Here is a 1,101,409-nt window from a genome sequence, read left to right as displayed (position 1 = left end):
TTTACTGCTATATTTCTTGCATCCATGACAATTTTTTTTTTACTTACAGTGAAGTCCATCTATAGCTTTGATGAACATGCCACCCATATTTTCATGAAAATCACTGAACAAATAAGAACTAGAGAGACCTGAGTAGTCAGTCTCTTAGAGCCTACCAACCATTGCCTCCTGTGACAGATGGTAAGCAGGACCCATGAGGCATGGTCAGCTGTGTTCAGTCTAGCCCATATTGCTGCTTTTACACTGGATGTTCATAAAAACATCCAGACAGACCTAGGCTTCTACCTAAGAAAGTTCATTTATGCCACAACTGTCATACTTCCCAGACCTAATCTAGTAATCCTGTCTGAAAAGATAAGTTAAATTTCTTCTTAGTAAATCCATGTAGCATCCTAGTAGTCACTGTTTGTTCTTTTTACGTTTATTTAAAATGCTTGAGTCTTGTAGTATGGCATCATGGAAGTTCTCAGTCCCTATTTTTATCCTTTTTTCAAAGAATAAAAAAGCCATCAGAGTATAATCTGATGTATAAGGAAATCTGTTAGCACTTAAATCTGTGAAGATTAAAAATACAAGACTAGGATTTCCTGTCATGGAAACCGTACTCTAGGAGATAAAGGAGAGTAAGGGTAGTTATGTCATGTCTCTATGAATAGCCAAAAGCAACTGTTGCATCCACTGGAGAATCCTTCCCCGGATCTACAATAACCATGCTGATCTGTATTAATAGCGTTGCCTGTTGAGTACCGACCATAAGGCATTGTGCTGACATCTTGCATTTATTATCTCATATAATCCAACAGCCCTGCGAGGTAGATGTTATCATTACTTTTCTAAAGATGTAAAGTCATGAAAGTCAAACACCTAGCCCAGGGTCACAGAGGTGGAAAGTGTCACTGCAGGCTTTCAAACCAGGTGTCTCCAACCCAGATCCCTTCTCCTGCCGACACCGCGTCCTCAGTCCGCGGGATCCGTGCCTGGCGTGTCTCCCGTCCCCTGACAGTGTCTGAGCAGTTGCCTCTACAGCCTCTCGCAGACCCCTGGTCAAGGAAGCGACCTCACGGTAAACAGCTTGCTTCTCTCATACACGTACTTCATCCCAGGCTTCAAGTAATTCCGACTAGTGTCCATTCTTTCCTTTTAGTTCATGGATTCCTGCTGTTGATAGGAAATAACAGATGCAAAACAGATTTTGAAAACTTTCACATTTTCATTCATCAACCTTATTATAACGAGTCAGAGCTGTGACCGGGTCTTTCCTTGCCTTTTCTGATTCTGACTCTAACCCAAAGAGCCCTTTTGGTTATCAAACTTTATGCATTACATAGAAAACTTCCTGAGAAAAGTATTCTCATGTCTAGTGGAATTTATTCAAATCTTGAAAAGAAATTGGCCATAACCTAAAACGTCAAGTAACTGTAGTGAAAAATACAGATCTAAGCAAAGGAAGTTATATAAATTACTGGGTTATTTCTTTGAAATGTTTCCAGATTTTCCTTTTTGGAATGCCTTTTAAGCTTTTCTTTAATTGCAGTATAGTTGTGCAATACATTACAAGCGTACCATGTATAGATTCTCAGTGTTTAAAGGATATACTCCGTTTAGTTATTATGAAATATTAGCTATGTTCCCACAGTGCACGGTATATTCTTACAGCCTATTTTATATGTAATAGTTTGTACCTCTTCCTCTCCCTCTCCCCACTGGTAGTTTGTTTAGTCACATATCATGTCTGACTCTTTTTGCGACCCCACAGACTGTAGCCCACCAGGCTCCTCTATCCATGGGATTTTCGAGGCAAGAATACTGGAGCAGGTGGCCATTTCCTCCTCCAGAGGATCTTCCCGACCCAGGGATCAAACCTGTGTTTCCTGCATTGGCAGGCAGATTCTTTATCACTGAGCCACCAGGGAAGCCCAGTTTATTCACTGTGTTGGTAAGTCTTCTTTGTTATGTTCACCAGTGTGTTGTACTTTTTGATTCCACAGTGATATCATACAGTATTTGTCTCTGACTTACTTCACTTGGCATAATACCCTCCAAGTCTATCCATGTTGTGGCAGATGTAAAAACTTCATTATTTTCGTGGCTGAGTGGTATTCTATTATATGCTTATTTGTGTGTATATACACACACACACACCCCACGTCTTTATTCATTCATGTTGATGGACACTTAGCTTGCTTCTGTGTCTTGCCTAATGTAAATAATGCTACTGTGAACATTGGGGTGTGTCTTTTAGAATTAGAGTTTTTATCTTTTCCAGATGTATATATGCCCAGGAGTGGAATTGCTGGATCATATGGTAACTACTTTTAGTTATTCAAAGGAAACTCCACACTGTTTTTCACAGTATGAAATTTATATTCCAATCAACCAACCAACCACATCATTGCAAACATTTGTGACTTGTGTTCTTTTTGATGGTAGCCATTCTGACAAGTGTGAGGTGCAATCTCCTTGTGGTTTTGGTTTGCATTTTCCTGATGGCTAGCAAACATCTTTTCCCGTGCCTGTTGGCCTTCTGCATTTCTTTTTTTTTGAAAACTATCAAGTCTTCTGCCCATTTTTTAATCCAGTTGTTTTTCATGTTGTTATATGAGCTGTTTATACAGATTGGATATTAACCCCTTGTTGGCCATTTTATTGTTGTTCAGTCACTCAGTCGTGTCCGACTCTTTGCGACCCCATGGACTGCAGCACACCAGGCTTCCCTGTCCGCCAGTAACTCCTGAAACTTGCTCAAACTCATGTCCATTGAGTCAGTGATGCCATCCAACCATCTCGTCCTCTGTCGTCCTCTTCTCCTGCCTTCAGTCTTTCCCAGCATCAGGGTCTTTTTCAGCTCTTCACATCAAGTGGCCAAAGTATTGGAGCTTCAGCTTCAACATCAGTCCTTCCAGTGAATATTCAGGGTTGATTTCCTTTAGGATTGACTGGCTTATCTCTTTGCTGTCCAAGGGACAGAGTCTTCTCCAACACCACAGTCAAAAGCGTCAACTGTGAGAGTTGGACCATAAGGAAGGCTGAATGCCAAAGAATTGATGCTGTTGAATTGTTGTGTTATTGGCCATACTATTTGCAAATATTTCCTCCCATTCAGTAGGTTGTTTTCGTTTATGGTTTCCTTTGCTATGCAAAAGCTTTTAAGTTTAATTAGGTCCCATTTGTTTATTTTTGGTTTATTTCCTTTGCTTTAGGAGACAGATTCAAAACCATACTGATAGATTTCTTTTCATAGGTGGTAACAGTTTCACCAAAAAAAAAAATTATTTACCAAATATCTACCAAAAAATAATAAATATATGTTAAATTGTGTTTAGCATTTATAAAGTGGTTGATACAATATTGTATGATTTCCTGAGTCAAAATAAGCATGGCATTTTAAAGCATGGTGTTTGAGAGGTATTTACTTACTTTGAGTATTTGGGACTATTTAAGGCAAAGATATGCCCACCAGCATTTCATATGAAAAAGAGAAACAATTCAAACCGTAAAGCTGAAGTAGAGCCAAAATGAGCAAGAAACGGAGGAAAGACTACACCGAGGAGGAAAAACACCAAAGAAAAGATCTTCTTTGTGAAGAAATTGTCTCACATGGTTCTAATCCAGAAATCAGAATCATCAGCCAGATTAACAAGTAAAATAACCATACTTAGCCCATAATTAATAAATGTCATATTTAAGATTCAGACTATATAAGCCAAGTAGTAGTGAGAATATTGGGATAAATCAGTGATACATTAGGAAGGATGGTATACTTTCTTCTTTTACCTTTGCTATTTAATTTGGCATTACTTATTTATGAAAGCTAACCAGATTATTTACTTTATATCACAATAATACTGATTTGAAGGTTTTGCATAGTGTCAATCTAAAGTTTTAAAACATTAGTTTTAATTGCCGTCATTGTCAAGAAACAGTGATTTTAGGTGATTCTCTTTAACTTTCCAAGTAATGTGTCAGGATATAGAGAAAATTATTCTTTGCATTCCTGATAGAGTGCTATTTTTTTTATCATATATGCATATATTTTATATCTGTAAATGTGTGTGCATGTGTGTCCTACAAATGTATAGGACACTAAAGTATCTAATCCCATTCTCCCTAGAAGGCAGGAACTAACTGACCACAAGCCAAATATATCGTTTTATGTTCATAGTCATTCAACCAGTACATTAACATAGTATTTTAAACCAAGATAATTAGCTTTTCTTTATAGAAATTCATGAAAGTTCACATATAAAATTCTTCGTATACTCAAAAACACACAAACTCGTCTATGTGAATGCTCTCTTTATTCTGAGAGGCAGCAGGGTCCTGGGGCTGGAGACTGGAGACACTTGGTTCTACCACCTACCGACCCTGAGCATGCTGCTTAATCCCTGCTTGTCATGCTGTGAGCTTTAAATAAAGTAATGCACATAAAATACCCAGCAGTGCTTCTGTCGTTTGATAAGCCCTGGGTAACCATCTGCAGGAGTCTGGAGGTCCTCTGATGACTTTGTGGCATGATAGAGTCAGTTATTACTGTGGAAGTTATCACTATGGAGATGGTGTTGGCAAGGCTGCAGCGAACTGGAAGGAGCAAGACTTGAATCAAGGAAACCAGATAGAGGCTGCTGCAGTAATCCAGGCAAGAAATGCCATTGAACTATACGGCAGCGGGCAGTGGGAAACAAGAAGCAAGAAACACTAGAGATACTCTGTGTAATATGTACACTGAGATCACCACTGGGCTGCGGGAGTTGGAGAGATACACATAGGTTCCAGGCCTGGATGGCATTCTGTTAAGGCAGGGTATAGAAAAAGGGTGAGTTCCCAAATCTCAAGCACCTGCACACATCAAAAGAGGAAGTGCCTGACAAGCGGTCCCCTAGAACTCAGGAAAGGCTGGACCGCGGCCACACCACTCAGCAGCCCAGGGAACAGTCAGTGTCGAGGAAGCAGATAACACACTTGCTTTTACCCTCTTTTTCAGTCAGAGGTCTGGTCTGCCCCAGACCAGGGTACATCATCAGATGCAGCCCTGAACATTGAAGGGAAATCACACTGAAGTTTTCGACCTTGAAGTTCATTGCAGTTTGCTGCAGATGGCGAATGTCTCAGAGCTAGCTGTTTTCTGAGTGATCTGAGTAAAACCACGAACATGAGTCCCTGGCGCCACATTTTGCATCACATGTGCACAGCTGCCGGCAAGAGGCCCTTCCTTTGGCTCTTGGGGACTTAATTTCCCTTGGGAACCATTGTGGTTATTCAACTTTAAGACCTTTGTAGGAAGAATCAGTTATTTCTCTCTGGGGTCTTACTCAGAGCAAGCAACACGGAAGTAAATAGTCACTAAGGAGGAACAAGGAGAAATAAGCGTTTAGCCAAATTGATGAACAATTCATGTTATTATTAAAAAAAAAAAAAAACCACTGGCCAGTTTCACAAAAGTTTTAACTAGGAATTGTACCACTACCCTGCTGTCTCCTGTTCATCATAATATATATGAGAATTCATCTCTGTGTCACCCTCACCTCTTTTGCTGTTCCCAGCACAGAGGTGCACTGCATTACATGCTAATACCTCCATGTAGAGGTTGAGTAAAGACCGTTTCCAGCAGACAGAACACCAGACTAGAAAACCAGAACTGGGGTTGCCCCGGTACTGCCAGTGCCTGATGCTGTGATCTTCTTTGTAAAGAATGGAGGTATCTGTTTTTTGCCATAATATTGTGGAATTCTGTGATCAAAATAATGCATTTAATGAAACCGTTCTTTGAAAAATAATTTTTAACAGTCTCCCTGTCGTTCAGGAGCAACATGTATTTTTTTTTTGCCTTAGAAGGCTTACCAGTCAACATTATGTTGGAGAAATAAGTTTCTTATTCCTAATCATAAATGTGACAGCCAAACATTTACTAACTGCCTGCTGCATGCTTTCTATGAGATGCTCCATGAGCTTGCTTTAAATACCAGAGCAACCCCGAGGAGATGGTAGGATGTCACTCTTCTTTTTACAGACGGGAAAACTGAGGCTTATAACCATTAGGTGACTTAGCAAAGGTCACGTGGCTGGTAAACTACAGCTTAGCCTTTAAACCCACATGTCTCCAACCTGACTAAGTTGCTTCAACTGGTTGTTTTCAGATCCAACATCGTATTCTGTTAAGAACTCCGGCGATGGGACACCAAGATCAGACCTTGATTTGTCAGGGTGTCACCATCAAAGCTGAACCAGAAAGCAGCTCCGTGAACCTGTGCTCATCCGGTCTTGTCTTGCACCCAGCAGTCTTCATGCCAGTGAGACAACCGACACGCACCATCACAGGAGACACTGTGTACATGTACACCTAAATATTTAGCAAAACTAGATTTCAAACGACACTTTAAAATGTATTGCAAAATGTACAGCATTTATTCACATACAGACAAAAAGGCACAAATTCTACTAAATAGTTCAACAAAAAAATACAGCTGTCCTCAACTAGTTTTATAAATACTTTCAAAAAGGGGGTAGAAATAAATACAGGATTGGGCCATGTAATATAAAATAGTCATCTCTACATATACTTTTTGTTTAATTCTGATTTTTAACTCTTCATGCACCTTTTTTTTTTTTTACCCAATTTTAGCTGAATGGACACCAAGCTAGGCACATAGTGAAAAATCCTCTGTACAAGGTTACAAATGTAATGACAAGTTTGTCCATTTCAAAATAATTAAGATTTGTACACAACACATATAACCCTTCATTTAGATTTTGTGTTTATAACCTAACAAATGACATTCCAGGCAACTTTACAAAAGTTTAACTAGCCTACATTTTTGACATAATACATTGATCATAATCAAAGATATTTCTTGGTCAGGATGCACACGGAAAGATAAAGCTTTAAAAAAAGAAGAAAAGAAGAGCAAATGGTTCCATACTCAGAGTGCAAGTGGGCAGGTTGGGTTGGTTGCCGCTCATACACCTCAGAGTTCCCAGCAGGACGTGAAACTGACTTACAGAGCTGTCATTACACTGTCAGAGAAACTGTACCATTTGCATTTCGAAGCAGGAATTAAAGGTGTGGGCTTTTTGTGTTTGTGTGTTTTGTTTTTGTGTGGGGTTTATTTTTGTTTTGTTTTCTTTTTGGTTCAGCATAACTTGGAACGTTTGAAAGCTTTTCAACCTAAATGTGGGGAAAAAACAGGTAAGGCATTATTTTTGCACAAAACTAGCATTCCTAATAGTGCAAATGAATCTGGTACCTCTTATAAATGGTGAGAGGTCATAGACTTACTAGAATTTAGATTTTCTTTCTATGGCTTGACAGATTATCCCTCTATATATCCTACTCTCACCCAGAGCTGTTGCTGTAGTCAAAAAAGAACTGTAAAGAGTCCACCTTCTTCTGTATCCAGCAAAAGGTTTCTTGCTCATATGCAAAGAAAAAAAAAATCTGATTTTTAAATTATGCTGAGTTAATGTACAACTTGGATTCATAAGAAACTTCTAATATCTGTAGCAACAGTTTATCTGGACAACATTCTTTGAAAAATGAGCCCCATAGCTCAAAAATAGTCAATCTAAAAACCTGGGTCATTCTTTCCCCTCCCCTGAATCAGTTACTAAAATGTATTTGAAAAGTTAAGACTTAGTTTGAAAATGTCATACATACAATGGGGATGTATCAGATCTACTATTTGATCATCTGATAAAACTTGCATAGCAAGATGGAATTCAATAAGCCTTTTTTCCTTGTTGACAGTCATCTGGAAGACTTGAAAGGTAACTACTACAGAACTCAAAGCATCACTCGTTAAGTATCAGAATGTCCCTGCCACATGGAAATAAATGTATAAATGAATCAGGAATCTGAGTACTGGTATTAACAAACTAAGGGATAATTTAGGGGAAGTTGGGCTTGTTCCAAGTGCCCATAATTCTAAATCTCATTGCTACTTTTAATTTTCCTTCTTTTAAGTTTGATTCACAACTACATTGAATTCCAAAGAAAATTAACAGGACCTTAACACTATCCACTGTCTTAATACAAAACGCACTGCAGTGAGTGCAAAAACAGAACATTGTACTCAAATTTAATGCTAAATTTATTATTGCTGATAACTTACTAGTTATTGCCATTTGCAACCAGAAAGTCCAAGTTACGAATTAGAGCTTAGAACTCTGACTCCAGAAAACCTGTTACACTTCAGTCTCTTTCCTGTATAAACTTGGTCAAGGGTTAAGAGGTTATCGCAACTTATTGCCTTTCTATTATTTTTAAAATATAACCTATTTGGGGTTTTTTTCCTTTTTTTTTTTTTTTTTTTTTCATTTTCTTTTTTTTCTCCCAAGGAATCCATTCATGTTGGAAGGCCGGATTCCCCAGCATATGCACTAGTGGTTGGCTCTGGAAATATGAGTCACCAGAGTCTGGAAGTTCATTGCTTAAACTTGAACAGCCATTGTGTTGTTGGAAGCCAGGTGGCCAGGTATTGCCAATGGCCAGCGGAATCCCAAGCTGGCCCAGAAGGCAGTGGTTAGGGAAGAGAAAGGTCAAGAGTACTGGTGAAGATGGGACCTCAACTGCCCTTTCTCATGGATGGAATCATGTGATGGCTTCACTCTCCACCTGCCCTCTATCCAGAACACAGTCAAGAGCTGCCAGCAGCAGGACCTTGCTTCTTCCATTTACCCTAAATCTCCAAGCTCCGGCAGCTCTACCCTGTACCTTCAGATCTTCCGGTAATGACCTTTTTAAAACTTTTCTCTTCCCTCATCTGCTATATTTACACATGAATCCCCTAGAATTACTGAAGCTTCAGAGCTACTGCCTGTATACTACAATGCAACAAAACAGTCCGTGGGCCAAAGTATAAATATGATTTCAAGATCCACCACAGTCCTAGAAAATAAGTTTTATGGGCTATTAAATGGTTCTTGAGGGTTTCTCAAGAACCATCTCTGATTCCGTATATTCAGGTAACTAAGAGTTTGTGCTTTGGGAAGGATACAGAGGGCAGTAAGCACTCGTGAGGCTTAGTTCAGCCTAGCCCTCTTTAGAAACTTACTTCATCCATTCTTAGTGTTTAATTCAGCCTCTAGTCTTAGCAGTGTCTTACAATCTACTCTTGTGTTTCCTCAACAAGTTGCAAATAACACACTTCTCACAACAATGATTTATAAATGACTCTGAAAAGAAATTCAATCAGAACTGCAAGTAAATGTATTTGTGTCGCTCAGGAGTGATGGGTTTCCACTCGCCCCCCGTGTCAGAGCTCTGGTCTCCTGCACCATCATGCCCGTTTCATCAAGAGGCCAGAATGCTTCTCCTGATGATGTCTGTCCTCCTGCTGATCGAGCTGCTGGCGTGGACACACTTCTTCTCCGAGGCCTCGCTCTCTGAGTCACTCAGCTCCGCGTCAGGGACGTACCCGTCGTTCTCGCTGTCGGGCCTCAGCTTGCTCTTGGCCCGCTCCTTGGCTGGGACTCGGCCGAGGCCCAGGTAGGGGTAGTCTGAGTGCTGGTGGCAGGCCCCCTCCGGGGCGTCTCCCGGCGGCTGGCGTTCCCCCTTCTTTGGAATCCGGAATCCGCCCCAGTTCTTCACTGGGCTGGCAGGTGTTGTAGGCACTTTGACTGCAGACTGGGTATAGTTCACTTTGATGAGGGAGCCGTTGCACTTGGGCACCGCCTCCTTCCTCGTGCCCGGCGCTGACTGCCCCGCCCCAGGGGAGGCGGCAGCTCTGGCGTGTTCCGCGTGCCTCTGGGACACGTCTGTGGACCTCAGAGGCTTGTGACTCTGTTTCAAAGGTCTGTCCTTTAAGTCTCCCTTGCTGAGGTCACAATGAAAACGATGGTCTCTTCTGTTCCCGTGGTCTGGCATCACCACGCCATTTTTCTGTTGTGCTGATACGAGCCGTGCTTCTGCAAAGGTCTTTTCAAAACTCAGAAAGCTCTCTGGGCCCACTGTCCCCTCCCTTCTTCCCCCCAGGTCTGGCTGCTTTAGCGGGGTTTTGCCTTCGCTCCCTGCGCTGTTCTGCAATGGATCTCGCTTGTGGGGCTTCTTCAGCGAGTGAACCAAGGAAGTACCCATTTGCTTCCTGAAGAACGCAGAATGCCACTTCAAGTCCTCTATCTTGGGAGCGTCAGGGCCCACAGAAGGACTGTTAAACAGAAGCATGTTTTCCAGTGAGGAGGAGGAGCAAGAGGAAGAAGGCACACCTGTGAACATAAAAACCAGAGAAAAAGAAATTACAGCAGAAGCAAATCCAGAAAAATAAAATCTTAGACCCCTTAGCATGGCCCACTAATACAGACTTCCCACCCCAACAGTACAACATACAACCAACCAGTTTGTAAAAATTTGGTTTTTATAGTAAAGATACTACCTGCCTTGAGAATCTGAATGCTCTAGATGCTCTTTTCTAAAACAGCTTAAATTCACGTAATTTTTTTCATGAAACTGTCTTTTCAAGGAATACATTTGCCTTCAAACAAAATAACTGATCTGATTTTCATATGTGATTTACTGCAGAATCTTTCCATGGTCAAGTAAGCATTGCCTCCACCACCACCCGGTCTCAGCACCCGCCTTGCCTGCCGCCTGGGAGCAGCAGAACCACAGGGGCAGGGAGTGGGGCTGTTAAGCTGCTTTCTCCAAGTTATCTATCCCTCACAGGGCTCTAATGAGGATAAATACACATAAATTGTGAAATGAATAAAGGAAGGTGTTTAAAAATCATTCTTGACACAGAGTACATATGTTTACTCATTATATGTACAACACTTGTGGAATTAAACTGAATTATCATCTAAACAAGGATAAGTTAAATTGGTGTTTTTCAAGCACTTTTTATGCAAGTCACATTAAGAACTAAGTTGCACAATCATAACCCAGTAAAAGTGCACTTTTCATGCAACCATGTTAGCCTTCATCACCTGACGTACACTCTGACATTTTCTGTTCTGTTTCACTTGTTTTAATGCTGGTGCTGACCTGCTAAAATGCATCTCACAACCCAGTAACAAACTGTAACCCCCAGTTTGAAAAATACTGGGTAAATCCCTAACATGCTAGAGTTCATCAGAAGGACCATGTTCCTGAAGAAGCCTCCAGAGCCTCAAAACAGTTGTCATATTCTCTGAGCCATGAGCCACCAGGAAACGAGGTTTCATCCAGAGTAGCACAGGAGTCCATGTGAACCTACTGCTGAGCAGGAACGGACAACCGCATGTAGACAGAATGAGCTAGCAACTCTAATGGGAGCATCACCATGACCACAGGGGAGGGGCTTTTCCCATCTGCTGTTTCAGAAATGCCTGCTTTCTCAGTAACCAAACTTACGGTCAACCTTCCCACCACATTTGTATGTCTTTAACTCAGTCACCTGCTGTGGGAAAATAAAAAGGTAAGAGGTACTGTCCTCTGATTTCCATCGTGACTCGGGATGCAGGCCTCTGAGGAGCCTCTGCTTCATGACTCCCACCAGCACTGTCCCCGCCGAGGACACTCACCCAAGCAGAACGGCCCTGCCCATCCCAGAATCACAGCAGTGTCAACATGGACCCTGGGGACACATTGGAGTCACGGCCATCTGCTCTGCCTCATTTGGAATCCTCTCTCTCAAAAGGTAGATCAGGTGAGGCACAAGTAAGAACACAACTGAAAGTCTAAAACTGGAAAAAGGAAAGGGGAGAAAAGGCATCCTAAGGGGCTTCCACTTCACTCCCTGGGACATGGCTTCCAGCCAGTCAGCTGGGGGCAGGAGGACCCCGCCCCCCATTCCTGCTGTGGAACGGCAGAGGGACTTTGGAACGGAGGCCTGCATCACAGCTGTTACACAGACCACTGCCTAACCTTCAGAGGCTCAACCACTTCCCCAAAGAAACGCTGCCATGAAATACAAACAAAAAAACAAAAATGCCCTACAATATCTGTAAGAAATCACTCTCAAGTAGAATCAGATGAAAGTATTCTTTACAGCTTCCTTTTACAGCTTATTTTCCAAGGCAAACTCACTCATTGGAAATCACTCATGACATAAGGGCCAGCAAGTCAGAGAAAGCTCTCCAGGAGCAAAACTCCGTGGGCACGGCTGTGCTGGCGATCCTGGGCCTCTGCTGGAGGACAGCACGCCACACCAGCCAAGTGGACACAGGCAGGGAGGGCCCCCTCTTTTATTTGCATTCAAGTAGGAATAATGAGACATAAGTTCACTTTGGTGAATCAAACTGCTGGTACTGGGTTGGCCAAAATGTTCTTTTGGGTTTTTCTGCACCATCTTATGAAAAAAAAAAAAACAAACTTTTTGGTCAACCCAATATTTACGATACTCTACCTGAAAATTTTTATTTCAAAAATTTTACAACTGAGCTCACAAATGTAGCTATTGATATAACCTTGACAGATCTGGGGAATATTTACTCTTGCAAAGGAAATTATCTAGCATAAAATTATTAAATAAGTTAGTGGTATCAAAACAAGGATATCTCTTAAAACTTGCCAAGCTTTTTTTCCTCTTTGTTCAGCTGACCAGTTACTTCTGGTCACATATATCCAGATAGTTTCAGGTAAACCCAGAATGTCAACATAATAGGTTACGATTATTTCTTTGTTGAGTCCATGTTTCATATTATTTGTACAAAGCCACAAAAGCAGAAGGTTAGAGTAAGCCGGTTGACTGTGCACAAGGAAAGCCGTGCAAAGAGAAGATACGAGCTCCCAAGACCTGGGTAGGTCTACACACTCAGCACTCTTCCTCCTCCTCTGAAATCCTTATAACACCTGCTTTCTGGGGCTTGTGAGCACAGAATGTTAGCACTTACAGGCCTTCAGAGGCCAGAATTCTGGACCAAACCTCTTACAGATGGACAGACTTCAGAGAGGTTCAACAGCTTGCCCCACTATGCACTTGATCTCAAAGTTACTGAAATGCTCTCCAAAGAGAAGGAAGTCCATATCTTAGTTTTTTTCTTTGCCAGGGAAATGCAAAAATAGGTGGCACTAAATAAATACTTTGTGTGGAATCTCAAAAATATTCAAAATTCCAATTACACCAAAATAATCCACTGTAAATGTTATCTAAACGTGGATATGTGTGTTAAGTACCCAATCCTAGGTATATTTACCATATGTTACAGGTAGACCCAAAGGCTAGATAATCAATACATCTTTTTAGGTATCGCCAAGACACTGTACATTTATCAAGTGCTTTACAACACATAAGTTGCTCTTTGAGTCTCACACTAGTCTTCCCAGGAGGGAGCTGGAGATCTTATCCCAACATTACGTGTGAAGAAATGGAAGAGACTCAAACTTTAGACTCACTTGTGTTGGGCATGTAAGTAGGGAATATAGGATTTAACCCATATGAGGCTGAACCCATAGCCCCGTCCCCTAGACCACAGTGCCTCAAATGCCTGAGACTTCCCTCAACAACAAAAGCCTTCCTTTTGACTCTTCTAGAGTAGAAAAGAAAATTAAAAAGACAGTAGCATATTTTTCCCCCTTAACAGAGTGTTATGGCTTACAAACCCCTGCCCTGTTGTTTGACCTACCAGGGCTTAATGCATACCTGAAACTCTTTCTTGCTCCAAAAGCTTAGTGTAAAGATTGAATATCTGTTCCTGGACTTTGCACACAGATCGTTTAATCTTTTCCCTGCGGGTCACCATGTAAGTGAGGTTCCGAACCTGGAACGTAGAGAATAAAGATTCTAAGTGAGCAATATACATTATTACAGTACTTTTTTTTTAAACCTGGGGGGGCGAAAATGTGTCCCTCTAGGTCCTTGACTAACTCTTGAAATCAAAATATAAATGTTTTATGTAATCTCTGACCTCCCTTTGGGATGCTAAGAAGTACCACAGAAAGGGCCTGTAGGAGGGAGCCATGCCCCCAACACCAAACCGGGCCAACAGCCTGGCCATCGGCTCATCCCAGCAAAGAGATGCCCAGCGGTGTCCAAGGCCAAGCATACCAGCTCTTGCCAAAGGACTCTGCTCATCACCCCCGATATCCTCCCATGAATTCTGTCAGAAGCTTTAGAGCAGTTCAGAAGCCACCCCAGTTGCACTTTATCAAGCATCTTCTGAAGATGCAACTAGGTCAAGGACCATTACAGGGAAGAGCCCCCCACAAAAACATTCTTGTGTGGGGCCCACTAGCATGCCAAGTCGTCACCAAGAATCCAAGTGAAGTTCCATCAACTGGACACTGAGCTCTCTGAAATACCTTGGAGTTTACAGGTAGCTAATTTGTTCCTACAGAGCAAACACCTAGGGAGGGTCCTTGCTTTGCCACAGATTTGCTACAGCAGCATCTCAAGGCCGGCTCTCTGCATCACCGCTGGAAACACTGACACTGCCTGCTTCCTGATCCATCCGTCAGTAACAGAAAGAGCCCAGTGCCACGCGCTCCACTTGGCATCTGATGTGCAGCCACTGGGGGACTGCATGCATATCCTCATTAACCTATCCTAACCAATCAACAAATGTGTTCCCCTTTTTCAAAGCCACCTGTGATCAGTCAATACAGAGTCAAATTTAATGACTTAGTCAATAAACTCCCTTCAGTCTCTCAGTCCTAAAACTTATTGGTAAACCCAATCAGTTTACACGGGCCTGGAAACACAAATGTCAAATGCAACACACCAGATACACAATTAAATCTGTCTTCAAGATGTGGACAATACCATCCCACAAAGCTCAGTGGCAAGACCGAGAAAAAAGGCACAACTGTACTCTCCCACCACTTGGGCAGTCCCATCCCATCACCTTCTCGAAGGTCACTCATCTTTTGGCAGCGAGTGGCAACAAGACACACACAACCCTGAATTTTGGCTTATGTTCAGACACCGCCCCTAAAGAACCCTCACAATTCCATCTGTTCTTCCCCAGCTGTGTTAAAGGCAGCCTCCTTTGCAAAAGGACACAAGGTCAGCTGGCTTTCACGTTTGCATTTTACACATCATAAATGGTGTAATTTCCTGGCCAACAGCAGAAACACCAAGTCAGGCTTCTCTTGATCCGAAATGACTCACTATTTGTTTAGGAATTTTCTAACACTTGTTAATAAAAGTAATTGCAAAGAAAATCAGCCTTCCTATCTCAGAGTAAATATTGTTTCAGTGTCATTCACCCTGGTTAAAACACATTCTGACAGCCTCACACCCCAGGCCAGTAAGTAGGTGTCCTTTTTAAGAATTCTGAACCAGTTTGGGGATGGAGGTAGGTAGTGGGTGAGATTCTCTTTACAAATATTCCACCCAGAGGAGATTAAGAGTAAAAGCTCAAAAAGAGGAAGGAGTCAAACCAAGATCCTTATTACAGGCTCATTAATTACTGAAAAACAAACGAAGACATTAAGACAGGGAACCCAACTTGCAGAGATAGGGAAGGTAAATTCTCTGACAGCCCAGTAGTAGATAAGGTTACTCTTCTATTTAAGTCAGATGTACAATAGAGATACATCTCTTTTTCTTCAAAATTGTCAATGGAAATAGAGAACTTGCACTCTATTACTGAAATTTAACTTCGGTGTCTGCAACTTCTCCCAGCAAAGATGTCCACCCTGGCTGCCAAGTGGGAAAACCACACTTCCATTCCCCATGATCTGAGGAGAGAGACATCTAACTATGACCCCAGGGTTTTCTATTGGAAAAATCAGCCTCTGAATAACCCAGGCCTGGGTGGCCACAGTAGAACAGTAAGTGCCCTAAACCTCACCTCTCTTTTCGCAGCCCCTGTATATCGAACTGAACTGAGGCTCCGTCAAGACACACACCTTGCCTGGCCTTTCTGTGCCCCACTAGAGAGGACTTCCTTCCCCTCCATCTTCTCCCAGTCGCCAGCGAGGTGGTACCCAAAACCAGATCTCATACCATGTTAAACCCAGGACACAAAGCAGAGCTTCCCATCATGTAAGGGCCCTAAAACACAGAATGCTGGCCTCCACATCCGGAATCTCTGCAGTCAGAGGCGGGGTCCCAAAGTCAGCAGGTCACACTGCCGCAGGCTGAGGGCCACATGCTGAGAACCACTGCCCTCAGGACCCCAACAATGATCTCAAGTTTTCTTGAATCCCAAACACTGCTTGCAACACTAGAGCTTAACTTGCCTTTCATGGACAACTGTAGCCTCTATCAGAACGTCAAAAGTGACCATCCCACCGCATGTTGGGCAGAACAGTCCCCCAGGACCTGCTGTTTTCACTACCCCAGTGCAGAGGTGGCACATTCTTATCTGACCAAAGTACTGCTTTTGCTGCTGAATTCATATTTTAGTGCTTCCTTCAGAAGACAATGTTTTGGGGGAGAGCAATCCCACCAGAGTGAAGTGGCAGCCTTGGCAACCCGGCATGGCACCCACCACACCGGTAATCGTGTCTTCAGGTTCCCACACCGTTGGGAGTCCATTCCTGTCACCTGTCTGGTCCAGAACTGGAACCCAGTTGTGCAAGGCACCCCCAAGTTGTGTATTTGCAGGAACAACCACCATTATCACTCAACGTTGTCTGCATTTCTAATGAGGCCTACTCACTTGTCAGTTCTGAAGGGACCACATGCCTTGATCCTGCTCCTTCATATTAACTACTATGAAATGTTGATTACCTAGTGTGTGAATTACACTACCTAGCTAGTGTGTGAATTACCCAACACTCTAACTTACTTGAAAACAAATTTATGATTTGTTATTTTCACCCCTGCTCTGATGAGTCTTTTGCCCAATACTGTTTGTAATTACAAATAACTGTACTCTCTGTAGCACAGCCAAGATTTCCATTTTTTTAAAGCCTCCACCCTAACAGGCCTTGTGGCACATTTTGTAAAACATGGTTTTCATTTTAATAAGCTTATTTTCAACTGACACTATATGCCCTAAAATCTTAAAGACTCTTTAAAATAAATGCAAGTAATGCCACACAGACAAAAATCCTGATTTATTCCCTATTCTCATACATCATTGGCATTCTACTTAAAAAGCAACAGTGATGACTCAAAAAAAAAAAAAACTTTAGAATTACAAGTGCGTGTTAATCTGAGTATCTTAGGTACAGAAGAGTTAGTACACCACAAGCGTTTTCTACACTTTTATTCTGTGGTGATTGAGACACACACAGTCCAAACATCAGACTTCTCGTCCTCCCTCCTGAGGACGGACTCCAAAGCTCATGCAACCCCACGTACAGCAGTTGTCGGGCTGGGACAAGGCTTCTCACCAGGATTCCACTTTATCCTTCTGAATCCTTTTCTCATCTCTAACAAAAAGGTCCCCCAGACCTGTGATTGAGGCGAGGTCTTCTTCACACTCACCACCAGGGGGGGCACGGGAGCAAGAGCGCCTCAATGCCGCGCCCCTGACCTCCCCCTGCCTGAATCCTGGTGGGCTGTCACTGTCAGGCTCTAGAATCGTCTCTTCTAAGGAAGGCCCACCAGTACTCTCACTGACATGCCTCCTCTGCCAGGTCAGTGCTGGTCTCCGTGAGAGCCGGGGCTTTTTGGTTCAGTACTTCTCCCACGCATCCCTATTCGTTGCCTACGCTCTCACTTCCAATCAGCTCTGAGTCAGATTCTCTCCCAGGCAGGTGAATCACTAATAAGTGAGGTGCATGGGGGAGATGCATTAACCGTTTCAGGCCACTTGGGTGCCTTTCAGCACAGGCTGCTCCTCCGTTCATCTCCCATGCTCTAATGAATTTAATCGGAGCCGGCTGTCGGCAGTGGGGCAATCGGGAGCTGCCGCAGAAGGTGCTCAGAGACGCATCGCCAATTAGTGAGCTTCAGTCAAAAGCAACCTACAGGGAGGAGGAGGCCGGGGGGAAAAGACAGCCCGCTCCTGATTATTCCTGTAGCAGGAAAGGAGGTCCGGATGGGGACTCCAGAGATGCTGGAGAGCCGGGGAGATACAACATAGCGACAGCAGAAGGGAAGTGCCGCCAGCGGAGGCTGCGGGCAGAAGTGTGATCCAGAAGCGTGAAACAGGGCGTGCTAGCGTGCCCAGGGGCTCCTGGGTCAGATCACAGGCCTCTGTGCACCAGCAGTCCCACCCCGCACCCACACCAGACACAGCACACAGACACGTGGACACAGTCACACGTACAGACAACACATACAGCCTCAGTGACGACTTAGCACCTCGCTGCGGGAGAGCCCTGGGGAAGAGACACGCATGGGTGTGGCGGTGAGGCGCACTCTAGCACCCACACCTGCTCTGCTCAGTGACTGCAAGGGGGAAGGCCCCGTGAGGAGGCCGAGGAGCAGGGCTGGGCCAGGGAGCCAGTGACCAGCAGCCTGAACTTGCCCAGGCTGATCAAAAGACCTCCCTACCTCTGCCCGCCTGCCCCCACCCCCCGCACCATTACATCCACTCTGGCTTCTCAGCCTGTCAACAATTCTAAGCCCATCCCTTGGCCATGTCCCTGGGGCTCTGTTCCCTCTGGCCCTAGAATGAAGGAAGGGAAAAAGACACCCCATGTGATCTCCCAGAAGAACAGTTAAGAACTACAAGAAAGTGTTTAAAATTAGACCAGAGAAGCTCCCCATTCTGTGGTCATCTTGCGTGTGCATACATCGAGTTTCCCAGCCCATAATATATGGAACCAACACCACCTCATGCTGCAGTATGTACAGGGTCTGAGAGTAAATGAACCGGCTACCGTCCCTTGCTCTGGGCAAGTGGCCGTCTCTTTGCCGTCGTCTTCTCTAGGTCACTACAAGGCGTCAGTGTCGATTATTACCCTCTCCAGGTCCTGCCGCAGGTGCGTGAACAGCTGCAGCCTCCTAAACAAGACGTCCTGCTCCCGCTTGGCCAGATTGTCCTCCTCGTCCTTCTTTGGGGTGATGAGGGGCTTGTTGAAGTTGACCTTCCGCTTCAGCTTCCAGTACTGGTACAGGAAGTCCACCACCTCCTCGGGCAGCCGCAGGGCCCTGGCTACGTCCAGCAGGTTGACGAACGTGTAGAACTCGTCCTCCAGCTGCTGCAGCTTCTGCTTGCGGACGCTGACCCGGTGGGCCTCCTCCCGATTCTGCTCGAGGCCAGTGAAGGGCTCCAGCGGATCCCGCGGGGAGCACTCGGGAGCCCCATTCTCCTGAGCGGTCCCCTCACCAAGGCCCTCCTCGGCTTTGCGATGCGAGCTGTGCTTCGGACAGTAGGACTTGAACTTGACTTCGTCGTTCTCTGCCAAGATGGTCTTCATCTCTAGGCCCCGATCAAACGCACAGGTCACGTGGAAGGCCGTGCGACAGTTCTTCACGGAGCACTGGTGAGAAAAGAGAGAGCGAGAAGTGGGGTTAGGGAGCGACAGGACCTGAAGCCCTGCAGGCAGGCACCCTAGCCTCCCACACACACACACATGCACACACACGGGAAGAGCTGCTCTTGGAACACTCGGGAACAGGAAGGCTTCACGTGGATGACCCCGGGCAGATCTAATCGTGTTTTAAATAAGCTATGGCTTAGGATTCAGGAGGCTTTTTTTCATTAACCAAACGGTAACTCTCTTACAAAAGCAACTGCATCCAGAATCACCTCGTAAGGCGGACGTAATTATACAGGTGGCACGTGCAGATGTTCTCAGTACACAGAGTGTATTCTGAGGCATTCACTTGTTTTATCAATCTGAGTTATTTTAATGTGTGTATTAAAAGCCTGAGTAGTGAGAATCTCCTCAAGGAGAAGGACACTAGTCAGAGATGTTACGGGATCATTGGGGCCCTTCCTGTGCCCACCAGGACGAGGCCCAACACAGGTGGCACACTCCTTCCAGCAGCGGGGGTTACTCAAGACCCAGGAGGTGAATTAAAAACTCCCAAAGAGACGCAAGGAACCAGAGACAGCAGGAGACTAGCCTCTGCACCCTAGGGAAGCTCTGCCAGATGCAGAGGCCTCCAGGCCCATGAGGCCGAGCTCTGAGACCTGGTCGCGCTGCGCCTGGCAGTGCAACCTGGAGGGACCTACTGCCAGCAGGTGGAAGGAAGGTCAGCCCAGAGGTCAGGCATTACCCAGCCCCATCTCCCACTCACTGCCCCACCAGGAGGACCATGTAGTGCCTTTGATCCACACAGCAAGCTGGAGGTCTAGCAGGAGAAAAGTGACTAACTTGTCCCCATCTGATCAGTGCTGGGAGAATGCCGGGGAGGAGGTTCCTGGTGGTGACTGAAGCCAGTCCCTTAAAAAGCAATACGGTATTGTGTGAGGCCAAGTGATCCTGGGCGCGGCAGGGCTGTAGAAAAGAGAAGAACCTGCAACCCAGTGGCTTGGGGCCAGCCGAAAAGCTGAATTAAAGTCATTCAATGGAGCCCTGCCCAGCATCATCACAGACGGCAGAGGCTGGGGCTGGGGCTTCTTCCCCCAATTCTTCAGCATTTAAGAGGGGACTCGGCACCAGTCGTGACTCCTTCCATTATGACAAAGTCTCCTCTACCCTCAAGTACAGAAAATCTAGCTCGCTTCACAGAAAATCAGTTCCCCCAAGGGTACACACTTCAAGCACATGAACGAACATAAATCTGTAATTTTGTCTTTAATAATAACCTCAATTCCAAGCAACGTGTGAAATCCGCTTTAGTGGCAGAACACACACACACACACCTGGCCACTATCAGTAAAAGGCCAAGCGCTCCTCCTCCTCAGCAGGCAGCCAAGAGGGGAGGAAAGTGGAACAGACGACGGAGACGCTATCAGTGTTTGGCGCCAACAACACTTTAAATCAGCGCCCCGACCTGCAGGAGGAACACTCCACAGCAGAACATTTATGCTTGGCTTTGTAAAGACGCCAAATGGCCTTCCTCTGGGTTTTCCCATTCAGGTTGACTCAGCAAACAGATGTTACAGAAACGTAAGCCTGAGTCTTTCCAGCTGCAGACATTTCAGGCAGGAATTCTTTAATAAAATCAGTCTATTCTGTGAAGATATGAAAAATCAAACTTCCTTGGCCTCTCCTCCTTCAAATTAATGTCTGGGAAAAAGAGGTCAATGGCAACAACAACAAAAAACCATCATTTTATCATCTCTGTTTAAAAGAGAAGCATAGATCACAGTCGCCTGCCTCCTGGTAAGCATCAGTGAAGGACCTGCTCAGTAAAGGGTGCAATTTCTATCCTCAGAACATCAGGTACCTCGGAAGAAAACGATTTCTATTTTCCTTGGTTTGCACAGCGTGTTTCCTGAAAGTGTTCACATGGGCAGTCGATACACACATACATATACCCGCTCCAAGGTCTTTTTTTTTCTTTTTACTTTGTGGCTTTTAAAAAATTTCTCCTCCGTGTCCTCTGAATACAATTCTCAGGCCAAAGGCTTTTGTCATGTTTTAGTTTTAAGCAGATTCCATTCACATGCAAAAAAATCTGCACTATTTTCAAGGTCCACAGCCAAATCCCACCAGCTGTCTCCTGCCTCACCCTCTGAATATTTTTGTTACATTTTGGATTCTTGAACACCAGTGGAAGTGATAATGAAGAAAAGCACAACTGCTTGGCGTGTAAAATGAAAACTTTTTAAAAACCACCATTCACTGGATACCTTACCGAGAGGAATATCTATCAGCCAAAATACAAACTGATTTTGTCAAATGAGGTCATTTCTTTCAAACCCGCAACTGGTGGTCTGACGAAGCTTGTGCAGTGTGCTGAGCTGCCGTGTTTCCTGCATCAAGAGAGAAGCCACCACCCTGAACCAACACCTCTGCCCTCAAGATGCAGCTCGGGGACTGAGGAGGAGCAGGGAGGACGGAAGAGGAGGGGGTAAGGCCATGGCCCTGAGGGGGCACCTCCCACAGGAGGAAGCCAGCAGGGCCACAGGCAGGACTTGGAGACTTTGGTGGAACAGCACCTCAGACCTCTTAAGACTGTCTAGATGCCAAAAATGTAAGGCCCAGAAATTAACTTCTCTAGTAGTGTTTTATACAACACGGAAAACCACCCGGCCGTCTATATTTTCTCCTTAATACTTCCTACATTATGACCTTCCGTGCTTGCCTGCGCATGGACACAGAAAATGCAGGCACAATTTTTACAAACAGGCTCCCCACCCCAACCCCACCTCCCACACACTGAAAAGGAAAAAAATCAGAAATCCAGGCTGTGCAGAACCCTAGGAGCAGCACCTCAGGGGTGCCCCCGACCCAAATGGTGCTCCAAGGAGTCCCTGTTTTACCAAACACAAAAGCATCAGCATGCCAAGCTGATTCCAAACAGTGCACCAGGACTAGGAACCCACGTGCACGCCTCAGACACCGGCGGGGTCCCTCAGCAGGTGAGGGGGCGACTGTCCCTCAAGTGCCAAGCCTCCAGCTCATCCCCAGGGTTGTCCCCACGACCCCACGCTTGTGGCAGCAAGGAGAGATAGGCACAGACGTTACTGCTGGGCAGCCCAGGCAGATTTCTGAGCTGCCCTGTGATGCTTACAGCTGGTGTTCGGTTACAATCCACCAACAGACGTGTATACCGAGTGTGGCTGCACCCCCCGCCCCCAGCAACCTCAGAGGGCTGTGGGAACCTCACCCTGCTTCCTAGAGTCCAGTCCCATCTCTGAACCCTCTGAGAGTTAGTTCAGACCCCTGCCCTGCAATGCAGGGAAGGGTGGGCACACTGTCCCGACTGAGCTGATTACCTGTATGGATGCCCCAAACTTCTCATTGCAGAGGCTGCACACAAGCGCCCACCGACTGCTGGGGATGTGGGACACCTTCGTGATGGGCTCCATCTTCTCGGGGCTGCCGATGCTCACCTGGAGGCCGACACAGCAAGACAGAGCGGCAGAGGTCATCAGACAGGCAAGGGCAGAGCACAGACAGGAGAAACCTCAGGATGTGTGCCTTCCCCACGACTCTCCTACCAGGGGGTCCCAAGGGGCCAGCGCCCTCCTAGCACAGGTAAAATCCCACTTGAAAGGGGCGAGTTCCACACCTGGGGAGAGGGGCTGGGTTTCTTCTGATGCAAACATCCTGTTTGTAAAGACATTCAGATATACCAACGTTCACTGCTCACCCGAGTGATAGCTCAGATGTGTACGTATCAGGACAAGGTAAGCGAGTACACCTCTGGTCCACAGAGACGTGGTCAAGGCTGGAAATCCATCTTAAATATACTAAACACATTGTGAGCAACTGAGCAAGTAAATACTGACTGCTTTTAAATCAGTCTCTCTCTCTCACTCAAGAAAAGCCATTCTCCTCAGTCAGAAATGTTTACTACATACTAAACAGAAAACTACCAAGATAAATAAGGTGCCCTCTCAGTGTTCAGCCTGGATCACTGAACTGTATCCTGTTAATACCAAACTGTGAGACCCCAAAAGTCCTGAAGCCTCACTTCAAATCACTCAGGTAACTTTTTTCCTCAGCAGGAAAATGCACCAAAATTACACACCAAAAAATGCTAAAATTTGAATCACAAATTATATTCTCAGAGTAAGCCATGCAAATTAAATTAGTCAAGGTCTGGGACTTGAAATAAATTACACCAGACCTGAAATTAAAAAGGTCAAGGCTAAGTAAGAATTTTAATAAAAATCACACAGATGTGACCTAGAGCAGTGGTTCTTTAACCACAACTGTGTGGCCTGCATGGTTCGCCAGCTCCAGGGGATTACAGCCCACCTCAGGGGAAGGCCACAGCGTGAATGCCATGGGTCGACTCCTGGGAGCCCATGAGCAGCGGAGGGCCAGCTGCAACGGCATCTGAAGACAAATCTGAACACCTCCACCCAGGAATCCAACTAGCTGTGGCTCCCAGTTAACATGTCTACAAATGTACACACCGTAAGCAGGTGACCGCATGCTTCAGATTCAATTTAAGGTGGAAAAAGGAGCAGCAATTCACAGGCGTCTTTTTACTGATCAGCTACGATAAGGCCTGCTAATTAATGAATGGCTCCCCGTGACAACGAGCAGCCACCGGCTCTGGAGCTGAGCCGCCCAGAAGGGCACCCACCTCCGGGATCCACAGCGCACAGCTGACGTGCACCCACTTGGTCCCACTGCGCGTGGGCTTCATCGCTCCTCCTTTCTTGGGACACAGCAAACACTTGGGCTGAACGCCCAGGGCGCACGTCCGGCACAGCCAGCTGCCCTCTGGGACCTTGAGGATTCCATAGCAGGCCTGTGAAGACACCGCACATCCCAAGGAAAAGAGAGAAGAGAGTTGTTTTTCCCGTTATGTCTATTAATTTCAAACACCTAGAAAGAGTTTAACAGAACTGCCACCAAAGAGAATTGCCACTCCCTTCAGGAAAGGTGGGTGCCGCACACTCCGGGGAGTTGGGAGGAGCGCCTGAGAAGCACTCATGGACAGAAACGTCTAACAGAAATCTGCTGTGTAGCTAGATATCCTCTGTACCAAGTTTCTAAATATTAGTCAGTAAATCCTCAAAACACTCTTCGGGGCTAGATGGGGTAGGCATCTCTCTGATTTACTGATGCAGGTGAGACAGAGTGAGGAGAACACACAAAGCAGCCGAGTCTCCCAAGGCGATTACATGAGACGCCTCCGGACAGGAGGAAGAACCAAGGGGCAGCCTGGGTCCCCAGGCTGAGCACACTCTACCAGCCTGCTCCCCACACCCCCTCACACCAAGCGAACACCACAGGCGCAGAAAAATGAGACCTTCTAGGCAAGAAAAGAACTTGGTCTCTTTGGCTGATGTTCAAAACAAAGCCTGCTTTACATAAGACGGCAAATCACACAGGACGGCAGTAACTGCAGAACTTGAGGTGACTAAAAGCCACTAAGATGGGTCAAAGAAGAAAAGGCAAACGTCAAAGAAGTGGAGGAAGAAAACCGTGACGGTACCGGGGCACAGTCAGAGCCGTTTAAAAACACCAAACTGTTCAGAACTTTATCCTTAAATGAACTAACTACGAGTCAGGAAGTGGAGAGACAGAGTAACACAGCTCCAATTCTCCAGACAGGAAAAACAGCCACTGTGCAATCTGAATATCCAGGACGCAAAAAGGAAACCACAGGGTGAGTGCAGCAGAGTTAAGTGACACTAAGCCTGGAGCTTAGGAGCATGTGTCCGTGCCGTGAATGAGCCACTGTCAACACAGACTTACTGGAAAAACAAAACAAGACAAAACTTTTTATAGAACTGACACTAAGGTTTCAAATACCAAAAAAAGTCTATATCAGGCACTCCTGAAAAAAGTCTCATTTGAACAGGTAATTTTTTCTTTTTTACTGGAAAAACAAGTCTAAGTAAATTAGAAGATTAAACAAAGGATGCCTTAAAGACAAGTCATGAAGAACATCTCAAAAGAAAAAGGAACTCGAGGAAATACTAAGAGACAATGTGGTGTGGCCAAAAGAACAGAAGACCAGGCCGGGGGGGTGGGGTGTCTAGAGCCCTCCCCCCAGCCCCCGCCCTGGAGTTCCAGTTTCAATTCTGCCAGTAACCCACTGTCGACTCTGAAAAGCCCACCCTGACACCAGCTGACTCATTCATAAAACAGGAGGTATGAGTAGTTTCCAAGAAAAACTCTTTTTTTTCAAACAAAACTTTTCTCAGGATGAGGGGGAAAAAAGTAAAACTGGCAAGGAAAAAAAAAACGAAATGTCATCCAAGTAAAATAGCACGAACAACAAAGGAGCAAAATGGTAGCCACAATGCTCATGATGTTGAGACAAAAAAACCTCTATGAGATTCTCCATTGTCCCAAGGAAAGCTCTCTGGTCATCTGAAAATCCAGAGCTACAAGATGGCTATAATAGCAAAAGACTATGGTTCATGTGTCATCAGGATGAGATGGGGTAAGGCCACACAGCCTGTGAAGTCCTCGGGCAGAAGGGACCCCCCAGGAGGCGGCCAGAAGGACAACCAAGAATCACAAACTTGATTCTTCTTCCCCAGGTCACCAAGCCACCATCCCACACAAGTCATCTCAGCATCAACATGTGAACTCAAATAAGTACCTCAGAATAGTCTTTTAAAGAGATTATATGAACACACGTCCCCACAGAAATACATATTACTTTATTATTGTATTAAAAAATAAATGAAAGAAGAGTCAAGACTGAGAGTCTCCCAAGCTTTTTAAATTACCCTATGCCCATCCTTACTGAAGCAACCACCAAATCCTATTGACATCAGGGAGGACAGGAAATAACATTCAAGAAAAGGGGCTCAGTTTATTGTGATGTCAGCAAAAGTGATGTTTTGAATTGTGTCCGAAAAGTTTATGTTAAAGTCAGTCCTAACCCAGAAGAAAACGGATGCAGTCCATTAAGATGAGCTCACACTGGAGCAGGGAGGGCCCTTCATCCACTGTGACTGGTCTTCCTACAAGAAGACGGCTAAGTGTAAAGACAGAGACTTGGCAAGGACGCCAAGCGATGACAAAGCCGGAGACCAGAGTGGTGCACAGGTGCAAGCCAAGGAATGCTAACGACTGTCAGCAAACCGCCAGGAGCCAGAAGAGCTGAGGAGGGACTCTTCTATGGGTTTCAGAGGGAGTGTGGCCCTGCCGACACCTTGAATTCAGGTTTCCAGTGTCCAGACAGCAAGACAATAATTTCTGTCATTTTAAGTCATCCAGCTGGTGGTACACTCTATTAGAGCAGCCCGAGAAAATTAATACAGGATCCCATTCTCCTGGCTGTAAAAGCAGCAAGAAATACTTCAAACACCCGGTATTAAGAAAAAGATGGGCACACGTCCTCCGTCCCCGACCCTGTCTGTGGCTTCCTCCCGGGCCCCGCTGCCCACCTACCTGGTGCACGCAGATGTTGCACTTGTCACAGAACACCATCTCGTTGCCATCCTCACCATCGGGTGACTGGCAGACGTCACAGACGACATCTTCGTCATACTCGATCCCCAGGCCTTCCTCGGTCTCTATCGCGTGGTTCATGTTGTCATAGCACCGCTGTTCAAATTCCTCCAGGACCCTCTCCATGGTATATTCATCTAACTCGGGCATTCCTAGAGGAAAAATGCCACAAACCTATTTTGATAAATCCCCATATGAATAAATATTATAATATTAGTTATACTAATGAATTCACAGAGAATAAATAATATCATAAACAAATGTATCCTGAGTGTCCCAAATATTATCTGTTGAATGTCTCTTTGACCCTTTCAAGGAAGGATCTGTAAACTAAAAGGCAGAAAGACATATCCACACAACAGTTTGTTCTTTATGATCAGGTACTGAAGACACAGCACTGGAAGGTAGAAAAGTGAAAGATAAATCCCAAAAGGGTTCAAGGATATTAAGTATTGAATACATTAGATTGTCATTTCATTACAACATTATATATAACAACTAACATGTAACAGACTTCAAAACCATGACCGTATAGTATGGCTTGGTTATTTTTTTCAAAAAAACATTCCATTTTTTCAGCTTAAAATGGTGCTGAGAACAGATTTCACTGTGAATACTCAAAATGTTTTTACCTGGTTTATCCCTCCTCACCCTCTTAATTTACTAGTTGAGATGCATAAGCTAATCAGACCCATGAAAGACAGAAATACAAGCAATGTCTGAAGCAAAGACAGCTCCTTGTGAATCAAATAAAATGCATTCTTATGCAAGAAATGACCAAAAATAAACTTTAAGCGGTTATCATGGTTATAACTAGTGGTGGGGTAAGACTTTTATTTTCTTCCATTTGTGGATGTATTCCAAACTTCCTACAATGAAAACACTCATGCAAGAAAGAAAAAACAGGCTGTAAAAAATAGTAAAACACATCTAAGGAACAACAGAAACGTCATCAGAGCCAACAACAACTCTTACGCATTACCGTAAATTTAACTGACACTTCCAGTTTTTAAAAACCTGGAGAACACAATAGTGCTGGCACTGTGATAGGCCCTAATAAACACATATTCAAAAAAGCCACCTCTCATCTCAAACTCTATTTAATAACAAGATCGTTTCTGCGTGGCCAGACGCTTTCATCTCAATTCTTCCTACCAGTTTTGAAAACATCACTGGCTTTGAAAATACAACCCTATACCCTATAATTAATTTTCACCATTAAAAAGACCAATGAAAGCCAAGGTAAACGTCTTCAAGTATGTGTTCAGTACGTGTTAGAAAACTGCATCACTTATCCTGCCAAAGCGCTCAGCAGTGCCTCACTGTCTGACAGAGACCCAGCACTACCCCTTGAACCAACCACAGAAGCCCCCAGCCCCTGGCCATCAGTCCCTCTGCCTTAACTCAGGACACCGAGCCAGTCTGGTGGAATACAGGGGTTTCCACAAAGTCTATGAAGCTGAAACATAGTATTCTGTTCTAAGAGAAAACTTATAAACAGATTCTATAAAGCAACCTCGTCGTCTGCTAACAGTCTAGCCACTAATATCTAAAAGCAAGGTCATGAGGAACGAATCAGCTTTGTCAAAATTCCTAGCTCAGTCCACAGGGTCTTTATTCAGGGGCTGGGGAGCAGCAGGCATGGCGTCACCCGTCACACGCCAGGCGCCACGTGAGGCTCAGGGACCCACACACACACAGTCTCAGTCCTGCAGGGCTTTGAAATCCGTTCACCATTTCATAAATACTTACATAAGCTAGGCTGCAAAGAGCCTGTGCCACCACTTCCCGACCTTGACCTACAGCACAAAGCTAATTAATCCTCACAGCCTCTCATGGGGAACCCAGACTGGGCCTCACTGACTTGCCACCCCACACACTTCAGGCAGCCCTCAGCAGTCAGCAGTGGCGCGCAAGCCGAGACCCATGTGTCATCCTGGTGGTGACACTAGGAGATGCAAGCCAAAGAGGTACGGGAGCCCTGAGCTGCACGCACACAGGAACTGACTGATGCGCAGAGAGATCGCCGTGGGCGGGGGCACCACGAAAGCGGGGCTTCACCCAGGGGGAGCCAGGACAGACACACGGAGCACTCAGGTTTAGGAAAGGACCTCAGGGGAATCGCCGAGGTGAAAGCACAAGTGCCATGTTTGGAAAACGGTGCGCTTGGCTGCAGTGGAGTTTACTGTGAGAAACAGCAGGTCAGTGCTAAAGAAGGGATCTGAAGAGCTCAGCCTCCTTACTTTCCTGGAGGTAAGGAAGAGGCAAGTTCAGGGCTGGAGGTCAGGGTGGGAGCCAGGAGCCCTGCTCCTCCCCCGTGGAAAACAGCCCTTCTCAGTCCCACCACTCGCCCAGGGAGCACACGCAGGCACCGGGTCTGCCACAGCCGGACGCGCAGGTCTGAGGCTGAGATGGAGCCGGCGCCCCAGGTGGTGAGGAGCTTCTCCCCTCACCTGCAAGCCTCTACTCATCACAAGGCAACAGAGCCGTCTCTCACCCATCTCCTTAAACTCCTCGTTGGTCAGTTCCAGCCACGCAGCGTCCATGTCGTTGAGATCGTAACGACACACACTGTCGGCCAGCGTGCGGATGTCAACGTAGCCCAGCTCCGGAGGCTCGGAGCCTGACGAGACAATGTACTTCTTGGGCCTGATGAACATGAGGGATTTCTCTTCAGATACAACCCTGGTTAAGAAGAAAAGGCAGCCGGGTTACCCTTCCTGCCACAAGGAAGCAAGTCTGTCTGTCAGAAGGCCCCAGGTGAGCGTCCACCTCCAACCCCCAAACCCCAGGTCACCGCCTGGTTAAGAGTTAACACCCTAACATCACTAATAAAATAAGGTTGGAGTCATTAAAGCCCCTAAAATAAAACTAGATGACAAGTTACAAAACTACGGAAGTTGTCACCACCAGCTTCTTCCGTGTGGCTTCCCAGGACCCCGAGTGCCTGCCGCCATCTGACAGCGGGGCACACACACAAGAATGCACTCTGCCCTAAGTGTCAAGGGTTAACATCTGAAGCTCCCTCCACGAACCAGGCCTGCCCACCCCTGCTGGAGACCACGAAGCACAGGGTTCTCTGGGACACGGGGGAGACAAGAGCAGCCACACAGACAGCGGCTACAGCAGAGCGCTGGAGAGCCGAGGGGAGAACCATCACCTCCAGGGCTAAAACTCAGGCCTCGACCATTACCAGGCAGCCTAAGAATCAGAGTCCCGGCCACGTTAGGGATGCTCCCAACACACACCGGGGATCCCAGGACAGAAGGCAAGGTCCCTCTGCTCCTCCTCCTTCCACCTGTGAACACCTGGAGAATGCTGTCCTTGCACCCGCTCAGGAGGAGGACAGCACTTGAGACGGTCCAACCACTGCTGACTGGAGCCCATGGCGGCCCAGGAGCCCCTCACATCCACACTGTCCGTCCACCTCCAGGTCTCAGGGTGCCGGCAGTTTGCATTAATACCCAGCTGTCCAAGGAGTCTGTCAGAGTATTTCCAACACCCTTATAATACCAGAGTGACTTTATCTATTAATATATGACACTGAGATAGGCAAATTTAAGGGGGTTTTTCCTCCTACTCAACTAAGGGCAGGGTTTCAGGTGAAAACTTCCAGAAGCTCTGTGGGTGTTTACTTGTCCTTTGCTGGGCTCGGAACGCCTGGGATGGGGACGCCAGCGCCAAGCAGTTCCATGGTGCCGTGCCCCAGGGGTGGGTGACTCCTGAAGAGCCCAGTGAACACTCCACTCACTCCCCAGATGGCAGTCCGGCCTGGGAGGGTCATTCAATCCTGCACAGTTATGGGGACATTTGCCCCAGGGACCCCTAACCCAATAATCAGACTCGATCATCTCAAGTGCCTGAGGACATGATGGGGGTGAGGGTAAGCTCAGTCCACACTCAGTGATGGTGAAAGAGGACGTTTCGCAAAGCAGGCAGCTGACTGACAACAAGAAGGCAGTGAAGCCAGGTGCTCCCTCCCTGGGAGGAGCCTCAGACAGGTGAGCAAACAGGCCCAGCTTCATGCTGAGGCGGGTCATCAAAGACCGACCCTCAAAACCTTTCAGGGGAAAAGAGGTTTGGAAGTAAAATCAATAGAAAGTCTCTAAGAACATGTGGGCAAAGTTTATCCAAGGAGGACTCTAAGGTTCCATCCACACAGCCCTAACCTGACAGGACTGCTCACCCCCGTCCTCCCCGAGGTGGAGGCAGACACCCCTCCCCAGGAAAGCAGCCTCCAGAGAAGAAGGAGCCACTCTGCCTACATCCAGGTGTCCCACCCTGCCCCCCACTTCCCAGGAAGTCCTGGAATTTACCTTCCTCTCGAGGAGAGCAGCACCTTCCCAAGGTGGAGGCCCACAGCACCACCTCTGGACCATTTCTCATTCCCCCAGAAACCCTACTGCTAACTCCAACACTGCTCCCCGCAGCCGGCTGGCTCTAGGGGCAGTCAGACCACTGCTGCGGGAGGGGTAGCCCCTCTCCCAGGTACGTCTACCTGGCCACAGGCTGGGGGATGGTCCCAGGGCTCACTGGCACCTGGACCCCTTTCTCCCACTCCTGTCTCCAGGGATCCGCCAGCACGTAGTACTCGTCCGGGTTCAGCTGGTAGGAGTCATGGAGCTTCATGGCAGTGATCAGGTCTGTCCTAAACACCTGGACAGGGAGAGAAAAGGGTCATTGACACTGGGTATTTGCATTCTTCTTCAGAGCACTGGCAGCTGCAGGGTAACCATGGTGCTGCCATGTAACCAGGTCACTGTTTCAACAGAGAACCAGTCTGACCTACTGAGGAAAGCCCTGGGCCTGCCACACCCTGGGCCATGCTCAGGACGGGAGCGGCAGCAGCTCAGTACCCTCACCCCCTCCCTGGCTCTGCAAGACGGCCATGTCTGCGCCAGCCACCAAGACTCAGGAACCTCAGTGCCCTCCTGCAAAACTGCTAAGAGACTCCCAATTCAGCAAGCAGGCTGCTGAAGACAATGCGCCTAAAAACCCCTGGAAGGAGACATTTCACTCAAGGGCACCTTCCTGGTAAATATTTAAGAACTAGAACTCCACTAACCATGTAACAACACCAAGCCAAAACCCAGGGCCACCAAGGCTTCTGTTCCTACCCTCAGGCTGCCTCCACCCGGCCCCTGCCCGCTGGGCACCAGGGCTTCTGGTAAGGTGTCTGGAAAGGCGGGTTTTGGGTGGCCAACGCGAGGCAGAGCAAAGGCTACAAAAATCTAGGAGAGAAGCAACAACAGAGCAGGGGAATCCAGGCAGAAAGGAGCTTGTAAAGAATGTGTCTGCACTCCCTCACCTAGTGTAACTTCTGCCAAGAAAGCAGCATCTGTGGGGGAAGAGGAGGAGGAGGAGAGGAAAAGAAGAAAGCAAGCTACCCGCCTCTCCTCACCCTGCCAAAAACAGACCACAAGATTCCAAGGTACCCTCTGCCAAGAGAGCACCTCAATGCCTCATCACAGGTCAAGGGGGGACCAACCACAAAGGGGACCCCCGCACACCTGCTGTTCCTGATGGAGACTCCCCACCAGGGCCTCGCCTCAGTCCGCGCAGGTCTCAGCACTACAGGAGGAAGCACTGACCCTGGCATTAGCAACATCCCGAGTTGTATTTGGCACGAAGTGAGCCTGCATCTGTAAGCTACATTCTCTGTTTACACAAGTCACAATGCTGAACTCTCTCTTCTTGGGACAGGGAGTTCTTTCTTGTGCTGCTAAGTACAGCTCACATTATATGCCTGCTAATAGGTCCATATTTGTTTTTCCTGGTGACTTTTCAGGCTGGTGATCACTTTAATAAACTTCACCATAATAAAGTCTGAGGCAGTGTCTGAACAAAAGGGCCGTGTCTCCAGCCTGCCATTTTGGATCTGGACTTTTCCCCTGTGTGTCACTGAAGTCCCAGGAACCGGCAGGAGGCGGGCTGTGCACCTTCCACTCAAGCGCCAGTGAGGCCAGGGGCCCATGCCCCAGGGGGCGCGAACTGTCAGTGACACCCTCCCCACCCCCGGAGAGACAAGTCCTTTCAAGTCCCAGCTCTACATCTTCAGGAAGCAAATTAGTTAAAAACATATTCCAATTAAGTCTGATGAGTATCAGTAGTTAATAAGGGAATCTGCCAAAGAAGGGGGAAAAAAAAATTCAAACTGAAGCAACAAGAAGAGAAAAAGCAGTCAGTCCACTCTTCCTGCACTAGAGACTTGGGAGGGGGTGCTCAAGACTGAGGCAGACGCCCTCAAAGGGACGTGAGCTCAGAGGTCCCCAGCAGGGCTCAACCTCGGCACTGCAAGTATGGAGTCATTTCAACTCAGAAACTTAAAAACAGCAACAGCCTGGAACAAAACACAGGTCAGGGCCACGGCCACGCCCCCCACACTGCCCAGTGCTGACACCGGGAGGGGTTCCAGCTGTGGGACTGCTGCTCCCACACAGGTACCAGCTTCCTTCAGCGTGTGCACGCTCAGTCGTGCCCGGTTCTCTATAGCCCGCCAGGCTCCTGTCCATGGGATTTTTCAGTCAAAAAAACTGAAGAATATAATTAATAACAGCTAACATTTACTGAGCACAATTTACCTCTGTGTATTAATGCTCTTAATCCTCATACGGATCCTGTAAGGTGAACACCTGTATTATCCCTATCTTACAGATTTGGAAACTGAGGAAGAGGGGTTACATAAGTTACCCAAGAACGCACTGACATCAATACCAACAACCTGGTGTGTGTGTCAACCATACGCGCTCACGAACACATGCAGGACAGGCACAGTCATGCCAGCACTCGGGAAATACCTCTGAAGGCTTTCGATCTTCAGGTCTGGAGCATGAACTTCTCCCGTGCTGGGATCGGGAATTCTGGGACCAGGTAGTCGACAGGCCTGAAGACACAAATGTCCCAAGAAAAGCAGTCAATCAGAGGTACACAAACCACGGAGTGTTCGCAGCAAGGCGCCCGCAGTGGCACCCCAGGAGACGGCCGGTGCCCCGCCGCGCTCTCCCCTCTCCCCCAGAGCTTCTCCACCCCCACCACACTCACGTCCCACAGCAAGCCAGCAAGACCACTCCGCACCCAGGGCCGAGGGCCGCTGAGCCACAGCACACGCACAGAGGGAAGAGGCCGCTCACGAACACCATGGAGGTGGTGCCTTCATCCGTAAGCCTGCATCTCTTAAGAGGTTCAGAGTCTCACAGTGGTAAATATAAATCCAGAAACTTAAAAAAAAAACTTTCAGGGACTTTTCAAACGCTAACATCATTGTGCTATATCCTAAATCCATACCCCAAAACATTAGGGAAAAAGTTTTGACTCCACAAAAGAACTTAGCAATTCCTAGAACAGGGAAACTCCAGCCTGCCACAGACTAGGGGCTGCGGCCAAACCCCCTTTACAAGTGCCTGCTCCCCTCTCCCAGAAAATGCCTGCCGGCATCGGCTCTTCTCTGAGCTCAAAGGACAGGAAGTGGCCCCTTCCCCACTAAATCAAGGGAACTGGGAGCCCCACCAGGCCGCCTGTGTCTCCTTAATGCCACAGCGTCTGAGTCCTCTTGCTCCAGGCCTCCTTCCCCGGGGAGGGCGTGTCCACACCCAGAGTCTCACCCGGGAGACTGTCAGACCTGCATTCCCACACGAGCGCCAGGTCCACGTTCACCTTCAGATCAGACATGAATCAGGCCCAGAGTGCTCCTAAGGTGGGTCACCTCAGCACTACTGTAACTGGCCTCAATGTTTTATTCAAACCTGGTTTTCTTCTTCTTCAAGAGTCATTCTAAACTCTCCTCGCTCAGCACACATCCGATTAATGGCCGAGTGGAACTCGGCTGCCCAGTACCTCAGCACCTCAGCCCCTCTTCTCCACCCCTGTCACTGCCTCCAGTCTCTGGATGCTGCATCACTGCCTGAGATCCGAAACCACCCTCCTAACTACTTGCAGTGTGTCTAACTTCCTAATAACTCTCCTCCATGTTCAACAGACTGTAGCATTTCCCATAAATTAACACCACTCTCCCTTCCCCCAAAATAAAAGCTAAAACCTGAGGGGGACTGCCATTCTATCAACAAAATCACTTTTCACTCAAACAGGAAACTCTTATCTCTACAGATTCCAGAGACAAGGGACACAATCAAAGCACCCTTAAGACCTTGGGGATATAAAGAAATAGATTCTGCGTATAAGCCTATCATCAGATTTGCCATGACGGAGACTAAGGGGATTGCCAAGCGTCCCTCAACAGGCGCGAGCACTACCGTTGATGACCAGTCCTGAGGCTTGTTTACTGGGTCAACTGACTCTGCTCTTAGGCCAGCAGAACAGATTTCCTACCAGTAACCCTACTGAGTGGTTCAGTATTAGACTCTTGAATGAATAAGAAAGTTTCACTCCCACACTAAAGGAATATTCTGGGCATACTGGGGTAAGTCTGACTTGCAGGAAGTTCTAAATCTGGTCATTATTGGAAAAAGGAAGACAGAAACCAAATTAGGAACCCAGAGAGGAAGGCCGCTGGGCAGCTCATGTCTCTAGACAGGCCTGTCTTGCCCCCTCCAGTCCTTGAGCCCGGACAGGGGAAGAGCACAGGCATACTCTGGACGGACCGTCCAGGAGCCCGGGGAGGGGGCCGAGATGAGGGCGGAACGGGGCGGCCCCTCTACTGTGAATCGCTAGCTGAAGTGTTAGGGACAACCTCCAGGCTGGTTCCCAAGGTTCCATGCAGCTGGCACAGAACTCAATCCAAGGAATGGTGATCATTTTGAAACTTTTCCTAGGACTGCTTTCACATTCTTGAAAAATGTTGCCTGTTTTTAAAAACAGATATTCAAAACTGCTACAAATTTGGCATCTAATTGTATTACCCAAGAGAAACGCTGGTCCACCCAGAAATAGTCTGTTTCTCTTCCTTTTAATTTGCCTAATGCAAAAAGAGGAAGAGAAATAATATTAAACTCTCCTTTGCAGAAAGGGCAAGACTGGGGGGAAAGCTAAGCTTAAATTATCACTGACATAAAGAATGTTCTTAGTTTACATATGAAGTCAAAAACCAGAAACCACCCAAATAGTGGCATATCCATACCATGGAATACTATCCAGCATTAAAAAAGAATGAGCTGTTGATACATACACAACATGGATGAATGTGGGAATAGTTATGTGGAGTGAAAAATGCCAGATAAAAAGAGTACATACTATTCCATTTATATAAAACGCTAGAAAATATAAACTAATCTATAGTGACAGAAAATAGATCAGAGGTGACTGGGGAAAGAGGGAAGGGAAGGATTCTCTTCGGTTTTATGATTTCATGGGTGTAAACATGTCAACATGTATCAAAGTGTACACTTTTAAATGTGAGCAGAAAATAATTGATGATTTTCTGCCATCCATTTAGAATAAAGGAGAAGAAACGCTCCGTTTTACTCTACGCAGGTGGCCTGTACAGAACCTAAACTTTGCGGAATAGTGAGAAGCAGCTGGTCCCTCCCTCCCTTGTCCAGCAGCAGATCCTTGTTGCTGGCCATTTCCTCCCTCAAGTTCACTTTAAAACTATGTAATAACTATTTACAACATCCAGTACACCTAAGTCAGTGCTGTGCACACAGCAGATGCTTAATGTTTTAAAAGATGTCTCTAACTGGACAAAAAATACAGTGTCACTGTTGAGGACTGTGACCCAAGAACTGAAGGTGGTAGGTACTCAGAACGCACCGCTGTTTTACCTATTAGAAGACAGGCTTCTGAGCTCAAGGAAAATGAGGTCACAGAAAATAAAGCACTAATGCCTTTAAAGACAGCATGGTGGGGCCACTGCTTCCTGCCCAGAACACACCTCCATCTACGAAGTCCACAGGAGACTCCAAGCAATGCCTGATGTCCCTACACCAGTTCTCTCTCAGCCACGTTCTCTCCGGTTCCTCCAAGACCATGATCCAAGCAAAACAATTCACACTTATTTTTAATTTTAAAAAGTTATGTTATAGAACTTTTTAAGTATGTTGGGTTAAAAAGAAAAATCAGAGTATTTCTAACACGAAAGGACTAGAAGACAACAATTTACACTGCAGTAAGATACTGGCCACTCATTAGTTCTGAAAAGCCATGTGCTAAGATTATGCTGGATTAAAAGCTATATTTTGTTTTTGTTTTCAGAGTGCTGACATTTACTGACAAGCTAAGAATATGGCAAGTAAATTTTTGTTTTATTTTCTTGTTGCTTTCAGGAGAAGAGTTAGGAACTCTAAAAATTCGGCATAACATTTAAAATTACCTTACTTCCCATACACAAGGTATTATTACCTAAAGTTAAGTCCACTCTACTGACAAGTGACTTTTAAATTCTTGACATGTACTTTGGGTATCAGCAATTAATCTCTATTAAAACACAGAGAAGAATTAGGGAAAAATAAAGCCTTGCCTTGTTTTATGATCCCCATCTTCCCTTAAAACAGAAATGCAGGGGTGATGAAAGTGACAAAAGGCTCGTAGGTCACAGCACCATGAGCATGATCCTGTGCGTGCTCTGCACTACTAACCCTGCTTTCTGGTTCTAGGCGGCATTGACCTTCAACACTGTCCTTTGAAATACAGTCATGCTGTCTTGCCTTAAATCTAAAAGAAGGGAAAAACCTCAAGAGTAAATCTAATACATATTGCACACACCTCCAACATTTGGTGGTTCGTGTGTGTTAAGCCTTCCAGGTGGTGCAACGCATGAAAGGTTCAGCAACAAGAGTGAATGGCAGCGCGGGTGGGTGCTCACACCACCACAAAGGCAAGCTATGAAAGAACCTCACCCCCGACCAGATGGCGCATCTCCTGTCTCAGACCCCGCTTCTAGACCCTAAATACCATGCTGGTGTTTTTAGGAGTGTTAAGCCAGCTTAACAAAATAAGATGCTTGGGACCAGCAAGTATGGAGCCCAGAGAGCCAGTCGATGTCACAACAGTGCAGCCTTGAGTTGCAGTAAGGCGCGGCCTTACTCTTACTGAACCAGTAAGGTGGTGCTACGCAATGTTTCGTCTGAGAAGGGAACAGATTTAACAGTTCCTATTTGCTTGCACTGTGTGGTAGAAGGCCCGCCTCACACACCCCTGCTCTTTCTACCAGGGCCTGACCCCACATCTCCCACAGCCCAACCCCTTTCCCTCCCAACATGGCTTGATAGCTCTGCGGTTTATCTTCCAAAGCACAAAGCTTGATGGGTGCGCGTTCAGAGCACTGGCCCAGGAATGTTTCAACATACCTGGGCCTTCAACCAACTGACACAAATGTTTCATAGTCACCCAGCCCTTCTGTTAAGTCCAAGTCCATGGAGCAAATCAGGTGCTACTTGTTCCTTGAGCCCAAGATGATGCTCTGCCCGTCAATGTCGACAAGCCACAAGCTGGGTGTGAAAAGGGATAAAACCATCTCCACGTGCCTAGAGGAGACAGGCATACAACACACACTCTGCAGTACTTGAGCCAAAATTCCCACATTTCAAGAATTCCTACACAACTCCTCGGTGTCACAGGATTCAACTGATGGTGGGAAAGGAGCAAATTAAAGGTCCAGTCACACAGGAATAGAAGCGGAAGCAGAGTCATTAACCTTTATGCAAAAGAGAAACCACTGAGGACCTCTGAAGACTTGTCATGAAAGAAACCAAGCAGAGTCAAATAAACAAACAAAGTGAAAGCAAGTCATTAAAAAATGTAACTAACACAAAAGGTCCAAATCAGAAAGTGTGTTTCATCCACTAAAAACTTTGGTCTTTCTTCACTGTTTATCTGTAAGCTGGAGAGAGCCCAGGAAAACTAAAGTCCTCACATGACGTCATGTTTGTCACTCATCAACCTGCATTGCTAAGTGCAAAATCAGTCGGTTTGACTTTTACTCAGCTGTTTTCTGTGTCTCTGTCATCACAAGTGAGGGAGCAGAACTTGGTTGGGTAACTGGGAAAGACAGAAGTCTTTCAGGGTCAACAAAGGTGTGGAAACCAGACCAGGTAAGGCGTCCCCAAGGTGCCCGGCCCCATGACCCCTGGCCACACCCCAGGCCTTCCCACAGAGAGGTCAACACAGCCCTGTAATTTGGGGCATGAGGCAAAATTGGTTCCTAGACCCCTTTCCAATATGCGCTTGTGGAAGCTCCTGCATACTAACAAGGAACTGTCAAGTGCCAGCGGGATGTCCAAAAATTCAACTCAATTCTGACATGGAGACAGAACTAGATTCCAGACTCAGTCCCACAAGACCACCACCCACTTCAGAGGCCAGCCGCCAAGCCCAGGTTGTTAGCTATGCTTCTGACTGGCAGGGGTTCCCAAGACCCTCTCCTCGAGTCATTTGTTAGAGCATCTCACAGAACTCAAAGAAACGTGTTCCATATTAGATAACCAACTTATTATAAAAAAGATATTGAAGGGGATGAATCAATAGCCAATAAAGAGACACACAGGACAAGGCCTGGGGGAAGGGCACGGGGCGTCCAAGCCCTCTCAGAGCACACCGGTCTTTCCCAGCCACCGCAGGTTCACCACCTGAAAACTCACCGAACTTGGAGCTTTCAGATTTTTACGGAGGCTCCCTTATCTAGGCATGATTGATTAAAACACTGGCCACTGATGACCAACTCAATCTCCAGCTCCTCTTCTCCCCCCTCAGGCTGGATGGAAACGCTAAAAATAGCTGGTGGCCCCACTGTCGCATTTGCCAAAACCCCTGAAGACGGAGGCCCAAGGACTCGGGAGGAAATTAAGCACTTGTTTCCCGAGGCTGCACCCTGGCACAAGGCGTTAAACTTCCAAGACTAGCTGAGCCACCCCATCCCAGGAGCCCAGCCTGTGAACACCCCAACACGGTTTCATCCAACTGCGAGGCTGGTAGTCCAGGGCACCTGGAGAAAGGCTTCCACAGCTATGCCTGCAGCTGGAGGCGGGCTTGCACTGACGCAGAAAGTGCCTGTGCATCCCCAACTGTAAATACCATGCCGCTATTCCCCTGGACCAAGCCAGCAATCAAAGCAAAGGGCTCCAGCCCAGGAGGCCAGCCGGGTCCAGCCATGGCTTTGTGGGCGCCCCAAGCTGACGTCTGCAGCCATCTCTTCTCCACTTGGACATGCGAGGCACTGGGCTGGGAGCTGCTGCCAAACTTCTGTCAGAAACACACGCTGGAAAGGCTGGGGAGGGGCCACTGCACTGACCCAGCCCTTGTTATGAGCAAGGCTTCCAAACACCCAGACTCAACTAAGGGCAGGCTCAGTTCTGGATACCTGAGTGCAGAGGCAGAAGGCACCCTACTCACACCCACCGAGTGCTACATGAGAGGATGGTCTCCAACGCACACAGGCAGGCTGATGGCAGAGGCCCACACAGGACAGCAGTTGCTGTCAGAGAAGGTGGAAAGTGTGTTTATGGTGTAGATGTGTGCATGTGTCTATATGACCCGGCGTTCTAAGGCTTTAAATGAGAGCTGTTTGCCACAACCATCACCCACCCTAACGACCAAATCAGCAGGCCGAGACAGGCAGCCCAGCCACAAAGTACCATCACACACTTTCCACTGGATCAACCATGACGAGGCCAGCCTGCCTCCCTTCTATCAGCAGCTATCGTCTTCATCCTCTACCACCACCACTCAATTTCCACATGGAGCCTAGGGCAGAAGAAAAACCAGCTTTGTGGTCTGCCTACATCAACCCTCCAGCACATTATAAATATCTACCTTAGTCCTCCATCCCTGCTTTCTTCAGGGAGACCAGCATAGACACAAACATATTAGCCGGAGGACAAAAACAGCCCATTACAAAGAAGGTGACTTAATGGATACACTTTTGGTGGGGACTTTGGATACCTTTCCTCCTCCTAGAGCTCTGGGTGAAAAAACAGGTTTAGATGAAGCATCTGGTCTTCTATGGGCTGAACTGTGTCCCCTACCAAATTTCTTATGTTGAAACATAACCCCCCAGTACCTCAGAATGTGACTGTATTATATTATTTGGCCATAAAGCCTTTAAAATGGTGATTAAAAAAATGAGGGATCCCAACCCAGTGTCACTGGACCACAAGAAGACATTTAACCACACAGAGACATCAAGGATGCACATGCTCAGAGGAAAGACCTGTGAAGACTCACTAAGAGGGTGGCAGTCGGTCTGCATGCCAAGCAGAGAGGCCTCAGGAGAAAGCAAACCTGCCAACATCTTGACCGTGGACTTGCAGCCTCTAGACTCGTGAGAAGTAAATGTCTGTTGTTTAAGCCACAAAGGCTGTGGGATTCGTTATGTCCGCCGGCAATGATGAATGGAAGGGCCTCTGGATAGCTGAGAAGGCCTGGACTGGGTCAGGGTCCAGAACTACACTGTCCACTATGGTAATCACTAGACATGTAGCTTTTTAAATTTTAATTAAGATTAAATAAAAATTTAAAACTCGGTTCCTTACTTACACTAGAACATTTCCCTTCTATTGGGCAGCTCTACTCCAGAAAGCAGAAGGGTCTAAGTCTGAGAGAACATCCCAGGAGAATCTTTTGTGACCCAGCCCTCCCAAGGTGGACAAGAGGCCCGAGTCAGAGCAAGCACAGACCTGCTCCTCAACCAAAAACGCAGGGGAAGAGGCCTCTCTGAGCCTTTCATCAAGCACTGGAAGTAATTCATGAACCCTTCTTCTGATTAATTCTGAACCTAAAAAGCAATGGTTTCTTTTTGCAATTGCTGCAAGATAACACCGTGTACTCAGCAAGCAGCAAGCACTTACGGAGTGCATACAGCTCCAGAGGACACTTTGACAGGTACCAGAGGTGCAGAAAAGGAATGCCTAAGCTCATTTTTGCCTCAAGGAGTAAAAAGCCTAAGTAAATATTAAAGAAAACAAGTAGCGAGGGTCATGAACCAACAAGCACCAAGAATTTCAGAAGGCATTCCCAACGGCTCGCACAGGTGGGGTACAGCCCCTTCACACAGTTCCCTGAAACAGAAGGCAAGCCCCTCTCCCAGAGTGCTCACTCCTGTGTCTCTGCTTTCCTCACCCAGTTCACTCCTCCCTCATGCCAAAGGTCAGCTCCCACTGCCTGTCTGAGAGGGTCCCAGCCCTTCCCCATTTGTCACAGCTTTCCCATCACCACCATTTCTCCTCCTAGCTGCTCCATGCCTGCACCCGAAGCTCCAACCAAACTGTATTTGAGTTCTTCTGTTTCTAATAGTCCTGCTGGCTGTCAGTGTGGGTGCCCACAGCAAAGCCTTGCTCTCTAATTTGCTGTTTTTAATTCTGCTTTTAATCTGCAGAAAGTGAAGAAGAACTAAAGTGCCTCTTCATGAACCTGAAAGAGGAGAGTGAAAAAAGTTGGCTTAAAGCTCAACATTCAGAAAACTAGGATCATGGCATCCGGTCCTATCAACTTCATGGCAAATAGATGGGGAAACAGTGGCAGACTTTATATTTCTGGGCTCCAAAATCACTGCAGATGGTGATTGCAGCCATGAAATTAAAAGATGCTTAATCCTTGGAAGTAAAGTTATGACCAACTTAGACAGCATATTAAAAAGCAGAAACATTACTTTGCCAACAAAGGTCTGTCTAGTCAAGGCTATGGTTTTTCCAGTGGTCATGTATGGATGTGAGAGTTGGACCATAAAGAAAGCTGAGCACTGAAGAATTGATGCTTTTTAACTGTAGTGTTAGAGAAGACTCTTGAGAGTCCCGTAGACTGCAACGAGATCCAACCAGTCCATCCTAAAGGAGATCAGTCCTGGGTGTTCATTGGAAGGACTAAGAGCTGACTCATTGGAAAAAACCCTGATGCTGGAAAAGATTGAAGGCGGGAGGAGAAGGGGACGACAGAGGATGAGATGGTTGGATGGCATCACCGACTCAATGGACGTAAGTTTGGGTAAACTCCGGGAGTTGGTGATGGACAGGGAGGGAGGCCTGGTATGCTGCAGTCCATGGGGTCACAAAGTCGGACACGACTGAGCGACTGATCTGAACGTAACTGAATCTGCCCAACACTTGGAGCATAGAAAAACAACCGTTTGCATAAAACAACTTCATCCTTCAGGACCTGCTCAACTTCCGCCTCCTCTATAGGTTTCCCTGGCCCCTCCCTCCTCTGAATGTGTGTCTACATATACTCATTTCCACAGTGCATAAGAAAGGCATCTCCAATTGTCCTGATAATATCCAGCTCTGATGGAAAGTCATGTGTCAAAGACAGAGTTCCTTGAAAACAGGCCTAATACCTTTCCCATCACTCAGCAGAGTAAGCATTCTTTCAAGATTTCCCAAATCTGATCTGTAATACAAAACATAAGATAATGGGCCAGAGCTCAGGCACACTGCTAGGTTCAAAATTTCCTTGTTATCTGAAAGACACTCTTCCCTGGGTTGTCTGTGAGCTTCCCAATACACAGACGCTGTGTGACATTTATTTTGACTGCCTGGAAGCCAACTAACTTCTGGTTCTCAGCTGCACTGTGAAAATATGAGGATGCCAGAGAGCTGAGTCGCAGACAGTAGTAGTATTAAATACAGTCATGTTCAAATCCACTGAAGAGCGCTGACTTGTGACCTACTAAAAACCTGTGCTTGATATTTTCACATCACACCAGGCAGCCCAATGTCCCTTTGTATCAGGCTGGACTAGTTAATAATTAACTGGCTTCGATTAAGTTCCCTTTTCATAAAGAGCAACTGTGAAGTGCTGTAAATGATGTTTAGGAAAAACAGACACACTGGTGACTCTGGAAACTGGATTATTCACCTTTGGACAACAAACAGGAAGCCTGAGGAATGCTGCCTGCATTGAACCTCACCCAGGAAGATGAAGGCCTGCAGCATCCCACTCAGATGTGATACTCAGGCCTTGGCTCTTCTCTGACCTCACTGATACATGAAGCGCCTCAGCTCTTTAAAGCATTACATTAAAAAATCCTGTTTTTACATGGACCCAAACCCTGGTAGGCTCCAAGAACAACAAAGCAGGACTTACTGCCATTGTCGTCAGAATCCTCACTGCTGCTGGGAAGGCGACCTCGTTTCATGATCTCCCCGGGAAGCAGCAGGCAGCCTGCAAAGCAATGAGACAGCACTTAACCCAAGATGATAATACACGGCCATCGAGCTGTGCTTCAGATGGCAGCCAGGATTCACAGCACACAAAAAGCAAACAGTCGGCTTTAAGTAGCATGTGAATTATAAACAGTAAAAAGACCAGAGAGACATGATTAGGTGCAATTATTAACAGAACAGGTTCAAAAGGGAGGGGGAGAGGTGGAGAAATTACACATCAGCAGGTCTCCCAAAGGTGCCAGGCTTCTCTCTCGCTTCTCTGACATTATCACTACAACTACTCCGGGAGCCTCTTTAGCTGACTGGCAGCAAGCTCTGCGGAAAAAGCCCATGGCAATGAGCACAGTGCTTCCTCACTACATACAGATTCATATTTTACACGTGTATTGGGGGTGGGGGGTTAGGGATGGGGCTATGCCGGGATGTGTGAGTATTTACACTGCGTGGGGCAGCACTGCTTCTCGGGCAAATACTGCTGAAAGAATCCTAAAAACTGAATACCTAGAATTCTAGGAACAAAACAAATGGGACACTGGGAATGCAAATGCCTATCCTTGTCATCTCCAACCCCCCAGCAATTCATTCTTAGCCAGACTCCTCCCCTTTTACTCAGGAGGAAACTCAAGTCCAAAAGGTTTAAGCGCTGACCTGCCCAAGGTCACATTGTGAGCAGGCAAAAATCCAATTTCACTACCTTTTCCCCAACTCCTCCTTACAGGCTTTGCCCAACCCAACAGTCTGAGCAGACACCCCACCTACCCGGCCAGCTCCTGCCAGACAGCTGGTGGTACCAGGCCTCCAGCACCACAGAACGGAGAAAGAGGGCAGTGGACTGAGACGGAATGGCCACCACCGAACGCCTACAGATGACCGTGAGGTTATATTCAGACAGGGTAGCTTTCTAAACAAAACCAAAAAGCTTTTCCAAACTAAAAATTACTCATCACCTTGACATCTTTAGAGCCCATATATTACTGCCAGATCAGTAATTCCCAAAGAGAGAGGAGGGCTTTCCCAGTCAAAGTATGGTTAGTCAGCCATCCCCTCCCAGCTCAGCCCCTCAGTAAAGTATATCCCAACCTCTCCCTCCCTGGGAATCCCAGCATCACAATGTGATGAATTTCTAAGAGTGGGGCACACAGGAAGCGTGTGGGGAAAGAACGTGGAGCATCACTATGCTAGAACAGGCCAAGACAAAAACCACTCTACGAGGCAGAAATAAAAACCCAAAGGTCTGCTCTGAGCGAAACTGGAAAACTGAAGTCAAGAAAAGCTGAAAGTATACCATACAATGCATCTGCTCCCACCTTCAAAACAGACATATATGATTCTTTCAAATAATCAGGTCCCTAGTCTATACTGTAAATTTCCTCTCTGAGACACTCACCAGTTAAGGTTTCTATGTTTTTACCACATGATTCTTCAAAAGATGATTAAAAGAACTTTCAAGAGGAAGCCAGGACATGAGTCCTGATCCAGGTTACAGGTAGCGTCAACAGTCATAGAATCTACAACCACTGCGGCCCCACCCGCACCCCTGGGTTTTCTGCAGAGCCCTCTTCACCCGTAACACTAACACCCAGCAACCGAGGACAGGCCCACCCCAGAGAAAGTTCCTGGCAAACTCCTGGGGCCCACTGCCCGCGTGATTATCCTCCCTGCCCCGTCACCCTCTGCCAGAACGCCAGCTGCTGACAGCTGAGCTGTCCTCCCGCTTTCTAGAAGGCACCCCTGCCCCCCCCCAAACTGTCAGGAAGCACCAGGAGAAAAGAGAAAGGCAAAGACCCACTCGTTACCAGGAACAGCTTCAGCTCCCTAAATCCTACTTTGCAAGAGAGCTTGAGAACAAGAAAAAAAGAAAAAGTGTTTCCTAAAGAGGAATTCCTTAAGAATCACAGTGTGAAGCATCAGGGCAAGAAGAATGCAGTTCCCCCATCATGAGCAGGTGTTAAGAATGGTGAGGAGGAGAAAGAGGCTGAAGAAGGCCATAAACCCTCCCTGGCCAGAAATGAGGCAACAAATGTTGGCTGCATCTTCACTGATTCAGACAACTAGCATTTACCTAAACAGAAGAGTTTGGAATCTTTTTAAACCAAAATGCTCTCCCCTCCTAGTGTTCATACACAGTTCTCAGAGAAAGCACACGCTTTCAACAGTCACTATATGCAAAATGCAAGCACTGGCCAAAATGGATGATGCTCCTAACACACGGAAATACTTGCAAGCAACATTACGCAAGTAAAAGAAAAGTAAAAATAGTATTCTCCTTCTAATGAACTCCACTCTCACCAGCCCTGAAAGAGCCTGAGTAGAGGAGTGAAGAATGCTGTGCGTGCCGTGCCGCACCTCTCCAGGGAACCTGCACGGTGACGGGGTGAGCGAACGCCAGCATCGCCACCTCTGGGGCTCTGAAGTACTTAAACCTTGACATCAGGCTGATTTACCTCACCTGGGGTTACTTACTCCTTCAAGAAATCAAACTATGCACATGTTACTGTCTTTAAGACACACAATACAGTGGTTGTAAGCTGCAAACATCTGTCCAATGAAAGCAAGCAGAGGGCCCTCAGCATCATTCAAGGCACTCGCTGATTGTTATCTAGATGGTAGTAAGATAAGTAATAATCAATTAAAAGGGCTACTTGCAACGCTCCAGAGAAAGCAGCAAGAAAACGTAATAGCATATAATGCATCCCACAGACATCTGAATGTCTAATATACGAGGAGGTGCTGGAGCACAATGACTGCATCTGATCTCAGGGAGCTCCTGGTCCAACTGAGGAGACAGACTAGGTAGCAGGAATTCAACATGGTGAGTGCTTGACAGTGGTCAATACAAGACTAGAGAAACACATGCTGATGGCGTTGGTAAGATTCTGAGCTGAGTCCTGAAGAACAAAGAGGAGCACAAAAAGCAGCAGCACATTTTGGGCAAAACAGTAATACTTAACATACATATATATATGTATATGTAATCTAGCATATTACTCTCTGCAGTGCCTTCATATTCAGAATCTTACTATTTGCTCACTTATTTACTAATATGTGTCTCTTCTTGGTGTTCCCAGGTGGCTCAGCGCTGAAGAATCCACCTGCCAACGCACGAGGCGTGGGTTCGATCCCTGGGTTGGGAAGATCCACTGGAGAAGGAAATGGGAACCCACTCCAGTATTCTGGCTTCGGAAATCCCATGGACAGAGGAGCGTGGTGGGCTAAAGTCCATGGGGTCACAATGAATCATGACTAAGCAACCAAGCAATATCAACAACAATCCCTTCTTACCTTTCTGCTCAATTGCAAAGGCCCATCATTTCATAATATGTGACCCTTCCAAGTCCCCCTACTGCCCCACCAGATCTTTAGCCATCTACACCTAGATTGCTTTAGGTGTTGGGAAGATCCCCTAGAGAAGGAAAAGGCTACCCACTCAAGTATTCTGGCCTAGAGAATTCCATGAACTGTATAGTCAGCCCATGGGGTTGCAAAGAGTCGGACACAACTGAGTGACTTTCACTTCACTTCCTTTCTCCATGCCCACAGTTTTCTTTGTTCTTGTTTTGTCACTAAGTTGTGTCCAACTCTTTGCAATCCCATAGACAACAGCACGCCAGGCTTCCCTGTCCTTCACTATCTCTCAAAAGTTTGCTCAAACTTGTGTCCATTGAGCCGATGATACTATCCAACCATCTCATCCTGTCACCCTCTTCTCCTGACCTCAATCTTTCCCAGCATCAGGGTCTTTTCCAATGAGTCGGCTCTTTGCATCAGGTGGCTGAAGTATTGGAGCTTCAGCGTCAGTCCTTCCCATTGATATTCAGGGTTGATTTCTTTTAGGATTGACTGGTTTGACCTCCTTGGGATTCTCAAGTCTTCATCAGCACCACAGTTAGAAAGCATCAATTCTTCAATGCTCAGCCTTCTTTATGGAATTATTACAGCAAATTAATCCAGCCTATGAGGAGACCTCTCCAGGCTATTTCCTCTGCCAATCTCTCCCTGTGTCACACTGCAAAAGGCTCCAGCTAGAAACCCAGGTTTTCCACCACCTGGCCCCTCCCCTGGCTCTATCCAAACATCTCTCCTACCAAGACCCCCTAACCAGTCCACCTGGCCTCTAACATAAAACACCTCTTCTTTCCAGCCTCAGCCTCAGCTCCCAGAGCTCCTTGGCCCTCTCCTCCTCACCCATCCATCCCAATCCCACCTCTTCTCCAGGGCTCAGCTCAAAACCACCAAGTACCATCCACCACTCCAATTAAAACCATTTACATTCAGTACCACTCATTTCACCTTTTTCATCTTTTAGAACTTTTTCACTCAGCCTTTTAACGTACTATTTTCTTTAACATGCAATCAAACTCCTGCCTTGCATCATCACTCAAATGTTTTATACATGTGTGTCTCTAAAAAGTTATAGTTAAGTTCTAGAGAACAGAGATTCTCGTGGATTAAATGTGAAATAAACACTTCACAGAAATGGGTCTTGAGCAAAACTTCAAAAAAAATAAGACTTCAAAGGGCAGCTACAACAGGCACCCCCAGAACTCTGGGTCCAGTCCTCAACAGGGCTCTTCTAACATCCTATCTGATTTCATCAAAACTGGCTTCAAAGCGATACAATTTACAGGAGCCTGGAGTGTCCATTTGCCATGAGAAGCATAACAGCTAGGTAGACAAAATACTAATTATTAGGCATTTGGGACTTTGCTCAAAAAGCAAAAAGACTACCTAGGAAGCCTGATTATAAACACTGCCTGGAAAGGCCCAATAAGAGGAAGTCACTGGCCAAAGACCCTGGCTGGATCAGTCAAGTGACAATCCTTTGGAAACAGGCAGGATGAGCAGACAACCAGGCACATGTGATAGTGGCCCAGGGCATCATCTCCTTGGAAAGTAACATCCTGCATGCGGATCACTCTCTTTCGGCCTCTCCTGTCACATGGGTTAAAAAGCAGTGAATTAAAAAAAAAAAGCAGTGGATTAGTTAACACGTTCACTCAATTAAAACTGTATCAAGTTAGATGCCAAAGATATGATGAACAAGGTAGGGAGTGGCCCAGAGGGAGATACAGTAAGCAGACATCTAGATAAGTAGCTTCAGTGTGATAACTGTTACGAAGACCTGGGTTCAATCCCTGGGTCAGGAAGATTTCCCAGAGAAGGAAATGGCAACCAACTCTATCATTCTTGCCTGGGAAATCCCAGGTATAGAGGACCCTGGCAGGCTACAGTCCACAGGGCTGCCAAGGGTCAGACATGACTGAGCAACTAACACTTTCACTTTCACGGGATATGTGAAATCTGAGCATATATGAGCAAGCCGCCTCAAAACCCTCAAATTTATGTTTTCCTTGGACTGAAATTAGGGTGGGGAATCGGCAGGCACTAAAGAGCAGCCCTTAGCTGAAGGAACCCACCAAGTGGTTCAGGAATTTGCAAGGGAACAAATTTAGTGACCTGGGTGTGGTACCAGGGAAGCATGACTGGTATGTGACTCTAGCCAAGAAAGAATGAGAAATGACCCTGGAGAACAGAAAGAAGAACTTTTACAAAAGAATAAGATGATTAAGAACTTCAGGATGTTTATTCAGTGCTACGCCTGGGAAAAAGACAGATCTGAGGAACTGTCCAGTTATCAGAATTATTCTGTGGTGGAACAGGGACCATTTATCAGGGTCCCTGATAAATGTAGAGTTATTAATTAGAGTTATTAATATAACTCTACAGCTATATTAAGGATTGCACCCTAGTGCACCCTAGTGATTTTAATTGCTTATGGTTTATATGCAGAAAGGCTATTTTTTTCATTCAAAGTATCAATTTTGTCCACTATGTTTTCAATCTTATTTATTTCACTCTCAAGAAGTTCTAGAAAGTACTCAAAGACCTCTACATATTCCTTCTCTCTGTATCACTTAATACATAACTAATGCAGTGGATGAACGGGGCTTTCCAGGCGGCACTAGTGGTAAAGAATCCACCCATCAATGCAGGAGTCAAAAGAGACTTGAGCTCGATCCCTCGGTCAGGAAGATCCCCTGGAGTAGGAAATGGCAACCCACTCCAGTATTCTTGTTGGACAATCCCAGACAGAGGAGCCTGGTGGGCTACTGTCCATGGGGCCACAAAGAGTTGGACGCGACTGAGTGAGGGAACACACCCACACGGTGTAGGATGAATGACTGAGTTCCTGTAAGTAAACTCCATTCTATGTTCAACTCAGCTTTATAGAATTTGAGACGCTTCACTTTAATATCCAATTGAGCTTTAACTGGAGTAACTTCTATTTATTTTCAAATTTATAAGGTGTCCTTCCATTCTCTGTCGAAGTTAATAATCTAATATTTAAATGTACTATATTTTAAAATGTACTTAGAATATGTATAATATAAAAACGTACACTAAAGAATGGACTTTCAGACACCAAGAAGTCTTACATAAAGACAAAAGTATTTTGTAATGAGGTGGCTCTATCTGCTAAGTTCAGACAATTCGACTATTATTTTTAAACACTATGCAACATGATTTGGTCCCTTAGTCACTGGTCATAGACTATTAATACCTCCCCCATAAACTCAGACTCACATTTTCCTAATAGATCTTCTTTTTTCTTATCTTCAATGAGTATGAAAGTGAAAGTGAAAATGAAGTCGCTCAGTAGTGTCCAACTCTTTGCGACCCTGCGGACTATAGCCCACCAGGCTCCTCCATCCATGGGATTCTCCAAGCAAGAATACTGGAGTGGGCTGCCATTTCCTTCTCCATTCAATGAGTATACATTAGCCCAAATAAAATACCCAAATATAATAATGACCTATACTTCCAAGTAATCTCTTATCCATAAATGAATGTGAACAAAATCAGCTGGTTTCTTATCTCAGTTTTTATAGCAAACATTAATCTCCTAGACATAAAGTTATCAAATTAACAACACTATCTAAATTCAAATGCTCAGAGTTTAAAAATACTAGTGTGACTGTAACTCAAACCCAGATTTCTCACTTTAACCAGAAAATTATATCTGGTCAAAAAGACAGTCATAGATTTGATATAACTGACAAACTGCTTAGATCTTAAGTGTTAAAAGCTTTAATCTTGTCTAAATATTTCAACTCAGAAAAAAAGAACTTATAAAAATGTGTCTGTTACAATGTCATATATCAGAATTTGTTTAAAGGACATGGTGCCCAAGCTTCTACAGTCTCTGCAGAGACATCTACTTGAAAATATTCAGCTGAAAAGAGTTTATATTAGCAACAAATAACCAACCACCTCTCTCAAAAAAAAGATTTTAATAACTGCCCAGATAATCATAAATATTTATCCCTGCCAATGTTACTAATAAAAACCAAGTGCTGTAACACACTAGTTCACCATTAAGTTCTTTATAAATTATTTTTAAAACCAGACTTTGAAAGTAAATAAAAGATTTTAAGAAATTTATAAATGTGAGTGGTTCTGAATGAATCACAGCAGCTCCCATTTGCCTTTATAAGTATTCCAATCTCTGTTCATGAGCCCTAAAATAATCCATTAAATCCCTCCTAGGTCTCTGTAATTGATGACAATTAGAGTCAGCACCTGAAGAGCAGTTATGACAAAACATTCCAACCATCTGTATTTGGGATGTATTTTTGTTAACTTCCCTTTCCATGAATTCACCCCAAACAATATAGGCAACCAGACATCATGGACTCCAACCCTGAACTTCTACCCGTTTCTATCTACTCAGAATTCCTTTCTAGTAGATCTGTATGTTCAGATGTGGAAGATACCAAAAGACATTCCAAGAAAGAAACCACCACAAACTGCAGGGGAGAAAAATGGAATTATCAGCCCATTTACATATAAAAGAGGGAAGAGATATATATATACAACTGCTTGCATATTCATAGAAAATTTCAGGAGTGGCTGCAGTGTTCTAGGCTGAATAGGTTGGGAAATTTTACTTCCATTTATGACCTTTCACAGCATATGACCTAGACAGCATATTAAAAAACAGAGACATCATTTTGCCAACAAAGGCCCATCTAATCAAAGCTATGGTTTTTTCCAGACACATCATGTATGGATGTGAGCTGGCCTACAAAGAAAGCTGAGCACCAAAAAATTAATGCTTTTGAACTTGGGTGTTGGAGAAGACTCTTGAGAGTCCCGTAGACTGCAAGGAGATCCAATCAGTCTATCCTAAAGGAAATCAGTCCTGAATATTCATTGGAAGAACTGATGCTGAAGCTGAAACTCCAATACTTTGGCCACCTGATGCGAAGAACTGACTCACTGGAAAAGACCCTGATGCTGGAAAAGTTTGAAGGCAGGAGGAGAAGGGGACGACAGAGGATGAGATGGTTGGATGGCATCACCAACTCAATGGACATGAATTTGGGTAAACTCCGGGAGTTGGCGATGGACAGGGAGGCGTAGCGTGGTGCAGTTCATGAGACTGCAAAGAGTCAGACATGACTGAGCGACTGAACTGAACTGAAAGACCTTTTAGATTATTTTAATTTTTTACCATCATCCTGCACTATGCTATTTGTAATAGTAAAGATTTAAAATCCAGCACTGTTGTTTCTTGCTCCTCACATTAGAGAAGACCCTAGGAGCACAGCTTCTTGAAGGCCCCACACAGGCACCAGCCTAAAATGAGCAGCTACCAATAAACTATATATATATTCCACCTCCTTCCTGAGATGGGGTATCAAAGGCTTATCTTGTTTTAAAATACCTGATGAAATAGCATAGGAGGAAAAGAACAGAAAAGGTAATAGGATAATGCCGTAAAAGGCTACTATCACTCATTCATTATTTAATTCAAAAGTGAAAGTTTTCAAAACATAAGAATAGCCAGTGTGCCAGTAGCAGGTCACTAAAAATATATGCAGTAAGAATACAAAAACTAACTCAGACAAGAAAACTAGGGTTTAAATTACCTTTAAAGAATTCAAAGTCAAATAAATACTCAACCTCTTATCCATTTCAAGAGCAGTACTATTTTTTGGGGGCGGGGGGGGGGGCCTACATTCCAGAGATGGTTACCAAACACACCATTTCCTCTACCCATGGCAGGCATGGTTAATAAATTAGGTCATTCTTTTTTTTCCACAAGCCCAGGCGTGACCTCAGAATCCTCCTTAACACTTAACACAGTGCTGTCACTGTCAAAACTCAGATGAACGATGCTGTCTACTTGCCCTCTAGGTCCTCTTTTCACACTTTTTTCTTTTCTTTTTCATCAAATTACTGGAGAAAACGAACATAAGACCAATCTCTTCAGAATACATGAAAAGAAAGTTTATAAAACACTTCACTGAAGTCAGAAGGTTTGTGTTTCATTCAGCCTTAGGATCTCTGAACCAAATTCTAATTTTTAACACATACACACACTCATTCTTCAGATCAAACTCTAAAACTTCACTGAAGAACAACACTTTAAAAAAAACTAAGTGTTAGTTAGCAGGAGATAGTTCTGAATGAACCAATGTCAAAATAAGGATGGGAAAGGAGTCTACACTCCCTTATCTGACTCTTGGAAGAATAAGCCAATAAATGCAAAGTGACTACAGGGTAATTTTAAAAGATTTTTAAATGCTCAAACCAGATGTTCTTATACAGGATATACAAAGCAGCTTCTGCAGAAACCAGACTCAACCAGCTAATGACAATTACACTGTGCACAGACTGAAATGCAGCTGTTTTGAGAAACTTTGTTCCCTGATTATAGCCGGTTGTCAGAAACTATCAGTTACCACTAACAATGTTAAGTCACCAAAAAATTTTAAAGTACAGTTTAAAAAAAAAATCCAGACTTCCAATGTTGTACACTTGAAGATCTAGATGACTCACTTAACAACAAAAACTGCATTTACACATCATCTGAATTATATATTAAAACAAACATTTCATCACAATTGTACAAGTCTTGTTACTACAGTCATGGAAATGTAAGACAGTCTCAATACCTAGCAGCAAGGTCTGCAAAGTATTCTCTGGGGCTAAAGCTGAAAACAGTCTCAGCCATGGATTGTGTCTACAGGACATCTTCCCCCAAAGAAACATATAAAATCCTAACTTAATCTCTAGAAAATGTTTTGGAGGTAATTTACCTTTCCTAATTTTAAAAAGTACGGAAAAACAAATAAATAAATAAAAAGAAGTACGTACAGTAAGTTCTGGAGAGGTTAGGCAGCAAGAGCAAAGACACACAGATGGGTCGAGGGCAAAGCCAGAGGCTGAATCAAAGACCCATCCCCAAGGTGGGTGGCCTCCTGTGCCATCCATCCTCCTCCCAGGGGATGGGACCATGGACTTCCTGCTCCTGGGCACCTCCTGAGATTTAGAAAGAGGTTATCGCGAAGATTAAGGCCATGGACTACACGGTATCAGGGGTCAGACAACTAAAATGTACTCAACAAACAACAGTCTGTTAACTTAGAACTTGAAACATACTTCCTGGCAAGCTGATGTTTAGATGGCTGCAAATACCATTTTGCCTGCTGGAGCAGACACAAGGGAGAGCTGGACAGAGTGCACACGAGTGGGTCCCTGAACACTACCACACGGCTACGTGTCCTCTGAGCAGCAGGTACTCACTTCCGGTTGGTGTGACATACACCCTATGTGGAGAGGCATCACACTCCTCTGGATACGTCTCCCTCTGGATACAGTCCCAGGTCAAAATGTATATTCCCTCACACAGGGCTTCTTGGCCTGGCCTCCCAGCAGGGTGTGACTACCCAGCCGTCTTTTGCAAGGTACATGGGGTCCTGTATTATACATCCTACCCTCAAAGGCTAGTCTAGGAACCAGAGAGTTAGGAGCCATTGCCCTGAGATGAGTTAAGTGCCTTCATACTCATCAAACAAACTTCTGATTTCAACTTGTTGTTTCAGTTTCCTATCAGAAACGGAATTCAGTCCCAGCAGAAACAATCTGGTGACTACCTAAAACTGTATCACTATACTATACTACAGGCTTCCCAGGTGGCACTAGTGGCAAAGAACCCGCCTGCCAATGCAGGAGCCGTAAGATACATTGGTTCAATCCCTGGGTCAGAAAAATCCCCTGCAGGAGGGCACAGCAACCCAATCTAGTATTCTTGCTTGGAGAATCCCGTGGACAGAGGAGCCAGGCAGGCTAAGCTCCATAGGGTCACAAAGAATCAGAAATGACTGAAGAGACTTAGCACGCACGCATGCACATACTACACTACAGGTATATGCTGTCCCACAGGAATATATACTATTGTACAAGTTTTCAATATATATATAGGTATGGCTGTGTCATTATAAATCAGGGGTCTACAACCTGCTGTTGTTCAATACATAAGAATGGTTTTTATGTATTTAAATGGTTTGGGAAAGGGAATCAAAAGAACATTTCAGAACACCTGAAAATTAACCCAAATTCAAATTTCACTATCTGTAAATAAAGTTTTATTGGGACACAGTCACATCCATTCATTTACTTTTTGTCCACTGTTTGCTTTCGCACTTACGATGGCAGAGTTGAACAGCTGTAATAGGGACTATCAGGCCCACAGAGGTTAAACTATTTGCTATCTGGCCCCTTTACTAAAAAAGTTTACTGATCTCTGCTTTAAATCAACAGACTAGCAGTAAGGGGGTAAGAGGGTGAGGTAGGAGGGTTGTGATCTAAGCAACTTAAATTAAATCCATGTCTAGAAACTTGTGAATTTTTCTCAAAGGAAAACCCCTGAGGCTCCTTCTTGGGGCCAGTGTACACTAAGTTATAAAAACTAATAAACTTATCTGATTTTCAAGCCAGTAACCAATAAGCAGAAAAATGACTATTCTAGACAGGCATTTTAACTATACTGTGTGGTTTAACAGTGATGTAAGAGGGTAAGAGAGAAATCATAAAAAGAAGTCACCAGAATTTAAATGCCAAATTGAAATCCAAGGATGCACTTAAAAGTATTCATCCAGACCCTGAAATGACATGTAAATTTTTGAGTAACTCACTTTTTCTGCTGGAGAGGTTCCACAGGTTTTGGACCTCAAGTGTCCTTGACCTTAAAAAAGTCACAAGTCACAAATACTCAGCCTACACATCTAAAGTGCATCTTTTTATTTCAGCACTGAAATAACTGATGGTCATAAAAATGACCATGACTAATCAAGAAAAATCTTAAATCATGTTAAGTGTACTTTGTGCTAAACAAACGCAAATCAGGCAGCTCAAACTCCAGCAACTTGTTAACCTTGCCAATTCTTGCTGCTTACTCTGGAGTAAGGAGTAAAAGAAAAAATGTTCATTTTATTCTTCAGTTTGGACTCTCATCAATGAAATCTTCACTTAAAATAACTGCTTAGAAACTGTCTTAGAAGCTGTCATGAATTTTCAAATTAATAAAATCTCCTGTGCAGACATTATTAAATGTCTGATCCTATGCAGATCAGTATTAAAAACTATATATTACTGCCAGTTGGAAGTGCTTTCAAAACAAGAGAAAACTGATTTAATTCCTCCAACAAAATCAGCCTGAAAGAACCTAAAGTTTAAAAAATGAACTTACTTTAACTGCCTTCAATCACCTTAACAGTCTTTAACTCTACCTGAAGAACCAAAAGCAAAAAAAGTAAACATGTAACTTGTTTTAGAGTATTCATTAAAAGCTTGGTCCTTGAACATTTGTTAAGTGCACATAATACACCACTAGTCTAGAGTTAACAAAAGACTCAAAAATGGAAATACCCACTCTTCCTATGTTTGTTGCTTTCAGGTAAGGAAGACATCCTGAATAAACTTTCAAAGTCTAGGCTAGATAAAAGCCAAGCCACAATAACATGGCCAGAGTCACAATCAACATTCTCTTATACTAAATTTTCTCTCTGTTCCATGGCAATCAACCCTGCCCAAACTTAAACAAGATGCCACTTCAACTGAAAGGTAAAAAAGGGCTCCAGGACCAGAGTTTACTTATTCCATCAGAGCCAACCATCTGTGAAAATACCAAAATATAAATCCCTCACAATCACATATCAATATTCTTTGTATAAATACACCAAGCAAATGGGATTCCCAAATTGGCAGCTAGTCAAGAATCCACCTGCGATGCAGGAGACCCGGGTTCAATTCCTGGGTCAGAAGACCCGCCAGAGAAGGGATAGGCCACCGACCTCGGTATTCCTGGGCTTCCCTGGTGGCTCAGCTGGTAAAGAATCTGCCTGCAATGCGGGAGACCTGGGTTTGGTCCTGGGGTTAGGAAGATCCCCTGGAGAAGGGAAAGGCTACCCACTCCAGTATTCCGGACTGGAGAATTCCATGGACTGTATAGTCCACAGGGTGGCAGAGTCAGACATGACTGAGTGACTTTCCCATTCACTTTCACCAAGCAAATAGCAAGATTCTCAATTGTCTCAACTTTTTGAAATTTTATATTATATAATAAACCTATCAACTGTCCAAATTTTAAACACATTACCAAATAAAGCGCTGCCAGGTCTTCATATGGGCTTCCCTGGTGGCTCAGACAGTAAAGAATCTGCCTGAAATGCAGAGACCTGGGTTCAATCCCTGGGGCAAGAAGATCCCCTGGAGAAGAGAATGGCTACCCATTCCAGTATTCTTGCCTGGAGAATTCCATGGAGAGAGGAGCCTGGCGGCTATAGTCCATGGAGCTGCAGTCAGACAAAACGCTTTTACAATGCTTTCGAACTGTGATGCTGAGGAAGACATCTGACGGTCCCCTGGACTGCAAGAAGATCAATCAAGTCAATCCTAAAAGAAATCAACCCTGAATATTCCCTGGAAGGACTGATGCTGAAGCTCCAATACTTTGGCGACCTGATGAGAAGAGCCGACTCACTGGAAAAGACACGCTGGGAAAGACTGAGGGCAGGAAGAGAAGGGGGTGACAGAGGATGAGATGGTTGGATGGCAACACTGACTCAATGAACATGAGTTTGAGCAAACTCTGGGAGACAATGAAGGACAGGGAAGCCAGGCATGCTGCTGTCCATGAGATCGCAAAGAGTAGGACACGGCTTAATGACTGAACAAGGTCTTAATATAGAGAAAATCAGCTGAACACTAAAACTTTAAAGGAAACAACTTAACTGTCTCAGGAACTAAAACTTTCCCAATTAAGGTTCCTATCTGGCTTCTGATACAATCTAAGAAACTAACAACTCCAAGCAAAGTCCGCCTTTATTTGAAATTTTTTTTAAATTTACTGTTAAACAAGGCAACAGTGTTCTGTCACAGGCTTGAAGCGAGACGAAAGTAGTTTAACACTGGTATAACTCCCACTGTTTGACCAATTAAGTCAAGCTTTTCAATGCCAATCCAAATAAGCGGCAAGATATTGACAAAAGTGTTATATTTTCCTCTAGAGAATGTCTTATTAACCATGCAGGAAAACTGGGCATATAATGCAAATTCTGACAGACCATGAACTGTAATAGTGTAACAGGTGCCCCACATGACTGAGGAAAGAGCTTCACCAACAGAAAGGAAGCAAGCAAGCAGAACTGTGAGAGTCATCCGTCTCCTCCTCACTCCTGACAAAGCCTAAAAATACAAGATTTGGTCAGTGTTTGATGTCTAGATGTTTGTTGTTCTAACCACCTCAGTACTGAAACAGTTAATTTTTTTCTCACCAAGTGTGCAGATAAATACACCACGCAAATTTCTTTAAAACCGTTTTCAAACAAATAATCTCCAAACTGAAGACTCTAAATTACACACAAAAAATGCTACTTTAATTCTAACTTTTTCAAATCCAGTCATGATTAACTCCAAAGACATGCCTCCTCAATGTCAGAGGTTCTGTCAAAAAGTTACTACAGATTAGAGTCTACTTATAGGAAATAACGAGATGCAATGATCTTTGATTGGACAGTGTTTTAGACAAAGCCACTGTTATATTTGGAGGCGAAGTAAGAAAATCTGAATATATCCCAAATAGACAAGCTAGCTAACAGGAGGAAAAAACACTCCTTACACAACTGTACAGACAGTGTGATTCATTATACGTATGTATACACAATTATCTGGAAAATGGTAAAATGATGACTTCTAGGTGATAGGAATGTGTTTTTATATTTGCTTCTATAGTTGAAAACATGTACATGTAACACCATTTCTGTAATAATACTTTAAGCTACTAAGGGCTCTTTGAAGTAAAAAATCAATTATCTATGAAGGTGAAACACATGGAGATGTGTTTGTATTCTCACCAAGTCCTCCAAGTTTTGTTTGCTTTTTTAGTTAATCCTTCTACCCAAAGTCTCTGGGCTAAGCAACTGTTGATTCTAAAATACAACATGTCCTTAAAATCCAAAAAGTTTTTTCTCCTGTTCCCACTTTTCACACAACTCATCATTTTTCACTATTTTCCCTTTATAGCTACTCCTTCAACCTCTGCAACAGGAAACGAAAATATTCACTTATACGCTGAAAACCAGTCTGGTGATGGAGGAGGAACTTGTTGGCGGGGGAATCTTGTTCTTTCTAAATGAACATACATCCACTTTTGTCGAAGTTAAAAATCTCTGTTACAACCCACTCAAATTTTCTTCTTAGAAAGCAGCCTATGACCTTAAGATGGAATCAAGTTCAAATTCTACTGAAACCTTTATCTCTGGCTGCTCTGAGGAGGTATGTATGCCAGCTTATCAAATACACATATAGAAACACATAAACTTAAGGGAGAAAACAAAATAACAAAGTCAATCTGATTTAAAAGTGACATTAGATGAGATTGAAATCTTTGGGACAAAAGGGCATTAAGAATTTTCGGGTGCAGGTATTTGCTACACCAAGTGTCACACACAGAACATGCAGTGTATCTGTCCAGTATGTGTTGCCCACTCTACTACGGTAAATTATTTTATCAAAAGTGTTGTCAGTCTAAGTATAGTTACACTGAACGCTCCCTTTCTCCAGCTAAAAGTGATTAAATCTTGATTAGCGGCGATCTGGTCAAACACAGCTTCCTAATCTCTAACCACTGGTGGATCACTACCTAAACCAGCTTCCAGAGAAGTAATTTCTCTGTATCTTAAAACTAGTTCATTAACTTTGAAAGGTATTAGCCTTGAGGTACAAGTAACTAGAGAGCTAGCCGTTCACAGCGGGTTTTCTAAAAAGGAAAAATAGTTCACCTAATAAAAACCTTTGGGAAAGCAGCCCCTAAGCATTCCCATTAATGGAAACTTCAGATTCTCTCTCAATTTCCTAAAAATGTAGCCGTCTTAAGTCATTCAACTGCAGCTATCACTTTACAAAGAGAAAATTTAAATTCCCCCTCGGCTGTGGTAAATAGAAGGCGACAGACCCTCGCCCCCGCCGAAGCGAGGTGGGGCGCCTGCCTCCTAGTTACTAGAAAACCAACCAAAGCTGCTTTTAAACGGTCTCGTGGTGACGACGCATTCCTAACGGGTTTCGAAGGCACGTTTAAATCGCCCGCTTTTTTGTTCGCTCGCTGCATTCACCCGGTGCCGGGACTACGGCCGCCCCCGCGCGCCGGGGAGGGGAGCCCAGGGTGGGAAAGCCGAGGCGGAGTGAGCGGGTACGACCGGGGAGGGGGGCCCGGGGCGAGGAGAGCCGGGGGCGGAGGACTCTGGGATGCAGAGCCCACGCCGGGGGGAAGGGAGGGGCTGGAGAGAGAAAGCTGAAGACCCCAGGAAGGCGGGGATCCCGGGGCGGGGAGAACTGGGCCGCCGCCCCGCACCGGAGAAAGCACCGCGCGGCGCCCGCCGGGGTGTGCGCAGAGCCGCGGCTTCGCGCAGCGACGCCGCCCCCTCCCTCTCTCCCTCGTCGCCGCCTCCTCCTCCTCCTCCCAAGGCGACAGAAACAACAGCGCGGGAGGAGGGGAAAGTAACTCCCGGCACCTCCGCCGGAATTAGCCCCGGTGCAGTGATGACACCTTCTCGTGGCGCAATCAAGCCCCGCTCCCTCCGCAGCGGCGTCCCCGCCGCCGCCGCCCTCTCCGTTTGAAAGTGGCCACCCCCCGCCGCCGCCGCCGCTCCTCCCGCCCCGCCGCCGCCAGCTGCACCAATCCGCTCGGCCCCAGTTGCAAATCAAACGCTCCCTCGCGTCTAGAAGCCACTTGCGCCGCTGGAAACGGCCGCGCCGTCCCCCCCCTCCCCGAGTCCCTCCCGGGCGGCACCTTCAGACTGGGGCGGGCGCGCCGGCGAGAAACGGCTGTGAGATGGGAGCGGGAGCAGCGGTGACGGCGAGCAGCTCCGAGAGGACTCGGCTCCCGCTCCCGCCCCCAGACAGTTCTGGAAACTGTGTATCACCTCTGTCACAGGAAGCCATCCGGCGAGGAAGGCGGCGCGGAACCAACAAACAAACGCCTGCGGCCGCCCGCCGGAATCTACGCGGGGACGGCGACGGGCTTCGGGCCGTTCCCCGGGCGTGAGCGCGGTGGCCGCCCCCGCGCCGCGGGCTTTGTGCGGGGCTCCCGCGGCGCGGGCGCGGTGGGCCAGGCGTCCCCGCCCCCGAAACCCCCCACCCCGGGCCCCGGCAGCGCTGCTGGGACCGTTAGGTGACGCTCCAGCGCGGCTGAGAAAGCAGCGCCTCGGCCGCCGCCCGCCCGTCCCCATTTCCACATGGAGCCGCCTCTCCTCCAGCGCCAGAGGCGGGCCACAAAAGTTGGCCCCGGGGCCACCCAGCACCTGCCCACGTGCCGCGGAGGCTAGCTCCCGGGTCTCCCCCGTCCTTCCCCCCCCCGCCGCCCTCAGCCGCCAGGTCACCTATTACCGCTGGGAGGGGAGAGAGGCTGCTATTTAAACGCCCGCGGAAGTTGAGGCACCCCCACTGGCGGGTGCCGTGCACCTGCCTCCCGCCGCCGCGCTCCGCCACTTTGAGCAGCAGCCGCGTCCTCGGCCCCGCCTCCTGCCCGCAGGCGGGCGGGGGGAGCGGGAAGGAGGTGGAAGGGATCGAATTTCTCCAGCAAATGGGACCGTTCCGACAGGATTCGGTTCCCCGGTCAACATTCCACATTCCATCCCTCTCCCGCATTTGCAAGCCAGCGCCAACAACCCGGAAAGCCTGCTGGCTACAGAACAACAGCCCCCAACTCACAAATACACACTCACAGGCGCAGGACACGTGCACTGAAGGGCTTCGCAACTTGCAGTCCTGGGGTGCACACTGCACGTTTTCAGGCGGACCAAGCGACACGACGCCACCCTCACAATTTGCAGACGGTGCCAAAGGTTGCAATTTGCTATCCGTTTTAAGTTCATGGTTAATCGGTAGTTTGGTCTACCAATGCAACTCCTTCCTAATTTCACCGATAAAGGGTTTTACACTTCACAGGCAGTCTGGCTGTAAGTAAAAGGTCCGTTCACTGGAAACCCAATTGGGAAGAATCTAACTGCTAAACTGTCCCTGCACCCCCCCACCCCTCCCTCACTGCCCTTGAATTGATGCAATGAATAATTTGGACATGTGGTGACGCGGTGATAAGAGATAGGGCTGCACCTACCCTACACAGATGTACCTATATCCACACCTATGTTTGGACTATACAGTCAACGTCCCTTCCCCCCGCACCACCACCACGGTCACACACACTCTGGATTCATATATGTACCCGGACCTTGTTCTGCCATTGCCATCTGTCTACCAAGTTGCTATTATGCTTTCCACTTCCATGCAACCTAATGCACTTTGGCTGTTTAAAAAATTCTATAACTAAAGCCAACTAAACTGGGTTTCTGCTCCTGAACGCGTTTTAATTGATGATTCGCCTGAAAACCGCATGTTCTTCGCAAATCCAAAAGAAAAAGCTCTTAAGTCTTCAGCCCCCAAAACTGAAAAATAATCATAATAAAACTTACTGATCCAACACAGATCAATTCTCAGGATCCAAAAATCATCCTCTCCTCCTCCTCCTCTGGCCCCCGCCCCGGCAATGCCCAAGTTACTGGTGGGATAGTAACGCTGCGCTCGGCGGCTGCCGGCCCTCCCTGCTTCGCTACATATCGAGAACCCAATCTTTTGGCGCCATATTAATGACGTACTATATTATTTCCACTAGGCAGCGACCTTCGGCATTAAATTACTCCCGAGAACTCCCGAGCAAAGCAACAAAACCATCAAATATGGCTGAGCCTCTCGGCTCGTCCTGCAGCCGCCGCCGCTGCCGCCGCCGCGGGATCGGAACGCGCACACGGACCCACACGCGGACACGCGCGGACTCTCGGTCGGCGCGCCCTCCCCGCGCGCCCCCCGCGGCCCGCGCGCGTACCTGCTGCGGAGGGGTTTGGCCGCGGCGCTGGGCTCCTCGCCGCTCGCTCCGCGCCGCATGAGTTCGGGCCGCGGCGGGCTGGCGGACGGAGTGGCGGGCGGGGAGCCGGGCGGGCCCCTGCTCTCGCCGGCGCATACACACCCGGCGCTCGCGCAGGGAGGCACTCTCGGACGAGCGTTTGGCTTGTTATGGAGGAAGGACTGTGTGAATCAAACTCATTTCTGGGTCACTGCTGCCACAGGGGGGAGCACTTTAATCCCTTGCCAAAACGAGAGGGTGGGGACGGGAGGGCGGAGGGAGCGCGCCGGGAACCGCGGTGCGGGGGGCTCTGTCCCTCGTTAACTCTTCGCGGCCCTCGCCGTAGCAGGCTCGGCCTGTGTCAGCAGGGGCTTGCAAAGAGCCGCATGCTTCAGCTTTTAAAAGCTCTTCCTTCACCTCTCTTGTGAGCCTAGACTTTCTTGAGCTGTCTCCAAGAAGGGTGGTGGGCTTTTAAATTATCCCTTTCAAACTCTCCCAGTCTGAACTCTTGTTTGACATCACTGCACTAGAAAAGGATTCTTTCAAATTATTTAAAATTATGTAGATTAAACTGTGGCTATTAAGGAATGTAGTTTGGGTGAGAGGTTTTATTTTTAGATTGAATGGAAAAATAAATAGTTCTTTCGTAGTAACAGTTTTGGGGAGCTGCGGGTTATAATGACATTTTTAAATATAGAAAATCCAGTTTTGGAGCTGGAACACTTCTTTACCTAAGTTTGTATCGAAATGATAATTGCAAATAAGCATTAATTCATTAGGAGACAGTAATTATTTGTAAGTTGACACCACCGTTATGTTACACTGTGTTACAGAACTGGACATTGTCTTCCAAATAGGGAGAATTGAGCCTAATGCTAAAACTGGAGCTACAGACTAACGTAAAATTAGTCAGATTAATTCAGGGGTATTTATGTGTAAAAAAGGTGTGATTACTGGTTTTCTGCAGAACGCAAACTTTTTCATGTGGAGATTAACACACTTCTCTCATGAAAGTACAAAAGTGTTAGCCTCTCAGTCATGTCCAACTCTTTGCGACCCCATGGACTGTAGTCCACCAGGCTCCATGGGATTATCCAGGCAAGAATACTGGAGTGGGTTGCCATTCCCTTTTCCAGGGGTTTTCCCAACCCAGGGGTCAAGCCCTGGGGTCCTGCATTGCAGGCCAATTCTTTATCCTCTGAGCCACCAAAGAAGCGCTTTTCTCTCATGGACCCCCTTAAAGAAATGAGTCTATATGATATTCTGCTTCAAAAGGGAAAAGAAAAAAAAAAAAAAAAAACTGGGGTACAGGTTGAAAATACTATTCAATAATCCAGAACATAGATCACTGATTACAAAATTGAGTACCAAACCCAAAGGCATACTTATCCACTGGAAGAATTCTTCTGAATATATCAGGTTTGGTTTCACAATATCACACACCAACCCATCCACCCACATCAGGATCATAGTAATCTGATAAATGTGGGAAAACAAAACTAATTGAGTCTTTCAATTATTTTTCAGAAAGCAAAGTAAACCAAAGGAAATCTTAGGTATATGTCCTTTTTCTCTCTTGCCTGCTTCACTAATGAAGTACAAAGACACCTTATCAGTCCTGTTTATGTGCTCACTTAATCCCACATATGTAAAGCACTATGCTATCATTATTACTGTTATTAATGTTGCCCTGAAGTTACTGCTGTTTTCCTTGGTTCACTTTACACATACTCTACTGCAGAAGTAAAAGGACACATGCTTCATAGCCAGACAGACCCTGAACTGAATCTGACTCTACATGTTGTCAGCCATGCAACTGTGGGGTAAATTACAAAACTTCTCTGAGCCTCAGTTTCTTCCTCAGTAATAAAATGGGGTTAACAGGCCCTACCTGAAGGGTTGTTAATTGGAATAACTCCATAAACACGCCCAGCAGAGACCCTGGCAGTAGAGAGCCATTCTTCCTATCTCTCATTCTTGGTCTTCTCGAGCCTTTGAAGACTGCAGCTTTTCCACATTCCAGGGAAACTTACTTCACTCATTCCCCTGCAAAAAATAAAAATAAAAAATAAACTACACTTGCCATTCAGCCTTTTTTTTTTTTTCTGACTATCCCCACTCCCAAAACATCAGGCGACAAAAATGAAAGTGTGCTGAGTAAATAGATGAGAATAAAAGGGGGTAAAAGAATACATGAACCCTCAACACTGATTTGATGATTAAGGCGGATGGTCCCAGGAACAGGATAAGGTAGTGCCATGTGCCATAAACAGCCTTGGACTAAAAGTCTGCAGCCTCCTATCAACTCACACTATGACTCTGGACAAATGTCTTTGGATCTTAGTTTCCCCACTGAGATGATAGACAAGATGAAATTCAACACCCCTTGTTTTATTAACATTCAGTAATTTCTGATTGTTCTTACCAAACTTACAAGTTGATGATTATTTGTAGAAGTGGAGGACAACTTGTATCAATAAAGAATGTGTGAAAACAATTCGTTATTAATTATCAGTGATTGACATTTTTTAAATAATAAATGTCTTCTGCCAGATCACAAAGGAAACTTTTATACACCCTATTTCTAAAATGGGACAGCAGTGTCTTGTGGCAGCATATTTAAAGAATAAGTAGTACTAAGCTGGCAATTAGGAAATGAGTTTCTGCTAACACTGTCACTTATTATCTTAACTTACCAAATCATTCATGATCACAATTTCCTGGTTTCTAGAATGGTCCTGTCAATTCACACTTTATTATCAGAGATAAAAAGGACATTCAAGAAAATAGGTACAAAGTAGTCAGTGTAGTTATCAAGATTCAAGTCTTTTCTGATCTGATCAGTGTTCATGGTGATAATTACCATTCTGTATATCGCTTTCATTTTGCTATTGGCATACACAGTTTAATTATTCCCTTCCATAATAATAGGTTTATAGAAATACTGAATACATATATTCATATTCCTAATTTTGAAATCATACATGATTAAACTTATAAATATTTACCTAGTTATTTCATTTGTGTCTACTCTTCAGGTAAAGAATTATAAAACCTTGATACGAAATTCAGAATTGTTCATCTTTGAAATGAAGTAGATATGTATGCTAAAACCCTATAAATCTCATTCCTTCAAAGAAATTGAGCAAGAAATTCTTCCTGGCAAATACCATTGCCAATTGGTAAATGTTATGACATGTGTATATACAATTTTTATTGCACAAGTGCTCTCATGGATAAAATGAGTTGTGTTCTAAAAGTTTATATGTACTTTAATTGTGTGGAACTTTTCATTTATTCCCCAATACCTTGTTACAAAGCGAGCTTAAGTTGTCAAGTAGTTTTAAAAATAACTCTAAAAACTAAATGACAGAAAAGAATAACTTTTTTGAATGATATTATTTGGGGAACAGAGCTCCCTATCTAACCAATCAGTGAAGTCACCAGTCATGAACAGCCTGGTAATCCCTCTGAGTAGGTGGTTACAGCACAGAAAATGATTGGAAGACCAGTGACCAAGATGCTTTCTTGCAGGTGTCAGGACTGACTAAATTATTGCCTTTCTTGAGGTTCTTCATTTTGGGGTTTTTTTTTTTTTTTTGCTTGTCTTTGATTTGGTTATTTTAATTTTGTTGATTTTCATACTTTTAGCACAATGCAAGATATCAAAGAGAAACAAGTCTGACAGAGAGACGGAAGAGGAAATAACTTAATTCAGCCAGATGGAAATGTCCAAGACTGCAGAGGTTCAAAATAGGAGAAGCTTTTCTCAATCATGAATGGAAAACATGATGGAGAGAATTTTCAAATTTTAGAAAGGCAAAGGAAGATGATAAATCGCACCTATAAGGGTAACGATTATAAACATTGCCATGTATTTTTCCGGTTTTTTTTCTAGGCATTTTTAATAATGTCACATATTTGAATGATGTCACGTATTTCATTTTACAATGCTTCTTTCACTTCTTTCATTTTTATCTTTTCAGTATTTTACTTTTTAAAGTACTTTTTTTTTCAGGTCTTGGCCAGCCTGCATACCATAACTTCATCTACAAGCCACCTCAACCATATGTTCTCATAGTTACTCCCTCAAACTTGTCAACCATTGGAAAGTTTTGCCAAACTTAATATCAAATTCAAATGTCTGTTTTAGCCACTGCCTCTATGACTTCCAAATTTTGTTTCCCACGGACCTTTCTTCTTACTTAAAAAGTCACTCCAATCTACCCCTCCAGTCCTCTCTAATTAGATGCAGAGCAGTGGTAACTCAAAACGTGATCTCCAACCAGCAGCAACAACTGCTCCTGAGAACTTGTCAGAGATTCATTACTTCCATCCCCACCCCAGACCTACTGAGTCAGAAAGGGAGATCCAGCCATCTGTGTTTTAACAAGCCTTTCAGATAATTCTGATTTGGGTTTAGCAACCACCTGAGTAGATTTTACTTTCATCCACCATGTTTGAGGTACATGACGAGGCACGGGAGACAAGGATGCAAGTAAATAGGTAAGCAAGTCTATTCTCTGCCCCCAGTGATGGCGATGTAATAGCTTAGTCCTGTTGGACTCTTGTGATCCCATGGACTATAGCCCACCAGGCTTGTCCGTAGGATTCTCCAGGCAAGAAAACTGAAGTGGACTGCCATTTCCTTCTCTAATTTTTGCCCTTAGGGCAGTTAAAAATACAAAGGGGTGATGACAATTAACTACAGGGTGTGGAGAAAGCAAAGCCTAAAAAGATTACAGGTGTTAACCAGATTGGGGGTGCAGTGGGGATGGGGGGGGCGCTCTAGTGGTTTTCTTGATTTGGAGGTTTATTTTTTGTTTCTTAAATAAAGCTCCTGGCTTCTGTGTGGCAAAAGGATGGGGGTAGAGGTGAGACATGAGGTAGGGAGGCTAGTTAGGAGGCTTCTGAAGTTGCCAGGTGAGAGATGGAGGCTTGGATGACAGCCGTGGATCATGCAAGGGAGACGACGAGTAGGCACAGCAGCCTGTGAGAGGGGCTTGGGGAACGCAGTCCAGCTCTCCAGGGGTCTTTGCTCTGGGCAAGGGAGTGAGAGCTCCTCCCCCCAGCCAGTTCGGTGTCCAAGGGATGTCTCTGGGGCTTATGGGGTCTCTGTGACTTCTCAGAAGGGCGCCCACTTGGTAGAGGCAGTTGTCCCTAGAGGAAGTAACATCTAGGCAACCAAACAAAAGTCCTGTTGGGCAGTGAACAGCTTGAGCTGTCCAAGCCCTGTCCCTGCACACAGTATGGAGTCTGAAACTGTAAGCCCCCAGGCAGACAAGGAGGGGGCCCCAGTCAGGAGGACTCGGGCCCCTTGCAGGGTCCTCCTAGGCCCCTCTTCTCAGAAAAGCCTGGATCAGATTCCAGACCCCTCCTCTCTGGGGTCCCAGGGTCCCCACTCCAGTCTCTTTATCCCTCCACCGGAAAGCTCCATTTTCCTCTTTTCTTCTACAAAACACCTTAATGGTCCATTATAACCTGAGCCCAAATCATTAGCAAATGAAAAACTGGCTCCCATTTTCTCTAAGGCCACAGGATGTTGGGGAGGGGGGGTAGGGGGAGGAAGCTGGGAGGGAGGCACCCCCACACACACTGGTTTAGTTCCAATGTTAATGAAGCAAAGAAAAGGAGGTAAAGCCAACACTTCAGTTTCTGTGTTATAACTGTTTGATAATTCACTGTTTTTTTCCTGCCATGAGGCACATCTGTGTGTGATGGATTGGACGTCAGAGGTGAAGAAGCTGGAGTAAAAGATGGCTCCCAAGTCTCTGGCTTAGAGAACTGAGTGGACTCCTTCATTTGAAATTCCAACAGATGTTCATTAAACACTGAGCAGGGCTCGTGGTGAAAATGACAAACCCCTGCCTCTGGGGCAAAGGAAAAGAAGGAAATTCCTAAGGAAAGAAAATGCAATATAGTTCAGCTTGAGGAGGCAGACAGTTGAAGATGCCCACAAGGCCAACGGGATCAAGAGTCAGCTGTTCTAGAGGAAGGATGGGTCGTGAGTATTGGTTTAGTTTGTATTTAGTTGTATTTAGCTGTGAGTATTGTATTTAGTTATCAGCATAGAGAGGTTTACTGAGGTCATGGGAGTGGATGAGCTCAACTGGAAGTGTCTATAAAGTAAGAAGAAAACGGAGCCTAGGCTCCAAACGAGGGAGTCACCAGTAGCAGTCCAGGTTAATTGTCCTCATGGCTGAATCAGGATTTCAAAGTACCACAGGAGAAAATCACAGACCTGGGCTGGTTGTTTCCACAAGGTGTTCCACCACTTCCACCGTGTCCTGAAATCACTATTTCCCCAGACAGCTCACTCTCCTGTTCTCACTGGGATCTTTCTCAGAGCTTTCTCCCTGCCCTTGCTCTGCCATCCTGCTACTTCCCTAGGCGTTTTCAGCAGAGCTCCTAACCTACATCACACCAGTAACAGAAGCCACTGAAGAGGAAATCCTCTGATCTTCTAACACCAAACTTACAGAAGGTCTTTCCTACAGGCTCGCCCTCCCCTTTTTCTATCACAGTGGGATGCACATGTCCTTCCCACCAACTGGGCTCAGAATCCTGAGACTAGCTCACCTTTCCTGATCTCTTAATTCAAGATTATCCCTGATCTTTCAGGTATTTTCTACTTCTCTGGCTACTAATTCCTTCCCTAACACATTTAAATAAACTTCTGTCTCCCACTAAAAACAAACAAACTCAAATCTCCCTTATTCTCTTTTATTTCTGTCTTCCCTTTTACAGTCACATGAAAGAAGATCACCATTGACATTCTTACTAGCTAAAATCAGAAGCAACTTCTCATCCATATTTTACTTGACCTTTCACTTCCATTTGACACTTGTGTTGTGGTCCGTGCATGGGTTGGAAAAGAATTTCCAGACGTGAGACAGAATGAGAGGGAAATAAAGTTTATTAGAATGGATTAGTGTTAGAACAGTGGGCCAGCTCAAGGGAGAACCAACGCTGAACAGGGGTCCTTAGTCCACTTTTATACCCAGGGTACAAGGACTGGGATAGGGGTCTTGCGGGTCATTTGCTGATAGGATGAGGCACAGATTCTGGGTAAGGCAAATACCTTTCTCCCTATGTGGGGTAGGAGGAGAGACAGGTTACACTGCTCAGGAGGACCTGAAATCTGTTAATAGTTACAACATGGGGGAGGGAAGGACGATAAGGGTCTGGTTTTTCTGTTCCTGCATTCGAAGACCCTCCTTGGTTTTATCTGCTCTTTTGTCCTTGGGTCACCACAACTTGTTCCTTTGTGCCTTGTTTCATGAAATACTTTCACCTTGAGGCAGGAGGTAGATGAGCACACCCCACCCCCACCCCACTGCGCACACCCAGGGTAAAACAATTGAAGATTTATTCCCTGTGGATCAAAACTCCAAGACCAGAATACCAGACCACACATGTGCACAAAGGCTCCTTGGAGGCCAAAGGGGAGTTATGTCAAGGGATGTTCTACCCTTTTCGGTAAAATCCATCCTGGCTAAGAGAGGCCTGTGCACACATGGAAGGATCCTGAGATATACCAAATAGGGACTGTGACCAGACAAGTCAAAACGATTGGCCAAAGGAAACCTGGAAGAAATGCCCCATAAAAGTGAGTCATACTGCCATGAGGATGAGATTCAGCGACTCTCTCTCCCTGAGTCTAGCTGTGCGTCTGTCCACAAGTTCTGTATTTTTTCCTCTTAATAAAGAGTTTACTGGTTTCACTACTTTCCATCTTTCTGGGAATTCTTTTCTGGAAAGTCGAAGGGCCAGAGTCCATGTCACTGACCACTGGCCTAGTGGCTAGGATCTGGTACTTTCACAGCCATGACCCGGCCTCAATCTCTGGTTGGGAAACCAAGCCCGGTTCCAAGCTGTTGCAGGTCGAGGCCAGCAGAGATCAACCTGGCTTCCGTAATGTCAACAGTCTTCTGGTTTCTCTCCTATCTCTCTGCCCTCCTAATTCCCTTCCTGAGACTCCTCTTTCTCTTTGGTTAAAGCAATGCCTCAGACAAACTGTTTTTGAGTAAATGAGAAGCTTTCAAAAACTTCAGCTGAAGGAGTCATTTTGGTTCAGATATTTTATAAGAAAAAAGGAATGATTCACCAACCATGTTTAGAATGGATACAAAAAGAAAAAAAAAAAAAAAAGAACATCTGGTTAAAGATTATTAGGCTAGTCAATCAGCTGGATGGGTAACCCTAGCTTCCCAGAAGGAGTTCTCAGTCTTATTAAAGTCTGTCAGAAAACTGTTCACGCACTTTATCAGGAATGCTAATTGCTTCCCAGAAGGGGCTGTAAATTACATCACACAAAAAATTTCTGTCCCACACCAGCTTTGAGTTAATTTGCTTTCTCGCTTTCAGTCTCCTAAATGTTGGTTTTCCTTAGGGTTCTCCCCTAAGTCCTATTCTCTTCTCATTCTACATGTATCTCCTCTCATGACCACCCCCCAAAACATACATCTGTATTTGTGTCTTCAACAACTTTTCTGAACACCCCGGATACTGGACTCCCCACAGGTGATTCAAACTTGGTGTACCCCAAAAATGAACTCATTTTCCCTCCCATTTCGTGACTCCCCATCTGTCCCAGATCTCAATAAGTGGTATCACCGTCCATAGCTGCCCAAAGTGGGAGTCAGAACATCATCCTTGGCTCTTGCTTTTGTCATCAACATAACTACTTACCTTTGCTAGCTTCCTCCCTCCCCCTGCTTCCATGGCTTGTCACATTTCTTCAGTAGTATCCATTCAGAACCTTTGAAAATCTTAGCCCTAAACTTGGAACATTCTTCCCTATCTACACCACTTCTTCTGGCTCTAATTCATTCAAGGTCTACCAAAGAGACTTATCTTACCTCCCTAACCCCCACCTTTTTCTAAGGTTCCATGACACTCAGTATTATCACTATATTATTGCTTCTATCACTGTTTTGTCATTTTTTGTACCCCTCACTAGACTATCTGTGATTCAATGACTTTGTCAATTATTCTCTCCATTATGTTTCTAGTACTGGGCCTAACAGCTGGTAGGCAGTTAATAAATGTTTTTAATGCAATGGATGAATGATCAATATATTTGTGTAATTAAATAGCCTCCAAAGCACCATTTAAAAAAACAGATAATGTTCATTCTTATTTTCTAATGCTGAAAGTATTAAATATTATGTTTCAGAGAAGACAAAATTGAAATCACCAAAAAGCTATTACTCAAAGATAATGACCACTAAAATTTTGATGTATATTTTTACTGCCTTTTGTATATTTGTGTGTGCGTATCTTAGTAGACATGCATAGTTTAGACAAATGGGGTCATACTGTATTTGTATTTTCTGACAATATTTTACTTAGTTTATCCATATAGTTGGAGGTTTATGTTATTTCTGTGTTTTTACTAGTAGAACGAGTATTTTAGTGAATATCCTTATATCCTTATAGTTCTATAATCCATGATTAGGAAAATGAAGTTTTATTGACAGTATAATATTCATCATATACATGAAATCTGAATGATTCCTGATTCTTTAATGTTACACATTTATGTTTTTCTAAATCCATATTTTTACAAATAAGGCTGTAAATATTTCTATGCATAAATTTTTGTTTATCTATTTTACCATTCTTGGGATAGATTTTGAAGAAGTAAGTTACTAGGTCAAAAGTTTTAAGGCTTCAGAGTCATTGTGCCAAATTGCTTTCAATGAAACAGGTTGTAATTTAGATTCACCATTGTCAATGATTGGGGACTTGCTGCTTCTGAGTCGCTTCAGTCGTGTCTGACTCTGTGCGGCCCCACAGATAGCAGCCTACCAGGCTCCCCCGTCCCTGGGATTCTCCAGGCAAGAACACTGGAATGGGTTGCCATTTCCTTCTCCAATGCATGAAAGTGAAAAGTGTCTCTCAATAGTGCCGACTCTTAGTGACTCCATCAACTGTAGCCTACCAGGCTCCTCCGTCCACAGGATTTTCCAGGCAAGAGTACTGGAGTGGGTTGCCATTTCCTTCTCCAGGGGACTTGCTGAGTATTTGCCAATTATTCAGCATAGAGCTAGACTCTGTGGAGGGCGAGAAGTATGCTCTCAAAGAGACATGTATTTGGAAAGCTCCATGGGCTTCCCAGGTGACTCAGCAGTAAAAGAATCCTCCTGAAATGCAGGAGACATGGGTTCAGTCCCTGAGTCAGAAAGATCCTCTGGAAGAGGAAATGGCAACCCACTCCAGTATTCTTGCCAGGAAAATCCCATGGACAGAGGAGCCTGGTTGGCTTCAGTCCATAGGGTTGCAAAGAGTCGGACACGACTGAGCAGACACACGTAATACCTACAGAAGCAATAAAGGTAACCTGACCACATATATAAATACCACAGTAACTTGAAGATAGGTAATTCTATACAATGCTGAAATAGGTTAAGCAGGTTTCATAAACGAAGTAGAATAATTAAGAACAAAAGAAGTAGAAGGAAAGAAATGGAGATTGTGGGGAAGGTGCCCGGAGAATCTGCACAGGGAGGCAGAAAGAGGGAAAGAAACAATTATTGAATGTTTTCTGTGCACGTGCCAGGCACTGCACTAAGCATTTCACACCTAATATCTCATTTTCTTCTCACAACAACCTGAGAAGTAGGAATTATTATTTTCATCCAGATCCAGATCTAAGTGATGTGAAAAACTGACATTCACGGGGATTAACTAATTTGCCAAAGATCATAAAGCTTCTGAGAGGTGGCACCAGGAATTGAACCCAAGCAGTCTCCCTCCAGAGTTCACGCTTTTAAGTATATGACTCAACTAACTCATTACAAATTCAGAATCAAGTACCCAGTCAGAAATTGTACTGTGATTTAGTATCAGGGACGTGAGTCAGTTGGCACTCACTAGATTGAGAAAGAAAATGAGGGCAAAAAGGATCCCACATGCTAAGACTTATTTCAGACAGTGGGGATGTAAAAAGTTACTTTAAAATATGTAGCACAGACTTAAATGTAAAATTATAAAACTTTGATAAAAAAAATATAGGAAAAACTTTGGGATCTAGGTCTAGACAAAGAGTTCTTACACTTGACACCAACAACAGAATCCATATTAAGGAAAAACTGGTAGATATGGGTCTCTCAAAATTAAAATTTTTCTCTCCAAAAGTCCCTGTTAAGAGAATGAAATATCAAGCTATAGCTGAGGAAAATATTTGCAAACCACATATTCAACAAAGAACTAGTATCTAGAATATATGGAGAACACTCAAAACTCAACAATTTGAAAAAAATCAAACAATTCAATTAGGAAATGGGCTAAAACCATGAACACATTTCCCAAAGAGAATATACAGATGGCAAATAAGCATTTGAAAAGATGCTCAATATAATTAGCCATCAGGAAAATAATGCAGATTTAAATCACAATGAGGTATCACTATACTACTATCAAAATGGCTAAAATTAAAAAAAAAAAAAAAAACAGTGGCAACATCAAATGCTGGCAAGGATGTGGAGAAACTAAATTGCTCATACATTGCTTGTAGGAATGTAAAATGGTCCAGCCACTCCTTAAAGCTGTTTGGCAGTTTCTTTTAAGACTAAACATGCAACTACCACAAGGCCCAGCAATTGCACTCTTGGGCATTTAGCCTAGAGAAATGAAAACTTATGTTCACATGAAAGCCTGTACACAAATGTTCATAGCAGCTTTACTCATAGTAGCCAAGAACTGGAAACAACCCAGATGTCTTTCAATGAGTGAATAGTAAACAAACTGCAGTACATCCATACCATGAAATATTACTCAGCAGTTAAAAAAAGAAAAAACTATTGATACATAGACGAATCTTCAAGAATTTATACTGAGTTTAAAAAGCCAATACAAAAAAGTTATTCACTGTATGATTCAATTCACATATCATTCTTGAAATGACAAAATATAAGAATAGAGAACAGATTAGTGACTACCAAGTGATAATGAGGGGGGTCAGGGAAGGAGGGAAGCCTCTGTGACTATAAAAGGGCAACATGAGGGATCCTTGTGGTGAGGGAAACGTTATATAACTTGACTGTATCAATGCCAATCACATTGTACATGAATGTCTCCTACAGTAATAGTACTATAGTATTTATAAAATGTTATTATTGTGGGATACTGGGTAAAGTGTACATAGGATGTCCCAACAGTATTTCTTATAACCGTATGTGAATCTACAATTATCTCAAAATGGAAAGTTTAATTTAAAAAAAAATAGGCAATCGGAAAAGAATTTAAACACTAATATATTCCTAGAAAGTAGCCTAAAAGGTAGAGAAATCTCCCAATGTCATTCAACAGAGCCACAGGAATGAAAAATTCATGTGGCCTAAGGTGATGCAGAAGTATAAGTTCCTGTGATTTCTGCTCTGCTGCAGGAAGGCTCACCTTTTCAGTACCAGTACAAACAAAAGGCTAAGCAGGGTTGCAGGGGTTGCAAGAGAAAAGGAGCATTGAAAATTTTAAAAAAGGAAAAAAGAAATGATTCTTCCTAGAGCCCTTTACAAATATTCTCTGTCACCTGGCTTTCTGTTTTCCATCTAAGTGGCCAAGAAGAATTAATGACTATGCCTTTTCTATGGTAGAGACTCACCAGGACCCTGAGGGCAGGGGAAGAATTTGAGTCTTGCCTCACATCAGCCAGATTTTTACCTAATCTCTCACACATATTTCTCCACTCCAGCTCCAAGGCTTCACCCTCGATGCCCTTCCCACCCTACCAGGGGCCTGTTCCCTAGCAGCCCCACTGCCCAGAATAGAGCATCCGTGTAGACATCTAATATATCACTGACTGACTTCTAATCATGGGTCAAGCCCACTCGGTCACTCTGTAACATTCATCTTAGTTTTAAAAACATGAGAGGGACATTGTTGGCAAAAATCCAGGAGTAATGAATTCTATGTTCTAGAAACAGAGAAACTGAACTATTTCAATTTGAAAGTAAGAGTTGGCAGGAAACCAACAGAAGCAAAGTCCTCTGGGGAGGAAAAGGGGGAAGCAAGCTGGTGAGTTAACTTGCAGGTCTGTAAGGTGGGCAGATTTCTTTAAAAAGCAAACAAAGCAGTTTTAGACTTGAGAGACTTAATTGGCATCCAAGGCCAAGAATATGAATAATGTTACATAAAAACCTTGCTCAAGTGAGAATTCTGCAATCGAAGCATTCTGACTGTAACAGCTAAAGTTTAAGGGAGAGGAATATAGAAAAAGATGTTTATTTTTCCAGTCATATATCATAACATATGGGCTTCCCCGTTGGCTCAGTGATAAAGAATCCGCCTGCAATGCAAGAAATGAGGGTTCGATCCCTCAGTTGGGAAGATCCCCTGGAGAAGGAAATGGCAACCCACTCTAGTATTCTTGCCTGAAAAAATTCCACAGACAGAGGAGTCTGGCAGGCTAAAGTCCCTGGGGCTGCAAAGAGTCAGACACGACTGAGCAACTAAACAACAACAATTATAACACACACCATTCATGGTATAAAGGTTTAAATCTCATTTTTTTTTTTTCATCATGGCAAGAAAAGTTTGATGCTTTTCAGAATTTCAATGTCTAAGAAAATAGTTAAGCTGGTTTTGTAGGTTATAGACAGTGCTAGGATACTAGGATGCATTTGCTCTTCCCTCCATTAAATGAGAAACTTCATATATGGATAAGGTAAAATTAGAGAATCAATAATGCCTCAGGGACCTCCCTGCTGGTCCAGTGGCTACCAGTCCATGCTCCCAGTGCAGGGGACCTGGTTTCGATCCCTGGTCAGGGAACTAGGACCCTTAAGCCACAACTAAGAAGTTCACATGCCTCAACCAAAAAAGATCCCATGTGCAGAGACTGAATATCCCTCATGGCACAGCTAAAACTGGCACAGTCAATAAATAAATATTTATATATATATATATATATATATATATATTTTTTTTTAATGGCTTAACAGCAATTCCAGGTCACTTTAGTAATGACAGACATGAATAGAATTAATAGAAAATTAAAAATCTATTTTTTATGGCTCTTTTCAGTTTATTGCATGAAGGAGTTACACTAGTCCAAGTTAAAAGCAGACCCCAAATGGTTACATTATACAAGCTGTGAAGTTTTTAAACTTGTGACAAAGGACAGAAGGGAAACTCTACTCATTGCAAGGAAATCCTCACTTAAGCTTCAGTGAGCCAAAAGCCCTTAAAACCCATGAACCTTCAGCTGGTCGTCCTCAGTCAGTCCAGACCCTACCAGGAACTGGCACATGTTCTTGCGCTGGTCACCCTGTTGCTGAATTACTTCTCCATATTCTGGATGCTCAATTCCAGTACCATTGCAGGCAAATTTCTTCTTAAATGCCTTCACTAGTTGTTTTGTTTTGTTTTTATTGTAATTATCAGCAATCCCTTGGATAGTAGTAAGGGTCTTCCTGCCGTTTCTCTGTTGAATTCTTATATGGATATAATCCTCAGTGCCAGCAGGATGCAGATCATCACCCTTACTTCATCAACAAGGGGTCGAACAAGTGGAGGTTCTGGATAGCAAACCTATGATAGGATTCCTTTTCCTCAGTGGAAACGGCCAGCAGAAGGCAGTGGTGGGAGAAGGCGGGCAGAGGGGGCCAGAGCGTGGGGAAGCCAGGGGGCTCGACGGGGAAGCTGCTGAATCCTTGGCGGTGGCTGAGTGACTGGGCAAATCTATTTGTTTTAACCCTTTCCCTTTCTTATACCCTCCTCTGTCCACCTAAAATAGTACCAGTGAAATGAAAGAAAGGCACACAGGAAGAAAAACAACAAAGCAAGGGCCTGGGGAAACTTATATCTATGTTATATTCTCTCAAATTATAACAGTTGTTATAAGTATCATTGGATAGACAGAGATTTATGTAAAAATGCCCATTTCTGGGTTATTAATTTTATTATAGCAAAGAAGGGAAACAATGTAATGTCCAAAAATAGGAAAATATTTAAGCATTTTATGGTATGTTGATATGGTGGAATGTTTTGCAGCCATTAAAAGAAGTCATAATTTCAGATAGCAAAAATTAAAGAGTGAAATACCCACCAATCGTGGGAACAAGGAGGAAAGGGGACTCTCATACAATGCCAGTAGAAAAGTGAATTGTTACAGCCTTTTAGGAAAGTAACCTGGCAACATCTATTAAAATTAAAAAATACACTGTCCAGACAAAGACCCTGATGTAGGTAAAGAGTATTTGAAAACACAAAAGCAAAAGCAGGTAAGGACTATGCCACGGAATCCTCTTATACAAACATGGGATGCTTTTCATGGAAGTGCTCCCAACTGAAAAAGCCTACTTCCAACTCCCTGACCACTCATAAAGTCTCTGGGGTCTACCCTGTGGGGTCCTCAAGCCTTGCATTTCCCTTTAATGCCAGACCTCCGGGTAATACTATCTCTCACTTGGCAACCGCTCAGCCATGTTCAGGGACCACCCATATTGTACAGTCACCTAGATGCTTCCCTTCCTTTGCTCACTTCCTCCCACCCACAACATATTAACTGCCAAGTCTGGTTAACTTTAAGTTATTTTCTTGGGCTCCAAAATCACTGCAAACAGTGACTGCAGCCATAAAATTTAAAGATGCTTGCTCCTTGGAAGAAAAACTGTGACAAACCTAGACAGCATATTAAAAAGCAGAGACATTACTTTGCTGACAAATGTCTGTATAGTCAAAGCTATGGTTTTTCCAGTAGTCAAGTATGGATGTGAGAGTTGGACCATAAAGAAGGCTGAGCGCCGAAGAATTGATGATTTTGAGCTGTGGTGCTACAGAAGGGCTCTTGAGAGTCCTTTGGACAGCAAGGAGATCCAACCAGTCAATCCTAAAGGAAATCAACCCTGTATATTCATTGGAAGGACTGATGCTGAAGCTCCAATCTTTTGGCCACCTGATGCAAAGAGCCGACTCACTGGCAAAGACCCTGATGTTGGTAAAGATTGAGGGCAGGAAGAAAAGGGGGCAACAGAGGATAAGATGGTTGGATGACATCATCAATTCAATGGACATGAATTTGAGCAAACTCCAGGAGATTGTGAAGGACAGGGAAGTCTGGTGTGCTGCAGTCCATGTAGTCACAGAATTGGACATGACTGAGTGACTGAACAACAACTGGTTAACTTTGAATTTGCAATATGTCTCCCACTTGTTCCTTCCTCCTCTCCCCATACCATCTATCCTGACTCAAGATGGTATTTCCTATCACTTGAATTATCCAATGGTAAAACTGGTGTTCCTTCCTCCTTGGCCCTCCTGGCCCGTTTATTTAGCACACTGTGACCAAAGCAATCCTCCACGAAACTCTGACCATGATACTCTCCTGCATACAGAACTCAGTGCCTCCCCTGTGGGTAGAGAGCAAACCTCAGCAACCTCAGCAGAGCACTCCACCTCCTCAAGCACCTGGCTCGAAACAGGACCTAAACTTGTAGCCCCAGTGCCTTTGTGTGTTGAACGGTATACTTAGTTGAACAGTATCCCCTCAAATTCATGTCCACCTGGACTTGCAGAGTGTGACCTTTGCGGATGTAATTAGTTTAGATGAGATCTTGCTGGAGAGTGGGGGCTCTAAATCAAATGACTGGTGTCCTAATGTGAAGGACATATGAAGACACAGAGAGACATACAGAAGGAAGATGGCCACGTGAAGATGGAGGCACAAATGAGAGTTTTGCAGCTACGAGCCAGGGAATGCCAAGGCTTGCCAGCAACCACCAGAAGCTAGAGTCAAGGAAGTAATCTTTTCTAAGACTCTTCAGCAGGAGCATGTCACTGCTGACACCTTGGTTGTGGACTTGTACCTTCCAGAACTGTGAGAAAATAAACTGTTGTTTTAAGCCACCAGGGTTTTCATTCATTTCATTCATTCATTTCATTCATTGCAGCAGCAATAGGAAACTAACACAATTCATTAGGAGAATTAAAAAAAAAAAAACCAAAGACAACAACAACAACTAAAAACAACATCCAAAAAACTCAATTTAGCTTAAGGGAAAAGAAATTTTTCAGAAAGGTATTACTATATCTCAAGGATCCCAAGAACAGAAATGCAGTTGAACCTCAGGAATGTCCAAAGTGAGAGACACCAACGGTCACCAGGATTCTCGGTCTGTGATGTTTTTCCTCTCTGTATGTGCTCCATTTCTTTTTCTTACTCTTCCTTTCTCTTTTCCGCTTTTCTTTCTCTTCTCAAGGTCAGAGTCATCAAGAGCTTCAAAATTTAATTTCTGATAACCAAGAGAAAGTGACTACTTTTTTTCTTAGTTTCAGTTCAAAATTCCCAAGGAAGAACTGATTGGCCCATTGAGTAAGAATTCCACCAACATTCACCAACTAATATTATATGGTCAGAAGATGATTCTTACAGAAACCATATGATCACACGGTACCAAGAAGATGATTTTTATAGAAATACAACTAGGAGGGGGAAGGAAAAAGGAACAATTTGTGTCCTTTGATATTCACGCTTCTCTTTTTCTGGAAGTCATTTTTTATTCTTTATCTCTGCTTGCTGAAACTGAACAGACCTTGCAAACTCTGGCTTAAATGTTACCTTTTCCACAAAATATGTTAATCTCTGCCACTAGACCACAAACTCTCAAAAGCAGGATAGGAAGTGGGGAGGTGCACCCTGCACTGCTGAAGGGCAGAGTGGGGCGGCGGGGCGAGGTGGCGGGGGGCCTGGGGAGGGGAAGAGGAGGCCTCCGGGAGAAGTTGGGATTGAGAGGTTGTGGTGACTCCTTAGTCAGCAGTAGTGGATGCTAAAACTGGCGGGAAGGCCAACAGAGCCAGCACTGGACAGGTGCCACTCTGAAGAGCAGGCCATCCTCTGTCAGACAGCAGCCCCTACTCTGGCACTTGGCACTTCCAAGGCTCTTCTTAGGCATCCAGATGCCATCTCAGGCAAAGAGCATGAACTGGGAGTTGAACTTTGATGGAAGACACAAAAAATACATCTAGTGGAAAATTTAAGAGCACTCCTGCCCACAACCCAGCTGGGTAGGAGGTTCAGGCTTATACTGAACCTTATCAGTTACAGTAAATTTAAAACTTCAATATTACAACCAAAAGCTAAATGTGAGTCTGTGCTATAACCCGTACTAATCAATGTTTGGCTATATTTTTGTTTTATAAGTCATATTATGACAATGTGGTGAACTTGCAGCTTTTATGTCTAGGACTTGCTGATGTTCTTTTTTTTTTTTACCTGTACTCATTGCTTAATACAGCCACAATTAGTCCTGCAGGTCAGTTAGAAGTCCCTTGGACAATCAAAGAACAAGTTATTAAAGACCAGTATGCCATGTGCTCAGCTTTTTTGGAGAAAGAAAGAATCATGCTGTGACTTGGAATTGAGGCTAGTGTGGCACTTATTACATGCATGGAGCACGTGAGATCGAGGAGGTGGGAGGGGGAACAGACAACACCTGCAGAGGTCTGGCTCCTTGCCCCCTCCCCCACCTCAGGCCCAGGCAGAGAAGAGTTCTTATCTGTGGACCAGCTCAGTCATCAGGCCAGAGCTTCTCCAGGCAGGGTTGACCCATCAGTCAAAATCTCTCTTACTCTGCTTCCCCACCTGCCATCCAAGCGAATCTATTTACTCAAGGTTAACTTTAGTGCATTCAAGGAAAAGTGTTCAAAAGTTATTTTGGTTTTGAAAAATTAATGCTTGCCTTTACAAAATCAAAATCCAAGGAGATATTTATGTTAGCTTATATACAGATTTACAAACTTTTATAGATATAGTTAAATTTAAACAATTCCTTCTAAGGGGACTTTTGATTAATAGTTGGTCACATTTAATTAATCTATTTTAAAAATTTATAACTGAATAAATATAATATATAAAAATATATATATATAAAGTTCTTCTGTTGAATGACCAAAAAATCCAACTGAAACCAAAAAACACTTTCCAAGTACTTAAGTAATTTACATATATCCAATAAATTAATCTTATAAATATGTTAATTTTAAGTTCTTTTAAATGTCTAATGTTGCATTTACATTTGAAACATTTCCACTTAAAATCACAAATGCAAATCAATTACTTAGTTACACCTTTTAAATAAGCATTACACACATAATGTGTTATTATTCCATTAGGTCTTCTCCTAAACATTATAAAAACTTAAAATACTAAATATATAGAATCCTTTACACAAAAATACTAATACAGTGTGTTTCATTTTTAGTATATTTCTATATTTAATTGTAAGCTTTCCCAATGTTTTAAAAAATGCTTATTGTTTAAAAAAAATGTTTATCTTCTCAAATTCTTTTGACAATATTCTAAAGCTGGTTGAATTGCATATAAGGTCTGGAGCCATAAATATCTAGGGGAATTTTTCTCATATAGCACCACAAAGAAGAGTCCGTTTATACTCTTAATATATCATAAACTACAAAACCTGAAAAGGGACTTGACACCAGCCTCCAAAATGGCCTCCAATGAAGCTATCCTCCTGTTAGTCACTCCCCTGTATAGATACTTCTACTCTGAATGAGCCTGAACCTGTAATCAATAGGATATTGTGGAAATGATGGAGAATGACTTCTGAAGCTAGGTCATAAAAGACACTGCTTCTTCTACCTTGCACACCGCTGGATTGTTTACCGTGGAGGAAGCCAGCTACTCATGCAGCCCAGGGAGAGGTCTATGTGGTGAGGAACTGAGTCCTCCTACCAATAGATAGAATTAAATTGTCATGTTTATGAATCTGGGAAACAGCTACTCTAGCCCCAGTGAAGCCTTCAAATAACTGTAGTCCTGCCCAAAATATTGACCGTGACGTTAGGAGATATCCAGACTCAAAACTCAGCAGTCTCACCCTACTGTGTGGTCCTGGTGTGGAACCTGGTCTCAGTGAGAGGCTTTGAACTGTCATGAAAATGTGTAAGCAAGATTCCAGTGTCCTGCACGCTGAAGAAATGTACTTACTGAGGGAGTAGGTAGAGGATAGTGGGGCTAAAATACCACTTGCTACTCATAAAACTAAGTCAGAAAAACATACCAAGGAAGAAAAGCCAGATACTGAGAAGGCAGAAGAAAACATAAAGACAAACAAACTTCCAAGTGAAGGAAAGTGCTAGTTGCTCTGTGGTATCCAACTACAGCCTGCCAGACTCCTCTGTCCATGGGATTTTCCAGGCAAGAATACTGGAGTGGGTAGCCATTCCCTTCTCCAGGAGATCTTTTCAATCCAAGGATTGAACCTGCATCTCCTGCAGGCAGATTCTTTATGGTCTGAGCCACCAAACAAGTGCATACCAAGTGAGGTAAGTAACACCCTCTTCTAACAACACAAGAGAAGACTCTACACATGAACATCACCAGATGGTCAATGCAGAAATCAGATTGATTATACTCTTCACAGCCAAAGATGGAGAATCTCTATACAGTCGGCAAAAACAAGACCAGCAGCTGACTGTGGCTCAGATCATGAACTCCTTATTGCCAAACTCAGACTTAAATTGAAGAAAATAGGGAAAACTACTAGACCATTCAGGTATGATCTAAATCAAATCCCTGACAATTATACAGTAGAAGGGACAAATAGATTCAAGGGATTAGATGTGATAGACAGAGTGCCTGAAGAACTATGGATAGAGGTTCATAACATTGTACAGGAGGTGGTGATCAAGGCCATCCCCAAGAAAATGAAAGGCAAAAAGCAAAATGGTTGTCTAAGGAGGCCTTACAAATAGCTGAGAAAAGAAGAGAAGCTAAAGACAAAGGAGAAAAGGAAAGATATACCCATTTGAATGCAGAGTTCCAAAGAATAGCAAGGAGAGAGATAAGAAAGCATTCCTCAGTGATCAATGCAAAGAAATAGAGGAAAATAATAGAATGGGAAAGACTAGAGATCTCTTCAAGAAAATTAGAGATGCAAGGGAATATTTCATACAAAAATGGGTACAATAAAGGACAGAAATGCTATGGACCTAACAGAAGCAGAAGAGATTAAGAAGAGGTGGCAAAAATACACAGAAGAACTATACAAAAAAGATCTTCATGACCTAGATAACCACGATGGTGTGATCACTCACCTAGAGCCAGACATCCTGGAATGTGAAGTCAAGTGGGCCTTGGGAAGCATCACTATGAACAAAGTTATGGAGGTGATAGAATTTCAGTTGAGTTATTTCAAATCCTAAAAGATGATGCTGTGAAAGTGTTGCACTCAATATGCCAGCAAATTTGGAAAACTCAGCAGTGGCCACGGGACTGGAAAAGCTCACTTTTCATTCCAATCCCAAATAAGGGCAATGCTAAAGAATGTTCAAACTACCACACAATTGTACTCATCTCACACGCTAGCAACGTAATGCTCAAAATTCTCCAAGCCAGACTTCAACAGTATGTGAACCATGAACTCCCAGATGTTCAAGCTGGATTTAGAAAAGGCAGAGGAATCAGAGATCAAATAGCCAACATCTGCTGGATCATCAAAAAAGCAAGAGAATTCCAGAGAAACATCAACTTCTGCTTCATTGATTACACCAAAGCCTTTGGCTGTGTAGATCACAACAAAGTGGAAAATTCTTCAAGAGATGGGAATGCCAGACTACCTTACCTACCTCATAAGAAATCTGCATACAGGTCAAGAAGCAAAAGTTAGAACCGGATATGGAACAACAGACTGGTTCCAAATTGGGAAAGGAGTTCATCAAGGCTGTATATTGTCACCCTGCTTATTTAACTTATATGCAGAGTATATCATGCGAAATGCCAGACTGGATGAAGCAGAAGCTGGAATCAAGATTGCTGGGAGAAATATCAATAACTTCAAATATGCAGATGACACCACCCTTATGACAGAAAGTGAAGAGGAACTGAAGAGCCTCTTGATGAAAGTGAAAGAGGAGAGTGAAAGTCTGGCTTAAAACTCAACATTCAAAAAACGAAGATCATGGCATCCGGTCCCATCACTTCGTGGCAAATAGATGGTGAAACAATGGAAACAGTGACAGACTTGATTTTGGGCTCCAAAATCACTGCAGATGGTGACTACAGCCATGAAATTAAAAGACACTTGCTCCTTACAAGAAAAGCTATGACCAACCTACATAGCATGTTAAAAAGCAGAGATGTTACTTTGCCAACAAAGGTCCATCTAGTCAAAGCTATGGTTTTTCCAGTAGTCACGTATGGATGTGAGAGTTGGACTATAACGAAAGCTGAGTGCCAAAGAATTGATGCTTTTGAACTGTGGTGTTAGAGAAGATTCTTGAATGTCACTTGGACTGCAAGGAGATCCAACCAGTCCATCCTAAAGGAAATCAGTCCTGAATATTCATTGAAAGGACTGACGCTGAAGCTGAAACTCCAATACTTTGGCCACCTGATGCGAAGAACTGACTCATTGGAAAAGACCCTGATGCTGGGAAAGATTGAAGGCAGGAAGAGAAGGGGATGACAGAGGATGAGATGGTTGGATGGTATCACTGACTCGATGAACATGAGTTTGAGCAAACTCCAGGCGTTGGTGATGGATAGGGAAGCCTGGCATGCTGCAGTCCATGGGGTCGCAAAGAGTTGGACATGACTGAGCGACTGAACTAAAGTGATCTATATAAAAATGTAAAGTGTGATTGAATCAAACACTGATGCCTGCCAAGGAATGGGAGATGAAAATGTTGAGATAACAGGGGATGATGGATCAGGCAAATGATAAAAATGTGGCTGCCATTAAGGCCCTAAATGATGGTGAGCTACAGAAAGCCACTGACTTGTTCACAGATGCCATAAGCTGAATCTTCTCTGTATGCCAAGAGAGCCAGTCGTCATGAAATTACAGAAGTCAAATGCTACCATCTGAAACTTTTTCAGAGATACTGAAATAAATCCTGATTCAGCTCAGCCTTACAAGTGGGCAGGGAAAGCACATGTACCTTTGGGCCACTGGGTAGAAGCAGTCCATGGTCCTGCCCTTGCCTGTAAACTAGGTTACAATGAAGATGTTAGTGTAATGCTTAAAGAATTTCAACCAAGGGCCCAGAAAAGTGCTGAACAACAGAGAAAGTCTGAGTGAAACCATGAAGACCAAAGGCTCAAAGAAAAAACGGAAAGGGTTAAGAAGGCTTGGGGGGAACAGAAAAGACCCCAGAAAGAGGGAGAAATCAGAAGACAAACAGGAGCTCAATATAGCTGTTTTTCAGGTGGCTTTCCCTGGGCAACACCTGGTAATTTTCCTGGAAGAATGCCTGGAATGGGATGGGGTATGCCTGGAATGCCAGGAATGCTTGGGCTCAATGAAATTACTAGTGATCCAGAGGTTCTTACAGACACGCAGGTTTCAGAAGTTATGACGGCCTTCTAGGATGTGATCCAGAACTTCAATATGTTGAAATATCAGAGCAGCCCAAAAGTTGTGAGTCTCATCTGTAAATGGTCAGCCAAATTTGGAGGGCAAGCCTAAGGCCCTTCTGACAAATAAAGCCCATGCTGAAGGAAAAGCAACTGAGATCACTCAATGGATGTCGCAGTAGTACAATCCAGTATACTTCTGACCTGCTGCTGAAGGGCAAGCTATGGTGCTCTGAAGATAGTCTCTCTTCCTCTGTCCCAAATGAAGCTGAAACAATTTCCAGTGGTTTGCCATTAAAACAATCATTCAGATAATATTTTCCTACTGGGAATTAAAAACTTTAAATGTTTTTAAAACCTGAAAAATATTAAAACAAGAACAACTATTAAGCAGCCATTTCTGTTGAAAAACAAAACCCGCTAAGCCGGTCCCAAATTCCAGATCCATAAACACTGTGTAAGATAATAAACATTTATATTCTTTTTAATTTAAATTTGGAGGTAATTTGTTATATAGCATTAGATAACTTACAAGGAATGGCCATTTTAGCCCATATCCCTAAATCCAAATCATATCATTATGTAATTTTCAAGCCTGATTGGTTCTCATAAACCTCCAGTCACGTGATTATACCACCGGCTTGGATTAAAACTATTTATTGTTTCACTTCATCCTGAAGTTTTTTTTCCTGTCTTTTCTACGTGTTGGGTCCACAATGATGGAGAAACATTAAAATATATCTAATTCTCCTTCTCATAAGTCTGTTACGACTCTATCACAACTTCAAGGAACTACATTCTACGGCCACCTACCATCACAGCAATCTCCACTTGACCAGATTGAAAGTTTTTTTCTTTTTGACTGCACTACACAGTTTGCCACAGCAAGTGTCACAGTGGTAAAGATGCAGGTTCGATCCCTGGGTCAGGAAGCTCTCCTGGAGAAGGAAATAGCAACCCCCTCCAGTATTCTTGCCTGGAAAATTCCATGGATAGAGGACCCTGGTGGGCTACAGTCCATTGGGTTGCAAAGAATCGGACATGACTGAGCGCAGCACACGATTTGCAGGATCTCAGTTCTCCAAGCAGGGATTGAATACACGCCCCTACAGTGGCAGCATGGAGTCTTAACCACTGGGCCACCAGGGAAGCCCTGAAAGTTTATATTTTAACAATGAAAGATGGAAGCATGTTTTCTAGCAGTCCACTACTAAAATATCCACAAAGTCTAATAAACATCTCAGACTTAACATGGTTTAGAAAAGCTTTTGATTTTCCTCTCCCCTAGCCTACTCATCCCAGTCTTCAACAGCTCCGTAAGTGACATCATCAACCGTCCAGATGCTTATACCAAAAGCCTAAGAGTCATTCTTGATTCCTCTCTCCTTCTCACAAAATCAACAATGGGGTTTCCACAGATTCTACCTCCAAAACATATCCTGAACTTGCTGACTTTTCTTCACCTCCATAGCCTGTTTCCATTCCATCTCCTATCTTTCGTCTATATCTCCTTAGCCTAGACTATGCCATCATCTTTCACCAGGACACTGCAAAGAGCCTCCTAACTACAACCCTTGTTGCTTTTGTCTATAAACATTCACATACAGGTCTTTTTGTGACACAGTTTATTTCTCCTGGTAAACATCTACATGTGAGATTGGTGAACCGTATGGTAAGTACCTGTTTAATTTTATCAGAAACTACTTAACTAATTTCCATTTTGCACTCCCACCAGTAACATCTGGGAGTCCCAGTTCTTTATCCTCTTCAGCACCTGGCCTTTTTTAAAAGTCATTCTAGTAGGTGCGTAGTAGTCCTTTTTCATTTTTTGAATTGGTATAAAATCCATGTATAATGAAATGCACAGATCCTAAGTGCACAATTCAAAGGAATTTTGATAAACATGTATACTCATGTAATCAAAATACACATTTCCATTACCCTAATAAATTCCCTACTAAACCTCTTCCCATTGTCTCTAGCCCCTAGAGGCAGCCTCTTCTGATTGCTATCACCACAGATTAGTTTTACCTTTTCCTAAACCTCATAAGAGGATTAGTATAGTATATACTGTTTTGTGTCTGCCTGAGTTTGCTCAGTATAATGGTTTTGAGGTCCATCCATGCTATTTCAGTAGTTCTTTGTTTTTATTGCTGAGTGGTATTTTATTGTATGGACACATCACAGTTTATTTATCCATTCACCGTTTGATAGACATTTGGGTTGTTTCCAGCAACTCCATTCCTAGGTATTTACCCAGGAGAAATGAAAGCATATGTCCACAAAAAGACAATAATCGCCTGCTTCCTCTCTTGATCCTCTATAGTCCATTCTCCATGTAGCATCTAGAGGAATCTTTTAAATAAATTACTCAAATCCCATCTCTCTTCTGCTAAATACCCCTTAGTGACTTCTCATTCCACTTTAGAAGAAAACACAAACTCCCTACCCGGCTTGTGAAACCCAGATATCACCAATTCTCAATCCTGCCTGCACAGAGGCCTCTGTAAACTTCTGTCGCTTGGGCTCCACCTCAGATCAAGTGAATCAGAATCTCTGGAGGAGGGATCCCAGCATTTTTAAAGCTCCCCAGGATGCTCTCACAGGCCCCCAGGTTGGACAGGTCTTGCCAGGTGAGCTGGCCCATGGCTTTCCTGCTTTATCTCATCCCACTCTACCCCTCTGATGCCGCACTCCTGCTACACTGGCCTCCTTTCAGCCCTGTGAACACAGGGATTTTATCCCTACCTCTGGGGCTCTGTACTAGTTTGTCTTCTGCCTGGAATGTTCTTTAGATCTTAGTGTAACTGGTTCTTTCTTGTGATTCAGGTCTCAGCTGAAATGTCACCCGCTTAGAGGAACTTTTCCTGCCCACTCAACCCAAAGGAGCCACTCTGCAGCGTGTCACTTGTTCAAATACTCTAGATCACATTTATGTCTAACAGTGCCCTGTTCATGCATTTTTCTTTGTGTTTATTGTCTGTCTACTCCGTCTAGACTATAAATCCCATGAGAATAAGGACCTTGCCTGCCTTATTCTCCACAGTACCCTTAGTATTTATAATCATGCCTGGCACACAATGAAAGTTTCAGAAATATTTGTTGGAAGCACGAAAGAACACACGTACAAAATGTACATATTACCTGGGAGGGAGGGCAAAATCCACAAGGGGTCTCCTTTCTTTCTTTCCCCTAGCTGTTAGCATGGGATCGTTGATTTACAGGAAAACAAAGAGACTCCAGCAGAAGGGAATTAAACCCAGATACTAGATTTCATTAGGTCCTAAAAGGCAGAGAGACTGTTTTTGACTTCAAGTATCTTAACTTCCGTCCTAACCTGAGGCTGTACACATTATAGATACTCAATGAATTTATTTCTATTAGCAGTGAAGTGACCGTGCTCTGTTTTGAGGGTCTAGAGGGGATGTGGGAGAGAGGGATGGGAGGTAGAGCATTTGAGCAGGGATTAGCGAACCATGAGAAAAGGAGACAGAAGTATATTTATGCCTTTATCCTCAATTTATTGAGCTGTCACCAACTCAAAGTGTGAATTCAGTTTAATCTATCCCAGCCAATTGGACTTTAAAACACTATCCTATTCTATATGTAGTTTCTCTTTGTAAGCAAGGCAATATGTTAAAACAAAGTTTTAAAGAAATTTTAAAAGAAAGGAGAGAAAAAGAAGAGTGATCCAGGGAAGAAGAGAGAAGGCAGTAGGGAAGAATTCAGGAACATCTCCTTTGTGCTATACACAGTATTAGGCATGTTCCGGCATTTACTTATTTATCACAACCCTATGTGAAATAAATATGGAAACAGAATGAAGCATAGATAAATGTAACTTACCACTTAACTGTTAAAATACTAGACAAAAATAAAGATATACATATCAAATATGCAGATGACATTAACAATGGAAATGTCACCTAATGTAAGCAAAATAGATCAAAGATTCAAATTAATCTTAAAAGGCTAGTGGTTAGCTACAATGTAGTACATAAATTAAATCTTGCCACTAGCTACACAGATACAGAAAGATGGAGACCTAGTCTGACCAGAGCTTGTGTAAAAATATCTTGTGGATTTAGTTGACTGCTAGTTTAATATAAGCCAATAGTAGATGCTAAAGGATAACCCTTAAGTATTGCATGAGAGTCCTTATCTTAAGCGACTTCTTTCAGTATTTATCACTGGAGATATTTTTTTTAATTCTCTTCTCTCCTGACTGCTCTTACATCTGATTATCTTTCCATCTCTGAAGCAGATCCTCATTAATACAAACGCTAATAAGACAATAGCCTTCATTTAATAAGGGTTCTGTGCCAACTACACAATTACTATATTTAATCCTCCCTCTTAATAGCACTAATGAAATAGGCATAATTATTTCTGCCATCTTTTAGATGAGAAGACAGATTTAGAAAATCTAAGTAATTTTCTCAAGATCAGACAGGTAACAGCATTCTTGGAGCTCAACTATAGCGGCCTGACTTAGAGCCCAATGATTCTAACCACTATTCCTTCTACCCCAGACTTTCTTTCAGAGCATGCCTTTCCTTTGCTCATTTCCTAAGTGTCAGTGCACATTACAGTCCAGTCCTCAGGTCACAGCTCATTTTATTTCATTGTCTCTCTGGTTAATCATCACTAGATCTGGGACTTCGATGGACAACTTCTACACTGATGAGTCCTATGACAGCCACCAATAGTGCTTCCCTAATACCCCTTACCTTTTCCACGGCCTTTTTTGTTGGTAGATGCCTCCATAACCTTCAGAAGAGGCTGAATCCAGCCCCAATCCTGGCTCCAGAGACAGAATCACGATTAGTTTCAAACAGAGGACATGATGTTTCCTCTGCCCCATCTTTTCAGTGACTAGTTTAAGCACTAGAAGAGAATCAGCCAAGAGATTTTTCAGAAAAGTTTTCTAGGCTCTTAAATGGAAATATTCATCAATAAGTAATCTCTTTTCTATCATTTTGTTATGTCTGTATGTACCATGGAGGACTAAGTCAGCTATCTTGGAGACTTCAATAATTTTCAAGAGCATAAAGGGCGCTTGAGACCAAAATATATGAGAATTGCTGCCTAGTCCATGCCAGTATCATCCTTCACCAAGTTATTGAAACAGTTTCCTAAATGATTTTCCTATGATAAGCTGAGCATGACCAACCCCAATAAACCTGCTCTCTGCATTGCTACCAAGGTGATCTTGCATGCATGTGTGCTAAGTCACTTCAGTCATGTCCAACACTTTGGGACCCTATGGACTGTAGCCCCGCCAGGCTCCTCGGTCCATGGGATTCTCCAGGCAAGAATACTGGAGTGGGAAGCCATGCTCTCCTCCAGGGGATCTTCCTGACCCAGGGACAGAACCTGAGTCTCTCATGTCTCCTGCAATGGCAGGCCATTTCTTTATCACTAGTGCCTGGGAAGCCCTAAGATGATCTTACTAAATGCTAATCAGACACCTGCTTAATCCTTCAATGACTCTCTGTGGCTTTCAGTTTAGCACCTAACACTCTACTTCTCTTGTTTTATTTGTTCCTCTCCCCTCATACAACTGTTCACCCCAGCCATTCGCAAGTAATTGCCGTTTCCTATCAGAAATGATACTGTCTGTTGTTTCTATGCCTTCCCACTTTTTTCTTTTGCTTTTTTTTCCTCTTTTGGTCTTTGGAACAGAGGACATTTACTATGGTAAACTGGTTACAGAGCTGATGAAAGAGCTAAGAAGTCATCAGGATGGTGAGGCAAGCAGAAGCAAGCAACGATAGCAAGCCACAACCAATGGCAAATTCTGTGAGTGGAAAAAATAACAGGAGGAAGTAATGTCACCAGATTCCAGAGATCAGGGTTACCCAGGGAATTCCAGAACCACAGTAGACCGATTCTGCATGTGCCAGGACCGTGAAGGAGCCAAGCCATTGCCAACAGTGCCTTCCAAAGCTAAGCTTCCTCATTTGCTCTTAAGGTCACACTGCCATGTCCTATCCCTTCATTCTCTAGCTAGCTAACTTCTACTTATCCTTTAAAACTCGGCAGAAGGGTCATTTTCTACAGGAAGTTGTCTCTAAGCCCACGGTATAATTTACCTGTCCCTTTTCTATGCTTCCAAAGCACCATTTGTCAAAGTGGTCACCAGAAAGTAGTAGAACAATAAGCTCCTTGAAGACTGGGACAGCCTCTCTTTCCTTGGTATTATTTAAGCCTAGGACAGTGTCTGACGATAGTGCTGGGGGCCATTATATGTGCTCAGAAAATGTTTCACAAACATAGTCATGAATTACCTCTGAGGTAATTTGCTTCTGGGATGACTTGCATTTTCTGAAGCTATTTTTTTTTTAAGTGTGTCCAAGGCCTGGACAGTTCAGGGCATTTTCCTTCACATACCAGCTTCTTCATGTAGCCCTTGAAAGAAAAATTATTTCACTTCTTAATACCATCTCTATACTGTGGGATATATAAAGATGCTTTCTGAAGCCCAAGTTTCATGGTCCCCTTCAAACTGTGCTTTCCTAGGCCTCGCCTCAGTGATTTCTCCTAATTCTCACACTTGGAACATTTAATTTTTATTTTACAAACCACTTTCGAAAGAAGCCAGAAAACTGTTCTGTTGGTCTTTTGTGCTTTTTTCATAACCTTTCTTCTGCCACTTCAGATAAAAGTAATAGGTAACAAAAGCTTAATTATATTTTGGGAATCGGCCACTAATATTAGTGCCTGGCCATCTGTTTGAGACAGTCTGTGCATGCACAAGTACCAGGGAAAGCTTTTTGGACACCATGAAGATGGTGAGCATGGCATGAGGATGACCAAACTGCCAGCGGACAGTATTTTTTTCCTTAACAACTTCATTGAGATGTAAATCACATATCATATAATTCACCCATTTGAAGTGTACAATTCAATGGTTTTTAGTATATTCACAGGTATGTACAACCATCACCACAATTTTAGAACATTTATATCACCTCAAAAAGACACCTCATACCCTTTAGATAACCTCCTCCCCCACTGCCCCCCACCCCCCCTTCCCCATCAGCTCTAAAACTACCAGTCTACTCTCAGTATCCATAGACCTCCTGTTCTGAACTTTCATATGAATAGGATAACATATTATGTGGTCTCTGAGGACTGGCCTCTTTCACTTAGCATAATACTTTGAAGGTTCACACATGCAGTAGCATGTGTCAGTACTCCATTTCTTTTGGACAGTCCTTTCCAAACATGGCAACTGGACTGGCCCAGCACAGTCACTAGAGCAATTAGTGTGAACTAATTTGGTGAGAAGATTTTCTGCTGTGGTCCCTTGCTGGTGACTCTCACTGGAGTCTGCTACATGCACCTCTTTACCTAAGCCACCACTATGAGCTGGCATTGGGCCTTATGTGAAAATGAGGAGATTAAAAATTAATCAGAATTACAGACAGAATCCCCAGAATCATTGTCTGACTTTTGAGCATTAGAATTCATAAGAAAATCACCTCAGACTGTTTCTTCACAGAGTTCTAGTGGACTCTAGGCATATCCAGCTGGGAAGTCCAGGCTTATGTGAATGTTGTTAGTTCCCTGGTTCTCAGTACAGTCGCTCAGACCAGTAGCATCGGTATCACCTTAGAAACTTGTTAGAAGTGCACGTTGTCAGCCCACCTACTAAATCAGCGACTCTGGGAGTTCAGTAAATCTGTTTCAACAAGCTCCCAAGTGATTCTGATCTTAAGTTGGAGAATCACTGATTAGTTAATGAGTATAATATTAATACTATCAGTATTGGCATATGAACACAAATTAATTACTGATTCATAACCCTGTTTTGTATCAAGTGTGTATACTCAGTGGATGAAGAAAAATCGCTGGTACCTAAAGTGTAGATTATGGTACATAGGCTGAATTTCTATACATTCATATGGCAGGCAATTAATCTTATTACTCCCCACTTCCCATCTTTATTTCCTTTTAAAACAATGCTTTGATAAAAACTTCGTTAAAAAAAAAATCTTGATAAGGAATTCCCTGGTGGCCCAGTGGCTAAGACTCTGTGCCCCCAATGCAGGGCCCACCCTGGTCAGGCAACTAGAACCCACATGCCACAACTAAGAGTTTGTATTTCAAAACTAAAGCTATCCCATGCCACAACAACAACAACAAAAAATCCTGATAAAATTGTCTTCTTTATGGAGTTTATTTCCACTTCAGACTAAGTAGATGTTTAGATCTTATAGGTAGCATCCCTAGAAGATGGTATTTCTACACATTTTTCATGAAAAATTAATTCCTATACACATTTATATTAGACACAGATCTCTAGAGATGGTTTTTCAGAGTGAATGTTTTGTCCGCACAGAGACAGTATCAGGGAGTGCATTTTTAAAGCAATCGGTAACCTGATGCCTGTATCGATGAAATACCTGAGTTCACTTTGAACACACCAGGGACTTTATCTGTCCTTTGTTGTTAAGGCCAAACATTTTTTAGATAGTCTGAGGATAGTCATTATCTCTTTCAGAAAGAATACAGGAATGGTTTATTCTCGGTTAATCTGGATAGATTTGACTCATGGCTAGTTTTAAAATTCTGCTAAAATGTCCTTTAAATACTCAGATAAATAAAAGTGTAATTCTTAATAAAAGGCAATTTCATTTGTAAGGATGCACTACTGTGTAATTCTTTTGAAACAGTATTATTTCCTCAGCATCCATTTGATAAGGATTTTGCTTTAAATACCATTAAAATTGATTTTTTTTTAAACCTTAGACACATAGAATCCTGTCATGAGGTACTTACCACACACGGCCTTATGCTTTTAATTATTATTTTGTATATTTCTGTCTCATCCCTCAACTATATTTACCCTCCCTAAAGGCAGTAACAATTTCTTGTACATATAATGTCTATCAGATGTCCTAAACATAGCAGGCATCTGTCAAATATGTGTGTATTGATTGATAGTTTTGAGAGTAACTTGAAACAGTCAGTCCCATTGTCAGGAATAGAAGCTCTCTCAAATTACATCAGTTAAGGAGGGATAACAACGGACCACTTCACAGATATCAAGGACATAAGAAAGCAAACCTAGACCATGCAGGCCAGGGGACTTGATGTACAGGACCCAAGGCTAGTCCTTTTCTCACAGGACCTTGGGGCTTCAGGTCTCTACCTCTACCTGTGTAGCTCCTTCTTTCTCAGTGTTTTTAGTAGACTGACTTCCTTTTTATTGTGGTTATCTCTATTCTCTGAAAATATGCTCTTACATTTGCTTTGGATCTACTCAACTATTTTACTTCAAGAGCCCATCACAGCATCTAATTGGTTAAATTTTAGTGGCCCAATTCCAAATTCCACAGAGACATCATGTGATGAGGGTAGAGTTTAGCTCTAGTACAACTGGCCATGAGTAGCAAGTAGGAGGTGTAGAGGAAATCAGGTAGCATATAAAGTTATTCTCTGGTGGTTATTCCCATAAATAGGGCTTCTCTGGTGGCTCAGAAGGTAAAATCTGTCTGCAGTGTGGGAGAGCTGGGTTCTAGCTCTGGGTCAGGAAGATCCCCTGGAGAAGGGAATGGCTACCCACTTCAGAAATCTTGCCTGGAGAACTCCATGGACAGAGAAACCTGGCGAGCTACGGTCCATTGGGTCACAAAGAGTCAGGCACGACTGAGTGATATCTTATCTGATAGGTTCACTAAGAGGTCATGAACAAGGAGATAACAACTGACACAGCTACTCCTGTTTATCTACCACATCCTAAAACTCAGACAAGCATACAAAAGTTAGACATCAGAGGTAACTATAGTCATGGGTAAACTTCTCCCTTAGTCTAGATGAGGGCTTGGCAACCATGACCCCTGGGACACATCCAGCCCGTGGTCTGCTTTTGTAACAGTAAAGAGTGGTCATTACATGAAGAACAGGAAACAGAGACTGTAGGTGACAAACATTAAAATATCTACTCTCTGGCCCTTGACGGGTTAGTTAGAGTTTGCTAACCTCTGCTCAGATGACCTTTCTTTATTCATTATTCATTCATTTCACAAATACCCACTGAATATCTACTATGTTCTAGACACTGTTACAAGTATTGTAGATGCAGTGATGTCACAAAGGCAAGTATGGTTCCTATCTTGGAAAAGCTTAGACTCTGCTGTGGGAGAGAAGAGATCAACAGTCAGCATATACATTAACAAATAAATAGGACAATTTCAGATTATAAGTGCTGTGAATACGATAAGCAGAGGATATTAGTAAAAGGAGAAAAACAAGGGAAGGGAAGGGGACAGGTTGCAGAGATCCTATCTGTGGAGGTGACGTTTATGCTAAGACCTAAAAGATAGGAAAGAACCAGTCACGAGGAGGCCAGCATTCAGCCAGGGGAAACGAGGGCCAAGTCTCTGAGGCAGATAAGAGGTTGGCTTAGCCCAGGGACTTCAAACAGGCCCATGGTATGAGGGCAGAGAATGGTAGCAAATGAAGTTAAGACGGTAGGGAAGGGCCAGATCATCTATAGCCCTTGAAGGAAGCCACTGAAGATGACACAACCTCATAAAAGGTATGATGTTTAAAAAAGAAAATCTCTCTGGCTAGCACAAGACAGAGTATAGAGAAGTAAGAGTGAGTTCTATTTAAGAGATTATTGTAATTGTTCAGGTGAGATAGGGCTGTGATTTAAAGTAAAATGGTGTCATGGGAATGGAGAAAACTGGATGAATTAAAATATTTTGAGGGATGTCCCTGGTGGTGCAGTGGTTGAGAATTTGTCTTGCAATGCAGGGGATGTGGATTTGATCCTTGGTCATGGAACTAAGATCCCACATGCTGCAGAGCAACTAAGCCCATGTGCCACAACTACTGAGCCCACATGCCACAACTAGAGAGTCCATGCACTGCAATGAAAGAAATCATATGATGCAACTAAGACCCACCCAAAAAGCAGACAAATTAAAAAAATATATATGTGTGTGTGTGTACACATAAAGGACAAATAATGAGACTCAGACCGGTATGAGAGGAGAGGAAACAACATGAATCCTAGATTTCTGTTTGAGCAGCGAGGTAGATGGTATAGGTCTTGTCACCTTATCCATATTATCTCTGATAACTGAGTAATTGAGTCTCTGGAACTAAGAATCACACTTATATATTAGAAAAAATTTTTAAGTAAAAAAAAATTATTCTCAGTATTGAATCTTCTTAACTTTTATATATGTTCTCTTCTACAAGGGATAACTGAGCAAAAAAGCACTTCTTTTTTTATTTTATTTTTTTTAAAAAAAGCACTTCTTTACCAAACTCCAGACTACCTACTTGGAAAACTGCAAGCAGTCTCCCCTCTTCAGAATAACAGCCTGTGTGTGCTCTCTGAGAGTGGAATGACCTCTCAAGGTTGCCAGTTTGACCCTTGGTGTTGTGACTCTGTTCCTCCCTTTGCGAGACTGCTGTGAAAAGGCAGAGAACCACAGAGTCACTGTCCAATAGGAGACGCCTGACCCACTCCCTCTCCCCATCAACGGCTGTGTGCAAGATGAGAACCGGCACTAGCCTAGAGACACTGAGGTTTGTTTTGAAGCATTTAAAGAGGAATGCTCAGGGGAAGCTTTAAATTTCTTTCTACTTAAAGAAGTTGAATTGTAAGAGCCATCTCTTTCCCCTTAATCACCAGGTCTAGTGTGAAGCCAGCCAACTTCAGAGAGTTAGTAAAAGAAGTGAGTAATGACTCAACTTTCTCCTTATCTCCCTCTCTCTTCAGGTTTGATCTCACCAGACACTCAGGCTGCACTTTCTGGCTCTCACAAGACCTTTTCCAGTGTACTGCAGAGCCCCGGGAGCTCTGTATTTAGAGGCTGGTCCTGTACCACCATCCAACTGACTGATGGGGAACTTCAGTGCCCAGAAGCCTGGGCCATGAGTATAGTGGAGAGTGGTAGAGTGAGTGTACCAGGTCTCTAGAAATGTCCGAGTCAACAGTGATGGCCTGAGACACGACCTGTAACCCTGGGAGGACTTCATCATTTTAGTTTAACAATTTGATCCCTATTACATAGAGAATCTTTTTTTTTTTTGAGAATCTTTTTTGAAGTTAGTTCTAAAAGTCTGCTTTTGTCTCTGCTCACTGACTCCTATAAGGATTTATTTTAGAAATAAGCTTTCATGGTTATTCCCATTGTTCCAGTTTCAATGGTCAAAACATCCAGGACTGCGTTTTGATTCTCCTTCTTTGTAGTTATTTTATCATAGGCATTTCTGAATCTTAGATTATATGAAGCAGTTATTAGTTACTTTCAATCCACAGATTCACTGCATAATTCACTGCATAATCGCCATATAATTTTATTGGGCTTCCCAGCTGGCTAGGATGGTAAAGAATCTGCCTGCGATGTGGGAGACCTGGGTTTTATCCTAAGGTTGGGAAGATCCCCTAGAGAAGGAACGGCTATCCACTCCAGTATTCTTGCCTGGAGAATTCCATGGACAGAGGAGCCTGGCAGGCTACAGTCCATAGGGTTGCAAAATCGGACACAACTGAGCGACTTTCACATAACCAATTATTACTCTCTCAACAGCCTGCCGTCAGAGTCAGCTGTTCAAATCACATTTATTTCTAATGACGTCCACTCTCCTCCACAAACAGGGGCTCCTTCCACTCCCCTTCACCATAACTGCATACTTCCAAGAGGTCCTTTGCCAACATCTAGTCAGATGTATCTTAAGTAATGAAGTTAACAGGCCAAAATAAAGGATGGAAATAAACCCACTTAATACCAGTGAACTTATTTCACTATTTAAAAGTGTATTTCAAAGTGTAAGTGTGTTGCAATGTGTTTTGTAAAGCAGTGCTTATAAACCGTTGTGTTTTCAAAACAACTTTTTCCTATTAAGCCTGCATCAAGAAGTGGGGTTAATTTGCCAGAGTACTTTTTTGTGATAATTACAGAAATTGTAGATTAGCAAAAATGAACTGAAAAGATTCTGAGCTAATAAAAATACATGCAAAAATTACACTATTCAACTGCGTCGAGATTCCTCATGAGGAAAACATTAACCACCCCTGATAGGCCAGTTTTGAGTTCAAGCCAGTACATTAAAAAACACTCAGGGAAAGACACCTTTCAAGTGACATGTGGTCCAACATTCCCTATAATGAAAGACACAGTTCTGTTATTCAGAGATTTGAAACAAACAGTAGATGAACTAATAAAGGATAAATTTCATGAATTAGAAGATATTTAATAAATGCTTTTTTCAGGTGATAATTATTTTGCCAGCCAGGCAATATAGCTCTTCACTTCTTAGAACCAGATGTAAAATGTTGTAATCTGGCACTGACCTCTAGGAACACATTACCATTTACTTCATGAACATTTGCTAAGTACCTACTGGGTGTCAGGCACCATGCTAGAAGCAAGAGATGAAATCTCCAACAGGTAACCCTGTCTGAACACTTTGCTCAGAGATCCTATGACTAGCATCACTTATGTTACTTCAGATTGGCTGAAACTATCATTCTAACTGCATGTGGCAGAACTTTGAGGATTGCAAAGGAGTGAGTTCCCTGGTCTAACATGTAGAAGCTCCTGGCCACCAGTGTACACTACTGGCCATTTCTCAGCTGTCTTGGGAATCTCTCCAGGTTCCAACTAATTATATAGTTATATTATCTACTGAAGGGTTCTGAAGTATTTGTCTTCAACTTTGGCAAGTTCACTCATAATCCCAAAAGTGGGAGAAGAAAAACACTTCCTGTGTCTCTGAGCAAAGATCTCCTGTGTTTAGCAAAAACAAAAAAGTAATAATAAAGCAAAACAAACAAAAAACCTTTCCCAACCGAAAGAGAGGAAAGAACATTTTTGCCATGAATTCCATTAATCACCAACTTCAGGATCCTTCCTTTTTTTTTTTTTTTTGGTCATGTCAGGAATTGAACCTGCATCAGCTGCATTGGAAGCACACAGTTTCAACCACTGGACCTCCAGGGAAGAGCCTCATGACACTCATTCCAAGAACAGTTTTAGATTTTATAGAAAGAATGGAGATGGAGGGTTTCCATAATACATGCCAACTCCACCTAACCCCTAAGTTTCCCCTATTTTTGACATCTTACATTAGTACAATAATATTATAATTAATGAACCAATATTGATACATTATTAATATCTGAAGCCCATTCTATGTAGATATCCTTAGTTTTTACCTAATGGCCTTTTTGTGGTTCCAGGATACTACATTATATTATTTGTCATGTCTCCTTAGGCTCTTCTGGGATGTTAAGAGTTCCTCAGACTGTCTTTGTTTTCGATGACCTTAACAGTTTTGAGGAGTACTGATCAGGTATATTGTAGCATGCTCTTCTACTGGAATTTGTCTAATGTCTTTCTCATGATTAGCCTGCGATTATGGAGGGTTGAGAAGAAGTTCACTGGGGTATAGTGAGGTTCTCATCACATCATATCCAGAGTACATACTGTCAACCAGATTTACGACTCTTGACATCACCCTTGATTACCTGGCTGAGATAGCATCCGGCAGGTTCCTACACTGGAAAAGGACTCTTTTGTCCTTTCTACCCCTCCCCACACTGCCCTCTTTGGAAGGAAGTCACTATGTGAAGCCCACACTTATGGAATGTACAGTTATGTTCCTCCTTATTGTGTGTGGAACATCCGCATCAATTATTCGGAATTCTTCTGCATAAGAGATACGTCTCTTCTTCTTCATTTGTTAATTTATTCAATAATTTATTTATATTAGTAAGAACTGGTGGATATGTATTTTGGGTTATAGTTCATTACTACAGTACCTTATTATTAAGTTGCTTGAATTGTTCCAATTTTGGCTACTGGTGTCATTCTCCCCATGTTTTGGTTTCTTTTTTGAGTACTTCATGACCCCCCTTGCAGTCTAAGAAAGAATATTTTATGGTCAGTCTCTTATATTGAGATTCATGCAATGGGAGAGATATTTGTTCAGATAACTGTGTCTCGTTTCTCAAGTCCTGTGAGGAAGGTGCCTATTTTCATCCAGATATAAATTGTTCCTACTCTTCACCTCCCATCCCTACCCCTGCATGGGCATAGAAAGAGGGTGAGGTTTATCCCTCAGTTCATGGTATGTTATCATCACTGACACAGGTATGTTTTCTCTCTTGTTCTACTTATTTATTCTTGTCTCCATGCTCCAGTCCCATTTTTCCTTCTCTCTCCCACTAAGGAAACTATTCTAATGTACTTGATGTGTACAAGTTTGATTGTTTAAAAAGCCCTTACGTGACTGTTGTTATCTTGGGAATTCCCTGGCAGTCCAGTGGTCAGGATTCAGTGCTTTCACTGCCAGGAACAGGGTTTAGTTCTTGGTTGGGGAACAAAGATCCCACAGGCTGCATGGTATGACCAAAAAAATTATTATTATTATCTTTTATAGGTACACTGATGGCATGGTAGATACAAATAGAAAATGTGCCCATATTTTTAAAATTACACTGTGGACTATATTGGATGAAATTATATGAAATCTTGAATTTGTTTTAAGATACTTTGACAAAGTAAAAATTTTAATGAAAAAAGGGTAGAAGAAGCAAACATGACAAAATCTTACTAATTTTAAAATTTGGGTGATAGCTATATGAAAGTTCATTGTTCTATTCATCATACTTCTGACATATTTGAAAATTTTCAGCATGAAAAAATAAAACACAAATTCATTCCTTCCCCTAGGTCACAAATAGTTTTCTATATTTTCTTTTATTAATTTTATAACTTCAACTTTCATGTTTAGGCCTTTAATCCATGTGGGATTTTAGGCAGGTATTCAGTTACATTTTTTTTTTCATATGATGAGTAAGTTTTCCCAAAACTATCTACTAAATTATCTTCTCTTTATCATTTTTGTGATACCACAAAATTAATAATAATTATATATACATTAGTGTATCTCTGTCTATTCTGTTCCATTCATTAATTTGTCCTTGTGCCAATACCACCCTGTTTTTATTACTCTTTTTTAGCATAATTTAATATCTTTTTACTCTTTTTTATACTCTTGTTTTTAAAATTTAGCTATTCACATGTTATTTTCATGTAAGTTTTAGGTATGGTTATCAAAAATATTTCAAGTCCTTTTTAAAAATTTAGTAGTTTAAGGTTATAATATAAATCAAATTTGAAATTTATAGATACAATTTAAAAGAACTGAAAGGTTTGTAATTGTTTTATATCTATTTTCCTATAATACTGACTTACTAAAAGAATGATTCTATATATCTTCTATCAAAATCTGGCCAATCCATGTTGTCTATTAACAAGCTAGCACTGTAGTAAAAGTAGGTAGATCTGGTTTTTAAAACACTAAGTGGATGGCAAAAAATCAGAAGTCGAAGTTAGTAGAAGATATTCATTCAACTCGTAATTATTCTTGGTGCTATGCTAGAGTCTACACCAAAAAAGACTACATCCTTTGGGGGATTACATTTAAGCAGACAACAATGAGTGCATAAATGTACAATCTTTAGCACAAAAAGTCACAAGAATCTTTAGCGTACTGCTGCTGCTAAGTCACTTCAGTCGTGTCCAACTCTGTGCGACCCCAGTCAACTAATCAGTGAATGGACTAATGTGTTTCTAGCACACAAAAGTGGAGAGTAAGTGCATATTCAGTTCAGTTCAGTTCAGTCGCTCAGTCATGTCGGACTCTTTGCAACCCCATGAACTGCAGCACACCAGGCCTCCCTGTCCATCACCAACTCCTGGAGTTTACTCAAACTCATGCCCATCAAGTCAGTGATGCCATCCAGCCATCTCATCCTCTGTCGTCCCCTTCTCCTCTGCCCTCAATCCCTCCCAGCATCAGGGTCTTTTCCAATGAGTCAGTTCTTCGCATGAGGTGGCCAAAGTATTGGAGTTTCAGCTTCAACATCAGTCCTTCCAATGAACACCCAGGACTGATCTCCTTTTTAGGATGGACTGGTTGGATCTCCTTGCAGTCCAAGGGACTCTCAAGAGTCTTCTCCAACACCACAGTTCAAAAGCATCAGTTTTTTGGCACTCAGCTTTCTTCACAGTCCAACTCTCACATCCATACATGACCACTGGAAAAACCATAGCCTTGACCAGACGGACCTTTGTTGGCAAAGTAATGCCTCTGCTTTTTAATATGTTATCTAGGTTGTTCATAACTTTCCTTCCGAGGAGTAAGCGTCTTTTAATTTCATGGCTGCAGTCACCATCCGCAGTGATTTTGGAGCCCAAAAAATAAAGTCTGACACTGCTTCCACTGTCTCCCCATCTATTTCCCATGAGGTGATGGGACCAGATGCCATGATCTTAGTTTTCTGAATGTTAAGCTTTAAGCCAAGTTTTTCACTCTCCTCTTTCACTTTCATCAAGAGGCTTTCTAGTTCCTCTTCACTCTCTGCCATAAGGATGGTGTCATCTGCATATCTGAGGTTATAGATATTTCTCCCAGCAATCTTGACTCCAGCTTGTGCTTCTTCCAGCCCAGAATGCATATTAGGAGTGACAAATAGAAGAGTGGACAAAGACAGGAGAGACAGCCAGGGCAGAGAAAGTACTAGAAGACAGCAAGATTTATTGTTGCCTGAAAAAAGTAAGCTAAATAATGTATAAACCAGATAGCCATTTGTGTGAAAAGGGGAAGAAAAAGTGTGTATTTATATAATTTTTCTTGTATATACATAAAATATCTCTGGAAGGATACCAAGAATCTAATAGCTCTGATTGTTTGCAGGAGTGGAAATGGATTGGTTGGAATGAGAACAGAGAGGGGAGAAAGATTTTTTACTGCGTACTCTTTTATATACTTTTTAACTGATTATGCAAATTATTTAAAATTTTTCAAGTTAAAAAGTTGATGGGTCAGAAAAAAAATTTTTTACAATTATTTATAATATGGAATAGGAACAACAGGCACGTGTGCATACACATTTGTACACATACATCAAAAGAATTTTGTTCCACTAATTCAACCACTAGTTCAACCATACATTAGTAAGAAAAAAGGAAGAGACCATGATAGAAGTTCCAAGTGTGTTATCAACATCTATAAACCACACAGAATAGCCACCAATATGAACAGAACAGAACCAGGAACAAGATATTGAAGAGGTGGGTCTAAGTCATCCTTGATGTCCTGATGGTCTTTTGAATTTTATTTTATTTTATTTTTATTTTTTTATTTTTTTGGTCTTTTGAATTTTAGAGTCTGAAAGATATTTACCCACAAGCTACCATCTCAGTTTGCTCTCCTACACCACCTGCCACCAGGGTGTTGGAAAAACAACTTGGTCAGTTTCTTTCTCAGTCAGCTGAAATCTATGTCCTAAGTTTAATGATGGAGTATTGATCTGTATAGTACAAGAACTGAAAATCACTCAGCTATCCCAGCAAGTTCACTGACAACCATTAAAAGGTTACAGATAATGCACTGTAAACAATACGAGAGAGATTTCTACAGCCTCACAGGAGCAAGAGCTAACAGTAAGGCTCAACAGCCTTTTTCCAGCTCATAGTCAAAATACTGTATTTTGCAGGTAATTCTTTCTCTGAGTGACAGATAATTCCTAAATTGATCTATATATTTTTATCCTTTCTACCACTGGAGAAGGGAATGGCAAACCACTTCAGCATTCTTGCCTTGTGAAACCCATGAACAGTATGAAAAGGCAAAAAGATAAACATACGATTGGAAATCGTATGTTTCCAATATGCAATTAGAGAAGAAGTGGAGAAACAGCTCCAGGAGGAATGAGGAAGCTTAGCCAAAGCAGAAACAACACTCAGTTGTGGATGTGTCTGATGGTAAAAGTAAAGTTTGATGCTGTAAAGAACAATACTGCATAGAATCTGGAATATTAGGTCCATGAATCAAAGTAAATTAGAAGTGGTCAAACAGGAGATGGCCAAGAATGAATATCAACATTTTAGGAATCAGTGAACTAAAATGGACAGAAATGGGAGAATTTAATTCAGATGACCATTGTACCCCCAGGTAGCTCTAGTGCTAAAAAGAACCCATATGCCAATGCAGGAGACTTAAGAGACCCCAGTTCAATCCCTGGGTCAGGAAGATGCCCTATAGGAGGTTATGGCAACCCACTCCAGTATTCCTGCCTGGAGAATCCCGTGGACAGAGGAGCTTGGCAGGCTACGGTCCATAGGGTTGCAAAGAGTCAGATACGGTTTAAGTGACTTAGTATGCACACACCCTAGCATGCATGTGGGCAAGAATTCCTTAAAATAAATGGAGTAGCCATCACAGTCAACAAAAGAGGCTGAAATATAGTACTTAGGTGCAATCTCAAAAATGACAGAATGATCTCTGTTCATTTCCAAAGCAAACCGTTCAATATCACAGTAATTCAAGTCTATGCCCCAACTATTAATGCCAAAAAAGCTTAAGTTGAATGGTTCTATGAAGACCTATAAGGCCTTCTAGAACTAACATCAAAAAAAGATGTCTTTTTCATCAGAGGGGACTGAAATGCAAACACAGAAATTCAAGAGATACCTGAAATAACAGGCAAGCTTGGCATTGGAGTACAAAATAAGCAGGGCAAAGGCAAAGAGAGTTTAGCCAAGAGAACACACTGGTCATAGCAAACACCCTATCCAACAATATAAGAGACAACTCTACATATGGACATTACCAGATGGTCAATACCCAAATCAGATTGATTATATTATTTGCAGCTGAAGATGGTGAAGCTCTATACAGTCAGCAAAAACAAGACCAGGAGCTGACTGTGGCTCAGATCATGAACCCCTTATTGCCAAATTCAGACTAAAATTGAAGAAAGTAGGGAAAACCACTAGACCATTCAGGTATGATCTAAATCAAACCCCTTATGATTATACAGTGGAAGTGACAAAGAGATTCAAGGGATTAGATTTGATAGACAGGGTGCCAGAAGAACTATGGACAGAGATTGGCAACACTATACAGGAGGTGGTGATCAAAACCATCTCCAAGAAAAAGAAATGTAAAAAGGCAAAACAGTTGCCTGAGGATGCCTTACAAATAGAAATGAAGAGAAACAAAAGGCAAAGGAGAAAAGGAAAGATATACCCATTTGAATGCAGAGTTCCGAAGAATAGCAAGGAGAGATAAGGAAGCCTTCTTAAGAGAATACAAAGAAATAGATGAAAACAACAGAATGGGAAAGACTAGAGATCTCTTCAAGAAACTTAGAGATACCAAGGGACTATTTCATGCAAAGATAAACAAAGGCACAATAAAGGACAGAAATGATATGGACCCAACAGAAGTAGAAGATATTAAGAAGAGGTGGCAAGAATACGCAGAAGAGCTATACAAAAGGGGTCTTAATGACCCAGATAACCACAATGGTGTGATCACTCTCCTAGAGCCAGATATCCTGAAGCATGAAGTGAAATGAGCCTTAGGAAGAATTACTACAAACAAGCTAGTGGAAGTGATGGAATTCCAGTTGAGCTATTTCAAATCCTAAAAGATGATGCTGTGAAAGTGCAGTACTCAATATGTCAGCAAATTTGGAAAACTCATAGTGGCCACAGGACTGGAAAAAGTCACTTTTCATTCCAATCCAAAAGAAAGGCAATACCAAAGAACATTCAAACTACCACACAACTGCACTCATCTCACACGCTGGCAAAGTAATGCTCAAAATTCTCCAAGCTAGGCTTCAACAGTACATGAACTGAGAACTTCCAGATATACAAGCTGGATTTAGAAAAGACAGAGGAACCAGAGATAAAATTGTCAACATCTATTGGATCATAGGAAAAGCAAGGGAATAGCAGAAAAATATCTACTTCTGCTATACTGACTACACTAAAGCCTTTGACTGTATGGATCACAACAAACTGTGGAAAATTCTTCAAGAGATAGGAATACCAGACTACCTTACCTGCCTCCTGAGAAACCTGTATGCAGGTCAAGAAGCAACAGTTAGACCTGGACATGGAACAACAGACTGGTTCCAAATTGGGAAAGGAGTGCGTCAATACCATATATTGTCACCCTGCTTATTTAACTTATATGCAGAGTACAACATGTGAAATGCTGGGCTAGATGAAGTTCAAGCTGGAATCAAGACTGCCAAAAGAAATATCAATAACCTCAGATATGCGGATGACACCACCCTTATGGCAGAAAGCAAAGAACTAAAGAGCCTCTTGATGAAAGTGAAAGAGGAGAGTGAAAATGCTGGCTTAAAACTCAACATTCAAAAAACGAAGATCATGGCATCTAGTTCCTCTCCTTCATGGCAAACAGATGCAAAAATAATGTAAACAGCAACAGACTTTATTTTCTCGGGCTCCAGAATAGCTCCAGAATAGACAGTGACTGCAGCCATGAAATTAAAAGACACTTGCTCCTTGGAAGAAAAGCTATGAAAAACCTATACAGCATTATTAAAAAGCTGAGACATCACTTTGCCAACAAAGGTCCATAAAATCAAAGCTATGGTTTTCCAGTAGTCATGTAGGTATATGAGATTTGGACCATAAAGAAGGCTGAGGGCCAAAGAATTGATGCTTTTGAACTGTGATGTTGGAGAAGAATCTTGACAGTTCCTTGGACAGCAAGGAGATCAAACCAATTAATCCTAAAGGAAATCAACCCTGGATATTTATTGGAAGGACTGATGCTGAAGCTCCAACACTTTGGCCATCGGATGAAAAGAGCCAACTCAATGGAACAGACCCTGATGCTGGAAAAGATTGAAGGCAGGAGGAGAAGGAGACAACAGAGGATAAAATGGTTGGATGGCATCAGCAATTCAATGAACATGAGCTTGAGCAACTCTGGGAGACTGAAGGACAAGGAAGCCTGGTGTGCTGCAGTCCATGGGGTCTCAAAGAGTCGGACACGACAGAGCCACTGATCATATCTTTTCTACCACCACAATGGTAGTAGATTTACATTACCTTGACAATTTACCTATGATATATTTATAAATACCACATCCATGTCATAGCTGTATATGTCTGTGTTAAAATTCCCCTAAATTAAAATTTGCATATTGATTTTTAAAATCACTTACTTTCATCAAGTATATACATTCTGATCTTTTAGATTTTAATCTTAACAGATTATCTTCTTGCTTTTTTGAAATTCTGAGTTATGTTCTATGTTATGGTTTTGCTTAGAATTTTTCACATAAAATGTTCTTCTCTGATAACTATCATTTAACAGTTGTCTTATGTTCCTTACTGCTACTGTTGAAAGTTTTGTGCTGGATTTTTAAGCACTCTTCATTATAACTTCTTTGGAATCATGAATATGAGCAAAGATCTGGAATATGATCAGGTCCATACAAAATTTTTAGGTTGCCCATAACTTGAGACTCATTTTCTACTGAAATATTAGAGAAATAAACTTCATCTAAATCTTGATAAATGAAGGCAAGTACAAATTCTATTAAAAAATCAAAATGCTACTGCAGTTAATTACATGGACAGTGTAACCAGGCTGCTTGGGATCAAATCCCAGAGCTACCACTTACCAGCTGTGTAACTGTGATAAGAGACTTATCCTCTCTGGGCCTCATTTTTCTCATCTGCAGAGTTGGGCTAGTAGTGGTTTGTGAAGAAGATTATGAGTAAATATACATAAAGTATTAGAACTGTGTTGATGTAGTAAGTTTATTATTTCTGCCAAAATAAGTAATTTGTGGGTCAATTACCTGGGAGTTCTTTTACCTTTTTACAATTTCTGTTTCTTTACTTTCTTTCATACAGTTTTCCCTTTTTAAAATAGCTCTAGATCCCCCATCATCATCAAAGTATACTGTATTATTCAGTGCCTATGCTGGTGTACCTCAATTTCCTATAGAAAGAGTTAGCTATGACTTCATCAATGTTCAAAGTCAATTTTGATAAGGTAACATAGTTTTAATTTTTCTTTTCTTCTCATTCTGTTCTTTCTCTGAATCTTTTCTTCTCATCACGAACCAGATGCCACGTAGGGTGATAATCAAATTGAGAAGTGAAATACAAAGAAAAAGGCAATATGACTTTTACAGCCCTAAGAGAGTTTATGAGCCAAATGAAGAAAGAATCCAGACATTATACCTAGTGAATGCCCAGGAGGATAAAAAGGACAACAACCTCAACCAATAAAGCACAGTAACTACAGAAGCTTTTCCACATCACAACACACCCTGACCTTACTCGGAGAGCTTTTCGTTACTTAATCTTTTCATGGATGTCTTATGCACCAGAGGGGACAAGAGAAAGAACAGAATAAGCCATAGAGTTTCAGAGAGAATAAAGTACAGAGACTCAGAGGAAAAAGAAAAGAATTTTTTATTTTTTAAAAAAGAGGCAAGTTTTGACAAAAAGGAAATGGGAACAGGAATGGAGATGGAAATGCCATATGAAAACTGCATATCCAGGGAGAAATATGGGAATACACACAGTGCTTAGGAGATGACAATAAGTACCATTCTACTCTGAAAGGAGAAACCAAAAGAAAAAAAAAATCAGAGAACATGTGGGAAAATACACAGAAAGCACCTGAAAGGATGAACCTGGAAAGAAGAAAAGAGCTTAAATTCACATTTGAGTGAAGAAAGGCTTTCTTCCTTTTCAAAATCCCCATGCCCGACCAGCAAGCGGTCTTTGTGGTATTCACACCTCCATCCCCATTGCCCTGTCTTTTGACATTTATTTTCATTCAAATAGGCTGCAAATCACCCTTACTAGAAACTTGCCAAATCGTATTTCAAAAGTCTGTAAGAGATGATGCTCTTGTCATAGTGTCTTGGGACTGGCTGTTAGGCCGCAGAGCTTTAGGCTCTGCCTGAAGAGCCACAGCAGCAGGGGGCAGGCTGAAAGTCAGCTCACCAGGCTAATCTGAGCTAAGGGCTCAGATTTCTTCCTCAGGCAACCCAGTTGGCTTTGCCAGCTTTGTGGCACAAACTGAATCTCTAGTCCCAGCCAGCTGTCGCAGAGCTGCCAATGGCCAAAGGATGTCTGGGCTCTTATACAGCCTGAGGATCCCGCACAGTTTAGCCCAGAGAACATCATAGCTACAACAACAGGGAGGATCAGGATTAGATCCCAGTGTCCTGGTTCAAAAAAGCGCTTTCACTTCGGAGGTGAGATTTCTGGAGTCTAAGCCTGGTTAAGTAAGGCTTACAAGAGAACTTTCATTTACTGGGAGAATACTGTTTGGGCAACTGTTTTTTTTGTTTGTTTTTCTTTTCCTTTCCTTCTTTCCTACCTCTATTAGATGGATGAGGTTTTCTGGGCTTTTTTTCTCCTGGTCCTCTTGTCCTCCCATCACCCTATACTGGTTTGGAAGCTATGATGTTTCATTTCTTTTAGTGATTTCCATTAATTAAAAAAAAATACAATGGGATTTTTCAAACACATATAAACAGAGTGAACAGAATAAATTTCCCAATGTACCTATTGCCTAGCTTCATCAGATATAAATAAACTGCCAATTTTGCTCCACCTTTGATTATTTCAAAGAAATCCCAGAGAGTACCTCAATTTATCTACACATATGTTACTATGTATCTCTAAAAGATAAGGACTCTTTTAAAAATATATACATAATCACAATGGTAGTACCACACTTAAAAATATTAAAAATAATCCTTTTATATTCTCAAATACCCAGTCAGTGTTCATACTTCCCGGATGGCCTTCATTTGTCATCCTTTTTATTTTTTTTTTTGGCAGTTCACAGTTGTTTGGGTCAGTATCTAAGTAAGGTCCATACACTGCAATTCTTCAGTAAGTGTTTCAGTCTCTCTCTCCTTTCTCTCTGTTGCCATTCTTTCTGTTTTTATCTTGTAATTTGCTCTGTTTGTTTCTCCCAAGTGTGAGTTTATTTCAAAATTATGAAGATTTATATATTTTTATTACATATAATAAAGCAATCTTTAGCTTAAAGTAAAAACTTTCACATTTAAAGTTTTTGTTTTAAAAAGGTATTTTAAAAATGTATACACTTAAAAACCACCCAAAAAGCTGAATATATCTTGTAGCATAGGCTTATCCTTAAATATTCACATCCCAAATGCTGTTTAGAAAAGATTTAAAAACTGGCTAAAAATCATTTACAATTGGCAATGATTAAAATCCCCTTGTCTCTGGAAGAGCAGATTAATGACACAATGAATTTACTGTCACAGCATTTAACAGTTTAATCAGTATGTAGTTTTTATCAGTATACAAAATGGTCTTAGATGGTCAGTGCAGTTGTTCTGTAGTGAATACTGTATCAGGAAAAGTACACTTCACCAAAAAGAGAACATAAAACAAACAAACAAAAAAACCCAGAACATCAACTTTCAAATGGTCTTTTCAAAGAGTTTCCTTCTTTACAAAGAGTTTTCAGCTCAGGAGAGAAGAACAGCACTTAATTCCTGCACCCCTTGTATATGGGATGTATGGCAGACTATACCGAGTCGTGGACGGGAACTGCAATATGCAGAATAATATAGCCAGTCCCTTCTTATGCCACCAAAAAGCAGTGCACAGTGTGAGCATCAAACCCAAAAACATAATAATCATTGGAAACAATCTCGTTGTTTCAAACATTTTCTTCAGTTGTTTCATGGGTCCCATTAAAAAGCATGAACTGGCTAACGGAGCATTATCTCCAAAGGTATAAAACACTTCAAAAAGCTTTATGCCTCCAGGGAGCCACAGCAATCCAGTTCCAAGGATGGAGAAGATGCCGGTAACAACGCGTATCGCAAACCACTTCAGCCTGGTGTTGAAACTAAGGGATAAGGCATCAAGGACATGCACGGTCAGGCCCGCTCCCTGCTGTCCTGGATTCTCAGGACCCACAGCAGCTTCTCCATGTTCCCGCTCTTGGATCACAGCAGCGGTAGCTGCCCTGCCTGCCCCTCTCGCCTGCTGAGAAATCTTGTAATTTGTTTTTTAAGTGAAGAAACTTTTTTTTTTTTTTTTACCTACGAAGTTTCCCACATTCTATGTTTTGCTGACTGCATCCTTTAATGTTTTGTAAGAAAATATATTCCACTGTCTCTTATGTTTCCTGTGAAATTATAGTTAGATCTAAAGTATGGAGCAGATTCAGGGCTTTGTTTATTTATATGTGTGGTGGTGTTGGCAAGATAGCTTCATGGATGGAGCTGTGCACATGTATCAGGGGACATATAACGTTCAATTATGACATTACGATATTGATGGTCACTACCCTAGAATCAGTTAATTAGAGGATACAGATGATCATATATTTTTCTTTTTGCTTCTTTATTAGCTGGGATTTTTTTTTTTTTTTTCCTTTCTGGTAGAAAAAACATTTCCCCCAGCAAATATTGAGTTACACTGAAATACAGATAATATGGGAAAAAGAGGATAAGTTCTTAATTCTATTAATCACATTTTTAATTAGCTGCTTCTAGCTTCCTCTCAAGGTGATCAATAAAACTGGGAGTCTGTATTTGTGGGTGGGGAGGGGAAGAATCTCACTGTGAACTAATGGATTCAAACATAAACTGTAAGCAAATAAATAAAATGGTGTGGTTTAAACCAATAATTTTGGAGTTGTTTGTAACATGGCAGTACATAACTGCAGCAGTCCCCTTTCATTTAAAGAGAAAGCTTTGTGAATAAAGGTGTTCATTAAAGCAATCTGTCTTTATCCTTTTTGCTGCACCCATGAGCTAGCATTCCATCCTTGATGGGCAGATGGCTTTGCCGTTAGTTTTAGAAATCACTCCCCATTTGTGCCCATCCAGGTTGCCTGATCAGTCCATGTTACCCTCATGTCTTGATTGGCATTACTGCCTCATGGATCATGCACTACAGTTGCCTCTCAAGAGGTAGTCCCTTGCCCATGGCGAGGTTATCTGGTTTCTGCCATTGCTTCTAATTCACTAGTGACTCATTTATTTCAAATCAGATGTCCAGGAGGCTCTTTTCCTGAAGAGAGAACTTAAAGCAAAACTGGTCAGTCTCTTTCAATCACAAAAAAAAGCCATATTTAATTTGCAGGATACTTTTGATATTACTAGAACTGTATTCCTGTCCAAATGACAATGATTTGTGTGCAATTTCATTTGAGTATGAGGCACTGACATACAGCTTTCTTGATAACCAGTCTCTAGAAGCCTATGGATTGATGGTAGGGCTAAACAGAATAATATTCTTACAGTAAATTTTTTTGTTTTTTTTTTTTAGAGTAAAATTTTAATGGCTGTGTCTAGAGACTTCTTGAGTATCCAGATCTCCAACATTTTGCAATGAAGACACAACTAGGTTTGTTTACTAGCTAAGTGAATCTCACCCACCAGCTTTCAAGCTTGGCTGATTCTTTTCTGCAAAGTACTTTAAAGGCATCATCTCATCTAACTCTCACAAAATCCCTAGGAAATGGGATTCCTGATTATAGACAATAATACACCAGCACTTTTCAGGTCACCTGCAAATAGCAAAGTTGTAAAAGTTAAATCAAAATGTGCTAGGGGTTTGCCCCACAGACTCTAGTCTGAGTATAGATCACTCTTGTCATCAAGGTATGTTGGAACCCTAACTAGGCACTAAGAGGGCTACTAAAAAGGTATAAAACAGAACCTGTAACTTTGGGGGTCTTAGCCCTTTAAACTGTTAGCTAAATGAATGACACACACTTGCTGACTGCTCTGTGGACACTCCCAGGGTTTTGATGTGTATAAATTCCCCAGACGTGAAGGGGGGGAAAAAAAGCTAATCCTAGGCAGAGGAGCTGGGGAGAAAGAAGCAGAAGAAAGAAAACAAAGAAGAAAGAAGGCTCCTTGACATAGTAAGACTTATCCATAGACCACAGTATATATAACTCAGGCCAGAAGGAAATACAGTAGATTTACATTGCTTCTTTCTATGTGTTCTACTGTAGTACCATAAGATTGTAGCAAGAAAGGAAGAACAAGAAGAAAAACACAAACACCATAGCAACAATGTTCTGATAGGCAGCTTATCCCCCTCATGGTGATGTTTTCTTTGATCAAGTTGTTCATGTTATGATTGAGAGGGAGGGTGGTTGTGGGGTGGAGGTAGTGAGTATACCCAGGAATAGTTCTTAGAAATCCTTGATCAGGTTCAGTAGCATCTTGCTAAACCTCCAGCCTGGTAATTTATATACAGTTTATGCAAAAACACAGACACACTCTTCTGCCCTGGTTTTTTAGCAAAGAGAAGGCAGCTTATAGCTACAGAGAAAGCTCACATTACAAAGACTTCATTACTTTTACAAAATATGCACCCAAGGACATTTACTAGTGTATTGAGAGCTATTATCATAAATAATTAAAACTAAACTATTCTACTCTAAATAAATGTATAAAGTACATTGGGTGATTCCGAGCACTAAGCTTTCTCAATACACAGCTTTGTAGACTTACAATGCAAGAACCCACCCAGGCCATTAAATTCACATTCCTGGTTTTTCCAGAGAGATTTTATAAAGCAAATTTAGATGGGGCACAAGAACTTAGGACATAGAACTCATATTTTCTAGTTGGTCCTTTTATCCTACAGTAGTTATTTACAAGGAAGTGAAAATGTTTATAGACAGCTTCGCAGAAAGGACTCTCACAATAGTATTTTACACAAATACTCTGATGCATAGTTCAAAAAGCCCATGTGTCAAGCAACATGACATTTCTTAAGCACCACTGCTGTCTTGGAAGCCATTGTAATTTGTGTTGAGGAGTTTCCTTCTGAAGTCTTTCCTTCCTACTCAAACAATATAAAATGAACAGACGTCACAAATTTACAATATGACTGAAAGGATTTCCTATGCTCATGAACCTAACATGCACTCTGATATGTTGCTCAAACAGTAAACTGGATATCTAATAACTGCTTGACTTGCTCCTACATTAGTCTTTGAGGAGACTGAGGTTGCCTTGACAGTGAAAAGCTATTTTAGGGTTGATTTCTATAGGCAGGATTCTCCACATTTGGTTGGTCAACTTCCAGGCTTATCCTGATTTGAGTCTTCTGAAGATGAGTCTTTCTCTGGGGCTCTGAGGCATCCCAGAAACCCTGAGGTCCTCTAGAGTTACTCTAACCCAGTTAAATTCTCAAATCTGAGCTTTAATTCAAAAGCAGCTTGCAAAGAATCTAACCGAGGTTTTTACTCCTGGGGTCTCTTTAAGCCAAGCTAGAGCTCTTCTTCCTCCATCCCTCTTCAATCTTTACACTTGGCAGAAACCTGCTGAAGAACTCAGGCTCTGTATTTTGCAGCTCTGTTACCTAAAGACTGTAATCACTCATGTAAATCAAAAGAATTCATACCAGACTTTAGGAAAACTCATGTCAAATAAACATCATTTTCATAAGTTAAATTAACAACTACAGGATAAGCAAAGACATTAGAGAAGATTGATATGGTACAGAAAGTAAAAAAGTCGCTCATTCTTGTCCGACTCTTTGTGACCCCATGGACTGTAGCCCACCAGGCTCCTCTGTCCATGGAATTCTCCAGGGAAGAATACTGGAGTGGGTTGTCATTTCCTTCTCCAGGGGATCTTCCCAACCCAGGGACTGAACCCAGGTCTCCTGCACTGCAGGCAGATTCTTTACCATTTGAGCCAGCAGGTGCGGACTTCATTTTATATATCTTGAAGCTCAGTATCAGTAATCAGAGATAGCATAGCAAAATGAAGTACAAGCTTCATTTTGCCCAAACTGTTAAACCCATTCTCTCTCAGTTTTTTCATGAAAGTTGCACTTATTGTGGTCTTCTGACTTGCCCTGTTTCCTTCCACTTCAACCATGTCACCCACCACCAGCCTGAGCAGGATCATAGCAGTTTAGGATGTTCAAACACGTGTTGACTCCACTCTCTGGTCTCGATTTTTGCTTATTCTTTCTCCTTCCCTACGACATTTGAGAGAAATACATAACCCTGAAGACATATTTGGGTTAACTGTATCAAAATGGCTCAATAAACACATCACACTTCAGACTTCCCTGGTGGTCCAGTGGTTAAGAATCTGCCTGCCAATGCAGGGGACATGGGTTTGCTAAAGGTCCGGGAAGATTCCACATGCCACAGCAACTAAGCCCAAGCACCACAACTACCGACGCTTGCAAGCCCTAGAGCCTGTGCTCCGCTGTAAAGAGGCCCACACACACTGAAAGTAGAGAGCAGCCCCCGCTCATGACAGCTAGAGAAAGCCCATGTGCAGCAACAAAGATCCAGCAGAGCCAAAAACAAGTAAACACAGTTTTTAAAAAGATCAATTTAAGAAGTGTCACATTGGGCAGATCTGTATTCCATCGTGTGTAAGATGTTCTATCATCCATACCATCATGGATTGTAAGTAAGAGGAGCATCATCAAAAGGTGACCAACCAGAAGAAGGCAAAACCACCAGGGTACATAATGACAAGCCGAGGAGTAGGGGCACGGATTTCAGAGGCACTGAAAAGCCTTCTCAACCCAAACTGTCTTCTATTATTGGTTCCTATCACAGACTGTTTCCACCATGGTGTTTGAAAAAAGTCACCTTACCCTCCCTTTGGGCTAAATAAGGTTAGAAAAATATGTGGCACCCCCCTGCCCCCACTCCCCATTCCACTCTCAGGGCAGACAGAACTAACCCACTATGATTTTCTGTTCTGCTAAATGCAAAAGTGTCACTCAGACAGCCACTACCAACTGTTGGTGTTAGCCTTCTAGAAGAAGCTGCTTGCTATTCTGAGATTAAGGCTTTGAAGTCTTAAAAACTAAATGAAATGTCAGACATAATGTCATTCTCGGGCATAAAACTGTAAATCTCAAATGTTTGTATTAACAGATTATAAGACCTGCAAAATGGGAAAGTATTTGGCAGTGAAGAAAGAAAGGAAATGTCGGGATATGAATTGGGGGCAAGCAGTAGCTCTCTGTAAAATATTCTGAAAATGGGAAGATTAGTCTGCAATATGAATAATCACTCTCTCCACTGTCTGTCTGCTACAGATGAAGTTTTCATAAAGCAGTAATTTTTCAGAATGAAAACATTAAGATTTTCAATCCATTTGTTACTCAGTTTTACTTAATCAGAGACTAAGATATAGTGTGTTTTTATAAATACTTAAAATGTAGACAGAATGGAGAGATCAAGAAATTATCTTATTTTCAATAGTAAGTTTTCCATTCTCACCTCTCCTGTCAAGTTTGTCCTGTTCTACAAGTGCAAAAGTGAAGAAAACTGTTGAAGGACAAGTTCAGAAGGCAGAAAAGTGTGACACAGGGTGAACACATAAAGCCTGATGAAAATAAAAGTCAAAGAATCTTAGCATAATTACAGCAGCAGGAGCTTTTCCTATCAGGGAGAGGCTGAACCTTCCAGTGTTTAAAGTTGGAAATCTGCAATTTGGGGGACTGCTTCTGAATTCTGGGTGGGTCAGGGAACTGGAATTTGTCCTTAAGTCAAGTCCTCATTTCTCTTCAGGAAGTACCACTTTGGTAAGTGTTTTAGGACAAGGTCGGTTACACCCACCTGGATTGATCCATCTGGGCTGCTGTAACAAAACAGCACAGACTTCCTCCTTGACCACATTTTAGACTCCTTGGAATCTCTTCTGGACTCATGGTCAACTGTGGCCTCCAACTTCGCTGTACAGCCTAAATGTATCAAGAATCCTGTTAAGTCAGTGTAGAGAGAATCTCCCACCCGTGATAACAGATCACCATCACCTGCCTTTAACAAGAAACCTGTTAAGTCAATTTAACAACAATCCCCCTACTCTTGATGCCTCCTCATTAATCTTCTACCCAGGGACTCATCCCCTCAACCCCCCGCCCACTCCTTGGCTATAAATCTCTACTCATTCTTACTGCATTTAGAGTTGAGCCCAGTCTCTCTCCCCTACTGCCATAGTCTTGATCACCTATCAAAATAGTCCTGAATAAAGTCTTTCTTACTGTTTTAACAGGTGTAGGAACAACTTTTTCTTTGACACTTACGGTGCTACAACTTAGATGTGATCAGATTCATCATCAGACCCTTGGGCTGGAAGTTCTTGCCTCTTTGTTTCAAATGGTGATTTATTCTCTGACTCCTGGGCTGGAAATTTGTTTCCTAACTCCTCTGAAGCCTCTTTGTTCTCTCTGTTTGATTCCTACTTCTCCCACAGAACCTCTCAGTTGACTGAAACCACTTGCTAACTACATGCTCCACCATTACGGGACTAACTGTACACTTCCTTTCTTGTTGGCATGATATGATGAAGGATAATTTGAAACCAAGGATCTCTCTGAACTGACTCATCTAAGACTTTTCCCTTTCCATCACTTCTCTTTCACCACTTTCCCTTTCCCTTCATTCCTTGAGTCTTTTGATAAATCCACCTTCAAACAATGCCTCCTTCACTCCTCTACCTAAACCTCTTAGAACTTCTCTTTCCTGTCTAGGCCCTCAACTCCCTACAGTCAGTAGAATTTTAAGCCTCTGGCCCCTATGTGGGCTCTCAAGGGACTCAGGGATCCTCAGAAGCAACTACCTGAGGAAGAAAAGAAAAAAAAAAAAAAAAGAAAGAAAGGCTAATTTTAAACAGACTGGATATTGTATCCACTCAGATGAGCCCTGGAAACATTTAGACAACTGACTGAATATTCCCTCAGTCTCTCACCTAAAGTTCATTCCACAACCTCCTTTCTTTTTTTTTTTTTTTCTTTTTCTTTTTTTATTGAAGGATAATTGCTTTACAGAATTTTGTTGTTTTCTGCCAAACCTCAACAAGAATCACCCATAGGTATACATATATCCCCTCCCTTTGAATTTCCCTCCCATCTCCCTCCCCATCCCACCCCTCTAGGTTGATACAGAGCCCCTGTTTGAATTTCCTGAGCCATACAGCAAATTCCTGTTGGCTATCTATTTTACATATGGTGATATAAGTTTCCATGTTACTCTTTCCTTACATCTCTCCCTCTCATCCCCTCTCTCCATGTCCATAAGTCTATTCTCTATGTCTGTTTCCCCATTGCTGCCCTGTAAATAAGTTTTTCAGTACCATTCTTCTGGATTCCATATATGTGCATTAGATTATGATATTTATCTTTCTCTAACTCACTTCACTCTGTATAATAGGTTCTAGGTTCATCCTCCTCATCAGAACTGACTCAAATGTGTTCCTTTTTATGGCTGAGTAATATTCCATTGTGTATATGTACCACAACTTCTTTACCCATTCACCTGTCAATGGACATCTAGGTTGCTTCCATGTTCTAGCTATTGTAAATAGTGCTGCAATGAACAATGGGATACATGTGTCTTTTTCAATTTTGGTTTCCTCAGGGTATACGCCTAGGAGTGGGATTGCTGGGTCATATGGTGCTTCTATTCCTAATTTTTAAGGAATCTCTATACCATCTTCCATAGCGGCTACATCAATTTACATTCCCACCAACAGTGCAAGAGTGTTCCCTTTTCTCCACACCCTCTCCAGCATTTATTATTTGCAGACTTTTTGATGATAGCCATTCTGACTGGTGTGAAGTGATATCTCATTGTGGTTTTGATTTGCATTTCTCTAATAATGAGCAATGTTGAGCATCTTTTCATGTGTTTGCTAGCCATCTGTATGTCTTCTCTGGAGGAATGTCTGTTTTTCCCACTTTTTGATTGGGTTGTTTGTTTTTCTGGCATGGAGTTGTATGAGCTGCCTGTATATTTTGGAAATTAATCCTTTATCAGGATATAATAATTATTCATTATTTTCCCCCATTCTGAGGGTTGTCTTTTCACCTTGCTTATAGTTTCCTTTGCTATGCAAAAGGTTTTAAGTTTATTCAGGTCCCACTTGTTTACTTTTGCTTTTATTTCCATTACTCTAGGATGGGGGTCATAGGAGATCTTGCTTTGATTTATGTCATTGAGTGTTCTGCCTATGTTTTCCTCTAAGAGGTTTATAGTTTCTGGTCTTACATTTAGGTCTTTAATTCATTTTGAGTTTATCTTTGTGTATAGTGTTAGGAATTGCTCTAATTTCATTCTTTTACATGTAGCTGTCCAGTTTTCTCAGCACCATTTATTGAAGAAGCTGTCTTTGCCCCATTGTATATTCTTGCCTCTTTTGTCAAAACTAAGGTACCCATAGGTGCATGGGTTTATTTCTTGGCTTTCTATCTTGCTCCATTGGTCTATATTTCTGTTTTTGTGCCAGTACCATACTGTCTTGATGACTGTAGCTTGGTAGTGTAATCTGAAGTCAGAAGGTTGATTCCTTCAGCTCCATTCTTCTTTCTCAAGACTGCTTTGGCTATTTGGGGTCTTTTGTGTTTCCATATGAATTGTGAAAGTTTTTGTGCTACTTCAGGACTTCCCTTGTGGCTCAGCTGGTAAAGAATCTGCCTGCAATGCAGGACACCTGAGTTTGACCTGGGTTGGGAAGATCCCCTGGAGAAGGGATGGCAACCCACTCCAGTATTCTGGTCTAGAGAATTCCATGAACTGTATAGTCCATGGGGTTGTAAAGAGTCAGACACGATTGAGCAACTTTCACTTTCCCTTTGTGCTAGTTCTGTGAAAAATGCCATTGGTAATTTGATAGGGATCACATTAAATCTGTAGATTGCATTTGGTAGTATAGTCATTTTCACAATATTGATTCTTCCTTCCCAGAAACATGGAATATCTCTACATCTATTTACATTATCTTTGATTTCTTTCATCAGTGTCTTATAATTTACTGTGTACAGTTCTTTTGTCTTCTCAGGTAAGTTTATTCCTAGATATTTTATTCTTTTTGTTGCAATGGTGTATGGGATTGATTCCTTAATTTCTCTTTCTGATTAGTCATTGTTAGTATAGAAATACAAGTGATTTCTGTGTATTGATCTTGTATCCTGAGACTTTGCTAAATTCACTGATCAGCTCTAGTAATGTTCTGATAGTGTCTTTAGGGTTTTCTATGTACAGTATCATGTCATTTGCAAATAGTGAGAGTTTTACTTCTCCTCTTCCAATCTGGACTCCTTTAATTTCTTTTTCTTTTCTGATTTCTGGAGCTAGGACTTCTAGAACTATGTTGAATAATAGTGGTGAAAGTGGACACTCTTGTCTTGTTCCTGATCTTAGGGGGAATGCTTTTAGTTTGTCACCATTGAGAATAATGTTTGTTGTAGGCTTATCATATATGGCCTTTACTATGTTGAGGTAGGCTTCTTCTATGCCCCTTTTTTTGAGCGTTTTAATTATAAATGAGTGCTGAATTTTGTCAAAGACTTTATCTGCATCTATTGAGATGGTCATGTGGTTTTTATCTTTCAATTTGTTAATATGGTGTATCACATTGATTGATTTGCACATATTGAAGAAGCCTTTCATTCCTGGAATAAACCCAACTTGATCATGGTGTATGAGCTTTTTGATATGTTGCTGAATTCTGTTTGTGAAAATTTTGTTGAGGATTTTTTGTTGAGATGATCTATGTTCATCTGTGATATTGGCCTGTAGATTTCTTTTTGTGTGTTGTCTTTGGTTTTGGTATCAGGGTGATGGTGGCCTCATAGAATGAGTTTGGAAGTGTTCCTTCCTCTGCAATTTTTGAAAGAGTTTTAGAAGGATAAGCATTAGTGCTTCTCTAAATGTTTGATAGAATTCTCCTGTGAAGCCATCTGGTCCTGGGCTTTTGTTTTTTGGGAGATTTTTGATCACAGCTTCAATTTCAGTGTTTGCAACTGGGTTGTTCAAAATTTCTTTTTCCTCCTGGTTTGGTCTTGGAAGATTGAGCTTTTCTAAGAACCTGTTCATTTTTTCCAGGTTGTGCATTTTATTGCCATGTAATTGTTCATAATAGTCTCTTATAATCCTTTATATTTCTGCATTGTCTCTTGTAACCCCTCCTTTTTCATTTCTAATTTTGTTGATTTGATTCTTTTCTCTTTTTTTCTTGATGAGTCTGGCTAAAGGTTTGTCAATTTTGTTTATCTTCTCAAAGAACCATCTTTTAGTTTTATTAATCTTTACTATTGTTTCTTTCATTTCTTTTTCATTTATTTCTGCTCAGATCTTTATGATGTCTTTCCTTCTATTAATTTTGGGGTTTTTTTGTTCTTCTTTTTCCAGTTGTTTTAGGTGTAAAGTTAGGTTGTCTCTTCGATGTTTTTCTTATTTCTTGAGGTAGGATTGTATTGCTATAAACTTCCCTCTTAGGACTGCTTTTGCTGCATCTGATAGATTTTGAGTTGTCATGTTTTCATTGTCATTTGTTTCTAGAATTTTTTTTATTTCCCTTTTGATTTCTTCAGTAACCTGTTGGTTGTTTAGAAACGTGTTGTTTAATCTCCATGTGTTTGTGTTTCTTACAGTTTTTTTCTTGTAATTGATATCTAGTTTCATAGCATTGTGGTTGGAGAAGATGCTTGATATGATTTCAATTTTCTTAAATTTACTGAAGTTTGATTTGTGACCCAAGATGTGGTATATCCTGGAGAAGGTTCCACGTGCACCTGATAAGAAGGTGTATTTTTCTGCATTTGGATGGAATGTCCTGAAGATATCAATGAGATTCATCTCATCTAATGTATCATATAAGATTCATTTCCATATTAATCTTCTGTTTTGATGATCTGTCCATTAGTGTCAGTGGGGTGTTAAAGTCTCCTACTATTATTGTGTTACTGTCAATTTCTCCTCTAGTTAGTGTTTGTCTTATGTACTGAGCTGCTCCTATGCTGGCTGCATAGATATTTACAATTGTTATGGCTTCCTGTTGGATTGATCCCTTGATCATTATGTAGTGTCCTTCCCTATCGCTTATAATCATCTTTAGTTTAAGGTCTATTTTGTCTGATATGAGGATTGCTACTCCAGCTTTCTTCTGCTCCCCATTTGCATGGAATATATTTTTCCATCCTCTCACTTTCAGTCTATATGTGTCTTTAGGTCTGAGGTGGGTTTCTTGTAGACAACATATATATGGGTCTTGTTTTTGTATCCATTCAGCCAGTCTGTGTCTTATAGTTGGAAAATTTAATCCATTTACATTTAAAGTAATTATTGATACATATGTTCCTATTGCCATTTTCTTAATTGTTTGGGGTTGATTTTTTAGATCTGTTTTCTTCTCTTGTATCTCTTGACTATGTAAGTCCCTTTAACATTTGTTGTAAAGCTGGTTTGCTGGTACTGAATTCTCTTAACTTTTGCCTGTCTGAAAAGCTTTTTGTTTCTCCATCAACTTTGAATGAGATCCTTGCCAGGTACAGTAATCTTGGTTGTAGATTTTTCACTTTATTTTTTTTTTTTTTAATTTTTTTTTTTTTTATTATTATTATTTTTTTCCAGTGGGTTTTGTCATACATTGATATGAATCAGCCATGGATTTACATGTATTCCCAATCCCGATCCCCCCTCCCACCTCCCTCTCCACCCGATTCCTCTGGGTCTTCCCAGTGCACCAGGCCGGAGCACTTGTCTCGTGCATCCCACCTGGGCTGGTGATCTGTTTCACCATAGATAGTATACATGCTGTTCTTTTGAAATATCCCACCCTCACATTCTCCCACAAAGTTCAAAAGTCTGTTCTGTATTTCTGTGTCTCTTTTTCTGTTCTGCATATAGGGTTATCGTTATCACCTTTCTAAATTCCATATACATGTGTCAGTATGCTGTAATGTTCTTTATCTTTCTGGCTTACTTCACTCTGTATAATGGGCTCCGGCTTCATCCATCTCATTAGGACTGGTTCAAATGAATTCTTTTTAATGGCTGAGTAATATTCCATGGTGTATATGTACCACAGCTTCCTTATCCATTCATCTGCTGATGGGCATCTAGGTTGCTTCCATGTCCTGGCTATTATAAACAGTGCTGCGATGAACATTGGGGTGCACGTGTCTCTTTCAGATCTGGTTTCCTCAGTGTGTATGCCCAGAAGTGGGATTGCTGGGTCATATGGCAGTTCCATGTCCAGTTTTTTAAGAAATCTCCACACTGTTTTCCATAGCGGCTGTACTAGTTTGCATTCCCACCAACAGTGTAAGAGGGTTCCCTTTTCTCCACACCCTCTCCAGCATTTATTGCTTGTAGACTTTTGGATAGCAGCCATCCTGGCTGGTGTGTAATGGTACCTCATTGTGGTTTTGATTTGCATTTCTCTAATAATGAGTGATGTTGAGCATCTTTTCATGTGTTTGTTAGCCATCTGTATGTCTTCTTTGGAGAAGTGTCTGTTTAGTTCTTTGGCCCATTTTTTGATTGGGTCATTTATTTTTCTGGAATTGAGCTGCAGGAGTTGCTTGTATAGTGGTGCTGGGAAAACTGGTCAACCACTTGTAAAAGAATGAAACTAGAACACTTTCTAACACCATACACAAAAATAAACTCAAAATGGATTAAAGATCTAAATGTAAGACCAGAAACTATAAAACTCCTAGAGGAGAACATAGGCAAAACACTCTCCGACATAAATCAAAGCAAGATCCTCTATGACCCACCTCCCAGAATATTGGAAATAAAAGCAAAACTAAACAAATGGGACCTAATGAAACTTAAAAGCTTTTGCACTACAAAGGAAACTATAAGTAAGGTGAAAAGACAGCCCTCAGATTGGGAGAAAATAATAGCAAATGAAGAAACAGACAAAGGATTAATCTCAAAAATATACAAGATTTTTCACTTTAAATATATCCTGCCATTCCCTTCTGGTCTTCAGAGTTTCTGCTGAAAGATCAGCTGTTAAATGTATGGGGTTTCCCTTTTATGTTATTTTTTGCTTCTCCCTTGCCGCTTTTAATATTCTTTCTTTGTGTTTAATCTTTGTTAGCTTGATTAGAATGTGTCTTGGCATGTTTATTCCTGGGTACAGGACTCTTTGCACCTCTTGGACTTGATTGACTATTTCCTTTTCCATGATGGGGAAATTTTCAGCTATAATCTCTTCAAAAATCTTCTCATACCCTTTCTTTTTCTCTTCTTCTGGACCCCTATAATTCAAATGTTGGTGCATTTGATATCATCCCAGAGGTCTCTGAGATTATCCTCAGTTCTTTTCATTCTTTTTACTTTATTCTGCTCTTCAGAAGTTATGTTCACCATTTTATCTTCCAGTTCACTGATTCATTCTTCTGCTTCAGATATTCTGCTATTGATTCCTTCTAGAGTATTTTTAACTTCAGTTAATTGTGTTGTTTGTTTCTGTGTGCTTATTCTTTAATTCTTCTAAGTCTTTGTTAACTGATTCTTTCATTTTCTCAATTTTGTTTTCAAGGTTTTTGATCATCTTTACTATCATTATTCTCAGTTCTTTTTCAGGTAGTTTGCCTATTTCTTCTTCATTTATTTGGACTTCTGTGTTTCTAGTTTGTTCCGTCATTTGTGTAGTATTTCTCTGCCTCTTCATTATCTTTTTTTTAACTTATTATGTTTGAGGTCTCCTTTTCCCAGGCATCAAGTTTGAATTCTTTCTTCCCTTTGGTTTCTTCCCTCCTAAGGTTGGTCCAGTGATTTGTGTAAGCTTTGTATAGGGTGAGATTTGTGCTGAGTTTCTGTTTATTTTTCCTCTGATGGGTAAGGCTGAGTGAAGTGATGACTGGGTTAGTATTTTTGTTTTGTTTGTTGTCTAGATGAGGCAGCCTGCACAGGGTGCTACTGGTGGTTGGGAGATGCCGGGTCTTGTATTCAAGTGGTTTCCTTTGTGTGAGTTCTCACTATTTGATACTCCCTTGGGTTAGTTCTCTGGTAGTCCAGGGTCTTGGAGTCAGTGCTCCCATTCCAAAGGCTCAGGGCTTTATCTCTGGTCAGGAACGAAGATTCTACAAGTGATTTGTCATGGCCTTAAGTGAGATTAAAGCAAATATTCAAAAACAAGAAACCAAAAATGGATCCCAGACAAATGGTAATTACAAAATAAGGCAAATAATAATTAAAATAATGTAATATACACATATACATATATACCCATGAGCAAAGTCAAAACAGTCCAAGAAAAATAAAGTACAATAGATTGACCCCGCAAACAAAGGAAATAAAAAATTATATTTACCAGTTAAGAACAAAACTAACTAAAGCACAAAGTGGAAAACAAAACTAAAGCAGGATGCCAAGTGGGGAATAAAGCAACAAAAACAAAACTAACAAATATGTTGAGAGGAAAGGAAAGAAAGAAAGAATAGATATGGAAAGTTAAATAGAGGTAGATGAAGAAGATATATATATGTTAAAGATTAATTGCAAGGGGAAAAGAACAGGAGGAAAGGCAAACAAAGGAATAAACATAGAAAAAATACAATAGGTTAAAAAATTAAAAATTAAAATTATAAAAAAGAGAAAAAAAATGGAAGAAGAAAGAAAAAACGGAAAACTCTCCAGAAATGCAAAAGCCCAACATAGAGGCAGAGATTTATAACAATAAAAAAACGTGACTGAGGAAAAAAGAAAAAAAAAAGCTCAAAAGCTTAAATAGATATCATAGTGCCAATAAAATCGGCAACTACAACAGAGAGGGGGAGAAAAGGGGGAAAAAGGGAAAAAAATCCAAAAGAATCTACAGGACAAGTCAAAACATAAGAATAAGAGTTTTTCTTGAGTCACTGCTGCCAGAGTCCTTTCCCTTGCTGGGAGTCACAGTCCACCTCACCTCCCTAGGATGCCCTCCTACACTGTGCTGATCTCTGGACCTGCTGTGAGGTCAGCTCAGATTCTCAACTGGTCCTGCTCCTCTGTGTTCTTGCCTCCAATGCCCACAGCTATCAGAACTAGTGTGTTTTCTTTTGTGGGAGCTTACTTTTTACATATTCCATAAACAGACTCTGGTCTGCCTAGTTGATCTTGTGGATTTAATCTGTAGCTTATACAGCTGGTGGGAGGGTTTTGGGCCTTCTTCCTTAGCCACACTGCCCCTGGATTTCAATTGTAGTTTTATTTCCACCTCTGCATGTGGGTTATCCACTGGGCTTTGCTCCTGAGGCTGCCCTGGAGGACTTGGGTTTGCCCCTGTGAGGGCCAGGTGTGGAGGTGATGCAGCTGCTTGGGTCACAGGGGTTCTGGGAGCACCTGGTACTCAGGGGAGTTGGCAGCTAGGGCAGCAGGAAATATAGTGCTCTAGAAGGGTATGGCAACCAGTATTGGCCAATTTGCTCCAGTATTCTTGCCTGGAGAAACCCCCTCCCTGACAGAGAAGCCTGGCAGGCCACAGTCTACAGCGTCGCCGTTCAGGCATTTAGAGGGCTTCCTTGCCTGGGGTCCTTCTCCATTGTTTGGTGTGTCTGGCACATAGAGAGGCCCCCATGGCTGGGATCCTACTCTGTAGATCGTTGTGTCAGGCACTTCAAGGGGCACCCTGGATGGGATCCTGCTCTGTAGTTCCCCCCATCAGTCACTTAAAGGGGCACCCTGGGTGGGGTCCTGCTCTGTAGTTCAGTGCATCAGGCATTTCATAGACCAGCCTCTCTACTGTTCATCTGCCAATGCTGGCGTGTTGGGGGAGAGAGGCTATGGTGATGGCTCCACCCCCCACGTATGACTCAGCAGTATCACCTTACTTACTTGACTGCCCGGCTTTTCTCCACAGGCATTTCCCATCACAACCTCCTCTCTCACATCCCCTCAATCCATCTCTCCACAGTCAACAGCAGCCCTCACCCAGGGATTGCTCCATAATCCCTAAACTCCAGCTCCCAGCCGCTGCACCTTCCAGGGGAATATGTCCCCGTCTGGGGTATGTATGGCTGTGGCAAGGACTGTCTGATTCTCATTCCATTTAGGCTGCCACAGATCAGCTGTTTCACTCTCAGCCTTAAATGTTTCTCCTCTGACTCAGACAATTGCCCAGATGTGGGGATCGGATCCCTGCTTCAGTTCCCTCACCTGCAGAGGGCAGGTCCAGGCCTACTCACGCTCCTATTTCTCCCCCAAGTTCCTTCTTCCTACCGAGTTTTGCATTGGTCTGTATATTCTCTTCTGCTGGTGAGGTACTCCTGTCTGCTCTCAGCTGATGTTCTGCATGTACTTCTGTGTCTGAAGGTGTATTCCTGATGTATCCATGGAGAGAGATGCACTCCACGTCTACCTACTCCTCTGCCATCTTGTTCTCTCTCTACAGCCTCTTTAAAATTACACATCAGAGCAAAAGAAAATCTTAACGTTTCCTCCACAAATACTGGTAAAGTCCTTTAAGCTCTCTATTGAGTAAGTAATCTCAACTTTTCCTGTTTGCCAGAAATACAACTCAGATAAAAATATAAAGTGGAGCAACTATTTCATGTAAATCGGTGAGTTCACCTTATTGTGTTTATCAGACTCATCACTAAAATTTCAGAATGGGAGCTATTTGGTCTCATGTCTTAATATTTGTATATGTTTATGTATGTACATATGCCATGTATATGTGATATTTTTCTACTTCCAGATGGTATTACCAAATTAATTTATACAATCTCATAAAGTAGCTCTCAAATTGGTTTAAAGACCTTATATAAATAAAATATTCTTAAAACTCTCAGAAATATAGAAACAAACCCAAATGTTTTTGAAATTCATGTAACCTGAGTAAATTTTTGACTAGTCTGGTATCATAAAAATGACTATGTCATCATGTTAGCATTAAGCATACTTTTTATTTTACTTGGGTCAAATAAGGTAATAGTATATCTATTAGATGTTTAAGACTATAAAAATTATAAGAACAAATGGACAAGATGCAATATAAATAAATTTTGTGATATCCGTTATCCATTACTTTACACATATCAAGCATAGCAGTAAAACAAAAGAACCCATGTATTTAACTTTAATAGGTTTTGCATTTGTGATACATGCCTAACATGCATATGCTATAAAAATAGTTAAGAAGGAAATAACTTGAGATAATGATTAACTTTGTTTAATAACATATCTGCCTGAAAATAGTTTCCAAAGTCTTTCTGGTAACATGTAAACTTTGAGTTATGCTAAGTTAAGTAACAGATATGTGCTAAATATCTAGATCATTTCTAAGATAAACTACTGAAACATTCATTACCAAGCACAAGGTTACATACTTTTGGCTTTTTATTTTATATGGAACACAGAAGCTAAACATATTTGGATTTGCTAATAAACATGCTTTTTTTTTTGGCCACATCGAAAAGTTGTACCATGAGGAAGCTTATACCTATAAAAACTGTTAAGATGGGGTGATGGTTAATTTTATGTATCAACTTGACTGGGCTAAGGAATATCCAGATGGCTGGTAAAACATTATTTTTTTGTGTGTCTATGAGGGTGTCTCTGGAAGAAACTAGCCATTGCTTCAGTAGACTGAGCAAAGAAGATGACCCTAACTAATGCTGGTGGGCATCATCTAAAGCAACATGGGTCTGAATAGAACAGAAAGGTACAGCTCTTTTTACTTGAGCTGAGACATCCGACTTCTCCTCCTGGACATTAGAGCTCCTACTTCTTGTACTTTTGGCATCAGATTGGGACTTATACCATCCGGCCCTCGATTCTCAGGCCTTTAGACTCAGACTGAATTATGTCACCCTTACCTGGCGCTCCAACTTGGAGATAGCTGACTGTGGGACTTCTTGGTCTCTGTAATTGTGTGAGCCAATTCCTATAACAGTTCTTCTCTTATCTATATATATCCTATTGGTTGTTTCTCTGGAAAGCCCTAACTCATAGATTACATATTCATTAAATTCACTAGTCTACAGAATAGTGGTATGTGACAGACAATCATAACTGCCTACTTCCTAATTTTCCTATGTTGAAAAAAGGTTACAGCCTCTCCAATAAGTGGTGCTGAAAAATCTGGACAGCTACATGTAAAAGAATGAAATTAGAATACTATCTAACACCATACACAAAAATAAACTCAAAGCGGATTAAAGACTTAAATGAAAGATAGGACACTATAAAGTTCTTAGAGGAAAACATAGAAAAAACACTTTCTGACATAAATCACCACAAGATCTTTCTTGACGTACTTCCTAAGATAATAAAAATAATAATAAACAATTGTGACCTAATTAAACCTAAAAGTTTTTGCACAGCAAAGGAAACCATAAACAAGATGAAAAGACGACCATCACCATGTGAGAAAATATTTGCAAACAAAGCAACAGACAAAGGATTAGTCTCCAAAATATACAGACAGCTTATGGAGTTGTATATTGAAAACACAAACAATCAAAACAAAAATGGGTAGAAGACCTAAACAGACATTTCTCCAAAGAAGACATATAGATGGCCAACAAACACATGAAAAGATGCTCAATATGACTAATTATTAGAGAAATGCAAATCAAAACTACAATGAGGTGTCACTTTACACCAGCCAGAATGGCCATCGTCAAAAAATCTACAAACAAAGGCTGGAGAGGATGTGGAGAAAAGGGTACTGTCTTATACTGTTGGTAGAAATGTAAATTGGTACAGCCACTGCAGAGAACAGAATGGAGGTTCACTAAAAAACTAAACATAGAACTAACATATGACCCTGCAATTCCACTACTGGGCATATACCCTGAGAAAACTGTAACTCAAAAAGACACATGTACCCCATTGTTTATTGCAGCACTATTTACAATACAGCCAGGACATGGAAGCAGCTTAGATGTCCACTGACAGATGAATGGATAAAGATGTGGTACGTGTATATACAATGAAATACTACTCAGCCACAAAAAGGAATGAAGCGGAGTCAGTTGAGGTAATGTGGATGAACCCAGAGCCTGTCATACAGAGTGAAGTATGTCAGAAAGAGAAAAACAAATACTGTACACCAGCAAATATATGTGGAATCTAGAAAAATGGTACTGATGAACCTATTTGTAGGGAAGGAACGGAGGCACAGATGTAGAGAATGGACTTGTGGACACAGGTGGGGAAGGAGAGGAAGGGGACGAATTGAGAGAGTAGCACTGACATAAATAGACTACTATGCATTAGAGAGCTAGCTGGTGGGAAGCTGCTCTATAGCAGAGAGAGCTCAGCTTCGTGCTCTGTGAAGGCCTAGAGGGGTGGGATGGGAGTGTGGGAGGGAGACTCAAAGTGGGGGGATATATGTATCATATGGCTGATTCACAGTGTTGGCATATTCTCTTTTTTTTTGGCCTGACAGCATGTGGGATCTTAGTTCTCTGACCCAGGGATGGAACCCATGCTCCCTGCACCGCAAGCACATTCCTAACCACTGGACCGCCAGGGAAGTCTGATTCATGATGCTGTACTATTCATGATGCAGAAACTAACACAACATTGTAAAGCAATTACATTTCAATTTTAAAAAAAAATCAATTTTATGGAATTCCCTGGTGGCACAGTGGTCAGGGGTCTGTGCTTCCATTGCCAGGGCCTGGGTTAGATCCCTGGTCCGGGAGCTAAGATCCCACATGTTACACAGCATGACCAAAAATAAAGAAAGAAAGAAACTTTTAAAAATGTCACTAATGGCTAAGAATCATCGTATGTAAGTAAAACTACTACAGATAATAATGATGAAGAGAAATAACTTTGCCTGAAAAGAAGGAAATTGTAGGAGGTAGTTTTGTTCAGGGAAGAAGAGTAATTTTGTCCTAAATTAAATGACCGGTTGCTCCAGTATGAGAAAAGGGAAAGTGTAAGACAAAAATTGAAAGACTATAAAGTTTTTCTGTGGAAAGTCTGCAGAAAAGGAATCTTGAAAAGGAAGTCTTATCTCATGTGGTCAAAGCAGACTCAGATTGGATGTGCTTATTTATAAGTTTCTTAATGAACTTTGATATGAAAAGAATACTGATGCAAAAATAGAATTGGATTTTCTCTCTGCTAAAAATGGTAAGATTTTTTTAGATTGTTGTTCTGCTCTTAAGAGATTGTAAATCTTTTTCTTTACCTTTTGCATAATATGCTTAAAGAAAACAAGATTTTGTGTCATATCAGAATTTTCCTGTGCTTTATGTAAACATTTATCACACCCTTGACTATTTATGAAGACCAAGTCTTCTCATTTTTTAAAAGAGCTGAAAAGGTTTTTTACAATCATGTTACCTTCTATAGTTATTTTTGAATTATTTTGTCACTTTGTTTAAATAGGTAGCTCAGTATCATTTCACAGTGATTTATGATTTTTTTTTTGATTTATGATCTTATTTAATCAAGTGTTCAATTGAAATTTTTGACAATTTTGCCTTCCTTAAATAAAATTCTAGATAAAATTTTGATATTGAACTGACTTTGAGATTTCTGAGGGCTTCTGGAAATTTTCAAAGGTTTGTTCTTTTACCTTGTAAAAAGAGAGATATTAAAAATTAATTAGATTTATCTGTATGTTGAATGACATGAAAATCATTGTCAAGTAAGAAGAGATGCTTAACCTTCCATAGATTATATTTGCATGGATAAATGTCATTAATATATTTTAAAAATTGTGTGAAGTTTATAGAAATTTGTCAGTACCCTTGCTGTCTATATGTCCAGTATAATGTTATCAGTCATAATTTCAGCTATTATTTTTAAATGTTGCATACCACAGGAATAACCAAATTCCCCCAAATGAACTCCCATCAGATCTTTAACAATGGTCATTTTAAGTCTTTTGTCATTTACAAGTAGTTATTCTACTGTGATACTTTCTTTAAAGTGTTTGCAAGCAACTACAGGCCAGAGTGCTTCATCTTCAGCAAAAAGAGACAGACTCAGAGACTCATGAAAAGAATGCAACAGGTACTCCGGGATACAGGCCAAAAGTCACCAAAATGGCATTACTTAAATAACGTTGAGACCATACCAGTGAAATGAGTAAGAATTTCCAGAACTCTAGTTGAGAAGCTACAGGTTCATAAAACTGCTAACTCAAGATTAAGCAGAAGAAAAATTAATTACATGAGACTGAATGAGCTGATTAAGGATAATTATGGCTTTGTCTTTGGAACTTTGCTAGTTCTTTAATGTTCTATGTTGTGATAGTACCCTTTTTCCCTTTTCTTAACCCACAACAATTTAATAATAATATTTTTATAAACACAAATTGAACACATTTTTTTCTTCCTGGTCTGGCTTCTCCAGAATTAAGAAATTCTCATAGAGTATTAATTATTTGCATAAACTCAGTAAGAATCTGTTCTTTTCATAACACAGCATAACTGGAAAAATTATATAACCAAGCTTTGACTAGATGTCATTTTTAGAATGATGTACCTAGAATCAGATATGACCAGATAAAATCAGATAGTTTTAAAAAACTGAGATTGACTTTATGGAGCCAGTGCTTATGAAGCCTTCTTGGAAAAACCAGCCTGGTACTTGACTTACAGGATTCCTAGTCTTACAGGCAAACAAATAAAGTTACTTCCTGGCAGGCCCAGGAAACCTAGGATATTTTGAGGGGCCTCAAGAAAAGAGGAAATCACCCAAATCTACAGGTATTTCAGGTAAAGTATGGTAGTATGCTTTTGGTTTGGCTTCCTAGCTTCAAGAGGTTTCTAAAAGTCTTTTGAGATTCCCTACTAGAAGTTCCAGCAAAATAGACTTAAAAGAAAAAAAAAAAGCCTATGTGGTCAAATACATTGTTGCCGAACCTATGTAAATTATTGAGTCAAATATAATGAAATCAGATTTATTTTGTAAACAAGAATCAAAAAGGAGGGTGGCTATATAAAGAAATTTAATGTTTCATAAACTATAGGAAGTAGGTACACTTCATAAATTATAGGAAAACTACAGCACACCCTTGTGGGTTATCAGATTCTGGTCTGATTCATTGTCTATGAGGTTTTGTTCTCTATCTGTAAATTAAACTAGGTCCTGCTCTACTGCACTTTTTGTTAGTCCTTACTAAATTTTCAATTTTTCTCATTTCCTCCAATATCTGGCTACAACTCTCCAAAATAATGTTTTCAACTTTTCTTGCACTCTCCTGCCTTAGAGCTACTCAGAATTAGAATCTGACTGTCCAGGTCTTTATCTGAATTCTGGGTCATCTTGTACCTAAAGAAGTCCTGCTCACTAAAGCCGGACATTGAACACCCTCTGTGCCCAGAGCTGCTGCTGTGTGGGCCACTTGGAAAATTCACTGGAAGACTTACATCTTCCATGCTCTGCTTCAGAAAATAACCACAATTGTGAAAGAGGAGCCTGGCGGGCTATAGTCGATAGGGTCACAAAGAGTCGGACACGATCGAAGTGGCTGAGCATGTGACACTGATGTCTGTCAGAGACATTAAAACTACAAGCCAGGAAATCGATCATTATCACGTCTGTCCTCATTCCACCATCTTAGGATGTTTCAAGGCCAACATCTAGAAATCTTCTCAATTGGCTGCCAAGTCTCAACAGATGGTTCAGCTAGTCCCTGAACAAAAAGCGACTGACAAGCAATGGACTTAAATTATCTGAGGGAAGAAAAAAATGTGTCTTCTTTCCTTGAATGAGAAGAGGAACTGACAAAAACTTTATTTGACCAAACTGTAGACATGCTCCTCTGAGCCCTCTTTTTGACTATGCCTTGGCCTTCATCCTTCCTGGGCCTGCAGAGCTCAATTGTAGGAAAAATCCTGCCTGCTTAGTCTGTTTAGAGAGAATCCCCTACTCTTGATGTCTGATCAGAATCCTCAACCCCCACTCTTAACACCTAATCACTCTGTCTTCAGTAAGAATGCTGGTAAGTCAGTTCAACAAGAATCCCCCACCTTTGATGGTAATTTTCCTATCTATCTGCGATTTTCCATCCATTGACCCCTCTCACTCTTGCTAGTTAAGTGTTAGTCGCTCAGTCGTGCCCGACTCTTTGCGACCCCATGGATTGCAGCCCACCAGGCTCCTCTGTCCATGAGATTTTCCAGGCAAGGATATTGGAGTGGGTTGCCATTTCCTTCTCCAGGGGATCTTCCCAACCCAGGGATCGAACCCGGGTCTCCTGCACTGCAGGCAGATTCTTTACCGACTGAGCTGTAAGGGAAGCCCACTCTTGCTACTTGGCTATAAATCTGCGCTTCTCCTTGCTGTATTCAGGGTTGAGCCTGATCTGTTTTCATTATTACCAGTCTTGACAACCTACTGCAACAGTCCTGATTAAAGTCTTTATTGTTTTAGTAGGTATTTGAATAATTTTTCTGGTAACAGTACTTCAGGTTCCCACCCCGAGACTCCGAACATGGACACACAGTCCCTTTGTGCCACCTGTAGGACTACATGCTGTGCCCACCCGGGAACAGGGAATTGAAGACAGGTATCTGTGCCAAGAAGTTCAAGGTACCTGCATCAGGGATGAGGGGAAGGCAAAACTTCCTCATTTTTCTGGATCAGAGGGCAAGTTACAGACCTCAGTGGCAGATACACTTGGAAGACAATTGTGTCCAGTATAATGAACACCTCACAAGGGTCACCAGCAGCACAGGCAAAAGAAAGGGGTTTGAACAGAAAACAAAATTGAGCAATATTCTGGAGTACCTGAGAGAATTCCCTGAGAAATCTCCAGAAAGAGCAGAGGGAAGACTTAAAAGGACTACATTTCAGCAAACGTATAGTGACAATTTAGTTATAAAAAGGAAATGTAACTTCATTCTGAAGTTACACATTGCTGAGACAAAAATGTATGGATTGTGCATTTCAGAAATCATAAACAACTATGATTATCATTCCTATTCCAATGTGCAAAGAAAAAAATTTATGCTATTCACCACTTTAAGAAGCAGAATGGAAATGATTTCTTGAATGTAACATCAAATACACAGGTAACAAAAGGAAAAAGAGACAAATTGGAGTTCATCAAAACTGAAAACCTTTGTGCATCAAAGAGTTTAAAAAAAGAACCCACAGAATGGGGAAAAAAATTGCAAACCACTATTTGATAAGGGATTAATACCCAGAGTATATAAACATTTATAAGGTATATAAAGGTGTGAATAGTAGTTATTGTTTGATGGGTTTATCAGTATGGGGTGATGACAAAGTTCTGGAGATGGATAAAGATGATGTGAATATTCAAATGGGTAAAATTGTAAACTTTATGTATATTTTATTAAAATAAAAAAAGAATAGCCTAACTACCAAGAAACCTGAATTTACTAAACAAATAAATTAGGAGATTGTTATTGGACTATAAAAGGATTTGTCAATTTTCAAATTATTTCCTTTAAGGAAGACTCTTTCCTAGAGCTTTACTGTCTTTTCACAAACCATTAAACATTTGTTAAAGCAGTCGAAAGTAGGGAAAGGAAAAGGTGAAGAAAAAACGACCTTTGAAAAACTGTTTGTCCTTTTACAAGGCTACTGAGTATTCTGTTTATATGGGTTTTCTGAATGTTTTCTTTTGAAAAAAATGAAGAACTTATATAGATCCAATCCAATGAGCTTCTGTATATCTGTCACCTGTGTTCATCAATTTATAACACTGTCTTCCTCTCTCTCAATATATATATAATTGTTATAATTTTATTACTTTTGATGAGCTCAAAAGATTAGAGCATAAACTCTAATCTTGATTTTTTACTCCTAAATAATCTTAGCATGTATTTCATAAGAACAATGACTTCTATTTCATAGATATGGTACAATGATCATATTCAGGAAATTTAACATTGGTGCAGTTCAATACAATGCATATTCAGTTTTTTCTAGCTGTCTCCTTATTGTCATTTATAGAAAAGAATAATTATCTTTTCTATCTAGAATCTAGCCTAGGATATGTGTTTAGTTCAGATGATGTGTTCTTTAGTCTCTTTTAACCTAAAACAGTTCAACCTTTCATGATGCAAATAATTTTGAAGAGCCAATTACAGTATGTCCCTGAATTGGAGTTAGTCTGATTCGTTTTATGATTAGACAATGCATTTTTGGCAGGAATACCACACAGGGATGTCGTGTCCTTCTCAGTGCATCACATTAGGAGACACCTGACATCAGTTTGACTATTCTGTGTTCCCTTAATTAAGGTAGTGTCCTCCAGGTTTCTCTACTAAGAGGTTACCAAAGATTTTCCCTTTGTTATTGTAATTCATAGGGAAGTACTTTGAGATTAAGTAAATATCATGTCCAAGTTGAATTCAATGGTTTTAGCACTCGCTGATGATTCTGGACTGAATCAATTATTTCCATAATGTGTACAAAATGGCAATTTTTAAAGTCTACCATTTCTTTTACTACATGTTGTTTTAAAATGTAATGTTTCAAAAAATAAATAAATAAATAAATAAAATGTAATGTTTCATAGCAAAATAAATGCAATCTTTTATATGGCAGATATACCAGAAATAAATTTGCATTATGGTTATTAAGGTGAAAAAAGTACATCACATTTTTAACTTGCAGAAGACATAAAAAAGGAAACTAAAGAGGTATGGGAAAATGGACAAGTTATTTCAGTATTCTTTCCAAAACGTAAACTTCGTTTGGTTTCTGAAAGCAGTCACCCAAAACTCACTAGTGTTTCAAATAAGGTGGTCTATCTCTAAGATAAAGATTCAGAGAGTGGAGGAAACGTTTTAAAGTCTGATTATAAATAACCAAGCTTAGGATAAACATCAATTGGTTGCAATTAGAGCTTCCCTGGTGGTGCTAGTGGTAAAGAACCTACCTGCCAACGCAGGAGACATAAGAGATGCGCATTTGATCCATGGGTCAGGAAGATCTACTGGAGGAGGGCCTAGCAACCCAACCCAGTATTCTTGCCTGGAGAATCCCACAGACAGAGAAGCTTGGGTGGGCTACAGCCCATAGTGTCACAGAGTCAGACATGACTGAAGCAACTTAGTATGCATGCAAGCAGGCGTTAGTTTGGTTCTGGGTATTTATTTCTTTAAAGATTATTTAAGATATTATCTTAAAATAAGGTATGGTAGTTCTTATTGTATTTAACTCTGTTTCAAAAGTACACTTAATTTTTTCTTTAAAAAGTAAGAGTGTGCTAAATGTTTTTTCTTAGTTTCTTCTACTTCAAGCCTAGCTAGACCATGACCCACAGAACTAACGAATCATTACTCATGTAACAGCAGGATACAGTAATAACACATAATAAACTAGAAAAAAAAATCTTCAGATGCTGAACTTGCAAAATAAATATACTAAGTGAGACAGCCCTTAACTCCGTTGTTCTAAACCCTGATAGCATGCAAGAAACACCTGGGAGCATTTAAAATGCCAGGCCCCACCTCAACCTAGTTATTCCCACCTAGCACTGATATTTGAAAGAACTCCCCAGGTGGTTCTAATGTGCAGCTAGCATTGAGGACCTCTACCTAAATCCATCACCTATTGAGGAAACAATTAGACCTCAAGTTGGTTGAAGCTTCCTACCAACTTCACTGCTTTTTTCATCCCAGGCTAAGATCTTTGGCTCTTCCCAAAGCACTTTGGAATTTGGCTAGAGGACCTCTTTCTGCAGCCATAACCACTTTTCCTTCCTCTTCGAGTCCCTCCTTTGAGGCAGGACAGTAAATATTTCCATTTCTCCTGATTCCTCTCCTGCAGAGTTCCTTTAAGAGTTTTTCAAATGCAACGAATGAAATAATAAAACATATACTGCAGAAATCGTGAATACTGTGAAAAATTTTTTTAATTTTTAAAACAGCTATTGCTTATTGAAATATAAACAAATTTTGCCTTGCTTTTTTACGTTTCCACTCCTCTGATGTTGGAGTGCTTCTTCCCACAGTGGTCTTAAGGATCTGCAGTTTCAGTAAAGAAGCTATAATGTTTCTCTAATACTCATTTACTTGCCTTTAAAGCTTCATAATTGCATGCAAAAGGCCATCCTTGTTTTCATCTGCAAAGCTGCACCTGATGAGTTTTACGACCTCACTACAGCAGAACCAAGTAGGGGTCAGGCAGGTAATCTTCCCTCGGCCCTTCAGCAACACAGTAATACTCCCACGCCCACCCTGATCTAGAACAACACTGACTTCATACTTTATGTCTTTGAACATAAAGTGCAGCTTTTGATAACAGACAGGCTTCCACAGAGGCAAGGCTAAAATCACAATCACTGACTTCCATTGAAATAAACAGCACCAAATGCAGTGGCTTTCAGAAAAATCCCAAGCTTGTTTTTAGTGATCAAGTCAAAAAGCTTCTAAAAGCTCTGAGTCACTGTGACAAACAGCCTGGCTGAATGTTTCAGTCTTTACTGGACACTTGATTTAGGCGTGATGAGAAGAGAAAAAATAATAATTTTCCAGTTTTATTATTTTATTTCAAAAGAGAGATTGTTACAGTGAACCTGAGTACTTATTTTCTGACCTCAGCAATTATCAACATTTTGCCAGCTTTGAGGAAAAGAAGAAATTTAATGCTAGGGAGAGCTCCAATAATTAAGACAGTCACAATGAAAATATGACAATCTGATCTGGAAATTTTTACAGGAGGAAAAAGAAAAGGACGGTAGTCAATTAGTAGAAATTTGCTTTCCTCTGGCCCAGTGTTCAGTTTTAATACTGTAAAAGAAACTGCTGAATGGTAAAGAAAATTTTCAGCTGAAAAAACAACGTAAACATTGCTTTTTCTCTGTGGGTTTTGTGAGACCCTGACGGGGAAGAACGGCACTGCACTTCTCTCAAGACTGCTGCAGGGTTCTAGTTTCACAAGATCATGGCGGATGTGAGAAATGGGCAAAGAGAGCTCTTCTTCTAGAGGTATTCTGTGACAGAAAGAGCCCAGGATGAAACCTGCAAAGATTTAGGTTCTTTCCTCAGTTCTGCAGATAGGTGGCTAGGTGACTATTAATAGAATAAAGCACCATAAAAAATAGGGGTTAAAAACAAACAAACAAAAATAAGTAGAAGGAAATTATGTAGAGTCCAAGATCATACTAAATAAACTATAGCAGACTGGGCAGATTAAGGTTTAAAATGGGTGCCTTGCTAAAGAAAAAAAAAATGATCTTGAATCTAATCAACCTCTAGGCTTAACTATCAATTATAGGGAGTAGAGGTACAAGTTAAATAACCACAAGGAAACAGTCAAAAGCAGAATTGGGGACATCCTACAGGAAAACGAAGAGCCAGTTTCCATAACAAATTGATGCATAAGAAGAAAAGAGTTAGGGAAATAGGAAAGGGGAAGCCCTTACAGAATAAAACAGACTTAAGAACCATAACAAACAAGTGCATTGTATGGATCATCTGGGGATCCTAACTCAAACAACCCAACTGGAAAATACATCTTTAAGAGAGCTGGGGAAGTACTCTGTGACAACCTAGAGGGGTGGGATGGGGAGGGAGACGGAGGGGCTTTCAAGAGGGACGGGACAACTGTATACCTGTGACTGATTCATGTTGATATATGGCAGAAAGCAACCTAATACTGTGAAGCAATTATCCTCCAATAAAAAAGAAATTTTTTTTAAAAAGAGCTGGGGAAATCTAAAGATGGCCTAAGCATTAGATATTAAGAAATTATGCATAATTTTGTTAGGTATGATAATGGAATGGTGGTTTTTTTTAACATTTTGTTGGAGATATTTCCCTGGAGAAGGAAATGGCAACCTACTCCAGTACTCTTGCCTGGAAAATCCCATGGATGGAGGAGCCTGGTAGGCTACAGTCCATGGGGTCACAAAGAGTTGGACACGACTGAGCGACTTCATTCTTCACTTTCTTTCACTTAGAGATATTTACTAAAGTATTTACAAGGGAAATGACATGTTTTCTGAGACTATTTAAAACTTTTCAACAGAAAGGAAGGAAAAAAAGGAAGGAAAGAAATAGAGGAGGGAAAGAAGAGTATGTAGGGAGGGGATAGATGAAATGAGACTGATAAAATGTTAATCTTTATTGAAACTGTGTAATTAATACATGAGGTTACATTATGCTTTTCTGTCCACTTTTGTGTATGTTTGAAAATTTATATGATTAGACATATTTTTAGTGGATGTTATGGGACATTTAGGGAGATGCTGCTGCTGTCAAGTCCGCCTGCTCCTTGGGATTTACAGCTGAGAATTTTTCATTTTGTTTTAAAGCAAGCAATGTAGTAGCACTTAAAGGACATGGGCAGCCACGATTTAGGTCAGGCTTACTTCAACGTTGTCTTTGTGTCATAATTTACCACTGTTGAAGGGCTATTTATTTCCTGCTTATTTGCTGTTTCTGTACCACAACATTTTCTAGCTCTTGAATTCTGTGCTTTATGAAATACCATTTATAAATTAAACACTGTGTGAGTCCCCAAGTTGGGCCATTTAGATGAAACCAAAGGTGTTCTTATACCTCCAGAATGCCCAGGAAAGTACTTTTCATTCTGAGAACACACTCATGGACTTAGATGAAAATACACCGTGGAAATTCTGAGCTTTACTAGTTGAACTGAACAAAACTTGTCAACTCAAGGTCCTAGCCCTGAACAAATATGAATTATGGCTTTCTCCCCAACGCTACATGAGAATTTAATCTTGTTCAATGACAAATTTTGGTTTCACCTAGGGCCTCTGCCGCATATAAGCAGAAGCTACTAGCCAGGAGTTGGCAGCGGTGTGACTTTCTCACCTACAAAATAGGTATCTCTCAGAACAGAAAATCCTGACAAAGGCCTCTATGAAGAAGGCAGGACTTCCCTGATGGTTCAGAGGTTAAGAATCCACCTGCCAATGCAGGGGACATTGATCCCTGATCCGGGACGATCCCACATGCTGCGGAGCAACTAAACTCATGCTCCAGGACTACTGAGCTCACACTGTAGAACCTGGGAGCTGCAATTACTGAAGCCCAGGTGTCCCTAGAGCCATGCTCCACAACAAGAGAAGTCACCACAATGAGAAACCCATGCACCACAACTAGAGAGTAGTCCCCACTCACAGAACCTAGACTAAGCTACAGACAGCAATAAAGACCCAGCACAGGCAAAAAGCATATAAAAAGAAAAAAAAAAAATGAAGGCACACAACAAATAACTATTTGAGATCTGAATTTAAACAAATATTAGCCAAGTTTTTGTATACTAATTTGCTTTTAAGGTAAATTTCCAGCAGAATTCTAAATATTCTAGAGCAGCTATTAAATTATGAAAGTAAAAGTGTTAGTCGCTCAGTCGTGTCAGACTCTTTTTGACCCCATGGGTGTAGCCCACCAGGCTCCTCTGCCCATGGGATTCTCCACGCAAGAATACTGGAGTGGGTTGCCATTTCCTTCTCTAGGGTATCTTCCTAACCCAGGGACCAAATCTGGGTCTCCTGCATTGCAGGTGGATTCTTCACTGTCTGAGTCACCAGGGGAGCCCATGAGTGAACCAAAACGTGGTTAATTTTTTTTCAAAACTGGAAGAAAAGCAGGAATTTTTTAAAGATCTTTAACAATATCTCTAAATGCTCATTCTCTTTTGAACAGAGGCCCAGCATGGGAAAATTGAGGCAAGTTTTAGAGATGCCAAAAACAGACTCTAGAATTAAAACACCACCAACAATTGACATATGCTGAAATATAGCCCTTAAAACATCTGGTATATGTTTTTCACTATCTTTTTAATAAAAATGTGCAAATATGCACGTAAGTGTATAAAGAATTTTCCCACAGTGATCACAACTATGTATCCACCACTGAGATCAGAAAACAAAAATATTACCCAGCAGCACCCCCTTGTTCACCACCAGTTTCAACTGCCACAAACCCACTGTAAGTCCTATTTGGTGTTTGTTCACCACATTTTATTTTTTGTCTGTTTTAAACTTTACATAAATGGAATCATGTAGGATGACTTTTTTTATCTACCTCTTTTGCTCAACGCTGCTTGTCAATTCATCCATATTGTCTCAGGAGCTGTTACTTTCATTACTTCACTTCACTTCATAGTATTTCACTGTGTAAATACCCCATAGTTTACCCGTTCCCTGTTGAAGGGCATCTGGGTTATTTCCAGTTTGCAGAACTACAAATGGAGCTGTTATGAAACTCTTGTGCTATCTTTCAGGGCACCACAAGTGCACCATATCCATAAGAATGCGTATCTTTTGAATATATGTAGATGGCATTTGTTTTAATAAAAACTGAGACTCACAGTGCAGAGACTGTATTTTCTTTATCTTTGTGGTCCCAGGACACACTAGTACTTGGTACTTGGATATTCAATAAATCTTTGCTAAATGAATGAATGAATGAATGCGTGCTATCTGTGGCCCATTCTCTTTCCTTCAAGACCTAATGCCACACCACCCAAATCAGTGTATTTTGGGGTGTCTTTGAAATCTTACTGTTTATCTTAGTTTTCCTTTTGTTAGGTGTTAACACAGAGGTTTTCTATAGTAGGTATCTGTGTGTTGTAACTGAAATGATTGATGCCCTGCAGGCCTTTCAGACAACAACATGCATATTAAGACTGCCCTCTGCCTGGTGCTGTTTACAGCTTGCTTTATGCTTTGTGAACTGCCTGACGCTCCTGCTCACAGAGTCATTTGTCACGAGGCTGCATTCTACGTTTATCTGTCTGCTACTCTTTTTTTTCCAGTATACCATAATATAATAAGACTTTTAACTTGAATTATCTCTGGTTATAATATTAGCTCTCATAAGTTGGTTACATAAACTTAAAAAAAAAGTGAACTTTAAACTAAAATTTTGACTTTTATCTTTTTGCAATGTAGGCGTGGGACAAAAAAGAGCATTTTTTGAGATATATTTATATGAAATGGGAAATGCTATGGCATATGTTGCAGGTGTTGATATGTTGCCAAGAGAAATGGCTAGCAATATTAGAATCATACCTTATTTCTCTTTCTCTAGTGCAGTAAATGCTGCTTTTTCCACTGTGGGTGGCATTCATTAATATAATTAGATGATAGAACAAGACAGAAAAATATCACAAGCCCTTCATGAAGCTACCGACACTGATAAAATGCCCACCCAGGTAGACTTCCAGAGGGTGGCAGGGCTTGGGGTTATGTGACTCTTAACATTAGCATTATTTAGAACAGGAGGCCCAGCATCACTGGTGGCTCAAAAGAATTAGCTCTAAAAACATAAAAAATTAGAAATAGCACATGACTTGCTACACATTTTTGCTAAAGACGAAATATCTTCATGAAGGAACTGGTTTAGAGACATCAACCCACAGGTCTTTCAAAAGAAGTTATCTTAAAAGAACAGTCACTTCTGCTTGTCCAATTAACTTAGAAATATCCTTGACATTTTTCCTCTGGGAAGAAAGACTTTGGGTGACAGTATTTTATATTGCTGTTGTTTGGGGTTGTGGAATCTTCTTCATTGTTGTCAAGCCCTTAAGCAATGGGAAATGGCCTTGAACCTAAGCTCTAGAGTTGTGTATCTCCTTGCATGCATGTAGCTACTTTCTGGGTCACTGTACTTGTGGTTACCTTTTTTTTTTCTCCTAAAGTCACTTTGATATCTCATCATCATTTAAAAACTACCGTTCCCAAAGGCCTCCCCTAGTGGTCTTATAGATGACTGATTACAATCAAAAGAGGAGAAAGAAGTAAAATAAACTTTAAAATAAACCTAAAGAGAAAATGGGAAAAATCCAAACCATTTAAATCAGTGCCATAAAACTATTTTAGAAAACCAGCTTTCTATATTTTAATGCTTTCCATGTCTGAGGCATTTCTCCAGACTTTGGTGCTATAATTGTAACACCATCTTGACACTTCTACTTTTAAGCCACAAAGTTTTTGCCTTTTCCTTTTTCAAAGAAAAAAAGTTGGAGCCAAGTGACCACTATGCATACTCATGACTCATAGGTAACGGAAGAGGCAGCGAAAGGCCCACATAGACAAGCAGACAGAAGCCTATGCTTTTTGATGGTGCACGTTTAGGGAAGGTGGCCAGGGCACTGAGGAAAGGAGGATGGTTGAAGTTTACACCTGCTCTAATGCAGACAGGGGGTGGGGGAATGGCTCGGAGACAATGTCTGCAAGGATGATTCCGTGGTGAGATTCAGAAAATAGGACTCTCTGAATTGCTCCTTCAGAGTAGACCCTTTAGGAAAGAGCCTCCTTTTCCAGCTGATGCAAGAGAGTATCAGGCCAGATGTCAGAGCCTCTCAGAGCCCTGGGCCAAGTGCTGGATACAACCTATGCAATCAAGGCTGTTACCACCCTGCATGGCAGCCTTGCGATCCACCTTCTTCTGGCTGGCCCATCCGGAAGCAGCATTTGTCCATGTCACGTCTAAGTCACCCAGCAATGGCCTTCCAGCCTGCCCCACTGGCGTGTGAATTTTGAGGCATAAGCAGCTACCTGAGCACAGTTTAGGGTTGGTGGAGAAGGGGACAGGGACAGATTGTGATTAACAGACTCAAGACCTTCTTAAAAAAAAAGTAAAAAAAAAATCTGTCACCTTATGGATCCATACTTCTTTTCTCTCTTCTATTTCAAAATTCTCTGGTTCCACCTTTTTTTACCACTCAAGCCAAAGTTATGCCAGTTACACTATTGCTTTTATTGGACACCAGGTCTTAGAACACTCTGGTTCATATTAATGGGTTTCTTTGATTTTAATTTTAGTTAAGAGAGGTCAGCTCCTTCCCTAGGAAAATTCTCTAAACATGATTTCCTTATTCTTTTCAGCAAAAAGCTCTGCTTATCAAGGGTCAAAACCTGCCTGCCTTTGACAGGTCCCCCAAATTTTCATCATATCCTTCCCCCAGAAAATGAATATTTATGCATCCTAACTCACAAAACGAAGGGGTATCAGTCACCCAATGCTCCATAAGGGACGTCTGTCTGTTCCTAGATGACTTGTTCTTCCACCCACTCAGAGAAATGGTGGTCACCTTCTGGTTCCCAGATACACCATCTTCATGAGCAGGAATGTCATGTACATTTGTGTAGGTTGCACACTGCATAAGGACATTTGGTTGAGAAGAGGGCACTGTCTTCTAATAAGGACAAAGGAGCTGTGTGATGGCCAACTACCTGCAGGACTGTGCCTGCCCAGGCACTGTATGAGATAGCTATGTTTGTGACGACAAGACTTTAACTAACTTCTATTGATCTTAGTCTTCTCATCCATAAATGTAGGTAAATATCCAGGATCTATGCTTTCTCTTCAGTAAGATAAGGAAAATACCTTACCTGGAGGATAAGGAAGAATAGATAGGTTTTAAAGTTCTCCACAAAGTCTAAGAAATTCTGCCCTATTTTCTCTTTACAGAGACTCTGTGACCTGTGACCCAATCTAAAATAGTCAGAGTCCAGAGCCATTCTCTATTACATCATATTATATCACCTTGCTTATTGTCTATATTATCTGAAAATATTCTGTTTATTTATTATTTACTTTTTGATTGTCAGTCTCTCCCCCATCCCCCACTGTTTTAGAGTATGAGCTATACAACATCAGGAGCCTTGCCTCTCTTGTACTTGGCTCTATCATCCAAGAGTTCCTAGCACAGAATAGGTTGTTGCTACTGCTGCTAAGTCACTTCAGTCATGTCCAACTCTGAGCGACCCCACAGACAGCAGGCCACCAGGCTCCCCGGTCCCTGGGATTCTCCAGGCAAGAACACTGGAGTGGGTTGCCATTTCCTTCTCCGATGCATGAAAGTGAAAAGTGAAAGTGAAGTCACTCAGTCTTGTCCGACTCTTAGCGACCCCATGGAATGCAGCCTACCAGGCTCCTCCGTCCATGGGATTCTCCAGGCAAGAGTACCGGAGTGGGCTGCCATTACTTTCTCCCAGAATAGGTTGACAAATGGTTAATTTTGATAGTACTGTGAAATTTTTAAAAATTTCCACAAAGTATTATTACTAATAGTAATTCAGGGCTTTGATAATTTATATATTTCTCTCATTGAGAGCTTGGCTTTTCTTTAAGCTGACTTATCACTTTTACTATTGAGACTTTTATGAAGTTTAGAATGTAGGAAGAACAGGAGTGAAAGACAAAAGAAAGGCTGAAGTGGCAGCTTGTAGATGAAGAAACCAGGAGTTATTTCTTTGCTTTCATGCTATGCCTGAGTTGAAGACAGCAGTTACATTGTTTTACCCATTCAGGAACACCATTTTAAACACATGTCATAAAGGTCATCAGTTCAGGCTTTTTGCCACAGTAGAAGAAATCTGCCAAAGAATAATCAAGAGACTGCTGCCTTGCTCTGAACGTAAAATGGAAGCTCACAGGTGATTGGAGAGCCTTTATTTGTTTTGTGTGCAGAATCCCCCAAAGGCATTCCTCATTTCAAGAAAGGTCAGGTTTTCCACACTCCTTATAACCTCTCTCAAGTAGTCAGGCCAATCACAAACTCCTCTTCTCCAACAAAGCTGGGTCCTTTTCACTGGCTTCATGTTCCAGGATTCCTGCCAGCTTTCTACTTGTGGAGCAGTCAGGGTATGTATTAATATTTGTTTTTTTCTTCAAAGTGATAGCCACTCCTTATTTTAAAAAATCAGCATTTTTTCAATTTCATATAGGTGCTCTATTATTTAGGCTTTAAGTAAAATAAATAGAAAGGAAAACGGAAAAATAAGGAGGGGAAGGTCTGCTCTTGATTGATGCTGTGAAATATTAAAATGCCATTGACATTACCCTAGTCATAAACAGAACAGAGATGCGCAGGCAGCATTTTCAGGGTGTGATATGTGTCCTTAACAGTAAGAAGGCGTAAAAATGAAATGGGATAGAAAACAGACCAAGAGTAAAAAAGCGTAAGACAAAATTAAGCGGCAGAAGAGAATCCCTTCTGATCACTAAGAGAACTTGTTAAATAACATTTAAAAAAGAGAAATAGTCCAATGCAACTTCATCTCTTTAGTATCTTGAATCTTTAGTTTTAAAAAAAAGCAGATGTACTGAATTTAATAGTAAAGAGATGTTTCTTCTTTTAAGGAAAGATTTTACAGTTTCCTACTATATGAACTGTTGTTAATCAAGTAGATTTCTGAAAAAATAATGCTTTGCCATTTGATCATTTTACAAAATGTAACAGAATTTCAAGATTAGAAAAGTAACTTTCGATAGATAATAAACACATATAGTATGTCCATAGATGAAATATTTAAAATACATTAAGATAGATATGTATTTATCACAGAGAATAATGTTTTCAAATAGAGAAGACAGACTAGCAAATTCACAAAAAGAGTTTGGTTCAGTTTCATCTTATGATAACAATTTGTTCGCTTAAGTAAAAGTCTGGACCTTGATTAGCATGTCAGTATGTAAACATGTGAGCTTTTGTCCCAGCTTTAAAAAACCCTTTATACATTCTTTGAAAATTGTATCATTCACTAGTACTTATTAATGATAGAACTGGAAGACAAAGGGTTTCTCTGGTGTCTAAGTGGTAAAGAATCCACCTGCCAATGCAGGAAACATGGGTTCCATCCCTGATTCAGGAAGACCCCATATGCTGTGGAGTAACTAAGCCCATCTGCCACAACTATTGAGGCTGTTCTCTAGAGCCGGGGACCCACAACTACTGAGCCCATATGCCCCAGAGCCCACGCTCTGCAACAAGAAAAGCCACTGCAATGAGAAGCCCGAGCAACTAGAGAGGAGCTCCCACTAGACTCAATTAGAGAAAGCCCACGCAGCAATGAAAACCCATTGCAGCCACAAATAAGTGAGTAACATATATATATATATATATACATACATACATACATACATATATATATATATATATATATAGAGAGAGAGAGAGAGAGAGAGAGAGGAGCTTCCAATTCTTTCACATCTAAAAAAAATTGGAAGACAAAGACAACTCAAAAATGGTTGAGACAACGTCTATGATACTGTGGTAAGGTATCACACTGAGATATTAAACAAGATTAGGCTTTGAAATCAGTCTGACTCTACCGCTCACTCCCGAGATCTTTAATAAACTTCTTAAATTCTGAACTTTGGCTTCACCAGCTTTAAAATAGGGAGATTATTACTCAACTCACAGGGGTTTTGTCAAAATCGGTGTAATGTATTTGAAAGCATCTTGGTCTCTACTGAGCACACAAGTACTCAAGAAACGTTTGTTTTCTCAGTTTACCTGCTTACAAAATGAGGGTATGATAAATTTCTACATGCAAGATACTCTAAAGTATTACACCATTTAGATTTTCTGAAATAATTCTAAGTAAAAGATATCCATAAGGGAAAAAAAAATAAGACTGAATTTACCATGGGATATATACTTTATAAGGAGGATTGTTAAGTCTTTTGAGGTCAACAAAAGGCAGTATCGAATTTAAATATTTCCTTTTGAAACCTAAAATGTTTTAAAAATATATAGAGAGGGATTTCCCTGGTGGTCCAGTGGTTAAGACTCTGTGCTTCTACTGCAGGAGACACAGGTTCAATCCCTGGTTGGGGAACTAAGATCCTGCAAGCTGCAATGTGTGGCCAAAAAAACAAAAACAACATACTATCATGATATCAGGCTCCATGACATCATGGATCATGGTAACTATCATGATTGCTATATTGGTTTCAACTTTTTCAGTTTATAAACTCAGAATAGGCTACGTCTGGCAGGGATCAAACTGAACTGTAAGACTGGCTTCTGACTCACCAAGCTCCTCTCTCTAAATGACTGCTATTTCATGAATTTAAACAAGTGCTCGTTTCCATGTGTGATATTTTTGATATGCTTCCAGGTCTCAAACTGGATAAGAGAGCCAGATTACAAGCCATTTCGCTTAGTGTGAACAATGAACTGGCTCTAATATAACCCCTCTAAAGATTTTTCAGTTAAGTTCCTCAAATACTAGTCAGTTACTTTGGCATGAACATAAGGAGCTAATCACTTTCTAACATGTAGTGGAAATACAATGGAGAGAATAGAGAGTGTTTTGTGATAGAAAGATTTTTAGGGGTATCCAAGACTGGCTAGAACCCTCTAGAAGCTGCAAGCAAGAAAATAATTATGTGTACTATCTCATGGGTAATTCAAGATAAAAACTATTCCAAATCATATAATAAGAAGTGCCAACGAAATTCTGAGTTTTAACATGATGATGACTATAGAAGTCTCTTGAAAAGAAATGGCAAGATATAAGATGAAAACATTTTTCACCTCTGTTTCTCTTGCTTTGCTGATTGATACACAAAGTTGTCAACTACAAACTCCCTAAGAAGTCACTAATAATCTGTTGATTAACCATGACTAAGTTTGTTAAGCCTACTGCAAGGAGGGAAATTACCTCCTGGACAGAATCTTAGGAATACCTCAGAAGGAGAGGTCAGAGACAGAATGTACAGGGTTTGTGGTGTGGGTCTTTTAAAGTGTGAATCAGGTTAACACTAGGAAAAGTTTATGATACAGTAGTTGGGAATTGATAGATATAGCTAAAAGAGGGTCTTGAAGCACATCTTGATACATAAATAGTCATTTGGTAAGAGAGCCATTTGCTCAGGTAATTAATCTATTGTCCTGAGAATCATCATTTGCTCTAATGAGCAATTTACTGTGCAAAAAAATTGGTTTGGGGGCATTTCCTAATGCAAACAGTGAAATTATTTGTTGCTCTACAAGTTTATCTTCCTGAGCAAGAATTTCCTAGAACAAATAATGTCATGTTGCCACAAGTGGCCTTAGGTCTTGGTCCTGGTAGTCAAACTATACGGATATACAAGTGGGATCAGTTCTCATTGTCTAATATGGAATCTCACACAGGGCAGAACCTCAGCGTTGAGTTAGGTATTGAATTAGGAATAAGAGATATGAGGTCGGTCAACAAAGGGATGTGCAAAATAATTTCAAGAAGACTTGAATGAAGTTACCTGTTTTCTCTAAAAGAAAAAAGTTTGTTGCTCCTACTGCTGTTTAGTGGCTAAATCATGTCTGACTCTTTGCAACCCCATGGACTGTACGTAGCCCACCAGGCTCCTCTGTCCATGGAATTTTTCAGGCAAGAATCCTGGAGTGGGCTGCCATTTCCTTCTCCAGGGGATCTTCCTGACCCAGGGATCAAATCCATGTCTCCTGCTTGGCAGGAGGATTCACTATCACTGAGCCACTTGGGAAGTCCCAAAGCAAAAGGTATGAAGGACTTCAAAGTTCAAATTTTGGCCCAAATGGTCCAGATAGACCTGAATTTCAAGGAGTAGAGGCCAGAGAGAAAAGATTCTGCTGAAGTTTATATACACACCTGACTAATTTGTTTGACTGATCTGAGATGCCTGTATCTGTTGGTGTGTTCCTTGAGGGTTGGACTGCCCATTCAAGTTTGTATCACTGACGTGGGACACTGAGTCATTAAGTGCTCCATACCTGCCTGTTGTAATGAATGAGGTTCTACTAAAGGTTGTAGATTTGTCTCTGAATAGGGAGCTAGGTAGACCTATAGATGCAGGTTTACCTGGTTGGTAACAAGCCCATCCATGTTTAAGAAGCTAAGCATTAACAACAATGAGAATCTCAGACTAAGAAAAGACTATGAAGATGCTTAAAGGACACAGAAACAGATGAGATAAAAAAAAAAAAAAAAAAGCAGAGAAGAGACACCTGATAATTAAAAATAGCTTGAGTTTACACAGCACCTTTTAAAGTACAAAGTGTTTTCATTTATGTTATTTTATTTGATCTTCACAACATTCTTGCAAGTAAAGTAAAACAGGCATTATTATCACTATTTTATGGATGAGAAAGTTGCAGCTCAGAGATGGTTAGTGTCTTGGCCAAGGTCACAACACTGCAAAGCTGCAGATGGGGCTCTCAGGCCTAAATCTTCTGAAGCATTTTGCAACTGCTCAGAATTGGAAGCAGAACTAAAACTGTGAGAAGAGTGAGAGGAGTGTTTCTCTTTACCCCTCCATCCATAAGGACCATGGTTTGCCGAGTTGTAAGTTCTGTAAATAGACAAGCATGTGCTGTGAACTGTAACTGAAGGGGAACTGTCGATGGGAGTTGTTGGACCCCATATACTTTGCCTGGGTTCCTTTCATGTAGCCTCTGAACACCAGAAGTCTACTCTGCCATCATTTAAACACAGATTACTGTTTTTTTATGCCAAAGTCTCGCCTGGCCACGTGCTTCCACAGGCAGCAAAATTTCAGTATCCCTGTCTGGCTGGGCTTAAGTTTTTGGCAAGAATTTCCCCTTCTCTTGTGAACATCTTGGAAAGCTTTTTAACTGAGCACAAAGATGTTTATTTTGAGAGGCAAAAGGGACTAACTAAATAAATCCAAAAACAATCTTTACCTCTCCCACCAGATGAGTCTTGCTTTTAATGTGTCAGGTATTTTGCTACCCCACATCTAATCTAGGCAGCACCCCCAGGGGACACCACCTGGGATGACTCTGAAGATAGTGGCAATTCTCTCGGTGACTTCAAGCCCTGGAGAGGTATTAGGAATCTGGGGGGTGGGGGGAGCATTGAGGGAAGTAGAAAGGGAAAGAAGTGATGGGTCTTGGAGGGGAAGAGTGGTTGTGACCACAGGGGACTGGTTCCAGGACTACCCCCTCACTCACCCCACCCAGCTACCAAAATCCAAGGATTCATTAGTCTCTTATACAAAATGGTACAAGACAGCTGACCCTCCTTAGGCATGTGAGGAGAGCCAACCGTATTGTGATGCGAGGCAACTGGCCACTATGCAGCTGCCCCTCAACTGCCTGCTTACTTCCCAAGTAACTTTTGGAGCAGTTTTCACCCTGATTTTAGAAGGCGTCACGTCCAGACATAGAACATACTTTGTTAGGCCCTAAGGATAGTGGCAAATATCACACGGTCAATGGTCATTGAGGGATGTTGATACACTATAATGTCACTTTAGAGTTATACTTTATAATAATTGGTCTAGGTTTCTCATTTGAGAGATAAGGAAACTAAGGCACAGAAAATTAAGTGATTTTTGCAAAGTCATACATGATTCAGCAGTAAATCTAGGTAACTTGATTTTTGTGAAACAGTGATTCTGAAAGTTAACTTGGTTTTTTCTTTTTTCTTTTAATAAAGGTTCTCTTCTTTCGACACTGGATTTCTCACTCTTTTACAATACTGTCAAACTTCTCCAGTGTGAAGGACCCTGACAAAGGAAAGGCTTTCTTAAGTGAAGTTAGAGGTAAAAGGACCTTTTCTAAAAGTTGTGCTTAGAGGCCCAGACTTTAAACTTTCTCTTGAAGTATCCAGTAGAAATATGGTAGTAGGTGCAGGGATGCAATGAAAAAGGGAGAACTGAACTTCCTACAAGTGAGAAGGCAGATACTTGAGGGCTTGGGGACAAGTAGCGGACACTGGTCTGAATTAAGATGAAACCTTAATTTACTCATAGTGGAAACTGGTAAAAATTCACAACTAGGTCCTTGAAGCTCTTGTGAGCCATTAATTAGTATAGGAGAGAATCACACCACTAACACCAGTGTAAAGTTATAAATCGGTTTGGTTTGGGGAGGTAGAAGATTAATTTGACAGATCAATACTCTTTATCTTCTAGAACAAACTCAAGTGTAGGGATCAAGTGGGAGAGGATGTCTCCAGGATCCCCTAATACTCACAAGCCTTTAAACTCTTAGTATTCAGTTTCCAGGGCTTCCTAGGTGGAGCTAGGGTTAAAGAACCTGCCTGCCAATGCAGGTAGATGTTAAGAGACACCAGTTCGATCCCTGGGTCAGGGAGATCCCCTGGAGAAGGGCATGGCAACCCACTCCAGTATTCTTGCCTGGAGAATCCCATGGACAGGGGAGCCTGGTGGGCTATATAGTACATGGGCTGCAAAGAGTCGGACACGACTTAAGCAACTTAGCACACACGCACGCATTCAGTTTCCACACTATATGCGTCTCTCCTGCAATTCTACACCAAACACCACAGTGCTTTTGCCAGCATGTCCCATGATTTACAAATAGACGTTCAGTTTTCTGCCAATGCTAGGTGATCTTGATTGCTTTTTAGTTTCTGTAAGTTCATTTCATTCTTCTTTGAATGGTCCCAAAGACTCCAAATCCCCGCTCTTTCCCAAAACCATAATCACAGGGCACGTCTCTTCTTTCTCTTAAGAAAGCAATAGCCACTGAATTTTATGTTTCCCCTCGCCCCTGAGGGAAGGAAGCAATACCAGTTTGAAAAGGTCCTTGTTAATATTGCTGCTCTAGGCAAAGTATTATTTTTCTTTTTAGCTAGACTCACCTTACTTCCTGGGATTTGTTTTCTGAAGTTAATTCATGATTTCAGCTCAGGTGCAAAGAAATTCTAACAAGCCAAGAATCAAACCAAGAGGCAAAAGATAAAGGTTAGGGGACTTCCCTGGTGGTCCAGTGGCTAAGACTGCGCTCCCAGTGCAGGGCCTGGAGTCAATCTCTGGTCAGGGAACTAGATGCCATGTGCCACAACTAAGAGTTCACATGACACAACTAAAGATCCCATGTGCTATGACTAAGACCCAGTGCAGCCAAATGAATAAATAAATAAGTATATATATATATACTTATATATATATACTTATATATATATATATTTATATATATATATACTTATATATATATACTTATATATATATATTTATATATATATATACTTATATATATATTTATATATATATATACAAGTATATATATATATTTATATATATATATACTTATATATATATATTTATATATATATATACTTATATATATATATTTATATATATATATACTTATATATATATATTTATATATATATATACTTATATATATATATTTATATATATATATATATGATAAAGGTTACCTATCTTTCAGGTCTAACAGCTGCAGTTGCAGACTTTCCAAAAGGAGAAGCAGTAGCAAAGGAAGTCAAGGCTCCAAGTTTAACTGCCATATCAATGAAGGTAAAAAGCAACCAAAGTCATTAGGTCCAAGAGGGAGGGATATATGGACACATACAGATGATTCACTCATTGTACAGCAGAAACTAACATGGTATTGTAAAGTAAGTATATTCCAACAAAAATCAATAAAATGTGGACTATATCTAAAAATTTTTAGAAAAAAGAATTTTAACAGAACAAGAGCTGAGCTAATTATAACAGGAATTCTGAATGTTATCACCTTCCCCCCACCAAAAAAAAACCAGTTATTAGAGTGTTGATCTTTGATTCTTTTCCCAGATGGCATTCTCAAAATCTTGAGGGTTCTTTTCTTTTCCAGTTAGTTAAATTGCCATGGACTAAATCTTTATATCCTCCCCCCAAATTCATATGTTGAAATCCTAACTTCCAAGGTGATAGTATTTGGAGGTGAAGCCTGAGGGGTGATTAGGTCATGAGGGTGCCACCTACATGAATGACATTATTGTCCTTATTAAAAAAGACATAAAAAAGAAATACCTCACCCTTTTCAGCTTGTGAGGTCACAGTAAAAGGACAGCTGTCTAGGATGCCTAGCCTCTCAGAACAAACGGAATCTGCCAACCCTTTGATCTTAGATTCCCCAGCCTCCAGGACTATGAGAAATAAATGTTGGTTGTTTATAAGCTACTCGACCTATGCTATTTTGTTATAGCAGTCCAAATGGACGAAGACATAAACGCAGAAATGTTTCTTGTTTGGCTGTAATGATGTTTTGGTTTTCCTGGTGGGAACATTCTTCCTGACTCCTAATAAGTATTGTGGCGGTTTAGTCGCCCTATAATGGACAGTGCTCTATAATACGTAAGTGCTGTCCATGGGGTCGCAAGAGTTGGACACAACTTAGCAACTAAACCACCACAATAAGTACCAAATTATTGGAATTCCATCACTTACATATTATACTCCTAGGAACTAGTTAGAGCTTTTCCATTTTCCTGACATTGAAGCTTGAACTTAAGAAATTGTCTTTTCAATAGAAATTCAAGCAAAATAATTCAGATGATGAAACCACTGTGGTTTGGTCTTTTAGGGTTTTTTTCCCCTCTTTGGATTACAAAGTTCACACTTTACTCATCTACTACACAACTCTTAGACATCTCAGAGCAAACTGGCAAGCTATTGTTGACCAAAGAAGTGACATATCAATTCCCAGCAAGGTCACTTGCTTTTGTGAAGCTATTCAATGAGTTGGGAATTTTATTTGGTGCACAAAATGCCAAAACTTCTTTTAAGTTAAAGTGTGTGTGTTTTTTTTTAAATGTTCACAAAATCTTTATCATACCTACTATCAAAAGGTGGAACCTAATTCCCCTCCCTTTGAATGTGGGCAAGATGTAGTGAAGAGCTTCTGATGAATAGAATGTGGTAGAAGTGATGCTAAGTCCAATGCTAGCTCCTTAAAAGCGATTGCTTCTGCCTGGTTCTCACTCTCTTGGGTCACTTGCTTGAGGGGAAGAAAGCTGCCATGTCCTGAGAACACTGGAGAATCCTCAGGAAAAGTTTATGAGGAGAAGTCCTCCACCTCAAAAGCAAGTCACATGTATGAGCAATCTTAAAAGGGGATCCTCCAGCCCCATCAAGCCTTCAGATAATTGCAGTCTCAGTTAATGTCTCGACTCTAGGATCTTGAGAGACCCCGAGCCAGAATCACCCAGCTAAGCTGCTCCAGAATTCCTGACCCATAGAAACTGCCAGAGATCATAGACGTTTGTTGTTGTTTTAAGTTACTAAGTTTGGGGAAAATTTGTTATGCAATAATAGATAACTAATATAGGAAGCAATTACCAGAAGATACAGTTCTATTTTTGAAACCCTTGAAATGAAAATAATTATTGTACAATCAGAGAATTCTTTTTTTTTTACAGCTATTTACATTAAACTCTCATTCATTTGGATCACAGAAATCCCACCCAAAATGCTCCTACTTTTCTTTCCATCTGTTAACATTTGAAAGGTTGATGGGCATTATTTGCAAGTGAATGCATGGATGTGAATGGAGCAGAAATGCCCAAAAAAAAAAAAAAAAAAAAGGTTTAAAAAACTAAAAGCTAGATACAATTCCCCTATTACTCATTAACTATTTTACTTTTTAAATCTCCTTTAAAATCCTGTTTCATCTTGGAGAAAATGCTCCAGTTTGGATTAGTGTAAGCTCTAAAGTACTAGTTTATTTTAGGGCCTCATTATCTCTTGAATGAATTACTGATAAATCCTTATCTTTACCCCTCTGGTAAGATTCCCTTCTAAGGTACAGACATGACTATATCACCTTTTCACTTAAAAACTTCCAAGATTATTCATTATATTCTGGATTGAGGTCAGTCATCAGCTCCCCGACCCCAAGTGTGGAAATACACAGGGCTCAAAACAAGACAATGTCTGAGAGAAACATGAGGCATATTCAAGTATGACATATCCTCTTCCTCAATGTTATATAATTCCTCATAAGGTCTTCCATGTTCTAAGGGATTAGTGTCCACTGGCAACCTGGGGATACTAATACCTGTTTTCCTTGGTGATTAGGTTTACTGGAGTCTTTCGGATTTGTGGCTACTTTTTATGTAACACAAAACTGCGTATCCTTTCCTATCCCTCTGCCAATCTTTATGGACTTGAGGTCCTACCTACTTTGTTTTTTCAAGAAGAGAATTTCGAAAGCAAAGGCAAATTCGTCTCTAGTCATGGCTGTTCATGTAATCTGCCTGAAATGGGGAATGGAAATTGGTGACCAGCATCTTTCTGTTAAACAACACAGAGGAAGAAAAATATCTTTTCCTTCTACCTTTGTAGATTCTTGGCTGGGACTTGGTAACAATAGACAGATTAGTAAGAAAAAAGCATACAAATGTATTTAATGTAAGTTTTACATGAGGGAGGAGCCTTTATAAGGAAATGGACACCTGAAGAACAGGTTAAACTTGAAGTTTTTTTTGGCCTCACAGCACAGCATGTGGGAACTTAGTTCCCCAACCAGGGGTTGAACCCACACTCCCTGCATTGGAAATTTAGAGTTTTAACCACTGGATCACCAGGGAGGTCCCTTAAACCTGAATATTTTTTTACTAGGTTTACGCGGAAAGTAGTGGAAAAATGAGATAGGACAAAGGCCATAAGTTGGGAGTGGTAAACTGGGGGACACTTAGCCAAGCCTGTTTGCTCAGCTTCCTCCCACTTTCTCTCCATCTTTGGAGATAAGGATGATAAGGAGATTAGGCGATAAGGATGTTCTTTTCCTCTGGGTATGGAGAGGCCACCTCTCACATGAGGGTCTTATGACCTGCTTCAAGGACGTCAGAGACTCCCAACACCTGCTGTTTCTCAAATTCCTTCAAGCTTAAAATATTCAATATGCCAAGGTGCCCTTATTTGGGAGAGCATGTCCCAAAGTTCACCACCATTAAACCATGGAATGTGTAAGCTGGGCGTCATGCTGCAACCATGTAGGGCAATAGCCAGTCATTTCCCAGCATTTCTTTACCTGGGTGTGATCTGTGGTAATCTGCATTTGTGCTACTTACTAGATTTTTACTTTAAATCCCAAACCCAGTCTTTGATATTCTGCTCTGCATTTCTGCTTTGCCAGTGGCTCCATGTGAGACTCTGCTAGTAGCAGGTGCTGAGGGAAGACTGCAAGGCTGGAGAAGGGAGAAGGGATTTGCTTCTTCCTGCTTTCTCTTTGCTCCCGGTTGGTTTCCAGTCTGCTTGGGGTCCTGTCCAGCAACACTTCTCCATCCCCACGGCAGCAGCTGAATCCACTTTGTAGTTTTCCAATAGCTATAAAACCGGTTCTATTCCCACCCAGATACTGGGGACCCTTTCCTTAGATGTCGGAGTTTCATCTTCTCAAGATCCTTTTTTAAGATTTGAAGTTTTAATAATTGCAACCTCTTACCTTTCTTCTAAGCCCAAGAGTGTGTGGTAGCCATGAGAATGCAGCTCATAGACCTTCAGCCGTATGAAGTACAATTAGGACTGAGAGACCTCACAAATGAAACTGACAGGTGGATGCCAATTAAATATGAATGACAAATAACCTTTTAATATAAGTATCTCACATGCAATACTTGGGTATACTTATACTAAAATTTTATTCATTGTTTACCTGAAATTCAAATATAGCTGGATGTCCTATATTTTATCTGACAAACCTAATTTTAATTGACTGTACTAACTGAGCCTGCCAGAACAATGCGGCATCTGATTCCTGGGAGACTGGGACTCCTCTGACCAGCCTCTTTGGCCCAATAACTTTTCTATGGCTTGGCAAAATGTCCTCTGATTTTATGGCCATTTCTTTCTCACTCAGGTTATACCTGCATCTCAGCCTTCCCTGCTCCCTCTGGGTTTCCTTTACACAGGCATTTCCCCTAATAAAATCTTTGCAGGTTCAATCCTGTCTTAGTATCTACCCTGAGGTAGGCTGACACAGGGTAATAACAGCTTCACACAGTTACTACTCTGTAATGCTTTAGAATTCCTCTTTACCCTTTCAATTACCTACTAAACAACTTACTACCTTGCTAACACTGCTTTACATTAAATCTTCTCTCTTCAAATAATTGATGTGGTTTCTGTCTCTTGACTAAACCCTGACTGAGTACCCCTGAACTTAGTGAGAACTCTACATTGCTCCAGGAAGTTTAACAGGCTAAGCCACTCCATTAAAGGGACGTGAGATGTTTATGTTCCTTCACTTTCCCTTGTTATTGAACACAGAGTTGGCAAAGCAGGTTGAGCGAGATGACGGCCTGATGTCAATGTGGCATCAGACATGTGTTATGCTGTGTTTTGGACACAATGAAAACTAAAAAGCTTCCGCAGGAAGGTAATCATGAAAATAAGCAATCCTGAAGCCATTCCTAAGGAGGTGCATACTTGTTTAATCTGAAGACGACAGACAGCAGGAGAATGGGGTAACTGTTCTCAAGAATCTGAAGGTCAGATGCAAGCTGGATTAAACTTACTTGGCATGGCTCCAGATGTTAGAACTGGAACTAATCAGCAGTGCGAGAATGAGACGAGAGCTCATAATCTGGTAGCAATGCAAGCCTGCATTTCTTTAATATTTGTTAAACATGTATCTGGCAAAAGCAGGAGAAACTTTTTTTTCTGCCAATAAAATGTGTAGTTCTTTATGCTCAAAACAAAGGGTTTATTAATGTGGTAACACAACAGTATGCTTTTAACTTTTTAAATTTTTTTTCCAGCTTTTACGTCACTCACAGCTGGATAGCCTAAGTCACTTACGCTCTCTTAAGTAAGAAAAGAGGTGATTTACATGGATGTCAATAAATATCCTGTCCAAATACATTTGAGTTTCTTTATCTGACTTTCATGTTGGTGCACATTTCCTTCTTTTATCCAATATGCACTATATTGTAATCTTAGGCTGTTTTCTCAGTGGGAAAATTATGGCCTAATAGAGTGCTTATAATTTGTAATAATAAAATAAACCAACCATTCCTAGTAAATATCATGGCATTATTGGGTTTTGGAATTTTAGGTGATCAAATTGTCAGATGCCAGTGAGAAAGTTCTGGAGTTGGGGGACCAGCCCTTATCTGCCTTATGCTAAACATGCAATTGCCTCTCAAAAATACTCGAGAGAGATCACTTAGTGTAGATGAGGAATATACATTTTTAAAATTTCCCCTTGAAAGCACTGTCTAATTCTAGCAGAACCAGTTTATAGGACCTCAGTTATATGAGGAGTGATGTGTGTTAACTGTCAACATTTTACAACTGAGCTTAGGGATACTTTAACACTCCTTTTAAAATTAATACTCAGTAGCCGCTTGGTTTTTCTACCCCTTAATTCAAATATTCAGTGAGTAAAAATTATAGGGGAGCATATTTCCGCCGGTACAAGCAAGACCTCTCTAAGAACTAGAGTTTCTAACAAAAATTGAGCTACTTGGCAATACACAGAGCTCCTCAACATTGACCATCACTTATCATGGACATAACAGAAAAGAATCCTGCACTGGGAAGGAAGACAAACTGGAATAATAGAAATAACTTCATATAAATAAATGTAAACTGTCTTGTTACACTTTATCAGGTTGTAGGAGACTGACAAAATAATGACTCATAAAATATGTTAAGACACATTCTATGATACTTGAAGATAAAGCAAAAGAGTAGGCTATATGTTCTTTTAATGTCATACTGGGAGATTGTTTAAGAGGTCAGTTAAGGATGTTTTCATTTTCTAGGAGTGACCTTGTTTGGCTTTGTTATTTACTTATCAATTAGAGCCTAGAAACTATGAAAGTAATATCACCTTATAGGCTTTTACCTGATAGAGATGCAAATGATTTCTCTTTGGTGGAAAAGAGAACTTCAGAAGTTATGATTTATTGACCAATAAGGTATTAAACATATTTTTTCCTAACTTAAAAAAACTTATTGCAATGTGCACTTCTTGAGGGACTATATATTTCTTAGCTTCTCAAATAGTTTTAAAACTAGCTTTATTATTAATATCTTATGTTTCCTTTATTAATGAGTTGAATAAATTTTTTGACCTGTGTTTATTTTATATTTCTATGAAAGCCTTGCTTTAAACTCTTGAAAATGTTATTTGACAAGGAGTTAAAAATTAAAGTGACAGGCCAAATTATTTAGAAAATATTAACTCTAGAATTCAGAATACACTGTTCCTTGAACTAATCAGCTGACGCCTGTGGCATCTGATTAGGTTCTGGATATCTCCTTGGGCCTCAAGGAGATCAAACTGGTTAATCCTAATGGAAATTAACCCTGAATATTCACTGAAGGACTGAGGCTGAAGCTCCAATACTTTGGCCACCTGATGCAAGGAGCTGACTCAGTGGAAAAGATGCTGATGCTGGGAAAGGTTGAGGGCAGGAGGAGAAGGGGGCAACAGAGGATGAGATAGTTGGATGGCATCACCAACTCAATGGGCATGAATTTGAGCAAGCTCCTGGAGATAGTGAAGGACAGGGAAGCCGAGCATGCTAGCATGTCCATGGGTCGCAAAGAGTTGGACATAACTTAGCAACTGAAGAACAACAAAACCTCACTTTCAGAGTGACATTGTTTATATAAGAAGAGGGCAGCTAAGATGATGAGAGGTTTTACAGACACATTAGTTAGTTAAAGTATTAACATAACTACAGTACAAAGACTTAAGAGGGATGTGTTGTGACAGTTTTTAAGGTTCATCTCTGATTGCATCAAATGTGACAAATCAGTACTATATGAATTGAGGAAAGTCATTAATCTTTCTAGGTCTCAGTTTCCTATTTGTAAAGTTGGACTAGCACTAAAATCCTAAGATAACTGTAATCATTATTGAAAGATTACTGAATAAAATATTAGATTTATTCTGTGCATTCCCCAAGAGCATAACTAAGCCCTCTGGTTAGAAATTATAGGAAAATAGAATTTCTGGCTAAGTACAAATAAAAACTTTTCTAACTATGAGAATTGCTCACAAATAAAACAAGTTACCTTGTGACATGGGCTTCCCTGGTGGCTCAGTGGTAAAGAAGCTGCCTGCCAATGCAGGAGATCAGTGTTCAATCCCTGGGTCAGGAAGATCCCCTGGAGAAGGAAATGGCAACCCACGCCAGTATTCTTGCCTGGAGAATTCCATGGACAGAGGAGCCTGGCGGGCTATGGTCCATGGGGTCACAAAGAGTTGGACACAACTGAGCAACTAAAACAACAGATCTTGTGAAATACTGTGTACTAGGGCCACGTGGGGAGATCTGTTGAGATACTCCTGTGGACTTTACTTGCTAGTGTAAGTAAACTGCATAGCCCAAGAAGTGATTAATAAACTCAGGCATATTTTTTCTTGTCTCAGATTGAATGCCAAATAACTGTATTTCTAAAGATTTTCTTTCTTTTTCCTGATTTTGTGCTTTAGTTTCTGTTCTTAGACAAGTTTGCTTGTCTGTCTGTTTTGATTAACTTATGGTCAAGCAGTTTGTCCTGCAGCAGGTTACACTGGTTTGTGGGAACTAAATAAACGAATCCCTTCCCAATTCTGCATTCATGATGCTGCGTTGGTAACACAATCAAAAAGAGCAATTATAGGAAAATTTACACCACAGAAATAAGCACAAATTACGGCTTGTTTTGGGGGAGAGCTGGTATATATGAACCTATGCATGTCTTTCCACAGCTAGGTCCAGGCACTAAGTCCATGTCTTGTCTCTAACCATTAGACGGGTCTCAACTGCATAATCTAGAGCATCTCTATAAAACTTACAAGCTGGGCCAAGTCTTTTTCTAGAATCAAGACTTCTAGGCAGGTCTCAACTCAAAAGTTAAGACTTGACCCCGTGGGTGTATATAATTCTGATGTGCACATGGCTGATTATAATGGGAAATCTGGTTTTACCATCTGACCATTTGATGATCTCTGTCAGACGGATAATGGCATCTATTTTCCATCAGGTGAGAGCTTAAAGCTAATCCAACTTGTTAGTCTTTTTCTTTGGCTATTTATCTACTGTGAGCTCGAATCAATTAAGAAACAATTTTGTGCCCACTAGAAAGGAAAACAGCCCATTGAGAACTAGAGTGGCGAGGTTTCGTTTCCAAGTTTACTGGGAACTGAAGCTGAAATTCAAGTGTAGCTGAAGTTATAGAGCTGAAGTCAGGTCGTTATAGATGAGAAAAGCTTTTATCTCTCATCATGTGTGTGAAACATTTTCTTACCTCTGGAGGATATTAACAGGGTGTTTTAAATCAAAGGAACTCTGCTCTGATTGACTTATAGAGTAAGTCTATTATTTATACTTACAGTATGAATACATAAATCTAGTATCTCCAGAACGTCTAGAAAATAAATACTACAATAGAATACTCTATAAATGTTCTAGCCTTTCAGCAAAAATAATCTTTTAGAAAGTGTTAATAAGTAACCTATATGATAATTTAAATATATATGCATAACATATATTTCATAATAATTTAAAGTCAAATAATTAAGGTGACTCTTTGGATAAATCACACTAGCTTATAATTGTGTTTTAAGAAAAAAAATATGTATCTTTTCCTCTCATATTAGTGTAATCAGGATATATTTGTACATTTTATTTTTTAGAAGATCTAAATTTGTTTTCTGAGCATCCTCAACTTTTTCTACTGGTTATTGATGAAATAAGTTAGTATTACTATTTAATAATGTTAAAGATTATGAAAAATGTAAAATTATGTGTCTAACCAAATTGAATTAAAATTGTGACAGTCTTTTTGGTATCAACAATTATTATGTTCTATGTATATTAACTAAAATATAACTTTTACTATTCTTTAAAATATTGGACTAATATTATATCAACTTAATGAATAATCTTTGGATACCTAGATAATCTCTAAGACTGCTAAAACAATGATTACTAAACATAGTTTAAATATATATATATATATCTCATTGTTTATTACCATGCTATAGAGTAGCATACATTTATATCGTGTTAATGAACAAGTTCACTTGTGCTTGTTTATAAGTACTCAATTATCAATTACCCATCTCCGAGGTTTCTCTGTGAAATGGAGGTGAGTTTGTTTAAAAAGTTATGGTTAATATGAGTAGTGTGTGTGTGCTGTGTGCTCAGTCACTAAGTTGTGTCTGACTCTTTGTGACCTCATGGACTGCAGCCCACCAGGCTCCTATGTCCATGGAATTTTCTAGAAAGGAGTACTGGAGTGGGTTGCCACTCCAATCTCCAAGGGATCTTCTCAACCTAGGGACTGAACACGTGTCCTGCGTCTCCTGCACTGGCAAGTGGATTCTTTACCACTGAGACACCTGGGAAGCCCTACTATAAGTAGTAAGATCATACTAAGAACAATAGTGACAATAGTGTAAACTATAATGAAAACAAGAACAACATTTGTAAAGAAATTTGTTTGGTTTTTCAACGAAAAAGTGAGTAGCTTTGTTCTAAATGAAAATACCTGTTCCAGAACATGAAACACGATAGGGAAAGACAACACTTGAATGGAGACAGAAAATTGTAGGAGGTTTACTGAAAGTAAAGCATATTTGTCAGTTTTTTCCTAAAAAGAAGCAATGGAATATGTTCAAATTTTGGCAGAGATATCTTCGTTTTGATGGGTTTGTTCAAAAGATAATTTTTTGAAAAGGAACTTGGAATTCTTTATTGCCAAATATTGAATTAATGCAAAAATAGACCGGCTTTCTCTCTATTAAAATGTTAAATTTGTATTAGAGCTCTTAACAAGGGGTAACAAACAGTTACTATTTACACCTTTTTTGTAAGCCATTCAGATAGCAGAGATTTATATTACATGAGAATAAGCTTCTTTATGTTGATTATATCATGACTGTGATTACTTTAAGAACAAAGAAAAAAGTCTCTTTCACATATGAAAGAGCCAATACTGCTTAAATTTGTTTGACCTACTTCTCTAACAGTATTAAATACTGTTTTAATGATTAGGTAAATTTTTTTCTCAAGCATCCATGATCCTATTTAATCATGGACCAAGTCTACTCTATTAAATCTGCTGTTTTTGCCTTCCCAAAATTGGACCCCAAGTTCAGAAAAAATAAAATGATCAGGAAACTACCTTGGAGATACTCAACCTCTAGAAAATCCAAAGATTTTTTCTCTTACTTAATTAAAAAAAGAATGTTAGACATAATTAGATTTGTTGGGCAGCATAGTACATTCTTAAAATAAATTCAATACTATTGTTAAGCGTAGAATAGGAAGAGTTGCCCAATCAGAAGAGATGCTCAGCGTTCATCAAGTTAAGTTTATAGAGGTAAAATGTTATTATAAATACTTCAGAAATAGTACAATTTACAGAGAGGTCTTAAGACTGCCACTGCCCTTGGTGTCCATAATATGTTCTTATCCTCAGGGGAAACATTGATCAGACCCTTATACAACATGCACACATTAGACAATTTTGTTCTCCATTCTGATATTGCTGGTTACTGTAATAAATTAACCACAGCCATTCAGTCTTAGAGATCATTTCTGCTTTTCTCTCATACTTGCCTTCAGGCTCTGCTCCAAGTTACAAATCAGAGATCAGGCTGGATCTTTAACAAAAAAAAACTCAGAGCCTCAAGAAAACAACTGTCCTGGGGCCTCGTAATTATCGATACTTCAAAGAATGGACTCAGAATACAGGCTTCTGAGCTGACAGCCCTTAGACAACTTTCAGACTGTACCAAGACTCTGAGTCAGGATTTCCAGGACTTTTTGGTCCTGATAACTTTGTGAACTCAGATTGCTAACCCAAGACCCAGTAGAATAAGAACAGGATCAAAGGAGCTGATGAAAGGGATGTAATAAATGTGGTTATTTGTTTGGAATGTTGGATTTTGAATGTTTTATTTTCTCATGGGTATATTATTAATTTTTTAGATGGCATGTATGTTTTTTAAGGGATTCTTTTCTCTTAGAGATACAAGCTGAGACATTTTCATATGAAATGATATCATCTCAGATTGGCTTCAAATAATCTGGGGAGTAAAGTGAATACAGTAGATGAAATCAATTTGCTTTGCATTAATCATTGTATAACAAACTGTTCAACATGAGGGTTCATCATGTAAGTTTCTCTATTATTTTTGTCTGATATTTTTCCGTAGTAAAAACTTTAAAAAATTCAATTAGCATACATTTTCCTGTGGTGTTTTTTTAAGCTCTTCATAATCATTATTTAAATACCTATGGCTTATTTAAAAACAGAGACAAATGTCTATTATCAATCTTTATTGCTAAATTCAGGTTGCTTTTATCATTGTTACAAAAAATATTAAAATATATTTTAATTTTTTAAAGTTTTGTGCATAAACTTTTCACTATATATTTTGAATTGTCCCCAGAAGAGGACATGATAGACCAAGAGGTATGAAGTTCTAGGGCTCTTGGTCATCAGTTCAGTTCAGTTGCTCAGTCATGTCCGACTCTTTGCGACCCCATGAATCACAGCACGCCAGGCCTCCCTGTCCATCACCAACTCCTGGAGTTTACCCAAACTCACGTCCATCGAGTCGGTGATGCCATCCAGCCACCTCATCCTCTGTTGTCCCCTTCTCCTCCTGCCTTCAATCCCTCCCAGCATCAGGGTCTTTTCCAATGAGTCAACTCTTCGCATGAGGTGGCCGAAGTATTGGAGTTTCAGCTTCAGCATCAGTCCTTCCAATGAACAGCCAGGACTGATCTCCTTTAGGATGGACTGGTTGGATCTCCTTGCAGTCCAAGGGACTCCATTCAATTTCCCAAATGTCTTTACTAAGATACACACCCTCATTGGCACTGGGTATTTTATTACTTAAGTATTTTCCAGTTTTGTGAGGAGGATAGTAGCTTATACTTTCACTTGAGAATTATTTCCAGCAGGCTGCTCCATGCTGCTGCTAGAAGTTTCAATATCTTGCACTCACTTTTGTTTGGATAAATCATCCCTACTGGGCCTTTGGTTTTGGACTGCTGTGGTGATGGTCCCTTTTCTCTAAGCCAAGTGAACTTCCTGCAAGTTCTAATACTTGTGATCTTGAAAATTTCTGGCTCCAGGTATGAAAAGAAGGCCCAGATGAGTGGGAAAGACCAGGTAATAACTGGCACAATCTGAGGTCCAAGCAGCAGGACAGAACAACGCCCCAAGCATGTTTGGAGACTAGAGCCTGGGAACAGCTAACATGTAAAACTTATATCAGGGTTATACTTTACATCCCAGTTATGACCTCTGCCACTAAAACAGGAAGGAGGAGAATGTGAGCTTTCTAGACCAATAAACCGTCCACTGGTCAATACTTTTATCTTAAAGTTGAATATTGAAAATGTTAGTACAATTTGAGGAACATAAAGTATGTTGAGAAACTGCACTTCGTCTGAGACTACATTGAAGTAGTAGGTGGGTAACTAATCAGCTTTCTGTAGGTGGTTCAAAAGTGTTAGGAGTAAACCACCTGCCACCAAGGATGTGACAGTTCCTCATTTTTCTTGAGTCAAACTTTTTGGATACAATGTTAAAGTTTTCTACCTTACCCCACTTCCAAATCTTCCATGATGACACCTTAAAAGAAAGAGACAATTTAATGGAAAAGGGAGGATACAGCAGGACAGTGATAACTGGCTTACAGAGCCTCTCTGTGAACATCATCTGTTTTAATGAATCTTTTTAAGAAATCACCTTGCCTGGTTACTCTATTTGATAAATATGTTTTTATTTATGGGTCTGTTAGGAAAATTTGTGAAAGACAATTTAAAATTTTTTATTTACTTATTATTTTAATTTGCCTGTGCCAGGACTTAGTTGGGGAATGTGAGATCTAGTTCCCCTACTAGGGATTGAACTTGGGCCCCCTGCATTGGGAGTGCAGAGTCTTAGCCCCTGCACCACCAGGGTAGTCCCTGTGAAAGGCCCTGAAATGGGCAAAAGATTACTGGATATCCTTTCAGTGGGAAGCTAGGGCATTGTTTAGATGACCAATGGGGCTTATCTGATTTTATAGGGATCTGTTCCTTTTACTGCCTTTGCCTAGGCTACTTTAAAACTCTCTAAATAGTAGAAGGCTGATAGTAATGCAAATGATTCTTGTCCACAGAGATGCAAATGAATTTTGTTTTGTAGAGATACATTTGATTTTCCCTTGCAGAAAAGAAGATTCCAACAATTACATTTTATTAGCCCATGAAGTTTTCACATCTATTAGCAGCTTAATTTTCTCATTTCCCATTGCCTATATATAAGTGTTTGCTCCTCAGATTTTTTCCGTTAAACTGGTTGTAACATCTTACTGTTTTAATCACTAATGAAAGCACCCAATAAAATCTTTGGCGTTGGTTCACTTCATACTTGCATGAGAACCTTGACTTTAATTTTAAAAAATTATCTTTTAACAACTCCAACATCAATTAAATATGTATTAATTTTTTCCAGCAGCCATTAATAATGTTTTTTCCCTAAGAGGCCCCAGACTTTTTACAGCATCTGTCAAGAGAGACCCACTCCCACTCTGTTAAAAGAACTGAACCAAATATTATCTCTAAAGTGGCTAGGTTTCTCTCTCAACTACTGTCTATAGTGTAAATCAATGTCTGAGGTCAACTTGGACTCTACCTGAATTTGCAGAACTTCTAAGTACTTAAGTGCAGCCACTATCTGTCCACAGAAATCTTCACAAGTACAGAAAACACAAGAGAGAAGTGGAGAGAAAAGACGGAAGATAGGAAGGTGCAGTGTATGCAATGGGTCTTTTGAGGTGAGCTCTGTGAAGTAGTAGTATTCTCTGTAGACCCTTAGAGCTGGGCAGTAACTGGCCTCCAGGGCTGAAGAGTGTAAAGTCATTTCTAAGTGTTTTGAACTCATGTTTAGAATAGACTTAAGAGAATATTATTGAGAATGATGGCATGGATTCTAAAGTTTCCCTTAAGTGTCTGAATGGTGTAGCGTCTGCAGAAGGAAGAGACCAAGTACAATAGTGAACTGAGAGGATAGCAAAGGATGTAACATACATGTCAGCCTCCTTCATTTCCCTTTAAAGATCTCCTCCTTCAGCATTTTGGGGCAATGGTGAGTAGTCTCTTGAGTCTGCTGAGTTATCCATCTAGGAGCTGCATTTTTTTAAACTCTTCTAATATCTAAACTCTGTGTCTTGACGTACCCATCTATGAAATGAGGATCATGACCTTCTTGCCTTCACGGGGACTTTGTGAAGTTTAAATGAGTTAAGACCAAGTAAAGCACTTAAAAAAGTGCCTGACACTAGTAGCTTTGTGTGTGTTAATTGCTCAGCAGTGTCCGCTAATTTGCAACCCTATGGATAGACTGTAGCCTGCCAGACTCCTCTGTCCATAGTATTCTCCAGGCAAGAATACTGGAGTGAGTTGCCATTCCCTTGTCCAGAGAATCTTCCCGCCCAGGGACAGAACCCAGGTCTCTCACTCTATGTCCGAGCCACCTGACACTAGTAAGTGCTACATAATTGTTAGCTGTTAAGAAGCAGCATATGATTACAAACTGGATTCAAAGCCTGACTCCACCTCTTTCAAGATATATGTCCAGTGGCAAGTTACTGAACTTCTCTGTGCCCCAGTTTCTCAACTGCAAAATTGGCAAATAGTAGTTCCCAACCCACTGAGTTGCTGCAAGGACTAAATGCTAAGTACTTCATCTAGCATGGACACAAAGTACATGTTGTGTCAAGTAATTATTATTACTACATCCATAATTATTAGATATCATTATTTGTATGTATACTTCCTCAATGCAAACCTCTACCTTCCTTTAAGAAAACTCCACCTCAGTGAGGAAGAAAAGATGAAAACAGAAAACAAGAAAAATCAACTACTCACATTATAGAAACTGATTCAAACAAATGTAAAACATAAAAAAGACAGTCATGAGACAACTGAAAATGTGAACACTGAGTAGATATTTGATGCTCTGAGGAATTACTAGCTTTTAAAGGTAAGATAAAAGTATTATGGCCATTTAAAAAAAGGGAATCATTAACTTGAGAATGAAATCATTTGTACCTGAGATTTGCTTTAAAGTTGCATGTGTCAGGTAGCAGGATGGGGTAAGATTAGCAAAAGTTGTGAATGAGTGATGGGAACATGGAAGTCCATTAATCCATTCCATCTTTTCTGGTGTACATTAATTAAAAAAACAAGAAGCAGCAGGAGGAGGAGCACTAGGAGGAGAAGAAAGAAGATAATTACACCCCTAGGATTGGTCTTACCATAGGATTCACCTCTCTTCTGGCCTGTAGGAGCTAGCAATCTCCAGCAGTATATTTTCTAAAGTGAGTTACTCTGTCAAGAGCAATATCAAAGCACCTTCAGCAGGACAGTTGAGGGAGGACTGTCACACTCACTCCATTTGAACCACCTCAGATTTTCCCAGTATGGTGTGTGAGGTGAATATACACTTTCACATGCCCTCTGGTAGTCAAGAAGCGGTAGGTGGGGTGGGGTTGGGGGAGGCTTCTGTTGAGGCGTCTGTTGCATAACACACACACACTACATTTTCCAAGGACAAAAACTAATTTTCAGAAACAACAGAGTCAAAATTCCATATGCATCATAATTTCAGAACTGCTGCCTCCCAGGAAGAAGATAGTAGCTTTCATTGCCATTTTTATGCAGAGAAATGTCAGTTCCCTTTGTTTTTCCCCATTCTGTATCATGAGACCCACCACTGCATAAGAAATGGGACCCATCCAAGAGCACTCAACCCCTCCATGGACACCCTTAGGCTCACAAAGACCCGGAAAATGCTTTAGTATTTATGGCTTTTTCCCCTAATTATTTAGCCCATGTCTTACATCTTTCTGGTGTGGAGATTATAGAAATGCAGAAAGATGTGCAAGTTTAACCTCTTCTTCAAGCAGACCCCTGAGGATTAGGGGTAAGGAGGAGAACTGTGGGAGATTAAGGGGTGGGGGTAGAGGTGATAGTTTGTTCTTTCATTCACAAGAAACAAAATAGATATCACAAATTGTTAGCCTTGAAAGGGCTGGAAAGATAATTCTAGACCAGTCCCTTTAACTTACACTGAGAAGGATGTTTATGAAAGTAAAAGCACATGCTGCAACCCTACAAAGGGTGTTTATAATATATATTTAAATGACTCTTCTCACAAAAACCTAGCTAATAACTAAAATCAGAAAAATCAAGAAAACAATATTCTTCTGACTTTTAAAATTATTAAAATACTACCTCAACTCCAAACTTTAAACAAAGTTTTATGTACACTTAAATATTTGTTATAGTTGCTAATTTCAAAATTATGTGCACTTTGCTTGTTGTATCTCCTCCTTGCTGAAAACATTCAGGCATACTCATCAAGGGCAGAGACTGGAGCAAACCTCTCTGGGCAAGCAGTCAGGGCCAGCCTTGTCTAGAAAATGTAAAAACTATGATAAAACCATGGAGAAGGAAATGGCAACCCAGTCCAGCATCCTTGCCTGGATAATCCCACGGACAGAGGAGCCTGATAGACTGTAGTCCACGAGGTCGCAGAGTCGGACACAACTGAGTGACTGAACAATAATAAAACCCAATTAAGAGTTAGTCTGCTTTTTACTAGCATCATTCTCTGTAATTCTAAACAATGTCAGTGATGAAATTGCCCTCCCTGAAAAAAAAAATTTCTTTGGCCTAAATTTAAATTCTAAACAATTGCTGCAGTTACTGTTAATTTTTAATATATAAGTAAACTTCAGATTCCCACATTTCTTACATTTTCTTTAATAAACATTGTAGTCCATATAGAAATGGATTCAGAGATCTTCCAATTACCCAGTTAGCCTTAGACTTGAGGGAGGACAAGACACATGGACTTGAGGGAGGAGGTAGATGCACACCCACCCCCACCCCCAGGAGACAGTGAAGGACAGGGAAGCCTGGCGTGCTGTAGTCCATTGAGTCGCAAAGAGTCAGACATGACTAAGCTACTGATTGACAGGGTAAAGCAACTGGAGAGTCATTCCTATGAACGGAAACTCCAAGAGAAGAGCAGGACAATTAAGGCAAGGAGTCTGGTCCCTGCCCACACCACATATCTCTTGTTCTCGAAGTCAGGAGACCTCCCTGACCACACACACACAGATAGGTTCCTTGGAGGCCAAATGGGAGCAAGGGATGTCCTACCCAGACGCTTTTTCGTTAAAATCCATCTTGGCTAAGAGATGCCTGTGCACACAGTGAAGGGTCTTGAGATATATCAAATAGGGACTGTGAACAAGGCAAGTTCACAATGACTGGCCAAAGGAAACCTGGAAGAAATGCCCCATAAAAGTAATTCAAACTGCCGCAAGGGTGAGAACTCAGCGACTTTCTCCCTCTCCCTGAGTCCGCCCACGTGTCTGTCAACAAGTACTGTACTTTTTCCCCCTCTTAATACTTTACTTGCTTTACTACTTTCCGTCTTTCTGGTAATTGTTTTGAGCAACACAAAGGGCCAGGGCCCTTGGCACTGACCACTGATCTAGTGGCTAGGATATGGAGCTGTCATCGCCGCAACCCAGTCTCAATCTCTGGATGGGAACCCAAGCCCTGTTTTAAACTGTTGCAGGCTGAGGCCTCCTGAGATCAGACTCAGCTCCACATATTCTGTGGTACTTCATATCCCTGTATTTAAAACTGTGATGTGTAATAAATAGCATGCGAAGAGTTGACTCATTGGAAAAGACCCTGATGCTGGGAGGGATTGGGGGCAGGAGGAGAAGGGGATGACAGAGGATGAGATGGCTGGATGGCATCACCGACTTGATGGACATGAATTTGAGCAAATTCCAGGACTTGGTGATGGACAGGGAGGTCTGATGTGCTGCGATTCATGGGGTCGCAAAGAGTCAGATGTGCCTCAGCAACTGAATTGAATAAATGATAGTCCAACACCTTTAAAGATTAAGAAACAGAACTTCCTACTTCAGTTGTCAATCTATGTGACCATTTGTTTTTATTTGTGCAGTAATTTTGTTAAATGCAGGTTTTAGTTCATACATGAAATATTTTTACTTTGAATGCTATTTTAAAAATAGAAATACATTCTTTTTAAATTGCTAATAATTTTTGAACTAGCAGTAAATCAAGAAAATAAAATATTACATTAGTGATATAATTTAGTACTAATAGTTGTAAGTAATGTTGGCAAAGTTATAGTTTTATTAAGAATTACTCATTAGTTATTAAATATTTTTAATATAAAATATTATTAGATTATAACCAACAGATGAAAGTTCAAACTGTTGGAGAGAGATAAGCTATCAAAACAATCAAAGGTGCTGCTCTGATACTGCCAGAAGTTATCGAAAGGGTAATGTTCAAATTTTCCTTGAATTTTCTATCATTTACTCCAAGGATTGGACAGTCACTATCATTTAGCCATTTTCTCTGATATATGCTTTTGACTGTGAGGATCACAACAAACTGTGGAAAATTCTTCAAGAGATGGGAATACCAGACCATCTTACCTGCCTCCTGAGAAATCTGCATGCAGGTCAAGAAGCAACAGATAGAACCAGACATGGAACAACGGACTGGTTCCAAATTGGGAAAGGAGTACATCAAGGCTGTATATTGTCACCCTGCTTATTTAACTTATATGCAGAGCACATCACGCAAAATGCCAGGCTGGATGAAGCGGAAGCTGGAATCAAGATTGCCGGGAGAAATATCAATAACCTCAGATATGCAGATGACACCACCTTATGGCAGAAAGCAAATAGGAACTGAGGAGCCTCTTGATGAAAGTGAAAGAGGAGAGTGAAAAAGCTGGCTTAAACCTCAACATTCAGAAAACTAAGATCATGGCATTCAGTCACATCACCTCATGGCAAATAGATGGGGAAACAATGGAAACAGTGACAGACTTTATTTTCTTGAGCTCCAGAATCACTGCAGATGGGTGACTGCAGCCATGAAATTAAAAGACACTTACTCCTTGCAAGAAAAGCTATGACAAACCTAGACAGCATGTTATAAAGCAGAGACATTACTTTGCCAACAAAGGTCCATCTTGTCAAAGCTATGATTTTTCCAGTAGTTATGTATGGTTGTGAGAGTTGGACCATAAAGAAATCTGAGAGCCAAAGAACTGATGCTGAATTGATGATGAAGAATTGTGGTGTTGGAGAAGACTCTTGAGAGTCCCTTCGACTGCACGGAGATCAAGCCAGTCACTCGTAAAGGAAATCAGTCCTGAACATTCATTGGAAGGACTGATGCTGAAGCTGAAGCTACAATACTTTGGCCACCTGATGTGAAGTTAACTCATTGGAAAAGACCCTGACGCTGGGGAAGATTGAAGGCAGGAGGAAAAGGGGATGACAGAGGATGAGATGGTTGCATGGCATCACCAACTCAATGGACATGTGTTTGAGCAAGCGGGGAGCTGGGGATGGACAGGGAAGCCTGGCGTGCTGTAGTCCATGGGGTTGCAAAGAGTGGGACATGACTGAGTGACAGAACTGAACTGATATTTGCTAAGAAGAAAAATTTCAATTTTTATGAAATATAAATGAAATCTATGATGAATTCTTCAGAAGAGAAGATATTTTAATGCGAAATATGTGACTGTGGGTTTCCCAGGTGGCTCAGTGGTAAAGAATCCACCTGCCAATGCAGGAGACATGGGTTCAATTCCTGGGTCAGGAAGATCCCTAGAGGAGGAAATGGCAACCCACTTCAGTATTCTTGCCCAGTAAATCCCATGGACAGAGGAGTCTGGCGGGCTACAGTCCATGGGGGTCAGAAAGAGTCGGACACAACTGAGTGACTGAGCATATGCACACATGTAGCTGTGGAAACATTTGAAATGATCCCAAAGAAACTAAGACCTGAAAGATATTGCAATTTTTGGAATTTGTTGCAAAATGATTTTTACAAAACTCTGCAAAACTTCATGTTTAACACTTTCCTTATTTATCTGCTGCTTCATGTGAAATTAAAATTAACCAAAAGTTTTCTTTGATTAACTACAAACAAAGAGAGACTAAGAAATCTGTTAAAATGCTTGTTAAACCTAAGTGTGCGAAGAAGATCAATTTTCATAAAATCTTTGACAGATTGGTGACTTTTGCAATAAAAACTACCACACGGTGCCAGAGCTGGAGAGAAGTAAAATGATAGAAGCTAAGAAGGATTTGTTGAAGACAAGGGAAGCCAAATCTGATGGTGATTTACATTTAGCAGTTGAAGACTACCAGGAATGGAGATTTTGTTTTTCCATTTTGGTGTGCTGTAACTTATTCTCATTAATATTTTTTGAAAATGGGGGAGGAAGAGTGAAGAATAAAACTACTGTTGACAGAGGGCCAGTTTCCTAATTGACTCTACATGTCATCCTCAGAGATGAAACGTGGCCTGGTGAAAGAACATGGACTTAGGAGCTAGTTACCAAAACCTGAATCCCAACTCAGTCACTTTCCAACTGAGTATAACTTATGTGACAGTTATCAGAAAAGCAAGGAAAAGAAACGGAAGTGTTGTCTTCTGTAAATGCAGGTAATAGCTGCTTTGTAAGAATATTACAAGGACTAAATAAAATAATGTTTGTAAAATGCTTAGTACAATACCTACTATATTATATAATAGATATTGAATCATAGTAATCCATATTAATAATAATAAAGGCATTTTTAACTGGATTTGGAGGGTCTCTGCCTAAACTTTTGTTTCTAATGTTCTAAAGTTAGTACTGTTTTGTGCTAGTCTTGTTTAAAATATACATATATGTATATATTGGAGAAGGAAGTGGTAATCCACTATTCTTAATTCAGTATTCTTGCCTGGGGAATCCCATGGACAGAGGAGGCTGGTGGGCTACGGTCCATGGGGTCGAATAAGAGTCTGACATGACTTAGTGACTAAAACAACAACATATGTATGTGTGTGTGTGTGTGTGTGTGTGTGTGTGTGTGTGTGTGTGTGTATGTAGAGAGAGAGAAAAAAAAGTACTCAACAAATAGTTGTATGCAAATACCTGAGTAACCAAACTTTTCATATCCTAATGACTGATGGCAAAACCAGTAACTTAGATAATCTCTTGTAGGTAACAGGAAGTCACCTCCACTTCACCTGTAATTCATACATTTTCACCAGCTCCTCTCCTAGTCTCCTCTTCATGACCACCAAGGAGAGCTAGAGGACCTCAGAGGAGGCTCAGAATAGTACTGGCTTGATTTTGGCAACATGCATATTGTTTCTTCAGCTAACTCAGCATGCTTGAGATCATTTTAACAGCATAGTGTTATCATGTGGTTTCAGTAGAAAAAGTCCCTATGTAAAAATAGCACCTTCTTCCTCAGCATGTCTGCTCCTTTAATGAAAATAAGACTTTAGCTTAGATTGAGCCAATGCAGCTATCAAGGAGTGAGCTAAAATCTCATCTGCTTCAAACACTGTTAGCCAAATTCATAACCATGGTACTTACCGCCATTGACAATAAGAAAGACAATGCAGTAAGATACATGAACAATACAGGATAATTCATACCCAATACACAATACTTAAGTAGCATTTTCCTAGAATGAACCCTCAGAGAATGCAGTCAATGAGAAGAGTCGCAATTGCTCTGCAAGAATATTTACAGCAATATAAACAAACCAAAAATGAGGGGAAAAAAAATAAGCAACACTCTCAAATTCTTATAAAATCCAATAAAAAAAAAAGAGGGATACACTAATATAATTCGGGCCATATGGCAACCTAGTAGGTTGCTTCTTCTTGGAGAATGATGTTTCATTCACTCTACCAGCCTGCCGGCATTCTATCACATCGTGTTCTGTTTTGGCATTGGAAAACTATGTGCATTATTGATATGAAAATAAAAGAACAAAGGTAGTTTTATTTTAAACTTTTAAGGAAAGACAACTATATTTAAAATGTAGGTTCAGAACCTCTTATTAGGTTATCAGTGTCATCTCATATCATCTTCAGAATCTATTTCATATCAAGTCATGACTTGATTAATTATATTTAGTATTCCTTCAGTGATTTAGCAGCAGCAGCAGCATACACAGTAGTGTGGTTACAAACATGTACTTCTGCAACAGACCTATCCACAAGAGCACCATCAAGGAATCGAGAACAGGAAATAACCGGAAGTATGTCCATCTTATGACCATCAGAAATTTCACTTTCAGGGCTTCCCTGGTGGCTCAGTGGTAAAGAATCTGCCTGTCAGTGCCAGAGACATGGTTCGATCCCTGATCTGGGAAGATCCCACGTGCCTTGGAGCAATTAAGCTGGTGCGCCACAACTACTGAGCTCATGTACGGCAACTACTGAAGCCCACGCTGCCTAGAGCCTGTGCTCCACAACAAGAGAAGCCACCACATTGAGCAGCCCACAACCACAACTAGAGAGTAGCCCACTTTTGCCCCAACTGGAGAAAAATCTGTGTAGCAACCAAGACACAGCACAGACAAAAATAAACTAATCAATTAATTAAAAAAAGAAATTTTACTTTCATTGAATGAAATTTCCTCAGAACAGAAGAAATGTTACCAAGAGCTTAATTTGGGCCCTACAAGTCTCTAAGCACTTTTATTAGGGGGGAAAAAGGAGAACTGCAATTTTATTTTATAATCCATTTCCCCAGATCTTTCTTAAGAGAAAAATGTTTCTTTTTGGCAAACCCTAAGATACCTTTAGCAGAAACTCTTTGAAAGCAGTTTGTGGTTGTCAGATACCTCTTGTTTATTACAACAAACAGAGATCTCCAGAGTCTCATTTCCTTTGGTGTTACTGCCGCCTTTACCTGGGTATCAGTAGCTGTCTGGGATGCTACCTGTGCAGATTCCATGTCTGCCTCTTTTTCTCCTGTTTGAAAGTAATCCTAGAAGACGTTCACCTGGCCAGTTAAGAGGGACCACAGCACCATGCGCAAAGTAGGCATTCAGCAAATGTTAGTTAGTCACACACTGCCTACCTCCTCCCTCCCAGTCCCTTTTATCTAAAGGAAAATTTAGAATCAAATGACTTACAGGCTGTAAGGGCATTATACAGCTCCCAGAGCTATCTCCTCTTAAATTGCAGCCAAAATAGATTTCAAGGGAAATATAGGTCAAACATTTGGGTGAAACTAGTCAGTGGGCCATTTGGTGGAAGATGGAGTCAAATTTAATAAAAGTTCAGGAACTGATAAAATCAAGTACCTAGAGGTTTGTAATGAAGCTGTGAATGTGAGTGAGTTTACTGAGAGGATGTAAGAAAGAGAAGGTGGATGAGGACAGAACCACACATATGGTCATGGGAGGAGGAACAGAGCTCTGAAAAGAAAATAGAAAAAGCAGTCAATGAGCTAGGAAGAAAATTAATATTTACTTGTAATAGAAACTATAAGAAGGGAATTCCAGAAAAGGAGGTTAACTGTGTTAAAAACTACAAAACAGTCAAGCAAGATAGGGTCTGCGAAGACATCCTTGATGACTGGGCAGTAGCTAGTTAACCTAGTTATAACCTCTGTAGCTACTTAGCTGCTATAGAAATCGGCTTTCAAGAATTAAGAAGTGAACCCAGGAGAAGGAAGTGGAGGAGATAAGAAAAGTTACTCTTGTAGGAGATCTCATGGTAGCAGGAAGAAGAGCACTAGCTTAGTATGTCAGGGGGTAGTAGCGCTGAAGTCTCCAAGAGGCGCACATGCTGCTGAGTCATGGCATGAGTAGCATGAATGTGGTAGACTGCAAAATGAGCATGAAATCCATCCTTGTATGCCCGATGCTTCTCACTGTGACTTTGTAGTCTCTCCCATCAAGATAGAGTGTAGTTTTCCCTGAAATTTGGATTTGACTGTAACTTGCTTCAGCCTCCAGGTCACTAGCAAACATGACACAGTAGAGACTTAAAAAGTGCTTGCATAATGAGGTTCACTCTCTTGTCCACCATGTAAACAAGCCTAGCTTGTCTGCTGGATGACGAGAGATGACGTGGAGTAAGGTCCCAGCTGCTACAGCCCTCACTGAACTGTCCCAGATTAGGAAAATTATCTAGTGAGCCACAGAACGGAGAGAGATAAGAAATGTTTTTTTGTTGCAAGCTAGTACACTTCGGGATGGTTTTTTAAACAGCAGAAGCTATCTGACAGAATGAGATATTCCCCCCACCTCACACACACCATGCAGCTTGTGGGATATTAGTTACCTGGGATTGAACGGGGGCCCTCAGTAGTGAAAGGACAGAGTCCTAACACTGGATCACCAGGAAATTCCTGAAATATTTTCCTTTTGTTCCTATTCTCTGGACTAACTTAATTCTGAACTAACAGTATGAGACCCAAGTGTTGAGTAATGTCATCCTAGAAAACAAAGAAAAATAAAACTTAATAATATTCTATCTGGTGATAAGACTGCAAAAAATCAAAAGCATACAGAATATAGCTATGAATTTAGGTAGCATCAATGTAAAAGATGTCCAGGTATCAAGAAAAATCCCTGCCACCAAGTCTATGTGATTTATTTATGGCAGAAGCCCAGGTCATTTCTAAGCCTTTATATCATAAACTGCTGATAGAGGATTCTATAAAAATATGGTAGTTTTTAAAAGATCACTGATATGATTTCTATAACAGCTATCAAGACACAAAAAGGTTACAGATAATGTATTAGAGCATCACTGGTTAAAGAAACCAGAACATATGTGGGACCTGGGGTTAAGAGTGGAAGCCAGCATAATGGTCATAGGCAAGAAAGACGAGCATCATTTCTGGGCCCAGGAAAGACTGCAGTGGAACCGTGCACATTTCGCCAACCCCTGAGGAGGTCCTGTACTACTGCTCAGTAGTAAAGTTGATGTTCACATGACGACTCAGAGCTGTTAAGAAAACATTAAATGATGTTCAATGTACTTGGTTTGGGCTTCCCAGGTGGCTCAGTGGGTAAAGAACCTGTCTGCAATGCAGGAGACACAGGAGATGTGGGTTTGATTTCTGCATTGGGAAGATCCCCTGGAGGAGGGTACGGCAACCCACTCAAGTATTCTTGCCTGGTAAATCTCATGGACAGAGGAGCCCGGCAGCCCACAGACCACAGGGTCGCAGAGTCGGACACGACTGAAGCAGCGAAGCACACAAGAAGGCACATACTCAGTTTAATGAGGCCGAGAAGAATGGAATCTATTTTAATACAATTTCCATCAAAATAGCTAAATTTTTTAAGGTTGCTGCTTAAAGGGTCTAAGTTTCAGTTCAATGAAGCACTCACTTCTTTGTAGCATTTCATTTTCTGACAATACAGATTGGTGATGTATTTATTTAGACATAGTTGGCATTTATTATAGAATTCTAAGACTGCAACACAATAACTATTTGCAGAGACAGAAAGGAAGCATTGTCCAGCAAGTGGAGAGCAGAGCAGTACCTTGTTAAAATTAGGAAATAAATATTGATTTTTTATCATGGTTTCTTTTTCAAAAATATCTGTCAGCATTCTGTGGCCACCATTGTTTTTAATTCACATTTCTCTGTGTATAAATACTAATTAATATCATTATTCACTTTGCCTCTTCACTCAGCAGGTACTAGAGTGACCCCTGGCTTTTGTTCAGTTTCAGGTTTTTAGATCAACTTCCATAAAAAGCCTCTCTTTAGCAAGCCTACATTTTTGACTCCCAGTCCTTCCCTATCTTTACTGTTGTTTTGTGAGTATGACATAATTATGGTCATCAGAGTTCTCATGACTAAAAATATTCATTGAGGACCAACATACCAGTTTTCATGTAGGAAACAATTAGTGGTTCTACAGTCCTTTGTCCCACCTTGTCTGTTACATTATCCAGCAGGTCTAATTCTGGAGCCAAATTCCCACTCCCCAGGCTACATGCACTCATCACTTTAATAAATGGGTCTTTGACCTAAGTCATGGGCTTTATAATGTTCTATCAGCACTTTTACTATGTTCTCAAACTTCTCAATTAGTTCAGTTCAGTCACTCAGTCATATCCGACTCTTTGCGACCCCATGGACTGCAGCACGCCAGGCCTCCCTGTCCATCACCAACTCCCAGAGTTTACTCAAACTCCTGTCCATCGAGTCGGTGATGCCATCCAACCATCTCATCCTCTGTCATTCCCTTCTTCTCCTGCCTTCAATCTTTTCCAGCATCAGGGTCTTTTCAAATGAGTCAGTTCTTCACATCAGGTGGCCAACGTATTGGGAGTTTCAGCTTCAGCATCAGTCCTTTCAGTAAATATTCAGGACTGATTTCCTTTTAGGAAATCAATTATTTAACATGGTCTAATATGCCACAAAACCAGTTCCACTGGTTTTTGACTTGGATAAAAGTGTTTCTAAATGCAATGTTAAGTATTTTTAAAAAGTACAGACTTGGGTGTAAGATTTGAGTTCTAGTCTTAGTTGTAGAATAAGATTATTTTGAGCTGATTACTTTTGAGAAACTACAGGCAGAGGAAAAGCTCTGAAACAGAGTAGAAGTTATCCTTTTAGAAGGGACATTTATATTCATAAAGGAAGCCTTTATTTAAGCATCTCTTTCTCTGTAACCAGAAAGAGGATGACTCCAAATCAGAAGAAACTCTTGTCAGTGGAGATGACACAGACTTAAATCTGCATAGCAAACCTTACCCTTGTTTACTGAGCCTTTTCTGGTAACCTCTCATACGTGGCTTCCCCATCCTTCCCAGAGCTTCCCTGGTGGCTCAGTTGTAAAGAACCCACTTTTATACAGGAGATGCAAGAGACAATGGTTCAATCCCTGGATCAGGAAGATCCCCTGGAAGAGGGCATGACAACCTACTCCAGTATTCTTGCCTGGAGAATCCCATAGACAGAGGGGCCTGGTGGCTACAGCCCATAGGGTTGCAAAAAGTCGTACACAACTGAAGGGACTTAGCATGCACACGCCACCCTTTCCCGATCTTCCTTTTGTCTTTAAGGGAAGATAGGACAGAAACTGGTAACTTGGGTCATCTCAAGAGGGTTACACAGCTACTTTGGGTGGGTTTTCTCTACAGAGCTGCCTGCCTACAAGACAAGCTGCCTTCTGTTCCAGCATCCACATGGTACTCCATGTGGTCTGGAGGACCACATCGTGAGAAGTCAGCTGGCCACCCTGCCTTCTGCCTGGGTGTGTGCGCTGCAGATCATGTACGGTCCTCTCAGAAGTCTCAAGGTTCAGACTTGAGGCAAAGGAGTGGAAGGCCTGATTTCAGTTGTAGTCCTATTCCCCTAGTCTAGCCTTTTTCAGCAAGAAAGCAGATACTTAGATCTTAACGGACTCTGTGACTATTTATTATTTGGCATATCAGAGATCTCAACAGCACCCTACTAGTTAGGAACAGGATTGAGTGTAACTTTATGTCTTCTATTTCTTCTCATTAGTACATAGTTATTATGGGAATATGTTCAGAGGAGAACCTTATACCACGAACTACCTGCAGTCCAACCTGTTTCATTTTATAGACAAATAAAATTAGGTTCAGAGGGATTGAGTCACCCAAGCTTACATGCGTAGATAGTTGCTTAGAATCCAGCTGTCCTGACTCCTGGCCCAGTACACTGTTACTCTTAGCAAAGCATAATTTAAAGCAGGTCTCAGCTGCTGGGCAAAATTCTCTGGACCCTCACACTAAGTTCTGACTCTTATCTCCTAGGTTTCTATCCTATGACCAGTTTGGATCCAATTTTTGCAAGCTTCTGGTCCTCTTACCCACCTGTTTATGAAGAACTGTGCGCATCCTAAATACGGGTATTTCCCAATATATCTCTAGGTTGCAAGAGAATGAATAGTCACAAGATGCAATTACTGAGTCTTTTGAATCAAAACCACCTAATTTGGAAGTAAGGCATATAGGGTCCATTCTAACATTCCAGGAACTTTATAGTATCAACACTTTTTCCATGGCTAAGCTCTGTGGAATTGTCTTATTCTTCCTTTTTCTTCAACATTCAATGTTGTAAGTTTAGAGCCCACTAGAATGATCAAAGTACTACAGCAATGATATTCCACATCAGTATATGATTGTGTCTAATGACAAAATCAGGCAGAATTCTTACGAGAAATATTTACATATAACACATATACACAGGGTGATAGGTACAACTATAGGTGAATTTCCCCGCTATATATTACAAGTCCAAAATCATGCATTTTCCGACCATCCCAACAAAGGCAGAGGGGATAGAGACCTCAGGCCTCTACAAATTACAGTTGTATCTCCACTTCCAACTTGTGACAATGTGTTCAATGCCAGCTTCCTGGGTGGCATCAAAGCCCTGGGCCCTCGCTGCATAAAGGGAGAGAAGCCCCATGGACGGAGCAGGATCAGTGACTGGTCTCTGTAGGGCCCAGGTGTACATATAACTGCGTGTGTGCGCTTGGTAGTGGGGGAGAATGGGTAACACGGCAGTACAGCGTGAAAGGCTGCTCTGAACTTCCCCTTATTCCCTGGCTTCCTGGAAGCCAGCCACCTTCCAAAGAGAAAGAGCTACTGCAGTCACAGTGCAGAGAAACACCAGGGCAGAACCTCTCATCTACCAACCTGAATGACTGATGCTGTAAATGTCCTAATGAGAGATTAATAGGGATGGTGTTTTTTGGAAATATTCATCCTTTTTTTTTTTTGTAATCTCCTTTTTTTGCCCATTATCATTCCCAGCAGTGTAAGCAAAGGACCAGACAAAATCTACCTTTCGTGAAGGAGTTATGAACTTAGAAAAGCCACTATACCCTATAGTGAAGGGAAGGGAAAAATCGTTCTGTCTTGGAGATGATGAGAATCAAGCAGTTAGCCATCTGTTCTCTGACTAGACCTACCGTTGTAACATTCTGGAGGAAAGAGCACTGAGACAGATTTCAAGAGAAATCCAAAGGTAGAGAGTCGGTGCCCCTCTCCTCAGATCAGAAAATGCCCTAATGGTATAATTCATCAACAGGCACATTTTTTCTCCAACTGCAGCTCCCAGTAGACACCATGAAGTACTCCACTGTGGCCAAGAAGCCTCAGCAAAGTGGTGGTGATGACCCAGTACAGTTTGCTTGAGCTACCTCAGTTAGTTAACATTATCAAGCTTCAGTTCCCACCAGCAGCCTATGGCACCAAAAGTGCCCATGAGTTCTGACCAGCCCTGGGGCTACAGGACTTAGATAATAGAACCAACTGGAGCATTTACCAGGAGTTTACCATGTTTATTTATGGTAAATGACCCTGGGGCAAAGAACAGCAGGGCACCCCACCTTGACTGGTCATAAATTTAGAGCCCTCTAGAAGGATGAAACTGTCCAGCTGATCCCAGTCAATCCATAGACTCATAAGAAATTATTGCTTTAATGATTAAAACATTGTTGGCTTAAGCCACTAACTTTGGAGGTGGTTTGTTACACATCATGAGATAATAATAACGAACACAAATTCACTAGTCACAGATTTAATCAGTGAGGTCCAGCTCAGTCAGAAACAAGCCCAGTCCAGCACTTTATAATAGAAACCAGCAGGGGACTTTCCTGGTGGTCCAGTGGCTAAGACTCCATGCTCCCAACACAGGGGGCCCAGGTTTGATCTCTGGTCAGGGAACTATATCCCCCACATGCCACAACGAAGAGTTTACATGCCGCAACTAAAAAGATTCCGAGTGTTGCAACTAAGACCCAGCACAGCCAAATGAATATTAAAAAGAAAGAAACCAGCGAGGATCCAGAGGAGAGAGAACCCTTGGGTCTGAGGCTCTCTATCCCCTCCCCCCATGCACGTGTGTGCCATCTTAGGAAGGAACAGCAAGACAAGAGAGAAACAAGTTGGACAGGGTGGTATAGTAGACCGGAAAGGGAATTAAGAAGGCAGATGGAATTAAAGTTGCTAATCAACTGACCTTAAAGTAGAGAGGTTATCCTGGATTGGTGGCTTAGTCGCTCAGTCGTGTCCAACTCTTGTGACCCTGTGGACTGCAGGCTGCCAGGCTCCTCTGTACATGGGATTCTCCAAGCAAGAATATTGGAGGGGGTTGCTATTTACTTCAGAGGATCTTCCCAACCCACCCAGGTTTCCTGTATTGCAGGGGGATTCTTTACTGACTGAGCCACCAGGGAAGCCCTCATGTAATATAAGAGTCCTTAAATGTGGAATAGAGAGAAGAGAGTCAGGGCAGAAGGAAGAGATGAAAGAATTTCGCCTACTGTTGCTGGCTTTGAAAATGGAAGAAAAGGGCCATAATCCAAGCAATATGGAAAAGGGAAAGTAAAGGATTCTCCCCTAGAGGACCCAGAAAGGAACCAGCCCTGCCAACACTTTGACTGTAGCCTAATGACACCCATTTCAGACTTCTGAGTTGTAAGATAATAGATCTGTACTGTTTTAAGCCACTAGAGTTATGTTAATTTTTTCAGCAGCAACAGAAAACTAATGAAGGTAGCAAATTGTAGTGACTGAATAATTATTCAAAATAAGACTATCTGAAACTGGAAGAGACTAAAATGGCTTTAAATGGCAATTTTAAGTTTGTTTTGTTTTTTTCCCCCATAGCACCCAGTGTGGGGAAAGCTAGGGAAATAAGATTAGATCTTTTCTGGAAATCAGAAAAGCTACCTTTTGTTTTTCACACTTCTGAGTACAGCAAGTTAAATTTGAGACCTTGTTGCAACTTTTGTTCTGAGCCTTGATTTTCTGTTAAAACCAACTCCCCTTGGAAGAGTCACACATTAAACTTTTCAACATGAAGGAGTTTATCGGATTGCTTCTGAAAACAGGAGCTGGGTAAAGGGAGAACCGAGGAAGTAAAAGTCAAGGCTTGAGCTCTGAGATTCCTGGAGGGGGACGTGCTGAGGCCAGGCGGGTCCTGACTCAGGACCCCTCCCCACCCGTGCCCCCAACACCTTGCTGTCCTTGAGCAAAACAGTCACCACTCCCCCTGGACATTGCTCTCTGTGAACAGTCTCAGAGGGGCCGTCAACTCTGCATCATGTGGAGTTCATTATGCCCAACAGTGAGACCAATTGCTTCATTTTATTTAGGGTTTTCACATCTTCATTGCTTCTTTCCGCTGCATTTTAGATACCCGTGGTTTCAGCTCTGTGCTTGGAATCCCACATTTCATCACTTTTCTCTGACCCTCCAAAGTAAAGACTTTTTGAATCAAAAGTTACGTTATTTTTAATTTTTAAAATAACCTGTCACCCTCACCATTGATTAGTATTCTCTCTTCTCAAAATGAGTCTTAACAGTGTAATACTAGCAACGACATTGAGTAAGAAATGGTAAAATGCCACATTCTAAGCATGCCCCATCACCACTGTAATGACTGCCCTGGATTTGTTGTTTCAAAGACACATAAATGTGTGGGGGTACTTTAAGGGCAACTACACAGATACCATGGATGATCTGAAGTTCCCTTAATTTAGCAGCAGTTTTTATTTAGAATAGGGAGTGGGGAATAACGCAGCATCAGAGGAGGGAGGCAAATGAAAATCTAACGATGCCAAAGTCACTGGGAGGCACTGGGATCTGAGCATCAGTAATAAATGGGTTCAAAGTCACTCCAACACTCTATGCCTCTCAGAGGCCACTTACCCTCTCTGTACGTCTCTGTCTACAAAAGAAAAAAGATTGGGGTGGAAATAATAGTGCCTGTTTCATAAAGTTAATGTGATGATTAAATAATTCATATAAAGCCCTTAGTTCAAGCTAGGCAGTAAATGCTTGATGAATACTAGTGATTTTTATACAGAACCCAAAAGTTGAGAAATCAACACTTTTGCCAGACCACAAATATGTTTCTCATTTATGGTCCATATTTACTATACATCAGGTAAAAGTCTAGTTCACTGTGATCCCCTCCTCACGTGAGGCTGCTGTCCAGTTCCATACATACCTGGAGTGCCTGAAACATCTGAGAAGACTGATGCTATTTCCAGGTTCCCTTATCAGCGCTCCATTCTGTTTCCTAATCCCTGCCCTTCTCCATGTGGTTCCAATATCAAAATATTTAGTCCATCTGTCCCAGAGGGGTTTGGACTTTCTCTTCATTTGTGCTTCTTGAAATAATATGCTCCTGAGGCACAGACTGTTCCTTCATCACTAAAAAAGGTCAAGCATTTATTAGTCTGTGTATAAACATGACAACAAAGGAGCCCTTGTAAAAATGGAATGTTCAGCTTGGATAGAACACAGAGGAGTTCCTCTTGGATCTGGCAAATTCCCTTGGATTTCATCTCTTTTAAATACACCACGTTAATGTCACTGTTTCTTTCTGGCGTCTCAGGCCTTACTTCTAAATCTGCGTGAACCCTTTGAGGTGCAAGTTTCTCATTTATACAGTCTAAGTGCAATTTCTTTTTTGATTTAAACACATTAACAGTTCCTTCAGATAAACCACTCCTACTACTATGAATAAGAGGTGTGCACTCCTGTGTGTCACACAACTGCCTGTCACAAAGAAGGGACATGATTTTGCTTTGCTCACCAGCAAGCATTTCACACAAACATTATTCCCATTCTTCTGGGCAGCAACCTGTGGAAGCCAGATCTCTGATTTATTCATATTTTCCTCTTTAGTTGTCCTCTTCAGATGACCTTGACCCAAAACACAACTCTCCCTCTATCACCTTGGTCTTCACATTCATCATGGCAGCCAACCACCAGCTACAAATACCGGGAGCCTATTCCCTTTCTTGATACCTGATCCTTTCAGACAATACATATTTATCTCTCTTAATAAAACACAGCCTTTGATCCATTGCTATGCATAATCTAGTTTTAAAAATCTAGCTTTAAATCTAGCTTTTCAAATTTCCACGTTGTCACTTTATAAACTGTTGTTGGTGCTGTTCTTTAAAGATTCTTTTGGTTTCCTTCTCTGAGGAATGAACAGATGAATTCCATACTGAGACATTTTTTAGCCAGTCTCAGGTAAATCCTATCTTGGAGAATGGTGACCATGTTTCATGTCCCTTTAAGGCTAACAAGAGTTAAAAAAACATCCATCTCTAAAAAAAGAATGAAAAAAACTCCACCTCTGATTGGAGAAACTAGATTTTATGTTCCTGGTGAGGTGTGCAGGTATCAAAGGCTCATTAAAAGCAGTGTAATCACTCTGCATTCCCTTCCCTGCTAAGACTGCCTCAGTGTGAGAACAGAGTTGTTGGTCTTCTCCTCCTCCTTTTCTCTCCTCTCCTTCTCTTTCCTCTCCAGTTCTCTTTCCCCCCATCCTCTTCCTTTCTCTCTTCATCTTTCTTTCCCCCCTGCCCCCATTTTTGTCCAAAGCTGCCTAGGGAGGCTTGGAAAAGAATCTGAAGTGTATTGGCTCACTAAACACTTATTTTACTGCTATGATTTTCTCTGGTGTACGGCAGGAAGTCACATGACAGTACTTTTTCAACTTAATGTCAACTTGCATTATTTTGTAACTATATAAAGTGAATGTCAGCCCTAAAATTCAGCAGGCTTATCCTTCTCACAGGAAGTACAGAGTACATTTCATTCAAATAAATGAAACAACATCTGCTTTCATGGGCTGGCCCCAACTTACTTTTCTAGTTTCTTCTTCTACCATACTCCTTCACTTCCCACTCCCCGCCACCTGCCTCCTTCATATAGTGCTATTAGTACACTATATTACTCCCTCTTCTCTGAGGTTAGAGCAATTTATGAGCTCCAAATACACCTATTTGGAGTTGAAGAGATGAATGAAATAAGCTGTGCAATTACAACTTGTGCCTTTGCTCATACTTTCCCTGTTTTTGGAAAACTACCCTTCCCACTATCCCATTTTAAGTGGGAAAATTTCTACTCATTTTCCAAGGCCCAGCTTGCTGCTGTCTCTGCTTGCTGTTTTTACTTAGTATCACTGTCTTCCTCCTCCTTACATTCACAGTTTTTTAATTCTTAAATGTCACGCTCACTTTGTCTTTGTTTGCCTTTTTTCACTTGTCTTCCTCTCCCCTTACAAGTTGCTTCATGGTAAGGCATATCTTTTTCATCTCTGTATCCCCTAAACTTAGCATTGCTAAGTGGGACAGTTCCTATCCCATCCTTTGTGACCCTATGCACTGCAGCAGGCCAGGCTCCTCTGTCCTCCACCATCTCTCAGAGCTTGCTCAAATTCATATCCATTGAGTTGATGGTGCTATCTAACCATCTCATCATCTGCTGCCTCCGTTTCCTTTTGCCTTCAATCCTTCCCTGCATCAGGGTCTTTTCCAGTGAGTCAGCTCTTTGCATCAGGTGAACACAGTATCAGAGCTCCAGCATCAGTCCTTCCAATGAATATCCAGGGTTGATTTCGTTTGGGATTCCCTGGACCCCACACCCAACTGTGTCAGAAACACCACCCAGCCTACATACACACACACAATGATGTGAAATGAACTCTGGGATCCCTGGGTCCTGCAGTCAGACTCCAGGAACTGGCTCTGACTGTCACTACACTGACACTTACCTCAGGATCTGGCTTCACCTGCCAGTGGGTGGCAACAGCCCCAGAGTCTTCAGGACCTTGACTTTGCCCACCAGCGAGCCAGCACTTGCCCCGGGGCCCTCAAGGGTTCTGCAGCCAGCTGCCTCGTGACCAGGCCCTGCTAAACAGCAGCCAAAAGCATCTGCACAAGACAGGGCCAGGCAGCCAACCATACTAGGGTCCACCCAAGCCTCCCAGATTGCCCACATAATCAGCCCGCCACAGCAGAAGGACCCACGTGGCCCTCTTAGGGGGAACCCCTAGAGCACAATGCTTGGGTTATGAGAGGGGAGTGCACTATTGGGATGCATAGGATGTCTTACAAAGAAGGCTACTTCTCTAAGGTTAAGAAACATAACTGACCCACCACATACACAAAAATACAAACAGCAACTTAGACAAAAGGAGGCAGCAGAGGAATATCTTCCAGATGAAGGAACAAGATAAAACCCCAGAAGAACTAAGTGGAAGTGGAGACAGGCAATCTACCTGAGAAAGAGTTCAGAATAATTATCGCAAAGATCTCAAAGATGATCAAAGAATTTGGGAGGAGAATGGATGCACAGAGCAAGAAGTTAGAATTTTTTAACAAGGATGAAACAAATAGTCATGACTAAAACCTAATGGGTCTAAGGGTTATGACAATCAACTTGTCATTAAGACAATTATCACTCAGTCGTGTCCAACTCTTTGCGACCCCATGGACTGGAGCCTAACAGGCTCCTCCATCCATGGGATTTTCCAGGCAATAGTACTGGAGTGGGTTGCCATTTCCTTCTCCAGGGGATCTTCCCGACCCAGGGATCGAACCTGCGTCTCCCACATTGTAGACAGACACTTCACCATCTGAGCCACCAGGGAAGACGACTATAGATCTCATCAAATCATATTTCCATCTGAAGTTCCTTGTTCTTCCTTATAAAAGGCATTGCAGGAATAAGACAGAAACTTGTCTATACGTTAGAGTAACAAGAACTCTAAAACACATGCTCCCTACATGATGAAGTCTTATTAATATCTTACTGTGGGGTTGCTGTGGAAAGCTTCTCAAGGAAAATCTATGAGGGCATGAAGAAAATTACCCATCACTGCTGAGTCTACAGGAGCACTTAAAGCAAAAGATGCCTTCAGATGAATTTTCTAATTTATTACTATTGAGAGAGTCCATTCCTAGGTAGGTTGATAAGTCCAGGGTCCTTGAAGAGAAGAAAGGGGTCTGGGGCTCTCAAGGAGAAGAAAAGGACAAACGTTTTTTCTACATTGCTTTGTCTTAGTCAATGTAACAATGTATCTTGCTTGAGGACATGTTTCTCCTTAAGAACCTTCTGACTAATCTTATCATCTTAAGACTGTATATTGTGGGAGTGGGTCTGGTAAGACCTTTCTATTGTTCTAATTTTGTTAATTTAAGATGTATGTTGTGGGAGTGGGTCTGGTAATAGTACATAGGGCCTTGATAAAACTAGTGAGTGGGGGCACTCTCTGTCCCCGCTCTGATGTCTCTGTCAGAAGCTTTCTCTGTCCCTTTTTCACTTTAATAAAACTCTGCTACACAAAAGCTCTTGAGTGATCAAGCCTGGTCCCTGGTCCCGAAGCTAAATCTTCTTCTTCAGAGATCACGAATCCAACATCATTCACTGTAAGCTATCACTATGATAATGATTATCACAGTTTAATTTATATTAATTTGGATTTACCTTGAAAGTGAAAGTGAAGTCGCTCAGTTGTTTCCGACTCTTTGCTATCCCATAGACTGTAGCCCACCAGGCTCCTCCATCCATGGAATTTTCTAGGCAAGAGTACTGGAGTGGGTTGCCATTTCCTTCTCCAGGGGGTCTTCCCAACCTAGGGATCGAACCCAGGTCTCCCGCATTGTAGGCAGACGCTTTACCGTCTGAGCCACCAGGGAATGCCCTTACTTATATTAAAAGAATGCATGGCCTTCCTTAAATTGATTAACTTAATATCAATATGATTACTTTTTTGTCTTATCTTTGAGGAGGACAGGAGACTCAGCTATCTATTCTTCTATCCACCACCCATCCATCCGTCTGTCTATCCAAATTATTGTTTAAGGCCCTCTTATTTAGTGGGTTTTATGCAAGTTCCTGAGCCTAAAAAGATGAATAGGACCAGATTCAAGACCCAACATAGTCACCACCCAGTATGTAGGAATTTGATCTAAAGCAAAAATTAGGCCAGTGTTCAGGATGTGTATCAAATTCTTTTAAAGTAAAACCCAAGTGTATGCTTTAGGCAGCATCTCTGTATTCCTTCAGTATACTAATGTTCCCTGACATTATTGCTATCATTGATAAATGTCAAAGGGGAGAGTGATATTTTTGGAACTGATTTTTTTTTTTTTACTCTATACAAAAATAGATTATAAACACACAGGCATATGTCATAGAAAGAATTTAGGCTAATATTTCTATACAGGGATAAGCATTAGCATATTTTCAAAGTTCACAGTTACATTCCTGTTGTCAGTTATAATCATCTGTTGGTTTGAATTCCTTATTTTATGATAGCTATCAAAATCTATTGGTAATATGTAATCTGATTAAATTTAGCAAGAGTATGAGAATTTTATAGTCACAGAGTTCCTGCAAGAGGCTGTATGATTCGATATTTTCATACAACCATCTTCATAAAGGCACAGCATAACATAAACCAACAAATAACGATCCCTAAATACACTTAACACAAAGTTATAACTCAATTCAAATTCATAAATGTTTAATTTTTCAGTTGTTCCCTGTTTAGGACATTAGTCTAAGTCAGTATTTAGTTATAACATACATTAGGTAAACGCTTTGGGGAAAGCACGTAAATACTAACGCAAAGCACAAATGAGTCAAAGTTATCCACGTTGTTATGCTACTCTGCCTCGGGCCCCATTGCTCCTCTTGGAAGGCTGTTGGTACCTGCAGTGTTGGAGGAGGTACTAAGGCAAATCTGGACTGCAGTTCAGAGAAATGAAAGATACAACGCCTTTCACGCAGGTCTCTGGAGAAAGCCAAGATTTCTCTAACCTTGGAGAAGTGCACCCTCACAAAGAAGCCCCTTCCTTGATCTGTCGGCAGTTGGAATGGCATGCCATACAACTTTATTTAGTTCAAGGAGGCTGTGGGGGCAGAGTCGAAACAGCAGGCACAAGGGCTGAAGGAGCTTCTATTATTTATCACAGGTTGGCAGCTTGACAGGTAAAGACCGGGACTGATGGAACAGTCAAGTTACTAACTTCATTTTCCTACTCCACTCAAATGGCATGAATCAGTCAGCTCTGCTGCTATGCAAACAACCTCCCGATTTTTAGTTAAAACTACAAAGGCTTTTCTGGGGTCTGTAATGAAGAAGATGCATGCATCAGCCTTGTCTTTGTGTTTTCATTCCAGATCCAGGCTGAAAGAGGAGTCCATTTTTTGGCCATGCCATTCTTATGGCAAAGAAAACAGCAAGAGAGCTGATGGAAATATACAATGAATCTGCATGTGTCAGTTAAGGCTGCAGTAACAAAAATACCATAGAGTGAGTGGCTTAAACCACAAACATTTATTTCTCCCAGTTCTGAAGGCTAGGAAGTCTAAGAACAAGGTACCAGCAGATTCAGAGTCTGGTAAGGGTCTGCCTTCTGGCTTATAGATATCTGTCTTCTCATTGTATCTTCACACAGCTGAGAGAAAAAGGTCATTTCTCTTTTGTCTCTTCTTATAACGGCACTAATCCCATTTATGAAGCCTCCACCCTCACAACCTAATCACTTCCTAAAACCATCACATTGGGCGTTAGGGCTTCAATGTATGAATTCTGGGGGAGAGAACAAACATTCAGTTTACAACAGCTTTAGAGCTTTCACTTTAAAGAGGCAGAGTCAAGGTTACCCACAATCTATTGGCCAGAGCACTCACAAGTCCAAGCCTGACATCAAAAGTGCAGAAACTGTGTACTCCCCCTCAGGAGGCACTGCAAACTGTGGAATCCTGTTAGAAGGAATGTGAGTTGCTGGGAATGACAACACAATCCACCACACCGGATTCCCTTTGGCAGCCCCCACCCAATTTGCTGCCGGCCCAAGGAGGGTACTGTGCTTAAGTCCAGTGGAGAAAGACCACACAAGCAGTGAGGCTGCAGCAGCTGTTGTTTCTACTTTTGACTTTTTGTTCTCATCAGTCTCAGAGCACAGACCACAAGGTGGGTTGGGAATGAAACTGCAGATGAGGTAGGAGACAAATGAGAGAACAAGACTTTTCTCATTAACTGAAGGGGTCACTCGGGTAGTGCCTGGGGCAAGAGACAGAGTGACCTTTGTGTGCATCTAGAGGGCTGCGCCTGAGAGAATATAATTAAGACCACTCCTCAAAGCCATCATCTTCTTCAATTAATATTTACTGGGCACCCACTGAGACTCTGGCCTTGGATTCAAAACTACAAACTCTCTCAGGCTGGGAAAGGCTCTGACTAATTTGCACATTAAAAAGCAAGCAGACAGAGGGAAACCCACCTTTCTCTCCTTCCTGGTCACCCTGGGAGAGAGAACCTCTTCTCTTCTTCATTCATGTGTGGAATCCCAATCAAACATAGTAAACAAAGGAAACTTCTTACATTGTAATTTTCCTCCTTCTCCCCTTGCTTTATTTGCTGTCTGGATTTATAGCTCAAGAATTGCCTTCTCTAAGCACCATCCCCTATTAACAAGAGAGATAAAAGCCATAAAGAGAAGGGAACTCCTTCAGTTCTCTTTGCCAGTCGTGAGGCAGAGCAGCGCCTTTACAAGGGAGTTGACATCTGTTGCCTGAGACTGCCCGTCCTACAACCAGGACTGTGCTCATGCTCCGAATGCAAACTGCAGCCATCAGAGTCAGAGCCGGGTTTGATAACTGCTTGAGCCCAGAGCAAATCTGCTTGGGCACTAGAAAAGAAATTGTGTAGTTTTAAAGCAGATGTATGTTCTTAATGTGGTTGGCTTATAAAGCGACACAACATGGGAGATTTTTCCCCCTTAGCCAATCACAACTGATAGAGGAAACAGTGTAACTTAAGACAGGCTGATTCGATCACAATTCCGTGTAATATTTAGTCCATACAACAGAATGAAACTTAGATTTGCATCATATATATAAGGCATTTCATTTTCTCGTGCATGGTATGATATTAGCAAACAACATATGTTTCCATGGTTATAAACAAAGGTGGCATGTTTGCAAAACATATCCTATATGTAGAACTTGTATAAATGGCATAAAATACAGGGTTTTTGCTGGTTGAAATGGTATTAACTATTTCAATTAGCATGATCTTTGTAAGAAACATTTTTTTCCTTCTCTGTGAATGCCACCAATCACTGTCTGTATCACCTTTCTCCTAACCTGAGTTCTTGGCTCATCTTTTCCATTGTGACCTTGAAAAAACCAACTATTCTGAGTCTCTATTTCTTTCCTTGTTAAATAAAGTTGGATCAGGATTTCTCTGTCTATTCTGGGGAACATGTGCTTCTGAGGAAATTAATGGGGGTAATGTTTTTTAAAAAGAGGTTCTGTGACCAAATACATTTAGGAATTGTGACATTAAACAATATTAAATACAGTTCCTTACTCAGAACTTTAGCATGCTAATAATATTCATTGCGATTCTCCAAGACAGTAGTGCCTTGTTTCCCAATTTATTTAGTCAGAAATTTTTTCTTCCAGATTGTTTCTCAGAATCAGTCTGAACATCAGACTTTAAAGATCCTTCAACTGATAACATTCTATGATTCTATTTTCTATTCATTCTGCCTGGCTTTCCAATTTCTCTCACCTATTTCAGAAAAAGAGCTACTAGGCTTTCTAACTTCTTCATAAAGTAAAAGTCAGTCTGTTTGTCATTTCTTTACCCCCCTGCAATTTATTTGAAAAATTTCAAACTCACACAAAAGTTGAAAGAACAGTACAATCAATACATACTCTTCACTTTAGATTCAGCAACTGTTAACATTTTGCACCAATTACTTTCTCTCTCTTCCTCTCTCTCTCACACACACACTATAGTGTGTGTGCACTATATGTATAATTTTACTACTGAATCATTAGAAAATAAATCACAGACATCATGACACTTCACCCCTAAATATTTTATAATGTATCTTGTAAGAAAAGCATTCTTCTATACAACATCAAAACCATTATTACATATAAGAAGTTTAATATTGACTAATACTATGAAATGGATATGCTGTATATGAATTTTCCAAATTGTTATTCATAATTTTTTCCAAAATGTTCTCCCTAATATTTTTTTAAGCTCTAGGATCTATTCAGTTTATACTCATTAGAGTCAGTTATGTCTCTTTGGCTTCTTTAATCTAGAACTAGCTCCTTAATTTATTCATCTTTCATGGGATTAACGTTTTTGGGAAAAGTTCAGGTGGCTTATTTTGTAGGTCTAACATTTTAAATTTGTGTGATAGTTTTCTCATAATTAGCTTTAGTTGAATTATTTTTTGGGGAGCAAAATGGGTGATACTGTTGCATACTTTAAACCACATACCAAGAGAGACATAATGTCACTTTGTCCCATTATTGGTAATATTTTGAGTAACAGCAAGGTTAAACTGTTTGCTCTATTTCTGTTACAAAGGTATCCTTTCCCCTTGGTAATTAATAAGTGATCTATAGTTGATGTTTTGAGACTTGTGAATAACTTATTTCCTAATAACCCTTCACCCAGTGGCTTTAGCATTTGTTGTGATCATTGCCTGGACCAAATATTACATTGGGATTACAAAACAGTGATTTTCTTTTTCTAATCTAATCCCTTTATATATATAAGAATTTTCTCTTCCTCTTTCTCCTTCTTTTTATTTCTACATCTCATTGAGTATAATGATGTACCATAGATTCTATTTTTATTCAATGTTTTATAATCATTGTAATTCATCCTTTTATTTATTTATTTTTTCATTTATTTTTATTAGTTGGAAGCCAATTACTTTACAATATTGTAGTGGTTTTTGCCACACATTGACATGAATCAGCCATGGATCTACATGTGTTCCCCATCCTGAACCCCCCTTCCACCTCCCTCCCCATCCCATCCCTCTAGGTCATCCCAGTGCACCAGCCCCGAGCACTTGTCTCATGCATCCAACCTGGGCTGGCGATCTGTTTCACCCTAGATAATATACATGTTTCGATGCTGTTCTCTCAGATCATCCCACCCTCACCTTCTCCCACAGAGTCCAAAAGTCTGTTCTATACATCTGTGTCTCTTTTTCTGTCTTGCACATAGGGTTATCGTTACCATCTTTCTAAATTCCATATATATGCGTTAGTATACTGTATTGGTCTTTATCTTTCTGGCTTACTTCACTCTGTATAATGGGCTCCAGTTTTATCCATCTCATTAGAACTGATTCAAATGTATTCTTTTTAATGGCTGAGTAATATTCCATTGTGTATATATATACAACAGCTTTCTTATCCATTCATCTGCTGATGGGCATCTAGGTTGCTTCCATGTCCTGGCTATTATAAACAGTGCTGAGATGAACACTGGGGTTCACGTGTCTCTTTCAGATCTGGTTTCCTCAGTGTGTATGCCCAGGAGTGGGATTGCTGGGTCATATGGCAGTTCTATTTCCAGTTTTTTAAGGAATCTCCACACTGTTCTCCATAACGGCTGTACTAGTTTGTATTCTCACCAACAGTGTAAGAGGGTTCCCTTTTCTCCACACCCTCTCCAGCATTTATTGCTTGTAGACTTTTGGATAGCAGCCATCCTGACTGGCGTGTAATGGTACCTCATTGTGGTTTTGATTTGCATTTCTCTGATAATGAGTGATGCTGAGCATCTTTTGATGTGTTTGTTAGCCATCTGTATGTCTTCTTTGGAGAAATATCTGTTTAGATCTTTGACCCATTTTTTGATTGGGTCATTTATTTTTCTGGAATTGAGCTTCAGGAGTTGCCTGTATATTTTTGAGATTAATCCTTTGTTGCTTCATTTGCTATTATTTTCTCCCATTCTGAAGGCTGTCTTTTCACCTTGCTTATAGTTACCTTTGTTGTGCAAAAACTTTTAAGTTTCATTAGGTCCCATTTGTTTATTTTTGCTTTTATTTCCAATATTCTGGGAGGTGGGTCACAGAGGATCTTGCTGTGATTTATGTCGGAGAGTGTTTTGCCTATGTTCTCTAGGAGTTTTATAGTTTCTCATCTTACATTTAGATCTTCACTCCATTTTGAGTTTATTTTTGTGTATGGCATTAGAAAGTGTTCTAGTTTCATTCTTTTTCAAGTGGTTGACCAGTTTTCCCAGCACCACTTGTTAAAGAGGTTGTCTTTTTTCCATTGTATATTCTTGCCTCCTCTGTTGAAGATGAGGTGTCCATAGGTATGTGGGTTTATCTCTGAGCTTTCTACTTTGTTCCATTGATCTATGTTTCTGTCTTTGTGCCAGTACCATACTGTCTTGATGACTGTGGCTTTGTAGTAGAGTCTGAAGTCAGGCAGGTTGATTCCTCCAGTTCCATTCTTCTTTCTCAAGATTGCTTTGGCTATCCGAGGCTTTTTGTATTCCATACAAATTGTGAAATTATTTGTTCTAGTTTTGTGAAGAATACTGTTGGCAGCTTGGTAGGGATTGCATTGAATCTATAGATTGCTTTGGGTAGTATACTCATTTTCACAATATTGATTCTTCCAATCTATGAACACGGTATATTTCTCCATCTATTTGTGTTCTCTTTGATTTCTTTCATCAGTGTCTTATAGTTTTCTATGTATAGGTCTTTTGTTTCTTTAGGTAGATATACACCTAAGTATTTTTTTCATTTTGTTGCAATGGTGAATGGTATTGCTTCCTTAATTTCTCTTTCTGTTTTCTCATTGTTAATGTATAGAAATGCAAGGGATTTCTGTGTGTTAATTTTATATCCTGCAACTTTACTATATTCATTGATTAGCTCTAGTAATTTTCTGGTAGAGTCTTTAGGGTTTTCTATGTAGAGGATCATGTCATCTGCAAACAGTGAGAGTTTTACTTCTTTTCCTATCTGGATTCCTTTTATTTCTTTTTCTGTTCTGATTGCTGTGGCCAAAACTTCCAAAATTATGTTGAATAGTAGTGGTGAGAATGGGCACCCTTGTCTTGTTCCTGATTTTAGGGGAAATGCTTTCAATTTTTCACCATTGAGGATAATGTTTGCTGTGGGTTTGTCATATATAGCTTGTATTATGTTGAGGTATGCTCCTTCTATTCCTGCTTTCTGGAGAGTTTTTATCATAAATGGATGTTGAATTTTGTCAAAGGCTTTTTCTGCATCTATTGAGATAATCATATGGTTTTTATCTTTCAATTTGTTAATATGGTGTATGTAATTCATCCTTTTAACATTTATTCAGAGACTACTCTATACCAAGTACTAAAGTGAGATTAACCTAACATCAATCTTAGTCTCCTTTACCTCCCCCTCTAAGTACTTAAGAAAACTATCAGTGCAACATTAACAACTAATCCAGATTCTTAAACTGGCCACCACTTAAGCCAACAAAGTTTTGGCAAAGATAAAGGGAAACCTTTATAGATAGAGGGAACTGAAAATGAAGATGGGAGTGCAGAGTAATCTCCAAATTGTAATTATTATTCCCCTTTTGAAAACCCTGGCCAGGCAACTGTGGTTACAGCAATCATCAAATCATCACACAGAAAAGAAAAAAAAAAAAAAAAATCAATTATCATCTCTGTGGTGCGATACTGAATCTGCCTCAGAGGGAGAGAATTTCAGCAAGAACTCGGTCTCAGTACATGGGCTCAGGATCCACAGAGGCAGAATCATAATTCCCATTCTGAGCACAAAATAGGCATTTAATGATCACTCATGTCATTAGGAAGATGGGGGAAATATGTCCAAGTCTTTAACAGGTTCTTAAGCCAAAATCAAGGTAACAAAGGCCTTGGTCAAGACAGGAGTCCTAGAGCACTTCCCTGCCACAGGTCCCACATGGGCAGCATTCTCTCCTCCCCAAGAGGATCTGAATGATGAATTCCAATAATTAATCACTGAATGAAACAGAAAACAGCTTTCAGTGGAAGGAAAAAGGACCCTATGTTCCAGGGAAAGAATAGACTGACCCATCCTGGTCCAACTGTTTAGTGGAAGGAGCGTTCACGAGCCTAGTGCTGTAGCTCCCTGCTGACTAGTGGGGACCAGGAGACAACAAATCCTAAGGACAGATTATCCTTTAGACTTGACATTGTTTCTTTTGTGGGAACAGGGGTGGGGTATCCTGCTCCCCATGAAGCCTAAGACTGTCTCCTCCAGGCCTAGAAGAATGCACAGTCTGTGTTCCCACCAGGTAGGGGCAGGCAGAACAGTCAGAAACTGGTGTCCTGCCAGAGAATCAGGAGCCAGGGGCAATTGCGATCCTTGGAATCATTGTTACCTTAAGGTTTACAAAACTTCAGGGTCTTTCTAAGGTCAAGGGAGAAGATGTCCCTAGCCATCAGAGCACCTCCAAGGGAGTAAGAGCTCAGTGGGAAAAGATTAGGTTCAGAAGTCCACAAAACTTGAGTCCAAATGCCAGCCTGGAAATTCATGAAGTATAAAGCCTAGGCAACTTCTGTTACTAATTCCTGTTTCCTCATCAGTAAAACAGAGATAGAAAATACCTCACAGATCTGTTGTGAAAATCATGTTAAATAAGGTACAGCACATGCATCACTTTACTGGTTAGGATTCCTTACATTCCAGGTAATAGAAACCAACCTGAGCTGGTTTAAGAGGAAAAGTGAGAGAGAATGAGACAGAAAAAATTAATTATAAGGTTATAGTGATATCCCATTGTTCTTAAAGTCAAGAATTCAGCTAAGCTTTATAATGAGGTTGTGACCAAGAAATAGAAAGTTGTCAGGATCCACTGTAGCTTCTCTTTGTGTATTTGATTTTTTTTTCTCCTTTTGTGAGAATTCACTTTTTCTCCCGTAGACCAACAGAGCTGACTGACCCATAGCCTCTGAGCTTATGTATCCTTTTCCAAGACACTAACACAGAGGTAGCAGGAATCCATAACTCCAATTCTTAAGTCTCACAAGAAAATCTGATTCTTTACCTTATGGCAAGAGTTCCCTCCACTCTCAGTGGAGAGTGGCTAGGGCTGTGAAGTGTAGACTGAGCATAAACAGGGCTAAAGGGCCTCACCCCGTGGTGAGCAGCGTGTTGAGTGGATCCTTGTGGGCTGTGTAGACATTCCAAAATGTGCTTTCCATAGGTACCTAGCCCAGTATCTGCCACATAGTAGGGTGTTATTTTTCATTTTCCTTCCCCTCATATGAGATATGGCCAGTGTAAGAAAAGAGTTGGGGAAAATTACTCAGGTATTCTGGGGCATGTAAGGCCCTGTGATAACTAAAATGGAAATCATTAGGATTAACACAGGATCTGGCAACAACAACATCACTAGGATAAATAAGGCAGGCTGTGTACTTTTTAGACCTTCCTTATCTTCCTAAATTTGACTTCTTGCTGAGTTCTCTGAAATGTTTCTGCCTACCCTTGAAAAATCCCTCGAGTCTGGTGATATGATGGCAGGGACAATCCTTCTATGGAGAAAAGAATTCTCTACAGAAGTGGGTGAGTTAGGAGGTAACTGTTGTTTAGTCGCTAAGTTGTGTCTGACTTTTTTTTGACCCCATGGATTGTAGCCCGCCAGGCTCCTCTGTCCATGGAATTCTCCAGGCAAGAATAAGGGAACGGGTTGCCATTTCCTTCTCCAGGGGATCTTCCCAATCCAGCAATTGAACATGCGTCTCCTGAATTGGCAGGTGGATTCTTTATTACTGAACCACCAGGGAAACCCCTAGGAGGAGATAATGGTTGGGGCTAATGGTCAAAGGGAACATTAAAAACAGAATTGCTACAGAAACTTAGCTAGCTTTTTCCTACCGTTGCAGACCACATTGCCAAGTGTAGCAATTGTGCAAAAGTGAAAGTTGATCAGTCGTGTCCGACTCTTTGCGACCCCATGAACTACACAGTCCATGGAATGCACCAGGTCAGAGTACTGGAGCGGGTAGCCTTTCCCTTCTCCAGGGGCTTTTCCCAACCTAGGGATCAAACCCAGATCTCCCACATTGCAGGCAGATTCTTTACCAACTAAGCTATCAAGGAAGCCTCTAACTGTGCAAAGAACCAACATTTATTCCTTCTGTCTTTCTTCCCTGTCCTTTGTTTTTGTTTTTTTTTTTTCCCCTTCCCTCTCTCTCTTTCATGCATTAAATGTGTACTGAGCATTTTACTCGACAGAGATACAAAGAGAAGTACTCACATGTTTTACATGCTCACCTCTTTCTCCTGGGAAAGCAGATGCTCAGCCAGGAATTTCTGGAACTATTGCCAGGCACGAGAGTAAAGAATACTGTTCCTGATTATAGGAAGCTGATTAAAGTGCCACTTCAGCCCAGAAACTGAAGGTCAAAGTATCCAGATCAAAGCCCTTCATACATAGACAGTGTGAATCTGGACCAGAGAGTGGACAACAGTGAGCACACACGGCAGAGCCAGCAGGCAAGGCAGGGCCTGGAATGACCCCCAGAGGCTGTAAGCCGCCCATGGCAGGAACTTCTTGTGCAGAAAACGACCGTTGGCCCTAAAGGGAGCTCTAAAGTCACCCAGACCTTTTAGTCCTTGGGAGAACAAAAAAAGAGTTCTGAAGGGGGAAATGTTCTCCACACCAAATATTTTCCTAATAATTTAGATGAGAGTATAAAAACCTTCTTCAGTAATTCTATTTCCTGCCCACTCCCCAACATAACTTGCAAAATTGTAATGAAAGAAACATTTCTCTAAAGTCACTATTGAGACTAAAGTACTGAAAGGAGTTAGGCCAAACATAGGCTCTTTCCTTAAGAAACAATTTGCACGTGGCCAATGAAATACAAACTTCTTGACATTACGCACTGAAAACAAATTATGTCCAGGTGGTAGAATATATGAAAGTGAAAGTCACTCAGATGTGTCTAATTCTTTGCAACCCCGTGGACTATACAGTCCACGAAATTCTCCAGGCCAGAATACTGGAGTGGGTAGTCTTTCCCTTCTCCAGGGGATCTTCCCAATGCAGGGATCGAACCCAAGTCTCCCACATTGCAGGTGGCTTCTTTACCAGCTGAGCCACAAGGAAAGAACATATGAGTTTGGATTAATAGCTTAGATTTGAGGCAGCATTTTATCTTCACACACTGGTGTTTGTCCTTACTATGTTTTCACACAACTGAAAACCCCTCAATCACTGGGAAATACTTAATAGGTAATGAGAATCACTTGAGTGACAAGTTCTATTTGACTCAGTAGCCCAGCCATGTCTTTACTATTGATATAAATGCTTCCTTCTTATATTTACATCATTTATATCCATTGTAAAAATTTTATTTCAACAGTGTAAAAATAATGTAGCAAGAAGGCAACCCTGGGGTGTTATAAATAGCAAATAAGTCATAGCTACAATGATAATATTGGGATTTATCTTTAGAAGATAGAGCCTGAACTTAACAAGATGCCACAAGTAAGCAATAAAGACCTCTTTATTGAGTGCAGATAAATTTCAGACTTTTGATAATCCTGTTAACCACTCTACAGTTTCTTATTCTTAATGCTATCCTTTAGTTTTAAAACTGCTCACTGCTTTTACAGTTGCTGCTTTTTGTTGCTTTTCCATGTCTGATGGTCTCCAGTAAAACACAAGTCTGGTCTCCAACAGTCTCATTCATTCTCTGATTTTACTTCTTCCATCCCAAATTCTTTTCCCATCTCCCTTCTCCCCACTATCTTCTAACTTCTACACCTAATAGTAGGACAAGGACACAAACAAGGAAAATAAAATCCAAACAAGAACAACAGGAAAGAGAGAATTGTAGCACCTACTTGCCCTCTTTTCTCAACCTAAACAAATCTTACTCATCCTCAAAGGCCACTGTGTTAGTCTACATAGGCTCCCATAAATAAAAAAAGGTACCCCAGACTGTGTGGCTCACAGAATAGAAACTTATTTCCTTGCAATTCTGTGATGCTAAAAGTCTAAGATCAAGGGGTCAGCAGAACTGGTTTCTTCTGGGACCTCTCCTCAGGGCTTGCAGATGACTGTCTTCTCCCTGTGTCCTCACATGACCTCTCCTCTATGTGTGTCTGCATCCTAAATCTCCTTTGAGAAGGATACTAGTCACATTGGATTAGAGCCCATCCTAATAGCCTCATATTAATTTAATTATTTCTTTAAAGACCCTATACCAAATACAGTCCCATTCTAGAATTTAACATATGAATTAGGGGGCACGTAATTTAGCCCATAGCCACCCTCATCTACCTTTACTAAATTCCACTTCTTTGCCACACCAGTCTACCTGCTGTTAACCATACACAGCCTTGTAGATCTGTGGCATTACATTAGTAGTTGATTAAATTTAATTGGAGACTTATGGACACTGTTTTGAGTACAATAGTTTTTAGATGAAAGTCATTTCACTCTCAACAAGATCCATTAGCACAGTGACAGTTTTTAATTCCTCTCAATGCCTAGAACACGGTCAGCACATTAGCAGATAGGCTTACAATAAAACAAAAAAGCAAAACAAATCTCAAATGAATTGAAAGTGTCATTCTTTTAGTTGCTGTGTTTGTACATTTTATCCCTTTGAGAAGAGAAGCCCCTTAGAGGCAACATTGTGCCCCTCTGAAGAGAAAACAGAAGAATTTATTCAGTTTGGCCAGTGAAAATGAAAGTTGGACATTTTTCAAAATCCTATGTCTTTTCAATATGATTTTTAAGTATATTGATGTGAAAGCTTTATTTAAAAAAGGTCAATTCCAATACTTTCACATATTTGGCTGAGATTTTGTTTACAGGAACTTAATTAACTTTGGATGATGATCGCTAACCATTTTCTTTGTAGAATAAATTTATAGAACACTGTAGCACAGATACTGAAAGCCAATCTTGAAAATAGTCACTAGCAGAGGTACCATCTACACTTTATTTTACACAGTTTTATTTTTCCATTTATAGAGCCACCTCATATGCCCTTCTTAACTTCACAAACATGGTGGGTAAGTGTTTTAGCTGTGACCATGACTTTGAGGATGTTACCTGGCCTTCAGCCCCCTATAACTGCATTAGGCTCTTTCATAGCTCACTTCGTTCAAGCTTGAGAGTGTGCCCTCTGATAGTCTACTCAGTTATATTCTTTTATCTGTTTGAAAAAAAAAATCAGTCTCAAACAAGAAATGAAATCTATATCATTTTTCTGACTCTCTAGGGATGTAAGCAAATATCCACCTATTAGGGGGTGAAAAACCATAATTCCTTTGCATAAGAAATAAAAGCCAGATTGAGGAAAAGCTGGAATCATGGTTTATGTTATCTCCCAGAGCAGCTCCAAAGAGAAATTAACCCCCATTGTGTTAGTTGCTTAGCTGTGTATCACTCTTTGAGACACAGGGACTGTAGCCCATAAGGCTACATGGGATTCTCCACAAGAACACTGGAGTGGGTAGCCATTTCCTTCTCCAGGGGATCTTCCTGACCCATGGATGAAACCCAGGTCTCTTACACTGCAAGCAGATTCTTTACTGTCTGAACCACCAGGTAAGCCCTAACACCCATTATCAGGTAGATATTGATAAAGACACAAATGCCAGGAACTTCTGATTTAATGCTGTCTGGACTGTTCATTCTTCAACAACCAGGAAAATAATAATGAGGGTTCAGTTCAGTTCAGTTCAGTCGCTCAGTCGTGTCCGACTCTTTGTGACCCCATGAATTGGAGCACGCCAGGCCTCCCTGTCCATCACCCACTCCCAGAGCATACTTAAACTCATGTCCATCGAGTTGGTGATGCCATCCAGCCATCTCATCCTCTGTCGTCCCCTTCTCTTCCTGCCCGCAATCCCTCCCAGCATCAGGATCTTTTCCGATGAGTCAACTCTTTGCATGAGGTGGCCTAAGTATTGGAGTTTCAGCTTCAGCATCAGTCCTTTCAATGAACACCCAGGACTGACCTTTAGGATGGACTGGTTGGATCTCCTTGCAGTCTAAGGGACTCTCAAGAGTCTTTGCCAACACCACAGTTCAAAAGCATCAATTTTTTGGCACTCAGCTTTCTTCACAGTCCAACTCTCACATCCATACTTGACCACTGGAAAAACCATAGCCTTGACTAGACAGACCTTTGTTGGCAAAGTAATGTCTCTGCTTTTTAATATGCTATCTAGGTTGGTCATAACTTTCCTTCCAAGGAGTAAGCGTCTTTTAATTTCATGGCTGCAGTCACCATCTGCAGTGACACTGCACCAACTGCACCAACACTGCTTCCACTGATTCCCCATCTATTTGCCATGAAGTGATGGGACCAGATGCCATGATCTTAGTTTTCTGAATGTTGAGTTTTAAGCCAAGTTTTTCACTCTCCTCTTTCACTTTCATCAAGAGGCTTTTTAGTTCCTCTTCACTTTCTGTCATAAGGGTGGTGCCATCTGCATATCTGAGATTATTGATATTTCTCCCGGCAATCTTGATTGATGATGAGTGTTGTAGTTCTCAAAAGGAATTGGACATTTGAACAGTGTTCAGCCTATTAGATGATACCTATTTTGAGGGAGACTAGGATGTTATTGGAGAAGGCAATGGCACCCCCACTCCAGTACTCTTGCCTGGAAAATCCCACAGATGGAGGAGCCTGGTAGGCTGCAGTCCATGGGGTCACAAAGAGTCAGACAGGACTGAGCGACTTCACTTTCACTTTTCACTTTCATGCATTGGAGAAGGAAATGGCAACCCACTCCAGTGTTCTTGCCTGGAGAATCCCAGGGACGGCAGAGCCTGGTGGGCTGCCATCTATGGGGTCGCATAGAGTTGGACACAACTGAAGCAACTTAGCAGCAGCAGCAGCAGGATATTATTCGGCAGGTGAGAGGCCATGTCCAGGAATGCTGTCTAACTGCATCCCATTTACTACCATGGGCCAAGAACATTGCTTACATTACCTATTTAATCCTCGTAGTGAGGCGGATATTATTCTAACCACTTCATGGATGAGAAAACTGGAGAGTCAAAGAGTTTTTGGACCTTTCCCAAAGTCATACAGAAGTGGGGGAGAGAGGAGTGTCAAAATGTACACTTCCGGACTGTCAGAGCCAATCTACCCAAGACTGTATCAAGTTATAGGCATGAAATTTGGGTAGGAGAAATGTTTGCTAAAGTGACAGGCTGAGTTTTTTTTTTTAATCCTCTTTAATGTATTTCCCTGGTCTGACTCCTTCAAGAGCTGTCCCTATTCTCAGTTTCTGACTTCTAAGAGGAAAGTGACCTGTCAGAACAATCAAGGTGTTTACCTAAGATTTTCCACATTGTTACTGATATTAAAAAAGAGCATCTCCAAATTGCCTGAAACACAACTATTTATAATGTAAGAAATAATTATATTGCATTTTGGTAAGAGAACATTTCTCTTCTCAGAATGTATAGGAACAAGCATCACTTACAGCTGAAAATAGAAGGGGTGTCTTTTGCTTTCAAATGACTGCAAACACATCACAGCATTTCATTTCAGGTAATTATGTTCTTATTTAAAGTTCCATTGGGGCTCTCCTTGAGCCTGCGTCTTCTGTGAAAAGTACCTCTGACCTGCCTTTTGCAGTAGGCGACAGCAAGGACTGTGCTACTCTCTGAGGTCCCACGCAGCCCAACCACAGGCGCCAGGACAAGGAAGAACAAGAGCAGTAGCTCCCTCAGTGAAAAATTACTTATGAGGCACAAGCTTTCACGCACATGGTTTCCAGAGAGATTTTAGCCAAACCCAGCAGTCCCCCTAGTCATCAGAGCCTCTTGTTGATTCCCACCTTCAGCAAAAATCCTTTCGGGCAGAAAGCGCAGCAGGAAACCTGTCATTAACAACCACCATAGTGTCACATCAGCGATTCTCAGGAGTGTCGGCTCCACTATTTAACTCAGCTATTTACCTCATCGCAAGAGCTTTGTTTGATTGTCAGAAAATAGAACACGTACATCTGTCAGTCATAAACACACACGAGTTCTCCAGAGCGCAAATAGACAGAATGATCATGTACATTGGTAAATGTGTTTGCATTATTTAACCAAGCCAGAGGAAGCATGTGAATAACCCTGCATATCAAGTACCATCGAGTAACTTGCTTGTAATCTGTTTTGTACAATACAGTCATTGCCACTCATTCCACTCACCCAATTCAGACCCTGGAAATGTACTATTTTTAGAACGGCTTTGTACACCACTATTTACAAAGCGCACTGTTAAATCCTTTGAACAGCAGCCAAGAAGTTGGGTGAGAACCTAGAAACCTGCCACACAGATCAGCATTCTAATCAACCCTGGGACAGCCAGCGCTAAAGATTTGCCTTTGTTTCCTTTCCATTCCTTCCCTTTGTCTCCACAGGAATACCAGTATAAAAAGGCAAGGAGACAAAGAGGTGGGCCTTATCTGTTACTGTCGTTCAAATGAGTTGCTTTACTCTCGTTCCTAGATAACAGCGCATTTGTCAACATCTTTGGTGATTTAAGCTGCTCTCTGTCAAAACCACTTCTGGAAAAGATTTGACCACTGACTTACTTGAGAGCCAATGTGACGGCAGCAGGTGCGTCATGGAAATTCAGACGTGGGTGCTTTGCAGAGGCTGGGACTTGGTCACGTGACAGCCTGCTGTTCTGGGCCAATCTGCGGCTGGCAAACTGGCCAAGTGGCCACACAGGAAGGAGAGACAGAGAAGAAAACAGTAGGCAAAGTGTTGGCGTGAGGCAGTTGGTGGATGAAGCAATTGTGAAGGATTGCAACACCAGGGAGGAGATGAAGGGCCTCGTATTATTTGGCAGCCAGCAAGAAACCTGAAGGAACCAAGAACTAAGTTTGGCTCTCTTTTGACAGCTTGAGAAAAGCCGAGAAGGGAAGCAATGACTGGGCTAATTCTGGACAAAAATTTTTTTAAATGATATTTGAGAGGAACCCACGTCTTTGCCTTCCTTCTTAGCTTCTGTATAAATTGCAACATTTTCCAAGTTATTTATTTATTTTTTCAGCAGGTGACTCAAATTGATTTGCATTATGTGTAAGTGGATGGGATCCTCTGAGACATCCCTGGTGGCCTAAGATGTGAAGACTTCACTCCTTGTTTCCTTTTGTCCACCTTCCTCCTGGTGCCGTTCTGTCCCTTCACTTAGCCTGGACTGGCTGGTAAAAGTGGTGCAGCCAGGCAGTGATATCCCGTCTCACCCCTGTTCCTGGATGTACTCACAACAGTATTCCTTTCACTTTACAAAACTAATTGGAGGAGAAATTAGAAGGGGAGGATTTTGAGTACTCTGGATCAAAAATGTTCTCTAAATTTAAGGCATTTTATTATCTTACTTATGATTTCAGGTTCAATGGGGTCTTTATGTTCATTATAATATTAGAGGCATTTGATAGAAAACCAGTGTGTCAAGATGTGTAATAACAGTAAAAACAAAAGCAACTTACTTTTGAGCCCATATGTGTCAGCCATCCTTCTAGACACTTTATAGAACAGCTACCCAATGAATAGCTATCCTTACCAACAGCTCTGCAAGCTAAACATCATTTTCCCCCATTGTGGAGGAGTACTGAGGATCAGAAGGTCAACTGGCCAAGGTCACCAGCCAATCAATGGCAGATCTGAAATTCAAATCTAGGTTTGTGGGGCTCTTTCTAATACATTAGGCAACACCATTTGTAAACGTGAACCCATTCTGAGCACCAAAGGGCACTGGCTTTAATTTGATGAGTCTAAATTCCCTATTAGACAGTTATTTTACCAGACTCAACATGTTCATTTATCTAGAACTTTTACAGAAGAATAATAAGATTGTTGCATGCATGCCTGCTAAATTTCTTCAGTCATGTCCAACTCTGTGCGACCCCATAGACAGCAGCCCGCCAGGCTCCTCTGTCCACGGGATTATCTAGGCAAGAATACTGGAGTAGGTTGCCATTTTGTTACTTGTGTTTTATCTCATAGAATTAGACTTGCCTGCTGCTACTTTAAATTCTTTCATATCTTATAAGTATTCCATTTGATCTGATCTTTTTCCTGGATGTGTTATGGAGAATGTGGTCTCTGGTAACAGTGCATAAAAATATCCGGGCTTCTTTTATAGATGCATTAAAAAAATGAAAGAATTTCCCCCTAACCCTAAGCATGTAGATAACACCACTATATAGCAGGCTTGTATGCACACATATACTGGACTTAAACCAATCATTGGACAAAGCTTGGGCAAGGGTTGCTGCTAAATAGGAAAGGGGACAAAGTTCATGAAGAGGGGCAAAGAAAACAGGAAGCAGATATTGGTGAACTTTGCATGTACAGCAGTATTGCCATTATAAAGAATATCTGCTCAATAGATTATTCCCATGTTCCTCTTATACAGCTGTGTATTTAGTTGATCACTATCACATAAAAAGGGTAATGTGAGGAAATAAGGGAACTGTATGTCTTAACATAATTAAAATGAAAATGAAATAAACGAAATGAAAATGAAAACTGCCTTTTATAGCTCTAAATCCAAAGCTTTTGGTCTTAATGTAGATCGAAGATATGTCTACACTCTTTACCTGGACTTTTTCATTTGCTTGTATTTGATTTGCTTGTATCACCATGTTCCATTTCTGTTTTGTCTGAAAATAAAATGAAATAGAATTACCTCCTACACTCATACTGCTATTGACATTAAATTTCATCTTCTTTCATTATGATCAGCAAAGTTACTCAAAACACTGGAATTTGTTTTTTGTTTTTAAAGTTATAGCTACTGTTGTTGTTGGAAAAATTAGTATTGCTTTGGCACTGTGTTTCACCTAAACTCATGGCATTTCTGTACTATTTACCTTTCAGAAAGCTATTTTACAAAAAGAAAAAAGAAAATGGAGTACAGACTTCCAACAACACACATCTTTTCTGCTTTCTCCTTGGCTCTGAAAGAGGACGCATGAAACAGAATTTCAGGCTGTAATTAATGCAGCTCTTCATAAGATAAGAAGTTCTTTTATCTGTTAAAAAAAAATTGCTGTACTAATTTTCAAGAATCAGAATGTTCCAGTTAATGCTCTTCCTACAAGAAGATTCACCTTTTCTACTCTACCTATTTGCAGTCAAATTTTCATATTTTATAAAGGAAACTGGAGGTGGGTAAACATGCAATGATATCAATGTTATTTCATAGGACTGAGTCTAGAAAACTTAAATATTAACAATATGCTTAGATAAATCCTGAATAGGTGTTGCACAGAGAATTTCCAAGTAATATCTACTCTACAGGAATGTACTTGTAGGCACAGACCTTAATTGGATACAATTTACATCCAGCCCTTTCAATGGAGGTGGTAAACAAATTGAGAAATGTACCCTTGTTTGACATAGTAAGGGAATTCTTATGCCTTATAGTACTGTCCAAAGAAGGAAGAAACCTCTGCTGTTTCCATCCTATTTTAAACATCTCCTTGTAGAAAGCACATTGCAATTCAGAAACAATACTTTCTTTATGTATGTTTTGTGTGTGGGCTTGGAATAATTGGTAATGCATTGGCACTGTGCTCCACCTAAACACATGCCATTTGTATACTATTCAACTTTTTAAAAAATCTATTTCCCAAGAAGAAAATAGGAATACAGCAAACGACTAGAAATTACAGACCACAAAATTCTTCCCTAAAGATCTTGTCCTAGAAGATCCCACTGAAAGCCAATATGGCTCATGTCACACTGATGATTCACTGACCCCTTTGGATGATCCTCCATTTCTGCACCCATAGATAACCAGATACCCATTCTTTCTCTTTCATCATGACACTCTGTGAGATGGGTGTGAAAGGGAGTACACTGTCATTGGGCACAAAGGCTAAGATGTCTGGTAAAAGCAGGAAATTAGGAGGTTTGACTTAAAAATCTAAGTAGATTTTCAAGGTAGATTACTACAAGTAAAAATGAGTGGGAAGTTTTAGCAACAAGGTTACTGATATTTATGGTATACTAACAATTTATATTTAAGTGAAAATATATCTGTTACACTTCAAAAGTAGAAAATGATAATAAAGAGAATGGCAGTATAGCTTCTGTGTCTGTCCAGTGTTCACTTTTTCTTTGCACGTCTGTCTGTGCCTCTGTGCACATACATACACACATGTAGGATCCCTGGCCAGAGAAGAGTTCTTTCTTGTGTGTTCACAAAGAGATGAGAATTTTAAGCTCAGAACCTCTTGAAAATGAGAAACTTTTCTTGGCAGACAATCAACTGATTCTGAGTGAACAAAGCTGACAGAGCCCTTCTCCTTGGTTCTTTTTGTTCATATTGTTCACCCTCACACAAGGAGGGCTGCTAGGAAAGGTAAGAGGACCCTCAAATAAGATGAAGGTGAATTTTGCTGGACTAGCTGCCAAGCAGTGCTAAGCTTCAGTTAACCTGTTACCTCTCTTCCTTGCCTCTGGCCCTCAGTTTTCCTTTTGTATCCTGAAAATAGCATTGACTTTAAATTGGGTCAGTAGGAAAAAAAATCAGTGACCAATTCCAGCTTATAATTTTGCTCCCCAAGAAAACATTTGGTAAATAGCCCTTATCTAGAGTATGCACTATATAAGGCTCCTAGGGTGGTAATTGAATAGATGCTGATTATTTTAGACTTGAATTTCCACAATCAGAAAATTCACCTAATGCCATTCTAATGTGCTATGTTTCACAAAAAGAGTTTTAAATGAATTTAAGTAGATATATACCCAATACAAGTCCTTGCAATATACACCAGGGGACAAGCATAAGAATGTTCATAGAAGCACTATTCAAAATTATCTGGAAATAGGCTAAGTGGAAATTTTCCTATTTCTGGATATAGGAAAATAAAGTGAGGTATATGGTCATATATGAAATATTACAGAGCAGTACAAATGAATGGACTACAGTTACATATGCCAATATGGATGAATCTTTATTTTTTGGCTGTGCTGGGTCTTAGTCGGGGCATGTGGTATCAGCTACCTGGGCTCCTTCCATTGGGAGTTTGGAGTCTTAGCCACTGGACCACCAGGGAAGTCCCCATATGGATGAATCTTAAACAACATAATACTGTGTGAAAAAGTAAGTTCCAAAACCTCAGATATTCAGATGATGCCACCTTAATGGCAGAAAGCAAAGAGAAACTAAAGAGCCTCTTGATGAAGGTGAAAGAGGAGAGCAAAAAAGCTGGCTTAAAACTTAGCATTCAAAAAGTTAAGATCATGGCATTTGATGTCATCATTTCATGGCAAATAGAAGGAGAAAAAATGGAAATAGTGACAGACTTTATTTTCTTGGACTCCAAAATCACTGTGGATGGTGAATGCAGCCATGAAATTAAAAGGCGCTTGCTTCTTGGAGGAAAAGCTATGACAAACGTAGGCAGCATATTAAAAAAGCAGAGATATCACTTTGCCAAAAAAGGTCCATATAGTCAAAGCTATGATTTTTCCTGTAGTCAAGTAGGATGTTAAAGTTAAGAAGATTGAGCACCGAAGAACTGATGCTTTTGAACTGTGATGCTGGAGAAGACTCTTGAGAGTCCCTTGAACAATAAGGAGATCAAACCAGTCCATCCTAAAGGAAATCAACCCTGAATATTCATTGTAAGGATTGATGCTGAAGCTGAAGCTCCAATCCTTTGGCCACCTGATGCAAAGAGCCAACACATTGGAAAAGACCATGATGCTGGGAAAGATTGAGAGCAGGAGTAGAAGGGGACAACAGAGGATGAGATGGTTGCATGGCATCATCGACCGAATGGAGTTTTAGCAAACTCTGGGAGATAGTAAAAGACAGGGAAAGAACAGACTTTTGGACTCTGTGGGAGAAGGCGAGGGTGGGATGTTTCGAGAGAACAGCATCGAAACATGTATATTATCTAGGGTGAAACAGATCACCAGCCCAGGTTGGATGCATGAGACAAGTGCTCGGGCCTGGTGCACTGGGAAGAGCCAGAGGGATCGGGTGGAGAGGGAGGTGGGTGGGAGGGGGGATTGGGATGGGGAATACATGTAAATCCATGGCTGATTCATGTCAATGTATGACAAAAACCACTACAATATTGTAAAGTAATTAGCCTCCAACTAATAAAAATAAATGAAAAAAATAAAATAAAATAAAAGACAGGGAAGCCTGGCGTACTGCAATCCATGGGGTTGCAGAGTTGGACATGACTTAGCGACTCAACAACAACAATAGCCCCTTTAAAGTAAAAAAGTAACTATGAAATTCATTTAGCAGGTATGTATATACATATAGTGGTAAAACTATACAAAAGTGCAAAAAATAGTGCTTATATTTGTAGTGAGTCAGAGAGATGGGATGGAAGAGCAGGACATAGGTGGATTTTTGTCAATATTTCAAATATGAAATGTTAGTTCATGTTTGCTTATTATTAAATATTAATAATCAAAGAAATAAAGGGACATACTTAGGAAGAAAATCAACAAGAAATAAAGTATTGACAGAATATGTGATGGTGTTTACATAAAAATACAGTAGGATACTGAGTTTTACACAAAATAAAAGAAGTAACAAAAGACTGAATGTATCATAAGGGCAACACACTACAGGATCTGGATCTGGCCACTTCTGATTGTCCTCATATGTGATCCTTCCTGAACTCCTTTGCGAGCCATCTCCCTTCTAGTTTGAATTCCTAAGAGTGGAGATTCCTTATGACTTTATCATTCATCATTTCTCTTCTCTTGTCTGTTGGTAATCTCTCTTTGAAGAGTATATCCATTTGCATGTCTCTGCCTGTCAGATGACTCCTCAGATCTATCCACCCAATGATGATTTCCCACCAGCAGCACAATCCCAACTGCTCAAAGCATCTCTTCATGGATTCTAGCCATTTTCTCAAAGCTAATCACTGACATGACCATGAACTAATTACATAAACTTTCTGATGTTAGCTTCCTCATCTTTGAAAAGAAGTGTCTGTAAGTATAACTTTTAAAGTCCTTGAAGTAAAGTGAGGTGAAAGTCTCTCAGTCATGTCCAACTCTGAGACCCCTTGGACAATACAGTCCATGGAATTCTCCAGGCCAGAATACTGGAGTGGGTACAGTTCCCTTCTCCGGGGGATCATCCCAACCCAGGGATCTAAGGTCCTTTCAGTTCAGTCACTCAGTCATGTCCAACTCTTTGTGACCCCATGGACTGCAGCATGCCAGGCTTCCCTGTCCATCACCAACTCCCAGAGCCTATTCAAACTAATGTCCATTGGTTGGTGATGCCATCCAACCATCTCACCCTCTGTCATCCCCTTCTCCTCCAGCCTTCAATCTTTCCCAGCATCAGGGTGTTTTCTAATGAGTCAGTTCTTTGCATCAAGTAGCCAAAGTATTGGAGCTTCTGCTTCAGCATCAGTCCTTCCAATGAAAATTCAGGGCTGATTTCCTTTAGGATGGACTGCTTGGATCTCCTTGCAGTCCAAGGGACTCTCAAGAGTCTTCTCCAACACCACAATTCAAAACCATCAATTCTTTGGCGCTCGGCTTTCTTTATAGTCCAACTCTCACATCCATACATGACTACTGGAAAAACCATAGCTTTGACTAGATGGACCTTTGTTGGCAAAGTAATATCTCTGCTTTTTAATATGCTGTCTAGGTTTCTCATAGCTTCTCTTCCAAGGAGCAAGTGTCTTAATTTCATGGCTGCAGTCACCATCTACAGTGATTTTAGAGCCCCCTAAAATAAAGTCTCTCAACTGTTTCCATTGTTTCCCCGTCTATTTGCCGTGAAGTGATGGGATCAGATGCCATGATGTTAGTTTTCTGAATGTTGAGTTTTAAGCCAACTTTTTCACTCTTTTCTTTCATTTTCATCAAGAGGCTCTTTAGTTCTTCTTCACTTTCTGCCATAAGGGTGGTGTCATCTGTGTATAGGGGGTTATTGATCTAAGGTCCTTATGATCGCTAAATTTGAATTTATAAATTATTGACTCTTCTTCACATTCATCATTTGTCCAGCATACTACCATGATTCTGGGCTTAACTTTGACATATTTCTAGTTTGGTTTGTTTATATCTAATCAAACCAAACTTCATTATTTTTTTAATGTCTCTCAAATTTATCCCATTTTTTCCATTCCCCTGGTTTTACCTTAGCCCTGGACCTTATGAGTTTATACCTGAGTTAATTTAAATATATTTTTAACAGATTTTCCTGCTTACCATTCTCTTCTTCTTTCAAGCTCTCTCATACATTACTTCCAGATTATTCATAGAAATAGCTTAAAACATTATGCCAGATCAGCCATGATTCTTTATTACCTTGTAAGCAATCCCAACCAGTCCATCCTAAAGGAGATCAGTCCTGAGTGTTCATTGGAAGGACTGATGCTGAAGCTGAAACTCCAATACTTTGGCCACCTGATGCGAATAACTGACTCATTTAAAAAGACCCTGATGCTGGGAAAGATTGAAGGTGGGAGGAGGAGGGGACAGCAGAAGATGAGATGGTTGGATGGCATCACTGACTCAATGGACATGAGTTTGAGTAAACTCTGGGAGTTGGTGACGGACAGGGAAGCCTGGCATGCTGCAGTCCATGGGGTCACAAAGAGTTGGATATGACTGAGCGACTGAACTGAACTGAAGCAATCCCAATACCCTTAACAACAAGTTTAAGATCCTCTGTAACTTCATAAAACCATCTATCCAGCTTTTTCTCTTACCACTCCTCAGTACTTAAACTACAGTGAAACTACCATCATCACTGTCACACAAATAGACACAATAATTTCTACTTCTGAATAATTTATGTTAATTCCTCAAACTAAAATGTTCTCTTCCCTCTTTTTTTCAACCAAAGATGCCCATTTTTTTCAAGAACCAATTATAATTTCACCTATGTACAGTTTTCTCCAACACCTCAAATCTCTGGTGAACTTTCTCTTTTCACCCAGATACCACAGCAATTTAACTTTCATTATGGACAATTGATAATTGCTCTTTCTCAAGTTACTGGGTTAAAAAAAATCTTTCAACTGAATTACAATATTCCTAAAGGCAGGAACTATGTCTCAAACCTTTTGTATAGTCCCCATAGTATTCATTCGGTAAATATTAATCTCTAGATCTAAAAATGTGCACAGTCTAAAAAAATCATTATCTATTAGAATATAGTCAACTTAATCTTTATTGAGCACTTGTATATGACACTGTGATAGCACAAGGGCCTTACAAAGTTAAATATATAATTATCCTCCTCAAGAAGCTCAGAATCTATTGAACTTGGAGTAATACAGTCTTCTACTTTCAAATGTTTAGACTTAAAATCTAACCTCTCTCTAGAGATACAGACCAGTTATATCTGACTCCCCTCAAGATCTCTAATTGGAGGTTTCACAGGTACTCATTTCAAATTTAACTTCCTCCTACACCTATCTCTCCCAATACAATTCTGTCAAATTTTGTTATATAATTTAAAGCTATGTTATTAGCCCTATTTAAATTAGAAATTGTTATTATATTGTCCTGGGAATTGTTCCTTTCATTATTTAATCCCTTATGATACTTCATTCCTTAAAAAATATTTTGTTTGATATTATTTTTGAGAATACAGCTGTCAAATTTGTTGATTTTATTTTTAACCCTTGTACTTCAAAGATGCTCTTAAATTTTAGGTATGTTACTTATAAAGATGGTAAAGATGATTATTTTTTTCTCAATCCAATTGAGAATCTTAATCTTTAAGCTGGAATATTTAGTCCACTTGTATGTATTATAATTTTGATATATTTAGTTATTTCCCTTGTCTTAATTTACATCTTGTGCTTACCTTTCTTTTTGCTGTTGTTGCTGTTTTTCTTTTAAAAAAAATTCTAGCCTTCTCTTGGATCAATCACAATTTATTCCTATTTCCTTTCACTAATATTTTGGACAGTATATATACCTTATAACTACCCTTTTAATGTTTAAGTTTTAAAAACATTTATATTCAAATTAAAATTAATCAATTGCTCTAATTTTAAACACATGAATCTTAGATCCCTTTAACATCCCTTTGATCATCTCTCCATTTTACATGTAATTGGTGTCCAAATTTTTGTTCTTTTTATTAACATGACATCAGACATTATAATTTTGTGATTTATTCAATTATATATTTATTCAGTTACATGTTTAACAACTTGTTTGTCCATCATTCTTTCTTACACTTAAACTTTCTGCGTAAAAATTTTCTCTTCCTGAAGTACATCCTTTATAAATTCTTTTATTAAGAGTTGGTTGCAGGGAATTCCCTGGTGGTCCAGTGGTTAAGGCTCTGTGCTTCCACTGGAGGAGGCACAGGTTCAGCACCTGATCAGAGAACTAGGATTTTGCAAGCTGTATGGTGTGGCCACAAAAATAAATAAAATATAACTCTATGTATGAGTGCTTATATGTCCAGAAATGTTTCTTACGCCCCTCATGTTCTTTAGTGATTATCAGTGTATGACTCTAGTTCACAGTTATTTTATCTTAGCATTGTGAAAATATTATTCTGTTGTCTTTTGGCTTCTATTGTTGCTATCAATCAGTTGCTAATATTTAAAGACTATGCCTTATCTATACTCAGTATTTTATCATAACTTATAATGGAAAAGAATCTTAAATATATATACATATATACATATGTGTGTGTGTGCATATATATATGGGAGTTGGTGAGGGACAGGGAGGCCTGGCATGCTGCGGTTCATGGGGTCACAAAGAGTCAGATGCAACTGAGCAACTAAACTGAACTGATATATATATATACACATACACACACACATAAATATATATATATACATACACGTTGCTGTATACCCGAAACTAAAACAACATTGTAAATCAACTGTATTTCAATAAAAGTTTAAAAACATAATGTCTTTTTTCTTTTAATTACTTTAAATTTCTTTAAATTACTTTTAATATATTTTCTCTCCTTTGATTATTTTTTCTTGTAGTTCCCCAACAATGTGTCTAAGTGTATATTTATTTTCATTTGGGTCCCCTTGTGCCTTCAGAATCTGTTGATTCATATATTTCATCTATTCTGGAAAATTCTTAGCTCTTATTTCTTTGAATATTGTATCTCTATGATGATCTCTACTCTCTCTTTCTGGTATTCCAGATAATTCTTCTCATTCCTCCATATCTCTTACTCTTTTAAATATCTTTTTTCTATTTCCCAATTTACAAATTTTCCTTCTATTGTAGCCAATTTTCTATTTAACTGAATTTTTAAATTAAATAACTATATTTTGTGTTTCTAGAAGTTTTATCTTGTTCATTTTTTCAAAATTGTATTACCCCTCAAGCATCTTGTTCTTTTCTTATGGTTTGATTAATCCTTTATATCTTTAGCCATTTTTAAATGTTTATTTTATAATCTTAAGTCAGTAGTTCTATTATCTCAAATCTCCGGGAATTTAACTCTGCTGTCTTATTGTCTCTGTGGATTCTTACAGTGGAGTCCCTCTTCTTCCACATATGCTTTATAGTTTTTGATTGGATTCATCTTCAGCAAGGCTTTATCTGTAGGAATCTTTGCTAGATTATATTGAACTTATGTTTCTCCAAAGAAGGTTTTCATCTGTTTCTACTGGGCAAATCTGTGTTATCTCTGGCTTATGTGGATTTCTAGGCTGAAAATTTTTTTACATAATTCAAGCAGTATAAATTAAAATCCAAACCTACATGAGAAATTTTTTTCCCCTCTATCCAAAGCCCAGGCCAAGACAGGAAAGCTTCCTTATCACTTCACAGTGTCCATAGTTGTTTTGTTTTTATTTTTGTTTTCTTCTATGGCAGGCATAGCCCTCAATGACCTTTGCTTTATGTATTGACCCTTATTCCATCCCCTGCTTCACTGGCACTCAAGGCTTAACTTCCTGCATCCACCAGAAATCTCCTTTAAAGTTTGCTAGAATTCAGTTCATGCCTAACTTTTTGATTTTTCTTCAATCTTAATTTTTATTTATTGGGGATTTACTTTTCATACTGTAAGCTCAACTATGCATTTAATGCTATTTTTTTCAGAAGGATTCTCACATTATGTGATCTGCCTTATGCTACAATCTAAAATCCAAGCCCACTGTATTAGATCTTGGTCTTGTTTCTCCACCAACTCCCATGGACCTGGAGTTTCAGACTATTCTTTTCTTTCTGAAGCAGCATAACCCAGGACTCCAACATTTTGAATTGCTTTCTCTCCATTCCTATGCCTGTGCCAACTTTCAGGGATACTGGTCAGGCTCTGACCCTGATCTCTGCCTACCCATAAGGGAATACTGGCCAAAAAATAGTCTGTGTGTGTGTGTGCGCACAGTTGGGTCAGACTCTTTGTGACCCTATGGACTGTAGCCCACCGGGCTCCTCTGTCCACGGGATTTTCCAGGCAAGAATATTGGAGTGGGTTGCCATTTCCTTCTCCAGGTGATCTTTCCGATCCAGGGATCAAAGCTGCATCTCTTGAGTTTTCTGCACTGGAAGGTGGATTCTTTACCACTAGCGCTACCTGTGCTGTGCTTAGTCACTCAGTCGTGTCCGACTCTGCGACCCCAAGGACTGTCGCCCTCCAGGCTCCTCTGTCCATGGGGATTTCTCCAGGCAAGAATAGTAGAGTGGGTAGCCATGCCCTCCTCCAGGCGATCTTCCCAACCCAGGAATCAAACCCAGGTCTCCCGCTGCAGGTGGATTCCTTACCGTTTAGTCACCAGGGAAGTGCTACCTGGGAAGCCCTATTTCACTGCCATATCCATAGCCCTTGCCTTCTGGTCCATCTTTAACACTGCCTCTTGAATGACATTTTCTAAAATTCATATCTGATTATGTAACACCCTAAATAAATTCTCCAGCACCGAAAAAGGATAGTTCTATTAAAAAAAAAAAAAAAGGCTATAATATTCAAAACTATTAATGTTATAAAAGTCAAAGAAAGGCTATAGAGTGTTCTAGATTAAAAGAGTAGAAGGTAGAGAAGGAAATGGCAACCCACTCCAGTACTCTTGCCTGGAAAATCCCATGGACAGAGGAGCCTGGTAGGCTACAGTCCATGGGGTCACGAAGAGTCGGACACAACTGAGTGACTTCACTTCCACTTTTCACTTTCTTAGGTTTAAAGAACTCCTTGACTGGAGCTCTCAGTTCAGTTTTGGCAAAGGAGTAAAAACACCTGAGGGGGTTCATCTGGAACCTCAGGTACAGTTATTTTAAATGATAATTGTTAAATATACTCTTTAGATTAGAAAAGTAGTTCAGACAGAGAATTAGTAAAACATGAGTACTCAGGTCAAAAAAGACAAGATAGGGTGGGCAGTAGGATTTAAGTCTTTATAGTCTTTTGATTTAGGTACATTTTGCCTCTTTAAGTTTTTATAAACTTATTTTTAATTGGAAAAAAAATAAAAGAGTAAAAGGATATAATAACTAAATGTGATTCTTTATCTTAGACTGGATCTTGTCCTGGAAGGGACAAAATGCTATTAAAACATGTTGTTTCAGTAGACAAAACTGGCACATGAATTCCAAGTTAGATTAAAAAGTATTATATCAGTGTTCAATTTACTAAAGCTGGTAACTATTGTGTGGTTATGAAGAGGACATCCCTATTTCTATGAAAAACACACCAAGGTATTTAGGAGAAGAGGATCATGATTTCACTTACTCTTGAGTGGTACAGGAAAGCTTATGCATATATGTATTATAATAAGGAGAGAGAGATCAAATAAAAAAGCAAATGGGATAAAATATTAATAATAAGTGAATCTGAGTAAAGAATATATATATATATATATATATATGTGTTCCTTATATTATTAATACTCACAGCTTTTCTGTAAATCTGAGGTTATTTACAAACAATTAAGAGTTTTAAAACCTTTTGGAGCTTCCCTGGTGGCTCAGTGGTAAAGAATCCACCTGCCAATGCAGAAGACCAGGATTAAATTCCTGATCTGGGAAGATCCCACATGCCACAGAGCAACTAACCTGTGCAGCACAACTATTGACCCTCTGCTCTAGAGCCCAGGAACTGCAGCTACTGAAGCCCAAGCGCCCTGGAGCCTGTGCTCTGCAATAAGAGAAGCCGCCGCAATGAGAAGCCAGCGCATCACAACTAGAAAATAGCTCCCACTCTCCACAACTAGGGAAAGGCCTGCACAGCTATGAAGACCCAGCACAGCCAATAAATTACCAAAAACAAAACAAAACAAAAAAAACCCACCTCTGCTGTTTCTCTGCTTCCCGAGGATGTACATTAGATGCTTAATAGCCTGGCTTCAATGTCTTTCCTAGCTGCATCTGCTCCCATTTCCCTTCTCACACCCCAGTAAGCAGCTCAGTGTTTCCCAATCCCCAAATTCAGATCCCAGCTTCCTGCCTTGCACAAACTAGTCCCTATACCTGGAGTATTTTTGTGCTCCTTCCTGCTCAGAAAATCTTCATTTCCTCAAGCCCCAGCTCAAAATTTTCTTTCCTCCAAGAAAGTTCCCTGAAAAAGCTTATGGAAAGCTTTAAAACAAAAGTAAGATGCTCAGAAAGCTAGGAAGAAATAAACAATATATTTTATTTAAAAGAAGAAACATGTGGAAAACAAAAGATTTTGAGAGAGTTGGCTAATTTCATTTTACACTTTAAAAAATTTTCTGTATGGTTCAGCATGAAAAAGTGAAGTGAAAGTGTTAGTCACTCAGTTGTGTCCGACTCCTTGCGACCCCATGGACTGTAGCCCACCAGGCTCCTCTGTCTATGGAATTCTCCAGGCAAGAATACTGGAGTGGGCAGACATTCACTTCTCCAGGGATCCTCCAGACCCAAAGATCAAACCCAGGTCTCCTGCATTGCAGGAGGATCCTTATATAGCTTCAAAGCCTTCCACTCAACCTGGAACTTATTTGAAATTTTCTCCTATGTCACAATATGCTATGTTATATTACAACAACATTTTGTACATCCTATAAGATAGCATGTATATTACTAGTTCTTTGAGCATTAGTTTCACCAGTCACATTGTGGAGCGGGAACTATCTTATTCGTTTTTACATACCCTCTAACATTTGGCAAGATACCTAGGATGTAGAGGATTCTAAATAAACAGAATAATCATTATATAAAACAACAATCTAAGCACCAAATTTAATTTTAACATGCATATGCACACATCCTCCAAGCTTAACACTGCTATCATCCTAGCAAATAAATAGAAAACACTTAGCAAAAATATTTTCACTGGACCTACTCTTTCCCATGGGCAATTTAGTAAATACAATCCACTTTACACCAGTTTTCACTAGGTAACATGATGTGTAATGGGTAAATGAATAAATGGCTATAGGCCTATACATATTGAGGCCTTTAAACTGCAAATTTACATAAAGCCAAATCTAGTTATGGTCAGAAATCAAAAATCCCACCAGACACAAAGCAATTTGTAACAAAATTCCATTTTAAGTCTATTTGTCTTTGGTTTCTTAGACTGTTAAAAATACTTCTGTCTGTAGGTACATCAGTTTTTGAACTGATCAGCATCTGTGTAGCTAGATTTGCCAGATAAATGTATGTATTCATTTGCCCCTGTATTTAGAAAATCTGTAATTTTGTACTTTGAATTCATGAAGATAATTATATTAGTAGATACTTAAATAAGCACCATTCATGTACTAGGTTTTCTAGAGAATAAAGAGAAGAGAGCCTTCTAGGATTTAAATTTAAATTAAAAATCAAGTAAACTTATATTTTTATAGTCCGCAAACCACTTGGAAATGGTACAACTTTCCCAAATCTAATTTAAATCGTAGCTAAGAATATCCTAGCATATCAGTTGTTTCCTGGAATTTTAACTAATACTGGAAGAGATGTGAAGAGACATTTTCTTTTAAGGATGGAGTTAAATAACTTTTAAGAATTTTATTTTTTATAACAAAGCTATAATATTGAGTAAAATTTTATTGCATTTTAGAGCAATATAAAGTCTACAGATTCTGATATTAATCTAGGTGTCTCAGACCACAGTCTTTATAAGCAAAAGGTCTCACCTCTTTCACTGAATCTCCCACTCATGTTACAATTCATGGCTTTTGATTTCTTTCAGTATGGCTAGTCTTTTCAAAAACTAAAAATTAAAGATGTGCTGCAACTAGAGTTATTGAATTACAAAGCTCAATGATTATATTTGATATAAGATCTTCTAATCTACGATTAGGGACTAATGAGGACATACTGTTGACTCAAAAAGGTTGAGAAGCTTACATTGGTGACCCAGGATAAATTCCAACTCCTTGAGTTCTAATAATAAGCCATAGCACACTATTTTCTTTCTTTCACTTGACCTTTGCCCCACATATGACATATAACTCAGAACTAGAGATGTGTTTCCTGGAAAAAGAAGAAAATTAGAGCAACATAATTGCTGTCAGCAAACACTTTGCAGATCTTGGCTCCAGAGGGCAGAGCCCATGGGTAGAAATTCATAGGGATAACAATACCAACTCAATGTAAAGACTTTCCAATATGAAAAGCTACCACATAATAGAATGGGCTGCTTTCCAACTTCCTGTCGGGGTAAGTATTTAAGTAGCAGCAGGTGACCACCTACAAGGCTGTTGTCAAGGTGATTCCAACACTGGACCAGGCACTGTTATAGTCATCGAAAGTCTAAAACTCTGTAATTCTGTAATATTAGAGACTTAATGCTTACAGTATTATTGTCATTCAATCTAGTTCTTGTTACTATCAAAGTCTTGCTGACATTTTTATCCATATAGGTTAAAGTCACTGAAAATGGTCAGTGCACCTGACCTAAATGTCAGTTTCCTGATCTAGAGAGTGAGAGGGTTGATGAAATTATCTCCAGAATTACATCTACTTCTAGCCACATTCTGAAATCCATAGGAGGAGGGTATTTACCTCACTAACACTTTTGGAGTAACATGTAAGAAATTTAATAAGTGCATGCTGTTTTTCAACAACACATAATCTTTGGGAATCTATTCATTGTAACTGATTTAATTTTAGTCATTTTGATTGCTTTTGTCAGTGGGAAAGACAATGTCACATAATTAAAATAATAATCTCAATAATTTGAGTTTGTTAATCTGTGACAAAACCTCCAGCTTTGCTTTGTCAGAAGTAAATTACAAATAGCACATAACTTGCAGCTCCTACAACTTTTCACAATTTAAAAATTGAGGGTGTGCTGCAACTAGAGTTCTTGAATTTCAGGCTCAATGATTATATTTGATTTAAGATCCTCTCTGATCTACAATTAGAGACTTATGAGGATATGCTGTTGACTTAAAAAGGTTGAGAAGCTTGTATGTAATGACCCAGAGTAAATTCTAATTCCATGAGTTCTAATAATGTCACACCACTATACACACATATATATACAAATACACACACATATATATATACACACACATGTCTCTAGGAGATGCATATCTTTACCTGACCAGCAAGTGATACATGCCACGTATACAGGATTGCCAATACTCCATTCACTGAGACTGCATTAACACCAAGTCTCTGAGCTTCCTAATACCTCATGTGGAATCCTTTACCCTAATCTGTGGAATTCTTGACACCTAACCTTTGAGATAACCACCACTCCAGCAGGTATTAAAGTTAAATCCTCTGGGACCAATGCTAAACATTGAATGTGGATTGTGAGATTGAGAAACTGAATTTTATTTTTAAAATTAATTAATTTATTTTAATTGGAGGCTAGTTACTTTACAATATTACAGTGGTTTTTGCCATACATTGACATGAATCAGCCATGGGTATACATGTGTCCCCCATCCTGAAGCCCCCTCCCACCGCCCTCCCCGTCCCATCCCTCGGGGTTGTCCCAGTGCACCAGCTTTGAGTGCCCTGGAGAAACCAAATTTTAAAAGTGCTTTAATTTGAGCTCCTCTAAATAATCACACAGTTTGTGGCACAAATTTACTGGCACAGCTTTAGGTCTTACTCAAGCCCAACTTCTTTAGGGCAGACTTATCTAAGTCCGCATCTGGGTTCAGAGTCCTCTCCCTCATGACCCTAATCCCTGCCTACAGTACCTATCTTACTTTGTACATTCATTGCATGATTATTTTTCATTGTGGCTGCATTTGCTCACCATTATATCTCGTCATCTAGCATAGCTCCTGGCACACCAAAAGTATTTCTCAATGTATGAATGAATGAATGAACATTGTGACAGAAGAAGAGAGGGTGCAGATTAAAATTGCTGCCAATAATCTTCGATGGATAATCCTTTCCAAAGAGAGATGACTATGCTACTAGAGTTACGGGTGGCATGAACAAGAAAACTGGACAACCCATGTCCCATGTCTACTGGCCAGCACTGGTGCCAATGGATACAAGGACAGATAACACTGACAGTTGAAAGCAAGGTCCTTGCTCTCAAACCACAGGTATCTTCTCATTATCCACCACCATCTACCAGGTTACCAACTGCCAAATTTCAACTGTCAAAACAATATCCTTTTCCAGGAGAGCTAAGAGCCTGATAATTTATTCTGATATACTTATACTCAGGCTGCTACTGACTTTTCATAATTTTAAAAATACTGGGGTAATGTATTCAAAAGTAAAGCACATTATTTCAACACCTGATTTACTCAATTTAACATATGGCTTATATCTAAATGTGTTTGAAAAAGATTATACATTCTCAAATGAATAGAATTATAATTTCCCCTATTTAAGGGTTACATAATTAAATGTAGGCATGTAATTTTTGTGGAAACAGACATAATATCATCTAGAACATCCTAAAATATTCCTGTTGCATCTCCTACTGATATTCTCCTCAGGAAAAAAATAGGAAAAATTAACCTCAAGGAGAATCCTCCACATCTAACACCCTAATCCTTCCTGTAACAAGTTTGAAAATTCCTTTCTAAAGTCAAAAATTCTTGAGGACTCTCCATTTTATTGTAATTATATTTTCAGTGTTCGGTTGGATGCGAAAACATGTAACAAAAAAGGCTTCTGTAAACCCACTAATGTTCTGAAATGAATAATCACTACAGCATTTATACTTCCTTCTTGGCTCAGACAGGTAAAGAATCCACCTGCCAATGTAAGAGTTGTGGGTTTGATCCCTGAGTTGAGAAGATCCCTGAAGAAGGAAATTGCAATCCACTCCAGTATTCTTGCCTGGGAAATCCCATATGGCAGAGGAGCCTGGTGGGCGACAGTCCACGAGGTCACAAATAATCAGATATGACTAACACACAAATATATGCATCGTATTACTTATTTACAATAAAAATAATGTTTGCAGTGAAAACACATGCTTGCTCATCTATTCCATTCTTTTCACCACAGCTCACAGCTCTTAGGTGGGGGGAATGTTAGGAAAGAGTTTTAAGCATATTTTCTGTTATATATTCAGTGGTTCAATATCTTGGAAAATGGAAGGAAGAGGAAAATGGAGTAACTGAGCAGAGACAATCTTAGGCAAAACACGCACGCAAAAAATTTTTTTTCCTCTTATATGTACTTTTCACAAGGGAATTATAGACTTGGAGACATTCCAAGAGTTTATCTGAGCTGTTTCCTACAATGCAATGGAATTGTATCTAAATCATTCATAATAGAAATAAGCAGATGATTTAGGGGCATTCAGCAATGAAACAATGCTACTATTTTACATTGGTTTTAACATATTCAGAAAATAACAGTATTACCTCTCTAGTTATGACTATAGCAATTGAAATTTTTCTACTTCTACTACTTATAAGTGTGTTAAAGAGTACAAAAGTCTAGTCAATCAGGGTCTGTTCACAATAGACCAGCCTACCAGTCAGATCATTTCCTACATAGTAGCCTTTTGCTGATTCAAATTGTACTTCAGCCACAGGGCATTCACTCATGACATTTCTTTCACTCCTTTTATGATAACGGTTTATATCAATCTGGTTTTGCATATAAATGTCTTCATTCTTAGAAGAACTCCATCCCACCCTACCTAGTTATGACAAGCATAAGTACCCATTTTAAGAGTTCTTTGGGTTTTGCAAAATGTTGTACATTGCATTTGTATTTCAATAGAAACATACCCAGATGAGGATGAAAACGCAAACTTTCTTTGTACAGTAACTCATAGGGCTATACTATTAAAGGTTGCTCCATTTGTAGTTAATTTTCTTAGATCTTCAAGCTCTAGTTTCCTATATCTTCAAGCTCAAGTTACAGAGCTTCTGGTTTTGTAAGGCATCTTAAATGAATCACAGAGAAACAGCTGCTCCTCTCAGACCAGGTCTATTTATATAGATTATGCTGATTCCGGACTTCGGAATCGTAAACTCACCTTCTTCTTGATCATGTAATGTGATGATGCTTAAGGTGAGTATCTTGTGGTCCTTCCTGACTCAAGTCCTTTACAAAAAAAAAATCCCATTTTGCCTATATCTTTGAAGACTTAGGTTTTACTGATGGAATTTTGTGCTTATTCAACCTCTAAGGTACACAGCGTCAATTTGAGCAGTAGCAACTGTCCAGATAGCAAAATGCATGCCCAATTTCTATACAGCCAGGTTACACAGCATGCTGCAGAGAGAGCTCTGAACTACTCCTGACTCCTTTATGTTGATTGGTAATTCAGGTTCCTCTGTCAATTCCACAATTACTACTAACTGTTGCACATCACAACTCATAAAAGACTATTTTCTGGGAGTTTCCTCATTGCCTAGTAGTTAGGACTTTCACTGCTGTGGCCTAGGTTCAATCCTTGGTTGGGGAACAGAGATCCCACCAACTGCACAGGTCAGAAAAAAAAAAAAAAAACTATTTCCCAGACTCTTACAGAATTATGGGTACTCTTTTGTTGAATAAATTAATGAATTAATTTATAGTCTTAGATGAGAAAACCAAAGGACTTGATCTCTTTTCTATAACCACAGCATTTACAGGCGTGGGGAAGGCTGCCTTCCACAGTGTCACCTCCTTTCCCAGTGTCACCTCCTTTCCCAGAATTTCAACGTGAAGTCAACATGTCCCAGGAATGGTGTTGTTTTGCACACACTGTACTGTGAAATATAAGTTGTCAAGCTATTTGTGTGAAACACTGTGAGATTTTCTTTAATATATAAACTAAAATCAAAGACAACCTCTGAGTGTCATCCCATGAAGCCACCTGTGGCCACTATGCGCAGTGATGGCTTCCACCACAGCCACCATCATGTCACCCTTCACTCTCTTCTGCCTCCTCTAACCAAAATCTGAGGTGACTCTGCACTTACCTACTCCTTATTATTATTTTTTTTAATCTTGGCTTCAATAAAAACACATGGAATACATCAAGTAATTCCTTTCTCATTCTATGAATACCAATCCAAAGAATGATTTCTAAAGCACATACAAGAATTTACATTATACTCCAGTAGGTAGGAATTGATTGAAAATATTATCAGTGCTTTATAGTGTGGGGGGAAAACCCTGGCTTTTTAACATTAAGACTATAAATAAAATCGTGGGCAGTGATAGCTGCCCTTTTTATATAGCTGGTCAACATTTTTTCATTTCATTTTAATACACAAATTTATGGTTTTAAGTTAAATTCTGCATTCAGTTGGCATAAAATAGCAGCATAGTTGGAAAGCATTTTTGCATTTTACATGATAATATCTTTACCCTCACATAGTTTGTGGCTTTGAAAATAATTTTAATAATTTGGTATCTTATGGTTAATACATCAGACTGAATATATAGGTAACATACACATGTTTATGTACGTTTAATTATAATCTACCTGAAGCTATACTGAGAAAAAAAACCTCTATATAACAAATATATGTACAAATCCCAGCGACCCACTTCTAGGGAAACTTATATAAACCAAATTCTGGTTTGGCCACTGGACTTAGTCCCTTGGAGTTTTCTGCTACCTCAGGTGCAACTGAATGTAAAATTTTCTATCTGGAATTTCTGTGGCAATTAAAACTCTTAATTCTTTTTTCGCTTTGTACCTTTAGAGGCAATTAACGACTTGGCTTTTGACCAATTTAAGAACAAACACTTCTTTCTATTGTGATGACAGAGGTCATTTTCTAGCTCTCAGGTGCCAATGGGAATTGACCCTGATAGTCATAAGCAACAAAGTTTTATATAGATAAAATCCTATTTAGTGGAGGAGAATTTTCCATTCAGAAATTCCTTCTAATAAGAAATGACTAGAAATAACTTATTTTTCATTTTACCAGTGAAACTGCCCTATGACTGCCCTCATTCCGGGCCCCACCACAGTGACATCTCTATTGTACTACCAACTCACCGAAGCGGTGACAGGAGCCATGGGATTGAGCTGTGGTGGTGACTAAGCAAGTCCCACATGTCTGAAATTTTCCAAAGCCACCCCACAGTTGTATGGCAGCTTTACTCAGCCTCATGCGGAGGTCTGTCTGACCTCATCACCGGAGAGCAAGACAGGATTTTGTAGAACATTCTTTTTCAGTCTCTTCAAAGGGCACAAGCAAGGACACACAAAAACTAGAAACTGGTTTCTAGGAAATTTAACCTCTCAAAATATGGGTATTATCTAATGATACAGTCATTCACCAGCTGCTGCTATATAAATACAATAAAAGATGAAGAAAACTAGGAACAAATTAGCACAGTACTTGGGACTAAGGATAAGATTATTAAAGTTACACATCAGCCTACACAAAGCCACAATTTTCTTCAAAAAACAAACAAAAAAAAAGAGTTGATAAGTGTCACCGTCCAGTGAGGCATTTATTTTCAAACTAAACCCAATTAAGAACCTGTGGCTGCTGGCCACAACTCTGACAGAAACCAACATATACTTCTTCTGTGCCTCTGACAACCCACCCCAGTGATGTGTGCATAGGAGTCATTGAATTGCATCTCACACTGTTTGCACTGAGATGGCACCAAGCTTTAGAACTAACCACAGCTCTGTGGAGAGGAGGTCAGACCTACTCTCCCTGGGTGGCTTGGTCTGCCCCTGCTGTCAGGACCTGGCCAGGGTTTCATCAGCATCACCTCTGACTCATACTCAGCGTTCAATAGCAAGATGGAGTTGCCAACAATGGAGACCTGGCAGAGGGCCAACCTATTGGTACTAAAGTAATGCCTGCCACTGTGCAGCAAGCTGGGCCAGACATTTATGGGAAATGGCTGACAGCTGGATAAACAAGCAGCTCCATTTTTGGTGAGCTGCAGCGGAAGCAGAGATGACAGAATAAAGTCTTTAGGTATATGCTTCAGATGATTCTATGTTATGGGTGGAGAGCGAAAAAGCTGGCTTAAAACTCAATATTAAAAAAAATAAGATCATGGCATCTGGTCCCATCACTTTATGGCAAGTAGGTGGGGAAAAAGTGGAAAGAGTGGCAGATTTTATTTTCTTCATCTCCAAAATCACTGTGGATGGTGACTGCAGCCATGAAATTAAAGGAGTTGGAAGAACAGCTGTTTGGAAGAAAAACTTTCCTCTTCTTGAAAGAAAAGCTATGACAAACCTAGACAGCACATTAAAAAGCAGAGACATCACTCTGCGACAAAGGTCCATATAGTCAAAGCTATGTTTTTTTTTCAGCAGCCATGTATGGATGTGAGAGTTGGACCATAAAGAAGGCTGAATGTCAAAGAACTGATGCTTTTGAACTGTGGTGTTGGAGATGACTCTTGAGAGTCTCTTGGACAGCAAGGAGATCAAAACAATCAATCCTAAAGGAAAACAACTCTGAATATTCACCGAAAGGACTGATGCTGAAGCTCCAATGCTTTGACCACTAGATGCTGAGAGCTGACTCATTGGAAAAGACCCTGATGCTGAGAAAGATTGAAGGCAAAAGGAGAAGAGGGTGGCAGAGGATGAGATGGTTGGATGGCATCACCAACTCAATGGACATGAATTTGAACAAACTCCAGGAGATGGTGAAGGACAGGGAAGCCTGGAGTCCATGGGGTTGAAAAGAGTCTGATATGGCTTATCGACTGAACAACAAAAATAAGGGGCTTTTAGAAAACAGCATCAGACAGGGACACCAACAGACGTCCAAGAAGGTACTGGGCACCATAAGGGAGAAAGAGGCTGAATGGCAAATCGTGTCAGCCCATGAACCCAGTCAAGGAAAGGAGTGAGAAGAGGCTGGTTAGAGGCAGTCCATTCAGAAATAGTAGGAGTCGCTGTGTGTGGCCACTCCCACCACCCAAGTCACTTAGTGCTGAATTCTGAACCCCACCAAGCAATGAGACATCCTTGTGTCAGTCAGGAATCCAGAGACTCTAGACAGAGAGAAGCTGTCGGTTTAAGTCTGTGGTAGAGTGAAATAGACAAGACTTGTAAAATTAGGCAATCAAAATATGTGTGTTTTTCTCTTCAGCTCCCCTTCTCCCCACCTTACCCTCTGCCTGCATGCCTAAGAGTGAGTCACTTGTGGAACTTGGTTTAGGTTTTAAGGCAGTTTGGGTTTTTTAGACATGTTTAGCACAGATAAGTTCAATGCAGCATCAGAAAGAATTCCCAATTTTTTCCTTTGTGTGGCTTTTCAGAACAACAGAATAAACCAGGTATCGGCAAATAGCAGTCAGCTGAGATAAGCGGCTGTTCTGGGCACAGATGCCCTTGTGCCAGGAAAATAAGAATAAGCATGAGCCAGAAGCAGGAAAACCAAGCCCACAAACACAACTCTTGACTTACAGCTGGGAGACAATACTTCCTTTTCTCAGACCCCAGGCTCTGCAACCTCCGACTCTCCTGCGTGGGTGTGCAGTGGCCTGGAGAAGGTGGTCAGCGACAGGAGTAAAATTAGAGCTTACTCTGCCGGCCCCTTGGTGCCCCTGGTTCACTTCCAGGCCTGTCCTGATCCTGAAACATGTGGGAAGCCAGCACACGTAGATCCAATAGCAGGAGACTAGACCTGAAGAGGTTACCAGTGAAACACTTTCTGAAAAAAGAGAAATAACTATTTTTTAAGCATGAGTGAAAAAGAAAAAGTTTCTTTGTTGCTAATTGGAAAGCTCTGCTAGTATTGGCTTACTGAGGAAAAGGAGGACAGTCTGGAATACAGCTCTGACGATGTGGTAATGACTGTCGCTTTCCATGAAGGCCTATCACTGTACATTGGAGGCCCCAGAGTAAGCTGTTAAGCAAAAGATCTTATGTATTGGGTTTTGTCCGAGTTGGACCCACATGGGATAGGGAGGGGTGAAAAATGTTGGCACAATCCCAACTGTCAGATTATGGTTCAAAATCATTTTCTTAGAGATAGTGTGTCTACAGGAAAACTTTGAGTAAAGGCAAACCTAGACAGCAAATTAAAAAGCAGAGACATCACTTTCCAAAGTCAAAGCTATGGTTTTTTCCAGTAGTCATGTATGGATGGGAGAGTTGGACCATGAAGAAGGCTGAGCTCTGAAGAATTGATGCCTTCGAACTGTGGTGCTGGAGAAGACTCTTGAGAGTCCCTTGGACAGCAAGGAGATCAAAACAATCAATCCTAAAGGAAAACAACTCTGAATATTCACCAGAAGGACTAATACTGAAGCTCCAATGCTTTGCCACCTGATACCAAAAGCCGACTCACTGGAAACATTGAAGGCAAAAAGAGAAGAGTGGCAGAGGATGAGATGGTTGGACAGCATTACCGACTCAATGGACTTGAGTTTGAACAGCTCCAGGAGATGGTGAAGGACAGGGAAGCCTGGTAAGCTGCAGTTCATGGAGTCCACAGAGTTGGACACAACTTAGCGACTGAACAACAACAAAGGCAAATGAAAGGCTTGAGTCTAAACACAGGCTTCCAAAAGTAGAAACAGGATACAGGAAGTGGAGAGATGGGAAAAAAAAAAAAAAATATTAGCCAGGATGGAAAGAGTAGAGAGAAAAGTAGAAAGACTCCAGGGCAGAGACTCTCTAAGGAAAAGCTATGAGAGAGCAGGACTGTGGCTTCCCAGCTTCATCTCAGTTATTGCCTCACACAACTCACTGTAACCTTAATATCAGAAATACGTAAGATGGAGACAGAGGTGTTCATATCTTTTTGTCTAGTTCTGATCCTTCAGTTTACTTCTAGCCCAGACTTTCCAACTGTATAGCAATCAGGTCCACACCTATGATCATCTCTGGCTCAGTTCCTAGCACAGTGCATTGCATAGGTATGGGTACAAAAAAATAATATTAGCTGAATGATGAATAAAATAGCCCAGTCCACCACAGAAAACCTATCTTATCTTTCCTTCCTGATTCTGGTTCCTGGCCCATCATTACTTCTAAGGAGGAGACAATTTACAAGAGGCTGTGTAATTACTGGGAACTCCAGTGGATGGAACAGACTGACTGTGACAGACAGTTGAATTGAATAATATTTACTGACTGTGCCAGACCCTGAACTAGGCAATGAGGATGTTCAGATGAATAAGACATGGTTCCTGTGGTTGAGGAACTCACCATCAAAGGAGGAGACAGATGAATAAATTGAAAATAACAATTCAATTTATTGAATTGAATATATCATAAAAATATGATGTATTGGGATACAGGTAAGAACCAGGGCTGCAGGCCAAGGAAAAGAGGTACCTCACCCAAGTGAGAAGGTGTTGGCCTCAGTCCTACAGAACAGAACTGCTCACAAGATAACTGTGCAGCCTGGGACTTGGGCTGATTTCAACGGCATCACCGCCTCCAGCTGTCTCAGGTCTTATCTCCCTCTTTTCTCAATGGCTCCTACTTTTGGACTTTCCAACATGATACATGTTGTTTTTCAACTCTGCTATGCCCTCAAGCTGCTGGCTGAGCTTTTTTATCCTTTTACTGCCAAGGCACAGCCGACACTTTCCTGCATTTGCTTCCTACCCTGCCATTCACCCCTACTCCAGTTACTCTTGCCATGGATGGAGGAGCCTGGTAGGCTACAGTTCATGGGGTCGTGAAGAGTCCGACACAACTGAGAGACTTCACTTTCACTTTTCACTTTCATGCACTGGAGAAGGAAATGGCAACCCACTCCAGTGTTCTTGCCTGGAGAACCCCAGGGACAGAGGAGCCTGGTGGGCTGCTGTCTATGGGGTCGCACAGAGTTGGACACGACTGAAGTAACTTAGCAGTGGCAGCAGCTGCCATTCTCTACCTACCCTTGATGTGAAGTTCTCTCCCAAATTCATTTACAGTAACCCCCTTCTTGGAGAAGAATCACTCACGGCCTCCTTATCACCAAATCCAATAACCCTCACTCACTTTACACAAAGTTGACTCTGGCAACTACCACCCTACAAGTTGAAACTTTCATCTCCTTCAGTTCAGTTCAGTCACTCAGTCATGTCAGACTCTTTGCAACCCCATGGACTGCAGCATGCCAAGCCTCCCTGTCCATCACCAACTCCTGGAGTTTACTCAAACTCATGTCCATTGAGTCAGTGATGCCATCCAACCATCTCATCCTCTGTCTTCACCATCTCCTCCCACCTTCAATATTTCCCAGCATCAGGGTCTCTTCAAATAAGTCAGTTCTTCACATCAGGTGGCCAAAGTATTGGAGTTTCAGCTTCAGCATCAGTCCTTCCAATGAATATTCAGGACTGATTTCCTTTAGGATGGACTGCTTGGATCTCCTTGCTATCCAAGGGACTCTCAAGAGTCATCTCCAACACCACAGTTCAAAAGCATCAATTCTTCGGTGCTCAGCTTTCTTATAGTCCAACTCTCCCATCCATACATGACTACTGGAAAAAACCATAGCTGTGACTAGATGGATCTTTGTTGGCAAAGTAATGTCTCTGCTTTTTAATATGCTGTCTAGGTTGGTCATAACTTTTCTTCCAAGGAGCAAGTGTCTTTTAATTTCATGACTGCAGTCACCATCTACAGTGATTTTGGAGCCCAAGAAAATAAAGTCTCTCACTATTTCCCCATCTATTTGCCATGTAGTGATGGAACCAGATGCCATGATCTTAGTTTTCTGAATGTTGAGTTTTAAGCCAGCATTTTCATTCTCCTCTTTCACTTTCATCAAGAGGCTCTTTAGTTCTTCTTCACTTTCTGCCATAAGGGTGGTGTCATCTGCATATCTGAGGTTATTGATATTTCTCCCGGCAATCTTGATTCCAGCTTGTGCTTCATCCAGCCCAGTGTTTCTCATGATGTATTCTGCATATAAGTTAAATAAGCATGGTGACAATATATAGCCTTGACGTACTCCTTTTCCTATTTGGAACCAGTCTGTTGTTCCATGTCCAGTTCTAACTGTTGCTTCCTGACCTGCATACAGATTTCTCAAGAGGCAGGTCAAGTGGTCTGGTATTCCCATCTCTTTCAGAATTTTCATCTCCTTCAGTCTCTTCCCTTTGCTTCAAATGGTACCAATTCCTTTTCCTATCCCCGTACCGGGAGTGTTCCCCAGTGAACAGCCACAGGGACCTCACCTATGTCTAGAGTTCAAACTCCTCTCCATGCTGATGACACACGTATCTTTTTCTCTAGTTCCAACCCTTCACTTTACTTCCAGCCCAGAATTTCGAAGTATATATCAATCAGATCACATGCATGGTCATCTCTGTCTCAGAGTTCCTAGCACAATGCATTGTATAGGTATGGGCACAATAAATAGTATTAGCTGAACAATGAATGAATGATAAAAGAAAGAAAGAGCCCTACCCCACAGAAGGCCCTACTTGACTTCCTTCCTGACTTCCTAGCCATGGTTGTCTTCCAGGAAGTAGGCAATTTGTGGTTACAGAGGAGTCCCATGTACAAAGCCTGGTAATGGATCTTTGTATCCACAGAGATAATGGTATAGTTGTCTTATGCCCCCGCCAATCTCTTTTCAAGAACTCATTTTCTTTTTTGGTGAAACGAAACAAAAATTATCTGCCCTTGTGGTAAGTATTATTACTCACAGTAACACTGTTCTGTCTTGTAGTTGATTGGCACTAGGACTAACACTCAGCCTCAACATGTCCTTTCCCATGATTTTTAACCCAAAAACAACAGCAACCACAACAATAAGAGCACTTGCTATGTGCCAGGCACTGTGCTGTGGTAAGTATTATGTATGCATTGTCTTTCTAAATCTTCTCAAAAATCCTATAAGGCAGAAAACATTTTATAGCAGAGGAAACAGAGGCTTAGGGAGGTTGAAGCAACTTGCTCAAGGTAACTGCCTCAGGGACATGGAAGTGAAAACATCCACTCTTAATCACTTCGGTACACAGCCCCTCAGGTCTACTGGATCCAATTCGAGAGGGCTTGAGTTGGTTCACACCTACAAATCATTGAGTGCCTGTACATGCTAAGCATTGTAGGACTCAAAGGTTTAAAAAGATCAAGTCCATGATCTCAAGGAGTTTATAGTCTAGAGGAAAAGCATCAAGACGAGACTGATGCCGGAAAGTGAAATGAAACTCTCAGAAGAAAGGGTGGCATTCTCACAAAGCATACACAGTTCAGTATTACAGGTCCCTGCCCTTGAAGAAGATCCCAGCTGCTGGAGTTCTGCCTATGCAATGTTTCATATTTAGCTTCCCCTCCTCTTTGATCAGGCTCCTCTGTCTTTCTAAAGCTCATACTATACATATAATTTCCATTCAAATTCAAAATCTTTCCGATTATTGTAGTGAATGCAATGTTATTCAAGGATTTTTTTTCTAAAAGAGCACCTATCTGACATGCATTTTTAATTTTATGTGCAATATGCAAATGTCATCACTGTAGTTGTTAACCGCAGTGCAGGATTGCAATTAACTATGGAGCTGTGCATTTTAGTTATATGCTAATGCTAATGAGATTTTCATAAAGCAAGTCCAATTACCAGCCCTATTTTTTAGCTGCAAGAGCTAGAGCAAAGCAAAGGTGTTGACTTCCTTTGGAATAAATTACCCTTTGTCCTTGGCTCCTTCATCATATTCAATCATCCTAAAAAGTAACTCCTGCTACTTGGAATATTTTATCCTGCCTTGCTCTACAGTGCCGTATTAATGGAGACTGTGGGCAAGATTGTTCAGAAACCAATTTACACTGCACAGGCAATGGGAAAACTTCCTCCCAATGTAAACTACACTAGCAGAGGAGCAGAGCTCTGAATAAAGTAAACAGGACCTGAAGGAGACTGAAGACTCAGACTGTGAGTTAGCAAAAATAAACCACAAGAGAGCACATACATGATGTTATCGTGGAGTGAAGAAGCTGCACACTATGAATGGGTATTTAAACTCAGGTTTATGATCAGATGTGTTACTGGTTGATAACAACCTTAAAAGGATGGATAGTCTTTCTTTCATTCACTCATTCTATTCATTGAAAACACAATTGTTGGGTTTCTGTGTGCCAGACCCTGAACTAGGCACTGAGGATTCAAATATGAATAAGACGGTGGTCGGGAGACTGAGGGAGTGAGAAGTGAAAGGAAACGTTCATGTTCTGTATTGGTTGATTCTTTTACAAAAAGAAAATGTTTATGAATTACTTGGACAATGAAAGAATGATTAAGCCTTTGGTGAGCTTATAGTCAAATAGAAGGACACTAACACGTCAAGTAATTTTGCAGTCAAGTATGGCACATGCTATAAGACCTGTTCACAGAAGGACAAAATGAAGGAAAAGGTCAGTTGGAAGAAGGGAGGTAAAGGGGGACAAGAAGCATCACAAGTGACAAGAAGTTTCTTGAACTGAGCCCTGAAGGTGAATGGGTATTTCTTATTAATAGAAGGACGGGGTGGCAAGTCAGTCCAGAAAAGAACAACAAAAAGAAAGGGCAGACTTGGGAAATAGCACAGGTTACTGCAAGTAATTCAGGGTAACTGGAGGCACAGGCTGTGAGGTGGACAGAGGTGAAAGATGGCATCAGGATCAGCCACGGAGGGGTTTTAAGTAGGAGAGTGAACAATCAGGTTTGCCTCTCAAAATTGCTACTGGGGCAGCAAAGCAGAAGATGGGGGTCAGGTGGGGGAGGTAAACCAGCTACCCCCATTTCCTTTCCAGCCAACTTTTGAAAGAACCTTTTCTCGGTTCAACTCAGATTCTGAGACAAACGATCAGGTTATATTTTCCATCAAGAAGGTGTTTTCTGTGCCCCTGTGGAAAGAAATGACACAATAGCCCTCCTTTTAATATTTTCAAAACATCAGAAAGCAAAAAGAACGAAAGCTTGATGATACTGATGTATAGTTTGAGTGTCATTTCTGCTCTGGGTCAACTTCTAAACAAGGTAAAAGGAGCATAGAAACTAAAGCACAAGAGAAGAGAAAAGAGAGGATGACACAATTTTGCTAAAAACTGACCAGAATTACATATAGGTAATAGAGCAAAGTTTTCTTCTGTTCATACTCAACACTCCCCAGCTCTCCCTCAACATCTACTAATATCATCTCTGCGAGGAAGAGGAAAGCCAGGAATTGGGAAAGGACAATGGGACATGGACTTTTCCAGAGTTAAGCTGATAGAAGCAGACTAATATATATCAAGGTTGGGAGAAAGACAGAAGTTCTTTCAGTACAATGGGTTTCCCTGGTAGCTCAGAGGGTAAACAATCTGCCTGCCATGTGGGAGACCTGGGTTCAATCCCTGGGTCAGGAAAATCCCCTGGAGAAGGGAAAGGCTGCCCTCTCCAGTATTCTTGCCTGGAGAATTCCATGGACAAAGGAGCCTGGCAGGCTACAGTCCATGGGGTTGCAAAGAGTTGGGCAAAGAGTTGGACATGACTGAGCTGAGTGACTAACACTTTTCAGCCTAAAAATAAAGCTATTTTAGCATAACGAAATTTTAAACACATCTTAAGAGTGTGGTTTAAGAATCTGAGAGAAGCATTATACCTGTGTGGATGAGAAATGATTTAAAGAAGGTAAAAATGACTTAAAGAAGTTCTGTCTAGCTACTCTGCCATTGCATGAGCGTCATTCTTAAAATATAACTGCAGGAGCTCCAGTGATTGCATTCATATTTCCAGGAATCTGGATGGAGGAACAGACTAGAGGAACAGGCAAAGGATATGAGCCCACTGTCCTTTAAGAAGCTTCCTAAATGCCTCCATATTACAATACCACTTACATCTCATTGACCAGAACTTAGTTGTATTTCCACAGGATAAGCAGATGGATAGGCCTCTAGCAGAAGAGTTCTATTTCACTGTAACAAGACCAGAAGATTAAACATCTCAGTACACAGACAATAAATGTAGTGATGAGTCATTTCCACCAGATTTCTTCTATTTTAATTAAAAATGAAGCAAAGTTATCTGCTGAGAGTGAAAGGGTAAGAATTAATGACAAGGAAGAAGTTTGAGCAAGCAGATAGAGGGTTCATCCAAGACTGGGGTTTTGCAAGGTAACTTCAATGGAAGGACCAAGAGTCAAGGGAATTTAGAATATGGGTAATATATTCTGGATAGAAGAAAACTCAAGAAAGGAATGGCTGATGGATAGGCAGAAAGGACAAAGGAGAATTGAAATGAGTAAACTGGAAGGATGGGAGAAGGTGGTCAGAGATGCAGTTGTCTGTAGTTGCTATTTCAGAAAAGCAGAAGTTTCAGGTGATGTTCAGGTCCAGGGTGAAGCTATGGTACCGAAAGACAGAGATAGAGCAGGGCATGGTCACTGAAAGATGAGGAGGTCAAATAATTGAATTGCTAATGGTTAGATAGACCACATAGAAGTAAGGAGTCAGCAAAAAACCAAAAGAGAGTAACATCAACATCATATTAATAGATATGAACCATAAAGACACAGGAATCCTAATGTAGATTATTGATAGTCTAACCAATAGCTTTCCCTCATCCTTCATCTTTTTCTCTTTTTTTGCTGACAGAGCCTCTGTCCCCCACAGAGGCTACATACATGGGTTTATGATCCATATCCAGCCAACAGGATTAGCAGGAAACATACTGGTGGTAGGGGTGTTACATACTGAATGTTTGTGTTCTCTCAAAGTTTGTATGTATAAATTCTAACATCCCCTCCACCACCATCACCATGTATTAGGAAGTGAAGCCTCTTGGAGGTAATTAAGTCAAGAAGGTAGACACTTTCAAATGAGGTTAGTGCTCTTATAAGGAAAAAAAAATGTGATTGAGAGAAATTTTCTCTCAGCCACATAAGGAAATAACAAGATTCAACTGTCTGCAAATCAGGAAGTGATTTCACCAGATACTGGGTCTGCCAGTGCTTTGATCCTGGACTTTCCAGCCTCCAGAATTGTGAGAAATAAATGCTTGTTGTTTACGCCACCCAGTCTATAGTATTCTAACAGTCTGAACCGGCTAAGACGGTACGCTTCTGAGAAAAGAATTTCTCCCTGTTAAGAAACTGTAGATGAGGAGAAACTGCCCTTGGTATCTTTGGATATTGTAGCTAAGCCAAATAATAATATTTAGAACTATCAGGTGCTAATCCTTGGAATTTATACATGTGAGTTTTTATGGGCAAATAATCTTTGCAGATATGATGAAGGTTAGGACATGAGATGGGGAGATAATCCTGAATTATCCAGGTGGGCCCTAAATGCAATCACACGTGTCCCAAATGTCACTTTTAAGAAAGAGGCAGAAAGGAACTTGATACTGACAGAAGAGAAAGAAAGACACACACAGAAGAAAAGGCAATGTGAAGATGAAGGCAGAGACTGGAGTAATGCAACCACAAGCCATGGAATAGTGACAGCCACCAGAAGCTGGAAGAGGCAAGGAACAGATTCGCACCTAGAGCACTTGGAGGGAAGATGGCCCTGCCAACACCTTGATTTCAGCTCAGTGATACTGATTTCAGATTTCTGGCCTCCAACAAGTGAGAGAATAAATTATCATAGCTTAAGCCACCAAGTCTGTGACAATTTGTTACAGCCATAGGAAATTCATACTGAAATAGCTGTGAGGGATGTCATATTTGGAGTTATGGCAGCCATCTTGTGACCATGAAGAAACAAGTTAAAGGATAAACATGTGGAAGAAGACAAAGTAGAAACATGGAAAGAGTTGCTGAATTAGCCAGTTATCACTCAAGAATTCGATTTCTTATAATGTGAGATTATGAATTTCCTTTGTAACTCTGTACATCATTAGTATATGAGTCTATCCAAAAGGATGGGGGCAGTCATGGTTGGGAAGCTGCAGCTGAGTAACGAGGAAGGGACTTGCCCCGCTTTTCAACCCTGAGAATACACATAAAATTCCACATAAAAACGGGGAAAATGAACAGCTCCATTTGAATGGGGAGCAGAACTGATAACTCAGGGTAGAGCCAGAAAATGTCTAGGGAAGAGGTAGGCATAGGGGCATTTGTTAATTACACAGCAGACTTTCTAGAGGACAGTTACAGTGTTTAGGAAAAAGGGGAGAAGTGGAAAATGTTCTTAGAAAAGGATTATGTGCATCAGTACAGAGCATTATTGTAATAAGATTATATAGAGAGTATAGATAGAGTGGAGAATAGGGAAAGACTCACACTTTGGACAGTGACCAAAGAAAATAGGTATAAAGCTTATCTAGCCCCAGGGCTGCCAAGAAAATGTTTCCACCAATACTGAGGCCAAAGTGCTCTTTAGACTTAAGTGTTCAGAAGGTTTTTCTGTGGAGTTTGTCAAACATTCCCAGGCCCCAGATCCTTACACAACAGATCTTAGCAGGGCCCAGAAATCTGCATTAATAATGAGCATCCCACATGATCCCACTGCTATTGATCTAGGACCACACTCTGTCCTGAGCAGTGGCTTTCAAATGTCTCTCACTATAATCTACATGTAGAAATAAATGTAGCATAAGGCACATGCACGTACACACACACAAGGTAGGTGAAACAATCTGGCTTAAGAAAACAGAATTTCTTTTTACATAAAGCTGAAAGCTGGTGTCCCTGGTCAAGTGACTCTTGTGGGTGGCATTCCTTCCAATGACGACTCAGGGACCCTGCTTCACATTGTGGCTTTGACATCTTGTAGCTTCAAGGTGGCCCTGGTGTCATCCACCGGATATATGGAAGGAAGAAAGTGGAGGAGCCTATGTGGGCGAGTTCCATGTGCCATAGATCACCCTGGATAAGCTACCACAGCCAGACCTCAGTCACCTGGCTGGTTGTAAGGGAGACTAGGAGAGTGGGTGGAGCTCCCAGTAAGCACCATCAGGCTCTCCACTCTAGACAAGTATTTAACTAAAATCAAAGGCTCACAAAATAATACTTCCTCCTACCACATGCAACGTCCTCTGATATTTTTCTGTTTTGTTCTATTTCATTCCATTTTCTTTATTTTTAAAAATGCCAGCCTCCACAACTAACATGTTCTACTAAACAATCTACCATTTAAGAAGCATTGTACCGGAGCCTGCCTGCATTTGTCTGAAAGGGGGTGGGTGGCCCCACGATTTGAGGAGCTCTGTTTCCTCTGAATGTGCATTCAGGACCCCTCCCCCACCAGTCAGGCACACAGCCTGTGTTCAGTGAGGGGTCACTGTTATTGCTCCTATGACTTAGTGGTGAAAAGGAGGGAATACAGAAAAAATACAACAGCTCCTCTTCCCTGAAGTTGTACAATTTTACAATTAAGCATAAAATGGTCTCTTGGGTATTCTGGGTTAAGACTTTAGAACTGAAACTTGTCACTGGTGTAAGATACAGGAGGAAAAAGGGAGGGAGGGAAAGTGTCTATAAATTAAGGGAGGACAGAGAGAATGTTCAGCTTGCTTACTAGGTGGTTGGCTTTCTCCCCACAGTCACATAAGCCACAATTCACAAGTCCACAATGGTAACTTCACCGGGTTTGAAGTGTCAGAAACCCCAGACTGTAGAGGTTTTCCTAGAGGTTTCTTACTCTTTCCAATCTAGACTGACTAGATGATTAGTTCTTGGCTAAATGACCCTCAACTGTATTTCAGAAGCTCCAAGTTAGGAGATGGGGCAGGAAAGTGAGCCTAACTCCAACTCCTCCCCCAGCACCTGCAATATTCCTGCCCTTCCTGCTGTCTGACTTTGGTTTGACCTGGGAGGAGAAAATGAAGGGAAAAGAGGATTGGGAAAAGGTGGGAAGAATGGGAAATGGAAGGGAGAGAGAGGGTAGAAGAGAGGAGAAGGGGCATTAGGGAAGCCTACTTCAGAGCAATTTTTACTGGCTGAAGAGAAAGCAAAGTAAACTACTCTTCACTTCTTTTCCCACCTTAAGCATGGATTTAGGAAAAAACAACCAGAGGATGCAGGAAATTTCAGAATTAACGGAGTTTTTTGGCAAACGAGAAATACCTGAGGAAAATGCTAAATGTCATTCAAGCATCATAGAATAAAGACAGCTCATTCTAGACACGTTAATATGAGGGCTGAAAATTAGAAAGCAGCAGCTGCTGGGAAAGTCAGTGAGGGGTGCTAAGCCAGACAAGAGACCTGGAGCAGCTCACAGACCATCCTTTCTCTGGGGTAACTTCAGCCCTCAGAGGGTCTGCAGAGGTGAGACTAGAGTCCAGCTTTCTATTTTTAATTCATAGTGTGGAGATAAGAGTTAAATATAAAGCAGATTAAGACTTCCCTTAAATCTCCTCTACAAAAGAAAAACTGGAATTAATCTACAGGGGACTCTGTGGATGGCTCAGTACCATCATTTTCTAAGAATAAAATTAGAAGCAGAAAACTGTGTCCTTATCCTTTGACATCCAAGAATTATTGCCATCAAAGTACTACAGCCCATGAAATTACTTTCCAGGTTATACACATTAGATTGAGCATTTTCATTCTGTAGACCTGTGGTTTTAATGGAAAAGAAAAGAAGAAGGAAAAAAAAAACCCTCACTTCATAAGACAACTGTTCCCATATACTGGCCCATTAATGGGATGCTAATGCATGTGGAAATCATTATAAAATCACAAATGCTGAACTGAGAAGCAGATTTCAAACACTGATAGGCCTGGGCTTGTCGTGGAAGTTTGGACCGTGAGAGCGTTGGATTCAGATAAGTGCATTGTAGCCTGTATTCCCTACACCCTGCAGCTAAAGAGGCACTCAATTACAGGCTGTGATTTTGTTGTTTTTTTTTTTTAACTTTTAATCACATTATATATTACCGTTATGGATTAGACATTACACAGGAAGCTAACCTGGCTGCTAGAGTCTTCCTCAGTGGATGTGTTAAGCAGATAACACAGAGGTAGCAGAACAACGAGATTAAGTGTGAGGGCTCTGGAGCTGGGTTTGAATCTGAGCCCCACCAATGACTCACTGTGTGACCTTGGGCAAGTTGCTTAATCTCTCTGTGCCTGAGTTGCCACTTGTGTAGAGGAAAGATAATAATGGTCCATGCCTCAAGTAAGGATTAATTGAGAAAATGTATGCAAAGAACTAAATCAGTTCCTGGCATTGTGGAGAGCACTCACCAGCAGCTGGGGTTTATCAGTATCATGGTGCTGGAGATGCAAGAGAAATGAATGTGGAATGGCTGTGCACTCTGGTGGTGTAGTCCAGACTGCTAAGGTATATAGAGCCCTCATGACATCTCAAGCCTTGTCCTGTAAAGGAAGAAAAACCAGTCAACTTTCTCTGATGAATCTGTGTATCTGAAGTCACTGTAACGCACTGGGCCTTGCGTGGCATGTGATGCCTCAGTGTGTGCATTTAGATCAGTCCAGCAAGTCATGGGGGCTTCCTAGGTGGTGCTAGTGGTAAAGAACCCACCAGTCAATGCAGGAGATGCAAGAGACTCAGGTTCAATCCCTGGGTCGGAAGATTCCCCTAGAGGAAGAAACGGCAACCCACTCCACCATTCTTGCCTGGAGAATCCCATGGACAGAGAAGCCTGGCGGGCTACAATCCATGGGGTCGCAGACACGACTAAGTGACTCAGCACGCACACAGAGCAACTCATGATGCTTTTCTGAACAAGTCTCTCTATGTGGTGCTTTCAGAGACACAGAAGAATTATAAGGTAAAACTCTGTCCATGGCATAGATGAAGACTGTGCTTAGTCGCTCAGTTGTGTCTGACTCTTTGTGACTCCATGGACTGTAACCCTCCAGGCTCTTCTGTCCATGGGGATTTCCCAGGCAAGAATATTGGAATGGGTGGCCATGCCCTCCTCCAAGTGATCTTCCCAACGCAGGGATTGAACCAGGGTCTCCTGCACCGCAGGCGTCTGAGCCACGAGGGAAGCCCATACATAAAGACTAGTTAGAGAGATTCCGTATAACTAGGAAATACAGCAAACTCTTTATGGGGCCTAATATGAGAAGCAACTGTTTATGTATGAAGAGCAACTTGGATGCAAAGGTGGGTAACCGATCTTTGCTTTCAACTTTGCAATCAGCAGAAGGATAGAGTGAAGACATAAGGCTGAGAGAGTTATGGCTATCAAAGCAGAACAAACTGATTGTTACAGAGTCTCTAAAGAGGAAACGACAAAGACGACACACACTAATGAAATTCTCAAATGTGTTCTATTGCTAATCGGAGAGCAGCACAGCACTAATTCATTTCACAAATACTTATCTATCATTTTCCAGGAACAATTCTTAGTGCTGGGGTTGTGTCACTGACATTCTAATGGACAAAAAGACAATTAACAAAACAGAAAGTCCCAAGGTACATCTGTACACACACACACATATGTCAAAGTGTGAGTATTGTACAGAAAATAAAGCAGGGTAAAGTGTTGAGGAGTGATGAGGAAAGAGGTGCTTTGTGACAAGTGGCTAACTGTGAGGTAAAGATAACACATGCAAAAGAAATTAGAGAAGGTAAGATGTGGATATAGACTGAAAGCATTGTGGGAAAATTTTGTGGCCTGGGAAGGACACGGTAGAAGGAGTGGGGAGCTGGTCCTTCCAGGCCTGGGACAGAGAGAGCAGAGCGTGGCCAGAGGAGAGGCAGGGGCAGCCTGGAGGCACGGGCACCAGCAGGCAGGATGGGTAGGAGCAGATTACCATGGGCCTGATAGGTGGCCACGTGGACTGTAAGATAAAAGTGTCAAGAGCTCCTGAAAACTGCCTGGGGAAACACACAAGCAGTTTTAGTTTCACATCAGCTGGTGAATAGGGCCCGGAGCCTCAGGACCACATTGGGGCCTGGAGATATCAGAGCACCTTCTCTTTCTCTCATCACTGTATTAAAAGAATCTCAAAAACGCCTCTCTCCATGTGATAGAGAAAAGGTCATCTGCAGCCTCATGTCAGCATCCTTTGTGCTAGTCGTGTGCGGGAGCTGTGTGCTCCCAGCACCAGCTTATGCTGTGTTTCAAGGAAGGCTGAGCAACGCTTTGGCAACTTACCCCAGTGGTGGGGACATTATTCGTGGAGTGATGAACACATAGAGAAGAGGATGTCTCCAAAGGAGAGGAAGCTGGGGCAGGGAAATGTCCATCAACAGGGCTGCACTTCCATGCCTGGGCCTTAGTTTTCCTGCCTCTTCCTTTAAGGACACAGAGACTGTCTTCAGTAGCCTTCCCTGTCCCCCTGAGGTTGAGGCCTCAAATTTCTATGGGTCATGCAATCAAACAAGGATATCTTTAAAAAATACATATAAGCATGAAAACAACTTTGAATGAGAGTTTAAGGAGGACCATTCATACCTTGAGCTATCTGGGGATACTCAGAGGCCTTTTGTAATAATTATGTCTATGTTTCTGTGGGTTGAGTTGGCTGAAATCCTAAAGGGGACAAAATAGTCTGTATGAAGTAAATATAATTCCTTAATGTAAAATCAAAAGGTCAGGTATCAGGTGAGTTTGCCTTACTTGCAGACTTGAAGGAGGCAGTTTAATTCAGGGTATGTGTAAAATATGTTATTCTTTTTTTTGTAATTAGATCAGCCTAAAAGTCAGTATTTTTGACATACAGACTCTCTCCAATGACTAGCTCCCTAGAAAGCCCATAACTTTCCTCACACTGACCTATTTTGCTTCAATAACCAGCACATTCTATGTTCCATTGATATAAAACTGCCATTCAGAAGTCTGTTAATTCACTTACTGTGTTTAACAAATATACCGAGCACCCAATATGCGCTAAGTACAATGCCAGGTGCTAGGGATTCAGAGGAGGACAAGACAGGTAAGACATCGCCCTCCTACGTGGAAGGTATAAGCCACAGTTCTTCAGCCTTCTTAGATGGGCTTCTTTAAACTCCAGCTGAGAAATTCTGCCTTTAAGAGCTGTGTTGTCATTAGTTCTCTTTTAGGCACTGCGTCCTATTTCAGCAATCAAGTTATTAATCACAGAGCAGGGAAATATTCCATGATTCATATCTTCAGAATGTTATAAAACATTTATAAAATCAGATTATAAGGTGAATATTGTGAATAAGCAAAAGCAGCTTTGAAATTCCCTGTAAGACGGTACCAAGCGGGAAACCAACACACGCTCAGCCAGTCAGTTCAGTCATTCAGTTGTATCTGACTCTTTGCCACCCCGTGAACTGCAGCACGCCAGGCCTCCCTGTCCATCACCAACTCCCAGAGCTTGCTCAAACTCACATCCATCGAGTCGGTGATGCCATTCAACCATCTCATCCTCTGTCGCCTCCCAACACATGCTATATCTGAGTAAATCTAACTTAGTGTTTTCTCTGACTTTGGTTAGGCACTAAAGTAAATGGTTGACTTTCATTTAGGGGCAATATTGTTGATAAAAACAACATATCTTTAAAACACCAGAATTGCATCCAGCATCTGGTAACCAGGGACTGACTAACAGAACAGCAGATCAGTTTGTAGACTGTTTTGAAATAGTAATGAATGAGTTCTATTTGCTTCTAATGATTCTAATGGCAATACAACTCTCAATCATCAAGTCAAAGGCATCCATGGCATCAGAAGTCTGAAAGCAGCCTCATCCCCTGCCCCTCAGTCCATGTACTCCACTATTAGGGGAGAAAAACTGAGGGTTCCTTCATCCACAAGGAGGATGAAGACATGCTGAGGGGGCCATTGGACCAAAAGAGGCCTGGGTTAGATCAAGGGGAATGTGCAGAATGTGAACTTGGAGCCTGGACTGCCAACCATCAGCAGTAAGATGCTGTTACAAAGTCCACAAACTAAAGAGGAGAAGTCACATCTCAGTTGAGGTCAGCAAAGACCAGAGAATACTTGGATAAGACCTGTAACTTGGGTCTTCCCTGAGTAGAAGGATGGTGAAGTGAAGAATCCTACTGGTGTCCAAGTATGCGACCAAAGAGACTATAAAACTTGGAAGTGATTGAGTTATTTTTAAATAACAAAGTTTACATTGCCTACCAAAAATGAGGGCTTGAGACCTAAGTTGTGTTCAGTTATAGAAAAAAAAAGTCACATTTCTATGTATATAAATGGTCTGCACATTGCAAGTCAGCTACTCCTATCTCACAGGTCAGTCTCTCTAACACAACCTCAGTAAGTGGAATGTCAGAAAGAATCACCAGTACAATTTAAATGGTTGCTCCTATGTGTTGAGAGAAATACATACTGAGTTTTCATAAATTAAATGCATGAGGACTCCATCTCCCCATGCTCTTTGTTCCCCATTCCAAAGTCTCTCATAACAGTAGACTCAAAGAACACAATAGTCTGCTTGGATACACAACATCATAGTGTATATCCACCGATACTCACATCCAATCTCACCAAGCACAGGAGAAATGAGAAATTTCATCTATTTATGCTTAACATCCTTCTGGGTTTCAATGAGACTAAATTCTTCTATCACTTAGAATCTAGGCATTTCTTACTTGAAAAGCTAGTCTAGGACTTCCCTGGTGGTCCAGTGGCTGGGACTCCACACTCCCAATGCAAGGGACCCAGGGTTCAATCCCTAGTCAGGGCACTAGATACCACACGGCGCAGCTAAGAGTTCACATACTACAACTAAAGCTCCTACATGCTGCAACTAAGACCCGGCACAGCCAAATGACTGAGTGATTAAATGAATAAATAAGTAAATGAATATTTTTTAAAAGTAAAAAATAAAAGCTACTCTAGAATTATATCCCATTCTATCTTATCATCCATTATTAAATAGGGCCTAGATATGCTGTAAATGGGATTCCCAGGTGGTACAGTGGTAAAGAAGCCACCTGCCAACACAGGAGACACAAGAAACCCAGGGTTCAATCCCTGGGTTGGGAAGATTCCCTGGAGGAGGAATAGCACCCAACTCCAATACTCTTGCCTGGAAAATCCCACGGACAGAGGAGCCTGGCAGGCTATAGTTCATGGGGTCGCAAAGAGTTGGACACAACTTAGCAACTAACAACAATACTTCTAAGCTAGACTGGTCAACAGGAACTGGGGCAGGTTATATATCCATATGAATTAAGAACAGTCATATATTCTTAATATGAATTGATAGAACATATGGAAATTTAGTCAGATAATGTGATATTGAAACATACCCAATGCTGAAATCCTAGGATTTCTAGGCTAAACAGCCAGCATAATTACAGTTAGCATCTTTAGGGATAAAAGAACATTGATTCTGTTATGGGAAATAGCATCATCTTTTGCCATCCTTGATTCAGTTCTCCAAAATGCTACTTTTAAGAAGTCCCAGCTATAAAGGTAGGTTGGACCTGGTGTTGGGATGATGGAAACAGATTTTTCTTCTACCTTGTTGAAAAGAACTATTAGTCAGGTAGGATAGGAGACTAAAACCGTTAGTGCTGCCCAGGGCAGAGCTGAGTAAGACAATTAAAAGGTAGAAACCGAGAACAAATCTATTATAAACATGCAATTAGCTTTGGAGATCAGTGTCTCGGAGCCATCTTTACAGCATAGAGGCAGCTTCTCCTGGTGACCAGGACATAGCTGCACAGCTCCTCAGGCCTTGAAGGCCTGAGGAGAGACAATGAGCAGAGGCAAGGATGTCTGTGGAGATCCCAGCGCCCAGCAAGCACATCTCTGTTCTCATGTGCTGGCAGGCTGCCCAGAAGGCATCAGCCCAGCTGTTGGATCTGGTGGCAGTCTGTTTAACTCCACCACATGGGGAGCAAAATCCTAGCTTTCCGGTCAGTGAGGCATTTTCCAGGCAAAAGCTCTAATAAGCATCTGGTTCAGTGGTCACTGCGAAGCAGGAAAGGCTGAAGGAATGACAGGCAGATACATCTACCTTCTCAAGGAGGAAAGTTAGTTTGGATGTTTTATGGCTAGTGACACTATGATAGCTGAAACTGGCGTCATAGCTATTAGCTAAGAATCTCTAAATCATATATATTATAAAATTCTAGAGCTGAAGGAGACTTCAGAGATTGTCCAGTTTTTGGAAAAAATTAGAAGCTAAGGGTTTAAGAGACTTATCAAAAGTACACAGGTATTTCACAGTAAAACCATGACAAAACCCCAAATGGTCTGACTGCTAATTCAGGGATCTTTTCATTATACCAAACAGCTTTTTGAAATAAATAAGACATCTCTCCCTTGTTACTGTCCAGTCATCGTCACTCCCTTCCCCTAAGTATCTAAAAAGGGTCTTTCTAAGTGTAAATATCTGGAAAACTTTTGCAAGTTTTATTTAGAAAGCATTTGCTTGCTACCAACATCCTTTTAACATTCTGTGACATTTTCCTAAATATATTTATTTTTCTAGCTGCAGAGATAAAAATGATAATGATTTGAAAGTTATAGAAATGGAAAAAAAAAAGCTTTAGTAATTCTTAGCCTTTAGAGTCAGCCACAAATAAGTTAATGTAATCCTTCCAGATCTTTACATATATAATATATAGATATATACACAATTTATAATATATATTTTACAATTATATAAATATATATTACAAATATATACACAAATATGTATAAAATGTGATATGGTATATAATATGTGAGTTGTTGACAATTAAATGCAACAGGACAGGCAGAATGAACCACATTATAAAGCTTCTGTTATCTGAGGAAAAGCATACTATTCATACTTAGTGTAGAGGAGATGAGTTACTGAACATCTGAAGAGTGATATTTCTTATCTGCAGAATATATAGCCAGGCCTTTGACCATAAAGTCTAGACCTTCTTCACCAAAACTCTCTTGTGCCCTCACTCCTCACTATCCTACTGGTAACATATTTTATGTTTCTCAAGCCCAAGGAAGAGAATCTAAGCTCAGATCAAGGCTGCCTATTTGGAGAGCAAGAAGGCAGAAGAACCCAACCTTTGGGAGAGGGAGGAGGGAGCACTGGCTTCCAGAAGACAGTAGGCTGAACCTTTCTAAACTGCTAAGTTCCAAGAGCTGTTAGCAACTACAGCAGTGATGGAGGTGTGTGCCTAGGCAGGCCGGGCACTTGGCATCCTGAGAGGGAGGCTCAGTAAAGATACCAGTGCCCAAGCATGGGCATGGAGAACGAGATGTTGCCAGAGGAGTTGCCTGCCCACAAGTACATTCCGTGGGCAGGAAGACCAACCTCTCAAAGAGAAACTCCACTGACTGATAACCAGGGACTTCATCCCCGTTTATCTTTGACCACTAGGACCTAAAAGAGCTCTTTTATGATCCCAAATGAGTGAATGGGGCTCCCTTCAAAATGACTGGGAACAGACTCCCTAACAATCATGATGGAAGGGACCGAGTCTCATTGAAACAGAACTGGAAAAAGAATGACATGTTAACACTCTTTTACCTTTGAGCTGTGGAGCAAATCAAACATGTAACACATATATGATATGATTTCATGTGATATTATTTACCTATCAGGATACCCAAGGATGAAAAAAATTATTTCACTCTATTTGCACACCTACCTTATATTAAATATAAAGATTTAGCCAAGAGAGGTTACTTAATTTTAGAAACCAAAATCTCAAAAGAAATTTTATGAAACTATATGTATAAGCTAGGGATCTGAGAGACTTTCCTACAGTTTATATCAAAAAAATACAGAAGTGATACAAGGAAAGATAGCTATGTTTCATATATAAAAATATTTAAAATTTTGTTTTAAAAAAGGCATACAATTGATAAAGTTAAAAAGAAAATGCTAGGTTAGGGGAAAATTGGCATGGATATGTCTGATAAGGGGCTAATCTCAGTAAAATGCAAAAACTCCCATAAATTAGAAAGAAAAAGATAAGAAATTGTAACAGACATAAGAGCAAATAATATGAATAGAAAACTCACAGATGAGCAAATGCAAATGATGATGAAATCCATAAAAAAGATGCTTTATTTCACTAGTTGCCAGGGAAATATAAATTTAAAAAACAATGATATATTCCTCCTCACTCATTAAATAGGCATTTTTTTGGAAAGGGATACTCTAACACATTGGTAAAATTTAAATACACACAGATATTCTCTAACCCAGAAATCCCACTTCTAGTAAATCAACGCCAGCAAAATCTGAACTCTCTCTTTGATGGCAAAGGAGTGAAGAAAGATTCCTTAAACAACACACAGGAAAAAACATGAAACAAAAAGGAAAATATTGATAAATTGTCTATGTTAATGTTTACTTCTACATGCCAAAGGATGTCTTAAACACATTTAAAATAAAAGTCTTAAACTGGCAGAAGATGGCTGACATTCATATAATGATCAAAGATTAATGTCAAGAAATACTTGTTTTATGTGGAAAGTGAAAGTGTTAGTCACTCAGCTGTGTCCCACTCTTTGCGACCCCATGGACTATATATACCCCATGGACTATATATACCTCACCAGGCTCCTCTGCCCATGGAATTTTCCAGGCAAGAATACTGGAGTGGGTAGCCCATTCCTTTCTCTGGGGGATCCTCTTGACCTAGGGATAGAACCCAGGTCTCCCGCACCGCAGGCAGATTCTTTACAGTCTGAGCCACCAGGGAAGCTTGTTTTACATATATATGTAACTGCCAGTATTCAATAATTTTGACTTATAAAAATGGCAACTTCCTGTGATTCAACCTAATACAAAGAATTCTTCCAAATAAATTTTAAAAAGACCATCAACCTAAGAGAAAAAAAAAATGGACAAAGGATATGAATTCACAAATGAGGAAAACTAAATGGCCAATAAATGTTTGAAAACATGCTTAAATCACCAGAAATATGGGAAATAAAAATTATGATGAAGGGTTTCCCTGATGCCTCAGTGGTAAAGAATCCACCTGCCAATGCAGGAGATGGGGGTTCAATTCCTGATCCACGAAGATCCCACATGCTGTGAAGCAACTAAGGCAGTGCGCCAGAACTACTGAGCCTGTGCTCTGGAGCCCAGGAGCCACAACTACTAAACCCACACACCCTAGAGTCCGTGCTCCACAACAAGAGAAGCCACCACAACGAGAAACCTGTTCACCACAACTAGAGAGCAGCCCCTGTTTTCCGCAACAGGAGAAAGCCTATATGCAGCAATCAAGACCCAGCACAGCCAAAACTAAATAAAGCTATAAAAAAGAGAAAATACGATGAGATACCTTCCACATGACAAGGTTGACAAAGATTAACAAGCACTGGTAAAAATATGGGGAAATAAGAATTCTTACACATTATAGGAGTGTAAATTATTACAAATTTGGCAATATCATTGTGAAGTTGATAAGTACAGTCAGTATCTGACCCACCAACTTCACAGCCAGATTTTACACATAACTGTACACACACACACACACACACACACACACACACACCCCTTATAACTACACCTCAAGGAGATATGGATAAGGAAGATTAATAGACCATGGTTTAAAACAGTAAATAATTGGAACTAATATAAGTAGCATTGCATCTTATAAGTGATTATCAGATAAGTAAACTGGTAGATTCAATCCATCAAAATTAAAAAATGTGCTCTAGGACTTCCCTGGTGGTGCAGTGGATAAGAATCTGCCTGCCGATGCAGGAGACATAGATTCAATCCTTGGTCCAGGAGGATCCCACATGCCGTGGAGCAACTAAGCCAGTACACCACAATGCGAGCCTGCGCTCTACAGCTCACGAGCCACAACTACCAAGCCTGTGTGTTGCAAATACTGAGGCTGTGTGCCGCAATTACTGAAGCCCACGTGCCTAAAGCCTGTGTTCCAAACAAGAGAAGGCCATGCACCTCAATGAACAGTATTCCCTACTCACTGCAACTAAAGAAAGCCTGTGCAAAGCAACAAAGACCCAGAGCAGCCCCTCCAAAAATTAAATAAATAGAATAAAAGAATTTTCTCTACATATGTTAACGTGGATAGGTCTTAAAAGATATAATGTTGAATAAAAAAAATTGAAAAAAAAAATTGCAGGATACCTGGAGTATCCCCTTCATGGATGACTACCTTGTCATGGCAAAGGGGCTTGTGTAACTCAGTGAAGCCATGAGCCAAGCCATGCAGGGCTACCCAAGATGGTCAGGTCACAGTGGAGAGTTCTGACAAAATGTGGTTCACTGGAGGAGGAAATGGCAAACCATTCCAGTATTCTTGGTGTGAGAACTCCATGAACAGTATAAAAAGACAAAAAGATATGAGACCAGAAAATGAGCCCCCCCAGGTCAGAAGATGTCCAATATGCTACTGGGGAATAGCAGAGAGCAATTATTAATAGCTCCAGAAACAGTGAAGAGACTAAGTCAAAGCAGAAATGACACCCAGTTGTGGATGTGTTTGGTGGTGAAAGTAAAGTCTGATACTGTAAAGAACAATACTGCATAGGAACCTGGAATGTTAGACCCACGAATCAAGGTAAATTGGATGTGGTCAAGCAGGAAATGACAAGGATGAACATCGACATCTTAGGAATCAGTGAACTAAAATGGATGGGAAAGGGTGAGTTTAATTCAGATGACCATTATATCTACTACTTTAGGCAAGAATCCCATAGAAGAAATGGAGTACCCCTCATAGTCAACAAGAGTCCAAAATGCAGTACTTAGGTGCAACCTCAAAAATGACAGGATGATCTCAGTTTGTTTCTAAGGCAAAACATTCAACATCACAGTAATCCAAGTCTATGCCTCAACCATTGATGCCGAAGAAGCTGAAGTTGATGAGTTCTATGAAGACCTACAAGACCTTCTAGAATACTAAAAAAAAAAAAAAAAAAAAGATGTCCTTTTCATCATAGGGGATTGAGATGCACAAGTAGGAAGTCAAGAGACACCCAGAATAACAGGCAAGCTCGGCCTTGGAGTACAAAATGAAGCAAGGCAAAGGCTAACAGTTTTGCAAAGAGAACACACTGGTCATAGCAAACACCCTTTTCCAACAACATAAGAGGTGGCTTTACACATGGACACCACCAAATGGTCAATACCAAAATCAGATTGATTACATTCTTTGCAGCTGAAGAAGAAGAACCTCAATACACTAAAGAAAGTGGGGAAAAACACTAGACCATTCAGGTATGACCTAAATCAGTAGAAGTGACAAATAGATTCAAGGGACTAGATCTGATAGACAGACTGCTTGAAGAACTATGGACAGAGGTTCATAACATTTTACAGGAGGCAGTGACCAAAGCCGTTCCAAATAAAAAGAAATGCAAGAAGGTAAAGTGGTTTGTCTGAGGAGACTTTATAAATAGCTGAGCAAAGAAGCAAAGCAAAAGCAAGAGAGAAAGGGAAAGATATACACAACTGAATACAAAGTTCTAAAGAACAGTAAGAAGAGATAAGAAGACCTTCTTCAATGAACGATGCAAAGAAATAGACGAAAACAATAGAATGGGAAAGACTATCTCATCAAGAAAATTGGAGATATCAAGGGAACATTTTATTCAAGGATGGGCAGGATGAAGGACAGAAACAGTAAAGCCTTCCTTACCAGAGGCAGAAGAGATTACGAAGAGGTGGCAAGAATACACAGAAGAACTGTACAGAAAAGGTCTTGATGACCCAGATAAACACAATGGTGTAGTCACTCACCTATAGCCAGACATCCTGGAGTGTGAAGTCAGGTGGACCTTAGGAAGCATTACCACCAATAAAGCTAGTGGAAGAGATGGAATTTCAGCTGAGCTATTTAAAATACTAAAACACGATGGTGTTAAAGTGCTGCACTCAATATGTCAGTAAATTTGGGAAACCCAGCAGTGGCCACAGGACTGGAAAAAGTCAATTTTCATCCCAATTCCAAAGGACGGCAGTGCTAAAGAATGGTCAAACTACCGGACAGTTGGGCTCACTTCCCATGCTAGTAAAGCGTGAAAGTCGCTTAGTCATGTCCTACTGCAGGCAGATTCCTTACTATCTGAACCACCAGGGGAGCCCCCCGCATGCTAGTAGGGTTATGCTCAAAACCCTTTTAAGCTAGGCTTCAGCAGTACTTGAATCAACAACTTCCAGATGTACAAGCTGGATTTAGAAAAGGCAAAAGAACCAGAGATCAAATTGCTAACACTCGTTGGATCACAGAGAAAGCAAGGGAATTCCTGAAAAACATCTACTTCTGTTTCATCGACTACATGAAAGCCGTTGACTGGGTGGATCACAACAAATGTGGAAAATTCTTAAAGATATGGGAATACCAGACCATCTTACCTGTCTTCTGAGAAGTCTGTATGTGGTTCAAGAAGCAAAATAGTTAGAACCTTACATGTTACAACTGACTGCCTCAAAATTGGGAAAGGAGCACGGCAGTGCTGTATATTGCCACCCTGTTTATTTAACTTACATGCAAAGTACATCATGTGAAATGTCAGGCTGGATGAGTTACAAGCAGGAATCAAGATCGCTGGGAGAAATATCAACAAACTCAGATATGCAGATGATACCATTCTAATGGCAGAAAGCAAAGAGGAACTAAAGAGCCTCTTGAGGAGGGTGAAGGAGAAAAATGAAAAAGCTGGCTTAAAACTCAACATTAAGAAAACTAAGATCATGGCACCCAGTCCTACCACTCCATTGCAAATAAAGGGGAAAAAGTGGAAGCAGTGACAGATCTTCTCTTCCTGGGCTCCAAAATCACTGAGGATGGTGACTGCAGCCATGAAATTAGAAGACGGTTGCTTCTTGGAAGGAAGGCTATGACAAATCTAGACAGCATATTAAAAAGCAGAGACATCACTTTGCCGACAAAAGGTCCATATAGTCAAAGCTATGGTTTTACCAGTAGTCATGTACAGATGTGAGAGCTGGACAATAAGGAAGATTTAATGCCAAAAAAATTGATGCTTTTGAATTGTAGTGTTGGAGAAGACTCTTGAGAGCCTCTTGGACAGCAAGGAGATCAAATCAGTTAATCCAAAGGGAAATCAACCCTAAATACTCACTGGAAGAACTGATGCTGAAGCTCCAATCCTTTGGCTTCCTGATGTGAAGAGCTGACTCACTGGAAAAGACCCTGATGCAAGGAAAGATTGAAGGCAAAAGAAGAAGGTGGCAGAGGATTAGATGGTTGGATGGCATCACCAACTTGATGGACATGAACTTGAGCGAACTCCAGGAGATGGTTAGGGACAGGGAGGCCTGGCATGCTGCAGTCCATGGGGTCACAAAGAACTGAATACGACTTAGTGACTAAACAGCAACAACACCTGGAGTATGAGCCTAGTTATATAAATTTTTAAATTGAGAGAACTGTGTATACATAGTAAAACATGGAGGTGAACAATACATAGCTGATTTAAAGTAGTTATAAGGGAAGGGAAAGAAATAGAATGGAAGAGGAATATAAAGAGATCCTTTAGAGAACAAACTTGTGGTTACTAGAGGAAGGGTGGGGGGAGGGATAGTTAAGGAGTCTGGGATGGACACGTACACACTGCTATATTTAAAACGGGTAACTGACAAGGACCTACTGTATGAAAGTAAAAGTCGCTCAGTTGTGTCCCACTCTTGCAATCCCATGGACTATACAGTCCATGGAATTCTCCAAGCCAGAATACTGGAGTGGGTAGCCATTCCCTTCTCCAGGGGATCTTCTCAACCCAGGGATCGAACCCAAGTCTCCCGCATTGCAGGCAGATTCTTTACCAGCTGAGTCACCAGGAAGACCTAATGTATATAGCACAGTAGAAATGGGACTGTACTCAATGTTATGTGCCAGCCTGGATGGGAGGGGAGTTTGGGGGAGAATGGATACATGTATACATATGGCTGAGTTCTTTCGATGTTCATCTGAAACTATCACAGCTCTGTTAACTGGCTATAACCCAATATATAATAAAAAATTTTTAAAAAAGAGGTCTTTATAATTCTATTTTTTTAAAACCTGAAGTAAATATTCAAAATGTTAATAAACATTTTAAAAACAATGTTGAGTGCTCCAGTGTTTTTGTATTATCACCCATTTCTTTCTGTATATTAGAAATATTTATAACATTAAAAAGTGAATAAACGTTTGATGTATAAGCTTCCATGAACAATGAAGTTTGTTGCAGCATTGTTCATAGAAGTAGGACCAACACTGGTGACCACCGATAGAACAGTAGCTGAAGAAATCGCAGTACATGCATATCATGTTCTTCCCTCATCTGTGGATTACAACAGACAGAATTGAGTTTTTGTTTAACTATTAAAAATAATGTGACATTAATTTAGTATCTCTCATTGTTGAAGTAATGAGAAATGGGGTCCTATGATAAATAGTATTCCAAAACTGGTCGTGTAATATTTCATCATATACAAGCAGGTGACATCATAGGTGAAGGCTTGCCCACTTGCCTCATCCTGTTTATTAATTGTACATTTTCTTCCCTCTGCCCTTTCTATGTCTTTGGAGTGTACAGCTGGAGAGTCATTTACCAACTTCCAATTTTTCTGTGGTTACAGCTGGAACCTCCAGGTCACATCATTTTGCAGGAGAATAAATTATGACACCAGGGTCTTTGGTTTGATTTCTAATTAAACAGAAAGGCCCTTCATAACTAACTCATTAATTTATGGGGGTGGCAAATGTCAGAAAGCACTTCGGGATTTCAGAGTTCTTCTTCCCTATCACCAAGGGAAGAGTCACTCCATCAACTTGTTACCTCTATGCCCACAGCCCCTTTCTCCAAGAGTTCAGTTAACCTCTTGTCACCATACTCCTGTACTCCTAGGTGATGCCAGGCAGGAGATTAAGATACAGACATTCTTAAAGCATTTCTGCTGAGAATCCAGGGCACTGCAGAAATAGTAGATAGTGTGTGTAGAAAAAGACTAATAATAGATAATGGCTAACAAGGGGTCCTGCATCTCTAGGAACCTCTGTGCTATCTCCATGAAGTCAGTTCTCTACAAATACAGCCCATGGAGACTGTTGCTTTATCACAGAGGGCTATACCATCATTTGAAGGATTCAGTAACATTCACATAGTTCCTTAAAGACATACGGCTCTCTCTCAACTCTTCATTTGGCTGATATTTTAAGAGCTACTTCTATACTCTGGATATGTAGTCCACTGATGTCCTACAGCTGTGAAAGGATCACTCATATACCATGCCAAGGCCTTCCAAAGCTCTTGTCATCCAGAAATAAAATTCCATTTCTTAGGAGGAAAATGAAAGTTGGGGTGGTTTTTTTTTTTTTTTTTTTTTAAATAATGTTGAGTTTCTTCTCACTACAGTAGATTGGATCAAAATCTCACAAAGGAGCACAGAGACAAAGGAAAGTGATCTGAGGCTTCCTGGTGAAAGGAGGTCACGTTTTTCTCCTTTTCTCCTCTTCCCTGTCAACACCTCTGCAGGAAGTGTGCCTTCAGAAAGGCAACTGCACACACGGGCTTCTCCAGCCTGGGAAACAGGACTCAGATTGATAACTACCACCAGCACACTGGCCATTTGCAAACGGTTCCCATGTGAATGTTTAAAAGCTTTTTTTTTTTTTTGGACCAATTGAGGACAAAGGAAATGCCCTTTTCTGTGTTGGATGAAAACAAGTTAGTGACTTTAACTGCTTCCCCTTCAGTGGCTAGCTGATTTCCAAGATCTTCTTTACGGGAATGGTTCGGATGCCAGGGCATTCTTCCTGTGATGCTGACACAGACAGACAGTAGAGTACTAGAGTCACGCTAGGGGTAGCTGGGGGGCATGGACTTTGCACGGAGACCTGTACAACCCACAATCCAGTTCCCAGAGACAGAAAAACATCAGATGTCAAATGTGGCATATTAAAGAAGAAAGTGATTTTGTTTTAGATTATGTCTAATACATAGCACTAATGCCCACCCAAACATTAAAATCAACCCTCAAATGGAATGCATTTGCTGTTTTTTAAGATGCATTTTTAAACCTCCACCCTGTAATACCTCTGGCCTTTTATACAGCCCATAAGCCAAGACTATATGTTCTTCTCATCAGGATTCACTTGAGATGGCCTGTAACCTTTCTGGTGAGGAAGCACGACTTCTTTTTCTCAGGCTTTTAGATAACTCTCCTAAAAGATCACAGTGATGGGTCTGGTCTGGGACTGGGGAGCGTTGTCCACAAAGGATGAAGAAAGTGGATGTTCGGGCACTTGCACATTCCAGGTTAAAATGCCCCTGTGACAGGAGCTGAGACTTTTGTGAATTAGATTTTCACTTCAGGATCACCTTCTAGCCTAGAATCCCACAGGGCCTTCATGTTTTTATTAGTTTGCTTCTCCTTCAAATTCTCTTAGGAGCTTAAAACACATCAGTGTTTTCTGATAGACCTGTTTTACATCCTACTTGATTGTACTTGGAGAGTTATGGAAAGCCAGGGGTTAGGGGCCTGAAGATGGGGAGGAAGGGTCAAGATTCCCTGGAGGTCATTCTCATGGCTGCTGTAGGGACTTTATCTGCACATCACCGTTCTCGGGGCTACCTCCGTTTCTTACAGTCCTTGTGCTTTCCCACTATTCATAACAATGGCACTATTTAGGCATTGACCACTTTTGCTAGCCTTGATGTAACTAACTCATAACTCAACTGCCCAGACTGATATAAATTTGTCATTTTCTTTATTCAGCAATTTTGTGTGGGGGTGGAGGAAAAAGGATCCTCTCTAGAAAGTGAACAGACTATTACCATCGATGTCCCTGGCAAACCCTGGCATTACTTGTTTACAGATAAGTACAAACTGAGTTTCCAACAATAAAAAGTATTTAAGCAGCTTATTCTGAACTTGAACAACAAAAGTTAATTGCATACTCTTGAACTTCTTCTTCCCAATTCCTCTAATTTATCTAAACTTTGTAGAGAAATTCGATACTATGATGTGTTCTGCTAGAAAGCTTTAGTGCTCCAGACCTTCAGGAGTACTTTTAAAAATTAAATTAAGTCAGCACACTTCATTCCATTATTCTTAGACTCCCCAACCAGGAGGGTGGTGGTGGGGAGCCTGGTATGGGGTCCTCAAGACTGAAAAACACAAGAAACCAATGGAAACTGTCCTGTTGATTAAAACAGGCAGAGATACCTGAGACTTCTTTTAAACATTGTATTGAAATCATGGTATCAGCTTCACATGACTTTAAATAATTTGAAATATTTACCTTTAAAAAAAAAATAAAACTAGCAGTAAAAATCTACTACGTGGTTTTCCTCTAATTATACTCCCACTCCTCTATTGTCTTTTTTATTATTATTTCTTTGGCTGTTCCACATCGTAGTTACAGCAGTTTTTGTCTAGCCATCAAAGAAACATGTGGTCTTGCATTATTCTTAAGAAGATTGTGTGTTTTCTATTGACTAATTCCGGATGCTTTTTGTTGACTGCTGCTCTCACGTGGTCTAATTGGGAACAGTATGTGTTGGAATTAATTATTTGGTTTTCCTGAAGGAGCTCATAATAGAGGACTCCCTTCCAATCCCACCATATATACAACACCACCTTCTTTGGATGAAGACCCGCCTTTGGTATGGCTGGTAGTGGTTCACTTCGCTTGCCCCATAATCTCTTCTATTCCACATTATTATAAAGTATCCACTTTACAATTTGGTTTCAAAACAGAACATCTTACCATCCAGAAGGTACACCCCCACCCCACCCCCACCACCAAACTTACATGGAACCTAAACATCACAGCAATTAACATAACTAAGCTGTTGCAAATGATTTTCAATGCTTGGATATTTTGAGTATGTCAGCTATCTCCCCTGTCATATGACGTTGATTGTTCTCAATGTCTCAATTTGATCACTATTAACTTTATTGGTCTACCAGACCAAGCATCATCCAGCAAGAAATCTCCAGCACAAAACTCTGCAAACTACTTTTGACACGTCTGATCAGTCATGGCACCTTCTCCATTCACTGCACAAATCTTTGTGTTTCAGCTGTGTTTTGACCTTTCTTGAAATAATAAAGCATAATATGCTGAAAACGTTGCTTTTTTTCTTTCACTTTCAAGATTAAAATGGCTACACACAAATTCATCAATTTCAATGTCTTTTAAAAGTGCACACTGATATGACAGCTGCCAAAATACAATCTAAAAAAATTTTTTGAATGAAGTTAAAGACAATTAAGTGCTATTAGAGCCATCTTACAAAAAAAAAATGAATGAACCTTTTGGCCAAGATATATAACATACAAGGTTTTTGTGAAGATTAAATGAGATTTCAAAGAGAGTGTTTCTCAAAGTGCTACAGGCATTACAATCAAAGGAGTAGATAAACATGGGCTGCCCATGTAACTAACATTGGGAAGGTATTTGGAGTCAAGCATCCTAGAGCATACTAAGAATTAAACATTAAACTTTAGATACTCTTTGAAATTAGCACTATTATCATTGTTAAATATTTAATTCTTACTGTTCTCTAGGGGACCAAACTCTGGAGCACATTGATTTGGATATTCACTGATTACTTGAATCCCAAACTAAAGTACATATATAATAAAAATATCTCATATGAACTATTATGTATATTATGGGTAGTAGTGGTTACACAAGTATACATGTATTTAAGTTCATAGAACTACATACAAACATTTTAAAAAAGTAAAGTTCACTATGTGATAAGAAAAAATAAATATTTTAAAAAATGATTTATTCAGCTGTGCAGGGTCTTAGCTGCAGTACACAGGCTCTTCGATCTTTGTTCTGGCATGCAGGATCTTTAGTTGTGGTATGTAAACTCCCAGCTGTGACATGTGGGATCTACTTCCCCAACTAGGGATTGGATCCAGGCCCCCAGTATTGGGAGCTCAAAGTCTTAGCCACTGGACCACCAGGGAAATCCCAAGTGTGATGATTTTTAATAAAACAAAAATTTTAACCCAATGGTAAAAGAAAAAAAAAAAAAAACAAAAAAAAAAAAACCCTCATAAACATAACAGAACAATCACTCTATGAAAGGTACTTAAGAGACTACACTTTCTCAATAACATGGATACCAGGTTCAAACTGGCCCAGAGGAGAGGCTGTCAGCCAGCCTCACTCCTCTGGAAATGATGCAGACTTACTACACTGAGGGTTTTGTGTATGGAGGATGCTTTCTGACCTGAATTTTTCTGCTACAAAGGGTCTATGATTGATAAAACAAACACAACCAAAACATTAGAATCCATGGAAATTTATCAAAATTGCCTAACTACTGCTCCCAACAATTCTTTGTGCTAAGTCACTTCAGTTGTGTTCGACTCTTTGCAACCCTATGGACTGTAGTCTGCCAGGCTCCTCGGTCCATGGGATTCTCCAGCAAGAACACTGGAGAGAGTGGCCATGCTCTCCCGCAGGGGATCTTACCAACCCAGGAATTGATCCTGCATCTCTTACGTCTCTTGCATTGGCAGATGGGTTCTTTACCACTAATGCCACCTGGGAAGTCCCAAATTCTTTAACTCTTTTCAAACAATGTCTTATAATCTTTGTGTTTACTTCTTAGAACCCTTGGTCTTCAATTCAACTTTGAGCTTTGCACTGTCCCTACTTAATGCATAAAGAATATTTTGGAATTTTAATAGAGTCATAAGGTGTCAAACTCACGAGATTAGTTCTTCTGAATCAAGAAGCAATAGATAATTTGAACAGACCAATCACTAGAAGTAAAGTAGAATTCGTAATTTTAAAAACTCCCTGCAAACAAAAGTCCAGAACCAGATGACTTCACTGGGGAATTCTACCAAACACAAAGAAGAATTTATATAAACTCTTCTCCACTCTTTCAAAAGATTGAAGAGGAGGGAACACTCCAGAAGTCATTCTATGAAGTCTCCATCATCCTGATACCAAAACCAGACTAATGAAAAAGAAAATTACAGGCAAATTTCTTTGATGAGTATAGACGCAAAAATTCTCAACAAATTATTGGCAAACTGAATCCAACAACACATAAAAAAGTTCATACACTATGATCAAGTTGGATTCATCCCAGGGTCATAAGGATGGTTCAACATATGCAAATTATTCAATGTGATATACCACATCAACAAAAGGAAAGACAAAATCACATGATCATCTCAATAGATGCAGAAAAGGATTTGATAAAATTGAACATTCATTCATGATAAAAATTCTCACTAAAGTGGGTATAGAGGGAACATATCTCAACATGATAAAATCTATTTATGAAAAAACCACAGCCAACAAATTACTCAATGGTGAAAAGCTGAAAGCCTTCTCACTGAGATCTGGAACAAGACAAGGATGCCTACTCTCACCACTTGTATTCAACATAGTATTAGAAGTCCTAGTTGCAGCAATGAAACAAGAAAAAAAAGTAAAAGGCATCTAGATCAGAAGGAAAGAGGTAAAATTGTCATCATATGCAGATGACATGATACTCTACCTAGAAAACCCTAAAGAGTCCACGTAGGGCTTCCCTTGTGGTCCAGTGGTTAAGAATTTGCCTTGCAATGCAGAGGACACCAGTTTGATTCCTGGTCTAGGAAGATCCCGCATGCTGCAGGGCAACTAAGCCTGTGTGCCACAACTACTGAGCCCTCATGCCCCAGAGCCTGTGCTCTGTCTGCAACAAGAGAAGCCACCACAATGATAAGCCCATGAACTGCAACTAGAGAAAGTTGCTCACTTGATGAAAACAGAGAAAGTTTATGCATAGCAACAAAGACCCAGGACAGCCAATAAATAAATAAATAATACATATAAATACTTTTTATAAAACTCCACACGAAAACTACTAGAACTGATAAATGAAATCAGCAAGGTAGTGGGATACAAAATTAACATATAGAAATTGATTGCATTAAATATCTCTTAAAATTGCATCAAATAATTAAATACTTAGGAATAAACCTGACCAGGGAGGTAAAAGATCTATATATCAAGAACTACAAAACACTGATAAGGGAAACTGCAGATGATTCAAAGAAGTAGAACAATATATCATGTTCTTGAATTGGAATAATTTAAAGTGGCCATACTACCCAAAGCAACATACAGATTTAACACAATCCCTCTCAAATTACCCATGGCATTTTCCACAGAATTAGAACAAATAATACTAAAATTTATATAGAACCATAAAAGACTCAGAGTTGCCAAAGCAATACTTAGGAAAAAGAACAAAACTGGAGGCATAACACTCTCAGACTTCAGACAAAACTACAAAGCTATAATAGTCAAAACATCTCCAACTAATAAAAATAAATGGAAAAAAAAAAAAATCATGGTATTGGTCAAGGCAGACATATGGATCAGTGGAACAGAATAAAGAACCCAGAAATAAACCTACAATCAGTTAACCTACAACAAAGGAAGCAAGAATATACAATGGAGGAAAAAACAATTTCTTCAGGAAGTGGTATTGGGAAAGTAGAACATACAAATCAATGAAATTAGACCACTCTATCACACCCTACACAAAAAATAAAATTAAAGTGACTTAAAGACTTAAATATAAGACCATAAAACTCCTACAAGAGAACATAGGAAACTCTGACATAAATCATAGCAATGTTCTCTTAGGTCAGTCTCCCAAGGTAACAGAAATAAAAGCAAAAATAAATAATTGGAACCTAATCAAAATTATAGACTTTTGCACAGCAAAGGAAATTATAAACAAAATGAAAAGACAACCTATGCATTGGGAGAAAATATCTGCAAATGATGTGACTGACAAGGACTAAATTTCCAACATATACAAACAGCTCATACAACTTAATAACAAAAACAAAAAACCAAAACAACCCATTCAAGAATCAACCTATGGCTGATTCTTGTTGATGTCTGACAGAAAACAACAAAATTCTGCAAAGTAATTATCTTTCAATTACAAAATAAAGTGACCAAAAAAATGTGCAGAACACCTAAATAAACATTTTTCCAACGAAGATATACAGATAACCAATAGTCACATAAAAAGATGTTCAACTTTGCTTTTTAATTATTGTGTGTGTGCTTAGTCACTCAGTTGTGTCAACTCTTTGTGACCCTAAGGACTATAGCCCACCAGGCTCCTTGGCCCAAAAAATACTTGAGTGGGTTGCCATTTCCTTCTCCAGGGGATCTTCCCAAACCAGGGATTGAACCCAGGTCTCCTGCATTGCAGACAGATTCTTTACCATCTGAGTCACCAGGGAAGCTAATTATTGATGAAATGCAAATCAAAAGTACAATGAGATACCACCTCACAGTGGTCAGAATGGCCATCATTAAACAGTCTACAAATGATAAGGCTGGAGACAATGTAGAGAAAAGGGAACCTCCCTACATTGTTGATGGGAATATAAATTGGTACAGGCACTATGGAGAACAGTATGGAGGTTCCTTTAGAAACTAGAGTTGCCATATAATCCAGCAATCCCACTCCTGTGCATATATCTGGAAAAACTCTAATTTGAAAAGATATATGCACTCCAATGTTCATAGCAGCATTATTTACAACAGCCAAGACATATAAGCAACCTAAGTATCCATCAACAGATGAATAAAGAAGATGTAGTATATATACATAATGGAATAGTACTCAGCCATAAAAAGAATGAGATAATATTTGCAGCAACGTGGATGGATTTAGAGATTATCATACTAAGTAAAGTAAGTCAGAAAGAGAAAGATAAATATTTTATCACATACATAGAATCTAAAATATGATACAAATGAACTATTTACAAAACAGAAGTAAACTCACAGACATAGAAAACAAACTTATGGTCACCAAAGGGGAAAGAGGGTGGAGGAGGGATAAATTAGGAGTCTGGAATTAGTAGATAGTTGCTCAGTTGCGTCCAACTCTTTGTGACCCCATGGACTATAGCCCATCAGGCTCCTCTATTCACGGGGATTCTCCAGGCAAGAATATTGGAGTGGGTTGCCATGCCCTTCTCTATGAGATCTTCCCAACCCAGGGATCAAACCAGGTCTCCTGCATTGCAGGCAGATTCTTTACCTACTAAGCCACCAGGGAAGCCCAGATAGAAACTGCTGCTGCTGCTGTTGCTAAGTCGCTTCAGTAGTGTCCAACTCTGTGCGACCCCATAGTCAGCAGCCACCAGGCTCCCCCGTCCCTGGGATTCTCCAGGCAAGAACACTGGAGTAGGTTGCCATTTCCTTCTCCAATGCATGAAAGTGGAAAGTGAAAGTGAAGTCGCTCAGTGGTGTCTGACTCTTAGCGACCCCATGGACTGCAGCCTACCAGGCTCCTCCGTCCATGGGATTTTCCAGGCAAGGGTACTGGAGTGGGTTGCCGGTAGATACAAACTACTATGTAAAAAAATAAACAAGGTCCTACTGTGCAGCACAGGAAACTATATTCAATATTCTGCAATAAACCATAAAATAAAAGAATATGAAAAAGAATATATAAAATATATAATCAACAAGGACTCACTGTACAGCATAGGGAACTCTACTCAATATTCTATAATAACTTACATGGGGAAAGAATCTGAAAAAGAATGAATATACATGTACATATAACTGAATCACTTTGCTGTACACTGAAAGTAACACAACCCTGTAAATCAACTATACTCCAATATAGAATAAAAGTTACATTAAAAAAGACTGAAAAAAATATATGTATATATATGTATGTTTGTGCATATATATATATGACCGAATCACTTTGCTGTACACTAGAATCTAACACAACATTGAAAATCAATTACGACTCAAAAAACAAAAACAAAACCCAGAGTTTTTGTTTTTGTTCCTTTGTTAGGGTGGAAGGATGGTTATTTCTTATTTTGTACTTATTCTGTCCCCAGCAAGATTTTCTTTGCTCACATCTCACACAGAGTACACGTACTTTAGTGATTTGGTTGTATGGTAAACACAGCAGAGAACCTAAGAGAGTCACCAACAGGGAGGCAGAAAAAAGCATTACAAGGAAGCACTAAAAATGATTCAAATACTGTGGTGTCTGAATTTCTGGGGGAGCAGGGCACTGGCAATAGTGCTGGGAATACTAACTTGGGAAAACTAGCTTAGTATATAGCTAATAAGAAAAGAAGTATCTTCTTTAAAAGTTTTGACCATTTTAAGAGGAAGCTATAAAACACAAGTTCTTAAAATCATGCCAAAAAAAAAAAAAAAATCATGCCAGCAAAAAGTATATCCTTTTATTTATATGGGGCATTAATCTGAACTGGGCCTTATGAGCCTGGCCCCAGACTGTAGTCACTTAGATTAAGCTGTTGCTGACTGCTCTGCAAGAAAACATTGATTTTTAGTAGGGATTAGGAGCAAGGAGAATCACTGGGGCAGCAGGTTATCACAGTGATTCCTAAATGGGAATCAGCCCATAAAAGCCTTGAAAAGTATGAGATCTGTTGTCTCTCACGCCAACAAGTGATACCTATAAGTAGGACCAGCGAGGCAACCTGGATCCACAAACAGCTGGCTCACTTATGTTAGTCATGACGGTCCAACGGGAGAAACCACAGACAGATCTGCCCCAAAAACTCCAGAGTACATAGGTTCATTGCATCCTCTTTCATCCCTAACCCAGCTATTTCACTTTGTTCTCTGTTACTATCTCAACTAAACCCATTTCCTCTCTTGTGTTAAGAATGGAAAACTTGATCATCTCTTCCTATTCATCATTAAGTATTTTTCCAGGTGTCTTGCTGACCAATTCATATTTGCTTGCTTCTATTGATTTAATGAAGTCTATTTATACCAACAAAATCTAACTATGAATGACTACGCAATTATACCCTTTTACATATGGAGAATGTAAAAGAATAATTTTCTACTCACATTAATTTGTTAATTAGAATTTATTTCTATTTTAACAAGTTTTCCTAATCTCAAATATAATCCAATATATATATATGTATATAATATATCTAAATATATATCAGTCATATAAACATGATAGTTTTAATATAAACTGGAAACTAATAATGCCCAATGATGCTATTTATTTACCTTCTCAATACTACTGAATTTCTGTGTAAGAGTTTCTATAAAAGTTCACTAACTGTTAATATGTATATGATTTAATTTCCTAAATACATTTGAATTTCATAGCTTACCATTTCATACCAGAAAAATACTCAGCCAATATTTTTGCCTACTCTGCCTATGAAGATTTCACTTATCTTAGAAATAATTAATATAGAATGACTATAAATAGTATGTTTAGTTTATAAATTTCCTCAAAATTCTATGGACTTTGAGCTGTTAGACTTTAAAATGCCATAAAAGCACTGTAAAAATACACTCAGGCTGGAATTTTTTTAATCAAAATTTTACTCCATTATCAGGAGGAATAATTATTCAGAAGCCTGTAGATTAGTCATGTCTTAAGAAGCTAGATCATTCGGTCCTGCATCTTAGCCAACTGTCCAAGGTCAGCAAAATGCTATGGCATGTTCTGTTTGATGGCCCCAGGCAGGAAGCCATGGCATTCTCACTATTAATATCTCTTGACCTTTCGACTTACAAATAGAAGCATCCCTGTGGCCATTATTTTTTTCTGTATATCCCTGAAAAACCAAGGATCTAGAGCTTAAGAAATATTTAATCAGTTTTTGCATAATCTTGGGCTTTTCTGTAATGAATGGACTATGGATTCATTTCATGAAATTTTCTTAAGCACCAATTATGCACAAGTAGCCATGCTAAGTGTCAGGAAAACAAAGGTACATGAATCAGGATGTGCCCTCAAGCAGCCTATGCTCTAACTGGAGAGAATGAATACAACAAAATATTACAGAGTAGTGAAAAAGTAGAAAATACCACAGAAGAAAAGCAGACAAGATGGTTTGGGGGCTCAGAAAAGAGAGATTATTGGATTTTATGGGCTGACAGTGGAAGGGAGGGAATTTATGATTGATCTGAGAAGAAGGTGGCATTTGAACTTGCCCTTGATGGACAGAATTTAAGCGAGTGGAAAGGAGACATAATTGTGGACATTATAGATTGAGGGAACAGCATTATTAAGAGCATGGAGATCAGAAAATACGGGATAATAAAACAGTTTCAAGTAGTTCAGTTTGGCCGGAGAACAGTGTGTATAAATGAAAAATCATGGAAAATAAAGTTGGAAAATTAGTTTGAGAGCAAACCTAGAGGGCCTTTAATGGCAGATGATGGAATATGGGCTCTATTTTACAAACAATGGGGCCCACAGAAGGAGAATGCCACATTCAACATATGCTTGCAGGGTGTGTTGGACTGACATGGGAAGGGGAGTGCCTGGAAGTGAGAATACCGATTCTTGGATCTCTTTTACAACAATCCAAAAAGAAATAGCCTAGATTCTCAGGGGGAAAAAAAAAACAGCCTGAAACAAGGATTTAGAGGGCTGATGCTTTATTTGGGAAGTATACACCCAGGCTAGCAAGGCTAAGGAAAAAGGAATGAAGGGAAGAATTTGAAGCGATGTAAAGTGGTGCCTGACAGGACTGGCTTCTGCTTTGTGAAAAATCATGAAGAGGCAGAGCAAGTCACTCAGCAGGTCTGACCTTTACCGTGTGAGACCTCTTGCAATGGGGTACAAGGAGAAAACATGCCTCTAATACTCTCTGGGAAGGAGAAAAGGGAGGGAGTTTATCTTCCCAGCTACTTCCCATTGCCTGGTTCTCCTTGGTCAAAATTTGCCACACTGGAATTAACTCTCACATTTTCAAGTTACATCAAGTGACCTCCCCAACTACTAGGGGTGCTAGACCCCACAACCTGATGTGTGGTGTTTCATCCAAGTGTGGAAATAATAGGAAGAGCCAAAATCTCTAGGTGAGTGTTGGTTGGGGTGGGTATACATCTGCAGTTGAGAGGTGAGGAGTTAAGGGGGCTTCCAAGGCCTCTGGTCAGTCTCAGCCAGGGAGTGTGCCGGAAGGGGGAACAAGTGGGAGATGGTTGTTGAGTAGCTGAAGGTTCTAGAAGTGGGCAGTTATCTAAGAAGGTGCATGGCCGGTGTTGGTAATAACAATTTAAGAGAAAAGAAGAAGCATTTACACCACAGTTAAGGAATAATTGTTACAGTGGCAATCATGCTTCTTGGGCTAAATGTTTCACTTTGAACACTAGGAAATCACCTCCCTTTCCTCAAGTATGAAGCCTTAAGAACCAAAAACCATTAGCTTAACAGATATTTCTGTCTATTATCTAAGTTAGTAGGATTTGAGTATCACATTTCTTTCATTCCAATTCTATGACCTGTCATCATAAAATTCTGGCATGTACAGCTCCAGTCTTTGGAAAAGGGAATCAGAACTACGTAATACTTGATAAAGTAACATTTATCATTTGAGGATGGGACTATAAACACCAATCTGGACATAATGGAGCACATTTAGCCCTCTTGTTTGGAATCGTAAGGAAAATAAGGTCGCAAAGAATCCTCTGCCCTTAAGAAAAAATTCTCAGCTACAAATCACTTTTGAGTACCAGTGCTGAAATGCAAAAGTTTACCCTCAAGACTGAAAAGGGAAAGGAGAACTTTTTCCTACCTTTTTTTTTTTTGCTTACCCTACCAAAAGCTGGTGCAAGCCAAATTTATCTTTATTGTTTTCTTTTTTTTTTTTTCCCTTCCTTTTTCCCCTAATCGAAAACAGGCGTGGTGCACTCAAAAAGGAATTAGAATTGCGATCACACATTCCAGCCACAAGTGGCTTCTGCCTCTGTGTAAAAAAAAAAATAGCCAGTAACAACTCACTTTGAAACAGTCTCCTCAACTTCAGAACACGGATAATGATACTTACCTGCCAACCTCAGGGACTGTTCTAAGAACTAAATGAGATAGAGCTCTGAAATGCTAAGGTGCTTTTCATATGAAGTTATTTTCCTTTCTAAATAGTTAAAGGCAGTTCTCTCTAACTGGGCAAAGTCAAAGCCTAGATAGAACCTGACAAGCAAGACAGGCTCAAGGGCTGGAAAAAGAAGAAAATGCCTTAAATCTCTGCCTCACTCACAGTATGAAAAATGCCCAAACCACACTGTATCAGATAGGGTTAAGCTGAACCTAAGGTTTCAGGATTTTTAATGCCTTTCCAAGAGACTTAGCCAATCCTTCATCTACCAAAAGTCATGCTCCTACTATCTGTAGGTTTCCTCAAGGCTTTGATGATTTCTCCAGCAGTGCTGACTTGCTTTGTCTCTGATTCCAAAGTTCAGCTTAAGCACTTATTAGATATATGACCTGGACTCTTTTGAACTCATTTGAGCCTCAGTTTCCTCATCTATAAATTGTGACTAAGAAGACCTAATTTTCAGAATTGTCATAAAGTTTAGAAAAAACATTTCTAATACTTCTAGCCTGCCTGATACACAGTAGATAGTTGATAAATATCAGCTATAATTATTTATTATTATGGTTATTTTTAGCATGATATAGTAGAAAGAACAACTGCTTTGAAATCAGACAATTCTGCTTTAAAATCAGCTCTGTCACTCACAAAGAGCATCATGCTGAGCAATTTAAAACTTTTTGAAGTTGAGTTTTGAGATAATGATACAGAGTGTAATGGCAAGAATCTCAGAGGTATTATAGTGGATTAATGATCCTTCCCTCCAAATTATATATTCAAGCCCTAATCCCCAGAACCTGTGAGTGTGACCTTATTTTAAAAAAGGGTCTGTGCAGATGTATTTAAATAAAGAATCTTATATCTTCCTGGATCACCTACGATAAGGACCCATAAAGATAATCCAGTGATAAGTATCCTTATAAGAGACAGGAGAGAAAACACAGAGATGGGAAAAACAAATGTGACCACAGAGGCAGAGATTAGAGTGATGTGGCCAGAAGCTGAGATCAGAAGAGGCAAGTAAGGATTCATCACTAGAGCTTTTAACGCTTCCATTTGAGGGAGGATGGCCCTGCAGACACCTTGATTTCAGACTTCTAGGCTCCAGAACTGTGAAAGAAAAATTTTTATTGTTTTAAATCACCAAGTTTGCGGTAATCAGATCTTTTTAACCTAGGACATTAATAAATATAGTGCTTAATGCAGAATATCTGGTATCATGCTGGCATTTGGCAGGTGCTCAGCAAATGGTCATTACATACTAGGTCCCTCACCTGTCCTCACCAATGCCTTAATAAGTAAATACCTGTATAAATCCATAGGTGGCCTTCTGAGAGTGTTGCCAGGTAGCAGAGAGCATAGTTAGCCTCAGCCCAAGGAAGACAGTAGGCTGACCAGAGTTTTGTTAACACCAGACTCTATCACAGGCAATTGACACCAGGGCTCTCCCACTTCATAAAAACACAGAGCCAGTGTCATTACACACTGAAGTTTGTTCTCCTAAAACTCTCACTGCCCCGAAGGTTTAGAATTTAAAAATAACAACACATCTCTGTTCAAAGGAATGAACAATACACTTAAAGGTTCTTCTTGTAACAATAGCCTCCCTCGTCCTGAAGTGCTATAAAAATTCAGAGAGCAACTTCATCCAGTTGTGGAAGATGAAAGAACAACTAAAACAGGCAGTCAGACCAGGGCAGGGGAGCAGCCTGTTGTCCCTGGGCTGAAAATGGCCCTGAATGCTGAAAGACAGAAATGGCTCTAAAGAGGGGCAGATGAGCACTTATGACAGCCTCCTGCAGCCTGTGTTTCTAAGCTTAGTCTGCAGAATGAAGCAAGACTATTGACAAACGACCCCCAGGGGCTGCTATTGTAGGTGTGACTCTATTGGAGCCAAGTATCTGTCTCTGGTGGGCTCCAAAATTTACACACCACAGATGAGATGGAGCAGCCATGGAACTTTTTCTTTTTTTAAAGTTTCTCTAACGGATTTCAACTTCCTCATGAATCATCATCCTGGAGGACAGCGATAATAGCAAACCCTTACTGTTGGTTGCTTTGTGTGCCAGGCACTCTTCCAAGGACATGAGATATATTAACCATTTAATCCTCACATATCTAGGGGGTGGTGCTATTAGGATCCCATTTAGCAGATGAGCAACCAAGGTCAGAGATTTAAGTTATTTGCCCAAGGGCACACGGCTTGCAAATAGAGCAGGTCATTTGGCTCTAGAGTTCATGCTCTTAGTCACTATGCTAAACTGTGAGAAATAAAATTAAATTTGCCATTAAAATTATCTTCTCTCTTCACCTCAGGTTTAAGAAGCCTCTTCCAGATAAAGTCTCTCTCTTTGGGGTAACTGCCCAGTCATGTCCTCATGTCTACAGGGAAGGGGCCCCTGTAGCCTGCTAGTGCCTGGCCACCTGGTAGACATCACTGCTGACAGTGCAGCTGGGAAGTCCTGCAGTCTTATGCGTTAGTCTCTTTACCCAGCAGGCCTCTGTTACTGGCAGCGTCTAGCGGCTGGCTCACTCAAGCCATAAAAGAGTGCTCATGAGTGGCCAGCAGGGCACCTCTTCTGCAGCCCGTTGCCGTGGAGAACAGTATGGAGGTGTGTCTGCTCCCCACCTCAACCATCCACTCCCTCAGCTTTGTCTGGTCTCTTCAACTAGATGAGCAGGCTCTTAGTCTTTTCTTGGCCCACCAGAAACTTAGCGAGCCTTGTATTGTCAACATCAGCTCCAATGAAAAGGAAAGGACTACCACTGTCCCTTCCTGACTCTCACCTAGCCCAAAACACCACCAGATGCCGCTCCAAGGGAGCTTAGAGCTTTCCCAGTTTGCACCCAGGGAGGTTGAGATGTAAACATTATAACTCTAAAGCGCAAAATATGTAACTCATTTTCTATTATGAATCTCAGTTCTCTGTAGGGCCCCATTCCCACTCAGTAGCTAGAGAGAGAATTTTTTAAAAATTTAAACCTCAGTCTTTTCTGCTTTTAGAAAAATCTCTATTGTACTCACTCTCTTTGAGGTAAATATTCAATCAATTCAAAGTTAAATCTCCTCTCAGTGATGATTCTTACAAATCCTTTAAGAGGGCTCTTCTTTCCCTCTTACTTCCCAAGATGGCCTCCAGGGAGGGACGGAAGTCGAAAGGAGGAACTCTGGTCTTCCAGCTAGCTGGTATTTTTGGTCTGTCTAGTCTCTGAGTGCCCTCTGCTGGTGTCCATCAAGGTGTGGCTAGTCAAGGCGGGGTTAAGCTGGAACCCACTGCTGGATCCTGAGGTTCCTTCCTCATACCCTCCATGTTGGAGGTCTCCACCCTTTGTGACCTCCTTGTCTTGTTTCTAGGTCTCTTCAGATTCACGGTTTTATCAAAACCTCTATGTACTCCTTTCAGGTTCCGGCGGAACTCTTGGTTCACAAGCAACCACTGATTTGGAGGTGAAAGTAATTTGAGGCAGTGGTTAAACCCTCAGTGAGATAGGTTCTTCCAATAAACACAGTGGAAGAAATCTTTGGCCTTTCCTGGTGTGACACTGATGCATAGGAAAATATATACATATATTAGGTCATTCAGTTGACCAAGTGTATACATATATATGTGTGTGTGTGTATGTATTTCTCATATATATTTGGTCTTTATCCACAGTTACTGGCTCACAGATTCCCAAACCCTTGGAATTTCCTGACCTATAAGAGCAATGGGATATTTAGTCTCTCCTCCCCAGTTCCTGAAAAACCTTCAGAGAAGGTGACTTTTGGATCCTACCCCAAGGTGGAGGCTGATTGTCAGGAGAACCAACCATATGATTAAAAGGTTGGCACTTTCAGTCCTACCCATTGATTTCCAGGCAAGGGAGGTTGAATCAAGCACTTCTGGCCAAGGATTTAGTCAATCATGATTATGCAATGAAGTCTCCATAAAAACTCAAAAGGATAGTTTTTTGACCCTTCTTGGAGAATCAGTGACTCTGCCATGCTGTGCCACCATACCAGAGGATAGAAGCCTCTTTGGGATCTCCTCTATGTATCTCTTTGGCTGGCTATTGATTCATATCTTTTAATATCTTTTTATAATAAATTGGTAATTTACTGAGTAACCAGGTTTCCCTGAGTTCTATGAGCTGTTCTGGCAGATTAATCAAACCCAAAGAGGGGGTCATGCAAACCTTTGATTTACAGTCATTAGGTCAGAAACACAGGTAATAATCTAGACACGTGACTGGTATCAGAAGTAGAGGGTGGTCTTATGGGACTGAGCCCTTTGCCTATGGAGTTTGATTCGATCTCCAAGTAGATCATGTCAGAATCATGTTGGAATTGGGATTGGGAATGCTTTTCACTTGGGGGTAGCTTTGGAAGCATTTCTGCCACCCAGACTTCAACATCACAGGTGTCTCTAAGAATAATGCCACGGTATAGCTGGGCAATTCTTATGGATGTGCTGTACATGGCTGATTTGTTCTTGTTGTGTAGCCTCTAAGCCTGGTTCTGTTCAGAAATTTCTGTGAAATATCTAATACTCTTAAAGTAATCATTTTCTGCTTAGACTAACTCCAGTGGAGTCTGTTATCTGCAGCTCAGAATCCCGAGCAATGCAGTAACCCTCTTTCTATTACATGTCTCCCCTTCCTTTCACAACATAAACAAAAGTAAAATCATGTTCATAGAATTCACATAAATTACTATAAGTAATACTATAAAACTAGAGGGCTCTCTGTCTGGTCAAGGCTGTCTTAAAGAAGAGACATTTAACTTGTGCAATTTTTCTAAAACGAAAATTCATTAGAAGAATTCTAAGAGCTGTTGGTTAGTTAGTTCAGTCACTCAGTCGTGTACGACTCTTTGCAACTCCATGAATCGCAGCACGCCAGGCCTCCCTGTCCATCACCAACTCCCGGAGTTTACTCAAACTCATGCCCATCGAGTCAGTGATGCCATCCAGCCATCTTATCCTCTGTCATCCCCTTCTCCTGCCCCCAATCCTTCCCAGCATCAGGGTCTTTTCCAATGAGTCAACTCTTCGCATGAGGTGGCCAAAGTACTGGAGTGCTCTGGAAACTGGAAAACCCTCAGGAGACAAGGAAAAGTGTCTCTTTTTTTCCTATCTCCTTTATGCTTCTCCATGTACAGTGCCTGAGTTTATAGACCTAAGATTCAGCCACAAGTGCAGACTTTATATTTTTTTGGTGCCAATTCCAAATGCTTGAAACAAAGTTCAAGCCAAGAAGGGGTCAAGTTGTCTACCCTAATCCAATCAGTTAAGGCCAGAAGACTGCATAGCATAAATACATGGCTGTGGAGTGAAAAGGAGTATTAAAACATGAGGATAAGATAATAGACCCTTCAAACCATCATTCTCAGGGATCTGTTTAGAAAACTTAACAGAGTGCAGAATTCTAGGGTTCAATAACATTTGAGTGGTAGTCAGGGGTCTACAATATAGCTCAATGTATTTTGAAGCTGCCAAAGCCTCCCGAAGCCTTCCATGATACCTTTGGGAAACCTCTTGATGTGGAATTTTGCTAAAGCTATTAGAAACCAGTAGCTTTGCTATTAATGGCTGTGGTAGCCATTAACCTGATTTCTCATGAGCTTTTCCCATTCACACCCCCTTCTCCAGTGTTGTTACTATAAAGTCCTTGTCATGCGCAGCTTATTTCAATGAAGTCCAAGCTCAAGGTGAAAACATCACATGATAGATTACTGATTTTCATTTTCTAGAAATGTATGTTGAAGATCCCAAATATGCCATGGTGGCTACTCTAAATCTTTACACTTTGTAGAAAAGCACCAGAAACCTCAAGTCAAACATATAACCAGTTCTGCCAACCAAAGTTCTCACCAGACAACTCAATTAATGGTAGAGCCCAGGTCCTCAGAAAGCTGGGATTAACTAGTTTAAGTAGTATTTACATTTTCAAATGAGATTAAGAATTACGGTCTAAAAACACCAGGGCTCAACCATGTACCACAGAACAAGATGGAACATTTCCTATTGTCTCAGAATTCTGGCTAAAGCCCCAAAGCTGGAGACAGTAACTACTAAGTACTCATACAAGATCCAAAAAAAAAAGACTTACTAAAACACAAAAAAGTCAGTCTAGCTATTACCACACTGTCCAGACTAATAAAACTAGAAATTTAAAAACAGATTCTTAGAGGGATCACACAGGAACAGACACAATCGTAGAACAGACAAGTCTGCAATGAAGGGAGATGGTCATGTTTCTCCCTATCTGGATATCTGCAAAGCTTCCCAAACTCAAAGGTCCAATTTCTGCTTCCCTGGTATAGTAGACTTAGTACAGTAGGAGACCCTACAATAACTAGACCCGGGATGAAACAAAATTTTAAGTACACTGTTAGACTCAAATCAAATGAGGGAAAGCACCTAGGGTGGAAAAAACAAAGTCAAACTAAAACAACAAACTTATTGATTTGAAACCAAAGTAGCAAGTGAGAACACATATATGAAAGAAAATTTCTCTGAAGGCAAGTGCTGACAGTGGTCCAGGAGCTGATTGTAGGTTGGAGAGTAGGTTAGATTTCAAGACTAAGCAGGCTGCAAGGAGAGGCCAGCTGTGAGTATACCGCTAAGGGTCACAGTAAGTCAGCCAGAGGGTAAAGGGTTCTGGAAGAAAACCAAGAGTACAGAGACAAGATCATAACACTGACAGATAAGAGACATTTCCACCTAGTCCCTAATCCCGCTTCCCTGGCTCCGTGCAAAGAAGGAAGAGAGAACCTCAGGCAACAACTGACGAGAAATGAAAAAGAGAAAAACGAAAGAAAAGACCACACTTGCCCTCCCTCCAGGGGATACCTAAGCTTCCTAGAAGCTGCAGGTTATGGTTATTAGGAAAGAAGGGAGAAGATCTGAACGGACCTTAATATACTGCACCTGAAAATGGCTGGAAAACTGTGCATGGGGAAGGGAGATCCAAGAGCATGTTTTCAGACAACAACAGAAGAATAAACTCCACTGAGTTCCAGCTATTCAATAAACAAGTTACTCTCACCCAGACAGCAGGCAGCCTGACCCTGCTTCATAGCTGTCTCAAATGATTGAGCATAATCTTGGATTAGATTCCATGAAGAAGCCCTGAAAATTAGCCTGGGACAAGGAACTGAGGCAATCTGGCTGCCAAACAAATTAAAAGCAAATATCATGGTTCATGTTTACATAGACTTATAGATACCATAGCAAACATTCTTTAAATGACGCTAGAGGTAACCTACCCAGTACAAAAAGCGCTTCACCAGGATCCCTACCATAAAGAATGGGGCACTGCTATTCTGCCTCTATTCCTGGAGGGTTTCTGATGTTATTGAGAAAATGACATGTATGTAAACCTCAGTCATCTGTATGCACTGGGAGAAGGGGCAAAAGGTAAGTGAGGGGTTCAGTAGAACAATGAAATGTAAAGGCTAACCACAGAATTAGGAGAGTGGATCATTTTGTTACTTTTGTGTAATCACAATATCAAACAATTGCGGCCCAAATTTAAAGAAAGGATAAAAATTAAGATTAATGTGAATGAAAACCATCACAAATCAACAAGCCTAAGAATGTTCCACAGTCAGGTGTCATAAACACTGTTTTCTTTTCTTTGTCAAATTAGATGCTGAAACTGGAAGATAAAGGCACTTTAATGAAATCATTTTCTGAACTGCTGATTTTAGACAAAATTGTTCTTATAAGTATTTATTGTTTTCAAAATAAATGCTTATTTTGAAATTATGATTCTGTAACAATTATGTGTTCACATCTAGATTTCACAAACTTTAAATTCTGAAAGCTTTAAGTAATAATGAATTGTATTTTCTCAGCCATTTCAGAAGAGATAGTTGAAGGCTGGCTAAAGGAAAAGGCTCCTCTTTACCCTGAAGTATTTATTAGAGGTAGACAAACTTTTGGTGGATTCTGTACTTTCAACAAAGGATTGAGCACAACAACAATTTCATCTACCTTCCATGTACACCTTACATGTATAGAACTCCTAGCACTGTTCAAGGGGCTTCACCAAAGCTGCAGCAGTTATGAACTTAAATCAACCAAGGAAGTCTGAGTCCTCGTCTGTTACCTACTGGTTTGTGGCTTCCAGAAGCCAGTCAATCTTTCCGAGCTTTGATCTAATTTATTTAAAAAAGGCGGGGGGGGGGGGGGGCATTTCATAGTCTGTCTTAATGCCTCTTCCAAGCCTAAGATTCAGGGATCTTGACCTCTTAGCAACCAACTGATATAGTGCAGCCACTTGGGTGAATACGCAGAGAGGGTGGTGAAGTTTGGCAGGCTAAAGGAAATGCTTATAGATTCAGAGCATGGTTAAAACTGAAGCATGAATAGTTCAGACAAAGCAAAAAGGAAACTACTTTTTGGAATACTTTTTGAGATATGTATGCAATTTATTTCCTTAAAAAAAGAGCATTTTCAGGGTTGGTGTGAGTCCAAACCTGACAGAGATGCATGCACTGCATCTGGCTATTTTAAAGTGTTAAGCAGTTTAGTGACAAGTGCTCTTCCGTTTCTTTTTGAAAATTATTAGACTTTGGGGGTGAAGAGAAAATGTGGGGGAAGACTGAGTAATCCTTTCAAGGGCTGCTTCTTACTTTGGCACATGAATAGTTCTCAAGAGGAAAGAAGACATTTTTTCAACCATGTAGTCTTCCAGGAACAGGAAATTCATAGCAAAACATTTCCCTTTGTTTTGAGGTAGTCACAGCACCACAAAACCCAAGGGCCCATGCTGAGAAAGTCATCTACAGATCTTTGTATGTGAGCCAACATTCTTTGCCATACTGCTTATTTAAAACATATATGTATACCTGAATTCACATACAAATAGGAAATTTAAATGCAAATATCTTTTACATGCCTATCACATATACCCTAAAGGCAAGCTTATATAATAAGATTAGACAAAAACATGCACTATGAAAATCCTGATCTTGTTCAAATTACCCTCATAATGTACTAAAATTATTGTCAAAGAGGGTCCTATGTCTCTTTGGTATGTCAGAGAAAGTTTCATAAGTGTACTAATACATTTTAAATGATGTGAAAATATTCTTTTGGCTACATCCAAGTATGAAGGCTATTATTATGATGTCCATTAGATGGACAGAAGCAACATGATGTAGAACAAATGGATAACTTGTTCAGTTCAGTTGCTCAGTTGTGTCCAACTCTTCATGACCCCATGGACCACAGCATGCCAGGCCTTCCTGTCCATCACCAACTCCCAGAGTCTACTCAAACTCACATCCATTGAGTCGGTGATGCCATCCTACCATCTCATTCTCTGTCATCCCCTTCTCCGCCTGCCTTCAATCTTTCCCAGCAACAGGGCCTTTTCAAAACAGTCAGCTCTTCTCATCAGGTGGCCAAAGTATTGGAGTTTCAGCTTCAACATCAGTCCTTTCAATGAACACTCAGGACTGATCTCCTTTAGGATGGAGGATAACTTGCTAGAATTGGACATAAGGCAGTGATAACATTAAACCAAAATAAACAAACAAAAAAATATTCACTGGAACAAGGGAGAACTTTGTCATTAGAGGCTCAAAGAGAATAAGTCAGATCAACACATTGTCCTATTCAACAGAAGTGATAAAACACAACCAATGTGTGTGTTAGCAGCTCAGTCGTGTCCAACTTTTAGTGACCAATAAGAGCTGTTATATCATGGAAGTTATTATTCTATAAAGACTGTTGACTTGCTAATTTTCCATTTTTTTCAAGTGTACTGACAAAAATTCTAATACTGGCAAGTATGCTGTAAACACAAAAGGGTCATAATCATTATTATAAGAAAGAATTTGGGGTTTGGTCCTGACTTTCCTACATTGCCCAGACATAAACACACCTCACCCTTCTGTAGGTCTCATAAAGCTTCTGGGCCAAGCCAGGTTCATTCTTATCTTGTAGAGGCCATAGAATAAGGATGGACATTGCCAGTATCTGTCATCCAAGAGAAAAAGGTCTCTGACTGGAAAGAGAAATCCTGACATAGGTGGGAAGGGAATAGTCTTCTCTCTTAGAGACCTGGCCAGAGGCCACCACCAGGTGGTAGAGAGAGAAGCTTTTCTCCAAATGAGGCAGAAACAAGGCAGAGAGATGAATCTTGCAAACTAGATAATTTGTTTTCATGTAACTCTTAGTATTTATTTCTCTTTTGTTACCCCAAGTTTTTGGTACCTTAAAATTTGTTTAAATGTTACAGTTTGGTCACAGCCACACTGTGCTTTAGAGAATTAAGGAGAGGAGAATTAAGTCCACTCTTGGTCCTGAGAATTAGTGGAGGAGGAATGTCTGAAGGGGATGAACATGGTGACACCACCATACTAAGAAATCCCTAAGTGGAAGGGGAGTCTTGAGAACAAATGTTTGCCATTACACCTGGCTGTCCCTCCCCAAGGTACAGATTCTTCCTTCACTGCTAAGCCTTGGTGGACCAGGCTTCGATTCACCAAGGGGTCTTGCAGGTTCTTTTACATACACAGGAAGGAAGATGGGCAAAGGATGGCTGATAAGTCCGGCACTACAGGAAAGTCAGTTTCAAACCTAAAATGCTATCACAACAATGACAAACCCTCAGCATGAGATACTGACAGGTTAAACTGCTGAAGGAACATCAACCCATTCATACTGTACTTGTGTGTGTTGTACTTAGGCAGCTGTTTTTAGATCCTGAATTTAGTATGTGCATCTGGAGGTGACATTGATCAGTTTTTTAGCTTTTAAATTAAGGAGCATGTTGAACAGGGACAAATCCCAGGATGTCCTAATTCAAGAGTACTAAATTTCTCAGCTTAAATTCTTTCATTAAGTGTCTGCAGTGTTGCTTGTGAAAAAAGCTGGCTGTGATTCCTAAAATCAAGCTGGAGTTCAAGCCTGGTAGGAGTTTTGTTTATGGGGACAGAGAGGAAGCCAAAGTGAAACAGAGATATGAGATGAGAATCTAGATTTAAAAGTTACTTTCCTAAAAAAACAACAAGGGTGACCCCAAAACCACCAAAACCCTTGTCTATCGACACCACGACACTGAAGCCCTTAGACATATGGCCCGGGCCAGAACTCATACTTTTCAGAAAGCCACAGACTCACACACAAATCTATAAAGGCTTCTGTCCTTAACAAGCATAAAATAACAACCTTCCCAAGAGCAAGTAAGAGTAACTATCATGGTATTTTGGTCCTAGTAATCCTCATTGATGACTATGTTATATGATTTATGATAGTTTCTATGGAGGGAATAGGTTGATTTAAAAAAAAAAATCTACAAAATGAACTTCTGTATTTTGGCTGTGAAGTTATAAATGATAGTCTAAAATAAAAGGTGGAACCTTACCCTCCTCTCCCCCATCTCAAAATACGCCAAACATATTTAAAAAAAAAAAATCACCAGTTAAAAGACCGAAAACTTCTTTAAAATCAAAAAGAAATGCCATGATGTATAACTTAGAACTGCAATACTCAAAATGAGACATAAAAAACAATGCTAATCCCATTGACACAATGCCCCTCTATGTCAAGTATATGACATTATTGCTTGTCTGTTGAGATTATTTTTCCTTTTCATAATGAATTTGCATTGACACATCTACATACTTTCTAGGGGCCCTTTGCACATTGGCATGAACCACAATGCACATTTTTCAAGTGGTTGCTAGGGTAGCACCACGAGATAAGATGACCTTAGCCAGGTGGAGCGGGAACTGTATCAGTGGCTGGGGCTCTATTAACATGAAGCTCATGGGCATCTAGGTTGCTTCCATGTCCTGGCTATTATAAACAGTGCTGCGATGAACACTGGGGTGCATGTGTCTCTTTCAGATCTGGTTTCCTTGGTGTGTATGCCCAGGAGTGGGATTACTGGGTCATATGGCAGTTCTATTTCCAGTTTTTTAAGGAATCTCCACACTGTTCTCCATAGTGGCTGTACTAGTTTGCATTCCCACCAACAGTGTAAGAGGGTTCCCTTTTCTCCACACCCTCTCCAGCATTTATTGCTTGTAGACTTTTGGATAGCAGCCATTCTGACTGGCATGTAGTGGTACCTCACAGAGGTTTTGATTTGCATTTCTCTGATAATGAGTGATGTTGAGCATCTTTTTCATGTGTTTGTTAGCCATCTGAGGGTGGGATGATCTGAGAGAACAGCATCAAAATATGTATATTATCAAGTGTGAAACAGATCGCCAGTCCAGGTTGGATGCATGAGACAAGTGCTCGGGGCTGGTGCACTGGGATGACCCAGAGGGATGGGGAGGGAGGTGAGAGGGGGGTTCAGGATGGGGAACATATGTAAATCTATGGCTGATTCATGTCAATGTATGGCAAAAACCACTACAATATTATAATTAGCCTCCAACTAATAAAAATAATTGGGGGATAAAAAAAGAAATGAAGCTCCATCAGCTGAGCTCGTCAAGAGTGCTCACCTGTGCTGATGATGCGGCAAGCAAGGGTGGAGCAAGCCAGCCATCTCCTGTGCTGGTCAACTCCCTCTTTCAGGCTGCATCGAGCACTTGGCATCATTCTTACCTTAACTCATGTTTAAACATTATTTGTTAGCAGCTGATGTTATTTTTCTTTTTTTCCTTGAAGCATAAATGGAATAGCCATTGATATTCCACTTGGGGTGGGTGAATGGGCTGGTAAACAGAAATTTAGGACTAAAAATCATTTGTTGTTACAGCTGGAAGGAATTGAGGCCAATATCAACACTCTGCAGATGAGAAAACTGCAGTGTGGGGAGGTTAAGTCCCTTGCCCAAGGTCATGGAGTTATTAAGTGTTTGAGCTGGGGCTAGAATTACATCTTCCGTCCTTGAACTGGTCTCCGCGATGAAGGCTTCAGGACTTCACACCGATATGTGGAGGAAAAGAGTTGCAAGGGTAGGAAGAAAGACCCTTTGATGTCCTAAATGACTCAAAACTTCTCTTACAAAGTGAATTTTGTTGGTATGACTGGGAGCACTGCCCTGGCAAGTCTCTTTCTATCGGACCTCCTCCACACAGACCCAAACTGGGTCCAAAGGAGTTCAATGCTCTGGCTGTCTTGAGGGTCTAGGCAGGCGCAGGGAAGCCTCTCTGAAGCTCAGGCCAAGACAACTACACATACACCCAGGGTGGCGAGGCTCTAGTGCCCAATCACACTTGGTACCTGGCTGTGGATCTCAGGCAGTGGTTGACCAACTGGTAGTGATATCAATATTTAACAACCAGACAACTGTACCAGCACACACAGCAGTCCTGGAGTCAGCCCTGCATATGTCCATTTCAGATGAAATACTCTTACTGAGAAACTCTGCGTACAGGTTTCCCAAGAGGTAAATGCAACACAATATGCTGTTGCATGGAACATTGCCCGCAGTATGGGATGTGCACAAAGGACTTGAGGCCCAGGGTAAATCATGATATGCTGGCCCCAAATTCACCCCAACTTCTCACATACAGAGCCCCTGCCACCACTCCACAGTCCCGTACACACACACACACAGAAAGCAAACATCAGAAGCAGTTTTGAAAGGATGTCACAGAAGGACATGAGCCCGGGGTGTATGTGTATATGAGTGACTGGCACGTGAGTCTCCTTGTCCTCTCTTCCCCTCAACTACCTCCCTCACCCCACTAAATAGATTTGGGCCCTGGGAATGGCTGTATCTATCAGATCATCTTTTCATCTAGTCAGGACCTAGCAATGAAGTCAAAGGACATTGTCTATAAAATGTGCTTTGGCCTGGATTTGCAAGAAGAGCGCTTTGGACTTGCCCAGCACTCACTATTACTGAACCTTTTTTCATTGAGCTTTTGTGTTTTCTGGACAGAACCCAAGAAAAAGATATTATCATAGTGGGGTTAAACAAGGCCACTGTGGTCTGAGTGATGGACAGTAACACCCTAGCTCCAGAAAAGTACCTGTTTTTCAGGATGGCGTGATCATCGTTAGGCAAGAATCTTGCAAGCCATCTTTTACCAGGAGGCTATCAAGATCACAGAAGGCAATACCGGTTTGCTCAGTGACAAGCTGTTTCCTAATCAAGTTTTCTTATACTCAGAACGACGGAAACATTTTCAAAGGTATTATTCTCGGCAGGTTTCCAGTAATTCAACATTTCCAGACTTATCCAAATGGCTTCTGAAATATTTTCTGTTTGTGGAGAGCAGCTTTCAGGATGGGGTAATTAAAAGAAACCTATCAATTTGAAATTTTTTTTTCCATGAGTAAATAATGTTGACATACTGTTCAAATAAACCCACAATTTACTGCAATCTGTTTTTAGACAAACCCTCCACTTTAACCTCCAAATGGGAAAAATGGAGAGACTTTCCTCTTCTCGTTTAATCAAGAACATATGTTCAAAGATAATACTGGAGGCTTATTCTGGGAGGCATTCTGCTCTTCCTCTGACAGCGACGCAGTGAGCTCACGAGGCAGCCTCCACACATAATGAAAGCTAACGCCACCATAAATCTCCTGGCCCGCGGAGGTCACTTCAGAAAGATCGCCCACTGCTCAAATAAGCACCGGCTATGCGGAGACGCACTGGAGGGGGAGAAACACCAACTGTGATAAACACCAGCAGGTATGCACCGGACTGAGGCAACCCAGGCAGCCAGGAAAGAAACGAGCCAGGGACAGAGCAGGTGTGTGCTGCGTGTTTACACACGACCTCACCAGCCCCGTGTGTTCCTTCTGAGCAAGAATGAGCAAGTTCACCAGAGAGGAGCTGCTTTCCCCCTTAGGAGGAGAGCTCGGGAGGCACCAATTTTCATTAAACCTTAAAGTATACACAGTGGCAGGAGGCCAAGACAGCCTTCAAAAGTGAAGCTTTTAAAAACATCTGTTAGGGGTTTTGAGATCCTACGGAGAGAGAGAGAGCAAGAGAGCTAGAGAGAATTCAGAGTCCAGTGCTTTTCATTTCCAGACTGTGAGTCATAAAAAAAAAGAGTGCGTAAATCTGGCTGGCCAGAATACGCTGACCCAAGTCTGGGTTTACTAACACCTGAAGTACATTTCATGGGAATTAGGTTTAAATATCAACCTGATCATGAAGCTTGAAAGGCTTTTCTCCCATCTCAGGATGCCAGGAGCCCTCTGGAACCTGGAATGGCATTTTCTGACAGCAAAGGTTTACTGTAGCATAAAAGAAATTATGGAGATTTCCCCGCTAGGCATAAGGATGTGATCACTATAGGCACCTGTGGGCACAAGCAGGCTACCCACCAATATCTTTTAAACACCAAATTATGAACTATTAGGCCACTGCTTCAAGGCTTCCACAAATGTAAAACCTTGACAAATTCCCAAATAAAAGCCATAAAACCAATCATTTTTTAAACCTGCATGAGTGACACCAGAAAAATTAGAGCAGTGTGGCAGGTCACTGTGAAATAAAGCTGCCATAAAGAAGCTTATGATGCTGTCATGGAAAAGGCAATTAGAAGGTTACTTTCTCTCAGGTCTAAGATTGGTTCTTGTTCTTCCTCCAGCCCCCTGCCTGCCACCTCTCTGCTACAAAATGGATCAGTCTATAATAAGTAGTGGTTATATATCATAAGGAAGTAATTCCTTTTAGTTGTTCCACTATAAAAAAGCATCCAGATTTAGAACTTGACAGGAACCAGTATCGCCTGCCCCTGAGAGCTGGTAGAAAGTCTGTGTGTCATTCAGCCAGCATGGAGTCCGGGTGTTTTAAAAGCTTTAATTTCAAGGAGATAAAAACCTGGGCATTAAGCAATTTGGCTGTGGATATTTAATGTATCGACCACACTACAGAATTGGAGCTCCCTATTTAAAATGAGAAATTGAAAATTTACAGGCTCTGTAGGCAAGGTGTAAGTAAATATTGGATGGTGAGCAGAAATCAGCTGAGAACCTGCAGAAACACCATTAGAAGGACTAATGACATGTTCAGCAGTGGCCTTAAATAAATACTATGTTATCATTTGCAGGTGTGTAAAAACAAGTCTGGCTTTTAATTAGCCAGAGCCATGTCTCCCAGCAGTTAGGTAAAGGAAGCAATAGCCCAGGAAGGCTGAGATTTGCCCCAAGGTACATGACTTCTCAATGGTAGCATCAAGATTGGAACCCTTCTCCTGCTCTCTCATTTCCACTCCAACACATTTGTGGGAGGCAGAATAGTGTACCCCAGAGACATCTACCTCCTAATCCGCAGAATCTGTAAATAGGGAACCCTACATGGCAAAAGAGATTTTGTAGATATGATTAAGTTACAGGTTTTGAGTTGAGAGATAATCCAGTGTTATCCAGGTGGCCCAAAATAATCACAAAGGTCCTTAAGTGAATGAGGGAGCATGAAAGTGAGGGCCAGAGTTTGTCAGAGAAGTCATGCTGCTGGCTTTGAGGACGGAAAGAGAGATCACAGGCTAAGGAATTCAGGTGGTCTCTAAAAGCTGGAAAATGCAAGGAAATAGCTTCTTTCCTAGGAGCCTCCAGAAGGAAATCTCCAGAATGATAAGGGGGTAAATTTATGTTGTTCTAAGTCACAAATTATAACAGCAGCAAAAGGAAACCAATACTATGCTTTAGATGGGTATTGCATTTCCCATTCTATTTTGATCTACTTGAAGTAACACCATTATCTCAGTGGTGGTCAGAGCCTTTATAAAAGCCAAAAGGAGTCCCTCCCCCACTCCCTTTAGTCTTTAGCACCTCTGCTATCCTTTCAGATCCTCTCTGACTCCCTTTTCTGTATTCTCTTTCCCATGTAAAATACCGCTAAAGGGAAAGCTGTTTTCTAGTTGTTGACTGACCCATCTTGAGAAATTAGTTCACTTCAGTTGCTCAGTCATGTCCGACTCTTTGCGATGCCATGGACTGCAGCACGCCAGGCTTCCCTGTCCATCACCAGCTCCCGGAGTCCACCCAAATCCATATCCATTGAGTTCGTGATGCCATCCAGCCATCTCATCCTCTGTCATCCCCTTCTCCTCCTGCCCTCAATCTTCTGCAGCATCAGGGTCTTTTCAAATGAGTCAGCTCTTCGCATGAGGTGGCCAAGGTATTGAAGTTTCAGCTTCAACATCAGTCCTTCCAATGAACAGTCAGGACTGATTTCCTTTAGGATAGACTGGTTGGATCTCCTTGCAAATTAGAAATTAGTTGGCAGGAATTTAATATGTTACAGTTCACCAACTATTTCCAATCTATTCAGTTCAGTTCAGTCGCTCAGTCATGTCCGACTCCCTGCGACCCCATGAATCACAGCATGCCAGGTCTCCCTGTCAATCACAAACTCCCAGAGTCTACTCAAACTCATGCCGATCGAGTCGGTGATGCCATCCAGCCATCTCATCCTCTGTCGTCCCCTTTTCCTCCTGTCCCCAATCCCTCCCAGCATCAGGGTCTTTTCCAATGAGTCAACTTGTCGCATGAGGTGGCCAAAGTATTGGAGTTTCAGCTTCAGCATCAGTCTGTCCAATGAACACCCAGGACTTATCTCCTTTAGGATAGACTGGTTGGATCTCCTTGCAGTCCAAGGGACTCTCAAGAGTCTTCTCCAACACCACAGTTCAAAAGCATCAATTTTTTGGCGCTCAGTTTTCTTCACAGTCCAACTCTCACATCCATACATGACCACTGGAAAAACCATAGCCTTGACCAGACGGACCTTTGTTGGCAAAGTAATGTCTGTGCTTTTTAATATGCTATCTAGGTTGGTCATAACTTTCCTTCCAAGGAGTAAGCATCTTTTAATTTCATGGCTGCAATCACCATCTGCAGTGATTTTGGAGCCCCAAAAAATAAAGTCTGACCCTGTTTCCACTGTCTCCCCATCTATTTCCCATGATGTGATGGGACCAGATGCCATGATCTTAGTTTTCTGAATGTTAAGCTTTAAGCCAACTTTTTCACTCTTTGCTTTCACTTTCATCAAGAGGCTTTTTAGTTCCTTTTCACTTTCTGCCATAAGTATGGTGTCATCTGCATATCTGAGGTTATTGATATTTCTCCCGGCAATCTTGATTCCAGCTTGTGCTTCTTCCAGCCCAGCGTTTCTCATGATGTACTCTGCATATAAGTTAAATAAGCAGGGTGACAATACACAGCCTTGACATACTCCTTTTCCTATTTGGAACCAGTCTGTTGTTCCTTGTTCAGTTCTAACTGTTGCTTCCTGACCTGCATACAGGTTTCTCAAGAGGCAGGTCAGGTGGTCTGGAATTCCCATCTCCTTCAGAATTTTCCACAGTTTATTATGATCCACACAGTCAAAGGCTTTGGCGTAGTCAATAAAGCAGAAATAAACGTTTTTCTGGAACTCTCTTGCTTTTTCAATGATCCAGCAGATATTGGTAATTTGATCTCTGGTTCCTCCGCCTTTTCTAAAACCAGCTTGAACATCTGGAAGTTCTCGGTTCACGTATTGCTGAAGCCTGGCTTGGAGAATTTTGAGCATTACTTTACTAGCGTGTGAGATGAGTACAATTGTGCAGTAGTTTGAGCATTCTTTGGCATTGCCTTTCTTAGGGACTGGAATGAAAACAGACCTTTTCCAGTCCTATGGCCACTGCTGAGTTTTCCATATTTGCTGGCATATTGAATGCAGCACTTTCACAGCATCATCTTTGAGGATTTGAAATAGCTCAACTGGAATTCCATCACATCCACTAGCTTTGTTCATAGTCATGCTTTCTAAGGCCCACTTGACTTCACATTCTAGGATGTCTGGCTCTAGGTAAGTGATCACACCATTGTGATTATCAGGGTCATGAAGATCTTTTTTGTACAGTTCTTCTGTGTATTCTTGCCACCTCTTCTTAATATCTTCTGCTTCTGTTAGGTCCATACCATTTCTGTCCTTTATTGAGCCCATTTTTGCATGAAATGTTCCCTAGAATACTCTATTTGAGTATGTTTTCCCATCCTACCATGGCTGCCCCCTGTAAAGCCTACAAGACTCAAAATGAAGTTAATCTCTAATGGTGGAACTTTGGGTTCCTGGTTTGGATTAACCTTTACCAGAGTGTCTCAAGTCACACTGTAGACACGGGCTATGAGGTCAGAGAGACCTTGATTTGATTCTCTGATTCACCACTTATTAGTGATGTGACCTTTGGGAAAGTATTAAGCCTTGCTTTATCTTTAAAATGGAGAACTTAATAAATCACCTTTCTTCATACTGAGAAACTGAGATTCTATGTTTAAAGTGTTGAGCACAGTGCACTCCATAAGTAGTGGTGGTAGTAGGAATAATAAAGATACTTGGCACAGTGATACCTGTTATCTCCCAAATTCCAAGGTAGTATAAAGCTCATTCAAATCCTATGGAACAAGGAGTTTCCGTTTCTGGTATTGTGAAGAGATACCTACCCACTGTGGAAGAGCAGCAAGTATTTACACATAGCCAGCTGTGTATTAATATTTTCTTCTTGGATACTGGGAATTATCCAGGCAAACAAATCACCATGGAAAATTTACTTCCCTGTCCAAAAGACGTTCATGGTTTAATAGGGAGCAGATATAAAACATAATTACTGGACTTTGCTGGTGGCTCAGTGGATGAGAATCCACCTGCCAATATAGGGGACATGGGTTCGATCCCTGGTCCAGGAAGATGTCACATGCCATGGAGCAACTAGGCCCGTGCACCACAACTACTGAAGCCTGCGTGCCTAGAGCCTGTGCTCCACAGAAAGAGACCCCACCTCAGTGAAAAGCCCACACTCCACAACTAGAAAAAGCCCATGCAAAGCAATGAAGACCCAGTACAGTAAAAAAAAAAAAAAAAAGAAACAAACCCACAATTACTTGTATTATCCCTCTGCATTGAAGACTTATGTACAACAAAGGGTGGAAGGAGGATCCAAGAGAACAAAATCTTCTGGGAACCAAGAACAGGGTCCTGGAGGTGACTTTTGAGTGGGGTCCTGAAGGATGACTAGAAGTTTGCCATATAGAAAATAGAGAAGGAATTTATTGGGCAAAGAAAAATGTGCATGAAAATAATGTAAAAGAATATCAATAGGAAACATCTTCTAAGCACAACTACAACACTGAAACAACTGGAACAAATTAAATCCAGCTCAACAAATTAAATCTGCAGCCACTTGCTCTGAATCATCAACAACCTTTCTCTGGATCTGCTACAAAGTGATTTCAGGGTCACACTAAACACTTCATTCTTCCTTGACCAAAAAACGATGCCTTGGGAATTCACTGATGAGCACAGTACTGTCGATATTAATCAGGTAATATGCACTGGCCCTGAGATAACAAGGCATCTAGAATCCCGATGTATGAATTCATACTTAATCAATACTGCCTTATATGAATAGAGGGTTTTTTTTTTTTTTCACATTCCACATCATTTTAGTAAGTTGCTGAGAAAAGTCAATAACTTATTAAATGCCAGTTGCCTCATTACAACAAACTATTAATCACTTTTTGTTGCTATCATATTGGGGCCACAGATCTGACTTTATATATTATGTGCTGGGGTACATGTCCACGTTTATTTCAATCACTGGAAGAAATGATGCACAGAACAACTGCACACTGCAGCCAAGATGGGGCTACGACAGGACTCCCAATGCATTATTGAAGAGAAAAAAAAATCTCAGTTAAGAAAAAAAAAATGCTATTAACTTCAGCTGAAACTGCTGAAAATTAATTGCCAGGGGTAAGAGAGACTTTGTTAATAAAATAACAATTTCTTGAAATATCTCCAACACCTGAAATATTCTATCATCCTTGCAACACCAAGAAATAGTTATAGTAACCTCAAGTTTTAAGATGGCCCCTTTTTAGCCACTTGAAAGTACACATTAACATACATATGTATTTTGTGAAATGGAAAAGTGAGATCCTCTCGACCGTGGTGTTAAGTAGTATACATTTCTCAGCAAATGAGAACATCTTATCGTATTTCACTGAATTGTTAGGGGGCTTATTTCCCTAGGGATGGTTAACTCTTTAATCTTGTTGAACACAAATGTTAAGTTGCCTCCTCTATTGCCATTCTGCCATCATTTTCTCAGGAATATACAGAAAAATTTGAACTATATGCTTATGAATTTATGAATAAGATACTCCTATTACTAATGGAGAGTCCACTTACTTAAACAAAGTCGTCTTTATGTGAGCTAAACTTGAGAAACACTGGGTTAAAATAATCTTACAAAATTATATAAGATACAGGTACTTTGCAGTAATCTTTGAGTAGCATTTTTTAAGAAATGGTGGCATTTCTTAAGAAACTATGGTCATGAAACCCAAATAACAGAAAATAGTCATTTTATTTGGAAGTGGTTAGTTTTTGCACAAATATTTTATCCAAGAGCAACCACATCTGTCTTCCCTACATGCTGCAAGGTATGGTAGAAAGACACAGACACTCCCTATATGAGTTCTGAATTTGAATCTCATCTAACCACTCTCAAATTTAGACTTGGTCACTTGACATCTCTAAGTCAGTATTCTCAGAGATGAAATGGGGATAAGTAATGTTTTACCTACCCACCTCACTGTATTATTGTTATGATCAAATGAAATCACATGAGTAAAAGAATCTTATCATATCTGTGACCCCAATTAGTAAGCCTTAGTGTGGCATTGCAATAAAAGAAACCCAGCAACTTAAAGTTATTCTGATATTTTCTTGTACCTCTTCAAGGGCATTGAAAGAGATCTACTTTATTATTCACAGCACCATTTTGTACAGTCCCTTAACACGTCTCTCCAATTCTCTCATACTCCATGGTTGTTTTGAGCCACTTGCTCTATAAACTTCTCCCTCTCAAATCTTCCCCCAACATCTCTCCAATAGGCAGGAATCAAAGCTTGTCTGTGCCCCAAACCCCTCTGAACCACCCCTCCCCTCAAGCTCTTCATCAGATTCATCATTTCAGCCTCTTTGTCCTCCTGCCACCCAGCCATTCCCCAGATTCTCCACAGGAAAGCCTAGGGGAGAATCCAGCAGGCAGGAACCTCCTACATAATACTCCTGTCCCCAGTGACAGGCATGGGGTGAAGAAAGGGGATGGTGAATATTCAAAATGACTTTTATCCGTTTCAGCATACTAATGTTTTTACTCTAGTGTTTTTGACACATATTAGTTTATTGCTTTTTACATTTTAGCTGAGGCAGTAAGGTCATTATTTTCAAACTAAGGAAAGCAAATCACAAGGAAGTGACCCCACAGTTGATCTAGGTTCCAGAACTGGTCAAGACTGTAGGAAGAAAGTGGGCTTCATTTCTTTCTATCTACAGAGCAATGGTTCTCAAAGTGTGTTCCAAGGCATTCCTAAAGAGGCTTCTGAAAAATAAATCCAAGGCCAAATTTCAACAGGGAAATGTTGCATTCTGTCTCCTTTCAGGGAGGTCCACAACTGAGAAAAGTCCTGAGGAAAGAAATCCATTCATTAAAAAACAGATTAGTTTAAATGTGAAAAGCAAAAATTTAGAATATCAAGGACAGCATCTTTATAACCTTTGGGTAGAGAAATACTTCTTAAATTAGACCCTGGAAGCACAACTGTAACAGAAGATTAATAAATCCATCTGTATTAAAATATAAAACTTCTCTTCACGAAAACTTCTCTTTACCTTTAAGAAAGTAAAAACTTGAAACACAGATAGGGAGAAGAAATTTACAAACATATAATTAAGAATTCCAATTCCAAGAATGCAGAAAGAACTCCTACAAATTCATAAGGAAAAAACAATTTAATTAGAAACTGAGCAAGAACATAGCATTTATAGAAGATGAGAGTGAAATGATCAATAAACATGGAAAGATGATTAAACTCACAAGTAAGAGAAATGAGAACTGTAATCACAACGAAATAGGCAAAAAAAAAAAAAAATTAAGTCTGACATTACCAAGTGTTGATGAGGATACACAGCAATGAATTCAGTCTGGAGTGAATAAAAATTGTAACCATCACTTTGGTTGGTTTATCCTACAAAGTTGAAGTGCCAACTCTTATATCCAGTAAATTCTATTCTTAGATAAGTACCCTAGAGAAATTCTTGCACATGTGCCCCAGGAACCATGTTCAAGAAAGTTCACAACTCCATTGTTTGTAACAGCAAACACTGTAAGCAACATGATATCCATAAAAAAGAGAATGGTAAAATTGTGGGATATTCACAGAACAGATAATAACAATGAAAACAACTACAGTTGTGCATATCAATGCCTATAAAAACCAGGAACATAGTTGAAAGAAGAGCATATCTCAGAAAAATGTCTACAGTAGGCTATTGATATAAAGATAATTCAAAAGCATATAAAATTTTAAATTACATTATTTAAGGACATATACATATATAGTTGAACCAGATGAAAAGCAAAACTCAAACACAAAATTCAGAAAACTGGTTACATGGGGAGAGAGAAGGACACAATCAGATACAGGCACCCAGGTGGATTGATGGGATTGGTAATATTGCATTTATTAAGATGGTTTTTTATTGCTACTCACAGGAGGGCACGGCAACCCACTCCAGTACTCTTGCCTGGAGAATCCCATGGACAGAGGAGCCTGGCGGGCTACAATTCCTAGGGTCTCACAGAGCTGGACACGACCAAAGCAACTTAGCATACATGCACACATCATATGTTTTTATATAGATTTTTGTTATGCATGAAAGTTATTAACACATACATACATTTTAAATTTTAATTTAACTTGTTTAATTCAGTATCTCACAAGCATTATCCATGTAATCCTTTTATCTCCTCACATATACTAACACCCTGTTGAAATCAGTTTGGGAAACACTGCTCTAGGTCTTAGAAACCTCTCTTTTTTGGCAAAGAAACTTCCTTCAGCTAAGTTTCATGGCCATTTACTCCAGCAGGGCCTGGATGCAGCCATAGATGCAGAGTTCCCCCGAGTTGAAGAGCCCCAGGGTATTTTTACTCATGCCCTTGTAAGCACAGGTGAACTGTGTGTATCATTCTTACCTTGGGTTTAAAAAGCATTCGTCATGGAAGTAGCAGGTTGTCTGTTGATCTGTACAAAAGTAACTAATGTTCAACTCTTTGGTGTCCTTAGAGTCCACTTGCTCTCCCCAAGCTGTCCAGACACCCCCGGCAGGAGAAATGACACTCCAAGTTGAGATGCAGACTCTCATAAGAATGAAAGTTACTTGGGAGAGCTCCATGTTCTGGGGTTTGCCACACAAGTAACCCGTCAGAGGCACCATTTTCAGAGGCAGTTCCTCTCTGCAGCAGATGCCTAAATAATCTTCAAATATAAGTAGATCCTGCTGGGCTTTTGAAGTTCACACGTTGGTGAACTCATTGAGAGATACTTTACAGCTGGCTGCATTGCTGAGAGCTTGATGTTTTCCTCCCCCATGCTTTTGCTGATAAAGGCCTTTTGAATTGGTGTGATTGTAACAACATTAAACTCCGAGCCTTGACCATTGGATGCTAGTCCCTCATTAGTATCAGGTGTAATGAGGTCAGGCTAAGAAGGGATTGTGTGGTATTAAACAGAGTTGGTATTGATTTGTTACTAACAGTGGAGCAGCCTACTATACTTTAAACCTCTGGTTTCAAGAGGATATTTCATTTTTGCTGACTGTCTTCTGTTGTGAAGATTGATTTCAGCATAATGCTCTATCACCTGAGGAGATTCACTCTGCTACTCCTAAACTCCTATCTTGCAACTATACCTTTCATGTTCGACAAGTCCCCTAGTTCTCAGCAGTCCTACTTACTGCGCCCACACAGCTCCCTGCTCTTTGCTACAGCTCTTGCTTTTCCATCTCTCATACCTCCTGCTTTCAGACACTGCCTTACTCTCTCCTTACAAGGGATGCCATGAAGATGCTGGGCTCTGGCTGCTTTTTTTTTTTCCCTTTGCTTCTTCTAGAAACCTTCTCACTTATGCAGTTTCTAGCTGAAAGCAAGTCATCTATCATCATATAAGGTGAAAACATAGGGCAGCATGTGCTGAAGCAGAACCAACATGGTAATGGCAAATTTGTTTTCCCGAAGTGTTAAATTCTCACCACGCTGACTTTACATATGGGAGGATGGCACTCTAAGGGTGTGTGTGTGTGCGCGCTAAGTCGCTCGGTCATATCTGACTCTTTTGTGACTCACATGAACTGTAGCCTGCCATGTTCCTCTGGAATTACTGGAGTAGGTTGCCATTTCCTTCTCTAGGGAATCTTCCCAACCCAGGGATTGAACCCACGTCTCTCGCATTGGTAGGCATTTTCTTTACCATTGCACCACTGGGAAGCTCCAATTTGAAGGTAGACGGCTGATATTTTCCTGAACTCAAGGGCAGAGGGTCAGCTGGGCAGCAAGAAGATATCGGAATCAGAACCTGGAAAATCATCCAGACTCTTTCCCTGTTCCTCATGTCACAGTTTTTCTTTGCACACTGACTCAGTCTCCTCTGTGTTTGCTCACGAGCCTTCTCTGATCCCTAGAGCAGAACTTATGACCGCTCAGGTCTCCTGAAGATATACAGTACAGTCCAATGTATTACTCTGAGTCCTAATTCCAAACTGCAAGGGTTGCAGTTTTGGTCTACCCAGCTTGGGTCAGCTAGCCAATCTACTGGAGATTGGATATGTGGCTGGAGATCAAGGTTATATTCAACCAAATAGTGCTGGGGCCATTTTCTCCAAATTTGGAAACCCAGTTAAAAGGGTTATTATGAGCTGAGCAGACACTTCAAAACAAAATGTATCCCCTAATACACACCAGCTTAAGGACTTAATAATAAAAACATCTCTAAGATGCATTCTTTCATATCTTTATCAGATATTTAATGCACTCCTAATTTGTCAGACACTGAGAATTAATACAGATGAGCTCTAGCCCTCCAACAGAAGAGATAACGACCAACCAATTTGCAAATAAAATAATAATAGTTTGGAATGACTGCTGAACAAAAAAAAAAGAATGTAAAGAGTGATATGATAGAGTATTTGAGAGGCACATGTGAAGGTGTGCTTACCTGAGGCTTCTTTAAAGAGATAATGTCAAATATCTAAGGAAAAAGGTGATCCCAGCTGAGGGAACCCAGGTTCTACATTGGTCCTGAGATGGGAAAGGACATACAGGATCCCAGAGGGCTTCAGAGAAGGGACAAAATCCAGCTCACCCAAGGGCCTTGTATGCCCTTTTAAGGGATTGGGATTTTATTCCAAATGCAGTAGGACTATGTCAAGGAAGATTAGGAGGAGAGACAAAGACATCATCTGATTTATGTTTTTAAAAGCTGACTTTATGGTAGAATTTTAGGAAAGCAGGAGGGAAAGCAGGGCAGCCCTCTGGGGAGTTGTTATGTCAGTTCAGGAGAGCGAGAATAGATGAATCTTTGGACCAAGGAAGGTGGTGGTTATTAGGATGGACAGGAGAGTCCAGATTCTAGATATATTTTAAAGTAGGACAATCAGAACTTGCTGGTGAGTAGGATTTGAGGAGGGGGAAAAAGGAGAGGAAGTATAGATGACTCCAAGCTAAGGTTTGAGTGGCTGGGAGAAGGGTGAGCTATTTTCTGAAATGGGTCAGATTGGAGTGGCAGATTAGGTCTTCATCACAAAAGATTCCAAAGCAAGATCTCTGATCCCAGACACAGAGGTCCCTGGATCCTGATCTGGTGAGAAATTCTCATAGGTTCTCTCTGCAGTCCAGTTCCTATCCATTTAGAACACCACTATAATCCCACCTCAGCTATGTTGGCCTTCCCATCCCAGTTATCCCAACCTCCTCCCTGTTAAAACTCACCTAAATTCCAAAGTCTCTCCTTCTCCTTGAGGAGCTTAGATGAAGAAAGGTTTAGGGTTAAAGCAGTTTTAGGAGGTAGTGAATTAATCCAAATATCAATTATCCCCTCTCTAGCTTTATACATTATTAGGAAACATTGCTCTAAGTGTCTCAGCCTCTCTATCCATAATAAAGGTAAGGAGAAGATACTCCATTTTTAAGATTGAAACCTAAGTGCCATATGTGTAAAGCACTTAATACAGTGCCTAAATTATGTCAGGTGTTTAATATATATTAGATATCATTATTCTTAACATTTCTTCCTTTTACCTATTTTCAAAGTAAATGTATTACCAAATACCAATTTGTCACTTATACAAAAAGCCTAGAAGTAAGTCTTGTTTGTCTCTAGCTATACTAAGAATGTTTTGTAGCAATATGATTATTCAGGCAAAAAATTCCACCACTAGGAAGATATATTGACTACACTTCCTCAAACTGAAATTAAGATGGATTAAGACAGAGTATCTTGTTCTAATTTGTGAAGTTATTTGTCTGAAAAGTCTTACCAAGGTATAAAATTAACTGAGCTTAGTTATATATTTAATTAATCCTTTATTGAGGAGAATAAAATTATATGCAATAACTGTTCCATAAACTCAGGACATATGATCACTGTCCAATGGAAATCAATGTAATGGCAGTCCACTTGGATTTCCTGCCAAAGAATAGTTTTCTTAGAATATAGACATAACTTAGAGGTTGAAGAGAGTAGAAGAATGTCTCACTGAGGAACATTCTGGTACCTCTTCACCTATATATAACCCAAGTGTGGGGAAGACAGATGTGTTCACTAAAATAAATCTTAATAATAAATCTTCTGAGAGTTTAGAACTTATGCTATCTAATATGATTTCCTCTATTTTTCCATAACCACACCTTCCAAGTGCATTCTCATTTGGGTGTCATTTCATCAAATAGGAAGATCATAAACTCTCAGGGTTAGGAGGTACCTTAAAGGTCAGTGATCTTTGTTAATAGCAATGGCTGTTACTCTCATCATCCCATGTTCAGTTGCCCTTGCAGGAAAATGTAACAATCCTGCTCCATTGATGGGCATAGCTCCACTATGTGTACAGAACCGAAGCAATCAGAGTCCCATGACAGGCCTTCTCTTAGTCTTAGTGGGTTTTCCATTTGTAGGAAGTCCCCTTGACTCACAGATATCTAATAAAGCTTGGTGTCACAGGCAAAATAATGACCCCTAAAGATGTCCATATTCTAATCCCTGATACTTGTGAATACATTATGTGACACGATAAGGGAGAAACAAAGTTATCAATGAGTTCACTTTGAGATGAGTTCACTTTGAGAGTTCATTTTCATCCTATCCAGTGTAATCACTTATAAGTCCTTACAAGTAGAAGTAGGAAGTGAGAGAGTGAGGGTCGGAGTCAGTGAGAGATTGGAAGAAGCTACCCTGTTGGTTTTGAAGATGCAAGAGGCCACAACCTAAGGAATGTAGGAGACCTCTAGAAGCTGAAAAAAGACAAGGAAACAGAGCCTCCAGAAAGGAATACAGCCCTGCTGGCATATTGATATTGTCCCAGTAAGGCCATTTCAGACTTCTGACTCCTAGAACAGTAAAAGGACAAATTTGTGTTGTTTAAGCCACTAGAAACGGCTTCCATGGTGGTTCAGTGATAAAGGATCCACCTGCCAATGCAGGAGACATGGATTCGATCTCTGGGTCAGCAAGATTCCCTGGAGAAGGATATGGCAACTCACTCCAGTATTCGTGCCTGGGAAATCCCATGGACAGAGGAGCTTGGAGGGCTACAGTCCATGAGGTTGATAAAGAGTCAGACACAACTTAGCAACTAAACAACAACAAAACCACTGGAAAACGAACACACAGGTGGTTAAATACTAGAGGGTGACAAGAGACAAACACCATTTCCTTCCAAGGCTGCTGGGAAATCTCACAGGAAGCAAACACCCCAAGTGCAGAACTGCTTTTTTTGACCTCCAAAGGTCACCAGCTACTCCTCAACTACTGAAGGCCTTTTTACCATGGCAGAATGATGTGAAAATTCCAGGCTAATTAGACATCCATATGGAAAATAGTTTGGAGAAGAGAGTGAAAGCAGGGAGAAATTAGAGGGCATCATACAATAGGCCACATATGAGACGATGGAGCACAGGAACCAAGTAGCAGAGATTTAAAAAAGTCATGACTATCAGGATAAGCCCACTGCCACCAAGCCCCAGCTACACTAGCCTTCTGTGCCTGGACCTCCCGGAGCTCATCCAGGGCTTGAGCCCTTCTGCCTGGAAAGCTCCTTCCCCTATGGCTAGTGCATGGACTTTCAGACGCCACCCTAAATGATAACTCCCGGAGAGCTCCTCTATAGCAACCACCCAGGCAGGATTACATCACTTACTTTAATTCTCTTCTGAGCACTTACCAATAATTTTCTGATTTATATGCTTACATACTTGTTTATTATCTATCTTCCGAAGACAGAACATAAGCTCCATGAGAGCAAGGACCTTATCTGTTTCCTTCACACATATCCTCAGGGCTTAACTCAGTACCTGGCACTTAGAAAGAAAGGAAGCGCTAAGTCGTGTCCGACTCTTGTGATCACATGAACTGTAGCCTGCCATGTTCCTCTGTCCATGGGATTTTCCAGGCAAGAATACTGGAGTGGGCTGCCATTTTCTCCTCCAGAGAACTTTCCCAACCCAGGTCTCCCGCATAGAAGGCAGATGCTTTACCGACTGAGCTATGCGGGAAGCCCCTGGCACTTATCAGGTGCTCAATAAATATATGTATAGCATGAACAAATGACAAAAGAAAGATCTTAGTTACATATTGAATACAGGTGAAAATGAAAGGACGAGTCACATATGGTTCAAAAGTTTGTGGTATTAACTGACTGGGAGATGGTGGTGCCACCAACATAGGCAAACAGAGGAAAAGGAACTTTGGGCATAAAGCCAAGGATGAGTTGGGCATGAAATAAGAGCGGAAAGTCCTCTAGGCATCTGAATTCAGCAAGCTCAAAGATCCACTGCTGCCTCATTATCTTCCTGAACTGGCTCTCATCCTCTCCTTCATCTACCTCATCTGGTGACACCACATTCAGGCAAATGTCCACACTGGAAAGCTCAGAATTTGTTCTGGACTCCTTCCTCTCACCCATTCCAACATCCAATGAGGACAATTTTCAAACTGCCAAAATGAAATAAGAGGCATGTTTTTTCTTTTACAAAAAGACAAATAGCTTACTTTTGCTGCCCTTTTCTTTGATGATATCAGTACACTATCTCCCAGTTGTTTCTGAAAACAAAAACAAAAGCAAATAAACAAAAACCATGTAGTGCCTTCAAAATAAAGATAACAGTTTGACAATGAATGAGAACAGAAAAAAAAAAAAAAACAACTGCTTTTCAAAAGAAACCCCTACTGAAGAGAAATTTGAAAAGAATGTTTGGAAATGTTTCCATAATTTTGTGGTGCTATTGCCAAAATAATATAAAGGCATCATGTATACGAACATTTGTACAGAACATTTTAAAGATCTGGGATAGACACAGAATTTATTAACCTATTTTTATGATTTTTTTTTGTTATTTTTATGATTTTTAAAAAGAGGTTTAAAAATTGAAGCTGTTAACACTATGAAAAATACATATCCATGCCAATTAGCTTACAAGAACAACTGATTGATACCAGGGATAAAGGAAATTTACTGACTTGAATTTCAACACAACGATTAAGTAATTTCTAGATAGAACTAGAACTGAGTCTCATGACTTGGGAAGTGTACTTCTTCTAGGGTCAACATCACTTTATGAGGCCTTTTCCACTATATCAGCCATTAAAACCAAAACTGAGATAAAGTTAGTGCAAGACCTACAAATCATAGTATCACAAGTATAAACCAAGATTAAAAAAATAGACATTCAATCATGAGGTTTTTTTTATAAGTAAATAAAATAAAAATTATTCTCATTATTCTAAATGTTTTAATCTTATTTTCTTATCCTTTTACACTTTCCATTTTGGAGGATGTTCTTAAATGGGCACAACATTAGAACAGCAGTAAACATATATAATTTACATGAAAAATAACTACTTTGGGAGTGTGTGGCTGAGATTTCCTTGCCCACAGGATGTCCAATCACTGCTCTGTGAAGCCAGAGGAATTGCCATAAAATGCATGTGAGCCCACAGCATGGGGAACCTTCCACAGCTTTGAATTCTCAGTGCCCACAGTTCTCTCATGACCAACAAAATGGGTAACACACACATATGGATGTGGACTGTCCTCTGGATGTACCCATATTTGATGAAGCCCCAAAATCTTGATAAGAAGGTAAAATGCAGAGGCAATTCGTTAATGCCATGAGCTAGCTTGCTGCTTGGATGAGGTGAGCAGAGAGTTATTCTCAAGCCCTGGCTCCAAGCCCTAGCTTGATCCCTTTATTTCTCTCTTTCTCAAAAAAGCATATGGAATGCCAGTGGGAGAGAGTCACTATATTATGGGGATAACCTTGAATTTGCTCTAATTTAAGTTTTTAAAGGAGTAAAGCCATCACAAAACTAACACTTTATTATTAGTAACACATTATTTAGTTATACCTGGTGAGTCAAAAAGCCTCTGACTTACAGAATCAAATCTCAACTCCTTGGCAGTGTTCCTGACCCCACTTTCCTCTTAGGTCTCACTTCCTACCAACTTTATTCTCACACTTTACACTATGTTGCCTGCACATACTATCTTTCTCACTTATTCATACAGTCCTCTGTCCAAAATTTCCTCTATTGTGTATCCTCATCCACCTAATTTCTATTCTTCTATTAAGACCGGGCTCAAACCCTCTATTCCAGGAAGTCGTCCTTGACCCATCTCAGGTTATCTTAGATGGTTCAGTTCAGTTCAGTTCAGTCGCTCAGTCGTGTCCGACTCTTTGCGACCCCATGAATCGCAGCACGCCAGGCCTCCCTGTCCATCACAAACTCCCGGAATTTACTCAAACTCATGTCCATCAAGTCGGTGATCCCATCCAGCCATTTCATCCTCTGTCGTCCCCTTCTCCTCCTGCCCCCAATCCCTCCCAGCATCAGGGTCTTTTCCAATGAGTCAACTCTTCGCATGGGGTGGCCAAAGTAGTGGAGTTTCAGCTTTAGCATCAGTCCTTCCAATGAACACCCAGGACTGATTTCCTTTAGGATGGACTGGTTGGATCTCCATGCAGTCCAAGGGACTCTCAAGAGTCTTCTCCAACACCACAGTTCAAAAGCATCAGTTTTTCAGCGCTCAGCTTTCTTCACAGTCCAACTCTCACATCCATACATTACCACTGTGGAAAAACCATGACTAGACGGACCTTTGTTGGCAAAGTAATGTCTCTGCTTTTTAATATGCTATCCAGGTTGGTCATAACTTTCCTTCCAAGGAGTAAGCGTCTTTTAATTTCATGGCTGCAATCACCATCCGCAGTGATTTTGGAGCCGCCAAAAAATAAAGTCCAACACTGTTTTCTGCTGTTTCCCCATCTATTTCCCATGAGGTGATGGGACCAGATGCCATGATCTTAGTTTTCTGAATGTTGAGTTTTAAGCCAGCTTTTTCACTCTCTGCTTTCACTTTCATCAAGAGGCTTTTTAGTTCCCCTCCACTTTCTGCCATAAAGGTGGTGTCATCTGCATATCTGAGATTATTGATATTTCTCTCGGCAATCTTGATTCCAGCTTGTGCTTCATTCAGCCCAGCGTTTCTCATGATGTACTCTGCATATAAGTTAAATAAGCAGGGTGACAATATACAGCCTTGACATACTTCTTTTCCTATTTGGAACCAGTCTGTTGTTCCATGTCCAGTTCTTCATAATCTTTGTTCCTGTCATACTTCTGCATAGCTCTATTACTGCACCAAAATTATCTATGTATGGGTTGGTCACCCCCACCAGACTGTGAGCTTAATTTTAGGCTGAGGATGGAGTCTTACTGGTAAACACAATGCCTGGCTTGTAGCAGACATTCCACAGATGTTTGCTGAATGAGTGAGAGTGAGAGAGTGAATGAATCAGTAAGCTGTTGGATATCTAAGACTGACAGAATCAAAGGTTAATCTAATGACAAAATATCTACATTTTTAATTATTGATCCGTCATTGCCTAAGAATATAACTTTAGTGAGGAATTGCTAAAGAATGACAAATTACAAGGGAAGTAGCATTGCAGGAGGGAGGTCAGTGAAAGCCTAAAGAGAAGGAGAGGACCACGGATAGGGTCCTTCAGCCTACCCTCTCAAAGAAGGCTACTTCTTCACAGGTATTATCACAGAGCAAAGACCTCTGAGGTAGCTTAGGGCTGAAGAGAGTTGGCAGTTCCAGGACCGTCCAACATCAACTCCTTAGTTGCTGTACTGTCCAGGGGTCTAGAGGAGCCAGGAAGTGTGGAAGTGAAGGGGGGCTCTCAGGGGATCCTACAACAGGCATGAAAGTATTTCAATTTTTTTAAATAACTGGTATAGTCACATCAGTGAATATCAGCTTAATATCAGCTTGCCTGTAGGTAGTATTGTCTATACTCTCATATTTCCACAGAGAATAATGGCCCCTTTAAAAGCTGAGGATTTTTTTAATTGGTTAAGAACCACTTCCCTCTTGACATTTGAGAACATTTTCTTTCTCAGGACTTGGTGGATAGAGCAAGCTCTAAACAAGCACTGAGTGATGGTTTTTTCCAACTCCTTTTGTTCCCCTTAAAAACTTGCCTATAATTGTGTCTGGTAGCTCTGTTTTTCCCCTTAGTGATGAAATGAAAACTGATTCAGGCCTTACCATGTGGGGGACTTTTTAGTCACAACAAGCAATAGCTTTATAGTTATTTGCATTCTAAGCTTCCTCCCTCATGTAATTGGAAGAGATTTTGTTTGAGTCCTTAACCTAGTTTTTACAGAGCCTCCACCAAATGCCTCAGACATACTTTATCACTCTTGGCTAAATAAATGAAATGGGCTTTCATCAGAAATGATCAGTCCTCCTCCCAGAGAGAGTTTCTATGATTCCAGCAGTTGATGGGGTTTTTTCCTTCCCACCTAATGGATTTATTTCTCACTTGATTGTCCTTTCCACATCAAGTATAAGCTGCAGCTCTTTCCCACATGAAGCTCACTCGGTGTTTTCATTTTCCAGGATTGATTCACTCTCAGAAGATGAAAGGTGGACAGGGGTGGGGGTGGGGGTCTGAAATGATCTAAAATAACTGCAATGTACAAAGCAGCTGATTAAATTATTCTGAAGGGCTGATGAATGCTTTCAAAATCGCTGCACTGAATGTAATTACCAATGTAGAGGGAATAAAAATTTTTCCTCTACTCTTCTGGGTTCTTTGGTTGGTCTAATAATCAAATTAATATAGGACAGATTAACAGGAGAAAAACCAATTTAACTACTTCTGTACAAGGGCCCCATAAGAATATGAGACCCACAAGCAGTTAGGCAGTTGAGGCATATATGCCATTCAGAGCCAAGGAGAAGGGGGTAGGGATCTGGCCCTTCAAGGGGGAAAAAAACCAATTCTTTGCAAGATGGGAAGTACAAATGTTTGGTAACAAATACTCCAAGCAAACACAATGAGACAGGGAGGAACTGGATCTCCAGCTCAGCCGTGCTCACCCCCTGCTTACCACACCCAGCCCTTATTCTATGTAGTTATCTGTGGTAACAGATCTCTTCATAGACCAGGCCCTCTACCTAGTTTCTTTTAGACAATGAAGGGAGAGGTAAAATAAATCTGCTGGGTGTGGATTGCCTTTAGCTCAGAACAGGGTACATGTCAAAGTGGCACATCTGGGACAGCCTTGTTCTGAACCCCTTCACCAATGTTTCTCAGAGTGCACTTTGAGGTCACCTGCCTCCCAAACACTTATGTGATTCTTAAGCATGCAAAGCCCCCGGCCCCATCAAAGGAACATACTTTTCATCATAAGGGCCTGAAAGTCTGTAGTCTATAAATGTTTTTAATAAAAAGTTTATTATACATACAGACGAGTAGACTCACTATAAATGGGTACCTTGCTGAAGTTTCACAACTAAACCTGTCTCAAAGACCAGCTCTGAGATCAAGAACCAGAATATCACCAATATGGTCCCCTTCTGCTCCTTTTCACTCACAACCTATTTCCCCACCTCAGGGTTAATCATTATCTTAACTTCTAAGGCCACAGATTAGTTTCATCTGAGGTTTTGATTTTTTTGAAATCTATAAGTGGAATCGTACAGTATGCATTCTTTTCTGTCTGGTTTCCTTTATCAATTATATTTATGAGATTCATCCATATTGTTGCATGTAACTGTAGACTGTTCATTCTCTTTGGCTGAATGGTATTCCACTGTGTGATTATACCAAAAACTGTTTACTCATTGAACTTAAATGTAAATGACAATGAAATACCTGTATATAACCACCAGAATGGTTAAAATTAAAACAGAAAATACCAAGTGTTGGTAAGGCTGTGGAACAACAGCAATTCTTACACACCAAAAGAGGGACTATAAATTGGTACAATCACTTTGGAACCCTCTTTGTCAGTATTCTCAGTTCAGTTCAGTTGCTCAGTCATGTCCGACTCTGAGACCCCATGGACTGCAGCATGCCAGGCCTCCCTGTCCATCGCCAACTCCCAGGGTTTATTCAAACTCATTTCCATTGAGTCAGTGATGCCATCCAACCATCTCATCCTCTGTCATCCCCTTCTCCTCCCACCTTCAATCTTCCCCAGCATCAGGGTCTTTTCAAATGAGTCAGTATTCTACTAACACCGAATGTGTGGCTAAGTGATGATGCCAAAATTTCACTCCCAGCCCCACAGAAACACATACATATGTTCACCACAATGACCCAACCTAAAACATTCACAGCTGTTCATAATAGTCAAAATCATTGTGCTACCTAAAAGTCATCAGCAATTGAGCCAAATCTGCATTTTTAATAAGTTTACCAGAGGATTCTTATCCATACAAACTTTTGAGAATCTTTGCATTCAATATTCTGATTTACTTTGAGACTAAACCTAGGAATTTCAGCAACTATCAAAATCCATAAGGTCAATATGTTTGAATTTGTCAAAGAAAAAAAGATGTTTTCTCATCATTAAACTTACAACAAGGCTTCAAGTAGGAGTTTATATTAATACTTAAGCACCATGTAGAGTTCCTCATTACTTTGAAAGCTGAGCACTACAGAAAAGTGTTTCACAAAACACATTAAAATTTTAATTGTATTCTCACAACCGTGGACTTAGGGCAGCTGCTGAGATTCCTCAATCACACCATTACTGTGATGAATGAATATTTCACATAATGCTGTTTTTCCCATGAAGTTCCTGTGATTAAATAAGAACTTCAATTTGTAAGACCAAGAAATGACAGGGAAAGCTCAGATCTCAGAAACTTTTACAAGAAGCAATTGAGCAGACCCCTACTCTGAAGTAAAGTGTGAGAGTGTATTGTATTTTGGTGGCAGTTGACAGATTTTGAGTAATCACCTACAAAAAGGACTACCCTTAAATGAATGGCTTTAAATAACAGAGTGATAACTCAATTATCACTCCTCAGGAGGTGGGAAAACACCCACAAGCAAACCACCTTAAAGATGAACAAAGAAACAGCCATTCTTACACCTCAGGATTTCCACAGACTAAAAATGATCCATACAAACCCCAAATGCAAACTATTTGGAATCAAAATGTTTAGAACCAAAAAAGACCCTAAAGAGCATCTACAAAGAGGAAATGAGACTCTTACATGAATATAATCAAGTAACTAAAATTATACAAAGCTATGATCACTTCATGGGAAATAGATGGGGAAACAGTGGAAGCAGTGTCAGACTTTATTTTTGAGGGCTCCAAAATCACTGCAGATGGTGACTGTAGCCATGAAATTAAAAGACACTTACTCCTTGGAAGGAAAGGTATGACCAACCTAGATAGCATATTAAAAAGCAGAGACATTACTTTGCCAACAAAGGTCCGTCTAGTCAAGGCTATGGTTTTTTCAGTGGTCATGTATGGATGTGAGAGGTGGACTGTGAAGAAAGCTGAGCGCTGAAAAACTGATGCTTTTGAACTGTGGTGTTGGAGAAGACTCTTGAGAGTCCCTTGGACTGCAAGGAGATCCAATCAGTTCATCCTAAAGGAGATCAGTCCTGGGGATTCACTGGAAGGACTGATGCTGAAGCTGAAACTCCAGTGCTTTGGCCACCCCATGCGAAGAGTTGACTCATTGGAAAAGACCCTGATGCTGGGAGGGATTGGGGGCAGGAGGAGAAGGGGACAACAGAGGATGAAATGGCTGGATGGGATCACCGACTTGATGGACATGAGTTTGAGTAAATTCCGGGAGTTTGTGATGGACAGGGAGGCCTGGCGTGCTGCGATTCATGGGGTCACAAAGAGTCGGACACGACTGAGCGACTGAACTGAACTGAACTGATGATTTTAAAATAATGCTCCACAGCCAAATTCTTAGGCACTCCATAAACTGAACTTAGACTCTATATGAGACATCTCAGCAGTTATTTAAAAAGCACAACAAACTTAAGGCAAATTTAGTGTCTCCAGCTGCAAGCTATGAACCTGTCCTTCTAAAACTAATATAATCACATATACTGTTCCTTTTGTTATATTTATAATGGACTATTCAGAGGTAACCTAAAAAATTGCAAGGTGAAAGAGCTTACTAGAAGGCACCAATTTCTCATACTTAAGGGTCAGAAGGGCATAGTGATGCTAAGGACAACTCTACCTATAAGAGGAAGTATATACAAAAGACCTATACATAGAAAACTATAAAACACTGATGAAAGAAATCAAAGAGGACACAAACAGATGGAGAAATATACTGTGTTCATGGATTGGAAGAATCAATATTGTGAAAATGAGTATACTATCCAAAGCAATCTATAGATTCAATGCAATCCCTATCAAGCTACCAACGGTATTCTTCACAGAACTAGAGCAAATAATTTCACAATTTGTATGGAAATACAAAAAAACCTCAAAGAGCCAAAACAATCTTGAGAAAGAAGAATGGAACTGGAGGAATCAACCTGCCTGACTTTAGGCTCTACTACAAAGCCACAGTCATCAAGACAGTATGATACTGGCACAAAGACAGAAATATAGATCAATGGAACAAAATAGAAAGCCCAGAGATAAATCCGCATACCTATGGACACCTTATCTTCGACAAAGGAAGCAAGAATATACAATGGAAAAAAGACAACCTCTTTAACAAGTGGTGCTGGGAAAACTGGTCAACCACTTGTAAAAGAATGAAATTAGAACACTTTTTTACACCATACACAAAAATAAACTCAAAACGGATTAAAGATCTAAATGTAAGACCAGAAACTATAAAACTCCTAGAGGAGAACATAGGCAAAACACTCTTTGACATAAATCACAGCAAGATCCTCTGTGATCCACCTCCCAGAATATTGGAAATAAAAGCAAAAATAAACAAATGGGACCTAATGAAACTTAAAAGCTTTTGCACAACAAAGGAAACTATAAGTAAGGTGAAAAGACAGCCTTCAGAATGGGAGAAAATAATAGCAAATGAAGCAACAAAGGATTAATCTCAAAAATATACAAGCAACTCCTGCAGCTCAATTCCAGAAAAATAAATGACCCAATCAAAAAATGGGCCAAAGAACTAAACAGACATTTCTCCACAGAAGACATATAGATGGCTAACAAACACATGAAAAGATGCTCAGCATCACTCATTATCAGAGAAACACAAATCAAAACCACAGTGAGGTACCATTACATGCCAGTCAGAATGGCTGCTATCCAAAAGTCTACAAGCAATAAATGCTGGAGAGGGTGTGGAGAGAAGGGAACCCTCTTACACTGTTGGTGGGAATGCAAGCTAGTACAGCCGCTATGGAGAACAGTGTGGAGATTCCTTAAAAAACTGGAAATAGAACTGCCATATGACCCAGCAATACCACTCCTGGGCATACACACCAAGGAAACCAGAACTGAAAGAGACATGTGTACCCCAGTGTTCACTGCAGCACTGATTATAATAGCCAGGACATGGAAGCAACCAAGATGCCCATCAGCAGACGAATGGATAAGAAAGCTGTTGTATATATACACAATGGAATATTACTCAGTCATTAAAAAGAATTCATTTGAATCAGTTCTAATGAGATGGATGAAGCTGGAGCCCATTATACAGAGTGAAGTAAGCCAGAAAGAAAAACACCAATACAGTATACTAATGCATATATATGGAATTTAGAAAGATGGTAACAATAACCTTATATGCAAGATGGAAAAAGAGACACAGATATATAGAACAGACTTTTGGACTCTATGGGAGAAGGTGAGGGTGGGATGATCTGAGAGAACAGCATCAAAACATGTATATTATCAAATGTGAAACAGATCGCCAGCCCAGGTTGGATACATGAGACAAGTGCTCGGGGCTGGTGCACTGGGATGACCCAGAGGGATGGGATAGGGAGGGAGGTGAGGGGGGGGTTCAGGATGGGGAACACATGTAAATCCATGGCTGATTCATGTCAATGTATGGCAAAAACCACTACAATATTGTAAAGTAATTAACCTCCAACTGATAAAAATTAAAAAAAAAAAAAAAAAAAGAGGAAGTATATGTCAGCCTTAGCAGGGAAAAGAAAAAGAGTCTTGTCCCTGGGCCTTGAAAAACAAATGCCTTCTATGTGCAAGTGACTGTGATGTGACAAGTATGGAGGAAGAACTCTCACAGACGTTCAATGGCTGAGGAGAGGGGGTGGGGAAACCCTCCTTTCATCATTAATCTGCTCAGTCTCAAGAGAGATGGCAAATACTTAAAATATCAAGAGGCTTGATCACTTACAAGAAGCAGCCCATCTGGGAATACACATCTAATCCGCCCTAAATTCCAGAACATCACTTCACCGGGCCCTTAAGATCACATTGAACTTGCCAAGCAGTGAGGTTACAAGGAGAGGGAGGGAGGAGGGTGGGGGAGGTGATAAGAGTTGGCCTGTGCACAAGAAAAGGGAGTGCTGGCAAGTCTGGGCTTTGGAATGTCCTGTCTTCTGACCTCTGAGGACTCCACCACCCTGTCATTCATGCTAGACAGAATGGCAGCCTTAAAGGATATTGTCAAGTGAAGGACTCTCTTTGTTTTGGTTTATTTTTTTGTAGAGAAAACAACTTGACTCTTTAAGACAATGAAATGATTCTAAATATGGTGGGGGTTTTTTTGTTTTGTTTTGTTTTGTTTTCAGTTAGATGCTAGCCTGGCAGTTAGCTGTTCTTTGAGACAAAAGCTCTAGCCTCACAATTTAGTTTACTTGGACTGCACAGGAGTTTTCTAATTAAAAATGGTCTCTAACAGTGTTACTAGTGAACTCACTATAATTTCAGGTTTAGAAAACAGCTAAGCCCACAGACAACAAAGACAAATCAAGGACAACAGCTCTGGCCAGATGAAACTCTTTGAGTGGGAAGTAGATGCTGCACCCATGGGTTGTTCTGTGCTCCCAAGCTCTAATTAAGTTCACCTATACTTCTTAAGTGCTTCCCTGGTGGCTCAGATGGTAAAGAATCTGCCTGCAATGCAGCAGACACAGGTTTGATTCTTGGGTCAGGAAGATCATCTGGAGAAGGGAATGGCAACCTACTCCAGTATTCTTGCCTGGAGAATTCCATAGACAGAGGAGCCTGGCAGGCTACAGTCCATGGGACTGCAAAGAACTGGACATGACTGAATGACTAACACACACACACACACACACTTCCTAAACAGCACTGATAAAGCTGCCAGCACGAGCCCATGCATTCGTGCCAAGCAGACCTATTGTTCTGCTGCCTGCACCCCACCCCATTCTTAAGGCCATCCTGGTACTACGCTAGCCCAGGCTGTCTCACTTGCTCCTTTATGAGTCAAGCAAGCAATCCAGTTGGGAATCCCTCACATTTCTGATAAACAAGGGAAACTTATGCACTGTATGGATATGAGAGTTGGACCATAAAGAAGGCTTAGAGTCCAAGAATTGATGCTTTCGAACTGTAGTGTTGGAGAAGACTCCTGAGAGTCCCTTGGACAGCAAGGAGATCAAACCAGTCGATCCTAAAGGAAATCAACCCTGAATATCCATTGGAAGGACTGAAGCTGAAGCTGAAGCTCCAATCCTTTGGCCATCTGATGACAAGAGTCAACTCATTGGTAAAGACCCTAATGCTAGGAAAGACAGAAGGCAGGCGGAGAAGCGGGCAACAGAGGATGAGATGGTTGGATGGCATCACTGACTCAGCGGATATGAGTTTGAGCAAACTCTAGGACATAGTGAATGACAGCGAAGCCTGGCGTGCTGCAGTCCATGGAGTCACAAAGAGTCAGACACAACTTAGCGACTGAAAAACAAAGTGCACTATTGAGACTAATTCCCATTGACACGACTGCGGTATAGAGCTGATTCCCTCACATTTGTGTGGTGTAGGGACAAAGGTAAACATAGGCCAAATACATAGGACTTAAGCTGCATGAAAGCAGGTGTTTAGGTGTGCTTTATTTATGCCTACCTCCCCAGGGCCTAGAAGAGTGCCTGGCTTATAATGGAAGTGAGATGAATGTTTGATTGATGTAATGCTGGTGAAGAGAAGATAAGAGCATGAGTTAGAAGGAACCAGGGCTTAGTAATATGGACCTGCTTCTTAAGAGTTACAAGTAACAGAAAGGCATCTGTACCTGGGAGAATTCAACACCCACTGCAGGCTTTAAAAAGAAAACTAAGATCATCAAGATAAATCCTCCGTCATTAGTGTTTTTTTGTTAGTTTTTTTTTTTTAATGTGTATATTTCTTTGGCTGTGCCAAGTCTTCGTTGCAGCATGTGGGATCATTTAATTGCAGACTTTGGGATCTAGTTCCCTGACCAGGGATCAAACCCAGCCCTCCTGCATTGGATCTGGGAGTCTTAGCCACTGAACCAACAGAGAAGTCCCCGTTAGTGTTTTTTCATTAATTTGGCAAATATTTATTGCTTACTCACATTGTATTAAGCACCTTCTAGGTGCCAGGCATACCAAAATGAACAGACAAAATCAAGTTCTCATGAAGTTTTGCTGTTATTGTTGTTCAGCCGTTCAGTCATATCTGACTCTTTTCGACTCCATGAACTGCAGCACCCAGGTTTCCCTGTCCATTACCAACTCCTGGAACTTGCTCTCAAACTCATGTCCATTGAGTTGGTGATGCCATCCAACCACCTCATCCTCTACGGTCCCCTTCTCCTCCTGCCTTCTATCTTTCCCAGCAAAAGGGTCTTTTCCAAAGGGTCAACTCTTGGCACCAGGTGGCCAAAGGGTTGGAGTTTCAGCTTCAGCATCAGTCCTTCCAATGAATATTCAAGGTTGATTTCCTTTAGGATTGACTGGTTTGATCTTCTTGCTGTGCAAGGGACTCTCAAGTGTCTTCTCCAACAACACAGTTTAACAACATCAATTCTTGGGCACTCAATCTTCTATATGGCCCAACTCTCACACCCACACACGACTACTGGAAAAACTGTAGCTTTGGCTATATAGACCTTTGTTGGCCAAGGGACGTTTCTGGTTTTAACATGCTATCTAGGTTTGTCATAGCTTTTCTTCCAAAGAGCAAGTGTCTTTTAATTTCATGGCTGCAGTCACCATCTACAGTGATTTTGGAGCCTAAGAAAATAGTCTGTCACTGTTTCCACTGTTTCTACATCTATTTGCAAGGAAATGACAGAACCAGATGCCATAATCTTCATTTTTTTAATGTTGAGTTGTAAGCCAACTTTTTCACTCTCCTCTTTTATCTTCATTGAAAGGCTCTTTAGTTCCTCTTCACTTTCTGCCATATGGATGGTGTCACCTGCATATCTGAGGTTACTGATATTTCTCCTGGCAATCTTGATTCCAGCTTGAACTTCATCCAGACTGGCATTTCACATGATCTACTCTGCACATAAGTTAAATAAACAGGGTGACAATATACAGCCTTGACAAGACTCCTTTCCCAATTTGGAACCAGTCCATTGTTCCTTGTCCAGCTCTAACTGTTGCTTCTTGACCTGCATACAGGTTTCTCAGGAGGCAGGTAAGGTGGTCTGGTACTCCCACCTCTTTAAGAATTTTTCACAGTTTGTTGTAATCCACACAGTCAAAAGTTTTAGCAGTCAATGAAGCAGAAGTAGATGTTTCTCTGGAACTCTCTTGCTTTTTCTATGATCCAACAAATGTTGGCAATTTGATCTGTGGTTCCTCTGCCTTTTCTAAACCCAGCTTGTACATCTGGAAGTTCTCAGTTCACATACTGTTGAAGCCTGACTTGGAGAATTTTGAGCATGACCTTGCTAGCATTGAAATGAGTGCAATTGTGCGGTAGTTTGAACATTCTTTGGCATTGTCCTTCTTTGGGATTGGAATGAAAACTGACCTTTTCCAGTTTTGTAGCCACTGCTAAGTTTTCCAAATTTGCTGGCATATTGAGTGCAGCATTTTAATAGCATCATCTTTTAGGACTTGAAATAGCTCAGCTGGAATTCCATCACCTCCGCTAGCTTGAAGTTTACATGCTAGTAATAGCCAGACAATAAACACAAAAGTATTTTGAAGAGTTTTAAGTGCTAAGAAGAAAATAAAATAGTTATTAAAACAGGACAGAGTGATGGGGGAAGAAAAGTACTATTGCTTCTGCTAGGATAGTCCAAAAAGGACTCTCTAAAGACTACATATTAGACCTGCATGTTGAAAAGAAAGCAGCCAGGGAAACTTCTGGGAAAAGAACATTTCAGCTGGGAAGAGCAAAGGCCCAGAGACATAAGTGCCTTGGGCAGATCGAGGGACAGAATGTGCAGGTAAAGATAGAGTCAGTGATGCTATCTAACCATCTCATCATCTGCTGCCCTCTTCTTCTTTTGCCTTCAATCTTTCCCAACATCAGGGTCTTTTCCAATGAGTCACTCTTCCCATCAGATGGCCAAAGGACTAGAGCTTCAGCTTCAGTGTCAGTCCTTCCAAAGAGTATTCAGGGTTGATTTCCTTTAGGATTGACCAGTTTGATCTCCTTGCAGTCTAAGGGACTCTCAAGAGTCTTCTCCAGCATCACAGTTCAAAAGCATCAATTCTTCAGTGCTCAGCCTTATTTACAGTCCAACTCTCACTATCATACATGACTACTGGAAAAACCATAGCTTTGACTACATGAACCTTTGTCGGCAAAGTGATGCAAGATTTATTTCAGACCCTTTTGTGTTTCCTTTGCTAATGTAATGTGAAAAAAATGAGGGGAAATTACCAGGACAAAATATCTGACCAACATGAAACTTCAAGGATGATGAAAGTTCCTTTTCAAACTAGACAATCTAGAGGGGAAAGCAGCAAAATATAAAATCAAAACACAAATAATCATTCTTTTCTAACTTGGTTTCAAAGCCTGTTTTCCTAGTTAAGCTAATGCCATGTGAAATACTGGGGTGGAGGTAGGAAAGAGCCTCCAAACATTCCTTTTAGATGACATCATTGATTCTAACCAAAGAATCAAGGGCTCTTGGACAGCAGGACTTAGGAGATAAGGAAAAGGGCAAACCATTAACATTTAGCTAATATAAATACAGAACCTTTTTGGTTTTTATGCTTTTGAAAATATTCCACTCTGAAAGCTTTGATATTTAATTCCAAATATATTTGATTTTCATTTTAAATTGTAAGGTCTCAAATTTACTGCAATAAGCTTCAAAGGCACATCTGTAATTACAAGAAAACTACAGCTTAAAGTTCTATAACAAATAGATCTAGTTTTCTATTTTGCTACTGGGAACCTAGGAAGACTGCACATTATGTTTTATACCTGAATCCTCCATAGTCCTTACACAAAACCTAAGCCATATACACACATCTCTACTTTGAAATAGTGGAATCTGGGGGTACAGCCAACCTTCACAAAACAAATCAAGGAATTTTCCATGATGCCAAGGACTTTAGTCAGAGTTTGTAAGGGGAAAGTTTGAAGCACTACTTTCCCCTTTCACCCAATTCAAATATATTTTTAAAAAAGAAAGGAGGGAAAAATCAGAGAGAAGGAACGAAAGAAGACCCATATCATCTTAGATAGAAGATAGACAGATGTTGTTGTTCAATAGCTAAGTTGTGTCTGACTCTTTGCAACTCCATGGACTCTAGCACACCAGGCTCCTCTGTCTTCGATTATCTCCTGGAGTTGCTCAAATTCATGTCCATAGAGTCAATGATACTATCTAATCATCTCACCCTCTGTCACCCCCTTGTCCTTTGACCTTCAGTCTTTCCCAGCAGCAGGGTCTTTTCCAGTGAGTCGGCTCTTTGCATCAGGTGGCCAAAGTACTGGAGTCTCAGCTCCAACAATAGTCCTTCCAATGAATATGCAGGATTGATTTTCTTTTTTTAATTAATTAATTAATTTATTTATTTTATTTTTTTTTTTTTAGGATTGATTTTCTTTAGGACTGACTAGTTTGATCTCCTTGGAGTCCAAGAGATAGATAGATAGCTCTTTCATGCTTCTACACTTTTGCACACATTCTATCCTCTCTTATCACACTTATTTGTTTCACAAGCCTATGTCTCCCATTTATATCTCTTACATTCATACCCTGGTCTATCTTGACACCTAAAGGAAGAGACCACAAGTAGAATATTTTAAAAATTCCTCCCAATTTAGGTCTTTTGGTATTGATTGTATTCATGTATTCATTGTATTCATTTTTGTCATGCACCTTGGCAGTGCCCTCATGCTTTGAGTTGAATTTTCTGCCTTACCCCTGATACTGGGATAAGACAAGGGACTTGCTCTAGCCAAAGGGGTGTTAGCAAACATAATTCAGGCAGAGGCTCTAAAAAATGTGCTTGCACATTTCCACTTGTACTCGTGTGTATCTGCCATTTCTGTCAGAACATGTTCAGACTAATTTGCTGGCTAGTCATGTAGCAGAGCCAAGTTGTCATGGTTGCCACACAGCCAAGGCTATCCTAGAGTAGCCCACCAATCCTTAGACAAGTAAATGAACCCCACCTAAATCAGCAGAGTTGCTGAGCCAACTCACAAATGACCACAGATTCATGGACAAGTGCAGCCCAGAGAAACCAAGCCCAATGCAAAGAAGAGTCATGAGCCAAATCAGGTGTCAGCCAATTATGGTCCATGGGCCAAATCACCCACCACCTGTTTTTGTGTGGCCCGTGGAAAAAAAAAAATCACAGGCCATTCAATTTCATGGTTTAAAAAAAAATAAAATAACATTTCATAACATGTTAAATAATATTTTATAGTCTGAATATTACATGAAATTCAAATTTCAGTTCCATAAATAGAGTTTTATTGGAACACAGACACATGCATTTGTTTATATATTGTTCATGGCTGCTTTTGCACTACAAGGGCAGAATTGGGTATCTGTGACAGAGACTGCACAGCCTATGAAGCCTAAAATATTTACTGTCTGGCCCCTTAAGGAAAAAGACTGCTAACTTCTGAACTAAATGAATGTTCACTGCTGTATGCCCCTGGGGCTCAATGGTATTTTGTTACGATGCATCACTGGTACAAAAGTTCACTGACATATCTCATCTGAAAGCTAATTCCCTTCCCTACTCCCCCAGCAGAGAGTGCTAGTGAAGCAGCAAGGGCTCAGGGTCAGAACAAAAGCAGCCGCTCCTTACCACCACAGGAATGGACTTCATGACCAGGGCTCCAAGGATGAATGCCAGTCCATCAAAGAATGCCACATTCTTCAGTGATTCCCCATCCAGGGAGCAGATCACATCAACCTTTCTGCCAGTGACCAGTGACAGCTGGAAAGGCTCCTTATTCTGCTGATAGTGTCACAACATCTATGAGCCACAGATTCCATCCATTGCCAGCTCTATACCCAGAGATCAACTTGCCAAGGAGCAGAGGTGAGGAGAAGAAATACGGAAGATGAAAGGAAGCTGAGTGTTTACCCTGATTGTAATATTGGACTAAGTTTACCAAACTGAACTAAAATTTCATTCCCACCTTGGAATCCAGTGGTGGAAACTTGGGAGGAACATGATTTTAATTAATACACAAAAAATTAAGAAGCTACATGTTCTTTTCCTCTTTCAATATAATATGGAGGAACTTTGCAAACCTGATAGGAATTTTTGTGGAATAAACAGATCAATGACCAAATGAATGATAAACTCCCTACCATATTACTGTGTATTCTTACCACCACCTCCTGGCATTTCTATCCACTCAAGGTATCAGTCCAGAAATAACCCATTCTTCCTCTTGCAGTACATTCCAACTTCCAGAAGCAAGCAGCAGCTTCTCCATTGGATCCCCTCACTCAGAAATGCCTAAACACCTCCCTCTTCCTCTGATCCTTCAGTTCAGGAATCTAATAGGTGGTCTCAGACTCTTAGACAAATTTACATGAAACAGACAACTATCCTCCAGGTTAGAGGAACTTGGATCTTTCGGTAGACTTTGGCCTTAAACCCGTACTAAATATCATCTGAGACTGTAAGGAGGCAATGTTTTCCCCAAGAGGAAAAAAAGTCAGATTTCCACATCTGGAGTTTGACCTTTGTGCATGTTGTCATTTCACCCACCACAGGAAACCTTTCTGGGCTGGGTTGAAATGTGTAACTTCTCAACAGTGAGGCTGGTAGCAATCCCACCCAGCTGTGTGGAACGGGAAGTGACAGGGCAATTAATATTCTGTTAAAACTTCAGGGGGCTACACTGAAGCTGGACACATTCTGGGGCTGACTCATCATGTTAAAACCAAACATGGTATATTGTCTGTTCACTTCTGCTGACTCACCTGTCAGCCCTAAGAAATATGTACCAGGCAGAGCTGCAAGGGCTCAGACCTGCCTTGCTAAGATGTTACCCTTCAGCACCAGCCATGCCAGTTCACTCTGTGAAGAAGCTTCTATATTGAACCATGGATGATTTCAAATGTGTGAAAGACTGTTTTGTGAAGGGAGATGACCAGCCTCTTTTTCTGCACTGTTTTATATGGAGGGGAAAAAAAAAAAAAAACAACCAGCATGGATCACAATACAACTGACATTTGAAAAGAGCCATAGCATTTCCAAGCTGGAATGGAGGCTTAGAGATCAAGTTGAAAGAACTTTCCTAAGAGAGTGGGAAGGTATCTAGCATAGTGGATAAGAGCTTTGAGTCAGGCATCCTGAATTCATGTCCCATCTCTGCCACTCATAGTGGAATTATAAGTAGGAGGCTAATGTAGGTATTAAGTAACTTTAAGCAAACTGCTCAGGCTCCCTGAGCTTCGATTTCCTTATCTGTAAAATGAGGAATAATTATAGCACCCATCTCATTGGGCTATTGTGAGGATTAAAGGGGATGAAGTATAAAAAGAGTACAGTGCTTTGCACAAAGTGCTCAATAAGTAGCAGCTATTATTAAGGCTGCTGGGGAAATCCATGGAAACCTCTTTCCTGGAAACAGGATAGATCCCCCATGTGTTTGGTATTAGATGGGTAAAGGGTAGAAGAATGTCACTACAAGCTGGGTATTGGTGGGGGTGGGGCAGGCAAAGAAGGGAAAGTTGCCCAGAGGAAGGATGGGTCCTCAGTGTCTTCAAGGACTGTGCCTTGGATCCCCATCTTTTGGGGGAAAGGGGCCCATCTTAGGGAAGGTTCCATCGCTCTTTCCCAGTTTTAGATCTGCTGAAGATAGTCATTCATTTTTTTTTTAAAAAAAGACCTCTCTGATTATAAGTCTCTGAAGGCTCTGCTCAGATTTCCCTTTAAGGGCCTTAAAGGCACACACAAGCAAGCACAGACCAGTTTAAAAAAAAAGTCTGGCCAGTAAAGGCATACAGAAACTGATACTTACATGATACTGTTAAGTGCACTCTTTTTAAACCACTAATTCTTATTCCATGGAAAGTGGTCTTTATGTCAAAGTCCTTAAAAGGTCCAACAGCTTGTATAACCGGCAAACCTCATGGCTGGTTAGCAGCTTTCAGGGCTTGGATTCCCAGTGATAAACAAAAGAATTCCAAAGGCCACAATCCATAAACTCTCTGGAGAAACATATGGAACTACTTAAGTAGGTTGGCTCAGAGCTGTTGTTTTGAAAACAAGTCTCCTCAGCCAGAATCTCCGCTGAGTGCTATTTATTGAATGGTTGGAGAAGGACAAGACCCCCTGGGTCCTGTAGGGCAGCTCTTCAGCAGTCTCGAACATTTTGCAGATATCTCTCTAAGTCTCCTGATACCCAGGAAAGGATATCAGAAGTCTGTTCATTTGTATCCATTCTCCAGACGCATTAAGCACGCTCACTGAGGAGCCTGTATCCTCAAATATCCTTCTACAGATCTCTGATCGCAAGAGCAATAGCCTCCAACTCTCTTCTCTCTTACACTCAGAACTTTTTTGATTATCACCTCTACTGTCAAGATTCAATTGGCCACCCAGACCTGTGCACCTTGACAAAAGTCCATGTGAACTTACATAATAACTGATTCCAAGAGCCAGTCTCCTACTATTGAACTGGAAATTCCTTGAGAGCAGCAACTTTTTTCTGCTTCTCTTCCGTATCTTTAGGATTTGGCATAGTAGGTGATTCACAATTCTTTTCTTGTGGTATTGATAACATCTAATTAATTAATATTATAAATCATTTAATAAATAGTTAGGTCTTGGCCATCTGACCTTTTGGGTCAGTGGTAGAGCCAATGACTAGAACTCAAAATTCTGATACTCACTATGACGAGTTACTTCACAAGGACCAACAGTAAACCCATCATGTAATTGTTCATGCTCTCTGATGGTAAACTATGTGGCCACAAAGATGCAGATGTAGGATAGCTTTGGGATCTACCATCATGCTTTAAAACACAGACAGAGCCAACCTTTTTGGCTTGTGTTGTGTGAGTAATCTGTCCTGGTGCCAGATCAACAACACATATTGTCATTTTCTTTTTAAAACAAATAATGAGAATTTTTTCTCTTCATTATTAAAGTATTACTCAAGACTTTCTGGTCTAGCAAAATGCAGACTAAGATAAACCTCACTATAAAAACCTAGAAATGCTGTATAAAACATAATTTTTAAATGTTTTAAATTCACAGCTAAGCTCTCAAGAAAGAAGGAAAAATCTACAGGCACCAGAAACAAAGAGGTAATTGAAAACAGAGCAAAGTTTCAAAGTGTCTGTTCATGATGTAGCTGTATTATAGTGATGGAAAGTTTATTATTGATCTATTCACCTGAGTGCTTGGAATTTCAGGCTTGTGTGAGGACATAGCATGGGCACTGAGACCATATGGACAAAGATGGAACTGAGAACACTGCATAAAAGTTACAACACTTAAAGGATTATACCCTATGTGAAAGGGCAGTCTAAGCAAAAATCCATCCATCAGTACAGGGAGATGTCAAGGAAATTAAAACTGTATATGGAAGGGTTAAAGAGCAGTTTGATACAGCAAGGAAGTTCATAAACTGGAAAACAGATTTGAGGAAATTATCAAGAAGGCACAAGGACATAAAGACCCGGAAAACATGAAAGATTAAGAGACATGGAAGATGGAATGAGGAAGTTTAATATATATTTAATTCCAAAAGTAGAAAATAGGGAAAATAGGATACTTTTAAAAAATTTTAAAGATAATGGTTGAACTTTTACATACATGACTAAAAACTTGAATCCTGAAGTTCAATAATAATAAGTTCTGAGAAGAATAAGTTAAATTAATTCCAAAGTTAGCCACAACATAATAAAACTTCAGCAATTCAAAGGCAAATAAGAGATCTCAAAATGCTATGCAAAAATAATCATAAACACAGAATTCAACGCCAAGCTAAACTCTCATTAAAAAGTGAAGGTGAAATAAATATATATTTTTTAAGACCAAGAAAGTTTACTGCTCACAGATAATGATGAAATTAGCACCTCCAATTTCTTAAAAAACTGGAAATAGAACTGCCATATGACCTAGCAATCCCACTCCTGGGCATACACACCGAGGAAACCAGATCTGAAAGAGACACGTGTACCCCAATGTTCATTGCAGCACTGTTCATAATAGCCAGGACATGGAAGCAACCTAGATGCCCATCAGCAGACGAATGGATAAGGAAGCTGTGGTACACAATGGAATGTTACTCAGCCATTAAAAAGAATTCATTTGAATCAGTTCTAATGAGGTGGATGAAACTGGAGCCCATTATACAGAGTGAAGTAAGCCAGAAAGATAAACACCAATACAGTATACTAATGCATATATATGGAATTTAGAAAGATGGTAACGATAACCTTATATGCAAGACAGAAAAAGAGACACAGATGTATAGAACAGACTTTTGGACTCTATGGGAGAAGGCGAGGGTGGGATGATCTGAGAGAACAGCATCAAAACATGTATATTATCAAGTGTGAAACAGATCACCATTCCAGGTTGGATGCTGAGACAAGTGCTCGGGGCTGGTACACTGGGATGACCCAGAGGAATGGGATGGGGAGGGAGGTCGGAGGAGGGTTCTGGATGGGGAACACATGTAAATCCATGGCTGATTCATGTCAATGTACGGCAAAAACCACTACAATATTGTAAAGTAATTAGCCTTGAACTAATAAAAAATAATTGGGAAAAAAAAAAGAAATTAGCACCTTCATAACTGACCAAACTTTATGCTATGATTCCTAAAAGTTAAAAATTGAACTGTCAAAAATATTCTAATGTTCTACTCACTTGAACCACTATCATGACCCCTTTACAGACCTTCAATACCATATTCCTCTATTTCTTCATAACAAAGAACCCCCTCTTTTTTTTTTTTTTTTTTTTTTGTCCTCAACCAGGGATCAAACCCTCACACCTCCAGTGGGAACACAAAGTCTTAACCACTGAACCACCAGAGCAGTTTCTGAACCTCCTTCTTTTAAAAGGTATATTTGAATCTCTTTATGTACATATGTATATATATATATATATTTGAACTCTTTCAGCCCTCTTGTTTTGACAATGTATAGTTGACTGTCTTTTGAAATTTATTTGTGAGTACTAGCCCTCCCTTCTTTGTGGATCCTAAAGTAATTCTTGGAAGGGGTAAATGTTTGCATGAGGGTGGAAGGGAAACCCGTATTCACATATAAACAAGAACTTATAAAATGTATGTATGAGGAAATGAGTTGTGATACATAGCTCTGGCCTCTGGTTGCCAGTCTTTTCATTTCTTTCTGCATAAAGATCTTAAATAAGTGACAAAAAGGCATATTTTAAAAGTCTAAATCTGTGGACCTTTATTGAAAAAAATACTAAGTATATACTCACGAAGAAGAAACTTTAGCCAAAAATTAAAGAAGTACAATGCAAAGAACAAGGGTGATCAGATAAATTAAATAAGCATATAGTGGGAATTTAAAATGTGGATAAATTTAAACAAATATGTATTGGGAATTTCCTGATGGTCTAAAGGTTAGGACTCAGCAATTTCACTGCTGCAGCCTGACTTGATCCCTGGATGGGAACTAAGATCCTGAGGCACACCAAAGAAACAAAAAACCAAGCATGTTTTAGTCTGAGTTCTCCAAAGAAACAGAACCACACACACACACACACACACACACAGAGAAATAAGAAGAAATTTATTACAGAAGTCTCAAGATCCACCATCTGCAAGCTGGAAACTCAGGAAAACCAGTGGTATACATAATTCAGCCCAAATTCAAAGGCCTGAGAGTGGGGGACTGATGTATAAAGTCATGGTCAGAATTTAAAAGCTCCAAAACCAGCACCACTGACGTCTGAGCGCAAAAGATAATGGCTGTCTCAGCTCAAGCATAAAGAGAACATTCACTCTTCTTTCACCTGTTTATTTTAATCAGGCCCTCAATGATTGGATGATGCCCACCCGCATTGTGAAGATGATGTTTTTTACTCAGTCTAACTATCTGAAATGCTAATCTCTACCAAAGACAACCCCACAGGCACACCTGGAAATAAGGTTTTACCAGCTATCTGGGCATTCTGTAGCCCAGTCAAGTTGGATACATAAAATAAATCATTATAATGGAGAAAAAGGAACCAGCCTGCACTGTTGGTGGTAGTATAAATTGGTGCAGCTACTATGGAAAGCAAGATGGAGGTTCTTTAAAAAAAAAACTAAAAATACTTTTACCATATGATCCAGCAATCTCTTCCTTGTTGGGCACCTAGAACACCAACTCTCCTGAAGCTCCACTGGCCCTTTGTTCCTAGGAGACAGACTTGCCCTGCTGTGGCTGCTGAAGTACACCTCTAGCTGGGAGAGCATGCTTGTCGTGCAAACTGCCTATAGCAGAGCAGTGAGTGCTCCAAGTTGTTCATTGTGCTCAGCTTCTCCAGGGATCATAGGGCTCCCTGTCAAACCTTATTCTGCTCCAGCCTTCCTCCAAGGAATTTTGGCTGTGGTTTCTCATAGCTTGGGGCTGCTGGCAGGCCTTGCCAGTCTGTTTTGAGGGCCAAGGGGATCAATATCTGTAATTGATACTTGGCATTCCAGGGTACCCAGAACATCTGTTACTAGCTCTGAATTAAATCAAACTTCTTAATTGTGTTGCTCAAATTTTCTAAATTCTTACTAATTTTTTATCTGCTTGATCACCCTTTCCCATCTTATGTCTTTTATTACTTATTTAATTCTATTCTTTCAAAACCTTGAGTTAGTCATTATTATTGTGCTAATCAGCTGCCTTTGCTCTCAGAATACTTAAAATCTACTCTCTTGGCAAATTTCGAGTATACAATACAGTATTATTAACTAGAGTTATCATGATGTACATGAGATCCTTGGAACCTATTCGTCTTATAATTGAAGACTTGTATACTTTGACCAGCATCTCCCTATTTCCTCCATCCCCTAACCTATTACATAGTTAGGGGATGTAACATGGTTAGAAGCTGCCAAATCCTTTTAGAGAATAGGCCTGGAAATGATATAGCATTACTCTTTCCAGCTCAATTGGTCACAGAAGTCACTGGCCAGCCCATATTCAATGAAAGAAAAAACAGACCCCACTTCTCAATGGGAAGAGTGTCAAAGAATTCATAGCAATCTTTAATCCACCACCAATGCTTCTGTCTGTTTGTGACTAATGTTCAGTTCAGTTCAGTTCAGTGGTTCAGTCATGTCTGACTCTGTGACCCCATGGACCACAGCACACCAGGCCTCCCTGTCCATCACCAATTCCCGCAGTTTACTCAAACTCATGTCCATTGAGTCGGTGATGCCATCCAACCATCTCATCCTCTGTCATTCCCTTCTCCTCCTGACTTCAATCCTTGCCAGCATCAGGGTCTTTTCAGATGAGTCAGCTCTTCACATCAGGTGGCCAAAGTATTGGAGTTTCACCTGCAGCATCAATCCTTCCAATGAACACCAAGGACTGATCTCCTTTAGGATGGACTGGTTGGATCTCCTTGCAGTCCAAGGGACTCTCAAGAGTCTTCTCCAACACCACAGTTCAAAAGCATCAATTCTTCGGCACTCAGCTTTCTTTATAATCCAACTCTCACATCCATACACGACTACTGGAAAAACCATAGCTGTGACTAGATGGATCTTTGTTGGCAAAGCAATGTCTCTGCTTTTTAATATGCTGTCTAGGTTGGTCATAACTTTCCTTCCAAGGAGTAAGCGTCTTTTAATTTCATGGCTGCAGTGTGCACTTGAGTAATTGCCAAGCTAGAGGCAAGTAACTGCTCTAACAGTTCATTTGCATACTGCTGCTAAGTCACTTCAGTCGTGTCTGACTCTGTGCGACCCCATAGACGGCAGCCCACCAGGCTCCCCCGTCCCTGGGATTCTCCAGGCAAGAACACTGGAGTGGGTTGCCATTTCCTTCTCCAATGCATGAAAGTGAAAAGTGAAAGTGAAGTTGCTCAGTCGTGTCTGACTCTTCAGGATCCCATGGACTGCAGCCTACCAGGCTCCTCTGTCCATGGGATTTTCCAGGCAAGAGTACTGGAGTGGGTTGCCATTGCCTTCTCCTCATTTGCATAGTGAATTTTAAACCACTCATTATGTGAATTTTTGTTTAGATTTGTCTTTTGCCAAAGTCTCAGTTCAATTCTTGAAGCAGAACCACTAGGAGGTCAGCTACCTAGCTAGCTGGATAGATATACTGACTGTTAGATAGATCATAGAGAGATACATACATATATAGACAGATGATAGATTTGTTACAGGTTTGACCTTATACAATTGTGGTGGCTGGCTAAGCAGTCTCTTTAAAGCTGCAATTTTAGTATCTAATAGTGGATATGAGGTCCACAAAGTAGGCAAAACAGGTGTAAATGATGGAGAGCAAAGTCAAGCTACAACCCACCAGCATGAGCTAGAATAAGAAATTTCAACATTACATTGGTCAGTGAAATAAAGAGCTTTAGAAGATTTCAAAGTAATTTCAACTGAATTGTTTTTTAAATGTCTTAAGTAAATTTTTGTCATTTGGCCAAAGTTTCTCATTGCTTTTTTTAAAAACAACAATTTGGAGAGATTAGAAGAGATCATTATTAATAAGTCTTGGTCAGGAATGGTATATAGTTATTTCTCATATAAAGTCTGATACAAAAAGGTTATGTTTATGAAAAAACGTTTCTCATATAAAAATGTGAAAACATTTTAACTAGGCATATAAAATGTAATAATGTCTTATCTGATGTTTTATATATTTTTATAAGTATATAAAATGAAGAATGTGTAATAAATATTTTGCTAAACCCTACAAAACATTTTCAGGCTTCCCTGGTGGCTCAGTGGTAAAGAATCCACCTGTCAATGCAAGAGACCTGGGTTTGATCCCAGGATCAGGAAGATCCCCTGGAGAAGGAAATGGCAACCCACTCCAGTATTCTTGCCAGGGAAATCCCATGGACAGAGGAACCTGGTGGGCTAAAGTTCAAAAGAGTCAGACACAACTTAGTGACTAAACAACAACATAGAACATTTTCAAATCAATTCCATCTTATGTTACTGTGCTGTACAAATTGTACAATTTTATATATGTGTCAAAGGATTAAAAGGATTGGAATCACTGATATAAACTGACATATATAGATATTTGTATCTAACCCAAAAAAAGTCGCATTATGCTTAGGTGTACATTATACATTTGCAGAGCAACAGCAAAGAGGAAAAAACCAAACAAACCAGGAAGTGTGGGAAAAAGGAAGCAAATCTAAAGGTCTGTTCACAGTTCCAAATTCTGCAGACCCTCCTAGAGAATGAACCATTCTTTTCACTTTCCATGCATTCACAATGCTTAGAGATCCTTGCATTTCTTATTTTAATAAACTTTTACATTAAATTATAGATAATTCAGCAATAATTTGAGGACATGATTGCTTCCATTAATAGAAAGAAGATCTTTTGAAGTACTATGTTTTACTATCTTCTTCAAAAACACATAAAGAATGATAGATGTAACTATAGAACCAACATAAGTAATGCTGATTCAGAGGATGAAAACAAGCTGCAGTGTTTCCTAGAGTCCATACCTTAAAGTTTGAATCACTTGGAATCCAAATATTGAGAATATGTTAGAAGCAGGGGTATTTTGGAACAAAGGAGCAAAGGCTAAAACGTAACAGTAAAATATTAAAATTATATGTCAGTTTTATATTTTAATAAGATTGGGAAAAATTAGGAACTGTAAAAACAAATACCTTCTTATAATAGATATAAGTGATATAGTTGTCATATTAACTCTCCTTTCCTACTTTTCCTACCACTTTTCCTAAATGGACATAACCAAAGGAAGACATCTAATGCAAAGGCAGCCAATTCATGGGCCTGTCAGCAATCAATGACCTGGAGTCTGAGTAAAACAGATGAGTCTGGCCAGTTAAATTCCTCCACTTAGGAAACGGAACTAAAAGACTCTAGGGAAATTTTTAGTTATCAGTAGGGGTAAAAGCTAACTGGATATATCAAGAGGTGCCATGATGTAAGAGGTCTGGAGTCCTTATTATAGGCCACATACATGCAGTTATAAGGGAGCCAGGCAATAGAGAAGAGGGTGGAGGCAACATAAAAAGGAATGTTTTGTTTGTGAGGCCAGAGTAAGAAGTAGGAGGGAGACAAGAATGGCCTTGGTCCATTACAGCTTCCCTTTAAACCCAACTATAATTCAATTTCTGTCCCTGGATTCCTCCAAAATCTCTCTGAAATCTAAGGTTTCTTATAATTAAAACGGCCCAAAGCAGAGCAGTACATCCTACGGTTAGTACACTTCTGACCAAACTTATATATAGTTTATTTATCTGCAAGAACTGGAACTCAGAATAAAGGCCTTACATTAATTAAGGAAACAATTTGCTATAGAAGAAATTGGTTCCACTGTGATTTTCCACTGTGATGTAATCTTGGGAAATTCACTTTATCTCTCAAGCCTCACTTTTCTCATCTATAAAAAAAAAGCAAACAGATTTCAGGCTTGTTGCAGAAATAACAATAATGCATGTAGAACACCTGGCTCCTGGCACTCAAAACCTGGTAGTTGTCAACTTCTTCAAAATAAAACCTAAGACTTGTTCAAAACTTTTCTACTCTCTTTATCTAATTTGGTATGCTCTGCAGCCCTGATGAGGTAGGTAGGGCAAATGTTCCTCTCTCTATTTTACACAGGGCTTAGTGAAGACTCATTTCCCCAGCTGGCAAGTGAAAAACAGAGACTTGAACACAGGGCTTATGACTGCTGGTCAATTTGCATTTTTCACCAGAAAGCCTCACATTTCATCAAAGTCCAAAGAGTGCACTCATGGATTAGGAAAAAAGTTGCAATGGAGAAGTTGAAAAATTATGGAGAGAAGGATCCTGATTAACCCTCAGGTCAAGAAAAAAAAACTGTTCCATTAAAATTCCCTTTCTGTGGCCATTCCTGATTTTAGGTGTTTTTTTGTTTTTTTTTTTTCACCAGCCTGATTTTAGGTTTTTATAGTTCTTTGAAATACTACAAGATCAACAAAATGCACACACACATATAGCTCCATGAGATAATGGAAACAGTGGTACTTTCCAGGGTAGAGGAAGAGAAATTCATTACATTAGACAATCCCAGAAAAATGACATGAGAGACCAGGACGAATGCAAGGAAATGTAGAAAAGGAGGGAGGAAGAGGGGGAGGGAAGCAGGGAATTATTTCTGGCACACCTAATTACTGCAGAAACTCACCTGCTAATCCCCAGAGTAATTCACACTTTTATAGATCAGTATGACAAATTACTTTTTCAAATTTTATTAAAACAATTCTGAAAGTTTCAGATTTAGATAGTGAACTTTGTCAGATGCAATGACATTTCTAAATAAAAGTCAGTCTCTAAATCTAAGTTTCCAAAGTTTCCCTTTTATATAAAATAAGAAAGGTTTTAAATATTGTACATATTTACCTTCTTATGATTTGAATAATTAAAATGCTAAAACCACAGCCATGTCCTAGTACATAAAACCCTCAAGGGACAAAACTTCCACTTCCTGGGAATTCTGTCTGGCACCTGGAATGTTGTGAACACACCACACAAACTAAGCACCACTCCCTGTTCACTCCTGTTGGGAGCCTTGACAGGAAGATCCGGGTCAGATGAGATTGTCACGCGAGTGTATACTCCTCAGTTCTTTGTCTCGTCACAACAAAAATTTGGAGTGACGGACATTAGAGCCCCCTGGCGGGTCACAGCTCTCGGAGGACAGACCGTGTTATAGCTCTCAGGTCTCGAACAGACCGTGTTATAGCTCTTAAATAAATCAGTGTTACAGCTCTATTTATTTAGATAATAGCAGGAAAATCCATCTTCGAAGTGTGAGGGCACGTCGATCCAAAGACGCGAAGAGAAGATCGCCCCATCGCACGGGAGAGAGAGGGAGCAAAAAAGGGAGAGAAGAGGGCTTTGGCTCCTCTTTTTATATGTTTCTCTGTCCCTGGGCCTGTCTTATGTAAATTGGGCCGGCCAGGAGTGTTGTTGGTTTTACCTGAGGTTCTCACTCCGGTCCTCGGACCTTCCTTTGTTCTATTTTCGCGGGCTTTCCCTTCCAGGTCTTTTAGCCACCGCCATTTTGGACTCTTTTTCCCTATTCTAACTACCTAAGAAGATGAAGCACACAGTACTCATCTCACTGCTCCAGGGCCTCAGGTTCTCTGATGACATGAACCTTAAGGTCTCATCTAGAGCTAAATTTCTAAGCTCTATAAACTTTCAGTCACTTCTTCAAATCAAGTTTAATGATGATATCAGACGACTGAACTTCCTCATAAGTCCAGTCAATGTTTATTAAGCCCTGCATATCTTGTATGACTCTGAAGTCTAGAGTGACCATAGTCTCAGGGTTAGGAGCTTGAGCTTTGGCATTTATGAGCTGTGCGGCTCTAGGAATGTAACTGAATCTCTCTGGGCTTTAATTTACCCAATTATAAAATGGAATAATACCTACCTCATAGTATTTGTTGGGAAGATTAAATAAGTTAATGAATTTAATACACATTAAATAATGCTTATAAGAATGCCTACAAGATTGTAAGTTTTCAATAATGTTAGCTGCTTATTATCCTCTTTCAACAAAGCAACATTCTTTAATATACGCAAGCACAAAGTCTATAGAAACACCTGCCACCAGGGAGAAAAGATGAAGTCAAACATTCATAAAGATGAAGGACAGGAAAGTACGACACTCCTTGCTGCAGGCTGCATCTGTGCAGCTCAGCTGAGGTGAGCCTCATGTTGTTCCACGATTGGCCTTCACCACCAGCCTCTGCTGGTCGACTGGATGACAGAGTGTGGGCGGATCAGGAGAAATCCCTCCCTGTTACTGGTCAAAGAGCCTGGCCCAGCATCCCCTGCTGTCCCCCATTAGAGCACAATGGATCTGATACACTGCTAACAGGTTTTAAAAGTTGAGAGGTTGGGAGGAAGAACCAAGGGCAAAATGGAAGAGCTAGCATTCAGGCTATCTCTGTGAAATGTTGTCAAGCTGCTTTTTGAGGGCAGGTGGGAAGACAGCTTGGGGAGGAGGGAGCAGAGCTTTCCAGATAAGAGGAGGAGCATGTGTGTGCCCCCAGGCATAAGGTTTGGGGAAGCCCAGATGGAAAAGACCAGTGATGCTGCCAGGAAGAGAGAGCATGAAATAAAGTATAGCAGTAGCTACAGCCAGTAATACCAGGGAAGATTTTTGTCTATTTCACCAATTTACAGAGAAATAACCTCTGCAACTGGGTGTGCTTTGTTGTCAGGTTAACTGCCTTTTAGGATTATATTTAGACTTTCTTTTTCTTTTCTTAGAAAAATCTCAAGTGACTGAAATTTCCACAGAATGTTTAAATAGGTTACAATAACCAAGGAATGCCTTTTCCCTTTCCAGCAGACCCCTGAAACTCTAGATTCCAGAGAACTAGATTCCTCATTCATCTGGGGGACAGAATGGCAAATTTGACCTGCCCACTCCCATCTCCCTTCATTCTACTTAAGGACTCTCAGTTCACTCTTCAGTAAAAGGAAGGAGCATTTTCTCAGAATGAAAATCAATTCTCCAGTAAAAGAAAGCTAAGTGAGGGTTTCTAAAGGTTAGAGACTTCTCACACAAGTCAGAGCATTTTATATCACTGGAAAAAGATAACCAAGGGGATTAGAGGGATATTACTATAGAGAAAAACAATAACATTTAAAACTGCAAACCCCACTAGTTTCCTTATATGGCAACTAATAGTGATGCTCAATACCTGCTGCCATGGCCCAATAGTTAGATGAGAATCTCAACTTAATCACAGAACTCTTTCATCCATGCTGCTCATACAGAAAAGAGAAAATTAAAGGAAAATCTTCTAGGGAGAACTTATTTTCTTTTTTAAAGTTAATCATGGGATTCAGGGAGAACTGGGAAACAACAGTCTAATTAGGAAGAAGTTATCCTCACTGGGACAGGCACATCCCACCAGCCCTTTTCATAAGCTATCAACACATGCTTTACACATTGTGGAGTCATGGCTTCCCAGAATCTTTGTCTGATCCTCAATTCTTTTCCAATCAGGGGAAATGTTGCTAGAGATTTTCACTGAATGTCACTTTCACCAAAAAGATTCTGATTAAGAATTTTGGAATCTTGGACTGGAATACTTTCCAGGACAGTTATTGTATCCAGGGCTTCAAAGGAATAAAAATTGAGGATAAGAGAGAGAATTACAGAAGACAAACTGTAAGACTATAGTTATTAGTTACCCATCCACCCGGATTCTGGCTTTGTTCCTCCCCTGTGAACTTACTGTTGAGATTCTGTTAGCATTCCTTCCAGGACCAAGGGATTTATGACAGCACAATATAGAGAATAAAGGAGAAAAGAAGATGATTCCAAGGCTCCAAGACCAAGATAAAAAGATAATGGGGTAGATGATATAGGGAAGAGGTTCATTTTGGGGAGGAAGATAATAGAGGTAGGCTGAGAGACAGAAACACAAAACTGGAGAGAAGATGCGAGATCTAGCTTCAAAGATAGGGTCACAGCTAAAACCATAAGATAAACTCTCTTAGGATAAAATAATTAGCAACACAAGTTAGCATGTATGTCCAGGTACACAAATGTACAAGGCCTGGGTTTTCTGTGTAACCAGGAGGAGGAGGGGAAAAGAGGAAAGACACAGAGAGGACAGATCAGAAAAGTAGGAGGTAAAACTCTAAGATGTTCCAAAGCCAAAGAGAATATTTCACTCTGGGGAAAAGAAATAAAGAAGGAAGGAAGGAAGGAAGAAAAAAAGGAAAGAAGGAAGAAAAAACTTATGTTACAGTAATATCATACAAAGCAGATTTAAAGGAAAATTCATCATTCCAGGTAAGAGATCACTATATAATAAAAGTCAACTTACAAGGAAGATGTAATAGTTCTCAAGTTGCATGGCAATGAATAACACAGTCTCTAAATAAAGCAATAATTGAGAGAAAAAGGGAAAAAAACATTCTACCATCATTACGGAGAGATTTTTACACCCTTTACTCAGTAAATGACTATCCTAAATATCAGTAATATCATAAAAATATCTCTAATGATTTCTAGCTATCAAGTTCCAAGTTATTTAATAATGGTCTTTAATAGTCTTATCTTACTTATCTTCCTCCTACTTGAAACTCTCCAACTTGAAACATGAACTCTAGTCAAGCCAGTTCACCAAACATACCTTTGGTTTCGCTTCTATTTCTATCCTCAGGCTATGTCGCCTAGTTGAAATGGTCTCTCCTCTCCACAGACTTTTTTCCCTTGCAGTTGTGAAACAGGCTGAAGCAGGGCTGGCAGAAGCAAATTTCTGGATCACAATGATGAAGGAAACAAAAAGACAGAAGGGCCCCAGATACAATATCATTCCTCAACTTCCACTGGAAAGTTATATTTGTTTCTAAATCTCCCTATTTGTTGCAGGCTGTTCATTCCAATCAGTGTCCAAGGACAGACATAGCTTTGGTGACGTTTGGGGTGACAATCTGTGTAGAGTATGGAGAACAAGAAGGATTGGAGGGTCAATTGTGTCCTTTCTTTCAGGAGAAAGTTGGTGGCCCAGGAAGATAGTGAGTGGTCCTGAATGAAGCAGATTCATCCACCTGAATGGGTGGATGAAGCAGAAGAGGAATAGGTATCCAGGATGTCAAGCTAAAATGTGACAAATAAGGAAAGAGCCAAAAAAATAACTTGAAGGTACCAGTGATTGAAGGAGGAAGAGGAGATTAATGAGAAGCCAAGATACAAGTTGAGTCTTATGTAGGCCAAGTATAATCAGTTATATTGTGAAGTTTTAGGATTGGATTCTTAATCCTATCAAGAAGCCATAAAATGACTCCTTGGGATGGACTCTTGACATTCTGCCTCTTCTGACAGGTGAGCCTTTATCAGAATTTAGGCACATTTTGACCCAAAGGCACAAGGAAAGAGGTGTACTGCTTCTCTTTCTAACTCCTGTAGTTGTAATGTACCTGTAAGTAGTCGGTAAATACAAAGTGACAAGTCATGATAAAGATAATGCTGTCTGCAACTTTCCCTAAGGGCAAGAAAAGCAGAGGAGTCAATCACCTTCCTAAACCAGACTATGGTTCTGCTCCTGTTATCACTGTCAGCACTTTATGAAAAAAAAATATAAATAATTCAAATCTAAGTGCCAGATGACAGTTTTAATAAACTAACAATTTTATGGCATGAAAGCCATGTTGTTCACTCATATTACTTGCTATCTAAAATGAAAACAACAACAATAATATACCCAGATGTACACCCTTAAATAGAAATTATGAAACCATTATAATGTCAAAAAAGACCCTTTTCCAAATAAGCAGAAAGTCATGAAAATCAATAAGCCCCAGGCTATCTCCACCCTGGGGATACTGTCTAAGAATCAGATGTTTCATAAATCATGCTGCTTTCTTTATGCTAATCACAGATGGTCCCACCCCTTTCACAGCCTCAGAAAAGCCAGAAAATGCCATGAAGACAAATTCACTCAGGTGTAGGTTAAGGCTGCTGTCAGCACAGGCAACTGGATGAAGGCTATTGAAAGGGGTTTTAACTCTCTCACGTGGATCTTGGCAATTATTTTGTGGATTTGACACAAAAAGTAAAGTCAACAAAAGCAAAAATAAGTAAGAAGGACAGCATCAAACTAAAAAGCTTCTACAGCAAAGGAAATCAACAAAACAAAAAGGCAACCCACCAAAAGGGAGAAAATATTTGCAAACCACTTATCTGATAAGGGGTTAATATCCAAAATATATAAAGAACTCATATAATCCAATAGCAAAAAATAAATAAATAAAATGAGTAGAGGACCTGAATAGACATTTTTCCACAGAAGACATAAAAATGACAAAGTACAGGAAAAGTACTCAATATCACTAATCATCAGGGTAATGCAAATCAAAACTACAATGTGGGGTATCACTTCAAATCTGTTAGAATAGCTATTCTTAAAAGTTAAGAAACAACAAGAGATGTACAGTAAGGGAACCCAATGCACTGTTGGTGGGAATGTAAGTGGGTACAGCCACTGTGGAAAACAGCATAAGAGTTTCTCTAAAAATTAAAAATAGATGGACTTGAAGATGGTTACTTTGACACCATTCAGAAAACTAAGATCATGGCATCTGGTCCCATCACCTCATGGGAAATAGATGGGGAGACAGTGGAAACAGGGTCAGACTTTATTTTTCTGGACTCCAGAATCACTGCAGATGGTGACTGCAGCCATGAAATTAAAAGATGCTTACTCCTTGGAAGGAAAGTTATGACCAACCTAGATAGCATATTAAAAAGCACAGACATTACTTTGCCAACAAAAGTCCATCTAGTCAAGGCTATAGTTTTTCCAGTGGTCATGTATGGATGTGAGAGTTGGACTGTGAAGAAAGCTGAGTGCCGAAGAATTGATGCTTTTGAACTGTGGTGTTGGAGAAGACTCTTGAGAGTCCCTTGGACTGCAAGGAGATCCAACCAGCCCATCCTAAAGGAGATAAGTCCTGGGTGTTCATTGGAAGGACTGATGCTGAAGCTGAAACTCCATTACTTTGGCCACCTCATGCGAAGAGTTGACTGATTGGAAAAGACCGTGATGCTGGGAGGGATTGGGGGCAGGAGGAGAAGGGGATGACAGAGGATGAGATGGCTGGATGGCATCACCGACTCGATGGGCATGAGTCTGAGTAAACTCCAGGAGTTTGTGATGGACAGGGAGGTCTGGCATGCTGCGATTCAAGGGGTCGCAAAGAGCTGGACACGACTGAGTGACTGAACTGACTGAACTGACTGACTTTGACACCCTAGTCTGCCACCTTCCCGACCAGTTGGCTTTCCAAATAAACTTGTATTCCTTGCCTCAACAACAACAACAACAACAAACAGATGGACTTCCCTGGTGGTCCAGTAGCTAAGACTTCATGCTCCCAATGCAGGAGGCCTGGATTAGATCCCTGGTCAGGGAACTAGATCCCACATGCCAGAACTAATAATCTGCATGCCACAGGTGAAGATCCTGCAAGCCACAATGAAGATAGAAGATCCCGTGTGTCACAACTAAGACCTGGTGCAGCCAAATAAATAAATTAAATTAAATAATTTTTTTTAAAAAGTAGAACTACCACATGATACACCAATCCTAGTTCTGGATACATAGTCAAGGAAAATAAAAACACTAATTCAAAAAGACATATCACCCCTATGTTCACTGCAGCATTATTCATAATAGTCAAGACATGGAAACAACCTGAGTGTCCATCAATGGATAAGTGCATAAAGAAGATACAGTGCATAGACAATGGAATATTATTCAAATTTGAGAAAACATAAAAACTGCCCTTTGTGACAACATGAACGAACTTTGAGGACATTATACTAAGTGAAATAAGTCAGAAAAAGACAAATACTACATGGTTATCACTTTTTTTTCCATGTGGCATCAAGGGAAAAAAAGTCAAACTCATAGAAACAAAGAGTATAAAAGTGGTTGCCAGAAAAGTGGCTGGGGGTGAGGGTGTTTGAAATAGGGAGAAGTTGGAAAAAGGGTATAAACTTTCAGGTATAAGATGAATAAGTTCTGAGGATCTAGTATAAAACATGGTAGCTAAAGTTCCTAATATACTGTATTATATAATCGATATCCGATTCAATGTTCTCACACACACACAGAAAAAAGATGAATATGTGAGGTGATGGATGTGCTAACTAACTTCATGGTGGGAATCCCTTCACAACGTCTATGTTTATCAAATCATCATGGTGTATACTTTAAACATTTTATAGGGACTTTCCTGGTGGTCCAGTGGCTAAGACTGTGCTCCTAATGCTGGAGTCCTGGGTTCAATCCCTGGTCACGGAACTAGATCCCACAGGTCATAGATAAATATCTGGCATGCCACAACTAAGTCCTGGCACAGTCAAATGAATAGATTAATATTTTTTTAATTTTTTAATTAAAAAATCTTATAATTTTATTTGTCAATTGTACACCAATAAAGTTGGGGAAAAAAAGAAAAGAGGTTTAAGCTCTCTAGGGAACCTTCTAACACTGAGTCTCTACTTCTGAGAACACTATGAAAGCTCAGCTGAAAAGAAACAAACACAGCAACATCAAGTATTAGGGATATCAATAATACAGCGGATAAGAGATGCTGCTGAAGGGGGTGGTTTTCCCACACTGTGACTGACTGGAGGGGGGAAGGTGTGGGGAAGGGGATCATAATACTATTGAGAAGACAGAGAACAAGGCCCAACAGTGAGAACAATGGTGTTCACTTGGGTTCTACCTGAGAGTAAGACCTTGTACCCAACTCCACATTATAAAGGATTTCCTAGTCCGTCTGTATTCCTATGCAACTCAAAGGAACAATTCTGTCATGACATTTGAATGTTTCCCAAGTTCTTAGACTGAGGTCCAGGTTTTTTCTTGGTTTAATGCCAGTTTCCCCATTTCTTTATGCCAGGCTCTGTGCTGTTTTGTAATTTACACAATAAAATGCTGTCTGTTCAAAGGGGAAGATCATTAGAGAGTTTGCAGAAGCCCCTCACATGCTCCATTCATTTTTAATGGGGCACTTGACATCCTGCAAAGTTCACACACATGACGAAGAGATTGCACAGCGTGAACTGGAAGAAAATCCACTATTCCTCCAGGAGGATGCTGATAACATGAGGTGACTAGTACATGGCATGTTTTATAGGACGGCTCTGTAAATGGTCATGCCCTTCAGCACAAAATGAATTAAAACATAATCATAATCCCAGTACCACAGTTACCACTGGGTGGCATTCTTTATGATTAAATATATATCACATTGTTTCCTGGCCTGCTAGGGTAAAAACTGCTGAATTCAGATTGCCAATTTACTTTAAGTTTTAAAAATAAAAATGATGTGCCAAAAAACTGTTTTTCAATTAACACTTTATTTTCAGTTACAAATCAAGTCATCATGATGAATGTTGAGGAGGTATCCAGAGATCTTCTCAACACTATAATTTCATGATGTTGAATATTGTTCAAGGTAAACAAGACATTTGGTAAATATTTTTAAATTTTTCTTTATGGTTTCAATTTACTGTCAAAGAATCTAAGACATAAACAGTCAGATTTATAAAAAAGATAAATTGGAGAAAGGATGTTATTTACACTTTCTTCAAGATTCACCACAGGATTCCTTTATAGCAAACCCCTGTGGTAAAATGACAGCTCCCAGGTTGGTTCCTGCTACTGTGTGCTTTGGATAATTTTCTTCTGCCAACATTCAGAGGGATCAAAGAGAAGTGTTTTATTTCTCTTTCAGTGAGTGAACTATTCCCAGCCTCCTCTTTCTGCCAAGCTCCACATTTAAGATCATACCCAAGAGCATGATGCAAGTCGGCTACCAAACTTTGCATACTGTTTGAGGAAGGGTACCCATTGTTATTTCTCCACAACTTTAATTCTTCTTTTCTCAGTTTTAGGTAAAAACCTTTCACCAGCATTTGGAGACCTTATGGCAAGAGTCTCTTGTGTTCCTGGGCACTTATACCTCATGGAAAGAAAATGGGTACTGGTGTCCGAATCCCAGTTCTGACTCCACAACTCAGTAGCCAAGTCAGTGTAATATTCCAAAGCTCCCATTTTCCCATCAATATTGGGCATAATAATACCTAGTTGATTGGAGAATAATAGGATAAGTTAAGTGTTAATAAAGCATCTAGGCCTAGGCCTGTTACATAACAGGTGCTTAACCAACGGGAGTTTTCGAAATGACAGCTATTATCCTAAGTACTTTGTCTTGTCTTTCTCTATAACTGTTTTTTCCCATTGTCTGTTTTTAATGTTTCTCCAGTAGGTTCTCAGTTGAGTTTCTTCCCCTTAACTTGCACCCTGCCCCATAAACTCCTCTTACTCTTGCTCTTCCTCCTCAACCAGTGGATCAGCATTCCCATCACTCTCAACAGGAACTATCATGCCTTTCTCCTTAACCCCTCCTTAATCTGAAGTCTGACAATATTTCCACGGAATAGTGATGCATCTGCATGTTATCATAGTACATTTCCTCTGGATCTAGTCAAGTTAAACCCTAACACTAACCCCTAACCCTAATCCACAGTGACTTTTAGGGAATGGAGACTGAAAAACCTCCTCTGTACATTCTAAATAGGATTTGATTAATAATACTTTAGTGTACAACTTTCTGGTTCAAGTCCGTGGTTCTTGAGAAGTGAGGTTCCCAGGTTTAAAAAGAAGTTCTCTGTGAGACTTCCCTGGCTGGTCCAGGGACCAAGACTCCAAGCTCAAAATCCAGGGAGGAACTAGATCACCCATGCTGCAACTAAGAGTTTGCATGCCACAACTAAAGATCCCACATGCGGCAATGAAGATCAAAAATCCCACAACGAAGGCGCAGACAAATAAATAAATAGAAGTTCTATGCCATATTGGGGCTTCCCTGATAGCTCAGTTGGTAAAGAATCCACCTGCAATGCAGGAGACCCTGGTTCAAATCCTGGGTCAGGAAGATATGCTGGAGAAGGGAGTGGGTAGCCTATCCCTTTGTCCAAGTACTGAGCCTGGATAGGAAAGGAAATAGGAATAAAGGTACCTAGAATGTAGTGGGTATCTATTAGTCCAAGGTTCTGTGCTAAGTATTTCACTACTATTACATTATTTAATCTTCATAACTACCCTCATAAAATGAGTATTGTTTCTTTGTGATGAAAAAACTGACATTCCAAGAGGTCAAGTGACTTGCCAAAGGCATAAAGTTAGTAAGTGGCAGAGTCAATATAAAGCTAAGACTGCCTCACTGTTAATGGTACACAGAGCTCTATAAAATGTAAAACACAGTAAAACATGCCCTTCTTGTTGGCTTAATATTTTACCTAGTACTTGGGCTCATTAGAGGTGAAAGACCCTCATATACATGGCAGTAAGAGAACTCTGACCCCTTCAGTACCTGGGTAGTTGCAATACTCTCAAGTTGCAGAAAGTCTTAAGGACCAGTCCAACCCATTTTTCAAGGTTTCCAGAGAGCCACTAATTGCCTAGTGAAAAATTTTTTGACTCGGCTCTCACAATCACATGGAAAGTACTAATTCTGTTGACCACAAGTTAATCTTCCTTTCCAAAAGCTGTGTATGAACAAAGGTATAGAAAGACTTTGGCCTCTTCCATTCTGAGATGAACAAGCCAGGTCAGGCCAGCCAGGTAAGGCCCAGAACTACAGCCTTAACCAGGAACTATAACATGATCGGGAGCTCAAATTCCACTGCAAATATAACCCCAGGTTATTGAAAATTATATTTACCAGGCCTCCTCTTGGGGAATATAGTGAATGTGTCTGAAAGCAATGCCTTAAATGCTGCTGGAGGTGAGAGAAAGAGATTGACATGGGCTATGACAAAGTCATGAGAGACAAGCCCTCAATTGTGTTCTAATGAGGTGAGATTGGGATGACTAGCAGACTTGTTTTGTAGGGTGAGGTTTGCATATTTGAATCCAGAACTAGAAAGTCCAGGAGAGGCTGAGTCCCACCACCCAGCATTCATTCATTCACTCAATACAAATAGATTGAATGATCTCTATAGGCTGTGTTCTGTTCGTGGTGCCGGGGATAAACCAAAGAACAAAAAGACAAACAAAAAGACCTCAGTCTTTCTGCTAACTAAATATTAAAAAGTAGTTAAAGGCATCTCATGCCAGCATGTGGCCAACAAAGCCAACACAGAACCCCTTCATCTTACAGACTAAAAATGACTGACATAATATAACAAACAATGTTTTTAACATAGCTGAGATTCAAAGAAAGGATACCCCAAGTATCAGAAATAAAAAAGAAACATAAAGTTGAAGTAGTAACAGTGGCCCAGAGAAGGGACTGGACTAAAAACTAGAGACCTCAGTCCATTAAGTGCTAGGATATTAGCTGTGATAGGTGTCAGGAGATATGGCCTTGGGCTCATATGAGACAGAAAGTTGGAACTGAAATTCTGAACTAAAGCTGGTACTCACAAAGTTTAATGCCCAAAGTGAAAGGGTCTAAAAATGTCTGTTTTTCAGCATCAGAGAAGTGACAAAGAACACAAAAGAGGGTTTCTATTCCCAGAATATTTGGGTGAAAAATAAAAAACACAGATTTGTGCCATGTCCAGTTTAGAAGTTCTCATTTACATTGAGAAAATGAACATAAAAACCGGTCCCAGACTGGCACGTGTCAAAAAAAAATCAAAACCATTCTCTAGGGCAAGCAAGACTTTATAGAAAAAACCACTGCAGCTGAAGATGAGCTCACAAAGCATATACAGAAATAATCTACCTTGGGAAAGAGTGAGCAGACAAAAAAGTTTTGGAGGATTAGCACACCCAAATAGTTGAAATAGTAAAATAATCTGGTATAGCCTATTTTAAAAAGAATGTCTAAAAAGATTAAGAAGAAAAAAATAATTGAAACTAGAAGAAAAGAACTAGATACAATGGGAAAAAAATTAAGCATATCTGTTGCTGTGCCAAATTATTAACCCACTGTGAATACCACAGTATTTATCAAAGTATTAAGTTACCTTGAGTGTCCTGATTCAAATCCTGCTTTCATTTTATGATTCTGTAATTCTTTATCACATTCAGAGAACAAGCATTTACCAACACAAGGACCAGAATTAAGAGAATAATTTTATTAGTGTTTCAAGAACTTCTCAATTCTATGTACCCATCTTTCCTTTGAATATGGGGGAACAAAGGAACAAAGACATCAACTGAGTTTACCTGTTGTAGTAATCGGGATAAAGGCTAAGCTTTTGTAACAAGGAGATCCCAAAACACAGAAGGTTAGAGAAGATAGACATTTATTTCTCTCCCAAGTAATTGGCAGAGTATCTCTGGCTACAGGTTCCTTTTATCTTATTTCTCCACCATCCTATAGGGCTGAAGGGGAGCAGATTTGCCACCCCAAAATATGCTTCCTTGGCATATTCATTATTTCAAGCTGGTTATTTTTGTTAAAAACTTCAGATGTGACAGAAGCTCTGAAAATTGAGTACAAGTTAGTCTTTTGTAAAAAAAAATTACATTCACAAGGGAAATCTCCATTTGTAAAAGTGTCTCCCACTCTTACCAAAAAGAATGACTCTAAGTAAGAAATTTTTAACAATGGAAAAGGTAACAAATCTGCATAACAACCTTTTTTTACTGTGCTTGTCCAGGTAACCATTGATTCCCCACTCCCCAGATCTTCTTTGGTCTTTAGCTGAAGAGGTGTTTTTTAAGGCAATGACTTCAGCCGTTTCACTGAGTTACTCAGTTTTCCTGGGCATCTCCCATGTATACAGGAAGTATGTGACAGTTACATGTTACTAAACCTTTGTTTTTCTATTAATCTGTCCTATATCAATTTAATTTTAAAGCAGAATCTAGAACCAAAGAACCTAGCAAGAAAGAAGGGGATTTTTTCCACCTGAATAGGGCATTTTACCTTATCTGCATGGTCAAGTTGTTAAAGGAAACACTGAAACCACTCACCCTGGCCAGGCAAGATGGTGGTCAGTTGCATGAGCTATCTTACAACAGGAAGTCCTGGTAAGGAAGGTGGAACTAATAAGCCTCCCCCAATAGGAAGACTTCAGGAACGGTCAAAAGAGAGAGAAGATACCAGTCCATATGTCCTACCAACCTCCCAGAATCCTTCTCACTGGAATTCATCCTGGCTGAACAATGTCTGCACCACAGAAGGACAATGAGTCAGAATGATTGGTCAGAGACAATCCAGAAACTAACCTCATCACCATAAAACCCAAGACTGCAAGTCATGTGGCAGAGCAGTTCTCCTGGGTTCCATTACCCTGCGGCTCTATTCCTGGACACCCTTTCCCAGTAAAGTCTCTTGCTCTGTCAGCATGTGTCTCCTCAGACAATTCATTTTAAAGTGTTAGACAAGAGCCCCCTCTTGGACTCTGAAAGGGGTCTCCCTTCCTGAAACAAAATCTGAGTCATGAAAAAGTCCTGTTTCACTTAAGGGACAAGGGACTGGATCAAATGGGATCACTGGCCTACTGTTCTAAAGCAAAGTTCTAGAAATGGCATACATCACTTCCACTCTCATCACTTGGGCCAACTTCAGTGACTCGACCTCATCCAACCACAAGGGTACCTGGGAAATATAGTTTCTAACCAAGTGACCATGTATCCAGCTAAAACTTTATCACTATGGAAGAAGGGAGAAGTGGATTGAGAAGTGAGGGTTATCTAGCAGTGTGTCACAGGTATAATTAACAGCTATTGGGGGGTGAGGTGATTAGCTAAACTTTTTTCATTTTTATTTATTTTGGCCAACCAGGGATTGATCCTTGGCAGTGAAAGCACTGAGTCTTAACCACTGGACCACCAGGGAATTTCCACTTTTTTTCATTTTTAAAATATGTTTCAGCCTATCAGTCAGTCACAACTATTTGTCAAAGTCCTGCTATTAGTTTATCACTACAAGTAGCAGAAACAAACAAAAAGAGGTGACAATTGAAGGGTAGCAGAATAGGCCATCCCTAAATATTCCTCTTTGGCTTAAATATTATTTTAACCTGATTATTTTTTAGAAAAAAAATGTACATAGAAGAATTTCTAAACATGTAGAATTTACTCTTTTGTAAGGGAAACCTCTACTTGTCAGGGTACTTCCCTCTCTGTACCAGAAAGAGAAGGATGACTCTAGAAACTTGTGACTCTAGTCACAAGAAAACTCTTAGCAATGGAGAAGGACACTTAATTCTGTATAACAACCTTACCCTTGTTTATCTTACTTTTCCTGATAACTTCCCATAACTGACCTCCCCACTCCCTAACAGCTTTCTTTTGTCTTTAGCTGGTGATGATATATCAGGTGGTGACTTAGGCCATTTCAGAGAGATTTACTCAGTTTTCCTGGCCATCTCCCGGGTATACATGAGGTATACACATTATTAAGTTTCTGTCTGGTTTTCTCTTGTTAATCTGTTTTTTATTACAGGGAGGTCTCAGTCAAGAACAACAAAGGATAAAGGGAAAAGTATCTGAAAGTTACCACTTAACCTTGTTGCTCTCTCTCTGCCTCCAAAACAGACTGCCATCCATTTCTGTTGGTTCTACCAACAAATACTTATTGCTCTTCTTGCCTCTTTTCTAGCTCAGTTTCTTATTCTTGCAAGGATTCTTGAACAGATAAAGAGTTTCCTTTCTTTCTTGCCTCCGAACTATCTAAACTCTTCCTGAGTGATCTTTCTAAAACACAGATCTAGGGACTTCCCTGGTGGTCTAGAGGTCAAGACTCTGTGCTCCTAATTCAGGGGGCCCAGATTCAATCCCTGGTCAGGGAACAAGATCCCACAGCCACAATGAAGATTCCATGAGCCACAACCAAAGCCCAGTGCAGCCACATAAATAGATAAATATTAAAAACTGAATCAATAAACACAAATTTATTTTTCTATCTACCAACCTACCTATCTGTTTTATCCATCTGGTGTCTGCTTTGTGGCAGGCACTGTCCTAGGTGTTGGGATTCAGCAGCCAACAACAGATTCAGATGGCCTCATGATGGGCACATTTTCACAGGCGAAGACAAAGCATAAATGATAAACAAAACAATGAGCACATTGTAAAGTATGTTAGAAGGTGATATATACCAAGGAAAAGAGAAATGTAGAGCAGAGTAAGAGCAACTGAGAGTGTTAAAGGTGGGAGTAGGATGGTTGGCCAGGAATCAAAATGACTGAGAAGAATGTTCATTAAATGAGAAGGTAACATTTAAACCAATACTGAAGAAAGTGAGAGAGTTAGCTGTGAAGATCCAAGCAAAGAGAATTTTGAGAAGAGGGACAGCTGAATTGCAAAGACCTGTGGTGGGAGCCCTCCTGGCAGGTTCAAGAAACAGAAAGGAGGCCAGTGAGGCTGCAGAAAAATGAATGCGTATAGATAGAGATGGGATCAGAGAGGGTTGTAAGGACTTTGGTGTTCACTTTGAATCATATTCGAAGCCACTGGAGACTTTTGAGCAAAAGAGTGACATGATCTGACTTAAATTTTTTAAAGGGTCATTCTGATTGTGGTATTGAGAGTAGATCATTGAGGGAGGGTGAGGGAAGGAAGAGTGGAAGCAGCGAGACCAATGAGAATGCTATTGCAATATGGCAGGTGAGAGATGATTCTACAAGAGTAATAATAGTGAAAGGCTCTGAATATATTTTGAAAGCAAAGCCCACAGGATATGATGTAAGATACGAAAGTAAGAAAGATGTAAGATATGAAAGGATGACATCATGGCATCTGAGGCTAAGCAAATGGAAGGGTTCATGCATGCATGCTCAGTCACCCAGTTGTGTCTGACCCTTTGCAACCCCATGGACTGTAGCCCGCCAGGCTCTGTCCATGGGATTCTCCAGGTAAGAATACTGGAGTGGGTTGCCATTTCCTTTTCCAGGGAAATGGAAGGATGGAGATGCCATTAACTGAGATGAAGAAGACTAAGGGAGGGGTTACATGACGTTTTGAGGGATAGATCAGGAATTTGACTTTAGAATAATAAATTTGAGATGTCTATTTGACATCAAAGTGAGGATGCCAAGTAAGCCACTGGTTGTATAAGCTTGGAGTTCAGGCAAGAGGTCTGGCCTAGAGATACAATAGGTGTATATGTGTAAATACAATAAAGCCAATAGGTGTATATGCGTATATACTGCTACAAGTATTTTACATTTGCTAACTCATTTAGCCCTCACAACAATCCCAAGAGGTAGTAGGAAATATCATCACTGTTACCAAATTCAGATCCAGCTACTCACCACTCAAAAATCAATACCAGTTGTTGGTAGAAAGGAAAGTTGCTCTTAACCATAAGGTTGGCAATCTGGGGAAAAGGTTGGACTCACTGTCCCCCCAAAACCACCTCCAGAGATTCTTCTCAGTCATGAAATTTTTTTTAAAGAGTAAAAGGAAAGTAGTCTCAGTTAATCATTGAGATAGGGGGTCAGAGTCATAGCCATCCTCCATTGCATGCAGGTTTGTCGACTGCTTATGATCTTTCCTTAGATGTCAGCTTGTTCACACAGTTTGTTCAAGAGATTACTGAAGTTGAAGCTAGGGAGGAGATCTGGTCATCTATAAATTACTTATTCTTTATTTCTACTTCTTTGATCTATAGAAAGAACCAACAGGTTAGGCAAGGTAATGCACGAATGAAAGATCTGAAAGGTGTGCTAGGGCCAGAGATGAGTAGAGCATCTTTCCTGCCCAAAGCTACTCACAGATCCCCATTTGTCAGAATGCCATTCCATTTCTACGGGATCATGGGCGAAGGTTCATCTTCTGTAACTTCATGCTGACATAGGGCATTGTATTCTTAGAGTGGAAGATGTCAACGTGGGTTTGTGGCATCTCTTTGCTGACAGTTGTAGTTGTCCATTTACATAAATGGGTGGAACAAGCTACAATTATTCTGATGCCCACAAAGATATAGATTGTTATGAGCTATAGGTTTATCTCATTCTCTAAGGCCAGTTCTTGGAATTGTGCTAGCCATAGATTCAGTACTGCTCAAGATGTAGCAGCTTTTATCATAGCTACAGTCTGGTCAATATGTAGTTAACTTTTTCCTTCTGGTGGCAATTAAAATATCTCTAAAACAACTCAGGCACGCGCATCAAACACGGAGTCTGTGACTCTATTATCCTAATCATTAGCTGCTTGAGCCTGCACTTTTGTGACTCAGAGAGGCCTGGAAGACTTCAGCTTTTCTATAAAACAGGGGAGGCAGGGGACATGGAAGGGCTTTTGTCCTTGTGGGGGCAGGGAGGATGGCCTGCAATGTTCTGTTCAGTTCCATCTCTTATTTCACAGGCTGGATAACTGAGGCATTAGAGATTAAGTAACTGAGCTCACAAAGGCAGTCTGTGGATGAGCCATGATTTTAATTCAGGCATGGAAGTATCACAAGCCATGTTTTGAGCCACAGCGATATAGTGTAGGTAATAAATTTGAGTCTTCAGTTATGAAGGAAATTCAAAGCTTTGGGTTAACGTGAGATTAGCAAGAGAATATGATATCAAAAAGATGGTCTAAGAATCTGGTTAATAATAAATGGGCTGGGATGGAGGGGAGTGGGCAGGAGCATCAATGAAATAAAATTGGATCTGAGTAGGTAACTATGAAGCTGCAAAATGGGCACATGGAGGTTCATTATACGTCACCATTTTGTGTATGAGTAAAAATTTCCATAATAAAAGCTGAAAACAATGACAGAGAGAGGAGGAATCATCAAAGGAGACCAAGAAGAAGTGACAATGAGGCAGGAAGTAAACCAGGAGTGTGGCATCCTGCCCGACTGCCTATTGCTGCATAAAAACCACCCCAAAACTTTATAACTTAACCAAACAATAATCATTTAATGTGCTCAGAATTTGCAACTTGGGCAGGGCTCAGTGGGAACCTGTCATCTCTGCTAGAGATGTGTCAGCTGTTGGCTGGGGTGACCCTCCTGGGCCTGAGGACCCATCTCTGAGGTGGCTCATTCACATGACTGGTAAGTTGCTATGTCAGCTGGAAGCTCAGTCGGCCCAGTCCTGTCTTTACCTAGGGTCAATCCCCAGATTTACTAAAGATTAAAGTACTCCAGTGCAAATGAGAATTACTTGAAACTTCTTCAAGCATGTGCCTTACTCTCAACTGACAAATGACACTTCAGAGGTCGTTGAGGAAGATTCCACTGATGCTGGGATTGTTTTCTTTATTACAATTACAGGAAACAAGGAGGACACATTTGTTATCTAGGTCTCTGTAAATGCCAGGAGAGCGCCTGGATTTTACAGTAAGAGATTCTGAATTTTGTGCGTACCCTTTGGCACAGCTCCTCCTTGGAACTTCTCCTTTGTAAAATACTTTAAATATAGCAAAAACTAATGTTTCCTTAATCTCCTTATTCATAATTCAAAATAGTTCTGCTCGTGCGTTTTTAGAAGTTCTTTTTGTTTTTTTTTAACCATGGGTGGGCCAGCTGGTTGCTCCTCATCAGCATTCCAGGGAAGTGATTGCCAATAAAGCCCATCAGAGTTCACTTGAGGGTTTTAACACTGAGACCTGATTTCTGAAATGCTTTGACCCTTCAAATCAGGTGAGAGGTTGGAGTGCCAGGGCTGCATCTCTCCCCAAGTACACCTAGAACTTAGAGAATGGGAGGGGTGGCCGATCCTGAGACAAGTGGTCACCTTACCTGCCACTGAATATACACCACTGGGACTGCTGGGCTGTTGCAGAGGAACCAAGGGTGAAACAATTTTTTAAATGCATGGGGAGAACTGAAAGACAAGTTTTGTTTTTACTTCATTTCTGCTAACTTGAATATATAAGGGGTATCTGAAACTAGCAGGTGTGAATTAGTACATGTTCTGATCACGGTGCAGTATTTCTGCAGGCTGTCTTTGCCTGTATTTTATTATCTGAGAACAGATTTAAACAAGCCAGTTTTTCCTCTGTGATGAAGTCTCCAAGGGCATCATTCTCAACAACAGGCACCCATCATTGACCCATGTCCTTGGCCAGGAGTTGAAGTATTTCTCAAACACTCAAGGAATTGACACAATTCTCCTTTGTGCATGCTAAGTCACTTCAGTTCTGTCCGACTCTGTGTAACCGTAGCCCACAAGGCTTCTTTGTCCATGGGATTCTCCAGGCAAGAACACTGGAGTGGGTTGCCATTTCCTTCTCCAGGGGATCTTCCCAACCTAGGGATCAAACCTAGGCCTCCTACATGGCAGGCAGATTCTTTACCATCTGAAACACCAGGAAAGCCTATAAAGGGAATGTTAGTTTCACTCAGTCATGTTTGACTCTTACAACCTCATGGACTGTAGCCCACCAGGTTCCTCTGTCCATGGGATTTCCCCGGCAAGAATACTGGAGTGGGTAGCCATTTTCTACTCCAGGAGATCTTCGTGACCCAGGGATCGAACCTGAGTCTTCTGCATTGCAGGCAGATTCTTTAGTGTCTGAGCCACCAGGGAAACTCTACCTCTCTAAAGTCTCAGGAGAAAGTATTAACCCTTTCACTCTCTGCTTTCCACTAGTGTAACTTGGTCAAATCACAGTAAGTTAATGAAGCATCTGGAAAGAAAACTCTACTTCTTTATCAATATACAAACACATGTTGAATTCTTTTGTCCCTTCACCTCTCCTCATCACCTGTTAGTGCTCACCGTCTTCTCCTAGGAGGTCCTTACCTCCTGATTCTCCTCTACTTCTCAGAGTTCCTCTACCTTCCTTACTTTGATTCTGTACCCAACCCCAATGTGTTTGCTTTTTTCCCCATACCATGCAATTCTGTGACACTGTGCTTCCTACAATACAACTCAATTCTGACACTATCTGCTTGGACATAGCCCCAGATTCCACAAGTTTAGGACTTGGTCCTACAAGACTGCCCCAGATCCAAACTTCAGATGCCAATCACAAGTCCAATTTGTCACTCGTGCTTCTCACTCATCAGCTATAAATCAGAATTTCCAAAAACCCTTTCCTTGGGTTCAATTAATTTGCTAGAAAAGCTCACAGAACTCAAGAGAAACATTGCACTTACTAGATTATCAGTTTATTATAAAAGGATATAACTAAGGAATGTCAGGTGAAAGAGATGCATAGGCAAGGTATGGAAAAGGACACGGGGCTTCCTTGCTCTCTGAGAGCACCACTCTTCCTGAACTTCCAGGTGTTCATCAACCTGAAGCTCTCCCAACCTGGTCCTTTTTGGGGGTTCATGGAAGTTTCAGTACAGAGGCATGATTGATTAAATCATTGGTCGCTGGTGACTGAACTCGATCTTCAAACCCTCTCCCCTCCTTGGAGGCCAGGGGCTGGGGGTTGGGGGGGAGGAGGTAGGACTGAAAGTTCTAACACTCTAATCACATGATTTGTTCTCCTAGCAGGCAGTTCCCCTCCTTAGGTTCCTGCAGGAACTTTCTAAAAGTCACTCATTAATAACATAACAAGATACCTTCACTGCTCTCATCACTTGGAAAATTCCAAGGATTTTAGGAGCTAGGTGCCAGAAACAGGACAAAGACCAAATATATATTTCTTATTATAAATCACAACATCACACTTACAGTTCTCAGACTCTTCTTCAGCTTCTCACACCTTCTCCCCATCAGCCTTACTATTGCTGTGGGACTAGTGGCTGTGGTAATAACAATAGATAGAGAAACAGCACCAATGTCAATGTCAGCAACAAGAGCAGTAAGTAATGGCACGGCAGTGTTGTTAACTTCGATTACTGTAGTAGCCTTCTAAAACTACTCCCAAACCTCAATCTTGCCCCTTATTACATTCTTCACATTACTGCTAATATAATTCTTCCAAAATAAACATTCAATCATATCACACCCTTTCAATTTTCTAATGGCCCCAGTGACCTTGGGAATAAAATATAAATTCTTAACACAGTCTAAAAGGCCTGTCACCACCTAGCCCTGTCTACATCAGCCCCTACAATATGCCCTTTGCCACAGCCACCCCAAACAACTTGCATTTAACCACCGAAGGTATGCTGTTTCTCACCTCTGTTCCTGGAATGCCCTTCTCTTCTCCTGCTGGACCACCAACCCAACTGATTCCTATTTATCCTTCCAAAAACAGTAAAGTGTCCTCTCTAGGAAGATAACCTCAAGCCTCCAGGCTACATCAAACATCACATTATAATAATTATTATTATTATTTTGCTCTTTGTTAATTTATTCTGACCCCTCCTTGCTGTGTGCCCAGTAGCTGACTCATAAACATGTTAGAGATACTCAAGAAAAGGTTGAATAAATGAATGAGGGAATTTTGGCTCAATTATAGATTAATACATACACTGCTCTTCTGTTTCCAGTTACAACTTGCCTTATCCCCTCAGGGTGCTCATAGTCTAGCAAGGGATACAGAAATGTGAGTAGAAACCTATTATCATAATTTTAGAGGATTCATGGACCCCCTGAGGCTCACCCAGGAACCCATGTTAACAACCAATTAGATAATGATGAAATGGACACACAGGATAAATGAGATCAACATCATTTGGTGACACATAGTGTCAGAGTTTTGTCAGAGCATTAGCTTTATAAAATAAAGAGCAAGGTCACCAGGCTGACAGTAATCCACCAAGAAGCACCTTGGAGAAAGGTCTCTCAACCTTTCCACCTAGTTGAGGGCAAGGCAAAGTACCTGATAAAAATGCTTTGTCATAATTCTTTGCTTTTCTTAGATCTACTAACTTCATAAACTTTTTTTTTTTAATTATACATTAGTTTTTTATTCCTCTGGACTTTACCTACATAAAGCCTTGAGAATCTCTTCCTGGGTCCTCTGAGCTCTGGCCATTTTCCATGAAAAGTTACTATTCTGGTTCTCTGATCTTGCCTCACTCAATCAATTTCTTTTCTACTTTTCCCTAACCCTGCTTTCAGCAATCCAATTCACAGGGCGTGACTACTCATTTCAGTACCTAACTTAAGCTCTGTTCATCACTTTCCTTAGTCATAAGCTTTTTCGTCCACACCAAGCTTTCTTTTCTCATCACTTCTTCCTCTACCCTAGATCAGGATAGCATTCTCCACCTTCCTCCTTATCAGCTTTCCATCTAGTCTTGCCCAGGAAGCAGCCTCTAGTTCACCCTGAAATGTAATCTCCAAAGTCCACACGTATTTGCACCTATATACTTTCTTGATACAGTGGTCCCTTAGTATCCACCAGGGTCTGTTCCAGGGCCCCACAGATACTAATATCCTGGATGCTCCAGTCCCTCATATAAATGGCACACACACACAAAAAAAGTAAAGTGAAAGTCACTCAGTCGAGTCTGACTCTGCGACCCCATGGACTACACTGTCCATGGAATTCTCTAGGCCAGAATACTGGAGTGGGGAGCTTTACCAACTGAGTTATCAGGAAAGCCCCATAAAATGGCATAGTATTTGCATATAACCTGTGAGGATGTGCATAGGTTATATGCAAATACTATGCCATTTACATCTAATACAATGTCAGTACTATGTAAATAGTTGTAAATACAATGTAAAAGCTATGTAAATACTTGCTGGTACCTGGAAAATTCAAGTTTTGCTTTTTTGGAACTTATGCATCCTAAGATGAAGATCATAACACTTCCTGACTCTCTATTTGCTTGTTAAAAGGATTAAATGAGTTCATAGGTGGAGAGAGCTTAGAAGAATGCATGGCTGACCCAGAGAGGTGGTGAATAAATATTTGGTACCATTATCTTCCAAAATCACACCCTATTTGTAAAGAAAGTTTACTGAAATATCGTGTGTGCCTTCATACTCCAATTTTAGTATATGTGCTGAGTATGAAGCGGAGCCTTCATAGTCGTGTCCGACTCTTTGTGATCCTACGGACTGTAGCCTACCAGGCTCCTCTGTCAATGGAAGGAAGACCTGGGGGCAAAGTGCAAGTGACTCAGCACAGTCCTACTATCACAGACCTGGGTCAGCAGTCAGGACTGTCCTCCTACGTAAAGCACCACAGACTGCCCTTTGCCACTTGTCCTACAGCACATGAAATGGGAGCCTGGGGCCTAAGAAAGGGGCAATAGCTTCATCTAACAAAGTGACTAGCTCCACAAAGGAGTTTACTTTCCAAGGTTTACTAGAGATTTAGGTCAGGTGAAAGATTATACACATTGCACAGCTTTTCAACAGAAACAGATTGGGCCATTTGATTAGGCTTATAAATCCAAGGTTAATTGGGAATTGAGCATTGCAGCTCTAGGAAATAGGGTACTTGGCGTGTTTGTATATTTCTGAATCTGTCCCCTGTTTACAGCTACAAACATATGCCATTAATTTATGATTTTACTTCTATAGGCTTCACCAGGGTAACACAAATAGAGATTAGTCATTAAACCCAGGAGGAATTTGAGAACAGGACATAAAATTTAAGGAAGGTTATACACTAAGAGAAAAAAAAAATGATGTAAGAAGTAAAGGCAACAGAAAATTAGCTGCTAAATCTTCAGGATAATGCATTTTTACAGGTTGTTTTTTAATAATATTCACTATATTGTACTTTAATCTGTGGTTCGCCAAGCTAAGCTAAGTGATTCCCGAGAGAAGGGGAGAGGCTTTTTTAACTAGCGAAAATAAGTTTAAAAAAAAAAAAAAAAAAACCCCGAATCTTGTCTTTCCTGAGTTTGTATTTTCTTTATTACTTTTTGTCCACCAAACCTGCAGGGAATATAGAGTGTATAGATATTGACTCTATTTCCAGATTGTCTGCCTTCCCAACTAAAACCTGGAATGAGAAGACGAGACCTCCTGAGGTTCTTCAGGCTCAGCCCAGGTCAGACCCCTTCCTAGCCAGTGTAGGAAATGCAGGAACAGGTTTGTCAACTTCTTGCCAAGTTAGAGTAGAAGGAATTGATGATCATACATTCCATATTCCCCAACCTCAATTCCAAAATCCAAAAAGCTCTGCAACCAAAAGTTTGTTCCATAAATGTGGCACAAAAATTCGTCTGGTGGCAAAATCTGACCTTCTTAACATATAGCTGAGGATAGTCATTCTTTGTCTCACTCACATACATTTTGTGGTGGAAATAAAATATTTGAGTGTGGGGTGCTGATCCAGACTCCACTGGAAATAATATGCAATATATGAGACAAATACCACTTTACCTTTCTAAAACCTAGAAAATTTTGACTTTCTACACATATCTGGCTCCTTGTGTTTAGACAAAGGATGGTGGACCTGTCCTAAGTGTACTGAGGTAGTAAGAGGTCTGAGAAACACATTCTGGCTCTGCAGAAGGAGATGTGAACTACAAATCTACAAGTGCTTCAGGTGGAATGGAATGCAAGGCGAGCTGTCGGCATCACCTGTCTCAGCAGAGAAACAGGAAAGCAGTACACTGAGTGATAAAAATCAGTCAGCAGCCACACTCCTTGACCCATAGGCCTCCCTGCCCACTAGTCTAGGCTGTGGCCTAGCTGAGCACACACAGAGGGTACTGCCAACCATCTCCTAGAATCCTTACCTCGGAATTCACACAGGTGCTTTTGCTAACATCTTCACTTTTTTCACTCTCTTTCACCATCTCTCTTCTCTAACAATTCCTCTTCTAGTCTTATAAGCTCTATGCTAATCACCATTCAGAGTCCACTGGTGGTGATAACAAGTTTAGGCAATCTAAAAAGAACAATGTTAGTTTCATTATGGTTATATTTATTTTATCTTTTTATTCTGGATTCAAACTGACAGGGCTCAAATTATGGATTCAGTCACCTGTGTGGCTGTAGATGAATAATTTAATCTCCTTGTGCCTCAGTTTTCTTACTTATAAAATAGGGATAATAGTACCATTCTCACACAGTTGTTGAGGGGGATTTAAAGGAGCTAATACTATACAAAGCACTTAGAGTAGGGCTTGGCAAATTGTGAGGACTCCATAAATGTAAGCTACTACTATTTCTGTGGCTGTCTGCAACTGTCTTCTTAAAGAGATTCATACAACAAAAATATGGTTTTTTCCTTATACGATTTCTTATATCAAATTTCTTAAAATGGTACCATAAGGACACTGGCTGGTCAATAATTATTTGCTAGATATGATGATAAAGGAGAAGAAAACAACAGCAACAAACAGATGCAGAATCAAAACCTTAGTATGAAATTACAATTAGCTTTCATCACATTGCCGACTTAACAGTCTTGTGTTATGCACAGCTTCTCTCCCTCCTCTATCCTCCGTTTGCTACTTTGTTTTAAAAGCTAAGAAATAAGAAGAGGATAACAAAACACTTGGTATACAAATTTAAAAATAAAACCATCAAGCAGGAACAAATCTTTGAGGAAGTCCTTCATTGTATATTCACATTTTTGTTTTCAGATTACCCTTAATGTAAATAATATTAATCACACTGTCCACTAAAAATGCACTAAAAACAATTAAATTGTGCATTAAATTGAATTCCAACTACTTAAGCATTATAACTAGGAAAGTAATATTTCCAATGATCTCTCCTTCCCTAATATCTCACAAAGCTCTGCCATTCAGAGTCAGACCTTAGAGAAGTTACTCCTTGACCTTCCCCAAGACATCAGAACTGGCACATGGGTCATCTCCATCAACGTACTCATAATTTTCAGCTGCATTTTCAGTGCTCTCCACCCTGTGGCCCTGGGTGTAGAAGGAAAATTAGGAACCCCATATATTCACTATTCCTCTCTCACCTCCTAACCTGACTATGGAATTAATGTTGGGGCAGCTGTGGTTTTTTTCTAAAGTCAGCCCTAATTGGACCAACTCATATTTGTCTCAGTCGAATTCACCTCTACCCTATTTTATTTATCAAAAAGAATGCCCAACTCAAGGTGGAAAAAAAAAATCACAGCTAAATGTAGGTTTAAAGCTGAGGAGACTTGAGATTGAAAAACTGCCAGTTCTTACTGCTCACTTACTCACATGAGGGTTTACAGCTCCTGAAATCATGCCAGGACTTTGAAAATGAAAGCTTGCAGTTAGAAAACGATGGCTCATGACAGCAAAGATCAGTCATGTGATAGGCCAAGCGTTTTCCGTCATTGCCTTCTTCAATCAGACAGAGCTCAGAAACAGAGGTTAATCGGTCAGATAGCATCCACAGGGGCTGAGGGCAGCAGAATCTGGCTGCAGCAATTAATCATTTAATTGCTTTCTGATTCACTTTAAATGTCTTTTAAAAAGATATTAAAGAAAAACATTATTGAAAGAACATTTTAGACTATTTAATAAAGATCCAATATACCCTTTGTGAACCAGAAAATAAATGGATCTCCAGCTAAACTCTGTTCAGGGTTTGCTTGGGCAGCACTTACTTACACAGAGGAAGGAATGACAGAGTCTCTGCAGCAGGCAGGAAAAAAAAGCATGTATAAAAGCACTTAGGAAAGAAAACATGGGTGTAAATAAAAATAGGCTTTTTGTTTGTTTGGCTATTCATTTTTTCTGGCTAAATAGTAGGGTGTATGACAGGGGTTGACAGGAGAACCTAGAAACACAGTAAACTAAATTTTTAAAGGGTCTTGAATGCTGAGATACAAGAGCCTGGACTTCAGAAGAAAAAAAAACAAAACAAAAACCTGATTTGATCTACTAATTAGGCAATGGGAGCCACTGAAGATTTCTAAGCAGAGAAAGCAGCACATGTTGGGAACAGCGTGAACTGTGAGGTTCACCAACCCTAGGTTATAATTTCTAGCCATGACTCTCATTAGCCAATATGGATAGAACCTCCCAAGCTGAACAGTGGAAGTAACAATACCATTTCCAGGGTTACTGAAACATTAGATACAATATACATAACACATCCCCCCCCCCCCCAAGGCTTAGCACATAAAAAGCATCCAGTAAATGGTGTTAGCTATCTTCCTGCTATGCTCTGGGTGGGAAGGTCAAAGGGGAAAAGATGGAAGGAGGGAGACCAGAGAGAAGAAAGTCTAGACAAGACAGAGTACAGGCAAGGAAAGTGGCAAAGAGAAAACAGGACAGACTCTAAGGAACACAACAAAGGCAGTGATCAAGGAAATGGAGACCAAGAAAGATTAACTTGCCCAGTGCCGTTTGACAACAATTGGATACGACTGAGAGAAGAGGGGAAGCCGGAGAGACTCCAGGAATCTGGCTGAGATAAACAACACACAGGTTGGAGAGATGCAAACTTCTACGAGGTCCAAAATAAATAATACATGTAAATAAATGCCGAACACTGAGTTTGCATTTCTAGAACGACTACAGAAATAACTGTAAACGTATTTCTTTCTGCAATGATCCCATCTGAATTCCTAATAATGAGAGCTGCCCTGAGAACAATTTTTAAATCCACAGGGCCAGATGATTTGGGTCATGACATTATGCGGGGTCAAAGACCAGTCAGGGTCGTCCTCCCACATGTCCTCCCCATACGCCCCTCTTCACGTCATCTCCACCACAGACATGCCACCCTCTCCTCAGGCTAGCTTCACTGTTGTCACTCACTCTATGATCCTCTCAGCACAAATAACTGCCTGCTCTCCTCAGGCCCAACTGCCTTCCTCACAAGACTCTGCTGCTTGGATAACAGGTAGAGAAATACCTGGTGCTTCAGAACAGCAGGGCAGCGCCTAATAACTCACGCACCTGACATTTTCATTACACACTGCATTAGAAGTTTCTTCAGGAGGCAGCCTTAATAATTTTGCACCACTCTGCTCAGTGGGGATTAATATTACTTACTTACATGTTTGGGGCGGCAGCCACTCTTTCAGCACAAGCTTCAGTCCTCATCTGGGTCATTGTGGGTTTCAGCCCTGTCAGCTCCATGTAATTCACAAAGGGATCGACCCATGGACACTTCCCAGCCTGCAGGACACACAGGGGAAACTTTATAGTGTATATAAATGAACTTTAATATTGCAGTATACCTTCTGGGATGTACCTCTAACTTGTTAGAACATGTAGAAAAGCTGACAAGCCACTTTGTGTCTTTTGGAGGCCTCTGCTTTGCACCAGCTGGCCTAGAGAAGCACACAATCACACTGTCTTTCCACTCACTGCCTTCATGCTCTCCCTACAGGAGTGTTCCCACCTAAGCTTTCTCTGGAACCTTTAGAAGTTTTAGTTAGACTACAGAGTGTTTTTTTGAATTTTTTTTTTTTTTTTTTTGACTGTGCTAGGTCTTAGTCACTGCACTCAGGCTTTCTCTACTTGCACCAAGCAGGGGCTACTCTTCATTGTGGTGTGCGGGCCTCTCATTGTGGTGGCTTCTCTTGTGGCTTGGTAGCTGTGGCATACAGGCTTAGCTGCTCCAAAGCATGTGGGATCTTCCCAGACCAGGGATCGAACCTGTGTCCCCTGTGTTGGCAGAGGGATTCTTAGCCACTGGACCACCAGGGAAGCCTTTTTTAAATTTTTAAAAATTTTGGCCACACCATGGGGCATGCAAGATCCTAGTTCCCTGACCAAGGCTCAAATCCACGCCCTCTGCATTGGAAGGCAGAGTTTCAACCATTGGACTGCAGGAAAAGTCCCTTAACTTTATTTTATTCTTAACTTCAAGACAAATGTCATGCTGACTTATCTCCAGTTAATGATGTTATACTTCCGTGCAACCCAATGGCCTCCAGAATAACAGAACTCCATACATGCACAGTGCTTTGTAGGTAAAGATGTTTTATGTTTTACAAAAGGAAGTGGGAATTGGGAAAAGGGTTGATGACAACACAAGAAGGCCAAAGGTTGCTTAGAAGTCAACCCATCCAGGTGGCGCTAGTGGTAAAGAACTTGCTTGACAACGCAGGAGACCTAAGAGACATGGGTTCAATCCCTGGATTGGGACGATCCCCTGGAGGAGGGCACAGCAACCCACTCCAATATTCTTGCCTGGGAAATCCCGTGGATAGAGGAGCCTGGTGGGCTACAGTCCATGGAGTCACACAGAGTCGGACATGACTGAAGTTACTTAGCACACACGTCATAGATAGTAAAGTGTTCCTTCTGGATTCTTCACAATATTCTTAATCCAAGAGCACTTGGCATCAGGCACTAAATGTGCTATTTGCACAGCTGACCCTCTGATGGTGTGCAAATGTTTTTCTTTTCATGTTACTCCTAGTTCTGAGGAGTGCAGACTGATATCTACTGTTAAGATTTCTACCTTTTCTTTCTTCTGTGTACCAGAATAATATTAATGACGGACATCCACTATCCACATAGTGCTACTTATGTCTCTTTTACTTCTTGGTCACCATTCTGTGAAGTAAGGTATTATTATTACTCGTAATTTACAGATGAAGAAACCGAGCCTTACAGAATTTAGATAACTTACTCAAAGCCAGACAGCAGTAACTGAGAAAACCAGAACTTGAACCCAAGTTTCTTTTGTGCCAGAGTCGGAGTTAAAAATCATAATAACTCACTGGAACAATGATATCCACAAATGACATTGCAAGAGCATTTACTGGAAAATTCTGGCTCGATACCCACAATAAAGGGGAAAAGTCTCAGTACTTACTGCTATGAATTTGATTCCACGTACATCTCTGAGCGTATGATGACCTTAACTGTTTTAGGAAAAGCTACATCAACTCTGCAATATTCATCGACTTCTTAGTCTATAAAAGGCACACAGCTAATTAATCACTGAATGGAGGAGGTGGGGTGTCAAGAAGAGTGATATATCCACTTCTCAAGGTACCTACAAGCCAGCTGGGTAGACAGGCCCTACACACATGCAGTGTATATACTGAGATGATATCAGGAAAGGCATTGCAAAGATTCATCACCAACTTAACAATACAAGCAAGAGCACTAGGGTGGGTCAGGTGAGGGAGACTCCTCTCCAAGCAGGAGGAGTCAGAGAAGACTAGATGGGAGAGATGGGAACCAACAGAGGGGAAGCACCTGGTGAGGTTGGAGATTGCTGGTAAGTGAAAGCTGCATCCAGGAGAAGTAAGATATCCCTAGAGTGAAGTTGAGGTCTCCTCATAATGACAGTTCCATGTCATTACCCCATGCTTGACTGGAATGCAACGTGATTCCAGAGAGTCAACACTGACAGTCAACACTGTCACAGACTGAACTGCGTCCCTTAAAATTCACGAGCTGAATTTCATGAAGCTCTAACCGTCCTGTGTCACTATATTTAGGGGCAGGGCCTTAAAAGAAGTAATTTGGGTTAAATAAGGTCAAAAGGATGGGCCCTTGATCCAATGTCCTTATAAGAAAAAGAAGAGACACCAGATCTGCTCATGCACGGAGGAAAGACCACGTAAGGACATGGCAAAAAGGCAGCAATCAGCAAGCCAAGGGGAGAATGCCAACACTTTATCTTGGACTTCCAGCCTCCAGAACTGCTAAAGAATACATTTCTGTTGTTTAGGACACCCAGTCCATGGTCTTCTGTTATAGCGGCCCTGGTAGACTAATTACACACACCTTCTTCTATTTCACATACCACTTCTCTGCTGCTCTATACTGCCCTGGATCCAGCGACCTGGAGTAGCAGGTTTCTAAACCTGTGGGCCACTCCATGTGATTATCATGAAGACCTCTGCTGGAATGCTTGAACAAGCTGAGGATGATCTAAGGCAGTGCATCTCAAATTCACCAAGATGAAGAACCAGTTTTCCCCCATTCTTTGGCTGGTGGCTACACGATCTTACTATGCTTGCTAAGTAGGCAGCAGCAGCCACAAGCAACTCACCGTGCAAACTTAACAACTCAATAGTGTCCCCTGATCAGGTGTGTGGATATGGCAGCTAGACAGTGGTGAGCAGGTAAATGTTCAGCACCCAGGGTGTGGGGGAGGAGGAGTCCTGACCTGTGGCATTTGCCCATTTGTTACATAAAAATACTTCTTGTCATGACTGATTCCAAGCTACCAATCTGAAGTTACTGAGCCATAGAGATAGGAAGGAATGCCTGTAACTGGCTCCCTCCAGCTGGTACCACCTACCTTCAGCCCATCACAGCGGCAATGTACAGATACCAAAAAGTTCCTACTTATTGTCATTTTTGTACTTAACTCCTTGCAGAAGGCAGGCCGCACTTTGCATAACAATGACCTAATTTTTTTAAGTGTGGGAGTCCCCAAAGACGTCCCCTAAAGCCCACCAGCTCACTAATTTTACTAGTGTAAATTCTGGACCCACAAAGTTCTAAAAAAGTATTTTCAGAAAGGGCCTGTTAACCCAAAATTACCTATGAAAAAATGACAGAAGCTCAGCTCTTCTTTTTTTCTTCCCTTCATCTATTATCTAAAGATCTTCTCCCTATCTCTTACTTTTTCCCTTCCCTTGTCCTCCCTTTCCTAAAAGATTGTTTTTCCTTTCGAAAAGACAGAACATTTCCTCTGTTCTCTTTAACATTATAGTTAAGCGCAACCTTTCCAATGGTCCACTCTCTTTTTCCTACAACTTGGCTTTATTGTGGGGATGAAATCCTAGTCTTTGTTATAAGAAGCAATGAAGGGATAAATCCACTCAGGCAATTCAAGGGTAAAACCAAAGCAGTAAGCAGATTTAAAGGACCTATAAGATTAAAGGCAGAAAATGGAGAGTTATATTAGTCCTCTTTATCCTTGCTTTCCCAGAACCAATTCAGCTTTGTTCTTTTTTTCTTTCTTTTCAAACACAGAGCCAACCATTAGTAGACTAGCCAAAGCCTGTGGCATACAGAACAGTGGCTGGAGTGAGAGTGACCAGCACTGAAACCCAGACGAGAGGTAATTAGGGCTGACCTTGGGAGGTGGCCATGAGAATAGAAACAAAAACACAGACACAAGTCATAAAGCCATTTTCTGAAGTAAAATCAACAAGATTGGACCACGGATTAGAGATAGAATAGCAAGGGCAAGGGAGGAAGATGGTGCAAGGCTCTGAACACTGACTGCAGCCAGATGAGTCATCCTAGAGCTCGGTTCCAATTGAGTTACTCAAATGAGAAAAACCTTTGGATGGCTCCAAGCCCACTGCACATAGAATGAAGTCTAAATTCCTATATAAGCACTGCCACAATTCTGTGCTGAGTTATTAGCAAGCCTGGACTCATTCATTCAAGGGACATTTATTGAACAGCTATTATGTATTATGCTGGGTCAGAAATCAAAAATGGGGGAAAGGCACAGTTCCTGACTTTGATGAATTCAGTGCTTAAAGGGGGTAACCTTCAAATAAATCAATTCACATATGCTCAAGCTCCATTCACAATGTTCCTCTTCATCTGAAATCCATTTGTTTATTGAGTGCTCACTCTATGCCAGAGACTGCTCTTGGCCCTAGAGACCCAGTCAAGTTATTTCTATTCATTTCCCAATCAGACCTGTGGATTATTGATTGGGGATTTTCTGCGTAGAGAGCTGAGGCCAAAGGGAACTTCAAAGGGGAAAGACTGAGGAAGAGGAAAAGAACCAACACCAGACTCTTAGAATAATGCCTACAGTTCAAGGATTAGAAAAAGGGAGTAGAGCCAGAAGTGGCCAGAGGAGTAACAGAGGGCAGAGAAAATCGAGTCATAGAAGCTGAGTGTGGAGAGTTTCAAGAATAAAGAAGAATCTGAACTGTGTAAAATGCAGCTGAAAGGCTAAGAGAGAGAAGACTGATGAAGGAACCAATACAGACTCTCACTTCAAGTGATAGAGGGAAAGAAGTCTGTGGCGAGGGACAGATCAAAGATGGACAACAGAGCAAGGGAGTGCTTTATAAAGACTCTGGGGCAGAAAATGGGAGGGTACAGAAATCATAGACACAAGTGAAAAGGTTGACCTTAGAGAGAAGAGAGACAAGTTTTTCCCCAAGACCAGAAAGAAGGACAGGACAGAAGAATATCCAGAGACAAGGGATAAAGGGAGGACATAGGGGGACCCCAGGGGTGTTTGAAGTCAGACAATGCCACGTTTGGATCTCAGCTCTTCCACTTATTTTTTTTTTTTTTTGGCACATGGGATCTTAGTTCCCCGACCAGGGATTGAACCCATGCCCCCTCCAGTGAAAGTGTAGAGTCTTAACCACTAGGCAACCAGGGAAATCCTTCTTCTACTCACCTTCTGCATCATATCAGGCAAGTTGATCAAGCTCTCTGATCCTTAGTTTCTCCATCTTCTTATAAGATGAATATAATAATGCCTTTCTCATATGGTTGTTGTGAGAATACACTGATAAAATATATGTGCCAGCAAGCTTCCTCCTTGCCTTATCAGCTAAGGTACATACGAGGTCACATGAATTAATTCTATTGACTCTTGCCCCTGTCTGCTCATTCAGCACTGTAGCCCTCTGCAAAGTACTCTTGTAAAAGTGCTCACAAGTAAGCCTACCTCTCTGAGCTCCAGGGGGTCAGCTGAGCATCTGTTGTCCCCACACTGCTGCAGCTAAGGTCCTGGAACAAACAAGATGCCAAATCTAAACACACTGCCTGGTACTATAGTCTTGATGAAGCAGCCTTTACAGCTTTTACTTAAGCCCCCTCGCCAAAACAGCCTCCACCAGTCTCAGTCTGGGCCTGGATAGAGACCTGAGTGAAAAGGACGTTGCTGTACCTTGAATTGTCCCTCCTCTCTTATGACCAGGTTTGAGTCAGGCTCTGGGAGTCTCTCTCTCCTCCATGTGAATACATTTCTGGTAGGCCCTCTCCATTAACTTGCTAAACACCTCCTGGTATGTATCAATCCTAATCATCTAGATTACATCTACTAGACCCTGGCGCACAGTACAGGCTCAAGAAAGTTAACTCCTTCTCCCTTAACTCACCTCCACAGTTTTATTTATACTTCTGATTTGTAGTGTCCTTTCTCACATCCTCAGTCATATCTGGATTTGACCGAGGTGCACAAAGACTTGGTTATACTGCACAGTGGTGAGCTTGTAAATGTTTAGCAACCAGCTCTCCAGGAGAAAAAGCCAGATTTTGTAGTGTTTGCCAATTTTCGTGCTGCAAACACTCCCACGCTAGTGGTAAAGAACCTGGCTGCCAATGCAAGAGATGTAAGAGAGTCGGATTTGATCCCTGGGTCTGGAAGATCCCCTGGAGGAGGGCATGGCAACCCACTCCAGTATTCCTGCCTGGAGAATCCCAGGGACACAGAAGCCTGGCAGGCTAGAGTCCATAGGGTCACAAAGAGTCAGACACGACTGATGTGACTTAGCACATATGCACAAACACTCCCACCATGGCTCATTTCAATTTGCCAACATGCCGTCAATCACCTTGCAAAAACCACTGAACCAGTTACCTGGGAATCTTGGCTAGTAGTATACTGAAGCAATTCTGAAGTTTCTGCCCATTGAATAAAGTCTCAGGTATATCTAGCTACTGCTTTGTAAAGACGACATTCCACCCCACCTGCATTGCAATGGGGATGAACTGTAAAGGCACCAAGTCTCACTTAGGGATCTTCAGTACTTTTATGTGGTTTGGGAAATGATTGTGTTTAAATGGCATTTTGAGGGAAACAGACACACCCTGATGGGTGAAATCTCAGGGATGATCAGTGAACAAAAACACTGTCACCGAGTAAGTAAACAGTGACAAGTTTATAAGATGCTGTTGGCAGTAGCTGGATTTCTCAGTGCTGAACACTTGAGTTGGGCATGGCGGGAGCGGCTGGTTAGCCATTTGTCAGGCAAAGTCAAAACAGCCCTCCAGCTACAGCACAGACGGCAGACTGCAGCTCGTCAGCATTTTATTTATGACTCTTAATTAGCAAGCAAAAGAGGAGGGAAGAAGTTACCCGCTTGGGATATACATACTTATATATTTCCCGGATATTGTCTTTGTCAAAATAACTTAAATCCCCATGACCCCGAGAGGTAGATATAAATTTACATTATATAGACAGGAAACTCCATCCTGGAAGGTAAATATAATTATCCTAATCTCACCAATGAAGGTTCAGAGAGGCAAAGTGACTTTTACAAGACAACACAGCTTGAACGCGAGACTGACAACTTTTAGACTCTAATGCAAAGGCTCTTTCAGTCACGTAATAGTTGGCTCTTATCTCGCACATCAGAGTTACAGTCCACTGACTTGGACTGAAAGAGCTGAATATCAAACTCACTACACTGGTGAATGAACTTCATATTCTCATGGTTAGAATTAATTCCTTGGAGGGAGGGGAATTATTGAGGGGAGTGAGAAACAGGACAACTGAGTGAGTAGGTCAGCTTCCTGCCTGCTTTTTGAATAGCCTGGGGTCTTATTGTGCAACCAACAGAGTCTAATCAGGTATAGGGCAGAAATAAAGAGTGGGACCTCACAGCCCATGAATTTAAAGTGACTCCGCTCTACGGAGGTGTCTGAGCTGCTGGGCCTTCAAGTGATTGTGAGGTACAGGAAGCATCAGAAACAAGAACAGACCTGGCAACTATAAACACAGAGGACTGCTTATCTCAGCCATCTATTTACAGATGGCATTCAGAAAGGAGTGCACTGATTACTTCTGATCACTGAGTTGAGCCAAAAACATTTAAAAAATGATACTTACATAATAAATTTAAATTTTTATTGATATAAATCATCTTGATTATGAGTTTAAAATTTAAAAATTATTTATTTTGATTTTTAATTCCTGTGAAACCAAAAAAACCCAAAATGTTTCTAGTGATTCTCAAGGGTTCCATGCCTCAATAAAGGATGAATTGGAAGTCGGCAACTTGTAAGCCCTCTGAGGAGCTGTGTAGGTCATCGAGGAGGTCACGGGCATGTCTGGTTCTCTTATCCTGCAGGCACAAGGACGGACTGAACTTCTTCATCCCCCTGAAGATAAGCATGGCCACAAGACATGCTCTAGCCAATGAATATGATCAGGTATAAAGTGTGTTGCTTTCCAGGGGCCCCGGGGAGGGTGGGGCAGGGGGAGACTTAGTTAAAAGTTAGGGCACAATTCTCTACTCTCACCCCCTCTGCCACAGAGCCCCCGCAGAGCCTGCTGAGATGACAGGCTGTCTGCTGTTAGGACCCAGGGTCTCTCAGACAGGCAGAATCTGTCCTGAGTTTGGAAGCTATCCTCACTGCAGCATAACTTCACCTATCCTACTAGGAGAGAATTGTTTGGTGAAAGAGGAAGTTAACTAAGAGGAAAATTTAAAAGTAATTAGTGGGGATCCCTGGTGGTCCAGTGGCTAAAACTCGTGCTCCCAATGCAGGTGACCCAGATTTGATCCCTGGTCAAGGGCTTCCCTGGTGGCTCAGATGGTAAAGAGTCTCCCTGCAGTGCGCGAGACCTGGGTTTGACTCCTGAGTTGGGAAGATCCCCTGGAGAAGGAAATGGCAACACATGCCAGTATCCTTGCCTGGAAAATTCCATGCACGGGCAGAGGAGCCTGGAGGGCTATAGTCCATGGACTTGCAAAGAGTCGGACGTGACTGAGTGACTTCTTTTTCTTTCAGGAAACTAGATCTCACATGCCACAATGAACAGTTTGCATGCCCCAACTAAAGATCCCACATGCTGCAACTAAGACCCAGTGGAGTCAAATAAATACATAAACATATAAAGATTTTTAAAGTAATAAGCCAAAAGCTGAAGATTCTTGGACATTTTGAATCTCATCAGAGGCCTGGGACTCTGAGTGCTAAAAACTCATTATCCAGGGTGTTCTTCTTTCTGAACAATCAAGAGAAGGTAGAATTCGGTCAAAACAAATCTGTACCTTCAGGTTTCCAAACGGATAACTGCAAAGAATCTAGACTTCTTAGGATCTAAGAAAAACTCTCCTGAAATTAGAAGTATCTACTGAGTGCCCACTCTTTATATATAAGATGATGTTTGACATTGTGGGAGATGCTTAGCAGTAGAGAAGCCTTTTCTTTCTTTCAAGGAACTTACAACCTAATTAGTGAGTTCAAACTGAACATCAGGAAACATCAACTCATATTTTTTTCTTAAAAAACTTCAGGTAATGATAAACATGATGCCATGAAGCAGTGCAATCAGTGACCAAATTCACCATATATAAAAATCCCTATAGATGGGCTGAAGGAACTCTATCACCACTACAAACCCAACAGTAGTTTGCACCCTACTTTATCCTCACATCCACTGTCAATGTACTGTCAGTACCTTACAGCTGAGACTGGTACAACTGGAAGAGTCAGAGAGGATACTCAGGCTCTCAAGGCACATAGCAGCAGAAGAAAGAGTTCCTTAAATTCTTGGCAGTTTATAACCAAAAGCAAATAAGCTGCTTTGTGAGGCCTGCCTCGTTTGGCCACATGCCCTCAGTGTAACAGTGAAGAGACTAGAGGAAGGCTAAGGCCCAAGACCAGTAAACTGTAGCAGCTACCTGGCCATCATACCCTGCACGCCCCCCTCACCCCTGCTCCAGATGACTGGCAGTAACAGGCAAGGGTGCTGCCAACTCACTGGGAAACAGGTAAGCTCCTCACTGCTCATAAGTTATGGCACCCAGAGGTAGCCCTCGAGAATCTGTCTTGGGATTAAAGTATAAGCCAGATCTTATTAAGAAAAATTTGATTATAACAAGGAGACTGGTACCTAATTCAAAGACTCCCCTCCCCTCCCTTAGCCTGGCCCAAACAAACCTGTGCTGTACAAAAATCGCATGACATCATGGTTCAAATAAAGGTTCTATTTCCCTTTCTCCAAGTCTCTGGAATCATTGAACATTGAATGTAAAATACCACCCTTAAGATCATTCTCCAAGCTGCATGACTGAATTCCTGCAAAGAAGAAAAGAGGTGAAGAGTTCACCTTTTACTAGAGTTTGAGTAACCCACCAGGGCAGCAGTACCCTGACAACAGGACATCCAGCATTGTCAGGCCTCAGAGAACAATGCCGCTCCTTCCCTTGTGTGGAGGAAAGGACAAAATATCAGTCAGTGCCTTTCACATCTACAGCCATCCTGAAAGGAATGTCAGTGCCTACTGTCCAGGCTGAGGAGCACCCTAAGGAGGTCTTTAACAAAGATGACTCGAGGACTGCCAGTCACAATCTGGCTCATTTATCACGAGGTGGATAGGCCTCCAAAGCTCAGTCCACACAGAGACTATGTGCTTATGTAATCAAGCCAAGGAGACGCTTCTTCTCTCTCTCTCTCCCCTGTCCCCACTTCCCTCCCTCCCTTCTCTCCCTCCCTTCCTTTCTGTTTCTGATGGGAAATACAGGGAATAGGGTCCTTGAGCTGTCAGTGGGAACAGAACCTGGAAAAATGTATACAGGGAGCGCACGTCATGTAGGAGAACTATGAGACAGAGGGTATGAGAGTGCCAAAGTTGAGACCAAAGAAATAAGCTACTGACAAGATGCACAGCGCTAAAAGCTAGGCCAAGTTGGTGGCTGTAGTTGTGGTGGACACATAAGCAAGTCCCTATGATGGCTAAAGTGGGGACAGGAACTCCCATGGCTGAGCTGTGCTGGGGTCCCCAGTTTCAGCTTCCTGTGGCCTCCAGTAAACTAGTTTCCCGTAAGAGTCCTGTCCCCCGTATCTGCCAATAACCCCATCAGCAAAACGCCCTCAGTGCATCCCAGTTCTTGCCCTCAAACTACCACACAAGCAGAGGGCCAGGTTCTGCAGACACCTGGACGTCGGCCAGTCTGGACCAGCTCCAAAGCTCCTTTACCCATGTCACCTGACGCTTTTCCTCTCAGGCATTTGACACTTTGCATGTCAGGCTATATACTATTGCTCATTTGTGCAGGTTTTCATGCTATCTCAAAGGCTATTTGTTCTGTGGAGTATTTTTAGCATGAGATGAGGGAGGGGGCTGGGAGAACGGTTGGGGAAGAGGAGAAGTGTTCTAGCCGGGGACGGCGTCACATTCTCAACGCTGTGTTAAGTGCTGTGCACAAACGCATGCTCCAAAAAATGATTGTCGATGATGCTGTCTTAATCCCACCTTCCTGTGTTTATAAAGACAAGTACAGGCAATTGAAAATGAGGTCTCAGGGGATCCCTGACAATTGAAACTCTTCCTCCCTCAGGGAGCAAACCAGGAAACGCATAAGTGCACCCATGTGGTCTTCATAGGAAGATATCACATAGGCCCGAAGATTTCAGGGGAAAAAAAAAGAAAAGAAAAAACCTTTTTCAAATCCTTTTAAAGCAATCTGTGCAGATGTTTCCTGAACTCTCCGGAAGAACTGGGATGCAAAATGCTGTATCTCCCCTCTATCACTCCCCCCACCCCCACCCTGCAAACTGGCTTTCAGGTGACGCAATGATGAGACCTCCGTCGTGAGCTCGGTTTGGAGGACGCAGCAGCCAACAGAGCGTGGGGTGCTGCCACCTCTTGGAGGTTCATAGACAAAGCAAGTCTCCATCCCAGAAAGGATGTGTTTTAGTGATATTATGAAATGTTAACGGGCAATCTGTTCCGAAATAATTGCTCAGTGTGTTGGCCTCCTTTTCCATTTTAGAATTTCAAAGGCATTGCAGGCCGAAAGCACTGCCAGCCTGTTAGTGGTACCTACACTGATTAAATCTAGCCCATCACAACCATGGCTACACAAAAGCCCCTTTTCTCAATTAATAAAATGCAATTAATGGTATCATTGAGAAACTCCTGCCACTTCCATTTAGAGCCAGTTAGAGCTTCAATTTAGAGCTGTGTGCAAATTTTAGGATATGCATTTTCTTTTCAGTTGATGTGATTAACATTACCTAATTTCTGGGATACACCCAATTTCTGTAGGGCAAAAGAATGTTTACCAGAAACATACACGATAATGACAGCTTCCTTCCCTCTATAGACACACACACACGGGCTCATGCACACAACCAAGTTCAATTCCACTTATTCAACAACTACACTGCCTCTTCTACCTATGGGAAATGTCCTATGGTCACACTGGAAATATCCAGGGTGGGTGCTCTGAAGTAGGATACAAATTCTAAGGCCTTTATTGGATGATGGTCCTTTTGAAATATTTTTATTGATCAGTCCAGCTCCTGAGAAGAAATAGATTGTTTCTCTTATTCTCCCAGGTATAGGTCATTTGAGCAGTTGGGTTGTCATTTTTTTAATCTTCACGTTTCCCTAAGGATAGTGAGAGGATGATTTCAGCAGCAACATTAGCTGCTTTAGGCTAGATTTTCAAAGCTACACCAGGGAGTTAAAAGCGCAAATCCTGTTATTGTTACAGGATTAATGCACAGAAGTCCCAGAATACCACTTTGGAAATGTAGCCAAGGAATATTATTTCAATGTACGGTATGTTATTTTTAGACTCAGCCTATAGCCCAATTATCAGCTGGCATATCAAAAATGAGACAAGACAGATAGCTGTCTTTAATCCAAAATTCTAATGAGGTTTTTATGTTTATGCTTTTTCAACCCTTAGAAATCTGGATATTTGGAGGAAAAAAAGTAAAAGAAACTACAGCAGCTACTTCCTACCTGCTCTGCTTCGTTAGAGGCTGCAACTTCTAAGGAATAAATTAGTATTGCTTTGTTTTACTTTTTTTCTGAGAGAGGCAGGTAGTAGGAAAAAGAGGCATTGAATCATGGGGACCTCTTGACCACACCATAAAAAGCACAAATCAACAGCAGCATACTAATGATTTCAAGGCACAAGTCAGGGCTCCTGCCATCACTCATTTCTACTTCTGCTTTTATACATCTTAGATTGCTGTTCAAAAATAACTATCTGCAAAAGGTCCTCCAGTTGGTGTAACTTTGCTTCCAAGTTGCCCTGTGGGCATCAACCAACATTTATTGATTCTCTAGATGCTTGTTGTTGAGTTTTATTAAACTGGGCTTGCTTTTCCCTTTGGCCTCAGAGTAACGGCATAGATGGGAGATGACCGCATCACCATCTCTAGGCTACATCTAGTCTGTTAGATGACGCCCCATGGAAGAACTCCTACCTTTCCGTTAGCCAAGAAATACCCTACATGAGTAGTTCCTTTCACTAACTTTCAAATCCCAGAGTGTTTCTGTTATCTCAAAAAGCATTATACCTTTCTAAAAAGGAAAAGCATGCTTGCACAGGTCTGTTTCTGTGTGGGTCTTGGTGATGGGAGCACAACCCCCCTTTCAAAACCCTCAGTATGGGAGGGTTCACTTGGAGCTCTTCTTCTCTGGCCACCAAGGACTCACGCACCCCCAGAGGCATCTCAGCAAGCAGAATTGAAACCTTTTTGTACAACTAGTAACTGCCAGCTCTGATTTTGCTTTTTAGAGCAGTTGTGAGGAAGATTAAACAAGTAGCATTCTAAGAAGCAGTTTGCACAGGGCTCGGCACATTGTAGGCTCCCTGAGTTAAGGAAGCAGCAGCGTCGATGGTTTTAAAGATTCATCTCATGTTTATAGGCATTTTTAATTTATAAAAGTATTTCTGTATGTTATATCACCAGCAATACAGTGATGAGCCTTGGGGTGGATACTCACGCATTTAATGTGGAGCTAACTCAAGTTACATACGGTTTTTTTTCCCATGTACTTTGTACACTGAGGTTGAGCTATAAATAGGACTAGAATGAAATTCTCCATTTCAGTTTCTGGGACATTGTTCATATCATAACCACTACTCATCTGTGTTTCAACTCTGAAACAGCAGTGATTGGGTACTAGACACTCAAAAACCAAAAGATATATCTGAAAAATATGTTACATATTTGAAAAAAAATTAATAGATTAATAATTCTTATGAATATCTACTGCTGCTCTAACTCAATATATTAGGCACTATAATATACTTTACGAAAAGCTGCTCTCTTTAAGAAACACTTGCTTAAGAACTATTAGGATGCTTGTATACACCTATATTCTACCAAGAATATAAACTTATCTAACACAGTAGCATACCAAATATCTTATAATTCTACATATTCATGAAATAAAAACACAAATGAGTAAAGACTATGAGTCACTAAGAATGAATTTCAATGTCAGTAGGTACAGGTAGGAGACTCAGAGAACTTGTTGCCCCTTCTATAAAATGGGAGGACCAGAAATGCATTGGAAAATTACTATAATAAAGTGAGACAAGATATGTGAAGGACCATGATAGGCAGCCTTCTAAAATGGCTTACAATGTATGGCAAAAACCACTACAATACTGTAAAGTAATTAGCCTCCAACTAATAAAAATAAATGAAAATAAATAAATAAATAAAATGGTTTCCAATGATCCTGCCCCCTCCCCCAGCTTTTAGTGCCCTGTGTAATCCCCCACACTTAAGCATGAATTGGTAGCTTAACAGAACTAACAGAATAAGAGGTGATGGGAGGTCACTTCTGTGATTAAGATATAAAGGGCTGACTTCCATCTTGTCAACACTCTCTTTCTTGCTGACATCTCCCTCACCCTCTCGCCTGTGAGACACTCACATGTACAGAGACTGAGATAAACCGTCAACCAGGAGCTTGTGAGGAACTAAGACCTCAGTCCAACAGCGCACGAGGAATGGAATCCTGTCAAAAACCATGTGAAGGAAAGGAATTCTCCCCTGCTCAAGCCTGGGTTTGACCATAGCCCTGAGTAACACCTTGACTGAAGCTTTGCGAGAGACCCTGAAGCTGAGGGCCAAGTTAAGGCACACCAGGACTCCTGATCCACAGAAACTGGGAGATAATAAATGTTTTCAGGCACTCAATGTGCCTGAGTACCCAACAATGTGCCGAGTACCCAACAAATTTTGGGTAATTTGTTACACTGCAGGAATAGGGAATAGATACAAGGAACTATCACACCATGGCCATTTTAAAATATGTAACATATAGAAGTCGTTTTATTTTATAGTGGGGTTGTAAATTAAAGTGGGCTTATTTACAAGGCTAGTTTTTAAAACTAGCAAAGAAAATGATAGAGTTGCCTCTATTAAGGAGAAGAGCTAAGTAGTGGGTAGAAAGGAATGAGTACTAAAACCCTGAGCAAATAGCAGAAGTTAGTCCTGTATGGCAACCAGCTCCAAATAGCAGTGAGGAAGGAAATTCTTCAATTACACAGCTGATGGGCAAAGATGCAGTTAAATTCATTATTGCTAAGCAGGGGTTGAAATGGCAGTGGTCTCCTGGAACCACTCCTGTAACACATTGGGAAACATGCTTGTTTAATATGAACCCTGGCCTTGCAGAAATTAAATGATTCCCTCTGCAGTCTTATTTTGAACTGTTCTTGTCGCCTGCTGAAGACAGTTGGCTCCTAATCCATTTTATCGAAGCACTTTCTGTTCCTTGGATAAAAGGAAGTACATAAATTTCAAGTGCCATATTACCATACATGCATGGTTCTGTTTGGGCACAAGCACACTGTTCTTGTCATAAATTCTGACTCAGAATGGGAACTCAGGATTTACCATCTCACTCTTTATAGTTACAAGATCGACTAAATTGATTACAAGAAGAAATATGTAAGCTCTGAAACTGTTCACACCATTGATGTAGTTCAGTAGCTTATAAAAGTTGCAAATAACAGCAAGCCAAAAGAAGGAAATTTCAGGAAAGATATAGTCTTAAAAACACAGGCTTGGTTGTGTTCAGAACCCAGGAATAGCTGGTTCTTTTGGGAGCCTAGAAGAGTCTCTCTGCTGCCTATTGTTGGACTGTTGTTCTTAGAAACTTGGGTTTACTGCCCTGTAGCCCTCCCTCCAAGGCTTCCCTGGTGAAAGTGAAAGTCATTCGGTTGTGTCTGACTCTTTGCAACCCCATGAATTACACAGTCCATGGAATTCTTCAGGCCAGAATACTGGAGTGGGTAGCCTTTCCCTTCTCCAGGGGATGATCTTCCCTTCCCAAGGATCAAACCCAGGTCTCCCACATTGCAGGCAGATTCTTTACCAGCTGAGCCACCAGGGAAGCCCAAGGATACTGGAGTGGGTAACCTATCCCTTCTCCAGGGGATCTTCCCAATCCAGGAATCAAACCGGGGTCTCCTGCAGTGCAGGCAGATTCTTTACCAACTGAGCTATCAGGGAAGCCCTGGTGGCACAGTGGTAAAGAGTCTGCCTGCTAACACAGGAGATGCCGGTTTGACCCCTGGGTTGGGAAGATCCCCTGGAGAAGGAAATGGCAACCCACTCCAGAATTCTTGCCTGAGAAACCCCATGGACAGAGAAGCCTGGAGGGCTACAATCCATGGGGTCACAAAAGAGTCAGACATGACTCAGTGACTAAACAACAGTCCTCCCGGCATCACACCAGAGTTTCTGGGACCCTCCTCCAAAGGCTGGCACCCCCAGGAATTGAGGAGCAGTCATTCTGAGGGATGGAATTTTCTCACATCCTTTAAATCATCAGCTACAAATTGTATGTGTGTATGTTGGTTTGGTTTGATTGTTTCAACCTGTCAAGGGGAATCTAGAGCCCCATTATAGACTTTTTTGCCCTTGTCCTGGTCATTAAGCAGGACAGTGCAGTCACTAAAATGAAAAGCAATGTAGCTAGAGCACAAGGGTATGAACTTCAAGCCTCACTAGCTGTGAGGTCTTAAATTATCTGAATCTTCTAAGACTCAATTTTTTCATATATATAAAAAAAAAACAGAATCTTATTACCTCCTCATATTGTTAAGGTGAAGATTAAATGTGATAATCCATATAAAGCACTTAGCACTGTGCCTGACACAGTAAATATAATATAAATTTAATGCTTATAGTATCATCATTTTTTATGTTATTTATCCTACTTTCATGTGTTGAATTGTTAACTCTTTGAGGACAAAGAATGCTAGGATTTGGAGCATTTTACATACAGTTGTCCTTGGTATACCAACTCCCTACAAATACCAAAATCCACAGATGCTCAAGTCCCTTATATAAAATGGCATACACATAACCTATGCACAACCTTCTGTAGACTTTCTTGAGAACTCTTACAATACCTAATATAATGTAAATGCTACGTAAATCGTTGTAAATACAATGTAAATACTATGTAAATTGTTGCCATGTGCAGCAAATTCAAACTTTGCTTTTTGGAACTTTCTAGAATTTTGTTTCAAATATTTGAATCTATGAATGTGGATCTGTCAAATACTGAGGGCAAATTGTAGCTAGAAATTTTGGAGCCATTTTCCAATGAGATTACCTAGGCCGAAAAATCCCTGCCAAGCAGTCCTGCGAAATGTCCTCTTTCTATTCAATCTACATTCCCTCCCTTGGTGATTTCATCCCTTACTGACTTTAAATACTGTACACTTACTGCCAACTCCCAAATTTCCATCTCTAGCCTAGATCTCGTCTTGAACTTCAGATTCTGTATCTAACTGCCTTTTTGACATCTTTTTTGGGAAGCCTGGCAAGTATCTCAAACAACATATCCGAAACGGAACTCCCCACAAAAAACCTGATGAACCCATAGTTTGTATATCAGTTCGTGGTAATCCCATTCATTCAGGTGCTCAAGCCAAAAATTTTGGAGTCGTTCTTGTACTCTGATTTTCTTTTATAACATATGTCAAATTCACCAAGAAGTCCTGTGGTTCTACCTTCAAATTGTAACTAGAATCTGACCATTTTCCACCAATGTCACTGTCACCTCCCTGGTCTAAGTCACCATCATCTCTCACCTCCAATAGCCTTCTCTTAGAAATAAAACTATTTAGAAATAATTTTAACAAAATATTCTGAACTTTTTTAGAGTAAGTCCTATCACTTCAAAGCACCCCGTAACAAGTATTTTCCAAAAACAAGAACGCTCTCCTATATAACCAGCATACAACTCTTTGAATTAGTAAACTGACATTGTGTGTGTGTATGTGCACAAAGTCATGTCTGATTCTTTGTGACCCCCCCATGTACTGTAGCTCACCAGGCTCCACTGAGACAATACTACTATACCACCCAATCTCACTCAAATTTCATTAATTATCTCAAGAATGCTCCTTTTCCCTCTGTAGTCCAAGATCCTCTTAAGAACACATATTGTGTTTAGCTATTACAATACTATATCTCCTTTGACCCAGAACAATTCCTCAGTTTTTCCCCATTTCTCACATACTAGACACTCCATAGCATATGGTACACTTTGTAGGATAACCTCTTAGTTCATTAGGGCTGTTAAAACAAAATATCATTGACTGGATACCTTAAAAACAACAAACATTTCTTTCTCACAGTTCCGGAGGCTGGGAAATCCAAGGTCAAGGCACCAGCATGGTCATGTTTCGTGGTGAGGGCCCTCTCATGGTTCATAGTACGCATCTTCACATTGTGTCCTCATATCATGGAAGGGTGCTAAGGAATCTCTCTGGAGCCTCACTTACAAGGCACTAATCTTGGTCAGAAGGGTTCCACCCCTATGACATAAGCACCTCCCAAAGGTCCCACCTCCTAATGCCATAACATTGGGTTTTGAGATTCCAGCATGTGAATTTTGGAGGAACACATTTAGACCATAGCAAATTCTAACATGGAATGTCAGATGTTTCCTCAAGATCAGGCTCGGGAAATTTATTCTTGGCAAGAATTCCACAGAAGCAATGCCATGCTCTTCTCAGTGCATCACACTGAGATACATACACTGAGTATAAAAGATGTTGTTGTTCAGTCACTAAGTCATGTCGGACTCTTTGCAACCCCATGGATTGCAGCACACCAGGCTTCCCTGTCCTTCACTATCTCCCAGAGTTTGCTCAAACTCATGTCCATTGAGTTGGTGATGCCATACAACCATCTAATCCTCTGTTACCCTCTCCTCCTCCTGCCTTCAATCTTTCCCAGCATCAGGGTCTTTTCCAGTGAATCAGCTCTTCACATCAGGTGGCCAAAGTATTGGAGCTTCAGCTTCAACATCAGTCCTTCCAACGAATATCCAGGGTTGACGTCCTGTAGGACTGACTGATTTCCTTGCTATCTGAGGAACTCTCAAGAGTCTTCTCCAGCACTATAATTCAAAAGCATCAATTCTTCAGTGCTCAGCCTTCTTTGTGGTCCAACTCTCACATCTGCACACAACTACTGGAAAAACCATAGCTTTGACTATATGGACCTTTGTTGGCAAAATGATGTCTCTATTTTTAATACACTGTCTAGGTTTGTCATAGCTTTTCTTCCAAGGAGCAAGAGCCTTTTAATTTCATGGCGTAAAAGTATAAAAGATATGTAACATCAATCCATACAACACTGGTGATGTTAACCTTGGTCACTTATCCACACTGATATCTGCCAAGTTTCTCTACTTCTTTTCTCTTGGTAATTGTTTGATATTTTATGAAGAGCTATTCCTAGATTATATTGAAATACCCTGTTCCTCATAGAATCTTCACCCTTCAGCCTTAGCTGATTTCCTATTTCAGCCAAAATCAACCAAATCTGTTCAGGCTTCCAAATCACAGTTCTCTATTTACATTATTCATGCTACATTTATTAGTTGGCATTCTACAAGAAAGACAAGCTTTCTCTTTTCATTTATTTATGTATATGTATGGATTCATGGATTCCTGATTTATTCAATGAGTTGCAATCTATTATCCCTCTTTTAATGCTAAGGTTGTCCCTGATTTGGCCAGTGGGAGCCCCTGTGTTCTTCTGAAATGTCCCCATCACTCACTGAGTATTTCCTTATTTTCCAACACAAGATGTTTCAGGTCATGCCTCCATCTTGGAATCAGCCATTGGCCATTTCTCCATGGATCCCTAGCTTCTTTTATTGCAGGATGGTTATTTAGACACCAGTATCTGGTTGTTCATCATACTCAGTTTCTAGATGCCATTGCTTCTAAGCCCTCTCAGTTGACAGAACTAGGAGGGACATGTATATGTGTATTTATGGACACACATACTTATATATCTATATTGAGAAAGAGATCAAGTGAATCAACACTCCAGAGTTCTTTCTAGACTCTCTCCTTTCTGTGCTCATTAATTCCTTCTCCAGTAGTGAGAAACTTGGCTTCTATTATCCTCATTATATTTACTTACATGCACAATTAATTTACTAATTTGCTCAATATAATTGACCCACCCCCACCATGCTGGCCAGTTCTGCCTACCACCTCCACACCATACCCTCTCTGCAATATTCTCAGCTGCTGGCCCACCAGCCTATACCTCCCCAACCCCAGCCCTTACTTCTGCAGGGTTCTCCAAGCCCCCTCACTGCCCCATGATTCCAACTGTCATATTGTCTCCTCCACGTGGAAGGAAAAATGATGGAGACAGGGTTGCAATAGCAACCTCAACCCCCAGAGTTTATTCTCACTCAAAACCCAGAGTGATTTTAACAAAATGTAAGTCTAATCATGTTCATTCTGCACACAGTACCCATGGTGATTCTCCATTTCATTCAGTATAAAAACCAAAGCTCTGACAATGATCTGGCACTGTACTTCTTTGACTTCACCTCCTACCATTTTCCCTCTCACTCACTCTGCTTCAGCAACAGTGTTCTTGCTATTCCCCAAACATTCCTGACATGCTTGCCTTAGAGCTTTTGTCCACACATTCCTCTTTACCCAGAATAATTCTCCCCATAAAGCTACACAGCTAACTGCCTTATCTCCTTCAAGACTTTTCTCAAATGTTACCTCAATAAAGCCTACCCTATTTAGCCTTTAAAAAACCCAACTCTTCCAAGTACACGTAATTCTCCTCTTCCTTTATTTTTCGACTCTATATTTTCCACTGCATTTACCATCTTTCAACCTGCTGTAAAATTTAGTTAAGCATCATGCTTATCATTTATTATCTGTCCCCCTCCTTCTCACCATCTCCACTATATCATAAAATTCTTTGGGGCAAGGATTTTATTTTTTACTGATGCACCCCCAAGCACCTAGAACAGTATCTGGCACATAGGAAAAAAAGCTCAATAGATAGTTATTCAACAACTATCTATTGTTGAATAACTGAATTAATTAGTGGGTTAATATGAGATTATCTCCATCTTACTTTGAGAAAACTGCATCTCAAAAAAGCCAAAAGAATTTTTCCAGGACTCACAAAAGCTAAAATAAATTGCCCAAGGTCACACAACATTAAGTCATTCTTGAAATTCTATCCCCAAATTGTTTGATCTAAAACATTTGGCATTTTAATAAAACTGACTAATTTGATTGGCTGAGAATGGGCATCTTCAAGGTATCTAACTTAGAACAAAAAAAAAATCTTAAGAACTATGATTACTTATTGAATATTAGTTATTAGCATTTCCTCAAAAAGAAAATCTTAGTTTTGTTACATGTTAAGGAGCAGAGTCATAAAGAGGTTCTTGAGAAGCTGGTGATATCTCAGAATCACTGAGATCTTCAACATGATTTATTCTATACTTTCTAATTCTACTTCCCTTATTGGGCCAGGCCAGAATTTATATTAATGAAGCACTTCCCTAAGGATAAATGACTGTCCATCTTCCCTCATAAAGAAAGATAATCCCAGAATAAATGGGTTTTATACATAAAGATGTTCATGATGGCATTGTTTATTATAATAAGATAGCAAAAACAACCAAATGTCTACCATATGGGAACGGTTAAGCAAACTGTGGTATATGCTTTTGTCAGTAATTGAATTTGTACTTGCAGTCCTCCAATCAAACTCAATGACAGATTTACCGAGATTAAACTATAATGACAAATAACATACACTGAGCACTTACTACATGCCAGGCAACATTTCAAATAACTTATATGCATTATCTCTTGTGGTCTCATAAGAACTCTGTGAGACAAGTACTATTAATATCATTAACACTATTTTACAGATGAGGAATATGGGGCTCAGGAAGGCTGAGTCAAGGAGTAACTTATGAGGGAAATGGCCTCTCCATCATGCTAGAAAGGGAGAGACAGACACTCTGGCTGTCACTCTGCTTCCTCCCCTTTATTAATCTAGGTCTAATCAGGAGAAAGAGCACACGTAGTGATTTAACAGGAATGTTTAATATAAAGAACTACTAACTACATCAGCAGATTGGAGTAAAAGGGAAGTGGCCACAAAGAAGTAAAAGGAACTCTAAAGGATATGGAATTAAGGAGGAGCTACAATCCCCATGGCTAAGACACAGTAACTAAGGAACAATCTCAGCCTCTCCTCAAACAGGGCTGCAACCCAGACTTCACTGGAGAGCGCACAGACACAGAATGAACGGTAGAGAAATAGTGATGGTGTCATGTTGACCAAATGCTGGAAATCTGCTTTCTGGAACTTGCAGGAAATTCCTTCTCTAGTGCGTTGGGAAAGGTCTTCACAGGGAGATGGCTTCACTAGAGGGATTTCACTAAAAAACCACCTAAGAAGAGATGAAAGAGTAACATGCAGGTCACTGGGTACAGCTGGCTACCATGTATGATAGGTGCTGCTCAGAGCCAAGTGCTGGAGAAACCACATCACTCCAGGAACCCACCTAGGGAGCAAAGGCCAGACTGGAAAGGAAAATTCTTTCCTCCTGCAATGTCTCTCAAGCATTGTTTACTGACAAAGCTTAACATGGTGCCACCTGGCAAAGAAAAAAACACTTAAAGGGCTCATAGGTGGTGCAGCGGTAAAGAATCTGCCTGCCAATGCAGAAGACTCAAGAGATGCAGGTTCGATCCCTGGGTCAGAAGATCCCCCGGAGAAGGAAATGGCAATCCACTCCAGTATTCTTGCTTGGGAAATCCCATGGACAGAGGAGCCTGGAGGGCTATAGTCCATGAGATCACAAAGAGTCGGATGCAAATGAGCACACACACTATACTATCCACTCTCTCAGAGAAGACAATGAAAGACAAATTTGCAACTGAGAGGCAATAAATTGGTAACTGACACATCCTCCAAGGCAGGAATATCACTTATTCTTGTTGATGTTGGTTCCAGGAAAGTTCAGTGTAGTAATAATTATCTTTAACAAAAGTGTATAGCTTATTGATGTATATTCTTCCAAGAATGCAAAAGATTGGTGAAAGGGTTGTGGAACCTTCCAGATCCAGAGACCTTCTATGAAGAGTATCTGCTGAAGCCACGTGCCTCATCTGGTTCAGTGTAGAGCAAGAAAAGCCATGCTGAGATACGCTACAACTGCTCCCACCCTCTGAGGACAACTTGCTGCCCATAGATTTCATACCCCTGCCGTACTAATTTGGGAACATGCTCAAAGCTGACTCTATGTGTATGTTGTGGTCTCCTCCACTAAGTCGTGTCCTTTCTGAAATGCCTCTGCACTCCATGGATGTTAAGCAACCACAAAAAATGTTATTAAAAAAGAATCCAAGGTAAAACAGGGGGGGAAAGCTTATGTTATAATTCACATGGAAAAAAAGAAGGGTGCAATACTGTGATATGCAAAACAAGCAAAGCTGTGTAGGAAAGAAAGAAATACCCACCAAATCAGTCACTGCCTCTGGGTAGAATCAGGGTAATTTTTCTCTTTTTCCTATTATTCTCTATATTTTACAAATTTTACTATAGTGAACATGTACTGGTTATAAATTTGGGACAAAATCATTTATATACCAATAACAACAACAAAATATATATGTATATATCTTGAAGTATTAAGTTGAGCCAAGGTTTGGGATCTAGATTTTGACAAATAGAGTTCTCTTCTGAGTGTTTGAACCAGTTCTCTGCAGTTTACCCAAGATAAGATGACTGGAACTCAATAGCAGTTTGAACAACTGAGATTAGACAAATTATCTACCCTGGCCAAGCTAGAAAAGGGCTGTATATATACAAAATGGACCACACTTTCTGAAACTCAAGTTATTGAGACACACATATATCTGAATAAGACATAAGAGAAAACCCACTATAAAGAATTAGCCAGCCAAAGACTGAAATTCAGCCAAATCTAAGTAAAACTAACAGAATTTGAAATGTCAGCAACTTTCTCATCTAAGAACCAGGCAAGTCAATCTCCTTAGAGTTCTAACAGCAATTTGGAGGAATCCACTAAACACAGAACCCTGTTTAGACCTCTAGTCCTGGAAATTTTTATTTAAATGTCCCATTACAAAGCAGTAACTTCCCCTAAATCATACATGCTAAGTTGCTTCAGTCATGTCTGACTCTTTGTGACCCCACAGACTGTAGCCCGCCAGGCTCCGTTCTCCATGGGATTCTCCAGGCAGGAATGCTGGGGTGGGTTGCCATGCCCCAAGGGATCTTCCCAACCCAGGAATCGAACTTACATCTCTTTAAGTCTCCTGCATTGGCAGGCGGGTTCTTTAACACTTAGTGCGACCTGGGAAGCTCCCCCATCTCAGTCATAATTGCTGCTAACAAATAAGAGCTCTACAGTTCTAAACTCTTAGGACACCCTCACAATTCCCTTACAAAAACCTGGGCAGCAACGCCTCTCTTCCAATCCCATAATGACTTTTTAGGGGGGGGAAAAAAAAAACAAAACACCTGGATAGGATGTAAGAAATTCAAATAGCAAATAGCAAAGATTATAAAATGATAAAAATAGCATTGACCTGTTCATTACCTGTGGACAGCCCTGCCCAGCCTGTCACTGGGAAAAGATGATCTGAAGGGACCACTTAAATGAAACCCACCAGGAGGCAGAAGATGACTTCATGACATCTGAGGATCCCTTCCAGTTCTGGGACTCCATTACTGGCAGAGATCTGGTATACAAGGAACATGTTAGAAAGAAGGATTAATCCTATAACAGAATGAAGAAAGGAAGACAAGTTGAGGCAATGAAGAAAGAATGCTAATGAGGGTAACCACAATTTGCCAAGGAATCTTTGATTTTAGCACTGAAGTCCCACATCCCCACAATCATGGGCAAACCAGAATGTCTGGTTACCCTACTTGATCTGACAAAGATGAGTTCCTTTGGGTTTCCATGCAAATTAAAAGCTCTAGTTAACTAAACCTCATGAACACCTTGCCAGGAGAAACTTTCAGCTAATGACACTAATTTCTGCCCCTTCTACCCAGCTCCGTTTAAGCATATTCTATTATCTACACAAGACCTGGTCTCTGTGAGGCCTTCTAATTGGAGATCAGGAGGAGTTGTATGTGGTTAAATCCTGGGTCCTGCTGGAAACATGGGCAAAAAAACTTATTCCTTCCTTTGGGTGGTGCTGGTTTAGTCACTTAGCTGTGTCTGACTCTTTGCAACCCCATGGACTTTAGCCCACCAGGCTCCTCTGTCCATGGAATTCTCCAGGCAAGAATACTGGAGTAGGTTTCCATTTACTTCTCCAGGGGATCTTTCCAACTCAGGGATCGAACCCATGTCTCCTATATTGGCAGGTGGATTTTTTTACCACTGAGCCACCTGGAAAGCCATTATTTCCTTCACTAGCTATAAAATGGCAAGCCCTCCAGGAGAAAGAGGCCTCCTGTTTGGTGGCTTCTCTGACTACATGAGAAATATACTGCTTAAACCCTAACAAACTCAGAGACCCGTGTGGTTCAGTTTCTGATGAGCACTCCCTTCAGGAAGTACAGTTCAACAAGCTAAATTATTTAATAACCAATTCTATTATTTATGTGCTTCCTTTTTAAAGGCAATAAAGAGTATCTACATACATGATCTGTATAGTACTTTCCTTTTTTCCATGCTTCTCTCATCCACATCCTTTTGATGTTTAAATCTCTCCACCAGCCTCTGTGATCCCCAGAGATCCCCTCCATCCCCAGACTATGTGGTTTTCTTTCCTTTTTCTCCTCCTATTCTTAGCATATTAGCCTATCTCCCATAAAGGCAGAGCTTTTCCATAAACAGGTGGGAGGAAGGGAGAAATTAGGTTGGTAATTACAGGATTCTCTTTGGCAACCTAGGAAAGACAGGAAGCTTGAGAACATTCCTATGTTAATTATTTTTGTTCCATGGCACTCCTAATGTTGATAAGTATCTGACACAGACCTCACAGCATGCCGGTGCTGAAAAGGACCATAGAATTCATGAACGTAATCTCGTACTTTCAACAAATGGGAAAACTAACAGATATTAAATAATTTGCACAGGGTCCCCAAATGTCCTTTTCATTGCTCTATGCTATATGTGTTTAAATCCTGTGACTCATGGTTATCAAAAGGAATACTGTCAATGCCCTCCAGCTAGAGACCACCAGAAATATACCTATAGTTGAATATGTTAGGATTATGGGGAAAACACAACCAGTGAGGAACCACAGGGCATCTCATAAGAAAGTGTTAAAAAGGACTTACATAATTTGGGCTCTATTAGATAATGTGGGAGAGGGATTAAGGAAGTAGGCTGTCCTCTAGATTGGATGCTATCAGGAAGTGGGAGTACTTCTATGACTATCCTAATAAATCTTGTCTAGAAAGACAAGGACTTCCCTGGTTGTATGGTGGTTAAGATTCTGCGATTCCACTGCTAGAGCTGTGGGCTCTATCCCTGGCTGGGGAGTGTCACATGCTGCGCTGTACAGCACTCCACCACTCCAAAAAAGAAGGAAGACTAGAGCCAAGTTGAAACTGTAATTGCTAAAGAACCCACAGTCACTCACATTAGCCAGGATAAAGAAATGTTTGGTTATGTCTGTGGATTGGACAATGTCCATATTTTGACGGTGTTCAAACATGGTTACACAGTAGTCTTCTTGTTGTTGCTTTCTTTAATCCTCTACAGTCACAGAGTGGCCTTGTCTGATGTTGATGGTTTGTGAAATTGTTTAACATGAGAGCACTAAGACCCCTTGGTGTCTGTCCAGCTCCTGGATGTTGAGGACTGCTTTCCTCTTTCACATAAACAACAAAAGTGCTCCAATGAGTACTTTTAATGTGCTGGGAAAGTTTTCATCTTCATCACCAACCAAGGAGATACCTATATAATTCTAATTTTCAGATGAAGAAATGAAGGCTTGGTGAGGCTTCTCCTTTGCCAATGTCAAAAAGCTAGTATATGGTAGGGCTGGGCCTCAAAACTAGGCAGGCTCTCTCCAGGGACTGTACTCTGCCCAGCTCTGTGATGTTACCAAATGTACACCAGAATATTGTTGGTGGCAGGGGATGGGGTTGGGGGAGAGTAGCAGTTAATCCATGGAGATATGGGACATTGTTGCAGAAAATACAATGTGGGGAATAAGATATCAGGAATCACAGGCTGCAATGAATGATTGGATCATGAGACACTCAAGATGGAAGAAGAGAAAATGTTGGCAGGGGGAAAGCTGTGACATTTTGACCATAAAACCTTTGGGAATAGTCTAATAAAAGGAAAGCTGACTTATTGTTCCATAACTGAAGAATGACTTTTATGATTTAGAATATTATTTTAAACTTTACTCTCTGTTTTTGGTGTGAATTTAAATCAACTGAACAAAGAAGGAAAGAAAATCAGTAGCAACTCCTCTGGCAGAGTCAGTCAGAGCATCTCAAGTGTAGTCAAATGGCAAAGCAAAATTGTTCAAGGTTTTGTGATGGAAGCTGCAGGCACCTGGCAGTATCAACGACTTAATCATAATGATTAGGGGAGAAATATGGTTATTAATAGCTTTATAAATGCATTCATCTTTCAGAATCACCCTACAGAGTAAAATGACAGAATAAAACTCAAATTAACAAACAAAAACCCCTATTCCACGCCCCCCACCCCCCACCCCTAGCTCCTCTTGACTTTAGTGGGTGTCCTGGACATAGAGAAATAACAGGAGCAGGGTATTTATCTATTCCTAGTATTTGAAAGAATTCTTCGCTCTGCAAATTTCAAGGTAGCCAAGATCCTGTTACAGCAGCGGCACATTCTGAGCTCACCTTAACAGATCCAAGCAGTGAGAGGCAATATGCACTCCTTTACCAAACTAAACAAAAACAGAGTTTGTCAGGTGTGCAATGGGAGGTGCCAGGGAGGTGGTTTGATGCAAAGAAAGAAAAATGGGATTGGAAAAGCTTACTCTTTAGCTCTCATAGCATTTTCACCCATCTGTTCTTATTGCACATTCACACCTGCAGGTACCATTCAACAGCCTGCAGTGCCTCAACCGTGCTAGGCTCTAGGAATGAAAAGTCAGTTAAGGCTCAAGGCTAACTGGTTCTATGAAGACCTACAACACCAAAAAATATTACAAAAAAAAAAAAAAAAAAGATGTCCTTTTCATCATAGGAGACTGGGATGCAAAAATAGGAAGTCAAGAGACACTCAGAATAACAGGTAAGTTTGGCCTCGGAGTACAAAATGAAGCAGGACAAAGGCCAACAGAATTTTGTCAAAGGAACACACTGACCATAGTAAACACCCTTTTCCAACAACACAAGAGATGACTCTACATGTGGACATCACCAAATGGCCAATATCAAAATCAGACAGATTATATTCTTTCCAGCCAAAGATAGAGAAGCTCTATACAGTCAGCAAAAACAAGACCTGGGGCTGATTGTGGCTCAGATCATGAACTCCTTATTGCAAAATTCAGACTTAAATTGAAGAAAGTAGGGAAAACCACTAACCATTCAGGAATAACCTAAATCAAATCCCTTATGATTATACAGTAGAGGTGACAAAAAGATTCAAGTGATTAGATATGGTAGACAGAGCCTGAAGAAGTATGGATGGAAGTTAAAAACACTGTATAGTAGGCAGTGACCAAAACCATCCCAAAGAAAAGAAATACAAGAAGGCAAAGTACTTGTCCAAGGAGACTCTACAAATAGCTGAGGAAAGAAGAGAAGCAAAATGCAAGGGAGAAAGGGAAAGATAAACCCAACTGGATGCAAAGTTCCAGACAATAGCAAGGAGAGATAAGAAAGTCTTCTTAAATAACAATGCAAAGAAATAGAGGAAAACAACAGAATGGGAAAGACTAGGGATTTCTTCAAGAAAATTGGAGATATCAAGGGAACATTTCAAGTAAGGATGGGCATGATAAAGAACAGAAATGGTAAGGACCTAACAGAAGCAGAAGATATTAAGAAGAGGTGGCAAGAATACACAGGGGAATATTTAAAAAAAAAAAAAAAGGTCTTAATGATGTGGATAACCACAACGGTGTGATCACTCATCAAGAGCCAGACAAGTCGAGAAGTCAAGTGGGCCTTAGGAAGCATTACTACAAACAAAGTTAGCAGACATGATAGAATCCCAGCTAAGCTGTTTCAAATCCTAAAAGATGATGCTATAAAGTGCTGTACTCAAGATGTCAGCAAACTTGGAAAACTCAGCAGTGGCCAAAGGACTTAAAAAAGGTCAGGTTTCATTCCAATCCCAAAGAAGGGCAATGCCAAACAATGTTCAAACTATTGTACAATTGTGCTCATTTCACATGCTAGCAAGGTTATGTTCAAAATCCTTCAAGTTGGGCTTCAGCAGTACATGAAACAAGAACTTCCAGATATACAAACTAGATTTAGAAAAGGCATAGAAAGCAAAGATCAAATTGTCAACATTCACTGGATCATGGGGAAAGCAAGGGAGTTCCAGAGAAACATCTACTTTTGCTTCAATTTTATGCCACAGCCTTTGTCTGTGTGATCACAACAAATTGGAAAATTCTTAAAGAGATGGGAATACCAGACCACCTTACCTGTCTCCTGAAAAACATGTATGCACATCAAGAAGCAACAGTTAGAACTGGACATGGAATAAATGACTGGTTCAAAATTGGGAAAGAAGTATGACAAAGCTGTATATTGTCACCTGCTTACTTAACTTAAATGCTGGGCTGGATGAATCACAAGCTGGAATCAAGATTTCCAGGAGCAATAACAACTTCAGATACATAGATGATACCACTCAAATGGCAGAAAGTAAAAAGGAACTAAAGAGCTTCCTGATGAAGGTGAAAGAGGAGGGTGAAAAAAACTGGATTGAAACTCAATATACAAAAAACTAAGATCAAGGCATCCAGTCCCATCACTTCATGGCAAATAGAAGAGGGAAAAGTGGAAGCAGTGACAGATTTTCTTTTCTTGGGCTCCAAAATCACTGCAGGTGGTGACTGCAGCCATGGAATTAAAAGACACTTGCTCCTTGGAGGGGCTTCCCAGGTGGCGCTAGTGGTAAAGAACCTGATGGCCAATGCAGGAGATATAAGAGACCCTGGCTGGATCCCTGCATTGGGAAGATCCCCTGAAGGAGAGCATGGCGACTCACTCCAGTATTCTTGCCTGGAGAATCCCATGGACAGAGAAGCCTGGTGGGCTATGATCCATAGGGTCACAAAGAGTCAGACGTGACTAAAGTGACTTAGTACATACACACGCACGCTCCTTGAAAGTTATGACAACCTAGAGAGTGTATTAAAAAGCGGAGACATCACTTTGCCAACAAATGTCCATATAGTCAAAGCTATGCTTTTTTCAGTAGTTACGTATGGATATGAGAGCTGGACCTAAAGAAGGCTGAGTGTTGTAGAACCAATACTTTCAAACTGTGATGCTGGAGAACACTCTTGAGTCCCTTGGACAGCAAGAAGAGCAAACCAGTCAATTCTAAAGAAAATCGACCCTGAATATTCATTGGAAGGACTAACAGTGAAGCTCCAATACTTGGGCCACCTGATGCAAAGAGCCGACTCATTGGAAAAGATCCTGATGCTGGGAAATATTGAATGTGAAAGGAGAAGGCGGCAGCAGATGATGAGATGGTTAGATTGCATCACCAACTTAATGAACATGAATTTGAGCAAACTCCTTGAGATAGTGGAAGACAGGTGCCTGGAGTGCTGCAGTCCATGGGGTCGCAAAGAGTTGGACATGACTTAATTACTGAAAAATAACAACCCTGTTCCCCGCGAATTCCACTTAGATTGTATGTTGTTAGATTTTCCTTTTTACCACACCTTGCATAGTACTTGGGAGAAGGCAATGGCACCTCACTCCAGTACTCCTGCCTGGAAAATCCCATGGACAGAGGAGCCTGGTAGACTGCAGTCCATGGGGTCGCAAAGAGTCGGACACGACTGAATGACTTCACTTTCACTTTTCACTTTCATGCATTGGAGAAGAAAATGGCAACCCACTCCAGTGTTCTTGCCTGGAGAATCCCAGGGACGGCAGAACCTGGTGGGCTGCCGTCTATGGGGTCGCAGAGTTGGACATGACTAAAGCAACTTAGCAGCAGCAGCATAGTACCTGATAGATGTTTCTTACTGATTACAACTATAATGATGATATTGGCAATTATGACAATGATAAGCACAGCAGACAAGTGTAAGAGGCAAATACAAAAAGAGCCTGTCTCAAAGAAACTTTTATTCATCCAGAAAGTATTTACTGAGCAATTATTTTGTGGTTACGACATTGCACAGGGCTCTGTGAGCGGTGCAGAAAAGGTTTCCACTCCCAGGAAGGCCTGGTGATCCTTTCAGCTCAGTCCAGAGTGGGTAGAAACCCCCAGGGCAGCTTTTGGTTTCTCCAGGTATCAGAATGACTGACAGTCAATGGAAATTTGGCCTTGCCGCTTCAATTTCCATCACACCTCTAGAATGGGTTGCAAATTGGCCCAGCGAAGTAGTATAGGGGAAAATAACAACAAATAGAGTCAACCTACTCCTTCTCTGGGCAACAATACCAGAGAAAGCACTGAACACCCCACATTTTCAAGGCACTGCATTTAAGACAAAGCTACCCCTTTAGCCACAGCAGGACAGCAGCACACGAAAACTACATGAGCTCATGCCTGCAGCTTACCTTCTCCAGCACAAAGCCTTAAGAAAGATGTATCTGGAAGGGAAGTCACTAGACTATACCATTAATTGAAGTAACCAGTTTCACTTCAAAGTGTGTCAGTGAGCACTGTTCAGGCATGGAGCTACAAAGTGAAGTGACGAAAACATGGATAATTTACCAGATACTTTCCGGGAGCAAATAACATTCACTGGCTGTGGGATGGATTCTCTGAAGATACACATAGCTGCCTCTGCCCAAATAAGAAGGACCATACCTTTGCCTGCTTCTCTGCCCTGTCCCCTCTATCCCCAACTTGAACAGCCTTGCAAAGGCATCTGCTTTTCTGGATTCCCAGACAGTCCACCTCATCCAAACTTCCCTGCACCCTTAGTCAACCCCTGGATTCTACATTGGCTCCACTTTTCTCCATTCCAGACAACCGCTACATCTTCATATTTGCTATTGTGATCACTGCTGAACCACAAAGATGAGGGTGGACGAGAATAAAGATACACTTCTTCACATAGCATACAGAAGAGAAGAGATGGTCCCAGGTTAAATCAGGGGTTCTTAGTCCCAGTAATTTTTTAGAAAGCATATGAATCTCTGCTGATTGGGATCAGTACCTTGAGACTCTTCTTATCAATTAAAACAAGCTAACAGGAAAAGAAATCTCATGTGTTGAATACTTACTATTTGCCTGGCCCTCTGTGAGGTGCCTAATATTATCTATTTATCTTCATATTAGTCTGGCAGGTTTGACACTATTATATTCAATAATATCTGCAAAACATTTCAGGGCCTAAAATAAGATAAAGGATTTGACCAAGGTTACCCAATTATTCAGTAAAAGAACTGAGCTTGGAGTCCAAGTCTATCTGATATCACAGCTTTCACTACATTTCTTAGGTGTTCATTCTGAAAATGTACAGCAGAGGGTTATGGGGGTGAGATACTTTCCTTTAGTCCATAAAGTCCATAAAGTCATAAAGTCAACAAATCATACTTACCTCTCCTATAAACCTGACATGGGAGCAAATGGATTCTAAGTCCTTAGATTATCTAAATACATCTGTGATTTTTGTTAAAGCAAAATAGCAATTACATACTTGAAATATTTATAAAATAAGTCAAATACATTTGAGGAAAAATATAAAAGCATTGCAATTAAACAGATCTGCACACACCGCAGGGTGTTTTTCTAACAAAAGGAGTAAGGAATAATGCTGCTAATAAAAACAATGATGATCATGTTTAAATGTTCTAATAACTCATTTCACAGTGTTCTGAGTGAAACTGTATATTAGTAATTTCGAATAAAGTCTTTGATGAAAGATTAAATATATCTTCTGCTCATTCTCCTCTGCAAAGCTAGTGATTCAAGTAGGCTAATTTGTACCCTTTCTTCTAGTAAAATGTTTTAAGTGATCTATAAATGTTGTTCTCCTATTCATATTGTAATAGGAACCAAGTGAATAATAATGAATAAGAATAAGGAGTTATACTGACGTATTTCAAAGTAATGGATGTCCCCACCATCACCACCACCACCACACATAGACACACATGCACACACACACACTTTGAATTCTCACTTGGGCTTCTAATAAGAAACAGGCAAATCTCACACTGCAAAATAAATATTCATTCAGGGAACTATATTAAATAGGAACTAACCTAAAACAATTTCCTAGTCACCTTTGGAAAGATTATCATGCTAATTAATAAAAAGTAGGGTTTTGTTTTGTTTTCAGAAAGGAGTTGCTGCTACTGCTGCTGGTAAGTCGCGTCAGTGGTGTCTGACTCTGTGCGACCCCACCAGGCTCCTCCGTCCATGGGATTCTCCAGGCAAGAGTACTGGAGTGGGCTGCCATTTCCTTCTCCGTTCAGAAGGTGGCGAGATCTAAAAGTGTGCAATATAGTATATATTTAGCTCTTGGGATTCCCTACTGGCTCAGCTGGTAAAGAATCCACCTACAATGTGGGAGACCTGGGTTTGATCCCTGGGTTGGGAAGAATCCCTGGAGAAGGGAACAGCTACCCACTCCAGTATTCTGGCCTGGAGAATTCCATGGACTGTGTATAGTCCATGGGGTCGCAAAGAGTTGGACACAGCTGAGCAACTTTCACTTTCACTTAGAGCAAAAATAAAGAATGATTGATTAAATTCTAAAATGAAAATTTTCTCTTTGACACTTCAAACTCAACAATGTACAGTATCGGTAGTAGTTCTAAGCTGCCAGTGTGGGAAACACAGGCCAATCCATTTTAGTCTCTTTTAGGATGTAGGACACATAGTGATAGATCAAAACAATCACATGCTGTGAAATGGTCTACCTAAATGAACAAACCTACACTTTGCAAACATATCAGATTGGTCATGTTTTTAAAACTCCTGTTTACAGGAAAATACTGGAAATAAAGAGCTTTCCTGGTGGCTCAAATGGTAAAGAATCTGCCTGCAATGCAGGTGACTCAGGTTCAATCCCTGGATTGGGAAGATCCCCAGGAGAAAGGATTGGCAACCCACTCTAGTATTCTTGCCTGGCGAACCCCATGGACAGAGGATACAGTCCACAGGGTCTCAAAGAGTCGGACATGACTGAAGCAACTTAGCAGGCAGGTAGCATTGGATATAAAAACCTTTGGCTACAGAGCTATGCTGGCGTTGTCTAATGCAAAGCAAACGGGTATAGTACTAATCATTCTCTGTATAGGTAATTCACTGCCTCCACAGCTGCTACGGCTTCCTCTTGGAGAAAGTATCTTATTCTTTCTTATTATCAGTTCCTAGTATTAGGCATTCAATAAAGATTAGCTGTATGGAACGAATGGATCCATCAATTAACATTTGGTCTGAAGTAATTTCTACATGAGTATGCATATTTTGAATGTTTTCTTCATCAGACGTGATCTAAAAATATTCATTATAATTTTGAATAAAACAGGTCAAGTCTTGTTTCTGCAACCCAAAAGCCAGCCATAATCCCAAACACATTGATTCAGGCCCCGCAAAAATGAGCATCAAAGCAGATATTTTCCTCTGTGGAGAAGATTCAGGCTTGTCAAAGACAAACCTTGGGGCTCTGCCTGATTCCATTCCAGCCCAGGGATGCAAAATCCTTGAGGAGGAAACTACAATGAGAAGCAGCACAAGATTATCGAGTGATTTACTTGCTCCAAGTTAAGGGTGAAATGGAAACTCAAACTCCTCGAAGGGGGGCAAACCCACTTGGAGGTGCAAAAGGTGAGGTGTAAAGAAAGTCTGCATAAAAAGAGAGCCATCTCTCTTCCCGCATAAACAAATCAACTAAAAACCCCAGTCCTTCAAGAGCAGAAAGTCTTCTTTAGGGTTGACATTATAGGTGTAAATTTAGGCTGATTCCTGATAAAAGGGTAGATGAGACTCTGGTTCATTCATCTTTCTTTATTTTTGTAATGCTATTATATTACTATTTTTAGTTCTTATAAAGGTTACTTTTGTAACTCAAAACAATGTACTTAAATCTTTTTCTTGGTCAGTCAACGACGGACTTAATTTCTTGACCATTTACTTTCTAAGATGAGGATATCCATACCTTCCTGCCTTTTTAAAAAACACTTCCTTTACCCTCTAACTCCTCTCAGCAGTAATTTTGCTAGGGTATCATTATAAAATGTCTATAGTAGATGAATAAACAAACATGTAGTGGAAATTCCACAGTGGTCCAATGGTTGGGATGTTGCGCTTTCACTGCTGAGGGTGAAGGTCTGATCCCTGGTTTGGGGAATAAGATCCCACAAGCATGCAATGCTGCCAAAAATAATAAACATATAGTAAGTGTGCTTTTAGAGATATGAAGGTAACATCAAACAAACTAAAAGCAGAAATAGTTAAAGGTGTCAGTTTCTAAGAAGTTAGGAGTGTGATGGTGCAATTTTGCAATAGTAACCCTTTCACACTTTTTTTTTTTTAGTTTAAACCATGTTCGTAGTTTACTTATATTTTTTAATTGTTTTTAAAATGATACATGAGCACCTTAGAAAAAGCTGCTAATCTCCAGGACCTCCTATAAACTCACCAAGAACAATTCATCCCACACCAGCCTGGACAGGATAGGAGGTTGGTAGGAAAAGATCCTATTTATTTCTTTCCACTTCACACAGTACCCAGAATATAATATGCATTCAATAACTTTCTCTTGAATGAATAAATGAATGAATGACAGCTCAAGTTTCAGCCATTCTTAAATGAAGTCTTTGTATATACAATGAAGGAATTAAGGCAGAGGAGAGTACAATGGATGTTTTGTCTGACTGAATGTGGCTGAATCTTTCCAACTGAAAAGCTCTAGAGTTGGGCACACCATAATTCCACAGGCTTCCCTGATGGCTCCGACAGTAAAAATCTGCCCACAATGCGGGAGACAAGGGTTCAATCCCTGGGTCAAGAAGATCCCCTGGAGAAGGGAATGGCAACCCACTGAAGCATTCTTGCCTGGAGAATTCCTTAGACAGAGGAGCCTGGTGGGCTACAGCCCATAGGGTCATAAACAGTCAGACATGACTGAGCAACTAACACACACGTAATTCCACATCCTTCCCAGTGATCGCCAGCAGCTTCCGAAGCACCAAGACCTGTCAGCAACCGTGATCAGCACTAGCTGCAGGGATTTCACCCTCCCTGTGCCCAGATATGACTCTAGCTCCACAAAAGTCTCAAACGCCAAGGGGGAGTTTTCCCTCTGTAGCTGTTAGGTGCACTTAGCCGTCATTCAACCTTCAAAAGGAGGCTTGGAGCAAATCTATTAAACAGCATGAAAACATTAGTTTGTGTTAGGTTTGATTTTAAATACTGGGGCTCACTGTTTGTAATTTAATAATTTATCTGGCTTTCAGTTTCTCTGCTGCCAAAACATTTCAAAAGTAGGTCTCCACAACTGAAATGGACCACTCAGTAAAGTCGAGAAAAAAAACACTGCACCCAAATTCAGAGTAGAGTGAATAATGTTCCAGGTCTGGATGGTTCCTGAATATATAACTTCATTTAAGAAAATTCCCCAACATCTGGTTCTTTTTTTTTTTTCTGTATAAGGACAAGCACAGGGAGAGGAAAGTATGCCATCTGTCCTGAATGTAACTAATTCATTCCTCTTAATGCTAGGTGGAAACCACAATTTCACAAGTCACAGAAGAAAGCTTTAGAAATAATCAATGAAATAACCTTAAATGTACCTTTGTTAAATACCAGACAATGTGTTCACTTTTAACTTGAAGTTTTTCTTCCTCCTAAATATAATACCTTCGGCTTGAATGTAATATACTAGCACATGCTTGAAAGAAAATGTAAGACCTGTATTTCCATGAAGGAAGTCACTTTTGAGATGGATTTTGAGAGATGGATCAGATTTCACCAGGTAAGAGTCTGGAGTGGAAAATCATTCCAGGAAAAGAATAATCTGGAAGTTCAAATATAAATAAATGCAAAGCAATTCTTGACAGCTAGGTCAGAATGTCATTTCTGAAGCCAAATTAAGTTACCACAAGTGACTTTGCTCAAACAACTCTTTATTCCCTCTCCTGTAACCTCCCTTACCATCCTCCCCACCACTATCCTCTCCCTGCGGTTCTCACTCCATGAAGCAAGCATACCACATCAAACTAGAAACCTGTGACTCCAAGACAGGGAGCCCAGCTTGACAGGAGCAAAGCTGAATAGCTCTCTAAATCCAGACTCAAAGCTCTGCCATTGAGTCGTAATGTCATTTAATGATAAATGACCTTTTCCCCACAATTTGCCACTGTTGTTAAAACAGGGGTCTTAACAGGGCTCTCCCACCTGTGCTCTAGCTTTGCAATTAGTACATCTGGTCTCTGTGCATATATTTCATGAGTGACTCACATATAAGCTAAGTGATAGGTAACCAAACTTCAAGGCTATAAATACATCAAGTGTTGCCTGGAATAAAAAAGACTGAGTGGTTTATGAAGTCAGCAGTATTCTGACAACTGATCCTTACAACAGAGCTTGGTTTTCTTTCCTACCCTCCTCCTCTCCACTTAGGTAATTTGATATTATATATGTCTCTAAGCATAAATAACAAGTGAATTATTGGGAAAAGGTAACTTGAGTCTGCAAGACGTTAATTATAGCAACATTTTTTATTCATAAGAAGTCTCAGCTGGACCATCTCCAAACAATCTACCCAGAATATTTGGAAACAGGCAAGGGCTCATGGTATACAAATCAAATCTGGCCAGGCACCAACTGATTTCTACCCTTAGTACTCTCATTTTATTTTTTTCTGTTCAAATAGATGTTACCTACTGAATCCTAGAAAGAAATCCAATGGGTAGCATTTCCTAAAGTGTGAAATACCAGGTTTCACAAATCAAAAGGACCAAAACTGGCAGGAGACATCATGATAATGAAGACAACCAACACTGCATAGAAATTTACAGTTAATACTTTGCCGATTTCTACTCTTCCCACACCAGTATCACAGGTATTTTTATTTAAATCTTAAAAATTGTCCTCCTCAGTGTAAATGACTAAGCACTTAATCTGAACTCCTCTTATACTGTTATGTCATGATGTAGTTCTGTCTCCTCCCTGAAAGCAAGAATGATGCTTTCTGCATCTTTGTACCCCAAGCACCTGTTACAGAGCCTGATGCAAAACTGGTGCTTATCAAATGTTTGTGCTGAACTATAAACTAAACGTAATCAAGCAAGTCTTGAATCCATGTGGTGTGGGATGTATGTGTGTGTGTGTGCATGTGCGTGTGATCTGTTTAAACCTTCTGTGAACTTCTTGCTGTTTATAGCTTAAAATCTACCCCCTTCAGTGTGACATAGGGGACTTATCTCAATCTGACGCCAACCTTCCCTTCTGGCATAATCCCCTGCCACTCCACCTCAGCACAGTATCTGTGCTCAGCTTCTCCAATGTCAGCGCAAAGATTTTCTCTCCTCCTAGGCACACTGCCTAGACATTTGTGGAATGATAATCTCACCTAATGGAAGTTGAGTCTTGAGACATTCTTATAAAGGTCAGAAGCAGAGACAAGAGTGAGTCTGGCAGTGCATGGAACAAAAGTCAGAAAACAAAGACATTGTAAAAAGAATGAGAGAAGAAACTGAGGCTTAATTTTTTCCCCCTAAAAACTAGACCATGACAATAGGTAATGGGAATGATATTCATGGTAAAAGGAGAAGAGGGATGGATTTTGTTCCAGGAGATAAAGAATTAGAAAGCCAGTCTTAAGTTTAGTGTAACAGCTAGAACCCAACAAGTTTTACAAATGTACGCATAGTCCCCCACACATTATGTCATAAAGTAAGCTATTTTATTGATTATGGTGACTCATTACAAAGTCAAAAGCTTTTTCCCATTCGCCATATTTGCTATCACCATTGTCACACAGAGAGCTCAATCTCAGTTGAGGCCATCGTCAGACAGGACAAGAACCATGGGGGGGAACTATGTGGCTCCAGTCTATAGCAGCTTTCCTACTCAGACCAGGCTCTCTGCACACTCCCATCCCCACACTGCTGGAATTAACTCAGACCACCACAGGAGTCAGAAAATGCTGCTCAACTAGTACGGACCAGGGCAGCAGGACCCTTGGCAGACTTACAGACAGATGAGATGCTGAGACACCTAACTTCCTGAGGTTGAACAAGACCATAAGTCAGTATCTGCAGAGGTGATTCTTCAGGCCTTACCATAGCAAGCTCACCAAAGAAACAGAAGTCTAAAATGGTCAAATAACTTATAGGGAACATGTGGCAAATCAGCAGGAAAAAGGCATTTCCCTCAGCCAATTCACTGCTTCATCCTCAGAACCAAATTGTCTCTCCTTTTAAATATGTCCCGGGTCTGTGGAGTAAAAAATTGAAAACATGGAATAGTGCACTTCCTGACTGAAGAATTGTCTCCATTTCTGTGGACTGCCCTCTCTCAAATCTTTTCTTGTGAAAGTTATAGTGAACCTTTCTTCATAACAGTAGGATTAGTCCAATGAGATTAGCTGCCCCAAGGGAGTCATCTCTGCTTATAACGAAGACCTCCCCTCCCCCGCACTGTAGAATAGCATCTCTCTCCTGCAGTTGAAATGGAATCAAGACCAAATGAAGCACTGGATGCAAAACCAAGTCTGTATTTCTTCTGAGGCAAATTGCATTTCTCTCTCCACCTGCATTCCAAGAATTGAAGGGTTGGGAAGGAGAATGGCATAAATGCATCCATAACATCACAGGATATTTTAGCTAAATGAAGAAACTGAGGCCCAGAGAGGTGACTAACTTGCCTGAGATAACACAGTAAGGCTCTGTCTGGAACTCAGAGTCTCCCACCTGATTTATTGCAAGAGGAGGTGGAGCGGAGTGCAGTCTCTGAAGTCAGACTCCTGGCCCGAATGCTGGTGCTGTGGTGACCAGTTATGTGACCATGGGTAAGTTTCTTAAAGTATATACTCTGTTTCCATGTCTGTAAAATAGAGGTGATTGATCCTCCCACGGAGGTTTTGTAAGGTATAAATGAGTGGCTATATGATCTCTCATATAGAATGAAAATTTAGAATGACAATTATTAGGACTTAGAAAGCAATTAGTGATAGCCTTGTTTTAGCTGAGGATCTGTTCCAAAATTCTCCAACAGCAAAACCAAAAAACTGGCTGTGGGAGGGGGAAAAACACTACAGAGCAAGAAAACAAGTTTTTCCTATAAAGCCCATGTCATTGCAGTCTCCTTCATACCTCGTGATCCGTTAAGGCAAGGAAGCTACAGTATCATTCCCTGTGTCTGGTTCCTTTGCCAACTAGAGCTAAACACTTCTTTTTTTAACTTTTTAAATCTATGATCCTAAGATGCATCCTCTCAGTGACAGCATTACTGGTCATACCAGTCAGTATAAAACTATCTTCTACTCAGTGTTGCAAGGAATCATCCAGTGAAGCCGTACAGTTCCTCTCCCTCATCTCACCAAGCCTGTCCACCTCAGAGTGCGACAAAACTTAGGGTTCATTTGATGCCCTGATCTACTTTGGGCTGGGAAAGGAAATGGAGAACCACTCCATGAGTGACTGGGAACAAATGAGGGTCAGTCTTCCAGCCTCCATTACATCAGGCGCCTTGCAAAGGCACAGCATGCACAGACAGGGTCCTAGAAAGAGACAGTGATTTCCTGCAGTGACCTCAGGAAGGAAGTGTCTGGGTATTTCTAACATTGTGCACTAGGGAACTGTGGTGGTACTGATATAAATTTGAGAAAGGCTAAAGAGGAACTGAAAGAAATAGGAGGGGATGAGGAGGCAAAATGAACAAAATGCCAGATATGTCCACGTGCCAACAAGGAAGACGTGAGGAGGTGAGGTGTGAGGAGAAGTCTGTCACAGTGGCCAATAAAACATGAGGGCCAAATGTTTGGCTTGAATAACTCAGAATCTGTTCCCTGCCTGCAGCAGGGCTTGGCAGTGAGTCAGCAAATCCAGCAACAGAATTTCTTTTTCAGGAGCCACAGACATTCCATTTACATACATACATGCGCGCACACACACACACGCACATACACCATCTCCTGTAGATACACCCTTTATCAGCAAGGAGAAAAATATATGGCATTTCTTATTTAGATTTCTAAAACCACGTATGTTGTCAAAAATTATCAGGACCCCTTTGCCAAGAAATCAAGATTTATTTAAGCATCATTTTGAATATTCCACTAAGAATACGCCACAAGTCTTATGGCAATTTCTTCTAACTCCTCCCTTTGTAAAAAGCAAAACAAAAACATGAGAACATATCCAAAATGTTAACAGAGGCTATATCTGAGTTATAAGATTAAAAGGTAATTTTTCTTTTCCTTTCCTGTGTTGTTTATTTGCATTTTCTAATTTGTCTTCAATAAACTTGTATTATTTTTCTAATATTTAAAAGATATGTTAAAGGGAACAAGACAGTGAGCAAAAGCAGAAAAGTTTCCAGTGAGCAGCCTTGCTATACTCACATGACACCTCACTAAACCAGCCAAGTATCAACCCCAATATCCTCTAGAAAGGGCACGACCACCAGGGAAGGGCAGAGGGAATTTAGAACACAGGGCAATCACAGAAATGATTTCAGTCTTGCAGGAAGGCTGAAGCCTGTGTGGTGACTGTTCAAGGTATACTTTAACACATGGAGGAAGCTTGGCAGGACATCAGCACCCATCAGGCCCGAGGGCAGCAGAAGTCCCCAAATAGGACTCCCTGGTGGCTCAGTGGATAAGAATCCATCTTGCCAGACAGGGGAAACTGGTTCGATCCCTGTTCTGGGAAGATTCCACATGCTATGGAGCAACTTAAGTCTGTGAGCCAAAACTACTAGAGCCCATGAGTCAGCAACTGCTGAGCCCACATGATGCAACTGCTGAAGCCCACGTGCCTAAAGCCTGTGCTCCACAGCAAGAGAAGCCACTGCAATGAGGAGACTGCACACCCCAACCAAGAGGAGCCCCCGCTCGCTGCAACTATAGAAAGCCTGCAAAAAAAAAAGCAACGAAGACCCAGTGCAGCCAAAAAGAAAAAGAACCCCTTACACTATTGCTGGCCTCAGGCAAGCCCTCTGCAAGTCAGCTGGAATTCTCCCTCTGCAAAGATACTCACAGCTTTCACATCACACATGAGACTACATGCTAACTGGATGTGGGCAAAAGTTCATGTAGTTGAAGCAAATGCTGTCTGATAACGTCAAAGGCCATTTGGTTCTAGGTGTCAAGCAGACTACAAAACAACTGTGCATTCCAAAATCTCTTCTGCCCCTCTAAGTGTAAAATATACTTAAAAGGCCCACTGAAGAGGCTCACTTGGGTTTCAAGTAACATCTTCCATACCTCTACCTGGTACCCCTAATACTGAGGAAAGCACACCCCCAGAAGCCCTGACCCTTCCTTTAAAAATCTCAACTGTTGCCCAGCAAACCTTCCCAAAGTTGTCTCTGACTATTGGTATTCAATTCAGAGTTATCAGTTCCCACAAATCACAACTATTTTACATAGACCAGAGATCACATCAGCTTCAGTTGCCATGTCATAGAATCTTTAGCGCACCAGAGGTGATGGGCAACCTCATATGTTGGTTACTCAGCAGCACTCGGCAGCTGGAGCTAAACAGAAGCAGCAGTGATTCAAGCAGAAGGAAGGACTGGGGTTTGGTAGGGAGACCATGGTCCTACGGACAGTACCTGAAGTGAAAAAGGCACAGTGGGATCCCATCAGGTGTCATATCTCAGGGATGGAGTGACATCGACAGGAAACAACAGCTGGGCACAGGCAGAGGCTCCGCTGTGATCAAGCCCTGACCTGCATCCAATAGCTGGATCTCTATCTGAATCAACTACATAGTAGCCAAGTTTATCTAAGCTCTTAATTATCTCCACAGAGTTTACAGTTTATAATCCTGAATGCCAGTCCTGAAGCGGAGGTCCTGCCTCTGGTCGGCAGCCCCCTTTTTATGCTGCATGTCAGCTTTTACCCTGCATCTCAGCATTTCCCACATATTATGGCTCCATTACATATGGCAACAGGGTGAGGAAGAGGCACCTAAACCTGTGCTTAAGCCCCAGCTACCAGCTGTGCGACCTTGGGCAAGTTACTGTTATAAACTTCAGTTTTCTTTTTCACAAAATGGGAACAATAAGAATTTCTTCATCCTGGGATGTCGTGTGGATTAAATGAGATAACAAATGCAAAATCAAGTATGTGTCCCATGGTGAGTGCTCAATAAATTTTAGGGATGATAATGAAAAAGGATGAGGAAAACAGGATGGAAAGTGGATCATCTTAACACTGGTCCCATGCCTGGGATTCAACGAGACTACAGTGGTCCTCAATCAGGGGTTATTTTGCTTCCAGGGGGCACTTGGCAATGTCCAGAGACTTTACTGGTTGCATTAATTGGAGGCAGAGGGGAAGCATGGAGTGTGCCACTGACATCTAGTGGGTAGCAGCCAGGGGTGCTGCTAACCATCCTACGATGTGCAGCACAGTTCTCCCCCCAGCAAAGAATTATCTGGTCCAAAATGTCAGTAGTGCCAAGACTGAGAAACCCTGCCAGACAGTCCCAGCATCTCTGACTCCCTTCAGTCCCACAGTCAACCTGGGAAGTATCTGTGGCTAATCTTGAAGACCTGACCCTTTCCAGGACTGGCCCATCCCACTGTCTCCTGAGCTCCTACTCCACAAGATTCTTTGTCAAGTGGCCACCAGGCTTCATTGGCTTCAGCTGAGTTCATAACAACAGGGATGGAGAGAATGACCAGGCTTTCCCTCTGACCGGCAACAGGCGAGAAACCGCTTCCTGCAGGGCCATGGCAGAGAGCCACGTGAAAACAAGCGCAGCAGCTAGTGGAGCGTTCCACCCAAACTGGCTCCTCACCAGGCCCAGACCATGAGTCACTACCACATGCTGCCGCCTCTCGCCGTGACCTTTCTTTATCCCTTCATTAGCTGTAAATCTTCAGGAGCAAAACAGCAGAGAACAGACTGGGAAGGCCTTGGCAGAATATCATGCCTGGCAAATGCCCAAATCAAAATTCAGAGTTAAGTACCCAGGCACTGAATAAACACCAGTCCCGGCGAACCAAGGCTCCGGGGAGTCGTCCCTACGCACCAGAGAAGTGGACAAATGGAACCCTCTCTCTTGACATAATTTAAATCGTGTGGCAGCACTGGAACATCCTCTCCAGGAGAAGGAACAGATGTGTTTAGCAATACCCAGATGGCTGGGGACAAATTGAAGGACCCGTATAATGTTTGCCCATAATTCATGCTTGCACCAAACCACATTGCACCCTTAAAGAAATCTTCCTTGTGTCCCTGATTCCTCTTGTGTCAAACAGAATTAATACTGTCATCCGTGCAGTGTTGTGAGAAACAATTAACAAATAACATCGGTTATTAAACAGTGCTTTGGCTCAAAATAAAGCAAAACTGGATTTTTTGTTTCTGAGTTCCAGAAGCAAACCATCATGCTGGGGAAAACGCCAAGGCACGGGCAGTCGCCTTCTGCAGGGGAATTCACTCTGCCCAGTCTCACCAGAGGCATCTTTCTCAGAGTGTAGTCTAACCACCTGCATCAGAAACACCTAGAGAGTCTGAAAACAAGCTGATTCCCAGGCTATGCCGACAGCCTATTGAAGTTCTGTGGATGAGACTCTGAAAGACGGCCTTCAAACAAGTTCCATATTTGAGTTTTATACCCATCACAGTTTGAGAAATTTGTAACAGTGAATAAACCCCAAGACAGCACTGCCACTGTCACTATTTCCAGGAGTGAGAAGAAAGACTGGGTCCTTTGCTTTCTTTTCTCTGCTGATGTCACCCCATCTTATGCAAGTGAAATTCTTGGACGAGACAGGACACATCCAGAATGATTCATCTGAACTGAAGTGTCCACCCTTACACTTATAATACTGACAGCAACGAACTGCCATTTGCCCTTCTGAGTTTTGTAATGTCTCTCAACATTCCTGAAGTTTTAAAGGACTGAGTGGTTTCCCCTTTGCTGTCAGATGCCTGCTGCCCTGAGCAAATCCCCAGCTCCGATCACTTGTTACCAGGGAACTAGTCATAAACAAACCTGACCCACAATCCATCAATCCCTCCTCTCCTCCCCCTCGACAACTGTGTGAATATTTGGAACATGTTCCAAACATTTATATTCATTATCCTTACAACAATCTTGTGAGAAATTATCTCCATTATACAGATGAGGGGACCAAACTATCAAGAGGCTACATAAGTAATAGAACTGGTATCTGACTAGACAGTCTGACTCCAATCCCAATACTCTCAAGAAGCGCTCAACTTGTACAAACTCAATGCTCTAGGCTACTGGGAAATTATGATTCTAAGTAGTTGCCAATTGAATATAGTTGTTTAGAGTTTAAAATCTCCTAACTGTACCATTAACAAGCATGTACATGCAGACCAACCAGAGTGGAATTATTTGATGACTATTAGGCCATTCAGTATCATTCATCCATTATAGATAACTTCATGAGCTTTTGAGCTAATAACAACAGCTAACAGTTAAGCACTTGTTGCTGCAAAGAACTGTTCTAAGTGCTCTCAGTACTTTAACTTGATAAATCCTCCCTTGAGGATTAACTTGATAAAACCTTCCTCTGAGGTTGACACTACCATTGTTCTGTCTTCACAGCTGGGAAAATTGCTACACAGAATTGTTTAGTAAGGGGTCTAAGGTCACACAGTGAGTAAATGGCTAAGGTGAGAAATATACCCAGATAATAAGGCTCCAGAACCAACAGCTTAACTAACCCACTTTACTGTGTATTCCAGTATTAACACAATGAGAGCCACATCAGTGCAGACAATGGGGCAGGGTAGGGGAGGCGGGGAGATTTGCTTTTCCTAAAGATCCTTCTAGCACCTTAGAAAATTCATATTGTTTTGAGCTGGTTTCTGAAATGCTACAGAAAACAGAGACCCATAGAATGCTGTACAACCTGGAAGATAAAAGTTCTAAAATAGTACGGAATTCTGCCATAAATAAAGTCCCAGAAAGAGTCCAGGTCCGCAATGCACTTTCAACTAAAGGTAGGGGGGAGCTTTGTTACGATTATTACAATCTAATGTAAAGCTACAGCCAAGCTGGAGGGGAAAAAAAATTGAAAATAAACTCTCTCCTAAAGCTGTCAGTCTGGCTGTGGTCTCCAACTGTTTTAGTCACTAAAACTCTGTATTTAATGGTCACTTTTATAACAGACACTAAAGAAATATAAAGCTGTAAATCAGAATTTATTTCTAAAGAATGGAAAGAAATATGTTGCTGTGCTAAGGAAAGCCAAAGAGACAGAGTGCCACCATGCTGCCCTTGCTGGTGGTGATTCTGAAGCAAGTGCTCAGCAAGACCTTCAGTTTCATGCTGTGACCCCATAACCTTACTCCTGCTGGAGGGAAATCCCTTCTGTATGTGCTGGGCCCCCATCATTCCCAGCATCCCAAGCAACAGCAACTTCTGTCCATCTGTCCTGGATCTAGAGCTCTCCATCCACGCTTGAAGTGGCCACCGTTTCCCATATGACTGGCATATATTTTACATGGTGTTACTGCCACAGGAAGTAAATACTGGGTGGCCCAAGTGAAAGTCTCCCATAATCCTCACTAACAAAGTCCCAGAGCATTTATCTGCTAAGCCCTAAGGATGTGGTTTGTCTCTGACTATGTATGACATCTTTCAAATTCTTTAGCTCAGAAGAACATTCCATGAATTCCACTCTGGTCTATCACTAACTGCAGAATCAAAAGACCAAATGCTAAGACTGCATTTGGCTAGAAAGTGTTTTCTAATATTAATAAGGTCATGTGATCAAACTAAAATCAGGTAAATATAATTGAGGCAAATGAACAAACGCCTGTGTGTGTGTGTGTGTGAAAGTCACTCAGTCATGTCCAACTCTTTGCGACCCCATGGACTATACAGTCCATGGACTTCTCCAGGCCAGAATACTGTAGTGGGTAGCCTTTTCCTTCTCCAGGGGATCTTCCCAACTCAGGGATCGAACCCAGATCTCCCACATTGCAGGTGGATTCTTTACCAGCTGAGCCACCAGGGAAGCCCAAGAATTCTGGAGTGGGTAGCCTATCCATTCTCCAGAGGATCTTCCTTACCCAAGAATCGAACCGAGGTCTCCAGTATTGCAGGCAGATACTTAACTGACTGAGCTACCAGGGAAGCCCTAGCAAATGACTCCTTATCCTTAAACCCCAACTCCAGTGTTTCCTCCTCTCTGACTCTCTCAAGTTAGTCTCTCTCCCTCTTCTGGGTTCTTAAGACATTTCATTTATAACTCAATTGTGGCACTGAACACCATGTTTCTGATTATCCTTCTTAGGCTGGTCTCCCTTACTATCTACACTATAGCTCCTGGACACCAGGGGCCCTTGGTCTATCATCTTAATGTCCTCAGCATTTAGAAGAACTGGCAAGTTGGCTTTCAATAAACAGTCACTGAAGAAAAGAATGTGAAAGGAATCATATTAATTAATTAACCACAATACTGGGTCAGTATTTCTGTGGCTCAATTTTTTGACTTGGCCTAGCTCTCATTCTGGTTCTCTTCTACTGTGAACCTTACATCAGAGACTTTAGTACCCTGAAGCTGATGTGAAAGATAAATAAGCACATAGGTTTACAATAAATTGACTGAATTTATCAGAGCAAGAAAGTAACTAGTGTATGGCTGCCTCATTTTGCATTAGCAAACCGGGTATAATGAATTTAAGACTGTGTCCTCTCAGCTTACCCCACCCAGAGGGAGGCAAGCCTAGATGGCCATTCCCGCAGTCCACAGGAAACCAAGAGGAGGACAGATCATTTGCCCCCGTCATTATCCTCTAGGGCTTCCCTACTCAGCACTAAAGAGTCTGCCTGCCAATGCAGGAGACACAGGTTCGATCCCTGGGTTGGGAAGATCCCTTAGAGAAGGAAATGGCAAGCCACTCCAGTATTTTTGCCTTGGAAACTCCATGGACAGAGGAGCCTGGTATGCTACAATCCATGGGGTTGTAAAGAATCAGACACGACTTTGCAACTGAACAACAAATTATTCCTGTACTCTGCACCAACAGCTTCAACTTCATCCAACATAAGGGCATCATGGCTCTACCTCCAAGTTACAGATGTCATAAAGTCCCTTACTCTGGGCAAGGGAAGCCTTGGTAAAGGCAGGACCAGAAGAATTAAGCCCTGACCTTTGCCCCAACATGCCTGAATGTATTCCTGAGCTAGAGCCACATTCCAAAGTTCTCCCTTCTATCACACATTTTGTGTGTGTGTGTGTGTCTGTGTGTGTGCGTGCGTGCACGTGTGCGTTTAGTCACTCACTTGTGTCCAACTCTTTGAGACCCCATAGACTGTATCACATATTGATCACCCTTTATTTCCTAGGTGACAGAGATTTATTAACAGGTGAGAATTCCCCAACCCACCTGCAAGCAGAAGAATTGTCTTTGTCAGCCTAGTTCATCAATCTTTTATAATATAGAATCAGAGAATGAGTAGCGGGAAAGAAGTCCAGAGAGGCGTGAGAAAAAAGGAAAATTCTAATCAGAGAAGCTTGGTCAGTCTACATAATAAAGAGTTGGGAGGTGGGTGTAATAGAGGGTAAATCTAGTTGTCAGTGAATACACTGGGTGGTAGCAAGTGAAAGAAAACTGGAAAGGAAAAGAAGTCACATTTTATGATATGCAGCTGATGGATAAGAACAAGTGCCACTTTCATGTCCTTTGAGAGACACAAGTAAAGACTGAAATCACTTTAAAATAATTTGTGGTCTAGGCTGGGCTTACTTATAGGGGACTCCATGCAGAGATTGGACCATTTGGGCTCTCAGCTTGCTTTAGAGTTATACCTACCATTACCTAGTATGGGAACACCTTTCCAGTTTGGGATACTTGTCTATGGTAAAAATCACTTTTCCACATCCTTTCTAATATAATCCACAAGGGGCCAATCTGTGTCCACAAATGATAATTAGACTTGTTTTTAAGAAAATATAAAATTAACTTTTATGTTACGTACCTACTATTGGCTAGGCACTGTGAAAACTGCTTTAAATGTGTTTACTTCTTTTTTTAGTGATGACTTTTTTATCCTGTCTCTTTTCAGAAAGGCTAAAAAAGCAGCTTAGAGTACTTAAAACACAATAACATAAATGAAAAGTGAGAGCAAATCTAAAAAACAGAACAAAACAATGACAGTGTATAAATGGAACCAGGTATGAGGCCAAGATTGTACACCATAATGATGTATGAAACTGATGGACCACACATTTGGCTCCAGGCTTTCTAGCAGCTAGTTCAAAGAAGGAAAACCAGTCAGGTATACAAATCACCAAATCCATAAGATTAAAGCACAGCAGGAGAAGTGAAACTTCTTGATATTAAGACCAAATAAGAATTTCTCCAGTGGAGAGGAACACTGCATGATGGACAAAACAGCTTCCTCTACAAAATCCTTAAAATAAAATTTCAAATACAAGTGTCAAACTCTATTGCTTATAGTGACATTTGAATATAAGCTGATGACTTTTAACTAACTAAAAGCAACTGTGCCCAGAGGTGGGCTATTTTAAAACTCTGTGAAGTTGTTGGGAAAGAAGAAAATTTTTCCTCTACCTTTCTAGGCCCTTTTGGTTGGTCTAATAATTAAATTGACATGAAGCAAATTATTAACAGGAGAAAATCTAATTTAATTTCATTAGTATAGGAACCCCACGTACATGAGAAGGTCAGAGACAGAAAGGTAAAATGAGGTATACGTGCCACCCTGAGCTAAAGAATGGGCTGGGGGCCTGAAATTTGGTGATTAGATGTGTGTCCGGCCTATAGATGGGTATGTTTTGATAAAAATTTATCTTCAGTAATAACTTTTCTGGGATAAGTGCCCAATTTAAATTCTTCTAGGTAGTAAAGGGAGTGGCAGTAGTTTCTCTTGAACCTATATATAGAGTCTCAATTGCCTCTCAAAATAATGCTCATGCAAAAGTGTAACATCTGGGGTAGGCTTGTTTTGAACCCTTACAAAGGCAACATCACTCTCCAGCCTTGTACATAAGGAATTTAAGACTCAAAGAGGTTAACTGATTTGTCCACAAATACACCAAATGAGGTAGACATTCAGGTTTAGGGGCATCTGTATGGGGGCATCTGCCTCCAAGGCCCAAGCTCTTTGTACCACCTGTGCTACTCTAGCAATGCCAAACCATATAACAAAAAGACTCCTCTTTTATGATTAATATTATTATTAATCTTTGTCAACCTGATGGGGGAAAATAAGACCTCATTTAACTGTTCCATTCATTATGAACGAGGTTAAACATTGTTAAGTATGTATAAAAATTGGTTTTTTATTGAAGCATAATTTCTTATTCTATATTAAAAAGGTTAATTGCTTCTCTGTCATATATTTTTCAAATAAGTTTTTCCAGTTTAAACAAAAAAAAAAACCTTAACTCTCCTCCAAACGCATCATGATACGTATGTATTTCCTTCTTAAAAACATAGAACAAAGATCTTCTCAGGAGACCATGTTATCAGCCTCTGTTATAAGGGAAGGGCTCTTATCAACTTTAGGTTGGTATCTATTCCAGCATCAGTGTGTATGTTTAAGTGTAATTGAAGTTGGTGTCATCCATCAGTGATGGCCCTGAACACCAGCCTTCAAAAGAGGCTGATCCTGCGGGTGGCAACCAAGCTCTTACGTTTTAAGTGTCTTCCCAGGTGTCCTCCCTGGACCAGCAGGTGAAGGCTTCTTGGAACATCTCCTTCTCCTATAGAATGGATGACAGGAAGGGATGCTCATGAGAAGAGGAACAGGAAGAGGAGAGGAGATTTGGTCATACTGAAGGGATATCGGGGGCATGCTAAAGAAAAAGGAATGTGCTGCTATATTCAAACTGGATAACGAACTAAGGACCCACTGTATAGCACGTGGAATTCTGCTCAATGTCATGTGGCAGCCTGGATGGGAAGGGAGTCTGGGGGAGAATGGATATGTATGGCTGCATATGCATATGTATAGCTGAGTCCCTTCACTGTTCACCTGAAACTACCACAACATTGTTAATTGGTTATGCCCCAATACAAAATAAAAAGTTTAAGAAAAAGAAATGTGTTGCCCAGACTCAAGCAGCTGGGGAACCACAGGCTCCAAAGTCCAGAGGAACAAGATGAAATTTCTATGTACAGGGCAGGAACAACTGGACAGCAGTCCTCAAACCAGAATACCACAGAGCTTTCTGGAATCACATTCCCAATCCTATCCCAGACTACTGAATGAGAATCCCAGGGCCAGCTGACCTTGGCTGATTCTGATACACAGAAAAGTTGAAAATCACTGAGAAGTGAGACTTGAAGTGAGATCAGGTTTTTAAATGCACAGATATTCACTAAGGGCCTTGTATGTGCCAGAATTTAATCCAGACACAGGAAAAGAGGGATGAGCAAAAAGTCAAGACCCGGTCCTAGAGCTCACAGCTCAGTGGAAGAAACAGGTATTAGATAAACAAACATACACTTCCAAACCTACACCTTTCTCTTCCCCTAGAATCAAGTCTGCTGGCCCACACTGAATAGACCGAATTTGCCAAGACCCAGGAAACCTGGCTTTAAGATGTGTGAAGAGTTGCATTTCCAAAAGGCATAACCTGAAAGGAGGAAAGCACCCTCTTGTGGCCCTGCAGTTGGTGGCACCTAAAATAACCCCCAGTTCTAAAGGGTAGGAGGCTGCCCTGGGCAGGCAACCCTAGGGAGGAGGCCCTAAATCAGCAGGAGTGTCAGCAGGCCCTGTTTTGCTTCAGTCATAAATTTCTCTTCAATGTCGAATCAGCCGCTTCAACAGAAGACATTTTCCCTTGTGTCCATTGCTAAGCGGTTTTACTTCTGACCACCTGGGCTCTCTGGTGTGGAGTCAAGTGACACATTCTACAGTCAAGGCAGCAATCCCAGTTCATTTCCACTCTCCCCACAGCTCTAACACACAGCAGCGCCTGGAACAGGGAGGTATTCAATAAATATGCAGTGAATAAATAAATGGAGTGCACTATCCCATCTAGTCCAACATTGCCTGCTTTGTGGGATCTTGGGAAGACTGGACAAATAATCACAGTGGTTGAGTCCCAGAATTCTCTGAAAATAAATGACTTCTTAAAATATAAAATACAATCTATGTCCCTCCTAAGAGTCTCTATGAAAAGGATCATATTCACAAGGGATATACTTTGTGCTTGGAGCTAAGCCTGGTACGGCTTAATTTGCAGTAGAGTAACATGTAAATTTATGATAATAAATTATATTATTTAAATGAAATTATAAAAATAAGAGTAGCTCACTTATATTCAACTTTCATGAATGCTGACACTTCTTGAAGAACATGGAGGTCTGATTTGTATTCAGGCCTGAATACCAGCGAGAACCACAGTGCCCAGGGATTGCTGGTTTCAAGTGTGTAGATCGGAAGCCCCAGTCAAAGACCAGCACGCTATGTTTAGCTTTTCCTGCACATCTCCACTCAAGAAGCTGTGAGGAATCAACTCAGTACAGACCTCTGGGTTATGAGATGGTGCTGACAAGATCACTCAACAGCATTTCTCAGAGGTCACCAGGAAAGAAGGCCAGAACAAGGAGGAGGAAAGGAGTACGTTACAGGGTACGAGCGAAGAATCAGAAGGGCAGAGAGAGACAGAAAAGCACTGAATGAAATAAAAAAATTCTTTAAGAATTATTTGCTCCAGTACTTAACCCACAGAATCCAAAAGTAAACAAACCTGTCAGTAGCCTCTGAAGCAGGGAACTGATTTTGAGATACGGTGATTATGCAGTCTACTTTTGAAGCTTGTAAAATATTCTATTGAGTTAAGAAATACCAGAGGCTGAGAAGTACTTCTGGCCAAAGAGTTAATCCATCTGAGTTGAAGAGATCACAGCACACAGGAGAAAAGATGGTTGACTAAACAGCCCATGACTGCATCATTATAGTCCCTCACCAGATCCCACTTCTGGATCTGAGTCTCCTCTACTCACCACATCTGGCTGAGCTCAAGACATCAACTCTAACACCTGCAACTGTGGGGTATTTGTGAGGGAATTAATCATGGCCAGAGAAACAGCTTCAGTCACCTCCAGATAAATCACATTAAATCCTCAATATTCATAATTGTAGAACCCTATCACTGAGGTTTGCTGAATGTAATAATCCTACATTACTCCCCAACCACCATCCTCATAAAATATATGGGAGGAATGGTCAAAAACAGCTTCAGAGTCAGAGACTCCAGGGTTTGATCTCTGGATTTGTTAATTAGTAGCTGCAAATTTGGGCAGCTTACTTAACCTCTCTGGGCTTTCATTTCAAAATGTGGACTGTAACAGTATCTACCTCATTGGATTCTGTGTGTGTGTGTGTGTGCGCGCGCGCGCGCGCTCACGTGGATACTAAGTCACTTCAGACGTGTCTGACTCTGCAACCCTATGGACTGTAGCCCACCAGGCTCCTCTGTCCATGGGATTCTTCACGCAAGAATACTGGAGTGGGTTGTCATTTCCTTTCCCCACCCAGGGATCAAACCTGCATCTCTTATGTCTCCTGTATTGGCAGGCGGGTTCTTTACCACTAGCGCCACCTGTGAAGGCCTCATAGGATTATAGTAAGAACCAAATGACATGGCATATGTAAATCTCTTAGCAAATGCATGGAAAACAATCTTTCAGTAATTTTTAAAAAAATTTCTTACCTGAGTTCAAAGATATCAAATGACTTCCCTGAGCTGACACAGAGGCAACCCAGCACCATTTGCTCTTCTTTATCATGAATAAGGTTTCCATTACTATTTGTGCTCCATATTATCTATTCCCTCATCTATTAGTAAATGTGCTGAATTTTAAAAGGGGCTTGTTTTATCCCTCCTAAACATTTCAACCTTCTTTGGGGAAATAGTTATTAACCATCATTCTCTGTTCATAAGCATTCAGTTAGGCTCACATCCAAATGTCAAGTATTCAGAACTGTAAATGCTGAAATAATTTTTCCAGTAAAATTTCATGAGTTTCCTCATAAAGTGTTGCATTAACTCCACTTTGCTAGATGTAATCTTAATCCTTAAAACTGCAATTAAGCTTTGCTAGTGGTGTTTTGGTTTTCTCTTTAATCGAAATTAAAATATCCCTGAGGACAGGATTGTGGCTTCCAGTTCCTTCATATTCTACCCAATATTTGGCAGTATTAATATCTGTCTGATCAGTTACATCCTTAATATCATTGAACACAGCTATAATAATCTCTAGTTGAGGAAAAGAAACAAACTCTCTTTTCTCAAACGAAAGGCTAGGACTACAAAATGATAAGAAAGGTTTGAGAAAGGTGTTTCAATCAAAGCAACCACTTTGAGATGACTGTGACAACTTCAGACTACACAGAGTGAAACAGCCTCCTTGAGTCCCCAGACCCAACATCCTCACCAATCCATTTATAGTCAGAAGGAGAAAATCTTCATATTGTTAAAAACAATTGGAGTGATAAAAACCATACAATCTAAAGTCCATCACCCTGTGCATACACATGAGATATCATGGATATCACCCCATTACCTCATGAATTTGAATAGTGAAGGACCTCAACACCACCACCCTTCCCTAGCCTTTCTAGTTACACAGCAGCTGCTACTTTTGTGACAGTAGACAGTCCTCCTGTGACCTTTACTCTGCCCGCCATTCACACTACACTTCAAACCACACAGTACAGTCCCTTCCTTGCCAGTCTGTGGAAATTCTAAGTCTTTGCCTAATGTTCACAAATCTCTCAACCACCAGACCCCAGAATGGTAGCATGTTCCCTTCAGGGCTCTCTTGATGGCAGACCACAGCCGTCCTCACAGTGCAGGAGAGAATGCCACAAGCTCTAGGCATTCTCACTTATCAAGTCCATGTATGCCATGATATCGTGGCTGGATACATGTGCCCCAGAGTCAGACTACCCAGCAGAGGATCCTAGCTCTAATACTTAGGTAAACCTGTGAACTTAGGTAAACGACTGAACTTCTCTAAGGCTCAGTTTCCTTATCTATAAAATAGGGATAATACTGTTAACTCAATGGCTTGTTATAGGGAGTGAATGAGATAACATTGTAAAGCAGCCAGTATAGTATCTGATACATAGCAAACATTCAATAAATGTTCACTATTGCTATACCTTGAGAATGAATCATTGGAGAATTACTTAACGGCTGGCTGCCATATCCAACAAGGAAAATCTAGAAGTAAATCCTTTTTCTTTTTCTCTTTGCCAGGCATTGTGTTGTTGCTGTTCAGTTGCTAAGTCAAGTGTGAATCTTTGCAACCCCAGAGACTGCAGCACACCAGGCTCCCTTGTCCTTCTCTCGCAGAGTTTGCTCAAATTCATGTCCATTGAGTCAGTGATGCTATCTAACCATCTTAATCCTCTGTCGCCCTCTTCTTTTGTCTTCAACCTTTCCCATCATTAAGGTCTCTTCTAATGAGTTGACTCTTTATATTAGGTTACCAAAGTATTGGAGCTTCAGCATCAGTCCTTCTGATGAATATTCAGGACTGATTTCCTTTAGGATTGACGGGTTTGATCTCCTTGATGCCCAAGGGACTCTCAAGAGTCTTCTCCAACACTACAATTCAAAAGCATCGATTCTGCGGTGCTCAGTCTTCTTTATGGTCTACCTCTCCCATCCATACATGACTACTGAGAAAACCATAGCTTTGACTAGACAGACCTTTTTTGGCAAAGTGATGTCTCTCTGTCTAAGTTTGTCATATCTTTCCTTCCAAGGAGCAAGCATCTTTTAATTTCATGACTGCAGTCACTGTCTGCAGTGATTTTCGTCAGGCATTATTCTGGGCCATATCATATAGCTTAATATTCACAACCACTAAAGTAAATGTTCTCAGTGCTTTTATAGGCTCATAGAAGTTATTTACCCAAGTTAATTCGTCTACATAAAGGAATAAAAGTAGCTATCCAAAGCCCCTGGTTTTATCCATCATGCCTCTCATGCTTCTGAAAACTTGAGAGCTTTTTATTGGTGCAGTTATCACACTGAAATCAGCAGCACATTCACAGGTTTAATCTGTGGTCCAGAAAGTTGCCCGATTCCTGCCTGTTTCAGTGTCTGTCCATAGCTCATAGGGTGCAGCCAATGACACAACTATTAGATTATCACCTTTGAAGTTTTATTTATTTTGAAATCAACAAAGATGTGCTTTCACAAAAATAATCAGACGTGATCTTCAGGCATTGGTGACCTCCCAGCAGGAATCCAGCAGTTCATTTATCTCAGACTTTGGAACAATGGTTCTTCCCAGCCTCTTCGCAGGGAAAAGCTCTAAATCGTTTCATCCTTCCTGACACTGACTTTCTGAACTGGGTTTGGAGGACCCTTGTTTGGAGAAGCAAGTAAAGGACCTATGACGAGGCCTGCACTGCTCCTTTTAGCCTCCGGCATGGAATACTCACTAGGGCTGGGTATGTTGGAGAATTCAGGCCTATCACTCAAGAGTCGACCTACTGTCAGCTCTGTGCTCAATGACACCCTCCTCTGTGATAACAACTGAGTCCTCACCCATCAGGAGGTGCCATCTTTGATACTTTAGGAGGCTAAATCCCAGCAAGACCTTTCCTAAATCTTTACATGCCTCTCCACAGAAAGGCACATTTGAGGATGCTTTGAGAGAGTCCTTAAAAATTCTTTCAATTTCTGTATTCTCTTCAGGGCAAGGTACAAAATTTTTACCTATTCTCATTCCTGAAGTCAGAATGTGTCATGTGACAGATATGTACATTTCATGTAGAAGTATCTTCTTTTTATAACTCAAATGCTGTTAGTACTACAATGATGCACTGACACTTGCAAACTGCTCAGAATTCAGTAAAAGCCAAATAAAAAAGTATCCTTGGTATTTCATATGTTCCTTTATCTTTATTTTCTTTTAAATCATTTGTTTTCACATTCCTCTCCCCTCGTACTCTGTAAAGGCCTTAAAACCATTTGTTTTCTTTCTTTCTTTTTTGAAATCTATTTTGGTTCTGCTGGATCTTCGTTGCAACATGTGGTCTCTTCATTGCAACACACAGGCTTTCTCTAGTTGCAGCACGCGGGGGCTTCTCTTGTTGCTACACACGAGCAGTTGCAGTGTGTAGGTTCTAGACTATATGGGCTTAGTTGCTGTGCTGTGCAGGCTTCTCTAGTTACACTGACAGGGGTTAGCTGCCCTGAAGTATGTGGGATCTTAGTTCCCAGACTGGGGAGCGAACCCATGTCCCCTACAATGGAAGATGGATTCTTAACCACTGTACCACCAGGGAAGTCCCAAAACCATTTGTTTTCATATCTGTCTCCCCTACCAGTTTGTAAATGTCTTAAGGGATAAAACTTGGCTTTCATCCCTTTTCACCCCTTTGCAGCTTCAGTAAAATACTCAGTCCCTGAAATATAGTTCAGTTCAGTTCAATCGCTCAGTCATGTCTGACTCTTTGTGACCCCGTGGACCGGCAGCATGCCAGGCCCCCCTGTCCATCACCAACTCCTGGTGTTTACTCAAACTCAGGTCCATTGAGTTGGTGATGCCAACCAACCGTCTCATCCTCTGTTGTCCCCTTCTCTTCCCAATAAATATTTAGATGGATGGATGCATGAATGATGGACAAACAGATGGAATCCTCATAGACTTTGTGAAGAAGCAGGTGCTTGAGCAAATCTAACATAAATTTTTCTCTTTTATGATGTCATCTTTTTACTAGATGACAAATTGAGAGACTAACAGAGATGACAATACCATCAACCAATTTCTCCTACTCCTTTTCCCCTTTGTGGTTCCCCTACCCATTTAAATGGCAGAAAAATAATCCCATTCTTCTTAATCCAACCATTTTCTTTACAGGTAAGCAAGTTTCTTCAAAAGGATATGCTTAGTCAATTTCAAGTACTAAGGGGCTTTTCAAGTACCATCTTATTTACCACTTGGAGAGTCCAACCTTGCAGACCACTGTAATACTGATATTAACAGTACTTAAAATAGGTGATATTATTGAGAGGCACTGCACTATGGTTTTACATGTATTATCTCATTTTATCCTCATGATAGCCTTATGAGGCTCAGATATGTTAAACAGCCCACCTAAGACAATACATCTAATAAGCAGTAGAGCCAGAATTTGAATTCAGACAATCTACATTTAGAGCACTACTGGCTTAATCTAGTCTCTCTGATAAAAATCACCACATCTGTAGAAATGTTGAAGGTTTTATTCTTAATGATCAACTGCTTTCATTCTATCACAGATGTGAAATATTTCAAACATGTTGATGCAAAGTATTATGCAGGATATATTTAGGAAATGATTTTATTCCTAAATTAATCCCATGAAATGAGATAGGCTTCTGTTATGAAGGATCCTTGAAATAAGAGATCAGATGGGAAACAGAACAGGGAAGCACATGGAAACCCAAGGTGCTGTCTTTGCTGACTGTGCCAGCCAGCAGTTGTTCCTGAGAGAGAGAGAGAGAGAGAGAGAGCAGTGAAGTCACAGGGGATCATCCACTCTGTGTAAGGTAACACGTCTTGATTAAATTTTTAAAAGGAAAAAAAGGAAAGTATAGCCTCTGTAATGCCTACTTGAAGGTTACAACATATGCAAGAGACTAATGTTTTCTCTTACTCACTGTTGAAATATATCATATAACTTGTCCCCAGGAATCAAGTTTGGGAAGGGAATTCCTACCTATGAATTCTTAGTAGCTGGCTTTATTAACATCTTGGGACATTAGTGTTCTCTCTATCCTAATTACTTAAGCTATTTTCAACCACAGATTGTGTGACCACCAACTCAGTCCAAAGACTAAAGTAAGACAATCCTTGGAAAATTCCCATGGCATACTCATCAAAGAGGGACATGACCTTCAAAAGGCTTACTGAAATGCTTGCTCAAAGTGCCGGCATTCTCTGCTCCTCACATGCACACCCGAGCATTCCCAACTGAGACTATATTGGCAGTCTCAAATTCTTTACCCACCCCCACCTGCTGGGCAAAAGGCTTTCCCTGCTGGAACGTGTCACAATTTGTAGAAAGAACTCCATCTAGTTAGGGACACTGCCTGGATAATGGTCATGAATAAGTTGTGCCCAAGTGTTCACATGTCAAGAATACCAGCCATGTTTGGTTATTTATAACACAAAGTCAGGGCAACAGAAGCCTAGTCTCATGGGTTGCTTATCTGGTTGCTGTGCTGCATTCTAATTCATATCACAGACTAATTAAAAGCACTAAAATGTACAACTTTTAGCTAAAATGTTCAAAAGAGAGAGAAAGAAGGAGTCCAAAATGTCCTGAATACCTACTAAAGTGCAGGTCTTATGCTGGAAGCTTTACTTATGTTATTTTTTTAGTTCCCACTACAATCATATGAAGGAGGTACTACCATCTCCATCTTACAGATAAGGAAACATAATCTCTGAAGGATAAAATATCTTGCCCAGATGGTAAGGCCAGGATGGGAAATAGGAAAATCCAAACTGAAAATCCAAATTTCATGCTTATTTTCATTAACAGATCAAAATTTCCCCTAAATTGCCTAGTCCAGGACCAGGAACATAAGAATATTGGTTTAAAAGGTACAGATTCTGCAGTTGGGCTTCCCAGGTATTTAATCTCCTTCATCACTTTCTAGGTGTGTGACTTTGTCAAGTTACTTAACCTCTCTAAACCCCAGTTTCCTCATCTTTAAAAAATAGAGATTATAACTATAAAAAATTATGGTACCTCATAAATTTTAAATATTTGACAACAATTTTGACTATAGCTATTTTCTTTTCCACAAAGCCCCCTCATCTGCTAAAAAGAATAATAACAACAACGGTTAATTTTAATTGAATACTTACTACAGGCTGGGCACTATGCTGAGGGTTTTACATAAGTTATTCCATTTAATTCTAACAATAATTCAATGAAATAATAATAGCTAAAACTTCTTGAGTACTCACTATATTCCAAGATCTGTTCTAAACCCTTTACTCACATTAACTGGTGAGTAACTGGGGCAGGTAATATGGTTGCCCCAGTTTTGCAAATAAGAAAACAGAAAGCTCAGAGAGGATAAGTAAATCACCTGTGGTCACACAGCCAGGAAAATGTGAAGCCACCTTAAGAGCTCAGGCCACCAGATTTACAAGTTCATAGTCTTAACCTGATGCTGAAGCTGAAGCTCCAGTACTTTGGCCACCTGACGTGAACAGATGACATTGGAAAAGACCCTGATTCTGAGAAAGACTGAAGGCAGAAGGAGAAGACAGCAACAGAGGATGAGATGGTTGGATGGTATCACAGATTCAATGGACATGAACTTGGGCAAACACAGGGAGATGGTAAGGGACAGGGAGGCCTGGCATGCTGCAGCCAGGGGTCACATGGGGTCACAAAGAGTCGGACATGACTTGGTGACTGAACAACAACAACAGTTTTAACCTTGACTCTTATGTTCCTGAACTGGGCTGGGCCACAGAAAACATCTGACTGTCCCTGTGCTTAAAGAGTTCCCAAGCATATTATCATGCTGAGGACCTACACATGAGGATGCTATAACATTCTGTAGCCAAATGTCCAAAATACAAAAATTATACACTAAAGGGTCTTGGAAAATAAATGAGAGAATGGAGATGGTGGCTTGTGGATTCTGGGGAAGACTTCCTAGAGAATTTGGGACTTTCACTGAGCCTTGAGGGAGCACCATTAGTCAAGAGGTGAGGTGGGAGGAAGTGTCTCAGGAGGGAGACTCACCAAGTGCAGAGATGTATGTGTGAGCTGTGATTGGTGAAGAATGAGACTGGCCTAACAAAAATTAGGTTTCATGTTGAACAAGAGAGATAAAAGTAGACATGAAGTAAGGACAAAGTACATACAGACTTTCCCAGGTGACTCAGTGATAAAGAATCTGCCTGCAATGTAAGAGCCGCAGGTTCAATCCCTGGGTAGGGAAAATCCCGTGGAGAAGGAAATGGCAACCCACTCCAGTAATCTTGCCTGGGAAATACCATGGACAGAGAAGCCTGGTGGGCTATAGTCCATTGAGTCACAAAGAGTCAGACACAACTTAGTGACTGAGCACACAGTCAAGGACAAACTACAGGGACCCTTGACAAGAGTCTAAAAAATAAGACATCGTCGATAAGAAGCAATAGGAGGTATCAGACTTTGAGGAGGAGAGTCATCTGTTAAGAGTACACTGTGCAGCATGGGTTAGTGTGGGGAGAATGCAAAGAGACAAAGAAAGTTCTCTGGCAGACACTTCAGCACGAGATGGTAAGAGCCCTCTCTGACTAAAGTGAGACAGAAGCAAGAGCCCACCCGGACGTACCCTGAGGACAGAATCAATGGACACAGTGAAAGACTGATCCAGGGGTCTTTCAGAGAACAGGTCTATGATGCTGGATCTGTGCCCAGCTCAGTCAATCATATCCCCACAGCAGGCTCTGCTAATGACTGACCAACACATTGTCAATGCTGAAAATATATTTGTTAAATACATGAGTGAGTCACCTAGCTTCCAGCCCAGGCCCTTCATTCTGCCCATGAGGAAATAGATCCTGAAGGTTATGTGAATGAACCAAAAGTATGTATGTGAGCAGCAGAATCTAAACTAAAACCCCAAAATTCTGACAACTATTTCAGAATTTTTTGTTATAACTCATTCTCAATTTAGAAAATCTTGAGGATTATAATATTAGTGATACCTACAAAAGAAATTGAGATTTTGGAAAAGATCACAGGCTCTTAGATAATATTAATTTGGTTTTAGGTATATAAACACTTATTTAATGACAGAACTTCTAATTAGAAATGTCCTATAAGGGTTTTCAATCAGGGACTAGACTAAAAGTGAGAATTAATGACTAGAGATAGAAATATTTGAGAATCATAAACACAGAACTATTAGCTGAAGACATGAGAAACATATTTCTATAATATCATGAATAAGAGATGTTTTCCATTTCCCATTACTTTAATTAAATATTTTTTAGTCTACTGAAGACATGTTGAACAAGCAGTGCACTTAACTTCAATCAGTATGTTAATGTTGTTGGAATCACTTTCTTTGCCCACATTAATCTTGCTCTGCCTGCACACACAAAGATTCAAGGACTGCTGAACTGGCTAGGCTCTACTGGTGCCCCCTGAAAGCATTGCCAGGCTCCAGATCTATCTCTGGGGGTTGGGTTGCCATCTTTACTCTGTACTTTAGTTAGGACTTGCCAACTATTATTTCCAAAGTAAAGCAAAATAATCTTACATTTTGTCTGATATTTATGGAATATGCCTATTTCATAAATGAAGCAGAGGCCTTGGATATGTTTGCTGCCTCATCGTTCATGAGTGAGCCCACACATTCCCTCACCTGAGAAGTTTTAATGAAATCCAATCTGTGACCCTTGTATCTACCCCATTAAGCAGTTAGTCATTCTTTTCCCTCCATTCCTTTAGTACTCCAAACATATTTCATTTAAAGAATATGGCATGCTGTTTCCTAATTGCTTCTGTGTATCTCTCTTCAGCTAGTCAACATGTGTGTCCCTAAAAATAAGCCTTGTAATCTTCTTCATCTTCACGACAACAGTACTGGTGCATGGCAGAAATTCAATTCATCTTCTTTAAACTTTTAACATCTGGGCACCTGAAGATTTAGGGCCATCAAGGCTGATCTAGTAGTCAAGGGAAGAACAAGCCAGGTTCACACAGATTTATCCTAGCAAGAGGGAGAAGTTCTTTCTCAATCATAGAAACCCACATACGGATGAGTTTGGGAGTGAGCTAGAGAGTGAGAATGCGTGTATCATGAGTGAGGAAACCGACCTCACTGAAGCAGAAGAGCAGAAATACAATAGGAAAGGCAGATAATGCTGGGTAGGTCCAAAGGAGGGTCTTACAGGGATATGAATGAGCCTTGTATATTAGTTTCCTATTGCTACTCTTTAACAAATTACAACAAATTTAGTGACTTAAAAAACACAAATCTGTTATCTTACAGTTCTGGAAGTCAGAAATAGGTGAGTCCTATTGCCATCTTCATTCTGTACTTTAAATAGAATCTCATCAACTATCAAAACCAGGGTTGGGCTAAAACCAAGGCTGCATTCCTTTCTGGAGGCTCTAAGGGAGAATCGACTTTCTGGCCTTTTCTAGCTTCTAGAGGCTGCCCTAGAGTTTGGCTCATGATACTCTTCCACTTCAAAGTAAAAAATGGTCATTGGTTCTCACATGACCACATTCGACACTTTCTTCTGCCCTCCTCTTTCACTTTTAAGGATGCTGTGATTACCTTGGTGGTGGTTAAGTTGCTAAGTCAGGTCCAATTCTTGTGACCCCATGGACTATAGCCTGCCAGGCTCCTCTATCCATGGGATTTCCCAGGCAAGAATACTGGAGTGGGTTGCCTTTTTATTCCTCAGGGGACCTTCCTGACCTAGAGATCGAAACCAGGTCTCCTGTATTGCAGGCAGATTACCGTAGGCCCACTCAAATCATTCAAAATAATTTGCCCATTTTAAGGTCAGCTGATAAGAAATATTAATTTTATAATGAATTAATTCCCTGTTGCTATGTAACCTAACATATTCACAGGTTCCAAGGATTAGGACACGACAACTCTGGAGGCCATTATTCTGCCTACCACACTCAGTATAGGATAGGAAGCCTCTATCCAGCTCTTAAACCATACAAATGCCAAATGACGAAAGAAAGCAAAGAGCTCCACACTGAGCTGCCCTAAACTGCCCTTTCAAACCTTACACAATATTGTCACCATGAAGATTTTTTTCTTTTGTGCTTAAAAAAAAACACCAAATATATACTAAGTGCTTCACTCACATCCATATAGACAGATAACAAGTGAATCTTTTCTCTGTGTAGAGATGGTGCTGGACCTAAAAAATAATTCAGTTGTCATATGGTGGGATGCTCACGTGTATAATATTTTGAATGATTTTAATTCATTTAATAGGATCTGAGTTCCTATAAATCTGGTGGGTGGTATACACAAAAATAAACTCAAAATGGATTAAAGATCTAAATGTAAGACCAGAAACTATAAAACTCCTAGAGGAGACCATAGGCAAAACACTCTCTGACATGAATCACAGCAGGATCCTCTATGACCCACCTCCCAGAATATTGGAAATAAAAGCAAAAATAAACAAATGGGACCTAATGAAACTTAAAAGCTTTTGCACAACAAAGGAAACTATAAGTAAGGTGAAAAGACAGCCCTCAGATTGGGAGAAAATAATAGCAAATGAAGCAACAGACAAAGGATTAATCTCAAAAATATATAAGCAACTCCTGCAGCTCAATTCCAGAAAAATAAATGACCCAATCAAAAAATGGGCCAAAGAACTAAACAGACATTTCTCCAAAGAAGACATACAGATGGCTAACAAACACATGAAAAGATGCTCAGCATCACTCATTATCAGAGAAATGCAAATCAAAACCACAATGAGGTACCATTACACGCCAGTCAGGATGGCTGCTATCCAAAAGTTTACAAGCAATAAATGCTGGAGAGGGTGTGGAGAAAAGGGAACCCTCTTACACTGTTGGTGGGAATGCAAACTAGTACAGCCGCTATGGAGAACAGTGTGGAGATTTCTTAAAAAACTGGAAATAGAACTGCCATATGACCCAGCAATACCACTCTTGGGCATACACACTGAGGAAACCAGATCTGAAAGAGACATGTGCACCCCAATGTTCATCGCACCACTATTTATAACAGCCAGGACATGGAAGCAACCTAGATGCCCATCAGCAGATGAATGGATAAGGAAGCTGTGGTACATATACACCATGGAATATTACTCAGCCGTTAAAAAGAATTCATTTGAATCAGTTCTAGTGAGATGGATGAAACTGGAGCCCATTATACAGAGTGAAGTAAGCCAGAAAGATAAAGAACATTACAGCATACTAACACATATATATGGAATGTAGAAAGATGGTAACGATAACCCTATGTGCAAAACAGAAAAAGAGATACAGATGTACAGAGATACAGATGTACAGAGATACAGACTTTTGGACTCTGTGGGAGAAGGCGAGGGTGGGATGTTTCGAGAGAACAGCATGTATATTATCTATGGTGAAACAGACCACCGGCCCAGGTGGGATGCATGAGACAGGTGCTCGGGCCAGGTGCACTGGGGAGGACCCAGGGGAATCGGGGAGGGGGGAGGGGGGATCGGGATGGGGAATACGTGTAACTCCATGGCTGATTCATGTCAATGTGTGACAAAACCCACTGCAATGTTGCGAAGTAATTAGCCTCCAACTAATAAAAATAATTGAAAAAAAAAAAATCTGGTGGGTGGTCTGATTTCCATGACACTGATTGGGCTGTGTGGTTCTTTCACTTTTGCATAACACTAATTAATTATGACAATACAAATATCTTGAACGTAGTTATCATCTCTCTTGGAGCTCAAAGGGTTTCACAGAAGTTATCCATTTTCTCTCAAAAATGTGCCTATGGGGTTACCAGCTGCAGTATCACTATTTAAGATTAAAATAAGAAATAATTTTTCAACATCAGTAAGAAGGATAAGGAAAATTAGAAGTACAATGATCTGATTGAAAAATAGTCAAGTTTTTCATATATGCAAACTGTAAATTCAAAGATGCTTAAGTGAAGCTTTCTAAAGTTGACTATTTGTATCTTCAAAGTACAAAGTACAAGTGACCATGTCTGCATTCATTTATTCACCTTAAAGAGTATTTCACATAAACTCACCTACCAGATACTGTTCTAGGCATAGGGATTCAGTAAAAATATACAAGGTCAGTGTGCTCAAGGAGCTTACTAGCAGGAGAGATATTATACAACTTTTAACAAACAAAGTATCTTTTAGGTAGTGGAAAGTACTTTGAATAAAAAGAAAATAATAACACAGAATATAAAGAGAGAGTAAGAGAGACAGAGGAATGCTATTTTAGTTAGTGTGGTCAAGAAAGGCCTGACCAGACATTTGACTAAGGAGCAACTCATGTGAACAGTATGAAAGGCAAAAAGATATGACAGTGAAAGATGAACTCCCCAGGTTGGTGATATGAGGTGAAGTGTTAGTTGCTCAATAATGTCCAACTCTTCATGACCCCATGGACTGTAGCCCGCCAGGCTCCTCTGCCCATGGAATTCTCCAGGCAATAATACTGGAGTAGGTTGCCATTCCCTTCTCCAAGGGATCTTCCCAATCCAGGGATCGAAACTGGCTCTCCTGCACTGCAGGCAGATTCTTTACCATCTGAGCCAACAGGGAAGACCAGATATTTGAATAAGGAGCAAGTCATGTGAACAGTATTAAAAGGCAAAAAGATATGACACTGAAAGATGAACTCCCCAGGTAGGGAGGTGCTCAATATGCTACTAGAGAAGAGTGGAGAAATAGCTCCAAAAGGAATGAAGAGGCTGAGCCAAAGTGGAAACAATGCCCAGTTGGTGATGTGTCTGGTGGTGAAAGTAAAATATGATTCTGTAAAGAACAATAATCCACAAGAACCTGGAATGTTAGGTTCATGAATTGAGGTAAATTGGAAGTGGTCAAACAGGAGATGGCAATAGCTAATACCAACATTTTAGGACTCAGTGAACTAAAACGGACCCGAATGGGCAAATGTAATTCAGATGACCACTATATCTACTACTGTGGGCAAGAATCCCTTAGAAGAAATGAAGTAGCCCTCACAGTCAACAAAGAATCTGAAATGCAGTACTTGGATGCAATCTCAAAAATGACAGAATCATCTCTGTTCATTTCCAAGGCAAACCATTCAATATCACAATAATCCAAGTCTATGCCCCAACCAATGCCAAAGAAGCTGAAGGTGAATGGTTTGATGAAGACCTACAAGACCTTCTAGAACTAACACCAAAAAAAGATGGCGTTTTCATCATAGTGGACTGGAATGCAAAAGTAGGAAGTCAAGAAACACCTGGAGTAACAGGCAAGTTTGGCCTTGGAGTTCAAAACGAAGCAGGGCAAAAGCTAAAAGAGTTTTGCTAAGAGAGCACACTGGTCATAGCAAACACCCTCTTCCAACAACATGAGATGACTCTACACATGGATGTCATCAGATGGTCAACTCCAAAATCAGATTGATTATATTCTTTGCAGCCAAAGATGGAGAAGCTCTGTACAGTTAGCAAAAACAAGACCGGGAGCTGACTGTGGCTCATATCATGAACTCCTTATTGCAAAATTCAGACTTAAACTGAAGAAAGTAGGGAAAACCACTAGACCATTAAGGTATGACGAAAATCAACTTCCTTAGAATTATACAGTAGAAGTGACAAATAAATTCAAGGGATTAGATACAATAGACAGAGTCTCTGAAGAGCTATGGATGAAAGTTCATAACATTGTACAGGAGGCAGTGATCAAAACCATCCCTGAGAAAAAGAAATGCAAAAAGGCAAAATGGTTGTCTGATGAGGACTTACAAACAGCTGAGAAAAGAGAAGCTAAAGGCAAAGGAGAAAAGGAAAGATATACCCATCAGAATGCAGAGTTTCAAAGAATAACAAGGAGAGCTAAGAAAGCCTTCCTCAGTGATCAATGCAAAGAATTAGAGGAAAACAATAGAATGGGAAAGACTAGAGATCTCTTCAAGAAAATTAGAGATACCAAGGGAACATTTCATGCAAAAATGGGCACAAAAGGACAAAAATGATATGGACCTAACAGAAATAGAAGATATTAAGAAGAGGTAGCAAGAATACACACAAGAACCATACAAGAAAGATCTTAATGATCCAGATAACCACTATGCTGTGATCACTCTCCTAGAGCCAGATATCCTGGAGTGTGAAGTCAAGTGGGCCTTAGGAAACATCACTACAAACAAAGCTAGTGGAGGTGATGGAATTCCATCTGAGTTATTTCAAATACTGATGCTGTGAAAGTGCTGCACTCTATATGCCAGCAAATTTGGAAAACTCAACAGTGGCCACATGACTGGAAAAGGTCAATTTTCATTCCAATCCCAAAGGGCAATGCCAAAGAATGTTGAAAATACCATACAATTACACTCATTTCACATGCTAGCAAGGTAATTCTCAAAATTCTGCAAGCCAGGCTTCAACAGTACATGAACTGAGACCTTCCAGATGTTCAAGTTGGATTTTAAAAATGCAGAAGAACCAGAGGTCAAATTGCCAACATCCACTGGATCACAGAAAAGGCAAGAGAAATCCAGAAAAACATATACTTCTGCTTCATTGACTATGCCAAAGCCTTTGGCTCTGTGGATCACCACCAACTGTGGAAAATTCTTAAAGAGATGGGAATATGAGACCACTTAACCTGACTCCTGTGAAACCTATATGCAGGTCAAAATGCAACAGTTAGAACTGGACATGGAACAACAGACTGGTTACAAATTGGGAAAGGAGTACATCAAGGCTGTATTCTGTCACCTTGCTTACTTAACTTATATGCAGAGTATATCATGTGAAATGCCACGTTGGATGATGCACAAGCTGGAATCAAGATTGCTGGGGGAAATATCAATAACCTCAGATATGCAGATGACGTCACCCTTATGGCAGAAAGCAAAGAGGAACTAAAGAGCCTCTTGATGAAAATCAAAGAGGAGAGTGAAAAAAGTTGGCTTAAAACTCAACATTCAAAAAATGAAGATCATGGCATCCGGTCTCATCACTTCAGGGCAAATAGATGGGGAAACAATGGAAACCATGACAGACTTTATTTTCTTGGGCTCCAAAATCGTTGCAGATGGTGATTGCAGCCATGAAATTAAAAGACGTTTGCTCCTTGCAAGAAAAGCCATGACCAATCTAGACAGCATATTAAAAACCAGAAACGTTACTTTACGGACAAAGTTTCAGCTAGTCAAAGTTATGGTTTTTCTAGTAGTCATGTATGGATGTGAGAGTTGGACCACAAAGAAGGCTGAGCACCAAAGAATTGATGCTTTTGAACTGTGGTATTGGAGAAGACTCTTGAGAGTCCCTTGGACTGCAAGGAGATCCAACCGGTCCATCCTAAAGGAGATCAGTCCTGGGTGTTCACTGGAAGGACTGATGCTGAAGCTGAAACTCCAATACTTTGGCCACCTGATTCAAAAAGCTGACTCATTAGAAAAGACCCTGATGCTGGGACAGATTGAAGGCAGGAAGAGAAGGGGATGACAGAGGATAAGATGGTTGGATGGCATCACCAACTTGATGGACATAAGTTTGAGAAAGATCCAGTAGATGGTGAAGGACAGGAAGGCCTGGCCTGCTGCAGTCCATGGGGTCACAAAGAGTCAGACACAACTGAGTGACTAAACAACAAGAGCAACAATATGTGAAAAAATGAGAAAAGTGTGAGCATGCCGATTTGTTTCAATGAACAAATATTAATTAAGCACAGACTCTGGGTCGGGAATCATTTTTGGTGCTGGCGAGAAAGCAAGTATAAAGATTCTGCCTGGGGCAAGACAAGCCTGAAGGAAAAAACAGTAAAAAGAATCTGTAACATTGAGTTATATTAATAAATGTCATTACCAAACACATTTACCCTGTAATTAATTATTTAACAAGTGAAATAATTATGAAAAGCACAAAATCTTCCTAGGAAAGGTCCATCTAACTACCCCTCTTCCTAGAGTCACGAGTTTTATTTTTTTGCAATAGGATCACTTGCATAAACAAAGTCTCATGTGGAGTTCTGACATATCAAACAAAGTAATTTCTTCTGTTGAAGGATATGTGGTTATCCATAGCCTTAACTATTCTGCATCTCCTCAAAAGTCCCTATCCATTTTTGGATATTAATTTTGGATATCCATTTTATAGTGATATTAACTTCTTAGTTGTGATAATTGTACCATGGTGGTATAAAATGTTAACATTAGGAGAAGCTGGGTGAAGGATAATATGGGAACTCTACATACTACTTCTGCAACTGTTCTGTAAGTCTAAAATTATTTCAAACAAAAAAGTTCAGAAAAAAAACAAACTCCATTACCATCACTAACTAGGCAGCCCACTCAGGATACATGAGCTATCATGTGAAGCCATTAACCCTGCTAACTAGCCACATCTTGCTGATTTAGCCTATTTATATGAGACCTTAAGAAAATAGAAGTTCTTTTCTGGGTAGCCTATTCTGGTTTTTAACCATCTTTCACACCAGAAAATTATTTCTTATGACTCTTTAAACTTTTCATGCTCTGGGATATACCCACTTTTTTCAACTTCTGTCATCAATAGACAATTAAATTGCCTTTAAAAGTAGTACCTTGTGATATATTTATAGACCACATAACTTTGCATCAACCTTTCTACAAGATAAGAGCAATGCCTTCATCTTTTCTCACAGGCCTTCTTTTTCCACTTTTGAATCATTTGGGGGAGTCACCACTATAAACTCTTTCTGACTTTCTTAAACTATGGTGTCCACAGCTTATCACTGAACTTTAAAAAATAAATAGAAATAAAACTAAAAGAAGAGCCAGTGTCAAGTACCTTGGGAGTGAGAGCTATATTACCACTTAGACTTTATATACAATATTCCTATTTGGATATTATTACTGTAACAACCTCACTATATTACCATATTTTGTTTTTTCTTACACATATTTTCACACCACTTATGACAGTCGTTAAGTCAAGTGCCCCAGGCATTTGCTCCTAACCAATGAACAGCCAGACTGAGCTTCAAGTCTTCTACAGAGTCACAACCGCCAAAAATGTTCTCTCACCAAGAGACATATTCCCTGAATTATATAAGTAGAAACTTGCTCTGAAATCATTCACCCGTTATCATTAAACAGTAAGGTAAGAAAACCACAACTAACTCTGTGACCCTGTCTGCTGGATTCCTCCATGCTTTAGTTTTCTGTCTGAAAAGCAAGGAAAAGTGTTTACCAACTTCATGCGGGTGTTGCAAAAGTTGATTAATGCTTTTAAGGCATCATCTGATTCAAGGCTCTGGCTGTATCACCCAAGTCATCACAGGCTGAGGAATGTCTGGTTCCCTCAAAGGCACTCCCCTGAGGCTTGGTACCATGACTGTGGGTGACTTGCTGCATCCCATAACCAGTTTGTGACCCAACTGTACTTTCAGACGTGCATGCCGAGAGCCAGTAAGGCTATCACCCAAAGCTGAAAAGCAGTTTTTCTAATGCTGCAGGCTCATGCACAAGGCACCAAAATAGCACTAGAAATACTATACCCATATTGCTTTATCCTAGACATCTGACACTTGTAAAGCTGATGCCAAATTTCTTGTCACATATGTGTCTGGAAGCCTTCGTGCTGAGAGGCATTTCTTATCTCCTGACATTTCAGAGAGCTGCTTGGAGCTAGACAAGCACAGACCTTCCTTCAAAAAGGCATGAGGCAAATGCAAGAATTCTTTCTGAGTGACCTCCACAGCCTTAATTAGAGGAGATCCAAGACACCCTTGGGCACATCTGTAATCCTTAGAATGTTCCAAATGTTTGAGTGTGCTTCTTCCAGTGAGTAACAGCAGAACTGCCCTGGCTCTCCAAGGTCATCTGGAAATGATATGCCCATTAGCCAAATGAGGAAATGCTACTGCAGGCAAACCAACCACAAGATCAAAAGATCCTCAGGGGTCCAGCAGCCCAGATACTCTGTCTCTGGTGACACAGGCCACCTCCATTTATTAATATCAGGCTTCAGTTAACTCTAATTACTGTTGTGACTGACTCTCCCAAACAGAAACTAAAGTAGGATTCCTGCACAAGATACAACAGTAGATAATTTCTAGAGATTTCCTTCTCTTCTGCTCTTCCCTCCACCAACCTGCCTGAGAAAGCAGGCGCTGTGGAGACCCCATCCCCAGCCACCAAGGAGCAAAGGTTTCTAATAGGCGAGTCCCTAAAGTGATATGTGTCAGAATAATCTATTTTTACATGTTAATCCCTGGGCCCTATTCCAAACCTTTGAATCAGCACCTCTGGTAAATAAGATCCAAAATCTGCATTTTTAACAAATTCCCCAGATGACCTTTCTTTAACTTTTATTTTCCCAGGTAGTTTTCACACACATGAAAGTTTCTGAACTTGATAGAATTTCCAAGTAAATTAAAACTCACACAAACCCTTAGCTTGCTGGGAGAGTTTCTGGGCCCAGGCCTACGTTTGGTGGTCACTGAATCATCTACCCCAACCTCACCCATAGGCAAACCATGACTGCTCAAGAGGAGGGAATGCATTTCACAACTTCCTCCTTCTCCAAGCCTCATTGTTCACGCCTTTCCTTTGGGACTATAAGCACTGCCACAGGATGCTTCTGGCATCAGTTGCCTTGTATTATTTAACTTTTTTTTTAATTAGTTTTCTACTGCTGCCATAACAGATTACACAAACTTGGCACAAATTTATTATATTATAGTTTCATAGGTTAGAAGTCTAACATGGGTCCTACTGGGCTGCATCCCACAGGCCTACAAGCCCAGTGTTTGCCAGACTTCAAGGCTGAAAAAGGAGCCTGAAGTTGGAAACAGAGACATCCATGGTTTAGGGTATGAGAGAGCTTATGTAGCTGAAGCAAGGTCCCGTGTGTGGCACACAGCAGGCAGGCAGGCAGGACGAGGCGGCAGTCCTCACTATGTGGGGTGGGGGGGGATTACCAGGTATGGGGCTGGGGGACTAGCATCAGGTGGGTTCATTAGTTACCATCACACCAGTAGAAGGGCATGCCCATCACCACCCCTTTGATAACAACAGTCACTAGTTGGAGTCTAGGGCAAGTATTAATACAGAGGAAGGTTAGTCACTTGCGCAGGGTACCAGTGAAGGAGGCAGGGGATGTACAGAGAGCAAGAGAACAAACATCTTGAGTGGCCTGACCTTATACTCCATTCCTTCATACCCTGCATGAACCTTACAATCTTGGTCTGCCCCTTGGTCTGCTAACCCAGCAGGGCTGATTCCATTCTGGAGGCTCTAAAGATAAGTCCATTTCCTTGCCTCTTCCAGCTTTGAGAGGCCACCCACAGCTCTTGGCTCATGGTTCTCTAACTCTGTCTTCCAAGGCAATAATGCTGCATCTCCCTGACTATTCTTCACATTTCCTCTGACTCCCCTCTTCTGCCTCCTTCTGTCACTTTTAAGGACTCATGATTACTGATGCTTTTGAGTAAACTCTGGGAGTTGGTGATGGACAGGGAGGCCTGGCGTGCTACAGTCCACGGGGTCACAAAGAGTTGGACACGACTGAGTGACTGAACTGAACTGGTGATTACACTGAGGCCACTCTGGTAATCCAGGATGATCTTCCCATCTCAAGGTTCTTTATATGTGATTCAATCTTCAGAATCCCATGTAAGGTAAACATTTTCACAGGTTCCAAGAACTAAGATGTAGGCGTCTTTGGGGGCCCATTATCGTGCCTACTATACTTTTCATCTCAAATATGAAAGATGTCTTCATTTGGGTTCCCCCAAAAGCAGACCCTAAGGCAAAGATTTGAGTATAAATCCCAGGAAGCCAAGTAAAGGGGTGAGGAAGTCACACAGTAAAGGAGGAAAGCAAACAAGTGAGTTAATGAGCAAGATTTCAGTACAGGCAACAGACTGAATTCCTCCAAGGACTGGATAAGACACATCTCAGAAGAGTCCCACCAAAGGGCAAGAAACAGGGGCATTTATCCACCAATTCTTTATCAGTTAGGAGTCAGATGAACTCCCTGGCACTTCTTGCCTCCCTGACTGTGGAAGCTAGAGAATGACCTTGGCAGAGACACACAAGAGGCTGTAAACCTGCTCCATTTGAGGGGTCTCCAGAGTGGGCCAAGGGGCTAACAGTATCTGAATCAAGGGTTTGGTTTTTGAGGGAAGAGTGGCATTATGTATCAAAAGTCTAGATGCTCATATTCTTTGACATTGCAATTCCACCTCCAGATAATTTATGTAAGGGCATAACTGGATACATATGCAATGATTATTTATAATATTCTAAAGAACTGGAAATGATTTAAGTTTTCATTAATAAAAGATTGGTTAAATAAATTATGGTGTCTTCTATAAGTATAATGATGTCAGTAGACATTTATTGATAGAGAAGCCATTTCCTGATGTACTTCTGAGTCAAAAAAGGCAGGTTACAAATAGCAAATGTGTTATAAGTCCATTTATGTAAAATTATGCATGTATAATATATGTGTGAGTGTATGGCATACCAAGATGGCTCAAAAAATGTTCATCAAAACTCTTAACAGTAGATATTTCTAGGAAGCAGAATTTTTCATCTTTCTGGGACTTCTCTGGTGGCTCAGTGGTTAAAACTCCATGCTTCCACTGAAGGGGATGTGGGTTTGATCCTTGGTGAGGGAACTAAGATCCCACATGCCACATGGTGAGCCAAAAAATTTTAAAAAATTTTTTTAATTTTTTCATCTATTTTCTCCTTCATATTTGTATATATTACAAAATATTTTATAGTAAGCAATATATTATTACAATCAACCTATTACAAAGATAGTTTCCCTTAAGAAAAAAATTCAAGTTGCCCTAAAAGTTTTAGGTCTAATATGATATTGTTCTATGTGCTTATATATACTTCTCCATTTAAAAACTGTATGAGGCTAGTGACCATGCATTACACAGAATAAGTGTAAATGAAAGTATTAGTCACTTAGTCATGCCCAACTCTTTGTAGCCCCATGGACTGTAGCCCACCAGCTCCTCTGCCCATGGAATTTTCCAGGCAAGAATACTGGAGTGGGGAACCCATTCCCTTCTCCAGGGGCTCTTCCTGACCCAGTAATCGAACTCAGAGTCTCCCACACTACAGGCAAATTCTTTACCATCTGAGCCACCCAGGAAGCCACCATTACACAGAATACTTAGGGCATTATTTTGAATATGTGCGTGTGAGTGCTAAGTTGCTTCAGTCATGTCCAACTCTCTGTGACCCTATGGACCATTCCTCTGTCCATGGGGTTCTCCAGGCAAGAATACTGGAGTGGGTTGCTGTGTCCTCCTACAGGGGATCTTCCCGACAGCAGGTGCTTAATAAATACTTATTCTTTAATTGATTTTCATCAGTATGAAATTCAGTAAAACAAAAAACTGAGCAACCTGGGTCACAGTGAAATTTTCAAAATGCGTGGAGATGACTCTCCAGTGAGCTTATGGCCTTATCAGGCAGGGGCCTGCAGCTGCAGGCAAGGGCAGGCCTATCCTGCCTGGACACACCCACACCATCCCAGAGATACTATTGAGCCCCACTCCCCTTAGGTAGAAGTGAAAACAAAACTAATGTGAGTATAGCCCTACAGTTGTTACAGTACAAATAAGACAAGTGGAATTTGTGTCAGTCTGCAAGAAATTAATTAGCAGCTTGTCCTCTAAACGCTAGGCCTTCCTCAGAAACAACACTGCCTTCTGGTTACGCGTTATGCAGAGCTGACTGCAAGTACAGAGAAAAAACAAGTGAGCAATCAAACCACAGTGTGCCCAAAAAGTCCAATCCCTGGTCAAGAAAATAAGACCCCACATGGCACATGGTGGCAAAATATATATTTACTTTTTGAGTACCACATCATTTCTTTGAATGATCCTTGCACAGAGACTGAGCCCTATGGAATTTCAATGATGTCTGGGTTATAATAGGTTACAGAAAAGATCCTTAGATCCTAGAGGATCCGTAAAGATACCCTAGTCCAAGCTCTCATTTCAAAGGTGACAAAATGAAACTGGAAAGCTGAGAACACAACAGTGATACTGAGAACTATGGAGATCAGATCTTAAGTTTTCTGAAATCTACCAATCCACCCCCATTTAACACTCTTCCTGCTATTGTTTATACAAAGAAACAATTTGAGGATAAACATGATTAGAACTGTAGTTGTTATGCTCATGGCTCAATTGAGTTTTTCTAGCCCTTAGAACAAATCAGTTAGACTGGCATCAATCCAATCAGTTGCACAGCATTGCCTAGCTATCAAGCCTAGCCATGGAGATTCAGACTTTCTGGCCCAAGCCTGGAGAATAATCACTCCTCACAATGGCAATGTTGCCCTCATCTCCTTTTGAAGAGCAACAGGAAAATACAATAGTTGCCACTGATTTGTGCTCTTATCTATGCACCCACTCGGGCAGGTGAGTCAGAGCCCTCTGATATCGGAATTTGGAAAATTCCATTTTTAGACAGGAATTTTAAAACTACTAATTGCCACTAATGTAAATAACACCCATCTGTGAATCACATCAGAAATTTACAAAGTTAATTATGGGACTGCATCTCTGATGCTCTCCCAGGGTGGCTCTGGCACCTGCTATGTGCTAGGCGCTGGTCTAGACATTTTACATATGGCATCTCTTTAATACTGACAATAACCCTATTACATGGGTATTAATCACCCCGTTTTGCAAATCAAAAAACTGAAAACACGATGGAAGCAGGACCAAACAAGTAAGAGACAAATTCTGATTTCAATACAATATCATTCAATACAATACAAAGCTCAAGAAGGGTAAACTTCATGATGTTTTAAGGCTAAACCAAAAGCGTCACCCCCATGCCTGTCAATCTGTCATTAGCTCCATTCAGTTGTGACTTAAATCTCCTTAATAGTCACCTATGAAATTTAAAATAACCTGTACACTGATCAGAGTAGACAACTGTATGCTACAAAAAAAAAAAAAAAAAAAATGGAATCTCAGTGGCCTGACATATTAAAAGTCATTTCTTGCTCATGCAAAATCTGATGCAAATGTCTGGAGTACTTTAAGGGGATCAGCAATGAGACAAGGAGAGCATGGAAGATGGACAGTGCAGGATGTTTTACATTCACAGATGCAGATCACTCAGGCCTATAAGTGAAAGTGAAAGTCACTCAGTCATGTGCGACTCTTTGCAACCCCATGGGCTATATACAGTCCATGGAATTCTCCAGGCCAGAATACTGGAGTGGGTAGCCGTTCCCTTCTCCAGAGGGAATCTTTCCAACCCAGGAGTTGAACCCAAGTCTCCCACATTGCAGGCGGATTCTTTACCAGCTGAGCCACAGGGGAAGACCCTACAAATGAAGTACCTCATTTCCACTCACATTCTGCTGTACAGAATTAGTCACATGGCCAACCTAATTGCACAGACAGCTGGGGAATATAGGAAAGGAAAGCAGTGAATGATCACTATAATCTCTAGCACACTCCTAAAGAATTATGGCTTTGCTTCCTATCTATCAATACATCAGTTAAGAGTTAGTTAACAACAATAGACACAAGTAGTATGTAAGGAATCTCTTCTTCAGGACAGAATTAGAAATGAAGAGATAGAAAAAAAGAACGACAGAGAAAAATGTACATACTTGACAGTTTTCTTGGGTTTTGCCCAACTTGAAAAATCAGTCTATTAAACCTGACCTGGGCGGGGGGGGGGGGGGGGGGGGGGGAGGCGGTGGGCGGAAAAACCACTGTGTCTCCAGCTCACTGCTCAGATTTTCAAGGGCTTTGGCTGTGTGATGACTTAGACCTTACATCTTGCAAGTATAAGTCCTCTCAAAAATATCAGAACTAAATCTGTTTGCTTTATTCAAAGGGGCATGTAGGTATTTGGGACATTAAAACTAAATAAATATTTTCCTGATAAGTTGACTGTAACAGATATCAATAAATTGACATTTTTTCCATTTATTTCTACCATAAAATTCAATGACAATTAAACAATTGACACCCTCTACCCCCCCAAAAAAAACAATAAATCAAATTTAAGACTGCATAAAAATTTTAAATCATATATTTAAAGGAAAATTATGATTTATTAAAATATTAATAATAGCTATTTGTGCATGACCCAATAGAAACCTGAACTGAAACCCTCCTTTTCACTCAATCTAATCACCAACTGCCTTTGATTTTATCTGCAAAATATCTCTCAAGTTCATAATCTTCTCTTAATCCTTCTGTCCCCATTGTGGCTGTCTCAAACCTTCTCACCTGGATAATCACACTACTTCCTAGATGATCTTCCTGCATTTAGTCTTGCCCACTCCCTCAATCCTACTTCGAGAAAGAGCAAGCTTGAAACTACAAGGTAGAAGGCACATGCTGATTCCCCCTGGAAATTCTGATTCAATTCAGTGCAATTCAGGCCTCTGAATTTTTAAAAAACATTGCAGAAGATGGTAGCATTGTAGTCCTAGGAGAAATGCTGCTTCACACAAAATCTCAGCAAGAATCCCAAATCTCAATTGCCAGTTCTCTGTTCAAAGCAACTGAATGGCGCATCACTACAAGGCGGATAAATTTCATGCCCTTTATCATGGAATATAAAGCCTCCAAGACCTTGAATATCTTTCTGGGCTCATATTTCACAGTTCCTCCTCAAACTTTACACTTTCAGAACCACTAATGCCAAATTATTTGTAATTCCTGATCACACTGTACTGTTTCATGCCTCCACATCAGCCCATGTTCTAGCTACTCAGAATTTCCTTGCACATTGCTTTTTTGTTAAACCAGAATTTACCTTCAAAACTGAGCAATAGTCTATCGCCTTTGTTAATCTTCTCTAACAGGCCACCATTACTTTGTCAGTGTTAATGTCAATTACTTTGTCAGTTCCTTCTACTGTCTGCTCCTGACCTCTGTACGACTTCTATAACTGCACATCTTTGTTTACATTCCTGTCACTCCCTGCCTTCTCATCATCTTCTCTCCCTACTTCATCTCTGTGCCTGACACATAGAAGGCACTAAATAAACATTGCTGAATGATCAGTAAACAGAAAAGTTGAGCTCCTTTGGAGATAGAAACAAATGAAGCTTCCTCTTTGGACTGTCTGGCTCATTAAGTTAAATAGTTCAGTTTATAGCATTTTCTCTATCCTACATTATTCAAATTAATTCTACACTTTTTGAAAGCCTACTATGCATGTCTTTGTACAATAGAGCTTCCTAAAATTCTATGTTTACACACTAGAAACTATGAGATATAGTTTGCCTTTCTTTATCTTTTATTCTCTATTGGTCTTTCATTAATTTTCTTGTTTTTACTAATGGTTTCTGTACCACTTAGGTGAGCTATTAGCACCTTGAAGACCTATCTTTTGAGAAGCTTAAATTGCTATTAACTGTTTTTCTCTAAACAAAGCTAAAATTTCTTTCCAAATAATGTAACAAGTAGTGTTAAAATATTTTCACACATTTGTGTTTCTATCTAATAGTTTCTTTGGAAAAGTTAATAGCAACCTAATATAATACTTAACCCACATCCTTAAGCAATTAATAAGTTGTGCCATTGTTTCTTTTTTTTCTTTAATTTCATGATCTAACTTATCCTGAGGAATACTGTTGATTAATAGAAAGAACGGACCATTGTCTTTCTATATTTATCTCTAGATCTTGGTACTTAACTCAAAGACCTCTGGGACTCTTAAAGAAACATATAACATTTGAAAATGGGACAATACATATGGTAGCCTTGATCACCACTAAATAACCTCTTTTATACATTTCTTCAAAAGTTTAGATCAGGATTTTAATCCTGCACGTAACAATGTATTTAAACATTGCTCTTTTATACAACTCCTTGGATATTTTATTGTGTAAACTTGTCTCTCAAAAGAGAAAATGTTAAAAAATAGAAAATAAAACTCTCAAACTTGTCAACATTCTAAAATAATTTTCTAACAGAGGAAAACACTGCTTCTTTTCAGCAGAAGAGTGAAATTATTACTAATGTACACTTTCTGACATCAAAATAGTAAGAATGATTACTTATCCTATATTTGTTGCAATAGACTTACCTGGATGTGGCAAAATAGCACCAAAAATAGTCCTTGCTTTTAGCCATAAACCTGCAAATTTTCCCTACAGAGATGAAAACTGTTCAGAGCAATCAATAGCAACACTCCAAGTGTGACACTCTTGGACATCTAAACAACACAGTGCTGACTGGACAAAGAGCCCTGTTATCAGTAGCATTAACCACAAAATCACACAAAGCACCCCACTCATTCTCCCCAGGGGGACAAGTGTCCTTAATTCTGCAATGGACCAAAACTCAAAGCTGCCCCAGAAAATATACAATGGAGGGTTGCAAATATGCCCCATGGAAAGATAATAATTTATAACAAAGTTTAAAATCATTTGTAAGGTGGCTATATTTTTAAAAAATTAACAAGTGTTGATGAGAACATGGTGAAATTGGAACTCTCATACATTGCTGGTAGGAATATAAAATGGCGACACTTTTTGGCAGTTCACCAGATGTATGTCAGACATAGAATTACCATATGATTCAGCAATTTTACTCCTAGGTATATACCCAAAAGTATCAAAAATAAAGACTCAAACAGAGCTTTATACACAAATGTTTATGGCAGCACTATTTACACCAAAGGGTGGGAAAAACACAGATGTCCATCAATAAATAAATGGATAAACAAAATGTAGTATATATACACAATAAAATATTATTCAGCCTTAAAAAGGAATGGAGTACTGATAAATGCTACAAAACTGATGAACCTGGAAGATATTATGTTAATGAAAGAAGCAAATTATAAAAGGCAACATATTGTATGATTCCATTTATATGAAATATCTAGAGTAGGCAGAAAACAGATTAGTTGCTAGGGGCTGTGGGAAGAGTAGAATGGGAGCAACTGCTTAATATCTCCCATTTGCTTTAGGAATGATGAAAACATCTCAAGCTAGATAGTGGTGATAGTTTCATGACACTGTGAGTGTCCTAAATGTCACTGAATTATACACTTAAAAATGGTTAAAATGAGACTTTTATATTATATTAATTTTACAACGAAAAAATCATTTGGCAACTAAATAATTTTAAAAATGTAGTACAGTTCTATGATAGTCCACAGTAATAATACTTTAAAAGTACACTTATCAATACAACGATTTGCAAATTTCTTGAATTATCAAATGTCAGCCTTAACTTAAATTTAAACAAAGTTGCCATTACAATAGAATTTCAAGAAATCCTGAAAACAGATGATATTTGGTGAATTGTATTGAATTAAAAAGTAGCAATGCTATAAAGTCAAATAATATAAATCCCAAATCCATAACATTTTTGGTAATGTAAAATGATTACAGGTATCTATGATTAAATGCCCAAAAGACCACAGATTCCCAAAAGTCTGAGAAGAACTAAAGTTCTGTTTTGAAAATGATGAAACGGTTACCATCACAAAGAATTATTGGCCTCGGTCATTACTCAGTATTATGTATATATTGATGGTTTAATCAACAGAATTTATGTTGAATGCTTATTGTGTGTCATACACTGTTCTAGGTATTGGACATATGAAATTTACTAAGGAAAGGTTCTTTCCCTGAAGGATCTTATGAATAAAATGAAAACCATGCATGTTTCACATACTGCAGTTTTACATATGTCAATATCGTCACCCAGAACAGTAAAGGGATGAATAGTCAACAGTAAGTGGAAACAAAGAATTTACTGCAATTATCTTCCTAAGTGGTTTTTAAAGCAACCAATATGCATGCACACACCAGTAAATCAGTATCATTATGTTGTCATCCATACAACTGCTGAGAAACATCATGCTGGATATTTGAGTTGGTAATCACCTTCTCCTAAATTCCTAAGCTCTGTTTTATTCATGCTCTGTCTCCTCAATCAATCAGAAAAGTGGGTAAATGTTAGGTTGTTATCATTTGAGGAAATAAATTTTTAATGCACAAAACCCTGTACTAGGTACTATGGATTACTCAGAGTACACTTACCTTTGTGTAATCTGTCATCTGACTGGATAGGCAAAATGTCCATCAGAACTATTTAAAGAGCAATTATTGAGTGACATAAGATCTAAACACAGGTCAATATAATATAAATCAAGCTTCCAAGTGCTGTGAGAATGTGAAGAATGAAAGACTCACACCAGAGCATTTACCTGATACTTATGCCCTTCTGATACAACACAGGCTATGTTTTACCTGTTCCCTTAAAATAAAAAAAACAACAACACTAACCCTGACCTATTTTCTCCACATCACGTGCAGGGGTTTGGAGGAGGAAATTTAGGACTTACTGTGCTGCTAGACACTTTGATGGGCATTTTCACATTTAACCTCAAAAAACCCCAAGCAAGTTCATCATCATCATTATTTTCATTTAACATGTGCCCAAAATCACACAGCAACCAACTATGACAGTTGAGGAGGAGTCACTGAACTCAAGTTTGATTTCAAAGACTATTTTTTCCACACTATTTTACTCCATGATTCCACACTCCTGAGACCATACTCCAGAGTTGTTGCCCTAAAGTAATGACTCTTTTTCAGAGATGCTTCTCAGAATTACCCCTGAGGGCTTTTTCAAAATATACATACTGAGTATCATACCCCAGATACAGAGCCAAACGCAGTTATTTATCAGTCAAAAACTCTAGGGCTGAAGCCTGGGTGTCAGTTCAGTTCAGTCCCTCTGTCACGTCCAACTCTTTGTGACCCCATGGACTGCAGCATGCCAGGCTTCCATGTCCATCACCAACACTCAGAGCTTGCTCAGACGCATGTCTGTTAAGTAGGTGATGCCATCCAACTATCTCATCCTCTGTCATCCCCTTCTCTTCCTGCCTTCAATCTATCCCAGCATCAGGGTCTTTTCTAATGAGTCGGCTTTTTGGTTCAGGTGGCCAAAGTATTGGAGCTTCAGCTTCAGCATCAGTCCTTCCAGTGAACATCCCAGGATTGATTTCCTTTAGGATTGACTGGTTTGATCTCCTTGCAGTCCAAGGGACTCTCAAGAGTCTTCTCCAACACCACAGTTCAAAAAGCATCAGTTCTTCGGCACTTAGCCTCCTTTATGGTCCAACTCTCACATCCATACATGACTGCTGGAAAAACCATAGCTTTGACTATGACTAGACTATGACTAGACAGACCTTTGTTGGCAAAGTAATGTCTCAGTTTTTTTTTTAATATGCTGTCTAGGTTGGTCCTAGCTTTTCTTGCAAGGAGCAAACATCTTTTAATTTCATGGCTGCAGTCACCATCTGCAACGATTTTGGAGCCCAAAAAAAGAAAGTCTGTCATGGTTTCCATTGTTTCCCCTTCTATTTGCCATTAAGTGATGGGACCAGATGACATGATCTTTGTTTTTTGAATATCAAGTTTAAAGCCAACTTTTTCACTCTCCTCTTTCACTTTCAGCAACTAAACAGGCTCTTTAGTTCCTCTTCACTTTCTGCCATAAGGGTGGTGTCATCTACATATCTGAGGTTATTGCTATTTCTCCCAGAAGTCTTGATTCCAGCTTGTGCTTCATCCAATCCAGTATTTCACATGATATATTCTGCACATAAGTTAAATAAGCAAGGTGACACTATACAGCCTTGACATACTCCTTTCCCAATTAGGAACCAGCCTGTTGTTCCATGTCCAGTTCTAACTTTTGCTTCTTGACCTGCATACAGATTTGTCAGGAGGCCAGTGAGGTGGTCTGGTAATCCCATCTCTTTAAGAATTTTCCACAGTTTGTTGTGATCCACACAAAGGCTTTGGCATAGTCAATAAAGCAGAAGTAGATGTTTTTCTGGGACTCTTTTGCTTTTTCTATGATCCAGCAGATGTTGGCAATTTGATCTGGTTCCTCTGCCTTTTCTAAATCCAGCTTGAACATCTGGAAGTTCTTGGTTCATGTACTATTGAAGCCTCAGTTGGAGAATTTTGAGCATTACTTTGCTAGTGTGTGAGATGAATGCAATTGTGTAGTAGTTTGAACATTCTTTGACATTGCTTTTCTTTGGGATTGGAATGAAAGCTGACCTTTTCCAGTCGTGTGGCCACTGCTGAGTTTTCCAAATTTGCTGGCCTATTGAGTGCAGCACTTTCACAGCATCATCTTTTAGGATTTGAAATAGCTCAACCGGAATTCCATCACCTCCACTAGCTTTGTTCGTAGTGATGCTTCCTAAGGCCCACTTGACTTCGCATTCCAGTATGTCTGGCTCTAGGTTAAGTAATCACACCATCATGGTTATCTGGGTCATTAAAGCAAAAAGATATGACATTGAAAGATGAACTTCCCAGGTTGGTAGGTGCCCAATATGCTACTGGAGAAGAGTGGAGAAATAACTCCAGAAAGAATGAAGAGATGGAGTCAAAACGAAAACAACGCCCAGCTGTGGATGTGACTAGTATTGGAAGTAAAGTCCGATGCTGTAAAGAACAATATTGCATAGGAACCTGGAATGTTAGGTCTATGCATCAAGGTAAATTGGAAGTGGTCAAACAGGAGATGGCAAGAGTGAACATCAACATTTTAGGAAGCAGTGAACTAAAATGGTCCAGAACGGGTTAATTTAATGCAGATAACCATTATATCTACTACTGTGGGCAAGAATCCTTTAGAAGAAATGGAGTAGCCTTCACAGTCAACAAAAGAGTCTGAAAGGCAGTACTTGGGTGCAATGTCAAAAATGACAGAAAGATCTCTGTTCTTTTCCAGGGCAAGCCTGGGCATATATCTCTCTAAAATTCTACAAAGTAATTTTATACACCCATCTAATTAAGAAGGTCTGCCTTCAAATACACTGCCAGGGCAAAACCCTGACTACATAATCTTTCAAAAAATTATTCCACACACCTTCTTCTCAGGAAGGAGTAATCTTTTATGATCCTTTTATTTCTGCAGTATCAGCTGTAACTTCTTTCATTTCTGATTTTATACTTGAATCTGCTCTTGATGAGTCAAGCTAAATGTTTTTTAATTTTGTTCATCTTTTCACAGATTCTTGGTTTCACTCATCTTTCCTATTGCCTTTTTAGGCTCTGTTTCATTTATTTATGTTCTCATCTTTGTTACTTCCTTCCTTCTACTAATTTTGGGCTTCATTTGTTCTTATTTTCCTAGTTTCTTGAAGTATAGTTATGTTGTCTATTTAAGATTTTTCTTGTTTCCTGAGGTAGGGACTTATCATTATAAACTTCCCTGTTAGAACTGTTTTTGCTGTCTCCCCTAATGTTTGGCATGTTGTATTTACATTTTTGTTTGTATCAAGATATATTTTTTCTTAATTTTGCCTTTTATTTCTTTGTTGATTCATTGGTTGTTCAGAAGCATGCTGTTTAATCCCAAAATATCTTTTTTAATTTTGCAGATTTCTTCTTATAATTGATTTCTAGCTTCAAACCATTGTGGTTGGGAAAGACTTGATATGATTGAAATCTTCTTCAATTTATTAAGTATTGACTTGTGACCTAATATATGATTTAGCCTAAAGAACGTTCCATGTGCAGTTGAGAAGATTGTAGATTCCAGTGTTCTTGGGTGGAATGTCCTGTATATATCTGTTCAGTGTACCTGGTTTAATGTGTCATTTACAGCTTTGATAGTTCCTTACTGATTTTCTGTCAGGATGACCTATCCATTGGTATAAGTGGGGCTTTACAGTCCCCTACTATTACTATATTGCTATTTTTCCCTTCAAGTCTGTTAATATTTTTCTTTATATATTTAGGTGCTTTCTACATTGGGTGCATAAATATTTACAAATGTTATATCTTCCTGTTGCATTGACCCCTTTATCAATATGTAATGCCCTTCTGTGTCTCTTATTACAATCTTTGTGTTAAAGCCTATTTTGTTTGATATAAGTATAGCTATCCCAGCTTTCTTCGGGCTTCCATTTGCATGAACTATTTTTTTCCATCTCTTTTCTTTTAATCTGTGATATCTTTATATCTGAAGTGAGCCTCTCATAGCAGCATATAGATGGGTCTTGTTTTTAATCCACTCAGCCATTCTATGTCTTCTGATTGGAGAATTCAGTCTATTTACATTTAAAATAATTGTTGCAAGGCATGTACTTAATACCATTTTGTTCACTGCTTTCCGGCTGTTTGTAGCTCCTCTGTTCTTTTCTTCTTCTCTTTCTCTCTTCCTTTGTATTTTGACAATTTTCTTTAGTGGCATGCTTAGATGTCTTTCTCACTACCTTTTGTGTATCTGCTATAGGTTTTTGCTTGGTGGTTATCATGAGGCTTACACATAACAACTTATAACAATCTAGTTTAAGTTGATAACAATTTAAGTTTGAATACATTCTAAAGCTCTTGAGTTTTACTTGCCCCCATGCATAGATTTTGCTTTTCACATCACATTTCACATCTTTTAAGACTCTTTCTTTTCTTAAAGTTAATAAATTTATTTTTATTTTGTCTGCACTGGGTCTTCATTGCTACACATGGGTGTTCTCTAGTTGCGGCGAGCAGGGACTACTGTCTAGCTGCAAAGTGCATGCTTCTCTTTGTGATGGCCCCTCTTGTTGTGGACTATGGGCTATAGGGTGCACGGGCTTAAGCAGTTGCAGCATGTGGGCTCAAGAGTTGTGGTATGTGAGCTCAGCAGTTGTGGCTCGCAGGCTCAGTAGTTGCAGCACACAGGCTTAGCTGTCCCATGGCTTGTGGAATCTTCCCAGAGCAGGGACTGAACCCAAGTCTCCTTCATTGGCAGGCAGATTTTAAAACACTGGACCACCAGGAAAGTCTAAGACTCCTTCTTAACAAGGGATCTGACACAGAAGACAGCAAAGGGAATCCCCAAACAGGTGATAATGGGTAACACCAGACAGACAGCTGTGTACCAGGCCAGGGAAAACTAGTCTAGGTTGAAAGATCAGAAACCAAGTTAGAAAGTTCCAGAAGAGACTGCTCCAAGAAGTTAACAGAATATCTGTTGTTTCTGGATATATTTAGAGGAGGTCCTCTGCAAACCTGCAGAGTTTGAGGCTAAATTATATTAACTGAATATAGGCAAACTTTTCCTATACGGGCCAAAGAGTAAATGTTTCAGGTTTTTCAGGGGATGGAGTCTGGTATACTATTTAACTCTGCTATTGCAGGGTGAAAGCAGACATAAATAGTATGTAAACATATAGGTATGATTTTAGTGAAATTTTTACAAAAACAGGTAGTGAGTTGAATTTGGCACATGAGGTACAGTTTGCTGCCCCCTAATATAAGCACAGAAATGTAAACTGATGTCATCTGAGGAGGCTTTACACAGCTGAGGAAAGAAGAGAAGAAAAGCAAGGGAGAAAGGGAAAGAAACACTGAATTGAAGGCAGAGTTCCAGAGAATAACAAGGAAAGAAGATTTTCTTAAAGGAACAATGCAAAGAAGTAGAGAAAAACAATAGCATAGGAAAGACTAGAGGTCTCTTCAAGAAAATTAGAGATATCAAGGGAACATTTCATGCAAGAATGGGCATGATAAAGGACAGAAATGGTAAGGACCTAACAGGAGCAGAAAAGATTAAAAAGAGGCAGCAAGAATACACAGAAGAATTAAACAAAAAAGGTCTTAATGACCCAGATAACCACAATGGTGTCATCACTCACCTAGAGTCTGACATCTTAGAGTTTGAAGTCAAGTGGGCCTTAGGAAGCATTATTACAAACAAGGCTAGTGTAGGTGATGGAATTCCAGCTGAGCTATCTAAAATCCTATATGATGATCCTGTTAAAATGCAACACTCAATATGTCAACAAATTTGGAAAACTCGGCAGTAGCCACAGGACTGAAAAAGGTCTTTCATTCCAATCCCAAGGAAGGTCAGTGCCAAAGAATGTACAAACTACCACACAATTGCCCTCAATTTGCATGCTAGCAAGGTTATACTCATTGGAAAGACTGATGCTGAAACTGAAGCTCAAATACCTTGGCCACATGATGCAAAGAGCCAACTCACTATTAAAGACCCTGATGCTGGGGAAGATTGAGGGCTGGAGAAGAAGGGAGCAACAGAGGATGAGATGGTTGGGTGGCATCATTGACTCAATGGACATGAGTTTGAGCAAATTCCAGGAGATAGTGAAGAACAGGGAAGCCTGGCATGCTGCAGTCCATGGGGTTGCAAAGAGTCAGACAAGACTGAACAACTGAACAGAAACAACAAGGTTATGCTCAAAATCCTTCAAGCTAGGTTTCAACAGTAAGTGAACCGAGAACTTCCAGATGTACAAGCTGGGCTTAGAAAAGGCAGAGGAACCACAGATGAAATGGCCAACATCTGTTGGATATTAGAGAAAGCAAGGGAATTCCAGAAAAAATATCTACTTCTGCTTCACTGACTATGCTAAAGCCTGACTGTGTGGATCAACAAACTGGAAAATTCTTAAAGAGGTGGGAATGTCAGACCATCTTACCTGTCTCCTGAGAAACTTCTATGTGGCTCAAGAAGCAACAGTTAGAACCTTACATGGAACAACTGACTGCTTAAAAATGGGGAAAGGAGTATGACAAGGCTGTATGTTGTCACCCTGTTTATTTAACTTATACGCAGAGTACATCATGCAAAATGCTTGGATGAATCACAAGCTGTAATCAAGATTGCCAGGAGAAATATCAACAACCTCAGATAGGCAGATGATATGCTCTAATGGCAGAAAATGAAGAGGAACTAAAGAGCCTCTTGATGAGAGTGAAAAAGGAGACTGAAAGAGCTGGCTTAAAACTCAACATTCAAAAAACGAAGATCATGGCATCCAGTCCCATCACTTCATGGCAAATAGATGGAGAAAAAGTGCAAGCAGTGACAGATTTTATTTTCTTGGGCTCCAAAATCACTGTGGATGGTGACTATAGCCATGAATTAAAAGATGCTTGTTTCCTGGAAGAAAAGTTATGACAAACCTAGACAGAGTATCAAAAGCAGAGACATCACTTTGCCAACAAAGGTCCATCAAATCAAAGCTGTGGTTTTTCCAGCAGTCATGTACAAATGTGAGAGATGTACCATAAAGAAGGCTGAGTGCTGAAGAACTGATGACTTAGAACTGTAGTGCTGGAGAAGACTCTTGAGAGTCCCTTGGACAGCAAGGAGATCAAACCAGTCAATCCTAAAGGAAATCAATCCTGAATATTCATTGGAAGGATTGGAAGAATCACAAGCTGTAATCAAGACTGCCAGGAGAAATATCAACAGTCTCAGATAGGCAGATGATACACTCTAATGGCAGAACATGAAGAGGAACTAAAGAGCCTCTTGATGAGGGTGAACCTCCAATACTTTGGCCACTGATGCGAAGAGCCAACTCATTGGAAAAGACCCTGAGGCTGGAAAAGATTGGAGGCAACAGGAGAAGAGGGCGGCAGAGGATGAGATGTTAGACAGCATCACCTACTCAATGGACATGAATCTGAGCAAACTCCAGTACACTGTGAAGGACAGGGAAGACTGGCATGCTGCAGTCCATAGGGTCGCAAAGAGTCAGACACAACTTAGCAACTGAACAACAGCAGCAATGTATGCACAGAAAAAACTCAATGAATTTGTAAACATGGAAATTACTAATTCCCAAAAAAACCCACAAAAAGTTGTATAGAGAAGTAAATGTTTTTATGACTCAGATAAATGTGAATAATATTTACATAATCATAATTATAGGGCTTCCCAGGTGGCACTAGTGGTAAACAATCCACGTTTCAAACACAGGAGATGCACATTTGATCCTTGGGTCAGGAACATCCCCTAGAGAAGGAAATGGCAACCCCCTCCAGTATTTTGCCTAGAGAATTCCATGGACAGAGGAGCCTGGCAAGCTACAATCCATAAGGTCCGCAAAGAGTTGGACATGTCAAGCCACTGTTGTCCAGAATTTTTAAGTTGCTACTCAAAATGTTTTATGGGACTTATCCACACGGGGGACTACAAGAAAAGAGGGACTGCTACCAAAATCAGGCTCTAGGGACTTCCTTGGTGGTCCAGTGGTGGAGCGTCCACTTGCCAATGCAGTTGGACATAAGTTCAATGCCTGGTCTGGGAGGATCCCACATGCCTCAGGGCAGCTAAGCCTGTGCACCACAACCGCTGAGCCCACACTCTAGAGCCTACACACTGAAACTCCCGAGTCTGCAGGCGGCCACTACTGAAGCCCACGCACCTACAGCCTGTACTCCACAAGAGAAGTCACTGAAATGAGAAGCCTACACACCACAACTAGAATAGCCCCTGCTCACTACAACTAGAAAAAACCCACACACAACAACAAAGACCCAGAACAGCCAAAAACATAAATAAACAAATTTTTTTAATTATTTAAGGAAAAGACAGACTCTGTAACTTCTCTCTCATCAACACAATAGGACAAAAAGATCTGACCCCTCAGAAAGAATTTATCTGCTAAGAAAGATACAGACATATATATATATATATACATACACACACATATATACATACATATATATATATAAAGTCCAGTAGAAAGAGAACCATAGTGTTGCACATCGACTTCCAGTTTTGACTGAAATCTTCACAGAGAGGCAAACATCCCACAGATATCAGTTGATTAAGACTCAGTGCTAAAGACTGGACTGTGAGCAAATGCACAGACTAGAATCAGTAATAAAAGACTCACAGTCTTTTATTCCCCAGGCCACATGGAGCAAGAACAGGAACCGAACCTAACCTAAACTCTCCTCTAAGTTACTCAACTTGCATTCTCATCAGCTTCTCAGGGATTTCAGAACCCTTGGAGAGCTTATGCAATTGTCTTTTAGCAATCTAGGATCAGTTGGGCCACCAATTACTTTCAACATCTACCTAAAACTTCAAAGTAAGGAAATCTTCTAGACGTTGCTATTTTGAAATATGTAGTGACATATTAATAGTATCTTAAAACATTAACCTTTATGGCTCTATTTTTCTGAATTTCCTTGGCTCCTATCTTCAGTCTCAGGAACCCACATTGCCATACAGAGAATTAGGACAGTTACAGCAATAATTACAGGAGCAGGGCACAGAGTTCATGTCCTAGTAATAAACTTGAAAGAGACTAGAGAAAGGCAAATGATCCTCTTGGCCTCTCCCAGGTTAATCTCTCTCTCCCAGGATCCCCTGGGCTGGGGTTCAGAGGAAAATAGTGGTGCAGGTGATTTTTTTTTTTTTTTTTGGTAAACAACTAAAATGGACCTGGAAGAAGTACATGGTAATTAATACCAGAGAAACACATGGAAGCTGAGCCAATACTCACTAACTAATCAATATCGTACTAATGAAAAAGCATGTGTCAGCCATGCTAAAGAACTTCAGAATGAAAATACACTATTGACAAAGGCTGACACATGATCCTTGAAACATCCACCAGATAGATACCCACTCATGCCCCAAAGCATGCTGAATTCCATATGAAATGCGTCTTAAGGGATATCCTAGGAAACTCCTAAGTGCATGACACCCAGAGGACCAGTGGTTCATGAAACGGTAGCCCTCAGCAGCATGTGAACTTGAATGAGACTAGACAGTAAAGACGGAGAAGGCGATGGCGCCCACTCCAGTGCTCTCACCTGGAAAATCCCATGGACGGAGGAGCCTGGTAGGCTGCAGTCCATGGGGTTGCGAAGAGTCGGACACGACTGAGCGACTTCACTTTCGTTTTTCACTTTCATGCACTGGAGAAGGAAATGGCAACCCACTCCAGTATTCTTGCCTGAAGAATCCCAGGGATGGGGGAGCCTGGTGGGCTGCCGTCTATGGGGTTGCACAGAGTCAAACACGACTGAAGTGACTTAGCAGCAGCAGTAGACAGTAAAGAAATCTCCAATCACAGATAATTGGGCTGTGTGAGCTCTATTAGACTACAGAGTTACCAAAGTAGGCACTCTTTAAGGAATCCAGTCTTAATAAGACTTAGTTTTGTCTAGATATTTAAAAAGCCCATGCCATGTATGTGAATATAAGCATTCTCCAAGCCTCCACTTCCCTATGTGAAATTTATCAAGGAGTAAATTAGTTCCCCTAAGAAACAAGCTCCTAAATTGAAAGCCTTAGTTGGTCTCTTATTTGAATGAGGGATTCATTAACAAGAGTCCCCACTGGAACTCCATAAATGAGACAGCTCACATGAGTCCCTTGGACTGCAAGAAGACCAAGCCAGTCAATCCTGAAGAAAATCAATCCTGAATATTCACTGGAAGGACGGATGCTGAAGCTGAAGCTCCAATACTTTGGCCACCTGATGCAAGAGCCAACTCATAGAAAAGACCCTGAGGCTGGGAAAGATTGAAGGCAGGAGAACGGAACAACAGAGGATGAGATGGTTGGATGGCATCATCGATTTGATGGACATGGGTTTGAACAAGCTCCAGGAGATGGTGAATGACAGGGAAGCCTGGCATGCTGCAGTCCATGGGGTCTCAAAGAGTCAGACACAACTGAGCAACTGAACAACAACAACAAATGAGACAGCTACTAATCCCACACAGTGAATCGAGCATCCAAACAACAACCAAAGAGAAAGGAGTAACACTTCCCCTTGGGTCCTTGGTACCTTTAAGCACTTGTATGCTATTTTCATTTCTTTTAAAAAAAAAAAAAAAACCTTTTTAAAGGGAGTCAACACCATTGCATTTATTGGCAAATGTTGAAAGTTCTACTGAAACCCTGCATCTCTATTCAATCTTTACAAATAATTTATAACCAGCACAGTAGGCCCTCCATATCCACTGGTTCAGCATCTGTGGTTTCAACCAACTGCATATCAAAATATTTTCCCCAAATTTCAGAAAGTTCTAAAGCACAAAATTTAATTTTCCATGTGCCAGCAACTACTTACACAGCATTTACATGGTATTAGGTGTTATAGATAATTCAGAGATGATTTAAAATATATAAGATGAGGGAATTCCCTGGCAGTCCACTGGTTAGAACTACACTTCTACTGCAGGGGGCCCAGGTTCAATCCCAGGTCAGGGAAATAGGATCTCACAAGTCACACAACACAGTAAAAGAAAAAAAAAAGTAAACAAATAAATAATAAAATATATAGGAGGATATGTGTAAGTTACATGTAAATACTAAACCATTTTACATAGTGACTTGAATAACCACAGATTTTGGTATCTGTGGGGTCCTGGAATCAATCCCCCACAGACACTGTACTATATTATCAATGGAAATCTATTCAATCCTTATTAAGCTCTACCATTCAAGTCTAATAAATATAAAGAAATTTGAGGTCAACAAGACTATGCATATTTATTTAGGAATTTTTTCAGAGATGTAGTAATCTTTCAAAAAACAGAATAGACAGTGATCTGATAATGAGTCTGTTGAATCAAGAATATGAGAAAGAACTTAGACCTTCTCTTACAGCCAAGTAGGAGATGCCACCTAACAAGAAACCTGCTTACTTTTAATAATGCATATGATAGGACTGTGTGCCCATGTGGCATTAGGTAAGAAAATTGGTTCCAAGAGATGGACTAGAGTTGAAAGGGCCAACCACAGTCCCCAAATCCTCAGTGGAATAATGTGACTCAAGGAGAAATGTGGTGAGAGTGTAAATATGTAGATTATAAACAGTAGCTAAGGGCAGACAAACTGATTTGTGTCTGAGGCAGCTCTTAATAAATTTCTGGATACCTTTTACAACACTATCAAACTAGCTGTTCCAAATACAACTGCAGTGTTGTCTGACTTAGACTAAGTAATCAAATCTTAACAAAATGAGCAGGAGTTCCTGCCATGATAACAAGCTACGGAACATAGTAAAAATGTTCCATAAGTGAAAATGTTTGGTAAGGGCTTAAAGCAAGTGCTAAAAGGAACATGGAACACAGGATAAGTATTCAGAAGGAAGTTGAACAGAAGCCACAGTGAAGAATAGATATTTTCATCAATGCATTGAAGGTTAGAAAAAGAAGAGTAGACTTTAGGGCTGGAAGAAATATAACAGTACCTAACCCAAGACTCTCTTTTCTAACATATGAAGAAAATAAGAGGCAGGAAAGGGTCTTTGAGACTTGTCACTTGAGATTTCTTTATTTTCTGCATAGGTTGTTTCTACCATACTATTTTGGCCTCCTCTACCTGAGTTTCTTGAGGATAAGACTTTAGCTTTCTAGATCATCCTTCCATTCCATAACCCTTGTTTAATGAGCGATTTTGTAGGCATAAGCTCTGGCCCCATAGGCTTCTTCCTGGCAAGTCAATCTTTTCCTTCCAGTTTCTGTATACCATGCAAAACAAGCAAATACTACAACTGCAACATGTTGCTCTTCATGACTTCATGAGGAAGTAAATAAACAGCCAGGTCTACCAGAAAATCGTTTTGTTGTTCCAAAGATGAAAGAGTCATATAAGCATTACCCCTTAGAGAGACTAAAATTCACTCCTAGATGAAGCTGAAAAGCTAACATGATGTACATGTTACAAAACAATCTGCCAAATCACGTCTGCTGGTGGAAGAAAAAGCACACATTTTATGGTTGGTAAATATTTGCACTGGGTCCCACGTGGGTGATTCACAAATATCAAGTGAGGAATTAATTTGAGAAGGTCATATGGGTAATTTCATCTCATTTTTGGTGATATAAATGCCCTTCACCCTTTCAGCAAATATTTATCTACTCTGTGCCAAGCACTGATTTAGACACTAAAGATATAGTGGTGGAAAAGCCAAAGTCCTTGCCTTTAGTCACTCAAACACAAAGTTATAGTCCTTTTGACCATTTTTCCCCAGCCCCTCTATTATTCAGCACACTGCATCCCTTCAAATGACTCTTTCATTCCTTTATCTCATTTATGTTTGCCTCTAGAGCCAGCACAATGAGCTCAAGCATTTATCACCTAAGCCAGTTTTTTAACTGATCCCCCAACTTTCTTTCAACCTAAAATGTACATCCTGGCCAGATTATAGTTTTGAAAATCCTGATTTGTTCTGATTAGTTCAAGTCTCAAAAGCTTCAAATGGCTCCACATAGCCTATCTCAAACTCCTGTCATATCTCAGCTTCTAAGTTCTGGCTCTACCTCTTCTGTCCAAATTTAATCAACAGGAATAGTATTCAGAAGCAATTTTAAACTGTATTAATATTTTAAACCACATATCCTATAAATTTATGCAAAGAGAAAAGATTTGCAAGGCAAGTAATTCTTCATTTATGTGAGTTAGGTTCATGGAAAAGCTATTTTAAATCAACATAAAGTAAATAGACTTTAGTTTTCCCAGAGAACCAAAGTCATTACAAATATTTTCACTCTTGACTAAGAAGCTAATGCCCAACACATTTATTGCAGGTCAAGATAGTGGAAGAAGTGCTGTAAGTCAAAATAGTGTCAGTAGGATTTTCTTTTCTGTGAAAATAGCTATACTTCTAACCAAGCATCTACTTAGCACCCCTTTGTGGAACCTACAATCACTGTCTATTGTCAACTATAAGTCACCTCCATGTGTATTATTCTAAACTATATGTAAGCAATCAAGGTAGTCTAATCATAAGAATGCATTTAGTATGATATGCTATCAACACTTACACCATTTTCTTTGCTTATTTGATAACTTTTCCTTTATTTTTACTTTAGTAAAGCAAAAGGTGAGAGGCACCTTTTCCAAGGACTCAGAATTGAGGAGGCTTACTTTGGGTCGACTCTGACAGCATCTTCAAGGAAGAGAGACATAGGGCCACTTGTGACTTTTTCAATGATACTAACATAGAGATATCTAAATTGTTGGTGTCCCTTTATTTTCTTTCAAGAAAAATTTTCTTGTAGTATACTTAAAAGTTTCAGCATTAGAGATTAAAAGTCTTCGTGTCTTTGAAAACTTTCTTGAGCGGCAATATCACTAGCCTAATCATCTTATAATATCTAAAAGTGAGTCTCTTGATTAAATTGTAATCTTTTTAATCTCTTGCCACTTATTACTCCATAGTGTTAAAAAGACCCAAAGTGTGATAGACAGTTAAGCCCAAAGAACCTGGCAGTAAGTTTTATTTGAATCAAGTGAAGCCAGTCTCCTCACCTCAGTCACAACTGAGCTGCTAGCTTATAGTTATGGAAGGCAGCCAACCTTCAACATCTAATCAGTCATTTAGATTATGCACTCAGGTTAGTGGCTAATTTTTTTTTTTTTTGACAAACATATGAAACTGTTAAATACAAATGTTTTTGCTCCAGTATGTATCAAAAGCTTTTAAAATGTATGTGCCTTTTGATCAGTAATAGGCTCAGCAAGTTAACTTATAGTCATCTTTTTCTAAGAAAAGAAGCATCAAGTATGCAAAGATGTATTTATAAGGACATTCCTCACAACATTGATTATAACAGTGAAAAAAGGAAATGATCAATGTGTCCATTAAAAAGAAAATAATAAATAAGAATGCATCCAGGGCAAAGCAAAACTGTCTCAGACTAGGTCTGAACATAAAGTAGAAGTCTAAAGGGCTTGAGTTCACGTAGTTTATTTTGAGAGGTGAACCCAGGGAATGGTAGTAAGGGACAAGGAGGAATGGGACAAGGAAGAAGGAAAACTCAATATAAAGATGTATTTTCAAGCCAGAAACTATGGGAAATTGAAGCTTGATCTGACTGGAGGCCTCTAAGGAATTATGTACAGTGTCCCTCTCTAGCAGATAGAATCAGGGAACATTTACCCACCAACTCTCATACACCATTGGTGAAGTTTTCCCATGAAGTTAACACCCTCACACTTCACGTATGCCCATGCTCAAATGTTAAATGGGTCCCCATGGATCTCCCATATAGGATATGAGAAACCCAGGGCAGAAACAGAAATACCTGGTGCAGGTAAAGCAGGTACAGGTAAGGTAACACCTGTGCAATGGCTGGAGTAAAACTGGGGCTGAGAGAATGTGAGGTATGAGAGATAGAGGTATCTAACACCAAGACCAGATGCCACAAAAGCTATGACATTGTTCTGTAATCTACTGACCTAAGAGGTGTCTGCTATTGATAAGAGAAAACCAAAGTTGTTACAGCAATTTAAAAAACACTCTAGATAGTATGATTCCACTCATTTTAGACAGCTAGCTTTAGTTTCTACTAACAAAGTCCCTCGAGGTAGATTTTAAGGGAAGACGGTGGTTTAGTGGAAGAATCAATTGAGCAATAAGGGAAACAGGATCTCAAAGGAGCTTGCACAGACAGCCCTCAGGGAAAAGGAAAGCCTCTCAATTTGGAGGAAGCTCTGAGACTGAGTGTTCTCTCCACTTTGGTCTCTCTCACTCACAACCTAATTCTGCTCTTCTCTCACCCTTGACTGGCTCCCTAACACTTTTCTTCGTATCTCTGAATCTCCTCTTTCTCGTCTAAGATACGGCTTCTGCTTCTTTACAGCCTTTGTGTCCCACTACAATTGTGCTGGTTGTTTATAGGTGGCATCCACTCTAATTAGTCAATGAATATGACATACCATTTGTTAAATATTCTCATATCAACTGTTTATACACAAAGGCACACACATACTTATGTATTATGCATTTATGGAGGAGGAGAAAAGACATGGAAGAAAACAGGAAGAAATCATCAGAGAGAAAAGAACATGAACCAGAGCCAGTGGAGGAAACTGTAACTGTCACTGCACACAAAATGTTCAGTTTATGTATACAGCAGCAATAAACACACAGAGGAATTTCCTTCAGTCCCATGCCAGAAATAACTCTTTCTCCTTTTAGCCTATACACAGAATGTGGTTAGTAAAAGGAAGAGAGACTACAATAAAACTTTTTCTCTCCATCTCCAGAGAATGTGTGCTTCCCTGGAGAAAGGTGAGGAGAAAGAAGCTCATTAACATGGCTTTCTACAATATATCAAAGCAGCCAGGTACTCAGACTCTTATAATTAAATATATCAGAGCTAGAAAACATAAAGCTCTCATAGCAGCCTTACTTTAAGAGTTATATGGTTTCCCAGGTTTCCCCATAAGAAACCTGAAGGAGAAGACCTTTCGTACTCATCTTTACATGTCCCACACAGAGTAAACAGTCAATATCAGTAAATATTTCATCAAAATTTCAAGCATTTTAATTAAATATTATTTATAGCTGATATCTATCACATTGGCCCCTATATTCATCATGAAACTCCCTAAAGGAACTACCTTCCCACCGACTTGAGACCATGTGGTTTGAGTGACGTGTCCCCACTCTTAAACAGAAAGCAAGGTATGACAGAACAAGTTAATCAGCAGATTCAATTATCTTACACAAAATGACTGATTCAAGGATGAGTATATGACCTACTGAGGGCATTGAGAACCAGAAACAGGGCTTTTGATCATCTGCTGAAAATGAGAAGTACTCTCTGCCCCAATAGATAATTCTGTTTAAGAACGAGATCTATACATGTAAGAGAGAGAGAAAAGCTGAGGTAAGACACAGCCCTTGAGACTATTTCTGGAGCATCTGTGTCAAGCAACAATTAAGCCAGTCACCCCACGGTGACTGTTTAAAAAGCCAATAAACTCCTTTTTTAATTAAAATCATTTAGGTTAAACTTTCTTCACTTTCAACCAAAACAAACTTAACTGCTACACTACTTATATAGCTGCTGATTCATTTCTATGATTTCCTCCAGGGATATACATACAGATCAGACCCAGTCAGAAACAAGCCTTGCTAATGGAGGGGCAGAGGTATAAGGGGGTCATTTTTTTGGGGGGGGGTTTGAACACTCTGGACACTGGACCCTTAAATCTTGAGCTTAACTGATTAAACTGGATCCTTACAGTATAAATACTTAACTTATAAAGAGACCTTACATGATCTAAATTTTAGAACTTTATATAAAGACAGACTTGTTGAGAGTGATAACGTATCTTTTGGAATGAGACTTATAAACAAAAATGAGAATTCTAAAAAATATTAACTACATTTAGCTACTAAACTGTCTCTAATTATGTACAGATTTCTCTTTTCCCTTCATTGTCCAAGCCAGTCCTCTGCCTTTTTCATCTTAGGTATGAGGCAGCACATTACCGCCTGACATCAGGGTCCTTAGTCACATTCATTACAGTTATTTGCAGTCTCTATTTACAGTGCCTCTAAATTTACTTTAAAGTATGAAGCCCATATTAATAACACTCTTAAAGAGGTCTCACCAGGCCTTCCTAGTACTTCAGACAATTTTTAGCTCTATGGTTCTTCCCAATTTAAAAACAAAATGAATTTCACAAACAGAATTGAAATGTCAAATTTTACTACCATCTGGATTTAAAGACTGCAAGAAAAACTAGGTTTGGGTTGTTTTATTTTTGTAGCCAAAGCGAATGTATTACAGTACATTTGTTTTCAGACCATTTACCTCTCTATCCTGCATTTCACTTCAGGGGAATAAGGTATTCAAGTGAAAAAGAGGAGACCATCCAGAAAATTCTAAGAGGGAGCCTATAAAATTCAGTAGTTGTACTTGATATAATGGAAGAAAAATCTTCCAGCTCCTCTTCATCATCATGATGATGATAAACCCGATCTGCTCACTGCACTGAATTTAGAACCATGAATGTGAGTTAACAACTTGGCTCTGCTCCTCTAGGGGCTTACAATCTGATATAAGTACAGACATAAAGGGTATACAGACAACTTAACAAAGGCTTTTATGGTCCATCCTTTTAAGACACAATGCAGCTCTAGTGACTCCAGGGAAGGGGAAAGAATGGCAGCATCTGAGACATATCAGGTGGGATAGATCTAATGAAATAGGAGAGGCACTGTGAGTTTAAGTCACTCCTGCCTTGGGCAGCAAAGACATCACCTCAGGGAAGAACCCAGCACTGTGACTTATGCAAAAGGTAGCTGAGTACACCTTTATATTAGAACAGGGATCTCCAACCCCCGGGCCACGAACCAGTACCAGTCCGTGGCCTGTTAGGAACCAGGCTCCACTCCCTTGCCTGGAGAATCCCATGATAGAGGAGCCAAGCGAGCTACAGTCCATGGGGTTGCAAAAATTGGACATGACTGAGCAACTTAGCGTGCACGCATCCATTGCTTATATTACTGCTGGAGCTCTACCTCCTGTCAGATCAGCAGGAGCATTAGATTCTCATAGGAGTGCAAATTCTACTGTGAACTGTGTGTGTGAGGGATCTTGGTTGCTCATTTCTTATGAGAATCTAATGCATGATGATCCAAGGTGGAGCTGAGGCAGTGATGTCAGTGCTGGGGAGCAGTTACCACTGCCTCCCTTCACAGCCAGGATGGAACCATCTAGTTACAGAAAAACAAGCTCAGGGCTCCCACTGATTCTGTATTATGGTGAGTTGTATAATTATTTCATTATATATTAGAAAGTAATAATAATAGACATAAAGTGCATAATAAATGTAATATACTTGAATTATCCCCAAACCATACCCTGACTCTGGTCATGGAAAAACTGTCCTCCACAAAACCAGTCCCTGGTGCCAAAAAGGTTGGGGACCACTGTACCAGAAGACCCTCTACAGAACACATCATTTGATTCTCTCAAGAACCCCAATGAGAAGCAGGTCAAGGACTTGAACACAGACTTTTGCTGCCATTACAGTAAACAAAGGATGTTGCAGACAAAATCCTTCAGCAACTGCAGCCACCCTCATTAGCACCCAGAGGGGAACTCAGGACTGAGATAACAGGATACTGGCTTAAGATAGTTAATGTGCATATTAAAAGAATAGCTTCAAAAAGCCCAGACTCTTGTACAGTATCTTTCCATACACAGAAAAGGAGACAATTCATTAACTAGAGGTGTCTGGTTTTTCTTTATTTTTTTTTTTAAAGTGAAAGTGAAGTTGCTCAGTTGTGTCTGACTCTTTGCGACCCCATGGACTGTAGCTTACCAGGCTCCTCTGTCCATGGGATTTTCCAGGCAAGAGTACTGGAGTGGGTTGCCATTTCCTTCTCCAGTGGTTTTTCTTTAATTAGCAGTAATCCTTTGATGTTCAACTGCCTGGTTTTTATTTTGGTTTGATTGTTTTTGCAAAAACCTCTTTATATTTTCTGTCTCTTCCCTTCCTTACCTCTTTGGAACAGTCCCTCAGAAATGAGAGGCTGTATCCCAGGCTTAAGTCCTCCGTAAGGAAGACAAGAAATAGTCTGAAGGCACAGATAAAAGTGAAAAGGAAAGATGATATGAAAGAGAATGAAATGAAGCCTACCAAGACTTGAGCAGAGAAAGCAGCAAAAAGATATACTAAAGGAGGGCCCGATTATAGAGAGCTGTACACTGTGCAAGCACTATGTTTTTATCCTAAGGCAATGGAAAGTCAGGAAGGGTTTTAACCAGAAGAGTGACACAGACTTACACTGATGAAAGACTATCCAAAACTCCAGAGAAGAAAATGAATAAAAGGGAGGGAAGGCAGGCCTAGAGTAAAACACCGACTGAGAGGATATTGTAATAGTGGAGCTTAAATCAGAAGGGGGGAAAAAAAAGCTATACTTATAAAAACATTAAATATTAACAGAATCAACCAAAAAACTGTTAATTATGTTAACTAAATGAAGAAACTTATCTTCTCATAAAACAGGAAGATCCAAGGACAGGCTTAGGTACAACTAAATCAAGGAATTTACATGAAATCAACAGGTCCCCCTTTCTACAACATAAATCTATGTTGGAAATGTATCACTTGTGGCTGCCCAAAATCATTCTTTATAGTTTTCCACACTGTCAATTCTGCCTTCCAAAAGTAGGATATAAAAATTACATTCAACAGACTCCTTTGCAGCTAGAGCAAAAACATATGATCTATGCTTTGCCAAACAGATTTAGCCACAGAAGACTTGCAGTGTTGGCCTTGAACTGGGAAATTGGTTGATTTTTCCCACAATGTCAGTAGTCAGGTTGTCTTAGTCTTCTGGGGCATCAGTGGCACAGATTTTGACACCAGGTTCAGGGTTGGGGCATGTTAAGTGGCAGCAGGTAGTAGGGATGGTGCTTCTCCTAGAATAATTTTTTAAAGAGGTTAATCATTTTTCTTAGCTTTTCTTGCATGGCTGCAATATTTCATGGCAATGAAATATCAATTCTGTTTTCCAGTAATCCTGGAAATTCCTCCAGCTACCTAATATTTTTTAATAAATCCATTTTTTTGTTTAATTTAGCTGGACTATCTAGAATTGATTCTGCTGTTCACAACCAAGAATGCTGACTATTACACTACTCACTTACTTCTTCTTGGCTACTTTTATATGTTGGCCTCATTCTTTTCACGATGACTTTCTCCACATAGCAGAAAAAAAGGGCCACCAGAAGCTATTAATTGGCATTTTCCAGCTCCATGACCCAAAAGCAAGCCCCCTTTCACCTTAGCATCAAATTAAAAAGTGAGGGGAATAATAACAGCTGCCATTAATACATCACATTAATATATAGCACTAATTAACAGACAACTTTCAATATGCTCTCTATATATTAACTCGTTCAATCCTTACAATATCTCTAGGAAGCAGGAACTATGATTTTCCCTCATTTCTCAATGAGGGAAATAATACAGTAAATTTCTCAAGGTCATATAAATAGGAAGTGACAGAATCAGAATTTGAACCCAAACAATTTGGTTCTAGAGTCTATGTTCCCAATACTGGAGCATTCCAATGTAGAGGTTGAATAACAAACAATAACCAGCAAAAATCCAAAATGGTCAACCCATGAGATAGGAAAAAAGTCAGAGAAACATGCGGCAGTTTAGAGAAGAAAGAGTTTCAAGAAGAAAAGAGATATTTATCTACTCAATCAGGAATTAGCAGTTACTCAAAATATGTCACATATTCAATTATCAAGTGTGCTTTACCAGGAGATCTCTGAGGAGTTTCAAAAGGGAAAGATGGGGTCTTCCCTGGTGGTCCAGTGACTAAGACTCCAAGCTCCAATGCAGGGGGCCCGGGTTTGATCCCTGGTTAGGGAACTAGATCCCATATGCCACAACCAAAAGATCTCGCATGCCTCAACAAAAATCAAAGATCCCAAGTGTTGCAGCTAACATCCAATGCAACCAAATAAATAGATATTTTTTTAAAACTTTTTTTAAAAAGGGGAAAGCTGCACCTATGAAGGAGTCAAAGAAAGTTGTCAACAGGATTTCATTACCTATTTACAGTAATCACTTCAGAATTATTCACTACCATGTTTCATTTGTGAAACAAACAATAAAATCATTAAATATGAAAAGAATATGAAGAAAGAGGAGAAGAAAGAGAGGTCACCTGTGTCAGATGCTAGTAAGAGGTTGAATGAGGTGAGGATAGAAACTGACCATTAAGTTGATAATTGACCGATTAGATGGTAGTAAACAGACCAATTTCAGCAGAATGGTGAGTACAAAAAGTGTCCCTGGAATGGACCTGTGAAAAGAAAAATGGGAAACAGAGACAGTTACAAACAAATAATTTGAAGATTATGTAAAGAAAGAGAGAGAAACAGAACACACAAGTGGGATGTGGGTCCAAAGGCAGTTTAATTTTAAACAATTATCCAAAGTAATACATCAGATGTGAGGAGTGAAAACACTACTCCCAGTGTAATAGAAGGAAAATAAAATATGTGGAGGTACAGATGCAGGTAGGTTGATAGTTTCAGTGATAGGGAGATAGGGTAGCAATTAGTTGGTTAAGCATTTAATTGGTTAAGATCATAAATGGGATGAAAGTATGGAGGCTTGAGAATATAGGTCATCCTAGAGTGTAGTAGAGTTAATGTGCCAGGAAACTATAATAGCATTGTCTGGCAGCATTCGATACCATTTCAGATTTAGGGTGGATAAATTTAGACAAGCCCAGTCAGCACAGTTGTATAAACTTTCTCTACAAACAGCAGTTGCTCAGGTATGGCCACAGCATAGGATAACCGGGTTTCACAAGGTAGGGTTTTTTCAAATGAGTACTACGGAGAGAAAGAACAATTGAATTCAGCTTTTCTGCAAAGATGTGACTAAAATGCCAGATCACAGAAACTAGCTGGGCAAGAAGATAAACAACAGTATGAAAGAGAAGAAAATTTTTAGAAAGCCTAGGGTCAATGGATTGAATGTCCCTATGGCATCCAAGAAGAGTTCAAAGGGAACTGGTAGGAGTGAGACTGAGGTTCAGAAGCTGGTAATCAGACAGCAGGACAAAATTTACTGTCCAGAGATTTTGAAGGAGGAGAAGCTATTAGTAACACTACCAAACTATGTGGTGTGACCACAGGAGTGGCAATGACTGGCTGCAATGGAGTGGGGGGATTACGGGAATTGAGAAGTTCAAGCAATTAAGAGACCAGGGTTTTGAGTGGATCACCCACTCAGCACTGGTGGGTTGATGGTTGCTTACACAGATGTGAGGTGCAGATAGAAGGGCTGTAGTCTACCTCAGGGCAGAAAGTTTTATGGCAACTGGAAAATAAGGCCAGGTGAGGACCTGGAGCCACTAGTACTTCTTTTGAAGAGGTAAAGAAGATTGTAATTGTTTTCTTATCACCAGAAAGTCTAGCTTTTAACCAACAAGTTTCCTTTGCTCTGTTTTGTCTCATTACACTGAATTGTATTTCTTTGGACTCTAGAAAAGTCCTCTTCTTCCTTGACCATTATTTTAAGAAATGATACAAGACAGGTAAAATTGAACTACTTTCATGAAACATTTCAAACAAACTCCAGTGATATTTGAAACTTCAGATAACTACTGCTCCCTTATCACCTTTGTTCCCATTCCCATTAAAACAAAATAAAGGTAGACAAAGGTACATGATAGAGAGAGAGAGAAAAAGAGGATAGGCAGACTGATAGATGGATAAACAGATGGATGACAGATAATAGATGAGTGAGAACAGGGAAAAGAAGAGAAAGGAAAGGAAGAAAACAGAAAAGAGAAGAGTAAGGGAGAGGAGGGGAGAGGAAAAGAGAGTTAGGGAAGTGAAGAGATAAGTTAGGATCTGGGTAACCCTTTGAGAGCTAAAAAAATGTCTAGGTATTCTTTGGACTAATCCATTCCTACAACCTCATGAAAAGGATAATCTTATTTAAAATCTAATTAGCAAAATGAAAGCTAATTTCCTAATCCCTCAACCTCTACATCCAAAAATATTAGTACAACTTCCAGGCTAATGTAGATAAATAGGAAAGGTCGAAGAGTTAGAAGGCCACTTTGGAACTGTCTTCCTAACCTCTGAATCAGAACCGATCTTAAAATCCCTGGAGTATATGAATCAGTTCAGAGGCAAAGCTAAAGAGCATTAGTCCAAAGATCTGCTATAAATAGAACACGAACTCTGTTCTTGCTAGGAAAACAAGTTTCTTAAATCAGAGTTAATCTCACTATTATGATGAGAAAACTGCATTGTCTCTGAAGAAGGATTAGCCAGTGGATTGTGGCAGCTCAAGAAGAGAATCAGAAGCAGAGTTTCAAGGGCTGTGCCTAAGGCTACTTAAAATTCCTGTAGTAAGCTGATTCAATTCCCTCAGTGGCCCATAAGACTTCCTATTTCTTCCCTTTAAATAAGTACTGCAGTTTTATTTTTGGTTAAAGATCTTATGGGAAATTTCAGAGACTCAGATGAGAAAGTAGACATATCCTGGACCATAAGTTCTCACACTGTTGTGCATCTGAATTCCCCAATACAGAGAGTTATAACGGTAAGCTCCAAGCACCCAACACTTGAAGTTGATCATTTCACCCTTACCTCACTTCATCTTCATGTGCAATCTCTGGGCAAGATGTTTCCATTCCTATTTTACAAATGAAGAAACTGAAGCTGAAGAAAGTGAAGCAGCTTCACCAAGTCACTCCACTAAAATATGGGAAGGTTGGTCTTATGTGCAGGATATCTGATGCCAGATCCTGTGTTGTAGCAATTCCATGAACACCACTTGTCCATTATAACCATAGAGTGGGGCCTGAAATTCAGAAAAAAAAAGGTGTTGTTTTAAAAGTTGGGTGGAAATAAATGGAAAATGGGGGGAAAAAATGGAAAAAAAATAAAAGTTGGGTGGACTTCAGGTTTCTTTTTAATTAAATATCACATCCACACACAAACACATACACACAAAACCATTTAGCACTTTTAAAAGCTGGCATGGCAGTTATCCAAAAATGGGAACTTGTTTAAAATTCTACAGTATTTCAAAGGAAGTAAAATTAACCCCAAAAGGTGTGAGAGTTATTCCTCCCATGCACAGAATTATTTATGTAGCTACCACAAATTTTAAAACAATGTTGATGTATGATGACATTAAAAAGATGTCATTTTTTTGTTCCATTAAAAAGAGAGGAAGAGAGAACTCTCCTGACCTTTTCAGGTTGATTGTTACTTGATTAGTCAGTACAAAGAAAGCATTCCAGGCATTGTTGTACAACAGCTCCATTCTGTATTCCAAAATATTTATATACTATGACATACTTGAGCTATGTTTACTTATAGCAGTTAGGTTTAGAGCAACTTTAAGGTATACACAGAACTGTAATCTAGCCAGCATTCCAACTAGACTTCTTCAGAACCTTCCATCCCCTCCAGCTTTCTCTCAAATGTTTGTGTCATCCCTCTTCCTCTCCTTTCTACCAGCTACCAGCATCTACAACCCCATCCAAATGTACTCTAGTTATCAACCATCTTATTTCACTTACATGCATCTTGTAGATCTCCCTTCCAATGTGAATAAGCATTCTTTATGCTTTCTTCACTCCTCTCACACTGTCTTATTTTCTAAAACTTTATTTAATAATCTCTCCTAATCTCAGGTAAAGGTCATCTAACTTCCCCACTATCTGCCATCCTTCTTCATGGCTGTCTATAGACCTAAAGGATGCTTCCCTAGCTGCTTTAGAACCAGAATTCATGTCTTCTCCCATGTCCACTCTTCCATGAACATCCTTGGCTCTTCCTCTGCACCATGGGAAGACCCATAGCTACCAATGAACCCTGTTAGGACACTGGCCTCCCTTCTCTGCAATCCCAGCAAATTCTGTCTTCATTCCATCTCAGCCTCCTTTCAATACAGTCAAACCTTGGCTTTCTTACAGGGAACTCAACTCAGTATGCTTCAAATTTTGCCTCTCACCAGAACAGGATCTGGCAAAAAGTTGGTCTTTGGGATGAACAAACTCTTGAGAATATGAGCAAACTAATCAACCTCTCTGGGTCCCAGTTTCATGGTGTTGTGATGAGAACTGAATGCTACAATATATTTTTTAAAAACTTATCTACAGATTAGAAAATAACAGGTGTCAGGATACAAGATTAATATATAGAAATCTGTTGCACTTCTTTACACTAACAATGAAATACAAGTAAAAAAAAAAAAAGCTGCTTAAAAATCACATAAATACCTAGGAATAAACCTAACCAAGGAGATGAAAGACCTATACACTGAAAACTATAAAATATTGATAAATGAAATTGAAGATGATTTCAAACAATGGAAAGATATTCCATGTTCTTGGCTTAGAAGAATCAATATTGTTAAAATGGCCACACTACCCAAAGCAATGTGACCCCTATGAAAACATCCACAACATTTTTTCACAGAACTAGTATAAATTATCCTAAAATTTATATGGAACCATGAAAGACCCAGAATTGCCAAAGCAATCCTGAGGAAAAATAACAAATCTGGAAGCATAACCCAACCAGACCTCAGATAATACTACAAAGCTACTTAAGCAAAACAACATGGTATTGGCACAAAAAACAGTTCCATTTCAATGGAACAAAATAGAGAACCCAAAAATAAACCCACATACCTATAGTCAATTAACCCACAGCAGAGAAGACAAGACTATACAATGGAGAAAAGACAGCCTCTTCAGCAGGTGGTGGTGGGAAAGCTGGACAACCTCGTGCAAATCAATGAAATTAGAACACTCCCTCATAACATATACAAAATAAACTCAAAATGGTTTCATGACCTAAACATAGGACATGACACCATAAAACTCCTAGGGAGAATACAGACAAAATATTTTCAGTTATAAATTGTAGCAATATTTTCTTAGATCAGTCTCCCAAGGCAAAAGAAATAAAAGCAAAAATAAACAAAAGGGAACTTAATCAAACTTAAAAACTCTTGCACAGAAAAGGAAACCATCAATAAAACAAAAAGACAACCTACAGAATGGGAGAAAATATTGGCAAATAAGGCAGACTGACAAGGGCTTAATTTCCAAAATATACAAACAGCTCATACAACTCAATATCAAAAGACAAACAACTCAATCTAAAAACGGGCAGAAGACCTAAACAGACATGTTTCCAAGATGGCCAACAAAAATGCAGTATAACCTAACATTGGTCAGAATACCCACCACCAAAAAGTCTACAAATAATAAATGTTGGAGAGTGTGGAGAAAAGGGAACTTTCCTACATGGTTGGTGGGAATGTAAACTGGTACAGCCACTATGGAAAACAGTATGGAAATCCCTTAAAAAACTGAAAATAGAGCTACCATACGATCCAATAATCCCACTTCTGGGCATATATATGGAAAACACAAAAACTCTAATTTGAAAAGACACACTCACCTAAGTGTTCACAGCAACACTATTTACAATAGCCAAGACATGGAAATAACCCAAATGCCCATCTACAGATGACTGGCTTAAGAAGATGTGGTATATATACATAATGGAATATTATTCATCCATAAAAAGGCTGAAATATTGCCATTTGCAGAAAGATGGATGGACGTAGAAAATATGAACTAAGTGAAATAAGTCATACAGAGAAAAATAAATATTTATATATATATATATATATATCACTAACCTGTGGAATCTAAAAAGTAATACAAATAATTCTATATACAAAACAGAAACAGATTTACAGACACAGAAAACAAATTCTTGATTACAACTGGAAAGGGGCATGGGGAGGGATAAGAAGTATGAGATTAACAGATATTAACTACTATACACAAAATAGCAGAGCAAGAAGCATTTATTGTATAACACAGGGAACAATATTCAATATCTTATAACAACCTACAATGGAAAATAATCTGAGAAAATATATACTGATCATTTTGCTGTACATGAAACTAACAGAATATTGCAAATCGAGTATACTTCAATAAAAAAATGAAGGAAAAAAAAAGAAAATAGCAGGCATAGTATAATAAACAGCTAAGCCTGTCTCTTATTTTCCATGTAAATGACTCCCAAGCCTAAATCTGTAAACTATAATCACACCAGAACCCCAGACTCAAATGTACATATATCTCCCTTGATAGCTAGACAGCTCATCAATAATTTGAAATTATCCCATCTTCTATTCCAAACCAGTTCCTCTCCCTCTTCCCTATTTCTATAATAATGCTACCATTCTCCCAGTTACAAAGGCTTCAAACCACAGAAATCACCTATAATTCTTTTAAGCACTTCCCACATCCCACTACCAAATCCAAAGACTATTTCCACCATGCCCTTCAATGTTCTTTCTACTCCCACTGCCACACCGCTCATGAGACCAGCACTGGCTCTTGTTGAAAGCTCCACAATAGCTTTTCTAATAGTCTCTTCACCTTCGGTCCTGTGACGTCCACCTGTAAAAATCCCTGATCATCCCATTTCTCCATTCAAAGTCTATAATAGATCCTCCAGGTTTACCAAGTAGAGCAGACTCCTTAGCCTGGCAATGAGAGCCCTGCACATATGACCAAATTTGTTATCACATGTTTTCTTAAGGCATCCTGTGTTTCTCACTTTGTATCTTTACTCATGCACTTCCTTTTCTCTTTAGAGCTTTCATCCCTGTCTGTAGCTGCTAAAATCTGACCAGCCTTCAAAATCCAGCTCAAATCTTTTGCGAAGTCCTCCCTGATCTTTTCAGTCAGATTTGATGCTTATTTTTCTAGTACTTCCTCAGTGGTTTTATTTTTCTTTTCTTTTATTCTATTGTAATTGAGGTTTATTAATAATAAATCTTTTTTTTCTACTATGTAATAAGCTTCCTGAAGATGGGAATCATGCCTTATTAATTTTCATATCCCCCCAAACAAGCAAAATTCCTCACACACAAAAGGCTGTCTCTCAGATGAATAGAAAGAGAAAATGTGGTGTATTGATATATATAATGGAATATTACTCAGCCATAAAAAAGAATGAAATAATGCCATATGTAGCAACATGGATGGACCTAGACATGATCATAATAAGTGAAATAAGCCAGACAGAGAAAAGACAAATATCATATGATATTGCTTATATTTAAAAAAAAGATACAAATGAACTTATTTACAAAATAGAAACAGACCAACACAGAAAACAAATTTATGGTTACCAAAGGAGAAAGCAGGTGGGAGAGAGTCTGGGATTAACATATACACACTCCTATATATATTGTAAAATAGATGACCAACAGGACCTTCTGCATAACACAAGGAACTGTAATCAACATTCTGTAATAACCTATAAGGGAAAAGAACAGATATATATGTGTGCATGTACAGCTGAATCAGTGCTATATACTTGAAATTAATACAACATTGGAAATCAATTATACTTCAATTAAAAAATGGTTTTCTTTAACTATCTGTTAAATTCACATGTATATACCTTTAAGGAATCACACATTGGAATTTCGTATTTTCGAAATTGAACATTATGATCATTTGTATGCAGACAAAATGTAACTTTCAAGGCATCTTGGTGACGTATCTCTTAGGAATTGATAGAAAGACCTTAAAAGACATATTTATCACAGTTGTGAAATTTCTTTCCCATCTCACTCTGGCCTCGTACTCAAATCACAGTGATGGCTAAGCATATAGATGAAATTATCACTTTAGAGAAAAATGATTGTTGTAATCTTCTTTCCTGGTTAAAAAGACAGAAAAATATCCTTCCATCTGAAAAGCCTAACATGAGAGATGAAGAATTATGTCAATTCAGAAACAGCAATTGCAGGGATCATTTGTCAAGGCTTCAGAATGCTTTGTAAAACCCACCATGGATTTAGTCCTTGCAGTTAGCAAATCCCAGAAGCTACATGAAACATCAAAAGGGCTTTACACTTATCCCAGCTCACCACTGATAGACTATGAGGCCATCACTCCATGCTCTTGGCCTCAATTTCTCCATCTTAAAATAAGGAAGTTAACATACTGAGTAATCTCCAAGGTTCTTTCCATCCCAGACCTTCTCTGACCCTGAGACATAAGATGTCTCTTCTCTGCAGCCATTTGAAGCAATGGAGCAATGGAGCAAAGAATCTGAGCAGTCAGACCCAGCAGGGATCTAAATCCTGCCCAGGTGCTTCCAGTTATAAACACTGAGGAAAATACACATCCTCTCTGTTCCCAGTTTCTTCATCTGTAGGAGGACTATGGTGATAATACTATTTCATAGGTTACTTTAAGGACTAAAAGAGATGTATAAATAGCTTATCACAATGCCTGACACATAGAAAGTGCTTGATGAATTTAGTGATTATTAAGTTAAATAGGATCTATTTTCAAAAATAGTAAATGTATCCTGAGAACACTAAGTGAGCCACCTTCCACAGGTATGCACCCAAGTAGGTCCTTAGGCTGCCAGATAGTGGCCATGAACTTCTGAAGCCAGAGGTTATAAACTGGCAACCCAAAATATATTTTAACATATTTTCCCCATAGGTGTATTTACTTGGTATAAATAGTGTTAATGTTGTTGTTGCTGTTGTTATTTAATTAGTTGCCAACATTTAAAAATCAGGATTTCACATTTCTGGCTTCTTTTGAAAAACGGCAGTATCTGGCAATAGTAAACTTGCATTCCTGCATAGCATTGATAACTAGAGCTTCCCTTAAAGTTCCTATCACTCCCTATTGTCCTCCACCAGGCCTCACGCCTCTAGGCACTGCAGTTTTGATCCCTGTTCTAGGGGATGAGGACAGCTGTTCTTCTCCATTAAAGAGAGTCCACACTTTTCCCACCACATGCAGAAAGTCTAAGAAAGAATCAACACACAGAGAGAAGTGGAGTTGAAACATGAAGTTGGAGGGAGCCCTAGTTAAATAATTTGATCCCTGGATCCAGCTCTTCCCAAAATCCATACATCCTTACATTTCTCAGTTACATGAGTCATTAAATTCCCTTTTTAAACTGAGGTCACTTTATCTGAATTTCAGTCTCTTGCAACCAAAGAACATAACCAATTCCATGACTAGGGTGGCCAACTCACCCTTGTTTTCTCATTGGAAGTCCTGTATCCCTGGAAAAACCTCTCAGGTCTATGCAAACTGGGATGGCTGACCAGCCTATTCATGGTGGAGATATGATTCAAAGTAACTTAAAGCTGTTATCAGAGCATATGTTCTCTACCTCACTTTCATTTGCAAAATTCATTATTATATGATCAAAAACTGGACCAGATTTTGCTTTCTAATACCATTCTCCTACAAAATGAACCATGGCTCCTTGTAGAAATGGCTGATTCTAGGGCTGGTCCAACAATATACAAGATAGCCCAGAGCATCCTCTAGCACCAGAAACCAAGGAAGTGCTCCAAAAACAAAAATGATAGGTACATATCAAAGAGACACAGGAATTAGCTGAAAGAGTTTCCAATGGCCAAAGCTGGAACTGTCTGAAAAACAAAATAAATAACAAAATATTTTATTATAACACAAAGTATAAAGCAAATATAATGGGTTCATACTGGTACAAACAAATGATTAAATAAGTAAGAAAAGACAAAGCTCCCTTACCGAAGAATTCATGATACTTTCCCCCTCCAAGAAGTGAAACTTCTATTACTCTACTTAGAGTAGGCTGGCCCTTATGACTGGCTTCAAAAAGTAGAGTATTAGAAAGGAGTAAAAAGTAACTTTGCAGTATAGAAACCTGACCACCGTGGCAAGATTAACATCAACATGATGAGTCATGTTGACTATATGTAACCTAAATATGATGTAATAAGAGTGGCATTACCCTTCTGTGGTCTTCTTCCCCAAAACCCTTGTCTAACCATGAGAAAAACACTGAAGAAATCTAGATTGAGGGACAGCCTTAAAAAAAAAAAAAAAGAAAACCCCGACTAACACTTCTAAAACTGTCGGGGCCATCAAAGACAAGAAAAGTCTGAGAAACTGTCACAGACCAGAGGAGGCTAGGGAGTCATGTTAACTAAACATAATGTAGTGTCCTCTGTGGGATCCTAGAATAAAGAAAAGGACATTAGAGACAAATTGGTGAAATCTGAATCAAGTATGAAGTTTAGTTAAGAATAATATACCAACATTTATTTCTAACTTGTGACACATGTACATACTGAAACGTGATGTTAACAATAGAGGAAAACTGGGTGAGCTGTTCTCTGTACTGTCTGTGCAACTTTCCTGGAAATCTAAAACGACTGTAAAATTTAAAAAATTATCTTTAAAATAACAGACCAGTTCATGTTCTAAAGGAAAGCCCCACTGTGAAGAATGATATGCCTTCATCCATTTCAAAAACTTAACCTAAAAAATACACTATAGAAAAGATGGATTTTATGCATTTTATACACTTTCTGTATAAAGTAACATGTAGTGTAGTGTCATCTGTCTGGACAACTTTTCCCAGTATAATTGCAAGTTAGCTGTACCGTAAGATTTGATTGACCTACTTAGAATTTCAGTTCTTCTAAACATTCATTAAACTTACAAACTAAATTAATGCTTGTTCTTACATGTCTTGGCAGAATAAATTAATACTATGTGAACAAATTAATAACCTTGGCTCCTAACTCCTGTGATTTTGGCAGGTTATACTTTCAGTTTCTGAAGCCTATACACAGAGGAGTCCTGAGGTAGGGAACTGCTTTCCTGTCTATACCCATGTGGAGTTATCCTTAATGAGTGTTAGAAGCATGCCCCAGAGGAAGAGCAGTCATCATACCTTCTCGTCAAAGCCATGAAAAGTTGGCCCAGTGCCCTATTAAGAGACTTAGATGACAACATAAAACACAAATCCTCACAGCAAGGAAGCAACTCATTCACTCAACAACACTTTTCTTAACACCTGAGCTAAGAATACAAAAATGACAGACACTGAAGGGTTTCCATTCTTACTTCAGGGGCAAAATAGCAACATGCTATTAAACAGGTGGTGTAGAGATGTTAAACAGGTGAAACTGAGTTCTTGAAACATGCAGCTGAGTATTTCTAGCATATCAGAAGCAGTGAGTAGTAGGAGTAAAGACCCATTTCATGAAAAAACACCGACAATGTGTCTCCCATTGACTGCCTCTTCTAAACCCAGTAAAGGTTGCAGATTAGGACACAGTCCATGCCCTCAAGGCACTGGCTGTGTGGTAACCGAGACAGAGGAAGTACACCATTAGTTACAAGCACAAAGTAGAAGTTAATATGTCCCCCAAGAAAAGTACAAAGTGCTCCTGGATGTCAAAGAGGAAAACATTAAATCTAGTTACGAATAGGGAAGTACAGACAGCATTTTGAGATAGGCTTAAATTGTGGTTCAAACTAGATAGGGTTGAATGGGAGTATCACAGACAAAGATATAATCTCAGCAAAATCACTCAAGTTTTCCTCTTCATCAAGGGTATGTATATGTGAGTCTTGGGAAATGTGTTTTTATAAAGTAACCAAGACAGATGCTAAGTCTGGAGGAAACAGTAGGATAAGTGAAAGTGAAGTTGCTCAGTCGTGTCCGACTCTTTGCGACCCCATGGACTGTAGCCTACCAGGTTCCACCGTCCATGGGATTTTCCAGGCAAGAATACTGGAGTGGGGTGCCATTTCCTTCTCCAGAAGATCTTCCCGATCCAGGGATTGAACCCGGGTCTCCTTGCATTGTAGGCAGACGCTTTACCGTCTGAACCCCTAGGGAAGTCCCAAGAGTAAGATAAGGAGCATACTTATCCTCTGTGCTCATAATACATCTCTCCTCAGAATGCTTACCAGCTGTTAAGGGGGGAAATTGCAACCATACTGTGCAGAAATCGGATACTTTAATCAAATGATCAATATTAACATGACCAATGAGGAACAGATAGACATCATGTGACTCCAGATGCCACATGCTGAAAAGAACATGACAATTTCTTTTGTAGTTTTCTAGCCAAACACTGAATTTCCTCAGGAAGAAATCTGAATCTTATCGCAAAGAAACATCAAACAAATTCAAACTGAGGAATATAAAATAACTGGTCCATATTCTTCAAATATGCCAACATCATAAAAGACAAAGAAACGTGGGGAAGATTAAAGGAAACTAAAGAGACAACATGACTAAATACAATATATGATCTTGGACTGGATTTGGAACTGGAGAGGGGCAAATGCTAGAAAACAACAAGGTTAGGACAATGGACAATTGAAATACAGACTGTACATTGTTTAAAGTTTTATATATCCATGTTAAATTTCCTGAATTTAATAATTCTACTGTATATACACAAGAGAATATTGATGTTTTTAGGAAAAATGCACTGAAGATTAAGGGAGTAAATGGGCATGATGTACCTCCTACTCTCAAATGATTCAGGAAAAATATGTACATATATAAGGAAAGAGAGAAAGCAAGTAAGAAAACAAATATAACAAAATGTTAAAAATCAGGGACTATAGGTATAGGGTCAGGGGGAGTTACTGACATCATTCTTGCAACTTTTCTATAGTTTAAATTATTTCAAAATAAAAACTTTTAAAGTTTTTAAAACATTAAAGTCAAAATTATTTCCAGGGACTTCTCTGGCAGTACAGTGGTTAAGACTCCTTGCTTCCACTTACAAGAGGCACAGGTTCGACCCCTGGTCAGGGAACTAAGATCCACCATGCTATATGGCCCAACCAAAAAATTTTAAAAAAAATTTAATTATTTTCATGCATAAAAGTTTCATAAGCAATTTCTTCTAAGGTATAAACTTTCCACATAAGTAAAAATTACTATTTATAGTACTTAAAATAGCAATTGAAACTTTAGGATCTTCTTTTTTGTTTAATATTGTCTTATTTAAATATTTCCATGTAAAAACTTGGCCACATAGCAATCATTTTTAGTAACTATATATTCACTATGATATAATCATTCTTCTATTGAATAGCTGTTACCTCCAATATTCTCAATTATAGTATTACTGATATGAGAGTAGCTATAAAAACTACTTTACTTCCTTTGGGAACATTTGCTAGGGACTTTAGAATAATTCTGTAGAACAGTATACAAAAAGAAGACTACTATTTTAGATGTGTCAAACTTACATGAATTGAGATCCACTCACTCTAGAGGACATTTTCCCTACTTTTAAATATGGAATAGGTTTTGAAAATCACTCATGAACAATGGCACCATTGCCAGACAACATCTCTTAGACATACACACACCATTCACCAAGCCTGCAGAGCAAACAGAAAGAGAAATAGAAGGATGCACAAGGAGCCAAGCTGACAAACTATCACTGTGTTGATTCACCACCAACTCAGCTGGAAAGCTTTTCTAGTTAACACAAAGCACAGCAGACCAAAGATGCCCATGCTCAGATACACTGCCTTTAGTCAATACATCTTATTCTTAACAAAATCTTCTCAAGACTTTAAAACAGCTTAGTTAAAAAAAAAAAAAGACATATGTACTTTGACTCTAAGTGTGTCTGGGGAGCTTGAACATCAAACAACTGAAGAATTATTTTGTATGTAATAATAATTATGTCAGGCTATAAACCAACTGGAGCAAATGATTGTAAACAAGGAACATCAATTAGCAATTTCATCAATTAGGAACTGGTTTGCAAAAGGATAAAAAGCAGCTCATGGGACTTTGTGAAAATCCTATTTCTGTCTTTAAGGAAGTATACACACATACACAATAAGATGTATCTTTGCTGAGATAGGTAAAATATATGGATACACATAAAATATAAGTACTTGAATTCTTACTAATACACACAAGGAAAGTTTTCAAAGAGTTGCCTAGTACAAGGGAATGTTCAGGAGCAATGGAAATTATTTTTATCACAGGATCTAAATCATCTATATGGTTCTGAAACTGGTTACATGAGTACATACATTTGATAAAATTCTCAAACTATTCACTTAAGATCTACAAATTACTCCACATAAGATATGTCTCAAAAATGCAATAGAAAGCATACAATATCAGCAGACCTGCTCTGTCACTAACTAGTTTTATGTGCTTAAGCAAGTCATATAACCTCAGTTTCCTCATCTGAAAAACAAGAAGATAATCTCTTTAACATAATCCCTAGATTCTTTACCAGCTTTAAGAGTCTAATTGACAATTTTTTCAAGTAGCAACAAATTTATGGAAATTAATAATCTGACTGAGGACTTTGACAATTTTAACTTTACAAGTTTCAATCACATTTAATACATGAATACGTTATCATCATAAATAAAAGTTCTCGCAATCCTAGAGGGGACTTGTCCTGCCAGGTTTCAGTGTGTTCTTCTGGACCTTTTTCTTGTTGCCGCAGAGGCAGTACAGCTCTATGGATGCACATGAAGACTGTAGGGTAGTGCTGTGTGGTCCACAGCCCAGCAGCACCTCTAGCCAGGGTAGACCTTGTTGAAGTCATCCAAAATCCCTGTGCTTCCGTTTCCCCATCTAAAAACACAGACAAAAATGGCAGCCATTCCTGGGGCTGTAGTGAGAACAACATATGATACCATAAAACACTTGGAGCCTGGCACCCAGTAAGTGTCACTTACTACTGATAAACTCTTTCATAATAAAGTATCTACACTTGTTCCTTAAAGAATAAGTAATTTAAACACTAACTCTACCTCAAAGTCACTTAAAATGCAACACTAAATACAAAGGCACTCAGAAAAGTAGGTCTCTTAGCATATTTAATCATTGGTCTTGAGCCAAAATAATTCAATACATCTTGTAGATGGAAACCAGGCCCATCAAATTTCTGTTACCAGTATTTCAGATTTTTAAATATTAAAAGCATTAAATGAGTGAGGGTGGGGTGAAAATTGAATTCAACAGAGACACATCCCGTCTTATCTTTGTAGGTCTGCCCCATCACTGAAAATCACCAAGCAGTCATGATACCTAAGGACACAAGGATGGCATAAAATGTCGCACACACAGCCTGATGAATGACTGAACTTTGTATCTCGGCTTAGGAAAGGGGGATACAACGTGCTTCCTATTATTCACTCTGCATTTACTCTGTCAAATTTTTTCATTTCCTAATGCAGAACCCTTTAGTGAAGGGAAAAAAGCCTGCCTGGTTGGATTTGCATTTATTATTTCAGTGACACAGAAAGACATGGAAACTAAACTTTCAACTGACACGAGGGAGAATAAAATGACATATTTTATTCCAATCAATTTTTCACCTTTACACAGAGTGATAAGAGCCTGAGCCAAATGTTCTTGATTCTATCTACGTGAAAGGACTCTGACAACTGTTTAGTCCACAAGTCAACAGCCTTAAATATCAAAAATGTGAGGACTCTGAATGTGGATTTGCACAGTGCGTGGCTCTCCTGGAAACTGTCTGCTTCTGGAATAAGCTACCTGCAGAGGGTAGCCAGGTAATGCCCTGCTAGAGGTGAGAGAAACCAAGAGGGTGGGGGAAAAGGCCGGGAATTGCCCTTTAACCAGACACAAGCATGTCTCCCTGGTTTTCTTGGCTGAACATTGTATTAGCATGTTTCCAAGAACAGCAGCTGACCTCTGGTAGCAGAGTGAACTATGGCCCTTTTGGTTTGATTTAAAGATCCCTCTGCCCCAAATTTCCCCTCACTCTCCTTTGCAACTGCCTGATAGCATGTATTTGAGACTTATTCCTTTAGTTAACATGCATTGTCTTAGAATGCCAGTGACAGTTTTTTCTTTTTTAATTGAAGTATAGTTGAATTACAATGCTGTGTTAATTACTGCTGTACAGAAAAATGACTCAGTTATACATACATATACATTTTCATATTCTTTTCCATTATGGTTTATCACAGGATATTGAATATAGTTCCGTGTGCTATACAGTAAGACTTTATTGTTTATCCATTCTATATATACACCAGTTTGTATCTGCTAATTGCAAACCCTCAACCTAACCCTCTCCTACCCTGCTCCCCCTTGGCAACCACCAATCTATTTTCAACGTGGGACAGTTTGTTAACGCACTAAGTCATCCATCAGTCACTCCAACTAGGGCATATGTGCACTTATCCATTCTTTTCTTTCTACTAGCTGGCTGAAATCACCAAATCTAGAGGATAAGAATTATTGGATTATGGATTGTGCATAGTCCATAAATGCATATGGATTATGCTTTATTTCTGCCATTCTGTTTTATCTTTTGACTCAGGAGAAGACCTTCAAAGGGAGGGAAAGATGATTTTGGAGCATGGAGCACTACCAAGGAAGGAAGAGGAGAGAGAGGTGACAGAGTAGGCAGCTAGAGGACAGCAGGAGAGACCTGATGCCCCAGGGTGAGGAGAGGAACCAGGAAGTGAGTTTAAACTAAAAAAGCCCCAATATTTCCCAACTTTGGGATCAGTTCACTTCCAGGGAATACTACTTCAGCTCTGGGGAATGACCTAGAGTTGCATAAACTCTGCTTATCTTTCAAATTAAACCACTGAGTTTAATGAGGGAGCAATTTTTCAGTGCATAAACTGAATTTTTAACAACCCAATAACCACATGAAGAAAGCATTAGAAAAAATTCTAAATGTACATACATCCCATCATGTACATAATTGTAATTTCAGTGAGGAGTGGAATCCTGAAGCTGCAAGTGACACAGAGAAAATTACCCATCTACACATTTTTCCCTCTTCACTGAGGCAAAGTGACGGCTGTGGCAGTTTTCTGCATGATGACTTTGGGTGGATAAGATGATCTCCCCACCTGGTCTTATCTCCTGTGCTATATTTCATATGGCCATGGCCACAACAGCTATAAATTTGCTTCAAATAAACTATTGTTTCTCAAGTCTGCTTCAGTTCAGTTCAGCTCAGTCGTTCAGTCATGTCCGACTCTTTGCAACCCCATGAACCGCAGCACGCCAGGCCTCCCTGTCCATCACCAACTCCTGGAGTTTACTCAAACTCATATCCATTGAGTTGGTGATGCCATCCAGCCATCTCATCTTCTGTCGTCCCCTTCTCCTCCTGCCCCCAATCCCTCCCCGCATCAGGGTCTTTTCCAATGAGTCAACTCTTCGCATGAGGTGGCCAAAGTACTGGAGTTTCAGCTTCAACATCAGTCCTTCCAATGAACACCCAGGACTGATCTCCTTTAGGATGGACTGGTTGGATCTCCTTGCTTAGACTGTAAGAATTGTCCAGGGTGCTTATTTAAAGCATGCTGTGTGCTGTGCTTAGTTGCTCAGTCATGTCCGATTTCTTTGTGACCCCATGAACTACAGCCTGCCAGGCTCCTCTGTCCAAGGGATTTTCCAGGCAAGAATACTAGAGTGGGTTGCCATGCCCTCCTCCAGGGGATCTTCCCAACCAGGGACCAAACCCAGGTCTCCCACAATGCTGGTGGATTCTTTACTGCCTGAGCCACCAGGGATGCCCAAGAATACTGGAGTGGGTAGCTTATCCCTTCTCCAAAGGATCTTCCCTACCCAGGAATCAAACCAGAGTCTCCTGAATTGCAGGCAGATTCTTTAACATCTGAGCTACCAGGGAAGCTCTGTTTAAAGTATACTATTCCTCAAAATTCAGATTCAACAGGCCTGGAAAGGATCCAGAGAATTGTGTTTTTCACCAACACTTTAGATGATTTTTATAATCAGGCAAGTTTCACAAATACTAAGATAAGAAATCCACAATTTCAGAAAGAAAACTAGGAAAAGGGAGAGGCCAGAGGAAGTTGTTTATCCTCTGAGTTTGGGAATACATATTGCTGTCCCTTTCAAAGAGTTAGGTAGATTATTACTTCAGGCCCCATCCACTGTCCATCTTGAGCTGAGACCCTTTCAACAATACACAGGAATCCAAGCTAAAGAGGGAATTCAACTCTTATGTGTAAAGGCCTATTAATACCCACAAACTCACTATATACAACAAAACATACAATGAAAACCTAATATTGTATAGCTCTTCTTCCATGCTGCTGCTGCTGCTAAGTCGCTTTAGTCATGTCTGACTCTGTGCGACCCCATAGATGGCAGCCCACCAGGCTCCCCCATCCCTGGGATTCTCCAGGCAAGAACAGTGGAGTGGGTTGCCATTTCCTTCTCCAATGCATGAAAGTGAAAAGTGAAAGTGAAGTCGCTCAGTTGTGTCCCACTCTTAGCGACCCCATGGACTGCAGCCTACCAGGCTCCTCTGTTCATGGGATTTTCCAGGCAAGAGTACTGGAGTGGGTTGCCATTGCCTTCTCCTCTTCCATGTGCTGATGGTAAAGTCATAGCCCCACCACCAACACCAAAACAAACAAACAAACAAAAAAGATACATCTCAATACTGAAATGGTGCCACCAAAGTTCTAAGCTAACAGACTAAAGCTAGCTAATTACAGTAAGTTAAATGTGGGTACTACCAGAGCTGGTGTGAAGTACAACCCTCATATGGGACACAATTTTTCACAAGAATTCCTCCACCACAGAACTGCAATAGGAACCCCACTTGGCAGCTTTACAAACACAGAGCCTAGGCCTAGAAAAGAACATTGGAGAATAAAAACAGTAATTATAAGTGAAGTCTTTCTATATTTTTTCCTTCATTGTTATTTTAATGACATGTCATAAAAAATTAATTGCTGATGCATTACTTACCAGTTTTCCTTTGTTTGTTTGTTTTTTGGCCACACCTCCCAGCTTGTGGGATCCTAGTTCCCCCACCTGGGCCCTTGGCAGTGAAAGTGTGGAATCCTAACCACTGGCCTACCAGCGAATTCCCCAATGCATTACTTACTATTAGTATTTTTTAGTCTCTATTAATAAATCACTATTTTGTCAAAAAGAAAATTTAAATATTCCTTCATGACAACTGAGTCAGTTTACTAATTGCTCCCATTGATGGAGATATTATATTCTATCAACACATTTCTTTGTCACAAACTTCATAGTGACATGAGGTATTGAGAGTTACATCCCAATTTCAGGCAAAGCATTTAATATGCTATAAAAACAGAATTAAATGTTTGTTAAAATAGCACTAATTAAACACAGAATTAAACAGAATTAAACACTTATTATTCTCAGGTAAAATCTGATATTATATATTTATACTTTCATTTTACAATAACTGGAATTACTACAACTATTTTTATAATATAATATTGATAGCTTATATACAGGCATATCTCATTTTATTGTGCTTTATTATATTCTACAAATACCACATTTTTAAAAAATTGAAGATTTGTGGCAACCCTGCACTGTCAGATGATGATTTGCATTTCTTAGCAATAAAGTATTCCTTAATTAAGGTTGTATGTTCAAAAAATGTTATATGTTGTTTTTTCAGACATAATACTATTGCACACTTAATAGGCTACAATATAGTGTGAATATTACTTCCATATAAATTTTAAAATTTAAAAAAATTCATGTAACTAGCTTTATTGAGATATTTACTTTATTGTTGTAATCTGCAACTGAACCTACAATATCTCTGAGGTATGTCTGTAGATGAATTGATTTTATTTTCAAGTAATACTGCTAGAGCTTTACAGCTGTAATAGGCAGTTAGAACACTTAAGGCATCAAAAGCAGCCAAATGAATGAATAAAAGAGAAATAGACAATGCATATTACATATAGTGGAACCAAAGGCTAATTGGTGACTAAGGATGATGACCAAGATGTAAGCAACCACAGCAAGTATTTTGACAGCTCCCATTTGAATAGTCAGTGCCCCTTTCCCAACAGGAACACACTATAATGTATCTGCACACATCCCCCTAAAGGGAAGAGTCCCTGTCATCTCCTCTCTTCCAGATTTCCTGGTAAACTGGGCTTTCTCTCTCTGAAAGTACCTCTGAATCCATAATTTCAGAAAGTTCCTAGCAAAACAGTCATGACATATAGAAAATGTGTGCTGGCAGAGCCTCACCAGGAGTGCAAAAAAATTAGGAGCCTAGCTCCTGAGCAGGAGAGTAGGAGAGCACAATGGTAAGTCCTGGCCCTACTGACTGGTGATCTTGAACAAGTGACTTAATCTTTCTAGGTCTCAGTTTCCTCATATGTAAAATGAAGACAAAACTGCTCCTACCCCATAAAGGTGCTGGGAGAACTGGCGAGATAATATAGGTAAAGCACTTCCTTCATTACCTGACACGTAGTAAGGACTCAATGGGTATCAGCCATTGCAGCCTTTGGGGATTGCTGAGTGATAGCAGCCATGTCCCACAAGAACACTGTGGGACAACTCTGGCACAGGACGGGACAATCTTGACCCTCCACTGAGCCCCTGCAAGGCCATGTCAGGGGAGTCCATATAGTACAGACTGTCTGGATGCAAGTGATCAGGGTTTAGTCGTGTGAGCTGGGATGGTTGCTTAACCTCATTGTACCTCAGTTGGTTCGTGTGTAAAGTTGTGATAATAATAGCACCTGACCAACACATTATTGTGAGGATTAAAAGGAATATATTTGTGTGTGTGTATGAATTTACACAAACATGTATGAACAAGTCTGGCACACAACTGTATAAATTAGCTGCTATGATTCTAAGCCACCCTCAGTTTTCACTTGCTACCAACATCTCTTTGTTGAAGTAGACAGATAAATGACATTTTATGTGGTCACTGAGGGAAATTTAAAATATCTTGCTATATTTTTCAAATAATCTGAGAAATACTTTGCACTCTATATTTCTGTTGGAAGAAGCTTGAGACCAGCATATCAATAAGTCCCTTTCTGGTTTTAAAATATTTATTATTAAACTGAAAAAGTCTTGAACAGTATGTGACAATGTACAAGAATTCATATTCTTCCTAAAAAAGTTAGACTCTCCTGCCCCTAAGTGTTTCAGACAGTGAAAGAGAAAACTCTAGCTTAAGAGAACTGTTTTGTCGAATAAAAGTGGCCTCAAAAGTGTTTACAATTCTCATTTGATTATTATTACTGCTGAAAAAAGTAGAAATGCTTATGAGGACTTTAAATAAAACTTTCATTACATGCAAAGGAAATGGTACAAACTACACACTAGACTGTTCTCCAGTTTTTTAATTAAGTCAAGTAAAGTAAGGAAGCATTCAAGATAAGGCTGAAACACACCCTTCCCCCTGCTTATCTGCCACTCCTGATAAAAAAAAAAAACTGTAATCGAAGCCAATCCTGGGCAAAGCAAGGTCCTGGCAAAAGGCGCTATTTCCTCCTACAAATATTCACAGCAAGGCTGTACCAAGCCATTTTTTCATGCAGTGCTTTCTTGGTCACTAAGCGTCCACCACCCCCACACCCTCCTCTCTCCCTTGCTCTTGTCTCTCTGTCTCTTTCTCTCACCCTGTGTCTCCCTCCCTCTCAAACACACAGTCAGTCTCAATGATGGTTTGGAGCGAAGATGAGAAAGAGTAGACTGAACAGCTTTTCATACAGTTGACATGCAGAGCCCTGTTATAAGTATTGAGATACCCAGCAGTAACCAGCTCTCCCCACCATCCTTCCCTGGCCAGTTTCCAGACATGAAAGAAACAATCCATTTAAAAGGCTATGTCAAAGATAGCCACATTGTCCACCTAATCTTGCACATTCCAGAATTCTTCAGAATACAACTGACCCTTGAACAACATAGGTATGAAACGCACGGGTCCAACTTATATACAAATTTTTTTTAAATGGTAAATACTAGAATACAACACAATCCACAGTTTGTTCAATCCATAGATATGGAACCACTGATATGGAGAAAGTGTACCCATGCAGGCAGAGCCGATTTTAAGTCATATGTGGACTTCCGACTCCACCAGAGGGTCCCCCAATTACACCATCAGCCCCCTGCCATTGCTGAAGGGTTAACTGCAGCATTTAATAAACCCCAGAAATGTCAGACTACTAAAATTCTTCTGGTAGTGCTACCCAGATATATGACTGTTCCATCTTAAGCTAGACTAGGGAGAATACTTAGGGAATCTTAAATTCTAGCTCCCTTAATAATGTCTATCGTTTATCATCCAAATTTGCCATATGTCAACTTTGGCAGCTTCTCAGCAGCCTATGTAAAGAGTCAGAGTGCTTAGTCCAATTCCAGACAACTGATGTCCAGGTCACATACCACCTGTACTCGGGACAGCCCTGGATTCAGAGTGTTCCCCTGAGGCTTAGTGGGTGACAAAACAGTCCAGAACAAGGAAATCCAGAACTGCACAGAGCCAAGAGGAAAGTTGGTAATGAAGAAGGGTTCCAAGAGGAATAACTGCTGGGAGGAATTCAGTATCTTGTTGTGCTGTGGTCAGTTCCTAAGTCATGTCTGACTCTTTGCGACCCCATGGACTGCAGCACACCAGGCTTCCCTGTCCTTCACTATCTCCCAGAGTTTGCTCAAATTCATGTCCACTGAGTCAGTGATGCTATCTAATATCTTCTTACAATAAAGTAATGAAAAGTACTGTTGGATTAGAGGAATGAATGTATGTGTGTCTGCCAGGCATTGTAGTCTGACAGGAGGGAACTTTTAAAAGCAGATACTTTCTCAGCCTACAGAAGATCCCAGGGGTCCCAGGAAGCACACCAAGCCAGCGAGGGGACCAGCTGAGGCCCAGTCACCAGTCATAGTGAAGTGTGCCACATCAGATCTTTTCAAGAATTAGTGACAGTATGGTTAAACACATAAATACATAAAACTATATATGGGCGAAAAACTCTAGAAATGATAAGATTAGGCATCTAGTCTCGTGTTTACCCCTTCCAAGTTAGGTGACCTTCAACAAATCACTAGGCCTATTTCAGCAGCTTTTCTTTTTGGCTGCATCATTCAGTATGTGGGATCTTAATTCCCAACTCTCTGCGCTGAAAGGGCAGAGTCTTAATCACTGGACTACCAGGGAAGTCCCTGTTTCAACAGCTTTAAATGGAAACAATAACCATTACACCTATTGTATGTGTTGTAAGGGTCTGATGCAAAGACAGATGTGAAAACAGTTTATAACCAGCTCTAGACCTGTGACATGGCTTCTTTTCACTTTACTGCATATCCAAGGGATGCTCTGGACTTGTAAGAGGAACAGTGGCTGACAATGTTAGGACTGTCCCCACAGCAGGAAGTAGGGAAGCATTTGGGCTGGGATGTCTCAGAATCTGTGCAACTCTTCAAAGCCTCCTCCTGCAGACTCTAATGCCCTGCTGCCCCACTCCGCCCCAAGAAACACACACTGAGAGTCAGTCCTCTAGTCCAATAGTATTTTCAATTGCTCTATTGTCAACATAATACTTGACTACCCTATTATAAGCTGAAACTGGAAGGGTGGAGACCGCAAAGCCCACAGATGTGCTTTCCTTGGCCTTCAGTTTGGCCTACAAAAGGTACCTCTGCTCCCACCCAACAAAAATTACACATATCCTCTAGTTTTTATAATGTTTAAAAATCAGGAGATTCCCATAAAAATTTACTTTTCTAGCTTCTCTTGAAAAATCAAAAGATCTAGCATTACTGGGCCCAAATTCCCACAAGACAACACTCAAACTTTCAGGAGTATAATAATCACAGGGAGAGATTATTAAAATACAGATTGCAAGACCCCATCCTGAGAGTTTTTGATTCATTAGGTCTGGGATGGGACTGAAAAACTGCATCTCTAACGAGTTCCAGGTGATTTTGATGTTGCTGGTCCAGAGATGGTACTTTGAGAAGTACCGTGCTAGATCCTTGCATGGGCTGTTCCTGTTAAATAGGGACTCCAGTTTACCAAAGTCCACACTGCCTTCCACTGTCAGTGACAATAGTATCTGTTGTTAATTACCATGTTTACTCTGTAGTTTCTCTTACACATGCAAAGCCACTTAACTAACTTAATATGCCTGACCTTTTAAGTGTTTGAGTTACCAGCAACCTCTGCTACTTGTGGGCAAGAAATCTGCCTTCTGCACCCCTTCTTCCCTCTTCAACCCCTGTCTCTCTGCTTCTCTCAAACATACACCCTCACCATCTTACACAGTGCCTTACACATAGCATTCAAATATGTTAGCTGATTTGAATATCTGCAGAAAGTCTGAATCCTTCAAGGCCTGAGCTTGAAGGACAGCAAGACTTTTTAGCCAGGAACTGGCTTAGCTTTCCTTCCCCTTGTCTACTGGATCCTGATCTAAGACAGGATGCTGCCTCAAATGTGGAGGTGGGAGGCAAAGAACGAAGATCATTATACAGGATAAGCATAAGTTCTCCCAAGACCCACTTCTCCTATTTAGCTTCTTGGACTCAGTACTTAGCCCCAAATCCTCAAATTAGTTATCATCCAGGTATATTATCAATTGATCAATTCAACCAACTGCTTTCACTAACTGGTTTCAAGATCATCAGCTCGAGGGCAGGGGACAGGCCTGGGTGATAAATCTAGGTTCCCTCTAACTTTCTTTTCTATCTGCCCATTAATGATGACTTAGAATGAAACAGATCACCAGCCCAGGCTGGATGCATGAGACAAGTGCTCAGGCCTGGTGCACTAGGCAGACCCAGAGGAATCAGGTGGAGAGGGAGGTGGGAAGGGGGATCAGGATGGGGAATACATGTAAATCCATGGCTGATTCATGTCAATGTATGACAAAAACCACTATAATATTGTAAAGTAATTAGCCTCCAACTAATAAAAATGAAAAAAAAAATTCACCAAAATGCAGGCCAGGCTACTCCCTAGTGTCTACCCCATCCACACATGCTCTATCTTGTATCCTTGGCCCTGAGTTGTGGTTTGCATACAATGGCCTCAAATATATAATTTCCACTAAGAGTTTAAATGTTTCTGTTTTCGATAATGAAATATAGGCAGTTCATTCCAGAAAGCTGTAAAGAATGCCAGTCCTTAAGGCCAAGAAATTTTATCCTTCTTTTACAAGCTGACAGCAAATGAAAAGAGTTTGTTTTGCCAAAAGGGATATCAAGGTAATTTGTGAAGACCTGATCTCATTAAAATATTCTTGAAATGTGACCAAAAAGGAAGAAACATCTAAATAAACTGTTAGAAGCCTATCCTATGTCAAAAAGTGGCCTCGGAGCAGTATTATCACTTCTGTTTTATGAAAAAGGGCCCTGAGGCTTATAACAACCTCCCCAGGATTATACAGCTATAATCAAAGACAGAATCAAACCTCCTCTCGAACCTCCTCTCAAGCCCACAACTTCCCCATTACCAAGTTATCTTCACTATCCCTAAGTCTTACACCCAGGGCATATCGTCCCTCTAAACTGCCTCTAAAAAGTTTAAGAACTCAGAGGCTAAAGATGACTCAAAACACAGAACATAAAATAGAAGACGCCGCAGTAATTGCTTCTTAAAACTAGGAGAATCAAAATGAGCACATAGTAAATAAGACCAAAAATATGCAAACGCATTTTTGTTTAAGTGACAAATGACTCGCAGGCCAGGAAGTCTTTGCTTGAATGTAGTAACAAATCTCAAGAAAACAGATCCCTCAGGAGACTATGAAGTAGCAGCAAAGGTAAAAGAGCCTGAGAAAAGTCATCAAAGACCATTAAGCACTCTTCAAGGAGAGTCCTAGCTGGTTGTTCTAACCCTTAATAAAGAGAGATGCCTGAAACCTGTTAAATCCAAGAAGCTCAAAAGCCTTGAGGGAAAGACCAACAGATTTGAGCACAAACCAATTAAACTAAAGGATGCCTTGAAAAGGCGAATGAACCAAGAGGAGAAAATATTTGAACATATGTCAGAAAAAGGGTTAATATTACTACTACTATAAATATGCTCCATCCCCCTAAAATGATCAAAGACAAACAATCCAACAGAAAATATGAACCCGAGAGGAAATTGATAGACAAAGCATGGAACAGGAAATGCAAATATCTCAAAACATAGAGAAAAATTCTCAAATTCATCTATAGTCAGGAAACTTGCAAATCAAAACAAATGTCCACTGTTCCTACTATCCAAAGAGCCCCTTCGCCAAAAAAAAAATCAAACCTAAAAATATCAGTATCATCAGAACTAGTGAGGAACAGACACTACTATCCCATGATTTTGGGGAATATAAAAATGCTACACAATCCCTGGAAAATAATTTGGCCATGTACTGATTTAAAAAAAAGTATGACCTCTGACCTCAAATCCCACTTTGGAGAATTACATATTGAGGCATTTTAAGTGGCAAAAAACAGCCTCAACATTCATCAACAGAAGAATAATTGAAAAAATTCTGGGCCTCCATAAAAATATTATATAGTCACTGAAATGAACAAAAATAGCATTATTTGGAAGACAGCAAAAAGCAGTGGACTTGAGAGCCATATTGCTCAAGTTCAAATTGCTGCTCCCATTATCTTTGCAACCTAGGGCAAATTAATTACATCTCATTTCCTTGTCTACCCACTGGGGATATCAGTACCTACCTTATATGGCAGTTGTGGCATAAATAAGATAAAGCATAGGGCCTGGCATTCAGCAAACACTGGATATCCTGTTGGTGGAGCAGGAGAGAACTATCCAAATTTTATAGCATAGATATATTTTAGTTGAAAGTATATATATTTCAAAGCACACTATGTATGTTATGTGTGGTACTGAAAGAAAAAGTTTTTGTGCAAAGTCTTTCCTTGCACATCTCTGGGATGTCTGTCTTATTGCAAAGAACATATATTGCTTTTACAGTTTGGAGGACTAATCCAACAACATTTTTTGAAAATGGTGTGAGTGACAGTGATAGCAGGAGACAGGCATACAAAAGCATAATTAAAGACTGGGAAGTGATTCTGGAATCTGAGAAGTCTGGTGTGTCTGGATCACAGTGAGCAATGGAAGCAGCGGGTTGGGTAAACGAAGGATCGTGTGTTCTCAGAAAAGGAGAGCAGACTTTCTCCAGATATTCATAGAAAGTTCTCTGGAAAAAAAAGGAATGCAAAGTATCAGCTGTACTTTGGCAGGGTTAAAGATGTACTCTACCCCTCCACCAAAACAAAAACTTTCTGTGGCTCCTTTTATAGGGATAAACTTCAGACCTACTTAGGTCTGTGCCGAGCTCCCCCTGTGGCTCAGCGGTAAAGGATCCACTTGCAAAGCAGGTGATGCAGGAGACAAGGGTTTGATCCCTGGATGAGAACGATCCCCTGAAGAAGAAAATGGAAACCCACTCCAGTGTTCTTGCCTGGAGAATCCCATGGTCAGAGGAGCCTGGTGGGCTGCAGTCCATGGGATCACAAACAGCACACACGTACACACTTAGGTCTGTGAGTCTGAAAGCCAGGCTTCTCATCCCACCTCCCTGAACTACTTGTAATTCTTAGAAAGTTGTGCTCTCTCCAGCTTCCAGATCTTTGCTCAGGCTGGAGTTTCTGCCTGCAGGGCCCTTCCCCCCAGCCACCCCAGCCCCTCCTGCCTTGTTCTGCCTGACTGACTTCTCAGAGCTCAGTTCAAATAACCCTACCTCCTGAGAAGCTCCAAGGCTTGATCCCCTAAGGCTCAGTTTCCCTTCAAGGTCCTCCTATGTCACCCTGGCATTAACCTAAAAAGAGAAGTTTTGACATTGGTTTTTAATTGTCAGTTTGCTGTTTGCCTCTCCAACTAAACTGCAAATCCAAAAGGGCTGGTGCTTAATAGTATTCCTTGTTGATTCTTCAGTGAATAGCGCAGAACACAAACTGAAGTCAGAATAGATAAATGCTTGTTAGATGAACATCTTGAAACACATAAGCCATCTAACTCTTTCTCCTTTTTGGTATTCTATGTTTTCCCCAAAAGTTTCTCATTTAATGCCCTTTCCTATGTATGTCAGTCCATAGCCAAGTCTTGGTCCAACTGACAGTTATACTGCTCACTGAAAACTAATAAATTGGCATATGGATTTTATATGTCAATTCTATACTTTGGGCTAACATAAGTTCTGCCCTTGAGGAAAAAAACTCCATGTGCTGGCAAAAGCTGACATCTGAGCATTTAAAACAAAGGGCCACAACCCTGAACTATGGTAAATTACTAACGCAAAGGCCCCTTGGGAGGCCCCCTCGGGCTACATCTGGACTTGGGTCTTTCATTAATCCAGCAAATATTCAACAAACTTCCACTAAATGACAACCTTCATTGCAAGCTCTGAGAGTATAGCAGGGAACAAGACAGATGAGCTCTACCCATCATGGAGTCACATTCTACTGGAGGTTAGCAGAGAGATAGATAAAAAAAACATGTGAAAAACAAGATACTTTCAGGCAGAATCAAATACTGTGAAAACAACTAAGCAGAATAGGAAATGAAAGTTTGGGAGAAGGGGTGACAGGCTCTTTAGTGTGGTCAGGATAAGGCTTCTCTGAGAGATGGATATTTTGTGCTAAGTCGCTTCAGTCGTGTTCAACTCTGTGACCCCATGGACTATAGGCCACCAGGCTCCTCTGCCCATGTGATTCTCCAGGCAAGAATACTGGAGTGGGTTGACATTTCCTTCGTCAGGGGATGGACATTTTAGCTGAGACCTAAGCAATGAGAATGAATCAGCCATGAGAAAATCTGGGAGCAGATAATTCCAGGCCTGAAAAAGAGCTAATGCAAAATCTCAAAGATAGGAATGAGCTTGGAGCACTCAAAGACAGAAAACCAAATCTGACTGGAGAACAAAGAGCAAGGAATGTGACTCAAGAGCAATCAGAGGGTAGGTGTAGAACAGATCATAAAGGCTGTGATTATGAGTTCGGATTTTATTTTAATTGCAATGTAAAAACATCAGTGAAGTATAGGTAAGGAAGTGACAATCTGATTTATATTGTTAAATGGCTAATGACTGAAAGTAAACTCTATGAAGGTAAGAGTTGCAACCCAGGAGCCAGACAAGAGGCTGCTGTCATGGTCTAAATGAGAGCTGCTGATTGCTTGTACCAAGATGGTAGCAGTAGACATGGTGAGAAGTGGTCACTCAAAATTGGAATAATATTTTGGAGGTGGGATCAACAGGACTTGATCTTTGATCAGATGTTGCAGACAAGAGAAAAAAAAGAATCAAAGCAGTGATCTTTTGGTTCATCTCATCAGAAATTCCTATACCTGCTTGCCAATGAAAATCTGTGTTCTGCTGGAGAACCTCCTTTCAGTAACCATAACAAAGTCAAAGCCAGTCAAAATTTCCACTAGCATATGACAATATTTGAATTATGCATGCCAATTTATGACAGAAGATTCAAGAACAGTTTATTCTGCATTAAACTAAAGCTTTAATCTCTTTTTTTTCTATCTAAAAAGCAGCTCATTTTCTAAAGATCCAAGTTACTTACAAAGCAAAGACTGGTTCCCTTTAAAAAATGTTATTTCCCCTGAAATATTAGAGATCTATAGGCTCAGAGCTTCTATTATAGTTATCAGATCTTTATTTTGTCTTATATTTTCTCATATGAGGGCCATCTTTTATATTATGACTTTATGAATATTAAAAGGCATAGCAGGCCAAGTAACTTACAGCACAGGAAGAATGGCAAGACTGTTCTCCTTAGAGTCAACCCCTTAAAGTATTCATTCACCTTCTATGAAACTCTGGCAATAGTGTGTCTTGAAAAAACAACTGTTTAAGGCTTTCGAGCAACTGTCTTTCTCCTGAACTTAACTCTTCTGATGTTTTATATACCGCCCAATAACAGTCCTTTTGAAAACAAACTACACTCATTAGTATGTACAGACCCATGAAACACATACAAAAGATTATTAGAAAAAAAAAAGGCTGAATTGAACATAATTTCATGACTTTTTCTAGGAAAATTCACAGTAGTATTTGCTGTGTTAATATGAAAAGCTCTGATAAAGACTGAGAACCTTTAGGGGACTCTTCCTACCAAGTTGTGAGCCAACCGAAAAACAGGAAAAAGAGTAGACAGCTGAGAAACCACTCATACTGATAAAATTGATCTGGAGGCAAGATGGCACCAGTGGGCCTTCCAACACTGATCCCTAGGACAAGGCAGATTTACAGTGGAGTTGCTGACTGGCAGAGCAGAATGAGAGAAACTCTCCTCCCCACCTACTCCAAAGATCTGTCTTTATAAATTCTGCAGCAAAAAGGAACATACTAGAAGTCATGATTCCTGGTAGCCTGGCCCCAAGATTAAGACTAGCCAAAGGGCTGACCTTTCTCACCCAGTTCCTCACTAGCATCTTACTCAATAGGAAAGAGGAAAGGCTGGCCCAAGATGCCAGGGATGTTAATAAAACCCACAACTTATACCACACTCCCCCATAATTTTATTCTCTTAACTTGCTGCTGCTAAGTCGCTTCAGTCGTGTCCGACTTTGTGCGACCCCATAGACGGCAGCCTATCAGGCTCCCCCATCCCTGGGATTCTCCAGGCAAGAACACTGAAGTGGGTTGCCATTTCCTTCTCCAATGCATGAAAGTGAAAAGTGAAAGTGAAGTCATTTAGTCGTGTCCAACTCTTCTTGACTCCATGGACTGCAGCCTACCAGGCTCCTGCATCCAGGCCATTTTCCAGGCAAGAGTACTGGAGTGGGTTGCCATTGCCTTCTCCATTCTCTTAACCTAGTAATCTACAAATTGGAATAAGTCTACCCTGGGATTCTACTTTCCAAGGGGAATACAAGCACAGATAATATTATCAACTTTCACCTACTCTTTCCTAAAATTGAGTTGTCTAAAACATTAGTGAGGTTGAGATGTCATTTCAATTCAGTTTTTCTAGTTCCATTTTAAAATCATTCTTTCCTCACTTATAAAAGACAGGCATCCTCTCACCCACCCCAGGTCCTACTATGACAAATTGCTCCCATGTGCAAAAAGCTTCAAAGGCACCAAACAAAGGAATAATTCTGAATACTGATGTCAATGTTTACTTTAATCAATGCATCATAAGTAGCAAGGAGATTTCTTGACTTTCTTTTCCTTATCTTAAATACATTTCTATTAAGAAAAAAGCATGGCACTAGAAACTGAATATTTTGGTCTGGGCTGGAATGTTCTGAGTTCAGATATATGAGTAGCAGAAGTTATGATCATTTTTGTCTAATACCATTTCCTCTTCCATTCCCTGATAGTGTTAAAGAAAACTGTTGAGATAACAAAAAGGAGTACTGAAGGAGCCCTATGGGTAAGAAACTCACAGTAAAGTTTCATGTTCCATATATCTCTCTCAGAATTCAAAAATGAAAGATATGTGGAAAACATTCTGGGATATATCAATCAGTTACAAGGGACATCTACTCAATAATGAGAGAGAACTCTGTGTCTTTCTCCTGTGTCTCAACTGCATATTTCAGATAATTTCAAGGAAAAGGATGTTAAAAAATTCCAAATTTCCTTCCAACAGATCAACATTACATATAAAAGGAACATATATCACAGATACATTAATGTTTTGCAGTGCTTTTTGAACAATTATTCAGACTCATGGGAGAAAATATTTTCACTAGTTTTCAGCTGAAGATTATTGAATACAGTAAGTCTATACTCATTTTTTACCCAAACACTGTTGTAAATAATGCACTGAACAACAATAATTTATTCATCTTTTGTAATAGTCCCCCAATATGTTTTCATATTCTGTGTCCTAGCAGAAAATCGGGTTTCCCAAGTGGCTCAGCAGTAAAGAATCTGCTTGCAATGCATGAGACAAAAGTTCGATCTCTGGGTCTGGAAGATCCCCTGGAAGTGGAAATGGCAATCCACTCCAGTATTCCTGCCTGGAGAATCCCCATAGACAGAGGAGCCTGGCAGGCTACAATTCATAGGGTCACAAAGAGTCAGACACAACTGAGCACACAGCACACCAGAAAATTACATTCCGGAACTAACCGGAAAAGTGGAGCTACATCCATTTCATTGGGAGATATATTTCCAACAAAATTTTAGCTCTTTAATAATTATTTGGAAAAATCTGTAATGTAATTAAGTATTACTAATTACATATTACTGAAACATATTACAATTATGTATTACTAATAATTATAATAATAACTCAATCCAAAACAAATTTTAGAAACTTTTGAAACTTTTAAAAAATTATAAACAACTTTGTAATCACCTAAAAAAAAGACAGGGTAGGCAATAAAATACATTTGAGCATAAAATATATTTTTAAGACTTCTGTGGGGAAGTAAAATAAAAATACAAATTAAAAGAGAAAAAAAAAAGAATAATGTAGGGACTTCTCTGGCAGTCCAGTACTTAAGACTCTGTACTCCCAATGCAGGGGGCACTGGTTCAATCCTTGGTGGGGAAATTAAGATCCCATAGCAAAGCACTACCCCCAAAAACAGAGAATGCAAAATTTCTGTAAAAATGGAGATGTGAATATTCAATTTCTATTGGATTTAATTTCACTAAATGCATTTTTAAATAACATAAAGCTTTTTACTTTAAAATAGTCATATTTACATTATACCAGAAATTACATTTTTTGCCACTTAGGACAAAACTTACATGTTAAGCTAAAAATTATTTTGGGTGGTATGTTAGTATAAATGTACGAAGATCATTCACTTAACCCTTTCAACTTACCCACTGAGATTACCTTGGGATATAGTTAGCTCCCTTGGGTAAGAAGTCAGCAGTCAGTTGGGGTAGTCCTGCTCCCATCTTCATAAGACCACTTCAGTACTAATTTCACTTCTTTTGTGGAATCTCATGGGGCCACTGATAAAGTGTAGGTTTTGTTGTCAGAACGCCCTGACTGGGTCAGAACAATACACCAATTAAATGAGCTCCCATGTTATTCTGTACATTCTGTACATGTAATTCACAACCTGTTCTATTGCCACCTCAAATTATGTCCCACTATCTTGTTCAACATTGCTGGAACAAGATCAAACAGTAACATAAAAACAGTCTAAAAATTAAGAACCAAAAAGATGCCTTCAATCTGATTATGATCTCCTCCCAATATGAATTTTCCAGCAAGAAATGAAAAGCTCAGAAATTACATTATCTTGTTCTGCTGAATTATAGCCCAAAGTAATCAGGACTGACTTCATGTTAAAGTCCAAAATTATTAATGTCCAACTTGTTAACTCTCTTGCTCTTGTGAACTAAAGTTCAAATAACAGATTTTATCACTTCTTGCCAGTGAACTTAGCTCCAGCCTGAAGTTTCCCTTCCCCCAGAGCACTTAAACTATTAAGCTTATCCCAAGCCTCCCTTGGCCTGGGCAGGCCACCCTCGGCATGGACAAACCACTGTAAAACTTGTGGTACGAAGCAGCAGGGTAGGAAGCATACTTTCTGTGGGCGGCCTGGCTCCCATGAGAAAAGAGAGAGGAAGGTGCGCTGCACATGCCAAACTTACACATCAGGAAACTTGCTAGAAGTGCTGGAATAAAGTATCAAGTGTTATGTTAGTGGCACCCCCTCCATACTTCAAGAAACATCTGATGTGGGAAAGAAGTGTTTTCTCCTAAAATAGAGAAATAGAACAGAATTATAAGAAACAGTCTCTCTTATTTAAGAAATATTTATTCAGCTCAAATTTCTAAGCTAGGTTTGCTGAGAGATTCCTTAGTGAATCAGAGCTGGATGCTGCCTAACAACCAACCACCAACATTTGTAACATATTCATATATGTCAATGCCATATATTTTAGGTTTTTGTAACAGCAGTGCTCTACATCCAGTACCAATTTTTGTATTAGATCAGTCTTCATTTGCTACCAAACAACCCCAAATATCTCAGTGACTTAGAATAGCAGAAACGTATTTCTCACTCATACAACCATGTGTGTTAACTAAGGACTCTTTTCCACTTTGTTCTGACTCTCAGACCCTAGCTGACGAAAGCAGCCACCATGTGGAACAGTGTTAGTGTGGTAGACTAAATAAGTCTACAAATTTTTTGTCACTCTTCTCCCAAGTCCCCATCAAGAAGTGGACTTTATTTCCCCTCCCCTTGAAACTAAGTTGGCCCTGTGACAACCCTAACCAATAGAATGAGTTATTTCCACACCTAAGTTTTAGAAATAGACTGGAAGAATCTGAAAGCTTTTGCAGTTTTGAAGAGCCCTGAGCCACTATGTAAGAAGTCTACTCTGCAGGAGAAGCCATGTGAAGTGAGGCCCTGGAATAACACTGGGAAAAGAAAGGCTTAGTCATTCGAGCATCCCTGTCACGCCTCCAAATTACTCCAGCCCGACAATACCTGGCTGGAACCACAGGAGAGACCCCAAGCAAGATGAGACAACTGCCCATGAGCCCATTCAACCCACAAAACCAAGAGAGATTATGAAATGGTTATGGTTTTAAGTCACTAAGATTTCGGATGGTTTGTTATGCAGCAATACATAACTAAAACATTCCATCACTATGCCAAAAGGAGACATGGGAAACTGTGCACAGGTTCCTATATTAATCACTTTTGCTTGCAAGTGACACAGATCACTTCAATCACATTTCAGTGGCCATGCTGAGTTCAAAGGAGTAGGGAGATGCAACTTGGCTATGTGTCTGAGAAAAGAAACAGAAACATTTGTTGGTTAGTACTAATACCTCACAGAGAGGGGTCAAGCTTAAAGAGATACATCTTCCATAGAGATGACAAGTTAATCAGTAAGCAGTGGATTATATCTGTAAGGGAAAGGCAGGGAAGCCATTTGTGGATTTACAGAGTGCCAACAGAATTTCTGAGTTAGGTTGAGCAGCACTGGAGATAAAGGGGTAAAGGAAAATCAGTATACATGACTAGTCCACGTAGGAACGGAGGGAAAGACAGAGCAGGCCTCCAGTCTGAAAGCTATTGCAGTATTCAAAACAAGAGTATCCTACTGAGAGAGAGATTTTCCTGTGGGGGCAGGAGGGGGTAACCTAAAAATGAAAAGAAAAAAGAGAAAGGTTTCAAGTGTAAAACTGAGGTATTTATCAAGAATATAAAAGAAAATGTTTAATTCTCATGGCAGACAATGTTACTTAGCTATTCAACATTCCCTCTCCCTGCCATTTCCTTGACAATGTAACTTCAATACCGTTTGACTCCTCTCTTCCCTCCAAACCAATCGAAAACAAACAAACAAAAAAAATCTATACACACATAACTCAGTTCCAAAATAAATTCCGATTGGTCTAAGCCAGTGGTTCTTAACTAGTATCATCTCTTGAGGGGGTGTGTGGGGGATGGAGGAAAAGAGAGTTTTTTGGTTTGGATTGGTTGCTTTTTTTTTTTCGTGTCACAATGTCTGGGGTTGCTACTGACCTTCAGTAGGAAGGCACCAGAGATGCTAAATGTCTACAGTTCTGTGTAAGAACAGTGAAAAGCCAGAAAAACACTAATAAATCATGGTAATCCTATGCTCCTTATCAGTAACTGGTATAGAAACTAGCTAATAGCCTAATTTTGGAAAAATAAGATAACAAGGAATGACCTGCTATGAAGCCTCTGGGGAGATTTCTGTCCGGGCTGATGTTGTATGAACCATGTAACACCTGGGACTGCTACAGTCATCTTCCTTCAAAAACCAGTTTCTTCCCAAGTTCCCTGTTTCCATCATTGGCACCACATCCTTTTTACCAGGTTCTAAGTTGGCTTTGATTTCGCTTAACCTCTAACCTTATGATGACTACATGAGGACAATTTTACTCCTATTCTCCCAGTGTGGTTAGTGAGAAGCTGCGACATAGTTTTAACCGCTTCGCGCCCCGAAAAGGGGTGTCTTTTCTCCCATGGGCGCCGTCACGCCTGTCCAGACGCCCGGAGCGTGGGCGCGCAGGCAAAGCTACGGCCCAGAAGTTTTGGCGACGAGCTGGAGTCGCCTGGCGCCGACAGTGCACGGAACTCGCACTGGGTTTGGCGAAAGGAATCTACCTGCTGACTTCGAGGACACCGAGTAGCCACTCCCCAGTGGTTCTGGCCAAGGCTGCTCCTGTAGAATTTTCTTTCACATTTTCATTGGGGCAGTAGGGAAGTGCTTAGGGTGAGCTGGGCCTTCAGTTCGCTTGTTTAACTTAATCTACAGTTTCTTTTCATCTACCTAGGTCTTGTAGTCTTTTAACCTTTCGAGTCCTTAAAACTTCGGCGTAAATGTCACCTCTGAACCTTTACAGTGAGCACCTCACCTCACGCTCTGAACTCCTTTGTTGTGCTCCCTCTGGCTCTAGCTTGTTTTGTGTCACTAGCTCCCCCACCCCTACCGCCTCGCTGTAAACTGCCCTCGTGGTGAATGAGGTGTGTCAAGGGAGTAACAGTTTTCATTTAATCTGGAGGAATTTGCGGAGTGGAGGAGAGATGCGGGCAAACTGGAGCGTATGGTATGCTAATTAGGGAAACAGCAAGTGGTCCATTTTGGATTTAAGGACCGCAGAGGAGCGAAGTCTGGAAAACTAAGCTTGTAATCGTAGTATCATGGGATTGGCTTGGACTTTATAGGAAGAGTTTCAGCAGATGCTGAAGGGAAAGTGACAGGGTCAAAACTCTTCTGTAGAGCGATTATCTACTAGGATAGGTATGAAGGGTTGGAGTGGGGAAAAAGATCTTCTTGACCCGGGAAGTTTCCTCGTAGAGGAAACCAGCCATAGAAAATACTTAAAGGAATGACTGGCTGTATTCCAATGAAACTTTATGGACACTGAAATTTTCATTTGATACAATTTTAGATACCATGAAATAAGTTTTCAATCACTTAAGAGTGTAAAAAACTGTTTCTTAAAACCTTCCAGAGGTGTAAATTTTAATTCCCTGGCGGCTCAGAAGGTAAAGAGTCTGCCCGCAATGCGGGAGAACCAGGTTCTATCCCTGGGTCAGGAAGATTCCCTGGAGAAGGGCAACCCACCCCAGTATTCTTGCCTGGAAAATCCCATGGACAGAGGAGCCTGGCAGGCTACAGTCCATGGGGTCACAAAGAGTCGGACAAGACTGAAGCGAGTTCACTTCTTCATTCCCCCAGTGTAGTTAATAGTGCCCACTTTCGCTTTAAAAAAACAGTCTAGATTGGAGGATTACTCCCCATTGTTCACTCTGCCTCAAGAAAATACCTCTCAAGCAGGGGTTCTGCCCATGGACTGCTTTTATAACTCGGAAGTGAAGTCGCTATGAGGCAAAATTGAGTACCTACGACCGAACACCTGAAATGTTAATGACTGGCCCTTTACATTCCCGCACTTCCTGCCACTTCCTGCACAAATACCTTAGCCTAGTAACTGATTTCCCATTCTTTTCCCCACTCCAGCCCTTCATACCAATCCTAGTAGATACTCGCTCTACAGAAGAGTTTTGATCCTGTCACTTTCCCTTCAGCATCTGCTGAAACTCCTCCTATAAAGTCCAAGCCAATCCCATGATACTACGATTACAAGCTTAGTTTTCCAGACTTCGCTCCTCTGCGGTCCTTAAATCCAAAATGGACCACTTGCTGTTTCCCTAATTAGCATACCATACGCTCCAGTTTGCCCGCATCTCTCCTCCACTCCGCAAATTCCTCCAGATTAAATGAAAACTGTTACTCCCTTGACACACCTCATTCACCACGAGGGCAGTTTACAGCGAGGCGGTAGGGGTGGGGGAGCTAGTGACACAAAACAAGCTAGAGCGAGAGGGAGCACAACAAAGGAGTTCAGAGCGTGAGGTGAGGCGCTCACTGTAAGGGTTCAGAGGTGACATTTACGCCGAAGTTTTAAGGACTCGAAAGGTTAAAAGACTACAAGACCTAGGTAGATGAAAAGAAACTGTAGATTAAGTTAAACAAGCGAACTGAAGGCCCAGCTCACCCTAAGCACTTCCCTACTGCCCCAATGAAAATGTGAAAGAAAATTCTACAGGAGCAGCCTTGGCCAGAACCACTGGGGAGTGGCTACTCGGTGTCCTCGAAGTCAGCAGGTAGATTCCTTTCGCCAAACAATCCCAGTGCGAGTTCCGTGCACTCTCTCGGCGCCAGGCGACTCCAGCTCGTCGCCAAAACTTCTGGGCCATAGCTTTGCCTGCGCGCCCACGCTCCGGGCGTCTGGACAGGCGTGACGGCGCCCATGGGAGAAAAGACACCCCTTTTCGGGGCGCGAAGCGGTTAAAACTATGTCGCAGCTTCTCTCTAACCACTAGTCCGCACCCTCGGAAAGGTGTCCGAGAGGCCGCCTCAGCAGCCGCCTCAGCGCACGTGAGGCTCTGAAGCGCAGCGTGGGCGAAGAGGCGGGAGCGGGCGGACGCAAACCGATTCCAGGGAAGGGGCGGGGTCCGTGAGCGCATGCGCACAGCCAGAGGACTGGGCAGGCCGTGCCTCCCCGAGGGTTTGCGGAGGAAAGGAGAGCTCGTGGCGCCCCGGAACCCGCGCACGCGCCGTAGTCTCGCCCCGCCCGTGCGCGCGCGCGGCCGGCGCCGCATCTTCTCTTCAGACCCGCCCCCCTCTTGTACTTCAACTAGAGAAGGAGACAGGCGAGAGCAGGGAAGTGTGGGGCGAGGTGGGCGGGGCGTCGCACGCGAGCGCGGCCAGCAAAAGGACGGCTGAGGGAGAGATCCAAGACAACGTTACCGCGTAAACACCCAATCAGGAGCCGGCCTGACCCCGCCCCCTACCCTCACGTTATTGGCTAGGAAGCCCCATATGGGCGGGACCGGCCGTGGGGTTGGGGAGGGCAGGGGGCGGGGAGGAGGAGGAAGGCGCTGGCGGGCAGTGATGGCGGCGGGTGATGGGGACGTGAATTTAGGCACCCTGGGGAGTGGCAGCGAGAGCAGCAGCGACGGTAGCAGCGAGAGCCCGGGAGGCGCGGGAGCGGCAGCAGAAGGTGGCGGTTGGTCGGCAACGGCGTTGGCGCTTCTGACGGTGGGCGGGGAGATGCTGCTGAACGTGGCGCTGGTGGCGCTGGTGCTGCTGGGGGCCTACCGGCTGTGGGTGCGCTGGGGGCGGCGGGGTCTGGGCGCCGGGGCCGGAGCGGGCGAAGAGAGCCCCGCTGCCTCTTTGCCGCGTATGAAGAAGCGGGACTTCAGCTTGGAGCAGCTGCGCCAGTACGACGGGTCTCGCAACCCGCGCATCTTGCTTGCGGTCAATGGGAAAGTCTTCGACGTGACCAAAGGCAGCAAGTTCTACGGCCCGGGTGAGGAGGAGTTGGAAGGGGAGGGGGAGGACCCCCTGCAGCTCAAGCACGACCCCCTTCTGATGGGGAGGCCCCTGGGCACCGGGTTAGTTTGCCAGCCTTCTCGACATCTGGACCCCCGAGCCGTATCTGCCGCACCTGAGACGGCCCGCCCCCCCACACGCCCCAGCCGCGGGCCCCACCGGTGTTTACTCCTCGAATTCGGATCCCAGTGTCGCCCCAGCAATGAGCTCTGAATTTTCATCTTTTTCCTATCCCATTTCTCTTCTCAGCCTTTTCTTGGGCTGAATCTTTCAAAATCCTTTTAGTTGTCGCCAGTCACGCTGGCCCTCAGCCTTTACTGAGCTTTCTGGTTTCTGGAATCGTTGGGGGCAGGAAAGAAGGAAGATTTCTGAAGTAGGGACCTAAAATTTTAGGCCCTGTAATTCACAACTTTCTTTACTTTTGTGTGTGTGTGTGTGTGCGCGCGCCACAGAGCGCTTATCTACTACTCCCCATAAGGCCACGTTTAAGTACACGTAGTTCCAAGTCCCAACCTTCTAGAATCCGGTCCCATATGCAGCACCTTGACTTTTTTTTAAAACCGGTTTTGATACAGAGATGTTTTCCAAGATTAACAGTCTATGTGGGATGAGGCTGATCAGAATGCAGATCCTAATAAATACTGGCAAGGTTATTCGCCCTGAGTTTTGGAGGTGGAACTCATATACCCAGCAGGCGTGCTTGTACAGATTCTTCTTCTTTTTTTTTTTTTTGTACCGGGAAGGCAAGTATTAAAATACACGTTGATTATCACTTACTTTGTTTTCACTGAGAAGAAACAACTTTATACACAGCTATAAATTCATATCACCATGCACCAGTTCTGCAAGTTAAATGTTTCTAAAGCTTTGCTTTCAGAGAACTGTGTATGTAAGGCGGTTGGTTTAGAAACCCTTCTTTAACAATGTAGTTATAGCAGACATTTCAGTTCAGACTCATGAAACCTGTTGGCATACCATAAAATGGAGCAACATTGTACATTCTGGTTGTGTAGTTATTCTGAGCTTTTAAGGAGTTACTACAATAAAAGTAAATAAAGTTAGAGACCTGTAATGACCTGTTAATTTGAAAGAGGACATCCAAGTCTTAAGGGGTTGGCAAATCTAAAAACAAGTTGGTTTCCTCTTTAATCTGTTAGTTCATGATGTTTATTGACACCTGCAACTGTACACTTATGATTTCTGTGCTTAGTGTCTGGAAGATATTTTAGAAGTGTTTTTGGTTTATTGTTTGTTAATTGGATTAAAGAAGAGAAATGGGAGATTCTACACCCGATAACAACAAGCATGTTGAACTATTTCTTAGTTGTTTGTGTTTTGTGTATATATTTACATTCAATCCAACCAAGTCACAGATAGCTTATAAAGTACTTGCTGCTTGTATAAAAATGAAAACCAGGTGTCTACCCATTCATATCAGCTGACACAGTTAATACATTTTTGTTTACTTAAGGGAATGTGGGTAGGGGCAAAGGACAATATTTAAACGAACAGACCGAATTAAATTTTTTTTTTAGTCAAGAATTTACACAGTATTATGTATTCAGTGATTAGAAATTGTGTACAGGTCTAGGTTTTTAATACAGAACTTACCCAAACTAAAAACTCTGCTTTTGTAGCCCCTATCTAAACGGACAGTGAAGCAACCAAGTGTTTAGTGCAAAGAAGCATATCAGTCCTCACACATTAATGCCTTGCCACTATCTGAAAATAGCTAAGAGAGACAGCCATGGACACAATTTGGCAGCACCCAGTGGCAAATGTTCTGCAACAGAAATTTTTAAATTAAGATGACAGTCATCGTTATAATATAGATAGTCTTTGTGTGGCTCGAGCCAGTGAGGGGGTTCCCCTCAGATGACAACAGAGGACTCAGTTTTAGGTTAGCTTTCACTGATTTCCAGGTTCTTCATGATGAACAGGCAGAGTGATACTCCATTATTTCATTCTAAGTAGTTTTGAACAACCTAAACAGATACTTGGAATACTTTTTTATTGAAAGGAACCTTAAAGTTAGCCAGATCAGCTTATGGATTTGGAATATATTTCACATTAAGAGGAGATCTAACATTTCCTGGAAGTCTTGAAGCAAGATTTCGGGCTATAAAACAAATTCAGTTTTTATTTTAATTTTTTTATCCTCAAATCAATTAAGGAATTTTGTAGCAGAGTAATTCAGAAGTAAAAATCCTTCTATGAGACTTTGTAGCTTGAAAGAATGAATTTAGGGAGTCTAGCCAATATCCACTCCCAGTTCTCAATAATGGTTTTAGAGTTAAAAGATTGTTTGTGAGGCTTTTCTGTGTTGAAGTTATTTTTATTTTTAGTCATAATTTTTAAAGTTTGAGTTCTTAAAAAATTAAATGTTGGCAGTTTAATTTAGTGGAGTAAACAGACATTGGGAAACAATTGGCATTAACTACATTTGTCAATATTAAGTTTAGTAACAGTTCAGGCACTTGGCCAGTTTGTGAGGAAAGTGATCATGTAAGAAACAAAAAAATATGGGAGGAGAAAGGAAACAGATTTGTTAAGCAGCTACTACATCACATCTATTATTTTGTCATCTCCACAATGCTTCAGTGAGGTTAGTGAACATTCCTATCTTTAAGAGAGAGAGCTTGAGGTTTAGGAATTTGGAGTAAATTGGTTGGGTCACACAGACATGCTATTCAAATCTGGATATATTTGACCACAAAGCCTGTCTACTCTATTTCAGATAAACTGCATTCTGAGATAAACTTTACATAGAGAATCTGTTATTTTTATACCCTCTCCTGGTTCCCATAAGGATTTAAAGCCTCAGAGAAACATACTTTGATGGCTTTATGTTGTGATGTTCAATATGGTAGCCACAAGCCACATGAATTGAGTTTCTCAGTCACTTGAGCCATATTTCAAGTTCCCAAACAGTGCACTTTATAGAGCATTTTCATCTTCCCATTGAGTTCTGATTCTAGAGGTTAGGGTAGAAGGAGGAGGAAACTCTCATTTGGGGCTTATTATCTCGTTTAATTTCCAGACAGCTTTAGGAGATAAGTGATGTTCCCATTTTACAAATGTGGAAACTGAATTCAGAGATTTTGCCCAAAATTACGTATCTGGTAAATGGCCAAGCTAGAAATCAAACACAGTCTAACTCGCTTCACAGGCTATGCTTGCTACTATATCACAAATAATATAATTTCATGTTTCTAGCATCATAATAGATGAGGAAGACTCATCTATCATTTTAACTATTAATATTAATAATTTGGTGTAATATTTCTGCAGTGGGATTCTAGCAAAACTTTTTGCTTTTATTCTTTATAATGGCAGGAAATTATACAGTTATACAACTGACCTTTCTAATAGTTTATTCACATTTCTGGTATTAAGATACATAGCTTCCCCTTTATTCCATGTAGAGTTTTCTTTGACATATAACAAAGCTGTAATTTCTCCAATATACCATTTAAATTCCACTGGAAAGAAAAAAGTTTCTAAGAAGTATCCCCATGACATGCCTAATATTTAGGAGATGGGGAAAAGGAGATCATACACCTTTTATGTGTTCTTCCTCCTTTTTTAACTTGATATCTACATGTTAATTTTATTTGTAGTTTGCAAAATTGCAGCTGAAGCAAGAGTTGGCAACATATGGACAAACATATTCTTTCATGAATGTCCTATTGACACTATCCAACTTTCATCCTAGACTTTTGTTTTGAAGCCAACTGGGTCTGTGTTAGGTCTAATGCCCATGCACATTCATTACCTACCAATCAGGTAAAAGGACCAGCTAAGTTTTCCGATGAATTTTGATACTCTGCTCAAATTTATACTAATTTCTTTTTTTTTTGGCTGTGCCATGTGGTTTATAAGATCTTAGTTCCTCAACCAGGGATCAGACCCACCCCTGTATTGCAAGTTCAAAGTCATAACCGCCGGCTTGGCAGGGAATTCCCTTTACTAGTAAATTTCTACAGTACCTAGTTGGTTGGCTCCTCTGAGTTCAACATCATTCCATTGTTTTTAGTCAAAGAGGGAATTGTGTTAAATACTAACACAAAGTATAAAAGGATAGCTTAAACCATGTATGAGACCAGAAGATGTTATTCAGGTTGAAGGAAAGGAGTAGATTAACATCTGGAGGTAGCCCTTTTTACGTTCTTTTCATAGTTCTTTCAACCATGTGGCATAGGTCACTCATCCCCCCGCATACTTGTGAGATACATCACTAAACAACTGCTGTACAAGAGCCAGCATTTTGTTTCCAGAGCAACTCTGAGAAGGAATAACCTGGATTTCATCACACTGTTGCCTAGATAAATGTTTTGAGTAATTCTCTGAGTCTTCAAAACTTGTGCTTCCCAGCCCTCATGGAGTTTATGTTCTGTTAAGAAAGACAGATAATAAACTATTACTCAATACGTGATTATACTAAAGGACTTTATTTATTAGGATTAGATGGTAAAAAGAAGTACTTATTTATGTTGGTTTGTCAAGAAAGTGGGGATTGATACTTAAGCAAAAACCTGAAGGAACCAGCCTTACAAAGATTGGGTGTATCATTGTTTTAAAGCTATCTAAGCACCAGACCTAGGACTGATAACGGCAGAGGAAGAAACATCCTTATCACCCTCACTGATTTTCAGATTTGACTTCAGGCTTCATTTGATAAGTATTACCTCAGCAGTTCTTTTTTCCATCCTTTTAAGCAATGTGTTTTATTTTTTCTTTATAAACAACATAGCTGGATTTTTAAAAATTAAATTTAATGCCAGTACTGTCTTTTAACAACTTAATCAGTTTATATTTTTTGTCCCTACTAGCATATTTAGATTTATTTCTACTGTCCTATTTAGTAATTTCTCTGACCACTTTTCTTTGCCTTCTTTCCCACCATTTTTTCTTAGATGGATTTTTTTATTCCACTTTTTCTCCCCTACTGATGTGTTGTTTCATTTTAGTATAGTTGATTTACAGTTGTATTAATTTCTACTCTACAGCATGGTGTTCCAGTTATACACATACATACATTCTTTTTCATATTCTTTTCCTTTGTGATTTCTCACAGGGTATCAAATATAGTTCCTAGTGCTATATAGCAGTACCTTTTGTTTATCCATTCTCTATATACTAATTTGTATCTGCTCATCCTAAACTCCCGACCTTTGCCACCCCCACTCCACCCATCCCTTACAAGCCAGAAGTCTGTTGTCTATGTTTGGGAGTCTTGTTTCTATTTCATATCTACCTACTAATTTGGATGCATTCTATTTGTATTCTTTTGGTGGCAAGAGTCTTTTCCTTAAATTTTTTCCATAGGCATTGTCACTCTGAACAATATATGAATGTTAACCAAACATTTTTGTACGAATTAGAAAGAACTGTCACTTTAAAACACTTTACTGCCATTGGACAGAGTATTTCTTAATATTAAATATACAAAACAATAGTGTAGACAGATGTGAATGGTGTCCCCTGGAGTTGTATGGTACACAGCCATATGTTGTGGCCTTGGGTTAGAAAGCTTTAACTCTAATCCCTCCCCACTCCATTTTCTATGTTATTTCTATTAGACTTACAGTTTTACTGTAGTTTTTTAAACACTACCCTCAAACTGAATAATAAACTTTTTTTAAATAGGCAATTTTCATTTACATTTACCAATAGAGTTACCATTTTCTTCTTTCACTGTCATTTCTTGCATCTCATACTTTTGTTCAGAGTTCAGTTTTCATTTTAGTGAGGTATGTCCTATAGTTTTGTCATTGATAGAAAAAAAATCACTTTCTATCTGCCCTCATTCAGGAATTATAGTACAGACCCAGTTCCACTTCAGTCGATAAGTCATGTCCGATTCTTTGTGACCCCATGAACTACAGCACGCCAGGCCTCCCTGTCCATCACCAACTCCCAGAGTCTACCCAAACCCATGTCCATTGAGTTGGTGATGCCATCCAACCGTCATATCCTCTGTCGTTCCCTTCTCCTCCTGCCTTTCCCAGCATTAGGGTCTTTTCCAATGAGTCAACTCTTCGCATCAGGTGGCCAGAGTATTGGAGTTTCAGCTTCAACATCAGTCCTTCCAATGAACACCCAGGACTGATCTCCTTTATGATGGACTGGTTGGATCTTGTTGCAGTCCAAGGGACTCTCGAGAGTCTTCTCCAACACCAAAGTTCAAAAGCATCAATTCTTCGGTGCTCAGCTTTCTTTATAGTCCAACTCTCACATCCATACATGACCACTGTAAAAACCGTAGCCTTGACCAGACAGACCTTTGTTGACAAAGTAATGTCTATGCTTTTTAATATGCTGTCTAGGTTGGTCATAACTTTCCTTCCAAGGAGCAAACATCTATTAATTTCATGGCTTCAGTGGCCATCTGCAGTGATTTTAGAGCCCGAAAAAATAGTCTGCCACTGTTTCTATTGTTTCCCCATCTATTTCCCATGAAGTGATAGGACTGGATGCCATGAACGTAGTTTTTAACAATGCAAACCTTTAACAATATTTTAATATATTGAGAGCCTTTTGTATCAGTTTAGAAAGAACTCTTTCAGTTTTTGGAATGTGTGTGTAATTCTGTTATGAATATATCATTTAATAGTCCACTTTTAATGAATATTTGTTTCCAGTCTCTTGTTATTACATACATGCATGCATGCTCAGTTGCTTTAGTCATGTCCAGCTCTTTGTGATCCTATGGACTGTAGCCCACCAGGCCTTTCTGTCCATGGGATTCTCCAGGCAAGAATACTAGAGTGGATTGCCATTTCCTCCTCCAGGGGAACTTTCCTACCCAGGGATTGAACCCATGTCTGCCAGTGCCTTCTGCATTACAGGCAGACTCTTTACCTACTGAGCCACCTGGGAAGCATGGTATCATGTACGTATCATTTCAAAATGTTACTAAAATCATCTATTAAATAAATTCCTAAAAGTAAAACTACTGAGTCTTAGGTTATGGACATTTTAAATTTGGATACTTCTTTCTAAATTGCCCTCCAGAGATGTTGGACCAATTTACACTCACATGAAAATGCCTATTTCTCACTCTCTTGCCAAAAATGTGATATAAAATTTTTTGATCTTTGTCAATCTGAGAAGTTAAAATAGTATTTCAATATTATTTTAATTTACATTTCTCTTTTTCTCAGTGAATTTTGGTTAGTTACATTTGGAATTTATTTAAGATGTGAAGTAAGCATCAACTTTTGTTTTTGTTTTCTTACAGGGGGCTATTCAGTTATTGCAACACCATTTATAGAATAGTTTTTTTCCCTAATACTTGTAGTTAAGAGATTATCTAGTTTGACCTCCACAATTTTAGGCATGTAAAATTTGCCTCAAATGTAGGGTGTGGCCTCAAACCCAAGTGTCTTGGCTTGGAAGAGGTATTCTTCCAGTTTTACCATGCTGCCTTCCCTCTAAAAGTCCTGGGAGTTCCTAGAACCAAGCATAAAAAAGATGTATTAGTTGGATTTCATTTAATCACTTTTATATATGGTTTGATTTGTCCTAGGTCCATAAAAAATAAGTTACTCAGTGTGCGTACGTGCTCAGTTGTATCTGACTCTTTGCGACCCCACGGGATGTAGCCTTCAGCTCTTCTGTCTATGGGATTTTCCAGGCAAGAATACTGGAGTGGTTTGCCATTCCCTTCTCCAAGGATCTTCCTGACCCTGGGATCAAACCTGCATCTCCTACATTGGCAGGTGGATACTTTACCACTGAGCCACCTGGGAAGTCCTATACCAAGTATTATTAGATTTTTTTTTTTTAACTTGCTTTAATAATCACAGAAGACTATTGTCAAAACATGCCAGAAAACTAGGCTGTTTAACTTTTAGTGAATTAAAGTTTATCTCTCAGCACTATGGTTTTTATACCATGAAAATAACTAAAATATTGGTTCTGGAATTTTCTTCATAAATACTAATGTATTAACAGATACATAATCACCCTAGTAGAAAATTATCTATTACATATTTTAGATGTTTACTTTTTCCTGGAATTTTTTGCTCATTAAATTAGTGTTTTACAATAACCATATGTTGTTCACTTATCAAAAATATGTCACTCCATTATATTTGACTGTATGATAGTAAGCAGTTTCAGGATGCAATAACTGGTAGATTTATTGATTTTTGAACTTCAAAAAAATCTGTATCGTAAGTTGTGTTAACTCTTAAAACTTAATGAAATCTGGATTCTAACTAGTATGTCATTTTGGTATATTTAACAGTATCATAGAAGTAAGATTTATCTATAAAATGATGTCCTAGAATATTTGTTTTATAAATACATTTTAAAGAATCTGTCTTGGCTAAATAATTGGGTTCATTTTTTGTAGCAAGAATATTCTTGAAATAGTAAACCTAGTTTTGTATCAGCATTATATTTTAGTTTTTTAGAAGGCAAGAGTATAATTCTCCTATTGTTACTGAAATGTTAATGTTTAAATGAACCTTAATAGTTAAAACAATCTGATTAGTTTATATGAGCTAGCCTTTTAATTTTTTTTTTATAAATTATACCATACCAAAAGACCTAAGAGCTTTTAAAATGTGCTTTCCTTGGGTAGCTCTCGGTTGTTATAGTATTATGGATAGCCAAGAGTAGTCACCAAAATATTAGAGTCATAACATATATGTCAGTTATATAAGGAGGTAGTGGAAAGGGGAGGTATTACTGAACTCTCAGATATGATTCTGATTGTGTTAGGGATGCAGAGGAATATACTTTAACTGGACCTCAAATCCTCCTTTCTCAGCAGGTCATCCTTTTCCATCTCTAGATCTTAGTCTTAATATTACATTCTTTATGCTATTACAGGAAAAAGAAAACTATTTTCAAAAAGACCTTTTCAGAAGTTAAATGCTTCATGTGGGAAATTCGAAATATGTGGAGAGGTCATTCTTTTCAATAGTTAACAGAAAATCATTTTGTTTAGGATTAGGCTTGCATTATTAACTGTTGCCTCTAGTTCACTCTTAAGTTATCCAAACCAAAAAACAGCATTCCCTCTTAGGGAAGTTGGCAGGAAATTTTACTAAAGAATACACTGGTATGTTATCCATATACTTAAAGATGGAGGTTCTTATGACTTCTGTTTTTATAGTGATCATCTTTTCGTCTCCTTTTTACCATTTGGATGTTTTTAAGGTTGGTGAAGTATCCTCAAGTAGATTGGATTTTGTAGACCAGGAAGGTAAATATATAACATAATGCTAAGAAAAGCTATTGATTTCTACAGCTTTTTTTGGTTAATGTTCTTCCATTTTAAGAGGTATTTTAAAACAGCCATTCCCCTGAAATTTTATGATGAGTGAAATGCTCCAGTTTTCAGGGTTGTCATTTCATCTTTGGGTTTGTGGGTCCTCTGTGTTTTCTCAAGATGTACTGTGTTTGGTGTAGTTAGAAAAGTGGTTGGTTCTGTTAGTAATTTTAGGCAAGTCATTGAATACCTCTGCATCTTTTCATCTGCCAAGAAGGGAGGGCAAAACTATCCCTTCTACTTTGTGATACTATGAGAAGGAAGTGAGATTGCTAGGAAATTCTTCAAAAAGTTGAAATTCTCATTTTCTATTTGTAGTTTTTTATAGCCTTAATCAGTTTTATGTTTTCTTTTGTGTTTGACTCATCACTGTTTTAAGTTTGTAAGCATTGGTCCAGTCAGCATTAAGATTTTTTGGTCATCATTGTTTCTTAAGAAAATATTAGTGTTTTATATGTATATATATATATTTTCCATCTCTTGAAAACAGCCATTGCCACGTGGAGTTATACCACAGAAAAACTAAACTGCTTTAAGGTGGACCACTTTTCTTTCCCTAGGGACTGTTCTTGCTTAATTTTAGTGTTGGGTTTTTTGTGTTTTTTTTTAACTTGCTTAGTTTTAAAAGTTAATGTTGGGAGTTCCCTGGCAGTCCAGTGGTTAGGACTCAGTGCTCTCACTGCTGGCACTGGGGTTCAGTCCCTGGTTGGGGTCTTGCAAGCCACATGGCTTGGTCAAAAAAAGCAATGTTTCTCATTTTAAAAAAGAAGAAGAAGAAATAATGTCATTTGCAGCAACATGATTGGGCCTGGGGACTATCATAAATGAAGTAAGTCAGACAGAAATATCATGTGATATCACTTATGTGTGAAATCTTTAAAAATGATACAAATGACTTATGAAACAAATACAGACATAGAAAACAAACTTATGGTTACCCAAAGGGATGAGGGGAGAATAAATTAGGAGTTTGGGCTTAATGTATATACACTACTGTATAAAAGTTTTCCTGGTAGCTCACTGCCTGCAATACAGGAGACCTGGGTTCAATCCCTGAGTCCTGAAGATCCCTTGGAGAGGGAAATGGCAACCCACTCCAGTATTCTTGCCTGGAGAACCCCATGGACAGAGGAGCCTGGCCAGCTACAGTCCACGGGCTCGCAGAGAGGCGGACAGACTGAGCGACTAAGCATGATACAGAGAACAGGGAAACAAGGACACGGGCGGGACTCGGTCTCTCGTGCTGGCCGTCATGGAAACGAGTCTAAAACACAGATACTTTTTAAAACCACATTTTTTTTAGAATTACTTTGCTGTACACTTGAAACTGACAGCATTGTAAATTAACTATAAATTTTAAAAAAGAAAAAAAGTTAATGTTTCTCCAAAACAATTAACTCCAATTAAAGAACTTCAGATTTTACTTTGTAAGTAGAAATTTACTACTATTTACTGTAACTAGTACTAAATTTCTTTATCTTAAACATTTAAATAAATACCTTTTTGAATGTCAATTTAGATGATGGGCAGTGTTTGAAAGCTACAAATATTGACCAGTTGTAAGTAGTGTCCCATTTTCTTCTATAGAAGACAAGTTTAGAAATAGTTGTGATAGTCACCTAATATTAAGAAGCAAGGTGGAAAGTACTTAAGAATGGGAAAGCAGAATAAAAAAGTACTGGAAGTATTACCTTTTTGTGTTAATATATTATTGCCTAATAATGGTCCTTAAATTTATTGCTAAGGCTCTTTTTTTGTTCCATGCAATAAACTTTTAGAGAATGAATTTTCCTAACTCATTTCTAAAACTCATTAGTTTTCCTAAGTAACCCAGTGAGCTTTATGGTGCAGTGCTTACTGTAGTTCAAACTAAGGTTCATAAATGTTTAGAAATTTTTGAATTTTCTTCTTAAAGGTATAGATGCTTTTCTGACACATAACCTTCAATTTCCTAAATGCTTTCAAATATGAATATGGGTATAATCATTATTTTACTCATTTAAAAATCAGGGAATTTCCTTTCTTTGTACTGTGTACTTCTCATTAGAAAATACTTCACTCTGTTAAATGGACAGTAAGCTTTTTCACTGCCCACTGATAATAGTTGCTGGTTCATAATAGTTAAGCCAGCAAATTTGATTTTTAAACTGTTTTCTCTAGATTTATTTTGTCATGTATTGATAACTTTTCAGACTCAGGAAAGAAATTTTTATATATAAAATCATGTATTTTGTAAATCTTATTTATTAGCGCATAGTTCTTAAAACGTTTTAAACAGGAAAATTTACATGGCCTGTTCTACAAACTAAGGTGAAGAAAAACTTAACTCTTAAGAGATTTATATTATAAAAATTGTTTTTTAAATAGCCAGACTTGGGAATCCTCTGGCCGTCCAATGGCTAGGACTCTTAACTGCTGAGGGCCCAGGTTCAATCCCTGTTCAGGGAACCTAAGATCCCACAAGCCATGTGGCATGGCTAAAAATAAATAAATAAATAGGCAGGCTTAACCAATTAAATGACGTAATAAAACTTTCCTCTCCATTCCCCAGAAACATTGCTACTGTTAAGTACTTGGTTTGTATTCTTCCTGGTGCTTTTTTCATGCATATACAAATACGGGTTAAATGTGCATATATGTATATCTTTTTTAGTTCAAAGGAGGTCATACTATGGGCTTCTGTGATGGCCCAGTGGTTAAGACTATGCTGCAGGGGGCACGGGTTGGATCTCTGGTCCAGGAACTTAAGTTCCCACATGCCATACAGTGCAGCCAAAAAAGAATAAAAAATAAAAATAACTAAATGAATCATACTGTGTAATCTAATTGCTTTTTTCAGTTACTGTATCATGGATTTCTTTGTGCATCTGTACATACAGAGTTACCTCATTCTTTTTGATAGCTTTGTACTGTTTCATTAAAGTAATGTACTATAATTTATGTAAGCAAATTCTTGATATAGAAAATTCCTTGGTTTGGATTTTTGTCTGTTAGTATGTGTTTATTTTGTTCCTACTTTATGCCAGGCATGTGGTAAGCATTGAAGATCCAGAGATGTGCAGGAGAGTTGCTGCTCTCAAGGACATACTTTGGGAATGACTTGCTTCTGGTAGCCATTCCTTCCTAGACAAGGTGGTTCCTGATTCTATACACTAATTATTTTGTGTCCTTATAGCCATATATATATCCAGCTAATGTTCTGTTGATTATTTTTAGATGCCACAACTAATTAACAGTAATCAATAAGGCATCATTTCCCCTCAAGAAAACTGGCTTCCAAACCTAACTCTTCTAAGCTTCCTCTTCTTTCTAATCTTTAATCGCAGTCTTCATCTTTAAATTAAGTTTTTTTTAGTATCTAAAGTAATTGAAATTAAATTTTCAGTGAAAAACTTTACTTTGGTCAAAAGGTGGATTTCTAAGAAATTTCTTCTTATCCTGTTTAGTGTCTGAGCATGTTTTGAAATTTAAGACTGAGTACCAGATAAGAGTCATGAGGTTTCTTTTATTTGACATTTTCCTTTGAGACATTCTAAAATATTTTTAGATAATCTAAATAATTTCTTTTTTTTCCCCAGCGGGTCCATATGGAATATTTGCTGGTAGGGATGCCTCCAGAGGACTGGCAACATTTTGCCTAGATAAAGATGCACTTAAAGATGAGTATGATGATCTCTCAGATTTGAATGCTGTACAAATGGAGAGTGTTCGAGAATGGGAAATGCAGTTTAAAGGTACCTTCATTTTATTGGGTTCTTTACAAATACTAAATTTATGGCCAAAGAAAGTACATGCCATTTTATTACTCTTTAAGAGCCTAAGGATGCTATCTGTTTTCATTGCCATCATTATTTGATGATAAGCATGGGTAACTATCAAAATGATTGTTACATGTGCTTATTGTTAATAAAATCCATATTTAAAAATTCACTTGTTACAAACTGTAAAATTTACAAAAGTTGTGACACCTTTAGTCTTATAAGGCTTGTTCATTAAGATAGAGTTTTTTAAACATAGGCTTATATTTAAAACTGAATTGATTACTGATACTGTAATTTTAGTTTATTTTTAAATGATTTAATTGATCTTACCTTCAAACCATAAAGGAAAAATGTCATTCTCCTTCATTATATGCTTGTGACATCAGTTTTTACTGCCTCAGTGAACACTCTGGACTGCTACCATGTGACTTATGGATCCCTTGAAATGTCTCTTCTGGCTTCTTGGCACTTGTACTGGTTCTGCTGGACCAAGCAGTCCTCCTATTTCATCCTCTTGATTTGTCAGTTAATTCACTTAAACTCAGTTCAGAATCCTAACCAAGAAATGACTAAATATTACCATGAACATAACAGTGGACATAACAGTGTTCTAAATTAAACACATGGTAACATAAAAACAAGTGATGTCACATCTAAGAAGAGAGTTTAATAGGAGAAAGAAAAATAATGTACTGAGAGTCACATAGCAGGACCTCAGAGAACACAAGATAATAAGTAACAAGTGAATTTTCATCTGTTCGTTTGGTTTATTTTCTTAGGGACTACTACATGTGTCACATTTTCTCCCCAAGAATATTTCCTGGTTGGATTTACTTTCCATGTGATTTTCCACCTCATATTTTTCTCCCTACTTTTTCAACCCCAGAAAAGTCACCATTAACTTTTTTAAGATCTTCTCACTGTTGGAAATGCCCTGTGTTGCTACCTTATTTATTTAATTAAAATTACTTTGGGTTATTAAGTTTAAAGATCTGCTCTGAGACTCAGTGCACAGTAGAAGTAAACCAGTTTCAAAGTACATGTCATCAGACCTATTCCAAGAGCCTGGCATGGGTCCTGGACTCCCATATATTTTTAAAATGTCTCCAAGTGATTCTGAGGCAGTGTCCTTGATTAAGAACTGGTTGTATGGAATACTCTCCTCCAAAGCACAAGTCCGAAGCTTTATAAGTTCCCTGATCCTGTTTTCTTTTGTTCAAGCCTTACATGAGTATAAAAAGACTGGACAAGGTAAACGATAGGGAAAACATACCTTATTCTCTATGACTAAAAGAAGCATACACCTTCCCTGCTGTATAATGGAATCATGAAATAAATTTGATTGCTACTGATTTTCTTTTGATGTATCTTTCAGAAAAATATGATTATGTAGGCAGACTCCTAAAACCAGGGGAAGAACCATCAGAATATACAGATGAAGAAGATACCAAGGATCACAATAAACAGGATTGAACTTTGTAAACAACCAAAGTCAGGGGCCTTCAGAACTGCAATTCTTACTCCCTTTCACAGAATGTCCAGCATCTTTGGGTTTGGTTCACCTGCTGCAAAAAACATTCAACAGATTGTACAAGCTACATGAGTCTCACTATGAAGATTCGAATACTAGACATTATGTATGCTGCCAGACTCATTTGTTGCAGTTATTTGTAATGTCTGGTGGGGCTTCATCCTGAAAAGGAGGAGACAGGGATATTTTTAAAGAGCAAGAGAGTCACAAGATTACTTTCTCCTTTTTTTCTTTCCTTTTTTTTTTTTTTTTTTAAATCAAAGACAACCTGATATGTATTTGCTACTTGAGTGTACAAGAGATTTTTTTGAAATCTCTTCAAAAAAAAAAAAAAAACAACAGCAAGGAATTGCTGTTTCATGTGCTGTGTTTTGTTTTAGCAGTGAGGTAGAGAGGAGACCTGGGCAGGAGAGGTGAGGGTGCACACCAAATTCAAGTAGTTAAGGCTACTGACACATTAAAATGGTAAATGTGAGTCCCAAGGTTTTCTTTTTGGGTTTTGTCAGGGAAAAGAAGAAAACCTTTATTTCTAAGAAATCTTTGGAAATTAGAAGAATGAATTTCAGGTGGATTTAAGTCAAAGCTAATTCCCCAACAGCAAGATCATTTGAAACTAGTTTTTATCCCTTTCCTTCCCCTAGATCAATCAATATTAATTGTGCCTTATTTCACTTACATAGACTTGAATTATTTTTAGGGAAAGCCCCTATGTGAATTCCGAAGTCACTACAAGCAGCATTGAGACTGAAGTTGGAATATTCTGTTGACTGCAAAACCTTGATGTCATTCTGTGTATATAGAATGTAAAAGGAATATTCAGTGTTACTGCCATATATATGTTAATATACACAAACTTAATTAGCATTATAATGGCCAAATGCATTCCCCCATGCTTCTCTCTTTTCCAAAAAAAAAAAAAATTGAAAAACAAATCAACAACTCTGTCCCCTAACAGCTGCCTAATTTCAGGAGTCTTGACTCACATCTCACTGGTGTGGGCGCATGGGGCTGTAGTGTGGATGTCGCGTGGGTGTGTCTGAGTGTGTGTGAGAGCACCTTGGAAGGGACTCTGCAGATACTGTAAATACCCGTACCGTTTTAATAAAGCATGTACAATAAACCAAAATAAGCTTGAGTTGGACTTTATATACAAACTGTAAACCAGTGCATTATAATATGGTAGTCAAGATTGTGTATTTGATTCAAGATAAGGAAAAATCTTGGAATGAAAGGCAGGCACTGGTTAACCAAGTTGTACACATTGTACCACTTTCGCTGTAACTTTAGGAAGAAATTCCACTTTGTGGAACATTCTCAAGAGATCTGAGATTATTCAGGTAAGAATTGATATATTAAAATGTACATATTTTTACTTTATATTTTGATGCCAGCTGATTATACTAGAAGTAATAGCACTTCCGATGGTAGTTACTGAACACAAAACAATAAAGGATCTTATACTGTTAGGTTTTAAATTCTGTTTGAAATGCTCTTACTAAAAAGCCCTATATATGTCCATTATTTGATTTCATCATATCATGACTGTTTAGGTTCTTAAATGGAGACAAGTTATACCAAAAAAGACAATTTTATTTGATAAGTCACCAGTTAGAAGAATTCTCCTGCTGTATGAGTATAATATATGTGGAAGCCATCAAAGAAAAAGGAAGTTTTAATTGCAATAATAAGCTAAAGTATGTAAAATACTACATTCTATTGTATTCAGTCTTGGAATGTTTTGTAGAAAATGAGTTTCAGCCAAATCTTTGCTGAAGGCTGGTTGCAACAACTGAAGAATGTTGGTAAATGCTTTTTGTGTGTTTTTATGTAAAATATTTTCTAAACAGATTTGTTAAAGTATGTGTCCTCTGGAGTAAATTGATATTGAGAGAGAGAGAGATATATATATAATGAATCATTTCAGCCTAAAGTAGTAAATCTACACTTGTGAATAGAGAAACCCTAAATATTCATGCAGTAAAAATTATGCAGTCTGTTAAGAAAAATGAGTAATTTTGTGTTTTGGACTTGAAATAAACAGTGTTCTATGGACAGTTCCTCAATTCCAGTTGAGTGTTCTCATTCTTAGGTAGTTTGATGGGCAGTCACTGCATATGGGGATGGGAGCTGTGGTGACTGGCATTGCTGCTGTCCACCCCCTGCCCCACCCTTAACCACTATTTCCCCAACCTTCCTGGTTATTAGAACCACTCGAGGTGCTTGAAATACAAATTCTTGGTCCCCAGTCCAAACCTTCCACCCAATGAGCCAGAATGGAAAAAGAGTGAGTCTCAGACTGTAAGGAGTCCCTTGGGTAATGCTTATGATCAGGCACAGTTGGGAAACCCCACACTGGTCTTTTCAAGTCATACAGTTGACCTTTGAACAAGGGTTTGAACTGTGTGAGTCCACTCTTATGCAGTATTACTATATGCAATAAATACTACAGTACTTCATGATCCACATTTGGTTGAATTTGTGGACGTGGAACTGTAGATTTCAGAGGGCTGTAAGGGGAATTTCTGTCAGCACAGGTTAGTACCTTAAACCCCGACATAATGTTCAAAGTTCAGCTGAATTGTCTGTCTTTGTCTTCTACTTGAAATAGACTTAACCTTTGGACAATTTTGGTCTGATTCCCTGTATTCGTTTTTTTGTTTCATTCCCTAAACGTCCATAGTGTTTCTGAGTAAAATGAGATTTCACAGAAAAATGTACTGTGTGATTTTTTTTAATAGTTTTATTCTCTTAAGTTTTTTAAATTTTTTTGATAGCATCTTCAAGTTGGCATTATGTTTCCCAAATAAAGACTGTACTGTGAGTACTAGCACAGTTTCTCTTCATTAGAAAGTGAACCCATTCAGATTACAGATCAAGTTTTTTAAAACTTTGACTATGGTGCTAATGGTTACTTAGGTTTTCCTGACAGTGATTCTACCTGCCTTCTTTGAAATCTGCAGAGTCTAACACATTACCCCCACCTATGATCTAGAAAGCAAAAGTTAATATATTGAACTGGTACTGGGGGAAATTATTCTGTTGAAAACTTGAGATAAATCAGACTCTCCTCACCCAAGTAGCCCGTTTACATTTTGATAACTGAGAAGTGCAACACAGTGCTAGAAAGAGATGTCACTGGCATGTTGGTGTATGCAAGGCTATACACTGTGCGTTTATGAGTTAGAAAAAGCTGGTAAGGAGGAAACTTTAATTTGCAAAGATACCTGTACCCCAGTACTCTTAGCAGCATTGTTTACGATAGCCAAGACATGGAAGCAAACCAAATGATTTATCAATAGATGAATGAATAAAGATGTGATATATATACATGGAATACTACTCAGCCATAAAAAGAATGAAATAATGCCACTTGCAGCAACATGGATGGACCTAGAAATTATCCTATTAGGTAAATATGTGGAATCTGAAAAGATGATATAAATGAACTTATTTGCAAAACAGACCCACAGACATACAAAACAAACATGGTTACCAAAGGGGAAGGGAGGAGGGAATAAATTAGGTGTCTGGAATTAACATATATAGAAGAGAGAAATAACAAGGACCTGTAAAGCACCAGGAGGTATATGCAATAGGTTTTAATAACCTATAATGGAAAATAATTTGAAATAGTATATATACATAATGTGTATATATAACTGAATCTGTTGTACACTTGAAACTAAACATTGTAAATTATACTTCAGTATTCTTAATGGTTTAAAAAATAAAAAGCTGGTAATACTAAATATTAAATGTGTAAGTTGGTTTGAGCATAATGAAAATAAGTTACTGAAATGAGCATGGTTCTTTTCCTCTAATGAATTAAAAGTAGCAGATGTTCAATGATAGCTTTTGAGTATGTATGTTCCATTAAGGTCAGCTATCAATCTGCTAGATGATAGTAATCACAGGGTATGATCTATTTGTTGCAGCAAGGAAGTTCAAATGAAACCCACCCAACTTTTCCTTACTGTTTTTAGGCAAAATTCATCATTCCCAGGTAATGTCAGAAAGGCCTGAAACTTCTCAGACACACTTGTGAGTCACATTTCTGAGGAGACACTGGGCTAGATATTCAGGTTTGCATTTGTTCTACCATCAGTGGTGACAACATTAGGAGGGCCTATGATTACTCCATTCAAGAGAGCACATAACATGCTGTGAACACTTTATTCACAAGAGATTTTTCTGTCTTACTGTATCTACAGAGAGTCCAACTAAACCAAATTTTAAAGTTTAGTGTAAGAAAACTGGTAAATTGTTGAATTTTTCTTTTCTTTTTTTTTTTCTTCCTGATTTTACAGCTTTATTTGTGATATCCCTCTAAAAAGAGACCAAAATGATTGTGAAGATGACTCATACCTATAGAGTAATTACAAAGTTCCACATTCACATAACGACAAAAGCCAAATGAAATACACTACAATTGTTTTACCTTTCAATTACTACTGTGTACAATACATCATAAGTAGGCATAGTGGTGCATTTGGGAACTGATTGTATTCCCTGTATAAAATTTTAGGAATGCGCACATACGAGTGTAGGTACACTTCCTTCTATCACAAATTAAAAGCAAGCATTTTCTATATAAAATTTTTATTTCTGTGTAAAACAAAGACAACTCCTGAAGGTCTAAAAAGGAAAATTATATACAACATTCAAAGCACTATTAAGTCATGAAACAAAGACGAATCTGAGGTAGAAGTCAAGCAATATAACCCACAACCTTTTTAGGGGAGTATTTATTTCCAGCAATCATCATGCCTCTCCAGTAAGATCTAATTTTTAAAAAGTTCCAAGTTCCAAAAAATTAATAATCCATTTTCTATAATCAGATGTAAAACTATGACCAACAAAAGATACAACATAAACTTTTGTCATGTTTACAAAGTAAATAATTTTACTAAAAGTTGCTGACACTTGTATCAGTAGTAGCCATAGGGAGGCCGTTGGTTGTAACCATAGTGTCCATATTGATGAGGGTAGTAAGGTTCTTGTCTGTGCTGTGGGTAATTGTTACCCCAGGATCGTCCATGCCATTGATTCGATCGATTGTCACTTGGCCACCCCCGTCTGCTATCCCTTACCTCTAAACTGTCTGTTATCTTGTAACCGATTGCCTCTATTTCTCAGGCTGCCACCAGCTCTGCTATTCCATTCCTCAACAATTGGAGGAGACTCAGGAGGGCGTTTTAGGTATTCTTGGTATTCTTTGTCATCTTCTGTGAATCTACTGGCAAACATCTCTTCAAAATTTGGAACAGCTTCAGAAGTGTCAGTCATTCTGAGATTCTCAGGGGTTTGAAGCGGCTCTTCTGTTTAATGTTTAGATTGTGTAGATCTCCGGTCCAGGGTGCTGGCACAGGACCTCCGTATACACGCCTCCACCTCTCCCAGGTAACAGAGCCACCTGAATTTTTCTTTTGCAATCATTTTTAGTGGCGGCATAGTATATTAGTGAAAACGCAGGATATGTCATGGTATGCTGCCAGTTGGGTTAAAGAGCAAAGTTTGGAAGATAAATCAACAGACTTTATGCATTTTCCCATTTATAAAAGTAATATATGTTTAGTGTACAGAAAAAGATAAAATGATAATTAAGCAAAACTAGTTTAAACAATCTCTTAAACTAATTTAAACTAATCTCTTAAACTAATCTTCCCACATCTCTTTTTTTATTTTTTGGCTGCACTAAGTGGCTTGCAGGGTCTTAGTTCCCTGACCAGGGATTAAACCTGCACCCTCAGCAGTAAAAGCTTGGAGTCCTAACCACTTAGGCTTTTCCACTTAGATACCCATCTGATCATGCTGAACATCTGTACCTGGAACCTCAACGTGAATGCATCCTTTTCCTCACAGACTTGCCTCTGCACTCATGTTCTCTATCAGAGAGCTACTGCTATTTACTCTCCTGGCTTGTCTTCCTACCTCTCTACTAGTTCTCATCAAGTTCATTGTCCCTATTGGCAGTCTGAAATAAATTTGACCTGTTTCCCTACCTCAAGTCCTTAAGTGATGACAACTTACTTCCAATTTCAAGACAGGGAGGGCTTAGGCCTCTTCATCAGTTCCCACTGAACTATCACATAAAATGACTAGTAGCTTCCAGAATATACCTCTAGCTACTTACCCACTCCATTCTTCAGCCTCTTTTATACTCTTCCCCACACCTTGCCAAGTTTAACTGCCCTTCTAGCTAACTGGCCCAGTCATAGAGACTCAGGCTCACACTCATTGCCCCCAAACTGAATTAGAGAGCCCCAGTTCCATGGCTCCAAGTATCACAGGTAATTCTGTATCACTGGATTCACTATTGTGCTGTAATCATGTGTCTTCCCTGATAAGCCAGGGACCAGAGCATACCCATATTTTAGGCCCAGTGTTTTTCCTAAGGGCTTCCCTGGTAGCTCAGCTGGTCAGGAATCCACCTGCAATGCAGGAGATCCTGGTTTGATTCCTGGGTTGGGGAGATCCCCTGGAGAATGGATAGATTACCCCCTCCAGTATTCTTGGGCTTCCCTAGTGGCAGAGACAGTAAAGAATTTGCCTGCAATGTGGGAGACCTGGGGTTGATCCCTAGGTTGGGAAGATCCCCTGGAGGAGGGCATGGCAACCCACTCCAGTATTCATGCCTGGACAGAGGAGCCTGGTGGGCTACAGTCCATAGGGTCACAAAGAGTCAGGACTGAGCAACTGAACACACTTTTTCTAAACTTAGACACATAATATTTGTTCAGAATTTTTTGTTCATAAAATGAGAGGGTAGACTAAATAAACTTTAAATGAGGGCTCCAAGGAAATATTAAGAACTGAGGGGAGGCACTCCTTACCTGCTCCCAGCTGAAGCTGTTGAGGTGCCTCAGTCCACTGATACATGATTTTCTACCATTTCTTGGCAAAAATGGCAACCAGTGATGCTATTGATTATAGCAGAAAGGTGCAGAAGCAGATCAAATTATTGAATATCTTAAGCAGAAAATTGCTCTAATTAAGGAGAAAGCAATTTTGCAGACAACTTTGAGAGAAGAGAAGAAACTTCAAGTTGAAAATGCTAAATTGAAGAAAAATTGAAGGATTGAAATGAGCTAATTAAGGCAGAAATTCAAAATGGAGTAAAATATCATTTCCATCTGGTACTCCACTAAAAGCTGATTCTACAGTTTCTGAAAATGAGATACAATCCATACCAATAACAACCATATCTTCTGGTGCTAAAGAGCAAATAAAGGAGGAAGAGGAGAAGAAGAAAAGATGAAAGAGAAAACTGAAAAGAAAGGAGAGAAAAAGGAGAAAAAGCAGCAACCAGTAGCTGACTCTAAGCCTGTTGATGTTTCCCCGTCTGGATCTTCAAATTGGTTGTATCATCGCTGCCAGAAAACACCCTATGCTGATTCTTTGTATGTAGATGAAGTAGATGTTGGAGCCCCAATAACAGTGGTCAGGGGCCTGGTGAATCATGTTCCCCTTAACAGATGCAAAATCAGATGGTGGTTTTACTTGTCCCAGGCAATGGTGATGTGTGACAGTTCACCAGAGAAAGTTGAAATCTTGGCACCTTCTAATGGATCTGTTCCTGGAGACAGAATTACTTTTGTAAAAAGCTCGGCAAAGTAACTTTTTTCTTTTGAGCAGATGTATAGCGCATTCTTGGGAAGACCATGCGGAAGGATGCTCTCCAGTCCAGTCAAATGATCCAATCCCACTATTATCTTGGTCCCCTCTGAGTTTTTTCCTACTTGCCACCCCTTGCTGTACAGAAAACAGCCAAGCACCATGCAGGTCAGTCATCAATGGTGGGCAGCCAGAAGGCCCTGTTAGAATAAGTGCTGGCAAAGTTCATGAACTTGGGGTTGAACTGCAAACAGGTAATGGGGCCTGTGTATTTGCCATCCAATACAGCTACTTTTATACCACTCTCTCTATTCCAGCATGGATTTTACCATCCTCTGAACCAATCATAATAAACTGGGAGTCTGGGGTAAACTAGGCCTCCAATGTGACAGCCTTGCTGTTAGCATAACCCCCAAACATATGCATCACTACTCCCTTGAATGCATCAATCAGATGGATGAAGCTGCCATTGGTGGAGATGAGGATGAGCTTGCCATCACTGCTGAACTTAAGTCCTGTCCACTCACAAGTCCAATCATATTATATCTTAAATGTTGCAAATGGCCCCTTATCAAAAGAGCAAAGATCATAAAGTTCGACCATTTCAGAATTGACACCTGCAGCAAAAATTAATCCTTCTGGATCAAAAGGACAAACTGGCTTGCCCTGTAGATGCATGAGACCCTGGCAGTTAGGAGAGCCGAGATCCCAGAGCCAAATGGTCTTATCAAGAGACCCAGAAATGAAAGTGTCATCCACAAGGCCACCACCCTTTTGCTATGTCCAGGAAAGTACCTGATATATTTGTTGTCATGCAAGGACAGGTAACGAGTAGTATCGTCTCTTTTGTTAGAGCTGTAAACTACTGTTATTTGCTGCATGAGAGTATCTGATGAGATCCACGCTGTCTTACTGCACAGGGTTCTCTTTGGTTTGCCCTCCTGGCAGCCATAGAGCACGATGGAGTCATTGTCGCTGCTCGAGATGACAATCTCGCCATTGGGGCTGAAGTCGAAGCAGTTGATCTTGTCAGAATTTTCGCAGAACACCTTGGCGACGAGGAAGCACCGCAGCACGCTGTCGATCAGCTTCATGGCGGCGACTGCCTGCCATGACAAGGAGCTGAATCCTAAGAAGATGATTTCAGAGCAGATCCAGCCTGATCTTTACACTAATGACGAATGCGTGGCTACATACAAAGGCGCTGCCTTTGAGGTGAAAGGGAAGGGAGTGTGTAGGGCTCAAACTATGGCCAACAGTGGAATAAAATAACACTTCAGTTTCTGAAATACATTAGAGAAGACAATAAAAAGAAATACATTTGTCACTCATACCTAAAATAAAAAAAGAGAGAGAACTGAGAAAAGAGCCTAAGAGCTACATTAGAGCAGCACCTCTTTGTTTTGTTTGTAGGCTTGCAAATAAGTTTGGAAAGGTTTTTGTACTATTAAAAAAAAAAAAAGGTGAGAAAATCACTGGACTAGATAATCTCTAGTACTCTTTAGTTTATAAATACAATTCAAGGGAAGAACCATATAGTCTTACTCATATCTAGCAATGCTATATGACAGCAGAATACAGATTTGTCTTCATGACCCAACTAGATCAAGGCACAAGCACCATAGAGCAACTTTGACCTGAGTGCCTATTTAAACAAAATTTGCAGGAACAACAGCTTACAGGATTCACTGAAGAGGTGGTCAAAGGAAAACCAGAGGAAAGGAAAGGACACCCTTTTTTTTTTTTTCCTTATAACTAAAAACACTCATCAATACCTTGAAACCCCACCCAGGGAGTTGCTCGCACCCTCCCATGATGCCCTCTGATCTCCACCCCCAGCACTCCCATCACTGTGGCACTGATTGCAGCTCCTGGTCTCTTCCCAGAGGTGATGCAGAAGAAGGCAAGTGAGACGAGACACAAGTTTAAATCTGATCTAACAAAGACAAACTGCAAGGTAATAAAAGCATACTGAAAACAGTCCCACCTGCTGCACTCACCTGAAAGCAATGCCTTATTTGTGGGGAAAGACCTTTACACTTAGTACTGTGCTAAAGGTGAGAAAGGAGACAAAGGCAAGATAAGATAGGAATAAATCACCTTTGTTATGTAAGAAATGCCAGAGCAAACATTTTAGTTCCTTCTGTGTTTCAGCTGGGTCTTAGAGGAAGCGTTTATGTCTTGAAGGGAATCTGCTGCTTTCTGGTGACCTTGGGCAAGTTTCTGAATTCTATGAGCCTAATTTTTCTATCAGACATCACCAGATGGTCAATACATTGATTATATTCTTTGTAGCTAAAGATGGAGAAGCTCTACACAGTCAGCAAAAACAAGACTGGGATCTGACTGTGGCTCAGATCATGAACTCCTTATTGGCAAATTCAGACTTCAGTTCTTCAATTTAAGTCTGAAGTGACAAATAGATTCAAGGGATTAGATCTAATAGACAAGAGTGTCTGAAGAACTATGGACGGAGGTTCATCACATTGTTCAGGAGGTGGTGTTCAAAACCATCCCAAGAAAAAGGAATGCAAAAAGGCAAAATGGTTGTCTGAGAGGCCTTACAAATGCCTGAGTAAAGAAGAGAAGCAAAAGGCAAAGGAGAAAAGGAAAGATACACCCATTTGAATGTAGAGTTCCAGTGAATAGCAAGGAGAGATAAGAAAGGCTTTTTAAGTGACAGTGCAAAGAAATAGAGGAAAACAATAGAACGGGAAAGACTAGAGACCTCTTCAAGAAAATTAGAGATACCAAGGGAATATTTCATGCAAAGATAGGCACAATAAGGAACAGAAACAGTATGGACAGAAGCAGAAGATATTAAGAAGAGGTGGCAAGAATACACAGAAGAACTATACAAAAAAGGTCTTAATGACCCAGATAACCATAATGGTATGATCACTCACGTAGAGCCAGACATCCTGGAGTGAGAAATCAACTGGGCCTTAGGAAACATCACTATACACAAAGCTAGTGGAGGTGATGGAATTCCAGCTGAGTATTTCAAATACTGATGGTGTTAAAGTGCTGTACTCAATATGTCAGCAAATTTGGAAAACTCAGTAGTGGCCACACGACTGGAAAAAGTCAGTTTTCTTTCCAATCCCAAAGAAAGGCAATGCCAAAGAGTGTTCAAACTACTGCACAATTGCACTCATTTCACATGCTAGCAAAATAATGCTCAAAATCCTTCAAGCTAGGCTCCAACAGTATATGAACCAAGAAATTCCAGATGTACAAGCTGGATTTAGAAAAGGGAGAGGAACCAAAGATCAAATTGCCAACATCCATTGGATCTTAGAAAAAGCTAGAGAATTCCAGAAAAACTGCTTCATAGACTACGCTAAAGCCTTTGACTATGTGGATCACAACAAACTATGGAAAATCCTTAAAGAGATGGGAATACCAGACCATCTTACCTCCACCTTATCACCTTACCTCCTGAGAAACCTGTATTCAAATCAAGAAGCAACAGTTAGAGCTGGACATGAAACAATGGAATGGTACCAAATTGGGAAAGAAGTACGTCAAGGCTGTATATTGTCAACCTACTTATTTAACTTATATGCAGAATACATCATGTGAAATGCCCGGCTGAATGAATCACAAGCTGGAATCAAGATTGCTGGGAGAAATATCAATAACCTCAGATATGCAGATGACACCATCCTTATGGCAGAAAGTGAAGAGGAACTAAAAAGCCTCTTGATGAAAGTAAAAGAGGAGAGTGAAAAAGTTGGCTTACAGCTCAACATTCAAAAAGTAAAGATCATGGCATCTGGTCCCATCACTTCATGGCAAATAGATGGAGAAACAATGGAAACAGTGACAGAATTTATTTTCTTGGGCTCCAAAATCACTGTGGACCGTGATGGCAGCCATGAAATTAAAAGATGCTTGCTCCTTGGAAGAAAAGTTATGACAAACCTAGATAGCATATTAAAAAGCAGAGATATTACTTTGCATACAAAGGTCCATATAGTCAAAGCTATACGGATGTGAGAGCTGGGCAAATGGAGGTTTTTCCAGTAGTCATGTACAGATGTGAGGGCTGGGCAATGGAGAAGGCTGAGCCCCAAACTTCCAACTGTGATGCTGGAGAATACTCTCGAGAGTCCCTTGGACAGCAAGGAGATCAAACCTGTCAATCCTAAAGAAAATCAACCCTAAATCTCCATTGAAAGGACTGAGGCTGAAACTGAAGCTCCAATACTTTGGCTACTGATAAAAAGAGCCAACTCATTGGAAAAGACTCCTGATGCTGGGAAAGATTGAAGGCGGGAGGAGAAAGGAACAGTAGCTGATGAGATGGTTGGATGGCATCCCCGACTTGATGGACATGAGTTTGAGCTTGAAGAGACAGTGACAGACAGGCAAGCCTGGGGTGCTGTGGTCCACAGGGTCGCAAAGAGTTGGACACGACTAAGCGACTGAACAGCAACAACAGTATTCCTGTTAGTCTCTTCAGAGAGACTAATAATACCTATCTCACAGATAAGAAATAAGGTAAATGCCACCAACTCCATGACATATACTACACACTATTCCTTCCTTCGCAGTGGTAGAAAGACATTTAAATGTCTTTTAGGTGGTATATAATTTTGTTCTTATCTGAAGGTAACAATCTTTTGTTAATTAAATTGATGATTCTAATGACACTAGTTTTTTCTCAGTTTACCAGTAACAAAGAATTGATGTGTTTACTAACAGAGCATCAAGGCAATACTAAACTTAAGCAATAATGCCAGGAGCGATAGATCCACATTTATTAATATTCTCAAATGCCCAACTCATAATTTATTTAGAATCTAGATTCAGGTTGAGGTTATCCTGAAATCACTTGCATAACTTAGTTAACCATTTGTGTAACTTGCAGATGAGATGTCAGAGACAACTGAGTGATTTTATTAAGTTGAAAACACCTCATTACTGACCAATTTCACTGTAAAGAAGTAGTCACATTATATCTAGGCTAACTAACTAAGAGCAAATGTGAAAATGCATGATTTATAGCAATGAGTTCAGTGTGTTTACTGTTAGCTTCACAGATCTGTGTGCATTGTTTTAGTTAACCTTGTTTCAACTGCCATGAAATAATTCAGAATTATCTCACAACCTAGTTTGTGTTAAGCAAAACTGGTGATTAGAATAGCTAAATATATTGCGAATGCACTATTCAAATGTTTTTTTTCAAATGGCTGAATCTTTTAAAGCAAGTTAGAACTTCAGTCATCCTAAGTGAAAAAATTACTAGACTTTCTGTAAAACAATTATCCTTCAATTAAAAAATGAATAAATTTGAAAAAAGGAAACAACAAAAAAGCAGTATTGTAACAAATTCAATAAAGATTTTTTTTAATGGAAAAAAAATCACTAGACTGATCTATCTCTAACATATATTTTTGAGCAGTCAGAATTTAGTTCAAATTAGACTTTACTCATGATGATTAACTGTGTTAACTTGGCTGGGACTTCCCAGGTGGCATAGTGGTAAAGAATCTGCCTACCAATGCAGGAGACACCAGAGATGAAGATTCAATCCCTGGGTTGGAAAGATTCCCCTGGAATAGGAAGTGACAACCCACTCCAGTATACTTGCCTGGAGAACTCCATGGACAGAGGAGCCTGGGGGGCTAGAGACCATGGGGTCCACAAAGAGCCAGATATGATTGAGCACGTACACGCATGCACACAACTTGGCTAGTCTATGATGCCCAGTTGTTTGGTCAAACAGTAGTCTAGATGTTGCTGTGAAGGTATTTGTGTTATGTGATTAACATTTGCAAGTCAGTTGACTTGAAGTAAAACAGATTACTCTTTATAAGGAGGGTAGGCCTCATCCACTAAGTTGAAGATGAGGTTTCTGCAAGAAAGAGGCAGTTCTGCTTCAAGACTCCAACATATCAGTATAAACCCTGCCTGAGTTTTCAACCTGCTGACCTGCCTTGTAGACTTCATACCCAAGAATGCATCAACTTTTACCTGAGTTTCTAGCTGGTCAACCATGAAGACTTCAGGCTCACCAGTCCCCACAAATGTGTAAGCCAATTCTGAATCTCTCATTATCTATCTATCTGTCTAGAGAGAAGATATAGATATATAGATATCTATAATTCCCCAAAGATTTAGATCTGTATTCAAAGATTACACATATCTCTGTCTGTATCTCCTATTGGTCTGTTTCTCTGGAGAACTCTAACACCCTACTATATTCTAATTATTAGTACATATGAGACTTTAAAAGTTCTACTTCACTTTTGTAATTAAATGACAAATCCCTTCTTTATTTAGTTCAATACTTAATACTTGATCTGATATGGCTACCTGGGCTTCAGTTTCTGAAGTCTCTCTGACAGATACTTCAGCCATGAAATATAATACTTTCACCAATATGCCTCCCATCGTTCCAGACAAAACCTGAAATAGCTTTTTATCTAATCTCTGAGATAAGATTTCATCAGAGGTTATGAGATGGACAAAGAGGAAAGATTAACACAATTAATCCTTCTACTCCCAAAGATACCAAAGTCAATGTGAAATTTAAGAGAAGAGCATAACCTAGTGATTTTATGCAAAATCACTTCCACTGACCACAAGATTTTTTAAAATAATTTTTAAATTAATTTAATGGAAGCAATCTGAAGTCATTATCCTGGGGGAAATATCTTTGGGGAGAAACAAAACCCTCAAGCATTGTAGCTAATGGAATATTTGATCTGCCCAGTCTCCAATTCCTGATTTCTCTCCAAAGACAACCACGATTTTCAGTTTAGTGTATATCCTTCTGATCTTTTTTTTCTAAGCATTTACATTCATATAGCTGTTCCTGTGGAAATATTGCAAAACTTAAGTTCCAGAATCTATAGGCAAACTCCCTGAGTTTAAATCCTAACTTTGTGACTTTAGGCAAGACACTCAACTTCTCCATGCTGTTTTCAAGTCTGTAATATGGGAATGATAATTATAGCACCCAAGTCATGGAGATGTTTTGAGTGTCAGTGAGTTCACCTATGTAAAGTGCTTGGAGAACAGTGTCTGGTATGGCACATAGTAAGTGCTACAAAGTATCGTCTATGTGTTAGTCACTCAGTCACGTCCTGACTCTTTGCAACCCCATGGACTGTGCCTGCCAGGCTCCTCTGTCCAAGGAATTCTTCAGGCAAGAATACTGGAGTGGACAGCCATTCCCTTCTTCAGGGGATCTTCCTAACCCAGGGATCAAACCCAGGTTTCCTGCATTGCAGGGAGATTCTTTACTGTCGGAGCCACCAGAGAAGACCTAGCTATTATCTTTTCACCTCCTTTTTGAAAACCATATATGGCATCCTACTACTATATTTTACTTTGCAAATTTGTTTAGAACAGGGACTCTCTTGTGGCCCAGTGGCTAAGACTGTTCTCTCAACACTGGGGGCCAGGTTCAATGCCTGGTCAGGGAACTAGATCCCCCATGTCACAACTAAGAGTTCACATGCTGCAACTCAAGATCCCTCATGCCACAACTAAGGCCTGGCCCAGCTAAATAGAAAAATTTTTTTTAATTTGCTTAACCCACTCATGTATTTTGGAAATCTTTCTGTAATATTACAAATAAAATCTACCTCTTCTTTTTTCAACTATTTCAAGTCTCATTTTCCATATAGTGATTTCAATCTACTCCTCAGCACCTAAAAGAAATATCTACATTTATTTACCCAAATAGTTCACTTTTTCTGTATGGTTCAGTGAACTAATGTATCTGGGGCCTCAGGGTGGGGGAGGGAAGTGCTTGGTGAACTAAAAAGCATTGTGGAAATATTTGTATAGATGTCTTCACTGGGTATCAAGTGGAGAAGGAGATAAGACTCTGCCTTATCTGGGTCATACCCATTACTACCCTAGGTAGCCTCCATTCATTTTTGAGGCTTGGTTTTCATTTACTAAAAGTGGTGACTCACTAAAGATGTAAGCAGTCTTTGGCAAACCTACCATACTCTGACTGTTCTGTTTTTCCCTTCTTCCACTTGAGTTGCTGCCTCACCGCCTTGAATGAAGCAGCATGTATCTTTAAAGAAAAGCAAGGGAGGACAAATGATTGGCATGGTTGAAGGTGATGTTTACATTGCAGTTCTACTTCCTTTTGAAGTTCCCCTCTGAGGGCATCTCCTCTTTTGGACCCAAAAAGGGTTAGGAAGTGCTGCCACCTCATCTGGTGCTGTTGGAACCCCCTGCAGAGAGCCAGGTGAGAGAGCAAGGCAGGGCGCAAAGGGAGGCGAGGGAGGCTGCTGCTTTGATCTTCCTTATGTTACCCTCAGGCTGTTCTTTAAGTAGACACAGCCCCTGCTACAGTTCCTAGTGCAAAGCAGGCATTTGGCAAATGTTTGCTGATTAAATAAATGAATCAGTTAAACCTTTACTTGCCATAGCAGAAGAAAGTATATTTTCACATCATAAAAAAGTGGGGGAAAGGGTTCTGTATTATCAGCATCTATTTTTATATCTCTCCCACTTCCCTCTCTTAGATCCTCATCCTACAACATTAACTCTTAGGAGCCAAAAAAAAAAAAAAAAACTCTTAGGAGCAGAAATTCTGTCTTATCTATCTTTGTGTCTCTAGCCCTAGGACAGTATCTGCTCATAAATGTTAATGAGCAAATGAATAAATAATTTTAGCTACATTAGGTTTGTGGTAAAGCAATACTTACTTTTTATTGATAGGTTAAATCCAGAAACACAGAAGCCCCTAAGAGTGCTCCAAAAGGCAGAAGACCTGAGGTGAGGCTCACTCTAGCTTCCTCCGGGGAAAACTCACCTTTATGAGTCTGAGTCAGACTAGTCAGTCTGTGAATCCTCTTAAGTATTGGGAAACAAGGCAGATGCTCCTGGGGCATTCTGTTCTTTTGCCATCCACCAAGCTGCGAAGTACTCCTCATTCTTAGCCAATCAAGTCTTTGAACTGGTATTTCTTCCCAGTCACAAGTCTGAACTGATGCAATGGTGTTCTAGAGGTTGTAGGAGAAAAGTTGCTGGCAATCATATCTGAAAGACCCAATCCTTACTTCTGTTTATGTGGCAAAGGTTTTTCACAAAAATCAGCCTTCTCAAGAAGTATACCCACAGCTTGCCTGACCAGGCCTCAGTGAGAGTCAGAGGGTGAAGCCATGGTCAGGCAGAAAACACTGTTTGCTCTCTTGAGAGAACAACATCACTGTCAGCACACTTGCCAGGGTGCTCAGAGGACGAAAAACGTATACCGTGCCTTAGAAGAAAGAAGAACAGAAGTCTGAGTCCTGGTGAGAGTTTTCAAGTGGATCCCAAGGCTAAATAAATGAATGGTGTGTCTCTTCATACAAATATAGCTAGCAAAGGAAGAGGATGGGACACTCAAGTGGGCCCAGCAAAGACACTGAATTTTCACTTTTATAAATGGCACTGTGAATGTGAGAGCTGAAAGTCGGGAGGAAAGTTAAAATGGTGCGGTAGCAAACAATCACTTCCTTTGCTTCCCACATCTTGCAGTGCTCACATTTGTCTAACTTGGCAGAAAGGAGGTCAGCAGCAGAATACAGGATCCAAATCCATTTCATACACCAGATGTGAGTTCCCAGAGAATCCTGTGGGAGATAGGACTGATCTGATGTGTTGGGGCAGAAGGAAAGGCAACTCAGAGAGAGGAAAAGAGCCAAAATAGCATTTTTCAAATAAGGAATTCTTCCCCTGCCTTCATTCCTAGGAGCAGAAGCTTTTATTTTCATGAGGAGATCACAGGAAAGTTTCCTGGTGTAAACTACAAGCTCTTTCACATTGATTCTTCAGAGGATGTTCCAAACTCCAACTCTGCCCTGCCCTATGTCGTTTTGGATGTGGTATTTGAGATAAGAGTATTTAACATTTCCCTCTGTACTGGCTTTGTGCCTGTACATTAAACTTGGCAGTCACCAGGACTTCCATTGCATTTACCTTCAGCCAGGCCTTAACCTTGCTAAAACAAATCACATATTGTGAACTTCACATAAAGAAAAGATAATTTCACAAAAGTTTTACCCTTTTAGAACTTAGATAAATTATGGCCCTAGGCTATTCAAAAGTCATACTCTTTATGTGGTGGTGGTGGTTTAGTTGTTAAGTTGTGTCCGAGACTCTTTGCGACCCTAAGGACTGTAGCCCACCAGGCTCCTCTATCCATGGGATTTCCCAGGCGAGAATACTGAAGTGGGTTGCCATTTCCTTCTCCAGGGGATGTTCCTGACTCTGGGTTCATCCTGCATGTAGGCTGATTCTTTACAGACTGAGCCACCAGGGAAGCCCCATACTCTTTGCATATCCCCTCAAAACAGGGCCTAAGCTTATGGGGCTCTAAAGATGGGTTTCTTACCTGGGCATCTACCAAGAGCTGAGGGAGCCAAGAAATAACTCCCTGCAGAGTTAGTAAGACACCCTCTCTGCAAGCTCTCAATCCTGTCAAAACATACCTCACAAAGACATGAACACTCTTGTTCAACACAGCCTCTTTGAGACCAAATGGAGCAGTTACATATTCAAACCATATAATCAAGAATATAATATATAGAAATTCTTTTTTTTCCAATAAACCTGCAACCCAATTAAATCTCTATTTTGAACTTGCATTTCCCTTCATAATGGATGTAAAGTGGCCCCAAATTCTTTATAGCTAATCACACTGAGGTGAAATCCATTTCTGCACTCCCTGAATATGGAAGGGTCCTCGGACTTGCTTTGACCAAGAGAATGTAGTAGAAGGGCCAAGTGACTTCTGCTCTTCACCTCAAGAGGCCTCACAGCTTCTGCTTTTATCTTTTTGGAAAGTTTCCACCATTCTGTGAAAAAGACTGTGGAGGTCAAGTTCAAGTTCAGTCACTCAGTCGTGTCCGACTCTTTGTGACCCCTTGAATCACAGCACGCCAGGCCTCCCTGTCCATCAACAACTCCTGGAGTTCACTCAGACTCATGTCCATCGAGTCGGTGATGCCATCCAGCCATCTCATTCTCTGTCATCCCCTTCTCCTCCTGCCCCCAATCCCTCCCAGCATCAGGGGTTTTTCCAATGAGTCAACTCTTTGCATGAGGTGGACAAAGTATTGGAGTTTCAGCTTCAGCATCAGTGCTTCCAATGAACACCTAGGACTGATCTCTCCTAGGATGGACTGGTTGGATCTCCTTACAGTCTAAGGGACTCTCAAGAGTCTTCGCCAACACCACAGTTCAAAAGCATCAATTCTTTGGCGCTCAGCTTTCTTCACAGTCCAACTCTCACATCCATACATGACCACTGGAAAAACTATAGCCTAGATGGACCTTTGTTGGCAAAGTAATGTCTCTGCTTTTTAATATGCTATCTAGGTTGGTCATAACTTTCCTTCCAAGGAGTAAGCGTCTTTTAATTTCATGGCTGCAATCACCATCTGCAGTGATTTTGGAGCCCCCAAAAATAAAGTCTGACACTGTTTCCACTGTCTCCCCATCTATTTGCCATGAGGTGATGGGACCAGATGCCATGATCTTAGTTTTCTGAATGTTGAGCTTTAAGCCAACTTTTTCTGAATGTTGAGCTTTAAGCCAACTTTTTCAGTCTCCTCTTTCACTTTCATCAAGAGACTTTTTAGTTCCTCCTCACTTTCTGCCATAAGGGTGGTGTCATCTGCATATCTGAGGTTATTGATGTTTCTCCTGGCACTCTTGATTCCAGCTTGTGCTTCTTCCAGCCCAGCGTTTCTAAGTGAGTTCGATTTAAATTCAATCAATTTAAAATTTCCTCATCCATAGCCTTCTCTCAAAGTGGCATATAAATTCTACACAACTCCTATATATAAGATCTGAACAATGCATTTGATATACTAAAGCTATTACATAAAACGCTACATTCAACAGAGAGTATACTTCAAAGGGACCCTGGCAATCCAGTGGTTAAGATTCTGTCCTTCCAATGCAGAGGGCACAGGTTCAATCCCTGGTCAAGCGAACTAAGGTCCCACATGCTGAGTGGTGAGGCCAACACACACACACACACACACAGAATACAAAGTGAATCTCATAGATTTGGGGCATATACATAGTGTTTCCACCACAGGGCTTACAGTCCATGGGGCTGCAAAGAGTTGGACATGACGGGCAGCATGGCGGCAGGGGCGGCTGAAGTGGTGGCAGCCGTGGCAGAGGTCGGCTCAGCCCGGCAGTGTGAGGAGCTGCTGCGCCTCAGAGCCAAGTCCCTTCTTGTGGTCCGTGTCTGGGCACCACGGGCTCCACAGTGTGCTCGGATGAACGACGTGATGGCAGAGCTCGCCAAAGCGCACCCACAAGTTTCATTCATGAAATTGGAAGCAGAAGCTGTTCCTGAAGTATCTGAAAAATATGAAATTAGTTATGTTCCCACCTCTCTGTTTTTCAAGAATTCTCAGAAAATGGACTGATTAGATGGTGCCCATCGCCCCAGAGTTGAACAAAAATGTTCAGCAACATGCATCTAGTGGCTCCTTCTTACTCAGTGGTAGTGAGCACCTGAAGGAAGACCTCAGCCTGCCCCTGAAGAAGTTATTTCTCACTTCCCGCTGCATGCTATTCATGAAAGGAACACCTCAGAAGCCATGCTGCGGTTTCAGCAAGTAGATGGTGGATATTCTTAACAAACATAATATTCAGTTTAGCAGTTTCCACATCTTCTCAGATGAAGTTCGTCAGGCCCTCAAAACCTATTCCAATTGGCCCACCTATCCCCAGCTCTATGTTTCTGGAGAGCTCGTAGGAGGCCTTGATATAATTAAGGAGCTAGAAGCATCTAAAGAACTAGATACGATTTGCCCCAAAGCCCCCAAGTTAGAGGAGAGGCTCGAAGTAATGACAAATAAAGCTTCTCTGATGCTCTTTATGACAGGAAACAAACAGGAAGCTAAGTGTGGCTTCAGCAGACAGATTCTGGAAATATTAAATAGTACTGGGGTTGAATATGAGACATTTGATATATTGGAGGATGAAGAAGTTCAGCAAGGATTAAAAGCTTACTCCAATTGGCCAACGTACCCTCAGCTGTATGTGAAGCGGGAGCTTGTTGGAGGACTGGATAGCGTTAAGGAACTGAAAGAAAATGGGGAGTTGCTGCCCATATTGAAAGGAGAAAATTAATGAACGTTAGACTTGATGCCCACCCACTGCAGGAAGGCTTCCTCCAGCGGAGCAGTTCATGATTCTGTCCTCAGAAATGGACTAGGAGGAGAAAATGCTCATGCCCAGTATCATGTGTTTTTCACAAGGCTGTGCTAAATAATGTCTGTGACCTTTTTTCCACCAAAAATAGAACCCAATAAACATCTTCAAGTTCAATTAAAAAAAAAATTGGACATGACTTAGTGATTAAAACAACTAAGTCTTTAGGGTAAGTCTTTAAGCTTCGGTATCCTGGAAGTTGAAATCAAAATTATGCCCATGACACCAGGCCCTCTGTTTTTGTAAAGGTTGCCATCCTTCCATCTGTGATTGATTCTGAAAGTCTTCTCTTAGACAACTACAGAGAATATCTGAATGTCAGGCTATGCGAGATTTTGTGTATTTAATTTTCTCCTGCTCAACTTAAAAAATTTAGGCTTTATTGAGGTACTTGTTGTTCAGTTGCTAAATTGTATCCAATCCTTTTGAAACCCCATGGGCTGTCACCCACCAGTTTCTTCTGTCCATGGGATTTCCCAGGCAAGAATACTAGAGTGGGTTGCCATTTCTTTCTCCAGGGGATCTTTCTGACCCAGGGATCAAACCCATGTCTCCTGCATTGGCAGGAAGATTCTCTACCACTAGCCACCAGGGAAACCCTTTATTGAGGTACAGTTGACATATAAAATTGTAAGACATTTAAAATGGTCATTGTAGTGAAAGGATCCCCCAACGCCCCCATCTTAATGCATCTACCAGATTCCTGCTCAACCTTTATCAAGAGTGCAGTTGAAGGAAATATGCAAGGTACGCATCTTAAAGAACATAGGCCACTTCCCTACATGGCTCACTATATTCCCTGGATTATCATAGAGTTGCATAAGAAATCTACTGTCTTCCTTCAGTCTGAGCATTCTTTTGTGTTGGGGTCCTTTAACGGACCGGAACCTTGTGGTACGGAGTCGACGATAAGAAAGTGAAAGAGAGAAAGAGAGAGAGAGAAAGAGACAAAAAAGACCCGGGGACCTAAGCTCTGGTGGAGCAAAGGTGCTTTAATGATTTTCCTATGAGTATATATAGGCTGTGGTACAAGAAACTTCTTTCGGGAATGATAGAGATCAGAAAACCAAACGTACAGCAACCGTTACCAAGGGAACAAGGGGTAATGTTAGTCACAAGGTCAGGACACAATCCATATCTCAAGAAAGGGGAACGAGACTAAGCAGTTTTGTCCTAAAGAGAATGTTTACTAAAGGAGACCCAAGCCTGCCTCACACAACGACCTCAGTCCCTGGGAGCAGCGTGCTGTTCCGCTTGAAGAGGGATAAAGGACTCATGAGAGACAGCACATAGGAATCCTCCCATCAAACATTCCCTGACACTTTGGCATTGCCTTTCTTTGGGATTGGAATGAAAACTGACCTTTTCCAGTCCTGTGGCCACTGTTGAGTTTCCAAATTTGCTGGCATTTGAGTGCAGCACTTTCACAGCATCATCTTTTAGGATTTGAAATAGCTCAGCTGGAATTCCATCACCTCCACTAGCTTTGTTCATAATGATGCTTCCTAAGGCCCACTTGACTTCACATTCCAGGATGTCTGGCTCTAGGTGAGTGATCACACCATCGTGATAATCTGGGTCATGAAGATCTTTTTTGTTCAGTTCTTCTGTGTATTCTTGCCACCTCTTCTTAATATCTTCTGCTTCTGTTAGGTCCATCCCATTTCTGTCCTTTATCGAGCCCATCTTTGCATGAAGTGTTCCCTTGGTATCTCTAATTTTCTTGAAGAGATCTCTAGTCTTTCCCGTTCTATTGTTTTCCTCTATTTCTTTGCACTGATCACTGAGGAAGGCTTTCTTATCTCTCCTGGCTATTCTTTGGAACTCTGCATTCAAATGGGAATATCTTTCCTTTTCTCCTTTGCTTTTCTCTTCTTTTCACAGCTATTTGTAAGGCCTCCTCAGACAGCCATTTTGCTTTTTTGCATTTCTTTTCCATGGGGATGGTCTTGATCCCTGTCTCCTGTACAATGTGATGAACCTCCATCCACAGTTCATCAGGCACTCTATCAGATCTTAATCCCTTAAATCTATTTCTCACTTCCACTGTATAATCATAAGGGATTTCATTTATACCTGAAATGGCCTAGTGGTTTCCCCTACTTTCTTCAATTTAAGTCTAAATTTGGCAATAAGGAGTTCATGATTTGAGCTACAGTCAGCTCCCAGTCTTGTTTTTGTTGACTGTATAGAGCTTCTCCATCTTTGGCTGCAAAGAATATAATCAATCTGATTTTGGTGTTGACCACCTGATGATGTCCATGTATAGCATGTCAAGTAACGCTAACAAAGTAATGCTCAAAATTCTCCAAGCCAGGTTTCAACAACACGTGAACCATGAACTTCCAGATGTTCAAGCTGGTTTTAGAAAAGGCAAAGGAAATAAATTGCCAACATCTGGTGGATCATCAAAAAAGCAAGAGAGTTCCAGAAAAACATCTATTTCTGTTTTATTGACTAAGCCAAAGCCTGTGACTGTGTGGATCACAACGAACTGTGGAAAATTCTGAAAGAGATGGGAATACCAGACCACCTGACCTGCCTCTGGAGAAATCTGTATGCAGGTCAGGAAGCAACAGTTAGAACTGGACATGGAACAACAGACTGGTTCCAAATAGGAAAAGGAGTATGTCAGGATGTATATTGTCACTCTGCTTATTTAATTTATATGCAGAATACATCATGAGAAACACTGGGCTGGATGAAGCACAAGCTGGAATCAAGATTGCCGGGAGAAATATCAATAACCTCAGATATGCTGATAACACCATCCTTATGGCAGAAAGTGAAGAGGAACTAAAAAGCCTCTTGATGAAAGTGAAAGAAGAGAGTGAAAAAGCTGGCTTAAAACTCAACATTCAGAAAACAAAGATCATTGCATCTGGTCCCATCACTTCATGGTAAATAGATGGAGAAACAGTGGAAACAGTGTCAGACTTTATTTTTTGGGGCTCCAAAATCACTGCAGATGGTTACTGCAGCCATGAAATTAAAAGATGCTCACTCCTTGGAAGAAAAGCTATGACCAACCTAGACAGCATATTAAAAAGCAGAGACATTACTTTGCCAACAAAGGCCTGTGTGTTCAAAGCTATGGTTTTTATAGTAGTCATGTATGGATGTGAGAGTTCAACCATAAAGAAAGCTGAGCGCCAAAGAATTGATGCTTTTGAACTGTGGTATTGGAGAAGACTCTTAAAAGTCCCTTGGACTGCAAGGAGATCCAACCAGTCCATCCTAAAGGAAATCAGTCCTGAATGTTCATTTGAAGGACTGATGTTGAAGCTGAAACTCCAATACTTTGGCCACCTGATGTGATGAAGTGACTCATTTGAAAAGACCCTGATGCTGGGAAAGATTGAAGGTGGGAGGAAAAGAGGACAACAGAGGATGAGATGGTTGAATAGCATCACTGACTCAATGGACATGAGTTTGAGTAAACTCCAGGAGTTGGTGATGGACAGAGAGGCTTGTGCTGCAGTCCATGGGGTCACAAAGAGTCGGACACAACTGAGTGACTGAAGTGAACTGAACTGCTTTCCTTCAGATCACCTTTTTGAATGATGTATACTGTTATGTCTTTGGTTTACATAGAGGAATGGTAGAGGAAACTACTGACAGAATCCACTATCATGTTTATCGAGGAACATTAAAGATGTCCATGTGACACTTGATGTCCACACATGAAAACCCATACAGATGTCTTACAGACCTAAGAAACAATAAAAGTTTCCTTTCTCCTAAAAAAACTGAATTGTCATTGCTTTAATTGAATGTGAAGTTTTAACCTATCATGTTTCTCTTTTTGCCTTAGCTATTAAGCGGCTCAAAAAGGTATTTGCATCCCAATTGTAAGAACAATAAACTACTTTAATCTATAAATCTGCATACTATCAAAGCTTTAAACCTCTAGTCTTTTAAATTTCCACTGATCATAAGGTTAAAATTCTTGTAAATTGCCTCAATTCCTTTACAGAATGAAGTAGGCAAACATAAATTTTAAAAATATTTCCCCAAAATTGATATTTTGGGGAGTCCTTGAATTGGAATGTAATCTTCATATAATGCAGCCATATGGTCTTCCAAGCTGGTGAGTTATATCTGGCAAATAATTTTCACTCTATTTAGTGCTTTTCAGTTTTCAGGACAAGAATGTTACCCACAAAAGTGGCTTATCTGGCCAGTCACAGACTCTCTGGAGGCTACCAACTGAGTAAACAACAGGCATCCTAACATCAGATGTTTCTTGGAACCTTTGTTAACCCAGTCCTTTCAGTCAGTTCAGTTCATTCGCTCAGTCATGTTCAACTCTTTACAATCCCATGGACTGCAGCACGCCAGGCTTCCCTGTCTATCACCAACACGCAGAGCTTGCTCAAATTCGAGTCCATTGAGTCGGTGATACTATGCAACCATCTCATCCTCTGCCGTCCCCTTCTTTTTTGCCTTCAATCTTTCCCAGCATCAGGGTCTTTTCCAATGAATCAGTTCTTCACATCAGGTGACCAAAGTATTGCAGTTTCAGTTTCAGCATCAGTCCTTCCAATGAACATTCAGGACTGATTTCCTTTAGGATGGACTGGTTGGATCTCCTTGCAGTCCAAGGGACTCTCAAGAGTCTTCTCCAACACCACAGTTCAAAAGCATCAATTCGTTGGAATTCATTCCTTTAGAAGCAACCTAGGAAATGGTAACCCACTCCAGTACTCGTGCCTGGAAAATCCCATGGACAGAGGAGCCTGATAGGCTACAGTCCATGGGGTCGCAAAGAGTCGGACACGACTGAGCGGCTTGACTTTGAAGGGGCATCTGGGAAGGAAGACAGCTGTTCTCCAAGGGGCCCATGCCCTCCCACACCTTCATTAGTCTGCTCTTTTGTGAGTAGTAATCCTGCTTCTCAGGGTGCCAGAATGTTCTTAATCTTATTACAGATCTGATCATTCCATAGATGTTCCTCTCAATAGAAAAGAGATTCAGCAAATGTGGTCAGATAAGTATAACTGCAATTACTCCTTCTAGACAAACACTTAAAGGTATCAGAATGACCAAATGCAAAACACTGACAGCACCAAATGCATGTGAGGATCTGGAGCAATAAGAACATTCATTCCTTGGTGGTAGGAATGCAAAATGATACAGCCACCTTACCTTGGAAGACAGTTTGAAAGTTACTTGCAAAACTAAACATGTTTTTATTATATAATCTAGTAGTCTCCCTCTTTGGTATTTAACCAAAGGAGCTGAAAACTTATATCCACACAAAAACCTACACACAGATGTTTGTGCCAGTTTTATTCATAATTGCCAAAACTTGTAAGCAACCAAGATATCTTCCAGTAGGTGAGTAGATAAACTGTGCTATACTTAGTGGAATATTGTATAGCACTAAAAAATAAGTGAACTTTCAAGCCATGAAAAGACATTAAGGAACCTTGTTAATGGAAGTGTTACTTGCTCAGTCATGTCTGACTCTGTGACTCCTTGGACTGTAGTCCAGAAGGCTCCCCTGTCCATAGAATTCTCCAGGCAAGAATACTGGAGTAGGTAGCCATTCCCTTCTCCAAGGGATCTTCCCAACCCAGAAATCTAACCTGGGTCTCCAACATTGCAGGCAAATTCTTTACTGTCTGAACCACCAGAGAAGCCCTGAGAAGGAACTTTAAATGCATATTACTAAGTGAAATAATTCAATCTGAAAAGGCTATATATTGCATGAGTCCAACTATACAACATTCTGGGAAAGGAAAAATTATGAAGATAGGAAAAGGATCAGTGGTTTCCAGGGTTGTGGGAGGGATGAATAGGTAGAGCACAGAGGATCTACAGGCAGTGAAAATACTCTATATGATACTATAATGATGGATACATATTATTATACATTTCTTCAAACCCATACTATGTACAACACCAAAAGTGAACTCTAAACTATGGACTTTAGATAATTATGATATATCAATATAACATACCATACTTTATATGATATGAGATATATATATATATATATATATATATATATATATATTTTTTTTTTTTTTACCAAGGGTTTTTTTACAAGCATCCTTGGTTAAAAAAAAAATGTACCATTCTGGTGAGTGATGTTGACAGTGGGAGAGGCCATTCATGTGTATGGGGATACAGGAAATCTCTGTACCTTCCTCTCAATTTTATTGTAAACCTAAAACTGTTCTAGGAAAAACAGCCTTTTATTTTTTAAAAAGCATGTTTAGAAACCCTCTGGGAAGGAAAAAAAAAAACAGAAACCCTCTGGGAAATACTCTGGAAAGGTATTCAGGAAATGAATGGAGAAACAGGGAGAAACAAGAAGGAAGAAAGACTTTTGTCCATATACTGATGTGAATTTTGAGCCGCGTGAATGTAATGTCTATTCTAAAAGGAAATAATTTTTAAAATATATTAAGATCCAAGTTTGGAAGGGCTAAATACTACAGAATTTCTTTTCAGCAACACTGAGTGACATGACTAAAGTGGCATTTATGAAAGGAGGTTCTCGCATTAGAGGACAGGATAGAGAAAGGTGGGAGGGATTAGACGAGGCTTTTCTAGATACTTTGAAAGCAAGGGCTTAAACTTTTATTTGTTGCCCTGGCCAGTAAGCTTGCCCCTAGTAGGCTCTGGTACCATGTCCATTGCTCCTGGGGTTGTTATTGCTGTGTTATAAATGTTGACGGTGGTGACAGCAATGAGGGTGATGATGACACTTGGTATGGTAGGGATTCAGGAAGCTTTCAGAGCAATTCACACCTGCTGTTTGATTCTCACTTCTCTAAATCCCCTCTTCTGTTCTGACAGCCACTGCTCTAGTTAAATTCTGACCCAAAACAATGAATAAGATAGTATCTTTGCTATTGACAAATTCACAAATGGTGGAAGAGTACAAAAACAATCCACTAAGTGAAACGTCTTCTATGGTAGCGAGTGCTTTAGAAGTCTCAGCCTCCAACGGTAGCAGAAAGGATAGAGCAAGCAAAAAACAATGTAAAATCCTTAGGTATATTCAGAATTTTTCAACTCAAAAAATTCTTATTTAATAATCACAATAAGCCCGTGGGGTGGATACTGTTGTTCCAGTTCTTAGCCAGAAAAGTTGAGATCAGCAAAATAAGAGCAGGGGTTCTGGAGGTGATAGACTGGGTTTTAAATCATGGCTCTGCCACTAATTAAGTAAATTCTTGAGCAAGTTATTAACCTAAAATTATATTTCCTCACACAAAACATTAGGTTCATAACAGTATCTACCACACAGAATTGCTGTGAGGATGGAACAAAAAAAGTACATGAAAGGTTTCTCATGGAGTCTGCTAACTAGTAGTACTCGATACTTTTTGCTCTTTTCCTTCTTTATTCTTCAGCCTTCTCCACAAAGCTATCTCCAACTTGCTCATCTTGGTTTCAGTCACTCAAGGCCTGTTTCCCTCTTTCCAACTAACTTTTTGTTTTCTGAGAAATTACAAGTTCCTACTTCTGTATCTCTACAAAGCACCTAACTCATAATTTATTTTGTTTTATATCCAAATCTTTTTTATAGTGGTAAAATATACATACCATTAAAATTAAAAATTGTATCATTTAGCATTTTTAAGTGTATGATTCAGTGGCATTAAGTACCTTCATAATATTGGGCAATGGTGTATTTTCAAAACTTTTTCATCAAGACTTCCCTGGAAGCCCAGTGGCTAGGACTCGGCGCTCCCAATGCAGGGGGCCCAGGTTGGATCCCTGGTCATAGAACTATATCCCGCATGCTGCAACTGGAGATTCTGCGTGACACGACTTAAGATCCTGCATGCTGCAATGAAGATTAAAGATCCTGCATGCTATAACTAAGACCCAGTGCAGTCAAATAAATACATAAACTTAAAAAAACACTTTTTCATCAACCCAAACACAAACCTTATACCCATTAAGCAGTGACTCCTCCTTCCTCCAGTCCCTGGTAACCTCTGCTTTCGTTTGTTTGTATGAATTTGCCTGTTGTACCTGCTTCATCAGAGTGGAATCATATGTTATTTGTCCTTTTGTGTCGGCTTCCTTTCACTAAGCAGAATGTTTTCAAGGTTCACCCATGCTGTAGCACAGGCTTTTTTATGACTGATTAATATTTCACTGCATGGATAAACTGCATTTTGTTTGTCCATTCATCTGTCAATGGACATTTGGGTTATTCGACATTTCAGTTACTGTGAAAAATGCTGCTACGAACATTGGTGTACAATTATCTGTTTGCTTCCCTGCTTTCAGTTATTTTAGGTATATACCCAGAAGTAGAATAACTGGTTCTTACGGTAATTCAATGTTTAACATTTTGAGAAACTGCCAAATTGTTTTCCACAGCAGTTGCACCATCTCTATCAGCAGTGCACAAAGGTTCTAATTTCTCCACATCCTTGCTAATACTTACTTTTCATTTCTTAATTTTTTAATTTATTTTTTATTGAAGTATAGTTGAATTACAATGTTGTGCTATTAATTTTTGTTTTTATAATAGGTATCCTAATGGGTATGAGTGGTAACTCATTGTGATTTTGATTTGTATCCCCCTAATGACTAACAATCCTTTAGATTACTACATTGATGCACTCGAAACTAAGTTAATATTTTGAAAACAAGGTGACTAGTTCTGATGGCTTAGTGAACACTTTACTGTTACTCTTTAGCACTGAACTTTGCGTATTTCTGGGAAGAGGTGAATTTGTCCAAGGAAAATATATTCCACAGTTCATGGGAAAAATAGTTGTATGTAGTACTGATATAATGTTACTTCCTCATATGATCATGGTTTAAAGGATTATCTTGGTTCAATATGTATTGGTTAGATGTGTAAATGCTCATATTGTTAGCACACATTAAATGATTTTATACATAGTTCCCAGGGGTGGGTTAAGAGTGGCTTGTGAAGTGACAGGAAGCAAATGATGGCACAGAGACTATCCAGGGAAGACTTTGTGATAAGCGTCTCTCATAAAGAGAGCAAGGGAGAGAGACTGTATAATAGTCACTGTTACAGATTCACTGCATGGAAAAATATTTTCCAGAATTATGAATTAACAGCATAGAATTTTTTTTCATACTTATGAACTATATAATGAAGGATTGCAAGGCATTTTGCATAGCTTTCATTTCTTTAAAATTGCTGCTTTCTAAAATTCTCTTGTTTTCACACTTTGTTGGGAAACCCAACTACTGATCAGTAGAGTTTCACCCAAGAAATAGCAATAGTTGGACATTTCTGAATTTTTCCATATTGCTCTTTTTCTTGTTATATTTATACTTGATTTTGAAGGATTGCTTATGCTTGTGTCACTGCAAGCAATCAGTACCCGGTCATTGTGTAACACATAATGATACTTATTGTACAACAAAGCCTGAGTTTTTACCAACTGTAAACCCTTAGAGTTAGGTGTCTCCCTCCTAATCCATTCATCTATACCATGGCCTTTTCTCTTCACACTCAGCAGATTCATAAGGTTATTTGCCTTTAGTGATTTCACTTTCTTACAGTATGAAATAATGAAGGTTGATAAAAGGAGAGATTATATTTTTTAAAAAATAAATAAATAATAAAGAACAGGAAAGGAAAAAAAAGTGAAGTCGCTCAGTCATGTCCAACTCTTTGCGACCCCATGGACTGTAGCTTACCAGGCTCCTCCGTCCATGGGATTTTCCAGGCAAGAGTACTGGAGTCGGTTGCCATTTCCTTCTCCAGGGGATCTTCCTGACCCAGGGATTGAACTCCTGCATTGTAGGCAGACGCTTTACCCTCTGAGTCACCAGGGGAAGTAAAGAACAGGAAAGCAAAGCTAAAAGAAACAGCAGCTCTAGTTTATTTCTCTGTGAGAGTCTCAGGTCTCCTCAAGTGTTTTCCTGTTTTGGCTCTTCAAATCCAGCCTAAGCTAAAATGAAGAGGTATGGTAGATGCTGTTACACATATGCGCAGTTCCCAAAGACCCAGTAGGGTAAAAACCAAAAGGAAGCAATAAAAGAAAATAAAACAGGAGAGCTGGGTTCGAACTTGGTTTGGGATGATCCGCTGGAGAAGCAAATGGCAACCCACTCCAGTGTTCTTGCCTGGAGAATCCCATGGACAGAGGAGAGCCTGGTGGGCTACAATCATGGGGTCACAAAGAGTTGGACACAACTGAGTGACTTTCACTCACTCACTCACACTCAGTGACTAATGATGTTCGTCATCGTCTCACATGTTTACTGGCTATTTGTTTATCTTCTTTGGTGAAATGCCTATTCAAGTCTTTTACTCATTTTTGAATTGGGCTGTTTTTGTTGTTGAGTATAGAGGTTCTTCACATATTCTGGATGTTAATCTCTTATCAAACATATGATTTGAAAATATCTTCTATCCTGTAAGCTATGTTTTCATTCTTTTTATAGTATCATTTGATGCATAAAATTTCTTTATTTTGATGATGTGCAATTTATATATATTTTTTGTTGCCTATGCTTTTGGTGTTATATTCAAACCATCAACAAATCCAAAGCCATGAGGATTTTCTCCTATATTTTAAGAGTTTTATTGCTTTAACTCTTAAATTTAGGTCTTTGACTTATTCTGAGTTAATTTTTGTATGCAGTATAAAAGAAAGGTCTAACTTCATTCTTCTGCATGTTGGATATCCAGTTTTCCCAGCACTATTTCTTGAAAAGATGGTCCTTTCTCCATCGAATGATTTTGGTACCCCTGTTGAAAATTAATAGACTATATATCTGAGGATCATTTCTAGGCTCTGTTATCTATTCCTTTGGTCTGTATGTACATCTGCATGCCAGTATCACATGTTTTGATAATAACTTTGTAGGAAATTTTGAAATTGGTAAACATGAGTCTTCCAACTTTGTTCTTTTTCAAGGTTCCTTCGATAGCTCATAATTTGTATGCAGATAGATTTGAATATGTAGCAGATGCATTCAAGACAAGAAAGGAAAAACTCAAACTCATGCCCTCACAGTTCGCCACCTGTGGCAAGGTCCCAGTGAATGCCTTTTCAGTCACACAGGTCTATTCTGCACTCCTAGAGATTTAGTGCAGTGTTGGGGAGGAAGAAATTTTCCTCTCCCCGTCTAGGTTCTCTGGGATGGTCTTAATTAATTCTTTAATTCTTAATTGACATGAGAGAGATTAACAGGGAAAAAAATCAAAGTTTCACAACATGTGTACCTGGGAGAAGCCCAGGAAAGCTGATTAACTTGCCCAAATGGCCAAAGCCCTCACCTTAAATACCATCCTCAGCTAAAGAGAATGTTGAGGGTGGGGAGAGTAAGTTAAGTGAGTACAGGGAACATGGGTAAGACTTTATTTGGATTTAAGTCCTTGCCTTCTCCAATGATAAGTGTTCTTAAAGATTTGGTCATTCTCCTCTTCCAGGTAGAGGGAGACACCCTTACAAATGCTGATTTCCCTTACAAATGTAAATGTTTCCTACAAAAAGCCAATTCCTACTTGGTTTTCAGAGTCCTTCCCATATCTGTTTATGCTTATCAGAAAATAACTAGCTTAAAACAATTAATATGCTGAAGAGATATATTTTAGGGTGGCAAATTCTGCTCCTCTACTGTAGCTTGTGGTCACATTACAAATAAATGGTCATGATGCTACAGTACTGTAATTAAGTGGTATATGGAGAATGTTTTGTAAGGAGACCAGAAGGGAAACTGAGGAGGACCCTGTGGGCTTCTGGGCATGGAAGTGTTTTTGTCCCCCATTCCCTGTAGGCGGGACTCCAGCCTCCATGACTTTCTCTGAGTTCCATCAAACAGTTACTAATCAAAGAAGGAGCAGCCAAGAAACCACCTGAGGCAAGATTAAAGGGACCAGAGAAGCTCATTAAGATTAGGAGACCTGAGACTAATCTTGTCAGCAACACTATCCTTGAACTACTGCTATAAAACAACTCATCAAATTCTTCTGACATAGCTTTTTAAGCATGTCCCCCTTTGCCTGGCATAGCAATAAATCTATCCTTTTCTACTTTGCCCAAAATTGTGTCTCTGAGGTTCAATTCAGCACTAGAATATAGAGATGCTGAGCTTTCCACATCAGAATCAGGATTCTAGTTCCAACTCTGCACTTAGAAGCACTAACTTTAACAAATATCTCACCTCTCAAAGGCACAGTTTACTGATTTTTTATTGATCTATAAAATGGAGATTATGTACCTCCCCTGTGTACCTCACGGGGACATACAGAGGTTCAAGTGACAGAAATGTGTGGCAGGCATGGTAGACATAGGAGATCCACCCATGTCCTTTGCCTGCCTCTTGTTTTAGAAAAGTTGTAGTCTCCTAGGCTCCTAAGTCACAAAAGCCTAGCTCAATGACTGAAAGGATATGAACATGTAGCAATAAAAATAGCAGTTGAGCCAGGAAAATTGGTAAGAATTCGAATGGTAAATCAGCCATATGGCAGTCACAGAATCTTTAGTTCCTTTCTGAAGTACCTAGATAACAGTATCTGATGCACCAAATGGAAGAAGTTAGCTACTTGATGACCATGAGCATACAGCCCCCAGACCTACTGGAGCCTGCGGAATGATAATGCTAGCCCTTGTGACACCACCCTATTACCTCACCATTAACCAATCAGAATTGTGCATGAGCTGATCACATATCCTGAAACTCCCCTCCTTCATCTTGATTTTAAAAATGATTCCCTGAAATTCATCAGAGTTCAGGTTTTTTGAGCATTAGCTGCCCCAGAGTCCTTGTCTGGCGCTTTACAATAAACACTGCACTTTCCTTCACCACAACACAGTGTCAGTCGATTGGTTTGACTGCCCAAGGACAGCAGAACCAAGTTTGGTTTGAAAACAAACAGAAACTGACTGATGCAGAGAACAAATTAATGGTTACCAAAGACAAGTAGGTTGGGGGAGGGGCAAAATAGAAGAGGATTAAGAGGTACAATCTATTGGGTATAAAATAAATTATAAGGCTATAATGTACCACACAGGGAATATAGCTAATATTTTATAATAATTTGCATGGAGTATTATCTATAAAATATTGAATTACTATGTTGTGCACCTGAAATTAATACTATAAGTCAACTATACTACAATAAAAAATGAATAAAAGAGTTCACTGTTTCAGTTGGCATCTTTTTAACCCATCACATTTCATGTTAACAACCAAGAGAAAGTAGATTCCATAATAGGCTGTGAAGGGGAGCAGATTTTGATGCCCCAAATATACCTATTTTAAGCTATTTTTTGTTTTCTCTTTTTTTTTTCCGCTGTGCCATGTGGCATGTGGGATCTTAGTTTCTAGACCAGGGAATCTAACCCAGGCCCCTCTACAGTGAAAGTGCAGTGTCTTAACCGCAGGACTGCGAAGGAAGTCCTTACACCGGCTATTTTTTTAATTTATTTATTTTTTAAATAGCAGAAATGAGAGAAGTTCTGAAAACTGAGTAGAGTTAGCCTTTTGTAAGAAACATTTATATATGTTAGAAGAGTTTCTATTTGTAAGGGTGTCTCTCTCTCTATATCTGGAAGAGGAGGATCACCAAATCTCTGGGAACTTATCACTGGAGAAAGGCAAGGACTTCAATTTGCACAACAAATATCCTTGTTTACTGTACTTTTCCTGATAACCTCCCATAACTGACTCCTCACCCTAAACATCTTATTTTATATTTAGCTAAAGATAGCATTTAAGGTGAGGTCTTCTGACATTTCGGTGAGTTAAGTTTTTCTGGGCATCTTCCATATATATATGTGTACATGGAGGTATTACATGTTATTACACTTTTGTTTTTTTTCTTTTACATTAATTTATTAGGACATCAAAGAACCTAGAAGAGAAGAGGGAAGTTTTTTTTCTGCCCTTATAACTGCTTTAGTCTATCAATGTCATATAGATAAGTGAGGACCCTGTGAGAAAAGCGGAAGACTGTGGGAGATAAAACTCACAAGCATCTGGGAAAAGCCCTTATTCTATCTCCTGAACCTGAAAGGAAACATACAATTGCATACTCATTTATGAGAATCTTTGGCTGGTGAAATAGCAAGGGCTAGTCACAACAAGCCTTTTCAAAAAGACAAAACAAGTGAAAACAACAAAAGCCCTTCCCATTAGCTGTTGGTTTCACTTATAAGCAATTACCAGGACTCGCAGCAAGTCATTTGGGGCCCTCTTGACAAGATTCAGACACGATCTGCAGAAAGTAGGGAGAAATCGCCTCATCTCTGCATGTTAATTAAGGAAGACAGATGGCCTTGTGATTATTCAACCATATGTAGGTCAAGACTAAATGAATTAATAAGCAACTTAATTCTCAGCCGCCTCCAAGAACTTATGGGGCATCTATGAACAAACAATTGCCACAGTATCCTGGGAAACAGGAGATGGGAGTGGGAAGAGAGATTAAATTTCTCCCCACTGCACACGAAGTTCCACAGCCTGGGGGGGACAGCTCAGTCCCTCCACCACACATTATCTTCTATATTGTATTTGCAATGTTAAATGAGTCACGTTATAAATCTTAGTTTCCCACATATAAAACATAGTTCACAGGGTCGCTCTTTTTTTTTTTCTCCTTGAAGTTAAGCTTTCCTTAATTGATCACTTTAGGACTGAAAAAAGCACAGGAACTAGAGCCTAGAGCCATGAGGAGAAATGTAACAAGACAGGCAACACATGCTGAAGGCAAAAGGTTGGGTGGGTGTGTGTGTGTGTGTGTGTGTGTGTGTGTGTGTGAGAGAGAGAGAGAGAGAGAGAGAGAGAGAGAGAGAGAGAGAACAAGTTCTGAAAGGGCTCAGCGGACCAGGGGCTGTGGGAGGTAGAGCTTGATCTGGACCTGAAAGGCAAATGGACATCAGTGGGGTGGGGATGGGAGACCAGGGTGTGTGTGTGTGTGTGTGTGTGTGTGTGTGTCTGAAAAGGCAAATGGACATCAGTGGGGTGGGGGTGGGAGACCAGGGAAACTGTGTGCAAAATGCAGGAAGCTGTGCAAGGCATGCCAGGGACGGTGATCAAACCAGTATGACAGGATGACGCAGGAGAATCAGGAGAGAGGTCAGTTGGTAAAGGTGTTTAACAGCTAATAGAGTCCTGGATGCCAGCAGTGCTGGGTGTTTATAGGAGAAATCAGCCTCTATCCTCTTCCCAGCACTGCTGCCAGACTCCCCAGGACAGAAACTAAAAACCCTCCAGGAGTTTGTACTGGGAAGAGTTATTTCTGTGCTTCTCTCAGCTCTCAATCTTCCTGTGCGAGTGACTGGCGAGACTGGCTAAAGAACTGAGTTGCCCCACTCAGCTCCTCTCTCCCTTCCTCTTACCAGCTTGAACTCCCTGTAGAACTAACCAGTTTTCTGTCTTAACCTCCTCTCCTCTTCTAAATGGTGAGCCTCTTGCCTCTGAGGAGAGCCTGAATTTGTCCAGTTGTCTCTGGATGGGCAAGTTTAATTTTTTGAGCAAAGGTGTGAGTATTAAACGCAGCTGTCAAATTCAGTGTTAGTAGTAAGTGATAGATATTTTGCTCCCCTTCTGACTCTGTATACCTGAGCTTGTTTGGAGCACTGAAGAGGGGGGAAAAAAAAGAAGCATAATTTATTATCTCTTGTGTAAAATCCCAACATCCAAAAATCTGGAAGAGATATACATAGAATTGCTGTATTAGTCATCTTATAGCGAAACCAAAAGGACATATTAAGATGAGTCAAAGTAACAAATCTTAGATTCTTAGCATTGTAAAGCTTAGGAACTTAAAAAAAAAAATCTTAAAAAAAATGTACACATAATGAACAGCTTATACAGCTCAATATTAAAAAACAAACAACCCAATCAAAAATCAGGCAGAAGACCTGAACAGACATTTCTTCAAAGAGGACACACAGATGGCTAAAAGGCACATGAAAGGATGCTCAACACTGCTAATAATTAAAGAAATGCAAATCAAAACTATAATGAGGTATCACCTCACACAGGTCAGGATGGCCATTATCAAAAATTCTTCGAATAATAAATGCTGGAGAGGGTGTAGAGAAAAAGGAACCTTCTTAAACTGTTGGTGGGAGTATAAATTGGTGCAGTCACCACGGAAAACAGTATGGAGGTTCCTTAAAAAACTAAAAATAAAGCTATCATATAATCCAGCAATCCCACTCCTAGGAATATATCCGGAGAAAACTGTAATTCAAAAAGATACATGCACCGCAATGTTCAAAGCAACACTATTTACAACAGCCAGGATATGGAAGCAACCTAAATGCTCATGGACAGATGAATGGACAAAAAGGAATAGTAATCAGCCATAAAAAGGATGAAATAATGTCATTTGCAGCAACATGGATGGACTTAGAGAGATTATCATACTAAGTGAAGTAAGCCAGACAGGGAAAAGCAAATATCATATAATATCACTTACATGTGGAATATAAAAGAAAAAAAAGAACAAATGAACTTATTTCCAAAACAGAGAGACTTACAGACAACAGAAAACAAACTTACGGTTAACAAAAGGAAAAGAGAGGTGGGGGGAGGGATAAAATACGAGGCTGGGATTCACATATATACCTTGCTGTGTATAAAATAGTTAACTGGGACTTCCCTGGTGGTCCAGTGGTTAAGAATCTGACTTCCAAAGCAGGGTACTCGGGTTCAACCCCCAGTCAGGCAACTAAGCTGCTGCTGCTGCTGCTGCTGCTAAGTCGCTTCAGTCGTGTCTGACCCTGTGCGACCCCATAGACGGCAGCCCACCAGGCTCCCCTGTCCCTGGGATTCTCAAGGCAAGAACACTGGAGTGGGTTGCCATTTCCTTCTCCACTGTGTGAAAGTGAAAAGTGAAAGTGAAGTCATTCAGTCGTGTCCGACTCCTAGCGACCCGATGGACTGCAGCCCACCAGGCTCCTCTGTCCATGGGATTTTCCAAGGCAAGAGTACTGGAGGGCAACTAAGCTGCCACAGTGCAATTACTGAGCCCGAGGGCCCCAACTAGAGAGCCCACATTCCTCAAACGAAGATCCCACCTGCTGCAACTAAGACCTGATGCAGCCAAAAATAAATAAAATAGATAAGGAACAAGGGCCAACTGTATAGCACAGGGAACTATACACAACATTATTATGTAATAACGTATAAGGCAAAAGAACATATATAATATACATATAACTGCTACTATGCTGGATGCCTGAAACTTATACAATATTGTAAATCAACTATACCTCAATAAAAAAAATGTTAGTGTATGCATAGCATAACAGCATTTGGAAAGCTATTGCTAAATTTTCAATCACAGAGCTTTTGTACCAGTTTATACTCCCACCAACATTGATTAACATTTTTCATAATGTGGTTCTCTTATGACTTTCTATGATCCCTTCCCTAAATGCAAGAACTCTAGTAGTAAATCCAAATTTTAATAGAAAGGTCAGCTGACACCAGGTACTGCATTTGCCCTGTCACCAGGGATGAACTTCCCAGTTCAATAGCCTTCCCAGCTTCTGTCCCTGCCATGATGACTAACATTCATCTGCCGAGTCAATAGGTTCACACTGTGATCAGAGGTATTGCCATAGTTAACCTCTTGAATTCTCTCAGAGATTTAAAAGATTTGCGAAAGAAACAAACACAGGTGGCAGTTGACCTAGTTAACTCTCTGGCATCACTTGGGATCTACTTAAAATAAAAGTCACACACAAGGAAGGAGATTCATAAAGTACGTGCTATTTATGATACATATAAAATAATTATACCAACTTCAGCAATCTTTTCAGTAGCTTTAAAATGTAAGGGCTATTTTAATTGCATGGTAGGCTAGAATCAACAATGTAAGTTAAAGCAAATTTATGTTTCCTTCTTATTTTTCTTTGACAAGCAACCCTGCCATCCTTCTTAACATCCTCTCAAGTAAGGTCCCTTCCAGTGCCATTTTGTCATGTAACAGAGCTTCTTTCCTGCTTCACACTCTAAAATTATCCCTCCTTTCCAAAATAAAATCTTTTCACCCAGTATCCAATAAATTCATTCTCACATATAAGGGATTTGATAAATTGTTTTTCACCTGAGTGGCTAATTACATATACATATACAGTGGCTATTACATATACATATATTCTTTTTTAGATTACTTTTCATTATAGATTATTACATGATATTGAATATGCTGTGCTATCAAGTAGGTCCTTGTTGCTTATCTATTTATATACAATAGTGTATATAAACTAGATATAAATTCCCTAACTCCTAATTTACCCCTCTTTCCTCATTAAGATTCTTAATAGCAAGAGGTTAGTACCAAATGTTGTTGTTGTTTAGTTGCTCAATCCTATCCGACTCTTTGCAACCCCATGGACTGCAGGCCACCAGGCTCCTCCTCCATCCATGGAATTTTTACATGTATTTTCATTTAAATACTAGAGGAGAATAAGGAAAGATGGATTAACCTAACTTGTCCAGTGATCCAGCAGAATCAGAATTTGGATGCAGAGCTACTTAACTCCAGAGTCTGCACTTTCCCCCCTCCCATCAGTGTGCAAACCTTGTAAGATAATTCCTTGAAAACCTTGTAAGATAATTTTCATAAATGTATGTATCCCTCACAAATTTTAAGTTGATGTTTAAAATTCTTCATTTTAATATCTGCAAAGGTCATAACTTTCAGCATGTTATAAATACGGTCTTAGAAAGTTATAAATATCACTTTTTAAGTGAAGTCAATGAAACCCAAATATAATATTTAAATCCATTTTCAAAGTGTATAAGCAAGCTCTTCTTTAACATTTAGAAAACTTATACCTTTCTCTTTTCTCCTTGAACTTGTATTTTCATTCCATTTTCTCCAGATTTTTATCCTAGTACATTTTAATGTTTGAATGTCTTATTGAACATCAGATATTTATCTACAACAAAAATAAGTATACAATTAAAATTTTTTTATTTTCTTCTGACCATAAGTGGCTGTAATTGACAAAATTTTTTTTTCTTCTGTATTGCAGTCATTATTACAAATAATAGTAATACATAATGACTGAGACAACATATATACATATTTTGGTAATTATTATACATAGGTAGTAAACTTTTCATTATCAGTAAAGATAATACTAAACTACTGTAACTCCAAGCTCTTGATGGCTTAATATAATAAAAGACTATTTTTTGATAACATAGAGTCTCATTAGAGATTAGTGGAAGTTAAGGGACACGGGTTCCTCCATTTGGAGGCTCTGCTATCTTGAGCATGTGGCTTCCACATAGTCAAAAAAGGAAAGACAGCATGGAGATGGCATTTAGGCAGGTCTTAAAGTAGTGCCCCTTACCTCCTCTGCCTTCCAGTATCCAGAACCAGTTATACTGGCAAGTCTAAAGCAGAAGGAGAATCAACATGCAGTGTGACCAGGGGAAGGAGAAATGAACTGGATAAATAACTTGACAATCCCCACCACAAGTTTTATGGTAAATGCTTATCATCAGAAGAATCATGATCTAACATTTTAATGAAATTTAATGAAAGAGAAGGTTTTCGTCTGATAAATCTGCTTGGCAGCTATTTTTAAAATGATGTATCTTATAAATAGGAAGTGGAAAATTTTGAACACTTTATCAGGTGACATTAGATGAAAACTGACAGTAACTATAGTATACATTTTGTATGATTTGGTAAAAACATGTTCTAACTCTCTCATTAAATAACACATTGAACACCAACCAAAATTACACACAAAACCTTCTGTTACCCTTAACAGAAGTATTTATAAAGCAGAGAAATTCAGCAAGTCTTATGAGTTTATGAGAGCCCAATAAATCATTAGATTTCAACCTTTATGAGGCTCGTGACTGCCTTCACATCTACAGTAATATTTTGGATGGGTAAGGGCAATGGCTTTCTTTTATAACATGGGAAAAAAGACTATTAGGAACTTGAGCATTTTACTGGATAAATCAAGTTTAGTAAAGAGTACTCATGTAACCTGAGAATCTGGACACTGATTCCTTTAGAATGATCTATGCCTACGTAAACTCCTCCACAAGGATTTATGTTCTCCTGGGCATACCCCCAACTTGAGAACTACTACATCACACCATAGTTCCTAGACGACCCAACGAAATCTCTAAAAGTGTGTTTCTAACAAACTTGTGAGATATTTCGATGCCTCCCTTGGCTCTTACACGGTATACTCTGCCTCTTACAAAAGAAAGTAAGTGGCAATGAATGGCAGTGTGGCAGTCACTGGAGTGTGCCTGAGTCTGGGAGAGGCCTCGGCCATGGAAAGGCAGAGTCTCATGTCTTGTTCAGGAACTGGATATTTATGATGAGGCAGAAGTAACAGATTGTGGTGAGGTTGGAAAAACACAATGAATAAAACTGTTAACTGAATTAAAAAAAAAAACAAAAAAAAAAAAACGAGGCAAGAACTAAAAGTGAGATATTACCTTAATCAAATCCATGACATGGTGACTGCTTCATGGAATTCCTACCCTTGTCAGTTGTTCAGAGTCAGCAGAAATTTAGCAGCATCTAAGCACCCTACTTCTCACGTGGAGGTGACAAAGGCAGAAAAGTGTTCATATGTTATTATCCTAGGACAACGAAACAATGACAAGGAATCTCACTTTTTTCTACTGACTAAAATGTTTTAAATAAATTAATTTCACATGAAGATTTAAAATGAAATTCACTGTTTGCTGGAGAAAATATCTTTACAAATGTGAAGATAACCGGTCCAGCTCTTAATCCTAATAATAGCTAATGTTACTGACTGCTTATTGCATGTCAGTTACTGTGTTAAGTGCTTTACATTTAACCTTTATAACATTATGAGGTAAGTGCAATTTTGTAGATGAAGGACTGTAACTAAATGAGGGAAGCCAGGATTCAATTCATGTTTCTAACAAATAAGTTGTTTCTAGAGCAGTGGTTATTAAACTTATTTGGGATCATAAATCCTCACAGAAATCTGATAAAAGCTATGCATTATTACCTCCAAAAGTATGTAAAATCCTACGTATTAAGTTTTGGGGTCTTACAGACCTTCCCTCTCAAAGCCCTTCTATTGACTCATTAAGAGTCAGTCTCAGATTATACTCAAGGACAGCCAACTAGAGACCAGAAAATTTTAACATTAAAAACATTACAGTACTATGATTATGTTCATGCTGTAATGAAGGTCTAACATACCTTAAAATATCCTGAGAAAGGTATTCAGTTTTGTAGACCTGACATATTACCTGGAAGAAACAAAATCAACACGAAAAACAGCACATCCTGATTTTTTTTAATCTGAAGCAAATGTATGTAGTGTATTGGCAGAAACCATTCTATTAACCAAATCATGTCTTTAACTGGACAAGTTAAAAGCAAGCTCATTCCCTGGAGAAGGACTTGGCAACTCATTCCAGTATTCTTGCCTGGGGAAATCCCATGAACAAAGGACAGAGGAGCCTGGCAGGCTAAGTCCATGGAGTCACACTACCAGCATGCAAAACAAGATGAAATATCAACAAAAATTGGAAAATAAAAGTTATTTTAAAAATTTTTTAAAGGCTCATTGTAAAGAATTCAGAAAACTATTAAAAAAAAATAAGTATATTTTAAAGCCAGAGGTGCTTCCTGTTAATTAACCATATGGCATATTTCCTTCAAGCTTCTTAAAAATTAGAACACTTATTTCTAAATAGTATAGGATCTTATATCTGTAGTTGACAATTACAACTAATGTAATGCAAAATTTCTAATCATATTCTGAATAAAATGTTTAGTTTTTATTTTACCTTACCTAATTCTAGGAAAATATTGAAACACATGAATGATATTGTCATTAACTGTGACTCTTCCCTCCAAAGAGGATTCACCATATAGCATTTAATATATATATAATTATTCCACTAGACCACTCGTTACTACAGAAGATGCCCAAGATAAAACAACATTAGTCTTAACCACAAGAATTATCTTAATTTTATAATGAATAAGAATCACAGCATTTTGAGTTTTAGAGTCAGGGTTCATATGTTTCGATATTTCAGGCTATTAAAGAACAGTCTGGTTAAGATGAAGAGCTTAAAGTCTGGGGCCAGACTACTTGAGTTCAAATTCTTGCTCTACCATTCAACTAACTGCATGATAACTTTTAGTTCAAGTCATAAAAGTACCACCTAGTTTTAAGTTTCTGGTGTTTCAAGAAGGATTTAACTACACAGCTTAGGTTAGCCAGACAAATTAAACAGATACACCTTACAATTTTCTTGCTTTGTTTACATCTCAAGGGTTAATCACAAATAATGCTAATGAAGTACTACAAATTTTTAAAAGAAATGACCAAAAAACCCAAAGCTTTTTTATCTTTAATCATATGCAAATCTTAATTTATCTGTATTTATTGACTAATAACTAAGCAGTTTGGCATCGCTGTAACAAGGTAATCACGAGTTGTTAACATGTGACTATTAGGAATGCAAGAGTAATTGATATAATTACATATTACCACAAGATGGAGTAAGAGTGGAGTGAGAGTTATACTCACACACACACAATCACCACAAGATGGAGTAAGAGTGGAGTGAGTTACACACACACACACACACACACACACACCTGTCAAAAGACTTACAGATCTGACTTATTCCATTCTGCCATCTAGTGGTGATAAAATTAGGTATTACTCTCAGATCAGTCTCCTATGTCATAAAATAAAAGCAGCTTCATAAGAGCTAAGAAATTAGGTGAAAGATAAGATTAGGCACAGAAAGGAAAGAGGTAATATCATTTAGTATAATGGCAAGAGGAAGCATCAGAGAATGTTAGTGTGAAGTCCCAATCTGGCAAAAACAAGTTTAAAAAATAAAATCTGTTTAGAAACTAAAATGATATCTATGTTAACACATAACTTTCTTATTTAATTCCTTTTAGTATAAAGAATTCCAAAGCTGGTTTCAACCATCCCTTTAACAGGACAAGTAATTTAATTTAAACATTTTAATGTTGCCTTTTTTCTTTAATAAAATTGAAAACTACAAAATCACAAGGAAGCAAGCATCTAAGGTCTCTAGTGCTGTGCCGTGCTGTGCTTAGTCACTCAGTCGTTCCGACTCTTTGCGATCCCACGGACTGTGGTCTGCCAGGCTCCTCTATCCATGGGAAATCTCCAGGCAAGAATACTGGAGTGGGTGGCCATGCCCTCCTCCAGGAGATCTTCCCAACCCAGGGATCAAACCCAGGTCTCCAAGGTGGATTCTTTACCATCTGAGCCATCAGGGAAGCTCTCTAGGAACTTACATAAATTTTAAGTAGGACTATTTAGATTTATAGTCAATAATGTTTTTCTTTTCATTGAATAACAATGCTTTCAATTGCTTAAGTTTCACATTTGGCTTTAAGTGGTATAATTTTTAAACTCTTACCAAAAAATTGTACATACTATGTCAAATATACATAAACAAAATTAGAAAGCAAAGGATTAATAGTCTTGCTAAGTAAAAAAGCTCTATAAATTAATCAAAAAAGATAATCATGCTAAAAGGAAAACATAAAAGATATGACCAAGCCACCTACAAATATTATAACAATCAAATTATCATTCATTAGTAACTTGATTAAAACGATGACCTTAATAATGACATTAAAATAATATTTTTTGCTTCTCAATCTATCAAAGAAAAGATTTATAATAACCAGTGTTGGTCAGTCAGTTCAGTCGCTCAGTCGTGTCCAACTCTTTGCAACCCCATGAATCACAGCATGCCAGGCCTCCATGTCCATCAACAACTCCCGGAGTTCACTCAAATTCATGCCCATCGAGTCGGTGATGCCATCCAGCCATCTCATCCTCTGTCGGCACCTTCTCCTCCTGCCCCCAATCCCTCCCAGCATCACAGTCTTTTCCAATGAGTCAACTCTTCACATGAGGCGGCCAAAGTATTGGAGTTTCAGCTTTAGCATCAGTCCTTCCAATGAACACCCAGGGCTGATCTCCTTTAGGATGGACTGGTTGGATCTCCTTGCAGTCCAAGAGACTCTCAAGAGTCTTCTCCAACATCAAAGTTCAAAAGCATAAATTTTTTGGCGCTCAGCTTTCCTCACAGTCCAACTCTCACATCCATACATGACCACTGGAAAAACCATAGCCTTGACCAGACAGACCTTTATTGGCAAAGTAATGTCTCTGCTTTTTAATATGCTATATGGGTTGGTCATAGCTTTCCTTCCAAGGAGCAAGCGTCTCTTAATTTCATGGCTGCACTCACCATCTGCAGTGATTTTGGAGCCCCCAAAAATAAAGTCTGACACTGTTTCCACTGTCTCCCCATCTATTTCCCATGAAGTGATGGGACCAGATGCCATGATCTTAGTTTTCTGAATGTTGGTAAGGACATGGAAAAGCAGATGCTATTGGTAAAAAGGTAAACTTTACAACCGTTCTAGAGTATGTTAACTGGGAATATATTTTTACTTAGAATTTCAACTTCTAGGAATTTATGTTAGGCAGTAACTCCAAGTTTACACACAGATTTATCTATAGGGATATTATCAATTAAGCTGTTGTTTGTAACAGCCCAAACCTGACCACAGGCAAAATTTCAACCATACGTGATTTAGCTAAATAAACTATGACACATCCACATGCTACAATACTATATAACTTGTAAAAGTCATGGTGTAGAAATATTAATGACACTAGAAAATGGTCACCTCTACAAGTAAAAGCAGGTGATAATGCTGTATGTATAGCATGATAGTGATTTTATTTTTTTCCTTTTTTAAAAAAGTACTTTATTTTCATCTTTGTGCTTTTCTAAATTTCCCAATGTACATGTATTGTTTTTATAATCAAAATAATATGATAAAACTATTAATTTATTACACATCACAAAACTCTTGATCATTGTATTTTCACATAAAATATACAATTTTCGTCTACAAATTTCAAATATACATTTGCATATTTAGGTGAGTGGAAGTAATCTTAATGTTAAATACAGGTTTCAGATGTAAGTGTTCAACACAAAAAGAATATTGAGAAAGATTTTTAGATCAATTCAAGAGAGCACTTAAAGCTAATAAGCATGGTTTGGAAAGTCCTCACTGAAAAGCCAGAACTACATATGCATATAAGAAAACATTTTCAAATGTATTATCTAAATCTATTTGTTTTACTTTTGATTCTCTTCCCAAGATCTAAGTAGATTTTCTGAATATTCAAATTTGACAGTTTCTTAGAAGTAATATATCAAAATGACTTCCCAAATATTAAATATTATACAACTGCAGATTATCACTTATTCATAGGAAATAAAGTAATGAAAATCTCTTATTTATTAAAGGCTAGTCCATTTATCCAAAGAAAATATGTATTTCAATATTGTCATTCTATAAGAACAAGACATCAAAGAGAAAATAATAAATTAATTTAGTGTATTAAACTAGCTGCTTCTTCACAATACAGGAAAATATATGTTAAATAAAAATGGATATAAGTTTAACACTGAAACTTCATTCACAAAATACAATGGTCTTCTAATAGAATTTGAAAATTACAGCTTTTCAACTATATTCTAAACAAAAATAATTAAAATTCAATTCAAATAATTTAAAATAAGTGCTTTATTTTAATTCCCACAAAAACTAAAACTATCATTTACATCAGTTGCAACAGTAATAAAAATTAGAAGTAAATTTGTTTTTGAAAACACTTATAAGCATAAAACAAAACTAAAAGACACAAAAAAGGAAAAACTAGGTACTCCTTTTAAACTGAGGATAATCTGACTACTTGTGACACATAGACCTGCAGATGTACAAAGAGCAAATACATTCAAAGCAGTGCAAGATTTAACTAACTTAGGACAGTATTCCAACCAATCCCAGCTCCAACTTCAATTACTTGTGCAGGTTTATCTAGTCACAAAAAGTAAATCCATCCTAGTATGTAATTGACTGATGTCAATTCAGAACACTCCACATCAACACAACAATAACCATGGAAGTCATGAAGTATGACTTGGTGGGGGAGGGGAAGCAAAACCCAACATCCAAGGTGCATATACTTCAATATAACTGCAATATACCTCTCCCTTTGTAAAAAAAAAAAAAAAAATTTTAAACCATACATCTAAAAGAAAAGCAAATGTGGTATTTCACATTCTTTTTCTGAATTTAAAATATATATACGTAATCTTCCTTTGTTTTTGATAAGTTCAAACATGAATTGATAATGAGGTAACTGGATTCTTTAAGAGAACTCTACAGAAGAGATGAATACAACATACTATATCTTCTTTAAGAAGTATGAGCTGTAATGTTAGGCATTCTTTGTGATGTTTTTATATATATTTAAGGAAGGCTGTTCTTGTAAACAATGGCTTTGAAAAAGAAATACTGAGACTAAAATACATTACTAGAGGATCTCTATAAAAGGTTACCAAAACTATCCTTGGTGAAATCAAGGCAACATTTTTAGAATTTATCCTGCTAGAAAAAAATGCTACCATTTTTCTTCCTTTTTCTTTTTTCTGATTATCACAATTAAACATCAGAAGATTTTCCCAAATAAATACTGATGTAAATGTTGATTTCAAGGGTAAACAACTTTTGTTAAGAGTCTATTTCTCAGGCAGTTCACCATTTGTTGGGACTGAGGCAGCATTGTTCTGGTGTGAATTGTCACTGGACTCCTGTGAAGTGTTCCTTCTGGGAGAATTTATTGGAACCTGAAGCTGATTAGCAGGTGTAGGCTTAGCAGCACTTGGTGGCTTTGTAGAGAAATTAGATGGAAGTCTATGACGATTACTCTCCTCACCAGAAGTAGATGAGTGTCTTTTTCTTCCAAACTCCTCACCAATAGGGGGCTGCAAATTATGAAAGACAACATAGTGATGATTTTACTATTTTTTCCTCCCTTCAAAATCTAAGGTCAGAATTTTCTAACAGAGAATCTCTTTTTATCTACTTTAAACCTACTTTAGTAGATTTTATTAGTATAAGGAAAATTTAACAGAAATTTAAGGTATTAAACTTAAATTTCCTTCCTATCAGTTAATTCTTTCATTCAACACTTGTTTATTAAGCTACTCCTATGTTTTAGGGTTTGAACTATATGGTAAAGCATAAACATAACACTGCATTCCATAACTCTGGGAAAACGTTTCAGAGAGGCTATTTTTGTTCTTTATGCAACTTTCATCAAATGCTAAGCATTTGTAACTCTAATCTTTTCCTTCTCCAAACTTCCACTGTATTTAAAGGCAGAGGTCTGAATTCTTGAACTCTCTTCAGATAGGGCAACAGTCATTATAGTATTATAAAGCAAGGACATCTTTGTGACAGAACTGGCTGGACCACTCTGGAAACACAGCTCTTTAACTGCAGAGATGTCGGTACTTCTATTAACTGCACCCCTGGGCTATCAAATCTATTTACACAAAACTGCAAGACAAACAAATTATAATACTAAAGAGAGATGTACCTAGTTTTCCTTTCACCTCTCTCTTTTCTGCTCTTTTTGATTCTTCTCTCCTTGTTTCTCTTTTCTCTTCGTTCCCCTTTTCCTTTATCTTATGCTCATTTCCTTCTCTTTAAAAAGTTTCCTTTTCCTCTTGAAATCAAATTGGTTAAAGTGACTGACAACTCCACTGAGGTTATGTAAGATATTAACATTTAGGGAATCTGGGTAAACTGAGTATATGGGAATTCTCTATATTATTTTTGCACCTGTTTTGTTTTTTTCTTCCCTTTTTGGACTCATGGTGTGTGGGATCTTAGTTCCCTGACCTGGGATCAAACCTGTGCTACCCGCATTGGAAGTGTAGAGTCTTAATCACTGGATTACCATGAAAGTCCCATTTTTGCACCTATTTTAAAGTTTGATTTCAAAACTAGAAAGTTGAATTTTCAAAATGAAAGTTAAAAAATAAAAATTGTAAAATTAAAGTTAAGAAAGTCACTGATAAGCCCAAATTGCTCAAATATAAGAGTAATAAAAAGAATACAGGGAAAGAACTTAAAACTTACATCAACACGGAAGTCTTCTAGCTTCTTAAAGCTACAGAGGTATTCCTGAAGTTTGGGGTCAATAGATTGTGTCTTAGATTGAGAATATTTTAGATAAGCCCAAAACTTTTCTAATCCATACAGCTGACCTAGTAACAAAGAATATATACAATAAAATATATAGAATCCTTAAAAAATGATTCATTGACCATGATCCTACCAGCATTAAGCCATGTCTTAATATACACTTTATCTAGATATTGAGGCTAACACTGTAATGAATAAAGGCAGCTAACATTTATTAAGAATTTGCTATGTAACAGGTATTATTTAGGTGGTTTATTGTATATTAAACTAATTTGAACTATACACCACCCTGTAATATAGGTGTTCCTGTGTAAATATTACTGATGAGTAAACTGAGTTAAGCAAGTTAAACAAGGTTAAATTAAGCAACTTAACCATGGCCACAGAGCTACTAAAGGGTGGAAATGGAACTCAGACTTAGGACTAGCCCAGAGCCTGTATTGTTACCCACTATACTATTTCACCTATCCAAGCATACTTGCTCATATTACATAGAATTTTCACATAATGGAACATCAGTGAGTAGTCATGTAAGTCAAATGAATAATGACAAAATGCAAATCCATAAAGAAACACTTGGGAGTGATTATTTTCCAACTTCTTACATGTAAAACCTTCTTACTATATGGTGCTCCATCCTTTATAACAAATCATAATAGCGGCCTCAAAGTCTTTTTGGTCTGTCCCCCCTCCCCCAAAAAGGATACAATCTCCCTATTTATTGACAGATTCAGATTTACAATCTCCAAATTGAATAAGGTTATTGTTTTGTTTTTACCAGATTCGTAGTCTTTCTTGGTTTCTTCTTGGAAATCCTTAAAAATTTCTTGTCTGAATTTCTTTTCCAGTCCATAACTATAAAACCTGAACAGACATTCTAATCCATACCTGTGGGGTGGGGAGGAGGGGGTGGAGGGGAGGGAGGTGGGGAGGGAAATGGTTTATAATAAGATTTTTGCTATGACAATGCAAATAATAATACGTAACAGCACTGACATAAGCAAACATGGCACAAATAATCCCAAACAAGAATGTTTAAATCTATGTAGTTTTTTAATCCACAGCTGGTTTTCCTATTTTTGTTGACTTGGGCACAGTATCTCATGGAGGTATACTGGAGATGTGCAAAATAAGAGACAGCCCATGAACAACTAGAGCATGGCTTCTTTGAACAGACAGAGGATCTCTTCCTGTTATTTCTGAAAAACTCCTTGGTATTTCAAAAGATTTAGTGACAAATTGGCAGTTTTAGATTTTTTTCCAAACCAAGGCTTGCAATGGTGTTTTACTACATGGTATTAAATGCTCTTGAACATAATCTCTACTCTAGGAAAATAAAGACCATACTCTTGGGTCATAGACCCTAGGTGTGGTTGACCCAATCAACTATAAAGTGAAGTGAAGTTGCTCAGTCGTGTTCAACTCTTTGCAATCCCATGTAGCCCACCAGGTTGCACCATATATGGAATTTTCCAGGGAACAGTACTGGAGTGGGCTGCCATTTCCTTCTCCAGCAGATCTTCTCAACCCACGGATAGAACCCAGGTCTTCCGCATTGCAGGTAGAGGCTTTACCCTCTGAGCCACCAGGGAAGCCCCAACTGTAAAGGGACAAACCTAATTAAAACTGTCTCCTAAGAGAGCCTTCCTGTTTATAAAGCACATTAAATAAAAGATAATTCACCAAAATAATTGTATCACTGCATAAATCAGAAAGTAAATTTCTTTCTTCTTACAACCACCTAGAGAACCCGAGACAAGTTTTGGACGGTGGATCAAGAAACTACATGGGCTCAACCTGCAACTAACGGGGATGAGCAGAATTCATGAGAGTGGACATGGATAAGTTGATGGACAACAATAAAGGTGCCGTCTAGCTCATTCAACTACAACATGTCATAACTTAAAAAACTTCCTCACTTAAATCTCTAAATCATTCTGGGCACCTCACTGGAGGAGAGGCAACATTTCTTTATTCCTGGTAATATAACACTGCCTGGTCATTATTCACAGGAGGATGTGTGTATGCATATGTCTTTTGTAACTGGCTTATTTAAAATGGAATGATGGTCTGCCTGGAAGAAAAACAAATTTCTTGGCAATGTGCCAAGAGAAATGTGGGCTTACCAACCACACACTAACCTGAGTCCTTTCCTTTGGTAGCCATAAATGATGCTTTTCCTTGAGTTTGTCTGACTGAGGACTCATGAAACAACAGTTAAGAATGAAAAACATCTTAACACTCTTCTTACAGGATCATATTATATTGATACCAGTGGTCCTCACCTTGACTACATATATGGACCACCTAGGGAGCTTTTTAAAAAATGCAGGCTCCACTCCAAACCAATGAAATCATAATCTCTTGGGATGAAGCCAAGGCTTCTTTCTTTATGGAAAGCAGAATTGAGAAAATTTAGGTTATATTGAGTGAATGATATTTTAGAGGAATATTAGGATTCTTAGATTATTGGTAAAGGACAACTGACTACTACAATATCTGGATTTCCAGTCTAACTTTTTTAGAAAACTAATTCCAAAGATCAAAAGCATGACATTAATACTGCAACTCAAATATGTAGCATAACTGCTGGAGGAAAGAGAAGGGGCATATGACCAGCTTCTCAGTTGCCATTTATTCACTGACCCATCACTGTGAGACAGCTTAGATGAGTGGAAAACATAAAGGTTGAGAACCAGAAAGAACTATATTTGAATTCTAGTTTATAATCATATCTCTAAAAATGAGGGTACTAATATCCTACTTTTCAATGTCAGATAATATTTGTAAAGCACTAAAAAACCAGACCTGGCACATTGCAGATATCTATGAAATGTTGTTTCTCTCCTTCCTTTTTGAAATCATCTTATGTTAATGTTAGTTAAAGGATATATTTAGTACTGATCTTCTTTCTAATAAGAATAATCATTTATTGAGCATACCAGGCAATGTGTTAAGCCCTTTAAATGTTGTGTTTTCTTTTTTAAATCTTCACAATAACACTGTGAGGGTATTTAGCATAATTTCCCCACTTTATAAAGAACCTAAAGCTTACTGAGATTATAACTTTCAAGGTCCCAGTAAGTTAATGGGTTTGATTTGAAAGCCTTCAGGTGCTTAACCACTGAGCTATACTTGCTAAGGAATAGCTAATCCAGTCTCATCATGAACACTGCAGAAACAGATCAAAATTATAACACTGTTTTAAAAATCTATATACAGGATACCACAGGAACAAAGAAGGAGAACTGCCAATCTACACTTGGGTAGAAATGGGATCAGAAAAGTTATTAGAAAGTCCTGAGGAACAAATAGAAATTGTTTGCATAAGTAGCAAAATATGCCAAGACTAATTATAACAAAAGCTTTAAAACTTAGTTCCAACAGTAAGAAAACTATTTTACGTTGTGACAGTCAATACAACACATATTTGTATAACATAAAAACATATATAAGTTTTGCAAATAATTTTTAAATTTACATTTATCTATGAATCATAAAACATATTAATAACTTCACTATCATCAGTGAAGTCTGATATTTTCTATGTAAAATAAAAATTATTTACTTATTTGGCAGTACTTGGGTGCATCTCAAAAATGACAGAATGATCTCTGTTCATTTCCAAGGCAAACCATTCAATATCACAGTAATCCACAGCTATGCCCCAGCCATTAATGCTGAAGAGGCTGAAGTCAAACAGTTCTATGAAGACCTACAAGACTTTCTAGAACTAATAAAAGATGTCCTTTTCATCATAGGGGACTGGAGTACAAAAGGAGGAGACAAGAGATATCTGGAGTAACAAGCAAGTTTGGCCTTGGAGTACAAAATGAAGCAGGTCAAAGGCTAAGAGTTTTGCCAAGAGAATGCACTGGTCATAGCAAACACCCTCTTTCAACAACACAAGAGAAAACTCTACACATGGACATCACCAGCTGCTCAATACTGAAATCAGATTGATTATATTCTTGGCAGCTGAATATGGAAAAGCTCTATATAGTCAACAAAAACAAGACCTGAAGCTGACTGTGGCTCAGCTCAGGAGCCCTTCATTGAAAACTGAGGCCCTGAAGAAAGTAAGGAAAACCACTAGACCATTCAGGTATGACCTAAATCAAATCCCTTATGGTTATACAGTGAAGGTAACAAATAGATTCAAGGGATTAGATCTGGTAGACAGAGTGCCTGAAGAACTACGGATGTAAGTTCATAACACTGTACAGGAGGCAGTGACCAAAAACATCCCAAAGAAAAAGAAATGCAAGACGGCAAAATGGTTGTCTGAGGAGGCATTACAAATAGCTGAGAAAAGAAGAGAAGCAAAATGCAAAGGAAAAAGGGAAAGATATACCCAACTGGATGCAGAGTTCCAGAGAATAGCAACTAGAGATAAGAAGCCTTACATGAACAGTGCAAAGAAATAGAGGAAAACAACAGAATGGGAAAGACTAGCGATCTCTTCAAAAAAGTTAAAGATACCAAGGGAACAGTTCATGCAAAAATTGGCACAAAAAAGGACAGAAATGGCAAGGACCTAACAGAAGCAGAAGAGATTATGAAGAGGTAACAAGAATACACAGAAGATCCAAATAATCACGATGGTGTGGTCACTCACCTAGAGCCAGACATCTGGAGTGAGGAAGTCAAGTGGACCTTAGGAAGCATTACTACAAAGGCAGTGGAGGTGATGGAATTCCAACTGAGCTATTAAAAATCCTAAAAGACAATGCTGTTAAAGTGCTGCACTCAATATGCCAGCAAATTTGGAAAACTCAGCAGTGGCCACAGACCTGGAAAAGGTCAGTTTTCATTCCAATCCCAAAGAAAAGCAATGCCAAAAAATGTTCAAAATGTCACACAATTGTGCTCATTTCACATGCTAGTAAGGTAATGCTCAAAATCCTTCAAGATAGGCTTCAACACTACATGAGCTGAGAACTTCCAGATGTTCAAGCTGGATTTAGAAAAGGCAGAGGAACCAGCGATCAAATTGCCAACATCCACTGGATCATCGAAAAAGCAAGGGAATTCCAGAAAAACATCTACTTTGCTTCATTGACTACACTTCATTGACTACATTGAAGCCTTTGACTGTGTAGATCACAACAAACTGTGGAAAATTCTTAAAGAGATGGGAATACCAGACAACCTGATCTGCCTCCTGAGAAACTTGTATGCAGGTCAGGAAGCAACAGTTACAACCAGACATGGAACAAAGGTCTGGTTCAAAACTAGGAAAGAAGCACGTGAAGGCTGTGTATAGTCACCCTGCTTAAGCAGAGTACAACATGTGAAATGCCGGGCTGGATCAATCACAAGCTGGAATCAAGATTGCCAGGAGAAATATCAACAACTCCAGATATGCAGATGATACCACTCTAATGGCATAAAGCAAAGAAAAACTAAAGAGCCTCTTGATGAGGGTGAAAGAGGAGAGTGAAAAGGTTGGTTTAAAACTGAAAGGTTGTTAAGCCATGAACGACTCCAGTATTCTTGGTGTCCTGAGGAGAGGAATTCCATCCGGGGCAACTGATGAGGCTTGATCGCTCAGAGCTTTTGTGTGATAAAGTTTTATTAAAGTATAAAAGGGGTAGAGAAAGCTTCTGACATAGACATCAGAAGAGGGCCTAAAGAGTGCCCCCCTGCTGGTCTTTAGCCAGATGTTATATAGCTACTAGCAGTCTGCTAATTAGAGAAAGGAAATGTCTCCAAACTCAGAGACTGGCACCAGGCCCCTCAGCCACAACATGCATTTTGAGATAACATTGGCACAAGGTGAGCTGCCCCAGCCATAAAATGATTGACATGAATCTTAAAGAAAGGCACGTTTCCAAGCAAATACAGTCTCAGTAACATAGCTTAAGAGAACATTTGCATAAGTAAAACATACTGGTTTGTCAAGTAGGTTCATGAGTCTTAGGTAGAAACAACTTGAAGACAGAATCCAGGGCCCATAAGTAGTTCATTAACATAGCTTAAGACAAACATTTCCAAAAGAAAAACACATCACATTGGCTAGCTCAAGGTTTGAGAAACATTAAGTTCTGGTGGAGCCAGGTGTCCTCACAGCAACACAGAACTTTAAAAGAAACCTCTTTTAAAATTTGGATCAGTTCAGTTCAGTCACTGAGTCATGTCTGACTCTTTGCAACCCCATGGACTACAGCACACTAGGGTTCCCTGTCCTTCACCAACACCCAGAGCCTACTCAAACTCATATCCAATGCATCAGTGATGCCATCCAACCATCCCATCCTCTGTCATCTCCTTCTCCTCCCACCTTCAATCTTTCCCAGCATCAGGATATTTTCAAATGAGTCAATTCTTCGCATCAGGTGGCCAAAGTATTGGAGTTTCAGCTTCAGTATCAGTCCTTCCAATGAACATTCAGGACTGATTTCCTTGAGGATTGACTGGTTGGATCTCCTTGCAGTCCAAGGGACTCTCAAGAGTCTTCTCAAACACTACAGTTCAAAAGCATCAACTCTTCGGCGCTCAGCTTTCTTTATAGTTCAACTCTCACATCCATACATGACTACTGGAAAAACCATAGCTCTGACTAGACGGACCATTATTGGCAAAGTAATGTCTCTTTAATTATGCTTCCACTATATGCTTTTTAATATGCTGTCTAGGTTAGTCATACTTTTCTTCCAAGGAGCAAGTGTCTTAATTTCATGGCTGCAGTCACCATCTGCAGTGATTTTGGAGCCCCCCAAAATAAAGTCTTTCACTGTTTCCGTTGTTTCCCCATCTATTTGCCATGAAGTGATGGGACCGGATACCATGATCTTAGTTTTCTATATGTTGAGTTTTAAGCCAACTTTTTCACTCTCATCTTTCATTTTCATCAAGAGGCTCTTTATTTCTTTGCTTACTGCCATAAGGGTGGTTTCATCTGGGTATTTAAGGTTATTGATATTCCTCCCGGCAATCTTGATTCCAGTTTGTGCTTCATCCAGCCCAGTGTTTCTCATTATGTACTCTGCATATAAGTTAAATAAGCACAGTGACAATATACAGCCTTGACGTATTCCTTTCCCCATTTGGAACCAGTTTGTTGTTCTGTGTCCAGTTCTAACTGTTGCTTCCTGATCTGCGTACAGATTTCTCAGGAGGCAGGTCAGGTGGTCTGGTATTCCCATCTCTTTAAAAATTTTCCAGTTTATTGTGATCCACACAGTCAAAGGCTTTGGCGTAGTCAATAAAGCTGAAATAAATGTTTTTCTGAAACTATCTTGTTTTTTCGATGATCCAGCAGATGTTGGCAATTTGATCTCTGGTTCCTCTGCCTTTTCTAAAACAAGCTTGAACATCTGGAAGTTCATGGTTCATGTACTGTTGAAGCCTGGCTTGGAGAATTTTGAGCATTACTTTGCTAGCATGTGAGATGAGTGCAATTGTGCAGTAGTTTGAACATTTTTTGGCATTGCCTTTCTTTGGGACTGAAATAAAAACTGACCTTTTACAGTCCTGTGGCCACTGCTGAGTTTTCCAAATTTGCTGGCATATTGAGTGCAGCACTTTCACAGCATCATCTTTTAGGATTTGAAATAGCTCAACTGGAACTCCATCACTTCCACTAGCTTTGTTCGTAGTGATGCTTTCTAAGGCCCACTTGACCTCACATTCCAGGATGTCTGGCTCTAGGTGAGTGATCACACCATCATGGTTATCTGGGTCATGAAGATCTTTTTTGTATAGTTCTTCTGTGTATTTTTGCCATCTCTTCTTAATCTCTTCTGCTTCTGTTAGGTCCACACCATTTCTGTCCCTTATTGAGCCCATCTTTGCATGAAATGGTTCCTTGGTATCTTTAATTTTCTTGAAGAGAACTCTAGTCTCTCCCATTCTATTATTTTCCTCTATTTCTTTGCATTGATCACTGAGGAAGGCTTTTTTATCTCTCCTTGTTATTTGGAACTTTGCATTCAGATGGGAGTATCTTTCATTTTCTCCTTTGCCTTGAGCTTCTCTTTTTTCTATTTTTTTTTTTTTTTTTATCCATAGTTACATCAGTCCATCTTAAGGTTGTTAGATGTCATCAGTTTAAGAAGAGGCATCACATGCGATTGTTGAAGGTATTTGCAGACTTGGAGAAAGTCCTTTCCTTGAAGTGGAGATGTCCACCATGGGACGCCTTCCACTGAGGAAGAGGGGAGTGCTCCGCAGACCCAGCAGTTAGACCGATTGTGGAATGCAGCATAGGAGTGAGCCCAGGACAGGAAGGCATTGTCTTGAGGATCAAATGGCAGACTCAGGATTTTTGGAGTCAGCAGAAGTAGGCTCACATAGATTATCAGGCCCACCTGGTAAGGGCCTTCCCAGAGGGGCTCGAGGGATGGACCCCCAGACCCCAATGTTTTTATGAGGACCTCGGTTCCTGGCTCAAATCGAGGCTTGCTGGATTCAGAGGCTGGGTCAGGAGTCATCTCCCGGAGTTCTGTTAATGCTTGTTGAAAAGCTTGTCCTGAAGGATCCCGGACGAGCCCCCAAGATGAAAGGTTGTTGCTGAATGATGGGACGTGGGATTCTTGGCCTCCGGAGGAGATGAATTCAATCCGGGGCCAGAGACGAGGCTGGATCTCTCAGAGCTTTTGTGTAATAAAGTTTTATTAAACTATAAAGGAGATAGAGAAAGCTTCTGACATAGGCATCAGAAGGGGGCAAAAGAGTACCCCCTTGAGCTTCTCTTTTCTCAGCTATTTGTAAGGCCTCGTCAGACAACCATTTTGCCTTTTTCTTGAGGATGATCTTGATCACTGCCTCCTGTACAATGTATTGAGACTCTGTCCATAGTTCTTCAGGCACTCTGTCTATTAGATCTAATCCCTTGAATCTATTTGTCACTTGCACTTTATAATCATAAGGGATTTGATTCAGGTCATACCTGAAATGGCCTAGTGGTTTTCCCTACTTTCTTCAATTTAAGCCTGAATTTGGCAATAAGGAGTTCATGATCTGAGCCACAGTCAGCTCCCGGTCTTGTTTTTGCTGACTGTGTAGAGCTTCTCCATCTTTGGCTGCAAAGAATATAATCAATCTGATTTTGGTGTTGACCATCTGGTGATGTCCATGTGTAGAGTCTTCTCTTGTGTTGTTGGAAGAGGGTGTTTGCTATGACCAGTGTGTTCTCTTGGCAAAACTCTGTTAGCTTTTGACGTGCTTTGTTTTGTACTCCATGGCAAAATTTGCCTGTTACTCCAGGTATCTCTTGACTTCCTACTTTGCAGTCCAGTCCCCTATAATGAAGAGGACATCTATTTTGGGTATTAGTTCTAGAAGGTCTTGTAGGTCTTCAAAGAACTGTTCAACTTCAGCTTCTTCAGAATTACTGGTCAGGGCATAGACTTGGATTACGGTGATATTGAATGGTTTGCCTTGGGAATGAACAGAGATCATTTTGTTGTTTTTGAGATTGCATCCAAGTACTGCATTTTGGACTGCTTTGTTGACTATGATGGCTACTCCATTTATTCTAAGGGATTCTTGCCCATAGTAGTAGATATAATGGTCATCTGAGTTAAATTCACCCATTCCAGTCCATCTTAGTTCACTGATTCCTAAAATGTCTATCTTCACTCTTGCCATCTCTTGTCTGACCACTTCTAATTTCTCTTGATTCATAGACCTAACAGTCCAGGTTCCTATGTAATATTGCTCTTTACAGCATCAGACTTTACTTCCATCACCCGTCACATCTACAACTCGGAGTTGTTTTTACTTTGGCGCCATCTCTTCATTCTGGAGTTATTTCTCCACTCTTCTCCAGTAGCATATTGGGCACCTACCAACCTGGGGATTTCATCTTTCAGTGTCATACCTTTTTGCCTTTCCATACTGTTCATAGGGTTCTCAAGGCAAGAATACTGAAGCAGTTTGCCATTTCCTTCTCCAATAGACCACATTTTGTCAGAACTCTCCATCATGACCCATCCATCTTTGGTGGCTCTACACGGCATGGCTCAGTTTCATTGAGCTAGACAAGGCTGCAGTGCATGTGATCAGTTAGGTTTCTGTGACTGTGGTTTTCATTCTGTCTGCCCTCTGATGGATAAGGATAAGAGGCTTATGGAAGGATAAGAGGCTTATGGAAGCTTGCTGATGGGAGAGTCTGACAGAGGGGGAAACTGGCTGAATAATATTCTTATGGCTGAATAATATTCCATTGCATATACATACTGCATCTTTTTTATCCATTCACTCTCTGAAGGGCATTTAGGTTGTTTCCAGTTCAGTTCAGTCGCTCAGTCATGTCCAATTCTTTGTGACCCCATGGACTGCAGCACACCAGGCTTCCCTGTCCATCACCAACTCCCGAAGTTTATCCAAACTCATGTCCACTGAGTCAGTGATGCCATCCAACCATCTCATCCTCTGTTGTCCCCTTTTCCTCCCACCTTCACTCTTTCCCAGCATCAGGGTCTTTTCAAATGAGTCAGTTCTTCACATCAGGTGGCCAAAGTATTGGAGTTTCAGCTTCAACGTCAGTCCTTCCAATGAATATTCAAGACTGATTTCCTTGAGGATTGACTGGTTTGATCTCCTTGCAGACCAAGGGACTCTCAAGAGTCTTCTTCAACACCACAGTTTAAAAGCATCAACTCTTCAGCGCTCAGCTTTCTTTATAGTCCAATTCTCACATCCATACATGACTACTAGAAAAACCATAGCTTTGACTAGATGGACCCTTGTTGGCAAAGTAATGTCTCTGCTTTTTAATATGCTGTCTAGGTTGGTCATGACTTTTCTTCCAAGGAGCAAACATTTTTTCATTTCATGGCTGCAGTCACCATCTGCAGTTATTTTGGAGGCCCAAAAAATAAAGTCTGTCACTGTTTCCATTGATTCCCCATCTATTTGCCATCTTGGCTATTGGGAACACTGCAAGAAACATGGGAGTGTACTTCTCTCTTCAAAATACTGTTTTCACTTCCTTTGGGTATATACCCAAGTAGTGGAACTGCTGGGTCACATGGTAGATCTATTTTTAATTTTTTGAGGAATCTCTTTATTGCTTTCCATAGTATTGGACCAATTTACATTTCCACCAACAGTATATAAAGATTCCTTTTTCACCACATCCTCAACAACAACTGTTATTTTTTTGTCTTCTTGATGCCATTCTAGTGGGAGCATAATTCTTAAATTTTAAGTGTGAATGGAGAGATCACTAGCTAAGGGAAGAGGGAAACCCATTCAGATCTTATTCAAAAATTGCATTTTGATGAAGATGATGAAACAAACATACTTCCACACATAATGTATCCTTCCTCTTTCCAAGCAGGTGGGTCCAAACTTAGCCACAAAAGCCAGAGCCTCTCTCTTTCTAAAATTATTTTGATTATTTCTCTTTTTTCCTCAGATAATAGCTTAATCAAAATTTTTTCAGTGCCCAACCCCAATTCCTCAAGCTTCACTTCAGCCTTATTCCTGCTCAGTCTTCCTTTTTTTAACTTTATTTTATTATTTTTTTAAACATATTTATTTATGACTGAGTTGGGTCTTAGTTGCAGTCACAGGTGGAGGGGGGTGGCGGTGGCAGCGGTGTGGTATAGGTTTTTTCTTGCCAGCGCTTTGGGCTCTCTGGTTGTGGCATGTGGGCTTAGTTGCTCTGCAGCATGTGGGATCTTACTTTCCCGACCAGGGATCCAACCTGTGTCCCCTGCATTGAAAGGTGGGTTCTTAACCACTGGGCCACCAGGGAAGTCCCTTAACTTTATTTTTAATTGGAGGATAACTAACAATATTGTGATGGTTTATGACATACATCACTGTTCAGTCTTCCTTATTCATACGAAGCAAAGAAGTCTCTCTAGAAACAGATTTAAGATGGCACTCACCTTCTCCTATGAGACCAAATCATGCACTCATCTTCTCCTGCAAGACCACCAAAATCACAACTAGCTGTTTAACAACCATCGACAGGAGGACACTGGAACTCAACGACGAAGGACTAGGAATCCCCAGAGAATTTGACTTTGAAGGCCAGCAGGATTGACTGCAGGACTTTCACAACTGTTAATTGGTTATACCCCAATACAAATATTAATAAAAACTTAAAAAAAAAAAGAAGTCTCTGAAAACCCATTCAAAGAGTTGAAGCCAAAAAAAAATAAATAAATAAAAAAAAGAGTTGAAGCCAATGTGAAATTCTCTTCTCAATCACTGCTTTCTCACTTTCTCCTCATCTCTGTATTCAGGCCTAACTCTCCTTTCATCTTCTCCACATTCCACAGGAAAATAAGCCTATTCTAGGAGTCCTAGGCATTTTTTGGGCTTGTGGTCAATACCTGCAGGCAACTTTGTTGGCAGGATTTTCAGCAAAGTGGCTGGTGGGGAACTCGCTTGAAGATTAATAAAGCTGGGGGAGGGCTTGGCTTGACAAACAGGCACAGTATTACCCTCCTCTTTGGCTGTGGTGTTAACAGAAAGCTTCAACTCCAGCACCCACCCCTGTAGTTGATACACACGTGTAGTGCTGTGCAGGCCAACTGCCGGAGCCTCTGCGCTTGCGCAGAGGTTCGTTCTGCACACAGCCACCCTATTTAAATTTGTATAGAGAAGGTGAAAAAATCTTGACACTTGTAATTTGTTTCCTCCTGCCGCTTAAGAGAGAGAGAAAATACGTCTGACACTTGCAGTCTACTTCCTCTGTTTGGAGACCCCTGGCCTTCCTGCCTGTTACCGTCTCAAAACTCAACATTCATAAAACTAAGATCATAGCATCTAGTCCCATCACTTCATGGCATATAGATGGGGTAAAGGTGGAAATAGTGATAGAATTTATTTTCTTGGGCTCCAATCACTGTGGATAGTGACTGCAGCCATGATATGAAAAGGTGCTTGCTTCCTGGAAGGAAAGATATGACAAACCTAGACATATTGAAAAGCGGAGACATCAGGTTGCTGCTGAAAGTCTGTAGAGCCAAAACTATGGTTTTTCCAGCAGTCATGTACGGATGTGAGAGTTGGACCATAAAGAAGGCTGAGTACCGAAGAATCAATGCTTTGGAATTGTGGTGCTGGAGAAGATTCGAGAGTCCCTTGGACAGAAAGGAGATCAAACCCGTCAATCTTAAAGGAAATCAACCCTGAATATTCATGGCAAGGACTGATGTAGAAGTTGAAGCTCCAATACTTTGGCCACCTGATGCTAACAGTCAACTCATTAAAAAAGATCCTGATGCTGGGAAACATTGACAGAAGGAGGAGAAGGGGGCGACAGAGAATGAGATGGTTGAATGGCATTACTGACTCAATGGACATGAGTTTGAGCAAACTCTGGGAGATAGAGAAGGACAGGGAAGTCTGGCGTGCTGCAGTCCATGGGGTTGCAAAGAGTCCAGTGCAACTGAACAACTGACCTACAATTTATTTGGCTGAGTCAGGTCTTAGTTGTGCCACATGGGTTCTTCTTTCATCATGTGGAATCTGTAGTAGTTGCAGCATGCGGACTTAATTGCCCCACGACATGTAGGATCTTAGTTCCCTGACCAGGGATGAACCCATGTCCCCTGCATTTTCTATTTTTTTAAGTAAGTCAAAACCACTAAATTGATTTCAACCCATTAATGAGTAGCATACCACAGTTTGAATGAGAATATCTAGACCAGCCACTATGAAGAACAGAACCAAGAAAAGTGAAAAATAAAACTACCATATGACTGAGCAATCTCACTCCAGAGCATATATCTGGAGAAAACCATAATTTGAAAAGATACTTGCACCCCAATGTTCACAGTAGCACTACTTACCACAGCCAAGATATGGAAGCAACCTAAATGTCCATCAACAGATGAATGGATAAAGAAGATGTGTACATATATACAATGGAACCTACTCAGCCATAAATAAATAATAAAATAATGCCACTTGCAGCAACTTGGATGAATCTAGAGATTATCATACTAAGTGAAGTCAGACAGAGGAAGACAAATATATAATATTATATATGGCATCTAAAAAGATGATACAAATGAACTTATTTATAAGACAAAAACAGACTCACAGATCTTGAAAACAAACTTATGGTTATCAAAGGGGAAAGGTAGGGGTAGGGATAAATTAGGAGGTTGGGATTAACATATACACACTACTATATATAAAACAGATAATTAGCAAGGACCTACTGTATAGTACAGGAAACTACTCAACCTATCTGGGCAAAGAATCTGAAAAAAAATGGATATATGTATAAATGAATCACTCTGTGTACACCTGAAATACAATAATATAAATCAACTATACCCCAATATAAAATTTTAAAAAAAAAAAACCTTTTTTAAAGAAATAGCAAATTTTGCTTTTTGTGCCAACTCAGATAAACTGGCAGTAGCCATTAGAGGTGTGAGAAGAAAGACTATATAAATCTGAATTCAAGAACAATATTAAATAATGCTGAGATTGATTAGAGATGTCAGTAATGAGGTATACATGCCATTTATCTATCATTCCTGATCAAGATTCTAGATGAAAACTAAATGGGCTTTATTTTTACACAAGTCAGTGCAAGTGTAAAAAAAAATTATTTTCAGAAAAAAGTTTTTGCAGCATCTTGTATTTCTCTTGAAGATCACAAATTGATTAACAATGGATTCTTATTTGAGCTTTACAAGAGAAATCCACAGACCAATCACACATGGATTATGGTGTACTATAGTATTTACTATTGAAAAAACGTGCATTTAAGCGGACCCATTCAGGTTCAAATCAGTATTGTCGAAGGGTCAACTGTAGTAGGAAAATATGAGATTGAACAGATGAGTCAGGAGGTATCATGAGAGGCCTTACTTCTTCTTGTCTCAAGGAATGTTAACAACTGGTTTGGCTCTAATCATGTATCAATCTGGGGATGTATATATGCACATCCAAGGGAAATCTGTCATGGTGAGGGCAAGAGAGAGAAAAATATCTTTCAAATTTCATTTGGCTTTTGTACTAGCCACTAAGACAGTTCCAAACAGTCCCACCTCCTGATATACACAAACTTGTGTAGCTCCCTCCTATATTATATCAGGGCTGGTTTGTGTGAACACAATAATATGGCAGAAGTGATGTTACTTTCAGGTGTAGGTTATGTAAGACATTGAAGCTTCCATCTTGGAAGTTTTCCCTCTTTCTTAGATCATTCACTCTGAGTGAAGTCATATGGTGAAATGCCTATGGGGAGGCCTATGTGGTGAGATACTTAAGCCTCTTGCCAATATCCAAGTGAATGAGCTTGAAGAAGATCCTCTATCCTCTTCAGGGACTGCAGCCCCATCCAATACCTTGACTGCAGTCCTACAGGGGAATTGAGCCAGAGACACTCAGCTAAGTTGTTCCTGGAGCCTTGACCCTTAGAAACTATTACCTAATAAATGTTTGTTGTTTTAAGCTTTTAAGTTCTGGGGTATTCTGCTATGCAGCAATAGAAAACTAATACAGTCTTTTCCTTAGCTATCACATGGTATTTTCACAGTCCAAAATCAGACTAGTTCAGGGACTTCCCTGATGGTCCAGTGCTTAAGAATCTGCCGGCCAATGCAGGGGACATGGGTTCCATCCCTGGGTCATAAAGATCCCACATGCCACGGGGCAACTAAGCCTGTGAGCCACAACTACTGAGCCCACTTGAACTAGAGCCTGTGCACCAAAACGAGAGAAGCTACTGCAGTGAGAAGCCCATGCACTTGGTGCAACTAGAGAAAGCTCATGCATAGCAATGAAGACCTAGTGCAGCCAAAAATAAATTAACTTTAAAAAATAAAAATTCCCTCCAAGTGTAAAAATATGAGAAAATATTTGACCTGTAATTTTCTTTTGCATCTTCCCAAGCAAGTTGTCTAAATTCCTCATACATTTTTTGATTGAAGTGATCTCTGAGGAAAAAGGACCAGAAACGAAAGAGGGTATTCATTTCTTGGGACTGGCCAATTCCCAAACGTTTTCTCTCTGGAAAAAGTCAAAATAGCAGATATTTTACATAGCATAAAATCAAGAAAGCTGAAATACATTAATCCCCAAAACATATTTGGGTTTCTTCTAAACAAAGAATAATCATTTCTCTGACTCATTGCTTAAGTTTAAGCATTTGTCAATAGTAATGAGAATATAGTAAACTTCATTCCTTAATGTATCTAAACTATAAAATACAGGAATAAAGAATATATAAAAACATTTAAGGTAATTAAAACAAAACAAAATAAAAGAATATTTTAACCTGATATTAAATGTTACAACTTGAATTTTTGCAACTATGTTTTAATCTTAAAGATGACTATATAAAGGAAAGCATCTTACCACTTAGGCATCTTCTACGGTACTTGTGGTACACTTGTTGGGTAAAGCCGTTTTCCTTCAAAAGTTCATGAGAAGGGTGCTGGAACTTTGGGAATGAATGAGGAGTACATCCATAACTTCCTATTAGTGGTGCACCTTCTGAAGGCGAAGCATTTGAACTGCTGTTTGAGGAGGAGGAAAAAAGCCTTCAAACTGAAATATCGAGAACCAAGTGTTTAAAACAATTTGCACTGTTTGTTACTGAGAGTCTCAATAGTGAAGGCTTTAGCCCCTAAAACTCTCCTAAACTAATGATATACAGCTATTCATGTTCAACACATGGATTAATTCAGAAGTTGATAAAGGACATGGTCATAAATCCTCAGACTAAAACAGTAAGTAGAAGCAGATAACTGACCAGCTAGCTTACTCCTCTTTTCCAGATCTGTTAATTTAGCTTATATTTATTTTTTTCTTATGGTACTGGAGAAATTTTCAATTTTTATGAGCAATTAGGTTAATAATATAAATTAAATAAGTAGAAATGAGGAATAAAATCCAGCACACAGACAATATTTTCATTATCCTAAAGACATACCTACAACTCTGTAAATCAATTTCATCTCTGAAATTTCACCTATATCCATCTTTTTCTTTTCATCTTCACTTTATTATTCAAATTGAGGCTTTTCTCCTTTCACTTGAACTAACTGGTGTCTGGGTTTTTCCAACCTCCTTCCTCTATGCTGTCCCCAAAGTGATCTTCTTAAACTGATTTAAATCACTGGTTCTCAATATGGGGTCTGCAGATACTTAGAGAGGTTCCCAAGAACCTTTCAGAAAGCCTGCAAGGTCAAAACTATTTTCAAAATTTTAGACATTATTTGCCCTCTTCGTTGAGTTCACATTTGTACTGATGGTACTAAAGCAATGGTGTATAAAACTGCAGATGCAAACTAAAGCATTGGCACCAAACTTTACTTACTACTGGTTGTATTATTTACTGCTATGTAATACTTGAATTTTTTTTCTTTTGCCAGTTTTATCTTAAGAAATCCTTGATGAAGCAAACAAAATTAACTTTATGAAATCTCAACACTTGAGTACATCTTACTAAGTGTGACAAAATGGGACAGAAGCTTTAGTTTTGCAAAACGAGAACGTTCTGGAGATGTTTCACAACAATGAGAATATACTTAACACTGCCGAACTGTACTCTTAAAAATGGTTAAGATGGTAAATCTCATTCTATGTGCTTATTATAACAATCAGGAGGAGAAAAGCACTTTTGAAGCATATCAAAGTATGATGGCTGTTGTTATGGGCTGTTTGTTGACTTCCTAACCCCTAATGTGATGGTTTTAAGAGTAAATATGTTACGATGGCAGAGTCTTCATGAGTGGGATTAGTGCCCATACGAGAGGAGACATAAGAATACTTCCCGCTCTCTCGGCTCTCTGCTATGTGAGGATACAACAAGATGGTCATGAGCAAACTAGGAAGCAGGCCCTCACCAGACACAGGATCTGTGGGCACCTTAACCTCGGATCTGTGAGAAATAAACACCTCCTATTTAAGCTCCTCAGTCTATGGCGTATTTGTTACAGCAGTACTATGACAGTTGTCCTAAGTCAAAGCACTCCTGAGAAAAAGTTGTGACCTGGACTAGCTGATTTTTTTCATGGAATACCATTTTTAATTAGAAGATTAATCAACAACTTACGGTTATTCAGACTTCGTTTTGGGTCAGTCATTTCCTTGAAAATGAACAAATGAATCTGTTTCCTCAACAAAATGTTGAGGAAAAATCCAAATTTCATGCAAAAATAAGGATTTTGGAAACTTTTTGTTACCATAAGCCTAGGAGTTTCCACTCATACCTAAACACCTAATGAAATCAGTGTTTGTTTGTTTTTTAAGACTTTGTGTGTGATGTAAAATATATATGATATTTATAATTTTAATCATTCTTAAGTGTAGTGGCTCATCAGCACTAAATATTCACAACATTATATCATACTATCTCTACCAAAAACTTCATCATCCCCAACAAAAACTCTTTCCCTCTTCCTGTAGCCCCCAATAAATTCTATTCTACTTTGTCTTTGAATCTGACTATTCTAGGTACCTCATATAAGTGGAAGCATACTAAATTCATCCTTCTGAGTCTGCCTTATATCACTAAGCATGCTTGTTCTCAAGGTCCATCCATGTCGAGGCTTAAATCAAAATTTCATTATTCTTTATGGAACCACATTCCATTGTATGTATATACCTATTGTGTTATCTAGTCATATGTTGATGGACTATGTATTATTTTCACCCTCTGGCTATTATGAATACTACTTCTATAAACATGGGCATAAAAATATCTGTTCAACTGACACTTTTCATTTCTTTTGGATATAGATTTGGGAATAAAATAGCTAGGTCATATGGTAATTCTATGTTTTACCATTTTGAGAAAGTGCCAAACTGTTTTCCACAATGGCTGCAGCATTTTATATTTCCAAGAGCAAAGCACAAGGTTCTAACTTCTCCACATCCACACAAACATTTACTTTCAATTTTTTTGATTATACACATCTGTATTAGTCAGCTCAACTGCCATAACAAGATACCACAGACTGGGTAGCTTAAACAATAGAAATTTCTGTTCTCATAGTCCTAGAGGCCTGAAGTCCAAGATCGTAGTGCCGGAAGTGTTGGTTTCTCGGTAGGTCTCTTTCTGGCTTACAGAGAGCCACCTTCTCAAGGTGTCCTCACAAGGCCTTTCCTTTCTTTATCTACATGCAGAAAGAGAGAGATCTCTGGTGTTTCTTCCTCTTCTTATTAAGGTCACTAGTCCTATCGTATTAGAGCTCCATTATTACAACTTCATTTAACCTTAATTCCTTAGAGGTCATATCTCAAATACAATCACATGGCAGGGTTAGGGTTTCACCATATAATTTTGGAAAGACAATTCAGTCCATAACACCATCGTAATGGGTATGAAGGGATATCTCATTTTGGTTTTTGATTTGCATTTCTCAAATGATTAATGATATTACATTCCTTTTCATAGGCTTATTGGCCATTTGTACATCTCCTCTGGAGAAATGTCTATTCAAATCCTTTCCCCATTTTTGAATTGGGTTTTTTTTTTTTTGGTTACTGTTAAGTTGTTAAAGATTTTTTCAGACTACTAACCCCCTTATCAGATATATAATTTGTAAATGTTTTCTCTCATTCACTAGGTGGGCTTCCCTGGTGGCTCAGATGGGAAAGAACCCGTCTGTAATGCGGGAGACCTGGATTCGATCCCTGGGTGGGGAAGATCCCCTGGAGGAGGGCATGGCAACCCACTCCAATATTCTTGCCTGGAGAATCCTCATGGACAGAGGAGCCTGGCAGGCTACAGTTCATGAGGTTATAAAGAGTCGGACATGACTGAGTGACTAAGCACAGCACATTCAGTAGGTTTTCTTTCCACTCTGATAGTATTCTTTTTTATACAAAAGTGCATAATTATGATGAAGTAAAATTTATCTATTTTTCTCTTTTATTGCCTGTGCTTTGGTGTCATGCTCAAGAAACCACTGTCAAATCTAGCATCGTAAAGATGTTCCCCTATGTTTTCTTCTAACAGTTTTATAGTTTTAGCTCTTAGGTTTATGTCTTCAATTCATTTGAATTAATTTTTTTGTATCTGGTGTAAAGTATGGATCTCATCCTTTCACACACTGGATATCCAGTTTCCCAGCACCATTTCTTAAAAAGATGATCCTCTCCTTCACTGAACAGCACCATTGTAGAAAATAAACTGACCATATATGACAGTGTTTATTTCTAGACTCTTTTTTTCTATTTATTAGTCTACATGTCTGTCCTTAAGCCAAGACCAAACATTTTAACTACTGTAGCCTTGTAGTAACTTTCAAAGTTGGCAAGTGTTGGTCCTTCGATTTTATTTTTTAAAGGTCATTTTGGCTTTTCAGGGTTCCCTGCAATTTTATAAACAATGGAGGATAAGCTTTTTCCATTTTTGTAGGGACTGTGTCAAATATATATAGATCACTTAGAACTGTAATAATGTCTTAACAATGTTAAGTCTTCCTATCCATGAAAAAGGGCTGGCTCTCCATTTATTTAGGTCTACTAAAATTTTTTACTTTTCAGTGTGTGTCTTTTGCTTCCTTGGTTAGATTTATTCCAAAGTATTTATTTTTTTAACACATTAATGTAAATAGAATTGCTTTGTGAATTTCTTTTTCAAATTATTCAGTGCTGCATACAGAAAGACAACTGATTTGTATGTATTTTGTACACAGGAATTCCAGGACAACAGTGAATACCAATGACAAAAGCATGTATCCCTCCCTGTCTTGTTCCTGATTTTAGGATGACGGCTTTTAGTCTTTCACCAGAGTATAAGGTCCACCATGGGTTTCTCATATACATCTTTTATCATGTTGGCGAATTTTCCCTTTAATTTTAGCATTCTAAGAATATTTAATCATGAAAGGACATTCAGTTCAGTTCAGTTCAATTGCTCAGTTGTGTCTGACTCTTTGCGACCCCATGAGTCAGCGCACGCCAGGCCTCCCTGTCCATCACCAACCCCTGAAGTTTACTCAAACTCATGTCCATCGAGTCAGTGATGCCATCCAACCATCACATCCCCGTTCGTCTCCTTCTCCTCCTACCCCCAATCCCTCCCAGCATCAGGGTCTTTTCCAATGAGTCAACTCTTGGCATGAGGTGCCCAAGGTATTGGAGTTTCAGCTTCAGCATCAGTGCTTCCAATGACACCCAGGACTGATTTCCTTGAGGATTGACTGGTTGGATCTCCTTGCAGTCCAAGGGACTCTCAAGAGTCTTCTCCAACACCACAGTTCAAAAGCAGCTTTCTTCACAGTCCAACTCTCATATCCATACATGACCACTGGAAAAACCATAGCCTTGACTAGACAGACCCTTGTTGGCAAAGTAATGTCTCTGCTTTTTATTTATTTATTTCTTTATTTTCTGCTTTTTAATATGCTATCTAGGTTGGTCATAACTTTCCTTCCAAGGAGTAAGCATCTTTTAATTTCATGGCTGCAATCACCATCTGCAGTGATTTTGGAGCCCCCAAAAATAAAGTCTGACACTGTTTCCACTGTCTCCCCATCTATTTGCCATGAAGTGATGGGACCAGATGCCATGATCTTAGTTTTCCAAATGTTGAGCTTTAAGCCAACTTTTTCACTCTCCTCTTTCACTTTCATCAAGAGGCTTTTTAGTTCCTCTTCACTTTCTCCATAAGGGTGGTGTTATCAGCATATCTGAGGTTATTGATATTTCTCCCGGCAATCTTGATTCCAGCTTGTGCTTCATCCAGCCCAGTGTTTCTCATGATGTACTCTGCATATAAGTTAAATAAGCAGGGTGACAATATACAGCCTTAATGTACTCCTTTTCCTATTTGGAACCAGTCTGTTTTCCCATGTCCAGTTCTCCCTGTTGCTTCCTGACCTGCATATAGGTTTCTCAAGAGGCAGGTCAGGTGGTCTGGTATTCCCATCTCCTTCAGAATTTTCCACAGTTTATTGTGATCCACACAGTCAAAGGCTTTGGTGTAGTCAATAAAGCAGAAATAAACGTTTTTATGGAACTCTCTTGCTTTTTCGATGATCCAGCGGATGTTGGCAATTTGATCTCTGGTTCCTCTGCCTTTTCTAAAACAAGCTTGAACATCTGGAAGTTCACAGTTTACATATTGCTGAAGCCTGGCTTGGACAATTTTGAGCATTACTTTGCTAGCATGTGAGATGAGTGCAATTGTGCAATAGTGTGAGCATTCTTTGGGATTGCCTTTCTTTGGGATTGGAATGAAAACTGACCTTTTCCAGTCCTGTGGCCACTGCTGAGTTTTCCAAATTTGCTGGCATATTGAGTGCAGCACTTTCACAGCATCATCTTTTTGGATTTGAAATAGTTCAACTGGAATTCCATCACCTCCACTAGCTTTGTTCGTAGTGATGCTTTCTAAGGCCCACTTGACTTCACATTCCAGGATGTCTGGCTCTAGGTGAGTGATCACACCACATTGGATTGTATCAAATTAACTTTTCTATGTCAGTTGAAATGATTACATAGTTTTTTTCCCTTGGTTCTATTAATATCATGCATTATATTGGTTTCCTTATATTATATTGAATCACTTATACTACTGGGATAAATCCCACTTGTCACGGTGAATAATCCTTTTAATACACTGTTAGATTTAATTTGCTAATATTTTTTGAGGACATATGCATTTATGTTCATAAGGGATACTGGTATGTAATTTTATCTTCTTGTGATGCCTTTATCTGATTTTGGTATTAGGGTAATGAAGCCCTCAATAGAATAACTATTCCCTTCTCTTAAGCTTTTTGAAAGAGTCTGAGGAGAGTTAGTGCTAACTCTTCTTCAAATATTTGGTAGAATTCACTAGTGAAACTGTTTGATTCAAAATTTTGTTAGAGGTTTTTGATTACTTCTTATAGGTGGGTTGAATTTTTTATTTTTTATTAAATTAGTTTAGGTAATTAATTTATGTGTTTCAAGGAATTTTTTCTAGGTTATGTAATTTGTTGATATATAACAATTTGTTCATAGTATTCTCTTAGAATCCCTTGTATCTCTGTAATGTCAGTAATAATGCCTCCATTTCCATTTTTGAGTTTCTTGCATCTTCTTTTTTCTCCGTCATAGATGAGAAATCCATGGATATGGAGGGTCAAATGTATTTTCTAATTTCCACTGTAATTTCTTCTTTGACCCATGGGGTACTTAAGAATGTGCTATTTAATTTCTACATATGTGTAAATTTTTACTTTCCTTCTGTTAGGGATTTCTAACATCCCATTGTTGTCAGAGAAGATACTTTGAGTGACACCTCTTTTAAAAGTTATTAGAAATTCTGTTATGGTCAAACATATATAGTCTATTGTGAAGAATGCCCCACGCGATCTTAAGAATTTGTATTCTTCCATTGTTAGGTGATACAGACTTCCCTGATAGATCAGTTGGTAAAGAATCTGCCTGCAATGCAGGAGACACCGGTTCTATTCCTGGATAGGGAAGATCTGCTGGAGAAGGGATAGGCTACCCACTCCAGTATTCTTGGGCTTCCCTTGTGGCTCAGCTGGTAAAGAATTCGCCTGCAATGTAGGAGGCCTGGGTTTGATCCCTGGGTTGTGGAAGATCCCCTGGAGAAGGGAAAGGCTACCCACTCCAGTATTCTGGCCTGGATAATTCCATGGACTCTATAGTCCATGGGGTCGCAAACAGTCGGTCATGGCTGAGCAACTTTCACACTATTCACACACTATTGTTAGGTGAAAAATTCTTAAATGTGTTAGGTCTAATTGCCTTATAATGTTGTTCATGTTCTCTATTTTGTTAATCATTTTATGTTGGGTTGGTTGATCTATGCATTATTGAAAGCAGGGTATTGAAATCTCCAAATATGCTTACAGAATGTTTATTTCTCCTCTTAATTCTGTCAATTTTTGTTTCATACATCTCCTGAGGAGCTGTTATTAGTTACATAAATGCTATGTCTTCTATACTGAACCTTCTGTTAATATATAATGTCCTTATCTCTTGTATTCTTCTTAAAGTATAGTTTGTCTGATATTAAAATAGCTACCCCAGCTCTCTCAAATGTGCATCTTTTAACCATTCTTTCACTTCCAATCTATTTGTGTCTTTGAATTTAATATGAGTCTCTAGTAGATGTATATAGCTGGATCATGTTTTTTACCATCCTGCCAATCTCTGTCTTCTGACTGGAAAATGAAGTCTATTCATATTTAAAGTAACTGCTGGTAAGGAGGGACCTGCCATTTTGTTATTAGTTTTCTATATGCTTTATAGATTTGCTATCCGTCACTTCCTCTTACTGTCTAACTTTTGTGTTGTTTCTTTTCCTTCTGAATAAAATATTTTGACTCTCTTCTCATTTCCTCTTATATATGATCTATAGATATTTTCTTTGTGGTAGTCATGAGGATTACAATGAACAAAAACTCTACTCTTATACATATCTGTCCCCTACTTTCTGTTACTGATTAAATTAAATCTTTATATGTTATATAACAAAGCAGTAATTTTTTAAAGTTATTTGTCTTTTAAATAACATAGAAAGTAAAAAGTGGAGTTATAAGTTAAATTACAGTAAAACTCTTACCAAAATTGCTTCTTTCTTCATATGTCTTCATGTTACTGTCAAGTATCCATTCATTTCAAACTGAGGACTATCTTTAGCATTTCTTACTGGGCAAATCTAGTAGTAACAAACTCCTTCAGCTTTTTTTTTTTTTTTTTATGAAGACTTTATCTTTTAAAGAAACATTAGCATTATGGCAAATTGAGTGGAAGGTATAGAGATTTCCCTTATACCATCTATACTCCCTGCTCCCCAGACCATGGCCTCCTCCACTATCAACATCTAGCACATCTACCACCAGAGTAGTAACATTTGTTACAACTGACGAATCCACACTGACAACATTATAATCACCCAAAGTTCACAGTTACATTAGCCTTTACTCTTGGTACTGTGCATTCTATACTTTATAACAAGAAGTAGCTATCATTACAGTGTCATACATAGTATTTTCACAGCCTAAAAATCCCCTGAGTTCCAACTATTCATCTCTCCTTCCCCTCAACCCCTAGAAAAAAACCGGTCTTTCTATCATCTCCATAGTTTTCCTTTTCCGGAATGTCAAATAGTTGGAATTTTGCAGTGTGTAGCCTTTTCAGATTGAATCCCTTCACTTAGTAATATGCATTTAAGGTTCTTCCACGTCTTTTCATGGTTTTATAGCTAATTTCCTTTTTACTACCAAATACTATTTCATTGTCTGGATATACCACAGTTTATCCACTTGTCTACTGAAGGACATCCTGGCTGCTTCCAAATTTGGGCAATTATAAATAAAGTTGCTTTAAATATCCATGTGCAGATTTTCATGTGGACATAAGTTTTTAGTTCCTTTGGGTAAGTACCATGGAGGGTGACTGCTAGATGGTATGTAAGAGTATGTTTAGTTTTGTAAGAAACTTCCAAACTATCTTCCAAGGTGGCTGTACCATTTTAGATTCCAAAATATTGCCAGTGGATGAGAGTTCCTGTTAATCCATATTCTCACCAACATTTATTTGTGTTGTCAGTGTTCTGGATTTGGTCATTCTAACAGGTGTGTTGTACAATCTCATTGCTGTCTTACTTTTCCAATTCCCTGATAATATATGATGTGGATGGAGTATCTTCATGTGCTTATTTACCATTTGTATACCTTATTTGGTGAGGTATCTGTTAGGTCTTTGGCCCATTTTCTAACAGGTGCTTTAAAAATTTTTTTTTTGCTTGTTTTATTGTTGAGTTTTAAGAGTTCTTTAAGAGCTTTATTGTTGAGTTTTATTATATATCATGGACAATAGTCCTTTCTCAGATGTGTCTTTTGTAAATACTTTCTGCCATTCTGTGGCTCGTCTTTTCATTCTCTTGGCAGTGTCACTCACAGAGCGAAAGTTTTCCACTTGTATCAAGTCCAGCTTGTTGATTTCTTCCTTTACAAATTTCACTTTTGGCGTCATATCTAAAAAGTCAACACCCAACCCAGGATTGTAGATTTTCTCCTGTTATCTTCAAGGAGTTTCATAGTTTTGTGAGGTTTCTGATCCACTTTGAGTTAGTTTTTGAGAAGCATATAAGATCTATGTTTAGACTTTTTTACATATGAATGTCCAATTGTGCTGAGCACCATTAGTTAAAAAGATTATCTTTGCTCCACTGTATTGCCTTTGCTCCTTTGTCAAAGACCATTTGACTTTATTTGTGTGGATCTATTTCTGGGCTCTCTAGTCTGTTCCATTCATATATTTATCTATTGTTTCACCAATATCACACTGTTTTGATATTGTAGTTTTACAGTAAGTCTTGAAGGCAGGTAATATCAATTTTCAAACTTTGTTTTTCTTAAATATCATGTTGGCTACTCTGGGTCTTTTGCTTCTCCAACAAAAACTTTAAGAATCAGTTTGTTAACATCCACAAAATAACTTCCTGGGATTTTTTTATTGGAATTGTTTTGAATATGTAGATCTAGTCGGGAAGAACTGACATCTTGACAGTACTCTTTCTATCCATGAACATGGAATATAACTCCATTTATTTAGTTTTTTTTTAAATTCCTTTCATCAGAGTTTTATACTTTTCTTCATATAGATTTTGTACATATTTTGGGCAGGGTGATAATGCAAATAGTATTTTGCCCTTAATTTCAAATTCTACTAGTTCATTGCCAGTACATAGGGAAGTGATTGACATTTGTATATTAACCATGTAACCTGTAATGCTGATGCAATTGCTTATTAGTTCCAGGAGCATATTGATTATTTATGATTTTCTACATAAACAATCATGTCATCTGTGAGCAAAGACAATTCTATTCCTTTTTTCTAAATCAATGTATCTTTTGTTTCTTTTTTCCCCCCTCAGGCTTTATCTCTGACTGTCTCTCAAATTTGAAGGGCTATTTTGCCAGATAAGGAATTTTCAGTTGACAGGTTTTATTTTTCCCCCTGCACTCTGAATATATCCGTTTACTGGCTTTTGGCCTACAAGGATTCTGCTGAGAAACTGCCTATGTTTACTAAGGATCCCTTGTATATGACGAGTATCTACTCTTGTGCTGCTTTCAGGATTTTCTCTTTGTCTTTGGTTTTCAATAGTGTGATTATAAAGTGTCTTGAGGTTAGTCTCTTCTGGTTTATCCTACTTCAAGTTCATTAAGCTTATCAGATCTGTAGATTCATGTATTCCAGCAAGTTGGGAGCCACTATTCTTTCAAATATTCTTCCTGCCCCCTTTTTCTTTTCCTTCTGAGATTCCCACAGTGTGTGTACTGGTCTAGTTCATGTACCTGACTGATCCCTTAGATACTGCTTGATTTTTCTTCATTCTTTCTGTTCCTCAGATTTGATAATTTAAACTGTTCCATCTTTAAGTCTGCTTATTCTTTCCTTTCTCTTATGTTTGATGAAATCTACTTTTGAACCCCCTGGTGTATCTTTCATTTTAGTTACTGTATTTTCAGGTGCAGAATTCCTTTCTGGTTCCTTTATATAATTTCTATCTCTTGAGAATCTTGTTTTCTTCATACATTGCTTTGCTATCTTTGTCTATAGTCTATATCTTCCTTTATTTAACTCTTTGAGTATCCTTAAAACAGTAGTTTTAAAGACTCTGATTAAGAAAAATGGGAATGGGAGCTTTATTAGCTACATTTTTCATCAATTAATTTTATTCTTTCAAATGGACCATACTTTATTTCTTTGTAAGCCTTGTGATTTTTTTGTTGTTTAACAATGAAAATTTGAATCTTATACTGTGGTAACTCTGGAAATCAAATTCTCCCTCTTGCCCAGGGTTTGCTGTTGTGTTTTTTTTTCCCTCAATTGTTGTAGGGTAATTCTGTGCTGAGGTAAATCTGAGGTGAAAGCTTAAAGTCTCTTAGATCTTTTTCTGAGCCTACATCTTTTCTTGGGCATGGGTGATAGTTTTCTAAATTTCCCTCTATTAGTGGTTGCTTTTGAATGTCAAAACAAAAACAAAAAAAGACATTCAGACAGTATGGATGAAACAATGGCCGTCAGACTCTGGCTGTACTTTGTTGATCAGAGGCAGTTAGCAGTCAGAATACAAACTACAATATTTGGAGGACAAGGTCCTCATTGCCTATTTTGGATCCAGCAAGTCATACCAGAGTCGGGGTTGCCATCTTCCCAAATGCTGGTCACAGGGCTAGGGGTGGTGGAAGATAGACAGCTGCTACTACACAAAAGGCTGACATCAGCCAATATTGACAATTTACCCGACATGCTTTCCTCTGGAAGCTTTAAGTGTTTAAAAAGACTGTAGAGTTCCAAAACTGTCAATACAAACAATTTCTGAAAATACAATCGTTGTTTAAGTGGTGAGACAGATACCTACCTGTTCCTTCCCACTCTGTTATCTGCCTGACATTACTCTCCTTAGTGTGTTTATTTTAGGGCACCAAGCAAGGCATCCAGGAAGTTAATGCTTCAAAGACCCAAACTCCCCGATGGCTTTCAGGGGAAGGTTTTTAAAGACAGGGTGAGGAAGACCAAGATCAGACGTGTGGTTACCAAGGTGGAAGGAGGGAGGGAGAGGGATGGACTGGGAGTTTGGGGTTGTTCTATGCACACTATTACACTTAAAATGGATAAACAACAAGGTCCTACTGTATAGCACAGGGAACTATATCCAATTGTTTGGGATAAACCATAATGGAAAATATGGGAAAAAAGAATGTATAACGGGCTTCCCAGATGACTCAGTGGTAAAGAATCTCCCTGACAATGCAGGAGACGCGGTCCCTGGGTCAGGAAGATCCCCTGGAGGAGGAAATGGTAACCCACTTCAGTGTTCTTGCCTGGGAAATCCCAGGGACAGAGGAGCCTGACAGGCTACAGACCACAGGGTCGCAAAGAGTAGCACAGGACAACTGCGCACCAGCAGCACGTGTATATGTGTAACTGAGTCGCTTTGCCGTACAGCAGAGATTGCCACAATACTGTAAACTGACTATACTTCAACAATAACAACAAAAAAAGACAGGGTGGGGGTGCGGGATTGTGGGGTACATGATCAGCTAGTTCTCATTCTGTTGATTTGTTGGTGGTGAGGTATCAGGAGTTAATTTTGGTTTCAATGGGTATGGGGTATCTGTGCTTATGGGCAGCACACAGTTAACTTCTTCCACCTGGTGGGGGTTTCAACATCACCTTTGAGAGATGCTACTGCCCTCACAGGGTCTCTATCATGAGATTTGAGAATCTTCCTTCTGCACTTGCAGTTTTGAGGCCTTGTTTCAATAAACATCTAGAACTGTCTGTACTCCTCAGTGCCTGCCCACCAGCTGGCCTTCCTCTCTTTATCACATATTTAATGCTGTGTGTCAGGCACGTGTGATATACTCTTTCGTTTTGTGTTGGTTGTATTTTCTCTAGGGGTCGTCTTAAGAAATTACTGTAAGCTAGCCAGCAATAACTTTTTAATGGTTGCAGAGTTCTTCTTTGTATCTTTGGAAAGCAACATGTGTAACTGATGCCCTATTGTTGGACATTCATGGTGTTTCCTTCTCTCTTTCTTCTCCTCTCTTTTCTCTTTCTTCCTCTTCCCCCACCTCTTTTCTTCCTTCTCCTCCTCAGGGGTTACTTTTTAAAATGTGATTATTTTGAAATTGTATTCTGAGATATGTCATCATTTAGAAGTCTGCATAACTAAGTTAATCAGGTTTTCAAGGTGACCAATGATTCATGATGTTACAAAAGCATGCATGACAAAAGAGCCATTCAAAGTGGAACAAGTTCAGTGACTTTTAATGTAACAGAGTATGAAAGGCATTGACATATGGTTTCAGATTCCACATTGCAACTAACTTTTAAAAAACTACCACTGGTTCAACTTTGGTTAAAATCAAAGAAGAAGACCTACTTTGGATAATATCAAAGAGGAATAAATTCCAGTTATCTGAAAAGGCTATTAAAACATGTCTCCCTTCCCCGGATTTTATTATTCTATTTTAACAACAACAAAAAAAAACACAAATGACAAGACTGAATACAGAAACATATGAGAATCCAGTTATCTCATATAAAACAAAACATTAAACAAATATGTAAAACTTTAAGACAAATACTACTCTATTAAGGAATTTTTTGCTTTGAGAACTATATTTCATAAAAATATTTATGTTAATATAGAATATTTATTATTGTTATTTTAAATGAATAAACATTTAATTTCTTTCAGCTTTACTTTTAAATTCAATTTAATTTTTTATTAAACATTTCTTGTTAAATGAAAGCTAACAGAATTCATTGCCAATAGACCTGCACAAGAAATATTTAAGAAATGAAGAGCATTGTAAATGGTAAAAATGAGAACATTTTTATAACTTTCTTTTTCATGTTAATTGCTTTAAAACCTAATTGCCTAAAAAATAATAATAACAAAGGATGGGAGGAGATGAAACTTTACTATAGTAAGGTTCTTATCCTATACATGTAATGATGTATCATTTGAAAGGAGAGTATATGTTACAATGTACACTATAAACCCTAGAAGACTAGTTTAAAAAAAGAGATACAACAAGCCAATTAGAGATAAAACAGAATCATTACAAAAACTAAGCTGGTTCAAAAGAAAGTAGGAAAAAAGAAGAAAGAACAGATGAGACAAATAGAATATAAGATGATAGATTTAAATCCAATCGATACTTACATTAATGTAGATGGTCCAAAGATATGTTAGAGCAATTAAATAATCCTTCAATTAAAAATACATAAATTTTTTAAAAGATAAGAATGTTTATAGTGGGGAAGGTTGTGGTGAGGGAGGCAGGGGATGCAAAAGGTATAAGGGAACTCTGTACCTTCCACTCAATTTTGCTTGTAACTAAAACTCTAAAAGGTAAGTCAATTAAAAAAATTCACCCCTCATTATTGTAATTACATACTTGTCTGCCATCTCTGAATTAAGGTCTGGAAAGGCAGGGACTATATATATTGTCTTCTCTGCTATATATCAGTGCAAAATTTTTCACCATTATCTACTGATCTCTAAATATACTCCTCCAAGGAAAAATAATAATAAAAGAAACAAACTCTGAAAATGACTTAGAATACAAAGTAACTGTAAATAAACAATAGATGTGCAAGAAGAGCATATAGACATTTTATCTTTTAAGGGAAATATGTCTAATGAGAACAAAATTAAAAGTACCACATGAATACCCAAGAAAGACATACTTTGAGATTTTCAGATCATGATAAACTCTCTAGTTTTTCTTTGAATAAAACTAATTCTTCCCTTATAGTAACCAGTCAAAAAAGACTTGTTTTCCTAAAACTCATTCTCCAATTAGAAAGTTGATCAGATAATTATTCTGAAAATATCTATACAAACGCAAGACAGATTTTTCAAGAAACACAAAGCAATAGTAACTCAGCTCTGCAATCACTGTACAGGACAAAGCATAACCATATTTTTATAATGTATTTAACTGGCATAGTAAAAGTTCGCTCTGTCATCTCTTTTGAGATAAATAATAGTCTTTTGTAAAATTAAAGCTAAAAAAAAAAATAACCAGCTAATCTAAATTATTTTCCCCCAAAGGAAAAACTCTAAAATATTAATGTGTTTTATTTCCATATCCTTTACATAGTTTGAGCAGATTGTTTAACACATTAACTCACTAAGAACCTACTATGCCACAAAATATCTGGAATCTTTCCAAAGATAACTTTAACAGACCTAAATATTTTTAATCTAAGAGTACACATTTGTGGAAATTACTTCAAAAGGGGAAAAACAAAAACCTATCCTACTGAATTATTCCTTAACATACTTATTGTAAAATTGTCCCACTTAATTCCTCTTCTTTGGCTTCTTTTTACTATTTTCATTGTTCTATAATTTGCTAACATACTAATTTTTAAATGTTCCCAAATGTCTAATTAGTAACTGTTTCCAGTGAACTTAAAATCAAGAACAAAGCAATGTTTGACAGATACAGTACCTCACAGAGGATGTTCTTGGCCCGTGATCTCTGGAGTCCATTACCCAACCAACATGACACTCTAGAGGGGGATTTGTACTATGTCTTGTTTTTCTCTTTCTTGGACTCTAAGGAAAAAAAAGTCAAACATTGCAATTACTTTCAGTAGTGTGAAACTCACAAGTAAATTAAAACCCTCTGACTATAAACCAACTCAAACATTTTCATACTGTGGATGACACATTGTGAAATCATATGAAGTCACAAAACTCAAACATCTCACATACAAGTTACAAAACTTAGCAAGGCTAAGATTTCAACACAAGGATTAAAGAAAACACAGCTTAAAATGATTCTTTATTACACCTTCTGATCATCTTTAATTAACACTATCTATTGTAAAGAACTTATTCCTTAACCTGAGAAGACATCACTATGATAAAATATCATTTTTTAAACAAATTCCTGCAACTTAAAATACAATTTTTTTATTGTGATAGAAACTAAAAAAGTTTCATTTTGTAATGGTGAAGTATACAAAATGTAGGCTGTATATTTTTGGTGTTCTGTGTACCTTTACATCAATGGCTTTGGGCTCTTTAACAGGATAAAATCTTGGTGTTTTGTTTGGATCTTGTAATCGAGGTGTTCGCGGTGTCTTGGGTACCCTTGCAGGGTAAATTCTGGGAGATTCTGGAACTGCTGTGGGCAATGAACGGGCCACTGTTGCTGAAGATACTTCTGAAACATCAAACAGCTTCTGAGCTAATTCATCAGTCAAATCTGCAAAAAAAAAAAAAAAGTTGTTAAAAGTATTTCAGTGCAAAAAAAATTATTTTATTACTGAGAACAAGGATAATTCTGAAATTCTCTATTCTCAGAGTACTTTTTCATTAGAAATATTTCAAATATACAAGAAAGAATTTAAAAAGAAAAAACACCTGTCTACACATCATCTAGATAACTACATTTTAATTTTGCTTCATTGCAAACTTTTTTTTTTTAAAGAAAAATATGCCTAATAACCTTTCCTAATCCCATTTTGCTTTTCTTCCTCAGAGATAACCAGGCTCTTAAATTTGATATTTTTATCTATTACTCTATATATGTAATAATATTATTTTGCATAATTAACTTGATATAAATGGCATCACAGTATAATATCATTTTGCAGGCTTTTTCAGTCAATATTTTGTTTGTGACCATTACTCAAGTTCTATTCATATAGCTTTGGTTTATTCATTTACACTGCAGAATATCATACTGTATACAAATATTAAAATTTATTCATTCTCCTGAAGATAGTGTTTTTACATTTTTGGTATAATCAATAGTGCCGCAGTGAACATTGCTGAACATGTCTCTTTGTACAGGTATGAGTACTTCTCTAGGGTTTATATCTGAAATGGAAATACTGGTCAAGTGCAATGTGTATCTTCTGGTTTATTAAATACTGTTTGCCAACCTGCCTTCTATAGTGATTTCACCAGTTCATACTTTGACTAGCAGTTATCCTGGTCAAGGCTAGGTTTTGCTTAGACTTTTAAATATTTCTCCATCTCATGGGATTTAAAAGGTATTTGCATTTCTTTGGCTACTAATGAAGTTGAGCATATTCTTATATAGTTAGCACTCAGATTTCCCTTGTGTGAGCTTGCCATTCACATCCTTTTGATTATTTTTCTGTTGGGTTTTTATTAATTAGTTTGTGAAAATCTTAAGGTAAAATACTAAGTAAAGCAAGCAGACAAATCAAGTTAAAGTGTCAAAACTGCAGGCTCTATTTCTACGTGGTTTCTCTTCAGACTTATCAACTTCTTCTGATTCATACAATAAACTTTTCACTCAACAAATATTACTGAGTACCTAATACATTCCAAATACTATTTAGACACAAGTTTGTAAACTCAAAAGGGAACTAACCCACTCTGTTACTTAGTCTCACCATCTTGGTATTTTCCTTCCTAGTCCATGATCTTTACTGTTGCCAGAATAATTATTCTGAGGAGCAATTTAGGTCATTTCACATTTCTACTTAGAAAATCTCAGGTTTTCCCCACTGCCTCTAGGAGAGGCATAGGTTCTTTATTTACCATGGCATATAATACTCTCCTGATTTTGCTTCAGTTTTGCTTCTATTGTCATTCTCCATTTCAATGTTGGTGCCCCAAATAGCAACCTACTTGTTATTCCTATTTTCTGTTGCTCTTGTTTTCTTGTGTCATATCTTTTCTTATGTTTTTTTCTGTATCTAAAAGTCCCTTTCCCTCATCTTTTTACACCCAATTAGACTCATATCATTGCTTTAAAATCCAGCACAAATTCTGAGTACTTTCTCTGGGAATGTGTAGCATTATTCAAACATCTTCTACCAACAGAATTAATCATTAATCAATTATTTTTTGTGCCACCTCTGCATTTTTATCCATTTATTCTTAGATTTGTTAAATTGAAATTTATTTTCTTATATATCTTCCATTAAATGCTAGCAGTAAATATAAGTACTTCTCTGAAAGCAAGGGCCACAATCTATATATGTACACCAGGATCTACAATTGTGCCTAGGAAAAAGTATATCCCCACCCAATGGCTGAAAAACTTAACTGAATTGTGTTAATGGTATTTTTTTGTATGGTAAGATGATACACAATCTCAGGGGTTAAAAGTAGGAGCGTACACTGAAAAATATGGTAAATCCAGTGCCCTTGTAAAAGCAATATTCAAAGATCTAGGAGCAGTAACAACCCAGAAATAGTAAGCTTCCTAGCATCTAGATTATGGCTTCTAAATTCCACTTCCCACTGATCAGTCTTCTTAAAAAACAAAAAGTCTGAAGCACAAAGTATTATAAAAGCCTAGGAAATCTTGAGCCAGAAAGCAATGAAGTTAAAAATGAAAATATTAGCATGGTTCATGAAGACATAGCAGCAAACTTTAGGAGACACTGCCAGTCAAAACAATGACTGAATTGGCCTAAGAACATCAAATAAACAGACCCTATGAGTTCATAATTGTTCCTTTAAAACTTAATCATATTTCTAGGCTGCTATGGCACCAACTCAATATTCTGAAAATGACCAATAGAATACAAGGAAAGAAAAAAGAATTTAACCTTTTTTGTAAATTGAATTCCAGAGTAAACAAAGAGTTAATTAAAAGAAAAAATTCTTCCTTATAGACTTGTAGGTTAAGAAATATAAAAGGAGTAACAAAATTAGAAGATGACTATTTTGCAACTCTACTGAGACAGAGGATGAGGAAAATATTCATCAATAGATGCTTAAATCATTTGGTAAAATGCTGAGGAGAGATTTAATGGCCCATGAAAGAAATAATTGCTATACTAACTTCTGTAAAAGGAAAAACTTCGGTTTTGAGAACAACACTTTGAAGAGAATAAAAAGACAAGCCACAGAATGTCAAACAGTATTTGTAGAACACACATATGATAAAGGACTGTTATCCAAGCTATACAAAGAACTATCAAAATTCAACAACAATAACAATAAAAACCTGATTAGAAAATGGGCCAAAGACCTAACAGACACCTTACCAAAGAAGATATATAGATGGCAAAAAGCACACGGAGATACTTCATATCAGATATCATCAGGGAACTGCAAAGTAAGACAACAATGAGATTCTGCAACACATCTATTAGACTGGCCAAAATCCAGAACTCTGACAACACTGGTAAATGCTGGTGAGAATATGAAGTAACAGGAACTCTCATTCACGGTGGTATTGTAGAAATGAAAAATGGTACAGCCACTTTGGAAGAGTTTGGAAGTTTCTTACAAAACTAAACATACTCTTACATACCATCAAGCAGTCACCCTCCTTGGTACTTACCAAAAGGAGATGAAAACTTACGTCCACACAAAAATCTGCACATGGATATTTAAAGCAGTATTATTTATAACTGCCCAAATTTGGAAGCAACCAGATGTCCTACAGTAGGTAAATGGATAAATAAACTGTCATATACCCACACAGCGGATAATTATTCAGTGAAATGGGCTATCAAACTATGAAAAGACACAAAAGAACCTTAAGTGCATATTACTAAGTGAAGGGATTCAATCTGAAAAGGCTACACACTGCAAAATTCCAACTATTTGACATTCTGGAGAAGGAAAACTATGGAGATGATAAAAAGACCAGTTGTTTCTAGGGGCCGGTGGCAGAGATGAATAGGTAGAACACAGAGCAAATTTTTAGGGCCGTGAAAATGCTATATATGACATTATAATGACTACATCTCATCATACATTTATCCAAATCAACAGAATATACAACACCAACAGTAAATGCTGGGACTTCCCTGGTGGTCCAGTGGTTAAGAATCTTCATCCCAATGCAGGGAACATGAGTTTGATATATGGTCTGGGAAGATTCCACAGGTCACAGAGCAGCTAAGCCCAGGAGCTACAACTATGGAGCCCACATGCTGCAACTACTGAAGCTCACACGCCTAGAGCCCATGCTCTGCAACAAGAGAAGCCACCGTGATGAGAAGCCCTCACACAACAACTAGAGTAGGCCCCACTCACTGCAAATACAGAAAGCTAACACATAGCAACAAAGGGCCAGAACAGCCAAAAATAAATTCAAAGCATTTTAAAAAGAATAAGAAAAACAGAAACTGAAAAAAAAAAAGTAAATGCTAATATAACTATGGACTTTTGCTGATTATGATGTGTCAACATAGGCTCATCAATAATAACTCTGATGTGGTCTGTTGCTCTGAGAAGGCAACCTCTTTCACCAGATGGGTAATAGCTAGTAAGCTAGGGTCATATTAAAAAGCAGAGACATTACTTTGCCAACAAAGGTCCCTCTAGTCAAGGCTATGGTTTTTCTAGTGGTCATGTATGGATGTGAGAGTTGGACTGTGAAGAAAGCTGAGCACCAAAGAATTGATGCTTTTGAACTGTGGTGTTGGAGAAGACTCTTGAGAGTTCCTTGGACTGCAAGGAGATCCAACCAGTCCATCCTAAAGGAGATCAGTTCTGGGTGTTCATTGGAAGGACTGATACTGAAGCTGAAACTCCAATACTTTGGCCACCGCATGCGAAGAGCTGACTCACTGGAAAAGACCCTAATGCTGGGAGGGATTGGGGGCAGGAGGAGAAGGGGATGACAGAGGATGAGATGGCTGGATGGCATCACCGACTCAATGGACATGAGTTTGAGTAAACTCCGGGAGTTGGTGATGGACAGGGAGGCCTGGCATGCTGTGGTTCATGGGGTCCCAAAGAGTCGGACACGACTGAGCGACTGAACTGAACTGAGGGTCAGGGTGTAAATGTGAAATCTCTGTACCCTCCTCTAAATTTTGCCATGAGCCTAAAACTGCTCTAGCAACAAAACCCTTGGCGGGGGGAGGGATGGGGGTGAGGGGCTGGGGGGGTGGGGGGATGGCTGGGGGAAGGTTAAGGGAAACTGTATGATGAATAGATCGGGCTGATAACATCTAAACTCAATGATAACATCAGCAAACATGCTCAGGGGCTTCAGTCGTGTCCAACTCTTTGAGACATCATGGACTATAGCCCTCCAGGCTCCCTTGTCCATGGGATTCTCCAGGCAAGAATACTGAAGTAGGTTGCCATTTCCTTCTCCAGGGGATCTTCCCAATCCAGGGGATTGAACCTGAGTCTCCTGTGTCTCCTGCATTGCAGGCTGATTTTTCACGGCTGAGCCACAGGGGAAGCCCAAGATAAGTACATGGGAGTTCATTAACAGTTCTCTCTGATTTTTTTCTCTGCTTTTATTTTTATCTGAACATTTTCATATTAAAAAGTTAAAGTTTTATTTCAGTTTTACATTTATTTTATTCCAGGTTTAATTCAGTCTGAATTTGACCCATCACCAAGAGCAGATATACCAATTTTATGAAGATTAGTATTTATAGAGTACTTTTTGTTATCTCAAAAGAAACATTTTACAAAATTTGTATAGCGTATCATTTACCAATTTATTATATTTTGACAAAAAATTACCAAAATTGTTAAGAAAATTGCAAGTACATAAAATATATTCAGTACAAAAATTATATTACTAGAAATATAAGTAGTTAGGAAATAAGAGTATATTAAAAGTATTTTTTTTATAAAATACAAAGATGACATATGAATATCATTTAGATATTGTAACTTCTTTTTAATTAAAATCATGGGCCATCTCTTATATGTGAATGTTCAAAATAGCATTTTTCATAATAGGCAAAAGTGGGAAAAAAATCCAAATATACACCTATTTCTAAATGGAAAAACAACATGAAGTATGTCCATATTACAGAATACTACACCTTACAAAAAGGAGAGAAGTACTAACATAAGCAACAAAATGGATTAATGTCAAAAATATTATATTAATTGACATCCCCTTCTCCTCCTGCCCCCAATCCCTCCCAGCATCAGGGTCTTTTCCAATGAGTCAACTTGTCGCATGAGGTGGCCAAAGTATTGGAGTTTCAGCTTCAGCATCAGTTCTTCCAATGAATACCCAGGACTGATCTCCTTTATGATGGACTGGTTGGATCTCCATGCAGTCCAAGGGACTCTCAAGAGTCTTCTCCAACACCACAGTTCAAAAGCATCAATTCTTCGGTGCTCAGCTTTCTTCACAGTCCAACTCTCACATCCATACATGACCACTAGAAAAACCATAGCCTTGACTAGATGGACCTTTGTTGGCAAAGTAATGTCTCTTGCTTTTTAATATGCTATCTAGGTTGGTCATAACTTTCCTTCCAAGGAGTAAGTGTCCTTTAATTTCATGGCTGCAATCACCATCTGCAGTGACTTTGAAGCCCCCCCAAAAAAAGTCTGACACTATTTCCACTGTTTCCCCATCTATTTGCCATGAAGTTATGGGACCAGATGCCATGATCTTAGTTTTCTGAATGTTGAGTTTTAAGCCAACTTTTTCACTCTCCTCTTTCACTTTCACCAAGAGGCTTTTTAGTTCCTCTTGAGTTTCTGCCATAAGGGTGGTGTCATCTGCATATCTGCGGTTATTGATATTTCTCCTGGCAATCTTGACTCCAGTTTGTGCTTCATCCAGCCCAGCGTTTCTCATGATGTACTCTGCATATAAGTTAAATAAGCAGGGTGACAATATACAGCCCTGACGGGAACTTTTAGCATGATGCAATTTAAAAATAATTATGGGAGACTTCCCTGGTGGCCCAGTGGCTAAGACTCCATATTCCTAATGCACGGGGCCTGGGTTTGATACCTGGTCAGGGAACTAGATTCCACATGCTGCAACTAGGACCCAGCACAGTCAAATAAAGTTAAAAACAGAAACAAAACAACTGAATTATGGCACTGGTGTACAAATATACAAATTTACTGACATTAATCACACTATACACTTAAAGTGAGTTAATTTTGTGTAAATTATACCTCAAAAAAGCTTTAAAACAGAAGACCAGGCTGTCTGCTCTTTGGGAACCTCAACTGTGATCATCTACCATACAGTTTCTGCTAAAAGTTTATCAGGGAAGTCTGATATTTCAAGGATTAGGCTAAAGTACTAATTTTCGAAGTGTAGTCCCAACCAGTGGGAACAGCAAGAGAACTAGAATTAGAAGTGGAGGCTGAAGATGTGACTAAATTGCTATAATCTCATAAGAAAGTGGTTTCTTAAGATGAGATCCACTTTTTCCTAATGAAGATGCTGTGAAGAATGTCAAAATGACAACGAATTTAGAATACTGTATAAATTTAGCTGATAAAGCAGTGGCAGGATTTGAGAGGACTAACTCCAATTTTGAAAGAAGACCTACTGTGGGTAAAATGCTATCAAACAGCATTGAATGTCACAGAGAAATTGTTCATGAAAGGCACAGTTAATCAATTCAGTGGACTTGACAGTTCTCTTATTTGATGAAACTGCCACAGCCACCCCAACCTTCAGCAACTACAACCCTGATCAGTCAACAGCCATCAACACTGAGCTGAGGCCCTCCACCAGGAAAAGGATTATTATAACTTACTGATGATGGTTATCAATTTTTTTAAACAATAAAATACTTTAAATTAAGATATGCTCAAAAAAAAAGATATGCTCATTTTTATTTTAGACATAATGCTATTGTGCACTTATAGTGCACAATATAGACCACAGTATAGTGCACACATACTGTATATAGACTGTAAAACCAAAAATTCATGTGACTTGCTTCATTGTGGTATTTACTTTATTATGGTGGTCTGGAACCAAATCCATAATATCTTTGAGGTATGTCTGTATCTCTAAAGACCCTACAAGCATTGAAAGAATAAAAAAGGAATATTACTAAAAACAACCCCCAAAACAGACAAACTCTTTATATATAAACTACAAAAGTTCACTCAAGAAAACCTAGATTACCTAAATAGGCCCATGTCTCTTTAAAAAATTAACTAGCAGTTAAAAACATTCCAACAATTCCAGACCCAGATAACTTCACTGGCAAATTCTACCACTCCTATAAGGAATCAATAATAACAATTGTATACAAACTCTTCTAAAATACCGAAGAGGAGGGAATGCTTACTAACTCAGTTTATGAGGTAGTATTCCCTGATACCAAAATCAAGCAAAGAGAATCCAAGAAAAACCAATATTCTTCATTCTTCTTAAAAAAAAGCAAATGGAATCTAACAGTATATAAAAAGGGTAATATGTCATAGTCAAATAAGGTTTATCCTGGGCTCATCATTTGAAAAGAAATCAATGTAATTCACAACATAAATAAGCTAATTAAGACAAAACATGTAATCATTTCAAAAGACCCAGAAAAAAGATCCTCCCCCTCAAATCAGCATCCATTCATAATTAAAAACTCTCAGGAGAATAGCATTGCAACATGTATATTACCATATGTGAACTAGATCACCAGTCCAAGTTTGACGCATGAAACAGGGCACTCAAAGCCACTGCACTGGGACAACCCAGAGGAATGGGATGGGGAAAGAGGTTGGGGGGGGCGGTTCAGGATGGGGGACACATGTACAACCATGGCTGATTTATGTCAATGTATGGCAAAAACCACCCCAATATTGTAAAGTAATTAGCCTCCAATTAAATAAAATTTAAAAAAAAACTCTCAGTACACTAGAAATAAAATCTACAACTAATATCATACTTAATGGTGAAAGACTGAATGCTTTCCTCCTAAAATCAAAAACAATGCAAGGATGTCTTATAACTTCTATTCAACACCATGTTGGAGGTCCCACTCAGTGTAATAAGGAGAGACAATAAATGAAAGTATATAAAAATAAGACATGAACTGCAGCTATTCACAAAAAACATGACTGTGTCAACATGATCAATGCAGAAATCAATCAATATAAAATATATCAAAGAATCTATAGAAAAAGCTACTAGAACTATTACTGGTAAAGTTTATCAATATCACAGGATACAAAGCTCTATTAGTCAGGATTCTCCAGAGTAAAGGAACCAACAGGATAGAAAAGAAGATTAATATGAGGAATTGGCTTACAAGATTATGGAGGATGAGAAATCCCACAATCTGTCATCTATAAGCTGGAAACAGAAAAGCCAGTGGTGTAATTCAGCTCTGAGTCCAAAGGCCTGAGACCTACGGGAGTCGATGATATAAATACCAGTCCGAGATGAGATGAGATGTCCCAGGTCAATGAGACAGCAAAAAAGGAGCAATTTCCTCCTTCCTCCACGATTTTGTTCTATTCAGACCTTCAATGGATTCGATGATGTCCACCCATACTGAGGATGGCAATCTACCCTGCCCAACAATTCAGATACTTACCTCACACAGAAAAAGAGTCACAGAGACACCCAGAAGCAATGTTTAACCAGACATCTGGGTATCCTCTGATTCAGTTAAACTGACACTTAAAATTAACATCACAAAGAATAATATGAAAAAAATCTATCCTATTTCTATATAATAGCAATAAACAATGAATAATAAAAAATTTCAAGCATCATTTATAGTAACACCAAAATACTTAGGGACATAGCTAACAAAATGTGCACAAAATACAACAAAAACTATATAAAACACTGAAGAACAAATACTTAAAAGGAGAAGTATACCATATTCATAGACTGGAAGATTCAATACTGTTAAAATTTTATATCTTCCTAAACTAAACTGTAGATTAAATGCAGTTCCAATCAAAATACTAGTTGGAGTTTTTATAGACATTGATAAGCTATTTTTATAATTTATGTGAGAATGCAAGGAAACTAGAATAGTCAAAATATTTTGGAAATAAAAAGAGAAAAAAGGTGGACAGCACATATTGATTTTAAGATTACAATTATAAGGACTTCCCTGATGGTCCAATGGTTAAGAATTTGTCTTCCAATGTAGGGGACATGGGCTCAATCCCTGGTCAAAAAATTAAGATCCCACATGCCACAGGGCAACTAAATCTATGCACTGCAACTAGAGAGCCTGTGTACCACAACTAGAAAAACCCCCTGCAGTGCAACAAAGACCCAACACAGCCAAAAAAGAAAAAAGTTCTCCTCCTCAATAGGCACTCTTTTTCTGGCCACAACACGTAATTTTTGCAGGATCACAGTTCTCCAACCAGAGATTAAACCAGGCCACAACAGAGAAAGCCCTGGATCCTAACCACTAGATCACCAAGGAACTCCCCAATAGGCATTCTTAAAAGATGAAAAGATAATCTTTAGATTGGGAGAAGATATGTGCAAATTACATAGGTAATAAAGACTTGGATTAGAATAAACAACTCTGAAAGCTCAGCAAGGAAACAACTAAAGAAAAAAACAAATCTCAAAATACTTGAGCAATCACTTCACCAAAGATATACCAATAGCAAAAAAAAAAAAAACAAAAAAAAAGCTCAGCACTGTTAGTCATAATAAGACACTACTACACACCTAATAGAAAGGCAAAAATAATTTAAAACATCACAATACCAAGTGCTGATGAAGACATGGAACAATTTGAACCCTCATACATTACTGGTGGGGATGCAAAATGACATAGCCACTTTGGAAAACCATTAGACAGTTTCTTATAAAGTTAAACACACTTACCACATGACCCAGCAATCCCACTCCAAGTATTTACCCAACTGACATGAAAACTTATCGTCTTATCAAAACCTATAAGCAAATATTTATAGCATCTTTATTCACAATCACCAAAAATTAAAAACAACCCACATGTTCTTCAACTAATGGTAAATTGCTTACATCCATGTGATGGAATATTACTTACCAATAAAAAGGACACACAAAATATAGGTGAATCTCAAATGCATTACAGTAAATAAAAGCAGACAGACACAAAGGGTTACACTCCATACAATTCCATTTATATGATATTTCGGTAAAGGCAAAATTATAGGAGTAGAAAACAGAAAACAGGCTGCCAAAGGCTAGGCATGGGCTTGGCTACAAAGAGGCATAGGAGAATTTGAGTGGAGTAATAGAACTGTGCTGTAATTTGAGTAGGTGGTAATTGCAAGACTATGCATTTGTCAAAATTCCCAAATCTGTATATGCAAAAAGTGAAATTTACTGAGTATAAATGATAGCTTATCTTTTAAAAAAAGAAATAAAAAAGACAATTCTGGATCTCTGTAAAGTGGAATGAAAGGAAACGGACAGATTAGGAGTTATTATAATTAACCAATGTAAAATGATGGTAGCTTTTGTGAGAATGATAGAGAAGATGAGAAGTGGTTAGGTTCTGGATATATTTTAAAGGATAATGGAAATAATCTGCCAAGGAATAAGAAATAAGAGGTTGAAAGAGAAAGGGATCAAAAATAACATCAACATTTTTTTTTCCCTGTACAACTAGAAAGATAATTAATATCATAGAGATGTGGAAGTCTGGGAGAATTCCTTGGAAAGAGGTGGGAATTCAGACTTTCAATTTTCACCATATGAAGTTTGACATGTTTATAAAATATCCAAGTGAAACTGTTGATATACAGTTATTTATTCAGAATATAGGATGGAGTCTGTACATATAGATTTGATACTCGAGTCGGACACGACTGAAGCAACGTAGCAGCAGCAGCAGCAGCAGCATAAGGATGCCATTTAAAAACATGAAACCAAATACCATTACCTGCAGAGTTACTGAGGATCAGAAGGAGAAGAAATTTGAAGAGTAAGTGCTAAAGCATCGAAAGCCTGGGGAAATGGGAAAGAAGCAGCAAATGAAAGACTCCATGAAGTTGAATGAGAACTAAGCAAACAGTGTCTAGGAAGAAGAATGTTTCAAGACAAAGAATGATTGATCCAATGCTGTCAGGAAAGATGATGATTGACTTGACCCGTCTTAAACACAGAGATCTCTAGAGGCACTATCTAAAGCTGATTTGGGGTGTGAGGGGCGGAAGCGTGTTTGGATCAGGTCTAGGGGATAAACAGGAGGATAGATATTAACGACAGTGAAAACAATATACTTTTTTTTTTTTTGCCTCAAATTCTATTTTTTAAAGCAACAGCAATTCTTTTTTTTTACTATCAGTGTTTTACAGCATTTCCCATCCTTTTACCTTTCAATCTTTGTGTATACTTATGACACACAAACAGCATAGAGCTGAATATCCTTTATATCCAATCCGTAACTGTCTTTCTAACCGAAAGCTAATCTATTCGACATTTCTTAGCAATATATTGGATTGATTTCTGTCTTCTTAATTTGTGCTTAATTTTTTGTTCATATTTTTAAAAATTGGAGAGTATAGCACATGAAGGTTTATACACACACACACACAGACGTCAAAATACAGTTGATTTAGACTGGCATCCTGAGTCTGGGCCGTCTCGGAAGGAGAGGGGGGAGGCCGCGGCCAGCTGGAGGCGCAGTCATGCCCCGGTATTACAAGGACAAGCCGGAGGGCGGAGAGTGCCTGGGCGTGAAGGAGGATCTGGGCGTGTGTCTGCTGCAGTCTGATTGTGTGCTCAAGGAAGGAAAATCCCCTCGGCAGTGTCTGAGGGAAGGAAACTGCAAAGCTTTGAAATACTCATTTTTTGAGTGTAAGAGATCAATGTTGGATGCCAGATCAAGATTCAGGGGAAGAAAAGGATATTGATACTACTATGTTCAAACCAAGATGAAAACAACAAAGGACTCTGGTCATTAAACCAGAGAAGCCAAAATAAGAAACATACTTTTTGTTACATCTGTTCAGGTGGACCAGTTTTTTCCTCCATGAAACAAGAAAATGGATGAGTTCTGGTTTTCAGTAGGTATAAATGATTCTCTTGCTCTAAGTTATTTTTAGAATAAAAATTTAATTGAATAGTTGTGAGCTGAGAACATAATAGATGTGTTTTAAGAACTGTTCTGAAGCACAGGGAATGGAAAGATTGATAGTTTCCACTGACTTCTCAACCAGATGACACAATTTGTGCATCCTTTGTCAGTACTGTGGAGGCCAAGGGTGGGACTGTGAGAATCAGCATGCAGCCTGATGAGAAAATATCCATCTGGAAGGTGTAGGCTAAAACTTTCTTTTATTCAGATTGTACTATTTAGTTCCAAAATAAATTGTGTTTGATTGCTTGGTGAAAAATAAAATAAAATACAGTTGATTTAGAAATGAAAATGAGAACAAGAAACTAAGCATGGAAAAAATTCAAGCTTTCCAAAAACACTGTATTAAAAAAATATCTTTTGGTAAATATCTGAGACTTTACTTAAAGAGCATAATCATTTATACCCAGGTTGGTACCCACAAGCCCACCAAGGCCAAACCATAAATTTCAGATGCAGGCAAACCATTTGCAGATTCTCTAGATAGAATTCCTTCCGTTTCTCAGGAATTAAACACTGTATATATATTAAACACTATATATATATATATATAGTGAATGAAGCACAAGCTGGAATCAAGATTGCCGGGAGAAATACCAGTAACCTCAGATATGCAGATGACACCACTGTTATGGCAGAAAGCAAAGAAGAACGAAAGAGCCTCTTGATGAAAGTGAAAGAGGAAAGTGAAAGAGCTGGCTTAAAACTCAGCATTCAGAAAACTAAGATCATGGCATCTGATGCCATCACTTCATGGCATATAGATGGGGAAACAATGGAAATAGTGACAGACTTTATTTGGGGGGGGGGGGGCTCCAAAATCACTGCAGATGGTGATTGCAGTCATGAAATTAAAAGACGCTTGCCTCTTGGAAGAAAAGCTATGACTAACCTAGACAGCATGTTAAGCAGAGATGTTACTTTGCCAACAAAGGTCCGCCTAGTAAAAGCTATGGTTTTTCTAGTAGTCATGTATGGATGTGAGAGTTGGACTATAAAGAAAGCTGAGCACCGAAGAATTGATGCTTTTAAACTGTGGTGTTGGAGAAGACTCTTGAGAGTCCCCTGGACTGCATGGAGATCCAACCAGTCCATCCTAAAGGAAATCAGTTCTGAATATTCATTGGAAGGACTGATGCTGAAGCTGAAACTCCAATACTTTGGACACCTGATGCAAAGAACTGACTTATTGGAAAAGACCCTGAGGCTGGGAAGGATTGAAGGTGGGAGGAGAAGGGGATGACAGAGGATGAGATGGTTGGATGGCATCACCGACTTGATGGACATGAGTTTGGGTGAACTCTGGGAGTTGGTGATGGACAGGAAAGCCAGGTATGCTGCAATTCATGGGGTCGCAAGGAGTTGGACATGACTGAGCAACTGAACTGAAACACTATGTTAAATTTTTAAAATTAATTCCCCTTGCTCTTTATGGTTTCTAAAAGCTATCCATGTATCCATGAATTTTATATAAGACTAAATTTAGTGAACTGATTTTTTTTTTACATCCTCTGCTTTTAAGATTAAACCATTTTGTCACAAATAGCTTTAGATCTTTTATTTTCCACTACTGCATATTTTTCCTTTATGTGAATATATGACATCTTATATTCTATCAATAGGTGCTTTTTAGTTTCCATTTGTTTTTTATATTATGAACAATGCTGCTACAAATGTTCTTTTTGGTAAGCATTTGCAAGAGTATCTCCTGAAGTGAAACTGTTGGCTTATCATATGGTATATCACTGTGGTTTTAATTGGCAAATCTCAGCAAAGTAAAGAGTATGGTATCTTTTCATATTTATTGCCATATAATTTTTGTCTATGTGAAGTTCGAGTCTGTTTCATTTACTACTTCTTCTACTGATGTTAATCTTTTTTCATATTGATTTATTCATATCTAAGTATAGTTGATGTACAATATTTTATTCATTTCAGGCATACACCATGGTGACTCAACATATTTATGAATTTTATTCCATTTAAAGTTAATACAAAACAATGGCTATATTCCTATGTACTGTACATTATAATGTATAATGTAGCTTATCAATTTTATACACAGGAGTATGCTTTTCCTAGGGATTTCCCTATGGCTCAGATGGTAAGTAATCTGCCTGCAATAAAGGAGACCTGGGTTCAATCCCTGGGTCAGGAAGATCTCCTGGAAAAGGAAATGGCAACCCATTCCAGTATTCTTTCCTGGATAATTCCATAGACAGAGGAGGCTGGCGGGCTACATCCATGGCATCGCAAAGAGTTGGACACAACTAAGCAACTTAACACACACACGTTTCTCCTAATCTCATACCCCTATCTCCCCTACCCCACTCCTTCCCTCTAATTCTTGTTACCTTTATGCACTTTGGGACTTTATCTCTTTGGGACATAACAATTTAGGAATGTGCCCATGGTATGGTATTAAGTAAAATGAGTAACATGAAGAGTGGCAGATATGATGCAATTAAAACTGCATATGGGAGAATATTTATTTTTTGGCAGTGGAAGATACTGATGATTGACCAGATCACTGTCTTTAAGAGGGCTCCATTTTCAAATGAGTAACATGTATTTTTGTAGCTGTGAACCATATCCTCTATGCTTTTTTCCTTTTGAAAGTAGAGTGCTATATTTTTTCCTTTTGCGCAGAGCAACACATTAGCCCAGTTAACAATAAAAATTATTGATATTATCAGGGGATCAGAGTGTAATCTGTAGTTTATTCCAAGACTTTGCATATTTCTTTAATAGTTCTCATAGGATATAATCCAAGGTGCCAAACCAAACAAAGATGCTAACATGAAATCTTTATTTAAAATGTGGTCACTTCTAAGCAGACATTTCTCCAAAGAAGACATACATATGGCTAATAAACATGTGAAAAGCTGCTCAACACTGCTCAACATTAGAGAAATGCAAATCAAAACTACAATGAGGTATTGTCTCACACCAGTAAGAATGGTCATCATCAAAGAGTCTACAGACAATAAATGTTGGAGAGGGTGTGGAGAAAAGGAAACCCTCCTGCACTGTTGGTAGGAATGTAAATTGATACAACCACTATGGAGAACAGTATGGCAATTTCTTAAAAACGATGACTAAAACCACCACATGACCCAGCAATCCCACTCCTGGGCATATACCCTGAGGAAACCATTATTGAAAAACACACATGTACCCCAATGTTCACTGCAGCATTATTTACACTAGCTAGGACATGGAAGCAACCTAGATGTCCACTGACAGATGAATGAATAAAGAAGTTGTGGTACACATACACATAAGTGCATACTGGAATCTTATTCAGCTATAAAAAGGAACACGTTTGAGTCTGTTCTAATGAGGTGGATGAACCTAGAGCTTATTATAGAGTGAAGTGAAAGAGAAAGACAAATATGGTATATTAACACATATATACAGAATCTAGAACGGCATCACCGACTCAATGGACATGGGTTTGAGTAAACTCCGGGAGTTGGTGATGGACAGGGAGGCCTAGTGTGTTGCGATTCATGGGGTCACAAAGAGTCGGACACAACTGAGGGACTGAACTGAGAAAGATGGTACTGATGATCCTACTGCAGAGCAGCAGAGGAGATGCAGACACAAAGGACAGACTTTTGGACACAGTAGGGGAAGGAGAGGGTGGGATGATTTGAGAGAGTAGCATTGAAACACATGCATTACCATATGTAAAAATAGACAGCTGGTGGAAATTTGTTGTATGATGCAGAGAACCCAAAGTCAGCGCTCTGTGACAACCTGAGAGGGGTGGGATGGGGAAAAGGGTGGGAGGGAGGGGACATGTGTATACCCATGGCTAGTTCATGTTGACATATGGCAGAGACTATCACAATATTGTAAAGTAACTATTATCCAATTAAAAATAAAACAAAAACGTGGTTACTTCTTTAACCATGAAAAAAATACACATGCTAACTCTGACTTCAATAATCACTTTAAAAGACTCTGAGTCACTGAATTTTAAAACTGTATTGTATAGCATAGCATAATTTATTAAAAAGTTAAAAGTGGATTCCAGGAATTTAAATAAATAAATAAAATAAAATATACCTCATGGGACTCTAATTCTATGATGTAGGGAGGAGCATAAATTGTTAATTTTAATGTATTCAAATTAAACAACATGAAAAATCTTATAATTACTCTGAACATCCCTAGTGGAATACCCTAAGAACATTTTTAAAGTTTAAAAGTATAAAGTTTTGAGGGAGGAGCCAAGATGGCGGAGGAGTAGGACGGGGAAACCACTTTCTCTCCTACAAATTCATCAAAAGAATAACTGAATGCAGAGCAAACTTCGCAAAACAACTTCTGATCGCTAGCTGAGGTCATCAGGTGCCCAGAAAAGCAGCCCATTGTCTTCGAAAGGAGGTAGGACAAAATATAAAAGATAAAAAGTGAGACAAAAGAGCTAAGGACGGAGATCCGTCCCGGGAAGTCTTAGGCGGCATTGCTTGGGGTAGGGTCCGGGCCTGAGTGCCCTGAGGACAATCGGAGGGAGCTTCTGTGAGTTGCCAACTTGTTGAACTGTGGGAGACCAAAAGAGAGAGAGTAAATTAACCGGCCCGAACACACTGCCAGCCGTTCGCAGAACAAAGAGACGGAGACAATCCAGAGAAGAGCTCGCAGGCTGCGGACCGGCCCTGCCCCGCCGGAGGCAAGAGGCAGGGGGGAGGGGAAAGTCGCGGCGAGACACAGGGCGCAGGCACCCGACCGGCGCGGGCGGGGACTGGGGCTGGGGACGCGGAGGGCAGAAGGCGCACACACCCGACTGGCGCCAGCGGAAACTGAGACTGGGTCCGCGGAAGGGACGGGGCGCGCCACACCTGGGGAGAGTGCGCCCACCGAGCCCCTGGCTGCCTGGACCGCTCTGACGGGGAAGGCACAGAGAGCAGGCGCAGCTTTTCATTCCGCGCTTTTGTGGAACACCCGAGGGCTGGAACCTCGCGCAGCACGGGGCGCGCTCCATATAGAACAGCCGGGAGCCTGAGCAGCGCAGAGGAGAGAGCAGCGTCAGCCCCTCCTGGCAGCCCCAGCCCATCCCCGCGGCGCAAGCCCGTCACCACAGCAACAACCTCTCCCGGCAGCGCAAGCCCCTCCCCGCAGCGCCAGCCCCTCCCCACAACGCCAGCCCCTCCCCGCAGCGCCAGCCCCTCCCCACAGATGCAAGAAATGTTTAATAAAGACCTAGAAGAAATAAAAAAGAGTCAATTAAAAATGAATAATGCAGTAAATGAGATCAAAAACACTCTGGAGGGAACCAAGAGTAGAATAACGGAAGCAGAAGATAGGATAAGTGAGGTAGAAGATAAAATGGTGGAAATAAATGAAGCAGAGAGGAAAAAAGAAAAAAGGATCAAAAGAAATGAGGACAACCTCAGGGACCTCTGGGACACTGTGAAACGCCCCAACATTCGAATCATAGGAGTTCCAAAAGAAGAAGACAAAAAGAACGGCCATGAGAAAATACTCGAGGAGATAATAGCTGAAAACTTCCCTAAAATGGGGAAGGAAATAGCCACCCAAGTCCAAGAAACCCAGAGAGTCCCAAACAGGATAAACCCAAGGCGAAACACCCCAAGACACATATTAATCAAATTAACAAAGATCAAACACAGAGAACAAATATTAAAAGCAGCAAGGGAAAAACAACAAATAACACACAAAGGGATTCCCATAAGGATAACAGCTGATCTATCAATAGAAACCCTCCAGGCCAGAAGGGAATGGCAGGACGTACTGAAAGTAATGAAAGAGAATAACCTACAACCTAGATTACTGTATCCAGCAAGGATCTCATTCAGATATGAAGGAGAATTCAAAAGCTTTACAGATAAGCAAAAGCTGAGAGAATTCAGCACCACCAAACCAGCTCTTCAACAAATGCTAAAGGATCTTCTCTAGACAGGAAATGCAGAAAGGCTGTATAAACGTGAACCCAAAACAACAAAGTAAATGGCAACGGGACCACACCTATCAATAATTACCCTAAATGTAAATGGGTTGAATGCCCCAACCAAAAGACAAAGATTGGCTGAATGGATACAAAAACAAGACCCCCATATATGCTGTCTACAAGAGACCCACCTCAAAACAAGAGACACATACAGACTAAAAGTGAAGGGCTGGAAAAAAATATTTCATGCAAACGGAGACCAAAAGAAAGCAGGAGTCGCAATACTCATATCAGATAAAATAGACTTTCAAATAAAGGATGTGAAAAGAGACAAAGAAGGACACTACATAATGATCAAAGGATCACTCCAAGAAGAAGATATAACAATTATAAATATATATGCACCCAACATAGGAGCACCGCAATATGTATGGCAAACACTAACGAGTATGAAAGAGGAAATTAATAGTAACACAATAATAGTGGGAGACTTTAATACCCCACTCAGAACTATGGATAGATCAACTAAACAGAAAATTAACAAGGAAACACAAACCTTAAATGACACAATGGACCAGCTAGACCTAATTGATATCTATAGGACATTTCACCCCAAAACAATCAACTTCACCTTTTTCTCAAGTGCACACGGAACCTTCTCCAGAATAGATCACATCCTGGGCCATAAATCTAGTCTGGGAAAATTCAAAAAAATTGAAATCATTCCAGTCATCTTTTCCGACCACAATGCAATAAGATTAGATCTCAATTACAGGAAAAAAATTGTTAAAAATTCAAACATATGGAGGCTAAATAACACGCTTCTGTATAACCAACAAATCATAGAAGAAATCAAAAAAGAAATCAAAATATGCATAGAAATGAATGAAAATGAAAACACAACAACCCAAAACCTATGGGACACTGTAAAAGCAGTGCTGAGGGGAAGGTTCATAGCAATACAGGCTTACCTCAAGAAACAAGAAAAAAGTCAAATAAATAACCTAACTCTACACCTAAAGCAAATAGAGAAGGAAGAAATGAAGAACCCCAGGGTTAGTAGAAGGAAAGAAATCTTAAAAATTAGGGCAGAAATAAATGCAAAAGAAACAAAAAAGACCATAGCAAAAATCAACAAAGCTAAAAGCTGGTTTTTTGAAAAAAATAAACAAAATTGACAAACCATTAGCAAGACTCATTAAGAAACAAAGAGAGAAGAACCAAATTAACAAAATTAGAAATGAAAATGGAGGGATCAGAACAGACAACACTGAAATACAAAGGATCATAAGAGACTACTACCAGCAGCTCTATGCCAATAAAATGGACAACTTGGAAGAAATGGACAAATTCTTAGAAAAGTATAACTTTCCAAAACTGAACCAGGAAGAAATAGAAGATCTTAACAGACCCATCACAAGCATGGAAATCGAAACTGTAATCAGAAATCTTCCAGCAAACAAAAGCCCAGGACCAGATGGCTTCACAGCTGAATTCTACCAAAAATTTAGAGAAGAGCTAACACCTATCTTACTCAATCTCTTCCAGAAAATTGCAGAAGAAGGTAAACTTCCAAATTCATTCTATGAGGCCACCATCACCCTAATTCCAAAACCAGACAAAGATGCCACAAAAAAAGAAAACTACAGGCCAATATCACTGATGAACATAGATGCAAAGATCCTTAACAAAATTCTAGCAAACAAAGTCGAACAACATATTAAAAAAAATCATACACCATGACCAAGTGGGCTTTATTCCAGGAATGCAAGGATTCTTTAATATCCACAAATCAATCAATGTAATACACCACATTAACAAATTGAAAGATAAAAACCATATGATTATCTCAATAGATGCAGAGAAAGCCTTTGACAAAAATTCAACACTCATTTATGATTAAAACTCTCCAGAAAGCAGGGATAGAAGGAACATACCTCAACATAATAAAAGCTATATATGACAAACCCACAGCAAGCATCACCCTCAATGGTGAAAAATTGAAAGCATTTCCCCTGAAATCAGGAACAAGACAAGGGTGCCCACTCTCACCACTACTATTCAACATAGTGTTGGAAGTTTTGGCCACACCAATCAGAGCAGAAAAAGAAGTAAAAGGAATCCAGATAGGAAAAGAAGAAGTGAAACTCTCACTGTTTGCAGATGACATGATCCTCTACATAGAAAAGCCTAAAGACTCTACCAGAAAATTACTAGAGCTAATCAATGAATATAGTAAAGTTGCAGGATATAAAATTAACACACAGAAATCCCTTGCATTCCTATGTACTAACAATGAAAAAACAGAAAGAGAAATTAAGGAAACAATACCATTCACCATTGCAACAAAAAGAATAAAATACTTAGGAGTATATCTACCTAAAGAAACAAAAGACCTATACATAGAAAACTATAAAACACTGATGAAAGAAATCAAAGAGGACACAAACAGATGGAGAAACATACCGTGTTCATGGATTGGAAGAATCAATATTGTCAAAATGGCTATTCTACCCAAAGCAGTCTATAGATTCAATGCAATCCCTATCAAGCTACCAACGGTATTTTTCAGAGAACTAGACCAAAGAATTTCACAATTTGTATGGAAATACAAAAAACCTCGAATAGCCAAAGTAATCTTGAGAAAGAAGAATGGAGCTGAGGAATCAACCTGCCTGACTTCAGACTCTACTACAAAGCCACAGTCATCAAGACAGTATGGTACTGGCACAAAGACAGAAATATAGATCAATGGAACAGAATAGAAAGCCCAGAGATAAATCCACGAACCTATGGACACCTTATCTTTGACAAAGGAGGCAAGGATATACAATGGAAAAAAGACAACCTCTTTAACAAGTGGTACTGGGAAAACTGGTCAACCACTTGTAAAAGAATGAAACTAGAACACTTTCTAACACCATACACAAAAATAAACTCAAAATGGATTAAAGATCTAAATGTAAGACCAGAAACAATAAAATTCCTAGAGGAGAACATAGGCAAAACACTCTCCGACATAAATCACAGCAAGATCCTCTATGACCCACCTCCCAGAATATTGGAAATAAAAGCAAAACTAAACAAATGGGACCTAATGAAACTTAAAAGCTTTGCACTACAAAGGAAACTATAAGTAAGGTGAAAAGACAGCCCTCAGATTGGGAGAAAATAATAGCAAATGAAGAAACAGACAAAGGATTAATCTCAAAAATATACAAGCAACTCCTGCAGCTCAATTCCAGAAAAATAAATGACCCAATCAAAAAATGGGCCAAAGAACTAAACAGACATTTCTCCAAAGAAGACATACAGATGGCTAACAAACACATGAAAAGATGCTCAACATCACTCATTATTAGAGAAATGCAAATCAAAACCACAATGAGGTACCATTACACGCCAATCAGGATGGCTGCTATCCAAAAGTCTACAAGCAATAAATGCTGGAGAGGGTGTGGAGAAAAGGGAACCCTCTTACACTGTTGGTCGGAATGCAAACTAGTACAGCCGCTATGGAGAACAGTGTGGAGATTTCTTAAAAAACTGGAAATAGAACTGCCATATGACCCAGCAATCCCACTTCTGGGCATACACACTGAGGAAACCAGATCTGAAAGAGACACGTGCACCCCAATGTTCATCGCAGCACTGTTTATAATAGCCAGGACATGGAAGCAACCTAGATGCCCATCAGCAGATGAATGGATAAGGAAGCTGTAGTACATATACACCATGGAATATTACTCAGCCATTAAAAAGAATTCATTTGAACCAGTCCTAATGAGATGGATGAAACTGGAGCCCATTATACAGAGTGAAGTAAGCCAGAAAGATAAAGAACATTACAGCATACTAACACATATATATGGAATGTAGAAAGATGGTAACGATAACCCTATATGCAAAACAGAAAAAGAGACACAGAAATACAGAACAGACTTTTGAACTCTGTGGGAGAAAGTGAGGGTGGGATGTTTCGAGAGAACAGCATGTATACTATCTATGGTGAAACAGATCACCAGCCCAGGTGGGATGCATGAGACAAGTGCTCTGGCCTGGTACACTGGGAAGACCCAGAGGAATCGGGTGGAGAGGGAGGTGGGAGCGGGGATTGGGATGGGGAATACGTGTAAATCCATGGCTGATTCATATCAATGTACGACAAAACCCACTGAAATGTTGTGAAGTAATTAGCCTCCAACTAATAAAAAATAAAAATAAAAATAAAAAAGCATTCAGATTTACACAAGGAAAAAGACAAAAAAAAAGAAAAGTATAAAGTTTTAAGTTCAAATTTTAAATGTTTAAAGAACTTTAAAACAAGTAAGTTTCTTTTAGCATTTACAATAATATTATTGTTATTCTTAAATTTTATAGGATAAACAATTCTGTTACTGTGCATAAGAATATTTTTTTTCATGTAAGTAAAAAGTGGTACAAGTATAAAATCTAATAAATTAAAACCTTTAACCTTAAATGTGAGCAAAAAATTATCAACATAAATTCATAATGTAATTTTCCTTAAAAAAATTTCCAAGCTCTTTCAATGGAAAAGGCCTAGAAACAATAAGCAACTCAATAGCAACTAGAATACTGACAAAGCTTAATATCAGGCCAGTTGGCAAATAAGGCAGTTAAGAATCCAACTGCATTATCACAAAACAAAGCAACAAAAGGTAGATAAAGTCAATAAACTGATAAACAGCATATGTATCAATAAGATGAGAGTGTAATTCATCTAACATATTTAAGAGATCATAGTGATATTTTAATCAAAGTATAGTTGATGCACATTATATAAGTTGTAGATGTACAATATAGTGATTCACAATTTTTGTAAAGATAATACTCCATTTATAATTAAAATAATATTGGCTATATTCCCCATATTATACACTATACCCTTGTAGCTTATATCACACATAATAGTTTGTACCTCTTAATCCCCTAACCTCATAATCTCCCCCATTCCCTCTCCCCACTGGAAACCACTAGTTTGTTCTCTGTATCTGTGAGTCTGTTTCTTTTTTTGTTATAGTCACTAGTTTGTTGTATTTTTTAGATTCCACATATAAGAAATATCATAGAGTATTTGTCTTTGTCTGATTTATTTCATGTAGTATAATGCCCTCCAGGTCTAACCATGTTGCTGCAAATCGCAAAACTCTGTTCTTTTTTTATGGCTGACTAGTCTGTCTATATGTACCATGCCTTCTTTATTTATTCATCTGTTGATGGACACTTAGGTTGCTATAGATTTGTAGTATAGTCTTAATTAGGGATTCTGATTCTTCCAACTGTTATTCTTTCTCAAGACTGCTTTGAGTCTTGAGAAATAATCATTTGGTACCTTTTGTGCTTCCAATTTATTCTAGTTCTGTGACAAATGCCAGTGGCGTTTTTTTTGTGGGGTGGGGGGCTGCACTTGGTCTTCATTGCTGTGCATGGGCTTTCTCTAGTTGTGAAGAGTGGGGGCTAATACTCTCCAGTTGAGGTGTGTGGGCATGTCATTGTGGTGGCTTCTTTTGTTGTGGAGCACTGGCTGTAGGGTGCGAGGGCTTCAGGAGCTGTGGCTCATGGGCTCAGAAGTTGCAGCTTGTGGGTTCCAGAGATCAGGCTCATTAGTTGTAGTGTAGAGGCTTAGTTACCCCATAGCATGTGGAGTCTTCCTGGACCAGGGATCAAACCCTGTGTCCCCTGCATTGGCAGGTAGATTCTTTACCACTAGAATACCACGGAAGTTTGTCATTGGTATTCTGATAGGGACTGCATTGAATCTGTTGATTGTCTTGGATAGTATGTTCACTTTAAAATATTAATTCTTCCAATCCGAGAACAAGGTATATCTCTCCATCTGTCTCTGTCATCTTCAATTTCTTTCATCAGTTTCTGACAGTTTCCCAAGTACAGGTTTTTCACCTCTGTAGGCAGGTTTATTCACAGGTATTTTATTATTTTTAATGTAATTGTAAATGGGACGGTTTCCTTAATTTCTCTTTCTGATAGTTTGTTGATAGTATGCAACTGATATCTATATATATATATATTAATTTTGTATCCTGAAACTCTACCAATTTGTTGATGAGCTCTAATAGTTTTGATCATAGTGATAATTTTTAAATAAAACAAAGAAACCAAAAAGACTCCTCATTGCTCACCAAAAAAGGATGTAGACAACCAGCTCATTACTTTGGAAACAGTAAACAAAAGCAAAGAATTAAGTATTTATTCCTTTTCCTGTTAGAACTCTAACTCAGGATAAACAGTCAATTAACAGAAATTCTCTTTACAGACGTAATCTACTAAATTAAGAAAGAATTATGAAAACAGAATTATCACTTTTTGAAGCCCCATGTGAACCAAAAGCTACAAGCAATGATTGTCAATAGCTAACACCAACAAAAAGAGAGAATCAAGCATTATGTGCCTCATGGTGTAGTTTTCAAAACAATATATGACATATTCTTGCAGAAATGTGAGCCTCAGTCTGTTCAAGCCTCTGTATCAAAATCACAATTAAAGAAAATTTAGGACCAGAAAATGGCTAGATGAAACCATGGGGATGCAATCAGCAAAATCCAGAATGTGAGATACTATACAGGGCAAACTATCTAGTTTCTACAACAATAAAGTTCAAGGGGGAAAAAAAAAACAACAGTATGAACCTATATACTAAAAGAGACATATCAACATATTGCAATGTTTGGAACCATTATGTATCCTGATTTTTTTTTTTTTAAGTGAGGAATGAGAAAATTTGAACACCAACTAGATATTTCATATTAAGGAATTTTACTAACAATTTTAGTATGATAATGGTACTGGGTTATTTATGTGTTAAAATAGATGTCCTTTTCTTTTTAATAACATATACAAACATACTTACAAATGAAAAAATATGAATAATATGATTAGGAGTTTGCTTCAAAATAATTCAATGGGAGGTAAAGAGAATGAGTGGAGTCAAGATGAAATAAAATTGGCTACAAGATGATTAAGTAGCTAATGCATAGGTAGATAATGGGTACATGGTGTTTCATTATACAATTTGCTCTATTTTTGCATATGCCTGAAGTTTTCCAAATTAAATTTTTTCTTTAATCTGCCTTCCAGAAAAACTATAATAAAATCAGTTACACTTGCCTGAAAATGTCAGATTCAATTTATGAATCTCCGAAATGTATTTACATTTTCACACAAAGCTAAGGCCTTAAAGCAAAAGAATTATACTGATGATATATTTTAAGAAATCAGCAAGTCAGTGAAAAATTTTCCTTATATTGTGAAGAGAAGGATTCCCAGCAAACTTAACATCAAGAAAGACACATAAAGAACCAACCAATTCAGCTTACTTTTTAAGTAAGCATTTGGGTTTGAGCATGATCTGGTAATATAATAGACAACTCCTGGTTCACCTTTGTCATTGATTACCTGCCTGTTTACCAAGAGTAAGATGGGATTTCAACTATGTCCATTTACTACATGACTGTCTTACCAAATTTACAATCTGTATTTTTTTAAGTCTTTAAAATGTTCTTAAGTTCATCAAAGGATAAATAAAAGCTGAGTTTTAAAATTCTGGTCTTTTATCAGACACCTAAGTGTTTTCCACAAATAACAAAGCAGCAAACTTCAAAAACAATTTAGAACTGCTTTAATATTATTGACGCTTACAGAAAAGCAGACTTACATACCTTGCCTGGACTGTGAAGCTGCTACAGGAACTTCTTGGTTTGGCTCAAAAGGAAGCTCAGGTGTTAGGTTTTCAAACTGCTCTTTACTAATGAGATTTAGCTTCTTAAAGTTCTCAACTTCTTGCTAAAGTAGAATGGAGGAATCTAATTACTAAACTGGCTAAGAGAGTAACCAACAGACAATAATTGATACCAATCTCAAAAAAATGAGTTTTAAAAACTGGAATTGATTGCAACAGAATAAAAACAGATGTTCCAATAAAGAATCTAGCATTATACTTAAAAATAATTAATATTCAGAGTCTAAAGGTGCATCAAGAACCCTAAAATGTTATGAACATCTTATAATTAAAACATATTATAAGAATATACATTCTTATCATTAATTACTTATTGAGCATTGACACACAAGACCATTAAGGTATTATAGAGGTTACAAAGTAATCTAATACACGTTCCCTATCCTTAAGGAATTTACCAGTTAGAGAGAAAGGAGTGTACAAGTAAAAATAATATTAGACAGTATATGAAAAGTGTAATATTTGGTATAAGAATTGAGATCATAAGGGAGGCATCACAGAGGAGATGAGACAAAAGAAGCTCCTTAAATGAGAATTTAGAGAAAGGGAAAAGAATCCTAAATTAGGTACTATGAGCACAGATGAGAAGCTTGGAATAAACCGTCATTTATTAGAAGATAATTCAATAAATGAGAGAATTTATTTAGAACTAGTGGCAAAAAGGCCTAATAAATAAGTTGGAGAAAGCTAGTAGACCTTTAATACTAGTCCAAGAGGTTTCTACCTCATTTTCTGATAGAGGAAACATGTGATGAAAGATAAATCTACATGTATCTGAAGATTCATTTCCAAACCCCTTTTATAAGCTTAGCAGCAAGGATGCTGAGTAGGTCTAAGTTGTTAGCTCTTAGGAAGAATGGGCCCATCCATGTCCCTAGGCGCCCTTCTAATTTTTGTTAGATAATTACTTAGATTTTCCCTGCTCTGAACTTCAAATACGCAAAACATTACAAAGGTAGAGGCCATTCTCTACTGGAAGGTTATTTGGTCATAGTGCATGAAGACTATCCAAACCTGGCCAAAGCCGCAGCGGGAGGGGAGAAAGAGTTTGAGGGACTGTTTATATTGCATTACATCTGGTTATTTTCCCCAATAAACCCTATATCATGTCTACATCACTCAGTGCTAAAATGTCCATAACCTTTTACAGCGTAACATCTAAAAAGAATGGACACAGGTAAAAGACAAAATTATTCGTCTGATGAATCAAATTAAACAACATCATTACAAAATAGTTGTGACATCTTGCTCTTAACAGCTAACCAAATCACCTTTTCCTTCTGTCTTCAGATATGAATAGCTACTTGCCAGTTCACACCATTTATGAGATCCAGTTAGCCTTTCAAAATAGAATCTATCTTTTTTCCACGAAAATGTCTGAAATGATTACTTCCCCCATGCCAAAATTACTTTCCCAAAAGTCTTCAAGAAACTCTTCAAGCTAATTCAGAGTCATTACTCTTCACTGGCTCTTATCTTGCTACAGAGCTTGCTATTAGCAACTGTCACTTCAGTGAACATTTATTGTATGCTTCTCACATGCCATAAATGAATAAAAACAGTTCTATTCTGATAGGAACACAAATTATATGTTTCTGTTTAGTTTTTAATTTTTAAAATTAACTAAGGTATAAAACACCCAAATTTATATATACATATACACATTATTGAGGACATAAATCATAAGTTTATATCTCAATGAGGGGTCACAAGTGAATGAACATGTGGGACCACCATTTGGGTAAAGATATAACTAAGCACCCTAGAAGTACCCTTCATGCACCTTCCTCTTACTACCCTCTTTCTTCCTAAAGATAACCAACACTCTGACTTTAATTCTATAGATTCATTTGCCTGTCTTTCAATTTTATAAAAAAGTAGTAACATATGGTTTCTTTTACACGAAAATATCTTTATGAGATTCATTATAGTTTGTGACTCTACACCAGAGATCAGCAAACTAAAGCCCCTAAAAGCCAAAGTTTGTTTTTGTTAAGTAGTTTTATTGGAACACAACCACACCTATTTGTTTACATACTGCATCTGGCTGGCTCCAGCGCTACAACTGCATGGTTGAATAGTTGCCATAGTCAATGTATGACACACCAAGCCTGAAATATTTACTACATAGCTCTTCATAGAAAAAGCTTATCCATCCTTGCATAATCAAACCTGGTTTTTAAAAAATCCATTCTACTGCTGATGAGCATTCAGGTCCTTTTCAGACTATAGTCATTATAAAAAATGTTACCATAACTATGTTTTTACAGAACACTTACTTTGGTCGACAGACATATTTTTTCCCTCTTTAGAGAAAAATTCTTATAGGCATATAGTTGATCTACAATGTTGTATTACTTTCAGGTGTACAATAAGTGAATCAGTTATACATATATTCACTTTTTGAAGATTCTTCTCCCATTTAGATCATTACAGAGCATTGAGTAGAGTTTCCTATGCTATACAGCAGGTTATTATTAATTATTTTATATATAGTAGTCTGTACTGTTTTATATATAGTAGTCTGTACATGTCAGTCCCAATCTCCCAGTTTCTCTCTCCCCCTGCCCTATCCCCTGGTAACCATAAGTTTGTTTTCTATATCTGGGACTCTTAAAATACAGCTTTTTTTCTTTTCTCTCTCTCTCTCTTCTTTTTGGCTGCATAACATGGCATGCGAGATCTTAGTTTCCAGATCAGGGATTAAATCCATGCCTCCTGCAGCAGAAGTGTGGAGTCTTAACCACTGGACCACCAGGTTAGTCTCTTTCTCTCTTTTTCTTTTCAACTGAAGTATAATTGACATTTATTTTGTGATTGTGAGAGCTGGACCATAAAGAAAGCAGAGCATCAAAGAACTGATGCCTTCGAACTGTGGTGCTGGAGAAGACTCCTGAGAGTCCCCTGGGCTGCAAGATCAAAACAGTCAATTTCAAGGTAAACCTACCCTGAATACTCATTAGAAGGACTGACGCTAAAGCTGAAGCTCCAGTATTTTGGTCACCTGATGCAAATGACCAACTCATTGGAAAAGTCCCTGATGCTGGGAATGACTGAGGCCAGAAAGAGAAGAGGGCATCAGAGGATGAGATAGCTGGATGGCATCACCGATGCAATGGACATGAAGTTGGGCAAACTTTGGAAGATGGTGGATAGGGAGGTCTGGCATTCTACAGTCCATGGGGTTGCAAAGAGTCAGACACAACTGGGTGACTGAACAACAACAATAATTGATATATAATATTCTGTTATGAGGGCTATCCCCAGAGGCTCAACAGTAAAGAATCTGCCTGCAATGCAAGAGACTTGCAGGATATGCCAGTTCCATTCCTGGGTCGGGAAGATCCCCTGGAGTAGGAAATGGCAACCCACTCCAGTATTCTTGCCTGGAGAATCCCATGGACAGAGGGGCCTGGTGGGCTAGAGTCCATGGGGTTACAAAAAGTCGGACACAACTAAGCAACTAAACAACAGCAAGAACGATTCTATGTGATAGGGGTACAACATAGTGGTGCACAATTTTTAAAGGTTATATTCCATTTATAGTTATTATAAAACATTGGTTATATTCCTTGGGTATGTACAACATATCCTTATATCCTTATCCTATACTCAACAGTTTGTACTTCTTACTAACCCACCTCTATATTGCCTATCCCTCCTTTCCTCTCGTGCTGGTAACCACTAGTTCGTTCTCTATATCTGTGAGAATGTTTCTTTTTTGTTATATTCTCTAGTTCGCTGTGTTTTTTAGATTCCACATATAAATGAGATCATACTTCCTCTGACTTACTTCGTTCAGCATAATTCTAAGTCCATCCACATTGCCGCGAATGGCAAAATTTTGTTCTTTTTGTGGCTGAATAGTATTCCACTGTGTCTGTGTGTGCACACAAACACATAAATACATACACCACATCTTCTTTATCCATTCATCCGTTGATGCACATTTTGGATGCTTCCATATTTTCGCAATTGTAAATATTGCTGCTATGAACATTGGGGTGTGTGTATCTTGTTAAATTAAGTGTTTTTGTTGTTTTCTCAGATATACACCCAGGACTGGAACTGTTGGGTCACATGGTACTTCTACTTTTAGATTTTTGAGAAACCTCCATACTGCTTTCCACAATGACTGCACCAATCTACATTCCAACCAACAGCGTAGGAGGATTCCCTTTTCTCCATACCCTCGCCAACATTTGTTATTTGTGTTCTTTTGGATAAGAGTAATTTTGACAGATGTGAGGTGATATCCCATTGTGGTTTTGATTTGCATTCCCCTGATGATTAATCATGCTGAGCATCTTTTCATGTGCCTGTTGGCCACCTCTTCTCTTGGGAAAAATGTCTATTCAGTTCCTTGACCCATTTTTTAATCTTTTTGTTTGTTTGTTTTTGATATTGAGTTGTATGAGCTATTTATACATGCTGGATATTAACCCTTTACTGGGCATATAATTTGCAAATTCTCTCAGTCATTAGAGAGGTTGTCATTTCCTTTTGCTGATGATTTCCTTTGCTGTGCAAAATTTTTTTAAGTTTAATTAGGTTCCATTTGTTTATTTTTTGCTTTTATTCCATTTACTTTAGGAGACAGACCCCCCCCAAAAAAAATTCCTGTGATTTATGACAGCAGACATGGCATACATTTTTACTGAGTATTTACTAGGAATTGCTGAATTAGGTGGTGCACTTCAACTTTAGTAGAAATTGGCAAATATGTTTTCATAGTGGTTGTGCCTATTTATATTCCAACTAGCAATATATAAGTTCATATTGCTCTATATCCTCATCAACCCTTTGGATGATCAGTTTTAAAAAATTTAGTCCTTTTGAAAATGATGAAATTATGCATTCTGAATGGACCTCAAGGGCATTATGATTGAAAAAAATGTCAGTCTCAAAGGGTAACATGCTATAAGATTCCATTTATATAACATTCTCAAAATCACAACATTGCAGAGATAGAGAACAGATTAGTGGCTACCAAGGATTAGGAATAGCAGAAGGGAGGCAGATGGGTGTAAATTTAATAGCAGAAGGAACATAACTGGCTATTAATGAATATTTGTTGAAAAAAAATAAATGCTATCCCTTTGGTTCAGCTCTTCATTTCATCCCTGGATTACAATTAATGAGTTGTAATTCATCCTCTGCCCTCCCCTACTCTGACCTAAGCTAATGCCTCTGGGAGATTAAAACCTTATTAAGCCATATTTTGATCATACTACTTTTCTTTATAAGAAGTGCAATCACTCCTTATTCTAAATTTCTACATAGCTTTTAAGACACTTCACAATCTGCTCCCAAACCCATCTACCCAAACAATCTTTGGCTTCAGTACATTAAAACTGTATTGATATTTAACTTATAGAAATTTGATTTCACTTGTTCAAAAACAAAAACTTTTTTCAAGTTATTTTTTAATGCAACAACCATTCTACTCAAAGAACATATGCATGCACTGGAGAACTTAAGCCCTAAAATGTTACCTCACATAAAGAAAAACACAACAAAAGGATATATATATTTTAATAATGTCTTGACCATGAAAAGATAGTGTCCAGGGAATCCCCTGGTGGTTCAGTGGTTAGGATTCTGCACTTCCATTGCTGGGAGCCCTGGTTGGATCCTTGGTTGGGGACATACTATAAGCCATGCAGTGGAGCCAAAAAAAGGATTAAAAGGTAAAGTGTCCATTCAAACAAGTATAGTTTCACTGAGCACCATCATCATGTTTTTTTTAAAAAAGTTGAAAGCCACAGAGAAACACTAACTAAATCTAAAAAGCAGCTCTTAGTAAAAAGATGACCATGAACAGAAAGAGCCACCAAGTTAGAATCATCATAAATTTGCTCAGGTGCTTCCAACAGTGAAACACTTGAGTATTTTATAAATATGATCCTGCTACATTATCATACACATAGTAAGTTTACATATGCATATTATGATATGAGGTTGTGCTTAAAACCATATACATACTTTACGACTGGTTAAAGGGAATTTTAAGGGTATTTTGGCCATACTCAATTTTCACCTTAAAAAGGACTATAGAACCAACTCCCAAATAATTTTTGACTTCACTGCATTAGAGAAGACACAGTTATGTCTTCTTAGGCCAACCAATGTTGAGCAACTTTTCTTTACTCAAGAAAGTCATTTAAAAATTACAAACTATATTTTCATAAATTTTCTTTTATCACGATCTTAAAAAGTACATCTGTGTTATACATCACTGCAATTCCATCAACGAAGGAATAGGTCAGAATTTTATATGTAGAATTTTATAAACTACATATTACATTGCAATAGCTAACTTTAACATTATCTTTGAAGGAGATACTTTAGAAACTGATTTGCTTTTCATTTATTGACATATATTTTAGTGTTCTTGGTCATTCTTCAATCTACTTTTTTAAAACACAAGATTTTAATCATCACTGTTCTTAGCAATAATCACAAGGTTTTAACATTTTCTTAAGAGATAGTTCACCCATTTCCAGCACCAGTGGCTACCTTTCCCAGCTGGACTACCTAATCTGTTTTGATTTTGTACATTTCCAAATACTGCCTGAAAAACAAGACTAAGCTCTTGCCTGCATCGAGGGATGAAAGGTTTAACAGAAGTTATAAAGGGGCAAAATTCAACCACTGTTTTAGCAGTTGTAAAAACATTTCTCTGCCACAGAAACCTGAAAAGGAAATCAAGCAGAGTTCCAGGAAAAGGCAAGATATGAGTCACTTGCAGGGCTGACTAGTCCACACCTTAAACTGAACATACAAAAGAGGTTCCTAGTCCAAGTTCAACAAACAGGAAACATAAAGGACCTTGGGCCTGTAAATGCCATGACAGCAGGGACTTTTTATTTAACTTAACACGGTCTACAAATGCCTACCACTATACTTGACACCTCACAGGTACTCAGATATCTGTAATGAGTGAACAAATGAATGGATGATTGAATGAAAAACAAGACAGAAACTGAAGTCAAGAAGAATGTGTTCCACAGACTTAGGGAATAAACTAGTTGCTAGGGGGGAAGGACGGGGGAAGGGATAGTTAGGGAGTTTGGGATGGGCATCTACACACTGCTATATTTAAAATGGATAACCAACAAGGACCTACTGCATAGCACAAGGAACTGTGCCCAATGCTATGTGGCAGCTTGCGTGAGAGGGGAGCCTGGGGAAGAAAGGATACATGTATATGTATGACGGAGTCCTTTTGCTGTCCACCTGAAACTATCACAATACTTTAATCAACTATACTCCAATAAAAAGTTTAAAAAAAAGTATACTGTATGGTAACATTTAGATAAAGTTCAAAACCAGGCCAAAGGGGGAGAAAAAAAAGATGGCTGTAACAATTTAATCTAGCATCAACTGTAGTATCTCAGTTCCTATTGCACCATTCTTTACAAAGACTGAATTCTGTCAGACTAACTTTATGATGTAAGAGTTATATCTTTTGCTTCTTCATATGATAGAGGAGCTCATATAAGCCTATTTCTCCCAATGAAAATAACTGAAAACTGATATAAGACTCCCTAAGACATATCAAAGAATTGCTGCAGTGAAACTGAGCTAAAGACATATATTAAAGGCCAACAGTGTTGGAAGTGGAGAAAGGAATAGCAACCTACTCCAGTATTCTTGCCTGGAGAATCCCAGGGACAGAGGAGCCTGGTGGGCTGCTGTCGGTGGGGTCGCACAGAGTCGGACATGACTGATGCGACTTAGCAGCAGCAGCAGCAACAGTGTTGGAAGATGATGACATATAGACCCAATTGAGAATGGAGACCCCTTGTTAACCACTCATCAATACCCAAGGGATCCAGCTGAGATACACTTTAAAATTAGGCCATGCTATACAGTAAGGCCCACACCCTATAATAAGACTTACTCTAGATTTTCTAGCCCAGTACTCTTGCCTGGAAAATCCCATGGACGGAGGAGCCTGGTAGGCTGCAGTCCATGGGGTCGCTAGGAGTCGGACACGATGGAGTGACTTCACTTTTCCTTTTCACTTTCATGCATTGGAGAAGGAAATGGCAACCCACTCCAGTATTCTTGCCTGGAGAATCCCAGGGACAGGGGAGCCTGGTGGGCTGCCGTCTATGGGGTCGGACATGACTGAAGTGATTTAGCAGCAGCAGCAGCAGATTCTCTAGCAGAGGTGTAACCCAATACTCAACAAGATGTAGAGGGGGCACAGAGTTTAGAGGTTAAATTCTATCAAGTTAGAGGTTTTTCACAGATCTGATCTAACAAAGAGTAAAATCAAGCCAACAAAACTTAAGTTGGACAGCCAATAAGACAAAAGAATCAACATTCCTCAGAGAAAGATGACAATGTATAATCTCTACAGTATAAACAGATAATATCTATAATGTCTAGTAGAAAGACATTTCTCATTTAATATCTAAAATATAAAAAGAAACAGGCAATTGTAACACACAGTCAAGAAAATAACAGTCAATAGAAATTGTCTTCCAGATATTTCAAATGTTGGATTTTACAATAGGGACTTAGCTACTATAGTTATGTTTGAGGCACAAAAGGAAAAGATGATCTTAATGAGTGATGAGATAGAGAATTCCACCTAAAAAAGTAAGACTACAACAAAAATGAAGCAGGGCAAAGGCTAATAGAGTTTTGCCAAGAGAACGCACTGGTCGTAGCAAACGCCCTCTTCCAACAACACAAGAGAAGACTCTACACATGGACATCACCAGATAATCAATGCTGAAATCAGATGGATTATATTCTTTGCAGCCAAAGATGGAGAAGTGCTATACAGTCAGCAAAAACAAGACTGGGAGCTGACTGTGGCACAGACCATGAACTCCTTATTGCCAAATTCAGACTTAAATTGAAGAAAGTAGGGAAAACCACTAGGCCATTCAAGTATGACCTAAATCAAATCCCTTATGATTATGCAGTGGAAGTGAAAATAGATTCAAGGGATTAGATCTGTTAGACAGAGTACCTGAAGAGCTATGAATGGAGGTTCATTACATAGTACAGGAGACAGGGAAAAAGACCATCCCCGAGGGAAAAAAAAATGCAAAAAGGCAAAATGTTTGTCTGAGGAGGCCATACAAATAGCTGCAAATAGAAGAGAAGTGAAAAGGCAAAGGAGAAAAGGAAAAATATACCCATCTGAATGTAATTCTTTGTAATAGCAAGGAGAGATAGGAAAGTCTTTCTCAGTGATCAACGCAAAGAAATAGAGGAAAACAATAGAATGGGAAAGACTAGAAATCTCTACAAGAAAATCAGAGATACCAAGGTAACATTTCATGCAAAGATGGGCACAATAAAGGAGAGAAATGGTATAGACCTGACAGAAGCAGAAGATATTAAGAAGAGGTGGCAAGAATACACAAAAGAACTATACAAAAAAGATCTTCACGACCATATGATCACGATGGTGTGATCACTTAGAGCCAGACATCCTAGAACGCAAAGTCAGGTGGGCCTTAGGAAGCATCATTACAAACAAAGCTAGTGGAAGTGATGGAATTCCAGTTGAGATATTTCAAATCCTAAAAGATGATACTGTGAAAGTGCTGCACTCAATATGCCAGCAAATTTGGAAAACTCAGCAGTGGCCACAGGACTGGAAAAGATCAGTTTTCATTCCAATCCCAAAGAAAGGCAATGCCAAAGAATGTTCAAACTACCACACAATTGTACTCATCTCACATGCTAGCAAAGTAATGCTCAAAATTCTCCAAGCCAGGCATCAACAGTACGTGAACCATGAACTTCCAGATGTTCAAGCTGGTTTTAGAAAAGGCAGAGGAACCAAAGATCAAATTGCCAACATCTGTTGGATCATCAAAAAAGCAAGAGACTTCAAGAAAAATATCTATTTCTGCTTTATTGACTATGCCAAAGCCTTTGACTGTGCGGACCACAACAAACTGGAAAATTCTGGAAGAGATGGGAATACCAGACCATCTGACCTGCCTCCTGAGAAATCTGTATGCAGATCAGGAAGCAACAGTTAGAACTGGACATGGAAAAACAGACTGGTTCAAATCGGGAAAGGAGTACATATAGGCTGTATATTGTCACCGTGCTTATTTAACTTATATGCAGAGTACATCATGAGAAACGCTGAACTGGATGAAGGACAAGCTGGAATCAAGATTGCTGGGAGAAAGATCAATAACCTCAGATATGCAGATGACACCACCCTTATGGCAGAAAGTGAAAAAGAACTAAAGAGCCTCTCAATGAAAGTGAAAGAGGAGAGTGAAAAAGTTGACTTAAAACTCAACATTCAGAAAACTAAGATCATGGCATCTGGTCCCATCACTTCATGGCATATAGATGGGGAAACAATGGAAACAGTGAGAGACTTTATTTTTTTGGGCTCCAAAATCACTGCAGATGGTGACTGCAGTCATGAAATTAAAAGATGCTTGCTCCTTGGAAGAAAAGTTATGACCAACCTAGACAGCATGTTAAAAAGCAGAGACATTACTTTGCCAACAAAGGTCTGTCTAGTACAATCTATGGTTTTTCCAGTAGTCATGTATGAATGTGAGAGTTGGACTGTAAAGAAAGCTGAGCACCAAAGAATTGATACTTTTGAACTATGGTGCTGGAGAAGACTCTTGAGAGTCCCTTGGACTGCAAGGAGATACAACCAGTCCATCCCTAAAGGAAATCAGTCCTGACTATTCATTGGAAGGACTGATGTTGAAGCTGAAACTCCAATACTTTGGCCACCTGATGCAAAGAGCTGGCTTGAGGGAAAAGACCCTGATGCTGGGAAAGATTGAAGGCGAGAGAAGAAGGGGAAGACAGAGGATGAGATGGTTGGATGGCATCACTGACTCAGGGGACATGAGTTTGTGTAGACTCTAGGATTTGGCGATGGACAGAGAGGCCTGGCCTGCTGTAGTCCTTGGGGTTGCAAAGAGTCGGACAGGACTAAGCGACTGAAATGAACTGACAACAAAATATAAACTATATAACTGAAAACTTTGTGCTTGAATGTGCTTAAGAATAGAACAAAGATGACATTAATTAAAATGAAGACAGATGTGTAGAACAATTTAATCTATAAAACAGACAAAATATATGTAAGAAAACAGGAAAAAAACTTCAGGAGTCTGTGAAACTACTGAATGGTGTAACATACATGTAATAAAAATTCCCAAATAAAAACAGTAAGATTAAAAGTACAAAGTAACAACAACTGAAATTTCCCCAGTTTTAAAGAAAAGCATCAAATTATTAGTCCACGAATTTCAGTTATCCTGAAATTGGATAAATTCAAAGAAAATCACTCTGAAACACATCACAGAAAAACTGCTGAAATATAAGTATTAAAGGAGAAATCTCAAAAGTAGCCAGGGACAGAGGATGAGGGGAGGACAGATTAAGAAATATACTAGAACAACAATACAAATAATACTTGACTTATTAGAAACTGTATAGTACAGAAGACAATGGAATATCATCTTTAAAATGCCAAAACAAAAGACTGTCAATCCAGATTCTATATCTAATGAAGACATTAAAAAATTAGAATCAAATAAAGACATTATCAGTAAATGAAAGCTGAGATGTATTATTGTCAGATGTATACTACAAGAAATGCTAAAAAATGTTCTTCAGGTAGAAAGAGAAATCATATAGAAACTAGAAAAATAAAAGGAAACAGAAAGAGTAAATATAAAAGACTATGATTTTCTTTTCACAATTTGCTTAAAAGACAACTATTAAAGCAACAGTATAATACTTTTAAATGGGATTTAGAATAAATGTAAAAGGATATGACAACACTAGCACAAAGGCAGTAGAATCATATTTTTGTAATTACAAACTATATTTATAAGCCAAGAAGTACTAAATGTCAAATGAGAAGTGAAAAGCGTGAAGTGATATAATAATGTCTCTAAATAGATCTTGAAAAGTTAAAGAAAGAAAGAAAAGTCGCTCAGCCGTGTCCAACTCTTTGTGACCCCATGGACTGTAGCCTACCATGCTCCTTCATCCATGGAATTTTCCAGGCAAGAGCACTGGAATGGGTTGCCATTTCCTTCTCTAGGGGATCTTCCCAACCCAGTGATCAAACCCAGCTCTCCCACATTGCAGGCAGACACTTTACTGTCTGAGCCACCAGGGAAGCTAAGTTAAGGAGGCATATTATTAGCACTAGAGTAATTAGTAAAAAATAATATTTAAAGAAGCATAACGAAGAAGCCAAAAGAAAATAAAATGTAATATTACAAAATGTTTGATTAGCTCAAAGAGGTCACAAAAGAAGTTAAAAGGAAATAAAAATATTAAACCTAATAAGACCCAATTATATGATGTCTACAAGAAATCCTCCTTTAAAATAAAGGCACTAATTGAGGAATTCGCTGGTGATCCAGTGGCTAGGACTCGGCAATTTCACTGCCAGGGCCCAGGTTTGATCCTTGGCTGGGGAACTTCAAGACACCTGCTGTGGCAAAATAAATGATTGAATAAAAATAAAGGCACTAATAGGTTGAAAGTGAAAAGATGAAAGAAAGCTGGTAACTTTGGCTTCAACATCAGCTTCAGGATACAGTATTACAAGAAATTAAGAGGTGTATTTCAAAATGATTAATCAATTCATCAATAACAGATAACAATATATGCATATTGTATCTCATAACAGATGTACATACATACATCATATACATGAACGTGAAAGTGTTGGTTGCTCAGTCGTGTCCAACTCTTTGCAGCCTCATGGACTGCAGCCCACAAGGCTCTTCTGTCCATGGAATTCTCCAGGCAAGAATATTGGAGTGGGTTGCCATTCCCTTCTCCAGGGGATCTTCCCAACCCAGGGATCAAACCTGGGTCTCCTGCACTACAGGCAGATTCTTAACCATCTGAGCCACCAGGGAAGTTCCCTGCATCATATGCATATATGTATTTCATAATAGAACTATAAAATTTATGTAGCAAAAACTGACAGCTCTAAAGGAAGAAATAAACAAATTTCAAGCATAACTAAAGATTTTAATATCCTTCTTTCAGTAATTTATACAAGAAAAAAACAAAACATCTACAGGATATATAAGATTTGAACAGCCCTATCAGATAACAACCAGGCATAATTGATATTTATAGATTACACCTAAAACCTGCAGATTATAAATTATTTCCAAGTATACATAAATTTCCACCAAGATAAACCATATGCTGGGCCATAAAATAAGTCTCAATAAATTTTAAAAGACTGAAATCTAAACAAAACATTTTCTGATCTTAAAGGAATTAAATTAAAAGTCAATAAATGAAAGGATCTCAAAAATCTCCAACACTGAATTGTATCTTTAAAAATGGTAAGACGATTATTGGTATTTTACCACATTAAAAATAAATAATTTAATCCCCCAGATACTTAGTGTGAGGTAGTTAGAATAGGAAACAGGAGTCCAAAATGGTGGTGGCTAAAAGACAAGGAAGGGAAAGAGCCTGCAAAAATAGAACAAAGGAAGGTCAAAGCAAGGTCTGAGGACAGGAGTGAGGACCTCAGGTAGAACAAACAGCACTCCTGGCTAGCCCAATTGACATAGGGCAGGCCCAGGGGGAGGAAAAACATAAAAAGAGGAGCCAAACGGCTCTCTCTTCTCTTCGTATCTTTGGGTCGGCATTCCCTGACACCTCGAGGATGTAATTTCCCGCTATTTTCTAAATAAAACTGAGCTGTAACACGGAGCTGTAACACTGATCTGTCTAAGAGCTATAACACGGTCTGTTCGAGACCCGAGAGCTATAACACGGTCTGTCCAAGAGCTGTGACACGCTGAGGGCTTTAATGTCCGTCAGTTCAAATCTTTGTTTTGACGAGACAGAACTGAGATTACACTCGCCTGACACTTAGAAATCTTTAAAACATACTTCTAAGGAATCTATGAGTCAAAGAAGAAACCACATGGGAAATTATAAAATATTTCAGACTGAATAATAAAAACACAACACATCAAAATTTGTCAGATGCAGTTAAAGCAGTGCTTAAAGAGAATTTTATAGCTTTAAATGTCTGGAAAGGAAAAAGAAGAAAGGTTAACTAATGGACAATATGTTTCTACCTTAGGAAGCTGGAAGAAAAAGATCAAATTATATCCAAAGTAAATATTAAGAGTAGAAATCAGTGATACAGAAAGGAAAACAATGAGCACATAAAACAATATTGTGAGTATGAAACAATTCTCATTGTGGTTTTAATATACAACTTTCTAATTAATGATGAGGTTAAACATTTTTTAAATTTTTCTATCAGTCACTGGGATTTCCTCTTTTGTAAAACCCTATCTAAGCATTTTTTAATAGGGCTCTCTGTCTTTGCCTATTGAGTCATAAGAATTCTCTATACATTCTAAATAATCATTTTTGGCTGTATATATTCCAAAATATATATTCTCAACTTGTAAATTATTTTTACATCCCATATGGTATACTTTAATAAATAAACTTATTTTTAATGATATAAAGTGCATCAACAACTTTAGGTTTATATATTTATGGGAAAAAGCCTTCCCTGCACTCCCATCATTGAAATATTTTTCTCAGAAAAGTTTTATTGTTTTGTCTTTCACATTTAGGTTTCTCCTCCACTTAAAGTTAAGCAAATACAGTTTGAGGCATAGGTAAAATTTCTTTTTTTCCCCATAAGAGTATATTTTTGACTCAGCATCATTATTTAGTGCATTCTTTCCTATTTGGTCTACAATACAGCCACCTGTGACATATATCTTGTTTCTATATATGAGTAAATTCTTGGTTCCCTGTTCTCTCAGATTATTTACATATGCACAACCTATACATCCAGAGAAGGCAATGGCACCCCACTCCAGTACTCTTGCCTGGAAAATCCCATGGACGGAGGAGACTGGTAGGCTGCAGTCCATGGGGTCGCTAAGAGCTGGGCACGACTGAGAGACTTCACTTTCACTTTCATGCATTGGAGAAGGAAATGGCAGCCCACTCCAGTGTTCTTGCCTGGGGAATCCCAGGGATGGCAGAGCCTGGTGGGCTGCCACCTATGGGGTCGCACAGAGTCGGGCACGACTGAAGAGACTTAGCAGCAGCAGCAGCAGTAGCAACCTATACTTCATTGTTTTAATTATTTAAAAAATATTTATTATTATTTATTTTGTAAAAAAAAACCTTGATATCTGGTAAAGCAAGACAACCATGTGCTTTTTCTTTTGAAAGTGTCTTTGCTACTGTAAGCTTTTTGCATTTCTATATAAATTTTGGAATCAGCTCCTCCAATAAAGAGGGAGAGAGGGGAAAAACATTAGGAATTGCAAAAAAATTTACAGGTCAAGATGTTGAAGACTGTCTTTACAATAGTAACTGTCTTTACAATAGTAACTCTTGCAGTCTATAAAGACAGCATCTCTATTTAGATCGTTTAATAATTTATAATATTCTCCCAAGGATCTTGTACATTTTTTGTTATGACCGAGTCCTAGTTCCTTCATATTTCTTTCATTATCCATCTTTGGCTGTGCTGGGTCTTTGCGGCTGTGCAGGCTTTTCTCCAGTTGCAGCGAGTGGGGGCTATTCCCTAGTTTTGGTGCCCAGGCTTCTCTTTGTGGTGGTTTATCCTGTTGCACAGCACAGGCTCTAGGGCACAAGACTTCAGCAGTTGCAGCACGAGAGCTCAGTAGTTGTAGCTGCTCAGCAGTTGTAGCTCCAGGGCATTAAAGCACAGGCTCAACATTTGCGGCACATGGGCTTAGCTGTTTCATGGCATGTGGGATCTTCCTGGATTAGGGATCAAACCCAAGTCTCCTACACTGGCAGAAGGATTCTTTAACACTGAGCCACCAGGGAAGCCCTCCTTCATATTTCTTCCTTCATATTTCTTAACGCTATTATAAAATACTAGCATTTGTTAAAGTTTCATTATAAAATTTAATTTTGCTGGAAGGAATGCAAAAAGATTTTTAGATACTGATTTTTGTATCCAGCAACAAATATCTACAGTCTAATAATAATTCTAATAATTCATTTAATTTCCAAGGTTTTCCAAATAACTATTAATCTCATCTATTCTTTAAATAAATGCTTTCAAATTTTTAACATTATGTATGATGATAAATTCAGGTTCCTTGGCAGATATTTTTATTCACATTACAGAAATTTACATCTATTTTGCAATTTCATTTTTCTAAATCATAAATAAATATTAGCTTATCAAATGTTATTGCTACATGCATTGTTTATATTTTTCTCTTCTGACCTATAAATTGGTTTCCTAACATTTCCTAAAATAAGCCTCACATTCCTGCAAAGTTCGACTTATTAAATTCATATTTCATGATTTCTAGAAATTTCTTAGCCCTATAACCCTTATGGCAGAAAGTGAAGAATAACTAAAGAGCCTCTTGATGAAAGTGAAAGAGGACAGTGAAAAAGTTGGCTTAATCAACATTCAGAAAACTAAGGTCATGGCATCGGTCCCATCACTTCAAGGCAAATAGATGGGGAGTGGAAACAGTGGCTGACTTTATTTTTCTGGGCTCCAAAATCACTGCAGATGGTGATTGCGGCCATGAAATTAAAAGACACTTACTCCTTGGAAGGAAAGTTATGACCAACCTACACAGCATGTTAAAAAGCAGACATTACTTTGTCAACAAGGTCTGTCTAGTCAACGCTATGGTTTTTCCAGTGGTCATGTATGGATGTGAGAGTTGGACTATAAAGAAAGCTGAGTGTCAAAGAATTGATGTTTTTGAATTGTGGTGTTGGAGAAGACTTTTGAGAGACCCTTGGACTGCAAGGAGATCCAACCAGTCCATCCTAAAGGAGATCAGTCCTGGGTGTTCATTGGAAGGACTGATGTTGAAGCTGAAACTCCAATACTTTGGCCACCTGATGCGAAGAGCTAACTTCGCATTTGAAAAGACCCTGATGCTGGGAAAGATTGAGGGCAGGAGGAGAAGGGGATGACAGAGGATGAGATAGTTGGATGGCATCACCGACTCAATGGACATGGGTTTGGGTGGACTCCGGGAGTTGGTGATGGACAGGGAGGCCTGTCCATGTGGTTCATGGGGTCACAAAGAGTCGGTCACGACTGAGCGACTGAACTGATCTCTCTTCATGTATTGCCTCTGCCCATTCTTTCCCTGCTTTTTCTGGAACTCTAATTATATCTGTACATTCTATCACCATTTCCTGAACCTCTTTCATATATTCCCTTTCACTCTGTGCTTTATCCTGGGTAATTTCTACTGACCTCTCTTTCAATTCCCAAATCCTCAGTGTCTCATCAACTTTGTCTCACCTGTTATTAAATCCAACCATTGAATTCTTAACTTCAAATAAACTTTCACTTCTTATAGGAGCTTTGTTCCTTTATTTTTTTCAAATTTGAACTGTTAATTTTCCCCTTAACATATTTCTAACCTCATCATTCATTAATTAAACCATGTAAACATTTATATTCTGTGACTGTTATTCTGTGCTTTGATAACTGCAGCATTCAAAGGACCTATGGGTCTCTTTCTGCTGTCATTTCAGCTATAATAATACACTTTGTAACTTATTTCCTTGCCTGCTTAGTCATTTTATTTCTCTGATCACTTAATTTCCCTAGAAAATACTTATGGGAATATTTGGAGAAATATTACATTCTAATAATATTAGAATGAAGTCATTCTACATCAATGGGCCAAATCTGGCCTGTAGTCTGTTTTATGTAGAGCCCTCTAGCTAAAAGGACATCAGTCTTGGGTGTTCACTGGAAGGACTGATGTTGAAGCTGAAACTCCAATACTTTGGCCACCTGATGTGAAGAGCTGACTCATTGGAAAAGACCCTGATGCTAGGAAGGATTGGGGCAGGAGGAGAAGGGGATGACAGAGGATGAGATGGCTGGATGGCATCACTGACTCGATGGACAGGGGTGTGGGTAGACTCCGGGAGTTGGTGATGGACAGGGAGGCCTGGCATGCTGCGATTCATGGGGTCGCAAAGAGTTGGACACCACTGAGCAACTGAACTGAACTAGCTAAAAACAGTTTTTACAATAAGTGGCTACATTTAAAAACAAAACAAAAAACCATGACGCAAAGTACATGCTACAGAGAACCGAAATCCTAAGTAGCCTGAAAGGCAGAAAATACTTACTACCCAGCCCAGTACAGAAGAGTTTGCCAACCTCTGAAATAAGTTCCTCTAGAGAGGATATAGGTATGCTTATGCCAGACACCTGTTACGATTAACAGTCTAGAACTACTTTATATTCTTAGCTCTAGTTTTTTTTCAGACAGAACTATATTATGAATTTGAGCTGCAAATCTAAAATGTCTGACCACCAAGTGGTTACTTCCTACCTGCCTCCATTCAGAATCAAGACAAAAACATGCAATTTCTCTTATAGCTGCTTCTCTTTACTTCTCAGTTGAGTGGTACATTTAAGATGCACCCCAGTCTCCTATTTTACTTCCTAACTTGGGTGAATCTTAGGGTTTCTCTACAGTCTCATGCTGATGAGGATGTGAATTTCAAAGCTGAGCTCATTTGATTTACTACCTGCCCTCTGAGTATATGCCTGTTTCTGAGCTCAGTCTCTTTTCTCTGGGATCTCATTTTCAATCTGTGAAATGAGCATACCCTTATTCTTTTGTCTAACCCAGTCTGAAACATGACGAGGAGTTTGTGTAGCAAAGATGGTGGAGGCAAAAGCATTTCAAGGGTTTGGAGAAACACATGCAAAAGCTTAAAGATGAGAAGAGTATCTTTGGGAAACTTCAACTCCAAGTACTTCAATGTACAGAGAAAAGAGCAGTGAGATGAAACCGGAAATATGGAGATATGGAAGAATTCATGAAATGTGAGAGTAATATAAACAAGACTACTGACTAACGTGAGTCAAGAGGGATGTACCCATGCCAGTATTCAGGGGCCGCAGACCCAATCACCAAGATGGGAATCATAAATCAACTGGGGACTTCTGTTAAGTTGGATGAGGAAAAGGAACAAAGAAGCAGGTTCTGAACGGAGAAACTTGGTTTGGGGCATGTTGTTTTTTAAAGAACTCTACGATAAATATGATGAAAATGTCCCAGGAAATAGCTAGACCCATTGTATCTGAAATTCAGGGTCAAAATCTAACTTAGATATAAAAGAGTTGGGATTAAAAAAACAGTGGTAATAAGAGTCCTGAATAGAAACAGTGCTTAGGGAGAGGAGTTAACAGTAAGAATATAGAGGGCTTAAGTCATAAGCCTAGAAATTGCTGAAAATTAAGGAACAGATGGAAGATAATTGTAAATCTGACTGAAAAAAGAATGGCTACAGAAGTAGAAGGAAAAGCAAGAAAATGCGGTATAATGGGAAAGTAAAAAATTTCAAGAAGTTAACAGCTTTAAATGCTTGTGACCAAGTAAGATCGAGACAGGCTCTCATCTACCACTTTTAGAAATAAATCAAGAAGAATCTTGGTACTGTCCTCCATTATCCTGCCTGGTCTCTTTGGGCTAAAGCCTCTCTAGTAAAATTTCTGCAAAAGAAATAGTCTGTAGCCCTCCCACTGCTCACCAGGAATCTTTGATTTTTCTAAGAACCTTTTTCTCCCGTTCTACAAAAATGACTTTTTAACTTTGTCACTCTCGACCCTTTGACCAACCGCATAACCCTGACTCATTTCATTACGAAGGGTAAAATCATGAGAAGAAAATTACTTTTATTATCAACTAATCTACAAACCCATCTACACTCTCATGTTCTATTTCTTCCCGCCAGGGAAAGAACCCAAAGCCTTTCTTTAAAAGACCAATACTTCTATATCAATTATTCTCAACTAGAGGTGATTTTGTGCACATAACTCTCTTCAAGGTACATTTTTTAAAACTGTCATAGGGGTGGGGCACTTCTGATATCTAGTGGGTAAAGGCCAGGGATGATGCTAACCATTCTTTGTTGCACAGGACAGCTTCCATGAAAGAATTATCTTGTTCCAAATGTCAACAGGGCCACGGCTGACAAATTCTGATCCATATGCTCTGAATCTTATCCAGTTTCACAACCTCAAGAATTTAGTTCCATTTTCTATTTCCTTTTATATCCTCAACTCTCGCATTCCACTGAACCATTCCCATAACCATATAAAATGTTCCAGTGCTTTCCAATCTTTAAAAATATATTAATACACAAATAAACACACACAAAACTTTGGCTCCTTATCTCTTTTTGTTGCAGGGAAAAACCAATTTTGTTTCTTTGACTTGTTTTTGTTTCTTTTGTTACTACAATCATACATAAAATGGCCTGCCTCAGAGGACCCTGCTCCACTGCCTGGCTGTTAAACTAAAGAGCCTTTGTTCAGCTCATAGATAGTCTTCCCCTGCCCACCCGTGAATAGCTACAACAAAAAGAGATTAACACGTCCCTTCCAAAGGCTGAGCCTTCTAGATGTTTTGCAAGACTGAAGACTCTTTTTACTTTTCTTCCTCACTGCCTCTCCCTCCCTATTCTGCTTTTTGACTTTAGTTCCTCATTGCTTCTCTCTCTCTGACTCTATAAAAGAACCTGGCATCCAGATCCAGTAACAAGATGCTTTCTTTGAGACATTAGTCTGTCATTTTCTCTGTCAGCTTACTTTCCAAATAGTCATATTCCTTGCCTCAACATGTCTCAGGGATTTACTGGCCTGTTGTGCGGCGAGCTGAGCAAACTTGGACTCAGCAACACTTTTAGGCACAGCCATTTCTCCAACATATTATACCAAGTTTCAATATTCATATTATGTTGCTAATATAATATTCAATACTTATGTATATCTGAATGTATTACATTCTTCCACTTGTCATTTCTTCATTCAGGCTTTTCCCTTAACTGTTCCACTGCTATAACTCAGCAAGTTTCTTATTTCCTACTTATGAAGCAGCTCATAACTAAATTCAATGGTCAATCATGGCAGTTATCTATTATCTAGATTTTCTGGATTAATTATCTCCATCCACACTTTCACCAGTGTCACCATCCTGAAATACCACATTCCTAGTCCCCAACACACAGCAGGCACTCAAACATATGTTAATGAATGAATTCCTGGCAAAGAGTTAACTTAAAACAAAGCTACCATACTGTATCAAGGCTGTATATTTTCACTCTGCTTATTTAACTTATATGCAGAATACATCATGAGAAAAGCTGAACTGGATGAAGCACAAGCTGGAATCAAGATTGCTGGGAGAAAGATCAATAACCTCAGATATGCAGATGACACCACTCTTATGGCAGAAAGCAAAGAAGAACTAAAGAACCTCTTGATAAAAGAAAGTGAAAGAGGAGAGTGAAGAAGTTGGCTTAAAACTCAACATTCATAAAACTAAGATCATGGCATCTGGTCCCATCACTTCTTGGCAAATAGATGGGGAAACAATGGAAACATGTGAGAGACTTTATTTTGGGGGGCTCCAAAATCACTGCAGATGGTGACTGCAGCCATGAAATTAAAAGATGTTTGCTCCTTGGAAGAAAAGTTATGACCAACCTAGACAGCACATTAAAAAGCAGAGACATTACTTTGCCAACAAAGGTCCATCTAGTCAAAGCTATGGTTTTTCCAGTAGTCATGTATGGATGCGAGAGTCGAACTATAAAGAAGGTTGAGTGCTGAAGAATTGATGCTTTTGAACTGTGGTGTTGCAGAAGACTCTTAAGAGTCCCTTTCACTGCAAGGAGATCCAAGCAGTCCATCCTAAAGGAAATCAGTCCTGACTATTCATTGGAAGGACTGATGTTGAAGCTGAAACTCCAATACTTTGGCCACCTGATGTGAAGAACTGACTAGATGGCAAAGACCATGATGCTGAGAATGATTGAAGGCAGGAGGAGACGGGGACAACAGAGGATGAGATCGTTGGATGGCATCACTGACTCAATGGACATGAGTTTGAGTAAATTCCGGGAGTTGGTGATGGACAAGGAGGCCTGGAGTGCTCCAATCCATGGGGTCACAAAGAGTCAGACACGACTGAGTGACTGAACTCAAACTTGAACCATATTTGAAGTACGTGTATTAAAATAAGGAACTGACTTGTGCAGGGGCTTTAGCTAGAATTAAACAGTGAGCTAAAATTAGGTCTAATTCACCTGTCTCTTCAGCAGGGAGAAGTCAAATCAAAACCATTTCTAAGGAGAAAATGACTACAGTTGATATGGGGCCTAATGTTGAAAGGAAATTTGAGGAAGTCTTTCAGAGAAAGATATTAGGAGGAAGAATTAAGAGTTTTGCATTTTATTTTAAGTTTCATTAGGTCCCATTTGTTTAGTTTTGCTTTTATTTCCAATATTCTGGGAGGTGGGTCATAGAGGATCTTGCTGTGATTGATGTCGGAGAGTGTTTTGCCTATGTTCTCCTCTAGGAGTTTTATAGTTTCTGGTCTTACATTTAGATCTTTAATCCATTTTGAGTTTATTTTTGTGTATGGTGTTAGAAAGTGTTCTAGTTTCATTCTTTTACAAGTGGTTGACCAGTTTTCCCAGCACCACTTGTTAAAGAGGTTGTCTTTTTTCCATTGTATATCCTTGCCTCCTTTGTCAAAGATAAGGTGTCCATAGGTTCATGGATTTATCTCTGGGCTTTCTATTCTGTTCCATTGATCTATATTTCTGTCTTTGTGCCAGTACCATACTGTCTTGATGACTGTGGCTTTGTAGTAGAGTCTAAAACTTAAAAGCTTTTGCACTACAAAGCAAACTATAAGTAAGGTGAAAAGACAGCCCTCAGATTGGGAGAAAATAATAGCAAATGAAGAAACAGACAAAGGATTAATCTCAAAAATATACAAGCAACTCCTGCAGCTCAATTCCAGAAAAATAAATGACCCAATCAAAAAATGGGCCAAAGAACTAAACAGACATTTCTCCAAAGAAGACTTACAGATGGCTAACAAACACATGAAAAGATGCTCAGCATCACTCATTATTAGAGAAATGCAAATCAAAACCACAATGAGGTACCATTACATGCCAGTCAGGATGGCTGCTATCCAAAAGTCTACAAGCAATAAATGCTGGAGAGGGTGTGGAGAAAAGGGAACCCTCTTACACTGTTGGTGGGAATGCAAACTAGTACAGCCGCTATGGAAAACAGTGTGGAGATTTCTTAAAAAACTGGAAATAGAACTGCCATATGACCCAGCAATCCCACTTCTGGGCATACACACTGAGGAAACCAGATCTGAAAGAGACACGTGCACCCCAATGTTCATCGCAGCACTGTTTATAATAGCCAGGACATGGAAGCAACCTAGATGCCCATCAGCAGATGAATGGATAAGGAAGCTGTAGTACATATACACCATGGAATATTACTCAGCCGTTAAAAAGAATTCATTTGAATCAGTCCTAATGAGATGGATGAAACTGGAGCCCATTATACAGAGTGAAGTAAGCCAGAAAGATAAAGAACATTACAGCATACTAACACATATATATGGAATGTAGAAAGATGGTAACGATAACCCTATATGCAAAACAGAAAAAGAGACACAGAAATACAGAACAGACTTTTGAACTCTGTGGGAGAAGGTGAGGGTGGGATGTTTCAAAAGAACAGCATGTATATTATCTATGGTGAAACAGATCACCAGCCCAGGTAGGATGCATGAGACAAGTGCTCGGGCCTGGTGCACTGGGAAGACCCAGAGGAATCGGGTGGAGAGGGAGGTGGGAGGGGGGATCAGGATGGGGAATACGTGTAAATCTATGGCTGATTCATATCAATGTATGACAAAACCCACTGAAATGTTGTGACGTAATTAGCCTCCAACTAATAAAAATAAATAAATAAATAAAATAAAAATTTTTTAAAAAAAATACAGAAAAAAAAAAGAGTTTTGCATTTTAAAACACACAAAAGTACTAATTATGAAAACATCTGACTCTATAGTACTTCCCTGGTGGCTCAGAATCTGCCTGCAATGCAGGAGACCCAATCTACCCAATCTACCCTGGGTCAAGTAGATCCCCTGGAGAAGGAACTGGCAACCCACTCCAGTATTCTTGCCTGGAAAACTCCAAGCACAGAGGAGTCTGGAGGGCTATAGTCCATGGACTCGCAAAAAGCCGGACACGACTGAGTGACTAACACCTTCACTTTCACAGTGCCTGTAGAGGGGAAGACCTCTACAGACTGCACTTTGACGTCACAATTTCTATGTAATGCCTGAAGTTTCGGCACTGTCTTTAAATTCCTGATCTCACCTCCACTTGTGTCATGATTCCTCCACATAACCATATGGCCTTTGTTGTTTCTCACACATGCTGTCTTTTACAGTTTTCAAAAGTCTTGAAAGCAATTTCCCTGGTGATCCAGTGGCTAAGATTCTGCAGTCCCAATTCAAGGGTCCCATGTCAGAGAACTGCATCCACATGATGCAACTTAAGAGTTTACCTGCCTCAACTAAGACCTGATACAGCCAAATAAATAAACAAAATATATTTTTTTCAGTCTTTCAAACCCAATGAGGCAAAGACAACGAGAATGATCCTCATCTGAAAAAAAAAAAGAAAAAAAAAAGAATGATCCCCATTTGAAGTTCAGAGAAGTTAATTTTTGGTCCAGAACTGCACACAGTGAAACTTGCACACAAGTTGACTCCTGGTCAAGAACAGTCCCCGGGTTTTGCCAGAGAGGTTCCCAAGTTGGTGTCCTTCTCTAGTGAGAAGAGAAACAGCTCAACTGGTGGTGGTGACTCTTGGCTTGCCAAGTCAATATGATGTCATGTTTCTGTCTGCCAAGTGATGATGTGGCATCTCCTGGTGAATTGTGCACCACTTCCAGCTATATACCAAAGACTTCACCACAACTGAAGTTCCTCTCACCATGTGGAACAAATACAAAGGCCTGCCTATATTTGTAAGGGAAATGCAACAGAAGACAGCAAAGTAATCTACAGAGTAACAGCCACCAGGTCTCCCAAGGCTTTAGGAGAATGTCTTTAGGTTTTAGAACACATTCAGAATAGGTCAAGGCAGAAGAGAGTCTATGTCCAGTCTACCCTGTCAGCAATGAGCCTGCTGATGGTCTCAGTTATCCAGCAAAACTGAGTATGTTCTGTCATACAATACAAATGCAGGAAAGCCAAGAACTCTGGAAACTGTCACATAAACCTGTGTTAACTTCACATAATCCTCGAAGAAGTACTGGGCAAAACTGACATACTGCACAACTGCAAATGCTATAAGCCTAAAGATGAGACTGACTGACTGACCAGTGTAATTCAAAAGCTTCTAATTTGAAGATTCTTCCTGAAATGCTAGAAAAAAAGGCATGAGCATATTTAGGTTTCCACACAAGCAACTTGGACAGAGGGTATAATGACTGAAGAACAGGTTGTGATGGTTTCTCTCCTTTGTTCTGCAGTTTCAAACCCAAGATTTCTCATTAGGGAGAGGTATCATGAGAGATAGTAGACTGGACAACTCTTGACCCTCACAAGCCCAGAAGCCAGCCAGCAACATGAGTGACAAGATGCAGAAGCCCAGCAGCCTGTCTCTTCAAAGAAAGCCCTATCTTTAAGTCCTCTGATAATAAAGCCTTCAACAACGGATAGCTTTACACCACCACCCAAAGGAGACTGCTGAACAGGAATACAAATAGCTGTATACAAAAAACGAGAAGAGGTTCAACATTACACCTGAAAATAACACAATACTGTAAACCAACTATACTTCAAATAAAATTAAGTTTAAAAAAAAGGAGGGGGAGGGTCAACCTAACCTTGATTTTAGCCCAAGAACAATCTTGCAGCTCCAAGAAGTAAATAACTCATCTTTGGCTTACCTCTTCTTGTCCCACACATTCCCATTCATGCTAGCCTATTCTTTGCATTGTCATAAAATATGCCACATAAGAAAATGTGTTATACATACATGTGCAACTTGTTTAGAAAACTAGTATATAAAAGCTACTAGAAACATAACACTGTTAGTACATTGGAAACCCTGTGTATTTTATTACCCACAAAAACAACTCAAATCCTGACTTACATGATAATTGTTCCAGACTTTTTCTTTATATTATCTTATATGTATGCTTATATATATTTCTAAAAAACTGCATGTCTGAATTGACTCGTTCTCAAGAGCTTTATGGAATCATAGTCTGTAAGCAACTGTACTTAACTTCTTGTACTTAGCATTGTTTTCTAAATTAACAGAGTTGTGTACTTCCTGTCACTCATTTTTACTACTATATAGTATCACATTGTTTACTGTACCACAACATATCCAGTCAATTGCTACTGGACATTCTGGTTATTTCCAGTTTGTGAATATAATGAATAATTTTGCTATACTGTTTATATATTGTTCCTGATGAACATTTCTTGGGTTCTGCTAGGGAAGTACTGTTCAATACATACATACTGAAAATTACAATTTAAAATTTTCCAGTAGCCACAGTAAAAAGGTTTTTTAGGGACTTCCCTGGCTGTCCAGTGGTTAAAACTCCATACTTCTGATGCAGGGGACACAGGTTCAATCCCTGGTTGGGGAACTAAGATCTAGTGTGCTGCGTGCTACAGATTAAATAAAGTTTTAAAAATAGTTTTTAAAAAGGTTTTTTAAAAGAGCAAATATTTTACTATTTTACCTAACCAAATGTATTATCATTTCAGTGTGATTATTTAAAAAATTGAGATTTTTTACATTCTTTTTTCTTACTAAGTCTTTAAACTGTATATTTAAAGCACATCTCATTTTAGACTATCTACGTTTTGAGGACTCAATAACCACATGTGGTTATAATACCTATGACGTTTGAACAATGCAACCCAAGAGCATATTGAGTAGAGATAGTAAGCATAGAGTACAGTTTTATATTTGGCATTACCACAGACAGATTAAAGAAGTTCTCCTTCTAAATACTCCCAAACACTTCTGACTAATGTTTTAACTTTGCTAATGTGTTTTTTACAGTGAAATTTTAATTTGCATCTTCTTTATTAGTCACTTTGAAGACCTTTTCATGATTTCAATCACTTGGACTTCCTCTTTTGTGAAACATTCGCTCATGTCTCATAACTAGTTTTTACTGACTCAGTGTTTTTTCTTTTTAACTTCTATATACATTTGTTTTATAATACCTATCAAATCATGAATGGGAACCACCTCTTCTTCACATTGTGGACTATGTATGCCCTCTTTTTGATGTTTAATGAAAAATACTTTTTTTAAATTTACCAATCTTGTCATTTAAGATTGTGATTTTTGTGTCCATTCAAGAAACTTTTCCCTACTCTGAATGCATTAAGACCTTTTACTGTTATCCACTAATAATGTTTTTGCCATTCACTGAAATAGATATGAATGACACTGTAAGCCATTAGTCTGTAATTTCATTTTTTCCTGAAACAACTTTTCCAGCACTATTAAAAATCAGATCTCTTTGATACATAATCCTGTCATTTGCCAAGTGTGCACGGATGGATCCAACTGTTTCTGTACTTTCTATTCCATTCCTATAGTCTATCTCATATCTTTAATTTAATAAATCATACCTTTAATAAAAACAAGTTGCCTCGCTTTTAGGAGTGTGATGAGTTTCCTGTCCCTTACATTTCCATATAAATTTGAGAATCAGTTTATAAAATTCCTTAAAATAAAAAAACACTGCTGAAATATTTATTGGAATGTAATTGACCTTTCAATCTATTTGGGGAAAATCACCTTTATCACATTGATTTTTCAAACATGAACTTTGGTATTTCTCTCATTTGTGTCTTCACTAAAACCTTAAAAAGTATTATAATGCTCTCCTTAAAAGTGTGATGCATCCTTTTAAAGATCTACGTCATATTAGGCAGAAGGGTCTCTCATAGATGTACAGATCCCAATCTCCACAAGTAATTACATTGACTACATGGCAAAAAGGACTTTGCAGATGTAACCAAGATTTTCTGAGTGATCTTATTATGCAGAAAACTTTCTCCAACTACAGGCAAAAGAGATGTGGCAAGAAAGATTCAAAGTAGGGTTCCACCAACTGCTGCTGATTTAAAGAGTGACAGTGCAATCTGACCAAGAACACAGGTGGTCTAAGGAAGTTGAGAGGCACCACTCTGCCAAAATGGAAATGAAGGACCTCAACTCTGCATGGAGCCACAAAGAAGCAAATTCTGCAAATGATCTGCATGAACTTGGAAGTAATTTTTCACATAAAAGTACAGATAAGAGCCCAGGATTTTTCTTGTAGGCTCAGAGTAGAGAAACTGGCTGAGCTCACTTAGACTTCTGATTTACAAAATTAAATGATAAACTCATGTTGTTTTATAGCTGCCAAATTCATGGTAATGTGTCATGGCTGCCATAGAAAATATATAGATTCTTTCATGGTTGTTTCATATTATCATAAAATAAAATCTTAAAAGACTGTCATTCGTATCTTCATGAATTTCTCATTCATGTTCTCGTCAAGTGTTAGTATCAAGTTTATGTTCTTTTCATAAAATGAATCAAATATTTCCTCTTTTCACCTCAGCTATTTAACACATATCTGAATATTTACTACTAGTCACCAGAAACTGTGCATGGCTGAAATTATTTCAATTTTAGAAGAACTTGCTAATAAACCTAAGTTAAATCGGAGTTTGAAGATTATTTTAAATGGTCTGTAGCAACTTATATTCTTTTCTAGTCAGTTTTGGTAACTTACATGTTTTTCTAGAAATTTCCCTCGTTTGAATTTAAATGTTCAAATTATAGATCTGAAGTACTTTTAAAGATTAAAACTTCTCCATAATAAGTACACCCCCACTTTCACTGCAGCTAAAAATGTACGTTTTCCTTTATTTTGTCTTCCTAAGTGTAATCTTAGTCTTCTCAAATAATTTTAAGATTAAAGCCTCTTTTAGATCTAATTATTTCTTTCCATATACTTTTATGGAAGTTTCATGCTGCTAAAGTAATGCTCAAAATTCTCCAAGCCAGGCTTCAATAGTACATGAACTTCCATATGTTCAAGCTGGTTTTAGAAAAGGCAGAGGAACCAGAGGTCAAATTGCCAACATCTCCTGGATCATCAAAAAAGCAAGAGAGTTCCAGAAAAACATCTACTTCTGCCTTATTGACTATGCCTTTGACTGTATGGTTCACAATAAACTGTGGAAAATTCTTAAAGACATGGGAATACCAGACCACCTGACCTACCTCTTGAGAAATCTGTATGCAGGTCAGGAAGCAACGGTTAGAACTGGACATGGGAACAACATACAGGTTCCAAATAGGAAAAGGAGTACGTCAAGGTTGTATATTGTCACCGTGCTTATTTAACTTATATGCAGAGTATATCATGAGAAACGCTGGGCTGGATGAAGCACAAGCTGGAATCAAGATTGCTGGGAGAAATATCAATAACCTCAGATATGCAGATAACACCACCCTTATGGCAGAAAGTGAAGAACTAAAGAGCCTCTGAATGAAAGTGAAAGAGGGTGAAAAAGTTGGCTTAAAGCTCAACATTCAGAAAACTAAGATCAGGTCATCTGGTCCCATCCCTTCATGGCAAATAGATGGAGAAACAGTGGAAACAGTGGCAGACTTTATTTTGCTGCTGCTGCTAAGTCGCTTCAGTCGTGTCTGACTCTGTGCGACCCCATAGACTGTAGCCCACCAGGCTCCCCCATCCATGGGACTCTCTAGGCAAGAGTACTGGAGTGGGCTGCCATTTCCTTCTCTGAGACTTTATTTGGCGGGGGGCCTCTAAAACCACTGCTGGTGGTGACTGCAGCCATGAAATTTAAAGATGCTTACTCCTTGGCAGTAAAGTTATGACCAGCCTAGACAGCATATTAAAAAGCAGAGACATTACTTTGCCAACAAAGGTCTGTCTAGTCAAGGCTATGGTTTTTCCAGTAGTCATGTATGGATGTGAGAGTTGGCCTATGATGAAAGCTAGGCACTCAAGAATTGATGCTTTTGAACTGTGGTGTTGGAGAAGACTCTTAAGAGTCCCCTGGACTGCAAGGAGATCCAACCAGTCCATCCTAGCGGAGATCAGTCCTGAGTGTTCACTGGAAGGATGATGTTGAAGCTGAAACTCCAATACTTCGGCCACCTGATGTGAAGAGCTGACTCATTTGAAAAGACCCTGATGCTGGGAAAGATTGAAGGTGGGAGAAGAAGGGGATGACAGAGGATGAGATAGTTGGATGGCATCACCGACTTGATGGACATGAAACTCTGAGAGTTGGTGATGGACAGGGAGGTCTGGCATGCTGCAGTCCATAGGGTCACAGAGATGGACACGACTGAGTGACTGAACTGAACTTATGGAAGTTTATTTTGCTAATTTTTTTAACTTCATGAGAAATTTCTAACTTCTAGCTTTATAAAAGCTATAGTAGATTCTATTAATATTATTGTTCACAGCCCGAATTTCCTAGAGTAAAGGATCATGTAATTGTCTTTCATCTCATTTGAGCATATACAACTCCAGCCCATACACTTAGCCATGTGATTTGCCCTAGCCAGTGGAATGTGAGTAAATATACATAAAACACACAAAAGCAGCAATTTTGAACACAATAGTACACTTTAGCTCATCCTCCTGTTCACCCCATCTGCTATATGAATGAATGAGCAAATGCTGTATAAGGGCTCCTCTTTCAGAATGAATACCAATCAAAAAGAACCAAACACACATACACAGTTGCAGCAGCCACTATCAAGCAGTGAGAAATTTTTATTTTAAGGCTTTGAGACTTGGGGGGAAATTTTTATACAGCAAAGATAATAATGGTGATTGGTTTATTGATTTCAAGCATTTTTACCTAATATTTCCATTTAAGTCTTATCTCTCTAGGTGCACCTTTGAAATTTCACTAACATTCCACCTAGATTTTCTAATTTTCACTATGATTTCTTCCTTGGTGAGTTATTTATAAAATACAGTTTTGTTCCAAACCAAAAAGGGTTTTATTTCTATTATTAAACACTAAATTATTTTAATTCTAATGTTTTATGCATTATTATGTTTTATGTATTATGCTTAAAAATTTGCTATACTCTGCAGTTGCTAGGTACAGAGTTGTTTATCAAATTATTCTTTTTAAATTACTTGAACATTCCTTATTTACTCAGGAGGTAAATTAAGTCACCATGATTGGATTTGTTATATTAACTTTTTGCTTCACATATTTGAATATTCTGCATTAAATACATCAAATTTTAAGTTACACTTTTCTGATGAATTTCTTCACTTTTAATCATTATTTATCTCTAGCACTAGTAATTCTTTTTGTCTTCAAGTCTACTTTGTAAGCTTATTCTGTCTGCTATTAATATGTGTACAAAAGTTTTTTCTTTACTTTTTATGTATTTGATAAGTGGCTGGGTTTCTTTTATAATTTTCACCTGTAATTGGGGTAAAAAACAAAAGCAAATAACAAAATTTACCATCTTAACCATCTTTAAGTGTATAGTTCTGTAGTGTTAAGTATATTCACCATGTTGTGGAACAGATACCAAACCTTTTTTATTAAGCAAAATTGAAATTCTATCCATTTAATAGCTCCCCATATCCCCTCACCCCATAACCACCACTCTACTCTTGTTTCTATGCACTTCAGTACTTTAGTACTTCATATAACTGGAGTCATACTGTGTGTCTCAGTGACTCATTTCATTTAGCATATCTTGACTATCGATGTAGTAGCATGTGACAGATGTCCTTCTTCCTTTTGAAAGTTGAATAATATCCCATTGCACATATACACCATCATTTTGTTTATCCATTCATCTGATAATGGACATTTTGGGTTGTTTTCACTTTTTAGCCATTGTGAGCCATTTAGCTCTTTAGTTTTGTAACTGCCATACTGTTTCCCATAGGAACTATACTATTTTATGTTTCCACCACCAATGCAATGTTTCAATTTCTCCACACCCTCTCCAACAAATTTTGTTTTGCCTTTTATTTTGAAAGTAGCCATCCTAATTAGTTTGAGGTGCTAACTCATTTGACTTTGTTTTTCCCTTGTTGAATAATGATGCTGAGTATACTTTTTCATGTGCTTATTGGCCATCTGTATATGATTTTTGGAAAAACATCCATTTGAGTCCTATGACATTTTCTAAACTGAGTTATTTTGTTGAGTTGTTGGGTTTCTTTATACATTCAATATATTAACATCTTATCAGTTATGATAAGCAAATATTTTGTTGTTTTGCAGACTGTCCTTTCATCCTGTTTTGTGTCTGTTAATACACATAAGTTTTTGATTTTCACAAATTCCAACTTGTCCATTTTTGTTTTTTCACATGTGCTTTTGGTGTTATAGCCAAGAAATCACCGTCAAATCAAATGTCCCAAGGCTTCACTCCTGTGTTTTCTTCTACAGACTTTGGGTTTTAGGTTGAAGTCTTTAATCTGTTATTAAAATTTTTAGGTATTATGGTGATACAGTAAGGGTCCATCTTCATTCTTTTGCACGTGAATATTCAGTTTCCCCAACACCATTTGTTGAAGAGGTTGTCCTTTCCCCATTCAGTGGTCTTGGCATTCAAGTTCAAAATCATTACACCATATAGTCAACTCAAGGGTTTGTTTCTGGGCTCTATAATTCCATTTGTCTATGTCTATCTTTATGCCAGCAGCACACTGTTTTGATTACTATAGTTTTGAAATATATTTTGAAATCAACAGCATGAGATTTCCAACTTTATTTCTTCTTTGTAAAGATTGTCCTTGCTTCTTCAGGGCCCAGTGAGATTCTATATAAATTTCATTATCTGTTATCCTATTCCTGCAAAAATTGTGATTCAGGGATCACACTGAATCTGCAGATCACTTTAGGTAGTACTGACTTCTAATCCATATACACAGGATATCTTTCCATTTACTTGTTTAAAAATCTTTTTATTAAGATAAAATCTAAACATGGTACAATCTATCCCAGTGTATAATTGTTTTTAGTGTACAATTTTGCAACCACCATAACAATCAATATTTCAACATTTTTATCACTCCAAAAATAAACCTATTATCTACTCAGTTCAGTTCAGTCACCCAGTCGTGTCTGACTCTTTGCGACCCCATGAATCACAGCATGCCAGGTCTCCCTGTCCATCACCAACTCCCGGAGTTTACTCTAGGATACACTAGCAGTCACTATTTTCTTTACCCACCCTAAAATCCACCCTAGGCAGCCACCAAGTTAATTTCTCTGTTTTGGGTTTCAGATGAAAAGAATCATGTAATATGTACTACTTTGTGACCAGCTTCTGTTATTTAACATGATGTTTTCATGTAGCATTATCAGTAAATTCACTTTTTTCTATTGCCAAATAATGTTCCATTATATGGCTATACCACCTTTATTTATCCATTCATCAGACAAAGAATATTTGACTTCTTTTCACTTTCATAATGCTGGAATGAAGATTTGTGTACAAGTTTTGTGTGGACGTATATTTTCATTTTTCTCATGTATATACCTAGGAGTAGAATTCCTAGGTCATATAATAATTCTGTTTAACATTTTGAGAACTGCCAAATTGCTTTCCAAAATAGTTGAACCATATTACATTCTAACCAGCAGCCTATTAAGACATTTATTCTTAAATGGGTATCCTCCAAACTGAAAAATAATTTTTAAAACTGAAAAATAATCAATTATCTTATTTTCAGACACAAAAGTATCTTTAAGTACTCTCTGTTTGTATATTAATGTTAATCCATAAGACACAGTTATTATATAGTTAATATTTATTTAGGTTTATTTACATATTTATCACTTGCTTTGTTCTATACTCCTTTCTGTACCTCTGGCATCTGGAATCACTTTTATTTCAATTTTGGAAATTTCTTTGATGAGGTTCTGCTGTTTGCAATTTCTCTTATATTGCACTCTCTTACTTGAAAGATATTTTTGCAAGGCATACAATTATGTGTTGGTAGTTATTTTCCCTTGCATCATCATTCCATGCTCTGTTGCATTCAAATGTTACTGGTGAGAAGTTAGCTGTCAGTTAGCTGTCCAGCCACTCTTCTTTAAAATAACCACTCTTTCCCTGGCTACTCTACTCTGGTACTTCTCTGCACTTCAGAAAATGTCCTAGGTATTACCTATTAAAACACTGACTCTGTCCCATTTACTCTCTTTCCTTCTGAAACTCTGAATAAATATCTATCTTAGACCATGTTTTTCACTCTATATTCCACTTGCTTTTTACTTTTCTCAAAAATAAAAAGATTTATAATAAAATCCATGTAACTCCATGGCTTATTCATGTCAATGTATAACAAAACCCACTACAATATCGTAAAGTAATTAGCCTCCAACTAATAAAAATAAATGAAAAAAGATTAAAAAAATAAAATCCATTAAATGTTAATTTACACAACTAGATTTGAAATATACCAAATAATAGCAGCAACTTTCTAGAATACCATTCTATTCCCTCTTTCATACATTTTATCTCTTTGTCTGTTGATTGCTGAATACTTTCTTGTAACTCATCTTCCAGTTCACTGATTCTTTAATTGTATCTAATCTGCTGTTAATCCCTTTAATTAACTGAGTTTTTAATTTCAGTCTTTAACTGCTTTTACTTCCAGAAGTTCTACAAAGGTTATTCTTTAGAATTTCTTCTTCCCTGCAGATATTCTTTAAACATAGTAAGCATAGTTACTCTATACTATGCTTAATAATTCTACTACCTAAATTTTTTCAAGGTATGGGCTTATTGTCTGCTACTTCTGTTCATTCTCACATGTGATACCTTGCTCAGCACAACTAAGGAAATATGCTTTGTAGTCCTTGAGAGAAGCAGATGAGAAAGCAGTTACGTTCCCTTTCACTAGGGTATAGTTTTTCAGGTACCAATTGAACAGGGGAAGGGACTCCTGTTAGAACCCCTGACTCTGATTAGGCCACAGGTTTGTCTTTTACTCTATATTTTGGGTGGCTTTTGCAAAGCTGAACTTCGCAAACTATCCAAATTTCAAAATGCTCTCCCAGGCAAAACTGGTTTTAATCCTCTACTTCTCTATGGTTTTATTCTGATAACTTACCTTTCAGATCAGCAAGGATTTTAAGTTCATATTTTCTCATTAGCAGGCCATTTTAACTGTCTTTAGCAATAAGGACATGTCAGAAACAGAAGGCCTATACCTACTCTTTGGTACAGACACTTCAACATAGCTTATGGATTCAGCAAAACTCCCTTCACAAAGTCAGAAATGATCACCAAACAACCCTACCAATTTGGCATTCTTTTCATTCATACCTAAACTCAATCTTTCCAGCTTCCAGCACATCTGATTATTCTCTCATGAAGCTTCCACAACACCAGTTTCCTATACAACTCCTAAATGGTCCTTCCTCAAGATTCAGACCTGGGTCGTCTAATTTCTATACTTCCTTTGCCACCAATTTATCTTAAATTACCAACATACACCTTCTGGACTACTTTAATAGACTCCCAACTGAATTTCATCTGCCACTCTTATCCCCATCTAATCCATTCTCTGCCATAGTAACCAAAATGGTATTTCTAAAATAAAAATTAGATCACATGCTGTCGCCTGTATAAAATTCTTCAAGGTACTCCATTTGAACTTTAGGTAAATTCCAATTTACTAGGTAAATTCCAAAGGCCCACATGTTACCTTCTATGATCGGATACATGCCTATATCTATATCTATAACTGTTCTCTTGTATAAATACTATAAACACTGTTTCTAGTTCCTCAAATATACCAAATTCTTTCCCATCTCCTATCCTTGACACTCGTTATTCCCCTTTCCTAGAATATGGTTTATCTGTTATTTGCATGGTTCATTTTTACTTATACTTTCTATCTCACTATAACTGTGACTTTCTCACAGGCATTCCCTTATAGCCTAATTCAACAGCACCTTAATTTGTGATCAGGTACTTACTGTGGTTTATTTTAATGTCTATTGTCCCAAGTATATGTAAGAATAGCATGTAGAGATCCTACTGTTATCTTCCCATTTCATGCCCAGTACCTAACATGGTGTCACATACACACAGTAGGAGTAATAAATAATTAAATAATTAATTTCTCTCCCTCTATACAGACCCACAGAAGAAGTACAATTCTAATGAGAAAGTATATGCTGAGCACAGAATTAGAGAAAAGAGGAATAAGTTAAACAATAGGGATTAGGTAAGACATAATTATGAACAAACCCATAATGCTTAAGAACCAAATAGCCAAGACTTTTTTCCCTGGACCAATATTTTTTGGCTAAGGCAACAGATGAGGTAATTGAATTTAATTATTGTTGTCTACACTTTCAAGCAAACAGTCACCTACCAAGAGCATATGTTTCAAGATGACTTGAAATTTCATTATCTGGACCTCTGAAAATATCTTCTCTTAAAACCAACATTATACACAGAGGTTAGGTTCTTCTGGTGAGTTCATAACATTTAATTCATAATTCATTATCCATTTTAACAAATATGAATGGAGTACTACTTTGCGTCAGGAACTGTAATGACTGTGCTACAACTGGAGATAAGGCTATCCAAAAAACAGGACAAAAATCCCTATCCTCACAGATCTGACATTCGCATGATCAAAAGTGCGATACACAGAACAGCAGGGTTAGAGCAGTAGGGGATGGAGGTAGGGCAATCTTAACCTGTGGTAAATTTACTTTCTATCTCTTTCTGTTCCCAAAAGCATTTAAGTTAGATGTTACTTACAGAACCTAAGTATCACAAATAATGTAACAATTCTTATACAAGTTAAGATTTCAACCAAGAAACTTTATAAAAACATACTTCCTTTCCCATAGCAGTAGGACTGTGAGAACTGCTCAGGTTCCAAGTTACTGACAAGCTACCATATCCTGAGGCAGGATCTTCAAAAAGGCAGTGGCGAGACAAGAGGATAAAAGCAGTGATGGAAATTTCAGGAAGAAGAACTGAGAAGGAAAGCACACTTCTTGATGATATGAAGCTTCACAGCCAGCCAGTCCCTTCTGTCCAACCATGAGTTGGCTGGCTTTTCTGTCTAAAACTCTATTTCTAAAATCTCTTTCCTGTTTGGCATATTATACAAATTTTCCTCATTATTCTAACCTCAAAACAAATATTTAATTTTGGGGAATTTTCTAATCAATTTAATGACAGAAAAAGATCCTTTTAAATCCCTATCTATACCACTAAAAGTCATATAAAAGGAATGCATACAACCAGTAGACTACTCTAGACTCTCATGTTTTATCTTAGTAACTGGGGTAGGTACCAAGAGGTTGGGTGAAATGCAAGAAGATGAAAAACTGGAGCAAACTTTCAAACAAAGAGTCCTGCAACAAAGTAATGATCAACAAGGAAAGACAGTCAGTGTAATCTTGTCTACTTGTCAACAAGTAGTTCCACTGTCACAGAACACTCACCACAGACTAAGGTGAGAAGCACACAAAGGGCAACCAAAGTAACTACTTTCTGAAGCCCTGCTCACATGGCTGGAGTGACTATAGCCACGTATGTAAACAGCATATAAACTAAGCCAGTCCATAACTTTAGTTTTTATTTCTTTAATGAGAAAAGGCCTTCTTATTACTTTCACCTGAAAAAAAGGAAGGATTTTTTTAATCAGGGAGTGCTAATATTTTTTGGTAATGAAAGCACTTACTCACTGTCATTTTTTTTGTTTTTCACTGTCATTTTAATAAAATATCTTTTTCAGGTTGTAAATATCACATGTATTTCTAGGAATTTTTCAAATTAAATATAATTTATTTATACTCAAAATTTCATAAAATAAGGTCTCAAGTTTAGGAAAACCTAAGCAGCAACATGTAGTCAAAACAAAGTATCAATAGAAAGATGTTGGCCATAAACAATTACCTTTATGGCTGTGTGTTTGTTTTCATCTTCTTCCATCCACAGATCCTGCTCATAATAATATAAACCATCGTTGATAACTTTAGCAAGTTCAGATGTAATTTTTGCTTGAGACATGTGGTTGCCTGTTCGATCTCCTCCAGGATGTTTTCTCATGTAAGGAGGTGTCTGAGTTACAATCAAAATCTTATTTAAATCTTGATCATCAATTTCATAATCCGAATCATTATCAGACCAATCAGTAAATGTGTTTTTTTGACCTTCTATTTGTTCCATCTCTTCATCAAAGAAAAAATCAAGTTCTTCTTGTTCTTGTTCATCTGGAAGATAGAGTTGATTTGATGCCTCTTCAGGAAGAGATGGTGGTTCCTACAGGAAGGAATTGGTAGTTTATATAAAAACATTATTATCACTTTTATAATGAATGTTGTGTAACAATGTTAATGTAAGTAATATCAAGACTGTTCAATAACTGGATTAACAGTCAAATGGGAAAAGAAAATCATGCCACTATTGTTCTGGCCCAATAAATAGTAAGCAATTGCTAAATACTAAATTCAAGAGTAAAAAAACCCACAAAACTGAATAAAAGAAAGATTATATAAAAACTCCTCTAAAATTAGCATGGTCCTTAGCACATTCATTACAGCATACCAACTTATTTTATGGATTAGGGAAGAAAAGGCCTATAAATGTGACATTGTTGGTCCACAATTTCAAAATTGGTCTATTAGTACGAACTAGAACAACCAAGGTCGTCTTGTAGCACATCATGTGGGATCCTAGTTGCCAGACCAGGGTTCAAACCCAAGCCCCCAGCAGTGAAAGAGCAGAGCCCTAACCACTGGACTTCAGAGGTATTCCCAGAAAAAATAAGGTCTTCAGACTTCCAGATTCAGTCCTCCCTATCCTCAATCCTTTTACCTCAAAATTTCATGTTAAATTCACTAACACTCACCAAATTGTTGAATTTCCACCCTCGTGAAAAATGTAAAATAGCTTACTGTTGGGTAACATATATAAAGTCCAAATTTGTAGATTCTAGATCCTCTAAAGTCTAACTTAATCTAGATTTTCAAACTCTCAACACAAAGAAATAGATTTTTCAATGTTCTCATCTTCCAATGCCATACTCTGATCAATCCTTATCCTTCAGTAAATGCTAATTCACCTATCCCTAGAATAAGACAATTATTCTCTCCAAAATTCCTATTCATGTGAATCTATATTCATTCATTCGGTCAATAATTATCTGGGTCCTCACTGTGAACTGGGTACTGTTCTAGGTAGGAGATTATAACAATTAATGTAACAACAATTCTGCCCTGATGGAGCTAACATTCTAGTAAACAGAAGTTTTTACTTTTTTAAAAAAGTAAGTTTTAAAACTCTGTGAGTATAATTATAAACAAAAAGTACATATCCTATTATTCACATTTGCAAAACCATGAAAAAAGTCTTAGAAAAACATCAAACTGTGAATAATGATAAAGCAAGGAGTCTTTTGTTATTTGATATCAGTTATATACAAACTTATATTTAACATATAAATTTTTTAATAATTTATGAGGAAGAGACAAAAAAAGTAGGGGTTAAAGAGTTTTTTTAATGTGGAGGAAAAAATGTAGATCTTGGAATAAATGAAATATGGTACAAATTTTTGTCAATGAGTCCAGGGATTGATCCTCCCAAGTTATCCAGGTTCACCATGACAAATACAGAAATTAATCAGGATCTTTAGAAAATCTCTTTTTGATATACAATGGAGAAAAGACAATCTCTTTAACAAGTGGTGCTGGGAAAACTGGTCAACCACCTGTTAAAGAATGAAACTACAACACTTTCTAACACCATACACAAAAATAAACTCAAAATGGATTAAAGATCTAAATATAAGACCAGAAACTAAAACTCCTAGAGGAAAAAATAGGCAGAACACATACAGACATAAATCACAGCAAGATCCTCTATGATGCACCTCCCAGAGTAATATAAATAAAAACAAAAATAAACAAATGGGACCTAATTAAACTTAAAAGCTTTTGCACAACAAAGGAAACTATAAGTAAGGTGAAAAAGAAAGCCTTCAGAATGGGAGAAAATAACAGCAAACAAAACAACTAACAAAGAAAGAATTAATCTCAAAAATATACAAGCAGCTCATGCAGCTCAATACCAGAAAAATATATGACCCAGTCAAAAAGTGGGCCAAAGAACTAAACAGACATTTCTCCAAAGAAGACATACAGATGGCTAACACATGAGAAGATGCTCGACATCACTCATTATTTGAGAAATGCAAATCAAAACCACAATGAAGTACCATCTCACGCCAGTCAGAATGGCTGCCATCAAAAAGTCTACCAACAATAAATGCTGGAGAGGGTGTGGAGAAAAGGGAACCCTCTTACACTGTTGGTGGGAATGCAAACTAGTATAGCCACTATGGAGAACAGTGTGGAGATTCCTTAAAAAACTAGAAATAGAACTGCCATACAACCCAGCAATCCCACTGCTGGGCACACACACCAAAGAGAATTAAGAGACACGTGTACCCCAATGTTCATTGCAGCGCTGTTTATAATAGCTAAGACATGGAAGGAACCTAGATGTCCATTGGCAGGTGAATGGAAAAGAAAGTTGTGTACATATACACAATGGGATATTACTCAGTTATTAAAAAGAACACATATGAATCAGTTCTAATGAGGTAGATGAAACTGGAGCCTATAATACAGAGTGAAGTAAGTCAGAAAGAAAAACACCAGTATATTAATGCAAGTATATGGGATTTAGAATGATGGTAACGACAACCCTATGTGCAAGACAGCAAAAGAGACACAGATATAAAGAATAGACTTTGGACTCTGTGGGAGAAGCTGAGGGTGGGATGATTTGAGAGAATAGCATTGAAACATGTATACTACCATATGTGAAATAGATCTCCAGTCCAAGTTCAATGCATGAAACAGGGCACTCAAAGCCGGTGCACTGGGACGACCCAGAGGGATGGGATGGGGAGGGAGGTTGGAGGGGGGTTTAGGATGGGGGGACATATGTACACCCATGGCTGATTTATGTCAATGTATGGTGAAAACCACCACAATGTTGTAAAGTAATTAGCCTCCAATTAAAATGAATTAATTAAAAAAATCTTTTGAGAAGCTGCATTAGGCTTTTAAAATAACCCAAGGAAGAAAACCTTAAGTATGCTGAGTTTAAACACCATTGCTAATTTAAAAGCTATCTTTTCAAGACAGAAAAGACTAACAGACATAAAAAATTTATGGTTACCACAGGGGACAGTGGGGGTTGGGGTAGGATAAATTAGAATTTGGGTATCAACATACACAATCCTGTAGGTGGCACAGTGGTAAAGAATTTGCCTGCCAATGCAGGAGGAACAAGAAATGCAGGTTAAACCCCTGGGTTGGAAAGATCTCCTCCATGGAGTAGGAAATGGGAACCTACTCCATTATTCTTGCCTGTAAAATTCCATGGGACTAAGCAAGCACATGTACACACACATATAAAATAGATAAACAACAAGGTCCTACTGCATAGCACAGGAAACTATATTCAGTATCTTGTAATAACCTATAATGGGAAAAAAAATCTGAAAATGGATATATATATATGTGCATATATATATAAAAACTGAACCACTCTGCTGTACTCTTGAAGCTAACACAACATTGTAAATTAAATGTATTCCAATTTTTTTTTAAAATGGCAAATAACTAAGTACAAAGTTATCTTGGATCAGGGCTTTAAACTCAGCATTAATGACATGTTGGGCTTGATAATTCTTTAGGATGTGTGGTGGAGGTGGAGGTGTCCTATGCACTATAGGATGTTGAATAGCATCCCTGGCCTTCACTCTCGTAAGATGCAGTAGCACTTTCAGATTTAATAACCAAAAACTGTCTCCAGACGTTGCAAAACATCCTATGCTGAGGTGAAATATCAACATCCTTTCCATTCCTCCAATGAAGAAACACCCTTAAGTCCTTCATGCTTTCTTCACGCTTTAATCTTAGGAATAAAGAGCCCTACCATAGTAATCTTTAATATTAATGATAGCCTTCTTCAGTCTTCCTACATTTGGGTCCGTTATTTTTTGTGACCTCTTCCTTTTAGAGCTTACTTTGAATATTTGAATTATTTTACTGGTACTATTACCAAGTTTATTTTCAGTAAGCTTTTTTACTTTGAGTTAATTGTACATTCACACATAGTTATAAGAAATAGAAATCTTGAGGACTTCCCTGGTAGTCCAGCACTTCCAATGCATGGGTTGTGGGTTTGATCCATGGTCGAGGAACTAAAATTCCACATGCCACACAGTGCAGCCAAAAAGAAAAGAAGAAAACAGAAATCTCGTGCACTTTTTACCCACTTTCTCCCAAAGTTAACATACTGTAAAACTATAGCAGACTACCACAAGAGAAACATTGATGTTACCTATCAACCTCACTAGGATTTCCATTTTACTTGTACTCATTTGTGTTTGTAGCTTATATCAGAGCCATTTTTTATCACATTTCAAGTTCACGAATCCAACCATCAGCCAACAATACAGCAGTTCAATTGCAAGAAACTCTCGTATTGTTCCCTAACTACCATCATCTCACTTCCTTGCGTGCCTCCAAGAAATTTATTCTTCTCCTTTCTTACTGTAAAATCAGCAAAACATAAACAAACCAGACATGTATTCTTTACAAATAATTATATGTAAAATAATTCTACAATTAAGAAGGTACATATAATGTGGCAGAGTTATAAATTCAAAATTTAGAAAACTTTTGTCATCTTTAAAAAAACTGAAATGTATTCAAATTTCAAGTAAAAAGATTAAAGCAGAATATTTTAAAATCATACTCAGAAATAAGATAATTTTTTAAAATTGATACAATATAATTATTTTCAACTACTTAGTAAACTGTAAGTTTTTACTGAAGGGCAATGTTTCCAAATTTTACCACTGTTTTAAACTTTACCAAATTTTATATATGTACCTCAAAAACAGTGACCTTACAAGCCACTCAGGATATAGAATACAAACTTCACTTGGGTCATAACAACTTACCTTCAGTTTCACTGGGGATGGATGATGTCTCTTTTTTACTTCTATCCAAGGTTCTGAATCCAAGTTGGGCAAACTGGTAGATAAACCTCTAGACATTCCTTGAAGATTACTTGTTTCTGCGTTTTTCTTTGGGGTCAGTGGACTTCCAATTCTTGGAGAATTTGGGGCAGACTCTAAAATTTTAAGTTAGTTCTATAGTTAAAATAATGGTTTACTTACTTATAAAACACATTTTTTCTTTACTTGGGCTTGGGATTTATTTCTTCACAAAAACATGATAAATCAATCTCAATTATAACCTTTCAATGATGTTCAAAACCAAAGGGCTCTGTAAGATGTAGAATAAAGCCAATGAATAACAGCAGCAATGTTAAAAACCCCTACAGAGACACATTCATTCAAACCTGTCAAGAATATCAATGCCACTCATTTACTAATTATGACAACACATTTATTTCAGTCAATTCTCTGTGAAATCTTAGGTTCATTAACTGCAATGAAGTTAAAGAATCTTAAAAAAATGTTACTAAGCAAATAAAATGTCATTGGTTCTACTAGGATCTATACTAAGGCAGCCGATACTTTTCTCCTTTTCCTAATAAGGTTTACTTAAATGCAATAAACTGAATACTGTAAAAAGCATGATGTGTCACATCATTAATGTGTACTGCACTGGAAATAATATTTAGTTAGAACATTTTACAATTCTGCTGGAATTTAAAATGCCTTTCTCCACAATTTTAATGAAAGTAATTATATACTTTATAAAATACAAATCATAATTTCCTTCATAAAAATTGTTTTTCAAAAGTGAAATATGAAGTTATAATGCATTATGCACTTGCTTTGGAAAAAACGTGTTTCAGAAGCAAATTTATACTGTAAACCCACTCCAGTACTCTTGCCGGGAAAATCCCATGAACAGAGGAGCCTGGTAGGCTATAGTCCTTGGGGTCGCAAAGAGTTGGACACGACTGAGCGACTTAAATTTTTTTTTTTCTAAGCATTATTTACTCCTCAAAGCCAACTCCTTGAAAATATCACAAAGCAGAATATTACATAGAAAAGGTTGACTGTGGCTACTCCTGAAATGTGCTCAGGATATAACTATAAAATATGCAGCAGATTTCAAAGACTTGGCACAAAAATAACATTGGTCCATAATTTTTAATGTTCTAACATTTGGATATATTAATTTCATGTTTTACAGATTTTGATGCTATTAACATTATTAGGGTTACATGTGTGGCAAACTAAGTATTTCTATTGGACACTGCTGCTCTACAACTTAACGGTACAAATTAATTGATCCAAAAAATTAGTATGAGTAAAAAGATTTGGATTGTTAGTATTAACATTAAAAGTTGTACAAAATGGGAAAAACATTAACTTCAGAGAATTCTATTACTGGTGCCATGAATTGTTTCTATTCATGCAGTGAATTAAGTTTCAAAAGTAGATTAAGAACCAGCACTCTAGTAACTGGGAGAATTAACTAAATTAGTATGCAGAGTTCATGTATATATTAGAACAGTATCTGGCACAAGGCAGAGAAATCAGTATCTACTATTTTTAACACAGAAATTGAAGAAAACATGTAAAAACCTATTTTTATTTAATCATCTCTAAATGCTCTTTAAGCTTGAGTAATGTTTTTGCTATGAAGTTATATGTTTCACAATATTCACAACACATGTGCTTATAAGTTAAACGACATTAAAATTTGGTTAAGGAAACTTTAGGTCTTTAAGTCTTTCATAGTTTCTAAAGGGTGTTCACTACATAAGCTAAACACATGTTCTGTATGATTTTCTACATCTTTTACAAAAAAAAAAGACTTCAAACTATGTGTGTGCAAATTTTAATAATAATGTGTGTGTGCTAAGTCACTTCAGTTGTGTCTGACTCTGTGTGACCCTATGGACTGTAGCCTACCAGACTCCTCTGTCCATGGGATTCTCCAGGCAAAAATAATGGGACTGCCATGCCCTTACTTGGGAAGCCCATTTAATAGTAATAGTAAAACCCTAATCTTCTAAGATCAAATGAGTTTGAGTATGACTTGCACTCCCATTCACAGATTCAATTCCTGGTTGGGGAACTAAGATCTCAACAAGCCAAGGAATGTGGTCCAAAAAATTAATACCACTTAGTCATGGACAAAAATTAGACACATACTTTGAGACACTTAATAGGTTCTAATTTCTGAGAACCTAGAAAGATTTTGTTCCTAATTGAAAATTGACAACATGACTTTTCAGAGATAAATTACTATATATATTTCATGATATCTATTTCATGACATCTTTATCCACCTTGAATCATAGCTTTGGGTAACTATACAGATTGACTTGATTCAGACAATACGTATGTGCATGTAAATGAGTATAAAGAAACACAAAAATGTACAAACATTGATTTTATTCTTGTAATTTTATTAATAATGCATAAATGATTAACGGACAGGCATCACCAACTTGACTATCTTACCTACCCTGTTTCTATTTTACAACCGACCTAATGCCTGTTCATAAGGTTAAATATATCATCTTGGACCCCAAGTTTATACAATAAATTAATCTAACTTATACAATCAGACATCATATATTTTTTTAAAAAACCTAAAAAAAAGTCACTTGAAGTTCTCAAACTTTTAAAACACCTGCCCAAATTGCTTTCTAGGCAGAGAGGCACAGAGGGCTAACAATCAAAGAAATGCTCAATAAAAATACCTGTGAGACTGTCCATCAGTGCTTTATTGATGGCAGGTTTCTATAATGGTATATCAAAAATAGATTTTAAAGAGTAAAAAAAAATTCACTTGTTCATTTCTTAAGGTTTCTTATCCTTAATAGTCCACATTAATCTCATAGTCCATGTGAAATATTATGACAATAGGTGAGTTATACAAAGCACACTATACTGAAAACAGCAAAAGATCTAACAAACCGGGAAATTCCACTCAAGCCTATTTCTGCTTTATTGATCTGGACACAAGTACAGAAGTCTGGAAGGAAAAGACAGAATCTTGCAATATTTCCAGAATGATAATTAACTTTCCCACCGTGAATAAAAGTTGCACATGCAGCCCAGGCTAATTACAAACAAGTGGGCAGCTCCTATAAAAACAACAGCAGTTCTTGGGTCTGTCTTTCATCATCATCACAAAGGTGTTTATCTCCATTGTAGTGTTGGCCCAACCTCCTCCACAAGGAGTGGAAGTAGACAGTCTTGCAGAGAAGTCTGGTCGCTTTCATTTCTGCAGCACGATTTGTTCCAACATTTATAATGATATTTCAGTGAGTCACCTATTCCTCTGCATATTCCGATGAAATGACATCCAAGAGCATCAGTAGATCATCACCCTGACTGAAAAAAGTTTAAGCACACATATTTTTTTCCCAAGAGGGAATGTCTTAAAAATGATCCAGGAAAAAATTCTTAATTTTAAAGCAATTTCAGGAAATTCTAAATACCACCAACTCTTTAACATATAATTATAATAACTTCATAAGAGATCCCCAATTCTGCTTTAGAATATAGGTCATCTTATGATTTCAAGACAAAGTTGAAGCACATTGGAAAAAAATTAAAGGAAGGCTATCCCCACTCTTGAGTGTAAGACTTTCAAACTATTCCAATCTTACAAGGGGAAAACAGGCAGAATACATCTATAACCATTTAGTAAAATTAAGATAGGTAAAAAAACTCCAAACATGACAAAGTATACAAATAAGAATAAATAGAACAGAGCACTTCCCATAATTCCTAAATCCCTATTTAACTTATAGCTTTCTGTGGGAGACATTATGAATAAAATATAAAGCATCAAAACATTATCTTTAATTTTCTACTGAGTCTAAATAAACTTTTACAAAGATAGGTAAATTGGAGTAAAAACCCCAATGTTAATGTTGCTTGCTCTAGAAGAAAAGCTGTTACCTGTATGTGAACCAAAGGCTTGCCCTGGTACGAACTCTGGGCAATCAATCAGTTGAGAGAAGTCTGTTTGTGGCACACTCCGTGGAGGAGGGCCCGGAATCGGCCATTTTTCTGGTTCTATCTTTTTTCTCATTTTCTCATCCACGATTTCCACTTCTGTGCTATCTTTCAGTGCCTATAAATAGGTATTTTTAATTATTAAAGAAATTTTATTCAAAAAAGTTAATTGTACACCCTGTATTTCTAATTTAAGTCTGAAATCAGCATATAATATCATGTTTTTAAAAATATCCATGAACAACAACAACAAAAAAAAAATCCATGAACAGAGCAAATGTTAAAATCATTTGTCCCTGCAAAGTATGAAATATCCTGATTTAGCATGTAGCAGATTATTCTTATTGTGAAAATTTTTCAATTAAGGAGTATTTTCAACTAAGTTCAACTATAATTTTTATTGTCAATTTTTTCCTTTCCTATTAATATTTTCTTTTATTTTCCTTAATATCACCAAGTAAAATTTAGGCAATATATCTAATTACTGTAATAAATCTCACCATTATTGAATAATAAACACACACATGAAGAGATTCCTCATAACACCTTGTAAATTTAAGGTGGGATTCATAGATAAGAAATTGAGACTCAAAGAAATAAAGTAGGGTAACTTGATAAAGGTCATAGACTTAGTATGAGGTAATACCAGGTCAAACTATTATCTGTCCCCCATGACAACTCTTAGCCCCTAGGATATGCTGGCTCTCAAAAATAAACTTCAAAATAAACAAACATGATATGATTTAAGGGCAAAATAAAATGAGAACATAATTTCTTCCAAATAAAAATTAGAGTCTTACTGATTTGAATCTTAACTGAAATTCAAGGGTACTCACCTTCAGAGACAAGGAAAAACGACAAGTATAAAAACTCAACATCAAAGTGTTAACATAAAGATTTAAAACTCACTGTATTTTAGTTGGAGAACACATTATGTTTATTACTTTAAGTATCTTACATTTGTACACCTTAATATTAGCATCATGCTTACTTCTCAAGTTATATGGGACATTAATAAAGTAAGTATTAAAATTATTTAAAAACAAACTCTTGATGGGAATCAGGATAATCACTGAAAGAGAAGAGAGTCTGAAATATGGAATGAAGGAAATAAAGAAGAAGCTTTTTTTTATTATTTCTTTTTTCTTACTCATCCTTGCATTTTATCTTATTACTATTAATCTTTGGCTGTACCAGGCGGCTTGCAGGATGTGAGATCTTAGTTCCCGACCAGGGATCGAACTCAAGCCCCCTGCATTAGGAGCACAGAATCTTAACTGGACTGCCAGGGAAGTCCCAATGAGGCTTTTGAATTAGTGATACATGCATGGGTTTTTTGTTTTTTTTGTTTGTTTTTTCAAATGTATTTTCCTAGTTTTGTCCACTGAACCATCTGGAGGCAATGACACCCTGGTAGCAAAGCAGTGGACCCAGCATCCAGATCTTGCAACATGGATGAATTTTAAAAACTATAAATGAAAAAAAATAAAAACTATAAATGATGTAGAAGGAAATGACAACCTACTCCAGTACTCTTGCCTGGGAAATCCCATGGACAGAGGAGCCTAGTCAGGCTACAGTCCATGGGGGTCACATAAAGAATTGCATATGACTTAGCAACTAAACAACTTTACCCCAGATCCTGTTGATGCCTGAGGTTCTCAGTTCACTCAGTCATGTCCGACTCTGAGACCCCATGGACTGCAGCACACCAGGTTTCCCTGTCCATCACCAACTCCCAGACCTTACTCAAACTCATGTCCATTGAGTCAGTGATGCCATCCAACCAACTCATCCTCTGTCTTCCCCTTCTCCTCTCACCTTCAATCTTTCCCAGCATCACGGTCTTTTCAAATGAGTCAGTTCTTTGCATCAGGTGGCCAAAGTATTGGAGTTTCAGCTTCGGCATCAGTCCTTCCAATGAATATTACGGACTGATTTCCTTTAGGATGGACTGGTTGGATCTCCTTGCAGTCCAAGAGACTCTCAAGAGTCTTCTCTAACACCACAGTTCAAAAGCATCAATTCTTTGGCATTCAGCTTTCTTTATAGTCCAACTCTCACATCCATACATGACTACTGGAAAAACCATAGCTTTGACTAGACAGACCTTTGTTGGCAAAGCAATGTCTCTGCTTTTTAAGATGCTGTCTAGGTTTGTCATAACTTTTCTTCCAAGGACCAAGCGTCTTTTAATTTCATGGCTACAGTCACCATCTGCAGTGATTTTGGAGCCCCCCAAAATAGTCTGTCACTGTTTCCAATGTTTCCTCATCTATTTGCCATGAAAAGATGGGACCAGATGCCATGATCTTAGTTCTGAGGTCTGGTGCTGCCTTTTTCCATCCACCAGAGGGCAGTGTTCTACTCTGCCTGATACTCAGCCTCCCCTTTGAGGTGTTCCCTTTCAAATCCTAGTATTTCACCTCCTGAAGTGATCCCCAGTGTCTCAGTTTGATTTGACTTTTAAAAATACATCTTATGTTGGAACCTCACAGAGATATACATCCAAATGCAACTCTGTATGTACATATATAACAAAAGTTTCATAAAATACCCCTTGTCTTCACAGAGAACAGACTTGTGGTTGCCAATGGGGACAGGGTTGGAGGAGGGATGAAGTAGGAGTTTGGGATCAGCAGATACAAACTATTATATAGAGATATATGGATAAACAATAGGTCCTATTGTATAACACAAGGAACTATGCTCAATATCCTGTCATAAACCATAATGGAAAAGAACATGAAAAAGATATATACATAGGTATAGCTGAATCACTTTGCTGTACAGCAGAAATACACTGTAATCAACTATACTTGAACAAAATTAAATTAAAAAAAACACTACAAATGAAAGAGCGAGGAGACAGAAAAATTCCATCTATACAAACATAAATAACAGACAAATCTACAGTAACAGAAATCACAAAAGTGGTTTGATTAGGCAGGGCAAAGGACAAGAGGACAGGGAACTGATTGGAAAAGGCCACTGTGGAGGTTTTTAGAGTAATGAACTATTGATATATGTTGTTTGGGGCAGGCTTATTCAATTTTCAAAAATCAAACTGAACCCCTAAGATCCCTGGCAGTTTACAGCATGTTACTTATTATACCTGAACTTAAAAAAGAAAGAGAAACAACTCCTTAACACTTCCCTATGGGTTTAGTTCTTCAAAATACTTTGAAAAAAAGACTACCAATGGTGTTCACTGGGATGTGAAGACAAACACTCTGAATGGCAATAGTTTCAATTGGCTCAATACTTTGGCCTCCTGCATTGCAGGCAGATTCTTTATCAGCTAAGCCACAAGGGAAGCCCAAGAATACTGGAGTGGGTAGCCTATCCCTTCTCCAGCAGATCTTCCTAACCCAGGAATTGAACCAGGGTCTCCTGCATTGCAGGCAGATTCTTTACCCAACTGAGCTATCAGGGAAGTCAATCTTCCTTAAACGTAGTACTTAACATGAGTACATGCATAGGGGAAAAGAAGTCATCCTTAATCTTATAATTTCTTATATACAGTGTTTAAGCTATGTCACAATTTAAAGAAAAAATTCCAAGAAAAAATTAAAAGTTCTTTATATGGAATGATATTCCAATATATGCTGTTTTTATTAAAGGAACAAAACACTATTATGTAGTAAAAGATGCACGATCTCAGGAAAAATACATAAAAAGGAGTAACACTACTTGCCACACCAAGGAAGGTTTAAGTAGTTCACTGTTCGTGAACGATGAGAAGGAAATTTTTCACTATATACCCCTTGAATCTTGAATCACGGGGATTCTCCACTGGAGGAAAAAAAATTCAAGAAAATAAAGAAAACAAAAAGGAGAAAAACTGTGATTCAGGCCTTAAAAGATTTATAGCATACAGAAATTAAGGAAAAGACCTAGACAAAACGAGACATATTTTTACTAAAACCAAATCTTGTTATCTTGAGCTCTGAAACAATGAGTCAGTTACTTCTGAGTCTCTGAGGTTTTTTCTGTACTTGGTCCTTTTTTCTGTACTTGGTCCTATTATTATGAGCAACCAGCAATGCTGAAACATATAGATGTTATATCCCTAGGTCCAGGTCTTATGACTGGTACTAAGAGGAAGACTAGCCTGTGCAAAGACACAGAAGTAAGAAAAAGCAGCACACGTTTTCTGGAACCACAGGTCAGCCAATTTGGGCAACAAGGTTTGAGATGAGAGTATCAAGCACAGTTCTAAACACTTTATGATTTTTATATTAATTACTCTTCTAAGTCCACATACTCTATGATAGCTTAAGCACTTATTTGTTGTATTTTAACAATGAGAAAACTTTAGCATGCAAAAAGTTAAATAACTTGAATACAACTGACTAGATGCAGAGCCAGAATCAACTAAACCTAACAAAAGAGGAAGACACAGATAGCTCAGTTTTGGAGCAACTGTCAAGCATGCAATAAGCTGGATCAATCACATGATCCAGCAACTCCACTCACTTCTAGGTATATATCCAAAGAAAATGAAAAATATTCAAAGAGATACATGCATTCCCACATGTATTGCAGCATTATTCACAGTAGCCATCATATGGAGACAACGTAAATGACCTCTAAAAAATGAATGGATAAAAAACATGTGATATATATACACAACAGAATACTACTCAATCATGAGAAAGGAGAATATCCTGCTGTTTCTGACAACATGGATTAATTTTGAACACATTATGGTAAGTGAGATAAAAAAGGCAGAGAAAGACAAACACAAGTTTTGTATGATATCACTTATATGTGGAATCTAAACAAGTGAAACTTGTTTAAAAAAAAAAAAAAACAATAAAATGCTTACCAGGAGATGGAGGAGGGAATGAGATTGATGTTGTTTACTACTACTCACTTATAAGCAGCAGTAAATAAGAGAGAGATATAATGCACACAGAACAATGACTATAGACAATATTATAACTATTAAGTGACAATGCTAAAAAGCAATCAAAATACAATATATATATATTTGTAAATAAGTAAAAAAAAAAGAAAAAGAATTCAGTATGGTGAAAATGAATGGGAAAGGAGGAAACAGATTCAGTAAGTGTGGCTATGTAGACATTCTTAACCAAGGTTCAGTTCAGTTCAGTTCAGTCACTCAGTCGTGTCTGACTCATTGCGACCCCATCAATTGCAGTACGCCAGGCTTCCCTGTCCATCACCAACTCCCGGAGTTTACTCAAACTCATGTCCATTGAGTCAGTGATGCCATCCAGCCATCTCATCCTCTGTCATCCCCTTCTCCTCCTGCGCCCAATCCCTCCTAGCATCAGGGTCTTTTCCAATGAGTCAACTCTTCACATCAGGTGGCCAAAGTATTGGAGTTTCAGCTTCAGCATCAGTCCTTCCAATGAACACCCAGGAATGATCTCCTTTAGGATGGACTGGCTGGATCTCCTTGCAGTCCAAGGGACTCTCAAGAGTCTTCTCCAACACCACAGTTCAAAAGCATCAATTCTTCAGTGCTTGGCTTTCTTCACAGTCCAACTCTCACACCCATACACGACGACTGGAAAAACCATAGCCTTGACTAGACAAACCTTTGTTGGCAAAGTAATGTCTCTGCTTTTTAATTTGCTATCTAGGTTGGTCATAACTTTCCTTCCAAGGAGTGAGCATCTTTTAATTTCATGGCTGCAGTCACCATCTGCAGTGATTTTGGAGCCCCCAAAAATAAAGTCTGACACTGCTTCCACTGTTTCCCCATCTATTTCCCATGAAGTGATGGGACCAGATGCCACGATCTTACTTTTCTGAATGTTGAGCTTTAAGCCAAGTTTTTCACTCTCTTTCACTTTCATCAAGGTAGATATGGGAAATAACTAAAGTATATTTTGCTTCCTTTGATAGCGTTTTCAAGAAAGTTGTAACACTTGAGCATATTCAAATACATATTGGAAAAAGCTGATTAAAAGGAGTAATAAATAGAAGGATATAAAAGTAACAGCAAATTTTTATTTAGAGCTTAAGATGTATGCCAGACATTTCATACCCTTAACAACCCCATGAAGTATGTACTGTAACAATTTACACTTTACAGAAGTCTCAAAACACTACCTGAAGTGCTTGAAGTCCAGAGCTATGAGGATATGTATGCAGGTCCTCAAGTCCATGCTCTAAATCAGTATGTTTACACTGCAAAGCCTAATGAAGCCCTACCTTCCTAAAGGACAAAAAAAGACATCTTTCCTACTGTAATGTGGCAGGTACATAATGAATGTTAAGTGAATACAGATCTATGCTGTTCTAAATCACTATGCTTATGTGTTTCTGTTTCAAAAGTTTTATTTCTTACTGTAAATCAGCCATTATGTATTAATAATGCTAACCATAATAGTAATGCAAAAATTCTTTTTAAAATATCCCTTCCCTACTGCTGTTTTATAATAGAAGTAGACAATCAGTGATATAAAAATTAAGGACTTAATGGGAATATCAACAGACCAAAAAAAGGATGCAGTGAATTACAACCAGATTCTTACAGAGGTACGGAGACCAGAACAAATTGATAACACTGAAAATGACAGCGGAGCTAGAGCTTGCTTAGAGATCTGAGCATGCTCAGTCGCGTCTGACTCTTTGCGACCTCACAGACTGTAGCCCTGCCAGGCTCCTCTGTCCATGGAATTTTCCAGGCAAGAAGTGGGGTGGGTTGCCATTTCCTTCTCCAGGGGAATCCTCCCGACTCAGGGATCAAACCCGTGTCTCATGTGACTCCTGCACAGCACTATATATATATAGTGCATTGCACAATATAGATCTTTGCTATAGCTTAGGCAATGTTAGTGGTTAATAAGCTTATTCTACTATGAACATAATCATAATACTTTCCTCCAAGAATAAACTGTGCAAGAAAAAAAAACCTAAGTTTTCTTAAAGTATACAAAAACTTTACTGAAACAGCTTCTATAAAAAATAGCATCTATAAATAAATAAATACAATAATGTCATTGTTTGAAGTAAGTTCAAAACAAAGAATCATTAATCACATAAAAATAACAAAGTTATTTATTTTTAAAGTTCTTTTAAGAATAGTTTATAGTGTTTTGAAAACCTGAACTTTCCCAAAGCTGGTTTTTAAAACCTGGACCACATGTGTTCAAAGCAGCCTTAAGAAAATTAAAAGATGTGCCAAAGACAGGAAAAAAGTATCTCTAAAATATGCTTAAAGGACTTACACCCAGAATAATAAAATCTAACAACTCAATTATTTAGAAAATAAACATTCTCAATAAAAATGGGCAACAATTTGAGTAGATATTTCAACAAGGTACACCAATGGCAAATACTGATACTGATGCTGAAGCTTCAATATTTTGGCCACCTCATGTGAAAAGCTGACTCACTGGAAAAGACCTTGATGCTGGGAAACACAGGCCAAGAGGAGAAAGGGGCAACAGACGTTGGATGGCATCGCTGACTCAACTGACATAAGTTTGAGCAAACTCCAGGAGATAGTGAAGGAAAGGGAAGCCTGGTGTGCTGCAGTTCATGGGGTCGCAAAGAGTCAGACATGATTTAGTGACCGAACAATGAACAACAACAGTGGCAAATAAACACATAAAAAGATGCCCCACATCATTAGTCACTAGGGAAATGCAAAGTAAAACCATAATAACAAACTTATCCATTATTCAAAAAGCTGAGAATACCATGTGCTGATGAGGCCAAGGAGCAAATGGAATTCTCATACAAAATGGTGGCATGAAAAATGGTTAAATCCATTTTGGACAATTGGTTGGCAACTTCCTATAGTTAAACATACACTTATCACACATTCCAGCAATCACAATCCTCAATATTTAGATCTATGCTTTATTCATAATCTCCTAAAACCAGAAACAATCTACATGTCTATCAACAAGTGAACTGTAGTGCATCCTTACTATGAAACACCAGTCAACAATAAGAACTATTGATACATGAAACAACAAGAATGAATCTCAAAAGCACTATGCTAAGTCAAAGAAATCAGAAACAAAAAGCTACAAACTAATGATGTATAATTTATTTACATGATAGTCTAGAAAAGGCAAAACTATAGAGGGACAAAAAAAAAATCAGATCAGTGGTTCCCAAGGGGTTATGTATGAGGAAAGAGATTGGCTACATAGGTGGCACAAGTGTGTAAGAATGCCAAAATTCAGAAAACTATATAGCAAAAAGGGTGAATATTATGTATATATGTAGGGAAGGGAAAACCAAAAATGCTGACACCATTTCTACAACAAAACAGACAAGAGATTTAATAAAAGCTTTAAGAACACAACTGGAATAACTATTTTAAATTAGCCCTCGGTATACAAGAAAATTTCTCAAAATTTTAATGATGAGAATACAAGCTCTTTTACAGCAACCTAAATACTAAAGGACCAAGAACAACCAAGAATGTTTAAGTTTGTTTTGGGGTTCAACCCATCCAAGAAGGATCAAGTTAAAAACAGGTGGAAACATTAGTAATCCTTTGAGGGGTTTCCAAGTTTAGACATTTATTTGGATTTTATAAAATGACAAAAAAAGCCTTGAAATACAGTCTCAAAAGTCTTAGGTTACTGTGCTGTGCTTAGTCACTCAGTTGTGTCCGACTCTGAAACCCTAAAAGGCTATAGTTCCTCTGTCCATGGGGATTCTCCAAGCAAGAATACTGGAGTGGGTTACCATGCCCTCCTCCAGGGGATCCCAATCCAGGGATCGAACCCAGGTCTCCCGCATTCCAGGTGGATTCTTTACCATCTGAGCCACCAGAGAAGCCCAAGAATATTGGAGTGGGTAGCCTACCCCTTCTCCAGGGGATCTTCCAAATCGAGGAACTGAACCAGGGTCTCCTGCATTGCAGGCCAATTCTTTCAGCTCTGCTACCAGGGAAGAATGTTTTTGCTTTTTTCTTAAAATTATAATAGACTTGTTTTAGAGCAGTTTTAGGTTCACAGCATAACTGAAAGTACAGATTGTTCCGTATATGAATAATTACCTCCAAAATGAGATTAAGGTTTGTAGTGAGAGCCTGAACACGGTGGAAACCAGCAATCAGGGAAATAGGCAAGAAACCTTGCTCATCCATCTTTCTCCTAAGAAAGAAATCCCGTTCCAAATTTTCTATACTGAAGTAATACTCACTGAAAAGAAAAAGAAGTAAATATAAATTTCATCAATTTATTCAACTGGAAATTAAAATGTCTATTGCTTAAGATATCAACTGCCATAAAACTATTTCGATTTATTGTAACATTACACACATTTACTGTAGCATAGGATAAATATAAACAACTGTAAAACCCTACTGATAGTAAATTCTCTTACACAAGTACAAAGAAATTTAGAATACTATCTTCCCAAAAACTAACTTCTACTTAGATCAACTTTACCTAAGCATAAACAATTAAAGAGTGTTATTCTTTAAAACAGTTCAATAATTAACTTTCTAATGAGTTAATTAAGTGAAAATTTCATTTCAAAGCCACATTAACCATATGTAAAATAGACAGCCAATGGGAATTTGCTGTATGGCTCAGGAAATTCAAACTGGGGCTCTATACCAATCCAGAGGGGTGGGATGCAGCAGGAGACAGGTTCAAAAGGGAGGGGATATATGTATACCTATGACTGATTCATGTTGAGGTTTGACAGAAAACACAATTCTGTAAAGCAATTATCCTTCAATAAAAAAGAGAAATTATATAAAAAAAGACAAAGTCACATTAACTTGCTTCATTTAAACACTAACAAAGTTAAACATGTCAACAGACTGCCTTCCAACTTTTTCCCATCACTGAAAATAATGGTATATTAGAAGCAGTTTTTATCAAGTTTACAGAGCAGATTAGTTTGCTGTGTTTTCTAAGCTGGTACAGTAATGACATTGTTTAATATGTACAAACTCTAGCATACAGCACAATGTTTAGTAAAAGCTGAGTGAATACATGGACACAGATGCACACACTCAATTTTATATTTGAATGATTCAAGACCCTCAACCTCCCCTTTGAGAGGCAAAACTATAAAAGACATTAAAAGTGAACAGAATATAGCTAAATAAAGAACATCTATAACACCATGAGGTATACACATAGGTGAAAAACTATAGAAGCAAACTTTCACACCTTAATTGTCTCTCTAGGAAAGCAGAGAGGGAGGTGTAAATGAACAAGCTATGGGATCAACAAGTTCCAACATATAAAGATAACATGAAGAATACATATAATGATGGCATTTCAGAAACACGTGTTTAAATTACAGCTTGCATATTTTTAAAAAAATGACAAGATTCTAGAGAAACAGAATAAGAGGATAAAAGAGGGGAAATATAGAAAAGAATAATACAAAAGAAATACATGACATCAAATGATATGGCTTACAGTTTAACAATCCTACACTATATCCAAATCACAAAGCAAGTTTTCAAAGGGTGGCAACTGGGTGACTAAAGATACCCTTGAAGTATTTAGGTCAAATTCTTAATTTTGAAGAAATAATTACCTATAAATGAAAGCTGGCTTTGAGCTACCTTTCACTGGGTGGGAAAAAAAAAATCTCATTTTAGAAATGCAAATACCCAAGTTGTTTTTTTACTCTGATATTTTCCAACTATCAAAGTACAAAGCTCCCTTAGGTCAGTGAAATACAACTAACATCTCAGTAACACTAGGTAAATCATTTACTCTCTTAAACACTGAAGAAAATTAAGAAAAAAAATCTAAGTCTTGAAGAAATGAACATTCTGATTTTTACTACACCTCAAAAGCCTTTTTCACAGTGCCTGGCATGTGGTGGGCACATAATACATATGTTTAAATTTGAAAATTTTCAGACATTAAGACATCTGATTTAACCATAAGTTAAAAATGTTCTTAGATTTAAAACTTCTCTGAACCATTAATTTTTTTTAATCTAGTACTCTGAAAAACACAGTACCTAAATAAACTCATAAATCACCATTACTTATAGTATACACTTTTTAAAACTTTTAATGGGCTGCAAACATACTTATATCTGAATGCCAAGAGGCTATCCACATAGTTAATACACATTTTCAGTTAATATTATTTTAAGGACTCAAACATCTATGATACAGTTAAGCCTCTTCAAAAATATTTAGCATAATATTCCACAAGTACAAGAAGCTTTTCAGGAACTTCTCAAAGAGAAAAATCTAAACACTAATGAATGAATAAGTCTGTATATGTATGCGAAACCTTAAAGACACAAAGTCAAAAGCATGACTTCTCAAATCTAGATGTGCACTAATCAGAGAATGATAACAGTAAACAGCCATTCTAAACTTGGTGCTCTAGTACCTGCCAAAAACTCTGCTGCTAAACAATGACAAGAAAAGAAGCCATGCCTGGTGCTGTGTCTGACATTTTGTTCACTGTCCTAGGGGACATGACCATGTCCTACCTTGAAGTTCTGGATTCTACACTGCATGATCAGAAATTTGTCAACACTGAAGTAGCTGTTCTCCTCCCTCACCTGTATGAGCACATTAGAAGGCCAGTTATCCTGACATGGAGTTGCCTGTCCACTGTCAGGTCTCAGAAGGGACCTGGTAGCAAGAGTTACCAAAACAAACACATGAAGAAACAAAAAGGAATAATAATTTGAAGTTGATAGCCACATGCCAGGCACTTTCTGCCCATAAAAAGGCCCTTTTCTTCAGTGTTTTCATCAACTGTAACAAAAGAAGCAAGAAAAAAATAAACAAGTTGCTTCATATTGTAAGCCAATCAAATCCATCATGATGGCATCCAAGGAAGATGGCTTGCTGATGCTGATGAAAAAATTATTTTCTAGTAATGAGCCAAGGTTCATTTTCTTTTTTAAAATAAAGGTAGATATTTTAAAACTGCTATATCCTTTCAAAAATAGCCTTTCCCTTCACTTTATAAGAATAAAAAAAAAGGTTAAAATTTTAACAAATTAGATACACATATGCAAATCACTATATAAACATGTAAAACATCCTACACAATACTAATACACAGAGGGTTATTATTTTTTTCTTGCTTAAACATAATAGAACAAACAATATTCTCCTAACATCAACTTCAATATTCAGAAAGCAACTATTATAAAAAGTCTAAACTAAAAAAGATTATTAGGTAGTCTCCTTTTAATGTGTCACAGAGAACTTAAAAGTTAAAAAACAATCAGAATTCTGAAACCAATTGTGAAGAAAGTCAGAAGACAGCAACCATTTTTTGCCATTTATGTTCATCTGCAAATTTTAATATAAACATTTATTTGCAAATTAGCTAAATTTCACTTGCTCAATTTTAAATATATACACTCGTTTCCTCAGTGGCTGAGCCTCAGTGGCTTAGAGAGTTAAGAATCTGTCTGCAATGCAGGAGACCCAGGTTCCATCCCTGGGTTAGAAAGATCCCCTAGAGAAGGTAACAGCAACCCACTCTAATATTCTTGCCTGGAGAAGCCCATGGACGGAGGAGCCTGGTGGGCAATAGAGTCAGACACGACTGAGCAACTAATACTTCACTTTTTAAATTCTTATATTTAATCATTCACATTATGCTTTTTTCACTAATATCCTTGTAAGCAGAGAAATACCGCAGTAGAGAAAGGAGTCATATAAACAACAACATGAACCAATATAAATTTTTTAAAATACTTTATATACTTTACTAACATTTCCTAGAAATAAAATATAAAATACTATTAAAATCCTCTAATTTTACTAATAAACAGCTTAGAAAAATGTGTTATATTCATTATCAATGATGTTAAACTTTGACATTATAACAGATTTTCCTACCGCATCTGTTCAATCTCTGATGACTTACATTTGGCGCTTAATATACTCTTTAAGCAATGCTTCTTCCACAGGATACACCTGTACGCCTGTACCATCATCATAGTAATACATCATACTGGTATTAAGTTCTGTTTGAAATGGTTGATCAGTCCTTTCACCATGTTCTCGATAACCATATGAATAATCAAAGTTCACTTGAAGTAGTAAAGAAAGAAAAATGACCACAGATTGAAAAAAAAAAAAAACAAAGAACAGTTACTATAAAGAAAAATTCAAAGTGAAGTTTCTCAAGGGCTAACAAATACAAAACCATCTTTATTATCAGACAAAAACTCAGTTGAAACACTGTATGGTATAGTGGGAAAAACAGAGGATTTGTATATTTTTCATCATTCATCTAATTTAACAAAACAAAAATCATGTCTTACATCGAGGATTTCCTCTGCCCCGGCCTCTTCCTCGTCCTCGGCCTCTTCCTCGGCCTCTAAAGGAGCCTCGGATATTACCACCCTCACTTCTCACACTGGAAACTTCATCTTGATCATCTCTCTTTTCTCTTTCACGCCTCCAACCTTTTTTAAAATAAGAACATTTTTATACATTCCAGTTTGCAACTACGATTAACATCTTATCTTATAAAAATGTGGTAACCACCCCTCCCGACTTTGTAACCAGTTATTAGTAACTGGTCATTCTTCAGAAAGATAGAAACTGAAGAGATTACATAGGAGTGTGTCAAACTCTCTGGCATAAAAGACATTTTATGTTGTTGTTGTTCAGTCGCTAAGTCATGTCTGACTCTTTCCAACCCTACGAACTGTAGCACATCAGGTTTCCATCACTATCTCCGGGAGTTTCCTCAAACTCATGTCCACTGAGTCAGTGACGCCATCCAACCATCTCATCCTCTGATATAATAATTATAATAATATCTTATTAGAAGATATTCTAATAAGTAAAATAACATACTACAAAGATAATGAGATCCTTTGCTAAAACTGTACTGTTAAAAATTCAGGAAGTTCCAAGGTAACTGAGTTTTATACTATACAAAACTCCAAAAGAAAAAAAAAAAAACTTATTTTCATCCTAACAATTTATTTTCAGAAATAGGAATTTTTGAAGGAAACAATATTTCTATTTAAGTGAAAGATTTTTTCCTTTTTTAAGAAAAAAGGAAATGAAAACAGAAAAACTGAGAGAAGATATCAGAAGCTTGTGCTTCTGATTGTACACAAATTATTGTACACAAATTATATCCTTCATACATATAGAACTCAGACAAATATCTTATGCACATGCACATTCCCACACATACAGTGACCTAGATGGAAAAAAATCATTAAAAGATTGGAAAGGCAAACAAGGAAATGCAAAGAGACAATAAAAAAACGATGCTCAGTGTCACTGGCCTTCAGAAATGCAAGTTAAGACAATCAAAGAGTATTTTCTAATCTGTACCAGGGTGAAAAATATTTTAAGGTCCTATAATATCAAACATTGACCAAGATAGAGAAGATAGAACTTTTTTATAATGCCAGAGTAAAAACAAATACATTTCAATTTTGAAAAACAACTGAAATAATGAAATAAATGTAAAGGTTTGTATACCCTAGACACCAGGGTTTCTCACCCATGGCATTATTGACATTTTTGAATCAGATAACTTTTTAGTGTGGGGGCTGTCCGAGTACTGTAGGATGTTTTCGTGTTATCCTTATTTTCTACTCACTAAATACCAGTAGCAAGATTTATAATGTTATATAAGTCATATTTTGTGGACAATTGAGTAAATTTTAACTAGACTCAAGATGATACAAGGAAATTAGTGTTGATTTTCTTGGATGCTGCAGTTTCTTGGGACATCAGTGCTCAAGTGTCATAATATCTGGGAGTTACTTTCAGATGATTCAGCAGATGGATGAATTAAAGATAACCAAATTACTAAATCTAGATGGTGATTAGACAGGTATTCACTGTACAATGCTTTCATGGGACAACATGCCTAAAAAATTATCAGACTCAGTAGAAGGGGCTTCCCTGGCGGGTCAGTAAAAAATGCACTGGCCAATGCAGAGGACACAGGTTTGATCCCCCATTTGGTATAAGTCTCCGCATGCCGTGGAGCAACTAAACCTGTGCACCACCAGTACTGTGCCTGTAGGGCCCATGATCCACATCAAGAGAAGTCACCGCACTGAGAAGCCCATGCACCACAACTACAGAGAACCAGCCCCCACCACGGCTGAAGTAAACTCACACAATCAAGATTCAGCACAGTCGAAACTAAATATTTTTAAAATAAAGAACAAAATAAAAAGATTTCAGTAGAAAACTATTAAAGCAAATGCTCAGGGAATTCCCTGGTGGTCCAGTGGTTAGGACTCTGCACTTTCACTGCCAAGGGCACAGGTTCAATCTCTGGTCAGTGAACTAAGACTACGTTGTGTGGTGCACCAAATATATTTATATGTGTGTGTGTGTGTGTGTGTGTGTTGTATCTGTTTAAGTGTATATACATGTGTGTGTGTGTATACATACACACATTTACCATACCACCTAGCAATGCCCTCCTAGATGTTTACCAGGGAAACAAAGACTTATGCCCACAGAAAAGCTTGTATACAAATGTTGATGGCAGCATTAGTCATAACAGCCAAAAACTAGAAACATGCCAAATATCTATGAACAGATGAATGGATAAATGAGTATATCCATTCAACAGAAAACTGTTATGCAATAAAGAGGTAGAAATTACTGATATATGGAACAATACTGATGAATATGAAAATCATTATGCTGAACAAAAAAAAAATACAAGAGGATATAATTTACATTGTATAGTTAAATTTATTCTGAAAAGGTAAATAAAATCTGATAGAAGGTAGACTCATGGTTAGGGACTTGACAATAATTTCAGTGTAGTTTCTTTGATTATTAGCTCAGTAAAGTTGACTTTTTAAAGGATCCAGAAACATACATAAGAGGCTCCCAAGAGCCAACTCTGGGACAATTTGAGCATTAAAATTAAACAATCGTGGTAATGATTTCAACAGCTGAAAATATGAGAAGACTTTAGTCCACACCAATAATAACAGGGAGTTGTTCCTTATAGTGGAATGCCAATAAGGAATGTTGTAACAGCTAAATCAGCATTTACAGCCATCATGGTTAATACCTCAGTCACGTAAGAATAAAAATCATCAGTGGAAACTAAAGCTCATATGAAAACTCTGATGAAAAAATAGGTATTCTCACATTCTCAAAGTCTCTGACCACAAATTACATACTAATCACCAAGGGAAAAAAAGAGTATCTTTATCATAAAGAAATCTGGAGTACCTCATCTTAACCAAGTGCTCAAAGTTAGTATCACCAATAATAAGATACACCAATATTATATGTATTTTCAAGCTACACACTTGAAAGGAAACCATTTAACCTTTGCAGTATTCTTGCCAAAAACTCATAACCCAATCAGGAGGAAACATCAGAAAACCCAAAGTGAGGTACGGCATAGACACATAACTGTCCTATGTCCTTCAGAAAAAGATCATCATGAAAAGACAAAAGCAGAAGAACTATTTCAAACTAATAGAGATGAAAGAGAAGACAAGTAAAAGCAATGTGTGACCACAGGTTAGATTCTGGAAAAGACAGAAAAACTGCAAAGGGCATTATTGAGAAATTCTGTCTGTGGACAGACAGACTGTGTTACCGTTCCTATGATATATACTCTTTAACCCTGAATAAGGGGCACAATATCTGCAACTTACTCTCAAATACTTTATATCGTATACATGATTATTAAAATAATAAGCATTAAGGCTAAATTAAGTCATTTTTCTCTTAAAATGTTACTTACTTCGTGTGTCATTTCTCCTATTGTTATGTGATGATTTATTTGCTTCAAGTTGACATCTTGAGCTATTCCGGGACCCTGGTCTTTCTTGACTCTCTGGTCTTACATCTTCTAAGTGTAGTGGTACCCATCTGTGCTTATTAGCTTGAAGAAAACAAAATAAAATCACTTAAAGACAATGTACAATTTACGTGAAAGCTTTGCAATTGTGAAGGGAATCTAAATTTTACTAAATGAAAACTACAAAATTTCTAAAGCTCAAGTGAAAAGACAATGATAGAGTATAACTGGAATTCTTTTGCTTTTAAGTGAAATGCACACTCTTCCATTTAATTCTGACAAAGAAGTTATAAAAAAATATTAAGTGTACACACTACTCTCATCTAATACTTGATACTTAGGCTTTAGAACAGGGTACACCTGATAATTGTTTGAATACTGATTCAAAACACTTAGTTTAAAATAACTGGCTCAAATTTTAATTTATCCAGCATAACTACTAATGAGCTTTCTCAAAATGAACTTTAACTGCAAATCTAACTGCATTTGATAAATCTTTGTATTTTCCTAACTTCTTCAGAGATATAAGCAATTTGATATTTCTTGTTGACTAAATAATAATGTAATTAATAGCTATAGTATAGTGAAATCTGAAGATTACCTATTCATGGATTGCACAGTTAAGGTTTCAAAATGTTCAGATTTCTGCCCAATACAATTTTCTACTAAAACAAAAAAAGATTCATGGGCAAAGGAAAAACTACCAAATTAAGAGAATATTAGTGTATTAATTTCCTACAAATATGGCAAACTATGGACAGATAAGGAAAAGGGAATACAAAAGAATCTAAAAGTTCTCTAAAGTCTATATTCTAAATTCTAATGAGTTATCAATGAGATTCTTTGGGGACAAATAAGCCCTTGTTTTAGGCTTCTCTGGTGATAAAGAATCCACCTGCCAGTGTAGGAGACACAAGAGATGCAGGTTTGATCCCTGGTTTGGGAACATTTACCTGGGTTGAGAAGCAAATGGCAACTCACTTCAGTATTCTTGCCTGGGAAATCTCAAGGACAGAGGAGCCTGGCAGGCTACAGTCCATGGGGTCCAAAAGAGTCAGACACAACTTAGTGACTAACAACAACAAACTCCTTGTTTTAAAGATAAACATGTGCTCTGTGTGTGTGTGTGTGTGTGTGTGTGTGTGTGCGCACGCGCGCGCGCACTCAGTCACTCAGTTGTGAAGACATCCAAACTACTCACTGGTGGCTACCAGGAATCTACTGATTAAATATGATTCTTCATTACTATAGCTCTCTTTAAATACTTAAAATCAAAATGAAGGTATAAACAAACTAACCTCTTTTTCGTTGATTACTTAACTGAGCCTCATCCTCACTGACATTTTCACCAGGACCATCTAATTTTGTTTCCCGGTTTTCTCTGTTGTCATTGTTAACACTTCTCTTTTCAACCTTGTCTTCTCTTTCTTTTCTATTTTGTGGCTTCTTATTTCCTTGACTGATGACACTCTGACACTGCAAAAGGTTTTACAGAGTTAAATTATCATGAACATTTTCTCAAACAATATCCCCACATTTGTGGTAATATCTTAACTACATATCATAAAACAAATGACAACTTTTATCAAAAATAAAAAACTACAAAAGACATTGTTCAGAGAAAAGTCAAGCGAATGACAAGGAGAAAATATTTACTAAGTATCTGATAAAAGGACTTGTATCCAAGATATATAATGAACTCTAAAATGCAGCAACAAGAAAACAATTAAAAAGTGGGCAAGGGTTAAACAGACATTTTATCAAAAAGATATACTGATGGCAAATGTACATGAAAATGTGTTTGACATCAATAGAAAAGTGCAAAGTAAAACTACAATGTGATACCGTCACACACCTACCAGACTGATTAAAATTAAGCCTGACCATGTCAAGTATTAGTGAGAATATAGAGCAATTAGAATTCTCATATGCTGCTGGTGGAATAAAAAGTTTGGTAGTTTAAAATTTTAAATAGCTATCATAAAATCCACCTATTCTACTCCCAGGAAAAATAAAAGCATATATCCATGCAAATTTTGTACACAAATATTTATATAGTAGCCTTATTCCTAACAGTCACAAAACTGGAGTCAACACAAATGTTCACCAGTAGGTGAATGGACAGCATTATATCCATCAATTGACTACTACCCAATAAATAAGAACAAACTACTCATATATATAACATAAATAAATCTCAAAATAATTAAGCTAAATGAAAGCCGGGGGGCAAAAAAATAGTACATGCTGTATAACTCCACTTATATAAAACTGTAGGAAATGCATTGTATATCAACTATACTCCAATAAAAATTTTTTTAAAAGCTGGAGAAAAGGCAAATTAACTAAGTAGACCTTAACAGTGGTTGGGATAATGGTGTGGTGAAGGACATGACAGGGAAGAATTACAAATCAAGTTCATTATCCTGTTTGTGGAGAAAGTTTCACAGGTCAAAGTATATCAGACTGTACCCTTCATATACGGTTGTTATGTTGTTTATACATCAATTAAGTTGTTTCATATATACTATACTCCAATATTACTGCACAAAATACAACAAAATGTACAGTGTCAAATGAAACCATGGAACCAGATGACCATAGACACTACATCTTTAAAAAGAAAATCCTTTTTATTTATTATTTTTTTATTTGGCTGTGGCTCCAACATGTGGGATCTTAGTTCCCCAACCAGGGATTGAACCCATGCCCCCTCCAGTGGAAGCATGGTCTTAACCCCTGGACAGCTAGGGAAGTCCCTAAAAAGCCTTTTGACAGACTATTTCAGAATATCTTTTTAGAACTTCTTTCATAGTTAAATTAGAAATCCATTTACTGAGACTTCCCTGGTGGTCCAGTGGTTAAGAATCACCTGCCAGTGCAGAAGGTATGGGTTTAATTCCTGGTCCAGGAAGATTCCTCAGGCCTGGGGTCAACTAAACCTGTGCACCACAACTGCTGAGCCTATGGTTTACCCCTGCTCACCACAACTAGAGAAAGTCCAAGAGCAGCACAAAGACCCAGCACAGTCATAAATAAATAAATAAAGCAAACATAAAAACCTAAAACTGTTTTAAAAAATCTTTTGATATGTTATATGCATATATATGTATGTGTATATGAAGACTTAAGACTTCAACACATTGAAAAAGATTTACTTAAACATATATAAAATAAAATTTGAAACACAAAATGGGCTTCAATTAGACATACTATATAAAAAAAATAATCTATTTGTAGGCATTACATGAAGTTGACATCACAGTACCCCATCCTTTGCAAATATATGGTACTGAGAATACAACCAGATGAAGGCAATGTGATGAAAGAAATCAAAGTATTCGGAAAATGGGTATTTTATCAATGTGATTCTCTAAATTTGAAGTAAAATAAAGTCTGCATGTGAAATGAGAATACTTTCCCTTTATTTAAAAAAAGGTCTTAAAAGAATACTCACGTCAGTGTTCACTAATTCACTTGGTGTTGGCCAATTTGCCATATCGCTGAAATCACTAGCCTAAGAAGTAAAAAGAGAACTGTTATGCAAATTAGGAATTTTCTAAATAGAAAAAGATTTTTCTAAAAGTAAATGCAACTTTTAAAATCATCTACATTCATTTTTATGTAGGCATTTGCCAAATTAATCCAAAACCTTCTCCAAACAACAGAACCCAGAAAGAATGCTTTGGTCTTATAATACAACTTCTGGCACAATTAACAACTTTGACTAAACTGATAGACGCAGGATAACATATGCATATGGAGATCTGGATAAAGGCTACAATTCTCTAGTATATTAACATCAAACATCAATGACAGAAGAGAAAAATACACAGTAATCTGAGGAGTTCCTTTCAGAATAGTCAAAAATTATTTATTGTCAAGTATACCTTATTGGATTTCTTTGTCTTGAGTTTTCCTGCTTTTATAATTTTGGGGGAACTGAGCTCTAAAAAAAAAAAAAATACAAAGAACTGTTTTTTACAACCATATCACTTAATATTTGATAAAATAACAATCAAACCAATTTCAGTAAGTCAATGTAGTCATTATTTTCAACAAAACGCAAAGTTCTAAGACTCAAATTCCTAACAAGAAATCAACCACATTTCAAACATGGGCTGAAAGTGGTCTTCAGTGTTCAAATAAAGAAGAAATATTAATAGCTTACTGAACTGACAGACCAGTCCTTTCACTAACAGGTGTAACATGGAAAAATTAGAAATATAACACATTTTTGTAAAGTTGGTGAATCAATTCCCAATGGGATATATTTTTCTATCTGTATTATATATGTCATTGCTCTTTAATCGCTAAATAGTGTCTGACTCTTTGCAGCCCCATGGGCTGTAGCCCTCCAGGCTCCTCTGTCCATGTGGTTTCCCAGACAAGAATAATGGAATGGGTTGCCATTTCCTTCTCCAGGGGATCTTCCCAACCCAGGGATCAAGCCCACGTCTCCTGCATTGGCAGGTGGATTCTTTACCACTGAGCCACCAGGGAAGCCATATACTATATCTATAATACATTTATTTGTATGTATATATTCACATACATCAAGAAGCATCCAGAAAATAAGTCAGAAGACTTCAATTTGTCTTTGGAAAAAACCAAAATAGCTTGTCTGTAGAATCAAGCCATAAAAAATAAAACAGACTTCTGTAAAAGCATGTGTAAGACTATCACAGTATCATCACCTGTCCCTATCTTGAATAAGCACACAATGATTGATAATAATAGTCTCCAAATGAAGCTTTAAAATGTCTTTTTATCTAGCACGATGATTATCTAGTTAAACATGCCCTAAAGTAAATATTAAAGTCGAATAAACAAAAAACACAATAATTTAGTAAACCATGAATCCCATAAATCATGGCAATGACCAATTCAGAGTAAAATAAAATGATTTTTAAATTAAAGCCAGAAAAATTCAAATAAGATATTAAGAAAGGAAGCTGGATGAAGGATGACGACATTCCCAGGGATGGGCACACAAGGAGCGTGAATACTGTAGAAATTCTATTTCTAAAGCAGATAGTGAGTACATGGCTATTTGCTCTACACTTCCTTATACTTTAGGGACACAAGTAAATGTGTAAGTAAATGTCAGTCACTCCGTCATGCCCCACTCTTTGTAACCCCATAGGCTGTAGCTCGCCAGGCTCCTCTGTCCATGGAATTCTCCAAGCAAGGGTAGCCATTCCCTTCTCCAGGGAATCTTCCCTACCCAGGGATCAAACCTGGGTCTCCTGCACTGCAGGCAGATTCTTTACCATCTGAGCCACCAAGGAAGTGTACTGTGTAGTCACTAAATCGTGTTCGACTGTCTGCGACCCATGGATTGCAGGCAATCAGGCTCTTCTGTTCATGGGATTTTCCCACGCAAGAATACTGGAGTGGGTTGTCATTGGGGAGCTTTCCGACCCAGGGATTCAAACAGCATACCCTACATTGGCAGAAGGATTCTTTACCGTTGAACCACAAGACTATTATTAACCTAATGAGCAATTCACTCTCAGGTCCAACTATCCTGTTTCAACAATTTTCCACCACAATTATGAACTCAAAACTTTTCAGTAGCAACTACAGTACAGTTTCATTTTTAATATGACTACTTAGCACTGTTTTGAGAACCCTGAAAAATTTCAGCTTATCAATTATTTCATAATAAAAAATTCACAATTGCACTTCCATTTTATAAATAAATCCCCCTTCTCCAACTTGCTTCACCTCTTCTTAAAAAGTCTACAGAAACTACTACAGGGAAAGGTATACATGCATATAAATAAGCATAGAGAAAATACTTCATTAAGAAAAATGAGATGCAGAAAAAAATATGCACGGGTAGGACAAAAATGGAGGCAAGAAAAAAATCTAATCTAACAAAAACGGTATTTGTCCAAATATTATCTGGAATTTGACTAAGGTATATTCTATAAATAGCACATGTATTTTATGAAAGTTACACAGTATCAAACATTTGAAAGACTTTTCCCTCAGCCAAGTAAAAACACATCCCAAAATATTGCTAAGTCAAGTAATTATTGCCTGGTGGTTACAAAACACAGCCTTACACAAACTATTTGATGTAATGGGAAGTAGTTAGGGATAGGCCACAAAAGTAAATTTTATTACAAATCAAGCAGACATTAATAATCACAAAATTAAGGTCAGAAATTTACAAATTATTCTGACCACATAAACTTTTAAACTTCAGCATTAAATGACAAGTAAGTTATTTACAAGCAAAAATATCTGAACATAAGTTAACAATCTTTTTGATTTAAAAATCAACATGGTGCCATACCCTACACAGACACTGATTATAACCTCTGGCTAAAAGAAATTGGGAAGGTAACCCAATATTGTAAATCAACAATACTTTAATTAAAAAAAAAAAATGTTGGAGGTAACTCCCTGGTGATTCAGTGGTTAGCACACAGTTCTCTAACTGCCAGAGGCCTGAGTTCAAACCGTAGTTTGGGAACAAAAGATTCCGCAAGCCATGCAGGGCAGCCAGGGAGGGATAATCTTGATCTTTATTTCTTCACACATTTAAAAATAAAAGGAAGAGAGATTTTTATTTCAACCAATTCTTTTGTTTAAATTTTAATCTCTCAACTTTAACTCTTCCTCGGGTAATAAATGGAAAAATAGATCACATTTAAGTCTGTGACCTCTATAATTCTGACATTTTATTGACAAGAGTATCTTTAAGTACACACTGTAATTTGGATATTTATAGTTTACCAATATGGTAATTTATTTTCATCAAAAGATATTTGACAAATTATGCTGGCCACTGTGGTTGGATACTCGATAGGAAAGAGGGATTTCTTAATACTGGTTACCAAATGGCACTTATAGTTACTTTTTTAAAAGGAAGACTATCCTGGAACATTCCTGTTCCCAAGTACCAATTGTTCCCACAGAAACAATGTTTCCTGATTAATGAGTTTAGGAAAAGAACTGACTTGCAAAGCCAGCACCTTTCCCCTCTTTCCTTTGGGAGCTAGCTGTCCACAAAAAGTAAGCATTCTGGTCTGCTCCTTCATGCTGTCAACCACACAGGGCAGACTACCCAACAGAGGCAGAAAGGGAACATGCAGTTGTGCAACACCAACTGTGAATACATTTGTCTAATTCCAAGTTCAACATAAGGAAGTCCTTTGTTCTGCTCTTAGACCACCTCATCAACCCACTCTTTCTTCAGTTAAAAGAATGATATGAGCTTTAAAAAAACAAATTTGAATAAAAGATAAACATGATTCAAAAATGAAATAGCAGTGGCCAAACACGAAATGGCACTAAGAAACTTAAGTGAAAACAATTTTCACCTATCATTCTGACAAAAAAGAAAATGCTAAGTGTTGGCAAGCCTGTATAAATGGACATTTCTCTCATGCTGTTGGAATGAATATGAAGTAGTAGAATCTTTCAAGGGTAACCTGACATTTAAAATGTATATACTATTTTTGGAATGTCCTGCCAATCCAGTGGTTAGGACTCTGCTCTCACTGCCAAGGGCCTGGGTTCAATCTCTGGTGGAGGAACTAAATAAAACCCCCAAGCCATGTGGCAAAAAAGTAATACTACTACTAATATATATATATATACCCTTTTAAAAGATAACCAACAAGGACCTACTGTATAGCACTGGGAACTCTACTCAATGTTCTATGATAACCTATATGAAAAAATAACCTGAAAAAGAATGAATATACATTCTGAATCACTGTGAGGTACACCTGAAACTAACACAACATTGTAAATCAACTGGAATCCAATAAAGTTTTTAAAAATTAATAAAATGCATATATATTTTAATGAAAAAGTTCAATTTCTTAGAAATTATCTGAGAATTAAGATACAAAGATGTCTGTATAAAATTTTCAGTGTAGGGATTTCTGGCGGGCTAGTGGTTAAGACTCCATGCTTTCACTGCAGGGGACATGGGTTCAACCACTGGTCTGGAAACTAAGATCCTGCTTGGTGAGCAGCACAGCCAAAAAAAATATGTTCATTGTAGCAGATAAAGGGCTTCCTAGGTGGCTCAGTGGTAAAGAATCTGGCTGCCAAAGAAGGAGACACAGGAAACACGAGTTTGATCCCTGGGTTGGAAGATCTACCAGACTTCATTAAAACAAGTAACCTCTAGGAAGTTCCCTAGATAACTGTATTTAAATAAATAACCTCTAGGGAGTTCCCTGGTAGCCTAATGGTTAGGATTCATGGCTTTCACTGCCGTGACTGTTCCAGAAAACTGAGATCCCACAAGCTGTGTGGCATAGCCAAAAAATAAATATATAACTACTATATTATTGAATATAGGAGTTATATTATTGGTATATTTATTAAAAATAATGCAAAATTTAAGAAATAAGACAAATCTTTATGTATTAATACACCAGATTCTACATATAATTTTACACACACATATAGAAGAGGTAAAACAAGGCCAAGAAAATATTTTCATTTTCCCATGCTCCAAACAAAATGGAGGAAACTACTCTCCCAGTATATCATTAGAAAAAAAATCTAAGACTAAAAAAGAAAGCCAACCTAAAAACTTAGAAATATAGAAACTTTATTAAAAAATTTTTTTCAGACAGATGAAGCCTAAGAAATTTAAGCTCCAAGTATATATGTATATATACATAAACAAGTATGTGATCTTCACAGATCTATTTTTCAATCACTGGTGAGCCAAAATACAACTTTGAGTAGTACTGTAATATTTTAATCTATAAGGAAACAAGTCCTGATAAGAAAACAATTCATTTGAAAAGCTTGGAAAGTGAGAACAAAAAAATGCAACATGATAGGTGAGTTTACTCTAATTTTCATGACCATAATCTTTAGCAAAGTTTTAATTAAGAAACGGCATTGACAGTTATCAATAATTAATCACATGGTTTTATTATATTTAAGGAAGAAATGTCATCAAATGCCATTTTATTACAGTAAATGAGTGCCTTAAAAAATGTGTAAAAAAGCCTACTTACTTCTCAGACTCTAAAATTGAGATTATCAATCTGTAGTCACTTTAGAGAACAACCTGTCAACAAATACACTGTGACCTAACAATTCCATGTAGCTATCCTAGAGTAAATCAGACGTGTATATAAGAGAAATGCATAAAGATGTTTGAAACAACCAGGATGTTGATTAACAGGTAAATGGCTAAACTGACTACATCAGTTATATTTATAGACCACTTCTCTGCAATTTTTTAAAGTTTAGACTAAAAAGCATCAACTCTATCACAAGAAAAAAATTTTTATAAAAAGTATGTAGATGATAGTTAACTAAACATATGATAATCATTTGCAATGTTGTTGTTTAGTTGCTAATTCGTGTCCGACTCTTTTGCAACCCCATGGACTGTAGCCTGATAGGCAGCTTTGTCCATGGGATTTTCCAGGCAAGAATACTGGAGTGGGTTGCCTTTTCCTTCTCTGCATGCATGCTAAGTCACTTCAGTCATGTCCAACTCTGTGGGACCCTATGGACTGTAGCACACCAGGCTCCTCTGTCCATGAGATTCTCCAGGCAAGAATACTGCAGTGGGTTGCCATTTCCTTCTCCAGGTGATCTTCCCTACCCAGGGATGGAACCTGTGCCTCTTAAGTCTCCTGCATTGGAGGCAGGTTCTTCACCACTAGCACCATCTGGATTTTCTTGACCCAGGGATCAAACCCGCATCCCCTATCTTGACAGGTGGATTCTTTACCACTAAGCCACCAGGGAAGTCCACAATATGTATATACAAATCTGAATCACATACCTGAAACTAGTATTAATATAATTTAAAAAATAAAACTCACTGTAAAGAAAAATAAAAGGATCAGGCAAAATTCTAAATTGAGAAGTCTAAATGCACATACAAAACACTGTATTTGAAAATAATTTCACAGAAAGGACTGAAAGGATATTCAATAAACTGGTAACATGACTATCCTTTTTTTTGAAGGGAACAGAAAAATTCTGTGTTTATAAAAACATATTTATGTATAATTTATATAATTTAAGTAAAATGTTATTAGGTTTACAGTAAGCTTATTTAAGGTTTCTGGGAAACACACTTGGAGAAAAGGTTGATGGGGTCAAGAAGACTAAAGATGAAAAAGAAAAAAAAAAACTTTTTGTATTGTGACCCAACCTCTCAGCATGAAGGATAGTTCCCCAACCAGGGATCAAACCAGGGCCTCTGCAGTGAAAGAGCCAAATCCTAACCACTAGGCCACCAGGCAAGTCCCAAAATCAATATTTCTGTGCATAAAAATTAAATTTAGAAAGCTGATTTTTAACATGCAAATTGTAACCATGGGTACAAGGTAGGTGACTCATAATTCCCATACTTTGACCTTCGTAAAGATCTTCAAAATAAGTAAAATTATTTAAACATGGATCGGGGAACAATTCTTTCTAGTCTCCTGACGAGAATTTAAGACTGCAGTGATACTATTCTAGGTTCTCTTGTGGGCCGGGCTTTGGCTGAAAAGAGGGTCTTATCTGGATTACCAGAAACACCAATACACAAGCCAGAACTATCCCCAAAGCGGAGGAAAGTGTGTCACAGGGCTGAAGAATTCCTCACTTGCAATTCAGTTAGAACTCCAGGTTCTAACAAAAAATTCATGACTACAAGTCCAGAAATACTTCCCTACATTTCCCATGTTTCTATCTCTGGTAGTAAACTTTCTGCCAAAAATTTTATGGTGGATGGAATTCTGGTACTTCATTAAGTGAGTGACAGTAAGTCCTGGTTTGGCTAGGAAAAAAAGTTTAATTCTCATATTACAGCATAATTAATATCTTCTTTCCCTCTCATGAATATCCTGGTTTATAGGATAAATCACATAGGCTTCCAACAAAAAAGATTATTGTACTAATTTAACACTTCCCTAGTTTGCACCTATTCTGGACTCTGAACCCTAAAGGGCGTCTGCTCCTATATCATTACTCTTGAGGTTGCAAATTTACTTCGGAAAATAGGAAAGGCAGATCTAGGTTATAGAAGGCCCTCTGGTATTAAGAAATGAAAGAAAATACTTCCGCTTCATTCATTTACAAGGCCCAGAAATCTTGCCAAACGTCAACTAGCTAGGTAGTAGCCAGTCTGGTCTAGAACGCAAGTTGTGCATTTCTACTCCACAAACTCTTGTCTAAGTTACCTAGACAGTTTTTCAATTATGAATAGAAGTTGTGTAGAAGTACAGAGTCAGTGTTGGGGATAGACTATAAAGTTACTACAGCACTCCAAGTATAAAGAACAGTATTCCTGCAGGTATAGAATAGATTCCAAGAACAGAAATGTGGCCTACAGAGAAACATCAGCAAAATTAAAGTCCCTATGAACCACACCTGGTTCATCACCAGATGCTTAATCTGCAACAAAGATTAAGGTCCCTTATTGAATGCACCTGCATGCTAATTATATTAAATTGTTAAATATTTTCACAAGGTAATCTCCAATTAAAATTTGAGTCTTAAAACCTGTCAAATTAATTGTACAATCAAGGTTTGGTGTTTTGTTTTTTTTTTGGTAGATCACTGACTATAATGTATAATGTGTGTAAGTCTCAGAGTAGGGAGGCGAGACAGACATTAAGATTCACTAAAGTTTTCAATTTAAGACTTTTGTTCTCTTCAGTTAGTAACAGTGGTAAACAGAGCTTTGCAACTAGGAGAGAATGGTCGCAAATTTAAATTTAGAGCAAAAATTGTGAGTAGATTTTTTCTGTGTAAGATTTATCAAATGATAATTTAAAGACCATCAAACCTCAGATGTAAAATAACTATTTGTTTAAAGTTATACTGTTCTGCAACACTAAAAAAAGATTATTACTGTGCAAACCAACTAACACTTATCTCACTCTACTGGAGTTCCTTAGAAGAAATGTTACTATAGCTGCAATATGTATCTATAACAATCACCTTATATTTGACCATTCCTTAGTCTCATTTGATCCTCACAACCCTGTAAACACGCTTGAATTTTCCCTGTTTCACTGTTAACCTTTAAGAAAAGCAAACACTTGTAAATAAACAGCTGTAATTTCTATATGAAAAGTTTAACTTACTACAACTTAATTAAAGAGCAAAACTAGTTTGTCTTCATTTTATTTAGGATATCTATTTAACTTAAAAAAAAACCTGAAGTTGTTATAACCAAAATAAATCTCTAGGGAACAAACGGCATTGGTCAGCATCAAATTCAGCGACACAATCTTACCTCCTCTAGGAAGGAGAAGTAACTGAATGTTGTTGTATAGTCGCTAAGTCGTGTCGGACTCTTTGCGACCCATAGAATGCAGCCAATGAGGCTCCTCTGTTCATGAGATTTCCCAGGCAAGCATAGTGGAGTGGGTTGTCATTTCCTTCTCCAGGGGATCGTTCCTACCCAGGGATCCAAAAGGCATACCCTACATTGGCAGGAGGATTCTTTACCGTTGAAACACAAGACTACTATGACTACTATTCACCTAATGTGCAATTCACTCTCAGGTCAACTACCCTATTTCAACAATTTTCCACCACAATTATGAACTCAAAACTTTTCACCAACAACTACAGTACAGAGTCTCATTTTTAATGTGACTACTTAGCACTGTTTTGAAAACCCTGCTAATTCTCAGCTTATCAATTATTTCATAATAAAAAATTCCCAACTGCGCTTCCATTTATAAATACATCCCCCGTCCGACTTGCTTCACCTCTTCTCAAAAAGTCTACAGAAACTTCTGTAGGATGAATTGAACATCTACCTCAAGTCAGCTTCCCCAATTCACTACCACGTGGGGGCAAGACAAAACTGAGGCAGTGCCAGCCGAGTGGCTCAGCTCCATTGCCCCCGCCGTGCCCCCACTAGTCAAGGAGAACCCGAGGTCCCACCTCTTCCTGTCGCTCCCTTCCCAGATCTCCATTTATGTAAATAGGCAGAATGAATGACACCTTGGAACGAAACACCTCGGACTGACAGGGCAAGGAGCCCTGCCCCTGCCCTTCCCCCAGCCCCGCGGAGCCTAGGTCGCCACGAGTCGCCCCTGTACACACCCTCCAGATGCCCACCGCAGAGGAGCCACAGACCTGCCTCCAAGGTTTCCAGTGGGGGCAACGGCAGCGGCCCCGTCCCGGCGGGGGACAGGTGCTGGGGAGGCTTTCTGGTCCAGGGATTCTCCTTCGGCGGTGGCGGCGGCTGCGGCTGCAGCTTTTCCTCAGAGCTGGCCGCCGCAACCTCCTCCTCCCTCCGGGCGTTCTCGGCCGGCGGGAGCGGTCGCGGCGGCTCCCCGCCGAAGGGCCCCCCTGGCCCGCGCGCCTTGTGCGCCAGGTGCAGCGCCAGGGGCTTCACAGGCACGGCCGCCTGAGGCACGCTGTGTCCCAGCACCGGCGCCGGCGATGGCTCACCCCGCGCCCCCGCGCTGGTGGCGGTCGCGGCCCTCTCCTCCCTCGCCGTCTCCTTGCCCTCCCGTTCGAGCGGGGGTAGCTGCTCGGCCTGCCGGCTCGCCGCGGCCGCCAGCGACTCCCTCTCAGCTGCTGCCGCGGGAGGCTCCTCCCGAGGGTGAGCGGCGGGCACTGGAGCGCGAGCAGACATGGTCCCCCTGCCCCAGCCGCCCCAGCCAGGGGGGGCCCGGGGCAAGGGAGCCCGGCTGCCCGTCGCTCCGCCGGGACACCGACTGGCTCCGGCCTGAGGAAGAGAACCCGAGAACCCGGCCGCCGTCGCCACGGCCGCCCGCGTCGGGTGAGGAGGCCGTGCAGCTCTCGGCGTGCCGCCCCTCCCCGCGTCGAACGGGGCGCTAACCGCCCGTCGGCCCAGCCTGCCTCAGCGGCGCTAGCCCCGAGCCTGCCAACACGCGCCGGGCTTCGCAGCCGGAGCCGCGAGCCCTCAGCCGGCGCGGGCTGAGGCAGAAGCGCCGCAAACCGAGGCTTGAGGACCTCTAGCAGCGTCTGAGACGCGCGCACTACCACAGCCGGTAACTGCTCGCGGGGGGCGGAGGCGGGGCCGGGAAAGGGGGCGGTCCGAGGGGACGGAGCGGGGGCGGGGCCTCCCGGAGGAGCGTGACGTGGCTACTCACCGGCTCCAGACCTCGCCAGGCCGTCACCCGCGGTGGGTGACTGACGAACCCGCCTCGGTGCCGCCCTGCTTGAGGGCCGGCCCCGCCCCAGCGGCCAGCCGAGGGGAAAGGAGGGCGAACAGGGAGATTCCCCGGCTCCCGGGCCGCGGCGGCCCTCGCTACGGGCACAGGGGCGGGGCGCGCACCAGGCCTCTGTGACTCGCAACTGGCTTGCGCCTCGCTCGGCCGGCTGTGAGCGAGGGGCGGGGCGCCCGACGCACGTGGCTCTGGGCGGCCGGGGGCTGGGGTCGCTTTGCCCCGGGCCCTGAAGACCAGTTCCCTCGGGGCGAAGTGGGTAATCTGGGCGGTAGACCCCGGGCGGCTCCCTAATGGGCCTTACTGTCGTCCCCTTCACCGCGCCAGTTTGCTCCCCGCGTCCGTCGCTTCGCCTGGTGAAAAGGTTTCCCCCCGGCGTTTTCGGGCACTGTGGTCACATGTAATCTTGAGCCACGTCCAAAATAAAAAATAGTGTAATTAATCTATAAGTAACTTTAAGAAACCTTTTACCCGGGACCAGAACCAGTGCATTTCCCCGCCCTTATTCCCACCCACAATCCGAAATTTTTAAAGTGCTTGGGAGTAAAACAGATAATACTAAGCCGGTTTAAAAAAAAAATGTTACAGGTTTTGTCTGTGTCTTCTTTAAAATTTTTTTAGGTGTTTCAGATGTATATCACAGGGGTTCAGTTATATATATTCTTTTTCAAATTATTTTACGTTATAGCTTGTTACAAGTTATATAGTTCCCTGTGCCATATATTAGGTTCTTGTTTGTTTATTTCGGGTTGTGCTAGGCGTTTCTTGCTGCGAGGGGGTACTACTTTTCTAGTTCTAATGGTCAGGTTTCTCACTTCATGGCTTCTCTTGTTGCAGGAGCACAGGCTCTAGGGCTCCAGGGCTTCAGTAGGTGCGGCTCCCTGACACTAGAGTACAGGCTCAATAGTTGTGGACCATGGGTTTAGTTGCTGGGCATTTGTGGGATTTTCCCTTACCAGGGATCTAACACATGTCACCTGTGTTGACTGGCGGATTCCTTACCAGTGAGCCACCAGGGAAGCACGGTTTGTTTTGTATACAAGGTTTTGTTTTGTTTTCTAGAGAACCATTGTTTATGAATTAACCCGTACTCCAAATACTTTTTCATGGAATGGATATATATGTTCAGTTCAGTTCAGTCGCTCAGTCGTGTCCGACTCCCTGTGACCCCATGAATCGCAGCAGGCCAGACCTCCCTTTCCATCACCAACTCCCGGAGTTTACTCAAACTCATGTCCATCGAGTTGGTGATGCCATCCAGCCATCTCATCTTCTGTCGTCCCCTTCTCCTCCTGCCCCCAATCCCTCCCAGCATCAGGGTTTTTTCCACTGAGTCAACTCTTTGCATCAGGTGGCCAAAGTACTGGAGTTTCAGCTTCAGCATCAGTCCTTCCAATGAACACCCAGGACTGATCTCCGCTAGGATGGACTGGTTGGATCTCCTTGCAGTCCAAGGGACTCTCAAGAGTCTTCTCCAACACCACAGTTCAAAAGCATCAATTCTTCGGCGCTCAGCTTTCTTCACAGTCCAACTCTCACATCCATACATGACCACTGGAAAAACCATAGCCTTGACTAGAGGGACCTTTGTTGACAAAGTAATGTCTCTGCTTTTAAATATACTGTCTAGGTTGGTCATAACTTTCCTTCCAAGGAGTAAGCGTCTTTTAATTTCATGGCTGCAGTCACCATCTGCAGTGATTTTGGAGCCCCCCAAAATAAAGTCTGACACTGTTTCCACTGTTTCCCCATCTATTTGCCGTGAAGTGATGGGACCGGATGCCATGATCTTAGTTTTCTGAATGTTGAGCTTTAAGCCAACTTTTTCACTCTCTTCTTTCACTTTCATCAAGAGGCTTTTTAGTTCCTCTTCACTTTCTGCCATAAGGGTGGTACATCTGCATATCTGAGGTTATTGATATTTCTCCCGGCAGTCTTGATTCCAGCTTGTGCTTCTTCCAGCCCAGCGTTTCTCATGATGTACTCTGCATCTAGGTTAAATAAGCAGGGTGACAATATACAGCCTTGATGTACTCCTTTTCCTATTTGGAACCAGTCTGTTGTTCCATGTCCAGTTCTAACTGTTGCTTCCTGACCTGCATATAGGATATATGTTAATAAGGTACAAATATGTGTTGAGTTTTAAAATGCAATAAGAGCTTTCTACTTGGCACTCAAGTGAATGATATTGGTTTATTGGTTTCATGTGAGTTTATTTTATGAGTTAATAATATTTTTGTTGCCCTACAAGTTCATTGAAAATGAGTTCAGTTAGGTGAAAAAGTTTTCCCTGGGAGACTGGCCCCCCAAGCCCCACCCGAAAAATAGCTGTACCTGACATCTGTAGGGACCTGGCTTTGGGTCCCTCCTAGCTTCCTTTAAGGGCCAAGAAATGTGTACAGGACTCACCTACCATGAGTCTTGTTTCAATCACGTTAAATTTGAGATAAGTATATTTTTTGTTTACTCAAAAGTTGTACTAGGTGTAAATTCCTTATTTTCCTAAGGCTAATAAACTATTCACACGTTACAACAACTATAAACAATAAAGCTTTTTCTTGTTTTCCACATCACTAATTTACAACTTACCCCATCCTAAGCAACCTTATAAACCTTTTTCCAGTCATTGTTCTTTAGTTGCTAAGTTGTGTTTGACTCTTTCATGACCCCATGGACTGTAGCCAGCCATGCTCTTCTGTGTATGGGAATTCCTAGGCAAGAATACTGGGGTGGGTTACCATTTCCTTTTCCAGGGCATCTTCCTGACCCCACGATTGAACCCACATCTCTTGCTTGGCAGGTGGACTCTTTACCTGTGAGCTATCAGGGAAGCACGTTTCCAATTAAATAAGTGATTGTACTTCCACCTTAGAGTGTATTTCCATAGAGGCACCATCTTTACTGGGCTTCCCAGGAGGCACTAGCGGTAAAGAACCTGCTTGTCAATGCAGATGTAAGACAGAGATACAGGTTGGATCCCAGGGTCAGGAGGATCCCCTGGAGGAGGAAATAGCAATCCACTTCAGTATTCTTGCCTGGAGAATCCCATGGACAGAGGAGCCTGGCAGGCTACACTCAATAGGGTCACAAAGAGTCGGCAGGACAGAAGCAACTTAGCATGCACCATCTTCACTTACTCTCTTATTGGTGAAGCCTTATGTTTTTACCTATCAACTAGGTGATCTTCCTGTGATAATCAGCCTTTTGGAATTTTCCCAGGTAATTCTTCAGTCTCTTTTACAAAAGTCTATTAAAATGGTATGTGTTCTCAGTTCAGTCGCTCATTCGTGTCTGACTCTTTGCAGCCCCATGGACTACCACACACCAGGCTTCCCTGGCCTTTACCAACTCCGAGAGTTTGCTCAAACTCATGACCATCGAGTCGATGATGCCATCCAACTGTCTCATCCTCTGTCATCCCTTCTCCTCATGCCTTCATTCTTTCCCAGCATCAAGGTCTTTTCCAATGAGTCAGTTCTTCACATCAGGTGGCCAAAGTATTGGAGTTTCAGCTTCAGCATCAGTCCTTCCAATGAACACCCAGGACTGATTTCCTTTAGGATTGACTGGTTTGATCTCCTTTCAGTCCAAGGGACTCTCAAGTCTTCTCCAACCACAGTTTGAAAACATCAGTTCTTTGGCACTCACCCTTCTTTATGGTTGAACTCTCACATCCATACATGACTACTGGAAAAACCATAGCTTTGACTAGACGGACCTTTGTCAGGAAAGTAATGTCTCTGTTTTTTAATATGCTGTCTAGATTTGTCATAGCTTTTCTTTCCAGGAGCAAGCATCCTTTAATTTCATGGCTGCAGTCACCATCTGCAATGATTTTGAAGCCCAAGAAAATAAAGTCTGTCATGGTTTCCATTGTTTCACCATCTATTTGCCAAGAAGTGATGGGACTGGATGCCATGAGCCTCGTTTTTTGAATGTTGAGTTTTAAGACAGCTTCCTCACTCTCCTCTTTCACTTTCATCAAGAGACTCTAGTTTCTCTTTGCTTTCTGCTGTAAGGCTGGTATTATCTGCATTTCTGACGTTATTGATATTTCTCCTGGCAATCTTGATTCCAGCTTGGGCTTCATCCAGCTGGCATGTACTCACATGATGTACTCTGCATGTAAGTTAAATAAACAGGGTGACAATATACAGCCTTGGAGTACTCCTTTCTCAGTTTGGAACCAGTCCATTGTTCCATGTCCAGTTCTAATTTTGGAACTGACCTGCATACAGATTTCTCATGAGGCAGGTAAGGTGGTCTGGTATTCCCATCTCTTTTAGAATTTTCCACAGCTTGTCATGATCCACACAGTCAAAGGCTTTGGTGTAGTTAATAAGCAGAAGTAGATGTTTTTCTGGAACTCTCTTGCTTTTTCGATGATCCAGCAGATGTTGGCAATTTGATCTCTGGTTCCTCTGCCTTTTCTATTTCCAGCTTGAACATCTGGAATTTCTTGGTTCATATTCTGTTGAAGCCTTGCTTAGAGAGTTTTGAGCATTGCTTTAATAATGTGTGAGATGAATGCAATTGTGCAGTAGTTTGAACAGTCTTTAGCATTCCCTTTCTTTGGGATTGGAATGAAAACTGACCTTTTCCAATCCTGTGACCACTGTTGAGTTTTCCAAATTTGCTGGCACATTGAGTGCAGTACTTTCATAGCATCATCTTTTAGGATTTGAAATAGCTCAACTGGAATTTCATCACCTCCACTAGCTTTGTTCACAGTGATGCCTCCTAAGGTCTACTTGACCACATTCCAGGGTGTCTGGCTCTAGCTGAGTGATCTGGGTCATTAAGATCTTTTTTGTATAGTTCTTCTGTGTATTCTTGCCACATCTTCTTAATATCTTTTGCTTCTGTTAGGTCCATACCGTTTCTGTTCTTTATTTTATTTATTTTTTTTTTTTTCCGTTTCTGTTCTTTATAGTGCCCGTTTTACATGAAATTTTCCCTTGGTATCTCTAATTTTCTTGAAGAGATCTCTGGTCTTACATTCTATTGTTTTCCTCTATTTCTTTGCATTGAGAAGGCTTTCTCTCTCCTTACTGTTCTTTGGAACTCTGCATTCAGATGGGTATATCTTTCCTTTTGTCCTTTGCCTTTAGCATCTCTTTTCTCAGCTGTTTTACCGTTTATTTAAATACAGTGTATTAAAGATGTGGATTCAGTTGAGCAGAAGGGTATGTGGAGTGGTTCCTGAAGTTAGATTCATATGGGCTACTTAACCATGATTGGTGGTTTTGTTTGTTTGCTGTTTTGTTGTTGTTGTTTCTGAAGTGAAAAATCATAATGCTTCGTTGAAGGAACACAAAAGGACTTTCTTGGGAATAAGTTGTACTTGCAAGGAGAGAACTGGAGGGTTAGTGTGTTTTCAAAAGGTCTGCAAAGAACTCAAGATGATAGGGTATCTTCACTCTAGTGCATTACCACTAATGTCAGTGAAGGGAGCTGGCTATTTGTTGTCCTCTTTCAAACATGTGTTACTAACTCCTGCCTTCCAGGTAACTGACATTGGAAACAACCTCACCTATCTCCTATTTGCCCCTCCTTATCTGTTCTCCGCCCCTTCCCTGCTCTTGTGCCAGGGAGGGCTGACTCACCTGGATTACACCTGTGATAATCCCGTGTCCTGCTTGGTATCTCTGTGGATTCAGAGTGGGAAGTATTGCTGGAGATTCAAGGCCAGAAGATAGTGGGGTCATAGTCCTTATTCCCCAAGATGGATACAAGGGTTGACTGCAGACTCTAAGCATTCCCTTTGCCTCCAGAGGCCTAAGTGTAATAATAACTGCTAGCCCTTGAGGTAGTGCACCATCCCTGTTGGTTTTCCCTGACTCTTACCTGCACCTCTGTCAGTAATTTAAGGTATGTGTGTGCTTAGTCGTGTTTGACTCTTTGGGGCGCTGTGGACTGTAACCCACCAGGCTTCGTCAGTCCCTGGGATTCTCCAGGAAAGAATACTAGAGTGATTTGCCATTTCCTCTTCCAGGGGATCTTCCCGACCCAGGGATTAAGCCTCTTGGGGCTCCTGCATTGGCAGACAGATTCTTTACCACTGAGCCATTTGTTGGCAGCCCTCAAATAATTTAATAATTCTCTTCAAATTATTCAGTTTGCGCTTTCCACCTGATATCTGATGGGAACCTGCCTGACCTCATTTGCCACTGTTGAACCTCCTAGGTTAAATCATTTGGCCGGTCCCCTGCTAGTTTCTGCCTCTGCTTCTTAGTTCAAAATTAACGAAAAAAGACTCGATTTAATTTACTTTTTTGTACCCCGATCACACAGATCATTAGCCACCCCATGAATTATTTGCCCTTGGGTAGGCTGCCTATCTGGCCTGGAGAAACAAGTTATTTGGTTCAAAATACTGCCATCAAGGCAATGGGCATGGGAAAACCAGCTACCGATAGGAATGTGAGAGAGGTACGTCCTTTAACCACGTTTCCTTCCCTTTTCCCTATCTTAGTGAGTGTACCACCATATAACCTAGGAGTGACCCTTTCACTCCCTTAACCCTCACCCTCCGTAATCTATTAATTTACAAATATCACTCAAGCATCTGCCAAGCAGTGTTCTAGACACTCACCAAGACCAGTTGATTGTACCTCCTAAGTGTCTATCACAAAGTCTTCCTTTCTCCACTGCCACCACCCTACTCTAACTGCCTTTATGCTTCTGTAACAGTGTTACATTGAAAAGACTAATGCTGAAGCTCCAACACTTTGGCCACCTGATACTAAGTGTCCACTCATTGGAAAAGACCCTGATGCTGGGAAAGATTGAAGGCAAAAAGAGAAGGGAACAGCAGAAGATGAGATGGTTGGGTGGCATCACAGTCTTGATGGACATGAGTTTGAGAGAACTCTGACAGATAGTGAAGGACAGGGAAGCCTGATGTGCTGCAGTCCACTGGGTCGCAAAGAGTAGGACATGACTTAGTGACTGAACAACAATACTGTTACAATCTTTTAACTGGCCAGCCTCTCTCCCTCCACTTAGACTTACTTAATATAATTACTGTGAAGATTACATAAGATAATATGTGTAAAATGCTTACCAAGAGCTTAGCTCAATAGTACTACCTATTTTTATGCTTCTAAATGCATATGCTTAACCAAGCATTAATTTTACTGCATTACCAAAGTTAGAAGTCTGATCTTTTTTTTTTTTTTAATGGGAAACAGGAATCTAGAACAGAGGTACAGGATTATCTTTTCAAAAAAGAAAGAATGGGTCTCTAAGGCTCAGAAGTAATGGAATATTTAAAGTAATTATACAAATTTGATGATCACATGTACAAATGAACCTCTAAGAGATGAATCTTGTTTTTCCTGTTTAGAATATGTTAATATAACCGGAGGGAGAGCTGGCTGGAAGTTAGGTTACTGTGAATTGCTGTGTGGTGTTGTGTGTGGTGTGTGTGTGTTGGGGGGGGGGGGGGGCGGCGCGTGTAGGCCGAGTGTGTGAGTGGACGCGTGAATGTGTGAGTGGATGAGTTAATGTGTGAGTGCGTGTGCCTGCCCCTGCGCCCCCTCCCCCGGCCTACACGTTGATCTTATTTGATCGGATTGTGACTCCAGCCCCGTCAGGCCGACCCGAAATGAAAAGCTTCCCTCTTGCGAAGCCCTTCCTCGGGGCGCTGTGCAGCGAGGCCCCTTGGGCGGTGGCAACGCAGTGGCCCCGGAGGTTCCGGAGCCGGTCCTATGGTGCCCGGCGCTCAGAAGTGATGAATTGATCAGATAGACGAGGCCGGTCTTGTCACGCGCCATTGATTATCGAGGCGATTCTGATCTGGAAAAAAAAAAAAAAAATAGAGTATGTTAATATATATCTTCAAGGGACTTTCCAAAGTCCTAAAGTTCAAGGAGAAGATAAAACTGAGCCCAGAGATTTTTTTTTAGACTTTTATTTTTTTGGTTGTGCTGGGTCTTCATCAATGAGAGAGGGCTTCTCTAGTTGCAGAGATTGGGGGCTTCTCTTGTTGTGGAGCATAGGCCCTAACCACACAGACTTCAGTAGCTGCGGTGCATGGCTTAGTTGCTCCATGGCATGTGGGATCTTTCCGGACCGGGGATAGAAGCTATCTCCTGTGTTGGAAGGGGTGTTCTTAACCACTGGATCACCAGGGAAGTCCCCTAGAGGTTTTTTTTTTTTTTTTTAAATTCATATATTTTTGGCTGTGCCAAGTCTTCATTGCTGCGTGCAGGCTTTCTCTAGCTGTGGTGAGTGGGGGCTACTCTCTAGTTGTGGTGCACCAGCTTCTCACTGTGTTGGCTTGTCTCGTTGCGGAGCACGGGATTTAAGACAGGTGGGTTTCAGTAGTTGTCATGCACAGGCTTAGTTGCCCCTCTGTATGTGGGATCTTCCCAGACAAGGAATGAAACCCATGTCCCCTGCACTGGCAAGCAGATTCTTAACTGCTGGACCACCGGGGAAGTCCCGAGTTAATTTTTTTAACTACCCATAAAATAACAATTTTTTAAAGATTTTTAAACTAGATATACTAAGCCATGATTAGCTCCTATTGCAGAGCCTTAGACTCTGTTTATCATAATAATTGCTTTAATAATGAGCTAAGGTAAGTAGTATATGCTTCCACTTATCTCTAACCTTCAATGTAGGGTCAATGCTAATGTGCTTTGCTCCTTCCCTTCAATTAATACAACTGAGGTATTCAATGTTAGATAAAATGAGAATAAAAGCACCTTTGAAAAATTTGCTCCTTTTTTTTTTCACCTTATCTGTATCATATAAATAGGTAAAAACACTGTGCTTATCATAGCTTCAAAACAAAACTAGGCTACCTTTCAGCCAGACTGCCATTCCTAAGAAGGTAGATCTCTCTACTTTTAGGTGGGTTTTAATACACCAGTTTAATGAAAGTGAAAGAGGAGAGTGAAAAATTGGCTTAAAACTCAGCATTCAAAATATGAAGATAATGGCATTCAGCCCCATCACTTCATGGCAAATACATGGGGAAACACTGTAAACAGTGACAGACTTTATTTTCTTGGGCTCCAAAATCACTGCAGATGGTGACTACAGCCATGAAATTAAAAGATGCTTGCTCCTGGGAAGAAAAACTATGACAAACCTAGACAGCATATTAAAAAGCAGAGACATTACTTTGCTGACAAAGGCCCGTCTAGTCAAAGCTATGGTTTTTCCAGTAGTCATGTATGGATGTGAGAGTTGGACTCTCTGAGCATTGAAGAATTGATGCTTTTGAACTGTGGTGTTGGAGAAGACTTCTTAAGAGTCCCTTGGACTGCATCAAACCAGTCAATCCTAAAGAAAATCAGTCCTGAATATTCATTGGAAGGACTGATGCTGAAGCTGAAACTCCAATACTTTGGCCACCTGATGTGAAGAACTGACTCATTGGAAAAGACCCTGATGCTGGGAAAGATTGAAGGCAGGAGGAGAAGGTGATGACAGAGGATGAGATAGTTGGATGGCATCACCAACTCAATGGACAGGAGTTTGAGCAAGCTCTGGAGTTGGTGATGGACAGGGAAGCCTGGTGTGCTGCAGTTCATGGGGTCACAAAGAGTCAGACATGACTGAGTGACTGAACTGAACAAAATACGAACTTTCAAAAGTTTAAGTGTCTTGCTTGAAAACTCTCAGCCAGTAATGCCTAAGGTTGACACTCAACAACTGTCTGCCTTTCCTGCCACACTATTTACTCTTTATGCTTTTACAATAACTTGAAATAACACAAATAATAGTTAAGTAATATTTAATCTTTTAAAAAGTGTTTTAGAAGTATAAGCTCAAGGAAGCATACCTTTTTCTCTTCCAGTTTTCAAAGAACAGATTTTCAAATAGTAGGGTATACAACAGATTAATAACCCTTCTGAATTCTTCATACTGTCCAGTTGGATTTAATATTAGTATAGCTTTATGAATACTGGCACAAATTCAAGTTCAAATCAGTGGTTGGCGTAAGGAGAAGTAAACTTTGTAGAGAAATAAAGGAAAAGTTTTTATCACCTTCTTAATATTTATCATAGTTTATTATTGGCAAATTAATAAATATGCACTGGGTGCTTACTGTGGTCCAGTGGCTGGGCTAGACCTTGGGAATACCCTGGTGAACCTGGTCACTGGTCAGTTCTGAAACTTATACAGAAAGGCAGAATGCATAGTACAGTAGTCTTTCACAGCTTGTGACTATATGTGTGTGTGTATGTGTGTGTGTGTGTATAATTGAGTCAAAAGCTTCAAAACCAGTACTTAACCTTACTAAATGATTAAGGATTTATTCTATTCCATTTTAATTTTTTCAAGAAGCCCTAAATTTCTTGACACAGGTACATACAGATTGTAACCTACAGTTAAAAAAAAAAAGAAAATAACAATGGCGCTGGTTAAAATGAAACTAGATTGCCTGCTCAGTTGCTTCAGTCATGTCTGACTATTTGTGACCACATGGACTGTAGCCCACCAGGCTCCTCTGTCCATGGGCTTCTCCAGGCAAGAATACTGCAGTGGGTTGCCATGCCCTCCTCCAGGTGATCTTCTCAACCCAGGGATTGAACCTGTGTCTCCTCCATCTCCTGTATTGGCAGGCGGTTTCTTTACAACTAGCACCCCTGGAAAGCCCATAACTAGATTGTTGTTGGTCAGTCATCTGTGTTCAAATAGCAGCTCTGCCACTTCCTAACAGTTGTTATTCAGTCACTCTGTCGTGTCTGACTCTTTGCAACCCCATGGACTGCAGCACACCAGGCGCCCCTGTCCTTCACCAACTCCAGAGCTTGCTCAAACTCCTGTCTACTGAGTTGGTGATGCCATCCAACCATCTCATCCTCTGTCATCCACTTCTCCTCCTGCCTTCAATCTTTCCCAGCATCAGGGTCTTTTCCAATGAGTTACTTCTTTGCATTAGGTGGCCAAAGGTATTGGAGCTTCAGCTTCAGCATCATTTAATTTTAATTGGTTTATGTTGTGTCCTCAGGCTGTGTCATTTTTTCAAATGCTGTGACCTGCCCTCTTCCCTCCTGTTTCATTGACGGTCCACCTGGGAACTGTCATGGTGCCTGTGGATATTTCATTTAGCTTGCTGATGTGTTACAATGAGCCTATACTGCAGCTCAAGGTTTAGTGGAAGATGACCCATCTGCCTTCTTGAACCTATTTTGTTCTAATCAGTTTTTGTCATGTCCTTGGGCTATATCATTCTTTTAAATGTTATGCCCTGCCTTCCTTCCCTCCTGTTTCATTACTATTATAATGATTATTATTAGAAGGAACTAACAAAGAGCAAACTCAGTAACTACAGATTATTGATAAATGTTATGAAGGAAACAAATAAAGAAGGTAAAATTTAACTGAGAATTAAAGGATGAGAAGAAACAGGCTCTGGGACAAGTATTTCGTTAAAATGAAAGAAGTTTGGTGTTAAGGATTGAAAGAAGATGAGTGAAGAGGATGTGTTTTTACCAAGGCCTGGTAAGAGAACTGTAGCTAGGACACAACAAACAAAGTTGGAGAGATTGGAGAGATAGCCTAAGACAAACCTGCAGCTTCCAGAGGTGGTGAAAGTGAAAGTGTTAGTTGTTCAGTCAGGTCTGACCTGTTGTGACCCCATGGACTGTAGCCATCCAGGCTCCTCTGTCCATGGAATTCTCCAGGCAAGAATACTAGAATGAGTTGCCATTCCTTTTTCCAGGGGCTCTTCCTGACCCAGGGATTGAACCTGAGTCTCCTGCGTTGCAGGCAGATTCTTTTCCATCTGAACCACCAGGGAAGCTATAATTGGTAGGGCTTGAATTTTATTCTCAGAGTAACAGGAAGCCACCAAAATGTTTCTATCATTGAAAACAATTGCTGCAATATGGAAAATAAAGGGAGATGGGCGGTGGCAAAAGCCAAAAGGTGATAAAAAGAAGTGATTGTGGCAGTCCAGGAATGAAACATTGGTCTGGATTCAAGTTGTGGCAGCACATATGGCAAGAGGCTTAAGACTGACTTAAGAGTGACTTAAGATTCATTTTGGAAACAGGACTTGCTGATCTAATAGCTGTTCAAAGTAAGATAAAGAAAAAAATCAAGTTCTAAATTTCTCCCTAGAATAACTGATAGGGGTTGAGATAGGAGTGTGGGTATAGACACTTTGCCTCATCTTCTTAGTATCCTTAGTGTGTAATTAAGTCAGAGAAATTTTTAAGAATTGACTGAGTGTGAAATCGGAGAGAATCAAAATGTGAGGAATAAACATGAAAATCAGGTTCAACCTCATTAGAAATTAGCGGAAAGCATGGGAATTCCCAGGTAATTTAGTGGCTAGGACTCCAGGTTTCCACTGCAGGGGTCACTGGTTGAGCCCTGGTTGGGGAACTAATATCTCAAGAGCTTTGTGGCATGGCAGAAAAAGAAAGAAAGAAGTCAAGAAAATACAAGTTAAAACCACTATAACCCATCAGTGTGGCTACAAAAAGGCCTGACACTTTCAAAATTATTGATGAGGATGGGGATTAATGAGAACTTTTATACAGTAGTAATATAAATTAGCACAACCATTTTGGAAATCTGTCTGCCAGTACGTAGTATGGTTGAACATGAACGAATCTCTGACCCAGGCATTTTACTCCTATGTATATACCCAACAGTAACTGGTGCACCAAAAAAAACATGAACCAAATGTTCATAGCAGCATTAGTTTGGTTTTTTTGTGTGTGTTAGGGGAGGGGGGGAGGGGCGTGCCATGGGCCAGGTCGGGGATAGAACCTGTGTCTCCTGCAGTGGCGGTGCAAAGTCCTAACCACCAACCAGGGAATTCCTACTAGTATTTCTTGCAATGAGGGTAGTTTTGAATTTGAACATCTCAAAGTTGTGATAGACATATCTGTCAACCATAAAGTACACAGGCATGAAGATACCTCCTGACTCTTAACTCTCCATTGCTCTTGAGTCTATGATGACCAAACCTGTCTTTCCATCAAAATTTGCCTCTCGAGGACTTCCCTGGTAGTACAGTGGATAAGAATCCGCCTGCCAATGCAGGGGACATGGTTTCAATTCCTAATCCAGGAAGATTCCACATGCTGTGGAGCAACTAAGCCTGTGTGCCCACAACTACTGAGCCTGCATGCTGTGACTGCTGAAGCCCATGTGTCTAGAATCTGTGCTCTGTAACAAGAGAAGCCGCCAAAGTGAGAAGCCCATGCTGCAGCTAGAGAAAGCCCACACAAAGCAAAGAAGACTCAGTGAAAACCAAAAATAAATAAATATGTAAATAATATTTAAAAAAAAAAGATTTGCCTGTACAGAAGGGATTTATGGCTTATCTTGATCAGGACTTGGCTAACTGTAACCTCTGGATCAAATCCTGCCCACCACTTATTTTGTACAGGTGCAGTGTAAGAGTAGTTTTACATTTTAAAATTTTAACTTGATTTTTATTTTATATTGGAGCATAGTTGATTTACAACATTGTGGTAGTTTCAGGTATAAAGTGATTCAGTTACACATATTCTTAGATTCTTCTCCCATGTGGGTTATTACAGAATACTGACTGGCTTTTACATTTTTTCCCTCTTTTGTGTTCCTTTTTTTTGGGGGGGGGGTCTTTGGATATTTTTAAAAAATAAAATTGTACATATTTAAGGTATACAATATGATGGTCTGATATACATAAGCATAGCAAAATGACACTGCAGTCAAGCTAATTAACATAGTTTTTCCTCACATAGTTACCATATTTTTTTTAATGATAATAGCACTTAAAATTTATGCTCTTAGCAAATTTCCAGTATTTGATAGTGTTTTTTTTTTTTTTTTTTTTAAATATCCATTTGTTTTTTTGGCTGTGCCAGGTCTTAGCTGTGGCAAGCAGGATTTTTTGTTTGTTTTGGTACCAAATTAGTTTATTTGAAGGAATGGTACTAAAGAAAGAACTTAAGTAGATGTTTTGGTACAACTAATAGGAATGATGAATATAACCCAAATATGCATGTACTGCCTTGGTGACCAGGGAAGTCACCCCTGTGGCTACGGGGAGCCAGTCTGAGGCTTAGCTCTCACTGCGTCCCAGGGTGTGCTGGTCAAAGAGGTACTCTGCCATGCCAGATCCAGGGGCCCCCATCTTGCGCAGATTGGTTTTGTGGTCACCCAATTCTTTGATGGCTTCCACCTGCCCCTTCAGGTAATGAGCCTCAATGGAATCACACAGATGGGGGTCATTTTTTTCAGTGGCCAGTTTGTGCAGTTCCAGTAGTGACTGATTCACACTTCTTTCCAAGCATGGTGCACATTCCATTGCATTCAACCCCTTCTCCCAGTCATCACGGTCTGGTTTCTTGATATCCTGAAGGAAGATTCTGCCACCTCGTCGGTTCTGCAGCTTCATCAGTTTCTCAGCATATTCCCTCTCCTCATGAGATCAGTGAAGAAAGTATTCGCAAAGTTCTTCAAAGCCACATCATCGCGGTCAAGATAGTCTGACATGCACAGGTAGACATAGGAGGCGAAGAGCTCCACGTTGGTCTGGCGGTTGATGGCGGCCTCCGAGTCCTGGTGGTAGTTCTGGCGCACCTGCGACGGGGATGCGGTCGCCATCGCAGGCGGCTGAGGAGAGGCGGTGGTGGTGGCAGCTCTGCGGCCCTGGAGCAGCGGCGGGGACCTTGGGCCGGTTGGAGGGCGCTCTCAGGTGGCGAGGAGGGCTGGCTCTGAGTGGCCGGCCGGGGCGGGGACGAGCAGGCCGGGGAGGCGCTACCGGGTTCCCTTCGAGCACTGTTGGCGCAGGAAACCCCGGCGACTCTATGAAGATTGTCCATGCAGGAATTTTAGTTGCAGCATGGGAACTCTTAGTTGTGGCATATGGGATGTGGTTCCCTGACCGGGGATTGAACCCGGGCTCCCTGCTTTGAGAGCCGAGTCTTAGCCACTGGATCACCAGGGAAGCCCTGATACAATGTTAGGGACTGTAGTCATCATGTTGTATATTAGACCTCTAGACTTAATAAGCCTAACTTTTAAACTCTCCATTCACTTTCCTCCCCCTCCCCCACCCCATCCCCCACCCCACAAGACTCAGTTATTTGCTTGTCTTCCAGCAACTGTCAGGAACGCTCACAAGTAATGCAGGGAAACCTGAGAGAATCAACTTCCTGAGCTAGCTTGCAGACAGCTTACAATGAAAACCCCACTCCAGGACAGGAAAGGGCCAGTTTCTGCCTTTTGGTACTTCAAAAATTGTCCCCAAGGGAGTGCACCGTTTCTGGAAGTACTGCAATATCAGGTTGTGAACAGAGCAAGTTCCTATTCCAACTCTCTGCTTCAAAAATCCATTTAATATATTGTTCTCGGATAGCAGATGTATCAGATATTAAATTGATAAGAACAGATACTACACTTGATCTTAGCCAGAAGGCTGAGAAGCCATAAATTCACTTTTAAATATGATAATGGCTGGGGTCAATAGCTATTGGCTTGGAATTTGACCTCCATCAGTGTAATAATAGCATATTGCACAAAATTTAGAAGTCTAGAATATATTTGATGCAAGCTTTAAAAATGTTGGACCTTAGACATCTTGTCGAGGTTCCTCCTCCAAGAAAACCAAAGCCATAAAGTCAATTGTATAATTGAGCAGCTTTTCAGAATAAAAATCTAGCTCCTTCTGGCCTCAACACCTTTTCTAGCTAGATCTTTCAGCCTAAAGGCCTGAATCTTAATTTTCCTCTTAACTTGTTATTACATCTTTTAATATTAAAAAGTAAAGGGAAGAAGTTTTTGTGGTACATAAAAACTATATGAAATTTAAATTCCAGTTCCATAAATAAGTTTTATTGGGATGCAGCATACTCATTCATTTATGTACTGTCTGTGGCTGCCTTTGCACTACAATGGTAGAGTTGAGTACTTGTGACAGAGACCATATGTGGTGCTTTCACCACTTTGTACTATTGCTAAAAGGCAGACATCCAGAGAGTAGAATCTAATCAAATGCTATAAATGGCTTCTAAGGATGATGAATATGTTTAATTAAAAGCATTTGCTTTAAATGGATATCAGTTGTTTGGCAGCATATATCTGCATGAAAAGTTGCTTTTAAAGTTGAAATATGTAAAATATCGTTACAGAACAGCATTTACAGATGACTATTTGGAACAGATTTTGATGTAGATCTGGAGTGTTTTCTGACACCACCCACCAATTCTATTTCCTGACTCTCCTACACCACCTGGGTGTCCAACAATTCAGTTCAGTTCTAACATGAACTACTTCAGAAGTTAAAACACCCAGTCCCATAAGTCTGCCCTCACTTTAGTTTTTATCATGTTTTTCTTTTTTTTTAACCTTTTATTTTGCACTGGCGCATGGTCGATTAACAATGTTGTGATAATTTCAGGTGGACAGCAAAGGGACTCAACCATACACATACATGTATTCATTCTCCCCCAAGCTCCCCTGCCCTCACTTTAGGTGTCAGCAACAAACAGGGTACTCGGACCACCCACACTTTTGCCCAGCCAATTACAAATCAGAGGTTCCCACAACCTCTTTAGGTTTGATAATGCATTCGAATGGCTCATACAACTCAGGGAGACACTTTATTTACATTTATTCATTTATCATGAAGGATACAACTCTGGAACAGCCAAATGAAAGAGATGCACAGGGCAAAGTATGGGGGAGCAGGGACTGAGTTTCCCTGCTCTCTCCCAGCATGTCACACCCACCGTCCCTTTCACAGCACCTTGATGTGTTCACCTACCCAGAAGCTCTCCAAATCCCACTGCTCATGGGTTTTTCTGAAAGTTTCATCACTTAGCCATGGTTGATTAAATCATTTGCCATTGGTAATTAATTCAGCCTCCAGTCCCTCTCTCCTATTGTACTGACTATACAATAAAAGCCAAAAGAATGTACATGCTGCCAAGGTAACCTGCAGGCCCACCGTGTATATCAGCTGCAGCGGTGTCCATAAGAATTCTACAGAGCTGGCTCGCGACCTGTTCACTAATTTCAGAGAGAGAAAGGGAATTATAAGATGTGTGTATAACTGCGCGAATACATGTAAAAACAGAACCAACTAATGCGGTAACAGAGGGAAGGAGGCTTTTCTTTGAATGTTTGGCCCTATGGCAGCAGGGGCCAGGCTGAACAGAAAAGGGAGCTGCACTAAAGCTCCCCTCCTTTTCCTGAAGGATCTCTCAGGATAACAAGCAAAAGTATGACCAGGCCCCTAGTCTGGCCCCAGGTCATCTATGGAAAGGGAAAATGTACACCCAGACTGGAGGAGGGCATGGCAACTGGAGGAGGGCATGGTAACCCACTCCGGTATTCTTGCCTGGAGAGTCCCATGGACAGAGGAGCCTGGCGGCCTACAGTCCATGGGGTTGCAAAGAGTTGGACACAACTGAGGCGACTTAGCACGCACACACAGGCAGGGGCCACACTGTCACCAGGAGTCCTGTTTGTCCCCGCTAGCTTTGCCACTGAACCGACTGTGTCACAGGATCTGCAAAGGTGTGAGTTTTCTAGCCAGGAAACTGGAGGTCTAACCCCAAACCAGTAGCACTCCTGTAGCCAGAACTCAACCTTCACAGGAAAAGTCTCAACTGCTGCCTTAGAAGCCTGCCTCTGAGAGCGTTTCTTTCCAATCTCTTCTCCTTCGCTAGAAAAGTGACAAAACCAGTTGCGTGGGGTATTAGTCCCAGGAAGCAGGACTTGGCTGGCCCCGCTTATCCAAAGGAATTGGAGCTGGGGCGGCTTCTGTGGCGTGGCAGGGGAAGCGGGGACTGAGCCACCAGGGGGCCAGTGGCGGCATCCCCACCCTCCGGGGTGGAGAAGGTGGGGGGCAGCCTAACTCAGGGGGCCAACACAGCAGTGATGGGGATTCCCTGGTCACCAGTGTATCCTCTGTCCGCGCGCTTCAGGGCCTTCTTACCTCCAAAGGGATTCTCAAACTCTACCATGTGGCCTGCCAGTAGATCGAGATGCTTTCTTCGTCCAAGTGTCAGTCATTTAAATTTCCCCACAGGTGGAGAATATCTCCATGACAAGATCCTTCATCACATCCTTCATCAGCTTCCCAATATGCACTTTGTGGGGCTTCAGGAAAGGTCTCTGCTTTTTTCATTTTTCCTCTCTTTTAGGTGGTTTGCATGGGAAGCAGCAACACTACCTTTTGGTACATGTGCATCGAGAGAGACTTAAGTGGCACAGGAGCTGCTGGGAGCTGGGGGTGCTGGATGGACTGACTTGCTGAAACTTTCCCTGGCCCTTGAGCCGCTGCTAGTGCTGGGGTCGCAGCTGGAGGTGGAGCAGGATGAAGACCTGCTGCTACCCTTGGAAGCACTGTGTCTATTGTTTTACGCCTGTCTCAATGCTTCTCACTTTACTCCTTGGTGCTCCTTTATTTTTAGAGTGATCCTTGGATGTCTCACTTCTAACTTGAGCCTGGGAAAGTATCCCTAAAAGATGGCAGTTCTCACCAAAGAACAGGATCTTCCACCAAGGCCATGGCTTCCCTCTCTCCTCAGCTGCTGAATCTAATATACAGTTGACCTTTGGACAATAGGGGGTTGAACTGCTTGGGTCCAAAAATACCTGAACTTTTAAAAAAGTAATAAACACCACAGCACTGCAGGACCAAAGCAGTGTTGGTAGAATATAGGAATGCTGAGCAGGGAATACTTTGGAATCAAGTACACCTAATGTGGTGCTGGCTATAAATTACAGGAGGATTTCCTGCTTTGCAGAGGGTCAAAGCTCCTAACTTAACCCCTGAGTTTCAAGGGTCAATTGTGGTTTAAAATTACAATCTGGTACACAGAAAAGAGCACTGCACTTGGAATCATTTTGCAAACTTTAATGAAACAGCTGGTAGTCCTTGAACTATGCCAGGAACTGCCTGCATAAAAAATGAATCAGACCTGCCTGTTTTACAGACTGGGTTTGGAGAGGGTGGGGCACAGAGAGTTGAGTACTTAAATATAAGGAGATAAGGATAAGATAAAAGTAAGTTCTGGGGGTTACAGAAAGAAAAGATTAGAGTCCTTATTATGGTTGTTCAGTTGCTCAGTTGTGTAAGACTATTTGGGAGCCCATGGAGTCTCCTCAGTCAGGAAGATTCTCTGGAGAAGGAAATGGCAACCCACTCTTGTATTCTTGCCTGGAGAATCACCATGGACAAGGAGCCTGGCAGGCTACAGTCCACGAGATTGCAAAGAGTCAGATATGACTGAGAAACTAACACACTAAAGTGGGCATGGTAATTCTAGCCATTATTTTCAACTCATTTGTTATGATATAGAAAGATAAGTGAAAATAGTTTTAAAATTGCAAAACATTAATAAATGTGTTAATATGAGCAGCCATTTAATTTATTTATTTATTTATTTTTCTTTCTATTTTGTGAACAAACACAGCTAGTAAGCCATAATTTGGGATCTGAATCTAGAGGTCAGCCTGCAGAATCCATGCTATGAACCACAACGCTTGACCAAAGACTTGGATGAACTGATTGGGGAAGGCTAGGGAATACCTTGATTATAATAGATTATAGAATCACAACCGAAGAAAATCCTGAAAATTTGAAAAAAAGAAAGGGGAGGAGTCACATTTATTACTTTAAATCATAGCACTGAAAAAAGAGGAATACAAGAGAGACAGCTTCCACTCAAGCACATGATAACTTGTCAAAGACTCCTGTGTTGTTCCTTGGGTAAAAGGGAGGGGAATTAAGGGATGATGCAGTGTCAGCTAAAAGCTACGCAGCAGCCTCCCATCACAAACTTTGCTAAGACTCAGCCACCTCTCTGGGGCTCAAACTCCTACAGAAGCTGCAGGGAGATTCAGGCACCTGGGAGCCAGGGCCCTGCTGAGGGAATAATGCTATGAGCATCCATTTTAAATAAACTTTTTTAGTGTAAAACAACTTGAAATTTACAGAAGTGTTATACCAAAGCCTTTGACTGTGTGGATCACAATAAACTGTGGAAAATTCTGAAAGAGATGGGAATACCAGACCACCTGACCTGCCTCTGGAGAAATCTATATGCAGGTCAGGAAGCAACAGTTAGAACTGGACACAGAACAACAGACTGGTTCCAAACAGGAAAAGGAGTACGTGAAGGCTGTATATTGTCACCCTGCTTATTTAACCTAGATGCAGAGTACATCATGAGAAACGCTGGGCTGGATGAAGCACAAGCTGGAATCAAGATTGCCGGGAGAAATATCAATAACCTCAGATATGCAGATGACACCACCCTTATGGCAGAAAGTGAAGAACTAAAAAGCCTCTTGATGAAAGTGAAAGAGGACAGTGAAAAAGTTGGCTTAAAGTTCAACATTCAGAAAACTAAGATCATGGCATCTGGTCCCATCACTTCATGGCAAGTAGATGGGGAAACAGTGTCAGACTTTATTTTTGGGGGCTCCAAAATCACTGCAGATGGTGACTGCAGCCATGAAATTAAAAGACGCTTACTCCTTGGAAGGAAAGTTATGACCAACCTAGACAGCATATTAAAAAGTGAAGACATTACTTTGCCAACAAAGGTCCCTCTAGTCAAGGCTATGGTTTTTCCAGTAGTCATGTATGGATGTGAGAATTGGACTATAAAGAAAGCTGAGCGCAGAAGAATTGATGCTTTTGAACTGTGGTGGAGAAGACTCTTGAGAGTCCCTTGGACTGCAAGGAGATCCAACCAGTCCATCCTAGTGGAGATCATTTCTGAGTATTCATTGGAAGGACTGATATTGAAGCTGAAACTCCAATACTTTGGCCACCTGATGCAAAGAGCTGACTCATTGGAAAAGACCCTGATGCTGGGAAAGGTTGAGGGTAGGAGGAGAAGGGGGAGACAGAGGATGAGATGGTTGGATGGCATCACCGACTCAATGGACATGAGTTTGGGTAAACTCCAGGAGTTGGTGAGGCCTGGCGTGCTGTGGTCTATGGGGTCGCAAAGAGTCAGACACGACTGAGCAACTGAACTGAACTGGTCATAACTTGGTCATAACTTCCCTTAGTGTTCTGAATGTTGAGCTCTAAGCCAACCTTTTCCCTCTCAAGAGGCTTAGTTCTTCTTCACTTTCTGCCTTATGGGTGGTGCCATCTGCATATCTGAGGTTATTGATATTTCTCCCAGCATTCTTGATTCCAGCTTGTGCTTCTTCCAGCCCAGTGTTTCTTATGATGTACTCTGCATATAAGTTAACTAAACAGGGTGACAATATACAGCCTTGACGTACTCCTTTTCCTATTTGGAACCAGTCTGTTGCTCTATGTCCAGTTCTGTTGCTTCCTGACCTGCATACAAGTTTCTCAAGAGACAGGTCAGGTGGTCTGGTATTCCCATTTCTTTCAGAATTTTCCACAGTTTATTGTGATCCACACAGTGAAAGGTTTTGGCATAATCAATAAAGCAGAAATAGATGTTTTTCTGGAACTCTCTTGCTTTTTTGATGATCCAGCGGAAGGTGGCAATTTGATCTCTGGTTCCTCTGCTTTTTCTAAAACCAGCTTGAACATCTGGAAGTTCATGGCTCATGTATTGCTGAAGCCTGGCTTGGAGAATTTTGAGCATTACTTTACTAGCGTGTGAGATAAGTGCAATTGTGCAATTGAGTACAACATGTATTGGTTTATTATTATTATTTTAAAATTAATCAATATTTTAAAATATTTCTTAGTTTCAATTTGTAAAGTGGTAATATTGATAAATGTAATCCACCTAACCGAAAGCTCCCTAGGGCCTTCACATCTTAAATGTATAAAGGGTTCCTAAGATCAAAAAGAGAACCGTTGTCCTTTTTCTTCCCTAGGTGCCTCAGAATCTTAACCACACCTATAATATCAGTTACCCTATAAACGCTGGTGATTTCAAGTCTTTTTTTTTTCTTCCCTTTTGTCCAAATCTCTGCTGAGTCTCTGATTTATATATCCTACTATTTTTTTAGACATCAAAAATCTGTATATGCCAGACTAGGTTCTAAATGCTTTCCCTCACACTGGTCTTCTTCCAGGGTTCTCTCTTTGAAAGGCTTATAGCTTATACCACTTGCTTATACCTCATTCCAACTCATCACCAATCCATCATCTGAAATCCATCCAGCTCTCTCTGTATCCATCCACTGCTGTCATAATCTTATATGACATAATCATCCTTCACCTGGGCCACTTTAATAGCCTTCTAGCTTATCTCTGCAAGGACTGGCAGCCCCCTAAAACTAGTTCTTTTCACTGCAGCCAGAGTGGATTTCTTGAAATCATATATTTAATCTCCACCAACTTCACATCTCCCCCACTTCATCCCCCCTGAAGAAAACCCTTCATGGCTTTCTGTAGCTTTGCATGAATACCAAAATCCTTAACCTAACCTACAGGACAATGCATGGTCTAGTCATAACACTTCTAAAATATTTTTAGGAGCAGATTCCATTAAACGAACTTAACTCTTTGATCAGTTCTTCTATGCTTAGTCACTCAGTCATGTTCCACTCTTTGCGACCCCGTGGACTGCAGCCCGACAGGCTCCTCTGTCCATGGGGATTCTCCAGGCAAGAATACTGGCGTAGATTGCCATTTCCTTAGAGCAGCAGTTAAGCTAGTTTTATTTTTATACTATTTTTTAACTAAAATGATTATGGGGGTGTGTGTGTCAATTCTTGTCCCTTTTGGTTTTACATTGTGAATGTTCTTTAAAGACTTTTTTTTTTGGCTGTGCCACACAGCTTGTGGGATCTTAGTTCCCCAGGCAGGGATGAGACTGATAACCCCTACAGTAGAAGTGCAGAGTCTTAAACCACTGGACTGCCAGGGAAGTCCCAAATTAGGCCATGTTAATCAAATGTGACATGGGTTTTCTGTATTTAGAATAAAACCTCTTAAATATAACAAGTAATTTTTTAAATAGACTTTTATTGTGAATATAAAATATTTGGAAATGATTTTAAAATTTTAGTTACAGAGTTAATAATTCAATGATCTTTACAAAAGAAAGCACCACATTAAAATTTACATTCATAAGAAACAATCTAAAAATGCATACGCTAAAATGATTCAACAGTACTTACAGTTTTATCAAATCATGAAATTCAGAAACTTTTTAAAACCACAGATCTAAACCAAGGTCTCAAGCTCAGATGTCTTCAGGGCCAAGTGGGCAACACAAAGTAGTGAAGTAGTCTCATGTATGAGCCTGGAGTCTGGTGGACTATGGCAAATGGGGGACTGCATACCCAATATAAAGACTTTCTGAATTAAAAACTTTTGGAATTATGCACCCTGAATAAAACAACCATGGGCCAAGCTGGCCTGAACTGACTGTCAGTTTGCAGCTCTGGGCTAAATGAATTTCTAGCAAGTTATGTACCCAATCTTAAAAATGAGACAACATTTCTTTAGGTAGTTGTGTGGATATATTCTTAAAACATCCAACTAAGAGAAGAAATTTTTAAAAATACTTTTTTTTCACATTTATTTGGGAGAGATTAATTATGCCTAAGAGTTTATTAAAATGAAATGAATTTTATTCTTTTACAAATTGACAGTTAAATACATTATTATGTACATTATTGCTTATAGGAAATATTTATGTGAAAAATAAAGTATTGGGTTTGCTCAAGCCATTGCTCCGAAAGCATTCAATCACCTCACTAAATACATAAGAAAATACTTGTATTTCAGTTAACCAACAAGTTTATCTTTAAAGAGTATTTTGTTGGAGAACCTTAGTAATTTCATACTGTCAGTGAAAAGGTTCTAATCTAAACATGTAAATTTTACAGCTCAAACCATGTTTGCTTGTTATGTCAAAGCAATTTTACAGAATTTACAACATTGTATGCCACTGGTGACTTCACGTTAATCATTTAAAAATAGTTTTTAAAAATTAAGGTGATGGAGGCATTATAAGGACAAATAAAATCTCCCTTAAAAAGCTGCAAAGCACCTTATAATTCAAATATCCTTACTAGAGTAGGATTACTTATAATAAAGTAACCCACAGACAACACATACTTCAAACAAATGCAACTCAAATACATTTATTCCAAATCCAAAATATTTTCTACTTTTAAAAAACATTTTAGCTCTTGGCTTCAGAAGTTTAAGATAAAAAGAAAGCACCAAGTGTAAACATATAATACTTCTTTTTAAAAAGGTTAAAATGTTACTAGTTATTATATCTTTTCTATAAAATGAAGTTTATATGGGACAAATAAATTTTATAAGTGGCCATTAATTTCTGAAATTAAAAAGTCAAAGTTTTGACTTTGTTTAAGTATTTGGCCTAAAGTTAGACGTTTAGCAAACTCTGAGTATGTATACAAGAAAATGTTAAGAAATCGTTACCTATCAATTAATGCAATAGGTCTGTGTTCATTTTCATTTTTCATGAATTGAAACTTTTCAAGTAGGGGAAATACTTTGGCATTTTTTCTAACCTAATATTTGGCAAAGTTTTAAGGTCTTATGCATCTTATCTTCATTCTCACATTCAATTATTAAAAGCACTTAAAATACAAAGCAATCAGGATTTCTTAGAATTCAAAGTTAGCATTAACACTGATTTTACACAGAATTATCCATGGAAGAAAATTAATATTGAAAATAGGATTATAAATTCACTACGGATCCATAGAAGAAACATGTTTCTCAAATCAAGTCAATAATAGAAATACGATGTAAGGGAATATATACAACACAGGCTGACATATTACAAATGAAGTTTGATTTAGCAGTTCTTTAAAAACCAAAAGGGTTTCTATGAATACCTTTATTTTAAATTAATAAATTATTCATAATAAAAATGTAAAGTTTTCATAAATAACAAAGGACTAGATATTGATTTTTATGGGATTCCCACAAACTAACAAAATATTCAACATTATTTCATCCAAATGTTGGTTTACAATTATTCAAATGTATTTAAAGATAATAGTTGACTGACTTGTATACTGAATTCCAGGCTCATTGACAGCAGGTAGAGTATATAGTGCTGTCTGATTGTTCTTCACATCATCAAAGGATGAAGCTCCTTTTGTAAGAAACATGATGGCTCCACTGGCTACATACAGTGATCCCATTAGTTAGCATATTTATGGAGGAAGCGTTCAAATGCATCATAGATGGCTCGCCTAAAATTAAACATGAAAGAAAAACTACAAGTAATTGGCAAAAAAGGGAAACAGACAATGCTTTTACTGTAAGTTATTTCCAAATACCCTGTGGCTTGCAACCTGACCTTGTCTCCAAACAGCTGTGGAAGAGGCAGGTACGTGAGGGTGTTTGGATTCATGTAATTCACCACTACTGGAAAACTTCAAGTGTGCGTCCAACTCATGGTTCAGAAACTGATGGTTTATAAACTCAAGGTTGATAAAAGCCATCTTTTCCTGAGAAGCACTTTTTTTGTGCCTTAAAATTTATATTATTTATTTGAATAAAATATGAAATGATAAAATGAAAAGGGACTGGTTCTTTCTATTCTTTCTACTTGTTGAAAATTAACTGGCTATGTAACTTTTCAAATGTCATATTCAATCTGTTTCATAGATTATGATATAGCAAATGAACTCAAAAGCCTTAGTTCCCTACCTTAACTTCACTAGGTATTTTAATATTTTTTTAATTTTAATATTTTAATTGGAAAGAAATAGTCAAATTGAGCTGGCCCAAGTTCATAAGATATTATTTGTAAGGCTTATTTTGGCTTTTTTCCTATAGTCAAATACAGTTTCACTGTATAAAATTCAGAAAAAGAGAAAAAAGTCATAATCCCATCACTCAAAGGTATCTATGTTTAATCTTTTCCTACAGGCTTTTTTTTTTTTTTAATGCTCATGTCTGTATTTTTACAGAGCTTAAATAATAACTGAGGAACTTCCCTGGTGATCTGGTGGTTAAGTGTCCATGCTCCCAATGAAGTGGGATAGGGTTTGATCTCTGGTCAGGGTAGTAGATTCCACATGCCACAACTAAGATCCGGCATAGCCAAATAAATAAAAAAATTTTTTAAATAAAAATAATTGAGATCATATTAATATTAATCCTATATTGTATTTGTTTGACTAAGTATTTCCCCACATCCTTAAAAAGATACTAAGATTAACTTTAAAACTGGCACCTGCTATGACAGTGATTTCCAATTTGTTGTAAACAAAAAGTTTTGTATCATTCTTGTATTTGGCTCAAAAATTCATAAAATGAGGCCCAAGGTTGCAATCTGGGCTACTGTACATGGTATGAGAAGGGTTAGTAAAGGTATACATGTGTATTTTAAATCATTTGAATAGTCTCTTACTCACTTGTACTATCAATCCAAACAACCCAAATTCTTAGAGCACACAAAGGATTGGCTTGTTTTACTTTTAAATCTGAGGAGTGATAAGGGTGAATTTGTAAAGTTCTGCTATTCCAATGTCATCTAAACTTTGTTAGGTTTTAAAGTGACTAGTGGGGAGTATATGTCAAATAGCTTAGTATTTATTCCTCCTGAGCAAGTTATTTAATCTTTTTTGTTCCCTATGTTTCTGTGCAAAAGGGGATATTAAAAGTAATATCAGAAGAAATCACTCTAGTACCTGGCACATACTGATAGCTAACATTTATTTCTTTCTCACATGAAGCCTTCAAGTGAGCACCGAGGAGTTTTTATAGCAGACTTTGATAACATCTGTTCTTCCTAATGCCTCTCAGCCATATTCCCACATAGATACATAAAAGAGTAATAAAATAAATTTGCTAACGATTTACTAAAGCAAGCATGTGGGTTCCCTGCATTCACATGTAACAGAACTTTAGACTCTTCTTGGGAAACCCTAGCAACCCTCCCTACACACAATGTTTGTTTGCTTTTGTTTTAGTTTTGCTGTGCCAGAGGGTCACTTGAGTGTTGGGTAAATGGTCTGCTCACTCACTGACTAACTCACAGCTTTACAAATGTGTTTTTTTTTTTTTAAAGAGCATACTATAAAAAGAAAGTGTTACATTCTTGAGGACATTACAGACTTGAAGAATTAATCCATACCTCAAGAAGGTGACATCTATACATTGAACTACATAAGCAACAACATATAATTATTTCTTAGATTAAAAAAGAGCTAAAAACATGTCAAACATATCACGCACACACACACAATTCTTCTTCGATATGACTGTCCAGTTGGCAGTTTTGGAACACTGCACAGGGCACTAGTCTAACCCCTTGATGTGAATGGATTTAACCATTAATGATAAATATTCCAATAATAACTGTTACAATCAAATGAACAGAAGTAGAAATAAACTGGCATATCAAAAAACTAGAATAATAGCATAAAAGTTTTTATGAGTGAGTGAGTGAAAGTCACTCAGTCGTGTCCAACTCTTTGCGACCCCATGGACTATACAGTCCATGGAATTCTCCAGGCCAGAATACTGGAGTGGTAGCCTTTCCCTTCTCCAGGGGATCTTCCCAACCCAGGGATTGAACCCAGGTCTCCTGCATTGCAGGAAAGCTTTTATAAGTTCTAAGAAATATGGAGTCATACAAGATTATTAACAATAAAATCAGTATTTCACTTCTCATTTAAGGTTCAATATTTACTGGCTGCTGGAACACACTGCTAGATTATTCCACAAGATGCTCAGGTCATTCTGAGAGAACATAAGAGTGGAGTGAAAAATTCATGATGAGTCAAAGCAAGTTTTACAAACCCTAGTGTTCCTCCCTACACTCTAAAATACCTGGCTATTAATATTTGTAGAGGGTAAAACCACACAATAGAACACGCCTATCATATGCTATTTCCTAGTTCTCTAGAAGGAAAAGAAAATAAGATAGGAAAGAGTATCACAATGTGAGAATTGAGAAAAGCAGGAAGGAAATAAGAGGACTAAAATCTATAAGACAAATATCAATTTTTTAAATATTTATTGAGAAAAAAAATCCCCAAAACAAACAACAAGTAACAGACACCAGTTAGACCAATCATCTTACCTGAAGAGTCCTTGTTTAAAAAGATAAGCACTAATATGACCCCCTTCTAGATATCGGATTTCACAACCAGGCCAAATTTCTTGTAGACTTCGAACTCCTGTTCGTGGAATATAGGCATCTTCTTTGGCTTGAACCACTATGATGAGGCTTGGGTCAACTGGAACTAGGTACAGGATTTTTTAAGATGCAACATATATACTTTGAAGAAGCTCTAAGAATTTTATATAAATACTGGTAACCATATTGAAAAGTAAAATACACCACACAATGCACTAAGTATGCAAAAAATACTTGCCAAACTAAAACTTTTGATCATTAAGTTGAAAGTCAACTATACTGGACCTTCCTGGTGGCTCAGTGGTAAAGAATCCACCTGCCAGTGCAGGAGACACGGGTTCTATCCCTGGTCCGAGAAGATCCCACATGCTTGGAGCAGCTAGGCCTGGGTGCCACAGCTGCTGAGCCTGTGCTCTAGAGCCCAGGAGCTGCAACGGCGGAAGCCCGAGCACCCCAGGGCTGAGCACGAGAAGCCACTGCAGTGAGAAGCCCATGCAACTAGCAGAGTAGCCCCACTGCCTGTAACTAGAGAAAAGCCCACCCAGCAATGAAGACCCAACACAGTGAAAAATAAATAAATAAAATAAGCTTTTAAAAAACCAACTGTACTAAACCATAACATTATAATATTCATCTCTAATACAACGAGATGAGTATTCTAAAGAAGATACAAACCCCAATGTTTTTAACGAACTAATAAAATGGTCTTGGATTTTCATGGATAAAATTTAAATATACATTTAAATAACTCACTTATCTTAGAAAACACATTGAGGAGCCAATGATAAATATATTCTTGAAAATATATTAAATTATAGCGTACTTTAAAAATATTTCACACATTTTACATATCATCAGCATATAGTCTCAATGTCACATAAAAATTAATACCTGAGAAATTTGCTACATGAGTACATTCATCCATAACTCCTTTCATAAATATTAAAGATTCTTTCTGAAGATTGTTTCTTCTTTGTTCTTTACTGAGTAGGTGGCATGACTGAGGACTGCAACTTGTGTAACTACTTTTGTTGGTTGAAAGTGTTTGATTGAAGCAGTCCATGTTAGAGGTATCTTGTAACAAGAGTCCTTCTGATGTGGCACTGATAGATGTTTTACTAGATTTATGGCACTCAACAGGTTTTTGGGACACAACTTGGTCCGTCATATCTAAATTTAAAGTTCTAGAAACCAGATTAAGGTTAGTTAGCTTGTCTGCACTGCTGGGGAAGCGTCTCACGAACTCTTGTCCCATTTTGAAAGAATCTGTCTGAACATATGAAAGAGAAGAAAATGTCATTTAATATAAAATAGGATTTTATGTAACAACCTTGTCAAAACAAAGAGAAAACACATATAGCCATCAAGGAATAAATGGACAAACAAAATATAATATATCCATATAATAGATTATTAGTCAATCTTAAAAGGGAATGAAATTCTAACACACGCTATGCCAGAGATGAACTCTGAAGACATTCTGCTAAATGAATAAGTCACACACAAAAGGACCATATTGTATGATTCCACTTTTGAGGAACCTAGAGTAGTCAAATTCATAGAGACAGAAAGTAGAATGGTGGCTGTGTGGGGCTAGGAAGAGGCATGAACAGAGTTTAGTTTAATGGGTACAGAGTTTCAGTTTAGGAAGAGGAAAAAGTTCTGGAGATGAATGGTGGTGATGGATGGAGGTAATGGCTACAAAACAATGTAAATGTACTTACTACTACTGAACTGTACACTTAAAAATGGTTAAAATGGTTAATACTAATGAACTGTACATTTAAAAATGGTTATAATGGTAAATTTTATGTGGTATATATTTTACCATAATTAAAAAAAAAAAGGAAAAAAGGTATACAAATTTAACTGAGGACTAAGGCAGATTATGTTTTATTGCTAAATGTTTCCTACTAAATGGTAAAGGTTATCATTTAGCCTGTGACACATTTTGTTTTGTTTGTTTTGGCTGCACCACTAGGCTCGCAGAATCTTAGCTTCCCAGACTAGGATTGAATCTGGGCCCCCAGCAGTGCAAGTGCAGAGTCCTAACCACTGGACTGCCAGGGAAATCTTGCTTGTGTCATGTTTTTATTGTCACAGTTTTGAAATCCATGATTTGTTCTAACCTTAGAACTTCTAAAATTCTTAGGAGTGCATCCTAGCAGTAATACATCAGTCACCCCAAATTCTTTCCTTAGGCTGAACTAAGAAAAATTAAAAATTATCAAGAAAAAATATTATTAAAATCCCCAAAGTATAATACACACTAAGTTTAAAAATAAAGTTTGTCAGATACTAAAAGCAGTCAAACAAAAGAACGACAGCCTGGGAAAATATATTTGCAACTTACATGACAAAGAGCTAATTACCTTAATTGATTAGACGTGAATAAACGGCTCACAACAATAATTTAAAAAATGAGCAAAGGATATGCCATAAAGGTCACAAAAAATGAAATACAAATTGCTCTTAAACTTATAAACATGTTCAATTTCACTTACACTTAATTTTTTTTTTTTTTTTTGTCACACAGTGTGGCTTACAGGATCTTAGTTCCCAGACCATGAATGCAACCTGGGCCCCCTGCAGTGGAAGCATGAAGTCCTAACCACTAGACTGTTAGATAATTCCCCTAAAAGAGTGCATTTTATATTACTCTACTCAAGTCATCTCTAAGAAAATGGCAGTGTTCACAAGTACAAAAATGATTATATCCTCTAAGTAGTAGACTACATAGTGAAGATAATAAGAGAATGCTTTATACAATTAGATTTTTAAAAAATTTTATTTAATTGGGGTCTAATTACTTTAAAATATTGTAGTGGCTTTTGCCATACACTGACATGAATCAGCCATGGGTGTACATGTGTTCCCCATCCTGAAAATTTTTAAGAATGCAGAATGTCTGGTAATTACAAGTATCTCAAAAGCCAAGATGAGTAAAATACAGAAAATAAGTACTCATTGAATAAATATTATTTTGCTTTGAGGAAGCCAGAAATGATTCCCATCCAAAAAATAAGTAATAATGATAAAAGATGTAATTAATACACTATATCTCTTTTAAGCCAAAGCATATATTTCACCTCAAGACAATTCTGATTTTGTCTAGAACAGGACCCCATTTTAAGCCATTATTTGAACAGAGTTCATAATCTAAAGCCATTTTTCTCCACAGGATGTATTCATTTTAAATATAGAAGCTGCAAAATGGCAAATGACTAAGTCAGTTAAAAAGAATCCATAGCATAATAAATATCAGTTTACATTAACTGTCAACAAACTTCTACATGAAGCCTAAAAGTTGATACAGTGCAGGTGAGAACTAACATGATTCTTCCATGTTCTCAGACTTTGTTTACTAAATAATGCTATCATAAGATCTGAAAAGAAACTTTAATGGGTCTTCCTAAAGCTGCATAATTTTCCAAACAATTTTCCTCTGATTACAGAGCCTGTTCATTCCTTCACTCCTTTTTCCTTTTTTTGCATGAAGAATTTTTTTTTTAATTTTTTATTTTGCACTGAGGTATAGCCGATTAGCAATGTTGTAACAGCTTCAAGGTGAACAGTGAAGGGACTCAACTATACATGCATATGTATCCATTCTCCCCCAAACTCCCCTTCTATCCGTCAATCCGTTTTCAGTCCTTTAACTTTTGAAATATTTTCTTGACATTTCTCCTTGGCCTCAATCAGGCTTGCCAATTTCTAAGCCAATGCAGCACTTGCCAGAAACAATGGGGTAAGGACTAAGATAACTGTTATAAGGAAGCCACGTGGATCTTTTGCAAGCCTATACCACAACATACTCAGCCCAGGCCTGTACATCAAACGTCTTTGTAGAGGCCTTATGCTTGAGCGAAAGTGACAGTGTTAGTTGCTCAATTGTGTCTGATTCTTTGCAACCCCACGCACTGTAGCCCACCAGGCTCCTCTGTCCATGGAATTCTCCAGGCAAGAATACTGGAGTGGGTTGCCACTTCCTTCTCCAAGGGATGGTTCCCACCCAGGGATCGAACCTGGGTTTCCCACATTTCAGGCATATTCTTCACCATCTGGGCCAGAAGGGAAACTTGAGTAGTCTCTAATTTTGTCCTGGGATTATTAGCCATCACATTTTCAGGGGACCCTTGGTCAGTTGTCTTCTTTAGGTCTACCATACACTTCTGAGTTAAGGCTTAAATTCTGTTATGTTCTTATGTACCTCAATTTCAGATTCCAAGCTCATGCTTGGAGGAATAAAAATTATTTCTTTAAGAAATATTCTTCCTTCCAAAAAGGATTGAGACTGGGTTTGATCTCCAGATCAGACCAGACCAGCATGGCACCTGAAGCCATCTGCACTTTTCCTCCATACTGGTGTTTCCCTTCACTCACTCACCCTTCCTCACTGACCCCGTCCTCAGCCCCCACCACCATCCCACCTGCATCTGGCCCCTGGGGCCACACTCAACTGATCCTCCCTCCGTCTGGGGCTCACATGGTGGGGTGTGTGAGAATCAGGGGTGGTCCCCGCCACTCCTTGCAAAGCACCATGGCTGCCTCAGCTGACACTGGGGCAAAACCTCTGCAGTGGGTGCCACCAGCCTCCCTGACTCCCAACTCACCCAGATTATCAGTAACTTTCAAACTGAGTGTGCAAAACTTTAAAATTCATGAAAAGAATGGTTACTTTAGGAGAGTAATCAGGAAGCAATTCATTTCCCTGAAAATTGGTAAATTAAGGGAAAGAATTAAACTTTTCCTATATGAATTGAGGGCTTCCCTCACGGCTCAGGGACAAAGAATCTGTATGCCAATGCAGGAGACTTGGGTTCCATCCCAGGGTCAGAAAAATACCTTAGAGAAGGAAATGGTAACCCACTCCAGTATTCTTGCTTGGGAAAGCTCATGGACAGAGGAGCCTGGCAGGGGTTGCAGAAGAGTTGGATGGGACAATATGAATTGAATTATGAGACAACCAAATAATTAGCAAAGGAAGTGACTTTTTAAAATAAAAGTATTTTAAATTAATAAATGAAAAAAAAGGACAGAATTAGAGTATCAGCATTTTGCAACTCTCAATGTAATAGACATAGATATTAAGCATCAATGGCTGCTTACACCACAGGAAAGAGCAGCCAGACATTACCTGCTTCCTATACTCTTAACAAAGAACATGGAGGAATATACATGAGAATACAAACAAAAACCTCGGCTGTGATAAACTGTACAGGTAAATAGCCCATGTTCTTCAACAGATAAATTATAATGAAAAGAAAGGAATGAAGAAGAATTTATAGATTAAAGATACTTAAAAGACACATCAGATAAAAGATGTATATCTAGGAATGCGTATTTGGACAATAAAATTATCTTAAAGACAGAAGGAAGTAATTACTATAAAAATCTGGATGATGATAACTAAACAGTAGAGGGAGGAGGGCCTTTTGATTAGGACACATGAAAGAGGTTTTTGGGTTGAGTGCTAAGTGCTGAGCGGGATGGTCAAGTTCTATTCTTGACCTATTACAAATGCATTAGCCATTTAATAAACGTGGTAAGCTATACATTAGCTTTGCATGATTGTGGTTAGGACTCTGTGCTCTCACTGCCGAGGGCCTGGGTTCAATCCCTGATCAGGGAACCAAAGTCTCACAAGTCATGCAGCACAGGCAAAAAAAAAAAAAAGAAAGAAAAAAAGATATACATTAAAAAAAAAAATCTGCAATTCTTTTTAAAAATCTGAATCATTACCATGGTCAAAATCCACCCCCCCCATGTTATGCAAAAGTTAAAAATACTTACTCCACAGTATTCAAGCATGTGAATAATTTCTTCTTCATAAACTGTCTGTGTATAATACTGCTTTTCTAGTTCCCTCCAATTAATTGATTTACTTAGCACGCCCTGAAATAACAAACTAAATTAAGATCAGATCACATCTGTAAAGCATGTTGTCCAATAGTTTGATTATTCTTATTGTGCAGAAAGAAAATTAACAAAGCAGGCTTGAGATTTCCTATCTCTGGACAAGCCTACTTGTAAGGTTGGACCTTAACTAAAGTCTGGTAACTTGACTGGTAAACAATAGTTCTTTCAGTTCAGTTCAGTTCAGTTCAGTGGCTCAGTCGTGTCCGACTCTTTGTGACCTCATGAATCGCAGCACACCAGGCCTCCCTGTCCGTCACCAACTCCTGGAGTTTACTCAAACTCATGTCCATCGAGTTGGTGATGCCATCCAACCATCTCATCCTCTGTTGTCCCCTTCTCCTCCTGCCCCCAATCCCTCCCAGCATCAGGGTCTTTTTCAATGAGTCAACTCTTCGCATGAGGTGGCCAAAGTGTTGGAGTTTCAGCTTCAGCATCAGTCCTTTCAATGAACACCCAGGACTGATCTCCTTTAGGATGGACTGGTTGGATCTCCTAAAACTTCCAAAATGATATGGGTCACTGGGCCTAAACTGCTGATACAAACAATGCAGTTTCTATTAAACACTGGATTTCCTTCTGGAATTTTAGTATGTGAGGCTGAGAATACCCAAGAACTCTGATCTCTGATATAAACCCCAGACTTCAAGGCTCAGGTGAGTTTCACTGATGGACAACAATTTGCACCTATTGTCATAACTCACAGCTGAAGGAATTAAACACATTCTGAAAGACTCCTTTGGAAGCTTATGCTTGGTTTCTTCTGGACTGTACCCCATGTGCCTTTTTCCTTGGCTGATTTTATAGTGAATCCTTTTGCTGCAATATGTTTTAGTTGTGAATATGACTATATATTGAGTCCTGTGATTCCTTCCAGTGAATCACCAAACCTGGGGGTGATTTTTAGAACCCTGAAAACTATTATGTTTAATTATATATAGCTATCTAAATATTAACTGCAATTATATTACCGTAGTGAAGACCCCAGATGCTGTGGACCAAGACAGACATGGAATCAGTGGCATGGGCTTAGGCCAGTTGGATACTGCTAAGGAAGCCATCTGTAACATAACACAGAGAGATTCAGTTTAAAGTTCACAGTCATTAAATGAAAAATATTTAATATTAAGAAGTACTTTGGGAGTGGGATGGGGAGGGAGGTGGGAGGGAGGTTTAAGAGAGAGGGGACAAATATATACCTATGGCTAATTCATGTTAGATGTATGGTGGAAGCAAGCACAATATTGTAAAGTAATTATCTTCCAATTAAGAAAAAAGTATTTTGTATAGTAGTTGGTGAGATAAGACATGAACATAAAGTCTCTTAAACACTTATGAGAATGTCTAGCAACCTCTCCAAATTCCCCAGATCATAAACTCAACAATGACATCTAACTGTCTCCTAAAAAACCAATAAAGTATATTAGGAAATTTTAAGCATCTTAAGACCCTTCACAGAAACCTACTTTCTACTGGGTAAATATAGAGCAAACATGCTGGGATGTAGATCCTGGGCAGTAGGCTAAGCACACTCATTACTTAAGTGAGCTGCTCAGGTGGAGCAGGATCATAACTAAAAATCTCAGACTTTTGAGGTTGACTGAAAGATGTCAAGAATTTGGTGAACTACAAAGCAGATTATATAGTTGATATAAAATGATGTAATATGTTTAGAGAAGTAAAATGTTACTTTTGGCTAGAGGAATCACAGAAGGCTTCATGAAATAGCTGTCTTTTAGGGGAAAAGATAAATGGGGCCTTGTCTTCTATATAAAGAAGATGGTATGGTCAAAGGCGGATGGTGAGAAATACAGGGTCTGGTGGGGAAACAGCCAAAATACTTCAGTTAGGCTGGTCAATAGGGCATGTATCCAGAGGAGTAGGGAGACAGGTAGGGCTAGAAAGCTTGATCAGGATCAGATTAGAGGTTCCTTTGTTCCATAGATAATGGGGAATTAATAAAGAGATGGGAACAAAGTAGCGTTATTGTCAAAGAATTGATTCAATGAAGCTAAACAGTATTTTAAGATTGATCAGAGAGGGTGAGATTTGTGGTAGGGAAACCAGTTAATAGGTAGTAGTCCAGCTGATAAGTTATAACACTCTGACTTAGGTCATAAAAATGGAAACAGTACTAGATAGGAAAATAGATCTTTTCCCACCCTTCATTTCACTGTCGTTAGTTGTTTCAAATTTGAGTTTTTTACGCTAATTTTATCAGTTTCAGCCTTTGGTAATTGCTTTGAATTTGAGTAAGTTTTTAAACTTAATCTTATAATTCAAATGATTTATAAAGAATATGTATCTATAGATATAGATATAAACATACTGGATGATTTTTATGTCCAGGAAATGAGCCAGAGGGTCATGTTCCTGGCCCTCACTGAATCAACTGCTTTACAGAGAAAATGGACTGCTAGACAAGCAATCACAGTGCGAAGAAATATGTACATGTTACTGAGAAATGAAGTGTGGTCTGGGAATCAGGAAGAGCTTCCCACAGAAGGACGCTCTAACCTGGAAGCAGAAGGGCAAGCTGCTACCTGGCTAGGTGATAAGGAGTGAGGGGGCACTGAGGGATGCGCAGCTAGTGCCAGTTCCATAGTAAGACCTTTGGCAGGTTTTAAGCAGGAGAGAGCAGAGAACAGACTTAGGAAGACCACACTAGTTACAGTGTGGGAAAAGCTCTTAAGAAAAAGATTGAGGAGAGAAAAGACTAAATGGAGAAACCAATGAGGAGACTGTACACTCTAGAAAGCAAAGGTAAAACAGGTTGATGGTATGGGGATGGAGGGAAGAGATAATCAAAAAGTGTTTTGTAAATCCACTATCTTCAGGAATTTAACAGCAAAATAAAGCATTTATAGTTGAGATCTGAAAAGCTAATTTTTATTATCAACTTTTAATAAAATATTAAATCTAATACCTGAAACATAGCTGTGAAGTAAGTAGTAAAATCAGTATGTCCATAAATCACAAAAAAATCATTATTTAATAACTAGAATAAAAGATTAGAATCTGTTCCTGCAGGATTTCCCTGGTGGTCCAGTGATTGGGACTCTGCACTCTCAATGCAGGAGCCCGGGTTGGATCCCTGTTCAGGGAACTAGATTCCATATGCTGCAACTAAAAGATGCTGTGTGCTGCAATTAAGACCTGGAGAAGCTAAATAAAATAAATAGATTAAGAAGAAATAATTAAAAAAAAATCTGTTTCTGCTTTCACCAAAAGTAAAATTAATTCTATACCTAAAGTGATTTCTTTTCTTTTGGCCATACCATGCAGCATTAGTTCCCTGACCAGGGATAAACCCACACCCCTGTACTGGAAGCAAGGAGTCTTAATCACAGGACCTCCAGGGAAGTCCCTAAAGTGAATTTGTAAATAATTAGATTCCCTAGACCTTCCACCCACCTCACAACCCTCTTCAGTGCTCACAGCCCACAGGTAAGGATACTGGACAATAGTTTAAAGCTGCAGCTTTCTCTGGCATGGGCCTGCTTGAGGTGCCCACAGAGGACACACCATAAATCCATTACTATGCTTGATTCCATAGATCTTATAAACATAACCACAATTAAATATAAGTTGAAATGAAAATGCTTACATGTCCTCCCATGGATATTCCGGTCATTCCTAGAGGTCCATAGCCCTCCCTCTCTAGCCAGTGCAAGAGAGCTGCAGATTCTAAAACAAGAGCTCCTCCCATAACAAAAAGGTCGGACACATTTTTTAAGCTGGACCTTCTAGCCTCACAAAACAAAAGAGAAAATTATTTATGTTTTTACATTTTTATACACACACATTTACAATACGCAGCCAAAATGCATGTTTTTCTTTTAATGGACCAGATAGCTACATATTAATAAAACAATGGTATAAACTGATAAAATTAAATTGCTGCTAACATTGTTCTACATATTAATCACCTAAAACTTAAAAAGTTGTATCTGCTCTACTACATACAATCTTCATTGAATTTCAACTACTGAGCTATTTTGAAATCCAGAGAACATATTATTTATTTGACAGAACTTAAAACTGTTAAAATATGTATGGGAAAATAATATTTCTATATTGTCAATTTTTAGTTAAATTACCACATCAATAAAAGGAAAAACAAATTTATAGTTGTCCCTTCTTAGGAAAAAAAATTACAATAGAGCTTAAAGCTCACATTAAAAAATATATATATATAAAAGAATTGAAACCTAATACTAGATAATTTTCATAGAACCAGAGCAAAAAACTCTTAAATTTGTATGGAAACACAAAAGACCCCGAAAAGCTAAGGCAATCTGGAGAAAGAAAAATGGAGTCTAGAGAAGTCAGACTCTCTGATTTCAGACTATACTGCAAAGCTGCAGTAATCAAGACAATATGGTAATGGCACAAAAACAGAAATCTCGATCAATGGAATAGGATAGAAAGCCCAGAAATAAACTCATGCACCTATGGTCATTTAATTTATGACAAGAGAGGCAAGAATATACAATGGAGAAAAGACAGTCTCTTCAATAAGTGGTGCTGGGGAAACTGGACAGCTACATGTAAAAGAATGAAATGAGAAAACTCTCTAACACCATACACAAAAATAAACTCAAAATGGATTAAAGACCTAAATGTAAGACCAGATACTAAGTCTTAGTGGACTTTCCTGGCAGTCTAGTCGTTGAAAATCTGCACGTCCAATGCAGGGGGTACAAGTTTGATCCCTGGTCGGGAAAATAAGGTCTCACATGATGCATGGTGTGGCCATAAAATTAAAAAAGAAAACAAAAACCTCTTAGAGGAAAACATAGGCAGAACACTCTTTTGACGTAAATCACAGCAATATCTTTTTTTTTTTTTTTTTTGCTGCACCACACAGCATGTGGAATCTTAGTTCCATGACCAGGGATTGAACCTGTACCCCCAAGCATTGGAAACACAGAGTCTTAACCACTGGACTGCCAGGGAAGACCAGCAATATCATTTTTGATCCATCTCCCAGAGTAATGAAAATAAACAAATGAGGCCTAATGAAATGTTGTGAAGTAATTAGCCTCCAACTAATAAAAAAAATTAAAAAAAAAAATAAAATAAAATGAATAACTAAAAAAAAAACCAAAAAAAACCCCACAAAACGTTTTGCACAGCAAAGGAAACCATAAACAAAACAAAAAGACAACCAACAGGCTGGGAGAAAATATTTGTAAACAAAGCGACTGACATAGAGCCCATGCAGCTCTATATATTGAAAAAAAAAAACAAAAAAAAAACACCCACTCAAAAAACATGGGCAGAAGATCTAACGAGACGTTTCTCCAAAGAAGACATGCAGATGACCAAAAAGCACATGAAAAGATACTCAACATCACTAATTATCAGAAATGCAAATCAAAACCACAATGAAGTAACACCTCATACCAGTCAGAATGACCATTAACAAAAAGTCCACAAACAATAAATGCTGGAGAGGGTAGGAGAATAGGAAACCCTCCTACACTGATGGTCGGAACGTAAATTGCTATAACCACTAAGGAGAACAGTATGGAAGTTCTATAAAAAAATAAATGACTACCGTATGATCCATCAATCCCACTCCTGAGTATATATCTGGTGAAAACCAAAATCCAAAAGGATACACTCATCCCAGTGTTCACTGCAGCACTATTTACAATAGCCAAGACACGGAAGCAACCTAAATGCTCACTGACAGAAGAATGATAAAGATGTGGTATATATATACAATGGACTATTACTCAACCATAAAAAAGAATGAAATAATGCCATTTGCAGCAACATGGATGGAACTCAAGATTATCGTACTAAGTTAGTCAGACAAAGAACAACTTGTGATAGACAACTATCATATGCTATCACTCATATGAGGAATCTAGTTTTAAAAGGATACAAATTTACAAAGCAGAACTTTGAACTTTGAACTTATTTACAAAGCAGAAACAGACTTACAGATATTGAAAATAAACTTACGGCTGCCAAAGGGGAAATGTGAAGGGGAGGGATAAATCAGGAGTTTGGAATAAACATGCCCACACTACAATATATAAGATAGATAACCAACAAAGACATACTGTATAGCATGGGGAACACTACTCTATATTCTGTGATAACCTATGTAAGAGAAGAATCCAAAAAAGAATGAATAGATGTATAACTGAATCACTTTGGTGCACACCTAAAACTAACAAAACATTGTAAATCAACTATACTCCAATAAAATTAAAATATTAAAAAAGAAACAAGGCAATAATAACAAAAGGAAAGTAAATAGCAATGTAAAAGAATTCAACCTAATACTAGTCTCCTGAATTACTGAAATCTTGACTATTAGAAAAATAATTTTTATAAAAATACATGTTTTGATGAATTTAAACACACCAATTCAACTGAAACTTTGTTTTAGAAACTGATTTTACATATAAGTATTTACTTGTAAGAATTATTTTACTACATGTTTTTAGAATCCAGAACCATTCTTATATAATGATTAAAAATATGACTTTATTACTAAAATGACCAAGTTATAATCTATTTGTCAAAATTTAATTCACATAAAAACATATTCCTATAGGAAACACTGTCAGAATGTATAAAAATTCACTTTGTCAATGGTTATTATATGTAGACTAATTATGTAGAATTATTATGTGACTATGTAGAATAATTATGTGTAAAGAACCAAGTGCCATAGGAATGCAAAGTTTTGAAAAACAGAACTCTGGCTCCCAGAGAGCTTATCTCCACTGTCCTACCACATCCTCTTAGAGTTAAGTCCATAAAGCAGGTTTCTCTTTATAGAAACTATGCTATCTTTTGCCAAAATAAATTATATTCATCATCATAAAAGGCCTATTTATCCTTACATTGTATTTCTATCCTTGTTTCAATTTTCTATTTATGATCATAGTTCTCCTGATTACTTATTTTAGCCTGGTATGGAAGTTTGAATTCTTAGTTCCACTTCAGTTGGCTCTTTTACATAGAAGTTACTAATGTAGGTTCTAGGACAGTGGTTCTTTGTAACAATGGACTGACTCTCAAATGGTTTAACCATTTTTGATGAAAGCAAGCATCGATGGCTTTGCGAGAGAGAGAAAGAGAGAGAGATGGAAGTGACAGAGAACTGTTTATCATAATTTAAATTATAAGCAATTTCTTACTTAGAATTGTTCAAGAAAAACAAAATAACGTATTATATTTCTTGGGTATATAATATCTGATAGGATAACTTATAAACATAGTTTATAAACATAAACTTATAAACATAATTCTGAACAATCTTTCATGGAGGAAATTATTGAGTATTCTCACTTCATACATGAGTTAACTGATATTTAGAGAGACCAAGGCCATACAGTTAGCAAATGGCAAGTTATGATTCCAAAATATGTCTATGACTCCGAAGTCACAGTCTTCCTAGCAAACCTATGCTGCTTCTTAGAACCCAATAACCTCTTGCTTTTTAACCACTTATATGACACACCCAGTTTTGAATTTATGGCATGGCTCCTGAGTAAGAATTCTCGAACTATTTAGTTTTGCATTTTAACTTCCACAAGGTTTTGAAAAGGAGATTCTAAACTATCCTTCACAGAATATAGGTTTGCCTCCACTGCACTGTGCTTTTGTCTGTACCTCTTTCATGTTCTCACCACTTTATAAAGACCTATGGTGGTGGTGGTTTAGTCGCTAAATTATGTCCATCTCTTTGTGACCCCATGTACTGTAGTCTGCCAGGCTCTTCTTCCATAGGACTTCTCAGGCAAGAACACTGGAGTCGATTGCCATTTCCTTCTCCAGGGGATCTTCCCAGCTCAGGGATCGAACCCAGGTCTCCTGCTTGGCAGGAGGATTCTTTACCACTGAGACACCTGGGAAGCCTATTATGACCACTTTGAACACATGACTTCTCTCTCTCTCTCCCCGGCACCTTCCATCTTCCTACTTCTTCACTTGCAGGTCTAATGGTCATTACAAGTTTAACATGTCCAAGGAAGAACTTTTGATCTCTTACCCACAATATCCAACTTTTTAATAAGTCTTACCACTTCAACTTGTAAATTTTATCTAACGTACATTAGTAATTCTTTTCATTTCCTCTGCCACCACTTGACTTTAGTCAAATTTTCCCCTGCATTATTGTAATTAACTTATATGCAGAGTACATCATGAGAAACGCTGGGCTGGAGGAAGCACAAGCCGGAATCAAGATTGCTGGGAGAAAGATCAATAACCTCAGATATGCAGATGACACCACCCTTATGGCAGAAAGTGAAGAAGAACTAAAGAGCCTCTTGATGAAAGTGAAAGAAGAGAGTGAAAAAGTTGGCTTAAAGCTCAATATCAGAAAACTAAGATCATGGCATCTGATCCCATCACTTCATGGCAAATAGATGGGGAAACAGTGGCTGACTTTATTTTTTGGGGTTCCAAAATCACTGCAGATGGTGACTGCAGCCATGAAATTAAAAGACACTTACTCCTTGGAAAGAAAGTTATGACCAACCTAGACAGCATATTAAAAAGCAGAGACATTACTTTGCCAACAAAGGTCTGTCTAGTCAAGGCTATGGTTTTTCCAGTGGTCATGTATGGATGTGAGTTGGACTATAAAGAAAGCTGAGTGCAGAAGAATTGATGCTTTTGAACTGTGGTGTTGGAGAAGACTCTTGAGAGTTCCTTGGACTGTGAGGAGATCCAACCAGTCAATCCTAGCGGAGATCAGTCCTGGGTGTTCATTGGAAGGACTGATGTTGAAGCTGAAACTCCAATACTTTGGCCACCTGATACGAAGAGTTGACTCACTGGAAAAGACCCTGATGATGGGAAAGACTGAGGGCAGGAGGAGAAGGGGGAGACAGAGGATGTGATGGTTGGATGGCATCACCGACTCAATGGACATGGGTTTGGGTGGACTCTGGGAGTTGGTGATGGACAGGGAGGCCTGGCGTGCTGCGGTTCATGGGGTCGCAGAGAGTTGAACACAACTGAGCGACTGAACTGAACTGAATTGTAATAGTCTCCTATGTGAAGCTACTTTACTGCTACTCTTGCTCCAGTAAGCCAGATAGGCCTTTAAAAACATAGATCAGATCACTCCTTTGCTTGAAATTCTCCAGAGGTTTCCCAAGCACATACAGTAAAATGCAAAGCATGGCTGTTGTTGCTGTTTAGTTGCTAAGTCATGTCCGACTCTTTGTGACCTCATGCGCTGTAGCACGCCAGGCTTCCCTGTCCTTCACTATCTCCCGGAAGTTCCTTTTCATTATATCTTGTCCTCGTATCTGATACTGCTTCAACCATGCCCTCACCCCCTACAATTCTTTCTCTCATTTATCTGCTTTATTTTCTTCATGGCATTGAGAAGCACCTAAAATTATCTTTTATTTTTATCCAGCTCCCATACTAGAATATAAACTCTATGAAGTAAGAACCTTGTTTTGTTGCTATCTTACCAGTGGTTAGGGTCAAATATCTATTGAATGAACCAAAATCAAGCACAATATATTAATAAATTATGGAAACACAAAAGAACTGATTTAAAAGTTCATCATTTTAAAAGACAAGAAAAAAAAAAAGATTACCTTATCTTCAGATTACCTATACTACACATTGCAAGAATAAAGAGAGTAGAGTTTCATTTCACAAACTAAATGTTATCTTAAAAAGGGAAAGTCTTTTAATTTCTTTGGTTACAGTTTTACAAATAAAATATATCTTTAGTCAGCCTATTAAAATTTCTTATTTATCTTTTTATTAGACATTGCAAAAAGTTTAAAATAACAATTTAAGATAATATGCATTAAATTTTCAGTTTTATAACAGAAAATCTTGGACAGAAAATCTTGTAACACTTGGACATTAAACTTAAAAATGGTTAGCCTACCAAAAATTTCAGAATTGCTGAAAATTTAGTATAAAGACTGGAAAATGAAGGTAACACATACTTACATTTGGTCCTTGGGTTTCCTGCAGCCATTTAAGGATGTGGGTCAAAGAGAAAATTTTACAATAATTAAATACACTGTGTCTCAAAACACATGAACTTAAGCAGTTAAATTTGAAGACAATTTAATGCTGAAATAACCATTTTCCAGTTATCTCATATAGGCTGTTTATAAGTTCTCAAGTTTTTCAACTTAAGTCTTTTTCTTTTTTAAAAAAGATTCATTGAAATACAGTCACAACCACACAATTCACCCATTTAAAGTGTACAATTCAATGTACAATTTAAAGTGTACAATTCAAGTGTAGTATATTCAACAAGGTTGTGTAATTTTCATCTTAATTTTAAAATGAAGTTTATTGGTTTCTTTCTTCATGTATACATTTTTATAGAAAATCTTGATAATACAGAAAAGCATGTTTGAAGAAAAACTATTTTATCTACAGACAACCATATTAATATTTTGGTATACTTCTTTCCAACATTTTCACTTCTGCAGTTTTTTTTTTTTTTTGCACAGTTTTTTAATGGATTTTCTGTTCTAGGTTTTTTTATACCTATGTCATATCATAGTTTTATACATTATTTTTGCATTAAAAATACTTTTCATTCATTATTGTAAACTGTTAGTAATAACTTGCTAAAATCTACTGAATGACTGTTATTTGCCAGGCACTGTTCTACAAAGGATTAATTATTTACTACTTTAAATAACCTAAGAGATTATTCCCATTTATGAAGGAAAAGTTGAGGCACTAAAAGGTTCAAGGTTATACAGGTAGTAAATGGCAAAAGTAACAAACATAAAATAGCCAATCATATAACATTCCAATTTATAAACCACAATTTAATTAACCATTTTTCTATTGTTAGACATTTAAGCTATTTCTAATGGCTTAACCTTAGAGTAAACTTCCCAGAATTAATATGACTCGGTCAAGGGATGTGAGATTTTTAAAGGCTCACAATGCATATAGTAAAAATGCTTTCAAAAGGCTGAACAGTCATCAGTAATGAAAGTGCCCATCTCACAACAACCTCATGGCTACTGTGTTTTATTTTTTTAAATATTTTGTAACTGCTGCTTTAACTTTACATTTCTGTTATTACCACCAACGCTGAACATTTCTTTATATCTGCGCATCAGTTTCCTTCCTTCTTCTGGGAATAGTCTGATGTCATCTTGAAATTTAAGTTAAGAACTGTTTCTAAACCTCAACTGATATTTATTTATTTATTTTTCAACTGATATTTAAATGTAAATGCATTTAAAATATGAGCTTCCTTAGTAAGTCAAACACTTGACTTCCCAAATAAAACTCAAAGGAACCAGAAGGGCAGTTTATCTTTATTATACAATAGAAATAAAATCCATAAACTGCCTTTTAAAAAGTTATGAAACAGGTGGGAGGGGGGATCGGGATGGGGAATACATGTAACTCCATGGCTGATTCATGTCAGTGTATGACAAAACCCACTGCAATGTTGCGAAGTAATTAGCCTCCAACTAATAAAAATAATTGGAAAAAAAAAAAAAAGTTATGAAACAATTTTTCACTTCTTTTCATTCTTGCTTCTTACTTCTTAAGCATTTTCTGAACTGACAAATTTCACCACTGTAGAAAAGCTGGATAGTACCTATGATTCCTTTTGATACTAAATCTATAAATAAATAAATAAAAGATTTCAAGGTATTATAAAAGGATATAATAAGGGTTTTCTAACAGCAAAGAGGCCATTCGGGCTTCTTTAATCATAGGACGAGCCATTAGTGTTCGTCGTCTCCAGTAATGCTAAGGAAAGAAAAGATGACATACTTAAGGATACAGTAAGTAAATTAGAAGTTTGAGATTAACATATACAACTATATATAAAATAGATAATTAACAAGGACAAATAGCACAGGGAACTCTATTAAATATTTTGTAATAACCTATAAGGGAAAAGAATCTGAAAAAGAATGGATATATGATATGTATAACTGAATCACTCTGCTATAGACCTGAAACTAACACAACATTGTAAATAAACTATATTCAAATATAAAATAAAAATTAAATTAAAAAAATATAACAAACACATCTATTAAGGAGAGTATGTGGGTGTCATAATAAAGTCTTACATGATCTCCTGTTCCAGCAAGATGAATGCATACAGGTCTGTATTTGCTGTTCCACTCTTTAGGCACAATAAATTGGAACCTATTTAGAATAAGACGACACGTCAGTGAAACTAGAAGGCTTTAAATACAAACGTTGAATTCTTTAAAGTTCCATAATTAAATTTTTTGGGAGAAAAAAGTCATTTAGAATTTTGACATTTAAATTGTAAGTGACTGATTAAACTACTGTTAGCCCAATGGCAACAAAGATATTGTAAATTTGCTTTATATTACAGTGTTAAAATATTTAATTATAAGCACAGAATTTATCACAATCATTTTTACCTTATTCAATACAACAACTTTATGTATGCAACATGAAATTTTCTTATTTTGTAAAGACATCAACAAATATGATTAAGTCCTAGAAAAACAATTCTTAGATAGCTCTACTTTTTCTCCTTGCAGGAAATGCTTGGCTGTACAAGCTGTTGATGTATCAACAAAATAGTTCATGCTATCTTTTTTTCAACTTGGAGTGTATGACAGGATTTATTAAAACTTTTATGTTTGACGGTAAAAGCAAACTATGCCTCCCCAGAAAATATCTCTCTATTTGTTGTCTTTTTATTATAGTATTTTGGTCTCCTCTATAATGTTTTTTCCTATATGAGTTTGTTTTAACCATTGTAGTAAAATTTTATCTTATATACTAAACTTTAAACTTTTACTCTCCCTCTACATTTTAATGGAAAAATACTGAATGATTATTGTAATTAAAAAGTAACTTGAAATAATGACATTGATATTAACTGCATACAGCAACATAAACAACCTACTACTTTAACTTTCTAAATAAAAGTTCTTACCTAGCAATAACAGATTCAATTGGCATGATATCAGGCACATAATGGGCCATGGGGGAAACAAAGTGTCCATCTAGGATCTTACAATCTGATTGCTCTTCAATCTAAAAAAAAGCAAAATCAAGTTGTATACCCAAGGATGAAGGTATCTCAGTCTATCATAGATGTTTTTCTATTTAAAAGTTCTATTTAATTAAAACATTTTTTTCTTCATGACTATGTATCCTTTTGGAGAAGGAAATGGCAACCCACTCCAGTGTTCTTGCCTGGAGAATTCCATGGATGGGGGAGCCTGGTGGGCTTCAGTCCATGGAGTCACAAGGAGTCTGACACGACTGAGCACACACTCCTACTCCTCTGTATCCTTTTGCACCATCTGCTTTCTAGAGGCATGGCTCCTTCATTTCCTTTACCTTAGTCTATTTGGGAAAATATTCTCTAAGTAAAGCTCATTTGTACACGGACAATTTGTACAATAACAAAATAAAATATTCGTTACAAGAATTCAACAATATAAACATAAGTATAAAAACAACTTACAAACAAAGTATACTTTACCACTGTCAAATAAGGGTTGACATTATATATGTCAGAATGGCTTATTTTCAGGCAAGCTATTGATGTAAGAGTCATGTAAGGAAAGACGTGATAAGTCATGTAAGGAAAAATGTCGTACTTGCATATATAGCAAAGGCATTTGCTAATATTCAACACCTAACTTTTCCCCCTCGAATAGTTATTTTTTTTAATTAAAAAAAATCTTTATCAGGATAATAGTCAAAATTAAATCAGCAGTATAGCATCACATATTGTTTATGGGATTCTCACAGGCTAGTAATCATCTCACAGGCTAGCAAAGTAATGCTCAAAATTCTCCAAGCCATGAACTTCCAGATGTTCAAGCTAGATTCAGAAAAAGCAGAGGAACCAGAGATCAAATTGCCAACATCCACTGGATCATCAAAAAAGTAAGAGAGTTCCAGAAAAATATCTACTTCTGCTTTATCAACTATGCCAAAGCCTTTGACTGTGTGAATCACAACAAACTGTGGAACATTCTTAAAGAGATGGGAATACCAAACCACCTGACCTGCCTCCTGAGAAATCTGTATGAAGGTCAAGAAGCAACAGTTAGAACTGGACATGGAACAACAGACTCGTTCCAAATCGGGAAAGGAGTATGTCAAGGCTGTATATTGTCACCCTGCTTATTTAATTTATATGCAGAGTACATCATGAGAAATGCTGGGCTGGATGAAGCCCAAGCTGGAATCAAGATTGCTGGGAAAATATTAATAACCTCAGATATGCGGATGATACCACGCTTACAGCAGAAAGCGAAGAAGAATAAAGAGCCTCTGGATGAATGTGAAAAAGGACAGTGAAAGAGCTGGCTTAAAACTCAATATTCAGAAAACTAAGATCATGGCATCTGATCCCATCACTTCATGGCAAATAGATGGGGATCAGTGGAAATAGTGACAGACTTTATCTTTTTGGGCATCAAAATCACTGCAGATGGTGACTGCAGCCATGAAATTAAAAGATGCTTACTCTTTGGAAGGAAAGTTATGACCAACCTAGACAGCATATTAAAAAGTGAAGACATTACTTTGCCAACAAACGTCTGTCTAGTCAAAGCTATGGTTTTTCCAATAGTCATGTATGGATGTAAGAGTTGGACTATAAAGAAAGCTGAGCACCAAAGAACTGATGCTTTTGCACTGTGGTGTTGGAGAAGATTCTTGAGAGTCCCTTGGATTGCAAGGAGATCCAACCAGTCCATCCTAAAGGAAATCATTTCTGAATATTCATTGGAAGGACTGATGCTGAGGCTGAAACTCCAATACTTTGGCCACCTCATGCAAAGAGTTGACTCATTGGAAAATACCCTGAAGCTGGGAAAGACTGAAGGCAGGAGAAGGGGACGACAGAGGATGAGATAGTTGGATGGCATCACTGGCTTAATGGATATGAGTTTGAGCAAGCTTTGGAGTTGGTGATGGACAGGGAAGCCTGGTGTGCTGCAGTCCATGGGGTCACAAAGAGTTGGACATGCCTGAGTGACTGAACTGAACTGAAAGCACCACATTATTTCATTAAAGGCAGAAACACAAAACAGTGTTTTTGGAAGCTAAATATATCAACCTTTTCTTTTATATAAACGACTCTGAGAGTCCCTTGGACAGCAAGAAAATTGAACTAGTCAATCCTAAAGGAAATCAACCCTGAGTATTCATTGGAAAGACTGACGCTAACACTCCAATACTTTGGCTACCTGATGAGAAGGGCCAACCTATTGGAAAAGACCCTGATGCTGGGAAAGATGAGGGCAGGAGGAGAGGGGGTAATAGAGGATGAGATGGTTGGATGGCATCACCAACTCAATGGACATAAGTATGAGCAAGCTCCAGGAGATGGTGAAAGATAGGGAAGCCTGGCATGCTGCATCCGTGGGTTTGCAAAGAGTTGGACATGACTTAGTGACTGAACAATAACAATAATTTATTATAACATGTACATTGGTTTTTGTTGTTGTTTAGTCACTAAGTTGTGTCCGACTCTTTTTGAGACTGCATGGACTGTAGTCCATCAGGCTCCTCTGTCTATGGGATTTCCCAGGCAAGACTGTTGGAGTGGGTTGCCATTTCCTTCTCCAGGGATCTTCCTGACCCAGGGGTCAAACTCCTGTCTCCTGCATTGCAGGCAGATTCTTTACCACTGAGGCACCAGGCAAGTCCTATATCAACCTTTTTAGAAAACACAAATATCTAGCCAGTTGTTTCAACATTATTTATTAAATAATCCACATTTTTTTTGCAAATGACTTAGAATACTACTTTATCATTAAGTAAGCTTCCATAAATTTTGACAAATTATTTCCAATCATATATTGGGTCTTATTAGCATATATTTTATTTCTAAACCAGTATCAGGCTGTGTTGAGTATGCTGTGCCTCACAATACCCATTGATGTATGACTGAACTAGCTTTTACTTACCACTCTTCGCAACCCACTCCAGTACTCTTGCCTGGAGAATCCCACGGATGGAGGAGCCTAGTAGGCTACAGTCCATGGGGTCTCAAAGAGTCGGACATGATTGAGCGACTTCACTTTCACTTCCTTTTCAGGTATTCCTGATCTGACAATACCCCCCAAATATATACTTGAGTCCTTCTCAAAATAATTTAAGGATCCTTTCATGGACCTTAGTGCTAAACTGAATATTTTAATTGGGATTACATTGCATTTTCTTAAAAAAAAAATGGTAAAGAGACCTAATGTATATAATATGAAATTCTAATCCAAGAAATCTTTACATTTTAGCCATCTTTGTGCCTCTTATAGTTTTAAACTTTTATCTATTTTAGAAGAATTAATTATTTGAAAAAGGAGGCAGCACAACCTAATGTGAAAAGGAATAATAATTTAACAAATAGTGTTGGGATAAATGGCAATTGGATAAGGGGAAAAAAAAAACACTCTCAGAGCCATACATAATATATATTTAAAAATTAAGCAAGCTACAACTCAACACTAAAAAAGATGAATAACCCAATTAAAAATGGGCAAGGGTTTCACAGATATTTCTCAAATGAATGACCAATAAGAATGTGAAAAGATGCTCAACATCACAGTCATTAGGGAAAGGCATATCAAAACCACAATAAAATATACTTCACACCCATTAGGAAGGCTAGGGCAAGTAGAATCATTAGTAAGGATGTGGAGAAATTGCAAGCATTATACACTGCTTGTGGGAAAGTTTTAAAGTGGTACACTTTGGAAAACAGTTGACAGTTTGTTACAAATTTAAGCACAGAATCACTATGTGTCTGAGCAATTTCATTCCTACCTGCATACCCAAGAGAACTGAAAATGTATATCCACAAAACACTAGTACATGAATATTCATGGTATTATTATTCATAATAGTTAAAAAGTAGAAACAACTCAAATGCTCATCAATAAATGAATAAACAAAATGTACATATTTACACTGGAATATTTAGCCATAAAAAAGAATGAAGCACTGGTACACGGTACAACATGGGTGAACCTTAAAAATCTGCTAAGTGAAATAAGCCAGAAACAAAATGCCACATGTTGGATGATTCCATTTATAAGAAATGTCCAGAACAGGTGAATCGACAGACAACATATGAGTGATTACCAGCAGGTGAGAGGCTAGGGAAGTGGCAGGTGACAACCAGCAGGTATAAGGTTTCTTCTGGGGGCAATAAACTGTTCTGGAATTAGACAGGGATAGTTGCACATCTTGGAATATAATAAAAAACAACACTGAACTGTACATTTTTAAAGGGTGATTTTTCTGTATTTGAATTATTTCTCAATGTTTGAAAACTGAGAGTGAGAGTGAGCTAAGGTTGGGGGAGAGGAAGGATATCTGCAAGAAAGCATTCTAAAATCCGAACAATTAATTCCTCCCAGGGAGGAAAATGGAAATAGGGGGTAAAAAGTGGGCGAAACTAGAGTTCTGATCTTTACGTGGTATGTTTTAAATTTGTTTAAGCCTATGAGTCTTTAGTAGAAGAAAATAGAGAAAATGGAAATATTTAGCGAAGTTTGAGGGAGAAATGTTCTAAATTTAGAAGATATAAGGAACTGCTATATGGTGTAGAGAAGGGATTTCCAATTTACAAGATCCTGTGTTTAGCAGTGAAGGTCTTTTGAAAAAATGACATCTTCTAGAGATATCCAATATATAAAAGAGATGAAAGTGGGATTATTTTGGTTGATGGCAGTGAGGGATGTGAAGTTCAATCATTTGTAGCTCCTCCCAACAACACTAAGTATCCAGTTACATAAATCTAGAAATATTTTACAAAAAAACATGGTTGCTTAAAAACAAAACTATTTCAAAAATATTTTCTCATATTCTCTAATTTTATAGCACTTTCTTTCTACTCTTCTCTCAGCAATTAACTGTACCCTATAAGAATTCCCTGATGTTATATAGCAATTGTTTTGGTAACAACTTTTCATGTGCTGATTCTCTAACTAGAGTACTTCCTTGTATTACTTGTAAATGCTTCTGAATTGCTGAATAATTTACTTTAACTTTCTTGAGCCTAAAGATAAAAGATGAGGTTCAAAAAGATCCAGCTCTAAACACTTACTTGTATTTATCTAAGTGTTAAAAATATGCTCCTATATAAACATGCAAATAGTTATTGTAAGCCTTCAGTTACAATATATACAATAATAACATTTTTAAAAATATTAAATGAAAAAAATCTATATTGTACTTATGTTTTAGAATTCACTGTTATTATACTCCAACATTCAGCCCACTCTTGTCACACAGTTATATGAAACCTGAATTTCTATAATTGCATTTCTTTCATTTTAGTACCTTATCGATGTACACTGGATAATCACTTGAAACCAGATTCTGACATCTTTCTCGATTTCCAATAATCTTTCTAAATTCAAAGAGTCTATTATGGGAAGGGAGGAAAAGGAAAAAATTCATTATTCCCATTATATTGAGACTGATGAAAAGTAACTAAAAATTAGCAAGTACAGTTTACAAACTGTATTAAAATTTCATTTTAATAACTAAAAAATTAGGCTTTGTTTTCTTTCAAAACTGAAATTTTGTTTCAGAAAAAACATGAGAAATATCATTGTTCTGAAAGTAATTAACATATGCAAGCCTCAAAATTAAAGGTGCAAATCCTGAATTAATTTTCACAAATCCAAATGTTTACATGAGCTATACAGTATATCACAGTTTTAAGTCATCACAAATTCAAGTTATTCAAGAAAGTTCAGTCCTTGAAAACTCTAAGCAATAATAAATTACCAAAGTTAAAAATCTATGCCTGAGAGCTCTTTATTTTTAAGTCTGAATTTCTTTTAAAATACTTCAATTTATGATTATGTGAGTTAAAACTTAACAGCAATAATTAGATAAAAGAGAAAAAATAATTTCTTTTCTTATTTAATAGTTAATGCTTAGCTTACCAATCATTTTATATTTATAGAAAAAAAATTTTTTAAAAACTGAAATGAAATTTTAAATGTTTACTAAAACAACAAACTTGGAGCAAGCATGCAGTGAAACTGCTTACCTTTTGAGATCCTCTGGCCTTCCCCATCCTCTGATAAAAAGTTTTGTAAGGAGTAGTCTCCGGTATAGAATATCTAACTTGCTCACACCCATCAGTAGCAAACAAACATCTATAAAATAAACATTTAAATGATCTTAAAATATTTTATTTTACTCAGCAGGTCAATTTTCTAACTATCTCTTTACATACTAGGTACAAATTAAAGACTGATCTACTCTCTTAGCAACTTTGCAATATACAACACAGTATTGTTAACAATAGTTACTATGCTGTACATTACATCCCTATGACTTACTTATCTTATAGGAAAAAAAAAATTCTAACTCTGGTTACAGACTGATGGATGTTATCCAAACTTGTAAATGCATCATAACATAAACATATATCAAGTCATTGTGTTGTATCCTTTAATATGACATTATATATCAATAAGACTGGGGGAAAATGAAATAATGAGATTAAACTAGAACCTTGAATTTATTCTCTTGGGAATAAGATACAAGATACAGGAAAAAAGAACTAGGACAAAAGTAGAGAAGATGAAGTAGAGCCCTGAGCATCAGTAAACTGAAATCTCTAAGGCAGCACCTTCCCATTCTCAGCACAGTGATTGACAGTAAATACTCAGTATCTGTTGATAACAATAGGAGTGGCTAACATATAATACTGTTTTATCTGCCAGTCATCATTTAAAAACTACACACACACACACACACATAAGTTCTTGTTTAAACCTTCCAACATTTTTATGAAGATATAGTACCCCAAGACAAGGAGAGGATAGGTGATTAAGGTCACACAAAAAGTGGGAGACAGACCTAAGACTAACTCATGACTAAAGATCTAACTTCTCTTCTATATTACAGTGCATGAAAAGTAATAATTAATCAATGTGACTACTTCTGTACCACTTATCTGTCTTTCCCAAACAGTACTGAAGCTTTTAAAAAATATCTGCCTCAGTCTTTTCAAATCGAATGGTGCAGTTTTGATTTGCAGGCAAGTTCAGGGTTTATTCTACTTAGAAAAATGGATAATGGGAATTAAAAGTTCCATCAGTGAGGTTTCATAAGTACTTATCTATTACTCTGAATGTTGGGGGAACCACCATTTATGTCTTATATTTTTACTCTTTGATTTGTAACAAACAAGTTCATTTTAATGCTCTTCTTTGCATTAAGTTACAATCTAATCCACCATCAATAGGACTAGCACTTTATTATTTTTATGACTGAACCAGCAAAACCATCTATTATTGTGAAGAAATTTCACTAGAATTCCATACAAAATTTCTATTACCATTATTGTATTGAGATATTATCATATTATTGTAGCAATGTTAGTATATCAATGTAGTGAAGGAGCAAATCTATCAAATACCAATCACAAAGGACTTCTATAATTTATGATAGTTTACAGGAGGAAAATCAATTCCATTTAAAGAAGAGGATGAAAGTAAAAATCAATTTGAAGAACCCTTATGTACTCATTTATTTGCCACTTCCTCTGAAAAAAAAGTTTTTTAAACATTTCCTAAAACATTCTAAGAATTTTCAACAGTCACTTTGAAAGTTAATCCAGAACTGAATGACATAAGCTTCCTAGAATACCTACAGATGATGATAAAATACATTTTCGGCTTTCTTTTACCACTTCACAAAAGTATAGTCAATATAAATACAGTCAAAATTTAATGTTAACAAGGGAGAAATGTCAATAATGTTGACATTACCTGTTGATAATTTTTCTACTCAACTGATTTGCATTGTAAATCAGAGAGGGGAACTCCTGTTACTAGTTTTTGTGGCAGTGGCTAAAGCCTGTATGTGTTATTACTTAAACTTAACAACTTTAGTTTTCAGCTGAATCTTATAGGACAAAAAAAACTAAGAATTTCTTTACCTTAATGCACCAACCTCTTAAATGACATTTTCTGACTGAACGATTTTTAAAGATTTGTAGTGAAATTATATACTATTTTCACTCAATTACCCATTTCTACATGTTTTACAACTATGTGGTATTCTGACATTGATACATAGTTTGCTGAAAAATCTTTTGCTGTTGCCTAGTGAAGTCAAACTCTGCATACAATAGGAATTGTCCTATGAAGTATGAATAACCAGACGTGATATACTAGCAAATAGCTGTGATGAAAGGAGACATCATTCATTTGCAGAGGCTGCAGAGATGGTGTAGAAAGGCAAAGCTTGGAGACTTTCCCAAGTAGTTAGGAGTTCACTACAATTTGTTGTTGCTGTTTCTGTAACTTTTTTAATAAACTGAAGCATAACTTAAAAGTAGAAATCATAAGTATAATTTATTTATTTTCATAAAATGAACAACCTATATTTTATATGGATGATTATAGTTAAAAGCGGTTGCAAAAGAGAAGGAAAGGTTATAAAGAAAAATCAAAGTTTTAACTGAGTCTTCAGGGAGATTAGTCAGGCAGATAGAAGATATGCAAACACAAAAAGTAAGATGTGAAAAAGTGTGACTTGCTGAAATAACACTGAGGGTCCAAAGAGTAGGATCTCAAATGAGCAGGAAATACGTCATGCTATTAGTGACATTTATCTAGTGGAGACTGATCGTTGACTTTAAAGATTCATAATAATTTTCTATAGAGTTTGGGTTTTAAGTCTTTACCTATCAGATTCATAGCAAAAAGCTTTTACCATTCCACTAATTTTAAAAATTAGTTTTTTATGCATTCCACACATTTTCTTAAATGTTTATATAATCAAACCAACCCATTGCACCATATCCAAGAGAACTCCCTAAAACACTGCAGTAAATATAAAATTCAATTTTTTTAACATTAAATTCCTTTTTCTTATTGGAGATCACTTGGGATTTTGCTTAATGGGGGTTCACAGTTGGTACCTCTATCATCAAACTGAGTACTAACACATCTGCAAAAATTATTCTTAGCTTGTAGACCATACAAAAACTGGCAGGTTGGCGCATAGGCCATAATTTGCTTACCCCTGAGCTAGAAAATCAAATAAATCATAGATATGTCATGAATATCACAACACTGTCAAAAATGCAAAGATAAACTAAAATGGCATAAATATAGTACAGATACTGATTTTAAGAGAATTCATTATGTCAGAAATGGAAAGTGTTAGTTGCTCAGTTATATGGACTGTAGCAACCCCATGGACTGTAGCCTGTCGGGCTCCGTCTGTCTAAGGAATTCTCCAGGCAAGAATACTGGAGTGGGTAGCTATTCCCTCCTTCAAGGGATATTCCCGACTCTGGGATCAAACCCAGGTCTCCCACATTGCAGGCAGATTCTCCACTAAGCCTCCAGGCATTATGACAGAGGGTAGACCTAAAATTTGTATTCCATCTAAAATAATTTTAATTAGCCATATTCTCTCTGCCTTAAAATTTAGAATTTGGTAGCTGTAAAAAGTGGAAGCAAAGCAAAATGTCGTGTCTACATTATATGTATATATACATGTGCTGTGCTTAGTTGTGTCTGACTCTTTGCGACCCCACGGACTGTAGCCCACCAGGCTCCTCTGTCCGCGGGGATTCTCCAGTCCAGAGTACTGGAGTGGGTTGCTATGCCCTCCTCCAGGGAATCTTCCCAACTCAGGGATTGAACTCAGGTTTCCCACATTGCAGGCAGATTCTTCACCGTTGAGCCAGCAGGGAAGCCCAAGATTACTGGAGTGGGTAGCCTATCCCTTCTCTAGGGGAAATTCCTGACCCAGGAATCGAATGGGGGTCTCCTGCGATGCAGGTAAATTCTTTGCCAGCTGAGCTACCAGGGAAGCTGGAAATATACATACAATGACACATTATTCAGCTTTAAGAAAGGAGTAAAATTCTAACAAATGTTACACTATATGATGCTACTTTTATGAGCTACCTAGAGCAGCCAGATTCATACATGGAAAGCAGAGTGGTGGTTTTCAAGGGCTGAGGGGAAGGGGAAACGGAGGAGGGTGATGGGTGTACAGTTTCAGTTCTGCACATTGAGCGCTCTACAGATGGATGGTGGTGACAGTTGCACCTAATACCACCCAACCATACAATTAAAAATGGCTAAGTTGGTGAATTTTATGTGATGTGTATTTTACCATAAAAATATGAAACCATTTTAGAAATTGGAGTTGATTTAACTTGATCGTTTCTCTTCAAAATTTTTCAGTGGTAGTAAACTGACAATTTTCCCTCTTAACAACTTTCTCAGTAAGCAGAAGTAATTCATCTGACCCTAATAATTCTATTGACCCTAGAACAGAACTCAAGGCTCTTACTATTATCTTCAAAACACACTACTGTGTAATTTAAATATTTGAAGACTTCACTAAGACCTTTAAATAAAAGAATTTGGGAAACAAATCTTTAGAATCAAGTTGGTCCCTCCCTCCCTCTCCCTCCACCCCCAATCTTCTCACTTCCCCTCTCTTCAGGATTGTTCCAAGAACACAGGCTACTTGGGTTTCTGCTTCGGGGTATCATGTAGCTCTTATCAAGGTTGTTGGCTGGGCTGCATTCTCATTAGGAAGCTTGAATGGAGAAGAACTGCTTTTAAGTTCACTCAGGTTGTTAACAGAATTCATTTCAGCTTCAGTATTTTGCTCAGCCAGAGGCCAGAGTCAGCTGCTAGGGACTACTCACAGCTCCCTACCACATGGTTCTCTTCACAGGAAGTTCACAAAAGTTTACTTCTTTAAGGCCAACAGGACAGTGAGAGTGAGTGTGCTGACAAGATAAAGTCTTATACAGCCCTGCCCACTCAAAGGGAGGGGATTACCCAAAGAAGTAAACAGGAGGGCTACCTTAGAGACTGTCACACTGGGAGAAACCAGTTGTACATCTCAGCCTTTGAGTAAAATGACTGGGCTGATACCCTCATGGCTCTCAATACCAGAGGTAACAATCACCATCTTCTCACTGTACCACCAACAGGAAAACAAATAGCATAGATCTGAATAAACATCTGTTTATAAGCAAGTGAGCTCTTGAAAGTTTGTCTAAATCACATTTATATATTTCCATTCACTCAAGAACACTTGCCCAGAGAAACAAACAAAATCCCTCAAAGCAAAATAAAAACCATTGCATCTTAGTATTTCTTTTATAGCATTTTGTTTTTTACACACTAATCAAATTATAAAAGGCAAACTGGCTTCTAAAATGTTGTCCTCATCATATATATTTTCCAATTTAGTGCCATTATTAAAATCAAGTAAGTATATAAAGTATATGTTTAAATTGCTTGACCAGCTATTTTTTTTTTTTTTAAAGGTAAATGTCAATATGTGTAGTCTTTGATCCCAGTTCCTGGGGTGGAGCTCCTAAAACTCTTGGAATTCCCTGAATGATAGGAGTGTCTTTATGCTAATGAGGTGACTCATGGTGGGGCCCTAGATAGATTCAGGATAATTTCTGGCTGGACCCCATAAAGACCAACTATTTGATTAGAGGGCTGACTTCAGGTCAGCCTGACCTCCAAGAGAGAAAAGGAGCTGGAGATGCATTGAATCACATTGCTAAGGATCCAATCAGTCATGAAGATCCCAATGATAACTCTATAGACCCTGAGGCATGGCAGAGCTTCTTGGGTAACGAACATGTGCTGGAGAATGATGCACACTGACTCTGGGATAAAAGAAAATGGAAACTTCACACTTCCTCTTATGACTTGCCTCATTTGTCTCTTCATGGGGCTGTTGCTAAGTTGTATCCCTTATAAGGAAGCTAGAAGGATAGTATAGTGGTTTATGTAGTTCTTTTGAGTTGTTCCAGCAAATTATTAACCCAAGGGGTCACAGGAACTCCCCAATCTATAGTCAAGTCAGTTAAAAGTGTGGTTGGCCTTGGAAGCAATGGCATCTGGACAACTGAACCTTTAACTGGTGGGAACTGCACGAACTCCTGTGGTGTTAATCTATGGGTGATTAATATCAGAGTTGAACTGAGTATACCCAGCTGGGGTAGAAATGGAACAGTTCATTCTTTAACCAAATAGCAAAATTCTGAATTAGTGTTCCATATTTCAAATAAGGGCCTCTCTTGTGGCTAAGCTGGTAAAGAATCCACCTGCAATGCAAAAACCTGGGTTCAGTCCCTGGGTTGGGAAGATCCCTTGGAGAAGGGAAAGGCTACCCACTCCAGTATTCTGGCCTGGATAATTCCATGGATTGTATAGTCCATGGGGTTGCTTAAGAGACCAACTCTTTATATATTAAGATATGCAACTCTAGCATAAGGAAAAGACAAAACTGAGTGATAAATGATAATTTTAATTATTTTATTCCTTGGATCTTTCTGGAATTGTTCAAAAAATAGCATTGATACATTTTTGTGTACATTTATCACACTGTAGGAGAACAATGGCATGTCGTTACAACACAGGACTTCACAATTTTTTGCAAGTATTTTAGACTGTTTACTTTCTCTACAGTGGCAGGAAAAGAATGGGGGAGGGTGGTCCATATCTTCCTCTGTTACATCCATAGCATCAACAGCAATATGCATATTCCAAGTTGGCGTAAAAAAGAACAAAATCCCAACACTCATGTTTTACAGTAACAAAAGTATGTGAGACAACCCATTTTTTTACGTCATATTCTTCTGAGTTCGTAACAGATAAACAAGCTAAGACAAACATGAAAAAGTAGAAAGTTGCAGGGACTTCCCTGACGGTCCAGTGGTTAAGACTCCGTGATTCCAAAGCAGGGGACATGGATTCCATCCCTGGTCAGGGAATTAAGATAATGCATGCTACACAGCATGGCCAAAAAAAAAAAAAAAGGTAGAAAGTTGCCAAAGAACAGGAAAAAGTGAAAGCGAAAGTGTTAGTCACTCAGTGGTGTCCAACTCTTTGCGATATCATGGATTATAGCCTGCCAGGTTCCTTTATCCACTTCAGATAAGAACACTGGAGTGGGTAGACATTCCCTTCTCCAGGGGATCTTCCCTACCCAGAGATTTAACTCGGGTCTCTGTCATTGCAGGCAGATTCTTTACCATCTGAGCTACCAGGGAGGCCCCCAAAGAATGGAAAAGAACCTGAGAAAAGTGAACTCTTCAAATATTTTGTAAAGTACTATATTTATTGTTGTTGTTTAGTCGCTAAGTTCAAAGTGTCCAACTCTTTTGCAATCCCATGGACTGTAGCCCGCCAGGCTCCTCTGTCCACGGGATTCTCCAGGCAAGAATATTGGAGTGGGTTGCCATTTCCTCCTCCAGGGGATCTTCCTGACCCAGGGATCGAACCCTCGTCTCTTTATCGCCTGCATTGGCAGGCGGGTTCTTCCTAGAAGCCCTCTGGGACTCTGGGGTTACTCTAAAAGCTCAGTTGCTAAGTGGTGTTGGACTCTGCGACCCTGTGGGCTGTAGCCTGCCAGCAAGGTTGTCTGGCAAAAATACTGGAGTGGTTTGCCATTTCCTTCTCCAAGATCTTAAACCCCATCTCATCACTAAGAGCAATATAAAAGACCAAGTTTCCTGGGATGCCCTAAACTTGTAGGTTTTTCCAAGCAGGGCTAACTGCTATCCAATGCCACCATAAACAGCCTTTAATCCAAACCCAAGGTAAAGATAACTCCCATTTACCATGAGAAGGTACCATCTGGAGACACATCAGATACTTTTTAAAGCCCTCAACTGACATTAGTGAGCTTCTGCAGAAACCAGACCCACTTTCGAAGTGTGTATCAAGCCAGACTGACACAATTGTCATCTATACTTTTATATAGCCAATGCAAAAAAGAAAAACAAAGTGAAACAAAAATAGAAGTTCTAGCACAGTGCCAAGGAATGAAGTCTTTCCTAGAAATGTGCTCCATTGCAAAATGACACTCAACATCTATTAAGCCATCTAGTACTTTCATCTCATCACTCTGTATATAAGCATTTAAATGCGACCCTAATTGTTTCTGGACTTTTATCCTCAAATAGTTGATACACACATATCTCAAAGGCATACATGAAATTATACCACCATGTACAAGAACTTTAATCCACAAAAATGCAGACTTAATTTTTACATTTTTAAATAACTTATTTTCAACACAAATTTAAGTAGCAGTGTATACTGGAGTTAAGATACACCTGATATCCTCTATTAAAATTTACTACCCTACCTCAACAAATTTAATTCCTTTTAATCTTACACTGGAGAAGAGTAAAAAAACAACTTTATTTGTTTATTTGTTTGGAGGGGTATCTAGTCTAGCTGTCTATCTGCTATCTATTCTATTCTAAGCAGTCATCTATGGAAATCCAACAGGCAGACTGTCTCATATGCTTATGTGAAACATTCAGCAAATAATCAAATTTCAAATTTAGTTCTTTTCCACAGGCTTTAAAATAAATAATTAGGTTTTTAAACATTTTAAAAAAATGTTTACTTTGAGTGTTGCATGTTTCCTAAGAAATGATTTGTTTTTTTTTTCTTTTTCTTTTTAATTGGTACAATACATAGAGCTTATTTACATTTCATCAGTTGTATGTGTACTCATTCCATGTACTTCTGCCATCTAAAGTCATCACTTGGAGGCAACAATGGAAAACAAGCCGTGTCAGAAGACCTGGGTTCCTCCACTAGCAGTGTGACCTTGAGCAAGCCACCTTAAACTATAAAAGGGGAATAATAGCTGGCCTAGTACATAATAGCAAATTATTTCATTTTTATAGAAACTGATAATCTAGTTTGAAATATTTTGAGAGATATGGGAAAAGATTCTTCTTTACATTTTTTCCATAGGAAGGCTAGTGCTGAAAAGCACAGGCTTTACAGTCAAGAGTCCTGTGTTTCTTAGATTCTAGTTCTATTGCTAATTAGAGGTGTGACCCTAAGCATATTACTTAATCTCCATACTTTCAATTTCCTTGTATGCTCGAGACAATTCCACTTCTGAGGATTGTTGTAGGGATGAAATGAAGCAATTCAGTAAGTATTCATTCAACATATATTATTTAGTAACTATTCTGCCAGGTTCAATACTGGCTAAAAATTCCTTTGTCAAATATATATATATGTCTGTATGCCATATACATATATGCCATACACTGTGCTAGACTCCAGAGATTAAAAAAGAAGTCAAAGATATATTAAAGCAACATCATGACAAAAAATACTAATTTTACCCATGTACTTTCTTGGAACCAGTCATAGAAATCGGATATGTTTTTGTAAACTGTTACAAACAAATCTGCAAGACTGAATCCAGTACACAGTGTCAGGTCTGGATTCAGAAGATAAACCTGAACTAATAAACACATTTCAAGTTTAGTTGTTTACCAGTAGAATGTGTCTAACAGGATACACACAAGGTCACAAACAAGACAAAGATCAGAAGTGATGGTATATTACCATACAACACATTAACTAGTATAGGGCCTGGCACAGGATAAGTGCTCATAAATATTGATCAAAAGAATTGAATCTGGGTCCCAACTCTGCCACTTTCACAGTGAGTGATTCTGGGTAAGTTATTAACTTCTCTAGGCCTTAGTTCTCTGTAAAGTAGAAATGTGTCTGCTTTACCTATCTCATAGGACTGTTGTGATCAGATGAAATCACATAAGAATGTATCTAGTGCTAATAACATAGTAATTGTGACACACACGACTACTGCTACCAATTACCTTACAAGCCTGCTTGTAGGGGTAAGGTGTTAACATGTAAGCGCCAGGAAAGAAATAGCACCATGATCTACTGAAACAAACAAAAATACCCCTTAACATACTTCTTAAAATTGTCATATTCCTCGTGATGAAAAGAGCTGGTCACTGTCATACTGGTGCTGTGTCTTTTCTAACCCCCAGGTTACAGCAGCAGACTCTGCTGAGTGACCTCTTGCACGGCTGAAGCCCCCAGTCCACTCAGGCTGCAAAGGGGTCGACTCTGAGGAGCAGCTGGACCTCATCTCCATCCCAGGTCCTAATAAGGCAGTACGGATAAGGTGCCTTTGCAGTTAGCCGAGCAAAGAAAACCACGGCGCGTAGACACTTCCACCTTCCACAGGCGGAGGGACAGTCTGCCAGCCCACCTCACTCCGGCCGGGACCCCCGAGCCTTGCGCTCTCCGTACCTGCCTCCTGGCACGTAGGCAAGCGCTGCAAGAGGCTTGGGAAGCGCGGCCTGGAACAGCTACTTACTCAGTGGCCGCTTGGCGGACGCCTGCTGTCCAGCTGGCCGAGACTCCCAGCGCCACGGCTCCCTAGGCTCCTGGGACTCGCCGTCTTACTGAGGCCCAAACACAGCGACAACAGTCTCGCCAGGAACTGAGAAGCGAGAGGTAGACGACAGAACCGTATAGGGAGGAGGATGAATTCTGGGCAGAGTGGCTGTTTGGACACGCCCCCAACCCTCCCTGGAGGCGGAGAGGTTCGGACCGGAGAGGAGGATGAGGACTTAAAGCTCCGCCCTTAACCCCCATCATCCGCTCGGTACCGCCCCGCCGCCTGCGTGACCCCGCCTCTGACCCGGGGGCGCTCCGCCCTCTCTGGTCGCCTGGCGTGCACGCGCCCTCGCCGGCCTGTTTTGACAGCTTCGGGACGTCTTGGAAGGCGGGGAGCAGGAGGTATCGCGAGAGTTGGCCCCAAGCCTTGTGGGAGCTGTAACTATGGCGAGTTTAGGGGTCGACTCTGAGCAGGAGCCGCTCTTAGGGGACAGGACACCCGGAAGCAGGTGAGAGGATGTTGGGGGAAGGCTCCCCGTACCCTCCTGCGCTGTTGGAACTGGCGCCTTTCCCTGCGTCAGGCTTAGTGGGCAGAATAAGGGGTGCCAGAGCGGCTGGAGCCGGCGGCAAGTCGCGCGAGATTGGAAGATGCGCTGCCACTTCCTAGGAAGGGCGTCGAGCCGTGGAGCACCTGTGAGCCGGCGGGTTCTGGTGAAGGTGTTACAGAAATGCAAACTGCCTCTTGTACTTTCGCTCCGTTGGTGATGCAGCAACCAAGTCACTGCTTTCTGGGTTTGACCCTTTACAGAACCGACCACTGTATATGTTTCACGCTGTTTTAATCGGTACTTGTCTTAATAGACACTTGACTAATTGCCTGATAATACTACTTTTTTGCAAGTAAACTTAAGATGAACTCATCTTTGTCCTATGCCAAATGTATAAGTAATAATTAATTTTTAAGCATTTAGGCGATAAGGTGTATTTTGACCCTAGTTTATGGACTGTGATTCAGAATTGTTTGTTTCTTACTACGCAATCGAATGTGTATTTTTACCTTTAGGAATACGAAGTTAAGTATCATTTTATTTTATACATATATCATTATCACAGTAAGTTAACCAATAAGTTCACAGGTAAGCTTCAGCTGTCTACAAACGTGTTAATTTTCTCTCTTTCGTCCCTCTTAAGTACCAAATCTTTTTTAAAAATCACTTCGTTTGAAAGCCTCTGGAAAATGTGTTTGTCGAATCCCCGATCCAGAATATATGAAGTGTAATTTTATTTAGTTTTTATTTGAGATTATTAAAATGAACATTACTTGAAATATAGTGTAATAGAGTGACGTCCTCTGGGCTTAATGAAGCATTTGTGCCTTTGCACTTCTATACTAATTTGTTCTACAGTGCCATACTTTTCATATCTGTTTTTTTTTTTTCTCCTGCCTATTCTGTTTCTGGCAAACTATTTCTCCTCATTTTTGTTACCTGTTGGCAACCTCTGTTTTTGTTGGTGTCAGCAAACCTCTTTTCCCCCAACTTTACTTTGGGATTTCTAGCTTGCTGTGGCTTTGAAAATCATGTATGTAAACTTAATAGAATTGTGGGTAGTTAGAATACAGAAATTCTGACTGAAAACTAAAGATCTCTCCTACTAATCAAGTGCATGAACTTGAGTGCATGGACTTTGTGACTTTTAGATTTCTTAGCATTGTTTTTGCTTCTTCCTAGTCCTTGGTGGTTTTCCACATAGAGTCAAGAATCCTTGAATTATGATTAGATGTAGTCTTATGGTACATTATGTCACTTTGTCCAAATAAGGGTTAGTTACCCAGTCGTGTTCGACTCTTTGTGACCCCATGGACTGTAGCCAGTCAGACTTCTCTGTCCATGGAATTCTCCAGGCAAGAAGACTGGATTGGGTAGCCATTCCCTTCTCCAGGAGAATCTTCCTGACCCATGGATCAAATCTGGGTCGCCTGCCTTGCAAGCAGATTCCTTACCATATGAGCCACCAAATAAACCTGCTTTAGGAAGGGATTTTTTTTCCCCCTTACTTCTTAGCTTCAATTTTGTCCAAGTAATTGATCCCTTTGTGGTTGTTCCATCACTCAGTCATGTCAGTCTCTTTGCGATCCAGTGGACTGCAGCGTGCCTGGCTTCCCTGTTTGTCACCATCTCCCGGCGTTTATTCAAACTCATGTCCATTGAGTTGGTGATGCCATGCAATCATCCCATCTTCTATTTTCTTCTTCTCCTCCTGCCTTCAGTCTTTCCCAGCATCAAGGGCTTTTCCAATGAGTTGGCTCTTCGCTTCAGGTGGCCAAAGTATTGGAGCTTCAGCTTCAGTATCAGTCCTTTCAGGGAATGTTCAGGATTGGTTTTCTTTAGGATTGATTGGTTTGATCTCCTTGCAGTCCAAGGGATTCTGAAGAGTCTTCTCCAGCACCACAGTTTGAAAGCATCAATTCTTTGGTGCTCAGCCTTTATGGTCCAACTCTCACATCTGTACATGACTACTGGAAAAACCCATAGCTTTGACTAGACGGACCTTTGTTGGCAAAGTAATGTCTCTGGCTTTTAAATGAACTGTCTAGGTTGGTCATAGCTTTTCTGCCAAGAAACAAGTGTCTTTTAATTTCATGGCTGCAGTCACCATCTGCAGTGATTTTGAAGGCCAAGAAAATAAAAGTCTCTGTCATTGTTTCCACTCTTACCCCATCTGTTTGCCATGAAGTGGTGGGACTATATGCCATGATCTTCGTTTTTTGAATGTTGAGTTGTTAGCCAGCTTTTTCACTCTCCTCTTTAACCTTCATCAAGAGACTCTTTAGTTCCTCTTCACTTTCTGCCATAAAGGTGGTGTCATCTGCATATCTGAGGTTTATTGATATTTCTCCTGGCAGTCTTGATTCCAGCTTGTGCTTCATCCAGCCCAGCATTTCACATGATGTATTCTGCATGTAAGTTAAATAAGCAGGGTGACAACATACAGCCTTGATGTACTCTTTTCCCTATTTTGAACCAGTCTGATGCTCCTTAGGTTCCATTTAAATTCAGATAGTCTGTCCATCTGAATTTAGATTTATCATTTTTATAAATAAAAAGGAAGTATTTTGAAAATAATTCAGTAAGTTTACTGTCTTTAAAAACATAGTTTCCCTAGTAAAAGGAACAGATGTAATACTAGTTAGTAAGCCCTGTTCTCTTTGACTAAATTGCAAAAACATAAATGAATTTCACTACCAACCTTTCATCACTAAGAAGACTGATTCTGATTTACTGATCTGGTGAGTCCTTAGTGATCCCACGGACCCTATCCATAGAGTTTAAGAGCGCAGGGATTGGTAAACTTTTCCTGTAAAGGCCCGTATGGTAAATATTTTAGGCTTTGCAGGCCAGGAGGCAAAATCAAAGTTATTATATACATACTTAGGTAACAAGAAAGTAAGCTTCCACAAAATTTTTGCAGTAATGAAATTTAAAATTTAACAGTAAAAGTACAATTTTTTTATAATACAGGTTTAATAGTGAGATGAATAGAATTCTTGTGAGAGTGGCATTTTGTTCAATCGGAGTTCAAAGTTACTGTTTTCTGTTGTGGAATTAATCACAAGTATTCATCTGTAAAAACTATTCTTAGGTCACAGACCACACAGAAACAGGTGGTAGAGCAGATTTGGCCTATATAGACAGTAGTTTGCTGATCCCTCTCTTAGACTATCCTAAAGTCTTACAGGTGCTTAAAATTTTTCTTTGCAACTTCAGCCTAATCTCTGTAAAACAGATATTACTAGCACTCATGGTTGTATAGAAGATCCTTTATGAAACATTCTCAATTTATTTCTGTCTTTTAATTTCTATAACTTTATATCATTACACTATTCTACCAGTGACCACACACTCCTTTCTCTTATCCTCTTTCAGTATGGGTTCTTTTTTGCTCTTCAGGAGTTCACAGATGCTCTCTGGTAAAGGTACGATTTTATTTTTTCCCTCAGGAAATCCAGTCTTTTTTTTTTTTGGCAAGTAAAGTATGGCTGCTTACCCAAGAATCGTTCTGTTAGATCTTGATCTATTGAACCTAAATATGGTTCCTTTTGCTTATTCCTGTTGAATTTTATCTAGCTAAGTCTGGTTATCAATTTACTCCCAATATGTTGTATATTTCTCATTGTTTAAGTCACAACTTTGATAAACATGCTGTCGTTTGAGGTGTAGTTTGAAATGAAAATATTGGACAGGACAAAACCCTTAGCACTGCAATTTTACTTGAAGGAGAGTCTCAAGTGGAGAACTCATACCAGAATACAGCAATGATAATAGAAAGGAACCAAAATGTTAAGTCACCTTGGAAGTGCAGAATTTTTTCTTTTGCATTAGTGATACAACAAAGAAGCCTTTGGGAAATTGCTCTCAGTCATGTGACAGGGTTGGTTGAATCATCAAGGTTAAGAAAATGTAGTAAAAATGATAACTTGATTGAAGGACAGTTATATTCTCCTATATTCCTACTATTTCCAACAAGGAAGAAAGATCCATTTCTTCACCAAAGTTTTATTTTTTGAATTGAAAAGAAGGAAAAGTAAAATATTTGTTTTGAAACATTTTAAATAAAAAAAAATGGACAATACAGTGTAATAAATATCTGATTACTCAGTCACTGTTAGCCTTTTCCACACAGTTCAAATCTCTCTTTCTACACACACACACACACACACACACACACACACACACACACACACAAAACAGTGGAATAAATATCTAATTACCCAGTCACTGTTGGCCTTTTCCACACTGTTCAAATCTTTCTTTACACACACACACACACACACACAAAACAGTATTATAAACATCAAATTACCCTGTCACTGTTAGCCTTTTCCACACTGTTCAAATCTCTCTTTCTAAACACACACACACACACCCCCACACCCACCTCTTGCCAAACTCCAAAGTAGGTTGCAAATGTTATGTCACTTTATCATAAATGTTATAGTCTTCAGCCTACATCTCCCCAAAACATATTCATTCTTTTACAGAGCAGTTTATCACTGTTACCACAGCTAGATATACACTATTAATTCAAAGTATATACACTGTACTTATATTTTTCCACTTGTTCCAGAAATATACTTTATAGCTATTATTTTTTAAATCATATCTAAGTACTGTTCAGATTTCAATCCTTAGGTCTTTTTAGACTCTACCATCCTAAAACTGTCCCCTGACCTTCTGTTTCTGTTCTTCCCAACGTTGAGTCCTCTGGCAAGTCTAGATTAGTTTTCTGCTTTCTTTGGAACATCTCACATTCTGGATTTGTGGACTATTTCTGAGTAGATCCTGGTCAACCATTTCTGGCAAGAACACCCCATGGCTTATGTTGAGAACATCCCAGTATGTCAGGGGGTATTCCCTGTTGGGAATGCCAAGCTTGACTACTTGGTTAAGAGGGTGACTGGTATATCTCTCAATTATAAAGGCTCGTTTTCCATTTTCTGACTAGTAAGTCGCCAGACAAGTGATACTTTGAGGCTATATGACCTTCCAACCAGTTATTTTTGGATTCGCTGATGCTCTTTGCTTTCATCCATTGTTACATGGAGAGTAAATGGTGATTTTCTATCTTCCCTTTAATATTTGACAGCTGTCATTGAAAGAAGAAAGACTTTTGACTGACCTTTAAGTCAAAGTTACTCAAAAAATTTTATTACTTTTTTTCAGAATCAAATAGTTTTCTTCTCTTGGTTCTTTGTATGACTTAGATAGCATCTGAGCAAATTTGAAAATGTTTAGGCTTATTTTAGTGATACTTTTATTTATGGTTATCAATTAGATTTCTGTTCTTCAGAAAATAAAAATGAGTTCATTAAAATTATAGTAGTAACCCAGTACTTTTAAGATATACCAGAATTCCATGTGTGGGATTGAATGGTGTATATTTTGCTGATATATGGAACATATATATCTGTTATGTTTGTCTTAATTCTTTGAAAACATAATGCTCGTATTAAGGTAAATTTGCTAACTCTTTTCCTATGTATATGTGAAAATGTAAGGAGCACACACACTAATGTATCACCTGACAAAGGTAGTCTGTATGATTAATATACTTACCCTTAATCCAGGTCACAGGCTTACATGAAAACTTAGCCCAGCCTGGAGGGGCCTTGGTCTCTCTTTGGTCCACTAACAGAACTTGTCTGGTAACTCATGTTGGAGCAAAGGCAAGTGTTTCAGGAGGTCTCAGGGATAGGAATGTCTTAAGTCACATCAAACCTTCTTGGTGTCACTTATATTAATTTTGTCCAGCCAAAATAGTTTCCTACAGCAAAGGTAATTTGATGTCATCAAGTAGAGCATGTCGTCATGATGACAGTTATTATCTTTTTTTTTTTAATTAAAAATTTATTTTTTACATGTAACCCCATGGCTGATTCATGTCAATGTATGACAAAACCCACTGAAATGTTGTGAAGTAATTAGCCTCCAACTAATAAAAATAAATGGAAAAAAAAATTTATTTTTGGCTGTACTAGGTCATTGTTGCTGCTTGAGCTTTTCTCTAGTTGCAGCGAGTGAGGTCTACTCTCTAATTGCCCTGCGCAGACTTCTCATTTTGGTGACTTCTCTTGTACCAGCTTTAGGGCGTGCAGGCTTCAATAGTTGGGGCACCTGGGCTCAGGAGTTGTGGCTCCCGGGTTCTAGAGGGAGCACGGGCTTAGTTGCTCCACAGTATGTGGGATCTTCTGGAACCAGGGATTTAAACTGTGTCTCCTGCATTGGCAGGTGAGTTCTTTACCACTGAGCCACCAGGGAAGCCCCCCATTATTATCTTTTAATAGTTACTAGTTATTTGTCCCAGCTGTAGGAGATTGAAGTGACTAGTTTATTTATTTTTACATACTTTATTCATTTTGTCAGTTTAGCAAATTTCAACACTTTCGTTCATAAGTTTTGTAACATGCCAACAATAGCAAATAATTGGTTCACAAAATATTTTGCCTGTTTCAGCTACCTCATGTCTCCCCTAGTTTCTATGCACAATGGTGTATAAATACATCCATGGAAATTAAAAGATATAATACTTATTTATAGATGAATTAATATAGTAAAAACCATTATTGATAAATTAGACCTCTGTCACATAATTTTCATGACTTTAGGATAGAGGAAATAAAATTGTACCACAGAAAGATTTGCATGTAATGAGCTAACTTTATACTACTTTTTTCTTCTTTACATTTAGAGAATGGGATATTATAGAAACTGAGGAGCATTATAAGAGCCGATGGAGATCTATTAGGATTCTGTATCTTACTATGTTTCTTAGCAGTGTAGGTAAGTATTAAATTATAAGTAATTTTAAAAATTTAGATAAAACACCACATTTGAATGTCATTTAATTAAAAGTTATTTTTTTATTGTGGTAAAACCTGTATAACATCAAATGTACCATCTTAACCATTTCTAAGGTCAGAATGTTAAATGTATCTAGATGATAGTAACCAGTCTCCAGAACTTTTGTGTCTTGTAAAACTGAAACTCTGTACCAGTTAAACAATGACTCATTTCCCCTTCCTCATCAACCCCTGTTAATCATCACTTTGCTTTCTGTTTCAATGAATTTGAGTACTCTATAGATACTTCACATAAATGGAATCACACAGTATTTTATTTTGTGACTGATTTATTTCATTTAGTATTACGTCCTTAAGGTTCACCCGTGTTGTGGCATGTGTTAGTATTTCCTTCTTTTTTAAGGCTAATAGTCTGTTGTATAAATTGTAGGAGAGGAATAATTTTTCCTTTATTTTCTTGGTATTTACAGCTGGGGCCTGCGAATTAAACTGACAAAAGGCAGATCAACAGGAGAAGATCATAAAAATTTAGTTGATGTTAATATTTTTTATGTTTCACAGGGGGCTTCATAGAAAAGAAGTGAAAACCCCAAAGAAACATTCAGGAGGTTACATACTGTTTTAATAAAGGGCTGTAACTGTGGAGAACTGACTATAGACAAAGGAAAGGGGGTTGGGCTTCTGGGGATGGTAATTGTGGGAAGGTGACTCGGAGATACATTCGGCACACTAGTGAAGGATGCAGGTGGTTTTGTAAGGTTTGCTTGTAACAGGCTCATCTCAGCACCTATGCCTCATCTCCAGTGATAAGAATGTTTTCTTCTTCCTGGTACTGGACGAGCACATTTCTCAGGGGAAATTTCTGCCCTGTTTTTAGGCAGAAATGGGGAGGGCAGAGAGTCCTACTGTGTCTCCAGTTGCTTTCGGCTCAAAATAATCAATATGCTAAAGCAGCATGTTTTGAAAAAGCATGTGTTGATCCGCTTCAGTGTACACCACATTTTGTTTATTCATTTACTTGTTGATGAACATTTGAGTTAATTCAGTGTCTTGTTTCTTAGAAATAGCTGCTGTGAACATGAGTGTGCAAACATCTCATTAAATCCTGCTTTCAGTTCTTTTGGGTATATATCCAGAAGTGCTATGTCATATGATAATTCTATTTTTAATTTTTTGAGGAACTGCTATACTTCTTTCCATAGCTGCTGCTGCATTTTACATTCCCATTGACAGTCAGGGTCCAAATTTTTCCACATCTTCACTAACTGTTATGTTTATTTAATAGATAGTCATTCTAATGGGGCTTCCGAAGTGGCTCAATGGTAAAGAACCCACCTGCCAATGTAGGAGACGCAGGTTCAATCCTTGGATAGGGAAGATCCCCTGGGAGAGGAAATGGCAACCCACTCCAGTATTCTTGCCTGGGAAATCCCATGGACAGAGGAGCCTGCTGGGCTACAGTCCATGTGGTTGCAAAAGAATCTGCACAACTTAGCAACTAAATAGCAGCAAGTCATTCTAACGGGCATGAGATGGTAGCTCATTGTGATTTTGATTTGCATTTCCTTGATGATTACTTATACTGGGCATCTTTTCACGTGTGTATTGGCCATCTGTATATGATCTTTGAAGAAAGATCAAGTCCTTTCCCCATTTTTTAAAAAAATCATGTTTTTGTTGTTTTGTTTTTATTGAGATGTAGAGTTCTTTGTATGTTTTTATTATAACCCCAGATCAGGTATATGATTTGCAAATATTTTCTACCATTCCAGGACTTTTTTTTTTCACTCTAATGATTGTGCCCTTTGTTCACAGAAGTTTTAAATTTTGATGTAGTTCAGCAAATCTGTTTTTTTCTTTTGTGGCCTGTGAACCTCATTTAACTTTTATATTGGCTGATTCATGTCAATGTATGGCAAAAACCACTACAATATTGTAAAGTAATTAGCCTCCAACTAATAAAAATAAATGGAAAAAAAAAAACTTTTTTATTGATACATACAAATAGTAAAGTGCTCAGGCATGTCTGACTCTTTGCGACCCCGTGCACTACACAGTCCATGGAATTCTTCAGACCAGAATACTGGAGTGGGTAGCCTTTCCCTTCTTCAGGGGATCTTCCCAATCCAAGGATCGAACCCAGGTCTCCTACATTGCAGGTGGATTCTTTACTGGCTGAGCCACAATGGAAGCTTGAGTGAAGTGCAAAAATCTTAATTTATATAGCTTGATGCATTTTAACCTATTAACATTATTTCTGAAAATATATTTACTAAAAAGTTAATCTTTATTAGGAAAAAAATGAAGAACTGTAATTGTGTTAAAATGATAAGGAATATACATGTTTTTTCTCAAATACTATATATATATATAGTATTTCTTAATACTGTGATAGTTTTTAAAAGAATGTTTTAGGGTGTTAATTCTTTTTTCCAAGCTTGGACCCTCTAAGTCCATAGGCACTAATTTTACAAATGGTTTCTTTCCCTGAGATGGATTTAGTGGTCATTTGACTAAATAGTTTTCCATATCCTTTCTATTAATCCCAGGTCACTCTCTTGTTCTCTCTCACTTGCCAGTCTTCTTTATGATTCAACATTGAGGAAAAACAGATTTTAAATAAAGCTAAAACTAAAGAAAAGTACAAAATAAAGGATATTTGGATTGTATATTATTATGCTCTCTACAAATATCAGGAAAAAAAATGTTGATTCAAGTCGGCTTGAACAAGTTTGTTAACGACCTGACAATGATGACCAGTAAATGCAGGACATCAAATCTGATCACTTTAATTTATAATGGCAATTTTTTCTTTGTTTTTTCTGTCAATAAAATCCTTAAGAAAAGCAAACAAACAAAAACTTGGCTTGAACAGTGATGTTTTCTTATAAGATGTCCACAGGGGAACAACTCCAGGTGACCTTCCCTGACTCTGCTTCTGAATAAGTATTTTGGTTTTGCTCTCTTCTGCATATTGCCTTCATCCTTAGGCTACAGCAAGAATGCAGCAGCACTTCCAGGTGTCAGTCCTTCCACAGCAATTTTTACTGACTGAAGGGGACTTATTTTTTTACCCTCCAAAGAGATGAGGCATCCTTTCCTGGAGGTCCCAAAGTAGACCCCCCCTCATTTCTCACCGATCAGAACAGGGTTACCTGTTAACTTCTAAACCCATCATCAGCTAGAATATTGGGACCTCAGGATTGACCCTCTGGAATTTGGGGTGGACACAGTGTCCTCTGAAGTCTGTGACTTTGTGAAGGAGTGATAAATACTTGAATACAACCAGGATTCTATCAGGAAGTGGGGGAGCAAATGAATGTTGTTTAGGTAGCAAGCTCTGCAACAGTTGTTTTTCATTTAAAACACTTCTAATTTTTTAGTACTCAATTATCTAAAGCATAAGTAATAATTTCAAATTGAACAGCAAAAAAAATTTTTAACTTTAGATTTTAATTGGTATGTTAAACATTTTACCTGTTTACAAGTTTCTTGATTGTGCAATAATAGTCTTGTTTTCAAATACTTGTTGACTCAACCCTGTTTTCATCGAAGTCATTGTGTTAATTCAAAATACACTAAAATGAAACTAATAATTAAATTATTTTTTAAGTCAAACTTTTCTCAAATCTGGTGCTCTGTGACAACCTAGAGGGGTGGGATGAGATGGGAGGTGGGAGGGAGGTTCACAAGGAAGCGGATGTACGTATACCTGTGGCTGATTCATGGTGATATATGGCAGAAACCAGCGCAATATTGTAAAGCAATTATCCTTCAATTAATAATAAATAAAAAATAAACCAGGCTTTTAAAAAAGGAACGAAATACTGACACTGCTACAACATTGATGAACCTTGAGAGTATTATCAAAGAAAGAAACCAGACAAAAAAAAACACATACTATATGGTTCTATTCATATGAAAACCCAGGAAAGGAAAACTTATAGAGACAGAAAGTAGATTTCTGGGTTACTTATGGCTGTAGGGGAGAGGGTGGAGGGTAGCAGAGGATAGCTAAAGGGTCCAGGGTTTCTTTTTGAAGTGACTATGGTATTCTAAAATTGACTATAGTGATGGTTGCATATATTTGGAATACTAAAAACCATTGAATCATACACTTTAAATGGGTGAATTCTATGTGAATTATATCTTCATACAACTTTTTTAAAAATAGCTTTGGTATGATTTTGATTGGATGTGCCTAATATTTAAAATCGACAAATAGTATTGGAGTCAATTACAGTTGTTTGTATGTTAGGTCGTTTCAGTCATGTCCGACTCTTTGCCACCCCATGGATTGTAGCCTGCCAGGCTCCTCTGTCCATGGAATTCTCCAGGCAAGAATACTGGAGTGGGTTTCCATGCCCTCCTCCAGGGGGATATTCCTGACCCAGGGATGAAACCTGGGTCTCTTATGTCTCCTGCATTGACAGGCAGGTTCTTTACCAGTAGCACCATCTGGGAAGCCCAGTGATGATCATTACAGTTATCAAGCAATAAAAGCTAGCAGAGACAATTTTCTTTTAAGGTATGCACATCTTGAGGAATCCTGGTTCTTTTTAGCCACTGTCCCCTTAAAGGTCATTTTCCTTCTTCTTAGTCCTCCCTACAGTCAATTATTTCTCTCAAATGAAACAGATGATAAGTTTAGCATTCCTCTGTAGCAAAGTAGCCTTTCATCCATTCATTTTTGCTGTAAATGCTTAACAAAGCTTTCAGTAATTTTCATCTACAATAAAGACATGTGAATAAGGAGAAATAGGTCTTCTTCTTTTATTATGATAATTATAGTGAGGGACTGTAATTATATATATATTTTAAAGTCTTAAGTATTTATTTTTCTTCTGATAAATAAAATCCCATTGCTTGATAAATTAAACATTTGTGGTAATAAATTTGTAAATTCAGAATGATGTTTTAAAATTCATGTTCAAAAAATTGTATCTGTAGTTATGAAGTTGTAAACATAAATAACAGAATTTGCCTCTTCACAGGATTTTCTATTGTGATAATGTCAATATGGCCATATCTCCAAAAGGTTTGTACACTTCATTCTTATCTTACGTAGCTGTAAGTAATAACTCTTATGTAGTTTTCTAGAGAGTCTCTGTAGTATTCTGATTTAATCTTTGCTAGAATAACATGAGAATAATTCCCCTAAAGAGGGTTATAAGTAAGGTGACCATATGCTTTATTGTGCACACCAGTACACTCTTGAAGTGAGAAGAGTCTTATAGCAGAATATAGGGTTATACCCAGCAGTCCTAGGCACACACAGATATATGGCATGTGTGTGCCTGTTCTCAGTCACTTCAGTCATGTCATGCAACCCCATGAACTACAGCCAACCAGACTCCCCTGTCCTTGAGATTCTCCAGGCAATAATACGGGAGTGGGTTGCCATGCCCTCCTCTGGGGAGATCTTCCTGACCCAGGGATTGAATCCTCGTCTCCAGCATCTCCTGAATTGCAGGCAGATTCTTTACCCCTGAGCCACCTGGGAAGCCCTGAGATATATGGTCACATCCTTACTAGCCATTTTCCCATCCTCTTCATACCCCTTCCCTGATAAAAAGGAAACTAGGTTAGACATAGTCTGAATTCCTAAAATGTACACATTTCATGCTTTCCAATAGAATTAATTTAGGTTGTCAGGCGACATTGTGAAATGAATAGACAATATACATATTTTGATGCTGTGGTTACTAGGTGGGAAGGAAAGAGTGAAAAGAAGATGAAAATTTGGTGGGTACCCTGACATCAATTGATCATCAAGTCCTGTCAGTTCTACCTTTAAAAATATATATATTTGACATATAACTGTCAGTTTTATCTTAAAATTCCAGTAATGAATTTATTAAAAAATCAGTATTTAAGTTGGAAGCATAATTAATCTATAATAATATTTCAGTCAAGGTTTCTGAAGGAATTCTTCTTTAATTCCTAATTCCTATTCAGTCCTTAACTTGCTACAACGTGATTAACTCTCTGCTACCCTGAAACTGCTCTTGATGAGTTCTTCAAAGACTTAATTACTCACCAAATACTAGATACTTTTCAGTCCTTACTTGAGGTGACACTTGGGTAGTGCTTCACATTGTTGTCCTTTCTCTGCTTCTTGAAACCTTCTTTTAGCTTCCCTGCCATTACCCTTAACTCTTTATTCTTAAATTATTTTGTGTAGTTTTCTTTATCAACTTGCTCCTTGTATTTTGTTTTTCTCCAGCAGTGTGTGTGTGTGTTTCAGCCTAAATCCTGAGCCTTGGCCCACATTATATCTATAGTGAGTTTTAGTTTCATGAGTATTGGTTTCATGTAAAATAATGTCTTAATCAGTTTAAGTTAATGTTCAAAATGGTAATGAAAATGTGGTACTAAATCACTAAAATAAAATTAGTACTTTCCTTCTATATTTCTTTTAAAGATAGCATAAGAAAATAGCATTTTAAGTTAATAATGATAAGAACTACTGTCCCTCACCTCACTTTGGGTTAGAACATTTTCCTATGTTTCTATGTTTCCTATGTTTTCCTGTATCCCTTTACCGTTAACACTTGTCATTGAATGTTGTAACTATGTTACAGAGACCTTACCTAACTTCCCTAGTAGGTTGTTAAATGGCTGGAGGGCTTCAACAAAAATACTAGATATATTTGATGACTGTTTAGAGTTTAAAAATTATAATTATACTGTACTAAAAAAATCCAAAATGAAATATAAGATCTAAATAAATTTTTTATGCCTGCTTTTTTTGCATGCTCAGTCACAGAATTTATTAGATACATGTACTTGGATGAGCCTAAAATCCTTCAGATCTTTGAATATTTTCCTTCTTTTTTTCTGGAGTGATTTTTTTCCTGCATCGCTGTTTTCTTCTGCCATTCCCTTCCTCCCTTCTCCACTATTTTCAAGGCTTTGCTCCAATGTCCCCTCTGAAAAGCCTTCTCTTACTGTCCCTCACCTCACTTTGGATTAGAAGGTTTTCCTTTGTGCTTTCATATCTGTTTATCATTAACACTTACAATTGAGTGTTGTAACTGTGTGTTACAGAGAGTGTACAAACTTCTCTACTAGGTTGTTAGAATGGCCGGATGGCTTCAACAAAAATACTAAACATATGTGATGAATGTTTAAAGTTTAAAAATTATACTTATTCAGTGGTAAAGAATCCACCTGCAATGCAGGAGACATGGTTTTGATTCCTGGGTTGAGAAGATCGCCTAGAGGAGGAAATGGCAACCTGCTCCAGTATTCTTGCTGGGAAAATCCCATAGAGGAGTCTGGCGGGCTACAGTACATGGGGTCAAAAAGAGTCTTATGTGACTGAGCATGCAAAAACACACATAAGGAATTTATTGACATCTTATATTCGTTTTAGATTTTGTTAACTTAAAATTCTATTTCTTATGCTATATTTAAAAGAAATATAGGAAGAAAAATACTAATTTTACTTTTTATTGATTTAGTGCCCCAGTGTCATTGTCATTTGGAAAATTAAACTAATTAAAGCTTTATTTTACATAAAATCATTACTCATAAACTTAAAAACTCTTTCCATACTGACAGAATTATTATAGTAGTATACTTAACAATTCTGGAGCAACATCTTCTGTGCTAAAATATGTATTTCCCTATATCAAAACTCTTGATTTCAGAGTCTCTGTGTCTAACCTCAGAATTTTCAAAGGGAAGGTATTTTCACAATTAGATCTACTCAGCATAATACTTTGAATTTTGAAATTCATTGCTTTCAGCAAATACTTGACGTCTCTTCAAAAGAAAAATTACTGAGGTCATATGAACATATCACTAGCTCTTTGGCAATACAAATATAACATTTTCACCTAAAATCTTGTGAATTAATTTTCTCAAGTTATTTCATAATAGTATTAATATTATAATTATTATAATTATTTATAACTTACTGTGTGTGAGGCACACACATGTAGATTATCTTTTGATTTTCATAACAACTCTGTGAGGTGGTTATTATCACTCCTGTTTAACAGATAAAGAAACTCAGAGAAGTTATGTAGCTTGCCCAAGATCACACAGCTAGAAAATGGCAGAATCAAGCCTATCTGAAACCAATATCTGACTCTACAGTACTGTTACCTATTGCCTTAAAAGTTTTCATTCTTTTTCTTTCTAATTTTATTTATTTTATTGAAGTGTAGTTGATTTACAGTGTTTCAGATGTTCAGTAATTTAGTTACACACACATACATATGTACATACATATATGTATTCTTTTTAATTATAGACTATTACAAGCTATTGAATATAGTTCCCTGTGCTATATAGCAATTTCTTATTGTTTATCAAAATTTTCATTATTAATTTGAGGTTACTGTCTCTCTTATGATAATATGTTACCACATATTTCTTAGCTTAAAAGTCATCTCTGAGAAAGATAAAAAGCTAGGCCACCCCCCTCCCCCTTGCCAGAAAAGAAAACCCAAAAAACCCAAACAGTAAATTATCTGTCTGAAAGAAATTTGGTACTACTGTGAATCTCTGACTTCTGCTTCTGGCCATGGCTGATAGACCGCTATCAACTGGGTGATTCCTTAGGCTGTGTTGCCCAGAGTTGTGCTTAATTTCCAGGAAGACTCATTCTTAAACCTAGATTTTGAATTGGGATGATGGGTTATCTATAGGTCCAGGAACGTAGTGGGAGTACTCATGCATGAATTACAAAAAAATATAATAATAAAGCTGACATCAGTAAAAATAAAATACTAAGAAATATTAATGTTTTTGTTCCATAGGTAACATTCATTTAGTGCATACTATACGCAGATATGGCTCTAAGCACTCTACATATATTGCCTTGAATAATTCTCATAACAACTCTGTGAAGTTACCCTTATTTGACAGAAAAAGAGTTAAAGCATGCTGGTTTTTCCCCTCAGTTATTCAAAAATGCAGGATTTTTTGGGATCAGATGAGTAGAACCTGATTTGGAATCTGCTTGACGGCAGAGAACTGTTTACTCAATTTGTATTCATATTGCCTCACACAGGTTTTGTCACAGAGAAGGCCTTAATAGCTGTTAATTGGATGAATAAGCAATAGTCTATAAGTAAATAATTGAGGGGGCTTCTAGGTGGCACAGTGGTAAGGAATCCACCTGCAAATGCAGGAGACACAAGAGATGCAGGTTCGCTCCGTGGGTCGGGAAGATCCCCTGGAGTAGGAAATAGTAACCCACTCCAGTATTCTTGCCTGGAAAATTCCACGGATAGAGGAGCCTGGGTGCTACAGCCCACAGGGTCGCGAAGAGTCTGACACGGCTAGCACACACAGCACAGTCCAGCGAATAGTTGAGAAGACTTGGAACACATCTTAGCTCCCATGGCAAAGCTTTAAGATTTCTAGAACTTTGTCATTATTATTAACATGTTTAGAGAAGAATATTTTGAAATTCAGTACTATGCTTTGTCTTTTTTTTTTTAAAGAGAAGCTAACAGATCTGACTTTCACTGAAGTGTGCAAAATCAAACTAGTTTACAGATAAAAAGTGTGTGTGCATGCATGCCCTTGTGTGCTCATGCACAGGGGAGAACTAGAGGGGGAGAGAGGCAGGCAGAGAGAGAGAGAGGAGTGAGCAGGTGGGGTGATAGACATACACAGACAGACAGACATGGGGGTTAGGGAGATGTTGCTAATTCAGACCAAAGAGATCCTGGAAGATTTTCCAAAATCAGTTATATCAGAATTGAATTGGGAAGGCTCTCCAGAAATTGACCACCTGAAGGAATGATCAGGGCCAGGGAGTAGGAGGTTAGAAAGGCATTCCTGGTGGAAGGCGCAGTAGAAAACCTGTGCAAAGGCCTGGAAGCCAAGAGCTTGACTCATTTTGGAGACTTTAAAAAGTTCTATGTGGCTGGAAGTTAGTAGCTGGGGAGGAAACATGCAGAGAGGAGTTTGGAAGGGAGAGACAGTGGCCAGCTAGTGAGCTAGTTTTTATCATAAACAGTTTAGATTTTATCCTGAAAACAATATGAGGGGGATCATTAGAGGTGGCCAGAGGACCAGAAACAGGATGCTGTTATTGCCATGAGGGAGAAGCACACAGGAGCACAGCTAACAGTTCAGTTACTAAATTGAACTTTCTGAACCTGTATCTTCCAAACCATTTTACTTTCCTGCTACAATTCTAGCAGAATTCTAACAGATTGCAGTTTTCCAGTCATTGTAAAGAATAGCATCCAACTAAAATAGCAGATATTGTTGAAAGTGTTACAGGCACCTTCAAGAGTCAGTTCACTTCTGTCTATGCAATGGACACTTGACTATGATCAATTAATATCCTTAGAAGAAAAAAAAAAAAAAAAACCAAAAAAATATCCTGAGAAGACACGTTTATCCTTTTGCTTTCAAATTACTAGACATCCAGTATTATTTAGTTTTCATTGCTTTTTAAATTGTTATATATATGACATGAAGTTGTTACATTTATTCAGTCTTATTTCTCATCTGTACAAACAAAATATACCTAAATATCGTCGTTTTAAGCTATTTAAAAATACCTTTGGGAAAAAAAGCCCAGGGTTTTTCTTGTTAAATTATTCTACCATTTAACCTGCATATGTTTAACCTTATGTCTCAAGATATAATGGTTCTTACTTTTCTAAATTATTATATAACCTACTGTATATAAAAACAATCTTCTGATTTATTCCATAGTCCCTTTGTAAGCTAGAATTCTTTATTTTCTGAAAGTATTTTCTGTGTTTTAATCATTTGGTTCTTCCATCAACATTCATGATATATAAATCCTCTTTGGTAGAATCCTGGATTTTCGATGCTGAAAGGAAGAATTAGTAGTAGGTTTAATGAGATAAATTTTATTTGGAATTTGATTATTGTGTGCAGTTTAAAAAGATAAATTCACAGTCCTAACAAATAATAATAAAAAAGCTAATAAACTTTAGGTTATTGAGTTGCATAAGGATAAATAATTGTATTTTTAAGAATTAAGGAATGGCATATAAATTTTATGATGCTCTTATTAGGTATATAATGTGAATTTTTTAAAGATTTTTTATGATGCAGAATTTTTATAATTATTCTAAAAGATGAAGCTTCTTAAGCACTTTTCCTTGTGTAGTGAATTGTTAATACAGTTAATGTCAGAAGCTTGAATTCCTTACTATAAGTAGTAGTGTTATAAGACTTATGTGTTAGAATTATTGATTTTATTTGTTTTAATAAGAAATGTTAAATGGTCAGAAAAAAATGTACGTAGCTTTTTACCTTTACTTTTTTTGGATAACAATTCTTAAAGCATATTTCTTTTTTCTACAGATTGATCAGACTGCTGATGCAAGTTTTTTGGGCTGGGTTATTGCTTCATTTAGCCTTGGCCAAATGGTAGCTTCACCTATATTTGGTTTGTGGTCTAATTACAGACCAAGAAAGGAACCTCTTATTGTTTCCATTTTCATTTCGGTGGCAGCCAACTGCCTCTATGCATATGTCCATGTTCCAGCTTCTCATAATAAATACTACATGTTGGCTGCTCGTGGATTGGTAGGATTTGGGGCAGGTAATATGTATGCATATATATTTTTGATTGTGTTGAACTTACATTCATCCTGACACTCAGGCCCTTTCTCATCTAGGGTCACCTTTTCTCAGTCTCCTGTACCTCATTCAACATACAGATGTCTCATTGCAAATATCTTTCCTATCATTTTGCCTTTTCTAATGATGTTGCCTTTACTTATAGTTTCTCTCTTCTGTTCCCATGGTTCTTCATCCTTCAAGATTCAGGTCAAGTTCTGCATCTTCCATGAAGCTTTCTTAGGCTACCCTACCCCTTAACAGACCTTACCCTTTAACAAGTCTCTGGCATTTGCTTATGTACTGTTTCCATCCTTTATCACCAACTAGATAGTAAACTTGGTGTAACTAGAGACAAATGACCACTTTTAAAAATACTCTGTAGCCCCCAGCAGTGTCTCTTCAACATAAGAGCTCAACAAGTTTTTTTGAGTTAAATTGTTAGGATTTCTTTTTCTGTTTCTTATGTTATAGTGTAAGTATGCCGAGTATGTAACAATTAGTAGTACTCCATTCACTCAATTCTTTCTCAGTATTTAATGACGAAAAAAATTTTAAGGTTCCTGTAATGCTGGTTTTTTTTTTAACTCTTTCAAATCTTTAACTGTTTTTTCATTTTAGTAAAAGTAATATTTTCTATTAACTGATGCATTTATTGACTCTAAATGCTTTGTATAATCATAAAGAAGCAGTGACTATGCTGCAGATTAATATTTCTTCCATATAGAGCCAAATTAAGTTGAATTTATAAACTGGAAAATATTTTCTTTATTTTTACTTTACTTTCTTTTGGATTGTTGTATCTTTTCTTAGGAAATGTAGCTGTTATTAGGTCATATATTGCTGGTGCTACCTCTCTTCAGGAAAGAACAAGTTCCATGGCAAACACAAGTGCATGTCAAGCATTAGGCTTTATTCTAGGTCCAGGTAGGTTGTCATTACTTAGATTTGAATTGGGTAAACTTTTGAAGTTCAAATGTTAGATGAAATCCAAGAATAAAACCCCTTATGTGTGTGTGTTAGTCGCTCAGTTGTGTCCGACTCTTTGTAACCCCATGGACTGTAGCCCACCAGGGTCCTCTTTCCATGGGATTCTGCAGGCAAGAATACTGGAGTGGATAGCCATTCCCTTCTCTAGGAGATCTTCCCGACCCAGGGATCAAACCGGGGTTGTAGGCAGATTCTTTACCATCTGAGCTGCCAGGGAAGCCCATAAAACCCCATAGCAGAAGGAAAAGGAAGGGAAATGATATTTTTTAATCCAGCTGTGAGGCTACGCTCCTTATATGTGTTAACTCATGTTCCACTAAATTAAGTGTTATTAGTCCCCGTTTTACAGATTAGAACACCAAGACATAGAGAATATAAGTAAATTATCCAGGGTCACCCTGGATAAATGGGAGGCATGAGATTCAGACCTCACTCTTTGAATCCAAAGTGTATGTTTTGTCAAGTTATCATTTAGCTTGGCATCTCAGCAAGAGTTTGCCTTTTTTTTTTCCTGTTAATGAGAAACAGAGTTCTTTTAACTGAAGGATTTGAGGAAAGTTATAGGGGCTTCCATTGTAGCTCAGTCAGTAAAGAATCTGCCTGCAGTGCAGAAATCCTGGGTTCGATCCCTGGGTCGGGAAGATCCTCGGGAGAAGGAAATGGCAACCCATTGCAGCATCCTTGCCTGGGAAATCTCATGGACAGAAGAGCCTGGTGGGCTGCAGTCCGTGGGGTTGCAAAGAGTCGGGCATGACTGGTTGACTAACATTTACTTACTTATAGCAAGTTCTTTACCATTTTGCCTTTTGTCCTTACCTTTAAAGAAAATTTACTAGTCTCTTCTTTTTAAGCTTTCTTACTTTAGCTGAATATAAAAGTATGTTAATGAGATTTAATGTTTCTGTAAGACCAGTTAATTTTCTGCAAATGAGTAGAGAAATTAATTTTATGCCTGTAACAACATTGAAAAGACATAATTTGTCCATGCTTTTAATATTGCAGTTATAAATAGCATAAATTTGAATGCAACTCAGTTTACTTCATCATCACCCCAGGCCCTTCTGGTTTCCATTATTTCTTCTCTTTAACATAGAAAATCTAATTCATCATTCACCAAAATCTAATAATTCAGTTTAGTGTTCTGGAATAAAATATAAGAAGAAATCTTATTTTAAAATATATTATAAAACACAAGAGGGCATAGTCTGGGTCTTTTTAAATTTACCATTCTCTCCTCAGTGTCTAGCATAGTACCTGATATATAGGCCCAGATTCTCAGTAAATATTTTGACCATCTAAAAAGCATTTTAAAGATTATTCACTAAAATATTTTGTATTAAAGATGAGCAGATGTAAGCCTAAAGAGATGAGACGACTTTTTCAGTAATAACCACACCACTAAGCACAAACATTTATTCACTGCTTCTTCTTGTTGCTGTTTAGTTGCTAAGTCATGTCCCATTCTATTGGACATTAGCAGGCAGATTCTTTACTACTGAGCCACCAGGGAAGCCCATTGACTGCTTCCTATGTGCTAGATACTGTTCCGAGTGCTTTAGGTGCAGTGCTTTACTTAATTTTCACTCTAAGGCTGTGTGTAAAGTAATGGCAGAACCAGATACAGAATCTAAATCAGGAGAGTAAACAAATACTTTTCCAATCCAATTTTTGCCATAGAACCAAATCGAAAATGATATTAAATATATAGTTTAAATAGTTTATCCACAGTAATATTTAATAATATTAAGTTAAAATGTGACATTTTCTTACAGTGAGATTGGTTAAAGTTTAATAATTTATTTATGGAATAAACTGTATAATTTAAATATCCTCAGTCAGTTCAGTCGCTTAGTCGTGCCCGACTCTTTGCAATCCCGTGGTCTGCCGCACTCCAGGCTTCCCTGTCCATCACAGAGATCTTTTTTTAAAAAAGAAGATACACGTTATGTGAGGAATAATCCTTTGAGAATGTCTATACATCAGTGCTTCTCACCCATTTTTTACATCATTGTCTCCCAAAGGAGGCTTTTTAGACTTTTTTCTCCGAATTATTCCATCCGATGAAATTTCAGTATCACAGATCTGTATCATATATATTTTTTGTACTATATCTATGTCTGTGTTTTATACAGAAAAAAAGTAAATTTTTTGTCTCTCCCCACCAAGAACCAATTTTCTTGCTTCTTGAGATCCCTGTTGAGATTCCATACATTATTTCCAATTTTGTGGTAAATGTTCTTCATATTTGTTTTATCCTGTACCTCCCATGTAATAATTCACATGTACATATTTTGTTTTAATAAGTTTTTCAGACTTGTTTTGCACTCATTGGAGAAAAGGGCGTGGCGTGGGATGTCATTAAGCTGCAGATAAACATGTACACAGCACCAGTTTTACTGGGCGCCTTCCTGGGAATTTTAAATATTATTCTGATCCTTACTATATTAAGGTAATTAGATAGAAATGATAAAACTACTCTTGTAGATTGTGAAATTAAATAAGCATTATCATTATGAAGAATTATTATTTCTGTGATGTCTTTATTTGGTTTTTGATGTCTCTTGTTGTACTTATATTTTTTAATAAGTGAATGCATGTGGTACTCTTAACTAAAATAATGGATGATGAATAAGAACAGGTTATAAATTCTTTGAAGATTCAAAGTTTGATCTTGATTTACTAATTATAGGTTTCTAAGTAAGGTAATAGCATGAAAGCAACATTTTAAGTAGATTAACGATTAGTATCAACCTTAGATACAAAAATTCCTCATAATATATATTTCTTATCTTTTATATGTCAGAAGAAATTTTATAAAACTACAGAAGTTTTGTTACTATATATTACTTTGGAGTGTTTTATCCAAGAGTCCACAGATGTTTCTAACTCATGTTGAAAGCCATTTGAAAACTTTAAATACTGATTAAGGTAGCTCATGTGTGCTCTTAGATTAATTGAGTATTTTTTCCATTTTATATGGTAAAGTAATAAAGTAATAATTGTAACATATCATTTTAATTTTATTGGTTATATCTCATAATAATTTCATTACTCAGAAGGCAGTAAAAGAAACTGTCAGAATGTGAAAAAATAGAAAGCTAGTAATAAATTTAAGCCATTCATCTATTATACTAAGCCTTTCATGGATACAATATTTATGTTTTTCTTTTAAGAGAACATCGTGTGGATGACTCAGGACGACAGTGTAAAAATATTAATTTTGAAGAAGGTACTATTAACCTGTTTGACTAAATAACTATAATATTACAGAGTGTTTCTAATGATTCTATCTGTTTGATATTTACTTGAATCTTATTTCTGAGGACAACACAATGGGTAATTGCGGAAGGTCTCCAAAGTTGAAATTTACCTAATTTATTATTTTTATAAAGACATACCTGTATCAGTGATTTGGTGTGCACAGCTGGCAGGGTAAAACAATTGCTAAAAATTACTTCATCTTGTTTTCCAAGAGCCAATATCCTAAAATCCTTGAGATCTTTGGGATGAATTCAGTAGTTTTGCTACCAAATGTGTCTTTCCGATTCAAGTATTTCTTTGTTCACTTAATCATTGGTGTAAGTATGGTTTCTCTTTTGCATTTTTATTCTTTCAGTATACTCCACAAATGCACATTTTCATCCTATAGATCTTTCTCTGGCCCATAAATAGGTACCCAGTCTGGTAAGTATGTATAGTTTACTAAATAAACCATTATTTAAGTACTTCTAGTTATACCCTCCTTGGGGAGTGTCCCTTCATGCAAAAGAATGCAGTTTAGTCCTTGCCCTCAAGGAGTTTATAAAGCTTTGGAAAAGACAGTGTTATTTCACTGAGTTCTTTGATAGGCATTTTATTTAATTTTCACAGCAAAACTACTGGAAGGTAAAGTTAAAAGTAGTTCAGTGGAGAGCAGAGTGATGAGAAGCTATAGCAAATTTTGAACAAAGGATAAGTATGACTATAGTCAGATTCCAAGTAAGGCTAATCCAGATATGTGAGGACCTGAACTATAGCAGTAACTGAGAATGGAGAAGTGATAGATACGAGCTTTCAAAGAAGAAAGAAAATCAAGATTCTTGACAGGCTGGATAGGGAATACTAAGCTATGGAGGAGGTTGTTGATGTCTGCTAGGGTTTGATTCCAGACAGTTGAAAGAAAGAAGAAGAATTTAAGAAGGGACATTGGCTGAAAAGATAAAATGATTTCAGTTTGGATCAAGCCAAATACAATGCTACTCTAGGAACAACTAAAAAATTCCAGCGGCATTTGTAATTTTGATGGTAGAAATCAAACCTAGAGATAGAAATTTGGGAGTCATCCAATGAAAACCGCTATAGCAAAAAAGAGAGAAAGGAGGAAATGAAGGGATAAATGGATCAAGTGTGGCAAAATATTGTTGAATGTAGGGCATAGATGGATAAGAATACATTTGAAATTTTTCAAAAGGAAGAATGCATGGTGAAGGAGTACCAGCAGTGGGAATAAGCTACTTTTTGGGATGGGTGTAAAATCGGATGCTAGCTTAAAGGACCTATCAGATAAAGAGAAGGAGCAAGTTAAAAAGGGTGTAGTTGGGGGCTGAGAAAGGGAAGATACACAAGAAGCAAAATCTTTCACAAGTTGAAGGAGATAACCATATATGGATCCTTGCTTTATTGACTTTAATATGCTTAGGAAGCACCTGGGAACCGTGTTAGAACGCAGACTGTTTCAGTAGGTCTGGGGTGAGGCCTAAGTAGGGAGAATCTACATTCATAACAAGCTACCATGTGAGCTGATGCTGCTGATCTTCAAACCACACTTTGAGTAGAAAAGACCTACAGCTACACTGTCCAGCATGGTAGTCACTGGTCAAATTTCACTGCTTAAACTTAGTTACATTTAAGAAATTCCTGGGAATTCCCTGGCAGTCCGGTGGTCGGGACTTGGCACTCTCACTGCCAGAGTCCTGGGTTTGATTCTTGTCAGGAAACTAAGATTCCTCAAGCCACACAGTGAGGCCAAAATAATAATAATGAAGAGTAATCTTAAGAAGAAAAAGAAATTTCTTATTTTCACTATCTCACTATCTACATTTCGGATTTTGTTTTGTTTTGTTTGTTTGTTTGCAGTGCTCTGTGTCTTGCAGGATATTAAACCAGGGATTGAACCCAGGCCACCACCATGAAAGCACTGAGTCCTGGAAATCCCACACTAGCACATTTCAAGTGCTCAGTTGATGGGTATATGTGACTAGTGGCCGACTGTATTGGACAGCACAGAGAAAGGACCTTTCCATCATGTCAGGGTTCTGCTGGACAGCACTGCTCTGAAACACAAATGAGAGTTTTAAAAGGAGTGATCTATTACGTTTCATAAGATTTCTGGGACCTTCAAAATAATTTTTATAAAACAAAGATCATTTTTAAATTTCAGTAAATGTTTAGGTGAAATATATCAGGTTTGTTCCTCTTATTAAAGGTGTTATCATGGGACCAGGTTTAATTTCCAGTTATAATTTTTTAATCTATATGTTAGTGTAGTGTTTTCTTAAAATTCTTATAATTATGATACATAGTTAATTCCCACAGTTTAGGATGCATCGTTTCCGAGTCTCTAAAGCTAGCACTGGTTGGATGCTGTGGAAAACTAACCACCCATAAATAAACTATAGTCTAATTTGGGGCAATGTTGGTGTTTGATTCAAAGGATTAAAGACTGGCTTAGGTGGTAATTGAGAATCAGGGAGGTTTATCCAAATAATTTAAGGCCCACAGGGACCAGAATCTATCCCAGAAAAGGAACTGGGAAAAGATGACTGGTTTTCTTTGTGTAAAAGGGAGATTATAACCCTGTGTTGAGTGTTCAAGGTGCTTAATTGCTCACAAGTATAACAGACTGTTATTGGAGAAGAAACTCCTTCTCAGGAATCCTGAGATATAAAGGCAGGCACTACTATGAAAAAACTATAGAAATTTGCTATGTCTTAGGAAAGTCACCCCCTGCTCCTACTTCTGCTGTGCATATACTTAAAGATAGCATAAGTGAATACATTCTTGTATATTTACCTAGTTTACTCTGAGTAAGTAGGTAAATTATTAAAAAAGTATGATGGACGTATATAAATACATGTATGTAACTTCATATTTCTCAATTACATCAGATACAGCTTATATTAAGTTTGTTGCTTAACTTCATAGTTCAAGATCAGTGAATATCTGAACTCATTTGCCTTTCTGATTTATGAAACCGCCATCAAATCTTGGTAGTTCTTTGCAAAAAATATAAATGGTAATGTGAGGACTTTTAAAAATTATGGTAAAAAAATGCAACAATATTTACTAATACTAATTCACTGAAATTTAAAATATATATCCATTGAAGTGAATCGTAGAACTGAGAACTGATTTAGTAAACTGTTTGAGGTCTTCATGAAATCCTTGTAAATTTAAAATTTCAGTAAGGTAGAAAAAAAACTGCAACTGAAATGTACTTTGCATGAGGTGATTTTATAGAATTCTATGGACATACAGTTCTCTTTTTGAGAGATGCCAAATAGAAAATCTGAACATTTCCTGTAGATAACAGAATTGAAGTGTATGCCCTGGAAAGAAAATTCACTTTAATTTTTAATGCCATTTAAAAATTATTTCTATCATGTAACTTCTGTTACTTTTAAACTATTTTGAAGCCTAAAAACCATTTTAAATGTTTAGTCATTGAATTTACTATGTATAATTTTTACATTATTTTAGTGTCATGAGAAAATTAATATGTAAGTAATATAATTTTTCTTTTGTTTACTGTAGCAAGTACAGATGAAGTTCAAGTCCCCCAAGGAAATATTGATCAAGTTGCTGTTGTGGCCACCAATGTTCTGTTTTTTGTGATTCTGTTTATCTTTGCCCTTTTTGAAACGTAAGTTTTTTTCTATTTTCATATAAATCAGATTGTTTAAATAACCCATATTTCTTAATGCAGTATTAATCAGGCTTATAGATATTCTCAAAAACCTTATGTAAGGCATATTTTTCTTACGGTGTAAAAAAGCAAGTGTAGAGAAGCAGCTTCTCAACTCCTCGACTCTTACTCAGCTTCAGCCTCCTCGCCTCCGGCCTCCTCGCCTCCTCTCCAGCCTCCATCATGTCCATCAGGGTGACCCAGAAGTCCTACAAGGTGTCTACCTCCGCCCCAAGGTCCTTCAGCAGCCGCTCCTACACCAGTGGGCCCGGCTCCCGCATCAGCTCCTCGGCCTTTTCCCGAGTGGGCAGCGGCAGCAGCTTTCGGGGCGGCCTGGGCACCGGCATGGGTGTGGCTGGGAGCTACGGTGGGGCCCCAGGTTTGGGGGGCATCACAGCTGTCACCGTGAACCAGAGTCTGCTGAGCCCCCTCAAGCTGGAGGTGGACCCCAACATCCAGGCCGTCCGCACCCAGGAAAAGGAGCAGATCAAGACCCTCAACAACAAATTTGCCTCCTTCATCGACAAGGTGCGGCACCTGGAGCAGCAGAACAAGGTTCTGGAGACCAAATGGAACCTCCTGCAGCAGCAGAAAACTGCCTGGAGCAACATAGACAACATGTTTGAGAGCTACATCAACAACCTCCGTCGGCAGCTGGAAACTCTGGCCCAGGAGAAGCTGAAGCTGGAAGTAGAGCTTGGCAACATGCAGGGGCTGGTGGAGGACTTCAAGACCAAGTATGAGGAAGAAATCCAAAAGCGCACAGACATGGAGAATGAATTTGTCATCATCAAGAAGGATGTGGATGAAGCTTACATGAACAAGGTCGAGCTGGAGTCCCGCCTGGAGGGGCTGACTGATGAGATCAACTTCTACAGGCAACTGTATGAAGAGGAGATCCGTGAGATGCAGTCTCAGATTTCTGACACGTCCGTGGTCCTGTCCATGGACAACAACCGCAACCTGGACTTAGACGGCATCATCGCTGAGGTCAAGGCCCAGTATGAGGAGATCGCCAACCGCAGCCGGGCTGAGGCCGAGACCATGTACCAAATCAAGTATGAGGAGCTTCAGACACTGGCTGGGAAGCATGGGGATGACCTCCGTCGCACGAAGACGGAGATTTCTGAGATGAACCGGAACATCAGCCGTCTCCAGGCAGAGATCGAGGGCCTCAAAGGCCAGAGGGCTTCCCTGGAGGCTGCCATCGCTGATGCTGAGCAGCGTGGTGAGATGGCTGTTAAGGATGCTCAGGCCAAGCTGGCTGAGCTGGAGGCCGCTCTGAGGAACGCCAAGCAGGACATGGCACGGCAGCTGCGTGAGTACCAGGAGCTCATGAACGTCAAGCTGGCCCTGGACGTGGAAATTGCCACCTACAGGAAGCTGCTGGAGGGCGAGGAGAGCCGGCTGGAGTCTGGGATGCAGAACATGAGTATCCACACCAAGACCACCAGTGGCTACGCAGGTGGACTGACTTCGTCCTACGGGACCCCTGGCTTCAACTACAGCCTGAGCCTGGGCTCTGGCGGTGGCCCCAGCTCCTTCAGCCGCACCAGTTCCAAGGCTGTGGTTGTGAAGAAGATTGAGACCCGCGATGGGAAGCTGGTGTCTGAGTCCTCTGATGTCCTGTCTAAGTGAAAGGCTCCTGCGGTCCCTCCCAGCATTCCCCCGCTCACTGGCTCCCGCAGATAGAGTTGTGCGGGGGAGCATGTGCATGGGAGACCTGAGGTTTCGCCCCTGTCCTCCGCCCACACCTGGGGGGAGTCGACTGCCTGGGGTTGCCCCTTTTGCCCATGACCCCAACTAAAAGCCAACGTAAGCTTCTTTTTCAGAATAAATCCAATTCGAGTATCTTTTTTCAGAATAAAGCTTCAGTTGGCTCTGCCAAAAAAAAAAAAAAGCAAGTGTAAATTATTTGCCTTTTAACTTGAATGTAGTTAATTCTCTGCCGATAAACTTACTGCCTTATAGTGAGTCTGTTTCACTGTTCTTCCTTTCCTTTGAGTTTTATGGTAAATATAGTTATAAAACTGTGTATTAATTTACTTTAAGCTATATAGCTCCTGACTTATGTATATTGGATTCAGTCTAGAAATTTTAACTTTATTTTGGTCCTGATCCTGAAAAAGCTAGTATATCTGCCTTGTGTAGGCTTTATTGACCTACACAAGTTATCATATGGCTTTATTTTTAAAATACTTTTCCATTATATTATTAAGATAATACATTCTTGTTAAAAATATTCCAAACACTGCAACTGTATTCCCATGTCCACTACTTTCCCTGGAGGTAGCCACTGCTGATACATCAGTGTGTGTTTTATTTCCCTAATAATTTTTTCTCTACAACTGTAAGTATTGAGGTTTGTGTGTATGTATGTGTCCATTAAGCCAACATAGAATATGTGATAGTATTTGACAGCCAACATAGAATATGTGATAGTATCATTTGACAGCTTAGTATATTCACTTACCAATATATTGTAACATCTTTATGCTGGTATATTTTATGCCAGATCTACTTGATTTTTAAAAAATTATTGAGATATATGAAAGTTTTACCTCATCTCATTTTGTGGGCTTTTATTTTATTTTGGAAAATGTTGTTCAGTCACTCAGTCATCTCTCTGTGGCTCCATGGACTATAGCACACCAAGTTTCCCTGTCCTTCACTATCTCAGAGTTTACTCAAACTCATGTCCGTTGAATCAATGATGCCATCCAACTGTCTCATACTGTTTCTTCTCCTCCTGCCCTCAGTCTCTCCCAGCATCAGGGTCTTTTCCAGTGAGTCTGGTTTTCGCATCAGGTGACCAAAGTATTAGAGCTTCAGCTTCAACATTAGTTCTTCCAATGCATATTCCAGGTTGATTTCCTTTAGGATTGGCTGGTTTGATCTATTTGCTGTCCAAGGGACTCTCAAGAGTCTTCTCCAGTACCACAGTTTGAAAGCATCAATAAAACTTATTTTAACTTTTTTTTTCAATTTTAAGGATATAATTTATTCTCTTGTATATTTATTTCCCATTAATCCATGTTGAGCCATGTTAATGGTGGTGGTGGTTGTTTGGTCGCTTGGTTATGCCCAACTCTCTTGGGGCCCCATGGACTGTAGCCCTCCAGGCTCCTCTGTCCATGGGATTTCCCAGGTATGAATATTGAAGTGGGTTGCCATTTCCTTCTCTGGGGGATTTTCCCAACCCAGGGATTGAACTTGCATCTCCTGCATTGGCAGGCAGATTCTTTACCACTGAGCCACCAGTGAAGCCACATGTTCACATTACTGGACATGTATTAAACTTTTAGTCTGTTAGGATTCTTAGAACTTTTCTGCTATATTTTCTTTTTTTTTTTAATTGAGATCAAATTTGTATATAATAATGTACTTGTTTTTTAAGGTATACCATTTTACTTTTTTTTTGGCTGCAATGGGTCTTTGATCCTGTGCGGGCTTTCTCTAGTCACAGTGAGCAAGAGCCTGGTTGTGGTGTGTAGGCTTCTCGTTGTGGTGACTTCTCTTGTTGTGGAGCACAGGCTCTAAGGTGCCGGCCCTTCAGTAGCTGTGGTGACAGGCTTAGTTGCCACATAGCATGTGGACTCTTTCTGGACCAGGGCAATCAAACCCAAACCCTGCACTGGCAGGTGAATTCTTTACCACCAGGCATGTCCCTGTTTTAATTATTTTTAATTGTACAATTCAGTGACATTAAATACGTTCACAGTGTTGTGCAACCATCACCACCACCCACCCCCGGAACCTTTTTATCATCCCAAACAGAAGCATGACTACACCCATTAATCAGTAAGTCCCCATTCCCTCTCACCCAGCCCCTGGTTGCCTCTATTCTACTTTCTTTTTTTTTTTTTAGTATTAACATTTTTTTAATGAGAGTAATAGAAGCTATACATCTGTGACTTAATCTTTTTTCCTTTTTCTTTTTAAATGATTAAAATAAAAAAATCACTTGGCAGCACTAGGAGTGGCAGCAGAGATGATTATTATATTTAGACCTCAGCCTTGGCTGCCATCACAGATTTTATTATGCTCTGTCATCTACTTTCTTTCTCTATGAATTTGCCTATTCTAGATACTTCATATAAGTGGAATCATGCAATCTTTATCATTTTGTGTCTTGCATGTTTCACTCGGCATGATGTTTTCAAGGTCCTTCCATGTTGTAGCATGTGTCAGAATTTTATACTTTTAATAACTGAATAATATTCCTTTCTATGTGTATACCAGTTTTGTTTATTCATTTATCTGTCATTGGAAACTTGGGTCATTTCCACCTTTTGCCTATTGTAGAGAATGCCACTATGAACATTAGTTTATAAGTATCTGAGTCCCTGCTTTCAATTCTTTTGGCTATATACCCAGAAGTGGAAAGGCTGGATAATATGATAATTCTGTGTTTAGCTTATTGAAAAACCACTGAACTGTTTTCTAAAGCAGCTCATCTGATTTTAAAATAAAAAATGATGATGTTAAAAAAAAGAAGGTGATGTTCTGGGACTTTACTGGTGGTCCAGTGATTAAGATGCCATTCTTCCAATGCAGAGGATGCTGGTTCAAACACTGGTCAGGGAACTAAAATCCCACATACCATGTGGCCAAAAAAAGTGATTTTTTTCTGAAAAAATTTTTTTCACTTATTTATTCATATCGTGCCTTATGGAAATTTTTCTTTTTCAAACTTTTCTCTCTTTGATGTTATTTGCCTGGTTAAATATTGCTGTAAAAATCACTAAGGCAAATGGAAAGGCTCTAAATCTGCCCCAAACTGGTAACGCCTGGAGTTCTAGAGCAGAGTAAATAACAGGTTCACCGAGAGGCCACGACATCAGCAGATGCCCCTTCCTAATGGAGTGGATGGGCTAAGGAACCTGCTGATGGTCATTACCTCCCTCTGGAGCAGTGGCTACCCACCTTGGCTGCACATTGGAATCACCTGGGATGCTTAAATAACCACCAATGCCTGGGTCCTACCCGCCCCACCAAGACTCTTACTTGGGTGTAGTCTAAGAGTGGAGATACTCTTTCCAAGGGTCCCTGGCATTCTGATAAGAAGCCAAGTTGAGAGTCTCTGCATTAGGAGACGATTGTTCGATTTAAGTCCTATGTCACGTGTCAGCCTAAGGGATAAGCTGTGGGGCCTCACCTTTCCTTTGACTCTATTTAGTCTTAGCCCTTTACGTACATCCATATCTTTGTTAGAAAAAAATATGTCCCACTTGTGGCAGTTTTGGTAGAGCTGAAATAAGGATGGTGGCTATTATCAAGACACGTCTACCTTGTCAAATGTTTGCAGAAGCTTTCACTCTTGTTCTCAAATAAACTTTCTTTTTTTGAGAAAAAAACTAATTTTTTTAAAAGAATGACTATTTTAAATATTTAAAAATTCTTTTTGTAGCCAATTAACAGAAGGAGATAGAAAGTCAGAAAAGAAGATTGTCAAGGAAGGAGACGGATAGTCATATAAAGGAAGAGTAGCCTTAGACGTAGGGAGAAAAATATGTGCATTCAAAGTTAAGTATAAAAGAGACTGAGGAAGAAAAAACCAACCCCATAAGTTTCTAATAACTTAATCATAGTAATATTATTTCATTGAAAACAGACCAATTTAAACCAAAAAGCAACGATGACTTCTTACATTAGAATGGTAGGTATTTTGATTTGTTTTCTTTTCCTGTTTTTCAAACTTTTTGCAGTGTGGATATGTTACTTATATAATTATAATAACTATTAAAAAATAAAAATGCAAACAGCCAAACTTAGTAGCCTGTGTTACTGTGATATTATGTTACAATAAAATGTCCTTAAAATGTGTTAAAATTTTTGTTTATGTAGATATGATGTCATTGATAAAAGGGATACAAATTCGTAAATGTGTTGGTATCAATAAAGCTTACTATTTCAGCTTTAACAATGACTAAGGTTTAAATGAAATGAGAATGATTTATTTTTTGTTTCTGTTAGCATTGTGACTCCATTAACAATGGATATGTATGCCTGGACCAGAGAACAAGCTGTATTATATGATGGAATAATACTTGCTGCTCTTGGAGTTGAGGCAGTTATTATTTTCATGGGGATAAAATTACTTTCCAAAAAGTAAGTTATGTGTCTTTGTTTTTATTTCACACCTGTTTTTTTTTTTTTTAAATAAAACATGAAACAGAGCTAATGATGTAAGTGAATATATCAGTAAAATAATGTCAATCTTTTTTCTTATTATTGTATGAGTTTGAGTCCTTGAATGTTTGCAAACATTTAAAATTTATTAAAGGAGCATATTTCTATACCATGTAGAATATTCTTTGATAAAGCAAGAATATCTTACAAAGTGAATAATTGTCTTCTAATGTATCTTTTGTGTATGATATTTTATTTAAAGTATTTCTGTGAGTATATTTCATAAAATATTGTTCTTCTATGTGGTAATATATGTTATACAACAAGAAAGAATGGTTAAGTCTGGAAAATTCTGGTTAAAATCATCAAACTCCTTTACTCTAAAACTTCTAAATCTTCAGTTTATATACTATATCATCATGACAAATAAAGAATGTAGCATTTCTCAAAGTTAATTGCAACTTTGACCATAGAACACTTTTTTAGTTTTTTTATTTTTAAAATTTATTTTTAATTGGAGGATAATTGCGTTACAGTGTTGTGTTGGTTTCTGCCATGTATCAACAGGAAAGAGGCACAGGTTTATATATGTCCCCTCTCTCTTGCACCTCCCTCCCACCTCCCACCCCATCCCACCCCTCTAGGTTGTCACAGAGCACCAGGTTGAGCTCCCTGTGTTATACAGCAACTTCCCATTAGCTATCTGTTTTATATATGGTAATGTATATGTTTCCCTGCTGCTCTCTCAATTCACCATCCCACCCTCTCCTTCCCCCACTATGTCCATAAGTCTGTTCTCTATGGATTGTAGAACACTTTTTTAAAGACGCATTTTGTAAAAGTAGACTGTAAGGAAATGCTTTTATAAAATTTAATTCATTCATATAGTCTGTGGTGGCATGTTAGTTGATGAATTCAGTTTTCACAATTTAATTATTCCTGAATACTTTAACAATATAACTTTAATGAAGTTCTAAGATCATTTGACAAATACTGAGTCAGTGCATAGGGTTGGGTGCTATGGGGAATACTATGAAGATTCCTGCCTTTATAGAGCCAAGTAAAGAGGCCAAATTATACAGTGGAAGTGAGAAATAGATTTAAGGGACTAGATCTGATAGAATGGTGACTGCAGCCATGAAATTAAAAGATACTTACTCCTTGAAAGAAAAATTATGACCAACCTAGACAGCATATTAAGAAGCAGAGATATTACTTTGCCAACAAAGATCCGTCTAGTCAAGGCTATGGTTTTTCCAGTAGTCGTGTGTGGATGTGAGAGTTGGCCTATAAAGAAAGCTGAGAGGAGAAGAATTGATGCTTTTGAACTGTGGTGTTGGAGAAGACTCCTGAGAGTCCCTTGGACTGCAAGGAGATCCAAGCAGTCCATCCTAAAGGAGATCATTTCTGAGGATTCATTGGAAGGACTGATGTTGAAGCTGAAACTCCAGTACTTTGGCCACCTGATGTGAAGAGCTGACTCATTTGAAAAGACCCTGGTGCTGGGAAAGATTGAGGGCAGGAGGAGAAGGGGACAACAGAGGATGAGATGATTGGATGGCATCACTGACTCAGTGCACATGAGTCTGAGTAAACTCTGGGAGTTGGTGAAGGACAGGGAGGCCTGGCATGCTGCAGTCCATGGGGTCTCAAAGAGTCGGACATGACTGAGTGACTGAACTGAACTGAACTGAAAGAGGCCAATGTACAGATATAGACATAGACATCGATTCATATTCAGTTAAATAATCGTAGATGCATTATATCTTGCTACAAAGATAGAGTGTCCTGCTGATATTCTTACGGGTTATCCAATTTCATATCTTCCAAGAGCTTGTATTCTATGTAAAGTCAGTAAACACAAGTATCAAATCAGGTCATAATAAGTAGTATAAAGAATAGAGCACAGGAAGAGAATGAAAAGTGGCATGGCAGTGTTTTGATTGGCTCCTCAAGGAAAGCAGCTCAGTTTGAAGTTACATCCAGGTTGAGACTTCAGTGAAGTCAGGGAACAGCGATTTCAGTGGCCTGGAACTCTTGCCTCAGAAGACTGACCTTCATGTGATTAAGGAACAAGCAGGAAGACCATTTTGGCTAGAGCAGAATGAGAGAAATGGTACATGAGAGGAGATCAGGTTGGAAAGATATGAAATTTGTAGGTATTCTGAGGGTGATGAGAAGTGTTGGGTTTGTTTTGTTTCAGGAACCTTTGGTCTTGTTTGTGTATTTCACATTTTATTATGGAAAATTTCTAGCATATGCAAAGGTGTAGAAAGAATCATGTCCTGAATGTCTAACATCTATTACCCAACTTCAACAGTTATAACCTTGGATAATCTTGATTCATCTGTACTTCTACCTACTGCACACTCCCTGTCCTCCACACCTGGATTATTTTGAAGCTGATGTTAGACATCACTTCATGTGTTCCATAAATATTTCATTATGTATCTCTAAAAGTTGATGATGGCAACATTATCACATCTAAAAAAATTAACAGTGATTTCTAAGTATCATCAAGTATCTAGCACGTATTCAGATTTTCTCCACTATCTTAATTTTTTTAAAATTTGTTTTGTTTTATATTATTTTACAGCTTACTCACTTGACTCAGGCCCTTCTGTTTCTTAAATCTCTTTTAAATCACAAGCTCCTTTTCCACCTCTTCCATCTCTCTCCGTCTCTCTTTTGCTCCCTTACAAATTGAAGCAACCAGGATGTTTGCCCTATAATTTCTCCACATTTTGGATCTGGCTTAATATTTCCCTATGGTTTCTTTCTTTGTTTTTCTAATATTTTCCTGTGTTTACTTTATTTCTCAAAATTTGATGAGATTTGAGTTCAATTTTTTGGCAATAATGTTTTATAGGTCACCACCACTGTATATAATAAACTGAGCAACTAACAGACACACACACCACTATATATGCTTACATCAGAAGAAATGTAAAGTTTTATCTCTTTTTATGACATAAGTGGCCATTGACCATTCCCTCAACCCTTTAATTTATTAATAGATCGTTGCAAAATGCTGATATTTTAGTTCTCTCATTCCTTTATTTATTTGCTAGAATACTTTCTATGAAGAGAACCTTTCCATCACCAACTATTTGGTTATCCTCAGGTATAGTTTTTAGAGGAGAGACGGAGATTCTTTCCTTTTATTAACTGATTTTTAAAATAACAAGTGGATTACTTAACATCCTCTAAATTACCAAGAATGTTTTATTTGCATATAGTATATATTTATAGGTTATAACATTCTCATTTGTTTCAAGTCACTGTCACTACTCTTCTTTTTGGTATTCATGTCATGTTTTTGGTCAGCTTCCTCAAATTGGCTCTGAGCCCTTTTTTTTCGGCTGCACTGCACAGCATATGGGATCTTAGTTCCCCAGCCAGGGTTCAATCCTGTGCCCCTGCGGTAGAACGGCAGAGCTCTAACCACTGGACTGCCAGGGAATTCCTCTATCACTGATAATTCATATTCTTTCTGGTATGGTAAGATGTCAAGGTTCATCTTAATACTTCTTTTGTCCCAGACCTGAAATCATTGATTTTTCAGAGGAGTCCTAGTTCCTCTTAGTGGGAAATTGTAGTTTGTATTTGTTTTAGTTAATATATCATTTAAAGTTTAAAGATATTAGTTGTTTATAGGTTTAAAAATGTAAAGGTAATAGAACTATATATTATAATACACTGTTTCATTTTTAAATTACAGAGTTTCTGTTCTTTAACAGGATTGGCGAGCGTGGTCTTCTACTGGGAGGACTCATCATTATATGGGTTGGCTTCTTTGTCTTGTTACCTTGGGGAAATCAGTTTCCCAAAATACAGTGGGAAGGTATAGCCATTCATAATTCTATAATGTTAGCCCCTGTTATTCATCTAAAATTAACAAGTAATATACTGTACTAATTTTGTTTTCATAGATTTACATAATAACTCAATCCCTAATACCACATTTGGAGAAGTAATTATTGCTCTTTGGAAGTCTCCAAGAGAAGATCACAGTGAAGAACCAACTGGTTGCCCCGTTGAACAAGCATGGTGTCTCTATACCCCCATGATCCATCTGGCCCAGTTCCTCATATCAGCTGTGCTAGTTGGCATAGGCTATCCATCCTGCAGTGTTATGTCCTATACATTATATTCGAAAATTCTGGGACCAAACCCTCAGGTGAGTCCGTTATTCTGACGTTGGCAGTTGTGTGAGGTATATGTATACTTGCAAGCACTCACATTTTTTTTTCCCAACCATTCTCCATTTTTATACAAGCTGATTTAGGGGATTTTTATCATACTCAGCATTTTAAACTTAAAATCCCACCGCTTTCATAAAGTACTTACAAGATTGTAAGCTGAAATTTAACAGAAAGTACTTTAAGTTAGAACTAAGGATGTTTTGAACTCTATATGAGCTCTAAGTTATTTTCATAGAAAAAATTACCTGAAGCATACTTTTCAGAAACTCATTGTTAAACTAGGCAACCAGTTCAGTTCAGTTCAGTCGCTCAGTCATGTCCGACTCTCTGCGACCCCAATGAATGGCAGCACGCCAGGCCTTCCTGTCCACCACCAACTCCTGGAGTCCACCCTAACCCATGTCCATCGATTTGGTGATGCCATCCAGCCATCTCATCCTCTGTCGTCCCCTTCTCCTCCTGCCCCCAATCCTTCCCAGCATCAGGGTCTTTTTCAATGAGTCAACTCTTTGCATGAGGTGGCCAAAGTATTGGAGTTTCAGCTTCAACATCAGTCCTTCCAGTGAACACCCAGGACTGATCTCCTTTAGGTTGGACTGGTTGGATCTGCTTTCAGTCTAAGGGACTCTCAAGAGTCCTCTCCAACACCACAGTTCAAAAGCATCAGTTCTTCTGCACTCAGCTTTCTTCATCATCCAACTCTTATATCCATACATGACTACTGGAAAAACCATAGCCTTGACTAGACGGACCTATGTTGGCAAAGTAATGTCTGTGCTTTTTAATATGCTATCTAGGTTGGTCATAACTTTCCTTCCAAGGAGTAAGCGTCTTTTAATTTCATGGCTGCAGTCATCATCTGCAGTGATTTTGGAGCCCCAAAAAATAAAGTCTGATCCTGTTTCCACAAGGCAACAGTTAGCCAACCAAAATTGATAGCCAAATTTGGATCTAGACTTAATTTCGCGTGATCCTAGGGACAGTTATTAAGAGATGAAAACACAATAGTCTGAAAAGTATGCAGCAGTTTTGTTATTTTACATTTGTTCTTATAAGAATTTCCATATTCATTATTTAAAAATTAGAAAAAGTATAGAAGCAAAATGGAGAAAAGTATCAGCGACAAGTACTACGAACAGTTTTGTGAAATATACTTCCACTTGGAGTCTTTATCCATGTGTGTGTGCCTAACACAAAAATAGGACTATATCTTTGATACTCTTTTGTAATCTCTTTTTTTAAATTATGCTGTAAATATTCTCCCATGACATTTAATTTTAGGGAATTATTTTTTAATGGAGACATATTCCATCTTATGTATGTACCATCATTTACTCATTTTCCTATCATTGTACATTTAGGTTATTTCGGATTTTACTTCTGACTTTTTTTTAGTGCATGCATGCTTAAGTCGCTTCAGTCATGTCTGACTGTGATTGTGTAGACTGTAGCCTGTCAGTCTCCTCTGTCCATAGCATTCTCCAGGGAAGAATACTGGAGTGGGTTGCCAAGTCCTCCTCCAGGGGATCTTTCTGGCTCAGGGACTGAACCTGCATCTCTTACGTCTCCTGCATTGGCAGGCAGGTTCTTTACCACAAGCACCACCTGGGAAGCAGTTATTTAAATGGCAACAAAATAAAAACATATCTTCTTCTTTATAAAAATTAAACTGATAGTTTTATGTTTTCAAGGTAGAAATTAGTGTTTTTCTTTAAATAAAGCAATGATAAAAAAAAAAGTTCATTATCACTGTTTTTAAACTATAATAACATTTTATTAATTTCTGGATTTTTTTAATCTATAAAGTTATATTTTCACATTTTCAAAATCAGGAATAAATGCATATTAGTTACAAAAGCAATACATGATAGTTGTAAGAAAAGTCAAATAATTTGAAATGTATATAGCAGAAAAGGAAGGATCCCCTTAGCCCATCATACTATAGTTAACCATTTCATAGTTTACTTCATTTGTATCCTTCATGACTTTTTTAATGCCTTTTCAAATATATCCACCCTCATGCCTTTTAAAAAATCTGAATTATATCTCAAGTATATAAACTTTTTTCTACATTTTTTATTTTTTTCCCTTTAATATACCATGACTTTCTATGTCAATGGGAATAGATGTTATTCTCATTGTAAGATCTTATTCTGTACATGGATGGCCTTATTCTTTTAAGCAACTGCTTAGCATTCCATTTATTAAATGTGCCATAAATTATTTACTTAATCCACATTTGACAGGTTATTTACAATTGGGGGATATTAAAAGTAATGCTGCACTGTACATCCTTGTGTAGATTGTATGGGCTATAGTTTTGGACATTGTAGTTGGAGCAATGACATTGTGGTGACGTGGAAATGAATACAGTGGAGTCAGCCAAACAGGGCTTCAAATCTCTTGGATAAGTTACTTGAATTTTCTGAGCTTTAGCTTCCTTGTTTTCTAATTGGGGATAATACCAATCATAGAAATTTGTGAACATTGGAAATAATATGTGTAAAGCACTTAATGTAGTGTCTGGAAAATAGCAAGTACAAAACAAATGTTGGCCTTAAAAGGTAAGTTTATAAATCATTTCAGTAGACAGTGTTTGTTCTTTTATACTACTTTTATTTTTCCTAAATAGTGTATCAAATAAGTTGATCATTCATTATTTGTGGTATTTAGAGAGAGGCACTTTGTATTTAATTTAACAACAAGAGAAAAGGACTACACCTGAGTATGAGTGTCCTTCTCCCTCTACAGGGTGTGTACATGGGCTGGTTAACAGCGTCTGGAAGTGCAGCACGGATCCTTGGACCTGTGTTCATCAGCCAAGTGTACACTGCCTGGGGTCCACGGTGGGCTTTCAGCCTAGTGTGTGGGATGGTGGTGCTTACCATCACACTCCTGGGTGCGGTTTACAGAAGACTCGTTGCTTTTTCTGTAAGGCATGGAAGGATTCAAGAGTAACCCAGCTAAGACTATGTGGAAAGTACTTGTGTGGAACTTTCTCTTTTTTAAGACTCTTCTTGACAACTGCTATGAGTCAGTTTCCTAAAGTCAGTTTGAAGGTAATAGTATATGTTGAGAAACGAGAACATATATTGAATAAAATAGGGAATTCTGTGTGTAATTGTGACTAGCAAGATAATATGAAAATTCTGGATCATAGTTTTCCTTATCTCAAAAAAAGAAACCGTTTCCATAAGACGTTTTTTGGGGGATGGCATGAAGTCATGAATGAATAGACAGTGCTCTATAAATGTGAAGTTATACCCTTAAGTCAAACTGCAGAAGTGTCATTAAAATGAGAGATCTATGCAGTGAAATCATAAGGAGAGTTCTGTATGAATTACCTGTGATAGAATGATATCACATAAATTATTTACCTAAATAGAGGGATTTTTATTGAAAAGTGTCTCCTTTTTATTTACTAAAAAATACATTTTCTGTTAGTATCAAATTTTCCTTATAAAATAAAATCATGACTTAAATTTTCCACTTATCATGCCTGTCATCCTGCCTTAGCTTCTGTGAGTCATGATTTTTAATAGTTTACTTTGCATCTTATTTTAGTTTTGGATCTTACTAAGTAACCCCTAAGTTAATGGATGTATATGAATAATGCTCATATTTGAGCAATAAAGAAGATGATCAATAGATCAAAATGGATTTCACTACCTGTAGTAGGAATAACTACTTTTTTCTTTCAAGGCCTAATAAATGATTCACTTTAGAAACATAAGCCAGATAATGTGTTTATATATATATATATACTTATATATATATATATACTTAACACCAAAATGTTAAAATTATTGGCATTTTCCAACTCCCTTATTCTAGAGAAAAACTATTATTTTATTTATGTTTTCTCTTGTCTCAGTAGTGGTAGGGAAGACCCAACAGTTTTCAATCTTGTCTGCATAGCTACTCAGAACTGCAGAATTTAAAATTTGGATAGGCCATGGCACCCCAATATAGTTAGCTAATGAATATCTGAGGTAAAATGGCTTTAACTAACAGTTTACTGAGTTTACTAGAAGTTGGCTAAATTATACTATGTACACATTACTACCTCACATAAATTGAATGCTGCTAAAAGGGACTAGTACAGAACTATGTATATGGATAATCTGTATTACCCAAAAATGCAAAAATATTTCTAAATACTTTTCCAAATGTTTCCTACTGTTATAAAAATTTTCAAAACTGAGAGTAAACATTATAATCTGCACTTCATATTGTTTGCTGTCATTTCTTTGGTGGTGGTGGTGGGGTGGCTTGAATAACAAATTTATTTCTCACAGTTCTGGTCTAGAAATCTAAGATCAAGGTGCTAGCAGGGTTGGTTTCTTCTGAGGCTTTTCTCCTTGGTATCTAGTGCGTGCATACTCTTGTCGTGTCGACTCTGTGACTCCCATTGACGTAGCTCCCCAGACTCCTCTGTCCATGGAATTTCCCAGGCAAGAATACTGGAATGAGTTGCCATTTCCTCCTCCAGGGGGATCTTCCTGACTGAGGGATCAAAACCACATGTCCGGTGTCTCCTGCATTGGCAAGTGGATTCTTTACCACTGAGCTGCCTGGGAAGCCATCTTGGTATGTAGAGGGTTATCTTTTTCCTGTGTCTTTTGTTTTTTCTGCCTTTATTAATATAATGGACATATAACATTGTTTAAGGTGCACAACATGTTGATTTGATCCTTAAATATTGCAAAATGATTACCACAATAGCATTAGCTATCACCTCCATCATGTCACATTAATTACTGTTTCTTTTTTGTGGTGAGAACATTAAAATAAACTCTTAGCAATTTTTAAGTATATAGTACAGTGTTACTAACTATAATCACCAGGAAGTTTGTACTCTTAGACCAACATCTCCCCATTCCCTTCCCTCCCTTGCCCCTGGCAATTATCATTCCACTCTCTGCCTAATAGTTTGGCTCTTTTAGTTTCCACATACAAGTGGTGTGATACAGTATTTGTCCCTCTCTATCTGACGTTATTCACTTAGCATAATGCCCTCAGGGTCCATCCATGTTGTCACAAATGGCTGAATCTCCTTTCTTATGGCTGAAGAACATTCACACACACACACACTTAACTGAAAACCTCTCTGGTGGCTCAGACGGTAAGGCATCTGCCTGCAATGTGGTAGACCTGGGTTCGATCCCTGGGTCGGGAAGATCCCCTGGAGAAGGAAATGGCAACCCACTCCAGTACTCTTGCCTGGAAAATTCCATGGATGGATGAGCCTGGTAGGCTACAGGTATGGGATCGCAGAGTTGGGCACGACTGAGCAGCTTCACTGGTTCACTGGTTCCTTATCCATTCATCGGCTGATGGACACCTAGGTTGTCTGTCATCTCATTGCTGTTGTAAATGATGCTGTAGTAACATGAGAAGGCACATATCTCCTGATGTCCTGCCTTCATCTTCTTTGGATATATACCTGGTGGAATTGTTGGATCACATGGTAGTTCTAATTTTTTGAGGAATCTCCACTCTTGCACAGTGGCTATACCAGTTTACATTCCCATCAGCAGTACATGAGTGTTCCCTTTCTCTACACTCTTACAGTTTTTATATTTATCTTTTTGATGATAGCCATTTTTAACAGGAAGAGGTGATGTATTTCACTGGATTTTAAAAATTATTTAGGCTGCACTTGGTGTTCACTGTGAACAGGCTTTCACTAGTTGTGAGCGGGAGGTACCCTTCACTGTAGCGCGCAGTCTTCTCAGTGCAGTGGCTTTTCTTGTGGAGCACGGGCTGTAGATGCACAGGCTTCAATAGTCGTGGCATGCTGGCTCTAGAGCACTGTGTAGATCTCATTTGGGATCTTGTTTGAAGTCAAATGTAAAGTGGTATTGTTGAGGTAAGTGGAGAAGTTTGTGAGGGAGCAAGGTCAGTGGCTGGATTTTAGAGCAAGCAGTGTCAGGTTCCCGGAACCTATTCCCCTAGCTCCATCAGCGTGGGTGTGGGGTCTGCTGAGCATGGGTGGCAGGGTCTCTTCTGGGACAGCGCATGCATTGTGGTAACAGCCATTGTTCCTAGCTGCAGAGCCTGAATCTCTGTCCCTCCTAGAGGGTCTGAGCTAACACCCTCTAATAAATACTTTCTCTATAGATTAGATTGTGTTTTAGTTTGTAACTAAAACCCCTGACTGATACAGGAGGCAAGAGTAGATGTTTGAAGACATGAAGGAAGCTATTGGCATAGTAAGATGAGTGATGCTGGTGACTTCAATTAGGGAACTGACAGTGGAATTGGGAATTAAAAGCATGTTGAATGCAGTTTAGAGGTAGAGTTAGCAGGATTAATTGGTGATTAGATTAAAGGTAAAATAAGGTGTTAAGAATGAGTGCCCGGATTTTGAAATGAAAAACTAGTGATGCAGATGCCATTTACTGGAATAATTACTGAGGAGAAACAGGGAAGTGTGCAGTTGACCAAATGTTCTGATAGATGACAAAAGCATGCCAGATAGATACGCCCATAAACAGATAAAACCAGAATGTATTATAAAATGAGCTGAAATAAATTATGAAGTGAAGGAAAGGCAAAAAAATGACAAAATCGTAGTTTGAAAAACTGAGAAATGGGAACATTTCCCAATGAACTAAGAAAATAAGATAAGGTATGAAAATATTGCTGGCAGAGCTCAGGAAATAAGCTTAAAAAAATAATTTCAGACATGAACAAATTAGAAGGATCACAAGAGTAATAAGATGCCATAGATAATTTTATAATGGAAAGTAAAGATGGAGAAACATTAAAATACTAAAGAGATAATGTGCATACGAAAAGGAAATTCAACCTGAAAGAAGGGAGTAAAGGAAAAGAAAAGCAACCAATTAGAAAACACAGAATAAGCTGGAAAATAAAATTTTTTAAAAAGTCAGAAATACAACAGAACTATAATGACAGTGAAAATAAATCAGAAATGATAATGTAAACAAAGTAGACTACAGAGCTTATTACATTGGATTGAAAAAATTTAGTTATATAGTATACATAAGAGAAATGCCTGAAACATAAAGACACATTAAGACTGAAAGAGATAATTTTAAAAAATACTTAAATTCAATCAAAGCAAAATATATTTGAGTCTTTAGCTTCAAAATTAAGCTAAGAACGCCCTTATTTCTAAGAGGAATTTCTTACATTTAATCATATTTTTATCCCTGAGAATGGTTTATATAATTTTCTTCCCCAAAGTTGGATTGCCAATGTATTAAAATATGTTAATTCTAATATTGTCAGATTGCTTTTTCATTTATACTCTAATCAACACCTGAGAACGCCCTCATCATGGTAGCAATATGACTTTTTTTTTTTAACCAATCTCTTTGTAAAAGGAAATTATTTTTGTTTTAGCCTTATATTTCTCCAGATGTGGTGAGCATGTTCTGATTCATTTTATGGATTTTCTCCTTTGTGAATTATCTGTTCATATCTTTTGTCCTTTTTTAAATTGGGTTGTTTTTTCTTATTAACTGTGCAATTTATGCCACAAATTATTATCTTCTCATTGCTTTAGACAGCAACCTCCAAATCAGTGTTGAATAACTGTGACAATAGGTATTCAATGGAGTGGCTCTAATATTCTCTGATTATAAAAATTAGCAGGAAAAAAACCACTGTGTAACAGTCTATTATATTTAAGTAGTTTCATTTTATTCCTACTTTACCTTGAGTATTTCATTAAGAATGGCTGTCCCACCATCAAATATTCTTTTTCCTCATGTCGCTCAGTCATGTCTCTTTGTGATTCCATGAACTGTAGCCTGCCAGACTTCTCTGTCCATGGGGATTCTCCAGGCAAGAATACTGGAGTGGGTTGCCATGCCCTTCTCCAGGGGATCTTCCCAACCTAGGGATCGAACCCAGGTCTCACAGATTGCAGGTGGATTCTCTACTATCCGAGCCACCATTCCTCATGTTAATTGAATTGTTGAATTCTTCACTGTTAAAATGTTTATCATTAATATACAGGTATTTTCAGATAAAGGTAGAGAAACAATGTACTTACCATTTAAAAAGTTAATTTTTAAAATTCAATTGCCTCCTCTTGAACAGGCAGTAAGTTTACTAAGTTATTTTAAATTAAGTAAATAAATCAATAAAGTAACTTATCACTGTATTTATTATTTTTTAATAAAATGCATCTGCAGAAATGTTTCATCACAAACTAGTGCTACAAAAATAAATATAAAACAAATATACATGTTCACATATGTTACTTATAACATAAATATACATTATTTACATGTTCAAAATTCAGAAACTCCAGCATGTTTTGTCCATGATTCTTAACATGTCTAAAGTAGGGAAAACAATAAAAAAGCACAAATATACCATACACCATTTATATTTTTGCTTCAAAAGACTGTTCAATACAAACATATAAACACAGTAATTTCAAGGGTGTATGTTCCAAGAGCAAAGTTAGGTGTCCTATTTTAGTCTATGACCACTACATTTTGTGACTCAAGTTCCATTCTGCTTTGTTCGCTCATTGGAAGACAGGCATACCTTTATGGTACAGATTAAAATTCTCTTTTACAGAAAGGCTTTCTGAAGAAGTTTTTTAAAATTAAAAAAAAGTCACTTTACTTGAAAGCCAACAAAAAAGTTATTTATTAAACATATATCTAAAAGGAGCTTTAATCAATGAAAACTAGGAGTTGGATTAGAAAATATCAAAAGGATGGAAGAAAGACACTGTAATTTCTGTTTGATGTATTCTGGTAATTTTTCATTTTCTCCATACCTAAGTGAAGCAGAAGAGAAAAAGATAAAATCATAACTTAATCACTTGGTTTGTATGAATACCAAAAAGCACAGTATATTTTTCAGTAATTCTTCAATGGCAAAAGGCAGTGCAGAAAGATTATACAAAATTATTTATTAAGACACTAAAACATACTCAATTTGTATCCTTTTAAAATAGATCAATTTCTAAACATATTTAAATAATAAAATAGATAAAAAAACTTGAACAGATTTTATACAAGCTGAAAATCTAGATTCCTCATTAAGCTGAAGACCCTAAAGAAAATACAAGCTAAACACATTATAATAACATTCCCATTAAATATCAAAATTTTCCAAACTACCATATCAAGTAAAAATCTGAACTTTTATCTTTGAACATGGGTTCTACCCATTTTATACCTCTATCTTTCCACTTCCTAGAACATTTGGAAGATGTTGTTTTAACAAGACCCCTCAACCTGTGAGTTCTTTAAATGATGGTACTGCATATATACACACAAAAGCGTTGGTAGACACCCACAAACTATGTTTGTCCCAAGTATTTCCTCCACAATAAGCACTTTTCATAAAGTAGCATGTTTGTATTGGCATCATTGGCACCCTACCTCTTTTTAGTAAGTTATGGTTTGAAATGTGGAAACCAAACCACTGCTTTTTGTTGTTGTTGATAGATTTTTCTGTTAGCATACATACTGTATTAGCCTGGCATATACCCTCATTCAGAATTAATATATACATTTAAAAAATTCTTTTAATCATTAATCACTTTACATTAGATCAGGGGATACAGCCTTTCATTTGGGAAAAATAATCTGGTTATCTATTAAAATAAAGATTCCTTGTTTCTGTGTTCTTTTATATAAACTAAATATATTACTTAGAAGTACATTACTTCTGAAAAGGGTCAACTTAGTTAGACTAAAGGAACAGTAAGGCTAAAGCAATCTAACCATCTGGTGTGGATAATACATACCAGCTACCTTACATTCCTGTAGATAATCATAAAATATGTATTAAAAAGACTATGAGCTGCTTTGAATATATAACAGTTTAAATAATAAGATGAACTTTGTCAACATGAAAAGAGTACCTTAAGTCATTTATTTCAACATGTAGAGAAAAAAAATTATAGCAAAGGACTGGATCTCAACCAGTATTTTAAAACTTACCTAGTTGTTTGACCATCTGGTGACGTATAACTAATAGAAGACACTCCTGCCTGCACGACCAGCTGGGACCCATCATTAAACTGAACCCACACAGCTCCACTAGTTAACTAGAAAAATAATAAGCATGCAAAATTACTATACAGTAGAGCATAAATTCTTAAAAGGCACTCATGTTTAACAGGTTTTTCACAAAGTTAAAAAATAACAACAAAAAACAACCCTTCAGGTAACTACAAATTTGGGGCTGTGATGGCAGCAACATTTGAGAATATCCATATTTTTTCAGGTGATTCCTTTAATAGATAGGACATCAGAAATTAAATTTATTCTACATATATCCTGTTTTTCATTAATTTCTACTAGGATGTCTGAACAAGTGTTTTTCCTTTCCCATAATATTTCTAGCTAAGAACCGATTTAGAAAATTACCAAACACTTCCTTAGATTACAATTTTCATCCATTCTTTGTTCTTAGGCCACAAGAATTTTTGTTCTGCCTGAGAATATTACATCTTTGCTTTTGAAACTTGTTCCTTTAGTCACTAATACTTACAATGTGCCTGCCACTCCAGAGTACAGGAATCCAACATTTGAGTTTACACCCAGATTCTGTCAACTAACTAGTAGGAATGTGCAAGTCAACCTATCCATCATAAGCCATAATTTTACTATCTATGAAAGGAGGAGATGGCATCAACTTTACTAGGTTTTACTTTGGGAAATAATGTGACAATGTATGTGAAAAATATGGTACCACATAGGAGGTACTCGGCAAATGCTGCGTTCCCTTCCCTTTATTTCCTACCTCCACAAAGGACTAAGCTGTATTTTACTTCACTGGTGAGTAAAAATTCCATGTGTTATACTCAAAAATCTCCAAAATTCAAGGTTTCAGATAGCATACACATATAGGTTTACACCTACATAAAATTCTTTTAAGTTTGCAATTTGCTGTAGACCCAACTTTAAAATGCAAAAAATCTTTTCTGCCAAATCAAAGTTACTGTACTAATATAGATTACAAATACTTTCTAAAACTTAAAATGCCTAGACATTCTCAAGTCCTAACATTTAGCCATTATCATGATCTCTACTTTAAAGACAAATGGCAAAAACAGGTCACCTAGGCCCTAGCAAGCAATTTGGTATCAACAGTATCTAGAGTTTTCCAAGTGTATACAAATAAAAAAACTTGAAAATTATTAATGACATACCCAGTGCAAAAAAGGTGTAAAAACTTTCTTGCAAAGAGAAATCTTTAATTTATATTTTTTGGTCATTGTCAATCACTGTGGAAACCAAATTATTACATACTTAGAAAACTCACTTTCCTAAAAGCTGCTCACCTGTGTAGCCCAACCAACATTTTTCACAAAAACAGACTTCAAAAGTTGTGCTGATTTAGGGAGACAATCTTTAAGACTTCTAGGAGAGCTGTTTGTTTCAGAAGCTGCACCCCTAAGGCCAAGTCCTTCATCTGTAACCACCTACAAACAGTAAAAGAAAGGAAGATATCATTCCTCAGCATTCTAATAAGTCAACCTCAGCAAAAGTAGAAAATGACCAGATTTTCATTATCTTAATTTATAAAAAAGAAAAGGTAAAAAAATATAGTCACATTCTAGAAAATAAATGCACAGGATAGGAAAAAAACATTTTCATTTTGGTAGATTTCTTTTATTTATTTCCCCAAAGAAAAAAACATTTTCATTTTGGTAGATTTCTTTTATTTATTTCCCCAAAGATATAATTTTTCATAGCTACAATTATAAATGTTTGTGAATACACACATACACACACACACAGACCTATCTTTAATCTTATATTTTACTACAGTGCTATATCATCTTCATTGGCATGATAGTTCATTTGGTAAAAATATGTTTATTTAACCATGATCCTATCATGGATATTAAGGAAATTAATGGTATTTTACTAGCAAAAATAAAAGTATATATATGTTAGTATATTTGGTGTTTTCCCTGAGAAGTCAGGTTAGGCCTTGCTGAGGTAATGCTTAAACTGAGAGCTGCAGGCAGAGAAAGCAAGCCATTAAAGGGTTCAGGAAAAGAATTCCAGGTCAAGTGAACAGCATGTGAAAAGGCCCTAAGAGTTTGACATAATTAAGCCCAGAGAGTGCTGGGGTAAAGTAGTTCAGGATGAGGCTGGAAAAGTAGCTAGGTGATAGTAAGACCACAGTCAGGTTATTTTAATTTTATATCAAGGACATTAGGCAATCATTGAAGAGTTTAAAGTACAGAAGTGACATATATTTACTTACAGGAGGATTAAGTACTGGTGCCTGTTTCGGAGAAGCAGCACTATTTATGATCATTCTATTCAGAGATGGTGTCTCTCTCACTGGGTAGTTTGGATCCACAGGAGGAGGAGGTGTTAAGGCCTTAGGTGAACTAGTACTACTAGGTCTTCTGAAGGAGAAAGACATGTCAAATACATTCCCTTAAAGCTCTCAATTTACAGAAAACAGAAGAATGCTCATAATGTAAACACTAAACTTAAAAAAAAAAATTCTACACATTTTACTCATACTTAATAAATTTTCAAACATTTACCTTCCTACGATTATGGGGAAAAAGGGAGCACTTCCACTTTTCTTTTCCTCTTCTGAAATTATTGATTCCAGTGCTAAACAAATATGGTGGCCCTGTTTTAAAAGAGTGCTTTCTGTCATTGCTTCACCTATGTCATTTGTAATGTTATTAACTGGTTAAAAAACCTACTAAAAGTAGGTACATACCTCATTAGCATGGTTCAGATACATTTTTATCTCCTCTTTCAAGCTATTAACTTCACTTTCACCTTTTAAGGTGTAAGATCTGCCAGTCTTTTCGATCACCTGGATTAAATCTTCTGTTTTGTGTATCTTTGCTCCTTAAAAAATAAGCAGAAAATGCTTTATCATTTCCATAAATATTCATTATATGTATATGAATATATGTATATATGTGAATATATATGATATTATATTCATTATAATACTCCAGTATATAATAGCTCCTAGATCAAGGTAAGATTTACATTTACTCATTGGCCATTAATAAAATGAGGCTCTCAAAGTAGTATTCCAATAAATATATGCCATTTTTCTTTTCTGACTATATCTGGCTTAAGTTTGAAACTTTTATATTTTTCAAAAACTACTACTGATACAAGTATGTAAGTAAAGGAAAGCTCTAATTATGTGTGAGTATATATTCTATGTGTCCCTTAGGACACATAAAGGAGGAAACTTTACAGATTAAAAAGTGAACATCTTTATGTATTTAGAAAATAAGATTCTGTTTCAACCATACCCTTTTGCAAAGTTTATTATTCTAAAAATTTGGTATATGTCCATTTAAGTTCTAATAAGAAGTAGGATATCAATCAGAATATTGTTAAATACACACACGCACACGTGCACACACACACACACACACACACACACTTGCTGTGCTAGGGAATTCGCTGGTTCTCTAGTGGTTAGGATTTTGAGCTTTCCTTCCTGTGACCTGGGTTTAGTCCCTGGTCTGAGAACGGAGATCCCACAAGCGCATGATGTGGGCAAAAAAAACAAACAAACAACTATGCTGAATTAAAAAAACAAACCTACAACTACAAAGTTACAAGCTAAAGGGGAAAAAATAACCATTTCTAAATGGCACTTACCATCATAAAACCAAACCTCAAAATCAGCACCAGGGGAATTCTCCATCAAAACACATTTAGCATATCTTGTAAAATAAGTAATTTTGGGAGATTTAGATCTTACAAGCTGTACAAATCTGGAAGCATATTGATATTTTCGCCAGTACTTTTCTAGGCAGAGAAAAGAAAGAAGTTACCTAATCTTAGGGAATTAAAATGTTGACATAAATTCAATAACAGTCTTGATATTTCTACTCTTTCTCCAAAATTTAAGTCGAAAGTTAATTCCATTACCCACAGTTAATAATCCTATTACCAAAATAAAAATATTTTAGAGATGTAAGTCTACTATTTTAATGAAAACTAAAGACAGTATAATAAAATTCCCAAGATGTATGTAACAAAATCTGATGGATTAGTATCATGACTATTAAAAAAAAAAATCTCTCTTTGAATCACTGACTCCTTACTATAAGTAAGATAATGACTCTAGGAAAGTTTTAATAAATGAAATGAAAAGAGTTCTATCTAAGATATCAGAACCAAATGACTTTGAGAAAAAGAAATGTAGCACTTTTTATATTAGTAAAGTACAGCATGTTAAATTTTTGTAGTTCCCTGTAACCATGGTCATTTATGGGCTTCCCTGGTGGCTCAAGACGGTAAAGAATCTGCCTGCAATGTAGAAGACCTGGGTTCAATACCTGGATCAGGAAGATCCCCTGGAGGAGGGCATGGCAACCCACTCCAGTGGCTCTTGCCTGGAGAATCCCCATGGACAGAGGAGCCTAGCAGGCTATAGTCCATGCGGTCACACAGAGTTGGACACGACTGAAGCGTCTAAGCAGCAGGAGCAGCAGTGGTCTTAATAGTCTTGCCTACCTGCTTTAATTCTAATAAGGTTAGGTTAGATAGGTTCTCTCATTTGCTTAAGTCACCTTAGGGAAGTCTTACTACTCAGTGCTTAATTTTCTAATTCATAATATCCAGAAACGGAACTGGGAATCAAATTTGGTTAACCACAAGTACAAGGGATCATTATGTAGCACAGAAAGATTTCAAAAGCCAAAAACCAGATACTTCATGTTGAATTTTTAACACTATTCTAGACAAACTGTAACTAAACAAGTGTACAAAGTATATTTGTGGACACATGACTAACATTCCAGAGTTAGTTTTTCCTTAAATAAAATTCCATTATAACACATAACATAAATCCATGGCTGATTCATATCAATGTATGACAAAACCCACTGGAAAAAAAAATAATAATAATAAATAATAATAATAATAAAAATAATAAAAAAATAACTGAAAAAAAAAAACAAAAAACAAAAAAAAAAACACATAACATGCCTCAACACTGAATTAGTAAGGTACAGCACATATCACCAGATATAAAGTTATAAGAACATAACTTACAGCCCAAATGAAGTCAAGATATTTACAATTTATGATATCCACATGTATAGAGTTTATGTCTATGGATTTATATAAATCCATTATCTAAATTTATTCCCTGGTAAATTTACATACCTGGTAAATTATCAAAACTGTACCTACTGATATTATCAGTAGGTGAGGGTGGTCTATCAGCAAGAGGAAAACCTCTTCCATCATTTGGATAATAAACAGTGATCTGTCAAAAAATTTTAAGAATTCTAATTATATGCCATTAAGTTAACTATATTTTGTCACTAAAATTATAAAAAGAGCTCACATGAATATTAAATTTTATCTTTATTGAAAACATAAATACTCTCTAAAAGTAATTTTTTCACTGTCTAAACTTAAGCCTAAAGTTTAGATTTTGTTACTAGTTATAATTATTTTTTAAACCACACTACTTTATTTTAGTATGCTATTTTAGTTTTTGAATTCCATATATACTATCATATCAGGAAAAGTAATTTAAAAAATTGTTTTGTAATAGAATGAATGGAATGGTAAATACTTAAGTGATGCAGCTGCAAGATAATAAAAGTGAATCCACATTACCATACTCCCATCACTAGATATCTGAAGAACTTCTTTCACATAGTCTTGAGATGCATAATCCTTCAGAAGCTCCACACATACCTCCTCTGAATCAAGTATGCTCACCTTAAAAAAAAAAACAAACTAAAATCAATAACAATTATTTATTAGAACATTCTGACATATATATTAGTGAAGAGCAAAGTACTTAACCATGGCAGAAACAAAAATTCACGTAAAAACAAAATAGCTGCTTCACTGCAGTAGTCTAGGTCACAGGTGTATTTGAGCACAACTGTGAAACATAAGGAGCCCAGGTGAGATGGTGTAATGAGGTGTGAAATAACCAGTGAGCAGAAAGGAAGCAGAAGGTAGGGTGGAGAATTCAAGGACTTTGGAAAGAACAGCACTCCAATTAAAGGCAAGACTGGGTGAAATGGAAAACAAGGGACAAACAGGATGAATAGGGAATTAAAAAATAAAAATCACTATTCCCAATACACACATTAAAAAAAAAAATCCTCAACTTATTTTTCATATCCCTGTTAAAACATTAATAGTTTGAGATGTTAAAAAGTTGTATTTTCTAGTTTATCTTTTTGAGACTGGATTAAATGTAGAAACAATAAAAACAAAAGATAATACTAGATGTTAATTTAGTGATTAGGATTGTGAATAATATTTAACACAGCATTTAACCAGTATTACTTCTAAATGTTTTTCATTATCAATAATTTAAAGTTCATATCAGTTCACCATTCTTAAAGTATCTAGAAGAAAACAATGGCTATTTTTCCATAAACATGCAATCTCTTTTCTCTTATGTGAGTTTATCAAGTACATATAAAAAATGCAGAGACATTATAGAGAACTGAAAAGATACCATGTTTGATACCTGAAACCATATACTCAAGGAAAACATCATACAGTGATTTAGAAAAATAACAGACATACCACGGCCTTTTTGGTTTTCTGTCGGATTGGTTTTAACCTATAAGCAGTCAAAGGAGATGTAATGCTCCGTAATGTACGCTTCTGATAGACCGATGGTGGCTCCACACCCCTAGTCTTGCTTTGTTCAGAAGAAGGATCTAAGCCAAAAATAGATTCTTGTTGAATTATTCCAGGTTTAGTGTGATATGCAGTCATATATTTCACGGTATTCAAATGTTTTACAGAACATGCATTATTAGAAGCACTGGGGCTCCTTTTGGCTCTTGTACCAGTCTAGGCATTTCCTAATGTGTCCTGCAAATCTGGACGGCCCTGGAAGTCTCTGTTTGGGCTAATACTGTTGTGCTCAGTAGTTTCTCTTAAATGAGCTACAATATACATAAAATAAAGCAACTTAGTGAATAATTAAAGTCAAGTCTACACAAAACAATGTCATGCTGGTTACAACAGCATACTTTTTTATGAAGAACAAAAGAAATCTAGTTAAAAAACTCATAATTTTTCAGTTTAAGATATGGCATAGGGGACTTCTCTGGCAGTCCAGCCATTAGGAATTGGTGCTTTCACAGCCGATGGCCTGGGCTCAATCCCTGGTCCGGGAACTAAGATCCCACAAGCCATGCAGTGCAGCCACAAAAGAGAAAAACATATGGCATAATAAAATAGTGACTTATGACTTTAAAAGGATATTTTAAGCTAGCCTGCAAAGGAATACCTTAAAGTCTAAGACTAAGAAAGAAAAGATACCAATATGAAATTAATTTTTCAATCAAAGCAAAAACTAGTCATCTACTAAATGGGTCACCTACTAATACTAAACAAGCAACTGCCAATGCTGCAATAAATACAGATTTGAGAGGAGTTCCCAAATAATCATTCTACATAACATGTAAGCTAAGGACTATTTCATTTTTACTTACAAAATATGCAACTAAAGCCAAAACACACTAAAATATACAAAATAGCTTTAATATCATTAATACTTAATATTACGAATGTTATTTGTAGCTACATTTCTAAAAAAGCTCTTGTTGAACTTTACCTATTTAAATTTTATATATCAACAGTTCTAGAGTTCACATGGAGACATTATTTTTTAAAAAGCCCTTAGAATGATTAGAGTATATAAAACTTTGTAAGGCAATTTTTCTAATTCTAAATCTAGAAATCTGTATCTCGGTTTTCCCCTTAAGTGACTTTTACATGCCTCCCCCTCCTCACTACCATTATAATAGGAAATATCTTATATCAAATAATATACTTTAAAATTGTAGCAGCACTACTAGAGTATTATAAACAAGGTTACCCCAGACATGTCCATGTTACCAAATAAAAAGTATCTATAAATACAGTAGAAAGTTAAGTACAAGATTTAAGCACCGGGCAGTTTTATAGTTTAAAACACATAAGGTTGAATTATCAGCTTTAACAAGTACACATAAAAAGACTAATTATCTTTTGGGCTCTTGAAAATAATACACACACAAAAAAATAGACTTGTGGTGACAAAACAACTCTACTTAAATTACACCCATATATTATGTACTCTGTCTGAAGTAATATGATACTTAGTAAGAAATTATCTTCTCCTCTCCATATGTTTCTTCCATATGTTTTTTTTTTTATTCTCACTTTTCCCCATAATTATTTTCCAACCCACTTCTGTGAATCTAGCATGTTCATTAAGGAGAAATGTTTAACTTTCAAACTGTGGATCTATAAATGAAATAATGACTTAATGACAGCTGTTTAACACTGTTTAGGTTTTAGTAGCTGTGTAGTGTATGCGAGGTTCCATTGGTATACTATGATATCCATACCCCCTTACAGTTAAAAATAAAATCAACCATCTTTTGATTATTTTATAGGTACTGATAAGGTACTTATTACAGAGAGACTGCGAGAGCAGAGGGGTTAGAGACTAAAGTCTCTGAGTCAGACTGCGTGGGTCAGACTTGTGTCTCTTCCATTTATGGACAGTGTGGCTTGGCAAATTACGCTTTGTGCACTGTAACTTCCTCATTTGTAAGACAGGATTAATAATAGTGTCTTCCTTGTATAGTTTTTGTGAGAATTTAAGAAGTTAATACATGTTAAGCATTAAGGACGGTGGTTGATGCAGTAAATACTCAAGATGCATTGTTATTACTATCACTATAGTACTATAACTATATTACTAATAGTTATATTACTGTTATAACTAGGTTTATTCAAAATGCCATTATTTCCTTAAGAAAACCCAAAGAGAAAGCCGCAATGCTTGCTAAGTGGCCAAATTATTAATATTTTATTAAATAGTCCATTAAAAACTCACCATTTATTTGCAGATTCCCAAACCATTGTTGCACCATTTCAGTCTGAGGTGTCTGGTCAGGAAATGGAAAGGGAGTTTTTCCTTGACAAAGATGATTGGAGCTAAAGAAAGAAAAAAATTTTTCCATAAACTAATAAAAAATTATCTGATAATAACTTTGTAAGATAAAAACACTTTAAAAAGAGAGATTTCTTTTGATACGAACACCTAAAAACTTTTAGATTAATAGCAGAACCCAATATTTACGTTAACTAAATTGTCTCTACGAAGCTAAGTTCCCATGCCAAAATGCCCATGGCACTGTGACACTATTTCTATATGGCTACTATCCTCTTGTAATTTAAGAATAAAAACTAGAGGAAAAAAAAAACAAAAACACTAGTTACTAAAAACCTAGTCTTCACGTAAGAAGCAGGTAACAGTACGATTACTCATCACTTAAGCTCAGCTATTCTCTATTTGTGTGTGTGTGTGTGTGTGTGTGTGTTTACGTATGGTTACTGTTAAGAGTACTTTAGGGATCACACATGTTTAAAATATGATATACTGCACTGGAGACCTGCTTCATATAAAATTAAACATGACACTATCAAAGTATTAAACGCATACTACAGATACATCCATGAGCACATATTCTCATTTTAATTCTTAACCACAATCCAAAATTATCATTCTGGTTCTCTCCCTATTTAAAAATAGAAATCATAGTTAAGAAGTGCCCCAGGAATATCTGATAGGGTTAGAAAAAAGGTACCCACAACCTTAGTTACAGCAGCTTCATGTTTGTGATAATACAATGCTTGTCTAAAAGTAAAATGCTTTTGATAGAATTATTCTTACAGTGCTTGATTGTTATCAGGTCCTTCAAAAGATCCAGAACTATTGGATGTCTTTTCCTTAAAGAAGTGAAAAATATTAGCATCGTTGTTTGTGGGTGAGTATTTTCCATTTTCCTCCGCTCCTGATCGTTTGGGTTTTGAAAGCATTTCTGCTGAGTAACATCGTTCCATTGTGTATGTTTTCACTCGAGACTGACTATGAGAAGTCTCAGATCTATCAGAGGAATGGGCTCTACGAAGGTATCGAGAATGTGGCCTTTCTTCTGCCTCTTGGATCACTCTTCCCCTTCCACTATTACTGGTTTCTTGTTCTTGATTGCCCCATGGAGTATAAAAGCTGCTTCCATCTCCTGAAGAAGAAAAATCACTTGGATTTTTATTCTTTGGAAATACAGTCATTTTATTTGGGAGTGGCTGTTCAATCAAAAGTCGTCTTCTGTCAAATAAACTACCACTTATACTGGTACTGGAAGAAGCTGTAATTGCTGTAGAAATTGTGGCATGTCCACTATCAATAGAGTCTTCTACAGTTCCTAAATCCTTACTTTTTTTTGAAGAATTTCGGGACATAAAAGGATGATCTAATACTGAAGACAGACTTAAACGATCTGCTGGATTTCTACGAAGTAACTGGTGAATAAGGTCCTTGGCTTCTCTTGACAAAAAAGTTGGCATTTCATAATCTGCCAATACTACTTTATTTAATGTGTTCTTGACCGTGTCAGTGTCAAAAGGCGGTCTCCCAATAAGTAATGTATAAAACATACAGCCCAAGGACCAAATATCAGATTCAAGTCCATGTGCACTTCGAGTTGCAATTTCTGGAGAAATGTAATTAGGAGTTCCACATAACGTATAGTGCTTTTCATGTGGCATTTTCAACTGAGTTGCCAGCCCAAAATCAGCAATCTTGATGTTCATATTACGTGTAAGTAAGAGATTAGAAAGTGTGAGGTCCCGGTGCAATATACCATGCGAATGGAGATATAACATGCCTGTGATGATTTGGTGCATGAAGTGTCGAGCTGTTAGAATGCAAAAAATAAAAGTTACAACTTAGAAAATCTGAAGATTCAGTATTTAGAATACATTATGAAACCCAAGTACATAAGCTAATATTACAATTAGTGAACTGGTTTGTGGCTTAGTTTCACCAACCAAAATACCACTCTGATAATTTTATAATATTCTTTAATATTTCCCTTTAAGACATCTAGGCACTCCTTTTAATCTTTGTCCTTTACAACTGATGAGTTTTCTAATACAGTTAAGGGATGCTTACTTTTATTAAGAATGGAGAGTGACTAGAGTTAACCAGGGTAATCACAAGTCCATAGAAATTAAGAGAAAATATTTATAATTAAACAAAAAATTCATAAATACACTCAAATTGTAAAAAAGAGAGAAGCAACCTAAAGTTCCTTTAATGTCCCCATGTTCTGCGTGCATACTCAGTCATGTCTCTTTGCGATCTCATGAACTGTAGCCCACCAGGTTCTTCTGTCCATGGGATTTCCCAGGCAAAAGCTGGAGTGGGTTGCCATTTCCTTCTCCAGGAGATCTTCTTGAGCCCGGGATTGAATCCGTATCACCTGCATCTCCTGGATTAGCAAGTGGATTCTTTACCACTTTACCACCTGGGAATTGGCCAACTATACTTTCTCTTCTGTGAACAGTTTCTTTATATCCCTCATCCATTTTCCTATTCAATTGCCTTTTTCTTTTTAGGCATGCCTTATGTTTCTTTTTTGGTTGCGCTGGGTCTTTGCCGCTGTGTGTGGGCTTTCTCTAGTTGCAGCGAGCGGGAGCTACTCTTCACTGCATGGTGCATGGGCTTCTCACTGTGTGTGCAGCGCACAGGCTCTAGGCGCGTGGGTTTCAGTAGTTGTGGCACCCGGCTCAACAGTTTGGACTGACTGGTTCTAGAGCACGAGCTTAGTCTCTTCGTGGCATGTGGAATCTTCTGGGTCAGGGATTGAACCTACGTCCGCTGCATTGGCAGGGGGACTCTTAACCACTGTACCACCAAGGAAGTCCAGGCATGCCTTATATTTTAAATATTAATTGGCCAGCCATTTATTTTATAAATATTTTCTTCCTATCTTTAACTTTGAAATCCGTTGACAGTATCTTTTGCCATATACATTCTTGGTTTTAATTAAATTGGTAATTCGTTTCCTTCCTATTTTTTCTAAGTTATGTCTTACATAAGAAGCCCCTACTATTACACAGTATTATGAAAAAATACAGTATTCATCATCAATATGTATATGAATTTATTTTCAATTTGTATAATGTTCTTACTTTCAGTCTAAAGATATAAACAGTTCCATGATTCTTAATATGTGTGACCAAATTGTTTTCTAAATGGGTTAAATATAGAATCAAATGGACAAAAAGCCTGTCAACAACTATCTTTCTTAGATTTCAATCTAGCCTGCAATCTGAGTTAGCAGGGTAAGATAATTTGAAAACAATCATTTCTGGAATGTCCCTGGTGGTCCAGTGGGTAAGACTCCAAGCTCCCAAATCAGGGGGCCCGGGGTTCAATCCCTGCTCAGGCAACTAGATTCTGCATGCATGCCACACTGAGTCTGCAAACCTCAGTGAAGATTCTGGGAGCTGCAACTAAGATGCAGCACAGCCTAAATAAATAGACAGATAGAAAACAATCATTTGTGTGATGATACATGGACCTTACTTGATCCTAATCTGAAATATAAAAATGTTACTTCTAAGAAACTGTGGAAGCTGAAACTGACAATGTGTTTGATAGTAAGGAATTATTAGGTGTGATAGTGACTTTGTGCTTACTTTTTTTTTTAAGTCTGTCTCACTTAGAGATAAAAAGATGTCTATGATTTGCTTCAAAACACTCCAGGGCACTGGGGGAATAAGAAGAGTAAGATGAAACTATTTGACCATGAGTTGACAGTTTTGAAAGACGATTGGTAAGTTCATAAGGGCTCATTATTATTACTCTCTCAGTTTAAATGTCTGACATTTTCTACAGCAAATGGTTTCAGCAGGTACTTGTGTTTGACTTAGAAACTACTTTATAGTCACCAATAGCATTTTTTCTAAAAAACTTTTTCTAGATGTCAAAGGATACACATTAAACTGTGAACAATGATTTAAAATGTTGTTTTTAAAAGAAGGATAGTAAATTTCTCCTTCTACTTTATTTCTGTAACACCTAAATTATTCACATGAACTAACAGCTGTTTAAAGTTTGGTGGGGGGGAACAGTCTCCTTTTGTAGCCTAAAGTAATAATTGGAACAGTTTTACTAAACATTACAAAATAGTACATTCTTCAAAACTACAAAAAGTAAAACTCATATCTACCAAAAATTTTTTTTTAAAGAAGAAAAGAAGAATGGCCTACCTTCATTTTCTGAGAATGGTTTTCTTCTATTTTTTAAATACCTGTTCATTTCTCCATTATGGCACATTTCTAATACTAGGTACACATAATTGTTATCTTCAAAATAGTTATATAGCTGAAATGTAAAAGGGTGTAATAAATTATAATAGAGAAAAATTCAATGTCCTTGGCCACTTTTGTAAAATGTGTATCTTACCTCCAAGATAGAAGGATGTTTCAATTGGCAATGTATTTTCACCTCATTTTGGACTCTCTGTACCATTCCAGCTTTGTACATGGCTTTCTTATCTATCTAAAATAACATGAGAGTTTTAAACATTCATGATAAACTTTCAAATGTGAATTTGTCATGTTAACTTTGAAAAAAGAAAATATACTTTGAAATATTCTTTTGTCCTTTTATCTACTTTTTAGATCAGTTTATTCTGTTGTGTTTCCCCCATGCACCCAGCAGAGTGCTTGGCAGAATGAACATTCAATAAGTTTCTCCAATGCATTCCAATATACTCTACCAACTTAAAGAATTTATAGCTCAACTATCATATCTATGGTAACAACAATACAAATTTAGCAAAGTTTTAAAAGAAAACTTCCCTTCCCTTTTCCTACTGGTTTAGGTGTTTCTTAATCTGCTTATGTTAGTCCTGTTAGACTGACTCCTAACAATCAAGAATGGTATTTTAGCTTGTTACAGTGCAAAACAGAATTATGCACAAGGGTATTCTTCTTCTTATAAACAAATTATTGTTTGTTCTTTGATTTCTACCAATCACTCCAAGTATGCATAATTAGAACAGATACCAGATCTAATAAACATTAATAAAGATAAGGCATTTGTTTAAGATATCCTTAAATTCAGCTGTTGGAATTACTGTCTTTTGCTTAAGCAATGGGTTTTTTACACCATAAAGAAAAGGCTGGCAGGTAAGGAGTTTCTAACATCTCAAGTAGCAAACCTCTCTAGTTATTTGCAAGGTAGAAGTGAGAAACTGATTAATACATTCTTACCATTTTGATTGCAACTTCCAAACCAGTGTGAATGGACTCAGCTCTATAAACACCAGCAAATGATCCTTTACCAAGCAGATTTCCAACTCTAAAATCCTTAAAAGTTAAAATTAAAGAATATGTGTGATGATTTCCAGAAGTAGAAAGAGAAATAGGAAGGAGCTGGAAAGAGAATAAAAAGGATGGAAAGAAGAATTTGCATTTAAAATTCAAGCAGGTATTACACCTCGATACAGCTGGTGTCTGGGGTGGACAGCATGTTGACGCCTTGTGTGTCTGTGAACTTCCAGGCTGGTTTCTAGATATAGCACCCTAATCATCTGGTTCCTCAACCTCTGCGTAGACTCAGCAACCTCCTCCCTCCTCCCGCCTCCAGCCAACCCCTGAGAGCGAAGGGCTGGAACGGAATCCCGCCGCAGCTCCCGCCGGAGGTAACCGCCATCCCCTTGGAGAAGGGGGAGACACCCTAGCCCTGCTCTAGCGCGGCAGCTCCGGCGGGATCGCTGACCATGGGGCGCGGTGGCTACGGACAGAAGGGCGGAGCCGCGAGGGACTCACCTGTCCCACCGCCGCCGCATCTCCGAGGGGCGGGCCGCCCCGCCCCCAAACAGCCAGGCCGGGTGGTTGGGACCCTCCCCAGGCACTTCGGAGCCCGCCCTGCAGCTGTTAGCTTCGTCTTATCCCCTTCCTGCCAGGGTCTCGAGACCCGGCGCTCCGACTCCCGCCCGCCCTACTGGGGACTGCCGAGTCTTTTCACCTCGATCTTTTCTCCGATGCAGGTCGCCATATTTCCAGGCCGCGGCCCGTGCTCCCCGGATCAGCTCCCTTCACGCAGTTCCTTCGAGGCAGCACTCCAAGCAGCCAGCGGGTCTTGGCGCCCATCAGGCTTGGCTCTCTAGGCCGCCGCTCTTGGCGACGACAGCACAGCCACCGAAAGGTCTCCCGGACACCTTCCGAGGCCTGGGCGGCGCCTCCGCGCTCCCATTTTGAAAAACTCCCGCCGGTGGCTGTCCTCAGAGGTTGGAGGTGACGTAAGGAGGCGGGTCGTTCCGAAGAGGCTGAGCGGGGCCGAGCATGCGTGGTAGGCGCCTTAGCCCGCCTGCCCCTGCACGAGGACCGGAAGTGTTTCGGCGTCCTGCAGCTTGGCCGGAAGTGTTGGCAGTTCGGCATTTGGGGGACCTGCTCCAGACGGATAAAAAAGGTAACTTAGAATATGGTCATTTACATACGTCAGGGTGTGAAAAGGTCCTGCTTCCAATTCTGTAAAGGACCTAAAATAATTTTTAAATTCCAAATACTTAAAGTTGACGGAACAGCTTGTTGTTCAGTCTTTCCCAACACTTAAAACTCATTATCTAACTTAAGCAGCCCTTTACATCTCAGTGCTTACTCCAGTGTTTCATAACTGAAATGAGTGGACGCGGTACTTTAAGAACATGGACTCCTTTATTTGTTTTGGTAAATTTCTATTAATTACAATGCTATTTGTGTAGTAACTCATGTTTGAGAGATCTTACACACGTGTGATAATGTATGTCGACTTAAATGCAAAACGTATGAGTTACGAGTTAAGTTTTACTTGAGGCAAAATGAGGTTAATAAATAGGCGGGAGACAGCATTTCAGATAGCTCTGAGAAAATTGCTACAGAGGCAGGAGGGGAAGGTTAGTATATATATGTGTTCCTGGTGAAGGGGGAGTACAGTGCAGTCAAGCACATATTTTTTGCATAATGTTTCTGCTAGTCTGCTGCTACCTCTACAAGTATTTTAACTCATGTGCTGCTGCAGCTGCTGATTTTCAACACTCATGAAAGGAGTTCAGGGTGGAGGGCGGAAGTGAGGCACTCTGCTCTGTAAAAAGCTGGCAGAACAGGTCTTCAAATAGATATTTTCAGGAGCCGATTTTATGAGCCCAATTCTTATACCTTCTTATATCTAGAAAAACACTAGAATCCTCATGGTGAAGACTGTTTCTCCTGACTAGCAAAAAGCTTCTTTACGGTCTCAGCCACCAGGGAAGTCCCAAGAAGGAAATGGAAACCCACTCCAATATTCTTGCTTGGAGAATCCCATGGACAGAGGAGCCTGGTGGGCTACAGTCCATGGTGTTGCAAAGACTCTGACACGACTGAAAGTGACTTAGCATGCATGCATAATCATGCAAAATCCACCCTTCACCTTAGGATTCTCTTTTTTGAAAAAAATGTATAGTGACATATATCCATCATTATAGTATTTTCACTGCCCTAAAAATCCTCTGTACTCCTGTCCACCTCTCTCCCATCCCCAGTGCTACCTGCTAAGTCGCTTCAGTTGTGTCAGACTCTGCATTCCACTGGACTGCAGCTGGCCAAGCTCCTCTGACCATGGCAATAATACTGGAGTGGGTTACCATCCCCTCCTCCAGGGGATCTTCCCAACCCAGGGATCGAATCCATGTCTCTTAAAGTCTCCTGCACTGGCAGGTGAGTTCTTTAGCGCCTGGGAAGCCCCACTGATCTTTTTACTCTCTCCATAGCTTTGAATTTTCCAAAATGTTGAATAGTTGGAGTCATATGGAATGTAGCCATTAAAAGATTAGCTTCTAACTTAGGAAATATGCATTTAAGTTTCCTCCATACCTTTTCATGGTGTGTTACCTCACTTGTTTCAGTGCTAAATAATGTTCCACTGGGGCTTCCCGCATGGCTCAGCGGAAGAGAATCCGCCTGTAATGCAGGAGAGACAGGAGATGTGGTTCGATCCCTGGGTCTGAAGGATTCCATGGAGAAGGAAATGGCAACCCACTCCAGTATTCTTCCATGGAAATCCCATGGACAGAGGAGCCTGGCGGGCTACAGTCCATGGGTCACGAAAAGAGTCGAACATGACTGAGTGACTAAACAACAATAATGTTACATTGTCTGGGTATATTACAGTTTATTTATCCAGTTACCTGCTGAAGGACATTTTAGTTGCTTCCCAGTTTTGGCAGTTGTGTGTGAAACTGCTCTAAATGTCCTCTTGCAGAAATTTCCAGCTACACATTTTCAACTCCTTTCAGTAAATACCAAGGAAAGCAATTTCTGGAGCATATGGTAAGAGTATGTTTTAATTTTCTAAGAAACTTTCAGACTCTTCCAAAGTGGTTGTACCATTTTTCATTCCCACCAGCAATGAGTTAGGGTTCCTGTTGTTCCACATCCTCACCAGCATTTGACCGTTATCATTGTTCTGGATTGTAGCTGGTGTAAGAGCTGTGTAGTTGTATCTTGTTTTTATTTGCATTTCCCTGATGCTGTATGTTGTAGGGCATCTTTTCATGTGGTTATTTGCCGTCTGTATGTATATCTTTGGTGAGATAGCAGTTGAACTCTGACTTTTTTTTTTCTTATTGTTGAGTTTTAAGAGTTCTTTGTATTTTTAAAAATTCCTTAATTAATTTACTTGGCTGCCCTGGGTCTTCATTGCTGTGTGCATGCTTTCTCTAGTTGTGGCATGCGGGAGCTACTCTTGGTTGCGGTCCTCAAGTTCTTCCTTGCAGTGGCTTCTTTTGTTGCAGAGCACAGGCTCTCAGCTCATGAGCTTCAGTAGTTGCAGCTCTTGGGCTCTAGAGTTTGGGCTCAATACTTGGTAGTGCATGGCTTAGTTGCCCCACAGCATGTGGGATCTTCCTGGACCAGGGTTTGAACCCACGTCCCCTGTAACAGCAGGCAGATTCTCTTCCACTGTGTTACTAGGGAAGTCCCAAGAATTCTTTGTATTTTGGATAACAGTCTTTTAGCAGTGTTGGTTTTGCAGCATCTTCCCAGTCTGTGGCTTATCTTATTATTCTTGATGATGTCTTTCTTTAAAAAAAAATTTTTTTTTTCACTTACTTATTTTTGGCTGTGCTGGGTCTTCGTTGCCGCGTGGATTTATCTCTGGTTGCTGCGACTGGGGCTGCTCTGTTTCAGAGTTTCAGTGCTCAGGTTTCTTGCTGCAGTGACTTCTCTTGTGGCTGAATAAGGGCTCTAGGGTGCGCAGGCTTCAGTAGATGTGGCACATGGGCTCAATAGCTGTGGCTGCTGGGCTCTGTAGAGTAAAGGCTCAAGAATTGTGGTACATGGGCTTAGTTGTTCCTCGCCGTGTGGGATCTTCCTGAACCAGGAATCGAACCCATATCTCCTGCATTGCCAGTCAGATTCTTTACCACTGAGCCACTAGGGAAACCTGATGATGTTTTTTGAAGAGCAAAAGTTTTTCATTTCTTGAAGAAGTCCAGCTTATCGATTATTTTTTTCATGGATTGTGGCATGGTGTCGTATTTAAAAAGTCATTGTCATTCCCAAGATAATCTTAAGTTTTTTCCTGTGTTATCTTCTAGGAGTTTTACAGCTTTATTCTTAGGCTTATAATCCATTTTGAGTTAGTTTTTGCATGTGGACATCACAGAGACATGACTGAGTGAGCGCAGGGAGACACACACACACACCCCACCCCACCCAGTTGTTTTATCACCCAGTTGTTGAAATGACTATCTTTTGCTTCATCCTATTGCCTTTGTTATCCTGTGTCAATGATTATTGGCTGTATTTCTTTGGTTCTCTTTCCGGGCTGTCTATTTTTTGTCATTGATCTACTTGTCTGTTCTTTCATGAATACTGCACTGTTTCTAGATTGCTGTCGATTTATAGTAACCCTTAATTGTCCTCCAACTTTGTTCTCCTTCAGTATTCCATTGGCTATTCTGAATCTTTTGTCTCTCTGGCACACAGTTTAGAATCAGCTTATTGATAGCCATAAAATAACTTGCTGGGATTTTTATTGGGATTGCATTGAATCTGTAGATCAAAGTTAGAATAAAACTGACATCTTGACAATATTGAGTCTTCCTATCTGTGATCATGGAATATATCTCCATTTATCTGGTTCTTCTTTGATTTCTTTCATGAGAGATTTGTTGTATTCCTCATATGAATCTTGTACATATTTGTTAGATTTATACCTAAGTATTTCATTTTGGGGGTTGCTGCTGTAAATCGCATTGTATTTTTCATTTCAAATTCCACTTGTTCATTGCTGGTAAATAGGAAAGCAGTTGACTTTGTATATTAACCATGTATCCTGCAACCTTGCTATAATCACTTACTAGTTTCAGGAAGCTTTTTTATTGTTGTTGATTTGCTCGGTTTCCTAAATAGATGATAGTATCATTTGCAAACAAAGACAGTTTTATGTTTTCTTTCCAAACTTGTATACCTTTTATTTCATTGTCTTGTTTTATAGTATTATTAGTAATTCCAGCTTGATGTTGAAAAGTCATGATGGGAGGAGACATACTTGCCTTGTTCTGATATCAACAGAAAGGCTTCTAGTTTCTCATCATTAAGTATGATGTTAGTTGTTGGGTTTTTTTTATTGATGGTCTTTATTGAGTTAATGGAAGATTTCCTGTACTGCTAGTGAGAGTATTTATCATCAGTGGATGTTAGATTTTGTCGAAAACTTTCTCTGCATCTATTGATATCATCATGTAATTCTTCTCTTTTCACCTGCTGATGTGGTGGATTACATTAATTTTTAGCTTTGTATACCTGCAATAAAATCGCAGGAATTGGTCCTGAAAAGGAATTGGTCCATTTCATCTAGGTTATCAAATTTGCGGGTATAGAATTGTTCAAAGTATTTTTTTATTATCCTGTTCATGAGATCTGTAGTGATAACTTACCTCTATCATTTCTGATATTGGTAACTTGTAACCTTTTTTTCTTAGTTAGCCTGAGTAGAGTCTTACGGATTTTATTGATCTTTTCAAAGAACTAGGTTTTGGTTTTGTTGATTTTCTCTATTGATTCTCTGTTTTAAATTTCATTGATTTCTCTATTATTGTTTCTTTTCTTCTGCTTACTTTTGATTTAATTTGCTCTTTTTTTTCCCCCTAGTTTCCTAAGAGGGAAGCTTAGATGATTTTATGAATGTGTGTATGTATCTGTTTATGGGTTTATTTTGTTTTTTCTTTTCCATTGTGGTTTATTATGGGATATTTAATACAGTTTCCTGTGCTGTGCCATAGGACCTTGTTGTTTACCCATTCTATATATAGTAGTTTGCATCTGCTAGTTCTAAAGGCCCAATCCATCATTTCCACACTTACTCTCCCCCTTCACAACCAAAAGTCTGTTTTCATGTCTATGAGCTTGTGTTTTGTAGGTAAGTACATTTGTCTCATATCTTAGATTCCACATATAAGCAATATCATATGGTATTTGTCTTTCTTTTTCTGACTTATTTCACTTGGTATGATAGTCTCTAGGTTCATCTGTGTTGTTGCAAATGGCTTTATTTCATTCTTTTTTTAATGGCTGAGTAATTTTCCATTGTGTATGTCTTCCATTTCGATTGTGGATATCTTTTTTATCCATTCATCTGTTGATGGATATTTAGGTTGTTCTCTTGTCTTGCCTGTTGTAAATAAGCGCTGCTATGAATATTGGGATGCATGTATCTGTTCAAATTAGAGTTTTGTCCAAATATGTGCCACTGAGTGGGTTGCTAGATCATCTAGCAACTCTACTTTTGGCTTTTTGAGTAACCTCCATAGTGACTGCACCAATTTACACTCCCATCAACAGTGTAGGAAGGTTCTCTTTTTTCACAACCTCTCCAGCATTTGTTAATTTGTAGACTTTTTACTGATGGTCATTCTGCCTGGCCTTAAGTGAAACCTCATTGTTGTTTTGGTTTGTATTTCTCTAATAATTAGTAATGTTGAACATTTTTATCATGTGCCTTTTGGCCATCTGTATGTCTTTTTTGGAGAAATGTCTGTTTAGGTCTTCTGCCTATTTTTATTGCATTGTTTTGTTATTGAGTTGAATGAGCTGTTTACATATTTTGGATAGTAAGCCCTTATTGCATCATTTTCAAATATTTTTCTCCCATTTTGTAGTTTGTTTTGTTTTGTTTATAGTTTCCTGAGCTGTGCAAGAGCTTATAAGTTTGATTAGGTCCCATTTGTTAATTTTTGCTTTTATTTCTATTGCCTTGGTAGACTGATCTAGAAAACACTGGTATGATTTATATCAGAGAATGTTTTGCTGTGTCCTCCTATAGGATTTTTATGGTGTTGTGTCTTATATTTTAAGTCTTTAAACCATTTTGAGTTTATTTTGTATATGATGTGAGGGAGTGTTCTAATTTCCTTTATTTACATGAGGCTGCCCAGCTTTTCCAACACCACTTGCTGAAGAGACTGTTTTCTCTCCATTGTATATTCTTGCCTACTTTGTTGTAGATTAATTGACTGTAGTGTTTATTTCTGGACTCTCTATTTTGTTCCACTGATTCATGGTCCTTTTTTGTGCTAATACCCTTCTGTTTGATTACAATAGGTCTTTGTAGTATTGTCTGAAGTCTGGGATGGTTATGCTTCTTGCTTTGTTCTTTTTCCTCAAGATTAGTTTGTCAATTTTGGGTCCTTTATGGTTCCATATATAAACTTGAGGATTATTTATTCTAGTTCTGTGAAAAATATAATGGGTATTTTGATAGGATCACTTTAAATCTGTAGATTGCTTTTGATAGTATGATGGTTGTAACAATATTAATTCTTCCAAATTACAAGCATGGAGTGTCTTTCGAATGGAGTGTCTTTCCATTTTCCTTAAATCATCTTCAATTTCCTTCCTCAGTGTTTTATATTGTTCTCAGCATATGGGTCTTTTACCTCCTTGATCAGGTTTATTCCAAAGTATTTTATTTTTTTGATGCCAGTTTAAAAGGGCTTTCATTTTTTTTTTTTTTTGCTTTCACTTTATGTTATTTCATTGTTCGTGTAAAGCAATAGGGCTGATTTCTGTATTTTAATCTTGTATCCTGCTACCTTGCTAAATTCATTTATGGGTTCTAGTAGTTTTTGTGTAGTCTTTAGGGTTTTCTGTATTTTAGCATCATACCATTTACATGTAATGATAATCTTACCTCTTCACTTCCAATTTGGATACCTTTTATTTCTTTTTTTTAATTGCTGTGGAGAGGACTATGTTAAATAGAACTGATGGGAGTGGGTATCCTTGTCTTACTCCAGAATTTAGCAGAAAGGATTTCAGTTTTTCACCATTGAGTGTTATGCTGGCTGTGGGTTTGTCATAAATGGTTTTTATTATGTTGAGATATGTTCCCACTGTACCCACTCTGGTAGGAATTTTTTTTTATCATGACTGGATGTTGAATTTTGTTAAATGCTTTTTCTGCATCTGTTCAGTGTGGTTTTTGTCTTTTCTTTTGATGTGGTATATCACACCGATGGATTTGCATGTATTGAACCACGTTGTGACTCTGGGATGAATCTTACTTGGGCATGGCGTGTAATCTTTTTTACGTGTAGGTGTTGTTGGGTTCAGTTTGCTAGTATTTTGTTGTGAATTTTTGCATCTACCTTCATCAAAAATACTGGCCTATAGTTTTCGTTACTGGTAGTGCCTTTGTCTGGTGTTGACTTCCCTGATGGCTTATATGATAAAGTATCTGCCTGCACTGTGGAGGACTTGAGTTTGATCCCTGGGTTGGGTGGATCCCCTGGAGAAGGAAATGGCTACCCACTCCAGTATTCTTGCCTGGGAAAGCCCTTGGGCAGAGATCCTGGTGGGCTATGGTCCATGGGGTCTCAAAGAGTCAGGTGCTACTGAGTGACTAACACTTCCACTTTGTATGGTGTTGGTATTAGGGTGATGGTGGCTTCATAGAATGACTTTGGGAGTCTTCCCTCCTTTTCTCTCTTTTGGAAGAGTTTGAGAAAGACTGGTGTAAGTTCCTCTTTGTATGTTTGGTAGAATTCCCTAGTGAAGCCATCTGGTCCTGGACTTTGGTTTGCAGAAACAGTTTTTTTCTTTTTTATTACAGTTAAGTTTGGCTTTCTACTTAACTGATTTCTTTCTGCTGTATGTGTTCATTTCTAAGAGAATGGTGTTTGATGTCTCCAACTGTGATAGTGGATTAATCTATTTCTCCTTGCTGTTGTATCAGTTTTTGTCTCACACAGTTTATGCTCTATTGTTATATTTTATACACATTATAAATTGTTACTTCTTCTCAGAGTATTCACCCCTTTATCGTTATGTAATGTGTTATTTTCCCCTTTATCCTATAACTTCCCTTACTTGAAAGTCTGCTTTGTTAGAGATTAATATAACCTCTCCTGCTTTCTTTTGACTAGTGTTAGCATGTTATATTCTTCTCAATCCACTTACTTTTGATCTATTTGAGTCTTCATATTTTAAGTGGGGTTTCTTGTAGATAAGTTTAGATGAGTTTTCCTTCTGACAACCACTTGCCTTTGAACTGGTGCATTTAGATCGTTGAACTGCAAAGTAATTATTGATATATTTGGATTAATATTTACCATATTTGTTACTGCTTTCTGTCGTCTTTGTTCTTTGTTCATCCATTTTTCTTCCACTCTTTTTCGGCCTTTTAATTAGTCATTTGATTCCATTTTCTCTCTTTTTTTTAGTATATCAGCTATACTTTTTTTAAAAAAACATTTTTTTAGTGGTTTTCCCAGTTTGCACTATGCATTGACACTAATCTAAGTACATTTTCAAATACCACTACACCATTTTGCTGTAGACTGAATATTTGTGTCCCTCCAAATTCATATGTTGAAACCTTACGGTATTTGGAGATGGCACTTTTGTGTGATGATTATGCAGTGCAGGTGGAGACCCTCTGAATGGGACTAGTTCGCTTGTAAAAGAGAACTAGAGTTCTTCCGTGCCTCTTACACCATGTGGAGACGAAGTGAGAAGACAGCTGGCTCTGAACCAGGAAGCAGTTTCTCACCAGGCACCAAATCTTCTCAATAACTTCTTTTAACATTTTTTGCAAGGCATTTTTTTCCAGACTTACTTTGAATAATTTCAAATTTACAGAAAAGCTACAAAAATAATAAAGTTCTCTACCAGTGACCTCACTGTGTGTCCCCAGGTGTGCTATGTATCCTTCAGGACCTGTGAATAATAAACCTTGCTGTTTCTTTTTTTTTTCCCTCAGAGTTTCCTGACGTTTATTGCTGAAGGCCTCTTGGCAGTCATAAGGGCCACAAGGGCTGGTTCAACCACAACAGGGGTTCTGAAAGGGGAAACGTCCCTGTGTGGGACTCACTCACTTCTAGGCCATGGAAGAACACTATTGATATGCCGATGTTGGTGCAAAACACACACTCTTTTCTTTCTCCTTTTTCTTTTTGCATTGTTTGTTTGTTTTACCGCCGCACTGGAGCTTCATTGCTGCATTCATTCTGCATTCATTGCTGCATTGCTTCATTGCCTTCTCTGGTTTTGGTGAGCAGGCTGCTCTCTTGTTGCGGTGCATGGGCTTCTCACTGGTAGATGGATTCATTTTTTAAAAAATCTTACCATATATTATTGAAGTATAGTTGACTTACAGAGTTTAAGGTGCACACAAGGTGATTCAATTATACATATACACACATATTATTTTTGAAATTATTTTCCATTATAGATTATTACAAGATACTGACTATAGTTCCCTATGCTATACAGTAGACCTTTGTTGCTTGCTGCATATCTGTTTTCTTTTTAATTAGAAATCCAGCATTCTGTTCAAAGTGGAACAAGTCAAACAAGTGGAACAAGTGGAACAAGTGGAAACAAGTGGAACAAGTCAAACAAGTGGAATCAAAATGTCATAAATTTTTTAGGCAAAAGTTCATAAGTTTTCTAAAATATATATATTATATATTACTATTTATACATATGTATACAAAAGCTTTTCTATTATGTATGATAAAAACTCGAGAAAGAACATTAAAAAAAATAGAAATTGGAAAACATAAATGAAATGGGAGCACTGACTGTGAAATAGAAATAGTGAAACAAACTAGATAAAAGTAAAATATAGTCCAGTTGTTTTTAAACACTGCTGCTCATTACAAATATATCTGAATCTTTGGAGAAAAAAAAGGCAATACCTGGGCATTTGTATTTTTCAAAAAAAATTCCAAGATTATTCTGATAAGAATCTGGAGTTTAAAAAGTGATTACAGATTTTTCTATTAAATTTATAAATTTTGGTGACATAAAATTATATTATTTTTCTGTTGACCCATCATGTAACAGTGGTATTAAGTAATAGTTACATAATCACAGTAGTAAAAGATGTTTTATCGGTTTTCACAATCAATAGCGAAACAAAAAATAAAGATAATTATAATTGCAAGCCATAATGAGAACATGATTAACCTAACAATATAATTACATACAATATGGGGGGTCTAGCCAAGTGATGTGGTACGTAGCAGTGAATATATGCACATGTTTTTGAAATATTTATGTTGATCCTCAATATTCCCTCTCTTACTCTCTGTCTCTCTTTTTAACCTTGCAAGGGTTGGGTTCTCAGGATAAATGCTCACAGTTGAAGTAAACGTCCTCAAGTGGCTCACGTGTATCTGTCCATGGTGGGTATGAAGTGTGCGTGGTTTTTCAATCAGGACCGTGGTGTGTTTTATGAAACTAACCTTTTTATTTGTGATCTGTGACTTAGTAGCTACTCTTACTATAAAGCAAATGATGAATGAGGACAGGCAAAGTGAGTTTTCATGGCTGCTTGTTTGAGGATGTGAATAGGCTCTCTTGGGCAGCTGGGATCATTTGTGTACACACAACAGGCCACCAGGCGCTTCCCTGGCTCCAGTGCTAAAGAATCTGCCAGCAATATAGGAGACATGGGTTCGATCCCTGGGTCAGGAAGACCCCCTGGAGGAAGAAATGGCAACCCACTCGAGTATTCTTGCCTGGAGAATCTCATGGGCAGCGGAGCCTGGTGGGCTGTGGTCCATGGGGTCACAAAGAGTCGGATACAACTGAAGTGACTTCACTTGCATTTACACACGCACACCACAGGCCATGAGGCCTGAGTGCCAAATTTCCCTTACATGACATCATTTGCCTCTGCTCAGGATACGTTTGATTTTTGTGCAGTGTTTGTTGTAGAAAAACTAACATGGGTAAACTAACTTACTCTACTACTTATATTAAAATATTCCAGTTGACTTTATGATGTAAGAAAAGTTTTCATTTGGTGAGTTAATCAATTAACAACTACAAGGAGTGTCTTTGTTGACAAGGATACAGAGAGCTGGGAGAAAATGCTATCGTTGATTAGTTACATATATGCTTAGGTGTGTGGAGTATGTAGCATATGTGCTAACTGTTACATAGCACCTTTATATAGCTCCTATTATATTCTAAGTGCTTTGCTGAGTCATTCAGATGTGTCTCCATCTATTTACCATGAAGTGATGGGACCAGATGCAATGATCTTTGTTTTCTGAATGTTGAGCTTTAAGCCAACTTTTTCACCCTCCTCTTTCACTTTCATCAAGAGGCCTTTTAGTTCCTCTTTGCTTTCTGCCATAAGGGTGGCGTCATCTGCGTATCTGAAGTTATTGATACTTCTCTTGGCAGTCTTGATTCCAGCTTGTGCTTCATCCAGCCCAGCGTTTCGCATGGTGTGCTCTGCATGTAAGTTAAACAAGCAGGGTGACAGTACACAGCCTTGACGTCCTCCTGTCTCAGTTTTGCACCAGTCCATCGGTCCATGTCTAGTTCTGTTGCTTCTTAACCCTCATATAAATTTCTCAGGAGGCAGGTAGGTGGTCTGATAATCCCATTTCTTTATGAATTTTCCACAGTTTGTTGTGATCCCCACAGTCAAATGCATTAGTGTAGTCAATGAAACATGTTTTTTTCTGGAATTTCCTTATTTTTCTTGTGATCCAATGGATGTTGGTATTTTGATCTCTCCTTCCTTTGCCTTTTTTAAACCCAGCTTGTAATTCTGGAATTTCTCAGTTATTGTGTTGTTGAACCCTAGCTTGAAAGATTTTGAGCATTACCTTGCTAGCATGTCAGATTAGTACAGTTGTGCCGTAGCTTTCACGTATTTTGGCATTGCCCTTCACTGGGACTGACCTTTTCCAGTCCAGTGGCTGCTGCTCATTTTTCCAAATTTGCTGGCATATTGAGTGCAGCACTTTAACGGCATCATCTTTTAGGATTTGAAATAGCTCAGTTATTATTCCATCACTTCCGCTAGCTTTGTTCATAGTAATGCTTTGTAAGGTCCACTTACCTTCACACTCCAGATGTCTGTAGGTGAGTGATCACACCATTGTGGTTATCCTGGTCATTAAGATCTTTTTTGTATAGTTCTTCTGTGTATTCTTGCCACCTCTTCTTAATAATCCCTTCTGCTTCTGTTAGGTCCATACCATCTCTGTCCTTTATGGAGCCCGTCTTTGCATCAGATGTTCCTTTGGTATCTCTAATCTTCTTGAAGTGATCTCCAGTCTTTCCCATTCTGTTGTTTCCCTGTTTCTTTGCATTGTTCACTTAAGAAGGTTTTCTTACCTCTCTCCTTGCTATTCTTGCTATTCTTATCTCTCCCCTTGCTATTCTGCATTCAAATGGGTATATCTTTCCTTTTCTCCTGCCTTTAGCCTCTCTTCTTTTCTCAGCTATTTGTAAGGCCTCCTCAGACAACCATTTTGTCTTTTTGCATTTCTTTTTCTTGGGGATGGCTTTGGTCACTGCCTCCTGTAGAATGTTACAAACTTCTGTCCATAGTTCTTCAAGCAGTCTATCAGATGTAGTTCCTTGAATCTATTTGTCACTTGCACTGTATAATCATAAGGGATTTGATTTAGGTCATATCTGAATGGCCTAGTGGTTTTCCCTACTTTTTTCAATTTGTTCCTGAATTTTGCAATACGGAACTGATGATCTGAGCCACAGTCAGTTCCCGGTTGTGTTTTTGCTGACTGTATTGAGCTTCTCCGTCTTTGGGTGCAAGGAATATAATCAATCTGGTTTTGGTGACATCACCATCTGGTGATGTCCATGTGTAGAGTTGTCTCTTGGTTGTTGAAAGAGGGTGTTTGCTATGACCAGTGTGTTCTCTTGGCAAAACTGTCAGTCTTTGCCCCGCTTCATTTTGTATTCCAAGGCCAAACTTGCCTGTTACTCCAGTGTGTCTTGACTTTCTTGCATTCTAGTCCCCTGTGATGAAAAGGGCATCTTTTTTTGGTGTTAGTTCTAGGAGGTCTTGTAGGTTTTCATAGAACTGTTCAACTTCATTTTTTTGGCATTAGTGGTTGGGGCATAGACTTGGATTACTGTGATACTGAATGGTTTGCCTTGGAAACAAACAGAGATGATTGTGTCATTTTTGAGATTGCACCCATGTACTGCATTTTGAACTCTTTTGTTGACTGTGAGGGCTGCTCCATTTCTTCTAACGGATTCTTGCCCACAGTAGTATGTATGATGGTCATCTAAATTAAATTTGCCCATTCCCTTCCATTTTAGTTCACTGATTCCTAAAATGTCAATGTTCTCTCTTGCATCTCCTTTTTGACCACTTCCAATTTACTGTGATTCATCGACCTAATGTTCCGGGTTCCTGTGCAAGTGTTCTTACGGCGTTGAACTTGACTTTCACCACCAGACACACGCACAGCCGGGCATCGTTTCCAGTTTGGCTCAGCCTGGTCATTCTTTCTGAAACGATTTCTCTGCTCTTCTCCAGCAGGATGTTGAACACCTACCGACCTGGGGGGGTTCGTCTTTCAGTCTCATATCTCTTTGCCTTTTCATACTGTTCATGACGTTCTCAAGGCAAGAAAACTGAAGTGGTTTGCTGGTCCCTTCTCCAGTGGACCACATTTTTCAGAACTCTCCACCATGCTCCCTCGGTCTTGAGTGGCCCTACATGGCATGGCTCATAGTTTCATTGAGTTTCACAAGTCCATGATCCATATGATCATTTTGGTTAGTTTTCTGTGATTGTGGTTTTCATTCTTTCTGCCCTCTGATGGCTGAGGATAAGAGGCTTGTGGAAGCTTCCTGATGGGAGAGGGTGGCTGTAGGGAAAATTGGGTCTTGCTCTGGTGGGCAAGGTCGTGCTCAGCTAATCTTTAATCTGTCTTTCTGGTGATGGGTGGGGCTTTACTCCCTTCTGTAGTAGGCATAGAGAGGTCGAGTAACTTTATCCAGGTCACATAATTAGTAAGTGGCCAAGGCAAGACTTGAATCCTGGGCGTCTAGCTTCAGAGTTTAGATGCTGAACCAGTGTGTCAGATTGCCTTTCTGTGTATTTATTATCCCATTTTGATCAAGAGAGAGTACCTGGATCATACTAGTTAGTAAAGGCCTCACATTCTTTTCCTGGTCTAGGATGCAAGAAGTGGTCTTCACTGTGATGCTTACTAAACATAAGTTATAAAGGTGTCTATCACCCTTCTTTCTCTCCAGGCTAGTAAAAATTTAGGTTCTTGACCTTGCAAAATGTGATGACTTTTTCAAACAAAAGGGTAGGCCCCAGGGTGAATAGATGCTCATTTTGCTGACAGTTTACCTGAAGGTGACAGGGAAAGTTGAAGACAGTGGTATAGTGTAAAGTGTTCCAAGCTCACTATTTGCTCTAAGTTACGTGACACTTTTTTTCTTTCAAGCAATCATTAAGTGCCAGGGCTTTCTCGGTGGCTCAGCCAGTAAAGAATCTGCCTGCAATGTAGGAGATCTGGGTTAGACTCCTGGGTCGGGAAAATACCCTGGAAAAGGAAGTGGCAAGCTATCTCCCATTCTTGCCTGGGAAATGCCATGAATAGAGGAGCCTGGTGGGCTACAGTCCATGGGGTTGCAAGGAGTAGGTTATAACTGAGCAACACTATTAAGTAGTAAGTGCTTAACTGCATCATTTCATCTTTTCATCACAACAGTCCTAGCAGGTAGGGGTTTATCTGCTTTACACACACGAAGAAACTAAGACTAAGGGAGATTAAGTAAATTTTTTGTTTAACTCCAAAGTCTATTTCACTGGTATCAGAAATTTTCAACTTCTTTTGTTTTTGTTGCTGCTGAATACTAAAAGTTTAATGAAAATCCCAAAAAGCAAAGCAGTGGTAGTGAGTTCCCAAAAGTTATCCTGTCAGGTTCATAACTGTCCTTTCCCAAAGCCATCCCTGACTCTTAATTCTTCACAGATCACATTTGGGAAACCACTGAATGTCAACTGCACTTTTTCAATTTAAAAATACCTGACTTGGGGTGGTTGACGGGTTGATGTCTTCTTTTACAGGAAGATTCCTAGCCTGGGGACATTCCCTAGCCACTTAAAGACAGACTCCCTTTTTAATTCAAGACATAGAAAGAAGTACACCTTCCTTGTCTGCAAGGTTTTCAGACTTCTCCAACACTAGGTTGTTTTCCCAAATTTCATTTGAATTTGTATGTAATACACTATTATTTTGAAAATATTTGTTATCCCCTCGTAGGTAATCAATGTTAACTTTGAAAGGGTCCCTTCCTTACCTTCCTACTTTTGTACAAATATTTCCTGTTACTTGAAGAAATGGGATTGTATGTACTGCAACTTATACTTTTAACTCCCAGTGTATCAAAATTATTACTCAAGATAGCCACATATGAATTAAACTTACAATTTTATATACTGTGGACATACCAGAAGCCTGGTATTTTCATATAAGAACTTGTCACATTGGCTACTGGAAGCCTAAGGCCTTTATTTTTGGTTACCCTCACCCGCTTGTTTTTCTCTAGAGGATTGTGAATGGGGCTTTTGAATATTCTTGGGGCTTAGCTAGCTGTTTGCAACACAAAACTGATGACCCCAGGAATGGGGGCTCTGACGGACCTTCCATGGTCCAAAGTGCAGGATGCCTTCCTTTCAGGCACTTTCCAGTGTTAGCTCCACAGGAGGGACCCACTGTCCCCTCCATACCTATTCTTTTTTTCTTTTTAAAATTTTTATTAAACCTATTTAAACTATATATTTATACATATATAAATTATATTCTACATAGAATGTGGTGGTTTTCTCTGACTTACTGCCTTGCTTTACTTAGTATAATGCCCTCTGAGTCCACATGTTATAAATTTGTGTAAGATTTTTTTTTCTTTTTTATGGCTGAATAATATTATATATGCAAAATACCACATCTTCTTTAATTACCCATCAGGCACTTAGGTTGTTTCCATTATCTTGACTATTTTTAAACAGTACTGCAATGAACGATGTTGTTGTTCAGTTGCTCATCCATGTCCATCTCTTTGCGACCCCATGGACTGCAGCTCACCAGACTTCCCTGTCCTTCACCATCTCCTGGAGTTTGCTCAAACCCATGTCCATTGAGTCAGTGATGCCTTCCAACCATCTCATCCTCTGTCATCCGCTTCTCCTCCTGCCTTCAACCTCTCCCAGCATCAGGTTTTTTGCAGTGAGACAGCTCTTCGCATCAGGTGGCCAGAGTATTGGAGCTTCAGGTTTAGCACTGAGAGGGGTGCATGTATATTTCTGACTTAATGTTTTTGTTTTATTTGGATAAATACCCTGAAATGGAATTGGTAGTGCCGTTTTTTAATTTTTTTAAGGAAACTCCATACTGTTTCCCATGGTAGTTGCACCAATTTGTGTTCCCAACAATGCACAAGAGTCCTTTTTCTCCACATCCTCACCAACACTTTGTAAAAAATTTTTAGTTGAAGGATAATTGCTTTTAAGAATTTCTTCTATCAAACCTCAACATGAATCAGCCGTAGGTGCATGTATTCCTCCCTGTTGGACCTCCCTCCCCCTCAAACCCCTCTGGGTTGATTCAGGGCCCCTGTTGAGTTCCCTCAGACACACAGCAGAACCTGCTGACAGCTGTTCTGAGTAGATGAAGTGGTACCCATTGGGGGTGTTTGGTTCTTTTTAGGTTTCTTTTATATTTTTAAAAAAATGGAAATATAATTGCTTTACAGCAATTATGTTTGTGTTAGTTTATGTTTACACGTATCCCCTCCTTTTTGAGCCTCCCTCCCACCTCACCTTGCATCCCGTCCTCCTCCTAGGTCATTCCCGCAGCACTGAGCTGAGCTTCCTCTGCTGTATACAGCAGTTTCCCACTAGCTAGCTGTTTGCCCATGGTAGTGAATATATGTCAGAGCAGCTCCAAATCTGTCCCACCCTCTCCTTCCCGTCTGTGTCCGCAAGTCTGTTCTCTGTGTCTATTCCTGCCCTGCAGATAAGTTCATCAGTACTGTTTTACTAGATTCTACATACATGCGTTAATATACAGTGTTTGTTTTTCTCTGACTTACTTCACTCTGTAAGGTCCAGCCACGTCTCTGCTAATGGCACGGTTTTGTTCCTTTTTGTGGCTGAATACTATTCCACCACATATATGTGCCACATCTCTATCCATTCATCTGTCGGTGGACATTTAGCTTGATTCCATCTCCTGACTACTGTAAGCAGTGCTGCAGTAAAGAATACTGGGGAACGTGTCTCTTCCTGAATTATGGTTTTCTCAAAGTATATGCCCAGTTGTGGGATTGCTGGGTCATGAGGTAGTATCGGGGCTTCCCTGGTGGCTTAGATGGTAAAGAATCTGCCTGCAATACAGAAGATCTGGGTTTGATCCCTGGGTCAGGAAAATCCCCTGCAGAATGGAATGGCTACCCCCTCCAGTATTCTTGCCTGGAGTTTTCCATGGACAGAAGGATCCATGTGGTCCAGAGAGTCGACACTGAGTGACTAAGCACATTATATCATTATGTTTAAGAAGTATCCTTGTAAATACTACATATAGTTCTTAAACTGCTAAGTTTATGGTACTTGCATTCCCATAGTTACTGATATTTGGATTTCTATTTTATAATTTCTCTTTGTTCTCTATGCCTACAACAGGGTTAATTTTCTTTACTACAATTCTTTATTTACTCTTTTATTTTCTGTTTATTTTTGGCCATGCTGGGTCTTTGCTGCTGCATGGGTTTTTCTCTGGGTGGGGGCTGTCCTCTAGTTGCGGTGCACACGCTTCTCGTTGCAGTGACGTCTCGTCGCGGAGCGTGGGCTCTGGGGGCGCGCAGGCTCAGTAGTTGCCGCTCCGGGGTGAGAGCACAGGCTTAGCTGCTCTGCAGCATGTGGGATCTTCTTGGACCAGGGATCTAACCTGTGTCTCCTTCATTGGCAAGCAGATTCTTCACAACTTAGCCACCAGGGAAGCCCCTTTTATTTACTCTTACTTTAACCTGAATCTTTTTATGTCTAAAACCAGTACACAAATCCTTTTCAGGGAGGTTTAACAGGAGATCAAATGTTGCTTGATACAACTGGCTTCAAATTGCCTTTTGGCAGGAATCATCTTGAATCTATCTTTGTTTCTTTAGGAGGGAGAGAGGGATTGAGGATAAAGTATTAGGAATTACAGTCAACAGACATTCCTTCTTCACCTCTGGAAGGTTATCAACTCTTCTGTTCATCACTAGGGATTGTGGGTTAAAAAAGCAAAATCCTCTCCAGTCCTCCTGAAAATCAGGGTAAGATGAACAGGTATAAACTGCCAGTTGTTCAGCCTTTATTTGCACTTATAATGGAAAGTTGTAGAGGTATAAATATTTTCTGTGGATTGCGGATTTATTATCCTTTGTATTCTCACAAGTTGGTTCAAGCACCAGAAGATTAAGCATCAAATGCTGTAATGTAGACCAGGAAACCCCAGCATGCTATTTGATATATTTTCATCCGGAATAGCAATTCTCAGAAAAAGGTTAAGAGAAACTCGGGCAGGGAGCTCCTCTTTGTGTAATGAAAATCTTTCTAGTTTATTTTTTCCTAGATTTTCTTTTCCAATACAGACTTATTCTGTGACAACACTTCCAATATTCAAAAAACTACTGTTGTAGTTTTCAGAATAAACATCATTGGAAGGTTTAAAAAGTTTGCCAATTTACTCAGCCCTCATTGCCAAGCAAATGTATATATATAAATGGCTCTGAAAACCTGTCCCCAAACCACCATCAAGTCACTGAAGTTCAATATGTGAACATTAAGCCTCCGGTGTGCAAAACTCATGGTTCAAAAGTAAGTAGGTATGTACTTATATTTACACTATGTCTTGATAGTGTGCACTTACTATTAGTGAACAAATAGCAACTGATAAATGCATTTTGTTGGTTATTTGTTCACTGATATGATGCCATTTTATATACTCTGATTCTGCATATGTAAACATTTTATGGCTATGCTTTGTAAGCAAAAATTGTACACCACCTATATAGGAGTTACACATAAGAATGTTACCAACTTAACATCATAAGCCAGTCTCATGTTTGCTCATTGAAGCTAAAGGTCTGGTATGTGCAAAACCCAGTTTGTTAGGATTTTCAGCATTGCATTGGTCACTGTTTGTGCTGACCACAAGCTGGGAAATAAGAAATCAAATGTAGTAGTTTTCTTTAAAAAAAAAACAATTGTCAGCTAGTAGGAACTGAACTGCCAGGAGGTATTTTATACTAATGATTGGAGTCGGAGTCACTATGTATATAAATTATTTTAATAATGGTTGGAGAAAAGAAAAATAATGTGGATACCATATTAGTACTAAACAATTCAGTAGCTTCATTAAAAAATTGCTTCTGTATTAAACAACAGTGGCTTCATCCAGCCAAGTACAATTTTTTTTTTTTCTCTTTTACTGTGAGTCTCCTTTCAAGATACTAAGCCATAAAAGTATTATTTCAGGGAAAAAAACCACAACGCTTTAAAGCTTCCTTTACTTAGATCTCCATTTCTAATTACATTTTTACATCTACATTCTGTGTGGGTCCATATGATTTCAAGAGCATGTTAACTCAAGTTCATGGAGGCAAAAAATTAAATTCTAAAAAAACCCAAGGAAGATGCACAACACATGTATGTAATCAGAAAGCAGCAAAAAATGGAAGGTGTCTAATCTTTAACAACTATTTTGAATTTTGACCCTTTTGTTACATTGATACTTGGATTAAAAATGAAGGACGCTGGTTACTTATCATACACAGTACTCACAAAATTGACTTCTTTTGGTCCAGAACTACTTAAAAGTATTCAAGGCCAGAATATGAAAAACCTATATAGCCAATATTAAATTTTAGAGGTATTACATATGGAAATTTACAACATGGCTTTTTAAGTATGAATTTCAGAGTCAAAAAATTCTTAACAGTAAGATTTGGTTTTAAAGTAAAAAGATAGCTAATAAAATCAGTTATCAAGCAAAGTAATAGGAAAACTTTTTTAAAATACATGAAATAAAAGACAAATAATCCAAAATAAAAAAGCAAAATATAATTGAAATAAAATGATTATGTAATAGACTGAAGGAGAGGATAAGTAAAACAATAGGAAGGACTAAGGTAATTTCTACTTATAGTTTATATACTGTAAGACAACTAAAGTGTGTAAAACATGTTGAAGTTCACGAATCTCTTTATAGTAATCAATACACTTCCCTAATACTCATCCTGTGACCTACGACATGATAGTAAATTAGAGATCGCAAAGATCATGCCATTAATGTTTTTGTCGATATACATTTTGACCTGCGTGACAGACTAAATCAAATGCTCGTGATTATTAGTTTTCTTTCTTTGACCTGAAAGCTCCACGTGATTTAATGATGTACTTTTAACATGTGCTTTTTCCTCTTAATGCTTACTCTAACAATATGCTAGAGGCCTGGACGGTGACCAGATCCTAGAGATCTGGACGGTGAAAAAGCCATTACCACCTGCTGACCACTGGCATAGATATTTAGTGGTTTTTTTTTTTTTTTCCTTCTAAGCAGTTATTAATATTCCAGAAATTTCAGGTGCCCTGTTACTGTATGAAACAACTACCCTTGAATTTAGCAAGGGGAAAAAAAACTTAGACATCTGGTTATGTTATAAACCCAGAGTTGTTTGTTTAGGAAACATGAGTATATGGAAGACTGTTAATTTTAGTTTACTTTATATTAAGAGATGTGAAAGTAAAATAAAGCTTTTGTTTGTTTTCAAACGTTAAAGATTTGGTTGGTTTTGATCTGCACTAAATCTTAACTTCTTTATCAAAAGAAAAGATTATGTGCTTCCTGGAAATTATTTTAAGATTATACTTTAAATCAAACCTTGACAAAACAAAAGGTAATTTTAAAGCTTATTTTGTTTTTTGATCAAAAAGTCTGAATCTTCTGAAATTGACTAAGATTAAACATTTAGTTTGATAAATGATAGTTGTAAAACATACTATAGTGAAGAGGATAGTAAAACATTAGAATCAAATTAACAAGCATTTCCCACACCTGTGTCATTGGAAAAGTCATCAGTGGCTGACTTTAATCAATGTCATCAGATTTTAAATACTGATAAATCAATACAATTTGATATACGTCTCATTAAGTTTTACAGAATCAAATACCACAAAACAAATGCCACTTAAAACTTGGAAGTCTAACCACAAAATAACATTTCCTTTAGAATTGAATTTTTTTGTTGTAAATCTCTAAAAGTTGAGAAAGATGAAGTTAAATTTTTCTATCACTTGTAAATCTATGATATGTAAAATTAATAACAAGGCTTTAATTGTTGTGGACTACCAACACCAGCTGTTAAAAATAAAACAAAATCCTAAGGGTAATGTGTATAGGCTTAGTATTACAGTTCAAATTTATGAAAATGGAGGGATGGTTGTTAAATCTATTTTGGGTTAGTTGATCTTAAACATAATTTTTCAAAACAGTTGAAGATGTGCTAATTTGGATAAAATATTTTCACACTATCACTTTATGATATTGATAATTGATTTTCCAAATTCACTTTAAAGACTTCTAGCTAGGAAATATAATCATAAATATACCAAAAACTGACCCCCCCGAAGTCTAAGAAATCTGTATTTCTTAAGTTTAATTTTTACCTTTTTAAAATTGAGATGATCTGTTATTCCAATAGCCTAATTCTTTGGTATGCTATTTGTAGTTATTTTAAAACTTAAGTATTCTGTACATAGCTAAGGAATTAAAACATTGCAAACTTTCATTATATTATTTAACAGCTTTTGTTTTTAAAATCACTATGATTGGTTATTAGGAGTTGATTTCTGAAACCAGGTAACTTACATTTTTCCATAGAGTTAAGTGTATTATTCTATTAATTATCCTAGATATTTCCTACATATTTAGTTCTTATCTGCATATTACTATAGGAAAATACCCTATTTTGCTATGTATTTTTTTTAAAAAAAGATCTTTAATTGTCTAGCACTTCATACTTCATATAGATTAAAATTAAACTGAGCCCATACCATCTACCCAAAACTAGATTAAGTAGAACATTTTCTAATTTATTTATAAACTACTAATTATAAGGTTAAGGGCATTTGAAAATCATTTAAGTTAAATAAATGGGTAAGAAAAGTACACACATTATTTTTGGATATATTTAACTTATAAAATGAAGTGGTACATAACTACAGGAACTGGAATATAATTCTGATTAAAACAGAGAACTATATAAGCTAGTAAGGAACTGAAAATGTCAGGATGTACTAGACAGTTCAGCTGCAGAAAGGGTTGTTCTTACATATTCCCAATTACTTTTAGAGGTACAGCTCCTAACAAAGTGGGTGGAGATTTCCTTAAGAGAAAGCAATAAACTCCTTCCATGTACTTTATTCCCTTTCATAACTCTGATGCTGTTACTGAAATGAACCTATATATACCAACATAGAAATGAAAAGTAACAATACATGCTTAACAAATGTTTCATCATTGTTAATGGATATGATTATTTCATTAGTTTGAAGACAAAAAATACATTGGGTCTATATGATTTTCTTAATGCAAAATCCTTCCTCTGAAAGGATGAATAAAAATCCCTGCAAAATGCACTGGTCTATACTCTCCTTTCAGTGCAGACTACATTGTAGAAACAAAATCTCTCTTAGAGAACTAGTTTTGAGTAGTGACTATCCCTAAAGATATTGAGCTCTCAATTTTTACTACTTAAGGAAAGTCAATATTAGTTCTTAATATAAAGATGTAGTTTTGGGGAAAACTGAGCTTCTCAAAATTTTAACATAGGTCAGTCTAGTTGATTGGCATTAAGAATACAAGTGCCCATGCATTCTCTGTTTCTTTTCTTTGTAGGTTGAATAGTCTGCCTCCCATACTGAAAGTTTCAAGCTTTTGGACAGAACTGAACAGTGTGAACAAGTCTGGTGATGAAGCTCGGACTAAATTCTTAAAGTGTCTTAGTTTCACAGTCCCTCCTCCCATATAACTTGTATATGAAGCCCCAAAACTGGAGCCAAGGTCTGAACAGGTCATATGACAGCAAGAACTATAATTTAATCACATCGTATCATATCACACTATGTAACACTCTGTATTTTGCCTGTTGATATGTAACAGTTTATTACAAGCATTATTTCCTAAGACTTATGTGGTATAAGTGCTTCTTTCAAGTATTACCGCTTACAGTGTTTGTATGTTAACAGTGAGTCACTGATAAATGTATATAATGCAGTACACTCTGCCGTGTCTCCCTACCTTGTGTTAACACGTCAACAAAATGAACTAAGAAAACAAAAACTATTTAAGACAAAGGCTATCAACATCACAGATGCACGTCTGAGTAAGTCAACAGCATTTCCCCCTTAACATGAAGGTATTTTCATAAAAAATGCTTCATCGTTTTTAGGCTAGCATTACTTTAGCAGCAGCTGGTCTTCAGGACAAGTAGATCAGAAGTTTCAAGTGCAAAAGACACTGAATTACTCTGAGAAACATCAATCCACATGACTAATGAAAAGAAGCAAACTGCTGGTGTCACCTTAACATAAAATTGTGCACTTTCCCCTTCAGTGTGTGTTTTAGTTCATTTATATGATAATAAAGTTTTGGAGTCCTCATGGCACACAACTGAGATGGAATAGTTTGTCAAGGAACCTATTTGTTTTAATGTTTAAATTCTAACAACACAGTAACTACAAAAGGTCAGTGCCTGGTGGCTGTAAACCATATCAGTTTCAATGTTTTTAAAAACAATGATGCAATTAAATCTATGCTTCTGCAACAATAGTGCAATACAGTATCCTTTCCTGAATAAAGGAGCTGAGGTTTATCCAAGTAGAAGCTTTAAATAAGGTAGATTGTTGCCAACTACTTATCAGTCTTGCATGTTTGACATAAAATAGATTAGGAAAGCTTAAACTGACTTGTTTATCTATATTCAGCTAAAGCTTCACATAAGCAGCAATGGAAATGAACATAGGTGCACTCAATATAAAACACTTTTCAAAACTACTCCAAAAAACAAATGACAGAAAGTGGTTAAGAGCAACTAAACATCTGTTGTGTGTACCAGATGTAAAAGAAGAAGAATGGACTCTGTGGTTACTTGCACTATTTGAATTACGTGAAGGTAAAGTTAAGACTTAGTCCACTTCCATCTCTGCAGCAGATTTAGTATGCTGTGAGTTGTCTTTTGTTGAATCTGGTTTGGTTTCAGTCCCACTCTGTCCATCCATTGGTCCGTTGTGCTCACTATTATCTTTTGCCTTGTCTTCAGCAACCTCTACTTTCGGTTTGGGCTTATAAATGATGGGGTTACAGAAATTATCCAGTTCCTAAAGACATGAAGAAAATTTATTATATTAAAAATATTATGTAACAAGTTACCACTAACTTTCTGAAGTCCACATATACTTTCTAAATTTCCACATAATTCCACATTGCTGAATAGCTGTTAACTCAGCCTGATAACCAACTAATTCTTAAAATACCTTAATGAATTATTTACCTTCTTGGCTAGTGTGTGTCAGTGGTTTAGGAAACTATTCAGTCTTTAATATAATAATACATTCTGTATTTAGTTGTTACTAAATTTCTTCCTCATAATTTATTTTGGCAGGAATAATCTTTATATATTTATTTATTTTGGCCATGACACATGGCATTCAGAACCCCTCCAACTCGGGTCCTTGGCAGTGAGAGCATAGTTCTAACCACTGGAATGCCAGGGAATTCCCTAGGAATAGTTTTTAATTGATTCCTTTAAATTATGCCTAAAGCTCTGTTATGAGAATTATGTCACATAGCACCTATTTCATAAGTTAAAATTTCTCAAAATTACCTGAAAACTATTTTAATAAATGGAATTAGATAAATGTATACACTAACTTTACTTTTGGAAAACAGTAGCTTTTTTTGTCAAAGGAAAAGTAAGCCATGGAAGTAAATTCAACTTAATAATAATTTCAAAGATATTATTTTCTATATCCTTGGTTTTTCTGCACAGAAATATAAGACCATTTCAATAATGCTACTGAAACACTTTAAATTCTTTCAAGACCAGTGTCACAGAAATTGGGTGGGATGGAAAAATAGGAGGTAACATCCTGGGGGAATGTTTTAGTGGCAAACTATTCTTGTCACACTCTGCCTCTCACCTGATTAGGAGTAAATTATAATAGATTCTTTGTAAAACTTTCTCAAAAAGGAAAATACTCTTACTGCTTTATTATTGGAAAAAAAAAAATACCAGTTTGGCACAAAAGTTGCTCAACGTGATCACTAATCATCAGAAAAATGCAAGTCAAAATCACAATGATATGTCTCATACCTGTCAGAATGACTGTCATCAAAAAGAACATAATATTTTGGTAAGGATATGGAGAAAAGGGAACTCTACGTACATTTCTGGTGGAAATGTAAATTGGTATAGCCATTATAGAAAACAGTATGGAGGTTCCTAAAAAAGCTAAAAGTTGAATTACTATATGATCGATCCAGCAATTCTACTCCTCAGTATCCAGAAATAAATGAAAATACTAATTTGAAAACATACATGCACACCAGTGTTCTAGCAGCATTATTTACAATAGCCAACATGTGGAAGCAACCTAAGTGTCCATGAACAGATGAGCAGACAAAGATGCAGCATGTGTATACAATGGAATAAAAAGAATGAAGAATGAAAATTTGCTGTCTGCAGCAACATTGATGTTACTAGAGGGTATTATGCTTACAGAGACAAATACTATATCTTATTACTTACATGTGTAATCTAACAGCAACAGAAAAAATGACTCACAGATACAAAGAATAAACTAGAGGTTACCAGTGGGGAGAGGTTAAGTGAGGGGCAAGATAAGGGTATAGGATTAAGAGATACAAACTAATATGTATAAAAGAAATAAGCTACAAGGATATATGGTATAATGGAATATAGCCAATATTTTAGAATAAATGAAGTAAAATCTGTAAAAATATTGAATCACTGTGTATACAACTTATAATCCTGTCAATCAAATATACTTCAATTAAAAAAACCCCAAACCTGTTTTTGTTTTTAAAATGAATCAAATACCTATGAGCATACTGAACCAGATTTTAAAAAAAATCACCTGATATTCCACCTCCTCTGGTGGTAGTGGTGTAGTTGCTAAACTGTGTCTGACTCTTGCTACCCCATGGACTGTAGCCTGCTAGGCTCCTCTGTCCATGGGATTTTTCAGGCAATGGAATGGTTTAACTTTTCCTTCTCCAGGGGATTTTCCCAACCTAGCAATCGAACCCTGGTCTCCTGCACTGCAGGCACATTCTTTACCCACTAAGCTACCATCTCCTCTAGCTTAACATTATTAGCCTTTTGGTGAACATTCTTCTAGATATATGTCCATGAACACATATATCCAAACATACAAGTCTTAATGAAGATGCTAATTTATAGTCAGATAACTTTAGATTCTGTAATCCTTTTTCATGCATCATGTATAAATCTCTATATCTCAACAGATTTACTGGGCATCCCTGATGGTCTAATAGCTAAGAATCCATTTGCCAATGCAGGGGACATGTCAGATTCGATCCCTGGTCTGGGAGGATCCCACAGCTGCGAAGCATCTAAGCCTGTGTACCAAGAGTACTGAGCCTGTGTTCTAGAGCCCACAAGCCACAACAGCTAAGCCCGTACACTACAACTACTGAAGCCTGTGCTCTGCATCAAGAGAAGCCATTGCAATGAGAAGCCTAAGAAGAGTTGCCCCTGCTCACCCCAACTAGAGAAAAGCCCATGCATAGCAACAAAGATCCAATGCAGCCAAAATTAAATCTGCAAAAAAATACATTTATCTCTATTATCTTAAATACTGTGTTTAACTATTATAATGTGTTGTATATGCATCAGTTTATCTAATTTCTTATTGGTAGGTATTTAGGTTGCTGCCAGTTTTTTTCTATCATAAGCAGGGGTTTATATACTCATGCAACAGTCAAATTAAGATGAATTCCTAGAATTGTTATTTCTGCATTAAAGGTAAACTCATTTTAAATTTCTATACATATTCTGAAATGATGTTCCAGAAAGAAGCAGTAACAAATGTAACCAAATTGCTCAGGGAAAGGCACCCATTTCTTCACACCCTGGCAGTTAAGGCAAAGACTGTGAATGTGAACAACCAACCAATCAGAGAAGAGAGATTTGCATTTGTTAGTAACGAAGATGAGTATCTTTTATGTTTATTAGACATGTGTTTCTTTGTCAGCTGTTTTCCCAGTGTCTTATTTTTCTACTTAGATGCTGATCTTTATTGTAAAGTTTATCCCCATGTTTCTCATGGTGTTTTCTATAACTTTTGACATTTTCAGTAGTAACAGTTTTTAAAATGGAAACTTTATCTCGGAAGTAAGATTTTACCATGAAATTTTATACATTTCAAACTATGTCAAAAACAAGCATATACTGCGGTTTTAGAATGGAGATTCAAAAGTGTTATCAAGCCTAGAAAAATCAGACATAATCTATAGTTGTCGCATTGTTTTATTTTATTGCTTTATTTTACACTTAAAATCTAAAAGCTGTTTTGTGTGTAAGACTAATTAAATCAAGAAACATGATCCACCTAGAATCTTTTTTCCCCCCCAAATTAAAGATTAGCCTCAAATTCCTATTTCTCTCTGTTATTCTGTAAGTTGATTACTTCTCAGAGTATGGCTCCCGTTAAAAAATTTTAGTGACTGAAGCCATTAAAAACAGAAGTTTATAGTTTCTTACCTTCGACTTTGCAACTATTTCTGAAACTTTCACCACAGGATCTTGAGTGAGACTTAGTTTGTTCTGTGCGTTCATCTTACTGTTCAGCCAACTCATGGCTTCACTGATATATTTTTCAACCTTTTCAATTTCAGCAGGATCCAAATGATCGTATCTTTCATCCTATTGGGGGGGGGTGGAAAAGAGAGGTTTTTCCGGAAGCACCAATTTATTGATAATTTCTGCTTAAAAGATTTAGACTCTTAAGTGTATATCACATGCATACTTGTGAAGAAGCTATTTACAAATTACATAGAACTGAAGAAATTGGGAGAAAGAAAAATCAGTATGCTTTTTAAGAGGAAAGGCCTTCTGAAGAAGTCAGGTTTGGAAAGGAATGACTTGTGGAGAATATTAAAACTGAAAAGTAGTTTTTAGCCAAGAAAGAAGCTGCATGGAATTAAATCTGTCAAGGAGTAAAATGAAATAAGGTAAGTAGGCACAAGCAAGCTACACAGAAAATTCCGACTCTACCGCAGACTCTGATTAAGTTGATAAGGAGACATAAAAAGTAAAATTGTCTGAAAAAGACACCTGCAGCTGTCACATGTAGAAGACAATCTAAGAAGTCATGATTTATACTGGTGGTCTCAAGACCAGAAACAAGTGACAGTGCAACATACAGAAAGAGGATCTCCTCCCCACTCACCTGTCTGTCTACATGCTTTTAAAAAATCTCTAGCCTGAACATCTTCCCTGAACTCTCAACTCCATCCAGCTTCCTACTTGAATTCTTATTTGTAAAGTTTGAAACAACATACCTGTGTTTCAAATTCACGATTACCTCCCTACCTACTCTTAAAAGTTTTGCTCATCTCGGTAATTAAAAACTATCCTTTCAGGCCAAAAATCCTTAAGAGTTATTTTGACTCCTCTTTCTGTTTTATCTACATAAAAATTATCAGCTCTGCCTTCAAAATATATGCAGCAGAAATCCACCCACTTCCCCTTCCACTATCCAGGCTTAGGGTTCCGTCACTTCTTGCCTGTACTATTCTAATGATTTAACTAGTCTCTGCTTCTGTAGTCTTAAATCATGCTGCTCCTATGCTCAGAAGCCTCCAATGGACTCCTATCTCAGGGTAAAAACAAAGCTTTTATAATGGCCCCTGGGCACTGCATGATCTGGGAACTAATAACCCCACCCCTACTGTTTTGAGTCCCCTTGGCTTCCTTGCTGTTACTCCTACACTTTCCCTGAGATTTTGCAATTGCTTCCTACCCCCCTGCCCTACTTTTTAAAAAACATTTTTCTTATAATTATCATACATCTTGAACCCTCCCTCACCTCCTTTAATTCTCCCCTCAAATGATGTCATCTTAATTAGTCTGCCTTTCTGACAATCTCCACCTCTGGCAGTCCCTTCCTTTTCCCACAGCTCTTATCACCATCTGACTTCAGTAACCCATTATTGTCTATCTTTTCCCACAAGCATATTAGAAATAAGTCCAATGTTTTGTTTGATGCTGTAGTTCCAGCACCTTGAAGGAGCATGGAACATAATAAACTCAAAATTCTTGAGCACAAGTGAAGTCTTGCCTTGCTCTGAATAATAGTTTAAACCTGCATCTTCAGGAAGCTTTTTGACAGCATGCCGAACACTAGGTTGTAATAATAATAAATAGACCCTCCAATACCAGATTTGAAATATTCTTGGTGTTTCTATTTGTCTGCTTGTTCCTTCTTTCTTTTCCATTATCCTTATATTCTGTTTGTACCTGTATGGACACTGACGTTGGCAGGCACATTCACAATTGGTACCTGGATTATTCCTTTAGGTTTGTTGGACTGCACTCTATCTTAAAAAATGTACAGATATTTTATTGGTAAAATAAATAACCACCTTTCCCACACTGTGTAGTGAAAAACAGTATAGTTGTTAAGGGTTTGTATGTTGACTTTAGGCTGCTTAGATTTTATCCTGACTACATCACTACTTCTTAAGTTGCTTAAGCACTGCTATTTTCCTATAAAATAACAGTCTTGTCAGAACTGAGATAATCCATGCAAAGTGCTCAAAATTTAGTACGTGCTCGATAAATGTAAACTGTGATAATGCCCGCCCTAAATCTTTGGTGCTGGTCTCTCCAGCCCACTGATGCAGTTTTAACATCAGTGATGAAATCTGGGGGAATTACAGTGAATATTTAAAATTGGAATTGGCAAACTTGGGGGCTCCCTGGTGACTCAGTGGTAAAGAATCTGCCTGCAGTGTAGAAGATGCAGGAGACGGGTTCAATCCCTGGGTCAGGAAGATCCCCTGGAGGAGGAAATGGCAACCTGCTCCAGTATTCTTGCTGGGGAAATCCCATGGACAGAAGGGCCTGGCTGTCTACAGTCCAGGGTCACAGAGAGTCACATGAGTGAGCATACACACAGAAAACTTGTCCTGCAGGGAAAATTAAACCTGCTGAGTTTAATAAACTTTTTTTGGAATACTACCATGCCCATTCGTTTACACACTGTGTATTTGCTCTTGCTCTATGACAGCCAAGTTGAACTTACATACTAGGCCTGCAGAGCCTAAAATGTTATTTGGTCGTTTAAAGAAAAAGTTTGCTAACCTCTCCTTTAGAGGAAAAAAAAAATCAGATTTTGTCAAATCTTACTGTTACATTCAAATGCAGGTAACTTATGTAACTAAATATCTGAGGCTAAAAAACAGTGGAAAGGCTAAGGGTACTAAGATGGATCTGGGCACAGATATAAAAGAATAAAGGACATGGGAGTTACAGATAAGCAAAAGACTGGAAGACCAAGAGCAACCAAAAGAAAGGCACCAAGGGACAAAATGAATGCTAGCAGAGTCCAGTTTCAAAGATGCCAGTAAAAAAAGGTTCAACAAAACCTCTTTTTCACTGTATCAATAATGAAATCCCTAAGAAGAAAACAATGAATTTGTTCACTGGATTAATTCAGGGAATTCTAAAAGATTAAAACCACATAACTGCACTTTGGTAGCAACAACTGCTATAGCTCTGTAGTTGAGAACTTTTAAGATTTACCCCATTCTCTCTGCGTACCACACATGTTCCCATTATCACCAATTTACTTTATGAGTTTTAATACCTTGTTTCTGTATGCTTCTATCACTTTCATGACAAGTTGGATCTTTTTTCCCAAGTCGTTTAAAGCTTTTGGTCTTTCTTCATGTTCCATGTACCTTATTTGAATAGGCTGGCCATATTTCTGTTAAGTTTTTTAAAAAGAAAAAGTTATTAACAGAAAACAACTTTTATTGTGGTTCACTGGAGGAAATGGCAACCCACTCTACTATTCTTGCCTTGAGAATCCCATGAACAGTTATGAAAAGGCAAAAAGATATGACACTAGAAGATGAGTCCCCCCTTCCCCCAGGCTGGAAGGTATCCAATATGCTACTGGGGAAGAGCAGAGGGCAATTTTACTCATAGCTCCACAAAGAATGAAGGTGCTAGGCCAAAGGGGAAACAGTGCTCAGCTGTGGATGTGCCTGGTGGTGAAAGTAGTCCAATGATGTAAAGAACAATACTGCATGGGAACCTGGCAATGGATGTGACTTTGAGCAAGCTCTGGGAGATAGCAGAGGACAGAGGCACCTCAGTTCAGCTCAGTTGTGTCCGGCTCTTTGCGACCCCATGGACTGCAGCACTCTAGGCCTCCCTGTCCATTATCAACTCCCAGAGTTTACTCAAACTCATCTCCATTGAGGCAGTTATGCCATCCGACCATCCCATCCTCTGTCGTCCCCTTCTCCTCCTGCCCTCAATCTTTCCCAGCATCAGGGTCTTTTCAAATGAGTCAGCTCTTCACATCAGGTGGCCAAAGTATTGGAATTTCAGCTTCAACATCAGTCCTTCCAATGAACATTCAGGACTGATCTCCTTTAGGATGGACTGGATGGATCTCCTTGCAATCCAAGGGACTCTCAAGATTCTTTTCCAACACCACAGTTCAAAAGCATCAATTCTTCGGTGCTCAGCTTTCTTTATAGTCCAACTCTCACATCCATACATAACTACTAGAAAAACCATAGCCTTGACTAGACAGACCTCTGTGGACAAAGTAATGTCTCTGCTTTTTAATATGCTATCTAGGTTGGTCATAACTTTCCTTCCAAGGAGTAAGTGTCTTTTAATTTCATGGCTGCAGTCACCATCTGCAGTGATTTTGGAGCCCGCCAAAATAAAGTCTGTCACTGTTTACACTGTTTCTCCATCTATTTGCCATGAAGTGATGGGACTGGATGCCATGATCCTAGTTTTCTGAATGTTGAGCTTTAAGCCAACTTTTTCACTCTCCTCTTTCACTTTCATCAAGAGGTCTTTAGTTCTTCTTTGCTTTCTGCCATAAGGGTGGTGTCATCTGCATATCTGAGGTTATTGATATTTCTCCTGGCTTGTGCTTTATCCAGCCTAGCATTTCTCATTATGTACTCTGCACATAAGTTAAATAAGCACAGTGACAATATACATACAGCCTATATGTACTCCTTTCCTGATCTGGAACCAGTTCCATGTCCAGTTCTAGCTGTTGCTTCCTGACCTGCATACAGATTTCTCAAGAAGCAGGTCAGGTGATCTGGTATTCCCATCTATTTCACAATTTTCCATAGTTTATTGTGATCCACAAAGTCAAAGCCTTTGATATAGTCAATAAAGCAGAAATAGATGTTTTTCTGGAACTCTCTTGGTTTTTCGATGATCCAGCGGATGTTGGCAATTTGATCTCTGGTTCCTCTGCCTTTTCTAAAACCAGCTTAAACATCTGGAAGTTCACGGTTCATGTATTATTGAAGCCCGGCTTGCAGAATTTTGAGCATTACTTTGCTAGTGTGTGAGATGAGTGAAATTGTGCAGTAGTTTGAGCATTCTTTGGCTTTGCCTTTCTTAGGGATTGGAATGAAAACTGACCTTTTCCATTGCCGTGGCCACTGCTGAGTTTTCCAAATTTGCTGGCATATTGAGTGTAGCACTTTCACAGCATCATCTTTCAGGATTTGAAATAGCTCAACTGGAATTCCATCACCTCCACTAGCTTTGCTCCTAGTGATGCTTCCTAAGGCCCTCTTGACTTTACATTCCAGGATGTCTGGCTCTAGGTGAGTGAGCACACCATCGTCATTATCTGGGTCGTGAAGATCTTTTTTGTACAGTTCTTCTGTGTATTCTTGCCACCTCTTCTTAATATCTTCTGTTTCTGTTAGGTCCATACCATTTCTGTCCTTTATTGAGCCCATCTTTGCATGAAATGTTCCCTTGGTATCTCTAATTTTCTTGAAGAGATCTCTAGTCCTTCCCTTTTTATTGCAGCACACTAGAGGAGCCTGGTGTGCTGTAATTCATGAGGTCACAAAGAGTCAGGCACAATTTAGCAACTGATGACAACAAATACAGGAAGATGAATAGGAAAGAAAGGTGGTCAGATCAAAATCTGTCCCCTCTTATTTTCCTACATGGAAATGAGTTCCAGTGGTTATGTGCTTATTCAATCCTACACAGGGATGTCTATACCTTATGTCCTCCTCTCATTCATTAAGATTACCTTTTGATTCCTCTCAAATCCAAAGAACGTTAATTTTTTTAAAGTTGGGTGTTATAAGTTTAAAACTACTAAGAAAACTGTAAGAACTATACTGCATCCAGAAATAATGTATTTGAAACTTGGTTTCATATAACTCATGCATATAACTCTGTATATGCAACATAGTTATTGGGATTTCCTGGTATTTAATACCTATTGACTATTATTTATGTCATATTTATTCATTAGATTAGTATGTGTATTTTAAGTATAGTGCTTAAAAACAAGAAAGCCCTTTGGCCCCTCACCCCAGGTGCATAGAAGTAGAGAGTGTCTAAATTTTAAAACAGCCTCTGTAACTCTTGAGGAGGGGAATACATTAGAAAAAAAGAATAGATATTTTCTTCCAAATTCTTTACATACGTAAATAAAAATCAGCTTATTTTAGAGTAATTTTAGGTTTTCAGAAAAGTTACAAAGGAAACAAAGGTGAGCCAAGCACCTTTTACTGCTTTTCTCTAATGTTAGCATCTTATACCATTATGGAACATTTGTCAAAACCAAGAACTCAACACTGGTGTATTACTATTAAATACTGACTGAACTCCAGATTATTTGGATTTCATCTTTTTCTTTCCCAGGATACCACACTGCATTTAGTCTACTTACATTGTACTTTTAATTGTAAATGTTTTTGAAAGGGGAGTAAGTCATAAAAGCCATCTTATAAAAATAGTGAAGCCCATGAAAACTTCTGTAACATTCATTTCTACATTTACGTATATATTGGAAGCAAAATAATATATTCTTGGAGCTTCTGGGCTTTTCAGTTATTTCTATTGGCCTCAGCTGTCTGGCTTGTTCCTCCAGCCCAATTTATATATATAGTCCTTTAAAGGAGATGGGCAGTAAAAAACACCAAGAGGATAAAATATGGTAAAGCTTAGTTTTGCTTTCATAAGCACAGGCTTTCAGGCTGCTTTTTAATTGTTCCCTTTGGAAGTAATTTATTGGCAAGATATTAACCTTTAAACAAAATTTTTTACATGTACCCCAATATGCATTGCAGCACAATTTACAATAGCCAGGACATGGAAACAACTGAGATGTCCATCAACAGATAAATGAATAGAGAAGATGTGGTACATTTATTTTCTTTTGCTTTCAAGTTACATAAATTCTTTTGCACCTCAACCTCCCCATCACTAAAGGGCTGCCTTTCCACATACTCAGGAAGTCTTTATTAATGTCATCACTTAGTATACATATATTTACTCACAACTCAAAGAATGGTTCAGGGACCAGCAGCATCAGAATCTCTCGGAAGCTTATAAAAAATGCAGAATCATGGGCCCAACTTAGATATACTGAATTTTTTTGCATTTCAGTAAAGGCCCCAGGTTATTCATGTGCACATTAAAGCTATGATCCTCACTAAGATGGAAAGACTAAAATTTCCTGTCATTTTTCCAATCTAAACTTCTAAACTTTTGAAGTTTTTTTGTTTTTTCCAGGATGGGAGGTGAGGGTTGGGTGGCAAGCAGGAGGAAAAGAGCAATAGTGTTTTTTTCTCTAATCAGACCCCTGACCTAGAAAAAGGGGACCTGGTGGACATACCTCCTTATTTCTTTTTTAAAAGGACATTGAAGAGCAGGGGTACTATTTTTGAAGTTCTTTGCTGGCCTGGTGTCCCCAATAGTGTGAACATACAAAAGGGCAGTGTGTTAACTCCTCAAAATGAGAGGAGTCAAGGGGGAGAGAAGCAGAGCAAAAGTGACTCCTCTAATGGATGAGGGGTCAGGCTGACAAGTCACTTCTTAACAACATCTCAGAAATCATGGCTTATATGAGTAATAGTAACACTCTGATCATGTGCTAATTTGAAGTAGTCAAACGGGAGATGGCAAGAGTGAACATCAACATTTTAGGAACCAGTGAACCAAAAGACTGGAATGGGTGAATTTAACTCAGATGACCATTATATCTACTACTGTGGGCAAGAATCCCTTAGAAGAAATGGAGTAGCCCTCCTAGTCAACAAAAGAGTCCAAAATGCAGTTCTTGAGTGCAATTTCAGAAACAACAGAACAATCTCTGTTCATTTCCAAGGCAAATCATTCAGTATCGCAGTAATCCAAGTCTATGCCCCAAACAGTAATGCTAAAGAAGCAGAAGTTGAACAGTTCTATGAAGACCTACAAGACTTTCTAGAACTAACACCCAAAAAGATGTCCTCTTCATTTTGGGGGACTGGAATGCAAAAGTAGGAAGTCAAGGCCTTGGAGTACAAAATGAAGCAGAGCAAAGGCTAACATAGAGTTTTGCCAAGAGAACGTAATGGTCATAGCAAACACCCTCTTCCAACAACACAAGAGAAGACTCTACACGTGGACATCACCAGATGGTCAATACCGAAATCAGATTGATTGTATTCTTTGCAGCCAAAGATGGAGAAGCTCTACACTGGCAGCAAAAACAAGACATGGAGCTGGCTATGGCTCAGATCATGAACTCCTTATTGCCAAATTCAGACTTATATTGAAGAAAGTAGGGAAAACCACCAGACCATTCAGGTATGACCTAAATCAAATCCCTTAGCGATTATACAGTGGAAGTGAGAAATAGATTCAAAGGATTAGATCTGATAGAGTGCCTGAAGAACTATGGACAGAGGCTCATGACATTGTACAGGATGTAGTGATCAAGACCGTCCGCAAGAAAAAGAAATGCAAAAAGGCAAAATGGTTGTCTAAGGAGGCCTTACAAATAGCCGAGAAAACAAGACAAGCAAAAAGCAAAATGAGAAAAGGAAAGATATACCCATTTGAATGCACAGTTCCAAAGAACAGCAAGGAGAGATAAGAAAGCCTTCCTCAGTGATCAATACAAAGAAATAGAGGAAAACAACAGAAGAGGAAAGACCAGAGATCTCTTCAAGAAATTAGAGCTACCAAGGGAACATTTCATGCAAAGATGGGCAAAATAAAGGACAGAAATGGTAGGGACCTAACAGAAGCAGAAGATACTAAGAAGAGGTGGCAAGAATACACAGAAGAACTATACAAAAAAGATCTTCATGACCCAGATAACCATGATGGTGTGATCATTCACCTAGAGCCAGACATCTTGGAATGTGAAGTCAAGTGGGCCTTAGAAAGCATCGCTAGGAACAAAGCTAGCGGAGGTGATGGAATTCCAGTTGAGCTATTTCAAATCCTAAAAGATGATGCTGTTAAGGTGCTGCACTCAACATGCCAGCAAATTTGGAAAACTTAGCAGTGGCCACAGTGGACTGGCCACTGGCCAGCAGTGGACTGGCAAAGGTCAGTTTTCATTCTAATTCCTAAGAAAGGCAATGCACTCATCTCACACACTAGCAAAGTAATGCTCAAAATTCTCCAAGCCAGGCTTCAATAATACGTGAACTGAGAACTTCCAGATGTTCAAGCTGGATTTAGAAAAGGCCGAGGAACCAGAGATCAAATTGCCAACATCTGCTGGATCAGCGAAAAACCAAGAGAGTTCCAGAAAAACATCTATTTCTGCTTGATTGACGATGCCAAAGCCTTTGACTGTGTGTATCACAACAAATTGTGGAAAATTCTGAAAGAGATGGGAATACCAGACCACCTGACCTGCCTCCTGAGAAATCTGTTTGCAGGTCAACAAGCAACAGTGGAACTGGACAGGGAAACAGACTGGTTCCAAATCGGGAAAGGAGCACATCAAGGCTGTATATTATCACCCTGCTTATTTTACCTATATGCAGAGTATTTAACATGTATGCAGAGTATATCTTGCTAAATGCCAGGCTGGATGAAGCACAAGCTGGAATCAAGATTGCCAGGAGAACATCTATAATCTCAGACACGCAGATGGCACCACGCTTTTGGCAGAAAGTGAAGAACTCAAGAGCCTCTTGATCAAAGAGGACAGTGAAAAAAGTTGACTTAAAACTCAACATTCGAAAAACTATAATCATGGCATCCAGTCCCATCACTTCATGGTAAATAGATAGGGAAAACCATTAAAACAGAAAGAGACTTTACTTTTTGGGGCTCCAAAATCACTGCAGAGGGTGACTGCAGCCATGAAATTAGAAAAGGCTTGATCCTTGGAAGAAAAGCTATGACAAACCTAGACAGTATATTAAAAAGCAGAGACATTACTTTGCCAACAATGGTCTGTCTAGTCAGAGCTTTGGTTTTTCCAGTAGTCATGTATGGATGTGAGAGTTGGACCATAAAGAAAGCTGAGCACTGAAGAATTGATGCTTTTGAACTGTGGTGTTGGAGAAGACTCTTAAGAGTCCCTTGGTCTGCAAGGAGATCAAACCAGTCAATATCCTGAATATTCATCAGAAGGACTGATGTTGAAACTGAAACTCCAATACTTTGGCCACCTGATGCGAAGAACTGACTCATTTGAAAAGATCCTGATGCTGGGAAAGATTGAAGGCAGGAGGAGAAGGGGATGACAGAGGATGAGATGGTTGGATGGCATCACCGACTCAATGGACATGGGTTTGGGTGGACTCTGGGAGTTGGTGATGGACAGGGAGGCCTGGCGTGCTGCGGTTCATGGGGTCGCAGAGAGTTGAACACGACTGAGCGACAGAACTGAACCTCTGCTAAATTTTCATATCTGAGTATCATAATAGACAAGAATGATTATGAATTATTTAATTTCAATTATCATGTAGCAGTCCTCACCTCCTAAATGAAAACAGAGCAGTTCTTGTTACACATATCTGCCTTAGAAATTTCATATGTATTAATTAAACACATACACTGTGTTCTTACACCATAATTTTTAGGACAATTTAATGTCCTGTTCAACACTAATATAGATTTTAAAAAGTTTACCTTTAATTCTTGAAGCTTATCCACATATACTTGTTTAGGTTGGTCCTCTCCTTCTTCATAAAGCCAATTTTCTGTGTCTTCCAATATTGCAGACAGTTTTTTCAAGTCCTAGTTATATAGTTAAGAGATACCAATTGAAAATACTCTCCTTAGAAACAAAAGTCATCAAAACAAGGACAAAATGTTTTTCAAATATAAAAAAATTTTTTTCTGGCTTCATATTTATAAACATGTTTTCACTAGACTTCTGAAATTTGGTAAAATAACTAAGAACCATTCCTAAATGTGCTCAAAAAGACTGACAACAAAAACACATTTGCAACATTTATGTATTTATATTAGCATGCTCAAGCAAACATTTAAATAATTCTAATAAAAAACTACAAAACTTAGACTTACTTCTTGAGTGATGAATTTTTCATAGACAGTGCCAAGCTTGTCTCTAAAATCATATACATATTCTTCAACAGCATTCTTTGCATCATTTCTTTCTTTCTCTAACTTATCCTGCATTATCATCTTCCCCTATTCAAAAAGTTTTACATTAGTTGCCATGAAAACACTAGGAAAATAAAAACCAAAACTACAATGAAACATCACTTCAAACATCACTTGGTGATTATTTGTAGGATTTGAAACCCTTGTACATTGCTGTTGGGAATGTACAATAATGTCCCCCTTAGAGAAAACTTTGGTGGCTCCTAAAGAAGCTAAAGAAAGAATTACAATGTGACCCAACAGTTTCACTCCTAGACATATAATTAAAGAACTGAAAGCAGGAATTCAGTTATTTGTCACCCAATGTTCACTACAGCATTATTTACAATAACCAAAAGGTAGAAACAACTCATTTGTCCTTTAACATGTGAATGGACAAATAAAATGTATATATACAAAATGGAATGTTATTCTACTATAAAAAGAAAGTTCTGACACATGTTACGAACTTGATAAACCTTGAAAACATTATGCTCAGTGATATTAATACAGACACAAAGAATAAATATTGTATGGTTACATTTATATGAGTTATCTAATACAAATTCAAAGAGATAGAAAGTAGATTAATTTCTTGGGGGTTGGGGAAGGGAGGAATGGTGAGTTATTAGTGGTTAGAGTTTCTGTTTAGGGTGATGAAAAAGTTTTGGAAAAGATAGTGTCAATTAAAATTAATTTTTAATAGACTAATTAATGTATGTTAGTGTTCAAATCCTAGGTTTCCCATTTATTAGCTTTGAAATTGAAGCAAAATTGCCTAAGCTAAGCCTCAGTTTTCTTATCCTAGAGAGCATACTTCTATATATCTTGTATGGCTGTTACTAAGATTGACATATTCACATAAAGTATTCAGGACAGTGCCTGACACATAACTGGTCCTGAATAGACGTTAGCTTTGGTAAGTGATACAGTATAGTGGTTGTGATCTTGAGCTTTGGAGACAGACTACTGGGCTCCAACACAAAGGTTACTTGCTGAACTTGGGTGATTCAGTCTACTTCTGCCAGGCTCATCTTTTAAATGCAGATCTCTAACAGTACTTAGATTTCATAGGTTTGAAGATTAAAGAGGATATGAAAGTATTTAAAGATGTTAGCAAAAATTATTGTTAAATCAAAAGCCAAGAAAGAATCTGTAATAAATATTTGTACTTTAACAAAAACATAATATTTTAAATATAATACAATGCACTGATATTTGTAAATTTGAAATAGACAATTAGCACAACATTGTAAAACAACTATACTCCAATAAAATTATTTTAAAAATAAAATGAGGCATTTAAATATTTTGAGAAAAAATCTTACACACAAAATTTATCATAGCTGCACTTCCACATAATCCATTTCTTCGGGAAAGTTAGTCTCAAATAATACAAATTCAGAATTATTTGGAATCTCTAGAAATGCTTGCTTCACATAAAATGTAGCTTTTAACAATTCATGAATAGGTGATATAGGTAGGTACTAGAAAGAGAACACTGTAAAGTCAAAATGTCTTGAGGAAATTACTAGAATAATGTGCAGCAGTTGGAGAATATGCAGCACTTCAAAGACAACTGCTGGTCAAGCCTGTAGAAATTAGGAACTACCATCTAAATGTAAATTAAAAAAAAAAAAACTTTTTACACAACCATTGGTAAAGAAACCAAACTCTTTTCCTCAAGAGAGTGTAAAATGAAACATAAACATGTAAAGAAAATTTCAAGAATGACAACAGTTTCTAAAAAAGTATCAAATGGAAGTAAGAAGACATTCTGAATTGAATCTTAATCTTTAAGGATCACACATTTGAAGAGGGGAGCTGGTAATACTTCCCTATACAATGTCTGCTGAGTGTGCTACTGTTAAGACACAATAAAAGGGGTAAGAATTATTAGCGTTGGCAAGGCCTTTCTCTGTAGTGGAGACAAGCCAAGTTTTTTATATAACTAAGGTGAAAGCTATAACTGTACATGACACTAATACAGCTCAGCATTTTGTCCAAAATAAAACAGTTCAATAATCTATTTAATAATTTCTTATGAGTTACAGACTAGTTCCCTAAATTTGAGGGATAATTATTCTACAAAAATTTCAGAATACACTACCACCAATTTCAACATCAGTTCAGATTTATATACCTCATTTTCTTTTTTTTTTTTTTTAATTTTTTTATTAGTTGGAGGCTAATTACTTCACAACATTTCAGTGGGTTTTGTCATACATTGATATGAATCAGCCATAGATTTACACGTATTCCCCATCCCGGTCCCCCCTCCCACCTCCCTCTCCACCTGATTCCTCTGGGTCTTCCCAATGCACCAGGCCCGAGCACTTGTCTCATGCATCCCACCTGGGCTGGCGATCTGTTTCACCATAGATAGTATACATGCTGTTCTTTTGAAACATCCCACCCTCACCTTCTCCCACAGAGTCCAAAAGTCTGTTCTGTATTTGTGTGTCTCTTTTTCTGTTTTGCATATAGGGTTATCATTACCATCTTTCTACATTCCATATATATGTGTTAGTATGCTGTAATGTTCTTTATCTTTCTGGCTTACTTCACTCTGTATAATGGGCTCCAGTTTCATCCATCTCATTAGGACTGATTCAAATGAATTCTTTTTAACAGCTGAGTAATATTCCATGGTGTATATGTACCACAACTTCCTTATCCATTCATCTGCTGATGGGCATCTAGGTTGCTTCCATGTCCTGGCTATTATAAACAGTGCTGCGATGAACATTGGGGTGCACGTGTCTCTTTCAGATCTGGTTTCCTCAGTGTGTATGCCCAGAAGTGGGATTGCTGGGTCATATGGCAGTTCTATTTCCAGTTTTTTAAGGAATCTCCACACTGTTTTCCATAGTGGCTGTACTAGTTTGCATTCCCACCAACAGTGTAAGAGGGTTCCCTTTTCTCCACACCCTCTCCAGCATTTATTGCTTGTAGACTTTTGGATAGCAGCCATCCTGACTGGCGTGTAATGGTACCTCATTGTGGTTTTGATTTGCATTTCTCTAATAATGAGTGAGGTTGAGCATCTTTTCATGTGTTTGTTAGCCATCTGTATGTCTTCTTTGGAGAAATGTCTGTTTAGTTCTTTGGCCCATTTTTTGATTGGGTCATTTCCGTGTTCATGGATTGGAAGAATCAATATTGTCAAAATGGCTATTCTACCCAAAGCAATCTATAGATTCAATGCAATCCCTATCAAGCTACCAACGGTATTTTTCACAGAACTAGACCAAAGAATTTCACAATTTGTATGGAAATACAAAAAACCTCGAATAGCCAAAGTTATCTTGAGAAAGAAGAATGGAACTGGAGGAATCAACCTGCCTGACTTCAGACTCTACTACAAAGCCACAGTCATCAAGACAGTATGCTACTGGCACAAAGACAGAAATATAGATCAATGGAACAGAATAGAAAGCCCAGAGATAAAGCCACGAACCTATGGACACCTTATCTTTGACAAAGGAGGCAAGGATATACAATGGAAAAAAGACAACCTCTTTAACAAGTGGTGCTGGGAAAACTGGTCAACCACTTGTAAAAGAATGAAACTAGAACACTTTCTAACACCATACACAAAAATAAACTCAAAATGGATTAAAGATCTAAATGTAAGACCAGAACATAGGCAAAACCCTCTCCGACATAAATCACAGCAAGATCCTCTATGACCCACCTCCCAGAATATTGGAAATAAAAGCAAAACTAAACAAATGGGACCTAATGAAACTTAAAAGCTTTTGCTCTACAAAGGAAACTATAAGTAAGGTGAAAAGACAGCCCTCAGATTGGGAGAAAATAATAGCAAATGAAGAAACAGACAAAGGATTAATCTCAAAAATATACAAGCAACTCCTGCAGCTCAATTCCAGAAAAATATACCTCATTTTCAATGTAGCTGTTGAGAAGATCTTGGCCCAGTTGTCTACACAGGCTACTCTGGATGGGTAGATCAATACTCTTGACTTTTCCTTTTTTAATGTTCTGGTTCAGTCGTTCTTGTTTCTCTGAGAAAGCAGACTGCAAAAGAAATGCAAGAGAAGTATAAGTTTCTCTAGCTTAAAAATAGATTTAAGAGACTGATTTCAGATGAAACAAAGTAAAATCAAAACTATTATCTTAAAAATATATTATTTTTAATATAAATATAATTTAATATAAATATAAATTTAAATTATAATATATAAATTTAATATAGATTTATAAATTTATATAATTTATAAAATTTATAACATAAATTTAATATAAATATATCTTTAAAATATTATCTTAAAAATATTATTTTAATACTGATAGTATTTTACACTCTTGTATACACTAAATCATTCTACATAAAAAATCCTGGGCTGGGAAACAAACTGAAACCACAATGAAATACCATTTCCTACCCACTAGGATGACTTATAATGAAAAAAAAAAAGAGGAAAATAAGAGATGGTGAATATATAGAGAAATTGGAATCCTTATACATTGTTGACAAGATAGAAAAATATGACAGCCATTTTGGAAAACAGGCAGTTCCTCAAATTGTAAACATAGAGATATCATATGACCCAGCAATTCCATTCCTGGGTATGAGCCCAAGAAAAATAAAAATATACATCCACATAAAACCTGTATATGGTTGTTCAAAACAGCATTATTCATAAAAGTCAAGTGGTAGAAAAAAATCCAAGAGTCCATTAGTTGATGAATAAATATTTGTGGTATCCATCTGTATGATACAATATTACTCAACCATAAAGGGGAATGAAGTACTGATATATCCTACAACCTGGATAAACCTTGAAAATATGCTTAGCAAAAAGAAGCCAGTCATTAAAGGATCACATACTGTATTGCTGTATTTATAGGAAATGTCTAGAACAGGCAAGTCTATAATTCAAAAATATTAGTGGCTGACTAGGGCTGGCAGGGGGAGGGTTGGGGGCGGAAATAAAGAGTTACTGCTAATGGGTACAGGGCTTCTTTTTGGAGTTGTAAAATTGTGATAATGATTACATAACTTAGTACATTAACAACCTTTGAATTGCACTCTTAAATGGGAGAATTGCATGATATATAAATTGTCTCAATAGAGCTGTTGAATAAAGACAAAACACTGAATAAAACAAAAAATTCAGAAAAATAGCTTTCAGGTTTTATATTACTTGAGAAACTAGGACTTAAAATCGAGTCTTTACAGCCTTTGGAAAAAAAATCTATACAAACCATCACAGATTAAATTCTGTTCAGGTTAGAAAAATCTGTCAAAGATGATAGTTTAGAGCTGGAGCCAGCCATATTCATCTGGGTGGTTGGTGCAGGGTATTTCTCCCTTCTCTTTTATCAGCACTCATTTTCTCAGTAAGATAATGACTCTTAATAATAAGAGCCATTTATCCTTTAAATTTTACTTCCAAAAATATAATTTTTGCACTAAGAATGCTTTATGATTTGCAGCATGCACCACAGAGTGGTTAATTTTGAGGTGCTGCATTATTGCTAATTTAAGTTTTCTTCATTTGTCCTATTTCTAGTTTCTATTTTCTGAGATTTTAAGATTTTTAATGAGAAAAAAAAGTTAATGAAAAGACACAAAAAGACACAGCCACAGTAATAGTATACTGGTTTCCCTAGTGGCTGATGGTAAAGAACCTGCTTGCAATGCAGGAGACCCGGGTTCAACCCCTGGGTCAGAAAGATCCCCTGGAGAAGGAAATGGCAACCCACTCCCGTATTCTTGGCTAGAAAATCCCATGGACAGAGGAGCGGCAAGCTACTATCCATGGTATTGCAGAGTTGGACACGACTGAGCGATTAAGCACAGTAATAGTAGAACAAACCTTTGTTTTGGTTCCTGTATGGTCAATTTCTTCCTCTGGAGTGTGTTCAGCATGACATTTTTGATGACCTCCTTCTTCTTGGTCAACCTGCATTTTATCCTGCAAAGAAAATGAGTAACTGACAATATCTCTAGTCCCTTTTTCTTTCTTTTTTCTGTTTTTGGTAATGAACAGCATCTTAGAGTTCAAGCCTGTTTTCACATGTGTGAAGATGGTAAAGTAGAAACTCACTGTTTCTGAAATGGGAGTAACTATTAATATAAATACTCAGGTTGACAGTAAGTAAAATGAAAAGAGCTATTTGATGCTATGAAAATAAATCTTGTTTTTCACCTGTGACCAAATAACTGCAAATAAATGGAAATTGTTCTTAAGTCAAATTCACAAACCAAGATTGACCAAAAAAAAGAATGTTAAACTTGACACAAAAAATGTTCATAAAGAACTTAATGTGGGAAAATAAACTGAAAAAGATATAAAATTTATGTATTACAGATAAATTCAATTGTATTTTTAAAATCTAGGAAAATACCCAAATACATTAAAACTGTCAAAGTAGATGTCTCTGAATTATCAAACGTAAACTTTTAAGTTTTTTTTTTTTAATCTAAAAGACAAATTTCCAACCCATAAGACTGCCAAAATGGACTCCCAACTTGGCAAAAAAATCACAAGTATTAGGTTTTTCTGGTCTTCCTTAATCTTACCCACCACTATCCTCCTAAAAGGAAGTTTGGCACTCAGGAATCAGGATAATTTAAGTGTTCAGATATACATGGAGTTAAGCATTATTACATATAATGTCCATAAAGTTATCTTGCCTAATGCTTATTTGTGCCAAAGAGAAAAACATGTTAGAAGACAACTTAAAGCAGTGTTCTTTGTTAAGTCAAGAACTGAAATTCCATCCCCACTGCTCCCTGTCCTATCACCTGCCAACTATGTAATTTTCCCAACCTTATGATGGAGAAGAGGTGAAAAAAGTGTTATAGTGCCATGTCGGGGTAATGTAGATAGACAACAGATACATTATTAACTATTTCATGTAATACTAAGAAAACAATGTTGCTAGTTAAGGCCAAAATACTTCATCACTTGGCATTTTAAATTTAGTACTTATATATATTCCTGTCTCTAAAAAAAATGTAAATCAATCAATATGTTAAGGTATTTCTAAAACTTTTTCACATGCATAACCCAACTCATCTAAATCACATAATTCAGTTAATGATGTCTGAATTGTTCTATACATATTTGTCCTCTGTGCTATCAACAGCATTAGTGGCCCAGCCATTTGTTTAAAAATTGCTCCAGTATCATCTCTAAGTTTTCTTATAAGCCACTGATACCTACTCTACAAATTTTATGATTTTTTTTTCTGTATTTTACCAGAAGGAATCAGTAGATTATTTTTAGACAACAACCAAGACTAATATTCCTTTCGTGAATGGTCCTTATACAATTTAATGTCAAGGGGGTGCAACTGCCAACTCATGCCATGAGGAGTAATAATCAAGTTCATACATGTAAAGATGATGAGAACTTTTCATGATTATTGCCACACACAACAGTGAATGTAAAATATCATTTGCACAATCCATCCCAATTTCAGGTATATTAATAAGGGGGAACTTGTACATCTTAGTAGTTGATCTGAGAGTAATTTGGTAATCTTTTAAAATACTTATAAGAAGGTTCATAGGAATATTATGCCTAGTGGGAAAGTTAATGAAAGCGCCTCTAGAATTGGCTTCCTGATTTTAAGCTTCATGAGGGTTGAGACTGTTTTTCTATTCACTGCTATATCTAAACACAAAATTTAGGTACTTCTAGTTATTTGCCAAATAAATAAAAAGCACTTAAAAATAAAATCTAGTATTATCTAATCTGTCCTGTGATCTACCTTCTCAACCTCTTTTTCTTGTCACTCTCCCCTTTTCTATATCTTTTATTAAAAGGTATCCTCCCCTCAGGGCCTTTGTACTTGTTTTTCCCTTTGTCTGGACGCCTACCTACACCTGGCTCCTTACTCTGTCTTTTCATCTTTCACGCTAGCTTTCCTCTTCCCTCCTCACAGGTGACTGTCCTCATTACTTAATTTAGACTATGCATCTCCTACTATTAATTTCCTTTATATTTATATGATATCCTGTTACTTCTTGCCTGTCCTTTTCCATTAGAATGTAAGTGACAGACCTTCTTTATCCTGCTGACCACTGTATCTTCAGTGCCTAGAACAGTACCTGGTACATAACCTAAGTGGTCAACAGTTGAGGAACAGTTAAATTATGGTATGATAGTCTCTTTGATCCTTCACTGTGTAATGAAGCCTAAGTTGTGATGCCTTCCTAATATGTCCAGAAAGTAATAAATACCTAGAAGAAAAGTGTTCATTTTCTGAGACATCTTTTTACTGTTCTGAAGAAAAGCTGGCAATCTATGCTATGGTTTCTCAGGAAAATTGAAGATATCTTAATTTTTAATGAAAAAAATGAGGCCCATAAAATAATCTCTCATAAACTAACTTGCGTGCAAAGAAAAAAAACAACCAACCAACCCAGTGCTGCTCACTGATCCATACCTAGGTTTCACCTGCCAGCAATGCCAGCAATGTCAGCAACCAGGGAGCAGCAAAAACGACCTTACTGTCCTCTCATGTTCTCCTCTAAAGCTTAAATAATTGGCTTCCAGGGTCTACTTCAAATTTACTCACATTTTTTTTTGGGGGGGGGAAGGGAGAGACTGCTTAATAATAGTATTTAAACCTTAAGCTTTTAAACTTCTTGATACAGAATTAAAGAAAAAAGTCCTAGAGAGAAACACTAAGCAAGACAGCACACAGGATGTTATCTACACGGCAGAAAACAAGAATAAGGAAATAAATTACAATTTATTCAACATGGATTATATCGGCTAAGGTAGAGACTTAAAAGGAGATGATAAATGTGAATGTGCTCTCCAACAATGCTAACTATATGACCCATAATGTCAGTTACCTTTTTTTTGTCCCTTGATTATATAAATTACAGAAGATATGCTCAGGAACATCTCCCTCAACTGGAAGAAATACTTTCTATGGAACACCAAGTACCTGGAAATATTCTCTAGTAAGCCAAAAACACTCTTGTAAGCAAGTCAATCTCTGAGTGCCCAAAGCAGATGCTATAAATTCATGCATTTTATACACAGGTGAGTTTTTTAAGTACACATTCAGAAGTCATCCTAAAGGGCTGGCTAACTGGATTTCAAGCCCACATACAAATAGAAGCAGCATATAAAACATGCGAGAGGTAGATAATGGGTGCCACAATCTCCTTGTTTTTAGTGCCCAGGATTCACTAACATCACACAGAGAAAACTCAAGGTCTAAAACATTACACAGAGACTTTTTAGAAAAAGAGGTGAAGAAGTCAAACAGCTGTAAAAGAACTTATTCCAAAAAGCATACAGAATGCTTTCAATTTTAGTAAAACTAAATCTTAATGGATTAAATTTACACATCTACCATAGTTGTTGTAAATCATAATTAAGAAAATTAACTTTTCAACTTATTATTCTTACGTTTATTTATGAAACTTGACTATCTTTACTAACATATTAGGACAGTATTTCCTTCTCCTTAATTCAAGGAAGGGAGGATGTAACAGGAAAATAATACATGTGAAGAAAAATGAAAGAAAATGCCATGGTTCTTAAATGAAGTAGCAGCAGAATTCTCATCATTTTGAAAGAAAAGATTTTACAGTAATTTTTAGTGAAAACAGACAAAAACACAACTTTTAAAAATGGGAGAAACCATCTTGAAATTTAAAATGTTAAAATCTACTCTTAACATGCACAAATATATGAAAAATCTAGGGCAGACCTCCAATTATGGTTTGAAAAAAATCCAACCAAAGTCTTTAAAATAACTTACAAATACTATACATAAAAAGAAGAAAACTTTATGTAATGGAATACAATCACTTTCTCTTAAGACTCTTTCACTGACGCTAAGCCAATGCAACATTAGAGTCACATTAACTCTTTGATAAAGAAACTATCAAGAATCTATTGCAATGTTACTGAATGTACAGCACATTTTTCTCTTCAGACAGAACTGAGTGACTGAACACACACACACACAGTTATAATTAAGTCACTGTATATATTATTAGAGGAGCCTTTTAAAAATAGAATTTGTACATACCACATCATCTTTGCTTTCATTCTTAAAAGAAGTTTCTGTCTCCATAGGAACATCACTGTGATCCCCTTCTATATTTTGCTTCTCAATTACAGATGCACTAGCCACACTGAAGATTCCATGGATATTAATACGAACTTTAACCTTAACTTTGGAACTATCACCATCAGATTGTGGGAAAACATTCTGAATGGTAAAGTTCCCTTAAGGAAAAAAGAACTTTGATCAGAACATAGGCCTCAGATTAACTCATTCAATTCATTCATTCAATAATTTTACTATCATTTTCACATGTTGGCCAAAAAAGAAAAATTTTTTATCATCATATTCTGATTATTGTGGGGCATGCATTTCCACCAATCACCTTTTTTTAATATAATAAACCTGGTATAAATAAAAACTCAAAAGGTTGTAAAGCAATTGTCCTTCAACTAAAAATAAATTTTAAAAAAATGACTCAAAAGGTTAAACCACCTGCCCCAAGTCATCAGTGACAGGAAAAAGGAGAGTTAAAGATCTTAATCAAGGACAATCTGACTGAAGGCAATATCACTTTTAAGTTTTACAATATTGCCACACTAAAACCAAAATAGCAAAATTCAATTTCCGAACTTTAAAACCAAATACATATTACCTGTTTGTTATAAACTGTGCAAATCATTATCATCTTGGTAATTCACAAAGCAATTTAAATTTTCTTTTCCTGGAACTTGCCTATAGCAAAATTGCTAAGCTATACAGTCACTACTACCTACTAAGTTTACATTACTTTTCTCACTTTAAGAAATCTGGCGTTTTAGGGCTTCTTTGGTGGCTCAGTGGTAAAGAATTCCACCTGCCAATGCAGAGGACATGGGTTTGATACCTGCTCTGGGGCGATCCCAGTAAGAAAAAAAGAAATCTGATATTTTACTTTTTAGAAAAAAACCTCAAATATATAATGTTATCCATGGTAAAGAGAGAAAACTAGGCAGAAAAGTTGTATATAAAATTCTGGTTTTTATAGGTTGAATTGTGACTGCCCCTCTTGCCCCAATGCATATGTTGAAGGCCTACTCTCTAGTAACCTCAGGAAGTGACCTTATTTGGAGACAGGGTCTTTACAAAGTAATCAAGTTAAAGTGAAGTTATTGGGTAGGCTCTAATTCAATGACTTGGTGTCCTTATTTGGAGACGGATACACATAAGAGGAGAAGGACACATAAGCATGATGATGGCCATCTATGAACCAAAGACAAACGCCTGGAATGGATCCTTTCCTCACAGCCCTCAGAAGGAATCAATCCCACCAACACCTTAATTTTGAATGTTCCAGTCTCCAGAACTGTGAGACAGTATATTTCTATTGTTGAAATATCTAGTTTGTGGTGCTTTGTTACAGAAGCCCTAGAAAACGAATACCATTTTCAATAGTTACTTCTACTGTTTTAAATAGTGTACTTGAAATATTAATACTGTCCTCATTTTAATCTATCAAGAAAAGTAGCACATATAGAAAATTTTAAAATTTTATATTCTTTTAAATGATACAAATCATACTTTTTTTGTATCTTCTAAGAAGATAACTCAGCTGAAATGGATATTAGTCTCCTAGTTCCACTTTCGTATTAATCCAGTAGTACTCATTCTATCTGCTGCCCATGGGTCAAACCAGTAATACTCATTCTAGTTGTTGCCAGTATGTCGAACACGAGTTTAAAGTCACAATATGTAGTCAGTCGGACAGCACTGACTACATATTCAAGTTTACTGATTAGTTTTTTCATTAAAAAATAACCCTCATCCAACCTCTCAAGCCAATTACAGAGCATTTTAAATATAGATGTTAAAATGAATTAAAAATATTCAAACCTGCTGTTATCTAGAAATGAAACTCTAAGCACCAAAAAGTGCATGTTTAGAAAAAAGTATGACTATCTTCGTTTAAAAATCCAGCGCTGGGTTAGCTGAAATGTTAATTTGTTTTCTTGATTCAAATACTGTAAGAAGATAAATTTTATGGAAAAAAAAATTGGGAGTTTTCTTACCAATTCTTGGATCTGGATAAGGCACTTCATGTAAATTAGTATAAAATGCTTCTAGTTCAAATGGTTCTTTCTTGTGGAAAGTAATGACTTTTGAGAATGGGGCAGGATGGTTCTTACAGAATACTTCGCATTCCCTAAAATGGAGTGGGAAAACAGTTAAACAGACAGCTTCCTACGAACCTAATGACAGAATCCATCTCGTTTTTAATTCATAAGCAGCAATTTTAAAGACCTCTGCACAAATGTTAAGAAAAAGAATGATTGGTTTTGCTACAAATAAACATACAATGAATTTTGACAGGTTTATATCTCAAAGTTTTAGAATGCCTGTCATAGTAACAGATAATTCTCTCCTACTAAAACGGAAAAAATTACTTGAGAGGAGGTATATTTTAAGGCCAATTTATAGGGAATTTTGTTGTTCACATCTGAGAACCAAATTCTGTCGATTAGTTTCCAAAACACTTATCTTATGTAACCCTTTTTATTCTAGCTCCCTTAAAAACACTTTTAATTGGAAATAATCTCAAACTCATAGAAAGGTGCAAAAATAAAACAAGGATAAGGAACACCTGTATATCTTTTACCTAAATTTGTTACTGTTTTAACCCATTTATTTCATCATTTTGAGTACACACACACACTGCTGTATGTGTACATTTTTTTCTGAACAAGCTGTGGGTGTTACATACATGATGGCTCTTCACCTAAAAATTTTTAAAGGTATTCTTCCTAACAGGGACATTCTCTAATATAACCATAGTACAGCCATCAACTTTATAAACTTCAATACTTTAATCTATAAGCCAAATTCCAAGTTTTTCAGTTGATGTAACTAAATGCTCTTTATAGTATTTTCTCTTCTCTAGTACAGGAAGCTTTAAAAGCTACAAAAGCAATTCCTATTTTTTAAACAGTATAACAGAAATGACTTATAACTACTGTTTATAGTGACCCAGAAACTCACTCTTTATTATTATGTATACCATCATCTGGAGAAGGCAATGGCAACCCACTCCACTACTCTTGCCTGGAAAATCCCATGGACGGAAGAACCTGGTGGGCTGCAGTCCATGGGGTCGCCATGAGTTGGGCACAATTGAGCGACTTTACTTTCACATTTCACTTTCCTGCATTGGAGAAGGAAATGGTAACCCACTCCAGTGTTCTTGTCTGGAGACTCACAGAGACAGGGGAGTCTGGTGGGCTGCTGTCTATGGGCCGCACAGAGTTGGACACGACTGAAGCGACTTAGCAGCAGTAGCTGCTATCCACGGAATTTTCCAAGCAAGAATACTTTTTATATTTCTATACTATGATTTATATTTGAAACTGAAAATGTTTTACTTTTATAATAAAATATTAACTAAAAAGATGCCATTCATGGTTTACAGGTAAATTGTGTTTTTATATTCTCCTTGTTTCTAAAATACTATTTTAAAGTATTTGGCAAGTTTAAGGAGTATAAATTCCTCTAATTTAGAAAAGTAGGTTCAATTTCTTATTTATGATAAGCTCTAACCAAGGCTTTAAAAGTAACTTACCCAGTTCCATCTTCAAAAGAGGTCTTCCATCTTAATGTGATTGAATAGGGAACAATGTCTGTTATGGAAAATTCACGCACTTTAAATGCTGGTGAGAGAATCGCACACTGAAAATAAGAAGGACACCGTATTTAAATCAAAAACACCAAACATACCCCATGCTACCATGATTGCTTAACAAAGTTGCTATAATGAAACTGTTCCATTTAAAAAATTTCTGTGTTTTTGGTAATAACTAGGTAAAATTTTAAAGTGTCAGAGCATTCTTTCTGTAACTTTACAAAAACGGATGTAAAATATTTTTTAATCTCAAAAAAATAATTTTAAATGGGAATAATCATAAGAATTCATAAAATAAGTGCCTTTCAGTGTAATTACTGACATACAGTCCTATGATAGTTTAAAAACAAATGGGATAGACATAACCTTTATTTATCAGGAATAATTTCAATTTAATTTTAGCTTATTGTTGAGTGGTTGGACCAGATAATAAAAAGTTCTTTGAGGCCTATCACCGTATTTCTGGCAAAATATACATTCTAAAATTTAAAAAAAGATTAATAATCACACCTGTAATGCACATCCTCTTGCAACAGCTTCATCAGCATTTAGTGTGGTACTTATGTCTTTAAGAAAGAATTTAGTGATTTGCTCTTTCACAGCAGGAATTCGTGTTGCTCCCCCTACAATTTCTATACTACTTATGTCTTCACGTTGTAAGTCTGGAAAACAAAATGTTTCAAAAATTAAGACAGTCTTTATAAAAAATGGGAACAGTAGACTCTGGAAAGTACTTTTTTAAAAAAATGAATTTTTTAATTTACTCAAAACAAGGCAGAACAAAAAGAAAATAAAAATAAATTTGGAAAAAAGCAAAATTTAATAGATATTAATTGTCCACACATCAGGCACTGTACTTGGTCCAGATGATGAAGTGACCACAAAACAGACAAGCACCTCATGGACTTTAAGGAAACTGTTCAGAGTCCTTCATTCTTTCTAACTTCTACCTCACAAATCCCCATAGGAACTAGTTTTTAATTGATCACGAAAAACCTTAACAAAAAACAGTCATGTTCTCACTTCTACTTCTGATCAATCTTTAAAAACTTACTTATAAAAATACCTTAAAATATAATTAGCATTAGTTTTATGATGTAAACAGTATGGGCCAGGACGAGTTCTCATAAACTCTGATGTCTAGTGGCCCTTGTCTTATGAATAAAGAATGAGTTATAAACTCCTTCTCTAAAATAAGAAATACTAATCTTCAAAAAAAAAAAACACATGAATTTTTTATTGCTTTTACAATTTTCTACCCCATTAAAGTAATACCATGGTACACTTTCCATGGTTAGTTCAGTAACTTTCACTTACTAGCTTGTTCCATTACTGCTTTTAATGGTGGTTCAACTCTGGCTAAGAGGGAAGCACATAATTGTTCAAATTGAGCCCTGTGGGAAATGAAATAAAAGTCATTATTTGGGGGTATAAAAATTGAGCATATCTTCTGAAATAACAGAATGAAAAAAATTAGACATGATCCAAACATAAAATGAGGAAACACTTTTCAGTTGAAAACATACATAGTACCTGTTCATTTTACTAGAAACATCAAGGTCATTCATGAAACACTCAATGTTCAGTGGAAGATCTGATGCATTTGCACTCATTAGCTTCTTTAGTTTTTCACATTCCTGATATAAACGCAACAAGGCCCGAGAGTTTTCTTTGACATTTATCTTATATTTTGTCTTGAACTCTTCACAGAAGTAGTCTACTAAAACCTCATCAAAGTTCCTGCCACCCAAATATGGATCAAAGGTAGTAGACAAGACCTGTTTAATTGAAAAACCAGAACTGAATTTTCAGAAATATTACATGCTTTTAAGACCTAAACCGCCCTGAGAAAGCCTTTTAAAATTCAAAGAACTTGTCAAAAATCATAGGCATGCCAAATTTGGAATCACTTATATTAATTATCATATTTAGCCAACATATTTATCCATTCTGAATTATCTGCTTTATAGATCTATATACCTATGTGAGAGAGTAACTTTAATCCTGAGATAGTTAAGTTGCAATGACTAAAAATTCATTATCTCACATCCTTTGGTTCTACAACAGCATTGAACAGACTGGCCAAAAACCAAGTTTAAGAGAGCAAAGAAAGAGTCCTAAGTATGTAACCAAAGACGAAACAGCCAAGAGGAGCCAATCCAAAGATTAAATATAAAATATTTTAATTGATCAAACATGGAACTCTGCTCAGTGTTATGTGATAGCCTGGGTGGGAGAGGAGTTTGAGGGAGAAATGATAAATATTTATGTATGGCTGAGTCCCTTCAGTGTTCACCCAAAACTATCACAACATTATTAATTGGCTATACTCCAATATAAAATAAAAAGTGCTTTAAAAAAATTTTTTTTAATATTTTACAAATTTACAAATCAAGAATTGCTGCCCCCATTCCCCTAAAAAGCCAGACTATTTTTATAAACATATAGAAGGAACAAAAGAGCATGTAAGGAACCAAAAAATAAAATTAAAAAAAAATGAAGAGGAGAGACAAGAATTTAATAAGCTTGTTGAACAACTGGCCTCAGCTAAGCAGTCTAATAGAAAAGGAGCAGAAAAGTCACACACTTCAATGATATAGCTCTTGAAAACCATAGAGCCAAGATATTTAGTCTATCTCCCTGTGGCAGAGGGTAAAAATAACTAGTTATAATAGTTACTGCCAGAAAGTAGAGCTCCACATGGTGTGATTCAGCCTTTTTCATAAAGATGGGTGGTGGAATAGTGGTAAACATCAGTAGGATGTGAGCATAGTCTGATTGGGATATCATCCCACAGATTAACATGGAGAATCAATGGACAGATTCCTATATTCACTATGAGTAATTTCCCTTTAATTTTCTGATTACAAGGATGTTGATATAGTAATATAAACTTCAACACAAAAGGCTCTAAAAGGTTCTGGGTAACCCAAAGCATTTAATCTTCTGAGCAAATTCTATACATGTATATAATAGGGACAGAAAGTGTGTGTAAGTCTGGGTAAGATAATTAATGTAGAAATGAATATAAAACCAAACAAAGGCTATAAGAAGATAAGCGCGGAGAGGTAAACAACACCCACTGTAGAAAATTCTGATTAGGAATCCTGGATAGAAAGGTTTCTAAAGACAATGGGAATCATTTTAGAAAATGTTTCCTATGTACATTTATAAATATGTAATTTATGCTCCCTGATAGGTGACAAACACCCCAACACTAATAAAAAATACCTAACACACAATAACTGCAATATGGTGTTCCAAGTATCTTATAAACTTTAATTCATCTCATCCTCAAAAATTCTATGAGATACTTACTGATAATATCCTCAGGTGAGAAGCCTGAGAGTTGGAGAGGTTACATAACTTGCTCAAGGGTCACCGTTTTTAAGTGGCAGAACCAGGGTTTAAACCCACGCGTTAGGGCTCTCAGTTTAGTCTTACATGCTCTTAACCACTAAAATTAAATACAGCAAATCATCTATTTACTTACTTTAAGTTTTCCTTTGTTAAAAGCACAAACCGAGACCTGGTAGGCAGAATGTCCCATATCAATAAATATTACATTTCTTGGTTTCTCATCTAATGGAGGAAGATCCTGTTTATAAATTCCATATGCTAGTGCAACTATGCAAGAACAAAGAATGAGATTAACTCCAGGAAAGCAATTGCTTGGAAAACAATAAATAAGTAATGTTGATACTACATTTTAGTTAGCTTCAAAGTAAAATAGTTTTTGATAATTTGGCTAATGTTTTATTTTTTCTACCCTATAATGTTAATGACTCAAGAGTCAATGTAAGACATGTTTAATTTCTGCCAAAATGCTCTACTCCAAAATGATAAGCTTATAACATATCAGGACATAACAGTTATTAAAAAAATAAACGCTTTTACTAATTAGAAAAAAACTATAATAATATTTTAATGACAGTGATTTTCAAATTGCAAACTGCTCACCTGCAGTAGTTTCATTCATTAACCTTAAACAATTTAAACCTGCAACTTGGGCTGCAGCCATCACAGATCTTCTCTCAGCATCAGTGAAAAAGCTAGGAATCTGGTATTGTGAAACAATAATCAAGTGTATTAGTTCATTGTAATACATTATATTTAAACATTTCATCAACTGAAAATGAAAATAATTACACCAAAACTTATGTAAAGTAATAAATGGTGTTCCAATAAATGAGAAAAAAATACTGTTTTTTGTTTTAGGTTGTGCTTAGTCGCTCAGTTGTATGCGATTCTCTGTGACCCCATGGACTGTTGCCAGGCTCCTCCGATCATGGGGATTCTCCAGGCAAGAATACTGGAGTGGGTTGCCATGTCCCCTTCCAAGGGATCTTCCCAACACAGGGATTGAACCCAGATCTCCCGCATTGCAGGCAGATTATTGTCTGAAGTAAGTACCAGGGAAGCCCCCCCCACCTTTTTTTCTTTAAGGTTGGCAATTGCTAATAAGTTTTGACCTAAAGTATGAACACAAATTTAAAGCAATTAGTAAAATAGAGTAATACTGTAGAATTTCAAAAATATGTTCATCTAAATCCATCTCATGTTGGTCTATTCTATAAAAATACATATTTGTTTATATTTAATAATAAAACATTAACCCAAGAGTCTGTTAAAACGAGATTCGTTAAATATGTTATATCCACATAAAGAAATTTGATGTGGATGTTAGAAACAGATCGATCTGAACTGTCATGGAATAGTATCTTTATTACATTAAAAAAAAAAGGGGGGTGCACATATAGCATGATTTCATTTTTGTGTATATGTACTACTAGAAGAATATACTCCCAAATGTTTACAATGGTTATATTTCAAAGGGAGGGCAAACTATATTGCAGGGGACTTATGATGAGCATGTGTTTCTTTATAAATCACCAAAAAACATTATGTTTCTATTAAAAATAAATCCATAATTTAAAACATAATTAAGATTACATATACTTAGTATTATCAAAGTAAGAAGCACTTTCCTTTGGTCTACAGATTTATAAAAAACAGTACATTCATGTACAAAATGCTTTGGGGTTCTTCCAATTTCAAGTTAACTGCTTTCTGAATTTAGAAATTTCATTTAATAGATAATCACACTAAAAGAACTTGAATTTTGACAAGTCAGTATATCCTGATTTTGGTACTATTCTCCTGGTACAAATGTACATTATAAGCTATGATTCACTTAATATTCACTGAGAACTTATGTACCAGGTACTTTTTTTAGCCATTAGGGATAGGACAGTACATAAAACAGAGAAAAATTCCCCTTGTATAGCTCACATGGGCTTATTGCACTAATTACAAAGTTAATAGTGGCCAAGAAATTCACAATGCCATATTCTGATACTAATTTCTGATATAATTAACTAAATTCACTGAAGAGTTCATAATATTCTATTCTTCTGATGACATGAGGCTTGAACTTCTGTAGCCAAGTTTAACAGTACTAAGAATATATTCACATTTAGGTGACAACATACAACTTAAAACCTAGTTATCAATATATAGTGGGATCTCAAGAGATAAAAGGGTAAATGATTAAATGTGTTTTGTTAAGAATCCTTAAAAGACAGATCTTTTCTTTCTGAAAAATACTGCATGATCTAACCTATAGATGGAATCTGAAGAAGTCAAATTCATAGGATAGAATAAAATGGTGGTTACCAGGGATAGGAAAGTGGGGGAAATCAGAAGCCAATGGTCAAAGTGTATAAAATTTTATTTATGTAGAATAAGTTTTAGAAATCTAATGTTAGCAATGCTTACAGTTAATAATACTGTATTATATGCTGAAATTTGCTAAGAAAGTAGATCTCAGGTACTCTTGCCAAACAAACACAAAAAAGGTAACTATAGGAAATAGATTATTAATTTGTTTGACTACAGTGATCATTTTCATCATGTATATCAAAGCACCATGTTTTTTACCTTATATACAAACTATTTTTACCTTAAAAGCTCAAGTTGCTTTTTAAGGGGTTATAAACACATGCTGTGATTCATGGGGTCACAAAGAGTCGGACATGACTGAGCGACCAAACTGAACTGAACTGAAACATGTTTATTACACTGACTGTGATGATGTTTCACAGGTATATGCATATGTCAAAACTTGTATACACATGCATATGTATAGAAGTATACACGTTAAATACATCTAATTGATCATTTTTAAAAAAGAATATTTTCTTTCAGATACAGAATATACATACTCTCCAATTTCCAAGTGGGCATTTTCAACCTTTGATGTAAGTGTTAAGGTTCCCTGGAGCTGGGATGTTTAAGTACCACCTAGAAAGATTCTTAAGGGTAATGGCAGGTATAGCAATCACCAACTAATCACATACATTAATTTTTTTTTTTAAAGATTAGCTGATTATCACAATTAACTTATGGGAAACTCAATCCTGAACTTCACCAAATGAAATTTTTTAACATAAAAGTAAAAATTGGAGGTTATTTACTAGATAATGGAAGAAAAACATTTCAATATAACATTAATACACTGGAAAATATGATTCAAGAGTGTTCAGGACTGAAGTAAAACTTACTGAAATCACACAGTCAGCCACTGGTTTCTTCAAAGCATTTTCTGCAGTCTCTTTAAGCTTAGCCAACAGCATCCCAGTAACCTGCTCAATTGCAAAAGGTCTTTCTTCTTCTAGGTATCGCACCTGAAGCCCAAGTGGAGATATTTAATAAGAGTCATTTATTCATCTAGTATTTAATGAAAAAGGCAGAGTCCTTACGCAATGAACTTATATAGCAAAAAGATGGCTCTAGTATCATCATATATCATCTCTGAAGTTCCAGTGCCTTACCCATAGTATTACAACCAAAAAATCCTCAAGAGTGTCTTTACCTGCTCCAGATCCCCATCTCCCACAAAAGCAAGTTTTATCATTTACTATTCTTCTTGTAAACAAATAACAGGAAAGAGATCAAATTATCTTTCTTTTGGAAGTTAGAACTCTCCTTGGGTTTAAAATGAAAGCTTTAGTAATACAGTTTTATGAAAAGTAAATGAGAACACAGGAAAAAATTGTTATTTAAAAAAAAGAAACTTTATATACATTACTCCAAGGCTTCAGGGGATAATTAAACATTAGAGATGCATACACAGAATTTTTAAATCTTAAAAAATTACAATTTCATACACAGGTTTGACTAGCTTGAATTTAAGCACATAAAATGAAACTTTACAGTGCTTCTTGACCAAGGAATACTATGCTTTATTCAAATAAGCAAACTCTTTCATAATGACAATCGCAATATTTATAAGCAATACAAAGTTAACTTAGAACCCATAGAGTAACTACAGCTAATTTACAGAAGAAAAGGCTATGTCTTCCATTTCTGTATCCCCAAGAGCAAATAATTTTATACTAAAACACTGAACTCTGGAAGAGCTTTAAACAACTTCTCAGGCAGTACAATGTATGTATTTATTTAACTGTGTAAATATGAATAATGATATAAAATTTACTATGAAACAGACCTAAACTTGATATCCATTTGTTCCCAAATCAATTTACAGGTAAGTTCAAAACCAAGTATTACATGAAATTACATGAAGTTTAAACACAAGAAGAAATCAAGCACACCAAAATAAGGGAAAATGAATCAAGTACCATGTGTCTTAGTTTGATTATAGGAGGCACAACAATACAGAATTTTTTTGAAGAATATAAAAGTTAGATGAAATAAATATCAAACATATTCAAACAAATGTCAGAAAAAATAAATGCATAAAATGCTTGAGGCATTGAATGCTAAAGATCTTCAGTCTTTAAAGGATGAAGAAACTTAGTTCAACGCATGGTTGATTGATGTTTTCAAAGCCTCTTCAATTAGCTTACATGCACTCACTATAACTGCATAAAAATTATATCACTTAAAAATTAGGTTTTGACTTTCTATTAAAATTATTTTGTTTTTAATCAAACTACTCACAAAGCATAATTTTTAATTTTCTTTTTAAAGAATAAAACACTTTAGTTTAGAATAAAACTGTTCCACACAGTCATTAACTGGAAGTTATCATATCTAAAGGACATGTAAACATTACTCTTTATCACATTTATTGCTATCATAACCCATTAGCTTTCTAGTCAGTACCTCTTGATCCACAAATTTCACCTAAAATATGACTTCCCAATTTTCAGTTTGTCCTTAATCTCTTATCGTGTCTTCTTTGAACTACTGTTAAGTCTCATGTCTCATTACAATTCATCATCCATCCTGTAGTCAGAACCCTCTTCTAAACATGGAAATATGTGCACCTTAAAACATATATATCAATTTGAAAATCAGATACTAAAATTTTTAGCTGTGAGATATAAATCTTATTGCATAAAGTTTACCCCTCTGAAGTATACAATGAAGTGGTTTTACTATGTTCAAAGTTGTATACTGATTACCACTCATTGTAGTACATTTTCATCACCTTAAAAACAGTGTCCCATTAGTAGCAGCAGCAGTAGAGATACCCATTCCTAACAATTAAGAAGTAAAGATACCCTTAATTCCTAACAACCATAAGTCTATTTTCTGTGTCTACTGATTTGCATTGATTCTGGAGAGCCACACAAAAGAAATCACAAAATATGTGGCCTTTTATATGTTTTTTCCCCCCAGTTAGCATGTTTTCTAGGTACTTTCTTTTTATGGCCAAATAATACATGCCACTGGATAACTATACCACATTTTGTTCATACGCTCATCAGCTGGTAGACACTTGGGTTGTTCCCACTTCTTGGCTATTATAAATAATGTTATTATGAACATTAGTGTACAAAGTTTTGTGTGCACAAGTGGTTCAATTCTCTTATGTATATATACCTCCTAGGTAGAACTGCTAAGTCATATAATCTATCTGTTTTGGGGTATTCTGTTAGTTTTTGTTAACCAATCTAAAACTTTCTGTCTCAGGATGTAGAAGTAAAAACCTAGAATCTATCTGTTACTTGGAAGAAGAATTTGCTTTAATACTCCTAATACAAGATTCTTCTAAATTAGAGCAAACTCATTATAGCAGTTAACATACTTTGGGGTCTATTTTTCTAAATCACATACGCCTCTGCTTTTGTCCCTTAAAAATGGTTCACCTCGAAAAGTTCTCCAACAATAATACCTTTCTCTTGACAATAAAAGTATTTGGATTAAAAAGATTATTATTTTAAGTCAGATTTTTTTTTTTGCATACACTAAAGCACACTACAAAAACTGCCTGTTTCTTGGTATGTATGTATTTCACCTAAAGGAAAAAAGTTAAAATATTTTTAAAGTATTTAAAAATAGGCAATATTACTGCTTTTGGTTTTTTAATTTGAACAAATGCTTGCATTCTGAGAATATACACTTACCTTAACCCCTGCACTTCCATTTGGCATCTTCTGCAGCTCATAGGGAAGCCTGATCCTTTCAGTTTGCACAATAGGATCGTCAAAAGATCGCCCATGAAGTTTTTTGAAACCATGAATTGTATTTCTTACATTCGTGACTATCTGTTGGCAGTAAACACTTTTATCAATTACTGAATTAATGGAAAGTAAACTACCCTAGTATTTGAGAATCACCAAGTCTCCTTATCCTATACATCTGTAAAAGTTAAGAATTACACACTATCATTTAATTATCTGATTTCTAATTGACAGGAGTCCCTTGGACAGCAAGGATATCAAACCAGTCATCCTAAAGGAAATCAACCCTGAATATTCATCGGAAGGACTGATGCTAAAGCTGAAGCTCCAATACTTTAGCCACCTGATATGAAGAGCCAACTTATTTGAAAAAGATGCTGATGCTGGGATAGACTGAGGGCAGGAGGAGAAGGGGGCGACAGAGGATGAGATGGTTGGATGGCATGTACTCAATGGATATGTGCTTGAGCAAACTCCAGGAGACAAATAAGGACAGGGAAGCCTGGCGTGCTGCAGTCCATGGGGTCACAAAGAGTCAGACACAACAAGCAACTGAACAAATTGATAGAAACCACTATCTCCTACCCTTGGAATGTTAAAATCAAAATTAATTGTCTTTTAAAAAGAACAAAACTTCAAAACTTCTCAAATACAATGAAAATCTATCGACAACTCAATTATTTGGTTTTCTTCAAGACTTTTAGGCTAATGAATTAGTATCTTTGATTTCTTTCCACTTTGTGTTTTTATTAATATTTAAACTATGTCTTTTATCACCCTGTTTTTCTTTTACACTAAATATCTTCTGTGTCCTAGGCTAGTAAATTAAAAATCCTTCCATATAGCATGGTGCTAAGTTAATGTGTCTTCATTTGTAAATAGCGTGTATTTTGGCAAAGTAGTTTTTTCTTTAACTAGAACATGTAGTTGTTGCCCTCTTAGTGACCTTCAATTATAAGATGAAAACTACAGGGATGCTGAATTACTATGTTGATCTCTTTAGCTTTTTAGGAAAAATAACATAGTTTGCTTCCTTCAGGACTCTAAGCCATACGATACCTTAGGAGATCAGCCAGAATATGAGAAGTAACCTTTAGTGAAGGGGTCATTTTGGCACAAACATTTGGTTATGTGCAGTATGAAAATGGAAAAGGAGGAAAAAAACATATTCACACTCATTTATTCCTGGATAAATGAGTCAATTATTTCTACAAAGTCATAAAAAAAATAGCTCCATTAAACAGTTATTTTGTAATAAAGAAAAGACCCAGGTATATATTAAAAAGTAAAAAATAATTGTTAAGGGCATTTGGTTCATGGCAATAAACAAAGTCTTAAGAAAAATGAACCTGTAGCATGGAATGTTAAAGTGTATGTTTTATGCAAAAGGATTTCAGAAGCCTAGAAATATGAATACTTAAACAGATTCCATGTAAAGTGGCAGCCACAGAGAATTAACTCTGGAAACTAGTTTTTCCAATTTTTTCCACCTTCTTTAACAAAGACATCATTCACTTGTTGTAGAAGTATGTATTCTAGATAGCATATCCCTCATTAAAAGTGACCATACAAGGAAAACCTGATGCCATCTGACAGCATAACATAACCTCACAACTAATATTTTTTAAAAAATAAAATTCAAGAAATATTTTACAATCCAAAGCAAAATATATTTAGTAAGATACAAAGATATTAGGATCTGTCAACTTCTTTACTCTCTTTTTTCACTTTTAATTATATAAACTGGGAGCTTAGCTGCCATTATGAAGTTAATTCTTCCTGTAAGTCAAAACATCTGCATTAACAACTCACCTGGCTCTTAGCTGCATTTCCAATGGCTCGTGTTCTTGATCCCAAAGATATACACGCTCTGAACAGGGAAAAAAGAAAAAGTGTTCCCAAGGTATTTTTATATTAATGTACTACTACTGTGCTTCTCTTTATACAAAAATGAATTTAAGGATGAATACAATCATGTAGTATTCAAAAAATAGGTTATTGAAATCAGAATTTTAAGTATTTTTAAACTTTCCTAAGTAATAGATTAGTTGTCAGAATAAAGGTTAAAATTTTTTAAAATGTGCTAATAGTTGGCAACACTATATTGGTCCCAAAATTATTTTATTGGTCCCCAAATTATTTTTCAAAATTTTCAGTAAGTCTATGATTTGGATCTAAATCCTGGCTCTGCCACTTAACAGCTGAGTAACCTTGTAGTACAACCATTATTTGCCTCAGCTTCCCATCCGGAAGACAGTGTTGATAATAATACCTACTCAGAGAGGTGTGTGAGGATTTAGTGAGTGACTATAGGTAAATGATCTCTGGAATCAGAGATCAAATTGCCAACATCTGTTGGATCATTGAAAAAGCAAGAGACTTCCAGAAAAACATCTACTTCTGCTTTAATGACTATGCCAAAGCCTTTGACTTTGTGGAAAATTCTTAAAGAGATGGTAATACCAGATCACCTGACCTGCATCTTAAGAAATCTGTACGCAGGTCAGGAAGCAACAGTTAGAACTGCTGGAACAACAGACTGGTTCCAAACAGGGAAAGGAGTATGTCAAAGCTGTATATTGTCACCCTGCTTATTTAACTTCTATGCAGGGTACATCATGAGAAACGCTGGACTGGATGAAGCACAAGCTAGAATCAAGACTGCTGGGAGAAATATCAATAACCTCAGATATGCAGATGACACCACCCTTATGGCAGAAAGCAAAGAAGAACTAAAGACCTCTTGATGAAAGTGAAAGAGGAGAGTGAGAAAGTTGGCTTAAAGCTCAACATTCAGAAAACTAAGACCATGGCATCTGGTCCCATCACTTCATGGCGAATAGATGGAGAAAGAGTGAGAGACTATTTCTTGGGCTCCAAAATCACTGCAGACGGTGACTGCAGCCATGAATTAAAAGACACTTGCTCTATGGAAGAAAGTTATGACCAACTCAGACAGCATATTAAAAAGCAGAGACATTACTTTGCCAAAAAAGGTCCATCTAATCAAAGCTATGGTTTTTCCAGTAGTCATGTATGGATGTGAGAGTTGCACTATATAGAAAGTTGAGCTTTCTATATAGTGAATTGATGCTTTTGAATTGTGGTGTAATTCACAGCCTGAGTGATCCTTTTAAAGACAGAAGTCCTCTGCTAAAAACCCTGCAATGGTGTCCTGTTTCCCCAACAGCCAATAAAGCCCATGGTTTGTTTTGTAGCTGCTCTACCCTGTAACTTCAATCTAGGCACAGAAGTCTCCTTGCTATTTCTACAGTAGGGCAAGCACATTTCTGCCTCAGGGCCTTTGTACATGCTATTCTCTCTGGGACACAGACCTTGAGCTCTCACTTCATGTCTCTGGCTCAAATATCAGCTTATTAGAAATACCTTTTCTATCTTACATAAACAACATTCTTGCTCCTCCTCAATGCACACATCTTCTGTTTCCTCAATTTTATTTTTTTTCCATAAATATATCACCATCTGATACAATCTCTTTTTTTAACTGACTATATCTCCACATTAGGGTGTGAACTCCGTGGGGGTAGATAATGTTGTCTCATTGCCTTGATGTTCAGTATCCAGTATGGTAGCCACTAGCTAGTAAAATTTAAATTGACTAAAATTAAAAATTCAGTCACATTTCAAGAGCTCAACAGCCAATTTTTGAGTGTTTCAAAGCTACATGTGGCTACTGTATATGCAAAGAACAGAAAGTACATAGAACATATACTGTAGAATAGGAAGTTCTACTGGATAGCACTGCTTTAGGTGTCTGGTACATAACCAAGGTACTTACTGAACGAATGGAAAAATGGCTCCTAAGGGTAATGCTCATTTGGAGACTAGGAAGAATGCAACTTCACTAGTTTCATAGGACATTTTGGTAGCTCTATCGGGACCAGATTATATAGTGTATTAAATGATAATTATAAATGTGAAATATATTTCATTAGGTTTTAAGAGATCATTAAAAGCTTTTGAATAGCAGAAAGAACATTCCATGCTTTTATATATATATGTGTGTGTGTGTATATACATATATGTATATGTATTATGTACATATAAACTGAAAAGGAAAGATCTCAGAACAGTGCTTTTCAAGGGCTGAACAAGATACTATTACATTGCAGACACTGGATTCTCAGTCAAGGCAAGCAGTTAAGTTCGTCAATTTAACAGATGAATGCTGAATAACTACTACATGTCTGGCACTCTGTTGGGTAGTACAGTTATAATAATGAGGGGAAAAAAGTCAGACATCATATTGGCTCCCTTGGAACTTAACTGCTATAGACTCACCCAAATGTACAAGGTAAACTAGATGGTACACAAATGGGAACACATGGCAATGAAAAGTCGATAATAATAGGAATTGACCTAAAAGAGGAGGATCAGGAAAGGCCTACCTGAGAAAATGATGAGATTTGAAAGAAAACTAAATTTCTTTCACTAAGAAATTTATCATTTACTAAGAAATTTATAATTTATCATTTAAGAAATTTATCATTACTAAGTAAATGATAGATTCAACTAGGGGAGTGTTTGGCAGAGGTCATTTAGACTACAGTAATGGGAGTAGGGCTAGAAGTCATCAAAAATCTCGTATCAGGATAGTGGCAGGTGAGATAGAAGGAAAAGGAATTAAGAGATTTTAGGAGTTAAAACTCAAAGAACTTGGTGATGAACTAGATCTTCAGAGAGCAACAGGCGGCCACCAGACACACATGGCTATTACGCACATGAAATGCAGCTAGTCTGTATAAATAATGCACGCTAACTGACTACACCACTGGGGCCCCAGTGCGGCTGGTCTGAATTGAGATGTACTTACTTTAAGTATGAAACAACCTTATTAATTTAAAAACACTGATTACATGCTGAAATAAGGTTTTGAATATACTGAGTTAAATCAAGTATATTAAAATTAATTTTGTATTTTTATTGAAACTATTAGAATATTTTAAATTATGTATGTGGCTCACATACATTGTATTTATTTTTACTGAACAGTGCTGGAATAGGTAATAGGAAGAGGTAAGTAACAAGAATAACGTTCAGGTTTCCAGTTTGCATTGAAGGGTAGATAGTTGTGCCATGCAATAAGACCGAAAATGCCGTAAGAGGGACCTGTTTGGGGATGGACCATCACAAGTTCTACTTTGGATATGTTGAGATTGAAGTGCCTTTGATACATCCAAGGAGATATTTATTTAGAACTAAATGTTAAATGTGATGAACTGATATACGATGAAATCCAAGTTACTTTTCTTTAATTGTGATCTGGTAAAAACAGGTAAATAGGATATATTAAGAACCAGTGGTTCAGGTGACACCTTCATTTTTCTTGCAAATAACTCCTTGATTCAACATAGTCTCTGCCAGAGTAGACTTTGCATGCCTGATACAGAAATCCACGTAGATGGTTGGCATTCCATTCTAAATTCATCAGAGAAAATATGGACTTGCCATCTCTTGGCCAGCTTTATAACCCATTTTGCTTTCAACTCCATTATCTGGATACACTTTAAACTTTTAATTTTTCAATACAAGGCTATCGTTACTTTAAAGCACAGAAAATCTTAGGTTGATTCTCAAGAGTTCGACTTCTGTTAAAACACTTAGATCCAAGTAAGATTGATCAAACTATAATCATTTACTGCTGTATTCACTGTATTTGCTGTATTCAGTGCTGTATTCACTGAAATATGTTTTATGCCTGTATCTTTTCATGAAGAAAGCTACAGTTATCATCATCAGACATTCTCTTTAGGTTAAAAGCAGACAACTTGTAAAGTTCAAAAATTTAATGTTATAACTTAGAAATATCCAGTTTCAATACAGAGAAAATTCTCCTCACATACTGCACGCATGCTAAGTTGCTTCAGTCATATCTGACTCTGCGACCCCACGAACTGTAGCCCCCAAGACTCCTCTGTCCATGGCATTCTCTAAGCAAGAATACTAGTGGATTGCCACTTCCTTCTCCAGCTAAAGGTCCTTCTCACATACTAAAGGTCTTCACATTCCCTCCAATTTTTTTCCCCCCAAAAGATTCTAGAACACAGCCATTAAATAAATATCTGTCAAGGATTTTCAGAAAAATAAAAGTAATTTAAATACCTATTCTCTTTCAAAACTTTTACCTAATTTTCAGTAATAGCAAGGAAAACAGACACATTATACTATATATTAGGTTGACAGAAAAGTTTTTCTAGAAAAGGATATTCAACAATTTATCCAACTATATATCACAACATCCAATTACACTTTTTATAGATTATTTCAACTACTATTTAGAAAATCCATTTTATACCTAAAAGAAAAAAAAAAGAGTTTACAATGCAGCTTAAACCCATTATATTTAGGCTGATGTTGCCACCATAACGGTAGTCCTAGACTCTCAAAGAATGCCACAAAATTAAACAAATAAGCAAAACTTCTAAATGTTCTGTATAAATTTTAGTAGAGGAGGGGCATAAAAATCAAAAGACAGGATGTTACTTTAAGAAAGTTGTATTTGTATTTTCCCGTAAAATCTAAAATTAACTCTCTTATAAAGCCAAGCATGGTTAGGTTGGCGAACACACACACTGCCAACAGACTATGAAACTTCTCACCTAAGAGGTCAACACTCTAGATTTGTTTGCTTCTTTGTAAATCTCCACTAAGGAATCAAAACCTCTTGATCTTATCATTGACACTTTAAAAACAGCCCTATTTTTAGAAATTTCCACTTTCCCTTGCCAGTTCCATAAGATCACAATTACTATTTATAGTCTCTTCTGTTATCACTGAGTAGATGCAAAGAAATACAATAGCTGAATTAATGATATAAGAGGACAATCAATTGGTTTAAATAAGGGGTTTGTTCCTTACGTGGCCAATTTGGCTCTGAATCAAATTGTCAACCGCTAAGGAACTCCTTTCAACTATAGTTGCCAATATGTCTATACAGCAGGATTTCTCAATCTTGGTACTACTGACATTTGGGACTAATTTTTTGTTGAGAGACCAGGGCCATTTTGTGCACTGTGGGATTTTAGGATCATCTCTGGCCTCTACCTGCTAGATATCATTAGCTCTCTTCCCTTCCCTCTCCCCGTAGGACAACTGAAAGTATCTTCAGACATTGTCAGATGCACCCTAGGGTATGAAATCTCCTTTAGTTGAAAACCACTGCATCATTTCTCAAATAGTGTCCTGTACAAAGTAATCCATTAGTGGTTCAAAAAAGCTGAGGAGAACATTCTTTGCTATTTCAATGCCTCTAAACAAGTTAAGGATTTGAGACTTTGACAGTAGAGAAAACATGTGATTATTATTTCTCAAACTTAATTATCTGGAAAAAAAGTAAAGGAATGATTGTTACCATTTCTTTTTTTAGTTTGCTACTTAGAAATATTAGAGTAGGAAATAGCAACCCACTCCAATATTCTTGCCTGCAGAATCCCATGGAGAGAGCAGCCTGGTGGTCTACAGTCCCTGGGGTCTCAAAGAGTCCGACATGACTGAGCAACTAATGCTTAGGAATATAAAATGTTTAGGCACGTATGATTTAGTAAATTTTCCAATCTTTCAATATGGAAAATGAATAAAATATTTTAACATATAAAAACAAAAATTCCTTTAGTAGTCTCCAAATGCTTCTAATAAGCATAACTCCGAAATTAAATTTGTTCATAACTTAAAACCATTAACAGAAATATGCTGAGTGTGTGTGTGTGCTCAGTTATGTCCGACTCTCTGTGACCCCACTGATTGTAGCCTTCTGGACATCTCTGTCCATCCCAGGCAAGAATACTGGAATGGGTTGCTATTTCCTACTCCAGGGGATGTTCTCAGCCCAGGGATTGAACCCACGTTTCCTGCATTGGCAGGCAGATTCTTTACCACTGTCCCACCTGGAAAGCCCCTACAGAAATCACACACACATTTACACAGCTGATTTAATTTTTATTTAAAAAGCTGATTAGGTACTTTAAATTAGACATACCGTTTAATTATTAAATTAGATACAGTATTTTGAAAACTGATTATCTTACTCAAAATTCATGAAAGACAAATAACAATGCACAATAATTTTGTCATTTTTATTATGACTGCCTAGAACAAAGATTTGCAAATTACCACTTGCCACCTATTTTTGTAAATAAAATTTAATTAGAACATAGCTATGCTCAGTAATTTGTACTATAATGACCACACACTAAGTGAAGTGAAAGTCGCTCAGTTGCGTCTGACTCTTTGTGACTCATGGACTACAGAGTCCATGGAATTCTCCAGGCCAGGGTACTGGAGTGGGTATCCTTTCCCTTCTCCAGGGGATCCTCCCAACCCAGGGACTGAACCCAGGTCTCACACATTGCAAACATATTCTTTACCTGCTGAGCCACAAGGGAAGCCCAAGAATACTGGAGTGGGTAGCCTATCCCTTTCTCCAGCAGATCTTCCCAGCCCAGGAATCAAACCGGGGTCTTTTGCACTGCAGGCAGATTCTTTACCAACTGAGCTATCAGGGAAACCTAACCACATACTAAAAGGCATGTTAAACATCTTAAACTCATAATGTATATTATGTAATTTGTACCTATCATTCCTGCCTTCTAGAATTTTTTCAGAATTTTGCAGCTACAAATTCAAGGCAATGACTAGAGATTCATTCTGTTTTGTGGATAATATTCATATGAAAAGATTTTATAGTACTAGCTTTGGCCCTGCTAAAGTGTGGGATGTCTGCCCATCCACTCATCTAGGCACAATTTCATTAAAAAAAAATTCACTGAATTTTTGTTTGTCAACAGCAAAATACTTTGCAACATACACTAAGACATGTACAGATAAATGGAATACTGTACATATACATTAAGAAGAATGAGGTAGTGATATGAGCAAATTTGAGATGTTCACATTATATTTTGAAAAAGCCAACTGCAGAATGTATATAAATGTAATTCTACTTTTGCTAAAATAATCCCAGTTTTATACATATACTCACTATATATAGAAACACACACATTAAAGTTTAGGAGGTAGTTGGGAAGAGACAGAGGAGATATACTTTATGTAATTCTTCAGTAATTTAAAATACTTTAAATTAAAATTAATGTAGTCTCATAGTAAAACATACAAACAAAACCATTTCATATGATACAAAGAATAAATAATTTTAAAAATGTAAAATTTTTCTCCTAACCTGAACTGCTACTACCATTTAAAAAATCCTCCTCCCCAGCAAGTCACTGTTAATGTCTGGAGTTTCTCATTTTCCATGTAGAAAAACTTTTCATTTTCAGTATCTCAAGGTAAGTGATTTCTACTTTTGTGCATTGAACAGGACATCTCACATATCTGAGATGTGGTATATAAATAATATCTTCCCATATTTTCAGATTATACATACATTGATAAGGACAGAAAACCAGAGAACTGGTTAGTCTGCTAAGTTGGATCCTGCAGAATTTTAACAGTAAAACAAATATATACATCTAACAAAAATGTCTTGAAATAAGTTCGATTAAAAGATCCATTTTCTTTATTGCAAAGTAAGTTCATAAAAATTCAAAACATTACAGACTGTATGTATTAAGAGCATACTTCCATAATCTACTTCCAAGAAATATCCACTATTAATAGTGTAATGTCTTTCTACACTGCTTTTCTCCATAGGTTTGCACTAACATATTTTGTATACCTACTTTTGTATCAATTGCTAAATTGAAACAAGATTTTTACATGTTCTCAAAATAACTTAAAAGCATACTAATATAACATTTTAAAACAAGATAATATTTGTTAGAAACTAGCCAGTAACAGATGACTTTACTGATTAAAGATGCTTCTCTATACAGTAACTGCCCAGACAGATAATTTGTCCCAATACACCCATTACCCAATATGTAGATACCATCCGTATGCCAACGGATAATATAAGGACACTGGGGTTCTGGGGTCAAAGAAACCCGAAACTAAATCCATTTCACCGCTATTTCTTGGCCAAGATATTTAACTTTGCTTAAGGCTTCTAATGAAAACAGATAGGTAGTATTATCAAACTCATAGAATTGCTGTGATACATATGCCAGTGCAAACAATGCCAAGCCCATAGAAATCATCACTAAATATCAATTTAAAATGCAGGAAGCATGTTTTAGCTGTGAGAGTTGGACCATAAAGAAAGCTGAGCACCGAAGAATTGATGCTTTTGAACTTTGGTGTTGGAGAAGACTGTTGAGAGTCCTTTGGACAGCAAGGAGATCCAACCAGTCCATCCTAAAAGAAATCAGTCCTGAATATTCACTGGAAGGACTGATGCTGAAGCTCTTTGGCCACCTGATGCTAGGAAAGATTGAAGGCAGGAGGAGAAGGGGACGACAGAGGATGAGATGGTTGGATGTCATCACCAACTCACTGGACATGAGTTTGAGGCAAGCTCCAAGAGTTGGTGATGGACAGGGAAGCCTGGTGTGCTGCAGTCCATGGCATCGCAAAGAGTCAAGACACGACTGAGTGACTAAACTGATGTTTTATCTGACTACATGCTTTAATCTGATATTGAATGAGGATTTCTGGCTCCAGTTTTCTTTCCCCATGTGTGAAACTAACCACTTTGATATAATTGAGTCTGAGACGGAAACTCCAATCACTACATCTATACTTAACTGAACAATATAAACATATACAAGGCCTTAAAAATGTGCACACTCAGTAATTCTAATTCTAGAAACTTACTTGAAGGAATTAAGGGTCAAAAATTTAGTTACAAAGATAGTTATTGCAGCACTGCTTATAAAAAGAAAATATAAACAACCTGAATGCCAATAAGGGATGATTTAAGGAAATGCAGTGTTTCATTATAAAAACACTGAAATTAATTGGGTGCTATGTGCTAAGCCACTTCAGCCATGTCTGACTCTTTGCAACCCCATGGACTGTAGCCCACTATAGGCCAAAACTTAAGCAATTATCTTTTTCATTAAATTGTCCCTGGTTTATACATAGGATTCTCCCATGCATACATAATTATGTATATTAAAGAATGAAATGTGAAAAAGTATGGGTGCTGAAACCAACTAAATCAAACATTTTCTACTTTTTTCCCCACACGATCTTTTTAAAATCTATTTGCATCTTAGCAATGCCTTTGTCATATTACATTGATGTTAGCAAATGGGACATGCAAAGAATTTTTTTTTAATTTATTATGTTTTAATTTCCCATCCATTCAAAAAAGTTTCCAGTTTTATGATTTAGAATTTTTTTTTTTTGAAAAGCTAGTTTATGTGTATTATTAAATACTGTGTTGTATTAGAAAAGTTTCAGGTCCTCCAATAGTTATGCTTTTTGCAAGATAGGCATTTAATGAATAAACATCTAGGAATCAGGAAGGGCTATGTTTTCACTCAATAATGTAAGCCCCACAAAGTAAATACACACTGTAAGGGCACCAGACCACAATGAAGCACTAGTTCAGTAACAATAAACTGAAATACATGACAGCATACAACTCCAGAAAGAAGGGCAGAGTTGCTGACACAAGCTAGGAATACAGTCCTTCCACTTTTAGAACGTTCTACTTTGGTTTAGCCTCATTAAGTCTAGATGTTAGAAGTGACTCTCTTCCATACAAATCAGAAAGATAACCTCAGCCACACAGAATTTGCCAATGTGCTTAAGAATATTAACAGAGACTTTTAGAAGACTTAAACGAGCAGCCTAATTTCTAAAGAACTCTCTTTGAAAGTGTAGCCAAGCTCTTTAAAGAGTCATGGAACCACTAATAAGAGTTTTGAGCCTGGAAATGCAGTATCTGTTTTACAATTCTGGTTTCTGATCTTTTAGGATAAGGCTTTAAAGGTAAGGGGAACATCCATCAGACCTCTCATTTTTTCTCTATAGGCTAAGTTCCTGAAGCCAAAGACTGCCCCCATTAACCTTTACTCTGATGAAAGAGGAGAGTGGAATTTCCTAGTCCTTTTCTGGCAGAAGCCCATATCTGCTGTGACTTAAAACGCTGTAGAGATGAAGTCATCAATAGTTCACAATTTACGCTTCACTGTCTCATTGTGCATAAAGCCAGAGAAAGATGTAAAAAGAAGCAAGAGTTCTAACAGTACTAATGAATATTAACTGACCTATGCTCACATTTGAAACTGTACGTATACAGGAATTTCAGCAAAAGAAATATAATGCATATATCTAGAAAAAGGTGGTATAAACCTTCTAGAATATTCTTTAAAAGAAACCAAAGCACAAACTGCTCCAAGTAAACTATCGTCAAAACCTCCTTGACATAATTTATTCATAAAAGATTAGCAATATAATTAAAGGCTTAGCTTAACACTGATCTTGGACAAGATTAGTCTTATGTTTAAAATATTATATTTTGGACCATTCAGAAGGGTCAAATCAACATGTTTGGTTGCTTAATCTTAGAAAATAAAGACATTGGCAGTTAGTTACCTCATAAAATTACCGGTAACAGGAATCTACCATGAGAAGCTAGTTTTTCACATCCCTGTCTTACTTAATTATATTATTTGCTAACTTCCCAGACCACAGAAACAATGAAACATGTGGATACATGTTTCCATGACATAATGCCACTCCTAATTCTTTCATCAAGTGTTCATAATAGAATCACTTCACAATCATGTTTATACAGGACAGATGCCTCTGACTCTCCAACAATTCATTCTGTAGAAATACGCTTTCGATAGGTTCTAACTCCACTACTTTCCTTTAATGGATGAACATTACCGACACGTGGCCAGCGACTCCCATCCCTGATTCTCTCCCTATTAATGCACCACTAACCTACGCCCCAGGAAACCAGTCTGATTACCCCCAATTCTCAAGGACACTGAGGTAAAATCCCTTCTTTTAAAAAACAAAAGAAGGCTTTCTAGGCCAGATGAACCTGCAACTCATATTCTGACATTTGCATTCTAAGCTTTCATTTCTTACTTTTCTGAGAGAAAGCTGTCGCGTTGACAGATGGGCAAAGGAGGAAGGGGAGAAACAATAAAGAATTTTTTTACTGAGCGAGCGCGGATGCCCGCCCTCGGCCAATAACCCCAAACAAGCCAGGCGAGGGGGGAACTAAAGATCTTTCTCTAATGTTCAGGACGTCGTGGTGGTCCCGCAACAACCCTTTTCCTAAAAACTAAACCAGGGCCGCCAGGGGACCGAGGCGTGGTGGTGGGCGCGCGCGGGGGATTGTGAGGGGACGGCGGGGGGGGGGGGGGTGTGCGTGGGTACACAGATGCGACAACTATCCGAGATAAGTCCCTTGTCCTTGAAGGAAAAGCAGCTTTGTGGAGCGAGGAAGTCCGACTCCCACCTGGGCCCGCCACCCCGCGGACTGCAACTGATGGGCTGCACCTGTCACCTCACAGTTCGGCGCATCAGAAGAAACCAGCAGGCGGGACAAACGTGAGGGTCGGGAGGAAACGTTTCCCAGGATTACCACCAGACCGGACACTTACGGCGTACACCTGTCGCTGTACTCATTGGCGATGGTTTCGATGCCGCCGCTCCTCGCTACTGCGACGTAGCAGTTGAGAAAGCCGAGGTCAATGCCGACCACAGACATCCCGACGCCTAATGGTAGGGGTGATGGTGCAGAAGCCCTCGGTGCGGGGACCGCGTCCTCTTCTGGGCTGTTGCTCCTGGAACTACGACTCCTACGAGAAGCAAAGGAGAGATGACCCCAAGTCGCTGCGCATTAAATCTAGGGCAGCGCGTCGGGGAACCTTGGAGGAGGGGGAAGCCGCCCGCGCCGCAGCCTCCGCCGCCCAGGTCTCTCTCCACTGCGGTTCGGCAGCCTCCAACCGGCAGTTACTGGGGTCTGCGCCTGCGTGCTCCGCCGCTGGTGGGGCGCGCGAGCTGCCCCTTCGTGCCCGAGGCTGCTCCTGGCCCCGACTTCGGCCGCTTCCGTCAGCGCTCGGGCAACGGCTGCCCGAGGAGCTGCGGGTTCGAGAAAGATCTGGAAAATGGAGGCGGCTGAGCCAGCAGGAGTGGGAGGGAGGAAAGGGGGGAGCAGGGAGGATCAGGCAGGAGAGGAGGAGGGGAAGCAGAGCCTGTTGGCTCGCCACCGCGCGGCTGCGGGGCGCACTGCGGCTGGACGAGGTGCGAGCCCCGGCCCGGCCGGCGGTTTGCCCACGTGTTTGGAAGAACCCCTTTGGGTTGTTTTGGCAACTGGGGACCGGCCTGCTGCAGCTGCAGGGCACTGCCCGGGCCTGCCCGGCGTCGGGCGCGCAGCCTGGCGGTTGCTGGCCCGGCGCCGCCGCCTCGGTCTTTCCCTCCGAGGGGCCCGCCCGCAACTCCAGCACCCACCCGACGGCCTCGCCGCCCCGAGGGGCCCATGTGCTGCCAGCCAGCGCGCTCGCAGTCCCGCCGCGCGGCCCCGCCGCCCGCCCGCCGCGCCCAGCTCTGTGAGGTCGCGCCCATTGTGCGGCCACCGGTGGCCTCGCCTCGCCTCTTCCCCGGGGGCGCGCCGATTCCGAGGGAAAGGGGTCCTTTTCTCCCCACGAACAACAGTATCTTGTGTGAAAGCCGACTGAACAATTTCCCCTAGCCTAACAAGGGCTTGAAATACCAAAAGACAAACATGTCAAGAAACAACACACATGCAACTCTCTCTTGGTATAACTTCCCTCACTTTATCCTAAAAGGAGCAGCCTCCTCCACTAACCCTTACTTACCTCTGAAAACCAATTTTACAGGACAGTAACATTAAGTGTGTGTGTCCTGTGACACCAGGCAAGCTTGTGCATAGCCGCCACCCTTTGGTCCCCAGAGAAGCCTCCAGTGGTTCAACTGGCTTTCTTCTTTGATCAGGATAAGTGGTGGTGTCTGAAATTTAACCAAGTTATAGTTACACTTACAAAGTTTGGCTGCCCTGTTCCTTTTCATTCAATCCTTCCTGAGTTTCTTCTTCCTTCTTGTTCAGTTCTTTGTGGGTCTCCTGTTCCTTGTCATTTGGTTCCTTGTGGTCCTGTTGGTCGTCGTTCAGTTCTTCATCGGTTTCCCGTTCCTCGTCATTCGGTTCTCCGTAGTTCTGTTCCCTGTCATTGAGTTCTTCCGGGATTTCCTTTTCTTTCTTGCCCAATTCCTTGTGTGATTCCTGTTGCTTCTTCCTTGATTCTTCATGTGTTTCCTGTTTCCCGTTTGTTGGTATCATGAGAAAGACTTTTTTACGAGGTTTTCTCATAGGCTCACTGTCCTTATTTGTCCACTTCTTAAAAGAACTGAGACTTTTTACCACAATCAGTGCTGCAATAGCAGCAGCAGCAAGGGTGGCTATCGCTCCTGCTGCGCTTGCTATGAGGAACATGAAATCCATTTTCAAGGGCGATACTGAGGAAACTGTGATGTACTGTAATGTTCAGTAATGTTTTGGCTCCCGTCTGTCTTCATTAAAGAATTACATCTCTCTTCCATCTCACAAGGACACAGGAAACATGGTAACTCCCGCCGCCGCCGCCCTCCTCTGTCCTCTCCGCGGCAGGTGTCGCGGCCGCGGCTCCCAGCAGGCAGTGCGTGAGCAGGGCAGGGATTGGGTGCTGCTGCTCGCGGCAGAACCCGGGCCCCAGAGCCGCGGGGCGGCCCGCGGCTTGTACCCATTCTCAGTTTCCCTTGGAGCCACCGTTCCGTTAGGCCTGCCACCATCTGTTTATTCTAGAATATCCTGAAACTCTCCTAGGACCATCTAGTTCCCCATTGCTCTCTGTACAACTTGAGAGTTTGAGAATAATTTTCCTATTAAAAAACACTTAAAAGATCAGAGTAAAAAAGAAACAACTGGGGTCAGGAGCAAGAGGTTATTATTGTTACATTCTTTGCAATTTCTGGGAGGAAACGAGAGCACCTCCCGTCTGAACGTATGACAGGTTTGGTGGGTCACAAGGATTGGGTTGTGGTCCCAGCTTGGTCTAACTTACTAGCGGTAGGACCTCTGGCAGGTTACTTAACTACCAAGCCCTAGGTTTAAAACCTGTTGAAGAAGATACATGTAACTACGAGACTGTTGTTACTATTGTATAATGTGAGCATAGGACAGTGCCTGGCAACAAAAAGGCCAATATATGGTAGGTATGCCCAGCTGCTGCTGCAATGTAGGAATTTTGTGGAGTTATGTATATTTGACCAGTGTATCCAGCAATCCTTCTGTATTCTTATAAATTCTAATATTCCTAGAGATTCCTGGGTTTTCTGTATATAGAACCATATGGCCTGGGAAATAACTGTTTTTTCATTTTTAATCTTCCTGTTTTTTCTTACGTTGCCTATGGTCATCAGTAGTACAATGAAGAATACAAGCTGTAATGGTGAGCATCCTTGTTTTGTGCTTAACATTAAATACATTCACGCTGACATTAGAGAACCTGAATTTATCCTCTTTTCCTTGCTAAGAGGTTTCTCCTAAGTGGATACTAAAATTTAACAAATGCCATGCATCATCTATATTTTGAAATGATTTTTCTCATCAGTTAATGTGGCAAATAATATGAACAGATTTTCTAATTCATATTTCCGAATAGATTTCTAATTGCTGCACTCCTAGGATAAACCTGTTAGGCCATCCATGATGGTTCTGTTTTAGATACATTTGATTTAGCTTGTGATTATTTTATTTAGAATGTTTATATCTGAGAGGTTTAATTTTCCTTTATTCTTCTTGCTAATATCAAGATTATACTAGCTTAGTTAAAGAAGTTGAGAATGTTTCCTCTTTTTCTTTTCTCTGGTAAAGTTTTGCAAAAACAAGCCTGAAAACCATTTTGACCTGGAGTTTACAAGCAGATTTATGACCATGGGTTAAGTTTCTTTAGGGTATATAGTCTATGTTTTCTATTTCTTGTATCAATATTTATATTTTTACTGAAAAGTGACCATTTCATCTAGGTTTTCACGTTTGTTGGCATAAATTTAAATGAATAATCACAGCTTCCACAGCTATATGTCCAACTTTCTCAATATTGTTTATTTGAATCCCTTTTCTTGGTTCCTTATCAGCTTTACTGATAATACTGATACTAGAGAAATGTGTCTGTGGGTTTGTAATTACTGCACTCCAGAATTAAGCAGACATACCTACCTAGTTATAATAATACACCTAGTTTTGTATACATTGGGGTCTGCCCCTGAAACATTTTAAGGAGGGAGAGACCAAAATGTGTGTGGGCTCCCAAGAAAACTGATTATCCCCAAATTTACCAAGTTATGTTACCTCTCCCACCAAAAAGTCTTTTACAGCCAGGGTTTGTCTAAGTTTACCAATATGTTTACCAATTTGTTTACTTGACTGCTTTGGCATCCCTCTTTCCATCTGGGTTCAGTTTTCTTTCAGTAATTGTTTCAGTAAAGGTTTCTGAATGGTGAACATTTTTGTCTAAAAATCTTTTAATGTAAAAAAAAATTCTTTTATTGGAGGATAATTGCTTTACAATGTTGTGGTATCTCTGATTTACCTTAACTTTTGAATAACAACTTGGTTGTCAATAGAATTTTTGATTGACAGTAAGTCCCTTATCTTTTGGCATCCATTATTATTGATGAGTCTAAATATTGTTCCTTTCCAAGATATGAGTTTTATCTCATTATTTCATTTTGTAGTTTCAATAGGATGCATCTAATATGGATTTTATTAGATAAAGTCTACTCAGAATTTTTTTATTAACCTGAGGATGGATGAACTTTTTAGGTTCTGGAGAAGTCTCAGTCATTGTCCTTTGATTACTGCCTCTCACCCCTTTTCAGTGTCTTTTGGATCTCCTATTAGAATGTGAAGGGACTCTTTAACTTCTATGACTCTTAGCTCTTTTCATCATGTTTTTAATTTCAAACACTCTACCATTTCTAGATGTTCTTTCAGACTTGCCTATTCTTTTTTTAACTGCACTATTTGTATTGCTTCCTTTAAAAAATTTATTAGTCCTTTTAAACATTCTAACTCTAGAGCCTTTGAGAGTATTTTATCACATTTTTAGTTCTCGGGGTGCTAATTCTGACTGTATAATACCTACCAGCTCTTCCACACAGTGCTTGTTTCCACATATGATTCATGTTTTCACTATAAATTCACCTTCAGTAAGGTGGTTTTTTCTGTGGGATGTTTTGTGTGCCCTGGGTCACAGAAGTGTCCCAGAGAGGTTTTGTTATTTGTTTCTGTCAGAGCCCGGAGGAAGTCTCACTGGCCCTAGAACAGTTTAATTATTCAGGTTGGAGTTCCTGTATCACAGATAGTGTTTATGTATATTCTAAACTTTTTGTTGTGGCTCAAGCCTGGAGGTTTTAATTTCTCACAGATGACTTTCCTTTTTCCAACTTATTGCTTTGAGGTAGTTGGCAATCCTCATTATGTACTATGGTCTGGTGCTTATCTTAGTTTCTCCTTTTAAATAAAACTCCTTCCAACCTTTCAGCTTTATTGTAGAGTCATGTGGCTGGTAGGCACAGCATGTTGTTTCAGTCCCCTAGGTAACATTTCATTTTCTTTTGTCCTGACTATATACATGTTCCAGCCTTCGAAGAATACACTTTTGGTCTGGTGATTTAGTAATTAAAATCCTGTTTGCTCTCTATGGATGCCATTCAGGATTTTAAAGACTTTTTGCTTCTAAGCATGTCCCTGAATAAGCTGAAAACTTTTCTTAGTTTATGTTTGTATGGGACACTGTTACTAATATTTTATTATTTTAACTGCTTTGGTCCACCTTAAATCTTCCTTTTTTTGTAGTAACAGAATTACTGATAGTATAGAAGGAAAGAAAAACATCTTGTTATTTAACTTTTCGTGTTATGTTGACCTCTACAAGAAATCATGTTAAGCGTTTTCAAAAGAGTTAACTTTTTTTCTCAAGTGATAGCACCCAATATACTACAAAGTATACTTTGGATTATTTTCCTTCAAATATACTTTGCCCTGTGCACCAGCAGGTTCACTCACCCTGTTTTGGTTTTACCCACTCATTGCCGCATAAAATCTTTCTAAAGTTTATCCCCACTAGCTTAACATTCCTTTACCCACTAAAACTTTAAAATCTTGGGGATTTCAAATGTACTATCTTCTACAACATTTCTGAAAAACCAGACTCCTGTACAAAACCCTGAAAACTCTGCTTTCTGTCTTTAAGCCAGTTCCCAATTCTGATAAAAATTTGGTTCAGTTCAGTTCGGTCACTCAGTTGTGTCCGACTCTTTGCAACCCCATGAATCGCAGCACGCCAGGTCTCCCTGTCCATCACAAACTCCCGGAGTTTACTCAAACTCATGTCCATCAAGTCAGTGATGCCATCCAGCCATCTCATCCTCTGTCACCCCTTCTCCTCCTGCCCCCAATCTCTCCCAGCATCAGGGTCTTTTCCAACGAGTCAACTCTTCACATGAGGTAGCCAAAGTACTGGAGTTTCAGCTTCAGCATCAGTCCTTCCAATGAACACCCAGGACTGATCTTCAGGATGGACTGGTTGGATCTCCTTGCAGTCCAAGGGACTCTCAAGAGTCTTCTCCAACATCACAGTTCAAAAGCATCAATTCTTCGGTGCTCAGCTTTCTTCACAGTCCAACTCTCACATCCATACATGACCACTGGAAAAACCATAGCCTTGACCAGACGGACCTTTGTTGGCCAAGTAATGTCTCTGCTTTTTAATATGCTATCTAGGTTGGTCATAACTTTCCTTTCAAGGAGTAAGCGTCTTTTAATTTCATGGCTGCAGTCACCATCCACAGTGATTTTGGAGCCCCAAAAAATAAAGTCTGACACTGTTTCCACTGTCTCCCCATCTATTTCCCATGAGGTGATGGGACCAGATGCCATGATCTTGGTTTTCTGAATGTTGAGTTTTAAGCCAACTTTTTCACTCTCCTCTTTCACTTTCATCAAGAGGCTTTTTAGTTCCTCTTCACTTTCTGCCATAAGGGTGGTGTCATCTGCATATCTGAGGTTATTCATATTTCTCCTGGCAATCTTGATTCCAGCTTGTGCTTCTTCCAGCCCAGCGTTTCTCATGATGTACTCTGCATAGAAGTTAAATAAGCAGAGTGACAATATACAGCCTTGACATACTCCTTTTCCTATTTGGAACCAGTCTGTTCTTCCATGTGCAGTTCTAACTGTTGCTTCCTGACCTGCATACAGGTTTCTCAAGAGGTAGGTCAGGTGGTCCGGTATTCCCATCTCTTTCAGAATTTTCCACAGTTTATTGTGATCCACACAGTTGAAGGCTTTGGCATAGTCAATAAAGCAGAAATAGATGTTTTTCTGGAACTCTCTTGGTTTTTCGATGATCCAGCGGATATTGGCAATTTGATCTCTGGTTCCTCTGCCTTTTCTAAAACCAGCCTGAACATCTGGAAGTTCTCAGTTCACGTATTGCTGAAGTCTGGCTTGGAGAATTTTGAGCATTACTTTACTAGCGTGTGAGATGAGAGCAATTGTGCGGTAGTTTGAGCATTCTTTGGGATTGCCTTTCTTAGGGTTACTCTATGCTTATTAATAATGTTAGCATCAAGGAAAATAAGGCTCAGGCATAGCCAATTTTAAACTTTTTTTATTTTCATCAATACAAAGTACACAAACTAATTTTCAAGGGGATAATTTTTGTTCTAAGATACATTCACATTTAGCAAGATTTTATTTATCTTAAAGATAAAAGCTAGCAGATATGCCATCTTTATATCTTTCACTTTCCAACTACAGGTTTACAGTGTCATTAAAGTCATTATCATTTTTTTATAATCAGATATAGAATCTGTGCTTATTAAAAGCTATATGATACCATAAACACTATACATAGTAATAACCTGAGCTTCTTTAGTAGAGATGTTGTAGAAGAACGCTTACTTATGCCCATAGATATCATGATGACATCTCCTGATAAGCTTTTAAGAAATATTTGTCATATCATATGATTTCAAAAGATAGGGAGACAGTTAAAATAATATAATTTTAAAAGAAGATACTTTCATTTCTTAGATTTTAGCATTATACATTTTACCTTTTTTAATCACAAAAGTAAGAAAAAGATTTTAAACTAATAAAAAAAACATGTACCACTTATGGTAAGTAAAATGTCTCATTAAAGTGAGTTTGAATCTAAATACGAAAGAAACTGCATTTATTTGCTTTTTTAGTATTTAAATTCTTGAAAAAAGCCTTTGCTTTATTGCAGAATTAACACTTTAAGAAAATACTGACAGTAATAACACTATCAAAATGTACACAAATGGCAGCTATGTAATTTGTATGTTTAAGAAGTTAACTATATCCATTTCTCAATTTAATCTCCTGATGAACTACCTCCAATATCAATATTAAGGAGGTCTTTAATTTTATCATATAATACCAAGACCAAAGCACCCCCTGTACCACGAAGGATGTTGGAGAAGGCACCACGAAAAAATGCACCAATTCCTTCCTGTTGGTATATCTTCATAAAGCAGTCTAAAGTTCCTTTATATTGCCGTTCAGCCTCACCACTCTATATAAAGACAAACAGTTTGCCATTATCTTAGTATCTTTTATCATTAGACAGATTTTATATAGCACCAAGGATAGATTAAAATTAATACTGTGTTGAATAAGTATGTTGAGTTAACAGTCATATATTGAATACTGTTCCCACTGACTGGAGAATACTCATACTTTTTCAGGTACACTTTAAAAATGGCCAAATATTAGGCTTAACAAATTTTAAAAGATGGCATCACATAACATGATTTTATCATGTCACCACACTGTAATTAAGTGAGAAATCAATAGCAAAAAAAACAAAAACAAAAACAAACTAGAAATATATTGTATTTGGCTATTAACAAAAATATATCTTAGAAAATTTGTAAAACTTACTTATAACCATAAAACGCCTCAAATAAATTTGTAAGATGTAGTCTGAATGGTAACTTGAACCACCAGAAAAAAAGGAAATAATGCAACAGAAAGAATAAAAAACAAAAACTTATTTGAAATACTTTGACTAATTTCTAGAAACACTGTTTCAGGAAAAACAAGAAAAGGCTCTTAAATTATTAGGAGTGGCAAAGGTAACATCACTGCAAATGACCCAGAGATTAAGAGAGAGCAACATGATACTATGAACAACTTTTATTACAATTATTTTGAAAACTCAGAATAAATAAATTCCTTAAAGGTATAATTTACCAACAGAGTAGGAAGAAACACTGGACTAACACTAAATTTGTTACAGAAATTCAATCAGTTGTTGAAAATCTCATAAATTAGAAAACCACATATCCAGATGGCTTTGTATGTGAGTTCTACTAAATATTCAATGAACATTTAATTCCAATCTCACAGAAACTATTCCAAGGAAGAGAAAAAGTGGGGAGACTCCCCAACATATTTTATAACGATTGTATCAGCCTGATACCAAAGTTAGACTAGGATAATACAAGAAGGAAAAAAATATCAAGCTTATGTCAGAGAAACAGTGGATACAAAAATCCTGAACAAATCCAGCAAATCAAACCTAGCAAAGGGTACAAAATATAATACACCATGACCAAGGTGGATTGATCCCAGGCATATAATGGTTGGTTTAGCTGTGGAAAATAGATTACTACATTACATATATTAATACATGAAAAAAGAAAATAATATGATCATCTCAATATAGAAAAAAAATGACAATTCATGGTTAAAAATTACTGTAATCCAAAACAGAAAGGACCAATCATAACATAATAAAGGATAACTGAGAAATTCACAGCTGATTATTAAACTCTGTAACACTGAAGTCACTTCCTGTAAGACAGGAACAAAACAAGGCTGCCAGTTACTACTTCTTTGAAGTAACACTGAATCAGAGGTCTCAACCAGTACAGAGAGGCAAGAAAAGGAATAAAAGGAATAAGAATTGATAAGAGAGGGGGGGAAAATGTGGCATTATTTGCAGATTATATCACTGTATAAAAAAAAAACTTCAAAGGGTATACATACTGATAAGTGTCTGTAATAAAGCTTAACAAAGTTGTGGGATATAAAATCAAAATGCAAAGTTTAAAGAATACTGTCACGAATTGTGTCCTCACAAAATTCATATATTAAAGACCTAACCCCAGAACCTCAGACTGTGACTATATTTGGATAGAGTCTTTATAAAGATAATTAAGGTTAAATGAACTCATTAGAGTGGGCTCTTACCCAAAATTATCATCTTTATAAGAAGAGAAACAAAAAGGACCATGAGAAGACACAGGGAGAAGGCCATCTACAAGCCAAGGAGAGAGGCCCTCAGAAGACACCAACCCTGCTGGACTGTTAGAAAATAAATCTCTGTTGTTTAAGCCACCCAGTCTTTGGTACTTTGTTATGGCAGTGGTACTATGTTTTATATATATAACAATGTACACATATATATATAAATCCACACCCACAATTTTTTATGAATTATTTTGACAGTAAGTTACAGCTATAGTTGCCCCTTAAACATTCAGTGTGAATTTTCTAAGAATAAGTATATTGTCCTACATGCCCAAAGTAGTTATAAAAGTCAGACAATTTAACATTGATACCGAACCATCTACCTAATTCAGTCTATTTACAAATTAATTTTCTATTTTCAAAAGTTTTTCAATTAAACCAGAGCTAGACATAGATCAAGAGGAAACCAGATATAAAAGGAACAACTTTAAGGATAGTCCATATGAAGCAACAGGTTAAATAGGTTAGATATGCTTTACCCTTTCAAGGAGATCCAACTAGTCCATCTTAAAGGAAATCATTCCTTAATATTTATTGGAAGGACTGACGCTGAAGCTGAAACTCCAATACTTTGGCCACCTGATGTGAAAAACTGACTCATTGGAAAAGACCCTGATGCTGGGAAAGATTGAAGGCAGAAGGAGAAGGGGACGACAGAGGATGAGATGGTTGGATGGCATCAACAACTCAATGGACATGAATTTGAGTAAATAAACTCCAGCAGTTGGTGATGGACAGGGAGGCCTGGCGTGCTGCAGTCCACGGGGTCGCAAAAAGTCGGACATGACTGAGTGACTGAACTGACTGACGGTCCCTTTCATGTGGCCCAATGGGTTCTTTCAAGACCATTCTGTAGAGGATAATGAGGACAATGATAGTAACTACACCTCATATATTAGTTTGAGAATAAATGAGTTAAAGTGTAAAATACTGAGGACAGTTCTGCCACATAATAAACACAGCTTTGCTGGCCTCCTTATTTTCACTTGCCCTCATGAAACCTATCACATATGGTTATACTGAAATACTTTTCAAGCCATACCTTTAGGTGTGTTTTTTCCCCCTCTGCTGAGAATGTTCTCTATCTTGAGAAAAAGCCTATTTTCTGAGATTTAGCTCTTTAAGAGGCCATATCTGATCACTTTTAAGCACTTGAGTACCCTTCCCCTACTGCATTCTTGGAACGTATGCACAGTTCTATTCAAACCATTAATAATATGCTTTCAATAGTATGCTATGAGTTTGGGTGCAGGTTCTGCCTTATTTGTGTCACTGAAAGTGTCACTCAGTTGGGCCTGACTCTTTGTGGTCCCATGGACTGCAGCCCACCAGGGATTTTCCAGGCAAGGATACTGGACTGGTTTGCCATTTTCTTCTCCAGGGGACGTTCCTGACCCAGTGATTGAACCTGGGTCTCCTGCACTGCAGGCAGATTCTTTACTGACTGAGCTAGCAGGGAAGCCCATTTGTGTCACTAGAGCTGGGTGAATAGTCACTCAATTGTTTGCTAAATGAATGAATATAAGAAGTATCAGCAATGGAGATCAATAGTATCAAAATTCTGGTCTGGGGATTTACATTTAGAATATATATCATTATAAATATGTTTTCCTCCTTGGAGTTAAAATTATTTACTTTTATTAAAATATACTACAACAAATGATTACGTATGTCAGTGGCCTGTGACTGGGCTTATTCTACTTAATCTAATATTCAGTTAAGACAGACACATTCTCATCTAATCCCTGCCATGCCCCTCCACTCTCCAAACAGTAATATACACTACAGGAGAGAAAGACATCGCTGTTCTGATAGTAGACATGGAAGAAACTTTGCTGGATGATGAATGACTGCTTATGATAGGAAACAGAACAAAACATATCATGTATTAATTTCAGTAATAAAACGAAGGGCCTATGTCTTTTAGTCAAAATGTCTCTAAATTACACCTGAATATCAGAGATATTGGAAAACTCAATTAAGCTTACAAATAATATAAAATACCTGCATCATCATACGTCTTCTAACTGTGTCAAAGGGATAAGAGAGTATTCCAGAGCACGTAGTCACAACTTGAGCAATGAAAAAGGAGACAAGAAAAGGTGTCTCTTTCGGTTTTGGTAATAAGCCCTAGAAAAGAAAAATTATCAAGTAACCATCTAAATTTCCAAAATACCTTAAATTATTAAGTCAAAGGAAAATTCATATATATATATATATATATATATATATATATATATAAAAGAGGGCTCAATTATATTTAAACTGCAATAAAAAACAGTTGGATTTAGTACAGAAAGATTAATAGCACGAGATCAATAAGAAAGGAGAACCCCACACATGGCTCTATTTTTAAAATTTATTTGAAAAAGAATAGTATATCTGCAATTATAGGAAATTTGTTATTAACAGCACTGAAAAGGAGAGGAGATGGCAGCCAGTGACCAAAAAAAAGTTCTTCCATTGTTCTTCCCCATAGAGTTGGAAAGGATGAAAGAATGCCTGTCACTATTGACAGATAACATTTGATAAACTTTAAAACTCTAAGCTAGTGAAGAAACATTTCTAAATTTTACAACTACTACAGCTGATAATAGAGAAAAGCACAGGGAGAGTAAACATAAATTTTTCTGTGATTAAATAAACATATATAATATCCTGTAATTTCCATTAATCTATCTTTCTAAAAAATACACTACAAATGAAAAGCAATATGTCCAGACCACAATAAAAATGACATTCAATTACATTTGTACTGAACAGGGAGAGATAATATACAACACCATCATAAAATTTCCCTCAAGTTTTAATCTTAATAGTAAATAGTACTGATATTAACTTCATTGCTTCTTTTTAGAAGCATTATGATATAGTAGTTAAAAACATGGGATCTGTGCTTGCCACATAAATTACTTGGCCATTTCTAGGTTATTTATTTTTAAAATGGGATATACTAAAAGCTCTCACAGTGTTTGGATGTAAAGTCCTTAACAAGGTTCTTGAAACTAAGTAATAGATCAAAAAATGGCAGCCATTATTACTATCTCTTGTTTCCTACCTTACAGAAGCACTACTAACATCTGAAATGAAAAGGCAAATTGCAGAACCTGCAGAACAACACAAAATTTAACAGTACCCAACAGATCACTGAGCTATAGTAGCATATTTATCATATTTAACTACTATACCTTGCCTGTTTTCCAATGATGATAGTAAACTGATAATATCCATGTAAAAAAGTGATAACAAAATGAATGTAAAATTACAAAATAACTTAGAAGATGCCTGCCTATATACCAAATATTCAATTATGATATAAATCTAATTAGCATGTTTTCTATTTGAGTCTTCCAGTGCAAGCAGCACAAACACTTTATGTCTATGCTTTATATTCACATTCAGGTTCATAATAGAGTTATAATTTAATTAGGTTATGGCAAAGTCATGATTAAACAGAAAGCTATAATGTCTCTTATGTCATCATTTATTTTGATTTCTATAATTAAAAGTAAACATACTTGCTGAACATATTAGTAATTAGAACAACAAAAAGAAACAATCTATTTAACATATACTAAAGTACCAAATTACCTTAACTGTGTCATAAGCTCCAAAATAAGAAGCTCGGTATACAATGATGCCTTGAACTGAAACACCAAACCCTTGGTATAAACCAACGATTCCATCTGATTTTGCTATTTTCATAATACAGTCACCTAAACCCTTGAACTGTCGCTCTTCAGGACCTAAAATACAGCCATTTAAAATTAATTAGCAACATTATAATCAGATAAACACTTTAATCAAAGTAAATTAATAAAACATTTTACAGATTGAAATTACCTGGTACTAACATTTAGAAATCTTTCTAACAAACAAGGCACAAATTGAAACCTTCCCATTCATTTAAAGATAATTAAGATGTCAAGTAGTATCAAGATATTTTAACTGCAAATATTAATCTTATAAGCAATCTAATTCAAGCAATCTGATTGGCTTAAAACATTTCAATAAAATTACCATTCAATAAAGTTACTAGTTAGCATTCAGAAAATACTTAGGCATTAAAAACCTCTACAGCTTGCTTCAGTTGAAGAGCAAAAAGACAGATAAAACAAAAAGGAAAAGCTAAAAACTAGTAACTTTAAGGATTATTAACATTTTAGATGAGGTGTCATATTTTTCTAGTGCTTGATGGTTTTTGTTTTAGTTTTCCCTTGACCTAGAAACCTTTGATAATGTTTTACAATTATATATAGAATACAATGTTTCAAAATAAAGTTCTTCCAATTGTGAGAGAAAACAAAACTATAGAATTGAAATCAAACCAGGATGAATGTTATTTTCACTTTCTTAACAAGAAAATATGGACTGCCAGTTAAACATGACAGATCAAACTCCTCATCTCTGTCCAAACTGTCATCCTTTCTGAGGCCTTTTCTCTGATCATTTATCTAAAATTGACGTCATTCTCTTCTCCTGAATTTTTTTTCCTGGCATTTACTGCTAAGTGACAGTAGATTTTAGTCATTTTTTCCTGTTTTTATTACTATGATCTTCACTACACTATAAGGCACATGAACCATGAGCTCCATGTTTAATATGGCATATCTCAAGCAGGACCTACTTTACCCAATAATACTTGCTGAATGAATCTCTGCTTCCTTGAGAAATTCTATTAAAATAATAACAAGGGAAAAACAGGTTTACAGCAAAAAAGAGTACATGACAAGAATAAAGCTCACACATTTTGGCAAGATGGAAAGGAGGTGGAGGAGTGTAACTCACTAAGAGTGAGCAGAGGAAGTTGAAACCTAATTTCTTGCAGAGGGAGATACTGTTGAAAAGAGAACCACAGGTCTCCAATAATCACAGAAATTTAAAAGTAAAGGAATTAAGTACTATTGTGGTAAGGCTCCAATTTGTGCTGAAGTCACATGGGGCCAACTGACTTATCTTCACAATTACTGAAAAAGCCTCACACAAAGATACATCATTGTGAATGTCAAGTCATCAGGGATATAAGGTAAGTAAAAAGAAAAAAAACACCAAATGGTGGATGATAAATGTGCTGTGGGGGGGCGGGGGGGTCTGGAGGCCCTGGAATGGGAAGGCATGGTGGCTTCTGTGGAGGCTTCGGCAGCAGCACCGGTGTCCAGGGCTGAGGTTGCAGAGCTTGCAGAGGCAAAGCCAAGGACATCACCAAGCTGGGCCGCCTGGTCAAGGACAAGAAAATCAAGTCACTTCTTTTGCCCATCAGGCAATCTGAGATCACTGACTTTTGAGAACAATGACTTTCCTGGGACATCTCTCAAGGGCAAGGTTTTAAAGATTATGCCTATGCAAAAGCAGACCAGTGCTGGCCAGTGGACCAGGGTCAAGACATTTTGTCACCACTGGGGATTACAAGAGACATGTCAATTTAGGTGTCAATGCTTAAGGAGGTAGCCATTGCCACTCTTGGGGCCACCATCTGGCCAAGCTCTCCATCATCTCTGTGCTGTGAGGCTCCTGGGGAGACAAGAACAGCGAGCCCCACACTGTCTCTTACAAGGTGACAGGCCGCTGTGTGGCTCAGTGCTGGGATGCCTCATCCCTGTCCTCAGGAGCACTGGCGCTGTCCTAGCCTCTGTGCTCAAGAAGCTACTGATGATGGCTGGAACTGACTGCCGCACCTCTGCCAGGGGCTGCCGCATAACCTTGGGCAACTTTGCCAGGGCCACTTCTGATGCCATTTCCAAGACCTACAGTTATCTTACTCCTGATCTCTGGGAAGAGATGTTGTTCACCACGTCTCTGTATCAGGACTTCTCTGACCATCTTGTAAAGACACACTAGAGTTTCTGTGCAGAGGACCCAGCCTCCACATAGCCACCGTATAGTTTTATATGAGAAAAATACAATGAATGAAGCCAGAAAAACAAGAAAAAAAGCCATCTACAGAAGGATCAGCAGTAAGAAAATGATTTCTTAAGAGCAGTATTAGAAACTAGACTCCAGAGTAATGCTTTCAAAATTGTGAAAGAAAATGAACATATGGCCAAATATTAAAAGAGTGAAACAGACATTTTCAGATAGCCAAGATCTCACTTTATCTCCTATCCACCCTCCTCAGAAAGCTATCAAAGAATACATCTACCAAAACAAGGGTATGAAGAAAGATGTGATAAATAAGTAAGGATAGAGGAAAAGGGAATCTAGGGTGAGAGTTATACACATAACCTAGAAAGGGGCCCACAGTCAAGACAGGTAAATAAGGGCATGAAGGGATCTAGGGGATGGCTCTCTAAATAACAAAAATAGAAACAAACCAGAAGTTAAAGTGTTCTTTGTGGCTTACTTTTTTGTTATTATAGTGTTGGCCTTCCTTTCCCTAGTTTAAAAGAAAAGAAAAAAAGTAGTAATCTTTAGGCTCTATGACTTTACCATTTGGTTGAGAATAAAATTTTTAGGTTGAATCCAATACTACTGTTAAAAGCATAGCTATGATAAATAATACAGTGCTCAAAAACACAAAGAAGGAAGAGTTAGTATTTCTAATAATTCTGTACCTTTTCCAATATCAGCACCTAATCGGGTTCGGGCAAAATCTAGTGGGTAAACTACACACAAGGATGTTGCCCCAGCAGCTCCACCAGAAGCCAGGTTTGCCAAAAACCACCTCCAGAACTGAAAAAAACATATTAATTAAAAAGTAGTTATTAAACTATAGAATCTGATTTTTAAAAATCCTTTATTTTTATAAGGTTAAAAAGCCAGATTTACAAGATCCTTTTATAAAATAAATACCTAAAATAAATAAGCATATATTATCATCCAAAATACTTCCCTTCATGTCCATGCAGACTTTGTTTCTTAACCAGGCAGTCTAGGAGATACAGGCTAGATGCTGACATATTGAAATTCCAAGATATTTTAATATGCTCCAGCAAAAGCAGACCAGATTAGCACAAGAAGCCACATAAGATACTCCACTCTTTAGACTGTATAAGCTTTTTATGATTAATATATCTTTTTATTACTAAAATGATAGGTATCTGTGGAGGCCTCAGCTGTTCCCTTTCTTGGTGGCAGGGGAGAGCGACAGTAATATATCATAATGCCACAATTTCACTTTGTAATTTTAGTAAAAATAAATTTAAACAGCTCAAAAATATAGACTATCTTCAAATGCCAAATGTAAATTGGCAGAAATCAATTATAATGTGGCTGAATGGCATGGAAGACCTTACTGATCTACTAGTTCACATGGGCTGTTGAGGTTCTTTTTGATAAACATTTGAAATGTTCTCTGCTTAGGTCCAATAAACTGCTTTTCAACATCTGGTGCTCAAGGAAAAGAAAGGAATATTTTAACTGGAGTTCTTACAGAAAACCTAGGGTACAAGACCGCTGTAACCATCCTAGTCAAACTCAGTTTCTTGCTTCTCTAACGCCTATTTCTTTTTCAATTTAGAATTAATTGGAGGATAATTGCTGTGCTGGTCTCTGCTGCACAACACGCATCAGCTACAAGTACACGCACATCCCCTCCCTCTTGTGGCTCTTATTTCCAAAAATAATTTTAAGTCTCCCAGTCTCTGTTTTGGAACTCTCAATTTTCTCCTGGCCTGGAATGCCATTTCTATCTTTTTAATTTTCTTCCTACCTTTTATAAACAAAAAGTTATTGATTTATGCTCTAATTCAAATTCTGTTTCTTTCATGAATTCTCTTATCTTCAGCTCACTCAAAACTATATGTAATCATACCCTCTTTCTATAAATACTTCCTCTCTCAGAGAATTAAAGGTAAATCATGTGATCAATATGTAAAATGTATCAACATGTTCCAGATTTTCATTTTTTAAAACCAGTATTTACAATGACCACTTTCAATTTACAATTATTTGTATACCTGTCTTGTTTTACTTTCTACAGACTATAAATTTCTACAGGCCAGAATTATTTTTATTTTTACTTACTGAGATATATTTACCTATTGTTCAGTTCACCCATATATTCAAATCAATGAATTGTTAGTGTATCAGAGTTCTGCAACCATTATCAGTTTCAGAACATTTTCATCACTCCAAAAGAAATCTTGTACCCATCAGCAGTCACTGCATATCTTTCCTATCTCCCTGAACCCAACATAACCATTAAGCAACTTTCTGTCTCTATAGATTTGCCTATTCTAGACATTCCCTACACATGAAACAAGCAGTCTTTTGTGACTGGCTTCTTTCATATAACGTGTTTGTAAGGTTTATCCATGCTGTACCAAGTGTAGCATGTGTTAGCATTTCATTCCTTTTTACTGACAAATAGTATTTTACTGACTTATCACATTTTATTTATCCATATCAGTTCCAAGGACAATTAGGTTGTCTACATTTTTCGAGGCCTGAATTCGTAATTCATTTGTTTATTTCACAAAGCAAGTCATAGGGCCTTGTCCAGAGTAAGAGTAATGCATTCAATAAATATTTGTTTAATGAAGGGTACTTGGACTCCCACAGTGCCTTTTACCATGAAACTCGTAAGTTCTACTGTACAGATAAGCCATGTTTCATAATCATATAGAGATAATGAGACCAGAAGGTAGCTAATCCATAGTTTGGAAGATGATATGTAATCTGGCAGAAAAAAGAGGAGCTAGGCCACAGTTTAAATCTTAGAAATGTGAATCTAGAAATTCTAGGCCAGTTAGCAGTAAGGACAGAAACAGAAAAAACATTAAATAATGTTTTTAGGTTTCAGTCTACTTTGAGACTGTTGAAAACTACAGATACTCTTCCAATAAAAATCTCACATATATAAACACAATTTTATTGTAAAAGTTTAAGTTATTCCTCAAGTATGCACGGGTCTCAGGTAAAGAACCCCCCCCTCCACTTGAAAGGTTAGTAGGAATCACTATGATATTAACACTGAACTTAAAAGAAATAAAATATAGGGAAGTAAAAAAGGTGGGCAATAATGAGAAAATGTTGAGCAAATATATATGTAGAAAAAACCAGATCATTACAGACAGAGATAGACTAACTGACCTGGGAAACAAAGCTAAAAAGTATAGTTTGATCCCCACAGCTGCCTGTGGTTCAAATTCCACTGCAGTAAATATGTCTTTTTCTTGAAGTAATTTCTCTGCTTCTTACAAGCAAATAGGCCAAATCAAATAGGCTATGCAGCACAAAGATTTATAAAGTGCATCTTAAGTTCAATTTAACCTTCTATTTCCTTCCTAGATAAGAAAAAGAAAACAGATCCATAACTTTCTGGGGTGAATGATTGTACAATTTACATAATTTACTATTCAAACAGGGACCCCTCTGATAGTGAAAGTGGGGCCTATGAGAAAGCAATGCAGGCAGGCACAAAATGTATAAATAGTATGGCCAAACCACTAGGGGAAGGAAGGCAGGGAAGGTTGAGGATGGAAGGAAGGAAGAAGGAGACAAGAAGACTCTATGATGAATGATAATTCTGCAAGTGTTTCTGTAACAGATAAAGTCTGTCCCTCCACAATTAAGCTTGAAAATAAACAGACCCAGAAGTTGTTTTTTAAGTTTGTAATTTCAGATATTACTATACTGTAAAAGGGGCTTCCCAGGTGGTGCAGTGGTAAAGAATCTGCCTGCCAATGTAGGAGATGAAAGACATGTGGATTCAATCCCTCAGTCAGGAAGATCCCCTGGAGGAGGGAATGGCTACCCACTCCAGTATTCTTGCCTGGAAAATCCCATGGACAGAGGAGCCTGGCGGGTTACAGTCCATGGGGTAGCAAAGAGTTGGACACGACTGAGCACCGCCACCAAACTGTAAACGGAGAGGGAGTGAAAGGAATCAGGAAAGGAGAATAAGAGAGTTTAGGGGGTTTGGAGGAAAATAACCTTATTCATTTTCAACTGTTGACAAATAGGTGATAAACTGCCTCCAAGCACAAATACCTGGGACCAAAGTTCTTTCTAACAGTATGTGTGGGCATGGAAGAGAGCAGGAAGCTCTAGTCTTCAATGAAGGTTGTGCTGGTAGCTGCTTAGAAGCAGCAGAGACACATTTTATGCCCAGGTCCAGCTAACACTCATCTAGTTTAGTCACCTCAGATGAAAGGAGTAAGAGTATGGTAGAAAGAACTGAATTTGGGAATTAGAAAGACATGAACAGATGACTAGGGCAAGTGCTTTAAGCTCTGTCTTGTTTTCCTTATCTGTACATTTGGGGTAAAAAGAACTACCTCAAAGGGCAAGGTAAAAATTCAGTGAAAGAGTATATGGGAGGCACACAGCTCCCTACCATGGTTATTTTTAAAAAACCTTTTAGTCTGACATAATAGCAGATTCACATGCATCCTAGTACATATGAAGTCTATAAACTTTTCAAGCAATTTCCCCCAATGATAGTATCTAGCATAATTACGTGTGTGCATGCTCAGTGGTGTCAGTCGTGTTTGACTCTTTATGACCCTATGGACTGCACGTAGCCTGCCATCCTCTGTCCATGGGACTCTCCAGGCAAGAATACTGGAGTGGGTGGCCATGCTCTCCTCCAGGGGATCTTCCCCACCCAGGGATCAAACCCGCCTCCCCTGTGACTCCTGCACTGCGGGAGGATTCTTTGCCCACTGAGCCACCAGGGAAGCCCAGCATAACTATAGTAGAGAAAATTAACACTGATGGAAATCTACCTAATTCAGATTTCACAAGTTTTACACACTTATCTGTGTGTGTATTCAGTTCTATGCCATTTTATCATATGTGAAGATTCATATGACCACCAATTATCACAGTGAACAGTTCCATGATAAAGATCCTCCATTTATGGACCTCTTTATAGCCACCTGCCTCTCTCCTGGCAACCACTATTATGTTTTCCATCTCTATAATGTTCTTACTTCAATAATGGTAAACAAGTGAAATCAGAAAGCAAATGTCTTTTGAGATTGGTATCTTTTCAGTTAGCATTCAAAGTTGCTGTTTGTATCATGTTTGTTCTTTTTTAAAACTGTATGGTAAAATTTACTGTTCAGGCATTTTAAGTGTATAATTCAGTGGCATTAAGGACAACACTATATAAACATCATTACTATTTCCAGGACTTTTCATTATGCTAAATGTAAACTCTGTACCTGTTAAAGAATCTCCCTCCCCCTTACCCCTGGCAACCTCTGTTCTACTTTGTCTCTATGAATTTGCCTTTTCTAGATCCCAAGAGGATCATACAATACTTGTTTTATCAAAAGGTGTTTCTCTTCATTGCTGAGTGACCTTCTATGGTGTGATGTACCACAGTTTAAGTATTCACCTGGGACATCTGGGTTATTCCCAAATTTTTGCCTATTATGAAACAATCTTCTATGAACATTGTATACTTTGCTTTTTTGTGAAGAGAGGTTTTTTTCCTCTGGGATAAATGCTCAAGAGTTGGACTGTATGATAAGCATATGTTTAGTTGTAAGAAACTGTCATTACTCTCTTGAAAGCGGCAAGATCATTTTACATTCCCACCAGCACTGTAAAATTCAGCTTCTCTGAATCCTTGCCAACACCTAGTATTGTCACCAGTGCAGCCATCCCGAGAAGCATATAGAGAGATTTATTGTGGTAGACCAACCACTTTTAAATCACATACACTGTACTTGTTTTTTGTATCTTCAATGTTTCTTTGAAAACCAGGTAAGAAACCCAAAATACTGAATTTTCATTTTCAGTTTTTTTTTTTCCCACTTTTTTTAGAGCAGGAACAGAGATAGGTGAAAATTGTGATGTCTAAGGGCAGAAATAGAAGGGTCATTAGTAGCCACATTTAATAAATAATATATATTTAAACTTACATATTACTTGTGACTGAATATCTTTACATAGACTGCATGTTCTTTCTTTTTCATTGTTCTTTTCTTATCTTTTGGCCACACCTTGCAGTGTGGGATCTCAGTTTCCCAACCAGGGACTGAACCTGTGCCCCCTGTCTTAGAAGTATGGAGTCTTAATCACTGGACCACCAGGAAAGTGTTAGCATATTCTTTAGAAGCATACTAAAAATGTTTTTACCTCAAGCTCTACTGATTTGAAATTTATTATAGAGTTTTAACAGGGATCAGAGTTAACTGGAACTTTTAGAGCCATATTATTTACACTGTTCGGGACAGATGTTAGTAACATAAATTTTCTAGTTAATTCTGGAGTTAATTGCTCCATCTGGCTTAGTTTTACAGGAATTATCTTTTGGGGGAGATAGGGTGGAAAATGTTCAGTAAAGGGTTAACTCAGCAGGCTTGTGTTGCCCAAACCCTGCACATACTGAAAAGATCTCCCTCCTTGACCAAACTCAAAGGTTCCTTTGCGGTAACCTTCTGAGCCCGTGGAATATCCTATCTAGTAAGACTGTCTTTATATGCCAGAAGCTTTGGCAACACCAGATAGTTTATACTAACATTGATTTATGGTGAACACCTCTTTGTTTACTTGGGGCTCTGGGCTGAATTATATCAGTTTGACCTTTTGAGTAGGTGGCGGCCATAGCTGGAGACTGAGTAGCTAAGGTCAGTCTATTATACATGCCTGTGAAACTGACTCCCCTCCCACAAAGACCTGACCACCACAGCTCAAGTAAGCAACCTTATTTGGCAGTATATTATATGTGTTGTCTCACATTACTGCTGAGAGAGCTAAGTGCTGTCCAGCTGAGTCTACTAGGAGAGGACACCGAGAAGCTTGCACCTAGTTTCTCCTGGATATTGTCCTATGTGCCTTTTCCCTTTGTTGATTTTAATCTATATCTTTTTGCTGTAATATACCAGGAGTGTAATAGCTTTTCTGAGTTCTTTGAGGCCCTACTCAATCAATGAACATGAAGACAGTCTTGGGGACTCTCTGATACAAGTCCATAGTCAAAAGAAGTTCCAACTATTACAAGTTCCAACTAAAGATCCCTTAGTTATTAAATTTGTGTTAAGAGGTTTATAGGAACTTGTAAAAGTTAATATAATTTTAAATTTCCATATGTAATTTCTATGACTTAATACATATTATAATATGCTAACAGTTATTATGCTTTAACTATTATTTTTTCCACTACTTGAGCACCTCCTCCCCAAATAAAACTCCACAGGTTTTTTAATGGATAAAGAAGATGTTGTACATATACAATGGAAAATAACAGCTATAAAAAAGAATGAAATAACACCATTTGCAGCAACATGGATGTAACCAGAGATTATCACAGTAAGTGAAGTAACTCAGAAGTATGGCATCACTTATACGTGAAATCTAAAATATAACAGAAATGGACCTATCTACAAAGCAGAAGTAGACCCACAGACATAGAGAACAGACTTGCGGTTCCCAAGGGGTACGGTGGGGTGAAGGGGGAAGGAGGGAGAGGCTGGGCTAGCAGAAATAAAATACTACATATATGATGGATAAACAAGGTTCCACTGTATAGCATAGGGAATGATATTCAATATCCTATGATAAACCACACTGGAAGAGTATATTAAAAAGAATGTATATATACATGTCTAACTGCCTCACTTTGCTATACAGCAGAAATTAACACAATATTGTAAATCAGCTATGCTCTAATTGGAAAAAAATACCTCAGGTAAGGCAAATCCAACTTAGAAAATTTTAGACATATTAAAACATAATTACCTGCTTTTTCTAAAAACAGAACTACCATATGATCCAGCAATTCCACTCCTGGGTATATGTCCAAAAATACAAAAACACAACTCAAAAAGATGCAGGCACCCCAATGTTCATAGCAGTATTATTTGTAACTGCCAAGGTTGTAAAGGTATGTAATCAATCCAAGTGTCCATCAACAGATGAATGAATAAAGAAGATGTGATATATATCAACAATGGAATACTACTGAGCTATAAAAAAGCATGAAATTTTGCCATTTGCAGCAACATGGACAGACTCTGAGGGTATTATGCTAAATGAAGCATAAGTCAGAAAAAGACATATACGTCATGATATCATTTCTATGTGGAATCTATAAAACACAACAAACTAGTGAATAAAACAAAAAAGCAGCATATTCACAGACACACAGAACAAACTAGTGGTCACCAGCGAGGAAAAGGGAAGGGGCGCTGATGGGGTGTGCAGGAAAGGGTTACTGTGGGATAATCTGAGTTACGTATATGAGGCTTTTAAAAGCTGCAAAGCACTATATAATTTAAAGAATCTTTCATTCAATTAAAAAAATAATAAAAAATAATTACCTGTTTTTCTTTATTAACTCCAGACATGAACAGTTGTTTGTATTTGTCTTTGAAAGCAAAGTTTAGAGCTTGTGTTGGAAAATATCGGATAACATTTGCCAAATTGCCACGCCAGTAACTGAGGAAACCTACAAAAGAAAACATACTAAATATAAACTTGCATTATTATTAAATAATTTGCATAGTTTTAACAAACTTAGCTGTTTGAACTACCTAAAACTTACATCTTTTCTCATGAGAAAAAAAGTTTACATGTGTCTCCAACTGAAGAAAAAAGGCAGTGTTAACTTCAAGCACCCCATTTCAATTTTGTTAATTTCCAATAAGCAGCCTTGACTACTTAAAAACCTATGGAAAGCATTACCAGCTGAATATAGGTCTCTTCACTAATAGAAAAACAGAGCTTAGTAGTACTCATCAGAGAACTTTAGTCTCATTTCAAATCATAAGATAGAATTCCTATGGTGACAAGTCTGTTGCAAAAAAACTGTTGTATATATACTCTTGAGAATGAGATAAAAGAGTCTTATATTTATATTTTAAAACCTAGCCAAATAAAAGGAATTCACAATTCAAGGCAGTTTCCGGAGGCCTGATGGAGAGACAGGAGGAACTTTCAAGGTTAATAATCTTCCCGATTCAAATCTCCATGGACTAAATGACCAAACTTTATAATTCAGTCGCTGTGTTACCTGATAATTCAGAGCTGCCTTTATAATCCTTAGCTTCCCCAGAATACAACAGGCAATCCCTCCAGGACCCATAGTTGTTTTTACAGATGATTGAACCCTGCTACTCTTAATAAGATAGCACTAGTCCCAGCTTGGAGAAAAGAATACCCATAAACAGTCTTCTAAAGATAAAAATTTGAATGAAGTTAATTTCAGTCAACTGGGCACAGTGCTCAGAAACTGAAAGTTAGATCAGATAAGTACACAGAGAAAGACATTTATTTGTTAAATAAATAAGTATACTTTGTGGGAAGTAAAATTGAGTATTAGTGAATCCCAAGGTGAATGTAAAGCGGTCGCAGAGAGACAGTTAAGATGTATATTAAGGGCCAAGAAATAATCTTTTCAGTCCTCACAGCTGATTCAGTTACTCGGCATTCAGTTGCAGGCATAAATTACTAGGGCGTTTAACATGTAATGGTAACAGCTACAACGTCCTGAGCACTTAATGTGTACCAGGCACTGGCAAAGGCTGTACTTGTACGTTTAATTTAATCATCACACCAAGCTTACGATACATGTTCTCTTACAGTACCCATTTCATACATGTACAAACTGAAACTTTTATAAATTTAAAAACTATAATCAGGATTTAGAATCAAGTTTTCTGTCTCCAAAGCTCTACTGCAGCTTTGGGTTTCTGGAGAAGCAAATCTTAGAAAAGTTTGAAAATTATTAAAGTATGGTAAATAAATAAAAGTCTATTTTTAAAAAAATGGAAAATGATCATTGTAAAAAATTTTGAGGCAACATTAACAAAACAACACTAATTTCTAGGAACTGCTTTTTATTCATTTAATCGTCATAACCACCCATGAGGTAGGTAATATTAATCTCTCCATTTTATATATGAAGAAATGCATTAAAAACAACCTCTAAGGCATAGAGAAGTTAGTTAAATAACTTGCCCACTGTCACTTAGGTCAGAAAATTGTACACCTGGAATTTAAACTCAAGCAATCTGGCTCAATAATTCAGTCCCTTAACTACAATACTTTACTTAATCATGCAAATATCTTCTGTACCTAAGAAAGGTCAACAAGTTTTCTTTAATGGAAGCAAAATAAAAATCTGAAAACATGAGAAATGTAAGCAAATTATAAAAGAATATTGCTTGCTAGTTGCAGCTATATTGAATTCCTGAGGGAGACTGATGAATCTAATTTTCAGAGGTATTTTTAATGATTTCTAAGTTCTTCATAGTTAACAACATTTAACAACATAGTTAAGCATTTGTATTTTCTGCAGACTTGCAGAAGAGAAACACTGAAAGTAAAATATGACTGTAAATGACACTGAAGAATAAGATTTTATTTTCTACACCTGTGTTACAGTAACACAACAACAGATTACTGGCAGAGGATAGAATTGATCTTAAATGTAAAAAAAAGAGCATATTGGCTGGAGAACTGCCAATGCAGTCAAATGGGATTTAAGTTAAAAACCATCATTTGTTTTTTAAAAAAACAAACTAATAAGCTGAGTTTAAAAAGTGCTGTGTATCAAAAACGTATTTGAATTCCCATTTTATACATGGCTCTTATTTATTAGTAGTCATTTTGGAAATGGTTGATTTAGATGGTATTGAGATATTATAGGTTTCAGATTGTGAGCTGTTATATAATTATGATTATGGAAAGTGTGAAAGTGTTCATTTCTCTGTCATCTCTGACTGTAATCCCATGGACTGTAGCCCACAAGGCTCCTCTGTCCATGGAATTCTCCAGGCAGGAATACTGGAGTGGGTAACCATTTCCTTCTCCCTGGGATCTTCTGGACTCAGGGATCAAATCTGGTCTCCCATACTGCAGGTAGATTCTCTATTGTCTGAGCCACCAGGGAAGTCCAATTATGATTATAGTACTGAATTAACATCTATTTCACAAAAGAGTATCACAAATGAGTAGTAAAAAGCTTGTAACTTTGGCTAACGTATTGAATATAAATAGAAAATTCTGATGACAGACATCTGCAAATTAACAGGAGACCACGACAGAGTGCCAGATTTATGACTGAAGTGGCTTGGTATCATTGACAGAATGTATTCCTTTTAGCAAAACTGTATCTGCATGAAACAACCTAGAGTATTCAACAAAACAACTGTCAACATCTCAATGAAATTCTAAAAACAAATAAATATCTAGAAGAATAACAGGAAAACTGGCAGCTTTTAGTGAGTTATGTCTGAAAAAATATTTCTCTCACACACAAAATACTATTGCATGGCTACTACTGATTGGTGGATTCCCTGAAGCTACAGATATCAGGTTAAAAACCCTTCCTTTAGCCTTTTTCCACATATCATGCAGCAAAACCTTACTCTTATTCCCTTTTTTTCAACTCACTGATGTACCATGCTTTTAGGAGTGCCAATTTCCTTAGTAAGAGTACAAAGATGAGGAACTTCCAAGTGGAATCCTGAATGCATTTTCTATAGAAATATTATTTTGGGAGGCTAGGTTTCAGCATTTTCTTAAACTATACTCCAGGTACACTATGTACCATGTAGGTTCTTTAGATAGATTACAAAAATCTACTTTATATGTAAAACAAATTTATCCCAAGTACATTCATTTACAAATGACCATGAGGAATGAATATTTGTAAATTCAGGAAGGTATTCACAACGATTAAAGAGTTAAAATTTATTAAGCACTAACTATGCAACAGACACAAGGCTGAATATTTTACAGCACTTTTTTTTCTAACTTTTATTTGATTGGAGTATAGTTGATTAACAATGTAGTGATAGTTCTAGGTGTTCAGCAAAGGGAGTCAGCTACACACATTTATGTATCCATTCCTACCCCAAACTCCCCTCCCAACGAGGCTGTCACATAACAATAAACAGAGCTCCCTGTGCTATACAGTAGGTCCTTGTTGGTTATCCATTTTAAATATAGCAGTGTTTACATGTCCATCCCAAACTCCCTAACTATGCCTTCCCCCTATTCTCTGTCCCTGGCAACCACAGGTTCATTCTCTAAGTCTGTGAATCTGTATCTGTTTTGTCAGTAAGCTCATTTGTATGTGTTCTTTTTAGATTCTGCATATAAGGGATATCATATGGTTTCTCTCCTCTGTCTGACTTACTTCACTCATTATGACACCTCTAGGTCCATCAGTGATCCTGCAAATGGCATCATTTCCTTTTTTAATTGCTGAGTAATATTCCATTGTATGTATGTATCACATCTTCATCCATTCCTCTGTTGATGGACATGTAGGCTGCTTCCATGTCTTGGGTGCTGTAGAGAGTACGGCAATGAACACTGGGGTGCACGTGTCCGTTCAGACCATGTTATTTGTTTGCTTTTTGGTTGCACTGGGTTTTCATTGCTGTACACGCACTTTCTCTAGCTGTGGCAGGTGGGGCCCCTCTGTGGAGGGCAGGCGTCTCACTGTGGTGGGTTCTCTTGCGTGGAGCACCGGCTCTGGGCTTCAGCAGCTGCGGCAGGCAGGCTCAGTGGTTGTGCACAGGTTTTGCTGCTCTGCGGCATGTGCAATCTCCCCAAACCAGGGATCAAACTCAGGTCCCCTGCCATGGCAGACAGGTTCCCATCTGCTGACTATCAGGGTGTCCCAGACCATGCTTTTCTCCAGATACAGGTCCAGGAGTGGGATTTCAGGGCCATGTGGTGGCTCTATTTTTAGAGGAACCTCTGGACTATTCTCCACAGAGGCTGTACCAATTTACATTCCCACCAAGAGTGTAGGAGGGTTCCCTGCCCTCCACACTCTCTCCAGCATTTACTGTTTGTGGACTGTTTTATTACAGTGATTATCCTGTTTAACCATCAAAACTACCATATGAGGTAGGTAATAAAATTATTGGGCTTCCCTGGTGGCTCAGATGGTAAAGAATCCACCTGCAATGTAGGAGACCTGGGTTCAACCCCTGGGTTGGGAAGATCCCTTGGAAAAGGGAACAGCTACCCACTCCAGTATTCTGGCCTGGAGAATTCCATGGACAGAGGAGCCTGGTGGGCTACTGTCCACTGGGTCACAAACAGTTGGACATGACTGAGCAACTTTCCGGGGAAGGCAATGGCACCCTGCTCCAATACTCTTGCGTGGAAAATCCCATGGACGGAGGAGCCTGGTAGGCTGTGGTCCATGGGGTTGCTAAGAGTCGGACACGACTACGTGACTTCACTTTCACTTTTCACTTTCATGCATTGGAGAAGTAAATGGCAACCTACTCCAGTGTTCTTGCCTGGAGAATCCCAGGGACGGGGGAGCCTGGTGGGCAGCCGTCTATGGGGTCGCACAGAGTCGGACACGACTGAAGTGCCTTAGCAGCAGCAGCAGCACAACAACTTTCACAAACATACAATATTATTATACCCAGTACAGGACTGAGGAAATTGAAGTTGACAGAAGTTAAATTAAAACTGTTCAAGGTTACAAGGTAAGGGAAAGACTGTGATTTAATTCCAGATCTTTCTACATCTATCTGACTCCAGATCTAGAACTATTACATCTCTATTGCCTCTAGGTAAAAATCCACTTTGAATAAAAACAGTAGTATTTTTTGATCAGAATAAAACAAAGGAAAAGCAAGAGTGATGCAAATGTAGTAGTATTTCATTCTCTAGTCATGCAAATTAAAGGACAGTTTCCAAATACATAATCACAAAATTGATACAGAAAAACATGGGGATTGTGGTATATTTCTCCTCTAACAGCAGAACATCTAAGGTGTGTTGTTGTTTTTTACTTAATTGCTTAATAAAAATAATATCTTCAAAATTTAAGGATGGTAAGAAACCTCCTTTGAACTTAATTCTGAGAAAGTAATTACGAATTAACATAAAACTTACGGGAAAATGGGGAAAAGTTACCAGGTCAGTTACTGGTCAACTTACAAGTCAAGAATGGAAATGCTAGGCATGTTTGGGTATACAGTTGACCTTTGAACAAAGTGAGGGTTAGGGGCGCTGATGACCCACTCAGTCAAAAATCCAAGTATAACTTGTAGTCTGCCTTCCCTGTATGTAGTTTCTCCATATCCACGAGTCTGCAACCATGAAGTCAACCAACCGGGGATCATGTAGTACTGCAGTATTTACTACTGAAAAAAAAAATCCACACATTCAAACCCATGGTGCTCAAGGGTCAAGTGTATGTATATTCTAGACCTGTACATGCCAACATACTTAGATAGTCTGCCTATTAGTTAAAAAAAATGCAATCAATGATTCTCAAATATGTACATACTTAAAAAAGAAAATTACATACCCCTGCCACTATACCACCCTGTTATGTGCATCTGTAAAACATATCCAAAAGAGAAATTAAAGAATGAGATAAAGATTCTTCATTTACACAATACTATAAATCAACTATACTCAATAACTATACAAAAAAAAAAGGATTCTTCATTTAAAAACCTTTTATGTGATACCAAGTACAGTGGAGTTGGTGATGGACAGGGAGGCCTGGTGTGCTGTGATTCATGGGGTCGCAAAGAGTCGGACACGACTGAGCGACTGAACTGAACTGAACTGAAGTACACAGCAGGGGCTTCTCTGGTGGCTCATAAGGTAAAGAATCTGCCTGCAATGCAGGAGACCCAGGTCTGATCCCTGGATGGGAAGATCCCCTGGAGAAGGGAATGGCAACTCACTCCAGTATTCTTGCCTGGAGAATCCCATGTACAGAGTAGCCTGGCAGGCTACAGTCCATGGGGTCATAAAGAGTCAGATATGACTGAGTGACTAACACACACACACACACACACAGAGCAGACCTGCTAGGGACAGCACTAGGAACAAAGTTCTTGGTCTTATGGAACTTACATCACAAAGACAGACAATGAAGAAATAAATGTTAGGTGTCCAGGAGGAAAAACAGTAACATGCAGATGGAGAATGAGGAAGGACTATTTAGATAGGGTGGTTAGGTCAAACTGTAAGATATTAGGACACAACTGAGCATTTATTTTACCAGTTAAAACACAGTACTTTCAAATATCTTGCTAATTATGATGTTTTCATACTATCATCTGCTATTATCTCAAGGCATCCTTAGAATGAGGTTCATTCTTTTTTTTTTCCCTTTATTTATTTATTTTTTCAGTGGGTTTTGTCATACATTGATATGAATCAGCCATAGATTTACACGTATTCCCCATCCCGATCCCCCCTCCCACCTCCCTCTCCACCCGATTCCTCTGGGTCTTCCCAGTGCACCAGGCCCGAGCACTTGTCTCATGCATCCCACCTGGGCTGGTGATCTGTTTCACCATAGATAGTATACATGCTGTTCTCTCGAAACATCCCACCCTCACCTTCTCCCACAGAGTTCAAAAGTCTGTTCTGTACTTCTGTGTCTCTTTTTCTGTTTTGCATATAGGGTTGTCGTTACCATCTTTCTAAATTCCATATATATGTGTTAGTATGCTGTAATGTTCTTTATCTTTCTGGCTTACTTTATTCTGTATAATGGGCTCCAGTTTCATCCATCTCATTAGAACTGGTTCAAATGAATTCTTTTTAACAGCTGAGTAATATTCCATGGTAAAAAAATAATGTGAATCTGTATTTCAAATAGTCTTCTTGACAATTTCAAATATTCAAAAAGTCTTATCTCTATAAATCCATTTAACAGAGCCAATATAGACTATATTTATTATAGAATAATTGAGTAAGGGCTCCAGTCATCCCCTTTCCCCTGTGTAACTCTTACTTTTTTCAGGATGCCTTAGTGTCCTATGATATATAACTGACATTTGGCCAATCATAGGTACCAGGGCCAAGTCATTTACTAAATATTAGTAAAGTTTATTTTCCTATTTTATTTACATAAAGCATATACCTAATATTTTCTTTTTATACCCCAAAATATCATCTTCAATATTTAAAAACCTCACTGCTTTAGCCTTCAGAAAAATATGTTTGGAAAATTTCCGATTAAAAATAACTGATGAACTCATGGCCAGAAATACCTGAAAGAGAAAAGAGTTCTGGTAGGCTCTCTAAAAATGAGACATAATATCCTTAAAAACCTACGTTACAATACACTAAATAAAACAGTTCATATTAATTAAAATATATTTACTGATGCATAGCTTGCTCAGTGAAAAAGAATCACTCTCAAGACACTAAAATGTTAACTGTGGTGATGTTAGCAGTTTTTTTTTTTAAACTTTTTGTTTCTCTATATTTTCTAATTTTCTATAAGAAACATGCATTATTTGTATAATGAAGGTTTAAATAGTACTAAATAATAAAAGTATACATATGAAGTTGGAAAGTCATAAAACCAACAAAGAATAAATCTTTAAAAATAGCATTGGTCAGGTTAAACCCAGATACTTTTACTAAAAAGTATCAAAGACACCAAAAGAGATATTTAAAGCTATGTTCAGAACAAGAATGAAGAGCTGTCTCCCTGAGGTGTAAAGAAAGACATAGGTAAGAAGATAGTGACAGAACTTGTGCCTTCTGAGTTCACTGTCTCTTATCCTCATTTCATACTGCCTAAAGAAAGGAAAAGTTATCAGTAAAACTAGAATATGGAAAACAAGAGAAACTTCAGAACACTGAGATGGCGATATACCTTGATTTTCACAAGAGAGAAAGTAAATTGCAGAAAATAAAAGCCTCAGAATCTGACTGCTTAGTAAAGTTCCAGAATGATCTAGCACAGTGATTCTCAACCCTATCAGGTTCCAGTTTTCCATACACAATAAATATTTTACAATGCTTCCTATACTATCTATAAATAGAATTCAAAGACAATGACCTCTTCACTAGTCCCAAAAAAGTCAATATAATGCCTTCTTTGCTACATACAAAGAGGAAATAAAGGAGTTTATAATATGTATTTTAAATTAGTAAATTGGTGAGGTGTGATCACATCAGAGACATCATAGTAATGAATCTGTTGTGTTTAAGATACACAATGACATTTTGAAAAAAGGACTTAATAAGTATATCTATACAATCATCATAATTCAATATTTAAAAATGAAGATGATGTAAGTGATGATCAAATATGACACACAGAACTGTTAACATGAGTTTCCACAATGATGAACACCTCTCAGTAAAATTCTGAGCAAAACAAAGTACAGTCTTTCCTCTACTTACACGACAGCTGCATTACGGAAATTAGTGTGTACTAAAATTATGCCCTGGATGGTTTATGTTGATAAGTAAATAATCAAAAACAGGTTTTAGTGCTATATGAACAGCCAGTGGGAGATCTGAGTCATTCCGTTGCAGGGTAAGTCTTTGTTGTGCAGGACTGACCAGGTACAGGGGCAGCAGGATGTTCAGTAGTCCTGGATTTTGCCTTTCATATCACTGCATTTAAGAATTACTCCCCTCTTTGTGCTAAAAAAAAGTCCTCACAAGTTTCCCAAAATGCCCCTAGATGGCAATATTATCCCTGTTGTGAATTACTAATCTTTTAGCATAGGACTGATAACAAGGTTTTGTGTGTACCAGGAAACATTTTCTTAAAATTCTGCTTAAAGAAAGCTGGAGCCAGAATACTATTCAGAATGGTCTCAATTTGCAACAGCCATATTGAATGTGTCTGTGCGCATGTACTCAGGCACTTCAGACATGTCCTATTTTTGCAACCCCAAGGACTGATATTGAAGCTGAAACTCCAATACTTTGGTCACCTGATTCGAAGAGCTGACTCATTTGAAAGGACCCTGATTCTGGGAAAGATTGAGGGCAGAAGGAGAAGGGCACGACAGAGGATGAGATGGTTGGATGAATCACCGACTCAGTGGACATGAGTTTGGGTAGGCTCTGGGAGTTGGTGATGGACAGGGAGGCCTGACGTGCTGCAGTTCATGGGGTCGCAGAGAGTCGGACATGACTGAGCAACTGAACTGAACTGAACTGATGGACTGTAGTCCGCCAGGCTCCTCTGTCCATGGGATTTTCCAGGCCAGGATACTGGAGTGTGTTGCCATGCCCTCCTCCAGGGGATCTTCTAGATCCAGGGACCCAACCGAGTCTCCTGCATTGCAGGTGGATTCTTTACCACTGAGCCACCAGAGAAGCTCCATACTGAACACAGGTTTAAATATTACAAAAGACATTTAAAATATAAAATGATTTAGCATTGGTCAGCACAATCTGTCCAGAATATTCAACTTTACCTGACTAAATATTTAAAGCAGATTAGTAAATAATAAAGAGGCTCCTACTTCTCTGAAGAGAAATGGGAAGCTTGCTCTGATAAAATAAATGGAAGTGAGAAGATGTGAGGCATTAACTATGAAAAGATCTAAATTAAGCTCCCAGACACTAAATCCACAGTAGAGATGATGCCTTAAGAGTCTATATCCTCAACTCTAAATACTCTGCTTGCAGAGTCTTAGTTTCCCCACCAGAGATTGAACTCGTGTCCCCCTGAAGTGGAAGCCTGGAGTCCTAACCATTGAACCACCAGGAAATTCCCAGGAATCCGTTTTTTATGAGAGGAAGTGTAACCTGTCTTAGACTTAGGAGTGAAAGAATGGCCTGCACTTGAGTTGAACCCACTTCACGTCTTGTTCAGAATATACAACAAATAGTTCTATTTCCCTTTTTAAAATTCATATAGATGTTTCAATTGAATCCAACTATATGGGAGGCTCAGATGGTAAAGAATCTGCCTACAGTGCGGGAGACCCTGGTTCAATCCCTGGGTCAGGAAGATCCCCTGGAGAATGGAATGGTATTCTTGCCTGGAGAATCCCATGGATAGAGGAGCCTGTTGGGCTACAGTCCATGGGATCACAAAAAGTCGGACATGAGTGAGCAACTAACACTACATTATACAGCTGAAAGTTTCTGATTAATTTATCCTCTGTTCACTTAGCTATCTTAGAAGCCAGTCTGCAAGGTAAGGGCAATGAATGATTAATAAGGCATTTTCATTATTCCTTAAAATCACTTCAATATTAATGGAAAAAACTCCAAAACTCCACAATGAACCAAAATATCAAAATTTTACATAAAAACAGAGCCTGATGCAAAAAAAGAAAACCGATCCTATCTCTACTTAAGAGTTTTTACATTGCTCACGGTACCTTTTTCTCATTAATTTTGATTTCTAAAAATACTGCATTAAAATAGTTTGCTTCTAGACTGAGGTTCCCACGTGGCACAGTGATAAAGAATCCGCCTGCCAATGCAGGAGACGCCTTCGATCCCTGGTGGGGAAGATCCCCTCTGGAAGGAAATGGCAACCCACTCCAGTATTCTTGCCTGGAGAACTCCATGGACAGAGGCGCCTGGCAGGGCTACAGTCCACGGAGTCGCAAAGAGTCGGACACAACTGAGCACGCACCTACCACTGAGGTTTTTTGGCATCCTCCTAAAACATGTGTAGACGTGAGTGCCTGTTAAGCTTCAACCTCAGTTTTCAGTAGTTCCTGAGAACAGAAGCTCTTTTCACTGAATACGTACTAGAGAGGCCCCAGTGCTTCTCTATTTGGGATACTTGTCTCAAACATGTTATTTCAACAAATATTTCAGAATCTTAAAGCACTTATTAACATACAGCCAAGTGCCTAATGGCATCTCCCCCCAATCCTGGGAGGTCAACCATTTCCCTCTTGAGCCAGGTAGAGGCGCACCGGGGTGCAACGCCTACTAGGAAGGAGAAATGTAAAGAAAGAGAAGGTGGTGATCCCTCCTGCCCAAGGACTGCTCATGTGCAGGCCTTCTTGGCCCTGGGAAAGCAGAGCCTCATAGACTGGTTAAGAAATTGTGTTATCCCAAGCACAGAAATCAACTCAGCACCGACACACACGGCCCTGGTGGCCGCAGCGACCCCTCCTGGCTCACCCACTCCCTTTTCCGGGAAGCTGAGCCTGCGTGGAGGGAAGGTTGGTGGAGGGGCCTCCCATACGCACCCTGCTCACGGGGAATCCGCACCAGGCAGTCCACGATGCCTTTGTACTGCGCCTCGGGGCTGATCTGCTTGGACGACGCCTGCACCTGCAGCAGCAGCTTCACACGCTCGATGGGCGCCACCGTCGTCTTGGACACAGCCGCCGCCACCCCGCCTGCCAGCAGGTCTTTCCCGAAGGATGTGGCGTCAAAAAGCCGCTTTTCCACCTTCTTCTCCTGCTTCTTCTTCGGAGGTTCACGCTGCATGGTGGGACGGACGACTGACGTAAAAACGGGTAGCAGAAGCTCAAAATATGAGCCGGAGACACGCGAGGACGAAGGCGAAAACCGCTTCTGCGTAGTCCTGGCGGGAAAGCCGCGCTCAGGACGCTGGGAGAAGGTCGCGCCGGGGGCGGGGAGCTGCGCAGGTGCCTCCAACCGCCTCCAGCCGGTGGAGCCGGTCACGTGACTCCCAACACGTGGCTCTTCAGCGCGGTACTGTCCACGCAAGTAGAGGTGCCTGGCTGCGCTTGCAGCGGCGACGGGACTGCGAGGCTGTGAGTTCTCGCCTGGGAAGGGATTCGGGAGAACCAGGTCTGTAAAAAGAGAGTTAGTGGCCCAAACACGACAGAGCAGCAAAATCAACCGCGTGGGACTAACCAAGGTTAGTTTTGGTTCCCAGAGTAACCCTTGCACCTTCCATTAGAAATAAAATCTTCTCCTTTCAATGTGGCAGGGGTCCTTTGTCTAGTCACTGTCTCACTCTGGTTTTACTGACTGTACCCGCATAACATAATTCAACACATTTCTCTTTCTCCTGTGTTTTATTTGGTAATTCTATCTAGAGCAGTGGTGCTCAGTCAGACTGCACAAATTGGAGGTGTTGGTAGGGGGTGGACGGAGACATGGGTTTGTGCCTGGGTGTCTGTGTTTGAATTTGAATTCCCCAGGTAATTTTAATGTGCAGAGTTGGGATCATGTTCTAGAACAGCGGTTCACAAACTGATTTTAGGATACCTTTTCACTCTTTATGTAGAAGACCGCAAAGAAGCGTCTGTTTTTATGTTATATATTGATATTAACCATTTCAGAAATTGTAACAGAAAATTTAAAAAAGCTACTCATTTAAAATAACAGTAAACCCCTACATAAGTAACATTTTTATATTGAAGAACAGTTATTTTGCCAACAAAAAAATGTAGTGAGAACAGCCTTGTTTTATATTTTTCAAAGTCTTTTTAAATGTCTGGCTTAATAAAAGTCTGATTTACACAGCTGCTTTTGCATTCCATTTGCTGCAATAAAACTCCACTCTACACTAACGAGGGAATAAGAGTGAAAGAGGCAAAAAAGTCCTATTATTATTAATAAATATATTCTTAATTCCTCTTTACAACTTGTTCGATGGTTTCTACTAAAGGAAGGAAGCTTCCATTTTATCATCTCTTACTCTGCAGGACTTGGAGTCTTTAAACACATCTATAAAATGTGAGATGAGTTACTGGTTTTTTTGAACTTTAGTTTGCATTTTTAAATTTATTATCCCAAGTGTGTTGTAACACTTTTAATAGTACTTGTTACTAGTGAAGAACCAAATATTTTGGCCAGAAGCATTCCAGAGCAGGAATTTTGTTAATCTTTTGGCAACCTCATAAAAGGAGTTGGCAAGTCCTACTGGTACCATGTTTGATACCTTTTCTTAGCAGCTCACTTGACTCAACTGGTTTTTCAGCCTGAGTTTCTTTGTATATTGTATGCTGCTGACATATTAGTCTTTCTAAAGCAATTCCATTAATCATTATTCCTAGCTTGAAAAATTGAAAGTTTTCTCACTGCATTGACTTCAAAATCCTTTGTGAAATCCATCACAAATTCAAGAAATGATGGGCATTTTATCTGCAAAAATCTGGAAAATGAAAGACTTCATTCTCTTTTAAGGTAATTTGAAGCACTTAGGGAGAAATTAAAGGGGGAATTTCCCGAATCACATTCCAAGCAAGGATGTCTCTTTAAGGTGCCAAAAGAGTTAAAGGAACCATCTCGGGTCACAGGAAATGTAAGTTATTTTCAGAAGTCAGAAAAGCCTGCTGCTTCGGCGGCTGCAGACGGTGCTGAAGCCCAGGACCATGGCCAACAGCGAGCGCACCTTCATTGCTATCAAGCCCGATGGAGTCCAGCGAGGCCTCATGGGAGAAATAATCAAGCGTTTTGAGCAAAAGGGATTCCGTCTTGTTGCCATGAAATTCATGCGGGCTTCTGAAGACCTTCTCAAGGAGCACTGTATTGACCTGAAGGACCGTCCATTCTTTGCCGGCCTGGTGAAATACATGCATTCAGGGCCAGTGGTTTCCATGGTCTGGGAGGGACTGAACGTTGTGAAGACAGGTCGAGTGATGCTTGGGGAGACCAACCCTGCAGACTCCAAGCCTGGGACCATCCGTGGGGACTTTTGCATCCAAGTTGGCAGGAATATTATTCATGGCAGTGATTCCCTGGAGAGTGCAGAGAAGGAGATTGCCTTGTGGTTTCACCCTGAGGAACTGGTAAATTACAAGAGCTGTGCTCAGAACTGGATCTACGAGTGACTTGGAAGCAGACCACAGTGCTCATCCCATGCTAGTTTCCCTCCCTCCCACAGGCAAGGACCAGGCCATTGCAAACCTGGTTATTTCTGAGAACTTGCTTTTCACTTGGAGGGAAACTCTTGGAGCTGTGGGTGCTCCATGTACAGTGTTACATGCTATCATCAGATTAAAATGTTTCATCTCAAAAAAAAAAAAAAAAGCCTGCTGCTGCTCCCCAGGGCAATTTTCTCTCCCTTCCCTTTTTGCCCCCCTTCCTGCCCTCCCCTGACATGACTATAGTTAACAGTGTTTATAGCATGTTCCTTTATGATATCTTCAAGCGTACTTTTGACATATATTCTTTGTTAGAAGATGGCAAAAGTGAAAGTACTTAGAAGTGTAGCTTTGTTTTTTTTTTACCCTATTAAGAGCTCTGAATCGTCTCTTTTCAAAGATGAAGTGCAAATGTTTAATTTGTTGCTTTGCATTTTATTTACTGATTTATTGAATGAAAAAAGTTCTGGTGACTTATATGTTGATATTAAAAATAGAGAGTCTCAGGGCCTTTGCACTGTTCACATTTTCCTTAGAAGTCAGCTTGGTTAGTTTCCTAACCAGATCTGAGGCCATCTCAGCAACCCTTTCCCTGGCCACCCTGTCTCTCACACTTCATACTCCATTTTCTTGCTTCACCTTTTTTCTTTTAGTTTTTGTTTTACTTATTTGCGGTCTGCCTCTCCCACTAGAACATAAGCTCCATGAGGGTAGCAGTTTTTGGCTGTTTTGTTCATTGCTGTATCTCTGGCATTCAGAACAGTGCTTGGTACAGAGCAGAAATGTAATAAATGTTTGTTGGATGAATGGTCAAAAAGTCAACACAACTGCAAACAACCCTCTGCACCATCTTTATTAAAAACTATCAATATAGCGCAAAAATAGCTTCAGTTATATAGAATATAGAAGTACAACTCTAAAAAATTAATTTCCACACAGTACAGTATATAAAGTTTTATTAATATTACTGTATTTTAAAATACTCAAAGTATAAATCCTCATTTTTAAAGTGTTTAGTGCTGAATACTTTTTCTTAGCTTTCCAACATTTTGTACAGTAGAGGGTATGATTTGGATGACTCTATCGTGTTCAACCAATGGATATTTAATAATAAGTAGTCGTAGTAGTAGCAGCTGCTAACCCTTTTATAGCACATAATGTGTGACAGGCACTATTAGAGGGAAATTACACAGACAACAATAATTATTCACAATGTTATTTTCAAGAATGTTCAAAGTGGACAAACCTAGTAAATTGGTTTCATAGCTCTTCCCATTTGTATCAGAAATGCAAAAAAGCAGGGACTGCAATTTACTAACTTGCCAGTATGCATCATCATCGAAGGTCCCTTGGCACAAAAAGAGAAATTCCCTATTCTAACATGACAAAACAAAGAGACAAAAACGAGAAATGGAGAATGGGGGTTGAAATCTAAAATGTAATTTTGTGGGGGGACAGGATTAAAAAATATATGATGGTGGTAAGCCAGCACTTGCTTTTTTTTTAAAATGCTGGATATATAGTCTTTTGCATTACAGTCTTTGGTGAAAACAAACGTTTGCAGGATGCTAATAAAATCCAACCTAAGAATGTTCCTATAACTGCAAAAGTATCCTACATCCCTCTTTATTTAATAAAGTTGCAGATAGGCACTTATTGTCCAGTGAGTCGGATCTACTCTCAGGTGTGAATCTGAATATATGTGGAAAAATGAGCAGCTAAGTTTACAGTACTTACCACACTTATTTTGATACCTAGTTAGAGATAAAAGCCAAGATAATGTTTGGTTTTCTTTCTTAAAAATGCAGTGTCTCTGCAACATGCACATTACATCGGCAATACTTCAAATGACTTGGCCTTATAAAAGAATAGTAGTCTTTTTATTTCAGTTATTAAATAGTGGTCTTACGATTCTTTTAGACCAGGAAAGCAGTTCAACAGATCAAAATTTCACTAAATGAAACAAAAAGTTCCTAATGGTTAAGTCCCAAGCTCAGTCTGTTTGAAAATCTGAGGTGATCAGTGGCTGCATTTATGAATAATTCTCCATATTAAATATAGCTTCATTGTGTTTGAGGGACCATTATCAAGAAATTTAAGACATTTACTAAATACTCTTAAACAATACTTTGATACTTAGATATGTGCACAAGCAGTCCTAAGACAGCAGTAAAGAGTCTATCATTTGACCAAAATTATAATCTGAAGGGGAAGGGGAGGATATTGCAAGTCATTTTCTACCAAAGTTTCTTGTTCTGTTTTGAATGCCAAAATTAAGGTCCACAAATCACTAATAGGACAAATACAGTGGTTTGCATCTTCAACACCTGGGTGAAAATCTCTTAAACTCATGACAGAGGGATAATAGTGTTTCTTCTAAGACCAAATATTTTAAATGGTGCATCCACTACATTTTTCAGTTAATTCTGATTAAGCTCGAGGTCTCATGCTTGAGGTAGGGGAAAGGCAGAGACTGGCTTTAGATGTGCCGGTGTAATATGCCTTCCAAAGGTAAATCCTGAAGAAGAGAGAACCCAATGCTATAAAGTCACGGGAGCATCTGAGAATTCAGGAGAATCCACTGGGTAAACGTCAATTAAGAATTGTCATGTTCTTCCTTCCTTTCAATCTGCCAAATTCTGACAGCTAAAGAAAATTCTGAGCTTAGTACCTTTCTTTCTCTGCTGCTGCTAAGTTGCTTCAGTCGTGTCTGACTCTGTGTGACCCCATAGACGGCAGCCCACCAGGCTCCCCCATCCCTGGGATTCTCCAGGCAAGAACACTGGAGTGGGTTGCCATTTCCTTCTCCAATGCATGAAACTCAAAAGTGAAAGTGAAGTCGCTCATTAGTGTCCCATTCCGTGCGACCCCATGGACTGCAGCCTACCAGGCTCCTCTGTCCATGGGATTTTCCAGGCAAGAGTACTGGAGTGGGCTGCCATTGCCTTCTCTGTTTCTTTCTCTACTCATGGTCAAATAAATTTCTTTCTCTACTCATGATCAAATAAATTATTTTTCATTAAAGGTACCCCTTTGGGAAAACCCAGTACATCCAGATTTGTAAGAAAAAACTTTGTATTGACTGGAAGTTGTCATAGAATTTCTTTAGTTAACTTTTTCATTGTTTTCAACATGATTGGTTTTTTTTTTTTTTTAAAGATTCACATAAAACTTTCCTAAAATTCATGAACTTGTATAAAATGTGTGTATACCTGAATATATTTCAAAAAAGAGAAAAACAATGAAAGTATATGAACAAATAGTTTACAAATATATATCCTAGTCAAAATAGAACTGACCTGAATGAGTAAAGAAAATCAAATATAAAAAAGTAAGTTTAATTTTCACTCCTCTTCCCCCACAGTGAGGTATCTACTAAAACACATAAAAGAAAAGTATCTCATCTAAGAAGGAATCAGTACTCAACATTACAAATTTAGGTACCGAACAATAGGTTAGAGGGAAAAAATTGCACATTTTACTGAAGAGGATCTTTAGACACCTCAAAACAATCATTTCATTTGTACATGAAAAATCTGAGCTCAGAGAGGTACAAAAACTTGCTCATGGTCACAACACTAATTAGTAACAGAACCTGGTCATCTCCTCCCAATTTCATGATTGTTTTGCCAAATAGCAATACTAGTCTTGAGAAAAATACACAAAATATTGGCTTTTTTTCCAAGATAAGCACTCTTATATTAATTTTACATAAAATAACATCACATTATTTCACATCAGTAAATAAATTAATGTTATATACCAAAATGGAAAATAAATTAACAATCTCTTCTTCATATTTTGATTAAGTATTTTCTTCAAAAGTCTCAGAATAAGATTTAGTGCATCAAATCCAGCAGTGTATCATCTCAGTCTTCATCAGCCTTATGTTCAGTATTGATTAGTGAAAAGAAGTTAAACCTTATCTCTTGGTGAATAGATTTCAGCAGTTCTAACCGTGCTTGATGGTCTCTGCACAGTGTTGCTATGCGTCAAGAAAATACAGCTACAAGGTTAATCCAAAGAACAATTTAAAAGCCATTTCAATGGCAATTTCTGTAACTGAGTCATGAAAACAGACATAAAGTTCTTGAAGTTTGGGATGAAGAAAGAGCCTCCTGTAGAGAAAAAGAACACACTAATTTCAGAAATTCCAAGAAGGAAAAAACTCCAACTCTCCAATATATTTCACTATATTTTTTGGTTTCTGAAAGAATAAGTCATAAATTCAACCACTAATCTAAATCTACAGTAGGGGGAAATGCAACTAGATTTATAATTAAGTAATATATGCCTTAGGTCAATTATATTTATTATTTCAGAGTGTAAAAAGCCTATTGTATCAACTTCTATAGTCATATTCCTTAGTTTTAAAATGTTAAATTTAGTTATTATTATAATATAGTCAATGATGTACCATCATTCTAAGTGCAATAGTTATTAGACATCAAATTGGGATTAACATTGAAACTTTGATTTTCTTAAAGAGTTAAAATTTGTCTATTTAATCAATACTAGTCAAGATTGCTGGGAGAAATATCAATAACCTCAGATATGTAGATGACAACACCCTAATAGCAGAAAGTGAAGAGGAACTAAAAAACCTCTTGATGAAAGTGAAAGAGGAGGAGTGAAAAAGTTGGCTCAACATTCAGAAAACTAAGATCATGGCATCAGGTCCCATCAGTACATGGGACATAGATGGGGGAACACTGTAAACAGTGTCAGATTCTATTTTTTTGGGCTCCAAAATCACTTTAGATGGTGACTGCAGTCATGAAATTAAAAGACGCTTACTCCTTGGAAGGAAAGTTATGACCAACCTAGACAGCATATTAAAAAGTAGAGACATTACTTTGCCAACAAAGGTCCGTCTAGTCAAGGCTATGGTTTTTCCAGTGGTCATGTATGGTTGTGAGAGTTGGACTGTGAAGAAAGCTGAGCACCAAAGAATTGATGCTTTTGAACTGTGGTGTTGGAGAAGACTCTTGAGAGTCCCTTGGACTGCAAGGAGATCCAACCAGTCCACCCTAAAGGAGATCAGTCCTGGGTGATCATTGGAAGGACTGATGTTGAAGCTGAAACTCCAATGCTTTGGCCACTTCATGGGAAGAGCTGACTCACTGGAAAAGACCCTGATGCTGAGAGGGATTGGGGGCAGAAGGAGACGGGGATGACAGAGGATGAGATGGCATCACCGACTTGATGGACATGAGTTTGCGTGAACTCTGGGAGTTTGTGATGGACACGGAGGCCTGGCGTACTGTGATTCATGGGGTCACAAAGAGTTGGACACAACTGAGCGACTGAACTGAACTGACTGTACACAAAACATTAAACCATTTCTGACTTCCTTCAATTTCTCTATTCTGCATAGATCAGCATCGTCATAATTCAAAACCTATTGATTTTTTTTCAGTTCCAGTTGTGAATGTAGTCATGGCTCTACTATATACCTGCACGTGTGCCTAACTGGTCTTCTCATCTCTATTCTCTCTCGTGTCCACACCATTCCATTTGGCTCCCAGCTTGATCTTCCAATAACACAGCTCTGATCACTGTACACTTAGTTTTGATCATGTTGATGCTCCCAAGCTTGCCAGGTTATACGTCAGAATCACAAGTGAGCTCACCACACACACAGAGTCCCACTCCCACAGATTCTGGTTCAGTGGGTGCGGGATGGGGCACAGGCATTTCTGATTTTAATAAGTGACTCAGTCAGTCATGTCTGACTCTTTTCAACCCCGTGGACTGTAGCCCGTCAGGCTCCTCTGTCCATGGACTTCTCCAGCTTAGAATACTGGAGTAGGTAGCCATTCTTTTCTCCAGGAGATCTTCCCAACCCAGGGATCAAACCCAGGTCTCCCCTGTTGCAGGCACATTCTTTACCATTTGAGTCATCAGGGGAGCCCTGGTAAATGTGACTCAGCTGATTCTAAATCCTGCGGATCAGCACATGGGAATTACTGCTTTGGATAACATTTGTAAAGCGTTTGACATACAGCTTAGTACTACGTGGTAGGTGTCGAGTAACATTCAGTTCAGTTCAATTGCTCAGTCCTGTCTGACTCTTTACGAACACATGAATCTCAGCACGCCAGGCCTGTCTGTCCATCACCAACTCCCAGAGTTTACCCAAACCCATGTCCATTGAGTCAGGGATGCCATCCAGCCATCTCATCCTCTGTCATCCCCTTCTCCTCCTGCCTTCAATCTTTCCCAGCATCAGGGTCTTTTCAAATGAGTCAGCTCTTTGCATCAGGTGGCCAAAGTATTGGAGTTTCAGCTTCAATATCAGTCCTTCCAATGAACACCCAGGACTGATCTTTAGGATGGACTGGTTGGATCTCCTTGCAGTCCAAGTGATTCTCAAGAGTCTTCTCCAACACCACAGTTCAAAAGCATCAATTCTTCGGCGCTCAGCTTTCTTTATAGTCCAACTCTCACATCCATACATGACCACTGGAAAAACCATAGCCTTGACTAGACGGACCTTTGTGGACAAAGTAATGTCTCTGCTTTTTAATATGCTCTCTAGGTTGGTCATAACTTTCCTTCCAAGGGGTAAGCGTCTTTTAATTTCATGGCTGCAATCACCATCTGCAGTGATTTAGGAGCCCAGAAAAATAAAGTCTGACACTGTTTCCACTGTCTCCCCATCTATTTCCCATGAGGTGATGAGACCAGATGCCATGATCTTAGTTTTCTGAATGTTAAGCTTTAAGCCAACTTTTTCACTCTCCTCTTTCACTTTCATCAAGAGGCTTTTTAGTTCCTCTTCACTTTTTGCCATAAGGGTGGTGTCATCTGCATATCTGAGGTTATTCATATTTCCCCTGGCAATCTTGATTCCAGCTTGTGCTTCTTCCAGCCCAGCGTTTCTCATGATGTACTCTGCATATAAGTTAAATAAGCAGAGTAACAATATACAACCTTGACATACTCCTTTTCCTATTTGGAACCAGTCTGTTGTTCCATGTCCAGTTCTAACTGTTGCTTCCTGACCTGCATACAGGTTTCTCAAGAGGCAGGTCAGGTGGTCTTGTATTCCCATCTCTTTCAGAATTTTCCACAGTTTATTGTGATCCACACAGTCAAAGGCTTTGGCATAGTCAATAAAGCAGAAATAGATGTTTTTCTGGAGCTCTTGCTTTTTCGATGATCCATCAGATGTTGGCAATTTGATCTCTGGTTCCTCGGCCTTTTCTAAAACCAGCTTCAACATCTGGAAGTTCACGGTTCATGTACTACTGAGGCCCGGCTTGGAGAATTTTGAGCATTACTTTACTAGCGTGTGAGATGAGAGCAATTGTGCAGTAGTTTGAGCATTCTTTGGGATTGCCTTTCTTAGGGATTGGAATGAAAACTGACCTTTTCCAGTCCTGTGGCCACTGCTGAGTTTTCCAAATTTGCTGGCATATTGAGTGCAGCACTTTCACAGCATCATCTCTCAGGATTTGAAATATCTCAACTGGAATTCCATCACCTCCACTAGCTTTGTTCATAGTGATGCTTTCTAAGGCCCACTTGACTTCACATTCCAGGATGTCTGGCTCTAGGTGAGTGATCATACCATTGTGATATCTGGGTGGTGAAGATCTTTTTTGTATAGTTCTGTGTATTCTTGCCACCTCTACTTAATATCTTCTGCTTCTGTTACGTTCATACCATTTCTGTCCTTTATTGAACCCATCTTTGCGTGAAATGTTCCCTTGGTATCTCTAATTTTCCTGAAGAGATCTCTAGTCTTTCCCACTCTGTTGTTTTCCTCTATTTCTTTGCATTGATCGCTGAGGAAGGCTATCTTACCTCTCCTGGCTATTCTTTGGAACTCTCCATTAAAATGGGAATATCTTTCCTTTTCTCCTTTGCTTTTCGCTTCTCTTCTTTTCACAGCTATTTGTAAGGCCTCCTCAGGCAACCATTTTGCCTTTTTGCATTTCTTTTCCATGGGGATGGTCTTGATCCCTGTCTCCTATACAATGTCATGAACCTCCGTCCATAGTTCATCAGGCTCTCTGTCTATCAGATCTGGTCCCTTAAATCTATTTCTCACTTCCACTGTATAGTCATAAGGGATTTGATTTAGGTCATACCTGAATGGTCTAGTGGTTTTCCCTACTTTCTTCAATTTAAGTCTGAATTTGGCAATAAGGAGTTCATGATCTGAGCCACAGTCAGCTCCCAGTCTTGTTTTTGCTGACTGTATAGAGCTTCTCCATCTTTGGCTGCAAAGAATATAATCAATCTGATTTCGGTGTTGACTGTCTCGTGATATCCATGTGTAGAGTCTTCTCTTGTGTTGTTGGAAGAGGGTGTTTGCTATGACCAGTGCGTTCTCTTGGCAAAACTCTCTATTAGCCTTTGTCCTGCTTCATTCCGTACTCCAAGGCGAAATCTGCCTGTTACTCCAGGTGTTTCTTGACTTCCTACTTTTGCATTCCAGTCCCCTATAATGAAAAGGACATCTTTTTTGGGTGTTAGTTCTAAAAGGTCTTGTAGGTCTTCATAGAACCGTTCAACTTCAGCTTCTTCAGCATTACTGGTTGGGGCATAGGCTTGGATTACCATGATATTGAATGGTTTGCCTTGGAAATGGAGATTATTCTGTCATTTCTGAGATTGCATCCAAGTACTGAATTTCAGACTCTCTTGTTGACCATGACGGCTACTCCATTTCTTCTAAGAGATTCCTTTAGTCCCACCCAACTGTGTGCTCCTTCCTCTACCAACTCTCTACCCCAACTCAAAGAACTATCAGTAGTTCAATATTTCCTTCAAAATTCAATTCCTTGGTTAGGAACTGAAGGCTCTCTGCAGTGATCCTACCTTAGCTTTCCAGTTTTATCTTTCACTTCACCTTTGTATATGCCATTCCTCTACCATCCTAGCCAACTAGTCTACTCACAGCTAAGCCTTATGATTTCCCTTGTTTGGGTCTTTCTTCATCCCATCCTTTACCTAGAATGCTCTGTCCAAATCCAGTTCATTTCTGAAAGCAGATCACATGGAATCTCTTAGCCTCTCTTTGTAATCTCAGATTTCCTCCCCCTTTTCAGAATTCCCAGAGTGTGTGGTTGTATTACCTAATTTATCTTTTATTGAAGTACAGTTGTGTCACATGTCACAATGTCATGTCAATCTGTGCTATACAATGAAGTGACTCAGTTTTACACATATACAATCTTTTTTTATAATATTCTCTTCCATTATGGTTTATACCAGGAGATTGGATATAGTTCCTTGTGCTGTACAGTAGGACCTTGTTGTTTATCCATTCTAAATGTAATAGTTTGCATATACCAACCTCAGATTCCCAGTCCATTCTCTTCCCCCAACCCCTCGCCCATAAGTATGATCTCTGAGTCTCTTTTCTGGTTTGTAGATAGGTTCATTTGTGCCATATTTTAGATTCCACATATAAGTGATATCATATAGTATTTTCTTTCCCTTTCTGACTTACCTCACTTAGTATGATAATCTATAGTTGCATCCATATTGCTACAATTGGTATTATTTTCTTTTTTATGGCTGAGTAGTATTCCATTTGTAGCAATATGGATGCAACTATAGATAATCATGGAATGATAATTCATGAATGAGTGAAGAATGAAGAAGAATGAATGAATGAAGAATATGTGTGTGTGTGTGTGTGTGTGTGTATACACACACACACACACACATATATATGCACACACTGCATCTTCTTCATTCATTCGTCAATGGATATGTAGGTTTTTTCCACAGAGGTTCATGTATGTTTTTGAATTATAGTCTTATCTGAGTGTATACCCAGGAGTGGGATTGATGGATCATATGGTAATTCTATTTTTAGTTTTCTGAGAAACCTCCATACTGTTTTTCATAGTGGTTGTACCAACTTACATTCCCACCAACAGTATACGTGTGTTCCCTTTTCTGCACACCCTCTCCAGAATTTGTTATTTGTTGACTTTTTAATGATGGCCATCCTGACTGGTATGAGGTGGTACCTCATCATAACTTTGATTTACATTTCTCTAATAATTAGTGATGCTGAGCATTTTTCATGTGCCTACTGGCCATCTGCATGTCTTCTTTGGAGAAATGTCTATTAAAGTCTTCTACCCATTTTTCAGACCACCTGACCTGCCTCTTGAGAAACCTGTATGTAGGTCAGGCAGCAACAGTTAGAACTGGACATGGAACAACAGACTGGTTCCAAATAGCAAAAGGAGTACGTCAAGGTTGTATATTGTCACTCTGCTTATTTAACTTATATGCAGAGTACATCATGAGAAACGCTGGACTGGAGGAAGCACAAGCTGGAATCAAGATTGCTGGGAGAAATATCAATAACCTCAGATATGCAGATGACACCACCTTTATGGCAGAAAGTGAAGAAGAACTAAAGAGCCTCTTGATGAAAGTGAAAGAGGAGAGTGAAAAAGTTGACTTAAAGCTCAACATTCAGAAAACTAAGATCATGGCATCTGGTCCCATCACCTCATGGGAAATAGATGGGGAGACAGTGGAAACAGTGTCAGACTTTATTTTTCTGGGCTCCTAAATCACTGCAGATGGTGATTGCAGCCATGAAATTAAAAGACGCTTACCCCTTGGAAGGAAAGTTATGACCAACCTAGAGAGCATATTAAAAAGCAGAGACATTACTTTGTCCACAAAGGTCCGTCTAGTCAAGGCTATGGTTTTTCCAGTGGTCATGTATGGATGTGAGGGTTGGACTATAAAGAAAGCTGAGCACCGAAGAATTGATGCTTTTGAACTGTGGTGTTGGAGAAGACTCTTGAGAATCACTTGGACTGCAAGGAGATCCAACCAGTCCATCCTAAAGATCAGTCCTGGGTGTTCATTGGAAGGACTGATGTTGAAGCTGAAATTCCAATACTTTGGCCACCTGATGCAAAGAGCTGACTCATTTGAAAAGACCCTGATGCTGGGAAAGATTGAAGGCAGGAGGAGAAGGGGATGACAGAGGATGAGATGGCTGGATGGCATCCCTGACTCAATGGACATGGGTTTGGGTAGACTCCGGCAGTTGGTGATGGACAGGGAGACCTCGTGTGCTGTGGTTCATGGGGTTGCAAAGAGTCAGACGCGACTGAGTGACTGAACTGAACTGAACCCATTTTTCAATTGAGTGTTTTGTTGTTGAGTTGTATGAGCTGTTTGTGTATTTTGAAGACTAAGCTTTTGTTGGTTAAATAATTTGCAAATATTTTCTCCCATTTCATGGGTTGTCTTTCTGTTTTTCTTTTTTTTTATGTTTTTCTTTTCTGTACAAAAGCTTGTAAGTCTAATTACATCCCATTTGCTTCTTTGTTTTTATTTCTATTGCCTTGGGAGACTGACCTTAAAAAAAGAATGTCAAAATATAGCCAGCTAGATCTATCTCTCTTTCTCCATAGAATATTCATCCATAAATACATAGTTATTTAAGTTGTTTCATATTTCTTCTGCTAGATGTAAGATCATCGGATGCAATGACTGTATCTTTTTCTTTGTTTTTGCCAGTCCCCCTAACCGTCACCACATACATTTTGCCGAGCGCATCTCCATTTACTAATCTTTACATACTTATCAAGTGACTATGTGCCGGGTGCTGTGCCAGTGGACAAGATGGATAGAATTCCTGATCTCTTAAAACTGACATTCCAGTGACAGAGAGAAAGACCATAAACAAGAAAATTAAAGGGGTGACAGAGTAGAGAATAACTTTAATGTGGGAAAGAGAGCACAGTTTGTCTGTTTGACAGGAGATGATATGTTACCGCTGGTCTGAATATCTAGGAGCCAGATAGGCAAAGGTTAAGTAGAACATCCCACATGGAAGGAAGAGCAGGAACAGCGTTCAGCTGGTGCCAGTGTGGCGTGCACAGCGGCTGGAGGAAGAGAGTGACAGGAGGTGGAGACAGAGAGGTGGCCGGGGGACAGATAGGGCCAGGTCTTGTAGCTGGTTGGTGACAGGGGGAAGAGAGGGAAGGGAAGAGGGAAAGAAAGGAGGAAAGAGGGGGAGGAAAAAAGTTAGAGACAGAAGGAAAGAGCAATGGGTATGAACGCATTACCTTTTAGTGTCTTATTAGTACAATCTTATAAGTGAATAAGTTTTTTTTAATATAAAAAAGACAGGAAGAATTTTAAAGGAGTTATTTAGTAAGTAGAATTCTAAAGTATATTAAATACTAGAATTATGTGAATAAACTCATATTGTGTGTTGTGTTCAGTTGCTCAGTCATGTCTGACTTTTTGCAACCCTATGAACTGTAGCCCACCAGGTTCCTCTGTTCATGGGATTTCCCCAGCAAGAATACTGGAGTGTTTTGCCATTTCCTCCTCCAGGAGAGCTTCCTGACCCAGGGATCGAACCCACATCTTCTGCATTACAAGCAGGAATAAATCCATGCTTATATCTTAAAATGTTTATCTCCTTTAACCCCCTTTTTAACACTTAACAATATTTTCTTCCACTTACCCTACTACCCAGTAAGCCATAACTGGTGGTGCTTTCCTCTGATCAGTCCAGTTTTCAGGTGAGCATTCAAACAATACACCATGTTCTTTCACAGGGTTCAGAGAAGACACTGAATTTGTTGAACCTGAGTGATCTTTACCATTTAGTGCTTTCTTTTTCTGTAAATTAATAGGTATTATTAGTCTTGGCTGGTATTAATTATGCTGCTTTAAATGTTTTCATATATAGATTTGAACTGGCTGATCCTAATACTGTAAGTGCCCGCAATGACATTCTTCTCCTTACCTGCAGGAAAATTTCTACCCTTCCTCATACTTTAAATGTCATCTCCTACAAGAGACTTCACAGATAAAGTTTCTCTTGACTCTCCAAGGAAACATTTGTTTCACAGTCTTACCTTATTAATATTTACACTATATTATATTAGCAGTTTATAGGTTTGTCTTCCCCAGTACATTAGAACCTTTTTCCCAGGGCAGAGACTATATGCCGTTCATCTCTGTATTCCTGAAAGCAGCTGTGTTTGGTACACAGTAGGTGCTTAATGAACAGATTACTAATGAGTTACTAAATGAGTAGATGATTTTAAAGCAGTATTTTTCCCTTGAAGCATACTCTCCAAATTTCCCACTGATTAAATCATTAGGAAACCAGTGACCCACTTGTAATATACACACTTTCTGGAAGGCTCAGGCCAAAACAGTGGAGTGATCCTTGATTCTTCTCCTTCTTTCAAAATGCTTATTGAAGACACAAATCCTTTTGGCTCATTCTCCATTATATCTGCAAGATCCAGAACCCACTGACATTTCTTGCTTTGAGAATTTCCACAGCTCCTTGCCTCCCACCCTTTCTACCTACCCTGCAAGCTTGTTCAGAGTAGCCCGAGTGATCCTTTGAAACTAAGGAACATGTCCTTGCTCTTCTCAGAACTACCCAAGAACTTCCCATCTTCTTCCAGATAAATCTCAAAAAGTCCTTAGCCTATCAGGCCTCGCATGACCCAGTCCTGCTGCTTTTGCCGTCTCAGCTCCTACTGCTCTCCTCCTGACTCAGGCTGCTCCTGCACGCTCAGCCACCCTGCCTCCACGGCTGTGTACCAGCTGCTCCTTCTGTCTGGAAGCTCAGCCACCACATTTGACACGTGGCTTTGTCCCTCAGTTCCTTCTGGTTTCTGTTCAAATATTACTTGACATGATCAGAGGGATATTTCAAAATAGTAACCACCACCTCTCCTTACTCTGTTCTGTTATAATTGCTGTTGAAACTTATCCTACCTGATATATTAAACTGCTTGCTAATTCATTAGCTTGCCCTGCTAGAATACAGGCTTCACGACGAAAGAGACTTTTTGTTCACTGCTGTATCCCCAGCATCTTGAGTAGTATCTGGTGAATGGTAGGTACCTCAATGTTTAAATAATACGGGGAAGGCTAATTTATATTACTAAGTAAGTTAATGAAATGAACCTTACAGAATCTATTAGTGTGTTAAACAGGAAAGGAGGAGCATAAGAATGCAAAGCACATAGAGATATATAGTCAAACATAACATTTTGCTGAATACCAATTTCTGGTAGCTAGAAGAAGAAATCCTATAAGACAAAGAGTTTCACTGCTGATTGAGTCCTAAGAGATGATATAATTCAGCTCACTCACTTTATAACTGAGGAAATAGGAAGAGTTGAGACCCAGTCCAGGAGTCCTTATTCCCAGCCCAATGTTCTACCGCCCAAGTTCTTCACAAATTTAGCAACCTTGGTACATGTATTGCTATATACATTACATTAATTTTTCAGTCTTCTTTATTTTATTTTTTTGGCAGTATGATGTTTCACCAGTCACAAATAAGCTTCTATATATTTATCAAGATATTTAATACTTATCTTTCCCTGCTATTAAATCTATGCAATTGAGATTTTAATTGTATACAACATTACTACTTTTCTGGAAGTACAATATTAAATAAAACTTCATTCCGGATTGAAAAGCAAGCAAGCAACCAACCAACCAAGTGGCTAAAACATTTATAACACTATTGTGTAAATTCTGTTCTTTATTCCTTTATATTCCTCATACTTTATCCTGCCTTTGAATACTTAAAAAATTACCAGTTACAAAATGGTAGAGATAAATATCCAAATAATGGTTGAGTCACAGATATCAAATATGGGAGGCAAGTTTATATTACAAACTACTATATTCTATTTTGCTATAGAAAAACACAGGCTCACCATTTCAGAAACAGATCCACCATTTCCTGAAACAGTAATCTGGGACATCAAACTCAGAATTACGAAAGAGTTAAAAGTTAAGTACAGTGAATATAATTCTTTGGCATTCAAATTAGATGGAATGACTATTAAAAAATTAAGTGAAAAGAGTTATTGCTAAAGAGTTTTAGAATATTTAGAGATCTGGAAGTAAAATTGGCAGAGAGCTATATTTATAGCAGTGCCCTACCTCTTCAGCCAACGTCTGCTGGAAAACTGCACGAATGGAGAGACAACACTGATGGAAGTTCTTTATCAGTTGAGGGTGGATAGAGCCGCTCAGCTGTGCCACCTCTTCATGGGTAGGAGTAATAAAGATCCCTTGCACTGTTTCTAAGGCAACATAATGGAAAAGTGTGTTCTCAGGACCAGATGTCAATCTTGGGGGAAAAAAAGGAATTAAAAAAAGATATTAGAGTAAACTTAAAAATGTTGCTTCGTTTTGAACTTTGTAGATGTCTAATAAGCTTCTAACTACGATAGAACATTAGGAGTATAATTAGGGAAGAAAAACTAGACCAAACACTGAAATTCCCTCTTCCTCCTTATCTGAAATACAGGCTAGGGTTATTTATCAGTTCCCTTAACGGAGGCAAATACTACATGTTATTCAAGGATAAATAAACACCAATTCATTTGCAAGTAACTTTATCATCCCTTTGCAAAACAACCCAAACTGGCTAAAACCTTCTTTTTCCATGGTTGGTAATGAATAACTCAGCCTGAGTCTGGCCCAGATACCTACAAGCCATAAACAAGGTATCAGTCTAGGGTGCACCACATACAAAAACACCTTCCAACAAACTAAGATTTTCAGTTAGTAGCTTAGTAGCCATAAAGTCTCTTACCATGACAGTCAAAAGAACCATCCTGAAGAAAAATGAAATCAGTATTACTAACTACAAAGCTGAGTTAACATTCTAGAAGCCATGGCTATTACTAGAAGTATTCCACTACTTCTCATCATTACAGTCTCTTTTCTATGTTCTCTCACTATTTTCACTTCTCCATTCTTTTCCATCCTTTCTTCCCCTGCTGAGGTTTGAGATGCCAGCAGAACCTATAAATACCGCTTATTTCTACCAGTGGTAGGAAGAGTAAAGAACAACAGAAGCAGTGACAATGAAATAATGGTAATAGTTATCATATACTGAATGCCCTCTGTGTGCCAGGGTAGGTGCTTTAAAATATCTTAGGCTTAATTCTCATAATTACCCTGTAAGATATTAACTACTCCTATCGTCATTTTAACCATAAGGAAGTCAATGTTCAGAGAACTTGCATTAACTTGTTTGCGGTCACACAGCTCAGTGTCAGAGCTTAGCTGATTCTGAGACCTGCTCTACTACACCTTTCTTTGTCCTGATTGTCCGTCTATGAACATATGGACTGAAATCCCCCATCAGCGCCTCCTGTTAAACTGTTAATTAGGCAGCAAGGTCAGAATAACTTTTTATCACTAACTGATGGTCTTGGTTTTCTTTAAAGAGGCCAAAGATAGGCAGGCTTTGAAGGAGATCATCTATAAATTTTTCTCATACTTTTCCATAGGGTGGTGGGTTCATTAACAACTGGTTATTAATGGTATTTTTTCAATTAAGTGAAAAATAATCAAAATACAAAAGCTGTAATTATTCAAAAAGAAAATAATTGAAAACATACCATTTAATTCTGAGGTTTTCAAATTCAAGAAAAGGTACAGAACAGAAATGACTCTTTTAAAAAAGAGTTATTAGTAATGTTGGTATTTAGGGAGGTTTAGAATTTAAATTTATATTAACTTCTTTAGTTTTCTCTCAGAACAACCCCACAACACAATGAGCAGCTCTGGTTCTTGAAAACCATAAATTACCTCTGTATATTAACTCACTCAGTGTATAAACTGAAAGTTTAAAAATCATCAAACAAGCGATTTGGAAGGACAAGTATTTATTTTTAAAACATGCAGATTAAATCGGATTTGTTCCTCAGAAAGGTCACCCCTACAGCAGAGGATAGATTCAGGATAGGATAGGAATTGGGAACTGGTTGCAGTACAACCAGGTGAGAGAATGGGAGCTTGAACTAGCGTACAATTATTAGGCGCTGGGTGGATTCAAGAGTTACTAGAATGCAGAATGGGTAAGACTTGTTTACTGAATGGAATATTTTCTGCATATTATTATTTTTAATATATATTTTTATTTTACAAAAACAAATTAGGATAGTATATTACACACCAGTCTATATCATACTTTTTAAATAAACTAGTTTGAACATCTTCTATGTCAGTAAAGAGAATAAATATGCCTCTGTAGCATCCTTTTAAATAGGAGAGCCTATGATTTACATCACATATTAATTTATGCTTAAAAGCACAATTATAAATTTATATTGTTACAATATAACCTTTTGTTAAGCTATAAACTTGGAAAAAGTATTTCCTTTTACTAGAGAGAAAGCCCAAATAACATATATATACATACATATTAAAAAAATAATATACAGAGGTAATAAAAATTCAGAGCAGTAGTTTTTGTTAAATGGAAGATTAGGGATTGGGGAAGTTATTACAGGCTTCCACCAGAGGTTTGGTTTAGATTTGTTTAAAAAATATTTTTGTTTTTTAAAATAACTAATTTTCTTTAACTACTAAAATATTACACCTCATATTGGAAGGCATTAAATTCCAAATTTTAACACATTAGATTTTCAAAGCATTATTTTATGAAGCCAAGCTACCTTGTTTTTGCCCTCACTTTATGAAAAAAGTTTTTCCTGACGTCTCTGAAACATATAGATGAACTTAATATAAAACATTTCAATGATTAAGAAGGTGGTAGCTCTAAAACGTCTTTTTAAATATTTATTTTTAATTGGAGGGTCATTGCTTTACAATGTTGTGTTGGTTTCTGCCATACAACGACGTGAATCAGCCGTAAGTATGCACATGTCCCCTCACTTCTCCCCAGCCCCTCACCTTCTCCTACGCCTCTAGGTTGTCACAGAGTGCCGGGTTGAGCTCCCTGTGTTACCCAGCAGCTTCCCACCAGCTACATATTTTACATACGGTGATGTGTATGTTTCCATGCTGCTCTCTCAGTTCGTCCCACCCTCCCCTTCTCCCCATGTGTCCACAAATCTGTTCTCTATGTGTGTGTCTCTATTCCTGCCCTGCAAAATACGTTCATCGGTACCGTTCTTTTTTAGATTCCAAATACATGTGTTAATATGTTTTTTTTTTTTTTTTTACAATTTATTTGTTAGCACTGGGTCTTAGTTTCGGCATGCAGGATCTTTAGTTGCGACATGTGGGATTTAGTTTCCTGACCAGGGACCGAATCCAGGCCCCCTGCATTGGGAACACAGAGTCTTTAGTCACTGGACTACCAGGGAAATCCCCAATATTTGTTTTTCTCTTTCTGACTTACTTCACTCTGTATAACAGGCTCTGGGTTCATCCACCTCACCAGAACTGACTCAAATGTGTTCCTTTTTATGTCTGAGTAATATTGAACAGCTTTTTTTTTCTTTTAATGTGAATTTGATTTGTACATGTCTACTTGCTCTAATGAAAGTGTGCAATAGGAGTTTATTACACAAACTGATTCCATGCATGCTATCATAATACCATACAAAGCTCAGGAAGGAAGCCCTGCATAACAAGAAGTGAATTTGTAACAGTTCATATTTTAATAATTATAGACAGATTAAGTTCTAAACATGCTCCTCCCACTCAGCTCTTTTTACATCAGAATTCCCTATTTACTTTTACTTATTTCCTAAAGAGGGTGTCATAGGTCAGTTCCCTAACCCTCCCAGACTCTGATAGGGAGGTATGCAGGGAGGAAGTTTATTAGGGAGGACTTTTGGGGACAACAGCTGTGGGGGTGAGCATGAAGGAAGCAGGATTGAGCAGAGGGAAAAGCTGAACTGTGCTCCAGTTGAGACAGAAGACTCAGCAGCTACTGCCAGGACCTCTGAAACTTGGATGGCTTTTCAGAGTTGTGTTGAATTTAAGTAGGGGCAAGCCTGTACTCACTTATCGATTAGTCATTAGATGTGGCTACTCCTAGGGAGAGGTGGTAAGCTTGGCGGAGTTGATAAACTTCCAAGTTGGACAAGGCCAGGGTAGGGGGACTCCACTATGAGTCATTAGCAACCAGCACTCTCAAGCCCTGGGAATGAGTACTCGGAGCTAAGGAGTATCTACAAAACCACAGCATCCATGAGAGCCTAAAAACAGTAAACTAATTTAAAAATCAGACACACAGAAGGGAGGCTACCTGTGGAAGAGACATAAATGGAAACTTTTACATTTTGAAGTACTACTTTGTATGTTTTTTATTTCTTATGTTTCTTATATGCATAATGAAAAATATTAGGGAAATAGCATAGCTATCTTCTTTCATATATAAGAGGTACCATATTTGCTGAATAAAATTTATGTTATGGAACTGCACTTTTTCACTGTAAAATTTCCTCAAACACAGAGCGTTAAGTGAAAAAGAATGAAACAAGGAAGTTTCTTACTTCACTGTGTTATATATATCCAGTTCTTTTTCTGAAAGGTCCTTTTTCAGGTTCCCCAAATGAAATGGATTTGGAAGAGTAGACTTCTTTTTAGTAACCTGAAAAGTATTATTAAGTAGATCCATTTATATCTAAGAATGGAAATCAAACAGAAGATATAATGTAAAACTAGAAGTCTTTCAAGGAGAACTACTTATTATTTTTCAATGTTTCTGTTAGGGGACCGGCTGATCAAAACCACTCACCCTGGCCAGGCACAAGAGGTGACTACTTGCATGAGTTATCTGACAAGAGGGGTCCTAGTAAGGAATGCAGAAGTGACAAGCTACCACCAACTGGAAGAATTTGGGAAAGGTCAAAAGGAGAGAGGAGATACCAACCCGTATGTCCTACCAACGTCCCAGAATCCTTGCTGGAATCCATCTTGGCTGAGCGATGCGCACGCCACCAGGAAGGACCCTGAGTCAGAATGACTGACCAGAGACAACCCGGAAACCAACCCCATCATCATAAAACCTGAGACTGCAAAACATGTGGCAGAGAAGTGCTCCCTGGTTTCCCTTACCCTGTTCTCTGCCAGGGAGCCCCTTTCCAGTAAAGTCTCTTATTTCATCAGCATGTGTCTCTCCAGGTAATTCACTTCCAAGTGTTAGACAGGAGCCCCCTCTTGGACCCTGGAAGGGGTTCCCCTTTCTGCCAACATTTCCTTCAAACATTTTCAATGCTAACTTGTACCCTTGGCTTATCCTATGCTAGCAGTAACCACAGTAACACATCATGCGAGAGGACATGACAGTTCCCTAATGTTTTACTACTTGGTATTTCTTTCTCTCTTGGCCCTAAATCACTGGTTTGCCAACAGCGACAGAAACCACCACTAGTATAAATGAAGAAGGATTTGTCATTAAAAATTCCCTTGCAAATACAAATAAGGACTGGAGAGACAGTGTAGCTCCTAGAATGTACACATAGGAATGAACACATACCTTAAGCAAGGCTCCAGTTTCTTCTGAACCATCCGAACCCTGAGATTCTGTAGTGTGGGGGCTCAGGCCAACACCTTCACCTTCAAGACCATTGTCAGGTCCTCCACTTCGGGATGGACTGGGCTTACGTGTCTTTAAGGAATAGTCACCGAAAAGGGTTCTTCTGCATGTTGGAGAGGTTGCGATCTTGGAAGCACTGTGCAGCCTACTGAGGATAGGTGAGGTGGTTAAATTATCTAATTTTTCATGTGACCCAGCAAGGAACCAGTCAGCACAAGACAAGCAGGGGGTTGGAGAAGAGGCTAGCCGTTCATTTATGCGGGAATCTACCCCTTCCAGCTGGTGAAGAGTTGTTTTGACCTGATCCACATATATACAATCTGGTCCAGGATTCCCAATGGCTCTGGACGCACAGCCTCCAGCTTCTAATAGTACACATAACATATAATATCTCTATAAGAAAAAAAATTAATACAGGTTTAGCTACATGAAAATATTTGTATGTAACGTGCATGCATAAATTTATGAATACTAAACAGTGCGAAGAACTGATGCTTTCATATTGTGGTGCTGGAGAAGACTCTTCAGAGCCCCTTCGATAGCAAGGAGATCAAACCAGTCTAATCCTAAAGGAAATTAACCCTAAGCATTCACTGGAAGGACTGATGCTGAAGCTCCAATACTTCAGCCACCTGATGCAGAGAGCCAACTCATTGGAAAAGACCTTGGTGCTAGGAAAGTTTGAGGACAGGAGGAGAAGGGCACGACAGATGATGAGACGGTTAGATAGCATTACTAACTCAACGGACATGAGTTTGAGCAAACTCCGGGAGACAGTGAAGGACAGGGAAGCCTGGCATGCTGCAGCTATGGGGTAGCAAAGAGTTGGACATGACTTAGTGACTAAACAACAAACAGATATGGGCATGTGGCATAATTATGTGATGGTTATGAAAAACTGCACCCTCCTCTTCTTAGTTATCCTCAAGGCTACTTGATGACCCTTGAAAACAAATTTCACACTGCCTTATCCTGATACACCATAAGCTGCTACTTTTGGCACATGGACTCCCCTAAGGTAGCCTTCAAAGAGCCTTCATCAGTGGTAGTCCTTTCATTTGCAATCACATATTTATTCTGTTTCTGATTCTATATTCTTTTCATGTCTCTCTATTTCCCAAAACAAACTAGAAGGTAAAACCTATGGTTTTATAGAAATGGGAACAAAAGATCTTAAGAACCTGCTAAAATCTTATCTTGGGGTTCATTACTATTTCTCTATGAGTATTAAATGGATACACAATAAAAGAAATAAAGGAGAGTAACTTATTTGAATACCAATATTTGACATGCTTATAATTTTAAATTATCATTTTTGTGTATTTATTTAGACAATCAGTAAATGGCAAAAACAAACAAACCCAAGAAAGAAACTAAGGTAAACTTACCAAGCCAACAATTAGCAAAAAATATCTCCCTTCAGGTTCCTGAAAGACTTCAGTGTTTGAGTCTGCAGAAGGCTGGAGGTGATGTCGAGGAAATACTTCCCTCCATATTACCAACTGACCAATTCTCTGTTTTGCTGCTAAAGGCAGTAGGCAGTAGTGGCGACAGTATACAGCAATATCGGTAAGATCATCCTTAGGCAAATGACTGCATACCAAATACCCCTTGAATTGAACCACAGAAAATAAAAGTCAACTAGTGACATAAAGCAGTAATCCTATAATGTATTATTAAGAGTTTTATAGGTATTTCTTCAGTTGGTTTAAAATATTTCAGTTTTAACTGGAATAAAGAAATAACAAAAATGTCTTCTTTCAACTATTCATCAAGTATGTATAACAACTTAGGTCTGTAATAAATAGACTTTAGCATAAAGCAAGATCACTTCTAAGTAGCATTAACCTGAGAATTTGAATTACAAAGAACTGAATTCTGAAGATGAAAAGCAGAGAAGTATGAGTTGAGGTGGGGTGAGACTTTCACATTTATAGTTCTGTATTGTCTGATTCTCTTTAGATATGTTTAATTCTGTGCCTAAAAATATACAAAATTAAAATACCTAAACTCATTTGATGAATTGGAAACTTTGAATTGAATTGAAACTTAACTTGTTTTACCTGGAAGACAACTACCTAATTTTAGAAAATTTATCAATAAGATACAGTTACTTTTTGAAGATAAGGGAAAATTATACACAACTGCAAAAGGAAATCAACAAAGTATTGCTCTTTTCTCATATACACTTGATTCTTTGAGTACTATTTCTTTCTTACAAATTTTTAAGTGCTTTAAAATGTAATGAAACTGAAATATTTAATGTATTTGTAAATATTAGGTGTAAGTCTTGTTTTAAGATCCAAATTTTATTGTATCTACATTCAGAGAAAAAGAGAGAAATGCATTTCTCATGTTTGTAAGAGTTTGAGAAAATTTAGGTTTGTTCATATAACAGTACAACATTTAAAAGTCAAGCTTAACTTACCTTGTAAAATAGAGAAGACCCCAAAATTGTATATAGCCGTCTCATGTCATAGTAATCCTCAGACTAGGGGAAAAACCACAGTGGATTTATACATGTATATGTATATTTTATGATTTAAAAAATATCCTAGTTAAGCTACAACAATTAAAATGGAAATTACATTCCTTAGTAACTGAAGTTTCCCCTTTTTGGTATTTATTTATTTATTATGGAAGCACAGTTGACTTATAGTGTTTCAGATGTACAGTATGGTGGTTCAGTTACAATCACACACACACATTCTTTTTCAGATTCTTTTCCTTTATAGGTTATTGCAAGATAATGAATATAGTTTCCTGAACATAGGTCCTTGTATTGAGGTATAAGGTGCCCATGTATTTATTTTTGACTGAAAACAACCTTATTTTTGATTCTTATAAAATACTGTTGAATAGAGACACCTAAGAATAGAACATAATGTTTGTTATCCCAAGAGGGATTGAAAGAAATCTACCCAGACAAAATGCTTCTACTAGACATCATCTAAAATATTTGATATTACCATATACTATTTTTGAAACTAGAAACTGGTACAACCTATTTGGGGTTTAAAAGTACATAAAAAAAAAATACACATATCCTTTGAGTAATTCCTCTTTTATAAATCTACAGAAATACTTGAACAAGGCAATCAAGATTTTAGAATTTCTAATAAAAAATAGCACCCCCAATGATGTGTATGTGTGTGTGTATATATATGCATACATGTGTGCTAAGTCACTCAGTCCATCTATTCTGTGCGATTCATAGACTGTAACCAGCCAGGTTCCTCTGTCCACGCAGTTCTCCAGGCAATAACACTGGAGTGGGTAGCCATTCCCTTCTCCCAGGGATCTTTCCAACCCAGGGACTGAACCTGGGTTTCCTGCATTGCAGGTGGATTCTTTAGCATCTGAACCACCAGAGAAGCCCATATGTATATGTGATGTATGTATGCCATGCCCTCCTCCAGGGGATCTTCCCAACCCAGAGACTGAACCTACATCTCTTAGGTCTCCTGCATTGGAAGGCGGGTTCTTTACCACTAGTGCCACCTGGCATATACATATGTATTGGCTTGTACAGGGGTATGTATGGGCTTCCCCAGTGGCTCAGACGGTAAAAAAGTCTGCCTGCAATGCAGGAAATCCAGGTTCAATTCCTGGGTCAGGAACATCTCCTAGAGAAGGAAATGGCAACCCACTCCAGTATTCTTGCCTGGAGAATTCCACAGACAGAAGAGCCTAGCATGGGATCGCAAAGAGTCAGACAAAACTAAGCAACTAACACTTTCACTTTCATGTATGTGTACAGAAAAGAGTATGGAAGAATACATCCAAACTGTTAGAGCAGTTACAACTGAGGATGGAACTGGTGGAGAGGGATGAGGAAGGAGGACATGTGTTTTTTAGTAATCATGCTAGCATATTTTTATCCCAATATGCATGCACTACTTTTATAATAAAAAAAAAAACAACTAAACAAAACCTAAGGAACACTGGAAATAATCTAAATATCCCTCAACTGGGGGATGGATTAACACTGTGATAACTTCATACAGTGGACTACTGTATGCAGTAAAAAGAACTGAACTACTGATACAGACAATGAATGAATCTCAAATAAATTATGCTATGTGAAAGAAGTCAGACCCATCCTTTTTCATTTATTTTGACTGCTTTTATGTCAAAGATATCTCCTGTGATGCTTTACTGTCCTCACATTTAAGAATGAGGTGTTAATAAGTTTATTGGAAGCTTTTTGAGGGTATGGAAGCTCTTTGGCTTCACTGTAGGTAAACTTTTAGAAAGAATTTTAATTATAAATTTTTACATGGTGAAATATACATAAAATTTACTATCTTAATAACTGTTAAATGTACAGCTCAGTAGCATTATGCACATTCACACTGTTCACAACCAAATCAGAACTTTTTCCTCTTGCAAAACTGAAACTTATTATCTATCAAACAAGGACTCTCCATCCCCCTCCCTTCCCCCAGCCCCTGGCATCCACTCTTCTACTTTCTGTTTTTATGAATCTGACTACTTTAGGCATCTCCTACATTCTTGCCTGGGAAATCCCATGGACAGAAGAGTGCGATGGGGTACAATCCATGGGGTCACAAAGAGCTGGACACCACTGAGTAAACAACAACAATGGGTGAAATCATGCACTATTTTATCTTGTGATGGGCTTGGTTTGCCTTTGTGACGTGCTAGTGTGGTGTCCTTTGGGTTCATCCCTGTTGAGGCATATGTCAAAATTTACTTCCTCTTGGGGGCTAAGTCATGTTTCACAGCATGTATTTTCCATGATTTCTGTCTGTTCGTTCATCTGTTGGTGAATGTGGGTTGGTTTCTCTTTTTGGCTGTTGTGAATGATGCTGCTGTGAAGGTGGGTTTGCAAGTGTCTCTTAACTCTTTTGAGTATATGAACTGCTGGGTCATGTGGTAGTTCTGTTTTTTATTTTTTTGCGGAGACCACCATGCTGGTTTTTTTTTATAACATTTGCACTGCTTTGCATTCCCACCAACAGTGCACAGGGTTTCCAATTTTTCTACATCCTTGCCAACCTTTGGTATTTTTTGGGTTTCGTTTGGTTCTGCTGTTGTTGTTTAGGACCCTGCTTTTTCCACAGAAAATGATCTTGAATATTTTTTCATGTCAGTAGACAGTTTTCTAAACATGATTTTAATGGCTATATTATTGAACAGATTCCATAATGTAGTATTTTGTTTCTAGTAATTTTTCAGGGTATAAATAATGCTGTGGAGAATATTCCTAGAAAGAAAATCTTTGGGTACATTCCTGATATTTTCCTTAGTTGATAAGTTCCTGGAGGTTGAATTCCTATACCAGAGGATATATATATCTAATGTATATTGCCAGATTGTTTTCCTGAGAGGTTGCATGAGTTTATATTCCTACTAGCAGTATGACAGTATCATCTACACTGCACATTTCAGACAAAATTACTTCAGTGTAAGATCATAAATACAAGGTTACCAAGAATATACACCAACTGATAACAATGGTTAACTCTGAGAATAGGGCTGGTTTTGATGTATGAGTGGTCAAGCAAAATGCTAGGTTTATGTTTACTGTTTGCATTTCCCCATAAGAATGTACTCATGTAATATTTGTAAAACTAAATAAACTTCCTAATTAAAAAAAGTCAGATGCAAAATATTATTTACCATGTGATTCAACTTATGTGACTTTCCAGAAACGGGAAAACCATGCGCACAGTAAACAGACCAGTGGTTACAGGAACTGGGGTAGGGGAAGGGACTGACTATAAAAGGGCACAGAAAAACTTACTTATTATAAATTGTACCTTAATAATAATCTTAAAACACTAAAGAAAAGGACACAGAATTAAAATATAACATTAAATCTTAAATCTAATGTCACAAAAAGTTTAGAATAGATCCCTCTTTTTGTAAAATTAAAATTCTGAATTATTCTGCCAGTTCTGACAAATGTGTACAGATGTGTAAGTGCCACCAACATCAAGATATAGAACAGTTCCATCAACACAGTTGGCAATATTTTTTGCTGAGTATTATTCCATTGCATATAAATATATATACCACAATTTGTTGATGGACATTGATTATTAAGCTGGTATGAACATTTGTTTACAGGTCTTTGTATTGACATAGATTTATTTTTCTTGGGTAGTTAGATAGCAATGAGTTGGGTTGAGTTCAGTTCAGTTGCTCAGTCGTGTCTGACTCTTTGTGACCCATGGACTGCAGCACGCCAGGCCTCCCTGTTCATCACCAATTCCCAGAGTTTACTCAAACTCATGTCCATTGAGTTGTTGATGCCATCCAACCATCTCATCCTCTGTCATCCCCTTCTCCTGTCTTCAGTCTTTCCCAGCATCAGAGTCTTTTCCAACAAGTCAGTTCTTTGCATCAGGTGGCCAAAGTATGGCGCTTCAGCTTTAGCATCAGTCCTTCCAAGGAATAGTCAGGATTGATTTCTTTTAGGATGGACTGGTTAGATATCTTTGCTGTCCAAGGAACTCTCAAGAGTCTTCTCCAACACCACAGTTCCAAAGCATCAATTCTTCGGCACTCAGCTTTCTTTATGGTTCAACTCTCTCATCCATAAATGACTACTGGAAAAAAACCATAGCTTTGACTAAATGGACCTTTGTTGGCAAAGTAATGTTTCTGCTTTTTAATAAGCTGTCTAGGTTGGTCATAACTTTTCTTTCAAGGAGCAAGTGTCTTTTAATTTCATGGCTGCAGTCACCATCTACAGTGATTTTGGAGCCCCCAAAAGTAAGCTGTTTCCATTGTTTCCCCATCTATTTGCCATGAAGTGATGGGATTGGATGCCATGATCTTAGTTCTGAATGTTGAGTTTTAAGCCAACTTGTTTACTGTCCTCTTGCACTTTCAGCAAGAGGCTCTTTAGTTTTTCCCTTTCTGCCATAAGTGTGGTGTCATCTGCATATCTGAGGTTATTGATTTCTCCTGGCAATCTTGATTCCAGCTTGTGCTTCATCTAGCCCTGGATTTGGCATGATGTACTCTGCATATAAGTTAAATAAGCAGGGTGACAGTATACAGTCTTCAGGTACTCCTTTTCTGATTTGGAACCAGTCTGTAGTTCCATGTCCAGTTCTAACTGTTGCTTCTTGACCTACATACAGATTTCTCAGGAGGTAGGTAAGGTGGTCTGGTATTCCCATCTCTTTAAGAATTTCACACAGTTTGTTATGATCCACACAGTCAGAGCCTTGATGTAGTTGATAAACCAGAAGTAGATGTATTTCTGAAACTCTTGCTTTTTTGATAATCCAACAGATGCTGGCAATTTGATCTCTGGTTCCTCTGTCTTTTCTAAATCCAGACTGAACATCTGGAAGTTCACGGTTCACATACTGTTGAAGCCTGGCTTGGAGAATTTTGAGCATTACTTTACTAGTGTGTGAGATGAGTGCAATTGTGTGGTAGTTTGAGCACTCTTTGGCATTGCGTTTCTTAGGGATTGGAATGAAAATTGACCTTTTCCAGTCCTGTGGTCACTGCTGCATTTTCCAAATTTGTTGGCATATTGAGTGCAGCACTTTCACAGCATCATCTTTTAGGATTTGAAATAGCTCAACTGGAATTCCATCACCTCGACTGGCTTAGTTCATAGTGATGCTTCCTAAGGCCCACTTGACTTCACATTCCAGGATGTCTGGCTCTAGGTGAGTGATCATGTCATCATGATTATCTGGGTCATGAAGATCTTTTTTGTAAAGTTCTTCTGTGTATTCTTGCCACCTCTTCTTAGTATCTTCTGCTTCTGTTAGGTCCATACCATTTCTGTCCTTCATTATGCCCATCTTTGCATGAAATGTTTCCTTGGTATCTCCAATTTTCTTGAAGAGATCTATTACTTTCCTCTATTTCTTGCACTGATCACTGAGGAAGGCTTTCTTATCTCTCCCTGCTGTTCTTTGGAACTCTGCATTCAAATGGGTATATCTTTCCTTTTCTCCTTTGCCTTTTGCTTCTCTTCTTTTCACAGCTATTTGTAAGGCCTCCTCAGACAACCATTTTGCCTTTTTGCATTTCCTTTTATTGGGGATGGTCTTGATCACTGCCTCCTGTACAATGTCATTGTACAATGTCATGAGCATCCCTCCATAGTTCTCCAGGCACTCTATGAGATCTAATTCCTGGAATCTATTTGTCACTTCCACTGTATAATCATAAGGGATTTAATTTAGGTCATACCTGAATGGTGTAGTGGTTTTCCCTACTTTCTTCAATTTAAGTCTAAATTTGGCAATAAGGAGTTCATGATCTGAGCTACAATCAGCTCCCGGTCTTGTTTTTTCTGACTGTATAGAGTTTCTCCATCTTTGGCTGCAAAGAATATAATCAGTCTGATATTGGTATTGACCATCTGGTGATGTCCACAGTACAGATGTTTAGGTTATTAAGAAACTTCCAAACTCTTTTCCAAACAATTGTATCATTTTACATTATCAATTTATCAACTTTTTTCTTTTGTGTATCGTGTCTTGATGTTATAGACAAGGAATCCCAACAGATCTTTTTCTAACCAGTTAGTTCAACTGTTCACTAAAATGATGTTCTATGAACACAAGTGTTAGAGTTTTAATTAAACCTACAAATCTAGGTTCTGAAAACCTACATATTTTTTTTTTTTCATTTATTTTTATTAGTTGGAGGCTAATTACTTCACAACATTTCAGTGGGTTTTGTCATACATTGACATGAATCAGCCATGGAGTTACATGTATTCCCCATGCCAATCCTCCCTCCCACATCCCTCTCCACCCGATTCCTCTGGGTCTTCCCAGTGCACCAGGCCCGAGCACTTGTCTCATGCATCCCACCTGGGCTGGTGACCTGTTTCACTATAGATAATATACATGTTGTTCTCTCGAAACATCCCACCCTCGCCTTCTCTCACAGAGTCCAAAAGTCTGTTCTGTACATTTGTGTCTCTTTTTCTGTTTTGCATATAGGGTTATCATTACCATCTTTCTAAATTCCATATATATATGTTAGTATGCTGTAATGTTCTTTATCTTTCTGGCTTACTTCACTCTGTATAATGGGCTCCAGTTTCATCCATCTCATTAGAACCGATTCAAATGAACTCTTTTTAACGGCTGAGTAATATTCCATAGTGTATATGTACCACAGCTTCCTTATCCATTCATCTGCTGATGGGCATCTAGGTTGCTTCCATGTCCTGGCTATTATAAACAGTGCTGCGATGAACATTGGGGTGCACGTGTCTCTTTCAGATCTGGTTTCCTCAGTGTGTATGCCCAGAAGTGGGATTGCTGGGTCATATGGCAGTTCTATTTCCAGTTTTTTAAGGAATCTCCACACTGTTTTCCATAGCAGCTGTACTAGTTTGCATTCCGACCAACAGTGTAAGAGGGTTCCCTTTTCTCCACACCCTCTCCAGCATTTATTGCTTGTAGACTTTTGGATAGCAGCCATCCTGACTGGCGTGGAATGGTACCTCATTGTGGTTTTGATTTGCATTTCTCTGATAATAAGTGATGTTGAGCATCTTTTCATGTGTTTGTTAGCCATCTGTATGTCTTCTTTGGAGAAATGTCTGTTTAGTTCTTTGGCCCATTTTTTGATTGGGTCATTTATTTTTCTGGAATTGAGCTGCATGAGCTGCTTGTATATTTTTGAGATTAATCCTTTGTCTGTTGCTTCATTTGCTATTATTTTCTCCCAATCTGAGGGCTGTCTTTTCACCTTGCTTACAGTTTCCTTTGTTGTGCAAAAGCTTTTATGTTTCATTAGGTCCCATTTGTTTATTTTTGCTTTCATTTCCAATATTCTGGGAGGTGGGTCATAGAAGATCCTTCTGTGATTCATGTTGGAGAGTGTTTTGCCTATATTCTCCTCTAGGAGTTTTATAGTTTCTGGTCTTACATTTAGATCTTTAATCCATTTTGAGTTTATTTCTGTGTATGGTGTTAGAAAATGTTCTAGTTTCATTCTTTTACAAGTGGTTGACCAGTTTTCCCAGCACCACTTGTTAAAGAGGTTGTCTTTTTTCCATTGTATATCCTTTCCTCCTTTGTTGAAGATAAGGTGTCCATAGGTTCATGGATTTATCTCTGGGCTTTCTATTCTGTTCCATTGATCTATATTTCTGTCTTTGTGCCAGTACCATACTGTCTTGATGACTGTGGCTTTGTAGTAGAGTCTGAAGTCAGGCAGGTTGATTCCTCCAGTTCCATTCTTCTTTCTCAAGATTACTTTGGCTATTCGAGGTTTTTTGTATTTCCATACAAATTGAGAAATTATTTGTTCTAGTTCTGTGAAAAATACCGTTGGTAGCTTGATAGGGATTGCATTGAATCTATAGATTGCTTTGGGTAGTATAGCTATTTTGACAATATTGATTCTTCCAATCCATGAACACAGTATGTTTCTCCATCTGTTTGTGTCCTCTTTGATTTCGTTCATCAGTGTTTTATAGTTTTCTATGTAGAGGTCTTCTGTTTCTTTAGGTAGATATACTCCTAAATATTTTATTCTTTTTGTTGCAATGGTGAATGGTATTGTTTCCTTAATTTCTCTTTCTGTTTTCTCATTGTTAGTGTATAGGAATGCAAGGGATTTCTGTGTGTTAATTTTATATCCTGCAACTTTACTATATTCGTTGATTACCTCTAGTAATTTTCTGGTAGAGTCTTTAGGGTTTTCTATGTAGAGGATCATGTCATCTGCAAACAGTGAGAGTTTCCCTTCTTCTTTTCCTATCTGGATTCCTTTTACTTCTTTTTCTGCTCTGATTGCTGTGGCCAAAACTTCCAAAACTATGTTGAATAGTAGTGGTGAGAGTGGGCACCCTTGTCTTGTTCCTGATTTCAGGGGAAATGCTTTCAATTTTTCACCATTGAGGGTAATGCTTGCTGTGGGTTTGTCATATATAGCTTTTATTATGTTGAGGTATGTGCCTTCTATTCCTGCTTTCTGGAGAGTTTTAATCATAAATGGGTGTTGAATTTTGTCAAAGGCTTTTTCTGCATCTATTGAGATAACCATATGGTTTTTATCCTTCAATTTGTTAATGTGGTGTATTACAGTGATTGATTTATGGATATTAAAGAATCCTTGCATTCCTGGGATAAAGCCCACTTGGTCATGGTGTATGATTTTTTTAATATGTTGTTGGATTCTGTTTGCTAGAATTTTGTTTAGGATTTTTGCATCTATGTTCATCAGTGATATTGGCCTGTAGTTTTCTTTTTTTGTGGCATCTTTGTCTGGTTTTGGAATTAGGGTGATGGTGGCCTCATAGAATGAGTTTGGAAGTTTACCTTCTTCTGCAATTTTCTGGAAGAGTTTGAGTAAGATAGGTGTTAGCTCCTCTCTAAATTTTTGGTAGAATTCAGCTGTGAAGCCATCTAGTCCTGGGCTTTTGTTTGCCGGAAGATTTCTGATTACAGTTTCGATTTCCTTGCTTGTGATGGCTCTGTTAAGATCTTCTATTTCTGCCTGGTTCAGTTTTGGAAAGTTATACTTTTCGAAGAATTTGTCCATTTCTTCCAAGTTGTCCATTTTATTGGCATAGAGCTGCTGGTAGTAGTCTCTTATGATCCTTTGTATTTCAGTGTTGTCTGTTGTGATCTCTCCTTTTTCATTTCTAATTTTGTTAATTTGGTTCTTCTCTCTTTGTTTATTAATGAGTCTTGCTAATGGTTTGTCAATTTCGTTTATTTTTTTCAAACAACCAGCTTTTAGCTTTGTTGATTTTTGCTATGGTCTCTTTAGTTTCTTTTGCATTTATTTCTGCCCTAATTTTTAAGATTTCTTTCCTTCTACTAATCCTGGGGTTCTTCATTTCTTCCTTCTCTAATTGCTTTAGGTGTAGAGTTAGGTTATTTATTTGGTTTTTTTCTTGTTTCTTGATGTAAGCCTGTAATGCTATGAACCTTCCCCTTAGCACTGCTTTTACAGTGTCCCATAGGTTTTGGGTTGTTGTGTTTTCATTTTCATTCATTTCTATGCATATTTTGATTTCTTTTTTGATTTCTTCTATGATTTGTTGGTTATTCAGAAGTGTGTTATTTAGCCTCCATATATTTGAATTTTTAACAATTTTTTTTCCTGTAATTGAGATCTAATCTTACTGCACTGTGGTCAGAAAAGATGACTGGAATTATTTCAATTTTTTTGAATTTTCCAAGACTAGATTTATGGCCCAGGATGTGATCTATTCTGGAGAAGGTTCCGTGTGCACTTGAGAAAAAGGTGAAGTTGATTGTTTTGGGGTGAAATGTCCTACAGATATCAATTAGGTCTAGCTGGTCCATTGTGTCATTTAAGGTTTGTGTTTCCTTGTTAATTTTCTATTTAGTTGATCTATCCATAGTTGTGAGTGGGGTATTAAAGTCTCCCACTATTATTGTGTTACTATGAATTTCCTCTTTCATACTCGTTAGCATTTGCCATACATATTGTGGTGCTCCTATGTTGGGTGCATATATATTTATAATTGTTATATCTTCTTCTTGGAGTGATCCTTTGATCATTATATAGTGTCCTTCTTTGTCTCTTTTCACATCCTTTATTTTAAAGTCTATTTTACGTGATATGAGTATTGCGACTCCTGCTTTCTTTTGTTCCCCGTTTGCATGAAATATTTTTTTCCAGCCCTTCACTTTTATTCTGTATGTGTCTCTTATTTTGAGGTGGGTCTCTTGTAGACAGCATATATGGGGGTCTTGTTTTTGTATACATTCAGCCAGTCTTTGTCTTTTGGTTGGGGCATTCAACCCATTTACATTTAAGATAATTATTGATAGGTGTGGTCCCATTGCCACTTACTTTGTTGTTTTGGGTTCACATTTATACAACCTTTCTGCATTTCCTGTCTAGAGAAGATCCTTTAGCATTTGTTGAAGAGCTGGTTTGGTGGTGCTGAATTCTCTCAGCTTTTGCCTGTCTGTAAAACTTTTGAGTTCTCCTTCATATCTGAATGAGATCCTTGCTGGGTACAGTAATCTAGGTTGTAGGTTATTCTCTTTCATTACTTTAAGTATGTCCTGCCATTCCCTTTTGGCCTGGAGGGTTTCTATTGATAGATCAGCTGTTATCCTTATGGGAATCCCTTTGTGTGTTATTTGTTGTTTCTCCCGTGCTGCTTTTAATATTTGTTCTTTGTGTCTGATCTTTGTTAATTTGATTAATATGTGTCTTGGGGTGTTTCGCCTTGGGTTTATCCTGTTTGGGACTCTCTGGGTTTCTTGGACTTGGGTGGCTATTTCCTTCCCCATTTTAGGGAACTTTTCAGCTATTATCTCCTCGAGTATTTTCTCATGGCCTTTCTTTTTGTCTTCTTCTTCTGGGACTCCTATGACTCGAATGTTGGGGCATTTCACATTGTCCCAGAGGTCCCTGAGCTTGTCCTCATTTCTTTTGATTCTTTTTTCTTCTCTGCTTCATTTATTTCCACCATTTTATCTTCTACCTCACTTATCCTATCTTCTGTCTCTGTTATTCTACTCTTGGTTCCCTCCAGAGTGTTTTTGATCTCATTTACTGCATTATTCATTTTTAATTGACTCTTTTTTATTTCTTCTAGGTCTTTATTAAACATTTCTTGCATCTTCTCAATCTTTGTCTCCAGGCTATTTATCTGTAACTCCATTTTGTTTTCAAGATTTTGGATCATTTTTATTATCATTATTCTAAATTCTTTTTCAGGTAGATTCCCTATCTCCTCCTCTTTTGTTTGACTTGGTGGGCATTTTTCATGCTCCTTTACCTGTTGGGTATTTCTCTGCCTTTTCATCTTGTTAAGATTGCTGTGTCTGGAGTGGCCTTTCTGTATTCTGGAGGTCTGTGGTTCCTTTTTGTTGTGGAGGTTTCACCCAGTGGGTGGGGTTGGACGATTGGCTTGTCAAGGTTTCCTGGTTAGGGAAGCTTGCGTTGGTGTTCTGGTGTGTGGAACTGGATTTCTTCTCTCTGGAGTGCAATGGATTGCCCAGTAATGAGTTTTGAGATGGGTCTATGTGTTATGTGTGACTTTGGGCAGCCTGTAAGTTGACGCTCAGGGCTATGTTCCTGCGTTGCTGGAGCATTTGCGTGGTATGTCTTGCTCTGAAACTTACTGGCTCTTGGGTGGTGGTTGGTTTCAGTGTAGGTATGGAGGCTTTTGGATGGTCTCTTATTACTTAATGTTCCGTGCAGTCAGGAGTTTTCTGGTGTTCTCAGGTTTTGGGCTTAAGTCTCCTGCCTCTGGATTTCAGTTTTATTCTTCCAGTAGTCTCAAGACTTCTCCAACTATACAGCACTGATAATAAAACTTCTAAAACCTACATATTTTAATACTTTGGATCTAAACTGCTCCTAATGATTAGTATCTAGTTAATTTTTTTTTTCTCCATTGGTGAAAAGATGTACGACCGATGAACAGTCCTCCTTGCTGAAATTCCACTCTTTTTACAAACAAAATACCCTTCCATTTGCTCTGGATCTTAGCTACGACTAAGCCGCCTTTTCAAGTGAACCACCTCCCCCTACTTTCACCAGCAGTCTGCTAAAGAATGACCCAGCCTCCCTGCTTCTACTTCCTAACGTCCCATTTACTTTTAAGAAACTTTCATTACTGAAAATTTTAGCACATACAATAATAGAATAATATATTAGCTCCTAGGTACCCATCACCACCCAGCTTCAACAAAGACCAGTACGTGGCTAATCTTGTTTCATCTCTCTCCTTCTTCCCTCTCCCTGATGAATTATTTCCAAATCAATTCCAGATGTTGTATCATTTCATCTGTAACTACTTTAGAATGTATCTCTAAAACAGAAGGACTTAAAAAAAAAAATACATACCAAGAATATCATTACCACATCTAAAGAATTATTCCCACCTAATATCCAGTTATCTGTGTTTATGTGTTCTTGATCGACTCATAGGGAAAGGGAAAGGGAAGTCGCTCAGTCGTGCTTGACTCTTTGCGACCCCATAGACAGTAGCCTGCACCAAGCTCCTCCGTTCATGGGATTTTCTAGGCAAGATTACTGGAGTGGGTTGCCGTTTCCTTCTCCAGGGAATCTTCCCAACCCAGGGACCGAACCCAGGTCTCCTGCATTGTAGACAGACACTTTACCATCTGAGCCACCAGGGAAGTCACTCATACACATTTTAAAATATTTTGTTTGTTTGAATCAGAATCCAAGTAAGATCCATATACTGACATTGGTTTATGTTTCTTGAGTCTCTTGTAACTGATAGGTTCTCTCTCAATTTCTCCTGACTGCGTGCCACCCCCTATGCCCCTACTACCCCACACTCCATCTTCTAATCTACTTGTTGAAGAAACCATCCTGTTGTGTTTCCTAGTCTGAATTTTGCTGACAGCAATCCCCCTCGTCCAAATGGGGTCATCTAATATGCCCCTCTTCCCCTGTATTTTCTACAAATTGGTAGTTAGACCTTGAGGTGTGATCGAGTATATTTCATAGGTGGTTTGTGTGCTTCCAACAGGAACCATATACTATCTGGCTGACTTTCTTTTTGTGGTGTCAACTGCTGCCAATCACTGCTTAGATCCTTTAACTCACTGAAAAATGACATTCCAATTCTGTCATTCTTGCTTGATATGTTAGATAGACTAATTCCATAAAGAGAACTTCCAGATGTTTAAGCTGGATTTAGAAAAGGCAGAGAAATCAGAGATCAAATTGCCAACATCCTTTGGATCATAGAAAAAGCAAGAGAGTTCCAGAAAAACATCTACTTCTGCTTTATTGACTATGCCAAACTCTTTGGCTCTGTGGATCACCACAAACTGTGGAAAATTCTTAAAAAGATGGGAATACCTGATCACCTTACCTGCCTCCTGAGAAATCTGTATGCAGGTCAAGAAGTGACAGTTAGAACTGGACATGGAACTACAGACTGGTTCCAAATCAGGAAAGGAGTACCTGAAGACTGTATACTGTCACCCTGCTTATTTAACTTATATGCAGAGTACATCATGCAAAATGCAGGGCTAGATGAAGCACAAGTTGGAATCAAGATTGCCAGGAGAAATCAATAACTTCAGATATGCAGATGACACCACACTTATGGCAAAAAGCAAAGAAGAACTAAAGAGCCTCTTGCTGAAAGTGCAAGAGGAGAGTGAAAAAATTGGCTTAAAACTCAACATTCAGAAAACTAAGATCATGGCATCCAGTCCCATCACTTCATGGCAAATAGATGGGGAAACAATGGAAACAGTGACAGTCTTTATTTTCTTGGGTTCCAAAATCACTGTAGATGGTGATGAAATTAAGCAGTCATGAAATTAAGACATTTATTTGCTCCTTGGAAGAAAAGCTATGACAAACCTACACAGCACAATAAAAAGCAGAGACATTAATTTGCCAATGAAGGTCCATCTAGTCAAAGCTATGGTTTTTTCCAGTAGTCATTTATGGATGTGAAAGTTGGACCATAAAGAAAGCTGAGTGCCAAAAAAAAAAAAAGGAAGCTGAGTGCCGAAGAATTGATGCTTTGGAACTGTGGTGTTGGAAAAGACTCTTGAGAGTCCCTTGAACTGCAAGGAGATCAAACCAGTCCAACCTAAAGGAAATCAATCCTGACTATTCTTTGGAAGGACTGATGCTGAAGCTGAAGTGCCAATACTTTGGCCACCTGATTTGAAGAACTGACTCACTGGAAAAGACCCTCATGCTGGGAAAGATTGAAGGCAGGAGGAGAAGGGGATGACAGAGAATGAGATAGTTGGATAGCATCACCAACTCAATGGACAGGAGTTTGAGCAAGCTCTGGGAGTTTTTGATGGACAGGGAAGCCTGGCGTGCTGCAGTCCATGGGATTGCAGAGTCGGACATGACTGAGCAACTGAAGTGACGGACGGTAAAGAGAAACTCCCCTCATCTCTATTTGGTAACCTTGAGGTATGGTTTAGACAGGAAAGGAGATCAATGTTAGATTCTTTCTCCCTAATTACTGTTTCACAGTAACGGATGGGTTCCTTAGTATTCTCCAAAGTTGACCAATAACTTTCTTTTTTCTTTAGTACCATTATGAACTGATAGACATAGATATATCTGATGTGTTTCAATTCAATGCAGTTATTATCCTTATAGATGTTCTAGTGAGAGCCTCTTCAAGTTGTCTCCTAATTACTTGAACCTTAATTTAAACCTAGTAATTTTTGAAAGCTTCCTGGATGTCTGATATAACAAGATGTTGCCAGACTTATTTTGTACATTTTCAGCCCTAAATCTGGATTCAGCCATTTCTCATAAGAGTCTTAGTTGCCTTAAGTGAACCATATTATTTACACACAATGGCATGGGTGCTAGTGATGCTCTAGTGGACAGAGCTAGGAAATATATTTCACTAGACAGAGCTAGGAAATATATATGTATTTTAAATGATTAAAAACCATAACTACCAATCAATGTAACATGTATGGTCTTTCTTTCAAAGCCCAGTTATAAATGATACTGCATATAATGATTATTACATGCCCCCTTGGAAAATACTTAGAATAATGACTGATTTACAAAGTAAGAAATAAACAATGAACTTTTCCTAAAATCCACTGCTTCTCTTACCAGTTCTGCAAAATCTGCAGCCTCCAAGTCACTCAATGCCGTGTCTAATTCCAACTATACGGAAAAAAAAAAAAAAAAAACAGTAACACAAACATTTAATTTTTATTATTTACTTTTTAGTACTGGCCATATAAAAGTGCTTAATTACTTGTGCGTGCTAAGTTGCTTTCGTCGTGTCCGACTCTTCGCGACCCCATGGACTGTAGCCACCAGGCTCCTCTGTCTATGGGATTCTCCAGGCAAGAATAATGGAGTGGGTTGCCATTTCCTCCTCCAGTAATCACTTGAAGAAGTAAATAAATACCTCTCTCTCCTTTGTGTTATTTAAGGAATGTCCCAAAATGGAACATCTTGCTTTTAAGCTTTGCAATTACAAAAATAAAATTAGTGTATTTTAACATACAGGTATTTTTCACTTACATCTTAATACTGCAAAATGGGCTTCACTCTGTATTCAGTTCAAACTAATTTATGAAGTTACAAAGCTGCATTACAGTTTTGTCAGAAAAGCTTTTAACCTATTAAAAATCTTAAGGGAAAATCAATCTTGATATAGCCAATCTATTATGAATTGTCTATTTTTCTATTTTCTGTATATTTCTCAACAGTTGGATCTTGGAAAATATCAACATTCTTCCCTGTCTCTTGCCTTTAAACTCTTTTGTATAAAAAGACTGTTAATCTTTATTCATGGATTAAATCATGAAAGCAAGTGTTCCCCTGGAACCTGGCACAGTTTAACCACCCTACAGAGTTATTAGAAAAATCTCTTACTTAGGATTTAGCTTCTGTTCCTATGGAAGATGCCAGAACTCTTTCATGTATTTGTCCTTCCCTGAAGCATTCAAAATTTTAAAGCACAATATATTTAATCTGAGGTTTAATCTGTAATGCATATATATAAACTGGAAACTATTGATAGTTAAAATTTGTAGCATATATGGTATTTGTGAAAAATAATCCTTGTTTTTTGTTTTTTTAAAAGGCCAAGGGCACTCTCTGCAGGACTGTTTCACAAACTGTGTCTTACTGAGATGACAGAAGCTTTGGAAACATTAGTCATGCCTCTCAATGCTTTTCACACGGTGTGACTTATTACTCATTTGTGACCTACATTTTTCTGCATCTAGCAAATACTTCATGTTCTCCTTTCTGTGGCTATAGTTTCTGTTGTGAAAAACTATAGGACAAAAAGAAAATTACCTACTTAAGATTTCTGATCACAGAAATGTTAAGCAGGTTGCTATTCCTGCTACTGAACTCTATAGGCTAAAACACAAGGTTACTATAATTGCTGCTTCATACTCCTTAAGAGAAAAAGTAAAATATCTTTTCTCTTAATTATTCCAGTGTATCTTAGGAAAAAAAAATTTTTTTTTAAAGTCTGACATACAAAATAAGGAAAGAAAACTGAAGTGCAACTTCATCATATACTAAATTCAGAACAAGTATATTTTTCTCCAACTTAAAAGCAATTATTCCCACCTACAAGTTATCAGGTACTACAAATTACCTCACACACCTATATGTTTTTAACTAGATTTCTCAAGGCACAAAATTTCTTACTGTTTTCTATATAGTCAATAAATCCTACTATTTTTAATCACAGTAAGAAATCTCAAAGGGAAAAGCAAAGCGTGTGAGTTCTCTGAGTCTGCTGATAAAACAAAAACAAAAACTTCAAGGATTACCATGTATTTCAAACTTTACATTCATCAGAGACTTTCAGATCACTTTATCAGAGCGTATCTATCTCTTTCCAAAAATATTATTCTTAATTCTCTTAACCAGACTACAAAATGTAAAAACGTCTCAGCTATACCCTCATTGTTTCCCTTGTAGAAGTTCCACCTACCCAACTACACTGTGAGCATCCAAAGGACTTTTTTGGATCCCCAGAGCACAGCACACATCTGAGTACTTGGCACAGTAAAGGCTGACCTCCATACAGAAATGTCAGAAAGTGCAAGCACAACCAAAGCTGGTGAGATACAGCAACAGGTATGACTTGAGTCAAAAGATTACAGAATATACATCAGTTCACACAGTGATTTCTCAGTGTGATATTCTCTTAGGCTGATAAAAATAAAGTATACAGGGTGGGAGGTGGGAGGGAGGGTCAAGGGAGGAGACATATGTATGCCTATGGCTGATTCATGTTGCTGTGTGGTGGAAACCAACGCAATACTGTGAAGCAGTTATCCTTCAAGTAAAAATTAGTAAATTTTTAAAAAGTATATAGTCCTTTTAATCAAATGTATGCTAAGCTAAGGGGAATAATGTCAATAAAAGAGAAATCTGAAAACAGGAAGAAGCCTTCACATGGAATTTATAAGACTAAAATAGGCTTTATTTTTAAATGACTTAAACTTCTTAGAAGGAAAATATTTAATCTTAATATATCCAAAATCTAAAGACACTGCCCCTAAAAACATTTAGTCTTATATCTCTACTCTCACAGAAGAGACTATATACTCTGTGGAGAAAACATTTCTTTAAGTGAAGAGAGTCTTAGGGGAAAGAACTTGGGCAAAACTCATGAGATGATGCTGTGCGTGATTAACTGCTCAGTGCTGTCTGACTCTTTGCGACTCCATGGACCATAGCCCACCAGGCTCCTCTGTCTATGGAATTTCCCAGAAAAGAACACTGGAGTGGCTTGCCATTTCCTACTCTAGAAAAGAGGTGATAGCACCTCTGACTAACAAAATGTCCTGTGTCTTTCAAAAGAAAAAAGACCCCAGAATGGACACGAGGCAGACTTTGGAACCAGGGTCTTTCTATATTAAATGTAAGGTTATCTAATTAAACTCTGTCTCTTTTGAACACTTACAATTTCTTATTGAGGGGAGTAGAATTATATATTTCATACTTTTCAGTATGGAAATGATTTAGGAAAATGATAATCATTGGCCTCAGATAAAAAAATGCAGCAGGAGGCAGTAGAAAGAGGCAAGGACAAAAAAAGAATACCAGAAGGTGAAGTTTCCCTTAAACATGCTCTAACCCCTCAACTCCCTCCAGTTATACAATATATAATACTACTTTCACAACTATAATTACAACAATGTGCCAGGCATGACTCTAAGCATTTTACGTATTATAACTTCTTTATGAAGTAGATACTATTATTGTTCCCATTTTACAGATGAGAAAGCAGAGTAAAGAGACTGATATATCAGCTTAAATTATTACTAAACTGTCAAAAGGCATACTTATTTGATCATATATTGTAGAATTCCATGAAGAGCACAGTCTTGAATTGGGGTTTTACTACAACATAGCTTGAGTTTCTTCATGGACAAACTGCTATGGCGTAGTGCCTCATTAATACTATTAACAAATGCTGTGGCTAAATATACTGTTGTTTATGAATATGTCTGAAATGAGTCTTCAATCATTCAGTCATTTCAATCAGTAAAATTATTCTGGATCTAGAAATGACTAAAATCACATTGATAACCCTCATGAACCTTACCTTTGGGTGAGCTATCTATGGGACAATGCTAAGGCTAATTACAGATGCTCATGTAAACAAAGATTTTGGTATTATTCATGGAGTTTGTATTTCAGTTAAGAATATTTGTTAGCCAATCATTTCATCCACCTAACTCAATGACCCTGCATTATAAAATCAAAACCACATAATTAAAAAGTAAGACACACATATAATTATGATTTCCAAAAAGTATTCCAAGTTTGAACAAAGCTTGAATGTTAAAGTAAGATGAGAGAACTAATTTTTATTTAGAAAGAAAAAGTTCACTGCACTGGACCTCCTGCCATATCAACTAGTTGCCCTTTTAACTCTTACCCACAATCCTGAAAATAACAAAAAGCCTATGGAGAAGAAAAAAAAAAAGAAAATAAAGAACTATAAGGCAACTGGTTCTGATTCTTATTTATGACACCTAAGAGTACCTTAATTTCATGGGGAAGTGTGAGCCACCGAACTCCAGGGAGATTGTCTAAGAGTACTGCACTGGAAGCATCATACTGCTGTGTGCTGGGACTGGCACTCGAATGTAGTTTCGTGGGCTGAAGTGCTCTTTGGAAAAACAAGCTGAAAAAATGATCCAAACGAGGAACATTCTCAACCTGGCAAAAGGCACTGAAAAAACAAGAGCTGTAATGTTAGAACAACACATGCAAATGGCGGTCATTGCTTGTACAACCCTAAAGGGACTGGATCTTGCCCAACTACATAGGTTCTCTTCCTTACTCCTCCCTTAATGAGAATTATAGCCATAAGGTAACTGATAGAGTGTGTTAAGAAAGTCACCCTGTCAATATTTTTTACCCTAAAACTTTATTCTCAAATGCACTGGGCAGATGGTACTATGGGAAAACCACAGAGCTAACACAAGTAGTATATCTAAAACAGAATGGGGTGAAGTACCCTTTTAGCAAAAAATGTAAGTTGCTTTCACTTTTAATTATTTCTCAACCATTTACAACTCCCAATATCTTTCAGTCAACATAGAATAACAAAAAGATTCTGAGCTTCTAGAACAGATCTGACTAAATCCTATCACTGCTTTTCACTAGGTACATCTCTCAGGAAAATCATCTAACCTTTCTCTGAACTTTTGTCCTCAACTCTAAAAACAGGGATAATACAATCTAACTAACTCTCATGAAAAGTACCTAGTATACAGTAAGTACTCATTATGCCTGTTACTTACTGGTATACAGTAAACACATGATTAGCCTAAGTTATTTCCTCCCCTCTTTGCTAATGAAGGCACAGCTATTTAAAAACTTAAAAAAAAAAAACCTTAGTTTCAATGATTTAAAAGTAGTATAGCATTACTGACAACCATTCAGTGGTATAGACTACTGGATAACACAATAACTGATATATATATATACACACACACACACACACATACATACACCATTAATATATCAGAATAATATTCACTGATTCATTCAACTAATTACTTGAGTGCCTACTGTGTTTCAGGCACTATTCTCATGGATGGAGGTACAGCAATAAAAATATCAAGACAAAAGACAAAGTCTCTACTCCCATGGAGCTCACATTCTACTGGAGAATGATGATAAATGATCAAAATGTAAAAACATGAACTTGTACAAAGGACTAAGCAGAGAACAGGGCTGTCTGAATGGGTGAGGTGACTGGCTGGCTATTTTAAAGCCAATGGTTAGGGAAGGATCTCTGAGAAGGAACAGGGCATTTAAGCTGAGGTCCTCATGTCAAGAGGGTCTAGTGAGATGGAAGAGTACAAAAGCCAGGGTGTGAACAGGCTTGACCAGGATGCCTGCAGAACAGTACAGAAGGGTGGTGTGGTTTGAGATCTGAAATCAGGATATGTGGGAGCCACATAATAATGTAGAAAGATCATTCTGACTTTGGAAATTAAAGAGGCAAGAATGGAGGCAAGGAAATCAGGATGTTACTGTAGGAGTGAGCCACAGCAGTAGTTGGACAGGGTAATAGTGAAGATGGAGAGAAATGGATGGATTTGAGATTTGTTTTAGAGACAGGTTGATCAGGATTTGTTGATGGATTGGCTGGGAATGATGAAGGAAACATCTTTAATTTGATCACAACACTAAACTTTGTTAAGGTATAATCAGTTTTCTGTCGCTTACAGAGGACTAACCAGCTCACAACTTACAAATGATAATTTAAGTTTTGGACTTTTTAGTCATTTCATAATTTTCACAATGGGTCTTTAAAATCTTTCATAATCAGAAAAAAAGTGATTAAAAAATTATAGCAAAATGACTGTTAATATCGTGGATCCATACTGCTTCTTGGTTTCAAGAACTCAGTGGGTCTTGACATTTATTATTTTAGTTTGCCTTTCAAATTCTAACTTGGATAAGAAAAAACTGCTTAAATTTGCTGTCAACTTGAAGATGCTTCCAAATCAATGGAAGCTAAATATCAAAATGAAATTCAGAGAAATCAAGAGTCCCTCTGCCCTCAACCTACTTCATTGGAATTTATAGAACAACTCCAATTGCTTTATCTTCATATACAGAATTCATTATAGGAATTTAATCTTTGATCATCTCTAGTTTTTGAAAATAGAGATTCAGCAATATTTGCTCATCTAGTATAAATTTAAGGAGGTAGTTTATAACCACCTTAAGAGTCCTTACTTTCATTGGTTACCATTTTTCTTACTAGTAAAAGGTAAAAGCACTATATATGAATGCCCAGCCTTTTATAGTTCACACATTTGGAAAATGCTAATACGTAATTGGATTTGAGAGGAACGTGTCTCCTAAGAGGCTCCTGGAGGAAAATACTGCAGATTAGACAATTTCTACAGATGCCATCATCACAGAAAATTCCTTTAGGCAGCTCTGAGAACAGTGACAACAAAGCTGATACTACTATGGTTTGGAAAAGAATATAAACTGTCTTTGGAATTTTTATATTGATATAATCTTAAGGCTTTAAATTAAAGGTACCATTTTAGCCCTCTGAAGTACTGGGAATTACAAAAATCCTCCAAAGAGAAAAAAAAAATCTATTTCTCACTCATAATTTTACATGTTCAAATGTTAAATGACTACCTCAAATTTCCTCCTTCAGATCAAGAAAGATGTAGCATATACTGCGAGGTTAAAAAACCAAGAAGCAGAAAAATATGCAGTATGAGCACACATGTTAAAAAAAATGTGTATATTCATATTATATAGACAATATTGGGTTGGTCAGCAAGTTCATTCAGGTTTCCTTGTAACATCTTGCGGAAAAAAAATCAAACGAACTTTTTGGCCAACTCAATATATGGAAGAATATACATGAAAATAAATAGTCAATTACCTTTTCCACCGTGTCTTTTATTTTAATAGCACATTTTTTTACTAAAAAAAATTAAGGAAAAATATCACATTTTAGGATAGTAATTTGACAATGGTCTTTTAATCAGAAGAAAACACAAAAAAAACTTATTTGAAATCTTCTTACTCTTCTCTGTATCTGTTCTGAAGAAATGCTTACATTTGCTCCTACAAAAATATATCAAATCACAATGGGCTTACATCACTATTTCACAAAACTTATGAGACCAAAAAGAAAATGCACTGGATCAAATGAAAACCTGCCTAGAGCTGTAAAATAAAAGCCAGACACGAAGGATGAGAAAATAAGGTAAACAACAACAACAACAACAACTAACTTGACAACCAAGGAATACTATTAGGCACAAAAAATAATTTAGAATCATATACTTAAAATGTGAGATTCAATTCAAAGAAGTACTCACCTATCTAAAGAACCATACATAAATTTTAAGGTTTGGGCAACATCTTCTATCATATTCCTTAGCTGAGGAAGAGGTACTCTTAAAAAAAAACAAAATAACATCTGTTCATTTATAACATAGACAACTGATTTCATAACAAAAGAAGCAGATCTTTACATTTTATATATATATATATATATATATATATATATATGAAAAATATGAAAAGTATGTACATTAACTATGAGTACAGCTGTGTAAAATGGTTGTTTCCCGCAGAACCAAAAATTCTGACGTCTAGATTTGGGGTTCTAACATGAGTCAAGTACAAACTTTTATATCACCATCTACATTACTTAATCCCCTTAGGATTTAATGGATTTAATTTCCTTTATGTGTAAAATGGGACCATAATCACTAAACCTTCTCAGGTTCATTTTGAGGATTAAATAAAAGTAATACATATAAGAAGTTAGTGCAATAATCTGGGCACATAGAAAGAAATGTGAATTCTTGACATTTTCCAGGAATACTAAAATCTCAACTGAACCTCTAACTTTTGTGACAAAACAACACCCCTTAATGAAAGGGAAAGGAAAGAAATGGGACTTAACACTTTCTTGGTGAAGCCTTGTAGGAATTTTACAAAGCAGGTCTTATTACTCCCATTACACCAATGGGTAAACTGAGGTTTAAGAAGTAACTTCTGCAAGGAAACCCAGGGAGAAGAACCTGCTGGTGGGCTCCAAAGTTACTCTCTACTACCTCACACTGTCTTCCTGGTTATGTCCTCACTGTTCACTGCAGCCATCACAGTAGGGTGATCTGCCCACCGAGAAAACACACGTTACTACTGAGTATATGCCCCACTCTGTCCTCTGCGGGGCAATGCTTTTCTTGTCCTGATTGTAAAAGGTATAGTGATGAAGAAAGAAACATACAGACTGTGGCATTAAGACAGACAAGGGAAAAAAATCCCAGGGACGCCAGTTCAATTACAAACCACATGCATGATGTTGGAGATACAGAGATGTACAAACTGACACTGAGGAGGCACTTGGGCATGATCGCTCAATACTCTATTTCCCAATCAGAACAAATGAGAACAATAATAACTACCTTTCACAGTCATGTGAAACAAGATGAAACAAGGAAAAGGAGTCTGCTACAGAGAGGTTGATATGAGCAGTAAGACAACTGGGTGAGGAGGTGGCTGGGACTATTCCTGACTTGAAGCTTAGGTTAGAGAAGGAGGAGGACCTTCCAATTCATTCTAACTTAACCAGCCAAGTTCTCTAGGAAGGACATGACACAAGAATTTAGGAAAGGCCCCCTCCCCACCTCCACCGCAGTAATAAAGATTGAGAAAATGGCTAGAGCATCATCTTATCGAGCAAAGCCTTGATCCAGAGCTCAGCAGTGACAGTCCTTTTTTTGGCTTCAGGGCAAAACCTGTGAACACTGTGTCTAGCTGCCTAAATGTGACTGGTGGCATCACATGGTGACATCAGAATGTGGGAGAGCAGCCTCTGCCCACTTCTTCAGCTGGGCATTCCTCTTTGCTCTCTAACTGCCCATACTACTTTATCTTACCACTGTATTAACTGTATCAACTGTATCTTTTCTTTTGCCTTTTGGGCTACTACAAAAGTCTAAAGGCACTATGCCACCTTCTACCTGCCACTACACTGTAAAGCATCTTATTCTGGATATTCTCCAATTTGTATAAACCCATACTGTAAAAACAACTAAATTTTTCATTACACAACCCATGGCATAGGGCAGTCTCCTAGCAGGGTTCATTATAGTCCTTTTTTAGACATAAAAATGCACACGCATTTTTCTAAGTGACGACTAAGTCACTTTAGTCGTGTCTGACTCTTTGTGACCCTATGGAGTGTAGCCTGCTGGGCTCCTCTATTGATGGGATTCTCTAGGCAAGAATACTAGAGTGGGTTGCCATGCCCTCCTCCAAGGGATCTTCCTGACCTAGGGACTGAACTTGTGTCTATTATGTCTCCTGCATTGGCAGACGGGTTCTTTACCACTAGTACCACCTGGGAGGCCTGAAAAATGCACATTAGCTGATTAAAGAGAACCATCATGTAATAGTACCACTATCCCATCATGTGAACATTTTTGATTCTCTTTCTGTCCAAAATTAAAGACCCTTTTAAAACACAATCATTTTAATATTTTTAACTGCAGCCTCCTATGGAGTTCCTGTTTGTGGTGTTAAAACAAGTCCACACACTGTTTGATACTCTTGCCCTTGAGTGTGGGCTGGATTTAATAATTCACTTCTAACACATATATAGATAAACAGTCCACTCTTATAGCCAACTATTAAAATAAGATATATTTCAAAATACTTCCAAAAAAGTTAAGAAGAGGACCACGATAAGACACACCATTAAAGAAATCACTTTCAAGTTAAATATTCATTATTTGGTCAAAGATGCTCAACATCAAGGCAAAACATCTTTCTGCTGACCTTTAATTCTCCAAAATTGCCAACAGGAAAAAGAACAAAAACTGTAAACATGCAAAATCCAAACCGTGATACTGTCAAAAGTCTGAGCAGAGGACAAGCTGATCTCAGCCACTTCTGTACTGGTCACATCTTAGAGGAAAATGTATTGACAGCCTTACTAATTAATCTAGGCGGGCTGTCCTGGTACCTTTCTGCACTCGTCATGCCAAATGAACACAGGTAGCCATTAAACCAGTGCAGCAAACCTTTCAATTGTAAAACTTCCTGAATTGACCTTTTGACAAAAATGTCATCACTTTAATGAAACAGACTTTATCAGCAGTATTTTAGAAATGAATTTAAGGTAAACAAAAATCCCAACTTACTCCTCGGCAGGCAGGCCAATTAACAACAGCTTGTCAGATTCTTTCCAATAAGCGATATGAATTTGTTTTCCATTTAAAAAAAGGGATGAGCTAAGAAAAAAACAGAGTCAAAATGAAATTAAGAATATCTTTAAATGTCATAAAATTATAAACAGTCATTTAGAAAAGATCACATATGGTATGATTTAAGAACAGCATGCTTAATAAGCAAATTTCTTGGCATATACCTAATTGCCACACAGAAAAGGCAAGGAATTGTACAACATAAACATATTCTAAAATACATACTTCAAAAAGCTCACAAAAACTTGGTCAAACAAAAGGAGACTCATTATAGCAAAAAGCTATTGAAACTCTTTTATTAACATTAATTGACTATATACACATTTTTTAAGAAGAAAGGTTCCATCTCAGTGTGTTAACAAATCTTTACTGATTATCTATTTATGAACCTAATTTACTAAAAGAGATTACAAAGAAGTAAGATATCGTCCCAGGCTCAAAACACAATCACTTAGTATGGGACACATAAACAAGTAACCAAAATGTTGTCAGATTTAAATGTATTCTCAAGGAAACATTTGGAGTAATAAGATATATTCATGATGGTGATGGTTTCAGGGTCTATACCAATGTCAAAAATGATCAAATTATACAGTTTACATATGTGCCATTTACCATACTTCAATTATATTTTAATTAATTTGGAAAGCAATGTGTTCTAAAGAGAGATACAATAATAAACAATGGAAACACATAATATGATTCAATCTTACAGTGTGGGTAGGTGGTGAGAAGGTGTTTTCTTTGAAATTAAATCTTACTAAAAATATTAGAAATGAGGCCTGCACCTTAAAAACATGTTAGGAGAAGGAAGCTAGTCACAAATAACAACATATTTCAATTTCTTTCTTACAAAATGTCCAGAATAGGGAAACCTATAGAGGCAAAAAGTAGATTAGTGGGTGCTTAGGGCTTGGGGGTGAGTAGGTGAATGAATATCTGAAAGGTAGAGTTCTTCTTTCAGATAATAAAAATGTTCTCAAACTGACTCTGGTGATGGTTTCACATTATCTTCAAATATCAAAAACCATCCAACTGTATACTTTAAGTGGGTGAATTGGATGATGTATGAACTATATCTCAATAAAACTATTTTTAAAAAGTTTAAATGCCTATGTCATGCTTTTATGAATGTGTGTGCTGTGCCTCATCACTCAGTTGCGTCCAACTCCTTGCGACCCCATGGACTGCAGCCCACCAGGCTCCATGGGGATTCTCCAGGCAAGAATACTGGAGTGGGTTGCCATGCCCTCCTCCAGGTTTATGACTGTGAATATATACTAAATGGAGCCTCAGTTACTAGCATTCTGTAATGAACTAATCTTTCCTATATATACTATATTAAAAGTCCCAGAGTTAAATATCACTTTCATTTAGAAAAACAAAAAATTCTTCCTGTTATCTTGCAGAGCCTACCTATTAAGATCCTAGACAAAGACCTACTGAATAGCACAGGAAACTATACTCAATATTTTATAATTACCTATTACAAAGGGAAAAGAATCTAAAAAGGATGTGTGTGTGTGTGTGTGTGTACACTGTGCTGTACACATAAAATTAACACATTGTAAACCAACAAAATACTTCAATAAAAAATAAAATCCTGAAGGTGTCATTTTAATCAGAAGGTGGGAAAAGAAATGTTTAAGCCTAGAAAATCCAACTTGATATTCTATCAGTATTGAAGGGCTCATAAAATTTGAGATAAACTTTTTTTGGGTAAAGTCCAAACTGTTGAAATATTAAGAAAAATAGTTTATAATCTGTAGATCTATTTTATGAAAAAAAGCAAAAAAAAAAAAAACCAAACACCTCAAAAACTTTGAACCCCCTCTTTCCACAAGTTAACTATAAAATTTCAAAGTCAGGAAATATTATCATGATATCACCTTCTGAATACTCTTTCTAAAGTGTATGTGTATTGTGTGTTTTTCTATCATTGTTTTAAGAACAAAACATTTTGAACTATATGAAAAATTTGTATTCAGTCATCCTCACCAAACACAAAGCTATTGTCAAGCAAGTTAATAATCAAGATACAATCACGAAAATGCTGAGATTCATCATAATGCCATGCTTAATAGAGACCACTTTTATGAAAAAATTCTAAAATGCAGGTCATTAGTCTAACTTTGTTATGTAAAGTGTGCCCAAACACCCAGATCTACAGCTGTACTGAGAATCTAATTTTCAATAGGTGAGTAGTAAAAACCAACCTATGTGAGGAAGAAATTATCCACAGATACCACACCTGTCATATAAATATTTCCATTATAGATACAAACATATTTGTATAACAGATACCTGCATTGGTGTTTTGTCAGAACCAAGGTAAAGAACTTGAAAGAAAAAGAATTAAAGCTAAATAAAAGTCAATTATTACCTCGTAACTTGTGTCCCAGTTACATTTTCCAACATGTCACACAGTGTGAGAAATATCCCTCTCACACTCCGGAGTTTTTGAGATGCCTCAGAAACTGGATAATGATAAAGGATTTCCTGCTGTTAAATGCAAAAAAACAGCAATGTCAATCCTCTGAAATTTTCCAACCATAATTTTTTTCATGCCAAGTATAGACTTTGAATTAAGGAAAAAACAAACAAAAATGACTCCTTTCAGCTTCAGTGGGAGTTTCATGCAAACATAAGGAGAAAAGTATGCCTGGAATTTTAACACACTAACTAGAATTTAATACACACATTTAAAATAAGAGACTATCAAAATTGGTCATAATATATATGCTGAGTAGAATACTGATTAGTTGGAATAGTTAAACCAATTACCAGCAATGCTTCAAATATTAATCTCCTTTACAATAAATTTAAATACTAGCATTTATATTTCACTATATAGATATTCTTGTCTCCTATGGTTACATACGCACACAGACACTAAATGAAACTTTAAGGAGTCTTTAAATTTAATTACTTTCATTACTGACTTTTAAAAGATAAGCTTCATCTTTGCTAAAACCATAAAATTTTTATTTAAATACAAGGCTGTTATTAAACTTACAAAGTGAGAATACAAAATTAAAGTCATGCAGATAAGAAAGAAGTATTAACGATACTATAAAATCTTCTGTTTCAATTTAAAAGCATTTGCCTGTCATAAATTAATCTGAATTCAACCTTTAAAAGGGACATTTTAAATTATGAAAATACTAAATCCATAGGATTATTCACAAAATGCTTAATAGTTTTCTGTTTTCAAGAAGAGTATATTCCCAGGAAACAAATATTTTCATAAAATTAAATAAATTTCAAAACCAAGATGTGCATTGTTAGTACTTTTTCATGAAGGGATGGATCAATCTGTACCTCACTTTTTTGCTGTTACTTAAAACAAAATGCTATTTTTCTCTACAACAAATTAAAAGCAAGCAAAATAAAAATTTCTAGATAGAAACCATAGAGAATTCAGAGTACTTTCCACTTATGATATTCAATGGCAATACCCTTAAATATTAATATAACCATGATTGAAACCCGAACTTTTAAAATGCTGTATCTTTTCTTTGGTTCTCTCTCTAAAGAGTGTTCTACACTTTGCTTTCATCTCTCTTTAAAAGACACAATTATGTGGCTTGGAGTCCATGTCTTAGCAACTTTCATGTTAGGATAAAATATAAATAATAACAAACTGGACACATCTGTTTTTTATACTTACCAAGTAGATTTAATATATGCAAACTGCTATGGAAGATGTGGGCTAAATACAGCCTGCTTAATAACCTGAACTTCTGGTAGTATTTCTAGTGTAAAAGTAATCACAAAACATTTTATCTCTAGAAATTAAGTCAAACACCCATTAAGATCTTCTGTTATGTCCATTTAATAAATTTGAACCTTAACTGGCAAACAAATTTACTGTATTTAGCCAAACACCAAACACCACTTTAAACAAATAACCACATAGTCTTTGATTATTTTTTTTTAAGTCCAAATCTTGTAACTTGAGGCAAACAAGCTGTTATTAAATATGTAACTCATATGAAAACAAAATGACCCTATGACATTTAATTGTAAAATAAGTAATACCAGAATACAAAGGTCATTTGAGAAAGTCTCTGCTCCAACCTCTGCAGCAACCAGCCCACAAAGCCTCACTATTCAAGACCTGGCAAGCACCACAGTTCCTAACCAACTTAATTAGCTGCGTTTTAAAGCACTTGTTAGTAGCATGCATTTGCAGCAGCTTCCACTCTGTTCAGTAAGAATAAAAAGCCTCTCCTAATGACAATGTTGATACAAGGCTGTCAACAGACCGAAACCTGCTCATTAGAGAAACATCGACACACTTTCCCATGGAAAGAAAGGCGAGGATGACAAAAGGCCTCAGCATTATCCTACTCCAAGACGACCTTGAAAGATGCAAGGTGCTACCATCTCAGAAATATGCTATGTGTTTTATTTAATACATGGTTAAATTTCTCACTTGTTCTAAAGATACAAGGGACTAGTAATATGTGCACGAAATTAGAGTTATCACCTCTAGGTCTCCATGTATTCTTCAGAGCACAGCAAATTATAAAAATATGTGTAAGTAAATTCCTTCCTTTCCAGTTCAGCTATTGGCTAAATTCGGACATATGAAAAAGCAACACAAGGAAATATACACTTTGAATAAAAATGGACTTGTCATTGACAGTATAGACTGCAAGGATTTCAAAAGAAAAGAAATGTAAATTAGGTCTAAACTTTAATGTGTGTGGTTTTTTAAAAATTATTTAATTATTTTTTGGCAGCATCTTGCAGCACGTGACATCTTAGTTCCTCAACCAGGGACGGAACCTGCACCCCTGCAGCAGAAGTTCAGGCTTAACCAGGGAAGTCCCTGTAAAAACTTTTTTGATTTCACTTCTGCTCAAAGCATTATGGTACACTGGGTGCTCTGAGACCCTTGTGTTGTAGAACAACCAGATTCATGGCCAAAATATACTTGTTGAACTGCTCAATATAAAAGAACTAGAGAGGTCTCCAATGATATCCTCTCCATACCCTTCCTTCAGCACTGCAAAGCAAGCTGGGGCCTCAGCTGGGAGTGGTAAGTAGAGGGCAGAAGGACAGAGGCAGGCTGTCTTGAGGGCTGATACCTACAATGCCTTTGGTCAGGACACTGAGCTTTGGGCCAACAGTTAGGTAGGTGAGTTGAGCCTAGGACCATCATGTTAAACCCAGACCTTTGGGTGAGGCTGAAGTGCCCTAGGTCAGTGAGAAAAGCAGAAGAAGCAAATTCTCCTTGCAGGAAGACATTCCCCATTTAGAACCAAAGGATGCCCAAAGATAAAAATCAAGCAGCAAGTTTAGTCAGTGATACCCAAGAACATAACACGGTAAGCCACCACAAGTCAGAGTCCCCATCAGGAGAAGGTCTGTATGAGATGCTTAGAGAAAGTAAAGAATCACTAAGACAAGCAAGCAACTAGAGATTATCAGGAATAGTCCAGCAGATTTGCATGTAAATTAGTTAAAAACTTTTCAGGAATTTCTCAAAATAAAAATGGGACTGTTTAAACAAACAAACACCACGGAGAGGCTAAAAAGCAGTTTGGACATAACAGAAGCAAACTGAACACAGATAATACAACAGATCTTGAAAAGGAATAATGGAGAGTCCTTAATTAATAGCAACTACGGAAGTCAGAAGACAAAGAAATACTGTCTTCAAACAGATTAGAGAAAAAAATGTTCTGTTTAGTTGGCATGACCAGTGCCATGTGTTGACTTCTTCTTCTTGGCAACACAAGAAGACTTAAACAAAGGAAGTATTGCAGGAAGAATTACAAAGCTACCTCTCAAGGAGGGTGAAAAAGGCAGCATCAGATAAACAACAACAAAAAGAATTCAGTGAAAGAGGAATGCCTAAAGTACAAGTTTTAGGAAGAAGAAAAATAATCAAATAAGGTGAGATATAAGAATAGTGAATTTAAAAAAGGTAAACATACATGCAAATTTAAAGATGATTCATCTGTATGAAATATGACACATAAAATATGAACTTTATGATATAAAATGTATACATTCTGTAATATATAAAATACAGTAATAAATAGTAGTACCAGTAGTATAATTATGCTCAATTTGTAGAATTTTAAAAAATGATGGCACTTAACTACTGATGATAATAGCATGTATGTGAAGAGGGGAAAATTGGGAGTTAAGGTGTACTAAGGGCTTTGAATTATTTTGAAAAAGGGTTAAGATAGTGTTTAACTTTAGAATCTGTTAAGACAAATATCATGAGAAAATATTTAGAGTAATCACAAGAAAACAGAAATAAGAATAGTAATGATACAAGCAACCAAGTATAGGTAAAAAAATATCATGGAAAAAGCAGTTCAAATAGACATTTTTAAAGAAGATACGGAGAAACAAATTCAAATATTTTAGTAATCTCTATAAATGGGTTCACTGAGCTTGTCAATGGGAAGACTGCTGTGTGGAATAGAGATACCAAAAACACAAGACAGAGAGTGGCTGAGAAAGCTTGCTATGCATTTGGAAGTCTACAAAGAAGTCCTTGTCCTTACTTTTTTCCTTTGTACTTTTGAGAAGACACTCACCTCTTCCTTTGATGTGTCCGAGTCAAGCTGTAGTGTGAGGTACATAACGATGTGAGGAGTGTTTAGAATATTCTGCTGGATACCTTCTACCTCTTCTCCCCACAGAAGTTTGACTAGATCACTTGTGTTCGACTGTGCCTTTTTCTGTCTTGGTTGAGTTGTTTCCTTTTTCATAGCATATGCATTTTCGAATGTCAGTTTCACCTTTAAAAAATTAAAATATATTGACTTTATAACAAGGGAAAATCAGCATTGGTTTTCACAAAGAAGACTCTACATGCACATTCACTCCAGTATGCATAAAAATCACTGTAGAGTGTGGGCTCCTTGACGGCAGGAACTGTGTATTCTATTTATATTTGTATCTCCAGCTCCTAGGACGATGGTACGTATTATTACAAACAGTTGTTGAGTAAGAATGTATAGATCTCTGCACCTAAGTTCATTAATTTAAACTTCAGTTCAGTCACTCAGTCGTGTCCAGCTCTGCGACCTGATGAATTGCAGCATGCCAGGCCTCCCTGTCCATCACCAACTCCCGGAGTTTACTCAAACTCATGCCCATCGAGTCAGTGATGCCATCCAGCCATCTCATCCTCTGTCATCCCCATCTCCTCCTGCCCCCAATCCCTCCCAGCATCAGGGTCTTTTCCAATGAGTCAACTCTTCACATGAGGTGGCCAAAGTATTGGAGTTTCAGCTTCAGCATCAGTCCTTCCAATGAACACCCAGGACTGATCTCCTTTAGGATGGACTGGTTGGATCTCCTTGCAGTCCAAGGGACTCTCAAGAGTTAGTCACTGTATTTCAGGGACTTCCCAGGTTTGGTGCTAGCGGTAAAAAACCTGCCTGCCAATGGAGGAGGATAAAAGACATGGGTTAGATCCCTGGGTCGGGAAGATACCCTGGAGGGGGAAATGGGAAACCACGCCAGTGTTCTTACCTGGAGAATCCCATGGACAGAGGAGCCTGGCGGGCTACAGTCCATGGGGTCACAAAGAGTGGGACACGACTGAGCGACTAACACACACACATTGTATTCTAAGTATTGACAACAAATACAAGATATGCCATGGGAAAGCAAAAGTTAGTATGAGCTGATAGTGTTAACAGAGTAACACTGTACTACAAATGCTACTAGCATTGACTCATCTGGGGAAATTAGCAGGAAGAGATTCAGGATTAAAAGCAACCTCATGCAACCAGAATTAGCTCTCTGTTCAAATGGTGATACTCAAATATTCTTCTCTTAGATATTCTTTGTGGTCCTTTAAAATAAAGGCTAACAAGAACAAAAACTTATCAACATGTTGGATCTTGAACTGTGGCCCTAAGAAGAGTATTTATCTTATCAAGATAGTTTTAATTTCATGGCTTGATGTCAAATAAGATTGGCAAGGGTCCAGAATGTGGCCATCTTCCAGTTGTTGAAAGGTAGCTTCCATTTCTCAATTACCTTTTCTTGAAAAAGGAGATATGTGTTTAGATGCCAGCTGACCAAAGATAACTTGCTTATCTCGAAGAAGCACCAGTGTGTATCTTGACTAAAAGAAGTCGTCACTAAATATAGTTAATTTTGTGTAGCAAGGACATCATCACAAGCTACATAGGCACAAAATATTCCTAATGTTTAAAATCTTATCAGAATACAGATAAGTCAGGACATTCTAATCATAACAATCTATATAATTTTAAATTTAGAAATTAAAAGTGCAATGACTTTTTAAAATTAAATTTTAAAATTAAAAAAATAAATTCATGCTTGATCAAGAATAAAGAAGTCTGGATGATACATGTATATTAAATCATCACACTGTACAATCTAAACAGATACAATTTTTATTTGTCAATCAAACCTCAATAAACTGGGGGGGAAAAGGAAATTTCGTCAATATTTAAAAGCAGATAAAATTGTTAATATGCAGTAAGTTGCATTTTGAGAGGAAACATTTAAAAATTACTATCAAGACAGTAATAATACCTATTTTTTGATAACTTATTAAAAGGTACTATATTCAAGTCCAACTTTAAATATATGATAAATACTAATATATCACTGTCATTTTTAAAAAATGAGTCCTAAATATTCATATATTTTCATAAAAATATTAAGCATATTATTAAAAAAATTCATAATCGCATCAGCCTATCTATTGTTAGTATTATACTGTGAAATAAATCTACCCGGATGAGTGAAACTTTCCAAAAGAAAAACTATCTAGATATCTTTCTTTTTTGGTTGGCAAAGAGTGACTATGGTTGCATTCAATTTTGCTTATCTGTAGCTGTCTAATATTTCAGGGGCGCTGAGTTATCTTTGTCTACCTAAGATGGTTCAGACAGTAAAGCATCTGCCTGCAATGCAGGAGAACTGGGTTTTATTTCTGGGTTGGGAAGATCCCTTGGAGAAGGAAATGGAAATCCACTCCAGTATTCTTGCCTGGAAAGTCCCATGGACAGAGGAGCCTGGCAGGCTATAGTCCATGAGGTCTCAAAGAGTCAGACATGACTGAGTGACTAACACACATACACCTAAAGTGAATTTAGTTAAATAAACATATTTTCTAAAATACGTTTCAGATTTATTTTACTAACAAGTAGAAAAGGGACATAAGGTCTAAATTCATCAATATGTATATATTCAGAGTTAAGATGAACCAAATCATGGCGAGAGAGTAGGAAGGGAGAAGTTCCTCACGGAATTTTTCTGAGGCCAAATGTTCATGTTTCTTTACAAAACATTTAATATTCCAAATGGAAAAGATCAACCCTTACTAACGTTAATGTTTTCTATAAACTTGATGTTGAAAAATGTGCCCTTGGTATTAGAACACTATCTAAAAAGGCTTGGGACTTCCCTGGTGGTCCAGTGGTTAAGACTCCACACTTCCACTGCAGGGGGTGTGCAGGTTCAATCCCTGGTTAGGGAATTAGGATCTGCATGCTGTATAGCCAAAAAACCCCAAAAGGCTAGTAGAACACTAATATAACTGGATGGTGGGGGAGGTGTTGGAATATTAAGTAAGCTAAACAAAAATAGAAAAAGTTAGTGATCCTATATGGGAACACTCAAGATTTATCTGAAAAACTAATATAAGGATAAGAAGGATGAGGTGAAGAAGAGCTTAAGATACACTGTTTCAGAAATGATCTTAGAAAAATGTGAAAAAGAATATTTGGTGTGAGGTTCTGATCCAAACAAGCAATATGTAACCAATATATGGCCTGAAAGACTACGTTCTGAGGGTGGCATCTGTTCTAGTGTGTAATGCTCAATATATGTATACATAAATAAAAATATAAAAATAAGCATAAATATTGGAGATGAAAATGGAAACCCACTCCAGTATTCTTGCCATATTTCTTCCATAATTCAATGGACTTAGGAATCTGGAGGGCTACAATCCATGGGCTTGCAAAGAGTCAGACATGACTGAGCAACTGAGCACACAGAAGCATAAATATATTAAATCCTTGAATGATGACCTGATGAAGCAAAAATGGCTTGGTACTTAGGGTGTTCTTTTATCTGAGAATAAGGATTTAGGAATTTCCAAAAGAAAATATATGGTGGTCTTCGGTGGCGTTCCTTGGAAATGTGAGAAATCTTTAGAATTTGGGGAAATCTCTAGTGCAGACTTTGTACCCTTAGAAAGGGTAGTTGTGAAGACTGTCCCCAGCACTGGGCTCTGGGGTGGAGCTGGTCATATGAGTGAAATGGAGGGTGAGAAATCTGACTGTAGCAAGCAGGGATGAGGGACAACCTCAGGGAGCAGGCGTCACAAGAGGCAGGCTGGGTCTGATGGAGCATCTCTCTGTGAGAGGTGCTCAGAGAAAGAAATGCACTTGTGAACAGGAGGCGCATCTTCTGCAGCTCAGATTCTCGTGGGTGGAGAGGTCAAAAGATAGGGTATGACAAAAGGAAATTAGCTGGTAGATTTATAAAAATGTACGAATTCTACTTTAGACAGCTACAGCAACCTAAAATTTAAGACTGGTATGCTATGCTCGGTAAAGAATGACATACTTGAAAACAAGTTTTCCCCTCACTATGACAAAAACTCAAACAACACACACACCACAGAACCATCCGTTAACATTCTTTAAGGGACTATTTTAGCCACTATTCTTCTGATGTAAGTAAAGTTGGCTCCATAATGCAAAGATAATTACACGTTAGCAAGACATTTTGAAAAGCTTACATGCTAAGTAGCTATAAATGTCAGGGAATCTGGTTGCTTTGATAAAACCATAAAAGGGTAAGACAGATAACCAAATTAAAAGTTAAGTGCTATTTTTTAAAAGGGGTTGATATATGTAAATATTAAGGATATCATATGTTTTATAGGAAAAAAAACTTTTATTGAGTAACATCTAATATAAGATAGTTTATATCAACCTTCTTATAGAAAAGTTTTGTCTTGAGTTTATATGAAACTTCTCATAAAAAGGGTTTTTTCTGTTGAAGCTTCTTATGTGAAGCTTCTTAAAGGAAGGGTATTCTGTTGTTCCTCCATGGACATTAAACTGTGACAAGTTTCATCATCTCCTGTCTCCCTCAAAAGCTTTTCTTATTTGTGCAATTTACCGATCCTTTTTTTCCTCCTCCCTTCCCTCCACCCCCGATACCTTCAGGGGATGCTGTACCTTATTCTCAGGTCCAAGGACATGCACTCTGTAACTCACCACTTCCAAGACCTTGCTGCTTTAATTATCCTCTCCAATCCACATCATGTAACAAGCCATGTTGCTTTGGCCTCTGCCAAACAAACCAGCCAATGCTCCTTCCCCATTAGCTGCCATGCCAGCCTCTCCACACGTGGAACCACACAGCCAGACTACAGCCTCACTTCTGCCTCAACGTCTGCATGTCTCTCTCACAACATCTTCGCTGCTCTCCACGTGTCTGATCCTTTATCCTATGTCTGGCAGATGCTCTGAACAGTCCTTAGTCAACAGTCTGAAGGAATTGAGCCCACTTGGCTCAGCAAATTCTCTTTGATCCTCCTCTTTTGGACAGTATCACGGGGCTACTAAAGGCAAAAACTGGAAGGCACCGTGGACTCTGTTATCTCCTGCAGAATCTACTGTCCTCTTTACTTCCCACATACTTTACCTCTCATCTACTTCTTCTCCTCCATATCCACAGCCAAGGCCTTTGCCCAGACCATAACTCCCTCTCTTCTGGACTATCATAAAGCTCATCACCTGGTTTTCCAATCTCAAGTCCCATCCAGAGAGATATATTCCTAAATGCAAGTTTGATCACATCAGTCATCTTCTTTAAAATACTGACATTAACTAGTTACTTCTGGGTTCTGAGAATAAAAAAGATTTACAAATACTTTTTAAAAAATGTGTCTGTCTACTTCCTAATCTTTCCACAGTATATGTGAGCACCACTTTTGTGTAACAAGGAAATAATAAAAGTCGAAATATTCTACTCAAGTATCATCTCTTTAAAGAAGACTCTTCTCCTCTCATAAGCCTAAGAAGTAATGTTCTGCAGGCTGGTCTCCCAGAAAAGGGGTTGGATTCCTCCAAAGTTTCAGGAAAACCAGCAACGGCCTGGTACTTAACGCAATCAGTCCTGGTCAATTGCAATGTCTGGACCCAAATTCCCTGATGAAGCCAGAGGGCGGGGGGATGGTGTTCTACCTGCTGGTTGAATGAGTGAATGTACAGAGATGTGGCAACAGATCAAGATCACAAAAATCAATCACTAGAAGAGTACTGTCACCTTCGTTCTTGTCATTTTGAATTTCTGAAACATTTTTTTATTTTAAAAAATGTAAACCTATAGAAAGTTGCAAGAAGTGTACGATGATCACCCATACATTCCCCTCACTCAGTTTCAGCAATTTTAAAACACATTCTGCCACACTTGTTTCCTCCCTCTTTTCCCCCTTGTCTTACCCACCTCTTCTTAAATCCTCACCTTCTGTCTACTTAAAAAAATAATTTTGCTGTAACTACTTGAGAATTATTTGCAGCTACTTTAATACTTCACTGCTAAGTACCTTAGTATGTATCTCTCCTAAGGCTACACAACCAAATATAATTATGACATTTAGGGATATGACATACAACACTTTTCTCTAACAAAGATCATATTCAAATTTCCCCAAATGTCCCAATAAAGCTATTCCTAATTGCATTAGAGGATCAGTAAAGGAAGGGTTGCTGCATTTGGTTGTATGTTAGCTTAGTCTGTCTTAATCTAAAACAATTCTCTAGCCTTTTTTTCTTTCATGACATTACCATTTTTGAAGAATCTAAGGTAGCTATTTTGCAGAATGTTAAAACCTAGCTTTAAAAGAAATGATTTGGTCTCTCTGTGCTTCACCTAGTGCTCCAGGCTTTGCTGCTGGACTTCACGCTGGTATTCTGGATCTATTTAAAGCAGAACTTATTTAAAATTCAAATACAGAACTGTAGAGTTGGAAGAGGGCTCAGAGATTTATTCTCACAAATGCCCTCTGATTATAGATGAGGAAAGTGAAACCCAGAAGACTTTTGAAAATTGCTCAGAGCAAGGTTTAAAATAGAGATCTGCCCTCCTTCTCCTCAGTGACCTTTCTGCCACATTACATTCTCACCCGGGGCCTCTTCTGCTGGATGATAAGAAGCACTTCAGGCTATTTTTATACCCTGAGTATAAGCTTAATATGCTACTGTTGGTTATTTCCAAAATTAAAATAAAGTCTCCTAAGGTATTCTTTGGGCTTCCCTGGTGGCTCAGCTGGTAAAGAATCCACCTGCGATGTGGGAGACCTGGGTTCAATCCCTGGGTTGGGAAGATACCGTGGAGGAGGACAGCAACCCATTCCAGTATTTTTGCCTGAAGAATCCCTGGAGAAGGACTGAGGAGCTGGAGATTCCCTGGAGAAGGGAAAGGCTACCCACTCCAGTATTCTGGCCTGGAGAATTCCATGGACTATCCATGGCATCACAAAGAGTTGTACATGGCTGAGCAACTTTCACTTTCACTTTTCACTTTTCAAGCTATTCTTTATAAACCAGCATTCCTCTTCTCTTACTGCTTGAATCACCATTTTAAATGTCATAGGTACAAACTAGGTAGAACAGCTTCTTCTGAGACAAGTCCACTGCAGTTAGCTGTGGCGAGAACAAGGGGATACAGACACAAAGACGCACCCAGGCTGTGTGTGCAATCGGAGCATCACATTGTGGCGTCAGTTTTGGCTCCAGTTCTTTGGGTTATTAATTCTGTAATCTTGGACAAATCATTAATTCTCTTCTAGAGTCTTTTTCTCTCATGTGTAAACAGGAATACAGATTATCAGATTAATACAGATTATTATGGGGAACAAATGAAATTATCAAAGGGAATGCTATTAGCAAAGCACCAACATACTTCCTGGCACCCTACAAACTCTAGTTCCCTTCCCAATTCTCAGGCTGTATACGGGCAAAATCCCCTTGAAATTACAATAGGAAGGCAAGGCTGTGCTGGAGTTCAACATACTCTCTCAATATGATCATTCTGACCCACAACAGTATTTCTTCCATCTTTGCTATTTCTTCATTTTGTTTTTTAATTTTTATTTATTTATTGACCATACTGGATATTCAAAAAAAACAAGGAACGCTTCATGAACTTGCCTGTCATCCTTGTGCAGGGGCCGTACAAATCTTCTCTGTATCGTTCCAATTTTAGTATATGTGCAGTCGAAGCAAGGACTGCTGTTTCCTCATTTTGGCACAAGATATAAGAGTTGGCACTTAAGAATAATGTTGTAAAAAATATATAAATATATATACACAGTGTGTCTGTGTGTATATATATATATTTAAACACAGAACCATATTTAATGCAGTTGTAATGGCAAATTGGGCAGGCAGCAGATATACAACTCCTATTTCATGCTTAACAAGGACATGGAAATGGTGGGTGAAATTGGTCCAAAATTTTTAAACCATTATTTCTTTGTCTTCCTTTTTCTGCCAACTGTGCATCGCCAAATTTGCAAATGTTGTATATTAATTAAGTGTCAGAATAATGTGACTCCACTGGAAACATAATTCTTTTTTGAAGGCAGAACAGAGGTGGTTGAACTCTGGCAGTATTGTCAGGACACCTGCAAGTGACACAGGCAGGAAAGGAGGAGCCCTCATCGGGGGCTCACGTGCAGCCAGTTTACTTGGACGACGCTGTTTCGGCCTTTAAGATACTGTGTTTTTTTGTTACTGACTGGTAAGTAGCTCCTGTCTGAGCCCAGGAGGTGCTCTAGTACCCTGGCCCACCCTTGTTCCTCTCCTCACCTCGTAACTAAAGGGGAAACCAGCACACTCTGCTCCAGCACTATGTCTGGTGTGTTTAGTCACTCAGTCGTGTCCGACTCTTTGTGACCCTGGGGACTGCAGCCCTCCAGGCTCCTCTGTCCATGGGATTCTCCAGGCAAGAATACTGGAGTGGGTTGCTATTTCCTTCTCCATGCCTGGTGTCTGCCTGATTTTTTTTTATTTCAAACAGCATCATCTGTCTAACCACTCCTAGGGCCTGGCTGGTCACTGGCTATCATAGTTATTCTAGCACTTTCATTTTGCACTTCCAAAGACAGCTTAATTTACAGAGCATCTGTGTGCGTGTGTGTATATGTTCAAAGTATGTGTGCACATGCGTGTGTGTGTATTTTGAGAAGGAAGTGAATACAACAAAATTTTACTTCTTAGAAAACAAGAAACTTTGTAATGGGTCTTGTTATCTCAGAACCTCAATCAGATGCAGGTATGATTCTGATTTATCAGGCATTCTGTTCTTCATTCCCATCAATCTAAAAACTGCTTCCTTCTTTCACTGCCTGATGGAGCCTCTAACATTTCCAAAGCATATCATCCTCTCTACCCCTCGAAAGAGAGAAAGCCAATTCCCCATGCTAACAAGAGTAGAACATTCTTGAATAGGAGGTACGGCATTTTAAAAATACATCTAATGACCTAAAAATGTCATCTATAATACAAAATGTCAATGCTTAGAGTATCAAAATAACTTATTATGGAGGAAATTTATTTTTACAAGGAATGAAAAATAATTCATTATGTGGCTAAACAAAAGCTCAGGAGTAAGGCTAAACTAGATAAACATGAAAATAAAAAAAACAGTATGGTGTTTAAAATAAAGCCACATTTAAAAACTTTATAGAAATTATGATTTTAATAAGTGAGAGAACAGAAAATTCCATGACTGTTTAAAATGACTTCTCCAGAAACTGGATTTTCATCAATATGTACGGTACTTACAATGGCAAGTTGGTTATTATGTATGTTTTTAGTATTGTTCTTACAGATATTTATCTTTCCTTTTAGAACTATCTCCAAAAGCTAAAAATGTTGAGAGCTAAAAATTTTTAAGTATTCTAGTGTTTAACTCACCCATTATACATGACTCGTTTCAGAATTTTATAAAAAGAAAATAGCACAAGATACACTTATTTCATCACAAAACACAGAAAAAGAATGTTCACCTGCATAGGTCCAGGAATGCAAGATAGAACTCTCTCTATGTTCTCAGTGGTCACCTCCACATCGTTCACAGCAATGAGGACATCACCTGAAAACACGAACACAATAAAGGACAGTTGCGTGAGTATGCAAAACTGAAAAAGATCTGGAATTGGAACATTATAAAGTATCTAATCTGACCTTCCAAGTGCAGTACAAAATGTAGTGCAGACATTCAGGGAGTTGCTCAAGATTATAAAATTCTTCAGTGGCAGAGCTAATCTGCCACCCCACTCTTAAACCATAGTGCAGCCCAACACTGCAGCATAACTAAATATAACCTATGAATGTTTAAAGAGAACAATATTCTTATTTTTTTCTACAATTGGGAGAATTATATCAACCAAAGGGACAAATGGAAAAGTTGTAGCATTAACCAAGTATTACACTTAACAAAATTGAATCTAAACACTTAGACCCACAGTAAAAAAATTCAGCTGAAATTTTAATTAAATCCACGTGGCACATCATAACTCAAAATGCTGGGTATTCACTGTTATTACTGATCTTTGTCTACACACAGCATTTTGTTTCAAAAGCCCTCAACCACAATAAAATCTATAGCATGTTTCAGTTAAAATATCCTTTTCCATGGCTTTCCTTTAAATGTGTATATTATCAAATCAAATGGTTTTAATAAAATAAAGATCAGTGTTAAAATGGAAATTTACTCTCACAACATGAAGGTGATATTTAAACACCAGTGAACTGCAGTAATAGAAATACACATAACAAGGTTATTTTTTCTCATCATTCTTATCGATAGGACATAAACAATTACAACCATTCATTAATTCATCCAACAAACACTTACTGAGCACCTGCTGTATGCCAGGCACTGTTCTAGGCACTGCAGATACAGAATGAACAAAAAATCTCTATACATATGGAACTTAATATTCTTTGGAGAAGACAGAAAACAAACAGGCATATAGATAAAATAGTATTGTTAGACAACTCTATATTGGCCTCTCCTGCTTTTCTGTATCTTACAAGCCAAGGAACTGAAAGTCTTTGTTCTGAATTATCTTTTCAAGATTGTACAAGGAACAGTTTTGGATGAAATAGTGTCTCCCTCCAGAGCAAAAGTACAGAACAATAAGGATAATTTCTCCCTCAGTGTCTTATTATTAATGATTGCTCTTTATAAAAGATGTATGTTCCCTAAACTCAGAGTTCCGTTCCTTTAAAGGAGCCCTACTGTGTGTAGGTATCACCTGGTCCTCTTCATGATGACCTCTGAGAATGAGGGCTGGGGAACAGGTGAAACTGTCGTTACCTTACCCATTGCTGTTCCTCCTCGTCCTCTCTCTGCCTTCATTCCTTGGTTTCCTTGATATGCTATCATCGGGAAAGGGGCAAAGTGCAGAGTGAGCAGGAGTTTCTCAGGCCAGCCCTGTGAGAGCCTGCAATGACCTACACTAGGTATAGATGCTCAAGAAATGCTGTTCAGTTGAGGACGGCATTGGGTTTGGCCACCAAGTCTGACATGATGGTTCACTATTACAGCACTTTGAGCAACCTCGTAACTTTTCTTAAAAGTTAAGAATTTTAAGATGTATAGAAATATCGAACCACTATGCTATATAATAGGAACCAACACAGTGCTGTAGGTCATTTACACTTACAAAACAAATAAACAAACTCATAGAAAAAGAAAATGCATTTGTGGTTACCAGAGGCAGGGAAGCCAGGAAGGGGAAAATTGGATGAAGTTGGTCAAAAGGTACAAATTTCCAGTGATAAGATAAATAAGTATTAGGAATGTAATGTACAACATGATAAGTGTAATTAATGCTCTGGTATGTTACATAACAAAGGTGTTTAGAAAGTAAATCCTAAGAGTTTTCATCACACAAAAAAATTTTTTTCTACTTCTTTAACTTTGTACCTATATGAAATGATGCATACTCACTAAACATTACCACTTACTATGGTAATCATTTTATGATGTAAGTCAATTTATTATGTTGTATACCTTAATCTTCTACAGTGCTTTATGTCAATTATATCTCAGTCATACTGGAAGAAAAGAAAGAACTTGCAAACTAAACTTCCAACGTTAGTTCAACTTGGAAAAATAAAAAAGCAACATATTCCCCTAATTATTTTTAAACAAAAGACTAAATAAGTGTACTATATAACATTATTTATAGCTGTAGTGATTTTTAAAAGGAAGAAAGGAAGGGAAGGAGAAAGGGAGAAGAGAGAAAGAAAGAAAATAATGAAAGAAAAAGAGAGAAGGAAGGGAGGGAGTGAGGGGAAGATGAAGGAAGATGAACACAATACAGGAATACTGATGTAAAACAAAACCACTTCTGGATGATACCAACCATGAGTTGTAGATTATTCTGTCCTCAGGACACTCAAATAGTGAAACGATTTAATACTTGTTCCTTTAAACTAAAACCACCTGATAACGTCACAAATGACTCCTTTTTTGCCCCCCTCCAAACCCTAATGAATACAGTTCTGTAGTTGTAGGAAGTATTGTCTGAAAGCACCATGTCCAGCAAACCTCTAAAAACAGGAGACATGAATCATCACAAAAGACATGAAAATTAATTCTAGAACAACTGTACTATGTACACAATATTTTAAAATGTTTAGTAGAAAACTGTCTCTTTCTATAAAGAGTTATATCTCCTTTTCATTTCCCAGATATTTGTTTTCCTTGTGTTTCTCTGAGCACCTCCTGTGAGGTGACTCAGAGATGGCAGGCTTCCTGGACATCACATCACTGCAGTGGGCAGCCTGTGCCCCAGGAAAGTTCTTTCTCAAGAAGTGCATGGGAGTCATTAGTATGCATGGTCCCATCTCAAAGGCTGAAAGGAAATGAAATGCATGAACTGGTTTGAACTGTTAAATAAGCAGTAGTCTGAGGATTATTGATGGGTAGAAATAAGAGGGAAAATCTACCAAGTTTATCAAGAGATACATTCAAGAATCAAATAAAACCTAAACAGAGAAGGTCAGTTTATCATAATGCTTAAGTCATTATTTCAGAACACCCATCAATTTCTCAGCATCTACTTATATCAAATGACAAATGTGTACTGAAGCATACTAACTACCTTAGGCATCAGGGACTATGGAAATAGAGATGCAAAAGTTAGTTTACAGTTCCACTAACACTATATGCAAAATGAATACACAATTTAAGAAATCACTTTTGAACAAAATTATTACACATAAATGTATGAAAAAGAAAGGACACACACCAAAATGCTGTCTTTGGGTGACTGGACGTTTTCTTTGCTTTGTTTTATTACATTTTATAAATGGTCTACAATAAACATATATTATTACTACAGCAAAAAAAATAATACTCATATTAAAAAAAAATAAAAAACACACACTGTGGTAGGCAGAATAGTCCTCCAGAAAAGTCTACGTGCTCATCTCTAAAATCTGTGAATGTGTTACTTTACATAGCTAAAGAGACTTTTCAGATGTAATTAAGAAACATGAGATTGGGAGATTAATCAAGTGAGTCCCATGTAATCAAAGGATATTTAAAGGAATGAGGCAGGAAAATCAGTCAGAGAAAGACCTCAAGAGGCTACACTGCCGGCTTTGAAGGTGGAGTTAGGGACCACAAGGCTAGGAATGCTTGCCAAGGAAAGGAGTTCTCCCTTGGAGACTCTAGACTGAACGCAGCCCTTGTGGACACATGCATTGATTGTAGTGTAGGAAGACACATTTTAGACTTCTGATTTCCAGAATTGTAAGATGATAAACTTGTGCTGTTTTGAACCACCGTGTCTGGTAATTTGTCACAGTAGCAATAGGAAATTAATATACCCACTGAACAATACAAAGCAACCTTGACTAAGCATCAAATGAGAGTCAGAGACCATGAATGCTAAAGAACAGATGGATATACAAGGTACATTGGGAGGTCACTGGGGAAAGAATAACTCAGTACTGTTAGAAGTGAGTGTTTAATGTACAGGAGGACTGGGAAATACATATGAGACAGGGGGATGGGATCAGATTGTGAATTTAATTGTTCATTTAAATTAAGCTGAATTTGACTTACGAGGGGAAAGCATCTGGTTTTGTTTTTTTTTTTTTTTTAATTTTTTTATTAGTTGGAGGCTAACTACTTCACAACATTTCAGTGGGTTTTGTCATACATTGATATGAATCAGCCATAGATTTACACGTATTCCCCATCCCGATCCCCCCTCCCACCTCCCTCTCCACCCGATTCCTGGGTCTTCCCAGTGCACCAGGCCCGAGCACTTGTCTCATGCATCCCACCTGGGCTGGTGATCTGTTTCACCATAGATAGTATACATGCTGTTCTTTTGAAACATCCCAAGCATCTGGTTTTTTAAGCAGTTACATACTGCCATTTTATTCATTAAAGTTCATGCATTTACTGACAAAATCTTAAGTTTTGAGAGAATAAAAATTATTGTATTTTTTAACTTCAATATCAATCCGTCAACTATAATACTTAAGCACTAAACTAGAGAAAATCAAGGTCCCTCCCAACCTACCATCCTAGAGTTCCTTGAATAATGGTAGCACATATATTGTAACTACTAATACTATACAAAATATTAAGTAAAATACCATATTCTCAGAAGATGATGGATAAGAAACTATTGTAAGGTTTTCTCATTAAAATAGAAAATAATACTACAGAAATGTTGGAAAAACCACTGATGACTTTAAATTATTTATGGCACTATTTGTCGTTGTTCAGTCATTCAGTCATGTCCAACTCTTTGCGACCCCGTGGACTGTAGCCCACCAAGCTCCTCTATCCATGGGATTTTCCAGGCAAGAGTACTGGAGTGGGTGGCCATTCCTTTTTCCAAGGGATCTTCCCAACCCATGGATCGAACTCAGGTCTCCTGCATTGGCAGATGGATTCTTTACCATCTGAGCCACCTATAGCCATGATTAATTTTGAAAATTATTTTTAGTCTTTACTTCTGTTCACACAAAGGAGTCATTAGGAATTATTTTTTCCTTTTAGATTTCTCAAGTAATAAGAATTTTTATGCTGGTTATATAGTTTTTAGAATTATAACTTTAATAGTCAAATAACAAATAATTTATAATTATTAAATTATAATTTAAATAACCATACTGTTAGCTTGACATTTTCATGTTTTTTATTTTTTATTCTAACTAAAAAATGCTTCAACAAATGTTTTCAGGCACATAGATTTTCCTCTTTTTACATCAGGGGTCAGCAGACTTTTTCTGTAAAGGCTCACATCAGTAAATACATTACGCTCTGCAGGCCATATGGTCTTTGTTGCAACTCCTCAACTTTGACATTGTAGCTTTAAAGCAGCAATAAACGAATGTAGCTGTGTTCCAATAAAATTTTATTTATGAACACTGATGTCTGCATTTCATAAAATTTTCATATGTCATAAAATATCACTCTTTTGATTTGTTTTCTAACCACTGAAAAAAGTTAAAACCATTCTCATTTTGCAGACTGCACCAAAATGGGTCTTAGTTCATTGGAAAGATAGAATTCTAGGAGATTTTAGGCTGGTGGACCTGATTTGATCTGCTGGTGATGGCTTGCAGGTGTGTCTTAGATGACTTTAGAACAAATGTTTCAAAATGGATTAACTGGATTAAACAGTACACTGTGGTAGCTTATTTCCCAATTACATTTTTGAAAGGATTAAATCATTTCTTTTTTGTTTCAAAGAGAAATCTTTTGGCACTTTCCCCACCCACTCAAGTGAGCAACATGGTTAAGTGAAAGAGCTCTGTGAACAGAATTCACAACCCACGGATTCCAGCTTTATCACTGACTCGCTGGCTGGCTGCTCTTGGATAAGGAACATGACACCTCTGGTGCTCACCCACAGAAGGAAGTAACTGCATCAGACTCTCTCTACAATGGCCTAAAATCTCTTAAAATTCCGTCTTTCCAAAGAACTCACTGCTTCAGTGTCTTTACTAGTGAATCAAGTACCATGGGTAAAAACACGGAGGATAAATTATGTGAGAGAAGACAGACAAGTAAGTAGAGTTATTTCCATTAAGCATATAGAAATGGGGACTTCCCTGGCGGTCCAGTGGTTGGGACTCTGTGCTTCCACTGCAGGGGACTTGGGTTTGATCCCTGGTCGGGGAACTAGGATCCCATAAGCCACACGGCACAGTCAAAAATAAATAAATAAAATAAAGTAATCTTACTTGGGGATTGTAAGTATAGGAAAACAAAATATCAAAATGTTACAACTATAATGGGAGAAGACAAAAATGTATACCAAATAACAGCCTACCAAATATTAGAGAATAAAACCACACATTACATGTTCATAAAACCCAAAGCTATCTTTTCAAAAGAGAGCTTCAGATATTTTAATTGCAAACACCCAAAATGTCTGTCAACAGTGGAATGGAAAAATAAATAGTATGTATTCATACAATGGATTACTACATAGTGACAACATCCACATGTCTCATAGACTATAAACTAAAGAAAACAGAAACAAGAGAATACACACCATATACTTCCATATACATGAAGTTCAAGAAGAGGTGAAATCAACTGTTGCTAGAAAACTTCTGACTTTTAGAAGATTATCTTTGGTGGGTGTACTAATAAGGAGGATGCACCATGAAGCATCTGGGGACCCACCTGGGTTGTAGTTACAAAAGTATATACATATGTTAAAATTCACTGAGTATTCATTTAAGATTTGGGTATGTTATGGAGTAACACCTCAATTTAAATGATTTTTTTAAATAAATCCAAAAGCACTTCCAAATTTTTTTTTTTATTTAAAAGCGAAACAGCACAAGTGTTATATAAAACATATCTATTTAGTGACCACAGGGGAGCTTTTCAGAAGTTGATACAAAAAGAACTTCAAACAAAAACTTTGTTTATTCTTCATCAGAAATAGTCTTCAGGGTATGCAAAGTCTAGAATACTAATATGTACTTTCTCTAACCCTATCCTTCCCAATCCTTAAAAGAACACCTAATTTTAAATGAGTTGAAAAATAATCTTGAAGAAAAAAAATAACACACAGATGACAGTGTTTCTAGGATACAGATAAGAGAACTTCTATTTGCTCTTGACCGGACGGGGACTAGCTACAGGTAGTTCAGGAGCTATCAGCTGTCCAACTTTAACAGAAATATAAAAATAAACATGTAAGCCCTTGGCAGCCTGAACAGAAAAATGGCACCAAGAAAGGTAGAAAGCCCCCAGGAAACCAGCAAAGAAGAATGAGAATAGAACAGATTTCTGCTGTCGTGAAAAGAAAGAAGAGTCGCCCATCTCACTGTGCTGCTCAAGGGACTTTAGTCAACAGTGGTCACTCTCCAATGAGACAAGGGCAAGAGTCACCTGGAGCAAGCTGCGTTGAGCTGGACAAAGCTCTCATGATCCTCCCGCCTATGGGGTGACCTTGCGCAATTTAGCAAGGTGCTTTGCATTTAGCAAACTCACCATGACATTAAAATTGTCCATTCTTGGAGATGCGTATGAACACACACCCGACTTGGAACAGGACTTCTGATCTTGATAAATGAGGGCATCTGCCCAATGAAGCATTCAAGGACGAAGGCTCTTTCCTAACAGTGATTTATATCTCTGGTGTAAGTCAGGTTATGAGGTAATATTCATTATTCACAAGCTTAATACCTATGACTGCTCAGAGAATTTTAAAAAATAAATGCTGAAAAAAATCACCCATTCTTTATTCCCAAATTATGTAATTTTAAAAATACAGGACTTAATCATAAAATTCAAAACTTGAAAAAGCAGACAACCACCACCCATAAAGCCCCCACACTAATCCAACACTACAGCATTTTGCTATATTTACATTAACGTCTAATTGTTTTCACTACATGTATTCATTTACATAGTTTATTCATTCAGTACATGTTTTTGAGGGCTTATGATGAGCCAAGCATTTTGCCCTGTGCCAAAGATGAAATTATCATTTTATTTCAACAAATTTCCTTTTCTACTTATTTGTAAGTTATAATCTTCCCTGTTACAAAACTGAAATCGTTTGTCTAACTTTTCTAACTTTTTATTGCTATTTAATACACATGCGGGAAAAATGCATAAATTGCAGTACAATACATGCTACCTCATTCAGGTTAAAAAAAGTAGACTACTAGCATCTCGGGTACCTTTAAGTTATTTTAACAATAAACAGTAGGGCCACCCTGGCAGTCTTCCTCTCTCTGGTTGATTCTCTCTCCTCCCATACAGATGGTGCAAAGATCATACCCAGAGGTAACTGGCATTCCTAGGAGGGTCAGCAGACTGGAGTGATTATCAGGGGAAAGGAAATAAGGAACAGGAGGCTCACTTGTCATAGCCACCTCTCTGTTAGGTTTCAAGAGAAATGGGTACAAAGAATTTTAGAGATTTGTCTAAAACTCAGTCCAAATGGGTATTCCCAGCAAAGGCCCTAGGTGAATATAAAGAGAGGGCATGAGCTGGGGTTTTCCACATGTGGGATCCTACAATTATGGTTGCAATCCTGCAACAACCAGGCAGGATTTCATAAGCAGGGATGCTGGCCTCCTTTCACAGAACTAAAAGAAAAAACCCTAGAGATATTTTGACCCAATCCTGTAACTTTACACAAAAGGAAGGTGAGGACTTCAGAGAATGTAAATATGCACTAGCTCCTGCTTCAGTTGCCTGTTACTGCCTAAGTGATCACCTAGAAACTCACTAGCTTCAAATAACAATGATCATTTGTAACTATGTGTGGAGATGAATGCTTCCTAGACTTATTGTGGTGATCGTTTCAGAGTACATACAAATATAAAATCATTATGCTGTATACCTGAAACTAATATGTCGATTATATCTCAAAAAAAAAAAAAAAAAAAAAAAAAAGAAACATGTATGACAAAACCCACTGGTGTATGACAAAACCCACTGGAAAAAAATAATAATAATAATAATAATAAAAAAATTAAAAAAAAATAAAATAAAAAAATAAATAAAAAAAATAAAAAAAATTAAAAAAAAAAAAAAAAAGAAACAAACACCAACCACCATTTATTCTCTCTCCCGGTACTTGGGTTGCTGGGATTCAGCTGAGGTTCTCACTAGGGTTTCTCATGTAGCTGCAGCCAGACAGTGGCTGGCGCTGGAGTTCCCCGGACAGACTCTTCACTTACATCTGGTGGCCGTTGGGAAGGGTAGCCAGGGCCTCAGCTGGGGCCATCAGCCAGAATACCACTACTCAAGGCCTCTTCATGCCGCCTGGGCGTCCTCACAGAACAGTGACAGGCAAGCACTTCCTCACAGAATGGTGACAGGCAAGCAGCAGCATCTTTTTATGATCCCACTTCTTAAGTCACACAGTACCAATTAAGCTGCAGGCGCAGGCCGACCCAGGTTCAAGGCCAAGGAGGCAGGGCAAAGACACCCATTCAGACCATAACTCTCCTTGGAAAGAGTGTCAAAATTACATTTTAAGGAGAGAACGTGGAGATCTTGTTGCAACCAGTTAGAAGACACACTTTGCACAGATGCCCTTCCTACAAGATTCCCCCTTGCAAATCCCCGTCATGGCATTTATCACACTGCAGGAAACCGTCTGCTTATTTTTGACCCACCTCTTCCACAACAGTTAAGTGAAAGTCACTCAGTTGTGTCTGACTCTTTGTAATCCCATGGACTATATAGTCTATGGAATTCTCCAGGCCAGAAAACTGGAGGGGGTAGCCTATCCCTTCTCCAGGGGATCTTCCCAACCCAGGAATCGAACCGGGGTCTCCTGAATTGCAGGCAGATTCTTTACTAGCTGAGCCACAAGGGAAGCCCTTCACAACAGTGTGAGCTACTTAAGAGGAGTAGTAACTGGATCATTAGTGTAACCTTTGTATTCCTGGCATTTAGCAGATGCTCAAAAAACTACCTGATGCATCAATGAACAAAAAAAAGTTGGACTTTAAGTAAAAGATATTTTTAAAATACTTTAAATAGTTTCTAAAGAATCTAAAAAAATTCCTTTATCAAAATCTCTCGGACTGAGTCAGCTTAAGACCATCAGCTTTGAGAACTGTTAATACCTGTAAGTTTCATTAAAAACATAGTCTCATCTTTAACTAATTTATCTTTAATAAAGTTGCTAACTCAAATATATCCAGCAGTTTAAAATGTATCAGCAACACAAAATGCTCATCTTAACACATATTCAGAATAACTCACAGGTTTACTATTTTCCCTTCAAAATCGGTAGGATATTTTATGATAAATGCCCTTAAAAGGAAATTTATTTGTAACACCGCTGTTGCTAAATGTGCCAAAGGAAATCATTTAAAAACCACTCCAAGAAACTCAGTGTGCTTAAGTGCAAACATACAATTTTAAAGTATTTTTATTCTTAAATTACATACTTCTGTATCATGTTGTTGGATATAGGTCATTCAAACCTAAATTATCACTGTACTGTCAACTTTCTTTTTCTTGTCAGCAAATAAAACCAAGAAGAAATAAAATTTATAAAAACTCAAAAATTAGTTGTTCCCTGGCCAAACAAAGCATGCACGCATATTCAGTGCACTAAAGTGCTTGTCTAAAGAACACCGCACATTGCAGTACACCATCCTTACAATTTCACTATTGTCCCAAATATCATTGAGCAATCTTTAATTAGTTGAGACTCGGTATAATTTTGTTTCAATCGCTTTCTTCAGAGGCATCATCAACCGTTAACCCTGCAAACAAGGACTGATGTTCACCAGCAGGACTTACCAATTAAAACCTGACCACTCTTCATTGCAGATCCTCCTGGCAGCAGGCCATGGACCACAAGCCTCTCTCCACCGCCCTGTTTTCCAGTTCTTCTCCAGCTCCACTTGGTCTGATGGATAATCCCAACAAGTACTTCCAGAAGCTTGAGCTGCTCTTTGGCTTTGGTGACGGTTAGCTTTTTGGGGTTTACGTAGATAGTCACATCTTTGTGCCGCTGCTGGACAACAACTCCCGTTTTCTGATTGGACTGATGCTTTAGAATGGATACTGGCCCACTGGCATTACTATTTTTTTTATTATAGCGCTTGGGTAAAAGTTTTTTACTTTTTAAAATCTTGGTAAACCGCTTGAGTTTGGGTTCATACTTTTTTCCTTCTCTGTAATCATCTTCTTCGATAATGATCTCGTTTTCACTGAATCTGACATGGTTCACAGTAGGTGTCTCAGGAAGGAGGCTTTCCTCCTCATCCTCACTCAGCTCCAAATAAAACAGCTCTCCATTCTTCTGCACACTGTCCAGCCATTCAGGCTCAAGGTCACTATGGAAAAGAGAAAAGATAGTCTGAATCGCAGCGCAACATAGGAAAAACAGTTATGCCTTTCCAGCACGGGGGTGAGGGTACAGGCTGGGGTGCAGGGAGATGGGAAGGGCGAAAGCGCCTTGATTATCTCAAGGTCTCCTTTCTGTTCCTAATTTACTGTGAGCATCAGCATTATTTACTGTAGAATGCTGTTTGTAGAGCTTTGAAGAACTGGGGTTGGAGGAGAGGGGATCAAAATGGCACAGTGATAGAAAAGAAAACAAACGAAAAAAGAGATGGCCCTCTCCTAGAACCCAAGGTTCTGTTTTGTTTTTTAAATTTAATTCCCTGTGTGGTTTTTGTTCACTTTAGACAATTTCCCTGGACAATAATTTACATTAGTAGTTGATTATACAATTATGTCCACAGATGTAAGACATTTGGAAATTGTACATAAAAACATCTTATTTGCATAGAAATTATACATCATGGCTGACATGCTAAAACAAAAACTAAAGCCTACCAATATTAAGAGTCTTTGTTTATATAATACATTTTCAAAAGAGGAACATTCACTCACCATGAACTAAAATCTTTGCTGAGATCAACTAATTTATCATACAATCACAGTTAATAATAATCACTTTATAGCCTAAAATGTCCATAAAATTCTTTTTAATGAACAATTTTAGCAGGAAAAGTACACCACAAATTACATAATTCATCATGTGATTATAAAAAAAAAACCTTTTAACTGGGAAGTAGGACATTGAAAAAAACAAAACTGTTGCTATTAAAGTGATTGAAACAGCAATGAAACACAAAAATATTCTTCTTAAGGTAACAGAACCAACCACAAACTCTACCCTGTTCAATGTTACAAACAGTTCACCTTTCAAATTGGTATACTTTAAAGCAAAATTTGTTACACTGGAGAGAGTTTTTTCAGAAACATGGACTGTAATATGTTGGCATGAAAGGGTATAAGCTGGGTCCTAATCATTCAGTCAGTTATATGACATCTCTATTTTCTGCAGTATTTATTAGCAATCCTGGTTCTTTTAACTTATATCAAGTGTCTCTTTCTAAATATCATGAAAATTAATTTTAAAAAAAAGTACTATTCTATTACTCAGTCTGAAACTAACCACTGCCCTGGTCTGTGGTTGGTAATTAACACTGAATTTTCAACTATATATGTTTGGTTAAAAAAAAAAAAAAGCATAACTATCCCCAGATATCAAAACTAACATTTCTTTGGCCTGTGCTGGTCCCCAATGTGTGGCATCATTTTAGGCACTTAGGCACATGTGTTTATTTACCATTATCAGTTGCTTTGAATATATCTGTCTATATCTGCAGAAATCAACATTTAATAACTCTGCAGTTCTACTAATAACTGCATCTTTGTCATAAAATATTAAATAACAATGCACCATAATTCAAAATGGCACAATGAAAATACCATAATTATACACAATTACTTATGAAGATATATATCAATTAGAAAATGAATGAAGCTGATTTGCTTTAAAATCTCACCTTTTTAATCTGCTATGTTATTTAAAGATATGTGATCCCAAAGAAACATTTATCCCTCCCTGCTAAACATGAAGATGATTCATCTTATTCTCTAAAATCTGAATGTGAAACCACTTTTTGGTTATGAGTTAATGATCCCAGCAGGGGAGTGTGCCAAGGAGGGTGCCAAGGAGGGAGTGTGTCAGTAGTGGAACAAGTAAACAGCGCCAGGCACTGTGCTGAGTACTAGAATTACAGTGGTGAAAACATCAGTTCCCTCCCTTGTCCAGAGGAGAGGAGACACTGAGAAAGAGCTCATGACAATACACATGGTCAGTGCAAAAGAGAGCTTATCCAGCTTGGCCAAGTTGAGGGTGGGATTAAGGGAGACTTTCCAGTAGGGAAACCACAGAGGTGAGTTTTTAAATGGCCAGGAAGGAGGGCTTGGGGGGCTGAAGCAGAGGACGAGATGAGAATTCCAAACAGAAGTACCAGGATAAGCAAAGGCCTTCACGGGTAGTCTCCTTGGTCTATGTAGACAACGACAGCCAGTCTGTGGTTGTCAGAGCGGAGTTGATGAGGTGGGGAATGATGGGAGATGTGGAGTTCTAATTTTGAGAAGGACCCCTGCAGAAGGTTTGGATTTTGTTGTGTAGGTCAGAGAGCATCAGTAAAGAGTTTTAGTAGAGGGTTTCCAAGTCAGATACCTTTGAATAGCTCTACTTTGACAGGATGATAGAAGTTGAGGTGGACAAAAATTAAAGGTAAGAGGCCATGCAGGAGACTGCTTCCATAGTCCAAGCAAATATGATAACTAAGGCAACAGGAGAGGAGATTGAAAGCAGGAAAAACATTTGAGAGACGCTTGAAAATCACCAGGACGTTAAGACTGATTAGATGTGATGATGAGCAAGAGTAAAGAATTGATGCTGACTAGGAGGGACTGATCGGAGAAGGCAATGGCACCCCACTCCAGTACTCTTGCCTGGAAAATCCCATGGACAGAGGAGCCTGGTAGGCTGCAGTTCATGGGGTCACTAAGAGTCAGACACAACTGAGCGACTTCACTTTCACTTTTCACTTTCATGCATTGGAGAAGGAAATGACAACCCACTCCAGTATTCTTGCCTGGAGAACCCCAGGGACAGGGGAGCCTGGTGGGCTGCCATCTATGGGGTCACACAGAGTCAGACACGACTGAAGCGACTTAGCAGCAGCAGCAGGAAGGACTGATGCTGAAGCTGAAAATCCAATACTTTGGCCACCTCATGCGAAGAGCTGACTCACTGGAAAAGACCTTGATGCTGGGAGGGATTGGGGGCAGGAGGAGAAGGGGACGACAGAGGATGAGATGGCTGGATGGCATCACCGACTCGATGGACATGAGTTTGAGCAAACTCAGGGAGCTGGTGATGGACAGGGAGGCCTGGCGTGCTGTGACTCATGGGGTCACAAAGAGTCAGACATGACTGAGCGACTGAACTGAACTGAACTGAGATTTCTAGCTGGCAACTGTACTTTCATGCATCCTTTCTTATATATATAGGCAGACTCATCTTACATAAATGGGCATGTAATTATTGTAGATGTCATCCTCCCTTCCTATCTTTCACTGACATAAATGATGTTAAAATCTACGTACCACATTCAATATCCTGTAATGAACCAAAATGGAAAAGAATATGAAAAAGAATATAGATATATATGTACAACCGATTCACTTTGCTGCATACAAGAAACTAACATTATATATTGATATATAACATTGTATATCAACTATACTTCAATAAAAAAAATTTCTGAAAATCTATGTTCTTATGACAATATAAAATATATATAGGGAAATTTGCTACTGTTTGTTTTGAAAAAGTGACTGGAATCTATACATACACACATGCACACACCTGTATAATTTCTCACTTAAAATCATGATTCAGAAATACCTAACGGCTACATTAAGATATGTAGCATGAGAGATGTAGCATATTTGATTACTCACCTACTGATAAGCTTTACATTCACTTTTTTTTGGGGGGGATCTCCTATGAACAACAATACAATAGCCATCTTTTTATGTAGGGACATATATATATGTACATATACATGCACACACATGCACACATATATACTTGTGATATATATGTATATACATATATATTTTTACCCAAAGACTATAGCAATTCACATTTCCACCAGCAATGAATAAGATCCATTTTCTTAACCTCTAGATTTAAAAAAATACTTCACTTTAAGTAGAATAATTTGCTTTTTAAGAGGAAGAAATTTTTAAAAAGGGGATAAGAGACAAAAATAAAGAGAAGGAAATGACTGTAGTAAACTACAAATGAAGACAAACACATAATAAAAAGAAAATGAACTGAAAAGTCATAGACCTTGGTTCAAACTGTTCTTTTGAGATTTTTACTTTTCTGAGCTTTAGCTTTTCTCTTCTAGTAAATGGATTCTAGCTATCTCACAGAGCTGTCATCAACAGCAAGTAAAATAACGTGTCTGGCACAGTTAAGGACAAATAAATGGCAGTTCCAGTCCTCTCGCCCCACAGTCAGAGCTGTGGAGAAATGTACACCTTTATTAGATATACCTCTTGTATTTCCGCACTCTTCCAACCCCTAGCAGTAAACGAAGATGTCCCCAACAATCTCTGTCTGCTAGGTTCCAGCTAAGTGCTGGTGACACATGAACCAAAACTAGACACTGCCTTTAAGGCCACAGTTCAGGATTCCCAGAAGGTTCCTTACTTTTGTGCGTGCGTGCAAAGTCGCTTCAGTCAGGTCTGACTCTTTGCGACCCTGTGGACTGTAGCCTGCCAGACTCCTCTATCCACGGGGATTCTCCAGGCAAGAATACAGGAGGGGGTTGCCATGCCCAACTACAGGGAATCTTCCCAACTCAGGGATAGAACCTGCATCTCCTGCAGCTTCCTGCATTGTAGGCAGACTCATTACCACTGAGCCACAGGAAAAGCCCTCCTTATTTCTACTACAGGTGATCAATTCCTATCACAAAATCATCAAGAGTATAACTGATAAACATGCCAGAAAGTTTACAGAGGTGGAAAGACCATACTCTGAAACTAGTTCGATTATAATGGATGAGATGTACTAAAAACAATAAGAAACCCCAACTTTTCATTGCAACTATGCACTAATAGTGAAATTAGTATTGTATGTAGACACACCCCACTCTAAGAGATGGAGCTTAGTCTTTCTTCCTCTTTAGTGCACACAGTGATGTGCTTCCAAAGAAGAGAGCATGGGAAGTGAAATACGGCAGCTTCACAGTGAGGAAATCTGGCAGTCACCACCTTAACCAAGTGACTGAGGTTATGAAAAACAAGGACGGACTGAGAAACTGTCACGACCAGAGGAAACTAAGGAGACAGGATGACTAATGCCATGTGATACTCTGGACTGGATCTGGGAACCAAAAAAGGACTTAAGCAGAGGAATGGTGAAATCTGAATAAAGTCAGGAATTTAGTTAATAATAGGACTGTACTAATGTTAATTTCTTAGTTTTGACAAACATACCATATTTGTGTAAAAAGTTAACATCAGAGAAAAACTGGGTGAAGAATTTACAGAAACTCTTTGTACAACCTTTGCAACTTTTCTGTAAACATAAATTTATTCCAAAATAAAAGATTCATTTTTAAGTCTACCAGTTTTAATTAAGATTTTGATGATATATGGGTCACAGTAATCAATATTAACATAAATATCCTTTCATCTCTTTTTCTGAGATCCTATGGTGCAAGCTGCAAAGCTGTTATTGTGCAAATGTCTTTCAATGAGATTCTTACTTTGTTTATTCTGCTTTGCTCTAAACAGAAATAACTGTGTATTTATAGTTGGCCTGCAAAGTTTGATGGCACATCAATTGGGTTCAAACTCTAAATGATGTGGTAAATATGGGCAGAGGCCTTCTTCCTAGAGAAAAACTTGCTAATTTGCAGATAATCTAGTTTGCTTACATAAGCTGTAACAGAAATATATTAAAGAAAACAAACTTTAGATAATGCTAATAAGTTGCTCAGTTACTGATGTATTCAAGAATTCCATGTTGATACTACATCTTTTTTTCTTCTTCTAAGTTATCGTATCTCTCAGATCCTTAGCTGCATTAATGTCAGCATTTTTCACCAAGCGAAATAGCATCAGCATTTCCTTGGTCACCACAAGAACGAGAAAAACGTTATGAAACAGCCAGCCCTCACGGCACATTTCCTTAAGGAAAACAGATTTTGGCTACAATTTCAAACCTCTTACGTTATACTTTTTTCTTTTTAGTGGGAAAGGCACAATGTACTTTACCTAGGTAGCCAATACATGTAGCTATGTAGTCACACAGTACTAATAGCTACAGCAGGACAAGTCTAGGGACAGAGAAAAGCCACACAAAATAAAAGCAGAATGAAAAGTTATCATGGATTCTACCTGGGCTTGGTTCAGAAAGGACTGGTCTGCGCAATGCTTTTCTGTTTTCATTTCTACGTTCTGTCTACCAGCAATATCTAAATTTTCATCTCCAAAGTCTTTTGCTTGTTTTCTAAAAGGAAACAATGATTTTAATGGTTAAAATCTGTGCTAGCTGTTCAGGCAGCTTGAGAAGGTGGGGAGCCTGGGGTGGACTGATGGTGTTCCTTCTGGTCCAGCCACAGCCACCAGTGGAACAAATGTGAAGCACAACAGAGAAGAAGGGATGAGTCGGTGAACTAACAGCTGTGAACTTGTTGCATGAAACAACTCTTTACATCAGGAACCCATCTCCACTGGAACTATGCTAATAATGACCCCATCCCCTATCCCAATACTTCAGCTAAACGGTGCAAGTCTACAGTGCCCTAAACTAAGGACACGATCTAACTCTGGTAGAACTGGAATCACAGACCAGCAAATTGGTTTCTGCTAGACCTTTACTGTGCTTTTAAAAGATGTCAGGTGGACAGACAGCTCTTCATCTAGCTCAAACACAAGTGCCAAAAGTGAGGAATGAAAACTACTATAAAGAAAAACAAGGGCTTCCCTGGCAGTTCAGCAGTAAAAGACTCTGCCTGCAATGGAGATGTGGGTTCGATTCCTGGGTCAGGAAGACTGCCCAGAGAAGGAACTAACAACCCCCTCCAGTATTCTTGCCTGGGAAATCCCATGAATTGAGGAGTTGTCCTTGAGATCGCAAAGAGTCAGATACTATTTAGTGACTAAACAACAACAACGCAGGAGAAAAACTGTTACTGGAGAAATCAAATCTTGTTATCGTTCAGTTGCTAAGTTGTGTATGACTCTGTATGACCCCATGGACTGCAGCATGCCAGGCTTCTCTATTCTTCACTATCTCCTGGAGTTTGCTCAGATTCACGTCCACTGAGTTGGTGATGCCATCGAACCATCTCATCCTCTGGGCCCTCTTCTCCTTTTGCCTTCAACCTTTCCCAGCATCAGGGTCTTTTCCAGTGGGCGGCTCTTCACATCAGGTGGCCAAAGAATTGGACCTTCAGCTTCAGCATCAGTCCTTCCAATGAATATTCAAGGTTGATTTCCTTTAGGATTGACTGGTTATATCTCCTTGTTGTCCAAGGGACTCTCAAGAAACTTCAGCACCACAGTTCAAAAACATCAATTCTTTGGTGTTCAGCTTTCTTAATAGTCCAACTCTAACATCCATACATGACTACTGGAAAAACCATAGCTTTGACTATATGGACCTTTGTTGGCAAAGTAATGTCTCTACTTTTTAATATGCTGTCTAGGTTGGTCATAGCTTTTCTTCCAAGGAGCAAGCATCTTTTAATTTCAAGGCTGCAGTCCCCATCTGCAGTGATTCTGGAGCCCAAGAAAATAAAACCTGTCACTGCTTCCACTTCTGCCTCTTCTATTTGCCAGGAAGTGATGGGGCCAGATGACATAATCTTTTTTAATGTTGAGTTTCAAGCCAGCTTTTTCACTCTCCTCTTTCAACCTTGTCAAGAGGCTCTTTATTTCTTTTTCACTTTGTGCCATTAGAGTAGAATCATCTGCATATCTGAGGTTGTTGGTATTTCTCCTGGCAATCTTGATTCCAGCTTGTAATTCATCCAGCCTGGCATTTTGCATGATGTACTCTGCATATAAGTTAAATAAGCAGGGTGACAACATACAGCCATGACGTACTCCTTTTCCAATTTTGATTCAGTTAACTGTCTGGTTCTTGACCTGCATACAGGCTTCTCAGGAGACAGGTAAGGTGGTCTGGTATTCCCATTGCTTTAAGAATTTTCCAGAGTTTGTTGTGATCCACAATTAAGTCTAAAAAGGATCAATTAAGGTTCCAGGAGAAAGCAGCACTTAAATGGGACCTTGAATGATGATGACAAGTAGAGACAGGAAGAAAAGTTATTTCAAACAGAGACAACAATGTATAAAGTATAGAAGGAGTAAAAGAACATTGTAGGAATGAGAATGAGTGACTATTTCAGTGTAGTAATATTATGCACTGAATTCTTATGTTCCCCCAGAATTCATATTTTGAAACACTACCCCCCAATGCAATGATATCAGGAGGTGGGGCCCTTGGAATGTAATTAGAATTAGATGAGGTCGCCAGGGTGGAGCCTCCTGAATGGAATTAATGCCCTTAGAAGAGCCACAGGGAACTTGTTTCTCCTCTCTACTATGTGAGAATACAATGAGAATGTGCAGTCTGTAACCTGGAAGAGGGCCCTCACCAGAACTTGGCATGTTGATATCCTGACCTTGGACTTCCAGTCTCCAGAGCGGTGAGAAATAAATTTCTACTGTTTATATACCACTCAGTTTAGGATTTTTTTTTTTTTTTTTGCTATATTTCATGGCTTGTGGGATCTTGGTTCTCTAACTAGGGATTGAACCTGTGCCCCCTGCAGTGGAAGCATGGAGTCCTAACCACTGGACCACCAGGGAATTCCCTAGAATATTTTTTAATTAGTGGCCAGAGTTAAGACGAGTAGGAATAAAGGTGACTTAAAGGAAGATCATCAAAGATGGGTCTGAGAGGATAAAGAACAGATCTACAATAGCTTTAAAAAGCATCCTCAGGAATCTGGAATTTATTTGGGAGGACATCAAGCTTTTGAGTAGAAAAATGATTTAATAGACTTTTCTTTTTTAGAGCAGTTTCAGGTTCACAGCGTAATTGAGCAGAAGGTACAGCGACTTTTCATATACTCCCTCCCCATGACATGCATGACCTCCTCCACTATCAACATCCTTTATCAGCGTGGTTCATTTATTACAACTGATAAACTGATAATCATAATCACCCCAAATCCACAATTTACGTTACTGTTTATCCTTGGTGTTGTACAGTCTATAGGTTTAGACAAATGTATAATGCCATGAATCATCCAACCACTATATAGCATCACACATAGTAGTTACACTGCCCTAACACAATTATCCTAATATTTCCAATTTTAAAATAAAAGTTAAAAAAGATAAAGGCCCATAAAGTTTCCCAGTTACCAGGAAGATAGTTTTTATGTTAAAGAAAAGCATGTCTTTTCTAAGGCAGCCACACAAAGGTTTCATTTCCAAAGAGACAGAAACGCTTATACATTCAGCCTTTATTTTCTCTTTAAGTGTTTGCCCCTTAGAATATAGCGCTCTTGAAACATCTTGTAAACTAATAAGTTACAACCAAGAATTAATTCTGAATTCCTAAAAACCAGAGAAAACTTGATGAAATTAAAATGTCAACACTTTCAGGTTTTCTGAACCCTACTCTTAATCCAGTACTTATTACACTGAACCAAAATGCCTCTCATAATAATCTGCTGAAAAAATTATTTTGACATTGCAAATATGCTATGGATACTAACAAAATTAGTCAAAGTTTCAGTTATTTCAGGCTACATTATAAGGAATTTCATTGTAATCGAAGTGGTTGAATTCTTTGAACAATACAGTCTGCAGTGATCAAACCTGAAATACTAGATAAGTTTTTAAATCTCAGCCTTCTTTTCCTGATCATAAGGATGATCTGGATATCTACTTCATTTTAGTTAGCTTTGTTGGTAATATTCATGCTTGTGTTTAATTATACTTTTGATCCAAACTGCTACACTGTATCTTTTTGTAATAGATTCTGTACAAGATAAATAATTTAGAACTATAGTTTAGAAAGGAAACAGTCAGCTGTATGGAAGAAAGACAGCAAACAGGAGAAGTTAGAAGTACTCAGACCAGTTATAAGGCTACTCCACTGGTATAAGGGACAGGCGAGCCCTTTAAGTAAGGCGGTGCCTGTGAGAAGGGGAAGGAGGTGGTAGGGTGGATATTAGAAAAGCAAGTCAACAGGATTGGAGACTTATCAGATCTGAAGACCTGAGTAAAAAGAGAGTGAGGTCAGCAAATGAGATGGGCAACAAGGCAGACAATGAATTCTCTTCAATATGCTGAGATGGAGACGGTGGCAGAGAATTACCATATCTCATCATAAACCTAGCTACATACTGTTTGACTTTTTAATGTATATAATTTGACAAAAGAAAAATTAAAAGAAAAGAGAAGTCAAGGTTCAGAATAGGAAAGAAAAAGGAAAATACTGTACTAAACTGGATATTATTAATAACATATTGCACCCTAACTCTGAATGAAACATTTTGATTCTTCAATTAGCACCTTCCCACATTAAAACCCAAGAAAAAGACAAATTTTGACATATCCAAGGAATCCTATTCAGAAATAAAAAGGAAAGAACTACATATAAGTAACAAAATGAATCTCAAAATAACTATGCTCAATCCTGTTCAGAAATAAATGGAGTCCTGTTCAGAAATAAAAAGGAGAGAAACACATTTAGTCAACAATGTGAATGAGTCTCAAAATAAGTATGCTGAGTAGAAGAAGCTAGACAAAAAAGAGAGTCCATTTTTATAAAACTCTGGAAATACAAACTCATCTATCACTACAGAAAGCAGATAAGTGGTTGTAAGGAGTGAGGCAGGCATGAGTAGTACTGGGGAGGCACACGGGGAAACTTCTGGAAGACAAGGATATGTTCATTATCTTGGCAGATGTATACATGTCAAAACTTATTAAATCGTACACTTTAAATATGTACGATTTATTATATGTCAGTTACACTTCAATAAAGATGTTAAAATATCCCAGAAAAAAAATTTAAAGGACATATTTCTCTTCTCCAGTCATTCTTGTTTTCAGTGGACATTGCTTAGCTTTCTATAGCTGAATTCTCTTTCTAAAGTATCCTTTTTTCTCCCCATCAGTCAAGGGAGAAATTAACTGGAACCTTGAAAGTTCAGGACACTTTATGTGAATCAGTAAGTGGTGTAACTTCCTCAATAACCTCCATGTAGGCAATGAAAGACAAAAGCAATTCATATCTCTTAGCTTTGATGAGAAAGCTTAGGTTCACATCCCTACATCGGTGATCCACATGTTCCCGTGTACTGTCCAAGATGGGAAGGCCATCACTTGCACTGGTGACTCTGCACCTTAGGGAGGTAAATATCTTAAGGAAAAAACAGACAGAAGTCTACCTGGTCAGGTCAGTATATCAACTCGTACGTTCTAAACACCAAGAAATGACAGCCTTAAAATCTGTATCTTGGTAGGACTTAAAATATAGACCAGCTAAACAGTTTACATTTAAGATTTCCTGTAGTCTTATTATTAGGATGTTAAAGACACTGGGATATATGGAGTGATCAGGAAATGACTGATACAGAAAATTTAAAGGCCATTAAAGAAAAAAAAACTAAAATATAATACATATATACATGTATTCTGAATCACACGGCTGCTGCTAAGTTGCTTCAGTCATGTTCGACTCTGTGTGACGCCATAGACAGCAGCCCACCAGGCTCCTCTGTCCCTGGGATTCTCCAGGCAAGAATACTGGAGTGAGTTGCCATTTCCTTCTCTAATGCATGCATGCATGCTAAGTCGCTCCAGTCTTGTCCAACTCCCTGAATCACAAAATGCTTTGAAATAACACATTTTCTAACACAAGGTCCTGAGCTTGCTCACTTCCCAGGTAACAGGGCTAGCTCATTTATTCATTCATCAAAATCAACACACCCTCTTTGAAAACAGGTCTCCTAAATTTCTCCACTGACAACACTCAACTGTGTGACCTTAAGAAAATTATAGATGCTCTCTGGACTAAAAGTGTGTGATTCTAAGAAGTAGAGAAACCAAGAGTTTGAATCTCACATTGTCTATGGCTCCCATAGCAAGACCAAAGAAGGTTCCACATAATCCATACTTCCCTTCAAGCAGCCTGGCTTGACAGCCATGAATTTTTAAATTATTTTTTTAAATGACCACACTAGAAGATTACACAAAGTGTTTGATATCCTTTAATTTGTTCGTCTTCCAGAATATAATCTGTCCTCATTAAGCCTCTAGAATATATTTAAGCAGCCAGTAGTGATGGTTTTCTCCTCCTGCTTTTTAAAGATAATGATAAAAATGTTTTACATACCTATGGGTGAAAATAAGTGCCAAGTAACTGATGCCCCTAAATACATGTTAAATACTCCTGTTACCTTTAAATACATATAAAATGTCATTCTAAGAATGACTATATATGGCGGTCACTGATTGATGTTTTGGCACCAGAACAGTTTCACAGCTGGTTGTTTCAAGCTCACACTGATTACTTTACTTGACCTTTCCAAAAAGTTCTCAATCCATAGCTGCTGCTGCTAAGTCGCTTCAGTGGTGTCCAACTCTGTGCGACCCCTTAGACGGCAGCCCACCAGGCTCCGCCTTCCCTGGGATTCTCCAGGCAAGAACACTGGAGTGTGTTGCCATTTCCTTCTCCAATGCAGGAAAGTGAAAAGTGAAAGTGGAGTCGCTCAGTCATGTCCAACTCTTTGCGACCCCATGGACTGCAGCCCACCAAGCTCCTCTGCCCATGGGATTTTCCAGGCAAGACTACTGGAGTGGGTTGCCATTGCCTTCTCCCAATTCATAGCAGTAAGGGATAAATGCCTTCAAAACTGAAGCAGCATTGGGTACTGTGAACATTAATAACTTTGCGTCATTTTTAGGGATAAGAAAATAGAAAATAATACTTAAGATATTCTGTATTTAAAAATTATGACACAAAAGAGAAAACAAGAAAACCATGGAAGTTCATAGGAAAATACAGCAGAAATACCCCCCCAAAAGCTAAAATACAGCAGAAATACCCCCCAAAAGTTGAAAGGTTGTTCTCGACGGTGAGGCTGGGGTTGATCTACTTTCTTTTATATATCTATTCAGTTTTATAACGGCAAAAAACCCTACGTAATTTAAATAGTTGACCAAACGCAGAAGGTGTCCCTTTCACTCTAAATACTAATAAGATTAAAGTCACAAAGATCATGACACCAAAACAAGTAGACACTGTGACAGAACAGAATTTTGTGAACACTCTAGCAGATATACTCTGATATATTACAAAACTCACCAGAGAGCCTCCTCCTTAAAACCTACAATAACAAAGAATGTATACAGTAACAGTCATTTCTGCTCACATTATCGCACAGCTGAAACCGGGTGCAAATAACCCCCACTTATTATAGAACCTCAAACACTCATTCTCTACCATGCCAACACTCTGGAAGTCTCTCCCCCCCGCCCCGCCCCACGTGTACACTTTCGGGGCAGAAAGGATGGATTTAATTGTCCCTCTTCGAGAACCTTACTTAGAGTCTGTACTCGTAGGGGAGTATGAACCCGAGTCGCTGACCGGATCTTCAGGATCATAATCCTGATCTTCTTCTTGTGAAGAAGGGTCTCCAGGGAGTCCTTCTGGGCTCCGAACCGAGCCGCACAACGGCAGAGACGCCATGAGCAGGGATGCCGCTGCTACAAGTATCGTAATTCAAACCCCGCACCTACTGCTTGCCGGGGCCGCCATGTTCCCTCCTCTCGGGAAGCGACCGAGGCCACGTGACCACCAATTCTCAGCTGCAATTGGTGGCAGCTCAGGTTGCCAGGGAGACGGGGAAGCTTCTCGGAGAGAACTGAGACCCCCTGAAAGGAGCCAATGAACTAAAATTTCCAGGACATCCGGGAAGAATGGAAGAAGCAAAAACTTAACCACTTACGCTCCCCGAAAGACACTCCTTTGGAACAGCTTAACTTATTAAAACTAGTGGAGGCCCACTGGGTTTTTTCTTTTTCTTGCAGTTTGGACTTTGTTGCTACACCGAACAGCTGCCCAAAACCTTAGATGGGCTCCGCCTGCGTTTCCCTAGAGTAAAGGAAACAACTCTGTACCTCCCTGTCCGTGCTTGAAATGGACGCTTTTAAGCAATGCCATGTAGGTATTAATGTAAATATGCGCCATTATTTCTTTGGTTTTCTTATTGTTTCACGGAAGAAAATATTTTCACAGTTCTCCCAAGCAGATGTTGTAGAGGTGCTTTAAATTGGTGCCAACATTGTGAAATCAACTGCGTGTTCATTTTCTAACTGAAAATTTTATAATTTGATGAGGTGTTCTCATCACTGAAGTTGGAAATGTACACAGGTATAATTTACCTGTCTTTTGCGAATACTTGCATCAACTCTTTTTGGAATGTACAAGATAGTAGCATTTATTTAGATTCGGCCATTGTTCTAATTACTTGCTCTATTCATAGGTATATGAATATACATGAACTAAATTTCTCTATACTAAAATAAGGAAACTGAAGCTTACAGAGGTTATTCATCTTGTTTATGGTCACACGGGTAGCAGGAAACAAAATCAACAAGAGCTGAAGTCATTAACCATTAGATTATATTTCTTCCTCAGCACCCAGTAATTCAACTATTAAAGTTGAATTAAAGATCTATTAATTAATTACTATGAATTAATTACTATTAAAGATCAGTAATTCGGTATTAGAGATCTAGTCTAAGAAAATAAGAGATGCAAATAAACTTTAAAAATAAAAAGCTGAAAACAAGCTTAATATTCAGCAAAAGGGTAAAAGTTAAATGTCTTTATATATAAAGTATGATGAATATTATGATAATAGAAATGTTTTCAAAAGAAATGCATGGGAAAATGTTCCTATTATAGCCGTTAATTTTTTTTAAAAAGATCTTAATGTTATTTTATGATCTCAATGGATGGGGGCTGGGGATTCAACTTAAACTATATGGGTAGATGGTAGAGACTGAAAGATGAATGTGCAATTTATAACATATAGTGTACTATGATAAATACTGAGTTCTAATGGAATACCCAAAGGAAAACAAACTTGGGACATGTAGGGCCACAGCAGATTTCTTAGAGGAAGGCTTAACTTATCTTGTTATTACAGAATATTATGTTCCAAACAGTGAAGAGTAGTGAAAGATGAGTCATCCCATAGCCCAGAGAGATATATGCATATATACTGCCCAAAAGAACCTGGGCAGTAGCCATTAAATATTTAAACTTTTAAGATGCAATTTAGTTTCATTTGTCACATTAAATTATGTATATTTGAATATCCTAAGTTTAATGGTTTTATTTGTATTGATTTCTAAATATGCTTTTTAATAACTGTTAACTAGCTATTGAATTTTGTTTTGCAGTTTATTTGTATTAATTTATAAAATTGTTTTTATCTTATGAAAGAGCTGTAAAGCACAGAGCTTATACCTGCTTATTTTAAATTATAGTAAAGTTTGTCATCCCTGGAAATCTGTAAGTCTTTCCTGAAAAGAGAAGTCCACATACCACAAATATTAGAAAACAGGGACTCGTTCATAAAGGGATGAATGGGTAAAGGGATGGTGACAGAAAGAGATGGCACCTAAGGAACAGATGGAGAGATATGACCTTGCTCCACACCTCTTCTCTGAAGCTGGTACCCAGAGGAGGGTGCAGGTATGGGTGCTGACTTGCCAGTGTCACTCAGGAGGCTAAGGCAGTCTCCATGTGATGGTGTTTATTTTCTCTAGTAGTTAGAAGACAATCTTGCCAGGTAAAAGTGATGGGGAAAGTAATGGGGTCAGAAGCTCAAGAGAGTAGAGTCAGGAAAGAAAAGAAACATATTTCCATCAATACTGAGTTCCGCACCCCCCCAAAAAAAATACAGGTGTATTACTTTTAAAGTTAGAGATACTATTAAAAGGTGGAACCACTATAATAGTTATATTTTGTTTCATGTTAAAACATACATATTCTCACCACAATCCCTAAGATTCCATTCTAAAATTAAAATGCTTTCGGTGCCTCTTTAAAGTTAGACTTTCATCATTTTAAAAGCACCTTATTGGACGTTTAAAAAAAAAAAGACATTTTAAATTTTAACAAAGGCGCTAGTGGTAAAGAACCCACCTACTAATGCAGGAGACATCAGAGACGCAGGTTCGATCCCGGGGTTGGGAAGATGCCCTGGAGGAGGAAATGGCAACCCACTTCAGTATTCTTGCCTGGAGAATCCCATGGACAGAGGACCTGGCAGGCTATAGTTCATAGGTTGCAAAGAGTCAGACACGACCGAAGTGCCTTAGCATGCATGCACACATTTTCTACTATAAATAACACTTCATTATTTTCTATAAGCATCTGATAGTTTCATACCCTGCTCATAAGTCTCAATGCCACCCCATTAAACAGAGAATAAAATCCAAATTGTGAAGTCTCTAAAAACAACACCTTCCAATTCTACAAATAACTGAGCACTAATATGGAATTAGAGACTTTATTTCCTGTTATACATTAATCAAGTTAAGCAAACTGTCGAACTTAACTAATTGACACATCTTACCTGAAGTGCTTGTTAAACATACAGCTTTAGGATCCTACCCCACTTCAACAAGATCAGGATCTCCAGAGGAGGAGCCTGGAAAGCTCTATTTTGAAAAGTAGCCCTAGTGATCCTCAGGTTAAAGGCAAACTTGGGAAAAACTGCCCTTAGCCTTCATTTGGTTCTATGCTTCCTACCTACAGGCCCACTGACCATTTCCTAAACAGGAACCCATTCCCACCTCCTAGTTTTGAGCCTGGCAGGCAGAACACTCCCTGCTATAGAAACAATTATGGGTTTAATCTTGAGTGAAAAACCTCCCCACACTTTACTTTTCCTATCTGTGAGTTAAGATATCGGTACCTATTTCACAGGACTGTTGAATCCAATGAGTCAATGCATGTAAAATACCTAACACATAAAGTGTCAAAAATTTTTTTAACTCTTCTATAGATCATTTACTCACACAGATCTCTCACTATGGAATGCTGCTTATCCAAAACACTACATTTTCCCTTGAGACCCAATTTCAAGTTGTACTTTTTTCAAGAAGTCTCCCCAGGCTCTTTTCCTACCTTAGTAAGAATTCCTCTTTCCACCTTCCCCTTATAACATATCACATAAAACTTACGGAAAAGTATCTGAGTTATGTCAACTTAATTTCCGTAAGTTTAATGAACAAAATTCCTCCCCCTCCCCAGAAAAAGTTATCCCTTTGCCTGATCTTTCACAGAAGAAGAAATAATTGCAATCCTTTAAAATTCTTATTTAAAATTTCAGGGTAAGATAATCTGATTTCCAGATTTCTAACTTTATATGTCATATTTAACTAAACTAATATTTGATACCATTAGATGTATTGGAGAGGATGAAGAATGGAAAAGAAGAAAATGTCATTTTCAAGGACTTTGTAAGAATACTGACTTTGCCTGTCTGTCTCATAATTATCAATTGCAGGAAGACTCAAAAGATTTAGGTTCTTTTTTTTTTTTTGGCTGCACTTGGAGGCTTGCCTGGTCTCAGTCTCCTGACCAGGCGCTGAACTCTGGGCCACAGAAGTGAAGCCCAAAATCCTAACCAGTAGGCCACAGGGGAACTCCTAGATCTGGGTATATTCTTATTTTCTGTTCCACTCCAAATAGCCAGCCATCTTCTGAGGCCCAGATATGTTTAGTTTAATATATATGAGACATCAGGTCCTTATTTCCATTGATTACCATCTCAACAAGGCAAACAATACAATACTGACATAAAATACACCAGATAAGAACATAATTAAATATTTAGTATTTTTAGCAGGTTCAAGAGCTCTTTCCTAAATAGTAATATAAGCTAGTAATGAGAACCAAATGAAAATAGGGCCACAGGAGGTCATGTCCATTAAAAAATTTTTAATTGCTAGATAAAAATTCATGTAACAGAGGTTTATTAGGAACTAATTAATATTGCCTTAATTGTGAACAGGGAAATAGTAATTCACGAACTATGTAGTAATATTGACAACCACAGTCATTTAAAATCATGAATAATTAACTGGTAGACTCAGCAAAATAGCATTTTAAAACCTGAGACTATATAATGTGGACTTTTTCAAATTTGGGATAGATTCATAATATATAACATTTCAGCAATCTCATGTTTATAGAATTGCATTATGATTGAAAATTTTCACTTTCCTGTATAACAATTGAACTACCTGTAAGAATATATGGAATTTGTTCTAAGATCATGCATACTGCATTTGAACAATAATGGAATATAGATGAGAATATAGAAGTGAACATAAAGGTAACTAAAGTAGATGGCACAAAGCTGAACCCCAAACCCAGTTCATTTACACCTACTATTCTCATTTCATATTTTCATTTACAAATTTTAACAAATTTGGTGAACTGTTCTACTGCCATAGATCAATAGCTGCCAATCAAAACAGGAATACACAGCAGCAAAAATTCTTAATGCCTGACAATCTGCTGATGAAGAAAAAATGAGGAAACACATGAGATTTACAAAAACCATAGTTTCTAAATGAGCATCAAGTACCCTCAGTAATATCTTTAAAAAGTCTCTATCTTTGTCGAACATATAATAATTTAATAACGACTATGAAAATGCTTGATAATCCATAAGTGCCATGCATTCCCCAGTTAGAGGAGTCAGGTTCTCATCCTGATTCTGGGACTAATAACCAACTGACTGTGAACACAATCAGTTTCTTCATCTGAAGACAGCAGTAATAATCCCTGCCAACTATACAGGGTTGCTAAGAACTAAATGAGATAACCTTTGCAATCTAATGAATGCCTTACATGTGAGGAAATAGAGCAGTGTGTGATATATACTGTATTTTCAAAGAGCTTTGATCTTACTGATTTTAGCTTTTACTTTTTGAATTTAAGAGGATATTTTATTCATCAGGATTACTGTCTAATGGGACATCCTTTACCCCTGAGAATTCTGGATATTTGAAGTATTTTAAAGATGCTTATTTTGCTGTTGCCAATTTAGGTCATCAAACCTTTTCAGAGATTCACATTTAGCTCATCTCCTCTGCTTACTGAAGCATCAAAATGCTGGCACTCTAGCCTGGACCAGAATAAGACATTAGCCTTTAGGCTTTGGGCAAAAGTCACTTAGCTGAATTTTCTGAGTCTTTAGAAATAGGTATCCTTTTGTGTTTTGTTTTAATTTTCTTAGGGATTAGTTGTAAACATAATCCCTTTTATTTCATAGAACTTTCATTTTATAGAGCATTTAAGTATCACCTGAATTTACCCACCATCCTGTAAGGTGGATATATTACAGAATGAACAGGAAAGTATAGACAGGTTGTCTTGCCAAGTCCCACAACTATGTAGTATGTAACAGAATAGGACTCCAAGGGAATGATTAAATTGCAGTAACCTTGTGCACACATTTTAAAAAATCTGCAAAATTTGAGTGCTGATATTTTTTGGGTACTTCCTATAATCAAGATTGACACAAATATTTATTGATTTATTTAAGTAAAATACCTGAGAAATGCAATAATGAAGTTTGAGTCCCTGACTCAAACACCCTGTATGTAACTTTTTATAAAAAAACAATAGCTGAATATTTTTTGCTGAGCTATTGTTTCATTTTAATACTGACATATTTTGAAGCTAACACCTCATGCAGAGAAAAATTTGGAACTTTGTTTCAATCTTGGTTTGGCTGAAGTATCTTTTACAAAAGCATAGCAATTTAATGCTTTACATTTGAAAACCATATTTACAATGGAAAATATACAAGTAATTAAAAAATAAACACTCAGAAGAATCATCCTTTAAGATGTAAAAATAGAATAGTCTTCTATTTTCTCTTGTCTATAAAATTTCTATGGCTCACAGCTGCTGGTTTCTTTAACGCAATTACTCAAATTTTGTGGATATCTTACAAGGGATGTTTTAAAGGAAAAACAAAAATTTTCTAAGACTGATATAAAAACATAGGCCATGTACTGGTCTAGAGCTTGAGAACTGTGATGATAAATGAGTGTAATTTAAAGGTTATCTGATTTCTCTAATTTCTATTACATTATGTCTCAACAAATCTTTGCATATACTAGCAAAAGACATTTGATTATACATAAACTTGTGTGAAAATCTATCTTCATTAAATGAAATAGGAACATCTATAGATGTCTCAAATTTTTAAATAAATGTTTGAAAACAAAAATAATGTATTGCAAAAGCAGAAAGATTTTCAGAGAATGTTAGAAATAGAGAATTATTAGCCATCATATTGACAAAGACACTTATAGTTTCAGATTCCATTGGTTCCTATAGCATGTGGGAGCAGTTATTTGTAATTCAGATAAAGTAGCTTTTCATATACTGAGCAGGTTTATTCCAGAACACTCCACTACTTACTTCCGAAATAATCATCTCAGTTTTGATGGCTATAGTTTAAACATGCTCTTTTGTCCTAGTTCATTCAGACAGGTTTGTGCTTTGGATCCGAAACCCTATAGTGTTAGTCAGTTTGGAATTTTTTGGCACTTGACATTTAAAACATGAAGGAATTCTGTTGCATCAGGGTTTTAAGCATTTAAAACAAATAGTCCTCCTGGCTTTATCAAAGTCGTACTGTGAATAAATTTCTAGTTAGTATTTCGGGGGCTTACTCCTGGACTGTAATTTTATCAAATGCAGGGGAAATTGTCTTAGGGAATTTAACAGAATTCCCTTTTAGTTGCTCATTTGATAATACTTTATTGTTTATGGCAGGGGCTCTCCAGGGGGAAGAAGAGAAGAAAACCAACTGTGGAAAATTGCAGGTTTCAGAAGAGTTTTAAAATCGAAGAGACCCGATTTCTTCCTTGCCCGATGTCTTTCTTCTTTACTCACACTTCTAACAGAACAGGATTTCTACAGCTCATATGGTTTTGTACAAAGACTTAAAAGGATCACAAGAAACGTTTGCAGATGAGAGAACTCACATAAGCCTCCCCCTGACAGTTACTTTCTAAGCGCCACTTACACTTTCTCACTACAAATGTATTCAAGAGATACTTTTGATATATTTCTAAAAGAGTTTTTCCCCACATTATGTCTTACCAAGTCCAGGCTTTCCTAGAATTAAAGCAGCATTAGCTGCCTGGCCTTTCAACTATTCTCTCTTAATCTTAAAATGGAAAGAGTATTTGCTCTCCATGTGAATTCTTACTTTTTCTTCCATAAACCGCTTACCGTTACCATGGGATTTAATATTTGTTAGTCCATTTTACATAAAGTATAAGGTTGGACAAAGTAAATGACATTAGCAGTTAACCGGCAAGTTGGGATTCTCACCCTTCTGAGACGAACTCACGTTTCTTTTGTGCAGTTATGTGTGTGGACGTGCATCCGTGAATCTATGTGGGTGTGGGGTGGTGGCACGTAGAATTTAGAATTATTAAAAAGTAGCTCCTTCTAATTAATCTAATTTGGATTTTGGAACCAAAATCCAAACAAAACTCTCCGAGCTCTTTTTTTTTTTTTTTAATCCTGGAGAAAGTTTAGAGGTGTTGAAGGGGATGACAGAGGATGAGATGGCTGGATGGCATCACCGACTCGATGGGCACGAGTTTGAGTAAACTCCGGGAGCTGGTGATGGACAGGGAGGCCTGGCGTGCTGCGATTCATGGGGTCGCAAAGAGTCGGACACGACTGAGCGACTGAACTGAACTGAAAGAACAGCTTGGCTTTCTCCCCCACCCCCCTCTTCCGTGTATAATAAGAAAGAGATGTATTTGCAGTGAGGTGGGTAACCAGGTCCCGCGCGGAGGTAGACTCCCCGCGACCAAATCGGGTGAATCCGGGGCATCCGATTCTGGAAGGGATGGAGGCTAGGACCCAAGTCCCATCCGGGGGGCCGCACGGAGGAGAATCCCTAAAGAGACGTTCCCGGCAAGACCCGGGAAAGAAAGGTCGCCCCTCCCCTTGCCATCCTCCCCGGGAACGGAGGGAGGTCTTTCGCCGAATACCCCGGCCCAGCACTGACCTGTGTAAGAGGACGCGCTGCACAGAGTCCAGGTCCTCCAGGCTGCGGGCGGCAGGTTTGGGGATGCTGGCCCTGCCCACCTGAAACATGCCCACTTGAGAATCGCTGCAAACGCGCACAGCAGGTATCAGGCGCAGGGGTCGGCGAGGTCTCCCCCGGGGCGCTCGAGGCGCCGCCTGCCCGGGGCACGACTCGGGCCGCCGCCGGGAAACCGAGAGCTGAAGGACAAGGCTGCCCGCTTCCGTCGCCAAAGAACCTGGGGCTGAAGGGCTGCGGTGTTAGCGAGCGCCCTCCCTCTCCTTCGCCCTCGGGCCAAGCCGCGCGGATCTCGGAAACCCCACGGCCCGCGGCCGGACCGCCCCCGCGCCAGAGGACCCGGGCAGATGCGCGCTCTGTCGGCCGCCACCCCACCTGGGGCTGACCAAGTCCGGGGCGCCCCGCTTCCCCGCCTGGGCCCCTCGCCCCTCCCGCCTGATCGAGCTCTCAGCAGGGTCCCGAGCGCCCGCGGCGAGCCGTCGAGCGTCTCCAGCCCGGCGCCCGAAGCTGCACTCTTTCGCCGCCTAGCGCTCTGTCCTCTTCCTTCTCGGATCGCAAGGCTGCCCCAGGCGAGGGACACCCGTGTCCACGCACCGCCCCCTAGAAGCTACCACCTGCAGCTTGGAGGGCCAAGAACAGGAAGAGCAGAGGGGACGCTGAGGGGCTCCGAGGCCTAAACTGCTCCGAGGGAGGCCAGATAATGAGTACCGGAGGCGAGCTGGGTATCCGTTATTGGTGGGAATTTAAATTCTGACTAAAAAGTCCACTTCCATTCATTCATCCAGGTCATTGTATACGTATTTCTTGACATGTGCCAAACTGAATTTTAGACTTTGGAGTTACAACGATAAATAAAAAATAGTGGCTGATCTGCCTAGTATAGACCCTTTATTCTCTTTTTGGAGTCCATTTACTTTAAAAATACACTTGACCTGAGAATATAGTGTCTAGGAGAAAATCTAGATGACCTTGGGCATGGTAATGACTTTTTAAATATAACACTAAAAAGCAATCTATGAGAGAAATAATTGATAAAGTGGACTTCATTAAAATTAAAAACTCCTCTGCAAAGATGCTGTCAAGATAACGAGGGGAAAAAAAGGCACCCCGGGAGAAAATGTTTGCAAAAGACATCTGAAAAAGATTGTTGTTCAAAACATGCAAAGAATTCTTAAAACTCAACATAAGAAAAGAAACAAACTGATTTTTAAAGATGGGCAAAAGACCTGAACAGACACCTCACCAAAGAAGAAATGTAGTTGTCAAAGAAGGTATCAAAAGATGTTCCACATGATATGCCATTGTGTGTATTAGGAGCTCTGTCATCTCCAACTCTTTGTGACCCCATGGACTGTAGCTCACCAGGCTGTTCTGTCCCTGGAATTCTCCAAGCAAGAATACGGGAGTGGGTTGCCATTTCATTCCCCAGGGGATCTTCCCAACCCAGGGATGGAACCTGGGCGTCCCGCATTGCAGGCAGACTCTTTACCAGCTGAGCCACCAGGGAAGCACTAATTAGGGACCTGCAAACTAACACAACGAGATACCACTACACAGCTGTTAGAATGTCTAAAATCCAAACACTGGCATCGCTGTGCTGGTGAGGATGTGGAGCAACATGAGTGTTCACTGCTTATGGGAATACAAAATGGTACAGTCACTTTGGAAAATAACTTCAGCAGTTTCATACAGAATTAAACCTACTTTTACCACACAACCCAGCAGTCACATTCCTTGGTATTTACCAAATGAGTTGAAAACTTGTTCACACAAAAGCTTGCAACAAGGATGTTTATAGAAGCCTTGTTCATAATTGCCAACACTGGGAAGCAACCAAGATGTTCTTCGGTAGGTGAATGAAAAAACAAACAGGGTACATCCAGACAACGGAATAATATCTAGTGTGAAAAATAAATGAGCTGTCAAGCCATGAAAAGACATAGAGGAAGCTTAAGTGAAAGAAGCCAGTCTGAAAAGGCAAAATACATTATGATTCCAACATATGGCATTCTGGAAAAGGCAAAACTATGGAGACAGTAAAAAGATTGGTGACTGCCTGAGGAGGGAATAAATAGGCAGAGCACAGAGGATTTTTAGGGCAGTGAAAAGTATTCTGCACGACATTATAATTGTGGATACATGGAGAACATGCTGAAAAATGTAGTTTGAGTTGAAAGATACTACTGGTTGCAGATTACAGATATAAAGAGTAATAGATTGATTTTAAGATATAGAGTTATTAAATGGAACTTAGCTTTTCACTGTACGATTTCCAAATGTCACTATCTGCAGGATTTTTCTGTTGGATCAGTGTCTTGAATCCTGGCTGCCAGTGTTTTGGGAGCCAAGTGAGTGAAGAGGTGAATAATGAGGATCTCATCTCTTAACATACATAGACTTTTATTTAATCCTTCTATTTTCAGTAAGGTACCTCAGTTCTGCCCTGTACTCTGCCTAGTGGCCTTGAGTCCAAGAGTTTCAAGAATCTGAATATGTTCATATCTTTTAATTCAGAAATTAATCCCAAGGAAATGATAAAAAATGAAGATCATAATGTTCATCATAATATGTTATCGCAGCAAATATATTAAAAGTATAAATATCCAAAACTAGTGTAACTTAAGTAGGTTAAAGTCTACTCATACAGTGAACTAATATGTATTTATTAAAATGAAATTTAAATAGAATGGTTAATGACATTCAGTTAGGAAATTGAATGCATATTCACCAAATCTTAAAAATGATTACATCTGGAATTAGAATTGAGTGATTTTTATCTTCTCTTTTATGCTTTCTGTATTTTTTTTCAGAATGTACAATAGCAAATATATATTACTTTTAGAATCGATGTATTCAACTATAATATATATATATTTAATATTTATATTTATATAAATATATTTATATATTAAATTATATATAAAAGTTATATATAAAATATATATTAAAATATATTTATATATTTTATAAATATATAAAAAGAATAATTTGAAATTGGCATTCTGCAAGTGAAAATTTTCAATTATTATGTTTTTTAGACTTCCATTCTCAGATATACATTTTGAAACATATTGTATCATATAAGGATACATGATAACCTACTTTTTAAGGAAATCTCATTACAAATCTTTTATATACAGAAGTTATTTTGAAACTATTTTGGGTAATTACTACTTCACTTTAAGCTTTTACTAATTTATCTTTTGTTTGAAAGGGTTAGATAACTTTTCCTTCCAATTTTAAATTTCGTGAAAAGCCTATGATGTTATAGATCACTATTCAGTTGTGTTTTCATAATAAGTATGGATTTTACATGTGTAATATTTTCTTAAAGTGAGCTATATCTAGAGCTACTTGTTTGCCCTTTGAAGCAAAAAGCCTTCTCTGGCTGACAGCAGAAGAGGAAGTTAGAGAGATCGGCATGAGAAGAATATATAGGACTTCACCGGTTTGGAGATGGAAAGGGCTGTATGAGAAAGGTCTCTAAAAGCAGAAAGTGGTCCATGCCTGCCTGCCTGCAAAGAAATGGAGATTTCTATAACTACAGAAAACTAAATCCTGCCAACAACCTGAACCAGATTGGGAGAGGGTTTTTCCTCAGATCCTTCAGAGAAAATCTTAGCCCTGCTGAAACTGATTTTGCCTTTGTGAGACCCTAAGTAGAGAATCTAGTGGAGCCCTCCTGAACTTGTGACCTGTGGGTATGGTGAGCTAATAAGTGGGTGTTGTTTAAGGCCACTAAGTTTGTGGTAATTTTTTATGCAGGAACTATTTGCATAATAGAAAAGTAATACAGAGTGTTTCTAAGGTTGGTTATGGGAAATTGTTTATGGAACAGCTAGTCCCGTGGGTGGGAATATCTCTAGCTGTGCTTGGCAGCTCTGAGGCAGGCATGGTTTCCAAGACACCATGCTCTTCTGGCTCTAAAGACTTAATGGCATTCTCTAGTGCCTCTTCCATCTCACAAACTCCCTCAGGCATTTAATAACTGCCTTCAAAGGTCCAAAAGACCATCATGCAGGGCAGAAATTGTTTTATCCAGTACAGCTTCTGAGGTCAGAATTAGGACAAATAGAATTTTCTAACACCGGAGTAGATTTAGACTTTATACCACAAGTTGGGTTCCTTGAGAAACTGCCTCTGAGATGAGATGGAGATCTCCATGTAGGAGGTTTATAGGGAAGTGTTCTTAGAATCAACAACCATGGGGAGAGTGAAGGGAGCAGCACTGGGCAGAGTGAAAAGCTGAATTGTTATATCACCTCAACAAAAGCCCCAGCCTATTCCATGGGCTTGATGTGAGACAGTGTCCTGAGTTGAGGCAAGAGGGAAAAACCATTGTATCCTCTTATCAATTAAACCTAGAAAAGAGGTGTTATGTTGGGCACAGTGACTCTCTTCAGCTGAGGACAGTTCCTCAAGCGAGATGCAACTGAAAGGCTTACCTGTTGACATTCCCAGCAGGATAGGGAAGGGATGCCTCCATCCTAAAAGGGGCAGAGAGGGTGCAGAGAGGAGAGGAATTGGAGCAGGGCATCATAGCATTTAGCGCAATACAAAAAAAGACTCACCATAGTGATGAGGTTCTTCATCATTGAGGGAGTTTATCAACAGAGCTCTCAGGACCTGGCAAGGATGCTGCACAGTGGAATTCAACACTGAACAGAAAAGTAAAGTGGAGTGTGAGTGTCTGGAGAATTTCCAAACTCTTTCCTTCTCTAACATTCCTGGTTGCTTCAGCTTCAGTTGTTCCTGCCAGCACTGCTCTTCCCTGGCAGTTCTGAGGTGGTGACTGTGTGTGGATACTCTGCCTAAGGAAAAAGATAACAATGTGGTTGAAAGCATGGAGTGGAGTCTTAGTAATTGACAGCCTTTGACATATCAGACATGATTTTGTCTTTCTACATCCCAGAACGATACATATATAGGATGTCTAGAGCTTTAAAAATTACAGAAGCATCTTGATCTACTCTTTACTCTCTACCTAGAGAGATAAGCTTTCTTCAGTCTTCTTTCAGTTTCTCATCATTTAGGAGGGATCTTTTAGTCTAAAGATACATTGAAGCTATTATCAATAATCTGAAGAGTTTTGTTTGCTGAGAAAGGTGCTTTTTTATGAAAAATTTGAGGAACCACTATTGCACCGGAAAATGGAGCCAAAAACAGAGTTCAAAATCCTTGACCACAGAAGACACCAGAATGATGTGTTCCCCAGCAGGAGAAATTTGGAATAAGTGAGAGGACTGAGGAAGAGAAATAGGAATTCTGAGTACACACTGGCCCATATAACATAGGTAATAAGTATTTTGTACTATCTGAACCTTAAATATGTTTATGATTGAATTCAGGTAAGATTGTGTTTTTTCTGCCAATGATCTGTACCTGTTTTTACACTCTTCCAGACACTGCGGGGGCTCGATGACAAGGTTATAACAATTTAACACTTCTGACTTTTTGTCACGCACATCATTCATTTAACAACAAATTATATATTCATAGGGCTTTCCTTGTAGCTCAGCTGGTGAAGAATCTGCCTGCAATTCGGGAGATCTGGCTTTGATCCCTGGGTTGGGAAGATACCCTCGAGAAGGGAAAGGCTACCCACTCCAGTATTCTGGCCTAGAGAATTCCATGGACTGAATAGTCCATGGGGTCACAGAGAGTTGGACACGACTGAGCGGCTTTCACTATATATACATACAGCTGATTCACATTGTTGTAGAGCAGAAACTAATACAGCATCGTAAAGCAATTCTTGTGTTATCATTAAGAATGCTTCTAAAACCCTCTATCACTTGGTTCCTGTTCCATCTTCCTAACCAGTGTGTGTGTGTGGGGTGGGGGTGGGGATCTTGTTTGATTTTAAGCCTCCCATAAGACTAGGGATCCTGGTCACTTTCTCAGGAATTGGCTCTTAACTCTGACCCTCCAGGCTCTGACCTGTCTCAGTCTGTTCCCACTTCTGTTCCACTGGCATTTAACAGGAGTACTTATACCCTCTTAGTCTGGTACTCTACTGATACACCTTTGCCATTTCCCAGGTCACTGAACTGACATTCGGGCTTTTTCATCCTAATATTTATTAAATGTGTAAAGTGATGGATAGATAGAATGATAGACAGGTAGGTGGATCAAGTTTTATTTGCCCAGATCTGAATCCTTTCTGAATGTAAATCCTGAGAACAAAATAGGGAAGGGCTGCTCCACCAACTCCTCTCCCGGGCATGTAACCACTTCTTCAGAAGAGCGGCAGTCAGCAGAGTAGCACTGAGACCCCTGGTGACACCCCTAAATTTTTGAGTTGGGAGATACACCTCAGTCACAGAATACAGGAATGTGTTATGAATGCTCTCTTGGATTCCATGTGATTGTGTGAACTGCTGACAGTGGTATAGTTTAATAATGGATTGTATCAACTTTCATGGAACCTTTGAGGGCATCACACAGATGAAAGTGAGGTGAGCCACGCCTGTGTGGGGTTTGGGAGTAGACAGAAGTGCTACAAAACCCCTGTGCCCGCGTCAGTACCTTTTAGTTTATCATGACCCAAATATAAATAATGACATAATGCAGTGGTTAAAACAGAGATGATGCATCCACATAAATGAGAGTTAAGGAAATGAGCTGAAACCTGAAAGGGAATAAGGCAATGGCTGCACGGCACATCAGTGGACTGACCTCAGTGGACTAAATGGAATTTAGAACACTTAAACAGATGTTATCTGTAAGGGAAAGACAGCACGATTTATTTAAGATTATTACATCTGGCTCATATTTATTTGGGGGGACATATATGAATGAGGACATACAGACATGGTACATAATCTGTTTTATCATTCAAAAAGTCTGCATGGTATTTCCCAGTGATATGAAGGGATAAAGTGATGAGGCGGGTAGGCTACTTAAAAGGTGTAAAGGATAGTATTAGAAACATAAAAACTCTCTGGGAAGAGGACTGTGAAAAGGAGGGGCCTCCAAAACTGAAGAAGGTAGGGCTGGACGGGTTTAACAATTTATAAATAAGGAAAGCTGGTATGGACAGTGACATCTTTATACTTGAAGATGTCACTTGTCACTAAGCTATTTTGGGAATTCTAGTTATTATGGGATAAACTATAAGAAGATCTTGATAACTATATGCATGGATAAAAATAAGGCATATTTAATTTCAATAATGGAAAAGACATGAGAAATTAATCCACATTAGATGTATCTATGTGTATCAGTTACACACAGTGCCAGGAGAGGGACCTGAGAGTCAATTAAGATATAATCTCAATGTGTATAGTCTAGAAATTCAAGATTTTAAACAAGGTAATGATATTGGATACAAGATTAAGGCTATTATCAACCTTATGTCAAAGACATGGTGTTTGTAGAGAAGCATTCCACATACAGTTTTTGATGATATTCTATGTCTGAATATATGTGAATAAATTTCACAGTCTGAAAAGAATGACCAGGAAATGTGATTTTGTTTTCCAGCTTAGGTTGTAAAGAGTCTATCTGCAATGTGGGAGACACCAGTTCGATCCCTGGGTTGGGAAGATCCCCTGGAGAAGGGATAGGCCACCCTCTCCAGTATTCTTGCCCGGAGAATTCCATGGACAGAGGAGCCTGGCAGACTCCAGTCCATGGGGTCACAAAGAGGTGGACACAACTGTAGGTTTTCACTTTCAAACCTATAGAAAAGTTGGAATACCAATGCAATGAACACTCATATGCTTTTCACTTAGATTGAATCCATTTGCATTTTTCCACATTCATACTCTTGTTTTTCCAAATCATTTGAAAATAAGTTGCAGACAGATGCTTTATTTCTAATACTTTAGGGCATTTTCTTTCATAACTGCAATATTATTATCACAACATTACTGATACATCAATGAGTATTATCTAATAAATGGGCCATATTCCAAATTTCCAATTGTTCAATAATATTTCAATAGCTTAAAAAAACAGAAGCCAATCAACAATTATTTGTAGCATTCAGTTGTCATGTCTCTTTAATGTTTTATCTTGAACACACCATCAGTCTTTCTTGTGGGGTCCTTGACTTGACTTTTATGAAGAGTCCAAGTCAGTTATTTTGTAGAAAGGTCCACAATTTGCATTTATCTCATAGTCTCCTCATGATTGGTATCAGATTAAACATTTTGATACGAATACTACATAGGTGATATTGCTTTCAGTGCATGGCATTGGGAGGCATATAATGTCAATTTGGCTAATCTTTGATGATGTAAAGTTTAAACATTTGGTTAAGGTGAAGCTTGTCAGATCTCTCCTCTATAAAAGTAAATATCTCTTTTCATAATCAATTAACAGTCTTTGGAGTGTTGTCAATGTTGTATTCCCCAATGACTTTTTAACCAAGTGTTTCAGCATTCATTGATGATCCATATTTATTTTCTCATTCTTTCATTGCTTCTTCACTTATTAGCTGGCACAACCATCCTTTTAAGGATTACTATGGTCTTGCAGATTCTTTTTATATATAATATGTTATAATCCTCTCTACAACTATTCTCTCTGATGCTCAAATTGTTCTAGCTCCTGTGTTCCTTAGAATGTCTTCATCAGTTTTTAAGGATTCCCTGTTTTCTGACATAATAGGATATGCCAGACCCACCTGTACCTTCCCTGCTCTAAACGTATAATCAGCCATTTGTCAAAGGAGTCTTTCTTTTTTTTTAAGTAGGGAATAATATTCAGACATCTAGATCTAGATGCTGGTTCTCTTATGCTCTGTACATCTTGTGATGTACAGAGGGCAGTAACTGCCCTTTGCTTTGAATGGTCTTTACAAAGATGTTTGTGTAGTTAGTGAACAGTCGTAGAAGATATGCTTTCTCCAGAGCCAAGGACAGGTTTGTTTACTGTCCAGTATAATGAAGATAATGTCCTTCTCTGGGGCAAATGCCAGACAGCCTTCGCATTCTATAAGATTCGGATTCCCTAAGTTCAGCGTCCTTCTGTAATAGAACCCACTGCATGTCCAGATACCACCTGGTTCTTTTCACATCGCCCTCGGAAACTAGGGCTGGGGAGCTGGCACAAATGATGAGACTGTGCTTAGTCGCTCAGTCATGTCCGACTCTTTGTGAGACCATGGACTGTAACCCACCAGACTCCTCTGTCCATGGGGAGTCTCCAGGCAAGAATACTGGAGTGGGTTGCCATGCCCTCCTCTAGGGGATCTTCCCAATCCAGGGATCGAACCCAGGTCTCCCACATTGCAGGCTTACCATCTGAGCCACCGGGGAAGCCACTGCCATTTCTATGAATAATGGAGTCCTTGGCTGACCCAGAAGTTCCTTGTATTCTGCTAGCATTCATGAAGCTCTGGCAGATTGGTTTGTTGGATTGCAAGCAGGATAAAACCTCAGACCCTGAGCAGTTTTTAACATTGGGAAATAGGGGTGTTCACTTAGCTTCTATGTCCTTCCAATGGAGAGAACTAGAAAATATATATTTTTTAAAAAATTTGTTTTGATATACTGTATGTGCTGTGCTTAGTCACTCAATCATGTCTGACTCTGCAACCCCATGGACTGTAGCCCACCAGGCTCCTCTGTCCCTGGGGATTCTCCAGGCAAGAATACTGCAGGGGGTTGCCATGCCCTCCTCCAGGGGATCTTCCTAACCCAGGGATCAAACTCAGGTCTCCCACATTGTAGGCATATTCTTTACTGTCTGAGCCACCGGGGAAGGCCATGAATACTGGAACGGGTAGCCGATCCCTTCTCCAGGGGATCTTCCCAACCCAGGAATCAAACCGGTGTCTCCTGCGTTACCAGCTGAGCTACCAGGGAAGCCCCTTTGAAATACTAATACCTCCTATTCCAAAATCATGCCCCAAGTTTCTTCCTTTCCATATATACATCTCCTTTCTCCCATAGAGAGAACCTCAGTTCCACAAATATTCATTCCTTTGCTCTTTCCTATAATTTGTATAAATTTTAATTAGAATTATCATGCCAAGTCTACTACCAAAGCCAAATATTTGAAGTAAAGTTCAATATTTGTTTGCAGTTCTTTTTGTCCTTAAAAGTGTGTCACCTAAGGATAAGGTCAGATTACTACACTTTAAAGATACTTTAGTTCTTTTTCTATAATTATATCATCAATTCAAAACATACTTCATTTGTTCTCATTAGAATTCAACTTTGGAGTTACATAATGCTCAATCATGTCAATGTTCAATAACCTATTCAATGAGGCTTCTAAGGATGGCCATCTAGATGGTTCCTTATTTTTGCTATTACCAGCAAGGCCACATTTAATAAAACTTTGTAGGTGTATCTTTAGGGTAAATCTCTAGAAGTGAGAATGCTGGAACAAAGAATAAATGCTTGCACAGTTTGGGTAGATGTTGCCAGTTTCCACTGAATGGATTGTACCATTTTGCCCTGTCAACCACCTGGAAATTTTGAGAATGCCTGCTTCTTCATCAGTTCGAGTGTGTAGTGCAAACCTCCTGAATTTCTGCCAACATGAAAAGTACAAAATGGCGTCAGCATTTTGTACTTTTCTCTTTTGCTTCAGTGTTTGTTTTGGTAATTGCTTTTTATTGGAATATAGTTCCTTACAACGTTGTGCTAATTTCTACTGTACAGCAAGGTGAACCATCTATATGTATACATATATCCCTTCTTTTTTGCATTTCCATCCCATTTAGGTTACCACAGAGCACTGAATTGCATTTCTCTTACAAGTGAAATTATTCATCTTTTCATATGTTTAAGAGTATTTTTCTTTTTTTGAAAACTGTCTGCTCCTATCTTCCAATTTTCCTTTTGGGGTTTTGGTCTCTTTTCTCTTTCTCTTAATTTTTCAAAAAGGTTTTTTCCCTTATAGTTTTATACTGAAGAATAATCAACATAGGATAAACAGTACATATTTAGAATATACAGTTTTTGAGCTTTAACATATGTAATGAACATACTGATTCCCTTGCATTCTTTGTAATCCATCTCGTTCTCCTCCCTCACTCCCATCCCTAAGCGAGCACTGACCTCCTTTCTGTCATGACAGATTCATATTCTACCAGATTCCCCATTTCAGGCTTCTCCACTCAGGCTTGGGGGAAATAAACTATTCCCAGTGCTGCGTAAACTCTGAGGATTGTTCCATCTGCTTCTTTCCAGTGGTTCTTTCTCTGGCCTCAGGAGGTTTCTTCACATGCATGTTCTTACCAGAGCTTAGCTGAAGACTCAAGAGGAGTCTTTAGTTGTCTAGCTGCACAGGCGTCTCCTGCCCTAGCAACATTTTCCTCTCTGGTACTCTGCCCCACCCTAACCTATTTCAACTTAGTTCTAACTGTCTCCTCAGCTCAGTGGTGACAGCCTGGCTCTGAGTTCCTCCTCCCTTTTCTGTGGCCTGGAAACAATCTCCAGGCAGTAAGCTTGAGCCATCAAAGGCATCGCTTCGTTTGTTTTACTTCTCTCATGCTGTGCTGCCTGTGATGCAGTGTCTAAAAACCATTCTTTCAAGTGTTTTGTCTGTTTTTTCAGTTGTTTAAGATGGGAGAGTATTCTAGTCTCTGCTACTTCATTATGATCATGGTCTTCATGGTGGGGACCTTTTTTTTTCCTTTAGCTTTTAGGATTTTTTTTTAACATGTTAGATCAGCCCTTATATATGACATCTATTCAAACATTTTCTTCTGGCTTGTCATTTATCCTTTGACTTTGCTTATGGTATTTAGTCTTTTTGTTAATGCAAAAGATTTTTCTCTTTAGGTAGTCAAATTTATTTAACATTATCATTAGTTGCATCTGCATTCCTAACCATTTTTAGAAAGCTTTCTCCCTGTTCCGATTATAAGGGAATTTATCTGATTTTTCCACTACTGTAAGGTTTCTTTCTTTTTCCCTTTCTTTTTTCTTTCATACTTGATTGTTCTTTAACCATTTGGACTTTATTCTCATATATGGTGAGAGGTGTGGATCTAATTTTCTTGTCAGTTGCTACATCATATCTGGCTCTTTGCAACCCTATGGACTGCAGCAAGTCAGGCCTCCCTGTCCTTCACCAATACCAGAGCTTCCTCAAATTCATGTCCATTGAGTTGGTGATCCCATCCAACCATCTCGTCCTCTGTTGTACCATTCTCCTCCTGCCTTCAAACTTTCCTAGCATCAGGGTCTTTTCCAATGAGTTGGCTCTTTGCATCAGGTGGCCAAAGTATTGGAGCTTCAGTTTCAGCATCAGTCCTTCCAATAAATATTCAGGGTTGATTTCCTTTAGGATTGATTGGTTTGATCTCCTTGCAGTCCAAGGGACTCTCAAGAGTCTTCTCCAGCACCACAATCGAAGGCATCAATTCTTCGCCTCTCAACTTTCTTTATGGTCCAAACCTCACATCCATACATGGATGACTGGAAAAATCATAGCTTTAACTGTACAAAACTTTGTTGGCAAAATGATGTCTTTGTTTTTTAATATGCTGTCTAGTTTTGTCATAGCTTTCCTTTCAAGGAGCAAGAATCCTTTAATTTCATAGCTACAGTGATTTTGGAGCCCCCCCCCAAAATGAAATCTATCACTGCTTGCAGGGTTTCCTGTGTGGCTCAGACGGTAAAGCGTCTGTCTGCAATGCAGGAGACTGGGGTTCGATCCCTGGGTTGGGAAGATCCCCTGGAGAAGGAAATGGCAGCCCACTCCAATATTCTTACCTGGAAAATCCCATGGACTGAGGAATCTGGTGGGCTACAGTCCATGGGGTTGCAAAGAGTCAGACATGACTGAGCGACTTCACTTCACTTCACTTCATCACTGCTTCCACTTTTCCCCCAACTATTTGCCATGAAGTGATGGGATCAGATGCCATGAGTCTAGTTATTTGAATATTGAGTTTTAAGCCAGGGTTTTCACTCTCCCTTTTCACCCTCATCAAGAGGTTCTTTAGTTCCTCTTCACTTTCTGCCATTAAAGTGTATCTGAGGTTGTTGATATTTCTCCCAGCAATCTTGATTCCAGCTTGTGATTCATCCAGCCTGGCATTTCGCATGATATACTCTGCATATAAGTTAAATTAAAAGGGCGACAACATGCAGCCTTGACATACTTCTTTCCCAGTTGTGAACCAATCAGTTGTTCCATGTAAGGTTCTAACTGTTGCTTCTTGACCTGTATACAGGTTTCTGAGAAGATAGGAGATAGGTCAGATAGTCCAGTATTCTCATCTCTTTAAGAATTTCCCACAGTTTGTTGTGATCCACACAGTCAAATGCTTTAGTACAGTCAATGAAGTAGAAGTAGATGTTTTTTTCTGGAATTCCCTTGCTTTCTCTGTGATCCAACACATGTTGGCAATTTGATCTCTGGTTCCTCTGCCTTTTCTAAACCCAGCTTGTACATCTGGAAGTTCTTGGTTCAGTACTGCTAAAGCTTAACTTGAAGGATATTGAACATAACCTTACTAGCATGCGAAATGAGTGCAATTGTCTGGTAGTTGAACATACTTTGGCACTGCCATTCTTTGGGGTTGGAATGAAAACTGGTCTTTTCCAGTCTTGTGGTCACTGCTGAGTTTTCCAAATTTGCTGGCATATTGAGTGCAGCACTTTAACAGCATCGTCTTTTAGGGTATGACATAGCTCAACTAGAATTCCATCACCTCCACTAGTCAGTCATATATTACTAGAATAAATCTAATTTGATCACAGTGTACTATTTTCTTATTATGGCTTTGGATTATGTGTTGCTTATATTTTATTTAGAATTTTGCATTAAAATTCATAAGTAAGATTGGCCTGCAATATTTTGTCTTGTTTTTATCATATGTGAATATCATATGTGGATACACTTGCTTTGTAGAAAGAATCTGGGGGATTTGCCTCTTTCCCTATGCACTGTGGGTGCTTAGTCACTCAGTTGTGTCTGACTCTTTGCGTCCCCGTGGACAATAGCCCACCAGACTCCTCAGTCCTTGGGGATTCTCCAGGCAAGAATACTGGAATGAGTTGCCATGTCCTTCTCCAGGGGATCTTCTCAATCCAGTGATTGAACCCAGGTCTCCCGCATTGCAGGCGGATTCTTTACCATCCGAGCCAGCAGGGAAGCCCTATGCACTAGAACAATATATACAATAGGAATTACCTGGTCTTTGGTGTTTGGGGTAGAATTTGCCTGCTAGAAATCATCGGTACTTGGTGCTGTCACATGGAGTAGTCCTGTAATAACTTTTACTGTTTTTTTCTATACACTTTTTAAAACTTTCTATCTGTACTGGAACCAATTTAGTACATTGCATTTTCCTGAGAAATTATCCAGTTCATTTACTTACATAGTAATCTCACATGACTTAAAAATATCCTGTTTTAATGGTTATTTCTCTTTTATAATTTCTTACTTTGTGGAAACCTATTTATACTTACTGCCATGTCTCAAATGTTTGGTTTCAACTCTGTCGTTTAATGAACACCTATTCTTTGACTGGTGACATTATTTCATTCCTGAAAACCACACCATCACAGTAAAACCACAATTATTAAAAAATATTTCTGTGAATTTTAATGGGAAAATGACAATATATTTCATCTCAACTCAAATAACCCAACACTTTCCACAGATAGAAAAATAATATAACAATTGAATGATGCAAGTGATGTAATAAAAAAAAGTGAAAGTAAGTAAATACAGATTTTTACATAAAATGTAACACAATGAAGAGTTCTTATATTTTCCAAAAGAGAAAGAGATGATTTGATAGTGAGTGGTGGAGGAGGGTGTGAGAAATTCACTCTTTGGAAGTTTTGCTCTTCCTTCTACATGATGTATATCAGTTTTTAACCTTTAGGAGGCTCACAATCATTTTGCACCTGACAAGAAAGCCATAGCAATTGAAAACAATATCACAGTGCTTTGAAATACATGAAAATAGCCAACGTGCCCCACAACATGCAGAGCATGTATCTCTTGGCATAGATGGGTCTACTTAGCAAAGTATTTTGAATCATCTTATCTTAGAGCTCAATTCAAATTTGCTCCATTTGAAATTTCCTGCCCAGAAATGTTTTGAGTAAATTAGTGACTGTCTTTTTCTGAAAGTGTAGCACTGAAATTTCACTTTAACAGTGAATTTAATTAGGGTGCTTTGGGTATAAATGTAATTACATCACAAAAGAGAAAATCTGAAAGGCAGTATAACTTTTCAAAGTCATTGAAGTCAATAGTAATTATATAAATGGAGTCTGTGTTTCATTCAATGTTACTGTTCCAATGGACAAGAAAAGCTGAAGTTGTCATGTCTAAGCAGTTTATTTTAGTAGGGATATTGATGATTTATCCATAGACACTGAACGTTTCCTAGGCTGGTTATCACAGCCTTTAATTTTTAATTCAGAACTTTGATTTCTAAATACTACCCATTGTTCTTGGATAAAATTCACTTTTCTTAATTCAGTCAAAAGATCCTCCACTTCCTGGTGGTAACAAATCTCTCCTGATCTTTTATTTTTCTCCCTTCCTCTAGAACCATGTATTTTAGCTGTGTTGAAATGTTTTTACTTTATAGAATTTGACCTACTCTATTTCACCCCTGGGCCTTTATAAAAGCTGTTTCTTCACCTAAAACACTCTGCTTCTTGTTTTTTGCCTCTTTCAGTCCTAGTTTGGAGTCTCTGCTTAAATTCCACTTCTTGGGAAGGTCTTCTCCTTCACTTAGACTACAACAGCCATTAGGTTTCCTTGCTGTGCTCCCACACTATCCTCTATTTCCTTAATTACAATAGCCTTTAGTATAACTGATTGCTTCATTGTATGTTTTCTGAACTCTCAAGCTCCAGGGGGGTGAACAACAAAAGCAGCTTCAGCAAAAGCAAGCTCTGCAAGTATTTTTTAAATTAATGAAAGAATAGGTATACAAACTATTCCATTAAATATCCTCCTTTAAGGGTGTGTCAGTCCTATCATTTAAAAAAATCTTTTTATTATAAAAGTTCATATTTTTGTATCTATATCTGTCTCCTTGCAATGACAATGAAAGCACCCTGAAGCAGAGGCACAGAACATAGACATAATAATACCTCCCACAGTTAGGATTTACTTATAAAAAAGCATGCCTACATCATAAATATTGCTAATTTAATCCCTTAGCTTCTTTTGAAAACTGGCACGGCAAAGTTGTTAAAAATATTATACTTTATCACCTAAGACTTGTTTTTTTAAAAAATATTTTTCCTATAGAAAAGCTATTTTGTATAAAAAAAGAATGACTGGAGCAAATTAGAAATTTAGGAGAGCATTTTCTCTAATTATCAGTTTTTTAAAGGATAGATTTCCATTAGGTTCTTAACACTTTCCTTTAGAAGAATACAGATATTTACAACTTTATTTTAAAGATTTAGCAATGTGTTTAGTCTTGGTTTTATTTTATTAACATTGCAGGTTGATCTAGTTCATGGTATTTGGAAAAACATTAGGTTTACAATGTGACAAATATGGTGTCAATGCACTCAAATGATTTCAAAAGATGGCTGAAGAGCTATGAAATAATCAGTCTAAACCTGTATTAAATTAAGAAAATACCAAACTCTTTCAATGTTTTAAAAAGCAAAAGAGCTCCATCTGGTGTTGAGCTAAACTACTGAATTATTTTTATTTGATGATTTAGAATTGTTCATTTTCTAAAGGGTGTATATCAGAATGCTTTTCTAAGTATTCTATATATGGTAATACTATTGATATTGTGCTCAAATTTTGTGGAATTGGTTCTTTTTAGAAACAACCAATGAATTTCTGGTGAAAACAGGACTCTGGCATTTTGAAGGGTTTTGAAAAGTTTTTCCCCTACACCTTCCCTTCATACCTTGTGGTGGAGCAGTAGGAACACTCCTCAGAGAGGGAGGGCCACTGCGGCAGTGCTTTGAAACCCATCCAGCCCTTGGTTTGGCCCAGGCTGCACCTCCTGTTGGCCGCTCCCACCAGGGACCGAGTGCAGTGATGTACTGAGGCTGACCTTGTCCTGGAAGACAGGTGGGACTCCTTTGTCGGCCCAGTTTGGCTCTAGGCCTTCCCCCACTTTTCTTTGCCAAACCTTCTTTAGACTGCACAGCAGGTCGGGTGCATCCATTCATTCTGTCTCGCAGTCTCTTATTCTCACAGATTAAGAGTTGTATGCAGTCTGACGACTCTCCCAGCCTTTCCCAGCACCCTCCCTATTTCTTTTCACACAGGCATTTTCCTTTAATAGAATTCTTAATCCTGTTTTGGTAGAGATCTTGCTCTTTGGAGATCCCAGACTAATAGCAGTATCCATTCCAAAAGTTTCATGGAAAATGTGAAAGTGGAGATATCGGTCTTATTTTCTAGTACCCAGGTTATCTATGTATTAAATTAGATTTCGACATCTTACACTCAGGTCTAGGTCTCTCCTAGCTTGGCTGATTAGTGCATATGTGGAAAAGTGCATATGTGTCCTGTGGGGCCACTTGACTCTTTGATGCTTCGTGACCAGAGGTTGGACTCTTAGTTAGAACCCTTTTTTTGTTTGTACCAGTCAAAAGGGCCATACACTATTGAAATATTCTAGAGAATAATCAATTCTGTGGAGTAAAAGACATTTTGCAGCTCCTGATAGAAGGTCAGTGAGCTCCAGGAACTTACAAGTCCTGGAAAGTGACCAGGGCCTTGGGCCACTGCTCTGTTCTTGATTTACTTCCATCTCCCTGATACTTACACTAAGAGGTAAAGCAACTCTAGGACAATAAAACTTCACGCTACTTTGTAGTGTGGTATAGTGGGAAGAGGGCTTCCCTGGTAGCTCAGATGGTAAAGCGTCTGCCTGCAATGCAGGAGACCTGGGTTCGATCCCTGGGTTGGGAAGATCCCCTGGAGAAGGAAATGGCTACCCACTACAGTTCTCTTGCCTGGAAAATCCCATGGAGGAGGAGACTGGTAGGCTTCAGTACATGGGGTTGCAAAGAGTCAGACATGACTGAGCGACTTCACTTTCTTTCTATAGTGGGAAGAACCATAACTTGGAGGACAGACTACCTGTGTTTGGGCTGGCTTCCCAACATGATCACCCTCAGGACCTTGGTAAAGCCACTTACACTCTTTTACCTTCAGTTATCTTATCTCTAAGATGTGGATACAAAACTTTGATTCTTTCACAGTCATCAAAGTTAAATGACATAATACCACATAAAAACCTTCTGTTAACTAAAGCACATAGCACATTCAGAGTATATTATCATTGTTTAATTGTCTTTCTAGTGAAATTATCTGCTAAATAGGTGGGGCTTCCCTGGTGGTTCAGTGGTTAAGACGCTGCACTCCCAATTCGGGGGACCTGGATTCGATCCCTGGTCAGGGAACTAGATTCCTCATGCCGCAACTAAGACCCAGCACAGTCAAATAAATAAATATTAAAAAAAGAAGCAAATAGGTATTCTGACCTTTTACAGGAGTTATGAATTTCATAGTCCATTGTTAAGACATGGACTTTTGCTTTCTTAAACAAAAATGTTCGAAAATGACTATTTATATGAACAAAATTGGCCTTATTTTACTTTGTATCTTTCACATAAAATATATAAATTGTTTAATAATAAAGATGACTGAGTCTCAGTAATTAGTCTGAGTTTGTTAGATATGCGGTGTGCTTTTCAGACAGATATCCTATGTGGAAGATAAAGCGCAAAAACTCCCTTAGATAAAGTAACAGCTTTAAGAAACCACTGGCTCCATGGTTAACAAAATAGAAAACCTGACTACAGCCATCTGGGCTTCCAGGTGGCTCAGAGATAAAGAATCCACCTATCAATGCAGAAGACGACATAGGAGAACTGGGTTTTATCCCTGGGATCAGAAAGATCCTCTGGAGAAGGGAGGGGCAACTCACTCCAATATTCTTGCCTAGAGAATCCCCTGGACAGAGGGGCCTGGTTCATGGGGTCGCAGAGCCGAACACGACTGAGTGACTGAGCACACACATTCTGGCTAGCTGAAACAAAAAGAGAAAAGAACAAGGTAACTGGCATCTCACACAGATTCTGAGGAAAAGTTGAATGTCTATACCTTGATTTAATTTCCCATAATATATGTCAGAACTGGTGGTTCTGAGGATCTAGGAAGCAGCTTTTCATCTTCTCTTCACTCTGTCCAAGATTCGTATTCCTCAAAGTCTGACCAGGGCTGCATTCCATGCCCACCCCGTGGTCTTGAGAAGGTAAAATGCCCTCTATGCAATACCAGTCCCATGTACCAGAAGAAGTGTGGTGCCCTAAAAGAACGTGAAAGGGTACTGGTCAAGAAAAAAAAAAAAAATCCACTACTCGATGTATTCAACTCAAATATTTTCCAATGCTTTTTTTTGTTTGTGATTGTTGTGATGATTTTCCATAATTAGTGAAATGATATGTAGTGATCTGGTCACCAACCAACATGCTTTTTAGTAACTTTGCTTCTCTGTAAGCAAATGCTGCATTAAATTGACCAGGCACTGGTTCTTGATAACGGAGGAACTGGCATTTTTTATTCTTGGTATGGTTGCTGCTGTGTAAAGTTAAGGCAAGGCACAATGGAACACAGGAGTTTGACAGGTCCAGATAAATTGTGTTCCTTTACTGCTTTTTCTTTTCATCATTGCTATTACCAATGGGAGACTCAAACAGAGGCAGAAGATGTTCATGGAAATTGTGTTTTGTCTTCCAGAGATAGAAGCTCTGTGTATGCCTACCAGTGGACAGGGGAAAAGTGTGGTTTTGGTGACTAAGTACTTGTATTATGATGCTTTAGGAATGTCTCCTGTAACTACTTCAGTCTGGAGTTTGCTAGAAAGGTAGCAGTAGAAAGACAGGATGTACTTTTTAGGGGTGTCAGCTGCCCCATATCTGAGAAACAAACAGCTCTGATTTCTATCACCTTTATGTATACATTAAAATAATATCTATCATTTAGGTAGGACAACATTTAATGAAATGTCTTGCTATTCCATTTTTTGGTAGCATTTAAAACATAGACTTCAGAGTCTACTGTTTATGAGTTTATTTTTTAAATAGTTATGAAAATATCATTTGCATATTCAATTTTTTTATTACTAAAACTGATATTCTAGCAAGAAACACTAGAGGGCATTCATTGCTCTGTTGAAAGGCATTTATACACTTGTTTTTATACTTCCAATGCAATTCATTCATATGTTTGAGAAATAAAAATGAAAATTTTCATTTTCTAAATTATGTCAGTATACCATTGAATGCTAAAACAAACAAAAGTAAAAACAAAAAATGGATGAGTGAGCCACAGGGCACAAGAATATTCAATATACACTGAGATTATAATAGAAACAAATCCTTAATTTTTAATGTAATTTAATTTCTCATAAAATATAACAATTTAAAACATTAGTATTAACAAGTAATACAAAATACAGTTTTTAGAGAATTTCTAATGTAGAAAAACCTGACATAATTTTAGACTTACCTTTATTTAAATGCTCATATAATTAAAAAATACAAAAATAAATTATGATGTAAAAGTAATATAATGAGTTAAATGAATCCAAACATTACACAGTTTCCACTTTATTATAAGATACCACTGAAATTGTTCCACTTTTATTTCCATTCAATCTTCCTTATTATGCTTACCTAGTCTCTTGCTCCCTATACAATTTAATTTATTCATTTACAAATTTACCTCTTTTTTGGACACATTCTCTATGCACAGGTATTATGTTGGGTATTGCAGTTCTCAAAATATTGTTTGTATGCCATAGCAAAATGTGCTCAAATAATTTGAGACTCACTACAAGTCCTCATGAACTTTTACGATGGAGATGACTGATAAAAGCAATTTGTTTAAGCTTCAGTTTTCTTTGGAGAGGTTTATTTTAGACTGGACATAAGGCTGAATATTTATTTGCTAGCTTTAGGGCCAGACACTTTTTTTTTTTTTTTTTAGCATTTTTACCCCTATTTTTTGTATTTATATGTGAAAAATGTTAATCCAAGTATCGTAAGCATGAATCTTAACATATCCCACCCCTGCCTATAGGAACTCACTTTTTCAGATCAAGGAGACTCTATTATTAACTCTATTATCAAGGAAGACTGTATTATTAACTGAGAGTTAAATAAATTGAAATAATACACATGACATCCTTTAAGAAGTAGAAAGTACTATTTAACTGCAAGAAATTGCCCTTTATCAGCTCAGTGTTTTCATCTATAAAAATGGGGATGGCTCATTTTATGAGTTTCCTTTACCTTTTTGCCTCATTGCTTCCCTGAGAAATGACAATCAAATTGATGGATGGTGTCTAGGTACATCAGAAGGTGTGAGAACATCTGAATATCCAAGGAACAAGCAAGGTAAAGGCAAGGGGAAATTATGTGAAATGAGGGAAAATTGCAAACTCTAAGAATTGTCTAAATTGTATTGTAATGTTATGCTACCAACCTACAAGACGAGAATACAAAGGAAACCATTTGCCTCTCTTTAAGTCAGGAACCTTACAATAATATCTTGGTTCTCAACTTTCTGTACATGGGTTTATCTGTCTTATGAATTACCCCAACAGGTTCTGGAACTTCAGGTGCTTTTTCTAATCAGCACTGTTTCCAGTTTGTCTCTTACATTATAAATTAGTGTGAAATTAGGAAGTGTAATAATAGATTAGGTTAAACACTATTAGAAAATTATCAGTTAGCATTCCAAGGTAAGGATATATGACTTTTGGTTTATTCATTGTTATTTTTTTTTCTTTGCCTTTAGTTCCTTCCTTTAATGTAGATAATTTGGAATTTTAATAAATTTGCCCTCCTTTGAGTGTGAAATTAGCTCTGAGACAGCAAAGCATTATTTTGGTAAGCAATGGCACTGTTTTAGAGTCAGCGTTTTTTCCTTTATTTCAAATATTGTGGATGAGTTTGGTGTGTGTATGTGTTAGGGGATGTTTTCTGGAAGGTAGCTGGTGGTGACATGAGAATCCAAACAAGCATACTTAGTTAAAAAATGTATTTAGTTATAAAATTATTTTGATGTAGTCTCAGTATTTCTTTACACTGAACTTTCAAACAGCATTTAAAATGGCCTGAAAGTTTTAGGTTTATTAGAAAGGGGAAATAGGTTTAAAAGAAGTTTGAGAAACAAATTGTGAACAGGGTTTTTTAGTACAAAATAATCTTTTGTTTTGTAAAAGAAAGCACTATGTGATTTTGAGCATACAGAATACAATTTGATCTTTAAAATATTTATCCACATTTTGTGGGGGACTGTAACTACTTTGGAAATGAGGCATATCTGGAACAATTTTTAAATTTTAATCTTGATAATATACTGGGCAACTCTTAGTTCTGATAACTACCAGAGAAAATGAGGCATTTAGGGGAACAACATGAGGCCAGCAGGGCAGTTTCTCCCACAGAATACTTTAAGAACATTTGGGCCCTTGGAAAAGTTCAAGAAACTTGACTCTAACCACATTACCCTGTAATCCTGTGGTCCACGTCTAATTGCTTCCGTTGATATGTGATGGCTCCAATATTTTGTCTTCTCCTTAGCTACTGACGTTATCTTGAATTTGTTTCACCCCAAATCTTTACTGACCTACCAGCATATTTTTTTTCTAATATTATGCCACATTTTCTCACTTTTTCACATTTGCTTTTGCTGTTCCATTTACTAGGAATACCCTTTCTCCATTGCTCTCTGCCAAAATTCTATCCATCTTCTTGATGCAACCGTGCAGATATTTAAGCCCTCTCTGTTATTACTTGGCTCCATCTCTTCATTGTTTCTGGAGTTATTTCTCCACTCTTCTCCAGTAGCATATTGGGCACCTTCTGACTTGGGGAGTTCCTCTTTCACTGTCATATCTTTTTGCCCTCTGATAGATAAGGATAAGAGGCTTATGGAAACTTCCTGATGGGAGAGACTGACTGTGGGGGAAACTGGGTCTTGTTCTAATGGGCCGGGCCATGCTCAGTAAATCTTTAATCCAATTTTCTGTTGAGGGGTGGGGTTGTGTTCCCTCCCTGTTGCTTGGCTTGAGGCCAAAGGGTTGACCTCCACCAGGGACTCCTGGACACTCACAGGCAAGTCTGTCTCAGTCTCCCCCTGGCCTCTAAAGTCAAATTCCCTGGGGGTTCTCAGTCCCTTTGCTGGATCTTCAAGTTGGGAAATCTGCTGTGGGTCCTAGAACTTTCTTAACAGTGTGAGGATTTCTTTGGTATAATTGTTCTGCAGTTTGTTGGTCATCTGCTTGGCAGTTCTATGGTGGGGCTAATGGCAACCTCCTCCAAGAGGGCTTATGCCACACGCTGGGTGACCCAGGTCTGCTGCAGCCAGAGTCTCTGTCCCTGCGGCAGGTCACTGCTGACCCGTGGCTCCGCAGGAGACACTCAAACACACAAAGGCAGGTCTGGCTCAGTCTCTTGTGGGGTCCCTGGGTCCTGGTGCACACAAGGTTTTGTTTGAGGTCTCTGAGCGTCTCTGGTGGGTATGGGATTTGATTCTAAATGCGATTTTACCACTACCATCTTGTTGGGGCTTCTCCTTTGCCCTTGGGGTATATTTTTCAGGTGGGATCCAACATTCTCCTGTCAATGGTTGTTCAGCATTGAGTTGCAATTTTGGAGTTCTCTCATGAGAAGATGAGCACACATCCTTTTAATCCACCATCTTGTCCTGAATATTCCTGAATACTCATTGGAAGGACTGATGCTGAAGCTGAAGCTCCACTACTGTGGCCACCTGATGCAAAGAACTGATTCATTGGAAAAGACCCTGATGCTGGGAAAGACTGAAGAGGGGAGGAGAAGGGGACGACAGAGGATGAGATTGTTGGATAGCATCACTGACTTGATGGACGTGAGTTTGAGCAAGCTCTGGGAGTTGGTGATGGACAGGGAGGCCTGGCGTGCTACAGTCCATGAGGTCGCAAAGAGTCGGATATGACTGAGCAACTGAACTGAACTGTTTTTATTTGGATGTGACCCCTCTTTTCTGAATTATACCTTTAGCTTATGGTTTTGCCTGGTCTTATGGCCTGCCTTATATTATAGTTACTTTATGTTTGTTTCACATTCTGTCCTTGAGGACAGGAGTATTTTATCCATAGTTTTATCTTCTCACACAGTGTTCAAAACAGGACTTGACTCATGGTAGGTTCTCAACAAATATTTGTTGAATTGAGGTAACTCCCAAGTCTATCCATGAATTTTCTACTCATTAATCTCCCATTTAGTAGAGCTTTAGAATAATGAAATTATCTGAAATTACAGATGAATTACCTGAAAAGCAGGCATATTTTTAGAAATATGTATTTTAGTTAGTTAATTCTTCTAAAAATTACTCTTAGAGTAATAGAAACAAAAGTAAAAACAAAACAAATGTGACTTAATTAAACTTAAAAGCTTTTGCAAAGAAAACCATAAACAAAAGAGATGGATGAGAGAAAAATATTTGCAAATGATGTAACCAACAAAGGCTTAATTTACAAAAAATATACAAACAGCTTATACAGATCAATATTTTAAAAAATAATAATCCAATCAAAAAAAGGAGAAGACTTAAATAAACATTGTTCCAAAGAAGGTATACAGATGACCTACAGGCACATGAAAAGACGCTCAGCATCACTAATTATCAGAGAGTTGCAAATCAAAACTACAATGAGGTACCATTTCACACCAGTCAGAATAGTCATCATCAAAAAAGTATACAAATAATAATCGCTAGAGAGGGTGTGGGGTAAAGGGAACTTGAAAGATTAATGAATATTTCCAATGGGCAATCCAAGCCAGACCAACCAAAAGGCACTACACCACCACGTAAAGCCCTTCTCCCACATTCAATTAATGACGCTCAGGAAATATTGTCTATGTTTTCTTTTGTGGGCAATCAGCAGCCAACAGCACTGTCAGCTCCACCTCTACCACAACTGCAACCATGTACTGGCTGCTTGCAGCAGGCCAGGCCCTATGCCAGGCACTTAATGAATCTGTTTCTTCAAATCCTCACAACCACCCTGTGAGGTGGGGATTATTATTTACATTTTACAAATGAGGAAACTGAGGCATTGACTATTGCCAAGTCAAACAGTAAGTAGCAGAGCCAAGAAAAAAAAAATGTAAATCTTAGTACAACCTAAAACTAGGAAATCTTTGTAGCCTAAAATCTGTAGCAGACAGTTTGACACCTGAGAAATAAAGAATCAGATCTGGAAAATTTCTAAGGGACTTCTGAGAAATTTTCAAAGAATGAACAACCATTATTCAAGACTTAGAATATGTCCTACTACTTTCAAACTTCAGCTAGCACTGAAGTGTTACAAGTGTCCTTATTATATCTTTTAATTATTTTAGGGTTTGGAAATATTTATTTGTATTCTTTTTTCTCCTCCAGTTATTTTGATTTTTAACCGGTGAATCTGGAGACTGGGTATAGAAAAATATCCTATACAGATAGAGGAGAAGAAAGAATATGTTTAACAAGAAAGAGGCATAAGAAATGTCACTGCAAAAAATAATGAAAGCAAGAGAGGAAAGGAATAAACTCTAAAAGGAGGAGCAAATAAAGAAAACCTAGTGCAAAAAAGGAAAGAGTAAAATAATGAAAGTGGAAGTGAAAGAGTGAGTAGGAAAGAATGAAGGAAGAAGAAGGAAGAAAGAAAAAAGAAATGGATGGAATGAAGTGGGGATGGAAAGAGGTAGGAAAGAAAGTGAAGAATTTTAAAAGGGTAAGACTAGGGAAAGTGACAAAATAAAAAAGCAGAGAGAATATGACAGTGAGAGGCACAGAGGAGTTTAAAAGGAGGAGCTACTGCGAAAATTAAGTACAATTGCACAGAGCAGGAGAGGGGGGCCCTAAAAAGAAGTCAGTCAGAACTACATCAATAGGGAGATTGATGACAGCTAGGCAATTAGATATATAGATGCTAGATAGATATAATTTTAAAAAGGAGAATCCAGTAATAAGACAGAACAAACATTATTGTAAGTGAGAGAGATGAAAAGAAGCTTTAAAAAGGAGCTAGTAAGAGAAGGAAGGGAGCAGGGGGCAGGGGAAGCAAGGAAAGAATCGAGGAAGAAGAAATAAAAAAGAACAGTTTATAAAGGATGAATCAGTAGGGGAAAGAGTTACATAAAGAAGGAAAAGGAATGTTAACAGTGAGAGGAAGGATCAACAAGAATATCAAGTACAAATGTGTGGTATGTGTGGTTTTAAAAAGTGGAAGTCTTTAAAATAAAGACAGAAAGTGATTGATAGCTGGATACAGAGACAGCCTGATAGGTAAATATACAGGTATAAAGAACTGATTTTAAAAGGAGGAGGCAGTATTAAAGACTAAAGAGAAAGTATAAAGAAAGAAAGAGGGAAGGAAAGATAACATTTTGAAAGAAGAGTAGTATAAATAAAATAAGAATCAAAGGAAGGAAGAAGGGAAGAAATAAGGAAAAGGGAGACAGAGAGGAAGAAAGAAGGAGGAAGGAGATGGGAAAGGAGTGAAGGAAGGAGAAATGAATGACAAAAGACAAGAAGGAGAGGGTGCATGAATGGATGGAGAAAGGAAAAGAGGAGGCAGGAGGAAGGAAGAAAGAAATGAGGAAATGAAGAAGGATGAAGGAGCAGGAGTTAAAAAGGGAGAAGGGAAGGAAGAAAGAAGGAATGAAAGAAGGAAGGCAGGCATGCAGACAGGTAGGGAAAGAAAAGAGAAAGACAGAGACCATGAAAGAAATGGAGTGAGGAGAAGATAGAGAAAGGGTAGGAAGAGAGAGAAGTAGGGAGGGAAGGAAGGAATGAGGAAAGAAAGAAGGAAAGAAGTGGAGAGCAGGGAGAAACAGAGATCTAAAAAATAATTCAGTTAAAATCCAGTAAAATAAAGATATACAGATGAACTTTGTGTGGATCACAACAAACTGTACAAAATTCTTTAAAAAATGGGAATATCAGACCACCTTACCTGCCTCCTGAGAAATCTGTATTCAGGTCAAGAAGCAACAGTTAGAACCTAACATGGAACAATGGACTGGTTCCACATTGGGAAAGGAGTACGCCAAGGCTGTATATTGTCACCCTGCTTATTTAACTTATATGCAGAGCATATCATGAGAAACGCTGGGCTAGAAGAAGCACAAGCTGGAATCAAGATTGTCAGGAGAAATATCAATAACCTCAGATATGCAGATGACACCACCCTAATGGCAGAAATCAAAGAGGAAATGAAGAGCCTCTTGAAAGTGAAAGAGGAGACTGAAAAAGATGGCTTAAAACTCAATATTCAAAAAATGAAGATCATGGCATCTGGTCCCATCACTCTATAGCAAACAGATGGGGAAACAATGGAAACAGTGACAGACATTATTTTTTGGGGCTCCAAAATCACTGCAGATGGTGATTGTGGTCATGAAATTAAAAGACATTTGCTCCTTGGAAGAAAACCTATGACAAACCTAGACAGCGTATTAAAAAGCAGAGACATTACTTTCCTGACAAAGGTCCATATAATCAAAGCTATGGTTTTTCCAGTTGTCATGTATGGATGTGAGAGTTGGACCATAAAGAAGGCTGAGCATAGAAGGGTTGATGCTTTTGAACTGTGGTGTTGGAGAAGACTCTTGAGAGTCCCTTGAACTGCAAGGAGATCAAACCAGTCAATCCTAAAGGAAATCAATCCTGAACATTCATTGGAAGAACTGATGCTGAAGTTGAAGCGCCAATACTTTGACCACCTGGTGCAACAAACTGACTCATTAGAAAAAACCCTGATGTTGGGAAAGATTGAAGGCAGGAGGAGAAGGGGACGACAGAGAACGAGATGGTTGGATGGCATTACCGACTCAGTGCACATGGGTTTGAGCAAGCTCTGGGAGATGATGAAGGACAGGGAAGCCTGATGTGCTGCAGTCCATGGGGTCATAAAGAGTCAGATACGATAGCAACTGAACAACAGATGGATGGGTGACAGCTAGGTAGTTTGGTAGGTGAAGGATAGACAGGTAAGTAGAAAGGGTTTTATATGAAAAGTCTGGTGAAAAAGTTAACATTAAAAAGATGAAAGGAGAGACAGTGAAGGAAAGGAAAAAGTTTAAAAGATGAACCAGTTTTAAAAGAAAGTATAAGAGGAAAGTAGGGAGAAAGAGAGATACAAAGGGAAGGAGGGAGGGAAGGAAAGGAGGAGACAGGAAAAAAAGAATTCCAAAATGGGGAGAGGCTGGGGAAATAGTAAAATAAAAATGAAGAGACTATGAGAGTGAAAGACAGATGTTTAAAAGGAGGAGCTAGTAAAAAAAAAAATATAGTGTAGAAGACAGGGAGAAAGAAATTCAAAAGAAGTAAGACAAAAATTGAAAAAGACAGAAGCATGACCTCTGGATGACAGGTAGCTAGATTAGATAGCTAGATGGATAGATAGGTGATGTTAAAGCCAGTAGTAAGATAGGACAAAAATTATAGAAAATGAGAGAGATGGAAAGAAGAATGTTTTAGAAATAAGCCAGTAGAAAGAGAGTAAAAGAATGACGGAGGAGATGGAAGACTGGAAAGGAAGAAAGAGAAGGAGGGAAAGGCAGAGGCAGGCAATAAGTTTAGAAAGGAGGAGTCAGTACAAGAGAGAGTTAAAGAAGGAAAGAGAATGTAAGAGGTAGGAGCCATTACAAAAATCAAGTGTAAAAAAAAAAAATCAAGTGTAGTTGTGTGGTGGGGGATGGATTTTAAAAGTAGGAGTCGGGGAAACAAAGACAAAAATAAAGACAGAAAGATAGATGATTGATAGTTGAATAGATAGGTAGGTAGGTAGCTATATAAATGATAGGTAGGTAGGTAGTTAAATAATTTTAAAAAGTGGAATCCAGTAGGGAGGAATGTATGAAAAAGAAAGAATGAGTGAGAGAGGTAAGGGAAAATATGTTTTAAAACGGGAGCCAGTAGAGAGTAAAAGGAGAACGGAACGAAGGAAGAAACGAGCGGAGGTCAATTTTTAAAACTTAGACTTTTAAAAGCTCTGTATAATTGTTTTTAGGTATTGTAGTTGATATGAAGTAGCATACCTGATCTAAATAGATAGCCAATTATATACACTCTATGGAGAAAACAGTACACTGATTAAGTCTTTCAGTGATAGTAGTATCCTGTTCAACTTTCTGGAATAAAAATACAAATGACTTTATAAGTTGTCAGTTTACATACTCTTCATCAGTGTGCTATTATTTTTAATTGGTATAGCATTTTTTAATCTAAAGTCATTTAAACAATTCTTCATATATAAAATTAGATGAAGTCTGAAGAGCAGTTATAAGGAATAACTGAAAAGTCATAGGATCATATTAGACAAGATCCTTGTTATTCCCTCAATCATGTCTGACTCTTTGCGACCCCATGGACTGTAGCTTGCCAGGCTTCTCTGTCCATGGGATTTTTCCAGGCAAGAATACTGGAGTGGGTTGCCATTTCTGTCTCCATAATTTATATATGTGCTGTGCTGTGCTTAGTCGCTCAGTCGTGTCTGACTCTTTGTGACCTATGGGCTATAACCCACCAGACTCCTCTGTCCATAGAATTTTCCAGGCAAGAATACTGGAGTGGTTTACCATTCCCTACTCCAGAGAATCTTCCTGACCCAGGGATTGAACCCAGGTCTCCTGCATTGCAGGCAAATTCTTTACTGTCTGAGCCACCAGGAAAGCCCCTAGACACGATGCATAAGTAATATTTTAAAAGTGAAATGTGTCTGGGGTGGTATGTGTGTATACAAGCACGTAGGTGTGTATGAAATCTTTTTGCTTAGTACAAGTTTGATATTATACTAAAAATAGTCCCTTAAAAAAATCAAATCCAATGGAGAGAATGTATCATGGCAGTCCTCAGATTGCCTGGATAATGAAGTGTTAGCTGAGACACATTGAACAAACACCGACTCTGTTGGGAAAGGATTTGGACCAAGTCTTGGTTACATTTTGTTTAGAATACAAATTGAACAAGAGCCACCAACCTGGCTGATTCTAAGTGTAATTTTTCTTAGCTTAGCTATAAAGCACGTTTTCAGTCAAACATGATTCTAGCTACTTGCGTAAGTTTTCAAGCTATGTAAAGTTAGCTGGCAAGCAGGACATCATTTAAATATGTTAAAAACCATGGAGAAAGTTATAAGGAAAAAGTCACAGTAATAGTGTCATGGACTTTTAAATTGTGTGAGCTTTTTAACCTAGTATGTGTACTTCTATGGGTATAACTGTATTTGGCAGGGCTCATTTAGAGACGCAGAACCAGTTGGAGATATATACTAAGCGATTTATTTCAGGTAACTGGCTCTGCGTGGTGGGGGGTGACTAGGCAAGTGTGAAATCTGCAGTGCAGGCTGTCAGAAGGGCAGGCTGGGACTTTCAGGGACCTACAAGCTGAGGCTCAGCTTGTAGCCCAAAGAAGAAATTTCTTCTTATCCAGAGGTGCCTCAGCTCTGCTTCTGAGGCTTTCAACTAATTGAGTGAGGTACACCCAGGTTATCCAGGATAATTTCCCTTACTTAAAGTCAGTTGATTATGATTTTATTTTTTGATTATGATTTTAATCACATCTATAAAGTGCCTTTACAACAGCACCTAGATTAAACTTTGATTAGATAACTGGGGATTCTAGCCTAGCCAGGTTGACATACCAAAAAAGACCATCATATTAACTCAAGGAAATAAATCTAAACATAGAAAAGCTTTATACACAAATCTATTCATTTTTGAAAAAAACTTGGAAATTTAAAATGCAGATTAAATCATAATACATTTACATGAGGGGTATTATGTTATTAAAATAATGTTTTTATTTTTTTATTGTATTTATTTTGGCTGTGCTGGGTCTTCATTGCTGTGTGGATTACTCTCTAGTGCAGTGCATGGGTTTCTCATTGCCGTGGCTTCTCTTGTTGCAGAGAACCGGCTCTAGGGTGTATGGGCTTCTATAACTGTGGCAGATGTGCTCAGCAGTTGTGGCTTCCGGACTCGAGAGCACAGGCTCAATAGCTGTGGTGCATGGGCTTAATTGCTCTGTGGCATGTGGGATATTCCCAGACCAAGGACTGAACTCATGTCTCCGCATTAGCAGATGGATTCTTTAGCACTGAGCCACCAGGGAAGCCCCAGATGATGTTTTCAAATTATATGGAGGACTTTTAAATGTTCATAATTTTAAAAATGAGACAAAGTGTATGATTATAACTTTTAAATTATTTGAACAGAAAAAAATGGATATTCAGCAAATTGTTAGAAAAGGTATCTTGGGGTGGTAACTTTATTGCTAATTGTTTACTTTCTACATTTACCTTTTCCAAATTTTCTCCAAGAAGCATGTGTTACTTTTATAATAGGAAAAATTAATGTTGTAAAAATGATTGTCCTGAATTTTCAAAATAAGCTGGATTAAGAACATTTTATTTCTATTAAACCAGTTCTGATCTTCTAAAAATTTTGCTAATAAATGTGTAAAATTGTTATTAAAGATATCCAAACCTTTATTCCATGGTCACTATCATAAATTAGGGGAGGAATATACAACTTGCTGGGTCTCCTTTTAAGAAACAGAAAAAGATAACATAGGTCTCAGATTTGTAAAAATTCTTCATTACAGGTGAAAACAAGAAATTTATCAAGGTAACTTATTTGTACAAATCTATTCTGCTTTAATAAAGCCTTCTGGAGAAAAGTTCAGCGTTGTAACAGATAAATTACTTAACACATATTTTACTTTGTTGAAAATGACAAAAAATTCCTTGAAGTGGCTTGTATATGTTATTGTAGACATGAGCAGATGGAAAGGTTGTGTTTATCCATTTAGGATATTTCATATTTCATTTTTAAGCAAAAAATGCGCAATTCAAAACAATATACTCTGTATGATCCCGACTATGTATTAAGTGTAGGTTTGCATAAGTGTGTACATGTGTGTGCATATGTATATTTATGTATGTGTGTGTAATACTATGAATTATTAACAGAGATTTTTGTGTGGGTGGTGAAATTATTGCTATATATGTATTTATATATTTTTTCTATGTTTTCCAAACATTTTATAATGTATTATAATTATCATACAGGCATCCTTTTACAATAGTCCTTAAAATTCATATGACTTAAAAAAATATGCATAAAATTTTTTAGGTATGCATCTAGCATGTAAAAAGAATCTATAAGATACTGTGTTAAAAAAGAAAATAAGCTTGTTTGTAAGTGGGATGCAGCAAATGGTATAGATGGGACTCAGAATTTTTGTAACAAGAACTAAGAATATTTGGTATATAACAATGCCTTGTAGAAAAACGTTCAATAAATGTTGATGACATGAAGGTCCTCCATAAGCCCCTGAATGCATGACATGCAACCTCTTTCTAGTCCTGTTGACTACTCTCCATTACCCTTTATTTCCTTCTGTCACTACACTTCTTTGTTTCCCTTCCTAGGCTGAAAACTTCTCAAAAGCTGGGGCTGCTTCAGACATATCCATTACTTCTGGTGTGTAGCCCCAAACTTAGGACATACTGATATTCAGTGAAGGGTTGATAAAACAGGCCATTGTATTTATCATTGACAAAATGACAATGATAAATATGAAAATGTCTATAAAAACAAGCATTCCTCCTTTGTGTTTTTGTTTTGCTTTGTGTTTTGTTTAAAGAACTCTTGTTCTTTATTGGAATAATGAGCAGGAACAATATAGAAAGAGGCAAGAGCCATGGGACTAGACATAATGCTAAAAATTCTTTGAAAAATGGTTTTTCTGCCAGATTCTGACCCTTCTTCATGCCAGCAGAAACAGAATAAAGTCAATTCTCTATTTGGGAGCAAATTTTAGAAGAGTTCCGTTTACAAATTTTCCATGGAACCTGGAAGTAAATTTACACTTGCTTGGACTTCCCTATAGCTCCAACGGTAAAGAATCTGCCTGTGATGCAGGAGACCAGGGTTCTATCCCTGGGTGGGGAAGCTCCTCTGGAGAAGGGAAGGGCAATCCACTCCAGCATTCTTGCCTGGAGAATTCCATGGCAGAGAAGCCTGGCAGTACAGTCCGTGGGGTCACAAAGAGTCAGATACTAACACGCACACACACACACACACACACACACACACACTAGTAGAGCAAAATTAACTCAATTCCTGGTTGTCAATTTAAAACTTGAGGGAAAAAATCAAAATGCTTTATTGAGAATAAAGGCAAAAGTGATTGTATTTCTGTAATGTGGGTTAGTCCTTATCTTTGTTTAGCCTACTAGTATTCTTGCCTGGAGAATCCCATGGACATAGGAGCCTGGCAGGGTACAGTCCATGGGATTGTCAAGGATTGGACAGGACTGAAGCAATTTATCATGCTTGCACACACGAAAATGACTAAGAAGAAACATCAAAACCCATTTCCAGTCCCCTGCCCCCAGCTTTATGTCCAAAGGGGAGTGAGCAGACCCTTTAAGGGGAAGAGCTCCAGGCAGGCAGCATGGAGATGGGCTTCCACATCTTCTAAAGACTCCAAGCTCACATTTTCCTTCCCTTTACTGGACAGATGGACTCAGGACCTCTGGAGTCGGGAGTCTGCACAAGTCAGCTGAGTCAATTTTGGCTCAGCCTAAAACCCTCTTTTCCTTCTTTTTCTTCAGTCATTCAAACATACACCTGAATTAAAAGTATTTCTTCTCAATAAAGTTGGGGTAAAAGAGGAAAAAAAATGTTCTTGTCGGTTGAAGTAATTAAGGCTCCTAATAGATTGTACACATGTTTTTAGAAAGAGTTTAACCATAACTCTTTTATTCCCTGTCCACTCTTCATGCCTCCCTGCCTCCCTCTTTCTCTCTCTTTTTCTTTCTCTCTCCCTCTCTTCTTTTTTTCTTACTCTTTCTTTCTTTCAAATGGTTACTGAGTTCCTACTATGTATCAAGCATACATCCTGACTCTGGGGAACCAGTTAGGAACAAGGAGGGAATCTTTCCCACCATGGAACATAATTCATAGTGAGGGGCATGAACAAGAACAAACACGTAGGAAGCATATGGGGTGATATATACCAAGGATGTGGGGACAGAGACTGAGAGTGAGGAAGATTGTGGTTAGGGCAAGCCATTCTAATAGGAGACTTGCATGCAGTGAGGGAGAGAATTATGTGAATATTTAGGGGAAGGACATTCCAGAAAGTGAGAACAACAAGTGTAAAGACTCCAAGTTGGGATTGTGTATCATGTGTTCATTGGTATATCAAGGAGAAAAGTGAGGCTGGGAGGGCTGGGGAGAGATAGTGTTGAAGGAAAATACCTCAGAGAGGTGGAGACAGGGAAAGAGATCATATGTGTATGTTCTGTTTGTCACTGAGTTAAACGGAATTTGAGGGCTCAGTTGTTAGTTAAGGTGGCATACATTTAACTGATGAGCAATGTATATTTTAAAATCTGAAGCACTGTTATTAAATCTTAAGTATAGGTACAGATTTTGTGCTTGCACAGTATTTTAAGTATAAAATATTTAAATTAGAAGAAACTATAGTAATCATCAAGAATTCATAGATGAGTCAATTGTGATTTAGAAAGAATATGTAATCACAATAATTTAAACATAGCTGTAGCATTCAGTGTCAAACTCTGTGCTGAGTGCTATGCACATTTAATCCTAACAGCGACTCAAGGGTAGGCATTATAATCCCCATTTTATTTATTTATTTTTATAATCCCCATTTTAAAGATGAGAGAAGTTAAATAACTTAGACAAGATCCAAGCCCTAATAAATGGCAGAGCCATGATTCAAAGGCACAGGCAATCTTCCTCTTGATTGGCAGCAAGATTGCTTTAAACAGAAGCCTTCTGATGCTTAATGTTTTACTTTTAGATGCTTAAAATTCTAGTATCCAGACGCCTTGAGTTTTGGAACAAAGCCTTCTGTTTTTCCCTCGCTTGACTCCAAAGCCCGGGCTTCTGACTGCCATATGCTATTGCTTCTAAGTGCTGACGTGTTCCAAGTTGATAGTTGGAATAGTTGGGTCTCAAACCACAAACCAAAACCATTATACTCCCAATGTGGTGTCCTTTTCAGGATGCCACCCCACTCTTTAAAATCCACCCTCCTACTCTGAAGAGCAAGCCCTGGACCACTCAGGGAGGTGAAAGGGTGCTGAAGGCTTTCCTTCTGAGTTGCTCCTGTTGCCACAGCCCTGCTCTCAGATCACCGGGTCCTCTGACAGAACCAACCATAAGCGATTGCTTGAATTTTGGTCAAGGTCAACTTCACCTTTTTCATTTGCCCTAAATTACTTCGGATATTGGTCTAGGAAAGTTTCCAAATTAAACTACACAGAGATTAAGGAAAATACTTCTATCAGTAATTTTTTTTTCTGAAGAGTTATTAACTAGGGGAGAAACTGGAGGAAAGACAGAAGACAGAGCACATTTAATGGTGCAGATCATACTGTTCTGCCAGAAATTCTTCCTTGTTTTTAATTCTTCTCTTTTCTCCAGAGACAACATTTTAAAGAACATTGAGAAGGAAGACATAAAAGACTAACATTGTTGGAGAAGAGAAATATGTGTTATCTGAGCAGAATAACCTGGACCATCGTTTGTAAATGACATAATAATCATCAGAAATGCTGAAACCAAAGAATAGCAGGTTACAGCCTTCCAAAGTTTTCTTTGAGTTTCTCCTGAGTCTCTGTTTTATTTTTCTTGTGAGAGAAGACCATTATGCACACTTCCCAAAGGATTTGGGATAGTTGACTTGTTCTTTCTCTGTCCACACCTGGCTAAATACTCCTTGTCACGGCACAGCTTGGGTAATACTTGGATTTATTGACCAACAGAGTGGTCAAAAGAATGTCAAAAGAAGACAGTTAGTTCATTTTTCCAAAAGTCAAACAAAAAATTTAGATTACAAAGAGTTACAGCTTTTGATAGTTAGAAAATTGACTTAGCAATACCACATCTAGACATTTATACTCAGGAAATAATGGAACAAATAAAGTTGTAAATGCAAAGTTGTTCACTGAAGAGTTGTTTATAATAGAAAAAATGGGAAAAACCTAAAATTTATAGGGAAATATATAAGGGAATTAAAAATGTTTTAAAAATAAATTGTGGGAGTGATGTCAGCAGAGTAAGATGTTCCTCATTTTTTATACACTGACCTTCCCACAGCAGTAATTTTGGCATCCATCCATAAACAAAAGAAGAAGCAAAGATCCTCTTGATGAGAGTGAAAGAGGAGAGTGAAAAAGCTGGCTTGAAACTCAACAGTCAGAAAACTAGGATCATGGCATCTGGTCCCATCACTTCATGACAAATAGAAAGGAAAAAAGTGGAAGCAGTGACAGATTTTATTTTTTTGGACTCCAAAATCAGTGCAGACAGTAACTGCAGCCATGAAATTAAAAGATGCTTGCTCCTTGGAAGGAAAGCTATGACAAACTTAGACAGCATATTAAAAAGCAGAGACATCAGTTTGCCAACACATATCTGTATAGTCAAAGCTATAGTTTTCCCAATAGTTATATACGGATGTGAGAGTTGGACCCTAAAGAAGGCTTCGCACTAAAGATTGCTTTCAAAATGTGGTGCTAGAACAGACTTTTGAGAGTCCCTTTGATAGCAAGGAGATCAAACCAGTCAGTCCTAAAGGAAATAAAAACCTGGATACTCATTGGAAGGACTGATGCTAACGCTCCAATAATTTGGCCACCTGATGCGAAGAGTCAACTCACTGGAAAAGACCCTGATGCTGGGAAAGATTGCAGGCAAAAGGAGAAGGGGGTGGCAGAGGATGAGATGGTTATATAGCATCAGTTATTCAATGGACATGAATTTGAGCAAACTCTGGGAGATAGTAGAGGACAGAGGAGCCTGCTGTGCTACATCAAAGGGGTCACAAACAGTCAGACTTGACTTAGTGACTGAACAACAGCCACAAAGAAAAGTGTCTTTGTGGGAGGTACGTGATTCAGCATCAGCCAAAGAGGCTCATTTCTCTCTAGCCCCATCGGAGTACTGAATCAGAGTACCTTAACTGTGAGCTGCAGAGCTGGGAGGTGAAAAGAGACTAGCAGAATTAGACAGATAGGACTCTTGAAGGACATTTAAGAGATACAGATAATACTAAATGTGTCATGGATTCCACTAGAAGCCCTCCCATGAGCCACTGGGAATACCTCAGTCACAGATCCCCCAGCTGGCCCGTGGGCACCCCCAGTGCGCCCCGCCCTCCTCCTACTCTGGCCCTGTGCCTGACTCCCTGTGTGTGCATCCAACAGTGGAGAGGAAGCAAGTTTTGGTGGAGCTTGTGCAGAAAGCCTGCCCAAATCTGTGGTCTAGGAAGATGTGACAAACTTGAGGTTTAGTGCCACCTTTGGGGAAAAAAGAGGACTGTCAGCACTCAGAATGGTACATTGCAGGAATTAGAGAAGCATATAATCTTAGTAATTCTGCCACAAATGGAGCAAGAAGCTTGGAGCACGTATATCTGCAGAAGGTCTGAGAAAGCCTCAGAACTGCTTAGCAGGGCTGAGAGAAGGTATTTCTCTCCCAAAGTCAGTAAAGACTGGAGATTGTGACTACATCTTAAATGTGAAGATAGCAAAACTTAGAGGAACATGAAAAACCAAAGAAGCATGATATCACCAAAGGATCGCAATAATCTCCCAGTTACCAACCCCGAAGACATGGAGATCTGTGATTTACCCAATAAAGAATTCAAAATAGTTTTAAGAAAACTCAATGAACTACAAGAAAACACAGAAAGACAATTTAATTAAATCAGGAAAAAAATCCAGAAACAAAATAAGAAGTTTAACAAAGAGACAGAAATTATAAAAGTAACCAAACAGAAAATCTGGATCTGAAGAATACAGCAAAAGAATTGAATAATGCAATAGAGAGCATCAACATCAGAAAGGTCAAGGAGAAGAAAGAATCCATGAGATAAAAAACAAAAATTTTTAAATTATACAGTCAGAGGAGAATAATCAAACAAAAGAATAAAGAAAATGTATGCGATATCATCAAAAGAAACATTCTGTGAATTACTGGAGTTCTAGAAAAACAAAGAGAGGGAGAAGTGAGCAGAAAGCTTATTTAAAGGCATAGTGGCCCCAAACTTTCAAAATCTGGAAATATATTTGGGTATCCTAGTTCATGAAGCTTATAGGTCACCAAACCAAATCAACAAAGAGATCCTTTCCAAAGTACATTATAATACAGCTGTAAAAAACAAAAGATGAGAGGAAATCTTAAAAGCAGCAACAGAAAAAAAGCTTGTAACTTAAAGGTAACCCCTTATAAGGCTCTCAGCAGATTTCTCAGCAAAAACCTTACAGACAGAGGAGTGAGGTAATATATTTAAGCACTGAAAGAAAAAAAAAAAAGCAACTACAAGCAAGAATATACAGGGAGGTCATCCTTCAGAAATGAAGGAGAGATTAAAAGACTACCAGACAAAAGATGAAGGAATTCATTACCACTGGAAATACCTTACAAGAAATGCTGAAAGGAGCAACAAGAGGAAAACAACTTGTACAAGGGAAACCTCACAAGGCTATCAGCAGATATTTCAGCAGAAACCTACAAGCCAGAAGGGAATGACATGACATATTCAAAAAACTAAAAGGAAAAAATCTCCCTATCAAGAATTCTGTACCTGTCAAAGTTATCATTAAGAACTGGAGGAGAAATTAAGAACTTCCCACATAAGCTTTTGGAGTTTATTATCACTAAACCAGCCCCACAAGAAATGTTAGAGAGATTTCTTTAACCTGAAAAGAAATGACACTAATTAATAGTGAGAAAACACATGAAAGTAAAAATCTCACTCACAATATTAATATATAACATTAATGATATATAATTATTATTATATATAATAAATAGTGGAGCAATCACTTATAAAATAAGCATGAAGGTTACAAGAGAAAAGTAGTAATGTTAACTAAAATGACAATAATTAGTTAAGGGATACATAAAATTAAAATATGTAAAACTTGTCATCAATAGTATAAAATGGGGCAGGGAGTAAAAAGATAAAGCTTTGGAATATGTTCAAATTTCAGTTTCTTCCAACTTAAACTGATGTTAACCTAGGATGTTATATGTGAATCTCACAGTAACCACAAAGTAAAAACTATTAGTAAAAGCACAAAAGGAAATGAGAGAGTAATCTAAACATGACACTATCAAAATGCCAGAGAAGAGAGAAAGAGAAAGGAACTATTAACAAGTCAGAAAACACTAAATAAGATATTACTAAATTCTTGCTTATCAATAATTAATGTAGACAAATATAAGACATGACACCATAAAACTAGAAGAGAATATCTGCAAAACATTCTCTGACATAAATCACACCAATGTTTTCTTAGGTCAGTCTCCCAAGGCAATAGAAATAAAAGCAAAAACAAGCAAGTGAGATCTAATAAAACATGTTTTCGTACAGCAAACATAAACAAAATGAAAAAACAACCTACAGTATGGAAGAAAATAATTGCAAACAATGCAAAAAAGACTTAATCTCCAAAATGCACAAAATGCACAAAAGCTGTTTGCAGCTCAGAAACAGCAAAACAAACAACCTAATCAAAAAATGGGCAGAAGACCTAAATAGACATGGTGGTTACTGGGGCTGGGAAATGGGAGAAATGGGGAGATGTTGGTCAAAGGTCATAAACTTTAACTAATAAGAGAAGTTTTGGGAATTTAACGTATAAGATGGTGATATATGTAATATAATAGTTAACAATATTATATTATATACTTGAAAGTTGTTGAGGGAGTAAATCCTAAATATTCTAACCACAAAAAGGACATGATAATCATGTGAGGTAAGAAATATAAACTAATACTACTGTGTATAATCCTTTTATAATATGTAAGTTTATCAAATCAATGTGTTGCACACCTTGATTTATATAATGTTATTTGTCAATTATGTTTCAATAAAATTGGAAAAATTATAGTTCATTCATTTAATGGAACATTACCTAGCCATGAAAAACCAATTTTGATATATATTTGTTTGGATGAAAAAATTTCATGATATATTGTTAAGGAACAAGGCAGATTTTACATGTGTTTTATAATTAATATAGAGTAGTTGTGGAATTTTTTGGGTAATTAGGGCATAATTTTCATCCTGATCATCTATACTTTCATTTTGCTGCTGAAAACTTGTATTAAAAAGGTTTAATTAGCATTAAACACAAATATTTAAAAACCATCTCCCATGAGATTTCCTTATTTCCTTTTATCCAAGTAAGACACATTTGTATGCGAATTATGAGTAGAAATAAAATATTGCTTTTGCGTAAAGTTCTAAAATGTGTTGGTATTTAAATTTAGGAAGAGGCTTTTAAAATAAATGTCAGTCTATGTTACCTCTTTGCTCAAAACTCTCCAAAGGCTTCACATGTTACTCTGAGTAAGAGTCACATGGCATTAAAATGTTCCACAAGGTCCAACCTGAGGCAACCCTCCACTGCTTGTTTGACTTGGTCTCTGGTACTCTCCCCTCACTAACTTTGCTCCAACCACATTGGAATGTTGTTGTCCCAAACCCTGCATCTTTCACATCTCTACTTAAATATCTTCTCAGTTCAGTTCAGTCGCTCAGTCGTGTCCGACTCTTTGCGACCCCATGAACTGCAGCACGCTAGGCCTCCCTGTCCATCACCAACTCCCGGAGTTTACCCAAACTCACGTCCATTGAGTTGGTGATGCCATCTAACAATCTCATCCTCTGTCGTCCCCTTCTCCTCCTGCCTTCAACCATTCCCAACATCAGGGTCTTTTCAAATGAGTCAGCTCTTCGCATCACATGGGCAAAGTACTGGAGTTTCAGCTTCAACATCAGTCCTTCCAGTGAACACCCAGGACTGATTTCCTTTAGGATGGACTGGTTGGATCTCCTTGCAGTCTAAGAGACTCTCAAGAGTCTTCTCCAACACCACAGTTTGAAAGCATCAATTCTTTGGCACTCAGCTTTCTTCACAGTCCAACTCTCACATCCATACATGACTACTGGAAAAACCACAGCCTTGACTAGACAGACCTTTGTTGGCAAAGTAATGTCTCTGCTTTTTAATACGCTGTCTAGGTTGGTCATAACTTTCTTTCCAAGGAGTAAGCATCTTTTAATTTCATGGCTGCAGTCACCATCTGCAGTGATTTTGTAGCCCCAAAAAATAAAGTCAGCCACTGTTTCCCCATCTATTTCCCATGAAGTGATGGGACCAGATGCCATGATCTTAGTTTTCTGAATGTTGAGCCTTAAGCCAACTTTTTTACTCTCCTCTTGCACTTTCATCAAGAAGCTTTTTAGTTCTTCTTCACTTTCTGCCATAAGGGTGGTGTCATCTGCATATCTGAGGTTATTGATATTTCTCCCAGCATCTTGATTCCAGCTTGTGTTTCATCCAGCCCAGCATTTCTCATGATGTACTCTGCATATAAGTTAAATAAGCAGAGTGACAATATACAGCCTTGACGTACTCCTTTTTCTATTTGGAACCAGTCTGTTGTTCTATGTCCAGTTCTAACTGTTGCTTCCTGACATGCAAACAGGTTTCTCAAGAGGCAGGTCAGGTGGTCTGGTATTCCCATCTCTTTCAGAATTTTCCACAGTTTATTATGATCCATACTGTCAAAGTCTTTGGCATAGTCAATAAAGCAGAAATAGATGTTTTCCTGGAACTCTCTTGCTTCTTTGATGATCCAGGGGATGTTGGCATTTTGAACTCTGTTTCCTCTGCCTTTTCTAAAACCAGCTTGAATATCTGGAAGTTCACGGTTCACATATTGCTGAAGCCTGGCTTGGAGAATTTTGAGCATTACTTTACTAGCATGTGAGATGAGTGAAATATCTTCTCAATGAGGGCTAAACTCACCTCTATATTTAAAACTGCATTCTGCCCCATTCTGCCTAGCACTCCTGATCCTCCTTGCTCTGGTCTAGTTTTTCCTTTTGGACAATATGGTATTACTTAAGTGTAGGATGCAATGGTGATCATCATTTTTTAAGGCACACCAAATTCTATACATATTATTTGGTTGACAATAAATATTGATTAACTTCAAATTTTGTTAGATTAAATATGTATTTTAAGTTTATGGGGTGGCAGAGGAAAAATAGAGTGTATTTATTTCCAGCTATTAGAGGAGGATAGTGGAAAGAAGGCAGAGAGAATTAGTTAATCCAAAAGAAGACAAAGAGGGGAAAAGAAACAGAAAAAGAAGGATAAAATAAAGCACAAAATAAGAACAAAATCTGAATATATGTTTTCAATAAATATGTGTTTTCAAGAAAAATAAATTAGCTAAATGCTCTAGTTAAAAGGAAACATTGCTAGATTGGATAACACATACATACAAACATACAACATTGAGAGCATAAGGATACCGAAAGGTTGAAAATAAAAGGGTAGAAAAAGATAAGGAAATATGTATGAAATGAAACTTGGTTTAGCCATATAAATATTGGACAAAATAGAATTTAAGTTTAAACAGTAGAAAAGTATATCAACATTAATTAATTTTAAAAGGTTTAATTCACCATTTCAAGCTTAAATGTATCTAGTAACATAACTTTAAGTATGTAAAGTAAAAATTAATAGAAATATAAACTGATATACTGTATTTACCATGTATCAACCATTTATCAAATTCATGAATATCACCTTTCACCATAGGAAATTTTAATAATCCTCTCAGTAATTTACAGATTAAGCCAACAAAAAAAGCCAGTGAAAGTAGAGAATATTTAATCACACAATTAAAAAGCTAAATCTAATGGACATATTTAGAAAATGGAACTTTTTAACTGGTATATATGCATTCTTCTCAGGCTCATGAATCATTCATAAAAACTGACTATATTCTGGGCTATAGCACAAGAACTCAAGGAATCAATATCATATAGTTTTGACTTCAAGTCAGTTATGTTAGAAATCAATAAGACAATGAAATAGTAAGATAACCAAATAAACCCCCTCCATTTGGGAATTTAAAAACCTTTCTAATGTTCACTGGTCAAAAAGAAATCATATTGAAAATGAGAAAATTTTGATCTGGAATAAAAGAGAACTTGTGGGAAACTTAGAACCTTAAATAATTGTACTATAAAGGAAGAAATTTTAAAATTATTGACCTCTTCAGGTCACTTTAGAAATTAGAAAAAGCACAGGAGAATTAATATAAAGTAAGAGGAAGGAAACAAAGATAAGAGAGAAATTAATAAAATTAAAAATAAGATACAACAAAGAGAATCAAGAAGTCAAAAGTTGATGCTTTGAAATACTAGTAAAATTATCAAAAAGACAGCAAGATTTCTATCAAAAAGAGAAAGGTCACAAGGAATGAAAAGAATATCAAATACAGATATAGCACAGATTAAAAAGATTAGAGAAAAGCACAAACAACTTCATGCCAATAAATTTTAAAACACAGTGGACAAATTCCTAGAAAAATGTTTACCCTAGCTTACTTAAGTTTTAAAAACCTGAACTGACTTATAACCAGTAAAGAAATTGAATCAGTAGTAACTTGTCTTTCTACAAAGACAGCCAGAGACTTTTTCTTTTGAGATCTAGCAAAAGGAAGTCATAATTGCAATCTTAACAAAGTTATTTCTCATATTAATCTATTCTACAAGGATGTACAATCTTGATGTAAAAAACCAGAGAGTAGGAGGGAGGAAAATTGCACGCTAATTTTATTCATTGAAAATGGCTATAAAAATTCTGAACAGACTTATAAATCCAGTAGTGTATTAAAAAGTATTATATGTAAATTATTCAGTGTTATATATAAATATCTTTCACCATATTATGAATTAAAATATTAGCCCACAAAGGAAAAGAGCAATTGTAATGTTTGCATTAAAATTAAGATCTGCTTATCAAAGTATATCTTAAACACAAGATCCAACTTGAGAGAAAAAACATTCAACATGTATAACTGACAAATAAATGTTGCCTAAAATATACTAATTCCTTTTAAAAGATGGACAAGAAAAAGGAAAGTAATCAAACAGAATGGGCCAGCAACATGAGCAGGCGTTGCCCTGAAGAAGAAACAGAAAAAAAACTAAAAAATTATGAAAAGATGCTCAACTTCAAGTAATCAGGTAAATGCAAATAGAACTACAATGAGGTACAATGAAGCACTGTTTCGTATCCATTATAGTAACAAAAAATAAAATGTACATTACCAAGAGCTGCTTAGGTTGTGGATAATTGCTGAGGATATGGATAAAGCAGAAATTTTTATACACTGATGATTGAAATATAAATTGGTACAAAATATTGGAAAATAATTTGAAATTATCTAGTAATACTAAAGATGTGTAAATCCACAATATAATAATTAACTCCTACCTCTATGCCTAGGAAAAGCTCTTGCACCTGGGGATTAGGAGACACATCAATCAGCACACAGAGAACAGAAACTGAAACAACAGGTTGTGGAGGCCTGGGCGCTGTAGGAATCTGTTTAAAAAATGTAAAAACAAGGCAAAATGTATATAAACAATATACTTTTAGACCAATAAAGATAGGTGATGAAATATCAAGAAAAGTAAGATAATGATAAACAAACATAATGTAGGATTGAGGGGAGAGATGAGATGGGGGCAGGACTGTCAGGAGCGCAACTCCAGGGGGCACCCTTCTCACTTCATTCTATGTGCATGATGATCCCTGGGTTCATGAAATACAGTGGCCCTTGGGGAGGGGAATATAGAAGCTTCAAGGGCATTAGTAAGGTTCAGGTTCTTAAGCTGGGTGGTTGATTATAACATATCTATACATAAATGAAAATTAATAAAATAGGGAAAGAAGTGTAAAGAAACTTGAGGATAGAGAATGTCTTCTTGTTCCAGCTTTACCTCTAACATAAAACTACTATGTCATCTTTGGCAAGTCACATAGCCTCACTGAGCCTCAATTTTCTCTTTTTAATAACTGGTTATAACAAATTCAGGCCTACCTATTTTATAGGATTATGTGAGGATCAAGTGTACTTGAAAGCATTTAACATTATTAATAAAATGAAATATTCACATGCAACACAATTTTTCTACGTACAAACTCAAAAGTTTATCTTTCCAAACTAATATTCAAAATCCACACGATGAAAGGTAAGAATGTTCAACTGAACTGTGCAACTCTTCTGCCAGTTGAAATGTTCTGTATAGTTATTAGCCAAAGACTGTCTAAAGCTGTAGCAGCCATGGGTGTAGCTGGCCTTGGAGGGAATACTGGCCTCGGAAACGGAAAACTTAGTTTTGAATTCTGGCTTTGTCATTTACTGAGAGGTTGGCAATTCACTTCTCACTTCTGGCCATAGGTTTCTTTACCTGTAAAATGGTGGTTTTATTGCTGTTGTCTAAAGAAGGGAATTGCAATATTTTCTTAAGAGACAGTGAAGCTCTCCATTCCTCGCATCCACCCTGGCTGCGTGGGAAGCAATAGCAGCAGCAGGGGCCCTGGCAGTTTCCCGCAGTTTCAAACTTAGGATGGTTTTTCATTGTGGTGAAAAACACACCCAACTGATTGTTTTCTTCCGTGTTGGTTTCTTTTCTGAATAGGCCATTGTCCATCTGCGGACACCTACCTATTCTGCCTTAAAGATTTTGACTTTCTTGCGGACCGTTTGTGAAGTAGCAAATACACCTAAGAAGAAGATGCCACTTCCTCTTTTTCCTTTCTGTTCCTCACACTCCTTACTCAACAACCTAGAGTCTAACTAAGGTGATTCTAATTCTTTTGATTATAATCATACAATTAATCCTACACATTGCAGCAAACAGGAATGGGCAAAGTTAGTGAGACCTGGGGTTCTTGTTCCAACTTTATGACAGCTCTTACAGGTTAAGAGTTAGTATTGGTAGACTGTATTATTTTGAAGACTATGGTCTAGAGATAATTTATTAAAATTAGATTTCTTATTTTAAGATAATTGAAATTTTGGATGCAGTTGTAAGAAATAATGCTGAGAGATGCTAAGTATCCTTTACCCAGTTTTTCCTAATGGTAACATCTTGCAAAACTACAGTACATTATAAATAATCCACAAATCTTATTCAGATTTACTTTTCTCTGCATGTGTGTGTTTATATTTGATTTTACATAGTTTATTTTCACATACGTAGGTTTGTGTATCCACACTAGATATAAAAACTAAAAAAAATAACCCAAACAGTTCTATTGCCACAAAAATCTCTTGTGTTGCCCTTTTATAACAATCACTTTCCCTATTCTGAATTTTTTGCAATCTCAAAATCTGTTTATCATTTCGAAAATTTTGTCATTTCAAGAATGTTATATAAATTGGATCATATTCTATACATTTTTAGGGATTAGCTTTTTTTCCTCAGCATAATTCCTTGGAGATTCATTCACTGCTGTGTGTAATAACAGTTTCTTTTCATTGGTGAGAAGTATTCCATGGTATGAGTGTTTAAACTATTGAAAGACATTTGGAGGTTTTCAATTTTTGGCACTGATGAACAAAGCTGCTATAAATATCCATGTACAATTTTTTCTGTAAATATAAGTTTTCATTTCACTGTGATAAATGCCCAAGAGTACAGCTACTGTGTCATTTAGTTGCATGTCTAATTGCATAAGAAATTGTGAAACTGTTTTCAGAGTGTCAGTACCATTTTACATTCCTTCCAGCAATGCAGAATAATCCAGTTTCTATGAATTCTGTCAGCACTTACTGTTGTCACTAATTCTTTTGTTTCTACTGTCCTGATTGGTATGTAGTACTATCTTATTGTGGTTAAAATTTGCATTTCCCTAATGTTTAATGATGTTGAACATCTTCTCATGTGCCTATTAGCCATCTGTAGAACTTCCACAGTTAAATGTTTTTTCATGTCTTTTGCCCATTTTCTATTCTATTTTTTTATACCATTGAGTTTTAAGAATTCTTCATATATTCTGGATACTAGTTCTTTGTCAGGTATGTGGTTTGCAAATACTTTCTCCCAGCCTGTGGCTTGTCTTTTCATGTTCTTCACATGGTCTTTTGCTATTTATCAATTTATCCTTTTATAGATTGTGCTTTTGGTGTCAAGTCTAAAAACTCTTCAACTCACTCTTCAGTTCAGTTCAGTCACTCAGTTGTGTCTGACTCTTTGCGACCCCATGGACTGCAGCATGCCAGGCCTCCCTGTCCATCACCAGCTCCTGGAGTTTACTCAAACTCATGTCCATTGAGTCAGTGATGCCATCCAACCATCTCATCTTCTGTCGTCCCCTTCTCCTCCCGCCTCCAATCTTTCCCAACATCAGGGTCTTTTCAAATGAGTCAGCTCTTTGCATCAGGTGGCCAAAGTATTGGAGTTTCAGCTTCAACATCAGTCCTTCCAATAAACACCCAGGACTGATCTCCTTTAGGATGGACTGGTTGGATCTCCTTGCAGTCCAAGGGACTCTCAAGAGCCTTCTCCAACACCACAGTTCAAAAGCATCAATTCTTTGGCACTCAGCTTTCTTTATAGTCCAACTCTCACATCCATACATGAGTACTGGGAAAACCATAGCCTTGACTAGATGGACCTTTGTTGGCAAAGTAATGTCTCTGCTTTTTAATAAACTGATTGCCATACTTATACAGTAAACTTTAATACTGGGTACTTTATTATTGTTCTTCAAGATACTTTTAGCTGTTCAAGAGGCTCTGTGCCTCTCCATATAAATTTTCAAATAAGCTTGTATATATGTATAAAAAACCTTGCTGGAACTTCAATAGGATTTTAGATTATGCCTATAGATCAGTTTGGGGAGAATTAACGTCTCTACTATGTTGGGTTTTCTAATATTGCCAATGGAATGTCTTAATAGAAAAAATGAGTATTTCAGCATCAGATGTTTAAATTATACTTTTCTCAGTAGCAGGTAAAATCATTTTTGAGTATTAAAATAAATGAATACAACAATTTGATATTTCCCAACAAGAATCTAACCCAAAGAACATTAACACAAGACAAAAAGAAACTTAACTTGTTTTTGGCAAGCATTACAGGAAGGAACTGCCTAATACACATAAAGGATGACCCTACTCATCCAGTATAAATACAATACATGGACACAGTCTCTCTCTTTATTTATGTGGGTCTTTAATTTCTCACAGGCAATTTTATTAACTGTGCTAGATGAATTCTAATACTCATAGGACCTCACACTGTGTTTGTAAATAAAATATAAAAGTACATCTTTGGGGGCAGTCCTGTGGTATACTGGGATAAAATATGACTATAAGTGTATCCTTTTGACAACGGAATAGATAAAGCAGTTTGCAAGCCACTTTCCATGTTACTGGCATGTGGAGACATAGTAATGGTTGTCCACATCAGTTAAGGACTGTTTTTCACTAGTAGGAAGACAATGTAACACTTTTTTTTTCATTTCTAATTTTTGTAGAATTATTTTGTATAGTTTTTATTAATTTTTATTGGAGTATAGTTGCTTTACAATGTTGTGTTAGGTTCTGCTGTACAGCAAAGTGAATCAGCTATAATGCATAATAAATCCCTTCTTTTTTGTATATTTATTGAATGATTGTTTGATTGCTATGGATCTAGAGTCAAAAGTGGACATCTGAGAAAAAACAGCGTAGGCGCTATGGCAGTGCTCTTATGCTTCCTGCCACAACTACATTTCATAGACCGAGCTCTCATCCTGCATGTGCCAGTTTGCGCCTCTGTATCTGCAGAGAGACTGTAAACCACAAGAAGATATCAATACTTTTCCAATCCCTTGTACAGACTTGGCACAAGTAGATGTTCATTACATATTTCTAATATATCTAGCAAGTCACACTATTTTAGGATATATACTTGGCTCTTTTTCTCCCTTGTGTACTGGATTAAGCTTTGTTAAGTTCTCTTGTGCTATTTGAAACTGTCTCTATCCCTCACTTAGACGATTACACACTTTTGGCTTATTCCCTACTTTTTGATCCTTTCTTTTACTAGCCTTTTACTCTGAGTGTTCTTTTAACTGTGTCCTTGGAGCTACTGGAATCTTTTTTTTTTTCTTTTTCACAATGTAGGGAACATCTCTCATCAATTTATCTGCTAAGTATCTTTACCTTTTAAGAGCTACCACTCTGCCATGCCAGAGGATTACAGTGGTGGTTTCTAATCTGATTACACCTCAATGGGGTTAGAAAAACTCATCTCTTTTGAGCATAATGATTGGTCCAGGTATGGACATATTGTCATAGCAGAATTATGAGAGTTCATTTAGAATTCTCATGTGGATGCTGGGGGAGGGAAGGCCGTTTTTTAATTCTGCAAATGCAAGCTGAGATTTAATCTTTTTTTTTTCTCTTTATTTTTTTTATTGAAGGATAATTGCTTTACAGAATTTTATTGTTTTCTGTTAAACCTCAACATGAATCAGCCATAGATACACATATGTCCCCTTCCTTTTGAACCTCCTTCCCATTTCCTTCCCCATCCAACCCCTCGAAGTTGGTACAGAGCTCCTGTTTGAGTCTCCTGAGCCATACAGCAAATTCCCGTTGGGTATCTATTTTACATATGGTAATGTAAGTTTGTATGTTACTCTTTCCAACATCTCATCCTCTCCTCCCCTCTCCTCCCCTTTCCTTCCCTCTCCCCATGTCCATAAGTCTATTCTCTATGTCTGTTTCTCCATTGCTGCCCTGTAAATAAATTCTTCAGTACCATTTTTCTAGATTCCATATATGTGTGTTAGAATACTATATTTATCTTTCTCTTTCTGACTCACTTCATTCTGTATAATAGGTTCTAGGTTCATCCACCTCATCAGAACTGACTCAAATGCATTCTTTTTTATGGCTGAGTAATATTCCATTGTGTATATGTACCACTACTTCTTTATCCATTCATCTGTCAATGGACATCTAGGTTGCTTCCATATTCTAGCTATTGCAAATAGTGCTGCAATGAACAATGGGATACATGTATCTTTTCAATTTTGGTTTCCTCAGGGTATATGCCTAGGAGTGGGATTGCTGGGACATATGGTGGTTTTATTCCTAGTTTTTTAAGGAATCTCCATACCATCTTCCATAGCGGCTGAATCAATTTACATTCCTACCAACAGTGCAAGAGCATTCCCTTTTCTCCACACCTTCTCCAGCATTTATTGTTTGTAGACTTTTTGATGATGGCCATTCTGACCAGTGTGAGGTGATATCTCATTGTAGTTTTGATTTGCATTTCTCTAATAATGAGTGATGTTGAGCACCTTTTCATGTGTTTGTTAGCCATTTGTATGTCTTCTTTGAAGAAATGTCTGTTTAGGTCTTTTCCCCACTTTTTGATTAGGTTGTTTGTTTTTCTGGCATGAGTTGGATGAACTGCTTGTATATTTTGGAAATTAATCCTTTGTCAGTTGTTTCATTTGCTATTATTTTCTCCCATTCTGAGGGTTGTCTTTACACCTTGAATATAATTTCTTTTGCAGTGCAAAAGCTTTTAAGTTTAATCAGGTCCCACTTGTTTACTTTTGTTTTTATTTCTGTTATTCTAGAAGGTGGGTCATAGAGGATCTTACGTTGATTTATCTCATCGAGTGTTCTGCCTGTGTTTTCCCCTAAGAGTTTTATAGTTTCTGGTCTTACATTTAGGTCTGTCATCCATTTGGAGTTTGTCTCTGTGTATGGTGTTAGGAAGTATTCTAATTTCAATCTTTTACATGCAGCTGTCCAATTTTCCCAGCAACATTTATTGAAGAGGCTGTCTTTGCCCCATTGTATATTCTTGCCTCCTTTGTCAAAAATAAGGTACCCATAGGTGTATGGGTTTATTTCTGGGCTTCCTATCTTGTTCCATTGGTCTATATTTCTGTTTTTGTGCCAGTACCGTACTGTCTTGATGACTACAGCTTTCTAGTATAATCTGAGTCAGGAAGGTTGATTCCTCCAGCTCCATTCTTCTTTCTCATGACTGCTTTGACTATTCGGGGTCTTTTGGTTTCCATATGAACTGTGAAATTTTTTGTTCTAGTTCTGTGAAAAATGCCATTGGTAATTTGATAGGGATCCCATTGAATTTGTAGATTGCATTTAGTAGTACAGTCATTTTCACAATATTGATTCTTCCTATCCAGGAACATGGAATATCTCTCCATCTGTTTATGTCATCTTTGACTTCTTTCACTAGTGTCTTATAATTTTCTGTGTATGGTTCTTTTGTCTCCTTAGGTAAGTTTGTTCCTAGATATTTAACTCTTTTTGTTGCAATGGTGAATGAGATTGATTCCTTAATTTCTCTTTCTAAATTTTCATTGTTAGTATATAGAAATTCAAGTGATTTCTGTGTATTGACCCTGCGTCCTGAAACTTTGCCAAATTCACTGTTCAGCTCTAGTAACTTTCTGATACTATATTTAGGGTTTTCTATGTACAGTATCACGTCATCTGCAAACAGTGAGAAATTTATGTCTTCTTTTCCAATCTGGATTCCTTTTAATTCTTTTTCTTCTCTGATTGCTGTAGCTAGGACTTCCAGAACTATACTGAATAATAGTGGTGAAAGTGGAGACCCTTGTCTTGTTCCTGATCTTAGGGGGAATGCTTTCAGCTTTTCACCATTGAGATAATGCTTGCCATAGGCTTATCACACACGGCCCTTACTATGTTGAGGTAGGTTCCTTCTATGCCAATTTTTTTGAAGAGTTTTAATCATAAATGGGTGCTGAATTTTTTCAAATGCTTTTTAATGCATCTATTGAGATTATCATATGGTTTTTATCTTTCAATTTGTTAATGTGGTGTATCACATTGATTGATTTGCATATACTGAAGAATTCTTGCATTCCTGGAATAAACCCAATTTGATCATGGTGTATGAGCTTTTGGATGTGTTGCTGGATTCTGTTTGCTAAAATTTTCTTGAGGAATTTTACATCTATGTTCATCAGTGATATTGGCCTGTAGTTTTCTTCTTGTGTGTTGTCTTTGTCTGGTCTTGGTATCAGGGTGATGGGGGTCTTGTAGAGTGAATTTGGAAGTGTTCCTTCCTCTGCAATTTTTTGGAAGAGTTTTGGAAGGATAGGCAGTAGCTCTTTTCTAAATGTTTGATAATTCTCCTGTGCAGCCATCTGGTTCTAGGCTTTTACTTTTTGTGAGATTTTTGATCACAGCTTCAATTTCAGTGCTTGTAATTCAGTTCATAATTTCTATTTTTTCCTGGTTCAGTCTTGGAAGACTGAACTTTTCTAAGAATCTGTCCATCTCTTCCAGGTTATCCATTTTATTGCCATATAGTTGTTCCTAATAGTCTGTTATAATCCCTTGTATTTCTGCATTGCCTGTTGTAACCTCTCCTTTTTCATTTCTCATTTTGTTCATTTGATTCTTCTCTCTTTTTTTCTTGATGAGTCTGGCTAAACGTTTGTTAATTTTGTTTATCTTCTCAAAGAACCAGATTTTAGTTTTATTAATCTTTACTATTGTTTCTTTCATTTCTTTTTCATGTATTTTTTCTTCAATCTTTATGATTTATTTCCTTCTACTAATTTTGGGGTCTTTTTGTTCTTCTTTTTCCAGTTGTTTTGGTGTAATGTTATGTCTATTCGATGTTTTTCTTGTTTCTTTAGGTAGGATTGTATTGCTATAAACTTCTCTTTTAAGACTGCTTTTGCTGCATCCCATAGGTTTTGAGTTGTCATGTTTTCATTGTCATTTGTTTCTAGAAAAATTTTCATTTCCCTTTTTATTTCTTCAGCAACCTGTTGGTTATTTAGAAATATGTTGTTTAATCTCCATGTGTTTGTGTTTCTTACAGTTTTTTTTCTTGTAATTGATATCTAGTCTCATAGGATTGTGGTGGGAGAAGATGCTTGATATGATTTCAGTTTTCTTAAATTCACTGAGGTTTGATTTGTGACCCAAGATGTGGTCTATCCTGGGGAATGTTCCATGTGCACTTGAGAAGAAGGTGTATTCTTTTGCATTTGGATAGAACGTCCTGAAGATATCAATGAGATCCACCTCATCTAATGTATCATTTAAGACTTATGTTTCCTTATTAATTTTCTGTTTTGATGATCTGTCCATTGGTGTAAGTGTGGTGTTAAAGTCTCCTACTATTATTGTTTACTGTCTATTTCTCCTTTTATGTCTGTTAGTGTTTGTCTTATGTATTGAGGTGCTTCAATGTTGGGTGCAAAGGTATTTACAATTGTTATGTCTTCCTTTTAGATTGATCCCTTGATCATTATGTAGTGTCCTTCCTTGTCTCTTGCAATCATCTTTATTTTAAGATCTATTTTTTCTGATATGAGGATTGCTATTCCAGCTTTCTTTTGCTTCCCATTTGCATGGAATATATTATTCCATCCTCTCACTTTCAGTCTATATGTGTCTTTAAGTCTGAAGTGGGTTTCTTGTAGACAGCATATATATGGATCTTGTTTTTGTATCCACTTAGCCAGTCTGTGTCTTTTGGTTGGAGCATTTAATCCATTTTCATTGAAAATAATTATTGATATATATGTTCCTATTGCCATGCTCTTAATTGTTCTGGGTTGATTTTGTAGATCTTTTTTCTTCTCTTGTATTTCTTGACCAACTAAGTCTGTTTAACATTTGTTGTAAAGCTGGTTTGGTGGTACTGAATTCTCTTAACTTTTGCTTGTCTGAAAAGTTTTTGATTTCTCCATTAATTTTGAATGAGATCCTTGCTGGGTACAGTAATCTTGGTTGTAGATTTTTCCCTTTCAGTGGTTTAAATATATCCTGACATTCCCTTCTGGCCTGCAGAATTTCTGCTGAAAGATCAGCTGTTAAATGTATGGGGTTTCCCTTGTATATTACTTGTTGCTTCTCCCTTGCTGCTTTTAATATTATTTCTTTGTGTTTAGTCTTTATTAGTTTGATTAGTATGTGTCTTGTGTTTCTCCACGAGTTTATCCTGTATGGGACTCTTTGTGTCTTTTGGACTTGATTGACTATTTCCTTTTCCATGTTGGGGTAAGTTTCAATATAATCTCTTCAAAAATTTCCTCATACACTTTCTTTTTCTCTTATTCCTCTGGGACCCCTATAATTTGAATGTTGGTGCATCTGATATTGTCCCAGAGGTCTCTGAGACTATCCTCAGTTCTTTTCATTCTTCTTACTTTATTCTGCTCTTCAGAAGTTATTTCCACCACTTTATCTTCCAGCTCACAGATTTGTTCTTATGCTTCAGATATTCTGCTATTGATTCCTTCTAGAGTATTTTTAATTTCAGTAATTGTATTGTTTGTCTCTGCATGTTTATTCTTTAATTCTTCTAAGTCTTTGTTAATTAATTCTTGCATTTTATTCATTTTGTTTTCAAGGTTTTTGATCATCTTTACTATCATTATTCTGAATTCTTTTTCTTTTTCAGGTAGTTTGCCTATTTCCTCTTCATTCATTTGAACTTCTATGTTTCTATTTGTTCCTTCATTTGTGTAGTATTTTCATTTTTTTTTAAACTTATTGTGTTTGTGGTCTCCTTTTCCCAGGCTTCAAGGTTGAATTCTTTCTTCCTTTTGGTTTCTGCCCTCTTACAGTGGGTCCAGTGGTTTGTGTAAGCTTTGTACAGGGTGAGAGTTGTGCTGAGTTTTTGTTTTTCCTCTGATGGCAAGGCTGAGTGAGGTGGTAATCCTGTCTGCTGATGCTGGGTTTGTGTTTTTTGTTTGTTTGTTGTTTAGATGAGGCATCCTGCACAGGGTACTACTGGTGGTTGGTGATGCCAGATCTTGTATTATAGTGGTTTCCTTTGTGTCACTTCTCACTATTTGATACCCCCTAGGCCAACATCCACTGGAGCATCAAAAAAGCAAGAGAGTTCCAGAAAAACATCTACTTCTGCTTTATTGACTATGCCAAAGACTTTGACTGTGTGGATCACAATAAACTGTGGAAAATTCTGAAGGAGATGGGAATACCAGACCACCTGACCTGCCTCTTGAGAAACCTGTTTGCATGTCAGGAAGCAACAGTTAGAACTGGACATGGAAAAACGGACTGGTTCCAAATAGGAAAAGGAGTACATCAAGGCTGTATATTGTCACCCTGTTTATTTAACTTCTATGCAGAGTATATCATGAGAAACGCTGGGCTGGAAGAAGCACAAGCTGGAATCAAGATTGCCAGGAGAAATATCAATAACCTCAGATATGCAGATGGCACCACCCTTATGGCAGAAAGTGAAGAGGAACTAAAAAGCCTCTTGATGAAAGTGAAAGAGGAGAGTGAAAAAGCTGGCTGAAAGCTCAACATTCAGAAAACTAAGATCATGGCATCTGGTCCCATCACTTCCTGGCAAATAGATGGGGAAACAGTGGAAACAGTGTCAGACTTCATCTTTGGGGGCTCCAAAATCACTGCAGATGGTGATTGCAGCCTTGAAATTAAAAGACGCTTACTCCTTGGAAGGAAAGTTATGACCAACCTAGATAGCATATTAAAAATCAGAGACATTACTTTGCCAACAAAGGTCCATCTAGTCAAGGCTATGGTTTTTCCAGTAGTCATGCGTGGATGTGAGAGTTGGACTATAAAGAAAGCTGAGTGCCAAAGAATTGATGCTTTTGAGCTGTGGTGTTGGAGAAGACTCTTGAGAGTCCCTTGGACTGCAAGGAGATCCAACCAGTTCATCCTGAAGGAGATCAGTCCTGGGTGTTCATTGGAGGGACTGATGCTGAAGCTGAAACTCCAATACTTTGGCCACCTCATGCGAAGAGTTGACTCATTGGAGAAGACTCTGATGTTGGGAGGGATTGTGGGCAGGAGGAGAAGGGGACGACAGAGGATGAGATGGCTGTATGGCATCACCGACTCGATGGACATGAGTTTGAGTAAACTCCAGGAGTTTGTAATGGACAGGGAGGCCTGGCATGCTGCGATTCATGGGGTCGCAAAGAGTCAGACACGACTGAGTGACTGAACTGAACTGAGGGTTAGTTCTCTGGTAGTCTAGGGTCTTGGAGTCAGTGCTCCCACTCCAAAGGCTCAGGGCTTGATCTCTGGTCAGGAATGAACATTGCACAAATGGTTTGTTACAGCATTTAGTGAGGTTAAAACAAATATCCTAAAACAAGAAATCAAAGATGAACCCCAGACAAATGGCAGTTACAAAATCAGGCAAATAATTAAAATAATGTAATATACACGTATGCATATACACCCATGAGCAAAGTCAAAACAGCCCAACAAAAACAAAGTACAATAGATTGACCCGGCAAACAAAGGAAATAAAAAATTATATTTATCAGTTAAGAACAAAACTAACTAAAGCACAAACTGGAAAACAAAACTAAAGCTAGGTGCCAAGTGGTGAATAAAGCAATGAAAACAAAACTAACATATATGTTGAGATGAAAGGAAAGAAAGAATAGATATGCAAATTAAATAGAGGCAGATAAAGAAGATTTATATATATTAAAGATTAACTGCACAGGGAAAAGAACAGTAGGGAAAGCAAACAGGAATAAATGTAGAAAAAATAATAATAGATTAAAAAAATAAAAAATTAAAAAAAGAGAAATGAAAAAAAAAAAACAAAAAAGGAAAATTCCCCAGACCTGCCAAAGCCCAATGCAGAGGCAGAGGTGTATAATAACAATAAATGTGACTGAGATAAAAAAGAAAAAAAAAGCTCAAATGCTTAATTAGATTTCATAGTGCCAATAAAATCGACAACTACAAAAGAGCGGGGGGAAAAAGGAAAAAAAAAAAAATCCAAAAGCATCTACGGAACAAGTCAAAACATAAGAATAATAAATGTCTTTCTTGAGTCACTGCCGTCATAGTCTTTTCCCTAGCTGGGAGTCACAGTCCACCTCACCTCCCTAGGATGCCCTCTAACACTGTGCTGTCTCTGGACCTGCTGTGAGGTCAGCTCAGATTCTAATCTGGTCCTGCTCCTCTGTGTTCTTGCCTCCAATGTCCACAGCTATCAGAACTAGCGTGTTTTCTTTTGTGGGAGCTCTCAACGACCACAGACACAGGGTCTGCCTAGTTAATCCTATGGATTTAAACTTCAGCTTGTACAGCTGTTGGGAGGGTTTTGGGTCTTCTTCCTAATCACACTGCCCCTGGGTTTCAATTATTATTTTATTTCCACCTCTGCTTGTGGGTCGTCCACTGGGGTTTGCCCCTGAGGCTGCCCTGGAGGACTTGGGTTTGCCTCTGTGAGGGCCAGGTGTGGAGGTGGTGAAGCTCCTTGGGTCACAGAGGGTCAGGCAGCACCAGGTACTCAGGAGAGTTGGCGGCTAGGGCAGCAGGAAATATAGTGCTCTAGAAGGGTAAGGCAACCAGTATTGGCCAATATGCTCCAGTATTGTTGCCTGGAGAGCCCCCGCTCCCTGACAGAGAAGCCTGGCAGGCCACAGTCTACAGAGTCTCAAAGAGTTGGACATTACCGAAGTGCCCCTGCACACATAGGCACAAGACATTTTTTGCCTGTGGCAGCTCTGCCCCAGTGAGAGTTGAGCGTGAAGGTGGTGCAGCTGCTTGGCTTGCGGCAACCCCGGGGTGCCAAGTGTGTAGGGATACAGACAGCCTCTGCCCCAGGAGTTATGGCCCTATCAGAGCCTTTTTTTCAAGCCTCTTGTGGCTGGCAATCAGAGAGGCTCTTTGGTCAGTGTTTCTCCATAGCTCTGCCCATTCAGGCACTTAGAGGGCTTCTTTGCCTGGGGTCTTTCTCTGTTGTTCTGTGCATCAGGCACACCGAGGGAGCCCCCAGCTGGGTCCTACTCTGTAGATCAGCATGTCAGGCTCTTAAAGGGGCACACTGGGTGGGGTTCTACTCTGTACCTCAGGGCGTCAGGCCTTTGATGGGCCAGCCCCTCTATAGTTCGGCTGCCAAAGCTGGCCTGTGGGGGGAGAGAGGCTATGGTGATGGCTCCACCCCCTACGTGTGACTCAGCAGTATCGCCTTGCTTCTGTGGCTGCCCAGCTTTCCTCAACAGTCTTTTCCCACCACAATCTCCTTTTTCACATCCCCTTGATCCATCTTTCTGTAGTCAATAGTGGCCCTTGCCCGGGGGTTGCTCCACAATCCTAAACTCCAGCTCCCAGCTGCTGCACCTTCCGGGGGATCTGCGTCCCTGTCTGGGGTATGTATGGCTGCAGCAAGGACTGTCTGATTCTCATTCCATTTAGGCTGCTGCAGATTACCTGTTTCACTCTCAGCCTTAAATGTTTCTCCTCTGACTCAGAAAATTGCCCCAATGTGGGGATCAGATCCCTGCTTCAGTTCCCCCACCTGTCAAGGGCAGGTCCAGTCCTACTAACACCTCTGTTTTTCCCCCTAGTTCCTTCCTCCTATCAAGTTTTGCATAGGTCTATATATTCTTTTCTTCAGGTCAGGTACTCCTATCCGCTCTCAGCTGGTGTTCTGCATGCACTTCTGTGTCTGAAGGTGTATTCCTGATGTATCCGTGGAGAGAGGTGTATTCCATGTCCACCTACTCCTCCGCCATCTTGTTCTCCCTGAGATTTAAAGAAATACTTGAGTGCTACCCTGTGCCAAGCACTGTGTAGGACTCTGTCATAAACCAGCAGCTGTCCTCAGTGATGGCTGCTGCAAGGAGAGGATAGGGCTTACCTGGGAATGAAGCTAACACAAGAAAAAGCAGCTTGAAAACCCAGAAAAGAAGAACAACCCTTGTGATCTTTACTGAGCGTCTAGGTCCACCTGATGTGAAAAGCTCACTCGTTTGAAAAGACCCTGATGCTGGGAAAGATTGAGGGCAGGAGGAGAAGGGGACAGCAGAGGATCAGATGGTTGGATGGCATCACCGACTCAATGGACATCGGTTTGGGTGGACTCCGGCAGCTGGTGATGGACAGGGAGGCCTGGCGTGCTGTGGTTCATGGGGGTAGCAAAGAGTCGGACACGACTGAGAGACTGAACTGAACTGAACTGTACACTGCTACTTGAATATGCCAATGAAATTTCTGAAATAAAACATAGCCAAAAGTAGACTCATTATTATAATTTATCAGAATATAAGTTCCATTAGAGCAGGGACTTCGTCTTGCTCACTGTTATGCCTCAGTGCCCAAAAGAGTGCCTGGCACATAATAAGCACACAAAAATGTCAGGAAGCATTTAACAAGAGGCTTCCTGTGTGCTGTTTTGGATCTGTCAGGAACCCTCTGGCCCTTATTAATACCTGAATATTCAGGAATTAAGAGGAGAGGCATGCCTTTCCCGGGGCTGAGGAATCCAGGCATTTCTCATTATGGTGATAAGCACCCTCTTCCTTTTTATGAACCATATGGTAAAAAGCGATTGTTTGCAACTCTCTCTTTGATAGGGATCATCTTATGCTTTTTATATCTGGAATTTTAATCTTTATCTTTGCTGAGAATAACTACCTTGTAAGACAGTATATATGCCCACACCATGTTGATTAAAACACCTTTGTTCCATCAGAGCTTTGGTCCCCGTTTCTTTCTTTCTCTCTCTCTCTCTCTCTCTCTCTCTCTATTTCTGGCTGATTCCCTGGAGTGCAGAAGCCTGCTGCATAGCCCAGAGAATATTAGCCTCTTGCCTTCTTTCACTCTCTCATCGTCGACTCCGGACCACCAGGTTCCGGTCCATTAAAGGACCAACACAAACGTATTGTTGAATAAGAAATTAAATCCAAACCCCTTAGAACTCCCATTATGATACACTTTCAATGATTTTTAGTGAGTACTTTTCTTTACCTTAGCAGTACTCAGAGAGGTTGGAATGTTGTGGTTTGGAGAGTGGGTTCATTAGAATTCGTCAGGTAGCTTTGTCAGTTGAGAACTACCACTTATTACAGTTGGGCTTTCCCGGTGGCTCAGCAGAAAAGAATCTGCCTGTGATGCAGGAAGATGCAGGAGATGCGGATTCTGTCCCTGGGTTGGGAAGATCCCCTGAAGGAGGGCATGGCAACCCACTCCAGTATTCTTGCCTGGAGAATCCCATGGACAGAGGAGCCTGGTGGGCTGCAGTCCACGGGGTTGCAAAGAGTTGGATACAACTGAAGCAACCAAGCACACACACACTTATTAGTTATAAATGACATTTAAAAATTAAATAAAATCAAGCTTTGGATGAAAAAATTCATATCCATGTTAGGCCATTTATACAATGTGAAGTCTCTTCTAAGCTTCCTGCTTTTTCAGCTTTGTAAATGTTTGTTATCTTTTACCATCATCTTAAGCCACCCCAAAGCTTAGTGAGTTGGAACAGTGGTTATTTTATTGTATCTCATGACTTTGAGATTTAAGTAGAGCTTGGCTAGGTGATTGTTTTGCATGGTGTTAATGTTGATCACTTGGTAGTATTCAGCTGCCTGCCTGAGCTAGTCTGGCATAACTGTGTATGTGATACACAGAACAGATCATTTCAGCACTTTTATATTAATAATCACTGATTCCAGTAATTAATAAATGAATTTTACAGAAGTTGAAAAGTCTGTACCACTGATATAACATCTAATTTTCTTGATTTGTTACTTAGGTTTAAACAATTAACAAAGTTGAAGAATAAATTTTAATTTACAGAGATACTATTTAAATTCAACTAATGTTTCATGTATGGATTAAAGTTTGTACTTACTGAATATTACTATTAAATTTTGCAATTTGCACCTTGTTTTGGTGTTTTAGACTTTTTAGATACAAAATAAAACTCCAAATGGTCAGGTAGAGTGATGGAATTTAAGGAATGCAAGTTTTGTTTCTTTGTCTTTGCAACTACTGTGCTATCATTGTTTGAGTCTATCTTCTAAACAGGGGCTTCCCAGGTGGCTGAGTTGTAAAGAATCCGCCTGGCAATTCAGGAGGTCTGGCTCTATCCCTGGGTTGGGAAGATCCCCTGGAGAAGGAAATGGCAACTCAGTCCAGTATTCTTGCCTGGGAAATCCCATGTACAAAGGATCCTGGTGGGCTACAGTTCATGGGGTGGCAAAAAGAGTCAGACTTGACTTAGCGACTAAACAACAATCATCTAAATGAAGCAATATGTAGTCCTTCAGGAACTGGAGAACACACAACTCCGTAATGTCTACAAATAGAGAGTGTGAAAACATATGTATATGCACTACCCCTTGCTCCCCACTAGAGCTCCTAAAAAGCTTATACAATTTTGTTGTTGTTGTTCAGTCTCTCAGTCGTGTCTGACTCTTTGTGACCCCACGGACTGCAGTACGCCAGGCTTCCCTGTCCTTCACCATTACCCAGAGCTTGCTCAAATTCAAGTCCATTGAATCGGTCATGCCATTCAACCATCTTGGACTCTGTCATCCCCTGTTCCTCTTGCCTTCTATCTTTCCCAGCATCAGGATCTTTCCCAATGAGTCAGCTGTTTGCATCAGGTGCCCGAAATATTGGAGCTTCAGCTTCAACATCAGTCCTTCCAATGAGTATTCAGATTTGATTTCCTTTAGGACTGACAGGTTTGATTTCCTTGCTGTCCAAGGGACTCTTCAAGAGTTTTCTCCAACACCACGGTTGGAAAGCATCAGTTCTTCAGTGCTCAGCTTTCTCTATGGTCCAGCTCTCTCACATCCATACATAACTACTGGAAAAACCATAGCTCTAACTATACAGACGTTCGTTGGCAAAGTGACATCTCTGCTTTTTAATATGTCATCTAGGTTTGTCATTGGTTTTCTTTCAAGGAGCAACTGTTTTTCAATTTCATGACTGCAGTTACAGTTCACAGTGATTTTGGAGTCTAAGAAAACAAAATCTTTCACTGTTTCCATCATTTCTCCATCTATATGCCATGAAGTGATGGGACCAGATGTCATGATCTTAGTTTTTGAATGCTGAGTTTTAAACCAGCATTTTCACTCTCCTCTTTCACCTTCATCAAGAGGCTCTTTAGTTCCTCTTCACTTTTTGCCACAAGGGTGGTGTTATCTGTCTATATGAGGTTATTGATATTTCCCCTGGCAATCTTTATTCCAGATTATGATTCATCCAGCCTGGCATTTTGCATATAAGTTAAATAAACAGGGTGAAAATATACAGTCTCAACACACTCCTTTCACAATTTTGAATCAATCCGGTGTTCCATGTTTGGTTCTAACTGTTGCTTCTTGATGTGCATACAGGTTTCTCAGGAGGCAGGTAGTTCAGTTCAGTTGCTCAGTTGTGTCCGACTCTTTGCGACTGCATGGACTGCAGCATGCCAGGCCTCCCTGTCCATCACCAGCTCCCAGAATTTACCCAAACCCATGTCCATTGAATCAGTGATGCCATCCAACCATCTCATCCTCTGTTGTCCCCTTCTCCTCCTGCCTTCAATCTTTCCCAGCATCAGGGTCTTTTCCAGTGAGTCAACTCTTTGCATGAGGTGGCCAAAGTATTGGAGTTTCAGCTTCAACATCAGTCCTTCCAATGAACACCCAGGACTGATCTCCTTCAGGATGAACTGGTTGGATCTCCTTGCAGTCCAAGGGACTCTCAAGAGTCTTCTCCAACACCACAGCTCAAAAGCATCAATTCTTTGGCACTCAGCTTTCTTTATAGTCCAACTCTCACATCCATACATGACCACTGGAAAAACCATAGCCTTGACTAGACAGACCTTTGTTGGCAAAGTAATGCCTCTGCTTTTTAATACGCTGTCTAGGTTGGTCATAACTTTCCTTCCAAGGAGTTAGAGTCTTTTAATTTCATGGCTGCAATCACGATCTGCAGTGATTTTGGAGCCCCCCAAAATAAAGTCTGCCATTGTTTCCACTGTTTCTCCATCTATTTCCCATGAAGTGATGGGAGAAGATGCTGTGATCTTAGTTTTCTGAATGTTGAGCTTTAAGCCAACTTTTTCACTCTCCTCTTTCATTTTCATCAAGAGGCTTTTTAGTTCTTCTTCACTTTCTGCCATAAGGGTGGTGTCATCTGCATATCTGAGGTTACTCATATTTCTCCTGGAAATCTTGATTCCAGCTTGTGTTTCATCCAGCCCAGTGTTTCTCATGATGTACTCTGCATATAAGTGAAATAAGCAGGGTAACAATATACAGTCTTGACGTACTCCTTTTCCTATTTGGAACCAGTCTGTTCCAAGTCCAGTTCTAACTGTTGCTTCCTGACCTGCATACAGGTTTCTCAAGAGGCAGGTCAGGTGGTCTGGTATTCCCATCTCTTTCAGAATTTTCCACAGTTTATTGTGATCCACACAGTCAAAGACTTTAGCATTGTCAATGACATGGAAGTATATTTTTTTTCTTTGGAATTCCCTTGTTGTTTTGATGATCCAGCGGATGTTGGCAATTTGATCTCTGGTTCTGCTGCCTTTTCTAAAACCAGCTTGAACATCTGGAAGTTCACCTGGTACACTGGAGAAGGGAATGGCAAAACAATTCAGTATTCTTGCCTTGAGAACTCCATGAACAGTACGAAAAGGCAAAAAGATAGGACACTGAAAGATGAACTTCCCAGGTCGGTAGGTGCCCAATATGCTACTGGAGGTCAGTGGAGAAATAACTCCAGAAAGAATGAAGAGATGAAGCCAAAGCAAAAACAACACCCAGTTGTGGATGTTACTGGTGATGGAAGCAAGGTCTGATGCTGAAAAGAACAAAATTGCATAGGAACTTGGAATGTTAGGTCCATGAATCAAGGCAAATTGGAAGTGGTCAAACAGGAGATGGCAAGAGTGAACGCCAACATTTTAGGAATCAGTGAACTAAAATGGACTGGAATGGGTGAATTTAAGTCAGGTGACCATTATATCTACTACTGTGGGCAAAAATCCCTTAGAAGAAATGGAGTAGCCATCATAGTCAATGAAAGAGTCTAAAATGCAGTACTTGGATACTCTCAAAAACGACAGAATGATCTCTGTTCATTTCCAAGGCAAACCATTCAATACCCTGGCAATTCAAGTCTATGCCCCAATCAGTAAAGCTGAAGAAGCTGAAGGTGAACAGTTCTATGAAGACCTACAAGGTCTTACATAACTAACACTCAAAAAAGATGTCCTTTTCATTATACGGGACTGGATGCAAAAGTAGGAAGTCAAGAAATACTTGGAGTAACAGGAAAATTTGGCTTTGGAGTAGAGAATGAAGCAGGTCAAAGGCTAATAGAGTTTTGGCAAGATAACACCGTCATAGCAAACACCCTCTTCCAACAACACAAGAGAAGACTCTACACATGGACATCACCAAATGGTCAACACAGAAATCAGACTGATTATATTCTTTGCAGCCAAAGATGGAGAAGCTCTATACAGTCAGCAAAAACAAGACCAGGAGCTGACTGTGGCTCAGATCATGAACTCCTTCTTGCCAAAATCAGACCTAAATAGAAGAATGTAGGGAAAACCACTAGACCCTTCAGGTGTGACATAAATCAAATCCCTTACAATTATACAGTGGAAATGAGAAATAGATTAAGACTAGATCTGATAGACATAGTGCCTGATGAACTATGGATGGAGGTTCATGACATTGTACAGGAGACAGGGAGCAAGACCATCCCCAAGAAAAAGAAATGCAAAAAAGCAACAATGGTTGTCTGAGTAGGCCTTAGAAATAGCTGTGAAAAGAAGAGAAGTGAAAAGCAAAGGGGAAAAGGAAAGATATACCCATTTGAATGCAGAGTTACAAACAACAGCAAGGA

At 38.9% G+C, this 1,101,409-nt stretch overlaps 12 protein-coding genes, 1 long non-coding RNA gene, 3 other non-coding genes and 8 pseudogenes across 53 annotated transcripts; 8 read left to right on the top strand and 16 right to left on the bottom strand.

Annotated features, from left to right (window-relative positions):
- Positions 1–7,064: 7,064 nt before the first annotated feature.
- JADE1 (jade family PHD finger 1) lies at positions 7,065–65,056 on the bottom strand. 12 transcript variants are annotated; one of them, XM_061142340.1, is made up of 11 exons: positions 64,926–65,056; positions 43,709–43,786; positions 33,541–33,626; positions 31,242–31,399; positions 29,241–29,428; positions 26,684–26,895; positions 23,910–24,077; positions 22,588–22,704; positions 18,713–19,234; positions 13,551–13,668; positions 7,065–10,197 (listed from the first exon to the last, which is right to left on the bottom strand). In XM_061142340.1, exons 2-11 carry the CDS (start codon positions 43,758–43,760, stop codon positions 9,287–9,289), a joined length of 2,532 nt encoding a protein of 843 aa, XP_060998323.1. In that variant the 5' UTR covers positions 43,761–43,786; positions 64,926–65,056; the 3' UTR covers positions 7,065–9,286. The 12 variants fall into 12 exon arrangements, 11 of the variants coding, with proteins under 11 accessions (XP_060998323.1, XP_060998322.1, XP_060998325.1 ...); XM_061142339.1 differs by lacking the exon at positions 64,926–65,056 and adding an exon at positions 63,017–63,120; XM_061142342.1 differs by lacking the exon at positions 64,926–65,056 and adding an exon at positions 62,607–62,763.
- Positions 65,057–77,222: 12,166 nt separating this feature from the next.
- On the bottom strand, positions 77,223–78,465 carry LOC133057938 (eukaryotic translation initiation factor 1-like; annotated as a pseudogene).
- Positions 78,466–82,930: 4,465 nt separating this feature from the next.
- On the top strand, positions 82,931–86,466 carry LOC133055785 (hsc70-interacting protein-like; annotated as a pseudogene).
- Positions 86,467–111,557: 25,091 nt separating this feature from the next.
- Positions 111,558–112,176, bottom strand: LOC133055783 (vesicle transport protein SFT2A-like; annotated as a pseudogene).
- Positions 112,177–475,159: 362,983 nt separating this feature from the next.
- LOC133056703 (uncharacterized) lies at positions 475,160–497,192 on the bottom strand. 2 transcript variants are annotated; one of them, XR_009692883.1, is made up of 4 exons: positions 497,007–497,192; positions 494,946–495,053; positions 494,163–494,334; positions 475,160–476,205 (listed from the first exon to the last, which is right to left on the bottom strand). It is a non-coding gene; the product is annotated as an uncharacterized LOC133056703 (long non-coding RNA). The 2 variants fall into 2 exon arrangements; XR_009692884.1 differs by having other exon boundaries at positions 494,176–494,334.
- Positions 497,193–500,216: 3,024 nt separating this feature from the next.
- On the top strand, positions 500,217–517,330 carry PGRMC2 (progesterone receptor membrane component 2). The gene is made up of 3 exons (XM_061142336.1): positions 500,217–500,661; positions 513,549–513,704; positions 515,107–517,330. Exons 1-3 carry the CDS (start codon positions 500,244–500,246, stop codon positions 515,202–515,204), a joined length of 672 nt encoding a protein of 223 aa, XP_060998319.1. The 5' UTR covers positions 500,217–500,243; the 3' UTR covers positions 515,205–517,330.
- Positions 517,331–519,844: 2,514 nt separating this feature from the next.
- LOC133055782 (RNA guanine-N7 methyltransferase-activating subunit-like protein) lies at positions 519,845–520,694 on the bottom strand (annotated as a pseudogene).
- Positions 520,695–523,045: 2,351 nt separating this feature from the next.
- LOC133055781 (WD repeat-containing protein 82-like) lies at positions 523,046–523,970 on the bottom strand (annotated as a pseudogene).
- A 10,952-nt stretch (positions 523,971–534,922) lies between these two features.
- LOC133055780 (glutaredoxin-3-like) lies at positions 534,923–535,992 on the top strand (annotated as a pseudogene).
- A 24,952-nt stretch (positions 535,993–560,944) lies between these two features.
- On the bottom strand, positions 560,945–700,589 carry LARP1B (La ribonucleoprotein 1B). 7 transcript variants are annotated; one of them, XM_061142328.1, is made up of 19 exons: positions 699,760–700,589; positions 690,558–690,616; positions 690,125–690,184; positions 687,966–688,143; positions 686,611–686,751; positions 683,174–683,317; positions 682,774–682,939; positions 678,948–679,092; positions 669,890–670,064; positions 665,948–666,120; positions 660,862–661,227; positions 622,913–623,036; positions 596,567–596,775; positions 596,014–596,120; positions 580,406–580,566; positions 579,913–580,057; positions 564,897–565,006; positions 564,053–564,180; positions 560,945–562,890 (listed from the first exon to the last, which is right to left on the bottom strand). In XM_061142328.1, exons 1-19 carry the CDS (start codon positions 700,262–700,264, stop codon positions 562,645–562,647), a joined length of 3,342 nt encoding a protein of 1,113 aa, XP_060998311.1. In that variant the 5' UTR covers positions 700,265–700,589; the 3' UTR covers positions 560,945–562,644. The 7 variants fall into 7 exon arrangements, with proteins under 7 accessions (XP_060998311.1, XP_060998312.1, XP_060998313.1 ...); XM_061142329.1 differs by lacking the exon at positions 699,760–700,589 and adding an exon at positions 698,906–699,204; XM_061142330.1 differs by lacking the exons at positions 560,945–562,890; positions 564,053–564,180; positions 564,897–565,006; positions 579,913–580,057; positions 580,406–580,566 and adding an exon at positions 594,737–594,761 and having other exon boundaries at positions 699,760–700,550.
- LOC133055779 (cytochrome c oxidase assembly factor 5-like) lies at positions 608,847–609,467 on the top strand. The gene has a single exon (XM_061140890.1). It carries the CDS (start codon positions 608,847–608,849, stop codon positions 609,069–609,071), a length of 225 nt encoding a protein of 74 aa, XP_060996873.1. The 3' UTR covers positions 609,072–609,467.
- A 7,589-nt stretch (positions 700,590–708,178) lies between the features above and the next one.
- On the top strand, positions 708,179–708,624 carry LOC133058219 (small Cajal body-specific RNA 2). Its single transcript, XR_009693319.1, has one exon. It is a non-coding gene; the product is annotated as a small Cajal body-specific RNA 2 (non-coding RNA).
- A 6,225-nt stretch (positions 708,625–714,849) lies between these two features.
- On the bottom strand, positions 714,850–715,394 carry LOC133055778 (ferritin heavy chain-like; annotated as a pseudogene).
- A 645-nt stretch (positions 715,395–716,039) lies between these two features.
- Positions 716,040–716,220, bottom strand: LOC133058235 (U2 spliceosomal RNA; annotated as a pseudogene).
- Positions 716,221–723,694: 7,474 nt separating this feature from the next.
- ABHD18 (abhydrolase domain containing 18) lies at positions 723,695–764,099 on the bottom strand. 2 transcript variants are annotated; one of them, XM_061142327.1, is made up of 13 exons: positions 763,904–764,099; positions 753,768–753,876; positions 753,047–753,131; positions 747,672–747,772; positions 746,824–746,902; positions 746,410–746,494; positions 744,707–744,734; positions 738,357–738,495; positions 735,721–735,810; positions 734,627–734,728; positions 729,725–730,103; positions 728,777–728,939; positions 723,695–725,933 (listed from the first exon to the last, which is right to left on the bottom strand). In XM_061142327.1, exons 2-13 carry the CDS (start codon positions 753,857–753,859, stop codon positions 725,882–725,884), a joined length of 1,395 nt encoding a protein of 464 aa, XP_060998310.1. In that variant the 5' UTR covers positions 753,860–753,876; positions 763,904–764,099; the 3' UTR covers positions 723,695–725,881. The 2 variants fall into 2 exon arrangements, with proteins under 2 accessions (XP_060998310.1, XP_060998309.1); XM_061142326.1 differs by lacking the exons at positions 734,627–734,728; positions 744,707–744,734; positions 746,410–746,494; ... (3 more) ...; positions 753,768–753,876; positions 763,904–764,099 and having other exon boundaries at positions 738,357–738,514.
- LOC133058166 (small nucleolar RNA SNORA42/SNORA80 family) lies at positions 738,161–738,293 on the bottom strand. The gene has a single exon (XR_009693274.1). It is a non-coding gene; the product is annotated as a small nucleolar RNA SNORA42/SNORA80 family (small nucleolar RNA).
- A 178-nt stretch (positions 764,100–764,277) lies between the features above and the next one.
- Positions 764,278–849,481, top strand: MFSD8 (major facilitator superfamily domain containing 8). 16 transcript variants are annotated; one of them, XR_009692876.1, is made up of 21 exons: positions 764,278–764,435; positions 771,175–771,266; positions 776,281–776,324; positions 782,600–782,840; positions 783,671–783,784; positions 786,152–786,296; positions 787,021–787,076; positions 790,640–790,748; positions 796,767–796,901; positions 800,663–800,766; positions 800,855–801,102; positions 803,879–804,186; positions 805,620–805,717; positions 820,824–820,898; positions 823,685–823,754; positions 825,542–825,629; positions 825,978–826,399; positions 828,209–828,276; positions 835,767–835,886; positions 836,568–836,639; positions 849,192–849,481. XR_009692876.1 is itself a non-coding variant. In XM_061142323.1 (12 exons), exons 1-12 carry the CDS (start codon positions 764,371–764,373, stop codon positions 804,083–804,085), a joined length of 1,560 nt encoding a protein of 519 aa, XP_060998306.1. In that variant the 5' UTR covers positions 764,278–764,370; the 3' UTR covers positions 804,086–805,352. The 16 variants fall into 16 exon arrangements, 1 of the variants encoding a protein (XP_060998306.1); XR_009692875.1 differs by having other exon boundaries at positions 825,489–825,629; XR_009692874.1 differs by having other exon boundaries at positions 823,631–823,754.
- LOC133056697 (keratin, type II cytoskeletal 8) lies at positions 790,877–794,411 on the top strand. The gene has a single exon (XM_061142325.1). It carries the CDS (start codon positions 790,974–790,976, stop codon positions 792,426–792,428), a length of 1,455 nt encoding a protein of 484 aa, XP_060998308.1. The 5' UTR covers positions 790,877–790,973; the 3' UTR covers positions 792,429–794,411.
- Positions 809,254–826,090, bottom strand: PLK4 (polo like kinase 4). 3 transcript variants are annotated; one of them, XM_061142321.1, is made up of 16 exons: positions 825,956–826,090; positions 825,199–825,294; positions 824,387–824,482; positions 824,191–824,305; positions 820,805–821,828; positions 819,965–820,065; positions 817,651–817,787; positions 816,718–816,822; positions 816,256–816,358; positions 814,741–814,890; positions 813,830–813,963; positions 813,645–813,736; positions 813,353–813,497; positions 812,418–812,558; positions 811,072–811,178; positions 809,254–809,897 (listed from the first exon to the last, which is right to left on the bottom strand). In XM_061142321.1, the coding sequence occupies exons 1-16, from the start codon at positions 825,983–825,985 to the stop codon at positions 809,795–809,797; spliced, it is 2,679 nt and encodes an 892-aa protein (XP_060998304.1). In that variant the 5' UTR covers positions 825,986–826,090; the 3' UTR covers positions 809,254–809,794. The 3 variants fall into 3 exon arrangements, with proteins under 3 accessions (XP_060998304.1, XP_060998303.1, XP_060998305.1); XM_061142320.1 differs by having other exon boundaries at positions 809,255–809,897; positions 813,353–813,500; XM_061142322.1 differs by lacking the exons at positions 824,191–824,305; positions 824,387–824,482; positions 825,199–825,294; positions 825,956–826,090 and adding an exon at positions 823,618–823,719 and having other exon boundaries at positions 809,256–809,897; positions 813,353–813,500.
- Positions 849,482–849,862: 381 nt separating the features above from the next.
- On the bottom strand, positions 849,863–903,562 carry HSPA4L (heat shock protein family A (Hsp70) member 4 like). The gene is made up of 20 exons (XM_061142319.1): positions 902,970–903,562; positions 901,569–901,766; positions 889,894–889,951; positions 888,025–888,165; positions 885,211–885,333; positions 882,608–882,707; positions 882,141–882,274; positions 880,181–880,425; positions 879,965–880,041; positions 879,158–879,309; positions 878,588–878,694; positions 877,044–877,177; positions 875,020–875,219; positions 870,831–870,929; positions 868,888–869,025; positions 864,907–865,032; positions 864,508–864,615; positions 857,210–857,329; positions 854,101–854,262; positions 849,863–850,672 (listed from the first exon to the last, which is right to left on the bottom strand). Exons 1-20 carry the CDS (start codon positions 903,425–903,427, stop codon positions 850,481–850,483), a joined length of 3,072 nt encoding a protein of 1,023 aa, XP_060998302.1. The 5' UTR covers positions 903,428–903,562; the 3' UTR covers positions 849,863–850,480.
- A 5,806-nt stretch (positions 903,563–909,368) lies between these two features.
- Positions 909,369–937,369, bottom strand: SLC25A31 (solute carrier family 25 member 31). Its single transcript, XM_061140889.1, has 6 exons — positions 937,126–937,369; positions 925,525–925,652; positions 917,863–917,980; positions 914,903–915,057; positions 913,316–913,441; positions 909,369–909,569 (listed from the first exon to the last, which is right to left on the bottom strand). Exons 1-6 carry the CDS (start codon positions 937,367–937,369, stop codon positions 909,369–909,371), a joined length of 972 nt encoding a protein of 323 aa, XP_060996872.1.
- A 1,832-nt stretch (positions 937,370–939,201) lies between these two features.
- LOC133055776 (nucleoside diphosphate kinase A 1-like) lies at positions 939,202–939,879 on the top strand. The gene has a single exon (XM_061140887.1). It carries the CDS (start codon positions 939,229–939,231, stop codon positions 939,685–939,687), a length of 459 nt encoding a protein of 152 aa, XP_060996870.1. The 5' UTR covers positions 939,202–939,228; the 3' UTR covers positions 939,688–939,879.
- Positions 939,880–943,037: 3,158 nt separating this feature from the next.
- Positions 943,038–1,028,509, bottom strand: INTU (inturned planar cell polarity protein). 2 transcript variants are annotated; one of them, XM_061142317.1, is made up of 16 exons: positions 1,028,292–1,028,509; positions 1,014,556–1,015,094; positions 1,003,784–1,003,869; positions 994,296–994,499; positions 990,113–990,231; positions 987,667–987,756; positions 984,829–984,906; positions 981,500–981,689; positions 977,579–977,632; positions 962,454–962,516; positions 961,414–961,635; positions 959,966–960,418; positions 958,980–959,077; positions 954,658–954,847; positions 952,196–952,353; positions 943,038–943,838 (listed from the first exon to the last, which is right to left on the bottom strand). In XM_061142317.1, exons 1-16 carry the CDS (start codon positions 1,028,435–1,028,437, stop codon positions 943,727–943,729), a joined length of 2,802 nt encoding a protein of 933 aa, XP_060998300.1. In that variant the 5' UTR covers positions 1,028,438–1,028,509; the 3' UTR covers positions 943,038–943,726. The 2 variants fall into 2 exon arrangements, with proteins under 2 accessions (XP_060998300.1, XP_060998301.1); XM_061142318.1 differs by lacking the exon at positions 977,579–977,632.
- LOC133058084 (U6 spliceosomal RNA) lies at positions 1,001,894–1,002,000 on the bottom strand. Its single transcript, XR_009693208.1, has one exon. It is a non-coding gene; the product is annotated as a U6 spliceosomal RNA (small nuclear RNA).
- Positions 1,028,510–1,101,409: the final 72,900 nt, after the last annotated feature.

Source organism: Dama dama, chromosome 5, assembly GCF_033118175.1.
Source record: "Dama dama isolate Ldn47 chromosome 5, ASM3311817v1, whole genome shotgun sequence".
NCBI lineage: Eukaryota > Metazoa > Chordata > Mammalia > Artiodactyla > Cervidae > Dama > Dama dama.
This window is presented reverse-complemented; position numbering and strand designations above follow the sequence as displayed.

What these genes read in the sequence shown, in the direction of transcription:
- JADE1 (XM_061142337.1), bottom strand. Translation starts at nt 44,054, where the DNA reads ATGTCAGAGAAGCGAGAGAGAAGCCTGGCACCTTTGGGAGACCTGCTG. An exon ending in ATCCCCCAGCCTGTGGCCAG is followed by an intron (nt 29,429 to 31,241) that starts GTAGACGTACCT and finishes CTTCTTAACCAG; the next exon opens with GGTTGTATCTGAAGAGAAAT. An exon ending in GCAACATCTGCGTGCACCAG is followed by an intron (nt 24,078 to 26,683) that starts GTAGGTGGGCAG and finishes GTGTCTTCACAG; the next exon opens with GCCTGCTATGGAATCCTCAA.
- PGRMC2 (XM_061142336.1), top strand. Translation starts at nt 500,244, where the DNA reads ATGGCGGCGGGTGATGGGGACGTGAATTTAGGCACCCTGGGGAGTGGC. An exon ending in CAGCAAGTTCTACGGCCCGG is followed by an intron (nt 500,662 to 513,548) that starts GTGAGGAGGAGT and finishes TTTTTTCCCCAG; the next exon opens with CGGGTCCATATGGAATATTT. An exon ending in ATGGGAAATGCAGTTTAAAG is followed by an intron (nt 513,705 to 515,106) that starts GTACCTTCATTT and finishes TGTATCTTTCAG; the next exon opens with AAAAATATGATTATGTAGGC.
- LOC133055779 (XM_061140890.1), top strand. Translation starts at nt 608,847, where the DNA reads ATGCCCCGGTATTACAAGGACAAGCCGGAGGGCGGAGAGTGCCTGGGC.
- LARP1B (XM_061142328.1), bottom strand. Translation starts at nt 700,264, where the DNA reads ATGTCTGCTCGCGCTCCAGTGCCCGCCGCTCACCCTCGGGAGGAGCCT. An exon ending in ACCTTAATCTCATTTTGGAG is followed by an intron (nt 670,065 to 678,947) that starts GTAATTATTCAT and finishes ACCTATTTATAG; the next exon opens with GCACTGAAAGATAGCACAGA. An exon ending in CAAGAAAGACTACGAATCTG is followed by an intron (nt 564,181 to 564,896) that starts GTAAAAACAAAA and finishes CTTTGTTACTAG; the next exon opens with GTCAGCTGTATGGATTAGAA.
- ABHD18 (XM_061142327.1), bottom strand. Translation starts at nt 753,859, where the DNA reads ATGGGTGTGAGCAAGTTAGATATTCTATACCGGAGACTACTCCTTACA. An exon ending in ATCCAGTGTACATCGATAAG is followed by an intron (nt 747,773 to 753,046) that starts GTACTAAAATGA and finishes GCTTTTTTTTAG; the next exon opens with ATTGAAGAGCAATCAGATTG. An exon ending in TTTAAACAAGGACTCTTCAG is followed by an intron (nt 725,934 to 728,776) that starts GTAAGATGATTG and finishes GTTTAATTTTAG; the next exon opens with GCGAGCCATCTATGATGCAT.
- MFSD8 (XM_061142323.1), top strand. Translation starts at nt 764,371, where the DNA reads ATGGCGAGTTTAGGGGTCGACTCTGAGCAGGAGCCGCTCTTAGGGGAC. An exon ending in CTGATCCTTACTATATTAAG is followed by an intron (nt 786,297 to 787,020) that starts GTAATTAGATAG and finishes TTTTCTTTTAAG; the next exon opens with AGAACATCGTGTGGATGACT. An exon ending in TTCTGGGACCAAACCCTCAG is followed by an intron (nt 801,103 to 803,878) that starts GTGAGTCCGTTA and finishes CTCCCTCTACAG; the next exon opens with GGTGTGTACATGGGCTGGTT.
- LOC133056697 (XM_061142325.1), top strand. Translation starts at nt 790,974, where the DNA reads ATGTCCATCAGGGTGACCCAGAAGTCCTACAAGGTGTCTACCTCCGCC.
- PLK4 (XM_061142320.1), bottom strand. Translation starts at nt 825,985, where the DNA reads ATGGCGACCTGCATCGGAGAAAAGATCGAG. An exon ending in GCATCGGAGAAAAGATCGAG is followed by an intron (nt 825,295 to 825,955) that starts GTGAAAAGACTC and finishes TTAACTTTTAAG; the next exon opens with GATTTTAGAGTTGGAAATCT. An exon ending in ATCTGAACCATGCTAATGAG is followed by an intron (nt 813,737 to 813,829) that starts GTATGTACCTAC and finishes CTTTTAAAACAG; the next exon opens with GGCCACCATATTTGTTTAGC.
- HSPA4L (XM_061142319.1), bottom strand. Translation starts at nt 903,427, where the DNA reads ATGGATTTCATGTTCCTCATAGCAAGCGCAGCAGGAGCGATAGCCACC. An exon ending in GTTTCTAGTAAAATGAACAG is followed by an intron (nt 880,042 to 880,180) that starts GTACTATGTATG and finishes CATTTCCCACAG; the next exon opens with GGCTCAATTTGAACAATTAT. An exon ending in ACAGCTACATTGAAAATGAG is followed by an intron (nt 865,033 to 868,887) that starts GTATATTTTTCT and finishes CTTTTTGAATAG; the next exon opens with GGGAAGATGATAATGCAGGA.
- SLC25A31 (XM_061140889.1), bottom strand. Translation starts at nt 937,369, where the DNA reads ATGCAGCGTGAACCTCCGAAGAAGAAGCAGGAGAAGAAGGTGGAAAAG. An exon ending in GCGGATTCCCCGTGAGCAGG is followed by an intron (nt 925,653 to 937,125) that starts GTGCGTATGGGA and finishes TTTCTTTTGTAG; the next exon opens with GTTTCCTCAGTTACTGGCGT. An exon ending in GAGCTTATGACACAGTTAAG is followed by an intron (nt 913,442 to 914,902) that starts GTAATTTGGTAC and finishes TTTCTTTTCTAG; the next exon opens with GGCTTATTACCAAAACCGAA.
- LOC133055776 (XM_061140887.1), top strand. Translation starts at nt 939,229, where the DNA reads ATGGCCAACAGCGAGCGCACCTTCATTGCTATCAAGCCCGATGGAGTC.
- INTU (XM_061142317.1), bottom strand. Translation starts at nt 1,028,437, where the DNA reads ATGGCGTCTCTGCCGTTGTGCGGCTCGGTTCGGAGCCCAGAAGGACTC. An exon ending in GCATTCCTGGACCTATGCAG is followed by an intron (nt 994,500 to 1,003,783) that starts GTGAACATTCTT and finishes AATTTTTTAAAG; the next exon opens with GTGAAACTGACATTCGAAAA. An exon ending in CTGCAGATTTTGCAGAACTG is followed by an intron (nt 962,517 to 977,578) that starts GTAAGAGAAGCA and finishes TTTTTCCCCTAG; the next exon opens with TCTGAGGATTACTATGACAT.